The sequence below is a fragment of the Chiloscyllium plagiosum genome, unplaced genomic scaffold, assembly GCF_037043375.1.
Source record: "Chiloscyllium plagiosum isolate Xiang-an unplaced genomic scaffold, Cpla_swu_hap1 HiC_scaffold_16, whole genome shotgun sequence".
Classification (NCBI taxonomy): Eukaryota; Metazoa; Chordata; class Chondrichthyes; order Orectolobiformes; family Hemiscylliidae; genus Chiloscyllium; species Chiloscyllium plagiosum.
This window is the reverse complement of record NW_028270154.1, coordinates 85772514-86925946: the sequence shown is the minus strand read 5'-3', so window position 1 is coordinate 86925946 and position 1153433 is coordinate 85772514. Positions and strand designations below refer to the sequence as shown.

At 44.1% G+C, this 1153433-nt stretch overlaps 3 protein-coding genes and 1 long non-coding RNA gene across 6 annotated transcripts; 3 read left to right on the top strand and 1 right to left on the bottom strand.

Annotated features, from left to right (window-relative positions):
* Positions 1-259554: 259554 nt before the first annotated feature.
* LOC122556810 (slit homolog 3 protein-like) lies at positions 259555-945162 on the top strand. 2 transcript variants are annotated; one of them, XM_043704014.2, is made up of 36 exons: positions 259555-260564; positions 313531-313602; positions 318971-319042; positions 373536-373607; positions 652767-652838; positions 694431-694502; positions 719881-719952; positions 735357-735520; positions 753376-753520; positions 776738-776809; positions 783023-783094; positions 792448-792519; positions 796798-796941; positions 802249-802412; positions 835074-835224; positions 836924-836998; positions 849387-849530; positions 851561-851704; positions 854424-854587; positions 861600-861735; positions 867393-867461; positions 872171-872242; positions 872952-873023; positions 874011-874082; positions 880170-880333; positions 884097-884221; positions 887733-887830; positions 892269-892408; positions 898364-898457; positions 901228-901365; positions 908245-908485; positions 912732-912862; positions 927932-928086; positions 933622-933907; positions 937461-937666; positions 940074-945162. In XM_043704014.2, the coding sequence occupies exons 1-36, from the start codon at positions 260392-260394 to the stop codon at positions 940313-940315; spliced, it is 4557 nt and encodes a 1518-aa protein (XP_043559949.2). In that variant the 5' UTR covers positions 259555-260391; the 3' UTR covers positions 940316-945162. The 2 variants fall into 2 exon arrangements, with proteins under 2 accessions (XP_043559949.2, XP_043559950.2); XM_043704015.2 differs by lacking the exons at positions 259555-260564; positions 313531-313602; positions 318971-319042; ... (2 more) ...; positions 694431-694502; positions 719881-719952 and adding an exon at positions 734271-734465.
* Positions 945163-978173: 33011 nt separating this feature from the next.
* sil1 (SIL1 nucleotide exchange factor) lies at positions 978174-992851 on the top strand. 2 transcript variants are annotated; one of them, XM_087995496.1, is made up of 10 exons: positions 978174-978256; positions 980006-980110; positions 982130-982271; positions 983629-983749; positions 984115-984214; positions 985480-985662; positions 985744-985865; positions 989767-989863; positions 991109-991273; positions 991720-992851. In XM_087995496.1, exons 2-10 carry the CDS (start codon positions 980024-980026, stop codon positions 992071-992073), a joined length of 1371 nt encoding a protein of 456 aa, XP_087851622.1. In that variant the 5' UTR covers positions 978174-978256; positions 980006-980023; the 3' UTR covers positions 992074-992851. The 2 variants fall into 2 exon arrangements, with proteins under 2 accessions (XP_087851622.1, XP_087851620.1); XM_087995494.1 differs by having other exon boundaries at positions 985471-985662.
* LOC122556813 (uncharacterized) lies at positions 990633-1007381 on the bottom strand. Its single transcript, XR_006313670.2, has 2 exons — positions 1007242-1007381; positions 990633-991987 (listed from the first exon to the last, which is right to left on the bottom strand). It is a non-coding gene; the product is annotated as an uncharacterized LOC122556813 (long non-coding RNA).
* Positions 1007382-1007530: 149 nt separating this feature from the next.
* Positions 1007531-1027974, top strand: hspa9 (heat shock protein family A (Hsp70) member 9). The gene is made up of 17 exons (XM_087995493.1): positions 1007531-1007662; positions 1009494-1009552; positions 1011021-1011108; positions 1013497-1013678; positions 1013781-1013905; positions 1014227-1014300; positions 1014706-1014812; positions 1017556-1017718; positions 1022380-1022472; positions 1023515-1023724; positions 1023995-1024222; positions 1024405-1024509; positions 1025342-1025459; positions 1025860-1025954; positions 1026305-1026397; positions 1026514-1026654; positions 1026844-1027974. Exons 1-17 carry the CDS (start codon positions 1007612-1007614, stop codon positions 1026916-1026918), a joined length of 2007 nt encoding a protein of 668 aa, XP_087851619.1. The 5' UTR covers positions 1007531-1007611; the 3' UTR covers positions 1026919-1027974.
* The last annotated feature ends 125459 nt before the right edge of the window (positions 1027975-1153433 follow it).

Sequence of the window (1153433 nt, the reverse complement as noted above, 5' to 3'; positions counted from 1 at the left end):
TGCGTGTGCGCGTGTGTGTGTGTGTGAGAAAGAGAGAGGGAGAGAGAGTGTGTGTGCACATCTGTGTGTGTGTTCGTGTTTATGTATGTGTCTGTGTGTGTGGAGATTGGGGTATATGCAGTCAAATCACACAGGGTCGGAGAAATTGGGGTATATGCAGCATTATTACACACAGGGTCTGAGAGACTGGGGTATATATTGCTAAATCACACACAGAGTCTGAGAGATTGGGTATATGCAGTCAAAGCACACAGGGTCGGAGAGATTGGAGTATATGCAGCATAATTACACACAGGGTCTGAAAGATTGGGGTATATATTGCTAAATCACACACAGAGTCTGAGAGATTGGGGTATATGCAGCATAATTACACTCAGGTACTGAGAGATCGGGGTATATACTGTTAAATCACACACAGGGTATGAGAGCTTGAGGTATATTCAATCAAATCACATTATTATACACAGCGTCTGAGAGATTGGGATATATGCAGCATTACTACACACAGGGTCCGAGTGAGTTGGGTATATACAGTTAAATCACACATGGGGCTGAGAGATTGGGGTATATACAGATAAATCACACTCAGGGTCTGAGAGATTAGGGTATATACAGCAATATTACACAGAGGGTCTGAGAGATTGGGGTATATACAGTTAAAACACACACAAGGTCTGAGAGATTAGGGTATATGCAGTTAAATCACACAGGGTCTGAGAGATTGGGGTATACACAGCATTAATACACACAGGGTCTGAGAGATTAGGGTATCTGCAGCAATATTACACAAAGGGTCTGAGAGATTGGGGTACAAACAGTTAAATCACGCACAGGGTCTGATAGACTGTGGTATATGCAGCATTATTACACATAGGGTCTGAGAGATGGGGTACATACAGTTAAATCACACACAGGGTCTGATAGACTGTGGTAAAAAGAGTTAAATCACAGACAGGGTCTGAGAGACTGGAGTATATGCAGCATTATTACACACAGGTTCTGAGAGATTGGGGTATATACAGTTAAATCACACACAGGGTCTGAGAGATTGGGGTATATTCAGTTAAATCACACAGGGTCTGAGAGATTGGGGTATATACAGTTAAGTCACACAGGATCCGAGAGACTGGGGATATATGCGGCATTATTACACACAGGGTCTGAGAGATTGGGGTATATACTGTTAAATCACACAGGGGCTGAGAGATTGGGGTATATGCAGCACTACAACACATGGTCTGAGAGACTGGGGTATATTCAGTTAAATCACACAGGGTCTGAGAGATTGGGGTATATGCAGCATAATTACACTCAGGTACTGAAAGATTGGGGTATATACTGTTAAATCACACACAGGGTATGAGAGCTTGAGGTATATGCAGCATTACTACACACAGGGTCTGAGTGACTTGGGAATATACAGTTGAATCATACATGGTGCTGAGAGATTGGGGTATATACAGATAAATCACACTCAAGGTCTGAGAGATTAGGGTATATACAGCAATATTGCACACAGGGTCTGAGAGATTGGGGTATATACAGTTAAATCACACACAAGGTCTGAGAGATTAGGCATATGCAGTTAAATCACACAGGGTCTGAGAGATTGGGGTATACACAGCATTATTACACACAGGGTCTGAGAGATTAGGGTATCTGCAGCAATATTACACAAAGGGTCTGAGAGATTGAGGTACAAACAGTTAAATCACACACAGGGTCTGAGAAACTGTGGTATATGCAGCATTATTACACATAGGGTCTGAGAGATGGGGTATATACAGTTAAATCACACACAGGGTCTGAGAGACTGTGGTATACACAGCATTATCACACACAGCGTCAGAGAGATTATAGTAAAAAGAGTTAAATCACACACAGTGTTGAGAGATTGGGGTATTTGCAGCATTATTACACATAGGGTCTGAGAGATTGGAGTATATGCAGCATTATTACACACAGGGTCTGAGAGATTGGGGTATATAGAGTTATATCACACATAGGGCATGCGAGGTTGGGATGTATACAGAATTATTACACACAGAGTCTGAGAGATTGGGGTATATACAGTTAAATCACACACGTGGTCTGAGAGATTGTGGTATATGCAGTTAAATCACACACAGGGGCCGAGAGATTGGGATATATACAGATAAATCATGAACAGGTTTCTGGGAGATTTGAGTATTTGCAGTTAAATCACACACAGGGTCTGAGACATTGGGGAATATACAGCATTATTACAGACAGAGTCTGAGAGATTGGTGTACGTGCAGCATTTTTATACACTGGGTCAGAGAGATTGGGGTTATTACACTCAGGATCTGAGAGCTTGGGGTATATACTGTTAAATCACACACAGGGTCTGAGAGATTGGGGTATATATAGTTAAATCACACAGGGTCTGAGAGATTGAGGTATATATGGCATTATTACATGCAGGGTCTGAGAGATTGCAGTATATATTGTTAAATCACACAGAGTCTGAGAGATTGGGGTATATGCAGCATAATTACACACAGGGTCTGAGAGATTGGGGTATATATAGTTAAATCACACAGGGTCTGAGAGATTGGGGTATATATAGTTAAATCACACACTGGGTCTGAGAGATTGGGGTATATGTGGCATTATTACACAAAGGGTCTGAGAGATTGCAGTATATATTCTTAAATCACACAGAGTCTGAGAGATTGGGGTATATGCAGCATAATTACACACTGGTTCTGAGAGATTGGGTACACACAGTTAAAACACACACAGTGTCTGAGAGATTGGGGTATATACAGTTAAATCACACACAGTGTCTGAGGGATTGGGGTTTATGCGCCATTATTACACACAAGGTTTGAGAGATTAGGGTATATGCAGTGTTATTACACACAGGGTCTGAGAGATTGGGGTATATGTAGTTAAATCACACAGGGTCTGAGAGATTGGGTTATATAAAGCATTACAACACTCAGGATCCAAGAGACTGGGTATATACAGCATTATTACTCACAGAGTCTGAAAGATTGGGGTATATGCAGCATTATTACACACAGGGTCTGAGAGATTGGGGTATATATAGTTAAATCACACAGGGTCTGAGAGATTGGGGTATATGTGGCATTATTACACACAGGGTCTGAGAGATTGCAGTATATATTGTTAAATCACACAGAGTCTGAGAGATTGGGATATATGCAGCATAATTACACACTGGTTCTGAGAGATTGGGTACATACAGTTAAAACACAGTGTCTGAGAGATTGGGATATATGCAGTTAAATCACACAGAGTCTGCGAGATTGGGGTATATGCAGCATTATTACACACAGGGTGTGAGAGATTGTGCTATATACAGCATTACAACACAGGTTCCGAGAGATTGGGGTATATGCAGCGTTATTACACACTGGGTATGAGAGATTAGGGTATACGCAGCATTATTACACACAGGGTATGAGAGATTAGGGTATCTGCAGCAATATTACACATAGGGTCTGAGAGATTTGGGTACATACAGTAAAATCACACACAGAGTCTGAGAGACTGTGGTATATGCAGCATTATTACACATAGCGTCAGAGAGATTGTGGTAAAAAGAGTTAAATCACACCCAGATTGGGATATTTGCAGCATTATTACACTCAGGGTCTGAGAGATTGGGGCACATGCAGCATTAATACACACAGGGTCTGAGAAATTGGGGTATATGCAGCATTATTACACACAGGGTGTGATAGATTGCGTTATGTACAGCATTACAATACACAGGGTCTGAGAGATTGGGGTATATGCAGCATTATTATACACAGGGCCCGATAGACTGGGGTATATGCAGCATTATTATACACAGGGCCCGATAGACTGGGGTATATGCAGCATTATTATACACAGGGCCCGATAGACTGGGGTATATGCAGCATTATTACACATGGGGTCTGAGAGATTGGGGTATGTACAGTCAAATCACACACAGGGTTTGAGAGATTGAAATATATACAGCATTATTACACACAGTGTCTGAGAGATTGGGCTACATACAATTAAATCACACACAGAGTCTGAGAGATTGGGGTATATGCAGCATTATTACATACAGGGTCTGAGAGATTGGGGTATATGCAGCATTATTACACACAGGTTCTGAGTGATTGCATTATATACAGCATTACAATACAGGGTCCTAGAGATTAGGGTATATGCAGCATTAGTACACACAGGGTCTGAGAGATTGGGGTATATATTGTTAAATCACACACAGTGTCCGAGAGATTGGAGCATATGCAGCATAATTACACACAGGTTCTGAGAGATTGGGGTTTATACAGTTAAATGTCACCCAGGATCTGAGAGCTTGAGGTATATGCAGTGTTATTACACACAGAGTCTGAGAGATTGGGGTATATGCAGTTATATCACACATTGACTCTGAGTGATTGGGGTATATACAGATTCTGAGTTATTAGGGTATATAGTGTTAAATCACACATAGGGGCTGAAAGATTCGGGTATATACAGATAAATCACACTCAGGCTCTGAGAGATTGGGGTATATACACAAATATTACACACAGGGTCTGAGAGATGGGGGTTATACAGTTAAAACACACACAGGGTCTGAGAGTTTGGGGTATATGCAGTTAAATCCCACAGGGTCTGCGAGATTAGGGTATCTGCAGCAATATTACACATAAGGTCTGAGAGATTGGGGTACATACAGTTAAATCACACACAAGATCTGAGAGACTGTGGTATATGCAGAATTATTATACACAGCGTCAGAGAGATTGTGGTAAAAAGAGTTAAATCACACACAGGGTCTGAGAGATTGGGGTATTTGCAGCATTATTACACACAGGGTCTGAGAGATTGGGGTACATGCAGAATTATTGCCAGAAAGGTCTGAGAGACTGGGTATATGCAGCATTATTACACATAGGGTCTGAGAGATTGGGGTATATGCAGCATTATTACAGACAGGATCTGAGAGATTGGGGTATATAGAGTTATATCACACACAGGGCATGCGAGGTTGGGATGTATACAGAATTATTACACACAGAGTTTGAGAAATTGGGGTATATACAGTTAAATCACACACGTGGTCTGAGAGATTGTGGTATATGCAGTTAAATCACACACAGGGCCCGAGAGATTGGGATATATACAGTTAAATCGCACACAGTGTCTGTGAGGTTGTGGCATACACAGCATTATTACACACAGGGTCTGAGAGAGTGTGGTATCTGCAGTATTATTACACACAGTGTCTGAGTGATTGGGGTATATGCAGCATTATTACACACAGCATCAGAGAGATTGTAATAGAGATAGTTAAATCACACACAGGGTCTGAGATTTTGGGGTAAATGCAGCATTATTCCACACAGGGTCTGAGAGACTGGGGTATATACAGTTAAATTACACACAGGGTCTGAGGGATTGGAGTATATGCAGCATTATTACACACAGGGTCTGAGTGATTGGGGTATATACAGTTAAATCACACACAGGATCTGAGAGATTGGGGTATATACATTTAAATCACACAATGGGTCTGAGAGATTGGGGTATATACAGTTAAATTACACACAGGGTCTGAGGGATTGGGGTATATGCAGCATTATTACACACAGGGTCTGAGTGATTGGGGTATATACAGTTAAATCACACACAGGATCTGAGAGATTGGGGTATATACATTTAAATCACACAATGGGTCTGAGAGATTGGGGTATTTGCAGCATTATTACACACAGGGTCTGAGTGATGTGGTATATACAGTTAAATCACGCACAGAGTGTGAGAGATTGGCACATATGTAGCATTATTACACACAGGGACTGAGAGACTGGGGTATATGCAGCATTATCACACATAGGGCCTGAGAGGTTGAGGTATATACAGCATTATTACACACAGCATCAGGGACATTGTGGTATATACAGTTAAATCACACACAGGGTCTGAGGGACCAGGGTATGTTCAGCATTAGTACACACAGTGTCTGAGAGATTGGGGTACATACAGTTAAATCACGCACAGGCCTTAAGATATTGGTGTATAAGCCGTTATATCACTCACATGGCCTGAGAGGTTTGGGCATATACAGCATTTTTACCCACAGCTTCAGAGAGATTGGGGTATATGCAGCATTATAATACACAGCGTCTGAGAGATTGGGGTTAATACAGTTAAGTCACACCCAGGGTCTGAGACATTGGGGTATATGTAGTTAAATCACACACGGTCTGAGAAATTGGGGTATATGCAGATATATCACACACAGGGTCTGAGAGGTTGGGGTGTATACAGTTTAATCACAAATAGGGTCTGAGAAATTGGAGTATGTACGATTAATTCACACACAGGGCCTGAGAGATTGGTGTATATTCAGTTAAAACTCACTTGGGATCTGAGAGATTGGGGTATATACAGCATTATCGCACACAGGGTCTGAGAGGTTGTGGTATATGCAGCATTATTACACTCAGGTTCTGAGAGATTGGGGTATATACAATTAAATCACACAGGGTCTGAGAGATTGGGGTATATGCAGCATTATTACACACAGGGTCTGAGAGATTGGGGTATATACAATTAAATCACACAGGGTCTGAGAGATTGGGGTATATGCAGCATTATTACACACAGGGTCTGAGAGATTGGGCTGTATACAGTTTAATCACAAAAAGGGTCTGAGAGATTGGGGTATGTACAGCATTACAATACACAGGGTCCGAGCGACTGGAGTATTTGCAGGATTATTACACACAGGGTCTGAGAGATTGCGGTATATACAGTTAAAACACACACAGGGTCTGAGAGTTTGGGGTATATGCAGTTAAATCACACAGGGTCTGCGAGATTAGGGTATCTGCAGCAATATTACACATAGGGTCTGAGAGATTGGGGTATATACAGTTAAATCACACACAGGGTCTGAGAGACTGTGGTATATGCAGCATTATTACACACAGCGTCAGAGAGATTGTGGTAAAAAGAGTTAAATCACACCCAGGGTCTGAGAGATTGGGGTATATACTGTTAAATCACACAGGGTCTGAGAGATTGGGGCATATGCAGTCAAATCACACAGGGTCTGAGAGATTGGGGCATATGCAGCATTATTACACACAGGGTCCGAGAGGCTGGTGTGTATGCAGCATTATTACATACAGCACACAGGATCTGAGAGATGTGGGTATATACTGTTAAATCACACAGGGTCTGAGAGATTGGGGTATATGCAGTCAAATCACACAGGGTCTGAGAGATTGGTGTGTATGCAGCCTTATTACACACAGGTTCTGAGAGATTGGGGTATATACTGTTAAATCACACACAGGATCTGAGAGATTGGGGTATATACATTTAAATCACACAATGGGTCTGAGAGATTGGGGTATTTGCAGCATTATTACACACAGGGTCTGAGTGATGTGGTATATACAGTTAAATCACGCACAGAGTGTGAGAGATTGGCACATATGTAGCATTATTACACACAGGGACTGAGAGACTGGGGTATATGCAGCATTATCACACATAGGGCCTGAGAGGTTGAGGTATATACAGCATTATTACACACAGCATCAGGGACATTGTGGTATATACAGTTAAATCACACAGGGTCTGAGAGATTGGGGTATATGTGGCATTATTACACACAGGGTCTGAGAGATTGCAGTATATATTGTTAAATCACACAGAGTCTGAGAGATTGGGATATATGCAGCATAATTACACACTGGTTCTGAGAGATTGGGTACATACAGTTAAAACACAGTGTCTGAGAGATTGGGATATATGCAGTTAAATCACACAGAGTCTGCGAGATTGGGGTATATGCAGCATTATTACACACAGGGTGTGAGAGATTGTGCTATATACAGCATTACAACACAGGTTCCGAGAGATTGGGGTATATGCAGCGTTATTACACACTGGGTATGAGAGATTAGGGTATACGCAGCATTATTACACACAGGGTATGAGAGATTAGGGTATCTGCAGCAATATTACACATAGGGTCTGAGAGATTTGGGTACATACAGTAAAATCACACACAGAGTCTGAGAGACTGTGGTATATGCAGCATTATTACACATAGCGTCAGAGAGATTGTGGTAAAAAGAGTTAAATCACACCCAGATTGGGATATTTGCAGCATTATTACACTCAGGGTCTGAGAGATTGGGGCACATGCAGCATTAATACACACAGGGTCTGAGAAATTGGGGTATATGCAGCATTATTACACACAGGGTGTGATAGATTGCGTTATGTACAGCATTACAATACACAGGGTCTGAGAGATTGGGGTATATGCAGCATTATTATACACAGGGCCCGATAGACTGGGGTATATGCAGCATTATTATACACAGGGCCCGATAGACTGGGGTATATGCAGCATTATTATACACAGGGCCCGATAGACTGGGGTATATGCAGCATTATTACACATGGGGTCTGAGAGATTGGGGTATGTACAGTCAAATCACACACAGGGTTTGAGAGATTGAAATATATACAGCATTATTACACACAGTGTCTGAGAGATTGGGCTACATACAATTAAATCACACACAGAGTCTGAGAGATTGGGGTATATGCAGCATTATTACATACAGGGTCTGAGAGATTGGGGTATATGCAGCATTATTACACACAGGTTCTGAGTGATTGCATTATATACAGCATTACAATACAGGGTCCTAGAGATTAGGGTATATGCAGCATTAGTACACACAGGGTCTGAGAGATTGGGGTATATATTGTTAAATCACACACAGTGTCCGAGAGATTGGAGCATATGCAGCATAATTACACACAGGTTCTGAGAGATTGGGGTTTATACAGTTAAATGTCACCCAGGATCTGAGAGCTTGAGGTATATGCAGTGTTATTACACACAGAGTCTGAGAGATTGGGGTATATGCAGTTATATCACACATTGACTCTGAGTGATTGGGGTATATACAGATTCTGAGTTATTAGGGTATATAGTGTTAAATCACACATAGGGGCTGAAAGATTCGGGTATATACAGATAAATCACACTCAGGCTCTGAGAGATTGGGGTATATACACAAATATTACACACAGGGTCTGAGAGATGGGGGTTATACAGTTAAAACACACACAGGGTCTGAGAGTTTGGGGTATATGCAGTTAAATCCCACAGGGTCTGCGAGATTAGGGTATCTGCAGCAATATTACACATAAGGTCTGAGAGATTGGGGTACATACAGTTAAATCACACACAAGATCTGAGAGACTGTGGTATATGCAGAATTATTATACACAGCGTCAGAGAGATTGTGGTAAAAAGAGTTAAATCACACACAGGGTCTGAGAGATTGGGGTATTTGCAGCATTATTACACACAGGGTCTGAGAGATTGGGGTACATGCAGAATTATTGCCAGAAAGGTCTGAGAGACTGGGTATATGCAGCATTATTACACATAGGGTCTGAGAGATTGGGGTATATGCAGCATTATTACAGACAGGATCTGAGAGATTGGGGTATATAGAGTTATATCACACACAGGGCATGCGAGGTTGGGATGTATACAGAATTATTACACACAGAGTTTGAGAAATTGGGGTATATACAGTTAAATCACACACGTGGTCTGAGAGATTGTGGTATATGCAGTTAAATCACACACAGGGCCCGAGAGATTGGGATATATACAGTTAAATCGCACACAGTGTCTGTGAGGTTGTGGCATACACAGCATTATTACACACAGGGTCTGAGAGAGTGTGGTATCTGCAGTATTATTACACACAGTGTCTGAGTGATTGGGGTATATGCAGCATTATTACACACAGCATCAGAGAGATTGTAATAGAGATAGTTAAATCACACACAGGGTCTGAGATTTTGGGGTAAATGCAGCATTATTCCACACAGGGTCTGAGAGACTGGGGTATATACAGTTAAATTACACACAGGGTCTGAGGGATTGGAGTATATGCAGCATTATTACACACAGGGTCTGAGTGATTGGGGTATATACAGTTAAATCACACACAGGATCTGAGAGATTGGGGTATATACATTTAAATCACACAATGGGTCTGAGAGATTGGGGTATATACAGTTAAATTACACACAGGGTCTGAGGGATTGGGGTATATGCAGCATTATTACACACAGGGTCTGAGTGATTGGGGTATATACAGTTAAATCACACACAGGATCTGAGAGATTGGGGTATATACATTTAAATCACACAATGGGTCTGAGAGATTGGGGTATTTGCAGCATTATTACACACAGGGTCTGAGTGATGTGGTATATACAGTTAAATCACGCACAGAGTGTGAGAGATTGGCACATATGTAGCATTATTACACACAGGGACTGAGAGACTGGGGTATATGCAGCATTATCACACATAGGGCCTGAGAGGTTGAGGTATATACAGCATTATTACACACAGCATCAGGGACATTGTGGTATATACAGTTAAATCACACACAGGGTCTGAGGGACCAGGGTATGTTCAGCATTAGTACACACAGTGTCTGAGAGATTGGGGTACATACAGTTAAATCACGCACAGGCCTTAAGATATTGGTGTATAAGCCGTTATATCACTCACATGGCCTGAGAGGTTTGGGCATATACAGCATTTTTACCCACAGCTTCAGAGAGATTGGGGTATATGCAGCATTATAATACACAGCGTCTGAGAGATTGGGGTTAATACAGTTAAGTCACACCCAGGGTCTGAGACATTGGGGTATATGTAGTTAAATCACACACGGTCTGAGAAATTGGGGTATATGCAGATATATCACACACAGGGTCTGAGAGGTTGGGGTGTATACAGTTTAATCACAAATAGGGTCTGAGAAATTGGAGTATGTACGATTAATTCACACACAGGGCCTGAGAGATTGGTGTATATTCAGTTAAAACTCACTTGGGATCTGAGAGATTGGGGTATATACAGCATTATCGCACACAGGGTCTGAGAGGTTGTGGTATATGCAGCATTATTACACTCAGGTTCTGAGAGATTGGGGTATATACAATTAAATCACACAGGGTCTGAGAGATTGGGGTATATGCAGCATTATTACACACAGGGTCTGAGAGATTGGGGTATATACAATTAAATCACACAGGGTCTGAGAGATTGGGGTATATGCAGCATTATTACACACAGGGTCTGAGAGATTGGGCTGTATACAGTTTAATCACAAAAAGGGTCTGAGAGATTGGGGTATGTACAGCATTACAATACACAGGGTCCGAGCGACTGGAGTATTTGCAGGATTATTACACACAGGGTCTGAGAGATTGCAGTATATACAGTTAAAACACACACAGGGTCTGAGAGTTTGGGGTATATGCAGTTAAATCACACAGGGTCTGCGAGATTAGGGTATCTGCAGCAATATTACACATAGGGTCTGAGAGATTGGGGTATATACAGTTAAATCACACACAGGGTCTGAGAGACTGTGGTATATGCAGCATTATTACACACAGCGTCAGAGAGATTGTGGTAAAAAGAGTTAAATCACACCCAGGGTCTGAGAGATTGGGGTATATACTGTTAAATCACACAGGGTCTGAGAGATTGGGGCATATGCAGTCAAATCACACAGGGTCTGAGAGATTGGGGCATATGCAGCATTATTACACACAGGGTCCGAGAGGCTGGTGTGTATGCAGCATTATTACATACAGCACACAGGATCTGAGAGATGTGGGTATATACTGTTAAATCACACAGGGTCTGAGAGATTGGGGTATATGCAGTCAAATCACACAGGGTCTGAGAGATTGGTGTGTATGCAGCCTTATTACACACAGGTTCTGAGAGATTGGGGTATATACTGTTAAATCACACACAGAGTCTGAGAGATTGGGGTATATACAGTTAAATCTCACTCAGGATCTGAGAGATTGGGACTTATGCAGTTAAATAACACACAGAGTCTGAGACCTTGAGGTATATGCAGTGTTATTACACACAGAGTCTGAGAGATTGGGGTATATGCAGTTACATCACGCATTGAGTCTGAGAGATTGTGGCATATACAGCTAAATCACACACATGGTCTGAGAGATTGGGGTATATGCAACATTATTACACACTGAGTCTGAGAGATTGGGGTATATACAGTTAAATGACACACAAAGGTCTGGGAGATTACGGTATATTCAGATAAATCACAGACAGAGTCTGAGAGATTGTGGTATATACAGTTAAATCACACACATGGTCTGAGAGATTGGGGTATATGCAACATTATTACACACTGAGTCTGAGAGGTTGGGGTATTTACAGTTAAATGACACACAAAGGTCTGGGACATTACGGTATATTCAGATAAATCACAGACAGAGTCTGAGAGATTGGGGTATATACAGTTAAATCACACACAGGGTCTGAGAGATTGGTGTACATACAGCATTATTTCAGACAGGTTCTGAGAGATTGGGATACATGCAGCATTATAACACAGATTCTGAGTGATTAGGGTTTATACTGTTAAATCACACATAGGGGCTGAGAGATTGGGGTATATACAGATAAATCACACTCAGGGTCTGGGAGATTGGGGTATGTACAGCAATATTACACACAGGGTCTGAGATATTGGGGTATATACAGTTAAAACACACACAGGGTCTGCGAGATTAGGGTATCTGCAGCAATATTACACATAGGGTCTGAGTGATTGGGGTACATACAGTTAAATCACACACAGGGTCTGAGAGACTGTGGTATATGCAGCATTATTACACACAGTGTCAGAGAGATTGTGGTTAAAAAGAGTTAAATCACACACAGGGTCTGGGAGATTGGGGTATATGCAGCATTATTATACACAGGGCCCGATAGACTGGGGTATATGCAGCATTATTATACACAGGGCCCGATAGACTGGGGTATATGCAGCATTATTATACACAGGGCCCGATAGACTGGGGTATATGCAGCATTATTACACATGGGGTCTGAGAGATTGGGGTATGTACAGTCAAATCACACACAGGGTTTGAGAGATTGAAATATATACAGCATTATTACACACAGTGTCTGAGAGATTGGGCTACATACAATTAAATCACACACAGGGTCTGAGAGATTGGGGTATATGCAGCATTATTACATACAGGGTCTGAGAGATTGGGGTATATGCAGCATTATTACACACAGGGTCTGAGTGATTGCATTATATACAGCATTACAATACAGGGTCCTAGAGATTAGGGTATATGCAGCATTAGTACACACAGGGTCTGAGAGATTGGGGTATATATTGTTAAATCACACACAGTGTCCGAGAGATTGGAGCATATGCAGCATAATTACACACAGGTTCTGAGAGATTGGGGTTTATACAGTTAAATGTCACCCAGGATCTGAGAGCTTGAGGTATATGCAGTGTTATTACACACAGAGTCTGAGAGATTGGGGTATATGCAGTTATATCACACATCGACTCTGAGTGATTGAGGTATATACAGATTCTGAGTTATTAGGGTATATAGTGTTAAATCACACATAGGGGCTGAAAGATTCGGGTATATACAGATAGATCACACTCAGGCTCTGAGAGATTGGGGTATATACACAAATATTACACACAGGGTCTGAGAGATGGGGGTTATACAGTTAAATCACACACAAGGTCTGAGAGATTAGGCATATGCAGTTAAATCACACAGGGTCTGAGAGTTTGGGGTATACACAGCATTATTACACACAGGGTCTGCGAGATTAGGGTATCTGCAGCAATATTACACATAAGGTCTGAGAGATTGGGGTACATACAGTTAAATCACACACAAGATCTGAGAGACTGTGGTATATGCAGAATTATTACACACAGCGTCAGAGAGATTGTGGTAAAAAGAGTTAAATCACACACAGGGTCTGAGAGATTGGGGTATTTGCAGCATTATTACACACAGGGTCTGAGAGATTGGGGTACATGCAGAATTATTGCCAGAAAGGTCTGAGAGACTGGGTATATGCAGCATTATTACAGACAGGATCTGAGAGATTGGGGTGTATAGAGTTATATCACACACAGGGCATGCGAGGTTGGGATGTATACAGAATTATTACACACAGAGTTTGAGAAATTGGGGTATATACAGTTAAATCACACACGTGGTCTGAGAGATTGTGGTATATGCAGTTAAATCACACACAGGGCCCGAGAGATTGGGATATATACAGTTAAATCGCACACAGTGTCTGTGAGGTTGTGGCATACACAGCATTATTACACACAGGGTCTGAGAGAGTGTGGTATCTGCAGTATTATTACACACAGGGTCTGAGTGATTGGGGTATATACAGTTAAATCACACACAGGATCTGAGAGATTGGGGTATATACATTTAAATCACACAATGGGTCTGAGAGATTGGAGTATTTGCAGCATTATTACACACAGGGTCTGAGTGATGGGGTATATACAGTTAAATCACGCACAGAGTGTGAGAGATTGGCACATATGTAGCATTATTACACACAGGGACTGAGAGACTGGGGTATATGCAGCATTATCACACATAGGGCCTGAGAGGTTGAGGTATATACAGCATTATTACACACAGCATCAGGGACATTGTGGTATATACAGTTAAATCACACACAGGGTCTGAGGGACCAGGGTATGTTCAGCATTAGTACACACAGTGTCTGAGAGATTGGGGTACATACAGTTAAATCACGCACAGGCCTTAAGATATTGGTGTATATGCTGTTATATCACTCACATGGCCTGAGAGGTTTGGGCATATACAGCATTTTTACCCACAGCTTCAGAGAGATTGGGGTATATGCAGCATTATAATACACAGCGTCTGAGAGATTGGGGTTAATACAGTTAAGTCACACCCAGGGTCTGAGACATTGGGGTATATGTAGTTAAATCACACACGGTCTGAGAAATTGGGGTATATGCAGATATATCACACACAGGGTCTGAGAGGTTGGGGTGTATATAGTTTAATCACAAATAGGGTCTGAGAAATTGGAGTATGTACGATTAATTCACACACAGGGCCTGAGAGATTGGTGTATATTCAGTTAAAACTCACTTGGGATCTGAGAGATTGGGGTATATACAGCATTATCGCACACAGGGTCTGAGAGGTTGTGGTATATGCAGCATTATTACACTCAGGTTCTGAGAGATTGCGGTATATACAATTAAATCACACAGGGTCTGAGAGATTGGGGTATATGCAGCATTATTACACACAGGGTCTGAGAGATTGGGGTATATACAATTAAATCACACAGGGTCTGAGAGATTGGGGTATATGCAGCATTATTACACACAGGGTCTGAGAGATTGGGCTGTATACAGTTTAATCACAAAAAGGGTCTGAGAGATTGGGGTATGTACAGCATTACAATACACAGGGTCCGAGCGACTGGAGTATTTGCAGGATTATTACACACAGGGTCTGAGAGATTGCAGTATATACAGTTAAAACACACACAGGGTCTGAGAGTTTGGGGTATATGCAGTTAAATCACACAGGGTCTGCGAGATTAGGGTATCTGCAGCAATATTACACATAGGGTCTGAGAGATTGGGGTATATGCAGCATTATTACACACAGGGTCTGAGTGATTGGGGTATATACAGTTAAATCACACAATGGGTCTGAGAGATTGAGGTATATACAGTTAAATTACACACAGGGTCTGAGGGATTGGGGTATATACAGTTAAATCACACACAGGGTCTGAGTGATTGGGGTATATACAGTTAAATCACACACAGGTTCTGAGAGATTGGGGTATATACATTTAAATCACACAATGGGTCTGAGAGATTGGGGTATATGCAGCATTATTACACACAGGGTCTGAGTGATTGGGGTATATACAGTTAAATCACACACAGAGTGTGAGAGATTGGCGTATATGTTGCATTATTACACACAGGGACTGAGAGACTGGGGTATATGCAGCATTATCACACATAGGGCCTGAGAGGTTGAGGTATATACAGCATTATTACACACAGCATCAGGGACATTGTGGTATATACAGTTAAATCACACACAGGGTCTGAGGGACCAGGGTATGTTCAGCATTAGTACACACAGTGTCTGAGAGATTGGGGTACATACAGTTAAATCATGCACAGGCCTTAAGATATTGGTGTATATGCCGTTATATCACTCACATGGCCTGAGAGGTTTTGGCATATACAGCATTTTTACCCACAGCATCAGAGAGATTGGGGTATATGCAGCATTATAATACACAGGGTCTGAGAGATTGGGGTTAATACAGTTAAATCACACCCAGGGTCTGAGACATTGGGGTATATGTAGTTAAATCACACACGGTCTGAGAAATTGGGGTATATGCAGATATATCACACACAGGGTCTGAGAGGTTGGGGTGTATATAGTTTAATCACAAATAGGGTCTGAGAAATTGGAGTATGTACGATTAATTCACACACAGGGCCTGAGAGATTGGTGTATATTCAGTTAAAACTCACTTGGGATCTGAGAGATTGGGGTATATACAGCATTATCGCACACAGGGTCTGAGAGGTTGTGGTATATGCAGCATTATTACACTCAGGTTCTGAGAGATTGCGGTATATACAATTAAATCACACAGGGTCTGAGAGATTGGGGTATATGCAGCATTATTACACACAGGGTCTGAGAGATTGGGGTATATACAATTAAATCACACAGGGTCTGAGAGATTGGGGTATATGCAGCATTATTACACACAGGGTCTGAGAGATTGGGCTGTATACAGTTTAATCACAAAAAGGGTCTGAGAGATTGGGGTATGTACAGCATTACAATACACAGGGTCCGAGCGACTGGAGTATTTGCAGGATTATTACACACAGGGTCTGAGAGATTGCAGTATATACAGTTAAAACACACACAGGGTCTGAGAGTTTGGGGTATATGCAGTTAAATCACACAGGGTCTGCGAGATTAGGGTATCTGCAGCAATATTACACATAGGGTCTGAGAGATTGGGGTATATGCAGCATTATTACACACAGGGTCTGAGTGATTGGGGTATATACAGTTAAATCACACAATGGGTCTGAGAGATTGAGGTATATACAGTTAAATTACACACAGGGTCTGAGGGATTGGGGTATATACAGTTAAATCACACACAGGGTCTGAGTGATTGGGGTATATACAGTTAAATCACACACAGGTTCTGAGAGATTGGGGTATATACATTTAAATCACACAATGGGTCTGAGAGATTGGGGTATATGCAGCATTATTACACACAGGGTCTGAGTGATTGGGGTATATACAGTTAAATCACACACAGAGTGTGAGAGATTGGCGTATATGTTGCATTATTACACACAGGGACTGAGAGACTGGGGTATATGCAGCATTATCACACATAGGGCCTGAGAGGTTGAGGTATATACAGCATTATTACACACAGCATCAGGGACATTGTGGTATATACAGTTAAATCACACACAGGGTCTGAGGGACCAGGGTATGTTCAGCATTAGTACACACAGTGTCTGAGAGATTGGGGTACATACAGTTAAATCATGCACAGGCCTTAAGATATTGGTGTATATGCCGTTATATCACTCACATGGCCTGAGAGGTTTTGGCATATACAGCATTTTTACCCACAGCATCAGAGAGATTGGGGTATATGCAGCATTATAATACACAGGGTCTGAGAGATTGGGGTTAATACAGTTAAATCACACCCAGGGTCTGAGACATTGGGGTATATGTAGTTAAATCACACATGGTCTGAGAAATTGGGGTATATGCAGATATATCACACACAGGGTCTGAGAGGTTGGGGTGTATACAGTTTAATCACAAATAGGGTCTGAGAAATTGGAGTATGTACGATTAATTCACACACAGGGCCTGAGAAATTGGTGTATATTCAGTTAAAACTCACTCGTGGTCTGAGAGATTGGGGTATATACAGCATTATCACACACAGGATCTGAGAGGTTGGGGCATATATAGCATTTTTACCCACAGCATCAGAGAGATTGGGTATATGCAGCATTATAATACACAGGGTCTGAGAGATTGGGGTATATACAGTTAAGTCACACCCAGGGTCTGAGACATTGGGGTATATGTAGTTAAATCACACATGGTCTGAGAAATTGGGGTATATGCAGATATATCACACACAGGATCTGAGAGGTTTGGGTATATACAGTTTAATCACAAAAAGGGTCTGAGAAATTGGAGTATGTACGATTAATTCACACACAGAGCCTGAGAGATTGGTGTATATTCAGTTAAAACTCACTCGTGGTCTGAGAGATTGGGGTATATACAGCATTATTATCACACACAGGATCTGAGAGGTTGTGGTATATGCAGCATTATTACACACAGTGTCTGAGAGATTGGGGTATATGCAACATTATTACACACAGGGTGTAGAGATTGGGGTATATGCAGTATTATTACACACAGGCTCTGAGAGGTTGTGGTGTATACACTTAAATCACACATTGGGTATGTGAGATTAGGGTATATATAGTTAAATCATACACAGGGTCTGAGAGATTTGAGCACATACAGTTGAGTCACACAAAGGGTCTGAGACATTGGGGAGTATACAGCATTATTACACACAGGGTCTGATAGATTGGGGTATATGCAGCATTATCACACAGGGTCGGAGAGACTGGCGAAAATACAGTTATATCACACACAAGATCTAATAGGTAGTGGGTATTTACATCTGAGAATGGAAAGTATCCATATTGCAACTGGTAGAGGGGCTTCCTTAACATGTTTATTTGTTGGTGGTGTCACCAATGTCTGTGAACTGGCTGCATCTTGGGAACCATTCATTTGTTGTTCTGTTTGTCAAAGTTTGACTGTGATTTAAGGCAACAGCTAAACGTGACATCTTGGTACCAGAAACGAGAGTCATTGTGAACAGAGTTGTGTTGGCTTAGAGAGGCAAGCTGTACCCGGTATAGTATTACAAACTGAGAATTTTATCTCAATGGTTATATCTGGTCAGATTTACTTGGATAACAAACGCAAGACAATAAGATCATATTCACCAGGTGTGTTGTGTTGCAAAGATATCCTGACTTTCTCATTGTTCAATTATTTAAGGTAAAATTTTCACTCTTCGAACGTATGAGTTGCATTGTGCTGGAGTCAAGTGCCTGTCTTGAATGAAAGTGAAGAACAGAAAAGTTTTATAACCTCTTTAACGTGAAAAACTCAGCGCCATCACACACTCAGATATCTGGCCACCTGGTTTTCTCCATGGATGAGATCTTAAAGCGATTACTGAGATAGAGTTACGAGGCGATCAAAGCTGGGAACTAAACATTCAGGGTTTTTCGAAAGGTATGGGGCAGGAAAGAAAAGGCTGGTAGGCTAGCTTTGTTAGCATGTGAAGGGCAAAGTGAAAGAGGAAGAAGTGATCTTGGATTGAAAGATGTAGATTCCATATGATGGAGGTACGGAATGTTGCAGGAGAAGTCACTGGTTGTAGCAGTCTATAGACCTCCTAATGGTATTATAATGTAGGACAGAGATTAATTCAAGAGACATGAGGGCATGTAAAAAAGGAAGGATATTAATCATGAGTGACTTTAGTCTCCATACAGATTGGAAAAACCAAAATGGAAGAGGTGGACACAAAGGGGATTTCATGGAGCGTATCAGGGGGAGTTACCTAGAACAATATATTATGGATCCAACCAGGGATCAGGCTATTTTGGTAATAATTAATGAGGCAGCTCTAACAAATGTAAAAGTAAAAGATCCCCTAGGAAACCATGACCATAATATCGAAGTTCTACAGTGTGGAAGCAGGTCATTCAGCCCATCAAGTCCACACCAACCCTCCAAAGAATATCCCATTCAAACCCATGGAAAATCCACCTAACCTGCACATCTTTGACTGTGAGAGGAAACCGGAGAAAACCCACAGACACGGGGAGAACATGCAAACTCCACACAGACAGTCACCCAAAGCTGGAATCAAACCCGTGTCCCTAGCACTGTGAGGCTGCAGTGCTAACCACTGAGCCACCGTGCCACCTGGTTAAATAAATGGGTAAAAGAACTCAGCAGATGGAATATCATGTGGGAACATCTTTGGCAGGAAGAATAGAGGAGCTGAATATTATTTAAAAGGAGAAAGACTGCAGAAAACTGCAGCATAGAGGATTTTTAATAATTCACTAAAAAGCTGGATGCAGGTTCAGTGGGTAATGGGGAAGGCAAATGAGTATTGTGTACAGTTCTGGTCACCACATTATAAGAAGGATGTGGAAGCTTTGGAAAGGGTGCAGAGGAGATTTACTAGGATGTCGCCTGGTATGGAAGGAATGTCTTACGAGGAAAGGCTGAGGGCCTTGAGGCTATTCTCGTTAGAGAGAAGACGGTTGAGAGGTGACTTAATAGAGACATACAAGATAATCAGAGGGTTAGATAGGGTGGACAGGGAGAGCCTTTTTCCAAGTATGGGGACGGCAAACATGAGGGGACACAATGCTAAAGTGAGGGGAGATAGGTATAAGACAGATGTCAGAGGTAGCTTCTTTACTCAGAGAGTAGTAAGGGTATGGAATGCTTTGCCTGCAACGATAGTAGATTCACCAAGTTTAAGTGCATTTAAGTCGTCATTGGACAGGCATATGGACGTACATGGAACAGTGTAGGTGGGATGGGCTTCAGATTGGTATGACGGGTCGGCGCAACATCGAGGGCCAAAGGGCCTGTACTGCGCTGTAATGTTCTATGTTCTATGTAAATGTTGGCCACTATTGCAAAGGAATAACGTGTAAAAATGGGGAAGTCTTGCAAAAGGTATACAAGGCACTAGTCAGATGGCAGATGGAATGCTGCGAGCAGTTTTGGTCTCCTTATCTGAGGAAAGCAGTGTTGGCATTGGAGGCAGTCCAGTGAAGATTCACCAGGGTTGATGCTGGGTTTGGAAGGAGTTTCTTAAGGAGAGGTTGAGTTGGTTGGACCTCTGTTGGAGTTCAGAAGAATGAAAGGTGACCTTATTGAAATATATAAGACCCACCGGGCCTCTGATAGGGTTGAAATGGCGAGGCAATTGCCCCTGGTGGAAGAGTCTAGGATCAGAGGGCAGAGTGGTGGTCACCCATTTAAGACAGAGATGAGGAGGAACTTCTTCTGTCAGAAGGTTCTGAAACTGTGGAGTTCTTTACAATAGAGGGTTGTTGAAGATGTGTCATTAAGTATATTCAGGGCTGAGGCAGATTTTTAATCAGTAAGGGAAATCAAGGGATACAGAGAAAAGGCAGGGATGTGGCATTGAGGATTCTCAGAGCAGGAATGATCTCATAGAATGGTGAAGCAGAGTTAATGGGCCTAATGGCCTATTTCTGCTTCTACATCCTATGGCCTTATGTGCTGTGTCAATATCTGCTCTGAGTACATCTGGAGAGGTGTTATATTCGGTTGCCATTACATTGGGTCATGGGGAGCTTCACTAAGGTATAGTGACAAGCTGTGATGTACCTAGTTATATTTCAGTGGTGTACCAAGGACTTACCAGGGTAGGTGCTAAAAGGATGTGTCTCCTTGTTCAACAGATTAGACTTATGGGATGCAATTTAACAAAAGAGACCTCCCCTTGAAGACAGAGAGGAGAGGAATTATGCTCTATCAGAGAATCATGAATGTCTTGAGCTCTTCTTCCCAGAGTACGGTGGAAGCAGAGTCATTGAACATTTTTGAGGCAGAATTTGATCGATTCCTGACTGACGACGGAGTGAAAGAGCATTGTGGGAGCCACAATGAATGGCTATTGAATGGTAAAACAGGCTCAGAGATGAAGAGTTTACTCGTGCCCTTAATAATATATTAATGTGCTCATCGCATTCAAAACAGGAAGACCTACATTTATTTAGTGACTGTCATCGAATCCCTACATTGTGGAAAGATGCCATTTGGCCCATCAAGTCCACACCAGCCCACCAATGAGCATTACACCCAGACCCAGTCTCCTGTCCTATCCCTGCATTTCCCATTGCTAACCCACCCTAACCTGCACATCCCTGGACACTATGGGCAATTTAACATGGCTAACCCACCCTAATTTGCACATCCCTGGATACTATGGGCAATTTAACATGGTCAATTCACCCTAACCTGCACATCCCTGGACACTAAATGCAATTTAACATGGTCAATCCACCCTAACCTGCACATCTCTGGACACTATGGGCAATTTAACATGGTCAATCCACCCTAACCTGCACATCTCTGGACACTATGGGCAATTTAACATGGTCAATCCACCCTAACCTGCACATCTCTGGACACTGTGCGCAAATTAACATAGTCAATCCACTCTAACCTGCACATCCCTGGACACTATGGGGCAATTTAGCACAGCCAATCCACCCTCACCTGCACATCCCTGGACACTGTGAGCAATTTAACACGGCCAATCCACCCTAAACTGCACATCCCTGGACACTGTGAGCAATTTAGCATGGCCAATCCACCCTAACCTGCACATCCCTGGACACTGTGAGCAATTTAGCATGGCCAATCCACCCTAACCTGCACATCCCTAGACAATGTGAGCAATCTAGCATAACTAATATACCTAATCTGCACATCTTTCATGTCCAATGGATATTGCAATGTCCCTGTTGTAATGTAGAAAAATGTTCCCATCTGTACTGTGTTTTACACACAGACACCTTAAGAAGCTATGGTATAACTTGTCTGTTGTGGTATAATCTTATGTTTTATTAAACTGAGCTGTTTTCTTGCTTTGAGGGTCTGCTTGTGTCGAGTCTGCCACCAGAGGGAGCTAATAGCTTTGAAGCCGAGTCCAGCCAGTTTTCTCATGTCACACTGGTCTGTGCAAAAATTGCCAGGAATATAAATTTGCGAAAAAAGACCTGTTGGCCAATTTTGCTACATGGTGAAGATTGTGGTGATTCGGTTGTATATTTACTTGATGTCCGCCCCAGTCCCTCCATTCACCACGCTGAGTGTCATGGCTTATTGCTGATTCTTGTCAAATATCATTGTGGACTTTCAGAATGCTGTTGATCTGTTGACCATTGCTGGTGTCACAGGAATAAAGCCAACATAGATCTGGGACATGAGTTCATGTCTCGTGTGCACAAGCACATATTGCCTGAGGGATCGATTCTAAGAATAAACAGTAAATCAAATAGAATTGGGGACTTGTGCCTCACAAAAATCTTAAGCTTCAGCAAAACTTTTCTCAATCGTACGTTTGACCCAGTGGCATAATTTCACCTTCTGTTGGAATTGATAAAGGGGTACAAGGGAAAGGGATGGCCTAGTGATGTTATTGCGGGACTGTTAATCCAGGGGTTCCGATAGTTTTCTGGGGACCTGGGTTCAAATCTTGCCATGTTTGAATTTGAATTCAATTTTTTAAACAAATCTGGAATCAAGAGTCTATTAATGACCATGAATCAATTGTTGGAAAAACCTGTCGGGTTCACTAATGTCTGTTAGGGAAGAAAATTGCTATGTTTACCTGGTCTGGCCTATATGTGACTCCAGACCCACAGCAATGTGGTTGACTCCTAACTGCCCTCCGGGCAATTAGGGACGGGTAATAAATACTGCCTGGCCAGTGTTGCCCTCATTCCATGATGAATGAACAAAGAAAACAGAGGTGGAAGCATTCATCCGGTCACTATCTACAGATGCTGCCAAATCAGCTGAGCACATCCTGCAGTTTTATTTCGGATGTGCAGCATTTGCAGGGTTTTGTATCTTTGTGCGGTCTACAGACAGCACACAGACTGCCATGGCTCAAGGAGGAAGCTCGACACCGCCACCTTCCCAAGAGCTCTTAGGGACAGGCAATAAGAGCCAGCCCTACTAGCAACATCTACACCCCCTGCATGAACTTTAAAAACTGCCTTTCATGTAATTTCTAACCATTGTGTTCAATATTCTGTGGGATAAGGGAAACAATCCACGACAGTTTAAAATTAGATGTAAATGATAGAGCCAACTTCATCCTGAAATATAAGTGGAAAATGCACAGGAGAGCAATTCTAGAACCTACAGGATAAATGCAAAGTTGTAAATGTGATCGTTCATATCATTTGGAAATGAAGTAAGGTCTGATGACTGGGAGAAAGTGAGGACTGCAGATACTGGAGATCAGCGTTGAGAGTGTGGCGCTGGAAAAGCACAGCAGGTCAGGCAGCATCCGAGGAGCAGGAGAATCGATGTTTTGGGCATAAGCCCTTCATCAGGGATGGTGACTACAGCAATGGCCTTCTCTAGCAGCCTGGTGGTAGAGATGGTATATTTGTCAAGTATAGTTCACATTTACTATGTGTAATCAAAAAGGTAATGTTTGCTGACATCAAAAAGATTCCCACAGATACAATGCTATGCTGTAGGGAGTCTAATCCCATCTTCCTATAATACATTTGCAAGATGTGATAAGAAGCATGACACTATCCAGGACAAAGCAGCCCGCTTGATTGGCACCACATCCACAAACATCCTCTTCCTCCACCACCGATGCTCAGTCGCAGCAGTGTTGACTCTCAACAGAAATTCACCAAAGGTCCTCAGACAGCACCTTCCAAACCCATGACCATTTCCATCTAGAAGGACAAGGGTAGCAGATACAGGGGAACATCACCCCCTGCAGGTTCCCCTCCAAGTCACTCCCCATCCTGACTTGGAAATGTGTCGCCGTTCCTTCACTGTCGCTGGGTCAAAATCCTGGAATGCCCTCCCCCGGGGCATTGTGGGTCAACCCACAGCAGGTGGACTGCAGCGGTTCAAGAAGGCGGCTCACCCCCACCTTCTCAAGGGGCAATTAGTGACGGGCCCAGCCAGTGACACCCACATCCCATAAATGAATTTTAAAAAAGATATATATGTATAACACAATGAATAAAAGTCATTAGAAATGCAAAAGCGAATTCAAGAGAAATAATGGACCTTTGAGAAGGATTTCAAGAGTGTTTGGTTGTTTAGGCTGAAGAGTGGGAGGTGAAGGGCAAAGGTGTACTGAAAATAAAAAGGAGATTTGTTTACTATTAAAAAAGTGGGGATACGGACGGCCATGGGCAAGTACACCCATGGGGTATTACACATGGTGCTGCACTCAATTTGGTGATGTACAACCTGCCTCCTAATTTGCCTGGATTTTTTTTACTCTAGGGAAATGAGTATATTATTTCTGAACTCCGTTGATGCACGCAAATTGGGGTGCTAACTAGCCTTTCAGAAGTCTTGCTTCTCAGGAGTTATCCATTGACTGAGTGCTTTCAAAATCACAAAGCACTGCAGAATGGCAGCATTTCCATGTTCAGGAAGCAAGGTGGAGGGTACGCTCCTATCTACGCCAATGAAGCCGGGGTGAAGTTGGTCAACAGCTTCAAGTTCCAGGGAGTGACGATCATCAACACTCTGTCCTGGTCTACCCACGTTGATGCAACGGTCAAGAAAGCACAACAATGCCCCTACTTCCTCAGGAGGCTAAGGAAATTCGGCATGTCCACAAGGACTCTTCCCAATTTTCAGAGATGCGCCATAGAAAGTATTCTATCCAGATGCACCACAGCTTGGTACGGTAACTGCTCTGCCCAGGACAGTAAGAAACTACAGAGGGTTGTGAATACAGCCCAGTCCATCACACAAACTCAACCTTCCGTCATTGACTTCATCTACATTTTCCACTGCTTCAGGAAAGCAACCAATATCATCAAAGACCCCTCCCACCCCGGTAATAATCTCTCCCAACCTCTTCTGCCAGGCAGAAGATACAAAAGCTTAAACACACGTACCAACAGATTCAAGAACAGCTTCTTGCCTGCTGTTATTAGACTGCTGAATAGACCTCTCAAATTTGAAGTCTAATGTTGATCTCGCTCTCTGTGCACCATCTCTGCAGCCGTAACATTGTATTCCTCGCTCTGTACTGTGACCCTAATGCACTTTGAGTGGTATGATCTGCCTATACTGTGTACAAAACACAACCTTTCACTGTACTTGGGTACATTTGACAATAATAAATCAAGTCAAATGTTGTGTAAAATGATAGTTATGAAAGGGTTGATTCTGGAGGGTGCATTATGCTCCACGCGATCTGATGACATTAAACTGGGACAATGCTAAGCACCTTAGAATCTTGTGGGGGGCAGACCTATAGCCATAGATCTCCTCATGGTCTTAGTCATAATAGCCTGGAATTCCCAATGGCCATTCAGGTGCCTCAGCAATGTCTGTGGGAGTTGCACATCAGGGTGTTGCAGAAGGGCTGACATAGCAAATTCCAAGGGAATTGAAGACTCCAGTAGACAGCTCCCTCACACCTGGAAATCTGCAACAGTCCCCAGCTACATCAGAGAAATCAAAGGGTTCAAAATGACTCAGAAAAATCTAAACAATTAAAATGCTAAAGGTTGAGTAATTATTAAAACGACCTTCCCAACTTACCACCACGCACCTCCCTGATCATTTGTGCCTCTCAGACACTGACCCAACATTCTCCCTCTATCCCCGGAACAGAAACTGTGCCAGCAGAACCAACAATACCCCTCTCCAGCCAAGGACCTGGCAATCCTCTCTACACTCAGGACCACCCCTTACAGCAGGCAGACCTGTCCCTCCGCTATCACTGGACCTGACTTTCCCGCACACTCCTGGAACCAAACATAACCTGATGCCCCAGCCCCATCCTTGGCAGATCTACCATCCTCCTGGTATGCCATTCCCTTCATCCCTGGCTGCCAACACTTTCTCTACACCAACAAAACCAACACTAGACTCATGGGTCCCGAAATCCCATTGGCGCGATATCGCCTTCCCACCGTCACTTTGTCTAAATCCGCTATCATAGAACATAGAACATAGAACATAGAAAAATACAGCACAGTACAGGCCCTTTGGCCCTCGATGTTGCGCCGATCCAAGCCCACCTAACCTACATTAGCCCACTATCCTCCATATGCCTATCTAATGCCCATTTAAATGCCCATAAAGAGGGAGAGTCCACCACTGCTACTGGCAGGGCATTCCATGAACTCACGACTCGCTGTGTAAAGAATCTACTCCTAACATCTGTCCTATACCTACCACCCCTTAATTTAAAGCTATGCCCCCTCGTAATAGCTGACTCCATATGTGGAAAAAGGTTCTCATGGTCAACCCTATCTAAACCCCTAATCATCTTGTACACCTCTATCAAGTCACCCCTAAACCTTCTTTTCTCCAATGAAAACAGCCCCAAGTGCCTCAGCCTTTCCTCATACGATCTTCCTTCCATACCAGGCAACATCCTGGTCAACCTCCTCTGCACTCGTTCCAGTGCCTCCACATCCTTCCTATAATATGGCGACCAAAACTGCACACAATACTCCAGATGCGGCCGCACCAGAGTCTTATACAACTGCAACATGACCTCAGGGCTCCGGAACTCAATTCCTCTACCAATAAAAGCCAGTACGCCATATGCCTTCATTACTGCACTATTTACCTGGGTGGCAACTTTCAGAGATCTGTGTACATGGACACCAAGATCGCTCTGCTCATCCACACTACCAAGTATCCGACCATTAGCCCAGTACCCCATCTTTTTGTTACTCTTACCAAAGTGAATCACCTCACACTTACCTACATTGAATTCCATTTGCCACCTTTCTGCCCAGCTCTGCAACTTATCTATATCCCGCTGTAACCTGACACATCCTTCCTCACTGTCAACAACTCCTCCGACTTTCGTATCATCCTCAAACTTGCTCACCCAACCTTCTAGCCCCTCCTCCAGGTCATTTATAAAAATGACAAACAGCAATGGTCCCAAAACAGATCCTTGCGGAACACCGCTAGTGACGGCACTCCATGAAGAAACTTTGCCATCAACTACTACCCTCTGTCTTCTTCCAGCCAGCCAATTCCTAATCCAAACCTCCAACTCACCCTCAATGCCATACCTCCGTATTTTTTGCAGGAGCCTACCATGGGGAACCTTATCAAACGCCTTACTAAAATCCATATACACCACATCTACCGCTTTCCCCTCGTCCACCTCCTTAGTCACCTTCTCAAAGAATTCAATAAGGTTGGTGAGGCACGACCTGCCCTTCACAAAACCATGCTGACTATCCTTGATCACATTATTCCTATCCAGATGTTCATAAATCCTATCCCTTACAATTCTCTCTAAGACTTTGCCCACAACAGAAGTGAGACTCACCGGCCTATAGTTACTAGGGTTATCCCTATTCCCCTTCTTGAACAAGGGAACCACATTTGCTATCCTCCAGTCTTCTGGCACTATTCCTGTAGACAACGAGGACATAAAGATCAAGGCGAATGGCTCTGCAATCTCCTCCCTTGCTTCCCAGAGAATCCTAGGATAAATGCTATCAGGCCCAGGGGACTTATCTATTTTCACCCTTTCCAGAATTTCCAACACCTCTTCCCTACATACCTCAAAGCCGTCCATTCTAATTAATTGTGACTCAATATTCACATCATTTAACAACTACATCCCTTTGCGCCTGAAACCTGACCCACAAGGCACTTTACCCACCAGGCACCTTAACCTCACATTTGCCTGTGGTGCATACCCTTTCAAAGTGGCGGTCTGTGATGGTAGACCTTTAAATGGCAGAAGACCACAACTGCTGCGAAAAGGGGGAACATGCTTTAATTTCCCCCAATTTCTGCACACTTTGAGGGACCTGTCTAATTTAAAGTACGCTCCACATCTTTGAAGGACACCAGTCAGAATCTCTGGTCAGAAATGCAGAGCCCCTTCTTAATATGAGCATTCGGAATGTATAAAAAAAGGAACAGAGATGTAATCCTCCACTCCTCAGGAAAACTGAGCCCAACATTTAACTGGCTCATGTAACCTGTCATTGATTAAACTGCATTGGACGTCAAGACTTTTCTTGTTAAAATTCACTGGGAATTTTCCCTCTACCATGGTAAATGCAGTATGCTCTGAGACCCAGTCAAGGGATGGGGATGGTGACAACATCACCCGAGCTCCAGATATCACACTGTCTGTAAGATATTATTGTTGCGATCTAACACCATCTGCACTCTAATGCAATATTGTTTCTTCCTCTTAATATCCGTGCAGCATAGAAGGAGGCCATTTGGCCCATCGAGTCTACACCAACCCTGCTATCCAGATGGTCCCTACCCTAATCCTGTATTTCCCATGGCTAACCCACCAAACAATTTAGCATGGCCAATCCACCTAACCTGCACATCTTTGGACTGTGGGAGAAAATGGGAGCACCCGGAGGGAACCCACACGGACACAAGGAGAATGTACAACCTCCACACAGTCACCCCCAGGGTGGGATTGAACCCAAGACCCTGGCGTTGTCAGGCAGTAGAGCTACCACTGAGCCCCGGTGATGCTCTATTGCATTAATATGCTGCAGAGTTCTTCCTGCTCTTACATTAAGTTACTGTAGGAAACTAGTAATGATCACATAGAAGCACAGAAAGATTCCAACCCAGGTGGCCATTGGGCCCATCAGGACTCACTGCAAGAATAGCTCAGCTGCTCTTCCATTTCCTGACAGCCCTGCAATGTTTTTACCTTCAAATCCCTTTTAAAATTTCCAGTTGACTCAGTCTCCATAACACTATCCAATTCCAGATCCTAACCATTCACCCTATTTAAAAAAAACTTTTCCTCAGGTCCCCTTTGGTGCTTTAGCCATTCACGTTAAAATCTGTGCGTACTCTGGTGTTTGAGCTTTCCATCAGTGGGAACCGTTCCTCCCTTTCTACTTAGCACAGATTCCTCATGATTTCGAACACCTTTATCAAATTTCCTCTCGCCATTTTCTGCTGACTGAGGCTGCAACATAAGCACTCCATGTTCTTGAGGAGTGGGATGTTGACAGATGTTCTTCACCCATGGCAGTGTTTACTTTCCCTTCTGGGAGAACAGTAATGAAAAGATGTCCCCCCCCCCCCCTCCCCCAGCAAACATGGCATGAGTCAATTCTCTCCTGAGGGAACTGTGACAATGCTGCTCCTTTAACAAGGCTATGTTGTCCCTGTTTTCTTGCAGAGACGTTGTAAATGACACAGACTCCAAAAAGTCTAAGTTGAAGGGATTTAGGACCAGTTTGATTATAGCTAACAGATACTGCCTCAAGCAAAAGGCTTTTAAGTTAAAAAAAACTTGTAGAATGAAAGGGAAGTGGCCAGTGCTCCCAGCGCAGCTTTTCTCTGGTTTGAATTGAGAGTGTGGTGCTAGAAAAGGACAGCAGGTCAGGCAGCATCCGAGGAGCAAGAGAGTCGACGTTTCGAGCATAAGTTATGGGCGGCACGATAGCACAGTGGTTAGTACTGCTACCTCACAGTGCCAGAGACTCGGGTTCAATTCCTGCCTCAGGCAACTGACTGTGTGGAGTTTGCACATTCTCCCTGTGTCTGCGTGGGTTTCCTCCGGGTGCTCCGGTTTCCTCCCACAGTCCAAAGATGTGCAGGTTAGGTGAATTGGCCATGCTAAATTGCCTGCAGTGTTAGGTGAAGAGGTAAATGTAGGGGAATGGTATTGGGTGGGTTGCTCTTCGGAGGGTTGGTGTGGACTTGTTGGGCCGACGGGCCTGTTTCCACACTGTAAGTAATCTAAGCTCTTCATCAGGAATGGATTTATTCCTGATGAAAGGCTTATGCCTGAATTGTCAACTCTCCTGTCCCTCAGATGCTGCCTGACCTGCTGTGCTTTCCCAGCACCACACTCTTCAACTCTGATCTCCAGCATCTGCTGCCCTCACTCTCTCCTTTTCTCTGGCTTGATTCGGCTTTAGCGGAGCTGAGTTTAAAAAGCTGCTGGACCCAAAGAAGCAGGTCTATGCTGATCCTCCCTCTCTCTGACATCTCCCCTGTAAGACCCTCTGTTGGATTTTACCTTTTGTGCCAGCAGGTGTTTATGAGGATTGCAGCAAGTATAGGGAACAGCATCATAAAGGTAGGATAATCTGTTATGCTTTTCAGATAGGGTTAAGTTATCCTGTATTCTATTCTCTTTCGTTTGCGTTTCACTCAGTAATCTTGTAAATAAATTTTGTTTTGTTTGAAACTAAGTGGTTAGACCGACTGTATCGCTCCTGGAATATCTGCACTACACCTGCTTAAAACAACTAGCAAAGTTAGGGTCCAGGCTGCCTCCTTGAAATGCTTTGAGGGGATCTGGCCTAATCTGTAACAAAGATACTGCAGACTGACTTCTAAAAGGTGGATGGAATGTGTGTTGGACTGGAGGAACCATGCAAGAATCTGAGAGTTGATAATAGAAGTCCCATTCTTCCAATTTTAATTGCCAATACTGTTGAAATAGAGACTTCACATTCATGATACAGTAAAATGATAATTGAACAGAAAGAAAAAGCAATGGGATAATTGAAAAGAAAAGATGGGTGTGCAAACAGATAGACAAATGAGGAAAAGAGAGTTTGGAATACATTGAAATACATGATTGATGGAGATTATCACTTTCCTAAGTCCTTAGGAATGTAGTTCAGCAGCTAAAAATTCGGTTCTGAGGAAATATCACTCAACGCGAAATGCTAACTCTAATTTCTCTCCACAGATGCTGCCAAACTGGCTGATATTTTCCAGAAATTTCTGTTTTTGTAGCTAAAATTCCAAGGCTGAAATGATTCCATTACATACGTGTTATGATTGTGGGAGAAATGAGTATCATGTTTTACCTTCCATCATTAGATTATTAACAGCTGGGATCTTTCATGGATTAAAGTGGTTTTGACAAAATAAAAAGAAAACTTACTTCAGCTGGTTGCAGTGATCACCTGACCACAGGCACCATAGTGGGTCAGTGGTTAGCACTGCTGCCTCACAGTGGGGTTAAGAAACAAGGCACACATGGGAATCCATAAATGAACTGTATTTCAGGGAACACTTTTGGGCAGGAAAAGGGTAAAATGATGGATGTTTAACAGCAGGACTGGAATCTCTGTCCTTGTGAATCTCAGTGTCTCTTGATAAACAATGCCTGATGATAAAGCAAATTTTAAAAAAATCCATTCACTGCAAAATCAAAGAGATTGACTAGTTGTGCTAATGTTAAGGATGGAAGCCAATTAAGCAACTGCAATTTCAGATTAAACTTAAAAACTCAAAGACTCTAAAGACAGCGACATATTCATGGTCTTTCTTATGATACTGACACTCACCCTTTTTAAACTTTCTACCTGTGTGTGTGTGAGTAGATCTGTGTATGTGTGTGCGCATATGCACGAATGTGAGAGAGAATGTGTGTGTGAATGTAAGTGTGTGCATGTGTGAGAGATGGTGTATGCGAGTGTGTCTGAGTGTGTGAGTGTGTGTGTATGTGTGTTGTGTGTGTATGTATTTGTGTGGGATGTGTGTGTGAGAGAAGATGTATGTGTGTGTGTGTGAGAGGGAGAGAAGGTGTGTGTGGGTGTGTGTGGGTGTGTGTGTATTGTGTGTTGTGTGTATGTGTATGTATTTGTGCGGGGTATGTGTGGGTGTGTGTGTATGTGTATGTATTTGTGCGGGGTATGTGTGTGAGAGAAGGCGTGTGTGCGGGTGTGGGTGTGTTTGTATATGTGAGTGTGTGTGCATGTTTATGTGCACATGTGTGTGTATGTGCGTGCATGCTTGTGTGTTAGGTGTGGTATTTTGTTATTTTTCTCAGGGTTGGTATTCAATAAAATTACTTTACCTTTCACTGAAGAAAACATTGCAATTTTCTCCCTCATGCTGGAACCAGCAGATTGTATTTTAATTGAAGTTGATATAGCTGCAAGATGACAAGAATTGAAAATCTTTCTTTTGGTAAACTGACAAGGGGAGCTGTATCACATCCTCCTGACCTGACCGTAATGGCTGCTCAGAAATATCAGCTTGACTCGGTTTTCTAATGCTGGTGTTTGTGGCTCAGTGTGGTTTCAAGCATAATTCTAGAAATTAAACACCTGATCTAGGACATGAGTGCAGTGAAGTGCTGAGGGAGTGCGACATTGCTAAAGTTACTGTCCTATTGTGGCCCTGAACACTTCATCAGGTTGATACGAGTGCCATTAGTCAAAGAGCAGGCAGGTCCTCTGGCCAAATCCCTCCCTCAACCACGCCCACCAAAAATAGATTAATTGGCCATTCATCTCATTTGGCAGATGTGATTCTGTGCAGCTTGACTCATTGAACGCCTTTTGAAATTAATTAATTTGTTGCAATGAGCTCTGGGGTGCCCTGGAATTATAAGACGGTGATACAAGATCATGACTCAAGGGACTGAGTTATAGAGAAAAGTTGGGCAAACTAGGATTTACTTCTTTTGAGTGTAGGAGACTGAGGGGGGATCTCCTAGAGGTGTATAAGACCATGAGAGACATGGATAGGGTGAATGCACGCAGTCTTTTTTCCCAGGGTTGGGGAATCGAGGACTGGAGGGCATCAGTTGAAGGTTAGAGGGTAAGAGTTAAAGGGAACCAGAGGGGCAACTTTTTTACACAGAGGGTGGTACTCACATGGAATGAGCTGCCAGTGGAAGTGGTTGAGGCGGGGACACTAGCAACATTTAAAAGGCATTCGGACAAATACATAGATAGGAAAGGTTTATAATGAGATGGGCCCAGTGCAGGGAAATGGGGTGAGCCTGGATGGACCTTTTGGACGAGGTTAGTGTGGATGGACATTTTGGTCGGCATGGACCAGTTTGGGCTAAAGTGCCTGTCTCCGTGCTGTAGGACTGTGGATAAATCCCCAGGACCTGATCAGCTAGAGAAGTGATTGCTGGGCCTCTTGCTGAGATATTTGTATCACTGATAGTCACAGGTGAGGTGCCGGAAGACTGGAGGTTGGCAAACGTGGTGCCACTGTTTAAGAAAGGCGGTAAAGACAAGCCAAGGAACTATAAACCAGTGAGCCTGACCTCAGTGGTGGGCAAGTTGTTGTAGGAAATCCTGAGAGACAAGATGTACATGTATTTGGAAAGGCCAGGACTGATTAGGGATAGTCAACATGGCTTTGTGCATGGGAAATCATGTCTCACAAACTTAATTGAGTTTTTTGAAGAAGTAACAAAGAAGATTGATGAGGGCAGAGCAGTAGATGTGATCTACATGGACTTCAGTAAGGCGTTCGACAAGGTTCCCCATGGGAGACTGATTAGCAAGGTTAGATCTCATGGAACAAAGGGAGAACTAGCCATTTGGATACAGAACTGGTTCAAACTGACAGAGGGTGGCGGAGGGTTGTTTTTCAGACTGGAGGCCTGTGGCCAGTGGAGTGCCATAAGGATTGATGCTGGGTCCTCTACTTTTTGTCATTTACATAAACGATTTGGATGTGAGCATAAGAAGTACAGTTAGTAAGTTTGCAGATGACACCAAAATTGGAGGTGTAGTGGACCGCGAAGAGGGTTACCTCAGATTACAACAGGATCTGGACCAGATGGGCCAATGAGCTGAGAAGTGGTAGATGGAGTTTAATTCAGATAAATGTGAGGTGCTGCATTTTGGGAAAGCAAATCTTAGCAGGATTTATACACTTAATGGTAAGGTCCTAGGGAGTGTTGCTGAACAAAGAGACGTGGAATGCAGGTTCATAGCTCCTTGAAAGTGGAGTCGCAGGTAGATAGGGCAGTGAAGGCGGCGTTTGGTATGCTTTTTTTTAATCAGTCAGAGTATTGAGTACAGGAGTTGGGAGGTCATGTTGCGGCTGTACAGGACATTGGTTAGGCCACTGTTGGAATATTGCATGCAATTCTGGTCTCCTTCCTATCAGTAAGATGTTGTGAAACTTGAAAGGGTTCAGAAAAGATTTACAAGGATGTTCCAGGGTTGGAGGAATTGAGCTATAGGGAGAGGTTGAACAGGCTGGGGCTGTTTTCCCTGGAGCGTCGGAGGCTGAGGGGTGACCTTATAGAGGTTTTTAAAATTATGAGGGGTATGGATAGGATAAATAGGCAAAGTCTTTTCCCTGGGGTCAGGGAGTCCAGAACTAGAGGGCATAGGTTTAGGGTGAGAAGAGAAAGATATAAAAGAGATCTAAGGGGCAACTTTTTCACACAGAGGGTGGTACGTGTATGGAATGAGCTGCCAGAGGATGTGGTGGAGGCTGGTACAAGTACAACATTTAAGAGGCATTTGGATGGGTATATGGATAGGAAGGGTTTGGAGGGATATGGGCCAGGTGCTGGCAGGTGGGACTAGATTGGGTTGGGATATCTGGTCGGCATGGACAGGTCAGACCGAAGGGTCTGTTTCCGTGCTGTACATCTCTATGACTCTATGACTGTAAGTGTTTCAGTCTTGCGGACCCCACCCAGACAATTTACACTATTCAGTAGCAGCACTGAATAATACCATTGATCCTGTGCATAGTATTGTGGATCAAAGATTTTTCTATGAAGTCCACAAAAGGTAAAGCACACGGACACCTTTGAAACAATTATTATCTCTCAGATCATGTACACTTCACCCTTTATAACCGTGTCCTCACTTTACAGTAAACATTTGTCATTTGACTTGCGCTGCTAAGAGCGAGGAATGAAAACATCCTGTGATATTCTCAGATAACCATAACCACACAGATTTAATCTCTTAGGGTAAAAAAAGATTTATCACTCTTGACCTTCTAGTGATTGCATGGATAAATGTTTGATGTGAGAGCCCCTATCAACAGGAGTGTTGCTACCCAGGTTAACATTCTTAGATATGGTTTCTAATACCACTCCTTCTTCTTTATTTCTTTGTAAACAGGAAACAAATGTTCAAAAGAAAAGATCTTAACCACTACTCCTTTGCAATCACTTCCAAACTCCTTCACCACCCAAAGTATTGAAGCCCTGGGCAAAGAACTAAAGTTTGAATCTCAGTTTTGACATCACTCTGCCAAAAAGTCGGCTGAGTTCAGGATAGATGGAAAACTAACTTGAGAGGGTGCAGAAAAGATTTCCAAGGATGTTGCCAGGGTTGGAGGGTTTGAGCTACAGGGAGAGGCTGAACAGGCTGGGGCTGTTTTCCCTGGAGCGGCGGAGACTGAGGGGTGACCTCAGAGAGGGTTATAAAATCATGAGGGACATGAGTAAGGTGAAGTGCCAAAGATGGGGGAGTCCAGAACTAGAGGACACAGGTTTAAGGTGAGAGAGAAAAGATCTACAAATGACCTGAGGGGCAACTTTTTCACGCAGAGGGTGGTACGTGTATGGAATGAGCTGCCAGAAGAAGTGGTGGAGGCTGGTACAATTACAACATTTAAAAGGCATCTGGATGGTTATGTGAATCGGAAGGGTTTAGAGGGATATGAGCCAAATGAGACTCAGATTGGGATATCTGTTCGGCATGGACGAGTTGGACAGAAGGGTCTATTTCCGTGCTGCATAACTCTATAAATCATTTCAAACACTGAGCCAAACCACTTCAAAGGCTCCCTCACCATCTCCGCCACACTAATGGAGGAACTGAGATCAGGGGACGGTGTATGTTGGCCACCTCCCTCCGTGGGGATATATCATTCATTTAAATATTTTAACAACTCAAATTTCTTTCCCTGTACCAACTTTAAGTGGACTCCCATCATTTTCAAGTTGTCCAGCAGCTGACGAATGGTAAGGCTGCGCTGGAATGGCAGGGTAAATATCTTTCCAACACTGTTTTGTGGGATTAGGTGAGCAGGTATACATTTACCTCCCCATTCCCAGTCCTTGTTAACATTTGCAGTGATAAAGCCACATCTGATACCCTCCCAAATCGTTTCTTCAGGTCTTCATAATTTCTTTCCCATTTCTCAGTATCTTCCAACACCTCCTCCCCCCCCCATGTAATCTCTTCCTTAGCTTCCCAAGACATTCTCCTCTCTTACTCTGGTCTCTGAGACTTGGCAGCACAGCCGTGCCTGCCCAATGTTGCTCTCAGGTAGAAGCCTGAGGTCAAAGGCTTATTGTTCATCACTGGCCCCGGTCTAGAGCCTGGTGACATTGACCTAGCTGTTCAACCTCCACTGATTCCAAAATGGATCCCGGAAGAGTATTTCAACTCCTGTCATTGAAATTCAACAGAATATAACCAATTTTTTAAATCAATGTGTTCAGCTATGTTATTACTCACCTCTGAGCCTGGTGGGACTTGAATCCAAGGTCCAGAGGTAGGGACACTACCACAGCGCCACAAGGGAGAACCCAGAATCTCTTCCTTCTGGATTTCCTTATAATGGATCCATTCTCCTTGCTTCCCCACTGCTGTGTTGCTATCAATACTGGTTAAAAATATAATGTCAAAAAGTATAAGTGTTGAAGGGCCTGTTTCCACGCTGTAGGGATTCTATGATAATAAATGAAGAATAGCAAAGAAAAGACATAAAGGGTGAATAGTAAAAACGTTGGCAGTACCTAAAGTAGATAAATCAATTCCCACCATGGAGATAAAGCAGTGCCAGGCTGAAGGAGGGATAACACACAAGCCATAGAGTCATAGCGCTGTACAGCACGGAAACAGACCCTTCGATCCAACCTGTTCATGCCGACCAGATATCCCAACCCAATCTAGTCCCACCTGCCAGCACCCGGCCCATATCCCTCCAAACCCTTCCTATTCATTTACCCATCCAAATGTCCGTAGAAGTGTCCCTGCATGCCTGCCCCCATCCTGACCCTTGGAAGTTCAGGGTAAGGAGAGGCCGACTCACCCCTGGCCAGAAGCCTTTCAGGGTTGATGGGCCATCCAGACACAAAGGCCCCCAGGGTCAACTGACCAAACCTCCAGGACCTCCAGGCTGCGCTGCTGAGTGAGTTCCATCCATCCCAACTGTGGACAACACTGAGAAACAGGGGGAGGCCATTCAGTCCCTTGAATCCGTTCTGCCATTTAATGCAACCATGGCTGATCTGTTGCCTAACTCATACACCTGCCTTTGGCCCACATACTTTGTTTAACAAGAAGTTTTTGGTCTCAGATTTAAAAGTAACAACTGATCCAGCATCAACTGCTGTTTGTGGCAGAGAGCTCCAGAAATCTGCCATCCTTTGAGTGTCACAGTGCTCCCTAACATCTCTCCTGCACGTTCTGGCCCTACGTTTTAGACTATGCCCCCTACTTAGAACCATCAAACCTTAGAAATGATACAGTGCAGAAGGGAGTCACTTGACCCGTCTTGTCCATGGAAACCCAAAGACACCCAGGTGCCCTTTCTAATCCTGTTTGCCCATAGCCCTGCACCTTGCAGCACTGAAAGTGCAGATTCAGGTAAAGGTCTCTGCCTCCATCACTAACTCTGGCAGCGAATTCCGGACACCCGCTACGCTCTGCATAATAAAAAAAGATTTTCCTCACGGCCCCCCAAATCCTTCTGCTTTAGCTTGAATCTCTGACCCCTGGTTCATGAACTCTCTGCTAAAGGAAACAGAGAGTTTCTACTCCTCTCTACCTCTACCCCTCACAATTTTGTACACCTCAGACATGCTACCCCTCAGCCTTCTCTGCTGCAGAGCTCCAGCCCTGCCAACATTCTAGTGAATCTTCTCTGCACTCTCTCCAAAGCAATCATGCCGTTCCTGTAGTGTGGTGACCAGAACTGCACACAGTACTCCAGTTGTGTCCTCACTGGTCTTGGACAGTCTCATCGTTACATCCCTACGTTTGTATTCCATACCTTTGCCAATGGAGAGCATTCTGTATGCTTTCTTTACAACTTTATTTATCTGCACTGCTACCACTGGGGATTTGGTAACCGGTCTCTCACTCTATCGGCCGCTCTCAGAATATTCCCGTTTATTGTGTATTCCCTGTTACTGTTTGCCCTCCTTAAATACATTACCTCACAATTAGCATTCAACAATCATTTTCCTGCCTACTCCACCAACACATCTACATCATCTTGGAACTTACAGCTAGCCTCTATACTGTCCACTACACGGCTAACTTGTGTCATCTGCAAATTTCTCAATTGCGCCTCTCGCGTTCAAATCCAAATTGTTAATGTATAAAACAAACAGCAGGAATCCCGACACCAAGCCATGGGGAAGACCAGCTAAAACAGCTTCCACTCACAGAGCCAGCCACTGACCACTCCCCATTATTTCCTGATACTAAGTCAAGTTACTTCTAGAATCCCAAACCAATGGAAATAGTTTGTCTCTACCTACCATGTCTTTTGCTGTTAATATCTTGTAGAATTCACCACTTACTTAACCTTCTGTTTGAGCTCCTCCAACACTATCCTTGGGTTCTGGATCAGTGGTGCTGGAAGAGCACAGCAATTCAGGCAGCATCCGACGAGCAGCAAAATCGATGTTTCGGGCAAAAGCCCTTCATCAGGAATAAAGGCAGAGAGCCTGAAGCGTGGAGAGATAAGCTAGAGGAGGGCGGGGGTGGGGAGAAAGTAGCATAGAGTACAATAGGTGAGTGGGGGAGGGGATGAAGGTGATAGGTCAGGGAGGAGAGGGTGGAGTGGATAGGTGGAAAAGGAGCTAGGCAGGTCGGACAAGTCCGGACAGGTCAAGGGGACAGTGCTGAGCTGGAAGTTTGAAACTAGGATGAGGTGGGGGAAGGGGAAATGAGGAAGCTGTTGAAGTCCACATTGATGCCCTGGGGTTGAAGTGTTCCGAGGCGGAAGATGAGGCGTTCTTCCTCCAGGCGTCTGGTGGTGAGGGAGCGGCGGTGAAGGAGGCCCAGGACCTCCATGTCCTCGGCAGAGTGGGATGGGGAGTTGAAATGTTGGACCACGGGGCGGTGTGGTTGATCCCAGGAGGACCAGTTCCACCATAGAACACACCAGATGGCCTCCTTCTTTAGAGGCCGCAATTTCCCTTCCCCCGTGGTTAAAGATGCCCTCCAACGCATCTCGTCCACATCCCGCACCTCCGCCCTCAGACCCTACCCCTCCAACCGTAACAAGGACAGAACGCCCCTGGTGCTCACCTTCCACCCTACAAACCTCCGCATAAACCAAATCATCCGCCGACCTTTCTGCCACCTCCAATAAGACCCCACCACCAGGGATATATTTCCCTCCCCACCCCTTTCCGCCTTCCGCAAAGACCGTTCCCTCCGTGACTACCTGGTCAGGTCCACGCCCCCCTATGACCCACCCTCCCATCCTGGCACTTTCCCCTGCCACCGCAGGAACTGTTAAAACCTGTGCCCACACCTCCTCCCTCACCTCCATCCAAGGCCCTAAATGAGCCTTCCACATCCATCAAAGTTTTACTTGCACATCCACTAATATCATTTATTGTATCCGTTGCTCCCGATGTGGTCTCCTCTACATTGGGGAGACTGGGCGCCCCCCAGCAGAGCGCTTTAGGGAACATCTCCGGGATACCCGCACCAATCAACCACACCGCCCCGTGGCCCAACATTTCAACTCCCCATCCCACTCTGCCGAGGACATGGAGGTCCTGGGCCTCCTTCACCGCCACTCCCTCACCACCAGACGCCTGGAGGAAGAACGCCTCATCTTCCGCCTCGGAACACTTCAACCCCAGGGCATCAATGTGGACTTCAACAGCTTCCTCATTTCCCCTTCCCCCACCTCATCCTAGTTTCAAACTTCCAGCTCCACACTGTCCCCTTGACCTGTCCGGACTTGTCCGACCTGCCTAGCTCCTTTTCCACCTATCCACTCCACCCTCTCCTCCCTGACCTATCACCTTCATCTCCTCCCCCACTCACCTATTGTACTCTATGCTACTTTCTCCCCACCCCCACCTTCCTCTAGCTTATCTCTCCATGCTTCAGGCTCTCTGCCTTTATTCCTGATGAAGGGCTTTTGCCCGAAACGTCGATTTTGCTGCTCGTTGGATGCTGCCTGAATTGCTGTGCTCTTCCAGCACCACTGATCCAGAATCTGGTTTCCCCCAGCATCTGCAGTCATTGATTTTACTATCCTTGGGTTGTCCAGCAATTGGTGGGACAGTCTTAGAAAGTCAGGAGAGAATGGTCTGGGGAATCATCGACACTGTCTCCAGGTCCTATCAAGCCTCACCGAATCACTCCATGGATAAGACAACATAATGCTGACTGTCTTCAACTGTGTCAATGTTAAATGCCACTTGGAAGAAGTAGCAAAGAAACAGAATGTACTGTACATTGGGCAGGGAACTCCAATTTCCATCAACAAGAATGGTTTGATAGCAACATTCCTGACTAAGCTGGTTGAGCCCTCAGGGATGTACAGCTAGGCCTGCAGCAAGAGAAGCCACAAGAAGAGAAACCACCTTGACTTCACCCTCATCAATCAACAGATGCATCTGATGTGGAGCTGGAAAAGCAACAGCAGGTCAGAAGAGGCAACATTTTGGGACAAAACCCTTCATCAGGACTGCCAGCTTTCAGTCTGAAATGTCGACTCTCCTACTCCTTGGATGCTGTCTGACCTGCTTTGCTTTTCCAGCTTCACACCTATTGACTCTGACTTCCAGCCCTCACTGCCTCCAACAGATGCATCTGTCCGTGACAATGCTGTCGGAGTGATTACTGCATGGTTCTGGTGGAGACAAAGTTCTTTCATCAAACTGAGGACTCAACCACCATGTGAAACACAGTAATTTCAGAACTGATTCAGTCGCTCAAAACTGGCCATTTATGAGATGCTGTGGGCCATTAGCAGCATCAGAATCATATCCAACCACAATCTGAAGTGACGTAGCCCAGTGCATCCCCCATTAACGATGACCAACAGACCAAGCAACCTTTGTCCAATGCAAGAGGATATGCCAGGAGCATCAGCGGGCACACTGAAATACATGGCATCAACCTGGTGAGACTAGGGGCATGCCAAACAGCAGAAATACTGTAAGGTGCGCAGAGTCTTCCATAGATGCTCTGGGGCTGAGATGATTGGTATCCAGCAGCCGCAACCATTTTTCCATCTTCCTTTGTACTGAGTGTGACTCCAACCACCAGGCAGTTTTCCCACAGATTCCCACTGACTCCAGTTTTACTTGGCTCCTCGACTCCTTTCTCCGTCTGTGAGATGGGTCGGGGGGGGGGGGGGGGGGGCGAAGACTTGGCAGGGCTCTGTCAATGGTTCTCAGGGGTCCTGATAAGGAGGAGTCTCCCTACCACCTTGCCTACCACCGGCCTGCACAGACGAGGCAGCTGGGCTGTACAATTGGCAGGGTTTCCCTTGCCCACCCATTAAATCCTAGCGTGTTCCACAAAAAGAAACTTCAACGGACATTCATTGGCCAGGAGAAAGTGAGGACTGTGGATGCTGAAGAGTCAGAGTGGAAGAGCGTGGTGCTGGAAAAGCACAGTCGGTCAGGTGGCATCCGAGGAGCAGGAGAATCAATGTTTCGGGCAGAAGCCCTTCATCAGGAATGTGTCACTTAAGGGCTTTATCTGCAATATTTGCTCAGGGTTGTGTGGCAATGCAGCCACTTGGAGGGTCTGCGGCATCAGTGGGAGAAATGAAAGGGATCATAATGTGATCACAACAAGAAAACAACCGATTCCTCCACCTGCTCCCTCAAACTGTCGATGTTAAGACTGCAACCGGGGCAGGAATGCGCAAGTGGTGATGACCTCTACAGCATTTAATGATACCTGTCTCTGCAAACACACCTCTCTTGAGAGCAATAAAATCCATTCTGCTGAAGACCAGGGTTCCAGAGGTAGCTACAGCTTCAAAGTCTCTCCTCCCCCAGCCTTACACCCCACTCCTCACCGCCAAGACCTGACCTTAACCTGTCCATGTTCCCACTCGGTAAAAACAATGACTGCAGATGCTGGAAACCAGATTCTGGATTAGTGGTGCTGGAAACGCACAGCAGTTCAGGCAGCATCTGAGGAGCAGTAAAATCAACATTTCGGGCAAAAGCCCATTCATCCTGATGAAGGGCTTTTGCCTGAAATGTCGATTTGACTGCTCCTCGGATGCTGCCATGTTCCCACTCACCTATCTGCCCCACCATTCCCACTGAGCAATCACGATAACCGACTGCCTGCATCCACCTATCAGCATCCCAACTACCCTTCCCCCAGCCTCACACCACCCCCTCCCATATACTTCTGGTCTCCATCCTCTTCCCCAGCCCTGATGAAGGGTTTTGGCCGGAAACACTGACTTTCTGCTCCTCAGATGCTGTCTGACCTACTGTCCTTTTCCAGCCTCACATCTATTGACTCTAACTTGTGCCCTCAGTGAGACTGTTTGGGTAGAATGCTAGCATTTACCAGGCATTGTGCAAAATTACACAGGGTATGTTCTGTCCACAAGAAGCTTCTGCAAACAGGTGAATAACTGTCTCATTCAGTCTTGTCTCACCCATCAGTAAAGTAATGGATGGTGTCATTCACAAGTGCTACCAAGTGATGCTTACTGATCCTCAGTTTGAGTTCTGTTGCTCACCTGAAGACCTAGCCTTGATCCAAGCGGGTCTAAGGCGATCGATTCCAGAGAAGACTCTGCCCTTGATATTAAAAAGCATTTGGTTGAGTACAGCCAGAACATAATGAAGTCGTTGGGAATCGGTCAAACAATTTCCACTGCCTGGAATCACACCCGGCACAAACAGAGATAGCTGTAGTTATCGGAGCTAATTATCTCAGCCACAAGACTTCACTGCAGGTAACCCTCAGGGCAGTTTTGGTCGCTACACTACCAGACGGACGTGGAAACTTTGGAGAGAGTGCAGAGAAGGTCCACCAGGATTAGGGTTAGGGCTGGGTTAGGGTTAGGGCTGGGTTAGGGTTAGGGCTGGGTTAGGGTTAGGGCTGGGTTAGGGCTGGGTTAGGGTTAGGGTTGGGTTAGGGTTAGGGTTAGTTGATTTAGAGGACATTGGCTCTGAGGAAAGGTTAAAACAACGAGGATTACTTTTCACTGGATAGAGTGGAGAACTGATAGAGGTCTACACCATGATGAGAGACATAGATAGAGGGTGCATAGTCAGAGGCTTTTTCCCCAGGGTTGAAGTTTCAATTGCAAGGAGACACAGGTTCAAGGTGAGAGGGTGACAGTTTAAGGGAGATGTGTGAGGGATGTCTTTCATACAGAGAGTGAACGCACTGCCTGAAGAGGTAGTGAAAGCACGCGTGTTGGAGACATTTCAGAGGCATCTGGATGGTTACGTGAATAGGGTGAGAATAGAGGGATATGGACCGAATAAGGGCAGAATGTTTGTTGTTTAGTTTAGTTGGAGCACGATGATCGGCCCAGGCTTGGAGGACCGAAGGGGCCTGTTCCTGTGGAGTACGTCTCTTGTTCTTTTTTTTTGTTTGTATATGAAGCCAACGAGCTTTGGCTGGTTCATCAATGTGCATCTCCAAATCATAACATCACATGCAGTGAACACAAAATTATTCACTGACAATTGCACAGTGCTTCGTTCCACTCCTAATTTATCAGGTTTGGAAGCAGCCCACTCACATGCAACAAGACGTGGACTACACTCAGACTTGGACAGACAAATGACAAGGAAATATTTTACCACACCAGTATTGGGGCAATGCACATCTCCAATAAGAACAAACCTGCCCATTTCCAAGCTACTTTCAACAGCAGTTTCATCCTTGATTCTCTCATTATTAACAAACTGGGAGCTAGTATTAATGAGAAGCAACTAAACAAGCCACAAAAATACTGTGAGGCTGGGCATTCTGTGATAAATAACTTACCTCCTCACAACTTCAAAGCCTGCCTACCTTCCACAAGGCACAGGTCAAAGAGCGTATGCCCGAAATGTCGATTCTCCTGCTCCTTGGATGTTGCCTGACCTGATGAGCTTTTCCAGCGCCACACTTTTCGACTCAGACCAGTCAGATGGACCACTCCCCACTTGGCAGGATAAATGCAATTCTAATTACATTCAAAGCATCGGACAGTGTTCAAAGCTAAGCAATCCACTTGAGCAGTATCCCATTCATTAACTTCTGCATTCGTTCACTCCACCATCAATGTACAATGGCAGCAGGAAGTACATGAAGAATTGTAGCAACTCAGCAAGGCTCCTTCGGTGGTCCCTTCTGAACCTGCAATTTCCGTGATATAGGGCAGATGGGAATATCACCGATCTGCCAAGATATTGTAGGAGTTTACCTCCACGAGGTATTTGCACCAGATGGACAATGATTGTTAGGTTCCATACTGTAAGGACAGGATGTGGGTACCTTAGCACTAACAAATTCCACAGATATTTATTAACGGATCATAGAATCATAGAATCCCTATAACATGGAATCAGGCCATTTGGTCCATCGAGTCTGCACCAACCCTCTAAAGAGCATCCCACCCAGGCCCACCCCTCTACCATATCCTTGGAACTCTGCATTTCCCATGGCTATTCCACCAAGCCTGCACATCCCTGGGTCACTATGAGCAGTTTAGTTTGGCCCAATCCACCCTGACTTATATGGACTATGGGAGGAAACCGGAGCACCTGGAGGAAACCCACACAGACACGGGGAGAAGGTGCAAACTCCACACAGACAGTCATCCGAGGCTGGAATCAAACCCAGATCCCTGGTGCTGTGAGGCGGCACATGCTTATATGTGTATTACAGTCACAGGCACACTATCTGATTAAAAATGAGCTATTTGATTACAAACGGTAGCATACCTCTCTTCAGCATGTCTTGTTTCAAGGGGTCCCAGTTAAAATGGAGTCTGAGATCTTTATACTCTATGGTGATTAGATTAGATTCCCTACAGTGTGGAAACAGGCCCTTCGGCCCAACAAGTCCACACCAACCCGCTGAAGAGTAACCCACCTAGACCCATTTGCTTCTGACCGATGCACCTAACACTATGGGCAATATAGCATGGCTAACCCACCCAGACCTGCACATCTTTGGACTGTGGGAGGAAACCAGAGCAAACCCGCACAAACACAGGAAGAAATGCAAACTCCACACAGACAGTCGCCTGAGGCTGGAATCAAACCTTGGACTTGGTGCTATGAGGCAGCAGTGCGAACCACTGAGCTACCGATGATAACATGACCACATTTCTAAAGTATTACTGACATATTGTGACTGGTGAGACCAGCTGCAACTTCCCCTCCAAGTGACACAGCATCCTGAACTGAAACCAAATCATCGTCTTTTTTCACTGTGACAACAACCAGGGCACCTTTCCAAATAACATTGTGAGTGCACTTACACTCCAAGGACCGCAACAGTTCAAAGAAGGCAGCTCAACATCACCTTCTCCAGGATGGCAAATAAATGCTGACCTAGCCAGTAATGTCCAGTCCCCTTTAATGAATAAAAATCTGTCTGCATGATTTTACCTTGAAGTGATACAATTAAAGCAGAGAAAAGACCAGCATTCCTTCTTTGGTTAATTCTCTACTTCTCAACCTCTATCCTGTTAGGGTATCCTTTTTTTCTCTCATTGATTTAACCTCCTTCTAATCCTTTACTTCCTGCATTCATTCGCTTGTCTTTCACGTTCCCTTGCTATTAGACCCTCATTGCCTTTCATTAGCTTTCTTCTTTCATCGATTTGTTCATCACATAACTTTTCAATTCTTCTCCCTGTGAGCTCTCATCTTGTCTGTAATCTCACTACTTTTTGAATCATCTCTTATTTTCCACCTCGCTTCTTTCTCCTGTCACCCCGCTCTCCCCCCACCAACCCTCCAATCTTTTTTCCCTCGTTGTTCTCTCCTTTTCCTCGCTATTTCTCGTTCCTCTCTAATTTCTGGTCTCGGAATTGTCCACTTGCCCTTGGTGGCACGGTGGCACAGTGGTTAGCTCTGCTGCCTCACAGTGCTAGAGATCCGGGTTCAATTCCCACCTCGGGTGACTGTTTGCGTGGAGTTTGCACGTTCTCCCTATGTCTGCATGGGTTTCCTCTGGGTGCTTTGGTTTCCTCCAACAGTCCAAAGATGTGCGGGTTAGGTGAATTGGCCATGCAAATTGCCAGTTGTGTTAGGTGAAGGGGTAAATGTAGGGGAATGGGTCTGGGTGGGTTGCTCTTTGGCGGGTCGGTGTGGGTTTGTTGGGCCGAAGGGCCTGTTTCCACACTGTAAGTAATCTAATCTTATATTCCCTTCTGTCCAAGTGCATTTGCAGCCAGAACTAGTGATGAACTGTAACCATTTTCTACAGTCAGTAAATAGATATTAGTTTGGCTTGTGGAAACATAGATATAACGGATGTTTCTTAACTTTATGAAGCTGCTGAAAGAGGATATATTTGAGGTCCTTTAGTCTTTAAAGCCCTGTCTAATAATGGAATACAATAAGCAATAGCGTCCATGAAAAAGAAATACTAGTAAAGCGATCATAACCATATAACAGAGAAACAGAATGACAGCTATAATTTATCATGCTTATCATCTGTCTATGTGCAGGATCCACCCTTCTAACTCCACCTGTGGATAGTTTGTGAGCAGAGTTCTTGATCTGAGAAACAATTGATTAATTTCACAGTAATGCTCTTTTGTTACGTGATGAATGAGTTTGATGGTCGCTATCTGGTAGTGATGTTATTACATATCAACAGTCAGACATGGTAGTTATTATTCATGATTAAAATTCCCACATACATGTTGCACGTAACACACTGTGCAGCAAATCTCTGCTTTTCATTATCTCGTGCCCTCTCTTGCTCCTCTGCTTCCTCATGCTCATTATCTGCGACATTCCATTGACTTCAATGCTCACCATAGTACTTGCATCTAAATAACATAGAAGCAAGCTTATTTTAAATTAGATATTACTTCACTGCATATGACTGAAGGAGATCACTTAGTCATGTTCATCTACATGCTGGCCCTTGCATTGTCAACACCATTATATACAATGATGACACACACCAATACCTCAACACCATTTCCCTGCATGTGATTGTCATGTTGCTTGTCTAACACGTAGCACTAGCTAAACAGAAGCTTCCACCAATTAATTACTGGCAAAATCATTGACTGCAGGTCTCATCATCAACTCTCTTCCTAGCCACAGAAACCACCCCAATTCCTTACTCTCTGAACTAAACAGATCAACTTCCCATTAAAGATGAACATCTGAAATTTTATCTCCTCCATCATCCTGATTGCTTCTCTCCAGCCCTGTAGAATTGACGATTACACTCCTGCTTCAGTCTATCCCTTGCTGACATCCTCATTTATGCTTTTGTTATCTTCAGGTATGATGAGTCCCCAGGGCTGTTTAACTGACATGTCTACGTTGCACTCTTCATAAACTTCAGCTCATCCAAATCTCCGCTTCACATCTCTGTGCCAGCAGTTACTTAATTTTAAAATTCACAGGCACATCAATCTCCATGCGCATATTAACTTGTCGGATAATGTAGAGGAATATTCTTTGAATAAGACCTTGGCTATTCACCCTATCCATGCCCCTCATGATTTTATGAACCTTTATAAGGCCACCCCTTCAGCCTAGAGTCATAGTCATACAGCATGGAAACAGACCATTCGGTCCAACTAGTCCATGCTGACTATATTCCCAAAATACACTAGTCCCACTTGCCTGCATTTGGTTCATATCACTCCAAACCTTTCCTGATCATGTACTTATCCAAATGTTTTTTAAATGTTGTAACTATACCTGCATTACCACTTCCTTTGGTAATTCATTCCACAAACAAACCACTCTCTGTGTGTAAAAAAAGTTACCCTTCCTGTCCTTTTTAAAACATTCTTCCCTCCCCATGGTTTTGAACTCACCCACCCTAGGGAAAAGTCCTTTGTTATTCACCTTATCTATACCCCTCATGATTTTATAACCTGCTTTAAGGTCACCCATGAACCTCCTATGCTCCAGTAAAAAAAAATCATGTCTAAGCTCTTTCAAGTTTCACAACATCCTTTCTATAGCAGGGAGACCAGAATTGTAGTCTTCCAAAAGTAATCTAACCAATGTCCTGTATCATCAAGTTTATGTTACAGTCTGTCCCTTAATTCAAATCATTGATACAAACAGTTCAGACCCTAGTCTTGTACAATGTGGCCTTCCATTAGTTAGTTTGCCAATCTGAAAATGACTTATTTATCTCATCTTCCCATTTCATCTAAATAAGCTAATTCTCTATTCATAATAATATATTATACACAACACCAGGAGTTCTTACCTTGTTTGGTAGTAACTTTATATTTGGCAACTTATTGGTTAAATACCCCGCTTCTTTGGTTTTCATTTTATAGAATAGAATAGAACTCCTACAGTGTGGAAACAGGCCCTTCAGCCCAACAAGTCTAAACTGACCCTCCAAAGAGTAACCCACCCAGATGCATTCCCCTTATCCTATATCTACCCCTGAATAATGCATCTAACCTACATATCCCTGAACACTATGGGCAATTTAGCATGGCCAATTCACCCTAACCTGCACATCTTTGGACTGTGGGAAGAAACCAGGGCACCTGGAGGAAACCCACACAGACACAGGGAGAATGTGCAAACTCCACACAGACAGTCGCCCAAGATTGGAAACGAACCTGAGTCCCTGGTGCTATGAGGCAGCAGTGCTGGCCACTGAGCTACTGTGCCACCCATTTTACTGACCCTGTTCATCAAAGAACTTTGATAAATTTATGAAACGTTGCAAAAAGAAAACACATTAATTCTGCTTGATTGCGTTCTGATGTTATAAATTTCTTGTGACGAGCATTTTACCAATAACAGATGCTGGGTTAACTGGCCTGTGTTAAATTTTCCTGCTTTCCGAATCTCTCCTCCCTTGGAATCTCTGTCACATTTGCAATTTTCCAGTGAGATAGGACCTTTCTAGTACCTAGGAAATTTTGGAAGATTATAACCAATGTGTCCAGTATCACTGTAGCCACTTCTGTTATGATCTTAGGGTGCAGGTCAAAAGATACAAGGATATTTGGACCTTTAAGCTTAGGAGAATTCCCATGACTTTTCCTCTGTGACAGTAACAGTTACAAGTTAATTACTCTGTCCCTTTACCTCTTGACTGTCACTATTATTATTATATATAATACTATTACTATTGACTGTTACTATTCCTTGAATGCATTTTGTGTCCATTATGGAGGCAATTGCAAAATACTTGTTCAAAGCATCTGAAATTCCCTTCATTTCCCATCTCGCCCTCAAACGAATCACCACCCTTTCCTTTTGTATGCAGCTCTAGAAGATTTTACTGTTTGGTTTCAAATTTCCTGCTCACTTTCTTTCATACTTCAAATTCTCCCAGGTTTTTTTTGTCATCCTTTGATAGCTTCCAGACACTTCCCAAACTTCGATCCAGTCACCAACCTTTACAGCTTTGGACCATCCTTCAGTTTCTTAAATGGGCACTGTTGCTGCATCCTTCTCATTGAGTCTTTTACAATGGAATTTGAATTTTGGTGAGAGTTAAATGTCTAATGTTGATTCTCTATCATTTTATCTTTTGATCTATTTTCCTTTCCTTTATTTGAGCTACTTTGACATCATAACATTGTAATCACCTTACTTAGGTTTGAGATTTGAGATTCAGTTGCAAACATCTCACTCTCAATTCAACAATATTGTGATCCCTCTTACTTTAAGGATCCTTTATCTTTGATTAATAAGTGAACCCTGTTCCATTATACATTATCAAGCATAAAATTTCCTGTTCCCTAATTAGAACATCAAACAGTACAGCACAGGAACAGCCTACGGTGTTGTGCAGACCATGATGCAAAATATGCCCTTGGTCCATATCCGTCTATTCCTTGCATATTCATGTGCTGATCTAAAAACCCCTTAAATGCCCCTTTCATATCTGCCTCCACCACCACCCCTGGCAATGATTTCCGAACTCTTACCATTTTCTTGCCTCTCATATCCCCTTTGATTTTTCCCCTCTCACCTTAAATGTGTGCCCCCTCATCTTGAAAATTTCAATTCTGGGAAAAAAGATTCTGACCTTCAAACTCTAATTCGTTTAAGAATGCATTGTGCTAAGTAACAGTCCTGAATATACTCTGTAAGCCTATTCGCCAGGCTACCTTAATGATTTGTTTGATCCAATATGTATGAAAATTATAATCGCAGTTTGCCTTTTACACTCACCATTTTTTGATTTATTCTGTCCTTACTGTTATTGTCAATGGGTCGATGAATGACCCCCACTAGTGATTTCTTTCTTTTGTTATTTCGTATTTCCATCCAAACTAATTCTGAATCAATATAATTCCTCAATGCTGTATTGACCATCTTTTATTGACACAACTACTACACCTCCTTTGCCTTCCTTTCTGTCTTTCTGAAATATCAAATATTCAGCTTCCAGCTGTGGCCATATTATAGCTATGTCAAGGCATCACACACACTTATTTATATTTCGAACTGAAAAACATCCATGCTGTTATAAATAATGTGTGCATTCAGGTAAAGACTCTGTAACTCTGTTTTCTCACCATTTTTCCCTACTCTAGTGTACACTCTCCTGTTTACTGTCTGACCTTCCTATCACATTCCAGTTATCACTACTCATGCCATTATCCCACATTATCACCTTGTCCTTTCTCACTGTCTTTCCAAACCTCCTCTCATGTGAACTTTCCCCATCCCCCCCACCATCTACAGTACTGATTGCAAAATTCATCATGACATTGGTCCCAACGCAATGCATGTCAGAAACCAGAGGCTGGCATAGGTTATTCAGTACTTTGAACCTGGTCTGCTGTTCAGTAAGAACTAATTGTAACCTTTCAACTTCTTGTTGAACAAATATCTACCTACCTTTGCCTTCAACTCTAATTAGAGTATATTCAGGACAGTTACTTAGCACAATGCATTCTTAAACTAATTAGAGCTTGGGCAGCACGGTGGCTCAGTGGTTAGCACTGCATCACAGCATCAGGGTCCCGGGTTCGATTCCCGCCTGTCTGTGTGGAGTTTGCACATTCTCCCCGTGTCTGCGTGGGTTTCCTCTGGATGCTCCGGTTTCCTCCCACAGTCCAAAGATATGCAGGTCAGGTGAATTGGCCATGCTAAATTGCCCATAATATTAGTCAGGGATAAATATAGGGTAGGGGAATGGGTTTGGGGGGTGTTCTCTTCAGAGGGGCAGTGTGGACTTGTTGGGCCGAAGGGCCTGTTTCCACACTGTAGCGAATCTAATCTTAAAAATAGTCAAGGACACCGCTTTGACCACTACTGCCAGAAGAGAGTTTCACGACCCACCCTAGAAAAATAAGCACACCTAATTTCTACTTTTACTAGACAATCCCATTTTTTTAAACAGTGCCCCGAAGACCGAAGAGAGTCCTTGTCAGTGTTTTGCAGATCAATTCCTTCCCAGATCAAAAAGGATTTAAAAGACATTTGCGCAGGTAGGAAGGGTTTAGAGGGATATGGGCCAAATGCAGGGATTAATTCAGTTTCGGAAATTTGATCAGCATGGACGAGTTGGGGTCTGTTTCCATGCTGTATGACTCCAGGACTCTGTAAACACCTGCAGTCCCAATTTTCCACTAACCTGGAAAATTTCAATTTACTCTATCAGGTCTGGAGAGCATCTGTGGAGAGAAAATACAGAGTTAACATTTTGGGTCCAGTGACACTTGGTGGAAAAGTTTACTACAAATGCTGAAGATGGGGTTGTGGGGAGGAGAAAATGACAGGTGGAGATGAAGCCCTGAGAGACAGAACACTTTACTCAATCCAGTCTGCTGTGTTCACTGCTCACTATGCAGTCAATGTGACCCATCAAATGTCCTGCTATTCTCAACGTGATCTGAGGAGTTACTTCATCACTATGTTCAACTTTAAATTTTGTTGTGTCCTTTATATAGTTTATTAACCTTGCCATTGCCTATTTTGAGCCTTAGGAATGGGATAAATATTAATAATTTCACCAATTCACCAGCTGATTTACCTGTAGCACAGCCAGACTCAAGGAGGCTGAGAAAGATTAGCCAAAAGCAAATGCAACAAACTCCTTTCTCCATTTCTCCCTCTGAACTCCCTGAAGTGTTTAACTCAGGATCTGTATTGTAGGTCATATTCGAGTGCAACTCCATGGATACCCTTTCATTGCAAGTCCCACTTTTCCCAGTGATGGTATCGGTAGCCCTCATCTCAAAACCCATTTTCTCCCACACCTACCTTTGATCCACGTATTCAACTCTTTGATCTTATCTGCCCAGTGTCAACTTGCTTGTGACTCATGCTGTAATCTAGAGATCATTTGAAGTCGTGCTTTTTGAGTTTGCCCCTTGCTGTTCTGCCTCCCTCAGTAGGACATCTTTCTTAGTCATGTCCATGTTGGGGGTTCTCAAGTGGATCATGGGAAATTGTTCCGCGATCTCAGAATCCAGGTTTCTTTCCAGGCCTGTGGAAATGTCATTACCACTGGCACGGGGAAGGCAGGAACACACACACACACAGACACACACTCACAGCTGTAGAGAAATGTATTCATCCACTTGTAGAGTTGTGCAGCGCAGAAACAGACACTTTAATTCAGCTCATCCATATCGACTGGATATTCTAAATTAACTGAGTCCCATTTGCCAGCATTTGGCCCATATCCCTCTAAACCCTTCCAATTCATATGCCCATCCAGATGTTTTTAAATGTTGTCAGTGTACCAGACTCCACCACTTCTCTGACAGCTCATTCCATATATGCACCACCTCTACGTGAAAGAGTTGCCCCTTAGGTCTCTTTTATATCTTTCCCCTCTCACTTTAAAACAATGCCCTCTAGATTTGGACACTCCTATCCTTAGAAAAGGGCATAGAAACATAGAAAATAACTGCAGGAGGAGGCCATTCGGTCCTTGAGCCTGCGCCATTATGAAATACGGTCATGGCTGATCATGTAATCTCAGTATCCCACTCCTACTTTCTCCCCATCCCCCTTGATCCCTTTCGCTGCAAGGGCCATGTCCAACTTCCTCTTGAATCTATCTAATGGACTGACCCCAACAGCTTCCTGTGGGAGAGAATCCCATAGGTTCACAACACGCTGAGGGACTCGCTCATCTCAGTCCTGAATGGCTTAACCCTTATTCTTAAACTGTGACCCCTAGTTCTGGACTTTCCCAACATTGGGAATGTGCTTCCCACATTCAGCCTGTCCAATCCCATCAGGATTTTACAGGTTTCTGTGAGATCCTCTCTCACTCTTCTCAACTCCAGCGAGTACAAGCCCAGTCAATCCAATCTTTTCTCATGTGTCAGTCCTGCCCTCTCGAGAATCAGTCTAGTGAACCTTCATTGGACTCCCTCCATAATAAGATGACTTTGGCTCTTTGCCCCAATCATATCCCCTCATGACTTTATAATCTCTATAAGGTCACCCCTCAGCCTCTGCCGCTCCAGGGAAAGTTGTCCCAGCCTATTCAGCCTCTCCCTGTAGCTCAAACCCACTTAGTTATACTATTCCTAAATTCCTTTCCCCATCTTCTTGAATGGCCGACTGCATCTGATTGGTGTTCACCCTTCCTACAGTCCCTGGTCTACACAATCTGCAAGAAAATCAGACATGGGACAGCACAGTGGCACAGTGGTTAGCACTGCTGCCTCACACCGCCAGAGACCCGGGTTCAATTCCCACCTCAGGCGACTGTCTGTGTGGAGTTTGCACATTCTCCCAGTGTCTGTGTGGGTTTCCTCCAGGTGCTCTGGTTTCATGTGAATTGGAAGGGTTTAGAGGGATATGGGACAAATGCTGGCAAATGGGACTCAATTAATTTCCTAAATGTGCAGGTTAGGTGAATTGGCCATGCTAAATTGCCCGTAGTGTTAGGTGAAGGGTAAATGTAGAGGAATGGGTCTGGGTGGGTTGTGCGTCGGTGTGGACTTGTTGGGCTGAAGGGCCTGTTTCCACACTGTAAGTAATCTAATCTAAAATGATGGACAAAGGTAGGCAATACCTTCTCTGTCCTTACATCTGTCTCTCTTACAGTCACACCTCTAACCAAATCTAAAGTATCTAGTCTAAAGGGTGGGACTCATTCTCAGGTTGTTGCCAAGTTCACTACTGAAGATGCAGAGGCATTAGGTAACGATTCGGACTCTGATGAAAAGTCACGTAGACGCAAAACGTTAGCTTGCTCTCTGTCTTCATGGATGTTGCCTGACCCGCTGTGATCTCCAGCATTTGTTGTTTTCAGTACATATTCCAGCATCTGCAATGAGCTGTTCCTGCGGGTTATTAGGAAAACTTGCTGATGTGAAAACGACATTGTCCACCTCCAAATTTTTAGCCTTCCCTATTATCACAATGTCTGTATGTTACTTTACAGCTTTCTCCGGAAAATAAAGCTCATTCCTCCCTCAGCCTCCTCTCTTGTTGTCAAGCTGTTGAAAATGTTGAAGACGATTGGTGAAGGGCCGGTTTATTTGAATGTTGTCAGAAGCCAAGTAGGCCAATGGATGGAAGCAATAGGTGCACATTGAACAAAGTTAGAGTTTTCTGAAACTCACAAGCATTCCAAGCATGACATCCACTGAAATAAGTTCAAAGATGGGGAGGCGATGGCCTATTGGTATTATCACTGGACTGTTAATTCAGAGCCCAGCTAATGTACTGAGGGCCTGGTTTCTAATCCCACCATGGCAGACGGTGGAATTTGAATTAAATAAATATCGCGAATTAAGAATCTGATGACTGCTATAAATCCATTGCCAATCATCAGAAAAAAACATCTGGTTCATTAATGTCCTTTAGGGAAGGAAACTGCCATCCTTACCTGGACTGGTCTACATGTGACTCCATACCCACAGCAATGTGGTTGACTCTCAACTGCCCTCTGGGCAGTTAGGGATGGGCAATAAATGCCTACCCAGAGATACCCTTGACCTGTTAGAGAATAAAGAAAAAAATTACTATGCCTTTCACTGAGACTGATGGGGAGGTGAAGGCCTGACAGTATTATCACTAGACTATTAATGCAGCAAAGTCAACTAATATGTCCAAAGTCCAAAGATGTCCAGGTCAGGTGAATTGGCCATACTAAATTGCCCATAGTGTTAGGTGCATTAGTTAGAGGGAAATGGATCTGGGTGGGTTACTCTTCGGAGGGTCGGTGTGGACCCTCCACGCTGGCATTAGTACTCCACACTGCAGGGAATCTAATCTAATCTAATTTATTCGAGACCTGGGTTCGAATCCAGCCATGGCAGATGGTGGAATTTGAATTTGATTATTATCTGGAATTAAGAGTAGACTAATGACCATGTAACCCTTGCCAGGAAAAACCCATCTGGGTCACTAATATCCTTGAGGAAAGGAAGCTGCCATCCTTACCTGGTCTGGGCCTACATGTGACTCCAGACCCACAGCAATGTGGTTGACTCTCAGCTGCCCTTTGAAATGGCCTAGCAAGTCATTCAGTTCAGAGGCAACTAGAGATGGATAATGAATATTGGTCAGCCTGTGACACCCTTATCCCATGTGTGAATTTTAAACAAGTGCAGTCATCTTTTGTTAAAAGCAAGGCCAATTTACTCAGACGAATAAGAAATTTTGATTATGTCAGGGACTCCCTTTTCGCACTGCTACTAATGAATTCCAGACCAGACGCAGGAAGGTGTGCTGCTACCAAACCTCATGCCTTTAATAATATGAACTCAGGAAGAGTGGGATCAAGGCTGAAGCCTAGGCTTATAGGGAGCTCACTGTTTCATATCTCCATCAGATTACAACAAACCTCCAAAGTTGTGTCTCAAGGACATGTTGACCCAGACGGCTGTCCTACAGTCCCATGCTGCAAGATGTTTAGTTCAAGAATCCAATCTAGGAATGCAAATCACTGGGAACATTTTACACCAAGATTGAGTTAGATTGAGATCAATCGGTATTAGCTAAGCTTGCTTTGCTGTAGACTTTCTTCAGAATTAGAAGCAGGTGGTTTCAAGTCTCACAATGACTGCCGGCAGATAATTTCTTTTACAGCCTAGAAATAGCCCCTTCAGCCCACCATGTATCTGCTGACCAACATAGCCTACTCCACCCTGACATTTCAAGTTCTTATCCAGACACTTCTTAAAGATTGTGAGAGTACCTGCTGAGGGTATCTCAGGAGTAGCAGTCTGCTACAGTCCTCATGGAGGTGATATCCTTTGAATGAGATGCCACACCAAAGACATGGCCGATACATCAGAATCCTCTCGCACCAGTCCAGGGGAACCGGGGGATTCCCTTGTTGCCTCATCACAAAGCCACCTCTCAAACCGAGACAGATTGGCTGGTCATTCGTCGCGTTTTCTGGGAACTTGCTGTGAACGGAATAGCTGCCATTGCACTTTGAAGCGCTCAAGCTGCACTTTTGTGATGGTTCTGAGAATGTTTTTGTAGTATTTTTGTAGACGAAGTGCTGTATTTTGAAGAAAAAAAGTCCGTGGAACGTAAAGGGGAGGGGAGGTTTGCACTGTTGCCTGAAGTCAAGGATCTATCCCAAAATATTAGCCTCTGGCATTTTGAAAAGAGCAGGAGCATCTCTCACTCCCCAAGCACTAAAAATGGCACAAAGTACATCAGTGCAGCACCTGTGGTGCTATGAGTTTGCACAAAAAGGAATTTGCCTCTCCTCACCCACAGTGATGGGCAATTTGTGGGTCTCCTATTTGACCCAACTGGAACACATGGCACGAATTGCTTTGACTGTGAACCGCACTGAGAGGACAAGGAGGCTCTGGGAGGGATAAAGAAGTAACAAGTGGAAGCAGTCCACATTTTCCAAAGCTGCTAAATTCCTGTTCCCTTCCACCTGTGTGCTAATGCTATTTGTTAAAGGTGGCAAAACAGCGGAAGGGTTGTATTTGAGTGCACATCATAAACCAATCCACTTTGGTTAGTTTCTGCAGTTACATGACACTTCGGGTCCCAGAAGGACACTTCACCCTTTTTCCCTGTGCAATACGGTTACATCAAACTATAACACTTCCTGTGTCTAATCTGAAGCTTGCTTCTGTTTGAGTTGAGTTCTTACAGTGAATGTTTCAGATTGCCTTCTAGACTCCACTGGGAAATTGAGAAATAAGATTGATGTTTCCTGACTCTCGAGTTTCTTTCTTCTGACACCCTTCCAGGCCAGATCTCTGACACATCATTGCCTGGCTTTTCAAAAAAACTCCAGTCAAATGTGACAAAATTTACAACAAGGAGAAAGAAGAGGCTTCACAGAGTTAATCCCATATGGCGTGAAAATGACTCTCAGATGAGCACATTGCTTCCAGCTCAGTTGCTCAGGCTGAGAGCTGAACGAGAAAAGCAAAATGATCCCAGCTGAACGGCACAGCAATGTGTCTCAGATAAATATTTCTGAAGTAATTTCCAGCTAGGATTTTCCAGTAATCGATTGCAGCTTATTGAAGTAATGGCGTCATGGCTTCTATCCATCCAATCTGCATTTCGATGCTCATCAGTGGACAGAGAGCACACCGGACAGTTAGTGTGCTGGTAAACAAATACCTCAGCGGTTAAAAATTGAACGAAGGAGAGTTAAAACTTCCATATAAAATTGAAACAGTTTGCATTAAAATTAATTCCAGATGGTAACCAGTGGTTTGGAGACTGTAATTGGTGCTTACTACATGCTTACCCTCGTGATTTCAGAAGTCATCTCAACCCCTTGATTATTTTCCAGCCGATAACTCACTCAGAGCCATCCAGTCGTTTGTGTTTTGAATTTGCTCTCGGGATGTGGATAGCATTTGTTGCCCATTTCTTATTGCGCTGAGAAGGCGGGAGTGTTGGTTTTCTCCTTGACCTGCTACAGGCCATCGAAATGATGATGCCCCCTCCCCAACCATCAATATTAGGTTAGAAATTTCAGGCTATTGACCCTTGTCTGAATTGGGTTTGCGTGGACAGTCTATCCAGAGGATGTGGTTGCTCTGCATACTAGCTTCATTAGGTTTGAGTAGTGCTGCTCCTGGCATGTCCTCCTAATCTCAGCATGGCAGTATGTTGACCTCCTGACATAGTGACAACCAAGCATGTGCCTTTCCATGAGATGGCAATGTTATACAACTCTGCTATTGGTCAACTGTCCTCGTGGAATTACAAAGTAGATTTCCAAAATCGTCCGTGATGTGTCACATTTTGAATCACATTCACTGATGCTAAAGTGTACATCTGTGTCTCTGACAGTTTGATTAGTCAGGGTGAAGCTGAATAACTTATGGATGGGTGTTGGTTCTATGATGGTGCTGTGGCTTTAAGAAGCTATTTTTGTCCTGTTTTTTTTTCTGAAAAGAGCTTGCAGAACAGAGATGCCAAGCAGTCACCAAAACCACTGGAGTAAACAGCTGGTGAGGACTTGAGTTTTTTTTAAAAGTTGGAACAATAGAAGCAGCTTGGCTGGGTGTGGTCAGCTCTCACAGACCAGGATTTCTAGTTGTTTTTAGTTTTCAAGTTTGGCTTTCAGCTATTGCGGGCTTGAAAAAGTGGAAGCTGTTTTTCCCTCTCTCAATTACAGCCAAAAGCTGGGGTTTCTCTTCCTGGGCTGTTGGATTATATATGAGTCAAAATCTGTCTTTTTCTGAATTTGCCTTTTTGCCAAGGGGTATGTTTGTACGATATTACCATATTGGAACAAGTTAGTTGGTAATAGTTACTGTATCTATCATTCCATTTTGTTTTCTAATAGAGTTTTGTTATTCTGAGTGGTGGAGGCTGGTACAATTACAACCTTTAAAAGGTATCTGGATAGGTATATGAACTGGAAGGGTTTACCGGGATATGGGCCAAATGCTGGCAAATGGGAATGGATTAATTGAGGATATCTGGTTGGCATGGACAAGTTGGACTGAAAGGTCTGTTTCCGTGCCCTACATGTTTATAACTCTATGACTCTATGCTGGTACACACTGGTGCTATTGAGCAGTGCTGGTGAAGCAAATGAATGTTTGTGGACGTGGTGCCAATCAAGAGGGTTGCTTCATCCGGATGGTGGCCTGAATGTTGATGCAGCCATATTCATTCAGGAAGCTCATCCATCGCACTCCTGACCTGCGCCATGTTGATGGTGAACAGGAATGAGGAGGTGAAATACCCTCCTGAGGTACAGGACATCTAACTCTAACCTACTCGTGCAGCCATCATATGTACATGGTCAGTTCAGTTCAGTTTCTGGTCAATGGTAAGCCCCCAGGATGTTACTAGTGAGATAATCAGTGATATAAATACCATTAAATGTCAAAGAGAATGGTTAAATTCTAGTTTGTGGAGATGGTCATTGCCTAGCAGTTATCTGGCACAAATGTTAATTGTCAGCACAAATGAATGCAGAATGTTCCCTTATTTTGATCTATGAGGGACTGACCCAACATCTCATAGAATCCCCACAGTGCAGGAAGACACCTTTCAGTCCATTGAGTCCATACTGAATCTCTGGAGAGATATATCCACCAACCTTATCCCCATATCTGTGCATTTCCCATGGTTAATCCACCTGACCTGCACATCCCTCCACACTAAGGAACAATCTAGCATGGCCAATCCTCCTAACCCACACATCTTTGGACTGTGGGAGGAACCTGGAGCACCCAGAGGAAACCCAGGAAGGCGCAGGTAGAACATACAACTCCATCCAGTAAGTCGACCAAGGGTGGAATCAAACTTGTATCCCTGGCGCTGTGATGCAGCTGGGCTAACCATTGATCCATTGTGCAAACCCTAATCCAAATTCTAACCCTAACCCAAAACACTCACACAGGCTCCCCCTACTTAAAAGGGAGTAGAGAGGAGGTAATTGAGTTGCATGTTACAAACACAGCTGTTGGGTTTGCTAAGCTGTACCCAAGGACCCATCAGTTCATCTGATCACCCAATCTCTTCCAAGGCATCGCATTTTGATATCACTCCCTGAGTCAGCTGCTTGGTCCTGCAAACCCAAACCAGGCTGAAATGCCGACATGGACAAAGTGAGGACAGCAGGTGCTGGAGATCAGAGTCGAGAGTGTTGTGCTGGAAAAGCACAGCCGGTCAGGCAGCATCCGAGGAGCAGGAGAGTCGATGTTTCGGGATTAAGCCCTTCATCACGGCCTTCATCAGCGCAGATTCCTGATGAAGGGCTTGTGCCCGAAAAGTCGACTCTCCAGCTCCTCGGAAGCTGCCTGACCTGCTGTGCTTTACCAGCACCACACTCTCGACTTTGAAATGATGACGTGAATGTTGGTGTTTATTTCTGGCTTGTAGCTTTTACAGCCCCTCAGCTCTAAAGAATTAGAAATAAGAATTGTGCCAGTGTTTCTACTCAAACTTGCCAAGACAGGTACAGAGGAATTGGTGATATTTGGTCGATGGCAGTGGTTTTCAGGAATGTACATGTCAGTCCTGATGTCCCTTCTCCCGAGATAAAGAGGGCTGTTCTCATTCGCTTATGGAGAGATTGTGATCCTGTTTTTACACAGCTCAACAGCAACCTTGAAAGAGCACTATTGCCAATTCAGTTGCGGCCAACTTAGCACAAAGACAGATAGTCTGCCAGTCAACCTTATGATTTTTAAACTGAGCTAACACAGTCTGAGGATCAACTTTACAGCAAACGGCAGTTCAGCATGAAATTTATCAAACACAAGAAAGAAATGCCAATATCAAAGGAGGCTGAGAACAAAGGAGAGGGAAAAGAACAGAGAAGTGGTGGGCGAGTCAAGGTATGTCAACAAGTCACAGCCTGTCAGATGCAGAGCAGTAACATTGAAGGGGTCCTTGTCTTTTGTGTGAGGTGAATTGGGGGACAAGAGAAAAATGGATTTCACCCATCAGGTTGCTTTTGAGGCAACGATTTGGGCCCAAAGTGTGAGAAAGGCACCTTCTCTACAAACATTAACTCCAAGCACGCGTCAATCAAGGGTGGCACAGTGGCTCAGTGGTTAGCACTGCTGCTTCACAGCGCCAGGAACCTGGTTCAATTCCAGCCTCGGGCAACCATCAGTGTGGAGTTTGCACATTCTCCCTGTGTCTGCGTGGGTTTCCTCCGGGTACCCAAGAACTCATCTGGTCACCCAAACTCTTCCAAGGCATTGTATTTTGATATCACGCCCTGAGTCAGCTGCTTGGTCCTGCAAACCCAAACCAGGACCACAGTCCAAAGATGTGCAGGTCAGTTGAATTGGCCATACTAAATTGCCCATAATGTTAGATACATTAGTCAGAGGTAAATGTAGGGGAATGAGTCTGGGTGGGTTACTCTTCGGAGGGTTGGTGTGGATTTGTTGAGCCAAAAGGCCTGTTTCCACACTGTAGGGATTCTAATCAATCTAACTCAGGTAGCTTCTGAATTCTGATTGGATGGCAACAAGGGCAAAAGGTAACAGCTTCTGGGGGGGTGGCAAGCAACCAGATCACATGGCCATGTTGTGGGCCAATGGTGAGTCTCCAGTAGAATATGGAAAACCACAGGATTGAAGTTTACATCTCTTCCCCCAATAGGATTTAAAGGCAAGTGAGACTGCTAAAAACATAATACATTGTTTTCCCATGTCAGCTGTCTCCTCATCTGAAATTTTACCTGTAGCAGGACCCAGCCCAAGCAGATAACTTAACAGCTTTAGCTGCACAGGTAAGGGGGAGGAAGGGATCTCTTTGGGAATGTCCTGTGACCAGCTTCAAGGGGATATCCCTCTATAACTCTCCCTCCCTACCCTGCCCCACAGACTTCTCAAGATCCAATCACACACCCCCACACCTCAATCACTTCATTCCACACCAATATCCAGACTTATCTTGTTTCCAACCCCAGTCAGCTCCTCGTTCTTCAGAGTTGGGCTTTATTCGCCAGCTCTTGGAGCAGCTGGGGCCATCCAATTGGCCAGTAGCTATCCAAGGTGTGACGTCCTTCCAGATGGGGGCAGAAGTCTCTCTTCTTTAGTCAATTGATGTCACACCTGTTCCTAAGTGGCTGTGGGGCAGCCTGATGTCACTGGAGTGACAGGGGAGGGAAAGTTCACTGACTGCATCCATCATTTTGAAAGGTGTGTCAGCCAGGAAGGGCTCAAAGTGCATCAGGAGCCTCTTGGCTCACATCATCTCTCCCAGTTATTTGAAAGACTCATCGATTCAGTCCCACTGCCCTGTTCTTTCTGCCACCAGAGGAGCTTAAGTTCATTGAATAAAACTGGAAGTGAAATAGCAGACCATGTGATAACAAGGTCTGGTGTGTGGGGGCTGGGGATTAATAATGAAAATTCAAGCTGTTGAACTGGAGTCACATGTAGGTGAAACTGGGTAAGGGTAGGTGATCTTCTTCTGTACAGGACTTCAGTGAAGCAGATGTATCTTTCACAACAGTCAATGATAGTTTCCTGGGCACCATTAAGGAATGGCAATATATTTCCAAATCAGGATAGGGAGTGGCTTGGACAGGAACTTGATGGTGATGATGTGTCTGCTGCCTTTGTCCTTCTAGATGGAGGTGGTCTTGGGTTTGGAAGGTGCTGTCTGTTGTATATATGGTAAAGATAGGGTGGGGAAAGATGTAAGCAGTAAAGATGGAGATGGATCTCGAAAAGAGAGAAGAACAGTTGGACAGACAAAGGATTGGATAGGAATCAAGCTAGGATGATGAATAGCTATTAATGGGGACTGTTAGTGGCTAACAATGGGTTGTGTGTAATAGCAGACCATGTGATAAGAAGGCCTGGTGTGTGGGGGTTGGGGAAAGGACATGGGAGAGCTCAAGCCCTAAAGTTATTGAACTCGATATTGAATCCGAAGGGCTTCCAGATTCTCCAAGCGGGCTTGAGCTCTTCCATGTCCTTTCCCCAGACCCCACACACCAGACCTTGTTATCACATGGTCTGCTATTACACACAACCTAGTGTTAGCCACGAACAGTCCTCATTAATAGCTATTTATCATCCTCGCTTGATCCCTATCCACTCCTTTGTCTGTCCAACTGTTCTTCTCTCTTTTTGAGCTGAGCTTCACTGGAGCATTGCAGCAAGCCTGAGACAGAGATATTGGCCAAGGAACAGGGTGGGGTGTTCAAGTGGCAGATGGCTGGAAGCTCAGAGTCTTTGGAATCTATCAATCTGTCTTGAACATACTCTCAGTCTGAAATTCACTGTGAGTAAAGAAATTCCTTCTCATCTCAGTCTTAAATGGCCTGCCCCTTATTCTGGAACTCTATCCATTAGTTCATGATCCACCCACCAAAGAACTACTTTTCCTGCATCAACCCTATCGTTACCTCTTTCAATGAGATCAGCTTCCAATCTTCTAAACGTTAGGTAATGCAGGCCCTGAGTCAAATCCTGACTCTGGCTTTCTGTCAACTTGCTCATGTAACATATACAATAGAGCACCAACACCCTTATTGTGTCTGGTGTGTGGAAATTTATTAACAATGAGCTATGTAAACTATTTTGATGTCCTAAACTTACACATTACACTTACTTCAATTGCTCATAGTTCATGTACAGATTTGACGGCTGTCTGACTAGCAGACAGTGATGATGCTGTGCCTTTAAGAGATGTGTTCCCTTCTGTTTCTCTTGCAGAGGGGTGATGTCACAGTGGTGACGAAATGTCTCCATCAGAAAGGCAGTTGGTAAACAGCTTTGCGTTCTCACTGGGTGATATTTTTTCGCAAGTAAGACAAAAGAATCATGAGCAGGCAGCATCAGACTCACATAGAGACCCAGAGGATTTTGGTTTAGCTTGGAGTTAATTGGTTTTTGCTGTCCGCTGGAGCTGACAACTTGAATTCTGTGCTGCAAGGGAGAAGCCTGAGACAGAGAGGTTTCCTCTTAAAAATTAAAAGGGGCAGATTATTTATTTTGGTATTTCTTTCTCCTGGTCTGGAGGGAGACAGCACGTGAGAAGAGCAACTGTGTTACTGAATTTCTTTTGGCAAGGGTGTGCTTATGGGATCTGCCAGTACTGGAACAGCTGATGAGTAGCAGCTAAATAATATATTATTCTGTTAAATATTTCAATAGAGTTAAATGTTATGCCAATTCTTGCTTTTCATTTGGATTTTAGTTGTGGTATAAGCATAACGTGTGTTTTGATTGAATCTTTGTCAAATCATACCTGGAGCATGTATCTTTTCAAAAGACATAAAAGTTAGGTTCAAGGCTATCTCCATGATATACTTTAGTAGGTTTGACCAGCGCCATAACAGACCATCTGCTTATGAACAGACTGATTGTACAGAAGGCAAGATGCGTACCTCAGATACTAGAGTGTTTCATGTTGTAATATTATCTTAAAGGAACAATACCTTTCAGAGAACTGTGCAGTCATAAAACAGGCTCAATCTCCTTGACCATTCATCATAGGACAATCCCGTAACCCCATGAATCATCACTGTCTTCATGACAAGATATCTTTCTTTCTGTGAGGCGACCAAAATTGTACACAATACTTCAAATACAGTCTCACCAACGCTGTATACATTTTCAGCAAGATATCCATATTCCTCTACTCAAATCTTCTGGAAATAATTTAGAAATTGAATTTGCTTCCAGTGTGCATTCAAGCATTCCGGATTCTAGGAATTTCCGTTGTTAAACAATATATTCTCCAGTTCTTTTAATCATCTCATATTTGTATTTGGTTACTGACCCGTTTGTCAGCTGAAACAGTTTCATCTTATTTACTTTATTAATCCCCTTCACAATAGTTTTCAACGTTTTTATTAAGTGCCCCCTTATCGTACTCTTTAGAAAGGAAAACAATCCCAGCTTCTCTAATACCTCCACAGTCATTAAAAACTAGCTATGCCATTTTAGATTAGCAGGAATCTAACAATCTAGCCTAGCAACCATTTAGTTTGCAACCAACCAATTTAAATCATTAATTTTCAATGGTAACAAGATATTTTGTTTCTCAAGCATCTCCGCAAAATCCAACAAAGAGACAATTTTCATTTCTGAGGGTGCAACTGTTGTTTTCTATTCAATCCCACACCTAAAATTCTACAGCACCTAGCCAAATATTTACTATCTATGCATCTTGCATCTTATTTTTGGGAATGCAATGACACTACATCATGCCAGAGTAATCACTAAAAGCATGTCAAATCAAAAACAAAGGATTTCACAAGCTTTGCAACACAACCTTAAATGAACCACATTTTTAAAGGCTAAGCACATTTTAAAACAAATTTAAGTCACTTGACCTGAGAGAAAAGATGAAAAGGTGTCAATGGATTAACAAGACTGGCTTACAAGGGGAGCCCACAAGGGTGGCTCAGACAGTCTCTAATCATGCATCACCCTTACTGAGAGGGATAAAAATGATGCAGAGATGTAAATCATTCCAAATCAAACAATGAGTGTTGGAGTTGGATGTACTAATGACAATATTCCATGATGATTTATAAAGGTTCGGAAGAGGCTTTTAGGACATATTTTCCCCAGAGTTGAAATGTGTAATACTAGGGGGTATGCGTTGACAGTAAGAGAGGGAAAGTTATGTGACGGCAATTCTTTTTACACAGAGAGTGGTAGGTGTCTGGAACACACAGCTGGGGGTGCTGTGGAGGCAGATACAATAGGGGTATCAAAAGGACTTTTAGATAAGTACACACACAGAGTGGTGGGCGCATGGAATGCACTGTCGGCTTTTGAACTCAGTGTCTATGACAGTGGGTGAAGAAGCAGTCATCGCTAATTTTCAAAGAACATTGAATGCATAATTGAAGGAAATAAATTTGTAGGTTTACAGGGTAGAGCAGGGGAAGGATTTGATCTGATTTATTATTGTCACATGTACCTAAATAAAGTGAAAAGTTTGGTTTTGTATGCAGCACAGGCAAAGTGCATTAGGGTGATAGAACAGAGTGAATAATACAATATTATGGCTGCAGAGAAGGTGCATAGAGAGTGAAAAATCCGAATCATAGAGAGTGAGATTAACATTAGATTTGAAATTTTTGAGGTCCATTCAGAAGTAGATTAGATTAGATTAGATTACATTACAGTGTGGAAACAGGCCCTTCGGCCCAACAAGTCCACACCAACCCGCCGAAGCGGAACCCACCCATACCCCTACATTTACCCCTTACCTAACACTACGGGCAATTTAGCATGGCCAATTCACCTGGTCTGCACATCTTTGGATTGTGGGAGGAAACTGGAGCACCCGGAGGAAACCCATGCAGACACGGGGAGAATGTGCAAACTCCACACAGTCAGTCGCCTGAGGCGGGAATTGAACCCGGGTCTCAGGCGCTGTGAGGCAGCACTGCTAACCACTGTGCCACCGTGCCACCCACAAAGTCTAACAAAAGTAGAGAAGAAGCTGTTCTTGAATCTGTTGGTGCGTGTGTTTAAGCTTTTGTATTTTCTGCCTGACGGATGAGGTTGGAGGAGATTATAACCACGGTGGGAGGGGTCCTTGATGATGTTAGCTGCCTTGCCGAGGCAGGGAAAAGTGTAAATGGAGTCAGTGGATGGAAGGTTGGGTTTGTGTGATGGACTGGAATGTGTTCACAACTCTCTGTAATTTCTTACAGTCCTGGGCAGAGCTGTTGCTGTACCAAGCTGTGATGGTTCCAGATAGAATGTTTTCTGTGGTGCACCTATAAAAGTTGGTGAAGGCCATTATGGATATACCGAATTTCCTTCGCCTCCTGAGGAAGAAGATGCATTATTGTGGCATCGCATCATTGTGGGTGGCCCCGGACAGACTGTTGATGATCATCAGTCCTGGGAACCTGACGCTGCCGACTGCCTCCACCTCACCTCCGTTGTTGTAGAGGCGTCTCCTCCTCCTTGTTTCTTGAAGCTTCTTTAGTTTTGCTGATGTTGACAGAGAGGTTGCTATCTTTGCACCACATCACCAAACACTCTGTCTCTTTCCTTGGTGCTAGACAAGATTTCTTCAACATGGATTCAATAGGCTGCATGGCTTTCTTCTGGGTCCAAATCACTCGATACCTTTACTGCATCCATCAAACAAATGGAAAGAAAAGGAAAAGGAATGTCTCAGACTCCCACTAAAGTGGTTTTGTTGTCCTTACTTTGGAAATCATGTAACTTTATAAACAATCCCTGGTACAACCAAAGCGTATCATTAACGAGGCACATCTTTCCATCCCTCGGGGCATTGTGGGTCAACCCACAGCAGGTGGACTGCAGCGGTTCAAGAAGGCAGTTCACCCCCACTTTCTCAAGGGGTAACGAGGGATGGGCAGTAAATGCTGGGCCCAGCCAGTCCCACAAAAACACATAAATAAAAATATGGCAGAACCAGAAGTTGACCAAAATATCCTCACCGATGTCAATTGGGGGTTACCCATTGCGGAAGAGGATTGCCTTATTCAAGACCTCCGGGGGGACATCCAGCTCTCAAATACTATCTTAAAGCATCCATGCATCATGTGATTCATAGGAGAGCCATGTGACTGCTTCAGCGGGTCAGTAGTTCCTAATGACAGACCTCCTTGAGTCCTGTTCCAGTGTCTGTGTTGCATGCCATAATCTTTCATTTCAAATTAATTACACAAGCCAATTATTATAAAGTCCTAATGTAGGGAAGGGTGCACCGCAGGACTTTGATTTCAGTTTGCAGAGAAAATGGATTTGCAATAACAACCAATTGTGCTCACAAATCAGATGAGGTAATATATCCAGGAAATTGAAACCAAACGGGTTTTGCAGATGAATGCACAGTTGATGCTGTGAAAAGTGCTAAGGTGAGATTTAACTAAGATTTCCATGAAATGACTTAGCCTGAGCTTTACATATTCTCAGCTCTCAGCCCTTCTATAGTTTGTCTTCCTTTTCATCATCAATGGGATGAAGGTCATTAATGCAAACATTTTAATGGAAAGCTGATAAATAGTGTCCAAGAAATGAGTGACATTAAATCCCAAAGATTCACAGGAGAACTGCAGAGTGCTGATTTTTCACACAGTCTACAATGAGGGCATTACTGCACAATTCAAAGTGCACACTTTCAACAAAGTATTAGAATCTAGTCATTTTAAAATGAACTCCACTGTAAAATATTCCTTTTTCACTATTTCAGTTGTCAACCAATAGGTTCTGTCATGTTATAGGTCAGACACTCCAAGTCGTAACATAGAGTCATAGAGTCATAGAGATGTACAGCATGGAAAGAGACCCTTCGGTCCAACCCGTCCATGCTGAACCAGATATCCCAACCCAATCTAGTCCCACCTGCCAGCTCCCTCCAAACCCTTCCTATCCATATACCCATCCAAGCACCTCTTAAATGTTACAATTGTACCAGCCTCCACCACTTCCTCTGGCAGTTCATTCCATACACGTACCACCCTCTGCATGAAAAAGTTGCCCCTTAGGTCACTTTTATATCTTTCCCCTCTCACCCTATGCCTATGCCCTCTAGTTCTGGACTCCCCCAACCCAGGGAAACACTTTGTCCATTTATCCTATCCATGCCCCTCATAATTTTGAAAACCTCTATAAGGTCACCCCTCAGACTCCGACGCTCCAGGGAAAACAGCCCCAGCCTGTTTGGCCTCTCCCTGTAGCTCAAATGCTCCAACCCTGGCAACATCCTTGTAAATCTTTTCTGAACCCTTTCAACTTTCATAACATTTTCCGATAGGAAGGAGACCAGAATCGCATGCAATATTCCAACAGTGGCCTAACCAATGTCCTGCACAGTCGCAACATGACCTCCCAACTCCTGTACTCAATACTCTGACCAATAAAGGAAAGCATACCAAACGCCTTCTTCACTATCCTATCTTCCTGCGACTCCACTTTCAAGGAGCTATGAACCTGTACCCCAAGGTCTCTTTGTTCAGCAACACTCCCTCGGACCTTACCATTAAGTGTATAAGTCCTGCTAAGATTTGCTTTCCCAAAATGCAGCACCTTGCATTTATCTGAATTAAACTCCATCTGCTACTTCTCAGCCCATTGGTTCATCTGGTCCAGATCCTGTTGTAATCTGAGGTCACCCTCTTCGCTGTCCACCACACCTCCAATTTTGGTATCATCTGCAAACTTACTAACTGTACCTCTTAGGTAACAGTGAAGAGAGCATGTTTTGGACCTTTTTTGGGATAATTTTGTTGTCTTTGTGACTAATGGATAAAAACGCTGATTCGATAGTCCTTTGTACTTCGGACAAGAGGTGAAAAAATGAAGGGTGTGACAATGGTCTTTTGTAACTGTCTTTTCTTGATTAATTCCATTCCTTCATTGCCTGATGGACAAGTCTCAACCTAACCATACATTCCATGGCACCTTCTGTCAGACTGAGATTCTAGGTTTATTTACATACTCAGAAAATGAAAAAGAAAATTATGACTTCTAGGTGACTTGTAGCCATGGGCTTTTCTCCAGGGTAGTGCAGTCCAAAACTAGAAAGCATAGGCTTAAGGTGAGAGGGGAAAGATTTAAAAGAGACCTAAGGGGCAACTTTTTCACACAGAGGGTGGTATGTGTATGGAATGAGCTGCCAGAGGAAGTGGTGGAGGCTGGTACAACTACAGCATTAAAAAGGCATCTGGATGGGGACATGAATAGGAAGGGTTTGGAGGGGCATGGGCCAAATGCTGGCAAAATGGGACCAGATTAATTTAGGGTATCTGATCGGCATGGACGAGTTGGACCAAAGACTGTTTGCATGCTGTACAGCTCTATGACTCGATGACTTATCATGGTCTTTTACTAGCATCTCTGTCACCTTTATGAATATACAGGGAATCACACATCAAATCTGTGTTTAAGTCTAAAACTCTTGATTAGATTTACCTGGCAAAAGATGTGTAATCAGATGTATCAGATTGTAATGAAATTCTGTGCAGTGTAAACCCTTCCACTTAACTCTTCATGTGAAAACACAATAAAGGGATCACCTTTAACTCTGTGAATAAATTTAATATTGCACTAATTTTCACTTCACTGTGGGAGAATGTGCTAATCTATGCTATATCTTGGAACTTTCAGAACAACTTATCTCTCTCGCTCTCTCTCAATAACCTCTCAGATTGTCAAATTGGTTCCTACTTTCAACTTAATTTTTAAATATCCTCCGCGCAGGCAACAGCACAAATGAAGAGTCCTTTGAATTTTCATTGCAGTCTAGCTTCTACAGATATAAGTGCCATTAATTGCACAGACACATGAATCCAAAATTGTACAGAACCACCAGCGAAGTTTCATTAAAGTCATTAATATAGTTCATAAATAATTGAGTCCCTAGTACTGATGGCTGTGAAACTCCATTAGTTATATTTTGCCAAGTTGAATCATATCTGTTATCTTGACTCTGTTTCCAATTAGTTTGCCTGTCCTCTCTTCCTGATAATATATCTCTGCCAATGCATTGATTTTTTAATGTTTTGACGTAACGTCTAATGTGGCACATCAGCAATTCCCTTTTATAAATCTCAATGCACGGCATTGACTAAAGTTTCCCCTTTAGCCATCCTGCATGTTACATCCTCAAATAACTCCACTAAATTTGTCTAGCATGATTTCCCTTTCATAAAGCCATGACAACACTTCCTGATTGTATTATCATTTTCTAAACATCCTGCTATTGTCTCAATAATCAATTCCAACATCCTGTCATGGCAGGTGCTAGACTAATTGGCCAGCTTCTAGCTTTCTGTCTCCCTTCATTCAGAAATAACCAGGTAAAATGTCCAGTGTTGTAGTCCCTTGGTGTCTTTACAGAATGTAGGGAATCTTTAAAGGTTGCTACCAAGACATCTTTGGTCTTTGTTGCCACTCTCATTCAAGGTACCGGTTAAATCATAACCACAATACTGTGAGCAGTTATAAGCCCCTTATCAAGGTAAAGATATATTTGCATTGATGGCAGTTCAGGGATCGTTTACGAGGCTCACACCAGGTAAAGACAGAGGAATGAGGAGAGGAGTCTAAGCATTCAGATGAAGAGATTTAATTCTGGGTGATAGAAACATAGAGTCAAAAAGATCCTTTGGTCCAACCAGTCCATGTTGAACATAATCCCAAATTAGACTAGCCCCAACGGCCTGCTCCTGGTCCATATTTGAGTTGCAAAGAAAGGCTGCTAGGGGACGTTAAGAGGTGACCTTATAGAGGTTTATAAAATAATAAGGGGTATAGATATAGTGAATGTCTTTTCCCTACAGTGGCAGTGGGGTGTCAACAATAGGGGGCACATGTCTAAGGTGAGAAGAGACAGATTTAAAAAAGACATGAGGTGCCACATTTTTCACATGGAGGGTGCTTCGCTTGTGGAATAGACTTGCTGAGGAAGTGGTGGACGTGGGTACAATTACAATGGTTAAAAAACACTTAGATGAGTACATGAATACTTTTCCCCATTGTGACCTTATTTGTTGGTGCACTCTTAAGTCTGTCTCTCACTCTCATTTTTGTTGTCATTACCTACATTACTACAACTGCTTGTTGTCTCCTGAATTTTCCAAATCTTGCCCTTGTGTGAATTGTCACCCTCATTATTTCAGTAAGAATCCCTTTCTACAGGCAGCCTGGTGGCACAGTGGTTAGCACTGCTGCCTCACAGCGCCAGAGACCCGGGTTCAATTCCCGCCTCAGACGACTGTCTGTGTGGAGTTTGCACGTTCTCCCCGTGTCTGCGTGGGTTTCCTCCAGTTTCTGTGCAGGTTAGGTGCTAAATTGCCCGTAGTGTTAGGTGAAAGGGTAAATGTAGGGGAATGGGTCTGGGTGGTTTGCTGTTCGGAGGGTTGGTGTGGACTTGTTGGGCCGAAGGGCCTGTTTACACACTGTAAGTAATCTAAAAAAATCCCTTGCTTGGTAATTTGCCAAGATTCTGGTCCAAACTCAGTTCCGGTCAAAAATATTGCAATGGTACAGTTTCCCCAGTATTGGTGCCAGAGCCCCACAAATTAAAACCCATTCCATGACATCAGCCATACATTCAACTCTCTGATTTCATTTACCCTCTGTTAATTCATTCATGGTGCAGATTATAATTTGGAATTTATTATTTTTGTGGTTCTGCCTTTTAATTTAGCTGTTACTCAAAGCAAAACCTTTTCCCCTTCTATTACTGTAAGTTGTTAATGAGTGTTTTAATTTTATTTAATTCTTAATTACCCTATCATAGCATTTAATTACATGACACCAAAATAACCCAGTAATGGTGCAATAAAATGTTTAGTTTGGACAAGATAAAGCCAAAAGGCAAAGATATGTATTGAATGGCAAATTTACAGAAATGGTTTATTCTTTGAAAAGGATAAGTGTACTTATTAAACAAAGATGTGCCAATGATTATTTCTGTGTCTTTTTGTTGTGTGTTCGTATGTTCACATTCATAGGTTTGGGTTCAAGGCAGACTGGTCAATGAAAAGATAAGTACAAGAACTATCATGAGGCTACAATCTCCTTGTGAGGCTTTTTTAACTACTACAGTACATAGTAGTCATAGACTCATAGAGATATAGAGATGTATGACCCTACAGTATAACTCGTCCATGCTGACCAGATATCCCAACTCAATCTAGTCCCAGTTGCCAGCACCCGGCCCATATCCCTCCATACCCTTCCTATTCATATACCCATCCATCCAGATGCCTTTTAAATGTTGCAATTGTACTAACCTCCACCACTTCCTCTGGCAGCTCATTCCATACATGTACCACCCTCTGTGTGAAAAAGTTGCCCCTTAGGTCTCTTTTATATCTTTCCCCTCTCACCCCAAACCTATGCCCTCTAGTTCTGGACTCCCCCGACCCCAGGGAAAAGACATTGTCTATTTATCCTATCCATGCCCCTCATGATTTTATAAACCTCTATAAGGTCACCCCTCAGCCTCCGATTATCCAGCCCGAGCCTATTCAACCTCTCCCTGTAGCTCAAATCCTCCAACCCTGGCAACAACCTTGTAAATATTTTCTGAAGCCTTTCAAGTTTCACAATATCCATCCAATAGGAAGGAGACCAGATTTGCACACAATATTCCAAAAGTGGCCGAACCAATGGTCTTATACAGCCGCAAGATGACTTCCCAACTCCTGTATTCAATACCCTGACCGTAGAGGAAAGCATACTAAGCGCATTCGTCACTATCCTACCTACCTGTGACTCCACTTTCAGGGAGCTATGAACCTGCACTCCAAGGTCTCTTTGTTCTGCAACACTCTTGAGTACCTTACCATTAAGTGTAAAAGTCCTGCTAAGATTTGCTTTCCCAAAATGCAGCACCTCGTATTTATCTAAATTAATCTCCATCTGCCACTTCTCAGCCCATTGGCCCATCTGGTCAAGATCCTGTTGTAATCTGAGGTAACCCTCTTCGCTGTCCACTACACCTCCAATTTTGGTGTCAACTGCAAACTTCAATGAAAAGCAAGCTCTAATTTTAGTGTTACATTATTGAAAAACTATTCCATTAACTCTACCATCGAATGTTATTGATTCTACTCCACGTGCTTCTCTCTGCTTTTGAACTCCACCTACTTGGTGCTATTTATGCCCAGTGAAGAACTGCTCTTTGACATCATCAAGCTCCTAAAAGCTTTATATAATATGGGTCAAATGTGCAGAGATGGGAAGTTTCCCAGTTTCACAAACCTGATCCAGGAAAGCTGGCCTGCAAAGTCAGAGTTTCATTCTGAGCTGGTGAGGTTTCCAGGCTGGATGACCAAGGAATAAGTCCAGAAACTGCTGGATAACGTTCAATCTGGACGCAAGGCCTGACTCCGTGCATGGATGTTACATGAAAGATTAATTTAAAAATGACTAAAAATAAGTTGCAGACCAGACCCTTCATATGCCTCTCCTCCCATATACCCTCGCAGACCTGTCAATGCCAACACATGTCACCTACCACTCTGCACCAATCCTATAGCCCCACACACCCTGCATACCAATCTGTGCCCAATACTCTCCTCCCTCATGTTGTCCAATATTCCCATGCTCTGCCCTCACACCAAAAACTCTCACAATCTTCATGCCAGCAAATGCATCTTTACATACCACCAATGTTCCTCCATAACACTATCATGGACCCGATCCCCTCAAAATATTTTAAGAAGGTAGCCTGGACCATAACGTTTTCTTATTTTAAAGGTAGATGTGAAGTGTCATGTTCCCGATGAGATGCGACTGGTTAAACTACTCGACATTAAGCACAAAAAACAAAAGGAAGAAGAAGGCTTATGTGAGAATGAGGCATGAAGGCTCAGTTAGGGGGCTTGAGAGTTATAAGTTAGCCAGAAAAGATCTAAAGAGAGGGCTAAGAAGAGCCAGGAGGGGACATGAGAAGTTGTTGGCAGATAGAATCAAGGAAAGCCCTAAGGTCTTCTATAGGTATATCAGGAATAAAAGAATGCCTAGGTAAGATTAGGGCCAATCAAAGACAGGAATGGGAAGTTATGTGTGGAGTCTGAGGACATAGGGGAAGTGCTTAATGAATACTTTTTGTCAGGATTCACACTGGAAAAGGGCAATGTTAGTGGAATACGGAGATACAGGCTACTAGATTAGATGGGATTGAGGTTGACAAAGAGAAGGTTTTAGCAATTTTGGAAGATCTGAAAATAGATAAGACCCCTGGGCCAGATGGGATTTATCCTCGGATTCTCTGGGAAATCAGGGACGAGATTGCCGAGTCTTTGGCTTTGATCTTGATGTCATCATTATCGACAGGAGTAGTGCCAGAAGACTGGAGGGTAGCAAATGTTGTTCCCTTGTTTAAGAAGGGAATTCGAGACAACCCTGGTAATTATAAACCAGTGAGCCTTACTTCGGTTGTGGGTAAGGTGTTGGAAAAGGTTATAAGGGATAGGATTAATAATCATCTGGAAAGGAATAATTTAATTAGGGATAGTCAACATGGCTTTTTGAAGGGTAGGTCATGCCTAACTAACCTTATTGAGTTCTTTGAGAAGGTGACAAAACAGGTGAATGAAGGTAAAGTGATTGATGTGGTGTATCTAGACTTCAGTAAGGTGTTTGATAAGGTTCCCCATGGTAGGCTATTGTACAAAATATAGAGTTTTGGGATTGAAGGTGATTTAGTGGATTGGATCAGAAATTGGCGAGCTGAAAGAAGACAGAAGGTGGTGGTTGATGGGAAATATTCATCCTGGAGCTTGGTTACCAGTGGTGAGCCGCAAGGATCTGTTTTGGGGCCACTGCTGTTTGTCATTTTATAAATGATATGGAGGTGGGCGTGGAAAGATGGGTTAGTTAGTTTGCGGATGACACTAAGGTCGGCAGAGTTGTAGATAGTGCCGAAGGATGTTGTCAGTTACAGAAGGACACAGATAAGCTGCAGAGCTGGACTGAGATGTGGCAAATGGAGTTTAATGAGGAAAAGTGTGAGGTAGTTCACTTCGGAAGAAGTAACAGGAATGCAGAGTACTGGGCTAATGGTAAAATTCTTGGCAGTGTAGGTGAACAGAGAGATCTTGGTGTCCAGCTGCATAAATCCCTGAAAGTTGTCATCCAGTTTGATAGGGTTGTTAAGAAGGCATACGGTGTGTTGGCGTTTATTAGTAGGGGGATTGAGTTTCGGAGCCATGAGGTCATGTTTCAGCTGGACAAGACACTGGTAAGGCAGCACCTGGAGAAATGCATGCAGTTCTGGTCACCGCTTCATTGGAAAGGGTTCAGAGGAGATTTACTAGGATGTTGCCTGGTATTGAAGGAAGGTAGGTAAAAACAATGACTGCAGATGCTGGAAACCAGATTCTGGATTAGAGTGGTGCTGGATAAGCACAGCAGTTCAGATAGCATCCGAGGAGCAGGAAAATCGACGTTTCAGGCAAAAGCCCTTCATCAGGAATACAGGCAGAGTCTGGTATGGAAGGAAGGTCTTACGAGGAAAGACCGGGAGAACTGAGGCCTGCTTTCATTGGAGAGAAGGTTGAGAGGTAACTTAATCGACACTTGAGGACGTTGTCCATGTGAAGGAGACTTTTCTTACTTGGCTAGGTACAATTGTCTATTCTGACCTTTCAGATTGTCAAAGTACAGAAATGGATAGCTTCACACACAATAATCTAGATGTTCCAATGGGCAGATGATTGTTCCTGCAGCACAGATTGGAGTTATACATCAGGACTCTGAATTCTCCCTATGTCAGCAAAACTCTATAGGAAATGCAGTATGGAAACGTTGGGCCAAAGGGCTTGTGTCCATGCTGTCAATCTCTGTGACTCTAAAAGTTTGGGAAATTGACCATTCCAATAGGTAATTCCCCTTGTCTGGAAGCGTCCAAAATAATCCATTAATGATGGAGAATTTTGAGTATCCTGTTTCCATTAAGTTAATCGTGACCCAGGAAAATTTAGACAATTAAAATCCTCGTCTAATTCCTGGATCTCCATAGGCTGACTCCCTGACATACCACATACCAACCCCCAACACTCAATGCCTCTGACACCAACTGAAGGCCCACCAGCCCTGACACCCATCTTGTGGGTTGCTACGCCCAATTTCCCCACCTCAACCCAAACCCCAACAACAACCCTCCCTTGCCACCAGAGTGGACACACCCGCACAGTTACTGACATCCCCTCTCTCCCCCTTGCTCCAACCCAATACCGGCCCTGAGAAACTCTTGCCAAATGACTTGATAGCATCCCCCATCTCTCTCTCTCTCTCTGATGGCTGTGTCACCCTGACCCTCCCAACCCTGCTGACTCCAACACCCCCACATCAGCAGCAACACATCTCACCCGCAGCCCCAATGAATCATAGAATCCCAACAGTGTGGAAACAGGTCATTTGGCCCAACAAGTCAACACCGACCCTTCGAAGAGTGACCCACCCAGACCTATTATTCTACATTTACCCCTGACTAATGCACCTAGCCCACACATCCCTGGACACTATGGGCAATTTAGCCTGGCAAAATCACCTAACCGACACATCTTTGGATTCTGGGAGGAAACCAGAGCACCCAGAGGAAGCCCACTCAGACACAGGGAGAATGTTCAAACTCCTCACAGACAGCCACCCAAGGCTGGAATCGAACCTGGGTCCCTGGTGCTGTGAGGCAGCAGTGCTAACCACTGACCCACCGTGCCAGCCATACTCAGGGTCCAACATATCCACCCTCCATCTTGACTCAGCGCTGCCTTAAGCGATCCACCTAGCGCTCTCCCTCCTTGGCACCCTACCCATATCAAACCTGGCTCTCTTACCTGCCCAACACTTACCTCAACCATTTACCTTTTCACAATTGAATCGAAGTGGCTTTAGGATGTTTGCCAAATGGAAGACAGATTGATGTAAAAGGGGGTTGATACAAATTGCTCCAAGAATTCTGCTGCACAAGGGAACAGTTGCTTTCAGATACACTCTCCATATCCGATGGACCAATTCCCAGGTGGGAATGCAGAGTTCGCAATGATCTGAATGTGATTCTACTCCTCGCAATATCCAGGCCAATAATTAATTTGATGCTTGTCTAAAAGTAGGACCTTACAGCAGCAAATGAACACGCTTAAAATTCTAAACTGTTAAATCCAGACTTAATCATGACTGCTGAATGAATTATTAATTCTTCATTTACATTTTAATTGAGGTACATTATTTGGTTAGTCATCTGTTCTGGCCTGGCTGCTAATTATGTAATAACCCTTAATTAATGCATAGGAGCGATTATAAAGTGCAGCGTGTGAAATGGTTTCTTTGGATATAGTTTTAGCACAAGATGTTATCCTCACCTACCATGAATCCAGCAGCCTGCTTCACCAGAGACACCCAAGCAGAGGCATAACCTGATGAAGAGCTTATGCTCAACACGTCGACTCTCCTGCTTCTTGGATGTTGCCTGACCGACTGTGCTTTTCCAGCGTTATACTTTTTGACTCTGACCTCCTGCATCTGCAGTCCCCACTTTTTCCACAGCCATAACTATGGAAAAGAGGCAGACAGACAGGTGCGGAGATCCTCCTCCACGACCTGCTACCTAGACCTGTTAGTGGTGACCCCGATCAGGCTCACAAGGAAATGACCAACCCTTAGCATTGCCGCCTGACATCATCTGAGTTGAGTTCCAGCTTTGGGTGACTGTCCATGTAGAGTTTGCACATTTTCCCCATTTCTGGGTGGGTTTCCTCCGGGTGCTGTGGGGGTGTTTCCTCCCACAGTCCAAAGCTGTGCGGGTTAGGTTGGATTGGCCCTGTAGTGTCCGGGAGTGAACAGGTTAACCCACGCAGGGTTACAGGGATGAGTGGGAGGCTGACTGAAGGGTAGTTATCGACTCAATGATCTGAATAGCCTCTTTCTGCACTGTAGGGATTCTGTGATTCTCTCCGGCCCATAGGTCAGGAACATGGGCTGGACTGTAATCAAAATTGAAAAGCAATCCCTTGAAATAACCAAACAGGAGCTTGAAACAAAAGCAATCCAAATAAACAGGTAAATCCATACTCTCCAAACCACAGAAACTACACATGGCCTCATGCGAACTATTTTGGTACAATTAGAATGGTTAGGTTCCAAGGAGAAAAGCTCTGTCTCCATTGGGACCTTATGGCAGGGCTGCTGAATTCTGCACTGCAAGGCAGTATTACAGTGAGGGACTGGGTGGAGTTAAAGCAACTTCAACATCAACTCTTCAGAACCATTATCTTATACAACAACTTCCCTGAAGCTTTCAACCCACGAACTAACATTTAGACACATTTGTATGCTTTTACCACAATCCATCTCTTCCCAAGTCTTCCACTTCACAAATGCAGACAGTCTACAATTTACACAATTCTTTCAGAGACCATTCCCCTCTGACTTGGATGACCAGTAAGGCCTGGTTTTGAAGAGTGTGGACCTTCATTGTAATATTGACTTTCATTATGATATTGGCCTTCATTGTAATATTGACTGGTCTCAGAACCCTTTTTCCACTGGAGGGGGCTTTTTCTGATCCATTATCTTATCCTTAATCCTGAGAACTTTTAATCCCCTGGATTTCATTTTGAGTGAACTCTTCCTAGTTAATTCAGGCAGTTACTTCATAAAATTGTTTGGGGGACTTTTAATCCCAAGGATGTTCATCATGGAAGATGACTATGATGTTAAAACAAATACTTCCTTTCCTGCAGGATCCTGGGTTCCTTTACCCTGAAATCTGATTTAAACAGTTATTCTCATTTTTGCAATATTCTGGATGTTCAGGAAATTTATGTTATTGGCAGCCTGTATGTGGAACTGCAGGAGATGTTTAAGATGCTAAATGAGTATTTTGAGTCAGTGTTTACGCTGGTGGATATGGAAGATGTGGAACATGGGGGAAAAAATGGTGACATCTTGAAAAATGTCCATGTTATAGAGGAGACGGTGCTGGATGTCTTAAAAACACATAAGGGTGGATAAATCCCCAGGACCTGATATGAGTGTACCCTCGCACTCTGTGGGAAACTATAGAAATGATTGCTGGGCCCCTTGCTGGGATACTTGTATCATCGATAGTCACAGGTGAGATGCTAGAAGACTGGAGTGACTCTAACATGGTGCCACTATATAAGAAAAGTGGTAAGGTCAAGCCAGGGGACTACAGACCAGTGAGCCTAACGTTGGTGGTGGGCAAGTTGTTGGAGGGAATCCTGATGGACAGGACTTACACGTATTTGCAAAGGCAAGATATGATTAGGGATGGTCAACATGGCTTGCCGTGTGGGAAATCATGTCTCACGAACTTGATTGAGCTTTTTTGAAGACATAACAGGAGGATTGATGAGGGCAGGGCTGTGGATGTAATCTATATAGACTTCAGTAAGGTGTTTGACATGGTTCATCATAGTAGACTGGTTCGCAAGGTTATTTCTCATGGAATATAGGAAGAACTTGCCATTTGGATACAGAACTGGCTTAAAGATAGCAGAGAGAGGGTGGTGGTGGAGGGTTGTTTTTCAGACTGGAGGCATGTGACCAGTGGAGTGCCACAAGGATTGGTGCTGGGTCCACTGCTTTTCATCATTTATATAAATGATTTGGATGTGAACACAGGAGGTGTAGTTAGTAAGTTTGCAGATGACAACAAAATTGGAGGCATAGTGGACAGCAAAAAAGGTTACCTTAGAGTACAATGGGATCTTGATCAGATGGGCCAATGGGTCAAGGAGAGGCAGATTTAATTTAGCTAAATTTGAGGTACTGTATTTTGGAAAGTCAAATCAGGGCAAGATTTGCACACTTAATGATAAGGTATTGTGGAATGTTGCTGAATAAAGAGATCTTGGAGTGCAAGTTCGTAGTTCCTTGAAAGTAGAGTCGCAGGAGATAGGATAGTGAATAAGGCATTTGATATGCTTTCCTTTATTGGTCAGAGTACTGAGTATAGGAATTGGGAGGTCATGTTGTAGCTGTATAGGCTGTTGATTAGGCCACTTTTGGAATATTGTGTGTAATTCTGGTCTCCCTCCTATTGAAACTTGAAAGAGTTTAGAAAAGATTTACAAGGATGTTGCCAGGGTTGGAAGGTTTGAGCTACAGGGAGAAGCTGAATAGGCTGGGACTGTTTTCATTGGAGCATCAAAGGCTGAGGGGTGACCTTACGGACATTTAGAAAATCATGAGGGACATGGATAGGGTAAATAGACAAGGTCTTTTTCCCTGGGGTGGGGGAGTCCAGAACTAGACGGCATAGGTTTAGGGTGAGAAGGGAAAGATATAAAAGGGACCGAATGGGCAACATTTTCATGTAGAGGGTGGTACATGTATGGAATGAGCTGCTAGAGGAAGTGGTGGAGGCTGGTACAATTACAGCATTTAAGAGGCATCTGGATGGGTATATGAAAAGGGAGGGGTTAGAGGAATACGGGCCAAGTGGTTGCAAATGGGACTAGCTTAGTTGAGGATATCTGGTCGGTATGGATGAGTTAGGCCGAAGGATCTGTTTCTGTTAACCATGGAGTCTTAAGCTGTTCATCTCCATTAGAGACAAAAAACAGACTGCAGATGCTGAAATCCAAAGTAGACAAGCAGGAGGCTGGAAGAACACAGCAAGCCAGGCAGCGTCAGACGGTGAAGAAGTCAATGTTTCGGGAATTAACCCTTCCACAGAACTAGCCAGGACTAGTTCAGCCCTGACCTGGGAGAACCACCTTTGTGCAAGAGTCAGCCCAGGAAGGAAGGAGATTTCAATGGTGCAACTCAGGTGCATGGAGCATTGTGGGACCAAAATCAAGTGGTGCATCAAAGCCATGATGAGCGAGCTTACCAAGGAACAGAAGTGAAGGGATTGTGTCAATGGCCAGAAACGGGAAAAGACATAAAACGTTATGTTAAGACTGAATCAGCTGCTGCACCCAGATCAACCCTGACAAGGGTGTCAATAAAGGAGTGTAACAGGACAGTGGACTGATCTTCAAAAACACTGTGTCAGCCCCTAGCACTGCATAAAGGGACACATGAGTGTATCCTGGTCATCTTGAACATTATTTTAGCAAACAGATAGAAGCATTCCCTACTCATACAAACACTGTCAACTTTGCAGTTGACACAGAGTCATAGAGTCATAAAGCTGTACAGCATGGAAACAGACCCTTTGATCCAACACGTCCATGCCAACCAGATACCCTAAATTAATCCAGTCCCATTTGCCAGCGCTTGGCCCATATCCCTTTAAATCCTTCCTATTCATATACCCATCCAGATGCCTTTTAAATGCTGTAACTGTACCAGCCTCCACCACTTCCTCTGGCAGCTCATTCCATACACACACCACCCTCTGTGTGAAAAAGTTGCCCCTTATGTCCATTTTCATTTGTTCCCCTCTTACCCTAAACCTATGCCCTCTAGTTGTGGATTCCCCAATCGCAGGGAAAAGACTTTGTCTATTTACCCTACCCATGCCCCTTATGATTTTATAAACTTCTTTCAGGTCACCCTTCAACCTCCGATACCCCAGAGAAAAATAGCCTCAACCTATTCAGCCTCTCCCTATAGCTCAAATCCTCCAACCCTGGCAACATCCTTGTAAATCTTTTCTGAACCCTTTCAAGTTTCACAGCATCATTCCTATAGCAGGGAGACCAGAATTGCACGCAATATTCCAACAGTGGCCTAACCAATGTCCTGTACAGCTACAACATGACCCCCTAACTCTTGTACTCAATGCATTTTAATTCAACACATTGTGAGTAGACAGGCCTTCCTGCAGTATAGATTCAGACCAGCAAACCCAGCCCAGATAACCCCGCTGGTGATAAATATATGTGATGTCAACATCACTTAACCTCCACAGTCCAGTGGGATTGTACAGAGGATCCATCACACCCTCTCAAAGGAAGGCTGTGAAAGGTCATCCAGTGAATCAACTTGACCTGGAAGGTAGTTTTAGCCTTTGTCCTCATGCTCATAGGGAATTCACCCACCAGCTCAACTGGATTCACCTCCATGTTCTCAAGACCAGTACGGGGTAAAGGGCCCTCGGTGGGAATGGACATGACAGAGCCCAAGGGCAAAGCCCTTTGCAACGGGTAGACTGGAAAATTCTAGAAAATGTCAAGCTGCACACAAAGCAGCAGCTATGAGAATGAAGAAAAGAGAAAGGCAGAGAAAAGTGTGCTTTAATATTCAGGTGAGCACGGTGCAGTACGAGGTAGGGAAGTGGGTGATGTTACAAATTTTCAGGAGAGAAGCCATTGCAGATATTCAGGCCCCCACTGCATGATGGACAAGGCCAGCTGTCCATGTACAGAATTTTGCTCAACACGGGAAAAACTGGGCGATACCATGTTGATCAGTTAAAGGTAACGATGCCCAAAGCTACAACCACCAACACCAATTGCTCCAGAGGAACTGGACTCTAAACCCAAAGCCTAATCGAAATCCTGCTCCAGTCATTGGTCCAAGTGAGTGATCTGATCCAGACCCAGTTAGTGAACCAGGCCCAAACCTGGACACTGTTCCTCCTGGGGCCTCAGCCTTGGGAAATGCACCACAGCTAGATCCACCATTTCCAGACAGGAGGGGCAGAGTGATACTCACACTCCAACACGTGGTAGGAGAAGCAGGTTTCCCGCAGCTAGAACACATACACACACACACAGTCACACACGCTCACACGCATACACGCACACATATAAAAACACACAAACACACACACAGGCACACACACACACGCTCACAAACACACACGCTCACACACACACGCACACATATATACACATACAAACACACACAGACACACACATGCTTACACACACGCACACATATACACACACAAACACACACACGCACACATATACACACACAGACACACACTCACACACAGACACACACACACACATGCTCACACACAGACACACACACACACTCACACACAAACACACACAAACACAGACACACACAGACACAGACACACACAGACACAGACACACACACATACAAACACACACAGACACACACACGCACATATACACACACCACGGACACACACACAAACACACACAGACACACACACATATACACACAGACACACACTTATACACAAAAATACACACAGATATACACACACAAACACATATATAAACACACACATATACACACAAACACATATACACACAAACACATATACACACACACATATACACACAAACACATATATACACACACAAACACACACATGCTCATACACACACACACACATATACACACACACAAACACACACACACGCACACACACACCACCAGTGTATAACGAGCTGGGGCTGTCTTCAGACAGTTTCTTCTTAACTTAAAACTTCTGTTGTAATCTAATGCAATAATCATCAAATCTCTACAATGTGGAAACAGGCCATTTGGCCCATTGAATCCATACCAGCCCTCCAATGAGCATCCCACGCGCACACCCATCCCCCTACCTCAACATCTCCCATGGCTAATACACCTAACCCACACATCCCTGAATACTACGGGAAATTTAGCATGGCCAATCCACCCTAACTTACACACCTTTGAACTGTGGGAGGAATCCAGAGCACCTGGAGGAAACCCACGCAGACACGGGGAGAATGTGCAAACACCACACAGACAGTCACCCGAGGCTGGAATCAAACCCAGGTCCCTGGCGCTGTGAGGCAGCAGTGCTAACCACTGAGCCAGAATGCTATCATCACCAAAGTCCTGCACAGCTGAAAATGTACAATGTCAGAACACGCAGTTTAATATCAGTGGTGGGGAATCTTCCAGAAACAATGATTTGGAAAAGAATGGAAAATAGCAAGCTGATTTAGGAAGACCCAGCGTGGGTTGCTGAAGAGAAAATCATGTTAAACTAACTTGCTGAAGATTTTTGGAAGAGGCATCACAAGTTTAATGAGCATACTGCTGTTGATGTGGTGTACAGGGATCTCCACAAGGCTTTTGATACGGTGCCCACAGCAAGACACAACTTACAACTCATGGAGTAAAAGGGGCAGTAACAAAAACACATGGCTGAGTGGTTGGAAATGGGGAATAATGGGTCAATTGATACTTTTCGACGTTTCGGGCAAAAGTCCTTCATCAGGAATAGAGGCAGGGATCCTGCAGAGTGGAGAGATAAATGAAAGGAGGGTGGGGGTGGGGAGAAAGTAGCATAGAGTACAATAGGTGAATGGGGTGGGGATGGAGGTGATAGGTCAGAGAGGAGGATGGAGTGGATAGGTGGAAAGGAAGATAGTTGAAACTTTATTGCTGGAACAGCACAGCAGGTCAGGCAGCATCCAGGGAACAGGAGATTCGACGTTTCGGGCACAGGCCCTTCTTCAGGAAAGGAAGATAGGCAAGTAGGACAGGTCATGAGGGTGGTGCTAAGCTGGAAGGTTGGAGCTGGGGTGACGTGGGGGAAGGGGAAATGAGGAAACTGGTGAAGTCCACATTGATGCCTGGGGTTGATGTGTTCTGAAGTGGAAGATGAGGCATTCTTCCTCCAGGCGTCGGGTGGTGAGGGAGCGGCGGTGAAGGAGGGCCAGGACCTGCATGTCCTCAGCAGAGTGGGAGGGGGAGTTGAAATGTTGGGCCACAGGGCAGTGAGGTTGATTGGTTTGGGTGTCCCAGAGATGTTCCCTAAAGCGCTCTTCTAGGAGGCGTCCAGTCTCCCCAATGTAGAGGAGACCGCATCGGGAGCAAAGGATACAATAAATGATATTGGTGGATGTGGAAGGCTCCTTTGGGATAGAGGTGAGGGAGGAGGTGTAAGCGCAGGTTTAGCAATTCCTGCAGTGGCAGGGGAGGGTGCCGGGACGGGATGGTGGGTTGTTGGGGGGCGTGGACCTGACCAGGTAGTCACGGAGGGAATGGTCTTTGCGGAAGGCGGAAAGGGGTGGGGAGGGAAATATATCCCTGGTGGTGGGGTCTGTTTGGAGGTGGCAGAAATGTCATCGGATGATGTAGTTTATGCAAAGGTTGGTAGGGTGGAAGGTGAGCACCAGGGGGATTCTGTCCTTGTTACGGTTGGAGGGGTGAGGTCTGAGGGCAGAGGGGTGGGATGTGGACGAGATGCGTTGGAGGGCATCTTTAACCACGTGGGAAGGGAAATTGCGGTCTCTAAAGAAGGAGGCCATCTGGTGTGTTCTGTAGTGGAACTGGTCCTCCTGGGATACGGCGGAGGCAGAGGAATTGGGAATACGGGATGGCATTTTTGCAAGTGGTAGGGTGGGAAGAGGTGTAATCCAGGTGGCTGTGGGAGTCAGTGAGTTTGTAAAAAATGTCAGTGTCAAGTCGGTCGTCATTAATGGAGGTGGAGAGGTCCAAGAAGGGGAGGGAGATGTCAGAGGTGGTCCAGGTGAATTTAAGGTCGGGGTGGAATGTGTTGGTGAAGTTGATGAATTGCTCAACCTCCTCGTGGGAGCACAAGATGGCGCCAATGCAGTCATCAATGTAGCGGAGGAAGAGATGGGGAGTGGTGCCGGTGTAACTATGGAAGATCGACTGTTCTACGTAGCCAACAAAGAGACAGGCATAGCTGGGGCCCGTACATGTGCCCATGGCTACCCCTTTGGTCTGGAGGAAGTGGGAGGATTCGAAGGAGAAATTGTTAAGGGTGAGGACCAGTTCAGCCAAACGAATGAGAGTATCGGTGGAAGGGTACTGTTGGGGACGTCGGGAGATGAAGAAACGGAGGGCTTGGAGGCCCTGGTCATGGCGGATGGAGGTGTAGAGGGATTGGATATCCATGTTGAAGATGAGGCATTGCAGGCCGGGGAAACGGAAGTCTTGGAGGGCTTGGGTGGTGTCTTGAACGTATGTGGGGAGTTCCTGGACTAGGGTGGATAGGACAGTGCCAAGGTAGGTAGAGATGAGTTCGGTGGGGCAGGAGTATACTGAGACAATGGGTTGGCCAGGGTGGTCAGGCTTCGGAAGGAGGTAGAACCGGGTGGTGCAGGGTTCAGATTGGATAGGCTGGGACTTTGTCACTGGAGCGTAGGAGATTGAGAGACAACCTGATAGAAGTTTACACAATAATGAGGGGTATAGATAGGGTTAATGGTAGTTGTCTTTTTCCTAGGATGCGGGACTTTATGGCTAGGGGGTACATTTTTAAGGTGAGAAGAGAAAGTTTTATAAAAGACATGAGGGGCAAACTTTTTACGCAGAAGGTGGCTTGCGTGTGGAATGAACTTTCTGTGGAACTGGGTACAATTACAATGTTTAAAAGACATTGGATAAGTACATGAATAGGAAAGGTTTGGAGGGATATGGGCCAGGAGCAGGCAGGCGGGACTAGTTTAGTTTGGGATTATGGTCGGCATGGACTGGTTGGATCAAAGGGTCAGTTTCCGTGCCGTATGTCTCTATGACAACAGTCAGGTTGACAGAGTGGGCGAAAAGGTGGCACATAATGTTAATGTCGAGAGTTGTGAGTTGATGTATTCTGGTTGGAAGAACAGGACAAGGTAATATAAAATAAGGGACACAGTCCAACTAATGAACTGTAATGGCATCAGTAAAACAAAAGGAGGTGAGGAGCATGATGTTTGAAATCTTGTAAAGAAGAGATCAGTACTTGTCCTGACAGGAGACAGAGAAGTGGAGCTTCAATGTTGGATCTCTAAATCACAATACTTGTGAAAATTAACCTATGTAAACCTGGGATCAGGGAAAGTGAGTAAAATGAGCCTCTACACTGCAGAGATAAGAATATAAATAAATCTGGAATGTCCCTCATGTACCCAGTTGACCAACTAAACTTCAGAGAAACTTCTGATTTTAGCCATGATTTGGAGGTGCCGGTGTTGGACTGGGGTGTACAAAGTTAAAAATCACACAACACCAGGTTATAGTCCAACAGGTTTAATTGGAAGCACCAGCTTTCAGAGCGCTGCTCCTTCATCAGGTGGTTGTGGAATATAAGATTGTAAGACACTGAATTATTTTAGCATGTTTGAATAAATAGATTACAGAGAAAGTACAAAGATTCCCTTAAGGTTTTCAATGGATCTGCAGGGGATGTTTAATTCCGACAGAACATTCCAAAATATGGTATCTGTATAAATAAATTAAAATAATTCAGGGAGAAAAAAACCTGGGTTTTATTATTTGGAGTGGAGAAAATTGCTTGCAGAATCTGAGATATGGAGTTACTTACCTGTGTTTGACAACTCTGTGGTGTCAACCTCTCAGCATGGTCAATACACTCATCTGTGTTCTGTTAAGCTTTTGGAAACAACTGTCTTAAAATATTCTGTTTTCCTTTAAACCCGTGCTCAAGTTTGGGGAAACAACCGAAGCAATCTCAGAATATTTGTAGCCTAAAAGACAGAAATTGAAAAGAGAAAACATTAGCTCTGACCTTGTGTTGTGGTAGTGACCCTGCCAGCCCATCTTTCCTCTGCTGCTCTGCACCACATGCTGGTTCCTGGGGCTAGAGGCCACTAAGACAGTCAGGAATGGGCTTTCTGAGCAGCAGTGTTTTGTTAAGCACTCGCTGACCAGCATGTGGTTTGACAGAACTCAAAATTCAGTCAGTTTAAAGAGAAAGAGAGAGAGAGCTTGTGACTCCTCAGCCTTGACTGAATATAACCAATACTCCCATTGGTATTTTCTTTCAATCATTATTTTATTCTTACTTCCTTGGTGCAGACGAGTCTTGCTGAGGTACAGTTCCACTGCCCTCCAAATGGTCTTTCTTGTCTGTGTGAGATGCTTTTTGGGACAGGAAGTGTGATAAGGGGGTTCACGAGGAAGTGCAAGAGTTTGGGGGAATGGGGTGTGTGGCACTGAAGAGCACTGAGGGGGGCAGGGGTGCAAAAATAACTAGACCTGCCCACTCGATGTTCAAGACGTGTACCTTGTTTAGCAAAGTGTTAAAGCAAACAGAAACTGAAATTTTGGCTAACTTCCCCTCAGCACTCAATCAGACGTTACACAACACCCAGGTGATAGTCCAACATCACCTGATGGAGGGGCAGGGCTCCAAAAGCTTGTGATTTTAAATAACCTGTTGGATGATAACCTGGTGTCATGTGACTTCTGACCTTGTCCACCTCAGCCCAACACTGGCACCTCTGTATCAGAGCTTGGTAACTGTATAGCATGGCTCACACACTTCAGTAGAACTTACCCTTGTTTTAGATAATTAAAAAACATCTCCTTCCTTGCTTGCCTGAGCCACAGGGATTTTGTAACTGGCAGAAAGCTGGAAGACCTCACCCAGTAGCTGTCCAGTCTAGCTGCTCCATATTATGTGGGATCAGACATGATCATGAGTTCCTCACTGAGTCCTGCCTCATTTTATTAATGCAGCATTGTGGACTGAAATACTTGGCTATCCGTTCATGGGATGTGGGGGTCACTGTAAGGTGAGCATTTTTTGTCCTCCTCAATTGCCCTTGAGAAGGTAATGCTGAGCATCCTTAACCATTGCTAGCTGTATAGTATAGATACTCCCAAAGTGCCATTCGGACGGGATAAAGTAACATATCCAACTCCAGATGGTGTTCAATGTGGAGAGAAATTTGGAGCTGGTGATGGCCTTGCCTGATGTTGCTGATCCAGGCGGGAGAGTTCATGAGTTTGCTGTTGAAGGAGCCTTAGCAAGTTGCCAAACTGCTTATTACACATGGCGCACAAAGCAACGTTGGTCATGGATAGAACGTCAATTCAATGCCTGATTTTATTCTCAAAGATTTGGAGCTTCTCCAACTTTATTGGACTTGCACCCATCCAGGCAAACGGAGACCAGTCACACTTCTAACTTATGCTTTGCAGATGGTGAAAAGGGTTCTAAGATCCAGGAGGTGAACCACTTATTACAGAATACCATGCCTATGACCTACTCTCGCAGTGCAGTGTTTATGTGGCCATATAAGTGTTTATATGCAGCACATTGGAGTTTAGTTATGAAGCTCTTCTTTATAAACCCTCTTTAAATTCAATGAAGAATGTTTCATTGATAAATAATGCATTGACTTTTCCAAGCAAACATTCCAAAAATCCAATTGAAATGAGTAGAGACCATTACAAATGTGAAATGTTCACCTTATTACAGTGCAACCATTATCATAAGTACCAGTTGTTGTTACTGCCATTGCCAAATTGTATTTTACTGTGCAGTTGTAATCTTTTTACTATAAAACAAAGTATTTTCCAGAACAATAAAATTCTTGCTGTACTGTTCAATGGTATAACGGTAACTGAGGGTTTCGATGAATAAAGCATGCTCCTTATTTCAAAGTGCCAATCAAAGGTAAATATACACAAAACCAGGGAAAGTTTGCATTGTCAGGATGGGTGACGCTTGTGGAGTAGGACTGGAGAATGACCTCACTTGGAAAGATCAACATGAACGATCAACATGGTGGCTCAGTGGTTAGCACTGCTGCCTCACAGCACCAGCGTCCCAGGTTCAATTCCAGTCTTGGGTGAATGTCTGTGTGGAGTTTGCATGTTCTCCCTGTGTCTGCATGGGTTTCCTCTGGGTGTTCTGGTTTCCCCTCCACAGTCCAAAGATGTGCAGGTCAGGTAAATTGGCTGTGCTAAATTGCCCATAGTGTTAGGTGCATTAGTCAGAGGGAAATGGGTCTGGGTGGGTTGCTCTTCGGAGGGTCAGTGTGGACTTGTTGGGCCTGTAGGGAATCTAATCTAATCAAAAAGGTAAGAAGTCTTTCCTTTGTCTATTTATATATAGGAGATTCTGGGTGTGCCAGTATTCATTGGCACATCTCTAAGTGCCCTGGCCAAGCTGGTGAGCTGACTTCTCGCAGTCCTTAGTACTCCCACAGTGCCATCAGGGAAAGGTTTCCAGGATTTTGACTCAGCAGGCAGTGAAGGAACAGCAGCATAGTTCCAAGTCAGAATGGTATGTGACTTGCAGGGGTGCTTTCAACAGGTGGCGTTCCCATGTATCTCCCCTCTCCAGGTGGTAGAGGTCATGGATATGAAAGGTACAGTCAAAGGAGCTTTGTTGATTCACTTGGAACACATCTTGTTGACTGCATGCACTGTCATCAATGCATCACTCGTGTGGTGAAGGTGGAGGATGGGGTTGCAATGAAATGGACTGTCTTGTCCTGGATGGTGTCCAAGCTTCTTGAGTGTTGTTGGAGCTGCAATCACCCAGGCAAGAGGGCATTATGGCACGGCACCTCCTGACTCATTCCTGACTCACCTTGTAAATAATAGACAGATTTGGGAAGGTTTTGGGGGTGAGTTGGCCTATTATCAATGAACTCTGAATCCAGAAACCCATGGAACCATTCTGGGGACTGGGTTTTGAATCCCACCACAGCAGATGTTGAAATTTGATTCAATAAAAATCTGGAATTAAGAATCTATGATGACCAGGAATCCATTGTCAATCATTGGAAAAACTTATCTGGGTCACTAATGTCCTGTAGGTAAGGGAACTGCCATCCTTAACTGGTCTGGCCTACATGTGACACAGCAAAGTGTTGACTCTTAATTGCCCTCAGGGCAATTAGGGATTGGTGAATGCTGGCCGAGCCAGCGACAATCTCATTCCCGCAGATGAAGTTTTAAAAAAAAGTCAAGATTTAAGGTAGAACCTCTAAATTGCTCTTGAAGCTGCAGTATTGATATGGTTGGTTGAGATCAGAATTTGGCTGATGATTATATATTTACTGTGGGTATTCAGCAATGCTTTTGAATATAAAGTCCCCACAGTGTGGAAACAGGTCATTTGGCCCAACAAATCAACACCAACCCTCTGAATAGCATCCCATTCAGATCTATTCCCTACCCTTTCTCTGTAACCCTGCATTTCCCATGGCTAACCTGCACACCATTGTGACACTCTGAGTAATTTCCCATGGCCAATCCACCTAATTTACACATCTTTGGACTTTGGGAGGAAACCCACACAGACATAGGGAGAACGTGCAAACTCCACATTCACAGTCAGCCAATGCTGCAATCAAATCTGGGTCCTTGGCGCGGTGAGGCAGCAGTGCTTACCACTGAGCCACTGTGTCGAATATGAAGAGGTATTTCACAAAAGGAAAAATATATTGCAAACGGTGAAGAGTAAAGTAACTTTCAAAGTGTCTTTGAATGTGAGGGGATACTTCATAAAATAAAAACAGTGGGGATTATAAGTAAGTTGAAAAATGTTTCTAGTTCTGTTGGAACCCTTGCAATTTCCAGTGAAACACATGGGCAATCTTCTCTGATCATCACTGATGCCATAACAATGCATTCAGAACACTATCTTATATTTCAGAATAAGCTTTGCATAAGCTGACTTCCACTTTTAATACAAAGTAGGAAAAAAGTAACTTTCAGTGTCTGCTGCAGTTTTTATTTCAAATCAACAGCAACATAAATACTCATTTTTACCAAAACCATTTGCAAAACTCAAATTTTATTTTCAATACCAGGGCACTCACATTCTTACTTAAAGTGAGATGAGAAACCATACAAGTAGAGATTTGAGATCGGCTGGCTATTTCTTCAAGAACAGAGAAGGCTAAAGGAAGATTAATGGAGCTTTCTGAAGTGTTTATGATAATGGCTAGCAGTGAAAGATCAGTTTATCTGGTTGATGAGCAATGATGTGGGGTTGTCAATTTGAAAGTGTTTTTAAATGAGTGTTTATGAGAAGTCTCTTTACACTGAGGATGATAAAACCATTGTATGCTTTGCCATTGAGAATGTTTGAGGATAACTTTGTATATTTTACAGAATATTTGGCAAAACGTGTGGGGAGGTGATGGGCTAGTGGTGTTATCGCTCGACTGTTAATCCAGAACACCCCGATAATGTTCCAGGGACCTGGGTTCAAATCCTACTGTGACAGATGGTAGAATTTGAAACCAATAAAAATCTGAAATTAAGAGTTGAATGATGAGCATGAATCAATTGTTGGGAAAACCAGTCTGGTTCACTAATATCCTTTAGGGAAGGAAACTGCCATCCTTACCTGGTCTGGGCCTACATGTGACTCCAGACCCACAGCAATGTGGTTGACTCTTAACTGTCTTTCTTGACAACTAGTGATGGGCAGCAAATGCTGGTCCTCATCCCATGAATGAATAAGTAAAATTAAAAACCCACAGCCTGACTCCAAGAAAATGTCTGGACACATTCTGAGGCCAGCAGTGTGAAGTTTCACGCTCCTGCCCCTGATAGGGGCTAAAAGTTCAATCTTAAATTTTAGGATAGTCACTCTGCAAATGCAGTTAGCTCATCTGATGAGCAAATAGATTATTGCATTTTATAGCATGCAGTTTGAGATTGATAACAAGGATCAGAATATTAATTCCTTATTTAACCTGTAGCCCCATAAATCAGAGGTTTTAGTATAAATATATTTACGTAGTGATATAATCATTTCTTTTATCTGTCATGTCTTTTGAAGACCTATACAATAGACTGCAAAAAGAGTGCTGGAAGAAATGGTTGCAGGTTGTGTTTAGCCCTGAAATAAAAATTGCCAGTGATTGCTTTTGAATTGTCAGTATAAACATAGTTGAGCTCAAGTAGTCTCAATCATCACAGTCTGTGTCTTTACCTATTAGTGAGCAGCCTTTCCCTCTGAAAGAAATATCCACTCAGGTAAAAAGCTTCCCAGCCACCTGACCTGAAAAATTATTCAAGGCGCTGCAGTCCATCTTACTTAGAAATCATTGAACACAATCGCAAATACTGTTGTAGTCTGGGGAATGAATTGTTGCTTCCAAATGATAGAGAGAAGAACCTTACTGGGACAATCTTCACTCCTGTGGCATTCTGATTGATTGAAGAAGGAGTCATGTCTCTGAGTGTTATTACTAATGGAACTAGCAAAAGGCATAAAACTTTAATGATCGATTCAGTAACGTCCTTGGGAATTTTTTTAACTCTGTACACTTTTATTATGTTGGCACCTGTATTTTCAATCATGTTTTATGAGGAAGAAAAGTTATGGCCGAGATTATTGCATTTAAATAGTTAGTATTTGCCTTATTTAACTGGCAGGTCTTCTCTGATTTTCGCAATGAAATGGATTTTGTCAGGACGAGCTAGTTAAATTGGATTTAATTCAATTAGTTCAGATTCTGACTACTTTTTTCATTGTCAGCCATTGGAATAGAGGCCTGAAACAGAGTCATAGAGTGTTATAGAACAGAAACAGATTCTTCAGTCCAATTCAGTGCCACTGATCACTGATCTGACCTCGTCCCATTTGCCAGCATTTGCCCCATGTCCTTCCAATCCCTTCCTATTCATATACCCATCCAGATACCTTTTAAATGCTGTAATTGTACCAGCGTCCACCACTTCCTTCTGGCAGCTCATTCTCCACAAGCATCACCCTCTGCATGAAGAAGTTACCCTTCAAGTCCCTTTTAAATCTTTCTCCTCTCACCCTAAACCTATGCCCTCTAGTTTTGGACTCCCCCACCTCAGGGGAAAGACCTTGGCTGCTCACTCTACCCATGCCCCTCATGATTTTATAAACCTCTATAAGGTCACCCCTCAGCCTCTGACACTCCAGGGTGAACAGTCCCAGCCTATTCAGCCTCTTTCTGTGGCTCAAATACTGCAACTCTGGCAGCATTTTCTGAACCCTTTCATGTTTCAGAATATCCCATCTGTAGCAGTGCGACCAAATCTTACAACGCTTTTGACTAAGTGTTCAGTTTGTCAGTTTTGGGGGTGGGGGGGGGGGGGTTCTCTTCTTGAGATCTCTCACTGTCTCTTGCCAAACTCACCTCATTAACTACCAACCCCATCCCTAATCTGTACCCTCTCAGCCAGTCCTAGCTCCATCTTGTCACATGCCATTCCCAGAAGAACTCACCAATTATTGGATATATGTCAAAAGACCGATATTCCCGCCATATGCACTGTTTTTAAAAGTCTTCTATGCAGCCCTTGGCAATGAAACTTCATTGGCCAACTTAAGGGTACAGCAGTCTCAAAGCTAAACTCAAACACATTGAGAGAATGACTGACACACAAACAACCCCATTCTCTCAGCCGAGTCGCTGTTTAATCACTGGGTTCCAGAACGTACCTGACTTTGGCCACATCCTGTTTAAACACTATCTCAAAGTCGCTGCTGCTCTGTCCCCAGTGCCCACTGGGAATCTGCACCTTTTCAGGTAGATAATGAAGCCATGGTCTCCACCTTCCACACCATCCTTTGAGATTTCACAAGTTATGGGGCGTTTTTTCAGAAGTCCCTTATTTTTGAGTCATAACATCTGCATCATTGAGATGCCAATGTTCAAGCATCACTGGCATGGTGCAACTTGCCTTTGTCCAGCATTTGAACCTGAGAATCATAGAATGCCTGCAGTGTGAAAATAAGAAGAGAAAAACTAGGAGCAGGAGTAGGCCATCTGGCCCATCGAGCCTGCTCTCCCATTCAGTAAGATCATGGCTGATCTTTTCATGGACTCAGTTCCACTTACTCGCCCGCTCGCTATAACTTTTGAGTCATTTACTGTTCAAAACTCTATATATCTTTACCTTAAAAGCATTGAACAAGGTAGCTTGAATTACCTCACTGGGCAGGGAATTCCACAGATTCTCAACTTTTTGGGTGAGGAAGTTCCTCATCAGCTCAGTCCTAAATCTGCCCCCTTTATTTTGAGGTCCTGCCCCCTAGTTCTAGTTGCACCCCCCAGTGGAACCTCCCTGCTTTAATCTTATCTATTCCCTTCATAACTTTATGTGTTTCTATAAGATCCCCCCTCATTTTTCTACATTCCAATGAGTGTAGTCCCAGTCTACTCATAATCTCCCCTCATAAACTCACTCTCTGAAGAGCATCCCACCCTATTCTTGCATTTACCTTGGTTAATCCACCAAGACAATGCATCCCTGGACACTGGGGAATTCCCTATGGCCAACCCACCCCAACCTGCAGATCTTTGGACTGTGGGAGGAAACCAGAACACGCAAAGGAAACCCACGCAGTCACAGGGACAATGTGCAAACACCACACAGACACTTACTTAACATGCAAATACTTAACTTCAGAAGCAATCATCCCAACACCCACAAATGGAGCTGCATTAAGACATTATTTCAACAAGCTACTGTAATACCCAAGAACTACAAACAGCAGAAGAAAAACAGGTACCCAATAAACATAATCCACTAATTCCTCAGAAACAAACCCAAACAAGCAGACACATGCAACCAATGACTACAGCCACCTTGCCTTATATCAAAGACACATCAGAAATGACTTCCAGACTACTCAGACCCCTTGACATCTTGGTAGCCCACAAACCTACCAACACACTTAGACAGCGACTAATGAACCTAAAGGATCCATTAGATACTACCAGCAAAACAAACATCACGTACAAAATATCATCCAAGAACTGTCAAAAACAAACACTACATCGGACAAACTAGCAGGAAACTTGCCACCAGAATACACTGGCCATCAAAAGACACGACCCACTCTCACTAGTTTCTATATATACAGGCAAAGAAGGGCATCACTTTGACTGGGACAACACCCACATCCTAGTACAGGCGAAACAAAGACACACACAGGAATTCCTAGAGGCATGGCGTTCTAACCAGAACTCCATCAATATAGACATCGATTTAGATCCTATCTACCTTCCCTTGAAAAAAAAGAACCAGAAATGACATCACCCATCTTAAGAAACTAAGCCCTATAACTAGAGAGGTGGGACATACCACCAGCGCTTCACCAGAGATTCCCAGTGATGATGTTACCTAGTATGTGACGAAGCGCCTGAAAACAAACCTTCCAGCTCAGTGAGCTAACTTACATACTCCATACAGACAGTCACCCAAGGCTGGAATCAAAGGTGGGTCCCTGCAACTGTGAGGCAGTAGTGCTAACCCCTGAGACACCATGTCTCCCAAAGTGCATTCACTCCACGTGCATTTCAAATGAGATAATTGCAAATTAAATGGAGCTTTAGCTTTCGGATGCTGCTTCATGTATTAGCTACCTCAATGTCCTGGCATCAGTGGACATGGATCGTGTGTTTTGCCCATTAAACTGAACTGTCTCTGCTTTCCCTGTGCAGTAGTCCCAGCCGTTTGCCAGTCACAGTTAACATACACTGAATGGTAAGAGATACGAGGAGAATGATGTCCACAGTGGACCATCAGCACTGAGCTCCACCTTGTCACGAGATAACCTTCTCCAGAGCTTCTATGACCCCTATTATTGTCGCATTACTCAGACAGCCCCCGTGTAGACAGCCACCACACAAATGTTTCCCTTCAATGCTGTTCTGTATAGTTCCCCCACCCCACATATACATAGAACAATACAGCACAGAACAGGCCCTTCGGCCCACGATGTTGTGCCGAACATTTGTCCTAGCTTAAGCACTCATCCATGTACCTATCCAATTGCTGATTAAAGGTCACCAATGATTCTGACTCTACCACTCCCACAGGCAGTGCATTCCATGCCCCCACCACTCTCTGGGTAAAGAACCCACCCCTGACATCTCCCCTATACCTTCCACCCTTCACCTTAAATTTATGTCCCCTTGTAACACTCTGTTGTACCCGGGGAAAAAGTTTCTGACTGCCTACTCTATCTATTCCTCTGATCATCTTATAAACCTCTATCAAGTCACCCCTCATCCTTCGCTGTTCCAATGAGAAAAGGCCTAGAACTCTCAACCTATCCTTGTACGACCTATTCTCCATTCCAGGCAACATCCTGGTAAATCTTCTCTGCACCCTCTCCAAAGCTTCCACATCCTTCCTAAAGTGAGGCGACCAGAACTGCACACATTACTCCAAATGTGGCCTAACCAAAGTCCTGTACAGTTGCAACATCACTTCACGACTCTTGAATTCAAGAGATATCACCGTTACCATCCTTGTTCCTACCTCAACACATGCCTCTACCTTCCCTGCCAGCCTGGACTGCCCTACCCCACTTTGGTAATGCGCTTCCCTTTGACGCCCTTACAACCTCCCCTTGTACCTCCTCAAGAATCATTGCATGGCCCCATGGGTCTACATTTGCCCAAGACCTTTGACTTACTTCAAAAAGCAAGCCTTGAACATGATGGACCAGATCACTGACCATTGTCTTTACAGTTCCCTGGATTGCCATGACGTACGCGATGGCCGTGAAGGACTGACCACTGAATACCCCTTGAACTGCATCCAGACAAATCCCCTGACATTGACCTTGGCCAAGCGAGTTTTGAGAAGATTTATAGCTCAGGTTGAGGTTCTGGATGTAGGTTTGCTCACTGAGCCATCAGGATACATGAACATCAACTAGCTACAAAATGACATGACCTTTTCTCACTAGTATCCTTACATACAGATGAGGAAGGACACCACTTCGACTAGGACAACGCATCCATTCTAGGACAAGCCAAACAGAGACACGCACGAGAATTCCTAGAAGCATGGCATTCCAACCTGAACTCTATCAACAAACACATTGAGTTAGACCCCATCTACCACCCCCTTAAAAAACAGGAAATGACGTCACCACAGGAAATGATGTCACCAATCCAAAGAAACCCAAACATATAAATAGAAAGCAAGAATTTTCAGCAGTGCTTCGCCCGGAGGCTCACTGAAGATGTTACCTTGTAGGGTGACGAAATGTCTGGAAAGGAACCTTCCAGCTCAGTGAGCAAACCTATATCCAGATCCTTGGCCAAGCCCTTGAGTTGTGAGCAGACCGTGCCCATGGCTGTGGCATGACAACCTCCTGACTGATACCAACTCCAACCCAACCCCAAACCCCTGCCTTTAACTGGACTGAAGACATAGCCTTGCCCACTTTACGACATGGCCATTTGGTTAAATAAATGTACAGTGTATTTGCCACACAGATTCCTGGGATGTGCTTCATGATCTAAAGCAACAAGTCATTTATTTTACAGTTATACAAAACAGAAATTCTCTTTTTCTGGTCTTTATCAATCTTCTCAACAAATCTAAGGTTTAATTGGAAAGTCCCTGTCCTATTAAATGTTTAGCTTCTTGACTTTTGTTCTACTCCTGGATCCTTTTCGCAGATTTGTTTAAACTTAATTCATTTTCAACTCAAATAAATTCTGAGGCCTTCCTGATGCTATCACCCCAGATTAAATTTAGTTTCTAGCTTGTTCACTGTTCCTAGCAGCTGTGCTTTATGGAGCCTCATGCTAGTTGTGAGAGATAAGGCCATTAGACATAGGAGCTGAAATTATCTATTCGGCCCATCGAGTCTGCTCCACCATTCAGTCATGGCTGATAACTTTCTCAATCCCATTCTCCTGCTTTCTCCCCCATAATCTTTGATCCCCTTGACAATCAAGAACATATATTTTAAACCTCTGTCTTAAATATACTCAATGACCTGGCCTCCACAGCCTTCTGTGGCAATGAATTCCATAGATTCCCCACTCTCTGGCTGGCGAACTTTCTCCTTACCTCCATTCGAGGAAGTTCAAAGAAATTTCTCCTTACCTCCGTTCGAAAGGATCTTCCCTTTACTCTTTGGCTGTCCCCTCAGCTCCTAAACACTCTTGTTTACCCTCCCTTGCCTTTCTTTTCCGGTTTCAGCACCATTTTTCCCTTTTCTCCCTTTGGGACTTCGATATTTTAACAGATGGAACTTTAGTTGCTCTCCACAGACCCTCCTACACTCAGACCTCCATATTTTCTGAATGTGGTTTGTTTATCTCTCTTTTCTCAGCTCATATTCTTCAGCAATTCCTAGCAGCCTCGGAGCGATTTTCTTTTCCCGTTAGAGCGCTGAACGTGCTTTATTACTTCCATCACAGATCCCTAACCCGAAACGTGTCGCCATCTCACACTTTCAGTCATCATGTTTCAGCTGTGTATTTTTAAAGTTAAAAATCACACAACACCAGGTTATAGTCCAACAGGATTAATTGGAAGCACACTAGCTTTCGGAGCGACGCTCCTTCATCAGGGACCACTCTCCGAAAGCTAACGCTTCCAATTAAATGGGTTGGACTATAACCTGGTGTTGTGTGATTTTTAACTTTGTACACCCCAGTCCAACACCGGCACCTCCAAATCCTGTGTATTTTTAAAGAAGCAATGCTCTTAAAGTGGAAATCTCTCTTCCTATAAACTTTTCTTCTTCCTCTGAGTCTTCCGAATTTCTTCTCCTTATGATGAAGAACACCCTATGTGACTGCAACTATGTGATATTTTCATTCTGCTCCACAATATTATTTCATTTATTTTACTTATCTTTTTATATATTTTTTTCACTGTTGTGTACCTCTTACTTCTTGATTGTCTCTCTTTCTCTCGCTCCCCACTGTCTCATTACCTTTTTCCTCTCCTCTTCCCCCTTTGCTACCCTTCTCCCCTGTTTTCCATTTTGCCTCTGCTTCACACCTCCCCCCCCATTCCCAACATATTTTGTCACATAACACTGGCTTCAGCCTTGGTCATTCACAGCTCCTAATCTCCCTATAATCTCTCCACACACTGTCATTATAACTTCTTTATTCCCAAACCAAAAGAGAAAATGCTGGAAAATCTCAGCAGGTCTGGCAGCATCTGTAAGGAGAGAAAAGAGCTGACGTTTTGAGTTTAACTGACCCTTTGCCAAAGCCCCTCTTTATTGCTACCTTTGCTTCTGGAGCCATGACTCACCTTCTCTCAGGAGAAAGTGGGGACTGCAGATGCTGGAGATCAGAGCTGAAAATGTGTTGCTGGAAAAGCGCAGCAGGTCAGGCAGCATCCAGGGAACAGGAGAATCGACGTTTCGAAATGAGCCCTTCTTCAGGAATGAGGAAAGTGTGTCCAGCAGGCTAAGATAAAAGGTAGGGAGGAGGGGCGTTGGAATTGCGATAGGTGGAGGGAGGTCAAGGTGAGGGTGATAGGCCGGAGTGGGGTGGGGGCGGAGAGGTCAGGAAGAAGTTTGTAGGTTAGGAAGGCGGTGCTGAGTTCGAGTCCAGTAGGCTAACCTTCTCTCAGCCTAATATAAATACCTTCCTATTTCTCCCTTTTTTTAGCTTTGAGAAAGGGTCAGTTAGACTCGAAACGTCAGCTCTTTTCTCTCCTTACAGATGCTGCCAGACCTGCTGAGAATTTCCAGCATTTTCTCTTTTGATATTATCCCAGATGGTCACTCGCTTGGTATCTTGCAATATTTGCCATAATACCAGTATATGATAAAGGCAGTTCAATGTTTTTCAATGTTCACGTTTTTGCCTTGAGCGTATTTCGTGATTAAGTACACTCATTGCAGATGTTCTAAAGAAGAGCCACTGTTCTTAGATAACAAAAAGGTATATTGCATGATAACAATTAGTATGATTTGGAGGTGCCAGTGTTGGACTGGAGTGGACCAAGTTAAAAATCACACAACACCAGGTTATAGTCCAACAGGTTTATTTGGAGGCTCTAGCTCTTGAAGCGCTGCTTCTTCATCAGGTGATTGTATATTTTTATTTAAGAAGTAGTTACCAGGAGCTAGTTCAGATACATCTAAACCTACTTGCCTTCACCCAGAAACTATGTGTAACAAAAATAGAATGGGTAGAGTCATTGTAATATGAATTGCAACTCCTTGTACAAAAATCCTGAGTTTGTGAAGGGCACTACATTAATACAATATTGTGAGCAGTTCTGGAATCCACCTTATAGGAGGGTTGTGACTGTATTGGAGAGGAGATTTACCAGGATGTTGCCTGGTCTGGAGAGTTTCAATGATGAAGGGAGATTAGACAGAATGGGGTTGTTTTCCTTGGAACAGGCAAAACTGATGAAGGAATGATTCAGATGTGTAAAATTACGAGGTGGATAGAGAGGGTAGATAGGGACAATATTTTCTCGGAGAAAGTGAGGACTGCAGATGCTGGAAATCAGAGTCGAGAGTGAGGTGCTGGAAAAGCGCAGCAGGTCAGGCAGCCTCCGAGGAGCAGGAGAATCGACGTTTCTTATGTCCAAAACGTCGACTCTCCTGCTCCTTACATGCCGCCTGACCTGCTGTGCTTTTTCAGAAACATTATTTTCCCCTTGGTGGAGGGTTCAATGATTGGCGGCATAGATTTAAGCTCAGGAGAGCGTGGAGTTTAGAGGAGCTATGAGGGAAATGTTGTTAAAGCAAAAGGAATAGAATATAAAGGAATTATTGTTGCAACTATACAAGGCATTGGAGTATTGTGCACAATTTTGGTCCCCTTATTTGAGAAAAGACGCAGTAGTATTGAAGGCAGTTCAGAGGAGATTCACTCGATTGATTCCAGAGCCAAGCGGTTTGTCGTATGAAGAGAGATTGAATAGTTTAGGCCTATACTCTCTGGAATTTAGAAGAACGAGTGGAGATCAAATTGAGGCATTCAAGATGATAAAAGGTGTGGATAAAATAGACGTGGAGCGGATGCTTCCTCTTGTGGGACATTCTTGGACGAGAGGTCATCGTCTTAGGATAAGGGGGCAGCAAATTTAAAACAGAGTTGAAGAGAAACTCCTTCTCCCAAAGGGTTGTGAATCTGTGGAATTCACTCCCCCCAAAGTGTGATGGATGCTGGGACAGTGAGTACATTTAAGGAGGAGTTAGACAGATTTTTAGCTGGTAATGGGATGAAGGGATATGGAGAGAAAGCAGGGAAATGGGGATGAGGAGCATATCAGCCACGATCGAATGGCAGAGCAGACTCGATGGGCTCAATGGCCTCGTTCTGCTCCTGCATCTTATGAACTTCAGAATCTGAAACTCACTTTCTGTAAGGGTGGATGAAGCAGGAACTCTCGTAGCTTTTACGAAGTATTTGGATGTGCACTTGCGATGGCAAAGCATACAAGGCTCTGGGCTAGGTGCTGGAAGATGGGATTCAAACAGTTAGATGGTTATAGATTGTTGTTTTTAACCAGTGTAGATTTAATGATCAAAGGACATTTTTGAGTGTTGAGGATCTCGATAACTCTGTGCCCGTTTTTCGTTTCCTCCCTCACTTCCTCCATTCCCAACTACGCTACATATTGAAAGCAGCATCATTGAGGCACCTCACTAGTGATTTCCTTATGTGTCACAACAAAAGACAATATATCACAATCCTTCATTTATAGCTTTAGTCTTTGATGAGCTATACATTTACGCCTTTCCAGTTTGAGTGATCAAGTTGATACTGTTGAAGTTGGGATACATTAGGAAATGATATAATCTGTGATGACAATTTGAACATCTCTGCTAAAGTAAACCAAAATGAAGGTCAATCAACGATAATTAGAGTGCTAACAAAAAAAGAGAGATCCACGTGAAGAAAGTCATACGTACCTGAAAGAGAACTCAGCTTGTGAAATATAGAACCTGCAGCCTGAAAAAGACGAGGAGCTGTCAACGCACATATAGGATATGGGGGTCAGGTACGTACCTCGTAAAACAGTCTTAGTGCCAATGTGGCCTGTAAACTGTGATCACAAAACCCCAGGGCAATGACCACTATAAAAACACATCTTAAAAGTTACTGCCATTTCTTCCTTCCATGCACTGTAGTTAAATTGTAAAAAATGAAAAAATATCGCCTTAATATATTCTGGTACATGCTGACTCCCCCTGTACTCCTTTGAACAGAAGCTGGACTGTTTCTTGGCTGAAAGATAGAACACAATCAGATAGACGGTGAATGAGGAGCCTAATCAATAATACACCAGTGGCAAATAGAGTTTCACGGACTCAACCTGATCACATGTTGGCATTGGAGAGAAATTTTCCAGATACTTAATTTTGTTTTATTTTACCATTTTTTTTGTCTTTATCAGCAAATTAATCTGCATGGTTAATGTCTGGTTATGAAGGCATCCTGAGTGTACACCCGATGTCTGGTCCATTTCTGGTCTTCTACGTTTGTTGTGTGGATATGAAAAGCAGACTACCTGACCGAAAATAGATTTCATTGTTGTTTTGGACTTTTTCTTTCCCTTATTCTTACAAACTAACCAGATCAGAATACTTTTTTCAGAGGATACTCTGTGCGGATTCCAATGTTTCCATTCATTTTGATTTCCATTCATTTATCAATGTCTGGGTTGAACATACACATTTGGCATAGCTAGTAAACTCACAGTAAGAAGAAGGGCTAATGTATGTGAGTTGTGTAGTGATTGTAACAAGGTCAGCCAAGTGGACATCCTAGAGTATGAGTTCCCTGATTGGGGCTGTTAATCTGGGAGAAAGTGAGAACTGCAGATGCTGGAGATCAGAGTCGAGAGTGGTGCTGGAAAAGCACAGCAGGTCAGGCAGCATCCGAGGAGCAAGAGAATCAAAGTTTCTGGCATATTAAGCCCTTCCTGATGAAGGGCTTAGGCCTCAAACGTCGATTCTCCTGCTCCTCGGATGCTGCCTGATCTGCTGTGTTTTTTCCAGCACCACACTCTCGGGCTGTTAATCTGGTTCAGTTAGGGAGTCCTGGCTAACAACTATAAAAAGGAATGTCAGAGACTCTCTTCACGCTGAGAGCTGACTCTGAGGAAGTCGGGTCAGTGTCAAGGGGTCTCCATACGGAAATAAAGGATGACTTGTTGATGGGATACCAGTCTCTGTGGAGTTATTTCAGTGGCAACAAGAGAGAAAAATGCTTCTGAAGTAATTTGCTCACAACAGTCATCTTTGAGTTGGAATCATAGAAATCACAAAATCCCTACAATGTGGAAACAGGCCATTTGGCCCAACAAGTCCATACCGACCTTCCGAAGAGTAACCTACCCAGACCCATTCCCCTACCCTATTACTCTACATTTACACCTGACTAATGCACCTAACCTACACATCCCTGGACACTCTAGAACATAGAACATTACAGCGCAGTTCAGGCCCTTTGGCCCTCAATGTTGCGTCGACCTGTCATACCAATCTGAAGACCATCTAACCTACGCTATTCCATGTACGTCCATATGCTTGTCCAACGATGACTTAAATGTACTTAAAGTTGCCGAATCTACTACCATTGCAGGCAAAGCATTCCATACCCTTACTACTCTCTCAGTAAAGAAACTACCTCTGACATCTGTCCTATATCTATCGCCCCTCAATTTAAAATTATGCCCCCTCATGCTCGCTGTCACCATTCTTGGAAAAAGGCTCTCCCTGTCTACCCTATCTAATCCTCTGATTATCTGGGGCAATTTAGCATAGCCAACCCAACCTACCCTGCACATCTTTGGATTGTGGGAGGAAACCGGAGCACCTAGAGGAAACCCACGCAGACACAGGGAGAACATGCAAACTCCACACAGAATTAGGGTGGGCATTTGTGGCAATCATGCCATTGTTTGGGAAGCTTGTCTCATTCAATCCTGCCGTCAAAGACTGGGTGCAGAATATGGAAAGAATGTGCTATTTTTCCCAGGCAAATGACATTTGGCCAGATGGAAAACAACAAGTAACACTCTTGACAGCTTGTGGATCCACTGCTTTTTCAGTCATTAGGAGCCTAACATTTCCCGAGGGACCAGACATTAAAATCTTTCAAGAGTTGACGGATTTAGTTAAGGAATATTAAGCCTCCTCTAATTCTGAGACACCATTGGTTTTACTCAGCAGGACTAGTGTGTCAAGAGTTTTGACAAGATTAAGTCCACAAGGCTAGAAGACATAGGAGCAGAAATTAGGCCATTCAGCCCATTGAGTCTACTCTGCCATTCAATCATGGCTGATAAGTCTCACAACCCCATTCTCCCACTTTTTCCCCGTAACCCTTGATCCCCTTGACAATCAAGAATCTATAGATCTCTGTCTTGAATATATTCAATGATCTGGCTTCTGCAGCCTTCTGTTGTAGTTAAGATGACTGGCAGAGGCATGTGACTTTCGTTAAACATTAATGAGATGCTGAGAGACTGTATCCAGGATTAATGATATGACCTCGCAGCAGTGCCTACTAGATGAAGCTCAACCGGACTTCAAGCAGGCACTACAACTGGCTTTATCATTGGAAAATGAAGCAAGTGGAGCAAATGAGTTACTGGGTATTCTAATGGAAATGGGCACTCTGACCAGGCTGACTGAGCTTGGGAACACCACCAATTGCAAAGCCTCACTCAAGACATATCTCAGTGCCCACAGCACAACCCCAAAACAAAGCCAAAGTCAGAGGTTTGCTCACTCTGGCCAGTGCCCTGATTGGGGTTTTTTTAACCAGGTCCAATCAGGGAGCCTTGGCTGACAGATAAGAACAGGAGCGTCAGGCATCCTGTTCACTCTGAGAGCTGGCTCTGAGGGTGCTGGATCTGTGTCGAGGACTCTCCACGTGTAAATAAAAGGAGACTTGGTGATGGGATACTGGCCTCTGTGGAATTATTTCTAGCATGCACATGAAATGTTTGTGTTTGTTGTGTTATGTAAATTATATTGGCTTTTCTTTTATCAAAGCCAGATAGAGATGGTACTCAACATTTTAATTCACTGAATAATTCACATCCAAGTTCAGCATCCTGCCTGTTCATTTTAATTCAACTATTGCTTTCTGTTTTTCCCTCACCCCTTTGATTCCTGTGTTATGACTTCGTGAATTGCTGTTTGTATTATATTGCCCCGTTTACATTCCTCACACCCTCCTTGGTCACCACAGTAAGGTGGATCGAGTGTCAAAATACTTGCCTGAAAAATACGGCCTATGACTTTTTGACACCTCCTCAGTAGAAAAGGCCAGACAGATGGAAAGCACAACTGACACCAGGAGAAAAGGGATAAAACAATTCCAAACTCAAGAATCTTTGTCCCATTCTCAAACATTCTCTCTGCTGGATCCAACACATGGGTTAGTGCTGGCAAAAACAGGTACAAGGTTTTTTATTCCGCATGCAGAGCCTAATCCCCAGGTCTCGAGTTGACAATTTATCCTCCTAACATCAAAAGAGGGAGGAAGTTCACATTATGAAAAGCACGTGTAGCCAATGAAAGAAGGAAGCATTGACTTTATCAAGGGTGTGCATTCAGCACAGAAGGAAGCCCGGGGTATTGTAATCATGTGTTAGTGATCTTTGAGCAGGCTTATGAAAAATGGTCATGCACTCCCCTAACTAGGCCATTAATCATGGGTTGCTTAACAATGACAGCTATGAAAATAATACATTCATCAGAAATACTCATCGGTGTATGAGTGCGCAATTAATCAAACATACCGATAAAATTGCCAGTTACATATAGTCACAAAGCGGAACTTTAAGACAAACAGGGACTAACAGATGTAGCATTACTGAATGGAAAAATCCAGGAGTATAACAACTGAAAGAAATCTATATGGCATGAGTCCTATCAATATCTGTAGAGTCCCTGCAGTGTGGAAACAGGCCATTTGGCCCAACAAGTACACACCGACCCTCTGAGGAGCATCCCACCCAGACTCCCTTTCCCATATTTCCCATGGTTAATCCACTTAACCTACACACCCCTGGACACGATGGATAATTTAGCAAGGCCAATCCAATTAACCCACACATCTTTGGACTGTGAGAGGAAATCCACACAGACACGGAGAGAATGTACAAACGCCACTCAGACTGACACCCAGAGGGTGGAATTCAACCTGGGTCCCTGGCACTGTGACGCAGCAGTGCTGACCACTGAGCCACCATAGCATGTGACTACAGAATGATAGCAAGGAGATCTAGCCCAATCTTATCAACATATGCCTCTGGTTATTAGCATTGGTTTCAGTCTTCTTTTTAATCTATTTTTCTTTCTTTAAGATGATTGACTCCAAGAATACATTCTTTCCCAGTCTCAGAAGCTTCATTACTGGCAGGTATTTTCATCCATTGGTCCAATTAAGGCTGACAACTTATATTAGATGGATAATGAGTGTATCTGAGTAACAGGCAGACTCATGGCTTAAGGGACAGAACTCTTGGGATTATGAAGGCATTATCTTAACAGGCTGCAAAGGTGTGCCATCCTTGAAAAAGTTTGTTTGGTTTCAAAAATTTAAACACACCGGGATTGCATTAGCCAGAGGAAAACTCTTTCAACCTTTTCAAAATTGAACTACAATACAGCCTCACTACTGTACCAACACTAGTCTCTTCGACAGCTAATGAAGGTCAGATTTTGGATGATGTCCCTTGGCTGTAGCTTATATCACACTTGTAGGATTGCTTCCAATGCCAATGAGCTCTTGGCAAAACTGGAATCCCTGGGCTTATGCTTATTATGTGGGAGAGTGTTAATGGGAACTCACAACTTACATAATTTTTAGCAAACTATATTTACCCATTTCTACCGGTTTTACTCAACTGTATAAATTTGTTGCATCTGCAATAAATGAAATGGATAATATTTTTATTTATTCATTCATGGGATGAGGACATCAATGGGCACCATTAACTGGCCAAATGCAAACATATTGCTGTGGGTGTGGATTTCCTTCCCTAAAAGACATTAGCGAACCAAGATGGGCTTTTCCCCAACAATTGACAACAGTTTCCTGGTCATCATTAGATTCTTAATTTCAGATGTTTTATTGAGTTCTAATTCTACTACCTGGTGTGGCAGGATTTGAACCTGTGTTTCCAGGACATTAGCTTGGTGTCTCACTTAACAATCCAATGATAATACTGCAAAGTCATTGCCTCCCTAGCAGCATGCTTTCACTTTCATTTCACGTTCTGTGCGAGTTTTACCATGATGTCAATAAGAACATGCAGAGGTGTACTCCTTCTGCCTTTGAAGCCACAGTTCACACATTTGGAACATCAAGTGTCTTTGATGTAGTCACAGGTCACAACCCCCCCCCACCCCCCCATCCACTGCCTTTACAGTCACAGGTCACAACCTCCCCCCCCATCCACTGTCTTTACAGTCACAGGTCACAAACCCCCTCCCCCCCCCATCCACTGCCTTTACAGTCACAGGTCACAACCGCCCCCCCATCCACTGCCTTTACAGTCACAGGTCACAACCTCCCCCCCCCATCCACTGCCTTTACAGCCACAGGTCACAAACCTAACTAGCTGCAACTCTTTCTGTTCATTAGACCAGGTATAATTCTCTGAAATAGTTGTCTCAATTGACTTTCTGAGACATTAGTTCCTTGTTATACTTCTTTCTGAAATCACTCCACAGAGGGTGGTATCTGGTAACCAACTCACCTTTTATTTACACGTTGGAAAGTGCCTGACTCTGGTACAGCCTCCTCAGAGCCAACTCCCAGACTGTCAGAATGTCTGACATTCCCGTTCTTCCTTTCTATTAGCCTATTTGTTAATTAACCTATTCAGAAATGTTATGGAGCAGGGTGGGATTTGAACCCAGGTCTCCTGGTCCAGGGGTATGGACTCTACCTCTGCACCACAAGAGGGCCCGACACTCCTGTTCTTGTTTCTCCCTCAGCTGCTCTGTCCCAGAGACAGGGAGAGGAACGGCATAAACACGTGGCATCATTCCCACGCAGGCAGAAGCTGAGTTAACGCCGACACTCTGTCACTTGTATCTCTCCGAGGTTACTCAAATCAGTGATATCTGAGAATTTCAGAGGATGTTTCCAACCCATCGACCTCTGGGTTATGGGACCAGCACACTCCCTCTGCCCCTCTTTGTTCGCTCTGACACTCCTGTTCTTATCTGTCAGCCAGGGCTCCCTGATTGGACCAGATTAACAGCCTCAATCAGGGAACCCGCATTCTATGAGGTCCACCTGACTGGTCCCTTTACAATCACAATATTTTCCAAGTCAGTTTTGCATGAAAATAGTTTTAAAATCCAGACAATTGCAAATCTTGCAGTGCACCTTGCAAATACTTGTTTACTTAACTCTCAACATAATGGATGACCCATGCCCACACCATTAACTATAATATTCTCCAACGTGGCCCAGAACTCGATCAGCTTCTGCCTATTACACGATTTGATACAACTCCATGCTCCATTACTTTCCAATGTAACACATCTCTCAGTAACAAAGTCTACGTCTATCAGAAGTCATTGTCAATTAAATCATTAAATGCCAAACTCAAATATGTACAGCACGAGTAGGAGGTGCTGATGTGAGATTGGACTTGTACACATGAGAAAACTACATCAATATGGGGATTAAAGTTTAAAATAGTGATATAATGGAATGAGCACATGTGTAGGGTTAGTGCCATTTTATATCCCAGCTCATGAATATTTACTTGCCTGTGAAGTCTTCTGGCTTTCCTGGCAGAAACAGGGTTGATGAACACAGAAAATAAATAACTGCAGCCCGATGAATGCAGAAGTGGCGGTGTACGGAATAGCTGGATTATATCACAGCACAGAGCTACAAATGAATTGTCAAACACAATTATGCTCACTGGCAATGAGCTAGAAAAGGGATGATTTCCAACTTTTCCACGCTCGGCATTTCACAGACTCTTAATAAAAGAGAGAGTTTAACACATCGGTCGGGAAATTGGGTTGAACAGGACACGTTCTGTGTGCAAAGATGATTAGGGCACATGCGTTTATTCCGCGTTAGCTTAGTGCCATGCACCATATTGATTAGGATCTGTTTTTGTTATCCAGAATGTCTGCTTGACACTGGTGTTGATCCCATTGCCTATGCGAGTCTTGTGGCTATTGCTCACCTAAGTTTCCTTTTTCCTACTGGTCTGTTTCTGATAGTGTTGCAAACTGTGATCAGTCCCCAGGTGCAAATTAGATGTTTTAAGAGAGGCACTGAAAGCTGCCACCGAATAGGTTTTGAAAAGAATACATTATTTTCCCTCTGCTAAGCAATCCACTTCAGATATTTCTCCAAGTACTCCAACTCCGTTTTGTGTTTACAAAGGAGTTCAATCTTTGGAAACAGAGCAGATGGAATAAAGAAGGAAAATTAAGAGAGCTGAAAATATTATTTGGCCATTTTCCTGAAAGTATTGAGAACTGCCAACAAAGCATGTTCTAATGGCAGTAGATTATTCGGTTCACCTTAGTGAAAATGAATCATTAAAATTTAGAAATCACCTCAAAGGACAGAAAAGGGCAAGATTTCCTCTGGGATCTATGTGAAAAAAAGAGTGCATTTATCAAGTACAGGTTCATAATTTGTACTACAGCACAGAGCAAATATGCCAAATGTATATTTAGAACTATGAGCTATTTGGTCTATCACATAGAATAGAAACAGGATATTCAGCTCAACAAGTCAATGTTTAAATTCCAAATGAAACTCCTCTGATTTTGTCCTTCTAACCCAATCAACACAACCTGCTATTTCTTCCTACCTCATCTTATCTAGCTTCTCTTTAAGAGCAGTTTGTACCCATCATTTTAAATATTCCTTGTTATTGAAATGCTAATAAATACAAAACAGGTTTCCACGCGTTAGAATTGGGAAAGCTAACCCACCTAAACAGTTCTGAGAACTTAATAGCCGAACTTTAAGCTTTGCTACCAGAAAAATGGACCTTTGTCTTCTGTCCTATTAGTAAGATGCAATGGTGCATTAGTTCTCAAGAGTTCTTGTAACTTAATAGATAGCCCTCCTGCCTCTCAGCCAAAATGGTCAAATAATATTCTGTCCCCTTCCAGTGCCCCCCTGCCTTTCGAAAAGCTATGAGTGGTTTGGCAGATTTGTCCTGGGGATACAGGATCAAACCCAGTCATAGCAGATGGTGAAATTTGAACACAGAAGAAAATAAATCTGGAATTAAGAGTTGCATAGTGTCCATGAATGATTTGTGATTTGTCAGAAAAAAACCCCATCTGGTTCACTAATGGCCTTTAAGGGAGGAAATCTGCCATCTTTACCTGTGCTGGTCTACACCTGACTCCAAATCCACAGCAAGGTAGTTGACCCTTAATGGCCTCCTGGGTAATTGACTCTTAATGGCCTTCTGGGTAATTAAGGATGGACAATAAATGTTGCCTGGCCATCAATGCCAATGTCTTGTGAATGGATTTTTAAAATTAGAGCCTCAAGTGTAGTTTGTTGGGCACTCCACATCAAGAGTGAGTGACAGGAATCTCTTCTGCTCTAAGCACCCACAATATTTCTATTTGAAGGATTAGTAGGTTGATTATCAAATATTTGACCGCGTCTTGAATTAACACCATCTGGAATAGCACTTGAGCCCTGAGCCTCTGGCTCAGATGCAGGAGTGCTATCTATTGATTTACAAGAACTCTTCAGAACTAATTGCAGTTTACTCAACAAATTGCACCTTTTATTTAAGGGTAGGGGCTACAATGAGATTAGCAGCATAAAATTCAAAAGATTTTTTCATTTCAAAAATATGTACTGTAGCATATCACGGAAACAAGCAAACATTGGAGTTTTACTCTATCCCAACAAACCAAAGACAGCTCTCACTTGAAGAAGACTATATTTACAAGCATTTGAGGCTCTTGGAGGATCTGATAACTGAACAGACCCCAGTTCACTTCAACTCAGATGATTCTTTTTAGACTTCTAGCTCACGGGACTTCAACTGTAAATCCTGCAGAAGAGCCAGGAATCGCAGGCAACGTTTGAACTCATTTGGCTTACAGATGTCAGAAGTTGCTGTCAGTTTCACGATTACCATGGTGACAAACATTAATAGTTTTGATGTTACCTGCTGACTCTAACATCCAATATTAAACTGCACGTGCTCTCTCCCCATTTTTTAAAATTCCAATGCACACAGGCTAGGTGGCTCAGTGGGGGTGGCTAGCAATGCTACTTCACAGCCCCAGGGACCTGGGTTCAATTCCACCCTCGGGCGACTGTCTGTGTGGAGTTTGCACGTTCTCCCCGTGTCTGCGTGGGTTTCCTCTGGGTGCTCCAGTTTCCTCCCACAGTCCAAAGATGTGCAGGTTAGGGTGAATTGGCAATGCTGAATTGCCCGTAGTGTTCAGGGATGTGTAGGTTAGATGCATTAGTCAGGGGTAAATGTAGAGTAATAGGGTAGGGGAATGGGTCTGGGTGGTTTGCTGTTCGGAGGGTCGGTATGGACTTATTGGGCCGAAGGGCCTGTTTCCACACTGTAAGAATTCTCCGATAAGTTTAATTTAAAGGTGATTATTACTTTTTTTAAAAAGTATACGTTATTTAGAGCCACCTGTTTTATCATTGGTGCAATTGCAAGATATGGCTGGGAGACTACATGTAATTTTTGTTTCCTTCTAATAAGGTGTTCACCAAACGACACCCCAATCGCTGGTCTCTTCCTTATCTGTCTCAGTCAAAGAATGCATCTCTCCAACTGGCCAGCACTGTTAGAAACTAGTCAGGCCTGTCTACTCTGGTACCTAAGACCAAATGAAACTAGGTACCAAGTGATGATGACATGTTAATTAAAGGATGAACAATATTTAACTTTTAACGTTTAACAGCCATTATCTGAATGAGGCAAAATCTACATCTATTTCCATTAATAGAATTACTCCATTTTCATCAATACATGCAGAGGTTTAATAGATAAATGGTGTTCATAGGCCTCCTCCAGTGGCTAGCTCATACCTAGCAAAAGTGATGATGTTTCCAGATGTTGGAGGTCAGTCATCTCAATTCCAGGACATCACTTCAGGAGTTCCTTTTGGACAGAGTTCAAGGCCCAACTATCTTCAACTGCTTCACCAAAGACCTTCCTTCCATTCGGTGGTCAGAAATGGGGATGTTCATTGATGGTTGCACATTGTGTAGTACAATTCATGACCTCCGCATATACTGAAGCAGTCCATGTCCAAATGCAGCAAGATCTAGACAACAGGCAGGCTTGGCTTCACAAAATAGAAAGTAGTATTCACAATGCACATAAGGGTTGGCACGGTGACTCAGTGGTTAGTACTGCTGTCTCAGGGGTTCAATCCCAGCCTCAGATGTCAGTCCGTATGGATTTGCACGTGGGTCCCTGTGTCTGCATGGGTTTCTCTCCAGCTTCCTCCATGGTCACCATGGGCAATTTATCATGGTCAATCTACCTTAACCTGCACATCTTCAGACTGTGGGAGGAAACTGGAGCACCCTGAGGGAACCCACACAGACACGGGGAGAATGTGAATGTTTACCTAAAGGAAAGCAAACTGGAGGGTCACATTGGGCTGCTCATTTCTAGCCTTGGGAGTCACCAGATTGCTTTGGATTTGCACTGCCCATAAGTTTTGAATTGCAGTCCAGGTAGCCACCAAAACAGTAACTTGATTTGTGTGAAATATCTTAAGTTTGTAAGGATGTGATTAACAGTCACTTCATATGGGTGTGTAATGCTGCAGAACAACCCAGTGTAAAACAGCACTTGAATTACAGACTGAGGAACAACAAACTCTGGCTCAAACTGGGAAAAATAATCCAATGTAGATCAGGTGTTATGACGTTACTGTACACACAAGTGTTCAACAGATGAAAAAGACCTACAGGGAGGTTAACAAGCAAAAACCTTGGAATAATTTATTAAACAGTTGGAAGCTACAATGGAGGCTTATGAAATGTTCCAAATATCCTGAATTTAAAAGCAATCAGAACCAAGGAGGTACAGTTATCAGGTTAGATTCAACACACAATGAAAATATAGGTCATCTGACAAGGATTTAGGATGTTGGAAGGGTCCAATGGGATTGACGAACAGGGTATGTTTCCACTTGGAGTGGGGGGAAGGGGTAGTGACTCAAAAACTTGGAGGCTTTCAACATAAGAACATAAAAACGAGGAGAGGAGTAGGCCCATCTGGCCCATCGAGCCTGCTATCCCATTCAATAAGATCACGGCTGATCTTTTCATGGACTCAGTTCCACTTACCCACCTATCAGTTAGTGACAATAAAATCCAGCACTGAGTTCAGGGTAACCTTCTTTACTCGAAAAGTTGTGAAATGTGGATCTTACGCTAAAAAGGGTCAATTGGCATGTGCCACATTGACGCATTCATGAGAGAGCTGGATATGTTATGGGTGACAAAGGAATAGAGAGAATTTTGACAATGTGAGGACACTTGTGAGGAGACAGCTAAACCAATGAACTTTTCCCTGTGCTGTATCAATTCTGTGCAATTCAGGGTGGTATGGTAGCTCAGTGGTTAGCACTGCTGCCTCACAGCACTGGGGACCTGGATTCAATACCAGCCTCTGGTGACTGCCTGTGTGGAGTTTGCACATTCTCCCTGTGTCTGCGTGGGTTTCCTCCCACAGTCTAAAGATGTGCAGGTTAGCGTGGATTGGCCATGCTTAATTTCCCATGGTGTTGAGGGGTATGGCAGGCTAGGTGGATTAGCCATTGGAAATGCACGATTAGGGTAGAGGAATGGGTCTGGGTGGGATGCTCTTCGAAGGATCAGTGTGGACTTGATAGGTGGAACAGTCTATTTACACAGTGTAGAGAATCTGTTCGAATTCTGAGGTTGGATGAATGGCTGCTTTATTTCTCCTGTAAGCAAGGAAAGACTGCTTCTTTTGCATGGCTGGAGGCAGCAGCAACATGTTATTTACTTTTCATGATTGGGTGAGAGTTGTCACCAGCCAGCACTATGTCAAATAATTGCCATGTTAGATTGTTTGTACAAATCTACAAGCCTTCTCCAATAGCACCATTTTACCATACAAAATAGCCATATTAGTGGAAAGATACACTCAAAGGAAATGTGGTTCAGAGATGCCTCAATTGTAACAGTGAACCCATAAAGTCATCACAGGGGCACTCTCACTAGGCAGAGACAACTGGTTGTGATTTAATCTGAGCATTACCATGGACCAGGAGTGAGGTTGAAAAGGAGAGTACTTTGTGATAACCTCTCAAATGGTGGCATGGTGGCTTCTATCAGCTCCAGGGACCTGAGTTCGATTCCAGCACCGGGGGACTGTCTGTGTGATGTTTGCACATTCTCCCCGTGTCTGCGTGAGTTTCCTCCATTACCTAAAGATGAATAGGCTGGATGGATTGGCCATGTTAAAGTATGCAGGCTAGATAGATTAGCCATGGGAAATGCAAGCTTATGAGGATAGAGTGGGGATATAGGTCTGGGTGGGATGCATATCAGAGGGTCAGTGTGAACTCAATGGGCCAAATGGCTTGCGTCCACACTGTAGCGATTCTATGGTGCAGGAATTGAATGCACTCTGTACCACAAACCATCCAACTGAGCTAGCAAATTTCCCAAGGGAAAGTGTGGTGTCAGTGAGTTTGCTCTGCAGCCTTTGATACCCAGGACAACCTCAAACTCAAAGCATTCTTCAGAACACTATGAAAGGGATGTCCTCAATCTGTGATCCCAGCACTGGTTTGAATAACTGCGGATGCCTTTGGAAATTCAGGCACAAATGATTTTGAATCCCAATTGTGTTCTCAAAGTATGCATTCCCACCACATGAAGCTTTAACTCAAAATATCCACCCCCTCACAACTAAAGCTGGTTTCCATCACACACACACACACACACACACACACACACAGACACACACACACACACACACACACACACACACACACACACACACACACACACACACACACACACACACACACACACACACACACACACACACACACACACACACACACACACACCGTGACGTAAACACAAGTCAGAGACTGTGAGATGATCAAAATGAATGGGCAGTTATCAAAGTGTACTCTCTTCTTTGGAGTCATGAGTTGTTTGACATTCTGCTCGTTGAATAAAGGTTACATGTCAGAAAGACTTCGACGCGGAGATCTATTTATTTTAAAATTGTCAGGAAAGTATGGATGCCACTTAACTGTGGATGTAAAATCTGGTTCTTATAAAACGAGAGACATTATTGGATAATGACAACCTTGTGTCCGAGCATGTGGACTAAGCAGAATTGTACAAAAGAACAACTCTAGTTGCCATTGATGAACATTGCAAAGTTTATGTGCAGTTGACACTGAAGGCTCTCTGTTGAACATCGAATGGGCACTTCACTTCAACTGCCGAGAACAATTCACTGAACAGCCAGGGCCCACCCCAACCTTATGCCTTTATGAGAGGAAAATAATGATCAAAATCTGTTTTAGAATCACTAGCAATCTCAGAGAAAGCCAGGAGGGAATGCCCTTGAGGAAAATAAACCAGTCAGGCTTCTTTGATGAGGATCACTCATAAAAAAATAAAAATTTCTTTGGAAAAATGATTGTGTCTAGGAAAAGAAAGGCAATGGTAAAGCTTAATCAGAGAGTGCAGTCAGTTTAAACAGTTCTAATATCCTGTAGGGCATTACATGGCCTTTGCACCTAAACAGCTCATGAAAGTCTGGCATTTAGAAAACAGAAGCTTGCATATCCTGTAGGCCTGTGGATTTATATTAAACTGAATTCACTCAACAAATACAGGTTTTATTAATTTGCAATACTGCAGGAGGAAGGGCAGGCGATACAGTTGGTAGTAATTTAAAATCCACACTGTTTTTGCTGCTAAATCTGCAAAAATAATTATCTTTTGAATTTCCTCTGGCTCACTTTCGAGTGTTTATTGCACTTCAACAAACTGATGTAAGCGTGAATGCAAAGTTTATTGCCGCTGAGAACATGTTCAGTTTGCTGTCGAAATCCTTGTTTATGGCAGGAACAGGAAAAAGTGAGAATCTCCTTCTCACCATGATTGGGGGGCCTTGTGTTTGTGTGTATGTGTGTGTGTGTCCGTGTGTCTGTATCTGTGTATGTGATTGTGTGTGTATCTGTGTTTATTTGCTTGTGTCTGTGCGTGTGTATACATGTGCGCGTGTGTGTGTTTGTCTTTGTGTGTGTGTCTGTATGTGTGTCTGCGTGTGTGTGGGTGCAAGTGTGTGTGCATTTGCTTGTGTCTGTGTGAGTGTGTGTAGGAGTGTGTGTGTGTCTGTGTGAGTGTGAGTGTGTGTATATGTGAGTGTGTGTCTGTGTGTGTGTTTATGCGTGTGTATACATCCAAAAGTTGAGAATCTCGCTCTCTCTTTCTCACGTACAAGAACTGAAGATCCTTCTCTCACTATTTATCACTGTGTCAGAAACAGATGTAAAAATGAAATGATTCTCTGAATGAGTCAGTTTCCATTATCCCAGAAAAATGGGTAGGGTACTGGATGTTGGTTTGCTCACTGAGCTGGAAGGTTCATTTTCAGATGTTTTGTCACCATACTAGATAACATCTTCAATGAGCCTTCGGACAAAGAGTAGGGGAGCGTAACACTAGACAGCATAGGTCTAAGGTGAGAGGGGAGAAATGCAAGGGTCCACAGGGGAAATTTGTTTTCACACAGAGGATGACGAGGGTCTGGAACGGGCTGCAAAGGTAGTGGTGGAAGAAATCGTCATTTAAGAAATATTTAGACAGATACATGGATGGGATAGCTGGAGAGAGATATGGATCAAAAACAGGCAAACAGGGCCAGTTTAATTGGGAAAACTGAACAGCATGGGTGAGTTGGGCCAAAGGGCCTAGTTCCATGCTGTAGATCTGTATGACTCTAAAACAATTCTCTAAGGCTCTTCTGACAGCACTAAGTGATAAACTTCAGGCCATAGGATTGTATATCTAAATGATACCGCTGTATACCATCTGATTTTAAAATGGTTAGGTCTAAAAACTAAATACTGTACATATTTTGCAGGAATATATCCTTGTATTTCTCATATAAATGCTACTCATTTGCAGTTTTTACATTTATGAAGAATCAGCATTTAATACTTAAAGCTCCAATGAATATCCCAAAAAATATATGATTTCATATTCAGTCACTGAGGGATGCTGGTGGTCAACAGTTTCACAGTTTAGTTTCTTGAGCTGTTTAGTTATCAAAACAGGAGGTGCACCATAATGCGTGAAAAATCTGAAAGTAGAATTTTTAAAATATGTTTTATTTGTCGGGTGAGTTTGCTCTTTTACACCCAACCAGCCAGGGTTCAATTTGCATAAATATTCAGTCCCAGTTTGATTGTTAAAATCACCAGCTTACTTTGCTTAAACTTTCTCCAGTAACACAAAGGCTTGAATATTATTCTCAATGCGCATTGAGGAATGTTGTGGTTACAAAATGTCGAGCTCTCTGGCCCAGTATGAGAACAACATGGGATAATACAGAGACTTTTGCATTAGATAATTAACCAAACAACATGAGTCTTTGCTCTGGCCCGAATGATTTTTGATATACACTAGGTCCTGACGAACAAACAAAGGATCCATTTGGTGGTGTTTTTGTCCTTATCGGGCACGTGAAAACAGAATATTTTGCTGGCTTGGCTTCTCCCTCCCTGACTTGTCTCTTCATTGTGAAACCGTCTGGATATGTTACTGGATGATGTCACATTCGCTCTGCCAACTGGAACAGTCTGAAAGCACCTCTGGGCTTCTCATGCAGAGAAGCTACTGGCAATTCATAGCCTTGTCTCAACTGGTTTCAAACGCAGACCCAAAGTTGCCAAATTGGGTTAGTTTCAACAGAAACTAGTCATAACATACTGGACCTCAATCTCCCAGAACTCTTGATGCTGATTTCTCATGGTTTTAATATCAACAGAAGAATTTCAATAATTTGGCCATGTAATCCCCAATTACCTGGCCCCATTGTTCTGCACATAATCTGTTGCCAGTTCTCCTTGTCTTTCTGACGATGCTCACAGATATGGTTCTATGGACGCCCAGATAATTTCTAGCTCCGCAGACCAGTGCCCATCCTTAAGACTTAAAGTTATTCAAACGCAACGATCAAGGCCAATCTTTTCTGACTTAATGTCCCGTGTGAACGCACTATTCCAGCAGGTGTTGCTGGAAAGTACTTGAGTTGATTTCCTGCTCCGTCTACTCCTGCCCCCTCACTAAACAGCACGGTGGGAGTCAGCTGTTAGTTCAATTCGACCCAGCTCTAACCAAGAATGTGCTCAAGGAGATCGTGGTCGACATGGACATATCAGAATACTTGGCACGTTTATTCAGTCTGCCATGGTAAGTGGTTTCGCTTTGAGTAAATTGACTCCCCAGTACGTGCATCCTGGAATTTTATAACCAATGCAGGTGCCTCACACCTTGTTCACTATTTGTTCCAACTTCTCACACCGAGGTGCACATCCAGGCTGAGCCCTGAAGAATACCGCCTCTTCATCTCTACCTCGGGTTTGCAAAGTGTTTGAGGACAGCTACAAAGAAATGGCCCATCATGCTGCACCATCAGTGCATTCAACAAGACCTAGACGCAAGCGTTAACATGGTGAAGAACTAAAGCAAAAAGGCACATTTATATAGATTAGATTAAGTTCCCTAAAGTATGGAAACAGGCCCTTTGGCCCAACAAGTCCATACTAACCCTCCGAAGAATAACCCACCCTGACCCATTCCCCTACATTTACCCCTGACTAATATACCTATCACTATGGGCAATTTAGCAAATTGCAGATTGTGCCCTTACTTTAACGCTATTCCTCAATTCTTTAATGTACCTGACAAGGGTGGCTCAGTGGTTAGCACTGCTGCCTCACAGCACCAGAGACCTGAGTTCAATTCCACCCTTGGGTGACTGTCTGTGCAGACTTTACATGCTCTTCCTGTATCTGTGTGGGCTTCCTCTGGGTGCTCTGGTTTCCTCCCATAGTCCAAAGACGTTCAGGTTATTGCTGAAGACCTTACAGCAGGGCATTTAGGGTGGATTGGCCAAGCTAAATTACCCCACAGTGTCCAGGGATTGCAAGCTAGATGGAGTAGCCATGGGAAGTGCAGGGTTACAAGGCATGGGGTATGATTTAAGTCTTTTTCCAAAAATGGAACTTTTCCGATGAAAGTAAAGCAGTGTGGATAGAATTATAAAGTCATAGAGATGTACAGCATGGAAACAGAGCCTTCAGTACAACTCATCTATGCTGACTAGATATCCTAAACAAATCTAGTTCCATTTACCAGTATTTTGATCCATATCCCTCTAAACCCTTTCTATTTATGCACCCACCCAGTTGCCTTTTAAATATTGTAATTGTACCAGCCTCCATCACTTCGTCTTTCCATACACACACCACCCTCTGCAGGAAAATTTACCCTTCAGATCCCTTTTAAATCTTTCCCTCTCACCTTATACCCATGCTCTCTAGTTTAGAACTCCCCTACTTTGAAGAAAAGACCTTATCCATGCCCCTCATGTAAGGTCACCCCTGAGCCTCTGACGCTCCAGGGAAAACAGCCCCAGCCTATGTAGCCTCTTCCTGTAGCTCAAACCCTCCAACCCTGGCAACATCCTTGTAAATATTTTCTGAACACTTTGAAGTTTCACAACATCCTTACGATGGGAGGGAAACCTATAAATTATAAAATATTGAGGCCCCATGAGGGATCCCTCTAGCACACCATTCGATATGTCTTGCTAACCAAAAAATGAAAAGAAAACTGCTCTCTGTTTCCTATGAGCCAGTTAATCTTATACCCATGCCGATGTTAAAACATAAGCTTTTACTTTCAACAGACACCTTTGTTGTGCCCTTTTCAAAATCTAAGAACAGTACATCTTATTGTTCCTCTGTATCCACAGGACATGAAGCTTCCTCAAAGAACTCCAAAAGTTAGTTCAAAATTATACCCTTTTCAAAAAGCTGTAGTTACTTTTCATGATCACCTTGGGTTTTTCTAAATTTCCTGCTGTAAGGTCTTCAGCAATAATTTCTGCCTGATCTTACACGTGCAATAATCATAGAATCCCGACAGTGTGGAAATAGGGCATTTGGCTCATTGAGTCTACACTGACCATTCCCATAGCCCTGTATTCCCCATGGCTAACCCACCTAGCCTGCACACTATGGGGAATTGAGTATTGCCAACCCACCCTAACTTGCACATCCTTGGATTGTGGGAGGAAACCAAGGCTCCCGGACACGGGAAGAATGTGCGAACTCAAACACAGGCAGATGCCCGAGGCTGAAATCGAACCAAGGTCACTGGCACTGTGAGGTAGCAGTGCTAACCATTGAGCTACCATAGTACCACAAATGTGCAGTAAGTCATGGACCATACCAGTGTCCTGGGCAAGTACAGGTGCATGAAATGCCCACCCAGCGGCAAAGGCTTGAGAACCACTTTTCAGAGCTCGAGGAGTGGCTGAACCCACTGTGGCACATCCACAAGACTGAGACACACACAGGTAGCCCATTCAGAGAGACATCGGTCTAATCAAACAGGTCTATTTAAAATCACAACCTGTCAGAGCGCTGCCCCTTCATCAGGTCAGAGAGATAGTGACACAGCATCCTGAAGGCCTGGAGACAGAAAACGAATGGGTGAATACCGGGCCATCCAAGTGAAACAGAGACTTAATGAAGCAATCCCCCGTATCCTGTTCACAATATCGGTTCCCATTTAGGAAACTGATGAAGATGCTGTCTTCTCAAGGTCAGAACAGAAAAGATTTACATAGGTGTTGCTGTGGTTGGAGGGTTTGACCTATAGGGTTGAATCGGCTAGGGCTGTTTTCCCTGGAGTGTCAGAGGCTGAGGGATTTTGTAGAGGTTTGTAAAATCATGAGAGGCACGGGTAGGGTAAATAGACAAAGTCATTTCCCTGGGGTTGGGGAGTCCAGAACTAGAGGGCATAAGTTTAGGGTCAGAGCGGTGGTGCGTGTTTGGAAAGAGCTGCCAGAGGAAGTGGTGGAAGCTGGTACAATTACAGCATTTAAAAGGCATCTGGATGGGTATATGAATAGGAAGGGTTTAGAGGGATATGGACCAAGTGCTGGCAAATGGGACTAGATTAGGTTAGGATATCTGGTCAGCACGGACGAGTTGGACTGAAGGGTCTGTTTCCACGCTGTACATCTCGATAATTCTCTAACTCTGTGTGTGCAGCACTATGAGTGGCTCAGCTACACAGGTGGGGAAGCAGGAATAAAGGGAGAGCTATAGAGACAGAGGATTCATTGTATCAGAGAGGCTTTACTGTGGCCTTCAACAAGACTGCAGGATGGTATACTGCTTCCTCATGCAGGGTCAAGGATGCATCAGAGTAGCTACAGGGTGTTCCTTCTGGAGGAACATGAACAGACAGATGTCATGATCCGCGCTGGTATTAATGCCTTAGGTAGGAAGAGGGATACAGTTCTTCAATCTGAATTTAGGGAGATTGGTAGACAATTAGCAAGCAGGACTTTAAACGTGGTACATTCTGGGTTTCTCCCAGTATCACATGCAAGTGAATACAGAATCAGAAGGATAAGACAGATTAGTGTGTGGCTAGAAAGATGACTTAGGAGGGAGGGCTGTTGATTCCTAACACACTGGGACTGACGCTGGAGAAGATGGCATGGGTATACACTGAACGGAGCCGGGACTGAGCCCCTGGTGGGGCACTTTGCTAGTGTTGTTCAGAGGACTTTAAACTAATTTGGCAATGGCATCGAGATCAGAGGAAAATATCAGCAAATAATAACAGGGTTCATAAAATACTCAGAGAGATAGATAACACAAGCATATAGCATAGTAAATTAATAGGTGAAGTCAAAGTGAGGGAGAAATTAATAATGTTTAAATCAGAGTTTATGCTATATGTGTTAATACACAGAGTATAATAGATAATATTCAGGAGTTACAGAACAACATACCATGTGGAAATATGGCAATATCAGTAATCTGGCACAAGCAAGGACATAGCTGGATGTTAAATATTCCTGGGGACATGGTGTTCAGAAAGTATAGAAAATGAAGGAAAGGAGCATGGATAGCAGTACTGGCTAAGGAGTGCTGGAGAAGGAACATATCTTGGAATGTTCAAGAATATAATCACTTTGTCTATGAAGTGGAGGTCGAGAGTTTGGTGCTGGAAAAGCACAGCAGGTCAGGGTAGCATCCGAGGAGCAGGAGAGTCGGCATTTCGGGCAACAGCCCTTCATCAGGAATGATGTGGAGGTGTCAGCGTTGGACTGGGGTGGGCAAAGTTAAAAATTAATCAACGTCAGTTTACAGTGCAACAGATTCATGTGGAAGTATAAGCTTCCGGAGCGCTGCTCCTTAGCTACCTGATGAAGGAGCAGCACTCCGAAAGCTAGTGCTTCCAAATAAACCTGGTGTTGTTTGACTGGTCTAGGTAAGATTAAAGGGTGTAGAGTGATCCATTGACCAAGAGCCGGTTGAAGGGATGTACAGGGACAAATCTGCAAGGAAAGCAGTTATTCAAAGTTTGTGGGAAGATTTGTAGCTCGGGTGCTCGTTGTTGTGGTTCTGTTCGCCGAGCTGGAAGTTTTTGTTGCAAACGTTTCGTCCCCTGGCTAGGTGACATCCTCAGTGCTTGGGAGCCTCCTGTGAAGCGCTTCTGTGGTGTTTCCTCCGGCATTTATAGTGGCCTGTCCCTGCCGCTTCCGGTTGTCCGGAAAGCAGTTATAATGGGGGATATTAATTACCCAGCTATAGATTGGGATACTGCTACTGTAAGGGGCAGCAGAGGGAAACTGCTCTTCAATTGAATTCAGGAGAATTTTGCAGTTCAGTGTGTCCCAGTCCAACAAGAAGGGATGCACTGATGAATTTTGTTCTTTGGAATGAGGTGGGCCTAGTGAGTCTAGTATTATTGGAGGAATGGTTAGGTGACAGTGGTAATTGTATCACCAGTTGTGAGATTGATAACTGCAAGGTAATGAAGTAAAAATGTGTGCACGATTGGTGTCAGGTAGAAAATACAAACAAGAACATTCAGGAATATTTAGAAAGTTCAGAGGGAAGATGAGGAAGCATTTTAGAGAAGCAAAGAGGGTCTAAGAGAAAAGACTAGCAGCCAGCAAAATGGGGATTCCTAAAAACTTCTATCATCTTATAAGTATAAATGAATGGCAAAAGATGGATTAGGGTAGGAAATATAAAAATGCTGGAGATCACAGCAGGTCAGGCAGCATGAGCAAGCTAATGTTTCAATGAAGAGTAATCTAACTTCGAAACGTTAGCTTGTTCTCTCTCTCTGTGGTTGCTGCCTGACTTGCTGTGATCTCCAGCATTTTTGTTGTTTTCAGTAAATATTCCAGCACAAGCAATAATTTGTTCCTGTCGGGATTAGGGCTGATTATGGACAAAAACATTGGATATGTCCATGGAGGCAAATGGCATGGCTGAGGTATTAAATGAATATTTTGCGTCTGTCTTTAACAAGGAGGTAGATGATACCCAGACCATGGTTACAGCAGAGGAAGCTCTGTCACTGGAAAGGTTCAAAATTGACTCGAAGGAAGTGTTGGATACAGTGTTGGTATTTAGACCAGTTGAGAAACCAGGACTAGATGAGATGCATCCAAGGATATTGAAGGAAAGTAGAGCAGAAATACAGGGCCAGTAGGCATAAACCTTTAGCTATCCCTCGACTCAGTGGAGGTGCCAGAAGACAGGAGAATTGTAAACATCACACTCTTGCACAAAATGGTAAGCCTACCATGGTGGCTCAGTGGTTAGCACTGTTGCCTCATAGTACCAAGGACCCTGGTTCGATTCTAGCCTTGGGTGACTGCCTGCCTGGATCTTGCGCATTCTCCCTGTATCTGTGTGGGTTTCCTCGCACAGTCCAAAGATATGCAGGTTAGGTTGGATTGGCCATGCTAAATTGCCCCATAGCATTCGGGAATGTGCAGGCTTGGTGGGTTACAGTGCTACAGCGATGGGGTGAGGGTCGGGGTGAGTTGCTCTTTGTAGGGTCAATGTGGGCTCGATGGGCCAAATGGCCTCCTTCCACACTGTAGGGATTCTATGAAATCATTTATAGAAGAGACAGTTCAAGTTCAGCGATGGGGAAGCTTCTCGAAATAATTATTTGAGATAGAATTAGGAGTCACATGAGCCAACATGAATTTCTAACGGGCAAATCATGTTGAAGTGAATTACTGGAGTTCTTTATGGAGGTAACAGAAAAGGTTGATGAGGGTACTCCTGTGACTGTGGTAAACATGGACTTCCAAAAGGTTTGATCCAGTGCCACACAACATATTGTTGAGAATAGGAGAATAATTGTTACTCATGAATTAAAAGGGACAGCAACAACATGGATATAAAATTGGCTGACGGATACAAAATATAATAATGGCTAATGAATATTTTTCAGATTGCAGGAAGACTTAGAGTTTCCCAGGGGTCAGCATTGGGATCCTTGCTCCTTTTATGTATATTGACGATCTGGATCTTGGTGTGCAGGAGATAATTTTATTCTTTGTGGATGATAAATTTGGAAGCATTGTCAGTTATCTCAGGACAGTGACTTGAAAGAAATTCTGGGATTTACATATTAAGCAATCAAAACCTGCAGGCCCATTCTAAGTGGCGAAAGACTTAACAGCAATCTAAGTTTGTTCAATACATCGCATCAGTTGTATAACACTTTGATTTTTTTTACTATAAGCTCTAAGTCCTATGATCCTGCTCCACTGGCTACCTGACGAAGGAGCAGCGCTCTGAATGCTTGTACTTCCAAATAAACCTGTTGGACTATAACCTGGTGTTGTGGGATTTTTAGCAATGAGGAGGACGGTGTAGAACATCAAAGTGACATAGACAAGTTGGTGGACTGGGTGGATCAAAGCAGCGAAGAGGGAGACAGTGCATTTGGCAGGAAGAACTTTGACAGACAATATAAAAAAGGGGATACAGTTCTCAAATGCTTGCAGGAGCAGAGGGACTTGTGTTTACTTGTGCACAGATCATTGAAGTTGGAAGGACAGTTGAAGAGAGTAGTTTATAAAGCAGACTGCATTGTTATTGAGATGCTGGAGAACAAGAGGAAGGTACAGTGTTGAAGTTGAGCAAGATACCTGTTAGACTTCAGCTGGAGTATTGTGTACAGTCCCAGGCTCTACATAACAGGAAGAATGTGAATGCGTTGGAGAGAGTGAAAAGGAGATTTATAAGAGTCATTCCAGGGATGAGAAATTTTAGCTATAAGGATAAACTGGAGAAGTTGGAAATGTTTCCTTTCAGGGGAAATAGGCCAAGAGATCCGATAGAAGTTTTCAAAATCATGAGTGGGCTGGATAGAGTAGATAAGCAGAAGCTGTTCCTGCTTGTAAAAGGATGGAGAATGGGAAAGCACAGGTTTCATATGGTTTTTTTTAGAATTAGAATCCCTATAGTATGGAAACAGGCCATTTGGCATAACAAATCCACACTTACCCTCCAAAGAGTATCCCACCCAGACCCATTCCCCTACCTTATCACTCTACATTCTCCTAATGCACCTAGCCTACACATCCCTGAACACTAAGGGCAATTTAGCATGGCCAATTCACGCTAACCTGCATATCTTTGGATTTGAAGTGATTTGAATTGACAGGCAATTGCACCATAAGGGAAGTCTTTTTAACATAACGAGTGGTTCAGGTTTAGATTGCACAGCCTGAAAACTTGGTTCAACTGAGGCACTCAGCAAGATATTAGATGGTCACTTAAGCAGAAGTAACATTGGACAAACAGGCAGAAAACTAGCCACCAGGATACATGAACACCAACTAGCCACAAAAAGACATGACTCTCTCTCACTAGTATCCTTACACACAGATGAGGAAGGACACCACTTCGACTGGGACAATTCATCCATCCTAGGACAAGACAAACAAAGACACGCATGAGGATTCCTAGAAGCATGGTATTCCAACCGGAATTCTATCAACAAACATATCGAGTTAGACCCCATCTACCACCTCCCTGAAAAAAGGAACAGGAAATGACTTCACCACAGGAAATGACATCACCAACTCAAAGAAACCCAAACATATAAATAGAAAGCAGGAATTTTCAGCAGTGCTTTGCCTGAGGTCCACTGAAGATGTTACCTAGTAGGGTGACGAAATGTCTGGAAGTGAACCTTCCAGCTCAGCGAGCAAACCTACATCCAAAATCTCAACCTGAGCTACAAATCTTCTCAAAACTCACTAAGAAGCAATATGCAAGGTTATGGGGAACAGGTGTGAGAATGGCACGAAATCACAATGCTCATTTGAAGAGCTCACTACAGAGATTGTGGGCTGAATGGCCCCCTTCTGCATTGTAATACTTCTGTGAATCTGTGAAGCTAACTCATCTGCAATTTCCTGTCTCCACCCTTTTCTGAAAAGACATGTTACACTCACTATTTTTCAATCTCATGCAGGCTTCTCTGAATTGAGGGAATTTTGGAAAATTAAAGCTGATACATCAATTATCTCACTAAACGCTTGTAGGGTCATAGAACTACGCAGTACAGAAACAGACCCTTCAGCCCGATTAATCCATGCTGTTCATTATCCTGAGATAAACTAGCCCCACCTGCCTGCTCCTGGCCCATATCCCTCCAAACCTTACCTATTCATGTACTTATCCAAATGGCTTTCAAACATTTTAACCATACCCACATCCACCACTTCCTCGGGAGGTTCAGTCCACCCAGGAACCACTCTCTGTGTAAAAACATTACCCCTCATGTCTTTTTAAATCTTTCTCTTCTCACTTAGAAAAAAATGCCCCCAGTCTTAAAGTCCTCCACGCTAGAGAAAAGACACATGCCAGTCACCTCATCCATGTCCCTCATGTTTTTATAAACCTCGATAAGGCCACTTCTCAATCTCCTACGCTCCAATGAAAGAAGTCCCAGCCTATCCAGCCTCTCTTTCTATCTCAAATCCTCCATTTCTTGGCAACATCCTGGTAAATCTCTTCTGAACCCTCTCCAGTTTAATAATATCCTTTCCATAACAGGGAGACCAGAACTGCACACAGTACTGCAGAAGAGGCCTCACCAATGTCCTGTACAACCTCAACATGACATTCCAACTCCTATACTCAAAGCAATAATCTTGATCCCAAGATTAGGTGTGACAGAAGATGGGAACTTGTTATCCCGCTGCTCCAGTAGTTCTCTCAGTGCCACTTCCCTTGTGAATGTAATTTTATTGTGTACGTCTCCACCTTCCTGTTCCTGATGGGAATACAAGTTCCCGATGCAGGAGACAGGGAGCTACCATTAAAAATGGCGACTGAGATTCACCTACACTTGTGCAGTGGTGCCTACAATAGGAAAGGAAAGGGAACTGCTTTTTAGCAAAGTTCAAAACAGGGCACCTAACTGAAACTGACAGCAGAACGGAAAACATTCAACCACAATTTGACAAATTTATTTTTAATGCGGTAAAGAATTGTTTGTTAGAAGGAGGTCTTCAGGAACACTCTCAAAGCATTTAAGTTACTTATTGCTGTAAACATATTTTCAATGACACTTTAAATTCACAGAATATCCAAATGACTGACAGACGGTATAATCCCATGAGGTAACCAACTGGATTACTTTGGCCATCAAAATGTCAGGTTATAATATAAGAGTGATGCTGGATTATTCAGTCCCATGTGATCATTAGAACCACACATGGTATCATTCTGAGCTGATATCAAGCCACTTGTTATTTCTTGTCAATTGTTTCCAGCAGCAAAGAGAGGGAAGGTGGTGCTCTGAAGTGGTATGAGAGATGGTGGAAGCATCAGCATTAAGCTCTGGAAGTAATATTAAGACTTTCTTCATGTTTTCAGGAAGGTTCAGCTCAGCCATATAGAGGTTGGACAGTCTTGTGCATGAGGCAGTCTGCCCACTCTGTGTAAGTAAATAATTAAGAATTGACTGAGCTTGTTCAAAGCTCAATTTACCCCAGTATTACTCAACACATGCCACAATATGATTAAGTGGGCAATGGGTTGGGATGGACAGATTATGTCTTTACAAGGGCAGGACAGAAGCGGGTACCTTTTTCAGGCAGTGCCCATAGTGCCTCAGGTGGCTGCCCAACTCAACCCAAAGTTGGTCAAACCCTCCCTGTCTTCTTCCTTGTTCCAGATTCCATACTGAAGCTCCCGCCCCTCCCTGCTCCCATAGAATGGGCCCATACACTCTCAAGGGAAGGTACTTAATATGCCTAGAATTCTAAATGTTCCTTCCACTGTTTACACTTAGCATCCACCAGGGCATGTTGGAGACACTCGGAGTGGTTGGCACCTTTGCAGGTGTCCAGTCTGGAGGCTCCTGAGCAAGGGATCCTGAGCCTGTTGGTGAGAATATTACATTTCTTTCCAGGAGACATTGAGCATATCCTTGGAGGGCTTCCATCGCCAGGCTGCTAAAGTAATTGCGTGTTTGACTGGGTTACTGGAAACATGCTCGTAATTTACTTTTCTGTTGTCTGCTTCAGTTTGTACAGTTTTGGATTGAATTTTCCATGAATAATGATTCATAGTAAAAACAGAGGGAAACATAGGTGCTGTAACCATTCCTCTCTCTTATTCCCTCTGAGCTACCCTGTCTGAATTAGAACAGCAAGTAAGCATTTTCAAAGTCAGTTCTTACTGGGTGCATCTTCCTATAAGTAATTTCCCAGCTTGCACCAATGTCGAGGAATAGCCAACTCGCAAGTTATTTTCTTGCACTTTTGTACAGGGGGTGGGGAGATAGAGATAGGGTCAGCTATTTGCTACTATGGGAGGGTCGCTCAAATAGGAAAATGTCCCAACTCAATTTGAAGGAAGTTTACACCCACTATTCATCCCATACAGCAGGATCAAGTCAGAGCCTGGATGCTTTATAGAGGTGATGTCAGGGATGGAATATTGCCAAGCTGGGCTGGTCAGGCGCCTCTCCTAGATATCCAAGACATAGTCCCAGTTGTTTTAGAAATTGATAGGTTCTCTAACCATCATCTCTCACACCCCTCACCACAGCCTACATCATCTCAGCCCCCCCCCCCTCATCTGCTACCCATGTCCCTTAGAGTCTTAGAGATGTACATCATGGAAACAGACCATTCAGCCCAACACGTCCATGCCAACCAGATATGCTAAATTAATTTAGTCCTATTTGCTAGCATTTGGCCCATATCCCCATAAACCCTGCCTATTCATGTAACCATCCAGATGTCTTTAAAACGTTGTAACTCCACCATTTCCTCTGACACCTCATTCCATACACACACCACCCTCTGCATGAAAAACTTATCCCTTAGGTCCCTTTTAAATTTTTCCCCTCTCACCATAAACTATGCCCTCTAGAATTGGACACCCTCATCCCAGGGAAAACACAATGACTATTCCCCCTAAACCATGCCCCTCGATGTTTTATAAACCTCTATAAGGTCATCCCTCAGCCTCCAACACTGGGGGAAAACAGCCCCAGGCTGTTCAGCCTCTCCCTATAGCTCAAACTCTCCAACCCTGGCAACATCCTTGTGAATCTTTTCTGAACCCTTTAAGCTTCACAACATCTTTCCTATAGCAGGAGACCAGAACTGAAAGCAATATTCCAAAAGTGGCCTAACCAGCCACAACATGACCTCCCAACTCTTATACTCAGTGCACTGACCAAAAAAGGTAAGCATACCAAATGCCTTCTTCACTACCCTGTCTACCTGCCACTCATGCTTCATTTTGCCCATGGACCCTCCATCCCAGCCTATGCCCCCTCAACACTCTCGCATGGCCCCTCCAGAGCACCCCACATCTCTTACCCACCAATTAATCTGTCTTATGACATTGCAAGAGGACCATATCCCTAAGCCATGTCCATTGCCAATCACTCTGGATGGATCTCAGAAGATAGGTGATGATGAGAAAGATGTCCTCACAATCAAATACAGTTCTCACTCATAGATATGTTTTTATGACAGTGAACTCCCATTTCTGAAACCCAGCGGAAGCCTTTAAATCTCAACATTTCAAAACAAACAAACTTCTTTTTAGTTCCTTTATCAAAGACAGCTAATTATTTTGTAACATCTTCAGAACATAGAACAGTACAGGCCCTTCAGCCTTGATGTTGCACTGACCTTTAATCCTACGCTAAGATCAGACTAACCTGCATACCCTACATTTTACTATCATCCATGTGCCGATTCAAAAGTCGCTTTATTGTCCCTAATGTATCTGACTCTACTACCATTGCTGGCAGTGCATTCCATACACCCACCACTCTCTATGTAAAGAACCTACCTCTGACATCTCCCCAAAACCTTCCTCCAATCACCTTAAAATTATGCCCCCTAGTGATAGCCATTTCTGCCCTGGGAAAAAGTCTCTGACTATTCACTCTATAACGCCTCTCAACATCTTGTACACCTCTATCAAGTCACCTCTCATCCTTCTTCATTCCAAAAGCACTTTCAGCTTTAGCTACTGAAGAAAACATGTGAATTCAACCTCTTTGCTAAGATGGCGCTTTTGTAGATGTTAAAACTCAACTAAGCATTCATACTAACCTCAGCAATAATAACAATCCTTGATACTGTGGAAAGCACAGTCATGGCTTTCATTCAAATATTCAACTGATGGTCTATCATTCAAAGTAGTTTAGGCAATGATGGTTTTAACTCACACCGACAGATTAATCCTGTTTTCTTTCAAATTTAAATTGAGGAGGATTTTATTTAAATGAAGGCATGACATTTAAACAGATCTTATCCATTTTTCTCAAAATCCAACAGTTTTAAAACAGCCAAAATATACTCTGTTGAACTCAGCAGATGTTTCTTCTGCCTTTGGGTTGCATTTATTTTCAGACCTGCGCTTATTCAAAAAATTGTGGCTCAGTGGTTATCGCTGCTGCCTCACAGCACCAGGGTCCCAGGTTTGATTCCCACCTCTGGTGACTGTCTGTGTGGAGTTTGCACATTTGCCCCCTGTCTGTGTGGGTTTCCTCTGGGTGCTCCCGTTTCCTCCAACGGACCAAAGGTGAGCATGTTAGGTGGATTGTCCATGCTAAATTGACCACGGGGTCCAGGGATGATGCAGGCTAGATGGATTAACCAAGGGAAATGCAAGGTTATAAGGTAGGGCAGTGTGAGTGGGATGCCCTTTGGAGAGTCAGTGTGGGCTGAAGGGTCTGCTTCCACAATGTAGAGATTTTATATTTATTATGGCCATACCGGTCTGAGTTAGGTGCATTAGTCAGGGATAAACATAGGGTAAGGGAATAGGTTCAGGTGGATTACTCTTTGGAGGGTTGGTGTGGACTTGTTGGGCCAAATGGCTTGCTTTCACACTGTAGGGATTCTAAGAGATGCTGTCAAACCTGCTGAGCTTTCCCGGTAATCTCTGTTTTCGTTTCTGATTTACAGTATCCGCAGTTCTTTTTGGGTTTTTTTTTGCCATACTTTGATTTTGGATGGCGAGCAAAGTGGCAAATGGCAGGCTTTACTTTAAAAGAAAAAGAGAGATAATTTGCGGAAAGGGTTCAATTAAATCAGTTTGTTTTATCCCTTTCGCTTTACACGTATTAGATTAGATTAGATTACAGTGTGGAAACAGGCCCTTTGGCCCAACAAGTCCACACCGACCCGCCGAAGCGAAACCCACCCATACCCCTACATTTACCCCTTACCTAACACTACGGGCAATTTAGTATGGCCAATTCACCTAACCTGCACATCTTTGGACTGTGGGAGGAAACCGGAGCACCCGGAGGAAACCCACGCAGACACGGGGAGAACGTGCAAACTCCACACAGTCAGTCGCCTGAGTCGGGAATTGAACCCGGGTCTCTGACGCTGCAAGGCAGCAGTGCTAACCACTGTGCCACCGTGCCGCCAGGGATGGGAAATTCTGATTTGCTACCTCTGTGCCAGCCTGAAGTTCAGGCCCATCACTCACAAGAAGTTTGTTTGCAGGAGTGTAGATCAGGATACAAAAAGTCTGATTAAAAAATACATCGGATGTATTTATTCATGATTTTGCAGCACAGTAGGTCAGTGGTTAGCGCTGCTGCCTCACAGCATCAGGACTCAGGTTCAATGGCATTTGTACATTCTCCACGTGTCTGCATGGGTTTCCTCCCACACTCCAAAGATATGCACGTTTAGTTGGATTGGCCGTGCTAAATTGCCCCATAATGTCCAGAGGTGTGTAGGTTAGGGTGGATTGGCTGTGCTAAATTGTCCCATAGTGTTCAGGGATGTACAGGTTAGGGTGGATTGGCCATGCTAAATTGTCCCAGATTGTCCAGGGATGTGTAAGTTAGGGTGGATTGGCCTTGCTAAATTGCCCCATAGTGTCTAGGGATGTGCAGGTTAGGGTGGATTGGCCATGCTAAATTGCCCCCTAGTGTTCAGGGATGTACAGGTGAGGTTGGATCGGCCGTGCTAAATTGCCTCATTGTGTCCAAGGATGTGCAGGTTAGGGTGGATCGGCCGTGCTAAATTGCCCCCTAGTGTTCAGGGATGTACAGGTTAGGGTGGATCGGCCGTGCTAAATTGCCTCATTTTGTCCAAGGATGTGCAGGTTAGGGTGGATTGGCTGAGCGAAATTGCCCCATAGTGTTCAGGGCTGTGTAGTCCAGGTGGATTAGCCACGGTTATCGCAGGGTGAGTCTGGGTGGGATGCTCTGCGGAGGGTTGGCATGGTCTCAATGGGCTGAATGGCCTGCTTCTAGACTGTAGGGATTCTATGATTGTAAAAGTAGTTGTCCATGAGCAAGAAATACCAAGTAAAAAAGGCAAGGTATTGAAAGTAATTCTACAAGCATGTGAAATGACATGATAAAGTTCGGGATAAATGCCTTGCAGACAGTATGTCCCTTTTTTGACTCTTGTCTTTCCTCCAGGATAACATTTGATGAAGATGTCTGCAATTCTAATAAATGTTGTTCAGGTTCATCCCCCCAAATGTCACGCAGACAACGTCAATAATGGATTTAAATAAACAACCTGTCTCTTCCGGTCTCTGATATTTTTAAAAACTCATTCGACATTTCAAAATATTATTTTCTTCCCATACTCTCCTTGAGATTTGGGATATATATGAAATAGCCTGTATTTGAGACCAACATTCATTGAAAAGATATTTGCAAAGCATATACCCATATAAAATAAATCATTTAGATTTTGGCAGATTTTATAAGTATTGCACAACCTTTCATATGTGACTGATAGTTACAATATGTTGTGCTACAAGATATCATAAACATCAAGACTTATGATTCTCTATTCATAGAACATAGAACAGTACAGCACAGAACAGGCCCTTCAGCCCACGATGTTGTGCCGACCACTGATCCTCATGTATGCACCCTCAAATTTCTGTGACCATATGCATGTCCAGTAGTCTCTTAAATGTCCCCAATGACCTTGCTTCCACAACTGCTGCTGGCAACGCATTCCATGCTCTCACAACTCTCTGTGTAAAGAACCCACCTCTGACATCCCCTCTATACTTTCCTCTAACCAGCTTAAGACTATGACCCCTCGTGTTAGCCATTTCTGCCCTGGGAAATAGTCTCTAGCTATTGACTCTATCTATGCCTCTCATTATCTTGTATACCTCAATTAGGTCCCCTCTCCTCCTCCTTTTCTCCAATGAAAAAAGTCTGAGCTCAGTCAACCTCTCTTCATAAGATAAGCCCTTCAGTCCAGGCAGCATCCTGGTAAACCTCCTCTGAATCCTCTCAAAAGCATCCACATCTTTCCTATAATAGGGCGACCAGAACTGGATGCAGTATTCCAAGTGCGGTCTAACCAAAGTTTTATAGAGCTGCAACAAGATCTCACGACTCTTAAACTCAATCCCCCTGTTAATGAAAGCCAAAACACCATATGCTTTCTTAACAACCCTGTCCACTTGGGTGGCCATTTTAAGGGGTCTATGTACCTGCACAGGAGAAAGTGAGGTCTGCAGATGCTGGAGATCAGAGCTGAAAATGTGTTGCTGGAAAAGCGCAGCAGGTCAGGCAGCATCCAGGGAACAGGAGAATCGATGTTTCGGGCATAAGCCCTTCACACCAAGATCCCTCTGTTCCTCCACACTGCCAAGAATCCTATCCTTAATCCTGTACTCAGCTTTCAAATTCAACCTTGAAAAATGCATCATCTCGCATTTATCCAGGTTGAACTCCATCTGCCACCTCTCAGCCCATCTCTGCATCCTGTCAATGTCCCGCTGCAGCCTACAACAGCCCTCTATACTGTCAACAACATCTCCAACCTTTGTGTCGTCTGCAAACTTGCTGACCCATCCTTCAATCCCCTCATCCAAGTCATTAATAAAAATTACAAACAGTAGAGGCCCAAGGTCAGAGCCCTGTGGAACACCACTCACCACAGACTTCCAGGCAGAATATTTTCCTTCTACTACCACTCGCTGTCTTCTGTTGGCCAGCCAATTCTGTATCCAGACAGCTATATTCCCCTGTATCCCATTCCTCCTGACCTTCTGAATGAGCCTACCATGGGGAACCTTATCAAATGCCTTGCTGAAGTCCATATACACCACATCCACAGCTCGACCCTCATCAACTTTTCTAGTCACATCCTCAAAGAACTTGATAAGGTTTGTGAGGCATGACCTGCCCTTCACAAAGCCATATTGACTGCATTTAATCAAGCCATGCTCTTCCAGATGGTCAGAAATCCTATCCCTCAGAATCCTTTCTAACACCTTGCAGACAGCAGACGTGAGACTTACTGGTCTGTAATTGCCGGGGATTTCCCTATTTCCTTTCTCGAAGAGAGGAATTACATTTGCCTCTCTCCAGTCCTCAGGTACGACTCCAGTGGAGAGCGAGGATGAAAAGATCTTCGCAAGAGGTGAAACAATTGCATTTCTCATTTCCCAAAGCAGCCGAGGACAAATCTGGTCCGGGCCTGGCGACTTGTCAATCTTAATGTTTGACAAAATTTTCAGCACATCAGCTTCCTCTAACTCTATCCATTCCAGCATGCACACCTGCTCTTCAAAGGTTTCATTCACAGCAAAGTTTATTTCTTTCGTAAAGACAGAAGCAAAAAAACTCATTTAGCGCTTCCCCTACCTCCTCAGATTCCATACACAAATTCCCTATGCTATCCCTGATCGGCCCTACTCTTTCTTTGACCATTCTCTTATTCCTCACATAAGTGTAAAATGCCTTTGTGTTCTCCCTAATCCGTTCTGCCAAGCCTTTCTCGTGCCCCCTCCTGGCTCTCCTCAGACTATTTTTCAGCTCCTTCCTTGCTTGCCTGTAATCACCTAGAGCTGAGCTTGACCCTAGCTTCCTCCACCTTATGTAAGCAACCTTTCTCCTTTTGGCGAGAAGCTCCACCGCTCTCATCATCCAAGGTTCCTTTATCTTACCACTTCTTGCCTGTCTCAGAGGGACATATTTATTCATCACTTGCAACAACTGTTCCTTAAACAGTCTCCACATGTCTATAGTACCTTTACCATGGAACAATTGCTCCCAATCCATGCTCCTTCCTAACTCATGTCTAATCGCATCATAGTTTCCTCTTCCCCAATTAAATATCCTCCCATTTTGCCTAATCATCTCCTTCTCCAATTCCTTCCTCCAATCTTATCTCCATCTCTTTCATTTCACGATCACATAAGTTACCAAGTCTCAACAAATAAGCAAAGGCTTCAGAAAGAATTCTAATGTTGCCTGATTGTTTGAAGAATGGGAATGGGTAATACAGTGGGTTTAGAGTCATAGAGTCATAAAGATGTACAGCATGGAAACAGACCCTTCGGTCCAATCTGTCCAGATATCCCAACCCAATCTAGTCCCACCTACCAGCACCCGGCCCATATCCCTCCAAATCCTTCCTATTCATATACCCATCCATTAATTCAGATAAATGCGAGGTGCTGCATTTTGGGAAAGCAAATCTTAGCAGGACTTGTACACTTAATGGTAAGGTCCTAGGGAGTGTTGCTGAACAAAGAGACCTTGGAGTGCAGGTTCATAGCTCCTTGAAAATGAAGTTGCAGGTAGATAGGGTAGTGAAAAAGGCGTTTGGTATGCTTTCCTTTACAAGGGTTGGGAGGTTATGTTGCGGCTGTACAGGACATTGATAGGCCACTGTTGAAATATTGCGTGCAATTCTGGTCTCCTTCCTATCGGAAAGATGTTGTGAAACTTAAAATGGTTCAGAAAAGATTTACAAGGATGTTGCCAGGGTTGGAGGATTTGAGCTATAGGGAGAGGCTGAACCGGCTGGGGCTGTTTTCCCTGGAGCGTCGGAGGCTGAGAGATGACCTTATAGAGGTTTATAAAATTATGAGGGGCATGGATAGGATAAATAGACAAAGTCTTTTCCCTGGGGTGGGGGAGTCCAGAACTAGAAGGCATAGGTTTAGGGTGAGAGGGAAAAGATATAAAAGAGTCCTAAGAGGCAACGTTTTCACAGAGGGTGGTACGGGTATGAAATGAGCCACCAAAGGAACTGGTGGAGGCTGGTACAAGTTTACACAATTCCCTTTTCCTGATTAAGACAATTAACAGAATCCAATCCAGCCCAAAAATGATGGGCGTTGCTCTGACTCATAGCATCTGAGGAGGGAGTTTTAAAGATCCTAATTCAGATCCAAATGCATGAAACAGTCCATCTGCGTGTATGGGGGGAGCTGACAGAGGAAGTGGTGGAGGCTGGTACAATTACAGCATTTAAAAGACATCTGGATGGGGACATGTTTAGGAAGAGCTGAGAGGGATATGGGCCAAATGCTGGCAAATGGTTAATTTTGGATATGAGGTCAGCATGGATGAGTTGGAGCAAAGGGTCTGTTTCCATGATGTACATCTCTATAACTCTATCTAGATAGAGTTATGGAGATGTACATTATGAATTAGTGTGCTTATTTTATAGAGGCTGTTAGACCACCTGTTGTGAGAAACTGAAATGTCATCCTGATACTGACCTCTGAAATTGTTTCTTTTTTTAATCAGCAGGTCAGAATCCACCCAATGTCTTGTAATGATTAAAGTATATCAAGTGCTTTTATTTTCCTTTATCTCTGGACCTCTTGATTATTTTGCTTTCCATAACTTACTCTTATGTATCTACTGATCTGTATATAAACCGACTGAATTTTTCCATTTGATTGCAGTCTGTAATTGCTCCAAAACCCATAATTCCAAATAATTTCCCTCTTCAGCATGCAGACTGAAAAACAGTGAGGGAAGGGGAATCTCTTCCATCTGATGGGCCTCTGACTTAAAGGATTAACGTAAGAAAAATCAGATCCATTAAATAAAAAACAAGCATGAAATGGAATATTATTCACTAGAAGAGTTGCTCTTTGTAATTGTTTCCAGTATTTTTCTGCCTGCCCTTCTCCCATATCCTGCATCTTGACCTGAATAGCTTTCATATCTGACACTTGCCAATTCCTTTTGTGTTAGAACCCAGTCCTTGCGGTCAGTGTGATATCTTACTGGCAATCGGAGACCAGCTACAAATTAACCTGTTTATGCAGACAAATCATTTCCAGATTAATGCAAAGATGGGAATATCAAGGCTGGAATACTCTGCTCTCTTTGCCTCCTCACACAATGCTCCCCCCACTCCCGCTCCATTGTGATTGCACTCAAACCATATATTAGAGCTATCAGGAACTGTAATCTACACTAATCACCAACATATGCTTGTGTTATTGTAACTTCATGTAAATTGCAAAATCACCATGATTGATGCAGGGGAGATTGTACAGTAACCATGAAAAATAAATGGCCAACAAATGTAGTTGAGAGATCTGTAAGGACTCAATCCTGAAGATAACACTTTCTAACTTGGTTCAATAGAAAGTGATTTGCTTATAATATTTCATAATCAACCATATTTCTTCCCCACTGACGTGTTTAAACAGGGAAGGATTCCTAATACATCAAATAGCCCACTTAAAATCCTCAAGGATCCTCATTCTCATCATCTTCTTTAAGTTTCTCATGATCAAGAATATCTGATCATGACTCTGATGAAAAGTCATCTCGACTCGAAATGTTTGCTTGCTCTCTCTCCATAGATGCTGCCTGACCCGCTGTGATCTCCAGTATTTGTTGTTTCCAGTACATTTTCCAGCATCTGCAGTAATTTGCTCCTGTCAAGTACATCATATTAGGTCACCCAGTTATAAGAAGGATGTTATCAAGCTGAAGAAGAGTCAGGAGAGATTTATCAGGATGTTGCTGGGTATGGAAGGCTTGAATTATAAAGAATGGCTGGATAGGCTGGGACCTTTATCACTGGAGCGTAGGGAGTTGAGAGGCAACTTGATGGAAGTGTATAAAATCATGAGGGGTATAGATAGAGTTAATGGTAGGGGTCTTTTCCCTAGGATAGGAGATTTTGAAACAAGGGGGCACACTTTTAAGGTGAGAGGAGAGAGATTTGAAAAGGATATGAGGGGCAATGTTTTTACACAGAGGGTGGTTCGTGTGTGGAATGTATTTCCTGAGGAAGTGGTGCATGTGGGTACAATTACAATGTTTAACAGGCACTTGGAAAGTACATGAATAGGAAAGGTTTGGAGGGATATGGGCCAGGAGCAAGCAGGCGCGACTAGTTTAGTTTGGGATTTTGTTCGGCATGGACTGGTTGGACCGAAGGCTCTGTTTCCGTGCTGGTGACTCTATGTTTTGTTCCACTGAGTGTGAACCACATTCAAAGATGTGGCTGGACAATGGATGCAAGCTGAGCTGCTGCTGCAGTCAAAGCAGATGCAGATGAAAAATGGCTTAGTCAGCTTATCTAAAAATGAACAGGTCAGGAGCGAAATACCTTCGGGATTTCACTATTGAAATTGGTCGTTTGAAATGCTAGCCCTACCTCAATTTAAAGGGCCACTTTAGACCCATTTTGCATGTCAGGGAAACAGGGGCGAGATGTATTCAGGCTCACTGATCCTGCAAGTAGATCCTAAATGGCCACGGGAGCAAGCAACTGCCAAAGTGACTGAGTCAAAAATTTTGACCTATGTTAATCCTTCCAGCATTCATCCCTTTTATCTGCCTCCCCTGCTGATTCATGCCTCCTCAAAAACCCCCATGTGCCTACGTATACCCATGTCATCTCCATACCAACTCTTGCCCTCTACGTATTACCCAAGTACTTTTTGTCCAAATGGACAGAGCTCAGGAGCCACGTGGAGATGCCAACTAAAATTCTCCCAGTCTTTTACAGCTCTCCCTCATGCAGACCCTGATAATGAAAACAACACCCATTCTTCAAATTATCAGTCTATTATGCAGACAAAGCAGACGTTTGTTATAATTCTCACTGACAGAATAAGCCTGTCTCCTTCATCTTTAAAAAGCATTGAACTTAACTTAACAAACCAAATAGCGACACTTAAACAGACCTTGTCTGTTAGCAATTTTTGAGAAGATTTACAGCTCAGGTTGATGATAAGTATGTAAATTAGCTCGCTGAGCTTAAAGATTTGTTTCCAGACATTTTGTCACCATAACATCATCAGTGAGAGTCTCTGGTGATGTGCTGGTGGTATGTCCCGCCTCTCTATTTATAGGTCTTGGTTTCTTAAGACCTTGTATGTCCTTTAAGAATATTTACATCCTCTCCAACATGGTATCATTCCCACATTGCATTATGAGGCCTGTGCAAAGATGAAAGCAGCGACTATTTCAACTCAGCACAAAGCTCAAATCACTGAGGGACTGAGTGCGGATTTCTTGCCTGTGTAAACCATACTCAGCATTCTTCACAATGCCAACACAATTGGATTTGCCAGAAACCATAGAAACATAGAATCCGTACAGTGTGGAAGCAGGCTATTCAGTCCATTGAGTCTACATCCCACCCAGATCCACCCCCTTACCTTATAAACATGTTACCCCTCCATTTCCCATGGCTAATCCACCCTAACCTGCACATCCCTGGATACCTTGGGTAATTTAGCCTGGTCAATCCACCCAGATTGCACATCCCTAGACACGTTGGACAATTTAGCATGGCCTGTAGAAAAACCCACGATATGCAGATGCCGGTGTTGGACTGGTGTTAACTGTAGAAATAAATATGAGACTTCTACAATCAGTGGACTGCTTTTGCACAAATAATGGCCACTTGCCCTTGGTATCGATAGGCAATTGTGACATACTCCAGCCAAAAATCCATGCCTTTTACCTGATGGGGAATGATAAAAGTAACAAGAGCTCAGCATGAAGGATCTCAAAGGTCTTATGGATTCAAAACTCAACTCTGGCTCTCTGATCCATCATGTTTGTGAGATTGAGGGTAAGGATCGAAATTACCTGCTGATGATATTCAGAGCCCCATGCAATGGCTAACATGAGGTCTGATTGATCTCATCACTCACTGAGCTTGCCTGAGTGAATCATACTCAGCACCCTTCACAGGTTGCATTCTGTGGGGCTAAAACATTCAATCTTTTTTTTCTCTTACGAAGGGCACATTTAAGTGAGATCAAATTGTTTTAACGGTCTGCAATTTCTGTGAAAGTTCTCCATTCCATAGTGGTTAGAAACGTTCTTGGAGAGCACTATCACATCAGTTGTCTGCTGACTGCAGCTTATGTGATAAGTCGTCTGAAACAGAAGGTCAATCCAGCTCAAATACAAGGCAGATTCAAACAAAACAATCACATTGGCAAAAAAAAGTAAAATAAAGTTTGGAAAACATTGCTGACAGCCCAAATCTAACAGAAAAATTAACTTGATAAAGGGAACCTTAGTTTAACAATACACAATTGGTTCTTGTTTTCAAATAAATGATTGGCTTCTAATAAGTAAGGGGATGTGCTGACCTGTAAGGGATTGGAGGTCATGTTGCAGCTGTACCTGACACTAGTTAGGTCACTTTTGGAATACTACATTGAATTCTGGTCTCCCTCCTATAGAAAGGATGTTGTGAAACTTGAAAGGGTTCAGAAAAGATTTACAAGGATGTTGCCAGGGTTGGAGGATTTGAGCTACAGGGAGAGGCTGAACAGGCTGGGGCTGTTTTCCCTGGAGCGTTGGAGGCTGAGGAGTGACCTTATAGAAGTTTATAAAATCATGAGGGGCATGATAGGGTAAATAGACAAGGTCTTTTCCCTGGTGTAAAAGGGATCTACGGGGCAACTTTTCACACAGAGGGTGGTGTGATGAGGTGCCAGAGGAAATGGTGGAGGCTCGTACAATTGCAACATTTAAAAGGCATCTGGATGGGTACATAAATATGAAGGGCCTAGAGGGATAAGGGCCAAATGCTGGCAGATGGAACTAGATTAAGTTAGTATATTTGATTGACATGGATGAGTTGGGCTGAAGAGTCTGTTTCCGTAATGTACATCTCTCTGCCTCTATGACTGGATTGTGTTACCAAGTAATGTACAGGGCAGTTCATTTTGCATTTGAAGAAAAGTAACAATGACAATTGTTTCCTTCATGCATGTTGTCGTTTTCTCCTTGTTAATCTTTCAATCCTTTTCCTCCCTTAGATTTACTGGCTGTTATATCTGTCTGTAAACTCAGAAGTAATGAATTGCCCTGAGTCAAACTTCAGGCATTTTCAGAAACGTTCAATCATCAATTGAATCATTTGACACATTCTTGTCAGAGCAGGGCAACTGCAAAATGCACACTTGATGTTGCCTCAAATTTTATTTCCCAAAATACAATCTATTTCTGCTTAAGCATGAATTTTTATGAGCATCCTGTTTGGGACTTTGGAAAATGCGATTTGCTCCCGCTGGATCACAGCTGTGGTGCAGCGCTCATCAATCTGGCTCAGTTGGTAGCACTTTCACAAGGTGAAGGGATCAGACCTCACTCCAGGGCATGAGCACATAATCTTAGCCAACACTCCAGTGACGAGCTCAGGCAGGGCTCCTTGGCTGAACGCCTCCTGGATGCACATGGATTGCGAAGATTCCCGACACGATGTGAAGATGAGTGGCATTCTTGGCAATATTCCTCTCTCAAATGACACATGAACTAGGCATTCTCGTTTTTGCTCTTCATAAGACCTCAGATGCAAAATGCCTTAGACATTTTATCACTTAGCAACATCAATTACTCAATGCATTTTGAGATAAGGTCTGAATGTCTTCCTACTAATCTTATTGATGAGGCTTTTCCAAATTTTATTTTACTTTTTTTACCCTCCATGTAACTTAATTCTGTGAAATCTAAAGAATTACTTATGAGCAATCTGTTGATAATTTGGTGATGCGAGGCACAGATGAAATCATTCTCTTTTGTTTCATCTGCAGCTGCATTGGGTTGGGAAAATCAGAACAGGGTGCATTGTGTTCAGGCATTCCAACACACCTAGTTACCTCATCCCCAAATCCTGAAGAACTCCACAGTGACTTTTTCTGCTTTATTAATTCATGCACATGTTTCTCTAGAATAGATGTGGGCTAACACTTCACAAATCTCCTGCAGTATTGTACTGAGTGACAAAGGATGTTGCCAGGGTTGGAGGGTTTGGGCTATAGGAAGAGACTGATTAGATTGAGGCTGTTTTCCCTGGAGGGTCAGAGCCTAAGAGGTGACCTTACAGAAGTTTGTAAAATCATGAGGGGCGTGAATAGGCTAAATAGTCAAGGTCTTTTTCCTCAGGGAGGGGAGTCCAAAACTAGAGGACATAGATTAAAGGTGAGAGGGGAAAGATTTAAAAGGAACCAAAGGGGCAACTTTGTCACACAGAGGGTGGTTTGTGTTTGGAATGAGCTGCCAAAGGATGTGGTGGAGGCTGGTACAGTTACAACATTTAAAAGGCATCTGGACGGGGATATGATTAGGAAGAGTTGAAAGAGATATGGGCCAAATGCTGGCAAATGGGACTAGATTAATTTAGGATATCTAGCTGGCATGGACGAGTTGGACCGAAGAGTCTGTTTCCATGCTGTAGATCACTGTGACTCTATGACTCTGTAATTATTGAATGGCTTGAGCAAAGCATCTCAGAGTCATAATATCATACAGCACAGAAGAGGCCCTTCAGTCCATTGGGTCTGTGCCAACTAATCTAAACTAAACCTGCTTTCCAACACTTAGCCCATAGCCTTGTATGTTAAGACATTTCAAGTTCTCATCTATGTACTTTGGAAAGGTGGGGTGGTTTCCCTTCTCAACTAGTCTTCCAAGCAGAAACATTCCAGATTCCAACCACCCTCTGGGTAAAAACATTTTTCCTCAAATCCACTCTAAACCTCCCACCATTCCTGTTTCATTATTAACCATCCAGCTAAAGAGGCTCAGCTGCTTTCTATCCACCCACTACATGTCCCTCATAATCTTAAACACCTCAATCAGGTCCTCTCTGAGTCTTCTCTGCTCAAAAGAAAACATCCTGAGCTTATCCAGCCTCCCTTCATAGCTAAAATACTGTGAGTTTGGCTGGGATGCCTTTCATAGCCTGGTAGCCCCGTAGCATGGTGGCTCAGTGGTTAGCACTGCTGCCTCACCGTGCCAGGGACCCAGGCTCAATTCCAGCCTTGAGTGAGTGTCTGTGTGGAGTTTGAATGTTCTCTCAGTGTCCGTGTGGGCTTCCCCTGGGAATTGTAATTTCCACCCACAGTCCACAGATGTGCAGGTTAGGTAGATCAGCCATGGGAAATTGCCCAGAGTGTCCGGGAATGTGTAGTTTGGGTGGATCAGTAATGGGAAATGTAAGGGTGACAGGGATAGGGTGGGATGCTCTTCAGAGGGTCAGTGTGCTCTCACTGGGCTGAATAGCCTGGTCCCACACTGTAGGGATCCTACGAAAGCCCTGGTACAATACTATATTGAACTTGCAAATGATGGTTACTGGTGCAATTGTCACATGCTATTTCACAGTTACTGCCTCATCTCCCAAAACCGTTTCCTAATAGGGATTCAGAATTGCCAAAGAATAATTTCTTTTTTGATTTCTATTCAATTATTTGTTTTGTTTTTTGGGCCTTACAGTCAGGCATGCCAACTTGGTGTCCCTCCAACCAAACATACACTTCTATATAAACACCACATTGTTGACATTCTTGACTGTTGCAGTACCTAATCCTAACAGAGTTGCATACATCCTGTGCAGTTGAATCAAATATTTTATTTTCCAAAACAATCTGCTTTTCATCCTCATCCTGTACCTTTTGGAATGGGATCACGGGACTGGTGATGTTTGAAAAATTAAACTCCGATCTTCCATCAGGCAAATACATAGAGGGGACTTTGGTTTTTATCCCTCAGAGGTTTTGAGGTTTGAGTGATTCGAAAGGAAGTTCTTAGGTCTGAGCAACTTTAATCTCCATTTGTCTTCACTAAATAATCTCATCCGTGTTGCTCACTGGAAGAACTCAGTGATGAAGTCACCAATTACCAACGTTTTCACCCAAACCTCCTATCCATGGACTCCATTTGCATGTCTTCTTGCCACAGAAAGGCTGCTAGCATCATCCAAGTCTCCTCCTGCTCCGGTAATGCTCTCTTCCATCAGACAGAAGATACAGAAGCTTGAACACACTTATCAACAGGTTCAGGAACAGCTTCATCCCCGCTGTTAGTAGACTGCTGAATGGACCTCTCTAACTTCAAAATAATGTTGATCTTGCTTTGCACCCCTCCTGTACAGTGTAACCTATATGCCTCACTCTGTCTAAGCACCCCATCAGCTGTATGTCCTTGGTTGCTATGATCTGCCTGTACTGCTCGCAAAACAAAGCTTTTCACTTAGGGATAATAATCTCAATCAAATTGAATTTGGAGCGCTCTCTACACACGATTACCAGTTTACAGTTGGTGCACATTAGCAACAGAATGCATAGACTCCTGCAACAGGCTGTAGATGACATCCAATCTGGGTTCATTCTGTGATGACCAGGAGAAATTTGTTTAGTGTAGCAAAAGTGAAAGCAGAGCCCATTAAAAATAAATAGTTGTAAGTTTTTCCGTTTGCAATAAACAGTTGTGAATCAACTCTGAGGGAGGGTCGCCAGACCCGAAATGTTGAGTCTGGTTTCTCTCCACAGATGCTGCCAGACCTGCTGAGCTTTTCCAGCAATCACTATGTTTTTTTCTGATTTTCAGCATCCACAGTGCTTTTGGGTTTTAGTTATAAACCAATGCTCACTCTGAGCTTAGTTCACATGAAGCTGGCTCAAAGGTGAGTATGGAAGGGATATTGTTCTGGCAATTTGAAGATGGAATTAAATAAATATTTGGTAGAGGGAATATTGGAGGACCAATGTGTAGTGTTTTGTTGACTCTAGGGCTCAGTCTGAAGGGGGACAATGATCTTGCTCATTTACTGTTGTTACAATTTTCCTCAAGGTTTGAATATTCTTAGCAGCCTGAGCTAATGGACCCGGGCAGCATGGCCATGACGATATCAACACCGTGGGCTGGATTTGCCTCTCCTTGCGGATGTGGAAATTGTTTGGCAGGATTCAGAACTGTGGCTGAGGTTTCCACAGAGCTGTAGAGATCCCACGCCTTATTGTAAATGAGTCGAGAGTGTGGCGTTGGAAAAGCACAGCCGGTCAGGCAGCATCCGAGGAGCAGAAGAATCAACGTTTCGGGCATAAGCTCTGTTGAAGGACTTATAACTGAAACGTAGATCCTCCGGCTCCTCAGATGCTGCCTGACCTGCTGTACTTTTCCAGCGCCACACTCTTGACTCTGATCTCCAGTATCTGCAGTCCTCACTTTCTCCTTATTGTAAATGACCCTGGTTACAGACATCATGCTCTCATTTCCCTACTTTTATCAGGAAGGGAACGGGACTGGGATATGACTCACATAGTGGAAACCTGAATCCCACAGGAGCATTTCAACTTAATGATGCTTTCAAACAGATCCCACCTTCACTGGATTGATGGCCATACCTTTCAGAGTGTGTGACTTGCATTTTTTACAGTGGATGAAAATGCTCATAAAATGTGGATGAGTTCTGTAGAACTTTCAAGGTTTAAAAGACCAGGGATTTACGTAAATTTCCACCTCAAATTGTACAAATAAGTTCTACAGAATCTATCTGCACAGCTCAGGGTACAAAATTATGTAACTCCCTGGTCCTTTAAACTTTGAAAAACAAAGCATCTTCTGAGCCGAAAACAAAATGGTGCTTGTAATTTCAATAGTTGTTTGTTGACATCATTCTAAAGGTTTCCGCTGTGTGAGGACTTCAGGATCCTGGAGCAACTTTGTGATGATGTCAGGGATCAGTACATCACTGAGCAGAAACAGTGCAGAGTGGGTGAAGTTACACTACGCAGACCAGACTATATTAAATACAGGTTCATAAGCACACAAAGAAATTAGATTAAATCTGGATTTCTCCAGTTCTTTCTGGTTTTGTTTCAGATTCAGTATCTCAATTTCTTTGTTTTATTTTAGATTGGTGCTTACCTACCGGAATTGTAAGACCAGAGCCTATTCTATCCACGATTGCTTTCTACAGCAGTATTTACTGTTGATGTACAATAAATAGCGTTAACTTGAATAGGGTTAACTAACAATTTTACAGTCAATGAACGATCACTGTACTCAGCTCACATCCACTGGAAATAGACACCAATTAAATCCTGTCTTTCCTCTGTCATGCAGTCAAAAATCACACAACAACAAGTTTATTAGAAATCACAAGTTTTCAGAGTGACGCTCCTTCATCAGGTGCACCAGTTCTGATTTTTGACGTTGTTCACCCCACCTCCACACTCTGCCCTACAGAAAGTGATGTTTCTGCTGCTCAATGCTCTCATTTTTGTCCCCAGAAGACTGGCCTGCCCCTCTCTCAGATCATCAGATTCCATCATGTCCCTGATTTACTTGCTCCACTTGTGCGGGATGTGAGGATTCTGTGGCGCACTGTGTCTGGGGTATACTGCAAAACCTACTGAGACAAATTCAATTATCTCCACCTCACCTTCGGCAGGTTTATCATCTGTTCCACCATGGTCCTCCAATATCAGAAATTGTTTGTATGTTCAGCATCAGTCAGGGAGAGTCACCGGCAATGAGTGTATGAAGTATCCTTTGATTCCCAGAAACCATCCTTCTAAGGCAGCTGACCTTGACCCACGGCAGGCACATGAGTTTACTCAATGATATAGGCCTCATCTTCTGCCATGGAACCCTCCAACCACACAGCAACAACGTCAACTTCATCAGTTTCCTTATCTCTCCTCCCTCCACCTCATTCCAGATCCAACCCTCCAACTTGGCACTGCCCTCTTGAACTGTCCTACCTGTCCATCTTCCTTCCCACCTATCCACTCCACCCTCTGCTCTGACCTATCACTATCACGCCCCCATCTGCATCTACCTATCACCTTCCAAGTTACCTTCTCCCCACCCTCCTATTTATCTCTCAGCCCCCTTCGTCCACCCACAACATTCCCGATGAAGGACTTATGCCTGGCACGTTGATTCTCCTGCTCCTCGGATGCTGCCTGGCCTGTTGCATTTTTCCAGTGACACATGTTTCGACATTGATGATATAGAGACCATGGCTGCTCCCATGGATTCTGATGTAGGCTTCTAGGATTATCACAGATCATTTGTACACTGATGGAATGGACTTCCTTCCTGATCATGAAGTCAGCTCCATTAGGGGAGGCGATAGCCTAGTGACTGCACTGTTAATTCAATGACCCAGGTAATTGGGGTTCTGGGGTCCAATCCAGATGCTGGAATTTGAATTCAATAAAACTCTGGAATCAAGAGTTTGCACGATCTCCCTATGTCTGCTTAGATACATTAAGCTGAATAGCTTCTTTCTAATTGAAAGTCTAATATCTTTCAATGGTTCTAGATTAGGGTTTCCTCCCACAGTCCAAAGATGTGCAGGTTAGGTGAATTGTCCATGCTAAATTGCCCGTAGTGTGTGGGTTAGCCATGGGAAGTGCAAGATTACAGGGATAGGGTAGAAGGATGGGTCTGCTGTAGGATACTCTTCGGAAGGTCAGTGTGCTTCCACACTCTAGTGATTCCATGATTTGTCTGGTTAGAATGCAAAACACTACTTTTCACTGTATCTCGGTGCACGTGGCAATAATAAATCAAATCAAAGCACTGGTGGTCCTCTGAGGGTCCAAAGATTCTCCTGCATCATTCCTGATGAAGAGCTTATGCTTGAAATGTCAACTCTCCTTCTCCTCGGATGCTGCCTGACCGGCTGTGCTTTTCCAGCACCACACCTTTTGAATCTGACTCTCCAGCATCTGCAGTCCTCACTTTCTCCCATCCTCCTGCATGAGTCTCGCCCCATGTGTGTTTGAAGAAACCGCAAGCAGCTCCCTCTCTGGGTTCTGGTTAATTCAGGTTGCACTTCAGGAGACAAAGCTGCCGTGTGGTTGCCGTGGCTTTCCCTGACCAGACTCTCCTGCCATTTCACGGCTGTGGGGAGAACATGCGGATTTGCAAACAGAAGAAAAGAAATTAGATTAGATTAGTTTATTTAGAGTGTGGAAACAGGCCCTTCGGCCCAACAAGTCCACACCGACCCTCCGAAGAGCAACCCACCCAGACCCATTCCTCTACATTTACCCCTTCACCTAACACTACGGGCAATTTAGCATGGCCAATTCACCTAACCTGCACATCTTTGGACTGTGGGAGGAAACTGGAGCACCCGGAGGAAACCCACGCAGACACGGGGAGAATGTGCAAACTCCACACAGACAGTTGCCTGAGGCAGGAATTGAACCCGGGTCTTTGCCGCTGTGAGGCAGCAGTGCTAACCACTGGGCCACCGTGCAAATATGTTTTGAAATATATTGAGAGTCTGTGAGCTGGGAGCAGAGTCGACTGGTTGTCCCTCGTGTTTTGTGGCCACCAGCTGGCCACAGCTGAAATGTTGAAGTCCCCACTATGTTCTGGCTGATATATCAGTCTCACGTTGATGAAATGTTGCCGTCCCCACTATCTCCTGGCTGACAGATCAGTCTCACATTGATGAAATGTTGCCGTCCCCACTATCTCCTGGCTGATAGATCAGCATCACGTTGATGAAATGTTGAAGTCCCCACTATCTCCTGGCTGATAGATCAGTCTCACATTGATGAAATGTTGCCGTCTCCACTACCTCCTGGCTGATAGATCAGTCTCACGTTGATGAAATGTTGAAGTCCCCACTATCTCCTGGTGGATAGATCAGTCTCACATTGATGATATGTTGCAGTCCCCACTATCTCCTGGCTGATAGATCAGCATCACGTTGATGAAATGTTGCAGCCTCCACTACCTCCTGGCTGATAGATCAGTATCACATTGCTGAAATGTTGCAGCCTCCACTATCTCCTGGCTGATAGGTCAGTGTCACTTGTATTTTTTTTCGAAATACAAACACGTACCAAGCACTGGCACAAATCCACAATGAGAATTACTGCCCAGGCTCTCTGTCAGGTTACAGATACAGAATTGCAAATGAACAGATCACACCAACTGGCCACCAAAAGACACGACCACTCTCACTAGTTTCCATACATACAGACAAAGAAGGACATCACTTTGATTCGGACAACACACACAGGCGAAACAAGGACATGCACGGGAATTCTTGGAAGCATGGCATTCTAACCAGAACTCCATCAATAAACACATCAATTCTGATCCCATCTACCTTCCCTTGAAAAACAAACCGGAAATGACATCACCCATCTTAAGAAACCAAGCCCTATAAACAGAGAGGCGGGACATACCACCGAAGACTCCCAGTGATGATGTTACCCAGTATGGTGACAAAACGTCGGAAAGCAAACCTTCCAACTCAGCGAGCTAACGTACCCACTTATCATCAACCTCTTCGACAAATCGTCTCAAAGATCACATTTATTGGAGACTTGCTCTCTATGTCAGGAATGTGCAAAGCCAGCATCAAAAGGCAAGATGAGCAGAATTATTGTACCTGGAAATGTACAAAGAGGGCTAACTTTCTCTGGCACTACAATGATTAAAGTATTTATTTGTCTTTGCCCTGTGCATTCACATAAACACAGTTTATTTCAGACATGTGAATAAATGCACCAAGATAGAACAAGCATGTATTTAAACACGCACATATTCTACAGTGCAATAGCAGGGGAGATTTCATAGAATCCCTACAGTGTGGAAGCAGACCATTCAACCCATCAAGTCCACACCACACCTCCAAAAAAGCAGCCCACCACACCCCTCTCCTATATTTCCCATGGCTAATCCTCCTAACCTGCACATCTTTGGACTGTGGGAGGAAACCAGAGAACCCGGAGGAAACCACACAGACACAAGGAGAATGTGCAAACTCCATGCAGATAGTTGCCCGATGGTGGAATCGAACCTGTGCCCCTGGTGCGGTGAGGCAGCCAGGCTGACCATTGAGCCACAGTGTAGGCCTTACCAAGGAGACATTATTGGGGCCGGGGGAGGGGGAGGGGGTGGGGGGAGGAAATTAAATCCTGACCATTTTAAAATTTTCAGACAGAGATTAGACATGATGAAAGACTAAGATGCACAGGACAGGACAGTCTCTTTCTGAAATTGTAGTTCCCCTCACTGAAAGATATTAGTGAATCAGATGGGTTTTTAATGTAGGAGTGATCTATCAGCCAGGAGATAGTGGGGACTGCAACAATTCATCAACGTGACACTGATCAATCAGCCAGGAGATAGTAGGGACTGCAACATTTCATCAATGTGACACTGATCTATCAGCCAGGAGGTAGTGGGGACTGCAACATTTCATCAATGTGACACTGATCTTTCAGCCAGGAGATAGTGGGGACTGCAACATTTCATCAATGTGACACTGATCTATCAGCCAGGAGATAGTGGGGACTGCAACATTTCATCAACGTGACACTGATCTATCAGCCAGGAGGTAGTGGGGACAGCAACATTTTATCAACGTGATGCTGATCTATCAGCCAGGAGATAGTGGGGACTGCAACATTTCATCAATGTGACACTGATCTATCAGCCAGGAGGTAGTGGGGACTACAACATTTCATCAACGTGATGCTGATCTATCAGCCAGGAGATAGTGGGGACTGCAACATTTCATCAATGTGACACTGATCTATCAGCCAGGAGGTAGTGGGGACTGCAACATTTCATCAATGTGACACTGATCTATCAGCCAGGAGGTAGTGGGGACTGCAACATTTCATCAATGTGACACTGATCTATCAGCCAGGAGATAGTGGGGACTGCAACATTTCATCAATGTGACACTGATCTATCAGCCAGGAGATAGTGGGGACTGCAACATTTCATCAATGTGACACTGATCTATCAGCCAGGAGATAGTGGGGACTGCAACATTTCATCAATGTGACACTGATCTATCAGCCAGGAGATAGTGGGGACTGCAACATTTCATCAACGTGAGACTGATCTATCAGCCAGGAGGTAGTGGGGACAGCAACATTTTATCAACGTGATGCTGATCTATCAGCCAGGACATAGTGGGGACTGCAACATTTCATCAATGTGACACTGATCTATCAGCCAGGAGATAGTGGGGACTGCAACATTTCATCAACGTGATGCTGATCTATCAGCCAGGAGATAGGGGGGACGGCAACATTTCATCAACGTGAGACTGATCTATCAGCCAGGAGATAGTGGGGACTTCAACATTTCATCAATGTGAGACTGATCTATCAGCCAGGAGGTAGTGGGGACTGCAACAATTCATCAATGTGATACTGATCTATCAGCCAGGAGATAGTGGGGACAGCAACATTTCATCAACGTGAGACTGATCTATCAGCCAGGAGGTAGTGGGGACTGCAACATTTCATCAATGTGACACTGATCTATCAGCCAGGAGGTAGTGGGGACTACAACATTTCATCAACGTGATGCTGACCTATCAGCCAGGAGATAGTGGGGACTGCAACATTTCATCAACGTGAGACTGATCTATCAGCCAGGAGATAGTGGGGACTGCAACATTTCATCAATGTGACACTGATCTATCAGCCAGGAGGTAGTGGGGACTGCAACATTTCATCAATGTGACACTGATCTATCAGCCAGGAGATAGTGGGGACTGCAACATTTCATCAATGTGACACTGATCTATCAGCCAGGAGATAGTGGGGACTGCAACATTTCATCAAAGTGACACTGATCTATCAGCCAGGAGGTAGTGTGGACTGCAACATTTCATCAATGTGACACTGATCTATCAGCCAGGAGATAGTGGGGACGGCAACATTTCATCAACGTGAGACTGATCTATCAGCCAGGAGATAGTGGGGACTGCAACATTTCATCAACGTGAGACTGATCTATCAGCCAGGAGGTAGTGGGGACTGCAACAATTCATCAATGTGATACTGATCTATCAGCCAGGAGATAGTGGGGACAGCAACATTTCATCAACGTGAGACTGATCTATCAGCCAGGAGGTAGTGGGGACTGCAACATTTCATCAATGTGATGTTGATCTATCAGCCAGTAGGTAGTGGGGACAGCAACATTTCATCAATGTGACACTGATCTATCAGCCAGGAGATAGTGGGGACTGCAACATTTCATCAATGTGACACTGATCTATCAGCCAGGAGATAGTGGGGACTGCAACATTACATCAATGTCACACTGATCTATCAGCCAGGAGATAGTGGGGACTGCAACATTTCATCAATGTGACACTGATCTATCAGCCAGGAGATAGTGGGGACAGCAACATTTCATCAACGTGAGACTGATCTATCAGCCAGGAGATAGTGGGGACTGCAACATTTCATCAATGTGACACTGATCTATCAGCCAGGAGGTAGTGGGGACTACAACATTTCATCAACGTGATGCTGACCTATCAGCCAGGAGATAGTGGGGACTGCAACATTTCATCAATGTGACACTGATCTATCAGCCAGGAGGTAGTGGGGACTGCAACATTTCATGATTGTGACACTGATCTATCAGCCAGGAGGTAGAGGGGACTGCAACATTTCATCAATGTGACACTGATCTATCAGCCAGGAGATAGTGGGGACAGCAACATTTCATCAATGTGACACTGATCTATCAGCCCGGAGATAGTGGGGACTGCAACATTTCATCAACGTGAGACTGATCTATCAGCCAGGAGGTAGTGGGGACAGCAACATTTTATCAACGTGATGCTGACCTATCAGCCAGGAGAGAGTGGGGACTGCAACATTTCATCAACGTGAGACTGATCTATCAGCCAGGAGATAGTGGGGATTTCAACATTTCATCAATGTGACACTGATCTATCAACCAGGAGGTAGTGGGGACTTCAACATTTCATCAATGTGACACTGATCTCTCAGCCAGAAGATAGTGGGGACTGCAACATTTCATCAATGTGACACTGATCTATCAGCCAGGAGATAGTGGGAACTGCAACATCTCACCAACGTGAGACTGATCTATCAGCCAGGAGGTAGTGGGGACTGCAACATTTCATCAATGTGACACTGATCTATCAGCCAGGAGATAGTGGGGACTGCAACATTTCATCAACGTGATGCTGATCCATCAGCCAGGAGATAGTGGGGATGGCAACAATTCATCAATGTGGGACTGATCTATCAGCCAGGAGATAGTGGGGACTGCAACATTTCATCAACGTGAGACTGATCTATCAGCCAGGAGATGGTGGGGACTGCAACATTTCATCAATGTGACACTGATCTATCAGCCAGGAGGTAGTGGGGACTACAACATTTCATCAACGTGATGCCGACCTATCAGCCAGGAGATAGTGGGGATTGCAACATTTCATCAATGTGACACTGATCTATCAGCCAGGAGATAGTGGGGACTGCAACATTTCATCAATGTGACACTGATCTATCAGCCAGGAGATAGTGGGGACTGCAACATTTCATCAACGTGAGACTGATCTATCAGCCAGGAGGTAGTGGGGACTTCAACATTTTATCAACGTGATGCTTATCTATCAGCCAGGAGATAGTGGGGACTGCAACATTTCATCAATGTGACACTGATCTATCAGCCAGGAGATAGTGGGACTGCCACATTTCATCAACGTGATGCTGATCTATCAGCCAGGAGATAGGGGGGACAGCAACATTTCATCAACGTGAGACTGATCTATCAGCCAGGAGATAGTGGGGACTTCAACATTTCATCAATGTGACACTGATCTATCAGCCAGGAGGTAGTGGGGACTGCAACAATTCATCAATGTGATACTGATCTATCAGCCAGGAGATAGTGGGGACAGCAACATTTCATCAACGCGAGACTGATCTATCAGCCAGGAGATAGTGGGGACTGCAACATTTCATCAACGTGATGCTGATCTATCAGCCAGGAGATAGGGGGGACGGCAACATTTCATCAACGTGAGACTGATCTATCAGCCAGGAGATAGTGGGGACTGCAACAATTCATCAATGTGATACTGATCTATCAGCCAGGAGATAGTGGGGACAGCAACATTTCATCAACGTGAGACTGATCTATCAGCCAGGAGGTAGTGGGGACTGCAACATTTCATCAATGTGACACTGATCTATCAGCCAGGAGATAGTGGGGACTGCAACATTTCATCAAAGTGACACTGATCTATCAGCCAGGAGATAGTGGGGACTGCAACATCTCACCAACGTGAGACTGATCTATCAGCCAGGAGGTAGTGGGGACTGCAACATTTCATCAATGTGACACTGATCTATCAGCCAGGATATAGTGGGGACTGCAACATTTCATCAACGTGATGCTGATCCATCAGCCAGGAGATAGTGGGGACTGCAACATTTCATCAACGTGAGACTGATCTATCAGCCAGGAGATCGTGGGGACTGCAACATTTCATCAATGTGACACTGATCTATCAGCCAGGAGGTAGTGGGGACAGCAACATTTTATCAACGTGATGCTGATCTATCAGCCAGGAGATAGTGGGGACTGCAACATTTCATCAATGTGACACTGATCTATCAGCCAGGAGATAGTGGGGACTGCAACATTTCATCAACGTGATGCTGATCTATCAGCCAGGAGATAGGGGGGACGGCAACATTTCATCAACGTGAGACTGATCTATCAGCCAGGAGATAGTGGGGACTTCAACATTTCATCAATGTGAGACTGATCTATCAGCCAGGAGGTAGTGGGGACTGCAACAATTCATCAATGTGATACTGATCTATCAGCCAGGAGATAGTGGGGACAGCAACATTTCATCAACGTGAGACTGATCTATCAGCCAGGAGGAAGTGGGGACTGCAACATTTCATCAATGTGACACTGATCTATCAGCCAGGAGGTAGTGGGGACTGCAACATTTCATCAACGTGATGCTGACCTATCAGCCAGGAGATAGTGGGGACTGCGACATTTCATCAACGTGAGACTGATCTATCAGCCAGGAGATAGTGGGGACAGCAACATTTCATCAATGTGACACTGATCTATCAGCCAGGAGGTAGTGGGGACTGCAACATTTCATCAATGTGACACTGATCTATCAGCCAGGAGATAGTGGGGACTGCAACATTTCATCAATGTGACACTGATCTATCAGCCAGGAGATAGTGGGGACTGCAACATTTCATCAAAGTGACACTGATCTATCAGCCAGGAGGTAGTGGGGACTGCAACATTTCATCAATGTGACACTGATCTATCAGCCAGGAGATAGTGGGGACGGCAACATTTCATCAACGTGAGACTGATCTATCAGCCAGGAGATAGTGGGGACTGCAACATTTCATCAACGTGACACTGATCTATCAGCCAGGAGGTTGTGGGGACTGCAACAATTCATCAATGTGATACTGATCTATCAGCCAGGAGATAGTGGGGACAGCAACATTTCATCAACGTGAGACTGATCTATCAGCCAGGAGGTAGTGGGGACTGCAACATTTCATCAATGTGATGCTGATCTATCAGCCAGTAGGTAGTGGGGACAGCAACATTTCATCAATGTGACACTGATCTATCAGCCAGGAGATAGTGGGGACTGCAACATTTCATCAATGTGACACTGATCTATCAGCCAGGAGATAGTGGGGACTGCAACATTACATCAATGTGACACTGATCTATCAGCCAGGAGATAGTGGGGACTGCAACATTTCATCAATGTGACACTGATCTATCAGCCAGGAGATAGTGGGGACTGCAACATTTCATCAACGTGATGCTGACCTATCAGCCAGGAGATAGTGGGGACTGCAACATGTCATCAACGTGAGACTGATCTATCAGCCAGGAGGTAGTGGGGACTACAACATTTCATCAACGTGATGCTGACCTATCAGCCAGGAGAGAGTGGGGACTGCAACATTTCATCAAAGTGAGACTGATCTATCAGCCAGGAGATAGTGGGGATTTCAACATTTCATCAATGTGACACTGATCTATCAACCAGGAGGTAGTGGGGACTTCAACATTTCATCAATGTGACACTGATCTCTCAGCCAGAAGATAGTGGGGACTGCAACATTTCATCAATGTGACACTGATCTATCAGCCAGGAGATAGTGGGAACTGCAACATCTCACCAACGTGAGACTGATCTATCAGCCAGGAGGTAGTGGGGACTGCAACATTTCATCAATGTGACACTGATCTATCAGCCAGGAGATAGTGGGGACTGCAACATTTCATCAACGTGATGCTGATCCATCAGCCAGGAGATAGTGGGGATGGCAACAATTCATCAATGTGGGACTGATCTATCAGCCAGGAGATAGTGGGGACTGCAACATTTCATCAACGTGAGACTGATCTATCAGCCAGGAGATAGTGGGGACTGCAACATTTCATCAATGTGACACTGATCTATCAGCCAGGAGGTAGTGGGGACTACAACATTTCATCAACGTGATGCCGACCTATCAGCCAGGAGATAGTGGGGATTGCAACATTTCATCAATGTGACACTGATCTATCAGCCAGGAGATAGTGGGGACTGCAACATTTCATCAATGTGACACTGATCTATCAGCCAGGAGATAGTGGGGACTGCAACATTTCATCAACGTGAGACTGATCTATCAGCCAGGAGGTAGTGGGGACTTCAACATTTTATCAACGTGATGCTTATCTATCAGCCAGGAGATAGTGGGGACTGCAACATTTCATCAATGTGACACTGATCTATCAGCCAGGAGATAGTGGGACTGCCACATTTCATCAACGTGATGCTGATCTATCAGCCAGGAGATAGGGGGGACGGCAACATTTCATCAACGTGAGACTGATCTATCAGCCAGGAGATAGTGGGGACTTCAACATTTCATCAATGTGAGACTGATCTATCAGCCAGGAGGTAGTGGGGACTGCAACAATTCATCAATGTGATACTGATCTATCAGCCAGGAGATAGTGGGGACAGCAACATTTCATCAACGCGAGACTGATCTATCAGCCAGGAGATAGTGGGGACTGCAACATTTCATCAACGTGATGCTGATCTATCAGCCAGGAGATAGGGGGGACGGCAACATTTCATCAACGTGAGACTGATCTATCAGCCAGGAGATAGTGGGGACTGCAACAATTCATCAATGTGATACTGATCTATCAGCCAGGAGATAGTGGGGACAGCAACATTTCATCAACGTGAGACTGATCTATCAGCCAGGAGGTAGTGGGGACTGCAACATTTCATCAATGTGACACTGATCTATCAGCCAGGAGGTAGTGGGGACTTCAATATTTCATCAATGTGACACTGATCTATCAGCCAGGAGATAGTGGGGACTGCAACATTTCATCAATGTGACACTGATCTATCAGCCAGGAGATAGTGGGGACTGCAACATCTCACCAACGTGAGACTGATCTATCAGCCAGGAGGTAGTGGGGACTGCAACATTTCATCAATGTGACACTGATCTATCAGCCAGGATATAGTGGGGACTGCAACATTTCATCAACGTGATGCTGATCCATCAGCCAGGAGATAGTGGGGACTGCAACATTTCATCAACGTGAGACTGATCTATCAGCCAGGAGATCGTGGGGACTGCAACATTTCATCAATGTGACACTGATCTATCAGCCAGGAGGTAGTGGGGACAGCAACATTTTATCAACGTGATGCTGATCTATCAGCCAGGAGATAGTGGGGACTGCAACATTTCATCAATGTGACACTGATCTATCAGCCAGGAGATAGTGGGGACTGCAACATTTCATCAACGTGATGCTGATCTATCAGCCAGGAGATAGGGGGGACGGCAACATTTCATCAACGTGAGACTGATCTATCAGCCAGGAGATAGTGGGGACTTCAACATTTCATCAATGTGAGACTGATCTATCAGCCAGGAGGTAGTGGGGACTGCAACAATTCATCAATGTGATACTGATCTATCAGCCAGGAGATAGTGGGGACAGCAACATTTCATCAACGTGAGACTGATCTATCAGCCAGGAGGAAGTGGGGACTGCAACATTTCATCAATGTGACACTGATCTATCAGCCAGGAGGTAGTGGGGACTGCAACATTTCATCAACGTGATGCTGACCTATCAGCCAGGAGATAGTGGGGACTGCGACATTTCATCAACGTGAGACTGATCTATCAGCCAGGAGATAGTGGGGACAGCAACATTTCATCAATGTGACACTGATCTATCAGCCAGGAGATAGTGGGGACTGCAACATTTCATCAAAGTGACACTGATGTATCAGCCAGGAGGTAGTGGGGACTGCAACATTTCATCAATGTGACACTGATCTATCAGCCAGGAGATAGTGGGGACGGCAACATTTCATCAACGTGAGACTGATCTATCAGCCAGGAGATAGTGGGGACTGCAACATTTCATCAATGTGACACTGATCTATCAGCCAGGAGGTAGTGGGGACTGCACCATTTCATCAATGTGACACTGATCTATCAGCCAGGAGATAGTGGGGACTGCAACATTTCATCAATGTGACACTGATCTATCAGCCAGGAGATAGTGGGGACTGCAACATTTCATCAAAGTGACACTGATCTATCAGCCAGGAGGTAGTGGGGACTGCAACATTTCATCAATGTGACACTGATCTATCAGCCAGGAGATAGTGGGGACGGCAACATTTCATCAACGTGAGACTGATCTATCAGCCAGGAGATAGTGGGGACTGCAACATTTCATCAACGTGACACTGATCTATCAGCCAGGAGGTTGTGGGGACTGCAACAATTCATCAATGTGATACTGATCTATCAGCCAGGAGATAGTGGGGACAGCAACATTTCATCAACGTGAGACTGATCTATCAGCCAGGAGGTAGTGGGGACTGCAACATTTCATCAATGTGATGCTGATCTATCAGCCAGTAGGTAGTGGGGACAGCAACATTTCATCAATGTGACACTGATCTATCAGCCAGGAGATAGTGGGGACTGCAACATTTCATCAATGTGACACTGATCTATCAGCCAGGAGATAGTGGGGACTGCAACATTACATCAATGTGACACTGATCTATCAGCCAGGAGATAGTGGGGACTGCAACATTTCATCATTGTGACACTGATCTATCAGCCAGGAGATAGTGGGGACAGCAACATTTCATCAACGTGAGACTGATCTATCAGCCAAGAGATAATGGGGACTTCAACATTTCATCAATGTGACACTGATCTATCAGCCAGGAGATAGTGGGGACTGCAACATTTCATCATTGTGACACTGATCTATCAGCCAGGAGGTAGTGGGGACTACAACATTTCATCAACGTGATGCTGACCTATCAGCCAGGAGATAGTGGGGACTGCAACATTTCATCAATGTGACACTGATCTATCAGCCAGGAGGTAGTGGGGACTGCAACATTTCATGATTGTGACACTGATCTATCAGCCAGGAGGTAGAGGGGACTGCAACATCACATCAATGTGACACTGATCTATCAGCCAGGAGATAGTGGGGACTGCAACATTTCATCAATGTGACACTGATCTATCAGCCAGGAGATAGTGGGGACTGCAACATTTCATCAACGTGAGACTGATCTATCAGCCAGGAGGTAGTGGGGACAGCAACATTTTATCAACGTGATGCTGATCTATCAGCCAGGAGATAGTGGGGACTGCAACATTTCATCAATGTGACACTGATCTATCAGCCAGGAGATAGTGTGGACTGCAACATTTCATCAACGTGATGCTGATCTATCAGCCAGGAGGTAGTGGGGACTACAACATTTCATCAACGTGATGCTGACCTATCAGCCAGGAGATAGTGGGGACTGCAACATGTCATCAACATGAGACTGATCTATCAGCCAGGAGGTAGTGGGGACTACAACATTTCATCAACGTGATGCTGACCTATCAGCCAGGAGGTAGTGGGGACTGCAACATTTCATCAACGTGAGACTGATCTATCAGCCAGGAGATAGTGGGGATTTCAACATTTCATCAATGTGACACTGATCTATCAGCCAGGAGGTAGTGGGGACTTCAACATTTCATCAATGTGACACTGATCTCTCAGCCAGGAGATAGTGGGGACTGCAACATTTCATCAATGTGACACTGATCTATCAGCCAGGAGATAGTGGGAACTGCAACATCTCACCAACGTGAGACTGATCTATCAGCCAGGAGGTAGTGGGGACTGCAACATTTCATCAATGTGACACTGATCTATCAGCCAGGAGATAGTGGGGACGGCAACATTTCATCAACGTGATGCTGATCCATCAGCCAGGAGATAGTGGGGATGGCAACAATTCATCAATGTGGGACTGATCTATCAGCCAGGAGATAGTGGGGACTGCAACATTTCATCAACGTGAGACTGATCTATCAGCCAGGAGATAGTGGGGACTGCAACATTTCATCAATGTGACACTGATCTATCAGCCAGGAGGTAGTGGGGACTACAACATTTCATCAACGTGATGCTGACCTATCAGCCAGGAGATAGTGGGGATTGCAACATTTCATCAATGTGACACTGATCTATCAGCCAGGAGGTAGTGGGGACTGCAACATTTCATCAATGTGACACTGATCTATCAGCCAGGAGATAGTGGGGACTGCAACATTTCATCAATGTGACACTGATCTATCAGCCAGGAGATAGTGGGGACTTCAACATTTCATCAACGTGAGACTGATCTATCAGCCAGGAGGTAGTGGGGACTGCAACATTTCATCAATGTGACACTGATCTATCAGCCAGGAGATAGTGGGGACTGCAACATTTCATCAATGTGACACTGATCTATCAGCCAGGAGATAGTGGGGACTTCAACATTTCATCAACGTGATGCTTATCTATCAGCCAGGAGATAGTGGGGACTGCAACATTTCATCAATGTGACACTGATCTATCAGCCAGGAGATAGTGAGGACTGCAACATTTCATCAACGTGATGCTGATCTATCAGCCAGGAGATAGGGGGGACGGCAACATTTCATCAACGTGAGACTGATCTATCAGCCAGGAGATAGTGGGGACTTCAACATTTCATCAATGTGAGACTGATCTATCAGCCAGGAGGTAGTGGGGACTGCAACAATTCATCAATGTGATACTGATCTATCAGCCAGGAGATAGTGGGGACAGCAACATTTCATCAACGCGAGACTGATCTATCAGCCAGGAGATAGTGGGGACTGCAACATTTCATCAACGTGATGCTGATCTATCAGCCAGGAGATAGGGGGGACGGCAACATTTCATCAACGTGAGACTGATCTATCAGCCAGGAGATAGTGGGGACTTCAACATTTCATCAATGTGAGACTGATCTATCAGCCAGGAGGTAGTGGGGACTGCAACAATTCATCAATGTGATACTGATCTATCAGCCAGGAGATAGTGGGGACAGCAACATTTCATCAACGCGAGACTGATCTATCAGCCAGGAGATAGTGGGGACTGCAACATTTCATCAACGTGATGCTGATCTATCAGCCAGGAGATAGGGGGGACGGCAACATTTCATCAACGTGAGACTGACCTATCAGCCAGGAGATAGTGGGGACTGCAACATTACATCAATGTGACACTGATCTATCAGCCAGGAGATAGTGGGGACTGCAACATTTCATCAATGTGACACTGATCTATCAGCCAGGAGATAGTGGGGACAGCAACATTTCATCAACGTGAGACTGATCTATCAGCGAAGAGATAATGGGGACTTCAACATTTCATCAATGTGACACTGATCTATCAGCCAGGAGATAGTGGGGACTGCAACATTTCATCATTGTGACACTGATCTATCAGCCAGGAGGTAGTGGGGACTACAACATTTCATCAACGTGATGCTGACCTATCAGCCAGGAGATAGTGGGGACTGCAACATTTCATCAATGTGACACTGATCTATCAGCCAGGAGGTAGTGGGGACTGCAACATTTCATGATTGTGACACTGATCTATCAGCCAGGAGGTAGAGGGGACTGCAACATCACATCAATGTGACACTGATCTATCAGCCAGGAGATAGTGGGGACTGCAACATTTCATCAATGTGACACTGATCTATCAGCCAGGAGATAGTGGGGACTGCAACATTTCATCAACGTGAGACTGATCTATCAGCCAGGAGGTAGTGGGGACAGCAACATTTTATCAACGTGATGCTGATCTATCAGCCAGGAGATAGTGGGGACTGCAACATTTCATCAATGTGACACTGATCTATCAGCCAGGAGATAGTGTGGACAGCAACATTTCATCAACGTGATGCTGATCTATCAGCCAGGAGGTAGTGGGGACTACAACATTTCATCAACGTGATGCTGACCTATCAGCCAGGAGATAGTGGGGACTGCAACATGTCATCAACATGAGACTGATCTATCAGCCAGGAGGTAGTGGGGACTACAACATTTCATCAACGTGATGCTGACCTATCAGCCAGGAGAGAGTGGGGACTGCAACATTTCATCAACGTGAGTTTGATCTATCAGCCAGGAGATAGTGGGGATTTCAACATTTCATCAATGTGACACTGATCTATCAGCCAGGAGGTAGTGGGGACTTCAACATTTCATCAATGTGACACTGATCTCTCAGCCAGGAGATAGTGGGGACTGCAACATTTCATCAATGTGACACTGATCTATCAGCCAGGAGATAGTGGGAACTGCAACATCTCACCAACGTGAGACTGATCTATCAGCCAGGAGGTAGTGGGGACTGCAACATTTCATCAATGTGACACTGATCTATCAGCCAGGAGATAGTGGGGACGGCAACATTTCATCAACGTGATGCTGATCCATCAGCCAGGAGATAGTGGGGATGGCAACAATTCATCAATGTGGGACTGATCTATCAGCCAGGAGATAGTGGGGACTGCAACATTTCATCAACGTGAGACTGATCTATCAGCCAGGAGATAGTGGGGACTGCAACATTTCATCAATGTGACACTGATCTATCAGCCAGGAGGTAGTGGGGACTACAACATTTCATCAACGTGATGCTGACCTATCAGCCAGGAGATAGTGGGGATTGCAACATTTCATCAATGTGACACTGATCTATCAGCCAGGAGGTAGTGGGGACTGCAACATTTCATCAATGTGACACTGATCTATCAGCCAGGAGATAGTGGGGACTGCAACATTTCATCAATGTGACACTGATCTATCAGCCAGGAGATAGTGGGGACTTCAACATTTCATCAACGTGAGACTGATCTATCAGCCAGGAGGTAGTGGGGACTGCAACATTTCATCAATGTGACACTGATCTATCAGCCAGGAGATAGTGGGGACTGCAACATTTCATCAATGTGACACTGATCTATCAGCCAGGAGATAGTGGGGACTTCAACATTTCATCAACGTGATGCTTATCTATCAGCCAGGAGATAGTGGGGACTGCAACATTTCATCAATGTGACACTGATCTATCAGCCAGGAGATAGTGAGGACTGCAACATTTCATCAACGTGATGCTGATCTATCAGCCAGGAGATAGGGGGGACGGCAACATTTCATCAACGTGAGACTGATCTATCAGCCAGGAGATAGTGGGGACTTCAACATTTCATCAATGTGAGACTGATCTATCAGCCAGGAGGTAGTGGGGACTGCAACAATTCATCAATGTGATACTGATCTATCAGCCAGGAGATAGTGGGGACAGCAACATTTCATCAACGCGAGACTGATGTATCAGCCAGGAGATAGTGGGGACTGCAACATTTCATCAATGTGACACTGATCTATCAGCCAGGAGATAGTGGGGACTGCAACATTTCATCATTGTGACACTGATCTATCAGCCAGGAGGTAGTGGGGACTACAACATTTCATCAACGTGATGCTGACCTATCAGCCAGGAGATAGTGGGGACTGCAACATTTCATCAATGTGACACTGATCTATCAGCCAGGAGGTAGTGGGGACTGCAACATTTCATGATTGTGACACTGATCTATCAGCCAGGAGGTAGAGGGGACTGCAACATCACATCAATGTGACACTGATCTATCAGCCAGGAGATAGTGGGGACTGCAACATTTCATCAATGTGACACTGATCTATCAGCCAGGAGATAGTGGGGACTGCAACATTTCATCAACGTGAGACTGATCTATCAGCCAGGAGGTAGTGGGGACAGCAACATTTTATCAACGTGATGCTGATCTATCAGCCAGGAGATAGTGGGGACTGCAACATTTCATCAATGTGACACTGATCTATCAGCCAGGAGATAGTGTGGACTGCAACATTTCATCAACGTGATGCTGATCTATCAGCCAGGAGGTAGTGGGGACTACAACATTTCATCAACGTGATGCTGACCTATCAGCCAGGAGATAGTGGGGACTGCAACATGTCATCAACATGAGACTGATCTATCAGCCAGGAGGTAGTGGGGACTACAACATTTCATCAACGTGATGCTGACCTATCAGCCAGGAGAGAGTGGGGACTGCAACATTTCATCAACGTGAGACTGATCTATCAGCCAGGAGATAGTGGGGATTTCAACATTTCATCAATGTGACACTGATCTATCAGCCAGGAGGTAGTGGGGACTTCAACATTTCATCAATGTGACACTGATCTCTCAGCCAGGAGATAGTGGGGACTGCAACATTTCATCAATGTGACACTGATCTATCAGCCAGGAGATAGTGGGAACTGCAACATCTCACCAACGTGAGACTGATCTATCAGCCAGGAGGTAGTGGGGACTGCAACATTTCATCAATGTGACACTGATCTATCAGCCAGGAGATAGTGGGGACGGCAACATTTCATCAACGTGATGCTGATCCATCAGCCAGGAGATAGTGGGGATGGCAACAATTCATCAATGTGGGACTGATCTATCAGCCAGGAGATAGTGGGGACTGCAGCATTTCATCAACGTGAGACTGATCTATCAGCCAGGAGATAGTGGGGACTGCAACATTTCATCAATGTGACACTGATCTATCAGCCAGGAGGTAGTGGGGACTACAACATTTCATCAACGTGATGCTGACCTATCAGCCAGGAGATAGTGGGGATTGCAACATTTCATCAATGTGACACTGATCTATCAGCCAGGAGGTAGTGGGGACTGCAACATTTCATCAATGTGACACTGATCTATCAGCCAGGAGATAGTGGGGACTGCAACATTTCATCAATGTGACACTGATCTATCAGCCAGGAGATAGTGGGGACTTCAACATTTCATCAACGTGAGACTGATCTATCAGCCAGGAGGTAGTGGGGACTGCAACATTTCATCAATGTGACACTGATCTATCAGCCAGGAGATAGTGGGGACTGCAACATTTCATCAATGTGACACTGATCTATCAGCCAGGAGATAGTGGGGACTTCAACATTTCATCAACGTGATGCTTATCTATCAGCCAGGAGATAGTGGGGACTGCAACATTTCATCAATGTGACACTGATCTATCAGCCAGGAGATAGTGAGGACTGCAACATTTCATCAACGTGATGCTGATCTATCAGCCAGGAGATAGGGGGGACGGCAACATTTCATCAACGTGAGACTGATCTATCAGCCAGGAGATAGTGGGGACTTCAACATTTCATCAATGTGAGACTGATCTATCAGCCAGGAGGTAGTGGGGACTGCAACAATTCATCAATGTGATACTGATCTATCAGCCAGGAGATAGTGGGGACAGCAACATTTCATCAACGCGAGACTGATCTATCAGCCAGGAGATAGTGGGGACTGCAACATTTCATCAACGTGATGCTGATCTATCAGCCAGGAGATAGGGGGGACGGCAACATTTCATCAACTTGAGACTGATCTATCAGCCAGGAGATAGTGGGGACTTCAACATTTCATCAATGTGAGACTGATCTATCAGCCAGGAGGTAGTGGGGACTGCAACAATTCATCAATGTGATACTGATCTATCAGCCAGGAGATAGTGGGGACAGCAACATTTCATCAACGCGAGACTGATCTATCAGCCAGGAGATAGTGGGGACTGCAACATTTCATCAACGTGATGCTGATCTATCAGCCAGGAGATAGGGGGGACGGCAACATTTCATCAACGTGAGACTGATCTATCAGCCAGGAGATAGTGGGGACTGCAACAATTCATCAATGTGATACTGATCTATCAGCCAGGAGATAGTGGGGACAGCAACATTTCATCAACGTGAGACTGATCTATCAGCCAGGAGGTAGTGGGGACTGCAACATTTCATCAATGTGACACTGATCTATCAGCCAGGAGGTAGTGGGGACTTCAACATTTCATCAATGTGACACTGATCTATCAGCCAGGAGATAGTGGGGACTGCAACATCTCACCAAAGTGAGACTGATCTATCAGCCAGGAGGTAGTGGGGACTGCAACATTTCATCAATGTGACACTGATCTATCAGCCAGGAGATAGTGGGGACTGCAACATTTCATCAACGTGATGCTGATCCATCAGCCAGGAGATAGTGGGGACTGCAACATTTCATCAACGTGAGACTGATCTATCAGCCAGGAGATCGTGGGGACTGCAACATTTCATCAATGTGACACTGATCTATCAGCCAGGAGATAGTGGGGACTGCAACATTTCATCAACGTGATGCTGATCCATCAGCCAGGAGGTAGTGGGGACTGCAACATTTCATCAATGTGACACTGATCTATCAGCCAGGAGATAGTGGGGACTGCAACATTTCATCAATGTGACACTGATCTATCAGCCAGGAGATATTGGGGACTGCAACATTTCATCACAGTGACACTGATCTATCAGCCAGGAGGTTGTGGGGACTGCAACATTTCATCAATGTGACACTGATCTATCAGCCAGGAGATAGTGGGGACGGCAACATTTCATCAACGTGAGACTGATCTATCAGCCAGGAGATAGTGGGGACTTCAACATTTCATCAATGTGAGACTGATCTATCAGCCAGGAGGTAGTGGGGACTGCAACAATTCATCAATGTGAGACTGATCTATCAGCCAGGAGATAGTGGGGACTGCAACATTTCATCAATGTGACACTGATCTATCAGCCAGGAGGTAGTGGGGACTACAACATTTCATCAACGTGATGCTGACCTATCTGCCAGGAGATAGTGGGGACTGCAACATTTCATCAACGTGAGACTGATCTATCAGCCAGGAGGTAGTGGGGTCTGCAACATTTCATCAATGTGACACTGATCTATCAGCCAGGAGGTAGTGGGGACTACAACATTTCATCAACGTGAGACTGATCTATCAGCCAGGAGGTAGTGGGGACGACAACATTTCATCAACGTGATGCTGACCTATCAGCCAGGAGATAGTGAGGACTGCAACATTTCATCAACGTGAGACTGATCTATCAGCCAGGAGATAGTGGGGACAGCAACATTTCATCAATGTGACACTGATCTATCAGCCAGGAGGTAGTGGGGACTGCAACATTTCATCAATGTGACACTGATCTATCAGCCAGGAGATAGTGGGGACTGCAACATTTCATCAACGTGAGACTGATCTATCAGCCAGGAGGTAGTGGGGACAGCAACATTTTATCAACGTGACGCTGATCTATCAGCCAGGAGATAGTGGGGACTGCAACATTTCATCAATGTGACACTGATCTATCAGCCAGGAGGTAGTGGGGACAACAACATTTCATCAACGTGATGCTGACCTATCAGCCAGGAGATAGTGGGGACTGCAACATGTCATCAACGTGAGACTGATCTATCAGCCAGGAGGTAGAGGGGACTTCAACATTTCATCAACGTGATGCTGACCTATCAGCCAGGAGAGAGTGGGGACTGCAACATTTCATCAACGTGAAACTGATCTATCAGCCAGGAGATAGTGGGGACAGCAACATTTCATCAATGTGACACTGATCTATCAGCCAGGAGATAGTGGGGACTGCAACATTTCATCAATGTGACTCTGATCTATCAGCCAGGAGATAGTGGGGACAGCAACATCTCACCAACGTGAGACTGATCTATCAGCCAGGAGGTAGTGGGGACTGCAACATTTCATCAATGTGACACTGATCTTTCAGCCAGGAGATCGTGGGGACTGCAACATTTCATGAATGTGACACTGATCTATCAGCCAGGAGATAGTGGGGACAGCAACATTTCATCAACGTGAGACTGATCTATCAGCCAGGAGATAGTGGGGACTGCAACATTTCATCAATGTGACACTGATTTATCAGCCAGGAGATAGTGGGGACAGCAACATTTCATCAATGTGACACTGATCTATCAGCCAGGAGATAGTGGGGACAGCAACATTTCATCAATGTGACACTGATCTATCAGCCAGGAGATAGTGGGGACAGCAACATTTCATCAATGTGACACTGATCTATCAGCCAGGAGATAGTAGGGACTACAACATTTCATCAACGTGAGACTGATCTATCAGCCAGGAGGTAGTGGGGACTGCAACATTTCATCAATGTGACACTGATCTATCAGCCAGGAGATAGTGGGGACTGCAACATTTCATCAATGTGACACTGATCTATCAGCCAGGAGAAAGTGGGGACTGCAACATTTCATCAAAGTGACACTGATCTATCAGCCAGGAGGTAGTGGGGACTGCAACATTTCATCAATGTGACACTGATCTATCAGCCAGGAGATAGTGGGGACTGCAACATTTCATCAACGTGATGCTGATCCATCAGCCAGGAGGTAGTGGGGACTGCAACATTTCATCAACGTGATGCTGATCCATCAGCCAGGAGATAGTGGGGACTGCAACATTTCATCAACGTGAGACTGATCTATCAGCCAGGAGATCGTGGGGACTGCAACATTTCATCAATGTGACACTGATCTATCAGCCAGGAGATAGTGGGGACTGCAACATTTCATCAATGTGACACTGATCTATCAGCCAGGAGATAGTGGGGACTGCAACATTTCATCAATGTGACACTGATCTATCAGCCAGGAGATATTGGGGACTGCAACATTTCATCACAGTGACACTGATCTATCAGCCAGGAGGTTGTGGGGACTGCAACATTTCATCAATGTGACACTGATCTATCAGCCAGGAGATAGTGGGGACGGCAACATTTCATCAACGTGAGACTGATCTATCAGCCAGGAGATAGTGGGGACTTCAACATTTCATCAATGTGAGACTGATCTATCAGCCAGGAGGTAGTGGGGACTGCAACAATTCATCAATGTGAGACTGATCTATCAGCCAGGAGATAGTGGGGACTGCAACATTTCATCAATGTGACACTGATCTATCAGCCAGGAGGTAGTGGGGACTACAACATTTCATCAACGTGATGCTGACCTATCTGCCAGGAGATAGTGGGGACTGCAACATTTCATCAACGTGAGACTGATCTATCAGCCAGGAGGTAGTGGGGTCTGCAACATTTCATCAATGTGACACTGATCTATCAGCCAGGAGGTAGTGGGGACTACAACATTTCATCAACGTGAGACTGATCTATCAGCCAGGAGGTAGTGGGGACGACAACATTTCATCAACGTGATGCTGACCTATCAGCCAGGAGATAGTGAGGACTGCAACATTTCATCAACGTGAGACTGATCTATCAGCCAGGAGATAGTGGGGACAGCAACATTTCATCAATGTGACACTGATCTATCAGCCAGGAGGTAGTGGGGACTGCAACATTTCATCAATGTGACACTGATCTATCAGCCAGGAGATAGTGGGGACTGCAACATTTCATCAACGTGAGACTGATCTATCAGCCAGGAGGTAGTGGGGACAGCAACATTTTATCAACGTGACGCTGATCTATCAGCCAGGAGATAGTGGGGACTGCAACATTTCATCAATGTGACACTGATCTATCAGCCACGAGGTAGTGGGGACAACAACATTTCATCAACGTGATGCTGACCTATCAGCCAGGAGATAGTGGGGACTGCAACATGTCATCAACGTGAGACTGATCTATCAGCCAGGAGGTAGAGGGGACTACAACATTTCATCAACGTGATGCTGACCTATCAGCCAGGAGAGAGTGGGGACTGCAACATTTCATCAACGTGAAACTGATCTATCAGCCAGGAGATAGTGGGGACAGCAACATTTCATCAATGTGACACTGATCTATCAGCCAGGAGATAGTGGGGACTGCAACATTTCATCAATGTGACTCTGATCTATCAGCCAGGAGATAGTGGGGACAGCAACATCTCACCAACGTGAGACTGATCTATCAGCCAGGAGGTAGTGGGGACTGCAACATTTCATCAATGTGACACTGATCTTTCAGCCAGGAGATCGTGGGGACTGCAACATTTCATGAATGTGACACTGATCTATCAGCCAGGAGATAGTGGGGACAGCAACATTTCATCAACGTGAGACTGATCTATCAGCCAGGAGATAGTGGGGACTGCAACATTTCATCAATGTGACACTGATTTATCAGCCAGGAGATAGTGGGGACAGCAACATTTCATCAATGTGACACTGATCTATCAGCCAGGAGATAGTGGGGACAGCAACATTTCATCAATGTGACACTGATCTATCAGCCAGGAGATAGTGGGGACAGCAACATTTCATCAATGTGACACTGATCTATCAGCCAGGAGATAGTAGGGACTACAACATTTCATCAACGTGAGACTGATCTATCAGCCAGGAGGTAGTGGGGACTGCAACATTTCATCAATGTGACACTGATCTATCAGCCAGGAGATAGTGGGGACTGCAACATTTCATCAATGTGACACTGATCTATCAGCCAGGAGAAAGTGGGGACTGCAACATTTCATCAAAGTGACACTGATCTATCAGCCAGGAGGTAGTGGGGACTGCAACATTTCATCAATGTGACACTGATCTATCAGCCAGGAGATAGTGGGGACTGCAACATTTCATCAACGTGATGCTGATCCATCAGCCAGGAATAGTGGGGACGGCAACATTTCATCAACGTGAGACTGATCTATCAGCCAGGAGATAGTGGGGACTTCAACATTTCATCAACGTGAGACTGATCTATCAGCCAGGAGGTAGTGGGGACTGCAACAATTCATCAATGTGATACTGATCTATCAGCCAGAAGATAGTGGGAACAGCAACATTTCATCAACGTGAGACTGATCTATCAGCCAGGAGGTAGTGGGGACTGCAACATTTCATCAATGTGACACTGATCTATCAGCCAGGAGATAGTGGGGACAGCAACATTTCATCAACGTGAGACTGATCTATCAGCCAGGAGATAGTGGGGACTTCAACATTTCATCAATGTGACACTGATCTATCAGCCAGGAGATAGTGGGGACTGCAACATTTCATCAATGTGACACTGATCTATCAGCCAGGAGGTAGTGGGGACTACAACATTTCATCAATGTGATGCTGACCTATCAGCCAGGAGATAGTGGGGACTGCAACATTTCATCAATGTGACACTGATCTATCAGCCAGGAGGTAGTGGGGACTGCAACATTTCATCAATGTGACACTGATCTATTAGCCAGGAGATAGTGGGGACTGCAACATTTCATCAATGTGACACTGATCTATCAGCCAGGAGATAGTGGGGACTGCAACATTTCATCAACGTGAGACTGATCTATCAGCCAGGAGGTAGTGGGGACAGCAACATTTTATCAACGTGATGCTGATCTATCAGCCAGGAGATAGTGGGGACTGCAACATTTCATCAATGTGACACTGATCTATTAGCCAGGAGATAGTGGGGACTGCAACATTTCATCAACGTGATGCTGATCTATCAGCCAGGAGATAGGGGGGACGGCAACATTTCATCAACGTGAGACTGATCTATCAGCCAGGAGATAGTGGGGACTTCAACATTTCATCAATGTGACACTGATCTATCAGCCAGGAGGTAGTGGGGACTACAACATTTCATCAACGTGATGCTGACCTATCAGCCAGGAGATAGTGGGGACTGCAACATTTCATCAACGTGAGACTGATCTATCAGCCAGGAGATAGTGGGGACTGCAACATTTCATCAACGTGAGACTGATCTATCAGCCAGGAGATAGTGGGGACAGCAACATTTCATCAATGTGACACTGATCTATCAGCCAGGAGGTTGTGGGGACTTTAACATTTCATCAACGTGATGCTGATCTATCAGCCAGGAGAGAGTGGGGACTGCAACATTTCATCAATGTGACACTGATCTATCAGCCAGGAGATAGTGGGGACTGCAACATTTCATCAACGTGAGACTGATCTATCAGCCAGGAGGTAGTGGGGACTGCAACATTTCATCAATGTGACACTGATCTATCAGCCAGGAGATAGTGGGGACTGCAACATTTCATCAATGTGACACTGATCTATCAGCCAGGAGATAGTGGGGACTGCAACATTTCATCAAAGTGACACTGATCTATCAGCCAGGAGGTAGTGGGGACTGCAACATTTCATCAATGTGACACTGATCTATCAGCCAGGAGATAGTGGGGACAGCAACATTTCATCAACGTGATGCTGATCCATCAGCCAGGAGATAGTGGGGACGGCAACATTTCATCAACGTGAGACTGATCTATCAGCCAGGAGATAGTGGGCACTTCAACATTTCATCAACATGAGACTGATCTATCAGCCAGGAGGTAGTGGGGACAGCAACATTTCATCAACGTGAGACTGATCTATCAGCCATGAGGTAGTGGGGACTGCAACATTTCATCAATGTGACACTGATCTATCAGCCAGGAGATAGTGGGGACTGCAACATTTCATCAACGTGACACTGATCTATCAGCCAGGAGATAGTGGGGACTGCAAAATTTCATCAATGTGACACTGACATATCAGCCAGGAGATAGTGGGGACTGCAACATTTCATCAATGTGACACTGATCTATCAGCCAGGAGATAGTGGGGACAGCAAAATTTCATCAATGTGAGACTGATCTATCAGCCAGGAGATAGTGGGGACTTCAACATTTCATCAATGTGACACTGATCTATCAGCCAGGAGATAGTGGGGACAGCAACATTTCATCAATGTGACACTGATCTATCAGCCAGGAGATAGTGGGCACAGCAACATTTCATCAACGTGAGACTGATCTATCAGCCAGGAGATAGTGGGGACTGCAACATTTCATCAATGTGACACTGATCTATCAGCCAGGAGATAGTGGGGACAGCAACATTTCACCAATGTGACACTGATCTATCAGCCAGGAGATAGTCGGGACTACAACATTTCATCAACGTGAGACTGATCTATCAGCCAGGAGGTAGTGGGGACTACAACATTTCATCAACGTGATGCTGACCTATCAGCCAGGAGATAGTGGGGACTGCAACATTTCATCAACGTGAGACTGATCTATCAGCCAGGAGATAGTGGAGGCTGCAACATTTCATCAACGTGAGACTGATCTATCAGCCAGGAGGTAGTGGACACTGCAACATTTCATCAATGTGACACTGATCTATCAGCCAGGAGATAGTGGGGACTGCAACATTTCATCAAAGTGACACTGATCTATCAGCCAGGAGGTAGTGGGGACTGCAACATTTCATCAATGTGACACTGATCTATCAGCCAGGAGATAGTGGGGACTGCAACATTTCATCAACGTGATGCTGATCCATCAGCCAGGAGATAGTGGGGACGGCAACATTTCATCAACGTGAGACTGATCTATCAGCCAGGAGATAGTGGGGACTTCAACATTTCATCAACGTGAGACTGATCTATCAGCCAGGAGGTAGTGGGGACTGCAACAATTCATCAATGTGATACTGATCTATCAGCCAGGAGATAGTGGGGACAGCAACATTTCATCAACGTGAGACTGATCTATCAGCCAGGAGATAGTGGGGACTTCAACATTTCATCAATGTGACACTGATCTATCAGCCAGGAGATAGTGGGGACTGCAACATTTCATCAATGTGACACTGATCTATCAGCCAGGAGGTAGTGGGGACTACAACATTTCATCAATGTGATGCTGACCTATCAGCCAGGAGATAGTGGGGACTGCAACATTTCATCAATGTGACACTGATCTATCAGCCAGGAGATAGTGGGGACTGCAACATTTCATCAATGTGACACTGATCTATTAGCCAGGAGATAGTGGGGACTGCAACATTTCATCAATGTGACACTGATCTATCAGCTAGGAGACAGTGGGGACTGCAACATTTCATCAACGTGAGACTGATCTATCAGCCAGGAGGTCGTGGGGACAGCAACATTTTATCAACGTGATGCTGATCTATCAGCCAGGAGATAGTGGGGACTGCAACATTTCATCAATGTGACACTGATCTATTAGCCAGGAGATAGTGGGGACTGCAACATTTCATCAACGTGATGCTGATCTATCAGCCAGGAGATAGTGGGGACAGCAACATTTCATCAACGTGAGACTGATCTATCAGCCAGGAGATAGTGGGGACAGCAACATTTCATCAATGTGACACTGATCTATCAGCCAGGAGGTAGTGGGGACTTCAACATTTCATCAACGTGATGCTGATCTATCAGCCAGGAGAGAGTGGGGACTGCAACATTTCATCAATGTGACACTGATCTATCAGCCAGGAGATAGTGGGGACTGCAACATTTCATCAACGTGAGACTGATCTATCAGCCAGGAGATAGTGGGGACTGCAACATTTCATCAATGTGACACTGATCTATCAGCCAGGAGATAGTGGGGACTGCAACATTTCATCAATGTGACACTGATCTATCAGCCAGGAGATAGTGGGGACTGCAACATTTCATCAAAGTGACACTGATCTATCAGCCAGGAGGTAGTGGGGACTGCAACATTTCATCAATGTGACACTGATCTATCAGCCAGGAGATAGTGGGGACAGCAACATTTCATCAACGTGATGCTGATCCATCAGCCAGGAGATAGTGGGGACGGCAACATTTCATCAACGTGAGACTGATCTATCAGCCAGGAGATAGTGGGCACTTCAACATTTCATCAACATGAGACTGATCTATCAGCCAGGAGGTAGTGGGGACAGCAACATTTCATCAACGTGAGACTGATCTATCAGCCATGAGGTAGTGGGGACTGCAACATTTCATCAATGTGACACTGATCTATCAGCCAGTAGGTAGTGGGGACTGCAACATTTCATGAATGTGACACTGATCTATCAGCCAGGAGATAGTGGGGACTGCAACATTTCATCAATGTGACACTGATCTATCAGCCAGGAGATAGTGGGGACTGCAACATTACATCAATGTGACACTGATCTATCAGCCAGGAGATAGTGGGGACAGGAACATTTCATCAATGTGAGACTGATCTATCAGCCAGGAGATAGTGGGGACTGCAACATTTCATCAATGTGACACTGATCTATCAGCCAGGAGATAGTGGGGACTGCAACATTTCATCAATGTGACACTGATCTATCAGCCAGGAGATAGTGGAGACTGCAACATTACATCAATGTGACACTGATCTGTCAGCCAGGAGATAGTGGGGACAGCAACATTTCATCAACGTGAGACTGATCTATCAGCCAGGAGATAGTGGGGACGGCAACATTTCATCAGCGTGAGACTGATCTATCAGCCAAGAGATAGTGGGGACTTCAACATTTCATCAACGTGAGACTGATCTATCAGCCAGGAGATAGTAGGGACTGCAATATTTCATCAACCTGACACTGATCTATCAGCCAGGAGATAGTCAGGACTACAACATTTCATCAATGTGACACTGATTTATCAGCCAGGAGATAGTGGGGAGAGCAACATTTCATCAATGTGACACTGATCTATCAGCCAGGAGATAGTGGGGACAGCAACATTTCATCAATGTGAGACTGATCTATCAGCCAGGAGATAGTGGGGACAGCAACATTACATCAATGTGACACTGATCTATCAGCCAGGAGATAGTAGGGACTACAACATTTCATCAACGTGAGACTGATCTATCAGCCAGGAGGTAGTGGGGACTGCAACATTTCATCAATGTGACACTGATCTATCAGCCAGGAGATAGTGGGGACAGCAACATTTCATCAACGTGAGACTGATCTATCAGCCAGGAGATAGTGGGGACTTCAACATTTCATCAATGTGACACTGATCTATCAGCCAGGAGATAGTGGGGACTTCAACATTTCATCAATGTGACACTGATCTATCAGCCAGGAGGTAGTGGGGACTACAACATTTCATCAATGTGATGCTGACCTATCAGCCAGGAGATAGTGGGGTCTGCAACATTTCATCAAAGTGACACTGATCTATCAGCCAGGAGGTAGTGGGGACTGCAACATTTCATCAATGTGACACTGATTTATCAGCAAGGAGATAGTGGGGACTGCAACATTTCATCAATGTGACACTGATCTATCAGCCAGGAGATAGTGGGGACTGCAACATTTCATCAACGTGAGACTGATCTTTCAGCCAGGAGGTAGTGGGGACAGCAACATTTTATCAACGTGATGCTGATCTATCAGCCAGGAGATAGGGGGGACGGCAACATTTCATCAACGTGAGACTGATCTATCAGCCAGGAGATAGTGGGGACTTCAACATTTCATCAATGTGACACTGATCTATCAGCCAGGAGGTAGTGGGGACTACAACATTTCATCAACGTGATGCTGACCTATCAGCCAGGAGATAGTGGGGACTGCAACATTTCATCAACGTGAGACTGATCTATCATCCAGGAGATAGTGGGGACTGCAAAATTTCATCAACGTGAGACTGATCTATCAGCCAGGAGATAGTGGGGACAGCAACATTTCATCAATGTGACACTGATCTATCAGCCAGGAGGTCGTGGGGACTTCAACATTTCATCAACGTGATGCTGATCTATCAGCCAGGAGATAGTGGGGACTGCAACATTTCATCAATGTGACACTGATCTATCAGCCAGGAGATAGTGGGGACTGCAACATTTCATCAACGTGAGACTGATCTATCAGCCAGGAGGTAGTGGGGACTGCAACATTTCATCAATGTGACACTGATCTATCAGCCAGGAGATAGTGGGGACTGCAACATTTCATCAATGTGACACTGATCTATCAGCCAGGAGATAGTGGGGACTGCAACATTTCATCAAAGTGACACTGATCTATCAGCCAGGAGGTAGTGGGGACTGCAACATTTCATCAATGTGACACTGATCTATCAGCCAGGAGATAGTGGGGACAGCAACATTTCATCAACGTGATGCTGATCCATCAGCCAGGAGATAGTGGGGACGGCAACATTTCATCAACGTGAGACTGATCTATCAGCCAGGAGATAGTGGGCACTTCAACATTTCATCAACATGAGACTGATCTATCAGCCTGGAGGTAGTGGGGACAGCAACATTTCATCAACGTGAGACTGATCTATCAGCCATGAGGTAGTGGGGACTGCAACATTTCATCAATGTAACACTGATCTATCAGCCAGTAGGTAGTGGTGACTGCAACATTTCATGAATGTGACACTGATCTATCAGCCAGGAGATAGTGGGGACTGCAACATTTCATCAATGTGACACTGATCTATCAGCCAGGAGATAGTGGGGACTGCAACATTACATCAATGTGACACTGATCTATCAGCCAGGAGATAGTGGGGACAGCAACATTTCATCAACGTGAGACTGATCTATCAGCCAGGAGATAGTGGGGACTGCAACATTTCATCAATGTGACACTGATCTATCAGCCAGGAGATAGTGGGGACAGCAACATTTCATCAATGTGACACTGATCTATCAGCCAGGAGATAGTCGGGACTATAACATTTCATCAACGTGAGACTGATCTATCAGCCAGGAGATAGTGGAGGCTGCAACATTTCATCAACGTGACACTGATCTATCAGCCAGGAGATAGTCGGGACTACAACATTTCATCAACGTGAGACTGATCTATCAGCCAGGAGATAGTGGAGGCTGCAACATTTCATCAACGTGAGACTGATCTATCAGCCAGGAGGTAGTGGACACTGCAACAATTCATCAATGTGATACTGATCTATCAGCCAGGAGATAGTGGGGACTGCAACATTTCATCAACGTGAGACTGATCTATCAGCCAGGAGATTCTGGGGACTTCAACATTTCATCAACGTGACACTGATCTGTCAGCCAGGAGATAGTGGGGACAGCAACATTTCATCAACGTGAGACTGATCTATCAGCCAGGAGATAGTGGGGACGGCAACATTTCATCAGCGTGAGACTGATCTATCAGCCAAGAGATAGTGGGGACTTCAACATTTCATCAACGTGAGACTGATCTATCAGCCAGGAGATAGTAGGGACTGCAACAATTCATCAATGCGATACTGATCTATCAGCCAGGAGATAGTGGGAACAGCAACATTTCATCAACGTGAGACTGATCTATCAGCCAGGAGGTAGTGGGGACTGCAACATTTCATCAATGTGACACTGATCTATCAGCCAGTAGGTAGTGGGGACAGCAACATTTCATCAATGTGACACTGATATATCAGCCAGTAGGTAGTGGGGACAGCAACATTTCATCAATGTGACACTGATCTATCAGCCAGGAGATAGTGGGGACTGCAACATTTCATCAATGTGACACTGATCTATCAGCCAGGAGATAGTGGGGACTGCAACATTTCATCAACGTGAGACTGATCTATCAGCCAGGAGGTAGTGGGGACAGCAACATTTTATCAACGTGACACTGATCTATCAGCCAGGAGATCGTGGGGACTGCAACATTTCATGAATGTGACACTGATCTATCAGCCAGGAGATAGTGGGGACAGCAACATTTCATCAACGTGAGACTGATCTATCAGCCAGGAGATAGTGGGGACTGCAACATTTCATCAATGTGACACTGATTTATCAGCCAGGAGATAGTGGGGACAGCAACATTTCATCAATGTGACACTGATCTATCAGCCAGGAGATAGTGGGGACAGCAACATTTCATCAATGTGAGACTGATCTATCAGCCAGGAGATAGTGGGGACAGCAACATTTCATCAATGTGACACTGATTTATCAGCCAGGAGATAGTGGGGACAGCAACATTTCATCAATGTGACACTGATCTATCAGCCAGGAGATAGTGGGGACAGCAACATTTCATCAACGTGAGACTGATCTATCAGCCAGGAGGTAGTGGGGACTGCAACATTTCATCAATGTGACACTGATCTATCAGCCAGGAGATAGTGGGGACTGCAACATTTCATCAAAGTGACACTGATCTATCAGCCAGGAGATAGTGGGGACTGCAACATTTCATCAAAGTGACACTGATCTATCAGCCAGGAGGTAGTGGGGACTGCAACATTTCATCAATGTGACACTGATCTATCAGCCAGGAGATAGTGGGGACTGCAACATTTCATCAACGTGATGCTGATCCATCAGCCAGGAGATAGTGGGGACGGCAACATTTCATCAACGTGAGACTGATCTATCAGCCAGGAGATAGTGGGGACTTCAACATTTCATCAACGTGAGACTGATCTATCAGCCAGGAGGTAGTGGGGACTGCAACAATTCATCAATGCGATACTGATCTATCAGCCAGGAGATAGTGGGAACAGCAACATTTCATCAACGTGAGACTGATCTATCAGCCAGGAGGTAGTGGGGACTGCAACATTTCATCAATGTGACACTGATCTATCAGCCAGTAGGTAGTGGGGACAGCAACATTTCATCAATGTGACACTGATCTATCAGCCACGAGATAGTGGGGACTGCAACATTTCATCAATGTGACACTGATCTATCAGCCAGGAGATAGTGGAGACTGCAACATTACATCAATGTGACACTGATCTATCAGCCAGGAGATAGTGGGGACTGCAACATTTCATCAATGTGACACTGATCTATCAGCCAGGAGATAGTGGGGACAGCAACATTTCATCAACGTGAGACTGATCTATCAGCCAGGAGATAGTGGGGACTTCAACATTTCATCAATGTGACACTGATCTATCAGCCAGGAGATAGTGGGGACTGCAACATTTCATCAATGTGACACTGATCTATCAGCCAGGAGGTAGTGGGGACTACAACATTTCATCAATGTGATGCTGACCTATCAGCCAGGAGGTAGTGGGGACTGCAACATTTCATCAATGTGACACTGATCTATCAGCCAGGAGGTAGTGGGGACTGCAACATTTCATCAATGTGACACTGATCTATCAGCCAGGAGATAGTGGGGACTGCAACATTTCATCAATGTGACACTGATCTATCAGCCAGGAGATAGTGGGGACTGCAACATTTCATCAACGTGAGACTGATCTATCAGCCAGGAGGTAGTGGGGACAGCAACATTTTATCAACGTGATGCTGATCTATCAGCCAGGAGATAGTGGGGACTGCAACATTTCATCAACGTGAGACTGATCTATCAGCCAGGAGATAGTGGGGACAGCAACATTTCATCAATGTGACACTGATCTATCAGCCAGGAGATAGGGGGGACGGCAACATTTCATCAACGTGAGACTGATCTATCAGCCAGGAGATAGTGGGGACTTCAACATTTCATCAATGTGACACTGATCTATCAGCCAGGAGGTAGTGGGGACTACAACATTTCATCAACGTGATGCTGACCTATCAGCCAGGAGATAGTGGGGACTGCAACATTTCATCAACGTGAGACTGATCTATCAGCCAGGAGATAGTGGGGACTGCAACATTTCATCAACGTGAGACTGATCTATCAGCCAGGAGATAGTGGGGACAGCAACATTTCATCAATGTGACACTGATCTATCAGCCAGGAGGTAGTGGGGACTTCAACATTTCATCAACGTGATGCTGATCTATCAGCCAGGAGATAGTGGGGACTGCAACATTTCATCAATGTGACACTGATCTATCAGCCAGGAGATAGTGGGGACTGCAACATTTCATCAAAGTGACACTGATCTATCAGCCAGGAGGTAGTGGGGACTGCAACATTTCATCAATGTGACACTGATCTATCAGCCAGGAGATAGTGGGGACTGCAACATTTCATCAAAGTGACACTGATCTATCAGCCAGGAGGTAGTGGGGACTGCAACATTTCATCAATGTGACACTGATCTATCAGCCAGGAGATAGTGGGGACTGCAACATTTCATCAACGTGATGCTGATCCATCAGCCAGGAGATAGTGGGGACGGCAACATTTCATCAACGTGAGACTGATCTATCAGCCAGGAGATAGTGGGCACTTCAACATTTCATCAACATGTGACTGATCTATCAGCCAGGAGGTTGTGGGGACAGCAACATTTCATCAACGTGAGACTGATCTATCAGCCAGGAGGTAGTGGGGACTGCAACATTTCATCAATGTGACACTGATCTATCAGCCAGTAGGTAGTGTGGACTGCAACATTTCATGAATGTGACACTGATCTATCAGCCAGGAGATAGTGGGGACTGCAACATTTCATCAATGTGACACTGATCTATCAGCCAGGAGATAGTGGGGACTGCAACATTACATCAATGTGACACTGATCTATCAGCCAGGAGATAGTGGGGACAGCAACATTTCATCAATGTGAGACTGATCTATCAGCCAGGAGATAGTGGGGACTTCAACATTTCATCAATGTGACACTGATCTATCAGCCAGGAGATAGTGGGGACAGCAACATTTCATCAATGTGACACTGATCTATCAGCGAGGAGATAGTGGGGACAGCAACATTTCATCAACGTGAGACTGATCTATCAGCCAGGAGATAGTGGGGACTGCAACATTTCATCAATGTGACACTGATCTATCAGCCAGGAGATAGTGGGGACAGCAACATTTCATCAATGTGACACTGATCTATCAGCCAGGAGATAGTCGGGACTACAACATTTCATCAACGTGAGACTGATCTATCAGCCAGGAGATAGTGGAGGCTGCAACATTTCATCAACGTGAGACTGATCTATCAGCCAGGAGGTAGTGGACACTGCAACAATTCATCAATGTGATACTGATCTATCAGCCAGGAGTTAGTGGGGACAGCAACATTTCATCAACGTGAGACTGATCTATCAGCCAGGAGATTCTGGGGACTTCAACATTTCATCAACGTGACACTGATCTGTCAGCCAGGAGATAGTGGGGACAGCAACATTTCATCAACGTGAGACTGATCTATCAGCCAGGAGATAGTGGGGACGGCAACATTTCATCAGCGTGAGACTGATCTATCAGGCAAGAGATAGTGGGGACTTCAACATTTCATCAACGTGAGACTGATCTATCAGCCAGGAGATAGTAGGGACTGCAACATTTCATCAACGTGACACTGATCTGTCAGCCAGGAGATAGTGGAGGCTGCAACATTTCATCAACGTGAGACTGATCAATCAGCCAGGAGATAGTGGGGACTGCAACATTTCATCAACGTGACACTGATCTATCAGCAAGGAGATAGTGGGGACTACAACATTTCATCAACGTGATGCTGATCTATCAGCCAGGAGATAGTGGGGACGGCAACATTTCATCAATGTGACACTGATCTATCATCCAGGAGATAGTGGGACAGCAACATTTCATCAATGTGACACTGATCTATCAGCCAGGAGATAGTCGGGACTACAACATTTCATCAACGTGAGACTGATCTATCAGCCAGGAGATAGTGGAGGCTGCAACATTTCATCAACGTGAGACTGATCTATCAGCCAGGAGATTCTGGGGACTTCAACATTTCATCAACGTGACACTGATCTGTCAGCCAGGAGATAGTGGGGACAGCAACATTTCATCAACGTGAGACTGATCTATCAGCCAGGAGATAGTGGGGACGGCAACATTTCATCAGCGTGAGACTGATCTATCAGCCAAGAGATAGTGGGGACTTCAACATTTCATCAACGTGAGACTGATCTATCAGCCAGGAGATAGTAGGGACTGCAACATTTCATCAACGTGAGACTGATCTATCAGCCAGGAGGTAGTGGGGACTTCAACATTTCATCAATGTGACACTGATCTATCAGCCAGGAGATTGTGGGGACTTCAACATTTCATCAACGTGATGCTGATCTATCAGCCAGGAGATAGTGGGGACTGCAACATTTCATTAACGTGAGACTGATCTGTCAGTTAGGAGATAGTGGGGTGCTGGTGAGTCAGATGCTGGTGAGTCAGTGTCAATAAAGCACAGCCGGTCAGGCAGCATCTGAGGAGCAGGAGAGTCAATGTTTTGGACAGTATTCTTCCTCAGGACTGGGACCTTGTCATCCCCGAAATGTTGACCCTCCTGCTCCTCAGATGCTGCCTGACCAGCTGTGCTTTTCCAGCATCACACTTTCTCGACACTGACCTGTCAGCTTACATTTTATGTTTGAGTCCTCAACCCATCTTTAAATTTGAGCTGTTAGGCTCCAATTCACGCAATCCAAGACATTTAATGCCCTCCCTGAACAGTGCAGGAGTTGAACATTTTACCTCCAGGGTGATACCTCTAACTGTTCAGTACACCCTCGGTGGTGGACTGTCGGAGAGATTCTGATTGCAGGCTCCAATAAAGTTTGAATCTGCCTCAAGCAAAAAAAACTGAACAGTGCTGATGCTGGAAATCAGAAACAAAAACGCAAATTGCTGGGAAAACTCAGCAGGTCTGGCAGCACCTGTGGAGAGAAAGCAGAGTCAACATTTCGGGTTCGGTGAGCCTTCTTCAGAACTGAATGTAGCCAGGATGTGGTGGTGCTTGTGCTTAACGTGGTGATACAAAGTCAGAAGTCACACAACTCCAGGTTACAGTCCAACAGGGTTTATTCAAAATCACAAGCTTTTGGAGCGCTGCTCCTTCATCAGGCACATGTAGTTGGAAAAGGTTGGCATACAAAAGAACCTCGTTTATCTGAACAAGATGGTAGGCACTATTTTGTTCAGATAATGGGTTATTCGGATAATCGATTTGACCTTGAACAAGGGAAGCCATACTGATCTAACGCTGTGCTCGACCGGAGAGTTTGTTTAAATCTAGAATTTTAAAGAGTCTACCATTTAGACACACTAATCCTTGCAGTCACAACTTACAGGTTAAAATGAGAAGACCTACCATCACATAAATACTGTATATTCCAGCATTAAACAAGGTCGCAAACAGCCTCTACAAGAGCATTTGTCAGTTTCCGGGAACTCAGCGTCACGATAGAAAGACAAAGCACCATCTCGCACATGCGTTTGTATTCTCGGCCAATTTTATAATGAATGGCCTGGTAAAGTGACGGGAATACCCTGTAAAACACTTTTGCAAAGGGCTGTGTAACAACCCATACCTAATCAAAAGTCCAGTCGCTGACACTTGTGCTGCTTGCGCGTCTTTGTTTTTGCCAACGTTTTCACATCTTCTTCAGTACAGGTAATACACTTACCTCTTTGATGTAAGCTTTTTGCGTGGGACCTTGAAATCTTCTCCGGATAATCGTTATTCGGATAATCGAGGTTCCTCTGTAAATGCTGAGGATGGGTTGGGAGGGAGGATGGAGGAGTAAACAATAGGTCAGAGATGAAGCACAGGGAGAGAGAGCAAAGGACTGGGTGAAGCCTGGGAAAATTAATAGCTGCTAATGGGGTCCATTATTGGTTGAAAATGGGACGGTTATGGCAGCAGCTCTAGTGATGACAAGGTCTGGTATATGGGGGTTGGGGAAGGAGAAGGCCATAAAATTATTGCTCTTGATATTGAGTCACAAAGGCATATTTAAAGCTATATATTTGTGATAGAGTAGAGAGCACCAGTTCAAGCTTGAAAAGGCTTTTAAATCATGATAGTATAGGATAAAATAATTGCCTGAGACTGTAAATGAAGAGAGAAGCTGCCCAAAACTGTTGAAATAGAGTTCAATTGCAAGCTAACACAATGCAAAATATTAGGAAGCTTCAGGTTAAGTGGTGGTTCAGTTGAGCTAGAGCTGAAAGGTGTAGCTGAGCTTCAATTGTAGTGCGCTTGGTTAAGAAACAGAGACGATTTATTTCATGTCTGGTTCTGGGGGATGGCGGGGGTGGGGTGGGGTAGGGGGTTAATCTTGTGATGGATTAAGCAAAGATCATTACATTGTACAGAATTCTTTTCAAAAGTAACTGGCGCTTAGGCATGCCAACTATCATCCAGCCAAGACAACAGATGCAATGATTCAGCAAGAATTAGATGATCTAACAGTCTCCTAATTCAATAATGATAGCCAGAAGGAGCACAACAATCAGTTTCCATATCTTCATGTGTCCTGTTAAATGGCAAAAATGTGTATAGGTCCTCAAGGCATTGTAAAGAGATAGGGTCCGTGAACTACATTGGCTGGAACTTAACGATGCTACAAATCAAATAGAAAACCTCACAGGCACTCCCTTATGGTTTCACACACACAGAGACCAAACGATCAATCAGCCTTTCCAAAAACAAAACTCATGCCTCACACATCAGGTGTGACACTGCCTGCCACATAGGCAGATTTCTAAGTCATGGCTTAAAAGGGTGCAAAAGGAACGTCACAAGTTGAGACTTAAATTTCACTCCAGAGACCCAGGCAGATGCTGGAGGGCAATATTAAAGGAGTGTTCTACAATCCAGAATGCTGTCTTTGGAAGTTGATAAATTGAGTTCTGAACAGATATTGTGGATGTAAGAGTGTCGTGTGCCACTATTTGAGAGGGCAACAGGGTCATTAATCCTGGTATCTTGGCCATGATTTGTCTCTAAAACAGCAAACCATCTTGGTTACTTAAGCAAAATGACCCTCTGATGTACAATTCTTCAACAAATGCATCACTTTCATGCTATTATGCGATGACCATTGCACTGAGTGAATCTGATCATAACTACTGTTGTGTACGTTCACCTTGCAATGGAATGACATGGCTAGATTTTAGATTTTTAGATTTTAGATTTTATTGCCACATGTACTCAAGTACAGCAGTTCAGAGAAAAGTGTATAATGTCGCCACACACAGAGCCAACTTAGGTACCAAGGTACATCGGTATACACAAAGCTTATATGCAAAGTGGTAAGGTAAACAAGAGTTTAAAAAGTTGAGCATTACTTTGTGAAATAGTAGAAAAATAAAGAAATAGGTAATTGCTTACAATAAAGTCCTTTGTAGTTTAACCCTGGAAAATAAAGGAATGAGTTTAAAATTAAAAACTCTTTGATGAGTACTCCTATTATCTTGCTCAGCTGTCTGTTCTAGATGACACTGCAGATACTGTCACTGCAGCTGGAACTGCTCCCCCAACCCGATCTCCACAGTGCACCCCTGGGAAAGGCCCACTCACTCACTGAGCCGAGATACCACCATGAGCCTCCGAGAAACCAACCAGTTTACCACCGAGAGACCAAGCTGAGATATACCGAGAGACCAGGTTGGGAGACAGGAAGAGACCAGGTGGAGACACACCGGGAGGCCAGGCTGAGAGACACAGAGAGACCAGGCTCAGAGACACAGAGTGACTAGATTGAGAGACATGAGAGACCAGGCTGAGAGACACCGAGAGACCAGGCTGAGAGACACTGAGAGACCAGGCTGAGAGACACCGAGAGACCAGGCTGAGAGACACCGAGAGACCAGGCTGAGAGACCAGGCTGAGAGACACAGAGAGACCAGACTGAGAGACACCGAGAGACCAGGCTGACAGACACTGAGAGACCAGGCTGAGAGACACTGAGAGACCAGGGTGGGAGACACCGAGAGACCATGGTGGGAGACACCGAGAGACCAGGCTGAGAGACACTGAGAGACCAGGCTGAGAGACACAGAGAGACCAGGCTGAGAGACACAGAGAGAGTAGGCTGAGAGACACAGAGAGACCAGGCTGAGAGACACCGAGAGACCAGGCTGACAGACACTGAGAGACCAGGCTGAGAGACACAGAGAGAGCAGGCTGAGAGACACCGAGAGACCAGGCTGAGAGACACCGAGAGACCAGGCTGACAGACACTGAGAGACCAGGCTGAGAGACACCGAGAGACCAGGGTGAGAGACACTGAGAGACCAGGGTGAGAGACACCGAGAGACCAGACTGACAGACACTGAGAGACCAGGCTGAGAGACACTGAGAGACCAGGCTGAGAGACACTGAGAGACCAGGCTGAGAGACACTGAGAGACCAGACTGAGAGACACAGGGACCAGGCTGAGAGACACTGAGAGACCAGGGTGAGAGACACCGAGAGACCAGACTGACAGACACTGAGAGACCAGGCTGAGAGACACTGAGAGACCAGGCTGAGAGACACTGAGAGACCAGGCTGAGAGACACTGAGAGACCAGACTGAGAGACACAGAGGGACCAGGCTGAGAGACACTGAGAGACCAGGCTGGGAGACACTGAGAGACCAGGCTGGGAGACACTGAGAGACCAGGCTGAGAGACACCGAGAGACCAGGCTGAGAGAAAACGAGAGACCAGACTGAGAAATACTGAGACACTGAGAGATCAGAATGAGAGACACTGAGAGACCAGGCTGAGAGACACTGAGAGACCAGGCTGAGAGACACCAAGAGACCAGGCTGAGAGACACTGAGAGACCGGGTTGAGAGACACAGAGAGAGCAGGCTGAGAGACACCAAGAGACCAGGCTGAGAGACACTGAGAGACCAGGCTGAGAGACACCAAGAGACCAGGCTGAGAGACACCAAGAGACCAGGCTGAGAGACACTGAGAGAGCAGGCTGAGAGACACCAAGAGATCAGACTGAGAAATACTGAGACACCGAGAGATCAGAATGAGAGACACCCAGAGACCAGGCTGAGAGACACTGAGAGTCCAGGCTGAGAGACACCGAGAGATCAGACTGAGAAATACTGAGACACCGAGAGATCAGAATGAGAGACACCCAGAGACCAGGCTGAGAGACACTGAGAGACCAGGCAGAGAGACACAGAGAGACCAGGCTGAGAGAAACTCAGACACCAGGCTGAGAGACACTGAGAGAGCAGGCTGAGAGACACTGAGAGACCAGGGTGGGAGACACCGAGACACCAGGGTGGGAGACACCGAGAGACCAGGCAGAGAGACACAGAGAGACCAGTCTGAGAGACCAGGTTGAGAGACACAGAGAGACCAGGGTGAGAGACACCAAGAGACCAGGCTGAGAGACACCGAGAGACCAGGCTGAGAGACACTGAGAGACCGGGTTGAGAGACACAGAGAGACCAGTCTGAGAGACCAGGCTGAGAGACACAGAGTGACCAGGCTGAGAGACACCGAGAGACCAGGCTGAGAGACACTGAGAGAGCAGGCTGAGAGACACCAAGAGACCAGGGTGGGAGACACCGAGACACCAGGGTGGGAGACACCGAGAGACCAGGCAGAGAGACACAGAGAGACCAGGCTGAGAGACACTGAGAGACCAGGCTGAGAGACACATAGAGACCAGGCTGAGAGACACCGAGAGACCAGGCAGAGAGACACAGAGAGACCAGGCTGAGAGACACTGAGAGACCAGGCTGAGAGACACCGAGAGACCAGGCTGAGAGACACCAAGAGACCAGGCTGAGAGACACCAAGAGACCAGGCTGAGAGACCAGGCTGAGAGACACAGAGAGACCAGGCTGAGAGAAACCCAGAGACCAGGCTGAAAGACACTGAGAGAGCAGGCTGAGAGACACCAAGAGTCCAGGCTGAGAGACACTGAGAGACCGGGTTGAGAGACACAGAGAGACCAGGCTGAGAGACCAGGCTGAGAGACACCAAGAGACCAGGCTGAGAGACACAGAGAGACCAGGCTGAGAGACACAGAGAGACCAGGCTGAGAGACCAGGCTGAGAGACACAGAGAGACCAGGCTGAGAGAAACCCAGAGACCAGGCTGAGAGACACTGAGAGACCAGGCTGAGAGACACTCAGAGAGCAGGCTGAGAGACACCAAGAGACCAGGCTGAGAGACACAGAGAGACCAGGCTGAGAGACACAGAGAGACCAGGCTGAGAGACCAGGCTGAGAGACACAGAGAGACCAGGCTGAGAGAAACCCAGAGAGACCAGGCTGAGAGAAACCCAGAGACCAGGCTGAGAGACACAGAGAGACCAGGCTGAGAGAAACCCAGAGAGACCAGGCTGAGAGACCAGGCTGAGAGACACCAAGAGACCAGGCTGAGAGACACAGAGAGACCAGGCTGAGAGAAACCGAGAGACCAGACTGACAGACACTGAGAGACCAGGCTGAGAAATACTGAGACACAGAGAGATCAGAATGAGAGACACTGAGAGACCAGGATGAGAGACACAGAGAGACCAGGCTGAGAGACACAGAGACCAGGCTGAGAGACACCCAGAGACCAGGCTGACAGACACTGAGAGACCAGGCTGAGAGACACAGAGAGACCAGGCTGAGAGACACAGAGAGAGCAGGTTGAGAGACACCGAGAGACCAGCCTGACAGACACTGAGAGACCAGGCTGAGAGACACAGAGAGACCAGGCTGAGAGACACTGAGAGACCAGGGTGAGAGACACCGAGAGACCAGACTGACAGACACTGAGAGACCAGGCTGAGAGACACAGAGAGACCAGGCTGAGAGGCCAGGCTGAGAGACACCGAGAGACCAGGCTGAGAAACCAGGCTGAGAGACATAGAGAGACCAGGCTGAGAGACACTGAGAGACCAGGCTGAGAGACACAGAGAGACCAGGCTGAGAGACACAGAGACCAGGCTGAGAGACACCCAGAGACCAGGCTGAGAGACACAGAGAGACCAGGCTGAGAGGCACAGAGAGACCAGGCTGAGAGACACAGAGAGACCAGGCTGAGAGACACAGAGAGGCCAGGTTGAGAGACACCGAGAGACCAGCCTGACAGACACTGAGAGACCAGGGTGAGAGACACCGAGAGACCAGGCTGACAGACACTGAGAGACCATGGTGAGAGACACCGAGAGACCAGGCTGAGAGACACCGAGAGACCTGGCTGAGAGACACTGAGAGACCAGGCTGAGAGAAACCCAGAGACCAGGCTGAGAGACACCGAGAGACCAGGGTGAGAGACACAGAGATACCAGGCTGAGAGACACCGAGAGACCAGGCTGAGAGACACTGAGAGACCAGGCTGAGAGACACTGAGAGACCATGGTGAGAGACACGAGAGACCAGGCTGACAGACACTGAGAGACCAGGCTGAGAGACACCGAGAGACCAGGCTGAGAGAAAACGAGAGACCAGACTGAGAAATACTGAGACACCGAGAGATCAGAATGAGAGACACTGAGAGACCAGGCTGAGAGACACTGAGAGACACTGAGAGACCAGGCAGAGAGACACAGAGAGACCAGGCTGAGCGACACTGAGAGACCAGGCTGAGAGACACCGAGAGATCAGACTAAGAAATACTGAGACACCAAGAGATCAGAATGAGAGACACCCAGAGACCAGGCTGAGAGACACTGAGAGACCAGCATGAGACACACTGAGAGACCAGGGTGGGAGACACCGAGAGACCAGGCTGAGAGACACCAAGAGACCAGGCTGAGAGACACCAAGAGACCAGGCTGAGAGACACTGAGAGACGGGTTGAGAGACACAGAGAGACCAGTCTGAGAGACCAGGCTGAGAGACACAGAGTGACCAGGCTGAGAGACACCGAGAGACCAGGCTGAGAGACACTGAGAGACCAGGCTGAGAGACACTGAGAGACCAGGCTGAGAGACACAGAGAGACCAGGCTGAGAGACATAGAGAGACCAGGCTGAGAGACACTGAGAGACCAGGCTGAGAGACACCGAGAGACCAGGCTGAGAGACACTGAGAGACCAGGCTGAGAGACACTGAGAGACCAGGCTGAGAGACACAGAGAGACCAGGCTGAGAGACACCAAGAGACCAGACTGAGAGACACAGAGTGACCAGGCTGAGAGACACTGAGAGACCAGGCTGAGAGACACTGAGAGACCAGGCTGAGAGACACTGAGAGACCAGGCTGAGAGACACAGAGAGACCAGGCTGAGAGACACCGAGAGACCAGGCTGAGAGACACAGAGAGACCAGGCTGAGAGACACTGAGAGACCAGGCTGAGAGACACTGAGAGACCAGGCTGAGAGACACAGAGAGACCAGGGTGGGAGACACCAAGAGACCAGGCTGTGAGACACTGAGAGACCAGGCTGAGAGACATCGAGAGACCAGGCTGAGAGACACTGAGAGACCAGGCTGAGAGACCAGGCTGAGAGACACCGAGAGACCAGGCTGAGAGACACTGAGAGACTAGGCAGAGAGACACATAGAGACCAGGCTGTGAGACACAGAGAGACCAGGTTGAGAGACACTGAGAGACCGGGTTGAGAGACACAGAGAGACCAGGCTGAGAGACACTGAGAGACCAGGCTGAGAGACCAGGCTGAGAGACACAGAGAGACCAGGCTGAGAGACACTGAGAGACCAGGCTGAGAGACCAGGCTGAGAGACACATAGAGACCAGGCTGAGAGACACAGAGAGACCAGGTTGAGAGACACTGAGAGACCGGGTAGAGACACAGAGAGACCAGGCTGAGAGACGAGGCTGAGAGAAACCCAGAGACCAGGCTGAGAGACACTGAGAGACCAGGCTGAGAGACCAGGCTGAGAGACACAGAGAGACCAGGCTGAGAGACACAGAGAGACCAGGCTGAGAGACACCGAGAGACCAGGCTGAGAGACCAGGCTGAGAGACACAGAGAGACCAGGCTGAGAGACCAGGCTGAGAGACACCAAGAGACCAGGCTGAGAGACACTGAGAGACCAGGCTGAGAGACCAGGCTGAGAGACCAGGCTGAGAGACACAGAGAGGCCAGGCTGAGAGAAACCCAGAGACCAGGCTGAGAGACACAGAGAGACCAGGCTGAGAGAAACCCAGAGAGACCAGGGTGAGAGACCAGGCTGAGAGACACCTAGAGACCAGGCTGAGAGACACAGAGAGACCAGGCTGAGAGACACAGAGAGACCAGGCTGAGAGACCAGGCTGAGAAACACTGAGAGACCAGGCTGAGAGACACAGAGAGACCAGGCTGAGAGACACTGAGAGAGCAGGCTGAGAGACACCGAGAGATCAGACTAAGAAATACTGAGACACCAAGAGATCAGAATGAGAGACACCCAGAGACCAGGCTGAGAGACACTGAGAGACCAGCATGAGACACACTGAGAGACCAGGGTGGGAGACACCGAGAGACCAGGCTGAGAGACACCAAGAGACCAGGCTGAGAGACACCAAGAGACCAGGCTGAGAGACACTGAGAGACCGGGTTGAGAGACACAGAGAGACCAGTCTGAGAGACCAGGCTGAGAGACACAGAGTGACCAGGCTGAGAGACACCGAGAGACCAGGCTGAGAGACACTGAGAGACCAGGCTGAGAGACACTGAGAGACCAGGCTGAGAGACACAGAGAGACCAGGCTGAGAGACATAGAGAGACCAGGCTGAGAGACACTGAGAGACCAGGCTGAGAGACACCGAGAGACCAGGCTGAGAGACACTGAGAGACCAGGCTGAGAGACACTGAGAGACCAGGCTGAGAGACACAGAGAGACCAGGCTGAGAGACACCAAGAGACCAGACTGAGAGACACAGAGTGACCAGGCTGAGAGACACTGAGAGACCAGGCTGAGAGACACTGAGAGACCAGGTTGAGAGACACTGAGAGACCAGGCTGAGAGACACAGAGAGACCAGGCTGAGAGACACCGAGAGACCAGGCTGAGAGACACAGAGAGACCAGGCTGAGAGACACTGAGAGACCAGGCTGAGAGACACAGAGAGACCAGGGTGGGAGACACCAAGAGACCAGGCTGTGAGACACTGAGAGACCAGGCTGAGAGACATCGAGAGACCAGGCTGAGAGACACTGAGAGACCAGGCTGAGAGACCAGGCTGAGAGACACCGAGAGACCAGGCTGAGAGACACTGAGAGACTAGGCAGAGAGACACATAGAGACCAGGCTGAGAGACACAGAGAGACCAGGTTGAGAGACACTGAGAGACCGGGTTGAGAGACACAGAGAGACCAGGCTGAGAGACACTGAGAGACCAGGCTGAGAGACCAGGCTGAGAGACACAGAGAGACCAGGCTGAGAGACACTGAGAGACCAGGCTGAGAGACCAGGCTGAGAGACACATAGAGACCAGGCTGAGAGACACAGAGAGACCAGGTTGAGAGACACTGAGAGACCGGGTAGAGACACAGAGAGACCAGGCTGAGAGACCAGGCTGAGAGACACAGAGAGACCAGGCTGAGAGACCAGGCTGAGAGACACCAAGAGACCAGGCTGAGAGACACTGAGAGACCAGGCTGAGAGACCAGGCTGAGAGACCAGGCTGAGAGACACAGAGAGGCCAGGCTGAGAGAAACCCAGAGACCAGGCTGAGAGACACAGAGAGACCAGGCTGAGAGAAACCCAGAGAGACCAGGGTGAGAGACCAGGCTGAGAGACACCAAGAGACCAGGCTGAGAGACACAGAGAGACCAGGCTGAGAGACACAGAGAGACCAGGCTGAGAGACCAGGCTGAGAGACACTGAGAGACCAGGCTGAGAGAAACCCAGAGAGACCAGGGTGAGAGACCAGGCTGAGAGACACCAAGAGACCAGGCTGAGAGACACAGAGAGACCAGGCTGAGAGACACAGAGAGACCAGGCTGAGAGACCAGGCTGAGAGACACAGAGAGACCAGGCTGAGAGACACTGAGAGAGCAGGCTGAGAGACACAGAGAGAGACCAGGCTGAGAGACACAGAGAGACCAGGCTGAGAGAAACCCAGAGACCAGGCTGAGAGACACTGAGAGACCAGGCTGAGAGACCAGGCTGAGAGACACAGAGAGACCAGGCTGAGAGACACAGAGAGACCAGGCTGAGAGACACCGAGAGACCAGGCTGAGAGACCAGGCTGAGAGACACAGAGAGACCAGGCTGAGAGACCAGGCTGAGAGACACCAAGAGACCAGGCTGAGAGACACTGAGAGACCAGGCTGAGAGACCAGGCTGAGAGACCAGGCTGAGAGACACAGAGAGGCCAGGCTGAGAGAAACCCAGAGACCAGGCTGAGAGACACAGAGAGACCAGGCTGAGAGAAACCCAGAGAGACCAGGGTGAGAGACCAGGCTGAGAGACACCAAGAGACCAGGCTGAGAGACACAGAGAGACCAGGCTGAGAGACACAGAGAGACCAGGCTGAGAGACCAGGCTGAGAGACACTGAGAGACCAGGCTGAGAGACACAGAGAGACCAGGCTGAGAGACACTGAGAGAGCAGGCTGAGAGACACAGAGAGAGACCAGGCTGAGAGACACAGAGAGACCAGGCTGAGAGACACAGAGAGACCAGGCTGAGAGAAACCCAGAGACCAGGCTGAGAGACACCGAGAGACCAGGGTGAGAGTCCAGGCTGAGAGACACAGAGAGACCAGGCTGAGAGACACAGAGAGACCAGGCTGAGAGAAACCCAGAGACCAGGCTGAGAGACACCGAGAGACCAGGGTGAGAGACACAGAGATACCAGGCTGAGAGACACAGAGAGACCAGGATCAGAGATACTGAGAGACCAAACTGTGAGACACCGACAGATCAGACTGTGAGATGTTGAGAGACCAAACGTGGAAAGAAAGAGAAGGAGACAGAAGAAGCAGAGACTCTCCGGTTGGAGCATCCTACTCCCTTGCCATCTCGACCGAGTCTAAATGATCTGAAGTAAACCTCAAACCTTTTTTTTAATTCCCTCATGGGACATGGGCATCACAGGCCGGCCTTTGGATGGAAATTAACTCAAAGCAATTCAGAGTTAAGAGTGTACATATATCAAGGTTGCACCATTCTGCTTATAGACTCCCTTCGCTGGTATAATTTTGTACAGTATATTAAAGTGTTTAATGCATGAATATTGCTGTTTCAAAACACTAAATATTACATTTGTCTCCTTGTGAGAGACGTAATATGTTTCAATGATTTGCGCATTCACATTATGATTAGATTAGATTACATTGCAGTGTGGAAACAGGCCCTTCGGCCCAACAAGTCCACACCGACCCGCCGAAGCGCAACCCACCCATACCCCTACATTTACCCCTTACCTAACACTACGGGCAATTTAGCATGGCCAATTCACCTGACCTGCACATTTTTTTGGACTGTGGGAGGAAACCAGAGCACCCGGAGGAAACCCACGCAGACACGGGGAGAATGTGCAGTCAGTCGCCTGAGGCGGGAATTGAACCCGGGTCTCTGGCGCTGTGAGGCAGCAGTGCTAAGCACTGTGCCACCGTGCCACCCGCATCACATGTTCTGACTTCTCCATGGCTTTAACACGATGCTCAGCTATCTTCGATGGGATGGAAGTTTTGTTCACTAACTGAAAAGCACAATATAATCTAACCTCAGTTTTAACACATCTTCACCTGAGATGCCAATGCATACGATCAGTGTTTTCAGCATCGGTGTGAGAATTGCAGGTCCTTTTAAGTGTGAACCCCAGAACAGCTCCAGAGCTGATTGAGATATGATGATGCCCATTGGATTTTTGATTTAAGAGGGCAAAAGTGAGAACTGCAGATGCTGGAAACCAGAGTCTAGATTAGAGTGGTGCTGGAAAAGCACAGCAGGTCAGGCAGCATCCGAGGAGCAGGAAAATCGATGTTTCAGGCAAAAGCCCTTCATCAGGAATAGGATTCAGAATTCTATTTAAGAGCTATATTTTTGGTGATCTCGTGGAGCAATGATCGTATCCCCAGCTCTGGGCAGAAAGTTCAGGTTCAAATGCCAACCTGGCAGAAGTTGTGCCATAGTGTATCCAAACAGTTTGATTATAAACAAAGATTAAAAGTTGACTCTTCCCCAGTCGAGGGGATAATCCAGGAGGGAAAGGTTGAAAGTGGCATTTAGGCGAAACTATAGATTTTGAATAATCACCTTGTAGATCTTTGAAAGTCTTTTGCTGCTGAATTCAATACATAGATATTGGTCTGTTAAATATTTAAATGTATTTTGTGTGATAATTTGTAGAACACACTAGAAGGGATCACTGATCGTTGGATGTTGTGAAACTTGAAAGGGTTCAGGAAAGATTTACAAGGATGTTGCCAGGGTTGAAGGGTTTCAGCTACAGGGAGAGGCTGAACAGGCTGGGGCTGTTTTCCCTGGAGTGATTAGAGGCTGAGGGGTGACCATATAGAGGTTTATAAAATCACGAGGGGTGTGAATAGGGTGAATAGTCAAGGACTTTTCCCTGGGGTGGGGGTGTCCAAAACTAGAGGGCATAGGTTTAAGGTGAGAGGGGAAAGATTTAAAAGGGACCTGAGAGGCAACGTTTTCACGCAGAGGGTGGTGTGTGTATGGAATGAGCTGCAGAGGATGTGGTGGAGGCTGGTACAATTACAACATTTAAAAGGCATCTGAAATAGGAAGGTTTAGAGGGATATGGGCGAAATGCTGGCAAATGAGACTAGGTCAGATTGGGATGTTTGGTCAGTTGGGATGATTGGTCAGATTGGAATGTTTGGTCAGATTGGGATGTTTGGTCAGTTGGGATGATTGGTTAATTAGGATGATTGGACTGAAGGACCTGTTTCTGTGCTACTTGACTGCATCATGAGCACATACCATAAGAGGCTGTTTGATTTCCAATACAGTCATCGTGTTTTGCAAAAATATTTCTCCTGACAAATGATGGCTCTAGATTTCATGTCGCACTTTGTATTTACTTTCAGTCAATCCTTCTGTTCTCGATCACGCTCGTGTCCATGTTGACCATTAGTTCTTTACAGTAGCTTCAGGAAGATATATTCACAAAAGACATGAAACTGGAGGCTTCCCAGTGGTTGAGTGGAAGTTGTCCCATAAATGGGAATAAGATGGTATAGCTGGAATAGGACCCCTACAATGCAGAAACAGGCTATTCGGTCCAACAAGTCCACACCAACCCTCCAAAGAGCATCCCATCCAGACTCATCCCCCTACCCTATCTCTATAACCCTGCATTTCCCATGGCCAATCCACCCATCCCTGCACATCCCTGAACAGTATGGACAATTTAGCATGGCAAATCCACCCCAATCTGCACATCTTTGAACTGTGGGAGGAAACCGGAGCACCCAACAGAAACCCATTCAGACACGGGGAGAATGCACAAATTCTACACAGAGGGTACTTTTGAACGCAGATCTGTAGCACCGTGAGGCCGCAATGCTTACCACTGAGCCACCACGCCATCCTTATCTACCCACTCTCCACAATGCTTTAACCTATCGCTAATTAAAATCTATCTCCTCTGAGTCACCTCTGTTGCCTGCTTTTGTATCCATGTATCATTGTCAGCTATAGCTGTACGTATCACCTTATCATGAGAACCCTGAAGTACTATGGATATTTTTGTCTTTTAAGTTCCAACATGTAATGGTAAAAGGGGACTGCTACAGATATAAAAAAGATTGCGGATGTAAATTCAGTGTTATCTAGCAAAGTCCTGAGTTAGACCATGGAATGTTATACCTGCAGAATGTCAGGGAAACTTTAAACTCAGAGAGAGAGAGAGAGAGAGAAGAGACAGGAAGTGATACCTAGCTAATTGACATTCTCCAGCCCTCTCAGCAGGAAGTTACCTTTTGCAGACACTTTTTAATTTTCCCCTTACAGCAATTTACAATAAAGGGATTAGAAATTAAGGTTGTGTGTGCTAAAGGGTCACAGGGCAACAGTGAACTAAGGCGTCTCATATACCTGAGTGTCGATGTGCTGAAAACATCACAGTCAAAGAACCACACACTAGTCACCCAGGCATTGCAGGTAAAAGCAATCTTTTGCTCTGAATTCTAGCAGACAAACTAGCCAATGAGCTAGTCAGAAGGAACAAGATTCTCTCACTCTGAGTTATACCGCCAAGAGGAATAAGATCAAAAAGTATTGTTGAACTTGACATTGAGTCCAAAAGGCTGCAGGGTCCCCAAGTGGGAAAATGAGATGCTGTTCTTCCAGCTTGCGCTGAGCTTCACTGGAGCACTGCAGCAAGCCTGAGACAGAGACGTTGGCCGGGGAACAGGGTAGGATGTTGAAGCGCTCAAGTATTGGAAGTAACAGTGAGATTTCCTGGCTCGAACAGATTTCTGTCTTTCTCAAATACTTTGTAGTGTTGGTGGCTACAGAGGTAACCTTCGATAATTTGTGTTTTAATTTCCTTTCCTCACAGTCACCTTTGGCTGCTGGTTTTCTGTGTGTGTTTCACTGTTCTCCTGCAATACCTGTGTGCGATTCCCCTGGCGTCGTGGTCCGGTGCTAGCTTTAGGAGGTATGGTGAGGAACTGAAATGGAAGGAAAAAGAATACACAGACTTGGGGAATGGGCAAACCTTTGCCATATGTTTGTATTAATGTGTGCAAATCTGAGTTCATCCACTTTGGACCCAAGAAAGATAAATCTGAGCATTTCATGCATGGTGAATACGCGGAATTGTAGCAAGCGATTTGCAAAGAGATGGTCATCTGTGTTCATTTACGGAGATCACTCAAAACAGGTGCAAGGACTGATCAAAAAGGTTAATGGAATGTTTGTCTTTGTCTCAAAGGGGCTGATCTACAAAGGAGAGGTAATTATAGAGGTTTGGGCATAGCCCATCTGGAGTACTGTATCCAATTTTAGGTACAGCACCTCAGGATGAGTATATCAACTTTGTTGGTTTGGGGGGGGGGGGGTGCTGCAATGAATGTTTGCTGGTATGGGACCAAAGATTGAAGGTTTCAATCATTAGGGCAGAATCCATTAAATCATGTCAGCTTCCTCAGAACTTGGAAGATTGAGGGATTCTCTGACTGAGGATACAATCGATACCGAGAAACTATTTCCTCTGGTGGGGATATTCATCACGAGTGGACATGGTCATAAAATTAGAGCTGGGCTGTTCAGTGGAGTGGGGAGGAGAGGCGGAGGTAAGGAAACAGTTTTCCCACCGGGGAAATGGACAGTTGATGAGGCACTGCAGGCATTGTGTTCCCGAGGAATTGAAATGCAGTATATTTCAGTGTCTTCAGCAGAGAGGGGGAGAGAAAGTCAAGGCAGAAACCACGCTTCTGGGGCTCTGCAAGCTGTAAGGTGTCAAAGGTTCTGATTGGAAAAGACATGCTCACAAAATCATGGGCTGTAGTCACTGCCACAGCACACAAAGCCGTGGGTAGATTGATGAGGGAAAGAAATGAACTACCATAAGGCTAAATTTCAGTTGAGTTATGGAAAAGGCAGCATTTTATTTAGTAAAATAGCAACAGCATGATAAATAAATATACTAGACAATGAGAGATACAGGTCATTCTGCTATAGTGTGCATTTTGTTCATGTGAATTCACCACAACACAATTGATGAATTAGGGACACTGTTTCTAAAGCACGAACTTTTTAAACGTGCATTGGTTATGACGTGATTTTAGTCCTGTTAGTTTAAATGGTGTTGCCATTACATAATTTTCTTATAACACAGGGTTGCACGAGAACAAAACTATCGGGTTATTGCAGAACTAACTGAGTTCATAGGCAGAAGGAAATATCGAGCACATAGATCAAGCCTCAGAACTTATGGGAAGTCCAGTGACTGGGGAAAGAAGTTTATGACAAAAAGAGAAGATTGTAAATGAGTTGCCAGCCACAGCGTGACAGGGTGAATGAGAAAGAAAAGCAAATAAACATCCTTACCCTGAAGGATGAAAATGAGTTCAAGAACTCAACAATCATGGGAACTGCACAATTGCTTGAAAAGGCAGGACGTAAGAAACAGGCACAATCATTCAGGTCCAGAAGCGGATGGGGAGCGCTCAGTGGCTAGTGCTGCTGCCTCACAGCTCCAGGACCTCTGGTTCAATTCCACCCTCAGTCAACCATCTGTGTGGAGTTTGCACATTCTTTCTGTGTCTGTGAGGGTTTCCTCCTACTGTCCAATGATGTGCAGGTTAGGGTGGATTGGCTGTCCTGCAGTGCCCTGGGAAATGCAGGGTTGTAAGGGTCAGATCAGTTTGGGTGAGATGCTTTTTGGAGGGTCAGTGTGGACCCAATGGAATGCTTCCACACTGCTAGGGATTCTATGAATAAGACCGAAACCATAATTCTGAAGCTATAGTTAGACTCTGGACCTCATAGCGATATTGTCTTAGTCAGACAATAGGAGATCTTTCCTGAAAGCTTGAAAGCAAACTATTATTGAGAAAAAGATGTTCCAAGTCTCAGCAATGGCATTCTGTGGAACTGAGGTATGGTCATTCCAAACGTCTGGGAATTTCAAGTCATAGCACCCAATACCTTGAAGAAGGCACAGAAAATGATCAATTAGCTGAAGAAACCTTGTTTGTCCATCCAACTGCCCTATACAATAAGCTTCAGCTCAGGTCTTAGGGGTCAGAATGCCAAACAACACAACTCCGATAGAATAGATGGAGGGTCATCAGTTCAAAAACTTTTACTTTTCCCAGTGTTACAGTTCCCCTTGGGACCATTCATATATGGTTAAAATTCTCAGCAAAACTGTAGAACATGGACCATTAAATATATAAACAGAAGAACATGGAGCATTAAGTGTGCAAACAGACGATCACAGGCCATTAAACATATAAACAGGGGAGTACGGACCATTAAATATACAGAGACAAACACATACAGTAGTCAGTAGTTACTCTTAACAAAACACAGCTCCTTTTCTAAAGCTGCAGCCCATGCAACTCTAAATGGAGCGGTGGCAGTTTAATGACAAGTTACGTATACTCACAGTCAAACTGTATGGTTTATTTGCAAACCATTCTGAATTGCAAAACAAATCTGGGCTTGTGTTAAGCTATGCTAGGAATGAGTTAAAAAGGTCAGCTCCTTCCTGGGATAAAAGTCGTGTTCCGTGGCTCCTTCCATTTATAAAATGCATGGATAAAGTTAACAATAAGAAAGACCATTCACCACCTTGCTGCTCATTCATCTGCTGCATCAACCCTCTCATGCATGTGTTCCAAAGCTGCTTCAATTAATTGACCTGTTGGTTCATTCCAAGCAACTTTGTTTCATTAATGAGGCGCCGGTGTTGAACTGGGGTGGGCAAAGTGAGGAGTCACATGACACCAGGTTAGAGTCCAACAGGTTTATTTGAAATCACAAGCTTTCGGAGCACTCCACCTTTGTCAGGTGAAGGTCACTTCTGGTGTCATGTGACTCCTGTATTATTAAAGAATTCTTTTCTTTCGGATATTAACCTAACTTTGCGATTTTAATTATGTCTGCTAGTCCCATTTTATTTTGATGTTCTAGTCATACAACGGTTCTGTCCATGCTAAATATACAGTCCACACTTAAATAATAGCTGCTTCTTTGCCGATGAACATTTTAAGGCCAAAGTTCAAAGAGTCGTAGAGATTTTAAGCGTGGGAAGTGGTCTTTCTGTCCATCATATTCTTATAAGTCATCAAAATTCCATCCATTTTAAGCCCCTTTTCCACCACTTGGCCTGTAATGTTATGGCTTTCAAATCATCTAAATAGTTTATTTTGTTCTTTATTGAATGTACTCAAGAGGTGGCTAGATGTAGCATTTAGGGGGAATGAGATCAAAGGTTGTTGGGGGAAAGCAGGATTAGGCTATTGGGTTGGACGATCAGCCATAATGATGATGAATGGCCTAGCATGCTTGAAGGGCTGAATGCCTCCTCCTGCTCCTATCTTCTGTTTCTATGTTTTTCTGTTTCTAGGTTTAAAACTACAAATTTATAGTTCTCAGGAATAGCTTATTCTGGATGAATGATTACCTTCATGTCCTCCTTCCTGGATGAGCAGAATTTAAGTTTCTTGAATTTTGCTTCAGTTAATGTTCAATTCCCTTACACATGTGATCACTCTCGTTCTACTGGTCCCCTTTGTAAGTGATGTTTAAAGGAGATTTATCACCCTCCTCAGCAAACTCAGAAGAATGCTTCAGTTCAGTGGGAAGCTGCAGCCTTTCAGACACAAACCAGCTCTTGTCTTTAATTCACATGCAGTCAGTTCTGCGTTAATGGGATAGTTCCATTCTCGTGCGATCCCATGTTTAAACAAAATCATGTAATAGCAGCACCATTTAAACTGATTGGGCCGGAATCACGTTATAACCAATACACGCTTAAAAGTTCACGTTATAGAAACAATACCTCCAATTCGTCAATCCTTCACGTTAACAAAATGCACGTTTTAGTACAATGACCTGCAGTGCTGGCGTAGAGAAGAGTGCAGAACTAAAAGCAAAAGCACTATTCATGTCGTAGGCGCAGCAGAGGTCCAGTGTAAGACATAGGCCATGGGTGAGGTGCCAGAAGACTGGAGGGTGGCTAATGTGGTGCCAATATTTAAGAAAGGTGGTAAGGAAAAGCCAAGGAACTACAAACCGGCGAGCCTGACTGTGGTGGGTAAGTTGTTGGAAGGGATTCTGAGGGATAGGATCTACATGTATTTGGAAAGGCGAGGACTGATTAGGGATAGTCAACATGACTTTGCGTGTGTGAAATCGTGTCTCATTAACTTCATTGAGTTTTTTTGGAGAAGTGACAAAGAAGATTGATGAATGGAGAGCAGTGGACATTGTCTATATAGACTTCAACAAGGCGTTTGAAAAGGTTCTGCATGGCAGATTGGTTCTGGATTAGTGTTGCTGGAAGAGCACAGCAGTTCAGGCAGCATCCAAGGAGCTTCGAAATCGACATTTCGGGCAAAAGCCCTTCAGAGGAAATGACCTGGGAGTTGCAGTGGAAGAGGGACTCGCTGAAATTCTTGTAGAGAGAGGAGGAAAACTTCTTCAAGGCAGGCATCCTTTGCCCGAAATGTCGATTTCGAAGCTCCTTGGATGCTGCCTGAACTGCTGTGCTCTTCCAGCACCACTAATCCAGAATCTGGTTTCCAGCATCTGCAGCCATGGCAGATTGGTTGCCAAGTTTAAATCACATAGAATCCAGGGAGAGCTAGCCATTTGGATACAGAATTAACTTGAAGGTAAGAGAGAGAAGGTGGTGATGGTGGAGGGTTGGTTTTCGGACTGGAGGCCTGTGACTAGCAGTGTGCTGGGTGCATTGCTTCTTGTCATTTATATAAATGGTTTGGATGTGAATACAGGAGGTATAGTCAGTAAGTTTGCAGATGACACCAACATTGCTGGTGCAGTGGACAGTGAAGAAGGTTACTTCAAAGTACAACAGAACCTTGATCAGATGGACTGAGGAGTGGAAGATGGAGTTTGATTTTGATAAATGCGAGGTGTTGTATTTTGGTAAGGCAAGGCAGAGCATGATTTATACACTCAATGGTAGTTTCCTTGGGAAAGTTGCTGAACATGGCACAGTGACTCAATGGTTAGCAATGCTGCCTCACAGCACCAGGGACCCGGGTTCGATTCCAGCCTTGGACGCCTCTCTGTGTGAAGTTTGTACATTCTCCAAGTGTCTGCATGGGTTATCTAGTTTCCTCCCACAGTCCAAAGATGTGTGGGATAGTTGAATTGGCGATGGGACATTGCCCGTAGTGTCCCGGTATTGTGTAGGTTAGGGCCATTAGCCTTGGGGGTTGCAAGGATAAGTGGATGGGTCTTGGTGGGATACTCTTCAGAGGATCAGTGTGAACTTGTTGGGCCAAATGGCTTGTTTTCACACTGTAGGTATGCTATGTAAAACCTGTGGAGTGCAAGTTCATGGTTCCTTGAAAGTGGAGTTGCAGGTCAATAGAATAGAGAAGAAGGTGTTTGTACACTTGCCTGTATTGGTCAGAGTATTGAGTACAGGAGTTGGGAGGTCATGTTGTGGCTGTACAGGACTTTGGTTTGGCCACTGTTGGAATATTGCATTCAGTTCTGGTTTCTCTCCTATAGGAAAGATGTTGTTATGCTTGAAGGGGTTCAGAGAAGCTTTACAAGGGTGCTGTTAGAGTTGGAGGGTTTGAGCTATGTTAGTACAATACCTGCAGTGCTGGCGTAGAGAAGAGTGCAGAACTGAAAGCAAAAGCACTATTCATGTTGTAGGCGCAGCAGAGGTCCGGTGTAAGATATAGGCCATGGGTGAGGTGCCAGAAGACTGGAGGGTGGCTAATGTGGTGCCAATATTTAAGAAAGGTGGTAAGGAAAAGCCAAGGAACTACAAACCGGCGAGCCTGACAGTGGTGGGTAAGTTGTTGGAAGGGGGAGGCTAAATAGGATGGAGGTATTTTGCCTGGAGCATCGGAGGCTGATGGGTGACCTTATAGAAGTTTATAAAATCATGAGGGGCATAGATAGGGTGAATAGCCACTTTTTTCCAGGGTAGGTGTGTCCAAAACTAGAGGCCATATATTTAAGGTGAGAGGAGATAGGTATAAAAGGGACCTAAGGGGCAACTTTTTCACACAGAGGATGGTGCGTGTATGGAATGAGCTGCCAGAGGAAGTGGTGGAGGCTGGTACAATTACAGCATTTAAAAGGTGTCTGGATGGGTATATGAATAGGAAGGGTTTGGAGGGATATGGGCCAAGTGCTGGAAATGGGACGAGATTAATTTCAGATATCTGGTCGGCATGGACAAGTTAGACCAAAAGGTCTGTTTACGTCCTTTACATCTCTCTGAGTCTCTGACTCTAAATTGAATTATATGCATTTCACTGTAAAAGCATAGAATGATGTGAGTTGCTCATAAATAATTGACAGCCCTGTAATCAATTGTGCCATCCAGAAGTAATATAATTTAAAATTTATGCTGCTTTTGATAATTTTGATGCACTGACATACTTTTGTAAGGCTATGTCACGAGGGATAACAGCAATAAATCCAACCAGCTCCTGGAGCAACATACATAGAACATAGAACAGTACAACATAGGAACAGGCCCTTCAGCCCACAATGTTGTGCTGAACATGACGTCAAATTAAACTAATCCCTTCTGCCTGCCCTTGGTCCATATCCGTCCATTCCTTGCGTATTTATGTGCTTATCTAAAAACCCCTTACACACCAGACTGTCCCTACCATGACGCAGAGAAACAGGGAAACAAGGAAATATTAAGACTTTTCTCTTCACTTCAATCTAAGATAAAGTAAATAGACAAGGGCAGGATGATCCTTGCTGTTTCACAGGGGGAAAAAAAGTTAGTGGCTCAGGCGTGGATCAAATGAATTTTTTCAGAGGCTGTTGAGTGATTCGGTGAGAGATTCCTGTCTGTCCACATCCAAAGGAACATGGTAAAAGGATGCCATTGGTACACAGAATTGAACACAATCTTATTCACTTCGTTATAGCTTAGGAAAAGTTTGAAAGTCTATTGTTAACATTGTAAGCACAAAACTAAGCAGACAGCAGCTCTAGCAGTGAACGTGTTTATTTCTGCATTCTCAGGATGTGATAATGCTGGGATAAAGCAAGTAACTACTGCCCATCCCTAACCTAAAGTAGACAGGCAGGAAGCTGAAAGAACACAGCAAGCCAGGCAGCATCAGGAGGTGCAGAAGTCGACATTTCAGTCCTGAAGAAGGGTTACCCCCTGAAATATTGACTTCTCCAACTCCTGAGGCTGCCTGACTTGCTATGTTCTTCCAGCCTCCTGCCTGCCTACTTTAGATTCCAGTGTCTGCAGGTGTTTTTGTCTCCTTCCCTAATATAAAACAAAGAACTGCGAATACTGGAAATTTGAAACACAGAAAGAAATTGCTGGAGAAACTCAGCAGGTCTGGCAACATCGGTGGAGAGAGAAACAGAGTTAACATTTTGATTCTAGTTATCTTCTTCAGAACAGACGTGGATCTTTCTATCACTAATGATCAAACAGAGCACCAACCTTAATGAATTTGTTCCTCTCCCTCACCATGGACAATGAGTAACAGCAGTGGTGCTAGTCTGAGATCAGTAAATCTGTTTAACCTTTCTGGTCTGGATGTCTTGGTACTAGCTCAGCAATATTCCTATTTCCTAACAAAAAAAACAAAATTACAGGAAATGCTCAGCAGGTCTGGCAGCAATTTGTAGAATCATACAGCATGGAAATGGACCTTTCAGTCTAACCAGTCCATGCCAAACATAATCCCAAACTGCCTGCACATATCTCTCCAAACCTTTCCTATTCATGTACTTATCCAAATGGCTTTTATAGTACTCACATCCACCACATCCTCTGGAAGTACATTCGACACGTGAACCACCCTCTATGTAAAATATTTACACCTCATGTCTTTTTTAAAACCTCTTTCCTGTCACCTTAAAAATATTCTCCTCGTCCTGAAATTCCCCGTCCTAGTGAAAAGGCACGTACCATTAACCCTGTCTATATCCCCCATGATTTTATAAACTTCTATACAGTCATCTCCCAACTTCCTATGCCCCAGTGAGAAAAGTCCCAGCCTATCCAGCCTTTCTTAATGACTGAAAACTTCCATTTCCAGTAAATCCACTCTGAGGAAGGGTCACTGAACCCGAAACATTAACTCTGCTTTTTCTCCACAGATGCTGCCAGACCTGCTGAGCTTTTCCAGCAATTACTGTTTTTTTTTCAGATTTCCAGCATGCGCAGGATTTTTCGATTCCTATTTCCTAACTTGCACGGTTTCCACAAAGTGTGTTCTTTCTACTGATTTTCATTCATTGTTGCCAGGTCTGTAGAATCAAATCGCTGGAGCATCAAAGGCTGAGGGGTGACCTTATAGAGATTTATAAAATCATGAGGGGCATGGATAGGAACAATAGACAAAGTATTTTCCCTGGGATAGGGAAGTCCAGAACTCAAAAATGTGTTGCTGAAAAAGCGCAGCAGGTCAGGCAGCATCCAAGGAGCAGGAGAATCGACGTTTCGGGCATAAGCCCTTCTTCAGGAATGAGGAAGGTGTGCCAAGCAGGCTAAGATAAAAGGTAGGGAGGAGGGACTTGGGGGAGGGGCGTTGGGAATGCGATAGGTGGAAGGAGGTTAAGGTGAGGGTGATAGGCCGGAGTGGTGTGGGGGCGGAGAGGTCGGGAAGAAGATTTCAGGTCAAGAAGGCGGTGCTGAGTCCGAGGGTTGGGACTGAGATAAGGTGGGGGGAGGAGAAATGAGGAAGCTGGAGAAATCTGAGTTCATCCCTTATGGTTGGAGGGTTCCTAGGCGGAGGATGAGGCGCTGTTCCTCCAGGCGTCGTGTTGCCATGGTCTGGTGATGGAGGAGGCCAAGGACCTGCATGTCCTTGCTGGAGTGGGAGGGGGAGTTAAAGTGTTCAGCCACGGGGCGGTTGGGTTGGTTGGTGCGGGTGTCCCAGAGGTGTTCTCTGAAATGTTCCGCAAGTAGGTTGCCTGTCTCCCCAATGTAGAGGAGGCCACATCTGGTGCAGTGGATGCAGTAAATGATGTGTGTGGAGGTGCAGGTGAATTTGTGACGGATATGGAAGGATCCCTTGGGGCCTTGGAGGGAAGTGAGGGGGGAGGTGTGGGCGCAGGTTTTGGATTTCTTGCGGTTGCAGGGGAAGGTGCCGGGAGTGGAGGTTGGGTTGGTGGGGGGTGTGGACCTGACGAGGAAGTCGCGGAGGGAGTGGTCTTTCCGGAACGCTAATAGGGGAGGGGAGGGAAATATATCTTTGGTGGTGGTGTCTGTTTGGAGGTGGTGGAAATGGCGACGGATGATACGATGTATCTGGAGGTTGGTGGGGTGGTAGGTGAGGACCAGTGGGGTTCTGTCCTGGTGGCGATTGGAGGGGCGGGGCTCAAGGGCAGAGGAGTGGGGAGTGGAGGAGATGCGGTGGAGAGCATCGTCGACCATGTCTGAGGGGAAATTGGCACCACACTGGCACCACATCCCACCTTTTCCTCCGCTACATCGATGACTGTATCGACGCTACCTCGTGCCCCCACGAGGAGGTTGAACAGTTCATCCACTTTACTTACACCTTCCACCCCGACCTCCAATTTACCTGGTCTGTCTCAGACTCCTCCCTCCCCTTCCGAGACCTCTCCATTTCTATCTCGGGCGACCGACTCAACACGGACATTTACTATAAACCGACCGACTCCCACAGCTACCTAGGCTACACCTCCTCCCACCCTGCCCCCTGTAAAAAAGCCATCCCATATTCCCAATTCCTTCGCCTCCGCCGCACCCAGGAGTACCAATTCCAAAACCGTACAATCCAGATGGCCTCCTTCTTCAAAGACCACAATTTCCCCTCAGACGTGGTTGACTATGCTCTCCACCACATCTCCTCCACTCCCCACTCCTCTGGCCTTGGACCCGCCCCTCCAATCGCCACCAGGACAGAACCCCACTGGTCCTCACCTACCACCCCACCAACCTCCAGATACATCGTATCATCCTTCGCCATTTTCGCCACCTCCAAACAGACACCACCACCAAGGATATATTTCCCTCCCCTCCCATATCAGCGTTCCAGAAAGACCACTCCTTCCGCGACTCCCTCATCAGGTCCACATCTCCCCACCAACCCAGCCTCCACTCCCGGCAACTTCCCCTGCAACCGCAAGAAATCCAAAACTTGCGCCCACACCTCCCCCCTCACTTCCCTCCAAGGCCCCAAGGGATCCTTCCATATCCGTCACAAATTCACCTGCACCTCCACACACATCATTTACTGCATCCGCTGCACCCGATGTGGCCTCCTCTACATTGGGGAGACAGGCCGCCTACTTGCTGAACATTTCAGAGAACACCTCTGGGACACCCGGACCAACCAACCCAACCACCCCGTTGCTGAACACTTTAACTCCCCCTCCCACTCCACCAAGGACATGCAGGTCTTTGGCCTCCTGCTTCGCCAGACCATGGTAACATGACGCCTGGAGGAAGAGCGCCTCATCTTCCGCCTAGGAACCCTCCAACCACAAGGGATGAATGCAGATTTCTCCAGCTTCCTCATTTCCCCTCCCCCCACTTTATCTCAGTCCCAACCCTCGGACTCAGCTCCGCCTTTTTGACCTGAAATCTTCTTCCCGATCTCTCTGCCCCCACCCCCTCTCCGACCTATCACCCTCACCTTAACCTCCTTCCACCTATCGCATTCCCAACGCCCCTCCCCCAAGTCCCTCCTCCCTACCTTTTATCTTAGCCTGCTTGGTACATCTTCCTCATTCCTGAAGAAGGGCTTATGCCCGAAACGTCGATTCTCCTGCTCCTTGGATGCTGCCTGACCTGCTGCGCTTTTCCAGCAACACATTTTCAGCTCTGATCTCCAGCATCTGCAGTCCTCACTTTCTCCAATTCCAGAACTCAAGGCATCGGTTTAGGGCGAGAGGGGAAAGATATAAAAGAGACCTAAAGAGCAACTTTTTCATGCAGAGGGTGTTGCATGTATGGAATGAGCTGCCAGAGGAAGTGGTGGAGGCTGGTACAATTGCAACATTCAAAAAGCATCTAGTTGAGTGTCTGAATAGGAAGGGTTTAGAGGGATATGGGCCAGGTGCTGGCAGGTGGGACTATGTTGGAGCGAAGGGTTTGTTTCCGTGCTGTACATCTCTATGACTCTACGACCAGGGCGGCACGGTCGCTCAGTGGTTAGCGCTGTTTCCTCTGTGGCTGCGTAGGTTTCCTCTTGCAGTCTAAAGATGTGCAGGTGAGGGTGGATTGGCCATAGTGTCCAGGGATGTGCAGACTGGGTGGGATAGCGATGGGGAATGCAGGGTTTCTAGGTGGCATGCTCTTTGCAGGGTCAGTGTGGACACGATGGGCCAAATGGCCTGCTTCCACACTGTGGGGATTCTACAGGGAAAAGAAAATGTTCAGTGCAATACAGGAGCCCAGAGAATGGGGGGAACCTTGACCTTCAGGCTGCAGTGAGTGGAAATCCTTGGAAGGAAGCTGTTTGGCTAACAGCACTAGCTGACTTATATCAATGCAATGTAACTCTTGGGTTATGGTGCTTTTGTTGTGGTCTCTTTATTTACACTGCATAACTCGATGATTGTTTCCGACATACTCTGGCTCCATTGGAAACAAAAGCAATGTGTGCAAACACATCGCAGATCAGTCCTGATGGGGCGGAATGTGTTAATTCCTGCATAATCTTCAAAGGCTTTGGAACAAGGTCGTCATGTGAATCTCAATCCTGCACACACACACACACACAAAAAAAATTAGTGTCTGAAAGAAAATCTCTCTTGTCTCCAACACAGACACAAAGGAAAACAACAGATGTATGTGGAGGTTACAGAGAGAGGGAAATAAATGATGACATTTGTGGTTCACTCTAAAGAAAAATCTTCCCAATCCTGTGATACTGTTTGTTGGTAACTAGGGTGTAACCCCGAAACGTCGAATCTCCTGTTCCCTGGATGCTGCCTGACCTGCTGTGCTGTTCCAGCAATAAAGTTTCAACTTTGATCTCCAGCATCTGCAGACCTCACTTTCTCCTGTAACCATAGTTATGCAGAGATCAGACAGCCCATGATGAGGGAAAAGGTAAAAGGCCTTTGCTTGCTCATGAATCTGGGCTGTAGTCATGATTTGGAGATGCCGGTGTTGGACTGGGGTGGACAAAGTTAAAAATCACACAACACCAGGTTATAGTCCAACAGGTTTATTTGGAAGCACTAGCTTGGGCTGTAGTGAGTGGAAATATGAATGTTGAATAGTTTTGCTCAATGCTTTTGGACTCAGGGAAGATTTGAGAAGGGGTTGAGAGGGAGCATTACAACTGGTTCCACAGCACTGCACATTTTTCGGGAGAATGGATTTGATGGGCCAAATTATCGTTCCTTGTCTCATGTCCATGTTCCCTTCTGAAAATCGCCTCATGCACTCTCTCCCAGAATAGGGTACAGAATGAGTTAAAACCTTATCCTTGAATTTCTGCCTGTCTCTGATGCTTAGCTGAAGGAAATAGGATACAGTTGACAGAGAGTCAGGTCAAAATCTCAATCCAATTCCCAGCAGAAAACAGCCTGTGATTTCAGACTTGTTTTTGTCATGTGTCACTCAAAACCAACAAAGGGGTAATTAAAATGACCATAAGACTATCTCGAGGGCAACTTATTTTGATCTCCTCTTCCATTTTCCTTTTGGATATCTTATGTCTCCTAATTTGTTCTGGCAAGGATCTCATTTTTATTTTTAAATCTGTCTTTATCTGTGAGGAAGCAGTGAAATGCATGGTTAGAATTAGAGTTTTCCTGAATCAGGAATTGAATCAAACATCTGACAGATTCTCCTCTGTCTTAGAAACTGGAACCAAACTATCTGATAGAGTGGGAACTACAGTTAACCTTCAATGAGTGTGCTTCGTTTGAAAAAGATCGCTTCGTGGAGAATGAAGGGAAAATAGGCTTCCCTCTCCAGCAGTGTCATTCTCATGTCTGATCATTTTTTTGTTCTCTTTATCTTCTCAAAGATCTCCCTCGCTCTCCTCCTGCCTCCGCTCTTGTCTTTCCCTGACTCCACTTTCTCCATCAGCATTCTTTACTCCTACGTTGACATTGTCTGTCTTTCCCAACCTTCAATTTCCCTGTTGTTCCATACATTCTGTTTAATCCCATCCTAATTCACTCATTCCTCCTCTCTGTCTCTAATCTAAGTTCCCTCTGCTATTTTCTGTTTCCTCTTTGTTCCTGCTCTTGCAGTAAAGTAGCTAGGTCTAAGCCTCAGCTCAGTGCAAGCTGGAAGAACAGCACCTCATTTTCAGCTTGGGAACTCTACAGCCTTCTGAACTCAATATCGAGTTCAACAACTTCAGGGCTTGAGGCACCTTCTCCCATGAGCTTACCACTCCCCACACACACATAAACACACACACACCAACACACACACACACACATACACACACACACACACAAACACACACACACACATACACACACACACATACACACACACACAAACACACAAACACACACACAAAATATACACAAACACACACACACACAAACACACACACAAACACACACACACAAACACACACACACACAAACACACACACATACACACAAACACACACACAAAATACACACAAACACACAGACACACAAACACACACACACACACACACACACACACACAGACAGCCTTGTAATCACATGATCTGCTATTCCACACAACCCACTGTTAGTCACTAATAGTCCCCATTAGGAACTATTCATTCTCCCAGAGCAATCTTTTTTTCTGTCCAACTGTTCTAGTTTCTTATTGGGCTTTATCTCCATCTTCCATTTACTCCTTATCCTGTCCCTCCGCTCTATCTTCTGCATAAAAACCAACATTTTCCCAGCAAGCATCAGTTCTGAGGAAGGGTCACTTGACCTGAAATTTTAACTCTGCTTTCTCTCCACCGATGCTGCCAGACCTGCTGAGCTTTTCCAGCAATTTCTGTTTTTGTTTATCATTTCCAGCATCCGCAGTTCTTTTTGTTTTATTTTTAGCTAAGTCTATGGATTGTGCTCATCATACAGACAGCTGCGTACTTGTTGTATTTTCATGGATTCTACACTCTCTTAGTTCTTTAAAGAGTTTGGCACCTACTCTTGCACTCTTAGAGACTGCACTGTTTTACTAGGCTGCAACTCTTCCAAGTCCCTTCGATCTCCAGTAAGAACAGCAATTGCTGGAGAAACTCAGCAGGTCTGGCAACACCTTCATCAGCCTGATGATGGATCCATGCACCCGAAACGTTGACACTGCTTCCCTCTCCCCAGATGCTGCCAGACCTGCTGAATTTCTCCAGCAATTGTTTCAGATTTCCAGCATCTACAATTCTTTGCTTTATTATCTTGTATCTCTGGTTTATTCTTAACTTCAAGTCAGGCTGTCTCACCCTCTGCAATCCTGTAAACTCTTTATCTATACCATGATATACATCACAATGTATATATCTGTCTGGTATAGTGGTTCTTTCCTCAAGTCTATATTACATGTTTCTCCCTCTCTGCTCTGCCATTGTGAGACTCACATCATCATTAACACCTTCATATCTCATTATATTGTAGTTCCTGCCTCTGTAATAATATCTGCCTGGTTTATGTACGTAAGTATATTTATAGAGTCATAGAGATGTACAGAACGGAAATAACCCTTTGGTCCAACCTGTCCATGCCAGCCAGATATCCCAACCCAATCTAGTCCCACCTGCCAGCATCTGGCCCATATCTCTCCAAACCCTTCCCATTCATATACCCATCCAGATGCCTTTTAAATGTTGCAATTATACCAGCCTCAGCCTTCATCTGGAACACACATACCACCCTCTGCGTAAAAAAGTTGTCCCTTAGGTCTCTTTTATATCTTTCCCCTCTCACCCTAAACCTATGTCCTCTAGTTCTGGACTCTCCCACATCGGGGAAGAGACTTAGTCTATTTATCCTGTCCATGCCCCTCATGATTTTATAAACCTTTATAAGGTCATCCTTCAGCCTCCGACAGTCCAGGGAAAACAGCCCTATTCAACCTCTCCCCAAAGCTCAAATCCTCCAACCCTGGCAAGATTCATATAAATCTTTTCTGAAACCTTTCAAGTTTCACAACATCTTTCATCTACAGTTTTCAATGCTAACTGCATTTCAGAAAATTGTTTCCATACAGTGTAGGTAGAATCAATTGAGCCCAAATTGCGTCAACCCTTTGAAGAGCATCTCACCTAGATCCGCTCCCCAACCCTATCCCTGTAACCCTGTGTTTCCCATGGCTAACCCACCCAGCCTGCACAGTCCTGCACTCTACTGTTAATTTCTCATGGTCAATCTACCCTAACCTACACATCTTTGGACTGTGGGAGGAAACCAGAGCACTGAAAGAAGGCACAGGGAGAATATGCAAACTCCACACAGTCATCCAAAGCATATAATTACAGGTTAGTAATAGACACTGTAATACATTTATCTTCACTGAGCTCTTGGTATCAGTGAATTACAGGATAGGATTTGTTCTGATCAGACTGTAAAATCATGGGAGAGTCATTCATAAAGGTTGCCTTTGGTCAGTGTTTTGAGTCAAATCGCAAATATGTTTACTGATGTGTGAGATAATGGTTCTGAAATGGTTGATGTTGGAGATTGCATGGAGTTCCACTTAATCTGATGAAATCTTACCGTCTAAGGTGAGGGAGTCAGGAGGAGAGCTCCGGATCTTAAAAGGAACAGTTGTGTCATCTGCATCTTCCAATAGTCTGTGTAGCAATGTCTAACTTGCTAAAGTAACTTGTACCTAATTGTTAGCATGTCATAAAATACATCTTATTAAGGCTGTTCTTATTATATGGCTGCTCCTCTGTCATTATAAATGACACAGGGCCTTAGAGGAAAGTGGCAATATTCTTTTACCCTCAAATACAACAGTTTCTGACAAAATCATATCCATTAAAGCAGAACTATGATAAGACAGATCATCTGGCACAGATTTAATGCCACTCCACAAAGCCAGTAGACACCAGCTTGTTCATACACTGGCAAAGCATCACCTTCCAGAAATTACATGCCAAGTGTTTTCTGTTAAATAGGATTTCATTTTCTCCTCACTTTATCCAGGCACTGTTCCTTTCAGTGTGGGACAGTAACAACAGCTGAACGTTGCTGAGTGATGGACCAACAGGATCAGGGCCCAACTGTGATGTGGAGAAGCCGATGTTCGACTGGGGTGGATAAAGTTAAAAAAAATCACAAAAGACCAAAATATAACAAGATAATTTCAGATAATTAAGAGCGTCAAATGGTGTGAATAGACTGTTGACAGGCTCAATAACAAGTCTTTGCAGGTGATCAAGAGTGTCAGACAGAGTGAGTAAAGTGAAGGGATGACCTATGCACTGATTAATTAAGATTGAGAGATCATTACAAACTATACTTATCTCTTGGAACTTTTAAGTAGCTGGAAGCATCTTGACATTATCTCTACCTATATATTCTGTGCCTCTGCTTCACCTGATGAAGGGGCAGTGCTGCAAAAGCTTATGATTTCAAATATACCTATTGGACTATAACCTGGTGGCGTGTGACTTCTGATGATATCACATCAGATCAGGAGTTAGCTTGGTGTCTTCCATCTCTTGTTGTTTATCATATCAGATGGTAGAGAGGGTCGTCTTGTGATCTCAACTTTAATTTTGGTTACAGGTTTGCCCAATCCTAAATATCTAGCTGTCAGTCCCTGTGCGGTTTTGGAATAAAATAATGCTGTGCATTATCCCGACTGAAAACAGTAGGCATTCATTTAATACATGAAGGTAAGGTGAAACCCGATGAAGGAGCAGCATTTCAAGTGAACCTGTTGGACTATAACCTGGTGCTGTGTGACTTCTGACTTCAACACTGAATGCATGCACCGAGTGTAGCGCTAAGAAAAAGCACGGTTGTATTACACTGGATGTAAAATCAGAAATAATAAAGTGTAGTAGAAAGATATACTTGTGGTTGATATTGAGTGATGTTTGAATCTTCCTGCAATGAGTGTACATCTGATCATAAAGAATGTTGATGAAATGGAAAATGAAGCATGCTTTAAAACATTCAGAGGTTAGACGAGCAAGGCAAAAATAAAATGCTTTCATGGAAAGAATGGACTAATTGCTGGCAATTTGGATCCAGGAACGCTCCATTTAATTTAACTCTCACTCAATAGAAGGCCTTGAAAGTTTGCATGAGGACCTGAAAAAGGAGATGGGAGATGAAGAAGCAGCAAAGGAGAAACCATTCAAAGTTGCCGCGGTTGCTTTTACAGGTTTCAGATGCGACATAGTGTCAAAAACATTAAAATTCATTGAGAGACAGCCAGCACTGACTAGATTCTGCAAAAGTGTTTCCACAAAAACTTAAGAAAATCATCAAAGAAGGTATGATCCTGCGCAGGTGTTTAATGAGGCTGAAATCGCATTAGAACATAGAACACAGAACAGGCCCTTCAGCCCACGATGTTGTGCCGAACATTTGTCCTAGCTTAAGCACCCATCCATGTACCTATCCAATTGCCGCTTAAAGGTCACCAATGATTCTGACTCTGCCACTCCCACAGGCAGCGCATTCCATGCCCCCACCACTCTCTTGGTAAAGAACCTACCCCTGACATCCCCCCTATACCTTCCACCCTTCACCTTAAATTTATGTCCCCTTGTAACGTTCTGTTGTACCCGGGGAAAAAGTCTCTGACTGTCTACTCTATCTATTTCCCGATCATCTTATAAACCTCTATCAAGTCACCCCTCATCCTTCTCCGTTCCAATGAGAAAAGGCCTAGCACTCTCAACCTATCCTCGTACGACCTATTCTCCATTCCAGGCAACATCCTGGTAAATCTCCTCTGCACCCTCTCCAAAGCTTCCACTTCTTTCCTAAAATTATACTGGAAAGGTGTGCCATCTAGAATATACAATTTTGTACGTAAGTAGACTACTTCTGGTTTCAGAGTCTCAAAGGATCAGCTAACTATTTTTGCAGGAGGCAGCACTAATGGCTATGAAACGAAAGCCACGTGTGCAGGAATGAAAATTCATGAACACTGAAAAGCATTGTACAATCCTGGCTTCCTGAATTTTGTAAACAATAGATATGCATTGTGCCTGATTGTACTCAAGATTATAAAACTAATTGCAGAAGGATTTGGACATGTTAGGAGAGTGGGCAAAGAAGTGGCACATGGAGTACAATATGGGAAAGTATGAGGTCATGTATCTTGGTAGAAAGAATAGAGGCAAGGACTATTTTCTAAATGGGGAGAAAATTCAGAAATCTCAAGTGCAAAGAGATGTGAGAGTTCTAGTCCAGGATTCTCTCAAGGTCAACTTGCAGGTTGAGTTAGTATTTAGGAAGGCAAATGCAATGATGGCATTTATTTTGAGAGGACTTGAATACAAAAGCAGGGATGTACTTCTGAGGCTCTGGTCAGACCACGTTTGGAGTATTGTGTGTAGTTTTGAGTCCCATATCTCAGGAAGGATGTATTGGCCCTGGAGCATGGTCAGAGGAGGTTCATGAGAATGGTTCCAGGAATGAAAAGCTGAACATATGAAGAACGTTTGAGGGCTCTGGATGGAGTTCAGAAGGATGAGGGAGCATCTAATTGAAACTAACAAAATACTGAATGGCCTGGGCAGAGTGGATGTTGGGAAGATGTTTCTATTGGTAGGAGAGACTAGAACCCGACGGCACAGCCTTAGAGTAAAGGGAAGACTGTTTAGAACGGAGATAAGGAGAAGCTTCTTTGGCCAGAGAGTGGTGAATCTTTGGAATTCTTTGCCACAGAAGGCTGTGGAGACCAGGTCATTGAGATAGATAGGTTCCTGAGTATCAGGGGATCAAGGTTTACAGGGAGTAAGCTGGAGAATGGGGCTGAGAAACTTACTAGCCATGATTGAATGGCAAAGCAGACTCAATGGGCTGAATGGCCTAATTTCTGCTCCTATGTGTTATGGTTGTCTTAATGTTACCAGCAATCCAATCGATTTACCAATTGGCGTGTCAAATAAGGATTGCTTCCAGAATGTGAAGGGAGGATCAGAGTCAACTCTTTGCTTTTCAACCTAGTTGGAAAATAGACTTGTGATGCAATTTGGCCTGAAACTTAAGGGAAAGAAGTGAAGATTCTTTTGATGTTTAGCACTGACATGTTTCAAGATTTACTAGTCAGCAAATGCCTGAAACGTGTTGGTCTTCCAGGACGGGGAGTTGACCCCGACCAAGTGTTGCAGACTGGCACATTCCAAGGTCCAGGACTATGTGCTGAGAGACGCACTAAAGCCTGGGGCAGCTGCTGCCAAGGAGCAGTGGGCAAAGACCACAGTGAAAGGTCTCTCTGCTGAAGGTAAATGGGAGTCCATTCAGTTACCGGACCCTCCCAGTGCCTCAAATGCAAGTAAACTTGGCTTGTCCAAGTGATATGTTTGGATAGTGTCAAACTCCAGCGTTTAGTTGCTTCTTTGATATGCTACTGTATACAGTTTGTTCTGATACAACGCCATAGTTCTGTTCCAGTGCGATCCCACGTTATAAGAAAATCACAGAATAGCAACACCATTTAAACTAATGGGGCTGGAATCGCATGATAACCGATACAGGTAAGGAAAGTTCACATTCTACAAATAACAGTCCAAATGCTTCAGCCAATTCACGTTGAAGAAACACACATTACAGCAGAACCAACTGGAGAACTGAACACAATTTGTGACTATGTACATATACAAAGGTCTTTTTTATGAATGAAGGACATTTTAGAAATAAAAAGGTAGTTAAATTTCACCTATTAGAAAGGATAATGTGATGTGCATTGCTATTTCATAAGCCATAAGGGGTGTTATGAACTAGATTAAGCTTCACAGTAATTAATTATCTGTTAGTGCCCACATTTTACATCAAAACCAAGCAAACTTGTTGATTTATATTTTGCCCTGTCCGACTATAAAATGTATCGGCTTGTTTTCTGGAAGATTGGAAGGCTGTTTGGAGGTGGGAAATCATTGACAAAACCTCTGAGAATACATCAGAATGGAGTTTGCAATACCGTGCCCACTCTGCTCTTCCACTAGCTCAACATAAAACCTGGAGCAAATAGATCTCCAGCTTAGGGACTTGTATGAAGATGTTTCTTACTTTAAAGCAGCAGCTCCTCAGTATTGCAAGCGACAGAGACTGAATATCACTGGAGAGACAGAAAGTACACAGAACATAGGAGGATTGGCAAACAGAGGCAAAGAAAGCTTGCAGACAAAGCTATTCGACAGCAAGGAAGAAACCATACACCATGGGAAGGCTGTAAGAGGTGCATGATGATGATACACACGTAAATCTTCTTTTGCTTAATCAAAGTAAGGAAATTTGGTATTACGGCAAATACCCTTGCCAACTTTCATAGGTGCGCTATTGAGAGCATTCTGTCTGGATGTATCACTACCTGGGATGGCAACTGTACCATTCAAGATCGGAGACGGTTACAGAGAGTGGTGAATTCGGCCCGGACAATCACAAAGGCCAACCTCCCATCGATAGAATCCATCTACCAGGCCCGCTGTCAAGGAAAGGCCCCCAGCATTCTCAATGATCCATCCCACCCTGGCAATGTTTTTCTACAACCTCTACCATCGGGGAGAAGGTACAGAAGCCTGAACACACGCACAAGCCGGTTTCGCAACAGTTTCTACCCTACTGTTGTTAAAATACCGAATGGACTCACAAACTCTTAACATTCGTCTGTACCTGTATTTTTGTTTTTGCCACTGTTTACCTATTATTTACTGTCGATGCTACTTAACTCTGTGATCTGCCTGTATTGCTCACAAGGCAAAGCTTTTCACTGTGCCTCAGTACACGTGACAATAAACTCAATTCAATTCAAGTGCTTTTTTTTTGCACAACTTTTTGATTTATTTGAATCATGTCCTGGAAATAGTATAATCTGAATTCAGCAGTGCTAAAGAGATCATATTATTAGATCATTTGAATTAAGATTTAACCTCAGATTAACTGACTTTCGTGGGCAAGTGTGTGAACAAGGTGGGAGATACATAATGGAGGAACAAAATTGCAATGTTACAAGGGTATGCATGTATTTTGATGGATTGAGGGAGACAGAGCTGCAAATAGAAAGAGAAACATGAGTTTAACATCATCAAATGCACTGGAGAATAACACACAAAAGATTCTTTTGAACAGCAGTCAGATCGAACAATGATTACATTTGGTTAAAAGCATTAATGATTAAGAACGAAAGTGGAATTTTGGGCAGCATTAGAAATATTAAAGCCAGGTTATTTTTCAAAGAAAGATTCAGTGGCTTAAAGCTCGCTGTAAATGTTAATGGTAAGTAATGTATGCAAGGAAGATGTATCGGTACAGTAGAAGACTATCTTTGGAAAGCACAATTGCTAAGAGCGATTAAAATATTGGCATTGTGAAGATTCATTGAATATTGTGTAACAGTTGGCATTTCCAAACTCAGCATTTTAAAAAAATCAATAGCTTTCTGATTGCACAAATGCTTTTAAAATCATTATTAATTGCTACCGTCCGCTCCAATATTTTCAATTGAAACTACGGCTCATCGTTCATTGAGCATTTTGGAAACTATCCCAACTGTTGTTGTTCCATTATAGATCGAAAATTAAATTAAATTATGCTGAATTCCTTTTAATTTTAGTCAATACATTGAGCAGAAGAGGCAAGATGCCCTTCAGCAGCTTCTATACAATGCCAGAACTTGGCTGAGTATCCCTCGTGGCTCTTAAAAGCAGAGAGGTCTTCACCAATTTCACAATCTTTTCCAGACTCTTACTGGCAAAGAGTGGGGCCAGGGGTAAGGGGTGACGGTTTGCCCGACAGATGCCTTTAATAGCCTGGGGATCACAGTCTTTATCAAGAGAAATGTGCTTTATTAATCTAATTCAAATAATCTTTATAACCTGAATGCCTCACGGCAACAAGTCGTGTGGTCTTTTTTTAATGCTGGCCATTTTAGTCTTACTTAGGAATTCTATCCGGATTAAAGCACAAATGGTCACTTGTATGCTACTGCTGTGTTTTCAACTCTTCAACTTGTTTGACACATTCCTGATGAGGGGCTGATGCTTGAAATGTCAATTCTCCTGATCCTCAGATGCTGCCTGACCTGCTGTGCTTTTCCAGCGCCACACCTTTTGACTCTGATCTCCAGTACCTGCAGTCCTCACTTTCTCCCACTTAACTTGTTTGTCTGAGTTATGTCCAGCCTAGCAAAAAGCTGTTCAGCACATCGTGTTCATGGTAGCACTGAGGTCAAAGAGTCATAGAATCCCGACTGTGCAGAAAGAGGCCATTCCGTCCATCAAGTCTGCACTGACTCTCTGAAGCGCACTGCAACCAGAACTCCACCACACCTTCGTAACCCCACATTTCCCATAGCTAATCCACTGAAAATAGAGGCCATTCAACACTCCAAAGATCATCCCACTCCAACCCTACCCCCCCTCCCCCATAACCCATAACCCTGCGTTTCCCATGGCCAACCCATCTAACCTGCACATCTTTGGACTGCAGGAGGAAACCAGAGCACCCAGAGGAAGCCCACACAGACATGGGGAGAATGTGCAAACTCCACCCAGTCACCTGAGGGTGGAATTGAACCCATGCCCTTGGCACTGTGAGGCTAACCACTGGATCACTGTGCCATCCCATATGAAGCTCCTCCCACTCTCTGTCATCTTTTCCCCATCAACATTTCTAATCCTTTCCTTTCTCGTCAGCTTCACTGATTTGCCCTTAGGAAGGGTTTGGAGGGATATGGGCTGGGTGCTGGCAGGTGGGACTAGGTTGGGTTGGGATATATATTCGGAAAGGACAAGTTGGACTAAAGGGTCTGTTTCCGTGCTGCACATCTCTATGACTCTCTGACTCTATAACTCAGCTCAACAACTGAAGCAGTCCAGCAGGTCTCTTTACATGGAAGGCTGATTCAGAAATCCGTGAATGGGTTCTTCACTGGTTGCTATACGCGTTGGGATTCATACAGTTCCACCCATTACAGGATTGGCCTTATGGGCAATCTCATGACTTGGGTTAGCTATTTGCTCACTGTGCAGGCTTGATGCTGAAATGTTCTTCTGCAGAGCGATGGTCACCCCAATCAAATCATTGCATGCTGTACATTGTACCAAATGCCACTACGTTCAGTCTTGAAACGTTTCCAGCTTATCTCGTATTACTCTCAAAGATTAAGGTGTATCAAAAATATAGGCATCATGTGGGGGGCATTCTCGACAAACATGGTGCTGATGTCAAGGCATTCTACTGAGCAACGTGGTATATGGATTTGAAACAGGTGACAATGAGGGAGGCGATGGCTTGATGGTATTATCGCTGGACTGTTAATCCAGAGACCCAGGTCATGTTCCCAGGGACCCGGCTTTGAATCCCACCACAGCAGATGGTGGAATTTGAATTCAACACAAATCTGAAATTAAGGGTCTAATGATGACTATGAAATGATTGTCAGGTAACCTGAGTCATGAGTGTGGCACTGAAAAAGCACAGCAGGTCAGGCAGTATCTGAGGAGCAGGAGAGTCAATGTTTCAGGCATAAGCTCTGTTGCCTAATCTGCAGTCCTCACTTTTTCCTGTTGGAAAAGTCCATTTGGTTCACTAATGTCCTTTAGGGAAGGAAACTGCCATCCTTACCTGGTCTGGCCTACATGTGACTCCAGACCCACAGCAAGGTGGCTGACTCTGTACTGCCCTCGAGGCAATAAGGGATGGGCACTAAATGTTGGCTGAGCCAGTGACGTCCTTATCCCATGAATGAATAAAGAAAAAATTGCTAATGCGATGCCAGAGATGTAGGCTGTTCATCCCAACAATGCTTGCATTACATCGGCGAACAACATCCCTTTGGCTGTTCACAACAAGAAGAGTACTGACTGTACTCAATCAACCCATTACTTAGAACACACAGTCTAACAGCAGATGTGATTCCTCAATTGGACAATGACCTTGAAGTGCAGGTTCGTAGCTCCTTGAAAGTGGAGTCACAGGTAGACAGGGTAGTGAAGATGGCGTTGGTATGCTTGCTTTTATTAGTCAGAGCTTTGAGTATAGGTGTTGCTCCTTCTTCACAATCACCTGATGAAGGAGCAGCGCTCCAAAAGCTAGTGCTTCCAAATAAACCTGTTGGACTATAACCTGGTGTTGTGTGATTTTTAACTGTGTACACCCCAGTCCAACACCGGCATCTCCGAATCATATACACAGCTAGTTCTCGAGAACAAGGTTCCAGTCCTTTTGTCAGATTGTTGTCAGGACTCATTGCCTTTGTGGTATTCAATACCTTTAGCTATTTTTTGGAATCAGCTCAGCTTCTTTGTAGGTGGTCCAAAAAGTGAATTTTTAACCCTAGAATATTCAAGCTCTGTTCCACTTTGACCAGTGGCTCAGCGGTTAGTACCGCTGTCTCACACCACCAGGGACCTAGATTCAGATCCAGCATCAGGCAACTGTCTGTGTGGAGATTGCACATTCTTCCTGTGCCTGTGTGGGTTTCCTTCCACAGTCCAAAGATGTACAGGTTAGAGTGGTTTGGCCGTGCTAAATTACCGTTAGTGTGCAGGCTAGGTGGGTTAGCTACGGGAAATGCAAGGTGACAGGTATGGGGGGATAGGCCTGTGTGGGATGCTCTTTGGAGGTGCAGTGTGGACTTGATGGACTGAATGGCCTGGCCCCACAATGTAGGTATTTTATTCTTACAGCCAGCTATGTGGCTGGTACAGTTGTATTCCTGATGAAGGGCTTTTGCCCGAAACGTCGATTTTGCCTGTCCTCGGATGCTGCCTGAATTGCTGTGCTCTTCCAGCACTACTGATCCAGAATCTGGTTTCCAGCATCTGCAGTCATTGTTTTTACCCAGTTGTATTACTGGTCAATAGTAACTCACGGTATAGAGGTGTTATGGGTGAATGAATATATGTTTATTAAGCATCAAGAGAATATGGTTAGGTGCTCCCTTGTTTGAAGGGGCCATCGCTGGGTTTTGGGGAGCTTGGCTGTTAATTGCCACTGAGCAGCCTGCGTCTATATGCTTCCCAAATCTTGCTGTGTGTTGGCATGGGTTTCCCCAGAGATCCAGGGGTTAAATACTACAGTCATCAGTTAACAACCCAACTGGTGATGCAGCAACCATCATCAATCAGACATCGGCTTAGACTTGGATGTTAGCCTGAGGATTTTCTGAAGCAACAGCCTGGAGCTGAAATGAGTGACTTCCAGCAACTGCAAGCATTTTCCTTTCTGTCAGTTTTGACTAGCATTTTCACCCTCATCCCCATTCACTTCAGCTAACTGTAACTCTTGGTTATCACACTCAGTTGAAAGCTACCACAACATGAAGACCGTCACTGGAATTCAGGCTCTGTTCAATGTTTGAACAGTAACGCCTTAAGCTAACTCATCAAAGTGGAATCTAAACTGAACATTGGATGCATACTAAAACAGAAATTGCTGGAAAAGCTCAGCAGGTCTGGCAGCATCTGTGGAGAGAAATCGGAGTTAACATTTCAGGTCCAGTGACCTTTCCCTACAGCTGATGGTAGCTGGGAAAATGTTGTTTTTTTTGCAGAAGATAGGGTGGGGGGAGGTGGTAAGGAGCAAGTGAGATGTGGACATTGAGCCCAAAGAGAATAAAGAAAAGTTGGACAGACAAGGAAGTTCATAACAATTGGTCTGGGAGAATGAATAGAACATCGAACATTTTAGCGCAGTACAGGCACTTCAGCCCTCGATGTTGCACCAACCTGTGAATCCAATCTGAAGCCCACCTATCTACACATTTCCATTTTTATCCATATGTTTATGGCCATTTAAATGCCCTTAAAGTTGGCAAGTCTACTATTGTCTCGATTAGAGTGGTGCTGGAAAAGCACAGTAGGTCAGGTAGCAACCAAGGAGCAGGAAAACCCCACCGCCCCATGGCCCAACATTTCAACTCCCCTTCCCATTCTGCTGAGGACATGCAGGTCTTGGGCCTCCTGCACTGCTGCTCCGTCACCACCCAATGCCTGGAGGAAGAACGTCTCATCTTCCGCCTCAGAACACTTCAACCTCATGGCATCAATGTGGACTTCACCAGTTTCCTCATTTCCCCTCCCACCACCTTACCCCACCTTCCAGCTGAGCACCACTCTCATGACCTGTCCTACTGCCAATCTTCCTTCCCACCAATCCACTCCACCCTCCTCTCTGACCTATCTCCTTCATCCCCACCTACCTATTGTACTCTTGGCTACCCTCTCCCCAGCCCCACTCCCCTCCCATTTATCTCTCCACCCCAGAGGGTCCCTGCCTTCATTCCTGATGAAGGGCTTTGCCCGAAACGTCGATTTTCCTGCTCCTCGGATGTTGCTTGACCTGCTGTGCTTTTCCAGCATCACTCTAATCTAGACTCTGATCTCCAGCATCTACAGTCCTCAGTTTTACTTAAGTCTACTATTGTTGCAGGCAGTGCCCCTACTACTCTCTGAGTAAAGAAACTACCACTGACATCTGTCCTATATTTATCACCCCTCAATTTAAAGCTGTGTCCCCTTGTGCTAGCCATCACCATCTGAGGAAAAAGGCTGTCACTGTCCACCCTATCTGACCCTCTGATTATCTTACATGTCTTAATTAAGTCACTTCTCAACCGTCTTCTCTCTAACGAAAACAGCCTCACGTCCCTAAGACCTTCCCTCCATACCAGGCAACATCCCAGTAAATCTCCTCTGCACCCTTTCCAATTCTTCCTATAATGCGGCGACCAGAACTGTACTCAATCCTCCGATACTCAATAGCCGAGGACATTCTGAGGAAGGGTCATCAGACCTGAAATGTTAACTTGGATTCTCTCCACAGATGGTGCCAGACCTGCTGAGCTTTTCCAGCAATTTCTATTTTTGTTTCTGCTTTCCAGCATCTGCAGTTCTTTCAGTTATTATTCAATAGCCAAGTCCTCCTGTCAGTTTGTTGATGATTGAGTGGACAGATGTGGTAGGAATTGGACAGGCTGCATTTCTTTCATTTGTTGTGGATGGATTATCTCTGGACAATGTTCCACATTGTCAGGTAGTTACCAGTGTGACTGTATATTGCATCAGCTTGGCTAGTTGCTGTTACAGAATCCCTTTCTAATCCATGAGTCTGTACAATTACCTCTTAAACATGTTAACGTACATCATTTTGATCTGGGTGCATGTTGACATTCTGTATATTCTCAAGGCAATGCTTGGCTGTCCGTACATGGATTAAAGAATGGGCTGATACATCCTATAATCCAAACTAATGAAATGCCCTCTTCTGAGTGTTAGTCTGGGAAAAAAAATACCATGTACTTAAAACAAATAAGGACACTTTTCAATCAGAATTGATTAGATTCCCTACAGTGTGGAAACAAGCCCTTCAGCCCAACCAGATCCTCTGAAGAGTAACCCACCCAGGCCCATTTCCCTCTGACTAATGCACCTAACACGATGGGCAATTTAGCATGGCCAGTTCACCTGACCTGCACATCTTTGGACTATGGCAGGAAACCAGAGCATCCAGAGGAAACCCACGCAGACACGGGGGGAATATGCAAACTCGACACAGACAGTCACCTGAGGCTGGAATCAAACCTGGGACCCTGGTGCTGTGAGGCAGCAGTGCTAACCACTGAGCCACCATGCCACCCATTAGAACATTGAGCAGTAATTGGAGAATACACATGCTTCCAGTGCATCAGAGGAATGTCTGTGTCAATATTGATATAACAACCATTCAAATCAAACCAGTGCAATGTTGTGACTGACAAAGCAATGCTCACTTCCTGACACAGTGACTTCCAGTTCTTGTCCTGAGCTATACAAGTATTCTGATAAGAATTGAAATCAATAAAGAATTATGTAAGTTTGAATCTTTTCCCACTCTAAGACATTTCATTTTCTGTGTCAAAAAGAGTGCCGCTGGAAAAGCACAGCAGGTCAGGTAGCATCTGAGGAACAGGAGAGTCGATGTTTCGGGCATAAGCTCTTCATCAGAGTGGGTCTGGGTAAAATGCCCTCCAGAGGGTGTGTGTGAACTCATTGGGTCGAATGGCCCATCTTCATGCTGTGGGATTCTGTGGGACTGATGTCCAGTTAAGAAATGTTCGATCAAAGGAAGAAAGAAGGTGAGGTGAGATCCATTCCTGATGAAGGGCTTGTGCCTGAGACATTGACTCTCCTGCTCCTCAGATGCTGCCTGACTGGCTGTGCTTTTCCAGCACTGCAATTTTCAACTCTGACTCTCCAGCATCTGCAGTCCTCACTTTCTCCTAATTGATTTTCTGCAGCTAGTACATTGAACATCTGTCACATTGGGGGAAACTTCTGCACACTTTGGAAAGGGAATAGGATGATACAGAGGTGGAAACAGTGATAATCTTAGAGGGACAGAGGGTGGTACGGTGTCCCAGTGGTTAGCACTGCTGCCTCATAGCACCAGGGATCTCTAGGTTCAATTCCACGCTTGGGTGACTGTTGCGTGGAGTTTGCACATTCTCCCTGTGTCTGTGTGGTTGTACACCCGTTTCCTCCCACAGTCCAAAGATGTGCAGGTTAGGCACATTGGCCATGCTAAGTTGCCCCATAGCATCCAGGGTTGTGTAGGTTAGGTACATTGAACATGGGAAATGCAGGGTTACAGTGTAGGGGATGGGTCTGGGTGAGATGCCCTTCAGGGGATCAGTGTGGACCCGTTGGGCTGAAGGGCCTGTTTCCACATTGAAGGGATTCTGTGGAACTGCAGGTCCAGTTATGAAACATTTGATTACAGAAAGGGAGAGGTGAGATCCAAAGAGCAGGGTTGAAGGAAGTTTAACTAAGTCCTTTGAAGTTGCAGTCATATAAATAGGGTGGGAAGGTGAGGGGAGATTGGACAAAGCATTGATCGTTAGAAGTGTGAGTTTGAAAATGGAGAAGGTAAGGAAGAGGGAGAGAAGGAGAGAGAAGAGTTGGAACAAGCAGACAAATATTATTCAGTCAATGAAGCCTAATTGATAAAAACACCAGTCCCGTCTCACAGTGAGAAAAAAATGAGGAAATGTATGTTTCAGAACAAATATGCTTCATACTTCTGTACTTCAAGTAGGATAGATATCTACATATCATATGAGAATACATATACACATAAGAACCAGACAGGTCTTAAAACATATAAAGATTAATCAAAGTATTCACATAACTCTTTATCAAAATCACACCACCTAGTGGTAAAGATTCAGACTCATTCCAGCTTTATCTACTCTTCAACTTCTGGAGCTGTGCAAATGAGAAATGTATATATTTGGGCAGAAATGTTGACAAACGCTACTGGCTCTCAGGCAATTATTGAGCCAGTGGACGACCTGTTTTCCATCTCTTCAAAAAAGGCAATAGAGCTCTTCACGTTCAACTACAGAGAGGCATCCTCAACCTCTGCCATTGAGCTGCATTAGAATCGCAGAATCCCTACAGTGTGGAAGTTCGCCATTCAGCCCATTGACTCCACGTCAACCCTCCAAAGAGCATCCCACCCAGACACCCCTTCCCTGTAACCTTGCATTTCTCATGGGAGATCTATCTAACCAACATACCCTGGACACTATGGGTAATTTACAATGGCCAATCCACCCTAACCTGCATACAGATGGAACAAAGTCTTGGTTGCTGAAATGGGTTCCAACCCTATATCACAGCAGAGGGTTATGGGAGGCAAAGGAAGAAAAAAACTTAATGTAATCTCCTGCTTTATTGAGGCCCATAATTAGGCATTTTCCATAAGCAATCCTCCATTCTACTTATAAATTTTATAAAATAATGTATTTAAACCTAATTTGTTGATTTTTTTTCCTCTGGTTGTATATTGTTGAACTAATCTCGGAGTTTCTTTTTTATTTATTCATGGAATGGGTGCATCATTGATTAGGCCAGTATTTACTGCCCATCCCTAATTGCCCAGAGGGCAGTTAAGAGTCAACCACATTGCTGGGGTCTGAAGTCACATGTAGGCCAGATGCCTTCTGCAAAGGACATTAGTAAATCAGATGGTTTTTTTTCCAAAGATCGACAATCGTTTCATACTGCACAAAAACAGACCCTTCGGTCCAACCAGTCCATATACCAAACTAAACTAGTTCCACCTGCCTGCTCCTGGCCTACATCCCTTCAAACCTTTCCTATTCATGTACTTATCCAAATGTCTTTTAAAAGTTGTAACTATACCACATCCACCACTTCCTCAGAGGGAAATGGGTCGGTGTCGGTGTTGGTGTGGACTTGTTGGGCCGTAGGGCCTGTTTCCACACTGTAGGGAATCTAATCTAAAGTTCATTCCACATGCGAACCACCTTCTGTGTAAACAATTTGCCCCTCATGTTGTTTTTAAATCTCACTTATCTCACCTTAAAGAAATGTTTCCCCTAGTCTTGAAAACCCTCAATCCGAGGGAAACAACAACTACCAGCAACTCTATCTATACCTCTCATTATTTTATAAACTTCAATCAGGTCACCGCTCAACCTTTAGTGAAAAAAAATCCCAGTCTATCTAGTTCTTCCTTAGAACTCAAAGCTGCCACACCCAGCAACATTCTGGTAAATCTCTTCTGAACCCTCTCCAGCTTAACAATATCTGTCCTATAACTGGACACAGTATTCCAGAAGAATGTCCTATACACCCTCAACATGACATCCCGACGCATGGTCTCTTATTCCAGATTTTAAAAATGGAACTCAAATTCCCAATGCTTACCATGGCAGAATTTGAATGCAAGCCCTCAGAACATTTCCTGGGTTTCTGAATTAACAATCCAGTGATAATACCACTTGAACACCACCCCCACCTTCGTGTGTTGCAAATAGCATTGCTCATCAGATACTTAATACCACTGCCCAGTGAGTGCAGAACCAACGAAAGCTCAGTGTGTCCAGTTGGCTTGTCATGCGTCTTTTCTGCTGTCACATCATTGGCGTCCAGAGGATTTTTACCCCCAGCCGCTCAAGCAGCAATTGCCACCCACTTCAATGAGTAACACAAGAGAAAAGGATATTCTTCCAAGCTGGGGAGAGAGACCAACTGGTACATAATGGAAGGGCTGCAGTAAGACAGCTGGCTCCCTTCCATGCACTTCTCTGCAGCAAGTTAACAACTTAACAGGAAATAATTAGAGGGGCCATTTCATTCAGAAAAAAAGAAATTCAAGGAATGTATTTGGGATGCTCGAGCACATTATAGGGGATGTACATTTGCTTGTTGGAACACTATAAAGCAAGCTATTTGTAAAAGTAAAGCATTCCAACAATAAGAGACAAAATGCCTTAAATCTGAACAATGATGCCTTATTTTTCCCCTCCCTGTGGCTTCAGTGTCTAGCACAATAATAATAATTAGCAGAAGCCCCAATGAAAAATAACCAGCCAACCAATTTATTTTTTCTTTTTCCCTTTCGCATCGCAGATGTTGCAGTGCGGGGAAATCTGCTCCTAATTTAAAGGGAAGCTTTTAATGTGTACCAGACGTAAAATGGCAGTGATCACAGTGAGGCCTTCAGGCTGAACCTACAGAGCATTTCACATGCAAGCAAATGGGGAAATGCGCAATCATAATCTCAGACCAGAAGGATAAATACTCTGTTAAATATTTTTAATTTAACATGTCTATTCTTTTTTCTTCTCCAAGGGACTGAAGCTTGCTTACTTTAAGAGCACTTTAAGAGATTCCATGTGTTTCTTTAGTGAGTTGCTGCTTCCATCAGGGTCGCTGTCCATGTGCTTGTAACTCAAAGCTAATGAGGCTGAAATTCACTGAAAAGTGACACAGAGTCACTGCAGACCATTGCTTTCCCTCCTGGACTCCTTAAAGTTAAAAGATCTCTTTACAACAATGTTATGCATTTTGGTAGCTCTCCTCAGCTCTCTGAAAGTACTGACTCTTGCTGGTTCCATGGGTGTGGCATCTTTCCTCAACCTCATCCATTTATTCTTTTCATAAAAAAAAAGATATGAAGGAAAAAAGGATAAGAGAGAAGAGAGAGGGTAAAATAAATTGTTAATTCCATGTTAACATTGAGCTGATGTTCTAGAAAGTTAAAAATCACACGACACCAGGTAATAGTCCAACAGGTTTATTTGGAACCACAAGTTTTTGGAGCTCCCACTCCATCCTCAGGCAGCTAGTGAGAGAGGGTATATCAGACACAGAATTTATAGTAAAAGATCAAAGGGTCATACAATTTAATGCAAATGTATTGCACAAACCTAGATGGCTATTAAGTCTTTAATCAGTTAGAATGGAGACGCAGGTTTCATTGATTAATATGTCCAGTGTTTGGACACCTTGATTTATCAAGAATGATAAGGCCAAGAAGACGGTGCCTAGGTCAATTTTAGGGCCAAATAAAACCCGAAAGAACTTCAAATGCTGGAAATCAGACACAAAAATGAATTCCGCCAGAAAAGCACAGGAGGTCTGGCAGAATCTGTGGAGAGAAATCAGAGTTAAGGGTCCAGTGGCCCTTTCTCAGTCCTAAGGCGTTTTAATATTAGGGTCACTTGATATGAGAAGACAATGGTTCAGTGGTTAGCATGACAGCCTCGTAGCATCAGGGACACAGGGACGAATTCTAGCCTTGGGTGACTTTGTGGAGTTTGCACATTCTCCCCTTGTCTGTGTGGGTTTCCTCCCACAGTCCAAAGATGTGCAGGTTAGGGTGGATTGCCCATGCTGGATTAGCCATAGGAAATGCAGGGGTAGAGTAGGGGGTGGTGTGTCTGGGTGAGATGCTCTTCAGAGGATCAGTGTTGACTTGATGGGTGGAATGGTCTGCTTCCACACTGTAGGGATTCTATGAATAGAGAAACAGGGCTCTTGTTCATTATAGTGTGGAAGGTTAAAGGGAAATATTGCTGTGCTGTTCAAAATTATGAAGGGTTTTGACAGGATAATTATCAACATTTTCCATTCATTGATGAGTGGAGACTTGAGAATATGAATTTAAGACTTCACAAAGACAAAAGATGTTAGGAAAATATTTGAAGAAGATTGTTCAGATATGGAATGCTTAATCATAAACATGGATGGAGGTGGAATTTTAGTTGCTTTTAATGTTGGAATTGATAAATATTGAAGACAAAAAATATAATTGGGCAGGGAAAGTAAAATTAATGAATAGATCTTTCAGACAGCTAGAACAGGCACTGTAGGTCAAATGGTCTTTTATTCTGTGCTGTTTAATTCAGTTAGAATATTTTGTTTTGATTTCATAGTGGGATAAGGAAATACACTTTTAATAGCCCATTCTCAACCTGAGGTTGTGAGGCATAATTGTAGAGTGCATGGCACTGAAGCACAGGTTCGAGTCTCCTCATGTGTCCTATTTACAAAGATGTTATTGATTAAATTGAGTAGTCAATACATTCTTTATGGCTTTTAATGATTTCTGGCAAGCTTCTCATGGCTGTATTAGCTTTAAAAGCTTACCTTTTCTTCACTAACAATGAACATTGGCGACTCTTATACAGCTAGGAGAAAGTGAGGGCTGCAGATGCTGGAGATCAGAGCTTAAAAATGTGTTGCTGGAAAAGTGCAGCAGGTCGGGCAGCATCAAAGGAACAGGAGAATCGACGTTTCGGGCATAAGCCGAAGAAGGGCTTATGCCCGAAATGTCGATTCTCCTGTTCCTTTGATGCTGCCTGACCTGCTGCGCTTTTCCAGCAACACATTTTTATGTTTTAGACTCTTATACAGCACCAGGGCCCAACATCCCCAGTGTGGAATCTCAGCTTCTGATGTTTCTGTCTGGAATTAAGGCCTGATCAAATGCTTATATCTCTGGAAGAACTTCTACACTCTAATGAAAGTGGACTCAGATGAAAGGATGATTGACTGTCACAAGCTCTTTAGTGGATCCAGTTTGCTGCTTTTAGCGATGTTTGCTTTGGCTGAACTGCAATGCCTGAAGCACAATGCTGACTCATGTATGAAAATCACACTACTAGGATTTGCTCACAATTGGCAGTCTGGTCTTATAATGTTAAATCTGAGAAAGGAATTGTTTGGTGTTTACATGCAATGATCAGACAGACACTAGCTAAGTACAGTGATTATCTGAACAGTACATGGAATATTTTACATTCATTAAATAAACAGTTACTATACTCAGAGGAACAATCTTACATCCCCCCCCCACAATATGTGACCTCCTTATAAATTGGTACCCAGTGGAAACAATCGCCCATGGATCTTCTCTATGTTGACCATTCTGAGTGAAGAACTGTCTCAAATGACACCTAAGTTTTCCATTTGGTAATTTGATCTTCTGCCTAATTAATGTGCTAGATTTGTCTGATCCACAGCTTAATGACTCCATGAAATCACCACTCTGTTGCATCCTTCCAGGCTTTTCTCCGTTCAGCCAAATCATTCTATTGTCTGAGTAGGAGCAAATTACTGCAGGTGCTGGAATCTGTACTGAACACAACAAATTCTGGAGATCACAGAGGGTCAGGCAGCATCCATGGAGAGAGAGCAAGCTAACTTTACGTGTTGAGATGACTCTTCATCAGAGCTCTGAAACATTAGCTTGCCCTCTCTCCATGGGTGCTGTCTCCAGCATTTGCTGTTTTCACTCTATTGTCCTCTTCTTTTCATGTGCTCTACTCAATATTCTCCAAACGATATTCTCCTGTTTTTCATATTTAAATGGAGTCATAGAGTCATAGAGATGTTCAGCACAGAAACAGACCCTTCGGTCCAACTCGTCCATGCCGACCAGATATCCCAACCCAATCTAGTCCCACCTGCCAGCACACGACCCATATCCCTCCAAACCCTTCCTATTCATATACCCATCCAAATGCCTCTTAAATGTTGCAATTGTACCAGCCTCCACCACTTCCTCTGGCAGCTCATTCCATACACGTACCACCCTCTGTGTGAAAAAGTTGCCCCATAGGTCTCTTTTATATCTTTCAACTTTCACCCTAAACCTATGCCCTCTAGTTCTGGACTCCCCGACCCCAGGAAAAAGACTTTGCCTATTTACCCTATTCATGCCCCTCATAAGTTTGTAAACCCCTAAATGGTCACCCCTTAGCCTCCGATGCTCCAGGGAAAACAGCCCCAGTCTGTTCAGCCTCTCCCTATAACTCAAATCCTCCAACCCTGGCAACATCCTTTCTGAATTCTTTCAAGTTTCACAACATCTTTCCGATAGGAAGGAGACCAGGAGTGGACGCAATATTCCAATAGTGGCCTAACCAATGTCCTGTACAGCCGCAACATGACCTCCAAACTCCTGTACTCAATACTCTGACCAATAAAGGAAAGCATACCAAACGCCTTCTTCACTATCCTATCTACCTGCAACTCCACTTTCAAGGAGCTATGAACCTGGACTCCAAGCTCTCTTTGTTCAGCAACACTCCCTAGGACCTTACCATTAAGTGTATAAGTCCTGCTAAGATTTGCTTTCCCAAAATGCAGCACCTCACATTTATCTGAATTAAACTCCATCTGCCACTTCTCAGCCCATTGGCCCATCTGGTCAAGATCCTGTTGTAATCTGAGGTAGCCCTCTTCGCTGTCCACCTCACCTCCAATTTTGGTGTCATCTGCAAACTTACTAACTGTACCTCTTATGCTCACATCCAAATCATTTATGTAAATGACAAAGAGTAGAGAACCCAGCACTGATCCTTGTGGCACTCCACTGATACACTTATATTAATGGTTTTATGAATATATTTTGTACAATCAATGACATCAAGGCTTTATCTGTATTTTAAAGTGAGTTCATCTGCATGACATTTGAAACTTTGGGAATATTGTTTATTTATTGCTTACGATTTCGCCTCATGCAATGTTTCTCCTTTCTTCGCTTTTCTGCTCGCTGCATTGTTTTTTCTTTCCCTTCGCAATTTGCTCCTGTTCACTCTTTAAATGCATAATTACTTAGGGTTACACTCTCCATGTGATAGAAAAGTAACAGTGATTTATTCATTTAAATCTATCATGGTAACCACCTCATAAAATGTGTTAATACTCTTTCCTTTCACTATGCATTGAACATCCCCTCTCTTTGGGTAAAAAAGTTTCTCCTGAATTCCCTGTTGGAAATTTTGGTGATGACCCCATATTAATGACCTCTTGTTATTTTTTTTTCCTCACAATACTAAATATTCTCTCTGCATCCAGTCCCATGAAAACTTCCATAACTTTAAGGATTTGTATGATGTCACCCCCAAAGCTTGCTTTGGAACCTAGCTTGAGATGTGTCATTTTTTTTCAGTTCTGGGATTACAATTTTAAGTTAAATAGTTTGCTTCTGTTTGTCTCATCAGTTAGAAACCTGAATTGTGCACCCTGGCGTTCATTTTGCTTTCAGTGAAATCAAATTCACTTCTGCAAAACGCCTCTGTTTAGATGTATGGCCATTCCAACTTCGTTTAACTGTCCCCGATGTATTAACGTTCCTTTGAAGATGAGGCAGTCAAATACGGCCATAAAATTAAATTAAACAAAGTTAAAGTAGCATAATTCAACTCAAACCTAAATGCCCCGTAGTTCTCTTTTATATCTTTCCCCTCACACCCTAAACTTATTCCCTCTAGTTGTGGACTCCCCGACCCCAGGGAAAAGACTTTGTCTATTTACCCTCTGCCTAATTTTGAAGTTGATCATGGTTGCTTGATGCTCATTTCCTTCCTACATCTACATAAGTACAAGTTTTATACTGTCCTTTAAAATTCAGAATTCATATTTCAAACTATGATAAGTTTAATTAAAAACTGAAAGAACTGAGGATGCTGTAAATCAGAAACAAAAACAGAAGTTGCTTGAAAAGCTCAGCAGGTCTGGCAGCATCTGTGAAGAGAGAGATCAGAGTTAATGTTCTGTGTCCGGTGACCCTTCCTCAGGAAAATCTTTTTTCAAAAAGTCAATCATTTTGTGTTTGTTTGTTCTAATGTAGAGGTACAAATTTGTATGCATCCACTGATTTAAATCATTACCTCATTACAATTTATCTCATTGTAACCAACCGCTGGACAGCACAGGGAGAGCACTGCTGTCTCGCGTACCAGGGACCTGGGTTCCATGGAGAATCGACATTTCGGGCATGAGCTCTTCTTCAGGAATTCCTGAAGAAGGGCTCATGCCCGAAACGTCGATCCTCCTGCTCCTTGGATGCTGCCTGACCTGCTGCGCTTTTCCAGCAACACATTTTCAGCTCTGATCTCCAGCATCTGCAGCCCTCACTTTCTCCATGGGTTCAATCCCAGCCTTGGGTGACTGTGTGGAGTTTGCACATTCTCCCCTTGTCTACGGGGGTTTGCTCTCACAGTCCAAAGATGTGCAGGCTAGGGTGGATTTGCCATGCTAAATTGCTCATAATTTCAATGGTGGGATAGCCATGGGTGATGCCGATGACAGAGATAGGGGAGATGATGCTTTTTGGAGAACTGACATGATCTTGTTGGGCTGAATGGCTTGCTTTCAGGCTTTAGAGATTCTATCATGAATTCAAAATGGACAGTGGGATGTTTGCAATGATAAGGCCTTGTGACCTTATAGAGGTTTATAAAATCATGAGGGGCATGGATAGAGTAAAAAGACAAGGTCTTTTCCCCAGGGAAGAGGAAATCAAAAACTAGAGGGCATAGCTTGAAGGTGAGAGGGGAAAGATTTAAAAGGGACCGAAGGGGCAACGTTTTCACACAGAGGGTGGTGTGTGTATGGAATGAGCTGCCAGAGGAAGTGGTGGAGGCTGGTACAATTACAGCATTTAAAAGGCACCTGGATGGGTATATGAATAGGAAGGGTTTAGAGGGATATGAGCCAAATGCTGGCAAAAGCGACAAGGTTAGTTTAGGATATCTGGTTGGCATGGATGAGTTGAACAGAAGGGTCGAGTGTATGGTGCTGGAAAAGGAAAGCAGGAGAATCGATGTTTCGGGCAAAAGCCCTTCATCAGTCCTTCATCACCATTCCTGATGAAGGGTTTTTGCCTGAAATGTTGATTCTCCTGCTGCTCAGATGCTGCCTGACCTGCTGTGCTTTACCATGACTACACTCTCGACTCTGATCTCCAGCACCTGCAGTCCTCACTTTCTCCAAGTTGGACCGAAGGGTCTGTTTCCATGCTGTACAAATCTATGACTCGATGATTGGCCAATTATGTTGTGCTTGCAAAACTATTCCTCAATCACTTGTTCAGCTGCTGTGTGTTAATGCCTTTTGGTTTGATTGGTTTAGCTGAACGTGTGGGCACCCTGAAGGGGTAACACTTTCTGATTTAGCACTGCCAGCACAGAGCTGAATGAACTAAGAGGACTCGAGAATGTATCTCATCATTTGTGGCCCATATTATTTTCTTTTTGTTTCTTGTGGAAGAATTTTCATGGATTTAATCTTTGCTCTGGGGTGGTGGTTATCTAAGGGAGGAAGTCTGATGCAGCTGATGAAATACTCTCTGTGAATGTTAAATGACCGTGCCTGCATTCTGTTTCTCTCCCATTTTCCAATGTTCTACCAGTTAGTTTCATAATGACGGTGGGTTAGGATAGAGAGTTAATTGCTCCTGTTGAGTTGGGCTTTGTTGTCCCTCGCCTTAAACTGGCCAAGTTCAATAAATGCCATCCCTCCCTGTAATTTCAGCGTTAGTCATTTAACAGGAACAATTTAATGCTGTCCCATGTGGGATTGAACTCTTACCTATTCCTACATTCAAACTGCACACTGTCAAAACAGTGATCTTGCAATTAAGCCACAATTCCCTGTGATTCTGTGTTTCTCCCCCACTTCGAAATAGCATCTGATGAATCACAGTGAAGTTGCACTCTGCCTGGCTCCACTGTCCCATCAGGAGTAACAACAACAAAGCTCTTTAATGTACATATGTTTCATGTTTCCTGTACCAATGTGTATTACATTACATTTATATCTACATTAAGTTCCATCTGCCACTCCTTAACCCATGCACTTAATCTGTCCAGATTTCTTTGAATTTTATCAATTGTTAGTGAATAACCTCGGCAGCAGAGGGATTGATTTGAAACCCTGTGAGACTACAATTCTTACAACTCCCCAGACACAATCTGGTCCAAATTTCATCACCTTCTGTTTCCTGCCAGCAAGCAAATTTGCTATCAATTCTATGAAACTTCTACCTCTTCCAAAAATCCAAGTAAATTAGAATCACTGGACACCCCTCATCCATTGTTCAAAAGGTTCTAGTCAGCTTGAAGAGTATTCTACTGTTTTTCTGTAGGCTGCTGGCTATTCTTAATTCTCTGTGTGGATAAAGTATCAGATAAGTACTTTTACTGTGTATTTTACAATAAGAGTTTTGTACTTTCACGAGGGGAAGATGATAGCCTAGTGGCATTGTCACTGAACTGTTAATCCAGAGACCCAGGTAATTAGATTAGATTCCCTACAGTGTGGAAACAGGCCCTTCGGCCCAACAAGTCCACACTGACCCTCCGACGAGCAACCCAGCCAGACCCATTCCCTACATTCACCCCTGACTAATGCACCTAACTCTACGGGCAATTTAGCATGGCCAATTCACCAAACCTGCACATCTTTGGACTGTGGGAGGAAACCGGTGCGGACAAGGGGAGAATGTGCAAATTCCACACAGATAGTTGCCCGAGGTGGGAATTGACTCGGGTCCCTGGCACTGTGAGGCAGCAGTGCTAACCACTGAGCCACCATGTTGCCCGAATGCTCTGGGGACCTGGGTCCAAATCCTGCCATGGCAGATGGTGGAATTTGAATTCCATTAAAAAGAAATCTGGGAATTCAGAGTCTAATGATGGCCATGAATCCACTGTCAATTGTCAGGAAAAGTCCATCTGGTTCACTGATATCCTTTAGGGAAGGAAATTGCTATCCTTATCTGGTCTGGGCCTATATGTGACTCCAGACCCACAACAATGTGGTTAACTCTTAAACTGCCCTCTGGTCAATTAGGGATGGGCAATAAATGTTGGCCAAGCCAGCGACACACTTACCTCATGAATTAATAAAACAAATTATGATTTGCAAAATGTTGAACTTCACATGTGATATTGGGCTCTGGATTACAGAACACTGGTTAGTTTGTCATTTGTACCTAGTACTGGCATTCATCCTCCTTTCTACATTGAGTCTAAGGGTCTGCATAATAGTTGAAGACAGATGATAGCCAAATAATGAGTGTTATCAGAAAACGGTTCTTCTCTTACTGTAATAGGTATACATTACATTGACTTGTTAGGCATCTTTACTTAAGATTATCTGAGGCAGAAGTGATATAGCAGTCTCTATCTGGTATGATGATGCAGTTAGTTCTGTTACATTGCAGTAGTTTTGTTCCTGTGCAACCCCATGTCATAAGAAAATCGTGTAAAAGCAGCGCCGTTTAAGCTGATGAGGCCGGAATCACGTTATAACCAACTTTAAACATTCGCGCTTTAGAAACAGTGCCCCCAATTCGTCAATCTTGTTATAGCGAATTTGCGTTAATGAAACATGCATTACAGCAGAACAACCAGTATGTGCTTTTAAGAGGGATTTGTCTGTACTGTTGCTCTTGAAAAGGGGTGTTGTCAGTCTGGCGCTGAGGTGTCTGCTCCATGGAAAATAGATTAAATAGCTTTTTTTAAAAATTAGACAAAAGAAGCATGAGTGGATCAAATGAGACTCACACAGACCCAGGTTTTTAGTTTGGCTTCAGTTGTTGAAGTTGGGGTGTTTGGAATCGAATCTGCTAGATACTGTTCTCTCTCTGCTGCTGCTGCAAAAAATTTGAGTTCTTTCTCGGCTGGTAAATTCATTCTCTCGGTATTCCTTCTCGTGGACCAAAGGAGATAACAAGTGCGGGAAATTGTTTCATTGAATATGCCTTTGCCAAGGGTGTGTTTATGGGGCACTATTATATTGGAACAGTTGATAAGCAATAGAGTCATAGAAATGTACAGCATGGAAACAGACCCTTCAGTCCAACCTGACAATGCCGACCAGATATCCCAACCCAATCTAGTCCTACCTGCCAGCACCCGGCCCATATCCCTCCAAACCCTTCTTATTTGTATACCCATCCAAATGCCTTTTAAATGTTGCAATTGTGCCAGCCTCCACCACTTCCTCTGACAGCTCATTCCATACACGTACCACCCTCTGCGTGAATAAGTTGCCCCTTCGGTCTCTTTATATCTTTCCCCTCTCACCCTAAACCTATGTCCTCTAGCTTTGGATTCCCCTACCCCAGGGAAAAGACTTTGTCTATTTATCCTATCCATGCCCCTCATAATTTTATAAACCTCTAAGGTCACCCATCAGCCTCCGACGCTCCAGGGAAAACAGCCCCAGCCTGTTCAGCATCTCCTTTATAGACCTCCAAACTCCTGTACTCAATACTCTGACCAATAAAAGAAAGCATACCAAACACCTTCTTCATTATCCTATCTACCTGCAACTCCACTTTCAAGGAGCTATGAACCTGGACTCCAAGCTCTCTTTGTTCAGCAACACTCCCAGAGACTTTACCATTAAGTGTATAAGTCCTGCTAAGATTTGCTTTCCCAAAATGCAGCACCTCGCATTTATCTGAATTAAACTCCATCTGCCATTTCTCAGCCCATTGGCCCATCTGATCAAGATCCCATTGTAATCTGAGGTAATCTTCTTTGCTGTCCACCACACCTCCAATTTTGGTGTCATCTGCAAACTTGCTAACTATACCTCTTATTCTCAAGTTAAATAATATACTATTTTGTTAAGTGATTATTTCTTGTTTTGTTTGTATTTTAACTGCGTTGTCAGAATAAAGTGTGTTTTGCTTAAAACCTAATAGTTTGACCATTTAAATCACACTGGGAGCTCAGCACCTTACATTTACCTTTAACTCAGACAAAAGTTAGGGTGTATGCTGTCTCCTTTATATATTTTGAGGGGGTTTAGTCTGGTCCATAACATTGAACTTTGTGCTAGATTGTCTGATCCTCCACCCATTGGATTGGGTGAAGCTACATGCAGTTTCAACGTTCGTTCTTTCAGAACAGTCGCCTTAGGCAACAAAGAGTTGGATAAAATACACATCTCCCTCAACGTCATAAGTTAACATGTGAAGTTCTTCCCCAGGCCATTTGAAAATGAATCTGACTTTGCCACTATAATGAACAGAGAAAACATTCTCAATTTTTACAAACATTGTTGTGGGGTGACTTTTCCTCCAGCAGACTAATTTTGCAGATTTTCACCATCGATTAGAGCATAAGGAATTGAAACTCTTCAACTTCTCATCACCAGCCAGAAGTTCTTTTGTTTTTCCTGGCTTTTGACTCAAAGTTGGACCATTGAAGTTGAAAGGCAGTCTGAATCCAGTCCAGTATAAAGTTTAAGGTTTTATCCCTGCTTTAGAGCAAATGACTCCAAATCTTAATGCCTTTTATTCTGAGCAGGCTACACATAGGATTAGTCTTAACAGTCTGGTACAGTCAATCCAAGTTAATTGATATTTCTGCCAGAGTTGCACTATCCATTCCAGAAAGTGGAAGAGACAAGTGTGCTATTGTCTTGCGTTGAATGAACACTTCGTAGGAACAACATTGCAGGAAATTAGTGTAGCCAGTAATGTACTTTTAAAGAAACGTTTAAAAAATAGTCATAGTTGCCAACAGTACAAAGAAACCTCTGACAATAGCTGTGGAGAATGCTGCCTGAAGAGAACTAAAATAAAATTCTCAAGGTTTTCAGCTTTAAGCTTCATCAGTCAGATGCTTTTAACATTTAATTATATCTATCAGTTGTTTTCCAAAGGGCCATATGGTGTGTTATTGCCAGAACCTAGTTTGTCTGTACTGTTATAAACTATAACAACTAACACCCCAAATGAACATCTAAGGATGCACTACTATTTGATCTCAGGTTGTGGGGTAGATGCTCTCTATTATATATTGCATCATGTAAGGGCTATGTCTTGAAACACCTTTTTCTTCTTCTTCCTGTGAACATTGCCAGTGGGATTGTGACTAATGACTGTAAGGCTGTCCAGAACATCAGGAAGGCAACAGGCCACTTAAGGCAGGCAAGAGTTGTGCAACAGACGAATGAGCTGTCTACGTAAAATTGGATTTACTTAAGGAAACATATTAAATGGGACAAGTCAATCAGTGACTTTCAAATGTGGATGACCGCAATTAGCTGAGTGAAAACTAAGGTGATACGGTGGTTGGAATCAAACTTGGACAGTCAATGGTTGTTCTCACTGGACACAGGAGACACAAGTTAAACAACCTACTCAATAATGTCTGCCTGTTGTACAAGGTTCCACTTGGTCACTGATCTATGCTGCACATGAATTTATGCATAGTCATTAATCATAGTCCAGTTAATTGAATTTTTCATCTATTTGATCCATTGTAATGTCCTACTTTTAGTAAAATATCCTATTCCAACATTGATTCACAGAATCTTCTAGCTCTTGCCCCTTAAGCTTTCTTGTTCAAACATTTATCCACTTCCCATTAGAAACATTAAAATAAATATTTTCATTCAACTCTGGGTCAATGGTATCGAGCTAATGTCGATTCATAATAAGCAAGGCATTCCTCATGATTTAACCAGCATTCCTGGATTGCTCTCAAGGATGAGTCCTGATACCTGAAGGAGATTGAATCATAGAATCTCTATAATGCAAAAACAGGCCCTTGGGCCTAACAAGTCCACACCAACCCTCCGAAGAGTAACCCACCCAGACCCATTCCACTACTATCCCATATTTACTCTGACTAACTCACCTCACCTACACATCCCTCAACACTATGGGCAATTTAGCATGGTCAATTCACCCGAACCTGCACATCTTTGGATTGTGGAAACCGGAGCACCTGGAGAAAACCCACACAGTCACAGGGAGAATGTGCAAACTCCACACAGACAGTTGCCCGTGGCTGGGATCGGATCCTGGGCCCTGGCGCTGTGAGGCTGCAGTGCTAACCACTGAGCCACCGTGGGGTCCTGGGTGGCACCATGCATCGATCTTCTTCATTGACTGATGGGAAGCTAGCCGAAGCCACTGAGTTTCTCCCACTTGTAGTGAGTGATTGATTGACAGGAAGCAGGTCAAGCTACGGGAGCGAAGAGGACGGTAAAATCGGAGGGTCAGTCTGTACATGTGGCTCCTCTGATATTGCCAGCAGCTGTCTGAGTAAAACAATTTGTCTGCCTCCTCTTCGAGTTTTGGAAATTCTTGGTAAAGGTAAAGAGGGCAAGAAAGAAATATGGCTGACATAATGAAGAAATTAATCACCTGGATAATTGCACCAGAGTCATTCTTACTTTTACTTGGGGAAAAGAAGTCCAATAATTCATGGTTGTGTAATCCACACCCCACCCCACCCACCCCATTTCCAAGATGAGGGTGCCACTGGCCAGGCCAGCATTCATTACCCATCCCTAATTGCCCATGGAGTAGCTAAGAGGCAACCATATTGCTATGGGTCTGGAGTCACATGTAAGTCAGACCAGGTAAGGATTTGAAACAAAAAACTGCAGACACTGGAATCCAAAGTCGACAAGCAGGAGGCTGGAAGAACACAGCAGGCCAGGCAGCATTAGCATCACCTCCTGACGGTGCATTCCTCCAGCTCCCTGCTAGACCAGGTAGGGAGAGCAGTTTCCCTCCCTAAAGAACATTGGTCAACCAGATGGGTTTTCCCTGGCAATCGTTTCATGGTCATCGCGAGACTCTTAACCCCAAGTTCTCATTGAATTCAAGTTACATATCTGCCATGGTGGAATTTGAACCCAGGTCCCCAATTAACAGCCCAGTCATAACACCACTAGGCCATCACCTGCCCAAAGGCTGAAGGCTTTCCACATCTTCCTTGAATCGAGGTCTGCACAGTCTCCATCCTTGGCCTGGCTGAACACCTTCTTAAGCTTATCACACTTTGTCCAAGTCAGAGGCTGCCATCATGGGTTCTAACTATGCATGTCTCTTTGTGAGGTGCATGGTACATTCCTTATCCCACTCCTGCTTAGGAGCCATGCACAAATCCTTCTCCAATAATACATCGGCAACACCATTCATACAGCTTTCTGCTCTTGTCTGGAGTTGGGAAAATCAATCAACTTTTGTTTCTAATTGCATCCTTCTCTCACCTTCTTTTGGTCCATCTCTGACTCTTCCCTTCCTTTCCTTGACTTCTCCATTTCCATCTCTGGGGGTTGGTTGTCCACCAACACCCATTACAAGGTCACCAACTCCAACAGTTCTCGCCTTTACACTTTCTCACACCTCAATATCCCATCCCACTCTCCCCCTTTCTCTGTCTCCAACGCATCTGTTCTGATGAGGCCACCGTTCTCAAGGCTACCTCTGACATAACTTCCTTTTACCTCGGCTGTGGACTCCTCCCACTGTGATAGACAAAGCCACCAGCCATGTCCAACCCGCCAAAAACACTTCTGCCCTCACCCCAGAACAATAATAGTGTTACCCTTGTCCTCACGAATCTCCACATTCAAAAGGTCATTCTCCAGCAACATAGCAGGGATCATTCCCTTTGTGACACCCTGGCTCATTTCTCCATCACTCCTCGTATTTCCTCAATCTCCCAAAAGGATTCTCCCTTGCAATTATAGAAGGTGTAACAATTGCCCTCCCATCTCACTCTCCAAGCTGCCAAACACAGTGTTACGACATGGGGTGAACCCCTCTGCTAATTTAAACCAGCCACATGGAAAAGGTTCACCTCACGCCTATCAAATTTTGAGAGGTAAAGAACTATCCCAGAAGTCACTATTTACATAGAACATAGAACATGAACAGTTACAGGTCCTTCAGCCCTCGATGTTGCGCTGACCTGTAACATCTAACCTACACCGCTCCATTGTTATCCTTAAGTATGTCCAATGACCATTTAAGTGTCCTTAACATCAGCGAGTTTACTACTGTTGCAGGCAGGCCGTTTCACAAATTAAAGCAAAAATTACCAATTTTATTCTTTAAATCCAACAGAGAATATTAAAATCAACAACTATTTACAGCTCCTTTCTCTTAAACCTATCTTTTAACCTCCCACTCTACAATACTGGTCCGATAAATAAAATTTATAAAGATTTTTTTTAAAATCACGTTTCAAAAACCAGTCAGCTTTGTCAATTCTCCTTTGTAGATTTTCCACTGTATATTTTCTCCAGGTCAGTTTTAATGTTCTGCTGTGCAAACTTCTTACAGACCTTTCAGAGAGCTCTTCAGCTGGCAGCCTATATTTGTGGAAGTCCTTGGCTGTGCTTCTTCTAACTGTTCAAAATGTCCAGTTTTATATCCCAAAACATCAGATCATTTCATTGGTTTTCATATTATCAAAATACTACTTTCGAATTTGATTGGATTTTGGTATCTTGGAGCATAATTTAAACTGATTGGCTAAATTTGGATTTGTTTTTGTTTCATGGTAACTCATCTGCTGCTATTTGTTTCAACCAAGTGTTACATTGTTACCTTGTTCAGGACTCTCTGTGCTTTGTCAGTCCTTGCTACCTTTTCAACTCTCTTAAAGGTACAGTCCACTTCTTCACCTTCATAACATACAGGAAGAAGCAGCATTTTACTTGTACCTCTTACAATATAGTCAAGAGCATTCGCTGCTCACAATGCAGTCTCCTTTGCATTGGCAAGACCAAACACAGACTGGTTTGCGGAACACCTCTACTCTGTAGGAATGAGCCAAACTTCCCAGTTGCTTGCCATTTCAGTAAAATATTGTGCTGTCGTGCTAACATTTCTGTCCTGGGCTTGCTGCACTGTTCCAATGAACCACAATGCAAGCTTGAGGAACAACACCTCATCTTCTTCTTAGAAATTTTGCAACCTCTCAGACACAACAAAAAAAAATTCTACAGCTCCACTGCCTGACCTCATGATGTCATCTTCCATTTTTCTTACATTCTTCTCCAGCCCCCTCTCCTGGTCTTATTTTGTGTCTGCTTTACTTTGTGCTCAGTTGAGAGGACATATTTTCATCCTTCCGCCCCTTAATTTATATGCATCTTACATCCCTGTTTCTCCTTCACCCCAGTTTATCTTTTGTGCTGGGCCTCTACATGATCTGTTCCCTTGTTCTTCGTCCACCTTTGTCAAAAGTTTAAAGACAATCATTTTCCAGCCCCTTTTAGTTCTAAAGAACAGTTAAAATGGAATCATAGAATGCAGAAACAGGCCACTTGGCCCATCAAGTCCACACCAACCCTCCAAAGAGTAACTCACCCAGATCCACCCCATCTCCTTGCACATCTATGGACACTATGGGGTGACTTAGCATAGCCAATCCACCTAACCTGCACAACACAGGGAGGAGACACACAGGGAGAACATATAAACTCCACACAGACAGAGACCTGAAGATGGAATCGAACCCAAGTCCCTGTCTCTATGAGGTTGTAGTGTTAACCACTGAGCTACCATGCCATGTGGTAGACTGGAAACAGTAACTGAGTTCTCGCTTCAAAGATGCTTCCAGACCTGCTGAGCTTCTCTAGTATTTTTAGTGTTTGTTCCAATAATTCCTGTTTCTTTTCACATTTATAGAGTCATAGAGCCATGGAGATGTGCAGCAAGGAAACAGACCCTTTGGTCCTACTTGTCCATGCTGATCAGATATCCCAAATCAATCTAGTCCCATTTGCCAGCATTTGGCCCTTATCCCTTTAAACCCTTCCTATTCATATACCCATCCAGATGTCTTTTAAATGCTGCAATTGTACCAGCCTCCACCAGTTCCTCTGGCAGCTCATTCCAAACATACACCACCCTCTGCGTGAAAATGTTGCCCCTTAGGTCCCTTTCAAATCTTTTCTCCCTGTCACCTGAAACCTGTGCCCTTGAGTCCTGGACTCCCCCATTGTTTTGCCTTATTTCTTATCTCCTCTTGGCATTGCTTCTCTCTGTGACAAACACCCATCGCGGTCAACATTTATTTTTCTAAATTTGTGAATATGCACATGGTGCTGGTTAGTGAGACAGTGAAAGACAGAAAGGGGATCTATTTCTGAGCCCCATCCTATCTTCCACTGGCTTCCATGTGGTCATACACTCTTCGCTCGCCTGGAAGGGGGTGGCTCCAACAATGCTCAAGAAGCTTCATGCTGCTGAAGGCAAAGCAGTCTTCCTGGTTGGTGCTCCATCCACAATTCAAATCTTCACTTTCTCTACACATGGTAACTGTGTGCACCATCTGGAATTAACAATCTACCGATGACCATGAAACCATCGCTGATTGTTAGAAAAACCCATCTGCTTCACTACTGTCCTTCAGGATGGAAATCTGCCATCTTCACCTGGTCTGGCCTACATATGAGTCCAGACCCACAGCAATATGGTTGAACAGGGGTTGGACTTATGTTATGTCCTTGGGAAGTGTTACAGAGCAGAGGAAACTATAGGTCCAGGCACACAATTTGCTGAAGTTTGCATCACAGGGAGGTCAAAAAGGCACTTGGCACAATTGCCTCCATTGCTCACTCTTTTGAGTAAAGGAGTTGGGAAGTCTTGTTGGGGTTGTGCAAGACATTGGTGAAGCCTCTTCTGGAATATTGTGTTCGGTTCTGGTTGCCCTGTTCTAGTGAGAATATGATTAAGCTGGAGAGGGTTTAGAAGAGATTTACCAGGGTGTTGCTGGGTATGGAAGGTTTGAGTTATAAAGAAAGGCTGGATAGGCTGGGACCTTTTTTCACTGGAGTGTAGGAGGTTGAGAGGTGGCCTGAAAGAAGTTCATAAAATAATGAGGGGTATAGATTGAGTTAATATAAGTTGTCTTTTCCCTAGGATGGGCCATTTCAAGACTAAAGGGCACATTTGTAAGGTGAGAGGAGAAAGATTTAAAAAAGACAAGATGGGCAAATTGTTTACACAGAGGGTGGTTCGTGTGTGGAAGTGGTGGATGTGAGTACAGTTACAATGTTTAAAAGACATTTGGATAAGTACATGAATAGGAAAGGTATGGAGGGATATGGGCCAGGAGCAGGCAGGTGGGACTCGTTTATCTCAGGATTATGGTCAGCATGGTCTGGTTGGACTGAAGGGTCTGTTTCTGTGCTATATATTTCTATGACTCTCACCTGCCCTCAGAAACAGCCTAGCAAACTGTTCAGTTCAAGGGCTGTTGGGGGAACAGGCAATAAGTGCTGGCCAGCCAGCAATGCCCACATCCCCCCAAGTGAATAAAAAAACAACTTGCAAGATGCACTGCGCCAACCTGACAATGTTCCATCAATGGCACCATCCAGATCTGCACAGACAAGGGCAGCAGATGCTCAGGATCAAGTTGTCCTTCAGGGCACATGCTAACCTGTCTTGAACTCCATTGCTGTACCTTCACATTGCTGCATCAATATCCAGTAGTCACCTCTCTATCAGTGATGATATGGAAGTGCCGGTGTTGGACTGGGATGGACAAAGTTAAAAATCACACAACACCAGGTTATAGTCCAACAGGTTTATTTGGAAACACTAGCTTTTGGAGCTCTGCTCCTTTATCAGGTGGTTGTGGAGTACGATCATAGGACACAGAATTTATAGCAAAGGATCATAGTGTCATACACTGATGTGATATTTTGAACACACTGTTGTGGGGAAAATCACCAGCCTCGGAGTCAGAGTCGGGGTTCACTGACAGAGTTCATTGTACTAGGAAATACCGGAGTTCCAGGGAGAGAAATACCCCAACAGCACAGTGGGCAGCTGCGAGTCTTCTCTCCACCCAGAGTACATGTCAAGATAGTATTATACATTTTGTAATAATAGGTCAGTGATGAGGTTATTGTCTTTGTAACATGGTTTGTTTATTGTAAACATTGCAGAATCATTGATAGTTTTGATGCAGTCATTGTCAGTCCCAGCCCAGCCTTTGTTAATTTCAGTGTGGTTGTTGTCAGTTTCAGTGCAGACATTGTCAGTTTCACGCATGTCTGCGTGGAGGTTCACTGCTGTAGTAATGTGCACTAATTGCTCTTCTTGAGAAGGACGATTACTGCAGCCATGGCTATTATCACTCTGTGTTGAGTCTGTATCAAACTGTTAGCATTTCTATCAAAGATGTTGGCTAGACCCAGACACTTCAGCGGGCAGTTTACGCTACTCATGTGCACTCTCTCCCCCACCCACCTTAAATTAATCAACTGGGTTGTGAGTGCATTGTGCTGGCATTCTGGTGGCCCCAGGCAGTATCTGTGTTTGTCTGCTGTCTCTCTCCATATGGTGGTCCGGCGGCCATCTTGTACATCAAGTGGTCACCTTATGGCTCAGCGGCCATCTTGTGTGTCCATGTGCCTGGTGGCACCCTGCCCCATGCCATCTCCCACTTCGACACCTAGATTGCTGTTGTGTCTTTCTAAAAGCACCATAGGTAACCCCCATGGACTGCGGCCATTCCAGAAGGCAGCTCTCCACATCTTCCCAAGGGCAACTAGACATGAGATGAAATATTAAACTGGGAAATCATTATGAGGCGAAAGTTGGCCATTTTGTTTCATTGATATCGAGTCTAAGGAGCGGTGAGATCAATGCAAAGTGAACCTAGTACTCATCACTATTCAGTTAGATCCCCAGGTTTGATGTAAATGACTCAGCCTCGGACAGAGAAGTCACAATTCTTTCAGTCAGACATAAAGCTGAATGATGGCAGAACAAAGATGCTCAATTGAATGAAAACAGGAGAAAAGATAGTGCCCATTGGATATGCATGTCGGGTTATCTCCAGCAGGGGGCAGTGGAGCTGTGGAAGAGCTCAAAGTAACATCTGAAGCAGAAAATTCCAAACAAGAGGAAATCTTTCCATGATTTCTGTCTCTTCCAACTTGCAGGAAATTCGTTGAAATCTAGGCAGACGTCTTGTCTGTAATTCGCAGATATACCTTTGGTCTTTAATCCATGTCAAATTAAATTGAACGAGTGCAGCCTTCATGGTGAGAATCCACAGTTCATCACTGAATTCTTGTAATAATAGGAAAGCTTTCCAAAACACAGGATTGGACTTAGGAACAGATGAAAGTAACATGAGGTTTAAGAAACTAATTGGGAAAAAAAATTATTTTTTATTTCCCGATTTTTTAATTGCCTTTCCCAATTTTCTTCAGAATAATATAAGCATTCTTCCCTAAATCCCTGCTGAATTGCCTACTGGTATGGCTGAATGTGTGAGGAGTACAAATCCTGGCTAATTTGCCCTTCCTTCAGTTTCTGAGACCCTTGAGTCAACATGTTGCACCTTGCCTGGGCCCATCCACTCACACAACTGCTCACAATTCAAGCATCCTTTCAATTTTAAAGTCACTCGACTTACCCGTTAATGAGCGTTTCCTGCATTTCTCCTATCATGTGGACAACTTTTATTGACAGTTCCTCATGCTGTGGTCAGTGTGGTTAATCGTGCGGTTTGGAATCACGCAGGTCCTTCAAAGATTCATTGGAAACCTGCAAGTTTGAGAGTGTTTGAAGAGGGTGGATATCATTCCTGCTTTATTTTCTGTTGCATGTCTTACATAGTTTATTTGTTAGAAAAAGAGTGAATTACAACAGAAATGAAGCCAGGCTTCATGAGGTGAATGATTCCCCTAAATCTCTCCACATTAATGCCATCAGAAACACTGCAAAAACGTTTTGTTTTTCGCATTCTGTATTCTTTGCAAAGTCAGTCGATGTGTAGCAAACAAACAGTCCAGAGCAACATCTGAGAAAATTAGTTCAAAATCCCATTGCAGCGCCATGAGAATTTCAGTCCCGGACTGGAGGCTGGCGTGACAGGCGAGACCTAGAGCTGAGTCCTGGGCTGGAGACCAGAGCGGGAAGGGGAATCCCGGAGACCGGAGCAGGAAGGGGAGTCCCAGAGCGGGAAGGGGAGTCATAGAGTCATAGAGATGTTCAGCACAGAAACAGACCCTTCGGTCCAACTCGTCCATGCAGACCAGATATCCCAACCCAATCTAGTCCCACCTGCCAGCACCCGGCCCATATCCTTCCTATTCATATACCCATCCAGATGCCTTTTAAATGTTGCAATTGTACCAGCCTCCACCACTTCCTCTGGCAGCTCATTCCATACATGGAGTTCCGGAGACCGGATCGGGGAGGGGAGTCCCTTGTGAACAGGAGGCTAGGGGCTGACACAGACTGTGGTGAAAGGCACTGTAATATTTTCCCCCATTTTATTCTTATGCTGGATTTTTATTTATGATTCTTTCAATTTTGTACTAAATACTTAAGTATCTGTACCTGGGTGTCCTGTATCTGAGATGGCACCATAAGCAGTGACATTACAAACTTCCCACTGCATTCAGCGGACAGCACGTGATGATAGATCAAAGTCAATTCAAATCAAACAACACTGACCATAAAAAGGTCTTGTCAATGAAAATGCTGATGAAGGTGTGGGATGTCGTGGCCTTTGGGGAAGGCAGTCTGCCCTTTGCCTCATCTCTACGTGATGCCAACCCCACACCAAGGTGATTGACTCATGACTGCCTCCTTGTGTGAAAGTGAGGACTGCAGATGCTGGAGATCAGAGACGAGAGTGTGGTGCTGGAAAAGCACAGCAGGTCAGGCAGCATCCGAGAAGCAGGAGAGTCGACGTTTCGGGCAAAAGCCCTTCATCGGGAATGAGTCTCCTCGTGTGGCCCAGCAAGTCATTAAGTTTGTTAGGGAGCAGACCAGATCCCCTCAAAATATAACCTCTTAAAGCCACAGCATCGCCACAAGTTCTGCCAAAAATGCTCTGCTGGCTGGAGAAATCTTATCAGCAACAACTCCTTGTGAAAAAGCAAACTGGGAATGCACAATAACTGCTGGTCTTGCCAGCACATCTCCTCACAATGATTTAAAAAAACACTACAAGTGTCACAAAGAATGGATTTGTCCTCTGGACAGGGAGCAAGCTTTCGGTAAAATCTCCCCAATCTGTTCACAATAGAGACGCCTCTAGAATCCCTTCCCTGGTTCTAGCATTGGTTCATCAAATTCTTTCTCACTGATATATTTAAAGCTGCCAGTTGCGGGAAAGACAGAACAACAGCAGAAGGATGGGTGGCATTTTACCTGTGATGGTATCAGGTACTGCACAGTGCTGATTCCAAGATAGCGTTGCACAAATGCCACCTGTCATTAAATTTAATCAAATTAAGGACCCAACATTCTGCCACCTTTTTATTTTGGCATGTCGGGATTGGACGTGGAGGACAATAGCCTACATTGATCTTTAATACTGATTATTTTTGTTATTAAATTAGCTACTTATCCACTGTGTACATAACTACCATTAAATCCAATCTGCCACTTTGTAATATGGAACTTGAGAAAAGAAGACTCATTTTGTTGAAGCTTTTCACTTTGCAATCATCAGGATGGATTACAAGAATACCAATTCAAGAGGAAATCCACATTTACAACTTATAGTATAAACATTCTTTTTATAAAATGGATATTCTTACAAATTGTCCTGAATGAGTGCACAAGAAACAACTTCAACAAAATGGGGTGCGTTTTCAGCAGTACCTGTAGTCTATTCATGGAATTAATGGGATGTGGTTTCCCATCCTAATCTCAAATTCCCTCATTTCCAAATCATATCTTGTCACTGTAGTGACAGCTAAATGCTCCTCACCCAGCAACAAGGAATAAATCAAATTCGAGGCCCTGAAAGAAGGCAGAATGAGATGAGGAGAGGAATGGGGGAGCAGCCTAGACTTCCTGAGTGAGGAATAGTACCCAGAGGACCACGGATGGAATCATCTGTTCCAGGGCTAGTGGGTTTGGAGGCAGGAGGGTACTTCATTATGTTGGATAATTATACCTCAAACCCCAGGCTGCCGTCTCACCTTGACCCGATTTTAGTCCAGGGCAGGAAGCCCAATGGTCGATCTACCTGCCCCGCCACAAATTTACACCCTTGAGGCCAATTGCTGACTGTGTAAGGACATCAGCCCACTGCTGTTGGGTTGTTACAACTGTAAGCATGCTTGGTACCTGTGTGGGCAGCCTATCACTTGGGGCATCGCTCAAACAAAAGCATTAGGTGTATGGTCAAGGGACAGGGGATCAGGCAAAGAGTTGGATATTGCAAGCCACCCTTCAGCCTTTGATTCTGACCCACATACACTCCACTCCCTGTGAATCCCCAACCCCAGATGCCTCCCTGGTTCCTCTTCTGCACCTAGCTAAAGTTAGAACTCATGCCTGAGTCCTGGATCCTCTGTTATCTGGAACTCTGGCGGAGTCACTTTCAGAAGTAATCCTGGCCTCGCATGTAGTGCTGTCCAAAGCAACAACTTCTGATTGGCTGGCCACTCTCATTGGGTGGTATATGCAATACTGGGGTCCTAATTCAAGGCAAAGGCACACTGTTGGCCTTGCCAATGCCTGATTGGTACAGTGATGTGCTCTGTCTCCCCTAGAAGGGACAGTAGGGATGTCCTTCAGTCATCTGCATTATATCCTGGCCATAAAGATTCAATCCTGTGAAAATGGAAAATAAATTCCCTTCAAAAGAACCACAATAATGTCTCATTCCACCACAGCCATTTCCAATATTCCATGGGACAATTCTGTAGCAGTGAGGGAGTGCTGCACAGTTGGCGTCAGTGGAGTTTTTCCGCTTTCTTGCTTAGATGAAGGTTAAAAAAAATCATGTTACCACTGAAAGAACGAGAAAAGGAATTACTTCAGATCTGAGGAAGAGCTAGTCAGACTCGAAATGTTAGCTTGCCCTCTCTCCACGGATGCTGACTGACCCGCTGTGATCTCCAGCATTTGTTGATTTCAGTAAAAGGGAACTCTTGCTGTCACCTGGTTAACATTTATCCTCCAAACATCCCCATCAATGAAAATCAACTGATCATGGTCACATCGTATTTGTCTTGAATAAAAACCAAAAGAATGGCAGATGCTGTAAATCAGAAACGAAAGCAGAAATTGCTGGAAAAGTTCAGCAGGTCTGGCAGCATCTGTGGAGAGAAATCAGAGTTAACAGTTCAAGTGACCCTTCTTTAGAACTCATATTAGTCCTTGTTGTGTGCAGGTTAGTTGTTATATTTGCATTTAATATAACTATAACTGCACTTCAAGATACTTTCTGAGCGATGATGTACTTTGGGGTGAAAATAGTAGGGAGCAGACCTGATTAAATGCAAGTGTTTCTTTTCTGAGCAAACTTGTAATTTCATGTAAGAAGAAGATTTCCGTTTTTTTCCATATGCAATCCATAAATTGGAGATCGTGGGAGATGATGCTAAGAGAATAAGCAAAAATGTGGGATAGATGGAAAGCGCATTAAAGAGAGCTTCAGATTAAATTCCCTACAGTATGGAATCAGGCCCTTTGGCCCAACAAGTCCACACTGACCCTCCAAAGAGTAACCCACCCAGACCCACACCCCTACATTTACCCCTGACTAATGCACCTGACAGTATGGGCAATTTAGCATGGCCAACTCACCAGACCTGCACATCTTTGGATTGTGGGAAGAAACTGGAGCACCCGAAAGAAACCCACAGGGAGAATGTGCAAACTCCACACAGACAGTCGCCTGAGGCTGAAATCGAACCCAGGTCCCTACCACTGTGAGGCAGCAGTGTTAACTAAGCCACCGTGCTGCCCACATTACAGGGCATGTTGGCGATGACGGAGGTGAATGTCAGGAATTCTGCCCACTATGCATCTTAAATTGACATAAGGTTCGCAAAGGCCCTGGAGCATTTTTAGTTACATGGAAAAACACCTCAAAGGTGTGGGAGAGCATGAGAACTGTTCCTTTTGTTTTAGGAGGGTAATGATCTGTTCCCAGAGGCCATGGGTTCAGAGGCAGGAGGGTACTTCATTATGTTGGATAACCATGTTCCCAAACCCCAAACAGCCATCTCATCTCGACCGGATTTTAGTCAAGGGTAGGAAGCCCAACGGTCAATTCACCTGCCTCGCCACGAATTGACATCCCTTAGGCCAATTATTGACTACCTAAGGACCTCAGCCCATTGCCGTTGGATTTATATCTGTGTAAGCATTCTTGTTACCTGTGTGGACAGTTTGTCAATTGTGGGGTGTTCCTCAATAAATCAAATCAAACCAAATCGAAAGGCCACAACACATTCTCGGGCAATGCTTTCCAGATTATAACTATAATCCACACAGAGAGTTTCCTCTTGCTACCACTGCTTCATTCGCCAATCACCTTACATTGGCGCCTCTGCTAATGTGAACTGTTTCTCCCTGTCTACTCTGTCCAGATGCCCTCATGACTTTGAACTTTAACCCTCTTCTCTTCAGGGACAAAGTGAGGACTGCAGATGCTGGAGATCAGAGCTGAAAATATGTTGCTGGAAAAGCACAGCCGGTCAGGCAGCATCCAAGGAACAGGAGAATCGACGTTTCGGGCATGAGCCCTTCTTCAGGAATGAGGAAAGTGTGTCCAGCAGGCTAAGATAAAAGGTAGGGAGGAGGGACTTGGGGGAGGGGCGTTGGGAATGTGATAGGTGGAAGGAGGTCAAGTCACCAAGGCTTACAGCTCCTGCTTCTCTATTCCATCCAGGGATTTGGATGAGGTATCCATCTCACCCCGGTGAACATTCTTGTAAATCCTTTTTTTTCATTCCCTCAAACGTGGTGCCCAGAATTGGACATCACACTTCAAATGGAGCTGAACCAGTGCTATTGTTCACCGTACCCTTGTTACTTTTGCACTCCTTACCTTTGTTTGCAAACATCAAATCAGGAGAAGACAGATCCCTGGAAGTTACACCAGGATCTGACCAATTGATGGAGTCCAGCTTCAGTCCTGCCAATGGAAGCAAACCTCATTACCATGAGACAGATACTCAACTGTGGTGTCTTAAGTGGCACATTAATGTTAAAATCTAAGAATCAACCACTCACCGGGGTTTTATTAACTCCACAGGCTAGCTTATTTAAAACAGTAAAACACATTAAAAGCAATGAAACAAACATTACACCAAACCAACTTACCTCTTTCTGTGCAGCTTAAAAACCCACAGCAAGCTAACTGTCAGGCAGAGTTGCAACATTACATATTCACAGCACATGGAATCCTATACAGCAAACTCTCCTCAACACAACGTACAAAGACAACATGAAAATCCAGTGTCTGCCCGTCCCTATAGGGAGCTGTTTTTCAGATTGGCCCATGGTGGATGCATGTTGGACACTTTAATGCGGCAAACTGTGAGGTGATTCACTTTGGAAGGAGTAACAGGAATGCAGAGTAAGATTCTTAGTAGTGTAGATGAGCAGGGAGATCTCGATATCCTTGTACATAGATCTCTGAAAGTTGCCACCCAGGTTGATAGGATTATTAAGAAGGCATATGGTGTGTTAGCTTTTATTGGTTGAGGGATTGAGTTTTGGAACCATGAGGTCATGTTGCAGCTGGACAAAACTCTGGTGTGGCCGCACTTAGGGTATTGCGTACAGTTCTGGTCACCACATTATGGGAAGGATGTGAAAACTTCAGAAAGGGTTCAGAGGAGATTTGCTGGATGTTGCCTGGTATGGAGGGAAGGTCTTACAAGGAAAGGCTGAGGGACTTGAGACCGTTTTCGTTAGAGAGAAGAAGGTTGTGAGGTGACTTAATTGAGACATATAAGATAATCAGACGGTTAATTAGGGTGGACAGTGAGAGCTTTTTTCCTCGGATGGTGATGGCTAGCACGAGGGGACATAGCTTTATATTGAGCGGTGATAAATATAGGACAGATGTCAGAGGTAGTTTCTTTACTCAGAGAGTAGTCGGGGTGTCGAACGCACTGCTGTGACAGTAGAAGACTCGCCAACTTTAAGGGCATTTAAATGGTTATTGGATACGCATAGGGATGAAAATGGAATAGCATAGGATAGTTGAGCTTCAGATTCGTTCCACAGCACAATGGTTGTGGGCGCAACATTGTGGGCCAAAGGGTCTACTGCGCTGTAATGTTCTATGTTCTATGGTCTATGTTCTATGGTCTATGATCTATGTTCTATGGTCTATGGTCGATGTTCTATGTTCTATGTTCTGTGGTCCATGTTCTATGTTTTATGGTCTATGGTCTATGTTCTATGTTCTATGGTCTATGATCTATGTTCTATGTTCTGTGGTCTATGTTCTATGTTCTATGGTCTATGGTCTATGTTCTATGGTCTATGGTCTATGTTCTATGGTCTATGGTCGATGGTCTATGTTCTACATTCTATGTTCTATGGTCTATGTTCTATGGTCTATGGTCTATGTTCTATGGTCTATGGTCGATGGTCTATGTTCTACATTCTATGTTCTATGGTCTATGTTCTATGGTCGATGGTCTATGTTCTACATTCTATGTTCTATTGTCTATGGTCTATGGTCTATGGTCTATGGTCTACGGATGAGTTGGTATTGGCATGGAGGGCATAAGGGGCTATGATGTCTGTTTGGGGGATGAGGGAGATTGAAAGATGAGTTAGTGAGAGCCTAAAATCTTTGGAAGTTACAGAGAGCCACAGGAGGCTTTCTAACTTGGCATCTAATGTCTAATGATGACTGTGAATCCATTGTCAATTGTCAGAAAAACTCGTCTGCTTTGCTAATATCTGTTAGGGAAGAAAATCTACAATCCTTATCTGGTCTGGACTGCTTGTGACTCCAGACCCACTGACCGAGCCCACATCCCGCGTGTGAATGAAAAAAAATTTGTACGGCCCTGTGCCATCGTAAGATCTGCTTCCAAGGTTGGTGGGCACTTGGCCCATATCCCTCTCAACCCTTTCTATTCATATACCCATCCAGATGCCTTTTAAATGCTTCAACTGTACCAGCCTCCACCACTTCCCCTGGCAGCTCATTCCATACACACACCACCCTCTGTGTGAAAAGGTTGCCCCTCGGGTCCCAGTGGAGGGCCAGGGCAGCCAGGATGGGTCGAATGGTCACCTTTTGCTCCATATCAATTGTGTGTGACTGTGCACTAAAGAAGACCGTGAGAGGAGAGAGAGCCTATTAAATCAGTCTCTGTGTGTGTGAGAGAAAAAAAAACTCTTTTATTCCAACATGTTGGCTGACATCAGCAAAGAGTGAACCAGTAAAAAGTTCAGCTGGAAGTTTAGGGCAAGGATAAGAACTTTTATCGCAACTAAAAAACACCCCAACCCACACACACACACACACACAGAGCAGTGTGCAGAGCTGGGAAATGTAAAAGGTAACTTCAAGAACCTAACAGCAATCAGAAACAGCACAAGGAATAAGGAAACATTGCCAGGGGCTTAAGAACAGGCAGGAGAAAACACAAAGGCAAGATTTAAGCGAAGGAAGCTCACTCCCTGACATGTATGCTTGAAGAACTTGTACAGAAGTCTGTGCAAGATTCAAGGTATTGATCACATAGCAGTTTGGCGACAGAGGTGTCGGTTTGGACTGAAGGATTTAATGGATGTTTGAGAGTGCAGCGGCTTTGATTGGAGATTTCGGTCATTTCTGATTCCCTCCACTTCCAATCCAATTTTTTTTTTAAAAAAAGAAAATAACTGGTGGGTGGGAGAGAGGGAGATCAGGAATACTGTTCAGTAAGGAGAGGAAAAAAAAGCTCTGCTGTCTGCATCTCCTCCCCCCACCCATCCCTCTGGAGAATCTCCTAACTGGAAACTGTTCGGAAGAACGTTTTCATTGGGAACTGTGCTGGAGCTCCTGTCTCTGGGGTGAAGGGAGGTCGGAGGGAAGGACTGAAGGTTGGAGACTGTCGGTGACACTACTTTCTGATGCTTGAAGCAGCGAGGGACTGGGAAATCCACTGCCTGAGCAAGAGTTTCTGCTGCAAATGAGTTGCTGGAGGAATTAAGTCCTCGCTCACCGCGGCTCAGCCTAGCCAAGGGCTGTGTGAGCTCTGCACGCCTGTCTCTGCAAAACTCCCCCCCAACCCACCCACCTCCCCAAGCTGATAAGTGAAGAGAGGAAGCTGAAAGTTTGACGGAGTTGTTCCTGTTCCACCTCCCAGTCTTTGAACTCTCTCTCTCTCTCTCCTTCTCTCCCTCTGTGCCTGTCTCTCTCGCAATTCTTTCTGCATCCTCCCGAATGGCGAGATTTAAAGACAGATTTCCAGGATCTGTCCTGCTCACCCTTCTTTTCCATGGATTTTGCACCCACGCGTGCCCCAGTCGCTGTGTCTGCTCTGGATCCAACGTGGATTGTCATCATTTGGGATTAAAGGCTGTCCCGAGAGGAATACCCAGGAATACTGAGAGACTGTGAGTAAAATTATGCTTTCACTTGCACTGAATACAGCACAACTCAGAAGTGAAACTTACATGCCCTTCAATAACTCTGTGTCTGTGTTTAACTCTGTGTGTGTTTAATTCTGTGTGTGTCTGTGTGTGTTTAACTCTGTGTGTTTAATTCTGTGTGCGTGTTTAACTCTGTGTGTCTGTGTATGTTTAACTCTGTGTGTGTCTGTGTGTGTTTAACTCTGTGTGTGTGTTTAACTCTGTGTGCGTGTTTAACTCTGTGTTTAACTCTGTGTGTGTGTGTATATGTGTGTTTAGCTCTGTGTATGTGTGATTAGCTCTCTGTGTGTGTTTAACTCTGTGTGTGTGTGTTTAGCTCTGTGTATGTGTGTGTTTAGCTCTGTGTGTGTGTGTTTAGCTCTGTGTGTGTATGTGTGTGATTAGCTCTGTGTATGTGTGTTTAGCTCTGTGTGTGTTTAACTCTGTGTGTGTGTGTTTAGCTCTGTGTATGTGTGTGTTTAGCTCTGTGTGTGTGTGTTTAGCTCTGTGTGTGTATGTGTGTGATTAGCTCTGTGTGTGTGTGTGCTTAGCTCTGTGTGTGTGTGTTTAAATTGTATCACCAAGAACAAAAGCAAGTACAGTCTATGTTTTAAACTGGCAGTTTAGTGTGTGTGTTTTTGGTCAGAGTAACAGAGTAAGGTGATTTCATGTCATTGAAACTAGTTACTGCGCCATTGAACTAGTTACTACGAGCAGCATATCCCATTAGAATCATAAACTGAACTGTACAGCATGGAAACAGACCCTTTGGTCCAAATCATCCGTGCCGACCAGATATCCTAAACTAATCTAGTCCCACTTGCCAGCATTTGGCCCATATTCCTCCAAACCCTTCCAGATGCCTTTTAAATATTGCAATTGTACCAGCCTCCACCACTTCCTCTGGCAGCTCATTCCATACACGCACCACCCTCTGTGTGAAGAAGTTGCCCCTTAGGTCCCTTTTAAATCTTTCCCCTCTCACCCTAACCCTGTGCCCTCTAGTTTTGGACTCCCCGACCTGAGGGAAAAGACCCTAACTATTTATCCTATTCATGCCCCTCATGATATTAAAAACCTCTAGAAGGTCACCTCTCAACCTCCGATGCACCAGGGAAAAGACCTTGATTATTCACCCTTTCCACTCAGATTGGGCTCTGAAACTGCATTTCTCAGTAAAACGTGGCTCCTAATATCACAGAAGATTGGGAAAGCCTTAAGGTAGGAGAAATGTATACCAACACACTTAAGAGGTGCCCTGAGAGATCATACCATCCATTTGACAAGTACAGCACACAAGCCCCTAATATTCCACCAATACACACACACACATACACACACTCATACACTCATAGATACACACTCACTCACAGACACACACTCACTCACAGACACACACTCACTCACACACACACACACACTCACAGACACACACTCACTCACAGACACACACACACACTCACACTCACAGACACACACACACTCACAGACACGCACTCACACAAACACACACTCACTCACAGACACACAGACACACACACTCACTCACAGACACACAGACACACACACTCACACACACACACTCACTCAGACACACACTCACTCACAGACACACACGCACTCACACACACACTCACGCAGACACACACTCACTCACAGGCACACACACTCACTCACAGACACACAGACACACACACAAACACAAACACAGTGTAGTTTCTGTGCTGTAGCTTGTAACAATATCCAGGGATGGATTTGAAGGCACTAGTATTATCAAAGAGGGTTTGAGTTAAAGCTTGAGTCTGAAGCATGAACAGTTCATTAGTAGCACTGGATCCTTGAAAATCCCAGCCCTATAACATTACACTTTAATACTGTGCACGTACTGTGGTTAGTTCTGGTGTTAGTTTGAATCCCACTGCAGTGCAAGTGCACTCTGTTGAGTAAATGCCCTCATGACATCCGGACAGAATTGATGGTGTAATGGGAGCCAGGTCATTGAGTGATGCCCATAACTAATGACACAGCAGGTTTGGTGGGGGTGGGGAACTATCATAAATATATCATACTCCTTTGGACTTCCTGTGACTGATAAATATCATGCTCTAATACGAGATTGTGTCCATCTTTGCACTTTGTTTGATGTACTTAGGGATTTGTGCATCAAGAGTTCTTTTTAATTCATTCACGGGATGTAGGCACCACTGTCTAGGCCAACATTTATTGTCCATCTCTAATCTCCGAAAGGGCTGTTCACAGACAACCACGTTGCTAAGAGTCAGAGTCACCAGACTGGGTAAGGATGGCAGTTTCCTTCCTGAAAGGACATTAGTGAACCAGATGGATTTTCCTGACAATCGACAATCATCATTAGACTTTAACTTCCAGATCTTTCAAATATTGAGTTCAAATTCCACTGTGTACCATGGTGAGATTCAAACACATGTCCCCAGACCATTATAAGACCTGCGGATGCTGTAAATCAGAAAAATAAAACAGAAGTTGCTGGGAAAGCTCTGCAGGTCTGGCAGTATCTGTGCAGAGATATCAGAAAGGGGGGCCAGACCCAAAATGTTAACTCTGATCTCTCTCCACAGACTTACTGAGCTTTTCCAACAAATTCGGTGCTTGTTCCTCAGAACATTACCTGGATCACTGGATTAACAGTCCAGCGATAATACCACTAGACCATTGCTTCCACAGGTGCCTGCTGAGCAGCTGCAGAGAGGTCTCTTAGCTCCTGCGGAAAACATTTCTCCTGGTTTTCTTCCATCCTGTGTTGAAAGTCTGGATGACAATTCTATGAGTGTCAGTAGTCCCCCAGCTGCAGTTAAGCAACAGCTATTCAGAGATAAAACTGACATGGTTGTTTCATCTGGAGTATCTTTGTAATCACTCAACCCAATTGTGCCCAAATAAAAGCATCGCCATCATACATTGACCTTCCAGCAGGGGTCAGTGAATAGCAACCAGCAGTAACTGGAGTGAACCCAGTCAATGCCCAACTATCTTAACTCAATTCAGGGGTTGAATCCGAAACTGTGTCTGTTCCAGATGCAATATACCCACACACCGTGGAAATTCCATATTATTAATGGATCATTACGGCGCTAAAGGTGGTTTTATCACACCACCTACGCAGCAGGCTGCATAAATGAGATTGCTCGCTTTATTTCCCATTATTAGCACTTTCAGTGGCTATTTCACATTGCTGTCAACAGTTAGCATGGTTATGGTACAAGTATTAAATAAAGTGCTCAGAAACATAGCCACTGTCTCTCTGCTGGTTACCAATTTGTGCTCAGTGAGCTTCCACAAACACGATGAGATAATGACCAGATCTTCCAGTTTGTTGATGTGGGCTCAGTGATGCTTTATTGGTCAGGCCACCAGGGAGACAGCTACCCTGCACATTCTCGGAACACTGACATGGGAATCTTTCATATCAGAGGACAGGCAGAGGCTTGGTTTAACAGCAATTCTGACTGAATCAATCTCTCACCACAACACTCCAGTGCTAGCCTAAGGCTAGTGCCTCAAAACTCCTCGGATACAGAGGTGGAGTGTATTGTTTTGCACTTTATTCATAAAAAATGAATTTTTTTATATGCGTGCACAGTTACTGAAGCAGTTCAGAACCTGCTGTATACAGTTTTTGTGTACGGAGAAGAAAATGAACATTGGGGTTTGACTTTCTCAATAGTTCCAACTAATCTGAAGGCATTTCTCGAAGATGCTAGGTACCAGGAACTATTTACAACAAAAACAGAAATTGCTGGAGGTGGAGTCTTTTATATTTCAAAAATATATTTTATTAATAAAAGTTATGTTTTTATATGGAGGAGAAAGTGAGGTCTGGAGATCAGAGCTGAAAATGTGTTGCTGGAACAGCGCAGCAGGTCAGGCAGCATCCAGGGAACAGGAGAATCGACGTTTCGGGCATAAGCCCTTCCTGAAGAAGGGCTTATGCCCGAAACGTCGATTCTCCTGTTCCCTGGATGCTGCCTGACCTGATGCGCTGTTCCAGCAACACATTTTCAGCTTATGTTTTTATAAACACAGTATAGTCACAAATGCAGTTCAGTCCCACGCAGTTGCATATCAAAGAAACATTGGAGTTTGACTCTATCCAAACAAACCAAAGGCATCTCTCACTTGAACCAGACAGTATTTACATGTGTTTGAGGCACTAGGAAGATCCAGCAACTGAAGGGACCTCCATTTACCTTCAGCAGGAATCCCTCAGAGTGGTCTTTCCACATGCTACCTTGGCAGCAGCTGCCCCCGGCTTTAGTACGTCCCTCAGCACATAGGCCTGAGCCTTGGAATGTGCCACTTGGTCAAGGTCTGTAACACTTGGTCAAGGTCAACTCCTTGCTGTGGAAGGCCAATGAATTTCAGGCAGACCAAAGAGCCTCTCTCAATGAGTCGATGGTCCTCCAAGCACAGTTGATGTTTGTCTCGGCGTGGGTCCCGGGGAACAGACCGTAGAGTACAGAGCCCCGCGTCACGGAGCTGCAAGGGATGGACCACTCAACACAAACCACTGCATCTCTCTCCAGACAAGTGTTAATTGAACCACAGCCGACACTCCAGGAAGGGAAGCTCAGATGTGAACCCTCAGACTCACCTCGACTTTGCCAGTTTTGGTACCTACGTTTGTGTCAGATGGAGGCTGAACATCCTCACACCAAACCACAGAAACTCACCAGGACTCTTTGCTAACTGTGATTTCGCAATGAAAATGTTGTGACTGTTTATTGCAGCATTGCACCAAAGAAATCCTATTTTGTATTCGAGGATGATTGCTTGCTAAAGGCAGCGTGAATAACAGAATTGAAATTCTAGACTTTGTGTGTGGGATTGGAACAGAAATCGAGGAATTGCAATTGGCATATTTCATATACAAAGTCTTAATGCACTTGCTCTGCGTTCCTAGTGTGCTATTTTACTGTGAAAATTAAACCATCTATTCTCAGCAGGTTATTACCTGCGTAGAAATAACACATTCAGGAAAGTAGTACGACTACATTAAACATCTGTTCATGAGGTTTGCCAATTGGAATTTCTACTGCACGGAATTTCAATAAGGAGCGCTGAATGACAGCAGCGCTGAGCACAAACAGGTGATCAGTATTCAAATGGAAACCATCTTTTTCAGCTTCTGGGTCATCCCGTGGTATGAACCTTGTTTTTTTTGCCTGTGATTGATTATCTATTGGCTGCTGATTACTGGTCTCAGCAAAAACAGTGCTAAAGGAAGTGAGTTTCCTATAACAGTTTCCGTAAGTTTTTAGCTTAGATTACTTACAGTGTGGAGACAGGCTCTTTGGCCCAACAAGTCCACATTGACCCGCCGAAACGCAACCCACCCGGACCCATTCCCCTACATTTAACCCCTTCACCTAACACTAGGGGCAATTTAGCATGGCCAATTCACCTAACCTGCACTGTTGAGAGGAAACAGGAGCACCCGGAGGAAACCCATGCAGACACGGGGAGAATGTGCAAACTCCACACAGGGAGTCGCCTGAGGCAGGAATTGAACCCAGGTCTCCTGGCGCTGTGAGGCAGCAGTGCTAACCGCTGTGCCACCATGCCGCCGGAAATTTTGTTCAGTATGCATTGCACTCTGGTCGATATTGTACCTCAGGATGAGGCACAGGAAGATATGGCTGAAACAGCCTTTCTGCTGTAAGGTCTGATTGCAGCTATTGAGAGACAAGTGAATGCTTGCATAATTGATAACCGTGAGTCACTCACTATCCAATAATACCTATATGATATGTGGGACATAATGTTCTTTATTCCAACGTATCTTCAGAAAGTTTTTGAACGAGGCATGTCTAAAAGTAGGCTTTTCCCTGTCAGCATACTTTATTTGGCTGTTCCAATACCATGGTATAAAACTCATCAAAAGTTTCAAAGCCATGCAACTGACAGACCAGAGTTTCAAAGATTGTCTGTCACTTGTCAGTTTGTGGAATCAGAGGGAGCAGGTATTGAGAGTTTGTCATCGCGAGAAAATATTGGGCTGGATTTCACAATTCCGCTCCCCCTCCAACCCCTTCCCCCAAACTGGTGGGTTCAAAGGGCGGCTCAAAATATTCAGTGGACAGCCGTCCTGCCTGTGCACAACCTCACCACAGTTTCACCACCGGTTGGACGTTACCAATGTCGGAAGTCTTGCCCTGCTCATGGGCTGTTTAAGGCCGTCAAATTGTTTTTTTGTTCCCACTCCAGGGCCTCTTCCCTCTTCTGGCACCGGGATTTGACCAGCAGCAGGAGAGGCCCGTACCAAGAGCTCATCCTTGCAGTTCTCTCAGCATAAGCGGTTGGCGGATTATGGGCGTTACCTCCTTAACCGGCTCCCTGGACCCATTGCAGAGCCTTGCCGACCCCATACCCCCATTCCCCCACAGGGCTCCACTCACCCAAGGCCTTTCCGTATCCAGCCTGTGATCCCATCCTCAGCTTGACCTGCTCACCTGACCCATGTGCCTTGCTGGGCACAGTGCTTCTGTCGACCCCTTTGCAGTACTGGCAATGGCCACCACTCCCAGTAGTGCTGTTGCTACTGGACAGCTGCTGAGCTCTGGCGAGTGCAGGCCATCCATAAATTCGTCCATTACCCACATGCTGACTGGCCAGCATTGGCTCCTCGTCTACATTGCCTGGTTTTTAAATTCTCAACCTCATTCTCAAATTCATCCATGGCTTCACTCCTCCCTCTTCATGTCATCTCCTCCAACCCATTACTCTCTGAGCTATTTGCACTCCTTTAACTCGATCGTGTTGCACATTCATGATTTTAATCGTTCCACTATCGGTGGTATTACATCAGCCATTCTAGCCAGAAATACTGGGATTCCCTGCCTAATCCTTTTCAACTCTCCATCTCTTTTTCCTCCTTTAAGATATCCTACAAAGCTGACCTCCTTGACCAACTTCCTAGTTTTCTGTGCTCTTATCGCGTTGGGCAGTTTGGTATCAAACAAATACTGACATCTCTAACTATCGACTATTTGGGGCGGCACAGTGGTTAGCACTGTTGTCTCACAGTGCTAGGGACCCAGGTTTGATTCCAGCCTTGGCTGACTGTTTGTGTGAAGTTTGCACGTTCTCCCTTTGTCTATGTGGGTTTGGACTATGTCCCACAATCCAAAGATATGCCGGTCAGTTGAGTTGGCCATGCTAAATTGCCCATAATGTTAGGTTTGTTAGTCAGGGGTAAATATAGGGTAGGGGGGGTAGGTCTGGGTGGTTTACTCGTTGGTGTGGCCTTGTTGGGCCAAAGGGCATGTTTCATGGCCAATTCACCTGACCTGCACATCTTTGGACTGTGGGAGGAAACTGGAGCACGTGGAGGAAACCCACACAGGCACAGGGAGAATGTGCAAACTTCACACAGACAGTCACCCAAGGCTGGAATTAAACCCGGGACCCTGGTGCTGTGAGGCAGTAGTGCTAACCACTGAGCCACTGTGCTGCCCCCAATACTGAATGGAATTCATGGAATGAGTGCATCGCTGGCTGGGCCAGCATTTACCACTCATCCCTAATTGCTCAGAGGGCAGTTGAGAGTCAAGCTGTGGGTCTGGAGTTATGTGTAGGCCGGACCAGATAAGGATAGCAGATTTTGTTTCCTGAAGGACATTAGTGAACCAGATGGGTTTTTCTAACAATCGACAATGGATACATGGTCATCATTAGACTCTTAATTCCAGATTTTTATTGCATTCACATTCCACCATGTCCCCAGAGCATTACCTGGATATATAGTTCAGTGATAATACCACTAGACCATTGCCTCCCCAAAATTATCAAATTAATAAACACATAGCAAATGTTAAACACTAACTTGCACATGCAGACACCATCAAAACGTCAGCTGCCCACCTTTTCTCAAAAATAAATTCATACATTTTTTTGAAAATGTTCATTCAGAGTATACTGTAGCTCTAATATTAGTACTTTTTGAAAAGGCAGTGAGAGTGATTTCATATCCTAATTAACTGATTATCTGCAGCTTGGTTCATGTACAACCAGAGGCCTCAGCCATAGTTAGCCAGCAGATGTCTACTTAAAGCCAATTCTCAAGTGTGGTCTACATGCAGATCTGAGATTAATAAAAGTTTATTTGCTGTTAGGTGAGGGATATTTGCCATTTGCTAAGTGCTTGTACGTTTCTGGCTGACAACCATGATACCTTTATGTTTAATACTTTGGGCAGTCTGGAGTCTTTTAATGTTTTCCCTCAATGCAGCATGAACTCATGGAATACCTGCAGTGTGGAAGCAGGCCATTTGGCCCATTGCATCCACACCAACCCTCCAAAGAGTATCCCACTCAATCCCTGTGACCATGCACTTCCCATGGCCAACCCACCTAGCCTGCACATCCCTGGACACTATGGACAATTTAGCATGGCCCATCCACCCTAAACTGCACATCGTTGGATTATGGGAGGAACCAGAACACCCAGAGGAAACCCACGCAGACATGGGGGTGAATGCGCAAACTCTACACAGACAGTCACCTGGGACTGGAATTGACCTCAGGTCCCTCTTGCTGTGAGGCAGGAGTGCTAACCACTGACCCTCCATAGGGCTGCAAAACATTGGCAATACTCTATCTATCAATTTGACACAACTCTTTCTGGACTCCATGTGCAAAGCAATGGTATGTAGCTGCCTTTTTTAAAAAAAATCCAGAGGTCGATTGGAGTTGAGACAATTGTTTGTTAAATCCAAGTCTTAGAAATGTCTAACTGCTTGTCAACTTCAGCAATTAATGTGACGTCTATTGTGACAATTATTCATCTCGTAGATGTGCAACAAACACCAGAGATCTTTGCAGTCATATATGGATAGATATTTGGCTTATTTCAAAGTACGTGCAGCAGCAGATTTGCATTTCGCTTGTTTGACACATTGAATTTCATATGCTGAGATGATGATGGTGTATTTTCCATAAAATACTGGAAACTCAGTCGGGCCTCATCTGAGTTGTTCCACTCCTTCAAAATGTTAAATATCTCTAAAAAAATAACCCCTTAAACCCCCATCTATTTGAATCGAAACAGCTCCATTATGTTTTTTTCTTTTGCCCAGGACTGAAAATGTGGATAGGGATTTCCAAATGAATTCCCATTAGAACACAGGCAGCCAGCTTTGTAGTGTGCTTCTCACCATTGAAATACCTGACCTCAAAGCGCTCATTGCCAAAAAGCTGAAGAAGAAAAGAAAAACACACACCGGGTTCCGTTCCTCAGCAATATCATCCATCAAGCATGATATTAGCCAAACAAAAATGTCTGAGACGCAAGGTTGAAATCATTCTGGGTGGGGGGGGGGGAGGAGATGGTGAAGGGAAGCAGAGAAATGCAGGTGGACTGAGTCCATTGGCAGGGGCTGAGGTTTGGACTGGCCAGAAGCCAGTCCTGAGGCTGTAATGGAAAATTCTGTGACGGGTCCCAGTCCAATGTTACTTCTACCCGGGCCAGTGCTCAAGCTTGGGGGCATTGGGCAGCACATTTATCAATGGAGTCACCTGGGACTTGCTTAGGGAAAGCTACCAAACCAAGGTGTTTGTAAAAGACAGTAATGAAATGAGACATATGCGAGAAATAAGCACCTTTCCAACATTTCAAGTAGAATAAATTCTCCTGGTGATCAAGCCCATTTTCAAGGGTTCCAATCTTCAAGTTAAGATCAGAGACAAAACTGGAAAAAAAGGAATGAGAGAAAAATTGAGGCTTTTGGAAAGGAATTGCACATTGATGCATTGACAACTTATAGACAGAATGGTCAGGGATTAATTCATATTTAGCACAGCATTTAATAAACACAGATTGCAGAACTCTGAGGTACAGGCAGATCAGAGGTACAGAGGAATCTGACTGTCCTCTTACACCAATCACAAAACATTAGCATACATTTCACAACAAGTGAAACGTAGTCGATTGGAATGTTCTTGTTTACTGCATGGGAAATGGAACAGAAAAGCAGGAGGTTTATATTGCAGCTGTACACCTTGTTAAGACTTCATCATGGTTTTGGTCTGTTTATTTGAAAAATGATATAATTACATTCAAAGCCGTTGAGAGAAGTTTACTTGATTCATTCCTGGGATTAAGAGTTTATCTTGTGAAGAAAGGTTTAACAAGTTGGGTCTGTGTCCAGTGTAGTTTAGAAAACTGTGTTGGGACCTTTTTGAAGGGAATTGAGAGCATAGACATCAGGAGGATTTTTTCTTTTATAGGAGAAACTAAACTAGAGGGCATCCTTGAAGAATAAGAAATCAGTATTTTATTACAGGACTAAAGAGAAACCCCATTTCTCATTAGAGGGTCATATGCAGGTGGAATTTTTTTATTTTTGATTTGATTTACATTGTCACATGTACCTACGTATAGTGAAAAGATTTGTTTTGTGAGCAGTACAGGCAAAGTGCCTCAGGTTGATAGAAAAGAGCGAGGGATATAATGTTTATGGCTGCAGAGAAGGTGCACAGAGAGTGAGATCAGCATTAAATTTAAAATTGGAGAGGTCAATCCAAAAGTCTAATAACAGCGGGGAAGAAACTGCTCTCTATAGGGAGGAGTGGAGGTGGGATCATTGAGCATATTAAGGCTTGGTTAGATAAATTTTTGGCAAACAAGGGAGTGACGGGCAATGGATGTAGCCAGGTTGGTGGAGTTGACAGCACAGTCAGATCAACCATAATTTGTTTGACCATGCTTGAAAGACCGAAGAGCCTGGTCCTACTCTTAAGATCTCGGCTCCCATCAATTCCCACTCGGAAATCTCCAATTTTGGCTGTGAAATCAAGAGCAGATGGTGTGTAAATGACAGGCATTTTCTTACAAGAGTGCAAACCAGATGTCTAATCTCTTTGTGACAGTTCCTGTCCAAATAGTTTTGATCCTTCTGCCTCTGTTGAGTCAGCAACAAGTTTCTGTCTGAAGCAATATGGAAGAAATACTTCTGTTGCATATTGTGACCCTGTGTGATTTATGTTCAAGATGAGATAAATGTGGACATCAGGGGATAAAGATAGACCTGAGCTTGTATCTGATTCCTCCCACTATTGAATGGTCTCCCAGCAATCATCCATTTCCCCTCCCCCCATCTTATCCCAATCCCAACTTTCCAACGCAGCACCACCCTCATGACCTGTACTGCCTATCTACCTTCCTTTCCACCTATCTGCTTCACCCTCCTCTCCAACCCCACCTTCACCCCCACCTCCACCGACCTATCGCATTCCCAGCTACCTTCCCCCCAACCCCACCTCCCCTCCCATTTATCTCTCAGCCACCTTAGCCTACAAGCCTCATTCCTGATGAAGAGCTTATGCCCGAAATGTCAATTCTTCTGCTTCTCGGATGCTGCCTGACCTGCTGTGCTTTTCCAGCGACACACTGTTTGACTCCCAGCAATCATAGTTAAAGCTTATTCACAAAGAATGACATGGGTGAAATCCTGAAGTTTTTTCTGGTGAGGCTGTTGGGTCGAGAAGAACAGCCTGGACATCTATAGTGATGTTCGGAGAACAGTGAGTTAAAAACAAAATTCAGATGCTGTTGCTTGAAATTGGCCCAGTTCCAGGGTTCACAGTGCCAACGAAATCAGGTTTTTTTTTCATCCAAGTTTAATCTGACAGAAAGCACCTTGGGATCAAGCCAACACTTATTTATACCTGTTGAAATTCAATGGCCCAAGGACCAGCTTTGGTCCATTAGAGCCAAATATCCAAACTTTGTCAACTCAGCCTTTCAGTCAGCCAGATTGCAAAGTCCCTTCTTTGTTAATAGACTCTTACTCAATCATTTTTGGAGCCTATATCTGTGAGGTTTAAGCAGTTCCAATCTGTGGGTTTGGCCAAAACCCAAGTTCAGAGCAGTACATATTTCAAATGCGTAACTGTATATGTTAGGCACATCACAACTTGAGTTTGTTAATATATTAGTCCTTCTTTTATAAGCTAACTTGATAGATCACCACAACATCTGATGTCGCAAACATTGCTTATGGCTTTCACATTTATCGACATTATTCAATAACATACTCCAGAGATAAGCTTTCCAAGTTCACTCATACCTTGGACATGGTTCAACTTCAGACCAACCCAGTGTTTGTGTGGCTCAAATCTAAGGACCAAACAAACAAAGTAATAAGCTGAGAGAGCCTTCACTGTCTCACCAGTTAAGTCAGTAGAGAATCACTTGGACAATGAGTCTTACTGATAGATCGCCAGTGAGGATAACAACTTTGTCATTGCTAACTATATTCTCCAATAGATTGGTGATGAGTTATTACATAACCAATACCTCAGCTGGATCCTGTAATACAAACTGATTCTCAAACTGCCCTCACAATCCTTACTTTCCAAATTTAGTTTGACTATTTTATTTTAATTTATATCTGACCAGATTTTGTCTTCATAATTATTAGTCCATTGAGATTCACACTGTTTATATTTCATTTTTTAAATTTACTTGGTAATTTATTTGATTACAACACTCTGATATTTAACATAATTTTACAAACTTTTTCCTTCCTGTAGCGTTTAAACGTCTCGATTTCCGATTCACCTTCTGTGGTAGTTAACATGTGTCCTGGTTTAACATTCCCACACTTTAGTATTTAAAACACACATCTCAAAATACTGTTCTCCTTCTCTGATATTTAACACATGTTCAAATACATCAGTGCCCATGATGCTTAACACACACCATGCTATAACATACCCAGCCTGTCACCCAACGGTTTTGCTGTTTAATCTGTTAATATAACATTCTATCCTTTGATATTTGACGCATGACCCAATATAACATTAATTTCCTCTGATATTTGACACATGAGCCCCTGTGACATATATTTCATGTAACATACTGTATCATACACATTCTCCAATGACTGCACAATACTGTGAAGAAGAGTGTATGCCTTTGGAGATCAGAGACGTTGTGATTGTGAGTCTATTCAAGAAGAGATATAAGTCTAATGGTGATAATTACAGCAGAGACTTGTCAATGTCTGCCATAGAAATACCTTTGAAAGCAATTTCTGCACTGCCTCCTTGCAATGGTTGAGGAACTTGTCTAGATGCAGTGCAATTTTTACCCATTGAGAAGCTCTTCATTGCTAAACTCAAGAAAAATGCATGAAACAGTTCCAACTGATGTCATTGACTGTTTCCAACCCTTGTGACTCTGCCAAACATTTATATTAACGCAACATCCTTCTCAAATTTGGCTTCCCCGATTTACCTTCCTCTGGTTAGTTCACACTGATGTAGAAGCTTTGATCCTCACCAATGGAACTACCACTAGCCCTATCTCACAGAAAACCAGGGCCAAATGAGGCCGCATCATTGTAATTTCTTCTCCATTTTCCTCACTGCAGTTCTGCACCCTGCCTCCAGGTGTGGAAATAACCTGCAGGGCAAGAGAGAGAGACAGCTCAACCTAAACCTCTTTCAAACTAAAACCAAAACTAACTCAAACCTCAGTTGTAGCGCTTCAGATGGTACAGGAACTGAGTTCCAAGCTATTGCCACTTCCTTCTCTGAAGCATGTGATAAGATGAGCCTTTTACTAAACACACTGAAAACCAACATTGTCTTCCGACGAACACCCACACCACGTAGCACGCCCATCAACCAAAGTCCACAGCACGATCCAGGAAAATGTGAATCAGTTTCCAAGTCTTGGTAGCCTCTGTTCAATGACGACAGACATATTTTACAAAAATTGTCATTTACCGCAACTCAACCTTCAGTTGAATGAGGAAAGTATTATTTGGGGTTAAGACCTCAAATCCAACCCAATCATAATGGTTGACCAGGAAACAGTGATCCCAGTGCTCCTATTTGTTTCAGATACCTACAGCAGCCATCTCAAAGCTCTGGAGAAGTACCACCACCGGGGGTGCCAGATGGTCCAAACCTAGCACCAGGAAAGGTGGGCCAACAGCGAATTGTTTTCCTCAGCCAACTTGCCCATGTTGAGGCGGTAATCTCACAACACCAACTAACCCGGGTGTGACGTCATTTGTACGCCTGGCATCAGAGTCTGGATTCAGTTGCCTCATAGGATCCAAGACGTTGTTAGGCAAAAGCGGGTGCTGCAGATGTTGGAAATCAGAGTCTAGATTAGAGTAGTGCTGGAAAAGCACAGCAGGTCAGGCAGCATCCAAGGAGCAGAAAAATCAATGTTTCGGGCAAACGCCCTTCATCAGGACCGAAGGCCAGTCTACACTCCAAGACGTTGTTAGCGGTTTTACTTTTCTACATTTGTTGACTTGAAATGTCCTTTTTTGTCGTTATTTGCTAATAGGGAAAATAAAAGCAGTCTGCAATGATAACACCTTTCCCTTGGGGTAACAGTGCAAAGTGGAATGCTCCAGGAATTTGTCAGTATTTCCATTGAATGTATCTTATGAAAAGAACTTATTCAGGGAAGCAAATGTAGAGCCATCTTCTGCACAGCACGACTCCAAGTTTAGTGAACAGTTAGTCTGTTTTTGATGGTGTTAATGAAAGAAAGAATTTTGTCAAGAACATGCTGAGTGATGCACTGTGTTAACTGTTATATAGTTACCTGAGAGGGGGTGTGACAGAAATGCGTAATGATACAATGAGCCTGTTGTCACATTTGTGCATTTTGATACAGTGCTATGACTGTACAGGACTTTGGTGAGATGTAATCTGAAGTACTCTCCAGCATTTTCATCTTTGAAGTCAAAACATGTGGCACTCGAAAAGCACAGCAGGTCAGGAGCTTTCCGAGGATCAGGAGAATTAACGTTTCGGCCATAAGCCCTTCATCTTTTCACCTCTGAACCTGAGTACAGTCAGTTCTTGAATAACATGATGTTTGAGTTCTTGTGCAAGCCTGCATTATAGAAAAATCGCATTTTAGAAACAGTTTAAAGAGTTGGTGATGTAATCATGTTACAGCCAACACAAACTTTAAAAGTTCGCGCTTTAGAAACGGCATCCCCAATTCGTCAATTGCGTTACAGCGAATTTGCATTGACAAAACACGCGTTGGACCAGAACAACCTGTACAATAAATGTTCACTGGATTGAGTGCTGGGATCGGGGATGGCACAATGGGCAGAGATTGCGTAGAAGATGGCAAACATTGAAAATTCTGTGAGGGCATGACATGGTAGATGCTGAGAGACTGTTTCCCTTGGTTGATGAGTTGAACTAATTCGGTTTGTATAGTTCCCTCACTCTGGGAGGGAAATGAAAAATAAAATCCGACTTTGAGTCAATTAAATGGTTGAGGCATCTAACAGAGTGCAGCAAACCTGTCTCCTTGTTGGCTCTCTCAAGTGTTCCACTTCCATTGGGCACTGAGTCTAGAATGAGGGGATGTGCTTTCAGGATAACAACTGAACAGCATCAATGCGAAAGTTCTTCACTCTAAGATTTGTGAATCATTGAAAATTTCTACGGCCACATTACAGATGCTCCATCATTGAGTTTGTCGAAGGCTGGGAGAGATTGTTGGGCTGAGTAAGAGTTGGCAGGCATGGGGATTAGGCAGGAAAGTGGAGTTACAATCGAGTATCTTTCATTGTGTTACTGAATGTCAGTGTAAATGCAGTGGGCCAAATGACTGACACATACTCCTATTTCCGATGCACTATCACATGCCTCAAAAGCTGAGTGGTCATGGACGACAGAAATGAGTTAACTTTGGGTGCACAGACAGGGTTAAAGTATTTACTGATTAACCAGCCTCATCTAAGGGTGTTGTATAAAAGCTCATGGGAATATTGATAGAAGACATAAAGAAAATAGAGATGCCCCCTCCAGGTGAGTGACAATATTTGTTAGAAGGTCAACATAGGAACAGGGGTGTGTTGTGGTGCAGTGGAAGTATCCCTACCTATGAGCCAGAAGGCCCAAGCTCGGGTCCCTCCAGCTCCAGAGGTGTATCACAACATGCCTGAACAGGTTAATTAGTAAATATTTTAACACGGGGACAGCAGGAGCCATGAGTTGTCAACTCAAGTCAGTTCTTCCTTGGACTCTCTTCCTTCATGGATAAAATGCATTATGGGATTGACTTGTCCTCCTGATGTACTGATCACCAAGGTCAGCAAGAACATAACTTTTCTCACACGGGCAGCTTTTAATCCTGCTCATTGTTGGCTAATTGAAGTATTAGCAAGCAGTGAGCCACGAAATTTCGTTTTTGACATATAGCCAGTTAAAATAGCTGATTAAGGACATCACCAGGCAGTCTAGTATCTATATAGCTGTACCGTGAGAAAGAGCCAGTGGTGATTACCTTGAGATCTGAAGTGACATGTGTTCTCACATGCCAGTTTACAGGCTTGACTTGACTCTCGAAGAATATCAAAGGCCCATTAAGCAATGGTTTTGTAAATGGGTTTATGGTTGAAATCATTATAGATGACATCAATGAATACAATCCTGGCCCGACTTCAAAGTGGAAAAGGAATGACACTTGCTTTGTCTCAAATCGGGTGAAGTTTTACCGATGTGTTTATTAAAAGCTTCCGGAACATGAGCCACCTAAAGGATTGGGCATCGGAGCAAGTCCAAGCACAAGCTGCTTTGTGAAACAGTTAGCCAGTGCAAACGTTACCCTGGGGAGGAGGATGGTTTCAAGACTAGGGGGCAGATTTTCAAGGTGAGAGGAGAGAGATTTAAAAAAGACACGAGGGGAAATTTTTTTACGTAGACCATGGATCACTTGTGGAATGAATTTCCTGAGGAAGTGGTGGCTGCGGGCGCAGTTACAATGTTTAAAAGACACTTCGATACGTACATGAATAGGAAAAGAAAAATATGGGCCAGGAGCAGGCAATTGGGACTAGTTTAATTTGGGATTATGTTTGGAATGGGCTGCTTGGACCAAAGGGTCTATTTCCATGCTATATGGTTCTATGACACATTCTCATTAGACTCCTGGTTGCTTCAGGTGAGTTAAGGGTAAGCACACTTAATTTGGAGTCTGAGAGGGAAACGAGAAAGAATGATATTGAGGCAATTAAAAGGTTGAGTGCAGGGAGCCTGTCTAATTGTTGACTATTCGAAGTGTTCTGAATCCATCACTAATATTCTTTGTCCAAATTATATAAGGAGAAACACTTAAGATTCTCTGTAGCCCAGTCAATAATTCAAAAGAATACTTATGCCATGTGATCAACATGACTCCAGTTTCATTCCCACAGTGGGAAAGAAACAGTGGGCTTATGACATTCATATAGCTATGATGTGGAGGTGCTGGTGTTGGACTGGGGTGTACAAAGTTAAAAATCATACAACACCAGGTTATAGTCCAACAGGTTTATTTGGAAGTACAAGCTTTTGGAGTGCAGCTCCCTCAGCAGGTAGCTAGCTATCTGACAAAGGAGCAGTGTCCTGAAAGTTTGTACTTCTAAAAAGCTTGTTGGACTTTAACCTCATGTTGTGTGACTTTTAAATTTGCCCACAACATTCATGTAGGTCGAGAATGAAAGATATGTTAGAGATTATATGCCAACAGCATTCCATGTGCAATTGTTACTTATTCTGTAGCAAGACTTCAAACCTTTGATCTCCTTGACCTTCAACAATCTGCAACCTTGCATGGCTATGACTTGTTAATGTACTTAGTGACCTCTTCGGTTCTTTTTAGCTGCCTTATAGTGTGGTCCTCAGAAATACACCTGAGCATCTCGGGGATTCTGTCTGCTTCCTTGAAGTGGCAAAACTCAGCTGGCAATATTTGGTACAGCCTTTCCACCTTTCATCACTGCTTTGAAAGACCCCTCAATGACTCACATTTTCACTGTGTCTTCACTTATTCCCCAAACCTGACCTTTGCAGTATGATGCCTCCTGGCAATTTGCTACTTTTAGAGAGTTCAACCCCTCCCCTTGCCTGAGGTGTGGTGACCCTCAGGTTAAACCACAACCAATCGTGCCCCTCTAATGAGAGAACAGCTCTGTGATCTGGTCAGGTCATGATGGCTTTACCTTTATTTTTACATCAGTGCTCACGATTTTAAAATTTCTGTGGAGAGGGTGAATGAACTTCTCAAAGCCTTATGCAATTACATTGCAAGTGTGTCAGCAGTTTATCACAAGAGTTGGCACAAGTATTTGCATATAAATAAAAGCCCTGAAGCAAATGGGGAAAAAAAATTGGAGTTTATTTCTTATGCATAAAATTATCATAAATGCTGAGCTCTTGAAGGCTGAAGCCCTTTGTTAAAGAATGAAATTACTGTCGATGGTTGCGTTTCACGGTTGAAAATAATACCATTGCAATAGTTTTTCATCTTTGTTGTCACTTATACAATGTCTAAAAGCAAATCCCACACTAGTGCCTCAGAACATGTGTATTAGATGTTGGATACAGTGCCTGTCACATCAGTGAAAGGTTAATAGCCAGAATAGAATGGATTATGCAAAAACCTACCATATACGGTAAAATGTAAAACAGATGACTGCATACTTTCTTCTTTGTCGTTCTTGCTTATTATGTTGTGCATCCTGAAGAAGAGCAGGAGGAGCAGCTTTTTTTTTCATGGTTATTGCTTATTGGCATGCTTTGGGGTGACTGGGTGTTCTTCAAAGTTTTCCATTAGCCACTTTGTGTCTTTCAACACATGAAGTAGAAGCTGGAACCCAGATTAATCATTGCAGAACATGCTGTAACATTACTGAGTGCAGGAAGGAACTCCGTTTGAGGATTTCCAAAAATGGTAGTGAACTTTGCTTCAGGACAATTTAGATCAGATCAAACATCAAGACTTCTTTTGTAATTAACCGAATGTGTGGAGCTTCATTCAGTGAGAGAGCAGTGCACCGACTGAAGGCTTGTGTGTGACTCCCGGTCTGTGTTTTATATTTGTTCTTGGGTTGCAATGGAGAGACAACATTCATAATCCAAATCCACTTGCCCTGACAGACACACCAGGTCCTAACCATCCCCATTTATCAGTGACTGATGTGGTGTCTGGGATCTGTGAGTCATTTCATCATAAAAAGACACCCATTAACCTGATCTGTTCTGCCCTCATGATCTCCTGGATGTGTAGTGGTGTCTTGTTACCTTCAACAGGGTATTGATAATGGGGATATGATGCTTATGTTAACTCCTCCAACATAAGATCGAGACTTGGGTCACGTAGCGCAGAAGAATTCAATAGACATTTAATCTTGGTACCTACACATATTACAGACACAGGCCCCTGCTTGTCTGGGCTTAAGCAGAACAATTTGTTTGTGAACTGCAGCACGCTACCCTAAGCAAGTCATGTCGCAAGAGGACTCAGAAAAGCTGGAGACTGAGATGTACCACTTGCTGCAAAGTGATGATGGACAGAGTTTGGACTGAGTCTGATCATTCTACAGAAGAGCAAGTTGTTTCAGTGTTAAGTTACAAGCTATCAAAGTGATCCTTTGTATCTCCTTTGTGCTATTGTGTACAATTGACAATTGCAAAGCGACATCAGAATAAGTAAATGAGAAACATTTTGACATCTGTCCAATTTGTCTTCTATCATCTTTTGTTTTTATTCATTCACTAGGATCAGGGCATGACTGGCCAGGCCAGCATTTATTGCCCATCCCTAATTGCCCAGAGGGCAGTTAAGAGTCAACCACATTGCTGTGGGTCTGGAGTCACTTGTAGGCTAGACCAGGTAAGGATGGCAGTTTCCTTACCTGAGGGACATTAGTGAACCAGATGGGCTTTTCCCAACAATGAATTCATGGTCACCATTAGACTTTTAATTCCAGATTCTTTTTAAATTGAACTCAAATTCCACCATTTGCCATGGCAATATTTGAATCTGGGTCCCTAGAATATGATCTCTATCTCTGGGTTAATAGTCCAGCGATAATGCTACGAAGTCATCGCCTCTCTCTTATAGCAGTCTGATACAAATAAATAGTATTTTTGACTAATTGTCGTAATCAATCCTGATAAACTACAACCGAGCCAGGGCTAGCTTGGAACCAGAAATCTCAAATCACCTGCTCCTCACAAACATGTGTCCCAAGACATTATTCCCTGAACAAAATCTGTCTAATTACCTTCTGAATGAGGCTAAAAAATAGTGCTTCCAATGTGCCCAAAAATGAATCACTCTCTAACTGCAATAATGGAGGCAGTTTTAGCCTGACCTGTCCCGTAGCAAATCCGAGGGATGGGAAGCAAAGCAGATTTTCCTAGCTCCCAATTCCAGAGACAAATTTCACCTCTCCTCGACGCACTAGGCTCGAAATCTCCTGAATAAAAACTGAGAGAACTGCGCATACTGTAAATCAGGAATGAAAACAGAAGTTGCTAAAAAAGCTCAGCAGGTGTGGTAGCATCTGCAGAGAGAAATCAGAATTTTGGGTCGAGTACCCTTCCTCAGAACACCGGAGAAACTTCTGAGGTAGGCTCACTGGACCCGAAACATTAAATCTGCTTTCTCTCCACAGATGCTGCCTGACCTGCAGAGCTTTTCCAGCAACCTCTGTTTTTGTTTCAAAACTTCCAGAGCTCTTGGACAACAGTTCCACGCGTCTGAGCTTTCCAGATGCAGTTTTCATCTCAAAGACCTTGCATTCCTTAAATCTTCAAAAGCCTCATGTGTTCTCCTCTCTTCCTTTTGAATTTAAACAGAACCTTTGAAAGCACCCTGTTTGGTCTTTAGTAGTAATAGTAGTTTCCTCGACAAAGCCTCAGCTTTGTATTCTGTTCTGTTCTGTGGGACAGATACTGTGGGACCCGCGCCACCTCGCCCCTCAATGATTTTCTTGTTTTGAGTTTCTCTCTCCATGGCAACCTGAGGTCACATGTCTGCTTCTCCAAACTCAGGTGTTTGCAATGAATTCACCATCCCCCACTTTGGAACTGCCTGCTTTACGATAAGTTAAAGGGACATTTTAAAAGACGGTCATCACGTAAAGTTCAAATAGACTCCACCCTCTGGCTCTCTGCAAGGTGAAGCAGTGCATCATGGTTCTGGACAAGGGTCACTGGACTCGAAACATTGACTCCGTTTCTCTCTCTCTATGGATACTGCCAGATCTGTTGAGTTTCTCTGGCACTTTCTGCTTTTGTGTTATAGTTCATATGACATGCTGTCTTTAAAATAGCAATCATCGATGTCTCAGTTTACTTAAATACCAGTCATAATGACATTGCTCCATTCCCTCAATCATTATGCTGCTTGTCCTTCTGTTTACCTTTTCAATAGCTACTTTTTTTTAACCTGATATTGCGTGACTTTTTGATGCAGAGTGATGGCCAAGTTAGCAGTCAGCTTCTTTCTTTTGGGTTTTGTGATTCCCACACTGTGGCTTGTCTTAGTGCCATCTTCCTGCCGAGAGTGTTGGCAGACACCAGGCTCTGTGGGCGGCATTTACCTTTGTCTTGAATGAGGATGGAATAGTGCTTCCCAATCTTGTTGCCAGTAGGACCTCATTTTCTTGCCTCAGACTTTGTTTGACCCCATGCGCATCAGTGGGAGGAGAGTACAAGAGCTGCTGAGAGTCACAGAGTCAGACAGCACAGAAACACCATGCTCCAATCTATATTAGTGGAACTGAGATGGAGAGGGTCCACTGTGTCACGTTCTGTGGAGTGACGATAGCCAACAATCTGCCCTGGGCCACCCCTGTTGATGCAACGGTCAAGAAGGCACAACATTGCCTCATCTTCCTCAGGAGGCGAAGGAAATTGGCACAAGGACCCTCACCACCTTTTACAGGTGCACCATAGGGAGGATACTATCCTGATGCATCACAGCTTGGTACGGTAACTGCTCTGCCCAGGACTGTAATGAACTACAGAGAGTGGTGAACACAGCCCAGTCCATCACACAAACCCAACCTTCCATCCACTGACTCCATCTACACTTCCCACTGCCTTGGGAAGGCAGCCAACATCATCAAAGACCCTTCCCACCCCGGTTATAATCTCTCCCAACCACTTCCATAAGGCAGAAGATACAAAAGCACAAACACATGCACCAAGAGATTCAAGAACAGTTTCTTCCCCGCTGTTATAAGACTGCATTACCCTCCCTGAAGAATGGAAGCGAGATGAAGGGAGATGAATCATGGCCGGAGCCCGGTGCAGGGAGCAGAGAGAGTCCTGGAGCAGGGAACAGAGGGAGTCCCGGAGCGGGGAGCAGAGAGAGTCCCGGAGCGGGGAACAGAGAATGTCCTGGAGCGGGGAACAGGGAGAGTCCCGGAGCGGGGAACAGAGAAAGTCCTGGAGCGGGGAACAGAGAGAGTCCCGGAGCGGGGAGCAGAGAAAGTCCTGGAGCGGGGAACAGGGAGAGTCCCGGAGCGGGGAATAGAGTGAATCCTGGAGAGGGGAACAGAGAGAGTCTCGGAGCGGGGAAACAGAGAAAGTCCTGGAGCGGGGAACAGGGAGAGTCTCGGAGCGGGGAACAGAGAAAGTCCTGGAGCGGGAACAGAGAGAGTCCCGGAGCGGGGAACAGAGTGTGTCCCGGAGCGGGAACAGAGAGAGTCCTGGAGCAGGGAGCAGAGAGAGTCCCGGAGTGGGGAACAGAGAGAGTCCCGGAGCGGAGAACAGAGACAGTCCCGGAGCGGGGAGCAGAGAGAGTCCCGGAGCGGGAACAGAGAGAGTCCTGGAGCGGGAACAGAGAGAGTCCTGGAGTGGGGAACAGGGAGAGTCCCAGAGCGGGGATCAGAGAAAGTCACAGAGCAGGGAAAAGAGAGAGTCCCGGAGCGGGGAATAGAGAGAGTCCTGGAGCGGGGAACAGAGAGAGTTCCGGAGCGGGGAACAGAGAGTTCCGGAGCGGGGAACAGAGAGAGTCCCGGAACGGGGAACAGAGAGAGTCCCGGAGCGGGAAGCGGAGACAGTCCCGGAGCGGGGAACAGAGAGAGTCCCGGAGCGGGGAACAGAGACAGTCCCGGAGCGGGGAACAGAGACAGTCCCGGAGCGGGGAACAGAGAGAGTCCCGGAGCGGGAACAGAGAGAGTCCTGGAGCGGGAACAGAGAGAGTCCTGGAGTGGGGAACAGGGAGAGTCCCGGAGCGGGGAACAGAGTGAGTCCCGGAGCGGAGAACAGAGACAGTCCCGGAGCGGAGAACAGAGACAGTCCCGGAGCGGGGAACAGAGAGAGTCCCGGAGCGGGGAACAGAGTGAGTCCCGGAGCGGGGAACAGAGAGAGTCCCGGAGCGGGGAACAGAGAGAGTCCCGGAGCGGGAAACAGAGAGAGTCCCGGAGCGGGGAACAGAGAGAGTCCCGGAGCGGGGAATAGAGAGAGTCCCGGAGCGGGGAACAGAGACAGTCCCGGAGCGGGGAACAGAGACAGTCCCGGAGCGGGGAACAGGGAGAGTCCCGGAGCGGGGAGCAGAGAGAGTCCCGGAGCGGAGAACAGAGACAGTCCCGGAGCAGGGAGCAGAGAGAGTCCCGGAGCGGGGAACAGAGAGAGTCCCGGAGCGGGGAGCAGAGAGAGTCCCGGAGTGGGGAACAGAGACAGTCCCGGAGCGGAGAACAGAGACAGTCCCGGAGCAGGGAGCAGAGAGAGTCCCGGAGCGGGGAGCAGAGAGAGTCCCGGAGCGGGGAGCAGAGAGAGTCCCGGAGCGGGGAGCAGAGAGAGTCCCGGAGCGGGGAACAGAGAGAGTCCTGGAGCGGGGAACAGAGAGTGTCCCGGAGCGGGGAACAGAGAGAGTCCCGGAGCGGGAAACAGAGAGAGTCCCGGAGCGGGAAACAGAGAGAGTCCCGGAGCGGGGAGCAGAGAGAGTCCCGGAGCGGGGAACAGAGAGTGTCCCGGAGCGGGGAACAGAGAGAGTCCCGGAGCGGGAAACAGAGAGAGTCCCGGAGCGGGAAACAGAGAGAGTCCCGGAGCGGGGAGCAGAGAGAGTCCCGGAGCGGGGAACGGAGAGAGTCCCGGAGCGGGGAACGGAGAGAGTCCCGGAGCGGGGAACAGAGAAAGTCCCGGAGCGGGGAACAGAGCGAGTCCCGGAGCGGGGAACAGAGAGAGTCCCGGAGCGGGGATCAGAGAGAGTCCCAGAGCGGGGAGCGGAGAGAGTCCCGGAGCGGGGAACAGAGAGAGTCCCGGAGCGGGGATCAGAGAGAGTCCCGGAGCGGGGATCAGAGAGAGTCCCGGAGCGGGGAGCGGAGAGAGTCCCGGAGCGGGGAACAGAGAGAGTCCCGGAGCGGGGATCAGAGAGAGTCCCGGAGCGGGGAGCGGAGAGAGTCCCGGAGCGGGGAACAAAGAAAGTCCCGGAGCGGGGAGCGGAGAGAGTCCCGGAGCGGGGAACAGAGAGAGTCCCGGAGCGGGGATCAGAGAGAGTCCCGGAGCGGGGAACAGAGAGAGTCCCGGAGCGGGGAACAGAGAGAGTCCCGGAGCGGGGATCAGAGAGAGTCCCGGAGCGGGGAACAGAGAGAGTCCCGGAGCGGGAAACAGAGAGAGTCCCGGAGCGGGAAACAGAGAGAGTCCCGGAGCGGGGAGCAGAGAGAGTCCCGGAGCGGGGAACAGAGAGAGTCCCGGAGCGGGGAACAGAGAGAGTCCCGGAGCGGGGAACAGAGAGAGTCCTGGAGCGGGGAGCAGAGAGAGTCCCGGAGCGGGGAACAGAGAGAGTCCCGGAGCGGGAAGCAGAGAGAGTCCCGGAATGGGGAACAGAGAGAGTCCCGGAGCGGGGAACAGAGAGTGTCCCGGAGCGGGGAGCAGAGAGAGTCCCGGAGCGGGGAGCAGAGAGAGTCCCGGAGCGGGGAACAGAGATAGTCCTGGAGCAGGGAGCAGAGAGAGTCCCGGAGCGGGGAACAGAGAGAGTCCCGGAGCGGGGAACAGAGAGAGTCCCGGAGCGGGGAACAGAGAGAGTCCTGGAGCGGGGAGCAGAGAGAGTCCTGGAGCGGGGAACAGAGAGTGTCCCGGAGCGGGGAGCAGAGAGAGTCCCGGAGCGGGAACAGAGAGTGTCCCGGAGCGGGGAACGGAGTGAGTCCCGGAGCGGTGAGCAGAGAAAGTCCCGGAGCGGGGAACAGAGAGAGTCCCGGAGCGGGGAACAGAGACAGTCCCGGAGCGGGGAACAGAGACAGTCCCGGAGCGGGGAACAGAGAGAGTCCCGGAGCGGGAACAGAGAGAGTCCTGGAGCGGGAACAGAGAGAGTCCTGGAGTGGGGAACAGGGAGAGTCCCGGAGCGGGGAACAGAGTGAGTCCCGGAGCGGAGAACAGAGACAGTCCCGGAGCGGAGAACAGAGACAGTCCCGGAGCGGGGAACAGAGAGAGTCCCGGAGCGGGGAACAGAGTGAGTCCCGGAGCGGGGAACAGAGAGAGTCCCGGAGCGGGAAACAGAGAGAGTCCCGGAGCGGGGAACAGAGAGAGTCCCGGAGCGGGGAATAGAGAGAGTCCCGGAGCGGGGAACAGAGACAGTCCCGGAGCGGGGAACAGAGACAGTCCCGGAGCGGGGAACAGGGAGAGTCCCGGAGCGGGGAGCAGAGAGAGTCCCGGAGCGGAGAACAGAGACAGTCCCGGAGCAGGGAGCAGAGAGAGTCCCGGAGCGGGGAACAGAGAGAGTCCCGGAGCGGGGAACAGAGTGAGTCCCGGAGCGGGGAACAGAGAGAGTCCCGGAGCGGGGAGCAGAGAGAGTCCCGGAGTGGGGAACAGAGACAGTCCCGGAGCGGAGAACAGAGACAGTCCCGGAGCAGGGAGCAGAGAGAGTCCCGGAGCGGGGAGCAGAGAGAGTCCCGGAGCGGGGAGCAGAGACAGTCCCGGAGCGGGGAGCAGAGAGAGTCCCGGAGCGGGGAACAGAGAGAGTCCCGGAGCGGGGAACAGAGAGTGTCCCGGAGCGGGGAACAGAGAGAGTCCCGGAGCGGGAAACAGAGAGAGTCCCGGAGCGGGGAGCAGAGAGAGTCCCGGAGCGGGGAACAGAGAGTGTCCCGGAGCGGGGAACAGAGAGAGTCCCGGAGCGGGAAACAGAGAGAGTCCCGGAGCGGGAAACAGAGAGAGTCCCGGAGCGGGGAGCAGAGAGAGTCCCGGAGCGGGGAACGGAGAGAGTCCCGGAGCGGGGAACGGAGAGAGTCCCGGAGCGGGGAGCAGAGAGAGTCCCGGAGCGGGGAATAGAGAGTGTCCCGGAGCGGGGAACGGAGAGAGTCCCGGAGCGGGGAACAGAGAAAGTCCCGGAGCGGGGAACAGAGAGAGTCCCGGAGCGGGGAACAGAGAGAATCCCGGAGCGGGGATCAGAGAGAGTCCCAGAGCGGGGAGCGGAGAGAGTCCCGGAGCGGGGAACAGAGAGAGTCCCGGAGCGGGGATCAGAGAGAGTCCCGGAGCGGGGAGCAGAGAGAGTCCCGGAGCGGGGATCAGAGAGAGTCCCGGAGCGGGGAGCGGAGAGAGTCCCGGAGCGGGGAACAGAGAGAGTCCCGGAGCGGGGATCAGAGAGAGTCCCGGAGCGGGGAGCGGAGAGAGTCCCGGAGCGGGGAACAGAGAAAGTCCCGGAGCGGGGAGCGGAGAGAGTCCCGGAGCGGGGAACAGAGAGAGTCCCGGAGCGGGGATCAGAGAGAGTCCCGGAGCGGGGAACAGAGAGAGTCCCGGAGCGGGGATCAGAGAGAGTCCCGGAGCGGGGAACAGAGAGAGTCCCGGAGCGGGGAACAGAGAGAGTCCCGGAGCGGGAAACAGAGAGAGTCCTGGAGCGGGAAACAGAGAGAGTCCCGGAGCGGGGAGCAGAGAGAGTCCCGGAGCGGGGAACAGAGAGAGTCCCGGAGCGGGGAACAGAGAGAGTCCCGGAGCGGGGAACAGAGAGAGTCCTGGAGCGGGGAGCAGAGAGAGTCCCGGAGCGGGGAACAGAGTGAGTCCTGGAGCGGGGAACAGAGAGACTCCCGGAGCGGGGAACAGAGAGAGTCCCGGAGCGGGAAGCAGAGAGAGTCCCGGAATGGGGAACAGAGAGAGTCCCGGAGCGGGGAACAGAGAGTGTCCCGGAGCGGGGAGCAGAGAGAGTCCCGGAGCGGGGAGCAGAGAGAGTCCCGGAGCGGGGAACAGAGATAGTCCTGGAGCAGGGAGCAGAGAGAGTCCCGGAGCGGGGAACAGAGAGAGTCCCGGAGCGGGGAACAGAGAGAGTCCCGGAGCGGGGAACAGAGAGAGTCCCGGAGCGGGGAACAGAGAGAGTCCTGGAGCGGGGAGCAGAGAGAGTCCTGGAGCGGGGAACAGAGAGTGTCCCGGAGCGGGGAGCAGAGAGAGTCCCGGAGCGGGAACAGAGAGTGTCCCGGAGCGGGGAACGGAGTGAGTCCCGGAGCGGTGAGCAGAGAAAGTCCCGGAGCGGGGAACAGAGAGAGTCCCGGAGCGGGGAACAGAGAGAGTCCCGGAGCGGGGAACAGAGACAGTCCCGGAGCGGGGAACAGAGAGAGTCCCGGAGCGGGAACAGATAGAGTCCTGGAGCGGGAACAGAGAGAGTCCTGGAGTGGGGAACAGGGAGAGTCCCGGAGCGGGGAACAGAGTGAGTCCCGGAGCGGAGAACAGAGACAGTCCCGGAGCGGAGAACAGAGACAGTCCCGGAGCGGGGAACAGAGAGAGTCCCGGAGCGGGGAACAGAGAGAGTCCCGGAGCGGGAAACAGAGAGGGTCCCGGAGCGGGGAACAGAGAGAGTCCCGGAGCGGGGAATAGAGAGAGTCCCGGAGCGGGGAACAGAGACAGTCCCGGAGCGGGGAACAGAGACAGTCCCGGAGCGGGGAACAGGGAGAGTCCCGGAGCGGGGAGCAGAGAGAGTCCCGGAGCGGAGAACAGAGACAGTCCCGGAGCAGGGAGCAGAGAGAGTCCCGGAGCGGGGAACAGAGAGAGTCCCGGAGCGGGGAACAGAGTGAGTCCCGGAGCGGGGAACAGAGAGAGTCCCGGAGCGGGGAGCAGAGAGAGTCCCGGAGTGGGGAACAGAGACAGTCCCGGAGCGGAGAACAGAGACAGTCCCGGAGCAGGGAGCAGAGAGAGTCCCGGAGCGGGGAGCAGAGAGAGTCCCGGAGCGGGGAGCAGAGAGAGTCCCGGAGCGGGGAGCAGAGAGAGTCCCGGAGCGGGGAACAGAGAGAGTCCTGGAGCGGGGAACAGAGAGTGTCCCGGAGCGGGGAACAGAGAGAGTCCCGGAGCGGGAAACAGAGAGAGTCCCGGAGCGGGGAGCAGAGAGAGTCCCGGAGCGGGGAACAGAGAGTGTCCCGGAGCGGGGAACAGAGAGAGTCCCGGAGCGGGAAACAGAGAGAGTCCCGGAGCGGGAAACAGAGAGAGTCCCGGAGCGGGGAGCAGAGAGAGTCCCGGAGCGGGGAACGGAGAGAGTCCCGGAGCGGGGAACGGAGAGAGTCCCGGAGCGGGGAACGGAGAGAGTCCCGGAGCGGGGAGCAGAGAGAGTCCCGGAGCGGGGAATAGAGAGTGTCCCGGAGCGGGGAACGGAGAGAGTCCCGGAGCGGGGAACAGAGAAAGTCCCGGAGCGGGGAACAGAGAGAGTCCCGGAGCGGGGATCAGAGAGAGTCCCGGAGCGGGGAGCGGAGAGAGTCCCGGAGCGGGGAGCGGAGAGAGTCCCGGAGCGGGGATCAGAGAGAGTCCCGGAGCGGGGAACAGAGAGAGTCCCGGAGCGGGGAACAGAGAGAGTCCCGGAGCGGGAAACAGAGAGAGTCCCGGAGCGGGGAGCAGAGAGAGTCCCGGAGCGGGGAACAGAGAGAGTCCCGGAGCGGGGAACAGAGAGAGTCCCGGAGCGGGGAACAGAGAGAGTCCCGGAGCGGGGAGCAGAGAGAGTCCCGGAGCGGGAAACAGAGAGAGTCCCGGAGCGGTGAGCAGAGAGAGTCCCGGAGCGGGGAACAGAGAGAGTCCCGGAGCGGGGAGCAGAGAGAGTCCCGGAGCGGGGAACAGAGAGTGTCCCGGAGCGGGGAACAGAGAGAGTCCCGGAGCGGGAAACAGAGAGAGTCCCGGAGCGGGGAACAGAGAGAGTCCCGGAGCGGGAAGGAGGGAGAGTCCCGGAATGGGGAACAGAGAGAGTCCCGGAGCGGGGAACAGAGAGTGTCCCGGAGCGGGGAGCAGAGAGAGTCCCGGAGCGGGGAGCAGAGAGAGTCCCGGAGCGGGGAACAGAGATAGTCCTGGAGCAGGGAGCAGAGAGAGTCCCGGAGCGGGGAACAGAGAGAGTCCCGGAACGGGAAACAGAGAGTGTCCCGGAGCGGGAACAGAGAGTGTCCCGGAGCGGGGAACGGAGTGAGTCCCGGAGCGGTGAGCAGAGAAAGTCCCGGAGCGGGGAGCAGAGAGAGTCCCGGAGCGGGGAGCAGAGAGAGTCCCGGAGCGGGGAGCAGAGAGAGTCCCGGAATGGGGAACAGAGAGAGTCCCGGAGCGGGGAGCAGAGAGTGTCCCGGAGCGGGGAGCAGAGAGAGTCCCGGAGCGGGGAGCAGAGAGAGTCCTGGAGCGGGGAACAGAGAGAGTCCCGGAGCGGGGAACAGAGAGTGTCCCGGAGCGGGGAACAGTGATAGTCCTGGAGCAGGGAGCAGAGAGAGTCCCGGAGCGGGGAACAGAGAGAGTCCCGGAGCGGGGAACAGAGAGAGTCCTGGAGCGGGGATCAGAGAGAGTCCCGGAGCGGGGAGCGGAGAGAGTCCCGGAATGGGGAACAGAGAGAGTCCCGGAGCGGGGAGCAGAGAGAGTCCCGGAATGGGGAATAGAGAGAGTCCCGGAGCGGGGATCAGAGAGAGTCCTGGAGCGGGGATCAGAGAGAGTCCCGGAGCGGGGAACAGAGAGAGTCCCGGAGCGGGGAACAGAGAGAGTCCCGGAGCGGGGAACAGAGATAGTCCTGGAGCGGGGAGCAGAGAGAGTCCCGGAGCGGGGAACAGAGAGAGTCCCGGAGCGGGGAACAGAGAGAGTCCCGGAGCGGGGAGCAGAGAGAGTCCCGGAGCGGGGAACAGAGAAAGTCCCGGAGCGGGGAGCAGAGAGAGTCCCGGAGCGGGGATCAGAGAGTGTCCCGGAGCGGGGAACAGAGAGAGTCCCGGAGCGGGAAACAGAGAGAGTCCCGGAGCGGGGAACAGAGAGAGTCCCGGAGCGGGAAACAGAGAGAGTCCCGGAGCGGGGAACAGAGAGAGTCCCGGAGCGGGAAGGAGGGAGAGTCCCGGAATGGGGAACAGAGAGAGTCCCGGAGCGGGGAACAGAGAGTGTCCCGGAGCGGGGAGCAGAGAGAGTCCCGGAGCGGGGAGCAGAGAGAGTCCCGGAGCGGGGAACAGAGATAGTCCTGGAGCAGGGAGCAGAGAGAGTCCCGGAGCGGGGAACAGAGAGAGTCCCGGAACGGGAAACAGAGAGTGTCCCGGAGCGGGAAACAGAGAGAGTCCCGGAGCGGGGAACAGAGAGAGTCCCGGAGCGGGAAGGAGGGAGAGTCCCGGAATGGGGAACAGAGAGAGTCCCGGAGCGGGGAACAGAGAGTGTCCCGGAGCGGGGAGCAGAGAGAGTCCCGGAGCGGGGAGCAGAGAGAGTCCCGGAGCGGGGAACAGAGATAGTCCTGGAGCAGGGAGCAGAGAGAGTCCCGGAGCGGGGAACAGAGAGAGTCCCGGAACGGGAAACAGAGAGTGTCCCGGAGCGGGAACAGAGAGAGTCCCGGAGCGGGGAACGGAGTGAGTCCCGGAGCGGTGAGCAGAGAAAGTCCCGGAGCGGGGAGCAGAGAGAGTCCCGGAGCGGGGAGCAGAGAGAGTCCCGGAGCGGGGAGCAGAGAGAGTCCCGGAATGGGGAACAGAGAGAGTCCCGGAGCGGGGAGCAGAGAGTGTCCCGGAGCGGGGAGCAGAGAGAGTCCCGGAGCGGGGAGCAGAGAGAGTCCTGGAGCGGGGAACAGAGAGAGTCCCGGAGCGGGGAACAGAGAGTGTCCCGGAGCGGGGAACAGTGATAGTCCTGGAGCAGGGAGCAGAGAGAGTCCCGGAGCGGGGAACAGAGAGAGTCCCGGAGCGGGGAACAGAGAGAGTCCTGGAGCGGGGATCAGAGAGAGTCCCGGAGCGGGGAGCGGAGAGAGTCCCGGAATGGGGAACAGAGAGAGTCCCGGAGCGGGGAGCAGAGAGAGTCCCGGAATGGGGAATAGAGAGAGTCCCGGAGCGGGGATCAGAGAGAGTCCTGGAGCGGGGATCAGAGAGAGTCCCGGAGCGGGGAACAGAGAGAGTCCCGGAGCGGGGAACAGAGAGAGTCCCGGAGCGGGGAACAGAGATAGTCCTGGAGCGGGGAGCAGAGAGAGTCCCGGAGCGGGGAACAGAGAGAGTCCCGGAGCGGGGAACAGAGAGAGTCCCGGAGCGGGGAGCAGAGAGAGTCCCGGAGCGGGGAACAGAGAAAGTCCCGGAGCGGGGAGCAGAGAGAGTCCCGGAGCGGGGATCAGAGAGAGTCCCGGAGCGGGGATCAGAGAGAGTCCCGGAGCGGTGAACAGAGAAAGTCCCGGAGCGGGGAGCGGAGAGAGTCCCGGAGCGGGGAACAGAGAAAGTCCCGGAGCGGGGAACAGAGAGAGTCCCGGAGCGGGGAACAGAGAGAGTCCCGGAGCGGGGATCAGAGAGAGTCCCGGAGCGGGGAACAGAGTGAGTCCCGGAGCGGGGAACAGAGAGAGTCCCGGAGCGGGGAACAGAGAGAGTCCCGGAGCGGGAAACAGAGAGAGTCCCGGAGCGGGAAACAGAGAGAGTCCCGGAGCGGGGAGCAGAGAGAGTCCCGGAGCGGGGAACAGAGAGAGTCCCGGAGCGGGGAACGGAGAGAGTCCCGGAGCGGGGAGCGGAGAGAGTCCCGGAGCGGGGAACAGAGAGAGTCCCGGAGCGGGGAACAGAGAGAGTCCTGGAGCGGGGAACAGAGAGAGTCCCGGAGCGGGAAGCAGAGAGAGTCCCGGAATGGGGAACAGAGAGTGTCCCGGAGCGGGGAGCAGAGAGAGTCCCGGAGCGGGGAACAGAGATAGTCCTGGAGCAGGGAACAGAGAGAGTCCCGGAGCGGGGAACAGAGAGAGTCCCGGAGCGGGGAACAGAGTGAGTCCTGGAGCGGGGAACAGAGAGTGTCCCGGAGCGGGGAACAGAGAGAGTCCCGGAGCGGGAACAGACAGAGTCCCGGAGCGGGGAGCAGAGAGAGTCCCGGAGCGGGAACAGAGAGAGTCCTGGAGCGGGGAACAGAGAGAGTCCCGGAGCGGAGAACAGAGAGAGTCCTGGAGCGGGGAACAGAGAGTGTCCCGGAGCGGGGAACAGAGAGAGTCCCGGAGCGGGAACAGAGAGAGTCCCGGAGCGGGGAACAGAGAGAGTCCCGGAGCGGGGAACAGAGAGAGTCCTGGAGCGGGGAGCAGAGAGAGTCCTGGAGCGGGGAACAGAGAGTGTCCCGGAGCGGGGAACAGAGAGAGTCCCGGAGCGGGGAGCAGAGAGAGTCCCGGAGCGGGAACAGAGAGAGTCCTGGAGCGGGGAACAGAGAGTGAGTCCCGGAGCGGGGAGCAGAGAGAGTCCCGGAGCGGGAACAGAGAGAGTCCCGGAGCGGGGAACGGAGTGAGTCCCGGAGCGGGGAACAGAGAGTGTCCCGGAGCGGGGAACGGAGTGAGTCCCGGAGCGGGGAGCAGAGAGAGTCCCGGAGCGGGGAACAGAGAGTGTCCCGGAGCGGGGAACAGAGATAGTCCTGGAGCAGGGAGCAGAGAGAGTCCCGGAGCAGGGAACAGAGAGTGTCCCGGAGCGGGGAACAGAGAGAGTCCCGGAGCGGGGAACAGAGAGTGTCCCGGAGCGGGGAACAGAGATAGTCCTGGAGCAGGGAGCAGAGAGAGTCCCGGAGCGGGGAACAGAGAGAGTCCCGGAGCGGGGAACAGAGAGAGTCCTGGAGCGGGGATCAGAGAGAGTCCCGGAGCGGGGAGCAGAGAGAGTCCCGGAGCGGGGAACGGAGTGAGTCCCGGAGCGGGGAACAGAGAGTGTCCCGGAGCGGGGAACAGAGAGTGTCCCGGAGCGGGGAACGGAGTGAGTCCCGGAGCGGGGAGCAGAGAGAGTCCCGGAGCGGGGAACAGAGAGTGTCCCGGAGCGGGGAACAGAGATAGTCCTGGAGCAGGGAGCAGAGAGAGTCCCGGAGCGGGGAACAGAGAGTGTCCCGGAGCGGGGAACAGAGAGAGTCCCGGAGCGGGGAACAGAGAGTGTCCCGGAGCGGGGAACAGAGATAGTCCTGGAGCAGGGAGCAGAGAGAGTCCCGGAGCGGGGAACAGAGAGAGTCCCGGAGCGGGGAACCGAGAGAGTCCTGGAGCGGGGATCAGAGAGAGTCCCGGAGCGGGGAGCAGAGAGAGTCCCGGAATGGGGAACAGAGAGAGTCCCGGAGCGGGGAGCAGAGAGTGTCCCGGAGCGGGGAGCAGAGAGTGTCCCGGAGCGGGGATCAGAGAGAGTCCCGGAGCGGGGAGCAGAGTGAGTCCTGGAGCGGGGAACAGAGAGAGTCCCGGAGCGGGGAACAGAGAGAGTCCCGGAGCGGGGAGCAGAGAGAGTCCCGGAGCGGGGAACAGAGAGAGTCCCGGAGCGGGGAACAGAGTGAGTCCCGGAGCGGGGAACAGAGAGAGTCCCGGAGCGGGGAACAGAGAGAGTCCCGGAGCGGGGAGCACAGTGAGTCCCGGAGCGGGGATCAGAGAGAGTCCCGGAGCGGGGAACAGAGAGAGTCCCGGAGCGGGGAGCAGAGTGAGTCCCGGAGCGGGGATCAGAGAGAGTCCCGGAGCGGGGAGCAGAGAGAGTCCCGGAGCGGGGAACAGAGACAGTCCCGGAGCGGGGAGTAGAGAGAGTCCCGGAGCGGGGAACGGAGAGAGTCCCGGAATGGGGAGCGGAGAGAGTCCCGGAATGGGGAGCGGAGAGAGTCCCGGAGCGGGGAGCGGAGAGAGTCCCGGAGCGGGGAACAGAGAGTGTCCCGGAGCGGGGAACAGAGAGAGTCCCGGAGCGGGGAGCGGAGAGAGTCCCGGAGCGGGGAGCGGAGAGAGTCCCGGAATGGGGAGGAGTGTGAATCCTGGATTGAGGTCAGCGCATGGAGACAGTGTGGCCTCGTGTTCTGCTGCTCAATGGGCATGGACTCCTATTGGAAAAGGACTCTATGGACTATAATTTGAGTAATTTAAGGATACTTTTTATTCTCATTCTGGGCTTTTAAACTCTGTATTTCCATGCTAATCTATCTTTTTACTATTTCAATTCTGTAACAACAATTAAAGTATCTGTACCAAGGTGCCCAGTAACGAAGATGGGGCTGAGAGGCAACGTTCCAAAATTCTTACTGCACTCATTCGGGTGCATGCGCCAATAAAGGCTAATCATTCATTCATATTCATTCATTCAAATTAAATCCAATCAGACCCTTTGGTCCAACTCATCCATGCCAATCAGATACCTTCAACTAATCTTGTCCCAATTGCCAGCACTTGGCCCATATCCCTCTATACCTTTTCTATTCATATATCCATCCAGATGCCTTTTAAATGTTGTCATTGTACCAGTCTCCACCACTTCCTCTGGCAGCTCATTCCATGCACACACCACCCTCTGCGTGAAACAGTTGCCCATTCGCTTTCTTTAAAATCTTTCCCCTCTCACCCTAAACCCGTACCCTCAGTGTCTGGACTCTGCTACTCTGGGGAAAAGGCCTTGGCTATTCACCCTATCCATGCCCCTCATGATTTCATAAATATCTATAAGATCACCCCTGAGCCGCTGTGCCACCCCACCGCTGAGCCGCACATTTGGTGTGGAACATCCCCTGGCAATTGAGCTCGCTTGGTCATGTGTTTTAGGTATGCCACAAAATCATGAGTTAACATTGACGTAGAATGGATATCACGTTGAGCGATTCTGTCAGTTTTATGAGTATGAAGTCATATGATATATTCTCTTTGTATAATGTTTCCTTCCCCATGGAGCAGTGATGTACCAATGATGAAGCAGGAGAATTTGGAGGATGAGTGATCTTCCTGACAGAAGAATTTGCAGGCAAAGAACCAACTATTTCCTAGTGTTTGCATAGCTTTTATTTTCAAAAGAGTGCTGCTCTCTGCCATTTGCGATTAAATATGTGACTAATGCTGCATTACCAATAGCTGTGAAAGTCGTTATGGTGCTGAATTTCTGCTACGCAGGCTTCTACTCAGCTCGAGGGCATTAATGAGCATTACACAAGTCAATTGCATCCAGGAGGTCTGAGGAAATCAAAAGAATAGCACGTTGCTTTTAGTGCGATTTGGCTGTTTTACCATCACATTGTCTGTACATGTTGAGATATATTTGCACAAATTAGCGCAAGTTGGCGTGAGAGTCATGCAAAATTAGTGGATCTAAATTCCGACAGGTCTCAATATTGAGACGCAACAGGAAAACTCCTGTCAAAAGATCAGTGAAACTGATGTTCCAAATCGACTGGGTACTGAATCACCTATTCAAAATGTTTCCAGGTGAAGGGATAATGCCGTGAATATTCGAGTGATTTGTGAAGCGAAATATGTTGTGATAAATGGTAACTGGCCAAGATTAGTACTGCTGGTTTTGTGCAGTACTGTTGAAGGCGGTAACAAATTTTCCACTTGGTTTGTGGGAGATGATGGATATGACATTAAGCCAGAGGTGATGACTCTATTGTGCAGTTCATAAATTCCTGCAGTCGACAGATACAGTGAAGCTTGAGAGTTCTGACTGAAAGAATGTTTGACATATCCTTTGATCTGGACTAACTGGGTGAGAGTGAGTTTGTTGCATAAAGGTTTGCTAAACTTTTGTGATTATCCTGTCTTAGTGGAGATTAGCCAAATCTTCAGTTCTTCTTGAAGAGTAAATGCAAGAGGAGGTGGGGGAGTGGGGGGCATGCCGAATTAAAACCCGCTTCCCATGCTGGTGACGCCTTGCGCCAGACCAGGAAGTGAAGACAAAGCTTATTTGACCTTAGTTTTTTCCTTTAGAAAGATGCCAGAAAGCAGCATAGACAAATCGCTGTGTTACTTGCCCATCTTAATGAGAACCATTCCTGAAAAAGCTCTGTTGCCAATTTCATCTTCAAAAACCCATTTGTGCCAAGCATGAGGTTGGAATAAACTGCCTGAATTTTCACTTTGTGCACTTAGGAATATATGACATGGAGCCAGAAAAAGGCTAGAGTGAGCCAATGAAACTATTACGTTCAAAACCTTGATACAAAGATGCTGTCTAGTGTTCAAGATGTATAAAAACCTCTGGAGATATTCACAATATTTAACTGGACAGCTCCTACAATCCAAAGAATACACCTTAGATCGCCTGAGACAAGGATGTTCCTTCGAAGCAGGTCAATTCTACAATGTCTCGGAGAAAGTGAGGACTACAGATGCTGGAGTTGAAATGTGTGGCGCTGAAAAAGCACAGCAGACCTGGCAGCATCCAGGGAGCAGGAGAGTCGACATTTGAGATCTACAATGCGACCTGTGAAGAATGAATCCTTGGGTTTGATCTCGTAACAGTTAGATGGGATGGTTGTAGTTAACTCTAGTAGTTATTAATAGATTGGCAACATCTAAGCAGCACTTTGACTTTGAACTTATTTTTTTCTTTGCCTGCCAAAACTATTTTTCTCTTTTTATTTGAGTTGTTAATTTAACGGAAGTAATAACATTTCTACTTGAACCCAATTGTGAAATTTCTATTTAGAAAATAGAACTTTTGAAGTAGTTTTGTTTTGACTGGCAAACTCAAATGAAAATAATTCCTGCCTACCCCACAGCCCCAGGCCAAGATTCAAACTGAAAACCTTCTTGATCTGTGTGCTTAAGTTACGTGACCGATACAGCACTTACAAAGGCATGCATTTATATAATACTTTTTACTATCGCCAGTCAGTTCAAATCTCTCTACAGCATAGAGTCATAGAGATGTGCAGCACAGAAACAGACCCTTCGGTCCAACTTGGCCATGCCATCCAGATATCCCAACCTAATCTAGTCCTATTCCCAGCATTTGGCCCATATCCCCCTAAGCCATCCAGATGCCTTTTAAATGTTGTAATTGTACCAGCCTCCACCACTTCCTCTGGCAGTTCATTCCACACAGGCACCACACTCTGCGTGAAAAAGTTGCCCCTTAGGTCTCTTTTAAATCCTCCCCCTCTCGCCTTAAATCTATGACACTCTAGTTTTGAACTCACTTACCCTGCGGAAAAGACCTTGTCTATTTATCCTATCCATGCCCCTCATGATTTTATAAACCTCTATAAGGTCACCCCTCAGCCTCCGACGCTCCAGGGAAACAGTCCCAGCCTATTCAGCCTCTCCCTATAGCTCAAATGCTCCAATCCTGGCAACCACCTTTTAAATCTTTTCTGAATCCTTTCAAGTTTCGCAACATCTTGCCTAGAGCAAGGAGCCCAGAATTGAACACAGTATTCCAATAGTGGCCTAACCAATGTCGTGTATGGCTGAAACATGGTCCTCCCAACTCCTATGCTCAATGCACAGGCCAATAAAGTAAAGTGTACCAAACACCTTCTTCACCACTCTGTCTACCTGTGACTTCCCCTTCAAGGGACTATGAACTTACACCCAAAGTCTCTTTGTTCACTTGGAAGCATAGTCATTGTTTTAAACATGAAAACGCTTAAGACAATACAATGCAGGGTCCTCCAAATAGCAATGCAATGATGAATGTTGTTTAAAGGATAAGTATTAGCCAAGTCACCAGGAATAACTTACAGCTGTACTTCAAGTGTTGCCATCGGATCTTTTATCAGCCCCTGAACAGGTAGTCCATATCTTAAATGGAAGGCAGCACATTCAATCGTGTAGCATTCTTTGGTACGACAATGCAATGTAAGCAATAGTTTTTGTGCTCAAATCCAGGGAGAAGGATTTGAAACCAAAACTTTGTGACAGAACAGCAACAGTACAAACACTTGAGCCACGATTGACCCTGTGACAGCAAGGTAGATTTCTGAACGATATATCCCACTCATTCCTCATAACTTCATCCAATTTGTCCAGGGTTTCTGCAATACTTCAGCCCAGATTCTAGTACATGGGCCAGTCAAAGGACCCCACAAAACGTCCTACCCTGGTATTTACTTTGACAGAAATTATAGGAGCCATGAGTCAAAACGTGCGGTGCTGGAAAAGCACAGCCGGTCAGGTAGCATCTGAGGAGCAGGAGAGTCTTCATCAGGAATGTGAGTCTGATCTCCAACATCTGCAGTCCTCCCTTTCTCCCATTGTATGAGCCATAATGACAGAGGCTTGTTGCTTCTGTCTGGTTTCGAACTAGGGACCTTTCACGTGTTAGGTGAATGTGATAACGGCTACAGAATCCCTCAAAGCATTCAATGCTTTCCTCTCAGAGACCCATACTCACATTAATAAATCCAAAGCTGCAATCTTTGCATCTCCCATTGCAGAGACTCAAACAAACAACCCGCAAAAGAATTATTTCGGACTAAGATAGGAGGGGATTAAAAAGCATTTGATGTTATGTCAAAAGAATAGAAAAAATACCATATTAGGGAAGAGGATTGGAGCTTGTTCTGGATTGGCAGGGAATACTTCAGAAACTTTGTTTGGAATGCAGTAGTTCCTGTACTGTGGGGGCTACAGAGAGGGTTATTATCCATGGTGTCCAGAAACTGGGACACAATAGTTGGTTTCAATAGCTATTCCAGTATTTCTTGCTGTAGCTCCTAGAGATGAAAGGGTAGAACTGAGCCACAGATGAGCTGTGCACAGGTTAGGATAGATGGCACAACAAGCTCTAAGAGGTTAATTCGGTTTCCCGTCCATGCAATCTGCAACTGCTCTGCCCAGGACTGTAAGAAACTACAGAGAGCGGTGAACACAGCCCAGTCCATCACACAAACCCAACCTTCCATCCACTGACTCCATCTACACCTCTCACTGCCTTGGGAAGACATCTAAGACCCCTCCCACCGTGGTTATAATCTCTCCCAACCTCTTCCCTCAGGCAGAAAATATAAAACCTTAAACTCATGTACCAACGGATTCAAGAACAGCTTCTTCCCCGCTGTTATCAGACTGCTGAATGGGCCTCTCAACTTTCAAATCTCATGTTGATCTTGTTTGTTGTGTGAACCTTCTTTGCAGCCGTAACCTTGTAAGCCTCACTGTGCTCAATCGCCCAATGACCTGAATGCCCTTTTATGGTATGACCTACCTGTACTGCACACAAAACAAAACTTTCCACTGTGCTTAGGTACATGTGATAATAATAAATCAAATCAAATCAACCTCATAAGGGTACATTTTACGAACGTTAGTGTTTCTGGAAACAGACCTTCATGTACCTGCATCACAGATTAGTCAACTAAAGAGAAATGGTAGCATCCATTTATTATAATCGATGGAAACACTGTGTTTTTCCCTTTTGGTGAGTTTTCCTAGGATACCATGTTGTGTGCTGGGAACCAGAACCCGTGAAATCTAAACAGAGGAAGAAATTGCATTCAAAATGGACTTCAAATAATACTGTCAAAATGTCACTGTTAGAATATTGAGGAACGCGGGAACCGATTTGTTCACAGCAAGATTTCACAGATACCAATGAAACAAATGAGTGGATAATCGATTTGAGAGAGCAAATTGTCTTTAGGATGTTACAGTAGGAAGGTTAACATGATAGTTTGCTAGACCAACGTAGACACAAAAGTTCCTTCGGGCCCACAAGCAGTGCTTGAAAAGCACAATCTTCCTCCCTGCCCCCAGCTTCAGCAAATCTGGAAGACCAAGACAAACCAATTAGCCAGTGTTGAAGTTGGGACATGGATATAATCTCACGCATGCCGTCTTAATGTGCATTTAAATTTTTAAATGAGGGACCGTCTCCTGACAGTGGATTAGTCATCGCTCTGCCACCACCTTGTTTTCATTAAAACCAACAGCGGGCGTTTGAGGCAGTGCAGAAGATTTGTACACTATTAAGATTGCAGCTTTCCATCTGCTTTGCAGGGTGTTAAAGTATTCACACTGTGGCTCAATAGTAGTTAATCTGCACTTTCAATGAATTGTTAAACTTCTTGTCTAACATTCAGTATCAGATGGACCAAAGTTTTTTCTCACAGAATATTGCAGAGACAGAGGCTGTTATTTCCATCACAAACTCTGTCCTCTATCCATCTATCTTGGCTGTACATCCATCCAACCATCCAACTCCATTACAGCTGTTGGATAGTGAATCTCCATGTTGTGTTTGCCATGCACTGGCCTTCCAACGATAGCCCCATGATGTCACTATCATCGCTTGTTTCACCTTTGTAACCTCCCCCACTCTGGCCTTTCCTCAACTCAGCTGCTGCTCAGTGCTTATCCACACCTTTGTGGCTTCCAGACTCAATGCTTCTAATGCATTCCTAGCCAGCCTTTCAAGCTCTACCCTGCCCTGAACTTGACATCACTTAAAACTCTGCTGCCCTTCTCCTGATTTGCATTCATTGGCATCTTTGTACCTGATGGCAAATTGGTTCCCAGTAAAACAATGCATCAATTTTAAATTTCTCATCTTTATTTTCCAATCCCACTTAGCCTCATCTCTCCCTATCTCTGCAATGTCCTCCCTCAGATATTTTCACTCCTTTAATCCCAGTCTCAACCTTGATTTTAATCACTCCACCTTTGGTGTCCCCGAACTCAGGAGTTCCCTATTTAAATATCTTTCCCCTCTCTCTCCCTCTCTCTGTCTCTCAGGGTCCAAAGATGTGCAGGTTAGGGTGGATTGGCCATGCTAAATTGCTCATAGTGTCCAGGGACATGCAGGCTGTGTAGGTTAGCCATGGGAAATGCAGGGTTGCAAGGACAGTGCGGGCTTGGTTGTTTGCCCTTCAGAGGGTCAGTATGGATTGATGGGTTGAATGGCCTACTTCCTCACTGTAGGGATTCTATGATTCTCTTTAACCAAATCTGCCGTAATTTCTCTCTTTGTGCCTCTGTGATATTGTTCTGTAATGCCCCTTGGTGAGACATTTCATGACAATAAACGTACTATACGGATACAAGTCTTTCTCTTTGTGGAAGTTCTTTGAGCTATTTTGATGCAGCAAGGTGTTGTTTAATTATTTTTCCCTGTATTCACTATTCAAACACTGTAAATGCAAACAGAAACAAAATTCATGAATGCCAGTCATGTTCATTTTCATTTGCTTTGCTTGGTTTTTGAGAGGTTGTGATGTTGTGACTTCCTCATGAACGGTGTAACTTCAATGGATCAGTGCCCAGGCATCTTAAAGCGTGGTATTCATGGGCATGTTCCTCCCCCTAATTCCCTCACACTCGACAAAACATTTCCTTCCTGCAATGAGTTATCAAATGTTATCATCTCCTTTGAACTTCGTACCACAACACTTGAATCTATACCCATTAATTTTCACTAATGATGTGACAAAATAGACATATTTCTTGTTCAGTCATAGACAGTAGAGTAGAATTGCACTCTAAAGGAACCTCTTATCTCCCTAGATGACTTAAAAGATAAGAAAAACCAATTACTATTGATTGTTTTCTGTGATAGGCATAAACTTGAAATCATTCTGACTTTTAGTGTTATTGATAAACCATACTTTAGTTTATATTGTTAACTATTGTGATAAGCAATGGTCTAGTCAAATTATCACTGAGCTGTTAATCAGGTGACCCAGGTAAATGTTTTGATGACCTCGATTGGAATCCGGCCATGGCAGACGGTGGAATTTGAATTCAATGAAAATCTGGAATTAAGAGTCTAATGATGGTCATGAATCCATTGTCATTGCCAGGAAAAACCCAGCAGGCCAGACAGCATCAGAGGAGCAGGAAAGACAACATTTCAGGTGGAAACCCTTCATCAGGACTGCCAGGTTTCAGTCTGAAATATTGCCTTTTCTGCCCCTCGGATGCTGTCTGACCCGCTGTGCTCTTCCAGCTTCACATCTATTGACTCTAACTTACAGCATCTGCAGTCCTCACAGTCTCCTGCTCAGGAAAAGCCCATCTGGGTCACTAATGTCCCTGATGGAAGGAAATTGCCATCCTTGCCTGGTCTGGGCCTACATGTGACTCCAGACCCACAGCAATGTGGTTGACTCTTAACAATTAGGGGTGAGTGAGAAATGACGGCCTCACCCTGTGAATTAAATTGGCATTGTGATAATTTTTAAAGTAATGTATTGACTCAGATCTTAAAGTTCAAACACTGCCTCGTCTTTTTCCTTATTCATGGGATGTAGCCACGGTTGACTGGGCCAGCATTTATTGCCCAACCTTACTTGTCCTCAAGAAGGTGGTGATGGTGCACTGTCTTCTTGCACCACTCTAATCCAGTTTGTGTAAGTACACCCACAATGCACTTTGGGACAGAGTTTCAGGATTTTGACCCAATGACACTGAAGGAACGGCGATATATTTTCAAGTCAGGATGGTATGTGTCTTAGAATGGAACTTGCAGATGATGGTGTCCCCATATATCTGCTGCCCTTGTCCTTCTCGATGGAAGCGCTCATGGGTATGGAAAGTAAAAACTGGAAGAACTGCGGGTGCTGTAAATCAGAAACAAAAGCAGAAGTTGCTGGAAAAGCTCAGCAGGTCTGGCAGCATCGGTGCAGGGAAATCAAAGTTGACATTTCAGGTCCGGTGACCCTTCCTCAGTTCTGCTGTCTTACCCACTGAGCTTTTTAAGCAACTTCTGCTTTTGTTTGTGATGGGTTTGGAAGGCGCTGTCTGAGGACCTTTGGTGAATTTCTGCAGTGCATCTTGTAGATGGTACACACTGCTGTTGCTGAGTGTGGGTGGGGGAGGGAGTGGAGGGAGTGCCAAGGAAGTGGGCTGCTTTGTCCTGGATGGTGTCAAGCTTCTTAAGTCTTGTTGGAGCTGTGGGGAGCATTTCATCACACTCCTGAATTGATTTGACTTGATTTGATTTATTTATTGTCATGTATATCAAAGTACAATGAGAAGCTTTGTTTATGAGCGGTACAGGCAGATCATAATAAGCAAGGTCAAACAGGTCAGAGGATGAAAAACAAACACTTAGGTAGAGGCACACAAGTTATGTCGCAAAAGGTGGGCGCTAGGCAATATCAAAATTAGTAGGATCACTCTTGTGCCTTGTAGATGTGAACAGGCTTTGGGGAGTCAGGAGGTGGATTACTTGCTGCAGGCTCCATGGCCTCTGACCTACTCTTGTAACTACTGCATTTACATAGCTAGCCCAGTTCAGTTTCTGGTCAGTGGTAACCCCAGGATTTTCATTATGGAGTATTCAGTAATGGCCAGTGAAAGTCAAGGGGCTATGTCTGGATTCCCTCTTGTTGGAGATGTCCATTGCATGGCTCTTTTGTGGTGGTAATGTTATTTGCCACTTGTAAGCCCAAACTTTGACATTGTCAGGTCTTTTGGACATTGTCTTTGTTAACCTCCTTCCCCCGCCAAGGAGTGTTTCAGGAATTGTGGCGTGGGAGCAGCATTCTCATTCAACTCATTCAAGTTTCTCACCTACCTGGACAGAGTTAGAATTGGCATGGGTTTGGGGATTGCTGAAATCCATCCCCATAAAATTGGAACCATATGGCAATCTTTCTGTTGTGACATGAGACAGTGGATATGTCTGAATATGACGATGGAGATATTGGTAATGGCTGTTGTTAAAATGCCCCTACCCTATACCAGCAGCAATTTCATTGTCATGTGCAAGTCAGCTGTCAGACACAATTTGTAGGTACCAGAGAGGGAAAGATGGAACACTGATTTCCACCTAGTTCTACAAGTCATGGTGTTACCTGAGCAATGGCTCTTCATTCAGTGCAGTAACACACTGTATCAATAATCCTTAATGAAAGACACAACAGCAAAACATTCAGTAGCTGATAAAATAATAATGTGCAGTCAACATTGATTCCAAAAGAGCATGTACCACTTAATCAAACTCACTGAATATTGTGAAAAAAGGAACACAAAAGACAGATAAGGCAATTGCGATGGAAGTTATCGAGTCATTGAGTCATAAAGCACGGAAACAGACCCTTTGGTCCAACCAATTCGTACCCACCATAATCCCAAACTAAACTAGTCCCACCTGCCTGCTCCTGGCCCATCTGCCTCCAAACCTTTCCTATCCCTGGGTTTATCCAAATGCCTTTTTAAATGTTGCAATTGTACCCGCATCCACCACTTCCTTAGGATGTCCATTCCACACGCAAACATTCTCTGTGTAAAAAAATTGCCTCTTATGTCTTTTTTAAATTTCTCCCCTCTCAACTTATAAATGTGCCTCGTCTTGAAAATCCCATCTTAGGAGAAAGACAACTACCAACAACTCTATCTCTCCATTTCATTCTTCATAAACTTCTATAAGGGCACCTCTCATCCTCCTACGCTCCAGTGAAAAATGTCCCAGTCTATCAAGCCTTTCTTTATAACCTTCCAAACCCGGCAACGTCCTTGTAAATCTCTTTTGAGTCCTCTCCGTCTTATTAGTATCCTTCCTATAATTTCTAAAATTCCTTTAATATGGTACTGCATAGTACACTGAAGACTGAAGTCTGAACATGTGGGTGTGAGATACATCACAGCATCTCTATTGCGTGGCACGGTATTTCACAGCACTGCTGCCTCACAGCACCAAGGACCGGGGTTTGATTCCAGCCTCAGGCAACGGTCCATGATGTATTTGCATATTCTCCACGTGTCTTCATGGATTTCCTCCGGGTGCTCTGGTTTACTCTCTCAGTTCTAAGATGTGCTCGTTAGGGGTGTTTGCCTTACTAAATTGTCCATAGTGTTGAGGGATGGTAGCCATTATAAGTGTGGGTTACGTAAATAGGGTCGGGGGTGGATCTGGCTGGGGTGCTCTTCACAGGATTATACAGACCTGATGGGCTGAATGGCCTTTATCTTGCCCTATTGGGGCTATGATTCTATATCTAGCTGGCTGTAAACCTGAGGGTATGGCTGGATTTTATCCTCCACTGCTGAGGCTGGAGAGGGGAGGAGGAGAGAGGGGAATGTAGGGGTGCCCTGCAAGTGGGCTGGTGACCTTGCTGAATGGGCTGGTGACCTTGCTGAATGGGCTGGTGAGGAGCATTTAAGATGTGCCTAGAATCATTCTCCCCAACTCATTGGCCCAAAGCCTCATGAAACGTGTCTGTTAACTCAGAGCTGGGTAGTGTTGTTGAACAGAGATCTGGGTTTTCATGTTTGTAGTTCCTTGACTTTTGCATCACATGGAGACTGGGTGGTTAAGAAGGTGTTTAGCCTTCATTGCTCAGACCTTTGACTACAGGAGTTGAGACGTCATGTTAAGGATATACAGGACATTGGTGAGGCCTGCTTTGGATGACTATGTCCAGTTCTGGTCGCCCTGTTATGGCAAGGATATTTTTAAGCTGGTGGGGGTTCAAAAAAGCTTTACCACGATGTTGTTGTGAGCGGAAGGTTTGAATTATAAAGAGAGGCTGGTTAGGCTGGGTCTTCTTTCACTGGAGTGTAGAAGGTTGACGGGTGACCTTATAGATGTTTATAAAATCATGAGGGGCATAGATAAGGTAGATGGCAGATGCCTTTTCCCTAGGGTGGGGGCTTTTAGGCTAGGGGACACATTTCTAAAGTAAGAGCAGGAAGATTTAAAAAGACATGAGAGACAGATTTTATTTACACTGAGAATGGTTTGTGTGTGGAATGAACTTTCATAGGAAGTGATGGATGTTGGTACAGTTACAATGTTTAAAAGGCATTTGGATAAGTTCATGGATAGGAAAGGTTTGAGGGGGTATGGGCCAGCAGCAGGTAGGTGGGTCTAGCTTAGTTTGGGATTATGGTCGGCATGGACAGGTTGGGCCGAAGAGTTTGATTTTGTGCTATATGATTCTTTTATATACAGGCAATATAAAAGATGCAAGATAATAACAAGAATGATAGCAAAACTGAGAGCTTTTACTTGACAGGGAAGATTGACGAAACAGGGACATTTTTCTCTGAAGGAGATAGCCGGATGGTAATGTGATAGAAGTTTACAATATAAAGGAGCTTGACAAGATAGACAGATAGAAAAAACAAGACTAGAACCAGGGACTACAAATATAAGACAGTCAGAAACAAATCCAAAAGCAATTCAGGAGAAATGTCTTTATCCAGAGAAAGATTGAAACGTGGAATACTTTTGCACCGTAGTATTTGAGGTAAGATGTATCTGAGGGGAAGGTTAGCTAAACACATGAAGAAGGAAACATTGGAAGGATATGTCGATGAAGTTTAATGTAGAATTGGAAGGGGTGCTTATAAACAGCACAAATTCTGAATGACTGGTTTCTGTGCTGAAAATACTTTGTAAAAATGAAATTGGAAGGAAAGCCAGAAGTATTTCTTTTTTTGAATGCCATTTGTAATTTGTTGTGATCTTCCTGCAAGTGCTGCTTTTTAGGATGAGTCAGAGGAGAAAGTGAGGACTGCAGCTGCTGGAGATCAGAGCTGAAAATGTGTTGCTGGAAAAGCGCAGCAGGTCAGGCAGCATCCAAGGAGCAGGAGAATTGACGTTCCGGGCATGAGCCCTTCCTGAAGAACACATTTTCAGTTCAGGATGAGTCAGAGGGCTAGTACAGCTAGGAATTGTGTCTGAAAACGTTCAGAAACCACTGTTGAGCTTTCTGGCTTAAACACTTTACATTGGAGGCCTTGCCAACATTTGGGATGGCAGTCAGAGTGATCTGTTCTCTACTTACATGGTGGGTGCAAAAAGCAATACAAGACTGTTTACAAAACGAGTGCAGTGCCTTGCAGAAGGCATCTGTGAAGTTTGTATGATAACATTTGGAGGGATTTAAACATAAAGGTAAGAATTTTACATTTGTAGAGTTAGATCTGAGATTTCATTGTAATTTGGGAGTGAAGGCTTTATCACTAAGTATGTAAGTTAGCTCACTGAGCTTGAAGGCTTGTTTTCAGACGTTTAGTCACCATAACATCATCTGGGAGAGTCTCTGGTGAAGCTTTGCTGGCATGTCCTGCCTCCTTATTTGTAGGTCTTGGTTTCTTAAGGTGGTTGATGTCATTTCCAGTTCTTTTGTTCAAGGTAAGGTAGATAGGATCTAAATCGATGTGTTTATTGATGGAGTTCTGGTTAGAATGCCATGCCTCTAGGAATTCCTGTGTGTGTCTTTGTTTCGCTTGTCCTAGGATGTGTGATTTGGAGATGCCGGTGTTGGACTGGGGTATACAAAGTTAAAAATCTCACCACCTGATGAAGGAGCAGCACTCCAAAAGCTAGTGCTTCCAGTTAAACCTTTTGGACTATAACCTGGCGCTGTGTGATTTTTAACTAGGATAAGTTAATTCCACATGTGTGAAGAGTGGCTCCCTCTGGACCAGAAACCCACAGCGGGCTGTTGAAGCGAACAAGATATCTGACTGGAATCTTGCTGCTCTACAAAATTGTTCACTTCTGCTGCAGATCCACTCATGAATTTCATTGTCATTTCCATGTGTAACTGTTCCAACGTTCTGTCTCCCTGTCTCTATATTTGAAAATCTTCAGCTTATCCAAAACTCTACTGCCTACAGTCTGCCCCACAGCCATACTTATTATTCCTGTCATAGTTGATCCGTATTAACACCTCGCTCCCCAATGCTTCCAGTTTAAAATGACCATCCTCATGTTTCAATCCTTCAATGGTATTAGCCAACTCTTGAACCTCCCTGAAACCTATAAATCCCGAGTAATTCCCTGTGCCCCAGCTCTAACCTCTTGTGCATCCACCTCCACAGCTATTGCTGATAATGCCTTCAGTTCCCCTAGCCCAACTCCATCCCTAATCTTCTCTGTCTCTGTGCGTTCCCCTCCTCCTTTAAATGCCTCTTTAGGATCGGATCTCTTTGAGCCAACTTTTGGTCACTTTTCTTGACGTTCTCCATCTTTGACTCATGTCCATTTTGAAAATCTGTTTGACTGTCAAAGCACTTTTTGGACTATCCTAACTCAATCTAGTCCCATTTGCCAGCACCTGGCCCGTATCCATCTAAACCCTTCCTATCCACATACCCATCCAGATACCTTTTAAATGTTGAAATTGTACCAGCCTCCACCACTTCCTCTGGCAGCTCATTCCATACACACACCACCCTCTGTGTGAAAAAGTTGCCCCTTAGGCCCTTTGTAAATCTTTCCCCTCTCACCCTAAACCTATACCCCTCTAGTTTTGGACTCTCCCAACCAGGGAAAAGACCTTGTCCATTTACCCTATCCATGCCCCTCATGATTTTATAAACCTCTATAAGGCTACAAGTAATACAGAGTTCAACACTCAACATAGGACATTGAACATAACTGTATGAGAGCAAGTAATCATGCATTTGACACATCGCTGACTTGTGGAACCTGTTTGAAGACACTAGATTTTCTATTAAATTCCTGAATTTTAGATTTCCGGATAATTGACATATACCATTTCATGATAAGATCTTGTATGTTAACGTGCATCAGAGTTGGTAACTGTAATCATAAACCTGTCTGACACTCAGCCTCTGACACTCCAGGGAAAATAGCCTCAGATTATTCAACCTCTCCCTTTATCTCAAACCCTCCAGCTCTAGCAACATCCTTGTAAGTAGAGATGTATAGCATGGAAACAGACCCTTCGGTCCAACTTGTCCATGCCGACCAGATATCCTAAATTAATCTAGTCCCATTTGCCAGCATTTGGCCCATATCCCTCCAAACCCTTCCTATTCATATACCCATCCAGAAGCTTTTAAATGTAATTGTACCAGCCTCCACCAATTCCTCTGGTAGCTCTTTCCATACACGTACTACCCTATCTGTGAAAAAGTTGCCCCTTAGGTCCCTTTTATATCTTTCCCCTCTTACCCTACACCTCTTTTCTGAACCCTTTCAAGTTCCACAAACCCTTCCTGTGGCAGTGAGACCAGAATTGCAGGCGGTATTCAAATAGTGGCCTAACCAATGCCCTGTACAGCCGCAAATGACCTCCCAACAAGACAGACTTTGAAACTTGTCTTACACTTTTCACTGTGGTGCCAGGAGGCTTTAAAAAGAATTAAAAGTGGTGGAATCCAGGATGGTGTTGGCATAAATCACTGTGCCTAGAAAAAAGACTCAGGGAGCACAAAATATTCTCAACAGGGGAGAAAGTAATTAGGATAGGAGACAGAGTCTGAGATTTTACAGTCATGATTACCTCCACAACGCAGCACTGCACACGTTCAGAAAAACTGGCAAAGGATTGCGCTTAAGGTCCAACCACTGACATTATGATTATTATTACTATGGCCCATTGAAGCAGGGTGGAGTGCCTCCTTAAGTAAAATTACAGGGTGACAAACACTCAACTGGATTAACATTTTCAGTTCCCATCATTTTTTAAAAGTTTCAAATGATTGACCATAATTCAGCAAATAGGTTTATTCCTGTCTCCCTGTATTTTGGATTGCCGTACACATCAAATTCCTTTATCCTTCTCTTTCGAAGGTTGAGATTCTTGCCAGAACACATTTCAAAGGAGGTCGCATCTTTTGCTATGACATTGGTATTTCACCCAAGTAGGAGGAGTTATAAGAAGGATATTATTAAGCTGGAGAGGGTTCAGGAGAGATTTAGCAGGATGTTGGTGAGTCTGGAAGGTTTACATTATAAAGAAAGGTTGGGTATGCTGGGACGTTTTTACTGGAGGATTGGAGGTTGAGAAGTGACCTTTTAGAAGTCTATCAACTCATGAGGGTTATAGATGGGCTGAATGGTAGTTGTCTTTTCCCGAGGATGGGGGGGTTTCAAGACTAAGGGACACATTTTTAAGGGGGAGGAGAGTGATTTAAAAAAGACACGAGGGACAACGTTTTTACACAGAGGGTGGTTTGCGTGTGGAAAGATCTTCCTCAGGAAGTGATGGACGTAAGTACAATTGCCAATGTTTAACAGACATTTGGCTTCGTACATGATAGGAAAGGTTTGGAGGGATACGGGACAGATCCAGGCAGGTGGGACTAATTTACTTTGGGAACACGGTCTGCATGGACTGGTTGGGCCAAAGGGTCTGTTTCCGTGCTGTATGACTCTATGACTTGGAAAGTCTCTCAGGGCTGAACTCTTTCAAAAAGTGTGTATCTCTCCCTGGTTAGATGCTGAGACTTAGATCAGAGGTTAGTGTGTAGTTTAAAAATGATGATGTTCCAAACAGTGCCTTCCTACTAGGTTCATAACACCGGATTGGTAAGGGAGTTTGCTACTTGGTTTCCTTAAATACAGTAGTGATTGCAAAAACAAGTTAACCAACCATGGTATGAAGTCATGATTGAAGTGATCAAAATATGAGTTCTTCCTTTCTTGTTGTTTTATTTCCCAAAATAGACCAAATTCTCCATTGCAACAAGCATTCTGTGCACAGTCTTCTGAGCTAAACCCTGTCAGTTAAGTGGCAGTCACACAAAATGTCAAAGATTTAAAATTTAAAACAATAAACAAGAGTATCATGACGGTATGTTTTCAGTATTCGTTCATGTCAGGGAGTTGAGCACGGGAGGGGAATTATATCACTTTTTTTTACATTTAGTAACAGTTCCCAGTTCATGTGTGCAATGGGCTGCAGCCAGGGTAGCTGTCTCATTGATTCATTTGGAAAAATAATCTGTGCTACAGTTCCAGCTACAAATGGCAAGTGAAGCCTCAATCTTCTCAGATTCTGATTGTTTTGAGCTCTTTAACCACAGGTCCTTTGTTGCTGTAGCTGTGATTAATTCAGGATCGTTCTGGGCTGATCTGCTTTTCTTGACCTGTTGATATGCGAAAAAGCAGTTCAAAAGGTCTGTTTAACCGCAAGAACACGTCAGTGGGGGACCTCAGAAACCGCCAAGTGAAACGTGATGGGTACTTGAGGTGTAAGGCATCCAGGCCGAACTGCAGAATGACAACTTTATTCCCAACTCTGAGGAATTGAACCAGTGTTGAATTTGCAGTGTGCTTTCTGAGAGCATTTAAAGTCCTTTGTAGTCCATTGTGTGTGTTTACCCAAGAGGGGGCTGACCTGTGTGCAGGTACAGGAACAATTCGTGTAATCAAACTGATCACTGAGGCAAATCAGGAATGTCAGATTTCAAATGCTTCTTTCTACGTGGCTAAAGTTTCAAAGCCTGCCCATCTGTTCAAATACTCTTCAGGGACGTTGGTGTGGTTGGAATTGTATTTTTGTGAGGCAGTGCTCTGGGTTTGACTTCACTGATGTGCTGGTGCTCTGTAAAGTGTACAAAATGCATGTTAAAATGAAGAATTTATATCCATTTAGGGAAAAACAGCAAAAAGGAAAGAAGTTGTGTCTCAGTGGACCCAATGGTGTCTTCAGGAAGCGCCAAGCCAGTCATTCGTTTTGGATTGTAGTCACTCATGTAGCATCAGTGTGGACCCAGTGGGTCAAATGGCCTGCTTCCACACTGTGTGGATTCTATGAAACCCACCAGCCAAGTTGTACAAAGCAAAATTCCACAAATAGCAAAATAACAACAACCATATTATCAGTGATGTCATAGAGTCATAGAGATGTACAGCACAGAAACAGACCCTTCGGTCCAACTCGTCCATGCCAACCAGATATCCCAACACAATCGAGTCCCACCTGCCAGCATCCGGCCCATATCCCTTTAAACCCTCCCTATTCATATACCGATCCAGATGCTTTTTAAATGTTGCAATTGTACCAGCCTCCACCACTTCCTGTGGCAGCTCATTCCATCCACGTACCACCCTCTGTGTGAAAAAGTTGCCCCTTCGGTCTCTTTTATATCTTTCCCCGCTCACCCTAAACCTATGCCCTCTAGTTCAGGACTCTCCCAACCCAGGGAAAAGACTTTGTCTATTTATCCTATCCATGCCCCTCTTGGCAGTCGGAAGAAAAATATTACCCAAGACATGAGTAAGACCTCCCAAACCTTCTTTGAATAGTGAGAAGGGATCTTTTCTATTCAATGAAAGGAACAAAATAGAGCCATGGTTTAACATCTCGCCCAAATGGTAGTACAACAACGCGACACAGCGAAGTTTCAGTTTAAATTATTTCTCTCTGGGGTCGGACTTGAACCCATAACCTCCTGACTCAGAGGCGAGGCTGAATGCTTTGATTGAGACAAAGGTGAGGTCTCTTAAAAGATAGGAATCGCCAACAAAATCCTTCTTCTTTGAGAGTAGGTTTGCTTTCTGATGTGTGAAGGTCCCACTCCTACCCTTGAAAAGATGGGGAAATATCAGCATCGTTGCTACAATGGACTCAGGTAAGGCAGATAAATGCAAGACCCAAGGGACTATCCATATCATGAGGAACCATAAAGTGCCAACACAATGGAGCTGTAGATAAGAGATGGGCTTAAGGGTTGAATGCAGTTACAGAGCAATAGCCACACACTTTAATCAAAATGATCCTCCTCAATCCTGGCTGAGCCCATCCTCCCTTTGTTCCTTCCATTAGTTGCAGGATAATAGATGGTTGGCAGTGAGTCACTAGGTAGAATTTCAATGGAATAATTCATAATCTGTGAGTAAAGCTTGGATGGACACCAACTAAACTTCAGCATTGATCAAGCTGTTGTAACCACGTTTAGCAGATGTTTGCTCTTTTGTAACTTACGGCCTATTAAACACTAACGGTTGAAATCGGTTCATGCCAGCATGTGAAATTGACTCTTGATAAATCTATTGCCAATTTTTTCACAGGGCCAAGCTTTTGTTATTTTCCATTCATGTGGAAATATTGTCAAAAGATCATAATTCCAAACCAAATGTGGGTAGCAGTGAGCTGAATGAATAAGTCTCTAAGGTGATTGAGCTGTTGGTTGAGCTGAATAAAGATCCAGAGGTAATCATAGCTCATGGCATAAACTGGAGGTAAACTGTGAAGAAGGCTATTTAATGGGAAAATATCTTTGTGCCCATGTCTGACATATTAATTGAAGCTGTAACAGCATACTTAGGAGGCTCAATAATACATTTTGATGCTAAAATTGTTCTGCATTTGGTAAACTTCTATTGTTTGGAGTCACTTATGCCAATGCTAACCCCATACAAAAGCCTCTTATCAATTGGTCTTCTCTATTTCACAGTGATCTGGACAAGAACAACATCACACGGATTTCAAAGATGGACTTTGTTGGGCTGAAGAATCTCCGGGTTTTGTAAGTAAATTCCAACCCGTGTCTGAGACCCCTTGCAAAAAGTTGTAAATGACCAATAAAAAACACAACAGCCTGTTTTTATTCTGTCCTTTTCTCCCCAAATTCTTTGTGCCATTAGGGGAGCAGAGATTTGTTTGGTGCTTGCAGGGCCTGTGCTCAGATAGCTGAAACACATGTTGCCCAATGTCTTCATCAGTCATCAGTGAGAGGTCTTTGCATATTTTGTCTTGTCTGAATACAAGCCAAAGCCCCAGGAATGCTTGGGCTGTGTAGTAACTCACAATATCATGTAGTCTCAGCAGAGAGCTGCTAATAGTGCTTCTGCTTTTGATGTATAGGAAATTTAGTAACTTACACACAATGTTTTGCAACTCCTGACAGAATGGTGTCTTTCATCAAATGCAATTTTTCGGTGCATTAGCATTGACTGATTATCCAGACCGGCTGGATCCTCCAAGCATGCCTTATGTATACCATTATTTCATCATCTCAGTTCACTTACCGAATTAGTATTATTTAATATACCCAAATGTTTGGAAATCACATGCAGTATGTTGTCTAATTTTTGTTACTTATTATAAACTGCAATTCTCAAATAGTTTGAGGTAGAGGCATTATTTATAGTTTAGATACACAAACTTTTGCTTTATTTATTATAAACTGCAATTCTCAAATAGTTTGAAGTAAAGACATTATTTGTAGTTTGCACACACAAACGTTTTTTTTTATTTAAAAACTGCAATTCCAAAAGAGTTTGAATTAAAGGCATTGTGTTTAGCTTGTATACAACTAAAATCAGTAGCTCACAAAGTCGCACTACATTTGCAATATCTTCACAGTGCATTTCAGTCCCTAGATTTTTTTGACTCGGATTTTGCATCAGAGGCAAGGCAACAGTTCTTGCTGCTGAACTTGAAGAAAGTTGTCCAGAAAGATATACTGTAGTAAGCTCTGAGATGACAATTTCTACTAATCTGTAATAAAAATCATTCTGGATTCAGTACAAGGACGTTTCTGCTGTTCAGCAACAGTAGGCCACCAAGTAATGTAAGCAATTCTCAGAATCAAAAACAACAAAAAGTAAAAATACACTATTTATCTTTCTTAAATCTTGTGGTGCCGTGGTAGTGTCCATATCCCTAAACTAGGAGGACTGAGTTCAAGTCTCACCTGTTCCAGGAGTGTGTAATAGCTACTTTGAATAAGACCATAAGACGTAGGAGCAGAAATTAGGCCATTCAGCCCATCGAGTCTGCTCTGTTCAATCATAGCTGATACGATTCTCAACTGCATTCTCCCTGTAACCCTTGATCTCTTGATACTCAAGAATCTATCTGTCTCAGTCTTCAATATACTCAATGACCTGGCATCCACAATCTTCTGTGGCAATACATTCCATAGATTCATCACTCTCCAGCTAAAGAGATTTCTCCTCATCTCTGTTCCAAAAGGTCTTCCCTTTATTCGAAGGAATAGGTTGATAAAAATACTTTTTTGTTTAACCTCTTTTTATCATTTTACAGAGAGTGAAATAAAGATTGGCACATGTCCATGGGAGTGAAGCTGAAGCTAAAATATCATCGAACTACGTAGTAAAATACATTTTCAACAGATCCTTTTTTTTAATATCATGAATTATTTCTCAAAGGAGTCTTTCAGGGCCAGGGTGGTTATTCAGCAGTAATTGTGATTCAGTCGCCTAGAAAAAGCTCAGTCAGACCTCATTCAACATAACATTTTCAGTGCGCTTAATAACAAGAACAGTGTGGAAAAAACTGTAGCATCAATCATTGATTTCTGGGCCAAAACCTATTTCAGATAAAAAGGGTGCATCATTGCACCCTGCAGAGGAGCAGGATATCACTGACAACAGTTTGCGATTTCCAGACTAAACCATGCAAGCATGCATTGCCATCTTTTTCACAGAGTATTCATGTTGAATGTTATTGCAGATCTTTATTAAAAGCACAATGCCATTTAAAATTGTACAACAAAAACAACGAGGAGGTAATGACGTAAGAGATGTCATGGAATTGGTAGTTCTAAATTCAATCCTTCGAAAACAACAAATAAAGATTGTTTCACACGCTTCTTCATAAATTTTCAAATTTCCTGTCTCCGGTCTTAAACCATATTTTCTGATCAGACTCTGTGGGCTCCTTTGCATTACTATCTTAACATTAAGAGCTGTTGTTTTGAGCATACCCAACAAAATTTCCAACAAAAGATAATGAACGGAAATTTGGAATAGAAACTGAGGCAGAGAATTCATTTGATTTGTGCTGTCCCCATAAACGATTATAGAGTCATAGAGTCATACAGCACAGAAACAGACCCTTTGGCCCATCCAGTCCATGTTGACCATAATCCCAAACTAAACCAGTCCCACCTGCCTGCTCCTGGCCCATATCCCTCTCTACCTTTCCTATCCGTGTACTTATCCAGATGTCTTTTAAACATTGCAATTATGCCCACACCTACCATTTCCTCAGGAAATTCATTCCACGTGCAAACCACCCTGCCTTTTTAACTCACCTTAAAAAATACCCCAGTCTTTAAATCTCCCAGCTTAAGGAAAAGACACCTGCCATTAGTTAAACAAGAATATTTTATGTCCAATGTCAACGCACCAGTAGCTATGACCAAATGCCCTGTGATAATACCTGTAATATCGACAAGAGTCTCGGTAATAATTCGGCCTCTGCTTTAGATGGGAGTATTTCTCGAATCTTTTAAAATCTGTTGAGATGAACCAATTTAGTCGAGAGCAGAATACAAACTTATAATCTTGTTGTCTGTGTGGCTCCTGTGCTTCTGTGCAGGATCTTTGTGTGATGATCTCAAGGGAATATTGTCAAGGGTTTTGAAAAAGGATGTGGTACAACATAAATCAAAATCACACGTGTTAGTAATGATTATCATTGCAAAATGAATTGAAAGCCACATTGATATGGTGCTGCTGATGGAATCCTTCTGACACTGACAGTCTGAGATTGTATGACACACACAGTAAACTCCGACTCTGATCTCCAGCATCTGCAGTCCTCACTTCCTCCTTCTAAAATAGCCAGTAAAGTTGGGATATCAGCATTGACTTGAGAGGGTGGGGTAGAGCAATGGTTTAGATACTGTATCTTTAATTCTAGCTGTTGCACACAGCTCATACTAATAGGATGACCATCTCTTGTCCCATGGAAATGAAAACGATTGTCTCAGCAATGTCCATATCAATTTATTGCTTTTGTACTGTTTTATTAAACACTATCATGCATTATTACAGATAGAGAATGGAGAGCAGGAGATAATTTCCTTTTCTCTCTCTCTTCTCCGGGTCTTTGAATCACAGGCCTTAATATAGTGCTGCAAAGGGAACACATTTCTGTTGAACTAACAATACATTCTTAATATTAAAACAGAAAAAACTGCAGATGCTGTAAATCAGAAACAAAAACAGAAATTGCTGGAAAAGCTTAGCAGGTCCGGCAGCATCCGTGGACAGAAATCAGAGTTAACGGTTGTGTGACCCTTCCTCAGAACTGATGGTAGTTAGGAATGTGTTGGTTTATATGCAGATGATGCTGGAGTGGTGGGGGGCGTGGGGATGCGGGTGAAGGTAAGGAGTAAATGATGGATAGAGCCCAAACAGAGAGAGAGAGACGAGCAGTTAGACAGACAAAGGAGTAAAGAACAATCTGCCTAGGAGGGTGAATAGCTGTTAATGAGGTCCACTAGTGGCTAACATGGGTGGTGTGTAACAGCAGACTGTGTGATAACAAGGCACGGTGTGTGGAGGTTGGGATAAGGACATGGGGGAGCTCAAGCACTAAAGCTATTGAAGTCAATATTGAGTCCAGAAGGTTACAGTCTTAATATAGCTCCCAGTGACCATTGGGCCCATTATTTGCATTCCCATTCCAATGGTATTACAAGTTGGAATCAAGGCATATTTTTCAGGGCACCTTGTCTCTAACTGGAACTGACATGGCAACACTGAGCGTTGACACCAGGAGCAAAAAGTGAAAAATGCTTTCCAAGCCAGAACCCTGCTATTCAGAATACAATCTACCTTTATCAATACACAAATATAACCTCTCATTGTTTCCATCAAAATATTGCCCAGACTTAAAAGTCTGTGGTCAGTGGAATTTACCCTCTCATCAGCAAATATCCCTTCGGAGATGAAAGATTGTGTTGTTTTCAGATGGAAGTGCCAGGTTTCGTCAGAGAATATCTTGAGGGTTATTGAAAAGGTTGAAATCAAAAATGACTTTGCATTCAAAGAGTTGTGGGCATGAGTGTCTTGCTATTGCTGCCAGTTTTGCTCAGAACAAGCTGAGTATGATGCATGGAGTCATGAATAATCTCTTGTATCAGGAGCCTTGCCCTGTCACAGCATAATATCACAGGCGTGACAACACTGAGGCTTAAAGAGATGTATTTTGTTCTGTGTTGTTTTGAAGAGAGGCTTTAAGTCAAAGGTCATGAGCTGTCTACCAGAACCACTGGAGTAAACAGTTTGTGAGAACTTTTTGTTTAAAATTGGAACAATAGAAGCAGCCTGAGTGGGTGTGCTCAAGCTCCCACAGAACCAGGATTTTTAATTTTTAGTTTTCAGCAGTAGTTGCTGTGGTGGTCTTGAAGAAGTGAAAGCTATTTTCCTCTCTCTTGTTTACAGCTAAAAGCTAGGGGTTCTGTTCCTGCTATTAGAGTTGCATGCAAAACAAATTTGTTTTCTGAATTGGCCTTTTTGCCAAATGTGTGTTTACAGGATGTTACTATTTTGGAACAGTTAAGTAGTAATAGTTACTGCATCAATTATTCCTTTACGTTTTCTAATAGAATTAAGTAATTCCAATTCCTTCTTTCTTTTGCTGTATTTTAACTACAATGGATGATTAAAGTGTGCTTTGCTTTAAATCTGGCAGTTTGACCAATCAAATTGCATCTTACGTTTACCTTCAAAATAAGGAAAGGTTAGGGTCTGGGCTATCTTCTGAATATTTTGAGGGTGTTTGGTCTGGTCCATAACACCGGTTACACAAGTAGTGAAAATTTTACAGGAGCCAATTATTGCAGATGCTGGAAATTGTACTGAAATCAACAAAAGCTGGAGATCACAGCAGGTCAGGCAGCATCCATGGAAAGAGAACAAGCTAATGTTTTGAGTCGAGATGACTCTTCATCAGAGTTCTGATAAGAGTCATCAAGATTTGAAACGTTAGCTTGTTGTCTCTCCATGGATGCTGCCTGACCCGTTGTGATCTCCAGCTTTTGTTGTTTTCAGTGAAAGCTTTATCCTTACTTTGGGGACACAAGTGAAAAGAGAGAGGAGATCCAACGGCTGACCACTTCCTTTGTTTTGTTGCAGACATCTTGAGGAGAACCAGATCAATGTAATTGAAAGAGGAGCCTTTCAGGATCTGAAGCAATTGGAAAGACTGTAAGTCACTTCATGCACTCTCAGTGATGAACCACTATTACCATTTATCCTGAGGCTTATATCACTCTCTGCTATCTTTGTTTTCGGAGTCGGATCAAACTTTTCAACTTCTTGTATATTCTAGAGCATTAATTTCTTATAAAGGTGCCATTAGAAACTTTGATGAACTATGAGCCGAAGATGGGAACTTAAATGAAAATAGTCATGGCATTCTTAGAGTGACAACTGATCTGTCCCATTTACCATGTCATAGAGCCATACAGCACAGAAACAGACCCCTTGGTCCAACCAGTCCATGCCGAACGTAATCCCAAACTAAACTAGTCCCACCTGCCTGCTCTGGCCGATATCCCTCCAAACTTTTCCTATTCCTGTACATACCCAAACATCTTTTAAATGTTCCATTTGTACTCACATCCACCACTTCCTCAGGAAGTTCATGCCATACGCGAACCACCCTCAGTGTAAAAAAGTTGCCCCTGTGTCTTTCTTAAACCTCACTCTCTTTAAAAATGTGCCCCCTCTCATGTTGAAATCACCTTCCAAGAGAAAAGACAACTTACATTAACTCTATCCATATCCCTCATTATTTTATAAACTTCTATAAAACCACCTCTTAACTTCAAAGTTTGTGCGAAGATTTGTAGCTCCGGTGCTCGTTGTTGTGGTTCTGTTCGCCGAGCTGGAAGTTTTTGTTGCAAACGTTTCGTCCCCTGGCTAGGCGACATCATCAGTGCTTGGGAGCCTCCTGCGAAGCGCTTTTTTGATGTTTCCTCCGGTGTTTATAGTGATCTGTCCCTGCCGCTTCCGGTTGTCAGTTTCAGCTGTCTGCTGTAGTGGTTGGTATATTGGGTCCAGGTCGATGTGTTTGTTGATGGAGTTTGTGGATGAATGCCATGCCTCTAGGAATTCCCTGGCTGTTCTCTGTCTGGCTTGCCCTATGATAGTAGTGTTGTCCCAGTCGAATTCATGTTGCTTGTTGTCTGCGTGTATGGCTACTAAGGATAGCTGGTCGTGTCGTTTCGTGGCTAGTTGATGTTCATGTATGCGGATTGTTAGCTGTCTTCCTGTTTGTCCTATATAGTGTTTTGTGCAGTCCTTGCATGGTATTTTGTACACTACATTAGTTTTGCTCATGTTGGGTATCGGGTCCTTCGTTCTGGTGAGTTGTTGTCTGAGCGTGGCTGTTGGTTTGTGTGCCGTTATGAGTCCTAGGGGTCGCAGTAGTCTGGCTGTCAGTTCTGAGATGCTCCTGATGTATGGTAGTGTGGCTGGTCCTTTTGGTTGTGGTATGTCCTCGTTCCGTGGTCTTTCTCTTAGGCATCTGTTGATGAACTTGCGCGGGCATCCGTTTTTGGCGAATACCTTGTATAGGTGTTCCTCTTCTTCTTTTTGCAGTTCTGGTGTACTGCAGTGTGTTGTGGCCCTTTTGAATAGTGTCCTGATGCACCCCAACACACACAAACGAAGCTGCATCAGGACACTATTCAAAAGGGCCACAACACACTGCAGTACACCAGAACTGCAAAAAGAAGAAGAGGAACACCTATACAAGGTATTCGCCAAAAACGGATGCCCGCGCAAGTTCATCAACAGATGCCTAAGAGAAAGACCACGGAACGAGGACATACCACAACCAAAAGGACTAGCCACACTACCATACATCAGGAGCATCTCGGAACTGACAGCCAGACTACTGCGACCCCTAGGACTCATAACGGCACACAAACCGACAGCCACGCTCAGACAACAACTCACCAGAACGAAGGACCCGATACCCAACATGAGCAAAACTAATGTAGTGTACAAAATACCATGCAAGGACTGCACAAAACACTATATAGGACAAACAGGAAGACAGCTAACAATCCGCATACATGAACATCAACTAGCCACGAAACGACACGACCAGCTATCCTTAGTAGCCACACACGCAGACAACAAGCAACATGAATTCGACTGGGACAACATTACTATCATAGGGCAAGCCAGACAGAGAACAGCCAGGGAATTCCTAGAGGCATGGCATTCATCCACAAACTCCATCAACAAACACATCGACCTGGACCCAATATACCAACCACTACAGCGGACAGCTGAAACTGACAACCGGAAGCGGCAGGGACAGACCACTATAAACACCGGAGGAAACATCAAAAAAGCGCTTCGCAGGAGGCTCCCAAGCACTGATGATGTCGCCTAGCCAGGGGACGAAACGTTTGCAACAAAAACTTCCAGCTCGGCGAACAGAACCACAACACCTCTTAACTTTCTACCCTCCAGTGAAAAGAAATCCCAGCCTGTCCAGCTTTTCTCTATAACTCAAACCTTCCATACCTGGCAACATCCTGGTAAATCTCTTCTGAACCCTCTCCAGCTTAATGATATTTTTCCTATAGCTGGGCGACCAGAACTGGACACAGTATTCCAGAAGAGGCCTCACTAATGTTCTGTACAACTTCAACATGGCCTCCCAACTCCTAAACTCAAAGGACTGAGCAATGAAGGCAAGCATGTTGACAATTTCATTCGACTTGTGTCGTCGATAATGTAGCCACTATATTCTCAGCAGGACACTGGGAACCTTCTCTCTTATTTTGCATTGTCTTATTAGACAATGTGACCCAGTCCCCTTTCTTGACTTTTTACTCTCTTGTGAAATAGCTAACAATTTTACTGATTTGATGTTTCAGTGTTCATTTATTCCTAGATGGGTGTGGAAATAGGTTCTGTACTGCCATTCATTGAGGTGATGACTGTTATTCAATGACTCTGCTTCCCCCCCCCCCACCCCACCCAGTCCCCTCCACATTTCCCATTATTCTGTTAGAAGCCAGACCCCTAGCCCTCACCCTCACTCACCCCATGCCACCCCTTAATACCCATGCTGCATCCAAAATATTAATGCCTCACCCATACCCATTCCTCTAGTATCCACTAGAGAACCAATGTGCCCCATAATAACACTAGCAAGCCTTTGAAATGCTCATAAAGCCATTAATCATAACAAGCATTTGTACTGCAATTGAATGTAAGCTTTAATCTTCTTAAAAACACTTTCCCTTGCCCAAATAAATACATATGCATTGAAAAGTAAATTCAATGAAATATCACATCTCTGTTAAGTTCATAAAACTGTAAATGAAACAAAGCTAAATGCCTCTTCACAGCTATATAAATACCCCCACTAAATGGAATCCATTAGTAGGTTTGGAGTTCAGCCAAGCATTCATAATGCGATGCCATTACTCAGCCGTATCACTCTAAAAATGGATACGTTGAAACCTTTGAAGCTGACTGAAGAAATGGCTATCTGGCTGACTTATTTGATTGACAGGTTGGTCAGCTGTATTCATTTGTATCACATCATTTAACTCTTCCCTGTTTTAGCAGATCAGCTACAGAAACCAAAAACAGCAATTTACTTACTTCTAGACTTGATGCACTCCTGGTTAGCCTCCCATTTCCCCCCTCCCCACCTTTCTCCAACGCTCTGGCTGTGTTCATCTTAAATTGCTCCAAATCTTAGTTGCCTCTCACTCTTTAGCACACCAAAGCATTCCACTTGACAACACATCAATTTTAAGATCCATATCCTTAGTTCAGAATTCACCTGTTGTCTCACTCCTCCATAACTGTGAAGTTGCCACAATCCCTACATGCTTTTGAGATTTCTGTAGTGTTCCAGTTCTGGCCTCTAGCACATTTCCAAATGTAATTGCTTCACTATCATGAGCCATGCCTTCAGCTGCTATAACCTTTGTTTAAAATCCCCTCCTGAAACCTTTCCATCTCTTTACCAGTCTCAAATGGAGTTCAGAAGGATGAGGGAGGATCTGACTGAAACTTACAGAATACTGAACAGCCTGGACAGAGTGGACATTGGGAAGATGTTTCCATTGGAGGAGAGACTAGGACCTGAGGGCAAAGTCTTAGAGTAAAGGGAAGCCCTTTTAGAACATAGATAAGGTGAAACTTCTTCGGCCAGAGAGTGGTGAATCGGTGGAATTCACTGCCACACGAGGCTGTGGAGGCCAGGTCATTCAGTATGTTGATGACAGAGATAGCTAAGTTCTTGATTTCCAAGAGGATCAAAGGTTACGGAGAGAAAACGGGAGAATGGGGTTGAGAAACTGATCAGCTATGATCGAATGGCGGAGCAGACTCGATGGGCCGAATGGCCTAATTTCTGCTCCTCTGTCTTATGGTCTAATGTTCTAAATGTTTAAAGATGCTCCTTATACATTCCTCTGCTCACTTTTAGTCACCTATTGCAACATCTCTTTCTGTGATGTTGGTATTTTATTTGGTGTCATTTTTGTCATTGAAATCACATTGGGATGTCGTGCTGTGTCGAAATATGCTAACTGAATATAAGTCGAAGATGTTTCAAAAAACATTCACGAATTGAATGAAATAGGGTTGCTGTTTGTGCCTGAGATTGTCGACATAATCGATTCTTGTCAAGTCGTGTCCTGTGAAGCTATAAACGCTCGCATTTCTCACTGGATATGAGCCAGATCTTTGTCAACTTGAGTTTTGATCCTCTATAGAACGGTGACCACCTCTCAATGCCAAAACAACCATTAAAGGGGCAGGAGAAAGTTTGACAGTTGGAATAGTTACACTGCTATTACTCTGCTATTATAATAAGCACTGCAGTGGTTTGTTTTTGCAGGAATACAAAACCCTTGACTGCTTAAAATACTTCTATGTCTATTGTTCTAACCAAACCCAAACCAGCTTGGAGTGTCCATTGTAATTAGAGTGCACATTAAATGAAGACCTCACACATGTTTTGTTGGGAACAGCCTGATCGTGTTGCAATGTCAAGCTTTGTGTTTCCCTTACCTGCGGTAAAATCAGACAAACCACACATCTGTCACAGCACAGATCTGCAGGGATGAGGAGCTGTGACAATCAGAATGGTCTTTCTTTTATCACCATCTCTGGTGAGTTACTGAGGACATTCAGACAAATGGGGTATATTTCCCACACATAGTCATCAAGAGGTACAGCATGGAAATGGATTCTTTGGTCCAACTCGTCCATGCCGACCAGATATCCTAAACTATTCTAGTCCCATTTGCCAACATTTGGCCCATATCCCTTCACCAGCCGGCACACCCCCTACCACTGCACCATCAGACCCTTCACCGGCAGGCACACCCCTATCACTACACCACCAGACGCTTCACCGGCAGGCACACCCCTATCACTACACTATCAGACCCTTCACCAGCAGGCACACCCCTACCACTGCACCATCAGACCCTTCACCGGCAAGCACACCCCTACCACTACACCACCAAACCCTTCACCGGCAGGCACACCCCCTACCACTACAGTATCAGACCCTTCACCAGCAGGCACACCCCTACCACTGCACCACCAGACCCTTCACCAGCAGGCACACCCCCTACCACTGCAACACCAGACCCTTCACCGGCAGGCACACCCCTACCACTGCACCACCAGACCCTTCACCAGCCGGCACACCCCTACCACTGCACCACCAGGCCCTTCACCAGCAGGCACACCCCCTACCACTGCACCACCAGACCCTTCACCAGCAGGCACAGCCCCTACCACTGCACCACCAGACCCTTCACCAGCAGGCACACCCCCTACCACTGCACCACCAGACCCTTCACAGGCAGGCACACCCCCTACCACTGCACCACCAGACCCTTCACCGGCAGGCACACCCCTACCACTGCACCACCAGACCCTTCACCAGCAGGCACACCCCCTACCACTGCACCACCAGGCCCTTCACCGGCAGGCACACCCCCTACCACTGCACCACCAGACCCTTCACCAGCAGGCACACCCCCTACCACTGCACCACCAGACCCTTCACCGGCAGGCACACCCCTACCTCTGCACCACCAGACCCTTCACCAGCAGGCACACCCCTACCACTGCACCACCAGACCCTTCACTGGCAGGCACACCCCTACCTCTGCACCACCAGACCCTTCACCAGCAGACACACCCCCTACCACTGCACCACCAGACCCTTCACCGGCAGGCACACCCCCTACCACTGCACCACCAGACCCTTCACCAGCCGGCACACCCCTATCACTACACAACCAGACCCTTCACCGGCAGGAAAAGCCCCTACCACTGCACCACCAGACCCTTCACCAGCAGGCACACCCCCTACCACTGCACCACCAGACCCTTCACCGGCAGGCACACCCCTACCTCTGCACCACCAGACCCTTCACCAGCAGACACACCCCCTACCACTGCACCACCAGACCCTTCACCAGCAGGCACACCCCCTACCACTGCACCACCAGACCCTTCACCAGCAGGCACACCCCTACCACTGCACCACCAGACCCTTCACTGGCAGGCACACCCCTACCTCTGCACCACCAGACCCTTCACCAGCAGACACACCCCCTACCACTGCACCACCAGACCCTTCACCGGCAGGCACACCCCCTACCACTGCACCACCAGTCCCGTCACCAGCAGGCACATCCCCTACCACTACACAACCAGACCCTTCACCGGCAGGAAAAGCCCCTACCACTGCACCACCAGACCCTTCACCAGCAGGCACACCCCCTACCACTGCACCACCAGACCCTTCACCGGCAGGCACACCCCTACCTCTGCACCACCAGACCCTTCACCAGCAGGCACACCCCTACCACTGCACCACCAGACCCTTCACTGGCAGGCACACCCCTACCTCTGCACCACCAGACCCTTCACCAGCAGACACACCCCCTACCACTGCACCACCAGACCCTTCACCAGCAGGCACACCCCCTACCACTGCACCACCAGACCCTTCACCGGCAGGCACACCCCTACCACTGCACCACCAGACCCTTCACCGGCAGGCACACCCCTACCACTGCACCACCAGACCCTTCACCGGCAGGCACACCCCCTACCACTGCACCACCAGTCCCGTCACCAGCAGGCACACCCCCTACCACTGCACCACCAGACCCTTCACCGGCAGGCACACCCCTACCACTGCACCACCAGACCCTTCACCGGCAGGCACACCCCTACCACTGCACCACCAGACCCTTCACCGGCAGGCACACCCCCTACCACTGCACCACCAGTCCCGTCACCAGCAGGCACACCCCCTACCACTGCACCACCAGACCCTTCACCGGCAGGCACACCCCTACCACTGCACCACCAGACCCTTCACCGGCAGGCACACCCCTACCACTGCACCACCAGACCCTTCACCGGCAGGCACACCCCCTACCACTGCACCACCAGACCCGTCACCAGCAGGCACATCCCCTACCACTACACAACCAGACCCTTCACCGGCAGGAAAAGCCCCTACCACTGCACCACCAGACCCGTCACCAGCAGGCACATCCCCTACCACTACACAACCAGACCCTTCACCGGCAGGCACACCCCGAGCTGAGGATGCAGATTTTAAGCATTTTGCAAAGACACCAGAAGGAACATGGGAAGACTATTATTTCACATGGTGAGCTGTTATGGTTGATGTCTGCTATCTGAGAGTGTGGTGGAAGCAGGATTGGTTGTATCTTTCAGAGCAGATTGGGTGAAAGTTCAAAGGGGAAACGTTGCAGGGTTTACGATAAAAGAGTCCAGGAGTGAGACTAACTGGTCGTAGACCTCTCAAAGAGCCAGCATGGACATGGTTGGCTGAATGATCTCCTGGTTAGCTCTCTGTTTCTAGGATTCTTTCTCCCATTGGTAAAGAGACCACCTTTCATGACATTTAGTTTCTGGAAGTGTTCCTTAAAACTGATCACGTTTTTCCAAGTTTGGTGCTCGGTCTGACAGCTTTGTGAAGATGCCCTGATTAGTTCAAGAATACTGCATTCAGCTCTGGTCTCTCTGCTTACAGGAAGGATGTAAATTCTTTACAAGGATGTTGCTGGGTTTGGAGGGTTTGAGCTATAGGGAGAGACTGAATAGGCTGGGACCAATTTCCCTGGAGTGTCGGAGGCTGAGGGGTGGCCTTATAGAGGTTTATAAAATCAAGTAGGGGGCATGGATGGGGTAAATAGATAAAGTTTTCTTTTCCCTGGGTTGGGGTAGTCTAAAGAGGGCATAGGTTTAAGGTGAGAGGAAAAAATTTAGAAGGGACCTAAGGGGCAATTTTTTCACACAGAGGGTGGTACGTGTATGGAATGATCTGCCAGAGGAAGTGGTGGAGGCTGGTACAATTACAACATTTAAAAGGCAACTGGATGGGTATATAAATAAGAAGGATCTAGAGAGATATGGACCAAATGCTGGCAAATGGGACTAGATTAATTTAGGATATCTGGTCAGCATGTTTAGGATATGTGGTTGGCATGAACAAGTTGGACCGAAGGGTCTGTTTCCATTCTGTACAACTCTATGACTCTAATGAGTTAACATAGTTGGAAGGGGTTGAGTAAGCAGTTTTAAAGACTTAAAGATAATGTTGCCTGTATCTCCCAAAGCTATTGACCAATATTAAATGTTGGACAATGGAGATGTGGTGGGAGATTATGTGGCAGTAATTCAGTGGAACAACGAAATCACTCCCAGCCATTTGTTATCAATTCTAATATATAATGTCTATTTAACAGGAGAACCTCAATTATCTGCCCTAATGGAATAGATCTCCTCTTGACAGATCATGCAAATTGGCAGATAATTGAGTCCACTTTACATAGGTTGGCAGAGTGAATTATTTTCAGTTTCCAACTGTTCTGTTTAGATTGCTTAATCACGTTCTCAGTATCGTTTTCCATTTTCAACATTCTTCTGGAAGAAAAATACCAGCAATCTAAGACACCTCGGTCTTGCAGACCTGAGGCTTGAATTCCCATGGGTCTTTTAACTTAACACCAGATATCAGGGGTGCAAGGTTAATAAATTCGATCAGGTACTGGACATCCAAGTAACAGCTTTGTATCCCGTGGGATCAAGAGCCCAGAGTCTGTGAAAATCAATTCAAAACGCTCAATTGCAAAACTAAGCTTGTACTTTGACTGGCCTCGCAACTCCCTCAGAAACTCTTACAAATAATTGAAAGTGTAGATAAAAGCAGTGTGTGGATAATTGAAGTTTCTCTGCACTTAATTCACCTAATATTCACAATTTCATTGTGCTGCTTTATTTCCTTCTGTGTGACAGGAATGATGAGATAGAGATATCAGGTTAATAAATATTAATATTAGCAGGGAAACCAATAGTGTATAGTAAAATTCCAGCAGCGATGGTGACATATGGCCAAAACAAATGGCAAACAATACAATTTTCTGTAGATAATGTCAAGATTATCATCTAAATTATGTTGTTAAATGCTGTATAGTTACTCAATGTATTATAATTGGTACATGTTAATGTACTGTAGGCAGTACATTACGCTATTCAGCATAAAGTGATCACGTTGGAGACTGTGTACACATTCCCAGTTTTGGACCCCACACTTCAGGAATGACATTCTGTGGTTCTCAGATTTAAACTGAATTATTGGATTGTACATATCGAACAATATCAAATTACTAAATTTCTATAAAATTACAGCAGCTGTTTAAGCTATTTTGTGTTTATTGACTTTATATTCACATTCTTGGAAGAGCAGGGTCGGATTAGAACAAGTCAACATGGATTTAGTAAGGGGAGGTCGTGCCTGACAAACCTGTTGGAGTTCTTTGAAGAGGTGACAAGTAGGTTAAACCGGGGAAACCCAGTGGATGTGGTCTACCTAGACTTCCAAAAGGCCTTTGATAAGGTGCCACACGGGAGGCTGCTGAGCAAGGTGAGGGCCCATGGTGTTCGAGGTGAGCTACTGGTATGGATTGAGAATTGGCTGTCTGACAGAAGGCAGAGAGTTGGGATAAAAGGTTCTTTTTCAGAATGGCAGCCGGTGACAAGCGGTGTCCCGCAGGGTTCAGTGTTGGGGCCGCAGCTGTTCACGTTATATATTAATGATCTGGATGAAGGGACTGGGGGCATTCTAGTGAAGTTTGCTGATTATACAAAGCTAGGTGGACAGGCAGGTAGTACTGAGGAAGTGGGGAGGCTGCAGAAGGATCTAGACAGTTTGTAGGAGTGGTGCAGGAAATGGCTGATGGAATTCAATGTGAGCAAATGAGAGGTATTGCACTTTGGAAAAAAGAATACAAGCATGGACTACTTTCTAAACAGTGAGAAAATTCGTAAAGCCAAAGTACAGATCTGGGAGTGCTAGTTGAGGATTCTCTAAAGGTAAACATGCAGGTTGAGTCCGTGATTAAGAAAGCGAATGCAATGTTGTCAATTATCTCAAGAGGGTTGGAATATAAAAGCAACGTTGTGCTATTGAGACTTTATAAAGCTCTGGTTAGGCCCCATTTGGAGTACTGTGTCCAGTTTTGGTCCCCATCCCTCAGGAAGGACATACTGGCACTGGAGCGTGTCCAGCGGAGATTCACACGGATGATCCCTGGAATGGTAGGTCTAACATACGAGGAACGGCTGAGGATCCTGGGATTGTATTCATTGGAGTTTAGAAGATTAAGGGGAGATCTAATAGAAACTTACAAGATAATACATGGCTTGGAGAAGGTGGACGCTAGGAAATTGTTTCTGTTAGGCGAGGAAACTAGGACCCGTGGACACAGCCTTAGAATTAGAGGGGGTAAATTCAGAACAGAGATGCGGAGACATTTCTTCAGCCAGAGAGTGGTGGGCCTGTGGAATTCATTGCCGCAGAGTGCAGTGGAGGCTGGGACGCTCAATGTCTTCAAGGCAGAGATTGATATATTCTTGATGTCACAAGGAATTAAGGGCTACAGGGAGAATGCGGGTAAGTGGAGTTGAAATGCCCATCAGCCATGATTGAATGGCGGAGTGGACTCGATGGGCCGAATGGCCTTACTTCCGTTCCTATGTCTTATGGTCTTATGGTCTTATTCAAAACAATTTATTCAATTGCCATTAGCTGATCCTCAATGTGAGGCAGTAGTTAGCACCATTGCCTCACGGCGCCAGGGACCCAGGTTCGACTCCAGCCTCGAGTGACCATCAGTGTGGAGGGTGCAAATTCTCCCTGTATCTGTGTGGGCTTCCTCTCACAATCCAAAGGTTAGATGGATTGGCCTTGGGAAATGCATGGTTACAGGGATAGTGTAGATCTGGGAGGGATGCCCTTCAAAGGGTTGGTGTGGACTTGATGGGGTGATTGACCTGTTTCCACACTGTGGGGAATTCTTTGTGATGTTACTTGCTATAATTAGTCTTTAAGGCCAGAGGAACTTTCACACATGTTTAGCTTTAGAATTCAGCCATTCAGAATTCTGAAAAACAAATTATCTGATATTTATAATGGCTGAACATTCAAAGCAGTGCTCATTGTAGATGATAGAACCCCTCTGATTTTCATTTCATTGGATGAAAAACAAATATATCGGGCAGGTGATCAAGTGGGTTACTGTCCAAATCAGTATGAGCCACTTGATGGGAGGTATATTCTTGCTGGATATCACAGTCACATTTCTATCATCCTTCAAATGTTACAATACAGATATCACACTCAAATTGCCACAGTTTGCCATTGATGCAAAACCAATCTTTAAAAAAAAGTAACTTTAAAGCTTATTAACTTGGAGCCTGCAGTTTATAATGCATGCAATTAACCTTTTAGTAACACCAGTAATTAACAAGCTATTTAATTGTCTGTAATTATTTATTTGGATCACATTCCCACACATCGACTTCAACAGTGGCATTAACAGCAGGTGCTAGGTGACCATTGTAAACAATCGCAATATACCATTTCAATTTATACCATGTGTATATATACCATAATATACACCATAAATTTCAGACCAATTATAATATCGCATCAGCAACAGTTATGCAGAAAAATAGGAGCTCTTTCAGACTCTCAAGCCTTCAGCCATTCGCTAATATCATAGCCTCCACACATATGCGTATGTGTGTGTGTGCATGTATGTGTGTGTGTGTATTTGTGTGTGTGTGTGCACATGTGTGTGTACGTGTGTGTGTACGTGTGTGCGTGTATGTACGTGTGTGTAAATGTGTGTGTATTTGTGTGTGTGTGTGCACGTGTGTGTGTACGTGTGTGCGTGTATGTACGTGTGTGTGTGTACATATTTGCCTGTGCGTGTATGTGTACATGTGTGTGTGTGCATATGTAATCTGTACCTTGTATATCTATTGCACACCCACTTTATTGACTCAAGCATATTCATAAAACAGCAATTGTAAAGATGAGAATGTGATGGATCAATAATCATGGATTTGATTAAAAAAAAAGATATTTCCCTAAACTCAGCGTGATTCACGGAAATTCAAGAGCTAGGTCATATGACAGAAGCAAAGGATTGTAGCAGGAACTTCATAGAAATGTAGACAATAGGAACCGCAGTAGAAAATTGTGTCTGAGCCTTCTTCATCAAATCAATACCCTGTTCCTGCCTTCCACCTTTGATCCCTTTAGCCATAAGAACTTTATCTAACTCCTTCTTAAAAGCATTCAATGTTTAGGCCTCCACTGCTTTCTGTGGCAGAGATAGTCCACAGTCTCACTGCTTTCTGAGTGAAGAAATATCTCCAACTCCCAGTCCTAGCTGGCTTACCCCATATACTTAGACAGTTCTAGACTCCCTAGTGATCGAGAACATCCGTCTGGTGTTTGCACTATGTAATCCCAGTAGAATTTTATAGGTTTTTATGAGAGCCCTCCCCTCAATTCAGCTTTCTAAACTCCAGTAAATGTCACCCAAACTGAACCAGTCTCTCTTTATATGTCAGTCCTGGGAAACCGTGTGAAAAACCTTTATTCCATTCCCCCTTTAGTCCATCTATTGTCCATACACCACTCTATTCTTCCTCAGATAAGGAGACCAGAACTGCACACAATACACCAGGCGTGGTCTAACCAAGCCCCTGTAGAATTGCACTAAGACCTCCCTGCTGCTGTGCTCATATCCTCACATAATGATAGCCAACAAGTCTTTGGCCTTTTTCTCCGCCTTTTGCACTTCAGCGAGTGGTGTACAAGGGCATGCAGAGTTGGTTGCACCTCTCCCTTTCCCAGTCTCTCACCGTTCAGATAATCATCTGCCTTCCTGTTTTCACTACCTCCTTGCGTTTCTCCCGCGGCAATTTGGGCAACCAGTCAGTGAAAATCCTCTGCCTGCGCTTGTCTGAGGTGACCACTGTTACTGTGACCAACTGGGACCTCCTGATTTCTCCTCCCCACACCCCTACAGAAATCCCTAGCGGTGGTATGGAGCTTAGGTTGTTGTAAAGTCTTTATAGGGCAGCAGATATGTAGTAAATTAGTTCCTTTTCCACTGATTAAGTTTGACTGCCCAGCCATGAAGCTGGGCGGTCTAGTTTGAAACTGTTTTGGAAATTTGCAATGTGTGTACTGCTGGTTGAGCAGCTCTAAGGTTCTATTTATTTAATGATGCTAGCTCTCTTTGTCTGTCTCTGCGGGGTTGAAGTTTCACCCAGCCTGACTGTACCTCATCTGCTGGTTCAGTCTGCACATCGTTTACAAGAAGCACTCAGCAGATTGGCCTGGGAGTGGGAGCTGTCAACACCGCGTCTCTGTTATGCTGCAAGGAGCCGGCTGGAGCAGCAGAACTGCCTGGCTGTGTTAAATGGTGAATTAGTCAGACAGCAGCATGGAGCTATGCTGGGAACATTGTGCACGGGTTTCGTAGCTGCTCAAGAGTGAAAACGGATTTCTTGTCGATGTGTGTCAGTCTTCGAGTATAGAGATGTGCAGCATGGAAACAGACCCTTCGGTCCAACTTGTCCATGCTGACCAGATATCCCAACCCCATCTAGTCCCACCTGCCAGGACCCAGCCCATATCCCTCCAAATCCTTCCTATTCATATACCCACACAGATTCCTTTTAAATGTTGTAATTGTATCAGCCTCCACTACTTCCCCAGGCAGCTCATTCCATACACGCACCACGGTCTGCATGAAAAAGTTGCCTCTTAAATCCCTTTTTTATCTTTCCCCACTCACCTAAACCTATGCCCTCTAATTCTGCATTCCCCCACCCCAGGGAAATGATCTTGTCTATTTACCCTCTCCAAGCCCCTCATGATTGTATCAACCTCATGAAAGTCACCCCTCAGCCTTCGACGCTCCAGGGAAGACAGCCCCAGTCTATTCAGCTTCTCCCCATAGCTCAAATCCTCCAACCCTGGTAAAAGTGTTCAAAATTGCATTTCATTCTAAGGAAAAACACACATGTATGTTTAATTAAACCCATTTTTTAAAAACACTACTCATTCACAGGATAAGACCATCACTGTCTAGGCCAGCATTTATTGCCCATCCCTAATTGTCCAGAGGGCAGTTAGGAGTCAACCACGTTGCTGTGGGTCTGCTGTGGCTTTTGGTGTCTTTTTATAGGCTAGGAATACGGGTGAATGACTCATGTATTAGAATAAAGCAGACATTGATGTGAGTACACTTATCAATGTGTTCTGAATACCTAATTCAGATGTTTTAGAACACAACTTCTAGTTTTAGGAACTGAAGAGTTTTACTGTTGATTAAAGGTGGGGACAGGTTTGAGAGCACAATTCTGATGTCAGTACAATACAAACAGGCTTGCAGTTAATTAGGCTTAAAAGTGAACCTATGTTGATCTTTCAAGGACAGAGAGAGAGCTATAAAAGCCTCTTCAATGCTTGACCCTTCTTTAAAGCTTGTGAAGAGCCCCCGACAGGTCTTGCAGTCGGAGATTTAGATAGTGCATGTAGTTTTGAGATGAAAGAAGCTTTGCAAATATGCCTTTTTTTTCTCCCTTTGGAGGAGTTAGAGTCTGCAGAAAGGGTAATCACACCCGTTAAGTGAGATAAATCATCGTATGTTTTACAAAATTGAAGTCAGTTGGCGAGGTGGGAGGGGGTGGTTGGATTTATGGAGCCTGAAAGAATGGAGGGACAACAGAATTAGATGGAAAAACAGTTTGATTTTGTGGATTAGATTTGGGATAAAGACAAGGGAACATTAGTGGTCGGCCAAGACTCACACTGGCCCCTGGTGGGTTTTCAACTTCTAATATATTTGCATGTCAGTGTGCACTCAATGAGGGCATGGTGGCTCAGTGGTTAGCCAGGGACCTGGGTTCAATCCCAACCTTGGGTGACTGTGTGGTGCTTACACATTCTCCCTGTATCTGCATGGGTTTCCTCTCGGTGTTCCCATTTCCTCCCACAGTCGAAAGATATGTAGATAAGGTGGATTGGCTGTGCTAAATTACCCCATAGTGTCCAGGAAGGTGCAGGCTATGTGGATTAGGTGAGGGTTACAAGAATTAAGTGGGAAGCTCTTCAGAGGGTTGGTGTGGACTTGAGGGGCCAAATGGCCTGCTTCCATAATGTATGGCTTCTATGACATTAAACTTTTCATAATTACTTATCAAGATAAAACCGGTGAAGCATACAAACCACATGGCCCCTGACTGTTTGAATATTTGCAGACAGCAAGCAGCCTTGTAGGGTTGTGTCTCACGTCAGTGGTCTTCCTTGTTGTATTTTATCAGGATGTGGAGGTGCCGGTGTTGGATTGGGGTGGGCAAGGTCAGAATTCACACAACACCAGATTATAGTCCAACAGGTTTATTTGAAATCACAAACTTTCGGAGCACTGCCCCTTCATCAGGTGACTATGCCTGTCGATTTCACCTGACAATCACTCCGAAACCTTGTGTGATTTCAAATAAACCTGTTGGATTGTATAACCTGGTGTCTTTTAATGACTTCTGTCTTTGTATCTTGTGGCACATGCAGTGTTGGGATCATCAAGGGTCAGTCAGTTGTAAGGGGATTGAGGAGAATGGAGAGTAGGGTCGGAGGCTTGGAAGAGTAAGAAGGGAAGAGCCTGGTGTCCTGGGGGTTTGGGTGGAGCCATCAATCCAGGTAAGAAAACAAGGGGCCTTAAACATGCTGTTAGTATGAAAAGCAGGTCCATCTCTCGGTCTTGGCTAAAAGAATGCATACAGGGCTTTTGAATTCATCTGCTCTCGCTCTCTATGCACCTTCTCTGCAGCTGTAACACTGTATTCCTTGCTCAGTCCTGACACCTTGTCGTACTTTGTATGCTATGATCTGCCTATACTGCACGCAAACCAAAACTTTTCACTATACCTAGGTACATATGACAGTAACAAATCAAATCAAATGAAAAAAAATTACTTCCTGCTGAGTCTGATCTCATCCTTTACCTTACACAGAATGGAGGGCAAACTGAAATGCCAATTCAGCCTTGCCCCAGTTTCCTCCCTAAAGGCAATGTGGGTCCACCTGCAGCACATGCCACCTTCTCAAGGGGTAACTATGGACGGGCAATAACCCAGCCAGCGATGCCCACATCCCACAATTGAGTGAAAAGATTTATAACATAGGTTCAGCAGTCTGAGTCTTGGGTTCCAGGTTTGTCGCATGAGGAGCGATTTGACTTGTACTCACGGGGAGTTTCGAAGAATGAGAGGAGAACGTATTCAACTCTGACGGGGCTGGGCAGACTGGATGCAGAGATGACATTTCCCCAGCCAGAACAAGTGATCCCAATCTTAGCATACCTTGTCTGAGACAAGGAGGAATTGTTTCGCCATGTATAGAATTCACCACCATGTAAGGCTACAGATGCAAAGTCAGTAATTATATTTAAGAAACAAATATAGAAGCCACAGCAGTCATCGGATCCCTACAGTGTGGAAACAGGCCATTGGCCCACACTGACTCTCCGAAGAGTATCCCTCCCAGACCCACTCCCCTACCCTATTACTGCTACATTTCCACTGACTAATGCATCTATCCTAAACGTCCCTGAACTCTGTGGGCAATTTAGCATGGCCAGTTGACCGAAATTGCACATCTTTGGACTGTGGGTGGAGACCGGAGCATCTGGAGGAAACCCCACACAGACAGTCGCCCGAGACGAATCAAACCCAGGTCCCTGGTGCTGTGAGGCAGCAGTGCTAACCACTGAGCCAGTCAAGAGGCACGGAGAGAGAGTGGAAATGTGGTGTTGACAGAGAGAATCAGTTATTATCACGTGGATTGGAGGTGCAGGCTCAGTTACCTGAATCACCTCGCTAGCCCGGCTCCAATTTTCTATTGTCTTAAGGATGTTGGAAATCAGAAATAAAAGGAGGAGAAGTACTGCATATAGTTCTGGTTTGGAAAGGGTTCCAAAAAGATTTACAAGGATGTTACCGGGACTGGAGGATCTGAGTTATAAGGAGAGGCTGGGACTGTTTTTCCCTTGGAGCGATGGAGGTTGATAAAACCTTACAGAGGTTTATAAAATCATGATAAGGTGAATAGCCAAGGTCTTTTCCCAAAGGTAGGGTTCAGGTGAGAGGGGAAATATTTAAGAGACCTGAGGGGCAACTTTGTCACACAGAAGATGGTGCATGTATTGAATGAACAGCCAAAGGAAGTGGTGGAGACGGTCTCAATTACAACATTCAAAAGACTTTTGGATAGGTCCATGAATAGAGGAAAATGAGGACTGCAGATGCTGGAGATCAGAGTCAAAACGTATGGCGCTGGAAAAGCACAGCAGGTCAGACAGCATCCAAGGAGCAGGAGAATTGATATTTCAGCATGAGGCCTTCATCAAGAATGAGGCTTATGAGCCAAGGGAGCTGAGAGAAGGTAGCTGAGACATGAATAGGAATGGTTGAGATGGATATGGATCAAACGCAGGCAAGTGGGACTAGTCTAGTTTGGGACCGAAGGTCTGTTTCCAGGCTGGACCGAAGGTCTGTTTCCGGGCTGTATGACTCTAAGTACTTAGAAAAATGCAACAGGTTCTGGTAGCATCATCAGAGAGAGTGTCAACGTTTGAAGATAGATCATACTGGACTTGTATCATTAACTCTGTTTCTCTTTTCATCGATACCACAAGTCCAGCTAAGTACTTCCAGAAGTTTCTATTTCTGTATCACCAAGTGTTAATCACTTTGAGATGGTACAGAGCAAGATGTGTTTGAGAATGAGAAAAATAAGTTGTGAGGGAAGGTTAAGGAGGTTAGATCTGCTTTCCTTGGGGATAAAGAAGACTCAGATGTGATCCAAGATTTTGTAAAGAGCTGATAAACTGATCCAGGCTCTGTGAAAAATAAACTTTTCACCATGGGAATGAAGTCCAAACTATATATAAGTTGTGGTAAACTCAAAATAGAGTCCAAATGTTTACTTGGAAAATTGTCAAGGCTGATGGGAAATAACTTTCTCCAGACATCGGTAAACTTTGCTCGGAATCAATCCAATTACAAAAGGTAATTTATATGTTAATTCTCTGACCAACCATGCAAATGAAGTTATAATTTCCAGTCATGATTAAGTGAAAGAACCAGTCTCTGGGAATATTTGAGAAGGAAGGCAACAATTTCAATCCATTATCACCTCATCAAGGCATAAGGGTCAGCTTTCTCTTGTAGAAATCTGTACATCTAGATCTGCAGTCCCCTATTAATCTTAACACTCACACTAACCTAAAGGAACTTGATGAAGATTAATTGACCATCAAAGTCTTCCAAAGAATTTATCAAGAAAATTAGCAAATAATTTGCAAAAATGATATGTTTACCGATTTACAAAAACCATGTGTGTTTTTCCTGGGGCTGCCAGAATTCTTAAAAAGACAACTGAAAATGTTGGAAATATTCACCTGGGATTGGTAGCACTTGTGAAGAGAGAAACAAAGGGCTGAATCTTACATTTTCTTTAGTTCAGTAAAGTTTTGTGGAGCAGTTTTTGCCACAATGTCAAGCGAGTTTTCCCACTTGATCTTATGTAACTCGATGCAATAAGTATCATTCCTGTCCTTTTGGTCAGTATCCCATCCAATCTCCACCCAAATGCCCTTCTTCAACCAACGTGCCACTGACCAGAGATTCCAGACTACTTGACCGGCACCCCTCACTTCAGCGCCATGTTTAAAATGCAAATGTGTGCCCCCTGCCGTATGAGAAAGGTCAAAGTTCTTCTTTGCTCTGCTGGTCTAAGTCCCACCATCTTCTCTCCGATATCCCATGCTCACTCTGCCTTTCGCTGCTGTGCCCATCTCCCACCAAGGCTCATGGTCGGCCCCTCTCACCATTCCTGCAGCATTTCCCCAACCCCCCGAAACCGCTAACCCCGCATGCCCTCTGTGCTGCCTACCTACTCACTCTGGACACCTTCCCACCTTCACCAACAGCAATAACTGTGCCACCCGCTTCCGTATTCCGACATACCTCCCTCTCTCTCTTTCCAGGAGCAAAACAGCCCACAATAGGTGACGAAGGGTCAAGATGGGTGGTGTGCCATCCAGTATTCAGCTTATTGAAGGAGGCGTCTAGATTAGAGTGATGCTGGAAAAGCACAGCAGGTCAGGCAGCATCCGTGGAGCAGGAAAATCGATGTTTCGGGCAAAAGCCCTTCATCAGGATTCCTGATGAAGAGCATTTGCCCGAAACGTTGATTTTCCTGCTCCTCCGATGCTGCCTAACCTGCTGTGCTTTTCCAGCACCACTCTGATCTAGACTCTGGTTTCCAGCATCTGCAGTCCTCACATTTTCCTTATTGAAGGAGGATCCAGACTCCGACTGCCCTGAGCAAGACTGCTAAAGGAGGCTGCCTTTGACTTACTGTGCCCGAGTGAAGACTGATCCCCCCCTTGACCAGACTGACACATGGTCACAACTGTAGCAAGCTTCCTGGCTTTGTGTCCGTGCTAGAGGTGGCTTGGTAAACAGTAGTAAGGTAAGACAGAGTCTGGTCATGGAGACATAGAGTCATAGAGATGTACAGCACGGAAACAGACCCTTTGGTCCAACTTGTCCATGCTGACCAGATATTCCAACCCAATCTAGTCCCACTTGCCAGCACCTGTCCATATCCCTCCAAACCCTTCGTATTCAGATACCTTGGGCAGTCCAAGCGGTAGCTTTGAGATGCAGAAGAATCCTGTAAGCAGGATTTGTCCTGCTTTTTATGTACAGGACATACTTAGGCAATTTTCCACATGATTCCTGATGAAGGGCTTTTGCCTGAAACGTCGATTTTCCTGTTGCTTGGATGCTGCCTGATCTGCTGTGCTTTGCCAGCACCACTCTAATCTTGACAATTTTCCACATTGTCAGGGAGATGCCAGTGTTGTAACTGTATTGGAACAGCCTGGCTGTTTCAGCCACAAATCTTCCCGAAGCTCACGTCCCTCAGATTCTGGTCAAAATTAATGTCTTTGAGTCAATGACCTTTCATCAGATTTTGGCTACTTTGTAAGTTTAACTTGTCTGGGCATATCATGAGTAAGCTTGGCTATTGCTTTACTCAATCCACAATAACTTTGATGTGGGTCATTCATCATGTTACTTCTGTCACAGGTAGCTCTTCTTCAACACGGTGGTAGCGTTCTTGTGCAACTCCGTGTGAGAGAAAAGCCCGCTTGAGAAACAGTGCTTAAAGTGTTGGCGACATCGTCGCGTTACAGCCAGCGCAGGGTTTCAAAGTTCGTGCCCTTCCCAATTCCTCAATCGCGTTACAGCGGGTTCGCGCCGACGGCACGTACGTTGTGGCAGAATGACCTGTATCTTAGAGACAGTTGATTTTCAGACAAGTCAGTTCAGGGTGGCTCAGTGGTTGGCAGTGCTGCCACACAGCACCAGGGACCCAAATTCGATTCCAGCCTCGGCCGACTGTCTGCGTGGAGTTTGCACATTCTCCCCGTGAGGTTCCGTCTCAAAGATGTTCAGGTTAGGGTGGTTGGTCTATCCAGGTTAGGGTGGAGTGGATTCCTCACTGATGTTGCAGTCACGATTTTGCACCCTGATGGCTGCAGGGCAATGGTCCGACCCACTCTGCCCTACAGCGATGAAGCTTTCCATGTGCACACTGCATTACTTGAGCTCTCCTAAGTTTCTGGAAAGCGCTGGCAGAGCATGGGCTGGTATGCTGTGCATAGGGCTATAACCAAGATGGTTACAACAGAGTGGAATCTGGCTTTGTGGTTGGAAAGCTGGGCACTCACTTAGCAGAATGCACCTTCTACGAAGAGGTGAGCTCCTGTGACTGCCAAAGGATGTGCAATGAGGACATTTTTATTTTGACTCAGGTTGTCGGGAAGCACCCTCAGGAATGCTTTATCTGCCACACTGATTTCTTTTAAAACTCCCAAGCTCAATCAATGGCAGAAATTAAATCCTGAATCAATAGCTCAGATGGTACAATCCCCCCAGCGCAGATCGAGACTATTTGGCCCATTGAATCTGCGCCATCCCACCCGGATTCAACCCTAGCCCCAGAACCCTGTATTTCCCATGCTTGGCCAATCTACTGAACCTGCATATCCCTGGACACTATGGGACGACACGGTGACTCAGTGACTAGCTGCTGCCTCACAGCGCCAGAAACCTGGGCTCGATTCCAGCCTCGGTCGACTGCCTGTGTGGAGTTTGCACATTCTACCCAGTGTCTGCGTGGATTTCCACCGGGTGCTCTGGTTTCCTCCCACAGTCCAAAGATGTGCAGGTTAGGGTGGATTGGTTGTACTAAATTGCTCAGAGTGTTCAGGGATGTGTAGGTTAGATGCATTAGTCAGGGGCAAATGTAGAGTAATAGGGTAGATGAATGGGTGGGTTACTCTTTGGAGGGTCGGTGTGGACTTGTTGGGTGAAATGACCTGTTTCCACACTGTAGGGATTGTATGACTCTATGATTATGGGAGAAGTTAGTATGGCAGTGCTCCGAAAGCTAGTGTTTCCATATAAACCTGTTGGACTATAACCTGGTGTTGTATGATTTTTAACAGAAATAAAATGGTACACTTGATTGCAGGTTTGCTTGTCTTGATTAACAGAAGAAGAATTACACTGTGAAATTGGTGGGGGAGGGTGGTTGAGAATACTTTTGAGATGCAGTTTGATTTAATTAAACTGCAGAAAGAAAAGAACGATTATGTTGAAGTAGCATATTGTGTGCCCAGCGAAATGACTTTGGCGAGCATACAGGTGGAAATCTTCTGTTTTTTTAACAAAACTCCAAGCATCAGGTCAGCAGAGTCCTGCCAGGTATCGTACAACAGCAACTTGTGGGAGAAGTGAAATTACTGAATCTTCCAAGGGTCTAATTATTTCTTTGTAATGTTTTACAGTTTGCAGATCTGTAACAAAAGTTAAAAAAAAGGTGGGGAAATGTTCAGCCTACATTCTTATGTTAAAGTGCAAAGCCTCTAATTGGACCAAATACAAGCTTGGAGATGGGAAATGGCTCTGAAGGATAATTTTCGAATCCATGACTGGCCGGACCTGCTGTTATCTTGACAAATGGGTGGCACGGTGACACAGTGGTTAGCACTGCTGCCTCACAGCGCCAGAGACCCGGGTTCAATTCCCGCCTCAGGCGACTGACTGTATGGAGTTTGCATGTTCTCCCTGTGTCTGCGTGGGTTTCCTCCGGGTGCTCCGGTTTCCTCCCACAGTCTAAAGATGTGCAGGTCAGGTGAATTGGCCATGCTAAATTGCCCATCATGTTAGGTGCATTAGTCAGAGGTAAATACTGTATAGGGGAATGAGTCTAAGTGGGTTACTCTTCGGAGGGTCGGTGTTGACTTGTTGGGCCGAAAGGCCTGTTTCCACACTGTAGGGAATCTAATCTAAATCTTTCATCTCTCACCTTAAACCTACCCACTCCAGTTTTGGACTCTCCCAACCCTGGGGAAAAGACCTTGACTATTCACCCTGTGTATGCCATTAAAATATAAATAATAAGTAATTAACAGGCAGTCAGTTGGAGGTATAAGGTGGTTCCCCCTGCCTCTGAGAGACTATATATATTATATATTTTCATAGACAAAGATGCAGCACAGACACTTAGAGCTCTGTAAAACCCAATTAATTTATTAAGTACTTAAACAAATAATACACTCTTTTAACTACTAGAAGTAGATCAATTACTCTCTTTCACTACCCCGGGTTCTCCAACTAACCCCAAACTCTCAAAGCTGGACAGAATCCTTCTCAACACCGTCACCATGTCTCCTGACGTAGGGTACCTCCTGCAGAGTCATTCTTTGAAGTTCTGCTAAAAATCAAGGATTTTCTGGGCGCTTTATATACAGGTCGTTATACACAGTGCAACATATTTGGAATTGTTTGCAGGCATAACCATTCCCAAATGATTCGTCCTTATTTGGTAGTTACTGATTTCCCACAATCATGGCTCTGAGGAATGACTCAGTGTAATTCCACTCACATCACGGCCCATTGTAAAGCCTGTTATCAGTTCCTGTTATCTTCAGTCTTATCCAACAGTAGCTTGTCAGCAAACAGGTCACCCCTCCCTGCAACAGCCTCCATGGTATACTGTGGCTTGTTCTGATAACATAATGCAGTCTCTCAACAGCTCCAGAAGTGGGTCAGTTAGCTCTGTTGACTGGATGGCTGGTTTGCAATGCAGTATGGGTTTAGTTCTGACATCGGCTGAGGTTACCATGGAAGACTCACCTTCCAAACCCCTCCCCTCACCTGAGGTGTGATGACCCTCAGGTAAAACTCCCACTAGTTGTCACTGTTCAATGAGAGAGCAGCCCTATAGTCCAGTAGGTAGGAGTTGGGAAGTCATGTTGAGGTTGTACAGGATGCTGGTGACAGCTCCTCTGGAATACTGCGGCCAGTTCTGGTCGCCCTGTTATAGGAAGGATATTATTAAGTTGGAGAGGGTTTAGAAGAGATTTACAAGGATCATGCTGGGTATGGAAGATTTTAGTTATGAAGAAAGGTTGGATAGGCTGGGGCTTTTTTCACTGAAACGTAGAATGCTGAGAGGTGACATGATAGAAGTTCATAAAATAATGAGAGGTACAGATAGAGCTGGTGGTAGTTGCCTTTTCTCCAAGATGGGGCATTTCAAGACCAGGGGGCACATTTTTAAGGTGAGAGGAGAGAGATTTTAAAAAGACATGTAAAGCAAATGTTTTACACAGATGGTGGTTCGCATGTGGAATGAACTTTCTGAGGAAGTGGTGGATGCAGGAACAATTACAACGTTTAAATAGCATTTGGATGGATACATGAATAGGAAAGGTTTGTAGGGATAATGGGTCAGGAGCAGGCAAGTGGGACGAGTTTGGTTTGGGATCATGGTCGGCGTGGACTGGTTGGACCGAATGGTCTGTTTCCATGCTGGATATGACTATGACTCTCTGACTGCAGTGAGCCTACATCATTGCTGACCTCAGCCATGAATCTGGTGACAAATTTGCAAGGGTTTCTGCTCCTATTCGTGAATCAGGGATGTTTGATTGGAGTGTAACAAAACCAGAAATTGCCAGAGAAACTCAGCAGGTCTGGCAACTTCTGTGGAGAGAAAACAACATTTTGAGTCAAGTGACCCTGCCTCAGAACCTGATTGGGTTTTAGATGGGTGTATGGTCACATAGACTGGTGATTTTGTTTCCTGTACGCATTGATGTATTAAATGCAAAAACATTCCGGATAGCTGTTGTCACCCATAGCAGAGGATGGGTATGTGGAGAAAACAGATTAGATTATTTACAGTGTGGAAACAGGCCCTTCAGCCCAACAAGTCCACACTGACCCGCCAAAGCGCAACCCACCCAGACCCATTCCCCTACATTTACCCCTTCACCTAACACTACGGGCAATTTAGCATGGCCAATTCACCTGACCTGCACATCTTTGGACTGTGGGAGGAAACCAGAGCAAACCCACGCAGACACGGGGAGAATGTGCAAACTCCACACAGTCAGTTGCCTGAGGTGGGAATTGAACCTGGGTCTCTAGGAGGCAGTAGTGCTAACCAACTGTGCCACCGTGCCGCCCAAAGGGTTGGTAGAAATAACGCTGATACTATTGGAAGTAAAGTGTATCCTTCAACATTGGCTGCAGTTGGAATGAAATGAGCAAGCGCTCTGAGTTCACAGCCCTGTCTTGCTCATGATCTTACTGTTACAGAGAGTATTGAAAGGACCTTTACACAGCATTGACTGAAATGTCACAGCTCACTTCTGCAGTGTGAGACAGATTTGCAATAAGACTGGAACAAACCGGTGATGGTGGCTGCCTTTTCCGGGAGGGGAGCTGATGCACTGGGAAGCTGACAAGGCAACGAGAAAGTCAAATGGTTTTCAAGGCATTGCGAAACCGTGAAAGTCAAGCTTGTTGCTTTTCTTAAGAGTCGCATGAATCTTGAGATTGCATTATAGGTGAACAGCACATGATTACCAGCTTACATTGTCAGAGATGTTTCCAAAGATATTTGTTGAATTGGATGCTATTTTTAACAAAAAAAAATTCTTTTTTTCATTTCACGCTCTTTCCTGGTTCACCTTTATCAGGCGCTGAGTAGACAGAAACACCAGACCTGAGTCTTTGTGCTGGGCAGGTGGAAAATCGGTCTAGATTTTCTGATGATCCAGTCATTATTTTAGTGTAGATGAGAGTCATGCATGGGCACCCTGGGAAACTGAAGTTGGGCAATTCCTCTGCGCTTGGAACTCTCTATAATTAAGGAAAAGAGTTACTCAGGTAAAGTTGGACTATTAAATACTTCGCCCAACTCCTGGATAACTTCTCAACGGACCTCGTTATTCCCCCTCACACTCCTGCAGACCCCTTTCTCAGCAATCCTTCTCCTGCCACGGAAACCAATCCGACACCTCCTCTGTTGTCCTGTCAAGATCCCTCTTCCCCAACTCTGAACACCGCAACCCACCGCCCCCCCGCCCCCCCCCCCCCCCCCCCGACTAGAAACAACTTACCCTGCCCTTCACACTCACCCCAGACCCCCCTGAATCAAACCTGAGACCTTGCCAAGGGACCCAGCTTGACCACTTCCCCTGCCAATGCTAGACCCAACCTGACAGCCTACTCTGCCCCTCCCCTAGCCATCGCTGTAACCCATCCCAAACTCACGGTACCTGATACCCACACTGCGGAATGAAGGCCCGGTGTGGACTGGAACCAAGGTCTCCCTCACTATCGCCATCTAATGCTGGAGGCCCTGCTGGCAGTTGTGGGCAAGAGTTGCATGTGAGAATGGACGATGGGAAATGAACTTATGTTCTCATTACCCATTAGCACTTGCCTCCAAAAGGTTCCAACGCTTCAAATGCAGGTAGCCATTTTGTGACAGCAACTTACAACAAAATAGCTAGATGCTCAGTTAATTCATCCTCAGTGGAGCTGGCTGTTGTGAGTACAGGCCAGAGTAAGGAAGAAATAGCAGGTTGTTGGAGGAAAGTAAAATCTGGGCATTAAAAATATCCAAATTGTCGAACTCAAAACTGGTAATTTAATCTGACAGAGCGCCCCAAATGTTGGGATTATGGCCTCCATTTCAGGCAGATAGTACAATAGAGATGACCAGTTCAGAAACAGACCCTTCGATCCAACTTGTCCATGTTGACCAGGTATCCTAAATTAATTCGCAGGTAAAGGGATGGCTGGAAATGGGAAGCCTTCAGAAATGAGATAATGAGAGTCCAGAGACAGTATAATCCTGTTAGGGTAAAAGGAAAGGCTGGTAGGTATAGGGGATGCTGGATGACGAGAGAAGTGAGGGTTCGGTTAAGATAAAGAAGGAAGCATATGTGAGGTATAGACAGGAGAGATGAAGTGAATCCTTAGAAGAGTATAAAAGCAGTAGGAGTATATTTAAGAGGAAAATCAGTTGGACGAAAAGGGGACATGAGATAGCTTTGGCAAATGGAGTTAAGGAGGATCCAAAGGGTTTTTACAAATACATTAAGAACAAAAAGTTAACTAGGGAGAGAATAGGGCCTCTCAAAGATCAGCATGGCGGCCTTTGTGTGGAGCTGCAGGAGATGGATGAGATACTAAATGAGTATTTTGCATCAGTGTTTACTGTGGAAAAGGACGTGGAAGACACGGAATGTGGGGAAATATGTGGTGACATCTTGAAAAATGTCTATATTACAGAGGAGGTAGTGCTAAATGTCTTGAAACACATAGAGGTGGATAAATCCCCAGGACTTGATTAGGTGTACCCTAGAACTCTGTGGGAAGCTAAGGAAGTGATTGCTGGGCCCCTTGCTGAGATATTTGTATCATCGATAGTCACAGGTGAGGTGCCAGAAGACTGGAGGTTGGCTAATGTGGTGCCACTGTTTAAGAAGGGTGGTAAGGACAAGCCAAGGAACTATAGACCAATGAGCCTGACGTCAGTGGTGGGTAGGTTGTTGGAGGGAATCCTGAGGGACAGGATGTACATGTATTTGGAAAGGCAAGGACTGATTAGGGATAGTCAACATGGCTTTGTGCGTGGGAAACCATTTCTCACAAGCTTGATTGAGGTTTGAATTGAATTGAATTGAATTTATTGGCACGTATACTGAGGCACAGTGAAAAGCTTTGTCTTGCGAGGAATACAGGCAGATCACAGAGTTAAGTAGCATAGATAAGTAAGTAAGAGATAAATAGCAGCAAAAACAAAACATGGGTGCAGGCGAGTCCATTCAGTATTCTAACAACAGTAGGGTAGAAACTGTTTTGAAACCAGCTGGTGCGTGTGTTCAGGCTTCTGTACCTTCTCCCCGATGGTAGAGGTTGTAGAAAAACATTGCCGGGGGGGATGGATCTTTGAGAATGCAGGCGGCCTTTCCTTGACAGCGGGCCTGGTAGATGGATTCTATAGATGGGAGGTTGGTCTTTGTGATTGTCCGTGCCGAGTTCACCACTCTCTGTAACCGTCTCCGATCTTGAATGGTACAGTTGCCATACCAGGTGGTGATACATCCAGACAGAGTGCTCTCGATGGTGTACCAATAAAAGTTAGGCGAAAGTGAGGACTGCAGATCAGAGTCAGGATCTGAGTGGTGCTGGAAAAGCACAGCAGGTCAGGCAGCATCCGAGGAGCAGGAATATCGACGTTTCGGGCAGGAGCCCTTCAGCAGGAATTCTTGATGAAGGGCTCCTGCCCAAAACATCTATTTTCCTGCTCCTCGGATGCTGCCTGATCTGCTGTGCTTTTCCAGCACCTCTCTAATCTTGGCGACAATAAAAGTTGGCAAAGGTATTTGCCATCATGCTAAATTTTCTCAGCTGCCTGAGGAAGAAGAGACATTGTTGGGCCTTTGTAACCAGTACGTCCACATGAAGAGTCCAAGAAAGTTTGTTGTTGATGACCACTCCCAGGAGCTAAAGTAACAAAGAGGATTGATGAGGGCAGAGCTGTAGATGTGATCCATATGGACTTCAGTAAGGCGTTCAACAAGGTTCCGCATGGGAGATTAGTTAGCAAGGTAAGACCTCATGGAATACAGGGAGAATTAGCCATTTGGATACAGAACTGACTCAAAGGTAGAAGACAGAAAGTGGTGGTGGAGGGTTGTTTTTCAGACTGGAGGCCTGTGACCAGTGGAATGCCAAAAAGGTCATGCTGGGTCCACTACTTTTCGTCATTTCTACAAATAATTTGGATATGAACATAGGAGGTGTAGTTAGTAAATTTGCAGATGACACCAAAATTGGAGATGTAGTAGACAGTGAAGATGGTTACCTCAGATTACAACGGGATCTTGATCAGATGGGCCAATGGGCTGAGAAGTGGCAGATGGAATTTAATTTAGATAAATGTATTTTGGGAAAGCAAATCTTAGCAGGACATAAACACTTAATGGTAAGGTCCGAGGGGGTGTTGCTGAACAAAGAGACCTTAGAGTACAGGTTCATAGCTCCTTGAAAGTAGAGTCGCAGGTAGATAGGATAGTGAAGAAGGCGTTTGGTATGCTTTTCTTTATTGGTCAAAGTATTGAGTACAGGAGTTGGAAGGTCATGTTGAGGCTGTACTGGACATTGGTTAGGCCACTTTTGGAATATTGAGTGCAATACTGGTCTCCTTCCTATCGGAAAGATGTTGTGAAACTTGAAAGGGTTCAGAAAAGATTTACAAGGATGTTGCCAGGGTTGAAGAGTTTGAGCTATAGGGAGAGGCTGAATAGACTGGGGCTGTTTTCTCTGGAGCATCGAAGGCTGAGGAGTGACCTTATAGAGGTTTATAAAATCATGAGGGGCACGGATAGGATAAATAGACAAAGTCTTTTTCTTGGGGTGGGGGAGTCCAGAACTCGAGGGCATAGGCTTAGGTTGAGAGGGAAAAGATATAAAAGGGGCCTAAGGTCAACTTTTTAACATAGAAGTTGGTACATATATGGAATGAGCTGCCAGAGGAAGTGGTGGAGGCTGGTACAATTGCAACATTTAAAAGGAAGGGTTTAGAGGGATATGGGCCAAGTGCTCACAAATGGGACTAGATTGAGTTGGGATATCTGGTTGGCATGGATGAGTTGGACCAAAGGGTCTGTTTCTGTGCTGTACATATCTATGACTCTGATTTAGACCCATTTGCCAGCATTTGGCCCATATCCCTCTAAACCCTTCCTCTTCATATATCCATCCAAATGCCTTTGAAATGTTGTAGTGGTACCAGCCTCCACCACTTCCTCTGGCAGCTCATTCCATACAAGTGCCACCATCTGCATGAAAAAGTTGCCCCTTGGGTCTCTTTTATATCTTTCCCCTCTCCCCCTAAACCTATTCCCTCTAGTTCTGGGCTCCCCCACCCCTCATGATTTTATAAATCTCTGTAAGATCACCTCAGCCTCTGTCGCACCAGGGAAAACAGCCCCAGCCCATTCAGCCTCTCCCTGTGGCTCAAATCCTCCAACCCTGGCAATGTCCTTGTAAATCTTTTCTGAACCCTTTCATGTTTCACAACATCCTTGCTTTTGGAAGGTGACCAGAACTCCAAAGTGGCCTGACCAATGTCCTGTACAGTTGCAACATGACCTCGCAACCCCTATACTCATTGCACTGACCAATAAAGGAAAGCATACTAAATGCCTTCCTCACCATCCTATCTGCCTGCAACTCCACTTTCAAGAAGCAATGAATCTGCACTCCAAGGTCTCAGGCAGTATTACCCTGTGTTAGATGTAAGTTCCCCGATTATTTCCCAGTAAGTGGTACCTGTTCCATCCAGCCTGTGGTGACTGTCATTGTAAATTCTGTGTACTGTGTGTGGATTAGTGCACTTGCTGCCAGTGCCTTGGGAATGTGCAGTAATGAAAGCGTGTCTGATCACATTACTGTACTGTGTCTGTGTCCAATCGTGCCTGTCTGTATCTCTCCTTTAATCAGCCACCTGGGCAAACATTCCTTTGGGATCTGATGTGGTGTAGTGGAACTAAACCAAGAATTGTTGGTGGGAGACAGTGTGGATGCACTCTCTGCTTCACTAATGAGAAAGAATTTCTATCTCAGATGTGCGAAGGACAGGGCATTAGCCGAGTGAAGACAGTTTGCATTATCTCTTATTGTACAATTTCTCTCGATCACATCAAACATTGCTGTACAGCAGTAACCTTCTGAAAGGCATCATCTTTCCCCTGGGACAATCGATATCTAGCTGTTTCTGTTCAATTAAATGTGGTAAGAATATGAATTACCTTCAAGTGTTCTCTAAGGATGTGGCTGGGTCTCCCTATTTTCTTGGGTCTGGACTGGAGAATAGGTGAGGAGGTGAATGAATGGCAGGTGTCTTTGCCCCCAGGTGGGCAATTTCAAGACTAGGGGGCATATTTTTCAGGTGAGAGGAGAAAGATTTAACAAAGACATGTGGGTAATTTTTTTACAGAGAGTGGTCCGTGTGTGGAATGATCTTCCTAAGGAGATGGTGAATGTGGGTGCAGCTACAATTTATAAAAGGCATTTAGATGAGTACATGAATAGGAAAGGTTTGGAGAGATATGGGCCAGGAGCAGACAGCTGGGACTAGTCTATTTGGAATTATGGTCAGTATGGACTGATTAGACCAAAGGGTTTATTTCTATGCTGGATCTGACTCTATAACTGTGGCTCTGTCACATTTAAACAATCGCATGAATTAGGATTGTTTGGAGGGATATAGAGTCATAGAGTCATAGAGATGTACCGCATGGAAACAGACCCTTTGGTCCAACCCGTCCATGCTGACCAGATATCCCAACCCAATCTAGTCCCACCTGCCAGCACACGACCCATATCCCTCCAAACCCTTCCTATTCATATACACAACCAAATGCCTCTTAAATGTTGCAATTGTACCAGCCTCCACCACATCCTCTGGCAGCTCATTCCATACAAGTACCACCCTCTGTGTGAAAAGGTTGCCCCGTAGGTCTCTTTTATATCTTTCCCCTCTCACCCTAAACCTATGCCCTCTAGTTCTGGACTCCCGACCCCAGGGAAAATACTTTGCCTATTTACCCTATCCATGCCCCTCATAATTTTATAAACCTCTATAAGGTCACCCCTCAGCCTCCGATGCTCCAGGGAAAACAGCCCCAGCCTGTTCAGCCTCTCCCTATAGCTCAAATCCTCCAACTCTGGCAACATCCTTGTAACTCTTTTCTGAACCCTTTCAGGTTTCACTATGTCCAAAGTGCAGGCAGGTGGGACGAGTTTAGTTTGGGATTATGGTCAGGATGGACTGGTTGGGCTGAGGGTTCTGTTTCCGTGCTGTGTGACTCTCGAACTCTAAGTGCACATTTCCTTTAAATGACATTCTGCGATCGTTTGCGCATCTTGCCTGAGAGTAGTGAAGGTGAGGCAAGCATCAAAATCTGTGGCACTGAGTGCTGGAGGGAAGGCAGGGTTCGACATTGATGGCAATCTAGAAACGTTCCGTTATGAGTTGGTGTCGAGTTTGCCAACCTGTGATCCGGGGCATGTGGGAGGGAAGGGTGGTGTGACAGGTTGAAGTCCTTTGACACAACTGGGAAGTTGGGTAAAAGAATTGCAGATTCAACCACATGTCTTGGCCTTCTGTCACCACTGCCTCCTGCTTACACGAGTAGATTTGAGACAATGAGTCATTAGTTAAAATACCACCTACAGCGAAAAACTAGTGAGAAACAATTCGCTCAATAATAATTAGACATGAACATGCTGGGTTCATATTGGAGATCCTTTTGAATAGTTGGGCTGAATCAGGGCAGCTTCTGTTATTCACCAGTTTTATCTTTTTCTATGCTCTGGCTCCATGCACATTGTGATAATTGAGGCATGGTGAGGATGAAGACACTATTTGTGCCTTTTGGGGCGAGTGACCATCTCTGCCTGAATTCAGCAAAGTTAAAGTTAGGGGTCAGAGGGCCTTGTTCCTGGAGGCAGCTTGGGTAACACATGACCTTATTCAACCAAGATGCAGTGTGACTTTCATACAGCTGCTAATCTAGCTCTTTCCCAATGTCAGATGTCTGGTCTATGTGCTACTGACTGCATCTCTGTTGACATTAATCTAATACCTTACAGCTCAGTTGGTTGGACAGCTGGTTTGCGAAAGCACTACGATGCTGACAGCATGGGTTCCATTGCTGTCACCAGCTGAGGTTACCATGAGAGATTCTTCTTCTCAACCTCTCCCCTCACCTGAGGTATGGTGGCTGTCAGGTTCAATCACCACCAGTCATGTCTGTTTAATGAGAGCGCAGCTTTCTGGCCTGGTAAGACTCTGGCAACACAATGCCCTCACATTCTCAATTCATGATCTGAAGGTGTTGGACTGGGGTGGACAAGGTCAGAAGTCACACAACACCAGGTTATAGTCCCATGGGTTTATTTGAAACCACAAACTTTTGGAGCACTGCCCTTTGTCAGGGGAAGTCACTTTCAAGCTTGTGATTTCAAGTAAACCTGTTGGACTATAACCTGGCGAGACTTCTGGCTCTCAGTTCAAAAATATCAAACTGGAACTGGAACTGGAAAAGCACAGCATCAATTCAAAACCACCATCTAGCCTAATATTAAGAGTTGTTGACTGTAGCCCAATCGGTGTTAACCAACTTTTGTTTTTGTCATGAGTGACAAACAGTTTATTTTTCGTCAGTACTGCTTGCAATAGCTAAACCTCAACTTTTCAAAAAAGGTTCCTTGAAATTTTTCTTTGTTTTTGAGAACAAAGGTTTTGATTTGTTCACTTCAAGCTTTTAAAAGTGGTATATGCACATGTCAGATAGAACACAAGACCATTTGAAACATGACCTGAAAAGCAGCAGGAAAATGCTGGAAGTTTTATTCAGAAAAATTTCTAATAATTCAACAGGGAGTTTGAAAGGTCAGTTCCTACATCCTTTGAAAGCAGCTTGAGCATTAATTGACCCATCCTCTGTCCTTTTCTGATGATTCTGTATTTTCTTTGTATAAAGATGTTGGATAGATTACTGCTCATGATGCTTCATTTATCTCTGTCTCAGAGTCATTTTGACAGTCCATTGGCTTCCCCTCTCCCTTCCCGCAATTAAAAAGCATCAAAGACTACTCCTAATTGATATTGGTTTACTGCCGTTAGCTTCTGAGAAAATTCCTTTGCCTTGATTTGATTGTTTCTCCATTCCACAGATGGAGAAGGTCAATAGACCACAATAGTGATGTTTCACATCGGTCTTATCTTCTGCTTTTGTTGTAATGACACAAGGCTGCTTCGGTACATGTGTGGTGTGTTGCGTGTGTTGTTGTTGTGTGATCTAGAATGTGTGTCCCTAACCGTCTAATTTACATTGCGATGACATTAGCCTGTTCCCTTGGATCTATGTGGGACCGACGTCCTGGAGTCTGCTCAGGGTGCAATCCACAAAACCTAACACTTTCACTCAAAGAAGTACAAGTTCCTTATGAAGCATACTTGTGGCTTGCTCTTTAGACTCTCTGGAGTCTATGTAATACAAAATACAAAGTTAGATGCCTTGGACAACCACAAGCATTCATCTTCTTATTACTTTCTCTTGTTTCCTTGCTATTTATTCTCTTTTCATGTTATTTCTTGTGATATGAATACAGCCCATATTACTGCAATTAATACCTTTGCTAATCTGTGGGAGGTGTTTTGCGTGCAAGAAGGATGAATTTCTGTGTGCCCCAGCTCATATGTTAGCTCTTGCCTCTGACCTTGCAGCCACATTATTGCGTGGTGTGTTCAATTTAGCTAGTTCCCTAATTAATACCTTCAAACCTTCACCAGGGTTTTGTACTAGACGACATCTCTAAGAAACAGTGCAAAACATTTCACAAGCAGTAAATTGGATTAAAAAGGACAAAATCTTTTGTTATGCAGATAGAGGCTTGTGTTGACTTGGAAACTGGGTATGCTACTTGCTCTTTAAAGCGACGACAACCAGATTTTTAATGTGCATTTAAACTTCCAGAACAGGATTTAAAGTAAGGCACATTAAAAGAAAATCCTTCCAAATTGGCCAGGGGAAGCAGTTTAAGTTAGATAAAGCTCAGTCCCCTACTGTGAGGTGCTGAGGCAGAATATTGTCAGAGGAACCACTGCGACTGTAAGTTGATTAGAAGATATTCTCCATGACTTGAACCAGATGGATTAAACCCATTGCAAAGGGGTTGTGAAGGTTTGTAGGATTGGGCAGGGAAAATAAGACCATAAGACATACAGGCAGAAATTAGACCATTCAGCCCATCAAGTCTGCTCCGCCATTCAATCATAGCTGGTAAGTTTCGCAACCCCATTCTCCCGCTTTCTCCCGGTAACCTTTGAACCCCTTGACAATCAAGAACCTATCTATCTCCATCTTAAATACACTCAATGACCAGGCCTCCTCAGCCTTTTGTAGCAGTGAATTCCACAGATTCCCCACTCTCTGGCTGAAGATGTTTCTCCTTATCTCCGTTCGAAAAGATTTTCCCTTTACTCTAAGGCTGTGCCCCTCAGGTCCTAGTCTCTCTGACCAATGGAAATATCTTCCCAACATCCAGGCTATTCAGTATTCTGTATGCTTCAAAATGACTGTTACAAAGTGCGTTAGTTCTGCAGGTTTTATTTCTGGTCTGAACTGAATAGGCAGACCTACACAGAGCAGAATAGGTTATTCATATTGAACACTGGAGCCAAAGCTGCTTCAGGAGCAGGGTGACTGAAAGCTCAGATTGTTTTAAAAATACGGGTAATTTCCTCCCGTTTCATCTGAAGTTTCACCCGAGACACGGTATTTTGTTAACTTTGCTGATAAGCTTTTCCTCAAACTCTAAGAGAGTTTCTATACCTGTATAATCTAGCAACAATGAAGCTGTCATCGCCTTCCCCGACTCTGTACTAGGCTGGCCCACAATCCCTGCTTCCTGAAGGCCTCAGACGTGTCAGTCCTGACCTTTTAAACCCTGCTCTGACTGGAGCTTACACAGAGATTCCAGTGTGTTGAGCACAGAGCATTTTAGCAAGGATCTCCTGCACAATAATTCAATCCAGAACAAACACAGCAGCACTTGATTGGAATTCATCAAGAAGTTGACATTAACTAGTCTCAAAAGGTGTTCAGGATGGGTGGGTAGGTTTGATTCTTACGTTTGGAATGGCAGGTATTCATTCGATTGGATGTATTAAGTTGTATTTACAATATTCTATGTGCCACTGTTGTGCGCATGTACTTATCTTTCTGTGGCATCTCAATTTCCCTTGCTCATCCAGATGGAATTGGCAGTCTGTGAACAGAGAAGGGGCCACACCTATTGATTCAGTTCATTGTAGGAGCTAATTACTGCAGGTGCTGGAATCTGTACTGAAAACAACAAATGCTGGAGATCACAGAAGTTAGAGACATTGGAACGTAAACTTAGGGAACGGTTCACCAAGCATTGCAGCTGGGCCTGCAGGGGCTGACTGGAACTCCCAGTCACCGCCCATTTCTACTCCCCTTCGCACTCCCTTTCTGACATGATCATCCTCGGCCCCCTCCATTGCCAAAACAAACCACACCATAAATTGGAGGAACAACACCTCATCTTCTGCCTGGGCAGCCTACAGCCCAGAGGGCTCAACATTGAGTTCTCCAATTTCAAATAGCCTCCCTTCCCAGCCCCTCCCCCTCCTTTCCACTCCTCCCTGTCACCAACTGGATTCATTGCTCCCATTGACCTGCCAAGTCGTACTTCTACCTGTCTTCACCTATCCCACTTCACCACCCTGCATCAGCCACCCCCGTTATCTGCAGCTCCCCCCACGTCCACCTGAAACATTGACTTCTCCACCTCCTGATGCTGCCTGGCTTGCTGTGTTCCTCCAGCCTCCTGTTTGTCTATTTTGGAGATCACAGCAGGTCAGGCAGCATCCATGGAGAGAGAGTGAGTGAACGTTTCGAGTCTAGATGACTTTTCATCAGAGCTAACTTGAAGTGTGGAGGGACAACATTTATGCAATAGTGGAAGGCGGGAGAAAGGATGTTGATAGTTCTGATTAAGTGATCGGAATATGAGAATGGCAGAACAATGGTGTGTCTAACTGGAAAGTACAGACAGTCCCACTGGGGTGGGGGGAAGGGAGAGAGAACATGGTGACAGAGAAAGTAACAGAGTCAAGATAAACAAAGGGGAAGGGATGGGAGATGGTTCACAATCTGAAGGTGTTGAACTCCATATTAAGCTCAAAAGGCTGTAACGTTCCCAGTCTGAAGATGAGATGTTGTTCCTCCAGTTTGCGCTGGGGTTCACTGGAACACTGCAGTGTGCTGAGGACAGACAAGTGAGCATGCGAGCAGGACGCTGTGTTACAATGACCAGCTACAGGAAGGTCAGAGTCATACTTGTGCACAGACCGGAGATGTTCTGCAAAGCAGTCTGCGTTTGGTTTCTCCAGTGTAGGGTAGGCCACACTGGGTGCAGCAAATACAAGATTGGAGGAGGGACAGGTGAAATGCTGCTTCACTTGGAAAGGCTGTTTAGGCCCTTGGATGGTGGAGGAGGGGAAAAGGCAGGGGTTGCACCTTCTGTGGTTTCATGGGAAGGTGCTGTTCAGCTGTTGCCGCTCTCTGGACTAGCAAAGTTGGTCTTTTATAAAGTAGTTGTGCTTCCACTTTTTATTTTGAATGGAGTTTCTGTCGAGGTGCTGCATTTTAACTGGACGGTCCAGTCTGGTTGACCCTGAGTTAGGGCCGAAATTTTGCTCTGTCCATGTGTCAGGTGTGCAGACGATTCAGGAAAATTCCCAACTCTGCAAACCCAACTCTAGAGAAAGCGATCCGAATCTTTGGCTTTTGGTTTGGGGCAATGCGAACTGGGGTTAGGCCAGCTGCCCCAGGAAGGGGTGCAGAGACAGCAATGGGTCTGTACAGAGCCAAGACAGACTGTTTTAAAGGTGTCCTGGGATTTCATCCCAATTGGAACAAAACAATTACAAAAACAAGCAATTTTAAAAAGTCATCACCTCTTACATCTGCTGTCTCCTCATCCTCCCCATGTCATATCTCTGCCAGTTTATGACCCACCCAATACTGTTCTGGTTCATATGCCAATTTATGCCTCTCTACCTCCATGATCCCTGGAACCTCCATGTCCCTTTATTGTTAATTGAGGGCAAACTATGACTCACCTCTTATCCTGATAGTCTTTTTGAGTGCCCTGCCATCTTAATGCAAACTCATGTTAACTTATAATGCCATACCCACCATTCTTTCCCCTTGCACTGTCTGCCAACTCACACAATATCCCCGTATGTAAAAATACACTCACTGATAAAAGTCCATGCAATGCATACAACTCCCTTTCCAATTGCATACAAACAAACTTATTCTTCAATTACTTAATCCATTACAAAACCAAACATTCGACATCATAGTTCCAAGCAGACCTACATCAACAAACATCTATTGAAATTACAGGCACTTGATACTTGGCAACTGAGAGGCACTACAAGCTGGCTTCTTTTTCTCAAAAATTATAAGGCAAAGGATTTAGATGACAGCGGATGCAGTGATGTCACTGGACGTGTAATCCAGAGCCCTAGACTTGTTTTGAGAACATGGGTTTGAATCCCAGCATGACAATTAGTGAAATGGATTCAATAAAACTCTGGTATCAAAATAAATATGGCCTAATGGCAACTGTGTAACCACTGTTGCTTGTTGTAAAAACCCATCTGGTTCACTAATATCCTTTAAGGGAAGGGAACTGCCATCCTTACCTGGTCTGGCCTACATGTGACTCCAGATCCACAGCAATGTGGTTGACTCTAAACTGCCCTCTGGGCAATTAGGGATGGGCAATTAATGCCGGCCTAGCCAGTGACGCCCTCATCCTTTGAATTAATTTTTAAAAAGCCCCTTTGTCATCTGTACTTTTCAATGAGATCACCTCTCTAAACTCTGGGGACTACAGACCCAATTTACTCAGCTCTTCTTCATTGGATGACACTCTCATCCCAGATTTTTTTTCTATCTAATACTATCCCTAAGTAGGCCACAGATAGATCTTTCCCACTCGGTTCCCATTTTGCAATAGAACGTGCTTTTGCTGGACATGTTTCTTCAAATGTTTCCAACTGGTCACTTACAGCTGTCCCTTTTAGTCTATTTCAAAAGTGTGGTGCTGGGAAAGCACAGCAGGTCAGGCACCATCCGAGGAGCTGGAGAATCAACATTTCAGGCATAAGCCCTTCGGTGGGACACTTCTGATAAAGGGCCTATGCCCGAAACGCCGACTCTCCTGGTCCTCAGATGCTACCTGACCTGATGCACTTTCCCAGCACCACACTCTTGACTCTGATCTCCAGCATCTGTAGTCCTCACTTTCTCCTTTTAGTCTATTTACCCATTCAACCATAGCCAGCTTTTCCCATCTACATAATTGCCTCTTTCAGTGTACGGTTCTAGTTTGTGACTGTATGTTGATGTTTTCATTTAGTTTCATTGTGGAATTCAAAGAATCCAATTGTATTCATGTTGGGGATGTTAGATGCATATAACTTGAGCTCTGTCTCAGTTAGGATCATACCTGATTGGAGAATTTGGCTGCAGTTCTTATTGTGAAAACTGCTTGAAAATCTGTGATTGGGTAAGTGTGCATAGCTTTTGAATACACTACCATAACTTCATCCATGGTGGCACAGTGGACCCAGGTACGATTCCAACCTCGGGCAACTGTCTGTGAGGAGTTTGTACGTTCTCCCCGTGTCTGCGTGGGTTTCCCCCGGGTGCTCCGGTTTCCTCCCACAATCCAAAGGTGTACAGGTCAGGTGAATTGGTCATGCTAAATTGCCCATAGTGTTGGGTGCGTTAGTCAGAGAGAAAATGGGTCTGGGTGGGTTAATCTTCGGACAGTTGGTGTGGACTTGTTGGGTTGAAGGGCCTGTTTCCACACTGTAGGAAATCTAATTAATGGCAGACTGAAGCTAGATACTAGAAGCCACATCAAACTACCTGTGTCACTATTTTTGACTTGCGTGAGAAGCAATAGCCAATGTTCTAGATTTGATTATTGGTCTTCTGCGCTGAGCCAGTCTCAATACAATGTTTGAGTTGCTATAATTGTTATGGACCAGACCAGACCAGACCACCTCAAAATATTTTAAGAACGTAGCGTAGACCCTAACTTTTTCTTATTTTCAAGGCAAATGTGAAATGTTGTGTTCCAGATGCAACTGGTCAAATGACACGATGATAAGCAAAACATACTTTATTTCAACACTGTAGTTAAAATACAACCAAAGGAAGAGTAACTTACAACAATGTAACTCGATTGGAAAACTTACCAGGATAATAAGAACAGTAACTGTTACTTATTAATTGTTCCAATACTGTAACATCCCATAAACACACTCCTTAGCAAAAAGGTAAATTCAGATACAGCTTCTCACAGGTAGTTCTCCAACCCAGGAGGAGAAAAACTTCAAGAGAAAAATTCAGAGAGTGACGAAGCCAGGGAGATATTCACTGAAGCTTCCAACTCTGTTGAAACCTCAAACAGCTTCTGCTTAAAGCTAAATGTAAAAACCAGAAATCCTGATCTGTGAGAGCTGGCCCCACCCATTCATAATGTGGAGGTGCCTGTGTTGGTCTGGGGTGGACAAGGTCAGAAGTCATCTGAAGGAGGGGCAGTGCTCTGAAAACTAGTGATTTCAAATAAACCTGTTGCACAATAACCTGGTGTCATGTGACTTCTGATCTCAGGAATCCAGGCTGTGGAAAAAAAACTCAAGGCCTCCCAAGCTGTTTACTCTTCAATAGCCAGCTCACGCCTCTGCCTTAAAACCTCTCTTCGAAAGAAAAGGACGAAATAATCTCTTAAAGGGACAGCATCGTCACATAATTGACCTTGAGTGAGCTCAGAACTGACCAGTCTTCCTACCCCTGGTCTCTTCACAAGTATCACTCCTTGATGTTGTGGCTGAGTGAGAAAAGGTCTTGGATGGCAACAGTACCATCCTCAAGGTTCACACATAAAGAACGATCGCTTGTGTTAGTTGGCAGAAAGGGTTAACACCTATACAGAGTCATAGAGATATGCAGCAGGGAAACAGATCCTTCGGCCCAACTCATCCATGCCGACCAGATACCCTAACCTCATCTAGTCACATTTGCCAGCACTTGGCCTATATCCCTCTAAACCATTTCTATTCATATACCCATCTAGATGCCTTTTAAATGTTGTAATTGTACCAGCCTCCACTATTTCCACTGACAGCTCATTCCATGCACGTATCACCCTCTGTGTGAAAACGTTGCTCCTTAGGTCCCTTTAAAATCTTTCCCATTTCACCCTAAACCTATGTCCTCTAGTTCTGGACTCACCAACTTCAGGGAAAAGACCTTGTCTATTTACCCTATCCAGGCCCCGTATGATTTTATAAACCTGTGTAAGGTCACCCCTCAGCCTCTGATGCTCCAGGGGTGTCCATACACAACATGGATCAATTAAATGAGAGAAGGAAACAGGGTGTAATAAACCCAGTAATATAGCACTGAGGTGCACAATCCTTAATTTTTATGATGTGGAGATACCAGTGTTGGACTGGGGTGTACAAAGTTAAAGATCACTCAACACCAGGTTATAGTTCAACGAGTTTATTTGGAAGCACTAGCTTTCAGAGTGCTGCTGCAATCACCTGATGAAGGAGCAGCGCTCCGAAAGCTAGTGCTTCCAAATAAACCTGTTGGACTATAACATGTTGTTGTGTGATTTTTAACTTAATTTTTATGTTAGACAGCGATTGAAAACTAATTCCAAAGTGCTACATGATAATAATGATCCTTCCAATTTTTTCAATACATCTTCTCCCCGCAGAAGTCCATCTACGCAATGCAGCTTTCATCTGGCTTAATTCTGATAAAATCATTGTTTCAAACGCCTGTCATCACTGCAAGGTGATCCATTGATCATTAACCCTGAACAGCTGCAACCTCACAACTACTGTGGATGTATGTTAGCTGCTGTGGTGCACACTACTCTGTGAATGAAACATGTTGCCTGTAATTAACTGAAAATGTGGCAGGGAAAGCAACATTCTGATGGGTAATTCTTCAAGTAAACGCTAACACATCAGTGCATGAATTGGGGGTTGGGTGTTGAGGTGGAGGAGGCTCGGAATGTGGAGACTTTGATTCCAACTGAGCACTGAATCTACATTAACGTTCGCAGGATGAGCGTAAATGTGTGTACTCTTTGATGGACACAGACAGTCCACTGCTCTGCAGCTGTGTTGATGCATGGCCATGCCTGGATGCTATTCAATTGCTCTTTGATCTTTTGTTTCCCATCATCAAATTCACCGAGTTTCCATTGCCTTGCGCATCTCATTATCAGAATCTGTGCCAACCACTTGAAAACCTAATGAGAACGATACTTGTGGCCAAAGTGCTCTGCAACAACTGTTCCTGATGCGTGCGATATATTCAACTTCCTAATTTTAACATCCATTGAAGTAATGTTGCTATATCTCTTGGTGAGCCTCTGTCAAGCGATGGCAGAAGAGGTGATAGACGCAGTGATTGTGCTTCGTTTTACGAAAAAGACAAGCGAGTTTATACAGAAGTTGACAACACAGGTTCAATCCAGAATGCACCATTTTAGGATAAAACATTTGGCCCACAGTGTTGAAGATCCGTGGAATGTTGGGGGAGGCAAGAAACTCAAGTGCTGGAGGTGGGCAACAGTGATTTATTGTGAGCCGCTGGAGAATCATGAACTCTGTGCACCATTTGAATAGCAAGTGAAGTGCCAATACAAATGATTGATTGATTTGATTTATTGTCACATGCGCTAAAGTTCAGTGAGAAGCTTTGTTTGCGGACAGTACAGGCAGACCAAAGTAAGCAAGGACACATAGATCATAGGTTGAGAGAAACAAAATCTTGGACAGAGGCATACATGTTACACCACACAGGGTGTGTACTAGATGAACATTAGCAAGTTGTGCATTATTTGAGGTTAGAGAGACAATTCAGCAGTCTAACAACGGTTGGGAAGGAGCTGTTCCTGAACCTGTGGTGCGTGTGTTCAAGCTTCTGTATCTTCTGCCTGACGGAAGAGGTTGTAGGAGAGCATTACCGAGTTGGGAGGGGTCTTTGATGAGGTTGGCAGTCTTTCCGCAGCAGCAAGCTGTGTAAATGGAGTCCATGGACGGGAGGTTGTGTTCTGTGATGGTCTGGGCTGTGCACACCACCTTCTGTAGTTTCGTACAGTCCTGGGCAGAGCAGTTGCTGTACCAGGTCGTTATGCACCCGGACAGTCTGGTGCTTCTGCAGAAGTTAATGAGGGTCCTTATGGACATGCCAAATTTCCTGAGCTGTCTGAGGAAGAAGAGGTGTTGTTGTGCCTTCCTGACCATTGAATCTATGTGGAAGGTCGAGGACAGGTTGTCAGTTATCGTCCCTCCGAGGAACTTGACTTTCTCCACCTCTCCACCTCCGCTCTGCTGACATAGATGGGAGCGTGTCCTCCTTGTTCTTTCTGAAGTCAACGATCAGTTCTTTAGTTTTGATGCCATTGAGAGAGAGGATGTTCTCTTTGCACCACGAATGAATCAGACTTTATTCCTGTCACTTTCAATGATCCAATGGCGTTTTTGATGAGTGGTTTTGAAAACAACGGTTGTGAACTTGATGCTGTCTGAACTTGAATGGATCCAAACTGACATCCTCAGCAAAGACTTTTGGGTGTGTTTTAGATACATGTGGACCATGGGAGCAAGAGTCAGCTATGGAAGCTACAGCAGCGTTCACTGAGATAATTGTCTTTGTGTTCACTTCAGGTTTGTGATATTGATGCTCGCTCTCATTCTATGGGTCAAATCCTCTGCTCCTTGGAATTGGCCACACTAAACCAGAAAATGCTGGAAAAGCTCAGCAGGTCTTGCAGCATCTGTGGGGAGAAATCAGAGTTAACGTTTCAGGTCAAGTGACCCTACCTCAGATTTACAGCATCCGCAGTTCTTTTGGCGGTGAGCGCAGTGTTTAATTGGACCACCTGAACAACTCCACCAGGATCATGTGTTGGATGTTTTTAACCAAATTAAGAACCACGTAAGGCCGGAGCCTGCCACTGGGATTAACCCATGTGTCGCTATGTGTCATGGTCAAACCGAATGGGTAATTGGTCACTTTAGAGTAGGGGTATGGAGGGAAGGGTTGTACCTCAATCTGTGCCCAATGAAGGGACTGGATAAAGGGCAAGGCAGTACCCACTGGATAAAAGCTCCATGCTCTTGTTTCTCACTCTCATCCCCCACCCCTGTCCTGACTGTCTCTATGATTCCCACAAACATGTGCATGGTTACAATGGCTCAGTGGTTAGCATTGCTACCTCACAGTGCCAGGGACCTGGCTTCGATTCCCTCCCTCGGGTGACTGTCTGTGTGGAGTTTCCACTTTCTCCCTGTGTCCATGTGGGTTTCCTCCTGCGGTCCAAAGGTGTGGATCAGAGGTCAGGCTGGATTCGCCATGCTAAGTTGCCCTGTTGTGCCCAGGGATATGTGCAGGCTAGGTGAGTTAGCCATGGAAAGGTGCAGTGTTATGGGGATAGGGTAGGGGAATTGGTTTGGTTGGGATGCTCTTTGGAGGGTCGGTGTGGACTCGATGGGCTGAGTAGCCTGCAGTAGTGCTTCTATGAAGTTAGAGTGCAGCATTTGGTTATGGGGGTTGGATTGGGGGTAATGTGAACTTCCAGCTGCTCAGCTCAACGTGCTGCTCCCCTCCGCACCCACCCCCCCAACCCAGCCACCAGAGGCTGCACCATTACGGCATGGAAACATTACAAGAACAATCAAACATACCATATCCTTCTGCATGACTGTGGGTCATGCAGAAGTGGGCAAGTCACAATGAGGTGACTGCAGTCGGATGTTAGAATCCCATTAGGGACTGATAACAGTACGTCGGATTGCTGCCCAGAGTGCTTCCTGGGCACAGGGTGAACATTAGCTGTGACGGTGCCTAAGCTCACCAGTGATTGAAGGCAACTCCTTGGTGTGACACACCTGAGCACTGAATGCAACCAACAGGAGAATCCCATCGATGGACCCCCAGTACCTTAACCTCTCTTGACGACTGTAGACACTGACCCAGGGGGGATCATGTTGCCAAACGATCATGACGGACCTCCACAAGTGCGGTGGTCACAAAACCACATCTTCAGAATTGGTGTTGATTCCTTTTGTTGAGGAGCTGAATTGAAAGGCGCACAGCGGACTGTCGAGCCTTTGTTCGAGGTTTCTTAATCAGCTTTTGGGGAAAAGATAAAGAGACCGCTATCCACTGGGGGAGGTTAAAAAGATCAGATAGAAATTAGCACAAATGTTGACCTTGAGCTAATTCAGCAACAGAGCTGCAGAATTCTTTTGCAGATTGTCTATTTAAGCATTATGTTAAGCTAACTGGTTGAGTGTCATTGATAGATTGAACTACGCTTTTAAATGTAGGCTCCAGATGCAGACAATTTTTACAACTTGCTTTGTAATTAAACACACAAGGACAAATGGTTTAGTTCAGGCGCCGTCAATTTACAAATCAGTCTCTAGCTGTCACAGTGAGGTAGCCTGCAACAGTTTTCTGGTTTGCCTGGTTTCCTGTAGTTTCCCCCAGTCTCTGAAGCTGGGTTGACATTCTGGGCTGTTACTGGCCCAACTGAACGAAGCACAAAATGGACATCACTTCCATCAGTTACTGATTTCCCAGGGTTCTGCTGCCATGGCAAACCACATCACAGACAGCAAGCGCATCCAGTAGAAAATGAAAAGTAGAGTTGTAGAGAGAGAATTAATAGCAGTACCCTGCTATAGAAAGGAAGCTTCAAAAGGTTCAGCAATGATTTACAAAGATATGTTGCCGGAGTCGGAGGGTTTGAGCTACAGGGAGCGGCCGAATAGGTTGGGGTTGTTTTCCCTGGAGTGTCGGAGACTGAGGGGTGACCTTATCGAGGTTTATAAAATCATGAGGGGCATGGAGAAGGTAAATAATCAAGGTCTTTTCCCCAGGTTAGAGGATTCCAAAACTATAGGGCAAAGAGTCGGCAGTGCGGTGCTGGAAAAGCACAGCAGGTCAGGCAGCGTTCGAGGAGCAGGAGAATTGATGTTTTGGGCATAAGCCCTTCATCAGGTCAATTCTCCTGCTCCTCGGATGCTGCCTGACCTGCTGCGCTTTTCCAGCACCACACTCTCAACTCTGATCTCCAGCATCTGCAGTCCTCACTTTCTACTAGAGGGTATAGGTTTAGGGTGAGAGGGGAAAAATTTAAAAGGGACATAAAGGGCAACCTTTTCACACAGAGGGTGGTGCGTGTATGGAATGAGCTGCCAGTGGAACTGGTAGAGGCTGGTACAATTACAACATTTAAAAGGCAGCTGGATGGGTATATGAATAGGAAGGGTTTAGAGGGATATGGGCCGGGTGCTGACAAATGGGACGAGATTAGGTTAGGATATCTGGTCAGCATGGACGGGTTGGACTGAAGGGTCTGTTTCCGTGCTGTACATCTCTCTGACTATGTTGAGCAAGATAATAGACAACAAGCTCGCCAGTTGAAAATGAAAATTAGAGATGTAGGGAGCAAATTAATAACAGTCCCCTTTTTATGAAAGACTTTCTGAAACTTGAAAGGGTTCAGAAAAGGTTTACAAGGATGTTGCCGGGGTTGGAGGGTGTGATCTACAGGGAGAGGCTGAACAGGCTGGGGCTGTTTTCCCTGGAGCGTCGGAGGCTGAGGGGTGACCTTATGCAGGTTTACAAAATCATGAGGGGCATGGATAGGGTGAATAGTTAAGGTCTTTTCCTCAGGGTAGCCGAGTCCAAAACTAGAGGGCATAGGTTTAAGGTGAGAGGGGAAATACTTAAAAGAGATGTGAGCAGCAACTTTTTCACACAGAGGGTGGTGTGTGTATGGAATGAGGCGCCAGAGAAAATGGTGAAGGCTGATACAATTACAGCATTTAAAAGGCACCTGGACGGGTATATGAAGGGTTTAGAGGGATATGGGCCAAGTGCTGGCAAATGGGACGAGATTAATTTAGGATATCTGGTCGGCATGGACGAGTTGGACCGAAGGGTCTGTTCCGTGCTGTACATCTCTATGACTCTAAGACTTCTTCCAAATCTCAACCCCACCCTGCTCCATTCCATTATCCTGTTTATTATCCACTTCTTTTCTGGGATTGTTTTATGAATAAACATTTAACAGGTTGGGACTCTATTCCTTGGAATTTAGAAGACTGAGAGGTGATCTCATTGAAACATACAGGATTCTTAAGGGGCTTGACAGGGCAAATGCTGAGAGGATGCTTCCCCTCATCGGAGAGTCTCGGATCAGAAGGCACAGACTTAGAAATAAGGGGCACCAATTTAACAGTGAAATGAAGAGGAATTTCTTCTCTGGGAAAGCTGAGAGTCTTTACAACTCGTTGCCACAGACAGCTGTGGGGACAGAATCTTTGTGGATATTTAAAATGAAGATATATAGATTCTTGATCATTCGAGGAACCAGGGCCTTAGGGGAAAAGATCAGGAAAGTGGACATGAGGAATGTCTGATCAATCATGGTCCTGTTGAATGACAGAGTGGACTTGAGAGGCCAAAGACCTGCTCTTGCTTCCTGTTTCTTATGATCTTATTCTTTCACCTCCTTTAATTCACATCAACCATGTCCTCCATCCCTGTCCAGTTTAGATTAGATTCCCTACAGTGTGGAACCAGGCCCTTCGGCCCAACAAGTCCACACCGACCCTCCGAAGAGCAACCCACCCAGACCCATTTCTCTCTGACTGATGTACCTATGGGCAATTTAGCATGGTCAATTCACCTGACCTGCACATCTTTAGACTGTGGGAGGAAACCGGAGCACCTGGAGGAAACCCACGCAGACACGGGGAGAATGTGCAAACTCCACACAGACAGTCGCCCAAGACTGAAATTGAACCTGGGAACCTGGTGTTGTGAGCCAGCAGTGCTAACCACTGAGCCACATGCCACCCATGCTGAGCTGGCACTAATGCCCTTCCAATTCCCCTGGCACCCCCCTCCATTTATTTTGTCACCTTTGAATTACACCTGGCACATTCCTTCTTCTTTGCCCTCCACTTGGCACGTTCTTCCCCTCCCCATTAGTTCCAAATGGCATCTGCCTTCCTATTCCCATTCATCACAAGGAGCGATGAGTGGATTTGGAGCAGTGACTAATTTCCTTTCTCTGTCTCCATTGTCTGACTGAACTGATTATCACTCCTTTTAAATGTTGTTTGTCACATTTGCTTTCAAATGTGGAATATATATCTTGGAAGTAATTCATATTTGGGTAATTAGTAATTAATATTTTGTAATGAAGTGTCTATTACCTTTTGGCAAATAGTAATAGGAGCATATTCAACTGAATATGTAAACATTTGCTTTTCATTTTATTAATTGTGCTGCGTGAGGGAGATGAATTCATGGCAAGGTTACTGAGCAATGGAAGTCCCAAAGGTACTTTTGAAGAGAGTGTAGAGGTTGTGAAGGTGGGGAGTGGGATTGGGGAGGAGATGGATGAGTAATGCTTGGATGGAGGGGCACTGATAGATCTATGTTGAAGTAACAAGAAATACCATAGAGTATGGGCTGTAGCCGTTGTGTTGGTCTTCAAGACGTTGTTAGAGTCATAGAGTGACTGAAGTCCACAGCATGGAAACAGGCCCTTCGGCCCATCTCGGCTATGCTGCCCACTTTTCACAATTTAATCTAGACCCTTTGCCTGAGTTTGGTCCATATCTTACTATATCCATGTACCTATCTAAATTTAATGATAAAATTGGAGTCGCTTCCATCACTACCTCTGGCAGCTGTTCCAGACACTCGCCACCCTAAGTGAAAAGGTGGACTCTCCAAGATGAGGGAAATTGGAAATTTGGGGAGCTGGTTATGCCCAGAAACGTGTATCTATCTTTGTCGATGAAAAGAAAACATTAGTGCCAGCCTCGAAGCTGGATGAACAGTTAGCCCACTCCCTTGTTCACTTTTGATGCGCATTCTAGTGCGAGGTGAGCAAAGGAAGGGACCTACAGGGGTGACCTTATCAATGAGAGCGAAAAGCTGCAGATCCCAGTGACACACAAATGGCACTCTAATGTAACCATTCCTTTAATTTACAGGAACTGTTCCTTCGGCTGACGTCAGGAACGCTGCTTTGGTCTCCTGCAAACGCAGGCAAGCAGACGAGATTCATTTCGGTGTAATTACGTGTCACCTCATTAGCACACAGAAGCCTGAAGCAAAAACAAATTTATTCCCAGCTGAGGTCTCGAAGGGGCTCTGTCTCTTGTGTAAATATACTCAGTGACCTTTTCTCGTGACAGGAGGCATGCACAGGGTTGCCCTCTGGGTTCGTGGCATCGTAAGACAAGAAAAGATTTTCCAGAGACCGTGTGTTGAAATGAACAACCTGTCTTTGTTGCATTTAAGGAGACTGTGTTGCAAAGGCTTTATAAGGGACGCGGTAGGGACTACTTCATTGCAGTGTTGTTTCCAATAATAGACAATGGGAACAAAGTTGGGTGCTACCAGAGGTACCAAGATGCAGTTAATTTTATTGCAAAGTGCCTCATTTATTGCATTGGTTAACAAACACGCACCTAATGAGGTATGAATCAGCAGATCATGACGCCATTCAATAGCAGGCTCAATGGGGCAAGACCATTATAGCACTCCTGCCAGCATATATTGCGAAATTGACAACCGTGTAAAATGCCTCTGGCTGTATGAAACACAAAATGTTTGACATGAAACATGTACAGTGTAAATGTAAACCATTGAAGCAGTTACAGCGAGGCATTCCATGTCCTGGATTGGAGGAAACTACTAGATGTTGCATTCCATGTGATGTAAAGTCTTATATCTTTACAAATGCTGAGAGTACATTTCGGAGAGGGAGAAAGGAATTGTAATTTTGGAGCTCTTTGCCAGCAAACATCCTCTTAAACTTCAAAAACAAACTGAACATATGTTCAGCGGAATGAAAACATCACCCCCGCACAACACAGGGAATTAATGTTTGAGGTGGTGGATGAGGTGCCAATGGTGGTGTTCACTTGTTCTGTGTTCGATTATGTGAGTCTGGTAACTGATCTAATGCTCAGTGTGCTCTCTTGATTGGTTCAACCTGACATGGACTCAGTCCAGAGGAAAAAGAGTAGGTGCAGGAGGTGGGATAAACATGAATGCAGCAAACATTCCTTTTAATTGCAGAGATACTTTCGATGTCTTGTAAGGAGATCTCTTGCACAGTTAGAAACTAGTGCGTTGCTCTGAGAAACTTAACACACTCACACAAGTCACTTTGTCCTGGATCCATTGAGCTTCTTACACTCCTGCTTTTCACTGTGTAATTCAGGGACAGGCTTTGGGAGTCACTAAGTGAGTTACACATCACAGAATTCTCAATCTCTGACCTTACCACCTCCTTATTTATGTGGCTACACCAGATAGGTTTCTTTTCAATGGGAACCCAATCAAAATGTTGTCAGGTGGGATATTCTGTAATGTTAGTAGGATTCAATGTCAATAGAAGTTACTGTCCTTCACCTTGTTGGTGATGGTCGTTATTTGGTACAAATGTAGAATGAATTCTTGGAGCTATACTTCTGGTGTTGAACATTATCTCTGACACCCTTCTGAATAGTTATCTGGGAGGCCTTAACAACCCATTGATTTTATATCTGACCCTCCACCAAGACGTCTTCTTCCTCAGGCGGCTCAGGAAATTCAGCATATCCGTAAGGACCCTCACCAACTTCCTCCAATGCACCATCAAGAGCATACTGGCGTAACGGCCTGTTACGGCAACTGCTCTGTCCAGAACCATAAGAAATGAAAGAAGGTAGTGTGCACAGCCCAGACCATCACGGAAGTCAGCCAAATGAAAGAAGGTAGTGTGCACAGCCCAGACCATCACGGAAGTCAGCCTTCCATGCATGGACTCCATTTACACGGCTCGCTGCCATGGAAAGGCTGCCAAAACCAAAGACTCCTCCCACCCCGGTGTTGCTCTCCTACAACCTCTTCCGTCAGACAGAAGATACAGAAACCTGAACACACGCACCAACAGGTTCTGGAACAGCTTCTTCCCAGCCGTTATTATACTGATGGATGGACTCTCTAACTTCAAATAATGCTGACCTTGATCATGTTGATCTCACCTCGCGCACGCCCTGTGCAGTGTAACTTGTAAGCCTCTGTCTAAGTCTGTCTGATCTGTATGTCCTTGCTGACTATGATCTGCTCGTAAACAATGCTTATCTCGTTACACATGACAATAAATCAATCAATAAATGAGAAAACCACAGCTTCTGTACTCTCTTGTGGACAGCCATTTATTGACTTTTGAACAATGCAGTCTGTCAGTCACAGCTGATCTTGCCTTTGAGAGATGCAGCTGAGCTGTATAATTTGTTAGTGTATTTGGCCACACCTGAGCAGCCAATGAACAAAGTGGGTCACTCTGCCGAAATCCTGAGATCGCCTGTAAGGAGCAAGATAGGGACCCTGCCTGTATTCTGTAAGACGCATGTGAACGACACACAATGCCCATTTGATCCCCAAAACTAAGCACAACTCACTGGAACTGATTTTGGTGCAGTTATTGTGGAATCCCCACAGTGTGGAAGCAGGCCATTCAGCCCATCATATTAACATTAACCCACTGAACAGCATTCCACCCAGACCCACCCCCTATCCTATTCCTGTAACGCTGCATTTCTCATGGCTAATACACCGAGCCTGCACATCTTCAGACTGTGGGATAAAACCCATGTAGACATGGGACGCTCCATATAGACAGTTGCCTGAGGGTGGAATTGAACCCAGGACCCTTGCACTGTGAGGCAGCAGCGCTAACCACTGAACCACCATGCCACCCTTCTGTATTCACTCTATTATCAGTGCACTCAGTCAGTAGCACATGGTGCTGACTGGAAGGTATTGCTGAGTGCAGCTATGTGAGGCGACTGGATTATCAGAGGCAGAACCTTGTTTCCGAGTGTCTCCACTAAGGGTCATGCATCACCAGTACCCTGTTTGTTGCAGCAACAGACTTTCTAATGTATCCAATGATGTTGATCTATTTAATTTGCAGCAGAATTCTACATGTTGTCAGAACAACTAAAAGCTGCAGAAATAATGCTTTGCAACTACTAAAAGGTGTACTGAGAGTGAGAATCCTGTAAACCAAACGCTGCACACTCTGCATCAGATGTTGAAATCTGCACTGCTGAAAATCATCCTTTTCTGTTGAGAAAGTTTGATTGAGTTTCTCTAATTCTGAGCGGTTGTCCAATGCTTGTATCTGAGAATGCTGAAAGTGGTGTAGTTGAAAGTTGAAACTGTGTGTCTGTGCGGGTTTCCTCCGGGTGCTCTGGTTTCCTCCCACAATCCAAAGATGTACAGGTTAGGTGGATTGGCCATGCTAAATTGCCCCATTGTGTTCAGGCATGTGTAGATTAGGTGCATTAGTCAGGGGTAAATGTTGTGTAATAGGGTGAGGGAATGGGTATGGTTGGGTTACTCGTCAAAGGTTCAGTGTGAACTTCTTGGGCCAAACGGCCTGTTTCTAAAATAACCTATTGTTATCTTTAAATTGAGTTGCTGTCTATCTTGTTTATGCAGAGATGGTCCAGAACTCAAAGTTCATTTCCTGATTTCAAATATATCGGAAGTGTACGGAATTTTCAATCTACATGTCGTCGTAATCTCTGATGTCACTTGTGGCTTTATACGCTAAATAAAAACCGAAAGAACTGCGGATCCTTTAAATCAGGAAGTTTCTGGAAAAAGCTCAGCAGCGTCTGTGGAGAGAAATCAGAGTTAGCATTCTGAGGAAGGGTCACCGGACCCGAAATGTTAACTCTGATTTCTCTTCACAGATGCTGCCAGACCTGCTGAGCTTTCCCAGCAGTGTCTGTTTTTGTTTCTGATTTACATACGTTAGCCGATATAACATATATCACAGGTAGTTGGGTTCTGTTCAGTCAAATATCTCAACAGTTAATTTATATCACTGAAGTTTTGCAGGACTACTACAAAAACATGTAATCTGGGTCCTACACATATTGATGTTACTGGACACAGAATGGACTGACGGCATTAAACAGAGAAAGAGCCTAAAAGCAAGGGAACTATCCTTGTATAAGAATGTCTGATATTTGAATATCATTATCTTTCACGGGATGTGAGCATCGCTGCCCGGGCCAGCATTTATTGTGCATCCTCAATTGCAATTAAGAGTCAACCACATTGCTGTCGGTCTGGAGTCACATGTAGGCCAGACCAGGTAAAGATGGAAGTTCTCTGCCCTAAAGGGAATTAGTGAGCTTAGAGGTCTAAGTCAGTTTGGTCAGGAATCTATACCATAATATAACAGTCTCTGTCTGCAGTTTTCTCTCTGAAAGTCATGTCAGATTCATGACTCACTTGCTCTACCCACCAGGGCAAGCAATCAAGCTCGGTGCATGGATCTGTGATCAGACAAATCTAATCAACCACTGTAGGTGTGTCTGCTTCTTTGCCCACCCTCAGCTCTCCTGACACAGTCAGTTTGGATTGAAATGTTAAATAAAAAAAATCATTCCTGGGATTATACATAACTTGGAGAAAGTGAGGACTGCAGATGCTGGAGGTCAGAGTGGAAGAGTGTGGTGCTGGAAAAACACAGCAGGTCAGGCAGCATCCGAGGAGCAAGAGAATTGATGTTTTGGCCATAAGCCCTTCATCAGGAATTCCCATTGCTCCTCAGGTGTTGTTGGACTGGCTGTGCTTTTCCAGCACCACATGCTTCGACTATACATAACATGTCTATGGCCAGCATGGCCAGCAATTATTGCCCATCCCTCATTGTCCAGAGGCAGCTAAGAATCAGCCACATTGCTGTGGGTCTCAAGCCAAAGGTAAGGATGGCACACTTGCTTCCCTAAAGGGAGTGGGTGAACCAGAGGATGTTTAAAAAAAAGCCTATCATTTGAGCATTTCTGAGACTTGACTTTTTAAGAAGTTAAATTCCAGCAACTGCTGTGATGGTGTTGGAATCATGTCTCCAAGGCAACTGCATGGGACTGTGGCTGATTACATTACTTTAACACTCCGACTTCCTTTGTGTTAAGCTGGGAGAGGTGACAGCCCATCGCTGGACAGGAGCTCAGATAGTTTTCCGGGGACCTGGGTTTGAACCCTGCGATGGCACATGGTGGAATTTGAATTGAATTTTAAAAAATGTGTGATTAAAATTGAAATAACTCCACGGAGGCTGGTATCCCAGCCCCCAGTCACCCTTTATTCACACATGCACAGTACATGGGCCCTGACCAGCTCAGAGCCAGTCCCAAGAGTGAGAAGAACCCCTGAGACTCCTCCCCAGAGCTCCCTGATTGGCTCAGGTTAACACTCCAATGAGGGATCTCATACTCAATGAGATCTACCAGGCCAATCCCATTCCTATCACTACAGAAGTCTAATGATAACCATGAAACCATTGTTGATTATTGGAAAAACAGATCTATTTCACTTACGTCCTTTATGGACCCTATCTGGTCTGGATGATGTGAACCCAATGTGGTTGACTCTTGACCCTGCTCTGAGTTGGGAATAGATGTTGGCCAAGCCAGTGATGCCCTCTTCCTGTGAATGAATAAAAAAAGTCTATAAGCTGGTGTGGGCTTGCTGCGGTGTGTTGTATGTACAACAGATTGAACTGCAACTTCATTTTTTTGATTAGATTAGATTCCCTGCAGTGTGGAAACAGGCCCTTCGGCCCCACAAGTCCACACCGACCCTCCAAAGAGTAACTGACCCAAACCTATTTCTCTCTGACTAATGCACCTAACACTATGGGACAATTGAGAATGGCCAATTCACCTGATCTGCACATCTTTGGACTGTGGGAGGAAACAAGACCACCCAGGCGAAACCCACGCAGACACGGGGAGGGTGTGTAAACTTCACGCAATCGCCCGAGGCTGGAATCGAACCCAGGTCCCTGGTGCTGGGAGGCTGCAGTGCTAACCACTGAGCCACCGTGCTGCCCTTACTGTTACAGTGAAGGATGTTCTGCAGCACTGGACTGATCGATCTCTGTCAGGATGCCCAACATAAGCAGATAGTTTTGATGTTTTGAACACAGTGAATCGGAGTTGTCACTGATCCTGCACCAGCTCTAGGTGCAATGCATCGATTTCTGATGGTGTTTGTTTGGTGTTTTCCTACAGGAGGCTCAACAAGAATAAACTCCAGGTACTTCCTGAGCTTCTCTTCCAAGGCACCCCCAAGCTCTCCCGGCTGTAAGTAACCAAGAGATAATGTTTTCTTTTAAACTTAAGTATTCTTCATTCAACTTATACTTATTCACACTCACAGCTTTGAATGCACATTATCTGATGGAGTTAACCTAGTTTATAAAATTGGATTGTGCAGTGGAAGGAAATAGTGTTTGCAAGACGTTTGTTTGACTGGTCAGTCAGTGCCATGTTTGTGGCGTGTTGGTTGGTCTGCCGTCTCATTAAGAACGTGCTTATTCGAGTACTTTGTTTATTTAACTACTTGGCCATCCAGAAATCATGGAGCTCCTGGGTCCATCTGAATGTTTCAAAAAGATGAAGATGGTGAATTCCATTTATTTTAAACGCAAGTTGATTCCAGATATTGCTGCAGTGTTTGTAAAACCCTACATATGGAGTTAATCGTTCTCCCAAACAAATACCCTGCTACATGTTTGGCACTGAATACACGATGAACCAGTTAATGTGTATTTGCATTGAGTATTGGTATTTTCTGAACTTAGATATGCAAAGTTTTCTCTTTCACCTCTACATACAACCACATTTCACACATAGTCATTTTTCCATTCATTCCTCACCAGCATTTAGCTTGAGGCTGCAATAATGATAAGTACCTATTTTAAGGTTATCATTTGGCAAAGTGACAATCACTTAACTCAGATATTCTTGCACTGAGAAACCTCCTGAGAAGTAAATCTATGTGTTTAAGGCCTCAGGGAGGAATGGCGATGGCTTTTTGTTCATTTGGATTTTGTTACACTGTGTTATGTTCTCCTGTAGATTGTAACTGCTGTTTGTGGAGTGAACGTTTACTCGTTGGCATTCTGTCAATTGTTACACTTAACTGGCAGAGTCAAACCTAGGTTGATGGAGAATGTGTGCCACTGGGACTGAAGTTTGGTTCCTGCTTTCCATAACCACCTTTACAGTACAATGAGCTTTTATGTCATAGCGATGCAAAGAGTTTTATGAGATCAGCAACATCAGGCAAATTTGATTTTTACAGGCTCTCATGTTAAGATCATAGGAGAATGTAAAAGAAAAGTAAAAACAAATTGCATGTGTTACTCATTCCCTCTTTGTGACTCCCCCCTGTCTTTTGGAGTCCAATCAAGTTCTCTGTCATAGAGTCTTCCAGCACGGAAACAGACCTTTCGGCCCAAACAGTCCATGCTGAATATAATCCCAAACTACACTAGTCCCACTTGGCTGCTCCTGGCCCATATCCCTCCAAACCTTTCCTATCCATGTACTTATCCAAATATCTTTCAAACGTTGTAATTGTACCTGCATCCACCACTTCCTCAGGAAGTTTATTCCACATGCGAACCACCCTCTATGTAAAATAATTGCCTCATGTCTTTTTCAAATCTCTCTCCTCTCACCTTAAAAATGTGCCTCCGGTCTTGAAATTCCCCATTTGGGGAAAAGTCAACCACCATCGACTCTATCTATACCCTTCATTATTTTATAAACTTCTATAAGGTCTCCTCTCAACCTCCTGTGAAAGAAGTCCCAGCCTATCCAGCCTTTCTTTATAACTCAAACCTATTGGTGCAGAAAAGGAGTTGTGGCCATTTCGACACTGACTATGTTATCGTGTGGGCATTTTTACTGACTGGGGAAGATCTTTTCAAAGTTTTAATGTGGCATGGTGGCTCAGTGATTAAGGCTGCTGCCTCACAGTGCCTCGAACCCAGGTTCGATCCCACCCTCGGGCAACTGTCTTTGTGGAGTTCGCACATTCTGTGTGGGTTTGCTCCCACAATCCACAGATGTGCTGGTCAGGTGAATTGGCCATGGGAAATTGCCCACGGTATAAGGGGAATGGGTCTGGGTGTGTTACTTTTCGGAGGGTCAGTGTGGACTTGTTGGGCCAAAGGGCCTGTTTCCGTGCTGTAGGGAGTCTAACCTAAAATAAAGAAGTGTATGAGCATGACGAGTGTAAGTTCAAAATTTCTGGAAAGTTGCAAACTCTTTCAAACCTTGCTTTTTGTCATCTTAACATATTCAGTTCTGGCTATGTGCCCTTTCATTTATGGTTGCACTCCAAGGAAGTGCCTGGGATATTCTTGGCATTAATGATGCTATGTAAATGTGATTGAAAAGAAATGCTGTACAGAGGGAGTCTTTACAAGTATCGCTGTCATTAATGGTCGGTTTGCCTTACGAGAGAAGGAAGCTGCAACATCAGCATACAGGTCTGTGGCTACAATTCTTCCCTCCCTTCCCCGTCCCACTGCTTGCTCGTATTAGTGGCAAGACGCCCAACTTGCTCCTTGGAAAAGGAAATAAAATCCAGAGTGTGAGTTACTACCTGGCTCCTCTTGCAAGCATTCTGGGCAGAGGTATGTCAGGCCACCCATGTATCGACTTGGCTGACATTGCTGTTTAGTCCAGGGTTGAAATAAAACAGGGAGGAGATGGAAATTCAAAGAAGCGACTTCATAAACTTCCAACAAGTCTGTTTCGCAACGTAATGATTCATAAAGTTTCTGGCATTTTCATACACTGTGAACCTTCGGTCGAACAATTTATTGTGAATCTACTCAAAGGAAGATGGAAGGATGTTGTGAAACTTGAAAGGGTTCAGAAAAGATCTACAAGGATGTTGCCAGAGTTGGAGGATTTGAGCTACAGGGACAGGTTGAATAGGTTGGGGCTGTTTTCCCTGGAGTGTCGGAGGCTGAGGGGTGACCTTATAGCGGTTTACAAAATTATTGGGGGCATGGATAGGGTAAATAGACAACATCTTTTCCCTGGCGTGGAGGAGTCCAGAACTAGAGGGCATAGATTTAGGGTGAGAGGGGAAAGATATAAAAAAGACCTAAGAGGCAACTTTTTAAAGCAGAGGGTAGCACGTGTATGAAATGAGCTGCCAGAGGAAGTGGTGGAGGCTGGTACAATTACAGCATTTAAAACATAGAAAAATACAGCACAGTACAGGCCCTTTGGCCCTCGATGTTGCGCCGATCCAAGCCCACCTAACCTACACTAGCCCACTATCCTCCATATGCCTATCCAATGCCCGTTTAAATGCCCATAAAGAGGGAGAGTCCACCACTGCTACTGGCAGGGCATTCCATGAACTCACGACTCGCTGAGTAAAGAATCTACCCCTAACATCTGTCCTATACCTACCACCCCTTAATTTAAAGCTATGCCCCCTCGTAATAGCTGACTCCATACATGGAAAAAGGTTCTCATGGTCAACCCTATCTAAACCCCTAATCATCTTGTACACCTCTATCAAGTCACCCCTAAACCTTCTTTTCGCCAATGAAAACAGCCCCAAGTGCCTCAGCCTTTCCTCATACGATCTTCCTACCATACCAGGCAACATCCTGGTAAACCTCCTCTGCACCCGTTCCAGTGCCTCCACATCCTTCCTATAGTATGGCGACCAAAACTGCACACAATATTCCAGATGCGGCCGCACCAGAGTCTTATACAACTGCAACATGACCTCAGGGCTCCGGAACTCAATTCCTCTACCAATAAAAGCCAGTACGCCATATGCCTTCATTACTGCACTATTTACCTGGGTGGCAACTTTCAGAGATCTGTGTACATGGACACCAAGATCCCTCTGCTCATCCACACTACCAAGTATCCGACCATTAGCCCAGTACCCCATCTTTTTGTTACTCTTACCAAAGTGAATCACCTCACACTTACCTACATTGAACTCCATTTGCCACCTTTCTGCCCAGCTCTGCAACTTATCTATATCCTGCTGTAACCTGACACATCCTTCCTCACTGTCAACAACTCCACCAACTTTCATATCATCTGCAAACTTGCTCACCAAATCTTCTAGCCCCTCCTCCAGGTCATTTATAAAAATGACAAACAGCAATGGTCCCAAAACAGATCCTTGCGGAACACCGCTAGTAACTGCACTCCAAGATGAACCTTTACCATCAACTACTACCCTCTGTCTTCTTCCAGCCAGCCAACTCCTAATCCAAACCTCCAACTCACTCTCACTGCCATACCTCCGTATTTTTTGCAGTAGCCTACCATGGGGAACCTTATCAAACACCTTACTAAAATCCATATACACCACATCTACTGCTTTACCCTCGTCTACCTCCTTAGTCACCTTCTCAAAGAATTCAATAAGGTTTGTGAGGCACCAATAAGGTTTGTGAGGCACTTAAAAGGCATTTGGATGGGTATATGAATAGGAAGGATTTGGAGGGATATGGGCCGGGTGCTGGCAGGTGGGATGAGATTGGGTTGGGATATCTGGTCAGCATGGACAGGTTGGACCAAAGGATCTGTTTACATGCTGTAAAGCTCTATGCCTCTATGACTGTAAGACATAATTTGGGTAAAGATATTATTCAGCTCAGAAGAGATTTACCAGGATGTTGCCGGGTATGGAAGGTTTGAGCTGGGACTTTTCTCGCTGGTGCATAGGAGGTTGAGAGGGTGATCTTTTACAGGTTTATAAAATCATGAGGGGCATGGTTAGGGTTAATGGTAGTTGGCTTTTCCCTAGGATGGGGATTTCAAGACTAAGGGGCACATTTTCAAGATAAGAGGGGAGAGATTTAAAAAAGACATGAGTATCAATGTTTTGACACAGAGAGTGGTTCATATATGGAATTAACTTGCTGAGGAAGTGGTGGATGTGGGCACAGTTACAATGTTTAAAAGACATTTGGATAAGTACATGAATAGGAAAGGTTTGGAGGGATAAGGGCCAGGAGCAGGCAGGCGGGACTAGTTTAGTTTGGGATTATGTTCGGCATGGACTGGTTGGACCGAAGGGGCTGTTTCCGTGATTATCACTAGAGACAAAAAAGCTGAAATGCTGGAATCCAAAGTAGACAGTTTGGGATTATGTTTGGTTTGGACTGAAAGGTCTGTTTCCGTGCTGTCTGACTCCGTGGCTCTATCGGTGTGGGTAATTTTACGTATTGATGCTGTTCTAGATTTTAAACAAATTGAGAAAATGGCCACCATGTGCATTAAGAAACACTCCAGGCCTGCACCCAAATAATTTTGACTTTTTAAAATTATTGTCCTATGTACCTATGTACAGTGAAGAGTTTTGTTTTGTGTGCAGTACAGGAAGATCATAGCAAACAAATGTCATAGAGTGATAGAACAGAGCGAGGAATACAAGGTTACAGCCGCAAACAAGGTCTACAAAAAGCAAGATCAGCAAATATAGAAATTGCTGGAAAAGCTCAGCAAGTCTTGCAGCATCTGTGGGAAGAAATCAGTGTTAATGCGCCTCAGTGGTTAGCACTGCTGCCTCACAGCGCCAGGGACCTGGATTTGATTCAAGCCTCAGCTCCTCTGTGCGGAGTTTGCACATTCTCCCCGTGTCTGCGTGGGCTTCCTCCGGGTGCTCCGGTTTCCTCCCACAGTCCAAAGATGTGCAGGTTAGGGTGGATTGGTTAAATTGGCCCATAGTGTCCAGGGATGTGTAGGTTAGGCGTACTACTCAAGGGTAAATGTAGAATAATAGGGTAGGGCAATGGGTCTGGATGAGTTCAAAGGGTCGTGTGGACTTGTCGGGCCATATGGCCTGTTGCCATACCGCAAGGATTCTATTCTATGAAAATGATTTCAAGTTGAGTGACCCTTCCTTAGAGCTGATGGTAGCAAGGAAAATGTCAGTTTATATGCAGGAGATAGGGTAGGGGGAGAAGGTAAGGGGTAAACAAGAGGTGAGGATAGTGTCCAAAGAGAGAAAAGAATAGTTGGCCAGACAAAGCATCAGATAACAATCTGGCTCGGAGGATGAATAGTTGTCAATGGGCACTGTTAGTATCTAAGGTCAACAAATAGTTATGGTTGATTCGAGGGAAGTATTGAACAGAGGCTACCTGAGAGGGACGAGGGCACATTTAGTCTCCCTGAGCAGTTCTCCTAACTCTCTATGATTGGATATGTGAGGACCTTAAGAGAGATAAAGATATTTTAGTGGCCAAGGATACTTTTATGGATTGCAAATTGCGAATTTCTGGGGTTGTTTTGCACCAACTTTCAAAAATTTAAATAATCCATCAAGACAATACAAATAACCAATTTGTTCCCATTATCTCTTGCAGCTTTTAATGTGAAGTGTTTCCCATAGGTACCTGAGCTATTAAACTTTTAAAATCAAAAATGAGCTCAAGCACTCTGCTGCAGCCAGGCTTGCTGTTGGCTTTGAAAAGTGCTGACCATCAAGAAGGCTGCTCTGGTTGTCACATTTTGTGAACAACTACTTAACTGATTTGTGATCTGATCCTTGTGGTTAACTATGGGGTGAAATGTTTTGGGGAGGTAGCAGTCATGGAGATTTGCAGAAATCCCTTTTGGCCTTGCTGTGTTGTTGAGGGAACTGCATTTCACTGTTGGAGTGAGATATGGAGAATGAGTCATTGCACCTGGAATTTATCACATGATGTGGAGGTGCCAGTGTTGGACTGGGGTGGACAGATTCCAAAGTCACACGACACCAGGTTAGAGTCCTGACGGGATTTATTTTAAATTACAAGTTTTTGGAGTGCTGCTCCTTCATCAGGTGGACCTGAGCTTGTGATTTCCGAAAGCTTGTGATTTCCAATAAACCTGTTGAACTATAACCTGGTGTCGTCTGATTTCTGATGGTATCTCATAAGATCAGAGTAGGGCAGCACTGTACCTCAGTGGTTAGCACTGATGCCTCACAGCGCCAGGGGCCCAGGTTTGATTCCTGCCTCTGGCGACTGTCTGTGTGGTGTTTGCACATTCTCCCTATGCCTGTGTGGGTTTCCTCCCACAATCCAAAGATCTGCTGGTCAGGTGAATTGGCCATGCTAAATTGTCACCTAGTGCTAGGTGCATTAGTCAGAGGGAAATGGGTCTGGGTGGGTTAATCTTCAGAGGATCTGTGTGGACCTGTTGGGCAAAATGGTCTGTTTCCACACTGTAGGGAATCTAATGTGAAAAAAATCAGGAGTTAGCTTGGTGTCTTCCATCGCTTGTTGTTTATCATATCAGATGATGGAGAGGGTCGTCTTGTGACCTTAACTTTAATTTTGGTTACAGGTTTGCCCAATCATAAATATCTAGCTGTCGGTCCCTGTGTAGTTTTGAAATAAAATAATACTTTGCATTATTCCGACTGAAAACAGTCGGCATTGGTTTGATACATGAAGCCAAGGTTTCACACATGGGAAGTAAACATTGGGGATTCTGAAACAGGAGATAACACACAAAACACGACTTGCTCGGTGTTTAATTTTACTGGGTGGCAGTTCATGTTGGAACCACTGTTTATACATCCCTGACATATGTTCCCATCATTTGAAACACTGATTCATAAAATCGACTTGTACTGTCAAGGGATATGAATTTGAAAGAGCCCAGCAATCCCAAAAGGTATTAGTTTTATATATTTTTGGTCTGTGTCAAAATGCATCATCAAACCTGGACACTTGTCTGGGGTATCTGATCATACAGTTCCATTTTAACTGGTCACAGGGGGTGTTTATTCAGAATATTTCATTAAGTGCTGGCATTTGCTGTCACCCCTAATTGCCCTTGAGAAGGTGATAGTCAGCTGCCATTGTACTGTTGCAGACAATGGGATGTGTGCACACCCATAATATCTGTTGAGGCAGTGCCAGTCTTTCACCTAGTGACAGTGAAGGAATGGCAAGAAGGATTCAACTCAGGGTGGTGAATGAGTTGCAGGGGCACCTGCAGTGGGTAGGGGTGTACCCATGTGTCTACTGTCCTTGTCCTTCCAATTCTAGAGGTTCCTCAAAGGACCCCAGCACGTTGATTCAGTGCATCTTATAAGTGGTGCAAAGAGCAAAATACCACGAAGGCTGTAGATCATACGCGGAGTGAGTCTGAAGAAAAGTAATGGAACTCAAGGGTGGCACTGTGGCTCAGTGGTTAGAACTACTGCCTCACAGCACCAGGGACCCCGCTTCGATTCCAGCCTTGGGCAACTGTCCGTGTGGAGTTTGCACATTCTCCCCGTGTCTGCGTGGGTTTCCTCCGGGTGCTCCAGTTTCCTCACACAGTCCAAAGATGTGCAGGTCAGGTGAATTGGCCATGTTAAATTGACAATTGTTAGGTGCATTCATCAGCGGGGGATGGGTTGCTCTTTGGAGGGTCGGTGTGAACTTGTTAGGCCGAAGGTCCTGTTTCCACACTGTAGGGAATCTAATCAAAATGTTAACCCTGTTTCTCACTCCATAGTAGGTGCCTGAGGTTCTCCAACGTTTTATGTTTCTAGATGGTAAACATTATAGGTATGTAGATGTTGCTGTTGGTGTGGCTGAGGGAGGCAGGAGGAGTGGTGATGGGGGAATGAATTTTTGGGAATCAAGTTCAATAAATATTATTTTATTCATTCATGGGATGTGGGTGTCTCTGGCTAGACCATCATTTATGACGCATCCCTGGTTGCCAAGTGGATAGTTAACATTTAATCCCATTGCTGTGGGTCTGGAGTCACATGTAGGCCACATCAGGTAAGGATGGCAGTTTCCTTCCCTAAAGCATGTTAGTGAACCAGGTGGACTTTTCCCAAAAATTGCCAATGGTTTTATTGTCATCATTAGACTTCTAATGAATTCAAACTGTACTGTCTGCCATAGCAAGATTGGAAACCAGAACTTTGCCTGGGTCTCTGAATTAACAGTCCAGTGATGCAAGGAATGGAGCGATATGGACCGAGAACAGGCAGAAGAGGTTAATTTAATTTGGCATCATGTTTGGCACAACATTGTGGGCCAAAGGGCCTGTTCCTGTGCTGTCCTGTTCTATGTTCTAGGTTCTATGATAATATCACAAGGCCATCATCTCCCCAGGCAGTTGAATGGTCTTGAGCTTCCTCAATTGTTGGTGGAGCATTCACGCATCCAGGCAAATGGGGAGTCTTGCATCACGATCCTGACTTGTGCCTTGTAGATGGTGGCCTGGAATCAGAGAGACAAGATGCTGGTTGCCTCCCACAAAGTTGCTAGTCTCTGACTAGCTTTTGTGATCACAGTATTTAGAGGGCTGGTTCAGTTCACTTTCTATTAATGAGAACCCTAGGGATGTTGATGGAGAGGAATGATGGTATGTGGAATGGGAAAAAGTTTGCTTCTTTCATGTTGGACATCATCGTTGCTGATATAAATGTTTCTTGGCTTTGCCAGCGTGAATATTCCCAGGTCTTGTTGTACATGGACATAAATTGTTTAACTATCTGTTTCATGATGAGAGACAAAATTCAATGTATTTTGCTTTCTTTTATCCTGGAGGTTGATTGTGTTGTTAATAGATTTGTTGACGAGTAAATAATCTTTATCTATCCATCTCCACCAGACTCAGATATGAGGCGAGGAAAGGATGGAAAACATTGAGACCTATCATTTGAATTGTCAGTTTCTAACAGGGTTAGAAACATTCATGTGTTGGTGCAGAACTTGAGCACAACTGATAAAAAAAAACACATTTTGTTGAAGCTCATCAACAGAATTCACAGAAAATCTTTGCCAAAATAAACAGAAAACAATGTTGATACTGTATGAGAGGAGAGTGCTGATTGGTTGGCAAGTCGACTCTGATTGGCAGACTCTATTGCTATGGTGAATATACCAGTTAATCATGGTTGACAGTTAACCAACAATCTTTGTTCGAATGACAAAGTTTTAACAAAGTATGTGTTTTGCCAACAATACTTGAAACATAAATAAGGATAAAACTGTTAAACTAACCTGTACACGGAAGAGGAATACAGTGAAATGGCAGTAGTTAAACATAGCATCATATTTGGTGCTGTAATTGTTTAAATAAAGTTGAGGTATACTAAGGTTCTTTCGCTGAAACTAGGCACTTATTTTCAATTTTAACATGTGGGATACGGCTCTTACAAAAATACCAGGCGTCCATTTCTGTCAATGTTCTAATTGATTGCCACAGTGGGCGGCACGGTGGCACAGTGGTTAGCACTGCTGCCTCACAGCGCTAGAGACCCGGGTTCAATTCCTGCCTCAGGCGACTGACTGTGTGGAGTTTGCACATTCTCCCCGTGTCTGCGTGGGTTTCCTCCGGGTGCTCCGGTTTCCTCACACAGTTCCAAAGATGTGCAGGTCAGGTGAATTGGCCATGCTAAATTGTCCGTAGTGTTAGGTAAGGGGTAAATGTAGGGGTATGGGTGGTTTGCGCTTCGGCGGGTCGGTGTGGACTTGTTGGGCCGAAGGGCCTGTTTCCACACTGTAAAGTAATCTAATCTAATCTCCTATTGATTTTAAAACTGCTGCCGTGTAACAGTCACCTTGTTAGATTATTTCATGAAAAACCTTGGGGTCACATTGATCAGCTAAAATTTGACAGCCCCCCACCCCCCCACCTGCCTTTAAGACATTGAAGTGTGGCAAAGTGCTGATACTTGATCTGTATTTAATATGAGTCCACAAGAACCACAAACCAACACCCAGAACTTGGCAATTTTCTTCCAGCTTGTGCTTAAACTTGAGGCCAGATGGTTTCAAAGTGAGGTGATGCTATCCTCAATCCAATCATTTAAGGTGGGTAAAGGGAGGGAAATCATAGAATCCCCAGCCCATCAAGTCCATGCCAGCCCTTTGAAGCTCATCCCACCCAGACCCGGCGTGCCTACCCTATCCCCCCATGGCTAGCCCACCTAGTCTGCATACCCCTGGATACTATACAGTGCCAATCCACCCTAACCTGAATATCTTTTGACTGTGGAAGTAAACCCCCACAGACAGAGGGAGAACGTGCAGACAGTCACCCGAGGGTGGAACTGAACCCGGGTCCCTGGAGCTGTGAGGCAGCAGTGCCAACCACTAAGCCACACGAATGCTTGACATTGATATACAGAGCATACTTTCTAATTGGTCAAATTAACATACTCCTTCCCATTTCCCTCAGGATGCTCTTGGATCAAGAATACGTTGTTAATTTATAGGGCACGTTGCCAAGCAGAATATATACACCTGGCTATATAAATCCAACTTATACATCATCTTGGAATAATAATCAAAAGGTTTGATGATTATAATTGGTGTCATGGTCAGAGTTTATGAATTTTATTTGTGACTGCAATCAAAATGTTTGTACATGTGAGGCTCAGGTGTATCCATTCCTTCAGAGTGATTTGTCTGAATTTTGATGTTTCAGCAGCAAGTTTTTGTGGATTTGAAATAACAAATGCTACTTGTTGATAACCTGATGTCTCAAAACACAATACATCACACATAACATCACTGACTCAGAGATTAAATGAAGGGAAAAGAACATCATCGTGACTTGGAGATATTTTCAGTCTACTTTGTAGCAGCTTGAAAGTTCCTTAGATGATTTGATGCTTTAGCTGGAGTAGAGGTTGTATAAAAGATTTTCAGTAAGATGCAAGACTTCTTATCATCAAATAGCAAAGAGGCCTGCCCTTAGGCAGACTTGAAGTTGGAATAGGTTGGGGCTAAGAGAGTTGGTGGTGAGACTGTGTGCAGGTTTCGAAGTATTTTTACACTGGCTGCTCAGCTGTTATGCAGCCTGTTTGTTGGGTTTCAGACGGTACCTCTGATAGTATTTCTGTCTCAGAACAACTTCTGCTGTTATTTTTTTAAAAGCAGGTAATAATCATGGCTGCCTGAGCAATGTAATCTCTTACCAGGCCTAAGTGCCCTCTTTCAAAATAAGATGCTGTGTTCGGTTGGTACAAATCCTGTGTTGTGGATTTCACACTTTGAGTGACCATAATTCCATTAGATTTAAAATAGTGAAAGAAAAGGATAGACCAGATCTATAAGTTGAAGTTCTAAATTGGAGAAAAGCCAATTTTGACAGTATTAGGCAAGAACTTTCAAAAGTTGACTCGGGGCAGATGTTCGCAGGTAAAAGGACGGCTGGAAAATGGGAAGCCTTCAGAAATGAGATAACGAGAATCCAGAGAAAGTATATTCCTGATAGGGTGAAAGGAAAGGCTGGTAGGTATAGGGAATGTTGGATGACTAAAGAAATTGAGGGTTTGGTTAAGAAAAAGAAGGAAGCATATGTAAGGTATAGACAGGATAGATGAATGAATCCTTAGAAGAGTATAAAGGCAGTAGGAGTATACTTAAGAGGGAAATCAGGAGGGCAAAAAAGGGACATGAAATAGCTTTGGCAAATAGAATTAAAGAGAATCCAAAGAGTTTTTACAAATACATTAAGGGCAAAAGGGTAACGATGGAGAGAATAAGGCCCCTCAAAGATCAGTAAGGCGGCCTTTGTGTAGAGCTGCAGAAAATGGGGGAGATACTAAAAAGTATTTTGCATCAATATTTACTGTAGAAAAGGATATGGAAGATATAGAAAGTAGCGAAATAGAAGGTGACACCTTGCAAAATATCCATATTACAGAGAAGGAAGTGCTGGATGTCTTGAAATGCATAAAGGTGGATAAATCCCCAGGACCTGATCAGGTGTACCCTAGAACTCTGTGGAAAGCTAGGGAAGTGATTGCTGGGCCTCTTGCTGAGATAATGGAAACATCGATATTCATAGGAGAGGTGCCGGAACACTGGAGGTTGGCTAACGTGGTGCCACTGTTTAAGAAGGGCAGTAAAGATAAGCCAGGGAACTACAGACCAGTGAGCCTGACCTCGGTGGTGGGCAAGATGTTGGAGAGAATCATGAGGGACAGGATGTACATGTATTTGGAAAGGCAAGGACTGACTCTGGATAGTCAACATGGCTTTGTGCATTGGAAACCATGTCACACAAACTTGATTGAGTTTTTTGTCAAGTAACAAAGAAGATTGACGAGGTCTGAGCAGTAGATGTGATCTATATGGACTTCAGTAAGGCGTTCGACAAGGTTCCCCATGGGAGACTGGTTAGCAAGGTTACATCTCATGGAATACAGGGAGAACTCACCATTTGGATACAGAACTGGCTCAAAGGTAGAAGGCAGAGGGTGGTAGTGAAGGGTTGTTTTTCAGACTGGAAGCCTGTGACCAGTGGAGTGCCACAAGGATCGGTGCTGGGTCCTCTACTTTTTGTCATTAACATAAACGAGCATAAGAGATATAGTTAGTAAGTTTGCAGATGATACCAATATTGGAGGTGTTGTGGACAGCGAAGAGGGTTACCTCAGATTACAACAGGATCTGGACTAGATGGGCCAATGGGCCGAGAAGTGGCAGATTGAATTTAATTCAGATAAATGCGAGGTACTGCACTTTGGGAAAGCAAATCTTAGCAGGACTTATACACTTAATGGTAAGGTCCTAGACAGTGTTGCTGAATAAAGAGACCTTGGAGTGCAGGTTCATAGCTCCTTGAAAGTGGAGTCGCAGGTAGGTAGGATAGTGAAGAAGGCGTTTGGTACGCTTTCCTTTATTGGTCAGAGTCTTGAGTACAGGAGTTTGGAGGTCATGTTGAGGCTGTACAGGACATTGGTTAGGCCACTGTTGGAATATTGCATGCAGTTCTGGTCTCCTTCCTATCGGATAGATTTGTGAAACTTGAAAGGGTTCAGAAAAGATTTACAAGGATGTTGCCAGGGTTGGAGGATTTAAGCTACAGGGAGAGGCTGAACTGGCTGGGGCTGTTTTCCCTGGAGCATCGGAGGCTGAGGGGTGACCTTATAGAAGTTTACAAAATTATGAGAGGCATGGATAGGATAAATAGACAAAGCCTTTTCCCTGGGGTCGGAGAGTCCAGAACTAGAGGGCATAGGTTTAGGGTGAGAGGGGAAAGATACAAAAGGGACCTGAGAGGCAACTTTTTCACACAGAGGGTGGTACGTGTATGGAATGAGCTGCCAGAGGAAATGGTGGAGGCTGGTACAATTGCAACATTTAAAAGGCATCTGGATGGGTACATGAATAGGAATGGTTTGGAGGGATATGGGCCGGGTGCTGGCAGGTGGGACTAGATTGGGTTGGGATATTTGGTCGGCATGGACGGGTTGGACCGAAGGTCTATTTCCACGCTGTACATCTCTAGAACTCTATGACTGTATGAGTGTTTGAGATGGCCAAGGTGTTTTGGATGTGGAACAACCAAACTCAATGTCAGGTCAATGAGATATAGTCACAAGTCACACGGCACCAGGTTATAGTCTAACAGGTGTGTTTGAAATCACAAGCTTTCATAGCGCTGCCCCTTCATCAGGTGAAGTCTGTTGGACTGTTACCTGGTGTTGTGTGACTTCTGAATTTGTAGCTGTTTATCCATATTTGATTAGGTATTTGCTTCCTGTCAGGCATCCAGAAAGGTTTTTGTGTTCATTTTCAAAGGCACAGTATTAAAATTTGACATATCGTTGTTGCCATATATTGAGCATTGAACGCAGCTAATATTTCGAAAGCTTGTCAGAGCGCTGTTTGAACGGGGGAGAGGTGTTCTCAAACGAGCATGGCAAATCTAGCACCACTTGTCATGTGGCTCTGTGTAGCAGTCTTATGAAATTATAACGAGTTTCATTACATAACAACTTGCTGCTTATTGTTCCCCCAGCTTCCCACCTCCCTGCCTCGCATACCACCATGGGTATGTTTCTTTTTTTCTGAACATTCTTCAGGAAGGAACTTCAAAAGAGTTTTGCAAAGTTGATAGATTGAGAAAACAACTCCCAAAAGGAGGCCACAATAACCTCAAGTTGAGACTTCATCTTTCATCCCAGGCCTGGCTTGTCAGTGTGGTGTTTGAAAGCAGAGCACACATGCTTCTCTGCAGCAATCTGCTTCTAATCTGAATCCAGGCATCACATTGCTCACTTTCCGACCTTCTATCCCACCTTTTTCTTTTGAGGAAAGAAAACAAAACCTCCAAAGGATCAGATAGTCCAATCATCCTTTACCATCTGGATCTGTTAAAAATTAAGAGATTGCCGAACCCCATCTATAACTTTGTGTCAGAATAAATTCACTTGATAGGTCGCCCTAGAACTCTCATCTCTTGGGTATTGGATCCCTGGATACCATTACGCTTTTTCTGGATAATTTACTCTAACCAGGCCTCTAGGCCTTCATTTGATTAATTACCTCAAAAGCGAGTTCAGTGATTGTTTGGAAACGTGGAATGCTTGCGGGTTTGATGACGGGGCAGCTTTTGGTTTACATTCTGACATCCATTTCCTTTCTCAATGTTTTTGTGGCTCAGGAGATGAGAGCAGTTATTCTACTTTCAAAACCCAGCGAGGGCCTGAATTCTTTATTTATGAATGGGTTGTCCACAACCACTTCGATTATACAGCGGCAGACAGTCACAGTCAGACCGTTTGTTACTGTTTCTTTCCTCAGGGAGCTATATTGAGGGTCACATATGTGGTACCTCAAGGATATTCTTTATTGAGGTGTTTCTGATCATTGACTGTGAAGGTCAAGACAATAACAATGGTAATAAGCTTTAGATTTATTCACTAATCAACAATAAAATTAAGTGTTTTGAAGTGAGGCTTACTCACTTTGTGACCAATTTACTGTCAATTTCCTTGTGTTTTGACCATCTTGACTCTAAATAAAATCTGTTTCTACCTAAAGTAGGCGGCACAGTGGCTCAGTGGTTAGCACTGCTGCCTCAAAGCACCAGGGACCCGGGTTTGATCCCAGCCTTGGCAACTGCCTGTGTGGAGTTTGCACATTCTCCCTGTGCCTGCGTGGGTTTTCTCCTGGTGCTCCAGTTTCTGACCATAAGTTAGGTGGATGGGTCATGTTAAATTGTTTGTAGTGTCTAAGGATGTGCAGTGGAATAGCCGTGGGAAACATAGGGTAAGGGGACCAGGGGATAGTGGCTGGATCTGATTAGAATGCTCTTCAAAGGGTCAGTGTGGACTCGATGGGCTGAGTGGCCTGCTTCCGCACTGTAGGGGTCCTATGAACAAGGATGGTTCTGGTGGCTGAATTTTGACAACAGGTTTCCCATTTAACTCTCCACAGGCTCCGCTTTATTCTTCAAATAAAAGCAAAATACTGCGGATGCTGGAAATCTGAAACAATTGCTTGAGAAACGCAGTAGGTCTGGCAGCATCTGTGAAGCGAGAGATAGAAATAATGTTTTGAGTCGAAATGTCAAACTCGAAATAATGTCTCTGTTTCTCTCTCCACAGAAGCTGCCAGACCTACTGAGTTACTGTAGCAATTCTTGCATTTTCTTTAGCTTCTAACCTTGCCCATTAGAACTGGGGAACAGGAAAGCTAGACTCTTAACACTGCTGCTAATACATTCAACATTGTTATCACCCGCTCCAAGTCCCACTGCAGGAGCAGATGGTCGGGGTAAGTGTGTCGCTAAGACAGCCCGAGCAGTGGGTCAGTTGGTGTTAACAACATGGAACTGAATCCCCCATTCCCCAATCCCTATTGTTTTAGCCAGGCAGACCTTCCTTCAGGCAGACATCTGAAGAAGAAGGATGTTGGTTAAGAGTTTAAGTTTAGGGCAAGGCAAGTAATACCATCTTGTAGATTAGCGTGGTGCTGGAAAAGCACAGCAGTTCAGGCAGCATTCGAGGAGCAGGAATATGATTCCTGATGAAGGGCTTTTGCCCGAAACGTCGATTTTCCTGCTCCTCGGATGCTGCCTGAACTGCTGCGCTTTTCCAACACCACTCTAATCTAGAATCTGGTTTCCAGCATCTGCAGCCCTTGTTTTTACCTAATACCATTTTGCATCCAATCAAAGGTAGCGCAGCATCCTTGGAGGCTCATGTGGTGGATGTCCCGACTGTAAATTGTGGAGTTCAGTCTGCCGCTGTTTTATCACCTACTTTTCTCATGACTCAGGGCTAATGAGGCAAAATGACTGCTGAGGTTTCCTGAGTATCTCAGCCACCATTCTTCAAGTGGTGTGACCTTGTCGCTTGGTCAGTCTGGGGATTATCTGTCATACGTGTTCTCATCCTATTTTGAAGTCACGAAGTGAATCTCACTCAGGGCGTGAACGAGACGAAGTAGAATTGAGAGCTGGCCAATCGCCCATTTGATCCAGGCTTTCTCTTATCAGCCAAGATTATTTCAACATTCTAACACAGTGTCTGTACACACAGGGCATTGCTGAGATTGCACTTAAACGCAGAAGGTAAATACATTTTGAAGTGCACCATGGGATGCTCATGCTTTGATTGAATATTAAATGCAAGCTGGCTTACCAGCTTCTTTCCCAGTTTACAATTGTTCCATCTTGTGCCATTTCTGACAAGATTCTGGAGCAGGAGAGAAAGCTGGCCAGGAAATCGCTTGGCACAGCTTCTCAGTCGTTTGTCAGAGGAAGCACATTATCAGATTTGTGCTGCCTTACATCATGTGGTGCAGAGATAACCGAGGGAGGGAGGGTGGGGAAGAAGAAAAACACGTCTTTCTTTAGCTATGTCATCTTCTGCTGAAGCCTGGTGTGGATTCCTGACTCATTGCTGGATGTGTGTGTGTGCGTGTGCTATAGAGCAACTAACTGGGAAACTCCATTCACATGATTGTCTGGTGATTGTAATGGCTTACTACTGGGTTATAGCAGTGAGAATCCAAACTGTATAGTCTGCTGCTGGACTGATGAAAGGTGTTCCATTCTAATTGTGAAAGAATTGTTGATATTTCTTGCTGTACTTTTCCATTCTTTTATACCATAAAGTGGTGTGTGCTGGGTTACTTAGTAAATCTATCATTAACCATACAGCGCTTTAAGAGTCCCTTAATTCCTTTACCGTTCAAAAATTTACCTTACCCTGATCACAGATCACTGAAATGCAACCAAACGTAACCAATTCCAATTGAGCCATCACATTTTCTGTTTCAACACAAGAGAAAATAACTGGTCCATCCATCCAGTCCTTCCAAAGGCTTCCATTCCTTGCTGTGAGAGACGAAAAAAACCGTGGATGCTGGAATCCAAAGTAGTCAAGCAGGAGACTGGAAGAACACAGTAAGCCAGGCAGCATCAGGAGGTGGAGAAATCAGCGTTACACTCAGAACATCGACTTCTCCGCCTCCTGATGCTGCCCGGCTTGCTGTGTTCTTCCAGCCTCCTGTTTGTCTCCTTTCCCTTCCTCCCTGTGACTGTCAAACTAATGACCCTCTATCATCCTGACCATCTGGAACTCTTTCTTTGCTGTTGAGATCTGCTATGGCTTTCTGTTTCCCATTGTCAGCCACATTGGTAATGCTTTCCAAACATTTCTCTGTCTGTCTGTGGAACCAGAGTTTCTGGTTGCCTCCCCCTGTCCCTCGAGCTGAGCACTTCCTTTTCAAAGTTTTGTCTTTCTGCATTTGTAAAGTGTAAAGTGAACAAATAGGATTACACCAAGGGGTCATCAGGCATTCCAGGCATCAATGGAATAAACACAATTCCGTGTTCACCTTTCCTTGCAAAGAAAATCACACTTCATTCACATTTTGTTTCGGTGCCCCACAGACATTTCCATTGTCTAAATTTTAACGTCCGATATTAAGACTCATCTTGAGGTGGTGTTTCGATCTTTGTGGCACAGGTGCAGTTGAAAGTAAGAGTAGTTTTTGTGTTGGCTTGTTGAGAACCTCCATTGCCCACCGTTCCAGTCCTGTCAAGCCCATCATCAATTTGTAGGTCTGCGCACCTTAAGTGCCCGTTCTTTCTGCACAGGCATGAGCTGGCGCTGTTCCCCTAACACATAGAGATGTTGGTGCAGTCCTGTCTTTGCCATCATTACACTGGTGGTCAGCTTCACAGTGCGGCTAAACCCTCCCCCGCTCCCTCAACTTCACCATCAGCGTATTCCCTTGTTGTTCTTTAGAAATCCTGCCATAAGTCCTGCAAACCCAGCCATCTTCCTGCCAAGAGCAGAACATGAGAACACAAGAACCAGGAGCAGGAGTAGGCCATCTGGCCCATCGAGCCTGCTCCGCCATTCAATATGATCATGGCTGATCTTTTCATGGACTCACCTCCACCTACACTGCCCGCTCACCATAACCCTTACTTCCTGTACCGTTCAAAGATCTATCTTTGCCTTAAAGACATTCAGTGAGGTAGCCTCAACTGTAGGAAATTCCACAGATTAACAGACCTTTGGGTGAAGAAGTTCCTCCTCAACTCCGTCCTGAATCTGCCCCACCCCCCTTATTTGGAGGCTATGGCCCCTAGTTCTACTTCCTTTTCATTGTCTCTCTCCGGCAAAACTTTTCCATAAAACAGTTTGAGAATTTACCTGCATGTGAGGCAGTTTTAAATTATTAGCATCAGCAATGAAAGCACCTTTGTTTCTGTTGCTCTGTGTCATCACAGCACTGGGTAAGGGTCTAATAAAAACTCAGAAAACCCCCTCCTTCTTGATTTTCTGGTGCCCCTCCCCCCCCCCACTTCACACTTCCTTTTCAAAGTGATATCTTCCTGCATTTGTAAAAGTGAACAAATACAATAGCACCAAGGCATCAATGGAATAAATGGAACTCCATTCTGAGCCTGACACTGAGCTGTAAGGTTTGGAGAAGGGGCCTTGTACCTTCAAATAGCCATCCCATATCACAGAGCTCAAAACAAGTCGCTATTTCATTGCAAATTCCAGTACAAATAGTATCTCAATATTGAAATGATTCTGGAGGAAGCAGATTAGTTATTTTGACCGGAAGGAAATTGTTTGGTAATTACCGCTGATTGAAACCATGTTCCATATCCACCTGATGCATGAATGGGAGACAGATCTCTCATTGAACTGGTCACCCTGTGCCCACTAAGACTGTGTAAGGTGTCCCCCTCCGAGTGGGCCATCTCCTTGCACCTACATGTTGTTTCAGGTTGTGTTCACATTTCCTTTCACGGGATGTGAAGAGCTGCGAAGAGCTGGAGTGGGGTTATCCCAGCAACCACAAATCCTCCAATCAAACTGTAGAGAGGAAGAGGATTTAAGTATAATCTTCATTTGAATATGCCTTGATACAGCCACACATTTTGTATGCTATCATGCTCTGTGATATTTTGTAAGCGACAATCAATTTGCCCATTCCGTGAAGGACATGTATTTTTAATTGACTGTTCGGATTCAACTCCTCTGATTTTGTTTGGAACAATTTGCTCCTTTTTTGTTGTATCCCTCTGGCAAACCTTTTTCAGAAAACAATTTGAGAATTTCAATTTCCCTGCATGTGTGACGGTTTTACCGTATTGGCATCAGCACCGAAAGGAAATTAGCTTTTGCTGTTCTGTACCCTCACAGCAATGGCTAAGGTCTGTAAGAACTGACAGTATCTCAGTCAAGTGGCTGTTCCCCACCAAACATCAGTGAACCTCAGTAACCAATAAAACCCAGTTCCATGTTCCTTCTACACATGTCTTTTCCAGTGGAGTTGGTGGGGGGGGAGGCAGAGAAACATTTTTTCAACTCAAAGCACAGAAAGAGGCCAATCAGCACATTTTGGCCATACCAGTTCTTTGAAGGAGCTTTCTAATTTGTTTTTTTTTTATCCTTGGTCTTTTCCTGTAGCCTTGCTAGTGGCTCGTTTTTCCAATGATCCAATTCTGTACTCCTTGAATCTCAATTGGACGCAACAGCTTCTAGCTAGTACCATCATGGGTGGCACGGTGGCTCAGTGGTTAGCACTGCTGCCTCACAGCGCCAGGGACCCAGGTTCGATTCCAGCCTCAGGCGACTGTGTGTGTGGAGTTTGCGCATTCTCCCCGTCCCTTTGTGGGTTTCCTCCTGCAGTCCAACAATGTGCAGGTTAGGGTGGATTGGCCATGTTAAATTACACATAGTGTCCAGGGATGTGTAGGTTCGGGGTTAATGTTGGGCAATCAGTTTGGGTGGGGTACTCTTTGGCGGATCAGTGTGGACTTGTTGGGCCGAAGGGGCTGTTTCCACACTGTAGATATTCTAAAACTAGCTGCTCGATTTTCGGTCTCCTCCATCATTCATTTTCCCGTTATTTTGAATGTATTTCCTGAGACCCTTCCTGACAGAAATTGCTTCTCCTTATTTGCTCCGTCAAAGCTCTTCATATCCATCAGCCCTTCAATCAGGAATGGAAACCTCTGCCAGCTTTTGATCTTACTGCCCCCTCACTAGCTTTAGGGCATTGAGCTCAATTATAATTAAAACTGTTGCTAAAACTGGCTAACTTAGTCCAGGCCTGAAGAAGCAAACCTGGGTTCCTCTGCTCTGCATGCCTCAGTTTTCAGCACATCGCGTGTTTACCCATTAATCGGCTCAGGGTTGGGGGTAGGTCCTCAGATTTTTTTATAAGCAGTTGAATTGATGAGGTCTCTCCCTCTCTCCAGGCTTGCTGCCTTGTCACATCTGGTGAGTTTGTTTATTAGTGCTCACTTGTGTTGATGAGGAGAATGTACCTTTAAGTTAATATGCGTCCCCAGATCCTAACTGGAATGTTGACAGAAGGTGACCAGGATGAATCAATAGGAGCCTCAATCCTTTGGGAATATATACGATAATTGGAAGCTATGCCTCAAGTTCTGGAATTCGGGCTCTAAATGCTTCTGTCTCCAGTTTTCTCTCCCTGACAAATTGAGATTTGCTTATTCGTCATAATATTTCATCCTTTCATTCTGCGTACAGTATTGGATTGCAACTCTTCAAAGAATTCATGGTTGAAGGTGCTACGCAAATTCAAGGTATCATTAGATCCTATATCCATCCTGTCACCATAGAAACTGGTCAACGGATACACGGCTTCAGGAGGAGCTGGTATCCATTCTTCCTGCCACTAGGCACTTTCCTTCCCATTTTACACTGCCGTTTCTTCAGTCAGTGAGCGAATTTGGGGTGGTCACCACCTTCTTCCCACATCAGGAATTCCTGATGAACGGCTTACGCCCGAAATGTCGATTCTCCTGCTCCTCAGACACTGCCTGACCAGCTGTGCTTTCCCAGCTCCACGCATTTTGACTGATTCTCCAGCATCTGCAGCCCTCACTTTCTCCTATCCCCTTCTTCCCCTGAGCATGCCAGGGTTGGACGGTTTGAGCTATAGGGAGAGGCTGAATAAGCTGGGGATGTTTCCCCTGGAGCTGAGGGGTGACGTTAGTGAGATTTATAAAATCTTGAGGGGCATGGATAGAGTGAATGGTCAAGGTCTTTTCCCCAGGGTAAGGGAGTCCAAAACTAGAGGGCAGGGGTTTAAGGTGAAAGGAGAAAAATTTAAAAGGGACCTACGGGACAACTTTTCCACAACGTTTTGTTAGTGTATGGAATGAGCTGTCAGAGGAAGTGATGGAGGCTGGTACAATTACAACATTTAAAAGGTATATGAATTGGAAGTGTTTAGAGGGATATGGGCCAAATGCTGGTAAATGGAACTAGATTAATTTAGGATATCTGGTCAGCATGACAAATTGGACTGAATGAACTGTTTCTGTGCTGTATACATCTCTCCGACTCTAATTCTTAGTACTCTCAATGGCGTATTATAGCTTGACATTGCTTTAGAGTCTGAGATTGGAGGTGGACTGATGTCCGCTGCATCAACGCAAGCAAAAGCTCTATCAGCAGAGCACCAGCTGTCAGTGGGTATGGCACTGGTGCAGGGAGAGGTGTGGGCAAGCAGAGGGTGTTAGGAGGCACATGGATAAAGGAGGAGAAGTGTGAGAGAAAAGGAAATATATTGGCGAATCATTCACCGTGTGTGTGAGGATGGGATGGAGGGTTGGTGTTGGGAACAGGGCAGCACAGGGCATGGTGCGAGCTGAATTGGACAAGGGACCATCTACAGAGCAGTACTGTGAGGAGGGTAATAAATGAGGCTGAATCAGATAGAGCAGCAATTGCAAGAGCAGGTGGTACAGGAATGCAAACTGTCTGGGTCTTCCACTCTCAGTTTAACATGTTGGCTAAATACCGAGGTCTATTGTGTTATGTTGTGCTGAGTATTAATTACAGCAATTCAGTCTTTGGCTTTCATCTGTATAAATAGATTAACTTAGAGCTGGCAAAGGTCCAATTACTTACATAATCATTAGCAATCAGCTTTGTTTTCTCTTTCATTTTCCTGAGACTGGAATGGAGTGTCAACAAGCCACATGTGAGATTCCAGTTTAGAAACTTCTTTCACCCTTTGCCTCACAATTGCAGTGTGAGTTATTTTAAGGTGCTGGAGAAAGCTACTCCACCCAGCATTGTACTGTGGGATCGTACATGGGCAGATTACCCCAGCATTCGATTCATTGCTGTTTGTAGGATTGGTTGGTGTGGACCATAGTCCCTGCTTTTCCCCACGGCGCAATAGAATCATATAATCCCTGTAATGCAGCAGCATGCCATTCTGCCCATCAAGTCCACACCGGCCCACCATGAGCATCCAACCCAGACCCACCCCCCTACCCTATCTCTGTAGCCCTGCAATGGTCATTATATAACTCGACAGAGCCTGGTCTTCCAGGGAGTGCCAACAATCATTAGAAAAAGATGGAAAATGACCGCCCCCCCCCCCCCCCCACCCCGAGCTTGACACTGCTCCACCTTCCTTCCAAAAAACTTCCATATCCCTCTCTTCCAGGGATGCAGAATGCAAATGGATGACTGGACAACTGTGTCTGGTGGGTATGGGTGAGGTGGGTAGATAGTAGAGGTGACGAGGTCGGATGGGGGCAGGGAGGGGTTAGTGTGAGGTGATGGGCTGGTCAGGTCAGGGAGAATGTTCAGTTAAGTCAGGTCTGCAAAGAGAGTGGTGGATGTAGTCAGAACCAGTTACAGGAATAGCCACATGGCCAAAGTGCAGTGTGTGGTGGGTCAAGAGGGATAGTCAGATCAATTGGGGTAATAATGTTGCGTTAGCAGGTATGTTGAGTATTTGGAGGGGAGGTGTAGTCAGGTTGGGAGGGATAGCGTGGCCTGGCCTGGTCAGGTTGAGGAGCTTGTCCTGTAATAAGTGGTCAGAGGATAGAGTTACTGGAAGGGGAGTTGGGTAAGGGGTAATAGACATCTCTGTTGGGGATGGTTGGGTGGCCAGAGTTGATTAGTTGGGTCTTAGAGGTTTAGCGTGATCAGGCTGGGAGGGATAGTCAAGTCGAGGGAGATGGCAGTGTCAGGGGCTGGTGTTGTTGGGAAGGGTAGTCAGACCAGAGGGACTAGTCAGGTGGTTGAAGAGTAGACCAAGAGGAGTGGTTCAGCTGGGTAGTTGGGGGAATCAAGGGTCAGTCAGGATTAAAGTTGGGGCTGACAGTGAGTGTGAGTGTAATTCTCTAGAAATTTTCTTAGATTTATCAGCATTTCCTGAGTGCAGAACTGTCTGAAATCTGTGATTCTAGGTTAGAGAGTCCTGGGATGCAGGGAAATGGTCATCAGAAGTCCAGACTTCCTGTACAATTCCCAGGAAGTTCTGTGCAAGAGACCAGAGGACTTGGCTTCATAATAACTTGGAGAAATCTCTAACATATGTAACAGGAAATTATACAAATGAAGTCTTTTACCCAGCTACGTCTTTTGCTGTTCTTTCTCCTTCAGCAAATTTGTAGCTGGGAGCATTCGCTGTTGTTTTGCAGGATTTTATCCTGCAGGCTAACCACTCCAGTCAGCTAGGAGAGCTTGACTAAATGGAAACATTGGTACAATTCTTATGGACATTAAAAGAAAATCTGTAAGTTTTTCAAGTTAACTTTTTCTGTTTAAACATTCAGATCATTACATTTCAGTGAATTAAGAATCAGCTGTCGGGTGACACTGGCCTTTTGATCCATCACATCAGTAATAGCTCGTAAATTTAACCTGAACCATTTTGCTCACATTAACCTTTTTAATCATTAGCTTTCGGAGGCCTCTCCTTCATCAGGTGGTTGTGGAACCAGCACTCCGAAAGCCAGTGCTTCCAAATACACCTGTTGGACTATAACCTGGTGTTGTGTGACCTTTGACTTTGTCCACCCCAGTCCAACACTGGCACCACCAAGTCATTTTTAATAATTAACTGACTTTATAAGTGAAGAAATTCAGGAATGACTTTTGCTCAATTGTTTTTAAACTTCATTTGTGGGATACGGCCAATGTCTTGAGTTTGAGATGACAGTAACTTGTCCACGCACTTACAACAAAACACAGTAAGAATGGGTGGCTTTCGGTAGTGGCGCAAATAATTGAAATAGATCTTCCTGGAGGTTTTGACAGAAGTCCCCAAAACTGGAGGTGAGGTTACAACAGAATTTGCTCTGAAAATTGTAATTAAATTTTGCGATTTATTTTTTAAAGAATAACTCTGCTGTTTTATTAGTCTTTAAACACGTCCTATTTACACTCTGTTCTAAGACTCACGTCGCGCTGTCATCCCAATGCAGAGCTCCCAGCAGGACCTGTGATCCACATGGACAGCTTTTAGAGAAGGATACCTTCTGGTCATAAACCATCTCGGTGTGACTCTAGATCCACAACCTTAGTGAGTTTTGAGAAGATTTGTAGCTCAGGTTGAGATTCTGGACATAGGTTTGATCGCTGAGCTGGAAGGTTTATTTCCAGACGTTTCGTCACCCTACTAGATAACATCTTCAGAACTCTATCAACAAACATGTCGAGTTAGATCCCATCTACTACCCCCTGAGAAAAAGAACAGGAAGTGACTTCACAACAGGAAATGACATCACCACAGGAAATGACATCACCAACCCAAATAAACCCAAACATATAAATAGAAAGCAGGAATTATCAGCAGTGCATCACCTGAGGCTCACTGAAGATGTTACCTAGTAGGGTGATGAAACGTCTAGAAATGAACCTTCCAGCTCAGTGAGCAAACCTACATGCAGATCCACAACCACTTGTTAGTATTCACTGATATGGACCAACAAGTGACCTAATTGTGATGACCACCCCCTCATGAGCTATTACAGATGTGCAATAATTATTGGTCTGATGTGACACCCAATCACTAAATGAATTTCTTAAAAAAGAACAGCTTTTTAGCTTATCTTTCGTTGCTTTGTAATTCTTTATGCTGGAAGCTGAATTCTGCTCCTAATTGCTAATTAAATTTATGTCTGATCCCATATAACTCCATCAAATAGCCCCTCGTCCATTCCAATCCTCTACTAGCCACAGGGAATTTCTGTTTTTGCTTTGTCAGGAATGTGCAGGGTTGTGAACTGTGTACTGTTCCATTGTGTGTTCCTTATTTAGTCAGCAGTGTTCCGAGATTGTGGGGGCTGAGTAATCGCAGGGCTGAAGTGTTGCAGTTTTGAATTAAATTGAATTTGAATTTATTGTCACATGTACCAAGGCACAGTGAAAAGCTTTGTCTTGCGAGCAATACAGGCAGATCACAGAGTTAAGTAGCATAGATAATAAATAGTAGGTAAACAGCGGCAAAAACAAAAACACAGGTACAGGCGAATATTAAGAGTTTGTGAGTTCATTCAGTATTCTAACAACAGTTGGGTAGAAACTGTTTTGAAACCAGCTGGTGCGTGTGTTCAGGCTTCTGTAGCTTCTCCCCGATGGTAGAGGTTGTAGAAAAACATTGCCAGGGTGGGATGGATCTTTGAGAATGCTGGCGGCCTTTCCTTGACAGCGGGCCTGGTAGAGATGGATTCTATAGATGGGAGGTTGGCCTTTGTGATTGTCCGGGCCGAGTTCACAACTCTCTGTAACTGTGTCCGATCTTGATTAGATTAGATTACATCACCTACAGTATGGAAACAGGCCATTTGGCCCACCAAGTCCACACCGAGCCTCTGTAGAGTAACCCACCCAGACCCATTCCCCAGCATTTACCCCTGACTAATGCACCTATCACTATGAGCAATTTAGCACAGCCAATTCACCTGGCCTGCACCTCTGTTGATAATGGGAGGAAACCAGAGCATCCAGAGTAAACCCACGCTGACATGGGGAGAATGTGCAAACTCCACACAGACAGTCGCCTGAGGCTGGAATCGAACCCAGGTCCTTGGCGCTGTGAGGCAGCAGGGCTAACCACTGTGCCACCCCAAATGGTGCAGTTGCCATACAGGTAGTGATATATCCAGACAGAATGCTCCCAATGGCGCACCTATAGAAGTTTGCACAGGTATTCATTTATATTCCAAATTTTAAAGCGGGACGCTTACATGATGCCCACCTATGCATTTTACAGTCTCTCGGAGATATCAGGTTTGTGAATCTTGGTTTGAACTGAGATCGGTGATATCTGTCTGCATGTTGGAGGGGAGTAAAAGTCAAACAGGATTCCAGCCCCAGTTAACAAATTTAATTCACAGGATGTGCACACCACAGGATAGACCAGCATTTATTGTCCATTCCTTATTAACCTTGAGAAGGGTAGTGATTCCTGTCCTGAAGTTTACAAGTTGACTGAAATTAGAATTGGTTCTTACTGACTGTATTGTGCTCAATTAGTTCTCCTGTGAAACTGAACATTCATTTGGTTTATGTTAAGGACATAGGCGGTATAGTTAGTAAGTTTGCAGATGACACCAGAATTGGAAGTGTAGTGGATAGCGAAGAAGGTTACCTCAGATTACAACGGGAACTTGATCAGATGGGCCAATTGGGCTGAGGAGTGGCAGATGGAGTTTGATTTAGATAAATGTGAGGTGCTGCATTTTGAAAATGCAAATCATAGCAGGACTTATGCACATAATGGTAAGGTTGTGGGGAGTGTTGCTGACTAAAGAGACCTTGGGTTCATAGTTCCTTGAAAATGGCGCCGCAGGATAGTGAAGAAGGCGTTTGGTATGCTTGCCTTTATTGGTCAGTGCACTGAGTATAAGAGTTGGAGAGGTCATGTTGCGGCTGTAGAAGACATTGGTTGGGCCACTTTAGGAATACTGCTTTCAATTCTGGTTTCCCTGTTGCAAGAAGGATGATGTGAATCTTGAAAGGGTTCAGAAAAGATTTACAAGGAAGTTGTCAGGATTGGAGAGTTTGAGCTGGAAGGAGAGGCTGAAAAGAGTGGGACTATTTTCCCTGGAGCATCAGAGGCTGAAGGGTGACCTTATGGAGGTTTATAAAAACTTGAGGGGCATAGATATGGTGAACAACCAAGACCGTGTCCCCAGGGTAGGGGAATCCAAAACTGGAGGGCATAGGTGTACGCTTAGAGAGGAAAGATTTAAAATGAGGACCATCTGAGGTGACAGTTTATTCACACAGAAGGTGGTGCGTGTTTGGAATGAACTTCCAGAGGAAGTGGTGGCAGCTGGTAAAATTACAACATTTACAAGGCACCTGGATGGGTATATGAATAGGAAGGGTTTAGAAGGATATGGGCCAAATGCTGACAAATCAGACTAAATTAATTTAGCATATCTGGCCAGCATGGACGAGTTGGACTGAAGGGTCTGTTTCCATGCTGTACACCTCCATGACTCAATGTGTTTCCAGTTTCCTCAAAAAAATGAGTTGGCATTAGTATTCCAAAAAGCTGTTTTAAAAGAAATGGTGAAATCCTAGTACGATGGGAGTTTGGACATTGGATCTGTTTTCAGAGATTAGCAGCCATATTCTATACAGTGTATGTCTTCACTATCTTTCATGATGGTGTTCTGTAGATGATATTTCAAAATGTCACTTGCAAAACTCTCTGGTAAATATTGGCAGTCTTAGCTATAAGAATGGGTATGGGTTCTCTCAGCCATTGTCAGTCAATATCCCCACTTGAACACAATTTTGACTGTGGAATGTTACTCAATAACTCTGTCCTTTGCCCTTTCCACACTTCCAATTTGTGATAATCTATTTGTTTCTCACTCTTGTCCAATCACATGACAGCCTTTCTCCACAGTAGTATTCATAGCACGAGAATGTGGTGTAGGCAGTGAGGGACAGAAGGCAGACAATGGCTTCAGTCTGGCCCAGTAACTGGAGTCAGAAAGATGGGGAGTTAATTTCAGTAGTGGCATGGGAACCAATGAGGCTGATTAAAAGGAGACTGGGGTCAGTGCCAAAGTTCAAGGGAACACAAGATTATTAGCAGTGTTGGCAGTATTTCACAACAAAAGACTCATTTCCTCCTGTACCAGGCCTTGGCTCTGGCCTTGGCTCTGCTCTGGCTGAATCAGAGCCGACCCCAGCTGAATCTTTGAAAGGAAATTCTGTGCCGATTTGGTGTCATTAAGATTTGTCCAGATAATATCACAGTTGAGAAAACAGAGTTATGATTAAATGCACGGGAAAACATGTTAACACTGAATTATGGTGGTAAAATTTGGGAAACTGCACCGCTCAGATCAGGGAATGCAATCTGCTCTTTTTCACTTTTGAAGGTTTTCTGTTCACTTTTCCTCAGCCCTTTCGCCCCTCGCCTCTCTTGACAGCGCTGTCCAGTGCTGGTACATTTCTTGTTAAGAAAGAAGACAGCTCAATTGAAGGCGGCTAACTTGGCTTTAACAGTGTCAAACAGGCTAAGAGAACCAATGTGAAAGGCAGTGAGATTTGGGCTCTGGCTCCTGTACTGAGTAAATACATTTTTCTTCGACACCAGCAGAGAGGGAAGAGCCTTCCTTCACTCCAGCCATCTGCTGAGGACTGAGTGCGTAGTTAGCTATCTCAAATTCCATCTTTTTAAAATTCTCACTAATCTGAAGTCACAGGACTTAGGCTGGATGGTGTATTTACTTTGATTTGAAGAGAAGGATGGGTTTGTTCCATTCCTGCAGGTTTGGATATGGACTCCAGTAATGGATACTCTTCATTCACTCCTAACCTCGGCTAAAGGAGGAGCAAAATAAATGGGATGTACAATACTGGGGAAATTACCCAGCAGCTACCCAGTTACACTGAGCATGGGAGGAGACAGCAATTCTGTTAAATCATTGTTGGTAAATGAAGTCCATATACTTCCCTTAACTCATACATTTCATTGTAATGGGGTAAAACAGAGAGTCTGGAAGAGGTTAGTGAACTGGTGTCTTGCCCCCCCCCCCAAGCATGTAACTCGGAGAAAATGAGGACTGCAGATGCTGGAGAGTCAGAGTCGAAAAGCTTATGCCTGAAACATTGATTCTCCTGCTCCTCAGATGCTGCCTGACCGGCTGTGCTTTTCCAGCATTACAGTTTTTAACTCTGATCCCTGTAACTCCCTTAACGCTGAAGACTTGAGACAAAATGAATTTCCATTGTCTCTTTTACATGGATTTTGATCAGTTTGTCACATGGGATCGGATCTAATGAAGCTAAGCAACAGGAAGCTACACGTATTGTATTAGCGTCTGAAGCACACTCATTAAAGTGGAAGTGCTGGTGTTGGATTGGGGTGGACAAAGTTAGAAATCACACAACACCAGATCCTGACCAAGGGGCAGCACTCCGAAAGCTTGTGATTTCAAATAAACCTGTTGGACTATAACCTGGTGTCACATGATTCCTGACTTTGGCTGCTCATTAAAACCCAGGGTCACCAAGTTAAGTGGTACTAACTAGCAGCAAATAAGCACGTGACTCCAGATTCAGGGCTAGTTTCTCGGTGATGTACTGCAGTAGATGTCGAGTTCTGCTGGATGCTGTGTGAGTAGGAGTTACTTTGCTGGTGTCGGGAGGTTTGTTGGACGAGGGGAGCGGAGGCTGAATTGCTGCTGCATTGCTGGGGAGGTGGGGGTGAAAGAGATGAGGTCGTGCCAGCTCTCTGAAGGGAGACAGAGGCACAACAACAGGAAGATGACTCTTTACCAAAGGGAGCTCCAGCATGATAGAGGGGTGACCAAGAGAGACTGAGAGCAGCTCAATGGTGACTCATGGAGTCATATAGCCCCAGGCCCTTTGACCCGACTCGTCCATCTGACCAGGTTTCCCCAAACTGAACTAGTCTCATTTGCCTGTGTTTGTCCCATATCCCTCTAAACCCTTCCTATCCATGTACCTGTCCAAATGTCTTTAAATTGTACACACCTCTACTCTGGCAGCTTGATCCGTGTCCAAAGCACTCTCTGTTTAAAAGTTGCCCCTCAGGTCCCTTTTAATTCTTTCCCCTCTCACCTTAAAACCTATGCTGTCTAATTTTGCATTCATCTCCCCTGGGGAAAAGACCTTGGCTCTTCACCTTATTTATGCCTCTCATGGTTTTATAAACCTCTATAAGGTCACCCCTCAGCCTCCGACGCTCCAGGGAAAAAATGTCCCAGCCTATCCAGCCTTTCCTTATAACTCAGACCCTCCAGTCTCGGTAACATCCTCGCAATTCTTTTTTTCACCCTTTCCAATTTAATAACATCCTTCCTACAGCAGGGCAACCAGAATTGTATGCAGTCATCCAATTGGGGCTTTACTAACATTCTATACAGCCACAACATGATGTCTCAACATCCGCACTCAATGCTTTGACTGATAAAGGCTAACCGCCTTTGTCACTTGTGATGCTATGTACCTGCACAGACAGGCGAGTCGAGGATAACTCAGCTCAGGTCAAAGGTGATAGCTGAAGGGTCAAGGGTGACAGTTAGTAGGTTGAGGTGGGAGTTGGTCCAGAGTGCTGAAGATGGAGGAGACAGCTCTAGGTTGATCATTATTCACGAGTAATGGGGGGCTCCAGACTAAGGTGATGGAGAGTGGGTCAAGTGGAATGGAGAGAAGGTCAAAGGTAGCAATGGAGGGAGGTTGCAGGGTGATGGCTTACTGTCCCAAGGATCCAGGCAAGTGGGGTGACAGTGTTTTGAGTACATACAGGACCATGGTGCAGGGACTGGGTGCCTATCTGGGTGTTGTTTAAATGTGGTGGTTAGACTTCCCACCCAGAAACCTCCTGTCTGCCCTCACGGCCCCACGTCTGCAGTGGCAATTGCCAGTCCACTGCAATTTTGCTGACTCTCCCATCTCCGAGCAGAAATCCCACTCATTTCCAGCCCCACCATCTGAAAACTCCCTGTCTCAGCGAGCTTCCACCCGTGATAGGCTTTCGGGACCAGAGAGTGGAGCAAGTTCATACTTTGGCAATAACCACGCAGAGTGAGTGGGCCTTATGGTGTGAAGGTGGAGACTGGAATGAAATCATTGGTAGAAAGAGGGAAGTGGAATTGGACACAAAATCGGGAAATTACGAAGAGAAAGCAGTTTTAAGCTCCTTCGCTCAATGGAGATTGCCGAGAAATGAAGATACCTGCTTTTGTTTGAATGAAAATCTCTCGGATTGCTCCAGTAATTGTGGCCTGTTTGCTTTGCTTCACATTCCTACAAGCTCATTGCTTGTTTCAATTCCATTCTTTCCAGTCCAACACGTGAGGATTGATTCTTGCCTTGCAAAGTGGAAGACGTTATCCAATTTTCTTAAAGTAATTCCCTCTTCTCGGAGAGCCCAAGAGGAGGTTGATGGTGTGCAATTGTACAGTCAGTGTTCTCTTGGTGACCCAGAGAGTATTCTCATTGCCCCGGGACATGACGTGAATGTAACACACCTTCCCTGACATAAACTGTTGCTCAAGTCTAATGTCAATGTGGAGGTGCCAGTGTTGGACTGGGGTGGACAAAGTTAAAAATCGCACATTTACCAGGTTATAGTCCAACAGGTGTATTTGGAAGCACTAGCGTTCAGAGCACCGCTCCTCCATCAGGTAGCTAGTGGAGCAGGATCATAAGACACAGGATTTGTAGCAAAAGATCAAAGTGTCATACAACTGCTGCGATGTATTGAACAAACAAAATAAGTCGAATGTTGACAGACATCTCTTGAGTGTGAGGGGATGTGTGAAATGTTGGAGTATGGAATATTCACAGACAGAGCTTAATGCCCTCCCCAGTGTTGACTTTGAAGTGAGAGGGAGCTTTTAATCAACTGGAAGGGAGCTGAGTTTGAATCCTCCATGCATTCATCCTCTGCCTCATTGACACTAAGGCCCTGAAATAGGCGATGCTTCAGCATCCCTCATTCCTGATCCATGGACCTGGCATTGGGAAGGGAGTGAGGATGGGTGCTGAGTCCTCACCCTGCTGCCAGCCCCATCACTCGCCTGTGCCCCCGGGCCCATCGGCTACCCTGGCTTGCTAGTGGCTGCATTGTTGATTGCTGCCACCACTCTGGCTGGCACCACCCAGCGACACAGAGCTCTGATTGGCTGGCAGCCCTCCGTGGCTGGGGCATGCTGGGATGTCTGCCCTGAGGGTTCTCGATCCCGGGGAAACCCCACTGTTGTCTAGTGAAGTGCCTGATCAGTACTAAATTTGGCAGACATTCCTGAAAAGAGGTAACATGGACTCTGAGGTGGCACAGTGGCTCAGTGGTTGGCACAGTGGCTCAGGAGACAGCTCTAGGTTGATCATTATTCACGAGTAATGGGGGGCTCCAGACTAAGGTGATGGAGAGTGGGTCAAGTGGAATGGAGAGAAGGTCAAAGGTAGCAATGGAGGGAGGTTGCAGGGTGATGGCTTACTGTCCCAAGGATCCAGTCAAGTGGGGTGACAGTGTTTTGAGTACATACAGGACCATGGTGCAGGGACTGGGTGCCTATCTGGGTGTTGTTTAAATGTGGTGGTTAGACTTCCCACCCAGAAACCTCCTGTCTGCCCTCACGGCCCCACGTCTGCAGTGGCAATTGCCAGTCCACTGCAATTTTGCTGACTCTCCCATCTCCGAGCAGAAATCCCACTCACTTCCAGCCCCACCATCTGAAAACTCCCTGTCTCAGCGAGCTTCCGCCCGTGATAGGCTTTCGGGACCAGAGAGTGGAGCAAGTTCATACTTTGGCAATAACCACGCAGAGTGAGTGGGCCTTATGGTGTGAAGGTGGAGACAGGAATGAAATCTTGGTAGAAAGAGGGAAGTGGAATTGGACACAAAATCGGGAAATTACGAAGAGAAAGCAGTTTTAAGCTCCTTCGCTCAATGGAGATTGCCGAGAAATGAAGATACCTGCTTTTGTTTGAATGAAAATCTCTCGGATTGCTGCAGTAATTGTGGCCTGTTTGCTTTGCTTCACATTCCTACAAGCTCAATGCAGCCACTAGCAAGCCAGGGTAGCCGATGGGCCCGGGGGCACAGGCGAGTGATGGGGCTGGCAGCAGGGTGAGGACTCAGCACCCATCCTCACTCCCTTCCCAATGCCAGGTCCATGGATCAGGAATGAGGGATCGCCTATTTCAGGGCCTTAGTGTCAATGAGGCAGAGGATGAATGCATGGAGGATTCAAACTCAGCTCCCTTCCAGTTGATTAAAAGCTCCCTCTCACTTCAAAGTCAACACTGGGGAGGGCATTAAGCTCTGTCTGTGAATATTCCATACTCCAACATTTCACACATCCCCTCACACTCAAGAGATGTCTGTCAACATTCGACTTATTTTGTTTGTTCAATACATCGCAGCAGTTGCACTGCTGCCTTACAGCTCTAGGGGCCTGGGTTCGATTCCAGTCTTGGGTCTTGGGTGACTGTCTGTGTGGGGTTTGCACTTTCTCGCCGTGTCTGCGTGGGGGTTTCCTCCCACAGTCCAAAGATGTGCAGGTTAGGGTGGATTAGTAGTGCTAATTTGCCCATATGTTCAGGGATAGGTAGCTGAGGTGGGTTACTCAGGGAAATGTAGAGTAAGAGAGAGGTTGGTTCCCATGCTGTAGGGATTCTATATGTGCGAGAGGGGCTCTCATTTAAGATAGAGTGGGAGCCTCCGGGTACTTGCAATTCAGCAGGCAGCATGAGCAGTTTCTTTTGGGATTGCTTCATTTAGATTCTCAACACTGCTTGCATTAATCTGTGGCCAACCACAGCCAAATATGTGGTAGTCTGAGCAGCCATTTTAATAACCCTTCCCTTCCAGTGATCACTTTGTATGAGGTACAATCCTCATTCCTGAAGGAACATCTGGGATTAAAATGGAGATGGCCCAGCTCCAACCCAGCAGTTGGGCTGACAATTCAATGGGCCAGTTACTTTGTCTCATAATCTTCAGCAATGCCTTTTTGGCAATGTTAACATTTTTCGGTCAGTAATTATCACTGCAGTTATTACAGGCTTGGAAATATTGTTGAATACAGTAAACTGCAAGCGGTGAGTTAAGTTGGTAATCCGGGAGAAACCGAAATTGAATCCCTTGGGGAACTGGGGGTGGTGACCATTTTGTTGTTGGTAATTTTAAGGCCCATTTTACTGCTAGTGGTGAACTGTCCTTCCAGTCCAGGGAATGCTACGATGAGGAATGTATGTTGGAGGATGAATACATTATTGCGAATTCTTCTGTTGGTCAATTGTGCGGATGGAACCAGAGCCAACCTTAACTCGGTTTGGATTTACTTGGAGAAAAGAATGTTAAAAGTATATACCTTTTAACTCAACCATCTTCCCAATGTCAGGAAGTCTGATTATACTCTTTTGAGGAACCATTCAAAGTCATAAGAACGTAAGAACTAGGAGCAGGAATAGGCCGTCTGGCCCATCGAGCCTGCTCCCCCATTCAATAAGGTCATGGCTGATTCTTTCGTGGACTCAGCTCCACTTACCCGCCCTCTCACCATAACCCTTAACTCCTTTACTCCTCTTTTTGTTGTGTTTGAAGAATGTCTTTGCTCAAGTGTCAGTCTTGCTTCAGTGGTAAGATTCTTACCTCTAAGTTTAACATTGTGCATTCAACCCTCACTCCAAATCATAACTCTCAGTTGACATGGGACTCCACATCAAGGGAGTCCTCGTCATGTCCTGACCTTTGACGCCAGCGAACGAAATGATCAGGACCTTTATCTCATTGCTGCCCGTGAGAGCTTCGCTGTGTGAAAACTAGCTGCTGCTTTTCTGTGTGAACATAATTCAAAAGTACTCGATTGGCTGTGAGCAGCTTTAAGGTATCCTGAAAGGTGCGAAATAAATTCTCTCTTAGTCAAGTGGCACAACAAAACTTGAGGATATATCTTCCATTCTGCGCCAACAGAACAGCTTCTTCTGCACTGTTATTAGACTTTTAAATGGATCTTTCAAATTTTAAATTTAATGTTGATCTTCTCTGTGACTGTAACATTGTATTCCTCACTCTGTCCTATTACGCTAATGCACTTCGTGTGGTATGATCTACACGTGCTGCACGCAAAATAAAACGTTTCATTGTGCCTAGGTACATGTGGCAATAATAGATGAAATCAAATCAAAAACTCATTCTGACCCACCCTCCTGGAAGATTGTAAGCATCTCCTTGAGATTAGGTTTGGGCATCCTGAATTAGTCTCCCACATTTGATTGGATATATTGTTGTCCTGTGTACCTAAGTACAGTGGAAAGCTTTGTTTTGTGAGTAGTACAGGCAGATCATAGCAAACAAGAACATACAGATCATATGGTAATTAGATGGAGCGAGGCATACAGGGTTACACTGCACAGGAGGGGCGCAAAGAGAGATCAGCATTGTTTGAAGTTAGAAAGGTCCGTACAGCACTGAAACAACAGCTCGAAGAAGCTGTTCCTGAACCTGTTGGCGCATGTGTTCAAGCTTCTGTATCTTCTGCCTGACGGGAGAGGTTGCAGGAGAGCATTACCAGGGTGGGAGGCAGAGGATGGTGCAGGTTTTGGAAAGCTGCACACAGATGGCCATGTGGTAGCTGTCTCCTGCAACCAAAAGCACACCATAAAAGAACCCCAAATGTTCCCAGCAATTCCATTCCATCGGCCTGCCTTGATGGTGGGACAACGGATTGCAGTCTGGCTCTGGATTCCAGATGTAAAGAGACAATATCAAAAGGGAGTTTTGAATGTGAAATGAATAACTACAGGCAAAGTTTTAATAACAATAAGTTAATGGAGTGTTTCGAATCACTGTGTAGGCTTCTATTGATTTGTATTTGAGATGGGTTGTAAATCATAGGGCCCTTTCCACTGTCTTATAATTGTAGCTGTTCTAATTATTGCACTGTTTCCCAGAGTAGCAATTCATTTTGTAATTCTTTCTTGGTAATGTGCTAATTACAGCCTTCAAACTAAAAGCTGAGATTTTGTTTAAACACACCAAGCCCACCAGTTGAAAATCTGTCTTTGTTCTCATAGACTTTGTACAACATACATTTCTGAATTTTCTTCGTATGGGTTTAATTGTAAACTTTCTGAGAATGCCTGAAGTGATTTTAGGTAATTTTTTTAAATTGTCAGTGAAAGGTTAACTCAGTCTATCTATTCAGGCTAAGCTTAGCCTCCTGATAGAAATGAAAAATTATTGTCACTTTGGTTGGTTGATTCCATTCTTTCATTCTGCATTGCCAAACATCACCTGCCATCAATGGGCAGCACGGTGGCTCAGCTGTTAGCACTGCTGCCTCACAGCACCAGGGACCTGTGTTCAATTCCAGCCTCGGGTCTCTGTTTGTGTGGAGTTTGCACATTCTCCCTGTGTCTGTGTGGGTTGCCTCTGGGTTCCTCCCACAGCCCAAAGATGGGTGGGTTAGCTATGGAAATGCAGGGATGGGGTGGGATGCTCTTCGGAGGGTCGGTGTAGACTTCATTGGCCACAGCCAAACCCACCCCGTTCCTGTAGTCCTGCATTTCCTTGGCTAACCTGCACATCTTTGGACTGTGGAGAGACTGACAGATGTAAACCTTTCATCAAGAGTTCTGACAATAGGTCATTGCACTGGAATTTTGAGTGGAATTTTCTTTGCCCAGAGGTAATACATCTGGAGGCAGGAAGGCAACTTAATTAAGTAGGATGGCAGTATCCCAGAACCCCACTGGCTTCACCATGTCTGCTCAAATGAAATTCTGGACAGAAGGGCCCAAGCTTGACCTGCTGCCCACTGCTAATTAATAAACCAAAAGTGACTAATTTGTGAGCTACTCCCACTTGGGCTATGTCGGGTAATGCCTCCCAGCGACTGTGCAAAGTTTCTTTAAGCCACGTTCTCATATTGCCATCATATCACAGCATGTGCCCTCATTGTATAAAGCTTTCTCATGCTCTGTCATTTTTGCAGCCTCTTGCAGCATGTCACGCTGAAGGAAGCCTGCTACAGTCTGGAAACAGATTGGTCAGGATTGCTCCAGACACACAATACATGTGATTGCACTTTTACGAGCAGCTGTTGTAAATGTCTATTCAATCTTTCAGTGCTGTGTGACTCGTGTCTAATTCTTATGTTGTAGGAGCTAACATGAGTTACCAGTACCCTTTGATTGGAAAATCCCACAATATACCCCCTTGAACAGTAAACCTTAATCTTCCTGCGCATACACTTCTCAACTTCTTTGATGGATGGAAATGATAAACAGCAGGGTAAACCGAGATTGATGGCAAAACAAGATTCTGGTTTAGTACATTTGACGAAGTTAAAGTAGCAATTTCAGACTTAGAGTCATTGAGGTCCACAGCATGGAAACAGACTGTTCGCCTCAACCTGCTCATGTCGCCCAGTTTTCTCCATTTAATCTAGTCCCATTTGTCTGTGTTTGGGCCCTATCCCTCCATAACTATCCCATCCATGTACCTTTCTAAATGTTTCTTAAGTGACAAAGTTGTACTCGTTTCCACCACTACCTCTAGCAACCTGTTCCAGGTACGCACCACCCTCTGTGTGGACATATTGTCCCTCTGGACCTTTTCATGTCTCCTGTCTCGCCTTAACCTATGCCCTTTATTTTTAGACTCCCCTACCATGGGTCGAAAAGTGTGGCGCTGGAAAAACACAACAGGTCAGGCAGCATCTGAGGAGCAGGAGAGTCAACATTTCGGGCAGAAGATCTTCATCAGGATTGTGAGGTCCTTTGCAGGTCTGGGAGAGTATGGCCCTGAGCTGGGACAGGGCTGATAGCAGGGAGAGTAGGTGACCGCACTTGGCTGTGAGGGTGGAGTGGAGGATCCGGAGGGAGAACCGTTTCTGGAGGCTTTGGATTTGCTGTAGGTGGTGGATGCCCTGGTCAGGTCCAAACTGTGTTGGTCTGAATGTAGCCCGGAGTCCAAGCGGGATCAGTCAGATGTGTTGGCAGGCGCTGAGGAAGGAGCTGTGGCTGTGGTAGTGGGTCTGCTTCAGGAGGTGGCTGAAGGAGGAGATGACCTGGGGGGTGCAGTGAGAGAGTAGATTTTTTATTGGTCATTTCTACCGGATACAACTGATACAGTAAAAATAAGGCAGTGTTCCTCCAGGATCAAGATGCTACATGGACAGCACAAATTACATGATCATACAAAGGGCGACATAAAGTGCAAAACATGCAAATTACAGTGTAATAAAAGAATGATAATTGATAGACATTGTTCTAACAGCAATTCAAAGTCGTGCAAAGAATTTCAGATGGAAAAGAGTCTGATCGTACAGTGTTAAGGAGCCTGGTGGCTTGGGGGAAGAAACTGTTGCACTGTTGAGAAAGAGAGACTCACTGAGATCCTTGTGGAGGGATTCCCTACCTTGCGAAAAGGCATTCCGCTATCTACCTTATCTATGCCTCCCATAATTTTATAAACCTCTATAAGGTCACCCCTCAGTCTCCTACCCTCCAGGGAAAAGAGTCCCAGCCTATCCAGCCTCTACTCGTAACTCCGACCTTCCAGTCCAGCTAGCATCCTAGTAAATCTTCTCTGCACTCTTGTAAAAAAGCTCTCACTTCCCTTAACAATGTAAAGGCACATTACGTTATCACAAGTGTTCATTCTATAAAAATAAACCCTATTGGGCCAGTTGGCCACTTTGGTTAGAAGAACTTTGAAAAATACAATATAATAATGAGTCCAGTTTTAACAGGGGTGCAGGAACAGAGGGACCTGGGTGTATACGTGCACAGATCACTGAAGATGCAGGGCAAGTGGGGAGAGCAGTTAATAAAACAGACAGTGTCCTTGCTTTATTAATAGAGGCACACAGTACAGGAGCAAGGAAGTGATGTTGAACATGTATGAGACATTTGTTAGAACTCAGCTGGAATATTGTGTACAGCTGTGGGTGCCACATTATAAGAAAGGTGTTAATTTTTTTATTCACTTGTGGGATGTGGATATCACTGACTGGGCCCAGCATTTATTGCCCATCCCTAGTTGCCCCTTGAGAAGGTGGTAGTGAGCTGCCTTCCAGAACCACTGCAGTCCACGTGCTGTAGGTAGTCCCATGATGCTGTGAGGAAGGGAATTCCAGGACTTTGACTCAGTGACACCAAAGGAATATTGAAGGTGATATGTTTCCAAATCATGATGGTGAGTGGCTTGGAGGGGAACTTGCAGAGGCTGCTGTTCCCATGTATCTGCCGTGTTGTCCTCCTAGATGGAAGTGGTCTTGGGACTGGAAGATGCTGTCTAAGGATCTTCATTGAATTTCTGCTGTCTTATCTTGGTCGATGGTACACACTGCTGCTGCTAGGTGTCGGTGGTAGAGGGAGTGGAAGCTTGTGGCTGTGGCACCAATGAAGTGGGCTGCTTTGTCCCGGATGGTGTCAAATTTCTTGAGTATTGTTGGGACTGCACCCATCCAGGCAAGTGGGGAATGTTCCATCACATTCCTGACTTGTGCCTTACAGATGGTGGGCAGGCTGTGGGGAATCAGGAGGTGAGTTACTCCTTGTTGTAGCATTCCTCGCCTCTGTCCTGCTTGTGTAGCCACTGCGTTTATGTGGTGAGTCCAGTTGAGTTTCTGATTAATGGAAACTCGCCAGGATGGTGACAGTGGGGGATTCAGTTATGATAACATTGAATACCAAGGGACAGTAGTTAGATTGTCTCTTATTGGAAATGGTCATTGCCTGGCATTTGTGTGGCATGGATGTTACTTGCTACTTGTCAACTTTGACCTGGATATTATCCAGATTTGGTTGCCTTTGAATATGGACTGCTTCAGTATCTGTGCAGCTATGAATGGTCTTGAACATTGTAAAATCATCAGCGAACATCCCCACTTCTGACCTTATGATGGAAGGAGGGTCATTGATGAAGCAGCAGAAGATGGTTAGGCCATGGACACCACCCTGAGGAACTCTTGTAGAGATGTCCTGGAGTTAAGATGGCTGACCCCCAACAACCATGACCATCTTCCTTTGTGCCAAGTCTGACTCCAACCAGAGCAGAGTCTTCCCCCGATTCTCATTAATGCTAGGTCTCCTTGATGTCAAGGGTGTCACTCAGCTGAAGCAGGTCCAGTCATGAGAAACTTCGGTATCGAGGGCGGGTTGAAGAACTGGTTTTGCTGTCCCTGGTGAGGAGAGAGCTGAGAGGAGATCTGTTTGAAAATAATGATTCATTATCATGAGCAAGCCAATGGGGAAATAGGATGAAGCTGTTTCCACTTGTACAAGAAACAAGAATGAGAGGGCAGTGATTAAAGTGACATACGAACAAAGTCAGAAAAAGACTTTCTCACACAGTGTGGAGTTAGAGTCCATAATGGAAAGTACGGCTTGGAAAAATAGTGGGGGCAGGTTCAATCAAGGTATTTGAGAGAAGTAATAGATTCATTGTTTGGATAGAAATGGTGTACAGAAGTATGGGGAAAAGGCAGAAAATTGGCTGGTGCAGGTACAGTAGCTTCCTTCTCAGCTCCTTCAATATTTAGCTGGAGAATTCAACTTCTCCCATCTGAGACTAAATCCTTCCTCCTTCCAGTCTTGACTTAATGCCCCAAGGTGTGTTTTTCACTTTTCAATTGCGATCCCAGGAATTAGAGTCCTATGACTCTTGGTGTCTACTCGTGCTAAACTCAACTGCTTGATTTTCCTCAGTCAAGGAGGGGGATATACAAACAGGGAAATGGTGAAATTAACTTAAACAGACTGAAGCGTGACATTTTAAATGCCGTCTGAAATCTAATCTCAGTCATCTAGCCCTGCAGTCACGTGAGTTCAAATGCTTGGGAGTTCTATTAAACCTAGAAATAGCATTTTTACCATAAGTAGAAAAATGTGTATTTATGTAGCACCATCCCCCACAACCTAAGAATTTACTAAAGTACTTTTGCAGCCATTTACTTTCAAAGTGTTGACAGGTCTCTTCTTAAACAGTTCCTCAGGATTGCTTCCTATCAAATGTGATTGGGTTTGAGGTGGTTGTCAAATCCAGTGTGCTATTTGCACCACCCTTTCTTGGGCGGGTTATGTAGATGGGCTGTTTAGAGGCTTGCGTGATCTCTATAGTATCTCAGTTTTGATTCTGTGCAGTCTGAACAAAGTCTCTCAAAGTTTAGTGCCTTCCTGAATGCAACTTCTCTATCTGGAACTGTCACCAGTCTCCCATGAGTGGCTGAATATGTTTGATCTCTTCATGTATACTTTAAGTATCTTCCATGATGACTATGTCCTATAATTCTGCTCCACGAGTTACCTGACGAAGGAGCAGTGCTCTGAAAGCTTGTACTTCCAAATAAACCTGTTGGACTATAACCTGGTGTTGTGTGATTTTTAACTGTGTTCACTCCAGTCCAGGTGTTTCACCGACACCTCCTCATCATGACTTCTTCTGTGACTGAGACAGCAATCGCTTCAGGAGTGTGGTGCTGGGCATAAGAATGACCAGCCCTATCTAATGGACCAGGTTTTCGGTGATTGTCTTGGGTGTACAAACTGGAGTCAGAGTGCATTTCTGGCCAGATCTGGAAGATCTTCTGTCCACACCACTTCTTCAATTCCTTGAGGTGCCTCTGGTAGGTTTCCCAAGTCTCGAGAACCTACAGGGTGGCAGGAATCGCTGCTGTTCAGTCAACTATGACTTTGGTCTTCCTTTGAGATTCTGATTCTCAAATACACTTGCCTGAAGTCTGAGCTGAAACATTGGAAGGGATTATGGTCAGCATGGACCGAAGGGTCTGTTTCCATGCTGTCTAACTCTCTGATTTGTATGAGTGATGAATTTCATCATCTGTTCCTGTCTTCATTGAGACGGGGTCCCCAAGATGGAGAAAATGGCCCACTTTTTCCAACCGTTGACATTACCTGCTACGAGTGAGATAGTTTGATTTGGGAGCAGATTCAAAGAGGATCTCAGTTCTTTGGGGATTAATGAAAGTTGCAGTTTTTTTGTGGGCTTCAGAAAGGGAGTCAGCTTTGATCTGAAAAGGGGTTTCTAAGTGAGGATTCACAGAAAGCTTCAACTGAACACTGAAACTCTATAATTGAGGTTAGAATGAATTTGGCTTTGCATTGATGGAGGTTTAGGTTGAAAAGTTTCCCATCTATTTTATTGAGTAACTTCCTGGCCATGGGTAGTCTGCTGGTGATAAGATGCAGTGAAGAAATTAGAGAGGAAAATATAATGTGGGTAAATGCAGCAGCAGCTAACTCATGCCCATCAAACTACATTGAGCTAATCTTACTTCAGTCATGTTGATTGGAGGCATCAAAGGCAATCAGTGGCTGTTCTGCTGGAAGTGACGTTGAATCTTTCATATTGTCAGATTTAACATCTCAGTGAACATATGGCACTTGCGGCAATCCAGCACTCCCTCATGGACCACTGTTATTTGTGATATACATACATGATCTGGAGGAAGGTATAGGTGGTCTGATTAGCACATTTGCAGAAGACAGTAAGATTGGTGGAGTAGTAGACAGTGAAGGGGACTGTCAGAGAATGCAGCAGAATATAGATAGGTTGGAGAGTTGGACAGAGAAATGGCAGATGGAATTCAATCTGGGCAAATGCGAGGTGATGCATTTCGGAAGATCTTATTCAACAGCGAACTATACAGTAAATGGAAAAGACCTGGGGAAAATTGATCTACAGAGAGATCTGGGTGTTCAGGTCCATTGTACCCTGAAGGTGGTAATGCAGGTCAGTAGAGTGGTCAAGAAGGCATACGGCATGCTTTCCTTCATCAGCTGGGGTATTGTGTACAAGAGTTGGCAGGTTATGTTACAGTTCTATAAGACTTTAGTTCAGCCACATTTGGAATACTGCATACAGTTCTGGTCACCACATTACTAAAAGGCATTGGATGCTTTGGAGAGGGTGCAGAGGAGGTTCACCAAGATGTTGCCTGGTATGGAGGGCACTAGCTATGAAGAGAGGTCGAGTAGATTAGGGTTATTTTCATTAGAAAGATGGAGGTTGAGGGGGACCTGATTGAGGTCTACAAAATCATGAGAGGCAGAGACAGGGTGGATAGCAAGAAGCTTTTTCCCAGAGTGGGTGACTCAATTAGTTGGGATCACGAGTTCAAGGTGGGAGGGGAAAGGTTTTGGGGAGATATGCATGGAAAGTTCATTATGCAGAGGGTGGTGGGTGCCTGGAACACATTGCCAGTGGCAGCGGTTGAGGTGGGTATGATAGCGTCATTTAAGATGCATCTACACAGATACGTGAATGGGCAGGGAGCAGAGGGATACAGATCCTTAGAAAATAAGTGGCAGGTTTAGATAGAGGATCTAGATCGACGCAGGCTTGGAGTGATAGCACAATGGCCTTTGATTCGGAAGGTCATGATGCTGTGCTGTAATTTTCTTTGTTCGTTGTTCTTTGTATTACTTCCCTGGAGTACATCTCCTGCATTGTTCAATCAAGGAGGAGGCTAAACAAACAGTGAAATGGTAAAAATAAACTTATATCGATTGAAGGTTGGCATTTTAAGCACTGTCTGAACTCTTAGCTCTTTGGACTGGGGCTTCTGTTGTCTGTTTAGCCTCAAGCAGGAATTTCTGCCCAATTAGGCAATGTTTATGTTATCCCCCATAACATAATGAGGTGATTATTACTGAGCTGTTAATCCAGAGACCCAGGTTAATGTTCTGAGGAGCCAAATTCAAATCCTGCCATGGGAGATGCTGGCATTTCAGGTGGCATGGTGGCTCAGTGGTTAGCACTACTGTCTCACGGTGCCAGGGACCTGGGTTCAATTCCACCCTCAGGTGACTGACTGTGGCTTTTGCACATTCTCCCTGTGTCTGCATGGGTTTCCTCCCACAATCCAAAGATGTGCAGTTTAGGTGGATTGGCCATGCTAAATTGTCAATAGTGCTCAGAGATATGTAAGTTACGGCGCAGTAGTTAGGGATAAATTTAGAGTAAATTTAGAGGGTCAGTATGGACTGAATGGCCTGCTTCCACATTGCAGGGATTCTATTGTCCCATTCCTGAAAAATTAGAAACTAACATATGGGTAACATTATCTTGAAAGATCCAAAAAGTGTTTATTATAGCTCACTTGTATTTGGGTTTATAGACACAGAAGTGCTTGTCCCATCATGAGGCTATTTGGTTACAAAGAACAGTTTGCCTCTATCAGCATGTCATGCTTGAAATCATCTCAGTTAAGATGGAGTCTGAGACTTTTATACCCTCGATTTGCAATATAATGATTATTTCATGAGCATGTTTCTCAAAGACTTACTAACTCTGAGATCAGGCACAATCATTTGAACCCATGACCTTCCGAATCAGAGGCCATTATGCTATCACTGAGCGAAGGGTTCACCTTGGATTATTCCAAGTTCTCTTGAGACAGCAATCAGTAATCCCCAAATCCAATACATTCATAAAACATTCCTTTGTTTGTTACTTTTTCTGGGGTCTTCCCCATTTTAAACACGGGGGGGGGGGGGGGGGGGGGTAACATCTGTGTTACATCAATAGCTCAAGGAGGGGCGGCACGGTGGCTCAGTGGGTGGTGCTGCTGCCTTACCACGCCAGGAACCCAGGTTCGATTCCAGCCTTGGGCGACTGTCTGTGTGGAGTTTGCATGTTCTGCCTGTGTCTGCGAGGGTTTCCCCCCAAAATCCAAAGCTTTATAGTTTAGTGGATTGGCCTTGGGAAATTGTCCGTAGTGTACAGGGATGTGTAGGTTAGGTGCATTAGTCAGGGGTAAATGTAGAGTAATATGGGTCTGGGTGGGTTACTCTTTGGAGGGTCAGTGTGGACTTAACTGGGCTGAAGGGCCTGTTTCCACACTGTAGGGCTCTTAAATAAAAATACCAAATGGCAAATATTGTTCAAGATAATTCTAGGCTGAAAAAGTAAAATGAAAAAGTCACAGTCAAGTAACCAAAAAGATTATCTTGTTAACAACAGATACCACAGCTCATTTGATTCAACTACAGAAACTTTCAATACACCTGAGTGACTCTGTTGATAAATAAACATTTACACCAATTTAGCAGCTGATTCTAAAATATTGGAATCCACATTGGACAGTGTTAATGATTAAAAAATAAAGTTTCTGGTGAAATCCTAAAAAATAAAGATTGCATGTGGTGTCTGATAATCTACATTGACACTCTGCCAATGGTAACTTTGTGTGAGTGGAAATTATGGGTAATATGCTTGAATCTTTCAAAGAGTCCCTGAAGAGTTGATCTCAGCGATGTGGCTGACTGAATAAATGGATCATTTTTGCATGTTCCATGCTGCTGAGCAGCATCGATGGTGCTAAACTTGAAGGGATGCAGAAAAGATTTACAAGGATGTTGCCAGGGTTGGAGGGTGTGAGCTATAGGAAGAGGGCAAATAGGCTGGGGCTGTTTACCGCGGAGTATCGGAGGTTGAGATGTGACCTCATAGAAATTTATAAAATCAGGAGGGGCATGAATAGGGTGATTAGTCCAGGAAAGGGGAGTTCAAAACTAGACGGTATCAGTTTAAGGTGAGATTGGAAAATTTTTAGAAGGGACCTGAGGGGTAATTGCAGGGCTCCACTTGTCATATCCTGCCCATCAGGAAAAGCCCCGTTCCTGTATCCCCTCTGTTTTCCAGCAGCCAGCCAATGTTCTGTCCACGATACAATGTCAACCACTTACAGCAATGATATCGTAGTTTGTGCAGTAAACTTTTGTCTGTGGCTTCTTGACTCATACCCTCTGGAGATCCGGGTATAGTTACTGCTTTATTCACAGTTACTGCTTCAGAGAAGTCCAGTAAATTGGTTAGAAGTGATATCTCTTGCACAAAACCATTCTGACTATCCATGATTAGCATGAGTTTTTCTAAGTGCCCAGTTATAACCTCCCAGACATTAATTGCAGTCATGTGCAGTGTCTCACTGATTACCTCTCCAGATCAGCACCTACTAAGCTGAATTGGGTGCTTACATCGTTAGCACTCGGTTAACCGAATTTTACTTATCCGAATTTCGGATTATCTGAACAAGATCTCAAGGTCCATTATCCGAACAATCAGTTATCCGAACAATCAGTTATCCAAAAAATACTCCCCGCCCGTCTCATTTGGATAATCAAGGTTGTTCTGTAGATGGTTTGACATTTTTATTGAATCCACAGCATTGTAATCTGTACATATCTACTCGGGATTTTGTTATTAACTCTCCAATATAAGAGGAGAAACATCAGCCTTTCCCAGCACGTTAGTCAGTCTGCTGGAGATCCAACCACACAAGATGAGTATTAGGGAACATGAGCTTTACCATTCACAACTGCGAGGGCTCTTAGCCACCGATTGATATAATGGGAGTAATGTTTTTAAAGTTCCGATCACGCAATCTGGCAAATGGTCTCGCAGTCATAGAATCATAGAGATGTACAGCATGGAAACAGACCCTGCAGTCCAACTCTTCCATGCTGACTGGATATCCTAAATTAATCTAGTTAAAAATCACACAACACCAGGTTGTAGTCCAACAAGTTTCTTTGGAAGTACTAGCTTTCGGAGCGACGCTCCTTCATCAGGTAGCAAAGGAGCAGCACTCCGAAAGCTTGTACTTCCAGATGAACCTGTTGGACTATAACCTGGTGTTGTGTGATTTCTAACTTTATCCAACGAGTCCAACATCATAAACTAATCTAATCTCATTTGCCAACACTTGATCCATATCCCTCTCAACCCTTTCCTATTCATATACCCATCCAGATGCCTTTTAAATGCTGTAATTGTACCAGCCGCCACCACCTCGTCAGCAGCTCATTCCATACACGTACCACCCTCTTTGTGAAAAAGTTCCCTTTGTGTCACTTTTATATCTTTCCCCTCTCACCTTAAACCTATGCCCTCTCGTTTTGGACTCCCCTACCCTGGGGAAAAGAACTTGGGTATTCCCCCTATTCATGCCCCTCTTCATTTTATAAACCTCCATAAACTCATCCCTCAGTCTCCGACACTCCAGGGAAAACAGCCCCAGCCTGTTCAGCCTCTCCCTGTAGCTCAAAACCCTCCAGCCCTGGCAATATCCTTAATAATCTTTTCTGAACCAGTCTAAATCTATTGAGCAATGGACGTCATGGACAAAATGCAATCAAGTGAAACATTCCACGGTTAGTGGTCAGTTGAATATTTTAAAGGAAGCGTGTATGGGAACTTCCTGTTCATTAGTAAATCATCTCCTCAAGAAAAATTGCATGTGTGTGTTGACCTGGCAGCCCAGCTCAGGATGCATGTGCTGCAGCATCTTGCATGAATAATGTTGCTCATTAGAAGGGACTGCTGGAAGCAGAATGCAATCTTTCAGTTCACTCAGAAAGGGTAAGGTCCCCTTCAAATTCAAGCTTCTTTGTGTCTCTGACTGGATGGTAAGTTGAAACTCCCAGGGCTTCCCCAGACAGTAGATAATTAGTTCTGGGGTGAAATAAAACACAGAGAGCTGCTCTCTGGGAATCTTGTCAGCCCCTGTAGTTTGTTTATAGACTTTCCCTGGCCCATGCTTCATTTATTTTTGCAACTCCCTTCCCTGCCCTAAGGTCTGTGCCTGTAAACAGCTTTTAGTTTATCTTGGTGGTGATTGACAGCTTGGTGGGTCCAGTTTCAGAGCCCAGTTCATTTACACAGGGATGTGCCTAATGCATACACACATATACTCCACAATTGACTGGATTATTTTCCCAGTTACATGCATTCCACAGAAGAATATTCAGTTTGCATGTTGGACGGCTGCCTTGATGAACTGTTTCATTTTCTTGTTATTAGTAAAATTGCAGATGTACTTAGATATAGTCTATAGCCTTTTGAATTTGTAGTAATTGATCCCACTTTGTGTATCTGATATATTTTCCTTAGTTTCTCCTGAGTTCAATGGGATGGCATAAAATTAATGTAATCTTTTTGAATACATCAAACCTTGGAACACACATTTGTGCGTGTGTGTTTGTGCACGTGTGTGTGTTTGTGCACGTGTGTGTTTTTTGTGCGTGTGTGTTTGTGCACGTGTGTGTTTGTGCGTGTGTTTTTGTGCGTGTGTGTATGTCTGTGTGTATGTGTGTGTTTGTGCACGTGTTCGTGTGTGTATGTGTGTGCGTGTGTTTGTGCACGTGTGTGTGTGCACGTGTTTGTGCACGTGTGTGTTTTTGTGCATGTGTGTGTGCACGTGTATGTGTTTGTGTGCATGTGTGTTTGTGCGTGTGTGTATGTCTGTGTTTGTGCACGTGTGTGTTTGTGCGCGTGCGTGTTTTTGTGCGTGTGTTTGTGCACGTGTGTGTGTTTGTGTGCGTGTGTGTGTTTGTGCGTGTGTATGTGCACGCGTGTGTTTGTGCGCGTGTGTGTTTTTGTGCGTGTGTGTTTGTGCATGTGTGTGTGTTTGTGTGCGTGTGTGTGTTTGTGCGTGTGTGTGTATGTCTGTGTGTATGTGTGTGGGTGTGTGCATGTGTTTAGACTTGGGCAGTCCTATCTCTGATGGAGACCTTTTGTAACCCTCTTTCTGCTTGCTCCCAGTTCATACATTTACTCTGTAATGTGTAACTACTTGATTTTTCCCATTTTCGCTCATGGTTTAATATTATCCTTAATAATGGACTCCAAAATCTTACCAACAACTGCGGTCAGGCTAACTGGCCTGTAGTTTCCTGTCTTCTGCCTTCCTCCCTTCTTAAAGCGGGGGGGGGGGGGACCATTTTCCAGTCCTCTGGGATCCTCCTTGACTCCAATGAATCCTGAAAGATCACCGTAATTGCTTCTACCAAAAAGTCTCAGCTATCTCCTTCCGAACTTTGGAGTGAAGCCCATCTGGTCCGGGTAATTTATCCGCCTTCAGACCTTCAAGTTTCCCCAGCACTTCCTCCTTAGTGATGGCCATTGCAGTCACCTCTACTCCTGATTCGCTTGAAGTTCTCATATGATGTTGGTGTTGCCCATTGTGAAGACTGATGGAAAGTAACATTTCTATGTTCCCCATTTCTATGTTCCCCATTACTACTTCTCTCGACTTATTTTCCAGTGGTCCAATATCCACTCTTGCCTCTCTGTTACCCTCTGTGTATCTAAAAACATCTCTTGCAATCTTCTTTTACATTACTAACAAGCTTGCTCTCATATTTCAACTTTTCCCCTTTTATTGATTTTGTCGTTATCCTCTGCTGGTTTTTAAAGGCTTCCCAATTCTCTGGCTTCCTGTTAATCTTCACCGCATTGTATGCTTTTCCTTTGCTTTTATGCTGTCCCTGACTTCCTGTGTCAGCCATGATTGCCTCATCCTCCCTTCAGTATGTTCCTTCTTCCTTGGGATGGATTTCTGTTGCGCCTCTCAATTACTGCCAGAAACCCCCACCATTGCTGCCCCACTGTCTTCCCTGCTTCCAATCAACTCTGGCCAGCTCCTCCCTCATGTCTTCAGTCAATTGTAATGCTATTATACCTGCAGCGTGAACTCTGTCATATTGTGGTCACCATCCCCGGGGATTTCTTTACCTTCAGCTACCCAATCCAGTCTGCTTCATAACGCAACACCAAATCCAGAATTGTCTGTAACCTAGTGGGCTCCACCACAAGTTGCTCCAAACAAACATCCCATAGACATTCCACAAATTCCTTTCCTTGAGATCCACTGCCAACCTGATTTTCCCAGTCCATCTGCATTTCAATGTCCCCCCATGATTATTGTGACAGTTCCTTTCTTACATGCCTTTTCCGTCTCCTGATTTATTTTCTTTTCCATCACTTGACCACTGCTAGGAGACCTGGACACAACTCCCATCAAGGTCTTTTCTCCTTTGCGTAGAGCTCTTAAACTCTACCTGCACAGATTCTGCACCTTCCGACGCAATGTCACTTCTTGCTATTGATTTTAGTTTCATCTCTTACTAACAAGGTGACCTGCTCTCTCTGCCCATTTGCCTGTCCTTTCAACAGGACCTGTAGGTAGAAACAAGGACTGCAGATGCTGGAAACCAGATTCTAGATGAGAGTGGTGCTGGAAAAGCACAGCATTTTCCTGCTCCTCGGATGCTGCCTGAATTGCTGTGCTTTTCCAGCACCACTCTAATCTAGAAACAGGATCTGTATCCCAGCCCTTGTAGCCACATCTCTTATCATACCCACAGCATCTTACCTGCCAATTACAATCTGCTCATTTACCTGATTTTGTACACTGATTGTGGATTTAAATACAACACCCTCAATCTTACCCCTTTCTCATAGTTGTCCACTTATCTGCTTGACCCTTTCCTATACTCTCAGTCCTATTACTTGTTCTAGAAACTTTAACTCCAATGAGCCCTCACTTCCTATATCCTTTTCCATTATTTACCATGGTTAAAAATCACATGACACCAGATTCTAGTCCAACAGATTATTTGAAATCACAAGCTTTTGGAGCACCTCTCCTTCATCAGGTGCCTTCACGTGTTGGCTTCACCTGATGAAGGGGCAGTGCTCTGAAAGCTTGTGATTTTAAATAATCAGTTGAACTATAACTTGGTGTCATGTGACTTCTGACTTTGTTCACCCCAGTTCAAAACCGACACCTCCACATTGTAATTTTTGATGCAATTGACCCCAATTCTTGCTCCCATTGTTTAGTTAAAGTCTACTTTTTCAAGTTGCAATTATAGAGCCTTCCTGGAAGAATGGGTGAACTTTGGCTATAAACACCAAAAGATTATGGTTGACCACAGTAGATAATGCTTAATACTTTGGGTAATACTTCCTTGGACGTTATTTCAGTATGTTTGTTTTAAGTGGGTAGATGTCTCCTTTAAAGTAGGGTTGAATGTATTTCACATGATTCTCTCAAGTATTTACTCCCCAGTATTGCAAAAGATTTTGTTTACATGTACTAACGTATCAATTTAACCAAGCATTTAAACACTATACATAAACACTCCAGTATACATTATTTGTGTATAAGTAAACAAGTACAAACAGATAAATAAACAGAAATAGTTGACTTTACGAAGACCATTTGATATTGGCACTGGGAGAATTCAGCAATGGTAATGCTATTGGTTATTAGTTAAAAATCACACAACCCCAGGTTATAACTAGTTACCTGATGAAGGAGCAGCACTCCGAAAGCTAGAACTTCCAAATAAACCTGTTGGACTATAACCTGGTGTGTGTTTTTAAACTTTGTCCACCTCAGTCCAACACCGGCACCTCCACTTCATTGTTTATTCATACAAAGACCGATACGGTACAGGAACAGGCCCTTCAGCCCTCCAAGCCTGTGCTGACACACTTGCTCTTCCATACCAAAACTGTCTTCACTTACAGGATCCATATCCCTCTATTCCCTTCCTATTCATGTGTTCATCCAGCTGCCTCTTGAATGCTGCTATTGTGTCTGCTTCCACCATCATTTCTTGCACCGTGTTCCAGGCACTCACCACCCTTATGTGTGAGAAACCTGCCTCCTACATCTCTTTTATACATCTCCCCTTGCACCGTGAACCTGTGACCCCTGGTAATTGAGCCCTCCACCCTGGGAAAAAAGCCACACATTTTTCACTCTCTCCATGCTGTTCACAGTCTTATAAACCTCTATCAAGTCACCCCCTCAACCTCCTGCATTCCAGCGAAAGATGAGCTGGTTTGATCCTCTCTTGTTAGAAATGCTCATTATTTGGCATTTGTGTGGCATGAATATGAGTTGCCTCATGTGTCTGCCTAAGCCTGAAGGTTGCCCTGCTAATAATGTGAATGTGAGATATTGTGCAATCATTAGCGAACATCACCAGTTCTAACCTGGTTAGATTAGATTAGATTCCTTACAGTGTGGAAATGGGCCCTTTGGCCCAACCAGTCCATACCGACCTTCGGAAGAGTAACCCACCCAGATCCATTTCCCTCTGACTAATGCACCTAACACTATGGTCAACTTAGTGTGGCCAATTCACCTGACCTGCACATCTTTGGACTGTGGGAGGAAACTGGAGCACCCAGAGGAAACCCCCGCAGACACGGGGAGAATGTGCAAACTCCACACAGACAGTCACCCGAGGCTAGAATCGAACCTGGGACCTTGGTGTTGTGAGGCAGCAGTGCTAACCACTGAACCACTGTGCCGCCCATGATGGAAGGAAGATCAACGATGAAGGTGTTGAAATGCTTTGACCTTGGACACCACCCTGAGGAACTCCTGCAGCATTGGTCCGAGATGATGGCCCCTAACAGGAGTAGCCATCTTCCTTTGTGCTGGGTGCAACTCCAACCTGCAAAATGTTTCTTCCTGATTTCCATTGAGGCCAGTTTTGCTCGGGCTTTTTGGCATCCCTCTCAGCCTTGAAGTCACAGACAATCTCTCTCACCTTGAGTTCAGCACCTTCGTCCATGTTTGCACCAAGTAGTGAGCTCTGGGGTCACATAGCCCTCGCAGAACCCAAACTGAGCATCAATGAACAGGCTACTGCCATTAGATAGCCCTGTCAGTGACTCCTTTCTTCACTTTGCTGATGATCAAGTGTCGACTGCTTGGGGCAGTAATTGGCCGATTTTGGATATCTGCTACTTTTGTCGGGCAGAGCATGCCTCAGCAATTTGCCACGTTGTCAGGCAAACAGAGTCATTCAGCACAGAAACAGACTCTTCTGTCCAACTCGTCCATGCCAACCAGGTATTCCAAACCTAACTTGTTCCACGTGCCTGCATTTGGCCTTAATCCCTCTAAACCTTTCCTTTCCATGCGCCTGTCCAAGTGCGTTTTAAATGTCATAATTGTACCAGCCTCCACCCCTTCCTCTGGCAGTTCACTCTGTGCATGTACCACCACTCACTGTGAAAGTGTTACTCCTCAGGACCCTTTTAAATTCTGGATGTAGGTTTGCTCACTAAGCTGGAAGGTTCATGAAAATAAACCTTCCAGCTCAGCGAACAGACCTACATCCAGAACCTCAATCTGAGCTATAAATCTTCTCAAAACTCGCTAACTGTTTTAAATCTTTCCCCTCTCACCTTAAACCTATGCCCTCTAGTTTTGAACTCCCCCATCCTGGGGCAAAGAACTTGGCGATTCACCTTATCTATGCACCTCATGAATTTATAAACCTCCATAAAGTCACCTCTCAGCCTCCAGGGGAAAAATGTCCCAGCCTTTTCAGTCTTTCTTTGTAATTCAAACCCTCCACACTTGGCAGCATCCTTATAAATTTTTTCTCACCCTTGCAAGTTTAACAACATCTTTCCTACAGTGGGGAGATCAGAATTAGATTAGATTCCCTACAGTGTGGAAACAGGCCCTTTGGACCAACAAGTCCATACGGACCCTCCGAAGAGTAACCCACCCAGACCCATTTCCCTCTGACTAATGCATCTAATACTACGGGCAATTTAGCATGGCCAATTCACCTAACCTGCACATCTTTAGATTGCGGGAGGAAACCGGAGCACCCGGAAAAACCCCACACAGGCACGGGGCGAATGTGCATACTCCACAAAGATAGTTGCCCAAGGCTGGAATCAGACCCGGGTTCCTGGTGCTGTGAGGCAGCAGTGCTAACCATTGTATGCCATATTCCAACAGTTGCCTAACCAATGTCTTGTATAGCCATAACATGACAGATGTTAAGGTAATTAGTTTATAGTTACCGCTGTTTTCTCTCTTTCCTTCACCACCACCAACCCACCCATCCATTGGCAGTCTACATTGGCAGTTTTCCACTCCTCTGGGTCTTTACCAGAATCTAAGGTTTCTTGGAAGATTGCTGCCAGTCCTTCCATTATCTCTGTTCCTGTTAATGTTCCATCAGATTCAGGGAGCTTCTCAGTGTTTAATTCGCTAGTTCCCCATCTGCTGATAGTTTTTCAATTTGTTGCCTCTGTTCCTTGGCAGGTGATTATTTAGTATTTTTGCATATTTCTTTAACTCCCCCACCATTTCTGGTTCCCATTTTTATTATTTCTTCAGCTTTGTTCTCTAAGTTGCCTCTGTTCACTTTGGTCTCCGGCATCCTTTTCACAAATTTAAAGAAGCTCTTACTGTCCATTTTTATTCTACTTGCTAGTTGTAAATCATGACATATTTTCTTAAACTGTTTGCCGTTGTTCATCAGTCGTCTTTTTTGCTGAATGCCTTTGCCAGTTAACTCCAACCAATTCTGCCCTCGTTTCTTTCGAAGTGCCGTATAATTGCCACGAATGTAACCCTGTGACTTTATCTAGTTTGCCTGTGATTCAGAGAGCAAGCCCAAGGTTATGACCTTTTAGGTTCTGCTTTTCAGCTCCTAATTGTGTAAGATCTTTGAGCAGAACAACGCTTCCACTCTTATAAATGTTGTTGATGATTCCAGAATGTGGATTGAATTGATTTAAAGCATTTTAATAAATCTTTTTTATCCAGTTCTATTCTTTGATCCACCTGTTACATGCAGCGGTCCAACAGGCACTGTGAATGCGTGTGCAGTCAATGAGCTACAGCACTAAGAAATGATCCAGTCTAAGCTCTGCAGAGTGCCACTCTAATTACAGTACAATGCAGCTATTTCTTAATATCACATGGATTGACAGAATAGCATCGGTAACGCCAAGGACCTTATGGGGAGGCTGAAATGGATTACCCTCTGACCGAAGGTGGGTACGATTGTTTCAGCCATGTCTTTTGCACTAATGTGCTGGTCTCCCCCACTTTGAAGAGAGGACACTCCTGAAGCCTTCTCTTCCTGTTACCTGCTTGACTGTCCGGCACTATTTTCGACTGGATGTGTCGGGACTGCAGAGCTTAGATCCGGTCCATTGCTTAGCTCTGTCTTAGCGCATGGCAGCTTCCGCTGTTTGGCATGTAGGTAGCCCTGTGTGGTCACTTTACCAGGCTGTTTATGTTGGCCTGCCTGTTGCTGCTCTGGCCATGCCCTGCTGTACTCTTCACTGAACTAAGATCATTCTCCTGACTTTATGGTGCTGGGACACCAGGCCCTGAGGTCATAGATTCTGATTGAATGCTAACATTGAAATGAATGGATCTACCTTCTGACAGGTACATAAAAAATGTAAATATTACAATGTGCCTCAGCATAAATGCACTCTGTGATAATCCTGCAACTTTAAGAGGTGCATTTTGATTAGATTAGATTCCCTACAGTGTGGAAACAAGCCCTTCAACCCAAACAGTCCACACCGTCCCTCCGAAGAGTAACTCACCCAGACACATTTCCCTCTGACTAATGCACCTAACACTATGGGCACGTTAGATTACTTACAGTATGGAAACAGGCCCTTCGACCCAACAAGTCCACACAGACGTGCCGAAGTGCAACCCGCCCAGATTCATTCCCCTACATTTACCCCTTCACCTAACACTACGGGCAATTTAACTTGGCCAATTCACCTGACCTGCACATTTTTGGACTGTGGGAGGAAACCCCGCAGACAAGGGGAGAATGTGCAAACTCCACACAGACAGTCGCTCAAGGCTGGAATCGAACCTGGGACCCTGGTGCTGTGAGGCAGCAGTGCTAACCACTGAGCCACTGTGCCACCCGTGTCCTGGTTTCTTTTAAAAGAGAGATTGAATGAGGGGGGATGAGCTGAACAGTTAAGGCCACTTGAATATACAGCTTGGGAGGCTTTGGACTTATTTTAATGCATTCTGAATGGGTGTGGCTAGATCTCACAGATCAGGATTTTAGGGTTTTGGTTATTCAGTAACATCAGAAACTATTGGGGTCTCGACAGAGTTAGAAGCTTCAGTGAATGTCTCCTGGCTGCTACTCTCTCTGAATTTCCCTTGATGTTTTCTTTTCTCCTGCACTGGAGAACTGCATGTTAGAATCTGTGCCTGAATTTTCACCGAGGGCTATGTTTATGGGAACTATATTGGAACAGTTAATTAGTAATAGTTACTAATTATTCTGCTAAATTTTCCAACAGAGTTAACTTATTCTCAATTCTGCTTTTTTTGGATGTATTTTAGCTACAGTGTTTAAATAAGCACTGTAGGCAGCGCGGTGGCTCAGTGGTTAGCACTGCTGCCTCACAGCACCAGGGTCCCAGGTTTGATTCCAACCTTGAGCAACTGTCTGTATGGAGTTTGCACATTCTCCTTGTGTCTGCGTGGGTTTCCTCCAGGTGCTCTGGTTTCCTCCCACAATCCAAAGATGTGCAGGTCAGGTGAATTGGCCATGCTAACTTGCCCACAGTGTTAGGTGTATTAGTCAGAGGGAAATGGGTCTGGGCAGGTTGCTCTTTCGAGGGTCATTGTGGAATTGTTGGGCTGAAGGGCCTGTTGGGAATCTAAATTGTGTTTTACTTAATGTTGGGTTGTTTGACCAGTCACATTACAGCTAGAACACAGCACTTCACATCTACCTGTAAAATAAGATAAAGTTAAGGTCTGGGCTACCTTCTTAAAATATTTTGAGGGGGTCTGGTCTGGTCCATAACAACACAGACATGCACAAACATCTCCAGGATATATTTATGCTTGTTCTTCAATGACAAATTCTCTGAATTTTGAAGCATATTGCCAAATAGCCTAAACAGCAACAGGCAATTTTTCTTTTGTCAGATCGGATGTGTTATCCTGGGGCTATCGTGGGCCTTTGAGATTCCGAGTGCTATGTTCATTCAGAGTCTTGTAGTTATTTAAGAAAATACACAAGAATGTGGCTCTGTCGCATGTCAGGAGCGGAACCCTCAACTGTTATCATGTGTTCCTGTGTTGAGATTTCATCCCAACAGATGATGACAGACACAGCGAGCAACAACAATAACATTTAAGAATGAAGTTGCTACATGCCTGAAGCATTTGAAAGATTTCCTTTGTCCCAATTTTGTAATGTGAATGTATTTATTTTAATATCCGTTTCCTGCAATGATTCCCAATCAGTGCTGAAGGCTTTGCTGGGGAAAAGTACTTTGATGCAGGCTTTGGCGTTTGTACTTTTTATCGCCATGAGTGTCTCCCTGATGTTTGCTTTACGTGAATTTTGTCAGGAAGAAGTGTTATTATAGGTCCTCGTTGTGTCTGAGGATGAATTTTGGAAAAGGAAAAGATAACTCTCTCTGCTGTTCCACTCTTCAGAAGGTTGTGAAAGATAACTGGTCAGTTGGAATCATAGAATCCCTACAGTTTGGAAGTAGGCCAATCAGCCCATTGAGTCCACATCAAACTCCCCAAAGGCTGTCTCACCCAGATCCACCCCCTCCCGCTATAACTCTATATTTCCCAAGGCTAATTCCCCTAGCCTAAATTGCCTATGGAACAATTTAGCATAGCCAATCCATCTAACCCACACACCTTTGGATTGTGGGAGGAAACCGGAGTACCTGGAGGAAACCCACACAGACACGGGGAGAATGTGCAAACTCCACACAGACAGTCCCCTGAAACTGGAATCAAACCTGGGTCCCTGACACTACGAGGCAGCAGTGCTAACCACTGAGCCACCGCTGCCACCCTAACCTCTCTCCAATACCTTCAGTGTAAAAATATAAACACAGGGGGATTGGTTGATGTTGAACTGGTCCATATGCTGCGCAAGTGTGTGCTACATAAGGCAGTGCTTGGTTTGTGCTGGGCTCCCTGTACAAGTGGTTGCAACAGGCTGGGCTAAGATAATCAGAATTTCTACCTGGTAAGACTTGCGTGCATTTTGTGAGACATTGGGTGAGAACAATGAATGGACTTGGGATTCTTTTTGTGCTCAATAACTTTACAGCTGTTATTGTGTTCGGCCACCCTATAATAATGTACAGTGTATTGCAAGACAGCTGCGCTGGTAGAGAATAAGAGTGATATTGACCATTTATAGCCATATTCAATCATGCCATTCCTGACACCCTGCCGCTCCATATTTCATCTCAATATTCTTCCTATAGTCAACCGGGTAGAATCTTAGACATTCATAATTCCAGAAGTTGAAAGGATGCTAATATAGTTTATTGATTGACGGGTTAAAGCATGGGGATTATCTTTTAAATTTAATTGTTTCATCAGCTGTCTGAGCACTGCGGGCTGCCTGGATAACTCCCAATCAGCAAGCTCGTTTGCCCTGTCAATCAAACCAAGTATCTGGCCCTTCAGCAACTCCCTAGAGCACCGATGCTTCCACAGGCTGAGCTGTTAATCCACAAATCCATTAGTTAATGGTGCCTGGAACAAAAAGTAAAACTATCTCTGCCGTTCTGTAAAGCGGCAGCTGAGTGTTGCTTAGGAACCGAGCATCTCACACTGGACTCAGTCCATTTAGCTCATGGGAGACAGATATAGAGAGACGTGAACCAATTCTCACAGTTGGAGAAGTTTACCATCAGAGTCTTTGGACAAAACTGATCCACATGGTAAGCAACCAGATCTTGATGGTCAGCAGTGCTCTTGACAGGGTCTGATAATCACTTTCCTTTTACTGTTCGAAAGGACACTCAGCTACCCTCGTTTCACAGTTTCACTCACATGTACTTGTGAGCGAAGAGGAGTGGTCTCTGGCTTTGTTCCTCGGTCAGAATTCCAGAGCTGGGAATTTGAAGTTTCAGGTGCTGGGGTTGCAAGAGTTAATGCAGGTCTAGATAAGATACACATCGTTATTTTCAGATTTCAGAGACAGTTCAGCAGCAACTCCACCACCAATATCCAATCATGCTGTGGTCTATGTCATTGGAAGAAATAGTCTCTTTTTATGGTATCACAATCCCCTTTGCTATCTCATAGGTCAAAGAGCATGACAACAATGTCTCTCAGTGATCGGCACTGCTGCCTCACAGCGCCAGGGACCTGGGTTTGATTTCAGCCCCAGGTGACTGTCTGTGTGGAGTTTGCACATTCTCCCCGTGTCTGCGTGGGTTTCCACCCACAATCCAAAGATGTGCAGGTTAGGTGAACTGGCCATGCTAAATTGTCCACAGCATTCAGGGATGTGTACATTAGGTAAATTAGTTAGGGGTAAATGTAGAGTAGAGGGGGAATGGATCTGGGTGGCTTACTCTTCAGAGGGTCGGTGTGGACTGGTGGGCCAAATGGCTTGTTTCCACACTGTAGGGTTTCTATGATTCTGTGATCACTCAATCTCCCAACCCAAGCAACTTTGGGGTTGGCAAATTTCGGCTCTGATTCTTTACCTTTTAAAGATGTTAACAACAACTGGGCGCTAAGTGAATCCCATTCTGAGCGTGCATAAGGTTTCAGATCAATTTGGCTGCATCCTGAGCTCGGATTTGATCTGGACAGTAAATGCCTCCAGTTAGCAACTCTTACTATTTTAATCAGTTTAGCTCAGTTGGGATGGATCTTTGGTTTGCAGAGTAGTGCGACGCCAACAGCATGGGTTAAATTCCTATCACCGGTTTGAGGTTACCATGAAGGACTCTCCTTCACAATCTCTCCCCTCACCTGAGCTCTGGTGGCCCTCAGGTTAAATCACCGACAGCTGCTTCTCTCTAATGAGAAAGCAGCTCCTACGCTCTGGTCAGACGATGGTGACACAACAACAGCAACTATTTTAGTCGAAGGAAATTTGCCCTCCAAGACCAAGATTGACTGATTGCTTTTCATAGACCGCCAAAGATCAAGCATTTGACTTAGAGTCATACAGTTATAGAGATGTACAGCACGGAAACAGACCCTTTGGTCCAACCCGTTCATGCCGACCAAATATCCCAACCCAATCTAGTCCCACCTGCCAGCACCCGGCCCATATCCCTCCAAACCCTTTCTATTCATATACCCATCCAAATGCCTCTTAAATGTTGCAATTGTACCAGTCTCCACCACTCCCTCTGGCAGCTCATTCCATACACATACCATCCTCTGTGTGAAAAAGTTGCCCCTTAGGTCTCTTTCATATCTTTCCCCTCTCACCCTAAACCTATGCCCTCTAGTTCTGGATTCCCGAACCCCAGGGAAAAGACTTTGTCTATTTATCCTATCCATGCCCCTCATAATATTGTAAACCTCTATAAGGTCAAGGACAGGATAATATTTCCTACTGTTGTTAGTAACACTGTTTTATTTTAACTGCTAATCCCACATTGGCACCTGCATAAAGCTTCCTTGTCATGGTTATAGTGAGAAGTCAATTTATAGGAATGATGCCAGTTAATGAACAAGCTTTGCTTGATTAGCATCACAATACAGCAAAGCTGTACTGAATCGGCAATTGACTGCAGACCTAACATGCAGATATATAGACCCACAGTTAGAGCAGTCTCTCAGTGATCAGAGTCACTGTGTCTTTGGGACTGGACTTTGAGGAAGTGTTGCATGGAATTCATTAAGATATCTGCTGTCGATATTCAGATCAAAGATGTTCTCCCTTTCCTCCCACTCTGATTTGCAAACTGCTGTAGAAATGGGAGACTTCTGGACATGCATGCTCTCTCTCTCTCTCTCTCTCCGAAGACAGAGATGTGAATATCAAATGTGCTTCCTCTCACCAGCGAGTCGGGAAATCTCTTTCAGATAACGTTAAAGCAGCATTCCTTTATGGCTGAATACAGATAAAAGAAGGAAGAGCTTGTAGTTTTAAATAAAAAGAGGAAGACTTGCATTTCTGTCCCACTTTTCCCGATCTCTGGAAACCTCAGTCGGTTTACACCAATGAAGTGTAGTCTGTGTCGTAACGTAGGATACATGTATGTGCACAGCAAGAGCCCACAGGCATCAATGTGTTAATGATGAAGTAATCTGCTTTTCTGTGATGTTGGGAGAGAAATGTTGTTCAGGACATTATCTCAGGATAGTGTCTCAGTTGTTCTTCAAAGTAACGCGGAATGGACATTTTTGTGAAAATAAAAAAGGCCACGGTTAAATATTTCTTCCAAAAGACAGCAGTGAAGCACTCTTTCAGTAATTCACTGGGGTTTGGAGTTTTTGAAAAGGTTTGTAGCTTGAGTTGTGGGTGAGGTTGTAGATTCTTTTGCTGAGCTGATGTGTTTCTCTGCAAACATTTCATCGTCTCACTAGGTGACATTATCAGTGCATCTTCGATAAGGTGTTGGTGGTCTGTCCCTCCTGATGTTTATGTGTCTCTGTTTCATGGTTCTGTCTCTGAGTGCTTTATACATGGGTTCGATGTGTTTATTGATTGAGTTCCGGTTGGAGTGCTAGGCTTCAAGGAATTCTCTCACGTGTCTCGTGATCCCTGGGAATCTTAGTGGGCCACAAACCAGTAAACACCTTTCACCAGCTCTTCAGAACGGTTAAAGGCCGGACACCCCCATCCAACAGGATGAACATTATCTACAAGATACACTGCAGGGCTGTGAAAAACACTACATAGGACAAACAGGAGGAAAACTGGCCAGGCTAGTGCACGAACATCAGCTCACTACTGCCGGACATGATCAGTAGTCTCTCATTTCCAACCATACGCAAATTCAACTGGGACCATGTAACCATCACAGCACAGGCAAAACAGGGACACAAATGCCAGGCAGGACAGGCCGTCAACACCTTACCAAAGACACACTGATGTCACCGAGTGAGGGGATGAAACCTTTGCAGATAAACACATTGGAGTGTCAGCCTTGGGGTCTGTGCTCTAATTCTGGAGTAGGATTAGACCCCAAGGCATTGTGACTCAAGAATGTGAGTACGACCCACTGAATCACAGCTATAATTAAATGTGGACATTCAAAGTCAGGCATTCATGCTTCTTAAAGACTGGAGTGAGGAAAGTGAGTTACTCCCACAGACACATCAGCCCCCTTCCCCTCATTAAAAGCCATTCATTTCATCAACACTGCTTTGCAGCATCATTGTTTCAAGGTCATTCCCCAATTGAACAGAGATAGCTCACTCTGCTGACCACCTTCCACCTGGTTTCAGACGGAGGCTTTTGAGGAGAAAGCTGGTTCGCTCCCAGGGCTGTAGATTTGCATTAACTTGAATTGGAACATGCAGTGAAAGCAGGACAGCAGCTCCTTTTGCTAAACCCATCTCAACGGACTTCAGGAAGGAAGGAGGAGAGTGTGCTCCTATCTATGTCGATAGAGCTGAGGCAGAGATGGTCAGGTTCCCAGACGTGACAAACACCAACAATCTGTCCTGAACCAGCCACATTGATGCAACAAGTCATGAAGGGACACCAACTCCTCTGGGGGTGAAGGAAATTCAGCATGTCCATGAGAACTCTCACCAACCTTTACAGGTGTACACAGGAAGCATTCTATCTGGATCCATCATAGGTTGGTACGGCAACTGCTATGCCCAGGATTGTAAGAAACTATAGAGAGTGGTGAACACAGCCCATTCCATCATGCAAACCTAACCTTCCATCCGTTGACTCTATCTACACTTCTCACTGCCTCGGGAAGGCAGCTAATATCACCAAAGACCCCTCCCACCCTGGTTTTAATGTCTGCCAACCTCTTCCATCAGGTGGAAAATACAGAAACTTCAACACATGTACCACCAGATTCAAGAACAGCTTCTTCTCCGCTGTTATTAGACTTTTGAATGGACCTCTCAAATTCCAAACTTCATATCGATCTTGCTTTTCGTCCACCTTCTCTGCAGCTGTAACATTGTATCCCTCGCTCTGTTCTACTACTCCGTTTTCCCCCCACAATCCAAAAATGTGCAGGTTAGGTGAATTGGCCATGCTAAATTGCCCGTAGTGTTAGGTGAATGGGTAAATGTGGGAGAATGGGTCTGGGTGGGTTGCGCTTCGGTGGGTTGGTGCGCACTTGTTGGGCCGAAGGATCTGTTTCCACACTGTAAGTAATGTAATCTGATCTATTACCCTAATGCACTTTGCATGGTATGATCTGTCTGCACTGCACACAAACCAAAACTTTTCACTGTATCTAGGTACGTGTGACAGTGTAAATCACATCAAATCAACAATCAATGGGTAAGAGCTGGCATGTTTGCAACAGCGTACAAATGAAAGTTCCTTTTCATGTTGACTAGCAGCTGCCTTTTGGGCAGAGTCAGGGACAGCTTGCCCAAAGCATGATGTAAATCATCATCTTTTATTTCAGGCTTAATAACAATCTAATAAAACAGTGAATTTGTCTGCTCGCTGAGTCTTTTTCATTAACTAAAAGCCCAGATGTCCACACGGTGCCTTTTACAGAGCCTGCTCTGTCAGGAATGCTCTGTAGCATTTAATTAATATTTGTCATTCTTGACAGATCATGAGGAAATATTTCTTTTTGTATTCCTAAAGTACTCATTCATTCCTTTTGCAGTACACCTTGTCTCCCTTGGAAAAGGTTCCCTCATTACGGCCTAGGATTAATGTGAAAACCCTGACAGATGGAATATAATTTATGTGTTTTGCAAACCACATTACACCAGAGGACACATATTGTAGCTGTCTTATGTATGACAGGAATGCTCAACGGATAATCATTAATGCAGCCTGCCATTTTAAAAATATATCTTTATTTACTTACGTAACATGTTGGCTGAAGCAGGTTGGAGAGACAGATAATGTGACTAGCAACAATATCGTGGCATTCTGGTCCATATGCTGATGAAGAAACACATTCAGTGTACACTACTCCATCGGGCAGAATCATCACATTATCACAGACTGAGTATTCATTAGAGGAGAAGTGTTGAAGCCAAAGAACAGCCAATGTACCATTGAATTGCAGATCACCTTCAACAGACTATATCGAGCAATAGAGTCATCCAGCACGGAAACAGACCCTTCGGTCCAACCAGTCCATGCTGACCATAATCCCAAACTCAACCAGCCCCACCTGCCTGCTCCTGGCCTATATCCCTTCATATTCATGTACTTGTCCAAATATCATTGTAATTGTACCCACACCCACCACTTCCTCAGGAAGTTCATTTCACACACGAACCACTCTCTGTGTCAAATCATCGACCCTCATGTCATAGAGTCATAAAGATTCATGTCTTTTTAAAATCTTTTTTCTCTCACCTTAAAAATGTGCCCCTTTGTCTTGAAATCCCCCATCCTAGGGAAAAGACATTTGCCATTAACCCGAACCAAATCCCTCATGATTTTGTAAACCACTGTAAAGATAACCCCTCAACCTCCTTTGTTCCAGTGAAAAAGTCCCAGCCTATCCAGTCTTTCTTTGTAACTCAAACCCTTCCACACCCAGCACCATCCTGGTAAACCTCTCCTGAACCCTCTCCAGAATGATATCCTTCCTATAACAGGGCGACCAGAACTAGACACACTACTCCAGAAGAGGCCTCACCAATGTCCTGTACAACCTCAATGTGACGTCCCAATGCCTATACTCAAAAGACTGAGCCTGTTCACATATGCTTCTATTCCTTTATGTTGCTCAACAACTAGAAGAATAGGGAGTGAAGACCAAAAAAGAGAGAGACGAAAGCTAATCGACATAGGGAGTAATTTTAAACCATCAGGTAGTCTGTCAATTTTACTCCATGTATGATTGACCTGTGCAGGAATTCAGTGGAGAGGAATGTTGGACAGGATCGAAATAAGTCTGATCCAATCCCAGTCAGCCTGCTGAGCACGTTAGGTTCAACTGACCAGTCTGTCGAAAAGTGTGGAGCTGGAAAAGCACAGCAGGTCAGGCAGCATGCAAGGAGCAGGAGAGTCGATGTTTCAGGCGTAAGCCCTTCATCAGCAAATAGTGTTGCACATTACACAATCCATCAACGAACATTCCCACTTCAGACCTTATCATGGAGGGAAGATCATTGATGAAGGGCTTATGCCCGAAGCATCGGCTCTCCTGCTCCTCGGATGTTGTGCTGTGCTTTTCCAGTGCCACACTTTATCGAGTCTGACTGTCCAGCATCTGCAGTCCTCACTTTCTCCTGGAGTGACCCATCACACGATCTGAAGAGTTGGGAGAATGAAGAGCTACAGTACAGGCTGTAGAGACACCAAATGTACTCTTCGTCTATCACAAGCAAATTCACATAACAGGCACTCCCATTGAACTCTGGATGGATGGGTATATGAATAGGAAGGATTTGGAGGGATATGGGTCGAGTACTGGCAGGTGGGACTAGATTGAGTTGGGATATCTGGTTGGCATGGACGGGCTGAACAGAAGGGTCTGTTTCCATGTTGTACATCTCTATGACTGTATGACTCTATGTCAGTCCATTCTATTCTGTATGTGTGGGACTCCATTGCTTGTGGCTTCATAGTGTAACACGCTTCCATTACCAAAGGGCTGCGGCGTCAGATCCAACTGTTGACCCAATCGAGACTAAACTGGGGTGAGACGAGTGGTCATTTGCTTTAGAGAACAGAACCATTGCTTTGAAGTAAATGACCTCCACAGCATTTATTAAATCACCGGAATCTGATATAGTGTCTGTAAAAATTCATGGCTTTGAATGACTCACACTGAGGTCGGGGATTGACACGAGTTCAGATAGAGCATACAACATGAATTTCTGCCTATGAAACCAGCCAGAAATCTATCAAATGATTCTAGCCTCTTGGTCAACTTTCTGTCCTTAAATGATATTAAATCCACCTTTCTGCTGAACTGATGAATCAATTGCCTTCAGAGCAGTGTGTACAGTAAATGGTTAAGTGTTTACTCTCCAGGAGATGGGCAGTGGCTTGGTCAGCGAGTCACTGGTGCCAAATGCCTTATTCCTTCCAAGAACTAAACAGGCTTCCGCTTCTGAATGTTGCAGAGAAATAGCTGGAAGTTATTGTGAAGCTCTGCTAATGACATGTTCCAGTGCTGCAAACAAACCAAAACCACTAATGAGCTATTTAATCCAACACAGCCTTTAATTTCACTCACAGTGACACAGGGAGTGTGTTGTCTACTTTAACATGTAATTGTAAGAAGCTGGAACATGATGGTTAGAGCCATTGTCATTTTGTCCTGTGTCGGGACGGCTATCTCAAGGTTCAAACTGTCTTTACTTCGGAAGGAAATGTTTAAATCTGATGAAGTGATGAAGGTCTCACTAAATCTCCACATTCAAATTTACACCAAGTCCTCTCGCCTGCCTGTTGGTTGCAGTTGTATTTGCTGTCCCAGTTCTCTGATAATCTTGTTGGTACAGCAAGAAAATAACATTATGGTGTGGCATTGCCAAGTTGTGTCACTCCTCCAAGTAAGCTCCTTTGTCTTTTGTCATTGTGTTTCAGACAGAACGGAAAGGCTGTGACGTTTTTCACTCGAGTGTCGGAGGTTCAGGGGGGATATTATTGAGGTTTATAGTGAATGGCAAGTGTCGTTTCCCTCAGGTGGAGGCATATCTTTGAGGTGAGAGGAGAAAGATTTGAAAAGGACAGGAGGGGCAACTTTTTGACACAGAGAGTGATTCGTGTGTGTGGAATGAACTGCCAGGGAAAGTGGTGGGGTGGATGCAGGTACAGTTACAACATTTAAAAGACATTTGGATAAGTTCATGAATAGGAAAGATTTGGAGGGATATGGGTCAGGAGCAGGCAGGTGGGACTAGGTTCAGTTTGGGAACAGGGTCAGCATGGAGCGGTTGGGCAGAAGGGTCTGTTTCTGTGCTGTACGACTCGATCACTTACTCTTTTTTTGGATCCCAGGCCTCTGTATATACCACTGAACCTTTTTTCTGATTCGCATACTCATTTTGTTTTGTTGTTCCTCTTGAATGACAAGTCTTGGTGCACTTACCGTTGCAGTTGGAGGGACATTTATGAAACAGAAAAGAACAAGGCTCACTTCAGATAAGTGCAAACCTGTCATATTCTGGAACACAAACCGTGCAGTTGAGCCAAACCAGCGAAGGTAGAACTTCAATGGGGCGAGAGCAGAGCTGGGCAGGATTGACTGCAACAAGAGGTTGGCAGGAAAAGCAGTAACTGAACAATGACCTACCATCACCAAGCAGATAATTTGGATAGGGTCATGGTCTATTCATCAAATAGGAAAGGTAAGACAAACAATGTTTTAGACTTCTCAAGAAGATAGAAGCAGAAATTAGAAGTAAAAAGTGACAAATAGAAAATGCAGTTGAGAACCAAGTGGAATGTCAAAGGTTTGGGGGGTGGGGGGGTGCGAGAAAGCAAAAAGGAGAAGCAGAGAGGAATGGTGAGAAAAGACGAGTAAAGGAGTTCGGAAGTCATGTATTGAACACTGGTGAGGCCTCTTCTGGAATTCTGTGTGCAGTTCTGGTCGCCCTGTTATAGGAAGGATATTATTAAACTGGAGAGGGTTCAGAAGAGATTTAACAGGATTGTGATGGGTACAGAATGTTTGAGTAATAATGAAAGGTTGGATAGGCTGGGGCATTTTTCATTGGAATGTAGGAGGTTGAGAGGTGACTTTATAGAGATTTATAAAATCATAAGGGGCACAGATAAAGTGAATGGTAGGTGTCTTTTCCCAAGGGTGGAGATTTCAAGACCAAGGACACATTTTTAAGGTGAGAGGAGAGAGATTTTAAGAAGTCATGAGGGGCAAATGTTTGACACAGAGCTCACGTGTTGAACGAACTTCCTCAGGAAGTGGTGGATGTGGGCACAGTTACAATGTTTAAAAGACATTTGGATAAATACCTGAATAGGAAAGGTTTGTAGGGATATGGGTTAGGAGCAGGCAGGTGGGACTAGGTTAGTTTGGGATTATGTTCGGCATGGACTGGTTGGACTAAAGGGTCTGTTTCCGTGAAGTGTGATTATCACTAGAGACAAAAAAGCTGAAATGCTGGAATCCAAAGTAGACAGGCAGGAAGCCAGAAGAACACAGCAAGCCTGGCAGCATCAGAGAGGTGGAGAAGTCCAAGTTTACAATCGTTGGTTTGTCCAGCTCCTGATGCTGCCTGGCTTGCTGTGTTCTTCCAGCCTCCCGTATGACTATGACTAGCAGCAAGCATAAAGGGGAATTCCAAAGTCAATGCGAAGCACAGTAGTAAATAATGTCACATCAGTCCCAGGGAACTGTAGGTCCTCATTAGAGAGAGGTGATCAGTGGTGGTTTAGCCTGAGCGTCACCACATCTCAGGCGAGAGTCAAGGTTTCGAGGTTAAGAGGGTGGGATATTCTGGTAACATCAGCTGGTATAGAAATTGAGCCCATACAGTTGGCGTCACTGTGCATCACAGACCACCGTCCGGCTAACTGAGCTAACCGAGTAACTAAGTCGTAAAAGTGTTAGAGGAGGAGTAGGGCCGATTAGAGACTTAAAAGGGGATTTACACATAAAGGAGAAAACGAGGACTGCAGAAGCTGGGGAGTCAGGGTCGAAAAGTGTGGCACTGGAAAGGTGCAGTGGGTCAGGCAGCATCCGAAGAGCAGGAGAGTCGATGATTCCTGATGGAGGGTGTATTCCCGAAACATCCACTCTCCTGCTCCTCGGATGCTGCCTGACTTACTGTGCTTTTCCAGCACCACACTTTGAGATTTGCACAAAGAGTCATTCAGCACAGAAACGGACCCTTTGGTCCAACCAGTCCATGCCATAACCTCAAGTTAAACTAGTCCCACCTGCCTGCTTCTGGCCTATGGCAGAGGTGTTAAATGAATACTTTGCATCTGTCTTTACTAAAAAAAGGAATGTTACCCAGGAAGTGATGACATAGCTGGAAAATGTAGCTGGAAGGGTTCAAAATTGAGGAAGATTGAGAAGGAATGTGTTGACCCATATATACTGTTGACACATAAACTTAACAAAGCATCAGGACTGAAGTGTATTGAAGGGTTTTGAAGGAGGTGTGGGTTGGAATTTCACGGGAGCTGGTCGTCGTCTTTCGGTCTTCCCTGGACACGGGAGTAGATCGCAGGAGACCGGAGTGTTGCAAGTATTAGTTGTTCAAGAAAAGGATATAAGGACCATCCCAGCAATTACAGACCAGTAACAACTGGGAACAACTACGTGACACAGAATTAGTAATCGCATGGAAAAAAGTGAGTTGATTAGGAAGAGGCAGCATGGATTTCTAAAGGGGAAATCATGTTTAAGTAACTTGCTGGAGTTCTTTGAAGAGGTAACAGGAAAGGTCAATGTGATATACATGGATTTCTAGAATGTGTTCGATACAGTGCTACACAACAGGCTTGTGAGGGAAGTTATGGGTCATGGTGTAAAAGGGACAATCACAATGTGCTAGGAAACAGAGAGTAATGGTCAATGGATATTTTTCAGAGGAAGGTTTGTTGTGGAGTACCCCAGGTTTCACTGTTGGGAAACTTGCTTTTCCTGATGTGTAGAAAGGATCTGGATCCGAGTGTGCAGGACATAATTTCAAAGATTGCAGGTAAGACTAAAATTGGAAATACTGTAAAACTGGGACGCGAACAGTGTGGAACTCGAAAAGAACATTGACAAGATGAACGGGTGAGGTTCAATCCAGAGAAGTGTGAGGTGATGAGCTTTGGTGGGAAGAACGTTGGAAGATAATATAAAACAGAGTGTACAACTCTAAGGTGGGTGCAGGAGCAGAGAAACTTGGGTGTATATGTGCACAGATCATTGAAAGTTGCAGGACAAGTAATGAGAAACATACAGTGTCCGCGATGAAAAATGTGGCACTGGAAAAGCACAGCCGGTAAGGCAGCATCCAAAGAGCAGGAAGGTCAGTGTTTCGGGCATGAACTCTTCACCATTCCGGATGCTGCCTGACCTGCTGTGCTTTTCAGCACCACACTTTTCAACTCTGACTCTCCAGCATCTGCAGTCCTCACTTTCTCCTAGATACAGTGTCCTTGGCTTTATTAATAGAATACATAAAGTAAAGAAGTGATGTTGAACTTGTATAAGACATTTGTTGGAATACTGTGTATGGTTGTGGGTGCAACGTTAGAGGAAAGATGAGGAAGCGTTGGAGAGAGTGCAGAAGTAATCAATGAGAATAGTTCCAGGAATGAGGAAGAATGGGAGAAGTTGGGGCTGCTTACCTTGGAGATAATAAGGCTGGGGAAAAGATCTGATAGAAATCTCCCACATGGTAAGCGGGCTGTATAGTCTGGACAGGGAGAAGCAGTTTCCTCATTTCCCCTCCCTCCACCTCACCCCAGTTCCCCATAACAATTCTGTAATGAGCCATGACCCAGAGACAGTGTCAAATTTGCTTCCCTCGAGAAACTGTAGTGCTGTTGAATCGCCCTGTAAATTAGTATGAAATCCATGTGAGATGTTCCTGCTTCCTGACAGAAGATGCAGTGAGCAATGTGTTAAATACAGGAGCCCAGTCAGGAAAAGCCTGCTGGTAGATTAAGTGCAGTGACATTTCAGTCTAATGCATTCGTGTAGGACATAAACTTCAAAGTATTGCGTTGCAACAATGGGCGTTCAATTATATTGCTTCTGAAACCTTTTCACGTCTGCGTCAAACTGAGTTAGCCATATTGATTTTTGTTGAAAAAGCTTCTAACTAATTGCTCCTCACGAAAAAAAAAACGGTGTTCTGAAGCTGTGCTAATTGCTGATTTGAATCTGGAATGATTGCTTTGCCATTTCCAGCTACTGTTCATGACAACGAATTGGCCTTCTGGCAAACGTGCCAAATAATGTGGCACAGTTGGCATCCCCTTCAGAATGAAAAAAAAACTGGGGGATTTTCAGGGCAGGGAAGAACCATTCCTCTGGAAATGTCCATTCCGTTATCAAGGCAACACAAGAGCAGTTTGGGAGGTGAATGTGACATAGCTGTAGTGTTAGTCACATGGACCTGTTTTCATTCTGACTAGGTGAAGCTGCCCAGTGGCTTCACTTATCGCAAAAGGACGTGTATTTCAGAGTCCATGTGAGCAGCAATACCACAATGTGCATATGGTTCAGGCTGTTATCTTCAGAAAACCGAGAGAAATGGCTAATGGAAATTCATGTAATCTTAACTGTGCCAGAGAGAACACATTAATCTAAAATTAATGAGCCTTGAGCAATATTTATATGAAATGGAATTATTTTGTCCAGAGAGTAATTCATTGTTAAGTTGACTATCAAGTACACAGTTAATTTTGTCAATTAACACCAATTTGAAAGAAAATGGTGAATGTTTGGAAACAGGTATGGGGATAAAAATGCTGAGCTACTTTGTGGAGATCAAGCTATGGGTCATGTCCTCAGTATCAAAACAAGGAAGTGTTGTGGGGAAAATCACCAGCCTTGGAGTCAGAGCCGGGGTTCACTGACAGAGTTTATTGTACAAGGAAATACCGGAGCTCCAGGGAGAGAAAGACCCCAACAGCACAGTGGGCAGCGAGTCTTTTCTCCACCCGGAGCACGTGTCAAGATACTGTTATAATTTTTGTGATATAATAGGTCAGTGATGAGGTTCTTCTCTCTGTAACATAGTTTATTTATTGTAAACATTGCAGAATCGTTGATAGTTTCGATGCAGTCATTGTCAGTTCCAGTGCAGCTTTTGTTAATTTCAGTGCTGTCGTTGTCAGTTTCAGTGCAAACATTGTCAGTTTCAGTGTCTGCGCGGAGGTTCACTGCTGTCGTAATGGGCGCTAATCGCTCTTCCTGAGAAAGATGATTACTGCAGCCCTGGCTATTATCACTCTGTGTTGAGTCCGTATCAAACTGTTAACATTTCTATCAAAGGTGTTGGCTAGATCCAGACACTTCAGCGGGCAGTATACACTACTCATGTGTATTCTCTCCCCCACCTACCTTAAACTAATCAATTGGGTTGATTACAGATTAGATTAGATTACAGTGTGGAAACAGGCCCTTCGGCCCAACAAGTCCACACCGACCCGCCGAAGCGAAACCCACCCATACCCCTACATTTACCCCTTACCTAACACTACCGGCAATTTAGCCTGGCCAATTCACCTGACCCTGCACATCTTTGTGACTGTGGGAGGAAACCGGAGCACCCGGAGGAAACCCACGCAGACACGGGGAGAACGTGCAAACTCCACACAGTTAGTCGCCTGAGGCGGGAATTGAACCCGGGTCTCTGGCGCTGTGAGGCAGCAGTGCTAACCACTGTGCCACCGTGCCGCCCACATTGTGAGTGCATTGTGCTGGCATTCTGGTAGCCCCAGGTAGTATCTGTGTTTGCTTTGCTGTCTCCCTCCATATTGTGGTTCGGTGGCCATCTTGTGTGTCAAATGGCTAGCTTATGGCTCAGCAGCCATCTATGTGGCCGTGTGCCTGGTGTCACCCTGCCCCATTTCAGCTCCCACTTCAGAAGCTAATTAATTGAAATGTACAATGGAGGGTGCCCAACATAAAATAATCAGAGTTTTTCCAATTGATATTTGACAGTAACATTTTTTAAAATCAGAATTCAATCTGGGGAGCAGGATCAGCAGAGCATCACAAAGTCAAATGATTCCTCGTACAATGGAAAGTAAAACTCCATTCAAAAAGGAAGCTGCATTAGACGATACCAAAGTTATTCCTAGGGGCAATTATTGATCCAAATGATTCAAGCTTCTCAGAATTGATTTCTGTGAATGGATATGCCATTAATTTTGAGCTTGATACAGGGATGGTTGTCACCATCAGACCAAATACCGTGGCGGAACAGGTTATAACCAACGGATATGAGATAACCTGAACGGGTAGAACGACTTTGAAAAGCAAGAGGATGCTACTCTTGTGGAGTAACAGCGTACCTCCCTCTGGGGCAATTACCCGGTTTTAAGACCCACCTGCTCCAGAGGTGTGTAATACTATCTCTGAGCAAGTTGATGAAAAATATATATCAAAGCCAGGTCCCTGGTGCTGTGAAGCAGCAGTGCCAACCACTGAGTCACCATACCATCCTAAAGGGCTCAGTGGTTAGCATTGCTGCTTCACAGTGCCAGGGACCCGGGTTCAATTCCAGCCTTGGGTGACTGTCTGTGTGGAGTTTGCACATTCTCCCCACATGTCTGTGTGGGTTTCCTCCCACAGTCCAAAGATGTGCAGATTAGGATGGATTGGCCGTGCTAAATTGCTCCATAGTGTCCAGTGACTCGCAGATTAGGTGGGTTAGCCAAGGGAGATGCAGGATTACAGGGATGGGGTGGGTCTGGGTGGGATGCTCTTCGGAGGGTCGGTGTGGACTCAGTGGGCTGAACGGCCTGCTCCCACACTTTAGGGATTCTCTGATGTATGCCACAAGTAACACAGGGAGTAGAACATTTTTACATAATTCTCAATTACTTTTGAGCCCACATGCCTGTTTTGGCCTGATGATAGCAAAAGAAAATGTTTGCATGTTCCTCAAGAAAAACGGTGCAGAAACATGTCATTGATCAAGGAGTAGTGACTAGATGGGTTTCCTAGAGCCATAGCTGTGCTCAATTCCTACTTTGCCTATCATCACTGGAGAACATTTCTAACCATTGTCTCCCAAAGCAGGTCTGTCAGTGCCTATGACAGATAATGCCAAGTAAGCAGTAATGTGAGTGAGGATGTCTCATTCACCAGGAAGATGTTCACAGAGAGCAAGCAAATATGTCCAACCAGATCAATGAGTTGGAATAAAGAACCTGCATTCATCAACTCTGATGTATTGGCAGTTTGGGGGGAAAAGACTTGCCTCAGAGAAATGGAGGTGAACTTGATATGATTCCATGGGAGCCAGACCAATGTCCACAGATTCAGGGCTCGGTCGAAGAGAAGGAATTGCCTGGTTTAAACTTCCAAGCTACTGCAAAGAAAGAGAATATCTGTTCGACTCAGCAAGCAATTCTCCAGTCCAGAAATCCTGGATCCTGCAAAGACAAAACAAGTAGTTCCGGGATAACGCGTATATCAGCAGCGCGACTTGGCTATAATATTGCTGAAGAATTAAGGAACGGTATTTTTGAGAGCGTTTATCCCTGTTTGCAACAGCGCGATTCCAGCGGGGATTGGTTTGCGCGCTTCATTCTGTGCATGCACCGATGTCAGTTGCTGACAGAGCAGCTTTCTGTGAGCGATATTGTACAGAGATCAACTTTCTTGCATGCTTTAATGTACTGTATTAAATTTACTTTTGTTGATAAATATGATATCAACCTTTATTCAGGCTTTGTGTTAGACTTTTGGGTGATTTTTGAGCGACTGTGAGTGATATTTTGTACTGGTCTGCCCCAATCCCACTTTTCGCACAGGCCCCATTATTTCTATTAAGTGATTTTCTGTTAAGTGAGGTTTCACTGGAACACAACTACAGCATTACAGGAGAAGTACCTGTACTTATTTCAAGAGCACAACAGCTTTCCATAATGAACATTCATTAGGTGAAACGTCCCCTACATGATGTTATAGGACAACTACAGAGTTAGTGAAGAAGATTTCTTCTGTGAAGGTAGTTCGGGAGATGAAGGTCCTCCAGATTAAGTGAGGGGCCAACTTCATCAGGAACGTCTTCCTCTGTGGAGGACATCCATCTCCCATCTTCCAGCAGAGAAATGTTTTACAGACAAATCAAAACCAAGATCAGAACTGATCTGAGGTCAGCAGTCCTCAAGCCAAAGACCCTTGCGTTCTTCCAGGTCCAATGAGAACATAGTCTGGAAGAAAATGCAACCCCTAGTCTACCTGCATTTGAGAAGACAGAGACCTAGGGGAGATAGGGTAGCAGTAAATATAAAAATAGTCAATAGGTATGAATATGTAAATGTTAACAGTGGGAAATAAAAGCTTTTGAGGAAATGTATTGAGATCATGTTTCTGGAAGAGTTAATACTTAAGCTGTGTTAAGTTCTACCCAATCTTGATGATAAAGTGTTTGGGTGAGAATGCAGTTAGTCTTGTATGATGTCTCAAAGGAGTCGGCAGTGACTAACTGCTCCCTGAGTACCTCTGCCTAACTCGACAATGTTACTTATGCCTATTGCTGCAGTGCAATAAACTACCTCGGTACAACAAGTACCTCTTCTTGTTGAGCGTCAGCAATGGCCTACCCTCTGCTACTGATGGTGAGACCTGTCCTTAAACTCAGTGGGAGCATCATCACTCTCAGAAATTATATCTTAGTTTAATAAATTTCTGTTGTCCTTTAAGACATTTTCATGAATGTTTTGATCTTGTAAGTTATAGTGCTCCAGTAGTGCTGTTCAAATCATTTGTTGGTTTGTGTTAAAAAGAATGAGAATTAGTGCAACTCCATATCTCAATCATTCAGAATGTTATTTGTTTAAAATGTATCATAACATTACTTTGTCAAACAATCGGAAGACTAGATCAGTCGTACTTATTGTTTGGATTGAAGTTTATTACAATTCATTTCTGGAGATTCAATTTTTGATTGATCAAAATTGTTGACTTTCAGACTCAGTTTTGCCAGTGGACAAATCGTATGTTATGGGTAAATTTATTGATTCAGCTTCATTCACCAGAAGACGATCTCTGGAAGATGCTGTGATAATCATTGGGACCTTAACACTCCCAATCTGTGCTCCCCACCTGTCACTGCTCTGCCCATCAGAGCTCTGTAGAATTCTTACAGCGTGGAATTAGGCCATTTGGCCCATCAGCTCTGCACCAACTCACTGAAGAGCATCCCACCCTATTGCTGTAACTCCATTTCCCATGGCTAATTCACCTAACCTTCACATCCATGGACACTATGGGGCAATTTTGCATGACCAATCCACCCTAACCTGCACCTGTTTGGAGGAAACCGGAGCACCCGGTGGAAACCCACACAGACACGGGGAAAATGTGCCAACTCTCCGCAGACAGTTACACAAGGATGGAATCAAACCTAGGTCCCTATCACTGTGAGGCAGCAGTGCTAACCACTGAGCTGCCAAGTGTGCTAAATCTAATGTACAATCTAATCATGCTGGGCCTGAACTGGATTTCCTCTGTGCTGTGCTTTTCAGGTGCTGTAGGGAGGAAGAATGTCTGTTCTGATGAAATGTCATTGACCTGAAATGTTAACGATTTCTCTCTCATTGATGCTGAGACTTCCTCTGATGAAGGGGCAGCGCTCTGAAAGCTTGTGATTTCAAACAAACCTGTTGGATGATAGCCTGGTGGTGTGTGACGTCTGAATTTGACCCTCCCAGTCCAACACGTCCACATCATCCACTGATGTAGTCTGACCTACCAGCCATTGGTGTTCCTCTTTCTTCAGACTCCCAGTGTCTGCAGCTGTTGGAAAGACATGCCTGATTGTCTGTGAAAGACATCTTTCAAAGCATGCATTTAATTTTGTGGTAAATATATATTTACAGTAAGCTTAACCAATAAATTTGCAGATGTTGGTTGACTTGTCAACCGACTGTGAATCCTTCATCAACATGCTGCCCCCTGTGCAAACTTTCTCTCACTTTCACACACAGATGTGAAAACATGCATGTGAATGTGCAGGTGTGACTTTAGACCATTAAATGCTCATTCTTCTTTCTAAATTCCCACCTTCATTATCGATTTGTGCTTTCAGATAAGAAATGAGGCACAACTTGTTGCGCGTTCCTGATCTAAATTCCTGGTTGCTAGGCACTGACGTTCCTGTATTTGACCTGTGACCCTGGTGGGAGGAGACCGGAGGGGGTCTCCCTACATTGTGATGCAGGTGTGCTGCTTCTCTGCCTGTTTCGTTTGACTGAACTTCTGTCATCAAGAAGAGATCTCGATCGAAGAAATTCCTTCCGTTTCCTTGCACAAAGGCTGGGACTGTTTTGAGGCTGCAATCCTCGGCCTTCATTGAGAGAATTGATTACCCTTTTGATTGCATCTCCTGTGCTAACAGTAGGGGTCAAGAAACCTGGTGAGCAGAGGGGAAGGGAGGATAGATCAGCGAGAGATGGCAGAGAGTGAAACAAAAGGGTGAGGCAGCCAGGAAAGGTCAAATGCAGCTGAGGAGATGGCGTGCCTACACCATGTTCTCATCCCAGCTCCTGTTTCTGACCGTGCTTCCCCGTGTTACGCCAACCCGACAGATCGTGGGTAAAGTGTGGAGCTGGAGAGAGCACAGCAGGTCAAGCAGCACCAGAGGAGCATGGGAGGCGACGTTCAGGTCGGAACCTTTCACCAGGCTGGGGAAGGGGGCTGAGAAATAAATAGGAGCGGGTGGGGAGTTGGGCTGGAGGAAAGCTAGTTGGGATGGAGTACCGGGATGTGGTAAAAGTGCTTCAGGGAGGAGGGGATGACCATGGGGCTGCAGTGGGAGAGAAACTCACTGAGATCTTTGTGGAGGAAGGATACAGTTTCCAATTGCCATCACTCAACACTGTGAAGTACATAGCACTGTGTGCTACTTGAAGGTCTGCTCAAGAAACTGCTGTCCCCATCAAGAGATCTGAGCAACCTCTGCAAGATGTATGCTCATCTACTTCACTCACTCCTCTCTGTTTTCTTTTTTCTCCTTTTCTCGTTTATCTTTTCCTCTTTTCAGTTTCAGTTTGTGTTTCCTCCTGACCCACCTCCTGGAGAGAGGCAGCAGCAGTGTATCAAGCCGTTGAATCGGGCGGCCGGAGAGGCGTCCAGTAGGAGGCAGTGGTGGGGGACCCTGGGCCGCGAATCTTGGTGAGTCACCGATGCCCTCAGCGCGCAGACCGAAGGCGGGACCGAGGCCTGGTGTGGACGGTGCCTGGATCGGGGCTTTGGCGCTCTGTGATCCAACGCGACAATGGATCTTCCTCCACCATCTACAGTGACGACGAGGGCAGGAGAGGTTGGGAGCACGGGGAAAGTATGCCAGAGCGGAGAGATCGAGCCCTTGTAGGAAGTGTGGTCCAATCACGGCTAAGCCATTAAGAAAGGCTGTGTAGGAGCAAATTACTGCAGGTGCTGTATTCTGTACTGAAAACAACAAATGCTGGAGATCACAGCGGGTCAGGCAGCATCCGTGGAGAGAGAGCAAGCTAACATTTCCAGTCCAGATGACTTTTCATCAGAGCTGAAGTGAAGTGTGGATGAAAAATCAAAACATTAGCTTGCTGTCTCTCCGTGGATACTGTCTGACCCGCTGTGATCTCCCGCATTTATTGGTTTTACTTAAGAAAGACTGCAATGGTTGAACTTCTGGCACTATTTATTTATTTTTTGACTTAATACTAAGAAGGATTGTATTGTTGTACCTTTAACGTTGTTCCTTATTTCTTCCAACCTTGTTCTTAAGTTTTTGCGCTGAGGGACCTGCACCTAAAGTGCTGCTGTGTGTGGCGAGATTGAAAACTTTTCACTGTTCTCCTGTACTTGAGTACACATGACAATAAACCTAAATCAAACCAGAGCCTGACCAAAAAAAATACAGAGAATGTGTAAACTTCGGAGATTAGTACTTGTGAGGAAGTCTGTAAGTTTAAGACATGGGAAGTTAGGGATGATGTGTAGGAGCTCTAGCATGGTTGTTGCCAGTGTTAGCCTACGAGTACAAAATTGTGATGATGCTGTCACTTTAATAAGGTTATTTTGTCTCAGGTTTTGTTTGAAGAGATGTTGTATAGGCAGAGGTGCTGAAGTGGTTGCTGGAGATGGCCTAGGTCAATAGTTTAGGAGCCGAGAGTGTGACGCTGGAAAAGCGCAGCTGGTCAGGCAGCATCCGAGGAGCAGGAGACTCAACATTTCGGGCATGAGCCTGTCATCAGGAAGGAATAGTTTAGGAAGCCTAGAGGTTTTTTTCGAAACAGTTGTAACAATGGAAGGCGAGTGACCAGTTCTCTCAGATCAAGCTTTCCACTTTGTTTTTAGCAGTCACAGTCAGGTTCCAGAAGAGTTAGAGATTCAGTTAGATGATTCAAAGCTACAACTTTCTCTGAAAACTCTCTTGATGTTGTTTCCTCCTGGATTGGAAAACTGCATGTCAGAATCTGTGCCTGAATTTGCCTTTTTGCTGAGTAGTGTATTTGTGGGATGTTTCTGTATTAGAACAGTTGATTCGTGATAAGTACAGTATCTACTGTTTGATTAAGTTTTCCAACAATTATGTTATTCTAAATTCCTCTTTCATTTGTTTGTATTTTAACTACAGTGTTTAAATAAATTATTTTTTGCTTAACATGGAGTACTTTGACCAGTCGCATCGCATTGGGAACATACACATCACATCTACCTTTAAAATAAGAAAACGTTAGCGTCTTGGCTACCTTCTTAAAATATTTTGAGGGAGTCTGGTCTAGTCCATACAAATTAATTTCAATGCAATTCCTCTGCGGATTTAGCAGCAATATTAAATCGTGTAAAACAAGTAGGGCAGTGATTGTTCCTACAATAGTGCCAGGAGGTATATCTGACATACGTACTGAGCAACTGTTCGCTAATAACAGAAAACTTTCGAGGCAATGGTGATTAAATTTCAAATGTGAAAATCCCCCACCTAAATTCATTTAAAAGAATGTTATTGTTGTGGACTCACTAATTAGCTCTGCCACTGAAGTTTTGAGAAGGTAATCTCTTAATCCCTTTTGGTCTATTTGTCTGTAATAAATCAAAAAAGTAATGGATAGATTCCAGTGAAACCTGATACATAGACAGAGCATGTCCGAAGCAAGAACCAATTCCTTTCTGGTGACAGAACATCCAGATGTTTTTCTGCAGGATCCATTGACATTGCGAGATGGGACAGGTTTATTTATTTTGCATGGTATGGGTTGTTTTACATGGAATGTGTGCTATTTCAGCCTCTGGATGGTAGAATTATTTCCAGCTGTCAACATGTGAGCAGAGTTTTCAGAGCAGGTTGTAAGATGGAGGGTTTTGTTAGAAATATTTACTATCTATGCAACAACTAGGCATGGAAGAGCCACCGGAATGTGATGTGTCTTGGTTATAGAGTTAGTGCAGTATGTAATCTGGCTCCCTTTTCATTGATTTCGCTTCTGAAACTAGTCATGGTTGGTGAAATGATAATAGTCTGAAGGACACATCTGTGCCAATTCTGTCTTCAAAGCTGTTCATTGCAAGAAGAACTTGTTTGAGGCAACTTACAATTGCTGCCTCATGCTTTCAGAGACTGGCTACTTACAACTGATGCTCCTGGACAGAATGAAAATAACTTGAAATGGATCAGGGAATGACCTCTAGAGAGCCCTCTACACATTAGTATCTCCTCTCTGGTCTCATTGTTATGGACTAGGCCAAACCACTCAAAACATTCTAACGCAGGCAGCCCAGACCATAACTTTGCAATTTGTTTCAGTAAGTATCCAGTGAAAATTACTCAGAGTAAGTTAGCGAGGTTGATTACCAGGTTTTAAAACAGACAAAAGATTTATTCACAATATTGTACAATGAAACACAAAGAACAGAATAAAGAATCCCTACAGAACTCAGTCTGTCCAAACGAGACTTAATTAGGCTGTTCCAAATATACACAACAGTCCCAAATAAGCAGACCCCCGAAACACAGTAAATATTAAAGAAAGACTTACAGGTTGAAGTTAGGAGGGCAGAAGGCAGGGGATTTTAGCAGCCTGTTTCCACACAGCCCATAGCTGAACTCCTGAACTAATTCTGGACTGAACGGCTTAACTTCAGTTTCCAGGACTGACCACTCCCGTTTCATTATACAGGTCACTTCTAAACATAAAAGCTTTGGCCTAAAGTCTCACCTGTTTACACATAAACAAAAAAGGCCTCTCAATATCCTTTCATCTCTGTACCAAACCCAGCCGTTTCAGGGTCCGGAGTGTTTTATGACCCCTCTGAAAAAAATCAAGGACACAGTATCCTTGAGAAAAGGAACAGCTTTTTGGGAAAAAACAAGACCTGGTAATCCTGATGGTGGAACAGTAGGACCAGGCAGCTGAGAGGTCAGGTACTTCAAATGGTGTTCTTCATAGAGATGGAAACAAAGACTTTTATAGAATCATAGGCATAGAGATCTACAGCACGGAAACAGACTCTTCGGCCCAACTCGTCCATCTCCACCAGATATCCTAAATTAATCTAGTCCCATTTGCCAGCACTTGGCCCATATACCTCCAAATCCTTCCTATTCATTGAACCATCCAGATGCCTTTTAAATGTTGTCATTGTACCATGCTCCACCACTTCCTCTGGCAGATCATTCCATACATGCACCATCCTTTGCATGAAAAAATTGTCCCTTAGGTCCTTTTTAAATCTTTCCCCTCTCACTCTAAACCTATGCCCTTTAGTTCTGGACTCCCCCACCACAGGGAAAAAAACCTTGTCTATTTACCTATCCATGCGCCCTCATGATTTTATAAACCTATATACGGTCTCCCCTCAGCCTCCAACAATAGACAATAGACAATAGGTGCAGGAGTAGGCCATTCTGCCCTTCGAGCCTGCACCACCATTCAATATGATCATGGCTGATCATCCTTAATCAGTATCCTGTTCCTGCTTTATCTTCATAACCCTTGATTCCACTATCCTTGACAGCTCTATCCAACTCTTTCTTAAATGAATCCAGAGACTGGGCCTCCACTGCCCTCTGGGGCAGAGCATTCCACACAGTTACCACTCTCTGGGTGAAGAAGGTTCTCCTCATCTCTGTCCTAAATGGTCTACCCCGTATTTTTAAGCTGTGTCCTCTGGTTCGGCACTCACCCATCAGCGGAAATATGCTTCCTGCCTCCAGAGTGTCCAATCCTTTCATAATCTTATATGACTCAATCAGATCCCCTCTCAGTCTTCTAAACTCAAGGGTATACAAGCCCAGTTGCTCCAGTCTTTCAGTGTAAGGTAATCCCACCATTCCAGGAATTGATTTCGTGAACCTACGCTGCACTCCCTCAATAGCCAGAATGTCTTTCCGCAAATTTGGAGACCAGAACTGCACACAGTACTCCAGGTGTGGTCTCACCAGGGCCCTGTACAGCTGCAGAAGAACCTGCAAGGAACCAGCGCTCCAGGGAAAGCAGCTTGCTTGCTTGCTGCAGACTCCAGACAGCCTGTAGTGAAGATTTGGGCTGCCCGGAGTATGACCGTCTCAGAGACAAGTGGAGTAAAGGAAAACCAGAAGTTATCGGTCACTTGCATTTCACTTCTTTGCTCCTGAGCTCCCTTAGTGAGCTTCTTAACAGGATGTAGCCATGGATTCCCACTGGGGTTTGCGCAGGTGAGCATTGAGAATGAGAGAGCCCTCGATGGATCCATTACCTGCCAGACTTTCCAAAGCTAATAAATGTACCGATGATGTGGCTACCCATTTTACGAGGCGAGGTGCTGATGTCTGTCACCATCATACCTCGGCAAACTTTGACAATATCAGTGCAGTGACAACCTTGCAGCGCAGTAGGGGACAGGGCTCCCAGAGCCATGCTGCCATTTTACCCAGGAAATCACCTTCATGTCATAAAACTGACAGCTGGAGAATGGCTCAGTTTGTTTGGTGTCTCAAGGCGCAGACTCTGATGTAAACACAATCACTGAAGTGCACGTTAATAAAGGAAAAGGGTCAGCTTTGTGGTGTACCAACATCTGTTTAAGCAAGAGGTTTCAATTTGTGACCAGCGTCTTTTTAATTCATTCACTAGATGTGGGCATCGTTGGCTAGGCCAACATTTATTGCCCATCCCTAATTGCCCAGAGGGCTGTTAAAAGTTCACCACATTGCTGTGGGTCTGGACTCACATGTAGACCAGACCAGGTAAGGAGGGCAGTTTTCTTCTCTAAAGAGCATTGGGGAAACCAGACAGGTTTTTCCAACAATTGGCAATGGATTCGTGGTCATCATTAAACTCATAATTCCAGATTCAAAGTCAAAACGTGTGGCGCTGGAAAAGCACAGCCGGTCAGGCAGCATCCGAGGAGCAGGAGAGTCGATATTTCGAACATAAGACCTTCAACATTCCTGATGCTGCCTGACCTGCTGTGCTTTTCCAGCGCCACACTTTTGGTCTCTGATCTTCAGCATCTGCAGTCCTCACTTTCTCCTCATAATTCCAGATGTTTACTGAATTCAAATTCGACCATTTGCCATCGCAAGATTCAAAGCTGGGTCCCCAGAACATTACCTGTGTGTCTGTGTTAACAGTTCAGTGATAACACAGCTAGGCTGATGGCTTGCAGATTTCCCATGATGCTTTAGGGTTGTCTTGTCCATCGCCATGTCCAAGAAGCACCTTTGATCTCTGAAAGGGACCCAGATTTATGTCTCCATATTTATATTGTAGATATGATGCAGTCATTGGGGTTTACTGACATTACGTACCTGCTGAAAACATTGTCACTTCTCTTGAAATGAAACCAAATGTTTCTTTCAAGAGCACTGGCTTCAAAAGGAAAAGTGAATGTACATTTTCTTTCCCAGGAAAGAGAGCTTTGATATTTTGATTGTCATGGGGGTGTGCTAAATGACTGCAATCCTGTACTTGTATCATATAGACTTCTGAAAAATTGACCAACATGACATTGGGTGCCCCTTTAATAAAACAGTCTATGTTCTATACTACTGCGGAGAATCAATGATGAATCTTTTTGCTTTGTGTGCATTGAGTTTGAGTTGTAATATGAATACAATATGGAAAAAGGGATTTGCAAGGCCTAAGGGGGATACATGGCTCAGTTCAGGTCTCATACAACTCCTCAACATTTTATTTTAAGAAAAAGTGGCTTTTCAGTTACCTGTGTGCAGTTGAAATGTGCTAGTGGGCAAATTATGTTCAAACCAATAAAGGCGAAATGGAGATTTATGGTGTGGTATTTTTGCTTTTAATGTTTAACACACAGAATTCTGAAGACTGTACTCTGCATGATATCTGTTCAACACCATATTTGTGTCTGTCACAGAGTTGCTTCGTCACTCCCATTCCAAACAATCTAAATCTGAACATTACTGCTGTTTAAGACTTGCCTTTATCCATGTTGGGATCTCACTTATTGTTGCAATTAGGTGTCAGTCAGGATTGGCAAGAATTATACTCCCTTTCACTGCTGCCAGAAATGCTTACTTTCTCCCAGTGCAACTTTATTCCTGGTTCTGGAACTCTTTGCATACTCTTTGCTGCATTTGCCAACATAAAAGGGACAGCCCTGTGGCTCAGTGTTTAGCCACCACGGACCTGGGTTCAATTCCACCCTCAGGCAACTGACTCTGGAGTTTGCACATTCTCTCTGTGCCTGCGTGGGTTTCTTCCAAGTGCTGTGGTTTCCTCCCACAATCCAAAGACATGCTAAATTGCCCAGGGTGACCAAGGATGTGCAGGCTAGCCGATTAGACATGGAAAATTCACGGATGGGGTAGGAGGGTGAGTCTCGATGGGATGCTCTTCGGAGTGTTGGTGTGCTCTTCGGAGTGTTGATATGGACTCAATGGGCCGAATGATCTGCTTCCACACCATAGGGATTCTCTCATAGCACTTCAAAGCTATTCAGTCCACATCTCATCTTTTGAGATATCTTTGAATGATTTAATAAGGTGCTTTACAATTGTTTTTTTTGCCCAGATACAATCCAACAGTAGAGGATAAAATTTGTCCACATGATTGAGGTACTTTCCCTTCGCCTTTCAGATTGAAATTTATCTTCTGAATGTGATCAGTGAGGTTTTTTTTTATTTTATTTAATTGGCCTGTAATGATGGAAACAGTATTGATGACATCCAGTCTGCAGCAAGCAAGTAGAGAGTATATTCAGCCAGCCACTTAATGATAATTTGACAGGTGATTTCGCAAGTAAGGTTTGTCAATTAACATTTTCTGCTAAAATCCAAGTACATTAACTACCTTTTTTCTGAAAATTTACAAAGCACAGCACATTGTTTAATTTTAACGTTGCATAACAAGCAAAATCAGGTCAGTTTCTTTACCTACATGTAGAGATGCCTCACTACCTCGTGCAGTTGCAAGTTATAATCGCAATATTTAGGGGAGGTGATGGTCTAGTGGTATTATCGCTGAGCTGTTAATCCAGAGACCTTGGTAATGTTCTAGGGGCCTGAGTTCTCATCCTACTATGCAATTTGAATTTAATTTTGAAAAAAAAAGTCTGGAATTACAAATCTATTGATGACCATTGTCATAAAAGCCCATCTGGTTCACTAATGTCCTTTCAGGAAAGGAACTGCCATTCTTACCCAGTCTGGTCTACATGTGACTCCAGACCCACAGCAATGTGGTCAACTGTAATTAGGGATGGGCAATAAGTGTTGGCCGAGCCAGAGGATGCCCTGTGAATGATTATTTAAAAAAAAACACTCACTTTATGCCAGATGTACATCTCAAGTGGTTTTACAGTTTCCATCCAGCCACTTGGATTCGTATGGAAGGCAAGCGTTCTGATATTTTGGGAGTTTACTTTCTGAAATACAGCAGCAAATGCAGTGGTATGATTTTCTGAGCTGTTTGTTCTGTGCTGAGTTAGATGTGAACCATCATCCATCGTAACATTGCTCTGAAAAATCCAGAAAGTTGTGTTTTCACCTGCTGGGGGTTAGAAATTGATTTCCCAATCAGTATTGCAGAAAGCATGATAAAATTCGACATCTCCCCCTTACAGTGTGTTCTATGGTGACTCTCACCCCCTGTGTTTTGAGCACAATGTTAGCCAACTTAGGGTATGACATCACGTAATGAGAGGTATAGATAAAGTTGATGGTGGTTGTCCTTTCCCTAGGATGGGGGATTTCAAGATTAGGAAGGACATTTTTTAAGGTTAGAGGAGAGAGATTTAAAAAAGACATGAGGGGCAAATTGTTTTACGCAGCAGGTAGTTTGAATATAGAATAAACTTTCTGAGGAAGTGGTGGATGCTGGTACAATTACAATGTTTAAAAGACATTTGGAAAAATACATGACAAGGAAAGGTTTGGAGGGATATGGACCAGGAGCAGGCAGATGGGACTAGTTTAGTTTGGGATTATGGTCAGCCTGGACTGGTTAGACCAAAGGGTCTGTTTCCCTACTCTATGACTCTATGACTTTTTAACTTGGTCACAATTTAAATTTGCAGCATTATAGACATTTGAATCAGTGTTCAAAACACAAACTCCTACAGTCAAAGAAATTCCTTGTAAAAGTACTGTGCTTGTGTGTTTTCTTTCTCAGCTCCAGTTTTATTATCACATTTTTCTCTGTGGGAGATCGCTGCGTAAAAATTGCCTGATGCATTTTCCTAAATTCATACGTTACACTGCAAAAGCATTGCATTGGCTTTAACTCACTTCAGGATAAAAGTTGCTGTCACAGACCAAGCTCCTGGGGTTGATATTAACCTAACCTGCCCACCAGAAAACTGACTTGATCAAATGAGCTGCCTGTTTTACCCCATCCAGTCACTTCAAAGAAATTGAGGGGCGGATCTGACATTCTCTCACTGGGTAAGATAGATTGAAATGACTTCCACTGCCTCACAGCCCATATATTACGAGTTGAACATTTGGCTGATGGTTCACTGACTGGAAGAGATTTAGTTTGTAATTTTTATAGGACGCAGGACTAGAACAGTCTGGAATTGATATTTAAGTGAGATGTACCTCTGTTACAGTGCAACTGAGAGCATGTACACAGCAGGTGGCCTCACTCTAAGTCCCTCAACATCATCTGAAAGCTTTGTTGTATATGTCTCATTCACCGAAAGATAGCCTGCAGATTTTAGACAAGGCTGAACCTGTCCCTCTGTCTCTTAACTTATCAGATTACTTGTTACTGTTGGATTTAAGGTAGGAAATAATCTTTAGACAGCAAAAAAAGCCTCAAAGAACTGCGGATGCTGGAAATCAGAAACAAAAGCAGAAGTTGCTGGAAGAGCTCAACAGGTCTGGCAGCATCTGTGAAGAGAAATCAGAGTTAATGTTTCGGATCCGGTGACCATTCCTCAGAACTGGAATCTTTTGACAAAAGTACTTTGCATGGCTGGTATAATTGATGCACTCATTAAAAAGGGTGTATAATTGTCCCATATATAAAAAATGTAATAAACAAGGCACACCCTCATTTTAAACACTAGATAAATCATTTTAATTCCTGTAACCTTGCTCCCACCTCGACATTCTGATGTGAGCTATTTTAATATTTCATTTACAAAGATGGATAAATATTGGGTTTATCTTTGAATAGCTGTGATGGAATTGAGTTAGCAAGGATATTCCAAAGAGGATCTGGTCCACATCAGAGTGGGTCAGTACCTCCAGTTAAACAAGTTTAAGATTGTCCGGTCCCAGTTGTCTTAGTCTGGTACAATCAGGTCAAAATCAAAATGTGTTGGCATACAGGTTGGTGGCTGGTGCCATTTGCCAACGCTCAGCTGGTTGGGCCCACATGGCTTCAGATCGTATCTCAGTCTTGATCCCATAAATGAAGACAAGAGATTAAATCCTACCGCACAGGTGACAATGGCTCCCCTCAACATCAAGGTAACTTTAGACCAGCTATTATGGCATAGGCAACTGGGTCATGTCAGGGCATTATTACTGCAGTTCCTCCGATGAGATACTTAGAGAACCATCCTTCACCGGTTCATCTTGAGTGGTAAAGGCAGCTTTGGGAAGTCTTGACTTTTCCCACTCAGACTATGAAACACGTACGGGGAAGTTCATAACGGTTTCAAAGTGGCAAAAGGTTTTGCAACATTAGATTTTGCATGATTGATTGCACTTGTTGGTAAAGAAAGTAACAAAGGGGCATTGGTTCAGGATTAGCCACAGAAGAGTGACAGATTACGTTAACACAGAAAGTTATTGGACTTTTGAATGATTTGCCAAGAGGTTGTCAGTCAGGGTTGGAAGGAGAAGCAGGATGTCATTGAAGGGAAGTGAGGGAGAAGGTATCCTCTCTCCACTTTCTAAAATCTGGCAGTAAATGGTATTTTCAGGCAAGGCACCAGCGTGTGGAGGGGGTTAGCATTGGATGGGGTCAGAGGTAGCCACCACGACTGTGGCTGTGGGGATGTGGGGGACAGTGTCCAAGCCTTCCCCTCCCCATTAGGAGATCACCTCCAAATAGCCTGCAGGAAAACCCCAATTTACCTCCTTCACAGAATCCCCACAGTATGGAAGCAGGCCATTTGGCCCATCGAGTCTGCACCAACCCTCCGAAGAGCATCCCAGTCACTCAAGGTTATGTTCCTGCATTTCCTGTGACTAACCCACCTAGCCTGCATATTCCTGGACACTATCGAGCAATTTAGCGTGGCCAATCCACCTTAACCTGCACATCTTTGTACTGTGGGAGGAAACCAGAGCACCCGGAGGAAACCCGCACAGACACGGGGAGATTGTGCAAACTCCATTGTCAAGACAGTCACCTGAGAATGGAATCAAACCTGGGTCCCTGGCTCTGTGAAGCAGCAGTGCTAACCACTGAGCCACTATGCCACCCCTTCAATTGACCTTAAGTGGCTATAATTAAATTGGCACCCATCTCAATTTTGCAACTCTGATAGGAGCTGAAGATTCCACCTTTAACTGAAAACCGAAGTGGAAAAGCATTTGATGAAGAAAAACGTAAAGAAGTAATGTAATTTAAAACTGAGGCAGCTGTTTCAATTCTTCCTGTTCATTGTGTTAATAATTGTAGCTATAAAAGTTTCCAAAACACACTCTAATGATAATGTTGCTCTAAGTTTCAGGTTCTGAAATAAATGCTCTTTTTAATTCTCAGAACCTTAGTCTTAAAAATCTAAATTGACATTTTATGTTTTCCAAGGTTATTGTTGTTTCCTGGATTTTCTTTCTTTTGATTTTTATAGTGATTTTTCTTCGTTTTCCTATGCCCTTTTCTTTTCCTTCTTTGGATTTTTCTCTGTCGTTTTCCAGAATCGGTTGTCCAGAGCAGACTTTCCAAAAGTTGGCCAGTGCAAACAAAACAGATTGTGATTAGGGGAAATCAAAAATAAATCAGCAGCTGTGTCTTGGAGCCAGACTTGCAGCTCTTCCATTGGCTTCTTTAAGGGAATAGGAGAAAGTGAGGACTGCAGACGTTAGAGATTAGAGTCAAAAAGTGTGGTGCTGGAAAATCCCAGCCAGTCAGGCAGCATCTGAGGAGCAGGAGAGTCAACATTTGGATCACAAACCCTTCATCAGGATGATACTCCTGCTCCTCGGATGCTGCCTGATCGGCTGTGCTTTTCCAGCGCCACACTTTTTGACTTCTTTAAGGGAATGTTTGGAGTGGATCACACAATAGAATTCCTATTGAAGGGCTCTGGCCCAAAACATCGATTCTCCTGCTCCTCAGATGCTGCCTAACCTGCTTTTCCAGCAAGACACCCTCATCTCTGATCTCCAGCATCTTCAGACCTCACTGTCTCCACAAATAGATTTGTAAGTCACAGTGTGTGGTGAACTTAGCTGGCCAACGTGAAAGAGATATTTAGTTCAGGAAGGTTTGGTCAGTCATTAAATGTTTTGGTCAATGCAGACTTTTCTCTTCTTGCATTGAGCAGATGTTCCCCTTCCAATTGTGTCCACTTTCCAAGCCCGGTGATAGTATCCTGCCACTCAATGCTGTGGACAGGTGTCTTGTTCTTGTCTGACACAATTAAACTTTCCTCTCAGTCTTCACTCGGCATCTGAGCAGGTAGGGTAGCACAGTGGTCCAATGGCTAGCACTGTGCCTCAGCGCCTCAATTCCAGCCTCAGACGACTGACTGGGTGGAGTTTGCATTCTCCCCATGCCTGCATGGATTTCCTCCGGATGCTCCAGTTTCCTGCCACAGTCCAAAGATGTGCAGGTTAGGTGGATTGGCCATGCCAAATTACCCATAGTGTGCAGGCTAGGTGGGTTAGCCATGGAGAATACACGAGTATTGGGTGGGTCTGGCTGGGATGCTCTTTGGAGGGTCATTGTAGACTCGAATGTGCTGAATGGCCTGCTTTCACACTGTCGGGATTGTATGAACCTGCGGCAAGTCCACTTTAATGACATTGGAGCCAGGTTCAAGAAGGCAATTCATCGCCATCTTCTCAGGGGCAACTAGAGACAAGCAATAAATGCTGGGCCCAGCCAGTATCCCACAAATGAATTTTAAACAAACCGATGATAATCCCAGCTTCAACCTTTGGGACAGACTCTTCATTGTTAGGATAACAATGAGGGACCTTTGGATCTGGTTTATGTAGGCTAGTGAGCGTGATCTTTTGGGAAAGTTAACTTGACCGGAATTTGGGAAGAACATAACAGATTGAGCAAAGAACAACAAAGAACAATGCAGCACAGGAACAGGCCTTCGGCCTTCTAAGTCTGTGCTGACACAGTTTGCCCTTCCATACTAAAACCTTCTTCACTTACAGGATCTGTATCCCTCTATTCCCTTCCTATTCATGTATCTGTCCAGGTGCATTGTGAATGCTGCTGTTATGTCTGCTTCCACCACCCCCTCTGGCAGCATGTTCCAGGCACTCACCACCCTCTGCGTGAAACACCTGCCCCGCACATCTCTTTTAAACCCTATCCCTGCATCATGAACCTGTGTCCCCTAGTAGTTGGCCCCTCCACCCTGGGAAAAAGCGTCATACTTTCCACACTATCCAGGCCATTCACAATCTTATAACCTTCCATCAAGTCGCCCCTCAACCTCCTGTATTCCAATGAAAACAAACCCAGTGTATCCAACTTTCTTCATAGCTAAAATTCTCCATGCCACGCAACATCCAAATAAATATTATCTGTACTCTCTCCAAAGCATCCGCATCCTTCTGGTAGCGTGGCAATTAGAACTTTATGTCATATTCCAAGTGTGGCTTAACCAAAGTTCTATAAAGCTACAGCTTCCTGAAGAAGGGCTAATGCCCGAACGTCAATTCTCCTGTTCCCTAGATGCTGCTTGACCTGCTGCGCTTTTCCAGCAACACATTTTCAGCTCTGATCTCCAGCATCTGCAGACCTCACTTTCTCCTACAGCATAACTTGCCTATCCTAATACTCAGTGTCCCTTCCAATGAAGGTAAGCATGCCATGGGCCATTTTTACTACCCTAACTACCTGTGTTGCCACCTTCAGTGATCTGTGGACCTACACACCCAGATTGCTCTGCATATCAATACTCCAAAGGGTTCTGCCATTCTCTGTATAATTTCCACCTGTACTGGACCTTGCATCACCTCATGTTTGTCCAGATTAAACTGCATCTGCCAATTTTCTGCCCGTGCCTCTAACTGATCTATATCCTGTTATCTCCTTTTCCTCACTCTCCGCAACTCCACCAATCTTTGTGTCATCCGCAAACTTGTCAATTAGACCAGCTGCATTTTTCACTGAATCATTTATGTAGATCACAAACAGCAGAGGCTCCAGCAATGATCCCTGTGGAACACCACTAGTCACAGGCCTCCAATCCGAAGCGCATCCTTCCACCGCTACCCTCTGTCTCCTATGACTAAGCCAGTTCTGCGTCCATCTTGCCAGCTCACCTCAATACCATGTAACTTCACCTTTTGTAGCAGCCTGTCATGAGGGACTTAAGCAAAGCCTTTGATAAAGTCCATGTAGATGACATTAGTAGTAATTTTGATTTTGTCTCAGTGTCTGCCCCTTCCTGACATTTATTTTTATTCATTCATTGGATGGGGGCATAGGTGGCTAGGCCAGGATTAATTGCCCATCCCTAATTGCCCAGCGGTCAGTTAAGAGACAATCACATTGCTGTGGGTCTGGAGTCACATTTAGGCCAGACCAGGTAAGGATCGCTGTTTCCAGTTCTAAAGGACATTTGTGAACTAGATGGGTTTCTTCCCCCCAGCAATTAGTAATAGATTCATGGTCATCATTAGACTCTTTATTCCAGACATATTTATCAAATTCAAATGCCTCCATTTGCTGTGGTAGGATTTGAACCCAGGTTCCCAGAATGTTAACAGGGTCGTTGGACTAACAGTCCAGCAATAATACCACTAGGCCATCACCCCTCTGCCCAGCATCCTTCCAGCACTTAGTTACCGGGCTCATATCAGAGGAATGGCTATTTAGGTGTGCTGTTGGAGTGTGGACAGAGGCAACAAAATTTCATTTCAACACGAGGCAACATCTTGAGAAGAGAAGATATTTGGGAAGGGAACACACACACACACATACATAGACACACACTAACTGCCATCCCCACCCTCTGAATAGTTCAGCAGGATTTTTATCTCTGTGCTGTTCCCCTGCAACTACAGAGCTAGCATCTGTCACTTGTACTCTACTCTGACTCGATGTGTAAGCAACAGTAATTCAATTTGCTGAGAATGATGAATGAATTTAAATAGTGTATTGACTGAAAGGTTATAATATTGGAACAGCCTGACACACAGACTTATTTAGAGAGTGCCTTGATTGTAATGGCTGCATCTCAATGTCGGATGAATAGCTTATCTTCTGAGTTAGTGATTTTCCCTCTGGAGGGACCTGTCACTATTTGTTTTCAGTATTTTCAATAATGCACGTATAACACAGCAAATAGCACGTCACTCACTAATCTTCTGTAACCTTATAATCCATGCCTCCATTAGGTTATTAATATCATCTCGTGGTTTCCATCATTGAATCTTGGATAATGGAACCATTATACTTGGTTCCTTTCACCTTTCAGAGCTTTAAGTTCTACATGTAATTGCCTCTGGATAGATATGTATTTGATTTAAGTATACTCCCTCAATGAGCCAAAGCACTTTCTGTTCATCTGCATTGCTGCAGAATGCTTACTCCAAGGATACCACTCACATACAACCTCCTGATCCAACCATACAAACCCCTCCAATTTTCCAATCAGTTCAACTTATTAGAGTTCAACAAACCCAGTTCTGAACTTCCTTCCCACATAAGAGGCATACCAATTGTCACACCTGTGATAAATACTTTTTGAATTGTTTCTTGTTTTGCTTGACATGTTTAGCAACCACAAACTCATCAGTGGGAAAAGAATTTGCCAAATTTTAATGTTGCATACAACAGCCTATATTGTTCTATATTAGACATTGTTATTACATTTAGTGTTAAAGTCAGTCTAGCTGAGCTTCTTATGTGTCACTTACTCTGACTTAAAGGTATCACCTATTTGGATTTGCATGTGTATTTGGCCTATCTCATTGTCTTCCATGGTCAATCTAACCCTAACATGTCTTTGATGGATTGTGCTTCCATTTTCAATTGATTCCCCTTTCCTGCCGAAGAATCCAAGATTTGTCATCTCAATACTCACTGGTGGGGTGGGGTGAGCTTTCTATATCCCATTTCACCAGCTGACACTGGTAACTCATTGCCACCAGCCCTGTTAGTTCAGTAACTATCAGGCAGAAACGCTTATAGTGGCAGTGTTACATTTTAACAGTTTGCTTAAGTGCTCAGTGGATAATTGGAAGTCCTCATCATTGAAAGGGTCAATATGCATAAGTGTTCCATGCATTTCTAACAAAGCAAACATCTGGAGAGGTAAGTGCATTCAGAGGAAATCCATGTTATTCAAGGCATTAAAACCAAAAGAACTGCGGATACATAAATCAGAGACAAATATAGAAATTGCTGGAAAAGCTCAGCAAATCTGGTAGCATCAGCAGAGAGAAATTTGCTGCCTGGGGACTCTGCAACCTTCCAGACTCAATATCGAGGTGAATAACTTTAGGCCTCGAACTCCCCCATGTCCTTACTCCAACCCCCACAATGCCAAGCCTTGTTATCATGTAAGAGTGATGCTGGAAGAGCACAGCAGGTCAAACAGCATCCGAGGAACAGGAAAATCGATGTTTCAGGCAGGAGCCCTTCATCAGGAGTCCTGCTCCTCGGATGTTGCCTGACCTGCTGTGCTTTCCAGCACCGCTCTAATCTTGACTCTAATCTCCAGCATCTGCAGTCCTCACTTTCACCTTGTTATCATATAGTCTGCCCTTACACACAACCCACTGTTAGTCATTAACATTCTCAATAACAGCTATTCAGCTTCCTAGCCAGATTGTTATCCACTCCTTTGCCTCTCCAACTGTTCTTCTCACCCGTTGGGTTCCCTCCTCACCTATTGTTGCTCCTTACCCTCTCTCCCTACCCTCTTCCTGCATATAAACCTACACTTTCCTAGCTACCATCAGTTCAGAGCAAGGGTCACTTTGGTCCAACTCATCCATACCAATCAAGGTCCTGTTGAACTCTGAGGTAACCTTCTTCACTGTTGAACTCTGAGGTAACCTTCTTCACTGTCTACTACACCACCAGTTTTGGTGTCATTTGCAAAGTTGCTAACGAATCCTCTTGTGTTGAGGTCCAAATATTCATTCACAGAGTGCATTCCCACTTGAGATGCCACTAGATCAGCTGTTTCCACGTGTTCGGCATCTTATCCATAATGTTGAATTCATTGAAAGCTGGACTTTGGAACAGTTATGTTGAATTTCTTCCTTCAGTACCTGGACCATGTTGGTGAGCAGCATTGTCACATTATATTATAGTGAACAGGTTTAGTCTTGCACCAGTCACTGTAATTGCAATGTAAAACAGATGATCATAAAATAGTAGGTTCTGGCAGCATCTGTGGGGAGAAAGGGAGAGAAAAAGTGTGATTTTTTTCCCCTCCCTGGTGACAATATTGCAACTGATCAGCACATTAAGTATAGGTAAGGGCACGGTCCAGATATGACTATGAGATATTGATAATGTGGAGGTGCCAGTGTTGGACTGGGTGGACAAAGTCAGAAGTCACAAGATACCAGGTTATAGTCCAACAGGTTTATTTTAAGTCTTTTCACCTGACAAAGGAACAGCGCTCTGAATGCTTGTGATTTCAAATAAACCTGTTGGTCTGTAAACTGGTGTTGTGTGACTTCTGACAATGTTATATGGGGCATTTATTTAAGAACCAGCTACTTCCATACTCAGGGGCTGATGTTAAAGCAAGAAAACAGTCTGGAGTTTGATCTGGACCAAGTGATTAACCTATTGAGTTAGCTCTATTTTCTGAACGCCTAGAAGTTGTGAGAGAGTTCTTTTTTAAATCTGCTGGACTATTAACAGGCCATCTGGCATAATTCAGCAAAAATGGCCAGTTTCAGTAGAGCTTTTGTTTATATTTTCAAAGGTCTGCTATTATTCGATTATGAATGCTTGGCTGATTTTCAGAAGCTTAAGTTTAATTGGGACGTTTCTGAGGTTAAAGTGTCTAAGGAAGGGATTGTCTGCCTTTGAAATGGAAGGAGATTTAAAAACCCTCAACAGGTTTCATTATGAGATTTTTTTAAACTGTAAGACTCAATTGTATTGAGTGAGAGTCTTGTCGTGTTGTTATGAGACTGTGTGTTTCTAATCACCACTCTTTCTGAGGTCTGGCCATGATGGATACTGGATAGGTAGCTACGTAGATGATAGGAGGTGCCGGTTAGATGGGGAGTGATGGGAATGAAAGAGCATTGTGTGTTTAGATTTAGATTCAGATTTTATTATTATGTGTACTGAATTACAGAAGGACAGGAGTACAGAGGAACCTCAATTATCCAGTATTTGATTATCCAAATATCAACTTATCCGGCAAGATTGCAAGGTCCATTTGCTTGGCTAAACTATGTTATCCGGGATTTGATTAACCAAACAAAATACTGCCTACCCATGTCCTTTGGATAATCAAAGTTCCTCTGTACAGTGAGAAGTGTAAAATGTCGCCACATGCAGCATCAACTTAGGTACCAGAATCTCAGGTAGAAAGGAGTAAAAAAGCAAAGTTAAAAACTTAAGCATTACCTTAACAAGGTATATGAGGCACAGAGTCATAGAGATGTACAGCATGGAAACAGACCCTTCGGTCCAACCCATCCATGCTGACCAGACATCCCAACCCAATCTAGTCCCACCATCCACTTTGCCAGCTCTCTGGGAGACCTCAGCTGCCTGTACTCGATGACACTGCCGTAGTTCCTGAGGACCTCCCTCGCTGCTCACTCTTCCCACGTCTGGTTATGATGCCATCGCTGCCGCCTCCCCGATCTCCCCCTGGTGCCTGGGGAACATGCCCCAGGCAGGACCCACTCACAAGCCAAGAAACCACCATGCTGTGTAGTTTCTAAAACAGCTCGGAATAAATCTTTGACATCGGAGGCAGGTCCACTCAGTTGCCCACCTCGGCATTTGTCCACCATTGCTGCTGTGATCAATGGACACAACTCTACTCAACAGCCACCTCTCCAGAGCAATACTTGGGTCCATAAAGACACTTTGCAGCAAGACAGGTCGGCTGAGACTGAAGATATTATGATGTGAGCTGCAAATCTTGGCAGAGAGTCAAGGATGGGGCATCATATTCTTAGGTGATTAGCAGTCCATTAGTACAAGCTTTTAATTTTGTCTTTACCGAGTGTTTTCCTAGTATCAGCATGTTTTTACTCAAGGGAGTAAAAAGCCTTCCATTTTTGTTCATGCTGCTGCAGCACTTTTCCCCATGGTATGCAATTTGTACTCTTACTGGATGCTATTTTGTTGGTTGAATGTAGATAGAATTTATTTAGTACTGTCAAACTCATTCTGCTTGGGGTTTGTGGTGTAATTACAACAATGCCTTATCGCAAATTTCCTTAAGCTGTCAAAGGAAGGCAGAAAAGCAAAAACTCCAGCAAATTGAAAATCATCAGAAATTCAAAGCAACGATGGCTTGTTCATTTCTATTTTCACTGCTATATCAGTCTCCCATGATGCAAGGAGATTTGTGCATTGGTATAAACTTCCTTAAATGACTGGAACCATGAAGACATGCATGGCTAAGCGATAATTCACAACTTGTATTTGAGTTCCATCACTGTACCAGCATACCTAATGGTTAAATATACACATTAGCTTAAAATGATCTTCTGCACTCTTCTGTTACGCCTTGTACATTCATCAGCTTCCAGTTCATTGTTGCTGTTATAAAATCTACTCGGACAAAAATGATAGTCTGGAGGGCAAGTGAGCCTGAAGGAAGATTATTTTATCTTCCACAAATTTAGTTTTCTCACATGACTGAAACCTGGTAGCTCTATAACCCAATGTCGATGATTGCAATTCTCAATTCAGTGAAAGAGGGGGGAGAAAAAGCGTGAATTTATAGAAGTTTTACAGCAGCCGAGGGAATTCATTCCCACAGCTCAACCAACTGGATACGTTTTACCTGTATGCTCTAGCAGTTTGTAATGTGTTATTTAATACAGACCATGAAATTACTGACTTGTTCTAATTTGCAGAAGGAAATCTGAATTAAATTTTAATAAAATGGGTTCATATTTGGAGTGAAGAGGGAAAAAAAATAACCAAGTCCTAATTGTTGCATAGAATTACACTGAAAATACTGCACTGAAACAGGCCATTCAGCCCAACTATTCCATACCAACCTTTAAACTCCACTCTGGCCTCATTCCATTATACTTCATTTAGCAATAAAATCTGCTGTTTCCTTCTCTCTCATTTCCTTCCTAGAGAATGCACCAAGAAAAGTCACCTTTACGATTTCCTGTGGGAGTGTTTTCAGACCATGCCCCTGAACAGTGATCTAGCCACTTGAATAACGACCTTTGAACAAAAGTGCTGTTCTAACGGCAATCTTATACCACAGATCCCCAGTGAGAAAATGACCGTGCCCAAATTGTTGTGTAGAGTTACAGAGAACATGAAATAACTCTACAGAGGCCGGTAGCCTGTCACCAAATTGCCCTTTACCTACGCGTGCATAGTCCTTGACACTGGTCCAGCTCCCTCAGAGCCAGCTCTCAGAGTGAACACTCTGACACTCCTGTTTCTATCTGTCAGCCAGGGCTCCCTGACTGGACCAGGTTAACAGGCCTAATCAGGGAACTCCTATTCTATGAGGGCCACCTGGCTGATCTTGTTACAATCACCACAGAACTTATAGCACAGAGACAGGATATTCAGCTCAGCTTTTATTTATTTATTCACGGGTTGAGGGCATTGCTGGCTAGGCCAGTATTTATTGCCCATCCGTAATTGCCTAGAGGGTAGTTAAGAATATACGACACTGCTGTAGGTCAGCAGTTACATGTAGGCCAGACCAGGTAAAGGGCGTTAGTGAAACACATAGGTTTTTCTGACAATTGATTTATTGTCGTCATTAGACTCTTAATTCTAGTTTTTTTTAAACTGAATTCAAATACTGCCATTTCCTATGCAGGATTTGAACTGCCTCTCCCCCCCCCCCCCCCACCCCCCATCCCACCCTGCCGCCAACATTATCTGGATTAACAGTCCAATGATAATGCCACTCGGCCATCGCCTCCCTGATAACTAGTCTATGCCAACCATAAATACCCAGTAGAAAGAGTTCAAAAGCTCCTTGTGTGTCAATTCTCCCTAAATCAGTTATTAAGCATGTAATTTGCCCATCAAGATGAACCAATATCCCAACAAACGTAAACTCTTCATCGTCCCAAGGGACTATAGAACCACTTTGTCATTTGAAGGAGATGACTGGGTGGGTTTAACTTGGGAGGTCACCCTACCTCGGGTGAGGGGAGAGACTGAGAAGCTGCGGCCTTCTGGTAACCCCAGCTGGTGTGCGATTTGGCATTCCTCTGCATCACAAACTAGGCTTCCAGCTGAAAATGTGAGGAAAAAAAGATAATTTGTATTTATTTTGCACCTTTGACATTCTTAGGACATCCCAAAGCGCTTTATAATCTGAGTATTTTCCCAGACAACCACTGGTGGTGTCTTGCAGTGTTTGCCACCTCTACCAGACGGTGGTATTGGGTGAGGTTGTTTCAGGATGAAGTCCTCATGAAGGGTCCTGACCTGAAACGTCAACTTTCCTGTTCCTTCAATACTGCTGTGTCTTTCCAGCCCCACATTTATCGACAGTATTGGGTGAGCGTTGTTTTTAAGGTAACTTGTTCCCGCCAATCCTCCTGAGGTCCTAAAGTACAGGCAATCGAATGATGAGTTGTAGAGGGTCTACCATCAGAAAGTTGCAATTGAAGTCAAACTGTTCTTTTTAAAAACAGGGAGGTTATGCGGCAGCTGTATAGGCCTGGTGAGGCCAGACCTGGAGTACTGTGTGCAGTTTTGGTCTCCTTACTTGAGAAGGGATATACTGGCACTGGAGGGGGGGGGGCAGTGGAGGTTCACTAGGTTGATTCCGGAGTTGGGAAGGTTGGCTTGTATGGAGAGAATGATAGGGGCAGGGGGATCTTATAGAAACATCTAGAATGATAAAGGAAAGAGATAAGATAGAAGCAGGGAGGTTGTTTCCACTGGTGGGTGAAACTAGAACTAGGGGGCATTGCCTCAAAATAAAGGGGGAGCAGATTTAGGCCTGAATTGAGCAGGAACTTCTTCACCCAAAGGGCTGTGAATCTGTGGAATTCCCCGCCCAGTGAAGCAGTTGAGGCGTCCTCATGAATGTTTTTGAGGCAAAGATAGGTTTATGAACAGTAAAGAATTAAGGGTTATGGTGAGCAGGTTGGGAAGTGGAGCTGAGACCATGAAAAGATCAGTCATGATCTTATTAAATGGGGGAGCAGGGTCGATGGGCCCGATGGCCTACTCCTGCTCCTCTTTTTTATCTTCTTATAATTCTTATGAACATGAGGTTTATTGTTTGATAGCAATAAGAACAAAGTACATGAGGTCCCTGTAACTGTTGGGATAGATCTTCATGTCTCCACACACAGGCGGTCTGTGATATAAGTAGAATGGTACAGCCAATAAATCAGAAGCATTAACCCCTTCAGAACTATCATCGTATACAGTACAACTTCAGCTACCTTTGAAATGTCAGCACTGATTCCTGTCGGAACATGTGGCAGCTAATGCATCAATAACATTGAGATGAATGACAATTTCACCATTTTCTTTGATAAAGATAAAGGCAATGTTCGATCACAATTTCTTACACGTTTTAATTCTGCTGAAGGAAAAGTACCTTCAAAATATTCTTTCATATTTCACTTACAGTAATACAGTAATGCTGTTTATTAACCAATGATACGCTGATGATTATGAATGGTCTCTTAGGTGAATTCCTAAGCCAGTCCAACGCACAGTAGTGAGCTGAAAATGTGTTGCTGGAAAAGCGCAGCAGGTCAGGCAGCATCCAAGGAACAGGAGAATCTTCAGGAAGGGCTTGTGCCCGAAACGTTGATTCTCCTGTTCCTCAGATGCTGCCTGACCTGCTGCGCTTTTCCAGCAACACATTTTCAGCTCTGATCTCCAGCATCTGCAGCCCTCACTTTCTCAACGCACAGTAGTGCCTAGTGAAGAGATAGCCCAAAAATGAGAATGTATGGACGATTTTAAGAGATGGCAAGATAGGGAGATTTTCTTTTTCCTGCTTCTATGTCAATTTTTTGCTATTCTTCCCATTTATTATTTGACTATTGCATTAATAATGACTGAAAACAAAAAATGCTGGAGATCACAGCCGGTCAGACAGCATGCATGGAGAGAGGGCAAGCTAATGTTTCAAGTCAAGATGTCTCTTCATCAGAGCTGCATTAATAATGTTACTGCTGTGAATCCGGCAGTGCCGAATCGTCTTAAATACCATCCAGCAGAATACCAAATTGTGAGGTGAATATCCAGTAGACAGGATCCAATTGATCGTGTTTAATCTTACAGCTAACTGGATTTTTAACATCAATGTTGTCTTGGGATGCAGTGGCAGCCAGTTTTACACTCTGCCCAGGATGTATAATAAAGATGCCAATTCTCTACCATTTGTTTTTGCCTTAGATGGATTCCACCAGAATGACCCACTGGTCGGCAAAATGTGGTTTTCAAGTCTTCAACCCCCCTGAGCAATTGCCTCACTTTTGTCTCTGGCAGGCTTCCAAGGAGAAAGTTATCACTCTCCCTGCAATACTTTATGCTGTTTGCTGTTTCATCTCACTGTTGGGTGTTATGCTGTTTGCTGTCTCACTGTTAGGTGCCACTTTGATCAAGCCTTTGTTCCTCTGGTGTGTGTGTGTGTGTGTGTGTGTGTGTGTGTGTGTGTGTGTGTGTGTGTGTGTGTGTGTGTGTGTGTGTGTGTGTGTGTGTGTGTGTGTGTGTGTTTTTTTTTGTGGTCTCTGCCACTAATTGTTTTTCATATAGTTCAATAATAAAGATTGTCTAATGTATGAGCATCAGCTCTGCTGATGAATGGACTGAGCCAGTAACCCCGCTGAGGGGCATCAATAAGATTGAAAAACAAATGTTTACCCACACCAGGAGAGTTCATGTTCCCATGGAGAAAGTTATTAACTGACTTGAAAGCTTTACGTTTCCCTCAGCAGTGTAGAGCAAATGTTAATGTTCTGTTGTGATTAGTCTACACGACCTGTTGATTTTTAACAGTGGAATCTTGTTTCATGGTATTTTCAAGTACCATGTGGTGACACGCATGCCTTTTTGCATCTGTTTTCTAGTTCTTGCAACCTCAGCCCATTTTATATTGTTTCTTTCCTAATTTCATAAATGCGAACGCCATCTGATCTCTCGCTTGGGAGCTGCCACGTGCAAGTTCGGTTAGTGAACGCCAATGGGCTACTTTAGTCACAAAGGGCAGGGCAGGTGAGCATCCAGCACTGCCACCTCTCAACATCCACAGACATGAGAGCTCAAGTACGAAGGGGCAACCTTTTCACACAGAGGGTGGTGTGTGTATGGAAGGAGCTGCCAGAGGAAGTGGTGGAGGCTGGTGCAATTACAGCATTTAAAAGGCACTTGGATGGGTTTATGAATAGGAAGGGTTTAGAGGGATATGGGCCAAATGCTGACAAATGAGACTAGATTAATTTAGGATATCTGGTCAGCATGGACGAGTTGGACTGAAGGGTCTGTTTCTGTGCTGTGTATCTCTATGACTCTATTGGCACCTGGTTGGCAACAGGGATTAGAAGGAGAAAGTGAGGATTGCAGAGGCTGGAGATCAACAAGTGTGGTGCTGGAAAAGCACAGCCAGACTGGCAGCATGCGAAGAAAAGGAGAATTGATGTTTCAAGCATAATCTCTTCATCAGGAATGAGGCCACATTCCTGATGAAGAGATTATGCTCGAAACGTCACTTCTCTTGTTCCTTGGATGCTGCCTGACCGGCTGTGTTTTTCCAGCACTACATTCTTCAACAGGGATTATTACTATGGCTTTATTCTCTGTTAGTAGGTGCTTTTGCTCAATGCAATTGATCAAAAAAAGTCAGACCTTCCGTGCACCTCATAGAAACCCAGTTTTTCACAAATTAGTGCCTTTGTCCTCACAGTTTTCTCTTTGCTTTTGGACCCTTGACCCATTGTGTTCCGTAACACATTGGAGAAAGCCTTAATATGTTAACTTTCGACTGCTTTCAAGGCTGCCCCATGATATTCACACAAAGGGTGGTACATTTATCCTAGGATTCTCTGGGAAGCAAGGGAGGAGATTGCAGAGCCATTGGCCTTGATTTTTATGTCCTCTTTGTCTACAGGAGTAGTGCCAGAAGACTGGAGGATAGCAAATGTGGTTCCCTTGTTCAAAAAGGGGAGTAGGGATAACCCTAGTAACTATAGGCCGGTGAGTCTCACTTCTGTTGTGGGCAAAGTCTTAGAGAGAATTGTAAGGGATAGGATTTATGCACATCTGGATAGGAATAATGTGATCAAGGATAGTCAGCATGGTTTTGTGAAGGGCAGGTCGTGCCTCACAAACCTTATTGAATTCTTTGAAAAGGTGACGAAGGAGGTTGATGAGGGGAAAGCGGTAGATGTGGTATATATGGATTTTAGTAAGGCGTTTGATAAGGTTCCCCATGGTAGGCTACTGCAGAAAATACGGAGATATGGCATTGAGGGTGAGTTGGAGGTTTGGATTAGGAATTGGCTGGCTGGAAGAAGACAGAGGGTAGTAGTTGATGGTAAAGGTTCATCTTGGAGTGCAGTTACTAGCGGTGTTCCGCAAGGATCTGTTTTGGGACCATTGCTGTTTGTCATTTTTATAAATGACCTGGAGGAGGGGCTAGATGATTGGGTGAGCAAGTTTGCGGATGATATGAAAGTTGGTGGAGTTGTTGACAGTGAGGAAGGATGTGTCAGGTTACAGCAGGATATAGATAAGTTGCAGAGCTGGGCAGAAAGGTGGCAAATGGAGTTCAATGTAGCTAAGTGTGAGGTGATTCACTTTGGGAAGAATAACAAAAAGATGGGGTACTGGGCTAATGGTCGGATACTTGGTAGTGTGGATGAGCAGAGGGATCTTGGTGTCCATGTACACAGATCTCTGAAAGTTGCCACCCAGGTAAATAGTGCGGTGAGGAAGGCATATGGCGTACTGGCTTTTATTGGTAGAGGAATTGAGTTCCGGAGTCCTGAGGTCATGATGCAGTTGTATAAGACTCTGGTGCGGCCGCATCTGGAATATTGTGTGCAGTTTTGGTCGCCATACTATAGGAAGGATGTGGAGGCACTGGAACGGGTGCAGAGGAGGTTTACCAGGATGTTGCCTGGTATGGAAGGAAGATCGTATGAGGAAAGACTGAGACACTTGGGGCTGTTTTCATTAGAGTAAAGAAGGTTTAGGGGTGACTTGATTGAGGTGTACAAGATGATTAGGGGGTTAGATAGGGTTGACAGTGTGAACCTTTTCCCGCGTATGGAGTCGGGTATTACAAGGGGCATAGCTTTAAATTAAGGGGGTTAGATATAGGACTGAAGTTAGGGGTAGGTTCTTCACTCAGCGAGTCGTAAGTTCATGGAATGCCCTGCCAGTAGCAGTGGTGGACTCTCCCTCTTTATGGGCATTTAAGCGGGCATTGGATAGGTATATGGAGGATAGTGGGTTAGTATAGGTTAGGTGGGCTTGGATCGGCGCAACATCGAGGGCCAAAGGGCCTGTACTGCGCTGTATTCTTCTATGTTCTATGTTCTATGTCTATGGAATGAGCTGCCAGAGGAAGTGGTGGAGACTGGTACAATTACAACATCTAAAAGGCAATTGGATGGGTATATGAATAGGAAGGGTTTGGAGGGATATGGACTGGGTGCTGGCTGCTGGGACTAGATTAGGTTAGGATATCTGGTCGGCATGGACGAGTTAGACCGAAGGGTCTGTTTCTGTGCTCTATGACTGTAACAGATGAAATAGGTGCAATTGAAGGCAGGAAGAATAAGCCAGGACTTCAATTAAATGAAATTTGAGCTGCTCAGATTTCCAGTTTGTACACAACCCAATGAAGTTAGACTTGGAGAACAGATGGGTAAAGAGGACACTTGTCTCCATGTGTATTATAGTTTCATTTTTATGTCTAAAAGGGACAAGGATACAGTTCCATAAATTGTTTATTAATGTAGAAGCATTTGACAGCTTTGTTTTATTGGTTTTGAAGAGGCACAGTGGAAATACATACCATTATTGTCAAAACACATCACTGTACAACCGGGTATACTTTCACCATGAATGAAATTACAATGAGCCTTGCTGTTGATAGCCATTCAGAGTTTGCTGAGCGTTTCTTTCGCAAAGCGTCCTTCAGGTTGAATATTTTACCAGGCATACAAAGTAACATTTGCATCAAAACCAGAAATCACTGGCAAAGCTCAGCAGGTCAGGCAGCATCTGTGGAGAGAAATCAGAGTTAATGTTTCGGGTCCGGTGACCCTTCTGAGAAAGGGTCAACGGACCCGAAATGTTAACACTGATTTACGGCATCCGCAGTTCTTTCAGATTTTAAAATAACACTTAGAATGGATGAAGGTGGAGAATTGAATTGAATGAATTAATGAATTAGCTTTATTACCAAAGTGATTTGCGAAGATTAAGAACCATCAGAGTTTATGTCAGTTTCACAGCAATACTGAAGCTCGTCCAGTCACCTGGATTTATCTTACTGTGCTCTGTACGAATGATACTTACAAAACAAATTTTGTTCAACAGCCATTAATTGCATAGCAATTTTGTGACATTTTTCTCCACCCTGATTTATTTTGCCTGTGGACTTATCTTCAAAAATACAAAGTCTGAAGCTCATCAGTAAAGTGCCTCCAGCATCTAAAAGTCATAAAAATATGAACTTTGATTTTTTTTGTCTTCGAGTGACAGACACACAAACGTGTGTTGTTTGATGTTGTGCCTTGATTTATCAGAATAATGATGGGTCCGACCACAGACTGGATCAGTGACTTTTGCTGCTTCTTCGCTTCAGTGTTTTGACTGGTGCTAGGACTTGTCAGCACTGCAGTCAGCTCCTTGCGAGAGGGGGCGTGGGTTAGGAATTAAATTAAATGAAAAGTATAAAGCCCCATTAAGTTCTCTTCTCCTGAGCTGCGGGGAAAATATGGCCTTTTTAACTACGCAAATCCCTCGTAAGTACTGCATGGGCTTTAGCTTCTGTAAGTAATTGGATTTCAGCAAACACAGCTGCAAGATGTTCCTTTTAACTATATGTGTACCGGAAAACATTATTAGTTTTCCAAATCTCAATTTCTCAAGTATGGCTATGTGCTGTTTTTTACAATGACAAAAGAAAGTGGAGTTAAGTAAGGCTTAAAGATGAGACACATAGCGATTTTGGAAAATTGCTGTCTACGGGTCTGGTGGAAGAGGAAATGTTGAATGATTTCAAAAGGATAATAAGAGGACTCTTGGAGGAAATAAAGATTGCAGTGGTAAGGAGGGGAGCTGGGGAATGGGACTGACCAGAACACTCTACAGAGAATCAGCACTAACTTTGGACTCCTTCATGTCATTAATGACTCCATTTGATTGGGATTACTGGAGGGGAGAGAGTGGTACAGTTCATCTTCAACAAGTTACAACATAGAAAGGAACAGATTGCCCTCCCATTCGGCATCTGTGCAATATTCCTTTTGTTTATGTGTTATGACAAGAATGCGAGAAATACGAGCTGAGAAAGTCATTAAATAAAATCACAGCTGATTCTGGTTAAGAGTTCCAAGGGACTGACTTAATTTTACTTAAAAATCACACAACACCAAGTTATAAGGAGTAGTGCTCCGAAAGCTAATGCTTCCAAATAAACCTGTTGGACTATAACCTGGTGTTGTGTGATTTTTAACTTTGTCCGCCCCAGTCCAACATCAGCACCTCCACTTCAATAATTTTGCTTGCCACTAATGCAGAAGCGTCCTCACTTATCATCACCCAGATTAACAATGTGTTGCTCATTTACTATTGAACAAAATCAAGAAACAATAAGGTAGGCCAATGCCCTGTACCTAAATCATAAACCACCAACCATACACCACTTTGGTCAAGTTCGTGACTTCTCAGAGTAAGACTGTTAAATTGTATATATTTTAGTACTTCAGACCCATAGCCATCTAGTGGCATCATGGTGGCTCAGCGGTTAGCACTCCTGCCTCATAGCACCGGGGACCCAGCTTCGATTCCAGCCTTGGGTAACTGTCTGTGTGGAGTTTGCATATTCTTCCTCATGTCTGCATGGGTTTCCTCCCACAATTCAAAGATGTGCAGGTTAGGGTGGATTGGCCATGTGAAATTACCCATGGTGTGCAGATTGGTAGGTCAGCCATGGGAAATGGAGGGGTAACTGGGGCAGGGTCTAGGTGGGATGCTCTTCAGTGGGTCAGTGTGGACTCAATGGGTTGAATGGCCTGCTCCCTACACTGTTGGGATTCTATGAGTGAGCTGTGTCCTGTTTTGCAATATATATAGCCATTCCCTCATTTCCAGTTCTTTAATATTACCTTTATAAATTTAAATGGAAAAGGACATTGATGTCTGGTGGTTTGGACAAATTGCACAATATTTAATTCATTTTATTTTAAATGTGATTATTTTATTTATTTTGGAAAGTTAGGTTAAAAAGAAGATTCCATGATTTGGTGGTGGTGGATAGGCAGTGAGGCATAATTTGGGGTCAAGATTCTTCAGGGTGTTTCACACTGTCCTGATGTTCACAATTTGCAATGAAAGCGAGCACCATCTCTGGTTCGACCTACAACGCTAAATGCTGAAGCACTCTTTCATAGAGTCATACATCTTGGAAATAGACCTTTCAGTAGAATCAGTTTGCACCAACCATGTCCCCAAATTAAACCAGTCCCACCTGCCTGTGCTTGGCCCTCCCAGCCTTTCCTATTCAGGAACATATCCACGTCTTTTAAACTCTGCAGTTGCACCTGCCACCATCGGGGAGACAAAACGTAAACTAAGGGCACATTTCCCTGGGCATCACAGCCGGGCCTGCAGGGGCTGACAGGACCTCCCAGTCACCGGCTATTTTAATTCCTCATCTCACTCCCTTTCTAACATGACCGTCCTTGGCCTCTTCTATTGCCACAGCAAACCACACCACAAATAGGAGGAACAACATCTCAGCCTACAGACTCGAGGACTCAATATTGAGTTCTCCAATTTCAAATAACCTCTCTCCCCGTCCCCCGACTCCCTTCCCAGCCCCTCCCCCTCCCTTCTACTCCTGCCTGCCACCAACCAGATTCATTCCTCCCATTGACCAACCAGATTGTACCCTCCCCCTGTCTTCACCTATCCCCACCTCACCACACTGCCCCCACCACCCCATTTATCTGTAGCCCTCCCCACCCACCCCCATGTCCTGAGAAGGGTTACACCCAAAATGTCGACCTCTCTACCTCCTGATGCTGCTGGGCTTACTGTGTTCTTCCAGCCTTCTGCTTGTGTACCACCACTTTCTCTGGCAGTGCATTCCACACACTAGCCACTCTCTGTTCTTATCTCATGGATGCTGCAGGAAATTCCACCTGGAACATTCTGATCAGCCCAGTGGTACCTGTACCATGAGAAACCCAGGATGGCATGGCTTCTGTCTATCCAGTCGAATGCAGAGAAATGCAAAGCCATACGGTTTTTGATAAAAGAATTGAAATTGAAATTGAAATGTTCCACAACTCACAAGTGAAATGATTTATGGTGGAGATATAGCGATCTTTATAATTAGCAGGGAAAAATAAAACAAATATGAAGCTTTATCTACTCACAAAATGGATATACAGTGGTGCCTCAGAATCCAAATTTAATTCGTTCCAGGAGGCTGTTCCGAATGCGAAAAGTTCAGATTCCGAAACTATTTTCCCAATAAGAAATAATGGAAAGTGAATTAATCCGTTTCTGGACCCCAAAAAAAAACATTTTCAAGACACTTTTAACTGCAAATACACATGGTTAAGGTAAAATAAGATGAATAAATGAGCTAAATATCAAGTAATAATAATAAAAGCAAGAAATAAATGTACTAACATGAAAATAGCAACTTACCTTAGTGAGGAGTGCTAATGATGAATGCATTTATTTTCTTCACTGCTCTTCTTGGGTACCATGGTTAACGCACAAGGATGATAATTTAAAAAAAAACAGCACAAATCAAGGTGAAAACACGAGGTAAACGAGTGATAGATACATGAGAGATGCTTTCACGACTACTTCCCGGGATGAACTGAACAAACAATGTGCGACCTGAACGGTACGTGGTGTTTGGATTTTGAAAACATGTTCAGATTTTAGGGCAAAAGATTCTTGAAATAATTGTTTGGATTCTAAGTTGTTTGAACAATAGGGCGTTCGGATTCCAGGGTCACCACTGTAAAAGCAAAGAAGTCGTGTTGCATTTGCATCATTTTATTTAGACTACATTTACAGTATTACTTGCAGTTATAGGTACCCTCGTTTCGCAAAGGAAATTAGCTGTGATAAAGCTGCCACTGACATGACACTGAAAGTTATACCAATGAAAGGATAGCAAATCTGGTTAAAACAGAGGGAATAGATCTCTTGAGGTAATCCAGTTGATGAGCTACCCACAACATAGAAGAAATGGATTTATTATTCTCCTCCTGCGCTGTCATTGTTATGAAGATATTTTGATTTGATTTGATTTATTATTGTCAGGTGTGCCTCAGTACAATGAAAAGTTTTGTTTTGTGTGCAGTACAGGATGATGGTACCATATGAAGTGTGTTAGGGTGATCAAACAGAGCGAGGGATACAATGTTATGTCTGCAGCGAAGGTGCACAGACAGCAAAGTCAACATTAAATTTCAAATGAGAAAAGTCCATTCAGAAGTGTAATATCAGCAGGGAAGAAGCTGTTCTTGAACCTGTTGGTATGTGTGTTTACGTTTTTGCATGATTGTTTGTTTGTCTTAGATAATAGACTGACTGCTATACAGGAGATCAAAAGGATTTATTGATTTGTGACTTTAATGATCTTCAGTTTTGGGTGTTGGGAAATCAGAGCATATTCACTTAACGTGCACACTCAACAAGAGGAGCAAATGAGGACTACAAGTGCTGCCAACTGGAGGAAGAACACCTCATCTTCGGGCTTGGGACCCTCCAACTACACAGCATCAACATCGATTTCAGCAGTGTCCTCATTTCCCCCCCCCCACACCTTATCCCAGATCCAACCTTCCAACTCGACACCGCCCACTTGACCTGTCCTACCTGTTCATTTTCCTACCCACCTATGCACTCCACCCTCCTCTCCGACCTATCACTATTGCCCCCACCTCCATCTCCCTATCGCATTCCCACTTACCTTGCCCCCAACCCCATCCCCACGCCTCTATTTATCTCTCAGTTGCCTTCCCCCTCCTCATTCCTGATGAAGGGCTTATGCCCGAAACATCGACTCTCCTGCTCCTCGGATGCTGCCTGACCTACTGTGCTTTTCTAGTGCCACACTTTTAGACTCACACTCAGCAAGAGAGCTGACCCCCTGAGTTCAGAGATAGGGTTTTGACCTGACCTTGCTGGTTCTATAACCTACTGAGTGTGTAACATTGGTGAAGTTATACTTTGTAGTTTCTAACGCAAATTGGTGTTTATCAGGGAAATATTCAGACCTCGAATTTTCAGATTATAAACTGAGTTTCACAGAGTATAATTTGTTTTCATTGGAGGCCAGATGAATGAGAGGGGACATGATCCAGAACTTTTGAGTGTTGAGAGACACAGTTAATGCAGATATAAACAGGCTATTTAACTTGGACTGAAATAACAGAATTAGAGAGTATGAGTATAATGTTAATGAGACTCAAATGAGTCAAGGGATTAGAAGTTTTTTTTCTGTATCTCCCACAGGGAGGTAGATCTATGGAAGAGAGTGCTATGAAGTGTAATGGTCTGTTGATTATTGCAGCTCTTTCTATATATTAGGGTTGGAGGGGAATTGAAGGCTCTCGGAATGTGAAATCACGGAATGATCAAATACTGTGGAATGTGCAGCTGGGCTGAAGGAATTGTCATCTCCAGATTGCAACGAGGCAGCTTTTAATAATGCAACGCTAAATTAGAATTGGAGAATTTTCCTGATTACCTTTTTTAAGGGCCATGAAAAGCTCTTTCTAAAACTTCACCGTTTCCCCGATTATTACTTATCTGACTCAGGGTTGCTGGACCTGGAATGCATGTGTACTTGTTACGCAGTGTGGCTGATTTTCACTGCTATTTTGGTACCTTTCATTCCATTACACATATATTTTCTATTCTTTTTACTGTTTCTTTTTGTTTTCCAGTATTGATATCCATTTCTTCTTGGCCACACTGCTCCCATTTCAACTCATATTCTGTCTCCTCTATGTTCCTTACACAAGTCAATGGTCTTCTCACTAGCGAAACTGCACTCACTGGTATTTGGACAAGTGCACTCAATCATTTGTGAGATGAGTTCAATAAAGGATAATGTGTAGAGTCATAGAGTCATACAGCACAGAAACAGACCCTTCGGCCCAACTCATCCATGCTGACTAAGTTTCCTAAACTTGACAAATCCCAGTTGCGTGCGTTTGGCCCATATCCCTCTAAACCTTTCCTACCCATGTATCTGTACAAATGTTTATTAAGTATTTCTCTTTTATCTGCTGTGATCCCTGTTTTCTGTTAAACACCATTACCGTATCTACCTTGTTGACTCCCATTGCTGTACTTAGATTCATAGAGCTGTACAGCACAGAAACAGACTCTTCGGTCCAACCATCCAGGCCAACCAGATATCCTAAATTACCCATTTGCTAGCATTTGGTCCATTTCCCTCCAAACCCTTCCTATTCATATACCCATCCAGATGCCTTTTCAATGTTGTGACACCAACTTGCTGAGTTGGTGTCACAGATTTTCACAGAACTGCCTGAGGTAAAGCAATTCCCAAGGTACTGCATCATTACAGGAGTCCCAATACTCATTCCCGAAAAATTCACGACAGGAAGTATCTCCTGGAGGAAATTTTCACTTTGCCCTGTAATGTGAAATGGAAGGAAGTAACTTGTATTGAAGCTTTCCCTTCTCCCTTTGCAATAAGTTGCTTTAAGTAGTCATTCATACCAATGAGCCATGAGCTTTTTATTCAATCATACCATTAAATAAAATATCAGATTTCAACTGAAGAAGGGCAGAGCTGCAAAAGCTTTGTGATTTGTTGATGTTGTGTGACTTCTGACCTTGTCCACCCCAGTCCAACACCAGCACCTCCATATGTTGTTTTTCTTCATTCCTAAGATCTGAACATCATTGTTGAGGTTGACATTTATTGCCCAACCCTAATTGCCGTGTAGAACTTGACTTCACCTGTCGAAGGAGCAGCGCTAGGAAAGCTTGTGTTTTCAAATAAACCTGTTGGTCTATAACCTGGTGTCATGTCCGACTTTGCCCTATAGAAAATGGTGGTGTGGTGCCTACTTGGAGTCCCGCACAGTGCCCTTCAGATTTTGGCAACAATGAAGAGTTGATCATGTAGTTCCAAGTCTGGATGGTCTGTGGCTTGGAGTGAATCTTGGAGCTGGTGGTGGTATTTGCTGCCAATGTCCTTACAGGTGATTGAGGGTGTGTGTGAGTGGAAGGCGCTGTTGAGGGAGCTTTGGTGAGTTCTACAAAATGAATAGTGAGTGGTAATGGCTTATAGCTAGTATGGGAGCTATAGCTAGAGAGGCGGTGGCCTAGTGGTATTACCGTTAAACTATTATTGCAGAAACTAAGCTCGTGTTCTGGTGACCTGGATTTGTTTGATTTGATTTGATTTATTGTTGTCACATGTACCTAAGTAAAGTGAAAAGCTTTGTTCTACGAGTAATACAGGCAGATCATAGCAAACAAGGACATACAGATGAGAGGATGCTTAGACAGAGTGATGCTTACAAAGTTATGGCTGCACAGGAGGTACATGACGCAAGCTCAACATTAAATTTGAAATTAGGGAGGTCCATCCAGCAGTCTGATAATGGCAGGGAAGAAGCTGTTGGTGCTTCTGTATCTTCTGCCTGATGGAAGAATCCGGATACAGAAGGTGGTGAAATTTGAATTCAGTTAAAGAAAATTGGGAGTTCAGGATCTAATATTGACCATGAAACCATTGTTGATTGTTGGAAAAACCCATCTGGTTCACTAACGTCCTTAAGAGAAGGAAACTGCTGTCCTTACCTAGTCTGGCCTATATATGACTCCAGACCCACAACAATGTGGTTGACTCTGAACTGCCCTGTCCCCTACATCAAAGACATTTTGGAAATGACTACTCAAACCCCTTTGCATCACGGGAGCCCACAAACCCACCAACACACTAAAACAGCAGCGAATGAACTTGAAAGAACATATACAGACAACAAGCAAAGCTAATGTTATTTACAAAATATTGTGCAAGAACTGTAACAAACACTAGATTGGACAAACAGTTAGAAAACTAGCCATCAGGATACATGAGCATCAACTAGCCACAAAATGACATGACCCTCTCTCACTGGTATCCTTACATACAGATAAGGAAGGACACCACTTCAACTGGGACAACACATCCATCCTTGGACAAGGCAAACAGAGACACACATGACAATTCCTAGAAGCATGGCATTTCAACTGGAACTCTATCAACTAACACATTGACTAGGATCCCATTTATCACCCCCTGAGAAATGACATTACCATCGGAAATGACATCACTCACACAAGGAAACCCAAACATATAAATAGAAAGCAGGAAACACCAGCAGTGCTTCGTCCAGAGGCTCACTGAAGATGTTACCTAGTGTGGTGACGAAACATCTGAAAATGAACCTTCCAACTTAGCAAGCAAGCCTACATCCAGAAGCTCAACCTGAGCTACGAATCTTCTCAAAACTCACTGCCCTCTGGGCAATTAGGAATTGACAACGATGCCCACATTTCATGACTGAATAAACAAAATTGGACGTTATCCAATGATCAGGGAAGGTGTCGAACCAAGTGATAGTAGCTGGCCAATCCCAAACACTGACAATAATTAAAGAGTCAGCAGAAATTTAGCACAGAGCCTTGTGGTCTGGGACAAATAGTGTGGGACCGAAGTGGAGTGAAGTGACAATAATTAAAAAGCAACTAAAATATAATTGCTTTTGGCCTGTGCTGAATTGGTGAGCCAGATGTTTCATTTTTCCAACCCACTGCTGAAGTTGCAAATTCCGGACTGAAATCTGCTCAATGGCAGCTGCAAAAGATTTAAATAATCAGCAAAGTTTTGTAAAATAACATTTAAAAAAAATCCTTTTCTCCATATTTCTGGGAAGCTTGCATAGCTATTGTGAAAGATTTTAGTTTACAGAGGAAATTTTAAACATTGCGATATCACCCAAGTAGGATGTGCAGAGTAATGATGCAGTGATGAAGACATTTATTTATATAATACATGTCGTTGTTTTGTGTTGTGGGCTCACTTGGTCAAATTGAAGATATCCAGCAAGAGAACTATGAGGGTTGAAACCTTGCTTGCAGAGATCTGGAGTTTTAAAATAAAACTGTCTGAAAAATCTTGTTAGAGACAGTTTTGCTCTGGTGGCATTGGGTTGATGGATGTTTTCTAGGCTGGTTCTCTGTGAACTGTTGGTAAGATCAGAAGTCACATGACACCAGGTTATAGTCCAACAGGTTTATTTGATATCACAAACTTTTGCTGCACTGCCCTTCATCAGGTGACTATAATCTGGTACCTCCACATCACGATTAACTGTTAGCAAGGGCGTTGGAAATGTAGGGGACGCAGCAAGGCCGTGTGTCTGCTCGTGGATGGGAGTTAATTCTACACGGCAGAATTTGTGACAGAAATTTCCCCTCTCAGAGGACATCACTGACACTTGAAAATCCAACTGTGTCTAAAACAGCTTGACATGCTTACTTCTGTCACCCCTGAGGCAACAGAGCATGCGATTGCAGTTCAACATATCTGGATAGGCCTGGGGTGTGTTAAATGGACTGACGATCAAACAGGAAAATTAAAGATTTTGCTTTAACTCAATGTTTGACCCTTGGCCTTTCCCTTCCTTTTCTTCCCTCCTTTAGGACAAAGGATGATTGAATTTACTTCGGCATATGTTAGCAAGATACTTATGCCAGTTGTGTTAGACTCTGCAAATACATCAAGTCACCTTGGACTTTGTACAGCTTATTTGTGGATGCAGGAAGTAACTCCTTGTACCCAGCAATTCATGGTGGCTCAGTGGTTAGAACTACTGCCTCGCAGCACCAGAGACCTAAAATCGATCCCGCCTTTGGGTGACTGTCTGTGTACATTCTCCCCATATCTGTGTGGGTTTCCTTCGGGTGCTTCCACAGTCCAAAGATGTGCAGGTTAGGTGGACTCGCCATGTTATAGTGTCCAGGGATGTGCAGGCTAGGTGGGTTAGCCATGGGAAATATAGGGTAAGGGGGATGGGTTTGTGTGAGATGCTCTTTGGAAGGTCAGTGTGGACCCATTGGGCTGAATGGCCTGCTTCCATGCTATGGATTCTATGACGATCTTGCCCCTACTCCTGGACCCTTCTATTATGAAGTATCTAACTGATTATTTCAGTAAGAATTGCATATGATTAATCTCTATGTTTTGAAAACACCACTGTTTTAATTGTCACACTTGTGTCATATGCCCATGAGATTTTGGAAAGAATGGTATTTATTTCAACATTGAAAGAACAGTGTTGTACACAGAACATAAACATAGAACAGTACAGCATGGTACAGGCCCTTCGGCCCTCGATGTTGTACCAGCCTTTTATCCAACTCTAAGATTAGACTAACCTACACACCCTTCATTGTACTAACTTCCATTTGCCTATCCAAGAGTAGCTTAAATGTCCTAAAGGTCTCTGACTCTAGTCCACTGCTGGCAGTGCATTCCACACACCCACCACTCTCTGTCCAAAGAACCTACCTCTGACATCTCCCCTAAGCCTTCTTCCAGTCACCTTAAAGTTATGCCCCCTCATAATTGACATTTCTGCCATGGGAAAATGTCTCTGGTTATCCACTCTATTTACACCTCTCAACATCTTATACATCTCTATCAAGTCACCTCTCATCCTTCTTTGCTCCAATGAGAAAAGCCCTAGCTCCCTCAATCTCTCTTCATAAGACATGTCCTCCATTCCAGGCAGCATCCTAGTAAATCATCTCTGCACCCTCTCTAAAGCTTTGATCAGTCTGGTTTGGTACAGAGATGAAAAGGATTTTGAAAGGACTTTTATTTATATGTAAGCAGATGAGACTTCACACCAAAGTGGTCATGCTTTAGAAGTGACCTGTATAATAAAAGGGGAGTGGTCAGCTTTCTAGCTGAGCAGTTTAGTTCGGTCCAGAACTGGTTGAGAGTTCAACAGGGAGCTGTGTGGAAACTCTCCCTTCTGCCCTTGTAGCTTCAACCTGTAAGCATCTGACCCTTTTTGTACTATGTTTTAAAGAGATTTGCTTATTGGGACCATTGTGTATATTCGGAATAGCATACTTAACTCTAGTTTGGATAGGTTGAGTTCTGTAGGGGTTCTTTATTGTTCTTTGTGTAATTTTGTGAATACATTTTTGTCTGTTTTAAAACCTGGTAGTCAACCTCACTCCGGGTAATTTTCACTGTACACTTACCAACACAAATTGCAAAGTTATGATCTGGGCTTCCTGCTTAAGAATGTTTTCAGTGGTCTGGCCTAGTCCATAACAATGCTCACATTTATATTTTTGTGAACTAGCCCAAAACTGAGCATCAATGCACTCCTGGAATTACAGTATCCAGATTTGAAATTTAAGAACGAGTTTAAAGAAAGTAATCAGGTCGTAAGTCAGTTTGAAATATCAACATTTACCATTGAACGGCAATGGGGGTTTCTAATTACATCTCACTGCAGGAGCAATGAGACTGTTAACCATATGACCAAAACCAGCAACAGATAACCAGTTATTCTGGAGAACTAGTTATTCTGGAGATCAACAAGGGAGGGACTAGTTATTCTGGAGATCAACAAGGGAGGGACAATTCCTTCAACTGATAGAGAAATTCAAAGACTTCCAATTTCTTTCTTTTCCAAAGAAGAGGGAACTCATCTAAAGTGTACACCTTAAAGGATTCAATCTTAATGTGATTTCCTTCTTGTATCCTTTAAATTATCTAGCTCTGTGCTTTTTTTTACAATGTATTTTTGCCTCTGTGACTGTCTCTGTGTGGTTTTGTGTGTTTGTGTATCTGTGTATTTGTGTGGGTGAGAGTGTGTGTGGATGAGTGTGTGAGTTTATGTGAGTGAGAATGTGTGTGTGAGTGCATGAGTGTGTGGGTTTGTGTGTGTGTATGTGTGTGTGAGTGAGTGTTTGGGTGAGTATGTGAGTTTGTGTGAGGGAGAGTGTGTGTGTGTGACTGAGTGACAGTGTGTGAGTTTGTGTGAGTAAGGGTGTGTGCGTGTGTGTGAATGAGAGAATGTGGGGGTGAGTGAATTAATGACATCTACGTTCTGGGTCATTTTGTTAATAAACACTCGCTTTATTTTCTAGTTTAACCTTAACTAAAAACCTGTTTCCTTGTATATTACTGAAAATCACAAGACTCAGAAAGCATCTAAAACACTCTTTACACCACATTGTGCACAGGTGAGAAGTGAGGAGAAAGATGAGGATTTATCCCAGCATTCCTCTCTCCTGTGTGAGAAATCAGTAACGGGTAATTACCAGGCACGACAGACTTTTTCCTTGGACTAGAAGTGATATACTTGGAGCTCTGCTGTAATTTAGATAATTAAATTCTGCATGAGTCTACTTTTGGCAAAGGGAATTTCAGTATAGCCTCAACATACTCCATACACATTAACAGGAGTTCAGATGGTTTTCTATAACTATACATCTATATATAGAGAGAGAGACATCTGTGACTTAGTTACACAAGGCTTCAGATGATGTATGTATTGGATAAAAGCAAGATTAATTTTTGTCCATATTTATCCCTGCAGCCTCTAATCTTATTTGTAACCAGACACTTATTCAAGGGTCTAAAGAAGAGTTAATCTGCTCATCACTGACTTTTATCTGGGAGACTGCTTCAGATATACTTGGAAGGGGAATTCTGCAAGGCTTGTTAATTTCGCACATGTTGCTTTGCTCTTCACTCAGTGCAAGTTGCAGCCTGCTTATTTTGGCTTTGAATAGACTTTCAACACCTCCTCCCTCCCCAAACCCATTGCAGAGAGTTGATTCAAGCCCTCCTCATCCCTTTCTTCAAGGACAACTTGAGCTGTGAGAACCTCCATCGGTTAGAGCCAAAATTCCTGCTTGTAACTCCGTGAAGCATCCCAAATGGATCAATGTCCTTCCTGTGAAGGCCAGATCCACAAGCATAGTCTAAACAATGCCTCACTGATGGGCTGTACACTGAGAGTAATTTTCTGACTTGGAGCCAAATGCCTTCAGGACAGATCCCATCACTAGTTCACTGCAGTTTTACAAACTACTGTCAGGCTTTGAGCGTAAACTTTCAGCGAGAGCTCATTTTTCAAACCTGAATCAATTCCTCCTCCGCTAACTTTGCTGATCTTCACCGCATACACGTGTTTCATGTTTCCTGTTTCGGTGCACATTGTCTGACACTGTCACCATCAGAATCCATCTGTCATCCTTTAGCTCCTTCACTGAATTCTTCGGAGGTGTCACTATTCTCCATCAAAACAATTTCCCTCTTCACAAATCAGTCATTTTGATTGTACTTTTCCAGATTCTCAGAGTGCTCTTTGATTTGCCACGTCTTATCCAATTTACAATACATATTCTAACAATAATGCTGTCCTATGTGCATGCTTTACAATGCAGCCCCTTAACATCCACAATCTTGAAGATAACATGAATGCTTGCTCTTACAATCATGCATCTTTCTGCTTCAGTGGAAAGCCTCTCCAGATGTCCTGAAGCTTGTTTCATTCAATTCAATCTATGTTTTAAGATTTTTTAAATAATAGAATCCCTACATTGTGGAAACAGGCCATCCCACACAGACCCCTATCCTATAACCCTGCATTTCCTGATGAAGGGCTTATGCCTGAAACGTTGACTCTCCTGCTCCTCGGATGCTGCCTGACCTGCTGTGTTTTTCCAGCACCACGCTCTCAACTCTGATCCCCAGCGTCTGCAGCCCTCACTTTCTACTGCATTTCCCACATCTAACCGACTCATCCCTGGATACTATATGGGACAATTTAGCATGGCTAGTCCACCCTAACTTGTACATTGTTGGACTGCAGGACGAGACCAGAACACTCCAAGGAAACCCACACAGACACGGGGAGGACGTGCAAACACCACACAGACAGTCACCCGAGGCTGGAATCGAACCCGGGTCCCTGGCGCTGTGAGGCAGCAGTGCTAACCACTGAGCCACCATGCTATTTATTGTTGCTGCTATGTGAACTAAATGGTAGCCAATTGGTGCACGACAAGATTCCACACAGAGTAAATACAATGAAAAGTTACATGATCGGGAGGTGCCGGTGTTGGACTGGAATGTACTTAAAAATCACACAACCACCTGATGAGGGAGCGGCGCTCCGAAAGCTAGTGTGCTTCCAATTAAACCTGTTGGACTATAACCTGGTGTTGTGTGATTTTTAACAGATACACGATGGTCGTGTTGATTATATATTGGTTGCGGGAGACCGGTTGACCGGGACACAGAGAGAATTCTGTGCTGTTGGTGAAATTGTGCCATGGACCTTTATACTTTCACTGGAATAGACAAATGTTACCTCAGGTAAACAACTGATCTGAAGATCTCTCAATATGTCAAGGCTGGTGGGAGAGGGAGAGGGTATTGGGTAGTGTTTTGAAGTTAAATTGGTTAGAGTTGGTACTTCTGCATATCCCATATACTGACCTATTGCCCCTTCACGATGTGTGGGGTATTGGCATAATTTAGGCCAGAACACCCCACTATTTCTGGAAGGTTCTGCCTCACTGTACGCAGTGCTGATATGTACTTTTGGCAACTGTACTGACTTGAAACACTGGGGAGCGAGCAAGGGATTGGCAACTGAATGAACCAGGCTGCCTAATGTCCAGTGAAAGGCTGATTCTAGATTAGAGTGGTGCTGGAAAAGCACAGCAGTTCAGGCAGCAAACGAGGAGCAGGAAAATCGACGTTTCGGGCTGGAGCATTCCTAATGAAGGGCTTATGCCAGAAATGTTGACTCTCCTGCTCCTTGGATGCTGCCTGACCTGCTGTGTTTTTCCAGCACCATACTCTCAACTGCCTCCAAACCTTTCCTATTTATGTACTTATCCAAATGCCTTTGAAATGTTGTAACTGTACCCACACCCACCACTTCCTCAGGAAGTTCATTCCACACACGAACCACCCTCTGTGTAAAAGAATTGTCCCTCATGTCTTTCTTAAGTCTTTCTCCTCTCAGCTTAAAAATATGCCCCCCAGTCTTGAAATCCCCCACCCCAGAGAAAAGACACCTACCATTCACCTCACCTGTACCCTTCATGATTTTATAAACCTCTTTAAGGTCGCCCCCCTCAACCTCCTATGCTACAAGGAAAAAAGTCCCAGCAGATCCAGCCTCTCCTTATAATTCAAACTTACATACCCAGCAACATCCTGGTAAATCTCTTCTCAACCCTCTCCAGCTTAATCATATCTTTCCTATAACTGGGTGACCAGACCTGCACACAGCACTTCAGAGTAGGCCTTACCAATATCCTGTACAATCTTAACACAATGTCCCAGCTCCTATACTCAAAGGTCTGAGCAATTAATTGCCATTGTGATATTAATATTTAAAGAGGAACAACTTGCAAGGTAACGGGCAAAAGGCAGGAGAATGAGACCGTCTTTTGTTTCAGTTCACTCATGGGTTGTGGGTCTCGCTGACTGGGCCCAGAATTTGTTGCTGGTTCCTCGTTGTCCCTTGAGAAGGTGGGGGTGAGCTGCTGTGGGTAGACCCACAATGCCCATAGGGAGGGAATTCCAGTATTTTGACCCAGCGCCAGTGAGGGGAACGGCGATATATTTCCAAGTCGGGATGGTGAGTGGCTTGGAGGGGAACTTGCAGGGGATGGTTTTCCCATGTTTTGCTGCCCTTCTGCTAGATGGAAGTAGCCATGGGTTTGGAAGGTGCTGCCTGAGGATCTTTGGTAAATTTCAGCAGTGCATCTTGTAGATGATAGACACTGGTACTGAGCGTCAATGGTGGAGGGAGTGGATGCTTGTGAATGTGGTGCCAATCAAGTGGGCATGATGTCCTAGATCGTGTCAAACTTATTTAGTATTGTTGGAGCCATCCAGGCCAAAGGAGAGTATTCCATCATATTCCTGGCTTGTTCCTTGTTGATACTGGACAGGCTTTGGGAAGTCAGGTGGTAGTTTAGTCCTTGTGGTATTCCTAGGGTCTGACCTGTTGTAACCACTGTATTTACGTGGTGAGTCCAGTTGGGTTTGTGGTCAATGGTGACCCCCAGGATGTTGATAATGGGCTTTCAATGATGGTAGCACCATTGAATGTCGGGGGCAGTGGTTACATTGTCTCTTACTGGAAATGGCATTTGTGTGACATGAATGTTACTTACCACTTGTCCGCCCAAACCTGAATAATGTCCAGATCTTATTGCAAATGTCTCTTTTTTTAGAAATAGAGATAAGAGGAAGGGAAAACGGCAAACGTGTTCACCTCAAGTTGACGGCTCAATAGCGGTTTTGGCAGAGCTGACGAACTGCCCACAGTCTGCAGCCTGCCCTCCCAGTAATAGTTGGCATATGCTTGGGAGACCCTTTGAGCTGGGAGCAAAATGACTTGAGGAACACAAGGGGCTGCCTAGCCTTCCAATAGGGAAGCCAATGAAAAAATCTTGGGTTGTTAAGGAATGAGTTCTCATTAGTTTGTCTGGAGAAATGCAGGACTGACTTGGGCTCATCGGGCTGTTCCTCGTTAACGCAAACACAGACGGCAGCCAAACTGAGTCAGGATATACGAGTACAGTTTTGTCAACGGTTCATGACTCACAAGCTTGCTGTTCATAAAGAAAATCAACACCACACGTAATCTTAGCAGAATGAGGGACAAAGGGTTTTGAAAATTACTTTTTCACAATAAAGACGTTTTTTGTTGCATTATTCTCTTTCCACCTTGCTCTCCCCATGAGGACAAAAAAAAACCCCGAAAGAACTGCGGATGCTGTAAATCAGAAACAAAAAGAGAAGGTGCTGGAAAAGCTCAGCAGGTCTGGCAGCATCTGTGAAGAGAAATCATTTAACATTCCTCAGATCCTTAAGGTTCAGGATATGCTGCATGCCAGAGGAGGAGGCATTGGAGCAGAGTTATGTGGGTTCATTTCCCCAGGGCTCACTGGAAGGGGGATGTCCCTTTGCCACCACATATTGTATTACTCACATTCTTACCAGGAATATATTACTTTAACCCAAGGGTCAAGCTTACCTGGTGATATCCATTCAGCTTAATGAAGGGAGCAATCGGAAGTGTAGCTGTCTGATTTATGTATCTGTACTGTTATCGATAACTTGTACTAATGTGTGCAAACAGCTAAATCCAGACTCAAACATGTTCATGTATTTAACTCCATCCAACTTCACTGTCTTTCAATGATCTTTGTTTCCTTCTCTTTCAGTCCTTTCCTCTGTCTCTTCTGCATTGATATATTCTCTATGGGGTGGCATGGTAGCTTGGTGGTTAGCACTGCTGCCTCACAGCACCAGGGACCTGGGTACAATTCCACCCACAAGTGACTGTCTGTGTGGAATGTGCACGTTCTCCCCATGTCTTATAGGTTTGCTCTGGGTGCTCCGGTATCCTCCCACACTCTAAAAATGTGCAGACCAGGTGAATTGGCCATGCTAAATTGCACATAGTGTCCAGGGATGTGTAGGTTATCCATGGGAAATGCAGGGGTGGGGCACTTTTGGAGGGTCGGTATGGACCGAATGGCCTGTTTCCACAGTGTAGGGATTCTATGATCCTTTGACAGCAGCGTTTTCCAATGCAATTTTGCAATTTGGCACAGGGAAGCACTTGAGAACTGGTCCTTTACAGAATGAAAATGCTCTTCCAAGTGAGCTGAGTGGAAATTGGGAAATGGACCGAAGATAGTTAAGTGATGACAATGTTAAAATTTAAGTTTCTGGTATTAGATTACTTACAGTGTGGAAACAGGCCCTTCGGCCCAACAAGTCCACACCGACCCGCCGAAGCGCAACCCACCCAGACCCATTCCCCTACACCTAACACTACGGGCAACTTAGCATGGCCAATTCACCTAACCTGCACGTTTTTTGGATTGTGGGAGGAAACCGGAGCACCCGGAGGAAACCCACGCAGACACGGGGCGAACGTGCAAACTCCACACAGAGAGTAGCCTGAGGCGGGAATTGAACCTGGGTCTTTGGTGCTGTGAGGCAGCAGTGCTAACCACTGTGCCACCCATTGTGGTGCTTTGACTGGGATATGTACATTTCTAACCCTATATTTGCTGGCGGTATTAGACTTGCTGATGGTGCATTATTTCACATGCGGGGAGTTGAAACCAAGTGTAATCTTCAGTTGAAAGAAGTTAAGAGATTTAGAATTAGAGTAGTGCTGAAAAAGCACAGCAGGTCAGGCAGCATCTGAGGAGCAGGAAAATTAACGTTTCAGGCAAAAGCCCTTTATCCATTCATTCCTGATGAAGGGCTTATGCCCAAAACGTTGATTTTCCTACTCCTCGGATGCTGCCTGACCTGCTGTCCTTTTTCAGCACCACTCTAATCTTGACTCTTATCTCCAGCACCTACAGTACCCACTTCTGCCTTAGAGATTTGGAATGTCAGAACAGAGTCAAGAGTGTGGTGCTGGAAAAGCCCAGCAGGTCAGGCAACATCCGAGGAGCAGGAGAGTTGACGTTTCAGGCAAAAGCTCTTCATCAGGAATGAGGCTGATAATTTCCTGATGAAGGGCTTGTGCCCGAAACATCGACTCTCCTGCTCCTCAGATGCTGCCTGACCTGCTGGGCTTTTCCAGCACCACACTTTTTGACTTTGATCTCCAGCATCTGCAGTCCTCACTTTCTCCTAATGTCAGAACAGACCTCATTTTGAAATCATGCAGGAATTACTTTGGAAGCTCATATCAAATGAATCTTCCACCAACATGTCATACCTGACTGAAATCCTGATTATTGATTCTCATGAATTGAATTTACCAAAAGCAGGCACCCGCAGGTTTCAGACTGCATCCCTGCTCAGTGGTGGACGTGGGTTTATGATGTGTTGCTGATCTTTTGCAGCATTATCACGGGTGACTGGCAGCACGTTCAGTGTGAGTGAATGAGAAGGCGCCCAGTTTCTCAGACATAGCAGTGAAGGTCCTGGTGGGGAAGAATTCTCTTGTTCTCGGAGGAGGAAGGAGTCCACCGTTTTTCAGGCACAGGCAGGAATGTGGGAAAAGGAACTCAATCTTATGGAATGGTGGAGCAGGCCTGGGAAGCTGATTGGCCACTTTCGCCCCTAACACTTGTGTTTGCAAGTTCTCTTGCACTATTGAGCATCAGTGTATGGCACAATGGCTGGCGGTAACAGCGGTTCGCACATATTCAACAGGTTGCGGCGCTCTCAACGATTGACCACAAACCTAGAGTCCTTCTTGCCTCCCTTCCCTTCTATTCCTGCCCCAGGCCGAGAGGGAATCAAAGCAGGAATGCAAAGCATTCCCTTTTCTCCCAGTGACCCAGTTCTGGTCGCCCTGTTATAGTAAGGATGTTATTAAGCTGGATAGGGTTCAGAAGAGATTTATCAGGATGTTGCCAGGAATGATGGGCTTAAGTTACAAGGAGAGGCCGAATAGGCTGGAACAACTTTCACTGGAGGTTGAGAGGTGACCTTGCAGAGGTTTATAAAATAATGAGGGGGACAGAGAAGGTGAATGGCAGGTGTCTTTTCCTTAGGGTTGGGAATTTCAAGACTAGAGGGCATATTTTTCAGGTGAGAGGACAAAGATTTAAGAAAACCACGAGGGGCACTTTTTTTGCACAGCGAGTGGTTTGTGTCTGGAATGTGGTGCATGCAGGTACAGTTAAAATGTTGTAAAGTCATTCGGATAAGTACATGGATAGGAAAGGTTTGGAGGGATAGGGGCCAGTAACAGACAGATGGGACTAGTTTAGTTTGGGATTATGGTCGACATGGACTGGTTGGACCGAAGGGTCTGTTTCCGCACTATATGACTCTAAGGAATCCAATAAGATAGAGCAGCACAGCACTTTTCTTTTGTGGGTCATATTGACTACATATAGCTGATGTCTTTATAAAGTACCTTAGAAAATCCTGTAATGTGTTTCAAAAGTAATTTTAAACCCTACAGAAGCAAAGATTAAAGATAATGTTGTTATGATCAAGTGAGGTGAGGTAGCTCTAATACATCGTTTCCCTCATTTCTCTTGTTTGATTGCAGTACTTGTTTGAAGTTAAAAAAGAATGATGTGTTGCCAAGTTATAATTAAATTACGTTGAGCTACACACAATAAGTTAGTTTTATTGCTGAAACCCACTCAGTGTAATTGTTCATTTTTAATATATTTTCCTACCTTGCACTAATATGCACTACCTTGCACTAGCACTAGGGTGGCATGGTGGCTTAGTGGTTAGCACCGCTACTTCACAGCGCCAGGAATCCAGGTTCGATTCCAGCCTCGGGGGACTGTCTGTGTGGAGCTTGCACATTCTCCCTATGGCTGTGTGGTTTTCCTCAGGGTGCTCTGGTTTCCTCCCACAGTACTAATTCAGGTGAGCTGGCCATTCTAAATTGCCTATAGTGTTAGGTGCTTTAGTCAGCGGGAAATGGGTCTGGGTGGGTTACTGTTTGGAGGTTTGGTGTGGACTTGTTGGGCCGAAGGGCCTGTTCCCTGTAGGGAATCTAATCATGTGCAAAGACACACATTAAAGGTAAAGAAAACTCTGTGAAGATTCAGTAGCTGTGTGCATCGGCTGTTTCCTCGGTTGAAGTCACGATTTGAAGTTGTGGCTGGCATGTCCCCTCTTCTCTTGGCAAAATACTATTGTCGAGCTCCAGTGGGTTTTAGTAAAGGCATTGTCTGTCCTAAAGTTGTACCCACACTCCTCTTTCTCACTAAAGCAGGTTTCTAAGCTTGGATGGTGTGATGTGGCGAAAGATGAATGTTGTGGATTCCCTACTCAAATCAATATTCAGACACTCCGTACTCAAGGTCATAGTGCAATACCTGTCATCATGTTGGTTTTCCATTTTGTCTATTTGCTCATGTGTGACCCAACTGTGTCTTAGCCATTGCAATGTCCAAGCTGGGGAATGTTTTACATTCTAGCTATTAACTCCTTCATGGTTCGTCATGCGTCTTGTCCCTATGGGCAGGAGTTGTCCACATCTCCAGGGTGGCAGAAGTGGGTACTGCAGATGCTGGGAGGGAGGACAACTTCTTCAAGGTAGATGGGCTGATTCCTGATGAAGGGCTTTTGCCCGAAACATTGATTTTCCCGCTCCTCGGATGCTGCCTGACTTGCCGTGCTTTTCCAGCACCACTCTGATCTTGACTCACATCTCCAGGGGTCTCCGGAAACTTTGTGTCTTTGTGGGGTGGAAAGCAGCTTCATGCATGCAAATTCATTTTGGGCGTCTTAGTGTTCTTCATTTTGGTTAAAAAATGCCTTTTAAGAAGTTCAGCATTTGAAACAGCACAGCTTCATGCCCACATACATGTTGTAAGTTAATACGCAAGCAATTGTGAAGGCAAATGATATCTTGGCTTTCATGGGTGTATGAGTTGGTTAAGATTAAGGAAAGCTTTTGCAATTATATCGGACTTTGATGAAAGCACACCTGGAACTTTTTGATCTCTGTACATAAGGAAGGATATATCTACATTTATAGATGATGGCATGAAGATTTGCTCAGTTGATTTATGGATGAGTGATTGACCCGTGACATCTCTAAGAGAGGTGAGGGGATAAGGAAGTTGGGTTAGAAAGATGAACCATGATCTTATTGAATGTGGAGAGAATATTTGAGAAGAATGACAGCTGAAGTTATGTGCCTTTTAGGAAACACTCAAAATCCTCTGCTAGCCTACTGCCTGCTTGATGTCTGTGGGGAGTAGAAGGTCAGCTCCCAGCCACACAACTTTTTCTAATGAACAGGACCAGCAAATTAAAATGGAAGGAACTGTGGATGCTGGGAATCAGAAACAAAAACAAAAATTGCTGGAAAAGCTCAGCGGGTCTGGCAGCATCTGTGGAAAGAAATCAGAGTTAACGTTTCGGGTCTGGTGAAGTTAAATGTTAATGAGCTTTATGGCGATCCGCCAGGCCCCCAATCCAGTGGAAGTTCTGTTACCAAGTTTTGAGCCCTATGTTAAATACAGGTGAAAGTACCATTCTTGCTGAAGGCCTCAACCTGACCATTTGGAATCATCTTTGTACGCAGGGAGAATTTTCTCCTTGTAGTCCGTCCATCTTTTTTTCCTTCGTTTGTTATTGCATTGGATAATTTGAATACAAATCACTAGTGTGCACTTTTTATGCTTTTTTTTAATTCATGGGATGGGGGCACCGCTGGCCAGGCCAGCATTTATTGCCCATCCCTAATTGCCCAGAGGGCAGTTAGGAATCACCCGCATCGCTGTGGGTCTGGAGTCACATGTAGGCCAGACAAGGTAAGGATGGCGCTTTCCTTCCTTAAAAAGATATCTCGAACGTAAACCCCTTGGGAATGCCAGATGTGTCAATAGCTGTCTGGAAGTCTCATCAAATGTTCACCTACCAAGAACTGTGAAGAAGTGTCCAAATGTGTTCGGCCAAATGAAAGGACTCAATAGAGTATAGTATGAAATATAGAATGTTGAATAATGGAATTATCTCTTTTCTCCTGCTTGACTATTTATGCTTATATAATGAGTTGACATGATAAGGCAAAGAGATTGGGTGGAAGTGGGCATAATGTTTGCATAGTGAGGCCACGAGGTTATGTAGAGTGACACACAGTGTTCTGGATGTTGGCACGCGACATGTGAGAGGGTAAGAGTGAACAGGAAGGAAGGTTTACGTTTTCACATTTATCTTTTTCAACTTTGACCACAATCCTCTGGGCTGCCCTGCCTGACCCTCTCCCTCCTCTGCCTCCCCAGCGTGGAATTTGGGCTGCCATTTTGTAAAGGTCATAGACCATAGGACATGGAACATTACAACGCAGTACAGGCCCTTCGGCCCTCGATGTTGCACTGACCTGTGGAACCAATCTGAAGCCCATCTAACCTACACTATTCCATATATTTATCCAATGACTATTTAAATGTCCTTAAAGTTAGCAAGTCTACTACTGTTACAAATGCGTTCCACACCCCTACTACTCTCTGAGTAAAGAACCTCTGACATCTGTCCTATATCTAATACCCCTCAATTTAAAGCTATGTCTCCTCATGCTAGCCATCACCATCCAAGGAAAAAGGCTCTCACTGTCCACCCTATCTAACCCTCTGATTATCCTATATGTCTCAATTAAGTTACCTCTCTCTTACAAAAATAGCCTCAAGTCATAGAGACATAGAGATGTACAGCATGGAAACAGACCCTTCGGTCCAACCTGTCCATGCCAACCAGATATCCCAACCCAATCTCGTCCCATCTGCCAGCACCCGGCCCATATCCCTCCAAACCCTTCCTATTCATATACCCATCCAAATGCCTCTTAAATATTGCAATTGTACCATCCTCCACCACATCCTCTGGCAGCTCATTCCATACACGTACCACCCTCTGCGTGAAAAAGTTGCCTCTTTGATCTCTTTTATATTTTTCCCATCTCACCCTAAACCTATGCCCTCTAGTTCTGGACTCCCCGACCCCAGGGAAAAGACTTTGTCTATTTATCCTATCCATGCCCTCATAATTTTGTAAACCTCTGTAAGGTCACCCCCTCAGCCTTTCCTCATAAGACCATCCCTCCATATCAGGCAACATCCTGGTAAATCTCCTCTGAACCCTTTCCAAAGCTTCCACACCCTTCCTAAAACGCAGTGACCAGAACTGTACGCAATACCCTTGGTGCCAGGATTTCTGCCGCCACACTGACCTGGGGCACAGATATCGTGGCCAAAAGTCCTGCCCCTTCAACACTGAGACTTGGAAGTGAAAAATAAAATCTAAAGAGAGCCAAGGCAGGGCATTGACTGCGGCAGCACATTTCAGAAACTTGTGTGATGGTTTCCACATTGCTACGGAACTTCTGTTTTTCCTCAGTGACTGTATAAGTACGATTCAGGTCAGGCAGTGCCTTGTCCTCTGAGGTTTTTAATACGACATTGTCATGTTTCCCTGTGTACATCAATAAAACCTGTCCCGTCGGGGAATCGAGGGGGAAGTTGATTGAGCGGCAGCTGGGAGCCAGATGTAGCAGGGCCTGTAAAACATCGGCAGAATTGGGCTCTTGTTTCGCTCGCACCAGCTCTTCGGTCCCGCGCTGAGAGAGAATGAATGTGTACGGAAATGAGTCTGTCAGTCCGAGTCTCATGCGCACCTATAAACAGGGCTATAGCATACTGAAGGTTAAGGGTCACAAGAGGTCAGACATATTTGACCTCTGACATGCAAGCATGAAAGATCTCAGAGGCTCGGACTAATTTTGGAGGAATTTCACAGCCATTCTTGTCACGAATTGCAACACGTTTATTGACTTTTGAAGGAATGTACCTTGAGGCTCATTCAGGCTGCAGTAAAGGATTACTCTGAAGAGATAACTTGTTTGATGTTATAACACCTCCTTTGCAATATTGGTGACAGTGTCTTTCCCTCACTCTCCACAGCCTGCAGTCACGTAAGTGATTTTTGAATGGGGAAGCTAATGAAAATTTAGTTGAAATTCCAACATTTAGGGTCAGTGTTTTAGTTCACACTGTAGACATTGTTGCAACATCATAGATGCAGTGTGAATGAATGTAGACTTTGCCAGTAGGCACTCAGTCGGCGATAATATGTTGACGTTCTGTTTCTTTGGTGTGTCTATCCAAGAAAGGTTTCACTCATAGACATGCCTGTCAATTGCATCTCATTATTAAACAGGACTATCCCAGTGAGCTAAAGGTAAAAGCAAACGCATGTTAATATTCATGTTATTGTTCGCCAATGATCAATAGTGAATCGCTTCTTTCAAAGCGAGCTCTGTAAATCTACAAATTTGCACCTTTGAAAGAAGCAATTCACTGTAAATTTGTAGATTTACAGAGCTGAGTGATCATTTTATTGGCATACATATGATGTTCTAACTAATCTGCACATTTCCTTTGGGTTTTGTGAGTTTCATGGAATACCAGCAAGTGTGGAAGCAAGCCCTTCAGCCCATCAAGTTCACGTTAATCCTGCCGAGAGCATCTCACCCAGACCCTTGCCCCTACCCTATCCCAGCATCTCCCCTGGCTAATCCAATTAGCCTATATATTCAAAGTTTGTGAGAAGATTTGTAACTCGGGTGCTCGTTGCTGTGGTTCTGTTCGCCGAGCTGGAAGTTTTTGTTGCAAACGTTTCGTCCCCTGTCTAGGTGACACACTCAGTGCTTGGGAGCCTCCTGTGAAGCGCTTCTGTGGTGTTTCCTCCGGCATTTATAGTGGCCTGTCCCTGCCGCTTCCGGAAATTTCCAACTCCCATTCCTAGACGTGAGGGTACAGAGAACACCAAATGGAGAATTCACCACTAAGGTACACAGGAAGGCCACACACACAGACCAAGTCCTGAACTATGAAAGCAACCACCCCAATACACACAAACGAAGTTGCATCAAGACACTATTCAAAAGGGCCACAACACACTGCAGCACACCAGAACTGCAAAAAGAGGAAGAGGAACACTTATACAAGGTATTCGCAAAAAACGGATATCCTCGCAATTTCATCAACAGATGCCTAAGGGAGAGACAACAGAACGAGGACATGCCGCAACCCAAAGGACCAGCCACACTACCATACATCAAGAACATCTCTGAAATGACAGCCAGACTACTGCGACCACTAGGACTTATAATAGCACACAAACCAACAGCCACTCTCAGACAACAACTCACCAAAACGAAGGACCCGATACCCAGCATGAGCAAAACTAACGTAGTATACAAAATCCCATGCAAGGACTGCACAAAACACTATATAGGACAAACAGGAAGACAGCTATCGATCCGCATCCACGAACATCAACTAGCCACGAAACAACACAACCAGCTATCCCTAGTAGCCACACACAGACGACAAGCAACATGAATTTGACTGGGACAACACTACCATTATAGGGCAAGTGAAACAAAGAACAGCCAGGGAATTCCTAGAAGCTTGACACTCATCCACAAACTCCATCAACAAACACATAGACCTGGACCCAATATACCGGCCACTACAGCGGACAGCTGAAACTGACAACTGGAAGCGGCAGGGACAGGCCGCTAAAAATGCCGGAGAAACACCACAGAAGCGCTTCACAGGAGGCTCCCAAGCACTGAGGATGTCACCTAGACAGGGGACGAAACGTTTGCAACAAAAACTTCCAGCTCGGCGAACAGAACCACAGCAACTAGCCTATATATCCCTGGACACTATGGGGCAATTTAACATGGCCAATCCACCTAACGTGTACACCTTTGGACCATGGGAGGAAACCAGAGAAAACTCACGCAGATACATGGAGAATGTGCAAACTCCAAACAGATAGTCACCTGAGGGTGGGAATCGAACCCGGGTCCCTGGCACTTTGAGGCAGCAGTGCTAACCACTGAGCCACTTAGAGGAGGCCACTTAGAGGAGCCGCTGTGAGGAGATGCCTGATTGATCTTTACTTTGCTTCACACTCCAGTTAAAGAACGTAATCACTTATATTTCTGAGAGTTTAACTTCATCGCAAAGCTGTAATATAGATACAATCACAAAATCTCTTTGGGCCAGATGAGTAATTATTTCTGGTAAGCTGGAAAACGGCCTCGAGCCTTGAACACATCCAATCACGAATGTCGCAGTAATCGAGCACATTGTAAGCTTGAAGATGATCCCATCTTTTTACTGGACATCAGCGGGAGATTATCCTTTTCCATAGTTTCCCTCCTTTCTCATATTTTATGTGCTTTTGCAGTTTGATACATTTTAAATCCGGGCAAGATATTTGTCATCATAAATATGAGAGATTTGTTGGACTTCAGGGTAATGAGATTTAATGAGGGTTACTGATTGACATGTTGCAGTTCACGGCTTAAAGCTTTCTAGATAAAAGGCCACTGAGGAGATGACAACGTGACTCCACGGTGTCTCATTCCATCCAGAAAAAAAGGAAATTTCTTTAACCATGTCAGTTGTCTGCATGACAGTATTAGCACTCACCAGTCAGGAAGCTATTTTTGGAAGTGCTTCTGTTTTATCTGCTGTGATCCCTGTTTTCTGTCAAATACCATTACCGTATCTACCTTGTTGACTCCCCTTGCTGTATTTAGAGTCATAGAGCTGTACAGCATGGGAACATACCCTTCGGTCCAACTCATCCATGCCTACCACATATCTGAAATTACCCATTTGTCAGCATTTGACCCATATCCCTCTAAACCCTTGCTGTTCATACACCTATACAGATGCCTTTTAAATGTTGTAATTGTACCAGCCTCCACCACTTCCTCTGACAGCTCACTCCACCACCACCCTGTGCATGAAAGTCTCCCTCAGATTCCTTTTAAATTTTTCCCTTTTCACTCTAAATCTGTGCTCTCTAGCTTTGGACTCTCCTACCCTGTGGAAAAGACCTCGACTTTTAACCCTATCCATGCCCCTCAAGATTTTATAAAACTCTATAAGGTCACCCCTCAGCCTCTGGCGCTCCATGGAAAACAGCCCCAGCCTATTCAGCCTCCCCCTATAGCTCAAATCCTCCAAACCTGGCAACATCCTTGTAAATCTTCTCTGAACCCTTTCAAGTTTTACAACATCTTGCTGATAGCAGAGTTCTTGGTTTTATTTCCACAGTTAAACATTACAACATCAATTTCTCAAGGGGAGTTGGAGGTGAATCATGCACAAACCTAAATGATCTAAGTTTTTGATTAGATTAGATTAGATTCCCTGTGGTGTGGAAACAAGCCCTTCAGCCCAACAAGTTCACACCAGCCCTCCAAAGACCCATTTCCCTCTGACTAATGCACCTAAAACTATGGGCAATTTAGCATGGCCAATTCACCTGATCTGCACATCTTTGGACTGTGGGAGGAAACCGGAGCACCCAGAGGAAACCCACGCAGACACGAGGAGAATGTGCAAACTCCACACAGACAGTCGAACCTGGGTCCCTGGTGCTGTGAGGCAGCAATGCTAACCACTGAGCCACCGTGCCGCCCCAGAAAGTTCAGGCTCAGAAAGCTCTGGCTGGTCTTAGCGAGGTACCAGTGAATATGATAACTGGCATTAGTGTCCTTGGACTGAGGACTGCAAGATCAATCTTTCATGCCTTGTTTTCTGTGCTACTGCAAAGAAATGCACACATGCAATTGTTGTGAGAGGCCAGAATCCTATGCTGCCATTTTCAATATTTAATCTTCGATCTCTAGTTGCTCCTGATATCTCGGCAGTTACTGAAGGTTGGCCATCATTTAAAAACCTGTATATCTCGGCAAGACTACGTAGCCTTAAATGGAGGAGATGGAAAAGTTGGGGGGGAAGGTAACACAAATTCAAGGATTTGTTGACAATTCCTAAAGACCCAAGATATTCCAGTGATAAGATTCTATTTTAACCCAGCAGGGGTTTTGTTGTTCTCTTCTGGTTCATCATCTGAGACTTTCACCAAACAACCAATCCATAATAGTCCAGCTATGTTTGAAACTTTATGTCTTTAGAACCACTGGTAAGAGGTCTCGTGTTGCAGTGTTAGCATTCCTGCCTCTGAGTCAACAGAGCCAGGTACCAGACCCACTCTAGGGCTTGATGATCAAGGAAGATACATTCTAAACGCACCCAAACAGTTTGAAAAGCATCTTGCAAATCGCTTCAACAGGTGCTAAGAGGTCAGCTATCTGCTGGAACACAGTTGGAGGCACTACCAATATTGTTCTTAGCTACAGGCTATAACATGGATGTAAAAGTGTATGTCGCCACAGCAACTCAACTGGCTGCAGATTGAGGCAGGCTCACCTTTTCTCACAGTTGTTGGGACAAGGAAGGCAATGGTCTAGTGGTATTATCGCTATACTGTTAATCCAGAGACTGGGGTCTGGGATCCTGGATTAGAATCCTGCCATGGTAGAATTTGAATTTGGAATTAAGAGTCTAATGATGAATCAATAATCAGGGAAAAAAAACCCTATCAGGTTCACAAATGTCCTTCAGGAAAGGAAACTGCCATCCTTACCTGGTCTGGCCGACATATGACTCCAGACCCACAGCAACGTGTTTGACACTTAACTGCCCTCCAGGCAATTAGGGATAAGCAATAAATACTGGCCTAGTCATCCCATTATCCCCTCATCCCATTAATGAATAGAAAATATGTATTACAGTAAAACACAATATTATGTTGTGGTCTGCTTTTTAATAAACTCATGAATACTAACTTCATCAGTAAGCTAAGAATGATTAATGTAAGTATTTAAAGTGAAAAAAAAAATGAAAGTGTTGGAGATACTCTGGCAGACTCTGTGGACAGAGAAATAGGCTTTTGCCCGAAACGTCGATTTTACTGCTCCTCGGATGCTGCCTGAACTGCCAGCATCTGCAGTCATTGTTTTTACCCGGATAGAGAAATAGGTCTTTTCCCCAGCATGGGGGGGATCAAAACTAGGGGTCATCATTTTAAGATGAGATGTGAAAGATTTAAAAGGGATCTGAGAGGTAATTTTTACACACCGAGAGTGGTTTGGGTGTGGAATGAACTGCCAGATGAAATGATGAATGCAGGGGCAGTTACAACGTTTAAAAGACATTTGGACAGGTTAATGAATAGAGAAGGTTTAGAGGGATATGGGCAAAACGCAGGCAATAGGATTAGTTTAGTTTGGGAAACTTGGTCAGCATGGACGAATTGGACCCAAGGGTGTATTTCTGTGGTATATGACTCTACAAACTCTATAACACTGTGTCCTGCACTCTGTCCTGCTAGCCTGCTGCACTTTGTATGGTAGGAGCTGCCTGTATAGCACACAAAACAACGCTTTTCACTTCATTTCGGTACATGTGACAACAATAAACCAAACTCAAGAAACCTTTTAAATACCATAATTCTGATCATAGACAGTAAAAAGGGCATTTCCTGGTGTACATTATTGCATTAGCAAGCTGAATACTCCCATTATTTGAATTGGGGTGACATTAAAATAAAAGGACTTAATTAAGTTGGAGAGGGTTCAGAAAAGATTTACCAAGATATTGTGGGGAATGAAGGGTTTGAGTTATGAAGATAGGCTGGAACTTTTTTTCATTGGAACACAGTGGATGGAGGGTGACCTTATTGAGGATTACAAAATCATGAGTGGCATACTGTTTTTGTTTGCAGCGATATTTAATTCTCATTAAGTCACAAAATCAAAGAGCTGGAATTCATCTGAGCAGCTTTTGAGATTTTCGATATTAAGGAAGGAGTACCACAGCAGTTCAGCCAAACGGACAGTGCCAACTTAGAGCATGATCTTCACAAGGCATGCTTTGATGCCGGCTGAGGTTAATTTTCTCCAAGTCTCCCTGTCACTGACCAGGCTGCTAGTGCTGTGGAGCCCGTGTTCTTGGCCATTCACAGCTCACTGCTCACACCCCATGTGTACAGCCTGTCAGTGAAACATCAGGAGGCTGCTGCCTGTGTAACTCAATCCTCAAAGCTGCCTGTAGATTACTCCTTAGCTTTGGAAAAGCCTTTGAAAGCCGAATCTGCAGGTCATGACCATGAGAGGTCAGGTCATGCTCTGTTACTTTGTTCTGTTCAAGAGTCGGCCCCTACACATGTTCATCCTGTGTTCGTTAAATTAAGGACTGTCTGGAATCCCGCGAGAGGAAGTAAAATTGCAGACAAGCCCTTTGAAGACCTTAAAAGTTTCTTCATAAAAGCCCATCGCAAAGGTGGTGGCTGGACCTGCCCCCAACTGGGTGTTATCTCATAGAATAGAATCCCTACAGTGTGGAAACAGGCCATTTGGCTCAACAAGTCCACACCGACCCTCCAAAGAGTATATCCCACCCAGACCCAATCCCGGACCCTATTACTTTACAATTCCCCTGACTAATGCACCTAACCTACACATTCCTGAACACTTTGGGTAATTTAGCATGGTCAATTCACCCTTATCCACACATCTTTGGACTGTGGAAGGAAACCGGAGCACCCGGAGTAAGCCCACGCAGACACGGGGAGAATGTGCAAATTCTATGCAGACAGTCGCCCGAGGTTGGTATCAAACCCGGGTCCCTGGTGCTGTGAGGCAGTAGTGCTAACCACTAAGCCACCGTGCCATCCCAAAACATGACAACTTGACAGAAGCTCAAACTCAGGACCTTCTGTGTGTAAAGCAGATGTGATAATCACTACACTGTGGGACCTACCCATGTTGCTTGGGGGACCTTACTGTGAATGAATTGGTTGCTATATTTCCTTAGTGAAGCAGCAATTAGACTTGAAAATAATCACTTCATTAGTTTCAGTGCATTTTGGGACATCCCAAGGCCATGAAAGATTCCGCAGAAATTCATGTTTGCCCTTTCTGCCTTACTCTCTGGAACTGGGAATCTTACAGCTCGCAACTTGTTCCCCTCCTTCCCACACTTAGTCTGGAACCTTGCTGGAGATTCGGGTGAGTTTATGTGAGAAGACATGCCTTCTTGCAAACTTAGTGGAAGTCCACTCAAGTTTCCAAATACTTGGCAATTCTGATGGTTTTCCTACACTCAGGGAAGCAGTCTGTTGTAAATATCATTTGTTATTCTTATGAGAATCCAGCACTTATGCTGTTTGTTTTTTTGGAACTGTATCCTAAGATTCCATCCATTTTTCCATGAAATGAAAGGACATTTGAAGATGAAACAAAAATAAGCTCATTTACATTATAGTTTGCTCCTTTTACTTTAACGTCACCCAGTTCAAATAATTGGATTTATTGCAATAATTGCAATAATGTCTACAAGGAACATCCCTTTTATCTATCCGTGATCAGAATTATGGTTTCTAGAGTTTTAGTTTAGTTTATAGTTGTTGCATGTACTAAGATAAAATGAAAAGTGTTGTTTTCCTTGCTCTACAGGCAGTTCATAACAAATAAAGTGCAACGGGGTAGCAGAATAGAGTGCAAGTTACAGTGTTACATCCACAGAAAAAGTGCAGAGAGAGAGAGAGAGATCAGAATTAACATTTGAGAGGTCCATTCAAAAGTCTGATAACGGCTGGGAAGAAGCTGTTCTTGAATTTGTTTACACATATATTCAAATGTGATGCAAGAGGGTGGAACGGAGTATAACTGGGGTGGGAGGGGTATTTATTTCTGTTGGTTGCTTTCCTGTGGCAACAGGAAGTACAGATGGAGTCGGTGGATGGAAGGCTGGTTTGGGTGATGGACTGGGCTGTGTTCACAACTCTCTGTAGTTTCTTGTGGTCTTGGGCAGGGCCGTACCAAGCTGTGATGCACCCAGATAGGATTCTTTCTGTTTCTAAATAGCGCAGAGTGGTTGACAAGGCGAGGAACTGGAGTAGAATCAAGGTGATGGGCTGGTATAATTGCAGCATTTGACATAACGTAACACTATGATGTGAAAGATCTAATGACAGGAAACTTTAAGAAATTGGAACTATTTATGATCAAATAGACTAGACTCACAGAATGTTTTTTAGAGATTTTTTTTAAGAATTTGATTTCAATTGAGCAAAGGTGATTATTAAACTGGAGAGAGTTCCAAAAGGATTTTGCTGGGAGTGGCAGGTTTGAGATATAAAAATAGACTGGGATTTTTTACACTGGAGCATAGGAGGTTGAGGGTTGACTTTATTGAGGTTTATAAAATCGTGAGCGGTATAGATGAGGTAAGTTATAAGGGTCTTTTCCCTAGGGTGGGGGAGATCAAAACTAGGGAGTGTATTTTTAAGGTGAGAGGAGAAAGATGCAAAAAAGGATATGAGGGGCAACTTTTTTTTGGTGTGTGGAATGAACTGCCAGGGAAAGTGATGGATGCCACAACAGTTACAACATTTAAAAAGTGTTTAGATAAGTTCATGAAGAGGAAAGGTTTGGAGGGATATGGGTCAAGCGCAGGCAGGTGAAACTAGTTTAATTTAGGAGCATGGTCGATGTGGACACGAAGGGTCTGTGCTGTACGTCTGTGTGATTTTACGAGTGAGAAAAGTCTACTTCACCTGACTGAGGCAACAGTAAAATATCATCAATTGAAATTTGTCATTAAGAGAGTGAAGAAAGAATGAGCAAAAATGCCATTTTGCTTTTATATATAGCAAGATGTGTATGCAGTTAATCGTTGCAGTAGATACCTTGACACCTTTTTAAGGAAGGTATAATTCAAGCCGCTTTAGAAGAGACTCGGGCAATTCATCTTTGATTTCTCGAGTTAAGATCTACGTCTACATACAAAGTCTAAGTGGCCTCCTGTGATGTAAATTCCTGCAAGGGGAAAAATAGACAAATGAATGCCATAAGAGGTGACATTTTAATTCGTATTAATTCATTACAGATTCAGAAGCGAAGAATAAAGCCAGCAGTCCACCTTCTAAGACCTGGCAGCAGACTCCCCTGTGTACTGATCATTACTGCTTAAAATGGTGCTCAGTACAGAAATCCCATCAATCACACAAACTGGGCTAACAGACCTGTCACATGCACTATTTCATCCTGCGACGTGAAGTTGGAGTGAAAAAGCAACTGCGTATCACAATAAAATAACAATCAATTGTGTTGCAACTCATTCCTGAGATTGAAGCATGACCCAGGAACTTGTTACTTTTTTTTGGTAATCTTAAAGTCAAATGATTGCTGTTCATCCATCTTGCACTTGGAAGGATTTCCAGTATCCACTGTTGACCTGGATAAGGCACTGCACTGGCTTTTAACTTACTAATTAATTTTGATGGTGCAGAGTGTATGATCAGTCTTTCCGTCATGTTCAGATACGCTACTGAGTGGTCCCTTATCCATTAATGACCATTGCCCGAACCTGTCAAAAAATGAAAGCCAGTAAAATCCCCATCAATAACGACATTCGTTTATATAAAACTCCCAAAGCCTTTCAAAGGAGCACCATAAAATTAACTTTCACATCAAACCAACGGTTCTTGCAAAGTCAAACTTTGTCTCCCTTCCTAGGAGGCTTGATCACATGTCTCCCACAATATTCAGTCCAACTGCCTTTTTAACTAACACTCAGAATGCTGAAAAATCTCAGCAGGTCTGGCCATGTCTGTTGAGAGAGAAACAGAATTAATGTTATGACTCCATTTCAGAACAGAACTGAAACGTTCACTGTTTTCTGTCTTGACAGCAGAACCTCTGAGTTTCTCCAGCATTCTCTGTGTTTATTTCTGATTTCCAACATCTGCAGTATTTTGCTTTTTCACCTTTTTAACTATAACATTATTACAAGTCATTCCGGTATAATCTTCGAGGAGAAAGTGAGGACTGCAGATGCTGGAGATCAGAGCTGAAAATGTGTTGCTGGAAAAGCGCAGCAGGTCAGGCAGCATCCAAGGAGCAGGAGAATCGACGTTTCGGGCATTAGCCCTTCTTCATGAATCTTCCGGTTAATGCACATTTTGTCAACATGAATTGGCAATGATGCGATTGACAAATTATGGAAGCTGTTTGGATAACGCAAACTTTCTACTGAATGTGTATAGTGATCTTGCACAGCACAGTTTTCTACAGCGGTTTTCCATAGCTGTTTTCCATAGCACAAGATCACCGATGCACACAACTGTCGAGTTACAGCAGAGCGACCTGTAATATATCGATATATTTGGGGTCATCACTGCTCCATACAACATCAACAGCCCTGCCTCTGGGCTACAAGGAGGTAAACAAATACATCTTACCTACAAAAGAATTTGTGCAAAGACTTTCTGTTTGTCAAAATGGTGAGGCAGAAGTCATGTTTCAGCAAAACATCTCCTAAGACCTCTCAAATTTTAAACATAAATATTGATCTCGCTCTCTGTGTACCTTCTCTGCAGCCATAACATTGTATTCCTTGCTCTGTTCCATTACCCTAATGCACTTTGTATGGTATGATCTACCTTTACTGCACGCAAAACAAACGTTTACATATCCCTAGGTACATGCAATAACAATAAAACAAATCAAGACTTTTAAAAGGGTTTTGCTTAAAACTCCTCAACTGTGAGCTAGCCAATCGACACAACCGTATAAAAATATCCCAGATTGCTGGTTCCAACTTTGTATTTCATTTTTAAAAGTAAGGACATTAATAAACCAGTATATTCTACAGTTTTGGATTTAATTTGCTACTAATTAAATAATATCTTCATAATTTCTGTTTCCCCATCTCCTTGTTTATAAGTGCACTTATGTTTGAGATTTCTCTTGTGCAAAATGAACTCTACTTTTTGTTTGACCACATCTTTGTGGTCCTTATAAAGTCAAAGCCCATGAACAGGGCAACCACACCTCCACTGTCTAAAAATAGGAGGGGACAAAATAATGGGGTCATATGGTGGCTCAGTGGTTAGCACTGCTACCTCACAGCATCAGGGACCTGGATTCGATTCCACCCTCGGGTAACTGTGTGGAGTTTTCAGGTTCTCCCCGTGTCTGCGTGGGTTTGCTCTGGTTTCCTCCCACAGTCCAAAAATGTGCAGGTAATGTGGATTGGCCATGCTGAATTGCCCGTCGTGTGCAGGGATGTGCAGGCTAGGTAGGTTAGCCATGGGAAATGCAGGGTTACAAGGATTGGGTGAGATTCTCTTTGGAGGGTCGGTGTGTACTTGATGGGCCGAATGGCTTGCTTCCACAATGTTGGGATTCTAACAACTTGCTCATGGACAGGTGGTGAACATAAGGAGAGAGATTTGCATTAAAACTTTCAATCAGTCCATGTTGCAGCTGAAGTCATCATCACCAATTGCAGAGCAGTGAAATTCAAAGATGGAGAAGAAAGCTGAACCTTAACAGGACAGAAATGTCAGACGCAGGATTGAAGGAAGTTGCAGGATTGAAGGAAGTTAAAGAGGCTATTGAAAGAGATAAAACGTAGAATGAAGATGGTCAAATTGAGGTGATGCCGCACTGGCAGTGAAAATTGATCAGCAAGCACACAGTTGATGTGTGACCAGAGTCTTGATATGAGTTAGAATTTGAGTAGCAGAGAATTTGACATGCTCAGCTTTATACGGGAGGCTCGTCAGAGGCCAGTCCAAATGTAACATACATGTGAATGAAGATTGTAATTGAGCAGAGACAAGTGATATTACAGAGGTGGGAGTAGACAACCTCCGTGCTGGAAAGGAATTGGATTGGGAGCCCCAACTCAGTTTCACATTATTCTACTGGGAGAGCGAGTGCCAGCACTGGTGAGATAGGTTATATCGCCTCTTGTTGCAATTTCTTTCTTTGCACAGTTTAAAGCCCAGGCTTGCTCATTTTATTTTGTTGCTCTTGCTGACATCAAACATCTACCTTCAACACAGCCAGTCGCTGACAAGGACCAAGAAGTAATAAGCTGTTTGCAGGAGTGTCGATCTCAAAAGTTGCTGATGGTAGCATCTTAAATACTTCTACTACTTCCCAAAATACTTGGTGACCAATGAGAGTGTGGGTGGGACTGTCTCCCCTTTCCCTCTGGTCTGGAGGAGCTGACAGAACTCCTGTTGTCCTCAGTTGCTGTGGAGCATCCATTCATTACCCTCTGCCCAGGAGAAACTTGTGAATGAGTTTGACCATTGAGCAGCAGGAAGCAACACCATTGCGTCTCTTGATTGTGTGACAATGCTGTCACCTTAAGAGGTAATTTTGTTCTTTTTTTGAAGAGATGTTGTAAGGCAGAGGTTATAGCATCATAAGAGATGTACATCATAAGAGAATCCAACTTGTCCATCCCAACCAGACACCCTAAATTAATCTAGTCCCATTTGACAGCACTTGGTTCACATCCCTCCAAACCCTTCCTATTCATATGCCCATCCAGATGCCTTTTAAATGTTGTAATTGTATCAGCCTCCGTTACTTCCTCTGGCAGCTTATTCCATACACGCAACACTTCTAAGGGAAAAAGTTACCCCTCAGTTCTCTTTTAAAATTTCCCTCTCTCACCCTCAACCTATGACCTTTAGTTTTGGACTCACCCACCCTAGGGAAAATACCTTGTCTATTTGTCCTATCCGTGCCCCTCATGATTTTATAAAACTCGATAAGGTCATCCCTCAGCCTCCAACCCTCCAGGGAAAACATCCCCAGTATTTTTTATTTTTTATTATTATAAATAAAAAATAAAAAAACAGTAGCGAGGGCCTCAACCGGGACCTTGGGTTCATGTCACATTACAGGTGATCACCATTGCACTACACACACACAGAGATATTCCTACACACACACACTCTCACATACACACGGACACAGATACACATAGACGCGCACACAGACACCCACACACACCCTTATAGACACACACACTCCCACACTCACACATGCACCCCCTCACAGACTTAAGACACTCTGCACTCACTACACACACACACACACACAACACACACTTTCTCACACTCACTACCCCCACCCCAGACAGACACACACACACACACACAGACAGACAAAGACCCACATGCACACATATATTTTGTGTGGTGAATTTGTACTTGCAGAGTTACATTGCACTTTGCTCAAAAACTGCATATATTCATGTAGAACTCTTGAGCTCAAAAACTGCATGAATTTATGTAAAACACTGTTATCTCACTTTTTAGATTAGAATCAATCTAAACATCTTGTCATAGACAGAGAACACAGGTGGCTAACACCTTCAACATATTGTCTAGCTATCACCATTGTTAACAGCTAACCCGAGAATGCAACTTTAAAAAAAAAGGGTTTTGTGATTTACACATTAAAGCAGTGAAACTATCACTGTATTCTAACAAACAATTTTTCAATGTATAATTTCAGTTACATCACACTGCAAATTTTTGCTATAAATTCTGTGTTACGATCGAGCCCTCCACAATCACCTGATGAAGGAGCGTCGCTCCGAAAGCTAGTGTGCTTCCAATTAAACCTGTTGGACTATAACCTGGTGTTGTGTGATTTTTAACTTTGTATACCCCAGTCCAACACCGGCATCTCCGAATCATGAGCTTTATGTGCTGTACGTTATTAATGCTGGAGCTCAATACATGACAATGCATTGAGTCAGAGAGCAAGTGGATATGTAAGAAAGCTGAAATGATAACAATCAGAAACACTGGATCAGCATAAGACTTTCGATGCTTTCGTGATGCTAACTCTTTGATAGAACTGGTCACTTTATATTGTTTATATTATCTTCTCTGTGCTGTTCAGTGCTGTGCAAGATTTATTGGGCTACAGATAAAACTAAAAAACACTGGGTTTACAAGTAAAAAGTGTCAGTTTGTTCCCTGGTATGTTGCAGCTTGTGTTTGTCTCTGTATCTGTAGCCGTGAGTGCAAGCCAAGTTTATAAAAACAGCAGGTTATTGCTATTTGTAAGGTTCACGCATGTGTCAAGTGTCCCTTTTCAGACAACCCTAACTAACTGCTGCACAGAACAACTTCTCTTTCTGGTAGTTCTGCAACAAAATCTATTTGGTATCAAATGGGTAGTGTGTTAAGTCAGGTGTGGAGCTAGGAATCCTCTGCAGTGCCCCATTAAGAGCTCTCCCACAGCTCCAGTGAGTTTCAGAATAAAGCTTCTCAATTTCTGCCCTAATTGATTGTAAAATTCCTTGTCTCTCTGTCGCACTTCTGGTGAACTCATGACAGTCGAGACGAAGCGCAGATCCCAGGAATTTCCTAGTACGCTACTTGACCTAATTGCAGAATCTGCAGCCTGTATCCTAGTTCGCACTGGGTGTTGTTTTAACCGTCACTCCCCCTCCTCGGTGCTCGATGATGTACATTGACACTCAGTCATGCTGTGGCTCCATTTCAAATCCTTGTCCTTCCCCTCAAATCCCTCTGTGGCATCGGAGACAAAAATAGAAATGGCTGGAAAATCTCAGCAAGATCCGGCAAGCATCTGTGGAGAGAAATCAGAGTTAACGTTTCAGGTCTAGTGACCCTTCCTCAGACCCCTTCCCCAGCTCTATGACCTCCTCCAGCCATACAACCCCCAAGACTTCAACTCATTCTTGCCTCTTCTACATCTCCTATTTCAATTGCCCCATCAACCTTTGGCTTCCTCAGCTCTAGAATTCATGACCTAAGCATCTTTATCTCTCCGTCCTCCTCCTTTTGGGCTCTTACCAAGCACTTTGGCTAAGTTTTTGGTCTCCCCTCCTTGATGTAACTTGGATAACTGACCTCAAAAATGCCTTGAGACATTCCATTTTGCGACACTATCGCACAGTCAATAAATGGAGCTTCAAGGTGCCCCCTTACTGTGTCAGTACAATATTTCTTAGAAGCTGCCAGGTGGACTGCAAGAAAGCTCCCTTAAAACTGTGTTAGATTCATTAGATGAGAAATACATGGGAGTGTTGCTGAAAGACATGTCTAGGTGCTATCTAAATAGAGATCTTTTGTTCGGGCTTTAGCTGACATTCTTCCAAGCCTGGTGTTAGGATTTAATTTGCAATTTCCTCATGGTTAGCTAGTAAGAAATTTGACAGACAATGAACACTATGTTTGTGTGACAAGGTGCTGATTATTCTAAAGAGGAGCCAATAAGGCGGTTGAAATAGGGGCCAGACCATGTGGCGGCTGATGTATTTCCAAGTAGGTTTTGCTGTCAACTTACAAGTGAGCATACTGCAATTGTTGTGAATGAGTCTGATATTTGTGCGCTGGTTACTTTTATAAAATAAAATTTTGTTTTAGTTACCCTCAGCCTGCAACTATTGCGTGCTCTTAAGCCAGTTTGGACAGTAAGGTATTCAACTCTGTGATCAAAGATTAAACTGCAGCTTAAGGGGCAAGGTGAAATGATCTGATGACAATAAGTGACATTATTTTCCAGAGTCAGTGATCCACCAATTTTCATTTGCAGTCTACGTTATAGGGAACAATGCAGCTGGGTTTTTATAAAGTTCTGTCACAGGATGCGGGTGTTGTTACTTCCCAACTTGGTAAAAACAATGACTGCAGATGCTGGAAACCAGATTCTGGATTAGAGTGGTGCTGGAAAAGCACAGCAGTTCAGGCAGCATCCGAGGAGCAGGAAAATCGATGTTTCGGGCATGAGCCCTTCAGCTTTTGCCTGTTACTTCCCATCTTGTATTTCTCTTGAGCTGGGTGGCTTGTTTGGCCATTTCAGAGAGCATTTAATAGTCAACCACATTGCTGTGGGTCTGGAGTCACCTGTAGGCCAGCCAGGGTGAAGATTCGATTTGATTTGATTTGATTTGAATTGGATTTATCAGGCAGAGTGAAAAGCTTTGCCTTGTGAGCAATACTGACAGATCACAGAGTTAAGTAAATAAGCATAGATAAGTAAATGATAGGTGAACAGCTGCAAACCAAAAACAGGTACAGGCGAATGCTCAGAGTTTCGAGAATCTATTCAATATTTAAACAACAGTAGGGTAGAAACTGTTTCGAAACCGGCTGATACGTGTGTTCAGGCTTCTGTACCTTCTCCCCAATGGCAGAGGTTGTAGAAAACCATTGCCAGGGTGGGGTGGATCTTTGAGAATGCTGGTGGAATTTCCCTCCTTGAAAGGACATCAGTGAACCACAGATCAGGCTTTCTACTTTTTCAGAAGAGTCCCAGAAGGTTGGAGCTTTAGTAAATGATTCCTAACTGCTACGTTCTCTGAAATCTCTCTTGATGTTGTTTCCTCCTGGATTGGAGAACTGCATGTCAGAATCTGTGTCTGAATTTGTGTTTGTGGGATGTTACTGCATTGGAACAGTTAATTAGTGATAGGTACAGTATCTATTATTCGATTGAGTTTTTCAGCAATTATGTTCTCCTAAATCCCTCCTTCTTTCATTTGTATTTTACTACAGTGTTTAAATAAATTGTGTTTTGCTTAACATTGAGTGGTTTGACCAGTCGCATCTCATTGGGAATACACACTTCACACCCACCCTTAAAATAAAAAAAAAAGGCCTAGGCTACTGCTTAAGATATTTTGAGGGGGTGCCTGGTCTGGTCCATACAAGCTGAAGTAGCTCAGTTGGAAAAGCGTCAGACTGAAGATCTTCATATCGCTGATTCTACAGTACTATACTCAGGAGAGATGATGGCCCAATGGTATGATCGCTGGACTGTTAATCCAGAGACCCAGGCGATGTGCTGGGGACTCAGGTTTGCATTCTGTAAAGGCAGATGGTGGAATTTGAATAAAAATCTGAAATTAAGAGTCTAATGATGTTGCTTATCGGAAAAACACATCTGGTTCACTAATGTCCTTTAGGGAAGGAAACTGCCATCTTTACTTGATCTGGCCTACATGTAACTCCAGACCCACAGCAATGTGGTTGACTCTTAACTGCCCTCTGGGCAATTAGGGATGGGCAATAAATACTGGCCTAGTGAATGAATGAGTTAAAAAAAAAACCTCTTTGCATCAGTCTTGTCTCAATCTCTGGACTTGAAGGTAAAGGTTCAAGCTCATTCTGCTATTGATGTGTGTGTGTCATCTCACACACCCACCATCAGATTCTGGATAGCAATCTGGGCCTGCAGTCTGGTTGTCACCGACCTTGGGGTCTGCCCATTCTGCCTCTCTAAGCTCACTCCCAAGAGGACATTGGTGGAAATGTAAATCTAAGTGATTTAGCCCACACGGCAGGAGAAACTTTGATACACAGTAAGTGTGGACCACAAACCTGAGTTATCACTGACTCCTTTGGGTGGCACAGTGGCTCAGTGGTTAGCACTGCTACCTCACAGTGCCAGGGACCCAGGTTCGATTCCAGCCTTGGGCGACTGTCTGTATGGAGTTTGCACATTCTCCCCCATGTCTGCGTGGGTTTGCTCCAGGTGCCCTGGTTTCCTCCCGCAGTCCAAAGATGTGCAGGTCAGGTGAATTGGCCATTCTAAATTGCCCATAGTGTTAGGTGCATTAGTCAGAGGGAAATGGGTCAGGGTGGGTTACTCTTCAGAGGTTGGTGTGGACTGGTTGGGCCGAAGGGCTGTTTCCACACTCTAGGGAATCTAATCCCCTAGGGGGATTAAGTGTTAACTGTTAACTAATTAACTGTTCCTGATGAAGGGCTTTTGCCCGAAATGTCGATTTTGAAGCTCCTTGGATGCTGCCTGAACTGCTGTGCTCTTCCAGCAACACTAATCCAGAATCTAATCCCCTGTCTGCCAATAACCTCCAAAGCTCCCAGCCAGAGGCTGCTTCCGGTAACCCTGTGGGCTGCAGGAATTATTGGCAATACTATTGGGTGAACAGAAATTAATTTGCATTAAAAAAAACACATTATTGCCTTCATGATTTGAGCAGAGACCATGGTGACATTTAAGAATAGGTTAGACAGGTGGTTGAAGTGAAAGAATATGAACAGAGTAACCCTTTGAGATTAGGACTGTTTGGAGAATAAGTGCTTACTGTTGCTATGAGGATAAAACAGCCAATTTCTAGGCTGAGATAAGTTTTATAATTGAAGAGGTTATAATTGACTGGTTGAAAGCTTTCAAGTTGATATGAACTTGACAAGCAGATATACACTGAGTAGATAGCTCAGTTGGAAGGGGGTTTCTTTATTGCCTCAATGTAATTGTAACAAAATGTGCTCAGTTTTCACTCGCAACAAACAGATGTTTTGACTTGGACCAAGCTGTGCTGAATAACGCCGTAAACAAATTGCTCCCCACTTCAATTTTCAATCTGTGCTCAGGTAAATGTCATCAGATGTAATGATCTTGTTTCTCAGAAAAGCCTATCTGGTTCACTAATATCCTTTCGGAAGGAAACTGCCATCCTTACCTAGTCTGGCCTACGTTTGACTCCACACCCACAGCAATGTGGGTGACTCTTACAGGGCAAGATTACAGGTGGAATGTTAGGTTTGGCCTCAGTAGCATCCAATCTGGGACAAGAGATTAATATGAGCAGCAATGCTGATGTTATCATTTGTAACATAAAAAATGGGATTATAGATATCATTGATGAAGTGAACAGCAAGGTGGTGACATACAGATAATGTCACATCACCAATAATTCAATCAGACCATCAATCTGGGGAAATACCAAGGTCGCAGGTGAAATTTGAATTCAGTGAAAAACTGGAATACAGAGCTAGCCTAATAGCAACCATGTCACCTTTGCTGATTGTCACAAAAGCCCTTATGGTTCACTAACGTCCTTTCAGGGAAAGAAATCTGTCATCCTTGCCTGGTCTGGCTTACACGTGACTGCAGACCCAGAGAATGTGGTTGACTCTTACCCCACTGGGCAATTAAAAATGGGCAATAAGCACTGGCACATCACAGTAACACCCACATGTGATGGGAAAACTTTGAAAAAGGCAAATTCTGTAGAAACATTATAGTTCTCAGGCACAGTGGTATCTGAGCTAATTCAATTACATACCTCTAATGGAGGTGTCATGCTTGAACTGATCTCTGGGGTGAGATGGAGTCTGAGAACCAGATACCGCCTGATTTGGTATAACACGATAGTTCTGTTCCCATGCGATCCCGCGTTATAAGAAAATCGCGTAATCACAGCACCATTTAAACCAAGGGGCCTGGAATCACATCATAGCTAATACAGGTAAGGAAAGTTCACGTTCTACAAATAACGGTCTAAATTCTTCAATCATGTTAAAGCCAAATTGCGTTGAAGGAATGCACGTTATAGCTCTTAAAATCTCAAGTCATGTGCTATGACGCAGTGATGATCTCATGAGCATGTCTCTTAAAGTATACTGACCATGAGACACAACAGGATAGTGGTAATGAAATCAAAGCCCAAATAGTGCTGACTGTTGTAGGGGCAGCACGAGGAAGCAAGTATCTGAGGTTAGTCAGTGTGGAATGATCTGACAGAGCCTTAAGTTCTCTTGTCCAGGCAGCTGTCTCATGAACAGGATTGTGTTCATGATGCTGTTTTTTTGGGGAGGCATTGGTCGGTCTTGTGTGAAACCAATGCAGTAAACTGGCTCAAAGAATCAGACTCAAAATACACTGGAAAGTCTGGGACAACTTTCAGAGGAGGGTGAGGAGTGACCATATTGATGTTTACAAAATCACGAGGGGGCATGGATAAGGTGAACAACCAGGGTCTTTTCCCCAGGCTGGGGGAGTTCAAAACTGGGGGGCAATTTTTTTAAGCTGAGAGGAGAAAGATTTAAAAAGGACACGAGGGGCAACTTTTTCACATGTGGAATGATTTGAATGTGAACAGCCAGAGTAAATGGTGGATGTGGGTGCAGTTACAACGTTTAAAAGGCGTTTGGATAAGTACATGAATGGGAAAGGTTTGGAGGGGTATGGGCCAATGAAGGCAGGTGGGACTAGTTTAGTTTGGGATTATGTTTGGCATGGACTGGTTGGACCGAAGGGTATGGTTCCGTGCTTGAAAGGGTTCAGAAAAGATTTAGAAGAATGTTGCTAGGGTTGGAGGATTTGAGCTATAGGGAGAGGCTGAACAGGCTGGGGCTGTTTTCCCTGGAGTGTCGGAGGCTGAGGGATGACATTATAGAGATTTACAAACTTATGAGGGGCATGGATAGGATAAATAGACAAAGTCTTTTCCCTGGGGTGGGGGAGTCCAGAACTAGAGGGCATAGGTTTAGGGTGAGAGGGGAAAGATATAAAGAGACCTAAGGGGCAACTTTTTCACGCAGAGGGTGGTACGTGTATGGAATGAGTTGCCAGAGGACGTGGTGGAGGCTGGTACAATTGCAACATTTAAGAGGCATTTGGATGGGTATATGAATAGGAAGGGGTTGGAGGGATATGGGCCGGGTGCTGGCAGGTGGGACTAGATTGAGTTGGGATATCTGGTCGGCATGGACAGGGTGGACCGAAGGGTCTGTTTCCATGTTGTACATCTCTATGACTCGATGAGTCAATAACTTGAAAAACAGCAAACAGATTTGGCCCAGCAAGTATCTATTTGCCACTCCAGAGTTACTCGAGTGAAAACTTTCACTGTGGGGGTTGGGGCTGCAGGCAGTGAGTGGGAAGTTGTTGGGATGGGAAACATTGTAGTCAGTTTTGCTGATGCTGCTGAATTAGTCTCAATGTCCCCATAATTTCCCAGCTGTGTCATACGTTTAAGTAAACAACGCACCAAGGTTGTGGTTTCCACATTAGTCTATCTCTAATGTATAAACTTTCATTTTCTAAAGTGTTAATTAACAATAATTATCGGTTCCCTGCAATGAGAAGTGATTATGAAGTCCCTGTGTTGAGTCAGCATCCTGCCTCTCAGAAAGCACAATGTTCCTTAGTCATTCTGGATTTTCAACATCCTGCACTTAGTGGGAAATGACTACCACCTTTCTGCCAAAGTACAATGCGGTGGGGAGGAGGGTTTTGGGGGGGGGGTGCGGGTTTGGCAGGAGGTCCGTTCAGTTATCACACCTTCTTGGTACTTTGAATGTACTGTATATAATTGTTGTTCTGCATAAGTAAGAAATGCCATGGTTTTTGTTTTGCAAGGGAATGCCAAATTCTCATGCCTTTTTGCTTGTTCTTCCCATGTAAAGACTTTACAGAACTGCTTCAGGAATTGTGAAAGTACATTATGATTTTTTTCATGAGTGATGTATATTTTTGCAATAAAATGGAAGTGCAAAAGGAAATTGTGGCCACATTTTGTGGGTGGCGAAAGCTGAGGATCATCTTGCGGACTCTTGCATCACTTTCAGATGAAACCTGACTCCATTGATTTGTCACACCTCTGATATCCTATTCACCCACTTCAGCACAAAGCACTCTAGGAACAGCTAGCTGCTATCTCCAGGCTCCACATCAACCGTTCCCTCCTCAGCTACAGCAAACCTCTGAAGCAGACTCCTCAGCACTGCCCAGCGAACACAATTAGGGCATGTCCGGCATTGATTGCGCACAGCATTCACCCACTCACCATCCTCAGTACTATTCCATGGAACGCTTCAGTACACTTAGTGCACTGCTCAATCTTCTCTTCCTAAACAGGGAGGGCAAGAAAAGATAGAGCAAGCTTGGTTTTACATGTTCCACATGACAGACCCTCTTAGAAGGGTTGGTGTTGGATTCGATGGGCTGAATGGCCTGCTTCCACACTGTGGGGCTTCTATGACTTCTTGCCACTGGTTAACTCTGAGTACTCAAGTCACCTGACACGAGCCCATCATGTGTGACTAGAAAACCCTTGTGGTACCTGGGCCCCTGTGGTCTGTGTTGTAGACCTGAGCAAGGACTTACTTTGGCAGCGCACTGGACAGTTTCCTGTGCTTTTCTTTATTTTTCAAGAAAAAAAAACTCTGAGGTCTAAGCCCTGTTTGTACAGCTGCTTTGATTTCTTTTATTTTTCTTCACGATTTTCTCTCAAAGCATGTCAGCGGGTGAAGAAACACAGACAGCTTCTCCTCAAACTAATTCAATCCATCAGCATGCCTTTGTTTGTGTTTTCTGTTATTGGAGTCTGTCGTGATTCAACATTAACCTAACCATCAGTCAGAGGGACCTTGGCCCATTGCTTTCACTGACAATCACATGATTAGTCAATGCCAAACAGAACACTGGGGGCATTTGATAGAATGGTAAATTCGCTCATCAGTCTAATACACAGATATTGCCCAACCCCCAACACTATGTTTGACTCTCTCACCTACAAAGACCCATTCCTTATATAACTGCCTGATATCCCATAATGCTTAAAGCTTCCTGAGCTCTATCAGATAATGTATTTTCCCTCTGCTTTACTATGAATGTCTAGTAACATTATATAATCTCTGAGTGCAGCGCAGGGGGGCTCAGTGGTTAGCACTAGTGCCTCACAGCGCCAGGGACCTGGGTTCGATTCTACCCTTGAGTGACTGTCTGAATGGAGTTTGCATGTACTTCTTGTATATACGTGGGTTGCGTCTCACAGTCCAAAGATGTGCAGGTTAGGGTGGATTGCCCATGCAAAATTGCACCATAGTGTTCAGGGATGTGTAGGTTAGGTAGATTAGCAATGGGAAATTTCTCATAGTGTTCAGGAATGTATAGGTTAGGTGGATTAGCCATGATGAATTGCTCATAGTGTCCAAGGATGTGCATGCTAGATGGATTAGTTATGGGACATGCAGGGATAGGGTGGGTTTGGGTGGGATGCCCTTCACTGGGCCAAATGGCCTGCTTCCACACCAAGTGATTCTGTGAGTGGGGGCTCTGTTCACTCAGTTGGGTGGACAGCTGGTTTCCAGTATAGAGTAACCCCGGCAGTGTGGGTTCAATTCCCACACTGGCTGAAGGATTCTCCCTCTCCACCTCTCTCTGCGGTTATGGTGCAATGATCCTTAGTTAAATAACCACTAGTTATCTCTCTCCAGTGAGAGAGCAGCCCTGTGGTCTACCAAGACTATGGTAACTGTATAGTCTCTGAGCAGAACGTGGTGGGTTCGAGTCCCATAAATCTTGTGCTGGTACTCCTTGTTTTTCCCTTATGCTGTCAGGGGATGTGGCAACTTTGGGCAAGTATGCTGCCCATCCCCTATTGCCCTCAGTCTGAGTGACTTGACCGGCCATTTCAGAGAAGAACCATTAGAGGTGTCATCCATGTTGATGTTGGTCTGGAGTCACACATAGATCACACAAGGTGAGGGCGATCGATTTCCTTTCCTCGATGACATCAGTGAACCATGTTATGAACCTGACCAAACTCCCTCAAAACATATCAAGGAGATAGCTGAGACACTAACTTTTATTTTGTTTGTAGTGTTATGAAACTAGGCCAGACCACTCAAAACAATCTTAAGCAGGCAGCCCAGAGCATAACTTTGCAATTTGTTTCAGTAACTGTACAGTGAAAATTACCCGGAATAAGTTAGCTAGGCTGACTACTAGATTTTAAAACGGACAAAACAAAATTCACAAAATTACACAATGAAACACAAAGAACAGAGTAAAGAACCCTTGCAGAACTGGCCTATCCAGCTAGACTTAACTATACTGTTCCAAATACACACAACAGTCCCAATCAGCAAACTCCCTTTAAAAGGCATGTTGAAGTTGAAGGGCAGAAAGAGAGAGAGGGTGTTTCCACACAGCTCCCTGTCAAACATCCAACCAGTTCAAACCTGAACTAAAACTGTTCAGCTCAGTTAGCTGGAGAGCTGACCACTCCCCTTTCATTATACTGGTCACTTCTAAAGCATGGCCACTTTGGGCTGAAGTCTCATCTGTTTACATATAAACAAAAGGTCTCTCAAAATCCTTTCCGTCTCTGTACCAAACCAGACTGATTGGAGCCCGGCTTGGTTTATTGCCACTCTGAAAAAATTCAAGGACAAAGTCTCCTTGAGTAAAGGAACAACTTTTAGAATGAAAAGGGACTAGCTTTGTGACAACAGTCAAGTGCAAGGCCGTATGTCCCAGATGTGAATCGACTGGTCAACTACTAGGCTTGAAGCAAAATGCACTTTATTCTCACAACTCGTTTAAAATACAAATTACATGTGACTCCAGACCCACACCAATGTGGTTGACTCTCAACTGCCCTCTGTGCAATTATGGATGGGCCATAAATGCTGGCCTAGCCAGCGATGCCCACACCCTTTAAATAAATAAATTTATAAAGATTTAGCATAACTTTAACCCTGTCAAAATACATAATAAAATAATATATTATGTAACTACAGCTCATTAACTGGTCCAAATTGGCAGCATCCTATAAATACAAAGGGAAAGGCAGATTCAGCAAAACAGATTTCCCTCGCCTGCCTTCTCTAGTCCAGGAGAAAAGAACATTGAAAGAAACTATATCACAGCAGAGAGAGAATGCAAGCTTTTTGCTGCAATAGAGAGAGAGAGAGAGAGCTGTATCTAGCAGTTTAACTGCCAACTCCAAACCCCGCAAAACTAAAACCCTAGGTCTGTGTGAACCTGACTCCACCCACTCATGCTTCCAGTATTGTCACAACCGCTATTCATTTTCCATTGTTACAATAATCAATGATATTTATTAGATGCATTTAAATTCCACCAGCTGTAAGACTTGATTTGATTTGATTTATTGATGTTATATGTGCCGAAGTACAGTGAAAAGTTTTGTTTTGCGTTCAGTACAGGCAGATCATAGCAAACAAGGACGTACAGATAATAGGGTGCTTGGACAGAGAGAGGCACACAGGGTTACACTGTACAGGAGGGGCACAAAGCAAAATCAATATTGGGTTTGAAATTTGAGAGGTCCATTCTTCAGTCTAATATCAGCTGGGAAGAAGCTGTTCCTGAACCTACTGGCATATATGTTCAAGCTCCTGTATCTTCTGCCTGACGGAAGAGATTGTAGGAGAGCATTACTGGGGTGGGAGGGGTCTTTGATGATGTTGGCAACCTTTCCGCGGCAGCGTGCCGTGTAAAGGGAATCCATGGACAGGAGGTTGACTTCCATGATGGTCTGGGCTGTGCACACAACCTTCTGTCGTTTCTTATGGTCCTGGGCAGAGCAGTTGCCGTACCATGCTGTGATGCACCCAGACAGAATGCTTTCTGTGGTGCATCTGTCAAGGTTGGTGAGGGTCCTTATGGACATGCCAAATTTCCTTCGCCTCCTGAGGAAGTAGACGCATTTTTCTGCCTTCCAGACGGTCGCATCTATTTGGGAGAACCAGGACAGGTTGTTGGTGATCGTCACTCCTCGGAGCTTGATGCTGTGGACCCTCTCCAGTAACCTTGACCTCTGCATTACTTGTCCAGTCATGTTACCTATGCTTTACCAACTCCACCCACCCTCAGTTCAGGTTGGAAGAAGCTCCATGCAATCTGTGGTGCTGAAAGGCGACATGTAAATGCAATTTTTGATTTATTTCTCCCACCACCCCCCAACGCATTTCACTGCTCCACTGTCATTTGAAGGTGGATGCATCCAGACATGACACAGGCAATGTATCTAATATAGACTGGCAAGGGCAACAGACAGGGTGAAGCAGAGCATGAGAAGGGTTACACAAAGGTTCAAGCACAGCTCGGGGATGGCTACATTTAATATATGTCACAAAGTGCTAACATGTGGAGAAGGATTGCAATGAATCCTAAATGCTACGTTGCGTGATATGAATAGCAATACGCGTTAACCTTCCTACCCTGTTTTACATATGTGTTTTGTTTAGTGTAGAAAAATGAAGTCATTCCTGCAGAAAAATCCATAACAGAGATTAAAATGGGTCATGGGGTCTCATAACACAGTTCAGCGTGCTGTGCTGTGGGCTTGGGTTTTACCTGTGGTTGCAGTGTAACAATATATTGATAAAATATCAATAAACGCATATGTTCTCAGAACCTGTTAAAGTTCTGCGCGCACAGCCGAGGAAGCTGGTACAGGTGAGAGTTTGATCTCTGTTTACTCAGGTCCGTTTAAGTTCAGCTTGACATTGAAAGATTGAAGTGAGTTCAGAACTGGATTGAAGATTGGGAAACTAGTGTGCAACATTGAGTTGGCTTGACAGCCCTTCAACTCTTTTAGAAGAGTAAGTGGAATGAAGTTGAAGCCTACACTTAGATGCAATTGAGTGATTCTTATTGCATGTTGGTGGGTGAGGAGATATTGGAAGGGTGGAGATGGACTGTAAGCCATCTTGTCCACACACTTTAACTTCAGATCCTTCATTGCAGAGCGATTCCTGCACAATTCACAATCCAATAGCTCCATTCTGACCAGTTGTTACCCCAGTACTTGGATTTAGGTTGGAAATACCCCATTAGGGTGGATACAGAGGCACAGTGATGGGTAAACACCAGTTGAAACTGAAATGAGAAAAAGAGAGGGGCAGAACAGTGGCTCAGTAGTTAGCACAGCTGCCTCACAGGACCTTTGTTCAATCCCACTCTTGGGCAGCTGCATGGAGTTTGCACGTCCTCCCTGTGTCTGCGTGGGTTTCCTCCAAGTGCTTCGATTTCCTCCCACAGTCCAAAGATGTGCAGATTAGGGTGGCTTGGTCATGCTAACTTACCAATAGTGTTCAAAGTTTGTGCGAAGATTTGTAGCTCGGGTGCTCGTTGTTGAACTTCCAGCTCGGCGAACAGAACCACAACTACCAATAGTGTCCAGGGATGTGTGGGTTAGGCAGATAGACCAGGGGAAACACATCAGTTAGAGGGATAATGTAGAGGGGTGGGTCTGGATGGTATACTCTTCGGAGGGTCAGTGTAGACTCAATGGGCCAAATGGCCTGCTTCCACACTGTAGGGATTCAATGAGAGTTTAAGTAGCGGTGGAGGGAGGGACATCTTGATGGAAGAACATAAGTAAGTGTGATCTGAACACAAACAGGAAAGTGAAAAAGATCCTCTGTTACCTGGAACTTCATCTAGTATTTGAATTGTTTATATATGATTGTATTTACATATTTACATATGAGCAAATATATAGTACATGCCTTAATGCCACAGGTTTTGCAAGCAGTACCTTTAAGATGGTAAGATGACCCAAGATACTTTTTGGATGTGACCAATAGTAAAAAAAAATTAACAACATGAAGAAGGGGACATTAGAGCAGGTGCCAAAAGCCTTGGTCAAAAAGGTGACTAATAATGGATATGCTTTGTGTGGAAAAAGCTGTGCCTTTTGTTACTCATGAAATGTGTATGACTGTTCATTCAGGAGTAGGCTTTCATGAGTTTAGAATGAAGAAGTCCATTTGTTCTCCCAGATTTAATTTGAATTAATATAATGTCACTCACGCACAAACTCATGCATACACAAACACATGCATTCTCACACATACAGAGACTTGCTCTCAGACACACACACACAGTCTCTCACACAGAGACACGCACACACGCAGAGACTCTGTCATACACACACACACTCTCTCACACACGGATACACTGACACACAGAGACTGTCTCTCTCTGTCTCTCATACACACACACTCTCACACACAGAGACTCTCACACACAGAGATGCACACACACTCTCTCTCATACACACACATTCTCACACACATACACACATAGACTCTTGCACACACCCAGAGACTCACACACGCACACACAGATGCACAGACACACTCTCTTTCATATATACACTCTCCCACACACACACTGTCACACACATATACACAGAGACTCACACACATTCCCACACACATACACACACGTACACACACAGCCTCACACACACACAGAGACTCACACACCATCATCCACACAAGCAGTTTAAAAGCAGGTAAAAGTTGTGCTTGTTTATAGATTATAATTATTTGATTGTCTGGTTTATGATTTCCAGCCTTCCATCTGTCTGGCCTGTTGTTTCTGGAATGGATTTGATGCTTTAAATTTAAAATAGTGGTCTTGTACAGCAATGGGTTCACTTGTTAAAAGGTTCCTTGAATTGGTGCATGTATGTAGCTGGTTCTTAGGTGAACTTTGAAACAGGACCGGTTTGGATTATGTGGTCATACGTCATTTCTGCATCCCACGCAGTCGAGTTTGGATTGGGTGACCTTTATGAATCAAGGTGCTGAGACTAGCAATCGAGCAAAACATTGAGTTGAGTTTTGATATTTCTTTTTATTTTCAGTATGAAACAAGACATTTTCCATTTTCTTTGTGGCATTACTAGTCTATGTTATGACCACAATTGCCAAGGCATATGAACTCTTTCATAGTCACACACCTCTACCTCATGCAACATCTTTTAAAATTGACCAGATGGATGATCCGGCTGTACAATAGAGGTCTCATGTTTAGGTTCACATTAGCAACATGTCAGCAAAGTTTTTGTTGTCAATAAAGAATAATTCAGTTCTTTAAACAAATAAAAATTTATTCAGAACAGCCTGGCAAGAACACAGCAAGCCAGGCAGCATCAGGAGGTGGAGAAGTCAATGTTTTGGGTGTAACCCACCCCCAGTCCTGAAGAAGGGTTATATCCGAAACATTGACTTCTCCCCCTCCTGATGCTTCCTGGCTTGCTGTGTTCTTCCAGCCTTCTGCTTGTCTACCTCGGACTCCAGCATCTGCAGCTTCTTTGTCTCTGAATAAAATACTGACAAAATGCCTTGGGTTGTGCTGAGATAGTTATGAATTATATTCTAACATCCCATAATTAACATGAGGCAAAAAAAAGGGGTAACAGGCAAACAATGGTGGATTACTTGGCAAATAGCAAATGAAATCAAACAGATCCCACAGATTACTCAGCAATCCCATCAGATGTTAATAAATCTCATTAAAACTGGAAAAGATGGCATCTCTTCACTTGTAACAAACTGGCCTTGACACTCTCTGAAGAGCCATTTTTGTCATGAACTGTCACAGTCACTGCTCAGATTTCCCTAGGATGATGTACCCCTGGATTCAGAAACTGTACTCCAGTCCTTAGTCACAAGCACCACTTCAGCTTTTTGCTGACAGTTAGCTTTGCCAGGCTAGTACGGCCCCTAATTTCTTTTCCAATCTAAACTAATCAAATCAATCTTACTCAGCTGCACAAGGCAGGTACTGCTCATGGGATCCCTTTACTCTCACTCACAGTTACATTGAGCTATTAAAGGCGCACAATTTATTCTGAGCTGCCAGAACTCCTCGGACTTTTCCTGAACTCACATTCCAACACCTAGCTATATGTACTGACTTCTAAAATTTCTCCCTGACTTCTGATTCCACAGAGCTATTGACCATTTCCTCAGCAACCCTGCCCCCACCCCAGCTTAAGAGTTCTTTGCCACATAGAATGTGCCTCTGTCTCTCCTTTCTTCTACTCCAAGTAACTGCAGCCCTGCAACAGTGTGCATCAAATCCTATAGCACAAATTTCATGCAACAGAAGGGAGATCATTATGCTGGATTGAGTTAGCACCTTGTTATTCACTGCAGGCTTGTTTTAATTACCTTGTTTGCCTTGGAAAGGAAGCTAAGATTCTTGAGGATATCATTTTTCCCGTTGTTACTCGAAGTCATCCAACCTCCGTTTGTCAGTGCTGCAGTTTTAGTCTCCCAAGTCAGGAGCTGGTGGGTTCAAACCTTGATCCAGAACTCGACACTCACATGCACACACACAGACACAGAAACACACACACACACATAGAAACACACACACGTACATAGACACGCACACACAGACACAGAAACACACACAGACACACACACACACAGAAACACACACACACGCACATACACACACAGACACACACACAGTCACAGACACACACACAGAAACACACACACAGACATGCACACACAGACACACACGCACACACAGAAACACACACAGACACACACAGAAACACACACATAAACACACAGAAACATACACACAGACACACACATAGACACACACAGAAATGCACATACAGACGCATTCATATAGACACACAGATAGAAACGCATACACATACACAGAAACACACAGACACACACACAGACTCACACACACACACACAGAAACATACACACACTCGGACACACACAGAAACACACACACAATTAGACACACTCACCCACACACACAGAAACACACACTCAGACACACACAACACGGCACGGTGGGTGGCACGGTGGCACAGTGGGCAGCACGGTGGCACAGTGGTTAGCACTGCTGCCTCACAGCGCCAGAGACCCGGGTTCAATTCCCGACTCAGGTGACTGACTGTGTGGAGTTTGCACGTTCTCCCCGTGTCTGCGTGGGTTTCCTCCGGGTGCTCCGGTTTCCTCCCACACTTCAAAGATGTGCAGGGTCAGATGAATTGGCCATGCTAAATTGCCCGTAGTGTTAGGTAAAGGGGTAAATGTAGGGGAATGGGTGGGTTGCGCTTCGGCGGTCGGTGTGGACTTGTTGGGCCGAAGGGCCTGTTTCCACACTGTAAGTAATCTAATCTAATCTTAAAAAAACACGTGTACACACACTCGCTCACACACACACAGAAATGTACACACACTCAGACACACATGCACATACACAAACAGAAAAACATACACAATCAGACAAACACTTAGACACACACACACACACACAGAAACGTTCACACACTCAGACACGCACGTACACACACACAGAAACGCACACACACAGAGAAACACACATTCAGTCAGACACACACACACACACAGTCTGCCCGTTGCACATAGAATTCTATATCATCCAGACCCAACCCACTTTATCATTGCCAACACTCATGGCCACTCCCTCATAACACCTTCCATTTTTCCTCCTTCAAATATTTATTTGTGTTTGTTTTGTTGAAAAGCTACCATGGATTCTATTTTAATTTCTGTTCCTGATTGGGTTATTCCAGTAGTGATGCTTTAAACACCAGCCAACCACTTGTCTCCGATTGAATGCGGAGAGGGTGTAGGATGATATTGGGTGGAGAGAGTGGTGGATGGTGTTGGGGGGAGAGTGTGGTGGATGGTGTTGGGTGGAGAGTGTGGTGAATGGTGTTGGGTGGAGATGTTGGTGGATGGTATTGGGTGGAGAGGGTGGAGGATGGTGTTGGGTGGAGAGAGTGGTGGATGGTGTTGGTTGGAGAGGGTGGAGGATGGTGTTGGGTGGAGAGAATGGTGGATTGTATTGAATGGAGAGGGTGGTGGATGGTATTGGGTGGAGAGGGTGGAGGATGGTGTTGGGTGGAGGATGGTGTTGGGTGGAGAGGGTGGAGGGTGGTGTTGGGTGGAGAGAGTGGTGGATGGTGTTGGTGGAGAGGGTGGTGGATGGTGTTGGTGGAGAGGGTGGTGGATGGTGTTGGATGGAGAGGGTGGTGAACGGTGTTGGGTGGAGAGGATGGTGAACGGTGTTGGGTGGAGAGTGTGGTGATTGGCGTTGGGTGGAGAGGGTGGTGAATGGTGTTGGGTGGAGAGAGTGATGGATGGTGTTGGGTGGAGAGGGTGGTGAATGGTGTTGGGTGGAGAGTGTGGTGAATGCTGTTGGGTGGAGATGTTGGTGGATGGTATTGGGTGGAGAGGGTGGAGGATGGTGTTGGGTGGAGAGAGTGGTGGATGGTGTTGGTTGGAGAGGGTGGAGGATGATGTTGGGTGGAGAAGGTGGAGGATGGTGGGTGGAGAGGGTGGTGGATGGTGTTGGTTGGAGAGGGTGGAGGATGGTGGGTGGAGAGGGTGGAGGATGGTGTTGGGTGGGGAGGGTGGAGGATGGTGTTGGGTGGAGAGGGTGGAGGATGGTGTTGGGTGGTGGATGGTGTTGGGTGGAGAGGGTGGAGGATGGTGTTGGGTGGAGAGGGTGGAGGATGGTGTTGAGTGGAGAGGGTGTTGGGTGGTGTTGGGTGGAGAGGGTGGAGGCTGGTGTTGGGGTGAAGAGGGTGGAGGATGGTGTTGGGTTGTGAGAGGGCTGGATGGTGTTGGGTGGAGAGGGTGGGTGGATGATGTTGGGTGGAGTTGAAGGGGAGCAGCCTTGTCCACGGTAATAAGGCTTTACAAATAAGGGAGCAGCACCTTTCGCCTTGAGACACAAATTAGAGTCAACACTGAGGGCGGAATTTCCAGTAATTCTGTGACTCCATGTGGCATTGTCTTGGGCATCGTGTTCCCAGTCGGGGTAGGGTTGGGTCCACAAACCCAGAACTGTGAAGTGGCCTATGTGAACTTTGTCATAGATCCCCTTATTTTCCTTCATTTTTTTTTCTCTTTGTCATATTATTGTGGAAGGTCTTTTTTTTTATTTCTTAAAATTTATTTTTGAAATTGTTGTGTTCCCTAACTTTTGGTGGCATGGTGGCTAGCATTGATGCCTCACAGCACTAGGGACCCGGGTTCAATTCCAACCTTGGGTGACTGCTGTGTGGAGTTTGCACATTCTCCCTGTGTCCACGTGGGTTTCCTCCGGGTGCTCCAGTTTCCTCCCACAGGCCAAAGATGTGCATATCAGATTAATTGGCCATGCTAAATTGCCCATAGTGTTAGGTGCATTAGTCAGGGCTAAATATAGGGGGGTGCATTAGTCTTCGACGGGTCGGTGTGGATTTGTTGGGCCAAATGACCTGTAGGGAATTCCACACTATAGGGAATCTAATCTAACTCAAGAATCTGTACCTGGATACATTGTACTCAAGATAGTGAGTACATATGACAATGAAGCCAATTCAATAATAATTAAATCTTACAAGTGTCTGAACAACTTGGGCTATAGTGAGATTTGTGACAGAATTGGACAAGAAATTCATTGAGGTCCATTTCAACATTGAGGCTATCCCTCACCATTTCTTGTGCTTCTTGTTGACTGACGTGGTGGGTTTCTTGCCAGGCAGTGACCTGTTGCAAGTGAGCTTGTTAAATGCCTTGTTAAAGGCCCATCTTGGCTTATTAATGTTCAGCTGCCCGTCTAACCAAACGCACCAAACAAGCGAGACATCGAGCCATTGTGCCATGCAAGTCAGAGTGATACTTGACGACATCAGCTCCAAAGGATCTCCCTGTTGGACAGGGAAGACTAAATTCTTAAGGCACACTCCTTGGGCACTGACTGACATGAAACACTCATCCACAGACATTGGTGACTGACATGTGCCAACCTCTCTAAGATCCTCCATGGCATATCACTGATCCACCAACAGGATGCTACTGCACTTCAGTGTGTGTTGGAAGACAAGACTGTAAGAGACACTGTAGGGCAGGGGAGGTGGTTGATGGAATTCGTGTGGTAAGATTTTTCAGGCCCTCACAACGAGAAACCCTCCTTAAAGCTTGACGCAACTCTCACTTAGCCACCAAAAAAAACTTGTAAGATTGAGCCCTGATTATTTGTGGTCCTCATGCCCAAAGATTGGTCACTGGATGGGGCGACATGGTGGCTCAGTATGGGGCAGCACCATGGCGGCTTAGTATGGGACAGCACCATGGCTCAGTGGTTAGCACTGCTGCCTCACAGTGCCAGGGGCCCGGGTTCAATTCCAGCCTTGGGCGACTGTCTGTGTGGAGCTTGCGCGTTCTCTCCATGTCTGCATGGGTTTCCCCTGGGTGCTCTGGTTTCCTCCCACAGTTCAGACATTAGGATAGTTCAGATTGTATCCTAGGTGCCTTATCACTGCTCCTCAAGATTTTGAGCAACTTTATCGATTCTTGCATTATCCTCAAAGTCCTTCAATCCAATTAAGTAGCAAGTGGTAATTATTCTGTGGACATTAGCATGCTTGGGTTGTTGTTCATCTGCCGATCGAGGAATATTCCTTTTCTTACCTTCTATTCTGTTTCAAGATTCCTTTATTCTCCTTGCCTTGAGCTGTGTGTCCAACTTAGTTTTAAATATTAACCTGGTTTTCACTTCAATCACTGACCTTGACAGTGAATTCTGAAGACCCTTATACCTCTGGAGGGAATCCTCGTTCATGTTTCACAGCTTCAAAGCAGAATTTCTCAGGCTGTATATTCTCGAAGAACGTGTGTCCTAATTGGGTTTCTCCACTGACACCGTTGAAGAAACCCATGTGGCTCCTGTCATCAATAAACTTTCTCCCTTTCCCCACAGCTCTTCGACATAAATCTCTCATATTTAATCCCCTTTATCTACAGCACCACCGCCCCTTTAATTTCTTGTGACCCTCAGATTCCCCTTTTATTTCATTTCCACGCACTCCACCCTGTTCAATATACAATTTCTCAGTTGAAATCATTTTCAAACTTAAATCTACCTTTGAATTTGTTTCTAAAAATATTCCTTTTGATGTTTTGTCATTTGTCACAGATGTCCGGGCCTTATTTTTTTTCTCTCTCAAGCTGTGCCCAAGTGCTGTAACAGTTCGAAAAGGCAAACATGTCTTCTGCATGGCAATAAATGTTGGCACAGCCAGCGATAGCCACACCCTGTCAACAACAAAATGCATTTCCCAAATTACACTAAATTTAATTTAATTTAATTTAAAGGTGACCTCTTGTTGCACAGTGGTAGTGTCCCCACTCCTGGACCAGGTGTTCTTCCATAACTTAACTACTTACTGTGTGAAAACGTTTTATTATCCATATTACCCTCGCTTTGCTCACACATCACTTTATATCTGACCTCTTGTTCTTTTATAATCAGAAACAGCTTCGCCCTCTCAATCCAACCCATCATCCTCTGAAATTTCCACCACCTACAATTGGACCCCACAGCCAAAGTGCACTTTGTCCTACGTTTGTTGACAGGGCACAGCTGTCCCTGGCTGTGCCAACATTTGTTGCCATGTAAAGGGCGGCACGGTGGCTCAGTGGTTAGCACTGCTGCCTCATAGCACCAGGGTCCCGGGTTCAATTCCCGCCTGGGGCAGCTGTCTGTGTGGAGTTTGCACATTCTCCCCGTGTCTGCGTGGGTTTCCTCCGGGTGCTCCGGTTTCCTTCCACAGACCAAAGATGTGCAGGTTAGGGTGAATTGGCCATGCTAAATTGCCCATAGTGTAAGGTGCATTAGTCAGGGGTGAATGTAGGGGGTTGGGTTACTCTTCAGAGGTGTTGTGTGGACTTGTTGGGCCAAAGGGCCTGTTTCCACACTGTAGGGAATCTAATCTAAAAGTTGTGCTTGCCTTTTCGAACCGAAAGGATATTTCCTCCCGTACTCCTGTCCACTTTCCGCAGGGACTGTTCATTCCACGACTCCATCATCAGCTCCACATCATCCCCCGCCAACCTCTCCACCATACCCGGTACCTTTCCCTGCAGCCGCAAAGGGGTGTAACGCCTGTCCCCTCTCACCTCTGTGCAAGGGCTCCAAACCGCCCTTCCAGATTCCAGTAGCGATTCACCAGCACCTCATCCAAGCTCACCCTATCGCTCTGTCCAGCCCAGTCATGATTTGGCTAACCCCTATCAGGTCACCTCTCTGCCTCCTTCTCTCTTGAAGAAGGGCTTATGCCCGAAACGTCGATTCTCCTGCTCCTTAGATGCTGCGCTTTTCCAGCAACACATTTTTCAGCTCTGACCTCCAGCACCTGCAGTCCTCACTTTTTTCCTTCTCTCCAGGGGGGAGTAACCCCTACTTCTTCAACCTATCTCTGAAGTTTCTCATCCCTGAAACTCCTTTAATCTCTTAAATCCCTTCAATGTGTGCACACCTTTCCTGTAACGTGGCGCCCACAACTGTACTCCAGCTAAGATCATGCAAGTGTTTTGGACAAGTTCAACATCACCTGCTTACTCTGTGCCCCTATTATTGTTTTTCAATTCACGCACAGGTTGTGTGCCTCAGTGGCTAGGTCAGTATTCATTGCCCATCCCAGAGGGCAGTTGAAGAGACAACCACATTGCTGTGGGTCTGGAGTCACATGTAAGGATAGCAGTTTCCTTCCCTAACGGGCATTAGTGAACCAGATGGGCTTTTCCAACATCACCATTCGTTTCATGGTCATTATTAGACTCTCATTTCCAGATTTTTATTGAATTCAAATTCTACCATTTGATGTGGCAGTTTTTGAACCCAGATGCCCAGAACTCAATCTGGGTCTCTGGACTAACAGTCCACCAATACTACCAGTAGGCCATCACCTCCCCTAAAGCTGTGAATGTTGTACGCTTTATTAACCGGTCTCCTCTCCTGTTCTAGTGGTGTGTAGTATCAGCGCTGAACAGATAGGAAAAGCAGGTTAAATTTTTTTAAAATTAATTCAGTTTTGTCTGATGTCTGTCTCCAAATGTGGTTATATTCCCAAAAGGTCACTTACATTCATCTACAAATTTTGAAAATGTGACTCTCAAATTAAATGGAAAGTTACCGCACACTGCTTATCCAATCTTGCTATGCCATGCTCGCCCAGTTGATCGTACAGTGCAATGCCGAGGATACAGTAAATGACCCTCAGGAAGGAGAAGGATGCTCTCATTTTGACAACTTTACCTGCACTAGAAAACCAGTATTGCCTTCAGACATTGTGAAGCACCAGTTCTGTTGAATTATTCAAAACGTTAAATCCTCAGTACAGGCTCGGCTTAACCAGTTGTATGTTTTCTCAATAATATATATTACAGAATCGCAGAATTATTACAGTGCAAAATGAGGCCATTTGATCCACTGTGTTGACATCAACTGTTACTATCTAGTGCCAACTAAACTGCCTTTTTCCATATTCCCACACACCATTTCTGCCCAAATAATAATACACTCACCCGTCTTGAAATGAACCTGCCTCCATCACATTGCCACAGAATGCCTTCCAGACCTTAACTACTCAGTGTGTGAACAGGTTTTTGTCCGTATCACCCTTGCTTTGTTCACACATCACTTGACACCTGTCCTCTTGTTATTTTACAAGAAAAAACAGCTTTATCGTGTTCGCTCTGTCCAGCCCACTAATGTTGTGGAGGTGCCGGTGTTGGACTGGGGTGTACAAAGTTAAAAATCACACAACACCAGGTTATAGTCCAACAGGTCTATTGGGAAACACTGGCTTTCAGAGCGCTGCTCCTTCATCAGGTGGTTGACAACAAATAAATCTGTTGGACTATAACCTGGTGTTGTGTGATTGTTAACTTTGTCCAGCCCGCTTATGGTTTTGAAAACCTCCATCAAGTCACCTCTCAGCCTCCTTCTGTTCAGGGAGAATAACCTCAACTTCTTCAATCTCTGAAGTTTCTCATCCCTGGAAGTGTTCTCTTCAATCACTGCTGCACTCTCTGCAATGCTTTCACATCTTTCTTATAATGTGGCACCCAGAACTGTACACAACACTCAGGGGGTCGGTGTGGACTCAGTGGGCTGAATGGCCTGCTTACCCATTGTAGGGATTCTATGATCAATAACAATTGCAACAACAAACTGTACATAAGTAGCACCTTTAACGTACTCCAAGCCGCTTAACAACAGCACCTATCGAACAAAATTTGACCCTCAAACACATCAGAACTTTTTACCAAACGTTTGGTCAAAGATGTAGATTTTAAGGATTGTCTTATTGGAAGAAAGAGAGTGAGAGAGGCAGTGATGTTCAAGGCGAGCTCAGGACTTAAGTAATGCAAGCCACAGATTCTTATGGTGTTAGACTGATGAATGGTCTCTCTCGCCTTAATAGTGCAATTCTGGTCTCCCTGTTATAGGAAGGATGTTGTGAAACATGAAAGAGTTCAGAAGGGATCTACAAGGATGTCACCAGGATTGGAGGGTTTGAGCTGTAGGGAGAAGCTGAATAGTCTGGGGCTATTTTCCCTGGAGCGTCGGAGGCTGAAGGGTGACCTTATAAAAATTTATAAAATCATAAGGGACATGGATAGGGTGAATAGGCAAGGTCTTTTCCCTGGAGTGGAGAAGTCTTGAACTAGAGGCTATAAGTTTAGGATGAGAGGGGAAAGATATAAAAGGGACCTGAGGGGCAACTTTTTCATGCAGACGGTGGTGTGTGTATGGAATGAGCTGCTAGAAGAAATGGTGAAGGCTGGTGCAATTACAACATTTAAAACGCATCTGGATGGGTATATGAATAGGAAGGGTTTGGAGGGATATGGGCCGGGTGCTGGCAAATGGGACTAGATTAGGTTGGGATATCTGGTCGGGTTGGACCGAAAGGTCTGTTTCTGTGCTGTACATCTCTATGACTGTATGACTCTACGGTCGGCATAGACCCTTCAGTCCAACCCATCCATTTCCGTGCTGTACAGTTCTTTGACTGTATAAAAGAAACTAGAAATTTAACTTAAGGGTAGAACCACATGAGGGAAAAGCTGAGAGGAAGGTCAATGATTGTGTGTGGGGCGGCAGGAATGATTAACTGGCAGTAAGAATGATGCTTCAAGGCATAAGAGAATGGACTACTGATGGCCTGAAATTACAATTTAAAGTTTGTTTCTATCAACAAAACCAGAGAGATTCCCAAAGCAGTCAACTGAGTGACACTTAATTGAAAATAGAATCACAATAGGACACAAACTGGATGTTTCAATCTGCTCAAGTGTAATTGAGATTGGAAACACTATTAACATAGCCAAGCCTGAAAGAAGATTGAGTTTGTTTCATGAGATCCATCCAGTGGAGAAAATTCAATAGCAGCAAATTCTTGGGACTTGCAAGATTTCTACTTTCACTTGTGTCCTTTGTATCTGGTAGATATATTCTGCCTTGCGTCAATAATGTGAGATGTGAACAACACTGAGGTCTGTCCTTCATTTGTGATTGCAGAATGTGTACATATTGTGCAGTGGTTTTGTCAAATGATTTGAGAACAGAGAGATGTAATTTAAAGTAAACAAAAACAGCCCGTGGCAAAAGTTAATATGCATTGTATTCCTTTTACTGTTCACGCAACCTGCAGCACTTTTAGAATAGCTCCATTAGAAGTTTGTCAAAAGTTCAAAGTTCTGAACAAAATCCCCAATTGCAAATGAGATCTGTACTATACCTAAATAAAATCCATGAATGCTGGAAATCTGAAACAAGCACAGCAATTGCTGGAGAAACTCAGCAGGTCTGGTCTTGAAATGTGAACTCAGTTTTTTCTCTCACACCACACCACAGATGCTGCCAGACTTGCTGAGTTGCTTCAGTAGTTGGGTGGCACGGTGGCTCAGTGCAAGGCCTCAGTGGCCTTGCAGCGCTAGGGACCCAGGTTCGATTCTAGCCTCAGGAGTTTGTGCATTCTCCCCATGAATGTGTGGGTTTGCTCCTGTTTTCTCCCACAGTCCAAAGATGTGCAGATTAGGTGAATTGGCCATGCCAAATTGCCCGTAGTGTCTATGTGTATTAGTTGGAGGGAAATGGGCTGGGTGGGTTAACCACACTTTAGGGAGTCTAATCTAGTTTACCACACCTCTTTTATTGATTAGAAGAGATGGATAGCTGACCATACCTGCCTGTGTAATAAATATTTAAAGCAAAAATTCTGGGACTAATCATTGAACTCCAAGTGCAAATGCTATCTCCACATGGATGCTGCCTATTTGCTGCTTAGCGCCAATGTTTCTGTTTTGATTTTGACATTGCTGTGGCTTTAAGTGGTGTGTTTGTCCCGGTTTCTTTTAGAGACTGGAGGATAGATGATGTGCAGTCTATGAAAAGATAAACAACTTGTGAGGCTGTGTGTGGATATTTTTTAAAAGCTGGAACAGTAGAAGCAGCCTGAATGGGTGTGGTCAAGCTCCCACGCACAGAACCAGGGATTTTTAATTCTCAGTTTTCAGCAATAGTTGCTGTTGGGGTCTTGAACAAGTGGACTAGGCATACATGAGGACTGTAGATGCTGGAAATCAGAGTCTAGATTAGAGTGGTGCTGGAAAAGCACAGCAGGTCAGGCAGCATCCGAGGAGCAGGAAAATCGACATTTTGGGCAAAAGCCCTTCATCAACTACTTTTCCCCTCTCTCAATTACAGCCAAAAGCTGGGAGGTTCTCTTCCTTGACTGCCAGACTACATGTGAGACAAAATCTGGTTTTTCAACTTGCTGTTTTGCCCAAGGAGATGTTTAAGGGAGGTTATTGTATTGCAATAGTTAATTAGTAATATTTATAGAGTCATAGAGATGTACAGCATGGAAACAGACCCTTCGGTACAACCCATTCATGCTGATTATTCTGTTAAGTTTTCCAATAGAATTAAGTTATTCCAAGTTCATTCTTTTGTTGTATTTTAACTATAGTGTTTGAATAAATTGTGTTTTGCTTCATGTTGAGTAGTTTAACGAGTTGGATTGCATCTGGAACACAAAATCTGACATTAGCCTTTAAAATAAAAAAATGTTAAGGTCTGGCTTACAGTCTTAATATATTTTGAAGAGGTCTGGTCTGGTCTATAACATTATCTATGTTTAAAGCATAGCTTTTTACGGACCAAAGTTCATCTAACCTGACCTCTGTTTGACAATACAAAAAAGATGGTCGTTTTGAGGTCTGGTCTCCAAGCAACTGATGCCCCAGTCACAGAATAGGCCTTAGTGAGGTGGAGGGAAAGGAATAAACTGGATATCGAGAGATGTCAGATCTGTGGGATTTGGATGGAGGGTGACGGAAGGAGTTTGGAGCATAGGAATGGGAGTAGACAATTCAATACATCGAGCCTGCCCCACCATTCAATAGGATCATGGCTGGTTAGTTGAATTTTGAATAGTTGGTGTAGGATTCCAGTCCTGTTATACCTGACAGTAGCTGAGGTGTTTGGGTCAAGTTACCCAAAGAGGGATCCAAGTAGGATTCAAATGTAAAATCCAAACCAGAAACCAATTTTCTCCTCTACTTTCACCTTTTAGCCTTGGGAATAGAGTCATAGAGTTAAAGAACAAAGAACGAAGAAAGTTTACAGCCCAGGAACTGGCCCTTCGGCCCTCCATGCCTGAGCCAATCCAAGTGTACTGTCTAAACCTGTCGCCCAATTCCTAAGCATCTGTATCCCTCTACTCCCCACCTACTCATGCATTTATCCAGACGCATCTTAAATGAATCTACCGTGCCTGCCTCTACCACCTCTGCTGGCAACGCATTCCAAATGCCCAGCACCCTCTGTGTGAAGTACTTGCCGCATGTATCCCCCTTAAACTTTCCACCTCTCACCTTAAAAGAGTGACCTCTCATTATTGAATCCTTCACCCTGGAAAAAAGCTTGTCTCTATCGACCCTGTCTATACCCTTCATGATTTTGTAAACCTCAATCAGGTCCCCTCTCAATCTACTTTTTTCTAATAAAAATAAACCTAACCTACTCACCCTCTCTTCATAGCCAGCACCTTCCATACCAGGCAACATCCTCGTAAACCTTCTCTGCACCCTCTCCAAAGCGTCCACATCCTTTTGGTAATGTGGCGACCAGAACTGTACACGGTATTCTAAATGCGGCTGAACCAACATCTTGTACAATTTTAACATGACCTGCCAGCTCTTATACTCAATACCCCAACCAATGAAGGCAAGCATACTATATGCCTTCTTGACCACTCTATCCACCTGTGCAGCAACCTTCAGGATACAATGGACCTGCACTCCCAGATCTCTCTGAGTCGTACAGCTTAGAAACAGGCCCTTCAGCCCAACTCATCCATGCTGACCAGGTTTCCGAAACTGATTTAGTCTCATTTGTCTGCAGTTAGCCCATACCCTTCTAAACCTTTCCTATCTTTATATCAGTAATAATGTATCAACCTTTATGACTGTAAAGTTTGGAGTTGAAGAGGGGGTGCTGGAAAAGCACAGTTGGTCAGGCAGCATCCGAGGAGCAGGAGAGTCGACGTTTCAGGCACAAGCCCTTCATCAGGTCAAGCCCTTTCAAGTCAGGGGAATCTATGGAGATTTGACGAGACCACACTTACAAAAAGAGATTTGCATTTTTATAGCACCTTTCACAACCACAAAATGTCCCGGAGTGATCTGCAGCCAAAAGAAAGACTCTAGAAGTGAGAACAACTCCAGCATTGACCCCAAAAAAAAATGAACTATGTGCAGAAACTGAAATCTGAAACAAACAAAGACATAAATGGCTAGAGAAACTCAGCAGGCCTGGCAGCATCTGTGGAGAAAAACACAGAGTGAACGTTGCAAGTCCTTTTCAACACTGACTTAGATGAGTTAACTTGGGAATTGAAACTGAGATCTCCTTCTTGAGTATGAGACCAAATTGCAAACGTATCCCTCGAGTCTCGCAGCACTAATTTTGGAGCAGTTTTAAACAAGGAAGCGGCTGAGATTTTGCTTGAGTGAGGCATCTTGGGACAGGTTTCTGAAAATAGAAAGTAAGAATTAAGTAGTGACAACATGAGTCCATCTGTACTTTTGAATATTCATTCACAGGGTGTGGGCATCACTGGCTAGGCCAGCATTTATTGCCCATCTCTAATTGTCCAGAGGGCAGTTACGAGTCAATCACATTGCTATGGGTCTGAAGTCACATGTAGGCCAAACCAGGTAAGGACAGCAGGTTTCCTTCCCTAAAGGAAGGTAATGAACCAGAGGGTTTTGTTTTTTCCTGACGATGGATTTATGGTCATCATTAGATTCTTAATTCCATATTTTTATTGAATTCAAATTCCACCATCTCCCGTGGTAGGAATTGAACCTGGATCCCAAGAACATGACTTGGATCTCTGGATTAATAGCCCAGTGATTATACCACTAGGCCGTTCTGCTGCTCCCAACCACAAGTGGTGGAGAGAGTGGATGTTTGGGGATTGATGCCAGTCAAGCAGCTGTTTTGTCTTGGATGGTGTCAGGTCACTTAAGTATTGTTGAAGCAGGCAAGCAGGGTGAGTATTCCATCGCACTCCTAACTTGTGCCTTGTAGATAGTTGACAGTATTAGGGAAGAGTTAATCGCTGCAGGATTCCTAGCCTCTGACCTGCTCTTGTCACTCCAGTATTTAAATGGCTAGTTCAGTTCAGTAATACTCCCCAGAACGTTGATAATGGGGGATTCAGTGATGGTAATGTCTTTAAATGTCAAAGCACAATGATCGGTTTCTTTCTTGTTCAGAATGGTCATTGCCTGACCCTTATATGGCGTGAATGTTTCTTGTCAGGCCAAACCTGGATACTGTCCACATCTTGCTACGTTTGGGCCAATATCTGAGGAATCTTGAATGGTGCTGAACACTGTGCAGTCATCAGCGAACATCCCCACTTTTGACCTACTGATGGAGGGAAGGTCATTGATGAAGCAGCTAAAGATCGTTGGGCCTAGGACACTACCCTGAGGAACTCGTGCAGAGATGTCCTGGAGTTAAGATGGCTGACCCTCAACAACCACAACCATCCTCCTATGTGCCAAGAGTGAATTTATGAATTTGCCATTGTTTTTCCAACAAAGTTTGGGCCAAAGTTGTTCCTTGAGGGGTTTTTAATCAGGAGGTTGTACAGAATTGAAATGAGATCGGGCTGTTTGTCCTGTAAGGGTCTGTGTTTGATTACCTATTATAGACATCAGTTCGCCCACCTCAAAATTCCTTTTTCCAATTCTGTTTTCTTTTAGAAAAAAATAACATTGTGAGACTGGGTTTCTGATATTCTGTTAAATTGTCTTGTGTGTAGATTGGCACTATGGTTGGATGCTAGGTAATTACAGAAGCACTGTTTATCACAGTCTGTCACAGTCTCAAGATCACTTTCTCACTGTGGTTTATATAATAATGTTTGGTTTCTTTTGTGCACAGTCTTGTTTGTGCTGTCAAAGAGGGATTAGCAACCCCTGTCTACGAGCCAAACCCCACATCACTGCCAAGTGTGGGTCTGCCCAGTGCATTAACTTGCTTTGGTTGTCCCACGTTGCTTTTGGTAAGAGCATATGCTATTTCCACTATTTCACACCCCTAGCCCTTCAATGCCTTGTGTCTTTGTTCAAGCCAAGTCCATCCTTCTGTTTCTCTATTCCTCTTTGAAACTTTCCTGACTGATCAATGCTGCTGCATGTTTCAATAAAGGAGTGATAATGCCAGGCGTCCTGGAGTTTTTGCCTTTGCTGCTGTTTAATATAATTCTTTGTAACTGTGATAAACCTGTAACTTGATATTTCTGACTGCTCAGTACAGCAGAGCTAAGAGGAAATGAATGAATGCCCTGTCTGCTTGAAAGGCAATAAGCATGGAGTGCAGGACCAATAATTAGGTAGTGCTGTGTTCTGCTTGGCAGCCTTGTCTGCTGAACTGTGTCAAATCTACCCTGCCTTTGCATTGTGTCCCTCCAAATGTTTCTATTCTTATGTTAGGAGGCCTGAAGATAGCTTTACATTTGCTCCTAGTGTGAATCTGGCTGGAAGGGAGCTGCTGTGTGGTAATTTGTGAAATATATATTTTGCAGAGCTGTGTCATAATAGGCATAACCCCTGCTTCAATTGCCCTACTCCTCGTTGTGGGTGCCTGTTGGTCAAATGCTGAAAGAATGAGAGAGTTGATGGAGAGTGCATCCTGTTCATTGGTTTTACTCCCAGTAGGCCCTGCCTCCTTCAAAATGTCCTTGATGCGGCCCACAGGCTCTGTAGTTAAAATGGTCCTGATGTGTGTCCAAGTTCCCCAACTCTTGGAAACTGACTATTACCTCTCAGTGCGGGGACCATTGTAGACATTGAGCTGACTTAAAGTCATGACTTACATTTATGGGAAACCCCTTCATTCACTTAAGAGCACCTTTCTTCTGACTGTTGGAACAAGAACTGTTTTCTGTACCATTGTGGTCTGCAGGTAGACACAAACTCACATGATTCTCTGAAAGAGATTATGACATTTTGATGGATTTACCATGTTAATGCTGCTTAAGTTCATGAGCATTGCAGCCACTATTTGAATGCCAAAGGAATGCACAATGTTGAGTTTCTTCTCCAAGCTGTTAGCTGAGCATCACCAAACACCAAGAGATTAAATAAATACAGGGCGACCCTCGTATCCGTGGAATTGTTTTCCACGGTTTCAGTTACCAGCTGTTTACCACGGTCCGAGCATATTATAGGGAATGTTTCAGCACCAGGGACCAAGAGGCCACTGGGCAGGTATGTAAATGAATGGGTTCCCACCCATCGCACCCATCGGGGTTCCCCGGTATGTTCTGGAACATAGCCCCCACAGGTACAGGGGGACTACTGTACAGACAGATCATGTCAGGACACTGCTTCAGAGTGGTTATGAGCCTTGCACAGTAGCCTGGTATCTATACATATCATCCCCATTTATAAAGTCAGTAAGGGGGCTGAGTCTTAGTCAGGGACGAATTCTGAGTTTCCCTTGTTGTCGAAGTTAACCCACTTAAGTTTGAATTGCAGCATATCTTTGGAATTGTTGGTGCTGTAAACAGATAGGAGTCTCAGAATCTGGTTGTGGTATGGCACAGCAGAAGCTCACCATGTCTGTGATTTTCTATTGTAATTAAAACACACATCTGACGGTTGTCCAGACTGATGAGTAATGCTTTCCATTCTCTGCCCTGGCAATAAGGAAGAGGGACAGAAAGCATGGTGCTGTTCCTGGCCGAGGCTTCCTTCTCTTCCCTAACCTGAGCTGGATGTGCCTCCATAGAACACTGGGTCTTGGCTGTTCAACCTTGATGTACCTCACTTTCCTGCTGCCAATTGGCATGAGGCACCTTCCTTGCATTTCAAAGTGTGGTTGCCAGTTTACTGGTGGATTATAACATGAAACTCATTGTAATAACTATCTAAAATCTTCAATTCAATCACATGTAGACTGAATGATTGGTAATGTGTGCATATAGCACGCCTGCCTTTGTCGCTCATACATTTGAGTATAGGAGTCAGGATGTCATGTTGAGGTTGTACAGAACATTGGTGAGGCCTCTTCTCAAATACCTTGGACAGTTCTGGTCACCTTGTTGTAGGAAGGATGTTATTTATTTGGAGAGGGTTCGGAAAAGATTTACCAGAATGCTATTGGGATTGGAGGGTGTGAGTTATCAGGAGAGGCTGAACAGGCTGGGGCTATTTTCCCTGGAGCGTCGGAGGCTGAGAGGTGACCTTATAGAGATTTATAAAACCGTGAGGGGCACAGAAAAGGTGAATGGCAAGTGTCTTTTCCCTAGAGTGGGGGATTTCAAGACTAGGTCGCATATTTTTAAGATGAGAGGTGAAAGAATTAAAAGGCCATGGGGGCAATTTCTTTACACAGGGAGTGGTTTGGGTGTGGAATGAACTTCCAGAGGAAGTAGTGGATGTGTGTACGGGTACAATGTTTAAAAGACATTTGGATAAGTACATGAATAGGAAAGGTATGGAGGATGGGTATATGAATAGGAAGGGTTTGGAGTGAGATGGGCCAGGTGCAGGCAAACCGGTCTAGATTAGGTTGGGCTATCTGGTTGGCATGGATGAGTTGGACCGAAGGGTCTCTTTCTGTGTTGTCCATCTCTATGACTGTATGACTATGACTATGAAATGGGGCAAATGCAAGCAAGTGGTCAGCATGGACTGGTTGGACTGAAAGGTCTGTTTCCATGCTCTGATACTCTATGGCAGTTCATAACTCACTCTCAGGTCCCTGCAATCCTTTATCTCACTTCACGATATTTTATATTGCCTTCCTTTACTGTTGATGTGTGCATCCAAGTAGGCAAACACGAAGATCGGGTCAAAGGTCGCTTTGTCAAGATTCTCCCAATGGGTTAGTGGATAAACACTGTCCAAAGTGGTAGTCATCTAACCAAGCAAAAGATACTTTGTTGATCTTTGGATTGAGCAGGCTGGTGGTTGAGTTTTAGACAGGGGGACAGAGGGATGAGGGAGGATAAAAAGTAAGGCCGATTTCTGATTCCCACCTTCTAAATCATGTGTGTATTTGGATGATTGAGAGCAAGGCTATGATCAGCTGTGCTGTATACTTCACCATAGATGCTGGCGCACCCAGTCAATGGGTGGAGACACAATCCGTGCTGCCTTTGTGTGGAGCCTTGAGGAGTGACATCGATTGGTCCTGACAGAAATCCTCCTGCGTTCTCCACCACCCCCTCTCGGACCTCTCATTTGTGATGTGCCAGAAACTAAAGGAGAACGCAAGTTGTAACTGGATCGTCAAGTATAAGATGTAAGATCAGCCTGCTCACGCAAAGGCTGACACTTTCCACGAGAAAAGTGCCTCTTTGTACTTTTGGGACATGGACATTAATGGTGAGATCACATTTATTGACCAGTGATGTAGTAGACTACCATTTTTACAATTGACCAACTTATTCAGCCAATGTAAAGGCCATTAATGATCAACCATTTAAGGTAGGCATGGAATTGCGTTTAGGTCAGACTGTGTACGTTGCCCAGAGAGAGGCTAAAGAATCAGTTAGAATTTTGCAGCAATCTATTTTTCATGATCGTTTTCACTTTACAAAGGATCAGTATTTTCTCTTACTCTTTGTGGGATGTGGGTGTCGCTGGCTGGGCCCAGCATTTATTGCCCGTCCCTAGTTGCCCCTTGAGAAGGTGGGGGTGAGCTGCCTTCTTGCGCCGTTGTAGTCCATGTGCTGTAGGTAGACCCACAATGCACCTAGGGAGAGAATTCCAGGATTTTGACCCAGCATTTGTGAGGGAGTGGGAATATATTTCCAAGTCAGAATGTTGTTTTAGTACAGTAGGGCAAAATTTGCCGGCGCAAGGTTGGAGGGCCGAAGGGCCTGTTGCTAAGATGTATTGTACTTTGTTCTTTGTGAGTGGCTTGGAGGGGAATTGAAGGTCAGGTGGTGTTCCCGTGTATCTGTTGTCCTTATTCTCGATGGAAGTGGCTGTGGGTTTGGAAGGTGCTGTCTGAGGGTCTTTGGTGAATTTCTGATGCATGGCTGTATTAACATGTCGTTGATTTGAACTCACAACCTCTGCAGTGACTGTCCGGTGCCTTGAACACACCACTCCTGAGGCTGATGGTTGAGCTGATGGCAGAATGTAGAGTCGATAGAGGGTGGAGGTGGAAAAAGGCACAGCAGGTCAGGCAGCATCCGAGGAGCAGGAGAGTCCTGAAGGGTCCTGTCTGAAACGTTGACTCTCCTGCTCCTCAGATGCTAGGCAAACGTGAGGACTGCAGATGCTGGAGATCAGAGTCTAGGTTAGAGTGGTGCTGGAAAAGCATAGCAGGTCAGGCATCATCCGAGGAGCAAGAAAATCGATGTTTCTGGCAAGAGCCCTTCATTGTCAATTTTCCTGCTCCTTGGATGCTGCCTGACCTGCTGTGCTTTTCCAGTGCCACATTCTATCGACTCTGACTCTCCAGCATCTGCAGTGCTCACTATCTTGCAGAATGTAGAGTGACATAGATCATCTGTGTTGGCCAGGAATGAGTGACAAGGTATTCCCATCTGAATTTTCCTCCTTGGATTTTGCTTCATGATGCAGTAGGAGATATTCAGCTACTGTCAGAGGGTGTGTCCAGCAAATTCAGCAACGTTTTAAGTTGGGAACAGTACGTGTATATTTTAATGCTTGGATCATCAATCTGTATTAGACTGAGCTGAACAGATCTGACAATTGCAAGCTCTTTCTATTTTAATAATAAAATATGTTCTTGTGCTCTCAAAAGTACTCGACAACAGAGAATTAAAAAAGATGAAAAATAGCTCAGTGGCTAAGCAGTCATGTGTTTCAAATTTCCTCTCAACTGAATCAAGTATCAAAACTGTGAATGTAAATTAGAAACAGGCTTCTTTTTTATAAGAGGGACATAGATAAAGTGCATAGCAAGGGTCTTTTCCCTAGGGCGGAGCGGGGGGGGGAGTTCAAAATTAGGGGGCATATTTTTAAGGTGAAAGGAGAAAGTTTTGAAAAGGACATGAGGGGAAACTTCTTGTATACAGAGAGTGGTTCATGTGTGGAATGAGCTGCCAGAGAAAGTGATAGATTCAGGTACTGTTATGACATTTAATGGAGATTTGCATAAGTCCATGTGTCGGAGAGGTTTGAAGGGATATGTCCCAAATGTAGGCATGTGGGACAAGTTTGGTTTGAGATTATGTTAGGCATAGACGAGTTGGACTGAACGGTCTGTTTCCGTGCTGTATGACTCTATAAAACAATTCTGACCTGTTTTATAGCAGCAGAAAGACAGTAGGAGCAGGGAAGAATGGAACATGAAGGTGACTTTGAGAATGGGGACAGAGGGAGGCATCTGAATGCTTTAGGTAACTACAATACGTTATTAGCTATTATAAATGTCCCTGTGTTACATTAAGTGGTTTTAAATTAATTGCTGTGAGATTGCTCCAAACGCTGCTTCCACTTGCTACTGCCAGAAAATGCAATAAATTATAAGCTGACCAACTCTCCCCAGCCCCTGAGCCTCCCGCTCCATTGTAGGCACAAAGTGATTGTTCTTAAATTGTTTGCTTGGCCAACACTACCATTTACCACAGCTTTCATCTGCATGACCAACAAAGTAACAAGAGAACACTGTTAATGTCGGGTTAAACAGTAGGGTTATAAAAAATTAATTCTGAGACCTCCAGACAGTTTGGTAATTACTGGAGTTGTTACTGCAGGAGAAGCAGAAATTACATTGCTGAGTCTGTAACTTGTGGCACAGTTCAACTGCTGCACACTTACTCTGTGAGGAAGTGGGATTTTGCTTGTGCATTGCAAACCATTCGGCACAATGTAGAGCCAGTGGAATTAAACATCTAAATTGGTTATATTCTAATACATGTGTATTAATATTCTTAAAGCCCTACAAAGTGTTGACAGCACATAGATAATCCATTTACCCAATAGGTCTTTTGCCACTGATCATGTTACACACCAAGCCTCCTCCAATTCGTCTTTACCTAATGCAGATAACTTCATATTCCTTTCTCCACTGTATCTATCTTGTTTCACCTTAAGCCACAGAAAGGCTGCCAACCACATCAAAGAGCCCTCTCACCCCGGCATTGCTTTCCTACAACCTCTTCCATCAGGCAGAAGATACAGAAGCTTAAACACACTCACCAATAGGTTCTTCCCTGCTGTTATTAGACTGATGAATGGACTCTGTATCTTCAATTAAGGTTGATCTGGCTAATGCTGAGCTTGCTTTGTGTAGCTCCTGTGCAGTTGTAACCTCGTACTATGCCCCTGTTTGTTATGACATGCCTGAACTGCTCACAAAACAAAGCTTTTCACCCAGGTACATGTGACTATAATAAATCAAATCAAATCAAAAAACACTGTTCAACTTAATTACTCCTTGATTTTGTGAGTTACACATTCTAATTGCTGTGGCTAAAGATGTCTGTCCTGAATTCCCTAGTGATTTTATTCATGTCTATTGTGTATTTATGCCCCCTAGTTGTTCTCTCAAATGGAAAGCTCTTCCCTTCATCTCTCCATCAACCCCTTTATTAGAACAAAGAAAGTTTACAGCCCAGAAACAGGCCATTCGGCCTTCCAAGCCTGAGCCGATCCAAATCCACTGTCTAAACCTATCGCCCAATTCCTAAGCATCATATCCTTCTGCTCCCCACCTACTCATTTAAGCTGTCCAGACACACCTTAAATGAATCTACCGTTCCTGCCTCTACTACCTCTGCTGGCAACGCGTTCCAGGCACCTACCACCCTCTGTGTAAAGTACTTGCTGCATGTATACCCCTTAAACTTTTCACCTCTCACCTTGAACGTGTGACTTGAAAGACTCTTAAGTCTTTGTTCTCTTAAATCTGGTCACCTTTCAGTCTTCTCCTTTCTAATGGAACGATTGCAGCCGGTATAGTCATTTGTGATGAGTGTTTCTGGTTGCGTTCTAAGAATTTATTTTCGCATCTTCTCCTGTGCCTACTTAGAATGTAGCAGTCTATTCCAAACCTGAACTAGGTCTTGTACACGTTTAACGTATCTGCTTTACAGTTTTGATCTGCAAAGTCTGAATCTCATTTCTGTGGTTGCTCGTACATGGTGTTATTAACAATTAATGTTGCTTTCATTGATCTGTGTGTTGTGTCAGATTTACTCTGTGTTTGGATTGTTATTGATGACCACGACCTGTTTGCGTGCGATACCAGCAGCTCATTTTTGATTTGTTCAAATGTGTCAGTCCTCTGCAACAACCTCACTTATTTGACACAAGTGTGACTGAACTTCTAAAATATACACCACCTTGCCTGTCTTTTGGTGAATTTCGGTCTATTTGGATACTGTACTAGAATCATACAGCATGGAAACAGACTCCTCAGCCCAACTTGTCCATGCTGACCAGATATTCTAAACTAAACTAGCCCTATTTGCCTGCGTTTACATCCCTCCAAACCTTTCCTGTCCATGTACCTGTCCAAATATTTTTGAAATGTTGTAATTGTGCCAACCACTTGTACCTGCCTCTGGGCAATTAGGGATGGGCAATAAATGTTAGTCTAGCTAGCAACACCCTTGCCCCATGAATGAATGACTTAAAAAGAAACCTCCTCTGGCAGTTCATTCCATACACACACTACCCTCTGTGTGAAAAAGTTGTCCTTTAGGTCCCTTTTAAATATTTCTCCTCTCATCTTAAACCTATGCCCTTTAGTCTTGGACTCCCCCACCCTGGGGAAAAAGACCTTGGCTATTCCTCTTATTTATGGCCCTCATGATTTTATAAACCTCTATCAGGTCATCCCTCAGCCTCCCAAGCTCCAGGGAAAAAAAAGTCCCAGCCTATACAACCTGTCCTTGGTCATGATTTGGAGATGCCCGTGTTGGACTGGGGTGGACAAAGTTAAAAATCACACAACATGATGAAGGAGCAGCGCTCCGAAAGCTAGTGCTTCCAATTAAATCTGTTGGATTATAACCTAATGTTGTGTGATTTTTAACTCTAATCTTGGTAACATCTTGTAAATCATTTTTACGCTCTATGCAGTGTAATAACATCCTTCCTATATCAGGGTGACCAGAATTGCACGCAGTACTCCAAATGTGGCCTCACCAATGTCTTATACAGCTGTAATATGATGTCCCAACTCTTGTACTCAGTGTTCTGATCGATGAAGGTAAGTGCTCCAAATGCCTTCTCCACCACCTTATCTCCCTGTGATGCCACTTTCAAGGAACTATGTACCTGCACCCCTAGGTTCTAATGATTGGGAACAAGTTCAGTTCATTCTGTAGAGTATGAGTAATTGGAAAGGAGATTAATTCATTGGTACTCCTTGTGAGTGATTCTATCCTATTTTAATCTTTTGGCATACTTTTGGACTATTGTGTGCAATTCTGGTCTCCTTCCCATCAGAAGGATATTGTGAAACTTGGAAGGATTCAGAAAAGATTTACAAAGATGTTGCCAGGGTTGGAGGGTTTGAGCTATAGGGAGAGGTTGAAAAGACTGGGGCTGTTTTCCCTGGAGCGTCAGAGGCTCAAGGGTGACCTCATAGAGGTTTATAAAATCATGAGGGACATGGATAGGGTAAATAGACAAGATCTTTTCCCTGGCGTGGGAGAGTCCAGAACTTGAGGGCGTAGGTTTAAGGTGAGGGGGAAAAATGTTAAAAAGGAACCTAAGGGGCAACTTTTTCACGCAAAGGGTGATATGTGTATGGAATGAGCTGCCAGAGGAAGTGGTGGAGGCTGGTACAATTGCAACATTTAAAAGGCATTTGGATAGGAAGGGTTTAGAGGGACTAGATTAATTTAGGATATCTGGTCGGCATGAACAAATTGGACTGAAGGGTCTGTTTGCTTGCTGTACTTTTCTATGACTTTGAGTGACAAGGCAGTGGTTTGATTCATTTGATGCCTAGCTTGGATTGGGTATGAACTTGAGAGAACAGGGTACATGAGGTGGGCAAGCAGCTCTGAATGGGTTCAGAATATAGGCATTGAATAAATTCCTGAAATAAAATACTAGAAGAAAAACATCAACAGACCCATGTTGCCTTTTTTTCTTTTGATATATTACTCCATCTTTATCTTTTATCTACCCTTTGCTCTGTTGCTCTTTTTTTTCAATCATTTCAAAATTGAGAGGTGCACACAGAATTTCAGCAGGGGCGACAGTTTAATTTGGTAATGGACATTTGGAGATTCATTCCAGTACACTACTCAGGGAACCATTCAGTTCACGCAACTTACGCACAGAACTTTCTTGTACCATTGGCATCTCCTCTTGTGTTGGCATCACTACAACATTCCTCAATTAGTATTCAATAACAAATTTCTTTCATCCAGTTCTTCAAAGAACTCTGTAGTCATCACAATAGGAGACCAATTTCCATTTTACTAATAGGGAACGCATCTTAAAGTATATTGGCAGATCACTTTTGGCACGAGACACTGGAAGTGAAATATTTATGCTGGTTTATAATTTCAAGAAGGCTGTATCATGTAACTGCAGTGTATTGTGATGCTGAGGTACTGAGGAAATCTTAGCATTGCACTGGAGGTTAATTGTATGATTAGAACACTTTAACTTTGAGCAAGTTGTCACACAAAATATTGATAGGTAAAATAGGAGCACCTGGTGTTGGAGCTAATGTGGCTGAAAGATTGGTTAACAGACAGGAGGGAGAAAGTAGTCATTAATGGGGTGTTTTTAAGTCAGCTGGTTTTAAGTGGTGGATCAGGGCTGGGTTCACAGCTATTTAAACCCATATTCCCAATTTAGACTAAGAGGCAGAGAGTAATATATCTAATACAAAGCTGGGTGGAGATGTGAATTTTTCAGGGAGGACCCTGAGGAGATGTAGAGCAATTAACTGAGTGGATGACAATGCGAGATGGGGCATATTGTAAGGAAATGAGCTATTATTCACTTTGGGGCATGGGATATATTTTGTTCTCCCCTCTGTATACAACTCACTCTCTCCTATTTAAACATATTACCACTGTTTCTGTGCATTTGATATTGTCTCTCCAATGCTTTTTGTCTGGCTTGTAGGTCATAAAACTCCTTGTTCTAACATTCAGTTAAACCTTGTAATAGGATTCTGCACTTTGATCTAATTAGCGACATATTTAAATGACAATCAAGTTACCATAGTCCTACCAGACTGTCGGATTACTCCCTCATTAGAAAAGTGGCGATTTAATCTGAGGGCCACCACACCTCAGGCAAGGGGAGAGGTCAAGAAGGGCAGTACTTTATGGTAACCTCAGCTGGTGTAGGAATTGAACCCACACAATCAGCATCATATGGCTTTACAAACCAATCATCCAGCCAGCTGAGCTAAACTGACCTTTCAATACTGAGTGGCATAGCTGTGTGTCAAAATGAAAATATTTAATGTGAATGACCAAGGGGATTAAAGCAATGGGATGTAATTTTGTCTTGTTACATGGGTGGCACTGTGGCTAGCATTGATGTCTCATAGTGCTAGGGAACGCGTTCAATCCCACCCTTGGGTCACTGTCTGCATGCTATTTGCACATTCTCCCCGTGTCTGCATGGGTTTCCTCCCGCAGTCCCAACTTGTGTAGGTTAGGGTGAATTGGCCATGGTAAAAGCAGGGGTTACAGGGATAGAGTGGAGAAATGTGCCTGGTTGGGATGTGAGGAGAAAGTAGGGACTGGAGATCAGAATTGAGAGTGTGGTCCTGGAAAAGCACAGTTGGTCAGGCAGCATCCAAGGAGCAGGTGAATCGACGTTTTGGGCATAAGCCCTTGATCAGGAATGCGGCTTGTGGGCTGGGGGTGCCTAGAGATAAATGGGAATGGGTGGGGTGGGGTGGGGAAGGTAGCTGAGAATGCAATAGGCAGATGAAGGTGATAGGTCAGAGTGGAGGGTGGAGTGGATAGATGGGAAAGGTGATGGACACTTCAAGAGGGCGGTGCTGAGTTGGAGGCTTGGGACTAGGATAATGTGGGGGGAGGGGAAATGAGGAAAGTGGTGAAATCCACATTGATACTGTGTGGTTGCAAGGTTCCCCAGGCAGAATATGAGGCGTTCTTCCTCCAGGCATCAGGTGGTGAAGGTTTGGCGATGGAGGAGGCCCAGGATCTGCATGTCCTTGGTGGAGTGGGAGGGGGAGTTGAAGTGTTCAGCTACAGGGCAGTGGGGTTGGTTGGTGTGTGTGTCCCAGAGATTTCCCGGAAACGATCTGGTCCTGTTTCCCTGATGTAGAGGAAGCCACATCGGTGCTGTGGCTACAATGGCCTGGGAAAGAATGGAACCACCTGAGGCCAATTGAACTCAACTGGGAGATCTTTGGTTTGATGTAGATCTGATGAAGACTGCAGAGAGCACAAAGCAGGATAATACATAAGTGTTGGTGTTGTGGAATGTGCAAAACCCTGCACTGTGTCCTTCAGTGAAGAGACAGGACTTCAGACGCTCTTCCTACTAGACCGATAATGCACTTCATATTGGTGTTAATGCAGCCTTCAGCTACCTGAGGAAAAACGTGTTCAAGAACAGCAACATCAGATCCAACACCAAGCTCATGATACACCGAGCTGTGGTGGTTCTACCCTCCTATATGGCTGTGAGAGGTGGACTGCATACAGTAGGGACCTCAAGGTGCAGGAGCAGTCCCACCAATGCTGCCTGTGTAAGATCCTGTGAATCAACTGGAAAGACAGAGACACCAACACCAGAGTCCTTGACCAGGCCAACACCCTCAGCATCGAGGCACTGATCCCCCCCATTGATACGAGACTCCCCGAGCAGATACTCTACTCCCAGCTCCGAAATGGCAGGCCAGCCCCAGGTGGGTCAGAGGAAGTGCCTCAGGGATACCCACAAGGCCTCACTGGGGAAGTGCAGCATTCCCATCGACACCTGGGAATCACTGGCCTGAGACCATCCAAAGTGGAGGAGGAGCATCTGGGAAGGCATTGAACCCCTTGAGACTTGCCGTCAGGAAAAAAGCAGAAGCCGGGGGGAAGCAGTGACAGGAACACACTGCCACACCAAGGCAACTGTGATATCATACAGGCTGAGCAAGTCCTTGATTTTATCCAGTGATCAGCACTAAGGGAGGTGGTGGCATAGGGTTACTGTCAGTGGATTAGCACCAGGGTGAAGGACATGGGATCTAATCACATTTGTCTTTGACTATGGGGTCCCATGGTGGCTCAGTGGTTAGCACTGTTGCCTCACAGTGCTAGGGACAAAGGTACAATACCAACCTCGGGCAACTGTCTGTTTGGTGTTTGCATAATCTCCCTGTGTCTGTGTGGGTTTCCTCTGGTGCTCCAATTTCCTCCCATAGTCCAAAGATTAGGGTACAGTTTAGGGTGGATTGGCCATGCTAAAATTGCCCCATAGTGTTCTGGGATGTGTAGGCTAGATGGATTTGCTATGCTAAATGCCCCATAGTGTGCAGGGATATAATTGTGAGGTGATAGGGATAGGGTGGGGGGCACGGGTCTGGGTGGGATGCTCTTGGGAGGGTCAATGGGAGGAATGGCCTCTCTCTGCACTGTAGGGATTCTATAATTCACCAGGGTCAATGGTGATGTATGAATTCAGTACAATTTTGCAATTAAAAAGCCAGTCTATCAATTGCTGTTGCTAATCCATCCCGTAGGGAAGCAAATCTGCTAACCTTGCATGATGTGGCCTACATGTGACTCCAGACCCTCAGCAATGTGGTTAGTTCTAAACTACCTACCCTCTGATAGGCAATAAGTGCTCACCTAGTCACAAACAAAATTTGTTTTAAAAATGCCTCTCTGGATGAAGCCCAGCTGTATCTGCCAAGGAGGTTTGTATTTGGGGGTGGGAGTGGGAGGATGCGAAGGTGAAAATGCTGTCCAAAGTCTCAAGACTGTGAGCAATGAGAAGGTGCAGCACTTGAAGCGGAATGCTGAAAACACGTCGAGTATTTGCAAATGTGTTTGAGAGTTGCCAGAATCTTTGAGTGAGCCTTGAATGGTTGGAGTTTATGAGAGAATGCCTGCTTGTTCCTTTTCTGAAGAATGTGCACTCAACCGCTTCCTTGTGGAGCCTTATCTGATCATCTCCTGAAACTGGTTCGTTTTCTTCGTCCCTTATTAACAGGATATTGAGTGAGCGGGAAAAATCATTATAAGTGCGAAAGAAACAATTCTGGTTTACAATGTGTTTCTGCTGTCTACACCATCTCATACGTAAAAGAGTTTGCTTTGACTGACCTACGCTGTCCCTTTCCCATATTCAGAAGAGAGGGTGTTTTAAAGGAGTGCTTTCTCTTCACTCTGGAATATCTTAGAAAAACTTGAGCTGTTAGGGCTGACATGTTGACTGTGTGGAGTTTGCACGTTCTCCCCGTGTCTGCGTGGGTTTCCTCCGGGTGCTCCGGTTTCCTCCCACAATCCAAAAATGTGCAGGTTAGGGTGGATTGGCCATGCTAAATTTCCCCCTAGTGTCCAGGGATTTGCAGGCTATGTGGCTGGCCATGAGAAATACAGGGTTACAGGCATAGGGTGGGGGGTGGGTAGGTCTGGGTGGGATGCTCTTTGGAGAGTCAATGGGCTGAATGGCCTGCTTCCACACTGTCGGGACTCTATGATTCTAAAGTCATGTGACAAAAGAGTGTGGTTTGTGGGTTCACAGTGTGTATCATTCCCAGTTCTCCCCGTGGCACACCTAACTAATTCTGACTGTAAAAGATTTTAAATGTGACGTGACTCTGTCATTTCTGATGATATTGAGATTAGATTACTTACAGTGTGGAAACAGGCCCTTCGGCCCAACAAGTCCACACTGACCCGCCAAAGCGCAACCCACCCATACCCCTACATTTACCTCTTCACCTAACACTACGGGCAATTTAGCATGGCCAATTCACCTGACCTGCACATCTTTGGACTGTGGGAGGAAACCGGAGCACCCGGAGGAAACCCACGCAGACACGGGGAGAATGTGCAAACTCCACACAGTCAGTCGCCTGAGGCGGGAATTGAACCTGGGTCTCTGGTGCTGTGAGGCAGCAGTGCTAACCACTGTGCCACCGTGCCACCCACAATTTGAATTTGGCCATTTCCACTTTGGGCTGGAGGTTTGATCACACATCACAAGTGATTGCTTGCATGAGGTTCTATTGTATGTATTGGTTCACAAAGTGATATCTGCAGTTTGTTTTCTTTTCATTTGAAAGTTAGAGTATAAGAAAAAGGATTATACAAGCTAGCATCAGAATTAGAATTGAGTTTACTGTCACATGTGCTCAAGTATAGGAGTACAGTAAAAACTTTACAATATTGTCCCATATAGCGCCATTTTAGATACAATGTACCTAGGTACAAATCATAGTTACAAAGTAGAGAAATAAAGAAAATTTTATATTGCTTACAGTTATCCGTAGTATAAGTTGAAAAATATGAAATAAAGTAATGGCCAATACGCATTTTTGACCAGTAAAGGAGGGTTGAAAGGTCAATCCAACTGGCAACAAGACAACAATGGCTGATCCAGCATAAATGAATTGAATTAAATCGAATTAGCTGCATTGTCACCTGTACTCACCATGAGTACAGTTAAAAGTTGACAAGTCGCCACTGATGGCGCCATCTTAGTTACAAAGGTATCTGGGTAAAGATTCTTCAGTATAGGTTGTTAAGTGAAATAAACATTTAGAAAAATAAAGAATGAAAAGTCCTGCATCGCAGACCTCCAAAAGTACAAACTCGCAGTGACAAATTTAAAAAAAATAAACGAATAAAAAGTTCAGAACAACAGTCCTATAATTAAAAAAAGGAAAGAAATTTTAAAGAAGTGAAATTAGACTATTTCATAGTTGTGGACCTGAATATCCACAATGCCAAAGGAAAGCTACCAGTGTATCTCTGACTGCTGTTAAATGACAGTACAATTCAGAATTATATTCGTAGAGTCATAGAGCTCTACAGCACAAAAACAGACCGTTTGGTCCAACTCATCCATGCTGACCAGGTATCCAAAGCTAATCTCGTCCCATTTGCCAGCACTTGGCCCATATCCCTCTATATCCTTCCTCTTCATGTACCCATCCACAGGTATTAACTGGAAGCTCAATAGTGAATGTATTAAACTTTAGTTATGTCAAAGAAATGTAATCTCCATTAAATTAAATGAAATTTCATTTTCATTTTCCTTTCCATTCCTTCAAAGCTAATTTTAACTTCTAGCTTTGAAAAACACATTATTACTGAACATGTGCATGAGGGATATGGGCCAGGAGCAGGCAGTTGGGACTAGTTTATGATTCGGAGATGCCGGTGTTGGACTGGGGTGTACAAAGTTAAAAATCACACAACACCAGGTTATAGTCCAACAGGTTTAATTGGAAGCACACTAGCTTTCGGAGCGACGCTCCTTCATCAGGTGATCCAAGGAGCGTCGCTCCGAAAGCTAGTGTGCTTCCAATTAAACCTGTTGGACTATAACCTGGTGTTGTGTGATTTTTAATTTGGGACTAGTTTAGTTTGGGATTATGGTCGGCATGGACTGCTCGGAGCGAAGGGTCTGTTTCCATGCTCTATCTGCATGCAAACACAACTCTATGACATACCTGTTCCTCAACCCTATTTGTAACTCCGACTCTGAAAATATTGAAATCTTGTTCTCAAACAATCACAAGTTTGCAGTTTTCTTTGAAAACAAAATTATCCAAATGTTGTGAAAAGATTAAAGTAAGTTCGACAGGGGACAAAAAAGGCCAGTGATAACACTGATGTCCAGGAGGAAACTTGTTCTAATGTGCTACAGAGTACAAAGGTTTGGAGAGCGAACACTTCACATAGAAATGGATAGCTATCAACTGCTGTATAGCCCCTCCTTGTGGTCTGTTCAGTTTTGGACAAATCAAAGCAGTCAGCTTAAAGTCTGTTTCAAATAAAAGAAAATGTTTGGGAAAACTTACTTGAATTCAAAGTGGAGGAATTGCAAGTGCTGCACAGCAATATCACGCGTGAGTTCTGTAAAGGTTTGCTTTATTACCTGTTTATTTGTAAACCGTTCCATGTGACAGTGCTTCATACAACCAGCTGCAGCGCAGTCAGAAACTGACCACATCAGCAGCACTGAGGTGGAGTGATAGAAGTGAAAAGAGGGCAGAGCACTTTCTTGTAAAACCCCATGCCCCCTATGTCCCTTTCTCAGAGGAACTCGGGTCCTCTCCACCCACATACGGCTGTGGCACCAGGACTGGATGAATTGACAAAATTGCCTGAGGGCATGCCACATTTTGAAATCTGGTCAGAAGTCACATGACACCAGGTTATAGTCCAACAGCTTTATTTGGAATCGCAAGCTTTTGGAGCGCTACCCCTTCATCAGGTGAAGTGGAGAAAAGCACACAGGTGCAGAATTTATAGGCAGAGAGATATACGGGCAGGGAGATCAAAAGATCATAAAGCTGGCGTGAATGGAGTGCTCACAGCTGAATAATAGGTCTCTGCAGGTGATCATGAGTGTTAGACGGTGTGAGTAGAGTGAAAGGGTGACCTATAATCTGATTTATTGAGGCAGAGAGATAATTACAAAAAATCTGGCACATTTCAAGGGATTGACCAGAATGGCAATTCATAAACAAGTAGCATTAATGGCTCAACCACACCTTTGAGAATGCAATGGCCCTTTAAGAAAGATGACAAATCAACTCAGGGTAGTGATGTAAGAGCTAAGAATTGTGCAGTGAATGCTTCAGTATTCTCAGTCTTTTATTTAAAATTTAAAACCAATCCTTTGTGGTGTACACATCCCAAGTTTATAGTTTTGTTTGTGATACTAAGAGAGTGTCATTATTCAGTGCCACCAGTCGCTCTAATTCTGTTATAGCACACGCCTCTCAGTGACTATACTGCTCTATACTAGATGCTTATGTCCACTCAACAGCTCATGCTCGCCTCACCTTCCTAACCTACTGATCCTCCCTGCTCACCTGCTGGATACACCACATTACCTCTCTAATTGCAGCATTGCCACTATCTGCTCTCTGTCCACTGTCAGACCAGAATCCCTACAGTGCATAAGAGACCATTTGGCCCACCAAGTCTCGACTGACCCTCTGAAGAGGATCCTACCCATGTCCTCACCCTTTCTCCATTGCTAATCCACCTAGCCTACACATCTTTGGACAGTTGAATGAAACCAGAGCACCTGGAGGAATTATCATAGAATAGAATCCCTACAGTGTGGGAACAGGCCATTTGGCCCATTGAGTCCACACCAAGTCTCTGAAGAGCATCCCATCTCCATCCACCCAACCCCTTCCCCCCTCCCCCCTATTCCTCATGGCCAGTTCACCTAATCTGCACATCTTTGGACTGTGGGAGGAAACCAGAGCACCCAGAGGAAACCCAGGCAGTCACAGGAAGAAGATGTAAACACCACACAGACAGTCATCTGAGGCTGAAATCGAACCCGGGTCCATGGCACTGTGAGGCAGCAGTGCTAACCACAGAGCTGCCATGCTACCCTTCATCAGTCAGCCCTTCCCTTTGTCTCATTGCAGGAAAAGCTAGCCCACTCTCCTGACTGGTGTCTCCACAGCACCCTGACTGACACACTTTCATCGCCTGACTAGTTGTACTTGACCTATAGAACTGACCATGACCACCAGGACTGTGATCAGGTGAGCCCTTTGGCAGTACTTTCCACTTGACCCCACTCAAGACTGGTCCAGTTCAACCTTCACATGTGGTGATTTGTTGGAAACGTGATGGATCAAAAAGATGATTTCAGAGTCATGGAGTTATACAGCATGGAACCAGACCCTTCAGTCCAACCAGTCCATGCTGACCATAAACCAAACTGAATTAGTCCCACCTGCCTGCAATTGGCCCATATCCTTCCAGACATATAAGCTGAGTAAAGCTTCCTTTTGTTGCCACACTAAATACTGCCACCTGCACCCTTCCTCCACTTGTGTCCAAATTCAGATTGACCAAACTTACCAATTGACTTGAGTTCCCTGATGCCAGATGCTCCTTGAAGTTGTCTGCCCTTTAAATGGGACTTGACTTCCTTTGACCTCTGTCTGCTGGGACAGTAACAGAACCTGGGACTGGTCCAACAAAATGCTGTTGTGATTTGAACTGTATCTCCATGTGATATATGTTTCTTTAAGTCCTCCAAAAATGCAAAGCAAAGCAGTTAATGGTGGTTGTCTTTTCCCTAAGTGGGAGATTTCAAAACTAGGGGGTACATTTTTAAGGTAAGAGGAGAGAGAGTTAAGAAAAAGACATGAGGGGCAAATTGTTCACACAGAGGGTGGTTTGTGTGTGGAATGAATTTCCTGTGGGGGGAGTGGATGTGGGTGCAATTATATTGAAAAGACATTTGGATTAGTACATGAATAGGAAAGGTTTGGAGGGATATGGGCCAGGAGCAGGCAGCTTGGACTAGTTTAGTTTGGGATTATCACAGAATCCCTACAGTGTGGAAACAGGCCATTTGGCCCAACAAGTCCACATCGACCCTCCCACCTAGATCCATCTCTCTACCCTTTCCCTGAAACCCTACTTTTCCCATGGCTAACCCACCTAACCTGCACACCATGGGAAATTTAGCATGGCCAATCCACCTAACCTGCACATCTTTGGACTGTGGGAGGAAATCCACGCAGAAACATGGAGAATGTGCGATCCCAGGGTGCCCCAGGGTGGCATTGAACTCTGGTTCCTAGTGCTGTGAGGCCACAGTGCTCACCACTGAGCCACTGTGCCTCCCCAATTGCATTCAGCGTGGACTGACGGGTTGTTTCTGTGCTGTGTGACTCTGATATGATAAGATAACGCCATGCCAGGAGGCATGTTATGGTGTGTGTTAGCTATTTTGTTTTATGGTGGCTAACACAAACTGAACACTGGGAGTGACTGATGCTCAATTCAGTCCCTGTCCACGTACCATCACAAAAATAAGGAGATCTTTACAGATTGCTTGAAATGAGAAACAAGCCTGTGTTTAACATCCCATTCCTGAGTATTGCGCTTGAAGTATCAGCCTGAATGAAATCTCAAGGGTAGGTTTGACCTATAATTTGCGAGAATGAGTGTTACTACTAAACCATAACTGACATCCTAAGATTTCAAGAGACTATAATAAAAAGATGAACTTTTGTTTAACTTGAGAAATCAGATGAAAATGTTTCCCCATGATAGCAATTTTGAACCCTATGTCAGGACGAGACTTCCTTATTCAGATTTTCTAAGGATTTGTGTCTAAAGGATTACGGCCAGAGTATGTTCGAAAATGCTGGATGGGTCCTCATTCCTGATGAAGGGCTTTTGCCCGAAATATCGACTCTCTAGCTGCTCAGATGCTGCCTGACCTGCTGTGCTTTTCCAGCTCCACACTCTCGACTTTAATCTCCAACATCTGCAGTCACTTCGGTTACTCAAAAAACAGGGATCACTCCGAGGATATACTGGACATGATTTTGAAGACATTTCTTGGAAGTCACAAGGTTTATGCTAATTGCTTGGATATATTTGCTGGAATCCACAAGCCTGGATTTGGGGCTGGGGATGACTTTTTTTTTGCATATTGCCTGGAGATCAGTTGGAGTAGGATGTGCTGAAGGAGAAGTCACTCAACTCCTCTCCTGCCTTTCTGAGAGAACTCTTCTGAGAATCCAGCGTTGGAACTGAAACCTCGATCCAGCTGTTCCACTGAAAAGCCATGGAAAGCATCCTTCTCGAATAAAGTGCATCTGCAGAGGTTCCAGTGTTTAGCATTACCTACTTACATTGCCCTGTAGGCAGGCTGAAAACCAGCTTGAAGATTACATGCCTTACTCATCCTCTTTCAAGAACTAATCTCCATGTGATATGTGCTTCTTTAAGTCCTCCAAAAATGCAAAGCAAAGCAGTTAATGGTGGTTGTCTTTTCCCTAAGTGGGGGAATTCTGTCAAAGTCTTTTCCCTAAAGTTGATCTCTGCACAGGAAGTTCTACATTTCTCCCTCCCTTTTAATGGGATCCGTGTGGATCTGGGTTTGGAAGAAAAAAGGAAATTACAGCACAGGAGCAGGCCCTTCGGCCCTCCAAGCCTGCGCCGATCCAGATCCTCTATCTAAACCTGTCACCTATTTTCTAACGATCTGTATCCCTCTGCTCCCGCCCATTCATATATCTGTCTAGATACATCGTAAATGATGCTACTGTGCCAGCCATCACCATCTGCGCTGGCAACATGTTCCAGGCACCCATCACCCTCTGTGTGAAGAACTTTCCACGCATATCTCCCTTAAACTATTCCCCTCTCACTTTGGGAAGGGTAGGCATTTATATTTTCATGTTTAAAACAGAGTTAATCAGCTTCATCTATTGGCAGTATAATTCTATTTCCATGACAAAGCAATCATTTTAACACTTATTAAAGAAACCCAGTTGGTGGTTCTTTAATTCTGAACCTAATATAAATAAGGTATATGGTTGGCCATTTTGATGTCTCGGTGAAACATTTAAGTATATGCTGTGATAACCGGAATAGTGGAATAATATAGAGACATGTCGTCTTCCATCTCAGCCATAAATCTGATATTTCTCCATCTCAACAATCCTGTCGTGATTGGGTTGACTACGATGTTCTTGACTGGGATTGTTAATCTGAACCAATCAGGAAAGCCTTGGCTGACCAATATAATTAGGAAATTGGAACATTAATAAAGCTATTTGCACACCTGATGTTTTCACTGTGCCTCGCACCTACACACACACAAACAAAGTGGATGCTGGGGAATGTAAACACTACTGCTGTGCGGCAGTAGTTGTTTTTTAATTCATTTGTGGGATTTGGGCGTCACTAGCATTGATAGCCCATCCCTATTTGCCCTTGAGAAGGTGCTGGTGAGCTGCCATCTTGAATCGCTGCAGTCCCTGTACTGTGGGTTGACCCACAATGCCGGTAGGGAGGGAATTCCAGGATTTTGACCCAACGGCTGTGAAGGAACGGCGCTATATTTCCAAGTCAGGATGGGGAGTGGCTTGGAGGGGAACTTGCAAGTGGTGGTGCTCCTAAGTACCTGCTGTCCTTGTTCCTTCTAAGTGGAAGTGGTCATGGGTTTGGAAAGTGCTGTCTAATGATGTTTGGTGAGTTTCTGCGGTGCATCTTATAGAATGGTACACACTGCTGCTACTGAGCACCCGTGGTGGAGGGAGTGGATGCTTGTAGATGTGGTGCCAATCAAACAGGAGAGTGTGAGGACTATAGATGCTGGAGATCAGAGTTGAGAACGTGGTGCTGGAAAAGCACAGCAGGTCAGGCAGCATCTGAGGAGCAGGAGAATTGATGTTTCGGGCATAAGCCCTTCATCAGGCCTGCCAATCAAGGGGTTTGCTTTGTCCTAGATGGTGTCAAGCTTCTTGAGTGTTGTTGGAGCTGCACCCATCCAGGCAAATGGGGAATATTCCATCACATTCCATCACTTGTGCCTTGTGGATGGTGGTTAGACTTTGGAGTGTCATGAGGTGAGTTACTTGCCGCAGTATTCCTTGTCTCTGACCTACTCTTGTAGCCACTGCATTGACATGGTGAGTCCAGTTGAGTTTCTGGTCAATGGTAACCCGAAGGATGCTGACAGTGAGGGATTCATTGATGGCAATACTGTTGAATGTCAAGGGGCAGTGGTTAGACTGTCTCTTACACTGTTGATGGTCATTGTCTGGCATTTATGTGGCACGAATATTACTTGCCACTTGGTGGTCCAAGCCTGGATATTGTCCAGATCTTGTTACATTTGAGCACAGACTGCTTGAGTAACTGAGGAGTCACGAATGGTGCTGAACACTGTGCAATCATCGGCGACCATCCCCACTTCTGACCTTATGACAGAGGGAAGGTCATTGATGAAGCAGCTGAAGATTATTGGGCTGAGGACACTACCTTGACGGATTCCTGCAGAGATGTCCTGAGGCTGAGATGACTGACCATCCACAACCATCTTCCTTTGTGTCAGATATGACTCTAACCAGCGGAGTGTTTGCCCCTGATACCCATTGATTGCAGTTTTGTCAGGGCTTCTTGGTGCCACACTCGGTTGAATGCAGCCTTGATGTCAAGGGCTGTCACTCTCCCCTCCCCTCTGGAATTCAGCTCTTTTGTCCATGTTTGACCCAAGGCTGTAATGAGGTCAGGAGCTGAGTGGTCCTGGTGGAACCCAAACTGGGTGTCACTGAGCAGGTTATTGCTGAGCAGATGCTGCTTGATAGCACTGAAGATGACACCTTCCATCACTTTACTATTGACCGAAAGTAGGCCAGGTTGGATTTGTCCTGCTTTTTATGTGCAGAACATACCTGGGCAATTTTCCGCATTATTGGGTAGATGCCAGTGTTGGACCTGTACTGGAAGAGCTTTGCTAAGGGAGCAGCAAGCTCTAGAGCACATGTCTTCAATACTATTGTTGGATTGTTATCGGCATAGGGGTATTAAAAAAAAACAAGAAATTAGATTCTAAAAAACTAACCAGGAGGTTAGAATCTCCTGAGTTGAGAATTGACTAAGCTAGCCACAGCCAGTGTAAAGGGGGTCTTGGTGATGGGATTCAGCTTCTGTGCAGTTATTTCTGAAAACTCTACTGGAGTCTTAATTCTTAGGGACAACGGTGAGGTGCTTAACTGCAGTGGCCTTGTCCAATCCTGGAACCATTGTCTCTCCTGACTTCGAGGGCTGCAGTTCGAATGATAATCTGCCAGGAACCTCAACGACCAGTATTAATCTTGATTTAAGCAATATGAAGTTTCGATCTGCAGCTTCCATTCTAAGGAGAACAAACCCATCCGTGCCTCCGTCTACATAAGTATTCTAAATTGAAAGTATCCCCACATTTCTTGAGAGCTTCCTTTTGAAAAGAGCAACACGGTGCTCAATTATGACGCGTTCCCATTTAATTTATTAATCTGTCAGGCATTAAATTGACTGTCAAAGGGGAGGTAAAGGAAAGGACCATTTTGAAATCAACTGAAGGCTTTTTAAGGATTGTTCATTCCATGCTGTCACAGGATTTATAGTGTGTAATGAATGACATGTCAACAATAATGGACAAGAATAAATGACTATGCTAATTCTGAAATTTGCTTTGGTTTAACCCTGCGTTCGCCACAATATTTTGTACCAGTGCAATAGTTCCCATATCTACAAGGAGTAAAATGAGAAAATACCATCAATCTTGTCATAACCTTCAGAACACAATGGGGAAGTTGTCTGAACTTCAACAAAGCTAATTTTGAAGGCTAAGCTGACAGCAATCAGTGTCTCATAACTGATGCAAGCAAAAGTTTGAAAATTAATTTGGATATTTGTCTTTCAAGCCCCAGTTACGGTATTTCCCAACACTTCAAGTCCTGTATGGGATAAAATAACTGAGATTTTTCAACATAAGTTTTCAACCAAGTGATCCTATCCCGCAAAGAGGCCAACAGAAATTAGGAAAACACAGATTATGTTTTTACAGACTAGAAGTCAGATCGGTGGGATAAGAGATGAAAGGATTGAACACTTAAGCCTCATTTCTATCCAAAGACTTAAATGTCAGAGTTAGATCTGACATTATTGGAAGTGGGTACAATTACAGCCTTTAAAAGATATTTGGATAAATCCATGAGTAGGAAAGGTTTGGAAGGATATGGGCCAGGAGCAGGCAGGTGGGACTAGCTTAGTTTGGGATTATGTTCGGCATGGACTGGTTGGACCAAAGGGTCTGTTCCCGTGCTGTATGACTCCATTAAAGTTAAAGTTAGATTTATTTCCCGGAATATAATTGTGATTCACTAGGAGAGTGGTGTTGTTTTCTTGAAGCAGTGAAGGATGAGGGAGAACCTGATAGAGGTGTACACGATTATGAAGGGCATGGGTAGGGTGGATAGAAAGTAGTTAAAGTGCCAATAACAAGGGGATCTCATTTTAAATTGAAGAGCAGGTGATTTGAGCAAAACATGTTTTCACCCAGAAGTAAGTGGGAGTCTGGAATGGACTGCCTAGGACAATGGTGCAAGAAAGGAACACTTACATCACTTTTGTCAGGCTGAAGATATAGAAGCTTGAACGTATGCACTGACAGGCTCAACAGCAGCTTCTTCCCTGCTGTTGTTGTTCTGCTGGATGGACCTCTCTAACTTCACATTATGTTGATCTTGCTGCATGCACTTCCTGTGCAGCCGTAACCCTGTATGCCGCACTCTGTCTAAGCACCTTGTGATCTGTTGGTCCTTGTTTGCTGGGATCTGCCTGTACTGCACACAGAACAAAACTTTTCACTGTCCTCAGTCACTTGTGTGATCAATAAATCACATCAATCAGTGTAAAAAGTATATAGGTAAGCACTGATAATGTCATAACATTCAAACTCAATGGGCTAAGGGTTAGAAAGTGGGATGGGTGCAGATAGGTCAGCGCAGACTCAATGAGCTACAGTGTGCCTCGTGTGGTGTGTGACTTTATGACTCGAGAATACAGAGTGACCCTCAGGGGCCAACTACAGGCCAAGATATATCAGACCATGGAATGTGTGGTCTTGAATGGCTTTCTGCCAGGCCGTCTTTACAGCTTGAACCTCGATGCGTTTCTCTCCTTGCTACATTAATTTGACATTTCACTTAAATGTCCAGCTTCAGCTGGTAATGAAGTCATGACAAGATTGTCTAGAGGAAGTGGTCACAGATCAACACTTTGATGAAAGCATTCTTGATTTTTGCACAGCTCTTGTTAGTCACAGGATTATGATCCACTGCTCTTTCAGAATTCAAATTAGTTTTCCACAATGTTTACCTTGGCTTCCTAAAGCAGAACATGTGTTGTCCAACTTCAATAGCTGAGACAGTTTCCAAGCTAATCCATAAAATACTGGCAGAGATGATAAAATTCAGGCATTTTGTTTTAATTACAGCAGTGTGTTATTATTATAAATATTTGTGAAAGTAGACATATATTCATTCCCATGTGTTAGAATACTGTCTAGCGGAGTAAAAAGATTCCAGATTCAGCAATCTCTGCTAAGACCATGGTTATTAATTGGAGATTGGTGCTACAATGTCTATTCTTGCTTAATTGCATCTGTTAATTGTCATAATACATTATATCATGTTGAAGATTATATTTAAATGCAAGTCCTTACGTCTTCCACAGAATCCCAAATGATTGACCTGAGGATTCTCTGAATGGATAGACAGGGAGCAGAGGGACACTGATCCTTAGAAAGTAGGCGACAGGTTTAGATCGAGGATCTGGATCAGCGCAGGCTTGGAGGGCCGAAGGGCCTGATCCTGTGCTGGAATTTTCTTTGTTCTTTGTTTTGTGAGCATTTTGGCCAAACATTATTGTGTTTGTTTTTCTGTTTAACCATCCTGAAAAACCTTTCTCAAAGTTTTAAGCTACTTTTTAATTTTTAAGTGTTATCTTTTTTCTTAGCATTGACAACCATCTAAAAGGGTTGGAGAAGTGTGGATTTATTTCAGGAAGAAAAGCCTTCTGCAGACTGTAAAATGCGGTGTTGGCAGTGGGACTTCCATCAGACCATGCCCACTGACCATACACCGGTAAGGAAAGTGCCCAGGATTTCCGCGAAGGTGCAGGCCAAAGGCTCAGATAGATACTTGTGGAAGAAACCTTTTAGTGCTTCTAAGCAATCTCTTAGCTATTTTATGAACCAATGTTATAAGTCAGAAATAAAAATAGGAATTACCAGAAAAGCTCAGCAGGTCTGGCAGCATCTGCGGAGAAAAAAATCAAAGTTAACATTTTGAATCAAGTGATGTCTCCTACATTAACCTCATGTGCTGTTGTATTTCTGTTTCTACACATGTTCTCATCCTGCTGCAACAAACCTTTCAACTGAGTTCTCTGGTTCCTATCCCATTCCTTCAGGACTTCCTCATTACTCTGAGGCACATCAAAATCTAAATTTCTACTCAAGTTTAATATCAAGTGATGGGTTGTAGGCTTCAGCTTTGATGACGGAGCTGAAGAAGTGGGAGGATTCAAAGGAGAAGTTGTTGAGGGGAAGGACCAGTTCAGCTAATCGAATGAGTGTGTTGGTGGAGGGGTACTGGTTGGGTCAGCAGAATAAGGGCTAATGCCCGAAATATCAACTCTCCAGCTCTTCGGCTGCTATCTGACCTGCCCTGCTTTTCCAGCGCGACAATTTTTGACTCTACCTTTGATGGGTTTCAGCCTTTGGTTCAAATCGCTTTCTGGAGAAATAGCTTCTTGGTTGCACTATGAAAAATCGGAATACTTAGAGTATAATTTATTTTAAAAGTGCTCACCCAGCAAGTACAGTCCTTGAAAAGAAACCTCTTCCTAAAATGGAATCGCGTGTTTAAGCCATGAACTTGCTCCTTGAATATATATGTGTGTGTGTGTGTGTGTGTGTGTGTGTGTGTGCAGAAACCATTAAAGGTGACAAGGTAGGTTGAGAGGTACTTAATAAATCGTGCAGCATCCTCGACTTTATTATTAGGGGCACAGAGTACAAGGGCAAAGAGGTTATATTAAACTTGTATACGACATTATTTCAGCATCAGAGAACGAATGGGTATCAATCTTTAGGAAGGATGTGAAAACACTGCAGAGGGTGCAGGAGAATAGTTATGAAGATAGCCTGGAGATGCTGGGACTGATTTTTCAGGACAAAAGAAGCTCGGAAATACTTAAAAATTGAGTGGGCTTGACAGAGTAAATACAGTCAGTTCCTCTAAAACGCCATGAGTGTGTTCTTGTGCGTTACAGAAAAATCGGGCTTTAGAAACAGCGCTTAAAGTGTAGGTGATGTAATCACATTACAGCCAACACATGCTTTAAAGGTTCATGCTTTAGAAACAGCATCTCCAATTCGTTGAGCGCGTTACAGCGAATTCGCGTTATAGCAGAACGACCTGCAGACTGAAATGTTTTCACTCGTACACAGATTAAGAACCAGAGGCACAAGTTTAAAATATTAGCAAAAGGAACAAAAGCAACAGATGGAATTTGTTTTTCACACAACCGTGGTAGAGGCAGATTCTCCACTGATGAATTCAAGAGGAAATCCAATGGTTATTGGGAAAAGAACAATACCTAGCCTTACAGGGAGAAAGCACGAGCGTAGTACTCAATGAGATGCGCATTTGAAGAGCAGTTGCAGCCCCCCATCACACAACAACACTGATTGTGATTCAGATCGCCCTCCAAATCACCTTCATGGGACCTGAATCTCACGCACACTCACACTCTCACTCACACACACACACACACACTCACACTCGCACACACACACACACACACACACACTCACACACTCACACTCTCACACACACACACACTCTCACACACACACACACACACTCACACACTCACATATACACACACAAACACATACAAACACACGCACACACACAAACACACACACACACACATACACTCACACACACACGCACACACACACACACACACATACACTCACACACACACAAACACACACATGCACACACACACACATGCACACACACAAACAAACAAACACACACACACACACACACACACACACTGATCCCTCTGCTCCTCCGATCCCAGCAGAACTGGACCCTTTATCCTTCTTGTTTGTAGAGGTCATGGATTTGGGAGATGCTGTCAGTTAAATTATTCATGACCAGCAGAGAAACTGACCTCTCTGAAATTGGCATTGAAAACGAATCCTGACCTTCGGACAATGAATCTATTTCAGCAAACGTTTCTAGGGTTAAGGCTAGATTGACTTTACTTCCAATGGGAAGGTGACCTCATGTCACTGAGGGAACGGTTTATTTTGTGGAAGAAGAGACAGCGCACAGGAACATATTTGAATGTTAGAACGGATTCACTGGATATGCAGTGCACTGGAACGGATTCACTGGGGATGCAGTGCACTGGAACAGATTCACTGGATATGCAGTGCACTGGAACGGATTCACTGGGGATGCAGCGCACTGGAACAAATTCACTGGGCATGCAGTGCACTGGAACAGATTCACTGGGAATGCAGTGCACTGGAACAGGTTCACTGGGCATACAGTGCACTGGAACTGATTCACCGGGAATGCAGTGCACAGGAACAGATTCACTGGGGATGCAGTGCACTGGAACAGATTCACTGGGGATGCAGTGCACTGGAACAGATTCACTGGGGATGCAGAGCACTGGAACAGATTCACTGGGGATGCAGTGCACTGGAACAGATTCACTGGGGATGCAGTGCACTGGAACAGATTCACTGGGGATGCAGAGCACTGGAACAGATTCACTGGGCATGCAGTGTACTGGAATTCATTCACTTGTGAGACTGTATGCTTGAAACACGATAGAGAGGTGGATGTTACATTGGGATGTTTTATGGAAATTAATTGTTTCGGTGAAGTCAAGTTCTGGCAGGGAAGTGAAACGCTGTACGATATTTATACCCTGGGCAACACACTCCAGATCCTCACAGCAATGCCAGCAATGAAAAAGATTAGTTTGTCTTTGGCCTGATAATTACACATGTGGTTGTAGTCCTAAAGAGGATTACTCTGGGTATTTCTCTCACGGACTCAAAGTGCTGGAGCACTCAGCCACCCCACTGAGTGTTAATCTGTAACTAATACTTTCCGATATTAGTGCCCTTAGGAGTCATGGAGGGCTGTTGCTGTGTAATTCATCACAGAACATACAATGAAATAGGTTAAACCAGCGGTAGTCCAAATCCCGCTGATCTCCCAAGTTGTACACAACTCAATTCCCTTTCTCATTCAGCTCAGAGCCTATTCACAGCTGCTGCTGTGGTAGGAGATAAATGAATGCTAACAAGAGATTGCACTGCACTTTCCCCAGAGGTCAGATCTCATTATCTCTCTGACTTCATTCTGTTCCTGCTACTGCTGGTAACTGCTCCTCTCATTCTGTTATTCCTTGTGGATGTCGCAAGACCATTGGGAATGTTTATGTGGGAGACGAAGGGAAGATGATTCAGCCCTAATGAACTGGTGCCATCAGTCTGACCAGTCAAGTGCTGTCAGTAATTGCGAATGAGGACAACAAGTTGCATTTATATAGCTTCCTTAACGTAGTTAAGTTCCAACTACTTTCACAGGAGCATTATCGAACAGCTTGTGGTATAGGAAGGCAAACCCTTTAAGAGGAGAGGGAAAAGTAAGGCAGGAATTCTGCAGTTTAGGAATGACTCAGCTGAATTGCAGCACCCGCCCCAAGGCTGGAGGGAAGGAATTTACGAAGGCCCGGAACCGAGGAATGCAGTGATCCAAGCAGAGTCTGTGTCAACCCTCTGTCAGCTTCGTCAATGACCACCAACTTTGAGAAGGAGCCTCTGTCATGTTTCAGAATTATGTTGAGAATTTTTCCACGTAAAGGATTCAGAGAAATTTAAACCCATCTGAAAACCCACTGGGGAACAAAGAGGTTAACTCCACTTGCTACTGAGGGAGTTTCACGCAATGGGATACCGGAGAGGGCTTAACCCTCTCACTTGATATTATAGCCTCCGATTTATCTCTTCACCCTCGAGGCTCCATGTCTCCATTCCTGATGAAGGGCTTTCGCCCAAAACGTTGATTTTCCTGCTCCTCGGATGCTGCCTGACCTGCTGTGCTTTTCCAGCACCACTCTGATCTAGACTCTGGTTTCCAGCATCTGCAGTACTCACTTTTGCCATGATAGCAATTAGTCCTGTTTTGTGCTGAAAGGATTAATCCTTGACCAATGAGGAGTTGGTGTGGAAGGGGATCTGTTTGCATCTGTTTTGAGCACTGTTTCAGGCTGTGGATTTATTTTCTTAAGAACTGGGTTTGCAATGCAATTGGTACTGGAGGGGTTAGTACTGGTTAGCAGGAAGGGTCTACTTGCATTTGGTACTGAAGGGGTTAGTACTGGTTAGCAGGAAGGGACTAATATCATTTGGTATTGAATGGGTTAGTACTAGTGCGAGGAAGGATCTAATCGCTGTGATAGAATATAAAACAGTAAAGCACAGGAACAGGCCCTTCAGCCCATCATGACTGCACCAACCATAATGCCATTCTAAAGGAATCCCATCTGCCTGCACATGGTCCATATCGCTCTATTCCCTGGCTGTTCATGTGCCTGCGTAAATGCCTCTTAAACATTGCTATTGTTCCTGCTTCTAACACCTCCCCTGGTAGTGTGTTCCAGACACCCTACCATCCACTATGTAAAGTTCTTGCCTTGCACATCTCCATTAAAACATTTCCCCTCTCGCCTTAAACCTCAGCCCCGCGAGTGTTTCACATTTCCACCCTGGAGTAACAGCTCTGACTATCCACCCTCTCCATGCCTCTCATACTTTTATATATTTCTATGGTACTGAAGGGGTTAAGTCACTGTTGGTGCTGTGGAGACTGAGTTACCTGCTGTTTTGCGTGTGTTTTGTGTGTGAGACAAGACAGTGGGTTTATTTAGTTAAGAGATTGAGTTTGCAATATGACAGATTGTCACTCAGCCTCATGTATTGTGCTGCATGTACCTTTCTACCAGCAAGATTGACACTCTGTTGATTGGCAGCTACTATTTATTTTCCTAATCTATGTGTCTCAGAGATGGAGGGGCTTAGCAAAGTGGAACCATTCGTTTTTTTTCTCTTGTTGGCTCCAATAAAATCTGTCCCAATCTAGACGATATGGCTCATTAAGATTGGTTCTTACCTCGCAGGATGTATACTTAAAAAGGCAGCGTCGTCATGGCAACGTGTCTTGTGAAGACAGTACCATGATGTAATCGCGTTCAGGATTATAAATTTCTGCAGAAATCAGTGATTATAAGGAGCCAGAGGTTGACTAGCCTTTGACACCCAGCCCGCCCCTCAACCCCCACCCCTCCACACTCCCCCACCACATTTTGCCCCAAGGACATGTGATTACATTATGTGCATTGCTGGTCATCATTTATTTCTGTCTGTTTCCTCTGTCTTAGAGCCATAGAGTCATAGAGATATACAGCATGGAAACAGACCCTTCGGTCCAACCTGTCCATGCCGACCAAATATCCTAACCCAATCTAGTCCCACCTGCCAGCACCCAGCCCATATCCCTCCAAACCCTTCCTATTCATATACCCATCCAAATGCCTCTTAAATAATGCAATTGTACCAGCCTCCACCACTTCCTCTGGTAGCTCATTCCATACACGTACCACCCTCTGTGTGAAAAAGTTGCCCCGTAGATCTCTTTTATATGTTTTCCCTCTCACCCTAAACCGATGCCCTCTAGTTCTGGACTCCCCGACCCTAGGGGAAAGACTTTGTCTATTTACCCTATCCATGCCCCTCATAATTTTGTAAACCTCTATAAGGTCACCCCTCAGTCTCCAACGCTCCAGAGAAAACAGCCCCAGCTTGTTCAGCCTCTCCCTATAGCTCAAATCCTCAAACCCTGGCAACATCCTTGTAAATCTTTTCTGAACCTTTTGAGGTTTCACAACAACTTTCCGATAGGAAGGAGACCAGAATTGCATGAAATATTCCAACAGTGGCCTAACCAATGTCCTGTACAGCCGCAACATGACTTCCCAATCCCTGTACTCAATACTCTGATCAATAAAAGAAAACATACCAAACGCCTTCCTCACTATCCTATCTACCTGCAACTCTACTTTCAAAGAGCTATGAACCTGCAATCCAAGGTCTCTTTGTTCAGCAACACTCCCGAGTACCTTACCATTAAGTGTATACATCTTGCTAAGATTTGGAGATGCCAGTGTTGGACTGGGGTGTACAAAGTTAAAAATCACACAGCACGAGGTTATATTCCAACAGGTTTATTTGGAAACACTAGCTTTCGGAGCGCCGCTCCTTCATCAGGTTTTTGTGGAGGATACAATTTCAAGACAGCTGGGGAAACCAAGCAAAGGCTATGGCAATGGATGAATGGGCACCACACAACAATCAACAGACAGGAGGGTTCCCTCCCAGTTGGGGAACACTTCAGTGGTCCAGGACATTCGACCTCGGACCTTCAAGTGTCCATCCTCCAAGGCGGACTTCAGGATAGGCGGCAGCAAAAAGTGGCCGATCAGAGGCTGATAGCTAAGTTCCATAACCATAGGGAGAGCCTCAAACGGGACCTTGGGTTCATTTCACATTACAGGTGACCACCATTGTACTATTTACACACACACACCTATACACACACGCATTCAGGCACGGACATACATATGCACAGACACACATACAGACACTCATACACACCCTTACAGACATACACACTCCCACACTCACACATGCATCCTCTCAGAGACTTAGGCCACTCTACACTCACACACATACTTTTAGACTCTCCCTCACAGACATTCACAACCCCCCACCCCAGACATACACACTCCTACAGACACACACACTCTCACACTCACACATGCACCCTCTCACAGATTTAAGACACTCTATACTCACAGCCACACACATATACACTCTCTCTCACACTCACAATTCCCTAACCCAGACAGACAGACAGACAGACACACACATACACAAGGATCCACATGCATACGTATACTTATACGTTTGTGGGGTGAATTTGTACTTGCAGAGTTACATTGTACTTTGCTCAAAAACTGCATGAATCCATTTAAGACTCTGTTATCTCACTTTTTAGATTAGAATCAGTCTAAACATTATGGCACAGAGAGAGAACACAGGGGGCTAACACCTTCAACATATTGTCCACCTATCACCAATTGTTATAGTAAACCTGAGAATGCAACTTTTAAAAAAAAGTTATGTGATTTACACATGAAAGAAGTGAAACTATCATGGTATTCTAACAGATGAAAGACTCAACAGACAATCAAGGTATTTTTCAATGTATAATTTCAGTTACATCACATTGTAATATTTTGCTACAAATTCTGTGCCTTACAATTGTGCCCTCCACTATCACCTGATGAAGGAGCGGCGCTTCGAAAGCTGGTGCCTCCAATTTAACCTGTTGGACTATAACCTGGTGTTGAGTGATTTTTAACTCTGCTAAGATTTGCCTTCCCAAAATGCAGCACCTCGCATTTCTCTGAATTAAAGTCCATCTGCCTCTTCTCAGCCCATTGGCCCAACTGGTCAAGATCTTGTTGTAATCTGATGTAACCCTCTTTGCTGTCCACTACACCTCCAATTTTGGTGTCATCTGCAAACTTACTAACTGTACCTATTATACTCGCATCCAAATCATTTATGTAAATGACAAAAAGTAGAGGACCCAGCACTGATCCTTGTGGCATTCCACTCGTCACAGGCCTCCAGTCTGAAAAACAATCCTCCACCACCACCCTCTGTCTTCTACCTTTGAGCCAGTTCTGTATCCAAATGGCTAGTTCTCCCTGTATTCCGTGAGATCTAACCTTGCTAATCGGTCTCCCATGGGGAACCTTGTCGAATGCCTTACTGAAGTCCATATAGATCACATCTACCGCTCTGCCCTCATCAATCCTCTTTGTTACTTCCTCAAAAAAACTCAGTCAAGTCTTTGAGACATGATTTCCCATGCACAAAACCACGTTGACTATCTCTAATCAGTCCTTGCCTTTCCAAATACATGTACATCCTGTCCCTCAGGATTCCCTCCAACAACTTGCCCACCACCAACGTCAGTCTCACAGGTCTATAGTTCCCTGGCTTGTCCTTACCACCCTTCTTAAACAGTGGCACCATGTTAGCCAACCTCCAGACTTCCGGCACCTCACCTGTAAGTATCGATGATACAAATACCTCAGCAAGAGGTCCAGCAATCACTTCTCTAGCTTCCCACAGAGTTCTAGGGTACACCTGATCAAGTCCTGGGGATTTATCCACTTTTATGCATTTCAAGATATCCAGCACTTCCTCCTCTGTAATCTGGACATTTTGCAAGGTGTCACCATCTATTTCCCTACAGTCTATATCTTCCATATCCTTTGCCACAGTAAATACTGACACAAAATACTTCGAATCCCCCCCACCCCCCATTCAAAGGCACCATCTCGTGGCCACTTCCAGTTCAGAAGTTTATAAAATCATGGGTGGGGGGGAGAGGATAAGGTCTTTCCCCAGGGTAGGGGGTGTCCAGAACTAGAGGGCATAGGTTTAAGGTGAGAGAGGAAAGGTTTGAAAGGGCCTGAAGAGGCTACTTTTACATGTCGAAGGTGGTGCGTGTGTGAATGAGCTGCCAGAGAGAAGTGGTGGAGGCTGGTACAACATTTAAATGGTAGCTGGAATAGGAAGAGTTGAGAGGGATATGGGCCAAGTGCTGGCAAATGGGACTAGATTAATGTGGAATATCTGGTCAGCATGAACTAGTTGGACTGAAGGGTCTGTTTCCTTGCTGTACAGCTCTATGACTCTAAATCACGACGAGGAGTATATTTAGGCAGTTCTCTCTTTAGAAGGTTCTGGAAAATTCCAGCAAAGTTATCGGACAACAGAAGTCACTCACTTTAAGACCGATGTTAATGGAAAGATAATGGGTAGGATTTTCTGTTCCCAGAAAGTGAGAGGGGGTTTCCCCACACCAGAATTAATTTCCGAGGAGATTAGAGTGGTGCTGGAAAAGCACAGCAGTTCAGGCAGTATCCGAGGAGCAGGAAAATCGACGTTTCGGGCAAAAGCCCTTCATCAGGAATACAGGCAGAGTGCCTGAAGGGTGGAGAGATAAATGAGAGGAGAGTGGGGGTGGGGAGAAAGTAGCATAGAGTACAATAGGTGAATGAGGGTGGGGATGGAGGTGATAGGTCAGGGAGGAGGGTGGGGGAAGGTAGCAAAGAGTACAATGGGTGAATGGGGGTGGGATGAAGGTGATAGGTCAGAGAGGAGGGTGGAGTGGATAGGTGGAAAGGAAGATAGGCAGGTAGGACAGGTCATGAGGATGGTGATGAGCTGGAAGGTTGGAACTGGGCTGAGGTGGGGAAAGGGGAAATGAGGAAACTGTTGAAGTCCACATTGATGCCCTGGGGTTGAAGTGTTCCGAGGCGGAAGATGAGGCGTTCTTCCTCCAGGCATCGGGTGGTGAGGGAGTGGCGGTGAAGGAGGCCCAGCACTTCCATGTCCTCGGCTGAGTGGGAGGGGAGTTGAAATGTTGGGCCACGGGGCGATGGGGTTGATTGGTGCGGGTGTCCCAGAGATGTTCCCTTAAAGCGCTCTGCTAGGAGGCGTCCAGTCTCCCCAATGTAGAGGAGACCGCACTGGGAGCAATGGATACAATAAATGATATTGGTGGACGTGCAGGTAAAACTTTGATGGATGTGGAAGGCTCCTGACATGTAGCTTTCTGCAGAAGAGGCAATGTGGATTTCCTGCTGATCCTCATATTGTTTTACAATGGCTATTTTACATTGTTCTGTATTGTATTCTGTACAAATCAACTTGTGAACGGAATCCTTGATGGAACCCATTTGTAACCCAGGGATTGCCTGTAGAATTTTTTCTCTCCAGATCCCCCAGTTCCAACTGACACATTATTGTCCTTTTTCCCTGGTTAATGTTGGTATTCCTGTCTATCCTAGTGGCAGAGCATTCCTTCCATCATCTCGTCTGCCAGTTCATTGAATTAGATGCTGTTCCACACTCCATGCTGTAATTTCTAGATTAATGTAGTGCGATGGAGGAGGGAGGACTGAGAATTTGAGCAAGGAAGCTAACAGCTCTGCACATTTTTCCATATAAAATAAAATCATATTCATTCGGGAGGGTGTACTAACTTCCAGGCGAAGTCCATTCATTGGATCCGTCGCAGTGATTCATAATGATACGCACACATACACACAGACACACACACACAGACACACACACACAGACACACACACACACACACGCACACACACACAGACACACACACACACACACAGACACACACACACACGCGCACACACACAGATGCACAGACACACACGCACACACAGACACAGACACAGACACACACACGCACACAGACACACACACACACACACACTTTAACTGCCTTTCAGAGTTTCCCTTATATTCCAGTGTGAAACATTGTGCATTCATTACATACAACAAATACAGAAATCACTGCAAAACGCTCAGTAGGTCTGACATCACCTATGCAGAGAAATCAGAGTTAATATTTCAGGTCCGATGACCCTTCCTCAGAACTGATCATGCATTCATTGCATGTTTTCCATCACACAGCAGTCAGGGATGTAGATTCATAGAATCCCTACAGTGAAGAAAGAGGCTATTCAGTCCATTAAATTTACAACGACCTTCCAGAGAGCTTCCCACCTAGACCTGGCCCCAGACCCTTTCCCCGTAACCCTACTGTTTCCCATGGCTAAACCTGCTAACCTGCACATCCCGTGGACACTACAGCAGGGCCAGTCCATCTAACCTGCACATGTTTGGACTGTGGGACGAAACCCACAGGGAGAAAATGCTAGGAGAGACTAGGACCTGAGGGCATAGCCCTAGAGTAAAGGGAAGACCTTTGGAACAGAGATAAAGAGAAACTTCTTCAGCCAGAGAGTGGTGAGTCTATGGAATTCATTGCCACAGAAGGCTGTGGAGGCCAGGTCATTGAGTATATTTAAAACTGAGATAGATATGTTCTTGAGTATCAAGGACTATGGGGAGAAAGGCTCGGGAAACTTATCAGCCATGATTAAGCGGGCTCAATGGTTTAGTTCCTGCTCCTATGTCTTATAGACTAATGTGCAAACTCCACAGAGACAGTTGCCTGAGGCTGGGACTGAACCTAGGTTCCTGGTGCTGTGAGGCAGCTGTGCTAGCCACTGAGCCACCGTGACACCCTTGTATTGTTGCTTCAGGTGTGGGTTAGGAGCATAAATTCACTGTATTGTTCAGCTGTTAAACTGAGCTCCCGTTAAGGCAATTGCTCCTAATTTGATAAATCCAGACAGATCAACTTGATAATGTTTCATTTCTAGTCAACCAAATGTTCAGCTTATCCCCTGTCAGGTCGAGGGATGGGGCTTGGGATTGGTTCCTGACCAGTTTGAAAGCATTCTTTCACGTTCCTATGGCTGCGCCCAGTGGGTGCTTTAATACTTCATGCCTGGAGAATAATCAAGTGACGAGACGTGAATTTCAGAATCCAGAGCATGAGGGCAGAGACACATTTCAGTCAGACATTATCTTCAGGATCCTGACTTACCAGCACCGAGGGTAGGCCAGGAGGAACCTGCTTGCTAATGAAGGGTCTGGTTCAGAAGGTTTCTCCCGTGGGAAGCTAATGATACCAGATCAGCCGCTTTCTGCAGCTCAGTTTCCATTCACCCATTTTCCGTCACTAACTGGATTAAAATCATTACAGAATAGATTAGCTCTCCTAATGAGGCAGCTTGACTCTGATGGGGCTCCGATAAAAGGCCAAAGGACAGGTTTGTGTTTGGAAAAATGTCTTTAACTTGCCTGGAACGAGCACACGGATATTGGCCCAGCCTGGGTAACAAGCTAAGTCTCGCTGTAGGCTGGACTCACAGAGAGCAGGCAGAATACTCACTGTGCAGTTTAACAAGACAATAACTTTGCGCCGATCCCATTTAACAAGCATCTAAAGTAAACGCAAACAGCAGTTAACACATAAGGAGACTTCTTAAGTCTTGCAAGATTAAGGCCACGTTCTGTAGATGGCAAAAGTGCATTCATTTCATTCGCATCCAGAGATGTGTTAGCTTTCATGACTCGCTTGTAAATTGGAATTGAGAATATTTTATCACTGGAAAAAAATAACTTGGTGGTCGGAATCTGTAATTTATGGCAACTGAGGTAAGTTTAGAAAATTAGAATTCTCTCTGAGTGAGTGTGATCATGGAGTGATAGAGATGTACAGCACGGAAACAGAGCCTTCCATCAAATTCGTCCACGCCGACCAGATATCCTCACCTAATCTGGTCCCATTTGCCAGCACTTGGCCCCTATCCCTCTGAACCCTTCCTATTCATATAACCATCCAGATGCCTTTTAAATGCTATAATTGTACCAGCCTCCACCACTTTCTCTGGCAGCTCATTCCATACACACACACACACACACACCATCCTCTGCATGAAAACATTGCCCCTTCGGTCCTTTTGAAATCTTTCCCCCTCACCCTAAATCTGGGGAAAAACCACAATACAGTCGGTTCTGTTATAACGCGATAGTTTCATTCCCGTGTGATCCTGCGTTGTAAGAAACATCACGTAATGGCAGTGCGATTTAGAGGAAAAGTTTGCGTTCCATAAATAACAGTTTAAAATCTTCAATCACGTTATAGCCAATTTGCGTTGAAGAAACGCGCATATACAGCAGAGCTGACGGTACAGCCACTCCTGAGATCTTTACTCCCGTCACTGTGGATTCTGGCTTGGCTTATTCATCATCCAATCTTGTAGATGTTGAGACAGATGCTGGATAGGGTGTGTTTTGATCCACAAAGTCCCACCCCGAGGTCCAGTGGGTAAAACGGCAGGAGTTACAATAATTGACTTGGATTTGGCTGGCAAATCTGTGTGTGCAGCTATAACCTGACAAGGATGTGTCTGAAAGAGAGTGAGATGACAAGATTGTCAGGCATTGAGCAACAGGAGGCATTTACCAAGTTGTGTTGACAGCAAGAAGCTAGAAAATCTTGGGACAAAGCCCAAGCCATTGAAATTCCTACCAGTGAGCACTGGGCGCAGTTAAATCTCAGCCCGCTGTCACTGCGAATGTTTACAAATCCAAGGAGACCTGCAGTTTGGGGCTCAGTCCTCATAATAGTGTCACTCGCACTGTGATAGTCATCTATGTGACCTCGGATCATTGGTGTTTGGATCAGTTTCTAATGGCTTGCCAAAATCACAACCAAATACGAAGGAGCTAATTAAAAACCAATTATAAACCACAGATGCCGTAAATCGGAAACAACAATAGAAGTTGCTGGAAAAGCTCAGCATGCCTGGCAGCATCGGTGAAGAGAAATCAGAGTTAACGTTTTGGTGTCACATCCGTTAACATTCAAGGTGACCGTGTCATCTCAGGAATCAATTTGCTGTCAAGTGTCTCTGCCCTCATTGTCTCCAGCCCTCCAATTGTCTCCACAGATGCTGCCAGACCTGCTGAGTTTTTCCAGCAACCTCTAATCTTGTTCTGAAGGAGCTGATGGATTTTTTGGGGCCTAAATAAAGAACGCCTCATGTTTGTCCGATGCCAAGATGGTGGACAGAATTGTTCACATTCTTCCTGCCTGCTCGTTTGGTCTCTTACTGAACCAGCTCCTAAAGAAAAAGAAACAGAACTGGCAGATGAGCTGACTTGATGCAATTTAATCCACATGTTTTTAAAAAATAAATAAGAAAAGAAAGATGAACCCAATTTGATATCAGTCAGACTCTGAGTTGACAGGTTGGGGGGATATTTCAGGTAAGCTCGCTCTGGGAGATTACTGGATATAAAATGCTGTCTGATTAACAGAAGCTGTGGGATTCATGTGCTCTGCACTCTCAGTTGGCAGGATGTGTCCCAGGGAGGGAAACATTCCAGGCTAGAGTCATAGTGCTGAGTCCCATCTCGGCATTCATACTGCACTCAGATGAGAGCAGATTGGGCCTACAGTGTAATGCCATCTGCAGATGAATAGCCTGTAGGCTTCCAATGTCTGGGTCCCTTGGGTGAGTTATACTCAGAATCCCTGCAGTGTGGAAGCCATTTGGCCCATTGAGTCCACGCTAACCCTTGAAGAGCATCCCATCCAGACCCAACCCCCTACCCCATCCCTGTAAACCCATATTTCCCACGGCTAACCCACCCAGCCTGCACACCCCTGGACACTATGGGGCAATTCAGCACGGCCAATTCACCCTAACCTGAATATCTTTGCATTGTGGGAGGAAACTAGAGCACCTGGAGGAAACCCACGCAGAAACAGGGAGAATGTGCAAACTCCACACAGACAGTCACCCAAGGGTGGGATCGAATCTGGGTCCCTGGTGCTGTGAGACAGCAGTGCTAACTATTATTTTCAGTGAGAACATGTTCTACGAACAGTTGTAACATTTGGGTGAAGAGACAGGAAGATTAGATCACGATAGAAAGGAAGAAGATTTGATAGTTGTCTCATCAGAGGGTTATCTGTCTATTGTTCTATTCAGTACCCAAGCACTTGTGCAACACATAAATCACTTTAGCTAACATCTGCGCAGAAAAAAAGCTGCCAGAAGTCTGGTTCCAGCCAAATGCTTCACATCCATTAACATTCAAGGTGAACAACGCAATTAACGTGTCATCTCAGGAATCAATGTGCTGTCAAGTCTCTCCGCCCTCATTGTCTCCAGCCCTCCAACCCAACCTTCATCTTCAACTGGAAGGAGCCATTGTTATCTATCTGTTCAAGAGATGGTTGACGTGCAGAATTCAACCATTACTGTTACTCGGAAGTGATTCCCAGTATGTCAGGGGCAGTGGGAATTGGGGCAGGATGGTGGTGGAAGAATGCCGGATGGAGCAGCTGACAGTCTCAACAGACCTCCCCGGACAAATGTGCAGTGCACGGCATGTGCCACAAAGCCGAGCCTCCAGAAAAGGAGGTGAGCAGGAGTTACAATTTTGTCGCTGTGCTGATGCGAGTCGCATCGGCGGTGGGCGGAAGTTGATATACACTGGGAATGCCCCTTTCTCCAATGTGCCCTGGCAAGCTATTGTGCACGGGAGCAATGTGGACAGAAAAAGGCAGTATTCTAGGATTCAGGCCAGTAGCATCTGTAAGGATGAACCTTAGCCTGTTTGGAGCAAGAGTTTTGGGGATTGCACAGGAACAGCTTGGTGACTTTTAACCACGTCTGCCTGATAGTTACCAGCGTGGGGATTTTGGAATCAATGGATAGGTTTACCAAGACGACCGTTACAATGCAGTTTCAGTACGGCTGACTTTACATTTGGTGCAACTCAGAGAAATGTATTTATACCGGATGCAAAGGCCGTGTACCCCAGCACAAAGTCAGCCATGCTGTGGGCAGTCAGAAGGTCCTTCCCAATGAGAGGGTGAGCCGACCTCGAAGCTGTGGGATGGATTGGAGGATAAACATTTCCTATCTCCTCTGAGCGACCTGTTGCTGAGACAGCTCGGCACAGCCTGATCTGCCTTTGGCTCTTGGATCAAGTCACAAAGGGCATGTGGACACGGGGAGCAAAGAGAACCTCGGGTGATGCCAGTTAGTTTGTCAGTTGGTGGAAACCATTCATGAACTCAAGCCAATTGTGTGGATTTAGAATGTATCGCCTGAGCGTGTGGTGGGGTAGGTTCAATCAAGGCATTCAAAAGAGTTGGATAATTATCAGAATGGACAAAATCTGCTAGGCTACAGGGAAGAGGTGGGGATTGGTGCTAGGTTGATTGCTCTTACTTTGAGTCAGTCCAGATAAAGTGGGCCAAGTGGCCTACTTCTACACTCCCATGACCATTCTATAGTTCGAAGTTTTGTTGCATGGATTTGTGAGGTTGGGATTTTAAGTAGGGAACAGGTTCTGGAATTTCTTGTCATTGAGTGACCATTGGAAGATGGAGACCTTAGTGACTGTACACTGACACCATGACTGTGAGGGCAGGTGGTCAATCTTTCCTGGTTTTGATGTTTGAACAATCAACGTATTTGCTTCCAGCATGTAATCCAGCGTACTGGCCTCTGAAAAGTCAAAGGGAGCCGACAGTCAGACTATTTGTTGAATTGGAGAAAGTGAGGACTGCAGATGCTGGAGATCAGAGTCAAGAGTGTGGCGCTGGAAAAGCACAGCAAGTCAGGCAGCATCCGAGGAGAAGGAAAATCAACATTTTGGGCATAAGCCCTTCATCATTTGTTGAATACCAGTCCAGTTGGGATGATAAAATTGCCTTCAAATCCTTCCAGAGCCCTGAGCAAACCTTAATTTTCCGTGAACAGAATCATCACCACAAGGGAATCGAGGAGTGAGAGAGTGTTGATATTCGGAAAGGTTCGACTGAAAGTTGTTTGTTTAAACACTTGAAGCTACCATCTGGAGCTGAGTTTATTTCTCGAACTGAGATGCACCAAAATAAGTCGAAATAAATCTTTAAAGCTGAAATTCTTCCAAACCTAAATATTGGAATGTTCACTTTGAGACTTAGGGAGTCCTCTGACCCCACTCTCTCACACAGTCCCCGGACTACAATGACAGGCAGAGGTAGCTGTGTTATCTCCAGCCTCCATCTCCTCCCTCTGAGGCAAATTTCAACTTACCTGGTGAGGTTGCTCCTGCTGCATTTAACTCCTGTTCCTTTGCTCTTTCCAAATGTCAAATGTGCCACACAACAACATCTCGCTCCGTCCTCTATCCTTTGAGTTGAAATAGAGACTCACAGCCCTGTTTCCTATACTTGTGGGGCATTCAAGGATGTGAGGTCATAGACATAGAGGTAGCAAATTTAAAACAGAGTTGAGGAGAAACTACTTCTCCCAAAGGGATGTGAAGTCTGTGGAATTTTCTACCCCAAAGTGCGATGGATGCTGGGACAGTGAGTACACTTAATCGGTAAAGGGATGCAGGGATACAGGGAGAAGGTGGGAAAATGGGATGAGGGGCATATCAGCCATAGAATGGCGGAGCAGACTCGATGGGTCGAATGACCTCATTCTGCTCCTGTTTCTTAGGAACTTAAGAATCTCATTCTCAGCCGATGCCAATGGAAACAGAAGATCTTTGACTCCCTTGGGATTGAATGTTCAAGCCACATTTTGGTTGAGGAGGCGGACATTGGAAAATTGGGGACTTTGGAAATGAATCCAGCTCCAGCGTCATTCCCCCAGTCTCCATCATGTTCCAAGGCCAGAGTGGTGGGGAGTGGTGGGATGGGGTGAAAATTAAAGGCCTGTTGGGGGCCTACCCTTGAGAAGCTGCCTGGAATTTTCCTGGTGGCCCCCAGGGGTGCTCCCGCCAGGCTCAGAAGGCCACTTGGCTTTAACACAGGCTCAGACCATCCTGTATCATAGAGGCCTGGCAGCAGAGGTTTATTTTTAAACTTAAGGAGGGGAGAGGGCACGTGAACATTGGGTTTCCATTCCCCTCTCCCGCTTTACCTGAAAGAGCATTGCTTCAGTCACCCTGCACCTGAGCAAGCCCTCGATGCATTGCCTGATTCACGGAAAATCACAACTTGAATTTCTCCTCCATATCTTCTGACGTCCATTTGTCAACAGGATTCATAATGCTCCCTGGGAAATCCTACCCTCAGTCTTTCATCCTTTTTACCATCCAGTCATGGTTAGGAGATATTGAATTATTGGAAACAACCAGTCACATTGGGAGTGATCCTTCAATCACAACGAATTGGTCATCGTAATCTCTGAAACCTTTAAACTCATCACGTGGCTGCCTTGTAAATCTTCAGAGTCTAAATGGTCATCCGATGCAGGCTGCTCCTCAAAATGTTTTGTGTTGTGTTGTGAGTAAAAAAGGTAGGGAAACGTGCCAATCTTCCCTGCTTCTATTTGGTCTCTTACACGCCTTAAATTCCTGAATGCTGGAATCACCTGTTTTTGTTGGCCGTACATACATCTCCATCCCCTCTCCTCGTTAGCAGCGCAATAACGCTGAGTGTGTGCCCGAGGAGGAGGTGAAGGAAACAGAGACAAAAGAGATGGAAGAAGTTTGCGGAGCGTGTGGAGGTAACGATGAGGTGTGGAGAGCACAAACAGGACCAGGTCATGCTGGAAGCAGGGTTCAGGGTGAAGTGTGGTATGATTTGTGTCATCTCGAAAGCAGCAGTGTCAGTGAGGTGGGTGTTGGGGGGGGGGGGGGGGGGTCTCTTTCAGCTCTGAGGATATGAGTCAGTTGAAACCATCATCAACAAAGTACAGGATGATGGGAAAACTTGGGATGCGCAATGCTGAAAATTAAGCACAGAATTACATTTTGTTTTAAAAAATTGGCACATGTTACAAGATGGCGGCAGGGTAGGAAGTGTTTGGGCTCTGTGCCTGTACACTCCCGCTCACCTGGCTGGCTGCATTCATTTTTTTTTGCCATGTTTTTTGTTTGTATCAAAGTTCACCTTTTCTTCTTTTCTGTGCTACGCTGAAGGAAGGCAGTTGTGAGGGCCTGTTGTTATGACAACAGTGAGGTGAATCTGATGTCCGTTCCTTGTGGACGTGGCCTTTACTGAAGGCTCCATCCTCGGTGAGTGGGCCCATTCCTGCTGACGGTGGTTTCAGCGGGAGGTGGGTGGGGGGGGGCACTACAGCGCCAATGACGCAGCGGTTCCCTTTCACTCCTCGTGGCTTTGGCGGCAATATGGCGGCTTCGGGTGGCGATGACTTCAGCGATGTCGTCAGCGTCGGTGACCCAGTGGGTCCGGTCTGTCCCTCCTTGCTGCGGTGGTGAGGCAGTGGCTTCGGTGTCAGTTTTGGCCGTGGCAATGTGGTGGGCCCCTTCCGGAAATCCTCACTTTGGTGATGGTGTCCCATAGCCGCTCCAGAAACCCAGGAGCCGTGCCCGGGCAGTGGCAGGGGAATAAATGACAAACTTTGTCCTAACTTTGTCTCAATTATTTTTATCATTTCTGTAATTAAAATGGTGCTCGATTGTGATGACTCAAACACATCTGATTATATTTTCATCAACACAACTGATAACAAGTTACTATTTTGTTCAACTCTATTCTCTTTTTAAGTTAAACTTTCTTTACTTTATTCTATGTTACCGTGAATAATGCTTATGTACAGTGACGGTATACACTTTTCACTGTATTTCATATTGAGTGGACAATAAATTTCTATTCTATTCTGTTTGCTATGTTTGGGAGCAGTTGTCTCAGTGTAATCCTGAACGGGTTAAAGGCTGTTCCACGGCTGGGCCAGCATTGATGTTTTAATCTGATATATTACAACTTTAATCTGCATTTTCACTCACCGACTGCATCTCATTATATTTGTAATGCTCGGTATGTGGCCTCCCTTAATTAAATCGAACAGTGACTTTAACTTAGATTGCAGTGACATGCAGTTTGAGATCCCCCAGGAGCCCTTGTAAAAAGATACAATCATCTGTTTTACTGCTTACACTAACCCCACACCCTCTTCGTGGATCATGCTCGCTGCTAAAAAGGAAATCCCATCGAAATGAATTTCAATTTCCTAATTGTTTGAAATGAGATGTTTGAGCAAAATGACAGCACAGCAGCTTCAAGTGAAATGGTGATTTTCCTTTCTCTGCTTTTAAAATATTTTCCATCAATAGAGATGCCTGTTCCTTTGCAATGTTATGACGGTGTGACAGCCAATGTATTTTTGCCAGTGATGGAACATTAGTGATAAACCTCTCTGAGGCAGGGGGTGGTGGATGAGAAGGGAAGTTTTATTTTAAAAGTTGCAATGCCTTCAAAATCAGCGGCACTTCCTTTAACCATTGGCCGGTTCGCAAAGCTGTTTTACTTCCAGACCGTAGGCACATTGAAAATTTATTCTTGACTTCCAGCCTCTGGCACCTAAGACAGAATTTACCCCAACGTGCTTCAGTCAAGGTCAGAGCTGGCCCTGTGGGGGATTTGTCACCTTTGCTGTGATATTTCTTCCCCTGATTTGTCCCAGTTTAATGGCCAGAAGCCATGCTTGCAGTCTTCGAACAACTAACGGGCCTGCGGAATTGATGGCCTAAGGATACAAGGAGGATAGAGGCTTTAAGTGAGGGAGATGACGTCTCTATTTATGTAACCCTGTCTCCGATCTTTTTTAAAAAAGTGAGAATTTTAAAGACAGAAACCCTTCAAGTCACAGAGCCGCAGCTGAGTCAGGCAGATGGAGAAGGCCCGAAAGCCTGACTGGAGAACTTGCTGCCTGTCCCTCACACCATCTGGGCCCTGACAAACCCAGGCTCCTGGAGGTGCTGCCGTATGAATGATCACCGGCCTGTGGCTGGAGGAGTTGGCTAACAATAGCCTCTGTTCCCTTGACTGGCTGGAAGAATCCGCTTAGTTTAGAATGGTGGAAGAAAACCACTCGTGAGTTTGAATGAGAAGAGACTCTTGTCTTAAACAAAATGGAGATCGTTGCTTGACAGCACAGGTACAATTGACATTTTTGCTGATACAATCAAAGACCTGTGGACATAAGTCTCCACTGTACAACCGTTGACGATTTTTCTGTTTCTCCCACATCTGTGACATGATCCAGTTAGGTGGTGATGAATACCATTGCTAACATTAACCCTGTCAGCACCATTACTTTATTCAACATATTCTTTTCAGAGGCATTGAATCCCTTTAATTGGTTTCCCATCACGTGGGTAGATAGCCCTGACATTTCCCCACCCCTCTCTGGAAGAGTAGCCTAGGGGCAGGATGGATCCAACATGCCAGCAGGTAGGGCAAATTGCTATGCCCACCCCTACATAGAGGAACCTCGATTATCCGAAAGACATGAGCAGGGAGTACTTCACTCAATTAATCGAATTCCAGATAATCGAATGCCGGGTAACATAGTTTAGCCAAGCATCGAGACCTTGCAATCTTGCCGGATAATCTGATATTGGGATAATTAAATGCCGGATACTGCTCCTGGGTCTGTATTCATGATCAGTACAATCCTGTTCCCAATAAGAGACAGCATTACCAGTACCTCAATTGCAAAAATACTCACAATCACACTCTGAGCTTGGAGTGGAGCATTGAAATATCATGAAGCAACCGTTGCTTTCTGTAGTGACGTTGGCACCAGTCGTACTGTTGGGAGAGAAAAATGAAGCTTCTCCACATTGCATAAAAGTTTCCCTAAAACTGGATAAAAGAGGAAACTGTTCTCTGTTTAATTCATTTCTGCCATAGACTAAGCTGATGCTGTATAATTGCAAATTGTGCCTTTTGTCTCTTGGCTAGTTTGAAGACTAGACGTGAATGGAATACTCTGTTATCCTGGGATCCATAATATTGTGGGAAGAAAGAGAATAGAAGGTTTAATCCCACAGTCTGATGGGAATCATCAAATCCCTACAGTGTGGAAGCAGGCCTTTTGACCCATCAAGGCTATACTGAGCCTCCAAAGAGCATCCGACCCAGACCACCCTATCCCTGTAACCCTGCATTTCCCATGGCTAATCCATCTAACCTACACATCTTTGCACTGTGGGAGGAAATTATTCCACCCTTGGGCGACTGTTGGTTTGGAGTTCCCCGTGTCTGCGTGGGTTTCCTCCCGTAGTCCAAAACTGTGCAGGTTAGGGTGGGTTGATTGTGGGAAATGCAGGGTTGCAAAGACAGGGTAGGGAGGGGATTGTGATTGGGTGGCTTGCTCTTGGACTCGATGGGCCAAACGACCTGCTTGCACACTGTGGAGATTCTATATGACACAAGGAGAATGTGCAAACCCCACACAGACAGTCGCCCGAGGCTGGAATCAAATCCGGGTCCCTGGCGCTGTGAGGCAGCAGTGCTAACCACTGAGCCACCATGCCAACCCCTTGGTGGTTTTGACTTCCCTCTAGCGTGTTCTGGATCCTGTCACTGCGCTTTAACTGTGCCATACAGGCAGCGCGATCATGAAAAACACTCTCATTAGGCCGGAGACGGGTCTCAGCATCCGATCAGTGATGCCAAGTGTAACCCGGAGCCAGGACCCACCTGCCAGCACATGGAGCAAAGGCAGAAGGCAGCCATCTTGGAGCCTGTCATAGCTTCAAAGGAAAAATGAAACAGGGAATCAGACACCCAGTAGCCTCACTGGTCTTGGAGCTGGCCAAAGGGCCTAAAGCAGGTTAAAACACACTTATTGACTCTAACTCTCTAGCACCTGCAGTCCTCACTTTCTCCAAGGAGAAAAGCCTCAGCTTCTCCAGTCTATCCTTATAACCCAAGTTCCTGATTCCCAGAATCACTCTCATGGATTGTTTCTGCATCCTGTCTAACGTCTTCACATATCCTTTCCAAAAATGGGGTGCCCAAAAACTGCCCAATAGCCCACAATCAATGATTTCCTTAACCTGTCCTGCCACCTTCAGTGATTTGTATGCACTGGGTCCCTCTGTTCCTTTTCGTTTTTGAATATTTGAGAATTTTTTATTGACAAGATATGAAGTGTGCTGCATCTTTGCCAGCGGGCCTGCGTTTAGCGTTATTTATTTATTTATGAACAAGCCATCTGCAATCACATTCCATTAAGGTTATTACAGAGACGGAAAGTGCTTCACTGCTGGCCCAGTGCCTCAAACAGCAAGCAAATAAATCATTTTGAAGCAGTATCCATTCTGCCTCTGTAGGTGACTCATTGATTATGCTATTAGCTTCATGCGCTGTATAATGTCAAACTTAAATACTGCACATTCATCCTGATTGTTTCTCCTGCAGTAAAATCAGCTTATTAGCCACGACATGAGAAGCATTCTGTTCTCCAGGCTGTTGCACCCCTGTGTGAATACTGTACCTTGTTAGCTGAGGAATTGTGTTTATTTATCACGCATTCTGGACTGACAGGAACTCTCGCTGAAGCCTAGAAACACACTGTTTTACAGATTGCAGTTTGCAATTCTTTATGGAGAATGAATTGGTTCTTTATTAGTGCTGCCCTGCAGCCCCATGTTGGGGACAGGAAGGTGAAAGAAAGATCTCCGCCTTTAGAAGAGGAATATGAATCTAATTCTTTTAGTGAGAACAAAAAATGATGGAGGTTCGAGGTGAGTCTCCGTGAAGAGTCATCTAGATGCAAAGTATTAGCTTGTTCTTTTCTCATTCATTCACAGGATGAGGTGTCAGTGGCTAGGCCGGTTTTTATTACCCATCCCTAATTGCCTGGAGGGCAGTTAAGAATCAACCACATTGCTGTGGGTCCGGAGTCACATGTAGGTCAGACCAGGAGAAAGTGAGATGCTGGAGATCAGAGTTGAGAGTGTGGTGCTGGAAAAGCACAGCAGGTCAGGCAGCATCCGAGGAGCAGGAGAATCGATGTTTCGGGTGTAAGCCCTTCATCAGGCCAGACCAGGTAAGGGTGGCAGTTTCCTTCCATTAGTGAACCAGATGGACTTTTCCAACAATTAGATTCATGCTCATCATTAGATTCTTAACTTCATAGATTTAGTGAACTCAAATTCCCCCCATCTGCCACAGCAGGATTTGAACCTAGGTCCCAGAATGTTACCTGGGTTGCTGGATTAACAGTCCTGCCATAATACCACTCAGCCATTGCCTCCCTCCTTCTGCGGGTGCTGCCTGACCCACTGTGATCTCCAGCATGTTTTGTTTTCAGTACAGATTCCAGCAATAACAGAAAATTGCTCCTTAATTCTTTTAGTGAAGGTTGAATTATAGAACCTCAGATAGGTGTGTTTTAAATCTATGTCTTTGATGTCAGTACTGTCATAATAGCACAGTGTGTCTCTGTTCTTTCACAGAGGACCGTTGTGTGCAAATGCACTGGATTAAACCCCTTTTGTTTCAGTCTTACCTAAAGTTTGGGAATGTGGTGAACTAGATGGGGCCAGGCAGTGACTTAGTTGAGAGAAGGTAGGTAAATGAACACGGGGAAGTATACATTCTTCACAATGAAGGCAGTGTGAAATTAGAGGTTGTCAGGTTTTGTAACGACTCATGATTGTGACAGTGTGAAGGGGATGGAGGGACCTTGTATGACATAGCAGGATCCTTTCACAAACAAGAAGAGAAATTGCTGGGGAAACTCAGCAGGTCTGTGGAGAGATAGTAGGGTTAAGGTTCAGGTGTGGTGACCCTTCTTCAGAAGTCCTTTCACAGCTCCTCCATATTATTTGGAGGAGAGGCAGAGGGTGAAAGATGCGTTCATCTACCTACATTACAGTACACAACTGTAAGGGAGGCACAGTGGCTCAGTGTTGAGCACTGCTGCTTCACAACGCTAGGGACTCACGTTTGATTCCCGCAGAATTCAGTGTGGGTTTTGTGCACTCTCTCTATGGGGAGAAAGTGAGGTCTGCAGATGCTGGAGATCAGAGATGGAAATGTGTTGCTGGAAAAGCGCAGCAGGTCAGGCAGCATCTAGGGAACAGGAGAATCGACGTTTCGGGCATTAGCTCTATGTCTGTGTGGGTTTCGTCCCACAGTCCAAAGATGTGTAGTTTGGGGTGGGTTAGCAATGCTAAGTTGCCCCATAATGTGCAAGCTATAGTCAATGTGGGATTTACATGGATGGGATGGAGGGGGGGAGCTGGGTCTGAATGGGATGCTCTGCAGAGGGTCAGTTTTGGACTCTCTGGGCTGAATGGTCTCTTTCCACACTGTAGGGATTCTTGCCAACACGTGTCACATTGTTCTTGCTGCTTTGATGGTCTTCATTGGAAAGCTAGAGAAATGGGAGTGAAATAGGCAGACTTTGCCTTATTTTCACTGCAGCCAGCTGCTGAAGGAGGAAAGCGAAGACTCATGCTGAGTATCTGAGTTACAAACTGCGCCAAGTAAAGGTATCTTGGGTCCTAGTACAGAGTCTCCGTATGCTAAAATCAATTCCCATTTTGTCCCATTATACAGAATGCCTGACCCAAGCATAATGCTTCATGTGGTATTCGTGGGCGAAGGCAGTAACGGTTCCCCACTATTGAGCTTTTATTCCAGAGTGTATTATGTAGACCCAGAACAGTGCCAAATACCAGTGGAGGGAGAAGTATATTTTTGAGGTCTGACCAAGTTTGTGGAAGTGGCAGGTTTTCATTGTGCATTTCTGAGGGGCTTTTCTTGTTGTTAAGACAAGATTGATAAATAAATTATGATTGTGCTTCAAAGATGTGCCAACTGGGCATTCTTGTCTACGAAATGAAAGGGTACTGAATCCAAATGATTGATGCATTTCGTATTTGCTATCTCCACCAGCTTTGGTATTGGGCAAGGGTTACTTGTCTTAGTTTGCTACTGCCATTCTTGCTTTGAAACGGCACTGTTCTGAGATTACAAGAAAGTTCATTGCACGTCGTAATAAGTAAAAGGTAAAGTTGCAATAGTCCTACTGGATCATAGGGCTGCTTTGTCATGAGAAACATGGTAAATAGGTGCATGCAGTAGGCCATTCGGCCCTTTGAGCCTGCCCCACTTCCAATACAATCATGGCTGGCCATGCAATCTCAGTATCCCGCTCCCACTTTCTCCCCATCCCCCTTAATCCCTTTAACCACAAGGGCCATGTCCAGCTTCCTCTTGCATCTATCTAATGGACTGGCCCCAACAGCTTCCTGTGGGTGAGAATTCCACAGGTTCACAACTCTCTGAGTGAAGAAATTCTTTCTCATCTCAGTCCTGAATGGCCTACCCTTTATTCTTAAACTGTGACCTCTTGTTCCCAACATCCGGAACCTTCTTCCTCCCTTTAGCCTGTCCAATCCCTTCAGGATTTGACATGTTTCTGTGATGTTCCCCCTTATTCTTCTAAATTCCAGTGAGTATAAGCCCAGTAAATGCAATTTTTCCTCATATTACACCACACCTCCACTCCCATTGCAACTGAAACCAAACTGGAAGCTAAAACTTAGCACAACTAGTGAGAAGGTGCAATACTGAACAAGAATGATCATCAAAATCAACTTGATCTTAGTCAGGAATCTTTCACTGATGATGCTCAGGTGACAGAACAGTCTCCTAAATAAACTGATACAACAGAACAGTCAATGCCGGCAATAGAGCTGGTGCTGGGGAATTATATTTCACTGGGGAGACACCACAAAGCATGAGCTGAAGATCTCCAATTGGAGCAACAAGTTGATGGAGTTAAGCTGCACATGAATCCAGTGGATCCAGACCAACATCCACAGATTCAGGACGTGGTCAAGATAAGGAAATTGTTGTCTAAGGTTATGGATTTGAGGGGATTGGTGTTTGTGTTCCATTGGCACCAGCCAATCTCTTGATGTCATAGACAGCCTGAGAGTGGAGACATTGGTTTTACATTGGTTTTCAGAGGGAGTAGAGGGACCTGTAGCAATTCCTTAATGATCTAGTAATTCTGCCTGACCAAATGTGCTTATCATAGTCATAGACATGTACAGCATGGAAACAGATCCTTTGGTCCAACTCATCCATGCCGATCAGATACCTAACCTAATCAAGTCCCACTTGGCTCATATCCCTCTAAAGTTTCCTATTCAAACAGCCATCCAGATGCCTCTTAAATGTTGTAATTGTACCAGCCTTCACCACTTCCTCTGGCAGCTCATTCCATACACAAACTTCCCTCTACTTGAAAAGGTTACCCCTTAGGTCCCTTTTTTCTCTCTCACCTTAAACCTATGCCCTCTAGTTCTGGACTCCCCCAACCCGAGAGAAAGACCTGGTCTATTTACCCTATCCATGCCCCTCATGATTTTATAAACCTCGATCATCCCTCAGCCTCTGACGCACCAGGGAAAACAGCCCTGGCCTTTTCACCTTCTCCCTGTAGCTCTAACCCTCCAACCATGGCAACATAATTGTAAATTTTCACTGATAAAGCACACACTTGTTTGTTGTCTGAGAGCAGTGTCTATTCTGTATGGCAAGGCTATGCTCTACCTCAGGGATGGCAATGGCCTGGTGGTATTATCAGTGGACAGTGAATCCGGAGACCCAGGAAAATATTCTAGGGACCTGGGTTTGCATCCTAACAATGCAGATGATGGAATTTGAATTCAAAGTCCAAAAGAAGTCTGGACTCAAGAGTATAATGACAAACATGAATCTGATTATGGGATAAACCCATCTGGTTCACAAAGCCCTTGAGGGAAAGAAGTGTGCTATTCCTAAACCTGATCTGGCCTACATGTGACTCCAGACCCACAGCGATGTGATTGACTCTTAACTGCCCTCTAGGCAATTAGGGATGGGCAATAAATACCAACCTAAGCAGTGACACCGTCTTCCTGCGAATCAAGAAAAAAACCCCACTAACCGCTAGATAGGGTCAACGTAAAGGAAGATTTGTAGAAGCAAGTTATTTCAAAACACAACCTTACCCATTGCGCAATATGTTATGGAGGAGGTGGGGAATACCACGAGGTGCCAGCAACAGTAATCGCAGTAACTACCCCAGCATCTAACTCCAACCCACAGGAAGTGTTTGGAGCTGTGACCTTTCCCCTGAGACAAGAGCCCACATTGGAATCTTGCTACATGGGAAATTGTTGGCAAGGAACTACATCCTCCCACCCAGTGGCTGCGGTATTTGTCTGCTATTTCTCAGCAAACCAGAAATTGATTTCCTTTCAGTGTCTGATTCACTTGACTAGCGGAAAGTACTGAATGGGAGAGACTGTAACTAACAGTTGTCAACATCGAAGACTTCCTTCATGTAATCTGATGCAAAAATTGAAACAAATTCAAATTTGGTCACATCGCAAATATTACCATGGTAACTGTTTAGGATGCTGGAAGGTCTCACAATCGTGCTGCTCCTCATTTTCCTCATGGGATGATTTCAGATTGAGAGAAAAGGAGACAGCTCACTGATAATCCCTGCCTTGGGTGTTGGCATGTACTAAATAAATGCTTCGTGCTTGGCAACAAGTATCATGTAACCAATTAGGTCCACTGTGCTAATTAGGTCTGGTTCTAAGGGGCCTAAGGTAACCATGGCAATGAATAGACGCAAAAGAGATGGATTAGCTGCAAAAATGAGTTGCTTGTTCTCCTGACACAGAGGAGAATGTCCTTGCTTATGGTATTAGTGGTAACGACATGTTTAATTAAGAAATGCCACCACAATTACATCATTATCTATTATGGCTCAGAGCCCTTGTAACTTTAAGAGGAACTTGTCTGAATCCGGCAGCCTTTCAATAAAGTGACAGCAGAAATTCTGTGTGCAGTTTATCCTGCTGATTGAGGGTTTATGATGTTTGCCAGGAAATCTCACTGGGAAGTGTGTGCTGGTTTAGTTTGGTACTTACTGCAGGACAGTGTGTTGAAGGATCAGCAGGCAGTATTGTAGGGGGATTGGGATTTGTTCAATAGAACTTCCCCCCTCCCACCCAATGTCCTTGGTTTCCAATCTCACTCATCCTCTAGATGAAGAGTCATCTAGACTCGAAACATTAGCTTGCTCGCGCTCCATGGATGTCACCTGACCCGCTGTGACCTCCAGCACTTGTTGTTTTCAGGACAGCTTGCAGTGTCTGCAATAACGTGTTCCCTCACTCATCCCACCCTTGCAAGATGCCAAGAGCAGCAATTCTCCCTCAATGAGGGAATTGTACCTTAAAAGTGATCAAAGTTGCATTGGTTAGATTAAATTGCTGATGAAATTAATGTGCATAATCCCAAATGTAAAATCCTCAATGATTCAGTTTAATCAGAACACCAACGAAGAAGGTAATTATTTCTTTTAATTCTATTAAAATGTGTTGTTTGATATATTTAAGAGAGGTAATCTAGTGCAGTTCTATTAATGCAACTGAAAATGGGTTTATCACCAGAAATAGATATTTTAATAATAGTAGTTCATCTGTGAGGGATGGAATAAAATCGCTAAAAATTCATTTATAATAAAGACTGAATAATTTCAATAGTTTCAGACGAGTACAAAAGTCCCTTCTCAGTGAGTTAAATATCTTTTGTCATGTAAAATCATGTACAAAGTACATACAAATGCCTGTGAAAATGAGCATCAACTTTAGGATCCTTTCCAAGTGAGTCCATCTTGCACTTTTGATCCGGAAATGAGGCCAGATTTCTTGGTGAGGCTTAATCTAGGCCATTGAACTAATGGCCTAGGTGCACAGTACCCACCCTCTCTTCCTCCCTCTTTCTTCCTCACTTTTGATGGTCTGTGTTGGGCTTAATGTGTGTAAATTAATCAATTGGAAAGTATGAATGGTTTACTGAGGGTGGTTAACAGATGAGAAAAGCACAACGTGGGGTTTGGTGGTGGAGCATAAAATATTCAGTTGTGTGTAAGAGCATTTCTGGGTATAAAAAGAGGGTGCAACATAGGATTCTTGTGGTTGCAATTGTACCTCTCGACCAGGAGGCCCAGGTTCAAGTCCTACCTGCTCCAGAGGTGTGCCGTAACATTTTCGAACGGGTTGCATAGAACCTAAAGAATTGTGCAATGTGTTTGTTGTTTGTCTTTCCTTCCTGAGATATGAGCATGACCGGCCATGCCTCCATGTAGTGTCCATCCTGAATTGGTCTCGAGAAGGTGAGTTGAGCCACTTTCTTGAACCGATGTAGTCCACCTGCAGTGTTCAGAGTTCTGGATCAGCTGAATGATTATGGAGGTCGGATGCTGGGAATAATTCATTGAATTGTTGAAGTCTTGAGGTCAAAAAAAAGCATGTAAGTCAAATGGAAGTGGATATGGCTGATTTCACAGGGATGGAAATAAACTGTGCCAGAAAGAATATTGTGATCTCAGCTCGTAGTCAGTTCAGATATCAAGATTCATTTCCCAGAATCCCAGAATCCATGCAGTGTGGAAATAGGCCACTTGGCTCAACAAGGCAAAAGTGAGGATTGCAGGTGCTGGAAATCAGAGTCTAGATTAGAGTGGTGCTGGAAAAGCACAGCAGGTCAGGCAGCATCCGAGGAGCAGGAAAATCGACATTTTGGGCAAAAGGTCTTCATCAGGTTTGAAATTTAGCCCAACAAGTCCACACCGACCATCCAAACATTATCCCACCCAGACCCATTCCCCTATCTTTCCCCTGAGTAACGCACCTAGTTTACACATCTCTGGACACGATGGGGCAATTTAGCATGGCCTGTCCACCCTAACCTGCACATCTTTGGACTGTGGGAGGAAACCGGAGCACCCGGAGGAAATCCACGCAGCCATGGAGAGAACGTGCAAACTTCACACAGACAGTCGCCCGAGGGTGGCAAGTAGGCTGGTTCGGAAAGATTCACTGATGAGAGTCAGTTCTCGGGGCTGAAGCTCGTGACTTTAATCTTCCCCAGGAATTGATAGCTCAGATAGTACTTGATATCAGAAAAGCAGGCTAACCACATGATCACTAGAGAAGTCACAAAGAGGTGATGGAGACCTACAACTGGCTCTGACTGCTTAATTTTAGACCGTTCACCAATTGGCATCTCTGAGATGAACAAGAGAAGGTAACTGGGAGTAAATCCACTGGGAAAACTTCACAGAAAACTGTGCAGAGGCAGGAAGAGAAGTCATTATTTTTGAAGTGGTGGAAGGAGGAAACCAGAAGTCATTCTTTACTCTGTTTTCAATTTATTTACAAAGTGAAACATTGCAATATGAAAGTCTGAACTCTGTAAAACCAGCCGCAGTGACAAGAAATATCTCTTTTTGAAAATGTTTAAGCAAACTCAGAACAAGCAAACCAATGATCTAATCAATAACCCCTTAAAGGGATAAGTACTTTCTACTTGTTGGAAAGTACGATAAATAAATGAATCAATTAACTGAGGAACAGCTGTAGGACTGGAGCTAGAGTACTGTACCAAAAACTTTAACAGAATAAAAGTTAAGAATGATGAAGAGTGTAGTTGGCAGGATTTAAAATTGGATAATAGATTTCAAATCCATCATCTTAACGTCTGAGTGAAATTTACAGGCCTAGGTGTTTCGATAAATCAAGTCAAATTAACAAACTAACTAAAGACGCAACCCTTAAAGGAAACGAGCAAACTTGTTAAATAAAGATAACATGCTGAGGATAAAGATAATGCACTCTAGGCCCAGTGGTGCCCATACGTTGTGGAAGGTCTGAAGCACACTGGCCAATGACATGTGCTCCCTCTGCAGGGACACCAGGCTGAGGGTGTAACCATGAACCAGAGGGAATCACTGGAGTTGATCAACCGCCTCAGTCACTTGCTTCCTGGGCCTGTTGATCTTGGCCAGGTCCAAGAACAAATCCAGCAGGAGGTCCATCGATCCCCCTCCTACCCTCACCCTCTACGGAAGGTGGCAAAGTGGCCAGGAGTGTGAGACTGAAGTGGAAACAGAACTGAGGAGTAGCCCCCCTCCAATAGTAACAAAGGGGTTGCAACCTCCTACACTCAACATAAATGAGTTCACCGAAATGGCAGGTGTCCTGGGTCATGAACTGATTTAACCTGCGAGCAGCAAAGCCTCTGCTGGAGAAAAGGAGGACTCCGCCATAGAGAGCCTCCCCACTCTGTCTCTTCGTACGTTCTCAAGTAATCACCCGATGAGTGCTCTGCTGCTTAACTCACAACTACTCAAGATCTTCTTGTTGTAATTGGATAGGTAAGAGAAGAGCTGGAAATGTGTTGCTGGAAAAGCGCAGCAGGTCAGGCAGCATCCAGGGAACAGGAGAATCGACGTTTCGGGCATAAGCCCTTCTTTGGGCTTATGCCCGAAACGTCGATTCTCCTGTTCCCTGGATGCTGCCTGACCTGCTGCGCTTTTCCAGCAACACATTTCCAGCTCTGATCTCCAGCATCTGCAGACCTCACTTTCTCCTCCTAGGTAAGAGAAGAACCAAGTTATGACACTCCTGCTCCGGCAGGCGCTGGAGGGGACCGTGTGTCAAAGGTCATTGAAAGGGTCACTTGGATCCTTAAGCTGTATCTGTTGCAGTGCTGCGTCACCAGTGGCAGACCCTTGATAGAGAGGGATTTAAAACATTGTTATGTACCGGTTGTGGAGAAAGCAGCATAGTGGAAGAGAGTGAAAACATCAGGAAGATGGAGAGGTAATATGCAAGTGTAGCAGAGACTGCTGACACCGGCAATTAGAGGTTGACTTACTCTGCCAGTGGAAAGCGGAAGTTATGATTGCCATCTGTCCAGCTTTGGGTTATAATAATATAGTGGGCTGTGCAGATGTTATTAAAATGCAAACTGGATATCCAAAGTCCAGTTTTTAAGGTAGAGATTTGACTTTTCTCGTTTCTGCACATGGTGGTTTTAGCCATTAAGGGCTGGATGAAATTTTTATCAGCAGCCGTAAAAACACCAGGGACTGTTTCTTATTTCCGGTGCGTCCCACGAGCACCAATTTACGGGCTGTAATGGAGTGGGAATTTTGGTGGAGATCCATTCTCTTCAACCACTGCCAAGCTTTGTGTTGTATGCAGGTTTCTGGTTGCAGAATAATTGGAGGCAGGTGGACATTTTATAGTGATATAATTGGGGGAGAGTGACGCAATTTAGTCCTGCAATATTTTTGGCTGTTCCAGTACCTTCCTAGCCATCTCCCATCCTCAGACCCTCATAAACATTAGTTGGAACACGTTCTGCTGGCCATATCCTGTCCAGCTCAACCATCCGCTAACAAGTGGTCCTCTGTCACCTCTCGATTTGGCATGATCGTTGTGTTTAAATTCCTTTATTCCTCTCTTCATATTCAAAACCTCATCCAGACCTATACACCTCTAAAATGAGACAGAGACATCTTATGTGCTTCTTATTAACTGCCATGTTATGGTGTGCCTTGGAGATGGGATGTGTATTATCTCTGGAGGACACTGCAGCTATTGGCCGTCAGTGGCATTTAGCACAACCCAAAACCTGTGCGGCACGGTGGCTCAGTGGTTAGCACTGCTGCCTCATGGTGCTAGGGACCTGGGTTTGATTCCACCTCGGGCGACTGTCTGTGTGGCGTTTGCACATTCTCCCCGTGTCTGTGTGGGTTTCCTCCCACGGTACAAAGATGTGCAGGTTCGGTGGATTGGCCATGCGAAATTGCCCGTAGTGTTCAGGGATGTGTAGGTTAGATACAGTAGTCGGGGTAAATATAGGATAGAGGAATGGGTCTGGGTGGATTACTCTTCAGAGGGTCGGTGTGGACTTGTTGGGCTGAAGGGCCTGTTTCCATCTGTAGGGATTCTGTGAGCCCCTCACTATCTTGGAGAAACGAGCTTCTCGGTCACACTGTACTTTGCTGGTGTGTAGTATGAACAGCCCCAAGGTCGGGGGTTTGCAATTGCACCCAGGGTGTGGCAGTGGCCTTAGCGAGATGGAAGTGAGAGCCTTCCTGAGGAAGACAAACTCCAGGAACGCTTTCAGGAACCCATTCTCAATGCTAGTCATCTTTCGAAGGCTTGCAGCTGGCTCAGCTACCCAATAACAGCCTGCAATATCTCTCTGCAATGGGTAGGTTTAATCACTTGGAGATGTGTGCACAGTGGCATGTTCGGGCACAGTCCCTCCCTGGGTGCATGTCCAAAAGCCAATATGAAGCGCACTTCCCCCTTAGTGAGCCCACCACCTACCCCTGCCTTACAGTAGGGGCTTGCTTTTTTTTAATTTAAGGATTTAAGAATGTTGGTGAGAGGGAGTCTCCATGTTGAAACACCCTCTCAGTTACTTACTCTTTACTGCAGAGAGTTTCCCCTCCAAGTCTGAAAGGCCTCAAATTGCCCAGATATAGGAATCCTTAGGGAGGTGATGGCCTCGTGGTATTATCGGTAGACCATGTAATCCAGGAAACTTCAACTAACGATCCGGGTACAAATCCTACCATGGCAGATTGTGGAATTTGAATTCAGCAAATATTCTGGAATTATGAGTCTAATGATGACCATGAAGCCATTGTTGATTGTCAGGTTCAGAAGGGTAAGTTATGGTCTTTGCCCTGTCTGGCCTACATGTAACTCCAGACCCACAGCAATGTGGTTAACTCTTAACTGCCCTCTGGGCAATTAGGGATGGGCAATAAATGCTGGCCCAAACAGCGATGCTCACATTCATAGAGTCATAGAGATGTACAGCATAGGAACAGACCCTTCGGTCCAACCCGTCCATGCCGACCAGATATCCCAACGCAAACTAGTCCCACCTGCCAGCACCCAGCCCATATCCCTCCAAACCCTTCCTATTCATATACCCATCCAAATGCCTCTTAAATGTTGCAATTGTACCAGCCTCCACCACATCCTCTGGCAGCTCATTCCATACACGTACCACCCTCTGCGTGAAAAAGTTGCCCATTAGGTCTTTTTTATATCTTTCCCCTCTCACCCTAAACCTATGCCCTCTAGTTCTGGACTCCCCAACCCCAGGGAAAAGACTTTGTCTATTTATCCTCTCCATGCCCCTCATAATTTTGTAAACCTCTATAAAGTCTCCCCTCAGCCTTCGACGCTACAGGGAAAACAACTCTAGCCTGTTCAGCCTCTCCCTATAACTCAAATCCTCCAATCCTGGCAACATCCTTGTAAATCATTTCTGAACCCTTTCAAATTTCACAACATTTTTCCGAAAGGAAGGAGACCAGAATTGCATGCAACATTCCAACAGTGGCCTAACCAATGTCCTGTACAGCCGCAACATGACCTCCCAACTCCTGTACTCAATACTCTGACCAATAACGGAAAGCATATCAAACGCCTTCTTCACTATCCTATCTACCTGCGACTCCACTTTCAAGGAGCTATGAACCTGCATTCCAAGGTCTCTTTGTTTAGCAACACTCCCTAGGACCTTATCATTATGTGTATAAGTCCTGCTAAGATTTGCTTTCCCAAAATACAGCACCTCGCATTTATCTGAATTAAACTCCATCTGCCACTTCTCAGCCCATTGGCCCATCTGGTCCAGATCCTGTTGTAATCTGAGGTAACCCTCTTCACTGTCCACTACACCCTCCAATTTTGGAGAAAGTGAGGACTGCAGATGCTGGAGATCAGAGCTAAAAAATGAAGCGCAGCAGGTCAGGCCCTTCTGATGCCCGAAACGTCGATTCTCCTGCTCCTTTGATGCTACCTGACCTGCTGCGCTTTTCCAGCAACACATTATTCACCTCCAATTTTGGTGTCATCTGCAAACTTACTAACTGTACCTCTTATGCTCTCATCCAAATCATTTATGTAAATGACAAAAAGTAGAGTGCCCAGCACCGATCCTTGTTGCACTCCACTGGTCACAGGCCTCCAGTCTGGAAAACAACCCTCCACCATCACCCTCTGTCTTCTCCCTTTGAGCCAGTTCTGTATCTAAATGGCTAGTTCTCCCTGTAATCCGTGCGATTTAACCTTGCTAATCAGTCTCCCATGGAGAATCTTGTCGAACGCCTTACTGAAGTCCATATAGATCACATCTACTGCTCTACCCTCATCAATCTTCTTTGTTACTTCTTCAAAAAACCCAATCAAGTTTGTGAGACATGATTTCCCACGCACAAAGTCATGTTGACTATCCCAAATCAGTCCTTGCCTTTCCAAATGCATGTACGTCCTACTCCTCAGGATTCCCTCCAACAACTTGCCCACCACCGAGGTCAGGCTCACCGGTCTATAGTTCCCTGGCTTGTCTTTACCACCCTTCTTAAACAGTGGCACCACATTAGCCAACCTCCAAGTCTTCTGGCACCTCACCTGTGACTATCGATGATACAAATATCTCAACAAGAGGCCCAGCAATCACTTCTCTAGCTTCCCACAGAGTTCTCGGATACACCTGATCAGGTTCTGGGGATTTATCCACTTTTAACTGTTTCAAGACATCCAGCACTTGCTCCTCTGTAATCTGGACATTTTGCAAGATGTCACCATCTATTTCCCTACAGTCTATATCTTCCATATCTTTTTCCACAGTAAATACTGATGCAAAGTATTCATTTAGTATGAAAATGAGCCCATTTTCTGTGGCTCCACACAAAGGCCATCTTGCTGATCTTTGAGTGGCCCTATTCTCTCCCTAGTTACCCTTTTGTCCTTAATATATTTGTAAAAACCCTTTGGATTCTTCTTAATTCTATTTGCCAAAGCTATCTCTTGTCCCGTTTTGCCCTCCTGATTTCCCTCTTAAGTATACTCCTACTTTCTTTATACTCTTCTAAGGATTCCTTCGATCTATCCTGTCTATACCTGACATATGCTTCCTTCTTTTTCTTAACCAAACCCTCAATTTCTTTCGTCATCCAGCATTCCCTATACCTACCAACCCTTCCTTTCACCCTGACAGGAATATACTTTCTCTGGATTCTTGTTATCTAATTTCTGAAGGCTTTCCATTTTCTAGCCGTCCCTTTACCTGCTAACATCTGCCTCCAATCAGCTTTCGAAAGTTCTTGCCTAATTCCGTCAAAATTGGCCTTTCTCCAATTTAGAACTTTTAGATCTGGTCTATCCTTTTCCATCACGATTTTAAAACGAATAGAATTATAGTCGCTGGCCCCAAAGTGCTCCCCCACTGACACCTCAGTCACCTGCCCTGCCTTATTTCCCAAGAGTAGGTCAAGTTTTGCACCTTCTCTGGTAGGTACATCCACATACTGAATCAGAAAATTGTCTTGTACGCACTTAAGAAATTCCTCTCCATCTAAACCTTTAACACTATGGCAGTCCCAGTCGATGTTTGGAAAGTTAAAATCCCCTACCATAACTACCCCTATTAATCTTACATATAGCTGACCTATGAGTAATTTTTTTAAAAGTTGCCGGCATGCCAATTAAAGGAGCACGCCCATGAAAATGCCACAGGGCAACTGGTAGGGAAGGATCCAACCTCTTCACTCACTCATAATGGTCTATGCCAATGCTGTGAAATTCCATAGTATAAGTGCCATGGAAAATCGGTTATTTATATGTCGGCATTGTTACTTTCCAAATAATAGATTTTTAAAAATATTTCATGACGCAAGTACATCAAGCAGACCTGTGCTAAGATTGCTGGGTGCAACTTCAAGATAAGTCGCATCCTCCTGTTGGATTTCCAGTTTTTGACTGATAGATCAGTTGCCACCTTTTGACATTCAAGGCTTGAATTTGAATGCGCTGAAATTTTGTTGATTTCTAAGGATTCTGAATAAAATGGGTTGTGGGAACCCTCATTCGGGACGTCTGTGGCACCAAAATGTCTTGTAGATGAATATAACCGTGTCTTCATGAACAATATAACTGTACAGGAATGAGCAGCACAGGAACTGGACATGCCAAACATATATGGGGGTGGTGCCCCAAGACGATTGAGAGTCTAGACACCCTGATTGTAACACACAGATCTTGGCTTTTTGTGTCATCCATAGTGCATCCAATATGGGTTGGATTTCTGAATAAAATCTGCAGTTCACTTGACCAGGGAATTGTTCATTTTGATTAGAATTTTAAAGTTTAAAACTATTGTCAAGCATACTCAAGTTCAAGAATACATGAATACAGTGAAAAGTGTACAAAGTCACCATTTCTGGTGCCATCTTAGTACAAATTGCCAATGTTTACAGGTATACCATAAAAGGCATTCTATCTGGATCCATCACAGCTTGTATAGCAATTGCTATACCCAGGACTGTAAGAAACTACACAGAGTTGTGAACACAGCCCAGTCCATCACACAAACCCAAATCTTCCATCCATTGACTCCATCTACACTTCCCACTGCCTCGGAAGGGCAGCCAACATCATCAAAGACCCCTCCCACCCCGGTTATAATCTCTCCCACCATCTTCCATCAGGGAGAAGGTACAAAAGCTTAAACACACGTATCAACAGATTCAAGAACAGCTTCTTCACTGCATTTATTAGACCTTCTGAATGGATCTCTCAAATTTCAAATTTAATGTTAATCTTGCTTTTTGGGCGCCTTTTTTGCAGCCGTAACATTGTATTCCTCATTCTGTTCCATCACCATGGGATCTTTATATGGTATGATCTGTCTGCACTGCATGCAAAACAAAACTTTTCTCTATACCTAGGTACATTGGACAATAATCAACCAAATGAAACAAAACCTTAGGTATAAGTTAGAAAATAAAAACAAATAGTGTTACAAGATCAATATTACAGTCCTTATAAAGCTCTGTACAAAGATACCTCGGTACAATATTAAAAATCACAAATCACCAGGTTATAGTCCATCAGGTGTATTTGGAAGCACTAGCTTTCGAAGTGCTGCTCCTTCATCAGGTGGCTGTGCGGTATAACATCATAAGACACAGAATTTATAGCAAAAGATTACAGTGTCATGCAACTAAAATGGCATATTGTACAAACCTGGATTGTTAAGTCTTTCATCTTTTAGAATGGGCTGCAAGTTTCAGTTCATTATTATGTATTATGACACTGTAATCTTTTGCTATAAATTCTGTGTCTTATGATCTTTTACTCTATAACCAACTGGTGATGGAGTAGCGCTCCGAAAGCTAGTGCTTCCAATTAAACCTGTTGGACTATAACCTGGTGCTGTGGGATTTTTAACTTTGTCCACCCCAGTCCAACACCGGCATCTCCACATCATAGGTACAATATGGATGTCTTGTGTTGATGTAAGTATGATTGTTGGTCCCACCTTGTCCTCCCAGATGTTTCTACGGTATTGGATATGATTGATCTTCCTGCAATTCAGTTTGTCCAACATCTCCAGAGTTGGTTTCCCTTCTCTCTCCCACACACTCCCTACTGAGGACCTCCCACTGATCAATTCCTGGCTTCCCATGTGTTCTGTGTCAGGCTCATTGTTTCTCACTGACAGCAAATGCCAGCTGGAGACCAAGCCTGGTTATCCCAAACAAAGGCTCCTGACTTCTTTTCTTACCCCCTCATTTTACTGAGAGTAGAAAGCACGAGGTTCATTTCGCTCCTGTGGTTTCTAAGCATTTCAATATGTGGGCTTTCTGGTAAATATTGACACATTCCCGGAGATCCCCTGCAAATCGTCATCCACCCAAAGGAAGAATAGTCCTGGAAAACATGTTTCTCTTCTTATTGTTGGCTCAACAACAGAAATAAAGGGGTGAATTTTAACCCTATCCCATCCAGATGGGCAGCTCATTCAAGTTGGTTACTCACCCGCTCAGAACCTGACCATTTCTGATGCTGACTTTGGGGCTTTGTAGATTAAAAAATGGTGACGGCAACTTGATGATGATGATAAGTCAATTCCCTAATTAATCCTGAGTGCAGAATTCTTTGATTTTGCTACTGGTCAACAGAACAGTTTCTTCGGAGTTGGTCTGAAAGCAGAAGGAACCCTTCAGATGAAAGGAAATTCAGTGGTCCTTGAGTATATTTAAGATGGAAATAGATAGGTTCTTGATTATGAAGAGGATCAAGGGTTGCGGGGAGAAAGCAGGAGAATGGGATTGAGAAACTCGCTAGCCATGATTGAATGGTGGAGCAGATTTGATGGGCTGAATGGCCTCATTTCTCCTCCTGCGTCTTATGGTCCAATGGAAATTTGTCCTTTGTGGTACCAGAAGGCAATTCCTGCCACAACAATGATTACGGTCACTGTCTCCCCTCACCTTGCCTTCCTGCTGCCTAGCCAGAAGCTGGCATTGTGGGTCAACCCACAGCAGGTGGACTGCAGCAGTTCAAGAAGGCAGCTCACCCCCACCTTCTGAAGCGGGGGCAACTAGGAATGGGTAATAAATGCTGGCCAGCCACGTTCTACAAATGACTAAATAAAATTTGAAAGGCCAGCCAAGAATTGGCAGCAGAGTGTGGGCTGTGCCTGCTGCTGGGTATTAGTAACATGGATGATATGGTATTGAAAGATTTAACAGATGTTTATTAAAGCTGCTGATATTTTGCGTTCACAGACGTTTCGGTATCCAGGCTAATACTAAGCTAACCGGTAATACACAATAGCACTTTTCCCTCAGCATCTTATGCCCCCAGAGAAGATGAAGTCAGATATTTATACCCGCAGGTCACATGATGTGATACAGTGATGATGTCACATGTCCCTTAAAGGTATACTGCGGGAGATAGCATAACACGGCCAGCAACTGGCTCTGTCTCCACTTATTGAAGGCATCTCCAGCTGGCAGAAATATTGGCACCACTTACCACAGACCCGTAGATTCACACTGTCACAGCTTCCACTGCCTGTGCTGAATGGGGCATCACAGAGTGATAGAGTCATAGAGATGTATAGCACGGAAACAGACCCTTCAATCCAACTCGCCCATGCTGACCCGATTTCCTAAATTAATCTAGTCCCATTTGCCAGCATTTGACCCATAGCCCTCTAAACCCTTCCTATTCACATAACCATCCAGATGCCTTTTAAATGCTGTAATTGTACCAGCCTCCACCACTTCCTCTAGCAGCTCATTCCATACACGCACCACCCTCCTTTGTGTGGTGCTGCAAAACCTTCATAAATCACAGAAACCGAAGAGTGTGGAAGCAGGCTATTTGACCTATCGAGTCCACACTACCCTTCTGAAGAGTGGGATCCCATCCAGAGCCACTCCCAGATCCTAGTGACCCTGCATTTCCCATGACTGATCCACCTAGCCCACCCAAACTGGGCAATTTAGCTTGGCCGATCCATCTCTGCTGCATGCCTTTGTTCAGAAACCAGAACACTTGGAGGAAACTCACATAGTCCCAGGGAGAAGGTGCAAACTCCCACAGATAGTTGCCTGAGGGTGGAATTAAACTAATTTGTCTTGTGCTATGTGGTTGTAATGCCAACTACTGAGCCACTGTATCAGCAGTGCTCCAGGCTCCCAATGTGTGGCCTGAACTTCAAGGCATTGCTAACCAAAGGCTGGGCTCTCCACCCCGGAGACTCCCAGCCTCATTCCTGAAGAACAAAGAACATTTACAACCTAGGGACAGGCCCTTCGGCCCTCCAAACCTGAGCCGATTCAAATCCATTGTCGAAACCTGTCGCCCAATTCCTAAGCATTTGTATTCCCCTGCTCCCCACCTACTCATGCATCTGTCCAGACACACCTTAAATGACTCTACCGTGCCTGCCTCTACTAACTCTGCTGGCAACGTGTTCCAGGCACCTACCACACTGATGAAGGACTTTTGCCTGAAACATCGATTTTCCTGCTCCTCAGATGCTGCCTGACCTGCTGTGCTTTTCCAGCACCACTCTAATCTTGACTCTAACCAAAGGCTAGCCTAGCAGAGCGAGTGTGGGAAGAGCATTAAAGAGTATGAACACTGACCTTCACTCAGATCCCCCCAGAGATCCTGGGATAACTACAGCCAGTGTGCGTGTTAGTTATACCACTGACCGATGAGATCAGAGATCCTTAATGAAAATGGGATTGCAAGGAAACAAGTTTGATTAATGTGACTAAAGGCTTTAAACAAAGCATGCATTTCCATTACCTGATGGGTTTCAATATAGATACAGCTCCCTTGATAGCAAAGGGGTGTGGTGGGCAGGATGCCTTTCCACATTCAGTGATTCATATTCATGGACACTTCAGTTCTTCTATTGTACCCTTTGTTTTATATAGTCTCTCTGCATTCTTCTTAAATTACTCCATTCTTCTCTGCATTTCATCCAACCTGCCGATTCCACCAACCTGCCAAAATCTTTTTGAATTTCTACACAGCCCTCCTCACAGCTTGCAACACTTCCAACATCCGTAATGTTCACCAACTTAAAATTGTGCTTTGAACACTAAGGTTTTGGTGCTCACTACATGTTGCAAAAAGCAAGGTTTTTAAAACTGATTACTGCAACTCCACTTTAACATGTCTCCAGTCCAAAAAAACAACCGTCAATCATTACACTGTTTCCTGTTACTCAATCAATTGATCCTTGTTGCCGTTGTCCCTTTTATTTCGTGAGCTTAAAATTTACTCACAAGTCTGTTATGCAGCATTAGGTTAAATGCTTTTTTTGAAAGTCCATGTCCATCATATCACTAGCATTATCCTGATCAACCATCTCTGTTACCTCATTAAAACAAAACATAGCAACTTAGTATGCTCTTACTGTTGAAACAAATAATAGTTTCTAGAATCTTCCCAGCACTGAGTCATAGAGTCATACAGCACAGAAACAGACCCTTTGGCCCAACCAGTCCATGCCGAACATAACCCCAAACTAAACACATCTCACCTGCTGCTCCTGGCCAATATCCTTCCAAACATTTCTTATTCATGTAGTTAACTCAATGTTGCAACTGTACCCACATCCACCACTTCCCCAGGAAGTTCATTCCACAAGTGAACCACCCTCTGTGTAAAAAAGCTGCCCTCATGTTTTTTTTAAATCTCACCTTAAAAATGTACCCCTAGTCTTGAAATCCCCCATCCTAGGGAAAACGCACCTACAGTTAACACTATCTATACCCCTCATGGGTTTTATAAACCTCTATAAGGTCATCCTCTCAACGTTCTGCACTCCAGTGAAATAAGTCCCAGACTATCCAGCCTCTCCTTATTGCTCATACCCTCCATTCCTGCCACCATCCTGGTAAGTCTTTTCTGAACCTCCCCCAGCTTTATAATATCCTGTCTATAACAGAATGATTGGCCTATGGTTGCTCTTCTCATTCACTCACTTTGCTTTTCATATTTGTTCTCTTTCAATACTCCTGTGAGCTTTCTACACCTTCCATTTTCTCAGTTGGATTATCCATCCAACATTTGACACAAGCATACTTTTTCTTTTGCATCTCAATCTGTCTCTTTTTCCACCCACCCTGCTCTGGATTAGTTTGCCCTACATTTTTTCCCCTCTGTGAGCATACACCTTGACTGCATCAAATCTGTCTCCTCTTTAAAGTCAGACCATTGTTTAGTTACAGTTTTGCTAGCCAAGTTTTGATTCCAATTCCAACTCATTTGAGTCAGATCTGTTCTATGAACAATGGGGCATATTAAGTAAGCTGAAAACTGGAAGGTGGTTGCTGAAGGCTAATGAAGGTGGCCATATTGCTGCTGGTATTAATTAATGATGGTATCTTCTTCCCCATTTCCCAACGAGGGTCAAAACCCTTGTTTCAAATATTCACGGAGTTAACATCAAATGTTGTCCAACCTACAAATGCCACACTCAGCCAAACTGATCTTTCTCTCTCTCTCGTCAACAATATTTTTGTGACAGATATGGACAAAAAGCACTCTGTTATTTTTGCATCCCTTAATGGTTCGCCTCACTAGCTTTCTTGCAGCAGGGTCTGAGAGATTAATCCTAAAGCTAGGTCAATCCTGAAGGCTTTAGCAATCCAAATCCACCAACTTCCCCTCATGTCCTGCCAGGTCCTTTATATGTGTTGCTCCTCTGATTAAGTGCATTGATCTTGAGCTTAAGAATGCATGTCTGATGTCTGAGATTGTAACCTTCCCGAGGGCTGGCAAATGGTTGGAGGTTCATGCCTGTCATACCAACAGGTAATATTTTATCATTAAAATTGATTTAATAGAGAAGAGCAAATGCAGCATAGTTAAGTGCCTCTGATTTATGACTGAGCCCTAAATACGTCATCTCCAGCAATCAATATAGGAATATTTATATTAATAAAACTCTGGGTTAATTAAATCAGATTGACTCGTGGGTAAATCAGGCAAGATGGAATAGGAATAGTGTTCCCAAAACCGTTTGTTACAAAGCTAGTTAACTAGACTGCCTTTTGCTGTCAATTCTTTTTAAGCAATTTTACCGCAACACTCTGAACCGTATCTATCAGAAAATTAAATGACATCATCCCTGTAGAAGTTTCCAAAGCGCGGTCACTAAAACCATCTTTCATCCTGCTTTTTCTTTTCCATCTTCCCTGCCCGGACTCCTGAGGAAAGAACCATATGCATTTCGGTGGCGCCTCTCACAATTTCCAGCTATCCCCAAGTGCTTTTCCAGTTGGCTCGGAGTGGAGGTGCTGTTGTGATGGACGAAACTGGCAGCAAGTCTGCGCACAGCAGTCACCCGCAGAGAGCAATACACAAAATGACATGATGCGGGGGGTGGACTGGGGTGGACAAAGTCAGGAGTCACATGACACCAGGTTATAGCCTAACAGGTTGATTTGAAATCACAAGCTTTCGGAGCACAGTCCCTTCATTGGACAAAGGAACAGCACTCCAAACGTTTGTGGTTTCAAATAAACCAGACGGACCATAACCCGGTGTCATGTGGCTTAATGAAATAATGACCAGATGATGTGTTTTATTGATTGTCAGCCTGGACAGCAAAGGAACATCCCCCTCCACCCCAGCTCCTTCTGAGTGGTGCCCTAGGGTGTCTTAAGGCAGAGCGGATTAATGTCTCATCTTAAGAATACACAGCATCTCTGACAGTGCAGCTTTGGAGTATTACCTAACTTTGTGCTCAGGAGTGGGATTTGAACAGGCCACCTTCTGTCATGCGGGCTATTGCCAAACCACAGCCGATCACTAAAGGAATTAAAGCTGCTTGTGAGGCCGAGCAGTGAAATCAGTATGTGACAGCGCCATTCCTAATGCCTGAGCCTTCCCAGTGACTGTGTTATCACAAAAGATAATCCATCACAACCAGATCCAATCCAGAGGGCTGCATACATTCACTTGCAAAGGTGAGCTTTTCCCTGAGAAAGCATTGAACCTTGACGGAGAGGAACGTCCAGAAACGATACTGATGGGTTGGGCGTTTGTGCCAAATTGTTCTTTTGTTGCAAGTAAAAGCCTAGAAAAGCCGGTTTAAAACTGGAGTAGCTTTGACCTAGGCTGAGGGCTGATGTGGAGATATCCAATCCAGAACAATCAGCAATGAATTAAGGGAATTAAGAGTCGAATGATGACCATTGTTGATCACCATCTGGTTCACTAATGTCCTTTAGGGAAGGAATCTGCCATCCTTGCCTGGTCTGACCTACATGTGACTCCAGACCCATGTTGACTCTCAACAATTAGGGGTGGGCAATAAATGCTGCCCAAGTCAGCCATGCCCTCATCCCGTGAATGAATAAAAAGATAGAAAGAAACAACATATTCCCTGGTTTGCAGTGACGACACATCTATGGCTGTGTAGGAGGTCAGAGGGACACTTGCTTTGAGAGGTGAGAATCAGCATGCTGCTCCAAAGCACGAGGTGGAGGGCGAGAGAAAGTCGTAGGGGAATAGAATCATCTGGGGCCGGTTGGGAGGTGGACAATAATTGGCATCGGAGCAAAGTTGGCAGAGCTTTGAGCCTCAGGCATGTAACAGCAAAATGGAAATCCAGTCGAGTCTGTCGTCCTTGTTATGATTTCTCATCCAAGTGCAGGTTTTGTAGACTGTTGCTGACTGAAACATCTTGAGTCCTCATGAAGATTACACATCATAGCAGCCACTGGGAGTAACAGGGACAGAAATTGCTGGAAAATCTCAGCAGGTCTGGCAGCAGCTGTGGAGAGAAATCAGAGTTAACGTTTCGGGTCCAGTTAACTCTGGTTGCTCTCCACAGATGCTGCCAGACCTGCTGAGATTTTCCAGCAATTTATGTTTTTGTTTCTGTTTTCCGGTAGCCGCAATTCTTTTGTTTTTTTTATTTAGCTGCTGTGAGTAAATGTGCTTTGTCCGTAGTTAAGCATATCCCTTTCAGTTGCGAAAAACCTACATATCCCTTGTTACAGCGTCCAGTTCTGGCTGGCCTGTTATCGGAAGGATATTATTAAGTTGGAGAAGGTTCTGAAGAGATTGACCAGGATGTTGCCAGGTATAGAAGGTTTGAATTATAAAGAAAGGCTGGGACTTTTTTCACTGGAGCATAGGGTGTTGAGAGATTAGATTAGATTCCCTACAGTATGGAAATAGGCCCTTTGGCCCAACAAGTCCACACCGACCCTCCGAAGAGTAACCCACCCAGACCCATTTCCCTCTGACTCATGCACCTGATACTATGGGCAATTTAGCAAGGCCAATCCACCTGACCTGCACAACTTCGGACTGTGGGAGGAAACTAGCGTAATCCAATGCAGACACGGGGAGAATGTGCAAACTCCACATAGACAGTCTGCCCGAGGCTGAAATCGAACCTGGGACCTTGGTGCTGCGAGGCAGCAGTGCTAACCACTGAGCCACTGTGAGATGACCTTATAGAGATTTATAAAATCATGAGGGGCATAGATAGGGTTAATGGTTTGTCTTTTCCCTCGAATGGGGGACTTCATGACTAGGGGACACACTTTTAAGGTGAGCGGAGAGATTTTATAAAGTATGAGGGGCAAATCGTTTACACAGAGGGCAGTTTGTGTGTGGAATGAACTTCCTGAGGAAGTAGTGGGTGTGAGTACAGTTACAACATTCAAAAGACATTTGGATAAGTACATGAATAGGAAAAGTTTGGAAGCATATGGGGCAGGAGCAGGCAGATGGGACTAGTTTAGTATGGAGTTATGGTGAGTGTGGATTGGTTGGACCGAAGAGTCTGTTTCCGTGCTGTATGACTCTATGAATTACAAAACGATGAAATACATAGGACCAGGTGGACATCATTTAGGCAAAAGTGAGGACTGCAGATGCTGGAGATCAGAGTCTAGATTAGAGTGGTGCTGGAAAAACACAGCAGCTCAGGCAACATCATGTAGCACATTGTACTTACTATGTCATTCAATTAAATTATGGCTGAAATGGAATGCAACATTTTCTAACTTGCCATACCTGTCATATTGTAACTTTTCTTTAAGGTGCTCTACCTACCCCTGTCATATTGTTACTTGTCTTTAAGGTGTGTCATTCAGAAGATCAGATATCAGCAGGCATTGCAAATTTGCATGCCGTAAATTCTTAATGGAAGAGCAGCCAACCTGAGTGATCACGGACATTGTTACAAACTTAACTCAACCATAGTTTATGGCACAAAAGTCGGCTTTGTCAAACTGGTTTGGAAAGCACAACATTTCCAGTTGGGGCATGTCAGTCCGCAAAGATTGGTGTTTGGGAAGAATTTGTTTGCAGGGTAAAGGTTTTTCCAACCTCATATTTCTCACTCAGTCAACTCCATTGTTATTGCAAAATGGAACAAGGCTCTGATCTCGAAACGACTGCAAGGTCGTCTGATTTCTTGGCGCTGTGTGGTCTTCAAAGGATGAGTCACCTTGAGTCATGAAGAAAATAGCGCAGCTATTAAAATCCACGCTCCCAGGCTGGGCCAATGTTGAAGTCAAGTAAATGGGAACATTGTCCTTTAAATAAGGGCTTGGGTGAAATTCAAAAGCATGTGCGGCCTCAACGGTGAGAGTTTCCATCTTGGCCACTATTGTATTGATTAGAGAGCTGAACATCTTCTGTTGATTAAATTGGTTTTGAGAGTATAGTTTAAACTTCCCCTCAAGCTCCTGCCTCTGTACAGCCTTTTGCAATTTTAAATTGGGGATTAAAGTTCTAATGTGTTGTTGGTTCCCCCGCCCTTTTTGATTTTTTGGGGTACATATTAGTGACATGATACTTGAATGGCTAAGAATTGCTGTTGGCAATGTTATGCAAGACTGCTGAATATGTTCAGTGTTGGAACCACAAAGGAAACAATCACTCCTCAACACAAGGATGCAAAATAAAGAGGGAGAAGGTTAGACCATCTGGGCCACTGACCCTGCTCTGCCATTCAGTAAGATCATCGCTGATTTGTTGCTTTTGACTTCACTCCCCTAATCCCTTGGTTTTGAGAGATCAAAAATCTTCCTACCCCAGTTTTAAAGAATCATCTACAACTCTTTGAAGTTGAGAATTCCAAAACTCTGCCACACGTTGAGCACCATACTTTCTCCTCATTGACCGTTTATCTTGTGACCATGCCCTTCAGTTGAGATTTCTTGACCAGAGGTAGCAATATCTACCTCGTCGAGGCCCTTCAGAATTGTGTATTTTAATTGGTGATCACTTCGCGTTTTTCTCAAATGCAGAGAATGTAGGTCCAATTTTATTAAGCATCTAGGACAACCCCTCATTCCAGAGTCCAATTTCCTGAGCCTATGTTGTACATCCTTGAATGAATCCATACCCTTTCCTAAGTGTGGAGGCAGCGTGCAAATAGTATTCCATTTACAGTTGTGTCAGTGCACTGTAACAAGACTTCTTTAAATTTCCTTCCAAGTGCACATTCAGTTTCCAAATCCAAAACTATCACCATCTAGAAGGACGAGGGCAGCAGATACATGGGAACACCACCCCCTGCAAGTTTTCCCTCCAAGCCTTTCTCTGTCCTGACTTGAAAATATATTGCCATCCATCCAGAGTTGCTGGGTCAATATCCTGGAACTGCCTCCCTAAGGACATTGTGGGTCTATCAATAGCACGTGGACTGCAGCAGTTCAAGAAGGCAGCTCACCCCCACCTTCCCAAGGGGCAACTAGGGACAGGCAGTAAATGCTGGGCCAACCAGTAAAGCCCACATCTCATGGGTGAATAGGTAAAAAGAAATTGTACTGTCATCCCATTGAAATAAAAGCCAACGTGCCATTTGCCTTCTAATTGCTTGCTCTTTCTGCACACTTATTGTCTTGTTTTCCTTGTATAAACACGCCCAAGTCTCCATGAATATTAATAACTTCAAGAAATATTCGGGTTTTCTATTGTTACAACCAAAATGAATAACTCTACACTGCCCTACATTATAATGAAATTGCCGTATTATCGCCCACCTATTGAACCTGTTGTACCTCTTTGCAGCCGCTTCAGAGTGCACATTCACACCTAGCTTCCAACAAGCCTCTGTCAGACTATTTTTTCTGACAGTTAAATCACTATTCTTCACACCTCTGATCCATGCTGTAATATTCCTCCTTTTAAAACAACTCTCCAAATCCTTACTAAGAGAACTTTGAACTCTTTCTTCAGGTATGTTTTAAAGATTGCACAAATGAACAAGAATGCAAATTACCTGTTGCCCATTGGTGGCATTGAACTCGTCAAGGATGAAGTTGAAAGAGCATTCTGGGTCTTACTAGATCTAAAACTTAATCAATGCAGAGCTACAACCAAAGAAACAATGGAACCAAGTTATAAGTTGTGACCAAACAGTACTGTATTCTGACCTGAGCATTCTAGACTCAAAATGTTAGCTTGCTCTCTCTCCATGGATGCTGTCTGACGCGCTGTGATCCCCAGCACTTGTTGTTTACAGTACAGATAAAAGCAGCTACAGTAATTTGCTCCTAGCATTTTGGAATATAGATTGTGTAGTCAATGTTGCAATGTAAGAAAAGTGCCAGCTTATTAAAATGGACATCACTGACTGGGCCAGCATTTATTGACCATCCTTAGTTCCCCTGGTGAAGATAGTGGTGAGCTGCCTTCGTAATTTTAATGCAACAGTTCCCACAGGTGGTAATTTACCCTGGTTAAAATATGGAATTCTCCGCCACAAACTAATGCTTAAAGTAACTGGATGGTCACATAACTTGGAAAAATGCCTGCTCCCCATTTCTCCATGCCCGTTCAGCCATTGAGAACCAACTTACATCGATGTTGGTGAGCTGACCTTGATCGTTTTCATGCACAGTGGCTCAGTGGTTAGCACCGCTGCCTCACAGCGCCAGGGACCCAGGTTCGATTCCCACCTCAGGCGACTGTCTGTGTGGAGCTTGCACATTCTCCCTGTGTCTGTGGGACCCAGGTTCAAAGTCTGCCACAGTAGAATTTGAATTCATCCAAAAGAAAATCTGTAATTAAGGGTTTAATGGTGACCATGGATCCATTATCGATTGTTGTGTGGGTTTCCTCAGGGTGCTCCGGTTTCCTCCCACAATCCAAAGATGTGCAGGCCAGGTGAATTGGTCATGCTAAATTGCCCATAGTGTTAGGTGCATTAGTCAGGAGTAAATATAGGATAGGGGAATGGGTCTGGGTGGGTTACTCTTAAGAGGAATTGTTGGGCTGAAGGACTTGTTACCACACTGTGGGGAATCTAATAACAGTTCCCACACACAGCAATTTGATAATGGGTAGATTGTATTTATTTTGCTGATGTTGCATGCAGAATAAATATTGGTCCAGGTGCTGGTTGGAGTTTTCTTCTTCTTTCAAATAGTTTTTTTTCCCTTTACTGATTCACGGGATGAAGGCCTTTCTGGGTGGACCAGCATTTATTGCCCAGTGGGCAGTATAGAGTCAACCATATTGCTGTGAGTATAGAGTCACATGTAGGCCAGACCAGGTAAGGATGGCAACTTCCTTCCCTTAAAGACATTAGTGACCCAGATGGGGTTTTCCAACAATCGATAATGGATCCATGGTCACCATTAAGCCCTTAATTACAGATTTTCTTTTGGTTGAATTCAAATTCTACTGTGGCAGACTTTGAACCTGGGTCCCCAGAACATCATCTAGGTCTCTGGATTAACAGTCCAGTGATAATACCACTGGGAACCAACCTCTCTGGGGAGTGCAGTCAAAATAATCTATGTCCACCTGATAAAGCAGGCTGGAGCTCATCTCAATGTCTTATCTGGCGGAGGGTACCTCTGGCAGTGTAGCACTCCCACAGTTGTGCATTAGACTGTCAGCTTCTGTCACGGTGCTCAAGTGGGAATTGAAGCTGGATCCTCTGCCTGAAATAATCTGCCAAATTAGGAAATTATGAACATAGAACAAAGAACAATCCAGCTCAGGAACATGCTCTTTAGCCGTCCTCACCTGCGCCAACACATTTTGCCCTTCCATACTAAAACTGACCTCACTGACAGGATCCATATCCCTTCCTATTCATGTACTTGTCCAGGTGATTCTTATGCTTTTCATTAAGAGTGATCACTATCCAAAATCGACACAGGGGCGTGTGATGTAGATACAATCCATGAGATCTTTGAGGAAGCTATTGAGGAGGAGAGTATTTAAGATGTTGCTCAATGGCTGAATGAAGGTGGGGAAATAGGGAGCAGGTGTCTATCCACATCCATAACAATCCTGTTATAGTGAACATTGATTTGTGGCAGAAAATTCCACAATTTGACCATGATGAATACAAGAATATGTTTCTAATCTCCTCTTTGATTATATCTGCAGTTTGCGCCCTGCCATTGACATTATTCTGTTTAATACAGCTATTAACCCATGGGTTAGAAAATCTATCTGTGCACAGAACGTAGAATATAGAAATCTCTACAGCAAACAATTGCTGAGGAAGAGTTTTTTACAAAATATTTTTACAAAACAATTGCATACTGAGCAAAGAAATGTGCCTGTTGTTGATCCTTTTTTGTTTCAAATATATATTTTATTTGTCACTGAAGCAGTTTGATTCTGTACAGTAAACATATGAAGAAACAAACTGCATTCAGCAAACAAACCAAAGGCATTTCCTGATTGTACAAGATTACATTTACATATACTTGAGACACTGGGGGAGGGGGACACAGTCCAGTAACTGAATGGACCCCCATTTACCTTCGGCAGAGACACCTTTCACTGTGGCCTTTCCCCACTGCACCTTGGCAGCAGCTGCCCCAGGCTTTAGTGCGTCTCTCAGCACATAGTCCTGGACCTTGGAACGTGCCAGTCTGCAACACTCGGTCGGGGTCAACTCCTTGTTCTGGAAGACCAACAAGTTTCGGGTAGACCCAAGAGCAATTGTCAATGAGTTGATGGTTCCCTTGGCACATCGATGTTGGTCTCGGTGTGCGTCCCAGGCGACAGACCGTAGTGCACAAAGTCATGGAGCTGCTCAGGATGAACCTCCGCATCTCTCTCCAGATTTCCTTCGCAAAATTTCAGGCATTTCAGCAGGAGATGTCTGACAGTCCCTGCTTCGAGGACAGCGTGCGCAGAGAGTCCGACCGTACTTGAAGGACCTCATGGATAGTGCCATTCTCACCACCGACCAAGCGATGTCTTGATGCTTGTTGGAATATTCTGGCAATGAGACATTTCCTTGGCAACAGTAATTTCTAAGCTGCACTGAGATATCCAAAGCTCACCATTTCTATCTCTGTTTTAAAGACATCAGTGATGGTGATCAGAGGACATGTATCTCTCTGGGGAAGGCAAAGGATGTCGCTACAAGGAACACAATACGCTTCACAATTTATGTGAACAATGTCACAATCTGACACCTTCTGGTCAGTATTTACAGGCAGTGATAATCCCTCTGGGGCTCATTTTCCTGGGTTTGGTCATTCTGTGAGGAAAAACAGTCAATACAAGCATAAATACTGAAGCCTACCTGTTCACTCACACATGTAAACCTGTGAAATTGTGCTTCCCACACGGTCACTCAATAGCAAATGCTGCTAGCTAATGTTCAATGCTGGACAAGCCTCCCCCTACATTAAAGAAAGGTTAAGAATATCAAGTGAGAAATGTTTGTAATTTAATACCTGTTTAAGTTATGGGGAGTTGTTTTCCTAGTATTTTGAGTAATGCTGATATATCACACCTTTTTACAGAATCCCTATGGTGTGGAGACAGGCCATTCAGCCCATCAAGTCCACACCGACTCACCAAACTGTGCCTTTTCTGGTAATGCATTGGTTAGACTCATAGATATTTACAATGCTGAGGGAGGCCATTTGGCTTATTGTGTCCGTAATGTTCAATAAAAATCTGACGATATTTTCCAGCTTTCAGCCCATCACCCCAGAGATTAAGTCAACAGAAATGGATATTTAAATACCGCTGAAATGTTCCGGAGGTTGGGGGTTGACCCACCCTTTCAGGCAGTGCGTTTCAGGCTCCTACCACCCTCTGAATGAAAGAAAATTCCCCTCATTATCTCCACTATATTTATTTCTCTCATAGATTTGCACCTCCATCAGATCCCCTCTCAACCTTCTCTGGTCCAAAGAAAACACCCTCAATTTATCCAATCTTTCCTCAGAGCTCAGACCCTCCAGCCCAGATAGCATCCTGGTAAATCTCTGCATCCTCTCTACTGAAGTCCCATCTTTCCTACAATGTGGTGACCAGAACTGCACACACCACTCCTTTTGCTGCCTCACCAGCATTTTACCCAGCAGAAACATCCTTGCTCTTGTGAGAAACACAACTCACCATTCAATAATGTCAGTCTGAGTCAAATTCTGAAGCAGTCTTTATTCATACGTTCTTGCGAGCCCGGGTGACCACAAAGTAGGCACACTTATGAATAATTTTATTGCACATTTATACAGTTTTCTATGAGCCACTCTGTACCACCCCTTTTGTGTCATATGTGACAGTTGTATTGCTCTGTATAGCTGCTAATCTAATTGCTTTACCAAATCTGTCTATGGCCTGTTGTTGGTTTGCAACCCCCCCCACCCCCCACCCCCGATAGCTGGGTCTTATTTCTATTGCTGACACAACACTGGGTCTTATTTGGTTATACTAACTCCCTATGTGCTTGACAATTGCAACTGTCATGTCAATACATCTGTTTCTACCAGTCGACCACCTCCCATTTTGGTTAGTTATTTCTTGGTCTACACCCTCGTGATTCCTCCTTATGATTTTTGCAGATGCAGCTACTTGTAACTGTTTGTGCAAGCATATCTAGCTTAACATACACCCCACCCCCATGACTCAGCCTTGTGATTTTTTGCAGAAACAGCAACCTTCACAAGCGCCTCTCACACTCTTGTATTCTGTGGCCTCTGCTAATCAAGGCAGGTATGCTATATGCTTTCATGACCACCTTATCTCCCTACCTTCTGGGATCTGCGGACATGCACTCCACAGTCCCTCTGAACTTCAGCACTTTCCAGGGTCTTACAACTCTCAGTGCAATCCGTTGCCTTGTTAGCCCTCCCCAAATGCATTTTACCACATTTTTCGTCATAGAATCATAGGATTCCCCACAGTGTAGAAACAGGCCATTCGGCCCAACAAGTCTACACCGACCCTTCGAAGACCATCCCACCCAGACCCGTCCCCCTACCCTATCCCTGTAACCCTGCACTTCCCATGGCTAATGCATCTAACCTACACATTCATGAACACTATGGGCAATTTAGCACAGCCGATCCACCCTAACCTGCACATCTTTGACCTGTGGGAAGAAACCAGAGCACCTGTGGAAATCCATGCAGACATGGGGTGAATGTGCAAACTCCATGCAGATTCTGAGTTGAATTCTATATGCCACGCTGTATCCACCTGACCAGTCCATTGATGTCCTCCTGCCATTTTTGGCTATTCTCCTCACTTTTATGTTTGACTGTAGATATCATTTGCAAATTTCTTGATCAAACCCCCAACCTTTAAGCCCAGATCATGAACAGATGCCACAAGCAGGGAGGGCCCTAGCACTGCAGAATCCCCCAAATCCAGGCTTCCATTCACAAAAAGATCCCTCTACCATCACCCTATGCTTCCTGACTCCCAGCCAATTTTGGCTCCAATGTGCCATTTTGCCTTGGATCCCAAAAGCCAATCTTGACCAGTCTGTTATGAGTCAACTTATCAAAAACCTTGCTAAAGCCCTTGTGGCCCACATTGAATGCATTGCCCTCATCAATAATCCCGCTTTCCCTCATCAAAACATTTGATCAAATTTGTCATACTCAACCTTCCTTTAACAAATCCTATGAGGCAAGCATGGAGTGGTGGCTCTGTGGCTAGCACCGCTGCCATACAACGCTAGAGACCTGGGTTTGATTCCACCCTCAGGCAACTGTCTGTGTGGAGTTTGCGCGTTTGCCCTGTGTCTGCGTAGGTTTTTTCCGGGTGCTCTGTTTTCCTTCCACAATTCAAGGTGTGCCAATTAGTTGGATTGGCCATGCTGCATTGTTGGGGGGGTGTAAGTCAGGTGGATTGGCCATGGGAAATATAGGGTTACAGGTATTGTGTGGAATGCTCTTTGGAGGGTTGGAATTGCTCACACTGTAAGGATTTTATCATGAAGTTCTGTATTACCCAATATTTATTTATATTCTTCACAATTTTCTTTCAATTCAATTATTGATTGAGACACAAAGCATAGTCGATCTGACTATTGCTGTATTACTCTGAATGTGTCAAGAGAGTTAACATGGGGGAGGTCAAATTTGAATTTCGTGCTGTTGTCTTTTGAAATACACAAACACGTGCCTTGCTGCAGGGGGATTAGCAACAGTGCAGTGTAGGGCTGCAAACTCCTTTCTCTACGAACCTAGCCCCGGGCAATTACAGACTTGAAGGGGGGTGAGCTTACTGAACACAGCCTGGAGATGACATTGGGTCTGTGCACAGTCTGAATGTATTTGTTGGGGATCACATGGTATACTGGCCTCATACAACATCAGGTATTTAGAATAGAACCAGTTTGGACTATAGTTACAAAGAGTGGGGAAAGTTGTGCTGTATCAATCAGGACAGGTTTGAAGGAAATTGCCAACATGACAGGGAAGAGCTGTGTACTAATGTGATGCCATAGGTGACCATTAAAGGTGATTTTTCTTATATAGTGAAATTATTTTCATTGCATAACAAATCAATTTTGCTCCTTTATCTGTGAGCATTAGATAAATCAATTTTCTCAAGCTTCTATTGTTTCAAATGAGATGCAACACTGCCAATGGTATGGCTGAGTTCCTTAGAAATAAGTGATTGTACATTGTCTTGGGAAACAAAAGAAGAATCAATGGTACAGGTTGTTCTGGTATAACATGTGTTTCGTTAATTTGAATCGGCTATAACACAATTGATGAATTGTGGCCACTGTCTGCATAACCCAAACTTTCCACTGAATGAATATAGCAATTTTCTATCGCTATCTTATACAGCATGATTTTCTATGGAGTAGGTTTGCAGAGAAATGCAAGTGCTGCATTATAGCAGAACGACCTGTACCATATTGTAAGGCAAGGAGGCTTGTTGCTGTAGAATGCTTTCATGATGACCTTATCCCCAGATCTCCATGAACCGCTTTAGCTCTTTAGCTCTTGTCCAGGAGTGCATTTCTCATCGAGGTAGGCACAGAAGTGACATGGGTAGGAAGGTACATTAGCTGTCCTGTGTGCCATTCTGAAATTGTGAGGCATTTAAATACGTAGAGTAAAGAAACAGACCTTGTTTTTGGTAATTGAGGGTTGAATGAATAAGTCTGCGCAGCAATGTTACTTAACAATATTGGAGACATTCTGTGGCCAGCCCATTAGCAAAGTTTTCCAATTTGTAATTGTTCTGATGGATACCACAAACTTTTAAGCTCTTGGGTAAGGAGGGATAAACTGGTGTCGAGAGTGTGGTGTTGGAAAAGCACAGCAGGTCAGGCAGCATCCGAGGAGCAGGAGAATTGCCTTGGGTTTTTGCCCGAAACGTTGACTCTCCTGCTCCTTGGATGCTGGATGACCTGCTGTGCTTTTCCAGTATCTGTAGTCCTCACTTTCGCTTAGGGATAAACTGGCTCCCCTCCTTTATTCACCACTCCCCCTCAGTTGATTGCAACAAGGTTAATGTTAAAAGAATCCCCATCCCTAATGGATGCCTTCCTCACAGACCAAATAAAAATATTAAATCAAGACAATTTAATCAGGCTTTCTTGAATTAATAAAAAGACTGAGTTTATGAATAATTATATACAGGAGTAAATGCTCACACAACACATGTACAGATTAGAAATAAGAGTTCAAATAGATAAAAGTTTTTCAAAAACACTGGTAGACTTAACATAGAGCCCCTACAGTATGGAAGCAGGCCATTCAGCCCATACCAACCCTCTGAAGGGCATCCCACACATCCTACCCTATAACCCTGCATTTCCCTTGGCTAATTGACCCAACCTGGGCAACCCTCGACACTTCAACACAGCCAAGCCACCAAACCCAGACTGTGGGCCGAAATTCACACAAAGTCAGGGAGAAGGTGCAAACTCTGCACAGACAGTCACCTAAAGCTGGAATCAAACCTGGGTTTCTGGTGATGTGAAGTAGCAGTGCTAACCACTGACCAGCTTTGCAAAGAGCAGAGAGTTGAATGTTAAGCTGTTGCTGTGGTGATTACCAGTAGCATTGACATTGTTAGTTGGAAGAGTTAGTCTCATGATCCTGAGGTTTGGTGATCGGCTGAGAACACACACCAATAGAATTAAACCTGGCTTTTTAACCCCTGTCCTTGAGTAAACTTTAAAATGTGCTGGCTTAGAGATCTGGCAGGAGATTGGGACAGGATTAACAGCTCAGCCTTCCTGGCTTTGGGTCATAGAGTTACAGAAGCATACAGCATAGACAAAGGCTTTTGGCCCATCATGTCTCGGCCAACCAATGAACACTAACTACACTAATCCTATTGGCCTCTTGGTTCATAGCGTACTGTGTCCTGACGTTTTACCTGATCATCCAGATGCTGCTGAATGTTATGAGAGTTCCTGCCCCACCACCCTGTCAGGCAGCATGATCCATATTTGCACCAGCCACTGGGTGAACGTTTTTTTCTCTCAGATCTCCTCTAAACCATTTACTCCTGACCTCAAACTTATGCCTTCTGGTCTTAGACACGTCTGCCATGGGGAAAACATTCTCACGATCGACCCCATCTACGCTTCTCATAATTTTGTATACCCTTCCACCGATATTTTGTATACCGATTCCCCCTCCACGTCTTCTGCTCCCAGGAAACAAACCCAGCCTATCCGGTCTCTCCATCCCAGACAGCATCCTGGTGAATCTCCTCTGCACCCTCTCTAGAGCAACTATGTCCTTTTGATCGTGTGGTGACCAGAACTGCACACAGTAGTCCACCAGGGGATCAGATAAGGCCACATAAGGACCAAGTAGTGAAAAACCCAAAATTCCCAAGTCCCCTGTGGGCTGGGGAGGATACAAAGGCTGCTTTAGACTGTTATAGGAGGCAAAGCAGAAGATGTTGGAGGCTCCAGCAGTAATTTTGATACCCTCTCTGGCCATGGGTGAGATGTAAGAGGGCTGGAAGATTGCTGATGTTGGGAAGGGACTGCATGGAGGTGTGTAGGCATGTGAGGGAAGGCACATTTTCCATTTGTTGAGTGGTCAATAAACAGGAAGCACAGACTGAAGATAAGAGATAGGAGGCTAAGAGGGGAGTAGAAGAGAATTGTTATTCACTGAGTGTGGTTGGAGACTACAACTCAATGCCTGAAAGGGAGGCTAAGTCAGTAACTCTTGTAATATTTACATATTCACCTCTGTTACCACAGCCTTCAGGGCAAAGAGTTAGAAAATGCGACAGGTATAGTCAGATCATGATGAGCCGTATGAGTCTGCATGTCGGCATTTTGGGACATAATTTGCAGGGGGCAGTTTGCTGTTGAGGAGGGGGTCATCGGGAACACATTATCTTTGCCATTGTCATGATTGTAACAATTGTTGTTGTGAGGCAGGACATGATAGAATGTCGGTTCCTTGTTTGGGGGCTGTTAGTTGGGTCCAATCAGGGAGCCCTGGCTGACAGATAGAAAGGGAATGGGCAGAGATATTGGCACTCAGGGAGCTGGCTTTGAGGAGGTAATATTCAAGTCAAGAACTGTTCATTTGTAAATAAAGTCTGACTTGACAAGGGGATATTGGCTTCTCACTCTCTGTCTCTCTCCAGATATGCACTTAATTACATCATCCCTCCTTTCACAGAGCACATACTGGAATTGCAAGTTAAAAACATCAACACTACCTCAGGCTCAAGTCCGTATACTTGACAATACAACTGTGCAAAAGTCACATTTTAAGTGCGTGTGCGAAGTTTGCAGTGTCGCATCATTGTTAGCCTTCACCTTGTGTCAGAAATGTTCTCCAAAAAAGGAAACAACTGAACCAGGGCCAGGAACTGTGCTCCAGGTCTCTTTTTGACAAATGTTCTTCCCCCCCCCCCCCCTTCAAGTTTCAGCCTGACGAGGTTGTATCACAAAAAAAAAACATGGTTTTCTCAGGCAGCTGCCACTGCACAAGAAACTCACCCTAGTTACCATCCTTCATACATAAAACTGAAGAGCAACCAGCAAGGTATTTAACTGTGAGAGGTATCAATGACTGAAAGCAGTCTTTAGCCATGACCACTGTGTAGCATTAACCTGGCACGGTGGCTAATTAACAGTTGCAACCTGCCTAGTTATTCCCCTGCTTCATCCTGAGGCAATGTTAGTCCCACTCTCGGTATGTTTAATTCGGCTCTTCGATAATCCTCCTTTTCAGAGTGAGAGAGCCCTTGCTGCGAGTGAAGGTGCGTGCAGATATGACACAGTCAGTGCCAGAAATGAGGAAGGTCTCTTGCCTATTAAGTGCCCATCTGGGTCCGAGAGAAAAATAGCTAGAGGAAAGTCGGAAAACTGTTTTGTCTTTCTAAGTAGAAGGAAGAACTTTTTGATGAGGAGCCCTTTTGAAAGTGAAACACGAGTAATTATTCTAACCTTTTCCCATTCCTTTCTACACTTGGTTTTCCTCAATTCTGATGATGCATTTGGAAATTGGCCCAAGGAGTGGTTGAGATCATAATCTTAAATACTTCCTGATTTGTTCTTCTGAAGTTGCAGTGATTGTAAGGAGGTCAGCCAGGTGGATCTTATAGGATCTGAGTTCCCTGATTGGGGCTGTCCACCTGGTCAAATCAGGAAGCCCTGGCTGACAGATATAAACAGGAGTGTCAGGGGTCCCGAGAACTGGCTCTGAGGGAGCTGGATCAGTGTCAAAGACTCTAGATGTGTTAACAAAGGGTGACTTGGTGAAACCGGCCTCTGTGGAGTTATTTCAGAAGTCACAGATTTGTAGAGCTTTACAGCACAGAAACAGACCCTTCAGTCCAACTCGTCCATGCCGACCAGATATCCTAAAATGATCTCATCCCATTTGCCAGCATTTGGCCCATATCCCTGTAAACCCTTCCTATTCAGATACCCATCCAGATGCCTTTTAAATGTTGTCATTGTAGCAGCCTCCCCCACTTCCTCTGGCAGCTCATTCTATACACAGACCACCCTCTGTGTGAAAATGTTGTCCCTTGAGTCCCTTTTATATCGTTGAACTTTTGTGGTTTCACCAGCTCAGCCAACTACCAGTGTAGACAGTATTTATGCATTGAGAATATCGTGTCACTGTTGTTGCAAGACTGAGCCTGCAAACCTTAAATTTAGACATCACTGTGTGGTGTTATCCTGATACTCAACATTGTGGAGACAGAGCTGGAGGAGAGTTTAAAAAATATATAGGCTTGCAAACTCCAGATTCAATATCCAACTTATTCTGAGTCAACCATCTTTAAGACACTGGATAATGATATTCTGCTTGAAGGCAGTGCTCCAGCTTAAATATGAGAAAAAGATGCAAAAGTTCTTGCTGCTAATCACAATCTGCAAACGTTTCTGGACATATATGTGGATAAGAGGCATTCTAACTGAATAGGAACGTGGAAGATCACTTGCCTGTTGGATTACCCTTCTGGGGAGAGAAGAGAAAATAGTTGGACAAAAATAGGCAAGCAGTTTGTATTTAGTGAGCTTTGAGAAGATTTGTAACTCAGGTTGGGGTTCTGGATGTAGGTTTGCTCACTGAGCTGGAAGGTTCATTTTCAGACGTTTTGTCACCATACTAGGCAACATCATCAGTGAGCCTCCGGTGAAGCACTGATGTTAGTGACCCGCTTTCTATTTATGTGTTCAGGTTAGTTTTGTCTTTCTGCATAGTATTCAGCACGCTGGCTGCCATTATTGTCAAGAGATGTCAATACATGGCCTGACCTCATTACAACCACTACATCGCTCCCTCTCTGTTTTGTGTAGCTCCTCCTGGGACGTTTCAGCACCAGACCAGGCTCTTCCAACATTACCTCGGAGTAGGGCAGCGTGCAACACACAATAGCTTGCCTCTTATGCCCAGAGCCTCTCGAAAGAAATTCATTCTCGCCTTCAGACAGCAAAGTCAGTGACCTCCGTGCTGTCCATCTCAGATTCCGAGGTATCTTCAACGCTTGACAGAGCTGGAAAACCCACCAGTTCCGGAACATTCTGAAAGGCTGTCAAGGAACCGGGCATTTCTCAATTGAGAGAGCTTGCATGGACAATACAATGTAAATGGGCAGGGGACTGTTTCATATCTTGTGGTGTCGGTAATAAATTGGCAGCATTGGTTTAGAATAACAGAGGCCCAGATTTAATTATACAGAAGCAAAATACTGTTGAGTATCGGAAATAAGAAAAGAAAATGCGGAAAATATTCAGTAAGTCAGGCAGCATCTCTGGAGCGAGAAATAGACATAGTTTTAATTCAGTGAGCTTGATCTAATGAAAAGTTATCAACCTGATGTGCTTTGAAAAATATCTTATGCCGTGCTTTGCTGTTCATTAGGTCACACTCAGAGCTTTTACCATGAATCAGACCTTTAATCCCTCACTCTCCTCAAAAACACTGAATTGTCTCTGCTTATCTCTTTGTTATTCACCTCTACTCAAGTGGCATTTCAACAGAACCATCCATCTGCTGAAAGAGAATCTCACATTTCTCTAGCTCCTTTCACAGCCTTTTTTCAGCTCATGGGCTACCTTTTGAGTGTAGTCGCTAGTACATTACTGATAGTTTTTGTGTGGTTTAGTCCAACAAGCAACAATGCAAAAATTACCAAATAATCTGTCTCAGAGAAATTCGTTGAGGAATAGATATTTGGCATGAGGGAAAAGGAGAGGGTAGATCCTTTCAGGTTGCTCCCTGAGCAGACTATCAAAGTCATTTGGCAGAATACCTCATCACCAGAACTTTCTAACCAACACCAAGACATCCCTTGGTTAATATGAAGAAGGAGTTTGGTCTACTTGCCTTTATTGGGCAGTGCATTGAGTATTGGAGTTGGAAGGTCATGTTACGGTGGTACAGGATATTGGTTAAGCAATGTTTGGAATACTGCTTTCAATTCTGGTCTCCCTGCTTTAGGAAGGATGTTGTGGAACTAGAAAGGATTCAGATAAAAAAGATTTATAAGGATGTTGCCAGGGTTGGAGGATTTGAGCTGTAGGCAGAGGCTGTTTTCCCTGGAGTGTCAGAGGCTGAGGGGTGACCTTATAGAGGTTTATAAGATCATGAGAGGCAAGGTTAGCATAAATAGACAAGGTATTTTCTCTGGGGAGGGGAGTCCGAAACTAGAGGGCATAGGGTGAGAGGGAAAAAATATAAAAGGGACCTAAGGGGCAACTTTTTCACACAGAGGGTCATGCGTGTATGGAATAACCTGCCAGAGGAAGTGGTGGAGGCTGGCACAATTACAACATTTAAAAGGGTATATGAATAGGAAGGGTTTAGAGGAATATGGGCCAAGTGCTGGTAAATGGGACTAGATTAGGTCAGCATGGATGAATTGGGCCGAAGGGTCTGTTTCCGTGCTGTACATCTCTGTGACTCTGTCTGTATGGTGAGAAGGGCACTCCCTATCAGATCCTTCATCTACGCCTGGTCGGTCTGTGCCACCGCACTCTGCCCTTGAAGCATCTGTGGGGGGGGGCGGTGCAGACACTGTCATACTGGAATGTGCCTTTGTAAAGGATGTCTGGAGGAAGATGCAGTGGCTTTTGTCGAAGTTTGTCTTGAGCAGCTCCATGACGCAGGACTCTGTGCTCTCTGGTCTCTTCCCCTGAACACACACCAAGACAAGCATTAACTGCGCCTGGAGGACCATCAATTCGGTGAGAGATGCACTTCGGTCTCCTGAAACCTGTTGGCCTTCCAGAGCAAGGAGTTGGCCCTGATTGAGTGTTGCACATTGGCACATTTCAAGGTCCAGGACTACGTGCTGAGGGAGGCACTAAAGCTTGCGGCAGCTGCTGCTAAGGTGCAGTGGGGAAAGACCACTGTCTGAGATCTTCCTGCAGATGTGAATTGGCGGTCCATTCAGTTACGAGACCCTCCCGGTGCCTCAAATGCATGTGAATATAATTTTGTATGTGTAAGAGATGCCTTTGGTTTGTTGGGATAGAGTCAAACTCGATTGTTTGCTTCCTTAATAGGCTACTGTACAGAACCGAGTTGCATTTTGTAATTACATATTTTATATATATATATATATGAAGATAGTTCTTAAGAATAAAGTATATTTTTAAAATAAAAAATAAATATTCAACGTGACACCTAAGTGCTTTCCTTCTCGTCTTTATGGTCAAGCAATCTGACCTTTACATCCACTAGATAGGACAGACAAGATTTTGGTTTATATTCCCATCCCAAAAGTCTATCTCTAACTGTGCAATGTTGTCCTGGTACTACAAGGAGATTCTGCAGTGGGACCTGTACTAACTCTTGACTCAGAAATAATGGCGTTTCCAATGAGCCAAAATGATGCACAACGCAGCTTATGAACTATGCAGTGATTTCAGCCACTGTATTCTTGTAGATGTCCACGCACTGTCGCATTTATCATGTGGTTGCTGACTGGAACCACAACTGCCATGGACGCGATTGGCCAAAGCAGTGATGGCTTGTCGATATTTGGGTCGACAGCGCGGTCATGTTTTGGGACACCTACCAGTGTCCATCGAACCATATCTAACGTGGGTTGCTGCCTTTGGGAACAAGGGACTGAGGGGATAACATTGGAACAGAAAAATACAGTGTGGGCGGCTGATGTGGTGCAGAGTTCAACATGGCAATTTTGGAAAGAAAACAAGTTGATAATATGGGTTGGATTTCTAAAAAAACGTGATTACTCAGGCAGGATGTGGCAATCAAATCTTTTCCGTTTTAGTGAGGGTAGCCTTTGTGATCTGTTAAATGGAGATAGTATTTCTCATTCCTATTTTAAGTGTTACAGCATTATCTTTGTGCAGCACTGCTCATAGATTTTGTTTTTATCTGCGTCTCGCTCTGAGGACTATTCGTGCTCATATTAAAACATCTCTTGCCTGAAACAACTGTTCTTACTGTGGTATGAGTGGATCAGCAGTGTTTCTTAGTGCTTCCCCACAAAAGGTCTAGGTCCCTAGGGGAACAATACCCTTTCTGCATATTCTGAGTATAGTTCATCACGTAAAGATGCTTAATGAATCCAAATTATTATCGGTTTTGACAGCATATTAATTAAGTTGTGGCTGTGTGTCCTTGGAGATATGGCGTAACAAACCTGTTTTGTTTTTGATGCCGAGACAGAAAGACAGAGTAAAATGGCTGACACAGGCCGATTCATCTGGAAAAATGAAGGCTTTCTGGACGGGGTATGAACTTAGCTTAGCAACAAAAACTACTCTGAATGACTGTAGTTCCAGCAGTCTCAATGTCGATTGAAAGATCGATCCAAATGCTTGGTAATGCCAAGAAAGTGCCACAAACTTCACTTCTTCAGTTTATCCGCTAGTTTGGAGGTTGACTGCATTGGAAAGTTCGCAGTCTGCTTTCGGAGGAGCAACTGGAGGTGGCACGGTGGCTCAGTGGTTAGCACTGCTACCTCACAGCACCAGGGACCTGGGTTAAATTCCTGCCTCAGGCAACGTTCTGTGTGGAGTTTGCACATTCTCCCTGTGTCTGCATGGGATTCCTCCAGGTGCTCCAGTTTCCTCCCACAATCTAAAGATATGTAGGGTAAGGGAATTGGCAATGCTAAATTGCCCAGTGTTCAGATGCATTAGTCAGGGGTAAATGTACAGTAGTAGGTGAGTGGCTCTTCAGAGGGCTGGTGTAGCCTTGTTGGGCCTGTTCCCACACAAAGGGATTCTATGGAGTGGATGCTTCTGGAATCGAAACTGCAATTGTGTCATTGCTCAAACAGGAGATCAGATACCTTAGCAGCTTTTGCTGCTCTTGAAAAATTGAAGGGAGCGTTATTAATTTATTCCATTCTAGCTGGAAGTTGAGCAGCGTTCAATGGTTGGAGTTTTAAATGAATCAACTTGGTACTTAATTCACAGCTACCACTATCTGTGAACATTGCTGAGAGTGCATGTGGATAAGAGGTATATTCACTGAGTAGGAATCAGAAAGATCGCCCTTCAGGGGAGAAAAGAGAACATAGCTGGACAAAAGTAGACAAATGGGTTTTGTCTATCTACATAGCATTCAGCACGTTGTCAGGAGATGTCGATAGACATGGCCTGACCTTGTTACGATCACGGCATCCCGCACCTCTGAGGACATAGGTCAGTTGTTTCTTTTTGTGGTTCTTCCCATGATGTTTTAGCACCGGGTCAGGTTCCTCCAGCTCTGCCTCTGCTACAGGGTGGCACGTGGCACACAAGAGCTCAACTCTTGCGCCCGGAGAGTCTCGGAAGAAATTCTTTCCTTTCTTCGGGCGCAAAGGTATCAAATTCAAATGAGATCAAATTGTAATCATCATTAGACATTTTGATGCTGCAGCTCACTGGTACAGAAATGCATTGTTCCGACAAATGATAGGATATGGGCTGTGTGCCCACACATCACCCACACACTCAGTATCACTGAGCAACTGACAGGTACAGAATAAACCCTTCCATAAATGGGTGGAGACTTTAGTCATGTCAGTGTGTGGAAAATGCACGCTTGCTAGACCAGCTGAGGTATTAGTCCAGGACAAGATTGCTTTTGAATTTGTTATTCTGTTTAAAAAGGAAGCAATTGAACCTCTGTCTGCTCCCACTCACTATTCCTGGCTGTGAGGAGAAGGGGGGGGGGGAAGGAATCCTGTCTATTCCCCAGCAAGAATGGAGGAAAAGGCAAAGTTAGTCAGGGGAAGATTAATCTGTGCAAAGGCCATCCTCCACTGCTGCCATTATTTCGAACAGGTAACAGGCTAAAGTTCTGAGATTGACACTGACTGGTTGTGAGCTCCTGGAGTGTAATCTGCAGTCACAGAGATGTACAACACAGAAACAGACTCTTCAGTCCAGCTCAACTATGCCGACCAGATATCTAAAATTAATCAAGTCCCACCTGCCAGCACCCGGCCAATACCCCTCTAAACCCTTCCTATTCGTATACCCATCTAGATGCCCCATAAATGATGAAATTGTACCAGCTTCCACCACTTCCTCTGGCAGCTCATTCCATACACACACCACCCTCTGTGTGAAAAAGTTGCCCCTTAGGTCTCTTTTATATCTTTCCCCTCTCACCTTAAACCTATGCCCCCTAGTTCTGGACTCCCCTTCCCTTGGGGAAAAGACTTTGTTACCCAATCCATGCCCCTCCTGATTTTATAAACCTTTATAACGTCACCCCTCAGTTTCTGATGATCCAGGGAAAACAGCCCCAGCCTGTTCAGCCTCTCCCTTTAGCTCAAAAGCTCCAATCCTGACATCATCCTAGTACATCTTTTCTGAACCCTTTCAAGTTTCACAGCATCCTTCCTATCGGAGGAAGACCAGAATTGATCACAGCATTCCAGAAATGGCGTAATGTCTTGAACAGCTGCAACATGATGTCCCAAACTGCTCTACTCAATGCTCTGACCAATAAAGGCAATTGTTCCAAACACCTTCTTCACTATCCTGGCCACCTACAAGACAACCAATCTGACTGGGCTGACAAGACCCTGTGTGTGGAATTCCATCCATCATTATATCTTCAAAAGGTGATGTGGAGGTGCCAGTGTTGGATTGGGGTGGAGAAAGCCATACGTCACATGACACCAAGTTATAGTCCAACAGGTTTATTTGAAATCACAAACTTTCGGAGCGCTGCTCCTTCGTCAGCACTCTGAAAGCTTGTGATTTCAAATAAACCAGTTGGACTATAACCTGTTGTCATGTGACCTTTGGCCATATCTTCCGAAGGAAGAGGGATTGCTGATCATTGTTGGGCTGTTAGCATTCAGGGTGGTGCGGGGGTGCAGAGGTAATTGGAAAAGGCACAGTATTCCTGGAAAGTGTTTTCATTTCCCCTAGCCAGCTGGATAAAGGTGAGATTGGGAAGTTGGCTTGGGGCAAGGTATTGTGGTTGGCAGAGAGAGAAAGCTGCCCATTGTCATCTCACCCTCTTTGCAAGGAAGTTGCTGATACAGGAACATTTTTTGCAGTTTCTACTCGGGTGTTTACCGAGATCAACAAACCCTAGAGCGGATATGTAGAGGATGGGTGAAGCAATGGAGATGCATGACAGAAATCTCATCAAATATCCAAAGCATAGAATAGGACATTAGAGCAAAATGCAAGCCTGTTTTCTCAACTTTATGTGATAACAATCACTTTCCGTATTTGATCAATATGGGCTTCACATGTTCAACCTCTGTTTGTGATCTAACAATTATCGTGGATGATATCCATACATGTGCTAGCTATTGATAAAATATGGAGAAAGTGAGGACTGCAGATGCTGGAGGTCAGAGTCGAAGAGTGTGGCGCTGAAAAAGCACAGCCGGTCAGGCAGCATCCGAGGAGCAGGAGAATCGACATTTTGGGCATATGCCCTTTATCAGGAATTGATGTCCAAAATGTCGACTCTCCTGCTGCTCGGATGCTGCCTGACCAGCTGTGCTTTTCTAGCGCCACACTCTTCGATTATTGATTACATATGCCGACATTCACACTGAAATGTTAAAGGGTTACATATTGGTTCAGTGGTTAGCACTGCTCCCTCACAGGTTCAATCCCAACTCAGGTGACTTTCTGTGTGGTGTTTGCACATTCTCCCAGTGTCTGCGTGGATTTCCTCCCACAGTCCAAAAATGTGCAGGTTACGGTAGTTTGGCCATGCTAAATTGCCCATAGTGTCCAGGGATGTGCTGGCTAGGTAGGTTAGCCATAGGAAACACAGGGTTATAGGGTAGGGAGATATGTCTGGGTGGGATGCTCTGTTGGAAGGTTGGTATGGACTCGTTGAGCTGAATGGCCTGTTTCCACATTGTAGAAGTTATATGTATTATTAGGGGCTGTAGAATGATGTCAATGCATGTGTCAGGTCATAATGAACGGTTTATAGCTGAAGATATAAATGACAGTAGTTACCCATTCACTGAAGCAAAACGACACTAACTTTTGGAATCAAATGAGCCAGTGAAATCTCGCATCTGTGGAGCCCGTTGGGGAATTATCCAGATGCTGAGCTTTGGAAGCTGTGTTGCACCACTTAATTAATTCCCCATTTACAAAAGCTCTTGTCACCCTTCAGAGAAAGGCAGCATGATGATGGGAACAGTTCGGGTTAACCATCGGGGTTACCATGGCAACAGTCCTTTAGAGCAGGACAATTAAGGAGAGTGGTGGAAATGCGAGTCCACTGTCATTTCATCTAGAGGCTTTCAAAAGGGCAACTTATTGGAAAGTGTTTATTAAACGGTCAAAGACCAAATTCTTCTGTAAGTTATAGCACACTTAAAATTCTACAATTATTCTTGCTCTTGCCCATTCCAAATTTCTGGACGGCACACCAAAACATCTCAGATGACACAAGTTTTAAGAGCTATGTAAATATTTAAAGAATAATTGATTGTACCAAACACAGCCTGCACTTTGCATCTGGTGCAGAATAACTAACTCTGCTGAGGCCTATATCTGGTTTGATTCATGTTTGTGTGAGAGTAGGACACAGTACATTGGAAGCAAAGCTGTACATGAATTTATTTTGCTTCTGCCTCCACTCAGCTCAAATGAATAACAATAACAATCCTTGCAAAGAAATTGTCACATTTTCACAAGCTACTCAGAAACGTAACAGACATGATTTGCTTGAAAGCTCAGATGTAAATTATTCACTGCGCTTTCCAATGTGGGGATCAGGACCCCAAATGGGGTCACGAGGTAAAATCTTGGGATTCCGAGCTCTGAAGCAGAGAGCTGCTGTGGAGTTTAAGCAACTGCACTCCTGTTATGCAGAGAGCATCCTGGTTCCACTCTCACAAGCCCACAGCTCTCTCTTGCTTGAGCAGTCACAATAATTCTCAAGCTTCGGTTTCCTGATGGGCTGAAGGGCTTTCCTGATGAAGGGCTTTTGCCCGAAACGTCGATTTCGAAGCTCCTTGGATGCTGCCTGAACTGCTGTGCTCTTCCAGCATCACTAATCCAGAATCTGGTTTCCAGCATCTGCAGTCGTTTTTACCAAGTTGCTCATAGTGTTTAATGGATGTGTAGTTAGGGGAAATGTAGAGTAATAAGTTCAGGGAATGGGCCTAGTTGGGTTACCTTCAGAGGGTCGGTGTGGACTTGTTGGGCCAAATGGCCTGTTTCCACACTGTAGAGATTCCAATTCTAAAAATACACCTTATCTTTCACCTCAGGAGCTTACAACCATACGGCCTGAACATAGAATTCATCAGTTTTCAAATCTCCCCGCACCCCCACCTCATCCCATCATCCCAGGCCCAGCCACCTTAACCTGACCTAACCTGTTCATCCTCCTTCCCACCTATCCACTTCACCCTTCCCACTGACCAATCACAATCACCTCAGACTCGCATCCACCTATCGCCATTTCACCTGCCTTTCCCTCAGCTCGACTCCTCCATTTATTCCCCAGCCCCCTTCACCTTCCCCCAGTCCTGATGAAATATCCAGACCTAAAATGTCGACTCCCCTGCTCCTTGGCCTGCTGCGCTTTTTCCAGTTCCACACTTCATCGACTCTGACTCTCCAGCATCTGCAGAACTCCAAATTCCTATGGGAACCCTACATTGGGAAACTTGCCCAGATCCAGGTCACTGTTGCGGGCTGCATATTAATAACCTGGGCAGCACACATGGCTTACTTTCATGGCTGCATCGATCATTGCTTGTGCGCTATCTCAGTCCATTTACTGCTGAGATTCTCATCCATGCTTTTGTCACCTCCAGAATTGACTCTCCACGTGTAGACCTCTAGTAGGCCTGTCATCCCTCACAGTCTGTGAATTCAGCTTCTCCCATCACTTACTGGTGTTTTCTGTCCCACACCAACTTCCAAGCATTGCACATTGTTTCTGCCTGAGAGCACCCAATCCCCCCAGTTCAACTTAAAATTCTGGTCTTTCAGTTGAAATTGCCTGGTCACCTTCTTCCGTTCTATCTCTGTAGATACCGTCAACCCGAAAGCTTTGCCGGCAAATAACATTCTTCCACTTCTGGCCTTGCGTGCATCTCCATCCACCCTTCTATTGGTTATCATCTTGTCAGCCTTACTCGTGAATTTTCTCCCTCAACACCTCAGACTTCTATTCCATCCTACCCTCATCAAACCCATCTCTTCAACCAAATGTTTGGTCACCTTTCCTATTTGTTCCTTCTTTAGCTTGATGTCCCATTTTACCTGTGAAGCAGGGAAGGTTTGCAATTAAAGCAATTTCTTATTGAATTAGCTTTTTTGTCACATGTACTCAAATGAGTACAGTGAAAGGTTTGTAAGTTACCAGTTGCAGCATCATCTTAAGTCCATAGGTACCCAGGTACAGCTTATTCCATTACAGCATAATAATGTCACCCACACATAAGGTATGGAAGCAGACCTTTTGGTCCAACTCATCAGTGCCAACCAAATATCCCATATAAATCTAGTCTCATTTGCCCGCATTGGGCCCATATACCTCTAAATGCTCACCCAAGTGGGGAAGTGAACCCAGGTTCCTGGCGTTGTGAGGTAGCAGTGCTAACCACTGTGCTGACCATACATTTCCTCTCCCTTGCCTTGCCATTCTATAGCCTTGTGGTTGCCGTGCCCAGGCCTCAACTCCTCTATTGTCCCAGCTCCACGCCTCCCTGATATTTAAGAGCTCTATCTCCCTCCTTCCTCTCCAATACACTCCGAGGTTGACAATCCTACACATGTACCTGCCCCCGGAATATATTCCTTCACAAGTCGGTTTCAAAACCACTGTCTCCTTAGTCTACAACCTCTTAGGTGCAGAAGTACAATCCTCAGTTAAGAATAGAGAAATGATGAAAAAGAAGTTACATTCCAGCTGTACACATGTAACTACAGGTCAGATAAACAAGAGGCAAAGTTAAAGGCGAAGTGCTGGCCTACTGGTACTGTTACTGGCCTGTTAATCCAGAAACCCAGATGATGTTCTGGGGACCTGGGTTCAAATCCTGCCATGGCAGATGGTAGAAATTGAATTCAAGTTTGAAAAAAAAACACTGACATTAAGAGTCTAATGATGAACCATGAATTCATTGTCAATTGTTGGTAAAGCCCATCTGGTTCACTTCCCTTTAGGGAAGGAAACTGCCATCCTTACCTGGAGTGGCCTACGTGTGACTCCAGACCCACAGCAATGGGATTGAATCCTAACTGCTCTCTGGGTAATGAGTGCTGGCCTGGCCAGTCACACCCACAATCCATGAATGAGTAAACAAAACCAAAGACGAATATCGCGGGCTCTCTGCAGCATGCCAAACATAGCAGATCTCCATGCGGCCTGACCACTGGCTACCACCATGCTCTGCACTTGGCTGCTGCCCTCCCCCCAAAAGGAGACATAAACATTTGTTCTGATTTTGTTCTCATGTAATGTCCACTGGGTTCAGGAAGCGAGTGATTCTTCCTCTCCTATCTCTAGTTTCACTCAGTGTTAGGGTGATGGCTGTGTTAGGAATTTGGCAAAGTCAGCACAGACCCAGAGTCGAAACTTGAAACCTTAAATCTGTATGGCTTTAGCTCTATATCAGCCTTCATTGATTGTGGGTGTAAAGAATTTGAGTAAAGCTTTGAACAGAGATCCCTGTAGTCTTCTGTTCCCATGTGTTCTTCATTATCCTTACATCTCCTCATGTAGCTTCGAATCACCAAAGAGTATAGAATTGTCTGCAAATATTTGCGTGCCTTGCTCGATTTGGCCATCCAGTTCTTCCAAGATTGACAGCTGTAAGGATGCACTTTGACGTATGATGAAATCATCTTTGGAACGAGTAGGTCCAGTGCTCCTGAGGCAATGTGATGGCCTGTGTAGAAATGCAACAGGATCGGGTTGAGTAATACAGGTTTTAGTTACACTGGTATCCTGGAGGTTGCTGAACAATCAAAGAGACATTTCACAGAATTTATCTTCATGTTCACTTAACCCGAAGTTATTCACCTTCCTGAGGGGATTAAAAGAATTAAATATTTGATAATAAAGTTAAATACCACATGGATTGTTGGCTGCAGCAAGCTTATAAGTGACCCAGAACATCTCTAATTCAGTGGTGCTGCCTCTTCCTTCTCAATGTTGTCAGAATTGTGAAAGGCAGGATGTGATGTCAAAATAAATGAGTGATTTAGAGCTAATCTGGATAGGCTAGGAGACATGGTAAATGGACCGAACAGCCTCTTAATAGACCAGTGGTAGTGCATATGCCACTGAGTTGAGAGGAGTACCATGGGGAAGGTAGCAGAATGGTTTGGTGACTGAATTAGTAATCCTGAGGTCAGGGCAATATTCCAGTGACATAGTAATAGAGTTATACAGCATGGAAACAGACCGTCAAACACATCCACGCTGACCAGATAACCTAAATCAATGTAATCCCATTTGCCAGCATTTGGCCCATATCCCTCTAAACACCCCCCTATTCAGCAACCCCACCAGATACCTTTCAAATGTTGTAATTGTACCAGTCTCTACCTCCTCTGGCAGCTCATTCCATGCACGCACCACCCTCTGTGTGACAAAGTTGCCCCTTAGGTCCCTTTTAAGACTTTCCCCTCTCACCTTAAACCTCTGCCCGCTAGTTCTGGACTCTCCCACCCCTGGGGAAAGACCTTGACTATTCACCCTATCCATGGCCCTCATGATTTTATGAACTGATATGGTAACCTCTCAGACCGAGGAGTTCAAATCTCACCTTGAGAGCTTGTGAATATAAATTCAGTTGATTAAAACAAATCGAAATTAAAGGTTCAATTGACAATGGTGATCATAAAGTTGCTGAATTGTTAAAAACTCATGCAGTTTATATAGGGAAGAAAAGCTGTTTCCCTTAGCTCTGGCTTCTTGGCCTGATCAAAACAGTTAACTACTCCTTCTCTGAGCTCCTTTCAAGAACAGCAATCTGCCTCGGGAAGGTAGCCAATATCATCAAAGACCCCTCCCACCCCGGTTATAATCTCTTCCAACCTCTTCCATCAGGCAGAAGATACAGGCACTTAAACACACGCACCAACAGATTCAAGAACAGCTTCTTCCCCGCTGTTATTAGATTTCTGAACGGACCTCTGCAATTTCATATCTGATGTTGATCTCACTCTCTGTGTACCTTCTCTGCAGCCATAACATTGTATTTCTCGCTCTGTTCTATTACCCTGATGCACTATGATCTGTCTGTACTGCACACAAAACAAAACCTTTCACTGTATCTAGGTACATGTGGTAACAATAAATCAAGGGGGAGCTCTGCACTTCTGGGTGGAAATTCTGCTCAGCGCCCCTTTCAGAAGTGCAGAGCCATGCAGTCAGTCCTTCTGTAATGCGATGGTTGCGTTCTTGTGCAACCCCGCATTACAGAAAAATCACGCTTTGGAAACAGCGCTTAAAGTGTTGGTGATGTAATCGTGTTACAGCCAACACACGCTTTCAAAGTTTGCACTTTGGAAACCGTGTCCCCAATTCGTCAATCGTGTTACGGAGAATTCACGTTGAGGAGATGCGCGTTATAGCAGAACAACTTGTACTTCTCTTCTGGCAGTTCTTTTGTGATGTCGAACAGTCAGAAAAAGGCAGAACAAGCCCCTTTCTCACTGCAAAATTCTGGCATTTAAATGTCTGGTATCGCAGACAACTGCTTGGATGGTTGCTGTCAAACGGTAAGTACATTAGCTCCATGCCAGGTGAGGATGCAAGGTAAATAATCTGGGCAAACTGTCAGGTGCATAGGATGCTAAGTGGGTAACAAATAGTTTGCCAAGGGTTGAATTCCCAGTTGATGGATGCCAAGTGGGTAGGGAGTATGGTGCCAGGTGAAAAGAGTACCTAGTTGCTGGGGGGCGCAGTTAGGGGATGCAGTGGTAGAATGGGCGGAGGGTGGTTTGGGTAGAGGGGGAGAATTCAGGTCTGAAGGGGACGGTGAATGTCAGGTCCAGCAGTGAGAAGGGAGAGGAGACTGTGTGTTTAGTATTTTTCTTTACTCACATGGGCATGACTGGCTGGCCAGCATTTATTGCCCGTCCCAAGTTGCCCATTAACTGAGTGGCTTGCTGGGTCATTTCAGAGGGCAGTTGAGAATGAACCACGTTGCTGTGGGTTTGGAGTTATGTGAAGGCCAGACCAGGTGAGGATGACAGATTTCCTTCCTGAAGGACACTGGTGAGGCAGATGGATTTTTTTTCCCCCTGGACAACTGGCAAAAGTATCACAGTCATCAGTAGATTCTTAGTCCCAATTTCTTTTCCCCCACCATCTGCCATGGTAGGAATTGAACTCAGGTTCTCAGAATGTTACCTGAGTTTCTGGGGTAATAGCCTAGCGACAATACAACTGAGCCATTGCCTCCACTGTCTTAACTTAACTAATATCCTAAACTTCTCATGCGAAACTGTCTACTCAATTTCATAGAACCCTCCAAAATCTCCAAGTTAAATGGAGACTCTTAGAGGGTTCCAGATGTATGGAATTGTTCAGAAAGTTCCCTGGAGACACCCCATGCCCAGCTCCCATCTCCTCTGGAATAATGACAGACTGGTCATCAGAAAATCCCAGGTCAATGCCTTGACAAACATTTTTAGATAATTATCATTTTTCCTGCGGGTGGATTTCCTCTGAGTGCTTTGGTTTCCTCCCACAATCCAAAGATGTGCAGGTTAGGGTGAATTGGCCATGCTAAGTTGCCCGTAGTGTCCAGGGATGTGTAGGTTACGTGCATTAGTCGGGGGTAAAAGTTGAGTAGTAGGATGGGGGAGTGAGTCTGGGTGGGTTGCTCTTTGGAAGATCAGTGTGGACTTGTTGGGTCAGATGGCCTGTTTCCACACTGTAGGGATTCTATGATTTTAGAAATGTGAGCAATGTCTTATCGTGGAGAAATGTAGCCTTCCACAGTTGGAAGGTTGTTTTATGTTGAATGTTGACTCTTACTAAACTTTGTGTACCATTAAATACCCTGTCACACCTCATTCGATTAAGTATGAGGTTCTTTGCAGGTTTTTACAAAATTAATGTCAATTCAGTGATTTCTAATTGATTGGGTTTGGAGGTGGGGGTTACCACAATAGTATAATTATTGGAGAAATGTTAAATCTTGAGCAGTGTCTTTTGGATTTACAGGTTTGACCTCATGTTAAATGTATGTTTCCATCCAGCACGGAAACAGACCCTTCGGTCCAACCAGTCCATGCTGACCATTATCCCAAACTCAACTAGTCCCACCTGCCTGCCTCTGGCCCATATCCCTCCAAACCTTTCCTCTTCATGTACTTATCCAAATGTCTTTTAAATGTTGCAACTATACCCATTTCCACCACTTCCACAGAATGTTCATGCGAACCACCCTCTGTGTAAAAAAATTCCCCCTCATGTCTTTCTTAAATCTCTCCTCCCATCTTAAAAATGTGCCTCCTCATCTTGAAATCCCCCACCCTCGAAAAAAGACAACTACCATTAACCCTATCTCCTACCCCTCATGATTTTATAAACTTCTTTCAAGTCACTTCTGAACCTCCTACACTCCAGTGAGAAAAGTCCCAACCTATCCAGCCTTTCTCCAAAACCCAACCCTTCCATACCCGGCAACATCCTGGTTACCCAAGTTGCTGTCACTCGCACAGGAGCAATGCCAGCAAACGCTGGCAGTTTTGCCATCAGTTGCACTACCTTATCCAGGCCATTGTTTGGTTTCTCCTTGAAACTTGGTGAACCTTTCTTTCCTTAAGTAAAACAAAGGACTGTGATTGTTGGAAATCAGAAGCAAAAGAAAACCCAGACAATGGCTGGCAAAACTCAGCAGGTTTGGCTGCATCTGAGGGAAGAAAGCAGGGTTAACATTTTGGAGTCTGGTGACTCTTCATCAGAGCACCTCGACTTCCCACTGTGGTGCGTTCAGGAGCAATGTTGGCGAGCTATTTTGGGAATGTGTAGTTATCGGCCTATCTGTATATATTGGTTTGTGTGGGTGGGGTGTGGAGTGGTCTGACTATGCCCGAGATGGCGATAGTGAGCCAGGAAACTGAATTCATTTTCAGCAGGCACCCTTGTCTCAGTTGTGATGAGCAGATGCCAAAGGCCAACTTGCCCATTCCGGGCATTGATTTTCGGGTGGGAAGGGGAAGGTGGCTGTGACCATCCTGTCTCTCCTCTGTGAGGTCAAGGCTGAGAGTCGAAATTTAAATAGGGACGGGCAGATGAAATGGGACATCAAGCTAAAGAAGGAACAAATAGGAAAGGTGACCAAACATTTAGTTGAAGCGATGGGTTTGGACAGGGTAGAATGGAATGGACGGCTGAGGAGCTGAGGGAGGAAATTCAAGAGTAAGGTTGACAGTATGGCAACCAACAGCAAGGCGGACAGACATGCACAAAAGGCCACAAGTGGAAGAACAAAACATTCTTTGACAGCAAAGCTTTCGGGTTGAAAGTATCCACAGAGATAGAACGGGAGAAAGTGACAAGGCAACCTCAACCCAATGTCGGGAATTTTAAATTGACTGTGTTGGGGAGATCAGGCATTTCCAGACAGAAACAATGTGCAGCACTTGGAAGCTGGAGGTCATACGACACCAGGTTATAGTCCAACAGGTTTATTTGAAATCACAAGCTTTTGGAGCACTGCTCCTTCATCACCTGATGAAGAAGCAGTGCTCCGAAAGCTTGTGATTTCAAATAAACCTGTTGGACTATAACCTGGTGTTGTCTAATTTTTGACCTTGTCCAGGCAAAAGTGAGGACTGCAGATGCTGGAGATTAGAGTCAAAATTAGAGTGGTGCTGAAAAAGCACCAGGAATGATGAAGGGCTCCGGCCTGAAATGTCGATTTTCCTGCTCCTCGGATGCTGCCTGACCTGCTGTGCTTTTCCAGAACCACTCTAATCTTGATTCTGACCTTGTCCACCCCAGTCCAACAGCAGCACCTCCACACCAGGCTTGGAAGTTGGACAGAAAACAGCAGGAAATCGTTGGAGAAGCTGAACTCTCAGACTGTGAGGAATAAGAGGCCAGTCAGAGAACCATTGAAAGAGTCAAATTCTGGAGGTGACAAAAGCATGGGTGAAAACGTCATTAATAGATGGACTGAGAGTGTGACAGGCATGACGTGTTCCACAGCAAGTGAACCAACGTTCTGACTAATCTCCAGACGAAGGGCTTTTGCCTGAAACGTCAATTCTCCTTCTTTTCGGATGCTGCCTGACCTGCTGTGCTTTTCCAGCACCACATTAATCTTGACTCCAGAGGAGCTTTACCGACCTCTTCATGCTTACTGGTTTGAAGAGCCCCGACTTCAGTAAACATTTCAGACCTGTTCCAAAATTAGCCATAGCCTGTCGCTGTAACCCCATCCCATCCTACTCTCTTTTTCGAGATGAGCAGATCAATAGACAGACAAATGTTCCCCCTCCTCCCCCCCCCCCCAATGTATTTTCATATGGTGGTTATTAATGTCAGCCTCTGAGCAACTGGTTTACAAGTCAGATTATTTTTATTCATATTGTGTTTCAAACAAGATTGGCACGTTTTTCATTGACACCTCCCTTTGCCAGAGAAAGCGAGTCAAAATTCATCTCGAAATGGAGTCGAGAGAGATTAAATTGAGAGGCTCCCCATTTAGAGCTGTCAGTGGGTCTGAACCTGTGACCACGGGAGTACAATCACCGTCCCAACATCAGACATCAGCTATCTTAAGCTGGGATGTAGTAAATATATGATCATGGCGATTCTTTCTTCGGAGTTTTGTTTTGTCGAGTTCACACACACTGCCTGCTATATCAAAGATGTAACATTTCTCTGTTGAGTCCTGAGCAGCTGGCCCTGTTACAGAGCTGAGGTCAAAAGTTTGTAAAGGCGAAGCAGGAGCTCCTGTAACTGTGCAACGTTAATGCAAGTGAAGAACTTTCTGTAAATTCCATAACGCCAGTCTTACTTTCTTGCTCTCTCTTTCTGTTCCTCACACACAAAACAGCCCTATTCTCTCTCTCTGTCTCTCTCACTTTCTCTCTCTCTCTGTCACACACACACACACACACACACACACACACACACACACACACACACACACACACACACACACACACACACACACACACACACACACACACACACACACACACACACACACACACACACACCAGCCCAGCACCTGCAAGTCTATCATTTGTACAAGGATCAGAACTATATTTGCTGAGACTGCAAGAATGCAGTTAAATTATTTTGTAGAAATCTGTTTTTTCAGTCCTTCTTTCCCTTTCCCTCCCTTCCTGTCACCTGCCCATTTATGCTTCATATTCTCTTAGCCTCTTTCTAACCCCCTTGCTCTGTTCTCTTTTCACTTTTCTTTCATTACCTCATTTAGTCTCCTGTCCTATCAGTCCCTCGCTCTTTCCCTCCTACGGTCTCAGTCACTTTCCATTCCATCCTGTTTTATCCCATCTCCTCTTCTATCTCTCTCATTACAGCCACTTGCTTTGTATTCTCACGCACTCTCAAGTTAGTTTTTTCTCCCTTTATCTCACCCTGTCTGCCTCCTTCTCAGTCTCGTACATTCCCCCTGTTGACAGAGTTACTAAATTGTATGGACAAAGTTAAAACTCACACAGCACCAGGTTATTTTTAACTTTGTCCACCCCAGTCCAACACCGGCACCTCCAAGTCATGAATTATGTGGCGTGAGCAACATCTCCAGATCCTTGGCTGTCTCCCCTGTACTCTTCAGTTTGCTTGCATCTGCTGTTTACTTCTGTCTTTGTCTCCCTCTCCCTGCCTTGAGAAACACACTTTATAAAATGCAATTTGTCTGTGTAGCTGTCTTCTTCTGGAAGCAAACTCTTTCCTCTCATGGCTTCCATTTTATGACAAATCACTGCATTGTTTGATAGACAGTAAATCCATCATTGTTACCATTGATTAGCTTGTTATTATACTTGGAAGAACGTTGCCAAAACTTAATTTAAAAGGTTTGGAATGTGAAAATCATTTATTTTTAATTTGCTAAAATCTGTGGACGTAATGCGCAGATAAACAATTACTAATGTTCTTTTATAACAGAGCCCTTCTACTAATACATGCAAACTGGATAATTATTGAGTTGTGCATGAAAATGGGTTTGTTCTGACTGTGCATCAAGTACTGTGGACGTGCGATCCCTTTCCACGCCTGTCCCTCATCGGGATGGTCTCAGGATTCTCTGCTTCTGCCTGAAGCAAAGGCCTGAATTGTCCCCACCTACCACCTTCCATTCCTGAAGAAGGGCTTATGCCCGAAACGTCGATTCTCCTGTTCCCTGGATGCTGCCTGACCTGCTGCGCTTTTCCAGCAACACATTTCCAGCTCTGATCTCCAGCATCTGCAGACCTCACTTTCTCCCCACCTACCACCACACTCCTCTACTTGCCTGAGTCCATCCCCGTCCTCAACAGTTTCTGTTTTAACTCCTCCCACTTTCTTCAGGTCAGAGAGATGGTCATGGACACCCACATTGGCCCCAGCTATGCCAGTCTCTTTGTGGGTCACGTGGGATATTCCTTGTTCTGTGCCTCTACCCACAACTCCTTCTCCGATATATCAATGATGTCATCAGTGCTGCTTCCCTCTCTCATGTGAAATCGGGAAGGTTGATCAATTCCACTTCCACCCCGCTCTCACCTTCACCTGGTCCATCTCTGACTCGTCCCTTCCTCGACGTCTCTGTTTCTATTTCTGTGGATAGACAGGCCACCAATATCTCCGACAACCCCACCAACTCCCACAGTCACCATGACTACACATGCTCACACCCTGCACCCTGTAATGACTCTATTCCATTCTCCCAGTTCCTCCATCTCCTTCGCATGTGTTCTGATGATGCCACCTTCAGCGAGGAGGCTTCCAAGATGTCCATCGTCTTCCTCAACCAATGATTCCCTGGCACCTCAGCCGGGTCTGACCCATCCCCCACATGCCAGCCCGTACCCTCTCTCTTCCCTCCCACAACAGCGATAGGATCCCCCGGTCCTTACCTACCATCCCACCAGCACCCACATCCAGAGGATCATTAGCCGCCATTTCCACCACCTCCAGTGGGATGACACATATTCCCATCCCTTCCCTATCTGCTTTCCACAGGAACGTTCCCTCCAGGACACCCTTGACCACTCCTCCTTCACTCCCACCATCCTCCCACAGTACCTTCCCCTGCAACCTCCAAAGGTGTCAAATCTGCCCATTTGCTTCCTCCCTCCTCAGTATCCAAGAGCCCAAACACAGCTTCCAGTGAAGAAATACTTTACCTACACTTCACACAATCTAGTCGACTGCATTCGCTGCTCACAATGTGGTCTCCTCTACGTTGGGGAAAGCGAAGCGTAGATTGGGTGACTGCTTTGCAGAACGTCTACCCTGTTCCCTGGCCAACATCTCTGTCTCAGGCTTTCTGCAGTGCTCCAGTGAAGCTAAATGCAAGCTGGAAGAACAGCACCTCATTTTCTATTTGGGAAGTCTACAGCCTTCTCAGTATCGAGTTCAAAAAACTTAGGGCTTGAGGCACCTTCTCCCATGTCCTTAGCCCAATCCCCACACCCAAGGCCTTGTTATCACATGGTCCATTACTACACACAACCCATTGTTAGCTGCTAACAGTCCCCACTTGTAGCTATTCATTCTCCCAGCCAGACTATTGTCCATCCTTTGTCTGTACAACTTCTCTCTCTTTGGGCACAATCCCCACCTATCATTTACTCCTTAACCCTTACCCCACTTCTGCATAAAAAACAACATTTTTCCCAGCTACCATCAGTTCTGAGGAGGGGTCACTGGACCCAAAGTGTTAACTCTGATAACTCTGATTTATCTATTCACAGATGCTGCCAGACCTGCAGAGCTTTTCCAGCCATTTCTGTTTTTGTTTAAGATAATTGCACTTTGTTTGAAACCAGTCATTGGGAGTGAAGGGTTGCTATGATTTAACAGACACTGTCTTTCTTGTTGCCACCTGATTCAAATTGCCCAGTTGTAAATCCAGTTCTTCTTATTAACAGCGACTTCAGTGAGAACCGAATCCAAGCTCTTCCCCGTAAAGCATTCCGTGGTATTGTTGACATCAAGAACCTGTGAGTAATCGTGCTTTTTTTGTTCACACTTTGTCCTCTCAATTTCCATTGCTGTATCCCTGAAAACTCTTAACCGGGTAACCCAGTCAACAATGCTCCTTTGTGACGATGTGGAGGTGCCTGGGGTGGACAAGGTCAGAAGCCACACGACACCAGGTTATAGTCCAACAGGTTTATTTGAAATCGCAAGCTTTTTGAGCACTGCCCACTTCACCTGACGAAGCTCTGAAAACTTGTGATTTCAAATAAACCTGTTGGACTATAACCTGGTGTCATGTGACTTCTGATCTTCTGATGATGCGACATGCACAATGAAATATTTAATTATTTTGTAATGAATCGATTTACTTCAACTTCACCATAACAAGACATGACATGAAACTGTCGCCATTGTAAATTGAGGTCTTCTGAACTTGGGTTTGTCGTGTGAAGAGACCTTTATCCCTTCTAGTTGCCCATCATCTGCTTATACTTTTGGGTGATTCCCAAAAGAATGGACATCGCACCTAAACTGGGGTAACTAGCCAGGGCTTTTTTTGAGTGGAGCGGGGGAGGGGTGGGGGTGGGGTGGGTGGAGTGGGTTCGTGCTGGGGGAAAAAAGGTGTTGGTGGTTCAGATTAATTGATTGGAATGTGAGAATGGCAGAACAATGGTGTGTTCAACTGCCAGACTGGAAAGAGGGACAGTCCCACTGGAGTGTGGGGAGGGAAGAGCGAACATCACTTAATCTACTCTATCAACACCCTTTCTCCCCCAGCACTCCACTCCGCCCCCACTGTTTCATAAATGTTGACCCTTCCACACTTCACATCAGCTCTGACGAAGAGTCATCTCAACTCCAAACATTAGCTTGCTCTCTCTCCACGGATGCTGCCTGACCCGCTATGATTTCCAGCATGTTAGTTTTCAGGGCTTTTTTGATGCTGACTTTTGGTGTGAAATTAAAGACTAGTGCAGTCCCCCTGAATAGCATTCACTGGAAGCAAGATCAGAAATATATAAATAATTTGGCACAAGCACATCTGGGTATCAGTTGAATAATTTGGATTCTTTATTTTAGCCACGTTGGATTAGATATGGTCATTATTGCCTGGAGTGGGAAATAAGAAGAGAGTTACACTTATGTGGTACCTTTCTTGATCAAAGGATGCCTTAAAGCACTTTAAAGGCAATGAAATATTTTAGAAGTGTATACACTTCTGTAATGTAGAAAATACAGCAGCTAATTTACACAGAGTGAATGCCCACAGATTGCAATCTGATCATAGCCAGATGATCTGTGCTTGTGTAATAAATTACTTGGCAGGAGACTGGAAGTTAGCCCCAATCTTCTTAGAAATGTTGCTGTCAAATATTTTCTGTCTGTCTGAGAGAGCAGATGATGCTTCAATTTAATGTCTCATCTGAGGAAACATCGCGAACAGTGCTGCATTCTCTGAGTACTGCACCAGATTGTTAGATTTGAGCTTTGGTGTGTGTTGTCAGATTTGAACCCATGATTTTCTGGCTGGGAAATGAGGATTTTACCAAGTTGACCCTGCCCACTTGTAACAGTTGATCCAAACTTGCAAACTTGCAAATCAATGCCTCTGGATCAGTTGGAATCTGTTGTATCGATTGTGTTATGGACCAGGCCAGACCCTCTCAAAACATTTCAAGTAAACTAACTTTACTAGTTGTTTTAAGCTGGTGTAGAGTTGATATCCCAGGAGGGATGCAGTTGGTCAAACTACGTAGTTTTAAATAAAACAATTTATTTACAGGATTACCGAATGAAGCACAAACAAAACAGAACAGAATACCAAATAGCTTAAACTCTCTGAAAACCCAACAGACCATCCCAGCTTAATGATGCTGGTCCAAATAATTCCAATAATCCCCAGAAACATCCCTTGGCACAAAAGGTAAAATCAAACCCAGGGTCTGACAGGAGAGATGTCAGAGAGAGGGAGGATCAGCATGGACCTGCTTCTTTGGGTCCAGCATCTTCACAACTGACTGACTGCCTCCAGTGAACAGCCAGACCAGACCAAACCAAACCAGAGAAAAGCTGACCTGGGAGAACTGGCCACTCCCCTTTCATTGTACAAGTGCTTTTTAAATAATAACTTGAAAGCCTTTTTCCTGAGACAGTATCTGTTAACTATAATCAAACTGACCCTAAAACCCATCCAAGCTAGACTTTTTAGAATTGCTGTTTTTACGGCCTCTCTGAAAATAAAGCCAAGGACAGCATAACTTTGTTAAAGGAGCAGCACTGTTACAATTGGATGACTGATATTGTACCTCAGAGCACAGTGTGGATGGCCTGTGAATTTATTTCCATTCTGAAATGGCTACCTAAGACCTTTAAGCCAGTAGCATTACCATAAGCTGCAAAATATCAAACCTCACTTGAAATGCTGGGGATCACAGCAGGTCAGACAGCATCCATGGAGAGAAAGTAAGTTAATATTTCGAGTCTAGATGACTCTTCATCAGAGCCGAGGTGAAGTATGGAGGGGGCAGCATTTATGTTATGGTGGGGTGTGGGGTGGGGGGGGGGGGGGGGGGGAGGTGGGAGGTGGGTTAGTGAGTGTAGGGGGCTGATGGAGAAAATATGTTGGTAGTTTACATTAAATTATTGATTGTGAGAATGGTAGAACAATGGTGTGTCTCCTGCCTGACTGGAAAGACAAGACAGGACGTGGGGTGGGGGAATAGTAGGATGTGATAACAAGCTAAAAGAAAGGCAAGAAGGGGTTCTCAAAGGCAAGAAAGTGTTGAACTCAGTATGAAGCCCAGAAGACTGTAACGTGCCCAGTCTGAAGATGAAATGTTGTTCCTCCATTTTGCGCTGGGGTTCACTGAAACACTGCAGGATGCTGAGGACAGACATGTGTGGCATGGAGCAGGACGCTGAGTTAAAATGACCGGCTGTGTGAAGGTCGGGGTCAAACCACACTTGATCAATATGGTTTGTATCGAATGAAAACTGCTATTTCTTTAACCTAACTTCTTGGCCCTACACATCCAGGCATGTAGCATCCAGTCTTACAACTGGACCTTAGATATTCAAGATCCAGGTCTATCTGAGTGTCTGAGATCCAGTTCTGTAAATGTACTGATAGAGTCATAGAGTCATAGAGATGTACAGCACGGAAACAGACCCTTCGGTTCAACTTGTCCATGCTGACCAGATGTCCTAACCCATTCTAGTCCCACCTGCCAGCATCCAGCCCATATCCCTCCAAACCCTTCCTATTCATATATCCATCCAAATGCCTCTTAAATGTTGCAATTGTACTAGCCTCCACCACTTCCTCTGGCAGCTCATTCCATACACATACCACACTCTGTGTGAAAAAGTTGCCTCTTTGGTCTCTTTTATATCTTTCCCCTCTCACCCTAAACCTATGCCCTCTAGTTCTGAACTCCCCAACCCCAGGGAAAAGACTTTGCCTATTTACCCTATCCATGCCCCTCATTATTTAATAAACCTCTCAGCCTCCGACGCTCCAGGGAAAACAGCCCCAGCCTGTTCAGCCTCTCCTTATAGCTCAAACCCTCCAACCTTGGCAACATCCTTGAAAATCTTTCCTGAACCCTTTCAAGTTTCACAACATCTTTCCGATAGGAAGGAGACCAGACTAACATGCACTTTACTTCCAACTCAGTAACCATACTAAAAGGTACCTTGTACCAACTCATGAACAGGCTGCCGAGTCACAATGTTAGAACTGTATTTACAGGCATTCAAATCCTAGCCCTAAAATCCCACCCCCACAACCTCATTTCTAGGGTTACAGTTACAAAGGCCATCTCGACCCTCCTCCTCCCCCCATTCCTGTCTCTACAGATGCTGCACTATCCAGTTCCAGTGCTGCTACCCATTGCAGGCTCCCTGCACGCAGATGCTCTATCCCTCATATCTTGCAGGTTTCTGCATGTCCCTACCTCTCCATCACTGTGCTGCTGATCAGCTCCTGTGTATCCCAGGGAATTCCTATTCCAATACCAGCCATACAGTCACACAAGAACAGAATTAGAAGTTGCTGGAAAAGCTCAGCTGGTCTGGCAGCACCTGTGAAGAGAAATCAGAGTTAACTTTTCGGAACAGTTCTAAGGAAGGGTGACCGGATCCAAAACGTTAACTCTGCTTTCTCTTCACAGATGCTGCCAGACCTGCTGAGCTTTTCCAGCAACTTCCATTTTTGTTTCTGATTTACAACATCCGCAGTTCTCTTGGTGTTTGTAGACTCACACGGCAAGGAAACAGACCCCTCGGTCCAACCCGTCCGTGCCAACCAAGTTCACAAACTAAATGCGTTCCCCCTGCCTGCATTGGCCCATACCCCTCCAAACCTTTCCTATTCATGAACTTATCCAAATGTCTTTTCAACATTGTAACTGTCCCTGCATCCATCTCTTCCTCTGGCAGTTCATTCCACACACTAACCACTGAAAAATCTGCCTCTCATCTCCTTTCCATACCTTTGTCCTCTCACCTTAAAGTTTTGAATTCCCCCGTCGTAGAGGAAAGATGTTTACCTGAACAACACCCCTCCTGATTTTGCAAACCTCTACAAGGTCACCCCTCAACCTCCTGGAGTTCCAGCCTATCCAAACTCTCCTCAAACCCTCCATTTCCGGCAACATCTTGGAATCCTAATGCTGCTGTTTCCCCTTGACAGCTAATGATGAATAATTTCAGAATTAAAAGAGTAGTGTAAAGCAACGTGAGGTGAAGAGGCGAGAATTTGAAAAGTCAGGCACATGTCCTGTTGCTATCTTTTGCTTGAATTACCTCACAACAGCTTAAAGAGGTGGTTAACTGTTGCTATATCCAAGAAGTAAGATTCCTTTTGTTTATTCTTCAATGCAATCAGAGGGCATTTAAGACTCAGGGAGCAATGGACTGAACTGAATCCATTAATTCGAGCAATTTTCATGCAGTAGTTGGGCCTGTCCAAGTTAGCCCATTCAACCAATGTGTTAGAATTCAATGTCATCCAATCCCAGTTTTCATTTTTAAAAAAATATTATGACCGCCAAACCTGAGGTGACTTACAGATTCTGGCGATGAATCAAATTCACTCACGAAGGCTAATAAAAAGAAGCTAAAAGCCTGACATGGTGGTGAGATCAGTTGCTGTTTTCCGGTGTGATGCTGAGTAAAATGTTTGCAATGATTTATATTCATTGAGTAGATGTTTTACGCTGCCCACCCTGTTCGATACAAGAGAGAGCTAATTTATCATAAAACGCATTGTAATTCTTAATTGCTTTTTCAAACAGCTTTATTAGAGCCATGAACCCAGTATGCGTCATTCTGACAACATTACCCCCTTTCACATCCATTTTATTATCCAGTTGCTTCTGAGCTATTTGCCTGCTGCGTCCATTTTCTTCTCTCTCCAGCTTTTCAATTGCGTAGTTTTTCATGACAAGAAGATTCCAGGTAAGGCTCCCCGGGACCCAAGTGGTGCCATGAAATGGCTCGAAATGACATTTCTGACCACACTGAATGAATTCCAGCCCAGAGATGGGTGGAAAATGCGGACTGCCTTCAGGCTGCTGTTTGGGAATACACATTGCCAGGAGGAAGGGTTCATTTCTCCTGGAGAAAGTTCGAGAGCTCTCTATGGGCGTCGCCCAGCAGGGACTAACTGGTCATGCCTCTCATTTGTTTTGACTTGTACCACATGAAACTGGCTGCAAGTTTACTCCAAACGCTGACAGAAATGCAAGTCACTCACTGACCATGAGCACTCTGAAAGGTGCAGTTATAGAGTCATAGCGATATATGTCATGGAAACAACCCCTTCAGTCCAACCCGTCCATGCCAACCAGATATCCAACATTAATCTAGTGCCATTTATAGAGTTATAGACATGTACAGCATGGAAACAGACCCTTCGGCCCAACTCGACCATGCTGACCAGATATACTACATTAATCTCGTCCCATTTGTCAGCATTTGGCCCATATCCTTCTAAACCCTTGCTATTCACATACCCACTGAAATAACTACACAGGGGCTGGTAGCCTGTCACCAAGTCACCCTTTATTTACTTGGGCACAGTACACTGGCTGTGATCAGCCAGCTCAGAGTCAGTCCCCTGAACAGAGGAAATTTTAAATCCCCTGTTAATTTTGGTCAGCCAGTGCCTTCTGATTGGCCCAGTTTAACAACCCTAATCAAGGACCTCATAGTCTCAAGGCCATCAGTTCCAATCACTACACCCATCCAGTTGCCTATTAAATATTGTCATTGTATACCCCAGCTTCCACCACTTCCTCTGGCAGCTCATTCCATACACGCACCACCTTCTGTGTGAAAAAGTTGCCTCTTAGGCCCTTTTTAAATCTTTCCCCTCTCACCCTAAACCTATGTCCTCTAGTGGTGGACTCCTTTATCCAGGGGAAAAGACCTTGTCTCTTTATCCTATCCATGCCCACCGTGATTTCTTACACCTCTATAAGGTCGCCCCTCAGCCTCCGACGCTCCAGGGAAAACAGCCTCAGCCTATTTAGCCTCTACCTATAGCTCAAACCCTCCAATCCAGCAACATTCTTGTAAATCTTTTCTGAAATCTTTTAAATTTAACATTGTCTTTCCTCCAGCTGGTGAATTACAAATTATCTTTTTCTCTCCAGCAAAGATGACTTTTATCGTCTTACTTCAAAGGCCATCTTAAGATTTGTGTGGGTTAGCTTCCTCCCCCAAATGCCTCTTTTACCTCCTGCAAGACTAGACTTTCCCCAAATAGCAGCAATTTTGCATTTCTACACCATTTTCACGGAACAGAATATCTTGTAGTGCTCAGAGGAACAATTTTGGCACAAGCCGCTTTAAGATATCTAGTGAAGGATTCCAATGAAGGGTCACTGGACTCTGCTTTCTCACCACAGATGCTGCCAGACCTGCCAAGCTTTTCCAGCAATTTCTGTTTTCGTTTAAGATAGCTTCGGGACAGGTCATCACAACCTTGGCTAAAGAGTTAACTTTTAAGAGAGACTTAAAAGAGAAGGAATAGCAAAAAGTAGAGAGGATAAGGGGATATAATGCAGGGATTAGGGCTGGGATTACTGAAAGTACTCCTGCCAAGACTAATGCAATTGAAATCAGGAATGTGCAGAGGCCAAGAGTCGGCAGATGACTATTATTCCTGATGAAGGGCTTTTGCCCGAAATGTCAATTTTCCTGCTCCTCGGATGCTGCCTGACCTGCTGCACCCATTCTAGCACTACTCTAACCTTGACTCTAATCTCTAGCATCTGCAGTACCCACCTCGGCCTAGATGACTATTGTTGTCAAGTCAGAGCTCAGAATGAAATCTGGCTTGATAGATCATATGTTTTATTTCATTTTATGATGGTCTATTACTGAAACATAGACTGCAGAGTTTAGAGTCACAGGGTCATATGACATGGAAGCAGATCTCTCAATCCAACCAATCCACGCCAAACATAATCTCAAACTCAACTCGTCCCACCTATCTGCTCCTGGCCCATATCCCTCCAAACCTTTCCTAGTCATGTACTTATCCAAATATCTTTTAGAAGATGTAATTGTGGCCATATCCACCACTTCCTCAGAAAGTTCAGTCAACATGCGAACGACCTTCTGTGTAAAAATTTGCCCCCATGTCTATTTCAAATCTCTCTCCTCCCACCTTAAATATGTGCTTCCTATCTTGAAATCCCCTAGACTAGGGAAAAGATAACTACCATTAACTCTATGTATAACCCTTTATTATTTTATAAACTCTTATAAGGTCACCTCTAAACCTTATACACTCCAGAGAAAGAAGTCCCAGCCTATCCAGCCTTTCTTTATAACTCAAACCTTCCATATGTGACAACATCCCAATAAATCTTTTCTGAACCCTCTTCAGCTTAATAATATCCTTCCTGTTGCTGGGCAAACAGAACTGGGACACATTATTCCTGAAGAGGCCTCACCAATGTCCTGTACAACCTCAACATGATATCTCACCTTCTGTACTCAAAGGATTGTGCAATGAAGGCAAGTGTGCTAAATGCCTTTTTAACCACCCTGTCTATGTGACACAAACTTTAAAGAATTATGCCTCTGAACCGTTAAGTCCCTCTGTTCTACATGACTACCCAGGGGCCTACTATTAATTGTATTAGCCCTACCCTTGTTTCTTATACCAAAAGGTAATACCTTGCATTTATCCAGATTGAACTCCATTTTGCATTTTTCAGCCCAGTGACCCATTTGATCAAGATCCCTTTGTAATCTTCACTGTCTACAATGTCACTAATTGTCGTGTCGTCCGCAAACTTACTAACCATGCTTTCTGCATTTAGAGCCAAATTATTTATATAAATGACAAACAAAAGATGACTCAGGACTGATCCCTGTGGAACACTGCTGGTCACAGACCTCTAGTCTGAAAAGCAACCCTTCACTATTACTCTCTGCCATTAGCCAATTTTGTATCCAATTGGCAAGCTTACCTTGAATCCTATGTGACCTAACTTTACTAATTAGTCTACCACACAGAACTTTATCGAAGGCTTTACTAAAATCCAAGTAAACAATGTCTACTGCTCTGCCCTCATTAATCTTTTTGGTAACTTCCCCAAATAAAAACAATCAAGTTTGTAAGACATGATTTTCCTCACACAAAACCATGCTGACTATCCCTAAACAATTTTTGCCTCTCTAAATGTCCATAAATTCCATCTTTTAAAATCACCTTCAACAATTTCCCCACGACTGAAATAAAACTCATAGGTCTATAGTTCCCTGGTTTCTCCTTACAATCTTTCTTAAGCAAAGGCATAACATTAGCCACCCTCCAGTCATTAGGCACCTCACCTGTAGATGTAGATGTTGCAACTATTTCTGCAAGGGGTCTCGCAACTTCCTCCCTTACTTCCCACAACATTCTGGGATACTTTAGATCAGGTCCTGGAGATTTACCCACCTTTATATTCCCTAAGACCTCCTAAGCTTCCTCTTCTGTAATGTGAACTGTTTTTAAAACATTGATATTTATTCCTCTGCATTCTATCACCTTCATTTCTTACTTCACATTACAAAGCGACATAAAATATTCATTTAGTATCTCTCCTATCTCCTGGGGTTCAACACACAGTCTTGAAATCCAGAACAGAAACTTATCACACAAAAGAGAAATAAAACAAACCAAGCTATCAAAATGTTGAACACAGATTGAAAGACCTTAAGACACACACAACAAAGTAAAATCTCATCCTGTTTCCCAATAGCATACATTGACTCCAATCTGGAGAAACTATTCTTTGACATTAAACCTTCAAGTTCAACTGAACTGATTTTCTTCTGTTTGCTATTATGAACAATTAAGTATTCTAAGATGAATATTCACAAAACTGAGAGCTTAAAAATTGTCAACTTTTAATAACCTGCAAATTTGTTACCAAATGTACCAAGTTTAGAAATGTCATAGACTGACCTTTTTGATTGGGTTATCTATGCTTTCCCTGAAGTATCCTATACTTCTTTAGAGAAGAGAATTCTTCCAATTCCTCCAAATTGACCTAAAAACTTTTAATATCCTCAATTAATCCTTAATTATTGTGAACTGGTATAAAAAAGCTAATGTTTTCACTGCTGGGTGTAAACCAGTCAAGGAAAGCAATTTTCCATTAACACTCCAGGGGCATATTGCATAAGGTCACTGTTCCAAAAGGAATAGCTGACCCAGTTATTTTTAAAACAAAGGGAGCCAACTCCATATGCAACTAGTTTTAAAGCCCAAACTCTAAAAGTGATTGTGAGTTATTTATAAATCAGAGAAATTTCATCATAGGTCAGAGGTGGCCTTACTGATAGGGATAGGTAAGGCCTCCCAGACAAGTATTTCAGGATTGAAGCACCCAATAGTGTCATGACTCAGTGGCAGTGCACCAGAAATCAAGCCCCATTATTCCTAGAATCACTATAAATATGAAAGGATTTAGTCGAACTGACTCAGCAGGTTTCTGAAGTTAGTCATGGAAATGTACAGCATGGAAACAGACCCTTCAGTCCAACTCATCCATGCCGACCAGACTACCTTATTCTAGTCCCATTTGGCAGCACTTGGCTCATATCCCTACAAACCCTTCCTATTCATATACCCATCCAGATGCCTTTTTAATGCTGTAATTGTACCAGCCTCCACCACTTCCTCTGGCAGCCCATTCCAGACATGCACCACCCTCTGTGTGAAAAAGTTGCCCCTTAGGTTCCTTTTAAATCATTCTCCTCTCACCTTAAACCCATGCCCTCTACTTACTTAACAAGAAAATGACTGCTTATCATGCGCAAATTGCCGCTGACTAATGACAATTAGGAAATTTGAATTGCCACTTTAAAACTCTACAATTTGCAGTCTCTCCCCTCTTCATAAGGGGCCAAATGCACACAAATATGGATATAGTGTACGTAAAAAGAAAAACAAGACGCTCAGGGAAGCACAGTTTGATAACACTAGAATGGACTACAGAATTTGATGAGTTGCTTCTTCATTTCCTTTCGATTCCTTTTTAGTTCTTTGCCTTTGTCAGTAGATTGCTTGAACACTAATGCTAACTTTTATTCATTGATTGAAAATCCATTCCCAATCAGTGAATCCATTCCTGATGAAGAGCTTGTGCTTGAAACACCTATTCTCCTGCTCCTCGGATGCTGCCTGACCAGCTGTGACCTCCAGCATCTGCAGTCCTCATTTTCTCCTAATCCATTCTTGCACCGACTTTGAAGGTGTTTTCTTCCTCCTTCAACAGAGATTTGCAAAGAAAGCAAGAGAAACTCAGCCAGATGTTGTTAAGATTTTCCAGTACCACTACATGAGAGAAAGAGACAGCTTTTAGAAAGCATACAGTGTGATGCCTTTTATTGGCAGAGGGATTGAGTTTCAGAACCATGAGGTCATGCTGCAGCTGTACAACTCTGGTGCAGCCACACTTGGAGTATTGTGTACAGTTCTAGTCACTGCATTATAGGAAGGATGTGGAAGCTTTGGAAAGGGTTCAGAGGTGATTTACTAGGATGTTGCCTGGTATGGAGGAAAGGCTGAGGGTCTTGAGGCTGTTTTCGTTAAAGAGAAGAAGGTTGAGAGGTGACTTAATTGAGACATGCAAGATAATCAGAGCGTTAGACAGGGTAGACAGTGAGAACCTTTTTTCTTGGATGGTGTTGGCTAGCACGAGAGGATGTAGCTTTATATTGAGGGATGATGGATATAGGACAGACATTAGAGGTAGTTTCTTTACTCAGAGAATAGTGGGGGTGTGGAACGCACTGCCTGCAACAGTATTAGACGCGCCAACTTTAAAGGCATTTAAATGGTCATTGGATAGGCATAGGGATGAGAATGGAATAGTGTAGGTTGGATGGGCTTTCGATTCGTTCCACAGGTCGGCGCAACATCAAGGGCTGAAGGGCCTGTACTGCACAGTAATGTTCCATGTTCTATGTTTTATTTTTTAATGCTGATTCCTTACAGATTGGTTGGTTTCGTGCTGCGCTGCACAATAGATTAATAGTCAGGAGTCAATCAGAACCTTATTGTCAAAATGTTTCAGAAGCCATCAGCTCCGTCCTGTCTATATTTGCTCTCTCAGTTCCTGGAGAAATGCAACATGGCGTGCAACTCACAATGTGGCTGAGTGAACAAGATGTTTAAAAATGCAGTCATCGCTTTACACACTATCCTTGGTTTAGAGCAGTAACCCCTTTCAGTCCTTTCAGTCCACAGTCTGCAAATAGAAGAAATAAAAACTGTGGTCTTGGTATCCCTCCAACCTGAGGAAAGATGAAAGACCATTTCAAAAAATGCATTCATCACTAAGTATATGCCTCAGACAATAAATTCAGAGACAGCCAACATTGGTTTTCTTCTTAAGATTGCCTTCAGCTTATTGAAAGCAGCTTGATGTCCTGTTGACCACATCACTTTTCTCTGTTTCCATAACATATTTATGATGTGGAAGTGCCAGTGTTGGACTAGGGTGGACAAGGTCAACAAATGTATTAAAGGTACAGCTGAAGTTAGGCACAAATTTCCTATAAAGTACACAGACTCCTAAAAATTTCATGTTTTGCATTTAGTTTTAGGAGCGGAGAATTCTATCAGAGCTGTCACATTTTCTGTTGTTAGCAGCACAGTATGTCCTACATAATTTATTCTTGCCCTATCCCACATTTCTGATGAAGGGCTTATGCCCAAAATGTCAACTCTCCTGCTGCGTGGATGCTGCCTGGCCAGCTGTGCTTTTCTAGCACCACATGTTTCGACTCTGACTCTTAAGCATCTGCAGTCCTTACTTTCTCTTGTCCGACAATATATCTCAGGTCAGTTATTCATGGTTTTGGAAATTCGCCTTTTGCTAGATTAATCAGTTATCCTGCCAACTGCAAATGTTTCAAGAGGCCTTTAAGAGGTCTTTCAATTGCTTTAAACACTTGTTCATGTGTTACTGCATATTGCAACATTGTTTCAATAAACTACACAGCTAGGTCCTTCAGTTACAACTTGGGTCATAAGTCTTTGTAATGTACTTGTGGCATTTTTAAACCTAAGTGGCATAACTTGACATTGACATAATCCATTTGATATGATAAAGGCAGATTTCTCTTTAGGCTTTGATGTTACTGGTAGTGTAAATGGTAATGTAAATGCCAGTAGCCCTTTAGCCCAACAATTTTAGAAAGAAATGAGGCACTGCCAACTTTACTATTACAATCATCTAACTGAGGAACTGGGTAAAGGTATATTTTGTGACAGGATTTACTGTAATGTAAGTAAAATCTGATTGATCCATGAGGAGCTAACATCACAGTAAACGTCAGGTGCTTGGGCTAGGTTCAACCAAGTTATTTTCCAACATGTTTGGTATCTCTGTTTCCACACAGGCTTATTTCTCTGGGCTCAACTGATATGCATGTTATTCTGTCAGTGCCAAGTCTCATCATGTCACTACATTTTAATTCATTTGTGGTATATGGGCATTGCTGGCTGGGTCAGTATTTATGGACTGTACTTAATTGCTCTTGAGAAAGTGGTCATGAACTGCCTTCCTGAATTGCTGCGGTCTATTTGATGTTTGGTAGACTCACAGTGATGTTAGAGAGCAAGTTCCAGGATTTTGACTCAGCATCTGTACCAATTTCTTCATACTCCTGAGGTAACTTTGATGTATCTTTCCGTAACTTCCTCTGGATATGAAAACTCCATGCCTAAGTGTACATGTATTTCCATAGTGGCTAATTGGAATGTAGGAGGTTCATTTTATAAACTGTTTACCTCTCCTTCTACCTTATTCTTTTTCTGTCTCTGTCATCCTCCACTGCTCTTGCCACCTGACACAATTGTCCCATCTTATCCTCTTGGGTGGCACAGTGGCTCAGTGGTTGGCACTGCTGCCTCACTGCGCCAGGGACCCAGGTTCAATTCCAGCCTCAGGTGACTGTCTGTGTGGAGTTTCCACATTTCCCCGTGTGTGCATGGGTTTTCTCCGAGTGCTCCGGTTTCCTCCCAAGAACCGAAGATGTGGAGGTTAGGTGGATTGACCATGCTAAATTTCCCCATAGTTTCCAGAGATGTGCAGGTTAGGTGGGTTAGCCATGGGTTATGCAGGGTTACAGGGATGGGGTGAGTCTGGGTGGGATGCATTTTGGAGGGTTGGTGTGAACTCGATGGACTGAATGGCTCACTTTGAAACTGTAAAGATTCCCTGAATCTCTTCCCGATGATAGTATCGCTTCAACATGTTTACTTGGCATAATCAATTCTTCCACCCATAGGAGTATCTGTCAGATCAGTCACATTATTAACCCTCCCGATAACTTTGTGTGAAATTTGCTTTCAGAGGGTGACCATGCAATGGTAATAACCCTTCACCTCCTGGACAAAAGTAAATAGTTGGAGCATGTTTGTCTGCCCATCCTTTCTTTTCTGCGTTGTGTTGTTTTTAAATACCCCTGTGCTATTTACCTCTGTGTTTTCATACGTCCCTCATGGAACATGGAGATGGGATTCAAAATTGATTGATTTTCCAGCCTTAAAAATGTAGCCTTAATCAATTCTAACTCTGATTGTTGAACTTCAATGGACTGAAGCCAGTTGATTCATCTGGTAAAAATTTATCCCTTTTACTCCAAACTTGTGGTTGTTCTCGACTATATGCTTTAATTATGTTTTTGAGAGACTGATGGTAACTCTCCAAATCTCTGAATAATGGTGGATAATACACAGTTAGATTCAATTTCTTGATATCCACGTTTCTGATTATGTCCTGTTAATCCTTAGACCTAGCATTTGAACTATGGCCATATTGCATTTCATTTGGTTGGCCATAGCAAATTAATAAAAGATGTAATATTTCCATGATTATCTTAACCCTTATTAAAAGAATGGAAAACACCTCATCATGTCTATTATTGTGAGGATATACCAGTCATAGAATCCCTACAGTATGAAAGCAGGCCATTTGGCCCATCAAGTCCACTATGACCTTCCAAAAAGCATCCCACCCAGACCCTCAACCTATCTCTGTAACCTTGCATTTATCATGGCAAATCCACCTGGACACCTTGTACAATTTAGTATGGCCACTCCACCTAACGTGCATATCTTTGGACGGTGGGAGGAAACTGGAACACCCAGAGGAAACCCACACAGACACTGGACGAACGTGCAAATTCCACACCAATGCTCTGCTTTTGTTTTGGCAATTGATCCTACACAATTTCCTAACAATTTACTGAATGATTCTTCAATAACTGGTATTTTCTTTGGCAGTTTGATTACATGTCGACATCTGTGGCATGTTTTAGAGTTGCACTACGTCCTCCTGAAGTCTGGGTCAGCCAACACACCTGTTTATGGATATTTGAACTTTACGTATTCTTACATAACCTACCATAGTAGCTACACGCAATGGGTACCATGATCCATTCGTCATCTCCAGGTCTGTCGGTGTCCCCATTTCCTCATAAGAATTCCATTCTGATCAAAGTCACACTGCTGAGCTCCTTCAGTCTCAGCTTTAGTGTGAACTGCCTCTGCGAACTTCTTAAACTCAGGATTTGTTTTCCAAGCCTCAATTAATGAAGACACGCCAAATATATCCTTTGGAATTCTCCTCATTGCTAACTTTTCCCTGGGGTAGGAGAGACCAGAACTAGAGGGCATAGGTTTAGGGTGAGAGGGGAAAGATTTAAAAGGGACCTAAAGGGAATGAACTGCCTGAGGAAGTGGTGGAGGCTGGTACAATTCCAGCATTTAAAAGGCATCTGGATGGGCATATGGATAGAAAGAATATAGAGGGATGTGGAACAAGTACTGGCAAATGGGACTAGATTAATTTAGGGAATCTGATTGGCATGGACAGATTGGACTGGAAGGTCTGTTTTTGTGCTGTACATCTCTATAACTCTACAACTCTGCCCGTGGTATTATTTTGATTTCTGATGATCGACATTGTTTAGCCATTGCTGCGTTCATGATGAACAATGAAAAGATGTTTGGATCTGGACTTGAAACAGTAAAACTGATTTCTCTTCACACGTGCTGCCAGACCTGCTGAGCTTTTTCAACAACTTCTGTTTTGTGTTCTGTATTTTTTATTGTAACTTTTCTGTCTCTTTAACCTCGTTCATGCTTTCTGTGATCATGGGATTGGTTTATATCCTTCACTGCAGCTAAATCAATAGTCAGTGGTAAATCAGCTGCATTCATGGATAATATATTTACCACTCTCCCCAACACTGGTTCAGATAACAAGGCAAATCTTTCAAACAATAGAATGGGGATGCACTGTCCACCGAAGCCACTTGCTCACACTTTGATTGCTATTGAACTCTCTGTAGGAAATATTAGATTCTACTCCAGCAGAAGTGGATCCTTTGTCCCATATAATAATTAAGGGTTTAGGTGCATCATTTGAAGAAATTGGAGTAGTCTGGCCTTTTTAGAAAATCCTTTGTATCTCTCACCTACGGCTGCATTCTCTGCTGTGTTAACCTCCAGCGCCCTGGTTCTGCTAAAAGCTACAATTTGATGTAGGGTCCTTTTGAAATCCCTTTTTGAACTCATTCTTCTCAAGATATGTCTGATGACACCAGAGACACAATAATAGATTTTGACTGAGTACATTTACTTCCATTTATTTTCCAGACTGTACATGCAAAATATAAAACCATGATTTGAAATAAAAATCTAATATGTTTAATAGTATTTTAGTTGCTAGAAATATACTTTTCATTTTTATTTACATTTGCATGCTTTATTTAAATTTAGTAAAGACAAAGATTTACAAGGATGTCGCTAAGGTTGGAGGATTTGAACTATAGGGACAGGCTGAAAAGGGTGGGGCTGTTTTCCCTGGAGCGTTGGAGGCTGAGGGGTGATATTATAGAGGTTTATAAAATTATGAGGGGCATGGATAGGGTAAATAGGCAAAGTCTTTTCCCTGGGGTCGGGGAGTCCAGAACTAGGGGACATAGGTTTAGGGTGAGAGGGGAAAGATATAAAAGAAGAGAAAATGAGGTCTGCAGATGCTGGAGATCAGAGATGGAAATGTGTTGCTGGAGAAGCGCAGCAGGTCAGGCAGTATCTAGGGAACAGGAGAATCGACGTTTCGGGCATTAGCCCTTCTTCAGGAATGAGGAAAGTTTGTCCAGCAGGCTAAGATAAAAGATAGGGAGGAGGGACTTGGGGGAGGGGCGTCGGAAATGTGATAGGTGGAAAAAGGTCAAGGTGAGGGTGATAGGACAGATTGGGGTGGGGGCGGAGAGGTCGGGAAGAAGATTGCAGGTTAGGGAGGCGGTGCTGAATTTGATGGATTTGACTGAGACAGGCTGGGGGGAGGGGAAATGAGGAAACTGGTGAAATCCGAGTTCATCCCTTGTGGTTGGAGGGTTCCTAGCCGGAAGATGAGGCGTTCTTCCTCCAACCGTCGTTTCGCTGTGGTCTGACGATGGAGGAGTCCAAAGACCTGCATATCCTTGGTGGAGTGGGAACATGTACAGCGCATCATCCGCCGTCATTTCCGCCACCTCCAAACGGACCCCACCACCAAGGATATATTTCCCTCCCCTCCCCTATCAGCATTCCGTAAAGACCACTCCCTCCGTGACTCCCTCGTCAGATCCACATCCCCCACCAACCCAACCTCCACTCCCGGCACCTTCCCCTGCAACCGCAGGAGGTGCAAGACTTGCGCCCACACCTCCCCTCTCACCTCCCTCCAAGGCCCCAAAGGAAACTTCCATATCCGCCACAGATTCACCTGTACCTCCACACATATCATCTATTGCATCCTCTGTACCCGATGTGGCCTCCTCTATATTGGGGAGACAGGCTGCCTAATTGCGGAGCGTTTCAGAGAACACCTCTGGGACACCCGGACCAACCAACCCAACCACCCTGTAGCTCAACATTTCAATTCCCCCTCCCACTCCACCAAGGATATGCAGGTCTTTGGACTCCTCCATCGTCAGACCACAGCGAAACGACGGTTGGAGGAAGAACGCCTCATCTTCCGGCTAGGAACCCTCCAACCACAAGGGATGAACTCGGATTTCACCAGTTTCCTCATTTCCCCTCCCCCCAGCCTGTCTCAGTCAAATCCATCAAATTCAGCACCGCCTCCCTAACCTGCAATCTTCTTCCCGACCTCTCCGCCCCCACCCCAATCTGTCCTATTACCCTCACCTTGACCTTTTTCCACCTATCACATTTCCAACGCCCCTCCCCCAAGTCCCTCCTCCCTATCTTTTATCTTAGCCTGCTGGACAAAGATATAAAAGAGACCTACGGGGCAATGTTTTCACACAGAGGGTGGTACGTGTATGGAATGAGCTGCCAGAGGAAGTGATGGAGGCTGGTACAATTGCAACATTTAAGAGGCATTTAGATGGGTATAGGAATAGGAAGGGTTTGGAGGGATATAGGCCGGGTGCTGGCAGGTGGGACTAGATTGGGTTGGGATATCTGGTCGGCATTGACGGGTTGGACCAAAAGGTCTGTTTCCATGCTGTACATCTCTATGGCTTTATGACTCTATTTCACTGCCACTGTGCTTACTCTAGGGTATCAACAGAGGCTCCTTCTTCTGAATGCCACTAAATTCCACGGGCTGTCCTTGCAATGTCCAGGGTTCCAAATGAAGTTGTCCATTTTTTATTACAGCACTTAGCGCTTCGATTTTCACCTTCACCCTTAGCACCTTCGTTTTTGATCTGAGGAGGAGATCTCTGGGCATTCCCAGCTGTCCTTTCTTCACTTGCCCACCTCCTGCCTGGCTTGCTGTGTTCTTCCAGCCTCACACTTATCTACTCTGGATTCTAGCATCTGCAGTTTTGTTTTGGCTCTATCTAAGTTTGTACCACCATGAAGTCTCTTCAAACGTTGTCCACTTTGAAGAAGTTCTCTGCTTCCCAGTCCTGAAGAAGGATTACACCTGAAACGTCGACTTCTCCACCTCCTGATGCTGCCTGGCTTGCTGTGTTCTTCCAGTCTCCTGCTTGTCCTTTCCTCACGCTGGCTACTTGGCTGGTTTTTACTCTCCCACCTTTCATCTTTCTGGAGATTATGGGAGAGGGTGCAGTGACAGAAAAGAAGGCCCAGTTTTATGGATCAGCTCGTAATCAGGAGCCTTTGCTGCTCTCTGTCTCGCAGTTGCCATTCTTTGGTCTTCTTCGGGTTCTTATTAGTAAAGGAAATTAGATCGTAAATTCTTCGAAACGAATGATGTCTCTCAGAACATCAGTCATTGTTTCAATTGCTAACCTCCTATGCACCTATCAAAAATACTTTGCTTAACCCTTTCAAATTCAGTGAAGGTTTGATTTGATTTGATTTGTTATTGTCACATGTACCTAAGTACAGTGAAAGGTTTTGTTTTGCATGCAGTACAGGCAAATCATACCATACAAAGTCCATTAGGATGATAGAACAGAGCAAGGGATACAATGTTACGGCTGCACAGAAGGTGCACAGAGAGTGAAATCAGCATTAAATGTAAAACTTGAGAGGTCCATTCAGGTGACAGCGGGAAAGAAGCTGTTCTTGAATCAGTTTGTATGTATATACAAATGTTTATATCTTCTGCCTGATGGAAGAGGTTGGAAGAGGTTACAACTGGAGTGGGAGGGGTTTTTGATGATGTTGGTTGCCTTCCCGAGGCAGTGAGAAGTAAAGATGGATCCAATGGATGGAAGGATGTTTTGCATGATGGACTGGGCTGTGTTCATGACCCTATGTATTTTCTTGTAGTCTTGGGATGACTAGTTGACAAACTACGCTGTGATACATACACATAGGATGCTTTCTATGGCGCATCTATAAAAATTGGTCAGAGTCCTTGTAGACACGCCAAATTTCTTTAGCCTGCTGAGGAAGCAGAAATGTTGTTGTGCTTTCTTAACCATTGTGTTGATGTGGATGGCCCAGGATAAGATTTTTGGTGATCATCACTCCCAGGAACTTGACGCTATCGACCATTTCCACCTCAGCACCATTAATACAGACAGGAGTGTACCCTCCTCTCCATTTCCTGAAGTCACTGACCAGCTCCTTCGTTTTGCTAATGTTGATGGATTGATTTTTATCTTTACATTTCTGTAGTTTCTCCAGGCTATTTCCTTCAAATTTGAATCTTTTGCCTCTATGCTTTGGGGACTACCTTCTACAAATCAGAGTAGCCTTTTGTTAAATGTTCAAATCTCGAGAAACCTTCTTGATGCATAAATTGACTGTCCTCTGTCTGTCAGCTTACTGAGCGGGATCATGTCCACTTTTCATTTGGCTGAATCATTGTCTTGCTATTTTTTCAAATGACATGAAGAATCTCTCCACAATGTTTCCCTCAAATTTGGACCTAATTAAATGGCCAAACATTTTCTTACTGGACTTTAGATCATGGCTAAAGGTTTCCTCAGTAGAGCTGCCATTGGCAACCGCCACCTCCCCCCTTTCATAACTGTATCTTAATAAGTTGTTTTTTTTTCTCCCTCTCTCTCTCTAGTCCCAGCATTCTCATTCGTTTCAAATCCAACTCACGTCCCAGGTTTTTTTCCACTCTGCCCTCGACATTTTTTCTCTCTGAAGTTTTTAAATTCCCTTTCCTTTTCATTGTTGTACTCAAGCCACTTTAACTATAACTCAATATGAATTGATTCCAATGTCTCGTCACTTGAAATATCTGATCTCTCTTGCATTTCCATCAAAGCCCAAATGCTGCACTGGTGCTTTAGTTGATGATGACTTCTTGGCCCTAGAAGGCAATAGTTCTTATAATTCACTCGCCAATTCAAACAACCTGCTTTCATTATCTCTTGATTTTTTTTCATTTAACTCATTTTTTTTAAAGAATAGCTACAGCCTGGAAACAGGCCCACACTGGCCCTCTGAAGAGTAACCCACCCAGACCCATTCCCCTACCTTATGCACTTAACCGGCACAACCCGAAACACTATTGGCAATTTAGCATGGCCAAGTCACCTGATCTGCACATCTTTGGATTGTGGGAGGAAACCCACGCAGGAAAAATATGCAAACTCCACATAGACGGTCACCCGAGGCTGGGATTGAACCTGGGTCCCTGGTGCTGTGAGGCAGCAGTGCTAATCACTGAGCCACCCTGATTTTCTAATCAACCTATTCAGAGATTTTATTCCACAACTCTGAAACAGGTGGGACTTGAACCGACGCCTCCTGATCCAAGGGTCTGCACACTACCACTGCACCATGAGAGGACAATTCACTATCTCTTGAAACTTTGTCAGGGATTCTCTTCCATCCGTGGGATGGCTTCAGTAATTTCTCCAGCCATCTTATTTTTGATGGTACAAAATTGGTGCTTCCGTTACCCATTTATCACTCTAAATCCACCTTTAATCTTGAGAGTCAGAGTCATAGAGATGTACAGCATGGAAACAGACCCTTCGGTTCAACTTGTCCATGCCGACCAGATATCCTAACCTATTCTAGTCTCACCTGCCAGCACCCAGCCCACATCCCTCCAAACCCTTCCTATTCCTATACCCATCCAGATGCCTTTTAAATGTTGTAATTGTACCAGCCTCCACCACTTCCTCTGACAGCTCATTCCATACACGTACCACCCTCTGTGTAAAAAAGTTTCCCCTTAGGTCTCTTTTATATCTTTCCCCTCTCACCCTAAACTTTGCCCTCTAGTTCTGGACTCCCCCACCCCAGGGAAAATACCTTGTAAATTTACCCTATCCATGCCCCTCATAATTTTGTAAACCTCTATAAGGTCACCCCTCACCCTCCGACGGTCCAGGGAAACAGCCCCAGCCTATTCAATCTCTCCCAAAGTTCAAATCCTGCAACCCTGGCGACATCCTTGTAACTGTTTTTCTGAACTCTTTCAAGTTTTACAACATCTTTCTGATAGGGAGGAGACCAGAATTGCACACAATATTCAAAAAGTGGCCTAACCAAAGTCCTGTACAGCCGCAAAATGATCTCCCAACTCCTGTACTCAATACTCTGACCAATAAAGGAAAGCATACCAAACGCCTTCTTCACTATCCTATCTACCTGTGACTCTATTTTCAAAAAGCTATGAACCTGCACTCCAAGGTCTCTTTCTTCAACAATACTCCAACAATACTTCAACAATACATTAAGTGTATAAGTCCTGCTTTGCTTTCCCAAAATGCAGCACCTCGCATTTATCTAAATTAAACTCCAACTGCCACTCCTCAGCCCATTGGCCCATCTGATCAAGATCCTATTGTAACCTGAGGTTACCTTCTTCGCTGACCACTACACCTCCAAATTTGGTGTCCTCTGCAAACTTTCTAACAATACATCTTATGCTCACATCCAAAGAGGTATAGTTAATAGGTTTGCAGGTGACACCAAAATTGGAGATGCAGTGGACAGATTATGTTGTCTCTGTTCAGAAAATCCTATCCCCGGGACTTTGTCATGACTCATCTGTGCAGTGAAGTCACTGGAGGGCCATTGGACTGCTTGCTTGACAGAGAAGCAAGGTTGGTTTAACCTGACAGTCAACGTGCATCATAGTCATAGTCATATCCAGCATGGAAACAGACCATTCGGCCCAACCAGTCCACGCCGACCATGATCCCAAACCAAACTCGTCCCACTTGCCTGCTCCTGACCCATTGTCCCTCCAAACCTTTCCTATTCATGTATCTATCCAAATGCCGTTTAAACGTTGTAATTGTTCCTGCATCCACCACTTCCTCAGAAAGTTCATTCCACATGCGAACCACCATCTGTGTAAAACATTTGCTTTCCATGTCTTTTTAAAATCCCTCTCCTCTCACCTTAAAAATGTGCCCCCTAGTCTTGAAATGCCCCATCTTGGGGAAAAGGCAACTACCACCAGCTCTATCTGTACCTCTCATTATTTTATGAACTTCTATCAGCCTTCTACGTTTCAGTGAAAAAAGTTCCAGCCTATCCAACCTTTCTTCATAACTAAAACCTTCCATACCCAGCATGATCCTTGTAAATCTCTTCTAAACCCTCTCCAACTTAATAATATCCTTCTTATAACAGGGCGACCAGAAGTGGACGTAGTATTCCAGAGGAGCTGTCACCAGCATCCTGTACAACCTCAACATGACTTCCCAACTCCTACCTATTGGACTATAGGGCTGCTCTCTCATTGAAGAGTGACAACTAGTGGGAGCTTTACCTGAGGGTCACCATACCTCAGGTGAGGGGAGGGGTTTGGAAGGTGAGTCTTCCATGGTAACCTCAGGTGATGTCAGAACTAAACCCATACTGCATTGCAAACCAGTCATCCAGTCAACAGAGCTAACTGACCCACTTCTGGAGCTGTTGAGAGACTGCATTATGTTATCAGAACAAGCCACAGTATACCATGGAGGCTGTTGCAGGGAGGGGTGACCTGTTTGCTGACAAGCTACTGTTGGATAAGACTGAAGATAACAGGAACTGATAACAGGCTTTACAATGGGCCGTGATGTGAGTGGAATTACACTGAGTCATTCAGGTCTGCTCAGAGCTACAGTTGCAGAAAATCAGTAACTACCAAATAAGCACAAATCATTCAGGAATGGTCATGCCTACAGACAATTCCAAATATGGCGCACTGTGTAAAAGACTTGTATATAAAGCGCCCAGAAAATCCTTGATTTTTAGCAGAACTTCAAAGAATGACTCTGCAGGAGGTACCCTACATCAGGAGACGTGGTGACGGTGTTGAGAAGGATTCTGTCCAGCTTTGAGAGTTTGGTGTTAGTTGGAGAACCCAGGGTAGTGAAAGACAGTGATTGAGCTACTTCTAGTAGTTAAAAGCGTGTGTTATTCGTTTAAGTACTTAATAAATTAATTGGGTTTTACAAAGCTCCAAGTGTCTGTGCTGCATCTTTGTCTTTGAAAATATATAAAATATATAGTCTCTCAGAGGCAGGGGGAACCACCTTATACCTCCAACTGACTGCCTGTTAATTACTTATTATTTATATTTTATTGGCATACACAGGGTGAATAGTCAAGGTCTTTTCCCCAGGGTTGGGAGAGTCCAAAACTGAAGTGAGTAGGTTTAAGGTGAGACATTAAAGATTTAAAAGAGACCGAAGGGGCAACATTTTCACACACAGGGTGGTGCGTGTATGGAATGAGCTGCCATAGGAAGTGGTGGAGGCTGATACAATTACAACATTTAAAAGGCACCTGGATGGATATATGAATAGGAAGGGCTTAGAGGGATATGGGCCAAGTGCTGGCAAATGGGACGAGATTAGGGTAGGATATCTGGTCAGCATGGTCGAGTTGCGCTGAACGGTCTGTTTCTGTCCTGCACCTCTCTGTGACTCTAATGGGCTGCATTGGGATGAAGCTGAGAATGGAGTGAGCAGATTACCACACAGCCGCCAGGGAAGCACAGTTCTGTGTATTACAGCTGATGTGAAAAGGAAATTCTGCCTGAGATTCTTGAACAGTTGCCAATACATAGAGCAGATCAGAAGTATGTCCTTTTGGATATACACTCAGACCCTTAGGCTGTGACCCTCAGCTCTCCCTACCTGCTCCATTTGTCAAGATAACAGCAGGTCCGGCCAGTCATGGATTAGAAAATTATCCTTCAGAGCCATTTCCCATCTCCAAGCTTGTGTTTGGTCCAATTAGAGGCTTTGCACTTTAACATAAGAATGTAGACTGAACATTTCCCCAGCTTTTTTTTTTAACTTTTGTTACAGATCTGCAAACTGTAAAACATTACAAAGAAATAATTAGACCCTTGGAAGATTCAGTAATTTCACTTCTCCCACAAGTTGCTGTTGTACGATACCTGGCAGGACTCTGCTGACCTGATGCTTGGAGTTTTGTTAAAAAAACAGAAGATTTCCACCTGTATGCTCGCCAAAGTCATTTCGCTGGGCACACAATGTGCTACTTCAACATAATCGTTCTTTTCTTTCTGCAGTTTAATTAAATCAAACTGCATCTCAAAAGTATTCTCAACCACCCTCCCCCACCAATTTCACAGTGTAATTCTTCTTCTGTTAATCAAGACAAGCAAACCTGCAATCAAGTGTACCATTTTATTTCTGTTAAAAAATCATACAACACCAGGTTATAGTCCAACAGGTTTTATTGGAAGTGGTAGCTCTCGGAGGTGGTTGTCCACCTGATGAAGGAGCAGCGTTCCGAAAGCTAGTGCTTCCAAATAAACCTGTTGGACTATAACCTGGTGTTCTGTGGCCTTTAACTTTACACAACCAAGTCCAACACCGGCATCTCCAAATCATTTTATTTCTGAAGGGTATTGAGTAGACTCACTGATTAGATATTTTCGTTTCTTCTCCAATGTCAGCAGAAAAGAAATGGAAATAAAACGTGCGAAGCATAGAGAGGGAGGAGCAAATTACTACAGATGCTGGAATCTGTACTGAAAACAAATAATGCTGGGGATCACAGCGGATCAGGTAGCACCCACGGAGAGAGAGCAAACAAACGTTTCGAGTCTGGATGACCTTAATGAAGAGTCATCCAGACTCGAAACGTCAACCCGCTCCCCTGTCCATAGATGCTGCCTGACCCGCTGGGAACCACAGCGAGTTTAGCATGCTTGTCCACAATTAATAATGCATTTTGAATTCTGGTCGAGTTCATCCTTTGAAAGAAAGATGAACATGGCGGTAACTGCTGAGGACAATCTGCAACCAGACGTTCTGCAACTGGAACTGGATTCCAGAGACAGTTGACTTTGAGACAAGTCAGCTTACGGCGGTTCAGTGGCCAGCACTGCTGCAAGGACAGTGCTGCCTCACAGCACTGGGGACCCGGATTCGACTCCAGCCTCAGCCTGTGTGGAAGCCGCGTACCCTCCCCGCGCCGGTGCGCGACCCCCCCGGGAGCTCCCAGTCCAAAGAGGTGCAGGTGAGGTTGAAAAATCAGGACCTCTGTGGTAACTTTGCGTCAGTTTTCACAGTGGAAGACATGAGTAATATCCCAAAAATTAAAGGGTGTCACGGGGCTGAGTTGAGTATGGTTGCCATTACGAAAGAGATAGTGCTAGAAAAGTTAAAAAGTCTTAAAATTGATAAATCTCCTGGCCCCGATGGGATACACCCTCGAGTTCTGAGAGAGGTGGCTGAGGAAATAGCAGAGGCATTGGTTGAGATCTTTCAAGAGTCACTGGAGTCAGGAAAGGTCCCAGATGATTGGAAGATGGCTGTTGTAACCCCCTTGTTCAAGAAAGGATCAAGGCAAAAGATGGAAAATTATAGGCCAATCAGCTTAACCTCGGTTGTTGGTAAAATTCTAGAATCCATCATTAAGGATGAGGTTTCTAAATTCTTGGAAGAGCAGAGTCTGATTAGAAAAAGTCAACATGGATTTAGTAAAGGGAGGTCATGCCTGACAAACCTGTTGGAATTTTTTGAAGAGGTAACAAGTAGGTTAGACCAGGGAAACCCAGTGGATGTGGTCTATCTAGACTTTCAAAAGGCCTTTGATAAGGTGCCACACGGGAGGCTGCTGAGCAAGGTGAGGGCCCATGGTGTTCGAGGTGAGCTGCTGGGATGGATTGAGGATTGGCTGTCTAACAGAAGGCAGAGAGTTGGGATAAAAGGTTCTTTTTCAGAATGGCAGCCGGTGACGAGCGGTGTCCCGCAAGGTTCGGTGCTGGGGCCATAGCTGTTCGCATTATATATTAATGATTTGGATGAGGGAACCGGGGGCATTCTAGCGAAGTTTGTCGATGATACGAAGTTAGGTGGACAGGCAGATAGTACTGAGGAGGTGGGGAGGCTACAGAAGGATCTAGACAGGTTGGGAGAGTGGTCCAGGAAATGGCTGATGGAATTTAACGTGAGCAAGTGTGAGGTCTTGCACTTTGGCAAAAAGAATAAAAGCATAGACTACTTTCTAAATGGTGAGAAAATTAATAAAGCCAAAGCACAAAGGGATCTGGGAGTGCTAGTCGAGGATTCTCTAAGGTAAACATGCAGGTTGAGTCCGTGATTAAGAAAGCGAATGCAATGTTGTCTCTTATCTCAAGAGGGTTGGAATATAAAAGCAGAGATGTACTACTAAGACTTTATAAAGCTCTGGTTAGGCCCCATTTGGAGTACTGTGTCCAGTTTTGGTCCCCACACCTCAGGAAGGACATACTGGCACTGGAACGTGTCCAGCGGAGATTCACACGGATGATCCCTGGAATGACAGGTCTAACATATGAGGAACGGCTGAGGATACTGGGATTGTATTCGTTGGAGTTTAGAAGATTAAGGGGAGACTTAATAGAGACGTACAAAATAATACATGGCTTGGAAAAGGTGGATGCTAGGAAATTGTTTCCGTTAGACGAGGAGACTAGGACCCGTGGACACAGCCTTAGAATTAGAGGGGGTCATTTCAGAACAGAAATGCGGAGACATTTCTTCAGCCAGAGAGTGGTGGGCCTGTGGAATTCATTGCCACGGAGTGCAGTGGAAGCCGGGACACTAAATGTCTTCAAGGCCGAGATTGATAGATTCTTGTTGTCTAGAGGAATTAAGGGCTACGGGGAGAACGCTGGTAAGTGGAGCTGAAATGCGCATCAGCCATGATTGAATGGCGGAGTGGACTCGATGGGCCGAATGGCCTTACTTCCACTCCTATGTCTTATGGTCTAACTTCGGTCAGAGTGGGAATTGAACCCACGTTATTAATATCATTCTGTATCATAAAACCAGCTGAGTTATCCAACTCCAAGTGCAAGTCATACCTCATTACTACCAGACTAAAACTGTGAGACAATTTAGTCAAATCCATTGGCTCACCAGATTTCTGTATTAACAAGGTGATCCTGCAGATGGTAGAGATATCGATGAAAGCTTTCAAGAGTCCTCTCATGCTGCAGCGGTAGTGTGCATGCCCTTGGGCCAAGAGGCCTGGATTCAAGTTCCACCTGCTCCAAAGCTGTGGAATAAAATTGTTGATTAGAAAGAAATGGTCTCTGGCCAATGGAAGTCAGAAAATATCAATTGCTAATATATAGCTCTCTAACTCAAATCCTATCCCTTCTTAAATTCCCCTCTTTACAGATAACAGATGCACGAAGATAGACAAGACATGGGTATTAAGAGTGAAAAAGTAAAAGATTGGGGAAACACAGTTCAGTAGCACCAGTCTGAAACACCGGATGTGATGAGTTGCTTTTTCTCCCCCTTCTTTTCAATTCCTATTTAGTTCTTGGATGTTGACGCCATGTTGTTTGTATCGCATTTTCATTCACTGCTTGAGAATCCATCCTTTGACTGTCAATGGACGTGTATGGAAGGCAACTAGCTATTATTGAGATTTTGTACATCCCAATGGGATAAAAAGAAAGGTCATGAATTTTTGATAGTTCTGTCTGCGGGCCAAGTCTGCACGAGCCTCCACACAAACATTGGTTACCTGGTCAGGAACCAATCGGAATGTTCTCATTAAGCAGTTGTTGTCTATTTCCAAACCCAATAGCTTTGTGGCATCTACTTTTGTCCCCACCATTCAAGCAAAAAAAAAAGGCATTTTATTCAACTCTCAATGTGCCCCCCTCAAATGATTTTTAAAAGTGAAGCTGTCTCTTTGCACAGTCTCTTTGGTTTAGAACAGTATCCTGTCTTTTAAGTTCACGGTCCAAAAATAAAGGAAGTGAAAATATGCATCAAATAAAAGCTGAAGTACTATGAATGCTGAAAATCAGAAACAAGAACAGAGGTTTTCTGGCCATATCTGTGGAGAGAAAACAGAGTGACCCTTCTTCATAACAGTCTGTTCCACTCAGGACTATTCAGTTCATCCTGCTCCTTGGATGCTGCCTGACCTGCTGTGCTTTTCCAGCACCACTCTAATCTAGACTCTGGTTTCCAGCATCTGCAGTCCTTGTTTTTACCTATTCAGTTCATGTGTGTCACCATAATTTTACCAGAGCATAGGGCTTGCTCTCTCATTAGAGAGAGAAGCAACTGCTGGTAATTTATCCTGAGGGCCACCAGACCTCAGGCGAGGGAAGAGGTTGAGAAAGAAAGTCCTTCATGGTAAACTCAAACCAGTGATGGGAATTAAACCCACACTATTAGTATCACACTGTTCTGTAAACCAACCATCCAGCCAACTGAGCTAAACAAATTCCCTGCATAGCTTTGTTCAGAAGGAAACAAGGAAATAGCTCATTGATATGCTGTCATGTTGACTGAAATGGGGATGCTTTACTGGCATGTTTTCAAGAGAGTAGCTGGCTTCCTTGGCCTTTTGAAGTTGTAAATCTTAGGGAATCAGGCACACAACAGGCTGTTTCCCTCAGATCAGCCTTGTATCTTGCAGATGTGGATTGAATCGCAGTTTTTCCCAAATCTTGTATCAACTCTACCTTTGACTGAACAGCAATGGAAACCGCTTGGAAATAAATGAGTTCCTAAAGTATGTAAGTCAAACAATAAGACCAAAACACCAGGCTGCAAATCAGTTAGCATGCAGTCAGATCAAAGGAGAAAATGAATTCTTTGGCGTTGTGTTCAAAGAGTCTTCTTGAATTGAAAGGTGAGTCAGATGGTCTTTTTAGTAGCTGTGCATTGGGTGTTGCTGATGGCGTTTATCTACTAGACTGAATACAGTGTGAGACCACACTTATTCATTCGACATTCAACTTATATTTGACCAACTTGAAGAAAGAAGGTAAATGTGCAAGGGGTTTCAAAAGGGTGAGATGGATCCGAAATTGTGAGGAGACAGAGAGTGATGGTAGAAGGGTTGTTTGCATTATTAGAGGCCAGTGCTACCAATGCTGGGTCGCCTATTGTTCATGGCATACATAAACAATACGGATGACTGTGTTGGCCAAGGGGAGTGGGGATGGTAAGTGTGTTTCAAACGACAGAAAGATTAGCTGCATCGTTCATAGTAAGGAGAAACATCTTAAGTGCCAGGAAAATAGAGGCAGGTTGATCAGATGGCTAGATCAGTGGCAGATGAGATTTAACCCTGAAAGGTGTGAGGAAATGCACTTTGGAAGAGCTAACAAGACAAGGGAGTACTCAATGAATGGCAAAACACTAGGAAGCTCAGAGGAACAGAGGGATCTTGAGGTGTTTGTCCACAGATCACTGATGGCAGTAGAACAGGAGAGTTGAGATGGAATATGGGCCACTTGCTTTTACCAGTTGTGCCATAGATTAAAAGAGCAAGGAAGTTATTTGGTTAGTTCACAGCTGGAGTACTGAGTACAGTTCTGATCACCACACTCTAGGAAGGATATGATTGTACTGAAGGGGGTGGAGAGGAGAATGAAGAATGGAGAATTTTAAGCTATGAAGAGAGGATGGATAAGCTCAGGTTGTTTTCTTTAGAACAGAGAAGATTGAGAGGGGACCTGAATGTGGGGCATGGATGGGCTAGATAGAAAGAAGCTATTCCCCTTTGTTGAAGGGTCACTCATGAGGGAGCATACTTTTAAGGTGAAGGGCCGGAGGTTTGGAGGGAATTTAAGGGAAAGGTTTTTCACCTGAAAGATAGTAGTGTCTGGAATGCACTGCCTGGGAGTGTGGTAGAGGCAAGAAACCTCATAGCCATTATAAAGTACATGGCTGAGCACTTGAAATGTCATAACATTCAAGGCTATGGGCCAAGTTCTGGAAAGTAGGAAGAGTGTTGGTAGGTCAGTGCAGACTCAATAAGCCAAAGTGTGCCTTCTGTGCTATATAACTCCAACTGTAAGAGTAGGAGGAGAGAGAGGAGGAACGCTCCTTCTAGAAAAAGGTGCCTCACTCCATGCATCGGTCTCACCAGGTTGACTGGCCGGTGCTACCATTACCTGACGTGAGCTATAACTTTGAGCTTTCTTTTCTGCCATTAACTGCTTCCTGAAGACACCAGTGGCAGCAACTAATCAGCAGGCTGTGCATTTAAAAACTCCCCCCATTCATACCTGCAGACCACACTGAAAGCCACCATTCCTAAACTTGGGATGTTTGTATTTTCTGACAAGCTAGAAAATAAAATACAAATTGGCCAAGTTGCCTTTGTCTCAAGGGCAAAGCTATCCAGGGATCCAGTGTGATTCCTTGTCCTGTATCTATGCTGACCTTCTCTAACATACAGGGGCTAGATTAGAGTGGTGCTGGAAAAGCACAGCAGGTCAGATAGCATCCGAGGAACATTGGAGGCTGAGTGGTGACCTTATATAAGTTTATAAAATCATGAGGGGCATAGATAGGGTAAATAGACAAGGTCTTTTCCACAGGATAGGGGAGTCCAAAACAAGAGGGCATAGGTTTAGGTGAGAAAGGAAAGATTTAAAAGAAAACTAAGGAGTAACTTTTTCATGCAGAGGGTGATGTGTGCATGGAATGAGCTGCCAGAGGAGGCTGGTACAATTACAACATTTAAGAGTCATCTGGATCGGTATATGAATAAGAAGGGTTTATAGAGATTTGGGTCAAATGTTGGCAAATGAGACTAGATTAGGTTAGGATATCTGGTCGACACAAATGAGTCAGACCAAAGTGTCTATTTCCGTGCTGTACATCTCTAAAACTCTTTGTGTCTATGGCTTAGAATGCTGGAAAAACTCAGACTGGACTCAAAACATTAACTCTTTTTCCCTCTCCACCAATGCTGAGCTTCTCCAGCATGCTTTGTGTTTATTTCAGATTTCCAGCATACGTTCCAGCATACGTTACCCCGTTGGATCACTCTCAAGTTTGATTTCATATTAGTTCCTTTCTGTAACTCTATTCACGATTAACATTTCCCATCTCTCTCTAACGATGGTAATCAAGGTCTGGCAATTTGGCCAGCCATTTCTGGTGACAAAACTCATTTGAGCCTCGTGTCCTGCTTTGTTTTAACGTGTTGAAGCAGTCAGCCATCATCTCACTTCAACATTCACTCAGGGTGTGCTGGAGAATGAGGAGGGATGTATACTGTGTCATACCAAGGACTCACAGATGATTATTTGTACATCTGTTTACTGTCGCAATCACACTGCCTTTTTGTTGTTTAGTCGGTAGGACATAATAAGCGAAGGGCATTCATATCCAGCACAAACTTAGGGTCAGAACAATTCCCAAGAACTCAATTTTCACAGCTTGGTCCAACTGAAAATGCTTAGCAGATCTGAATATGTTCATCACAATTCCACCGCACATAATGTGGTGACGCCAATCTGAATGACATGGTTTGCCAGGGGTTTTGGATGAAGGATGTTTGTTGTAAAACACAATGCAACGCCAGTTGCTGCAGTCCGTGAAACATCGTCCATCATTGCATTGAAACATTAGCATGTTCCATCGGCCAGAGTCACGGGCTATGTTTAAGCCCAAGCTCTAAGGTGGCAGCGAATGGGGTAAACCACACAGAGAGGGACCTGTCAATCACGGGCAGCAGCCGGAGAGACACGGTTTGGCTAAGACACCGTTCAGAGTCACAGGCGTGACAAGATTAACTCTCAGATTCCTGCACTCTCGAAAGGGGCTGAGCCAGCGGAGAGCAACGTCATTGGAAACCTCAAATGTGCCATTTCACTGGAATAGGAGCACATCAGCATGTTATTCTTGACCATGTTGAAGCATTTAACAAAAGAATATCCTATCAATTCTGCAATCTTCCTTGTTTTTATTCCTCATTAACATTGGTCTCTTTCAACACATCATTACAAACCAGAGCTGTTTTAAGTTTCCCAGAGATGGCTGAAATGCTGGCATGTAAATGCAGTTTAATGTATTCCCCTGTTTGCAACAAACTAAAAGTCTGTCACCCTCCTACAGTGTTCAGGGTGAAGAACTTTTCTGCTGAAAATCCCACATTGGTTGCTGATTGCTTGATGTGCAGTGTGAGGTGTAAGGTCAGAGCAATGTTGGTTTGTAGTGCACAGTTCCAGATGGGAGGTAGCAGGTAACTCTACTGTGGCTCCCACACACTTGGAGTCACTGATTCCTGTGGGATGGGGAGGCCGTGTGCACTAGCCATGTGTAGCTCTCGCCTACTCAAGTGGGCAAGTCTGGAGATGTCTCCATTACAAAGTAGAGCCGTGCACATCACAGCTGAAGCCATTGCCACCCAGATTGTCCCCACCTCCCACGCTCCACTTCTTGACCGACTGCCAATGGTGTGTGTACGAAAGACTGTGGAGTGGAAGTGGTCTTGAATCTTGCCGTTACCGTATCAGGCAAATCTACAGGGTCAGCTCCCAAGAAATATGTTGAACACGCATGGAACTGGCCAGCGTATCTCTTGGCCCACCAGGCTGTCATTATCCTGAAACTGGGGGAAACAGCTGCTGATTCAGATATTTTACCAGCTGATATCAAGGCTGTGTGCGCAGGGGCCTGGAAAATGTGCTATTCTGAGGAGCCTTCCCATTCTTCCTTAAGGCTTTGTAGTGATTGGAACCAGGTGCATCTTGTTGAACATCAGATCCTTGATCGGGGTTGTTAACCCAGACCATTCAGGAAATCCCTGGCTGACCAATGTAACAAGGAGATTTAGAATCTCCTCAGTTCAGGGGACTGACTCCGAGTTGGCTGACCACAGCCACTACACTGTGTACTCATGAGTAAAGGCCCAGCCTCTGTAATGGTGCTTCAATGTGTAGGCCCCAGACTGCACCTTTGTGTATAAGTTCTGTATGTAGGTGGAAAGTCTCATGCATAGGCCAACAGCTCTGTGTGTAGACTGACAGCGCCATGTGTAGGCCGAAAGCCCCATGTGTAGACCGACAGCACTGTATGTAGTTTGAAAGCCATGTGTGTAGGCCAAAAGCCCCATGTGTACACCAACAGCCTAGTGTCTAGGTTGAAAGCCCCATGGGTATGCCGACAGCCCTATGTGTAGGCCAATAGCCCCGTGTGTAGGCCAATAGCCCCGTGTGTAAGCCGACAGCCCCGTGTGGGCTAATAGCCCCGTGTGTAGGCCAATAGCCCCGTGTGTAAGCCGACAGCCCCGTGTGGGCTAATAGCCCCGTGTGTGGGCCAACAGCCCTGTGTGAATGACGACAGCCCCATGGTGTAGGCCAATAGCCCCGTGTGTAGGCTGACAGTCCCGTGTGTAGGCCAATAGCCCTGTGTGTGGGCCAACAGCCCCATGGGTATGCCGACAGCACCATGTGTAGGCCAATAGCCCCGTGTGTAGGCCAACAGCCCCGTGTGTGGGCTGACAGCCCCGTGCGTAGGCTGACAGCCCCGTGTGTAGGCCAACAGCCCCGTGTGAATGCCGACAGCCCCATGTGTAGGCCAATAGCCCCGTGTGTAGGCCAACAGTCCCGTGTGTAGGCCAACAGCCCCGTGTTTAGGCCAATAGCCCTATGTGTAGGCCGACAGCCCCGTGTGTAGGCCAATAGCCCCGTGTGTGGGCCAACAGCCCCGTGTGTAGGCCAACAGCCCCGTGTGTAGGCCAATAGCCCCGTGTGTAGGCCAACAGCCCCGTGTGTAGGCCAACAGCCCCGTGTGTAGGCCAATAGCCCCGTGTGTGGGCCAACAGCCCCGTGTGTAGGCCAACAGCCCCATGAGTGGGCCCCGGGTTGAAATTCCTATGCAGGAAATGCAGGCAAGCTTCATCCAACTCATGACGCAATTGTCAATAACGTCACAATTCCTTGTATTTTGTGAAAAGAATTATGATTTTGGAAGAGAAACAAAAGTAAAGCATACGACTAGGAGAGTAGAATCTCCTCAGTTTGAAGGACAGATTCCTATCTGGCTAGGAGTCAGATAGGAGTCACAGCCAGCGTATTGTGCACAAGTAAATAAAGGGTGACATGTTGATGGGATACTGGCCTCTGTACGGGTACTTCTGGGTTGTTTTTAGTTTTGAGCTAGACAGAACACTGATAACCAGGTAATTCCTCTCAATGTGCATATCAAATCTGGCTAGCAACATAGGGTTACAAACAGCACCAGTTTGTAGAAACATGATTGAAGTACCTAATATAGCGTGGAGGAACATCCTGTTAAGAAAACTAGAATTGTACACTACAAACCAATATTGCACTTTTAACAGCCACACTCACCTAGTCCCATGTGCATCTCGTACCACAGATAACAGGTGAACATTGGGCTCAACAGCAGAGTTTAATCTTGACCCCATCATTTTTTTTAATACTTCCATTCCATCTGCCCAGTCAAATGGAAAGGATATTATTAAACTAGAAAGAGTGCAGAGAAGATTTACTAGGATGCTACCTGGAAGATTTGAGTTGTAAGGAGAGGTTGGATAGGCTGGGATATTTTCTCCTGGAGCGTAGGAGACTGAGGGGTGACCTCAGAGCGGTCCATAAAATCTTGAGAGGCAGAGATAAGGTCGATAGCCAGCAGCCTTTCCCGGTGGTAGGGGTGTCTAAAACTAGAGGTCACAGGTTTAAGGTGAGAGGGGAGAGATACAAAAGGATCCAAAGGGGCAATTGTTTCATGCAGGGGGTGGTGAGTGTCTGGAATGAGCTGCCAGAGGTGGTGGGGGAAGTGAGTACAATTTAGACTTTTAAGAAACATTTAGACAGGTACATCGTCGGGATAGGTATGGAGGGATATGGACCAAATGCAGGCAAATGGGGCTAGTTTAAATTGTGAAATCTAGGTGACATGGGCGAGTTGGGCCGAAGGGCCTGTTCCATGCTGTAGACCTCTATGACTCTAAGAATAGAAACACCAATGACCTTCCAACAGCTCTCTCAGTGAAAACCCTCACCCTCATGGAACGCTTGCTGCTGGACAATTTGGAAACACTAAAGGACCAGTGTAAAAAGTGGTGATTCGATCAGAAAGCGTTCATCTCCGTAGTACAGCTGGTATGTGACTGTGGGACAGAATGCAAACTTGAGGCTTTCACCTGTCAGCCAGGATTGCGGTCACAAATAGCTAACCACATCTGCGGAAAGTTACAGCCAAGATAAAAGCCACAAAACAGGGCTCCTTAGCGTCTCTGGTTTGGCACTGACAGAAGCTTTTTTTGGTTCCTAAACAGCATCTGCAGTCTGCATGCACATGTTTGGTACAGCAGTGCCAGATCCATCCTGTGGAGGGTGCAGGTTGCTATCGACCAGGCCAAACCCCCTCAAAACATTTCAAGAAAGTAACCCAGACCCTAACTTTGCAAGTTGTTTTAAGTGGGTGCAACGCAGATGTTCCAGGAGGGATGCAGCTGATCAAACCACTCAGTTTTAAACAAAACAGAATTTATTTACAAGATTACCAAATGAAACATAAACAAAAGAGAACAGAAAACAGAATAACTTAACCTCTTCGAAGACCCAAGAGATTATCCCAACTTAATGATGCTTTTCCAATGCTTGCAAAAATCCCCATAAATATCCCTCAGCACAAAAAGGTAAAATCAAACACGGCTTCTTAAAAGAGAGAAGTCACAGAGAGAGTACCAGCCTGGACCTGCTTCTGTGAGTCCAGCTGATGGTTTTAACTCTGCTGTGTGAAAACCAAACCAAACCAGAGTAAAGCCGAGCTGGGAGAACTGGCCACTCCCCTTTCATTGTACAAGTGGGGTTTTTTTTAAACTTAAAAGCCTATTTCCCGTGGCAGTATCTGCTGGCTATAATCAAACTGGCCTAAAACCCTTCAACTTAGACTTTTCGGAGTCTGTATCGTTTATGACCTCGCCGAAAGAAACAAGGACAACATAACTATGATAAAGGAACAGCTTCATCCCAAGGTAGTGAGTGTGTAAGTAGCAAGTGTTCAGGGTTTGTATGTCAGAATCACACAGAGTAGGTAGTGTTCACAATGTCAAGAAGTGAGTGAGACCAATTGACTCCCATACTGCTGTTTGAGCAGCTGATTGATTTCTCTTGACACTTGCTGGGCCAGTCAAAATCTTTGGTGGTTTGGACAGTTGGTGAGTTCCTGTGACCCATTGGGAAGGCTCAGCCTTGGAGGTTTCTGCTCAGACCACTTTGTATTGAATTGTAGCATAGCGGTGAAACAGACAGGGAGAAGCTCCTGGGAGGAGGAGGAGGAGGAGGAGAGCAAGTGGGAGAAGGAATCTGTGGCCAGAGTATTCAGATAGTGATTTTTCCACCTCAGGAAATTTGGAATGGAGAGCCTTTCAGCTGTGATCTAAGTGGGAAAAGTGGCCAGAAATCATCATACCCAGGCCCAAACATAGCACTTCCCATTTTCAGAGAGTAGGATTGGGATTCTTGTATACATCGCTCTCAGAGGCAGCTGGTCACTAATGGCAGCAGTGGCTTCCACCTTTGCGTGTTAGGGTGAAATAAGCCCACACTGTGCAGATTAGAGCAGTTCTGAATTTGACAGACACACTCAGAAAGCTGAGGCACCATCATGAAGAAGTGTGGCACTCCTTTGAATTTGGTAATGGTGCACATTTGGTGGAAGAGGTAAGCTGTCCTTTGGGAAAGGTTCAGCAGTCTCTTGGAAAGAGTTGAGATACCCCTTTAGGAGAGGTCAGGGACTGTGTGAGATTATTAAAAGTGGATGTGTTTTTGTGCAAAAACGTGCTTGAATTCTGTGACGATATGTGCCTTGAAGATGAATTTGTCTGCTTTGTTTCTGTTGAAGGGGTGTATTGTAAATCTGATGCCGAGGTGTCTACTCCATGGAAAGAAGAATAAATAACTTTGGCCTTTTTTTTAAAAGTAGACAAAAGAAGCATGAGTGGGTGGAATCAGGTTCACACAGACCAAGGGGTATTAGATTGTGCTTTCAGCTGTTGAAGTGAGGGTGGTTGGAGTTAAAGCTGCTGGATAAAGCTCCCTCTCTGCTACTGGGAAAAAAATTGAGTTCTGTCTCTACTGCTAGATTCATTCTTTCATTTTCTCCTTTCTCTATGACTGGTGAAGATCACAAGTGAGGGAAACCTGTTTTGCTGAATTTGCCTTTACCAAGGGTGTGCTTATGGAATGCTCCTGTTCTGGGACAGTTGATGAGTAGCAATAATATATTATTTTACCAAGTATTTCGATCAAGTTAAAGTTATGCCAATTCTTTTTTTTTTTGTTTGTATTTTAACTGTGGTGTAAAGTCAAATTGAATCACATTATGGGCAGCACGGTGGCACAGTGGTTAGCGCTGCTGCCTCACAGCGCAAGAGACCCGGGTTCAGTTCCCGCCTCAGGTGACTGACTGTGTGGAGTTTGCACGTTCTCCTCGTGTCTGCGTGGGTTTCCTCTGGGTGCTCCGGTTTCCTCCCACAGTCCCAAAGATGTGCAGGTCAGGTGAATTGGCCATGCTAATCTGGGTATGATGATTTCTGGCCACTTTTCCCACTTACATCTAATCTAATCTAATCTGTAACACAGCACCTTACACCTGCCTTTAAATAAGGTAAAAGTTAGGGTCTAGGCTATCTCCATGAAGGGGTTTGGTCTGGTCCATAACAACTCACTGGGACTGTCAAGCTCTCCAGGAGACCTCCAAGATTGTCAAAGTAAGCAGTTAAAGCCCGAATGCTTTTAATTTTTGAAAACAAAAGCATTTAAAGAAAAGGATCACCTTCTATTTTACTCTGTCTGTTGACATGGCCATACAACTTGGGAGTGGAGCCATTTGGCCATTAAACCTGCTCCACCGTTCAATAAAATCGTTGTTGATTTGATTGTGGTCTCATGACCATTTTCCTATCTGTTCCCCATATGCCTCGGTTCCCTTGTCTGTCAAAAATCTATCTAATTGAGCCATGAGTAAATTTGATCACACAACCCACACCATCTTCCATTCCACGTAGTAGCAAGCCTCTGAGACAGAGAGAAAACAATGCCTTATCCCTGCCCTAAAAGGGAGACCTCTTACTTATAAACATTGTCGTCGATGTTCAGCATCCCCAACAAGAGAAAACTTCTCCTAGCCATCTCCCCAGTCCCCTCATGAACCTGATTGTTTCAATAAGGTCACCTTTCATTGTTCTAAATTCCAGTAGGTATAGGCCTAACCTTCCTTTGTGAGCAAAGTTAAAAATCACACAGCACCAGGTTATAGTCCAACAGGTCTATTTGGAACCACTAGCTTTCAGAGCGCTGCTCTTTTATCAGGTACCTTGTGGGGCACAATAATAAGACACAGAATTTATAGCACAAGATCATAATGAGCTAAGGCCAGGAATGAGCATTGTGTACCCTCAGGAAGGCTACCATTACAAGATTATGAGATGCATGACTGACTTGTTTTAGAGTCGGGTGCCATCTATTTCACCATTTGATTGAAAGCTACAAGTGCTTTTGGACTTTTGTAATGTGGGGCTATGAATTCCAGTGGCTTGGATGTATTCAGAGATACAGCACCTCCCTATCTGTGTGGAGGAGAAGCCCTAGACTAATGACCATGAAAATACAATACTTGTCTGTTGTATTTTTCTTCCAGTGTTCTGCATCACTGTCTCCACCCCCTACATCCCCATTCTGGAGTGATCTTTGTTGCACAATTTCTGCTCACAATCATCTTCTGGTATATTGATAAATCGTACAAATTCTGACAAAAAGTAGTGGTAGGAGTCAGTAACGCGCTGCCAGGGTCATGGTGGTGGAGGTGTTTAAGTGGTTTTTAGATAAGCACATTAAAATGCAAGGAATGGGGGGGATATGGGCCAAGGGTAGGCAGAAGGGATTAGTTAAATTTGGCGTCATGTTCAAGCACAGCATTGTGGGCCAAATGGCCTGTTCCTGTGCTGTACTATTCTATGTTCTATAAGTCTTTTGGAGAGAAAGAAAGCTTTGGCAACATTTTTTCTTAGTACTTGACATCTCTGTTATCCATGATAAGGGCATCAATAAAATGAAATGAGATCAAGGTACACATTGTTTGGTCACATGTCTAGATCTGCATGTTAAATTCTGTTTTGTATCTGTAAATAGCTTAATTGCGATTCTATTTCAGCCTGTCTTTGAAAGCCTGAACTGTTAGTTGAAAAGAGCATAAGTTGTTTAATAATTTCTAAACATACATGAATAGGAAGGGAATAGAGGGGTATGGATCCTGTGAGTGAAGACAGTTTTAGTGTGGAAGGGTAAAATGGGTTGGCGCGGGCTTGGAGGGCTGAAGGGCCTGTTCCTTGACGTATTGTTCTTTGTTCTACAGCTGGAAAACACTATAGAAGGGCAGATTCTAAAGCTTTAAGAGAAAGTTTGTACTCCCTGTTTCTCCCGCTGTTAAAACGAATAAACCCTCACACTCTCTAGTGATTCCAGCAATGCTTCTCACTAATTGTTGTGGGATATTTCCTCTTCTGGGATATTGAGCTTCCACATCCAGTGTGAAAATGGGAGATAGGACATGAGAATGGGGTCACTATTTCATCAGTAAGTGCATGTAGCTGGAGCTGCTGACATCTGGCAGTGCACAGTGACCCAGCCACAAGATTCAAATCGGACGGTGTACTCACTGGTGGTGTCGTTGTTAAGATAGCAACTACTGTTGCCAGGAGGTCTTCTTCTGCATAAACGAAGGAGTCACCCTTTTGAGAAAAACTGAAGCGCTCTGTATCATGCAGAATTGCAAACCCATCTTTGACAAAACTGTTAAATGAAAACTGAAAGAACTGCAGATGCTGCAAATCAGAAACAAAAATAGAAATTGCTTGAAAAGCTCAGCCAGTCATAGAATCATAGAGTTGTATAGACCCTTCCCTCCAACTCGTCCATGCCAACCAGATATCCTAAATTAATCTAGTCCCATTTTCCAACATTTGGCCCACATCCCTCTAAATTCTTCCTATTCATGAACCCTTCCAGATGCTGTTTAAATGTTGTAATTGTACCAGCCTCCACCACTTCCTCTGGCAGCTCATTCCATACACGTACCACCCCCTGCGTGGTACGTTTATGGAATGCCCCTTAGGTCTCTTTTATATCTTTCCCCTCTCACCCTAAACCTATGCCCTCTAGTTCTAGACTCCCCGATCCCAGGGAAAAGACTTTGTCTATTTATCTTACCTATCCCCCTCATAATTTTATAAACATCTGTAAGGTCCCCCCTCAGCCTCCGATGCTCCAGGGAAAACAGCCCCAACCTAGTCAGCCTCTCGCTATAGCTCAAGCCCTCCAACCCTGCCTGGTAACATCTGAGGAGAGAAATCAGAGGTAACGTTTCGGGATCCAGTGACTTCTGAGGAAGGGTCACTCAACCTGAAACGTTAACTGTGATTTCTCTCCACAGATGCTGCCTGTCCTGCTGAGCTTTTCCAGAAATTTCTGGGTTTTTTCTCCGTTTGTGAATAGAAATGTGAATTGTTTACTCTCACACTCGCACCAACGCACACTCGCACTGCCCCTGTACAAGTGCATTTTGGAACATCATTATATGGTGTGACTGCAAGTCTTTCTCCTCATTCATTCACGAGGGGCTTTTTATTTCATGTCAATGACACCCCTTTAAAACTTGCCCCTAAAATTGCACGCTTTTGTGTTTTGGTTTCTCTGTTTCTTTTAGTCGAACCCCAACTCACTGCGGGGGGAGGGATGGAGGTGATAGTTCATTGTCAGGGCAGCATTGTTCGTCTTTTAGGGAACACACACTGCAATGAGTGAACATCAAATGAGATTTTGCTGTGTTTAATTTTGGGGATTGCAGTGTGCACCCTGGTAGCTCAGAGATTGAGCGTTGTGTCAGGGACATGTCAGCCAGACTTTGAATGACTAGGAGTGGGGGGGGGGGGGGGGGAAAGGAAGGGAATTAAAACATGCACATATATAGAAAAAATGCTGATAGGTCATCGAGGGGAGCTAGACGACTTCAAATGATTTAGAAGCCTCTACTTTTAATGAAATGGTTTCAATGACAGGACAGTAAAAGCCTGTAATGGATTAGGCCACCTAATGTAATGAAATTACTCACTCTGCCTTTAAAAAACTGCGCAATTAATATTTACAGAGAGCTGATAGGCTTCTGGGCTCAGTGCGACGTTTCTCATTCGGTGAAGGGTAAAAGAAAGCTGTGTGGCTCAGCAAGACAAGAGGGAACCCGGTATTACACGGTGCCAAGCCTGACTTTTACTAGTGAGGCGGATAATCACCGTGGCCAGGCTTTTCGGGACACCACCCCCCTTGCCTGCTGAGAATGAGAGAAAGAGAGGGGGGTCTTTTATTTTCCTCGCTGCCCCCTTCTGATGTCTTTGTGTTTTTTTTATCTTATGTGTCTAACAGGCAGCTGGACAATAACCACATAAGTTGTATAGAGGATGGAACGTTCAGAGCCCTGCGTGACCTGGAGATTCTGTAAGTATGGGTCTGCTCTCTGTCATTCTCTCTCCTCCTCCTCCGTTCCGTGTTCCTGTCTTTTGTAAGCTTTAACCCATTCCTACTTGGGGAAAGCTGTATCGCATGTACTGGGAGCCGAACGCAGCCTAACCATACAAGGGCGCCTCATTGAGACTGCATCTCATCTCCACCTTTATGTGGCAGAGGGGCACGTGCTGTAAATTGATAAAGAGAGAGAGAAAAAAAATCAAACAATATGTCTTGAAGCAGCAGATGTGAATTCACAGGAACTTAAGTTGTAAGCAAGCAGAGACAAAAAAATGAAGCAAGGTCAGATATCATCCCCAAAATGAAAAGGTAGGAATGCAGCGAGGGAGAGTTTAGAGATTGCCTCCCAATGTCATGTTATCTGTTCAACAACTGTTCAACAACTCTCTTATTCTGACCAGAACGCAAGTCATACCTGGAATGATATATCCGTTACGTGAATAAGTGCTTTTCTTCAACTGGGTATGGTGTTGCCTTTTGACCTTTGGGGACATGGGACTGAAACAAACTGTGTACTCAAAATTATTAACACTTTACAGTGAGGTATAATTGAGCGATTTGTTTTGCATCGTGTGTCAGTGCTCATTGCTCCAATTTCAAACAGACATCCCTCTCTCATCCCACTTACAACAGGATTTGTTACGAACTCTGGGAGCTCTGTGGAATTATTTTGCAGTTATTTATTTCCCCTGGGATGGGGGATTTCACGACTAGGGGGCACATATTTAAGGTGAGAGGAGAGAGATTTAGAAAAGACATGTGGGGCAATCTTGCTGTTTACACAGAGGGTAATTTGTGTGTGGAACAAACTTCCTGTGGAAGTGGTGGATGTGGGAACAATTACAATGTTTAAAAGACATTTGGTAAGTACATGAATAGGAAAGGTTTGGAGAGGTATGGACCAGGAGCAGGCAGGTGGGACTAGTTTACTTTGGGATTATGTTCAGCATTGACTCAAGGGTCTGTTTCCGTGCTGTATGACTCCATATGAACATATCTATCAGAGGTTGGGATAATTATATCGCTAATGGAATTGGTACATTTGAAGAAATTACAAATTTGCGCTGTTTTTTCATCCTCTGTAGTTACTCAAGAGGAAGTACAATGATGTAATGAGCAGTGAGTATTTTCTTACTCAGGTGGCAAGTTATTTCTGGATTTCATGACGGTGGCTCAGTGGTTAGCACTGCTGCCTCACAGCACCAGGGACCCAGGTTCAATTCCAACCTTGGGTGACTGTCTGTGTGGGGTTTTCACAGTGTGTGTTTCCTTTGGGTGCTCCGGTTTCCTCCCACAGTCCAAAGATGTGCAGGTTAGGTAGATTGGGAAAGTGCCCCATAGTGTCCAGGGATGTGTAGGTTGGGTGAATTAGCCATGAGAAATGCAGGGTTAGAGGGATGGGGTGGGTCTGAGTGGGATGCTCTTCAGGGGGCTCAGTGTGGATTCGATGGGCTGAATGGTCTGCTTCCACTCTGTAGAGATTCAATAAGTGTTTATCACCTACTGGCTACTAAGACACTTAGCCTTCAATACTATAGAGCAAAACAATTTGAAAATGTTGGATGAGCCAAGCAAACGGCTTGTAAATGATGACTTCCAGCATTCCAACTGCATTTCAACAACCAAATTTTCTTCTGGTCTTCATGCCAATTCCTTAATCCCCTTCAACACCTCACTGGCTGAAGCAGTCATTCAGTGCTATGTCCTTTCTCCGTGAACCAGGAATCCCTGCTTAGCAAAGGCAGCTGAAAAAGCCAGCAGTGAAGGCATCCAGTTTCATTATCAGAAATGATCAGTCTGTGAGCTATGGATCACATCATCCCTCCGCACTTTGTTAATGGGGCTTAGTCCAGAATTTCTGATGGCTGTGCACTCTCCTATGCAATGATAACTTTTCTAACACGATGATGGTTTTCCTTTAATGACCCTGGTCTTTTCCCTCAAATTCATCCAAAACCATCAACTCAAGGCTTTGAGTCTCAGAAGTGGGTACTGTTCTCAATGGGCAGCACTTGATAAATGCCCTTTCAGACCCTTGATTTGAAAGGTTACAGCTTAGGGGAAAGAGTGAACAAGTCGGGGATAATTTCGAGGGAAAAGTGAGGGCCACTAGGTCACTTCATAGTCTTTGAAATGATGAAGGAGTTTGATTAGATAGATGAAGGGAAGGTGCTTTATTAGTTTGAGGACATTAGACTTAGAGAGGAATTCAGTTGAAAGGCCTTTACTTAAGGAATGAATGGATATGGAACTGGCTATTGCGAGGATTCATTTCAGGGGGGTGCTAGGTAAAGACATAAATGCGAAAAGCACTTCAATCTCGACTGCCTTGATTCTCCACAGATGCAACACTGATACATTTTATTGTGGTTTAGACCCAACTCATTTTGGGATTGTAACGAAGGAACTGCTTCGTTTTGGCTGGATGGTGGGTTTTTTTTTGTAGATATATCAAAACACTCCAGGGTCCGTGTGCATCCCCTTAAGACAGTTAATTGATCCCATTTGAAAAGGATCTCTTTTGGAACTGTAGCTCATGCAGGGACTGCTGCGTTCTTAGTTGTTGCTGAATAAGCTTCCCTTGGTCGTTTCGAATGAAATCCTGGCACATTTTTAAAAGAAACGTGCCTGGTATTTTCTGCAGCTTTTGGAAGTTTCCTCAAGATGATGACCATTTTATTTGCACGTGAGAGGATGGGGACATGAGTAGGATGGCTTTAGAGGGATAAATAGATTAGTTTTGGATATCTGTTCGGCATGGACAAGTTGGACCGAAGGGTCTGTTTCTGTGTTGTACATGATTCTATGTCTATGATTCTACAGGAAGTCTCAAATCACCTCACCTGTCGGTCCTGCAGGAGTGAAGGTGGAGGGTGGGCAGCATAGCATATACAAGTTCCAAAATGTTCACCTTCCTGTCCACCCTCGCCGAGTTAGCAAAGGAGGGAAGAGTGTCACAATGGATTTCAGGAGCATGTGCCAAGAACGCAAAATGGACATTCCGAGTCCGTTTGGCAATAACTGATGATGCAAGCCTGCTGTGGCTTCAGTGGAGACAAATGCTCACTTAAATGATTCAGCTCCAGATCCATCAATGAGCACTCCTTAAACCCCACACTGTTTGTCTCAGTGAGTCAGCTAAGTAACAGTAATCCCATTAACTCTGTGCAATGCTTTTGGATCCTGATTTATTACTGGAAGAAACTGACCAAATTTTGATGTTGCAAAGTGCTTTCTTTTAGCTCGCCTGTCTCTCTGCCAGAGTAGGCAGCAGAAATTGTCATTCTTGGTTTTATCTTTCCTTGCAATGGATCAATAAATGCCTTTATCATTCTTCCTAATGGTTTTATGAAGTTTTACTGCTAGCCCCTTGTATGTTCTGACAGAAATAAAAATGGTAAGATGTTTCCTTGGCAACGTGAAAAACTACAGAAGCAACCTTCAAAATGTGGTGATCCTTACATCCAATGAGGCGATGCTAGCTGATTCTGAGCATGTTAGTCCCACACAGACGCAACATAGGTTCCCCCCCATATCCCAACCTGCAGTGTACTGCATAACTCAACACCGATCTCCATGATCTCACTGTCCTACAGTTGGTGTGAGTCAATGCTGTGTCCCAGTGCTGATGGCTCTCTGGGAAAGGTGTGAGGCTGAAGCTTTGGAATTGGTCCCAGACATTAAATTATCCGCATAACTGCACCATCGCTTCCTCCTCTTGTCCATGTTCTGTTGAGTCCATAAAGTGTTGGTACCATCACTATCCAGGTGAGCTCTGCGCAACTGCTGAGCTCTACCTCCCCACCCAAAGAATTGCTGCAGTATTTTTCTGAAAAAAAAAGGAGGCATGGTTTATTTTTTTGGCCGCAGTGATCAATCACTAGCAGTCCCCCTGATGTCAGCATGCTTGGATGAGCATAAATCTCCACACTCCGCAATCAGGAGATGGGAGGGGAAAGCGCGAGCTGACCAAAGGGAGAGCGGCGACGCAGGGTGCAGTGCGCTGATGCAACCAGAGAAAAGAACCGTGATGTTTAAGTCTACCGCAACATCTTTATTTGTTCACATCGTGCCGATGCGCTTCCATCAAGGACATTTGACCAGGAGAGGTACGTTTCTCCATGACTTTTAGGCCGGTTCTTATTTTGCAGGTGGACGTTTCATCTATTCCGCTCGTTACTTGAAGTAAAGCGAGGAATTAACTGAGGGATTATTTGTATACTCTATCATCTTTGTAAAATTAGAGATCATTGGGCAAGAGATGTACTTTGCTGACTGTGGTCTCCACATTATTTTATTCTATCCACTTTGGTTATATACCATTCATGCTTTAAACCTTGTTCCTTTGCGTCATGTGTTTCAAATTGGTAGTCAGCTTAGGTGTTTGAACTTGTAGCTAAACTCGGCATACACTAAAGTGCGACACTAATATGTTGATATTAGTCATATGGATTACATAATGTCATGGTTAAAAGAAACAACCACTCCTGTGTATTTCATTTGTGCTGAGAACATTTTGATCAATGGTTTTTGACTATGGTATTGTTTTTTTCAGAAGGCAAGAGCAATTTTTACACTGCCTGGTACCTCAACAATCTTGCAATTCTTCCAATATTGTGATAGCATTTTAAAAATTGGGATGAACAAGACTTGTTTAATTTGAAATGACTTTTCCGCTTGTCTGTATTGAATGCGGTGAGATTTCTATGGATTTTGACATCCCTTGAAACCTCACCCCATGCCAAGGGAGGCGATGGCAGTGGGAACAAGGGAGTGGGTGCTGTCATCGGCTTCAGTGTGACCAGGGTAAGGACATTGTTTCACGCCACAGTGTGCCATCCATTGATGGCCACTCGAAATGCCTGGCTGGAAATATCGGCTGTGAAGCGAATCATTGCTGACTTTCCAGTCAGACAGAGTGGTCAAGCTCATGGTCTAAGCTTAATTGTGAGAAACGGCAATGTGTTGGGGTGCCAGTGTTCTCACTGTAGTCCAGTGCGAGTAAAGGCAGAGTGGGAGGGGAGAAAAATGGGAAGACTTTTCTGAAATGGGTGTTTTGCAAATCGCTACATTTGCCTGCAAGCACCTGTTCCCTACTTGTAGACCCCCTTCAACAAAATACTGTCATTGCCCCCCAACCTGTAGATCTTTTCACATTTCCGCACCTGTCTGCGCTGAGGTCACAGTAATTAAATGCATCCAGAGTTTATCATTCACCTCTATCAACAGCATTGTTACTGTTTTGGAGCACACCGCCGGTGATGTAATTTCATATTGAACAATGATTACTCATGATGTAGTTGGTGGAAATAACTGGGAGTAATGTTTGAGCCGTTATTGCACAGGCAATATAGCCTCCAGTGCCACTGCCCTAAATTGACAAGTATCTCTGCACTGATGTTAATGCATCTCTCTGGCACACAGCAATTCTCCTCAGCCAGCATCTGGTGCTGTTGACTTTATTCCAACACAAGCCAAAGTGTATTGCGGTCCAGTAATCATACTCTTCCAGCTAGATCACTGCAATACATTGATTTACCACTGACCGACGAACGGCTAGAGAGTCATAGAGTCATCGAACTAAACAGCATGGAAACTCATTCGGTCCAACTCATCCTTGCCGACCAGATATCCTAAATTAAGCAATTTCTATTTGCCAGCATTTGGCCCATATCCCGCTAAATGGACGGCACGGTGGTTAGCACTGTTGCTTCACAGCACCAGGGTCCCGGGTTTGATTCCAACCTCGGGTGACTGTCTGTGTGGAGTTTGCACATTCTCCCCATGTCTGCGTGGGTTTCCTCCGGGTGCTCCAGTTTCCTCCCACAGTCCAAAGATGTGCAGGTTAGGTGAATTGGCCATGCTAGATTGCCCATAGTGTTAGGTGAAGGGGTAAATGTAGGGAAATGGGTCTGGGTGGGTTGCTCTTTGGAGGGTCGTTGTGGACTTGTTGGGCCGAAGGGCCTGATTCCACACTGTAAGTAATCTAATCTTAACTCTTCCTATTTATATTCCCATCCAGATGCCTTTTAAATGTTGTAATTGTACCAGACTCCACCATGTCCTCTGGCAGCTCATTCTGTACACACACTACCTTCTGCGTGAAAAAGTTGCCTCTTAGGTCCCTTTTAAATCTTCAATAAGTAGAATTCACCTTTCGACAGAAGGACTGCCTGAACATCTTCTCGTACAGAAACTATGGTGATTGGTTGCAAATCTACTACATTTTAAGCTCCCGTTTCCAAAACGTGCTTCAACTCTGTAGCTAGCTGAGAAGCTTCAAAGCTGAGGGTATGGTCAATCTCCATGAATTTTTGGGACCTCCTCTCCTCTTTTAAGGAACCATTTGTGTTTTCTCTGTTGACATCCTCTGGTGAATGTAACCGGACTGGAAATCTGAGTGAGCGGTGCAGTAGGTGTGTCACGGCAGAGTGACTGAGCAAAGTGTTAAATTGTACTTTGCATCTTCTGTCTGATGCCCGTATGCTTGTGTTCAGTCAGTCACATATTCCAGTCTTGAATGATGCCACTGTGGATCCATTTGTCTATTCTTCCTCTTCCAACCAACGGCCATCAAAATTTAACAGCAAGTCAAAATGAGAGCAGAAAGTTACGGCAGACAATGTAAATTTATTATCAGCATTACCAATCCTAACTGGGCAAGCTAATTGCCAGAAAGGTTAAGGGTAGTTGGAACATATTTAGAAATTTGTAATCAAGTTGAAAGGTACCATGTAGAAGTTTATAGAATTATGAGGGGCACAGAATAGGGTGAAGAGCCACAGTCTTTTCCCCAGGTAACGGAGTCCACAACAAGAGGGCATGGGTTTAGAGTGAGAGGGAAAAGATTTAAAAGGAACGTAACGGGGCAATTTTTTTATGCAGAGGCTGATGTGTGTATGGAATGAGCTGCCAGAGGAAGTGGTGGAGGGTGGGACAGTTACAAGATTTAAGGGGTGTCTATATGGGTGTATGGATAGGAAGGATTTAGAGGGACCTGGGCCAAGTGCTGGCAAATGGGACATGATTAATTTCGGATATCTGGTCAGCATGGACGAATTGGACCAAGGGGTCTGTATGACTCTATATGATTGTATAACAAAAAGAATAAGTCATTTTGGTTTGATTTTGATATTCCAAAACATTGACAATTCCTTCTTTTCCAGTGAGTGTGAATATTGACTTCTGAAGTGAAAAGGGATGGTCACTGGGATTGGAAACATTCCCCGGTGTGGTCCGGTATCGGTTCCTTTATCAGTTCAAACTGAAATTCTTTTGATTTTTAAAAAAAATTGAAATAATGTCTCTGTTTAATTTTGAAGCATCCTGTTTACTTTGTTAACTTCTGATGCTGACATGCTCAGGGTTTACCCTGTCAGAGACTAATTCTGTCTACATAGAGCTAACACTGGCATTCCCCATGCACAGTCATGTTTCCTCTGATACAGGCTTTCCCTCTCTAACCTTTACTATCACAGACTCATGTATACGTGTACATGCTTGTGTATCACCAGTGTATTCTCACACTAACACTATTTCTGATGCCTCATCCATTCTCACGTATCTGAACTCTCTTGTGTTCAAATTCACTGCATTGGCCCACATGTCTTTCAGAGTCATGCAGCACGGAAACAAACCCTTCGGTCCAACTAGTCCATGCCGACTATAATCCCAAACCAAACTAGTCCCATCTGCCTGCTCCTGGCCCATATCCCTCCAAACCTTTCCTATTCATGTACTTATCTGAATGTCTTTTAAATGTTGCAACTGTACCCACACCCACCACTTCCTCAGGAAGTTCATTCCACATGTGAACCACTCTCTGCGTTAAAAAGTTGTCCCTCACGTCTTTTTAAAATCTCTCCTCTCACCTTAAAACATGCCCCCTAGTCTTGAAATCCTAGGGAAAAGACACCTGCCATTCACTTTATCATTAGGCCTCGATATTTTATAAATCTCTATAAGGTCACCTCTCAACGTCCTACGCTCCAGTGAAAAAAGTCCCAGTCTACTCAGCCTCTCCCTATAACTCAAACTCTCCATATCCGGCAACATTCTGGTAAATCTCTTCTGGACCTCTCCAACTTAATAGAATCCTTTCTATCACAGGAAGACCGGAACTGCACGCAGTCTTTCAGAACAGGCCTCACTAACATCCTGTAAACCTCTTTAAAGTCATAGAGATATACAACAAGGAAACAGACTCTTCGGTCCAACTCGTCCTTGCCGATCAGATGTCCTAAATAAATCTGGCCAGCATTTGGCCCATTTCCCTCCAAACCTTCCTATTTATCTACCCATTCTGATGCCTTTTAACTGGTATGTAATGGTATCAGTATCTGACAAGATGCCTGTTCCAGTTAATTTTTTTTCTCTCCCGCTGTCAATGTAACTGTATCTCACTTGCCAACATTGTTTCATGCTCAGCGCGCATCTTTTCGGCGGTTGCTCCAGCTCATAGTCTGAAGGCGGCTGAACTTGAAGAGTGGAGAGGCAACTTGCACAGCACTGATGTCAGTTTGGACAGGAGTCTTGCAGCTCACTGCACATGCCCAGGGAATGTGAACAAGCAAAGCAGGGGCAGGTTCAGACAATTCAGCCCCTTGTGCCTCCTGTACCATTCAATATGATCATGCCTGATCTGACTGTGACCCTCAAATCCACATTCCTGCCCACCCCTGAGAACCTTTCAACCCCCTTGCTTAAGAAGAATCTGTCTGCTTCAAAAATAATCAAAGTGCCTGTTCCTGAGAAGGACGATGATCCAACGATACCCTTTGAGGTAGTGTCCCATCACCTTAGACTCTCCCATAGATATTTCTCCATAATCTATCCTGTCCAGACCCCTCAGGATTTTATGTTTCAATTAAACCAGCTCCAACTCTTCTGAACTCAACTAGCCTACCTAGGTTTGCCTCAAAAGACTCCAGGGATTAGTCTAGTAAATCTTCTCTAAACTACCTCCAAAGCATTTATACCCGTCCTTCAATACGGTGACCAGTACTGTGCACAGTACATCACATACTATCTCACCAGAACCCTGTTTAATTGAAGCATAACCTCTCTATTTTTGTATTCAGTTCCCCTCTTAATAAAGGATAACATCCATTAGCTTTCTTAATGACTTGGTGTCTTTGCAGACAAATGTTTTGTGATTCATGCATGAGGACACCGAGATCTCTGCATTCCAGAGATCTGCAATCTCTCATCATTTCGATAATTATTCTTCCTGCCAAAATTTAGATTCATAAAACCCCTGTAATGCAGAAAGATGCCATTCAGCCCATTATATCTGTACCAGCCCTCCGAAGACTATCCCACACAGACCTAGAGCCCACTTGCCCATAGCCCTGCACTTTGCCTGGCTGATCCACCTGATCCCTAGACACTAGAGAGCAATTTCCCATGGCCAATCCAACTAGCATGCCCATCTTTGGACTGTGGGAGGAAACCGGAGCACCCTGAGGAAACCCACGCAGACACAGGGAGAACGTGCAAACTCGAAACAGACAGTCACCTGAACGTGGGATTGAACCCAGGTCCTGTGAGGCACCAGTGGGAACCATTGAACAACCCTGAAGTCTAGCAGCTAACCTAAAGGGGAATCCTGAAGTCTTCTTTGGGCATACAAATAGTAAAAGAGTGGTAAAAGAGTAATAGGGTCAATTATATACACAAAAGGGATGCAGGAGAAAGTGAGGACCGCAGATGCTGGAGATCAGAGTCAAGAGTGTGGTGCTGGGAAAGCGCAGCAGGTCAGGCAGCATCCAAGGAGTAGGAGAGTCGATGTTTCAAGCAAAAGCCCTTCATCAGGAATGGGGTATCAGATGGGAATCAGATTCCTGATGAAGGGCTTACGCCCGAAATGTCGATTCTCCTGCTCCTCGGATGCTGCCTGATCTGCTGTGCTTTTCCAGCACCACACTCTTGACACAAAAGAGATGTTCATAGGGAAGTAGAAGGTACAAAGTTAAATAGAGTAGACATTCAAAGAGATTTGGGATTTAGATGCATCGCCCTTTGCAATACCATAAACAGGTCCAGAAACTAGTCGAGACAGCTAATGAAATGTTGGCCTTCGTAATAAAGGGCTGGAGTATAGGGATGCAGACGTAACACTGCAGTTACACAAAACCCGAGTCAGACTCCACAATGGCCTGTACAGTTAGAACATAGAACATAGAAAAATACAGCGCAGTACAGGCCCTTTGCCCCTCGATGTTGCGCCGATCCAAGCCCACCTAACCTACACTAGCCCACTATCCTCCATATTCTGTAATATCCTCCATATTCTGTAATAAACTCAATCACAGCATTCTTAGCCCTGAATCAGTATTGCTAGGAACTGAAGTCTCGCTGCAGAGGCAAAGTCTTGCTTCATTGCAGTCCAAAGGGAATTGAAGGTTGCTTTATTCGGACAGGACGTCAAACCTGACGCTGCATTTGTTCTCTCAGATGGACGTTAAAGATCCCATGGCACGATACCAGGAGAATTATTCTTGCTGTCCTAACCAAGATTTATCCTTCAATGTAATTTTATCATTGTGTGTGGTAGTCCCTTGAGGATGACACTTGCTCGTGGCAAGAGCCTGTGTCTGGAGTATGACCATAACATATAGAAGGAGAAATAGGCCAATCGGTCCATCGAGTCTCCTCCATCATTCAATCATGGTTGATATGTTTCTCAACTCCATTGTCCTGCCTTCTACTCTTAACCTTTGATCCCGTTACTAATCAAGATCCTATCTATCTCTGTCTTAAATACACTCAATGACTTGGCCTCCACAGCCCTCTGAGGCAATGAATTCCACAGAGCCACCACCCTCTGGCTGAAGAGATTAGTCCTCACCTCAGTTCTAAAGGGTTGTCCCTTCATTCTGAGGCTGTGCCCTTGGGTCCCAACTGAAAGCAACAAATGGTGGAGATCACATGGGGTCCGGCAGCATCCATGGAGAGGGAGCAAGCTAGCTTTTCGAGTTTAGATTACTCTTCATCAGGCTAGGGTTAGAGAGAGCTTGCTCACTCTCCATGGATGCAACCTGACCCACTATGATCTCCAGCATTTGTTATTCTCAGTACAGATTCCAGCATCTGTAGTGATTTGCTCCTCCCTCAGTTCCGAATCTCTCCATGAGGGAATAAAGTTCCATGTCCGCTGTATCCAGGCCTCTCAGTATTCTGTACGTTTCAATCAAATCCCCCCTCATCTTCCTAAACTCCAGCAAGTACATACCCAGTGTCGTCTTCTGATGACAAACATGTCTCATACTGTGTTGCCTTCATTGCTGACCAGGAAACTCTCTCACCCACTTACTGCTTATCATAGTGGCGATGGGAAAGATTTACAGATTGGGAATGAAACTGTTTGACATACTTCCCATGGCCATTAGCTTATGAGGTGGAACTTCAACCCAGAGTTTCAGGCTGAGGTGGGGACGTCAACTCTGTATTTCTTAGCCTCATCCTAAATCTTACCCTGACCCTGACCCTGACCCTAATCGTAACCCTGATTTTGACCCTAACCTTTACCCTAACCCTTACCCAAACCCTGACCCTGACCCAGACCCTAACCTGAAACCTGACCCTAACACTAACCCTAATCCTGACCCTACACTTCACCCTAACCCTCACCCAAACCCTGACCCTGACCCTAACCCAAAACCAGACCCTAACCCTGATCCTGACCCTAACCCTAACCCTAACCCTAATCCAACACTAACCCGAAACGTGACCCTAACCCAAAACCAGACCCTATCCCTGATCCTGATCCTAACCCTAACCCTTTCCCTGATCCTGACCCTAACCCTAACCCTGACCCTGGCCCTGACCCTGACCCTAACCCTAACCCTTGCCCTGATCCTGACCGTAACATGGACCCTAACCCTAACGCTAACCCTGACCCTAACCATAACACTGATTCTTACCCTAACCCTATCCTAATCTTAATCCTTCCCTCAGCCTATCCTAATCTTAACCCTATCCCAAACCCTGACCCTAACCCTATCCTAATCCAAATCCTAACCCAAACCCTGACCCAAACCCTATCCTAATCCTAACCCTAACCCTAACCGTGATCCCGACCCTAACCCTATCCTAATCCTAACACTAACCCTAACCCTGATCCTGACCCTAACCCTATCCTAATCCTAACCCTAACCCTGAACCTAATCCTATCCTAATTCTAACCGTAACCCTAACTCTGATCCTGACCATAATCCTATCCTAATCCTAACACTAACTCTAACCCTGACACTAACCCTATCCTAATCCTAACCCTAACCCTGACCCTAACCCTATCCTAATCCTAACCCTAACCCTAACCCTGATCCTGACCATAACCGTATCCTAATTCTAACACTAACCCTAACCCTAAACCTGACCCTAAACCTATCCTAACCCTAACCGTAACCCTAACCCTGATCCTGACCATAACCCTATCCTAATCCTAATACTAACCCTAATCCTAACCCTATCCTAATCCTAACCCTGACCCTGATCCTGACCCCAAACCACCATAATCCTAACCCTAACCCTGATCCTGACTCTAACCCTAACCCTATTGTCATTATGGCATTACTGTCTGTAGGAATCTCCATGTGTAACTTTCAAGATCTACTTAACTGGCTGTATATTTTTGGAGCATTTTCAGATGGTGAAAACACAGGGAGCAGACCTGTTTGCAAAGCACCTGTTTTAGAGCTGCTGCTGAAGCAGTATTGATTTCCCTTGGAGAGAACACTCTATAGCAATGACTTGTGTTATCCATGTCCTGGGCTAAGGGCATCAGGCAACCAGTGGCACTTCCTTTGCTGGGGCTCATTCATGTATGTGTACAGCATTGAAACAGACCCTTTGGTCCAACTCATCCATGCTGACCAGATATCCTAAATTAGTCTAGCAGCACCTAACATTTGCCAGCACCTGGCCCATATCCCTCTCAACGCTTCCTACTCATATACCAATCCAGGTGCTTCTTAAGTGTTATAATTGTACCAGCCTCCACCACTTCCTCTGGCAGCTCATTCCATACATGCACCATCCTCTGCTAGAAAAAGTTGCCCTTAGGTCCCTTTTAAATCTTTCCCCCGTCAGCCTAAATCTATGCACTCTTAATTCCCCATCAATCCTTCCCCCCCCCCACACCGACCCACCCACCCCCACCCCTCCACCAACCCAGAGAAAAGACTTTGTCTATTTATCCTATCCATGCCCCTCATGATTTTATGAACCTCTATAAAGTCACCCCTCAGCTTCTGATCCTCCAGGGAAAACAGCCCCAGCCTATTCAGCCTCTCTCTATAGCTCAAACCTCCAACCCTGGCAACATCCTTGTAAATCCTTTCTGAACCCTTTCAAGTTTCACAACATCCTTCTGATAGGAGGGAGACCAGAATTGCTTGCTTTATTCTTGTTAACTCCATTGCTATCACTCAACCTCCCTTCAAGTTGAAAGAATGAGATTAGACCAGTACCACAAATCCACTTTAAAGCAAGGAAATATAGTGATCCCATCTGTCAGAATGTATATTCCGCAAAACACTGTGTTCTTGACTTGTCCATCATATTTTCACTAAATATATTGCATTTCTTTTAAAGTTGTCCTGTTCCTACCACAAGCAGAGCCTACTGTATCATTGTAGTTCTTACTGAGCAATCAATATTCACAATGGCTATGCAAAAGATTTTCTATATTCACATGTCCTGAAATCAATTTTTTAAAAATCTCACAGTCAAATTCTGGTCACACAGACACCAGTCAAGTGGAATGCTTGGACCTGGATGATGTTGAGCTTCTCATGTGTTGATGCAGCCAGAATTGCTTGAGACAAGTCATGCACGTTCCATTGGATGTCTCATCTTCAATTTGAATCTGGTGAAGAGCCTTTGAGAGATCAGGAAACTCTTCACATCCTGCAGAATCAGTGGCATCTTCCCTGTTCCAGTAGCCCCAGTGAGAGTATGGCTGATCCAATTGGCTTCTGGTTAATTGTGGCCCTTTGGATGTTGATGAGGGTCTCATTGATGTCCGGGGCCTGTGATTGTTGATCGCTGACAGCCTCAGTTGGTGTGACAGGGTTAGGTTTCAACCTAATCCTAACCTCAGTTGGTGCATCAGAAAAACCGTTAGACTGATCACTATCTCTTTTTCATGTGATTTAAAACTTCTTAGAAGCTTCATTCTTTCATTTACTACCCATCCCTAATTCATCTTGAGCTGAGTGGTTTGCTGAGCCATTTTAGCGACAATCATTTTGCTCTGCGTCTGGAGTCACATATCAGCCAAACTAGCTAAGGACATCTGATTTCCCTCCTCCAAACGGATCTGACTCAACCAGATCAGTTTTTCTAAGAGTTGATGGCAGTTCCTTGTTCAGCATTTATTGGATTTAAATTCAGTCATGGTGGGCTTTGATTTGATTTGATTTATTACTGTCACATGTACTTAGGTGTAGTGAAACATTTTGTTTTGTGTGGAGTACAGGCAGATCATACCACACAAAGTGTGTTAGGATGATATAGCAGAGTGAGGGGTACAATGTTACAGCTACAGAGAAGATGCATAGAGAGTAAGATCTACATTAAATTTAAAATTTGAGAGGTCCATTCAGCAGTCTAGTAACAGCGGGGAAGAAGCTGTTCTTGGTGTGGGTATTTAAGCTTTCGTATCTCCTGCCTAACGGAAGAGGGTGGGAGGGGTCTTTGATGATGTTGGCTGCCTTCCCGAGGCAGTGGGAAGTGTAGATGGAGTCAGTGGATGGAAGGTTGGGTTTGTGTGATGGACTGGGCTGTGTTCGAACCTCTCTGTACTTTCTTGTGGTCCTAGGCAGAGCAGTTGGCGTACCAACCCGTGATGCATAACTCCTTACCCTGAGGATTAGCCTCACTTGACCCATTGAATACTCGCCCAGTGAACTCACCACTGCACTTGGGGAGGTGATAGCCCAGTGGTGGTATTGCTAAAGTATTAACGCAGGAGGGAAGAAATATTCTAGGAACCTTGGTTCAAGTCTCGCTATGACTGAGTTTTAATTCACTTATAGAGTCATAGAGTTATAGAGATGTACAGCATGGAAACAGACCCTTCGGTCCAACCTGTCCATGCCGACCAGATATCCCAACCCAATCTAGTCCCACCTGCCAGCACGCGGGCCCATATCCCTCCAAACCCTTCCTATTCATATACCCATCCAAATGCGTCTTAAATGTTGCAATTGTACCAGCTTCCACCACATCCTCTGGTAGCTCATTCCATACACGTACCACCCTCTGTGTGAAAAGGTTGTCCCTTAGGTCTCTTTTATATCTTTCTCCTCTCACTCTAAACCTAGTTCTGGACTCCCCACGTCCTTTAGGAAAGGAACTGCTGTCATTACCCAGTCTGGCCTACATATGACTCACCGCAATGTGATTGACTCTTAACTGCCCTCTGGGCAATTAGGGATGGGCACTAAATGCTGGCCTAGCCTGTGGCATCCACATCTCTGAGCGAATGACCAAAAAAACACAGCATCGTCTTTTAGATTGGGTTAGAATCACTCATTTCTGGATAGAATTTCTCTCATAAGATCACATGGAACAGGAATGCTGCTTCTTCATAGTGGCATGGGAAGGGCTGTTCTGTATCAATGTCTGCCTTTACATTACATCTATTCAGCAGCTGTGGAAAGTAAAATAAAGTCCTGTGGCCTTCCACAGCCCGATACTGTTGCATTCTTTCAATACTGATTGCTTTGTACGTTCGGTTCTGGTACTTGACCGCGAATTGGCTATAATGTGATTGAAGAATTTAGACCGTTATTTGTCGAACATGAACTTTCCTTACCTGTATTGATTATAATGCGATTCCGGGCCCATTAATTTAAATGGTGTTGTTATCACACGATTTTCTTATAATGTGGGATCGCACAGGAGTGGAATTATAGTGTTGTATCAGAACAGATTGTATTTTTCCTCTTTGGTTCTGAAGACGACAAGTGACATGAGTCAATAGATGTGAGGCAGGAAAAGCAAAGCAGGTCAGACAGCATCTGAGGAGTAGGAAAGTCAACATTTCTAGCCTGAAACTCTTATACTGAGATGAATGTAATGGAAGAGAAGGCTAATCTCCGATGCTAGATCCTTCACTGAATCTTAGTACTAGGTAGTTACATTGTGTTTGATGAAGTAGTGAGGGAAACTCTTAAAATCTTTTTAATGCATCAGCTAGTGACCCATTCTAAGTCAACATACTGAACAAATTTAAAACTTAAAATATTTGGAAGCACAAGCTTTCAGAACACTGCTCCTTCCTTCATCAGGACAACCACCTCATGCTTCCAAATAAACCTGTCACCCTATAACCTGGTGTTGTGTGATTTTTAACTTTGTCCACCCCAGTCCAACAACGACATCTCCACATCACAGCATAATGAACAAGGAGGCCTCTCATGGTGCAGTGGTAGTGTCCCTACCTCTAAACCAGGCAGCCTGAGGTTCACATCCACCTGTTCCGGAGGTGTGTGATAGAATGTTTGAGCACGTTGCTTTGAAGACATCTATTGATGGTGTGTGTCACCTCTCAACATCGGTGTATTGAAGTCAGACACCAGTTTCACAAATGACAAGTATATTGCGTTTTGAACACAATAGCGGTTGGAAAATGATAATAATTGTAAAATTGTCTTCAACTGTACAGGGAGACAGGATTGCATTAAACAGTTTGTTAAGCTTTGACTGTGGTAATCTTCCCACAGATTATTCGTAGCGGATATGTAGTCAGGAGATTCCTAATGCCTGTAATTGGCTTTTGCATGCCAACTGCAATATCTTTGTGTTAAAGCAATTACATGCCTCCGTGGACACAATGGAGATTACATGCATTGAGCTGCACTGAGGTTTGATGAATTGGTCAGCTGACTGCGGGAGGCAAGGGGAAACATTATCCTGAGCAACGTAGCCAGCCAATTTCAGATGAAATTGTGTGACTCTGAGCACCAGATACCCTGTGATTGTGTTCACACTTAGAGTTCTGCCCAGAGCAGATGCGCTCTGGAACTTTGTTCAACTACCTGTTATTTAGATGTGAAATGAATCATTTAATGTTAGCAAAATGTTGAAGAATGCTTGGGGATAGTTTGTTGCATTTTGTCTAACACTGCTCATTGCTGTAACAAAGCAAAACTGATCCAGTTGCAAATTGCATTCTGTTCTGACAGATCCAACTGAAGATCCTGCACTGAAAAAGTCAATGCAATGGCTGATGCAATAGGAGGTGCTATATTTGGTGCAGTGGGCATCACTGCATTTGATGGGTAGGGACTGCAGCATTTGGTGCAGTCAGATATGCTCCGTTTGATGGAGGAGGAGACATGGCACTTGGTGCTGTGTGAAATGCAGCATTTGAAGCAATGGGAGATCCTCCAAGTGGTGCACTGGAGGATGTGGTAATTGGTGCATTAGAGGTGACCGCATTTGCTGCAGTAAGAAACGCCGCATTTGGTGCAGGACGAGGTTCCGTGTGGGGCAGTAGGAGGCGCTGCATGTGGTGCAGAGGAGCTGCTGTTCTTGATTCAGTAGGTGTAGTGATATCTGTTGCAGTGAGAGACACAGCATTTGGTACAGAACTAGAAGCAACATCTGAACCAATAGCAGGCCCTCTCTTTAGTCCATTAGATGGTTCTGTATTTGCTACAATGTGAAATGTAGGTGATTCAATCAGAAATGCTGTATTTGGTGAGTATGAGATGCTGTATTTTGTTTAGTAAAAGCCATGGATATTGGTCTATTATGGTGCATTATATGTTTGCATTAGGAATTGCTGTATGCGGTGCAGCAAGCAATGCTGTTATTGGCACAGTTGTATAGCCTGCAATGTATTTCTATTTGATGCAGCAGGCTATGCAGTATTTGCTGCAATAGGAATTGCTTTATTTGGTGCAGTAGAGATGTTTGTGTTTTCTGCAGTAGAACAGAATATTCATGGTGCAGTAAGTGGCATTATATTTGCTGTAGGATGGGATGTTGCATTGGGTGCAGTAGGAGAGGCAATGTGGAAGTGGAACAAGTGTAGGTCATAGTATATATTTGGTGATACAGACTGAATGGGCTGAAGGGCCTCGTTTGTGCTGTAGGATTCTATGAGAATCTATTTTATGTGAGGAGAAGTAGTGCGTGCTTCTGTGACGCATACAGTATGTGATGCACTGGGAGGTCTTGTACTTGATCCATGATAAGGCACTGTCTTTGGTGCATTCAAAGGTGTTGTATTTATTCCATTGAGAATTGGTGTATACGGTGCAGTGGGAAGCCCTCCATTTGAAGTAGAAGGAGGTGTGTATTCAGTGCAGTAGGAAAGGCCTTTGCAGTGCAAGGTACTGTGATGGTGATTCTGCATTTTTGCAGTGGCGGGGGATTGTTGCACTTGATACAGTCTGAGGCAGGCAATGTATTGCGTGGGGTAGTGGACACTGCATTGGATGCAGTGGAAGATATAGTATTGGATGCAGCAGGATAAACTCCTTGTGCAATCAAAATTGATGCAAGTGTTCATGTAGGACTCTCTGCATTTCAGGCAGTTGACACTACATTTGGTGCATTGGCAGATTCTATTAACATTCGGAAAGGCTGCATTTGGTGCAATGTAAGGTGTTTGGTTCAGTAGGAGGCATAAAGCATTTGGTGCTGTCGAAGGATTTGGTACAGTAACAGATGCATTTGATGCAACAGGACCTACAGATTTTTGTGCTGTGGAGGCACAGCATTTCTTACAGTAGGAGGCATTGCATCGAGTGCAGTAGGAGATGTTGCATTCGGTGTGAAAGGACGGGCTGCATTTGATGCAAGGGGATGTGCAATATTTACGCAGATTCATGCAATATACGTGCTGCATTGTGAGTTGCTGCACTTGCTGCTGTGGGCAGTTCCGAGTTTGGAGTAGGGAATAATGCGTTTTGTGGAGTAGGGAATAGTGCGTTGGGTGGAATAGGGGATAGTGCTTTGGGTGGAGTAGGGAATAGTGAGTTCGGTGGAGTAGGGAATATTGTGTTCGGTGGAGGAGGGAATAGTGCGTTGGGTGGAGTCAAGAATAGTGTGTTCAGTGGAGTAGGGTATAGTGCGTTGGGTGGAGTAGGGAATAGTGTGTTCGGTGGAGTAGGGAATAGTGCGTTGGGTGGAGTCAGGAATAGTGTGTTCAGTGGAGTAGGGTATAGTGCGTTGGGTGGAGTAGGGAATAGTGTGTTCGGTGGAGTAGGGAATAGTGCGTTGGGTGGATTAGGAAATAGTGAGTTCGGTGGAGTAGGGAATAGTGCGTTGGGTGGAGTAGGGAATAGTGTGTTCGGTGGAGCAGGGAATAGTGCGTTGGGTGGAGTCGGGAATAGTGTGTTCGGTGGAGTATGGAATAGTGTGTTCGGTGGAGTAGGGAATAGTGCGTTCTGTGGATTAGGGAAGAGTGAGTTTGGTGGAGTAGGGAATAGTGCTTTGGGTGGAGTAGGGAATCGTGTGTTTGGTGGAGTAGGGAATAGTGTGTTCGGTGGAGTAGGGAATAGTGCATTGGGTGGAGTAGGGGATAGTGTGTTCGGTGGAGTAGGGAATAGTGTGTTCCGTGGATTAGGGAATAGTGCGTTGGGTGGAGTAGGGAATAGTGTGTTCGGTGGAGTAGGGAATAGTGCGTTGGGTGGATTAGGAAATAGTGAGTTCGGTGGAGCAGGGAATAGTGCGTTGGGTGGAGTCGGGAATAGTGTGTTCGGTGGAGTATGGAATAGTGTGTTCGGTGGAGTAGGGAATAGTGCGTTCTGTGGATTAGGGAAGAGTGAGTTCGGTGGAGTAGGGAATAGTGCTTTGCGTAGAGTAGGGAATCGTGTGTTTGGTGGAGTAGGGAATAGTGTGTTCGGTGGAGTAGGGAATAGTGCATTGGGTGGAGTAGGGGATAGTGTGTTCGGTGGAGTAGGGAATAGTGTGTTCCGTGGATTAGGGAATAGTGTGTTTGGTGGAGTAGGGAATAGTGTGTTCGGTGGAGTAGGGAATAGTGCGTTGTGTGGAGTAGGGAATAGTGTGTTCGGTGGAGTAGGGGATAGTGTGTTCAGTGGAGTAGGGGATAGTGTGTTCAGTGGAGTAGGGATTAGTGCCTTCGGTGGAGTAGTGAATAGTGTATTCGGTAGAGTAGGGAATAGTGCGTTCGGTGGATTAGGGAATTGTGTGTTCAGTGGAGTAGAGGATAGTGCGTTGGCTGGAGTAGGGAATAGTGTGTTCGGTGGAGTAGGGAATAGTGCGTTCGGTGGATTAGGGAATTGTGTGTTCGGTGGAGTGGGGAATAGCGCGTTGGGTGGAGTAGGGAATAGTGTGTTTGGTGGAGTATAGAATAGTGAGTTTGGTGGAGTAGGGAATAGTGCGTTCCGTGGAATAGGGAATAGTGAGTTCGGTGGAGTAGGGAATAGTGTGTTCGGTGGAGTAGGGAATAGTGCATTGGGTGGAGTAGGGAATAGTGTGTTCGGTGGAGTAGGGAATAGTGCGTTGGGTGGAGTAGGGAATAGTGTATTCGGTGGAGTAGGGAATAGTGCGTTGGGTGGAGTCGGGAATAGTGTGTTGGGTGGAGTAGGGAATAGTGCGTTCGGTGGATTAGGGAATTGTGTGTTCGGTGGAGTAGGGAGTAGCGCGTTGGGTGGAGTAGGGAATAATATGTTTGGTGTAGTAGGGAATAGTGTGCTCGGTGGAGTAGGGAATAGTGCGTTGGGTGGAGTAGGGAATAGTGTGTCGGTGGAGTAGGGAATAGTGCGTTGGGTGGATTCAGGAATAGTGTGTTTGGTGGAGTAGGGAATAGTGCATTCCGTGGATTAGGGAATAGTGAGTTCGGTGGAGTAGGGAATAGTGCTTTGGGTGGAATAGGGAATAGTGTGTTTGGTGGAGTAGGGAATAGTGTGTTCGGTGGAGTAGGGAATAGTGCATTGGGTGGAGTAGGGGATAGTGTGTTCGGTGGAGTAGGGAATAGTGCATTGGGTGGAGTAGGGAATAGTGTATTCGGTGAAATAGGGAATAGTGCATTCGGTGGATCAGAGAATAGTGTGTTCGGTGGATTAGGGAATTGTGTGTTTGGTGGAGTAGAGGATAGTGCGTTGGGTGGAGTAGGGAATAGTGTGTTCGGTGGAGTAGGGAATAGTGCGTTCGGTAGATTAGGGAATTGTGTGTTCGGTGGAGTAGGGAATAGTGCGTTCGGTGGAGTAGGGAATAGTGCGTTGGGTGGAGTAGGAAGTAGTGTGTTCGGTGGAGTATGGAATAGTGCATTGGGTGGAGTAGGGGATAGTGTGTTCAGTGGAGTAGGGAATAGTGCGTTGGGTGGAGTGGGGAATAGTGTATTCGGTGGAGTAGGGAATAGTGCGTTCGGTGGATTAGGGAATAGTGCATTGGGTGGAGTAGGGGATAGTGCATTGGGTGGAATAGGGGATAATGCTGTAGGAGATGATACTGTATTTGATGACCCTCTTTCTGATCGGAAGGCTTCCTCTCAATCTTCTCGTACTTTCACTTGTTTGCAGAATGCGCAGGGTGCAGATGGAGAAAAGTCTCTAACTTAAGAAAAATTACAGCAAGGGATAGTGGGGGGATATGCCAGCCATCTTCAGGCTCAAAATGCTTTTTACTGCAAAGCAGAAAGAGCTTGTTTACTTCCAGAGGTCCGATGGTTTCTGACCTAAATCTTCCCATCCCCAAGTCGTTCAGCTCCCTGGGAGCCAGTCACACAGTTAAGAGGCCTTTGCCATTGATAACCTGGGGTGCAGCATTTGTTGTTGGCTGCATAGCCCCCTAGCTCCGGCTCATCTGTAACCAGACCGTTCCCCACTGCATCTTGCTACTACATCCAATACAAGTTCCTCCCCCTGGCACTGCCCAATACACCAGGTACAGTGTCTTACTGTACCAAACTGAACTTAAGTGCACCAGCAGAACTTGGTGGGATTCGAACCCATGCCTCAAAAAGCATCCCTGAGGACATGACAATTTCTAGCCTAGCGACATCACCATTGTGTCACCACCTCCTCCAACTGCAACCGTTTCTACTGCACCCCAAAAGCAGCATCTGTAAATGCACCAAATGCAATGTCTGACTGCGTAACATGTAGCACTTTCTATTGCAAGAAATGCACTGCCCTCCAGTGCAGCAATTACAGTGTCTGTCACTGTAAAAAATACAGAACCTCCTCCTGCCTACCTCGCTTTTACATTTCTGCATTTGATACCAGAGGCTGTACCCTATATTGGGTAGTAGCTGATGCTGCATTTATGCATCAGGCGGTGCATAAATGAGTGTCAGGTAACTTCCCCACTGTTTGCACAATGAGTGTCAGATAACTTCTTTTTAAAAGGAGCAGCAATCCTTGACTTGTTAAAACGATTACTTTCTCATTTCAGTCCACAATTAAAAATACAGAAACATGATAAAGAACATTGACAGCTTATTTCCTCTTATCACTTGCTGTGACTTTTCATTCATGCATTCGAGACTTTTATCTGTATGCACCAGTCGCCCTGTGTATACTACAAACAAGTGAAAGTACTGGGAGAAGATCAAGAGGCAGCGTTCCAATCAACAAGAGAATCATCAGATACAGTACCATTTCCTGCACCAAATACAGCACATCCCACAGAAGTCAACTGAGGAACGTCCATTGCACAAAATAAAGCCTCCCCACTGCACTGCCTGAAAAGTTGTGTTTTGCCTGCCAATCATACCGTACAAAGATATACAAATCATGAGGTGATAGAATGTAGTGAGATATACAAAGCAACAGCTGCATTCAATTTGAATTTTGAGAAGTCCATTCAAGATGCTGATACATGTGTTTAAGCTTTTGTATCTTCTGCCTGATGGAAGTGGTTAAAAAAGACGTGAGGGGCAAATTTTTAACACAAGGACTAGCTCGTGTGTGAAATTAACTTCCTGGGGAAGTGGTGGATGTGGGTACAGTTACAACATTTAAAAGACATTGGGATAAGTACATGAATAGGAAAGGTTTGGAGGGTTATGTGCCAGGAGCAGACAGGTGGTACTTGTTTGGGACTGTGTTCGGCATGGACTGCTTGGATCAAAGGGTCTGTTTCTGTGTTGTATGACTCTATGACTTTGACTCTATGTGATGAATGACAAGCCATGGAGATCAGTGTCCAAGTTCAAATATTTACAGTATATATTTAAATGAAAGGATCAAATAAATGGTTAATATTGGATGATGATACAAAGACAGGTATGCAATTAAGTTCTGAAAAGGGCATAAGAAATCTGCAGAGGGGTATGGATAAGTTAAAGGAAGAGAATCAAGAACTGGCAGATGAAATATAATGTGGGCAGTGTGAACTTACATACTTTAGCAAAGAGAATAGAGAAGCAGTGTATTATGTCAATTGCAAAACACTGTTGTGCAGAGGGATCTGAGTATCCTGGTCCATGAATCATAACAAGTTAGTATCAGGGTACATCTAATGATTAGGAAGGCAATTGCAATGTTGGAACTTATTGCAAGAAGGAGAGGAATGCAAGTAGGAAGTCTTGCGGCACGTTGGCTCAGTGGTTAGCACTGCTGCTTCACAGCTCCAGGGTCCCAAGTTCGACTCCATTCCTCGGGCGACTGTCTGTGTGGAGCTTGCACATTCTCCCCGTGTCTGCGTGGGTTTCCTCCGGGTGCTCCGATTTCCTCCCGCAGTCCGAAGATGTGCAGGTTAGTTGAATTGGCAATGCTAAATTGCCCATAATGTTAGGTGCATTAGTCAGAGGGAAATGGAACTAGGTGGGTTACTCTTTGGAGGGTCGGTGTGGCCTTGTTGGGCTGAAGGGCCTGTTTCCACGCTGTAGGGAATCTAAGCTAATCTTGCTATAATTGTTTTTGATTACTGTGTACAATTCTGATTGCCTTATTTAAGAAAGAATATAAATGTATGAGAAGCAGTTTGGAGAAAATTCACTTTACTGTCATTACGGATTGATGCTTTGTTATTTCATAAGGAAAGGTTGCACAGGTTAGGTACCAACTGAAGTTTGGAGGAATGGGAGGCAATCTTAGTGAAATATATAAGATCTGAGGGAACTGACAAGGGTGTTTTCCCTTGCGGGAAAGTTGAGACATAGCGGGCACATTTTTAAAGTAAAGGGATTCCTATTTAAGATGAAAATTAACAGATTTTTTTTCTCTCAGGAGGACTAGCCTTTGGTGCTCTATCCCCCAGGTGGAGGCTGGGTCATTCAATATTCTTAATTTGGAGCTAGATACGTTCCTGACTAACGAAGGAGTCAAACTTTATCAGCAGAAAGTAGAGTTGTAATGTGGAATGGTTGAGCAGGCTTGAGGGAACAGATAGCCTACTCCTGTTCCAGATTCTTATGTACATCTGAATGACACGCACTGTCAATGGACCTGTACTTTTTAATATTGGTACATACAATGGGCATGTAAACTTGAACTTTTATTGTCGGCTCATTATTATAATGACAAAATAAAAGAAGAATATTTACATTTTAAAAAACACTTTGTGTTCTTTGATTTCTTGGTTTCTCAATGCTGTTAGGTATTCCTGTTTGTTGCTTTTGTCTGTATTTTGAGAGAGTGCATAAGGCTGTTGACACTAAAATTAGTGCACGTTATGCAATGTGAGTATTGTATTACCTGTGGCTAGTCAGCGATTTTGATTGGGGATGGCATTTTTCTCAATCCTTAAGCACCCTCGCAAAGTTTCTGATCCCAATGGAGATTCTGTAAAAGGTACGGGATAGGGAATACTCACTTTGTAACCATGATACAGTGATGGATGGATTTGCTGTTTCACTCTTTCACACACATCCAAGCCACCCATTGTGGAATAGCATAGACTGACACTTAATAATGTCTCGGTTTCTTGAACTAACAAGACAAAGGGAAGTAGATGAATGGTGACAGCAATCTTTAATAAATGGAGGATCACCCTGTGCCCAGATGTCAGTTTTAACTGTACAGTGGTTAGCACTGCTGCCTCACAACACGAGGGACCTGGGTTTGATTCCTGCCTTGGGCGACTGTCTGGGTGGAGTTTACATGTTCTCCCTGTGTCTGCGTGGGTTTTCTCTGAGTGTTCCGGTTTCCTCTCTCAATCCAAAGATGTGCAGGTTAGGTGAATTGGCCATGCTAAATTGCCCATAGTGTTCAGGGATGCGTGGGATAGATGCATTAGTCAGGGGTAAATGTAGAGTAATAGGTAGGGGAAGGGGTTTGGGTGGGTTACTCTCTGGAGGGTTGGTGTGGACTTGTTGTGCCAAATGACCTGTTTCTACACTGCAGGGATTCTATGATTTCTATTCCTATTGAGGAATATTAACTGAACTTCAGTCTGAAAGTGTTCCTTTGTCTTTCAGAACTCTCAACAATAACAACATCAGCCTTATCCCATTGACCAGTTTCAACCACATGCCAAAACTAAGGACTTTGTGAGTATTTGCATTTTGCAGCTTTTCAATAACAAAATTGCCCCTATACTGTTTCCATTCTTTCACAGACTGGTGCACGTTAATTACCCATTCGTATTGTCACTTGGAAAAGTAATGCTGAGATATCTTATTGGAATATTGCAGTCCGTAGTGCTGTTACAGGGAGGGAGATATCGATCCAGTGACACTGGCAGAACAACCACAGAGTTCCACACCAGGATGGTGTGTGTTTTTGTGTGCTATATTCTGGGTCAGTGGCCTCCAACACTCATTGGTTATTATAATGTATTTTGCATGAAACTAGATTGTCAAAGAATTTTTATTTTGTTGCTCAAGCAGAAATATTAGCAACGGAAGAATCCTTAAGAATTTTTCAAAGCTAACTATATGTCCTGTTCAAGTACAAGGAAGAAGCAAAAGAATTGCAGGAAACAAATACCCAATTCAAGGTGATAGCAGACATGATAAGGGTTGAATGGCCTTCTCTATGCTGTAATAGTCTTTCATTCTAGTTGTAGTCAATAACGTGTATGTGCGGGAGTGACTCTGCGTGTTGCGTGCCCGATGTTTACTGGTATGGTTTGGGCTTGTTGTATTACTGTTTCTAAATGAATAAGACTGAGACAAGAAATCTAGCGCACCAGCAGATAGTGAGTATGAGCTAAATCAAGAAGCTGTGATTAGAGCACAGGAATCGTGATATTTAAAGCCCTGTATATTGTAGAAAAAAGTCAGTTTCAGAATTACACTATCTTGAGATCTTGGGAAAGAATAAAATTCATTAATATTATAATTAAGGGGTTTGGAGAGGGGTTTTTCATTTTAATTGTTCCTTCTGCACATCTATCTTGCTACTTTCAGTCAGTCTTTACTGTCAGCTGTAGGCAGCCATAAGATTTTACCATTTCCTGCCAAATCCTTAAGCAGATGGAGTGAGGTGGTGTCAGTATCTCAGGTTTGGATATGTACTTTGTTCTTCATTAAGGCTGAATCTGAATATAAATCTGAATATTTACACTTGTAAAATAGAGATGATACTAAAAAAAAATTGGACCCAAATTGAGCTTATAGAGTTAAATTTTGAATAATTCAAAATAAAAAGTGGGTGTAAAACTGGATAAGGACTATTCTCAGCTGGCCTCTAAATGTGAATCTTGCATGTAACACAACAATATATTGTTTTGTAAAGGTGCCAAAGGACATGAAGCAAAGACAGGCAAATACAGCTACAAATTAGCCATGGTAGAATTTACGGGGAGATTTAATGGAGTGACTCAGTGGTTAGCACTGCTGCCTCACAGCACCAGAGCCCTGGGTTTGATTCCACCCTCAGGTGACTGTCTGTGTGGAGTTTGCACATTATACCTGTGTCTATGTGGGTTTCCTCTCACAGTCCAACTATGTGGAGGTTAGCGTGGATTGGCCATGCTAAATTGCCCATAGTGTCCAGGGATGTGCAGGCTAGGTGGATTAACCACGGGAGATGCAGGGTTACAGGGATGGGATGGATCAACATGTAATCAACCTGCCAAAAACATGCCAGTTTTTGAAGGATCATTGAGTAAATGGTATCGGACCAGTTGCCAAAACAAAAGCAGAACATTGGTGTGGAGTTTGCACATTCTCCCTGTGTCTGTATTGGTTTCCTTCAGGTGCAATTCTTTCCTCCCACAGTCCAAAGATGTGCAGGTCAGGTGAGTTGGCCACGCTAAATTGCCCATAGTGTTAGGTGCATTAGTCAGGGGTAAATATAGGGTAGGGGTAAATATATGGGTCTGGATAGGTTATTCTTCAGAGGGTCGGTGTTGACTTGTTGGGCCAAATGGCCTGTTTCCAAACTGTAGATAATCAAATCTAATCTAATCCTCCCACAGTCCAAACATGTGCAGGTTAGGTAGATTGGCCATGCTAAATTACTGACAGTGTCCAGGGATGTGCAAGATAGGTAGATTAGCCACGGGAAATGCAGGGTTACAGGGATAGGAAGGCGGGGGTGGGTTCTGTGTGGGATGCTTTTTGGATGGCCGGTGTGGACTCAATGGGCCTGCTTCAACCCTGTGGATTCTATGAGCAGATTGAAGGGGCTGAATGACCTTTTTTCTCCATTAAATGGCCGATCGACAGAGAGTTACTGGACAAGACCCCCTTGGTTGAGAGGAGTGGGATTTGAACGTATTACACTTGGCAAAACGAAAAATGTGCATTGGCAATAAATAAGATAGAAATGTCAAGTGAGATGAAAGAACAGTGACGATTCACAGGCTGCTCAGCTTTGTCCTTGGCTTTAAAAACATTAATGTTAGTGCAGCCTAATTTACCTGATTAGGTAGAAGTTTTATTGCCACTCTAGAATCTCCTGGCTGTTTGCTATCGATCTGCTTCTAGTTGCTATCGATTGCCTCTGGGCAGGTCAGCAAAAACCCTTTCTTCCCTGTGTGTGTTTTTTTAAATTTCAGAGGTTGTTTAACGTCTGGGCTCTCGAGGGAATGGAGCTGACTAATCTCCTTTCTGTAATTAAATGTGGAAAGGAAGGAAATCGTATAAGGGGATTAGAGTGGGCCATTTCAGAATTGAATTCTCCGAATGTGTTCAGTACAAAGTGGTGACCTCTGCCTAAGAAAGGAGCTTGCTGGAGATTTAATTCAATGCCAACTGGTAATGGCTGTCAGTGAAGTCACCACTCTCTGCCCTCCGCTGAATAACTTGACTTTGTATGATCTTTTGTGCTTCTGCATTCCCTCCTTCACTGGTCTCAGTGATTCAGTGTGACTGAACACTGTGTTGGGGCAGAGCAGAGTTTGTGATAGAAACAAAACTCAATGCCTGTCCTGGAAGAGTGCCTGTATTCATCAATACCATCCCTCCTTTGATTCTATTTACCGGTGACGTTACTGAGCTGTGTTGCTTTTTCGGTGTGGTTGCCAATGATAGTCATTATCCTTAAGAATCTCTGCAGTGTGGAAACAGGCCATTCAGCCCAAGAATTCCACACTGACCCTCCAAAGAGCATCCCATCCAGAGTCACCCCTGCTTACCCTGCATTTCCCATGGCCAATCCATCTAACCTGCACTTGTTTGGATTTGGTGAGGAAACTAGAACACTCATCAGAAACCCATGCAGACACAGAGAAGAATGTGCAACTCCACACAGACAGTCACCCAGAGAGTGGAAGTGAATCCAAGTCTCTGGCGCCGTGTGGCAACAGTGCTAACCACTGAGCCACCGTACCTCCCTATTCCTCTCTTTAACTTAATAAACAAGTGACTCCTAACTTAAAATCCCACAAATCTGGTGGGACTGTGTGCAGTTAGATGTACAAGGTTACAGGAACCATTACTGGCATGCAAAACCAGTTATTTTCACATCCCTGTAACTTTGTCCTTGTTATTGTTTTGCATTGTGAATGCTATTGTTTAATTGATAAATTAGCCAGAGGAGCTAATAGAGATTTCTAATTCCATTCATGTGGAAAATGACTGGGTTAAAATCAGCAGAGCTCAGGTTTATTAATTACTCTCAACTAACATTGTATTTGAACAGCTCTATCTGCTAATGTTAACCCAGCTCCTTTACATGGCAATAGGGTTTAGTTGGTCCAGTCAGCAGTCTGTATCATTGATTATATTTTCCCTAGTACACTTCCAACCACTTGTAGCGACCCTTTGGTGGCAGTGCACATAACCTGCTGGGATACCTAGAGCTATTGGAATCAGCTAAAAGGTGTCTTTCCAGCACTACTTATGGGCTGTGAGGGTCAGGGTTGTCCACTCAGTAACCCCTCACCATCCAAATTGAACTTCAGTTCCTTACAGTCTTAGAGATGTACAGCATGGAAACAGACCCTTCGGTCCAAATTGTCCATGGCGACCAGATATCCTAAATTAATCTAAATTGATCCATTTGCCAGCACCCGGCCCATATCCCTCCAAACCCTTTCTATTCATATACCCATCCAGATGCCTTTTAAATGTTGTAATTGTACCAACCTCCACCACCATCACCTCCTCTGGCAGCTCATTCCATACACGCCACCCTCCACCTCCCCCCCCCCACCCCCGCATGATAAAGTTGTCCCTTAGGTCCCTTTTAAATCTTTCCCCTCTCACCTTAAACCTATGCCCTCTACTTTTAGACTCCCCCACCCCAGGAAAAAGACCTTGTCTATTTACCCTATACCCTATCCGTGCCCTTCATGATTTTATAAACCTTTATAAGGTCACCCCCTCAGCCTCTGACACTCCAGGGAAACAGCCCCAGCCTGTTCAGCCTCTCCCTGTAGCTCAAACACTCCAACCCTGGAAACATCCTTGTAAATCTTTTCTGAACCCTTTCAAGTTTCACAACATTCCTCTTGCAGAGGGATCAGAATGGAATGCAATATTCCAACTCCTGTACTCAATACTCCGACCAATAAAGGCAAGTATACCAAACGCCTTCTTCACCACCTACTTCCAAGGAACTAGGAACCTGCACTCCAAGGTCTCTTTATTCCGACTGTTGCAATCTGAACTTAATCATTGTGATACAATGCCAACCTGAAATCTCCTCATGCAAATCCGACAATCTCCCTCTGCCTTGTTCCCTCTATAACTCCCCATTAAACAGAAAATAGGAGAAGGAGTAGAACATTTGGCCCTTCAAGCCAGTTTCTCCATTCAATATGATCTTAGCTGATCAACCAACTCCATACTGTCTTCCCAATTACACCCCATACCCTTAGGTTCCTTCAGCCCAAGGAACTATATTTAACTCTTTCATGAAAACATTCAATGTTTTGGCCTCAATTGCTTTCTGGGACAGAGAAATCTTCAGGTTACCCATTCAATGGGTGAAGACATTTCTCCTTCTCTCAGTCTTGAGTGGCTGTACCTATATCCTTTGAAAATGACCCCCTGGTTCTGGACTCCCCGGTCATTGAGAGCATCCTTCCTCCATTCACCCTGTCCAGCCCTGTTAGAATTTTATAGATTTCTGTGAAATCCCCCTTCATTCTCCTAAACTCCCAGTGAGTATGGTCCCTGACCACAGCACGGTGGCTCAGTGGTTAGCACCACTGCCTCACAGGGCTAGCGACCCAGGTTCAATTCCACCCTCAGGCTGTGTGGAGTTTGTTCATTCTCTGTGTGGGTTTCCTCCGAATGCTCCGGTTTCCTGCCACAGTCCAAAGATGTACAGGTTAGGGTGGATTATCCATGGGAAATGCAGGTATGGGGGGAGTGGGGAGGGTCCAGGTGGGGTGTTCTTTGGTGGGTTGTGAAATGAGACCACTTTTAGTCATGGATGACCATGGGTTGCATCCTCATTTTTCTAACATGCTGCTTCATTGAAGCAACGTCACTTGTGACTGAAGAGACTAATGCTGAAGTGACAGTCCCTGTCACAGAGGTCACATCTGTATGTGGTTGTTGATCTGCTCGAGCTGCTGCATTCCTCCCTTGGTGCCCACTTGTCTGCTGCAGTGATCATCAGCTTCTTTTCCCCTGTTTGGAGGTGTTGGTTCAGGGTGCTGCTCCATCTCGTGCAGTCAGCTGCAAGCCGTTCCCAGGATTCCATAATGATATCAAGCGTCTTCATGTCTCTCAATCAGGCATCCTTGAAGCGCAGCTGGGGGCACCCAGTGGGTCTCTTCCCGAATGCGAGATCTCACAGAGGATATCCTTTGGGATATGGCCATCCTCCACGCGGTGGACATGACCCATCCAGTGCAGTCTCCGCTGCCTGAGCAGCGTGTACATGCCGGGAAGGTCAGCGCGAGATAGGCCCGCTGCGTTGGACACTCTTGTCTTGCCAGGATACGGTGGATACTCCTGAAGTGGAAGATGTTCAGTCTTCTCTCCTGTCTGGCACAAGTAGTCCACGTTTCACTGCCGTACAGCAGTGTGCTTATGACGAGGCGTTGTAGACTGACATTTTTGTCTTCACTGTCAGCTTGGGATTTGTCCGTACTTAAGTTGTGAGGCAAGCAAGATTCAGTGGGTTGGTGTGGACTCAATGGGCTGAATGGCCTGCTTCTGCACTGTAGGGATTCTGTGATTCTAACCAACCAGTCCGTCTTCGTATATCAGTCCGGCCATCTAGGAGTCAGTCTGGTAAATCTTCAATGCGCTCCCATAACCAGAAAGATCTCCTTCAGTTAAGGAGACCAAAACTACACACAGTACTCCACGTGTTAGTCTCGCTGCTATCCTGTACTGTTGCAGCAAGACATCCCTGCTTCTGTACGCGAATCCTCTCCCGAAACGACCAATGTACCATTTGTGTGCTATGCCTGAATTACCTTTAGTTACTGGTATACGAGACACCCAGGTCTTATTGCATCTCCCCCTTTCAAACTTCACTAAAATGCAGGTCGTTCTGCTATAACGCAACAGTTGTGTTCCTGTGTCACCTCATGCTATAGAAAATCATTAAACCCATTCAATAGAAAGCTCACATTACCCAAACAACGTCTATAATTCATCAATCGCATTATAGCCAATTTGCGCTGACAAAATGCATATTATAGTAGAGCGACCCGTAGCAAAAATCAAAGCTTAACACTTCCATAATTCCAAAATGCTGACAACATTCGTTTCAGCGCAATATTTCTTCTTTGTCCAGCCTTCTAAATGAGCCCATAGCACGTACAAATAAACTGCTGTATTGAAAGTGAAGTGTAACAAAAGGCTTCTCTTGATTTGCAGGTACAACTAACTTTCCATCAGCTGTATTTCAGGCAGTGTACATGAAAGCATGGTTTACAACTCTGGCACCTTGAAAACAAAACGTTTCTGAAGCAGGTTGGCCTGATAGAATAAGAAGGACTTTTTCCAAGATAATCCAGATATCTTGCATTGGAACAATATGGATATATATTGTACTTTATTTGAAATATATCCTCGTATTTTTAGTTTTGATGTGGTTCTGCCCATAAAAAAATTTAAAATTACTTTGGACGGTGTAGATGTTCAAAGTTTGGGTGAAGATTTGTAGCTCAGGTGCTCGTTGTTGTGGTTCTGTTCGCCGAGCTGGGAATTTTTGTTGCAAACGTTTCGTTCATCAAACTGACATCCTCAGTGCTTGGGAGCCTCCTGTGAAGCGCTTCTGTGGTGTTTCCTCCGGCATTTATAGTGGCCTGTCCCTGCCGCTTAAATACGAGAATCAATTTCTTCTGAATACATCGAGCACAAAGCAGACTGTTCTGAAAAAGTTGCTTCAGACTCGAGACATTAACTCTGTCTCTTTCTCTCCACAATGCTGACAGACTTGCTGAGTTTCTCCAGCACTTTCTATTTTTATTAATTTATTTACCAATATAAATATCCTACTTGCCATCACCAGTGTGATGTGTAATGTCTACATAAAGCACTGCAGAAGTCAGGGGTGGGGTGGGGGGGAGTCATGGCTTAATGGTATTATCACTGGACTGTTAATCCAGAGATCCAGATAATGTTCTGGGGTCCCAGGTTCGAACCAATTCAATACGAATGCAGTTAGAAGAGAATCTGGAACTCAGAGTCTAATGATGGCCATGGATCCATTGTCGATTGTTGGTTCACTGATGTCCTTGAGAGAAGTACCATCCTTCCCTGGTGTGTCCTAGTGGGATTCCAGACCCATAGAGATGGGGTTGACTCTTGGACATCAAATGCTATCTAACCAGTGAGGACCTCATCCTGTAAATGAATTTTAAAACAAAAGAAACTTTCCATGACGGAACTTTGGAAAATCTTCACATGCAGAAAGACACAGTGAGAGAATGCATTTGAAGATGTAATTTGTATTGATGAACCACCACCTATTGATGACTTAGGCAAGCATTACTGCTGCTTCAGAATCACGGGAATGAAATCTGGAAATTGCTGCCTTACAGCAATGTGTTATGATCCAATTAAGAGAATACTAGCTAAAATGGCTTTTTGTTATAATCAGTCTTGATGGACTATAAGCTTTCAAAGGTTAGAATACATGGAAGACTCAAGGATACAGCAATTATTGGCAAATTTCCAGGGTTGAATGGAAATCCTGAAAAAAACTTCATTATACAAGTTTGAACATGAGATGTTCTGAACAGGAAAGGTAATGATTCTAAACCATATACGTGACATTCAGGGTGAGTATCAGGTAAATTTGAGTCAGCAGAAAACTTGTGATTGGTCACCTCACAGACTACACTTGAAAGTTGAAGTTACCAAGGCAGATCCCACACAGATTTGACTGATTCTGTGGGTCAGCAAACCTTATTCAAACTCTATTCTGAGGAAGGGTCACTCAACCAAAAATGTTAACTCTGATTTCTCTCTATAGATGCTGCCAGACCTGCTGAGCTTTTCCAGCAATTTCTGTTTTTGTTTCTGATTGACAGCATCCACAGTATTTTTGGTTCTCATTGAAACTCTGTCTGTTTTATAATGAGTTCCATTTCTTCACTTTTGAAGATTTGGCCTTGGAATGTCATCAAAGCCTCAAACGTGTGCGTCCATCTTGGGAGTTCAATTCTCTCCCATACATATGTTTCCCCAAGGTTCCTGATGCTGCTCCCACACATCCAACTGTTGTCACAATTGCTGCATTCAGTAAACCTGCTTGATTCAGCTGAATTGCACTAAGTCTTGATGCTCCTCAGCTGTACCAAGTAAATGCTGCTTATGTGCTTTCTTCAACTCATCCTCAGCTGTGATGAACTGCAAGTTGCCTTGAGGGATGCTTTTTTTTTTCCTTTTTCCAACAGCAGAACCCCTAGTCACTGTAACTCCCGCTGAGTCTTCCACTGTGGGTCAGCAAATCTTCCAGCAGCAACACCTGAAGTCTAGTTCCACTTCAACTACATCAACACTCCCTCACCCTTCAACAGCCTCCCCCAGCAAACACACTGCTCTGAACTTTAGAGTAGATTCCCTACAGTATGGAAACAGGCCCTTCGGACCAATAAGTCCATACTGACCTTCTGAAGAGTAACCCACCCAGACCCATTCCCCTTACCCTATATTTACCCCTGACTAATGCGTCCAATATTTTGGGCAATTTAGCATGACCGATTCACCTGACCTGCATATCTTTTGGATTGTGGGAGGAAACCAGAGCACCCGGAAGAAACCCAGGGAGAATGTGCAAACTCCACACAGACAGTCGCCCGAGGCGGGAATTGAATCCAGGTCCCTGGTGCTGTGAGGCAGCAGTGCTAACCACTAAGCCACCATGCCACCCACTTGAAGGTTTACAGAATGCCTTTAAGTTGACTTAGCCCTGAATTCCTCTGGACTTCCAATACTGCAAACTTTGCAGACACCAAGTGTCGAACTAAATAAACCCACCCGCTATTTTTTAAATCTTCATCTATTCTGATTCTATTAAACAAACATAGGTAGCCTCTGACAGTCACTAAAAGGCAGCATTTTAATTACTTTATCGTACTCGCTGTTAACCTCTTTTTATAGATTTATGAATTCAACCATTCAAGTGAACTGTACTTCAAGGTGCTGTATCCCATTTTCTGTTGTTAAATTTTGGTTTCTAAAACAAAAATTCATACTACAAAACATGAAACATGAACAATGCATAACTGTGGGAGTACTATTTACAACATGACTGGATCAGATCCTGTATAAGATTTACTACCATCATGTTGAGGGAAACTAGAAATGGATAATAACTTGTCCTTGACTGGGGCATCCACAATCCTAGAATGAAACTGAACAATTTAAGTTTTTAACCATGCAAACTGATTAAAGAATGTTGATTTCTGAACTGAAATCTTTGGACAAATGTGTGCTGCAATGGGTCCCACTTGATAAGAAGTCCAATAAAGCTCAGAACCCAGTTATTCAGAGCCCCACTCTTGCCAATAATGGACCTGCATGCTGTTGTAAGATAGATAATTTATTGTAAATGGAGTTGGAAGACCTCCCAATAAAAGTAACATTGAATCAGAGACAGGATCTCATCAAAATTGAAAGCTAATGTCACCAAAGAGTGGCACGCGCCTCGAGTGAAATGGCTTCTATTCTCTGATGATAAAGAGAGGAGCTAAAGGCATTACAGATATCCCAAAGATAATATTCCAAACTTATCAGCTACCTGATGAAGGAGCAGCGCTCCGAAAGCAAGTACTTCCAAATAAAACTGTTGGACTATAACCTGGTGTTGTGTGATTTTTAACTTTGTCCATCCCAGTCCAGGACCGGCAACCCCACGTCATTCCTAATTTATCATCATTCAGGAATTATTCCTTTCTTTTGCTACTTAAGAAAAGTGAGTGAGAGAGAGAAACCCAGGGAATTATAAATGATTTAGACTCACGTCTGTTGTTTGGGAAATTGCTAGAATCCATAATTAAAGATGGAGTGATGGAACACCTTGAAATTCTTTAGCTGAATAGAAAAAGCTAGAATCGATTTGTAAAAGGTTAATGAGCCTGTTTGAATTTTGTGAAGAGTTGAATTGGAGGGTTATGTCTATGGAGTTTGCAAAATCTCTCATGTAGTTAAACTTGAAGCTTATGGAATTACAAGCAACTTATTGATTTCAAAACCTACCTGCCATTGAGGTCTGTCATAATGTGTTTGATCAGAATGGTTGAAAATAACTATGAATTTAACTGAGAAACAGCTGACAGAAAAAGAATAATAGATTCTCCAGGTTAGCATGACATGACCAATTATGTCCCACAAAAAAAATTATGTTGTGGCTTCATCAATTCAATGTATTTAACACTTGAGATGATGGGATAGAGATCTCCCTTCGCTCTGCTAATATCCCATCCAATCTGATCTCCCATTACCTGTATACAATTAAAAGTAGAGCCTTGGGTAGTGTTGTAGAACAGAGAGACCTGAGGATTCGGGTACATAATTCTCTGAAGTTTGCATCGCCTATAGATAGGTTGGTTAAGATGGCATTTAGCGTGCTTGCCTTCATTGCTCAGACCTTTGAATACAAGAATTGGGACGTTACGTTGAGGTTGTATAAGACATTGGTGAGACTTGTTCTGGAGTACTGTGTGCAATTCTGATCACCCAGATAAAGGAAGGATATTATTAGTTTCAAGAGGGTTCAAGTGAGATTTACCAGGATGTTGGGGGGAATGGAGGGTTTGAGTTATAAGGAGAGTCTGGGACTTATTTCACTGGTGTGTGGGAGGTCAAGAGGTGACCTTACAGAGGTTTATAAAATCATGAGGGGTATAAATAAGGTGAATGGCAGATGTCTTTTCCCTAGGGTGGAGGATTTCAAGACTAGGGGACATGTTTTTAAGGTGAGAAGAGAAAGATTTGAAAGAGATGTGAGGGCCATTTTTTTACACAGAGAGTGATTCGTGTGTGGAATGAACATTCTGGGGAAGTGGTGGATGTAGGTACAGTTACAACATTTAAAAGACATTTGGTTAGGTACATGAATAGGAAAGGGTTGGAGGGATATGGGCCAGGGCCAGGTGGGACTAGTTTAGATGGCGATTATGTTCGGCATGATTGGACCGAGGGGTCTGTTTCCATGCTGGATGGCTTGATGTACAGCGTGCACCCTTTGTAATGCATCATTTGCAAAGAGGAGCGATGATTCCTGACTCTACCTTGAGTTTAGAAGTATCGAGCAATTCTGGACTTCATATCTTTTTTTATAGATATTTTTATTGGAAATTTAACATTTTTACAAGTTTACAAAAATAAAAAAAACTCTCAAGTACAAACATTGATATACAATTAAATCTTAAATAAATAATAACCAAAATTTAACAAAAGAAAAATACTGAGAAAAAAAAACACAAAACTCAACTAACTACTAAACTAACCAGAGTGTATAATTAAGTCTCTTACATTATTCAAATAAGAGAAAGAGAAAAAAAAACAGCGGATAACACAGAAATTGAGTAGTGAGATACATGCTCGGAATGTGTTAACATCAAATGTAACAAAACCCGTATTCGTGCGGGATTCCTCTCCCAAGGGGCCCCGGACCAGCCAGGTTCGCAATCTTAATTAAATAAAAGCTCTTGTTAGGATAGCCGAAAGATCTGTATTTATATAATTCAAGAAGGGCTGCCATATTTTATGAAACAGTTCGGTTTTTCGGTGCACCATATCTCTAAGGAAGTCAAGGGGAATACATTCCATAATTAATCTGTGCCAATTTGAAAGTCCAGGGGGGCCCTCAGCCACCCTGTTTACCAAAATATTTTTCCTTGCACAAAAAGAGAGAATAGAAAATAATCTCTTCCCGTGCATATCCAGGGAGAGTAAGTTCGAAAAGCCCAAAAGGAGAGATACAGGGTCCACTTTAATTTCTGTTCCTAAAATTTCTGTCAGGGTACTTGCTACTTTAGTTCAGTATCTACGGATCTTATGACATGTCCATAGGCAATGTACAAGAGTGCCCACCTCTAGTTTACATTTGGGACACATTGGAGATGCTCCTGCCTTAAATTTTGCCAATCGATCCGGTGCTATATGGGCCCTCTGGACTTCATATCTACACAGCTTCAAACCTGTTCCCATGGTGAATTTACAACCACTTGCTGCAAATCCCACAACTCAGTTTTGCCAACTTGCCTGTTGTGTTTTTAACTTGGAGTTGAAGACCGATCAACAGATGCAATTCATGCCGACAACAAAATGTATCTGTTATGACCAATAAAAGCCCTTCATGCCTCCATCTCTCCCATGATGCTCTGCTGGCTCACTGAGACATCGCAGGACAGCTAGAGCAGGGCACTGGCAGAAAGCAGGAGGTTTGTCACAGCTGCCTTCCAACTTCAAGCACACACAACAACAGCGACAAACATTTTGATAGTGCTACAGAAAGTGTCTCAAGAACCTCTCTGGGGGTCATTCACCAAGCGAAATGTGGGATCAGGCCACATTGAGATACATTGACATTGGAGACCAAACTCAGAGAGTAGTAAAGGTATGGAATGCTTTGCCTGCAATGGTAGTAAATTTGCCAACTTTAAGTACATTTAAGTCGTCATTGGACAAGCATATGGACATACATGGAATAGTGTAGGTTAGATGGGCTTCAGATTGGTATGACAGGTCGGCGCAACATCGAGGGCCGAAGGGCCTGTACTGTGCTGTAATGTTCTATGTTCAAACATTTGGTTGGCAGGTGTCCATACAAAATATGGATGGTCGACCAAAATCTTGTTGATGTGACCTTGCAGTTGAAAAGGGGATCAGTGTTGCACTGAAATTGAAGTGAATTCATACAAATCAGCCTCAGTCCCCTGAATTAAGTGGAAGAAGGAAGGACGCCCAAGGCTGTTGCTCTCAACTGTTGAAGTGAATGCAACGGGATCGTAAGACAAAGGAGCAGAATTTAGGCCGTTCAGCCCAACGAGATTGCTCTGCCATTCAATGGGCTTGTGGCTGATCTGATCATCCTCAACTCCACTTTCCTAACTTTACCCCCCCCCCCCCCTAACACCGCATCCCCACCCTGATTGAAACTCTTGTCTATCGCAGCCTAGAAGATACCTAATGACACAAAGTCTGCAGCTTTCTGTGGAACTTGCTTGTCTATGGATAGAGGGTGGGGAGAATGTGCCTCACCTTGTTTGCTGCCAACCCCTTGTTTGGATATTGCCCACTTGGGTGAGGTGCGTCCAGCAAAGAGGAACGGCATTCAAGAGCACACAAAATGCTGGGGACAATTTGGAAAGAAGGAAAAGTTCTTGTTGCAATCTTCTAAATGAAGATGTGACTGGAAAGTGAAATTCTTTCGATTTTCTTTGCTGATGTGAGGAAGAGTTGTGAAAAATCCTCGCAAGCGGGAGGCATTGTGGCAGGCAGACTGATGGGTAAGCAGTGATAAACTAACGTTAAAAACGATATACGAGAAATAAAATTAAGCGCAGTCGCAGGGGGACGCTCCAAAGTTGGATTATCTTATCCCTGGCTGAACCAACTGGTTTTCTGAATAGGTTATTTCAATCCAATATTATTTTCTTTTGAGTCTCAGTCCCCAGGTAATCAATTCATAATGAATTTGGCTTGTGTCGTAAGGAAGCTGTGAAAGATGAGAATTACATTTTATATCTGATTGCATATCGAAATTGCCTGTAAAACAAAGAAGTGAGGGTAGTGGGGGGAGGTGGTTGCGGAGAGTAGCATTTACGTGAATGAGAGCGACTGCAGAGGTAAATGACAAATGACAGTTTTTACAAAGGAAATGCGTCTGTTTATGGGTTGGCATGGCAACAGCCACTTGACTTCAGTCATTATCATCAACCTCTCCCCCTCCCGCCATCCAACCACCGTCCAGTAAAAGACGTCTGACTGGAGAACTGAAAGGTTGAACATTCTGAGTTGGGTGTTTCACACTCGCAAGCTGAGTGAAAGTGAAAAGAAAAAGGATTTTCTGGTTGCCAGAGGACGTTTCCCTCGGATATTTTTTCTGTCGGACGAAAAAGTGGTGAAATTCAGTTGCTCCTTTGAGTAATGAGTGAGGGGATTTATCTATTCCACAGGGTGCTCTATGAAGAAGAACGATTTGCTCTGTTGCTCTGCATGTTCTTTAATATTCTGCTCTACAGTTTGGGGTAATGTCTACTTAGTTGATCTTAATTGTGGCAAGGTGCATTAAAAACAATGACATGACTGAGTACTACAAAATATTCTTCAAACTATTGAAGTGGCAATTAGTGTGTTTGTGTGTGTGTGTATGTCTGTCTGTCTGTGTATGTATGTCTGTCTGTGTGTGTCTATGTGTATGTATCTGTGTGTGTGTCTTTGTGTATGTGTGTCTATGTCTGTGTGTCTATGTATGTGCGTCCGTATGAGTGTGTGCATGTGTATGTGTGTGTGTCTGTGTGTTTCTATGTGTATGTGTGTGTTTCTATGTGTGCATCTGTGTATGTGTGTGTCTGTGTGTTTCTATGTGTATGTCTGTGTGTTTCTATGTGTGTGTGTTGTGTCTGTGTGCATGTGTGTGTATGTCTGTGTTTGTGGGGCTGTGTGTGTATGTGTGTGTGGGGGGGTTTGTGTGTGTGTGTGTCTGTGTGCATGTGTGTGTGTGTCTGTGTTTGTGGGGCTGTGTGTGTATGTGTGTGTGTGGGGGTCTGTGTGTGTGTGTGTCTGTGTGCATGTGTGTGTGTGTCTGTGTTTGTGGGGCTGTGTGTGTGTGGGGGTCTGTGTGTGTGTTGTGTCTGTGTGCATGTGTGTGTCTGTGTGCATGTGTGCATGTGTGTGTGTGTCTGTGTTTGTGGAGCTGTGTGTGTGTGGGGGTCTGTGTGTGTTGTGTCTGTGTGCATGTGTGTGTGTGTGTCTGTGTTTGTGGGGCTGTGTGTGTGGGGGGGTCTGTGTGTGTGTGTGGGGGGGTCTGTGTGTGTGTGTGTGTGCATGTGTGTGTGTGTGTGTGTGTGTCTGCGTGTGTGTGCGTGTAGCAGTTTGTTAACTTTCCCTTACCTGCTCTCTTCGTCTCTCCCCCACAGGCGGTTTCACTCCAATAACTTGATCTGTAACTGCCACTTGGCCTGGCTTTCAGATTGGCTGCGGCAACGCCGTCCTATTGGTCAGTACGCCCAGTGCGCTGGCCCCATTCACCTAAGAGGCCTCTACGTTGCTGATGTTCCAAAGAAAGAGTTTACCTGCAGCGGTAAGTAATCCCAACCTCATTCCGAGCAGGAAGACTGTTTTTCTGGTTTCAGATATGCATTTGCGAATCCAAGGTATACAAAATTAGGGGCCAATTGTTGGAAAATGGGTTTCGAATGTTTCTGACCTTCGCAGACTTAATGGGCTGAAGGACCTTTCTCTATACTTGGACTCTAAGATGTTTCCCAGTGAACACCATTCATTCCATGGTGGATAACTCAGAACGACATAATCTAAACATTTCATTTAATCAAATATATTTTATCCAAAAGCAGCATTAACTGTAATATTGATTTAATTTCTATCTAAATATTGTGGAGTTTCAATTCAACCGTTCGTGGTCAGAGGCATTTACAATCTCTAGAATCCCTACGGTGTGGAAGCAGATCATTCGGCCCATCGAGTCCACACTGACCTGAAGAGATCACACCCCTCCTACTCTGTAACCCTGTGTTTCCCATGGCTAGCTCTCCTAACTTACACGACCCTGGACACCTCAGGGCAATTTAATATGGCCAACCCACCCTAACCTGCACATCTTTGGATTGAGGGATGAAAACGGAGCACCCAGAGGAAACCCACGCAGACACGGGGAGAATGTGCAAACTCCACACAGACAGTCACTCGAGGGTGGGATCAAACCCAGGTCCCTGGTGCTGTGAGGCAGCTGTGCAAACTACTGAGCCACCATGCAAGAGAATGGAGCATTTTTGTTGGAGAGGACACCGGTCCTATACAGATGCACCACAGTCCCTAAACACAGAAGAGTGCCCCTTATCTTTTTATTCTTTCTTGGGATGTCGGCATTATTGCCCGTCCCTAAATTCTCTTAAAATGTTTCTCTAATGCCAAGCAAGGTGTAGTTTGGTGATCTGTCAGTCATGCCTCTGGGATCTTGGTCAAGGCAATGTAAGTTTGACTGAGAGATGTTTGCGGTGAGCAGAGGGTCACATTTTGTCAGGCCAGGTTGCGTGCAAACTCCGATCACAGGTTAATAGCCAGTGCATCAACCTATTGCACCATCACCAGTCCAAAGGAAAGGGCCCAGAGTTGATTTCTGACATGGTTGCAGATGTTCTCTGAGAGGACTAGACTTCTGGATTTGGATTCAGCTCCATACTCTGTTCTGTTCTGTACTGCCTGTAACAACCTGTTGTGAAATAATTTTGAGCCGTTTTTGATCTGGATCATAATCTGTTTGGGTCACCAAGGCAGCCATCTTATTCTCTCCAAGGCACAGAACACCTCATTCGGACAATGTCGCCTTTGTTGCTGGGTCATAATTCTTGCATTGTAAGCCCTCCCTAACAACGCCGAAAATGCTGTTTACCAGCCACTGACTGCATTGCCTCAAAAAGGCATCAGCGCTATGTTGCGTGTTAACGAGGGATGGGTAGTAAATGCTGGTCTCTCTGCCGATGCATAGATCCTAAGAATGATTCATTTTAAACAAGTCACCACACTCAGCTAGTAAATTGATCATTTTGCATGAAGGTTTCATATCAAGAGCTAAAAAGACAAGTTGGAATGATGTAGAGTGGGGAGGTATAGGGTACCACAGTTAAGCCATACCCACATCTATGTGTTCAAAATGAGCACAGTTCCAATACTACCTTTGCTTTTGGACTGTTAAGATAAGGTTAAAGCTGCCATAGTTCCCCACTCTCTCATTCATGAGGGACAACTGACGGTGAGGGGAGAGGTTGTGAAGGAGAACTGTTTGTGGTAGTCCCAGCTGGTGCAGAAATTGAACCCAAGCTGTTGGCACTGCTGAGTATTGCAAACCAGCTGTCCAGCTAACTGATTGCAAGCAATGCAAGGAATTGCACGTCGACTTTCCATCTCTGTTTGTCCTGAGGAATTTAAAAGAATCATACAGGTGAAGTCACACAAGTGATTTAGACCAAGGAAGGACCCAAAAGGCGTTTGGTGAATCCGTTACATTCTTACAACTGTTAAAAATCACACAACACCAGGTTATAGTCCAACAGGTTTATTTGGAAGTACAAGCTTTCAGAGCGCTGCTCCTTTGTCAGGTAGCCAGTGGTGAAAAATGTGTTGCTGGAAAAGTGCAGCAGGTCAGGCAGCATCAAAGGAGCAGGATGCTGCCTGACCTGCTGCGCTTTTCCAGCAACACATTTTTCAGTTCTGATCTCCAGCATCTGCAGAAACGTCAATTCTGCTGCTCCTCGGATGCTGCCTGACTGGCTGTGCTTTTCCAGCAACACACCCTTTTGCCATGGACATTCAGGAGCAAGAATGCTGTGGAGTTTCACTCTTGACACTATTGGAAAGAACTATACAGGTTGCTGTGACAGAGTTGACTTGGACTAGTTGATGTAGGGTTTTTCTGTGACACTGTAGGTTTCGACCACTGTGGAGTGTTACTGTGATGCTGTGATGCTGTTACTGTGATGCTGTCTCTGAGACGCTGCGACATGATGGGGTTTCACAATGATACTGTCGGTTTGAACTAGAAGCTGTGCAACCCTACAGTGATATTGTTGGTCTGGACACACAGCTGTGTAGTTGTGAACAGGTTGGTTTGCTCTTGTGATTCACTACAATATTGTTGGCTGGTACCAAATGCTGTCCGATTTCACTGTGATACAGTTGTTTTAAACTACATGCTTTTGGGTTTAACTGTGATCCTATTGGATTAGACTAGAGTTTCTGCAGAGTTTCTCTGTGATGGTGTTAATTTGGCTGAGACTTGAGATTGTCACTGTGATACTTTTGGTTTGGATGGAATGTCGTGGAATTTTATTGCAATGTGGCTAGCTTAACCAAGATTGATTTTGACACTGTTGGTTTAGTCTCAGCTGTGTAGACTTTCTCTCTGCTACTTTTGGATTAGACTTTGAAGTTGGAGAGTGTCACAGTGATATTGTTGATTTGATGTGACACAGTGTCACTGTTGGTTTGATTGGATGCGGTAGAGTTTTATGATGACAGTTGAATGATGGCAAAATGCTGCAGATGCTCGAAACCTAAAACAAACACTGAGAACAATGGAGACACTCGATTTGTCGAGAGATTTGCTATGAATTCTGTGTCTTATGATCTTATACTCCACAACCACCTGATGAAAGAGCAGCGCTCCGAAAGCTAGTGCTTCCAAATAAACCTGTTGGACTATAACCTGGTGTTTTAACTTTGTACACCCCAGTCCAACACTGGCATCTCCTAATCATTTGTCGAGAGAGAAGCAGAGTCAATATTTTGAGTGCAGTATGATGATTCTTCAGAGCAGAACTCTTGTGTCTTTCTCCACAGAATGGTGTCAGACTTGCTGAGTTTTTCTATGTTTATTTCTATGTTTATTGTAATAGCTGTTGGAAGAAATCACTGTGGTACTGCTTGTTCAAACTAGAAGCTGTAGGTGTCACAGTGACACTGTTCATTTTGCCCAGACACTGTAGAATTTCACTGTAATGCTGTCGGTTTGGACTAAATGCTGTAGAGTGTCACAGAGATATTAGACACTGGAGGATTTCACTGTGATGCTGCTGGTTTAAGCTGGATGTTGTGGTACTATTGGTCTGGCCTAGACCCTGTAAAGTTTCACTGACCTGCTCTTGTGTTGAAGTCAAAGGTGGAGAGTGCCACTGTGACATTGTAGGTTTGGACCAGACACTAGAGCTTCACTATGCCGTTATAGTTTTAACTAGCCACAACAAAGTTTCACAATGGCATGGTTTGGGCTAGCCATTATAGGTTCTCACTGTAATATTGTTGGTTAAGACTAGATGTAGGATTACGCTGTGAGACTGAGGATTTGTACTAGACAGTGTAGGATTTCACCGTGTTACTATTAGCTTGGATCAAAGTTGTGGAGTTTAATTCTTTCCTGATGAAGGGCTTATGCCTGACACGTCAATCTTGCTGCTCCTCGGATGCTGCCTGATCTGCTGTGCTTTTCCAGCACCACACTCTCGACTCTGATCTCCAGCATCTGCAGTCCTCAATTTCTCCTAGTTTAACTCTGTTACTGCTCATTTGAATTAAATGCTATCAGGTATCATTATGGTAGTAATGGTTTACACTAGATTTTATAGTGATATTGTTGCTTTGGACTCTCATATTTTACTATGAAACTGTTGGTTCATTCTATACACTGTAGTCTTTTACTGCGATAATGTTGGCTTGAACAAGCTACTGTAGAGTTTTACTGTGATACAGTTCATTTGTTCTACACACTGCAGTGTTTTACTGTGATAGTGTTGGTTCAGACTTGATACTAGTGTTTCGTGTGATAATATTGTTTATCACATGATGCTGTTGACTTTCACTCTGATTTGGTTGATTTTCAATAGACTCTGTAGGTTCTCATTATGATACTGTTACTATGATACAGTAAGTTATTACTGAGGCGCTACTGGTTTGGAATAGTTGCTGCAAGGTTTCACTCTAATGATGGAGGTTCAGATTGGACTCTGCAGGTTTCACTGTATGATTGTTGGTTGTGGGCAATAGGGTGTAGAGATACACTGTGATAGGAAGTGTACACTTAAGAGTGTCACTGCAATGCTGTGAGTTTGAACAGAACGCTGTAGAGGTTTGCTGTGATACTGTTATTTTGTACTCGATGCCAGGCGCTGTGGGATTTCACTGTCACATCTTTGTTTTGGATGGGATAATGTCGAGATTTAGTGTGATCCTGTTTGGTTAAACCAGATGCTGTTGGGCCTCACTGTTGGATTGGACTGGATTTTAGTACGTGTCCCTGTGACTGCTACAGAGGGTCACAGCAAAGAAAAATTTAAATGAGACATTGAGAAGTTTAAAAGTGAGACTGTTGTCCAAAAGCTGGAGTGTTTTATGCTGGTATCGTTGGTGTGAACCTGACCCTGCTCAGTGTTAGTGTGATAGTTTTTATTTATAACAGTTGCTGTGAAGCCTCACTGTGATGTTGCTGGATTGATGCATTGTGACAGGTGGCCAGGGGTCAATGGCGAGTCCTCCCAGGCCCATATCCCTCCTGATTGCAAACCTCCATGACTGCCAATGTTTTTAAAAAAAATTTGATTCCATCCTACACTTTGATGGAATTTGAACCCAGGATCCCAGAGTATTCGCTGGTTTTTGGGATAACTAGTTCAGTGACAGTACCACTACATCATCATCATCATCATCCTTGCCCCCTGCCCCACTGAGAGACTGTTATTTTGGATTAGATGCTGTCAGGTTTAATTGTTAACCTCAGCTCTGTGGGATGTCACTGTGATACTGCTGGATTGTACGAGACTCTTTAGCCATACACTGCTATTTTGAACTTGACTCTGTAAGATTTCAACCCATTACTGTTGAATTAAACTTGCCACTGTACTCTTTCACTGTGATACTGTTAGTTAGGACCGAATGCTGCTGCATTTCATTTCATTGCTGTTGGTTTGGTCTGGGTACTTTCGAGTATGACTGTGATCATGTTGGTTTGGATGAGACACCGTAGAGTGTTACTGTGGTACTGTTGGCACGAACTAGCTGTGTTTCAGAGTGATACTAACTGGTTTGGATTGGATGCCTTGGGGTTTATCTTTTATCTTGTTGATTTGGAAAAGACTAGACATTGTCTGTCTGCGTCCAGACCGACAACATTGGAATGCAATGCTGCAGTGTCCCAATGACGCTATTGATTTGGAGTAGACACTGTCATGTTGCTTTGTGATCTTGTAGGTTTGACGAGATGCTGATGACCTTTCCTGTAGTTCAGCCTGGAAGCTGCAGTGTGTGCTCAGATACTTTGCTGGTCAGCTAGTTTGTGATGCCAGCAGCATGGGTTCACTTCCCGCACTGGCTGGGGTTACCATGAAAGACTCTTCTTCTCAATATCTCCCCTCGCCTGAGGTGTGGTGACCCTCAGGTGAAATCACCACCAGTCATTTCTCTCTCTCACTAATGAGGGAGCACCCTACGGTCTGGAAAGAGGATGGTGACTGTACAGTTGGGGTCTGAGTGACGCTTTACATTTACCAAGTTTTGAAGAGGAAACTAGTCGGAGGACAGAATCTTCAGCTGTTCAGGAAACAGAATGTGGTGTCCTCTCCTAAACCCAATCATCAATTGAGATGGATCACAAGCTTTTATAGCCATGGAGACAAGAAAGAGAGTCGTGTGACCTCATATTGGTCTTCCCGCCAACCTCCCCCCCCTCCCAAATCCTTGAAGCAGAATATCATTGTCCATAACGTCTCCAAGAGCAGGTTTATGGCAATTGTGATAACTGGTTCATTTAAAACCATTTTTAAATCCGTATATCACAGGGGATCTGTGCAGACACCTTTTATGAAGTAAATCTTGTGACAGAAAGAATGTAATTAAATCAGGGCATTGTCTGTAAATTTATCTCCGTATACCCTATGCATCTCGAAACTCAGTCACAAATTGAAACTGTTGAAACCCGTACTAAAGTAGCAGTTAATTTGCTGGAGCCATGTCCATGTCGGATATCCGCAGTGTGCTTTCAATTAGGATAAATAATTACAGATTCCTGAGATGATGTTGGATTTGCCCTGTTTCAATTATTGAGGAAGTAATTGGATTTTTAATTGCTGTCTGTTTTCTGCCCTACTTACGACTTTTTTTTTTCTGAAACGGTGTTTCAAATGTGGATGAGGCGAGGCCATTCATTTGTATTCTTTCCATCTGGCTTTGGTCTCCTTGTTGTAAACAAGATAAAATGTAGCTGTGGCATTACATTATTTACTTGTTTCTGTGGTAACCCATGGACTGAGGATCACATTTCGCGCAGTTCTGTATGCTACACACCAACTGGCCATGATGATTCTTGCTTATTCAGTCAGTCTGAGCAAGCCACAGCACATCTTCTGGTGGGCACCTTGGTTGCGCTGTATGAACACATCATTGTGTGCTGCGGCAGTGTGGTAGGTTTCCAGTTCCTCGATGTGAGTGCAACACTTTGATATAATTTCCTGTACTTACCACTTGGCATCGATGTGGCGAGGTGTGAGGTTCCTTTTAAGCAGTAAGAAAAAACAAGTCTGCAAGGTTGTTTAGTGGTTGGCCTTTAGGTTGAAGACATGTTTTGGTAGAGTGGAGAGAGAGAGAGTGATTTGTGGGCAAAACAATGCAAGTTCAAGAAATCCAAAAGAAGTTTCTCTACCAAAACTAGCTGTCACTGGAAGTGAGTAAGATTAGATTAGATTACATTACAGTGTGGAAACAGGCCCTTCGGCCCAACATGTCCACACTGACCCGCCGAAGCGCAACCCACCCATTCCCCTACATTTACCCCTTACCTAACACTACAGGCAATTTAGCATGGTCAATTCACCTGACCTGCACATCTTTGGACTGTAGGAGGAAACCGGAGCACCTGGAGGAAACCCACGTAGACACGGGGAGAATGTGAAAACTCCACACAGTCAGTTGCCTGAGGCGGGAATTGAACCCAGGTCTCTGGCACTATGAGGCAGCAGTGCTAACCACTGTGCCACTGTGCCGCCCACGTGCATTTAACATGGATTTTGACAGTTAAGGGAATGGAGTTATGATGAGAGTTTTAGATGGGTAAAGCCAGGAGCGGGCTCATATTTTTTTTCTTACATTTATTCATTCACGGGATGAGGGGCAGGATTTATTGCCCATCCCGAATTGCCCAGAGGGCAGTTAAGAGTCAATCACATTGCTGTGAGTCTGGAATCAGATGGAGGCCAGACCAGGTAAGGATGGCAATTCCCCTCCCTCAGGACATGAGTAAACCAGATGGGTTTATCCCCTTGACAATGGATTTGTAGCCAACATTAGACCTTTAATTCCAGGGTTTTTTTATTGAATTCAAATTCTACCATTTGTCATGGCTGGATGTGACCCCAGGTCCCCCCAGAATATTGTCTGGGTCTATGGATTACCAGTCCAGCAATAACACCAGTAGATCCATCGCTAGGAGATTGAGCAGTGGTGGGGATGGGAGGCCCATATGTCTTATGCTTGCAGGAAGGCACAGGTTGCTGTCCCTATAGCATCAATCACTAACAACTGGCACTTCAGAAGGAAAGAAGGGAAATTATTTGATTACCAAAGACAATTTGCCAGCAGGATGATTAGATTAGATTACCTACAGTATGGAACCAGGTCATTTGGCCCAACAAGTCCACAGAGACCCTCCCAAGAGCAACCCACCCAGACCTACTCCCCCATCCCATATTTACCCCGACATAACACGGGATGGCTGGCTCATACTTAGTCAGAGAATGATAACCGCTATGGGTGCAGAGGATGGCATTTTTTTATTGTACGTTCTTTGGGAGAAGTGGTTGCTCAGTGAATTGAAATGGCTGAGGGCCAAACACAAAGTAAATGCCACTCTCCAGTAGAACTGATGAATGTGGCCTACCTCAATTGTCAGAGGGAGGGGGGGCTTGAATCTTCACTTAAGTGTTGGAGGCTGAGGGGTGACCTGGTAGAGTTTATAAAATCATGAGGGGCATGGATAGGGTAAATACACAAGGTCTTTTCCCTGGGTTGGGGGAATCCAGACCTAGAGGGCATTGGTTTAGGATGACAGGGAAAAGATTTAAAAGGGACCTAAGGGGCAACATTTTTCACACAAAGTATGGTGCGTGTTTAGAATGAGCTGCCAGAGGAAGTGGTGGAGGCTGGTACAATTACAGCATTTAAAAGGCATCAGGATGGGTATATGAATAGGAAGGGTTTGGAGGGATATGGGCCAAGTGCTGGAAAATGGGACTAGGTTAGGTTAGGATATCTGGTTCGCATGGATGGGTTGGACCAAATGGTCTGTTTTCGTGCTGTACATCTCTATGACACTATGCCTCTATAGCCCCCAGCACCACCTCATAGCTGCCCCATAATGTGCTGGACCTGTTCGCCTTAAGAAAGTTAACATTTGAAAAAGGTTGTGAGAATAAAATACGGCAAAAGTTTGAAATTAGTAGGAAGGTAAATGCAAATACAAACCAAATGTCATTGAAAATAGTTTCACCAGCAGTGTTCTCTGAGGGTCATTGATGATGAAAGGATTGGCAACTCTGTACATTGCAGCAGTACCTTATCATAGAATCCCTACGGTGTGGAAACAGGCCTTTTGGCCCAACATCGACCCTTCAAAGAGTATCCCACCCAGACCCATTCCCCGACATTTCCACTGACTAATGCACCTAACCCACACACCCCTAGACACTACGAGCAATTTAGCGAGGCCAATCCACCAAAGCTGTGCATCTTTGGACTGTGGGAGGAAGCCAGAGCACCCAAAGGAAACCCACGCAGACACAGGGAGAATGTGCAGACTCCTCCCAGACAGTCCCCCGAGGCTGGAATTGAACCCAGGCCTCTGGTGCAGTGAGGCAGCAGTGTTAACCACTGACTAAATGGAAGTGAGGTCTATCAGAGAGCAAGGGAAAACCCAGAGTTCCCAAATCAACTTGATCAGAGAGGTTACAGTATGCCTTGGGAGAGTGGAACTTGAACCCTAGTCTTGTGGATCAGGTATTGACACTAGCACTATACCATAAGACCTCTGCTAAACTCTTACTGACAGGAAGTAGAACTGCAGGTCCCTTTTGTCACTGGCAATGGAACTGAGGAGTAGTGCTGAGGGGCAAGCAGCCTGCCCCTATCGTGATGTGGAGGTGTCGGTGTTGGACTCAGATGAAAGTTAAAAATCACACAACACCAGGTTATTGTGCAACAGGTTTATTTGGAAGCACTAGTTTTCAGAGCACTGCCCCTTCATCAGGTAACTAGTGGGGCCCCCTGTCGAAGCAGTGGTGCTCCGAAAGCTAGTGCTTCCAAATAAATCTGTTGGACTATAACCTGGTGTTGTGTGATTTTTAACTTTGCCCCTGTCATGAGCAGCAATGCTCAACTGAGGGGAGTTGTTGGAAGGGAGTGTTCGAAAGGCTTTAAGGGAAATAGATTTTGATTTGATTTGATTCATTGTTGTCACATGTACCGTGATATAGTGAAAAGTGTTGTTTTACAGGCAAATCGTTTCACACAAAATGCATCGGGTAAGCAGGACAGAGCACAGAATGCAGTGTTACAGCCACAGAGAAGATGCAGGGAGAGAGAGAACAGAATTAAAACTTGAGAGGTCCATTCAAAAGTCTGATAACAGTGGGGAAGAAGCTGGTTCTTGAATCTGTTGAAACATGTTTTCAAACTTTTATATCTCCTACCCGACAGGAGAGGGTGGAAGAGAGTACAACCGGAGTGGGAGGGGTCTTTGATGATGTTCGCTGCTTTCCCAAGATAGCAGGAAGTGTAGATGGAGTCAATGGATGGAGGGCTGGTTTGTGTGATGGACTGAACTGTAAAACTGGTTTGTGTGATGGACTAAGCTGTAAGGTTGGTTTGTGTGATGAACTAGGCTGTAAGGCTGGTTTGTGTGATGGACTGAGCTGTAAGGCTGGTTTGTGTGATGGACTGGGCTGTAAGGCTGGTTTGTGCGATGGACTGGGCTGTAAGGCTGGTTTGTGCAATGGACTGAGCTGTAAGGCTGGTTTGTGTGAGGACTGAGCTGTAAGGTTGGTTTGTGTGATGGACTGGGCTATAAGGCTGGTTTGTGCAATGGACTGGGCTGTAAGGCTGGTTTGTGTGATGGACTGGACTGTAAGGCTGGTTTGTTTGATGGACTGGACTATAAGGCTGGTTTGTTTGATGGACTGGACTATAAGGCTGGTTTGTTTGATGGACTAAGCTGTAAGGCTGGTTTGTGTGATGGACTGAGCTTTGTTCACAGCTGTGGGCCTGGGAAGAGCAGTTGCCATGTGATGATGAAGAAGAGATGTGGGAGTCAGAGAATGAAGGCAGGATAAGGCACAACTTGGAGAGGAGTCCAAAAGGAAAATGATTTGTGTCCTTTAATTCAGTAGCCTGAAACAAATGCAGCAACAAATTGGAAACGCCTCAATCAGATCCAGGGGGCCAGTGTTTGATGGCGAATTATATCTAATGACTTTCTTTTTATAGTTCCTTTAATTCCTGCTACCCAATCCCACTGACAAAGAGGTTTTTCCCCAGACAGTACAACAGTAAATAGGATATGGCTGTCTTGCATTTAACTAAAATTCATGGATAATGAGACAGTGTATGATCCACTGTCAAGGGACCTGATTCTAATCAGTCCTCAGCTGCCTTGTATTAAGATCATTAGCGAAAATGTAAGAGATATTCTAATGGAACTATGAATGAATCTGCAAACTGATTCTAACAAGCCCTTGACTGCCTCAGATAGGGTATTCTACTCAAAACCACAAGTACAACCAGAAACATCTTGGGAATGGACTAGAGTCAGTAAGTTAGTGAGTTGCAAGACCACTTTTTTGATTTCATCTTTTGATATCTCACGACCGAATTCGAAAACCTACTCCTGCTCCTGTTTCTTAAGTTCTTACCAACACTCTGCAATCTTACCAACTTTCCAGTGGTCAACTCTGCTTTTGACCGATGGAAGCACATCACAGATGTAATATTTCATGAAGAACATGACAGTGAATTAATGTGCAGTTACGCAAAACGAAACATAATGATTAGTGGATGCGAATAATATTCTGCAAGAAGCTCATTCCAGTTCTGAAAGTGAATCAAACACATCCTGAGTTCATTCATCCCGCTGTCTCAATAGAGTTTCCCATTTTTCATTTGAGTGGGTTTGAATGGGGGCATCAAAGTTGAAACTTGTTCTTTTCCCATTGAAACACACTTCCATCAAGGGAAATGTGCTGATTCATTTGCCAACTCCAGGCACAAGGGCATTGATGAAAGTGTAGCGGGTCTTTAAGTGTTGACTTTGGTTCACTTGTTTTGGCATCATAAGGTCATGAATTCCACCTGGAGAAAGTGAGGTCTGCAGATGCTGGAGATCAAAGTTGAAACTTTATTGCTGGATCAGCACAGCAGGTCAGGCAGCATCCAGGGAACAGGAGATTCGACGTTTCGGGCACAGGCCCTTCTTCAGGAAGGGCCTGTGCCTGAAACGTCGAATCTCCTGTTCCCTGGATGCTGCCTGACCTGCTGTGCTGTTCCAGCAATAAAGTTTCAACCATGAATTCCACCTACCAACCTCCTTTATGAATGCATAATCCAGTTGGATAATTCATTGCAGTACTGAAGATGTGTTGCACAACATGGGAGACATTAAACTAAAGGTTATATCTCTGGCAGATATAAAACAAAACTCCTCTATCACTATTTAAATAATAACTTTGAAACAACAAGCAGAAAATGCTAGAGAAACTCAGCGGGGCTGGCAACAAGTGTGGAGAGACTTAGCATTTTGCGACTGCTATATAGAGAAGAATTCTTGGTGTTCTGACCAATCTCAACTATCATCACTAAAAGAAGTTATTTATTCCATTTCACTTTATTGGGTACAGTGCAAATTGGCTGCAGTGGCTGTTCACATTATAGTGGAAGATTAAGAAGGATTGTATTAAGCTGGAGAGGGTTCAGAAGAGATTGACAAGAATGTTGCTGGGTAATGGACGGGTTGTGTTATAAAGTGAGGCTAGATAGGCTGGGACATTTTCAATGGAGCGTAGGAGGTTGAGAACTGACTACAATAGAGGTGTATAAAATCATGAGGGTTAATGGTAGGTTTTTCTTTTACCCTGGAATGGGGATTTGAAGACTCGGGGGCACTTTTCTTAGATGATAGCAGTGAAATTTTAAAAAGACATGAGGCGCAATTTTTTGCATAATGGTTCTCTTGAACTTCCTGAGGAAGTGGTGGATGTGGGGACAGTTACAACGTAGAAAAGACATTTGGATAAGTACATGAATGGGAAAGACTTAGAGGGAGGTGGGACAGGAGCAAGCAGATGGGACTAGTTTAGTTTGGGATTATGTTCGGCATGGGTCTGTTTCCGTGCTGTATGACTCGATGACTCCATGTAAAACACTGGAAGAAACAGTAAGGGGCCATTAGCTCCAGTAAGTTATCTTGCTGGAGTTTGCACTGCACATTCCCAGAGGTTACAAGAGGACATCAGGAAAACTCTGAAGGGAATTCTATCACAGCCAGTATGGATGAAAGGTCAGTCAGGGGATTGGGGAGGGGGTCTCTGTTTTCAGGCAGGAGCAGAAAGCTAAAAGGTGAATGAGTTGCTGATTCACTGAAATTGGCCATTGCTTTGGAATGGGTCAAATATCATGAACAAACCATTGATGGGGTTAGTTGTTGAGAGAGATAGGAATACTGAAGGACAGGATGTACATGTATTTGGAATAGCAAGGACTGATTAGGAATAGTCAACATGGCTTTGTGCATGGGAAATCATGTCTCACAAACTTGATTGAGTTTTTTGAAGAAGTAACAAAGAGGATTGATGAGGGCAAAGTGGTAGATGTGATCTATGTGGACTTCAGTAAGGCGTTCGACAAGGTTCTCCATTGGAGACTGGTTAGCGAGGTTAGATCTCATGGAATAAAGGGAGAACCAGCCATTTGGATACAGAACTGGCTCAAAGGTAGAAGACAGAGGGTGGTGGTGGAGGGTTATTTTTCAGATTGGAGGCCTGTCACCAGTGGAGTGCCACAAGGATCGGTGCTAGGTTCACTATTTTTTGTCATTTACATAAATGATTTGGATGTGAGCATAAGATGTACAGTTAGTAAGTTTGCAGATGACACCAAAATTGGAGGTGTAGTGGACAGCGAAGAGGGTTACCTCAGATTACAACAGGATCTGGACCAGATGGGCCAATGGGCCGAGAAGTGGCAGATGGAGTTTAATTCAGATAAATGCGAGGTGCTGCATTTTGGGAAAGCAAATCTTAGCAGGACTTATACACTTAATGGTAAGGTCCTAGGGAGTGTTGCTGAACAAAGAGACCTTGGAGTGCAGGTTCATAGCTCCTTGAAAGTGGAGTCGCAGGTAGATAGGATAGTGAAGAAGGCGTTTGGTATGCTTTCGTTTATTGGTCAGAGTCTTGAGTACAGGAGTTGGGAGGCCATGTTACGGCTGTACAGGACATTGGTTAGGCCACTGTTGGAATATTGCATGCAATTCTGGTCTCCTTCCGATTGGAAAGATGTTGAGTAACTTGAAAGGGTTCAGAAAAGATTTACAAGGATGTTGCCAGGTTTGGAGGATTTAAGCTGTAGGGAGAGGCTGAACAGGCTGGGGCTGTTTTCCCTGGACCATCGGAGGCTGAGGGGTGACCTTATGGAGGTTTACAAAATCATGAGGGGCATGGAGAGGATAAATAGACAAAGTCTTTTCCCTGGGGTGGGGGAGTCCAGAACTAGAGGGCATAGGTTTAGGGTGAGAGCGGAAAGATGTAAAAGAGACCTAAGAGGAAATCTTTTCATAGAGGGTGATACGTATATGGAATGAGCTGCCAGAGGAAGTGGTGGAGGCTGGTACAATTGCATCATTTAAAAGGCATTTGGATGGGTATATGAATAGGAAGGGTTTGGATGGATATGGGCCGGGTGCTGGCAGGTGGGACTAGATTGGGTTGGGATATCTGGTCTGCATGGACAAGTTGGACTGAAGGGTCTGTTTCTGTGCTGTACATCTCTATGACTCTATGACTAAAGCATTCTTATCTTTCCCGAACTGAAGAATGCAGTTTGGAGAGGGCAGGCAGAAAGAGAGAGAGGGAGTGAGAGGATGGAGAAAAATATGGAAAAGTCAAGGGCAAAAATCAGATAATCCATCAGTGACTTTATGGGGTATTGCTAATCCCACAAGAATGGTCCCAAAAGCCCAATGGAACAGATGTTGGTGATTTATTGATACACGCTGAAAAGGACAAGTCATAGTCAAACATTTCAGCAGGGAGCCATGTCCGCCGTTAATGAAATGTCAACAAAACACCAGAGAATTACAAGGCTTGCATTTGTAAACTTGTAACCACTGTGACAGATGGAGCAGGATAGCTGGTGCTTTCCCCCTTCAATCCCCCTCCATTCAATAATGAATAAATAGAAGAAAGTCACACAGGAGGAACGTAGAGGTGGATAGCTCGAATGCAATCAAGAGATGGAGCCCTGCTAGTTAATATGTGTGTTCTACTCTTTTAAAATTACAGTCCCTACTGTTTCAAATATCCCTGTTATGTTTGGCCCAAGTTCTTACTTTGGGGTGGTCTCCCGTAAAATGCAATTGATAGGTCCATTTTTCTTATATGCACATAAATGTTCAACTGTAGACCGACATATCCAGTTTTAGGCCTGATGGAGCTTAAAAATGTGTTGCTGGAAAAGCGCAGCAGGTCAGGCAGCATCAAAGGAGAAGGAGAATCGACGATTTGGGAATAAGCCCTTCTTCGAAACGTCGATTCTCCTGCTCCTTTGATGCTGCCTGACCTGCTTCGCTTTTCCAGCAACACATTTTTAAGCTTCAATCCCCAGCATCTGCAGTCCTCACTTTCTCCTTAGGCCTGATAGAGTCTTGTTTTGAAGCAGCGAAATGGAAACATTCATTTGAAGATGCTTTTTATTACCCCAGCCTCAAACAAGTGTTGCACCTTTAGTTTTCTTTCTGAAACAGCTGCAGAAAAATCACATTAAATTTGACTTTCACTTCCTCTGGTTGCCTTTATGAAAGTTTTGTTTTGATGGGTTTTGCATTAACTTGCAACTTTACTGAATGCAGAAAGTGCCCCAGAGTGACTTCACCAAACAAGGAGTGGGAATGTTCAGCTGAGAGAGAGAGAGAGAGAGAGAGAGAGACTGAGAGAGCGAGACAGACGGACAGAGAGAGAGAGTCTCGGAAGCAGAACTGAAAAAGTAGATGAGAAGATGAGGCTTCAGAGAATTTGCAAAGGAGAACGAGGGCAGCACGGAAATTTGGGGGGGTGGGGAGGGGGATCCCAATAAAATTCCGAGAGAAGGCTAACAGCAGTGTTTATCAGTGCCCAAGGATGCACTGCAGGCATTCACCAAGGCCACTCAGACAGCACCTTCCAACACACAACCACCACCATCTAGAAAGGACGAGGACACTAAATACATAGGAAAACCACCACCTTCAAGTTCCCCTCCAAGCCACTCGCCATCCTGACTTGGAAATAAACCGTAGTTCCTTCTGGGTCAGAATTCTGAAATTCTCTTCCAAATGCCACTCTGGGTGTACCCACACTAAATGGACTGCTAGCGATCAAGGCCACCCCACCTCTGTTACTTTTGGGCAACTGGACGTGGGGAAAAATTCCTGGCTTGGCCCGCAATTGCTAGCTCCCGTAAGTCATCAAAAAGAAAATCAGCCAAACGTTTCCTTGTCTGTGTTTGACCTGATGCCCTGAGACATGGGGTGGCACGGTGGCTCAGTGGTTAGCGCTGCTGCCTCATAACGCCAGGGACCCGGATTAGATTCCAGCCTCAGGCAACTGTGTGGAGTTTGCACATTCTCTCTGTGTCTGCATGGGTTTCCTCGTGGTGTTCCTGTTTCCTCCCACAGTCCACAAATGTGCAGGTTAGGATGAATTTCCCGAAGTGTTCAGGGATGTGTAGGTTAGGTGCATTACTCAGGGGAATGAACCTGGGTGGGTTACTCTTTGGAGGGTTGGTGTGGACTTGTTGGGCTGAAGGGGCCTGTTTCCACGCTGTAGGGATTCTATGACATTGGGATTCAATCTTGAGGGTCAGTCCTTTCTGTCTCTATTCTACAGTACCACTAACTGATGGAGATGATCTACTGCCACAATAGGTCAATCACAGGGATGGTGATGTTGATACCTGGGACATTTTATGTTCAGATGCAATCGAGCGAGTGTGGTTCCCTCAGGCTGTTGTTTCACTGGTTTGTGAGTCAGTTCCCCCAATTTTGGCACAAGCCTCTGGATTAGTGAGAACATCTCACTGGAGCAGCTGTCCTGTATCGAGGTCCCATCGATTTCATCGCTGTAGCTCCTTCCAGCTATGAACTGCAAATTCACACATTACAAACCACATTTAAAAGGTTCTGAAAGGTATAAGGCTTGTGGCGATGGCAACCTTTAAATTGCTGGGTCTCAAATGCATTTATTAAATTTTGGTTTAAAAGACAAACATATTGCATTGAATATACTTTATTGTCACTTGTACTCCAGTACAGGGATTCAATGAAAAGTTTGTACAATGACTGCCTTTTTATGGTGCCATCTTACGTTCAAGTTCCTTAGTACAAACCTTACAGAATTTTTAAAAATATAGACAAGGATACAAATTGAGGCAATTAAGTTGGAGGACGAATAAATATAAATTGTCTCAATTAAAGTCAATTGGACATTTACCTGACTAAAAATGAAGCAGAAATTCTCAAGTATTTGGCTTATTTGTCCAGAGATGTGACGCAAGCTTTGGTTTACTTGTTGATAATTGCTGAAAGGTTAACAGGGTTGGAGGGTTTGAGCTACAGCGAGGGGCTGAATAGGCTGGGGATGTTTTCCCTGGAGTGTCAGAGGCTGCGGGGTGACCATGTAGAGGTTTATAAAATCATGAGGGGCATGGATAGGGTCAATAGATAAGGTCTTTTCTCTGGGATGGGAGAATCCAGAACTAGAGGGTGTAGGTTTAGGGTGAGAGGGGAAAGATTTAGAAGGGACCAAAGGAGCAACATTTTCACACAGAGGGTGGTGCGTGTGTGGAATGAGCTGCCAGAGGAAGTGGTGGGGGCTGATAAAAGTACAACATTTAAAAGGCAGCTGGAAGGTTATATGAATAGGAAAGGGTATAGAGGGATATGGGTCAAATGCTGGCAAATAGGACTATATTAATTTAGGACATCTGGTCAGCATGGATGAGTTGGATCGAAGGGTCTGTTTCCATACTGTACATCTCTATGACTTGTTGCCAGTCTCAGTCAGCAGTGGAGAACCCTTCTCAGTTGCTGTGTGTATCTGTTTGCCTGTTCTGAGGCAGTCTCCTCTTGTGTCCTCCCAGGGCCACAGTCCACCGAGACTCAGTCGTGCAATGCCCATGCGACATCATGTCCGCCAGCGTGCGTGTGCAGCAACAACATCGTGGATTGCCGAGGGAAAGGGCTGACCGAAATCCCGGTCAACCTTCCGGAAAACATCGTGGAAATGTGAGTAATGATTTCCTCATCCGCATTTGTCTACGGATCATGGAAAGGGGATGGTGATGTTAAAACGTCTGAGCTTCTAGATTGATCTTACAGCTGCTGAAGTCATCATGTAGCACTATCCTGCTTCAGGAGATTCTCGAATTTCAAAGAACCTCCCTTCCCTTCCCCTAACTCCCTTTCCAGCCCCTTCCCCCACCCATCCCCAAACCCCCTTTCCAGCCCCTTCCCCCCTCCCATCCCCAAACCCCCTTTCCAGCCCCTTCCCCCCTCCTATCCCCAAACTCCCTTTCCAGCCCCTTCCCCTATCACCTAATCCCCTTTCCAGCCTCTTCCTGCCTCCCATCCACTAACCCCCTTACCAGCCCCTTCCTCCCCTTCCCATCCCCAACCCCCTTTCCAGACCCTCCCCCCCCTCCCATCCCCAACCCCCTTTCCAGACCCACCCCCAATCATCTAACCCCTTTCCAGACCCTCCCCTCCCTTCCCATCCCCTAACCCCCTTTCCAGATCCTCCCCTTCCCATCTCCTAGCCCCCTTTCCAGACCCTCCCTTGCCTTCCCATCCCCTAACCCCCTTTCCAGACCCTCCCCTGCCTTTCCATCCCCTAATCTCCTTTCCAGATCCTTCCCCTTCCCATCCCCAACCCCCTTTCCAGACCCTCCCCTTACCATCCCCTAACCTCCTTTCCAGATCCTCCCCCTCTCTTCCCCTTCCCTAACCCCCTTTCCAGACCCTCCCCCTCTCTTCCCATCCTCTAACCCCCTTTCCAGCCCCTGCCCTTCCCTTCCCATCCCCTAACCCCCTTTCCAGCCCCTGCCCTTCTGTTCCCATCCCCTAACCCCCTTTCCAGCCCCTGCCCTTCTGTTCCCATCGCCTAACCCCCTTTCTAGCCCCTGCCCTTCCCTTCCCATCCCCCAACCCCCTTTCCAGTCCCTCCTCTCCCTTCCATTCCACTGACTAACCCTCCCTTCCAGCCACCAACCAGGCCATACCCTCTACCTGTGTACACCTATCACTACCTCACCATTCTGCCCCTCTCCCCTGCCAAAAACCTTCCCCAACACCCCCCTCCCCCTTTACCTGCAGCTCCGCCTACCCACACTTCCAGTGCTGAAGAAGGGTTGTACCCGAAACATTGACTTCTCCACCTGCTGATGCTGCCTGGCTTGCTGTGTTCTTCCAGCCTCCTGTTTGTCTACCTCAGGAGATCCAATCAAAACCATAGTATCCAGGGCCCAATGCAGTGCCACCCGCGCCCACCAACCCCACCCCTCCTCCCTGTGTCTGAACACTTCAACTCCCCCATCCACTCCGTCAAGGGCATGCAGGTCCTGGGCCTCCTCCATCATCAAACCCTTATCATGCAACGCCTTAAGGAAGAACGCCTCATATTCCGCCTTGGGACCCTGCAACCACGCGGGATAAATGTAGATTTCAACAGCTTCCTTATTTCCCCTCCCCCCACATTATCCCAATCCCAAGCCTCCAACTCGGCACCACCCTCCGGACCTGCCCATCACTCCCCCCCTGACCTATCACCTTCTCTCTCCCTTCACCCACCTATCGCATTCTCAGCTACCCACCTCAACTCTCTTCCATTTATCTCTCAGCCCTGGCCCACAAGCCTCATTCCTGATGAAACGGTTTATGCCCGAAACGTCGATTCTCCTGGTCCTTGGATGCTGCTTGACCTGCTGTGCTTTTCCAGCAACACACTCTCGACTCATGCATACTGCCAAATAAGGACAACATGAAGAGTCATTGTGGTTCAGGGTATTCCGATGGATGGTCTGTTATGATGCAGAGGTGACTACATCCTCTGAATACAGGATGAGCTGCCACTAGTTACTGTAGGGAAGCACATGGAGTGATCACAATGGATCTGAACAAAGCTTCACCAGAGAAAGAAACAGTCTTCCCCTAACATTGAGTTGAGTCAATTCCATCAGATCAGAAGCACGCACTGATTTTTTTCATCTGAAGGCTCAGAATTGGAATCAGTATTTCCAAACGGAAATGTGAAAATGGGTTGAGCAGACTTGAGTGAAGTCATTTTATGATTGAACTATGAACTGCTATTGAGACAATATGTTTGATGAGTTTGGCTTGTTCTGACAATTATCTAGCTGTTTGAAGCAAAGGCTGGTTTTGCTATGCCTGATTGATTATAGTTTCAGTGGCTGATTAAAGTTTGATGTGGCTCTGAATGAATTTTTTTTAAAACCCTTCAATCAGGGGATGTAGGCTGGGCCCAGCATTGATTGCTCATCCCGAGATAGCCCTTGAGAATGTGGGGGTGGGCTGCCTTCTTGAACCCCTGCACTCCACGTGCTGTAGGTAAACCCAGAATGCCCTCACAGCAGGAATCGTGTAACGATTAATAAACTCTTTCAGAGGGCAATTGAAAGTCAAACACATTTAGATTCCCTACAGTGTGGAAACAGGCCCTTTGGCCCAACAAGTCCACACCGACCCTCCGAAGAGTAAACCACCCAGTCCCAGTTCGCTCTCACTAATGCACCTAAGACTAGGGGCAATTTAGCATGGCCAATTCACCTGACCTGCACATATTTGCACTGTGGGAGGAAACCAGAGCACCCGGAGGAAACCCCGCAGACACGGGGAGAATGTGCAAACTCCACACAGACAGTCACCCGAGGCTAGAATCAAACCTGGGACCTGGTGCTGTGAGGCAGCAGTGCTAACCACTGAGCCACTATGCCACCCACATTGCTGTGGGTCTGCGAGTGAAACACAGGCCAGACCAGGTAAGGATGGCAGATTTCCTTCCCTGAAGGGCACTAGTGAGTGACTTAGGATTTTCCGATAATTGGCAATGGCTTCATGATAGATTCTTAATTCCTGATTTTTTTTTGCTGAAGTCAAAATTCCAGCATCTGCCATGGCAGCATTTGAACCGAGGCCTAGATTACTTACAGTGTGGAAACAGGCCCTTCGGCCCAATAAGTCCACACCGACCCGCCGAAGCGCAACCCACCCATACATTTACCCAGTTAAAAATCACACAACACCAGGTTATAATCCAACTGGTTTAATTGGAAGCACACTATCTTTCGGAGCGACGCTCCTTCATCAGGTGATGAAGCGTCGCTCCGAAAGCTAGTGTGCTTCCAATTAAACCTGTTGGACTATAACCTGGTGTTGTGTGATTTTTAACTTTGTACACCCCCGTCCAACACCAGCATCTCCAAATCATACATTTACCCCTTCACCTAACACTACAGGGAATTTAGCATGGCCAATTCACCTAACCTATACATCTTTGGACTGTGGGAGGAAACCGGAGCAGCCGGAGGAAACCCATGCAGACACGGGGAGAATGTGCAAACTCCACACAGTCAGTCACCTGAGGCGGGAATTGAACCCAAGTCTCTGGTGCTGTGAGGCAGTAGTACTGACCACTGTGCCACCGTGCTGCACTCAGAACATTAGCAGAATTTACGGACTAATAGCCTAATGATAACACCACTGGGCCATCGCCTCCCCCTGTTGCTTTTATCTGTACTCATTCTTGGGATGTGAGAATTGTAGGCAAGGTCAGCATTTATTGCTTATCATTAATCCCCCTCGAGAGAAGTGGTGGGGAGCCACTTCCTTGAACCGCTGCAGTCCACGTGTTACGTTTTGATAGTGGTTTGGTGCAACAGGTTTGACTGCAGCTGACAGCAACATTGGGCAATTTAGATCATAAATGAAATCTGGCTTGGTAGACCATAAATTTTATTCTCTTCAGTTTTGTTACCGTAGTTGTCAGTCAATCAACATATTCACACAAGGCTGCCAAGGTCTTAACGTAAACAAAAAAAACTTCTCCCAGCAATATCCTTTGCAGTCAGTCAATCCCAGTGAAATCTCACTCTTTACTGTTTAATTAATAGCTCACCTTCTACTAGAATGACTTTGCTGCTAAACTAGAGGTCCCTGATCTTCTGTCCCTTGAACATAAAAACTCAACTTCGCAAACATTCCGCAATTAACTCCCCAGATAGCTGATCAAGTCACTTATGTCAAATGCTTTCTTGTAAAAACCCTCTTTAGTTCACTGCTCAAAACGAGGTTCTGTCCTTAAGTTGATAAAAAGATGTTCACAGACTGAAAACCAAAATCTGTTCTTCCTCCATTTTGAAATCCAAAGAATAATAACAATGTGTTGCAAACCTGCATTACCACAACTGAACACTGCTATGGCATTTCAGAGAGCAGTTCAGAATCAAACACATTACTGGGGATCTGACGTCACATGTAGGGTAGGCTAGACCAGATAAAGATGACATATTTCCTCTTCCTGAAGGATAAACTAGATGCATTTTATGTAGTTTCAACATCGTTATCGATAAGTAACAATTTATTCTGATTTCTTAATTATTTGAATTTAAATCCCTCTAGTTGCTGTGATTTGATCTCATTTAGTCAGAGTATCATTGCTGGCCTCTGGATTAAGTTGGTACCAGCACTCGATGTCACTTGTAACATCACCATGACAATTGCATCCCCGTAGTCTCCATAGAAATTAGAATGAAAGCACTGATTACATGCGTTAATATGGACCTGCCAGTCACTAAAACTTTGCATTATGAAAGGAATTGGGTGTGTGCAAAACAGGGTAGGGAAGAGGGTGGTGCGATCAAGGCTGTCATGAGTTAAGCATTTCCAGGAACCACATGAAGAAGCTCTTACATAGCAAATATAGTCCGTCTCTTTTCAAACTTAGAGCCAGATTTGTCAGCCCGCCTGCTCACGCAGAGTTGTATCCGGCGATGTGGTCAGGTTGCTGGGGGAGCCTCAGCTGTTCCAGATGGCATTCCTGCCCACCACCCACTTAGTCAGAAAACAAAAGAAAAACAAACCCATAACAACAGCAGCCTCCACTTGTGGAGCTGTGAACATCAGAGACATCCTGAGATGCTTCAGTTACCAAACAAACGGTCCACCAAGTCACATTAAAAGACATTGGGACAAATTACCTCAAAACCATTGTCAAAGAAGGAGCAGCTTGAAGAATGTGAGGGAGGCAGAGGGAGATCTTCCAAAGCTTAGAGTGCAGGCATCTAAAGGTGAGGTGATGGTCTAGTGCTGTTATCGCTGGACTGTTAATCCAGGGATGTTCCAGGAGCCTGGGTTTGAATCCTACTACAACCAATGTTGGAATTTAAATTAAGAGTCTAATGATGACTATGAATCGATTGTCGACGAAACCTATCGACAAAACCTGATGCGCTTTAGAGAAGGAAACTGTCATCCTTACCTGGTCTGGCCTACATGTGACTCCAGACCCACAGCAATGTGGTTGGCACTTAACTGCCTTCTGGGCAATTAGGGATGGGCAACAAGTACTGGCCCAGCCAGCGATGCCCTCATTCCATGAATGAATGGTGTAATGGAAGGCAAAAGTAGAGTTGCCATAGTCTTATCAGACCAATGGGCTGCTCTCTCATTAGAGAGAGAGATGACTGGTGGTTGTTTAACCTGAGGGTCATCATGCTTCAAGTGAGGGGAGGCTGAAAAGGAGAGTCCTTCGTGGTAACCTCAGCTAATTCAGGAATCGAACCCGCAGTGTTGACATCATTTTGCATCACAAACCGGCCATCCGGTCAAAGCTAACCGACCACCAAACCCCAGCAAGGCGCAAGGGAGCAAGTGGTCAGAATTGGAGGAACGCAGAGATCTCTGCTGATTGTCAAACTGAAGGAGATGAGAGACATTGAGAAGGGTGGATTCATGGAGAATTTTAAATCCATAGTGTTGTGTGATGGGAGTCAATGTAGATCAGCGAGTTTAGAGATGATGGGTGAAGGGGGCTTGTTGTGGGTTAGGTAATGGAGCAGCATAGTTTGAGGTGAATTTTTGCAGGACACTGTACACTTAGAAAGTGGACTGTAAAAATAAAACTTTATGCTAGTGCTGTCCAGTGTGACACAGGTTTTAAGATATGCGGGCCACAAAATTGGGATGAGCAGAATTGGAAGACTTGAACAGCAAAGTTGTCAGCCATGTTCCTGCCAGCCAATTGCATCATGGTCCACACTGTGCACCTATCTGACAGGCCAGGAGGGCTTGCCAATCTGCATGTACAGGATGACAATCCTTTATCCAAAACCCTCGAGACCAGCTGTCTTTTGGATTTTGGAATTTTTGGGGTAAAGGATTAAATGACATTTCATAGTAAAATTTTAAAAAATACCAAACAGCAGACCCACCTGTGATTACTATGAGCACTGAGACAGAATTGACGCCTACCAGTGCCACCTCGCTACGTCACATCTGAGTGACATGGGTCAAGTGAGTGTGGAGTTGCGTTAACTGTTTGCACACCAACATTCCCTGGCCAATAGACTGTATCACGTGTCCCATCAGCTCATCTGCTCGAGCCGAAATGTCCTTTGTGTAGTTCTGACAGGGCAGCAGATGCTGGAGATCAGAGTGGAAGAGTGTGGCGCTGGAAAAGCACAGCAGGTCAGGCAGCATCCAAGGAGCAGGTCAGTCAACGTTTCGGGCATAAGCCCTTCAACAGGCCTGAAATGTCGATTCCCCTGTAGTCCTGACAGTATGGTAGAGAGGTTAGGGCATTAGCACTTACTTTCGTTGAAAGGCAACACCTCTTAAGATGTCAAGTTCATCTCTGTATGGCCAAAAGCATCAGAGAGTTGCCAGCACGTTTTTCATCATGTCAGGGTGGGTAAAATCAAAAACAAAATTAGTACGATCGGAACCTTCGCTCACTGACGATCACTTGCCGTAACTTCAGTATCATTGTCAATGCATGTATGTCGAGCGTTGGAACTGAACATGAGGGCAGGCTGTCTAACTCTGCAAACATTCAAGGAAACAGCCTGTATTTTAAGTGTTACTGAGGCCTGTGGGTTACAGCAATCTGGTCTCTAATTCAATGTTTATAAAATAAGTCAATCTCCAGTATCTCATAGCTGTCAGTCGTATGTGTTTATTTAGTGGTGCAGCAAAAGCATCAATTCTGAATGGATTTGCACTGGTTTCATGACGTGAAGCTTTATCTCAAAGAGAAGTTAGGTGTAGTGCTGGTTGCCTCCAGTTCCTTCTCCTCTACACCCCGCCTACCCCTTCTCTGCTCTAGTAATCGAATTACGCTATCTGTCAGGAATGGCTCAAGTCAGCATTGATTAACCGAGACAGTAAAAACACACCAGCAGGATAAAGGAAGCACTTTTATTACAGCAGTGGAGAAAAGTCTGTGCCGTTTAATTTCAAACTGATGTTGAGTACAACAGTTCAAAAAGAAAGGAACCTGGAAGGTTGTATTTTAATTTCCAATGATTGGTTCAGTGTCCGTCTTACATTAACCAAGGATTTCTGAACAATCAAGATTGAAAGTACTTTGTTCATTTTGTTAAGCCTCCCTTGGCGATTTTATATCTGAAATGTAATCACACTGATCTTGAATGTGTTTCTGGAGTAGTGTAACATCTTTGGAGCGTGAATGTTCCTTCGAGCACCGAAGATAGTGAGTAGTTATTGTGAACATGTGTTACTCACAGTAACAATTCCAGACAGAGTAACTCGGGATGGGAGGGAGGAAAGTGTGGAGTAATGTCAACGTATGGTACAAAGGCAGCAGCAGGACGGCTGGTCTGACCTCCCTCCATCCAATTTCCAAATTCAAAACCAATAGGAAAGGATGTTGAATGGTTTAGATGTCATTCAAGTCAAGCCTGGGTAGGATGACCTGCTGTGCTAACACCCCTTGGTCAACACTCAGTGGAGGAATACATTGATATCTGGGAGCAAGCTGTCTCGATGGCAAAAAATTGGAAACAACGAGCGTGCAAGCTTGTTTTACAAAGTAATTGAGAGCTTATAAGTATCATGTTTTGACAATTAAGGGCCAATTTTATGATCCAGTTTAAATCCAGCCCACGAGACTCTGTTCACAGTCTGCACCAATTTTTTTTCAGGTTGTAATTTTAACCTAGTGTGAACAAGTGCAGAAACTTCCTAAATATGCAAAGACAACTCCAAGGATATTGTTGGACCCAACTTCCATTTTAACTTGAAACTCGGAGGGAAAGTATTTGTAAAGAAAGGACAAATTTGAATTTATATATCACCTATCACAACTTCAGGAAGCCCTTGAGTAACTTGCAGCCAAGAAAGTACATTTGAAATTTGGCCACTGTTGTAATGTGGGGAAAGAGGGCAGGCAATTTATGTGTGGTTCACTCCTGCAAAGAATATTGAGATCCTCAGTTTGTAGGGATGTTGATTGAGAGATAAATAACGGACATCTGTATTGGAGCTGTTTAAGTATTGATGTGAGATCTTTTACATCCCCTGACTCCACCTCAATGCACCCTCGCCCACCCCTACCAACCACTATGTGGATAGACGGTGCCTTGGTTTGACTTCAAGAAAGATAGCGTTGCCAGGAATGCAGCACTCCCTCAGTACTTCAGTGAGCTGTCAGTGTAGAATGAAGGACATGGATCAGATGTGCCAATGGGCCGAGGAGTGGCAGGTAGCGTTAATTTAGATAAACGTGAGGCTCTGCATTTTGGAAAGGTAAATCAGGGCAGGACTTATACACTTAATGGTAAGGTCCTGGGGAGTGTTGCTGAACAAAGAGACCTTAGAATGCAGTTTCATAGCTCCTTGAAAGTTGAGTCTCAAGTAGACAAGGTAGTGAAGAAGGCATTTGCTTGCCTTTATTGGACAGTGCATTGAATATAGGAGTTGGAAGGTCAAGTTGTGACTGCACAAAATATTGGTTCGGCGATTTTTGGAATACCGCGTGCAGTTCTGGTCTCCCTGCTATAGGAAGGATGTTGTGAAATGTGAAACGTTTCAGAAAAGCTTTGCAACGATGTTGCCAAGGATGAGCTACAGGGAGAGGCTGAATTGGCTGGGGCTATTTTTCCTGGAGCGAAGGCTGAGGGGTGACCTTATAGAGGTTTATAAAATTGTGAGGGGCATTGATAGGCTGACTAGCCAAAGTCTTTTCCCCGGGCTAGGGAAGTCCATAACTTGAGGGCATAGGTTAAGGTGAGAGGGGAAAGATTTAAAAGGGACCCAAGGGGCAACTTTTTCATACAGAGGGTGTTGCGTGTGTGGAATGAACTGCCAGAGGAAGTGGTGGAGGCTGGTACAATTACTACATTTATTAGACTTCTGGGTGGGTATATGAATAGGAAGGGTTTAGAGGGATATGGGCCAAGTGCTGGCAAATGGGACTAGATTAATTTAGGATATCTGGTCGGCACAGACGAGTTGGACTGAAGGGTCTGTTTCTGTGCTGCACATCTCTATGACTGTAAATATTTGGCTCAGAGAAATAAAGGTCAGGAGAATTTATAACTGGGAATAGAGAAATGGCAGAGAAACTAAATGATTACTTTGTTTCATGTAGAAGTCTCTCAGAATTAGATATCCAAATGACATGGGAAGATAAGAGTTTGAAGGAAATTACTATTAAGAGATTGTACTGAACAATTTAATGGGCTAAAGGTGGATAAGTGCCCACAGCATTATAGTCTATGTCCCAGAGTGTTGAAGGCAGTGGCTGTAGAGATAGTGCAATGGGGAACATTTTCCAAAGTCTTTTGGATTCTGGAATGATTCCTGAAGTTTGGAAAAAAGTGTTCACCCACTATTTAAGAAGGGAATCAGAGAGAAAATAAGGAGCTGTAGACCTGTCAACTTTACATCAGCCGTGAGGAAAATATGAGAAGCTATCGCAAAGGACCTGATAAGTGAATTTTTAGATTAATGTGATCCATTTGGGTATAGTCAACATAGATTTGCAAATGAAAGGTCATGTTTGATAAGCTTGTTTGAATTTTCTCAGTACGTTGCTGACAAAATTGATAAAGGGGAACCAATGGACTTAGTATATGTGGATTTTCAGAAGGCATTTGATAAATTTTCCTGCCCTGATCCCCACGGGTGTTTGATTCGCAAAATTAAACCTCATGGATTGGAGTTTGTGTCCTGGCATGGATTAAAGAGTAACTAACAGACAGAAAGCAGACAGTGAGAATAAATGGGTCATTCCTGCATTGCCAGGCTGTGACTACTGAGGTGCTACAAGCACTCACATCTATATTCACATCAGTATTCACATTCCCAGCAGTTCACAATTTATATCAATGATCTGGGTATGGGACCAAGCATAATATTTACAAATTAGTAGACAGAGCTGGGCAGGAATGTGTAACATGGTTTTATGAGGATCTGGAGAGATTTTGTGAATGGTCTGGACACGGCAGATAGAACTTAACACAGACAAATATGAGGTTATCCACTTTGGTAGGGGAAACAGATGTGTGCAGAGAATTTCTTTAATGGTGAAAGGTTGGAAAGTGTAGATATGCAAAGGGGACCTCAGGGTCCTTGACAATAAGTCACTGAAGGCTAACCTGCAGGTGCAGCAAACTATTAGGAGGGCTAATGAAATGTTGGCCTTTATTGCAGGAGTAGTGAAGTCTTGTTTCAGTTGTACAGAGGCTTGGTTAGACCACACCTGGAGAACTGCGTCAGTTTGAAGAAAGATTTTATTGTCACAGAGGGAGTGCAGTGAAGGTTCACCAGACTTGTTCCAATGGAGGACTGTCCCGAGAAGAGAGACTTGGCCTGTATTGTTGAGTGCTTTGAAAAGTTAGAACTCATTGAACCTTAGAAAAGGGATAGATAGGGTAGATGCCAGTAAGATGCTCCCCCCATTCAAAAATAAGGCAGATGCCATTTCCGACTGAATTTTCTTTACTCAGACGCTGGTGAATCTATGAGATCCTCTAACCCTGAAGAGTATGCAAGTTCATTCTTATGAATAGGTTTGAAATAGAGGTTGATAGAACTCTGATTATCAAAGGTATAATAGGTGGCATGGTGGCTCAGTGGTTAGCAATACTGCCTCACATCACCAGGGAGGAGGTTTCGATTTTACCCTCAGATGACTGTCTATGTCGAGTTTGCATGTTCTGCCTGTGTCTGCGTTGGTTTCCTCCCACAGTTCAAAGCTGTGCAGGTTAGGTGGATTAACCATGGGAAATGACCCTGTAGTGTCCAGGGATGTGCAGTCTTGGTGGATTAACCGTTGGAAATTACCCTGCAGTGAACAAGGTTGTGTAGGCTAAATGAGTTAGCCATGGGAAATGCAAGGTTACGGGTGGGATGCTCTTTTGAGGGTCAGCACAGACTCAATGGGCTGAACGTCCTTTTTCTACCCTGTAGGGATTCTATGAGTCTAAGGTTGTGGTGACAGAGTGGGTAAAAGGCATTGAAGTGTTTGGTCAGCCCTGATTGGACTGAACAGTGGAGCAGGCTCAATGAGTGAAATGAGATTTTGCTATTCTAACCAAACAGGAAGAGTTTGAATGTCCTCCCTCACACCCCCATCACCACCATCCTTTAAATGCTATTTACAAGAACATCCTAATATTGAAATACAGAAGAACAAAGAGCCCTTGGTGTTCAAGCCTTAATACCCCTGGAGGTATCAGCACAGGTAGACAGGGTGCTTAGAGGATGCTTTCCCTCATTAGCCAGGACTTAGAATATTGGAGCAAGGAAGTCTCTTTGCAACTTAACACAACAGATTGGCTAGGCCACAGCTGGAATACTGTGCGAAATTCTGGTCACCACACTATTGGATGGACGTGATTGCACTAGAGAGGGTGCAGAGGAAATTCTCCAGGGTGTTGCCTGGGATGGGAATTCACAACTATGAGGAGAGACAGGATCGGCTGGGTTTGTTTTCCCTGGAGCAGAGGTGTACAACATTGTGAGAGGCACAGATGGATTGTGAGAATCTCTTCCCCATGTCATAAATGCCTAAGGTCAGAGAGTAGGAGTTTAAGATGAGGAGTGTGAGGTTGAGAGGAGATCTGAGATCTGTGATCTGAGGGCAGCAGATTTATGGAATCTGCTTCCCAAGAGGGGTTGAAGGCAGGTACTCTCGTAACATTTAAGAAACATTTAGATGAACACTTAAAATATCAGGACACTGTAGACTATGAACTGAGTGCAAGTAAGTGGTATGAGTGTAGTTTGTGTTTGTTGGTTGGCGTAGACGTAGTGGGCCAAAGGGCCTGTTTCTATGCTGAATGACTCTTTGATGCCCTCCACATGACTTCCGTGAATGCTAGAGGCTGTTCCTTATGTCTCTGCAGTCACCTCCTGCTCGTCCACTCGCCCTTTAGACCGGTGGCACTACCACTGGTATTGAATGGGCAATTGACCAAAGACCAAATAAATGAGGTCCAGCTGTTTAACATGTCCCTCCCACACAGGTTTGAACAGATTCCTCACCCACCTGTCCACCATGAAGACGTAATGTAGCCCTGGAGTAGAACAGCAATTTATTGTTGCTTGTATTGGTGAAAATACAGTGAGATTTGTATATGTCGCTGCAGTCCAGCGTCATTTTAGCTGCAGAAATCAGCAAAAGAAATAACTGAGACAAAGTTAGGACAAAGTTCATCATTCATTCAAATCCTCTACCACCCGCGGCTCCTGGGTTTCTGGAGCGGCTATGGGACACCGTCACCAAAGTGAGGATTTCTGAACCAGACATACCACGCTGCCACGGCCAAAACTGACACCAAAGCCACTGCCTCACCGCTGCGCCAAATAGGGACAGACTGGACCCACTGAATCACTGGCGCTGAAGCCATCACTGTAGCCATCACGGCCCAAAGCCGCCATAACCCCAAGGAGTGAAAGGGTACCATTGTGTCACCGGCGCTGTAGCAGCCCCCACTGAAACCTCCGTCAGCAGGAACGGACCGATCCACCAAGGATGGAGCCTTTGGTAAAGGCCGCAGCCACAAGGGACTGACATTGGATCCACTGCACTGTCACCATAGCAACAGGCCCTCACAGCCGCCTTCTTCCATCATGGCACAGAAAAGAAGAAAAGGTGAACTTTGATACAAAACAAGAAACACGGCAAAAAAAAAACCAAAGAAGAATGCAGCCAGCCAGGTGAGCGGGAGCATATAGACACAGAGCCCGAACACTTCCTACCCTGCCGCCGCCGCCATCTTGAAATTATGACTGCTTCCTCAGGCGTCTCCTGTCGATAGTTTCGGAAGCAATTTTCGTTGGCACTGGTCTGGGTCTCCATGTGGCAGTTTCAGCGTCAGGCTGTGACTCCGTGTGTTGTTGGTGCCAGCGGGTTGGGGGGGGGGGGTCAGCTTCTCGGGCCCAGACGGCCTAAGATGGATTTCGTCATAAATTCTCTTTTTCTTTAAATTTCTTGATCTTTATTATCCAATCGTGGAAGGGATGTTATTCTGAACATGCTATCTCTTTATTGTTCTGATTCATTCCTATGGTTTTGTACATTTTGGACTTTTATATTTCTTTATTTTTCCCAAGAATTTGTACTTGAGAATCTGTATCTGGGTACCTTTGTACCGAAGGAGGCGCCGTAAAGTGGTGACTTATAAACTTTTCACTGTACTCATGGTGAGTACATGTGACAGTAAAACTAATTCAATTCAATTCAATATTGGACATGCTGTTCAATTCTAGTTTGCCTAATTCCCACTGTCATTTAACGTCAGGGCATAAAGTGACAATGGATTTATAGCAATCAGCTATTCTTGTCAGTTGTTACGCCTGCTGTGTATCAGTAGGCTGTAACTCACAGTTATCAGATTTGCACGCTACAATTCTCATAGTGGATCTAGTGAAGAAATGGGTTGGGGTGATAGAAGGAGGTATTGATATTGCAAACATACTGTTTAATAAGGCAATTTGGTCTCAAAAGCCTTCAAAAACATTGGTTTGGAAGGTTCCATGAATTGCAAGTGATCGCAGGCAGAAACTGAGGTGATTGTCTGTGTGGAGTTTGCGCATTCTCCCCGTGTCTGTGTGGGTTTCCTCCGGGTGCTCTTGTTTCCTCCCACAGTCCAAAAATGTGCAGGTTACGGTGAATTGGCCATGCTAATTTGCCCCATAGTGTCCAGGGATGTACATAAGTCGGGGCTAAATATAGGGTAAGGGGAATGGGTCTGTGTGGGTTACTCTTTGGAGGGTCAGTGTGGACTTGTTGGGCCACAGGAGCCAGTTTCCACACTGTAGGGATTCGATGGTCTGATCTCATTATAGAAACATCATAGAATCAATGAGTCAACACAGCTTCTACTTTAGTTCCGGAAGATGCTGGTGAGATCTTTACTCTCTGCTGCATTCAGAGAATTTGAGGTTCCTCGATATCGAGTGAAAGCAAGATGGGACTCAAAGCAGTTGAATTTCCTGGATGTGTGCCGTCTAGACTCCAACTTGGCAAAATGATAAATATGTGAAAAAACACTTTCAAGTGGAGATGTCAGGGGAAAAAAATGCAGTCATTGGAGAAAATGGAGGAAGTAGAGGAAGCAGAAACATCTGTATTTCTTGCTGTGCTGATTTGCATTAAGGTCGTATGTGTGTGTATTCTATGCACCAGCAACATGGAAAGATTGGGCCGATATTTTATAATGGCTGTCCCACCCTCAAGATCAGCCAGGATGCTTACGGGCAAATCAGTTATTGTTGAAACTGTAGTCTCTGTTAAATTGAAGAAAACAGCAACTATTTTGGGAGCATGGACACCACTGAGATAAATGACCAGATAACTTATTTTATTGAATTTCGTTCCGGGTTAAATGTTAGCAATGGGAAGAACGCATTGGCACAAAGACGTAGGGACCCAGCTTAACATAGAGTCATAGAGATGTACAGCACAGAAACAGACCTTTCAGTCCAATGCATCCATGCCGTCCAGATATCCTAAATTAATCTATTCCCATTTGCCAGCATTTGGCCCATATCCCTCTAAACTCTTCCTGTTCATATACACATCCAAATGCCTTTTAAATGTTGTAACTATACCAGCCTCCACCACTTCCTCTGGCAGCTCAGTCCATACACACACCATCCTCTGCATTAAAAAGTTGCCCTTAGGTCCCTTTTAAATGTTTCCCTTCTGACTTTGAATCTATGCCGTCTAGTTCTGGACTCCCCTACCCCTGGGGAAAAGACCTTAACTATTCACCCTATCCATGCCCCTCATGATTTTATAAACCTCTGTAAGGTCACTCCTCAGCCTCCGATGCTCCAGGGACTACAGCTCCTGCCTATTCAGCCTCTCCCAGTAGCTCAAACCCTCCAACCCTGGCAACATTTTTGTGTATCTTTTCTGAACCCTTCAAGTTTCACGACATCCTTCCAATAGCGGGGAGACCAAAACTGCACGCAGTATTGCAAAGTGGTCTAACCAACATCCTGTATAGTTGCAACATGATCTCCCAACTCCTATACTCAATGCACTGACCAATATCCATGCCCCTCATGATTTCAGAAACCTTTATTAGGTCACCCCCTCAGCCTGTGGCTCTCTGGGGAAAATAGCTTCAGCCTATTCAGCCTTTCCCTGTAGATCAAGTTTGTCCTGAAAGTGCGGTAGTGCCCAAATATTATCTAGTTGTGGAAGCGTGTGATTTGAGGGGTGTGTTAATGTAGCAGGAATGTTACTGGCCATCATCCAGAGGTCTACATTAGTTCATGTCCTTCTGGCTGATGTCATGGCAAATTAAATTGAAATTCCCGGGCAAAAGTGGGTAAATCAGCTTCTTATTTTCTCAGTTCCCCTCAGTTTGTCACATCAAATAATTCTTTGAGCACCCAGCTATGTGACAGTTCAATTAAAACTTGGTACCAGTCAATATTGAGGAGCTGAATATGAGGCTTTCTCATGTGAAAGAAAGAGGAGCTTTCTCCAACAGTTAGAAAAAGTACAAGGTTTTGAAAAGAATTATCAGGTAGAGACATTTTTAATACTAAAATCTTAAATGTCCTTAGAGTCTGTGAGGTGTTGGATTTTGACCTGAATTGCTAAATTAATGCCTGGTACCCTCAGCAATAGCTAAATTTGTAGATTATTGAGTTTGTGGTAAATTATTTCCCCTAATTGCATGTTTAAAGGGTGCTATTTTTGAGACGGTGAAAAGAAAATTGAGGCAGAAGGAGACAGATTGCCAGTCCTTGCTGTCACCAATCCATTTCTCTCTTCTGTAGCTGTAAAAATGGTTAATTTGTGTATTTCCAAGTCTGACCCCAATGTCTTCCCTCAGATAGATAACCTGCTGGCTATCTTTCATGTATCAGAAATGTGCAAATTGAAATAGGAGATGAGAGTTTTTGGATGCCAGGCTCAGTGACTAGTTTCAGTGTTCTTTTGATATTAATTTCAGTGCGTAAAATATTATTGATTATCCATTGGTTTCCTAGATTTGCCTGGACCAATAGCTAGATGATCACTGCAGCAATTTTAGGTCAGTACTTGTCCATTTTAAAAATCATTTTAATCCTTAAGAGTTCCCAAATATTAAAATCCAGATGATCGAGAAGTCATGCTGAACATAATCCCAAACTGAACTGTCCCACCTGCCTGTGCTTTGGCCATATCTCTCTAAATATTTCTTATTTGAGCGCTTATCCAAATGGCTTTTAAACGTTGTAACTATACCTGCATCAAGGACTTCCTCTGGGAGTTCATTCCACACATGAACCACTCTGTGTAAAAAAAGTTGTCATAGGGATGTACAGCATGGAAACAGACCCTTTGGTCCAAACCGTCCATGCCGACCAGATATCCCAACCCAATCTAGTCCCACCTGCCAGCACCCGGACCATATCCCTCCAAACCTTTCCTATTCATATACCCATCCAGATGCCTCTTAAATATTGCAATTGTACCAGCCTCTACCACATCCTCTGGCAGCTCATTCCATACACGTGCTACCCTCTGTATGAAAAGGTTGCCCCTTAGGTCTCTTTTATATCTTTCCCCTCTCACCCTAAACCTGTGCCCTCCAGTTCTGGACTCCCTGACCCCAGGGAAAATACATTGTCTATTTATCCTATCCATTACCCTCATAATTTTGTAAACCTCTTTAAGGCCACCCCTCAGCCTCCGACGCTCCAGGGAAAACAGCCCCAGCCTGTTCAGCCTCTCCCTGTAGCTCAAATCCTCCAACCCTGGCAACATCCTTCCCTCATGCCTTTCTACAATCTTTCTCCTCTGACCTTAAAAATATGCCTCCTAGTCTTGAAATCTCTCACCTGAGGGATAAGGCATCTGCCTTTCACTCCTCATGATTTTATAAACATTTTGTTCTTAGTTTACCTCATTACAGTCCATAAAGCACCAAACTTGACAGACATTCAGCCTCCTAGCTGGCTCACAGACATATTGCAGACTCTTTATTGTTAGCTTAGGAAAAGGCTACAAGAAGACTTTATTCTGATTTGATGAGATATGGGGCTTGCTGACTGGGCCAGCATTTACTGCCTACCCCCTAATCACCCTTGGGAAGGTGGTGGTGCTGAGCTATGTTGTTGAAGCATTGCAGTCTCTTGGGTTACAGACCCCGCCCCCCAAAACAAAACACCAGAGCGCCAGGCAGAAGGAGATCCAGGAGTTTGACCCAATGACATTTGAGAAACAGTGACATATTTTCAAGCCAGGGTGGTGTGTCGCTTGGAAGGGCACTTGTAGGTGGTGGTGTTCCCAAAATCCTCCACATTTATCATTCTAGGTGGTAGGTGTTGTCATCTTGGAGATGGTATGCACTGTTGCCATTATTAGTTAAAAATCACACAACACCAGGTTATAGTCCAACAGGTTTATTTGGAAGCACTAACTTTAGAGTGCTGCTCCTTTATCAGGTGACTGTGGAGCAGGATCATTAGACAGAGATTTGTAGGAAAAGGCCACAGTCTCATGCACAAGCACTGTCAAGTAGAGCTGTGGATGTGACCCAGTTGCACTGTGGGAGATTTATTTAACTACGTAAACTGTGTCCTGCCTCGCCATAGAGGTCACATGACACATCAAAATCTAGCCCTTTTAAAACAGAACAACAGACGTGTAGGTGGTGGCTTGTTCATATTTTTTGTTCATTTTGAAACATGGAAAAACAGAAGGGAGGGTCAGGAGTAGGCCATATTGCCTCACAGGCCTGCTCCACCTTTCATTATTCTTGTGACTGATCGAGCTCAGAATCCTAATCCTGCACCCCCACCCCCCATCTCAATCCATTTAGCCACAAGAGCTATATTTACCTCCTTCTTAAAAACGTGTAATCTTTTGGCCTCAACCACTTTCTGTGGTAGTGAATTGCACACATCGTGGGTGGCACGGTGGCTCAGTGGTTAGGACTGCTGCCTCACAATGCCAGGGACCTGGGTTTGACTCCACCCTGTAGCGACCGTCTGTGTGGAGTTTGCACATTCTCCCTGTGTCTCCCTGTGGGTTTCCTCCGGGTACTTCAGTTTCCTCCCACAGTCCAAAGATGTGCAGGTTAGGGTGGATTAGCCTTGCTAAATTGCCCCATAGTGTCCAGGGATGTGTAGGTTAGATGCATTAGTGAGGAGAAAATTTCGGGTAGGGGAATGGGCCTGGGTGAGTTACTCTTTGGAGGGTCATGGACTTGTTGGGCTGAAGGGACTGTTTCCACACTGTTGGGATTCTAAAAACAACAGGCTGACCACACTCCGGGTAAAGAGGTTCCTCCTCATCCCAGACCTAAATGGTTTACTCCTTATCCTTAAACTACGACCCCTTATCCTCACCATCAGGAGCATCCTTCCTGGATCCAACCTGAATACTCATGTTACAGTTTTATGGGTTATCCATTGCGGTCCACCTCCCCCCCCCACCCCCGTCCCCAATTCTTCTAAACTCCCGTGAATACAATCCTAATGACTCAATCTCTCCCATCCCAGGAATCAATTGGATCAACCTTTGCTCCACCCCCTCTATAGCAAGAGAATATCCTTCCTCAGCAAAATGTCTCTGCTCCTTTATTTGAATCCTATCACAAACATTTTGTACCTGCTGCCCCTTTACAGTTATTTGCTGTGACTGGTGCACAGGTTTCCCAGTTTATGGTCATTCAAATAATAATCTGCCTTTTTTTTGCTACCCAACATTTACCAACATTGTACTGCACATTGCATACATTTAGCCACTCATTTATCCTGTTCAAATGCCACTCAAACATCTCCGTATCCTCCTCACAGCTCACCTCCCACCCAGATCCTTGCATTCCCAACATGAAGGGTTCATATCAATGTCTTTACTGTGCATCCCTATGTTAATGTCCAATCTCTGAGCTGCTTCATCAGCCCTTTACAGCAGATTGTCTCCTCTATATTGCCGGGGACAGTCAAGAGCATTGTGTGTGCTTTATTTGTTCACAAAATTTTACCAACAAAAGACATCCTGTATCTTGGACTCAGAAATAACTCCATGGAGGCCAGCATCCCGTCAGCAAGTCGCCCCTTATTTACACGTGCTCAGTACATGCTCTCTGACCAGCTAACTCAGAGACAGTCCCTATAGTAACAAGAGTCTCTGAGACTCCTGTTTATTTTTTTCTCTTTTATAGTGAGCTGCCTTCTTAAACTATTGCAATGCACATGATATAGTTGCAGTCTCAGTGCTATTAAGGATGGAGTTCCAGGATTTTACATAGCTGAAATAACTCCATATACCCTTTATTTATGTATGTATAGCACTTGACACTGGTCTGGCTTCCTCAGAGCTAGCTCTCAGAGTGAACAGAACCTCTGACACTCCTGTTTTTTTTCAACCCCTACACTACTGCCTAACTGCGGTAGTGCGAGACTCCTGTTTATATCTGTCAGCCAGGGCTCCCTGAATGGCCCAGGTTAATAGCCCCAAGCAGCAATCTTGAACTCAATGAGATCCCATCTGTCCCTTATTCCAATCACTACAGAGCTGAAAATGTGTTGCTGGAAAAGCGCAGCAGGTCAGGCAGCATCCAAGGAGCAGGAGAATCGATGTTCCGGGCATGAGCCCTTCTTCAGGAATGGCTCCTGAAGAAGGGCTCATGCCCGAAACGTCGATTCTCCTGTTCCCTGGATGCTGCCTGACCTGCCGCGCTTTTCCAGCAACACATTTTCAGCTCTGACCTCCAGCATCTGCAGTCCTCACTTTCTCCAATCACTACAGACTCATATTCACAAAGCTCTTGTGTGCTCTCTGATCTGGTAGCTTCAATCAATCCAGTGTGTCAGCGGTATCTCAATCAGTTTCTGAGCCACGAAGTTCTGGGATCAAATCCCACTCCAGGCTTTAAACAAAATTCAAGACCAGTGCTCAAGTGGATGAGAGAGGGCGTGCCTCACTGGTGTCACTTTCTGAAAGGAAGTGTGGAACCAAGGATCTGTCTGTCTCCTATCGTGAATATAAAGGATCCTTGTCACTATTTCAGAGTAGACAAGGGGATTACCCAGGGTGCCCGGGTGAATATTTACATCTCAGTCAGTATCACAAACTAAAATAGTCTGGTTATTACTGCCTTGCTAACTGTTGTGTGCAAAGTTTATTGCAGTGACTCCTACATTATAATTTTGACTGCATTACTGACTGTAAAGCACTTTGAGACTTAAAGCATGCAGTTTAAGAAGGCAAATCCACACCACCTTCTCAAGGGGCAACAAGGGATGAACAATGAATGCTGGGCCCAGCCAGCAACACCCATATCTCACTAGTCAATATTAAAAAAGAGACACCCAGCAGTTATGAGAAACTGCGTACAAATGAAAGTTTTTATTTATACATGTTTATGAATTGGCTCAAGCAAATATGAAGAGAAAAAGAACAGCTTGTGTTTTCGAAAAAGCGGAAGAACTGCGGATGCTGTAAATCAGAAACAAATACAGAAGGTGCTGGAAAAACTCAGCAGGTCTGGCAGCATCTGTGGAGAGAGATCAGAGTTAACCTCTCGGATCCGGTGACCCTTCCTCAGAGCTTGTGTTTTTCTCATTGGCCTTAAGAAGCAGGGTCCATTGTACTTTAACAAGGCAAACATCAAACAATAATTTCCGGATTCTCGCCTGACTCTGTCCGGGTAATCAGTCAGTCGATGTGACAGAAACCCAGAGGGGTGCTAATGTGTGTACTTAACCTTCAAAGTGTAAGGTTGTGTTTTTTACGGGGGAAATAGCTGGAAAGTCTCCCAAACAGAACATCAGAAGAGTTTAATAACCTCACAGAGAGTTAATGGAAGCTGACGACAGTGAGAAACAATCCTGAGCTGTTTAAATCGGCAAGGAATGTGTGAAAGAATGTATAAGACTGAGAGGAGATCGGAGAAGGAGGTTAGGGAAATTAGTAATGAAAAGCTGCATTCGTCACATATGAAGTCATCTAATTTTGCCAATAAGGGACAGATTAAATACTTTATTTATTGTAGCAACCCTGTATAATGTTTGAAAGCTGAATTATAATAATTTCATTGAGAACAGTATTCATTGATTGAGGATAAAGCGTGCTGTTAATGTGATGGTAAATGACCTGGGATGAAGAGGAAGGTGTGAATAAGATTTATTACACATGGGGTTTGCCAGTGACCCTGAACAAATTGCTGTATTTAATAGCCACCCATAGATCATTGCAAACACCGAGTTCATTTTCACCAAATGCCTGCAGTAACCTGGAAACATCCATGATAACGTATAGAGCTAAATGGTCAGAAGTCACAGGACACTAGATTTTAGTCTCAACAGGTTCATTTGAAATCACAAGCTTTCGGAGCGCTGCTTCTTCATCGGGTTTCACCTTGTCTTCATGCAGCAAACCAGTGCCTACTGTTTTCAGTCTGGATAATGCACAGTATTATTTTATTCCAAAACTGCAAAAGGTCTGACAGCTAGATAGTTATGATTGGGCAAATCTTTAACCAAAATTAAAATTGAGATCACAAGACGACCCTCTCCACCATCCGATATGATAGACAAGAGACGGAAGACACCGATCTAACTCCTGATCTGATGTACAAAGTTAAAAATCACACAACATCAGGTTATAGTCCAACAGGTTCAATTGGAAGCACACTAGCTATCAGAGCATCGCTGATGAAGGAGCGACGCTCCGAAAACTAGTGTGCTTCCAATTAAACCTGTTGGACTATAACCTGGTGTTGTGTGATTTTTAACTTTGTACACCCCAGTCCAACACCGGCATCTCCAAATCCTGATCTGATGTGATATCATCAGAAGTCACACGACACCAGGTTATCGACCAACAGGTTTATTTGAAATCACAAGCTTTCAGAGCGTTACTCCTTAGTCAGGTGAAGTGGGCAGTGCTCCGAAAGCCTGTGATTTCAGATGAACCTGTTGGACTGTAACCTGGTGTCATGTGACTTCTGATTTTGTCCACCCCGGTCCAACACTGGCACCTCCACATCAGAGCTAAATGGGGTCAGGGTGAACAAACTGACATGGTCAGTGTGTCGGGAATGGCAGAGTTCGGTGTGAAAGGTGGTGGGTGCGTATGAGTGAGAGCAGTGAGTGCATACACAGTGAGGGGCTGGGTGCATATTCAGTGAGTAGGTTACCTTCCCTTCCATAATACTAGTCCAATAAAACTCCCAATTAAGATTTACAAAACAACACTTCTTATCTCAAAACCAGGCAGCTGTAGGTTCTTGTCTTTGGATCTTATTCTGCCTTCTCCTTGTTAGGAATTTCTGCGTCACAGGTTACTGATCGAAAAGGTACTTTTAAGAGAGATATTTTTTCAAGCAGTCTGTTACATGCTAGGACTTGGCAGTTCTCTTCTCAACTGTTCAATTTCCCCCGTTCTTACGCCCCAGAGCATCAGATTGTGACATTGGCTTTTAAGATTATCAATATACTCAATTCAAACTTGATTGGAAATTGGTTATTTTTCAGGATATAATTTAAATTGATTGGTCGAATTCAAATTTGTTTTTATCTCCAGGCAACAGACTAATCGAGTTGTTCGACCCAATGTTGCAAAGTTGCCTTATTGGTGCTGTTTCCAATAGTTCTGCTGCTTTTAATGCTCTTAAAGGTAAACCCACATCTTCATAACAGGGTGCATATCCGTAACAAATGAGGGTTGGGTGTGACCAGAGTGAGCAGGTAGGCGTATGCCGAGTGGTCAGGTTAGCGTGGGGTACAGAGTGTGGGGTCCATGTGAATAGAATCCTGAGGTAGTAGTCTGTGGTCTTGGACCTGTGTGTTTCCCTCCCTTCCCAGAGCCATTGAGATGATACTATCAGCCTTTTTTAACCAGAGGTTTTGATTCTACGTTCACTGTAGACGCTGCCATGTAGTTACCAGCACGACTTGCAGTCTGTGTGGCTGAAATGTAACAGTGTTCTTTCCCTTGTCTTGCAGACGCTTAGAACAGAATTTGATCAAGACTGTGGGAGCTGGTGCCTTTAGCCAGTATAAGAAGCTCAAACGCTTGTAAGTATTCAGGTGTTCATTGAAAATCAGGTCAAACCCAATGATTCGGTAACTGTGCGTCTGATGGCATCACATCAATAACATCAACCTTCAGCCTTTCAGGTATCCATCAGTGCCGAAGGTGACACAGCCTTGCTGATGTTTGATGGTGGGAATTGGCTGGGTTGGATTTGTTCTGATTTCTGACAATTAAGTGAAAACAAAACATTGGGCCGTGCCCATAATGATTGGCTCAAACAAAAAACACTAATTGATCAATGAAGCAAAATGACCGGTTAGCTGTTTGTGAATTGATGGACAATTTTCGACATTGTCAGCGTTGCAACCATTCTGGGACAGTACATGGAGAGGTCCAGTTCCTTCTGGAGCACAGTTCTACTCCCAGATTGGTGTCAGTAACCCAGGATTTGTTGCATTGAGAGTGGTCAGCCATTTTGTGAAGTCCTGTGGAGTGAATCGAATTGGCTGAGGGCTGGCGTCAGTGATCTTGAGACCTCAGGAGAAGGCCAGGATGAATCTTCCACTCTTCATTTCTGGCTAAGGAGAATCACAAATGCTTCAGCCTTTTGCACTGATGTGCTGGGCTTCCCCCATTATTGAGGATGGGGATATTTGTGGAGTCTACTACACATCCAGTCAGTTGTTTAATTGTCCACCACCATTCATGTCTGGAGGTAGCAGGATTGCAGAACTGAGATTTAGTCAGTTAAATTGTGGGAGTGCTTAGCCCTATCTGTAGCATGCTGTTTTGACTGTTTAGCGTGCGTGTGGTTTACTTCACCAACTAACTTCACACTCTGACTGTCCCATCATTCCCCTGCACAGCTCTGCTCAGAACAATGTGCCTTGTAGCTCAGCACACTTCCCATCTCTGCAGTATTCCCAAATGTCCGCGAACAGATTCAAATGGAGGAATGTGTGAGGCACTGGGAAGTGCGTGTATTCCAGTAGCTGTGAAATGCTGAATTTATCCTGCTCATGCTTTCTTTACAATAACTTTCCCATGGCTTCAGCAGGCAGTAATGATCAGAACCTTCACACTCCTGTGCAATTTCATAATTAATTCCCTACTTAATGTTTCTGATAAAATAGCAAGAATATTAATTAGGGTTCTCAGTATAATTAAGCAGCTGGCACTTTGCTCCCAATGATGACGCAGCCACAGCATCTCCCCAGCTTCTTATCACCCTCTCACACCCCTACCTCAGAGTTACCCTCCACAACTGTAGTCCACCAAAGCCTTCACTGACATTCACATTCCAGCTTGCAAGAACCACTCAGCCTCAGAGAGGAGATAGCCTGAAGTGGCTCTCTGACGAGAGGCAGAGGCACCTTGGTAGCGAATGGCACTGTGTGCCCAACTCATTCACAATGCGGTTGGTACAGTTCCAGTGTCATAGAGATGTTCAGTACAGAAACAGACCCTTCAGTCCAACTCATTCATGCTGACCAGTTATCCTAAAGTGATCTGTCAGCAGTTGGCCCATATCCCTCTCAGCCTATGTCACATATAAACGTGGTGGTTAAGAAGGCATTTAGCACATTCGCCTTCATTGCTCAGACTTCGGGTACAGGGGTTGGGACGTCATGTTGAGGGTGTATAAGCTGTTGGTGAGACCATTGCATGATCGAAACCTGAAGGAGAATCACACACCCCCTGCAAAACCCTGCTGACATTCATTGCGGAATACAAAATAGACAATGACGCCCATTCTGCCAAATCATCACACTGGACACACTGCAAGCCTGATGACCGAGAAGGTTTCATGCCACCAGTGACCTGCCACCCTTGGTCAGATCTGCGGTACAATTAAAGAAAAGACCGGCCACTCTCAGGGTCATGGAGATATACAGCATGATCGAAACCTCTTCTGGAATTCTGTGTCCTGTTCAGGTCACCCTTTTGATCGGAAGGATATTATAAAACTGGAGAGGGTTCAGACAAGATTTACCAGGATGTTGCCAAGTTATGAGTTATAAAAATAGACTGGTAAAACTGGGACTTTTATCACTGGAGCCTAGGAAGTTGAAGGTTGACCTTATAGAGGTTTATAAAATCATGAAGGGCACAGATAATAAGGTGGATGGCAAGGGTCTTTTCCCTAGGGTGCGGAAGTTCAAAACCAGGGAGCATATTTTTAAGCTGAGAGGAGAAAGATTTAAAAGAGACATGAGGGGCAAAGTTTCTTCACAGGGAGTGGTTCATGTGTGGAATGAGCTAGCAACACGAGTGATGAATGCAGGTACAGTTGCAATGTATAAAAGACATCTGGATAAGTTCAAGAGTAGGAAAGATTTGGAGGGATATGGACGAAGTGCAGGCAGGGCTAGTTTAGTTTGGGAATGTGGTGATAGCGAGGGCTGCAGATGCTGGATGTCAGAGTTGATAAAGAGTGGAGCTGGGAAGGCACAGCAGGTCAGGCAGCTTCAGGACTGATGAAGGGTCCTAACACGAAACATTGACTCTGCTGCTCCTCCGGTGTTGCCTGACCTGCTGTACCTTTCCAGCTCCACTGTTTATCAATGCTATTGGAGACATGCTTGGTGTGGATTGGTCGGATCGAAGGGTCTGTTTCCATGTTGTATGACTCTATGACTCGATTATCTAAGCATTTCATTGTTAAAGGAGTGCACACGTGAAATCCCTTCGCCTTACGTAAATGGAAATGGGCTTTTGTTTAAAAACGCCAGCCACTCTGGTCGTGCAACAGACTGATGAGTTTCACATGAGCCATTCAGATGGTAATATCTCATGGGGAGAGTTCAAGGCCACCGCAGTCTTTAGAATTGTTCTGATTCTGAATAAATGAACCCAACTGACATACTTGACACGGCAATTTATACCAGAAATGTGAAGGTGCAAAACACAGGTTTAAAAAGAGACTCGGATCACGCAGCCAGTAATTGGCACCATTTTTTCAACATTTCATTCAGAATGTCAATGAGCAGATTGAGGGAAAAGAGTGCGGGGCACTGGGAAGAGAATATAATCAAGTAGCTGTGAAATGCTGAATTTATTCTGCTAATGTTTTCTTTATAGTAACTCTCCTATGGCTTCAGCAGGCAGTAATGATCAAATCTTTCACACCCTTGGAGTAATTTCTTAATTAAGTGTCTACTTAACATATCTGATAAAATAGCAATAATATTAATTAGGGTCCTATATATAATTAAACAACTGGTGCCTTGCTCCCGGTAGGCACACACTGCAGCATCTGACTGCTTTCATGTTCTGTGCTCAATAATAAACTCACCAAGAGCGCCAGAGACTGAGGGATGACCTTATAGAAGTTTATAAACTCATGAGGGACGTGGATAGGGTGAATAGTCAAGGTCTTTTCTCCAGGGTAGTGGAGTTCAAAACTAGAGGGTGTAGGTTTAAGGTGAGAGGCAACAAATTTAAAAGGGATCTAAGGGGCAACATTTTCACACAGAGCGTGGTCTGTGTATGGAATGAGGAAGTGGTGGAGGCTGGTATAATGACAACATTTAAAAGGCATCTGGATGGGTATATGAATAGGAAGGGTTTAGAGGGATACAGGTCAAATGCAAGAAAATGGGAATCGATTAATTTAGGATATCTGGTCGGCATGGATGAGTTGGACCAAAGGGTCTGTTTCTGTGCTGTATATCTCCATGACCCTGAGAATGCCCGGTCTTTCCTTTAGTTGTATCCTTAGTAATGACCAAGGGTGGCAGGTTACTGGTGGCAGGAAACCCTCCAGGTCTTCAGGCTTGCAGTGTGCCCAGTGTGATGATTTGGCAGAATGGGCATCATTGTCTATTTTATATCCCTCAATGATGTCAGCAGGGTTTTGTAACGGGTGTGTGATTCTCCTTCAAGTTTTGATTGGACAATGAAGTTTTTTGGGAGGTCAATTTTTGATATCCTCCTCTTCTGAATGCCTTGGAGTAGATTTTGACTTTGTACAGGATACAGAGCAAATGGGGAATAAAATGGGGCCTGCAGACTAGACTGTGGACTACTGTGCGCCAGTGGATGGGATACAGATCAACTGGTTGCTTTATCCTGAAAGATGTCAGGGATCTGGAGTATTGTTGGTCTCATTCCATCAAGTGTGAGTCCATCGCACTCCTGACTTGTGTACAGTGTTAATGGTTAAGAGGTTTAAGTGAGTCAGGAGATGAATAGTTCAGCACAGAATTCCCAGCCTCCTACCACTGGTCTTGCATCCAACATATTTATTTGACTGGTCCAGTTATGTTTTTGGTCAGTGTAGACCCCAGGATGTTAGCAGTGCAGCTTAAGTAATGTTATTGTTGTTTGAAAGTAAAGAATAAATGATTAGACTTTCTTTTGTTGGGGGTTGCCATTTCCTGACAAAAACATTCCCTCGCATTTATAATCCCAGGCCTGAGTATGTGCAGGCCTTGCAGCTTTTGATTACTTGTTACTTCCAAGGAGTCATGAATGATGCTGACCATGGGGCAATCACCAGGAACATCGCCTATTTCTGATCTTAGGCTGGAAGGAAAACCACGAGTAATGGTTCAAATTGGTTGACCCCCCCCCCCCCCCCCCCCCGCCCCAAACCTGCCCTACAGAATCCTGGCAGGGATGCCATAGAACTGAGATAATTGGCATTCAACAATTTAAAAAGCGTTGCTCCTTGTGCTCAACATGACTCCAGGCAGCAGAGACCCTTCTCTGTAATTTATTATCAACACTATCCCTGCTACAACACCTCAGTCCTGCATTCGGTCAAAGGATATTTTGATGTCAATGAGAGTCGCTCTCAGTTCACTCCTGACGTGTAACGTTTTTGTCCATGTTTGCACCAAGGTCATAATGAGGTCTGATGTCAAGTGTTCCTGAAGGAATCCGTATTGAGCTTTGGTGAACAGATTGGTGTAGCACTGTTCATGGCCCTGTCCGCTGATTTTGGTGGACAGATCACAGAAAGCCACGGTATCTTTACGACAGCCAAATGTCACCATGCATTTGTTGCTCGAGTATAAAAGATTCCCATCTGATTTTGTGTTCATTCAGACAGCATTAAACAGGCAGTTATCCCGTCACTCCATTAATCAGGCTATGTATTAGAACAGTAATCTAAATAAGCATAAAGCCAGACAATAAACATAATTCTGTAATGTCACATGAGTGCACAGTTAGTTGTTAAGAAACCTCCAGACATGTGACTCAGTTTGAACCTACTTTTCGGTGATCTGTGTTCTGTGGGTTGACATGTGGAAAACCACAACCACACTACCTTCCATTGGGACGGCACAGTGGTTAGCACTGCTGCCTCACAGCGCCAGGGACCCAGGTTCAATTCCTGCCTCGGGTGATTGTGGGAGTTTGCATGTTCTCTGCTTGGGTTCCTCCCACAATCTAAAGATGCGCAGGTTAAGCAGATTGGCTGTGTTCAATTGCCAATAGTGAACAGGGATGTGCACTCCGGGTGGGCTGTCCATGGGAAATGCAGTGTTACAGGGACATGATGGTCTGGGTGGAATGCTGTTTCAGGCGTCAGTGTGGACTCGATGGGCCAAATGGCCTACTTCCACACTGTAGGGATTCTATTTTCATTGCTTTGCTGAAAGAAGACTGATGAAATAGTACTTAGCCAGATCAGATTCAACGTGCACGTTGTGGTTCAGCTATAGGCAGACAATTACCTGGTCATTCCCACTGCCCTGAAATTTAATTGGACCAGTTATAACTGAGTGAGGTACTGGGCCATTGGAGAGGACCGTTAACAACTCAGTGCAATGTCGGTGCCACACGTTGCCTGAAGACAGTGGGATTCCCTTCCTAACAGTCATCAATCAGTAGCGTCCATAAAAACAGTGCTGGCTACCATATGGTCACTTTTATTGATCAACTGAATTTAAGATCTCCATCCACGGCAGGAATTGAACTCACATTCTCAAGGTTAATAATCCATTGCATATTCCTAATGCCACGGCACTGGTTGTACATTCTTTATTCATTTGGCTTCGTTACTTTCTTAAGTTCCACCCTCTCCACTAATCTTATTAAATGTAATTGTTTAAGGAGATATACCGTGGGACTCAATATTTATGAAGCTCCTACTGACTAATTTGAATATCTTTTGGCGTGAAATGAGTTCAACTTGAGTGGTGAGGTAAGATGGCGGTCACTAGAAGATTGCCATTTTCAAGCCATGCATTTTTTAAAAGATCAATTAAAATTCTCTCCCTATGGTATTTTTCTCTGCCCTACAGAGACCTGAGTAAGAATCAAATCTCAGAGATTGCAGCAGATGCATTCCAAGGACTGCGGTCGCTCACCTCACTGTAAGTCTCAAGTGTCATTGGGAAGATTTTTTGTTTTGTTGTGGTCAGGTTGGAACGTACTCCGGGTGGATTTTCTGTCTTGTGACTGAAACTCAAACTGAAGAGCTGATGGCTCCTGCCCCAATTGTCTTTGTGTTCTGTATTTCGTTCTCTCTCTCTCTCTCTTTTGTTTCCTTTTTTTCCGTTCCTCTGTGACCTTCAGATTTAATAATTCTAATACTTCCCTCACTGACCTCCTCCGAATCATGTGTCCTTCCTTGCACCAATGATGTGGAGATGCCGGTGTTGGACTGGGGGTGGAAAAAGTTAAAAGTCACACACTCCAGGTTAAAGTCCAACAGGTTTATTTGGAGGTGCAAGCCTTCGGAGCGCTGCTGCCTGATGAAGTTACCCTGGTATTGTGTGGTTTTTAATTTTGTCCTTGCAGCAAGTGCTCTTCGTTAATAATTCCCTGTGCTCATGGGGTCATATTGGCTCCTGCTCAAGCAATGTCTCAATTTTGACACTTCCTTCTGCGAGTTTGCCCTTCACTTTCTCGATAGTCCAGTGTTACAGATCCCAAAATATCTGCACTCCTCCAATCCAGACCCCTTGAGGCTACCTGAATCTGGCAATTTATTGTATTTAATGCGCATATATCTAGGGGACTGGTTTAGAAGGATGCAGACACTATGTTGCAGTTATACAAAACCCTGGTTAGACCACACTGTGAGAAGATCAGGCCACCACACCTCAGGAATGAAATCTTGGCCTTGAAGGGAGTACAACAATGGTTTTACAAGAATGATACCTAGATTTCAGGAGTTAAGTTATAAAGGAGGGATTACACAAATTTCTGAGGAAGGGTCAGCAGACCCGAAACGTTAACTTTTTGATTTGTCTTTGCAGATGCCGCAAGACCTGCTGAGCTCTTCCAGCCACTTCTGTTTTTGTAACACAAATTGTGCCTGTTTTCTCTTGTGTTGTTTTGCGTGCTACACAGGCAGATTATACCATATAAAGTGCATCAGGACAGAATATAGTGTTACAGCCACAGAGAAGGTGCAGAGAGAGAGAGATCAGAATTAGCATTTGAGAGGTCCATTCTGCAGTCTGATATCAGCGGGGAAGAAGCTGTCCTTGAATCTGTTTGTACGTGTTTTCAAACTTCTTTATCTTCTGGAAGGGAGTATATCCAGGGTGGGAGGGCTCTTTAATTATATGTTTGCTTTCCAAGGCACTGGGAAGTATAGGTGGAGTCAATGGATGGAAGTCGAAAAGTGTGGCACTGGAAAAGCACAGCAGGTCAGGCAAGATCCGAGGAGCAGGAGAATAGACATTTTGGTCATAAGCCCTTCATCAGGAATGGATGGAAGACTGGTTTGTGTGATGGACTGGGCTGTGTTCATGACGCTTTGTAGTTTCCTACGGTCTTGGGGAGAGCAGTTGACGTACCATATTGTGAAGCATCCATACATGTGAAGATCATGCACAGACTGGGTGAATGCTGACCACCACTCAGCCCACATTGACCTCTCTGTCCTCAGCCTGCTCAAGTGAAGCTTATTGTAAACTTGAAGAACAACATTTCATCTTTTTGACTGACCACTTCACAGTCTGCCAGATTTAACATTGCTCAAACGTTTTCGATTGTGACCTCTCTGTCCTCATTTTATTTCTCTTGACTGGTTTGGTTCCTTTTTCACTTTTGGAAAGCTATTCAGAATCCAGCCAGTCCTACTTCCCATACCATAGCTTTTGTTTATTTACACGACCTGTCGCCACCCCCTGCCATATGGGATTCCTTTAGTATTTCATTTCTCCTTCCCTAGCTCTATTTTATCACAAGCCTCCTCTCCCAACACCTTTTCACGCGCTCAAAACCACTCATGGGGATGGCACGCTGGTGAGCACTGCTGCCTCAGAGTTCCAGTGACCCAGGTTCAATCCTAGCCTCGAGCAACTGTCTGTGTGGAGTTTGCACGTTCTCCCCGTGGCTTTCCTCTGGTGCTCCAGTTTCCTCCCACAGTCCAAAGATGAACAGATTAGGGTGAATTGGCCATGCCAAATTGCCCTGTAGTGTCCAGGGATGTGGATTAGCCATGGGAAATGCAGGGTCACAGGGATAGAGTGGGTCTGGGTGGGATGCTCTTCAGAGGATCTGTATGGTCTCAATTGGCTGAACGGCCAGCTTCCACATTGTAAGGATTCTATCGTTCTAATTTGTCCCAGTTCAAATGAAAGGTAACAGACCTGGAATGTCAACTGTTGTTCCTCTCTCCACAGATGCTGCCTGATTGAGAAAGTCTGGAGTTTGAAACTCTTGTTTCAGGTTTCCAGCATTTGTGTTTTTCTCAAGCATTTAGTTGCCCGATGGTTGGCGAAAGTGCCTTTTAAAGTGCCTAAAATCCTCTGTAAACTGCCTTGCTTAATCTGTCTTTCTCCCCTCATGAGAGACTTCCTTAAACTCAATCCCTTTGACTAAAGATTTGGTCATCTGTCCTCATATTCCCGTACGTGGCTTAGTGTTCAATTCTGAGTTATAATAAAAACTGAAAGAACCACGGATGCTGTAAATCAGAAACAAAAACAAATTGCTGGAAAAGCTCAGCAGGTCTGGCAGCATCTGTGGCGAGTTAATGTTTCAGGTTAAGTGATCCTTCCTCAGGACTGTGATGTGACTGTGGAAATGGGTTTGAGCAAATGTTGGTCAAACACCTGGAGCAACAGTGGTATTAATGACAATGGACAACAACAAAGATTGGAACAGAAATCCAGTTCTGAGGGAGGGTCATTCGACCCGAGACTTTCTCTCCAAAGATGCTGCCAGACCTACTGAGATTCTCCAGCAATTTGTTTTTGATTTACAATACTCCTGTGCAGAGGTCTGTTTTGTGATTTGAAACTTACTATAAAAATAGAAGTTGTCTTAAGAACAATTTTGATTGCACACGGTTTTGTGACAAAACTGAGTGTGTTCAATTGGATTATTGGTTTCAAGTAATCCATAAAATTGATATTAAAAATTATAGAGATCACATAGACTAGTATGAATCCAGTTTCCTCTCAATTCCAGTCTCAGTAAGTTCTTCTAGACAGCACCCTGAGTTATGTCTTTTCAAAAAGGATGAGGGCAAAATTTAAAAGTATGACGATGATTAGATTAGATTATAGTGTGGAAACAGGCCCTTCGGCCCAACAAGTCCACACCGACCCGCCGAAGCAAAACCCACCCATACCCCTACATTTACCCCTTACCTAACACTACGGGCAATTTATTATGGCCAATTCACCTGACCCTGCACATCTTTGGATGGTGGGAGGAAACCGGAGCACCCGGAGGAAACCCACGCAGACACGGGGAGAACGTGCAAACTCCACACAGTCAGTCGTCTTAGGCGGGAATTGAACCCGGGTCTCTGGTGCTGTGAGGCAGCAGTGCTAACCACTGTGCCACATGATCTCGCCCATGGATTGAAGATCTGGCCTTGCATTGCTTATTTCAGTTGCTTGGCTCTACACGGAAAGAATGACAGCATTTCCTTTGAGATGGATAGTCTACCGAGACCCCAAATGGTTAAGCTGGCGAAGTGCTGAGTTTGCATTTAACGTAGCAGGACTCTGGTTTCTAAATGAATGGATTAGCTAAAGTGGTGTGAAGTTAGAGTGAGGGGGAAAAAAAACTAAATACAGCCAAAACTATTTACATGCGTGACACAGGCGAAAATTCTGATGGTATGCCTCAAAGTGTTTGTGGCATGAAAACGAATCTGGCTAATCCAATCAAACTCATTTTATGTCTCAAACCAAAATCTGGCTGTGACATAAAAGGTCAGCGTTACCTCTGCTGCATTGTGGCGCAAGTTATTATGTTTTGGAATCTGTCTCTTGCGGTATGATGTGGAGGTGCCGCTGTTGGACTGGAGTGGACTAAAGATCAGGAGTCACACAATGCCAGGTTACAGTCCAACAGGTTTATTTGAAGTCACAAGCTTTCGGAGCACTGCCCCTTTGTCAGCTTCACCTTCTTACAGGCTGCTGCCCCCTGTTGAACACCCTGATCACCTCAATGTTTTTTGATCCCCTTTTCACTCCTCATCACTCAGTTTCTGTGTGGTCCCACTACCCCCTCCAACCAACTCTCCCCACATACACTTCATGCTAAATCCTTCTCTCTGTTTTTCCATCAAAGTAACAGCAGCATGAACTGGTGGAACACCCCTGGGCTGAAACCTGGTCAAAATAGGCATCACCTTGCACAATACAGCCACTTGCATTAATAGAAGTTTGTTCCTCATTCCAATAATAATAATAGATTCTGCTCTTACCTTGCAGCTATCTGTGGAGACTTGCTTCCCAGTTTATATGCTGAACCACTTGCTTTGTGAAAACAGCTGCCAAGCAAGTAAAAAGCTGTTAAACTCTCTAACCTGTGCCCGATTTCCAGAATCACAGCTAACTGACAGTATTTCCAAGGAGTCAGCTTTCTCTGTTCTTCCAACATGTGAATGTTTACATTCCCAGCCAACTGAGCAAAACATTGATCACCAGCAAGTGAACAGATTGGTACAGTGCCCAGGTGGGCAGAGTGGGGAGTACGGTAGATCAGAGAGTGTTCTGTAGAATAGACAACAGAGGATGTCTGTGGAGGAAATCATACACAGTACAGTAGGGCGTTATAGAACAAACAGTGTAATATTCAGGAGAGCTGTTTTGAATGAACAGCACATTGTACAGGAGAGACATATAGCATGAAGTGCAAATACAAATAAGTCTTCTACACATTGCACAGTGTTGCACACTGGGAGGTGCAGAAATGCTGAAACTGTAGAGCATTGGGCTGGGACATGGTGGGACTGTAGACCATTGGGCTGGGATATGCTGAGACCTTAGAGCATTGGACTGGGATGTGCTGAGACTGTAGGCCATTGGGCTGGGATATGCTGAGACCTTAGAGCATTGGACTGGGATGTGCTGAGACTGTAGACCATTGGACTGGGATGTGTTGAGACTGTAGACCATTGGACTGGGATGTGTTGAGACTGTAGAGCATTGGGCTGGGATGTGTTGAGACTGTAGAGCATTGGGCTGGGATGTGTTGAGACTGTAGACCATTGGACTGGGATGTGCTGAGACTATAGAGCATTGGACTGGGACATGGTGGGACTGTAGACCATTGGACTGGGAAGTGCTGAGACTGTAGAGCATTGGACTGGGATGTGCTGAGACCTTAGAGCATTGGACTGGGATGTGCTGAGACTGTAGACCATTGGACTGGGATGTGCTGAGACTGTAGACCATTGGACTGGGATGTGCTGAGACCTTAGAGCATTGGACTGGGATGTGCTGAGACTGTAGACCATTGGACTGGGATGTGCTGAGACTGTAGAGCATTGGACTGGGATGTGCTGAGACCTTAGAGCATTGGACTGGGATGTGCTGAGACTGTAGACCATTGGACTGGGATGTGTTGAGAATGTAGACCATTGGGCTGGGATGTGCAGAGAATGCTGACCATTGGACTGGGATGTGCTGAGACTGTAGAGCATTGGGCTGGGATGTGCTGAGAATGTAGACCATTGGGCTGGGATGTGCTGAGAATGTAGACCATTGGGCTGGGATGTGCTGAGACTGTAGAGAATTGGACTGGGATGTGCAGAGAATGCTGACCATCGGGCTGGGATGTGCTGAGACTGTAGACCATTGGACTGGGATGTGTTGAGACTGTAGACCATTGGACTGGGTTGTGCTGAGACTGTAGACCATTGGGCTGGGATGTGCTGAGACTGTAGACCATTGGACTGGGATGTGCTGACACTGTCGAACATTGGGCTGGGATGTGCTGAGACTGTAGACCATTGGGCTGGGATGTGCTGAGACTGTAGACCATTGGGCTGGGATGTCCTGAGACTGTAGACCGTTGGGCTGGGATGTCCTGAGACTGTAGACCATTGGACTGGGCTGTGCTGACACTGTCGAACATTGGGCTGGGATGTGCAGAGAATGTAGACCATTGGGCTGGGATGTGCAGAGAATGTAGACCATTGGGCTGGGATGTGCTGAGAATGCTGACCATTGGACTGGGATGTGCTGAGAATGCTGACCATTGGACTGGGATGTGCTGAGAATGCAGACCATTGGGCTGGGATGTGCTGAGAATGCTGACCATTGGACTGGGATGTGCTGAGAATGCAGACCATTGGGCTGGGATGTGCTGAGAATGCTGACCATTGGACTGGGATGTGATGAGAATGCAGACCATTGGGCTGGGATGTGCTGAGAATGCTGACCATTGGGCTGGGATGTGCGGAGACTGTAGACCATTGGGCTGGGATGTGCTGAGACTGTAGACCATTGGGCTGGGATGTGCTGAGTCTGTAGACCATTGGGCTGGGAAGTGCTGAGACTATAGAGCATTGGGCTGGATGTGATGAGAATGCTGACCATTGGGCTGGGATGTGCTGAGACTGTAGACCATTGGACTGGGATGTGCTGAGACTGTAGACCATTGGGCTGGGATGTGCTGAGACTGTAGACCATTGGGCTGGGATGTGCTGAGACTGTAGACCATTGGGCTGGGATGTGCTGAGACTGTAGACCATTGGGCTGGGATGTGCTGAGACTGTAGACCATTGGGCTTGGGTGTGGTGAGACTGTAGACCTTTGGGCTGGGATGTGCTGAGACTGTAGACCATTGGGCTGGGATGTGCTGAGTCTATAGACCATTGGGCTGGGGCGTGGTGAGACTGTAGACCATTGGACTGAGACATTATGCAACAGTAGAACATTGGATGAGGATGTGATGAAACTGTACAGCATTGGACTGCGATCTGTTGAGACTTAACATGTTACTCAGAGTGGAAGGTTAGTTCGGAACCTTGCTGTGTAATCTCTGGAGTTGCTAACGTGCCGTGTATCAGCTATTCTCATATCACAGTTCCAGTTTAAACTGATATCCTTTGCAGCTCATGGTAAAGTCTTTCTAACCAGTGAATCAGTGTTTGGTCTGTGATCTGCTGACCAGCTTGTGTATGACATTTAGCCTGAGTTGCATTTTCTATTGGAGCCGACGACGTACAGAAGTGGCACAGTTGCTAATATCCCTCCCTCTGATCTTGAAGTTTTGAGTTCAAGTCCCCCAAAAAATGGATCAGGAAGGTGGGTTTAGATGGGTTGAGTATCAACATACAAATCTTCCCAACACGAACAACAGCAGGTAGTAAGACTCGTGGTCAGCCTGTTGCCATAGCAACCCAGGCTTGCTGAGTGAACAGTGACACCTCTCCATCTATCACAGACATATTTTCATGCAGCATATGGAATTAAAATCTTAACTAGCGGTGAAAAATCTGAACTGACACGGAGTTAGCAGAGCAGCTCCTATCACTGCTGTTCACTTAAATGGGAAAAATAACCTGCCAAATTACCTGCTAGTCATTAACCTTCTAATGGAGATATCGTACAGTGTAGAAAATTACAGACCAATCAGCCTGACTCCAAAAAAAATGATGTCTCTCAATCACACGATCCCTCAAGACACCGATTCACTTTACTCTTGCATTTTTCAGTCTCCACTCACTTGCAGCCTTTCCGTTAAGTAGCTGAATCCTATCTGTCTCTGCATCTCTCCTCTTCTCAGTGTGAGGCTTGTATAGCTTAGATCTAAGCCTGTGGCAGACTATTCTCTTGAGATTCTTGAATTATGTCCCTGATGCTTCTATTCCTCAGTATAACCAGCCTCAGGCAATGTTTATAGACCAGATACCCCATCAAGCCCTCAAGTTGATTGCTCACTGCTTCACAGCTTTTGCTGCCCTTGTTTTTCAGATAGTTTCTGTTTCAGCATTGCTACAAATATGGTAATTAAAATGCAATAAATCACTTTGATAACTCCAAAATTGAAATCATCGTTTAATCCAGCTCACTGACCAGGAGTATTAATAATAATTTATTTTACATTTATTTGCATCATTTTACAAGGATGTTGCCTGGACTCAATGAACTGAGTGATAGAGAGATGTTGGACAAGCGAGGGCTTTTTTCTTTAGAGTGTGGGAGACTGAGGGGTGTCCTGATAGAGGTGTATAAATCATGAGAGGCATGGAATGGGTGAATGCACTCAGTCTTTTTCCCCAGGGTTGGGGAATCGAGGACTGGAGGGCATCAGCTTAAGGTTAAAGGGAACCTGAGGGGCAACTTTTTTTACACAGAGGGTGGTACTCACATGGAATGAGCTGCCTGTGGAAGTGGCTGAGGCGGGGACATTAACAACATTTAAAAGGCATTTGGATAAATACATGGATAGGAAATGATTAGAAGGGTATGGCCCAAGTGCAGGGAAATAGGGTTAGCGTGGATGGACATTTTGGTTTGCATAGACCAGTTTGGGCCAATGGGCCTGTCTCTGCGCTGTAGGACTTTGTGACTCTATGTCTGTATTACTTTATTTTTACTTATTATTGATGCATCCCACGCTGGTGACATTGCGACTTTTTAAGTTTCAAAAACAATTTTCTGACAGTGTGTTCCCTGTATCTTGAGTCCAGCTTTGGAAATGGAAAACCAGTGGCCCCTGGTTAAATATGAGTTCTGATTGATTATAATGAACTCTGAAGATGGACATAGTTGTGACTTAGATTTCAGCGTGTCAGCATCAATGGAGCTCTTCCAACTTGAGCCAGGGAGGGTTGCTGCAAGACAGCTTCGCTGGCCTCATGCCTGCAAATTGATTGCACCAAGACATGATGTGATCAGGCCGAAAGCAATCATTGTGGCTTAGTGGTTAACACCTCACAGCGCTAGGGATCCGGGTTCGAGTCCACCCTTGAGCGACTGTCTGTGTGGAATTTACACATTCTCCCCGTGTCTGTGTGGGTTTCCTCTGGAGTTCTCTTCCTTTCACTGACTATAACGCTGAAGTCAAATGGAGACACAGTGGGCAACATGGGGACAAAATGGTTAATACTGCTGCCTCACAGCACCAGGGACCCAGGTTTGATTCCAGCCTCGAGTGACTGTCTGGGTGGAGTTTGCACATTCTCCCCTTGTCTGCGTGGGTTTCCTCCCACAGTCCAAAGATGTGCAGGTTGTTTGAATTGGCTATGCGAAATTGCCCCGTATGACCAGGGATGTACAGACTAGGTGAGTTAGCCACAGGGAATTCAGGGTTACAGGAACAGGGTAGGTAGTAAGTCTGGGTGTGTTGCTTTTCGGAGGGTGAACTTGATGAGCCAAACGGCCTATTTCCACGCTGTGGGGATTCTGTGAACTGTGTAATCCATAATTTTGGTGTCTAGTCAGGAATGATCATGAAGCTCAGTTCTGAGGTGAAGTCTCGAAACCTAACAGCGATGTCTTCTTCCTTGTGTTTTTAGTGTCCTCTATGGAAACAAGATTACTGAAATCCCCAAGGGTCTGTTTGATGGGCTGATATCGATTCAGCTGCTGTGAGTAGCAATCCATTCATAAAATTAAAATGACCTACAGCAGTCAGTGTAATGTCAGGGTTACTGAAAATGGCTGCACGTTCAAAATGATTTATTTAATCAAAATTGTTATGATCCTTTTAAAATGCAGCTGTCCAAGTTATGGCTCCAGATTAGCCCTGCAGTTGGAACAAACAGTATAATTTGACTCCATCTGAGTCATATGAAAGGAATAAAATTTAATATATTCTGGACTGAAACTTCTTAAATGACATAAAAAATCAAAATGCATTGTTGTCAAATAGTCTGATTGAAGATCTGAAAACAAATGAAGCTTATGTTTGGTTTTTTTATAACACACATCCTTTTAACGGAAGATTTGTCTCTCACATACAAATCGAAAGTTGTGATTGAGCAAGAATTTGAGGCACATGAAAGTGGAAGGCAGTCTGAGGTGGCACTATTGATGGGAGTATTTCTTAAAATGAGGTGACGCTTGAGTACGTGTAATTACAGGGGGACAAACTCCAGATCATCGTCACCCCCTGTACAGAGGCATGTGAGAGCCTGGGTCTCACCCTGACCATCCAGGAGACAGAGGTCATTCACCACCGTGGCCTGGCATTGTGGAGCGAGCCCCGGAACATCAAGGTCCACAGGGAGGCCTTACAGCACGTTGACCATTTCCAATCCCTCAAGAGTGTCCTGTCAGCCAAAGCAGCTATTGATGAAGAGATTCAGCACTGCCCCCGGTGTGCTAGTGCAGTCTTCAGCGGCCTGAGGGAAAGGGCGTTTGAGGACAGCATCAAATCCGACACCAAGCTCATGGTATATAGGAGCTGTGGTGGTTCCCACCCTCCTATGTGGCTCTGAGATGTGAACTGCCTACAGCAGGGACCTCAAGCTACTGGAGCAGTCCCACCAATGCTGCCTGGGCAATATCCTGCCAATCCGCTGGGAACTCAGACACACCAACACTGGTGTGCTCGATCAGGCCAACACCTCCAGCATTGAGGCACTGAGACCCATCTTGATTGGCTGCGATGGGCTGGGCATGTCATCCCCATGACCAACATGAGACCCCCCCAAGGGGTCTCCTCCCAGCTCTGAAATGGCAGGTCAGCCCCAGGTGGGAGAGAGAAAGTGCTTCAGCGATACCCAGAAGGCCTCACTGGGAAAGTGCAGCATTCCCACCGACACTTGGGAGTCACCAGCCCCAGACCATCCAAAGTGGAGGAGGAGTATCCAGTAAGATGTGGAGCCCCTCGACACTTGCCGTCGGGAGAAAGCGGAAACTAGAGGGAAACAGCGACAGGAACGCACTGCCACACCAACACCCCACCCACCCCCTTCCCATGGCCAACCCCCAAGTGTAACAGAGCCTGCAGTAGCCGCACTAGTCTGTACAGCCACCTACAGACTCACCCTGAGAGTGGGAGAGAGTCATCATTGTCTCTGAGGGACGATGATGGTGGTTTCTCAAAAATGTTTAGCCAAATCTACTCGGTAAACGTTAAAAATGTGTATAGATCAGTTTGGTGACAGATCCAAGAGCAAGTGGGGCAAACCTTACTGGGAGGGAGAGAATTGAGACTTGGAGGCCGTGTGCTGCCTATTATAATGCTATATCCACAGGCAATGTCAACAAAATGTTCTGAGCAGGGGGTCATCCATGATCAAAACTGGAGAGCTATGAGTGGTTCAGGAAGCTTCTCGGGTAAAAGCTTATTGAATTGTGAACGGTTAATATTGAATTGCATAAGAATGTATTGCACAGATCCAGGCTCTCAGACTATGTTGAGGTTTATTCTCCATGTCAGCATCCACCCTCACTACTTCATGTAACCCTATTAGGACATTCTTCTGTCCCTATCTGACTTATACACCGTCCCTTTTAGAGAAAGAAAAATTGAAGCAGAGACAATTCAAAGTTTATGCAATCAATCAACATTCTAAATTGTGCATCAAAAAGTTGGCAAATTTTATTTGATTAGATTAGATTCCCTACAGTGTGATAACAGGCCCTTCGGCCCAACAAGTCCACACTGACCCTCTGAAGAGTAACCCACCCAGACCCATTTCCCTCTGACTAATGCATTTAACACTCTGGGCAATTTAGCATGGCCAATTCACCTGACCTGCACATCTTTGGACTTTGGGAGTAAACCAGAGCACCAAGAAGAAACCCACACAGACACAGGGAGAACATGCAAACTCCCCACAGTCAGTCACCCGAGGCTGGAATCAAACCTGGAACCCTAGTGCTGTGAGGCAGCAGTGCTAACCATTGAGCCACCATGCCACCCCCTTATTTATCCTGCAAAACTAATATTTCACCCCAGTGCATTCAGGGCAAAGCCATCTGGGGATAGAGGTCATGTGATTTCCATTAAAAACTAAAATCAAGTATTTTCAATCCAGCAAAGATGTTTCTGTAGAGAAGCTTCAACTTGTGAATAAAAAGTTCTTCATTCCTGTCATTAAATGTGGAGAAGTAATATCATTTACATTCCTCAAATTGTTGGTGGAATCTAGAGTTTTGCGAAAGTGATCTCCACCAGCTTTTGAATCTGCAAGAGAGCCAATGCAAAGCAACATGAGTGTTCATAAACAGCAACAAACTCCTCCTGAACCAGCAGAACCTTCAGTCCTTGTTGAAGACCTCGTTTGGCTTGAATTTGAGAAGTATGGATGTTGTGCAAACCAATTAGATGCGTTTTGGTGGTGGCGGGGGTTGGGGGGGGGGTGGGGGAGAAATAAGCTTCAAACTAACACCTTGATACTTGAGAGGAGGAGTGAATTGGGTCTGTTGCAATGTCATCCAACAAATCTTAATTTGGCACCAGGATGAGTGAACTGCCTGAGGGGGAGAACTTGAATTTCATTCATAAATTAGTCAGCTGACTGCAATCCACTTTGAGGTAAAATTGCTACATTTGTCAGCCAACATGGCCATGAATCCCTAGCCTTCCTCTGATAAACTCATTTCTTTTGTTTAATTTTGAAATTTGCGTTTCCTTTCCTGCTTTTGGAGAAGCCTAGCACTTGAGGAACAGGAGCCCATTTGCACTGATTCCTATTCCAGTATAATCTCTGTGCTCTGTGACCTACATTGTCTCCAGGGCAGGCAAAGTTTAAAATTTTTATGCTTGTTTTCAAATCCCTGCATAGTCTCATCACTCCCTATTTTTTTCTGGTCCCCATCTCTCTCAGGTTGCAGACTAGGTGGATTACCTGTGGGAAATGCAAGGTTACACGGATATGGTAGGGGATGGGATGCTCTTCAGAACACTTGATGGGCCAAATGGCCTGCTTCCACACTGTAGGGCTTCTATGATATCCTTGTATCACAAATGTGGGTACCCTATTAATAGCAAAATCATAGTAGAGGATGTCTTTGGCCTCTTACACATACCCAATTTTACTCACTGCACCACTATTGACTGAGTATTTGCCTGGATTCTTAGCTGACAAATACCCTCCCTCACCTGTCTGCCTTTCCCCCATAATTTCCCCCTTAAAGACACTTCATAAAAAACCTCTCTCTGAACAATCACCTGACCTAATATCTCTTTATGCGGCTCAGTGTTGTACTTTGCTAATAATTCTTCTGTGATTCTGTAGCTTGCTATGACACTAAAGGCTCTGCGTAGAGTATACCTCTACAGGTGATTAGCACAGGTCAAACACCGGGCAAAGGTGTGTACTGCACAAGCTGGAGTTATCAGAGTCAAGAGTGCGGTGCTGGGAAAGCACAGCAGGTCAGGCAGCATCCGAGGAGCAGGAAAATCGATGTTTCGGGCAAAAGCCCTTCATCAGGAATGAGGCTGGGAGCCTTGGGGTGGAGAGATAAATGGGAGGGGGAGGGGGTGGGGCTGGGAGCAAGGGAATTGGGAGTGTGATAGGTGGATAGAGGTGAGGGTGAAGGTCATAGGTCAGAGGGGTGGGTAGTGCAGATAGGTGGGAAAGAAGATGGACAGATAGGACAGTTTATGACGACGATGCTGAGCTGGAAGTGAGGTAAGGTGGGGGGGGGAAGAGTCAAACACTTGTTGAGGGCTAATATCTGTAGAGATTCAGCACTGATAGAGCAAATCTCTGTGCAGGTAATTTGAAACTACAGGTGCAGTGTGGTCTGTGTAAAGTTTGTGTACATGTGACTGAACAGTTCAGGTTCAACACTCGTAGATATACTAGTCATTGGTACATGTGATTGGACAGCAGTCTGATACCTGTCTGAGTAACTCCATACTGAAGTGAACAGAATCTAATTGGACCATTTTTCTCCACATTCTTCAGGTTGCTAAATGCCAACAAGATTAACTGTTTGCGTGTGAACACCTTCCAGGACTTGCAGAACCTCAATCTCCTTTCATTGTATGACAACAAGCTCCAGACCATCACGAAGGGGCTGTTTACACCACTCCGTTCCATTCAAACCCTGTATGTATTGTGTTTTATTGGGAACTCCATTACTGTTTTTGGAGACTTTGCTAAAAGAGGAATTCAATTGAGTGCCATTTCTGTTATTATATAAGAGACTCAGTGGAAACCCCAGATGCACTTCCTTTCCTTGGGAAGGTTATAGAAGAGGGGAAATTGAGAAAGTTATAAAGGGTCTTAATGGCAGGATTGGAAACTAGTGGATCAAGAGGAAGTCAGTTTTTAAGTCACTCGATGTCTTGTGGGTTTCTTCAATTCTGCATTAGACTTGGTCAGCTCAGAATAATCAGCAGCATGCAAAGGCAAATGAAACACTTCCTGCTGATCTGCTCCTCACGGTTTTAGCAGGCTGAAGTTCTCATTGCAAGAATCCAGGGCATATGTCAGCATCACAGTGCACTGGCATGTGCCTTTGCAGCTGCATAATCTTTTCTGTTTGTCTTTTCTCCTTCACTCACGTCCCAGTCTGACCGAACAGTGAGAAAGGTGCCAAGTAGCAGAAAGAGATGTAATTTCACATTGTTCTCAGTGCTCACGTTTGAGGTGGGTACTGGCGCATTCTGTGGGGAGGTCAGGTACAGCAGAGGACACAGAGTTGATGTTGGGAAGATGTTTCCACTGGCAGGAGAGACGAGGACCCGATGGCACAGCCTCAGAGCAAAGGGCAGACCCTTTAGAATGTAGACAAGGAGAAACGTCTTTCGTCAGAGAGTGATGAATCATTACCACACAAGGCTGTGGAGGCCAGGTCATTGAATATGTTTAAAACAGAGATAGATAGGTTCCTGATTGCCAACGGGATCAAAGGTTACAGGGAGGAAGCGGGAAAATGAGATTGGAAAACCTATCAGCCATGATCGAATGGCGGAGCAAACTTGATGGGCTGAATGGCCTAATTTCTCATCCTATGGCTTTACACCCGGTTGAGTGAAAAAGGAGAAGGTAAACTTAAGGCTGGCTGTAGTTGTCATGATTTAAAGAACAGCCAAATTTAAAAAAACACATTACATTGCGGTAGTGAAAGTGATTACACTTGGAGAAATCATTAGACAACAATCCAGTCCAAAACATTTTGGAGGAGCCCAGCAAGTAAAGCTGGGAACAATTTCTGTTGGTAATGTGAGCTGTCTGAGTGCCTGACACTCACTGTGTCCCACTGTCCTCACTGTCTGAGTGACTGAAACTCACTGTGTCCCACTGTACTCACTGTCTGAGTGCCTGAAACTCACTGTGTCCCACTGTACTCACTGTCTGAGTGACTCAAACTCACTGTGTCCCACTGTACTCACTGTCTGAGTTCCTGAAACTCACTGTGTCCCAATGTACTCACTGTCTGAGTGACTCAAACTCACTGTGTCCCACTGTACTCACTGTCTGAGTTCCTGAAACTCACTGTGTCCCACTGTACTCACTGTCTGAGTGACTCAAACTCACTGTGTCCCACTGTACTCACTGTCTGAGTGCCTGAAACTCACTGTGTCCCACAGTACTCACTGTCTGAGTGACTCAAACTCACTGTGTCCCACTGTCCTCACTATTGTCTGAATCAAAGGTACTTGTGAAGTTTCTCAGCAGCTAACCCTGTTACTGGTCCAAGATCAGGATACAGACACATCACAACATACTATCGTTGCACTGCGGTGCTGATTTTATTTTCTGACACAGGGTAGATATAGTCTCGACAATTGGCCATCAAAATTATGCCTTGTGTGAAATAGATTTTGAAATAGATGGTTTAATTTACTTGTTGTTTCATCTGTTATCCACAAACTAACTTTCTGGTGATAATCTCTGTGAACTATATCAGCTCTGATTCTAGCCCAAAGGCTAGGATTAGGAACAGGTTATGGAATATGGGCGTAGGTCATTCAGCCCCTTGAATTTCTTCTGCCATTCAATGAGATAATAATTAGCTTGCAACTTTCCTCCATTTAACTATTTAATGTAAATAGTTGTGGTCCCAGCACTGATCCTTATAGTGCTCCACAAATTACATCCTGAAAAGAACCTACTTATAGAGTCATAGAGATGTACAGCATGGAAACAGACCCTTCGATCCAACCAGTCCATGCCGACCAGATATCCCAACCCAATCTAGTCCCACCTGCCAGCACTTGGCCCATATCCCTCTAAGCCCTTCCTATTCATATACCCATCCAGATGCCTTTGAAATGTTGCAATTGTACCAGCCTCCACCACTTCCTCTGGCAGCTCATTCCATACACATACCACCCTCTGAGTGAAAAGGTTGCCCCATAGGTCTCCTTCATATCTTTCCCCTCTCACCCTAAACCTATGCCTTCTCGTTCTGGACTCCCCCATCCCAGGGAAAAGACTTTGTCTATTTATCCTATCCATGCCCCTCATGATTTTATAATCGTCTATAAGGTCACCCCTCAGCCTCCAACGCTCCAGGGAAAACAGCCTTAGCCTATTCAATCTCTCCCTATAGCTCAAACCCTCCAACCCTGGCAACATCATTGTAAGTTTTTTCTGAACCCTTTCAAGTTTCACAACATCTTTTCGATAGGAAGGAGACCAGAATTGCTTGCAATATTCCAACAGTGGACTAACCAATGTCCTGTACAGCCGCAACATGACCTCCCAACTCCTGTATTCAATACTCTGACCTCAGGCGACTGACTGTGTGGAGTTTGCAATTTCTCTCTGTGTCTGCGTGGGTTTCCTCCGGGTGCTCCGGTTTCCTCCCACAGTCCAAAGATGTGCAGGTCAGGTGAATTGGCCATGCTAAATTGCCCGTAGTGTTAGGTATAGGGGTAAATGTAGGTGTATGGGTGGGTTGCGTTTCGGCGGGTCAGTGTGGACTTGTTGGGCCAAAGGGCCTGTTTCCACACTGTAATGTAATCTAATCTAAAAAGGAAAGCATACCAAACGCCTTCTTAACTATCCTATCTACCTGCGACTCTAGGTTGGTAATGTAACCCCAAGTGACCTTGCCGAATAAAAATCTTTCAGTCTCAGTGGGGAAGTTTTAAATTGTGCGCACCTCAGTTTTAGGAAGCACTCAGTCTCATTACGTATTGCCTTCGACTCTGGGAATGCTTGGTTAATCAACACTGAATGGTTTTTGAGTTCATTCACCAGCATTGTGAATATCATCACAATCTTGTTCCTCATACAGCTGCAATGGCTTTATAATCTCTTGGTAAACTCTATTATACAGTATGGTGGGAATCGGCCCTTTCAAATCCCTAGTTTGCTTTCTTCCATTGACTATAAAGCTGAAGTTAAATGGGAACGCAGTGGGTGCCATGGTCGCTCAATGATTAGCACGCTGTCTCACAGCGCCAGGGACCCGGGTTTGATTCCAGCCTCAGGTGACTGTTGGGTGGAGTTTGCACATTCTCCCCATGTCTGTGTGGGTTTCTTCTGGATACTCTAGTTTAAGGTGTACAGATTAGGTGGATTGGCCATGCTGAATTGACCCACAGTATCCAGGGATGTGAAAACTAGGTGGATTTGCTATGGGAAATGCAGGGATAAGGTGGGGATGTGGGTCTGGGTGGGATGCTTTTCGGGATGTTAATATGGACCTGATGAGCTGAATGGCCTGCTTCTGACCTGTAGGCTTTCAATCAGACCAAATTTTAATTCAGAGCATGATTACATAATAATCAGATTTTGTCTGTGACTTATTAGAATGAAAATAAGGTTTGATTAATTTGCAAATCAATTTTTAAAATTCTGATCATAGAAGAGTTTAATTTTTATTTATTACCTGCATACTATCCTCTAACCTCTGATCTCAGTGCAACACTTAAAACCTTTCATGAGTGGAAATTTCCGTTTTATTTTTCAATGACTAGAGCTACAGTAACCCATACCTCTCTCTTATTATTCATTCACGGTATGCACTTGGCACTGGTTAGGCCCAGCAATTTTTGTCCATCAATAATTTCCCAAACAGCAATTAAAATTCAACTCCATCGCTATGGATCTGATGTCATAGGTGGGCCAGACCAGATAAGGATAGCAGATTTCCTCCCATAGAAGACACTGATGAAGCAGATGGGTTTTTCTGACAATCAACAGTGATTATACGGCCACCATTAGACTAGTTTTTTTTTCCAAGGTGAAGTTAGCCAGGCTCCCAAACTCAGTAAGCCTTCCCAACTAACATCCTGAGTTACAGACTGTATTTCTCCTGCTGTTCAGCCAGTTTCCCAAGACGCTTAAATACTTGAACATTTTTTTTAAATATAGAATTAAGTCATAGAGATGCATAGCACGGAAATAGACCCCTACTCGTCCATGCTGACCAGATATCCAAAATTAATCTAGTCCCATTTGTCAATATTTGGCCCATATACCTCTAAACCTTTCCTGTTCATATACCCATCCAGATGCCTTTTAAATGTTGTAATTGTACCAGCCTCCACCACTTCCTTTGGCAGCTCATTCCATACACACACCACCCTCTGTGTGAAAACATTGCCCCTTAGGTCCCTTTTAAATCTTTTCCCTCTCACCTTAAACCTATGCTCTCTAGTTTTGGACTCCCCTGCCCTGGGGAAAAGACCTTGGTTATTTATCCTATCCACGTCCCTCATGATTTCATAAACATCTGTAAGGTCACCTTCCGACACTCCAGGGAAAACAGCCCCAGCCTATTCAAATTCTCCCTATAGCTCAAACCCTCCAACCCTGGCAACACCCTTATAAATCTTTTCTGAACCCTTTTAAGTTTCACAACATCTGTCCTATAGCAGGGAGACCAGAACTAAATGCAGTACTCCAAAAGTGATGTGTGTATGGAATGAGCTGCCAGAGGAAGTGGTGGAGGCTGGAACACTCACAATTTTCAAAAGGCGTCTGGATAGAATAGGTAGGGTTTAGAGGGAAATGGGCTAAGTGCTGGCAAACTGGACTAGATTTATTTAGGACATCTGGTTGGCATGGACAAGTAAGGGTCTGTTTCAACGCTGAACATCTCTATGACTGTGACTCAAAGTGGCCTAACCAATGTCTTTTCTACAAGCCTTCTACATTGTTTTTTGTTGTCCCATAAATAATTTGTTTTTTTTTTATGTGACACCTTCAATAACACAAAATGCATCATTGCAGAATTATCGAATTACCAAGCCTTGGACATTCCAGGGAAAATATACTTCTGAAGATGATCTGTGATAGTGCCATCGTCTCTAAGTGGAGAGACTTGTCTTGCAATCTGGTTAACTATTGACAGCTAATATATGGAATGTTGCAGTGTCTTAATTCTTTGGTTTTGATGTTATTTGTCCTTTTCTCTCTCTCTCTCTCTCTCGATGACAAAATGTTTAAACTCAGCCACTTGGCCCAGAATCCTTTTGTGTGCGACTGCCATCTGAGGTGGCTAGCTGACTACCTCCACAACAATCCGATTGAGACCAGCGGTGCCCGCTGCACCAGCCCACGCCGACTGGCCAACAAACGGATCAACCAGATCAAGGCCAAGAAGTTCCGATGTTCAGGTACAGTGCATTCCGAGGCATGAGCTGTGTATCCAGTTGAACTTGGCGGGTGGGGGTCCAAAACTAGACAGCATAGGTTTAAGGTGAGAGGGAAAAGATTTAAAAGGGTCCTAAGGGGCAATGCCTCTTGCTCAGAAAGGCAATTGAATTGCTGGCGAGGATGGAATGTGGGTTTAATCCCTTTGCACTGACAGGACACAGTCAGGAACAGGGATTGCCGAAACCTACTGCGAGGCGGCACGCTGATTAAGAAGGCATATGGTGTGCTTGTCTTCACCGGCTGGGGCATGGAATGCAAGAGTTGGCAAACCATGTTGCAGTGATATAAACCCCTCGTTAGGCCACATCTGGAGTCTTGTGTGCAGCTTTTGTCACCACACTAACAGAAAGACGTGAAGCTTTGGAGAAAGTGCAGAGAAGGAGCACCAGGATGTTGCCTGGTCCCAAGGGCATTGGCTCTGAGGAAAGGTTGAAAAGACTAGAATTGTTTTCACTGGAAAGATGGCGGCCGAGAGATATGGATAGAGTGGATAGTCAGAGGCATTTTCCCCAGGGTTGAGGTTTCAATTACAAGGGGGCACAGGTTCAAGGTTAGAGGGGGAAAGTTTAAGGGAGATGTGTGAGGGAAGTTTTTCACACAGAGAGTAGTCGGAGCATGAAACGCACTGCCAGAAGAGGTGGTGGAAGCAGGCACGTTGGAACCAAGGGCCGATGGTTTGTTTTCTCAGTATTGTTAGGGCATGATTGATCGACGCAGGCTTGGAGGGCCGAAGGGCCTGTTCCTGTGCTGTACATCTCTCTTGGTCTTTTGTCATTTTCAATGATCTTTGACAAGCTCACCTTTTCCATGGTGTGCCATCACTTTCACCGAGAGCACAAATTTACGTGTTTGGAAACATATGTATCAAAAAGTAAGGCTGCTGAAATTAAATTTTACTGTCTGGGACAGCAGTAATTAGGAAACAGGGCCATCTTTGTAAATTAAATCCAGAAAATGTTATTACATTAGCAAGAAGAAAGGCAGGATGGGCAGACACTGATAAATGAGGTTAACTGATTTATTGTACGAATCCAATCTTAAGATGGTATCTTTGCTTTTTTCATCTTTATAATCAGTATGCTTTTGGTGAACGAAACTGTATTAAAGAATGATGATTAATTTGACAACCTTCTGTTGATTCTCTGTTTTGACCACTGTTGGCAATAGGGTTGATTAAGTAGTGAAGGGTATTGATATCACGGAGTGTACCTACTGGGAAATGTAATTAGCTGGAGCTCATGTCAAACAACAACAGGCAGATAAATCCGGCTGTCCCTGACACAAAGACAAAACAATAAAATGCCTTGAAACCCTCATAGATCAACAGTAATGCTCTTAGTTTGGATGAAAGTACCTGACCAGCTCGCCCATTCAAGAATAATTCACAGGAGTGTTCCATTGTCTTCAACTTGCTTTCTGCCAGCAATATGACAGACTGGCGTCTTTCACAATCACATCAACAGCGAAGATACTTTACAGCCATTAGCATACTTCGAAAGTGTAGTTGCTGTTTTAGCGCAGCAGCTGATATTCAGAGACAAAACCTTTACATCGAGCCCCGATTATACCCCAAGTTTTCTTGAAGTCCAGGTAACGCAAAGGCAGCCAAAAGTACAAAGTTAATTTATCCACTGGGAGTATACTGCTCATTGAAAGGGGGTTCCTCTTCTTCTGGTGGTCACTCAGATGAATGAGGACACTTGCATCTCTCACCAACCGACCAATTCATTGCTGCAGAAGGCTGTAGAGGCCAGGTCATTGAGTATTATTTAAAGCACATGGATAAGTTTGACAAGTTCTTGATTGTCAAGGAGATCAAAGGTTACAGGGAGAAAGTGGGAAAATGGAAAATGAAAAACCTATCAGCCATAATTGAATGGTGGACCAAACTCAATGGGCCGAATGGCCTGATTTCTGCTCCTGTGTCTTATGGTCATGTGGTCTTATGCATTCGGTGGATTGGCCATGCTAAATGGCCCATGGTGTTCAGGGTTAGGGTCATAGAGGAGAAAGTGAGGACTGCAGATGCTGGAGATCAGAGCTTAAAAATGTGTTGCTGGAAAAGCACAGCAGGTCAGGCAGCATCAAAGGAGCAGGAGAATCGACGTTTCGGGCATAAGGAATCAAGAAGGGCTTATGCCCGAAACGTCGATTCTCCTGCTCCTTTGATGCTGCCTGACCTGCTGCACTTTTCCAGCAACACATTTTTAAGTTAGGGCCATAGAGTCCTACAGCATGAAAACAGACCCTTCAGCCCAACCAGTCCATGCTGACCATGTTCCCAAACTAAACTAGTCCCACCTGCCTGCTCCTGACCTATAGATCCCTCCAAACCTTTGTTATCCATGTTCTTAATCAAATATATTTTAAACATTGTAATTGTACCCACATCTACCACTTCCTCAGGAAGTTCATTCCACACACGAACCACCCTCTGTGTAAACAATTTGCCCCTCGTGTACTTTTAAATCTCTCTCCTCTGACCTTAAAAATGTGCCCCCTAGTCTTGAAATCCCACCCTAGAGGAAAGCCAACTACCATTAACTCTGTCTATACTCCTCGTGATTTTATAAACCTCTATCAACCTCAACTTCCACTACATGTGGAATCTTTCGAAGTGAGGCTACTGTTATGTTGCCGCTACCATTTATGAAAAAGGGTTTCAGAACCACAGAAACCGTCTAACAGGTTGTCAAAGTGCGATATTTATAATCTGTGATAGAAAGTAATCAGAGAATGATGACTTCGTGCTTTGGTGGGCTATTCATACTGATTGTCATTAAGCAAGCTATTTCTATAAGGCTGGGTAACATTCTTTGAAGTGATATTAGTGCAGCAGTCAGGATGCATCCTTCCAACGATTGAGAAAAACAGGCCATCCTTCCAGAAAGTAAAAATAGACATTTTAAATTTTTCATAGCGCTGTGAAAGCGACTGTTTCAATGATTAAGAGTGAGGCACATTCCCAATCCATTATGTCATTGTAGCCTCCTGCTAAATGCATAGAATTGTCTGTCCTGCTACAGTCACACTATCAGTTCATTCATAAGTGTGTTCATTCAAAGAATTTGTGGAGAAACTTTACGCGTTTAGTTGACCGAAACACAAGAATAGAGTTCTGTAAATAAATGACGTGCCATTTTTAGGGTTAATAGATGTTCCTTTTTAATGTGCATCCTTGACAGTTGCTGAACAAACCAAGTGAGTTAATATGTCTGTATGGCTGTATGTCAGTCTTTTATGGTGTTACAATGATGTTTGCAGCAGCGTTTCCTTCCACATCGAGCGTGCAAACAACCTGGGAAACTCTATAATAAAAACCGAAAGAACTGCAGATGCTGTAAATAAGAAGCAACAACAGAGATTGCTGGAAGAGCTCAGCAGGTCTGGCAGCATCCGCAGAGAGAAATCAGAGTTAATGTTTAATGCCCAGTGACCCTTTCTTAGAATGGGACCTGGAGCATTAACTCTGATTTCTCTCTACAGGTGCTGCCAGACCTGCTGAGTTTTTCCAGCCATTTCTGTTTTTGTTTCTGGGAAGCTCTTGATCGTGAATCAGATTTGGAACTTAAAATTTGAGGATTCTTTCAGATTCACAGCAAGTAGGAAATCCCACATTTTAATTTTTCTCATAAAATAGCTACTTGTTTTCTCTCTAAAACAGCAACTGGAATGGTCGTAACAAATCATGGGTCTAATGAATCTCGTGTGTCCACAAATTAGCTGGGAACAGACTACATGTGAAAAGATTTATTTTATTATCAACAAATACTGAGCAATTTGAGCTAACTCTATTTTAGATTTATGTAAGAAGTTTCTACAAACTGCAACAAACAGAATTTACGCATGACCAAACTGAATCCTTCATTGTTATAGCAGAATGCATTGAGTACAGGCAATGACCCTAGCTACCAGCAGTTCTGAGGAAGGGGCATTGGACCCAAAATGTTAACTCTGCTTTCTGTCCATGTATGCTGCCAGACCTGCTGAGCTTTTCCAGCAATTTTTGTTGTTACACCAGTAGATGATAGGAGCCCTGCCTGAGGTTGGGTCTTCTGTTCATCCTCAATTTTGCAGTTTGCTTTTCACTTGTTCAGTTTCATGTGGTTCAGCATCAGAAGTATTTTCTCCCTCTTCTTCCACATCCAATTAAATCTTCATTTGACAAGTTCTCATGCCTTAGAATACAATCACTGCAAGCTTCTCATCCTCTCTGGATAATATCCACCAACAATCTTTCTTTGCCCATTATCCTGAGAACTTCTGAATTATTCTTGTGTTCTCTTCAACTGACCCCCTCTGTTTTCTCAGGAACCACATTCCACAACGTTTTGAGTCCTTGTGTGGTATAATAGGATATATGTTGGACGTGACAATGTATCTGATCATGTGACTCTGACAACTCTAAGACAGATGTAACTCAAATGGGCTTCTGTAGAGAGAGATCGAGACACCAGAGAGCTGTCTTCAAGAAGCATCTCTGTGCAGATGTAAATCACAGAATATTACATGATAAAAGGAGTTCAAGAGCTTTACGTAGAAATACGAACCAAGAAGCCTCGGGGACAGTGTATGTGCAATCAATCTGCTCAAGATAATGCTGTTTTTCAATGTGCAGGTAGCAGTATTGACTTAAAATACAAGATAAAACAAATTGGATGCCCTAGTTTCTGAAGGTCCACATTTTAATTTCATAAAACAAGGCAATCAACATCACAGTTTTGACAGTGAACTTTGCACATTCTCCCCACTTCTGTGTGAGTTTTCTTCAGTTGCTCGGGGTGGCATGGTGACTCAGTGGTTAGCGCCACTGCTTCACAGCGCCATGGACCCTGGTTCGATTCCAGCCTCAGGCGACTGTCTGTGTGGAGTTTGCACGTTCTCAATGTGCCTGTGTGGGTTTCCTCTGGGTGCTCCTGTTTCCTCCCATTGTCCAAAGATATGCAGGTAATGGCAGATTGGCAATGGGAAATTGCCAGTAGTGTTCAGGGATGTGTAGGTTAGGTGCATTAGTCAGGGGTAAATGTAGAGCAATAGGGTACGGGAATGGATTTGGGTAGGAGGGTTGGTGTGGGTTTGTTCGGCCGAAGAGGTTAGAGACAGAATAAATGAGAGGGCAAAGACTTGACAGATGATTATTATGGAGAAAATCACCAGTCTCGGTGTCATAATCAGGATTCAGCGACAGAGTTTATTGTACAAGGAAACCAGAGCTCCGGGGAGAAAGAGAGAGACGTGCGGCAGCATGGCTGTCAGCTGTGAGCCTTCTCTCCCCCTTGGAGCACGTGTCACAATATTTTATACATTTCATGGTATAATGGTCCTGATATCGAGTCTTTGTGCAGCATGGTTTGTTCACAGAAAACATTACAGAGTCATTGTCAGTTTCAGAGGAATGTTACAGAGTCATTGTCAGTTTCTGAGGAATGTTACAGAGTCATTGTCAGTTTCTGAGGAATGTTACAGAGTCATTGTCAGTTTCTGAGGAATGTTACAGAGTCATTGTCAGTTTCAGCAGCTACACAGAAGTCCATTGCTGCAGTAATTGGTCGTGATCGTTCTTCTTGAGAAGGAAGATTGTTTTCCCTTACTGCGAAGCTAAGGTATTAACACTTGTATATAAGCAGTCTCAGGTAGTTAACGTTTCTATTGAAGGTGGTGGCTGGACTCAGACACTTTGGCGGGCAGTAGATGTTACTGATGTGTATTATCTCTCCCACCCACCTTAAAGTAATTATCTACGTTCTGTGTCTATTGTGTTGGTATCCTGTTGGCCTCAGGCTGTATCTGTGTATGCTTCACTGCACTTTTCCCTGTACTGGCTCAGCGGTCATCTTGTGTGTTAAGTGACCCACTTATGGCTCAGCAGCCATCTTGTGTCTGTGTGCCCCATGTCAGCAGGTCCCGTGTCAACTCCCACTTCACAGTATAATGTGGTAGCAGGTGAGGTTATACACTTTGGCGAGAATAATCGGAAAGCTGAAAATTATTTCAATGCAGAAAGCATTGGGATGCAGAGGGATTTTGGAGTCCATGCATATAAATTACAAAAAGCTAGCAGGTATGGGAGAAGCCAAATGGAATGTTGACCTTTATTACAAAGTGATTGGAATAAATTGCTAAAACAATAGTTAGACCAAGTCTGGAATTACATGAACAATTTTGGTCCCCTTAACAAGGGAAGACAGGCTGACGTTGAAGGCATCCAGAGAAGGTTCACTCAGTCAATTACAGGTTAGACCCTGTCTTATGAGAAGGGAGTGAATAGGTTGGGTCTGTACTCAATGGAGTTTAGGAAAATAAATTATTACCTTACTGAAGCAGAGAAGATTGCAATGGGGCTTAACAACGCAAATTGTAGGTAGACCCACAATGCCCTTAAGGAGGGAATGCCAGGATTTTGACCGAGCAACAATGAAGAAATATTTCCAAGTCAGGATGGTGAGTGGCTTGGAGGGGAACCTGCAGGGGATGATGTTCCCATGTGTCTGCTGCCCTTGGCCTTCTAGTTGGAAGTCGTCATGAGTTTGAAAATTGCTACCTAAGGATCTTTGAATTTCTGCAGTGCATCTTGTAGATAGTGCATCTGCAACTTCTGAGCATCGATGGTAGAGGGAGTGGATGCTTGTGGATGTGGTGCCAATCAGTAGGTACTCTACTCTGAATGCTGTCAAGCTCCTTGAGTGTTGTTGGAACTGCACTCATCCAGGCAAGTGGGGAGTAATGACTTGTGCCTTGTAGATGGTGGGCATACTTTGGGGAGTCAGGAGGTGAGTTACTCGCTGCAGAATTCCTAACCTTAGACCTTCGTAGCCATTGTGTTTATGTGTCAAGACCAGTTGAATTTCTGGTCAATGGTAAGCCCAAGGATGTTGATAGTGGGGGCTTCAGTGATGGTAACACCATTGAATGCAATGAGGCAGTAGTTTGATTAGAGATGGTCATTGCCTGGCATTTGCATGGCAGAAATGTTACATGTGACTTGTCAGCCCAAGCCTAGATATTGTCCAGATCTTGTTGCATTTGAACATGGACTGCTTCAGTATCTGAGGAGTTACGAATGATGCTGAACATTATGTAATCATCGACGAACATCCCCACATCTGACCTTATGATGGAAGGAAGGTCATTGATGAAGCAGTTGAAGATGATTGGGTCTAGGACACTACCCTGAGGAACTCCTGCAGAGATGTCCTGGAGCTGAGATGACTGACCTCCCACAACCATAATCATCTTCCTATGTGCCAGGTTTGACTCCAACCAGCGGAGAGTTTGCTCCCTAATAACCATTAATTCCAGTTTTGCTCGGACCCCTTAATGTCACACTCAGTTGATGCAACTTTGATGTCAAGGGCTGTCACTCTCGCCAGGCAATTCCAGGCAAGTGGGTGGGTATTCCATCGCACTCCTGACTTGTGCCTTGTAGATGATGGGCATGCTTTGGGGAGTCAGGAGTTACTCACTGCAGAATTCCCCTCTGGAATTCAGCTCTTTTGTCCATGTTTGAACCAAGGCTGTAATGAGGTCGGGAGCTGAGTGGCTCTGGGGGATCCCAAACTGGGCGTCACTGAGCAGGTTATTGCTGAGCAGTACTGTCATTGACACCTTCCATCACTTTACTGATGATCGAGGGTAGACTGATGGGTTAGCAATTTGCTGCTTTGGATTTGACCTTCTGCTTGTGTACAGGACATAGCTGGGAAATTTTCCACATTGTTGTAATTTTACATGAACAGTTTGACTAGGGGAGTGACATGTTCTGGAGCACACGTCTGCAGTTCTATTGCTGGAATGTTATCAGGGCCCATAGCCTTTGAAGTATCCAGTGCCTCCAACCATTTCTTTTTATCATTTGGAGTGAATTGAATTGACTGAAGGCTGGTATCTGTGTTGCTGGGGACCACTGGAGGAGGCCGAGATGGATCATCCACTTGGCACTTCTGACTGACGATAGCTACGAAAGCTTCAGCCGTATCTTTTGCACTGATGTGCTGGGCTGTCCCATCATGGAGGATGGGGATATTTGTGGAGCCACCTCCTCCGGGGAGTTGTTTAATTGTCCACCACTGTTCTTGACTGAATGTGGCAGGTCTGCAGAGCTTAGATCTGATCAATTGATTGCGGGATTGCTTAGCTCTGTCTATCACTTGCTGCTTACGCTGTTTGACATGCAAGTAGTCCTTCACCAGGTTGACAACTCATCTTCAGATAAGCCTGGTGCAGCTCCCGGCATTCCCTCCTGCACTCTCCATTGAACCAGGGTCATGGTTGAGTGGAGGATATGCTGGGCCATGAGTTACAGATTGTGCTGGAGTACAGTTCTGCTGCTGTTGATGGCTCACAGCATGTCATAGATGCCCAGTCTTGAGTTGCTAGTCTGTTCAAAGTCTGTCTCATTTAGCACGGTGATAGTGGCACACAGCATGATGGAAGTTGTTCTCAAAGTGAAAGTAGTACTTTGTCTCTACAAGAACTGTACAGGTGGTCACTCTTACCGATACTGTCATGGACAGATGCATCTGCAACCAGCAGATTGGTAAGGATGAGGCCAAATATGTTTTCCCATCTGCTGCAGACCCAGTCTAGCAGTTCTGTCCTTTAGGACCCGACGAGCCCGGTCAGTAGCAGCAGCACCCCTCTTGGTGGTGGACATTGAAATCCCCCAGCCAGAGTACATTTACACCATTGCTACCCTCTGCTTCTTCCAAATTAGGATCAATGGACATATTCTTTTGTCAGGGGGTCACTGGAGAACAATCGAGAGCTGAAATCACACCAAATATTTTCTGTTCCCAAATCCACAAACATTTGGCATCTCCAAATGACATTGATTAAGTTATTAGGGAATGGGGACCCCTCTGATCTTTATAGTTCAGTAGCATGTTATGCAATGAAGTCAATTATTGAGCTATTCATGCAGCAGCATGTGGCAAGCTGATTTTATACATTTCCAATTAATTTAAAACCCTCCAAGATAACATTAAAACCTCTGAAGCATCCTCTAGTTTGACAATATGTCGCTGTGCATACTGTTCTTCAGATTCTAACCTCTTTGCTTCACCATTGGTATCGCCATCCAACTAAAACTTCCTAGATTTCCCACTGCAACTCTTCTCCCTCTCCACTTCCCTTTAAAACAACATTTAAAACGGACCTAATTTTTTTCTTTCTGTTTTGAACTCCATACCTTTGATCTTACTGACCGTTGTCATGTCTAAAGGCCTAAAAACCAATTATGCAGGAATCAGATGTATGTGCGAGTGTAACTGGGGCCCAAGTTCATCATTGCAGTAGAGTCAGGTTATGTGCACCAGCACACAGCAGTCTGCTAAATAATTGACATGGCAAGTTGGATTAAGAAGAAAGTGTTCAGCCGTTCCCAAGCCTCTTTCTAACATCTGTGAGCCAAAAAACAACAGAGACATAAAAGCAAACAAAAACAGAAATTGCTGGAAAAGCTCAGCAGATCGAGCAGCATCTGTGGAGAGAAATCAGAAGGATACATAATAGTTGGTTTCCACTTTTCCGTACCTCTGATGGTGTGGAGCTATTTATTTTTAGTTTGCTAGTCTTCCTACAGGTGGTCGGTCTCCCTCAATAACACTGTTATAGATGAGTGTTTACTCACCATAATGCCACTTTATTGAACTTTAGTTGGGCCACACTTGGAATATTGCATACAGTTCTGGTCACCACACTAACAGAAGGATGTGGATGCTTCAGAGAGGATACAGAATAGGTTTACCAGGATGTGTTGGGAGATTTTAGCTACAAATAAAGATGGGCTAGACTGGGTTTGTTTTCACTGGAACACCGGAGGTTGAGGGGTGACCTGATAGAAGTTTATAAGATTGCAAACAGCATAGATAGAGTAGAAAGTATGAGGCTTTTTTCCCCAAGATAGGGGGATCAGTTATTAGGGGACACAAGTTCAAGGTGTGAGGAGGGAAGTTTAAAAGAGATGTACAACGCAAGTTTCTCACACAAAGGGTGGTGAGTGCCTGGAACATGCTGCCAGAGCGGGTGGTGGAAACAGACACAATAGCAGCATTCAAGAAACACCTGGACGGATACATTATTAGGAAGGGAATGGGGGATACGGATCCTGTAAATGAAGCGAGTTTTAATATGGAAGGGCAAAACGTGTCAGCATAGGCTGAAGGGCCTGTTCCTGTCCTGTATCGGTCTTTGTTCTGCTTCGAGCTCTGCTATCCTGCTAAAACAAATCCAGGATGATGCGTTCCTCACAATTGCTATGCCCTGCTGCAGTGATTGTTCACAGAGCAGAAGAATAAAGAAACTGAGAAATAACACGTGGATCGAGCATCATATTGTGAAATGGTGTCAGTAGACAGAGGGTACAAAGCAAGGAGGTTGTGTTAAATTAATGTAAATCATTGGAATGTTGTGTCCAATTCTCAGCACCACACTTTTACTTGGACATCACAACCTGAGAGAGGATGCTGAGGTGAGGCGATTTATTAGAATGATGATGTGGAGGAGCTGGTGTTGGACTGTGGTGGACAAAGTTAAAAATCACACAACACCAGCTTATAGCTGATGAAGGAGCAGCGCTCCGAAAGCTAGTGCTTCCAAATAAACCTGTTGGCCTATAGCCTGGTATTTGAACAAAACATGGATAACAGATTTCAATTATCTGGAGACCCTGGGGAGGGAGTCTCCATAGTCCTTTCAGACTATAGGGCTGCTCTTTCATGAGCGAGAGAGAGAGAGACAATAGTGGTGATTTAACCTGAGGGCCACCACACCTCAGGCAAGGGGAGAGGTTGAGAAGGACAGTCCCTCATGGTGATCTCAGCCAGTGATGGAATTGAACCCACATTGTTGGTATCACACCATATCCCAACCCAACCATCTAGCCAACTGAGCTAAACTGACCCCTGGAGAAAGCCTAAAACTTAGCCATGTGGAGTTTATTATTAAACACTCAACGTTGGCCCAGTTCGGGTAATCCACAGCTGTCCCTCGTGGATGGTAAAAGAAATGCAAGTATAAGATCATTTCCCTGTCCTGAATTTTGTAGTAAGGAGCTGATATGTGGTAGCCAGGGGCAACAGGTTTCGGGATATTTCATTGGTCCAGTGTGCTTTGGTTTGAATTGCCGGAATGAATATAGGTGAAGTCTGTCCACTGAGAGCTGTTGAATTGAAACGTTAAATCAGGCCTAAAATTTGAATTCAGACAACATGAAGGAAAGTGCACAACCTCTAATTCCAATTCAGTTGGGCCTCTTTGAATGGGAGACCAGCAATTTACAATTCATACTTTAAACCTGGTGCTGGAGAGGCTGGGGGTTGGGACTGAGCGGGGCAGTGGGGGCTGGTGTTTATTCTGAATGAAAGTTCAGCGCTCTCCACTTTAAGCTCAAAGCTCAGCACCTGGGACCTTCTGAATAGTTCTCCACCATTACAAGCGTTCCAAGATTTGGAAGGATTTTTGAAGGGAATCCAGTGTTTTCTAACCCACTACTGCGACCTTAAACAAAGATTTGATCCGAATGTGTATCTGCGTTTCTGTCTGAATCCAATTCCTCTGAAAAAAATTGGCACTTTTATATGTTGTTGATTGTAATAGTCCTCTGAATGTCCTCAATGTATGCCTGATCTTCTAGGTATTGCCTACAGGTTTTAACGACAGACAGTGCTCAAAGTACAAACAGATGGTCAGGGCATGGTGGTTTAGGTTTGGAACTTGTGATAAAACTGTTTCCAATGGCGACTGTCCAGACACCAATCACGTGATGATCCCAGCTGTTTCGCAGCATTAATTTTCAACATTTGCCTAATTAAACAGTCCCCAAAGCTTTGCTCCTGAACAGATTGTACTCCCACATTTTGTGTTTAAAAACAATATGCCATTTCTAAACCTCCAAGGTGCAATCTAATTACACTATTGTTCCTTTTTCTATAATGTGACAACTTTGAGTAGCATCAAACACAATATCACTGGAACATAGCAACAATGAATGCTTAACCATGCAGAGTGCTTTAAGATACTGTTTATTCCTAATGAATGTGGAACTAATTGAGCTATTGTTGCTTGGGCTTGCATTTCACGTTGAGTTACACATTGAGTTAACCCTGTATCATTAGCCGAAACCTGTTAGAAGAAGCCTACTTCCTGTGGTTAGCACTTGTCACACTTTTCCATTTAATTCAATCTAAAACGAAATGGTTGGTGTTGAAACAAGGGGATATGTTATGTCAACGGCAGCAATCTGTGTTTATGGAGCTCCTTTAATGTAACTAAACATCCCAAGGCATTTCGCAGAACAAAATTCGATACTGAGGCACATAAAAAAGATATTAAGGCAGATGGCTAAAAGAAAGGTCAAAGAGGTAAATTTGAAGAATCCTATTAAAGGATGTATGAGGGATAAAGATACCAAAAAGATTAGTGAATGGAAGACACTACTTAAGACTTCAGTGCCTGAAGGCGATATGATGAGGGTTGCTGATTGTTGATAGAGTGGTTAAAATCAGGAGGGTGAGTGAGGACAAATCCGGATGTCTGACCGGATTGTGAGGCTGGAAGTAGTGGCAGAAATAGGAAGCAGTGAGGTGTTGGAAAAACGAAACTGAGAATTTCAACCTTGAGGAAACAAACAGTGAACAGGGCTTGGTGCAAGTTGGATCAGGAGCAGCAGACTGTTCGGATGACCTGAAGTTTACAGACGGTGGAAAAAGGGAGGCTAGCAAGGAGCATGTTACCTGGTCAGATCCAGAGGCAGCACCTAATAAATCAATGTTTCAACAGCACATGGGATGTAACAGGAGTGGAGCTGGTCTGTTGTTTCAGGGGAGGAGATGGACAGTTTTGCTGACATGGGTATGTGGTCAGAGACATAACCGGGGCCAATGTCACATTGTCAGGGAGTGGGATATGTGTTAGGGATTGAAGTCTGAAGTTTCTTGTCATTAGTGGAATGGCTCCTGGCTGTGATTTTAAAAACCCACTTATCATTTTGTGCTGGAGCCTTTGCAGCCTCTGGCCTGGCCCCAGTTTGAATCCAGGAATGAACAGATTCGGAAAAATAAGTGGTGAATATAATTCTGGCAAAGCCATGCCCCTTATCTCATCCTGAATTGAAAACATCACCCTTGTGTACTGTCTTACACTACTGTTCACCTGCACTGTCTCACCCCTAAAAACTCTCTTCACTCTCCCTCACCTCCAGCATTGTTCATCTCCTCATTACCTGACTGTCTTTCATTACAATCTCAACAAATCTGAAGACCCATGTCCTTTCAGAACTCTCACGATGGATGACACCCATTCAGTGTTCTTTACCTTCTTAATTGCCCCTGTCCTTTTCAATCTATTCAAGTCTTGCTTCTAACTGTGCGTAAATTATTGGTCAAATCTTGCAAAATGTAGTCTGGCCTCTGTATTGTTCCTTATTTTGACTTTGACCTTGTGATATATAATGTTTTATCATTTGATCCAACTTGTTCAAACTTTGTGTTCAGACTGTTTATGTACCGAACCCAATGTCCTCAAAATATATTAAGAAGGTAACCTAGAATCCAATTTGTCCTTATTTTAAAGGTAAGTGTAAGGTGCTGTGTTCCAGATGCAATTTGATTGGTCAAACTACTCAACTTTAAGCAAAACACTATAGTTAAAACACAGACAAAATAAAAATAAAAGAATTGGATTAACTGTAACTTTATTGAAATGCTTAATGGAAAAGTATATATGTTAACTGATACAAATTAACTGTTCCCACATAGTAACCATCCACAAATGCATCCTTGGCAAAGGCAAATTCAATGAAATAGATTGTTTCACAGGTAATTCTAGCAACAGGAAGAGAACCTCCAGCTTTTAGCTGTAACAGAGAAAGGAATAAGAGCTTTCACATCCAGCTTCAAGACCCAGCAACTGCCGAAAGCTAAAACTAAAAATACTGGTTCTGTGGGAGATTGAGCCCACCCGTTCAGGCTTCTTCTATTGTTCCAACCTTAGGAAAAAGCCACAAGGCCTCACAAGCTGTTTACTTTATGGGCTTTGAGCAAACCACTCAACACCTCTGTCTGAACCTTTCTTCATAAACAAAAACAATTCAAAACCTGTTCTAGCCATAGTATTGTCACAATGTTCATAAGCCAATTCCTTCCATCAGAATGGGTACGCAATAGGATGTATGTTATATCTCAGCTCAACACAAACTAGACCCAGCATTAGAGTACAGTTACAAAAATAACTAGTCAGTTTAACACCAATTTCAAATAAGGGAAATTGCCTTAGAGCTGAATGAACTTTCTTTGAGTTAGTCGACAGGACTACAGTTATATCAATGATGTAGTTAAGATATGAATCTCCAACTTGCATTTCATTTTAACCTGTTATCATGCACCTTATTTCTTTCATCTTCCAGTTGCTGTTTTTCTCACATGATAACACCAACTTCTGTTTCCATATCTACCTGAGACAGAGGCAAGGATTTTCAGTCTTCTCAACTAGCTTTAGATTCACCATGACCTTGATCGAGAGCTTTGTCGAGACCTGGGGCATTGTTTCAAAAACGCCTTCATGCAATCTGGATATGACCAAATATTGACAGGAACAGCACTTTGACAGGGAGTGGGGCATTTAAAGGATTTGTGTTTATGTTGGCAAATAGTTGCATCTGAATTTCTGACTGTGGGCTTGGCTACTGTAGGCTGGGACTTGCTGATATCCATTGAACCTCCCCAGCTGATTCAGGGAAAGAAACCTTGCTTGCAATTTGTTAATAACATTTTCTACCATTTCCGTGGGTGTGTCCTCATTGCAGGCCTCCCTTGTCAGTCTGTTGCCTTTGTTCAAAAGCTTAGCCTGGATCTTATTGTTCTGATAGGTCTCTTGCAAATGGGACTCTGAGGCTGATTTCTGAGCTTGTGCCACACCCCCATTGACAAGGGAGTTTCTCCAAATTTCATCAGAAACAGCCTCACTTAGATTGTAACTGCTTCCTTTCTCGAAATGTGACTCCCCATGTAATCTCATTCTTAGCATTATTCTTCTATAATATAAATCCAGAATCTCATTGATTTCGGAATAGTGCATCACACTGGAGGCATAGAGTCATAGAGATGTACAGCATGAAAACAGACCCTTCGGTCCAACCCGTCCATGCCGACCAGATATCCTAAATTAATCTTGTTCCATTTGCCAGCACTTGGCCCTTATCCCTCTGAACCTTTCCTCTTCATATACCCATCCAGATGACTCTTAAATGTTGTCATTGTACCAGCCTCCGCCACTTCCTCTGGCAGCTCATTCCTTACATGCGCAACCTTGGTGCGAAAAAAATTGCTCCTTAGGTCCCTCTTATATCTTCCTCCTCTCACCCTAAGCCTACATCCTCTAGTTCTGGACTCCCACAAACCAAGGAAATGGCCTTATCTATTTACCCTATCCATGCCCCTCATGATTTTATAGACCTCTTTAAGGTCACGTGTCAGCCTCCGACACCCCAGGGAAAAGAGCCCTAGCATATTCAGCCTCTCCCTATAGCTCAAACCCTCCAACCCTGGCAACATCCTTGTAAATGTTGGGGTGGCTCAGTGGTTAGCACTGAAGCCTCACAGCACCAGGGTCCCAGGTTCGATTCCAGCCTCGGCGACTGTCTGTGTGGAATTTGCACATTCTCCCCGTGTCTGCATGGCGTTGCTCCGGTATCCTCCCACAGTCCAAAGATGTGCAGGTTAGATAAATTGCCCATAGTGTTAGGTGCATTAATCAAAGGGAAATGGGACTGGGTGGGTTACTGTTCAGAGGGTATGTGGACTTGTTGGGCCGAAGGGCCTGTTTCCACACTGTAGGGAATGTAAAATCTTTTCTGAACCCTTTCACATTTCACAACATTCTTCCTACAGCAGGGAGACCAGAATTGAATGCAGTATTCCAAAAGTGACCTAACCAATGTCCTGTACAGCCGCAACATATTCTCCCAACTCCTGTACTCGATGCTCTGACCAATAAAGGAAAGCATATCAAACGCCTTCTTCACTGACATCAACAACATTGTATAGCCACCACCTCAAAAGAATCTTGGTCCCCAGCATGTTGAGGGAATTTCCTCCTTATTTCCTGTTATGTTCACTTTCACCCAAATCTTGAATGTTCATTCATAACTACACCAATCTGCTTTGTTACGGTTGAAACCCTGCCATTGTCACCAAGTATGCCGTCAGTGCCTTTATTTACAGTGGTGTACCTGCCGATTTATGGTGTAACTGCTTGTACATATGGAGTAATCTTTCAACCTTCTTCCAAACCGGCTTTAGGAGTTACAAAGATGTGTCACAATCTTCCTAATTTCTCAAACGAAGTGTAAAAGCAAGCTCCATCCCAGGCCCACACCAATCCTCCTGTTGTGCTCACAGAAAGGACAAAAAGCGTCCATTATTGAAGGGCTGTATGTCTACCTCTATAACGGAGAAGGCAGCTGGGCCATAGGTTTGAGAGTTAAACTCAGTCCATGAGTTTCCTGATTGGATAATCCTTGATTGTCAGTCATGTCGTTTTTTCCTTGAGTATTTAATGCCCTATGAATTCTTTCACGATATGATGAAAGGTGTATAATATATGACCATTTATTGGAATAGGGATTTCAAAATAGAGGCATATGGGTGTTGGTTAGTTCAATACAGGATTTTATGGTTTTTACAATAAGGTCAAAGAAGGTGACAGCAGGCTCCTATCATGTTAATGGAATGATATACCATTGGATTTACAACAGGTCAGGTAAACATTTAAGATCACTAGTTTTGCTTTCAGTTCAGTATGATCTAGGGCTGAATTAGACTTTTTAAAATGCAATCAGAAGACATGTCCGTGGAACTTAGAAGCAAGTTTAGTTTATCTCGAGGAGTTTCTCGGGGCCGTTCAGAGAGCCAGTTACCTGAACAGAAGAATTTGGTATATAAAACTTCCAAATGAGGAGAGTTTGGGTGGAAATTGTTAGAGCGGCGAGTACTTCAGGTCAGAACCATGGAAGAATTCACATTGCTAGATTTGGAAAGGAATTGTCCAATTGTCTTCTCAGTCCAAATCTAGGTCAGGAGTTAGTTCAGATAAACCTGGAAGAGTTGAGAACATGGTGTTATTTAAATCAGTTTGAGTCTATGCAATGAATTGTGCCAGGAAATGATTTCAAACATTGTTTTGCAGTCTGTTTTACATGTAGCTCACTATCTTTGTTATTTAAGTTAAAAATCACACAACACCAGGTTATAGTCCAACAGGTTTATTTGAAAGCATTAGCTTTCGGAGCACTGCTTCTTCATCGGGTAGTTGTGGAGCAGGATCCTGATGAAGGAGCAGCGCTCTGAAAGCTAGTGCTTCCAAATAAACCTGTTGGACTATAACCTGGTGTTGTGGGATTTTTAACTTTGTCCACCCCAATCCAACACCGGCAACTCCACATCATGGTTCGTTACTTAAGATAGCTCAGCTTCATTATCATTTTGTGTCAGGTGGGCGGCATGGTGGCACAGTGGTTAGCACTGCTGCCTCACAGCGCCAGAGACCCGGGTTCAGTTCCCGCCTCAGGCGACTGACTGTGTGGAGTTTGCACGTTCTCCCCGTGTCTGCGTGGGTTTCCTCCGGGTGCTCCGGTTTCCTCCCACAGTCCAAAGATGTGCAGGTCAGGTGAATTGGCCATGTTAAATTGCCCATAGTATTAGGTAAGGGGTACATGTAGGGGTATGGGTGGGTTGCGCTTCGGCGGAGCGGTGTGGACTTGTTGGGCCGAAGGGCCTGTTTCTACACTGTAAGTAATCTAATCTAATCTAATTGACTGTTAAAGATAATCTGCAAACTTGTGCAAAAAGGTCTCATTAACCGACCATCACATGAACAAAGGAAACACATTTTGTTTTAAATAAAGAGCAAGACAGGTTTTATTTTGGGTTCTAATTTGTCCAATAGTACAATCAGCTGGGATCATAACACAGAGTTGACCATAGCAGTGTCTATCCGGATGCATCGTGGCTGGGTACAGTGACTGCTCTGCCCAGGACCATAAGAAGCCATGGAGAGTGGTGAACACAGCCCAGTCCTTCACACAAATCAATCTTCCAGCCATTCAGAAAGTGAGGACTGCAGATGCTGGAGATCAGAGTTGAAAAATGTGGCACTGGAAAAGTACAGGAGATCAGGCAGCATCTGAGGAGCAGGCATAAGCTCTTACTGATGAAGGACTTATGCCCGAAACATCGATTCTCCCGCTTCTCGGATGCTGCCTGACCTGCTGTGCTATTCCCGCACCACACTTCCCAACTTTCCATCCACTGACTCCATCTACACTTCTCACTATCACGGGAAGGCAGCCAACATCATCAAAGACCCCTCCCACTCCGGTTATAATCTCTCCCAACCTTTGACGTCACACAGAAGATACAAAAGCTTAAACACACGTACCAACAGATTCAGGAACAACTTCTTCCCCGCTGTTATTAGTCCTCAGAATGTTCCTCTCAAATTTCAAACCTAATGTCGATCTTGATTTTTGTACAGCCATTACTTTATATTCCCCACTCTGTTGTATAACCCTTTGATCTGCAAAACAAAACTTTTCACTGTACATGGATTCATAAGCCAAAATAACACAATAAACCAAATCAAACTTCAATTTCTGAGGACTCCAGAGCAATCTCAGAGGGTTAATAACCAAGTGAGTTTTGAGAAGATTTGTAACTCGGGTTAAGATTCTGGATGTAGGTTTGCTCGCTGAGCTGGAAGGTTCATTTTCGTCTGGAGGCTGACTGAAGATGTTACCTAGTATGGTGACGAAATATCTGAAAATGAACGTTCCAGCTCAGCAAGCAAACCTACATCCAGGTTGATAACCAAGTCGTGAATGGAGGCTTTTTGGCAGGCCTGGGGAATGATCACGAAGCAATGATGCATTCAGACTCATGAAATAAAACCATGAAATGGGGGTGGATACAGTGCCAGAGGCTACATGTCTACAGGCGAAATCCAGAGATTCTGGTTAGCTGCTGCTTGGTATTCTGAACACAGCACAAGTAGCACAAAAGTTTCAGTACACCTCTTGACCCTGTTTCAGACTTCTCTTTATCAAATCCAATAAATTTTGATGGTCTCGCACAAACAAGATGGTACCTGCCTCTGGGCAACAGCAGGTGGTCCGCATAATTTCAAGATTACAGGAGGACCCCGCTGCTGAACTGCAGCTTTCATGTATTGGTGTGTGTGCTAAGCTCTACCGAGCTCTCTGATACCTTGTAGTTTGTTGGAACTTTCATTGCCTTGTTACGGACGGGCATTTTGCTTTTCTGGGTTAGTGCACACCAAGGTAAGGGGCACACATTAAGGGGAAGGTGTATGTATGAACTCAGCAAATGGCAAGCAAAGCGTGGGCAGGAGTTGGTTATTGTGGGAGACTTGTGATGCAGATTTACACCAACTACATGGGAAGAAGAGTGGACGGAATGGATGAGACCTGGGCTGAAGAGCCTGGATGCTGTTTACTCCATTGCCGCCATCTTGAAAACTAGCAGTAAGAACATTGGTTGATGATGGGAATGGATAGAATGCAACTAAGCTTCTTGCTCACTGGTTCTAATGTATCCGTTGCATCTGTTACATGTTCTAGAATAGAATCCCTACAGCGTGGAAACAGGCCCTTCAGCCCAACAAGTACACACCAAACCTCTGAACAGTATCTCCCCCTACCCTACATTTACCCCTAACTAACACATCCCTGGATAATATTAGCAATTTAGCATGGCCAATTCACCTAACCTGCACATCTTTGGATTGCGGAAGGAAACTCACACAGACACAGGGAGAATGTGCAAACTCCACACAGACAGACACCCAAGACTGGAATTGAATCCAATTCCTTGGTGTTTTGAGGCAGCAGTGCTAACCACAGAGCCTCTAATAATGCCCCAGTGAAAGGCCTTGTAATGCATTAAATGCTATATAAATGCAATTTGATATTTTCCCTTGTACCATGTGTCCAACGGGCTTTGTTGAAGTTGACTACATCTCGGGAACTTCTGGCTTCTCCCCTTTCATATGGATTGGGTGGGGATATGCTGATGGAGTTGCTGGGGGAGGGGGAGGGGTGGTCAGGTATTGAAGGGCTGTTCCCTTGTTATTTTACACATCCACAGAGCAAGATTAATTCACTTCAGGCAACTGCATAAAATATCCAAGCGCAGCAGCCCAGTCTCCCCTGTGTGTTAGAATTAATATTGTTTGATGAATTGCTCGGAATTTGCTATCAACTAACCGGTTATGAAAGCCATCACCGAATCAGGGAACCTATAATTTCTACACATCGATAATGGACATCCTTCTGCCTGGTGTTGCTAGTTAAGCACGGCTTGTTCTAATTGAATGATTTGGCTCCATAATGTCTTTGCATGGATGAAATCCTTGACTACCAGCCAAGCTTCCAGACTGTGCTCACCAGCCTCCTTTATTCTCTCTTGTCTTTCTGCTGTCCTTGATGTTGCCTAACACTGGTTCTGATTCTAAACGAGGTGTTCTGTTGTGCTTGATCTAACCATGTGGTTCCAAGCTATGAGTAAAACATGGTTTCGTCAAGCACCATGGTACGCCTTGTGTCTTTCTGCAGCATGTCAAGCTCTTCCTACCTCACTCCAACAAGCCGGGGTTGCAAATGGTGGTGGCTGAGACAAGGGTAAAAATAACGAGATCTCACGTGATTCAAAGGCACTTATGGTCTGCCCAGGAAGTGCTCTCAATGCATGTCTTTTCTCCAACTCCTCTGCCCCACAGCAACTGTTGCGATGCTTTGTTTGTAAGTGTAATTAGTGGTGGTATTATTGTGGGGGCAAGGGTGGAATCCAAATAATATGCTGTACGTTGGGGAAAAAGTAAGTTTAATGAAAAAGACGTGGAACATCTTTGAATAGTTTCTGTTGTCCTCATCATTTTCATCTTGTACAGGTTAACTGTGTCCTTTGTGTTACGGTAAAATCACAATGCATTTGAGAGTTGTTGTGGGTCCATTGCTACAATAATTACCGTTGCCATTTAAACGATGGCCTGAAGGAGGCGCAATTTGAAGTAGAAAAGTTGTGAGTTACTCACTTATCCTGAAATCAGCTTGTGGTCTCAACTCCTCTTTCCTTCACACCGTAACCGCGCTACTCTCTTGTCTGTCAAAATTCTGTCTAACTCAACCTTGAATAACTTAAAAGAACGTACAAAAAAAAAGAATGGGAGAAAACCAGTCTGGCCTATCCAGATGGGCCAACCTAATGGGACCATTAACAGACTTCTTATTCTGTCAGTCATTTGTCAATTTGGGGAGAACAAAGTTCTGGGAAGTTCCTTTCCTTCCGGGGATCACATTGCGTCATAGAGTCCTACAGCACGGAGACAAGCCCTTTGGCCCAAACTGGTCCATGCCGACCAAAATGTCCATCCACGCTAACGCCATTTCCCTGCACCTGACCCATATCCTTTGAAACCTTGCGTATCTGTGTATTTGTCCAAACAGCTTTTAAATGTTGTTAGTGCACCCGCCTCATCCACTTCCCCTGGCAGCTCATTCCAAAGGTGTACCAGTCTCTGTATAAAAGAAGTTGTCCCTCAGGTTCCCTTTTATTCTTTCCCCTCTAATCTTAAACTGATGCCCTCTTGCCCTCGTTCCTCCAACCCTGGGAAAAAGACTGAGTGCATTCACCCGATCTATGTCTCTCATGAGATTCCCACTTAGTCTCCTGTGCTCAAAAGAAAAAAAGTCCTAGCTTGTCCAACCTCTCCCTATAGCTCAGACTCTTGAGTCCTGGCAACATCCTTATAAATTTCTTCTGCGCTCTGGATCAAACAAGATAGCCTTGCTAACTAATTCATATACTTTTTGCCATTTGCAGCTATTCTCCAAACAATCTTTTTGTAACTTGAAATGTCATTTCTCAGCCTCTTGCCCAGTTTTCTACTGAAGGACTGCTGGAAATCTATAATAGTAGCTGGCCTCCAGATGCATTTTATCGATGTCTGTGCTTAGCTGTGTATTAAGCCTGCAATTTTAAATGTAAAAACTTTCAAGCACTTTGTCCAATTTTGGATACAATACTTTGACAAGATTGTAATGATGTTGGAAAGCCATAATGTCAAAGTTCTGTGCTGGTGTTGGACTGGGGTGGACAAGGTCAGAGACCAGATGGCATCAGGTGATAGTCCAATGAAGGAGCAGTGCTCCGAAAGTTTGTGATTTTAAATCAACCTGTTGGACTGTAACCTGGTGTCGAGTGACTTTTGATGACGTTAGAAAGAGAGCTCTGAATGTTTCCAAGGATAGAAGCCCTCAGTTGTATGGAGAACCTGAGGTTTTTCTCCTTTTTGGTTTATTCAGTTATGGGAAGTAAGTGTCTCCAAATACGAGCCAGAATTTATTGCCCATCCCTCACTACACAAGAGCAATTAAGATTCGCCCATGTTGCTGTGGATCTGGGATAATGTTTGGCTAGAGCAGATAAGGATGGCAGGCATTGGGAATTATTGGCATAAGTTGCCATTCTGTTATCTCTAAATTCAAAATGTTGTTTTGATGTTGAATTTAAATTTCATCTTAAAGCCATAGAGTCATACAGCACAGAAAAAGACCATTCAGTCCAGCCAGTCCATGCCGAGCATAATCCCAAACTAAACTAGTCCCACCTGCCTGCTCCTGGCCCATAGACCTCGAAACCTTTCCTATTCATGCACTTACCCAATTGTCTTTTAAATGCTGCAATTTACCCATATCTGCCACTTCCTCAGGAAGTTCATTCCATACATGAACCACCTTCTGTGTCAAAAAATTGCCTCTCGTGTCTTTTTATAATCTCTCCCCTCTCACCTTAAAAATGTGCCCCCGGTCTTGAAATTTCCCATCCTAGGGAAAAGACAGCTACCATTAACACTATCTATACCCCTCATCATTTTATAAACTTCTCTAACGTAGCTGCTCCCCCTCCTATGCTCCAGTGAAAAAAATCCCAGCCTTTCCTTATAACTCAAACTTTCCATACCCAGCAATATCCTGATAAATCTCTTCTGGACCCTTTCCAATTTAATAATATCCTTCGCATAACTGGGGACCCAGAACTGGACACAGTATTCCAGAAGAGGCCTCATCAATGTCCTGTAAGACCTCAACATGACATCCCAACTCCTATACTCAAAGGACTGAGCAATGAAGGCAAGTGTGCTAAGTGCCTTTTTAATCACCCTGTCTATACATAAGGCAAACTGCAATAGTGCTACGATCTGGGACATCTTGCCTGAAAAGATGTGAATGTAGAATCATTGGAGATTTAGAAAGGGAGTCCAATAAATGTTTAAAGTTGTCAAGCTATGGAGAAACAGCGTTGGAATCGATGAAATTGAATAGCTCCCACAGAGTCAAACAGCTCAGAAACAGGCCCTTCGGCCCAACTCCTCCATGCCAACCAGGTTTCCCAAACTGAACTAGACCCATATACTTGTGTTTCGCCCTTATGGTCTCTTTGTGTACAGTGTGTTTCGATGTTTTAATGAGAACTCAGAGATATGTTCTGTAACAATTTATTTCTTTCCCAAAAGTAACCCAAACTCCTAAAGTTTGTTTTGACATTTAAGAGGTCAAAGGCCAGATGTGAGTTTGGTTGTCCAACTGGATACCTTCTCCAAAGCTGGGCCATGTGTGGCCAACAAAACTGGGGACACCGTTATTTTCTTTGTTCTTTATAATCTTTGATCCTTCAATGCAAAACTTTGTTTTAACCGGCACCTGTATCACTGGTGCTCTTGATAAACCAGCCGAAGGTAGATACCTTAAATACTGCAATATTCGAGTATTCTTCTGGAAATAAAGTATGACAGTGATGTGTGTACCCCATGCATTGTGTTTCTATTACTTACTGTGTGTTTCTACATAGATTTTAGGAACTGGTTGATGTTTTTAACAGAGATTTTTTGATGGATGTTGATATCTCAATGATTTGGAGGTGCCAGTGTTGGACTGGGGTGGACAAAGTTAAAATCACACAACACCAGGTTATAGTCCAACAGGTTTATTTGGAAGCACTAGCTTTCGGAGCACTGCTGATGAAGGAGCACCTGATGATAGGGCAGCAGTCTGAAAGTTAGTGCTTCCAAATGAACCTTTTGGACTATAACCTGGTGTTGTGTGATTTTTAACTTTGATGTCTCAATGGTCTGCTTGGTCAGGGTTTACTGCAGTAATGCGTACCACTTGATTATCCAGAATAATTGATCATCCGGCACGCCCCTAGAAGTACCGGTTAATAAAAAAAAGTGCTTTATCAGCAATGAATTGTCACACACACATTACATTCCCTACCTGTCAAACACTCTCAGCAAGTACTATCACCTGGAATCAGTCCTATATATGATTATTAAATACATCAGCCACTGCACAGAATATTGGAGATGTTCATACAAGTCTCTTAGCAGTTCCTGCACTAAATTAGAAGTGGGTCATGCACCTACTAGATTAAAGCTGATTGTGTGTGCTAGATCAAAGCTGATTTTATCTGGACCAGATATGAGTATTGACCGAATTTTTGTGTCAAACATCATTGCCAGTATGGTGGAGTTTGAGTGCTTCCCCATGTGGGAGCTCACATAACATACGCAACCACGTTTGGATCCTTTTGAGACAGATATCCTGAAGTTTATTGGCAACACTATGCTTTATTATAGACTAACACACAATCTGGATTCCCCTCTGACTGACTGTTGCTGTTACATTCTGCATGTATCACTGACACAATGCACTACACTGACTCCATTGCTTTAACTGGGAAATGGCTGAAGGAAAGCATTTTTATGTCAGAATGTCACATGCTGTGATGTCCTCTAACTGTCTCAAACTGCCTGCCTGGTCTGGCATTTATGCAGATATACAAAATGTATGATATTCACATTTGATCAGAGTTGCTTATACCCATTCAGGAAAGAGCTGGTTGTTTCTGCACTTGATCGGGGATGCTTTTATTTTGCTGGATTCTATATCATTGCTTCTGCGTGATTTCTTAAATTGTTTCAAATCTTTAGCACTTTATGGGCTACAATCCTGTCCAAAAAGGGCTGGATTGGATCCTTCAGTTTGGACCCAGACTAATGAAACAGAAGCCTCCTTTCGTCATTGCTTGGTATCTGATTGGACAATTGCAATCCAGCTAATGATAGATCTGGATCCCAATGTGCCTGCGGCCAATGAGATGGCGGTGTGGTCATGACTCTAGACTCGTAACCCAGAGGCTTAGACCAATCCTCAGGGACATGGATGCAAATCCAATCACTGCAGCAATGCATCTGAATCGACCCAAGATTGGTTAGGGAAAAACAAAACAAAATGACAATATGCCTGGGCTTAACTTGGAATGAATTGACAATAAAATCTTATAAATCTTCTGGGTTTGTGAAAGAATTGCACAGAAGCTGGAATCCTGTCACTAAGTCACCCTTTATTTACATGTGCACAGTGAATGGGCTCTGAATGGCCAGCTCAGAGTTAGTCCCTAGACTGAGAAGACCTTCTGAATCTCCTGTTTATACCTGTCAGCTAGGGCTCCCTGATTAGAGACAAGAAAACTGAAATCCAAAGTAGACAAGCATGCTGGAAGAATACAGCAAGCCAGGCAGCATCAGGATGTGGAGATGTCAAGAAGGTTTAGACCCGAAACAGTGACTTCTCCACCTCCTGACGCTGCTGACATGCTATGTTCTTCCAGGCTCCTGCTTGTCTACGTAGGGCCTCCTGATTGGCCCAGGTTAACACCCCCAATCAAGGACCTCATAGTCAGTGAGATCCACCTGGCCCTCAAATCGCTACAGGTTGGGATCGAGGCGCAGCAGAGGGAGATTTCTTCAACAGGGCACTGCAGGGCTTATCTGAGAAGCCGAAATTCCCCAGCACTAACATTCCTCATCGAAAGAACGTAACGCATAAATGCAGTGAGTCCTTCTCATCGAACAAGAGTCAAGCTTGTTTTGTTGGTATGATACCAGAGTATCTTGGGGGGCCACCTGATTGAAGTTAAGATGTTCACTTGGAGTGAGCTCATAATTAGCATTTCCAACTAAGGTTGAAAAGGGGACTCTTGAAACTGGGAATCTCCTCTGCAGGATGTTCTTTGGTTTTTCTTTTCCCTTGTCTAGGCAGGTAGGGAGGATCCAGAGGCTGCCAGGGAAAGGTAGGCAATTCAGTCTGCCCCTGGGGTGGGGGTGTGCCTAATTTTGGACAATTGATGAGCTCTCAATTACTTTAGGAAGTCTGCTTTTAAAAACAGACTAAATTCGCTTAGTTGTTTGATAATTTCATGAAGGTTCCCAAGATTTTCTCCCACAGACTGGGTGACACTGGCAACACCATCCCAAGTATTGGTCAATTTTCGCTGGGCCCATAACCCACCTCAGTTCTTGATTTCCAGAGGGCCCACAATTTCGGTGCACTGACTTAAATTCAATTGTCTATAAGTTATGACAAACCAACCTCTAACACTAGGCTTGGCATCACTGTGAATCCATGCTATGCATGAACTGGGGTGGCAATGCTCTCGTGCTTAGACTCATAGTCATTGAGACATAGAGCTGTACAGCATGGAAACAGACCCTTCGGTCCAACTCGTCCATGCCGACCAGATATCCCAACCCAATCCAGTCCCACCTGGCAGCACCCAGCCCATATCCCTCCAAACCCTTCCTATTCATATACCCATCCAGATGCCTTTTGAATGTTGCAATCGTACTAGCCTCCACCACTAGCCTCCACCTCCTCTGGCAGCTCATTATTCCTGAATGAATGCTGTTCATTCCTGACGAAGAGCTTATTCTTGAAACGTCGACTCTCCTGCTCCTCGAATGCTGCCTGATCAGTTCTGCTTGTCCAGCACCACACTCTCAACTCTGATCTCCAGCATCTGCAGTCCTCATTTTCTCCTCCACAACATATATTTGTCTGGAGAGTCAGACAGCATTCATGAAAAAAGCTAACGTTTCGAGTCTAGATGACTCTTCAGATGGACATCTGATGAAGAGTTACCTAGACTCGAAACGTTAGCTTGCTCTATCTCCATGGATGCTGTCTGACCCACTGTGATCTCCAGCATTTGTTGTGTTCAGTATAGATTCCAGAATCTGCAGTAATTTGCTCCTGTATAATTGTCTAGCCCCTTGTAATGATTTTAATCTCATCCTTCAAGAAATAACAAAACATTTTGTTTTCTTTTGTATGTGCTAAGCCAGTAATTCTTACCATGTCAAACTCATTTGTCAGCTCGTTGTTCATGGATTTTATTTGATTTATTATTGTCACATGTACTCAGATACAGTGAAAAGTATTGTTTTGTGTACTAACCAGACAAATCATACTGCACATAAGTACACCACAGTAATAGACCAGAATGCAGAGTTACAGCTACAGAGAAGGAACAGAGAAAGATTAACTCTAATATAGAACATTACAGTGCAGTACAGGTCATTCGGCCCTCAATGTTACACCAACCTGTTTAACCAATCTGAAGCCCATCCAACCTACACTATTCCATTCTCATCCATATGCCTGTCCAATGACCATTTAAATGCCTTTAATGTTGGCGAGTCTACTACTGTTGCAGGCAGTGTGTTCCATGCTCCTACTACTCTCTGAGTAACGAAACTACCTCTGACATCTGATTTATGTCTTTCATCCCTCGTGTTAGCCATGACCATCCGAGGAAAATGGCTCTCACTGTCAACCCTATCTAACCCTCTGATTATCGTATATGTCTCAATTAAATCGCCTCTCAACCTTCTTCTCTGTAACAAAAACAGCCTCAAATCCCTCAGTCTTTCCTCATAAGACCTTCCCCCCATACCAGGCAACATCCTAGTAAATCTCCTCTGAACTCTTTCCAAAACTTCCAAGTCCTTCCCATAACGCGCTGACCAGAACTGTATGCACTACTCCAAATGTGGCTGCACCAGAGTTTTGTACAGCCGCATATAGAGGCATAGAGATGTACAGCCCGAAAACAGCCCCTTCAGTCCAACCCGCCTATGCAGACCAGATATCCCAACCCAATCTAGTCCCACCTGCCAGCACTTGGCCCATATCCTTTTAAATGTTTCAATTATACTAGCCTCCACCACTTCCTCTGGCAGCTCATTCCATACATGTACCACTCTCTGCATGAAATATTTGCCCATTAGGTTTTTTTTATATCTTTCCCCTCTCATCCTAAACCGATGCCCTCTAATTCTGGACTCCCCACCCCAGGGAATGTGTGAGGTCCATTTATAAGTCTGATAATAGCAGGGAAGAACCTGTTCCTGAATCTGTTCGTTTGTGTTTTCAAACTTTAATATCTTCTGCTCAATGGAAAAGAGTATAACTCAGGTGGGAGGGGGCCTTTGATTATGTTGGCAGTGGGAAGTGTAAATGGAGTCAATGGATGGAGGGTTGGACTTGTATGATGGACTGGGCTGTGTTCACAATTCTGTAATTTCTTAACAGTTTCGGACAGAGCAGTTGCCAAACCACACTGTAATGCATCTGTATAGGTTCAAGTTGGTTAATTTGGACTAGGTTACTGAGGGGAAGGTGGATTTCATGGAACTTTGAAGAGCAAGAAACACAATCTTGGGTGGCTTAATTAGTTGAGATGTGAATTTTGATCTTTGGCAGAGATAAAGTCAGCATTATGTTTTTGATGTGTCGAGCCTCCCACAGCCTTAGACTGGGATTTCGACATATTCTGTTTTCTTGCCTTCCTCGGATGCTGCCTGACCTGCTGTGCTTTTCCAGCACCACTCTAATCTAACCTCTGGTTTCCAGTATCTGCGGTCCTCACTTTTGCGTAGCCATTAGAATGGAGCAAGTGAATGCTCTCAGGTTTCTTGGATGGAGTTGCACTCATCCAGGCAAGTGGGGAGTATTCAATCACACACCTGCTTGCTCCTTATCTCTATGTCTGGCCCCTCAGCTCATTGTGCAAAGTAACATTCTTTTAGAGAATCTCTGTTGGTTATCAAATGTAGCTCCCTAATGTGAAGTCTAAGACCTCTCCTGATGAGTCACGAACTAATTTAGCTTCCTGCTACAGTAATTAACATCAGTTGAACTAACTACTTTCAGTTTATTGACAAATAACTGTTACTACCAAACAGTTTACTGTCGAACAACGAAATCTTTCCTACTACCTACTTGAAAGTTATGATTTGGAGATGCCGTTGTTGGACTGGGGTGTACAAAGTTAAAAATCACACAACACCAGGTTATAGTCCAACAGGTTCAATTGGAAGCACTCTGGCTTTCGGAAAGTTGTTAGAAAGTTGTTAGTTCTGTCTAATTTACATTTAAACTTAAAAAAGACATGCTGGAACTAATTGCAAGAAAAGGCCCAGGCTTTGACTGCCTCATGTAATCACAGTGTTGGTACAGTTCACTTTCTGGTTAATAGTAGCCCTCTCAAGTTAGTTATTGTGGGGGAATTCAGAGATGGTAATGCTATTACCAGGGTAAGCGTGACGGCTCAGGAGTTAGCACTGCTGCCTCACAGCACCAGGGATTGGGGTTCCATTCCACCCTCCGGCAACTGTTTGTGTGGAATTTGCAAGTTCTCCCTCGGTCTGTGTGGGTTTCCTCTGCATGCTCTGGTTTCCTCCCACAGTCCAAAGATGTGCAGGTTAGGGTGGATTGACCATGATAAATTACCCATGGTGTCCAGGGATGTGCAGGCTAGCTGGGTCAGTCATGGGAAATGTGAGGTTGCAGGGATGAGTTTGGTCTGGGTGGGATGCTCTTTGGAATGTTGGTCTGGACTCAATGGGCTGAATGGCCTACTCCCACACTGTAGGGATTCTATTGAATGTTTTGCAGAAATGCTTGAATTGATGTCGGGGATGGCCATTGCGTGGCATTTGTTGATACAAATGTTATTTGTCACAAATCAAGGCACTCTACATGCCTGCATGCAGCATTCACAACTAGAGGGAGACCATCTCAAGGCACGAAGGAGATGAATCGATATGGTCTAATTGCCATTCAAGAACATGTCTGCAAGGTGACCAAGACTGGAACTGAATATATTTTTTCAGTCACAGGATGAGAGCATCACGGATTTGGTCAGCATTTATTACCAATTCCGAATTGCCCATAGGGCAGTTAAGAGAAAACCACATCGTTGGGGGTCTCGTATCACAACACCTTTCACAGTACCTCAGGACACATGTCAGTAATAAATCAAATCAAATCAGTATGTTCTCACTAGGCTCCACAGATGCTGCTAGACCTGCTGAGCTTTTCCAGCAATTCCTGTTCTGATTAGTGTTGAGTTTGTGCTGTGATATTCCACTTGAATTTCCTGATGTGGGATTCGAACTGCCGCTGTTAGTGCCATGAACAGTCCCTTTTGCTCTGGGCACCATTCTCATCTGTTCCACTCGCTCTTCCTCTCCCCTTCTCAACAACGTAAAAGGTGTTGTTTATCCAGTCCCATTCTGATCTGGAGAATTGGACTCGAAACATGACCCTCTGCAGACATGCTGTTGAGTTTCTCCAGCATGTTCTGTTTTTATTTTGGGATTTGAGCTTTCAGCTTCGGGATTACTAATTTCAGGGTCCAATTCACTGTACCCCCAATCTCAGTGCTATTCAGCTGAGTAACACCAGGATGAGGATCCAAACTTTAAGTGGAGAAGGGGGAGATTATGATTCCTTCTGGCTAAATTATCTTATCACTGGCAGCTTAGAAAAATCCCTAAGCTCTTCCCTGGCATAATGTGTTAGATTTCATGTGACCTTTTTAACTGGCTGTTTTTGGTTTTGCAGCAGCAAGAGGTCCTGAAATGTGTTTGAGTGAGACCTTCTGCACTTCACCTGCAGAAAAAAACCCACAAGGATTTAAAGGGGCCTCACAGCTCATAACATTGAGGCTGCCTTTGCTGTCTTGGAGCTCATGATCCTGAAATCCTGTGGCCCCATTGCAGGCCTCTACTAAGTCAAAAATCACAGTGGTGCAAACGATTGGCCAAGAGACTGCTGTTTGATCACTGCCTCTGTGGTTTTTTTTTACATCCACTCCCGGAATGAGGGGGTCGCTGGCTAGACCAACATTTTTTAGATTAGATTAGAATCCCTACAGTGTGGAAACAGGCCCTTCAGCCCAACAAGTCCACACCGACCCTCTGAAAAGTAACCCACCCAGACCCATTTCCCTCTGACTAATGCACCTAACACTTTGGGCAATAATTTAGCATGGCCAATTCACCTGACCTGCACATCTTTAGACTGTGAGAGGAAACTGGAGCACCCGGAGGAAACCCACGCAGACACGGGGAGAATGTGCAAACTCCACACAGACAGTCACCTGAGGTTGGAATCAAACCTAGGACCCTGGTGCTATGAGGCAGCAGTGCTAACCACTGAGCCACCATGCCACCCAGTTATTGGCCATCCTTAAATTAAGAGCCACCCACCTTGCCATGGGTCTGAAGTCATATGTAGGCCAGATAAGGGAGGCACTTTCCTTCCCTAAAGGGCACCAGTGAACCAGATGGGTTTTTCCAACAACAGATTTATGATCGTCATTAGACTCTTCACTTCAGATAGTCATTGAATTCAAATTCCACGATCGGCTGTGGTGGGGTTTGAACCCAGAACATTACCTGGGTTTTTGGGGATTAACAGTGATAACATTGGTAGGCCGTAGCCTCCCCTGAACAATAGCCTCGCAATCTGCCCTGTGAACAGTTTCCGGGAGTGACAGGTTGTACAGTTTGTGGGAATACTGAAACCAGTTGATTGTGTCCTTCACGGAAGCACCAGTTGGAGTGAAGTGACAGCACAGGAGAGATGGTGTCATTTGTGGAATAGCCCAGGTGGACCAGCAGGTTTTTATCTATCCATCAATTTTATTTTTATTCATCCACGGGGTGATGGCGTCGCTTGCCAAGCCAGCATTTATTGCCCATCCCTAATCACCCATGGGGCAGTTAAGAGTCAACCACATTGCTGTGGGTCTGGAGTCACAGGTAAGGTAAGGATGGCAGTTTCCTTCCCTAAAGAGCATTAGTGAACCAGTTGGTCTTTTACGACAATCAACAATGGATTCATGGCCATCATTAATTCCAGACTTGTATTGAATTCAAATTCTGCCATCTGCTGTGGTGGGAATCGAGCCCAGGTCCTGAGACCATTATCTGGGTCTCTCAATTAACAGTCTAGCGATACTACCATGAGACATGTTGTTTTGGTGTGCTTGTATGCAAATGGGAACTCATTATCTGGATGATCAGGGATGCCGTTCAAGAGTGAGTGTATTGGATGATGCTTTGGATAAAAATAACATGGGAGGGTATGGGGGGAAAGCAGGAAATTGGCACTGGGTAACAATGCTCATTTAACAAGTTAGAACATGTACGATGGGCCAAATGGGAGCGTACTGATCTGGAGCACTTCTGGTCACCGCACACTTGGTTGCTCTGACACACTGTGTCGCCAAGTCAGCCCAAGGCGACATTTATTAACTGTATGCCTCGTGTGTCGGCATAGTTGAATGGTCGTATCAGATCAAGAGCAGAAAGAGGAATTGTCATGAATGCACCTAACTGTTTGTGCTCGATGTTGTGCACAGGATCGGACGACTACCGGACCAAGCTAACTGGTGACTGCTTCATGGACATGGTGTGCCCTGAGAAATGTCGCTGTGAGGGCACCGTTGTGGACTGCTCCAACCAAAAGCTCACCAGGATACCCTCTCACGTCCCAGAATACACCACTGAACTGTGAGTCTTGAGTGCGAGGCCAGCGTGGAGTAATACCCTCCCAAACAAGCAACAACTGCACAGCAATAAGTATCACCTCTCCCGGAGATAGAAAGGAATGAAAGCTGTTGAAGTATTATCAGATTAAGAGTCAGAAGGAAAGGAGTCTGAGTGGGTTACTCTTCGAGGGTTGGTGTGGACTTGTTGGGCCGAAGGGCCTGTTTCCACTCTGTAGGGAATCTAATCTAAAAAAGACACAAATTTGAATTGACAGTAATATGACTGATCTTTTTTGAGAATATTTTTGTGAAGCAGATGAGAGCTTGAGAGAGTCTGAGAATCACAACTAGCCCATCTCAGGCAGACTGACAAGATGGAATTCTTACGCTATTGGCCTGGGGAAGGAGAAAGTATAGAGTCAAAAAAGTGTGGTGCTGGAAAAGCACAGCAGGTCAGGTAGCATTCAAGGAGCAGGAAAGTCAACGTTTCGAACATCAGCTCTTCATCAGGAATGGTCTTCATTCCTGCTGAAGAGCTTATGCTCGAAACATCGACTCTCCTGCTCCTTGGATGCTGCCCGACCAGCTGTGTTTTTCCAGCACCACACTTTTTGACTCTGATCTCCAGCGTCTGCAGTCCTCATTCTCCCAGCGAGAAAATATAGGCATATATTTGGTTTTCAATGATTCTCCAAAAGCTGGATCCGAACATGTCATGAACAAGGTACAAGCTTTGATATGATACCATTCCTTTTGAAACATCCCCTGCCAATGCCTTTTTAAAATCATGTATTGGCATGAAGTAGCATGGTGGCTCAGTGGTGAGCAGTACTGCATCACAGCTCCAGGTTCAATCGCAGCCTTGGGTGACAATCTGTGTGGAGTTTGCATGTTCCCCCTGTGTCTGTGTGGGTTTCCTCCAGGTGCTCCAGTTACCTCCCATAGTCCAAAGATGTGCAGGTTAGGGTGGATTGGCCATGGGAAAGCATCCAGGGATTGGGCATGGTAAATTGTCCAGAGTTCGACAGACTAGGTGGATTGGCTGTGAAAATGCAAGGTAATGGGTATTGGAGTCTGGGTCTGGGTTTAGTTGGGATGCGCTTCAGAAGGTTTGTGCAGACTCAATAGGCCGAATGGCCTCTTCCTGCACTATAGGGATTCTGAAAAAGCCTCTTGAGTTACAGACACCCACAACAACATGTCTGAACCTCCAGGAAAGGAACATGCAGAAACTGGAGGAAATTGTGCAAGAGAGTAGAGCTTGGGTTTAGTGACAGCGTGAGAGAAATGGGATTAGACACTCTCTGCCCTGCACGCATTTGTTCAAGTTGTAAGGAACCTGTGGCATTTGAGATGTGAGATCCTGATACAAAATGCAGTGGGTACAGCTTTACTTGAGAAAGTAAGTGGAATTGACTCCAGTTACAAGAGGAGCACCAGTCTGACAGCAAGTTGGAAAAGGAACAAAGCAATCTGAGCTAAGAGGACCGAAACACAGTTGATGGAGTCAAGTGATACTTGTTTTGTATCTTTTCCTGGGTGAACTGTGCAAGGGGTGAAATTTAGAGATTTTACTTTCACCTGTAATTTACAAATGTTTGAGTGGGAGGTCTTTTTAAAAAAAAGTGTTTCTCTCTGTTGGAGTTTTCTGCACAATTCTAGTGTATCAAGTAGTAACCCTCTCCCTCATACATCTAATCATCTCTTTTTTTCTGATTCAGGCGACTGAATGACAATGAACTGACGATCTTGGAGGCAACAGGTATCTTTAAGAAGCTGCCAAACCTGCGGAAAATGTAAGTTTATCGAGCGTTAGGAAGTCTGGCGCAAGCTCAGCACTGGAAACGTTAACCCTGCTTCACCTCAGTCAATGCTGGCTATTTCCAGCATCTCTTATTTTTGTTTCTGATTTCCAGCATCTACAACATTTTGGTTTTGGCGTGCACGGTCCATCTGTTGGAGAAATTCTCAATGTGGCACAGGCAGTCCGAGAAGGAAGGCAGTGCTAATTTGGTCTGTCCCCGCAGAATTTTCTCTTATGTGGCCACGTTATGTGAAAGGCGATAGGTTTCTCAACTCAAGTGCAGAGATTTCCTGCACGATGACATTCTTCTCAGCTCACCGTGAGTGTAGAAACCGCCCATTTCATACACAAGGGGTTCAGCCCTTACAAAAAGAAAATCCTTCTGGGCACCATGTTTAAAAGGCACCCGGACACCACTTCACTCTCTGCAGTCCAGGAGCATCACACAACCTCTACACCTCACCCACTCCCGTCCCTGGAGACATCAGAGACCAGGCAAATAAATCAGTGCCATGCTTCAGTGATACTAGCTTACAGGCTTTCCTGAAGCCTGCCCTGGCGCAATAGGAGGTGCGCCATGCTGGCTCAGTGGTTAGCACTGCTGCCTCACAGCACCAGGTACCTGGGTTCGATTCCAGCCTCGGGCGACTGTCTGTGTGGACCTTCTCCCATATCTGTGTGGGTTTCCTCCGGGTGCTCCTATTTCCTCCCACAATCTAACGATGTACAGGTAAGGGTGAATTGGCCATGCTAAAATGCCCTGTCGTGTGCAGGCTAGGTGGATTAGCCATGGGAAATACAAGGTTACGTGGATAGGATGGGAGACTGGGTCTGGGTGGGATGTTCTTCAGAGGGTTGGTACAAACACAATGGACCAAACGGCCTCTTTCCACAATGCAGGGATTCTAAGAATCCTTAGCGATGCTGAAGACAGCAGCCTGGATAGAAGTGGCTGCAGAGCCCAGTGCCCATTGGCAGCTCAAGAGAATGTGGCTCCATTGTCACAAGAAGATGAGTGGTGTGCTGCACTCTGCCAGGCTAATAACTACTGTCTAGTCAATGCTTCGTGGACCTGAGTATTGTGAGGTTGCCACAGCACAGGATTTAAACACAAAAGGTTTGGTGCCAGGCATCTCCATCAGATGACAAAGAAATGGTTTGGTTGTGATGGAGCCAAGGAACAGAAGATGGTTTTACTCTTTGGAACTAGGAGGAAGCAACCAACCATCCCATGTTCGTCCCCCTTATGTCTGGTCGGATTTGTAACGAGATGTGCTTCTCGTTTTGGGCTAGCAACACTGCGCTTGTGAACATAATTCCAGTAGGCTATAGTGTCGATCCATATTCATGACCTGCTAATAAATGCAAAACAGGTGAAGATTTGGAAGTCCAACTTGTCTGCAAAGTTCTGAGAACTTAACAACAAAAGCTTAACCTACCAAGAGGAAACTCAGTCTATTTTGCTTCCTGCCCAATTAAATTCCCTTACCCACCCATCTAAAATCTCTGAGCAAGCACAGAGAATTCTGCTTTGTGTGTCCTGACAGTTCAATTAACCACTCAGGCAGAACAATGTCAAGGGTAGTACCCTGCAAAGTGTTTTATTTGCCTGGGAACGGTCGATTTGTATGTTTGTTTATTCCCTTCTCCCAGTCTCCTGCCTGTGAGTGAGCTGGCCACTCAGGGTAGTTAATTCTTTTGGGGTACCATTTGGTTTTTGAAAGTGACTCACCAGTCAGTTTCACCGGTCTGTATTCACCTCAAGCATTGTAAAGTTTTGTATACGTGAAAGCTCTCTGAAGAAGATGAAGGAATGTACTGAGTAGGCAAATGGGAACATTCTTAACAACCTTCTGTGTTCTCAGTGACACTGCTGTGGTCTTGGCTTTTTCTGAGCTGTTTATGATTAGTTCCTCTGGGAGCCATGTTCCTCAACAATCTGGAAATTCTGGCAGTCCATCTTTGCAGAGATGCCTTTGACGCTCACATTTATGCAATTGTATCCCTACCACTAGAATATTAAAATTCTACCGACCTCCTACCTGCTCCCCTTTGAAATCTTGGGTATTGATCTATGTATCAGTAGGACAGAACAAAGAACAAGGACAAGTACAGCACAGGAACAGGCCCTTTGGTCCTCAGTCTGTGCCGATCATCGTGCCCCAACTAAACAACAAACCTTCTGCCCTTATTCGGTCCAGATCCCTCTATTCCCTCCCTATTCATGTAACCGTCCCGATGCCTCTGAAATGTCTCCACTCGCCCACTTCAAGCACCTCTTCAGGCAGTGCGTTCAGTCTCTGTGTGAAAAACTTCCCTCACACATCCCCCTTAAACTTTCCCCCCTCACCTTGAACCTGTGCCTCCTTTGTAATTGAAACCTCAACCCTGGGACAAAGCCTCTGACTTTCCACTCTATCTATGCCTCACATAATGGCGTAGACCTCTATCAGTTCTCCTCTTGGCCACCGTCTTTCCAGTGAAGCCCATCTTTTTAACCTTTGCTCAGAGCCAATGGCCTCAAGACCAGGCAACATCCTGGTGCACCTTCTCTGCGCCCTCTCCAAAGCTTTCACCTCCTTCTGGTAGTGTGGTGATCAAAATTGCACACAACACTCCAAATGCGGCCTAACGAGGGGTTTATATAACTGCAACATGGTTTGCCAATTCTTGTACTCCATGTCCCAGCCAGTGAAGGCAGTTAGGGGGATTAATTTTCATGGGCATTTTCCCCATTAGCTTTGACAGAAGAGCACCAGAAAACTCCAGGGAATTCTTGCATATCCTTACAATCCCTTGTAAATAATCCTCATGTTTATTTACAAATAAACCACAACAAGAAACCTAACAATTGGCAAAGAGGGGAATAACATAAAAAATTAATGTCAGAATATCAGTAATGGATAAGTTAGCTTTTGGAAGACTGGCTTCCAACTCTGTTCAATTATCCATTAAATAAACAAATCACAACATTCTCTTATAGAGCAGGGAGCACAACTTGTCTTTGTAATCAGCCAGGCTTTGATTTTTAGATCAAACCTCATTTGAAAAATTCCCTTGTTGTTAAGCTCCCTGTTTTTGTTCCCGTGTGCCAAACCTTGTTTCATAAACGCCCAAACAAATTCAATATACATTCATATGATTAACTACAATAAACAGATGTTACAAATGCAATCACTGACATAGGCATCTGGGTTTATACATGGTGCAAATTATGTCCACCATGCAAATCCTCACAATAAAAAGACGCTAGCTAGATTTGTTCAAAGGAAGGCAGACGATTGAACCATTGTACCAGTTCCCTTTGAGTTTAAGACACAATCTGATACTTTTGAAAACAAGCCAAATTACTGATTCTGAGGATCAGTGCCTGTCGAGTGACTGAATTGATGGCTTTGTCAATGGCCGTGCCTTGAATTGACCATGGTGCCTGGTCAGGGTTGTGGATTTCTGCCTTTGGTCTGCGTGTCTGACCAGCAAATCTTTGTGAACAGAGGGCAGGATGTCTCTCGAGGTAGTGCGATCCAGAATGCAGGATTTGTTTTTTTTTTCCCTTCTCTGCTGTCATTCTATTTCATTACTCAGGGATTTGGATTAGAAACATCATGTAGCTGGAGTTCGTGTTGTCATGAATGATTGGCAGCGAGTTCCTCCTGTGTCGTTTTGTAATTGCTTCCAGCAGAGCTTCAGTGTGTCTTTGTAGTATTTTCTTTGCCCTCGCCAGGAGTCTTGGCTCCTGAAAGCAGAACTTGGCAGGGAATGTGGATTTTAGCCATGTGGGTGCGGTGTCCAGTTCATCAAAGGTAATTCTATGGAACCTTGCCTGAGTGCTTGAGAAACTGGCTTCAGAAAGGATACCAGCATCATTCTGATGGTCTTCCCATTGAATCCGGAGAATTGGATGTTGATGTCGTTTCTCCATGTCACTGATAGACAATTCAGACTCCCGAGGAGAAAGTGAGGACTGCAGATGCTAGAGTACCAGAGGAGAAAAATGTGGTGCTGCAAAAACACAGCAGGCCAGGCAGCATCCGAGGAGCAGGAAAATCGACGTTTCGGGCATAAGCCCTTCTTCAGGAATGAGGAAGGTGTGCCAAGCGGGCTGAGATAAAAGGTTGGGGGGAGGGAATTTGGGGGAGGGGCGCTGGGAAAAAGATAGGTGGAAGGAGGTGAGGGTGATAGGCCGGAGAGGGGGTGGGGGTGGAGAGGTCGGGAAAAAGATTGCAGGTCAAGAGGGCGATGCTGAATCCGAGGGTTGGGACTGAGATAAGGTGGGGGGAGGGGAAATGAGGAAGCTGGAGAAATCTACATTCATCCCGTGTGGTTGGAGGGTTCCTAGGCAGAAGATGAGGCTCTCTTCCTCCAGGCATCGTGTGGTCTGGCGATGAGGAGGCCAAGGACCTGCATGTCATTGGCGGAGTGGGAGGGGGAGTTAAAGTGTTCAGCCGGGGCGGTTGGGCCCTCCACTTCCCTCACCTCCACCCTTGAACCCCACCCCTCCAATCGCCAGCAGAACCCCACTGGTCCTCACCTTCCACTCCACCAACCTCCGGATACATCGTATCATCCTCCGTCATTTCCACCACCTCCAAACAGACCCCACCACCAGGGATATATTTCCCTCCCCTATCAGCATTTCGGAGAGACCACTCCCTCTGCGACTCCCTTGTCAGGATCACCCCCCCCCCCCCCCCCCCCCCCAACCCCACACACACCCCCACCCCACCCCCGGCCCCTCTCACTTCTCTCCAAGGCCCCAAGGGATCCTTCCATATGCATCACAAATTCACCTGCACCTCCACACACATCATTTACTGCATCCGCTGCACCCGATGTGGTCTCCTCTTCAATGGGGAGACAGGCCGCCTACTTGTGGAACGTTTCAGAGAACACCTCTGGGACACCCGCACCAACCAACCCAACCGCCCCGTGGCTGAACACTTTAACTCCCCCTCCCACTCCACCAATGACATGAAGGTCCTTGGCCTCCTCCATCGCCAGACTCTGGCCACACGACGCCTGGAGGAAGAGCGTCTCATCTTCCGCCTAGGAACCCTCCAACCACACGGGATGAATGCAGATTTCTCCAGCTTCCTCATTTCCCCTCCCCTCACCTTATCTCAGTCCCAACCCTCGGATTCAGCACCGCCCTCTTGACCTGCAATCTTATTCCCGACCTCTCCGCCCCCACCGCCTCTCCGGCCTATCACCCTCACCCTCACCTCCTTCCACCTATCTTTTTCCCAGCACCCCTCCCCCAAATTCCCTCCCCCCTACCTTTTATCTCAGCCCACTTGGCACACCAGCCTCATTCCTGAAGAAGGGCTTATGTCCAAAACGTTGATTCTCCTGCTCCTCAGATGCTGCCTGACCTGCTGTGTTTTTTCAGCACCACATTTTTCAATTCAGACTTCCTGCATTACAGGAGTGTGGTGATAACGATTCTTCTGTACCCTCGAATTTTTGTTGACTGATGAAGATTTTATTGTTGAGCACTCCTTCCATAGTTTGAAATCCCAACAATGCTGACTTACACATGAATTCTACAAGAGGCTACTGGAGTGTAACCTGGAGGATGTCAGCTATCGCTTTGAACTGAGAATGCCAGATCTCTGCAGAATGATGTACTTAGTACCCTAATAATATAATTGGTCAATGATTCGTTGAATCAAATAGACCCAAGAATGACCCAAGTGAATTTTCCCTGACCTCACTTTTTACTCTGCCTTGAGCCTTTTTGACAGAGGGCACGCAAAGTCTGCCTGGCCTGACGATGAAAAGACATGACACAGCCTGCATTTCTGGGCTCAAGTCATTGAATCATAGAATTGTAGGATCATTACAATGTGGAAACAGGCCATTCAACCAGTCCACACTGAATCTCCGAAGAACATCTCATGCCCTACCCTATTGCTGCATTTCCCATGACTGATCCATCTAAAGTACACATCCCTGGACACTATAGGCAACTTAGCATTGCCAATCCACCTGAACTGCACATCTCTGGACACTGATACAGGTTTAATGTAACCCAACGTCCAGCCTTCTCTTCATCTCTAGTCCTGATAAAAGATTCTGACCTGAAACGTCGACTCTCCTGCTCCTCTGATGCTCCTTGACTTGCTGTGCTTTTTCCAGCTCCACTCTTTATCCACGCTGACTCTCCACCATCTGTAGTTCTATCTCCTTTGTCAAGTCCGTCACACCAGAATTGGAGCTTGCAATCCACATCCTTTTAGATGACTGAGAATGCTAGTGACCTGTGCCTCCAAATTCTTCAGTCACTGCCGTGGAATTATCTTGCGAGTCTACAACACTGAGCATCCATCACATTCTTGTGATTACTGACTGCGTCTCTCAAGTGCCACAAGCTTAAAGGTTTCAGGAGCAAGGGTTACTACTACAAACACTGTCTGAATGGGCACTTACCCAGTGAACCTGTGAAAAAATAAATCTGGATGATTCATAGGGATCTTTTCATCTCATTTCTTCACTTCCTGTATCTAGCACCTACCAGGACTCTTTCTCTATGCAAGCAATTCCAGAAATCCTCAAGTGAGTCAAACACTCCAATAGCCAGAACAAAGTGTCTTCCCATTTAGACCAATTGATGCATCTCAAACATGGATGAAAAAGTGTCACACTCAGTGTCTGCTGCTCTTCAAGTAGCAGGGCATAGATTGGGTTCCTGTCTTCCCCACTACATTCACAGAATCCCTACAGTGTGGAAGCAGGCCATTCTACTCACCGGCTCACACTCCTTCTCTCTCCCTGTAACCCTGCATTTTCCATGGCCACCCCATCGAACTAACGCAACCTTAGACATGATGGGCAATTTAGCATTGCCAAACCATCTTTTCTGCCCATTCTTAATTGAAGTTGCCTGACTTTTGTTGGTTGGTTGGGGGAATGACAGTGAAGGTTAGAAACTCCGTCGTGGAAGAAAAGGAGAAAGATCAGTTGAGTATTCTCACACTCGGGTGATCTGCTTGTCTTTAGTTTTACTGACTTCCCATGAAGCTTGATTGGGTGCAGTGATTGGGTGATCAATCCCTCTTGACTCCAGAGCTGAATGTGTCCAGGGGAAAGGTGTAATGTCTCTTGAGGCAGAGTCTGGGAAGACGTGCCTGCTTTACTGCTGAATGGATTAGACCTTGAATGGAGACCGAGCATGCTTGGTATCTTCCTGTACAAATGGCTGAATGGATCAAGCAACTATTGAGTCTGTTGGACAACCTTCAGGTTATTCCTAGCCTTGCCCTTCTGCAATATCCAGTGAATTTTGTAAAATATACTGTGCTGGGAAAGGCAAGATAAGCTTGCCTGATGCTAAGTGACTTGTCTGTATTCATTCATGAAGGCTGGTCAGTTAGTCAAGGTAGTCAGAGGTAATTTGGCACCGGGATAAAAGTACCTCAGCAAGAGTGAGTTTCCCTTGAGGGATTAGGGAGGTTGGAAAGAAAACAATACTCATTGGCCAGACGGTGTTAGTATTTTGCTTGTGGTAGGTTACAACTAAGGGGGGGAATAGTCTTCTATCTTAATGCTGATATTTGGAAACATTATACATAAAACCATAAGATCCCTATAGTGTGGTAGTAGGCCATTTTGTCCATCTAGTCCACACCGAATCCTCCCATCCAGACCCACCCTATACTCCTGCACTCCATGGGTAATTTAGCATGGCCAAATCACCTAACCTGTACATCTTGGGACTGCAGGAGGAAACCGGAGCAAACCCATGCAGAGAATGTGCAAACTCCACACAGACAGTCACCTGAGGGTGGAATCGAACCCATGTTCCTGATGCAGGCAGCAGTGCTAACCACTGAGGCACCGTGCCGTCCATCACATGTCTAAATTGGAAATTAGTGCACAGTGCACATGTGATGCACTGGTCATGCTGACAATGTGCAGGGGTTAATGCCCTTGGAATAGCTCCAACACAAACTGACAATGGATCACTCATGTGACAGATCCAACTCAATGAGTTCTCAACCCCAAAGTGGACATTCATTTTTCTTTCTCTTCCGATGTGGCAGGAGGAGCAGCGCTCCAAAAGCTAGTGCTTCCAAATAAACCTGTTGGACCATAACCTGGTGTTGTGTGATTTTTAACTTGGTGCACCCTAAAGGACATTGCCCATCGTGGACTTCTGTGTTGGTCCAGGGTTCTGTTTGGAAAGCGAGGACTGCAGATGCTGGAGAGTTAGAGTCGAAAGATGTGACGCTGTAAAAGCACAGCAGGTCAGGCAGCATCTGAGGAGCAGGACAGGCGGCATTTCAGGCATAAGACCTTCACCAGGGCTTCATTCCTGTCTTTCTGCCTGCAATTAGTGCGTGCTTGCAAAAGTTTGTACGCAGACACTTGACCTGTTTTACTGCCTTCTGACAGGATCGTTCTTAGACATCGCGTGCTGGAGTGGGAACGAAACCCAGGGTTTCTGACTCAGAAACTGACGTGCTGCCCGTTACATCACTAAACCTCCACCCTTCTTTGTTGCCAGTTACTTATCGTCATGGTTTCAGTATGCAACACCTCTTTACTTTCGAATTACTCCCAGGATTCTGAGGAAAAATAGATTGAATTTCTTCTTTAAATTATAGCACGAAAATAAGTCAAGGATGATTAATCTTTGGCTGTCCTCTCAATGAGTGGTAAAGAATGGCACAGACAGGTGCTTTTGAGCTACAGGCAGAGATTGTGCTAATTTCCTGGAGTGTGGAGGCTGAGAGGTGACTTTATAGAGGTTTATAAAATCTTGAGGGGTATGGATAGGGTAAATAGACAAAGTCTTTTTCCCCAGGGAGGGGGAGTCCAAAACTAAAAGGCATAGGTTTAAGGTGAGAGGGAAAAGATTTGAAAGGGACCTGAGGGGCAACTTTTGACACAGAGGGTGGTGCATGTATGAAATGAGCTGCCAGAGGAAATGGTGGAGGCTGGTACAATTGCAACATTTAAATGGCATCTGGATAGGTATATGAATAGAAAGGGTTTCGAGGGATATGGGCCGGGTGCTGGCAAATTGGACTCGATCAGTTAAGGATATCTTGTCGACATGGACGAATTGGACCAAAGGGTCTGTTTCTGCTGTATAACTCCATGTCAATGTCTCTGGATGCGTACCTTTGGACCATACTGAAGACAGAAAATAAGTTAGAGAATAATGAGTTGTTTCATTTTCATACTTTGCAAGATTCATATATTCTCTCTCTTTCTTCATACCCAATCAAGGCAAGGTGTCCCCCTCCTTTCCATACCGGACTCAATTTGAGTTCTGGGAAGTATTTTGACCAAGTAGGTTTTTTTCACATCTTTTCCTGGGGGATAAAATTCTGGATCAAATCCATGAGGTGGCCTTCTATCTATTCTTTCATCCATTGTATTCACATCCTAATGAGCCCATAATCAAGAGTCAGAAGATCTAATGTGATAATTTAACCTCTTCCTGAAGTGTTTTCCAACCCTGCACTACAATAATGTGGAGGTGCCAGTGTTGGAATGTCATGGACAAAGTCAGAAGTCACACAACACCAGGTTATAGTCCAACAGGCTTATTTGAAATCACAAGCCTTCAGAACAGTGTTGTTGGACTCTAACCTGGTGTCGTGTGACTTCAGACTTTGCATTACCGTGACTGCTGTAGCAATTCTGCAGCTCCTGCATAACTTCATTATTTTTGGTTTTTTAACCATTCAATCAGTTTCTTATTCTACTTTTTCCTCTACTACTCTGGCACAGTTTGATTCTTGGCTCACTCCTTTCTGCTGTCTTGGCTCACCCTGGCTTTACCTCACCTTCTACGTGTTGCCCTTGCATAATTTACTTCTTAACCCAGCTCCCTGCTCGATTTGCTGTATGCTTTTCTGTACTAGCCCCAACAGGTTTCCAGTACAATTGGACATACAGTGATTACCGTCGAAGCATCAGCCATGTTAGTACTCGGATTAATGTCAAGGAATTGCACAATGGTGTTCCAGTACTGCCTCACTCAGTTGCCTGTTTATTTTTTCCAGACAAAATTTGTTAAGTTCGGAGAGGAGGATCTGTTCTTTGACTGACTTTGTAACTTGCACCTGGAGAAACTAAACAGGCAGTCAAAAAAGCAGGCATCCAGGGACCCTGTTGGATTCTTTTAGAGGCAGGAAGGAAAAGATTTTCAAGTTCAAGTTAACTCTGAGCCAATATTCTGATTTGACGGTTCATTTGCTACCCTAACGTAATAGTGAGGAAGATTATGCTGCTGGGTTTCTGAGCAAGTGGACTCCCCCACACTCCCATGTTTGAAAGAAGACAATAGACCAAGTTTTCTAGAATGTTGACTGTCTGCCTGTGTCATGGATGATTATTGTATGATTGCAACGAGGTCAGCCAGGTGGACCTCAGAGAATGTGAGTTCCCTGATTGGGGCTGTTCACCTGGTCCAGTCAGGGATGGAAATGTGTTGCTGGAAAAGCGCAGCAGGTCAGGCAGCATCCAGGGAACAGGAGAATCGACGTTTCGGGCATAAGCCCTTCTTCAGGGATCCCTGGCTGACAGATATAAACAGGAGTGTCAGAGGTTCTGTTCACTCTGACAGCCGGCTCTGAAGGAGCTGGACCAGTGTGAAGGACTTGTAGAAAGTGAGGACTGCAGATGCTGGAGATCAGCGTCGAAGAGTGTGGTGCTGCAAAAGCACAGCCAGGCAGCATCCGAGGAGCAGGAGAATTGACATTTCGGGCATAAGGCCGTTATCAGGAATTGAGCCCTTCGTCAGTGTCAACACCTCTCCACGTGTAAATGAAGGGTGACTTGGTAACAGGACACCGGCCTCTGTGGGGTTATTGCAGTTACAAAGATTGCTTTCATAGCAGAATAACCAAGAGGCTGTTTTTGGCAGACTGTTGTTGAATCTTTCCTGTGAACAAAGTTTCCTGCTTCTCAAACTGCAGGTTGTCATCTTGCCATCCATTTATCATTATCCAATAGCTTGAAGTCTGGGTTTGAACATGAGATTCTTCCGTCCATTAGAAGTGTGCCAGTATGAGTCAGGAAAGGTTCAGAAGACATTTGAAAAGGATCCACTCCATGATCTGTGCATAATATCTCGATCATCATTAATGTAGTCATAGTTTGTATTTACTCTTTCCCAAGATATGGGCATCAATGGCATGGACAGCATTTGTTGCTCACCTCTAAGTGCCCTAGCAAGCTGCCTCTCTCAAATGCTGCCATTCACATTGTGTAAGTAGACCCAGAGTCACACTGCAAATCATTCCTCACAACTACAAGATTTCTCAACGGAAGGTTACAGAGAGGTGTGATTAAGCTTTACAATCTTGTTTTGTAGATTATAAGTGGATTTTCCTTTTACTGAGATTCAATTTGGAAAGCCTGTGAGTTCCTGGCTGTATAATAACAGGCATCTCATTTCAAAACTTACTTTCTAATCAAATCTTAACTCGTCTGATCCATTGGTAAATTCCCTAATGTAATAATAGCTAAATGTTCTGATCGTACCAGCTGAGCTTCTCTAAGTAACGTCCTTCTGTCCTTCTGCCCAATTCTGAAGATTTTACCTTTTGTATTAACCTACCAAGGATACCTTGTGTGCATGCATGTGTGGATCCACATTCAGAATGTAATGTCCACCTCTGTGCACGTGTAGATCCACTGACATTGTGTTTATATGCGTGTGTGAAGAGCTTAGAAATGGACCGTCTTAGTCTACATTAAGCGCTTTCCCTTCCAAAATAGCTGAGGTTAGATAGAGTTCACAGTTCCCTTTATATTGCCCAGTAACATGCCTGACAAACATTCCCAACTTGCATCAATGTGACATTTCTATTTCCTACACCATCTATCCTTGTGCATATCCCAAGGTGTATTGCCCCATTAGTGCTGAATTGTAGTCAGATTTGTGAACTGGACTTGTTTCCTCTGGGAACTGTACTATGAGACTGCCCAAACTTATTTCACCATGGACTCTTAATTGCCATCTGACGGGAAAGCTTCATTCCATCTGCATGAACTGAATTGGAAGCCAGATTGCATACCTAATAAAACAGTGTACACAGACAGTGTTAAATTTCAGTGCCACCTACCTCATTAACAACATAAATTAAATTAAAATATTAAAAACAGTCTGAATTTTGATCAAAAATGTATTTTAACATTATGTAGAATTTAGGACATGTCCATTTTTCATCAACATCTTGCTTATGACTGTCTCCATGGAACATTTTCATTTTCCAATTCCGTACAAAGCTAATCATAAAAGCTATTTAGGTTGGACACCTACACTGAAATGCATTTGGAAAGAGGAACGGAGTATAATTTTCCCATATTAATATTTGTCATACTTCCTTTGAGAATTAATATTTTTCACTGTCTCTCATTAGAAACCTGAGCAACAACAAGATCAGAGATATCCGGGAGGGAACATTCGAAGGGGCGTCAGGAGTCTTGGAATTGTTGCTGACTGGAAATGAACTGGAAATGGTCCATAGTCGAATGTTTGCTGGTCTCTCTGGACTCAAGACACTGTAAGTGCAGAGCGCTGATAATCTGCAGTATCTGGAGAGTACCTGGTATCAGGACAGCTGTCAGAGCAAATCTGTTTTATACACCAAAAGCCTCCAGTTTGTTGGATTTCTCATTTTAAGCTGTTTACTTTTGATTTTTGTGTACGTCAACTTAAACTATGCCAGTTAATCACAGATGGTTTTACAGTTGGAAAGTGGCCAAACATAGTTTCAACTTTGGATAGAATATTCCACCCAAAATATTCTGGACAGTGTGCTGGATAGCCTATTACTTAAGATTCTGATTAAAATCAAACATAAAACATTTACATCAATTTCAACAATTCTAGGGCTTGAGACACCTTCTCCCATGTTGTTACCCCAACCCCCACACACCAGGCTTTGTTATCACATGGTCTACTATTACACACCATCTTTGTTAGCCACTAAATGACCCCCCTGTTAGGAGCTATTCATTCTCCCAGGCTGATCACTATCCACTCCTTTGTCTGTCCAACTGTTTCCCTCTCTCTCCAAAAAAAACAGAGATAGCTGGAGAAGCTCAGCAGGTCTGGCAACATCTGTGGAGAGGTTCTGAGGAAAGGTCACTCAACCTGATACGTTAACTTTGATTTCCCTCCACAGATGCTGCCAGACCTGCTGAGCTTTTCCAGCAACATCTCCTTTTGTTTCTGATTAACAGCGTCTGCAGTTCTTTCGGCATCTGTTCTCCTCTCTCTTTGGGCTCCATCTCCACCAATCATTTGCTCCTTAACCAATTCCCTCACCCTATCTTCTACATTAAAAACAACTTTTCCTAGTGACAATGTAAGAACAAATTACTGCAGATGCTGAAATCTGTGCTGAAATAAAAATAATACATTTGAATTCACGGTGGGTCAGGCAGCATCCATGGAGAGAGAGCAAGCTAACGTTTTGAGTCAAGATGAATCTGATTAGCTCTGAGGAAGAGCCACTGGACCCGAAACGGTAACTCTGATTTCTCTCCTCCGATGCTGCCAGACCTGAGCTTTTTCAGCAACTTCTGCTTTTGTTTGTGACTTCCAGCATCTGCAGTTCATTTGGTTTTTATTTAATAAAAAACATGTAATGGACCAATGCAATCAGACAGTTTAAAAATGGTTCGTTTTTTTCTTTTCATTCAAAAATATACCTGCTCATGTTTTTAGAATGATTGCCCTGTGTGGTTTCATTGACATAGCTGACGATTGTTTATTACCAAGACAGAAACATTTTTAAAATAAGTTAGCAATCCATTATGTGTGAGAAATCTAATCCAAGCTCACTAAAAACAATTTTAAATGAAAAAAAAACAACTACACTGAACGTTTTAATAGTTTCCTTGGTTGTGCACTACTGGGTTCCTAGTAAATCACTTTTATAGATCCTCACATGAGGATCAATGGTCGGCACAACATCGTGGGCTGAAGGACCTGTTCTGTGCTGTACTGTTCCATGTTCTATCTTTGAAATTGTGGGATTGTGCCTAAGAAACTGAACACAATTTAAAGAGGATTTCTGAATCAGTGGAATCTCTCAATTTGGCAAAGAGCAGAACTGGATTTATTTCAATAACTGGTGAAATTTTTAATCTTTATTTTGAGCATCAATTGTTTGACTGGATAGATATTGCAATGTCCTCAGGAATTCTTGTTCACTAATGGGGCGGCACGGTGGCTCAGTGGTTAGCACTGCTGCCTCACAGTGCCAGGCACCCGGATTTGATTCTAGCCTGGGCTGACTGTCTGTATGCAGTTTGCCCGTTCTCCTCCCTGTGTCTGCGTGGGTTCTCTCCAGGTGTTCCAGTCAAAAGATGTGTGGGTCAGGTGGATTGGCCATGGGAAATGCATAGTGATAGGGTAGGGGGTGGTATGCCCTTCAAAGGATTGGTGTGGCTTCAATGGGCCAAACAACCTGCATCCACACTGTCGAGATTCTATGGATGTCTTGTCCCAAATGTTTGAAAGAGAAGCAATGTTGATATGATTATTAGGCGCTGAAATGTTCCCTTTTCTTTCTCTGTGTTGTAGGATGCTGCGGAATAACCGGATCAGTTGTGTCAACAATGACACTTTCACTGGCCTTAGTTCTGTCCGGTTGCTATCACTGTATGATAACCGGGTCACCACCATCACCCCTGGAGCTTTCAACACCCTCCATTCTCTCTCCACCATGTAAGTACACAGAGTACCACCTAATTTCATCTCAGCATTTTATTAAAGATTTAGAACAAAGAACAATACAGCACAAGAACAGGCCCTTTAGCCCTCTAAGCCTGCGCTGACACGTTTTGCCCTTCCATATGAAAACGGTCTTCACTTACAGGATCCGTATCCCTCTATTCCCTTCCTATTCATGTATCCATCAGGTGCTTCTTGAATGCTGCTGTTGTGTCTGCTTATATCACCTCCTCTGGCAGTGAGTTCCAGGCAATCACCACCCTTTGTGTGAAAAACATGCATCGCACATCTCTTTTAAACTTCCCTCCTCACACCTTGAACCTGTGTCCTGTAGTAATTGACCCATCCACCCTTGGAAAAAGCTTCATACTTTACACTCCATCCATGCTATTCACAATCTTATAAACTTATTCACAATCTTATATATTCACAATCTTAATACCAGGCCATCCCTCAACTTTCTGCATTCCAGTGAAAACAAAACCAGTCTAGCCAACCTCACTTCATTGCTAAAATTCCCCCATACCAGACAACATTCTGGTAAAAGCTTTCTGTACGCTCTTCAAAGCATCCATGTCCTTTTGGTCGTGTGGCGAGCAGAACTGTACACAATATTCAAGTGGGGCCTGACAAAAGTTCTATAAACCTGCATCATAACTTGCCTAACCTAATACTCAATGGCCTTTCCAATGAAGGCAAGCATGCAAGGGCCTTTTTTACTACCCTATCTACCTGTGCTACCACCTTCAGTGATCTGTGAACCTGCACACCTAGATCCCTCTGCGTATCAGTATTCCTAAGAGTTCTGCCATTCACTGTATAATTTCCACTTGTACTTGCCCTTTACCTCACATTTGTCCAGATTAAACTCCATCTGTAATTTTTCTGCCCTTACCTCCAACACATCTATATCCTACTGTATCCTCTGACAACCTTCCTCACTATCTGCAACTCCAGCAATCTTTGTATTGTCCGCAAACTTACTAATTAGACCAACTGCGTTTTCCTCCAAATCATTCATGTAGATCATGAACAGCAGAGGTCCCAGCACTGATCCCTGTGGGACACCACTAGTCACAGCCCTGGAGAAGGTGCTTTCTTGAACCACTGCAGTCCATGAGGTGGAGTGACACTCTGAGTTGGTAGGGAGAGAGTTCCAGGATTTTGACTCAGTTGACAGTGAAGAAACTGTGATATAGTCGGAAGTCAGGATGGTGTGTGCCTTAGAAGGGAACTTGCAAAGGTACTCTGGCAGTGCAGTGGTAGTATCCCTACCTCCAGGCCAGGAGGCCTGGGTTCAGATCCCACCTGCTCCAGAGGCGTGTAATAATATCTCTGAACAGATTGATTATGAAACATCTAGAAGGGAACTTGGGAGGTGATGGTTCTTACAAGCATTGCTACCCTTACCCTTGTAGTGGTAGAGGTTGCATGTTTTCAGTCAGAGGAAGCTCTGGCAATTCATTCTTCACTTGAATAGCTAGTGTAAAGATATATCTCACAAGAATATATGAATGATCAGCAGGAGTAGACTATTTGGCCCTTCAGACCTGGTTCACCATCCCGTAACATCATTGCAGATCTGAATGTGTGGTCTGAACTGCACTGGCCCATCTTCATCTTGTTAATCTGTCTAGCTTAGCCTTAAAATGAACCCTGTCTCTACTGCTCTCTTGGAAAAGAGTTCCACAGACTAAGTCCACAGAGTCAAGAGTGTGGCGCTGGAAAAGCACAGCAGGACAGGCATCATCCGAGGAACAGGAGAGTCGATGTTTCGGGCATAAGCCCTTCATCAGGAACGGGGCTGTGAGCCGGGGGGGGGGGGGGGGGGGAAGATAAATGGGAGGAGGTGGGGCTGGGGGGAAGCTAGCTGTGAGTGTGATAGGTAGATGAATGTCAGGCTAATGGTGATTGGTCAGAGAGGCAGATGGAACGGATAGGTGGGAAGGAAGATGGACAGGTAGGACAGGTCATGTTGGCAGTGCCGAGTTGGAAGGTTGGAACTGGGATAAGGTGGGAGGAGTGGAAATGAGGAAACTGGTGAAATCCACATTGATACCATGGGATTGGAGGGTCCCAAGGCAGAAGATGACATGTTCGCCTTTCACCTAATTGCACAAAATGTCTCCTCATCTCAGTTTAGAACATAAGAACAAGGAGCAGGAGTAGACCATCTGAGCCATCGAGCCTGCTCCCCCATTCAATAAGATCATGGCTGATCTTTTCATGTACTCCGCTCCACTTACCCACCCTCGCACCGTAACCCTTAATTTCTTTATTGTTCAAAAAAAAACTTAGCTTTAAAAACATTCAATGAGGAAGCCTCAACTACTTCACTGTAGACAAACAGGAGACTGGAAGAACACAGCAAGGCAGGCAGCTTCAGGAGGTGGAGATGTTAATGTTTCGGTGTTACCCTTCTTCAGCATCTGCAGTTTTTTGTCTTAACTACTTCACTGAGCAGGGAATTCCACAGATAAGAATGAGATACTCCATATTTTAAATTGTGTCCCCTAGTTCTTAAAAGAAAACTCAAAAGGTGGAGCCATGATACATTCAATGGATCCAAGCCAAACTCATCAGTGAGAAGATTCAATTACTTAAAAGCCTTTTTGTACACACTTTGCCCATTTTTTTATGTGAAAGGTAGATTGACCAAGTGAAGGCGTTATAATTGACAAAATAATATGAATGTGTTCTCCAATCTCCATAGCAACCTTTTGGCCAATCCCTTCAACTGTAACTGTCACCTGGCCTGGTTGGGGCGGTGGCTGAGGAAGAGAAGGGTTGTCAGTGGAAACCCACGCTGTCAGAAACCGTTCTTCCTCAAGGAAATCCCGATCCAGGATGTGGCTGTTCAGGATTTCACCTGTGACGGTAAGGGAAAACAGTATTTAATGCTGAAAATTACTGGCCTGGAACTTGGCGGGCAGGGGACAGTTTGTGGATTGGAAGCATTCTGAAGAATACAACGTAACTCTTCAAATAGGCAAGTTTTCCATTAGCAGATGAAGCTAAATGCAGATAAGTGTGAGGTGATGTATTTCATAGAAAGCACCTGGAATTATACAGCACGCTAACAGATACTTCAGTCCAACCAGTCCATGCTGACCATGTTCCCAAACTCAATTAGTCCCACCTGTCTGCTCCTGGTCCATATCCCTCAAACCTTTCCTATTCATGCACTTTTCCAAATGTCTTTTAAACATTGTAACTGCACCCACATCCATTGCATCCTCAGGATGTTCAATCCACATGCGAACCACCCTCTGTTTAAAAAAAATTGCCCATGTCTTTTTTTAAAATCCTCCTCCTCTCACCTTAAAATGTGCCCCCTAGCCTTGGAATCCCCCATCCTCGGCAAAAGACACCTACCATTAACACTATCTGTACCCCTCATGATTTTATAAACTTCTATAATGTCACCTCTCAACCTCCTAAGCTCCAGTGAAAGAAGTCCCAGTCTATCCAACCTCTCCTTGTAACTCAAGTCCTCCATTCCTGGCAACATCCTGGTAAATCTTTTCTGAACCCTCTTCAGCTTAATAGTATCCTTCCTATAACTAGACGACCAGTATGGGACATGGTATTCCAGAAGAAGCCTCACCAATGTCCTGTACAACCTCAGTGTGACTTCCCAACTCCGATACTCAAAGGACTGAGCAATAGAAACCTGTGTGTACATGAGCATAGATCATTGAAGGTGGTAAGTTAAGTGAATAGAGCAGTTAATAAAGTATACGGTATCCTTGGCTTTGTCAATAGGAGTGTATTGCACAAAAGTAAGGAGTGATGTTGAAGTTGTATATAGTATAAGCTGGAGTGTATTCTTGGGCATGACATTGTTGGAAAGAGGTGAGCACATTGGAGAGAGTGCAGGAAAGGTTTACAGGAATAGTTCCAGAGGTGAGAGACTTCAGTTTTAGAGTAGATTTGAGAGATTATAACTTCTTAGAGAGGAGAAGGCCAAGAGGTGATCTAATGGAGGTTTTCAAACTTATAAGGAGATTGGTTAACATAGATAGACAGAAACTTTTCCTGCTTGTAAAATTATCAAGGTGGAGATGATACAGAGTTAAAGTGATTTGCAAAAGTAGTAAATGTGGTAAAAAGCTTTTACACCCTGTGAATAGTTCGGGACTGGAAAGCATTGTTGGGGACACCAGGTTACAGTCCAACAGGTTTGTTTGAAATCACAAGCTTTCAGAGCAATGTTCTCTTCACCTAAAAAGGAGCAGTGCTCTGAAAGCTTGTGATTTCAAATAAGCCTGTTGGACTATAACCTGGTGTCGTATGACTTCTGACGTTGTCCACCCTGTCCAACACCGGTACCTCCACATCCTGGGAATCTGGTAGAGCTTCTCTGTTCCTAGTGACATTTGAAGTTAGCTATCTGTTTGAACCCTGCCATTAACACTTAAACTCTTCTTCAGGGCAATTATTTGTCCTTCTGGCATAAGGCAGCCAGTTATCAGGCAGTTGTTAGAACACTTTGTTTATGTAGCTTTCCTTCCTTCTTTTCCCGGGGCTGGTTCATTGGCATATTAAGTCATTTCTCATAGTTTGTCCTTATATCTCAGAAAACAGTAGGAGTTATTGCTGATGCGTTCAACCAATGAGCACTTATTAGAGTTCTGAAGTTTACCGTATCACCGTACCAAAATGCATGACCTCATGTTTTCCCACTTTGTATTCCTGTGTGACAATTTTTGCCCATTCATTTTATTTGTCTGTATTCTTCTGCAGACTCTTTGCATCATCACCACTCGCCTTCCCCCACTTATTTCTGTCATCAAATAATGGCAGGACTTATACACTTAATGGTAAGGTTCTGTGGAGTGTTGCTGAACAAAGAGACCTTGGAGTGCAGGTTCATAATTCTTTGAAAGTGGAGTCGCAGGTAGATGGAATAGCAAAGAAGACGTTTGGTATGCTTTCCTTGATTGGTCAGGGCATTGAGTATAGAAGTTGGGATGCCATGTTGTGGCTGTACAGGACATTGGTGAGGCCACTTTTGGAATATTGTGTGCAATTCTGGTTTCCCTGCTATGGGAGGGATGTTGTAGAAACAGGCCCTTTGGCCCAACAAGCCCACACCGACCCTCCGAAGACCAACCCACCCATACCCATTCCCCTACATTTACCCTTTCACCTAACACTACCGGCAATTTAGCATGGTAAATTCACCTAACCTGCACATTTTTGGACTTTGAGAAGAAACTGGAGCACCCGGAGGAAACCCACGCAGACACGGGGAGAATATGCAAACTCCACACAGACTGTTGCCTGAGGCGGGAATTGAACCCGGGTCTCTGGTGCTGTGAGGCAGCAGTGCTAACCACCGTGCCGCACAAAAGGCTTCAGAAAATATTTACAAGAATGTTGCCAAGGTTGGAAGGTTTGAGATATGAGGAGAGGTTGAATCGGCTGGGGCTGTTTTCCCTGGAGTTTTGGAGGCTGAGAGATGATCTTCTAGAGATGTATAAAACCCTGAGGGGCATGGATAGGGTAAATAGACAAGGTTTTTTTCCCTGGTTTGAGGGAGTTGAAAACTGGAGAGCAAAAGCTTAAGGTGAAAGGGGAAAGATTTAAAAGGGACCTAAGAGACAATACTTTCACATCAAGGGTGGTACCTGTGTGGAACGAGCTGCCAGAGGAAGTGGTGGAGGCTGGTACAATTGCAACATTTAAAAAACATGTGGATGAGTATATGAATAGGAAGGGTTTAGAGGGATATGGGCCAAATGTTGGCAAAAAGAACTAGATTTATTTCGGTTATCTGGTCAGTATGGACAGGTTAGACCGAAGGGTCTGTTTCCATGCTGTACATCTCTGTGACTCAATGACTCCATTTGCAAACTATATTACTTTCACTTTCCTCATCCACGTCATTAATATTTAATGTAAATAGTTGTGGTCCCAGCACTGATCCTTATAGTGCTCCACAAATTGCATCCTGAAAAGAACCTACTTATAGAGCCATAGAGATGTACAGCATGGAAACAGACCCTTCGGTCCAACCAGTCCATGCCGACCAGATATCTCAACCCAATCTAGTCCAACCTGCCAGCACCCGGCCCATATCCCTCCAAACCCTTCCTATTCATATGCCCATCCAAATGCCTCTTAAATGTTGCAATTGTACCAGCCTCCACCACATCCTTTGTCGCTCATTCCATACACGTACCACCCTCTGCGTGAAAAAGTCTCAAGTCTTTGTCTTCTATTGGGAGCTACTGTGTGGGAAATTTAGTCAAGGGCTTAAAATATTTACAGAGTTGTGAGTTCATTAAGATAGCAAGAGAAAAAGAATGGAAAGGGAAATCACTGACAAACCTAACAATGTATAGTTATTGAGTTTTGAGAAGATTTGTAGCTCAGGGTGAGGTTCTAGAAAGAGGTTTGTTTGCTGATCTGGAAGGTTCATTTTCAGATGTTTTGTTACCATACTAGGGTGGCGCGGTGGCTCAGTGGTTAGCGCTGCTGCCTCATAGCACCAGGGTCCCAGGTTCGATTCTAGCCTCGGGAGCCTGTCTGTGTGGAGTTTGCACATTTTCCCCGTGTCTGCATGGGTTTCCTCCGGTTTCCTCCCACAGTATAAAGATGTGCAGTTTAGAGTGAATTGGCCATGCTAAATTGCCCATAGTGTTAGGTGCATTAGTCAAAGGGAAATGGATCTGGGTGGGTTTCTCTTCGGAGGATCGGTGTGGACCGGTTGGGCCAAAGGGCCTGTTTCCACATTAGGGAATCAAATCAAATCAAACATCATCAGTGAGCCTTCGAATGATACTCCACAGCTACCTAATGAAGGAGCAGCGCTCCAAAAGCTAGTGCTTCCAAATAAACCTGTTGGACTATAACTTGGTGTTGTGTGATTTTTAACTTTGTACAGCCCAGTCCAACACCAGCACCTCCAAATCATAACAATATAACAGTAAAGATGAAATGACAGTGGGAGTATTCCAGTTCCTTTCTGCAAATTTTGGAAATAACAACATTCTATGCCACTGTACCATTTCAAACCTGAGATTCCAGCTTACCAAGGTCACCTTTCTGGGAAATAATTTGCTGTTTTCTTTGCAGTCCCAGTTCTCAAATCAAATCAGCGTTTGTGCCCAGTTATGATTCATCATTTTATAAAAGAGAAATAGAAGATTTTATCATCAGGAAAAATATTTGGTATAATTGCGTTATATTATGTCTTAACAGATTGCAAATGCTATTTTTCTTTGAAATTCTAGTTAAAACACTCACGTCTCCGTTAGATTCTTTCATCTCCATTCCCGACACTGTAAGAGTGACCAGATTTATATCTCTCAATTGTTTTCAGAGATTAAGACAGACTATAAAAGCATTTTATCCGCACTTTCACCTCCTGTGTGTTCACTTGTTAGTTTAAATTGTATCCTTTGACACATTTTCTGGATATTGCTGAGAGGTTAAAGGTTGCATCACTTTGATTTCTTGTTTGTTTTGCATTTGAAGCCGTTGTTAGATGTTGAAATGGGTTTCATCATTTCTTGGCATGCATTGTGTGCCATAGAGTCACAGAGATGTACAGCAAGGAAACTGACTCTTCGGTCCAATCTGTCCATGCTGAGCAGATAGCCTGAATTAATCTAGTCCCATTTGCCAGCATTTGGCACATATCCCTCTAAATTCTTCCTATTCATATACTCATCCAGATGCCTTTTAAATGGTGTAATTGTACCAGCCTACACCACTTCCTTTGACAGCTCATTCCATACACGCACCACCCTCTGCGTGAAAATCTTGCCTCTTAGGTCTCTTTTAAATCTTTCCCCATCTACCTTAAACCCGTGCCTTTTTAGTTTTGGACTCCCCTACCCTGGGGAAAAGACTTTGTCTTTTTACCCTATCCATGTCCCTCATGATTTTATAAACCTCTATAAGGTCAACCCTCAGCCTCCAGGGAAAACAGCCCTAGCCTGTTCAGCCTCTCTCTGTCGCACAAACCCTCCAACCCTGTCAACAGCATTGTAAATCTTTTCTGAACCCTTACAAATTTCACAACATCATTGCATTAGCAGAGAGACCAGAATTGCATGAAATTTTGCAATTCTCTTGCTGTTGTTTTTACCAGATTATGTCTTACTGAGAAGGTTATCAATCAACAATGTAAAAGAATCTGCACAACCCTTCTATGGAGGCCTACAAGTTGTATTTGCATGCATGTGTCCGACCAACCATTCTATTCTTCTTTTTGTCCCCGGTTCAACCTTTTGAGTGGGAGATAAAGTTGCAATTCTGAAATAAAAGCTTAAAATTTCAGATGGACACCTTGCATCAGACGAGGCTAGATCCTGGATTTTTGTCCTAACTGATGCTGAGAGACTTTATTCCTGTATACGTGCTTTGAAACATTTTTCTTCACATTGAAATTGCTGTATAAAAGTAAGTTGGGGGAGGTGAAATAAATTAACTTGCAAAGTGGCACAGACTTGCATTGATTTCGCTGAGGTTAGACAGTGTCACAGGCATGGCTTTCTTCATTAATGGAATTGAAGTATGGTACACAGGTCATGACCCTCTGCTCAATCTGCTGCCAGGGAATTGATGGAAGTCTGCATGACATAAAGAAATTTCCCTTTGTCTTTAATACAAAGATGTCATTGTAACAATGATACATCTGAATAAAATGCGTACTCTTACAGAACGTGTTTCTAATCCACTGTAGTACCTCACAAAAATCACGTACTAAGTACTGACGTTTTAGTGGAGGCAGTAACCCATTGAGGAAGTGAGATATAGAATTATCATAGAAGTCCTACAGTGTGGAAGCAGGCCATTCGGCCCATCGGGTCCACATCGACCCTCCAAACAACATCTCACCCAAACCCACCCCCCTGTAACCCCTGCATTTCCCATGGCTAGCCTGCCTAGCTTGCCCATTTCTGGGCATTCTGGATAACTTACCACTATACACATCCTTGGAGGGAACCAGAGCACCTGGAGGAAACCCACGCAGACACGGGGAGAATGTGCAAACTCCACACACTCAGCCGTCCGAGGGTGGAGTCAAACGCGGGTCCCTTGCGCTGTGAGGTAGCAGTGCTAATATCGCAGGATTGTGGAAATTAAATGTCAGCGTGCGAGATTCACAGAGAAATGCTGCAGGGAGCATTTTCAGAGCTTCCAATGTGTTCACAACCCATTGCCACCAGTGGTATCTTCATTGTCCGTACATGTAACAATCAGGCAGGACCCGGTATGACCCATGGGTATGTGGCCTGAGTATTACTGCAGAGGCCGTAGAAGCAAAAAGCAAATCTTGAGCCTTTATCTGCCAGCTGCAGGAGCTGCTCAGTTGTTTTCCCAAAGACAATCTCTGACTGAGCTGCTTGTAGACCCCAGTGTCCTTAACTGCAAGGCAGGATGTTCCAAAGCCTAGGGGCATCCTTCAGGAGAGGCGGTCACTGCTGAGGCCGAGGGGAAACCTCAGGAGCTGGACTGTGCAGGTAAGTGCAACAGGATGGGGGTCAGAGGGGAAACCTCTCCGGGGAGACATTGGGGCCTCAGCAGGATACCCCTCCCATCTATTCCGGGTCACATTGGCAGGGGGATAGGGGATATTACAGCAGTGAAATGCTGCAAGGTCGTCTTTGCTTGCTCCTTTGATTTTGCAAATTGACTGTTCACCTGACCCTATCACAATTCGGTGCTTTGTGCTTCGCCCCCACCCCGGGCCTCCCTTCCTGGGGGTAAAATTCAGCCCTGTGTCTCAGCGGGATTGCGGATGTGGCACGGCAGGATACCACAGCCAAGCATCAGGAAGAAATAAGTGGGAGCACAGAGGCTGGTCCCTGGATGTCGGCCGAGAACCCCATCCATCAATCATTCTCATTCGTTGTTTCTTTTTGCCTTTCAGTGGATAACAACGAGAGCAGTTGCCTGCCAGGGCTGCACTGTCCTGAACTCTGCAGCTGTGTTGACACGGTGGTCAGATGCAGTAACAAAGGATTTCGCACCTTACCAAAAGGCATTCCCAAAGATGCAACTGAGCTGTGAGTCCGTGCTTCATGTGGTGTTTCTGTCCTCTCCAAAGTGTTACTTTTTTTGTCAAGTTTCATCACCTTCAGTTTTGGCGGAGAACAGAACACTGTTTCTCTCTGTTGCCTTTTTACACCTTCCATCAGCCACGATACACTGGTCGGACTCTCACTCTGAGTAGGAAGGTTGTGACTTGGAATCCCATCCCCAAAGGCTTCACACAAAAGCAGTACCGAGAGAGTGCTGTACTGTCAGAGGAGAGATAGGGATGTACAGCACGGAAACAGACCCTTCGGTCCAACTTGTCCATGCCGACCAGATATCCTAAATTAATCTAGTTCAATTTGCCAAAATTTGGCCCATGACCCTTAACCCCTTCCTAGTCATAATCCCATCCAGATCCCTTTTAAATGTTGTAATTGTAACCGCCTCCACCACTTTCTCTGGCAGCTCATTCCACATATGCACCACACTCTGCGTGAAAAGTTGCCCCTTAGATCCCTTTTAAATCTTTCCCCTTTCACCCTAAACCTATGCCTTCCAGTTTTGAGCTCCCCTACCCTGGGAAAAAGACCTTGGCTATCCACCCTATCCATGCCCCTCATGATTTTATTAACTTCTATGAGGTCACCCTTCAGCTTCAGGGAAAACAACCCCATCCTATTCAGCCTCTCCCTCTCGCTCAAACCCCCGAACCCTGGCAACATCCTTGTAAATCTTTTCTGGACCCTTTCAAGTTTCAAAACTTCGCTCCTATGGCAGAGAAACTGGAACTGAACACAGTATTCCAAAAGTGGCCCAACCAATGTCCTGTACAGCCACAATTTGACTTCCCAACTCCTATACTCGACGCACTGACTAATGAAGGCATGTATACCAAAAGCTTTTTTCTATCCCTGCCTTTCCCTGACTCTGCTTTCAAGGAACTATGAACATTCATTCTAAGGTCTTTGACATGAGTCCATAAACCAATTGTCCTTTCGATAATCATAAGAAATCAAATACCAATATTCAAAGAGAACTTCTCCCCAATGTTCTGACCAATGTCTATGTCTCAATTAACAGTGCAAAAGCAGATTATTTGATTGCTGTTTATGGGAGCCATTACTGTATACAAACAGGCTGCCACACTTCCTGTAGTGCAAGCATGATTACAAGCAAATTAAATATCTTCAATAATAATAAATGCTTGAAATGACTTGAGGTCATGAGGCTATGTAAATGCAAGTCTTTCTGTTCTTTTTTCCAGGTCAGTATTCAGTGCTCAGTAAAGCCCCAGATACCTTTCCAGACTATTGTGCAGATTTTGTTCGGTTACAGATGTCCAAACTGTGGACCAGCTCCAGTCCTAAAAGATGGTCCTTAAAGCACAACTGTTTATCAGCTCTATTACTCATAACAGTGGCAGGGTTGTCTAATTACAATGCTGCAAACCTGAAGGTCTATAAAAGATGATGGTTGTTACAGCTGCCCCAGTGGTGAATGGGTCAAAAAACAGCTTACACCTCGATTTTGTGTTATTCAAGTTAATAGGATAATGATTTTGAGATTTAGTGTGCCCCCATTATGCCCATCTGTGCAAAGGCCAATAAGTTGGATATTGTTGTGCGGGTAATGACTCTGAAGGAGTTAATGTTCATGTTGCATTGGCTCTACCCATTCTACTGCTGTCTTCAGTCTGTGGGTAGAGATGAGAAGTTCTGTTGTAGCTTTCCGACTGAGCAGAGGTAACTGTGTTAGCTCCATAATTATTGGTATCTGAGTCTTTTTGTTCTTATTGCTACCTTACCAGCTTTCTTAATTAGATTAGATTCCCTACAGTGTGGAAACACGCCCTTCGGCCCAACAAGTCCACACCAACCCTCCAAAGAGTAACCCACTTCCCTCTGACTAGTGCACCTAACACTATGGGACAATTTAGCATGGCCAATCCACCTAACCTGCACATCTTTGGATTGTGGGAGGAAACCAGAGCACCCGGAGGAAACCCATGCAGACACGGGAAGAATGTGCAAACTCCACACAGACAGTCGCCTGAGGCTGGAATTGAACCCAGGTGCCTGGCTCTGTGAGGCTGCAGTGCTAACCACTGAGCCACCGTGCCACTATTGTTATCTAAAAGTGTTTCCTCTTCTGTAGATACTCTTTCATGGTGTATCCTCCAGCACTAGTCACTAGATGAGCCTAAGACAAAGAAACGATATAGGAGGATTGGCAACAGTTATCTACCTTAAAGAACCCTAGTCCAGTACCATATACTGGTAGAGATAGTAAATACCACAAGAGGCTGCAGTAGTTACTGGAAAAATACAAAGATACCTCAGGAACTAACACAGGGTTTAGGCTGCTTTCACCTTCCTTTCATCAGTTTAATGGGAAGACCAAGGTAGTATTGAGTCATGCAGATCCATGTTCAGTTTCTGATCTATGGTGCGTTACCAATGGCTGGCCTGGGTTAAGTCGCATGAATTGATAGTCTAGACTTACTGATCTTGGTGACTATCCAATGAACCATACTGGGATGCCTAAGTGTGTGGCTAGGTTTAGGATTGCCTGCACTGCTCACAGCCTTAGGATACTCTGCCATTGTAGTCAATCCAAGATAATATATAAAAAGTAGCCATTTAAGGTGGCATGGTGGCTAAGTGGTTAGGACTGCTGCCCCACAGCACCAGGGACCTGGGTTCGATTCCATTCTCAGGCGACCGTCTGTGTGGAGCTTGTACATTCTCCCTGTGTCTGTGTGGGTTTAATTTGGGTGCTCTGGTTTCTTCCCATTATTCAATGATGTGCAGTTTAGGGTGGACCATGGGAAATGCAGAGTTACAGGGATGGGGTTGGATGCTCTTCGGACGGTCAGTGTGGACTCGGTGGGCCGAATGGCCTGTTTCCACACTGTAGAGATGATATGATTCTCATTCGAAATTTGCTTTCCTTAAAACTGCACCACTTCTATTGACCCTCCCCATAGCATCATGAGTCACCAACAAAACTGAATCACACCCCCCTCCCCTACCATATGCAATGTTCCTCAGACCGTTAACTTAAAACACACATTAGTATGGCATAACATTCAGTGTGGACTTGTCATTTTTATCATTTCTAATTGCCCTTAAACTGGGTGACTTGCTCAGCCTTCTAGCTGGCAGATAAAAGTCAAGCATATTGTTGGGCATAGAACCACAGATAGGTCATAAATATTCTGATCTAAAGGAAACTAGAGAAACAGATGGGTTTTTGCAACAAATAAATTTATAGTTTTGTAGTTACCAAACCAAGCTTTTGATTTGCTTGTTAATTTATTGAATCTGAACCAATGTCCACAAAGTTCAATGACATTACCATGACCAACCCATCCCTTGATAAATAGCCTCGGTTTTGGGTGAGGAAAGTTGTGCGCTAGTGAAGACTGTATTCAGATTACTGATAAGGATCACAAAAGTTACAACCTTGCCTTTCTATCCCTGAGAATTGGGTTTGAATCCATTCAGAGAGATGGAAGACAGATGTTCAGTTTTTCTGCTTCTAAATCTCAGAGTGTCAGTATTACCTCATCACATAACTTCACAGGATTTGTGGAATCATTCTGACAACTGAACTTCCAGAATTTGAAGTTTATACAATGAAGATTTACAGTCAGATTAGAATTCAATATACTTGATTAGTGATGCTGAAAAAGCACAGCAGTTCAGCATCCGTGGACCAGTAAAATCGACGTTTCGGGCAAAAGCCCTTCATCAGGAATACAGGCAGAGTGCCTCAAGGGTGGAGAGATAAATGAGAGGAGGGTGGGGGTGAGGAGAAAGTAGCATAGAGTACAATAGGTGAGTGGGGGAGGGGATGAAGGTGATAGGTCAGGGAGAAGGGTGGAGTGAATAGGTGGAAAAGAAGATAGGCAGGTAGAACAAGTTATGGGGACAGTGCTGAGCTGGAAGTTTGGAACTGGGGTGAGGTGGGGAAAGAGGAAATGAGGAAACTGTTGAAGTTTACATTGATGCCCTGGGGTTGAAGTGTTCCGAGGCGGAAGATGAGGCGTTCTTCCTCCAGGCGTCGGGTGGTGAGGGAGCGGTGGTGAAGGAGGCCCAGGCCCTCCATGTCCTCGGCAGAGTGGGAGGGGGAGTTGAAATGTTGGGCCATAGGGCGGTGTGGTTGATTGGTGCCCACAGGGCGGTGTGGTTGATTGGTGCCAACATTTCAACTCCCCTCCCACTCTGCCGAGGACATGGAGGTCCTGGGCCTCCTTCACCGCCGCTCCCTCACCACCCGACGCCTGGAGGAAGAACGCCTCATCTTCCGCCTCGGAACACTTCAACCCCAGGGCATCAATGTGGACTTCAACAGTTTCCTCACTTTCCCTTCCCCCACCTCACCCCAGTTGCAAACTTGCAGCTCAGCACTGTCCCCATGACTTGTCCTACCTGTCTATCTTCTTTTCCATCGATCCACTCCACCCTCCTCCCTGACCTATCACCTTCATCCCCTCCCCCACTCACCTATTGTACTCTATGCTACTTTCTCCCCACCCCCACTCTCCTCTCATTTATTTCTCCACCCTATCAGGCACTCTGCCTGTATTCCTGATGAAGGGCTTTTGCCCGAAACTCGATTTTCCTGCTCCTCGGATACTGCCTGAACTGCTGTGCTTTTCCAGCACCACTCTAATCCAGAATCTGGTTTCCAGCATCTGCAGTCATTGTTTTTACTTCGAAGTCAATGTAGACATATCTGCATTTGCATTCTCATGCACTGAGTGGGAAACATTGCGAGGCTTCAATTTGACTTTGTGTAGTTTCCAAAGGACATAGGGCCTCAGATGATAAATTACTCAATGATATGGCTGCACAACCACAGCAACTTCAATACACAACAGACACAGTAGGTGTTCTTCTGGGTTCTACAAAAAATTACATTGTTGGAGGATCATTGTAATGACTGCATGAGCATAATGGGCTTTTTTCTGGTATTTCTTCATTCCCACACAACCCTTTCTTAAGAATCAATGGATGTCCTTTCCACAAATGTTTGCTATTGCCTAACGGCATTACTTGACACATTTGTAAGGCTCCCTGTCCGTCACCCATAGATTGTGATGGATTGGAATTGTGGATAAACAACAGTAAAAAGAAGCAGTTCTGCTCCACCATTTAGCATGATCATGGCTGATCTTCTTCAGCTCCACTTAATCACTCCTCTCCATATTCCTTGATTTCCCTGAGAAACCAAAAATCAGTCTAACCCAGCCTGACATATATTCAATAACGGAGTATCCACAATTTTCTGGGGTACAGAATTCCAAAGATCTCCAATTCTTTGATGGAAGAAAATCATCCTCATCCTAGTGCTAACTTGATCCCAAATCCTGGGATGCTCCCTTAGCCTTCAGTTGACTAGGTCCTCATTTACCTCTTTACAGTAATCCTTCTAACAAACAATTGAAGCTTCCCATTTAGGGCCACGGCATATTGCCAAGGAAGGTAACAAACGTTCTGAGTGTTTGATGGATTATTCCATACACAGACTGTGACCTTTCTCTTTGTCAGTTTGATAGTTCTTGTTACAAAAGCATTAAACATCTTTCTCACTGCAGGTAACCATTGTTGTTTTTGAGGGAAAGCTTATGTCAATTGTACATGCTCCCATTACCATTGACTGCCTTTGTCTTGCTTTGCAGATATTTGGAAGGGAATCAGCTGACGTCAGTCCCCAAAGAGCTCTCTAACTACAAGCATTTATCACTCATGTAGGTGACTTAGACTCTCTTTTGTTATTTCTGTAACATGCTGCAAAATGATGGTAACATCGTAATAAATTAATTATTCTTAATCTAATGACGGGGAAAAGTCATGTATGACAGGAAGTGAGTTGCATTACACTAATTCCATTTTATTACAACCCGATGCAGTGAATGTTGATTGGTTTCTAATTCTGTTTGAGGATTATTCCTCTCATTAACCCTTCATGGGGAATCAATACTGTCCTTGTTGTTTAGTGAGGAAGGGTAATATGCTGTGATAACACAGGGAACTTGGTTGTTCAGACGTGGGGATCAGCTGTTACGCTGCTTTAATGAGATGTTAAATAAAATAACTCGGTGATAACAGTGCAATGGTGTGTTGGCACTGTCTGCTCTCTGTGACTTTATTTCAAACCAACCAACACTCAGACTATCTCTGCCTTCACTCCTGTTTGGCAGGCGATGGAGAAGGGCATCATTACCATTTCTAGTCTGGCCTAAGATGTACCAGAATGAAGCAACTCTTTTCGGTTAAATTCACTCAAGATTATTAAGAGTACTTCTCCGCCTTCTTCCTCTTCCTTTGCCCAAAGGCATATCTGACTGACAATCTCCATCATGGTTGTGGCAAGGAGATAGAGACATCTTATCTACCCTGTCCATCCTGCCACACCCAGGGCACTTGGGTTTGCTCAATGCAGCAATGTCAGGGGAATTATACAATGCAGCTACCTAAAGCTACAGACCAGGGAAGACGAGATGCTGACAATGGGCTTAGCTTATCCCATCCCAAATCAGGGAAGCAACCAAATGTGTGCCAGTCTATGTCTACCATTCCTGACTCCGCTAACCTTCATGAGCATGGGTGGATGGACGAGAGTTGGTGGGGCTGGTGTTTGAGGACATTAAGGGCCCCGCCTTGTGACTTTAGCAATGTTGAGGTGATTAGGAAGCTCAATAAAAGCTGACTTTTTGGGGCAGGTTGGTTGGAGCTCTGTGAAGCTGAACAGTTCCAGCTCACTGGAAACAGCAATCGCCAGAGCTGAAACTGTTTGATATGATGAAAAAAGTGAACATTTGGGCCAAAATACTGGAGAGCAGCAATAAGGTTTCAATAAACAGCCTTCCTCTTAACCATGTCCTACCTCAGTTAGAGCTCTCCATTCATTCTGGCTCTTCAGAGATGAAGATGCTCTCCGTGTTTTTAAGATCATGCACAGAGAGGTGCATTGCAATAGCCGACCATGCCATCATTGTAATGGCTGCTGGCTTGGGACAGAATGGGATGTCCTGCCTCCATTTCCACCTGCAGGAGAATGAAGTTGGTAAATCTGTCTCTGCATAAAGACCCCGATCCCACAAAAATGACTCTTCAAAGCTGATTGTCCTGGATGTAGGTTCGCTCACTGAGTTAGGAGGTTCATTTTCAGACATTTTGTCACCATTCTAGGTAAAATCTTCAATGAGCCTCTGAATGAAGCACTGGTAATATAACCCACTTTCTATTTATATATTTGAGTTTTCTTGGGTTATTAATGTCATTTCCTGTGGTGACATCATTTCCTATGGTGATGCCATTTCCTGTTTGTTTTCTCAGGGGGTGGTAAATGGGATCCAAGTCAATGTGTTTGTTGACAGAGTTCCGGTTGGAATGCCATGCTTCTAGGAATTCTCGTGCATATCTCTTTTTGGCTTATCCAAGGATAGATGTATTGTCACAGTTGAAGTGGTGTCCTTCCTCATCTAATTGTCAATTATCAAGGAGGCAGGATCGAGATGGGCATCAATCTCACTGCTCAAAACTCTCCTCCGATAGAAAAATCTAGCCCATTAGAGGGGAGGTGATGGCCTACTGCTATTATCAATGCACTGTTAATCCAGAAACCATGATAATATGCTGGGAACCTGGGTTTGAAATCCACCATGGCAGATGATGGAGTTTGAGTTCAATAAAAACCTGGAATTATGGGTCTAATGATGACCATTGTCGATTGTCAGATAAACCTATCTGGTTCACTAATGTTCTTCATGGAAGGAAACTGCTACATGATCTGGCCTACATGTGACACCACACCCACAGCAATGTGGTTTACGCTCAACTGCCCTCTGAAATAATCGAGCAAGCCATTCAGTTCAAGGGCAGTTAGGGCTGGGCAATAAATGTTGGCTTAGTCAGCAATGCCCTCATCCTGTGAATGAATAAAAAAAATCTAAGAAATGGAGATGTATTGCATTCCACAGCACTGAAAACCTTTACATTGTGTTACCTTCAAAATAAATCACATCCCAATAAAATCCAGGCAGAGGGTTAGAGAGCAACTTATACATTGTGGATAATAAAATCTGTTGTCTACATAAAGCCTTGATTATAACTCTGTTAGTTCCTTTAATTAAAACTGTAATCCAGGATTACAGGGTCTGTTTTATTTACAATTGTTGCAATGAATTATTCATGTTGCAGTCAGAAACGCTCCCCAGCTGATAGACAGACGATTTGCATCCGTGGACTATGTAGAACTGAGTGATAAGTGCACTCATAAAGAGTCAGCTCCATTGGTCCATACTACACAGAAACAGACCCTTTGGTCCAAGCAATCCATGATTTTGTTACATGGCACTCAGAGGAACTCTTCCACCCTGGTGATGTAATGGGGAATATGCAGTGTGGGGGTGATCATTTTTGTTGGCCTAATGTTGAATATTGTGCAGTGCTTGGCTGAGTGATGGAGGGAATAGGTTGCTTCGCATTACCCATGAGATTGTACTCTCCTGTTTCCATAATTAGTAGGGAGCTGGTGAATATTTGCCCTGGCTAAACCTCTTTAGCTCCTATCCCTTGTGGCTTTCATAATTTCCCTTGGTCTAACCTTAATTGCTTGGTCACTACCTGGGGAAAAAAAAGTAATATTTTCCACTGTTTTTTTTCCCTATTTCAGCATGTTTAAGGTAAGTGCATTTCTGGGCCACTGGAATGTATAAACCCTTTGAGGCTTTATTACTCAGTAAACTCCTCACAATTTGAATGAAACCTTGTTTGCAGGATCAGTGGTTGGAAAAGAATTGGCCCAAATCTTGTTGGAGCAGTGTATCCTGAAGAGTTAGTTAAACATTTTCCTGCACGCTTCCAGCTTGAAGGCTTTCTTTACTGTAAAATTCTATAAAAAAATGGATTAAGAAGAGCTCATCTGAGACCTTTACTGAATAGCGAAACCGATAGTCTGTCTCTTTAAAACAAAGGGATTTAACATTTGAGAAAGAAATAGGAAGGATAAAGAAGGAAATGAAGTAAATTGAACTCATAGAGTCACACAGCACGGAAACAGACCCTTCGGTCCAACCAGTCCATGCCGACCATAATCCCAAACTAAACTAGTCCCACCTGCCTGTACTTGGCCCATATCCCTCCAGACATTTCTTATTCATGAACTTATCCAAATGTCTCTTAAATGTTGTAACCGTACCCACATCCACCACTTCCTCTGGAAGTTCATTCCACACACAAACCATTCACTGTATCAAAAAGTTGGCCCTCATGTCTTTTTTTAAATCTTTCTCCTCTCTCCTTAAGATATGCCCCCTAGTTTTGAAACTCAGGGAAAAGACCCTTCTCATTCACCTTACCTATGCCCGTTGAGAGTGTGGTGCTGGAAAAGCACAGCGGGTCAGGCAGCATCCAAGGAGCAGGAGAATCGACGTTTTGGGCATAAGGGTTACTGATGAAGGGCTTATGCTCGAAACATTGATTCTCCTGCTCCTTGGATGCTACCTGACCAACTTTTGACTCTGATCTCCAGCATCTGCTGTCCTCACTTTCTCCTACCTTATCTATGCCCCTCATGATTTTATTAACCTCTGTAAGGTCACCTCTCAACCTCCTATGCTCCAGTGAAAGAGCTCCCAGCCTATTAAGCCTCTTCATATAATTCCAATCCTCCATTCCTGGCAACATCCTGGTAAATCTTTTGTGAACTCTCTCTACCTTAATTTGTCAAAATAAGCAAGGAATAAAACAATTGGATTAAGTGAAAGAGTGAGAAGAAGAAAAACAAGGAAAAATAGAATTTAAATCAAAGTCTTGAAGAAGTTTACACATGTGAGAATGAGACATGGCAGCTTAGAATATTCCCTTTCTAGGTTGGACAAGTGAATTATGCACTACTAATTATCACTTGTTTAAAAATACTTGCATTGTTACATACAAACTCTTAACTTTCTGCAGAATGTTTATAATCATCCCATGGGAGTTTAGACAGAATGGGGGTGTTGAGGTCACGCTGTTATTATTGTGTGTTTTTACATCTTGTGGTTCTAAGATCAGGAACTTCACCAGGTGTATTTCTTGCTATTCTCCATGTGGCTGGTGAATTGTTACTCAGCCATTTTGGAGCAATGAATGTGGCATTTAGTTAACAATTCGTTCCTAATACAACACATGGTGTAGTGAGGTAGGGTCATCAGCTGGGAAATTGTGACAATTTGTAACTGATGGTGCGTCACTTCCTTGCTTAATCCATCTGCACATTAATGTTGCCTTATCTGTGCAATCACTTTCCTTTCTCCACAAGCCAGTGATGCTCAAATTATGTTCAGCACAGCTCCTTGCATTTTGTTTATGATAAATCCAATGCTATTGTTTGCCTCTGAGAAAAGAGAGTGCACAGACTTGTTTTAATCGGATACAATAAATGATTGTATTTGTTGTTGTGCTTTTGCAGAGATTTAAGCAACAACAGTATCAGCATGCTGAGCAATTCTAGCTTCAGCAACATGTCCCAGCTCTCAACACTGTGAGTATATGATCCAGCCTCTCTGTCTCTCAAATGTCTGAATATTCGGACTTCAGTTGTTGGTGTGTTCATGTAATCCAATCGATCCCAGCGGTGTGAGTTGCTACTCTGCATGTTATTATTACAATTAATTTGCCTCCTGATACCATCAGTTGTGCTATTACTAACAACAGTAATGAGTATGGGGCGCTACTTTGATATTAATGCTACTGTTGTTACCACAAATCTTGACATAAGTAATGTTCATAGCTGTGGATGAGTGCACCGAATTACTTTAACAACAGAGCTATGAGAGGTAAATAGTTTGCCTCTCGAATTGTTTTTCAAGAATCCACCTGGTACATCGGGTTAATGCACTGGCTTTCTGTTTGTGAGCCTCAGACTCAGAGTCTGGTTTAGGCTGAGGCTGGATGTAAGGTGAGCTTGAGCGTCCATGAGAGTAGGAGGAAGGCACTCAAGCTGATGTTATCCAGGGATTAACATTGCCGGAGTGCAATTGCCCTGCCCTTTACTTGCAGCTGGTTACTTGGTCCAGGCCATTAGATGAAAATAGAGGTATTTCAGACACCAAATAAGCATCCCATTAATCATTACTGAAGAATGAAGAATAATATGTCAGAACATAGCAGTGTCTGGTTCTTTTTAAAACTTTTGGAAGCTCTGGTCCCCAGATCATAACTTAACTCATTCTTAACATTTGTTTTGTCAGAATTTTGAGTTATAACCGGCTGAGGTGCATTCCCGTCCATGCTTTCGATGGTCTGAAATCTCTGAGGTTGTTGTAAGTACTTAGCAAAGCGTTACTTGAAACAAACTTTGTGTGATTTGAAGTGATGAGGAATTGCCAATGTGGACCTTACCCTGGCTCCACAGTGTGGAGTGTCAATGCAAAATAACCCAGGCTCTCAAAGACCAGTCCCTTCCTATCTCAGACCTTGCTGCCCATACTTCCATTCTCTATCTCTGCTTACCACTTCCAATTCACTCACTTTCCACATGCCGTTTCCATCTCACAAATCTGAATTACCATCTTAATTTTGTCCTGCATTGTTTCTGGACAATGTTTTACATTCCTTCTTAACATGCATGGATTAGATCAATTTGGACTATCCCCAAAGAACATTAGTGAACCAGCATTAGATTGGAATATTACTGAATTCAGTTCATGATGTAATGAGACCTGGAAACGTGCAGGATAAACAAGATATAAATATAGGAGTGAATTCTGATGGTGCAGAATTCATTTTTGATACCACTGCCTAACATTCCCTCTGACTTAGGCATGTTTGCTCTCTTAGTACAAGGTCATTTTACCTTCATGATGTGTTAGTGTCTTGTAGCAGATTGTAGCCTGACTGTTTCCACATCTGATAGTTGAATAAGAATGTGTGTTCTCTTTGTGTTGTACCCTGGACCTCTGTATTAGTGTCTTTGGCTATTCCTTGCATTACACAGCTGTGTTATTTGATGTGTGTCATATTGTAGCCTGTGCATTATCCTGGGTATGCGACAACCCAAGCTACATCTGATCCTGTGTATAATTCACATTGGTCATGTAGACTGAGCCTGGTGTTATTCTGCCCACTTTCAGAGGTGTCCTGCACTATAAAATAGTCAAACGTAATATGAAAAGTTCTTCCCTCACCTTTTCAAAGGATGCAATATAAATTTTTAACTTTAAAAATAATATATCCAATGTGTAACATTGTTCCATTGGATTTTGTATAAAGTCGTCGATGTAATTTTAACAGATTTTTTTTAAAAATAGGACCCTACATGGTAATGACATCTCAACCATTCCTAACGGAGCATTCAGTGGTCTATCGTCACTTTCTCACCTGTAAGTAAAAAAGGGGACTTATCTTCTTCAAAGAGACACCCTTGAGAAGAAAATTGAGTATACTAATAAATTGGTGGGAATTCACAAGAACAAGTACCGAGTGCCCTCCAGCAATAACAATACACAAGGTAGTTAGTGCCTAAGCTACTAAGATGAATTGTATTGAAGAGAAGATATCAACAATCTTTCTTCCTACACTGGAACAAGCTGTCAAAGGAAATATTCCCAGCCACATAACTTGAAATCTTCAAGACTCATCTCTAAATTATTTCTGTTTATGAGTTTTTATTATCAGGACTACCACTGCAGATCTGGTTTTTCTCGAGCTGACAGCATAAAAGTTGGCAGAATGTGAATATTAGTCTGTGATACAGTCATGAGTAAGCTAAAAGCAGAATTCTTTAATATCTGTATGCAGTTAGTGTTCCTGGTTGATTTTCACATTACTTTAATTTCTGAAAGGGGTACTCCTTGGGAATTACATTGTGATATTCTTTGTAATGTGCCACAGCCTTAACTGAAATAAATTTGTGAAATTGAGGCTCACTTTTCAGCGATTCCAGGCAGACTTTGACAACAGGTTTTTCTGAGCTCCATTACTATGGCTGCTGAGACTGTTTGTTTTGCAGAAAGTGTGACTTGCCCCACTAATGAGCTGCAGAAATGATATTGTGAATTTTAATTCTTTCAAAGTTAACTTTCTCTGCTGATGTTTTTATTGAGTATTGTCAGTGTTTTGGAGATAGCAGATTCCATCCACCCCAAAACATATATTGCTATATTCTTTGTATGATTTGGTTGCAGAGGTACAATTTTTTTGTTGCAATTTTTATAACCAATACACACCTTTTTGATACACCTCCATATAGTTGGTAGCTCAGTGGTTAGCACTGCTCCTACTAAGGATCTGGGTTTGATTCTAACCTTGGCTATGTGGGGTTTGCACATTCTCCTTGGGTTTGCTCTGGTTTCCTCCCACAATCCAAAGATGTAAAGGTTCGGTGGATTGGCCATGCTAAATTGGCCCCTGTGTCCAGTGATGTGCAAGCTGAGGGACTAGCCATGGGAAATGCAGGGGCTAGGGGGATGCGATGGTGCCGTACATCTGAATGTCTTCCTTATTGTTTCTGTTGTACTTTGGTAATGAGATTATTCAAGTATCTGGACTGTTCCAAAGACAGAGATTAACATTTTGTTTTTTTTGATGTCCTTTCTCTCTTTCTGTCAGTGAGGGAGAGCAGAATGTGATACACACATTTGTTTGATTAGTTTGTCCCCTTGCATTTGGGCTCAATTAGGAGGTTTAGGGTTAACATGTCATAACGTTTTGAGCACTGCTAGAATCCTGTTGTCAGGATATACATGTTAATTGTTCGGTGATGAACTGTGCTATATGTAGCAGAGCATTCAGGTGCAAATCCACTTGAACATCACATACTCACTCAACAGAGCTCTGTCAAACACCCCAGATGATGACTATGGCCATTTTGCATCAAAGGTCAAACAAAAACAACTAGTTCTTGTTTCTATTAAGCTTCAAAACACCTTTGCAACTTTTTCTCAACCTTTCATCATATTTATATCTGTCCTTCACTTAACAGAACATCATAATAACAAAGTTTTTCAGTGTTACCTTGGAAGCATAATGTAATTGGAGCCAAGTTGATTCCCAAATATTACTCCAGTGTACCCATATTGGCTGAAAGATTCAGTCACATAGTGGTTATTTCATTGGACTGATCATGCAGGGGTGGGATTTAAATTTAATCTAAATAGTTGGAATAAAAGAACTTTGCTTTGTGGATGAGCAGATAAAATGGCAAGGCAGTACATATCCAATACATTGCTGCCTCCTCTCTGTCAGACTTGTTGGTAGATTGACCTCCCCAAGAGGTCAAATAAGTAGACATTCAAGGGTATTGCCTGACATTTGCCCATGTTATGAGGGCCCAGTGCTGTCCTGGGCAATGTGTCCAATGAAATCTGGAGGCCTCTGAACAGGTGACCAGAAAGAGGTCATTTTGTCAGGTCAAAGGCCAAAGGAGTGGGCCAGTTGATCAGAGTTCAGGACCAGCGTGCTGCTATGAGGGTGAAAGATAAGGATGGTAAGATTCGGGAACCCTGGATGATAAGAGATATTGAAAGTTTAGTTAAGAAGAGAAAGGAAGCAAATGTAAAGTTTAGGAAACCTGAAATCAGATAGGTCCTTGAGGAATATAACAGAAGCAGAAAAGAATTTAAACAGGTAATTAAGAGGGCTAAAAGATGCCATGAAATGTCCTTGGCCAGTAAGATTAAGGAGAATCCCAAGGAATTGGATACGTACATTGAGAGCAAGAGGGTTGCTAGTGAAGGGGTGGGTTCACTCAAGGATAAAGGAGGGAATTTGTGTGACATCTTTACTGAGTAATTTGTATAAGTATTCACCGAGGAGAAGGACATGGATGATGATAAGGTTTGGGGAAACATGTTGATATTCTGCCATGTTAGTATCAAGGAGGAGGTGGTGTTGGGTGTCTTGAAAAGATTCAAGGTGGTTAAGACCCCAAGACCTAATAGTCATTATTTGGAGATGATGACACTGGACTGGACTGTACAGAGTTAAAAATCACACAACACCAGGTTATAGTCCAACAGGTTTATTTGGAAGGACTAGCTTTCGAAGCACTGCTCTTGTTGAAGGAACAGTGTTCCTTCAAGGGCATTTTACAGTGAGTGGGTCTGGAGTCACATGTAGGCCAGACTTGGTTAGGACAGCAGATTTCCTTCCCTAAAGGAGTTTTGTGAACCTGAAGGGATTTTACTTCAGTTGGCCACGCTTTCATGGTCAGTGCTACAAATATTTGTAAAATTAGTAATCCACCATCTGCCATGGTGGGATTTGAACCCAAGCCCCAGAACATTATGCGGGTCTCTGGATGACTAGCCTAGCGGCAATACTGCTATCTTGAGTAAAACACCTTACCACCAGTAGAGAATGAAGAGTTTCATTCCATTAGCCTGAGCTAGCAGCTAACCCTAGCCCCACATTTTGAGAGTCTAATGATCATGGTTTTCTTCATAGTTTAACAGTTAAACAAATATTATTTTACCAAACTCTCACCGGTGTATAATAATAGTTCATTAAAATAAATTTTCTTTAACTTTCCATACTACAGAATGGACCTCAATCTGCTAAGTGATTGAGCTATTAATTTCCTCTGGATGACTGAATGACTTAGCTGGAGAGGGAGTTGTTATTAATGAGCTGAACTTTTTGTCTGCGGAACTACTTCATAGATTTCACTCAACCTTTTGCCTCCTTAAGAATAACAGTGCAGCGGCAGTGAAAAGTATTGCTGTTTGACTTGTCGTTGCGATGATGAAGCACTTTGCAATATACCTTGAACAGAATAACAAAATAGCCAGACACTTCTGGACTCCATTAAAGGGATAATACAATTTGTGCATTAACTTGAAATAAACCAAAGGCTTTGATAAACAGAATCAGAAACAAACAGGCATTTCTTTCAACTTGGTTATGAGTAAAACTAAACTTTTACGTGTAGTTGACCAGGTACATACTGTTGGTATAAAAAGAATTAAGGGATGAAGGGACCGATTGAAATTAATGTATTCATCAGGAATTATTGTGCTAATGTTCTCCATTTGCTGGTTTAATGGTTTTAGTTAAGAGGATTTACACCACATGCTTTGCATTATCATTTGCTTATTAAACAAGAGTCTCTGTTGAGTTATATCGTGCATAGTTCATAGCACTATCAGTAATGAAGATGCCAAATTACACATTTTTTAAACTTGTGTTTTCCATAATCTGCTTTCTGTATTCTATTGAGAGACCGTTTTACAAAACTGATGGGTGTAGTGGGATACTGCCGTTTCACTTCTGACCCCCTTTGGTTTAAATCAAGCTCAAAATTAGATAATGATTTTCCTCTGTCTTCCGTGTTCCGATGTGAAATCCCCAGCGAGCATAGTTGTCAATACAATTCGACTCTGAGTTCGTTTATTTCTATCCCCACTTCCAATTTCATTGCCTGCTGCAGTGGCTGGGGAGTTGTCTAAATTTATCCATGGTTAAAGATGTGTTGCCAGGGCAGAGGACCTCATTGCCAGGTTGCTAATGTTGACAATAGCCTGGGGTTTAATCCCAATTCTGGCTGAGGTAGACCGAAGGCTCATGTCTTCTGCTGCCCTTTAGTAAAATCATAGCATAAAACTGTGGCTTGCAACCCTTGATTAATCAAGGTCGGTGCAGGCAGAAGACGAACTGTGCATTGTAGGGAAGGACTGGGTGGAATTTAGTATGGAATATCCACATCTCATTTCTGGTAGCTGAGACTAAGTGTCTTTGAGACGGAAAGTCGGAAGGAATAAATACAGAAAGGAAAAAGCAAATATCAGGGCACTGGGAAGTAAGCAAGGAAGTAGGATTGGTTGAATTTCTTTACTAAAGACCATGCATGGGTATGATAGGCTAAATGGTATTTTCTTTGGGATTATTCTGTAGTATTTGATCACCATGTCCAAATTCCTGAGACCATCTCCCAGGGGCACCTAGTCTTGAATCTGCCACTGAGTATTATTCCATCCACTTGGAATTTTTAACATCTGGTAGATTGGCTTCAATGATTTGTTAAAATTCATTCTCAGGATATCAATGTTGCTGATAAGGCCATCAGTTATTGCCCCTCTTTAATTGCCCTGAAAATGGTGATGCATTTCCTTCATTGCAACTGAATGTCCTGCTAGCACACTTCAAAGAACTAGAAAAAGTGAGGACTGCAGATGCTGGAAATTAGAATCGAGAGTGTGGTGCTGGAAAAGCACAGCCAGTCAGGCAGCATCCAAGGAGCAGGAAAGTCGACGTTTCAGGCAAAAGCCCTTCATCAGGCATGAGGCTGGGAGCCTAGGGCATGGAGAGATAAATGGAAGGGGGTTGGGGCTGGGGTAAGGTGGGGAGAGGGGAAATGAGGAGACTGGTGAAATCAACATTGATGCCCTGGGGTTAGAGGGTCCCAAGGCAGAAGATGAAGCATTCTGCCTCCAGGCGCCGGGTGGTAAGGGAGTGGCGATGGAGGAGCCTAGGACTTGCATGTCCTTGGCAGAGTGGGAGGGGGAGTTGAAGTGTTCAGCCACAGGGCGGTGGGGTTGGTTGGTGAGGGTGTCCCGGAGATGTTCTCTGAAGCGCCTACTCACAGAGCGCTGTGCTTTTCCAGCATCATAGCTGTTAGGCATTGCTGTGGTTCTGGAGTCTAAAACAGGTAAAGTTTTCCTCCCTGAAGGATATTAGTAATGAGATGGGCTATTTTTTATTAACAGTCCCATTGTTTCATGGTCACTTTTACTCATGCCAGCTTTTTATTCAAGAGTTAGTGTAAACTCTCAAGTTGATGTGATTGAATGTAAAGTCATGTCTCCAGATCATATTCCAGCTCTATGCATTGCTAGCCCAGTATCATAATCACAAGCATGGAATTCCAACATTCTGGAAACAGGCCATTGGCCTATCGAGTTCACACCAACCCTCTGACGGCACTTCACTCTATCCCTGTAACCCTGCCTTTCCCAGGGCTAACTCAGCCAGATTGCACCTCCATGGACACTATGGGGTAATTCCCCATGGCCAATCCACCCTACGCTTCAAATCTTTGGACTTGGGGAGGAAACTGAAGCACACAGAGGAAACCCACTCAGAGGGGGCCACTCAGAGGGGGAACATGCAAACTCCACACAGACAGTCCCCCAAGGGTGGAATTGAACCCAGGTCCCTGGCGCTGTGAGTCAGCAGTGCTAACCACCGAGTGACCGTGCTGCCAATATAGTTAGATCTGGCCCTGCACATCTTCAGCTCACTGAGTGATACAGTTGAGCGGCAGTGGGTTGGTTATTGGCACTGGTATGTTTAACCAGTAGACTGTTTAAAAATGAAATGGATCTCTGCATGGTGCACTTGTTAAAGTCAAGGAAAATGTTGGTTGTTGTTCTTCCTGGGGAGGTGGTGGGGGGTGGAGCCTTGGCGAGAGAGGTTAAACTGACCCATTGGACATGCACTAAGCTTTCATCCCTCTCTCTGTCTGCTTCTAGTGCCCTTGGGGCTAATCCTTTGTACTGTGATTGTAACCTGCGCTGGCTATCTGAATGGGTGAAGACAGGCTATAAGGAACCAGGAATTGCTCGCTGCACAGGACCAGAGGAAATGAACGAGAAACTCCTTCTAACAACGCCTACAAACAAGTTTCACTGCAAAGGTATGTTGTGTCGAACCACAGAAAAGGGTCTCGAAATAGCCTCATGCACCATCATGTCGGAATTACTAATTGAGGAGGAACGTTATGGAGAGACGCACTTGCGCCATATCCAGGAGTCCATTTTTCGGATTCCGCTAGAGATAGGAGAGTCGTCCAGTCCAACTTGTGTCATTCCTGACTCATGAAAATTAATGATGAAGTCAGGAGAGTGAATTATCAGATCGCGTCTGTGTTTAATTCTCCGAACTGTGGTCCCACCCAATAACGCTCTGCACTAGCAGCAGTCTACCCAGTGTTTTTGCCAATTGAATAGAATTAGGAAGTGTGCAAGCTGGAAAGTCTGATGTGTATGGAGCCAGCTGACACCACCCCTCCCCCCATCTCCACCCCCCAAAAAAAGGTGAACGTAAGAACCAGGAACAGGAGTCAGCTGTTTAACCACTCAGGCCTGCTGCTCCATTTAATGCCATCGTGGTTGATCAGATCTCAGCTTCGACTCCACTTTCCTGTCTATTCTTCAGGACCCTTTAATCCATTATTTGTTAAAAATCTGTCTCTCTCCCCCTTCAATTTACCCGATTTCCCAGCGTCCAGCACACACTGATGTCCACCATAAATTGGAGAGACGTAATTGCTCCTCATTTCTTGTTTAAATCTGCTACCCCTTATCTCAAAATTACTACCTCTCATATTAGATTGCCCCAAATGAGGAATGAGCTGCCTCATGCCTATACTTACTCTGTTTCTATGTGTACTTTGGTAAAAACAATAACTGCAGATGCTGGAAACCAGATTCTGGATCAGTGGTGCTGGAAGAGCACAGCAATTCAGGCAGCATCCAACGAGCAGCGAAATCGACGTTTCGAGCAAAAGCCCTTCATCAGGAATATTCCTGATGAAGGGCTTTTGCCCGAAACGTCGATTTCGCTGCTCGTTGGATGCTGCCTGAATTGCTGTACTCTTCCAGCACCACTGATCCAGAATCTATGTGTACTTTGTCAATCTCCTTTAGCACCTTGTATTAGATTTCAATTAGGTTTCCTCTCATTCTTGTAAACTTCCGAGAGTATAGCTCATAACTGCTTAGTTTCTTTTCATAAGACAAACCCCTGATCTCTGGAATCAATCCAATGAATCGTCTCTGAATTGTGTCCAATAAAACTCCTCAAGGAAGGGGACCAATGGTATTTTCTAGCTACTGTTCCTAAAGAAATCGAGGTAGGCTCATCTGCTGCCACAAGCCAATCAGCTTGAACTAAACAATGTCATACAGCAGGGAAACAGGTCCTTGGGCCCAACTCATCTATGCTGACCAGATATCCTAAACTGAACTAGTCCCATTTGGCTACATTTGGCCCTTATCTCTCTGAACCTTTCCTATCCACCTACCTGTTCAATTGTCTTTTGAATGTCGTAATTGTACCTGCCTCTACCACTTCCTCTGGCAGCTCGTTCCACACGTACATCACCCTCTGTATGAAAAGGTTGCCCTCAGGTCCCTTTTAAATCTTTCCTCTCACACCTTCAATCTCTCCCGTCTAGATTTGGACTCCCCTACCTTGGGAAAATGACCTTGGCTATTCACCTTATCTAAGCCCACATGATTTTATAAAACTTTATAAGGTCACCCCTCAGCCTCCTACACTCCAGGGAAAAAAAATCCCAGCCTATCCAGCCTCTCCTTATAACTCAATCCTCCAGTCTCGGTAACAGTCAAAGAGCGTGGTGTTGGAAAGGCACAGCCAGTCAGACAGCATCCGAACAGCAGGAGAATCAATATTTCGAGCAAGAACCCTTCATCAGGAATTACAGGTGGCCTAAGGGGGCTGAGAGATAAATGAGGGGAGGAGTGGGGCTGGGGGAAGATGGCTGAGAGTGTGATAGGTAAATAAAGGTGGGGTGAAAGTGATAGTGCGGAGAGGAGGATGGAGCGGAAAGGTGGGAAGGAAGACGAACAGGTAGGACAGTTCAAAAGGGTGGTGCCGGGTTGGAAGGTTGCATCTGGGATAAGGTGGGGGGAGGGGAAATGGGGAAACTGGTGAAATCTACATTGCTCCCATGTGGTTGGAGGGTTCCAAGGTGGAAGATGAGGCGTTCTTCCTCCAGGCATCGGTTGGTTAGAGTTAGTCGATGGAGGAGGGCGAGGACCTGCATGTCCTTGGTGGAGTGGGAGGGGGAGTTAAAGTGTTCAGCCACGGGGTGACAGGGCTGTTTAGTGCATGTGTCCCAGAGATGTTCCACAAGTTGGTATTGTGTCGCCTCAATGTAGAGGAGACCACATCTAGAGCAATAGACGTATAGATGGACTGTGTGGAAGTATAGGTAAACCTCTGTCGGATGTGGAAGGATCATTTGGGGCCTTGGACGGAGGTGAGGGGAGACGTGTGGGCGCAGATTTTGCCCCTCTTGCAGTGGAGGGTGGTTGGTGGGGAGCAAGTGTACCAAGTGCCTTCTTCACTACCTTGTCTACCAGTAACCCCACTTTCAAGGAACTATGCACCTGCACCCCTAGGTCTCTCTGTTCAACATCCTGCCCATTGCCCTACCATTAACTGTGTAAGTCCTGCCCTGGTGTCTGACCAAAATGAAGCATCTCGCATTTACCTAAATTAAACTCCATCTGCCATTCCTCGGCCCACTGGCCCAGTTGATCAAGATCCCATTACATTCTTCACTGTCCACAATACCAGCAATTTTGGTGTCATCCGCAAAGTGACTAGCTATGCCTCCTATATGCTCATTCAAATTGTTTATATAACTGGCAAATAAAGGGGAGGTGATGGCCTAGTGGTATTGTCATGAGACTACTAATCCACAGACCTAGGTAATGTTCTGGAGACCTGGGTTCAAATCCTACCACAGAAGATTATGGAATTTTAATTCAATAAAAAAAACCTGGAAATGTTTGGAAAAGCCCATCTGTTGCACTAATGTGCTTTAGGGAAGGAAACTGCCAGCCCTACCTGTTCTGGTCTTTAGGGAGAAAGTGAGGTCTGCAGATGCTGGAGATCAGAGCTGAAAATGTGTTGCTGGAGAAGCGCAGCAGGTCAGGCAGCATCCAGGGAACAGGAGAATCGACGTTTCGGGCATAAGCCCTTCTTCAGGAATGGTCTATATATGACTCCAGACAGCAGACTCTCAAACTGCCCTCACTCTGTGAATGAATAAAATAAAAGGCAACAGTGGTCCCAGCCATTGATCGTTGTGGACACCAGCAGTCACAGGCCTCCAGTCTGAGCAACAACCCTCTCTCTATCTTAATTTGGTGTCACAGAAATCCGACAATGTGGAAACAGGCTACTCGGTCCATCGATTCCAGATTGCCCCCCACAAACATCATCCCACCCTATTCCTTTAACTCTGAATTTTCCACAGCCAATCCACCTAGCCTGCACATCCCTGGATGCTGTGAGCAATTTAACATGGCCAGTCCATCCTAACCTGCACACCTTTAGACTGTGGGTGGAAGAGCAAACCCACGCTGACACAGTGAGAATGTGAAAAATCCATGCAGACGGTCAACCGAGGCTAGAATCAAACCTGGGTCCCTGGTGCTATGAGGCAGCAGTGCAAACCACTGTGCTACCCAATGTCCTTTGTCTATGTTTTTTCCTCCTCAAATCTCTTGAACACCCTCCTGTAAAAAGTGCAGGGTTTGTTTTGCATGGGAAATACAGAATCATTATGCTTTGGGGTTCCAGGATAGCAGGAGTAATCTTGTAATCTTAAACTGCAATAAGATCTGTTTCTTTTATCCTTTCAGATCCACTGAACATTGCTATCTTAGCCAAATGCAACCCCTGCCTGTCCAGTCCTTGCAAAAACAATGGGACCTGTAACAGTGACCCCACTGAGTTCTTCAGATGTACCTGTCCCTATGGGTTTAAGGTAAGAATGTAGTTGGGAGAGTGGATAAAAATGGTAAGATTGTTCTTTTAGTTATCTTTACTAAAAACATTGCCATGAGCACAAAATGGAGTTTAGTACCTGGTTTGGAGAATTTTAACCCTAAAACTCTCTTCCATCAGCTCCAGTATTTGGCACATGGAATGTAAAATCTTCTAACATGCCCCTACTCCCAGATCCAAAATTAACAATAACACCACAAGTTTTATGCTGCATTCGTAAAAAGACATCTCTCTACATCTGCTATCCATTTCCTAAGCTTTCATGATATGGTTCAATTTAGCCCTTAGTGCTTTTGTTTTCTCTGGTTTGATGGAGCCTTTCTTGTTTGGAATGCGATGTAATTGGAAGAAATAGTGTTTTGAGTGGGTACATTGCATGCTATTGGATTAAGACATGTTTTGTCATTTGGCTGTGCAAGAGTGATTTTAATGGCTCGTTTATAACCTCAAAGTTTCCCTTGATGCTTCTATTTTCCTGTCAGTTTTTGAATCCCTCCTGAGGGGATTGTTCTGCTGACGATCCAGTGAATTATCCGGGGACGGTGATTGCATAAACATCGTCACTGTCTGCTATCATAGTAACGCACTCAACAGTGACTGTCCGCAGATCGTTTAATAACAGGGGAGAAAGTTCACAAGTAGTGACATATTTGACCCCAACTTGGACTATCGATGCTCTCAACAAGACAGTCTATTTCCACATTGATAAACTTGTCAGATTCTGTCCTTGCATTGACTTCCCTGCTGCTGAAACTCTCATCCACACTTATTGTTACCTCTAGATTCACCTATTCCAATTTACTGCCCTCCCTAAACCTGAGGTCACTCTCTTGCTCTGTACGTCAAGACCTGTTCATTTGTAATGCCTGTGCTCAGCTGGTTTCCGTTAACTCCTAGTTAAAGTTTGGATCCAATTTTAAAATGCTTATTTTTTTTTCCAAATCTGTCCGTGGTTTTGCCCTCCCTAGACCAGTGACACCTTCAGTCCTACAACCTTCTGAGGTATCTGCATTCTGCCAATTCTGGTCACTCCAACATCCTCAACTTTCATCCCTCCACTATTGCTCACCAAGTCTTTATCTAACCCTAAGCTTTGGTATTCCTTCGCTAAACCTCTCTGACTATCTTTCCCTTCTATAATGCTCTTTAAAGCCTACGTGTTTGACCAGGCTTTTGGTCACCTGCCCCCATATCTTGTTAAACTTGCAATGGGACAGTTGATGATTTGTTCCCATTTCTTCCTTTTACACACAAGCACATCCACCAGGTGTCAATGGGTAGCAATTAGAAGATGAAACTCAAGACTGTCCAACTCTGTATGGTTCGGATACCGACTGGACAAGCTTACCAAACTACAATGATTATCATAGAATCTCTACAGTGTGGAATCAAGCCAATCGGCCCATCAGGTCTACACCAACCCCCCCAAAGAGCATCCCACCCAGCCCCAACCTCCATGTACCCTATCCCTGTAACCCTGCATTTCCCATGGCTAATCCACCAAGCCTGCACATCCCTGGACACTATGGGGCAATTTAGCATGGCCAATCCAGTCTAACCTGCACATCTGTGGACTGTGGGAGGAAACGGAAGCACCCAATGGAAACCCACACAGACTAAGGGAAAGCATGCAAACTCCACACAGGCAGTCACCTCAGGGTGGAATCAAACCCTGTCCCTGGCGCTGTGAGGCTGCAGTGCCAACTCCTGAGCCACCATGCCACATTATATTGCACAATGAACTTCTTCATGGGCATACTGCCCTCACCTTCCAGTCTTGCAGCCTTTGAACTAGTTATAATCCCCTCCCCTGTTCAGACAGAGAAAGCTGATGTTCTACCTTCTACTCAAAACAGGGTATACAGTGATAGGTTAGGGGGGCTAGGTCTGGGTGGGATGCTCTTTAAAGAGTCGGTTTGGACTTGATGGGCCAAGTAGCCTGTTTCCAGACTGTAAGAAATCTATGGAAAAAAAATGTGTTTCGGGGGTTTGGGGAGAAGGGTGGTGAGAGAGGTTGTTTTGAGGAAGTTTATAAAGCTGGGAAGAGAGATAGCAAGATTGAGGGTTCATGGTGAAAGTTCCAGAAATTAGGGCCAAAATGGCTTAATCTTGTTTTATAATTAACTTTAGTTATATTTGAAATGGAAGAATTTGCCTGAACCTACAATTGCCTATAAAAGGGTGAATACAGTTTATTGCACAATTGCACTTGTGAGCTCTTCAACTGATCGGATAAATAGTGCAAATTTTCATCTCCCATCTGAAATGAAAGCAAAGTGCTGGAGAAACTCAGCAGGTCCAGCAGCATCTGTGGAGAAAGAGTAGAGTTAATGTTTGAAGTTCAGCGACCCTTCTTCAGCACTTCAAGGTTGCTCAGCCCTGCTGAGTTCCTCTAGCAATTGCTGTTTTAGTTTCAGATCTTCAGCGTCTTCCGTTCATTGTTTTAATTGATTTATTCATCTCCCATCTGCTGGGAACTGGGTTGGGGTGACTCCAATCTCAGCTAACAGAATCCTGAAGAGCCATCTGAGACAGAAGATCGCTGTCTTTTATCAGGTGGATTTCCCTTGTGAGAAGATGGTACATTGCTCTCTACCACTCTCTAATCTGTGTCTCATTGAGTTTCTTCTGCTAGCACTTGGTGTTGAAGGGTCAAACTCAAACCTTTTGCGATTCTAAAGGTGCCCTTCCTCTGCTCATGTTTGTGCATATTTGAGTTCCAAGGCCTAACCATTTCAACCAGAGAGTTTACTTTTTGTGGTTTTAGTCGGAACAGTAGAGTGACACGATAGCTCAATGGTCAACGCTGCTGCCTTGCAACACCAGAGACCTGAGTTTGATTCCACCCTCAGGTGACTGTGCGGAGTTTACCTGTTCTCCCTGTGTCTGTGTGGGTTTCCTCTAGGTGCTCTGGTTTTTGTCCGATATTCCAATGATATGCAGGTTAGGTGGATTAGCCATGGGAAATGCAGGGCTATGGGGATAGGGTATGGGCATGAGTCTGGGCAGGATGCTGTTTGAAGTGTTGGTGATGGGCCGCATAGTCTCTGTCTGCACTGCAGGGATTCTGTGAACTCTGCCAGCTTTTTTGTGTATGTGTGTGTGTGTGTGTGTGTATTGTGTGTGTGTGTGTGTTTGTGAATCATCCTATGTCTAGTTTAACATTGCTTTCAGTAGTCCCTGTTATAAAAATGCAAATTAATTCAGCTTAAACCTTAGGTTTGATAGCCAATATACATGGGTCCCTTACTAATTCTGTCCAGGCTCAGAATTGGAAATGGACCACTTGGTTTTGGTACCAAGTCTTGTAGCTACTTGTTGAACCAAATCCTGATGTACATCACCATTTTCACCATAGGAATGGAAGAAATTGGCGAAGTTATGGGATACTATGCAACTCTGGAAGGCTGCACATGCATTATTGTAGGTTGGGGAATTGTACTCCTTTTCATAGGACATCAGTGATTTCTCCGATCCTTCTGTTCTCACAGGGCCAGGATTGTGGTGTTCCCATCAACGCCTGCATCAACCACGCATGCCAAAATGGAGGAACCTGTCGCCTCACTGAGGGGGAGAAGCATGGATTCAGGTGCTTATTTATATCATCAACTGAGAGAGATTTGATTTTAGGTCTATGGACCGTAATCTCAGTGCTTCATAGCTGGGAATTTAAAGGATAACCTATCTTACAGTTCACTTGCAAAGAATAGAAGCCACACGGCTCCTGAACACTCAAAGTTCCAACCTATTGTGATTCAGCAGCCACATCCAGTGCCCACAGTCCTGCTGGTGCTACCGATACATCAAGTACTCCCCACCCCTGAGGAGCTTCTCCCAGAGGAAGTGGGACTTCTTGTCCTTGGACTTCCTACATGCAGCCCATCAACACCAACTACTGCGCCAATGTCTGTGTGGCACGATGGCTCACTGGTTAACATTGCACAGTGTTAGAGACTCATGTTTAATCGCACCCTTGGGCGACTGTCTGTGTAGAGTTTGCACATTCTCCCTATCGCTGCGTGGCTTTCCTCTGGGTGGTCAGGTTTCTTCCCACAGTCCAAAGTTGTGCAGGTTAGGTGGATTGGCGATGGTAAATTGCCCATACTGTTCTGCGATGTGTAGGTTAGATGGATTAGCCATGGGAAATGCAGGATTACAGGGATAGGAGTCTGGGTGGGTTCTTTGGAGGGTTGGTATGGATTTGATGGGCTGAATGGCCTGCTTCCACACTGTAGAGATTCTGTGAACAGCCAAATAGTCATTAGAGTCTTGCTGGGCAGGCATTTCTCCCCTGGGATTTTGAGAATGGCTCCCTTGACATCTTAGGTAAGGAGGTGGAGAGCATGCCACCCTGTATAATACAGCCTTGATAGGATTTGCTCAGATGTCTTATTACAGAGTTGTCAGGAAAGTCTGGATTTGAAGGTTTAAAATGTTATAAAAGTTACCATGAGACGTGGCACAATAATTAAAGTGGGGACAAAAGGTGCAATGCTAACTTGATGACTTGGATTGGGCACTTTAGCTATTTGCATTTGGTGAGGGTGTTGAGGTAGATTCTGAGAGTACTCATACAATGGGGAAGAGAAGATTCTGAGCTGGTTCCCATTGAAACATTAAAGATTACTTTGACCTGTAATGATACCTTCGAGGTATTGATAAACTTCACAATTAGTGAACTCATGCTGAGTGGAAAAATTTAAGTGTTTCAATTTACTTTGAGAGTAGTAGATCTATGGAACCAGATACTCAGCTAGGCAGTGAAGATGTTGGCATGTTTAAGAGGTAACTGGTAAGGTATTTGTCCATTGGGTTTATTTGAAATCACAAGCTTTTGGAGCTCTGTTCCTTCATCAGGTAAAGTGACCTATTGGACTGTAACCTGGTGTTGTGCGATGTCTGCCTTTGTCCACCCCAATCCAAAACCAGCACCTCCACACCATGGTGAGGTACTAGCTAGAGAAAGTGACCCAAATGTGCCTGGAACCTTCCTGGGTTTTATAATGCAATTGGCACACAGCATAAGAGTTGACTCACTGATCAGTCAGTCCTGTTTTGCATTTCTAAAGAGAATTGTGGAATCATTGAGAGCCTGCTATATTATTTATGGGAAGGAAAATGTTAATTGAAAATTGCCCCTGTTGTTTCAAAGAAAAGAATGTTCAGCAAATGGGGGGATTTTTTTAATTGCAAACAAAACAGTTGGTTGTCAGCTTTGATGCAATGACAAAGTGAAGCCCTTGTGATCATTCATAATAATGCATTGGGAGTATGTTAAAATTGTATTGTGTTAACCTAACAAGGTTAAGCAGCACTCAAGACTTGCAGTTTCAAAAATACCTCATTGTCGGAGAGATGGTGACAGATTCATGTCTTTGGCTGCCGTGTTAGATTTTACAGATCTGCTATCTTTTCAAAATGCTTTCTTCATTGCCTGGAGCAGAAAATGAAACTCTGAAAGTTGATAGTATCTGAAAATCTCCCAGGAAATTAAGTTGATTTTATTGGGGGTTTATGGTTGAATGATTGCGTCTTTTGAAGTGTTATTTCTGGGCAGAGACTATGACTAAGCTCCCATGAACTTTCTACAGTCTCGTACACTAGGTTCAGAAATAAAAATGTCACGCTCTTGTCTGGTCTGCTGCATCAATAACCAAAGCCCAAGACAGCTTTGTTTACACTGGATAGGAGCCAATGATCCAGCGCAATAATAAGTATAATCAGTAAATGCCCAATAAAATTCATATTTTTAACCTTTGTGGATCTACATTGATTTAGCTTTTCTTACCACAGATCTCTGGTTTAATTGGAAAGTTGAAATTAAGAGAGTGTGGGGTGTGAGCTCACAACTTCTTAACATGTCCATTGTCTTGGTCAAAGTCAATAAAATCTAATGACCTTAACTCTTGAATATTCACTATAGAAATATCAGGTGCTCTTCTGTGCACACTGAGATGTATCTGAGTGATATTAGTACAGAATTTTGTGGTGAATTCTCAAGAGTATTTGCCTGAATAAGCATTAGTTTTGGATTGTTATTACTGAGCGAAAGTGAGGACCGCAGATGTCGGCGAAGTCAGAGTCAAAAAGGGTGGCGCTGGAAAAGCCACATTCCCGATGAAGGGCTTATGCTCGAAACGTCGACTCTTCTGCTTCTCGCTGCTACCTGACCTGCTGTGCTTTTCCAGCGCCACACTCTTCAATGTTGTTATTGAGGCAGGTAGCTCAAGTCAGGAAATCTCTCAACCACCTCAATGTAAAGCCCATCCAATCTATTTGCATTCTGTAGATAGATACAAGATGGGGTCAGGCCCATCATTTGGAGAAACAAACCCAGAGGCCAAAGGAATGGGAGAATGTCAAGGCAGACTGGCTAAAAGGCCCACCATGCTACTCTGGATTCTTGCCCCAGTTGTAAAAGTGCAGTTAGGAACTCTAGCCCTCACTACTCATTCACCCCATCACCTGATTCCTTACTGTCTCCTCGTGACGAACCTCACTCACACCCCCATGACTCCTTATGCTATCCTTGCCAACCTGCTGAGCATTCACCGTTGGCAGGGGCCATGTACAGCTGAAGTAAGAGTAATGAAGAAAAAATAAAAAGAGCAATCACTTTGTCTTGGTAGTCAAGGAAATTGCCATCTGTGAAGTCCCTCTCATACCTTTTAAGGTGAAAGCAAACAAACTTGAATTCATCACTCGCGTCAAAAGCAGCTAATTTTAAAAATACTCTTTAACCTGTCAGAGTCAGAAATCCCTGATGATATTATAACTTTGAAACTCAGACAAGCTTTTATAATAAAATGACAATAGTCCGTCAGGAAATGTTAACAAATGCTATACACCTATATCAACTGGCCTGTCAATTCAAGCAATTGGTATAGTCTTTTTTAAATAATCACTGGCATCATCCAGTTTTCTTACCCCCTATTAATTAGAGTTGAAAATTTAATTTTAAAAAAACTTAAGTTTAATAGATCGATTTTTCTTTCAAACATAGTTTAATATGCCAACTAGTGGGCTGCTTTGTCCTGAATGGTGTCAAGCTTCTTGAGTGTTGTTGGGGGCTGCCCCCATCCAGGGCAAGTGGGGAGTATTCCATCACACTCCTGACTTGTGCTTTGTAGATTGTGGACATTTTTGGGGAGTCAGGAGGTGAGTTACTTGCCACTGTATTTATAGCCTCAAAGAATGAGAAGTGATCTCTTGGAAGTTACAAAAGTCTTAAAGGGATAGATGTGGAAGATGCAGAAGGAATGTTTCTCCACAGTTTAGGTTCTGGAGCCAAGAGTCACAATTTCAGAATAAAAGGAAAGCTCTTTAGGACTGGGAATGGTGAATCTTTGGAATTGTCTCTCCCACGGGGCTGTGGAAACTCCCTGATTAAGTAAATTCAAGAAGACTCCATAACTAGAGGGCATAGGTTTAGGGTGCAAGGGGAAAGATTTCAAAGGGTCCTGAAGGGCGACTTTTTCACACAGAGGGTGGTGCGTGTATGGAATGAGCTGCCAGAGGAACTGCTGGAGGCTGGTACAATTACAACATTTAAAAGGCATCTGGATGGGTATGTGAATAGGAAGAGTTTAGAGGGATGTGGGCCAAATGTTGGAAAATGGGACTAGATTAATTTAGGATATCTGGTCAGCATGGATGAATTGGTTCGAAGGGTCTGGATGTGTGTACAATTACAAGGTTTAAAAGATATTTGGATAAGTACACGAATTAGAAAAGTTTGGAGGGATATGGGTCAGGATCAGGGAATTGGAACTAGTTTCATTTGGGATTACGTTCGGCAAGACCTGGTTGGACTGAAGGGTCTGTTTCCATGCTGTATGACTCTATGACTCAGATGATATGAGGATAGCGAAGGAAATGGCATTGGAGTAATCAATGGGCTATGGTCTAGAATGGGCTACTCCTGTTCTATGTTCACCATCCCATTTCTTATTGCTACACAGCACATATTTAATAAAGCCTTATTTTTCCATGTATCTTTAAGTTATTTTTGCTCGTTTTTGTTCCAGGTGCCTTTGTCCTGCAGGTTTTGAAGGGCAGCTGTGCGAGATAAATCCTGACGACTGCGAGGATAATGACTGTGAAAATAACGCCACTTGTGTCGATGGAATCAATAACTACGCCTGCCTTTGCCCGCCTAACTACACAGGTATGGATGGTATGCATCACAGGAACAGGATTTCCTTACTACCGTACTAAAATCTTGAGGACTTTTTCAGGGCCTATCCATAGCCACACAAAATAGAAGCCACTAGTATAGAGTAATCTCAGCAACCCTGAGTTTGGGAAGGGGAGGAGCACTCACATTGCCAGTACTGGGTTCCAATCGAGCATCTCTTGTTTGAAAGTGTGTATGAAAGCTTAGGACCCTGGAGCAGTCTTGCAAAGAAGTCACAGAGCTGCTCCTCACTGGGTGCAAATGGCAGAGCATGGGCAGAAATCAGAAGAGGAGGGAAAACTGTACAGAATTACACAGAACTTGGCAAAGTCTAGTCTTGGGAATGTTAGAAACGTTTGCAAAGAAGCCTATGGAGTAGACTGACTGCTGTGGGGTGGTCGATTTGTGGAATAGTTTTTTCAATAATGCAAGATTGGAAACTAGTACATCTCTGATTAAAGTATATTGTAGGATTTAGCCTTAATAGTGCAATAAACAGCGTTATAAAGAAGCCCCATGCTTGCACTCAGTTGTTGACTTCACCCTCTCTTCAATCAGTCTGTCTCAAACCCAAACTTATGGATATGAGCTTAGCAGCACCATAAGAAAGTGCATGTGTGTGGCCATCAATTAGGAGCAGTATTCATTCTATTTGTCTTGAAATAAGCTCAGAACTTGACCTTACATGGGAAGCAGCATTTAGGAAAGGTTCTAGCAAAGGGATGATCATCATCCCTTTGCTAGAACCTTTCCTCTCTCAAGTCGTTATTCATGAGGGCAATGGGTGTCTTGCCCACCACTTGACAAACTGCAGTGGGAGCCCAACACCACTTTTTTCTGGGTGACTCAACGCTACTGCAATCCATTCAGGCACTTGTGAGGACAGCATCCGTACTCCCACTCGATGAAGGCCCCAGTACGGGAAATATCCCTCCCTCAAGAGCTACCAAACTTTCTAATATACCCCTCAACTGATCCTGCTACCTTGTAGAAAAAACCTTCACGACAATTAAGAAGAATCTGTAATAAAATACACATTCAAAGAAAACACAGGGTGTTTCCATTTGGCTCATTAGTGTTCAGAGCGTTCTGTGATTTCTAAGCTTTCACAATGTGCCCCACATGTGCATATCCTTTTCATCCTTGAGAGATGGCATGTGGTTCCCAGGCAAGGATTACCTCCCATCTAAACCACAAAGGATGGTGTGTATCAGGAGGATTAAAATCGGAGATCAAAAGATTGGGGTTTACCTTCTTATAACCAGATCAGAGGCAACCCAAAATCCACAGGAAATCTTCTCACTTCAACCTGAGAACACACACAAAAAAGTCACTCCCCTGGGTAAGCTGATGTAGATTCCATGATAAACAGCCCAAAGCTTGCAAATATTACCTCTTTTCATGGTGACATGGATATTAAAAGCATTTCTTTGCAATCCTGCCTATGTAACCTCGCCTTGATCTTTCAGAGATGCCTTCAATTCCAATGGTCCTCTACTGTTCTAGCCCACAAATAAGGCTGCCCACTAATTTCTCTTGCTGAATTTTGTTCCTAATTCAGACTACTATATGCCATATATGCACATAACTCAATGGAAGTTCTTAAAGTGTGATGCTGGGAGTTAGGGTAATTTGAGACCTCAGGAAGTGGTCAGCCTTGCTTCTTTTTGATGCATGCCAGAGCCAAGTGAAAGTACTGTGTTTATGAACCATAAGCATCAGTGGAAACATTGGTGGTGATGGTGGAAGAGCTGGAACCTCGATGGACAATGGCTGCTTGCAGGCTGAGGGTCCTTGAAGAAGAACACACATGAAGAAGGCAATAGCTCATGTATTTTCCCTCAGTTGAATTGCTCATTGTTTTGAAAATCAGAAACTCCCAAGTATAACAGAAGTTGGAAGTATAATACCGTAAAGCCTGCAGAAATGAGCAAAGAGCCTATCTTTTAGGCTGATCACTTGAAGTGAGTAGTGGATCCAACAGTGTACATTTGCTATAAGTTTTGCCCATTTCTGATGTAGACTTAGAGCATTAAGAGTCTGTGTATGCATAGCATGAATATCATGTCTTTTAGGACTTCTCAAATCACTTCACATGCATAAATTACTTTTACAAGTGCAATCACTGTTGACGTGCAGGCAAGCAGCAGTTGATGAGCTCATTAGAAAGTGTTCCATGGAATAATTGAGATAAAGGAGCGGTTAATCAGTTTTTAGGAAGTGTTGACTGTGGGAGGAAAGCCACTTTTCTTCAAATTAAGTCACCAAATCATTAATGGGCAAATGGAGCCTTGGATTAACACCTCACCTGACAGAGAGCCAAGTAGAAATTGGACTTGGACAGTTACAAAGAACAGCATTGTGGTGCTGATTGCCATAGATTGTGTGGCACACCTGAATGTTGGAAGTCAACTAAATTGAATGTCGAGTGGGCATTTACTGGGTAGTTGATGAAGTGCCACCTCTTTTGTGCTAAAGCCAAGAGGAATGTTGGACCTGGGGCTCAGACAGCCCTCACTGAGTTCTCTACTAGACTGCGGAAAACAGATTTGAGTGCTGGGTTAGTACATGAAGCCATGGCTTTCTGACTAAGAGTGCCAACACTTGAGCCAAGCTAACTTTTCATTGAGCCAATTTGTGTGAGATGTGTGGTGGTGTCCAGAATGCACTTATAGAGGTAGATGTGACTATTGTAGAGGTAGACTGAGAAGATTTGCAAGGGATGGGTGATTGCTGTTTCTGTTGTTTTGTGTGAGGCAATCAAATTTTTCAAAAGTTATTCAGCAATTTCTAAAATGTTAGAAAATAGAATGTCTGCAAAATGGGTGGAGGCTATTTGGCCCATCATGCCTGCACCAACTCCTCAAACAAGTATCATTATCTAATGGTGAGCGCCTGCATGTTCCCCATACCCTTCAACTCTATTTCTACCTGAATAATCGGCTCATGCCCTTTTGAATGCCTCAATTGAATCTGCCTCCGTCACATCTCTTGGAAATGTATTCCATCCGCGAGCTGCTCACTGTGTGAAACAATTTATTCCCACATCACTCTTGCTTCTTTTGCACATTACTTTAATTACACTATTCCCTCTTGTTCATGTTCCTTTTATGAGGAGAACAGCATCTCCCTATCTACTCTATCCAGCTTGCTCATGAGGTTGAAAACCGCAATCTAATAGAGTCATAGCACCACACAGCACCGAAACAGACCCTTCAGCCCAACTTGTCCATGCTGACCAAATTTCCCAAATGAAATTAGCCCCATTTGTTTGCTTTTGGCCCATGTTCCTCTAAACACTTCCGACTCATCTGCCTGTCCAATGTATTTTAAATGTTGTAACTGTCCTTGCATCTACCAATTCCTCTGGCAGTTCATTCCACGTACAAACCACTGTCTCTGTGAAAAAGTTGCCCCTTAGGTCCCTTTTAAATGTTTCTCCTCTCATCTTAAAAATGTGCCACCTAGTTTTGAACTCGCCCACTTTAGGGAAAAGACCTTTGTTATTCATCTTATCCCTCATGATTTTATGAAATTCTATAAGGTCATCTCTGAGCCTCCTCAGCTCCAGTTGAAAATATCCCAGCCTATCCTTACAACTCAAACCCACCAGTCTCAGCAACATCCTGGTAAATCTCTTCTGAACCCTCTCCAATTTAATAGTATCCTTCCTATGGCAGGGTGACCAGAATTGTACATAGTATTCCAAAGGTGGCCTCACCAATGTCCTGTACAACTGCAATGTGATGTCCCAACTCCTATACTCAATGGTCTGAGCAATGGAGGCAAGCGTGTCAAATGCCTTCTTAACCACCCTTCTACTTGGTGATGCAAGTTTCAAAGAATTATGCATCTGAATCCCTAGGTCTCTCTGCTCGATAACAGTTCCAAGGCCCCACCATTATCTGTATAAGTCCTGACCTTGTTTGTTTTACCAAATTGCATACTTCGTATTTATCCAAATTAAACCCCATCTGCCACTCCACAGCCCATTGGCCCAATTGATCAAGATCCCTTTGTAATTTTTGATAACCTTCTTCATTGTTGACTTCATGACCAATCCTAGTGTCATCCACAAACTTACTTAGATGCTTCCTATGTTCTCATCCAAACTATTTATATAAATGACAAACAAAAGTGGACCCAGGACTGATCTTTATGGAAGATCTCTGGTCACCGGCCTTCAGTCCAAAAAACAATCCTACATCACCACCTTCTGTCTCCTACCATCAAGTCAATTTTGTACCCAATTGGTAAGCTCTCCCTGAATCCCATGTGATCCAACTTTACTAATTAGTCTACCATGTGGAATCTTGTGAAGGGCTTCACTGAAGTCCATGTAGGCAACATCTATTGCTCTGCCTTCATCAATCTTTTTCGTTGCTTCTTCAAAAATTCTATCAGGGTTATGAGACAGTTTCCCACGCACAATCCCTAATTGCTGACTATCCCTAATCTCTGCCTCTCCAAATGCATCTCCTCTCAGCCGCCTTCCCTCTGAGGCAAACAGTACCAGTTTCTTTCTGAAATTTCTCAGAACTGAAATTTCTCGTCTCAGGAACCATGTTAATCCCTTCTGAACTCTCTCCAATACTTTCACACCTTCCCTAATGCGGTGGCAACCAGACTGTATATCATCCTCTAGCTGAGATCTAACGAGTGTCTTGTACAAGTTCAACATCACCTCCTTGGCTCTTCTACTCAATGCCCCTATTGATTAAGTCAAAAACATCATCTGCTTTATTAACTGCTCTCACCACTTGTCCTGTGCCTTCAATGATCTGTGCACACATACATCTCGGTTCTCTGCTCCTGCTCCTATCCTCTATTTGTCTCTGCTTTTCAATGTTTTTCCTATCAAAGTGCATCACTTCACATTTCTTTGCATCAAACACTCTTGTGTTTTTTAAAAATGAGACATATGCCCACTGTTTTGTTTTGTCGTGAACTAACTCAGTATCCAATTAAGTTACTTGGTTTCACAATGAATCTGATCAGTTTAAAAAAAAGAAATATCAAATCATGATCTCACCTTCTAGTAACTCTTTTCTATGATTAAATTCAAACAGAAAAGTGGTGTGTAAGTGGGAGAGAGGCCAAAGGGTTTCTTAGCTGCTAACTGGTGAGCTTGTACAATTGGTGGAAATTATTTCGTACTTAAGTGGTGCTGCAGGACCTTACTTTCGTCATTAAAAACATCCAGAGGCTAAGTACCAGCCCCAAATCTGTGATGATTTATTGACAATTATTGTGGTAATGCAGCAATTCAAATTACAATTTTTTAACAGTTACTCCATAGAAAGAATCTTATCTGGATGCATCACAGCCTGGTCTTCCCAAAACCGCAAGAAACTGGGGAGGGTTGTAAAAAAAGCCCAGTCCATTATGCAAACCAACTTCCCATCCATTGACTTCATCTATCCTTCCCATTGCCTTGGGAAAGCAGCTAACATAATCAAAGACCCCTCCTACCCCGGTTATACTCTCTTCCACCCTCTTCCGTTAGGCAGAAGATATAGGTTTGAATACACTTATGAACAGATTCAAGAACGGCTTCTTCCCTGCTGTTATCAAACTTTTGAATGGACCTCTTTCATGTAAATGTTGATCTTTCACTGCACCAGCTCTACCATTCTATCCTGCACTCTGTAGTGTTAAATGATCTGCCTGTAAAGCACATAAGACAACACTTGTCACTGTACCTCCGTAATCCTGACAATGATAACTCACATCAAATCAATTCCTTGAAGCTCACAGGGGAAGTCAGCAACAGCAGAATGGTGCAAATTGTCCAGGAACTTTTGGTGATTCCCCAACTCACAGAATGTTCTGCTGTCACCAGAAATTTATGTATTAATAACAGCTTGCATATTTAAAATTTACTGTATTTTTCCAAACAATTCCTGCTTTTAACACCTAAGTGATATGCTCCTTCTCTCTCCATAGGAGAACTATGTGAAGAGGTGATAAACTACTGTGTTCCAAGCCATAATCCTTGCCAGCATGGCTCCAAATGTATCTCAAAGGACAGGAAGTACAGGTGAGTACAGGGATTTATCATTCAGTCATCATATGACTTCAGTCTATCAATTTTATAAACTTTAACAAAAAGTTAAATGTCTTCACTATTTTGTTTGATATCTCCTAACTTTCCAACCTGTGAAAAAAGAACTTGGACTTACATAACTCTTTTGGTAAGATATGCCAATGTGCTTCTCTATCAGTGAAATGCTTTTGAAGTGTGAGCAAACAGAGCAGTCAAATTGATCAACTACAAGATGCACAAGAAAGAGATTGTGGCTTTAAGAGGTGTGTTTTGTCCTGGTTTCTTTTAGACAGAGATTGGAGGACAGGTGATGAGCAATCTATAAGAAGATAAATAATTTGTGAGGCCTTGGATTTTTTTTTTTTAGTTGAAATAATAGAAGCAGCCTGAGTGCGTGTGGTCAAGCTCTTAAAGATCCAGGATTTTTCGTTAGGTTTCGGTAGTTGTTATTGGAGTCTCAGCAGGATTGGAAGGCAGTGAATCTCTCCTGGCTGCTACACTTTCTCTCTCTGAGTTGTCTGTTGATGTCCTTTCCTCCTGGATTGGAGAACTGCATGTGGGGAAAATCTGTTTTCTGAATTTGCCTTTATGCTAAGGGTGTGTTTAACGGATGTTACTACATTGGAATAGTCAATTAGTAATAGTTAGTGTACCTATTATTCTGTTAAGCTTTCCAATAGAGTTAAGTTATTCCAATTCCTTATTTCTTTTGTTGTATTTTAACCATAGTGTTTGGATAAATTGTGTTTTACTTCATGATGAGTAGTTTGACTAATCGAATTGCATCTGGAATTTTGCATTTACCTTAGAAATAAGAAAAGGCGATCTTCTTAATATATTTTGAGGCTGTCTGGTCCATAACAAAATGAAGTCTCAAGAATCTGTTTTCACACTGGACATGATTGAGGGATAAATGTTGGCCAGAGCACCATAAAAACCTCTGGCTCTTTGGAATGCCATGGGAACAGGCAGACCTCAACTTAATCTTGCCTCTAAAAGAGGTACCAAATATCTCACTCAGTGCACAATTGTCAAGGATGACTTTCACTCTGACCTCCCCTCTCTCTCCCTAAGAACACATTTTTAAAAAACTTTGCATGTTGCTATGACTGAGATCAGGAAGTTACACAGGTATCAAGTTCCATCGCTCCATCTTTCTGAATCTCCAGAATGTTGTCAGTCGGGTTGAAATTGAACCTGTAAGGTGATTAAAACATAGACAGTCACATCCGTGGTCAGCTGTGTACTCCATAGATATTGAATGTCAGTTGTGTGGTACAATAGGAAACTCAAGCATTTTCATCTATGTGGGATCTCCTGCAGAATTTTCCAATTTCTCTCCAATATTTTCCAATGAAGGGTGCACACCCACTGCCCCGCCATCCAATCTCTTAATCTTGCATGTCCTCCCTAAGATTATGGATTTTCCCAATTGCGGTGTAAGCTAGGGAATAGTCATTTGTTGAGAAGAACATTCAAGGAGTTGAAGCAGATTTCCCATCAAGGTTTTGTCCCTCCTCTACCACAGAGAAGATGGTTCCTCTGGGATTGATTGAGAATAGGAAGTCAGAATTGCAACTGGACAGGTTAAAACCCCAGTGGTGCTGTATTCTGGCCCTCCAACATTTGTCCTTTCCGCAGGTCTCCCTTATATAGCTCAGTCAATGCTGCCTTATTTTGAGTCACTTACAGCCATGGACAGAGTAGTTTAGGATTGTGTTCCCTTGGGTGAAGATTTGTAGCTCGGGTGCTCGTTGTTGTGGTTCTGTTCGCCGAGCTGGAAATTTTTGTTGCAAACGTTTCGTCCCCTGTCTAGGTGACATCCTCAGTGCTTGGGAGCCTCCTGTGAAGCGCTTCTGTGGTGTTTCCTCCGGCATTTATAGTGGCCTGTCCCTGCCGCTTCCGGTTGTCAGTTTCAGCTGTCCACTGTAGTGGCCGGTATATTGGGTCCAGGTCGATGTGTTTGTTGATGGAGTTTGTGGATGTTTGTGAATGTAGTGTACAAAATCCCATGCAAGGACTGCACAAAACACTATATAGGACAAACAGGAAGACAGCTAACGATCCGCATCCACGAACATCAACTAGCCACGAAACGCCACGACCAGCTATCCTTAGTAGCCACACACGCAGACGACAAGCAACATGAATTCGACTGGGACAACACTACCATTATAGGGCAAGCCAAACAAAGAACAGCCAGGTAATTCCTAGAAGCATGGCACTCATCCACAAACTCCATCAACAAACACATCGACCTGGACCCAATATACCAGCCACTACAGCGGACAGCTGAAACTGACAACCGGAAGCGGCAGGGACAGGCCACTATAAATGCCGGAGGAAACACCACAGAAGCGCTTCACAGGAGGCTCCCAAGCACTGAGGATGTCACCTAGACTGGGGACGAAACGTTTGCAACAACAATTTCCAGCTCGGCGAACAGAACCACAACATTGTGTTCCCTTCCAATCCCCCTTTCTCACTCCATTGGGAGCAACTTTCTGGGCTGTAGTTACATAGATGTTACCAACCTTCGAGTACCACATCCAACAGGTCATTCTTCTTTTATGTACTTGGACAGGGAGTAACAGAAGGTCATTTGCTACTGAACTGACCTGGATCCTCTTTGTCTTCGGTGTTTATACAGAGATTTTCCATATGGGGACCACTTCATTACAATGCAGTATGGTTTTGTGATGATTGCAGTGTGCTGTGGAGTTTTCCTTCAGTGAAATTTTCCAATCTTTGCCACTTCCAACAGATGTGAGTGTTTGCCTGGATACACTGGTGAAAACTGCCAAACTGATTATGACGACTGTGTGGAAAATAAGTGTCGGCACGGTGCACGATGTGTTGATGCTGTTAATGGTTACACATGTGTCTGCCCCACTGGCTTCAGGTAAGTGATGAGGTTTTCTATTGAGGGAAAAACTGAACTTCAGGCCGTTTCAGATTTGTATTAAATTCTGTTTTCATAGAATCCCTAGAGTGAGGGAACAAGCCATTCAGCCCATCAAGTCTCCAGAGAGCATCCTATCCAATTCCTGGCACCCTGCATTTCCCAAAGCTAACCCACATGGTCTGTACACTTCAGCCTGGCCAATCCACCTAACCTGCACGTATTTTGGACCGTGGGAGGAAAGCAGAGCACCCAAAGGAAACCCACGCAGATACAGAGAGAACGTGTAAACTCTACACAGACAGTCACCTGAGACTGGAATTGAAACCAGGTCCTTGGTGCTGTGAGGCAGCAGTGCTCACCACTGAGCCACCATGCCAACCTGTTAGGTTGGTTTCTTTTTCTGATGTCCTCATTCCTACCAAGATCTAGATCAACTGGTGCCTGTTCTACTGGAACTTGCTTTTGGGAATTGTTGGATAAATGATACCAGTCCGATCTCTGTCCCTTGCAATCCTAACTACAGCAGTCAATCTTTCATTCGTCTGTTATTGGACAAGTGTGAGTGTGGGTGTTTTGTATTGTTTCCCAGAAATTGCTTCTTACAGGACCTCTGTAAGAAGATCATTTTTAAGGGCTTTGGCAAGAGTTAGAGAGGGTGTCAAAACCAGACTGAACAAAGATGCTTTAATTGGTTGATTTTGATCAATATAAATTTGGAGTTGTATGCGGGATCTCCCAGCGCTCTCTCTTTCAGTGCTTCCAGCTAAGTGTTTACCTGATTTGGCAATGCTTATGTTTCTCCCAGTACATAAACCAAGAGTGGATATTTAGGTAATAGAGAATAATCCGACAGGACCGTTCTTTTATTTTTTTCTTTGTTTCAATTGAAGTCTTCTGTAGCCAAATGTTTGTCACTTATTCTTTTTTTCTGCAAATGAATTTTGTGCGTTTCTCTGGAAGGTGGGAACTTGTTCTGATCCCAAATATAGATTGACCTCACTACCAGCTCCCCCTTTACCCCCATCCCAACAAACCCATTCCCATTTGCTAGGGCTGACTGGAACATAAGAAATCTAAGAAATAGCAATAGGAGTAGGCCACCTGACCCATTGAGCCATTTAATAAGATCATGGCTGATCTTTTTGTGGACTCAAGTCCACTTACCCGCCCGCTCACCATAACCCTTAATTCCTTTACTGCTCAAAAATCTATCTTTGCCTTAAAAACATTCAGTGAGGACGCCTCAACTGCTTCACTGGGCAGGGAATTCCACAGATTCACAGCCCTTTGGGTGAAAAAGGTCCGAGGAGAAAGTGAGGTCTGCAGATGCTGGAGATCAAAGTTGAAACTTTATTGCTGGAACAGCACAGCAGGTCAGGCAGCATCCAGGGAACAGGAGATTCGACGTTTCGGGCACAGGCCCTTCCTCAGGAATGAGCAGAGAGTGTTCAGCAGGCACTGAAATCTTTGTAGAGAGAGGCAGAGAGCTTCTTCAAGGAAGGCATCCTTGTAAGAGGATTCGCAGTAGGTTGAAATCTTCGAGGAGAAAGTGAGGTCTGCAGATGCTGGAGATCAAAGTTGAAACTTTATTGCTGGAACAGCACAGCAGGTCAGGCAGCATCCAGGGAACAGGAGATTCGACGTTTCGGGCACAGGCCCTTCCTCAGGAATGAGCAGAGAGTGTTCAGCAGTCACTGAAATCTTTGTAGAGAGAGGCAGAGAGCTTCTTCAAGGAAGGCATCCTTGTAAGAGGATTCGCAGTAGGTTGAAATCTTCGAGGAGAAAGTGAGGTCTGCAGATGCTGGAGATCAAAGTTGAAACTTTATTGCTGGAACAGCACAGCAGGTCAGGCAGCATCCAGGGAACAGGAGATTCGACGTTTCGGGCACAGGCCCTTCCTCAGGAATGAGCAGAGAGTGTTCAGCAGGCACTGAAAAAGTTCCTGCTCAATTCAGGCCTAAATCTGCTCCCCCTTTATTTTGAGGCTATGCCCCCTAGTTCTAGTTTCACCCACCAGTGGAAACAACCTCTCTGCTTCGATCTTATCCATTCCTTTCACAATTTTAGATGTAGCTATAAGATCCCCCCTCATTCTTCTAAATTCCAATGAGTACAGTCCCAGTCTACTCAATTTCCCCTCACAAGCCAACGCTCTCAATTCCAGAATCAACCGAGTGAACCTCCTCTGCATCCTCTCGAGTGCCAGTACATCCTTTCTCAAGTAAGGAGATTGAAACATACAGAGTACTCCAGCTATGGCCTGCCTAGCACCCTATACAGCTGCAGCATAATGTCCCTGTTTTTAAGCTTCATCCCTCTAGGAATGAAGGACAGTATTCCATTTGCCTTCTTCATTATCTGCTCTATTTGCAAATCAGTCCAGATTTTATAGACTGTGTGCAGCAACTCAACATGAGTCAATGGATCAAGAGCTGGATCACTGTCCACCACCAATCTGTGCTGCTGGGCAGTACGACACCTCATGCATTCACTGATCTTCAATAACACTCATGTGTGATCCACATGATAAGGGAGCTTGCACCCCTGATGAAATCTTAGAAGTAACAGAGATGTTTCCAGCCTGCAGTGAAATACCAAATAGCAGGCTGTTATTTATCGGTCTAAGTAGTCTTACCTTGAGTAGAAGTAAGCAGTCATAAGGAAAGCATCAAAGTTGGTAATACGGGATATTCACAAGCACTGAGATTTCTGATCTACTTTAAATTTAATTGAGGTACTGACATAATGCCCTGTTTGAGTTTATGATGAGGAACCAAACTGCCAGACTACGTGGTCACAGTCTGAGCCCACAGACAGGATTACCAGATGGTGTCCTGCACAATGATCTGTCACAACTGAGAAGAACACATTGATTAAACAAACTGAGCACTTGAAAGATAGCGAGCACATGGCAAGTGACGGAAATATTATAACTTCACGCAAAAACATTACTCAACTTCATAAATACAGGGACACCACTTGTCAGGCCCAAACTTGTAGCAGCCAGAACTACCTCCTGCACATCAGAAACAGTAGCCGTACCAGCAACAAAAACAGAAATTGCTGGAAAAGCTCAGTAGGTCTGGTAGCATCTTTAGAGTGGGATACGGAAGACTCCATTTATTGATCGAGTTTGTGATGCACTCTCCAATTTGCTCCTTTTGATTGTCATCACATTTTTACTTCAACTCAGTCAAGAGCCACATGATACCAGGTTATAGTCCAACAGATTATTTAAAATCACAAGCTTTCAGAGCGCTGCTCCTTCATCAGATGAAGTGGAGAGAGGCGCACAGGCACAGAATAAATAGATGGAGAGATAATGGAAAGACAATTCCAGGTAATTAAGAGTGTCAGCAGATAAATACAAATGGTGTGAGTGGAGTATCGACAGGCTGAATAATAAATCTCTGCGGGTGATCAAGAGTGTCAAACAGTGTGAGTAAAGTGTCACCAGCTGAATAACAAGTGAAGAGATGACCTATGAATTGATTAATTAATACAGCAAGATAATTGGAGTTTTATGAAAAGATATATAGCTCGGGTTGTGGGTAAAGTTGTAGATTTGTTCACCAAGCTGATGTATTTTTCTGCAGACACCTCGCTAGGTGACATCATGAGTGCGCCTCCAGTGTAGCGATGGTGGTTTGTCCCTCCTGGTATTTACATGCCTCTGTTTCCTGAGACGTCCACTTCTGTATCTGATTGGTTTGTACATGGGGTCATGGGGTCAATTCAATGTGTTGTCTAAGTTCTAGTTGGAGTGCCAGGTTTAAAGGAATTCCTCCCTCTCCCCACTCCCCAATACAAACTAATCAGAGACAGAAGCAGAAGTACCAAAAGACTGGGATATCATAGCAATTAAGAAACACGGCTCAGGGATGGGCAGGACTGGCAGCTTAATGTTCCAGGATACAAATCCTACAGGAAGGATAGAAAGGGAGGCAAGAGAGGAGGGGGACTGGCATTTTTGATAAGGGATAGCATTACAGCTGTGCTGAAAGAGGATATATCCAGGGAAGTTATTTTGGTGGAACTGAGAAATAAGAAAGGGATGATACCTTTATTGCGATTGTAATGTAGACAATCTAATAGTCGGAGGGAAATTGAGAAACAAACTTGTAAGGAGTTCTCAGCTATCTGTAAGAATAATAGAGTGGTTTATGGTATGAGATTTTAACTTTCCAAACATAGATTGGAACTGCCATAGTGTTAAGGGTTTAGATGAATAGGAATTTCTTTAGTGTGTACAAGACAATTTTCTGATTCAGTATGTTGATGTACCTACGAGAGAAGGTGCAAAACTTGACCTACTCTTGGGAAATAAGGCAGGGCAGGTGACGGAGGTGTCAGTGGGGGACCACTTTGGGGCCAGCGACCATAATTCTATTAGATTTAAAATAATGATGGAAAAGGATAGACCAGATCTAAAAGTTGAAGTTCTAAATTGGAGAAAGGTCAATTTTGATAGTATTAGGCAAGAACTTTCGAAAGCTGATTGGGGACAGACGTTCGCAGGTAAAGGGATGGCTGAAAAATGGGAAGCCTTCAGAAATGAGATAACGAGAATCCAGAGAAAGTATATTCCTGTCAGGGTGAAAGGAAAGGCTGGTAGGTATAGGGAATGCTGCATGACTAAACAAATTGAGGTTTTGGTTATGAAAAAGAAGGAAGCATATATAAGATATAGACAGGATAGATCGAGTGAATCCTTAGAAGAGTATAAAGGAACTAGTAGTATACTTAAGAGGGAAATCAGTTGGGCAAAAAGGGGACATGAGATAGCTTTGGCAAATAGAATTAAGGAAAATCCAAAGAGTTTTTACAAATATATTAAGGACAAAAGGGTAACTAGAGAGAGAATAGGGCCCCTCAAAGATCAGCAAGGCAGCCTTTGTGTGGAGCCGCAGAAAATGGGGGAGATCCTAAATGAGTATTTTTTACTGTGGAAAAGGATATGGAAGATATAGACTATAGGGAAATAGATAGTGACATCTTGCAAAATGTCCATATTACAGAGGAGGAAGTGCTGGATGTCTTGAAATGGGTAAAGGTGGATAAATCCCCAGGACCTGATCAGGTGTACCCTAGAACTCTGTGTGACAAGTGATTGCTGGGCCTCTTGCTGAAATATTTGTATAATCGATAGTCATAGATGAGGTGCTAGAAGACTGGAGGTTGGCTAATATGGTGCCACTGTTTAAGAAGGGTGGTAAGGACATGTATTTGGAAAGGCAAGGACTAATTAGGGAGAGTCAGGATGGCGTTGTGCATTATAAATCATGTCTCACAAACTTGATTGAATATTTTGAGGAAGTAACAAAGAGGATTGATGAGGGCAGAGTGGTAGTTGTGATCTATATGGACAGTCAGGCGTTCGACAAGATTCCCCATGGGAGACTGATTAGCAAGGTTAGACCTCACGGAATACAGGGAGAACTAACCATTTGGATACAGAACTGGCTCAAAGGTAGAAGATAGAGGGTGGTGTTGGAGGGTTGTTTTTCAGACTGGAAGCCTCTGACCAGTGGAGTGTCACAAGGATCGGTGCTGGGTCCTCTACTTTTTGTCATTTACATAAATGATTTGGGTGTGAGCATAAGAGGTACAGTTAGTAAGTTTGCAGATGATACCAAATTGGATGTGTAGTGGACAGCAAACAAGGTTACTTCAGATTACAACAGGATCTTGACCTGATGGGCCAATGAGCTGAGAAGTGGCAGATGGAGTTTAATTCAGATAAATGTGAGGTGCTGCATTTTGGGAAAGCAAATCTTAGCAGGACTTATACACTTAATGGTAAGGTCCTCGGGAGTGTTACTGAACAAAGAGACCTTGAAGTGCAGATTCATAGCTCCTTGAAAGTGGAGACACAGGTAGACGGGATAGTGAAGACAGCATTTGGTATGCTTTCCTTTATTGGTCAGAGTATTGAGTACAGGAGTTGGGAGGTCATGTTGCGGCTGTACAGGACATTGATTAGGCCACTTTTGGAATATTGCATGCAATTCTGGTCTTCTTCCTATCAGAAAGATGTTATGAAACTTGCAAGGGTTCAGAAAAGATTAGCAAGGATGTTGCCAGGGTTGGAGGATTTGAGCTATGAGGAGAGGCTGAACAGGCTGGGGCTGTTTTCCCTGGAGCGTCGGAGGTTGAGGGGTGATCTTATAGAGGTTTATAAAATTATGAGGGGCATGGATAGGATAAATAGGCAAAGTCTTTTCCCTGGGGTCAGGGAGTCCAGAACTAGAGGGCAGAGGTTTAGGGTGAGAGGGGAAAGATATAAAGAGACCTACGGGGCAACTTTTTCACAGAGAGGGTGGTACGTGTATGGAATGAGCTGCCAGAGGAAGTGATGGAGGCTGGTACAATTGCAACATTTAAAAGGCATTTGGATGGGTATATGAATAGGAAGGGTTTGGAGGGATATGGGCCAGGTGCTGGCAGGTGGGACTAGATTGGGTTGGGATATCTGGTCAGCATGGACGGGTTGGACCAAAGGGTCTTTTTCCATGCTGTACATCTCTATGACTCTAAGAGAAAGATACATAAACACCAGGCAGGACAGACCACCAACGCTTCACCAGAGGCTCACTGATTATGTCACCTCGCGAAGTAAAGAAACATCTGCAGAAAAACACATCGGCTTGGTGAACCAATCTACAACCTCACAGAGACGTAACTGCAAATAATCAAAAATGAGATGGCGCTAGCGACATACCAAGCGGCTGGAATAACATGATAGGTATTGGTATCACATGGCAAAGGTCTAACCAACGCAACAAGCAATCAAAAACTGTACAAACTAGTTAAGGTAGAGAGAGTAAACGTAGACTCATGCGTGGGCATTTGTGTCCCTTGTTTTTATCTCTCCAGTGGGTTGTTCTGTGAGATCCATCCACCCATGGTCCTGCCCCGTACCAGTCCCTGCGACAATTACGACTGCCAGAACGAGGCTCAGTGCATTGAAGTACATAACGAACCCATCTGCCAGTGCCTGGCTGGCTTTGCAGGACAGAGGTGTGAGAAACTTGTCACCGTCAACTTTATCGGGAAGGATTCTTACGTGGTGCTGCCAGCCTCCCAGGTTCGGCCGCAGGCAAATATCTCACTCCAGGTAGGAGCCTCAGCGATGTGACAGAGGGTTGGACAAGCCAGGTAAATGAGAATGACAGATGCTGTACCTGGATTCAGAGTTGAAGTCTGTGTTTGTGTTCTCTGGAGCAGACCACACACCATGTTAAAGATTTAGTTGGTTTGCAGAATGTAACAGCGTTCCTGATGAAGTCAATCCAAGTGGAATCATTGGGCAGGAATGTTGTGCTCCTACAATAAGGGGACAAAAACACAAAACGCAGGAGAAACTCAGCAGGTCTGGCACCATGTGTGGAGACAGAAACACAGTCAGCGTTTTAAGTCTGACAGCCCTTCTTCAGAACCTCTGATGAAGTGTCACTGGACTCAAAATGTTAACTATGTTTTTCTCCCTGTAGATTTTGCCAGACTTGCTGGGTTTCTCCAGCACTTTCTGCTCTTGTTTCACATCTCCAGCCTCTCTTTTTTTGCTGGCTTCCTGCAAGATTTACAGGGATGTTAGGGGGTTTGAGCTGTAGGGAGAGGCTGAATAGGCTGGGGCTATTTTTTGTAAGGCATCAGAGGCTGATGGGTGACCTTATAGAGGTTTATAAAATCATGAGGGGGCATGGATAGGGTGAATAGCCAAGATATTTTCTCCAGATTAGGGGAGCCCAAAACAACAGGGCATATGTTTAAGACATAGGTGAGGGGAAAGATATACAAGGGACCTGAGGGGCAACGTTTTCACACGGAGGGTGGTGTGTGTATGATATGAGCTGCCAGAGGACGTGGTGGAGGCTGGTACAATTACAGCATTTAAAAGGCATCTGGATGGGTAGATGAATAGGAAGGGTTTAGAGGGATATGGGACAAATAATGCTGTACAGCTCTATGACTCCACTCAATGAGTGCTGCCCTTTTGTTATAGCAGCTGATGTGGCTCAAAGTTCCCTGTTAAAGAAATTGACCATTAAAAGCCTCTGGAAAACTACAATACAAAGTGATTTTATGCTGAGGAGAAAATTAGCCATTCTCTGGAAATATCCATTCCAAATGAATATTTAATTTTGTTTTATTGGCTCGCCCTCTGAATGAAATAACTTCTAGGTCATTAAGTCTCACACATAGTTTGCATAATAAATGGCCACAGGGCATGTGTTTGAGTTGTATTTTGTGACATGTGCATCAGGGCTAGCTGTACCCAGTAATACAGAGATTCTGTGCCTTTTGGGATTAAACATAAGAAATATTAAACACTGAACTGAATGGCTGCAATGACTTTAGCAATGGGAATAATAAGCTGCAGATTGTTTGGATGATGAGCAAGTTGACATCACAGAGGATTGATGCAAAAATATTTTGCAAAAATAATATGTGTCCATTTGTAAACACTTCAGAATTCATTCTGGGATTTTTATTGCATGTTTTGCTCATCAAGGGATTGTGTTACAGGCCCAGATGTAACTGCCAAATTTATGTTACAAACTAGGAAGGGAACAGCAATCTTTTTCTGTTTAAAGCAGATAAAGTTTGAATGCCTGATAAAGCCACAAAATACTAAGATTTTGACCAAATAAGTTAAACTTCACTATACAAAGTAAGAAAAGTGAACCAATCAACTCTAACAGCCAGAAATAACTAATTATGAGTTAAAACAAAAACATTGCTAGAACACCCCAAGTTAATAGCAGAATATATCAAATAGCACATATAAAGTCACAGAGTCATACAGATGTGCAGCATGGAAACAGACCCTTCAGTCCAATTTGTCCATGCTGATATCCTAACCTAATCTAGTCCCACCTGCCAGCACCTGGCCCATATCCCTCCAAACCCTTCCTATTCATATACCCATCCAGATGCTTTTGAAACGTTGCAATTATACTAGCCTCCACCACATCCTCTGGCAGCTCATTCCATTCACGTACCACCCTTTGCATGAAAACGTTGCCCCTCAGGTCTGTTTTATATCTTTCCTCTCTCACCCTAAACCTATGGCCTCTCCTTCTGGACTCTCCGACCACAGGGAAAAGACTTTGTCTAATTATCGTATCCATGCCCCTCATGATTTTATAAATCTCTATAAGGTCAAACCTCAGCCTCCGATGTTCCAGGGAAAACAGCCCCAGCTTATTCAACCTCTCTGCTCAAATCCTCTAACCCCGGCAACATCCTTGTAAATCTTTTCTGAACCCTCAAACATTTCACAACATCCTTCCAATAGGAAGGAGACCAGAATTGCATGCAATATTCCAAAAGTGACCTAACCAATGTCCTGTACAGCCGCACCATGACCTCCCATATCCTGTACTCAGTACTCTGACCAATAAAGGAAAGCATACCAAATGCCGTCTTCCCTATCCTATTTACCTGAGACTCCACTTTCAAGGAACTATGAACCTGCACTCCAAAGTCTCTTTGTTCAGCAACACTCCCTAGGACCTTACCATTAAGAGTATAAGTCCTGCTAAGATTTGCTTTCCCAAAATGCAGCACCTCGCATTTCTCTGAATTAAACTCCATCTGCCACTTCTCAGCTCATTGGCCCATTTGGTCCAGATCCTGTTGTAATCTGAGGTAACCCTCTTCGCTGTCCACTACACCTCCAACTTTGATGTCATCTGCAAACTTACTAACTATATCTCGTATGCTCGCATTCAAATCATTTATGTAAATGACAAAAAGTAGAGGGCCCAGCACCGATCCTTGTGGCACTCCACTGGTCACAGGCCTCCAGTATGAAAAACAGCCCTCCACCACCACCCTCTGTCTTCTACCATTGAGCCAGTTCTGTTTAAAAATGGCTAGTTCTCCCTGTATTCCATGAGATCTAACCTTACTAACCAGTCTCCCATGGGGAGCCTTGTCGAATGCATTAGTGAGGTCCGTATAGCTCACATCCACCACTCTACCCTCATCAATCTTCTTTGTTACTTCTTCAAAAAACGCAATCAAATTTGTGAGACATGTTTTCCCACGCACAAAGCCATGTTGACTATCCCTAATCAGTCCTTGCCTTTCCAAATACATGTACATCCTGTCCCTTAGAATTCTCTCCGACAATTTGCCCACCACCGACGTCAGGCTCACTGGTCTATGGTTATGATCAGGACGTCACTCTGATCCCCAAGCCCCAAATATTAGTGATATTGTGTGTCACTGATCTCATTAAAATATTCTCCACTTTACAACGGATTCCAACTCGTTCGAAGATACATCCTTGAAACTCCTTCAGAATCCTCTCCAACATGGATTGTTTCAATAATCCCTGATACCTTGGTCCTTTAATCTCTTTTTTCTTCTGAGACAAAGTTCCCCAGCACTCCTGAGACTGCTCCCAAATGTTAATTTCTGGCACAGTTTCAGCATTTACCATGCACCCAGCTTTATCAAGCTGCCATAGAATTTCTCTAAGCTCCAGTCTTTCTTCGCTGCATCAAGAAAATGCAGTTTTTGGGCTTCCTTACAGCTGCATGGCAATTTCAATGTTGCCAGGGCTTCCCGTGAGCTCTAACCTGTTGGAGTCTATTAATACCAGCACTTGTGCTGCTTGTGGCCATTTGTTCTGTGTAAGCACTCTCCCTGTTCCAAATTAGAACTAACTTACCTCCCCACAAACACCCAGATAAGTTAAAACCACTGGTTCATATTCAGCTGCATTCATCTCCATAATGACATAACCTACTCTGAACTATCCATAGCCTGACTTATAGTTTAAGTATCATCATTTACAAGTTTTATCTTGCATCCAATGAAGAAATTCAGTCTTACCACCTTCAAGAGTTCACTGGTTATATATTTTTCACTCTCAAAGCGAACATTCTCTGGACATTACACACTGAATCAGTGGTTAGCACTGCTGCCTCACAATGCCAGGGACCCGGGTTCAATTCCAGGCTCGGGCAACTGTCTGTGTGGAGTTTGCACATTCTCCCCATGTTTGCTTGGGTTTCCTCCGGATGTTTCAGTTCCTTCCCACAGTCCAAAGATGTGCAGGTTATGGTGGATTAGCCATTCTAAATTACCCATAGTGTCCAGGGATGTGCAGACTAGGTGGGTTAGCCTGGGAAATGCAGGGATCGGGCAGGGGATGGGTCTGGGTGGAATGCTCTTCGGAGGGTTGATGCGGACCCGATGGGTCAAATGGCCTGCTTCTACAGAGTTAGGATTCTATAAAATTCTATCTTGCGAAGGATATGATCAGAAGACACATAATTGGAGATCCAAAATAAAGTGTAAATTTCAGGAGATGTAATTGAATATTGTCTAACATACCTTCCACCTAGGTTGCAACAGACAAGGACAATGGTTTACTGCTGTACAAAGGTGACAATGACCCTCTGGCGCTAGAACTCTACCAAGGACATGTTCGGCTGATATATGATGCTTCAAGCTATCCCCCTACCACTGTGTACAGGTGAGTTACTTTGTGGTCAAGTAGCCAATCTCATTTGGTCTAGAGAGGGCAGACTTACTCTCAAGAGGCTTCTAGCTGGCAATGTTAAGCCACAAAATTAGGAGTAGTTTAAAAACTGATGTTGGATTTTGCACAACACAAATGAAGCTATGCTGTTCTCCTTCCATCACCTGAGCCCCTGAGTGTAAATGGCAGAATGTGATCACGGTTGAAGACAAATTAGAGCCACTGGATCATGGATCTATGAGTATGTCAGTGAATGTATGGAGTAAAAGGTCGATTATACCTTTACTGAGTGTGTGCATAGGGAACTATGCCATGGTGATATCAGTTTACGTGGAACTGGAGCCTGAGTCTCCAGCATTACAAAATATGTTCTTTCACTCAATGCCTTGCACATAGTTAGAGTTAATAAATCCTGTTGATGTTCATTCACAAAGAATGTAGATCTCTTCGTACTACAGATTGCAGGCTGCCTACCCCATGAGGATAAATGCAGGGAGCTAGTCCCACACATTTTTTAAAAATTAATTCATGGGATGTGGGTGTTGCTGGCTGGACTAGCATTTATTGCCCACCTCTCATTGCGCAGAGAAGGCAGTAGCTGGCTGCTTTCTTGGATCACTTCAGACCATCGGCCCACAATACCAATAGGGAGGCAGTTCCAGGATTTTGACCCAGAGACAACTCCTGCAACAGCGGTATATTTCCCAGTCAGTTTGATGAGTAGCTTGGAGGAGAACTTGCATATTGAGGTGTTCCCATGTGCCTGCTGCCCTTAAATAACAGTGGTTGTGGGTTTGCAAGGGTGTGTCTAAGGAACCTTGGTGAATTTCTGCAGTTTATCTTACAGATGGTACATGCTGCTGCTACTGAGTGTCGGTGGTGGAGGGAATGGATGCTAGTGGATGTAGTGCCAGTCAAGAAGCTGTTTTGTGCTAGTTGGTGTTAAGCTTCACAAGTGTTGCTGAGGCTGCACTCATCCAGGCAAGTGAGGATTACTCCATTCGACTCCTGACTTGTGTCCTGTAGATGGTGCACAGGCTTTGGAGAGTCAGGAGGTGAGTTACTCACTGCACGATTCCTGTACTCTGAGCTCTCAATTCTACACAGCAGAGCTGAGGACATAGCTGAATGCACTGCTGAAAGTATCACTGAGTTATGACAGGCCAAAGAAAAGGCCTGGAGTGGTTAAAACTCCAGAGAGATAATTGTGTGGATGTAGCATTTTGAGATTGAGCACCAATTGCACAGAATAAATTTTGTCTTTAAAAAATACCTTCAAGTTACTAGCTGTTCAGGGGAACTGAATTGAGAAATATAGTAAATGAAATATTTGAGTAAAAATGACATTTGATGCAATACTGTACAGGCATGCCATTAATAGGAATTACCATAGACTTCATCTCATTATACAGCTGCTGCCTCAAAGGTGACAGTTTTCCTGGACCCCTGCCCTCATCTGTCAATTTGTAAATGTCATGATGGCAGCAATCTGGTCCTCGATCAGATGGCTTTCAAAGATTGTCCACATCTATAAAGGTTCAGTGCAGAACAAAAGCAGCAAGAGCTCTAATTACATTATATTGATAAAGAAGGAGGTCGTCACTCACAGTGACATCTCATTAACATAAGATTAATGCCATTCTACCTGCGTCGAGCCCTCGCCGCAGAAATTAATTCCATTGGTTAATGCGCTACCCTTTCATTAAATGTCACACTGTTATCTTGTTAGCTCAGCAAGAGAGATGGTGCAAGATTTGACTATCCTCATCAAATTAAATCAGAACTGGTAAGAAAAGCAATCAAACTTTGGATCCCCTTAAGCTTGGAAATAAGTCGTAGAAACATAACTCCCAGCTGGCTAATCAGAGAAAGCTTCTCATTAAATTTGGGCACCCAATTTCCTAAGAGGAAGTTGTTCATAAATTCAGTAAAGGTTTGCACACATTCTTAAAGAACCGTGCATGACAAACATTGGATCACTTATTGCACAGGATTGGATGGTGCTCTGTATCTTTCTTTAGAATTATAGCAGCGACTTGTAGTCAGAGTTTCCTTGTCTCTCAGAATTCCCCCATGTTCCATTCTAAACCACTGTTCCCTTCTCTCAGGTGACATCTTAAGAGGACACTACCTTCCCTCTGTCATCATATTCAAGTCAGTCCTTATCCATTCAGAATCTGGTCCTTATTAAACATTATTCAGTATTATTCATTCAGAGAATATGGACTTCACTGTCTAAGCCAATCTATATTGCCCATCTCCAGTTGCTACAGAGAAAGTGACGGTGAGCTGTCTTCTTGATTTGATCCGGTGTAGACCCACAATGCTGTTAGGGAGAGAGTTCCAGAATTTCAATCCAGTGACACTGAAGGAAAGGCAATGTATTTCCAAGCCAGGATGATGTGTGTTTGGGGGGAATCTTCAGTCTGTGGCTTTCCCTTGTATATTGCTGCTATTGCCCTCCTGGACTGTTGTAGTGTTTAGTTTGGAAAGTGCTATCGAAGTAGCTTTGATGAATTTTTGCAGTGCACCTTGTAGACCGTACATACTGATGCTGCTGAAAAATATGTTGCTGGAAAAGCACAGCAGGTCAGACAACATCCAAAGAGCATGAGAATCGATGTTTCAGGCATAAGCCCTTCTTCAGGAATTCCTGAAGAAGGGCTTATGCCCAAAACGTGGATTCTCCTGCTCCTTGGATGCTGTCTGACCTGCTGCGATTTTGCAGCAACATATTTTTCAGCTCTGATCTCCAGCATCTGCAGTCCTCACTTTCTCCATACTGATGCTGCTGTAAGTCAGTGGTGGAGGGAGTGGATGCTTGTGGATGTGGTGTCAATCAAACAGGCTGCTTTGTCCTGGATGATGTCAAGCTTCTTGAACGTGGTTGACGCTGCACTCATTCAGGCAAGTGGGGAGTATTCTGTCACATTCCTGACTTGTGCCTGTAGATGAGTCATACCTTCAAGTTAAATTAGGTTACACCAATTCTCTGCTTATGTTAAACAGCAAACATTTTGTTGGAAGAAAAAGAATCACCAGTTCCACAAATATATTCAAGTGGAGGAGGAGATCCTTGAAGTTAATCATAATTGTTAATACAAAGGACTGAGAGGTGATCTATATTTGGAGTCTCTGGGTCAGATTTTTGGAGCAGCTTGAATTCCCATCTCAGCAGACTGGCTTTGGGTTTAAGGATTCCTCTGATTCATTCCTCGCCCTGGTGAAGTGAAAGCAGGGCCCTCTGATTCTGGAAACAATTCCTCGGTGGCCATTTTGGTAGCTGAGTGCTGAAGCTGGTTCAAAGGCCCACCTTCGTTCTCTGGAACTTCATCCTAGATGCTTTCCCTCACACCCCTGCACCCACCCATCCACTTTGATTTCCCAAGCCTGCCAGCCCATCTCCCTTCCTAACCCCAATGCCAGCAGAATAGTCACTCATCCAGAATCCCTTTTGGGCAGATCTCAGAAGGCAAGTGGAGATGAAAAAAAAGACAGTCAAATATATCTCACACTTATCCATTCTTGATAGTGAAAAAAAAACTATTGCATTCAAGAACCCCACCCAGTGTTTCCAAATTTCTTCAACAGATTATTCTGTTTATGAAAACAAACTCTTGTCGGATCCCCTTTTAAACTGTCACTCAAACTGTGAAGTCAGAACTCTCACTGAAATAAGTGTAGCTTTTGAAACTCAGCAAAGCATTCATAAGGACATAATGATAACCCTGATGGAAATGTCATAGTCACTGCAATGTACAGCAAGGAAACAGAGTCTTCGGTCCAACTTATCCATTCTAACCAGATATCCTGAATTAATCTAGTCCGATTTGCCAGCATTTGGCCCATATCACTCTAAACCTTTCTTATTCATATACCTAGGCTTTTCAATGTTGTAATTGTACCAGCCTCCACCACATCCTCTGGCAGCTCATTCCATACACAAGCCACCGTCTGCATGAAAATGTTGCCCCTTAGGCCCCTTTTAAATCTTTCCCCTCTTATCTTAAACCTATGCCCTCTAGTTTTGGACTCCCCTACCCCAGGGAAAAGACCTTGGCTATTCAGTCTATCCTTGCCAACATGTCAGCAGACTTTTATTGAGATTGGATGGCCAGATGCTAATTTTATTCTCTCACCTACAACAGATAGCCTGTCCATCAAAGCTGTCCAGCAGAGGATTATTTTTGGATTTTGACTTACAGTCTAAGATTTCATGTCATGTTTAAAGACTGAGGGATTTTTAAAAAGAAAATTCAGAGCATAACACTTAAACAGACCTTAATCCTCTTCAAGACCATTCATTCAGACTCTTTTGATTTGTGGTTTCCACACTATGTCCTGCCAACAGCTACAATGGGTCTATTTAAACTCAGCACTAAGTTCAAATGGTCTTGCTGAGTTTGGGTTTCTTTCCTGTGTGAGTGAAGGTTGCTGCCCTCACTGACAACAGTCGAGTCTGCCAGAGAAAGAAGTCGGATCAGTATCCCACCTGCAATTTTTAAAGGCCTTTGGAGTCAGAAAGATTATGCAGAAAATCTGAATCCTTTGTCTTTTACAAAGGAGCCGGGATTGAAAGTCTCCTTTAGAATAAGCTTCGAGACTCGCCAGTCTTAACTGGGAGTCAAAGGTAACCACAATTCTCCGAAGCAAAGTAAATGACAATTGTTAATCATGCCAAATTGACATACCCTCACTCTTTAATTAACTGAGAAGTTTCAGGTTACCAGGTGTATCTTTGCTCCACAATGATCCCAGATATTCCAGATGAAACTGCTGTCGTCTTATTGTATAATGATCCGGGAAGGTCCACGTTAGGCTGGTACAACATTACTATGTAATGCTCTGGGATAATCTCTGTTAGACTGCCCATGCTCTGTAATGATCCACAATGTTCTATGTTGGACTGGTATGCCATTACTCTGTAATGTTTGAAATATTCTAGGTTAGACTAGTGCACATTTATTCTGAGATGAATTGTGTTAGACTGGTATATCTTTACTCAGTGAGGATCTAAGATCTGTGTTGGACTGGTGTACCATTACTCTATCGCAATCTCTAAGATCATAGGATCCCTACAGTATGGAAGTAGGCCATTCGCCCCATTGAGTCTACAATGGACTGTCCGAAGAGCATCCCACCCAGACCCTTTCCCCTGCATTTCCCATGGCCAATCCACCTAACCTACACATCTCTGAACACTCTGGGCAATTTAGCATGGGCAATCCACCCTAACTTGCACATCTTTGGACTGGGGGAGGAAATCAGAGCACCCGGAGGAAACCCGCACAAGCGCAGGGAGAACATGCAGACTCCATACAGACAGTTGTCTGAGGCTGGAATCGAACTCAGGTCCCTGTTGCTGGGAGGCAGCAGTGCTAACCACTGAGCTACCGTGTTCTGTCTTAGACTGGTATACCATTACACTGCCATGCATGTACTAAATTTAGATTAGAGGGGTGATGAGCCGAAGCAAGATTTTATAAAATTGTTTGAAATTAGTCCACATCTGATTAACCACAAGAAATCCTCATTTGCCTGATTTCCAACAGGTTCTGTTCGGATGTAGCTGTTCCTCAACAGAGGAAGAAAAGCCCCAATGTTTTGATAGCTGTGGTTGGCAGTAGTGGCTGAGTGCTGTACATTTGTCCATTGTGGTGATTTAGTTACTTTGTGCCCTTAGCGGATATGTGACCATTTTCCTTTGAGTATATATGAGTCAGAGTTTGGCACTATTTCTAATGGGAGGGAGGGACAGAAAGGGAAACAATGCATTGATTCCTTCCACTGTTCTGGAACACAGCCTGTCTCTGTGATTGATGCCTATTAACCCCTTGGTGTGGCATCATATGTCTGATGCTTGGTAGTGTTATGATAGATATCTATGTTGTCATTGGTAACGAACTGCTGGATGGGGTGTTTTGCTCCCTGTATATTATATTTTCTGTCATACATTTGCATTTGATTCCTGGCCATCTCACTAAGCAAGGGAAATTATGTGTCCAGTTTCTGTTGGATTCATTATGTATGTACCTACCCCTATCAGTCTAACCTGTTGACATTTGTAGATCCCAATTAGCGGGCCCACGAAATAGGATGTGAATGGTGTTTTAAAAGGATTAAAGGAATAGTTGCATATATTGGTCAGTGCATTGAGTATAGGAGTTGGGATGTCATGTTACAACTGTATAGGGCATTAGTTAGGCCACTTTGGGAATACTGTGTTCATTTCTGATCTCTTTGCAACAGGAAAGATTTTGTTGAAGTTGAAAGGGTGCAGAAAAGATTTGCAAAGATGTTGCCAGGGTTGGAGGATTTGAGCTTCGGGAGAGGCTGAATAGGCTGGGGTTATTTTTTCCAGAGCATCAGAAGCTGATCTCAGGAAGAATGTACTGGCCCGGGAGTGGGTCCAGAGGAGGTTCATGAGAATGGTCCCAGGAATGAAAAGCTTAACATATGAGGAATGTTTGAGGATTCTGGGTCAATATTTGGTGGAGTTTAGAAGGATGAGGGGGCGGGAGGATCTAATTGAAACTTACAGAATACTGAATGGCCAGGACAGAGTGGATTTTGGTTCCATTGGTAGGAGAGACCAGGACCTGAGGGCATAGCCATAGAGTAAAGGGAAGTCCTTTTAGAAAGGAGATATTGAGAAACTTCTTCAGCCAGAGAGTGGTGAACCTATGGAATTCACTGCCACAGAAGGCTGTGGAGGTCAGGTCATTGAGTATACTTATGACAGAGATAGATAGGTTCTCAATTATCAAGGGAATCAAGGATTATGGGGAGAAAGCGGGAGAATGGGATTGAGAAACCTATCAGCCATGATTCAATGGCAGAACACACTCGATGGGCTGAATAGCCTAATTTCTGCTCCTATGTCTTATGGTCTTAAAACCTTCAACACTTTGACTTAAACCCAGGTGCCAATCACACTGTTTGTGGGAGGAGCTGGGTGCTTATTGAGATTCCCCCTTGGGGTCTATCTCAATCACCACCACTTTCCATGCAGCTCATTCAATTCGATGTGGAGCCGACTGACAAACTGAATCAAAGGCAGCATTATTACAAACAAGTTCACAATAAACAGGACTGCACTGTGATCGCGATGCTTGGCTGAAGCCTCTTGTTGTGGCAGTGGTAGGGACAGTTAATCCTCTGCTGACATAACCTGGACGTGCTGCACGGAAGGTAGGTGGCATCAATGTGTGGCCATCGGGTAATACTGCTGCATTGAATACTGCCATTGAGGTATAAAATCGGACAAGACCTATATTGGCTTCAACATGACAACAGCATGCATGTCAAACTGAACAAAGAACACAGTTTTGTTAGAGAAGAGGGAGTGGCATATTCGATTTTTATCTTGTTAGGGTCAAACATAATTTTCATAATGGCGGGGTGACACAATGATTTTATTTAAAAATAGCTTGGCAATGTCACATGGTGGTGACACAGTGAGATCCCACAAAATGACTTGACAATGCTGTATAAAAAGTGATGGCTGTCTAAAAGTAAGCTGCTGATAGCCCTGAAGAATTACTTTTATCTTTACATTGAGCACTGGTAATCCAATGGAGGAAAGGAGACAGAAATCTCCCAAATGCCTTTTCTGTCCCTTTCTTTCTCCCCTTTGACAACTCCGACAAAGACAATGATGAAGAGAATGCTCCCATGGGAGAGACCTGTCAGTTCTCTATGGCTTCACTGTTCATGTACGAGCTCAGGCAGTGAACGTCAATGAATTTGGAGGACAGCACTGGTGAGGATGGTCCTGAAACATCCTAGAGATTGCCTTTTGTGATGAATTCACTCAGAACCAACTGAGTATTAGATTAGATTAGATTCCCTACAGTGTGGAAACAGGCCCTTTGGCCCAACAAGTCCACACCGACCCTCCGAAGAACAACCCACCCAGACCCATTCCCCTACATTTACCCCTGACTAATGCACCTAACACTAGGGGCAATTTAGCATGGCCAATTCACCTGACCTGCACATCTTTGGACTGGGGGAGGAAACTGGAGCACCCGGAGGAAACCCACGCAGACACGAGGAGAATGTGCAAACTCCACACAGACAGTTGCCCGAGATGGGAATTGAACTCGGGTCCCTGACGCTGTGAGACTGCAGTGCTAACCACTGAGCCACAGTGCCGCCCCCGGTTGGTACGACTTACTGCAATGCTACAATGACTTGTGCTTTTGCACTTTGAACACAATAAAGTATCTCATGACACTGCATAGAAAGGTCGTTCAATAAAACATCACTGAGCCACAGAATGAGGCATTAGATGACAAAGAGCCTGGAGAAAGGTTTTAGTGAATGTCCTAAAGGTGAAAATGCAAGGGTCGAAGATGCATGAGGAGGGAGTTCCAGAGTTTGGGACCCAGACAACTGAAGGTACAGCACCAATGTTGAAGCAATTAAAATTGGGGCATGGTCAAGAGGACAGAATTTGAGGAGCACTGATACCTCTGAGGGTTTGGGTATGGAAGGAGATTTACAGAGACTGGGAGGGGTGAGGGCACAGAACAATTTGGAAACACGGATGTGAAGTTTGAAATGAAGACATTGATTTACTGGCAGTCAGCACTGGTCAATGAACAACAGGAGGTCAGAACTTGGTGTGAAATATGTTATGGGCAGCAGAGTTGTGAATGACCTCTGTCTCAGAGTGAGAGAGATCATGCAGCTCAGAGTCTGCTGAAATAGCTAAATCTAGAGGTAATTGAAGTGTAAATGAGGGTTCAAAGGCAGGCGTGCAAAGATCGGGAAAAGCAGACGATATTACATAGGTGAAAATCGGCAATCTCAGCAAATGTAAATCAGAGACTAGAATCCCTACAGTGTGCAAGCAGGCCATTTGGCCCATCAAGTCCACACCAACCCTCTAAATTGCATCCCACCTCCATAACCCTGCATTCCCATGGCTAATCTACCTATCCTGCATACTATGGACAATTTGGCACAGCCAAGCCACCTAACCTGCATGTCTTCAGACAATGGAAGGAAACCAGAGCAACCCAATACAGGCACAGTGAGACTGTACAAACTCCACACCGACACCCAAGGGTGGGATTGAACACGGGTCCCTGGTGCTGTGAGGCAGCAGTGTTAGCCATTGAATCACCGTGCCATGAAGTCAGATGCTTAACTATGAATTACCATTGTTATAGGCCAAGGCTACTTTTAATATTCTAATATTAATTTTGATATTACCTTTTAATATTAGAAAACTCACCTAGAGTGGTAGCTTGTTACATCTGAAAAGCAAGAAAGTACAAACACAAAGCCACAGCTTTCCGGGAAACAATCATTTTTATTTAATCCAAAACTCTGATTGGTTTGTGGGTGTTGGATCTAATTTAGCTGCATGTTCTGTGAAAAGTCAGTCGCTGGAAAGGTTTAAACAGCAGGTTTAGCTGCTTAACTGAGCAGGATACACAGTTTGGCGCCTGTAGCTGTCATTATGTCAGGGTGAACGCCATGAAATAAAGACACAAAATATTGGTTGACTCCCCTTCATCCAGTGCCAAGCCACTGTCTCTGTCTGTCTGAGAACACGGAGATTTATCATCAGTTCCTACAAGGCATTCCATCTAAACAAGACAGAGGAACCTTTAAGCTGCCCGTGGGAATTAATATTCTGTGCCTTAAGAAAGGAGGAACTTCAGTAAGAATTCTCATGTTTTTTTTAAAAAAAGATTGCTGTATTTCAAGCAATCCTTGCATTTCTCTCTCTGGTTCTTTTTTTAAGGATCATTTTGACAAGGAGATGTTGACTTCTCAGAGACCTCCTGTGTGTTTTTTTTAATATAGTGGTTAACTTGGCTGTCTTTCCACTTGTTCTACCTCCCACATCTGTGCACTGCTCATAAATATCACTGCAGACAAACAGCAGAGTGCTGCAATTGAGCTAGAATACTGTAGCTCCCTGAGGCTGTATCTTCTCACTGGGTATTACAAGTTTCGGATCTGTTTCCCATAGCCTCTCGTGTCCAGCAGCGCCGGTCACTGGCATACATTATCTCATGTAGTCAGGAGTACGGCAGCTCTGTGTGACAGCTGAAAGTTCATAACCCGACAGAATTACAATAGAATCCCCTCCAGTGATCAGAACGGGACATGGTTGCTTTATACACCCTGTCGCCTTCAATCTCTCAAATTAGCATTGAAGCATTCGGTGAGATGTTGCCAGTCATGAAAGACTGTTAACTGCTTCGTTTCACATACAGCTGTACTATTGCCACTCCCCAGGACTTTTTGACAGCACTTCCCAAACTTTTAACATTCCCCCTACCCCTCCGTTAGAGTGTATCACCTCCAACCTTCCCTCGCAGAAGGTTCAGAACTGAGATAACTGTTCTTTCATTGTTGCTGGGACATGCTCTTCCAACTTTGCACTGCATTGTGTGAGTCCCTTTGTCACACAGCCCACAGGAAGAATCCTCAAGAGCACCAGCAATGTGCAGTAAGTGGTAACGTGCTGGCAGTGTCCATATCCAAAAATGAGCGTTGCTTTAATGATCATCCAGAGAGTAAAAGCCAAACAAAACTGTGCTTCCATAACTCACTCTCAGTGCTCACCATGGGGAAAGAACAATAATTTAATGAAGGCTCCTGCCCCATTCTGTGGGGTGGCATGGTGGTTAGCACTGCTGCCCCACAGCGCCAGGGACCTGGGTTCGATTCCAGCCTCTGATGACTGTTATTGAGGAGTTTGCACACTCTCCCTGTCTCTGTGTAGGTTTCCTCCCACAATGTAGGGTTTAGGGTGGATTATCTATGCTAAATTGCCCATAGTGTCGAGGGATGTCTAGATCAAACAGATGAGCCATGGGAAATGCAGGGTGATACGGTAGAGGGCTAGCTCTGGGTGGGACGTTCTTTGGAGAGTCAGTGTGGACTCGATGGGCTGAATGGCCTGCTTCCACACTGAAGGGATTCTGTGACTTGACTTGCTTGTTAGCATTGTTGAAAAACTGCAAGCAGTTCACCTACCATTGCTGCTTTAACTGCTGGAACCATTCCCTACACTCTCATTCCTTTGTTTAAAATTCAATTCCCCATTGTCCAATCCGTACACTATGTTTTGTGACTAATAATTCACAAAACGGTGTTAGGCTACCTCCCCAACCCACCTCTACACTTTTTTGTCTATGACTCTACGGCCCATGCATCTTAAATTAATGGGTCCATCAGCCCTCCATGGCATCCAACAGCTCTCCATGGCATCCAACAGCTTAACCCAATGGTACTGTCATAGGGGAGAAAGTGAGGTCTGCAGATGCTGGAGATCAGAGCTGAAAATGTGTTGCTGGAGAAGCGCAGGTCAGGCAGCATCCAGGGAACAAACCCTACTGTCATAGGGCCAACATCCTCCGCAAAGTCTGAACTGGATATGGTATCTTTCTCACATAGCTTACCCAATGGCTTCATTCCCATCAATATTTGAGAGATTGAAGAATAAAGGCATGTGTTTAAAGAACAAAGGACATACAGCACAGGAACAGGCCCTTCAGCCCACCAAGACTATGCTGACACATACCTTTCGCAATTAAAAACTTTTTGCCTCTACGTTCTGCACATCCCTCGATTCCCTGCCTATCCATATAACTGTCAACATTGCTATTGTGTCTGACTGCACCCCATCGTCTGGCAGCGAATTCCAGGCACTTACCACCCTCTGTATAAAAATAAACTTGCTTCTTGCATCTCCTTTAAACTTACCTGCTTTTACCTTAACTCTATAGCTGCTAGTAATTGATATTTCTACCCTAGGAAAAAGACTCTGACTATACATGCCTCTCATAATTTTGTAAACTTCTATCAGGTTGTCCCTCATTCTTCGACGTTCAATTGAAAACAAACCAAGCTTGTACAATCTCTTCTCATATCTATTAAGGACATATGTAATCAGGACATCTGCCACTGTTTTCAAGGACCCCCCTACCCTGGCTATTGGACCAGGGTAAGAGTTGAGATAATTGCCTCTCATTGCATTAGTTGTGAAATAAACAAATTGGTCTCTGGTTTTAATACACAAATTTATCATTAATAGACCTTTTTATACTATCTTTTAATATGCAGCCATAACCCTTAAATTCTTTACTGGAAAGATAAATTGTTTATCTAAAATTATGAAATATCAAACTGGAGCCTTTCAACAAAGTTCAGTCTTGTACCCTTACCAGTTTACCTTGCTCCACTGGTGTTCTGTCTCAGAGTAGAGTTTTGTGAAATAATTTGGAAAGATGGAGCACATTTCAGGAGTTATGTCAAAGAGGTCAGCACAGAAACAAAAACAGAAATTGCTGGAAGAGCTCAGCAAATCTGGCAGCATCGGTGGAGAGAAATCAAGTTAACAGGTCCCGTGACCCTTCCTCAGAACTAGCTATGAAAATGTTGGGTTTTTATGCAGACAACCTGATAGAAGTTTACAAAATTATGAGAGGCAAGTATAGTCAGAGTCTTTTTCCTAGGGTAGAAAATAGGGTGGGGGGAGGGGGTAAGGAGTAAACAAAAGGTGGACATAGAGCCCAAAGAGAAAGAAAATAGTTGGACAGACAAAGGAGTGGATAATGATCAGGAGCAAATCACTGCAGATGGTGCAATCTATACTGGAAACAAAAAATACTGGCGATCACAGCAGGTCAGCCAGCATCCATGGAGGAAGAGCAGGCACACATTTCGAGTCTAGATGACTCTTCGTCAGAGGTGAAGCACATCAGCTCTGATGAAGAGTCATCTGGACTTGCAATGTTCGCTTCATCTCTCTCCATGGATGTTGCCTGGCCTGCTGGATAATGATCAGACCTAGAAGTAGCCCATAGCTACTAATGGGAACTATTCGTGGCTAACAATGGGTTGTGTGCAATAGCAGACCATGTGGTAACAAGGCCTGGTGTGTGGAGGTTGGGGGTAAGGACATCGGAGAAGGTGTCTCTGGTCCAGAATTGGAAAAGTTTATCAATCTTCAAGTTCCGACTGATGTGTTCTCATGTTAAGTGAAACCCTGCTGTGGCTGAGCTGGTTAATGAAATCCATCCTGTGATTCCCCTGTAAAGGAGCTGGGGTATGAGCAGTTCCACCTGCTTCCTTTCTAAAGGACGCCTTATTGAAGTAGGGCAGCTTCCACACTCTGAACAAAGAGCGAAATCACAACAAGCTGACCAGCAGATTGCCTGATGCCCAGCAGCCAGTTGAACCTCAGACAGTCAGTATTATCCAATGCTCACCAGTTGTCCATCCTACATTGTTTGCTGATAGACACTTTTGGACCAATGCTGTGGTGTAGGGTACAAAGACGGAAATTCCTGGAAACACTGAGCAGGTTTGGCAGCATCTGTGGTGAGAAATCAGAGTTAATGTTTCAGGTCGTGACCCTTCTTAGAACCCTGTTGTGTACTCTGATGGAGTAAATGGGATATGGTCTGTGCTAAGGAAAAAGCAAGGCAGCTTCCGATCAGTACAGATGGAAGCAGGCCATTCGACCCATTGGGTCCCCACTAACCCACTGAAAAGCATCCCTCCCAGACCCACCACTCTATTCTAATACCCTGCATGGGTAATCCACCTAACCTGCACTTCCCTGGACACTACTGGCAATTTCCCATGGCCAATCCATGTAACCTGCACATCATAAGATTGTGGGAGGAAACTGGAGGAAACTCACACAAACACGTGGAGAACATACAAACTCCATACAGACAGTCGCCCGAGGGTGGAATCAAACCCAGGTCCCTGGTGCTGTGAGGCAGTAGTTCTAACCACTGAGCCACCATGCAGAGTAAAGACTCACTCTCCTCACAAGTTTAGGAATGATATCTCTCTGAGTAACCCATACCTGATGCCGTCATGCAATAAACTACATCTTGTTTAAGACAAGAGTCTTCCCTCACTTGGTTGCAGCAAGCTAACCCGGTCCTGGGCTGGTCATGGTTTTCATTCCAAAACATACAACAGCTGTCACATGCAAAATGTCATCAAAAACGTTGCTGCCATTCATGTTTTCATGTTGTCACCTTAGTTGTGGTCAAATCGCTGCCAACACTTACTCAGGAAGTGGTACCGTCTGGCTTTTATAACTTGCCCAACTCCTTGCAACTGACTATATATTGTCTGCATCAGACCATTATACATAGTATTGTGAGGAGCCTGAAAGGAAATAAAAACAGTGTTGTGCAATAGTACAGAACTTTTTCATTTCAGAGAGTGTTGTTTCAGCTGTGCGTTTCTCATATGGAACGTGAACTGATTATTTGCACTTTGTGGTCCTGCTCTCGTGTAACATTGTTCATGGAAGGGAGTATCCTGACCTTTGACGAGTTTGTGTCTGCATCCACTGTTGAACTAACTCTAACCTCAAAGAGAGACACTTCTGCAATTTGCAGTAACGAAATATCCTGAACCAGTCGCCTGTCTCTTGTCACTTATGATACCATTCCCAGTTCTGGAGTTTAATCCTTTCACCCTGCCTGCTGCCTCCAACAGGCAGGATTAATTCTCTCAGACACCACACCATGCTGTCACAGAGGCTCTTTGGTCATCACATTGAGTAGTGTTCCATTGTAAAATGGTGTGATATAGCTACCATGGGGGAAGACTGAAATCAGACAGCTCACTGCTGTCATAAATTTCTCTTGCGCTATTCTATCCTGACCGACACGTGCAGTGGAATGAAGCAACTCAATAACAACTCCTCTAACCTCGGGATTTTACTTCCAGTCAATGAAATATTTTGGAACTGGGGATGCTGTAAATCAGAAACAAAAACAGAAATTGCTGGAAAAGCTCAGCAGGTCCGGCAGCATCTGTGGGGAGAAATCAGAGTTAACGTTTCGAGTCCATTGACCCTTCCTCAGAACTGAAAATATTTTGCAAGTGTAGTCGCTGTGAAAAACACGACAGCCAATTTTCAATCAGCAGTTTGCACAAACAACAGCGTAGTAATGGCCAGATAATGTCTGTTTGTAGTCGCGTGCTCAGTCAATCCCTTTTATTTCACACTCAATACCCTGTCAGTTTTCCTGTGGCTGACACCTTTTCATTCCCTTTCAGTGTGGAGACAATCAACGATGGACAATTCCACACCGTCGAGTTGATGATGATGAACCAATCACTGAGCCTCGTTGTGGACAAAGGAACTCCCAGGAGCTTGGGGAAGCTACACAAACAGCCGACTCTGAGCCTGAACTCCCCGCTGTATATTGGAGGTGGGTTCGTTCGTCACTTTCTCCATCTCCAACAGAGAAACAGGCAGCAGATGAGTGAACTGCTGCTGCCAGTCATTCCGCTCGCTCTGAAAGGGAGCTTTGGTTATGAATGAACTTCTTGTTGCAACCATTTTGCTTTGCATTTATACGTTAAAGTGGAATTGCACAGCTTGAAGTTCAGTCATTACAGGGCTCACCAAAGCTCACTGTTCAAAGAAAGAATCCCATTTCATTCCACCTTGATGAAGACACATAAACAGAGCAGGCAGGGGAATTTCCCTATGATGCAGGAATATATAGTGTTTGCAAACTGTAGGAGTGTGCTTGCCAGGTGTGTCAGGATGAGGTAAGGGATATGAATACGAGTCTGAAATTCTAGAAATTCTTTGTAAATGGTTGCTGGTATGGAAGCAGTGGCTGGTGGGGAAGTTAGTAGGATTTGACCTTGGAATTTGAAGATGCCGATGTTGGACTGGGGTGTACAAAGTTAAAAATCACACAATACCAGGTTATAGTCCAACAGATTTAATTGGAAGCACCAGCTTTCGGAGCGCCGCTCCTTCATCAGGTGATAGTGGAGGATACAATTCTAAGGCACAGAATTTACAGCAAAAGTTTACAGTGTAATGTAACTGAAATTATACATTGAAAAATATCTTGATTGTCCGTTGAGTCTTTCATCTGTTCGAATACCATGATAGTTTCACTTCTTTCATGTGTAAATCACAAAACTTTTTTTTAAAAGTTGCGTTCTCAGGTTAGCTGTAACAATATTGTCTAGCTAACACCCATTGTTACAGCTAATCTGAGAATGCAACTTTTAAAAAAAGGTTTTGTGATTTACACATGAAAGAAGTGAAACTATCATGGTATTCGAACAGATGAAAGACTCAACAGACAATCAAGATATTTTTCAATGTATAATTTCAGTTACATTACACTGTAAACTTTTGCTGTAAATTCTGTGCCTTAGAATTGTATCCTCCACTAACACCTGATGAAGGAGCGGCATTCTGAAAGCTAGTGCTTCCAATTAAACCTGTTGGACTATAACCTGGTGTTGTGTGATTTTTAACTTTGAGCTTTGAAGATGAACTTGCTGACCTTGGCTATTCATGTGATGTCATTGAGTGCTTTAACACTGCATTGAAGTGGAGAGTCAATGGCCCAGTGGTATTATCCCTTAACTATTTTATCCAGTAATAATCTGGGGAGCTCCAAGGCAGATGGTGGAATTTAGATTCAATTAAACGTCTAGAATTATGAGTCCAATGATGACCATGAAACCGATGCCAATTGCTTGGAAAACCCATCTGGTTCACTAATGTCATTTAGAGAAGGAAACTGCCATCCTTACCTGGTCTGGCTTACACATGACTCCAGACCCACAGCAATATGGTTGACTCTGGGCAATTAGAAATGGGCAATAAATACTGGCTGAGCCAGTGATGCGCACATCCCTTTGGGATTAAAAAAAAGTGTGGTTGGGTCTGTGCTCCTGTCATTCCCTTCGCCAGCTAACTCTCACCATGATCGTGGACCCAATGGAAGGTGGGTCTCTCTCCTCTCTCCTTCCTACCAAGCACTAGGTAGGTAGTGCTACCTAGTAGCATCAGATTAACTTCAACACACACAGTCGTTATTGTTTCCAGGATGGTCAAAGATGCCAGCTTCTACTCCAGACAATACAGGTGAGTGCTGTGCAGTTCCAACAAGTGAGGGCTTGCTTTCCCTTCAGCTGCTCAATGCAATCCCATGAGCCGCTCAGCACAATCCCATCAGCTGCTCAATGCATTCCGTTTGCTGCACCACGTATTGTCCTTCATTGCTCATTGTTTTCCCCACCTTCTGTGTTCCAAAACTGTTTTACCTGAGGTTTCCAGGTGATGGTGTGGTTGCAGAGCCCTGAGGATGCACTATGTCCTGGGTGTCCTTGCGCCTGCCATTGCAAAACCTTAGTACAAAGCTACTGCACGTAAGGGAAAGTAACAGACTGTCATCATTTATTCCTGGGGGAGCTGGATACAAAAGCAGAGAGGTTGCCTCAATCATGCAGGGCACTGGTGAGACTGATTCAGTAGTACATTGCACAATATTGGTAAACTGATTCAAGGGAGGTTGAAGCTGAGCGAAACTTCACTAGACTGACACAAGGGATGGGCAGATTGTGTTATAGACAATAGACAATAGGTGCAGGAGTAGGCCATTCAGCCCTTCGAGCCAGCACCACCATTCATTATGATTATGGCTGATCATCCACAATCAGTATCCTGTTCTTGCCTTATCCCTATAACCCTCAATCCCACTATCTTTAAGAGCTCCACCAATCTCTTTCTTGAAAGTATTCAGAGACTTGGCCTCCACTACCTTCTGGGGCAGAGCATTCCATACACCCACCGCTCTCTGGGTGAAGATGTTTCTCCTCAACTCTGTTCTAAATGGCCTACCCCTTTTTTTAAACTGTGTCCTCTGGTTCAGGACTCACCCATCAGCGGAAACATGCTTCCTGCCTCCAGAGTGTCCAATCCTTTAATAATCTTATACAACTCAATCAGATCCCCTCTCATCCTTCTAAACTCAAGTGTATACAAGCCCAGTCACTCCAATCTTTCAACATATGATAGTCCCACCATTCCGGAAATTGACCTTGTGAACCTATGCTGCACTCCCTCAATAGCCAGAATGTACTTCCTCAAATTTGGAGACTAAAACTGCACACAATACTCCAGGTGTGGTCTCACCAGCACCCTGTACAGCTGCAGAAGGACCTCTTTGCTCTTATACTCAATTCCTCTTGTTATGGTTAGATGTGTACCTGCTGGAATTGAGTGGAAGAAGAGGTGATTTGATTGAAACACACAAAATCCTGCAGGATCTTGACAGATTGGACCTGGAGAGGTACCTCTTCCACTGGGAAAGCCTCGAGCTAAGGATTACTGTTTAAGAATATGGGGTTGTCCATTAAAACCAGGATTAGGCGAGTTTTATTTTCTCTATGAGCCTTTGGAATCCCCTTCCCGAAAAGGTGATGGAAGTCGAGTCATGGAGCGTTTTTAAAGCAGTGGTAGTAGATCCTTGTCAAATCAGGAGTTGAAAGGTTATCAAAGATAGATGGGACGATGGATTTGGGGTTACAATTGGATCAGTCATGTCGTATTGAACAGTGGAACAGATTCATGGAGCTGATGGCCTACTCCTGCTGATTTGTATGTTCATATGTACAGTGTGCTGTTTGTAAATTTAATTCTCAGCCACTTCTATCAACCTTCACACACAATCTATAGCGTAGGAACAGGCTGCCCTGACTGCTGTTGCCCCCTCTATTTTTCTCAGTTCTCCATTGTCATTTTTCTTTGGCCTTTTTCACCACACGTTGCCTCAGTCTGGAGGTGGCACTGCTCCAGGAAGTGGCCAGTATTGAGCATATAGCCATCCAGTTAGGGGTAGCATGGTGGCTCAGTGGTTAGCACTGCTGCCTCACAGTGCCAGGGAGCCGGGTTCAATTGTGTGGAGTTTGTACATTCTCCCTGTGTCTGTGTGGGTTTCCTCCGGGTGCTCCGGTTTCCTTCCACAATCCAAAGATGTGCAGGTTAGAGTGGATTGGCCATGCTAAATTGCGCAAGTTACGTGCATAAGTCAGGGGTAAATGTAAAGTAATAGGGTAGGGGATTGGGTAAGGGTGGGTAACTCTTTGGAGGACCGGTGTGGAGTTGTTACACCAAATGGGCCAATTCCACATCGTAGGGATTCTATGATTCTAAGAATTGGGAAGGTAATGGCCTAGTGGTATTGTTAATCCAAAGACCTGGGTTCAAATCCTACCATGGCAGATGGTGGAATTTAAATTCAATAAACATTTGGAATTAAGAGAGTCTAATGATAAACCTGAATCCATTGTCAGGAAAACCCATCTGGTTCACTAATGTCCTTGAGGGAAGAAAATCTGTCATTCTGACCAACATGTGACTCCAGACCCACAGTATGTGGTTAACTCTCATCTGCCCTCTGGACAATAAATGCTGGCCTGGTCAGATTTACCCACATCCAAAGAGTGGATTTTTTAGAAAGTGTAGCTGAACAGAGCTTGTTCACGTGTGACAAGAGCCTGTCATGTATAGTTTTAGTGTATATTGGTTATCGTTAGTACAATTGCCCTCTGTTTTCTGTCTGCACAATTTTGATTAACTTTAAATGCAACATTTTCCAATCCTTATTTTCAAAAGACCCAGTTATTGCCTGTCCAAGTTGAACTGCACGCTCAAGAAATAATCTATTTTTTATTCACACACTCCGTTTATGAGCACTTTTCGGCCATTTTCGACAGAGATCACTATGGAAATGCAACAAACAGGTCATTTGATGCTGTAAAGTCCTATTGGACTATAACTGGATTTTGTGTGATGTATGACTTTGTCCGCCCCAGTCCAACACCAGCACCTCCACATCAGAAAGGACATACAGCGAACTTTGTTTTAGCCGGCTGCCTTATTACCTAGCACTCTTCATAAACTGGCAAAAATGATATAACTCAAATACCGCAATCTGTAAATAGTGTACAGAGGAACCTCGATTATCTGAAGGATACGGGCGGGGAGTATTTCACTCAGTTAATCGAATTCCAGATAATCGAATGCCGGATAACATAGTTTAGCCAAGCATCAAGACCTTGCGATCTTGCTGGATAATCCGATATTGGGATAATTAAATGCCGGGTAGCGAGGTTCCTCTGTATAACAGTGATGTGTATACTCCCTGCATTACGTTGAGGTATGTTGATATTGTTACAATAGGTTTTCTGAGGGATGTTAATGTCTCGAAGCTTTGCTTTGTCAGGGTCTATGACGTTTATGCATACCTCTTGATTATCTGGAATATCTGATAAACTGGCACATACCTGGCTCAATAGAGTGCCGGTTAATAAAACGTTTGCTGTATATCGGCTAGGTACCAGAGACAACATGCATTTTGATGAATAAATCCACCTATAAGTTTGTGTGTCTCTTCATAATTTCATCTGTAAAATGCACTTCTGCCAGTGATGAGGGAGGCAATGGTACTATCGCCAGAACTATTAATCCAGAGACCCAGGTAACGTTCTGGGTACCCATGTTTGAATCCTGTCACAGCAGATGGGTGTAATTTGAGCTCAGTAAAATCTGGAATGAAGAGTCTGATAATGACCGTTGTCAATTATTGGGAAAAACCCATCTGGCTCACTAATGTCCTTTAGGGAAGGAATCTGCCATCCTTACCCAGTCTAGCCTACATGACCCACAGCAACATGGTTGATTCTTAACTGCCCTTTGGGCAATTAGGGATGGGCAATAGTTACTGGCTTGGCCAGCGATGTCCTCATCCCGTGAATGAATTTTTTAAAAACTCCCTCCCAGTACTGCATTGAAATCTTAGGCTGCAACTCCAGTCTTCCGGTTCAAAGTTGAGAATGTCAGCCAGTGTCCTAAGGTCGACGTGGTTCAGACAGTGACAATCACCACCTCTCTTGTTAAAAGCCGTGCCCATTGTTTGTCGTTAAAGGCATCCCCCCAGTCTCGGGGATGGCAGCACTCCGCCAGGGACCTGACCGCAGCCTCAATGGCTTCCACGGCTGCATTCACGATGTGCGCATCAACAATGAGCTGCAGGACTTCAGGAGCTTGGCCCAGATGCCCCTGGGCGTCTCTCCGGGATGCAGGTCCTGCAACGTCTGCAAACACGGCGTGTGCCACTCGCTCGACCAGTCCAGCATCACCTGTGATTGCCATCCTGGGTGGACAGGGCCGCTGTGTGACCAGGAAACCCGGCACCTCTGTCCTAACGACAGGTAAGTGTTACAGACCCACTACGGAAGGTGCAGTGAGACAACTTTTCCATTGTGGCGTGGAACGCTAACATAATCACTTTGTTTTGGATAAACTCTCGGTTAAAGCTGAGTCCAGTTCTGGTCTCCCTGTTGTAGGAAGGATATTACGGAGCTGGAGAGGGTTCAGAAAGATTTACCAGGATGTTGTTGGGTATGGAGGGCTTGAGTTGGAAGGAGAGGCTGGAAAGGCTGGGACATTTTTTCACTGGAGTGTAGGAGTTTGAGAGGTGACCTTGTAGAAATTTATACCCCATGATGGGTATAGATAAGGTGCAGGGCAAGTGCATTTTCCCTAGGGTGGGGGGATTTCAGACTTAGTGGGTACATTTTTAAGGTGAGAAGAGAAAGATTTTAAAGAGTCATAGGGGGTGCAGTAGTTTTTTACACAGAGGGTTCAAGTGTGGAATGAACTTCCAGAGGAAGTGGTGTATGCAGGTACAGATACAACACTTAAAAGATATGGATAAATACAGGAATAGGAAAAGTTTAGAGAGATATGAGCCAAGTGCAGACAGGTGGGACTAGGTTCATTTGGGATTATGTTCGGCATGGACTAAAGGGTCTGTTTCCGTGCTCTCTGACTCTGACTGTAGGATAGAGTCCCTATAATAGTGGAAACAGGCTATTCAGCCCATTGAGTTCACACCACCCCTTCAAAGAGTATCTCACCCATATCCACCCCATAACCCTGCATTTCCCATGGTTAATCCACCTAGCCTGCACACTATGGGCAATTTAGCATAGCCAGTCCACCTAACTTGCACATCGTTGGACTGTGAGAGGAATCCCACACAGACACAGGGAGAACACACAAACTCCACACAGTCACCCGAGACTGGAATCAAACCCAGGTCCTTAGCATTGTGAGACAGCAGTGCTAACCACTCAGTCACCATGCCACACTTGAAATGAACCTGCATCCTGCTTTCCCTTGCCATAACGTGAGTAAGCTTTGACTTCCTTGTCTTGTTTCAGCCAGCTTTCTTAAAAATGCTGCAATCCTGCCTTTATACAGCAGACAGGGATTGTATATCACTTGTTGTTGATTTGAGCAAATCAACAGACAACAGCGCCATCTGCTGGGGAGAGACTCCTGCCTTGTTTCAAGAGGAAAATGACACTGTTGCCTGGCCACCTATTCTCCTGTCATACATCACATGGGAATCTTGTCCTTTCCAGAGAAAAAAATATATTTTATGATAGTTGAATCCTCTTGCCCCAGTTCTGGTACAACGTAGTCTTTGAGATATACAGCATGGAAACAGACCCTTTGGTCCAACTCGTCTATGTTGACCAGATATTCTAAATTAGTCTAGTCCCATTTGCCAACATTTGACCTATATCCCTTCCGTTACATTTACCCATCCAAATGTCTTTCAATTGTATCAGCATCCACCACCTCCTCTGGCAGCTCATTCCATACTCTTCACCACCCTCTGTGTGAAAAAGTTATCCCTTTGGCCCCTATTAAATCTTTGCCCTCTCACCTTAAACCCTCTAGGGAAAAGACCTTGACCATTTAACCTATCCATGCACATCATTGACTTTATAAACCTTTATAAGGCCACTCCTCAGCCTCCGACACTCCAGGGAAAACAGCCCAGGCTGTTCAGCCTCTCCCTGTAGCTTAAACCCTCCAAGGAGAAAGTGAGGACTACAGGATGCTGCAGATCAGAGCTGAAAATGTGTTGCTGGAAAAGCGCAGCAGGTCAGGCAGCATCCAGGGAACAGGAGAATCGACGTTTCGGGCATAAGTCCTTCTTAGAAGGACTTATGCCCGAAACGTCGATTCTCCTGTTCCCTGGATGCTGCCTGACCTGCTGCGCTTTTCCAGTAACACATTTTCAGCTTAAACCCTCCAACCCTAGTAACATCCTTCTAATTCTTTTCTGAACCCTTTCAAGTTTTGTAACATCTTTCCTACAGCAGTGAGACCAGAATTGAATGCAGTATTCCAAAAGTGGCCTTACCGATGTCTTTTCTACAATGTTTCAACATTATTTCTTTTTGTTCCATAAATAATTTATTATCTATGCAGCACCTTCAACGACCCAAAACACATCATAGCAAATTATCAAACAAACTGAACACATAAGATGATATGAGGACTGATAATTGAAAGCCTGTTCATGGGTGAAAGGTTTAAGAAGTGCCGTTAAAATAGGAAAAATAAGAGACAGTGAAAGGTATGAGGAGGGGTTTCAACTACTGAGGATAAAAACTGCTGCCAGTGGTGGACTGAACATTGAGGATATGAGAGAGATCAGAATTGGGGGTGTGCAGAAAACTGAGAGTTATAGGGAGAGAGGGAATGCAGAAATAAGCAGCAAGACCTGCTCACAGTGTTCTAAGTCCATCAGATGAGCATCGCCTTTCTGCTTTCTGTACTCTTAGAATACAAAGAACTTTGAATTTTTCATGGTCGTATGAACTTTTGAAGCCCTTTCAGAGATCTGAATGTCTGCATTTCTGAAACTCCTCTCTCACCCATTCCATTTTGTTGCTTCCCGGAAATGAATAACCTGTAAATTACCTCATGCTGCAATACATTGAACTGCATTTTCCATTCATCCACAGACTCTGAAATCTTTTTCACATCTCCTTACATTGCAGTACAGCCTTCCGCATTGTTACCTCAAACCTGCACCACCTTTTGATACTATCAACATAATTTACTACGAATACCCCAGTTTCTGAGTTAAGTAAATTGTGAATAGCGGCGGTCTCAGCAAAGTTTGTTGTGAGACATCACATCCCATTTCTAACTCTGAGGAAGGTCATATTTCTCCCCAGTTTTCTGTTTTGTAGCCATCTTTCAGTTCCTTCTGCTGCCATCATCCTGTTATGTATGTTATGACTTTGCATCCCTCCTTTGGCACTTTACCAAAGAGACTTCTCACAGACACTGCACTGCTCTTCTCCATATTTCATCAAAAAATTCAACAAGATTCACTTGACCTACCTTTTGCCTACCTCTGACTCTAAATCTTGATTATCTGCATCTTTTGTCAAGTAATCTAACATACGGCCCACTGTTGACATGCAACTAAATGTAAAAGAGTGACACAGTGCGCTGCTGCCTTATACTGCCAAAGACTCGGGTTTGATTCTAGCCTCAGGTGACTCTCTGTGCGGAGTTTGCATGTTCTCCCCATGTCTGAGTGGGTTTCCTTTGGGCACTCCAGTTTCCAAAGAAATGCAGGTTAGGTGAGTTGGCCATGCTAAATTGCCCAAAGTGTTCAGGCATGTGCAGGCTAGAGTTTAGCCATGGGAAATACATGGTTATGGGGTTGGAGTAGGTCAGTGTGAGATGACGGTGTATATGGACTCAGTGGGTCAAACGGCCTGTTTCCACACTGTAGGGATTATATGATCCAGTGTTCACTGTGATGGTTCAACACAGCTTATAATTGAGAATCTCCACTACCTGTGTCTTACACTGCTCGAGATCTAAATGCTGCCAGATTTAGAGACCCTGCTTTTCATTAGTAACTTTTCTTATGTCGCCTTCCAGGTGCGTTCATGGAACATGTGTAATGTCTGAATCCACATACCGCTGTGTGTGCAAGGATGGCTATGTTGGCAAGCTCTGTGACAAAGGCCAACTGACAGACAACTGTCAGAATCTGAAGTGCGACCATGGCCGCTGTAAGGTATCTGGTCAAGGGGAGCCATATTGTGAGTGTGATACCAACTTTACCGGAGAAACCTGCCAAACAGGTAAGGAAAGAGAAGGGTCTTGACTCCTAAAGCTGCACATTGTGCTCAGAGGCTTCTGGAATGTCTTGACCACCCAACTGGGAGCCAATGAGACCTGTGTGTTGCCTCTTTTTGAGAAGGCCCACCATATTTCTGCCCATCTGGCACAAGTGATGGGCCTTTCCTAGCATCAAAAACACCAGGGATACAGGTCCAGTCCATTGAGAGCTGCCAACCAATTAAAAGCCTAGCCAAAAGGTGGAAGCTCTTCTATTATCAGTGGCATCACAGCAGTGGTAGTGGTTACTGTCAGTACATCACCCACCCAAAGTCTTCAAGGACCCCGGCACATGGGAGAAAGGGGGTTTGTAGGGTGGAGTGGGACAGGGGGTTGGGCAGATGGATGGTTCTGGTGAGTAGGAAGGATGGGAGGGGTGACTATCAGCAATATAATTCCCAGTCCCCCTTTCATAATGCTATGTGCCTTGATTGTCAGGCACTTGGCGTCCAAAGAGGGATGCTTGCTACTCTCTTCCACCATCCACCCCCCATTACCCCAGGTTCTGTATGGGTTCAGAGGACAAACATGCTAAGGTTTGTTTATCCTATTGGAATCATTCCAATGAGTTGCTGATCAGACAAGCTTTACTTACTTGAAGGCTTCTATTGGCTGCAGAGCCTTCCTGTTATGGACTTATTCAGGATGAAGGCTGGGAAGAGGCGCAATTCTCGTCCTCTTTCCTCCAGCCAATTAATTGTTCACCCACCACTGCGGAGGGCCCACAGTGATCTGGTGATTTGACCAAAACTTCACCTGATGTCAATGCCACATTTTTACTGTTGGTAATTACAAAGCCAGCAGCTAACATTTATCCCTAGATTTTCACTGGAGCGTAAGACGTTGAGAAGTGCCCATACAAAGGTTTATAAATTCATGAGGTATATAGATAGGGTGAAGAATAGGGGGCACATTTTTAAGGTGAGAGGAGAAAGATTTAAAAAGTCATGATGAGTAAACTTCTTACACAGAGTAGTTTGTGTGTGAAATGAACTTCGTGTGGGAATGGTGGATGTGGGTACAATTACAATGTTTAAAAGAAATTTGGATAAGTGCATGAATAGGAAAGGTTTGAAGGGATATGGGTCAGGAGCAGGCAGGCGGGACTAGGTTAGTTTGGGATTATCTCTGGCATGGACTGTTTGGACCAAAGGGTCTGTTTCTGTGCTGCGTGACTCAATGATTCTATGTGCAGGTTAGGTGGATTAGCCATGTTAACTTGCCCCATAATGTCCAGGGTGTGCAGGCTACGTGTATTAGCCATGGGAAATGCACGGTTATAAGGGTAGGGTATGGGTGTGAGTCTGGGTGGAATGCTCTTTGGAGAATCAGCGTGAACTCAATGGGCCTGCTTCCCCACAGTAGGGATTCTATGATTCATCCACCTTAAATTAAACTTTAACCCATTTCATTTAACCTCACTTTACTTTAACTTAAATTCTATTTAGTCCTAACTATAACTTTAGCTCTATTAGTACGGTTTGAAACAAATACTACCCCAATTTGAGTGAAGTGACCAGTGTTTGCTGTTGATGTAGACCTTGCCTCATGATTCTTTGTTTTCTCTGAAGATCAGTTCGGAGCACATGCTTCTCAGGTGTTGGTCTCGGTGGCTGCTGTTGCTAAATCCTTTGTCTAGTAACTTTTATCCTGAAGTGTCTTCACTTTCCAGAAACTTCTCTAGCACTCAACCAATGAATTGACCAAGCCTGATCGTATTGTTCAATCCCAGCCAACGGAGTTTACTCATTGGCTCCCAAAATGTTTGCACCAAGTTGTAAACATCTACATTCCGTACTCAATATAAAGTAATGTGGTGCTAGTATGTGTAGTAGACCACCATAATACCTTGGAGAAAATGAGGACTGCAGATGCTGGAGATCAGAGTTGAGAATATGGTACTGGAAAAGCTTTACCAGCACCATACTCTCCACCATAAAACCTCCCTTATCCAGTCAACACAGGAAACTGCAGTTCACAACCTACAGGACCAGTCCCAACACGTCCTAGCTCCAGTTTAACTGAAGTCAGAGTTTAAATTAGCTTGGCCAAAACTCCCAGCATGCTCCTCACCAATCTTGTTGCCATTTCTCCTGCTGACCACTAGATCAGGAGAACACTTTGACTCTATTACTTCACGTTTTGTCCGACGTGATCTTTGAGCCAGCCAAAAGTCTTAACCTCACTTGGACAAGCTAGGGAAATCAGCCCAAGCCTTTTCCGTAGAAGCAGTATTCCCCAGGAAATGGATCCCATCCTAATATCTAACCTTGAAATTACGATGCCCGATCCTCATGGATCAAAGTATTTGAAGCAAGCTAGTGAGGCAAACACAATCTTGATGGTGACCTCTCCTCTCTCATTTTGCAGAGCTCCTCTGTCAAAAGGAAATGTTTCGCGATGTCTATCGTAAGCAGCAAGGCTACGCCTCATGCCAGACCACGGTTAAAGTCCCTCGGCTGGAATGCAAGGGAAGCTGTGCCAATGGGGAGTGCTGTGTGCCGCTACGTAGCAAGCGACGGAAATATGTCTTCCAGTGCACAGACGGCTCCTCGTTTGTGGAAGACGTTGAGAGAGTTGTTGACTGCGGCTGTGGGAGTTGTTCTTTGTAGGGGCCCCGAAACAGGAAGTGGAGGCTCAACAACAGCATGCACCTGTGACAAGTATTGAACCCTTTAACTCTCATAGTGGACCAAAAGAAATGGAAATATATTGTAAGATAACAAATAGAACCTATTTTTATTATTAAAAAAAAGGACTATTTTCTTCAGGTATTACTAAAATATATCACATCGCCTGGGTATGTAAACCATACTTTGTTACCTTTGCAAGATGTTTTGTTTTCTGTTTTATTAACCTGACGGAGATATTCTGGGAAAAGCTTGCTCAATTGGTTAATGTGAAAGTGTTTGAAGGACCTGTTATATTACTGTCCAACTGACTTAAGCTTTTGAAGAAAGGAACGTCGCTGAATACCAATTGGCTCTTCATTTTACTGTAGCCTCCATCATCCTTGCTGACCCCTGTGTTGTTGTCCAAGGGACTTTCAAGTGATTGTCAATACAGTGTAATCAATACTCTTCAGATCCCTGCTAACTTGCTGTCTCCGATTTAACAGCCATAATCCTGATGAAGCTGTGTAACTGCCAGCAGCTTCTACCATCCACACTTGCACAGTTAAACGCAGAAATCCAGGAGTTGTTGACAGTGGTTCTCTGCTCCTCCATGGATTGCACTGTTGAAGTTGTTACGGACCAGAATTATTGCTGACCAACAAAACAAAAATCATTGGACTGATCAGGACCTCCATTATTTTTCATGTTGTCATTTTTAAATGGGTTTTTAAATGCTTTTTAAAGTTTGAAATTATTGCTGAACAACTTCTCTGATCCTCAATCACAAGTCTTTTTTTCCATTTGTCAGTATCATAATTCTGTGATGTTTGGAAATCTGTCTCCAATTTTATTTCATTCTCCATGAAGTTATGTGTAACAATCACAGAGTGCTTTCACCTCTCTGACTTGATGTCTATGGGAATTCTCCAATGTGTTTGGCTATTGGGTCGAGTTAATTATATCATTGGTGCAGGACACCTGGAGGTTGTCTTGGCCTGGTGTTATGAACCAGACCAGACGCCCTTAAAATATTTTAAGAAGGTAGCCTAGACCCTAATTTTTTTCTTATTTTAAAGGTAAATGTCAGGTGCTGTGTTCCAGATGCAATTCAATTGGTCAAACTATTCGACATTAAGCAAAGCACAATTTATTCAAACACTGTAGTTAAATTCCAACAAAAGGAAGAAGAACTTAGAATAACAACTCTATTGGAAAATGTAACAAAATAGTAGATAAACACCCCCCTGGCAAAAAGGAAATTCAGAAAACAGATTTTGACTCATGCAATCCAGTAACGTAGGAAGATAGCCCTCAGCTTTTAGCTGTATTTGAGAGAGGGAAAAAGAGCTTCCACTTTTTCAAGACGCCAACAGCAACTGCTGCTGAAAACTGAAAACTAAAAATCCTTGGTTCTGTGGGTGGGAGCTTGACCACACCCATCCATGCTGCTTCTATTGTTCCAACTTCAAAAAAAACAAGACCCAAGGCTTCACAAGTTGTTTATTTTCTCATAGGATGCTCAGTACTTGTTCCCCAATCTCTCTCTCTCTCTATCTATCTGAAAGAAACCAGGACAAAACACACCTCTTAAAGCCACAGCATCAGCACATTTGGCACTGCAATTAAGTTAATGCTGGAGAAGATAGAATTGGCAAGATGGGGATAGTTAAGTCTTTGTTGACAGCTTTCTTTGAGGTCAGTGTTAAGCACTGTCTCTTCATTCCAGACCACAAAATACAGGCCACTGTTAACAATAACATTGTGAAGCATACTGTAGAAACCCAATGACATAATACAGTGTAAAATCCATTACACGTACCTAACAACTTGCGCACAATGTGAAGCATTCTGCAGATATCCAAAAATGAGAAAACATTGTCAATCATTCTATAAGGAAACAAATAACATGTAGACCACACTAGATTTCCAGTAACTTTGACAGTAGGATACAGTTTATTGCAGATTCCCAGTAACCAAGTAGAAAATATACACACTGAATTTACACACATAACCTAAACACTGTGCAACGTATTGAAGATATCCAATACTGTATTGACATAGTATGGAATCCACTTTTGTTACTGAGCATAGAGTACGGTGTAGTCATCCAATACCAGATCATAAAAATTCTACAACGTGGAAGCAAGCCATTCATCCCATCGAGTCCACACTGACTCTGTGAAGAGTACCCCACACCATCCCTTTAACCCAGCATTTCTCATGGTCAATCCACCTAACCTGCACATCTTTGGCCTGTGGGAGAAAACCAAGGCACTTGGAGGGAATCCACGCAGACATGGGGAGAAACTGCAAACTCCACCCAGCCAGTTTCACCCAAGGCTGGAATTGAATCCATGGTGCTGGGAGGCAGCAGTGCTAACCACTGTGTTGCCCTCTGAAGAGCTATGAATCTTCCACAGTTCCCAGTCAGACTACTGCATGCAGTATCCCAATTGGTTGAAGAACACAAGAGATTATTTTGAAAACTTCCAGAGATTAAAAACAGGACCAATCAGGAAATAAACAAAAACACAGATTAGCCTTGCAGATAGCCTATAGGGCACCATTTGCACACTCGGAGCTGACCCTGTACAAACATCACCTGAGAGGTGTTTACTATTTATAGAGTCATACAGTTGTAGAGCATAGATCAGACCCTTCGGTCCAACTAGTCCTATTTGCCTGCATTTGGCCCATCTCCTAATACCATTTAATCAAGAGCTTTTCATCTCTGGCTAACATGATTAAAGGTCTAGACCTCAAAGCTCCTGCTGAGGCTCAATGGTCCTCAAACAGAAAGTAATGCTCTTTTATCCATTAGACAGTGTTGCCAGACATTAGATCATACTGTTGAGGAAACACATATAAAATTTAATTCTGATAACCATAGTGCATGCAATAGAGGAGGAGATTACACATCTGCACAGACGTTGGGCTTGATTCTTTACTGTGACACACCAAAGCAATGTAAAACTGGACTGTGTTATGTGATGTCTGACCATCGTATTGATTTTCTGTCTCATATTGCTGCCCCCAAGGTATCTGCTATCTCAAATGTCTCACATGTGCCAATCCCTGTTATTATTATCTGCTCTTGAGGATTTGGGTATCAGACATTTAAGCTTCCAGAAGATGAAGATTTATTATTTGCTGAGTACAATTCAGCTGCTTGAGCCAATGATTTACAGAGCATTAAGCATAAACATCGAAGAGGAAGAGCCGCACAATATGGTTTTGATGCAAGTGATGGATGACAGCAACTGTTGAATTTTCTTTCGAGAGTTTAATGTGGAAATAAATCAGTTTGGTCCAAAATGAAGCTTTAACTGCAAGGAATTCCTTTGCTGATGTCCCAGAGTTCCAATCATATACATAGCATTCTGATAAATGGAAGAACTAACGACTTGTGCACCACATTACTTGCAGTGGTAAGACAATAATCAGTCAACAAGGAGATCAGGGATTTCAGGATCTAATGCTCCCCATCAGATGATACCCGTTGATGTAACTCACCACAACCCACGTATTGCTCATATAGAGCTCATCTATTGAAGAGATTTGCGTGTGTGGGACAGTGAATTTATAGAGGTTTAGAGATTTCTCACCCACTTCATTAAAAAGTATAAAGAAATCTAAGAGAGAAGACAATTGACTGTTGTATTGACCTAAAACTCCAATCAGTATCTACTGCAATTAACCTAGTGCCTTACATTTAGCCCATGAACTGAAGTATTACCTAAGTGCAATTTTTGCTGCATTGATCTAAGTGCCTGAGCATCCACACAATGCCTTATACCTTAACCTGAGGGAAAGTCATAGCATCAATCCAATGCCTAATAAATTAAGCTGAGAAACCTTACAGTCAACCCAATGCCTTACATGTTAATCTGAAAGTCTTACAGGAACCCAATGCCTTATGCTTTAACATTAGGACCCTTACAATTGCCCTCATAACTTGTACATTAAGCTGAGGGAGAGAATTGGCATCAACACAATGCCTGACAAACTGAGAGCCCTTAAGGTCAACCCAATGCCTTATGCATTAAACTGAGGACTTACAGTCAACCTTATGTCTTATATATTGACCCAAGAGCTGAAAAGTCAAAATAATGCCTTACACATTGAGTATCTTCTCACAGAACATCCTCAATACTCTGAAGGGCATCTCATAGTAATGGTTGTTTAACTCAGCAGCACTGAAGGCTGTGGTGTGCTACTCCCAGCGAACCCAGTATCTATTGCACTCGTATGATTGCCAATTTCTTTAGCAATTAATCCTTTACATATCAATCCAGTATTTGCAACCACTCACCAAAATTGTCAACCTGGTGTGTATGGATCTATAAGTCCAATGGTACGTGATAAATGCACACCTTTACATCACTTCTGTAAGCAGTGAGGGTTCCTTTGTGGCTTACACACTATAGGGAAACGAGGTGAGATTTAGTATATTTCATACTGGAAACCATCACCAAGGTGTTGACAGGCTTCAGACAGTACAGCTTCCATTCTGGATGGAAGTATGGTCAGAAAGAGTGAGGCAAAACATGAGACTTCATCTTTAATGGCTCCAAACAACAATTCCTGTCTCCTTAGACCATGCCCATTTATTCTATCTGTCTACTGTGAGATGTAGCAGCAGAAGTGATACAGGAAGTCTGACTCTGACTCGTTCTCCCTGATAATGATCACAAGGAAATAAACCTCTTGAGCAGTTTACAACTTACAGGTGTTTAACCCTTTATTCTTTGTTTTACAAAAATATGTACATTTTAATGTTATATATTTTGTGAAATACTATGTCTTGTACAAAACAATAAATGGAAGTGTTTGCACCAAAAAAATGGACAGATAATTAATTTATTTTACTTTAGGTTAGCAGTTCAAGTTTGTAGATAGTTAGTATTGGTTTAAAGCTCTACTCGTTGTTTGATGTTACAGAGCTTAAACATTAGTTAAGAGGATACGAAGTTGAAGCGTTTAATTTTGAACAAGATACAAGAAATAAATTTCAACAAAGGAAGTGTCATTTTATACAGCATGAGAGAAGAGTGCTGATTGGTTGGGCCTGGAATATCTGTGAAGACCATGTCGATCAATTTAGATTGATTGGTGAAGGTGTTGCTATGGAGATGTAGCAGAGATTGACGGTCTCTGTGACGTTTTTTTGGAAAAAGGTACAATGTATGGACAAATTCCTTTTGCCTACATAAAACAGGGCCCTGTGTCTTTACGCATGTTGTATTTAACACATCCCATTGACCATTCCCAGTGGACAGCATGCCAATTATGCTGGCAAACCTCTGAAAAAACATATCCACGATTATTTAAAAAACAAAAAGAACTGTGGATGTTTTACATCAGAAATGAAAACAGAAGTTAGTGGAAAAGCTCAGTCGGTCTGGCAGCATCTGTGGAGAGAAATCAAAGTTAATGTTTTGGGAATGTTCTGAGGAAGGGTCACTTGATCTGATACATTAACTCTGATTTCTCCCCACACCACAAACCTAGGTGTAAGATGAAAGGAGAAAGATTTAAAAAGGGACCTGAGGGGCAACGTTTTCACACAGAGGATGGTTTGAATGTGGAATGAACTGCCAGGCAAAGTGGTAGATGCAAGTACAGTTACACCATTTAAAAGATATTTGGACAGTTAGTTGAATAGGAAAGGTTTAGAGGGATATGGGTCACATGCAGACAAGTGGGAATGGGTTAGTTTGGGCAACTTGGTCGGCATGGACGAGTTGGACCGAAGGGTCTGTTTCCGTGCTGTATGACTATATTTACATGTCCTGTGGGTTGACCTACAGTGCCAGTATGGTGCTTTTAATGTTTATTCAATACTACTTGCATCCTTACAGGCTCATCCAGGTTTAATGCTGAATCAATAGTGCTCAGTTCCAAACTAATGCAAATTCCTAACTGAATCAGTCCAGGCTCTATTCTGAATCATTGGTACCATCATAAATGCAAGTTAGCATTTAATATCAAACTCATTTAGACTCAATATTGAACCAATATAGATTGAAAGCTAAAACTGAAAGTGGAGTTACATACACAGGACCCAGTTTTATGCAGCAAAAAAAGGTCATATACATTTGCACCATTCTCAGACATTTTCCTAATCAACCAGTCCTGAGATATAGGGCAGCGCAGTGGCTCAGTGGTTAGCACAGCAGTCTCACAGCACCAGGGACCTGGATTTGATTCTATCCTCAGTAGCTGGGTGGAGTTTGCACATTCTTCCTGTGTCTGTGTGGATTTCCTCCAGGTGCTCCAGTTTCCTCCCACAATCCAAAGATGTGCAGCTTATGTGGATTGGCCATGCTAAACTGCCTTAGTATTAGTCAGGGGAAACGTAGAGAAATAAGGGAATGGGTCTGGGTGGGTTATTCTTTGGAGGGTCAGTATAGACATGTTGGGCCAAAATGCCTGTTTCCACACTGTACAGATTCTAAGTTCGATTATCACGTGCATTTTGGAGAAGGTGGGACTTGAACCTAGGCCTCCTGGCTCAGAGACAGAAGACACTGGTGCTGCACTACAAGAGTCCTACTCTGCCTGTTTCAAAAATAAAATAGTGGGGTCATGGATGCAGCCAATCTCTGCTGGATCCCTGTGGCAAAACCTTGCACAGTCAAAATCGGCATTCCCAGTCTGAGAATCAATATGACAGGTAACTGTCTGTTCTTGTTGCAACTCCATGCTTCTAATGGCTCAGCTAATCAGCATCCTCTTTTTATGCTGTGTAACATGGTGTCTCTCTTGTACAAGTTTATTTCTTGCATCCTAATTCTGCCTTATCTTCGGCTTTGAACCTATATTGGTTCAATATTGAGTCTAAATGAGTTGGATATGAAATGCCAACTTGCATTTATGATGGAACTCATGATTCAGAATGGTGCCTGAACTGATTCCGATAGGAATTTGGATTAGTTTGGAACTGAGCATTATTGATTCAGCATTAAGCCTGAATGAGCCTGTAAGGATTCGAGTAGTCTTGAATAAATATTAATTCTAGTTTAAACCTATTTTCATCAGTACTGTGCTTATACTGTTTCAATACTCAGCCTAATTGAGCCTACACTCATTCAATATAAAGTCTGAGCTGCGTTGATAGAAAGCCTATGTTGATGTAATATTGTACTGACAGAGTTAATCTGTAAACACCAGTATTGATCCTATACTGACAGTGGTTAGCCTGAGGTCATTAGTAACTAGTAACGACACTGGTAAATATATAGTCATCAATATAGATCCTGCATTGATGGTAGTTAGCAAGTGATCATTAATATTAAACACGGAACCCACACAGCACAGGAACAGACCCTTCAGCCCTCCATGTCTGTGCCAACCATAATCCCATTCTAAAACTAATCTCATTTGCCTGCACACAGTCCGTATCCCTCTATTCCGTGTCTGTTCATGTGTCTGTCTCAATACCTCGTAAGTGTTGCTATCATATCTGCCTCTGCCATGCCCTCCACCTTAAACCAATGCCCCCTGGTATTTCCATCCTGGGAAAAGACTCCAACCATCCACTCGATCCACCATTCACTCGATCCATGTCTCTCACAATTCTATGTACTGCTATCAGGCTGCCTTATTGGTCCTGTACCAACAGTCATCAGCCTAATATCATTAATATCGATCCTGTACTGACAACGGTTCGCCTGTAGTCATTAATACAGATCCTGCTCTGACAGTCAATAACCTATCGTCATTGATCCTACACTGACCTCAGTTAGCCTGCAGTCATTACGACTGAACTGTGATTGATTAGCAGAAGCTTCCCAATTGTTTCAGTTTAATGTGAATACACATGGGTGCACCAAGTGGATGGTGGAAGTCAGCTCAATTCTTGCTGAACAGTTCAGTGCTAGCACCGTTTTTCCACTATATCAAACAAGTTTTAGATCAAACCACAAAGATATAAAATATCTTCCAATATTTGACATTAAATGACATACCGAATCTGTATCGGTTCTTGTTATAATTTGTTTAAGAACTGATTGAATTTTGTCATTTCTTATTGTGTAGTATTCACTGAATTTGTTAAAGTGAGTTGAGACCTGGCAAAGAAAGGTGAGGGGACTGACTATACAAGGACAAAGAGAAGAAGTGACAGTGATTAATACTGAAACTGTAACTCTTGATGTTTAAGAGGCAATGCCTGTTTTAAAAAAACCATGAATTACAACATCTTTCCTATAGCAGAGAGACCAGAATTGAATGCAGTATTCCAAAAGTGGCCTAACCAATGTCCTGTACGGCTGCAACTTGACTTCCCAACTCCTCTACTCAATGCACTGACCAATAAAGGCAAGCTTACCGTGCGGACGGGCTGCTTCCCGGTGATCACAGTCCCGTAGCCGAACAGCAACAACAGGTTTGTGGTGAGGATCGCCACCACTTCCCCTCATGGAAGGCGCCGCCTGTGGATAAGGAGTCAAGAGGACGGCAGATCGAAGAGAAGAAGAGCCCGCAGCCATGGTGGCGGTCACAGTGGAATATGACTACTAGGCTGCACAAGAGGATGAACTTACCCTCAGAGTTGTCGATCTCATCAGGAATGTAAGAAAACTTGAAGAAGAAGGGTGGTATGAAGGGGAATTGAATGGAAAGAGGGGACTATTCCCTGATAATTTTGTGAAAGAAGTAAAAAAGGATGCAGATGCAAAAGACGAAAGCCCAGTGACTAATCTGGAAACGTTGCCAATCTTGTACAGCGCATGAGTCATTTTGGATTCCCAATTGTTGGTTTACCAGCTCAACCAAAGTCTGTCAGAAGAATCAAGTATGGACGCTCAAGTGAAAGTTCTCTTCCCTACCGTGGGGGTGCTGAATCGAATGGTAACAACAGAAGGTTGAAGAAGAGGCAATGCGAAACACTGTTTGATTATGTCCCTCAAAATGAGGATGAATTGGAAATCAAGACTGGAGATCGCATTGAAATAATTGAAGAGGTTGAGGAAGGTTGGTGGAGGGGAATCCTGAATGAGAAAATTGGGTTGTACCCATCCAATTTTGTGAAGGAGTTGATTGATCAGGCTGAAGATGGAGACTCCAATGAGGTGTTAAGTGAACCAGATATGGTCTTATCTTGTCACTATCCTGTCTACCTGTCAGTTCAGCTTCAAGGAACTATGAACCCACATTCCAAGATCTCTTTGACTGTAGAAAGATTTATAAAATCATAAGGGGCATGAATAGGGTAAATAGTTAAGGTCTTTTCCCTGGGATAGAGGAACCCAAAACTAGAAGGCATAGGTTTATGGTGAGAGGGGAAAGATAATAAAAGGAACGTAAGGGGCAATGTTTTCATGCATAAGGTAGTGCGTGTATGGAATGAACTGCCAGAGGTGGTGGTGGAGGCTGGTGCAATTACAACATTTAAAAGGCATCTGGATGGGTATATGAATAGGAAGGGTTAAGAGGGATTTGGACCAAATGCTGGCAAATGGGACTAGATTAATTTAGGATATCTGGTCGGCATGGATGAATTGGACCAAAGGGTCCATATCCGTTCCGTACATCTCTATGGCTCTAAGAAGAGAAAGGTATATTTTAGACAAAGAACACAATGAATAGGATAAATTAGAAAGGAGAACAGAAGTCTGACTAAAGAAGTCACATGTCTGGGATATGTGAGCTGGGAGTTTATTCTTTGCCCTCCATCCCCCCCGCTCCCAACCCCCAAAGCTGTGTGGAACTTGGCTTTGGACCAACAGTGTCCAACTGAAGCTACATCTGTGTTTTTCCAACTCATTCAACTCAATAAAGCCGACGTCTAAAGTTAGAATGCATTTATTCAGAATGAATGATTACAAGTTGAAAAATGATCAATCTCAATTCCTGTGAATGCACTAGGGTACCAGAGTACTACTGTAAAAGCATTGGAACATCGAAGAACGAAAAGGTCGAGGATGAGAAAAAGGTAATTGACATCAAAGCCCATCAATCTCGCACGCTTACCTTTTCCATTCTGTCATCCAACAGCATTTGAAGCAATTTAGTTGTTTAATTTCCATGGTTTTGCCTGACATATTATTCCATTATTGCACTCAGTCTTGACTCTAACATACCATTATATTCCCACTAGAGGACAATTGATATATTTCTAAAAATTGCAGCGTGACAGCAAGCACTGACCTAGAAATCTATAAATGCTGGGTCCATTTTACCTGTACAACATGATGCTTGAGGAGCTGTGGGTGTTTAATTTGTCTTGGACATGACCAAATGAGTTCCTAATGTTAAGATAAATAGGCATAAATTTCATCTCCACAGCACTGTCTGTAGCTGGACTCCACCTAGAAGGTGCACACTGTGAAGTTCACCATTGCACCCTGTACAGGTTCTGCTGGAAATCTATACTTTCCTGACATCAGAACCCTGAAGTGGAGTTTGCACATTCTCCCCGTGTCTGCGCGGGTTTCCTCTGGGTGGTCCAGTTTCCTCCCACAGTCCAAAGATGTGCAGGTTAGGGTGGATTCACCATGTTAAATTGTGCATAGTGCCTTAGGGATGTGCAGGCTAGGTGGATTAGCCATGGGAAATGCAGGGTTACAGGGATAGGGTAGGGGTGAGTCCAGGTGGGATGCTCTTCTGAGGGTCAGTGTGGACTCGATGGGCCAAATGGCCTGCTTGCGCACTGTAGGGATTCTGTGATTCTATAATGGCTGATGAGATCCTTATTTCCCAAAATTTCGACTACTTAGATCCAAATTTGTACTTTACTCACCCAAGATCAGGGTTTCAGCTGTAAGAGGGAGAGAACCTTCAGAGAGGTCAAGGTCTATATGGTACCTTCTGCCAAGCTGAGACCAAATTCCTCCATGCTGCTTGACAGGGATCTGAGGATCTCAGTGCATGTGCCCATCAGCATTCCCATGTCCCATGTAGCAGGCCGGTCTGTGATCTTACACTCGTAGTGAATGAACCAATCTTTGTCCTGGCCTGCCCGCAGCTTAGTAAGTCATTATACGTAGATCACTACGAGCCTCTGAGTTGGGTGCAGTGCCAGTATCTGAAATGGCAGTCGAGGGTGTTCAATTGAGTGATGGGTTAATCTTTGTCAGTTCTGTGTCTTTTCTCTCTTTTCTCCTCTTGGGACCATTGTGGATGGCCAGCTAATGTTTTCCCAGTATCTGAAAGAAAAATACCAAGAGGAGAAGGAGGTGGTGAGAGGAAGGGTGTGCAGTGATTCATAAGCAGTCCATGGCCACACATTCTGCAGGTTGCTCGTGCATCACATAGCAGAGTGGAGAGTTGAAAAGGGGTATGAGGCTAAGGAAATGCAGCATGTCAAAACAATGACCCAATTTTTACAATGTGCCAGAGAAAGCCTCCTATCTGGATGCACCACAGCATGGTTTGAGAAATTAGAGTTGTGAACACATCCCAGTCCATCATGCAAGCCAATCTTCCATCCATTGACTCCATCTATATTTCCCACTGCCTCAGGAAGGCAGTCAACATAATCAAAGACCCTTTTCGTACTGGTTATATTCTCCTCCACTGTCTTTCATTGGGCAGACGATATAAAAGATTGAATCCACATATGAACATATTCGAGAGCTTCTTACCCGCTGTTATCAGACTTTTGAATGAACCTCTTAATATTGATCTCTCTCTCTGCACCTTCTGCGCAGCTGTAACACTGTATTCTGCACTCTGTTCTGCTACTCTGAAGCACTTTGTATGGTACAATCTGCCTGTGTAGAGACACAAAAACTGCAGATGCTGGAATCCAAAGTAGACAAGCAGGAGGCTGGAAGAACACAGCAAGCCAGGCAGCATCAGGAGGTGGAGTATAACCTTTCAGGACCCTGAAGAAGGGTTACACCCGAAATGTCAACTTCTGCACCTCCTGATGCTGCCTGGCTTGCTACAATCTGTCGGTACAGCACACAAAACAACACTTTTCACTATATCTCAGTATGTGTGTCAACAATCAATCATCCTGTCATCCCCAATTCTGTCAACAATGCTGGATAGCCCTGATTTTCTTAATTCTGTCTCTACTCCCTGCTACACTGTGCCACCTTCTCTTGCAAGTGCAAAGAAATAATTTTGTTTTATCTTCATTCACTAGGCCAACATTTATTGCCCATCCCAGACGGCAGTTAAGAGTCAACCACATTGCTGTGGGTCTGGAGTCACATGTAGGCCCAGACCGGGTAAGGATGGCAGGTTCCTTCACTAAAGGACGTTAGTGAACCAGATGGGTTTTTCCCGACAATCAATTCACGGTCATCATTAGATTGTCAATTCCAGATTTTTAAAAAATAATTGAATTTAAATTCCACCATCTGCAGGTCCCCAGAATGTTACCTGGTTTCTGGATGAAGAGTCCAGCGCTAGTATCATGAGACCTTTCCATTAAATGTCAATGATTGGGTTTTACTCTGTTAGGTTATGTGCCAGTCATAGCTCTACAGGCAGGAAGGAAGATGTACATGTTTGCCTGGTGATGTTATAGGATGAATCCTCACTGCTGCTTATCTTATTGTATAAATTATCTGGTATGTTTGTTATCACAATCCCCTATCCTGGTAAGGATCACCAACAGAATCGTGTAGTAAAGGAAAACCACTGGTAATTCCTCGAGAAGAGGCTATTCTGTTAACCAAGACGTAGATTATTGCATGGTAGTAATGACGTACAGGTTACACTAATGTGTTAGACATAGTTACAGAGGATCCAGATGGCAGGTCTAACTGCTTCAGGATCTGGAGCTGTCTCTGACAAAGTCTGTATGACTTCTTCATTGTGAATGGTGCTTAAGGTATTCCTCAGTATCTTTTTCCTGGGGTCGGGGAGTCCAGAACTAGAGGGCATAGGTTTAAAGTGAGAGGGGAAAGATTTAAAAGGGACCTGAGAGGCAACGTTTTCACGCAGAAGGTGGTATGTGTATGGAATGAGCTGCCAGAGGAACTGGAGGAGGCTGGTACAATTGTAACATTTAAGAGGCATTTGGATGGGTATATAAATAGGAAGAGTTTGGAGGGATATGGGCCGGGTGTGGCAGGTGGGACTAGATTGGGTTGGGATATCTGGTCGGCATGGATGGGTTGGACCGAAGGATCTGTTTCCATGCTGTACATCTCTATGACTCTATGATTCTATAACTCTTCAGATCATTATACATCAGGTAACGATGGTAATGAAAACAGAAAATGCTGGAAGAATCCCAGCAAGTCTAGAAGAAGCGGGGGGGGGGGGCAGGGAAACAAAATTAATGCTTTGAGTAAAAGCAAAGTAATGTAGATGTTGAAGATCTGAAACAAAAACAAAATATAGGAGAAATTCAGCAGCCCTGAGAGATCGAAACAGAGTTACTATTTCAAGTCCAATATGACTCTGCTTTGGAATTGAAGGGGCCAGGAAAATGATGGTTTTCATGGTGATAGCAAAGTGGGAGGAGGAGAATTGGAACCGATGGTAAGGTGGCCCATGGGAAAGGATAAAGGGAGTGCTAATGGAAATAGAGGAGCGATATAGATCCAGAATAGGCATTAATAGTTGGTGTGACCAATAGAAAATTGACAGCAAACCCAGGAGTGTGCATGTGTGTGGGGTGTATATTGTGTGGGCTGTGTGTGTGTGTGTGTGTGGTATATATTGTATGGGCTGAGAGTGTGTATATTGTGTGGGATGTGTGCGTGTATATTGTGTGGGGTGTGTGTGTGTTTTGTGGAGTGTGTGTGTGATGTGTGCTGTGTGGTGTGTTTGTGTGTGTTGGGGGGGCGAGATTAAGATTGTACAGGGGTTGGGGAAGAGGGGCAGGGGTATGATATAATAAATTAAGGACATTATTCACAGTCTGAAGTTGCTGAACCCAACACTGAGCCCTGAAGCCTGAAAGATGCTGTAAAGGCCTGTAACTTTCTAGTCAAATATGAACTCCTTCCCAGATCTGCTGCAATTTTGTACAGCATCCTGTTTTCTTTTGTTTCAGTTATTAAGCATCCACAGTAATTTGCTTGGATTACCAAAGAATCTCAGAAATATTACAATGCAGAATGAGGACATCCCATCCTGTTCATACAAGCACTTGAAATAATCATTATTATTTCAAAGATGTGCAGGTCAGGTGAATTGGCCAGGCTAAATTGCCCGTAGTGTTAGGTAAGGGGTAAATGTAGGGTTATGGGTGGGTTGCGCTTCGGCGGAGCGGTGTGGACTTGTTGGGCCGAAGGGCCTGTTTCCACACTGTAAGTAATCTAATCTAATCTAATTATTACTTGCTGCCAATTGCCTGCAATTTTCCCCATACTTTTAAGCATTATTCCTATCTAAATAACTATCTACTTACTTCCTGAACGCCTCAATTGAACATTGGTAGAATTATGGGAGCACTGAGGCAACCTGGATATCTGCTTCCACCTCAGTGCATGAGAGCCTTCTCGACTCTGTGGAACCAGTGTCTCTCCTTCTGTCCATTACCAAACTTAAAGCTTCAAACACCTCAACCGTGCCCCCAGAGCCTGCTGTCCACCCTGGCATTCCGTTCTCCTCTTGTTAGAATTACAATAACAATATTTAATGTCATTCAGTGCAGCTTCCCTTTTAGGAGGCCCAGGTTGCTGTTCAGAACAGAAAGCTGGCTGCAGCATATGACAATGGGACTTGACCACTGCCGAGTGCAAAGGAAATCAACAGCACAGGAATTGCTCGGTCCAACATTGGAGCCAAACAAATGAAATGGGGGGGGGGGCGGGGATTTGCAAGCCTGATCATTGCCATTAGAATTGACACAGGCCAGTTACAAGTTACAACTCATTTGCCTAATTAAGATTTGGAGATGCCGGTGTTGGTCTGAAGTGGACAAAGTTAAAGATCACACAACACCAGGTTATAGTCCAACAGCAAACCCAGGAGTGTGCATGTGCGTGTGTGGGATGTATATTGTGTGGGCTGTGTGTGTGTGGGGTGTGTTTGTGATGTGTGTTTGTGATGTGTGTGTGTGTGTGTGTGTGTGTGTGTGGGTGTGTGTGTGTGGGGGGGGGGCGAGATTGGAAACAGATCCTTCGGTCCAACCCGTCCATGCCGACCAGATATCCTAACCCAATCTACTCCCACCTGCCAGCACCCAGCCCATATCCCTCCAAACTCCAAATAACTCCCTCCAAGCACAAGCTTTCGAAGTGCTGCTCCTTCATCAGGTGGTTGTGGAGAATAAGATTGTAAGACACAGAATTTATAGCAAAAGTTTACAGTGTGATGTAATCAAAATTATACATTGAAAAAGACCTGAATTGAAATTTCAGTTACATCACACTGTAAACTTTTGCTATAAATTCTGTGTCTTACAATCTTATACTTCACAACCATTTGATGAAGGAACAGCAATCCAAAAGCTAGTGCTTCCAATAAACCTGTTGGACTATAACCTGGTGTTTTGGGATTTTTAACTTTGCCTAATTAAAGGTACTATTCAAGTGTTAACCCTTTGTGTGATTACAGTTAATTACCAGGGAACAGGAGAATCGACATTTCGGGCATAAGCCCTTCTTCAGGAAGGGCTTCCTGAAGAAGGGCTTATGCCCGAAACGTCGATTCTCCTGTTCCCTGGATGCTGCCTGACCTGCTGCGCTTTTCCAGCAACACATTTTCAGCTCTGATCTCCAGCATCTGCAGACCTCACTTTCCCCTACAGTTAATTACCAGCAAGTTCACCAGTTTGTTTTAACCCCGTTGCAGAGGGTGGAGTTGACTCCCTTTCCTTGTTCAAACACACCTCTGTTGACCACAACAAGGTTAACTTAAAATAAAAGACCTCTGCCCTTATGGATACTTCTCCCAGTTTCAATGTATTTGTTTTAAGAGGAGTTAATTTATTCAGGTTTTGAGTTAAACAAAAATAAGCTTATTAGTTAATGGAGTGTGAGGAAAGAGAAAGCATAACATATGCACACAGACTGGAAATGGGAACTGAGCAGGAAAATAACAGTTAAAAAAGAAATCAGAGACCGTTTTGTGTGAATTAAATGGTGAAACATTGCAGCTGTTACATCCAGTGATTCTAGTTGTGTTGACTCTGGCAATTCAGTGGTTTGTTTGGAGAATCTGGATTTTGCAGATTTGTTGTCCAGGTTTCCTGATTGACTAGGGGCTTTTGACTCATGACCTGCTTTCAGCAAAGATAGGGTTTTCCCTGATTTATGTATTTTTACTAGCAGGTCAGGGATGTCTATTAATCCATTAGTACTGTTGCCTTACAGTGCCAGGGACTGCAGTTCAATTCCACCCCAGGGCATCCGTCTGTGTGAAGCTTGCACATTCTCCCTGTGTCTGTGTGGGTTTCCTCCGGGTGCTCTGATTTCCTCCCACAGTCCAAAGATGTGCAGGTTAGGTGGATTGCCCATAGTGCCCAGGGATGTGCAGTTTAATCATGGTAAAGGCAGGCTTACAGGGATAGGGTAGGAGGTGGGTTTGGGTGGGATGCAACCTGCTTTCGTTTACCACACATCACATCCCCAGCCTGAGGATGCAGTTCATGAGAGATGAGTCAGATTTCTCCATTAAATCTCTTCCTTTGAAGTGTTTCTTGATTTGTAAGTTTGTTGATGATGTCACTGTGGTAGGTCGGATCTCAAACAACAACAAGACAGAGTACGGGAAAGTGATAGAGAGCTTAGCGACATGGTGTAAAGACAATAATCTCTCCATCAACATCTGTACTGATACTGCTGAGGTGGACATGGTTGAGAGCTTCAAGTTTGTACAACGAAATATCACCAACATTCTGTTGGACCATCCATGTTGACGATATGGTTAAGAAAGCACAACAACATCTCTCCTTCCTCAGAAGGCAAAGGACATTCAGCATGTTCACAATGACTCTTACCAATTTTAAAGATGCACCATAGGAACCATTCTACCCCGATGCATCACAGCTTAGTACGGCAACTGGTCTGCCCAAATCCACAAGAAATTTCCGTGATTTGTGAACACATCCCAGTCCATCACAATAACTGTATTGACTCCATCTATACTTCCCGTTGCCTCTGGAAAGCAACCAAAATAATCAAAGTCCCCTCCCACTTGGTAAAACTCTCTTCCACCCTCTTCCTTCAGGCAGAAGATACAAAACTTCGAAAACACACACCAGCAGATTAATGAACAGCTTCTTCCCAACTGTTATCAGACTTTTGAATGGACCTCTCGCATATTAGAGTTGATCTTTCTCTTCACCTTTTCTGTAGCTGCAACACTATATTCTTCATTCTGTTCTATTACTCTGATGTACTTACGTAAGGTATGATTTGTCTGGTTAGCACACAAAGCAATACTTCTCGTTGTATCTCAGTACATGTGGCAAATCAAATCAAATTCTCTGAGATTCCTTGACATTCTGCCTAGCGCAATATTTCAGAGGGTCTCTCTCAATGCTGGGTGAAATTCACACAGGATTTTTTCTGGTATGTTCTATTCCATGAATTCCATTCTCAGCCTTCTCTAATTTGTATTTATTTTAGAAAAACAAAGTGTGTTATACTTAAAAGTTCAAAATGACAAAGTAATTTGATTGTTATGACCCTTCGTCATAACAGTGTTGATAGCCTATTCCCATCAAGAGGGATAGGAGGCTGTTTATGCTAGGGTCTTGTAAAAATGTAACTTATCAAGAACTAAATTCCACGAAAAATTCATGTAGTCTCATGTTATGACCTGCAGGTATCCACGATCCGCGTTGTTTAAGCAGAATTTGTTACATTCAGTCATTGTGAACCTTTGGCCCAAAATCTAATGAACAAATAATGTAATATGATCTTCAAAAGCAACAATAAAATGGCAGAATCCACCAAAACCAGAATTGATTTCTTCAGTCGCATGGTCTTGGTTATGAAAGGCAGCTGGATTTGCATCCACAGAAAAGAGAGACTTCACTGAATCCCCTACAGTTGGAAGCAAATCATTCAGCCCATTGAGTCTATACCAACCCTCCAAAGAGCATCCCACCCATACCCACGTTTCCACCCTCCCCCCTCCAAAATCCCTGCATCTCCCATGGCTAACCTACCTAGGTAAAAACAATGACTGCAGATGCTGGAAACCAGATTCTGGATCAGTGGTGCTGGAAGAGCACAGCAATTCAGGCAGCATCCGAGGACAGGCAAAATCGACGTTTCGGGCAAAAGCCCTTCATCAGGAATAAAGTAACCTACCTAGCCTGCAAATGCCTGGACACTAGGGACAAATTAGCATGGCCAGTCCATCTAACCTGCACATCTTTGGACTGTGAGAGGAAGTGGGAGCACCCAGAGGAAACCCATATGGACACAGGGAGAACGTGCCAACTCCATACAGCCAGTCACCCGAGGGTGGAATCAAACCTGGCCCCTGGCACTGTGAGGCAAGAGCGCTAACCACTGGGCCACCTCTCCACTGGATTACCAAAACTGATTTTGTACCATGATGTAACAGTTGAAACAACTGACCTTGCAAGTTAAAATATTGAGTTCGCAAGATGACATGTTGTGTTTGGAGAAATCTCCCCCAGTGGCAAATGGTACAACGACGAGGCATCCACACCAACTCCTCCCCTCTACCTCATCTCCAATTCACAGGTCTAACCGTCGAAATGAAGGGCCACATTGTTGAAGTAATCCTGGGTTGAGTGTCAACAAAACATTCTTCATCCAGATTTACTGCAAGAGTTTCCGGTTCTACTTAAACACATCCCTGGCACTTCCATCACACAAAACAAAAATAATCCCGAAATGATCTGCAGATGCTGGAAATCAGCAACAAGAACAGCAATTGCTGGAGAAGCTCAGCAGGTCTGGTAGCATCTGCAGAGAGAAAGCAGAGTTAACGTTTTGGGTCCAGTGACCTTTCTTTAGAACTTCCATGATGAGCTCTTGTTTCCCCTATACTCCTGCCTCTTATGTCTCAATATGCCCAGAGCCATAGTCCTTTCAGTGGCTATGGTAACGTGATTATTCAAAGACGCTTTGCTGTCTACTAAAATGGCTTTTTCTCACCAACTCCAACATTTTAAATGTTTATAAATCTAACACGGTGAAAGGAACATTTTTTAAGAATCCAAAATTGTTATAATAGTGTTACAATATCTTTCGTCATGATTTGGAGATGCCAATGTTGGACTGGGGTTACAAACTTAAAAATCACACGACACCAGGTTATAGTCCAACAGGTTTATTTGGAAGCACTCGCTTTCAGAGCGCTGCTCCTTCACCAGTTGGTTGTGGAGATTACGATCATGCTCACAGGAGTCCTGTGTCATGGAGATGTGATACAGTAAACAATCTTAGATTAAAACTTTCACCTTTTATAATGGGATATGCTGCTTTCTGTTCTTTGATATGTAAACCCCAGAACTTCTTTTAAATTACATTCTCAAGATAGCTCAGGTTTTTTCAGCATTTCTATTCTCAGTGTGCCTTGATGATTAATTTCCAATTCCTGGAGAGTTTAGGACAATCCTGGAGGGCTAGTTATGCAGCTGCTGCCAAAACAATCTTTCTGTGTACATACACAGCGTGATTCCAAACTTTTGAAGTAAAGCCAAGCAAAAGAAAGGGTAGTCAAGCTGTTTCTTGCCACAAGAGTGGGCAGTGTCCCAGTGAAATCAAATGACAAGCCAGAGGTTGAGGGTACAACTTAATTCATAGCCACTAGATGGCACTGAACATAACCCAGCATCTTAGAATACAGGTTGTTCTCCTGTAACACTGCAGTTGTGTTCCAGTGAAACCTTGCTTAATAGAAAATTACTTAAAAGAAAAGTGGGGTTAGGGGTAGACCAACAAAAAATGTCATTCACGATCGCTCAAAAATCACCCAAAAGTCTAACGCAAAAGTATAGCACAGCCTGAATAAAGGTTGAAATCATATTTATCAACAAAAGTAATTTAACACAGTACGTTAAAAAAATGTAATAAAGCTGATCTCTGCACAATATCTCTCACAGAAAGCTGCTCTGTCAGCAGCTGACATTGGCGCATGCGCAGAATGAAGCGTGCAAACCAATCCCCACTGGAATCATGCTATTGCGAACAGAGATAAGCATTCTCGAAAATACCGTTCCTAATTCTTCAGCAATATTACAGCTAAATCACGCTGCAGGAACAGATGTTATCCCACAACTACTCGTAGATACGAGAGGACAGAACAGCAAATTATTTTCACTTTTTTTGTAAAGTACACATGACAATTTTTATAAGTCACCAACACCACATCACCTAAATTAATGCCGGAGGTCATAAGTAAGAAGAAATAAGAAGTAAAATTTCATCACAAAGCAATTAACATCGCCTGGGTTTACACTGGAAAACCAGGCCGAGGCTGTCATGCCAGGACTAGGCCTCCATGCTGGGCTGTTGGAAGCCAGGTCCAAAGCAAGGACGAGACATTCGCTGGGCTGCTAGAACTTCATGTCGGGCTGCTGGAAAGCCCGAAAGCTGCCAAGCAAGGCCTCCAAGACAGGATGAGACCTCCACCTCGAGATAAGAATGCCACACCAGGCCAAGACCACCACTCCTGGATAAGACCATCCTCAATATAGGGAGAGGCTGAATAAGCTGGGGCTGTTCTCCCTGGAGCTTTGGAGGCTGAGAAGTGACCTTCTCAGGTCATAGGTTTAGGGTGAGAGGGGAAAGATTTAAAAGGGACCAAAGGGGCAATTTTTTCACATAGAGGCTGGTGCATGTATGGAATGAACTGCCAGAGGAAGTGGTGGAGGTGGGTACAATTACAACATTTTAAAGGCATCTGGATGGGTATTTGAATAGGAAGGGTCAAGAGGGATATTGGCCAAGTGCTGGAAAATGGGACTACATTAGGTTAGGACATCTGGTTGGCATGGACGAGTTGGACCGAAGGGTCTGCTTCCCATGCTGTACATCTCTATGGCTCTATGGTCTCTGAATCCAAAATAATGCAAATTGAGAGAGAGTTATGCAGCACAGAAACAGGCCATTCGGCCCACCATGTCTATGCTGACAACAAACACCCAATGATACTAATGTTACAGACCTACACTTGGTCCATAGCCCACTATTCCCTAGTGCTCGTTGAGATGCTTCTTGAATACTGTGAGAGTACTTGCCTCCATCACTCTCTCAGGCAGTGCTTTCTACACTTCTACCACACTCGGAGAGTGAAAAATCTTTGCTCAGATTCCCTCACCACCACTTATTCCTCACCTTGAAGCGTATGCTCTCTCGTCTTAGATTCCTCCACCATAGGGGTAAAGATTCTCATCATATATCCTGCTTATGCCTCTCTTAATTTTCTGTTCCTCAATCAGATTCCCCACCCACCACCTCCTCCCTCACCCCAACCTCCCAACTTCGAGGGAAAGCAAACCCAGCCAAAAATACAAAAAGTTATGAGTAAGGTTCCTAAGGTTTTCAGGGATAAAAGGTTTGGGTAAAAATCGGGTAATCAGGTGTCTGACCTCATTATAGGTAAGGAAAAGGTAACAGAGAGCTGATTCACTCGAGCTGGATTTTTCACAGTCCAGTGGAGGCAGCTTTTAGCTTTGGAGGCTGGGTGTGCAGGTGGGAGGTGAAAAGTAAAAAAATAAAAAGTGTTGACCTAACAACAAGTCATTGAGTATCTTTAAGACTGAAGAGACAGTTTCTTGATTGGTAAGGGTTCTCCACACCTCCTGATGTAGGGTATCTTCTGCAGAGTTATTCTCCAGAGTTTTGCAGAAAAATAAATCAGGGAGCTCCTTGGCTGCTTTATACATGGGTTACTGTGCCAATTATATGCCTTATTTGGAATTATCCGAGCACATGATCAATCCTGAATGTTTCTATCGAGACAGCAATTGCTGATTCCCTGCAATCTTTGCTCTCAGCAGACCTGAATGACTCAGCATGATTCCACTCACACAACAGCCCATGTAAAGCCTCTCCTCAGTTCCTGTATCTTGAGCCGTATCCAACACCATGTGTTCTCCTAGCACTTGTTTACGCAGAGCCTGGATATTCACAGCATCGCTACCTCGTCTATTCGCACTTGACCACTCAGCCACACCTTTAAATGTTGACAGTAATTCTGTCTTGCTCCGCAGTTTAATGCAGACACAGAGCCAGGCAGCTGCCATGGCTACCTGCAGTACTCAGTCAAAGACATGTTGCTGTTTAGCACACACACTGCTATGCCAGTCTCACACATCCAACACATATGTGGCCAAAACACCATGTGCTTCAATCAAATGACTATGTCTCAGAGTTTAAGCAGAGTAACCCTCAATCAGGTCCAGGAAGGCAGCTTACAATCCAGGCATATTGGCACAAGGGTATTGTCCACATTCAATCCGGGGACTTGGCAATGGTCAGCCAGTCACTGTCAGAGGCTCAAGGCCACTGTTAGCCTTTTGGAACCAGTGCAGCAGACCAGGGAGAGTTAGGGAGCTGTACAGATCACAGTCTGTCATCAGTCGAGGCTGTCCGGTTATGTTACTCAATGCCAATGTGCCACACTCAATCATGGAGTCCACTCATTAAAAATCAAAGGAGTGTTTTCTGAGCCATTAATCCAGAAGGGAGGCTGTGAGTGTAATGGTAGCGATTGGAATCAGAATGCTGGATTATAGCAGGGATTAAAATACTGATGGCAGGCACAACTCAATTTCTAAGAGATGGGAGAAGACAGACCATGGGAGGGGATAATACACTACCAGACCTAGCACATTTACTTGAGAAGCCTGGGGTTGGGGTCAAGATTGGGGTGGGAGCTTAGGCGGTCAGATGAAAACTTCAATAGATGGATTTAGGAGAGTGCAAACCCTTTGGAGTTGATGGGGTTGGTGTTATGAATTTGAAGGTGTGTACTGTCCCTTTAAGAGAGCATGAAAGCTGTTTTGTACTGAGAGCTTGTAGGCACCTGTCATGTGACTGACTAGCAGTCTCATAGTGTACCAGAAAATTGAAAATATGTAACATTTGGCTGTGAAACAAATACCTGAGTATTGGTTGCTATGTTGACAACCATTCAAATTTAACCAGTTTGAATTATGCCCCAGGATACTAAAATCCAATTGATTTTGAATTTGGCAACATCGAACCAATGAAACAATCCGATGTTTGGGATATACAGAAGCAGACATTTTGAGAGTTAACCAGAGAGACCAACTGCCATCATCAGAGTAACTGTCAGCAGCACACCCTCTATCAAATGTACCTTTTCATGTGAAACATCTTTGCAGCAAAAAACCAAAGATGACCCAGGGAGATATACAGTCAGAGTAAGAAGACACCGACGACAACAGCCAGTGTGTGATTTTGAAATTAAGTTGATGTAATTTTAATATGGATTCTTATCAAAGCGGTATATTGTTATAGAGTGGGAGGTAGATAACAAACATTTAAGAGAAAGGAGGTTTAGAGTTGTAAATAGTTGTTGTGTAATGTTCATTTTTAAGGTTAAAGAATAAATTGATTTTTTTTTCTTTAAATAGTGGAATTTGAGAGTCCTCTGTCACTCACACTGTAACAGATGAGAGGGTGAGGTGAGCTTTTCTAAGTGTTTGGGTTAATTAACAGAAAGGTTCACTGCTGTGTCATAACAGTGGGCTACCAGGAAAGGGTTATCAAGACGGAAAGGCGAAGTGGGAGATTCTATTTGATATGGGAAGGCTGTGGTCTTCCATTGAGCTGGAAATAGTCACTGTGCAATGGAGATGGAAAATGGCTGGGACCAAGCCACAAGAGGATAGGGCAAATGTTTCCTTCTGAGGGGAAGGAAATTCAAGTTCAAGTGAGGCGAGGTCCTTCCAAAGGCAACAGCATCACACAGACACCCACATAGTGCAATGGAAACACACCAGGAAATTCAACATGCTTTATGAACCTTAAGCTTTAACCTACAGTGTTCAGTCTAAATCCTTCCCCAAATCTCCTGACCATATAATTAAAAATAACAGCTGAATCCCTTTAATGCCTGTGATGTTTGTCTATCGGCAAAGTTGCAATCACCTTCCATTTATCCACTGCTCATTTCACATCTTTGTCCATCAGTGACGCACTAGGGAGGGTTGAGCCCTGTACCTTCAACCTTGCAGTTGTGGCTGGGCAGAGACTTATGCAACCAGATGATGGCGAAAACAAGAACACAAACGTGATAACATATTGAGTACAGGAGTTGGGAGGTCATGTTGCAGCTGTACAGGACATTGGTTAGGCCACTTTTGGAATATTGCATGCAATTCTGGTCTCCTTCCTATTGGAAAGATGTTGTAAAACTTGAAGGGGTTCAGAAAAGATTTACAAGGATGTTGCCAGGGTTGGAGGATCTGAGCTACAGAGAGAGGCTGAACAGGCTGGGGCTGTTTTCCCTGGAGCGTTGGAGGCTGACGGGTGACATTATATAGGTTTACAAAATTATGAGGGGCATGGATAGGATAAATAGACAAAGTCTTTTCCCCGATGTCGAGGAGTCCAGAACTAGAGGGCATAGGTTTAGGGTCAGAGGGGAAAGATATAAAAGAGACCTACGGGGCAACTTTTTCATACAGAGGGTGGTACGGTATGGAATGAGCTTCCAGAGGAAGTGGTGGAGGCTGGTACAATTGCAACATTTAAGAGGCATTTGGATGGGTATACGAATAGGAAGGGTTTGGAGGGATATGGGCCTGGTGCTAGCAGGTGGGACTAGATTGTCTTGGGATATCTGATCGGCATGGACGGGTTGGACCGAAGGGTCTGTTTCCATGCTATACATCTCTATGACTCTATTTACAGAGATATGTCACCGTCCCACCTATCTAGACGTCAGACACGGTCCTCTTCCTTTCCCTCCCACAATGTCTAAGTGCAGTCCTGGTTTCCACAGCTGGGTTGGAGGGAGCCTGCCTAGTGGAGCCTGTTGACCTTAGAGGTATGATTGGGGGAGACTGGGGTTTTCCCCTTCTAAATTGTGCTGAGTGTGCCGTGCTCAGGTGGCTGAGGGAAAATAGGGTGGGGGTAGAAGGTGCAGCCACCTCTAGAGTATCCCAACAGGAAACAGCATGGTGACTCAGTGGTTAGCACTGCTGCCTCACAGCGCTAGGGACCCAGGTTTGATTCCATCCTTGGGTGATTGGCTGTGTGGAGTTTGCACCTTCTTCTTGTGTCCATGTGGGTTCCCTCCGGGTCCTCTGGTTTCCTCCCACAGTCCAAAGATGTGCAGGTTAGGAGGATTGGTCATGGAAAATTGCCCGTAGTGTCCGAGTATATGTAGGTTAGGTGGATTAGCCATAGGAAATGCAGGGATAGGGTAGGGAGGTCAGTCTGGGTGGGATGCTCTTTGGTGCGAACCAAGGGGCCAAATGATCTGCTTCCACACTGTAGTATTGTTTGAGACACCTGGGAAGCCTGTCTGTGATTGCTCCTCCTGCAGGGTGCTTACTGGCACCACTCTGGAGAGAGCGCAAGGCCCTTTGTCACTTTGTCATTCGGGTTGAACACCCAATGGCTAGAGACACACAGATCTAAGTAGAGATCCAGCAGATTCTGTGACTGCTGGCCTTGGTTCTACATACCCATGAAGGCAGCCAGGCACTTGCAGTCCAGAGGTATCATGGTCAATCCTATTGCTGCAGTCCTGTAAACCTTTGTGTCAGATTTCCCAACAAAGTTGTCTGCTATTCCTGTGTCTGCCCATGTAGCTGCACAAAGTCCCTGGTTGCAACACCATGGGCCCCTACAGGGCTAGGGTATTGGGGGAGAGTCTGGGTGATATGCTCTTGAGAGGGTCAGTATGGACTTGGGCCAAATGGCCTGTTTCCACACTGTGGGATTGTATGGGTTGAGGAGACATGTATCTGACAGTCCAATTATTCGGCCCTTGTGGCTTTATTGGGAGCCATTTCCTCCTGGAGTGAGAGAAAGAGATGAATTGAGTGAGATGAAAGTAGTTCTATTAGTATTTGTGCAAGTGGGGAGTGAGCAGACAGTGGATGTTATACTCATAAAGATAACTCTACATAAATACATTCAAAACCCACACTTTCGAGGGCTTTATTTCAGTAAACCACAATCCTTAAAGCACACACTCCACTGATTTCTAGCTTCCTGTATTTGCATAACCAATTCTAACCCAATTAACTCTTAACTAATGGATCCATCACCCTTTTCTCTCATTGCACAAGGTCTCAAGCCTTTCTTCAGAATACCTTAGATGGTAACAGTGCAGAGGCAACAGAGGGTAAATACTGCCTGGGGTGTTTCGGGTGGCACATTCAAGAGAGGGAAGATGTTGCATGCAACAGTGGTGGGAAGTTGGCACAATAGCAGAGATAAAGAGAGAGTGAGAGTGTGTGAGAGAGTAAGAAAGTGTCAGAATGTGTGAGAGAGAGCGAGAGAGAGCGAGAGAGAGCGAGAGAGAGCGAGAGAGAGCGAGAGAGAGCGAGAGTGTGTGAGAGTGTGTGAGAGTGTGTGAGAGTGTGTGAGAGTGTGTGAGAGTGTGTGAGAGTGAATGAGAGTGAATGAGAGTGAATGAGAGTGAATGAGTTAGAGAGTGAGAGAGAGTGTGAGAGAGAGAGTAAGATAGTTAGTGAGAGAGTGGGAGAGAGAATGAGTAAGAGAGTGAGAGAGAAAGAGAGAGAGGAGCAGAGACTGTACAGTGACACAGAAGTGGAGTGGAGACGGTCATTCACCTTTGCTCTGCTTTGCCAAGTATTTCTCTGAAGCATGTCAATGGCACTGATCTGAGTAGTGACCCGGCAGGGTGTGGTGCCATGTCCTCCCCTGGTCATTGCCTCCCTGGGAAGAGGACATGCTCGCTCTATGCCACCCATCCACCAGAACCTCCAGGTCCCTGGCCACATAACAAAATGCCAGCGCACAAGACAAATGTCTGTAATCATGCAAGGCTGTTCTGGACTGTGATCACTTAACTGAATGGCGTCAACACCGGGGATTCTGGGATACCCCAGTAGTATCAAATCCTTCTGCCAGTAGGAGAATTGAGCCAGTGTCAGGTGGAAGGGGCGCCATATGAATGTGGCAGGTAGTTAATGAGGAGATGTGGGATGGTTGAGAGAAAAACCCTCCTTGAAGCTCTGACAATACCACTTTGTCAAAATATGGTAAGATAGAACCCCTAATTCCAACACTGATCAGACACAGACAGTTTGATCGGCTCTGCCCTTGAATTTCCCAGACAGGAATCTCTGGTTATACAACAGCGGAGATCAATCCAGGAATGTTTGCTACCAGCACTGGGAATGATCAGCATGGAAATGATGCCACTTTCCCAGCAATAGATGCCAAATTCTGCAGCTGATGTATCCAGCAGCCACATGCTCTTGCTAGAGGTATTCAATGATAGTAAAGCTTGATACTGTCATGGGGACATACTTGAATACTCACTTGTTGAAGATGGTCATTACCTGGCCTTTGTGTGATGCAAATGTTACTTCCTATTTCTTCACCAAAGCAGGAACATTGTTCAGGTCCTGCTGCTGTGGAAATGAACATTGTGCAATCGAAGAACACTCCTACTTCTGACCTTATACTATTGAAAAGATGGTTGCAGCACCAGCAAATGCTGCACATTAGCTACACTTGGGATTTTTTTTAAAATCATGGACATGATAATTTTCCATCTTTAGTTCAAGCCAGAATTACTGCCTCCAAAGCTCATAGTCCCCAACCCTGCTGTTTCTGCCTCTACCTACTTCACAGAATCCACAATCCACAATCCTACGGTGGCACAGTGATTAGCACTGCTGCCTCACAGCGCCAGAGACCCGGGTTCAATTCCCGACTCAGGCGACTGACTGTGTGGAGTTTGCACATTCTCCCTGTGTCTGCGTGGGTTTCCTCCGGGTGCTCCGGTTTCCTCCCACAGTCCAAAGATGTGCAGGTCAGGTGAATTGGCCATGCTAAATTGCCCGTAGTGTTAGGTAAAGGGGTAAATATAGGGGAATGGGTGGGTTACACTTCGGTGGGTCGGTGTGGACTTGTTGGGCCGAAGGGCCTGTTTCCACACTGTAAGTAATCTAATCCAAAGGACTGCCCAGGCATATCTATTGTTTCTGCCTGCTCCTGTCCCTCTTCCTACCTCAACTTGTTTTTCTTTCCTCTTCTTATCCAGTCCCTTCCCACTTGACATCTGCAATTCTTCTGAAGCTTTATGTCAGTTTCTGAATTTCTAGTTTGTAGACTCTAGCTACCTCCTTCTTGCCCTGGATGTCCAATCCCTTTACACGGGCATCCCCCATCAGGATTGTCTCAGGGCTCTCTGCTTCTTCCTGGAGCGAAGGCCTGAACCGTCCGCATCCACCACCACCCCCTCTGCCTGCCCGAACTTGTCTTCACTTTGAACAACTTCCCATCAACTCCTCTCACTTTCTTCAAAGGGCTGGCCATGGGTACCTGCATGGCCCCCGTTATGTCTGTCTCTTTGCGGGGTACATGAAACATTTATTATTCAAGTCCTACTCTGGTCCCAACCCACACCTCTTTCTTTCCAATCCTCCCACTTTCTCCAAACAAAAGGAGTAGCCATGGGCACCCGCATGGGCCCCAGCTATGCCTGCCTCTTCGTAGGGTATGTGGAACAATCCATCTTCCGCAACTACACTGGCCCCACCCCCCATCTTTTCCTTCGCTACATTGATGACTGTATCGGCGCTACCTCGTGCTCCCACGAGGAGGTTGAACAGTTCATCCACTACACTAACACCTTCCACCCCGACCTCAAATTCACCTGGACAGTCTCGGACTCCTCCCTCCCCTTCCTAGACCTTTCTGTTTCTATCTCAGGCGACCGAATCAACACGGACATCTACTACAAACCAACCGACTCCCACAGCTACCTGGACTACACCTCCTCCCATCCTGCCCCCTGTAAAAACGCCATCCCATTCTCCCAATTCCTTCGTCTCCGCCGCATCTGCTCCCAGGAGGACCAGTTCAAAATACGTACAACACAGATGGCCTCCTTCTTCAAGGACCGCAATTTCCCCCCCGACGTGGTCGACGGTGCCCTCCACCGCATCTCCTCCACTTCCCGCTCCTCCGCCCTTGAGCCCCGCCCATCCAACCGCCACCAGGACAGAACCCCACTGGTCCTCACCTACCACCCCACCAATCTCCATGTACAGCGCATCATCCGCCGTCACTTCCGCCACCTCCAAACAGACCCCAGCACCAAGGATATATTTCCCTCCCCTCCCCTATCAGCTTTCCGTAGAGACCACTCCCTCCGCGACTCCCTTGTCAGATCCACACCCCCCACCGACCCAACCTCCACTCCCGGCACCTTTCCTTGCAACCGCAGGAGGTGCAACACTTGCGCCCACACCTCCCCCCTCACTTCTCTCCAAGGCCCCAAAGGAAACTTCCATATCCGCCACAGATTCACCTGCACCTCCACCCACATCATCTACTGCATCCGCTGCAGCCGGTGTGGCCTCCTCTATATTGGGGAGACAGGCCGCCTACTTGCGGAGCGATTCAGAGAGCACCTCTGGGCCACCCGGACGAACCAACCCAACCACCCTGTAGCACAGCATTTCAACTCCCCCTCCCACTCCACCGAGGATATGCAGGTCATTGGACTCATCCACCGCCAAACCACAACAACGCGACGGTCGGAGGAGGAGCGTCTTATCTTCCGACTAGGAACCCTCCAACCACAGGGGATGAACTTGGACTTCACCAGTTTCTTCATCCCCCCTCCCCCCACCTTGTCTCAGCCGAATCCCTCCAGCCCGGCACTGCCTTCCTGACCTGCAGTCTTCTTCTTGACCTCTCCGCCTCCATCCTACTCCGACCTATCACCCTCACCTTGACCTCTTTCCACCTATCACATTTCCAATGCCCCTCCTCCAAGTCCCTCCTCCCTACCTTTTATCTTCTCCTGCTGAACACTCTCTGCTCATTCCTGAAGAAGGGCCTGTGCCCGAAACGTCGAATCTCCTGTTCCCTGGATGCTGCCTGACCTGCTGTGCTGTTCCAGCAATAAAGTTTCAACTTCCAGTTACCTGCCAGTTTAACACACTGTGTTCCCTGGCCAACAAAAAAAGCACCTCATTTTTCACTTGGGAACTCTGCAACTTCCTGGATTCTATATTGAGTTCAATAACTTTTGAGCTTGAGCACTTTCTCTCATGTTCTTTTCCTAACCTGCTCTCTCCAGGCCTTGCCATCACATGGCTGCTACCACAATCAATCAATTGTCAGCCACTAATGGTCCCCATTAGCAGCTATACATTCTCTCAGGCAGACGTTTACCCATTCCTTTGTCTGCTCCACAGCTGTTCTCTCACTTTCTGCTGTCTCTTTCCACCTATTATTTACTCCTCCCCCCACCCCATCTTCAGCAAATATATCAAACTTTTCATTGCCACAATCAGTTCTGCAGAAGCGGGTGAATTGAAGCGGGTGCTCTGGTTTCCTCTCACAGTCCAGACAGTGACACGGACCACTGGATCTTCCGCCCCGCCACCCCCACCAAGTTCCTCTGCAGCCTAGATGAGATATCCAGAACCCAGGCACCAAGCAGGCAACACAGCATTTGGGAATCTCGATGCTGGCCATGGAGAACAGTGTCTATTCCCCTGATTATAACTACATTTAGCTTTTCTCCCCCCTCTTGAATGGCTCCCTGTACCATGTGCTATGGTCTGTTTGTTCATCCTTACTACAGCCCCACCTTGTCATCCACACAAGGAGTAAAAATCTCAAACCTGTTAAACAAACTCAAGGGCTGAGGCTCCTCCAGCACTACCTCCTGAATCCCCTAACTGCTCGCTCAGTCACACCCTTCTGTCCATGATCACTGCCTGAACTTGAGATAGTTCATTTAAGGGGTTAGACAACCTCCTGAAACACAGAGTGCAGGTAATTCTCCCACTCTCTGTGTTCTGCACTGGAGTTCTTCAAACAAGCAACATTTGGTACAGCTGTGGTCACTATGAACCACAATGGAGTACACCAGCTTCAACATCATGCTGGTACAACACAATCTGGCCCGATATCTATTTTATTTACAGAGTTCTTCATTTGTTTTTATTTTAAAGTTTCTTACTGGTCTTTTCGCTTGTAACTTGTAAATCTTTCCCTAATTTATCGATGTGAATGTAAGCTCAAATAAATAGTCAGATTACTAGCCTACTGCCAACCAATGGAAGTAGGGTTTTCTTGTGATGTCACCCTTTTGTGGTGGGCCCCCAATCCTGGGCATTAATTTATTCTATTACAAAATTACCTTGCAAACTCTGAACCAAAAAAAGTGTGCAAACAGCACCTCTTCCCCTCTGCTTCAAATTCCCTGTACTACATACTCTCTCAGGCTGTGTCTCACTCCAGATATGATCTCTCTTTCCTAACCATGTGCAGTTTACTGGTTATGTGCTTTCACCGGGCCCTCTCTTAAATCAAGCTGAGGTGACTCACACCACACAGCCATACAACATGGAAACAGGCCCTTTGGTCCAACTCATTTATGCCGATCAAATTTCCCAAACTGAACTGGTCTCATTTGCCTACGTTTGGCCCATATCCCTCTAAACCTTTCCTATTCATGTACCTGTCCAAATATTTATTCAATGTTGTAACTGCACCTGCATCTACCACTTCCTCTGGCAGTTCATTCCACATATGAACCACCCTCTATGTGAACAACTTGCCCCCCTCCCCGTCCCGGTCTCTTCCATATCTTTCTGCTCCAACATTAAAATTAAGCCCTGTGGTTTTGAGCTCCCCTTCTCTAGGAAAAAGACCTTTGCTGTTCACCTTTCTATGCCCCTCATGATTTTATAAACCTCTATCAGGTCACCTCTCAACCTCTTATGCTGCAGTGAAAAATGTCCCAGCCTATTCAGCCTCTCCCTATAACTCAAACCCTCTGGTCCTGGAAGCTTCCTTCTAAATCTTTTCTGCACTTTCTTCAATTTAATAATATCTTTCCTATAGCAGAGCTACCAAAACTGTACACAGTATTCCAAAAATGGCCTCACTAACATCCTCTACGACCACAACATGACATCCCAACTACGATACTCAATGGATTGACCAATCAAAGCAAGCATGCCAAATACTTTCTTCACCACTCTGTCTATCTGTGATGCAACTTTCAAAGAACCATGTACATTAACCCCTAGGTCTCTGTTCAGTAACACTCCCTAGGGTCTTACCATTAACTGTATGTCCTGCCCTGTTAATCTTACTAACATGTAACACCTCACATTTATTTAAACTCTATCTGCCACTCCTTGGCATACTGGCCTAATTAATCAAGATACGTTTGTAATCTTAGATAACCTTCTTCACTGCCTGCTGTAGCATCAAATCTGATGTCATCTGCAAACTTACTAACGATGCTTCCTATATTCTTATCCAAATTGTTTACGTAAATGACAAACAACAGTGGCTGATCCCTGCGGAATACTGCCAGTCACAGGCCTCCAGATCATAAAACAACTCTCGAACCCTCTGTCTCCCGCCATCAAGCCAATTTTATCTTAAAATTTGCATGATCTCCCTGAATCTCATGTGGTCACTAATTTGATTGGGTGTTTTGAGGATGTGACCAAGACAATAGATGAGGGCAGTGTGGTGGACATTGTCTACGTGGACTTTAGTATGGCATTTGACAAGGTTCAACATGGTAGAGTGGTTACTCTACCATGTTGAACCTTGTCAAATGCCATACTAAAGTCCACGTAGACAATGTCCACCACACTGCCCTCATCGATTGTCTTGGTCACATCCTCAAAACACCCAATCAAATTAGTGAGACACAATTTCCCATGCACAAAGTTATGCTGACTATCTCTAATCAATCCTTGTCTCTTCAAATGTATGTAAATCCTGTCTCTCAGAATACCCTCTAACAACTTACCCATCACTGACAGCAAGCTCACCAGTCTACAGTTCTCAGGCTTCTTCCTTTCTTAATTAAAGGCACAGCATTAGCCAACCTCCAGTCCTCCGGCATCTCACCTGTGGTTGTAGATGATATAAATATCTGTGTTAGGGGCTCCACAATTTGTTCACTAGCTTCCCATAACGTCCTGGGGTATATTTAAAAGTTATAGAGTCATAGAGATGTGCAACACAGAAACAGACCGTTTAGTCCAACTCGTCCCTGCCAACCAAATATCCGAACCTAATCTAGTCCCATTTTGTCAGCACTTGACCCATATCCTTTTAAACCCTTCCTATTCCTATACCCATCCAGATGCCTTTTAAATGTTGTAATTGTACCAGCCTTCACCATGTCCCCTGCAGCTCATTCCATACACGCACCATCCTCTACGTGAATATATTGCCCCTTAGGTCCCTTTTAAATCTTTCCCCTCTCACCCTAAAGTTGTGTCCTCTAGTTCTGGACTCCCTCAACCCAGGGAAAAGACATTGTCTATTTTTCCTATCCATGCCCCTCAAAATTTTATAAACCTCTATAAGGTCACCCCTCTGCCTCCGACACTCCAGGACATTATCTACATTTATGCTTCTTAAAATCTCTAGCACCTCCTTTTCTGTAATGTGGACTGCCTGCAAGACATCAATATTTATTCCTTAGTTCCCTAGTTTCCATTACTTTCTCCACAGTAAAAACTGATGCAAAATATTTGCTTATTAACTCACCCATTTCCTGTGGTTCCACATGTGGGATAAAGGTAAAGTAGTGTTACTTCTGCAATCATAATTACTTAGGCAAGGTAAATGAACTCACACCAGTGTATAATTATTTCAGTCAAGAGCTGAGTCAACAAGAATGAAAACTATGTGAAGGAAATACATAATTGTTTTTGCATTAGCTAAAAGGTGCATACAAGAATGAAATGTGCCTGCAAACAATGGTAAATGTTACAGACAAATAGATAAGGTGCTATGAGGGGAGGGGGTTAAGCTAGATATGCCTGTACAAACAGTAATTATAAGCATCTATTTCCTGCTTCTGCAAAAACAAGAACAAACCACAATCAAGAAGTCATGAGGTCATAAGGTCATAACAAGTAAGGGAAACAGATGGTAGTGAAGGAGGATATACCTAACACTGGACCACAGCAGGATGTGGTCAAACGGCCTTGTGAGGCCAGATATAAGCATTTTGTCACAGTCAAGGCAAGAGATGAACAAGAGTAATGGGCGCCGGTCTTAGAGAAGTGGGAGATGTAAACAGGGGAGGAGCAATGGGAGGAGGGAATAGGGACGCATTACATAAATATTGTGTACTAGTTGAATTCAGTGTGTGTGTGACTGCCTTTGTACACAGTAGACACGACACCCCTCTTACAAGAGCGAAATAAATGACACTACTGATTCAGATTTTGTCTCGGACTGCAATTATTGAAGTGAGTGAGCTTTGTTTCTCACACACATAGACAATCTTGTTAATCTTTAATTGGCCTTATTCTCTCACAAGTTGCTCTTTTGCCCTTAAAATATTTGTAGGATATCTTTGGATTGTCCTTAAACTTATCTGCCAAGGCTATTTCATGTACCATTTTTACCCTCCTGATATCTCTTAAGAATTCCCCTACACCCCTTATCCTTTCCAAGAGATTCACTTTATCTCAGTTGTCTATATTTTCATATGCCTCCTCCTTAATCTTGACAAGAGCCTCAATATCTCTATAAATCCACTGTTCCTTACTCTTAACTTTCACTCTAACAGGAACATGCAGCCTCTGAACTCTCATTATCTCACTTGTGCAAGCTTCTATAGTGATCAGCACCTATTGAGGCCTTATACAGGCTTCTAGTGATTGTCTGATGACAGTCCCTCAGTCAGCTACCTTAATGACCCTTTAACAAGACTACTGAATTTGAAGCTTTTGAAATGGAGAAAAAAAAGATATTCAGTACCGTTCCCATGATGCCTTCAAATTCTCCAAACAATATATTCGCCTGGCCTATTTCTCACTTTGCCTGCAACTTCTCCTTTCTGACTCTGTGTGGTTTACTTTAACAATGGCAGTTTCCTATATAAAAAAACAGCAATAGCCTCCAGTTCCTATGACCATCACCCCCCACTTCACTTAATGAACCCAGCATCCTAATCCTTTGTTTTGGATCCACTTAGCTTAATTCCCCAGGAATCCCAGCACATCAGAGGGGAAATTCTAACTGCCAGAGCACTGGGTGAATTTACGGGGCTAGAAAACGTGCTACGAGAAACGAAAATTCGGTTCTGATCTTTAAGCCAAGTAGAATGCCTAGACAGTGAATGGTTTGGTTTAGTAAGGGACACTGGCCAGGGAGACAGTTGGAATCGGTGGTCGGGAAACGTACTTTGTGACAGGACATGAAGAGAATGACTTAATCTTTTGAAACTTAAGTCAGGACAAGGTATCAGCAGCATGTTTGACAACACAGAGATAATAGCCAGAGGGAAGCAAAAGAGGTTGTGGAAAGTTAGCTGATGTCAATACATAAATAGATCCTGATGTTGTGTGTTCAGATGGTGTTGATGAGGAATGGTATATAGACAACAATCTCATTTGTTGACTCTAGGCACTGGACTATTTTCACTTTTATCCCTGTAGGCTTCAATGTTAAGAGTTCCTGAGTGCAATTATTTGATCAATGTTCCCTAAATTGTGGAAGCAGGCCATTTAGCCCATCAAGTCCACACTGACCCTCTGAAGAGCATTCCACCCAGATCCATCCTATCCCCTCATTTCCCACAGCTAATCCACATAGCCTGCACATCCCTGGACATCCGTGGGCAATTTCCCATGGTCAATCCACCTAACCCTCTTTGGGAGGAAACTCATGCAGACACAGGGAAAATGTCTGTGCAGAGTTGCATAATCACCCGAGGGTGGAATCAAACCCGGGTCCCTGGTGCTGTCAGGCAGCAGTGCTAACCACTGAGCCAACATACCACTCAACCTCTTTTTTAAGAATCCCCATAGTGTGGAAACAGGCGCTTTGGCCCAGTAAGTCCATACCAACCTTATGAAGGGTATTCCACCCAGACCCATAACCCTAAAACTCTATATTTCCTCTGATTAATGCAATTAACCAACACATCCCTGAACACTATGGGTAATTTAGCATGGCCAATTCACCCTAACCTGCACATCTTGGAACTGTGGGAGGAAACCAGAGCACACAGAGGAAACCAATGCAGACACAGGAAGAATGTGCAAACTCCACACATTTAGTCACCAGAGGTTAGAATCAGACCCAGATTCCTGCTGCTGTGAGGCAGCAGTACTAACCACTGAGCCACCATGCTGTCCCATAGCATTCATTCCACTATATCTAGATCTTTAATTATTTCACAAATTTCTTCTCCATTGCTCTATCCAGAAGCCCATTCCATCCCTCTCGATGTAAAACTTATTCATAGACTTGCCTGCAGCTTGAGCTAGTAGTCCCTATCCTACTATCACATTTGTTTTGTTTATTCATCAGAAATTACTTTTCCAAAACTAGACATCCTAAATTCTTATAGTCAGTATTACCTTGTCTAGGTAGCCTCCAGGACGTAAATATCTTCCTTGTATCTCATTGAAAAATGGAAGCATAGCTCCAAAGGCTGCTAGAAAATTACCGATTAGCCCATTTTTTTTCAGGCATTTTGAGTAGTACCTCAAATATGCTTAAGTCCTTTTATGTATGCTAATTAAATTCCAACTGATTCTATCCTTGTGGCCATATCCCACTCCCCATTTTCACAACCTTCTGCATTCCTCGAATTCTGATTCCAACCATCAGTGATGTTAATTGGTGGTCATGCCTTCAATTACCTGGCCTTGAGATCTAAAATACTCTTCTTAAGCCTCCCCACCTTGCTTTTCCTCCATTAATCCTGAAAGCCTCGCTCTTTGACCAACACTATGGTTATCTGAACTAATCTATCCTCGTTTGGATTATGTTACTCTATTTTAAAACACCTTGGAATAGTTTATTGCATTCACAGCACTGTTTATGTATTTATTGTTTCAGAAATTGAACTTGTCCATGTGTATTTATTGCTTTGAAGTTACCATTTATTTTAATACTTTAATGTTAAAGGAACGCAAAAGACACTGAAAACTAATAGTCATGCAATACCAGAAGAAATTAAAGTCCATGGTGGTATCGGAAACAAAAAACAACAACAAAAATTGCTGGGAAAGCTCAGCAGGTCTGGTTGCATCTGTGGAGAGAAATCAGAGTTAACATTTCAGGTTCAGTGACTATTCTTGAATTCTGAAGAAGGGTCACTGAACCCAAAATGCTAACTGTGTTTACTCTCCACAGATGTGGTCAGACCTGCTGAGTTTTTTTCCCCCCCAGTTTCTGATTTCCAGTATCAGTAGTTCTGCTTGGTTTCGTTCTATGATTGGAAGGAAGTGAGGTCTGCAGATGCTGGAGATCAGAGCTGGAAATGTGTTGCTGGAAAAGCGCAGCAGGTCAGGCAGCATCCAGGGAACAGGAGAATCTACGTTTCGGGCATAAGCCCTTCTGAAGAAACGTCAATTCTCCTGTTCCCTGGATGCTGCCTGACCTGCTGCGCTTTTCCAGCAACACATTTCCAGCTTCATTCTATGATTGTATTGTTTCTTCAAGCAAATTTTCCAGAGCACAGCCACAGCTTTTCTGGTGACTGAAATAAACTCTGAATAATGTTACTTTTCTGAAGCTGCATTTCTCAGCTCTTTGCAAACATTCCCTGAAATCTGCTGAAATAATCCAGATAAAGTTCTTTCAAAGGAAAAAAGTATTTATAGAGAGAGAGAGAGAGAGAGGGAGGGAGGGAGAGGCAGTCGGTGCAGTCTTGCATAGGTCACCCAGGAAATTTGCTCCCATGAAGTGGTGTTTGCAGACTGGTCAGGGTCCCTTTAAGGTGCTATCCCTTTAAATTATTGCATCAGCGAGCATGCAAATGCTGTGATTGGCTGCCTGGTAACTATGCCAAAGGACGTGGCTGTTCCAGAGGAAACCAAGTCATCAGCAGGAACTGGTGGTGGCGAGTAACTGAGAGAAGGGAAGTAAAGAGACAGGAGCTCAGCGGGAGGTGAGTGCATAAAACGGGATAAAGTAAAGGGAGAGAGAAGTGACTTCACAGGGATGGACTGAAGTGAAAGGGAAAGCGAAGAGACAGAGACATAAGCGCACAGGGGCAGGTCAAAGTGAAAGGGAGGGAGCAAGAAGACAGCAGCAGAGAGGGAGATGAGAGGACAGGGACAGGGTAAAGTGAAGGAGGGGGGAAGCAAGAAGACAGCAGCAGAGAGGGAGATGAGAGGACAGGGTAAAGTGAAGGAGGGGGGAAGCCAAAAGACAGCAGCAGAGAGGGAAATGAGCGCACAGGGACAGGGTAAAGTGAAGGAGAGGGGGAAGCAAGATTACACTAACCTCCTTCCTACTGGTGATTTGAGGACAGGGTATAAAGTGAGGGGGATTCAAGGAGATAGCAGTGAGGGGCTGGTGAATTAAACAAGGCAGGATTGCTGGATGGTGAATGCGATGTTGTTATAAAACGTGGTTCTTATTCCTAAGTGAAAGTTTCTTGATTTCAACGAGTATTTGCCGTGAGCTAGAGGTGAATGCGTTGTACTCAAAATTACCTATACTCGAGTGATCCAGACTCTTGTACTGTATTGTGTGAAATCTTGCCCTAATGTCCGATCATTCACACTGCAAAAGTGTTTTGGAACACAATGATTAAACAAATAATTCAGAGTTCTAGCCAAATGCACAGAACATGAATACAATGCTTTTGGGGGGAAATGATTTACAGTTTCAAGCTTTTCATTTTGGTTTAATGTGATCATATTAGAATGCTATAAAATTGAGATTAGATTCATAGAGCTTTACAGCAGAAAAACGGGCCCTTTGGCCCAACTTGTCCATGCTGCTAAGTTTATGCCATGACTTTAATCCCGTTTGCCTGTATTTGGCCCCGGTCCACATACCTGCCCCAATGTTTCTTAAATGACAAAACTGTATTGGGCTCCATAATTACCTCTGGCACTCCAGACACACTCCACCCCCAGTGTGAAAACATTTTCCCTCTGGAATCTTTTGTATCTCTTTCCCACACAAAGCCATGCCGAGTGTCCCAAATAGGTTCTTGCCCCTCCAAATGTTTGTAGATCTTGTCTTGCAGAATACCCTCTAACAACTTACCCACCACATGCTCCAAGTCTCTCCCCAGTCTCTCCTCACTCCCTCCACTCTGTCCCCAACATTCCATTCTCTCTCCTCGCCCTCCAATTCTCTTCCCCACATTCTGTCTTCTCCGCTGCTGAATTCTATTTAAAATCCCGATATTCTCCGTGCTGATGTCCCAGTCATAATTTCTGGACTAACTAGTCCCATTGTCTGGGCAGCAATATCATTTCTTTACAAATCATGAGTTCATTGATATTCTTTAAGTTTGCCACTATTCTTATCTGGTTATGAGACCCTTATCATCTCATACCAACATGCTTGACTCTTTCCTGAAGAAGGGCTCAAGCCCGAAACGTCGATTCTCCTGCTCCTTGGATGCTGCCTGACCTGCTGAGCATTTTCAGCTCCCTTGACTCTTAACTACCAACTTTACTACACTTGGTTATATCTGCATTTTGGGGTAACTAGAGATGAACAAAATACTAGTTTTGCCAGCAAGAATGGTGGTGATGTGATTGGGGAAAAACATGCAGTAGGGAACCTGTATGGTAGCTAAATGAAAAGGGGTGATTTTGAGTCAATGGTTTGATAACATGGTTCATGTAATTTTAAGTTTGTATGTTTTCACAACCCTGCATTATTTGCACAACAGATTGTAGAAGTTCTCACAATGAAGCTTGGTTGTCTGAACCTGGTCTTGTTCCTGATTTCTGTGCACCTTTTGAATTACTGTTGGAGTGAGAACAGGCAACAGCAGGTAAGAAAGTCAATGAGATTTAGCTGGATTCTGGGGGAATAAAGTTGGATTGGAATGGAGCTTGATCTGAATGTGGTTTTCCTGTGTAGAAAAATGTAAGTCTTGGAAAGTTATAGACAAATCTATGTAGTATATCTGTCCGTCCATCCATCCCCTATCATTCCCCTGAAGGCAGGCTATTAGTTCATTGTCTTGCTATTTTCCACTCTGAGGCAAGTCCAAAATCTTTAATGGAAATTAAACCCAAATTGTTAGTGTTGTTCTGAACCCATGCTAGCTATCTAGTCAATTTTGCTAAATAGCCATATATACATGTGATATGTTATATTTGTTGTGAATTTGTTTTAAACATCTGTACATATCTGGCTAATTCCTTTTTGGGGAGTGACTGGTACAACAAATATTAATACACTAGCACTTGAAGAAGGGGCAAAGCTCTGAAAGCTTGTGATTTCAAATAAACCTGTTGGACTATAACCTGGTGTCATGCTATTTTTTTTTTAACCTTGTCCAACCCAGTCCAACACCAGCACTTTCACATCATGACAAATTAGTAGCACAGAGTAATGCAAAAGAACAATGGTTTGATAAGACTCCAGGAAAACCACCACCCCTTCAAACAATCCCTTCGGATATTTTTAGTTCCATTGGAACAGACAGTTCCAAGTTTTGTCTGAAGACTGACACCTACAATGCAAAACTTGCTCAAAAGTACACCAACTGTCAGCTTAAAAATATGTTCACATCCTGGCATGCAGTTTCAATCTGTACTTTGATTTAAGGATTAAGTGAGTTTCAATAAACTGAAAGTTTATACAAAGGAGGTAAATATGTATTTCTCCTAAACTATGGAATGTCAGAAATATAATACCTGTGTGGTGGAGTTGGAGTAGAGTTCATTAAATGATGTCCACTTTCAGTATGGTGATAGTTCTCTTGTGTTTTGGTCCTGTAGTTTTGCACTGTAAACTCTTAATTAGATTCCACTTAAGCAAGGGAACTTAAAGTGAAAGTTATACCAGGAAAGGCATTAATATTTTTCTGGTAGTTTTTTTAAAAACACATTTGGATATACTATTAGATCTGTACATACTTTTGCTTTTTATTTCCCTCTGTGGATATTTATGTTGTGTAAGGGCTTTAGGCCAAGTGCAACTTTGTGATATCGCACAATTGTTCCTCCATGGGCCATAAATAGAACACAGTGAGCAGAGTTAGAGAGAGAGAAACACGTGGAGTGCGGGGCAGAAACCTGAAGTCTAACCTTGTGAATGTTAGAAATGCGTGCAGAGAAAGGTGGAGTAGGCCCACTGACATTACGCAGTGATGTTTATGGAGTAGTCTTTTTAAATAATGTAATAGTAAGATTAGAATCTGTTAGATCTCTGAACACCATGTATTTTTAGTCTTTGTATGTAACAGTGCTTCATTAAGAAACCCCATGCTTTTCACTAGTCTGTGTCTCAAATCCAAATTCATGGATGAAGGTATAAAAGCAAGCAATGAAAGAAATCAGAACATCTTTTGTTTTCTGAAAATGCTGTTTCATCTTCTATTGAGCTAATGAATTTGTAACCTGTGCTTTTATTCTCAGTTAAGACTTTGGGCAGGATATACTATGGGCTTCAGGACTTAGTCTAAAATGGAGAATCAGAGGGAACCTTCATTCATTAGTAATTTTGTTTTCCCCCTTGAACTGGCTCATTAACTGGATGATTTGTGATTTCCAATAAACCTGTTGGACTATAACCTGGTGTCAAGTGACTTTTGACCTTGTCCAACAGCAGCACTTCCACATCATGACAAATTCATAGCCCGTCCAGTAAAGGAAGGTAGGCTCTCCAAGCTTGTTTGCCAATGAGAAACCCTCTGGCACTGAAGGAGCAGGATGCCAGGTTCTGTTTCCTTAAATTCGAGGCTTTTTAACCTGATACTTGCCAACAAATCCTCTTGCGGCATCTTTGGAGAACTGGAGAAAGAACTGACTTGTCTAATACCTCCAACTAATTTTGTTTCTAGCAAGTGTCTGCTCTTACTGTGCTGGAACACACTGAAGAAAATGTTGGTGAGAGTAAAGAGGAAGCAACAGTGGAGGATGATCTGGACCCTGAGGACATGGAGGTCTTTTACCCAACCAATGATTGGCAGGTAGTTAAACCAGGTAACTCCCCTACTAATCCTTTTGATCCCTTTCTCACTTTCTCCCACTCCAGTCCAATTTCCTTTTTTGCTTTGCTTGCCTCAGTAACAGATATGAACAATTTTTTGCCACTTGGGTAACATCCAACTGTTTGGGCAGCTCATTGTTGTATGGTGTCAGGCAGCTACATGGATAATTCCTTTGTGATCATGTTACTTACCGGTACTCAGTGGAACTGAGCACAGAGTAAACCTATAGGACTAGAGCTGGACTGTTTGCCTCTAGTAAAAGGAACTGCAACAGAGCCCTTCAAAATAAGTACTATGAACATAATTACGGTAAATCAAATTAAGCTGAAATAAACTTAAATTATCTTTTGGTACCAAATAGGGCCCAGCAAGCCTTCCCAGCTGTGAAAATCCAATTGTTGGGATTGTTTGATTAAAACCTCCTGAGGTAGCTATGAGAATATTTTGGTGTAATTCACCCTTTATAGACTTTACCTAGTCCACAATGACAGCAGGATTCTCCTTAGTAGTCCATGTATTTCAGAAGCCAGCAGATCTCCAGCAGCTCAGGAGCTCTTTGCTGTCTGCAGTAAAAGTCACTCAGCTTAAAGAAACAGCAGTTTCTTTCATTTAACTGATAAATCAGAGACCTTTCCATATGAGTGTGAACTAGCCGCCTAGTCTCTCCTGTAAACAAGTGAAGGCCTCCAAAGGAGGATGATCAAAAAGAACCAGCGTTCTGATCAGAACAAAAATAATCTCAGCAGAGCCTGTGAACAGACCACTGAACTGCTTTTGAGTTTTCCCTCTATCTATAACATGCATGTTTATTTTTGCCAGGTGTTGCAGCCTTTATAAAGAAAGAACTTAGTTGATGTTTGCTATTAAGGACTTCTCATCACCTGAAAATGTTAATTATTTTGTGTAAGGTCAAGTTTTAACGGATTAGAGTTTCAACTAGAATTAAATGCCAGCTATTCGTAATTGTTTACCTGCAGCTAGAGTGTACACTTCATGTAGTAATTTGTGTTAACTACAGAAAACTTCCTTGCCAACCTGGTGTAAAAGATGGGCAAATATCAGATTTCTTGCATACATTTCTCAAAATCTGTAACTTTTTTGTCAAAATAGTGGGGCTTGATTTCCAGCACACTATCACAATGAAGTGTAACAATAAACTGCGAACTAGAACCATACAGTCAACCTGCACATCAGGGTTCCACTAGAACTATAGCACAGGAAAAGTGCGTAATCCCAGGAATTCTTCTCCCCTGCCCCCCCCCCTCCCCCGCCTCTTCCCCTCCACACCCCACCCCCACACCACACCACCTTGTGTAATCAATATTCTTCTGTTTTTTTTTTCTGCACAGGTCAGGCAATTCCTGCAGGGCTACATGTTAGATTAAACTTGGAAACTGGAAAGAATGAGGCAAAGATACCAGATGGTGAGACTGGGAAGACTGGTTTGAAATACTGGAAGCAAGGAACCAGGTACTGTAGGAACTTTGCACAGAGATAAAAGTCTTGCTTTTGGTGAACAAAAGTAAAATTAGGGATCCTGTAACTTCTTGCAATCTTTCTTTCTTTCTTGCGGGAAATTGCACCCAAAGCTGTACGAGCAGTTGGAACAGATGGCCCGGGAGGAAACCCCAATTTTTCTCCTAATCCCTTGCAGTGAGTTGAGCATGAGGTCTCATTTCTGGGCCTCACTTGAATTTAGCAGAACCCTCTCAAATTATCTGGAGTTGGGTGGGAAACATAGCTTGGTCTCAGAAATTGTGCATGCCATTTTACTTATAGCTAGTGTAACAGGGCATTAGGACTCCTGCCCACTCATCTAGTTTTGTCCTTTTCAGACATGGAATGGTTAATCTGGATTCTAAATCCTTCACCGCTGAGGAGTTGAAAAAGGCTTTGAAGTTAATGAAACTAGAAAGCAATACACAGACTGAGGAGGTAAGGCACATTTTAGAATGGATTCAACCAAAGTATCCCAGCAAAAAGATCTTGCGATTCATCAGTATGTGTAAATAGTTCAATTGAGTACATCATTGAAAATTTCTTACACTTTGTTTCATGAACAGTGAATTCTGCAATTACTCTGCCTACAATTTCTGTCTGTCTTCTTTTGAAATTGAGCATTTATTCTTGTGATCACACTTTGTCCTTATTCAAACTGCCTGCAAAAGCCAAATGTTTGTGTTCAGCTCAACTGACATATAAATGTCTTCCCAAGCTGAAATTCTATCCACCCTTCCTTTTTGTTTTTATGCTTGATTAGCTATATTTAAAAAAAAACAAATCTAACTAAGCTTTATCATTTTGCTATTGTGGTTGAAACAGAAATAAGCTTTGCCACTATTTTCTGACTTTTGGGAGTGAAAAATGCTATGGGCTGAATTTTTCTCCATTTGCGAACCCTTGCTGCTGGGATTGAAAGCAGGAGTTAACCACATCCCCAGCAGAAAGCAGAGGTGGCATTTGTTATTTGGGTCACCATCCAAAGGAGGTTGAATGTGCCCTCCAGAGTTTCAACCTAATCTGAACTGGATGCTCAGCAGTGCCACTGTTGGAGGGGGCTACTGCTGGGGCTGCAGTATGAAGGAGAGGACACTTTCTACTGAGTTGTATGGAAACAAGGGTATGTTCTAGCTGAGGTGCATGCCCTGGATCAACCACACCGGAGGACCCTTTCCCTTTCCCCAGGAACCTATTGGGAGACTGCCAGTGATTCTATTGTTTTTGCTTGCTATGCTTGATGTCCCCAACTTGGACAAAATGCTTGAAGATATGGGAGGTGGTCTTTAGTTAGGCATTTAAGTGGCTGTGCCACTGTCAGTGTTAGGAGTACATATGAGGAAGTGGGTGAACAAACAGCTGAATGGGGTGACCCATTCTAGGAAATATGAATATTTTGAGGTTTACATTGACTTTCATTGAAATGTACTGTCAGTAGTACTGCTGAAATGGACTAAACCTGTATTTTATCCCAAATGCATAATGAACATTGAATATTACTCTGACATTAACATAGTGTTCTAAAGTCCTTGACAGTCTGAGACAAAATTCTACAGTGAACCAAAATATGCCTTGAAACAGCTGACTAAAAATTTAGTTGAACAGGTTTTTCTTTGAAGGGGAGTGGGGTTGGGAGAGGAATTTGTGCTTAGAGCTACAGTAAAGTCCACGTTTATGTCATGTTTCTTTTTGAGGGTCATCAGGAGAAGCTACGTGAGACATTCCGCCCAATCAAAGAACTGATGGCAGATTTTGAAGCCATGAATGTGGTAATGGAGACTGATATGGAAATAATCAATAAACTTGTCAGCAAATTCAACAGCTCCGGTGCGACACTGGAGGATAAGGTTGCTGCTCTATATGACCTGGAATACTATGTCCATCAGGTACTGGCAAAAGTTTGTGTGTCACATGACTGTTGGGAATTGGAAGGGAGACTTGACATTTTGTATTATGGTTATTCCTAGGTGGACAATGCCCAACATCTGATGTCCATTGGGGGGTTGCAACTTGTGATCAAGGCACTAAATGCCACCGAACCCCGTATTCAGGAGCATGCTGCCTTTGTGCTGGGATCTGCACTCTCTGGGTAATGACTTGTCTGTTGAAATCTTGGAGGGACGTACTGTCTACAGAATGCAACTACAGCAAACTTCATGTAAAATAGAACTATTCAAGCACCTCTGTTGGTCATCTTCTCAAATTGGGTGGGGGAGGCGGTCAGGATCCTAGCTAGGGTTGCAACCCGAAATCTTTGGGGCCATGAGCACCGATGTAGCAACGGCTGCAGTGCTGCATCTCTCCCCTTCACTCATTTTTCAGTTGTTCACCACTCCCTCTCCATAGGTAGTCTTACTCCAACACTCGACAATCTCTGAGCTTTACATTGGGCATCACTGGGGGAAACATGCGAAACCCGACTAGAAGCAGACTTCATAGCTTAAAAATAGCATAAAAGTGAAATATTTGCCAGGTGTTGCAGCATTTATAAAGAAAGAACTTAGTTGATGTTTGCTATTAAGGACTTCTCATCACCTGAAAATGTTAATTATTTTACTCTCCTCAGATCTGAGTATTTCCTGCTTAACAATATTGGCCAATAATTTGGTTGGACTAGACATCCCACAGCTTAAGAAATAAATCTTTACTCAGCTGCTCTAATTTTTTTGAGCCAGTAATTCTGGAAATCAGTGGGGTTCTCTGGGAACACTGACACAGCCAGAGGTTTATCTTCTATACTCGTGTAGTTCAAAGATGGAGAAAAATGGAGGTAGCAACAAAAGAAAACAGTGAACTCTTCAAATTTGAGATTGATAAAAGTTCTTTAATCTTTTCAAAAAAATATCTAACCTAGTTTGTGTTTTTACAAATATATTAAGGACAAAAGAGTAACTAGGGAGAGAATACGGCCCCTCAAAGATCAGCAAGGCGGCCTTTGTGTGGAGCCGCAGAAAATGGGGGACATACTGAATGAGTATTTTGCATCAGTATTTACTGTGGAAAAGGATATGGAAGATATAGGGAAATAGATGGTGACCTCTTGCAAAATGTCGAGATTACAGAGGAGGAAGTGCTGGATGTCTTGAAACAGTTAAAGGTGGATAAATCCCCAGACCTGATCAGGTGTACCTGAGAACTCTGTGGGAAGCTCGAGAAATGATTGCTGGGCCTCTTGCTGAGATATTTGTATCATTAATAGTCATAGATGAGATGCCAGAAGACTGGGGGTTGGCAAACGTGGTGCCACTGTTTAAGAAGGGTGGTAAGGACAAGCCAGGGAACTATAGACCAGTGAGTCTGACCTCGGTGGTGGGCAAGTTGTTCGAGGGAATCCTGAGGTTGTACATGTATTTGGAAAGGCAAGGACTGATTAGGGATAGTCAACATGGCTTTGTGAGTGGGAAATCATGTCTCCCAAACTTGATTGAGTTTTTTGAGGAAGTAACAGAGGATTGATGAGGGCAGAGCGATAGATGTGATCCATATGGACTTCACTAAGGCGTTTGACAAGATTTCCCATGGGAGACTGATTAGCAAGGTTAGATCTCATGGAATACAGGGAGAACTAGCCATTTGGATACAGAACTGGCTCAAAGGTAGAAGACGAAGGGTGGTGGTGGAGGGTTGGTTTTCAGACTGGAGGCCTGTGACCAGTGGAGTGCCACAAGGATTGGTGCTGGGTCCCCTACTTTTTGTCATTTACATAAATGATTTGGATGCCAGCAACGATGTACAGTTAGTAAGTTTGCAGATGACACCAAAATTGGAGGTGTAGTGGACAGCGAAGAGGGTTACCTCAGATTACAACAGGATCTTGACCAGATGGGCCAGTGGGCTGAGAAGTGGCAGATGGAGTTTAATTCAGATAAATGCAAGGTGCTGCATTTTGGGAAAGCAAATCTTAGCAGGACTTATACACTTAATGGTAAGGTCCTAGGGAGTGTTGCTGAACAAAGAGACCTTGGAGTGCAGGTTCATAGCTCCTTGAAAGTGGAGTCGCGGGTAGATAGGATAGTGAAGAAGGCGTTTGGTATGCTTTCCTTTATTGGTCAGAGTATTGAGTACAGGAGTTGGGAGGCCATGTTGCAGCTGTACAGGACATTGGTTAGGCCACTGTTGGAATATTGCATGCAATTCTGGTCTCCTTCCTATCGGAAAGATATTGTGAAACTTGAAAGGGTTCAGAAAAGATTTACAAGGATGTTGCCAGGGTTGGAGGATTTGAGCTATAGGGAGAGGCTGAACAGACTGGGACTGTTTTCCCTGGAGCGTCTGAGGCTAAGGCGTGACCTTATAGAGGTTTACAAAATTGAGGGGCATGGATAGGGTAAATAAGCAAAGTCTTTTCCCTGGGCTCAGGGAGTCCAGAACTAGAGGGCATAGGTTTAGGATGAGCGGGGAAAGATAAGAGACCTATGGGGCAACTTTTTCACACGGAGGGTGGTACGGGTATGGAATGAGCTGCCAAAGGAAGTGGTGGAGGCTAGTACAATTGCAACATTTAAGAGGAATTTGAATGGGTATATGAATAGGAAGGGTTTGGAGGGATATGGGCAGGGTGCAAGCAGGTGAGACTAGATTGGGTTGGGATATCTAGGTCGGCATGGACGGGTTTACCGAAGGGTCTGTTTCCATGCTGTACATCTCTGACTCTATGGTGAGACTGTTTATTTCCTTTGGCGTTTATCATCATTTTACAAACGTCCTTGTGCCATTAAGTATCAGGCCTAACTGACAGCAGCTTTCATTGGCTTTAACAATATAAATGTCACAAATGCTTGACTAGCTGAGTGCAGATTCACAAAGGTATTAAGTCTGCATCAAATTATAATGGTGAGTAATTCACTGAGTTATCTTTGCCACAAATAAATTAATTCTCACCATTAAGATATATGTACTTGAAACACTGTATTTTGCCAGTAAATCATCTGCCTTGGTTCAGTTGTAGCATTCTCCCCTCATGTTAGGTTATGAGTTTGAGGTTCATTCCTGAGGTTTGATTAAATGATCAAGCTGATGATCGTTCTGTACTGGGGGAATTACTGAAATATGTTTTTTAGGTTGTAAAGTCAAATAGAGGCCTGCCTATTCTCTCTCAAATGTACAATATATTGTGCTATATTTGGGGAAGGATGGATGGTCCTCTCTGATATTCTGGTCCTTATTTATCACTGAACCAACACCACTATAAAATAAGTGATTTAGTTATTATTCTTAATGCTATTTTCTGTAAGTGAGGGCTGCAGATGCTGGAGATCAGAGCTGAAAATGTGTTGCTGGAAAAGCGCAGCAGGTCAGGCAGCATCCAAGGAACAGGAGAATCGACGTTTCGGGCATAAGCCCTTCTTCAGGTTTATGCCCGAAACGTCGATTCTCCTGTTCCTTGGATGCTGCCTGACCTGCTGCGCTTTTCCAACAACACATTTTCAGCTATTTTCTGTAACCTTCCAGTGTACAAATTTGCAGATGCATTTCTCTACACTTTTTTTTTAAATGTATTTTGAGCTGCAAAGCCCTTTTGAGACAAGCTGAGATCAAGATTCCACTATTTGTGCATGTTCTTTCAAGTAAACAAGAAATAATGAACAAATTAACTAATGTACAACCTCTTTTGTTTAAAGGGGCCAATGTCTAATGAAAATCAACTTTTTAAATTTGGGTTTCCTTTCAAAATGTGGAGGTGATATATTCTAGCTCTTCTGGTAAGGCCTCTAAGTGTACCAGTGGAGACTGCATTATCACTCTGCACTGTATATATTATGTGCTTACCTTTAACTACTTTGACCCTGGATTTCTTACCAAACTTGTTTTGTGACGCATTGTATTTTTCCAGCCTAATAAATCTATGCTATTTATCAAGAACTTCTATGTAATTTGTATAAATGATCTCCAGTCTACTTTTCAGTACTCTGATCATGCAAATATTTCCCTTAATGCAACAGGATTTGAGAATCTATCTTATGTTAAAACTGTTTCTGATTTTTTGTTAGCAACCCAAAAGTTCAGATTGAGGCGATAGAAGCTGGGGCTCTACAGAAATTGTTGATATTGTTGGCAACGGATCAATCAATGGCAATGAAGAAAAAGGTATGGATAAAGAAAATTTCCAATTTTCAGCTGATGAAGGTGAATCTCTAGCAAGGCCAAGGTTGTGGCTTGTTTATTGAACTACTTGCTCAAAAACAAACGTCAGTTTAAAAAAAAAAATAGCTTAATGTTAAAATGTACACAAGCCTGTTTAAGGATGTAAATTTTCATTTTATGTTATGGGAAGGGAAGAAAGAATGATCAAAGTTAGGTACATTTCTTAAGCACAAGTAACTCTTGATTCCTGTTACTTTGAAGTGCATTCATAAGACAGCACCATTTTTTAAGTATTGCTTTTTGGTCTTGCAATCGGCTTGAAAGACCATGAGACTGATTCCCACTGTTAGGTTATCAACTCATTTGGGGAAAAAAAAACTCATTACTCAATCTTTGATTTGGATTTGAATGGTGTAGAAGTAGGCTAAATAACTCCTTGTGCCTTTTCTTCCATTCAATTAGATTATGGTTAATTTGTACCTCCAACTACATTTAACTGTCTTTGTTCCAGATCCCCTAACAGCCATGTCTGACAGATATTGCTTAGCACAGTGCTAACATTTTCAGACATCTCAACATTTTGGCATGCAGGATTCTACATTTTCACTATATGTATATGGCTGCATCAAATCTAAATGCTGCCCCTCATTCTGGATTTAAACACCAGATGAATTGGTTTTCCTGTATATACCCATATACCAGATTCACTGTCTACCCCCTCAGTTTAACATTTTAAGCCATTTAATTCATAAGTATGCACTGAACTCCAAAATCAGAAAAGCTTTTTTTATTGGTGCCAAAAACTTAAGGCATTACTCAAGAACAGATCTGACTTGCAGAACTGAAGCACAATTTCCTCTCTCCTACTCCTTGTTTTAGGTAGAAGCTGGTATCCAGTTAGCCTCCCCACACTGGGTTCCAGTTTTACATATTCACTTCATGATACCCTCCCTTTTATAGTCAAGTTTAAGGGCCCATTGGTGGAATACAGAATGTTTAATCTGAACACCATTTTCAAGTTGAGCTAATTCTGTAGGACAATTGATTTGAACTCTTAAAAAGGAAAGTTAGTAGACTACTAAGAAACCTTTCAACTATAATGCCCTTTTTTTTTATTTTAACAGGGAGCCAAAACCCCAAGGCAGTGGGAAGTTGTAATTTGGAAAAGTAAGGAGGGAGAAGAACTGTAGATTTTCCAAAAGTGTCCATGGGTAAAATGTCTCCCTTATTTGTGCTTTTTTTTTTCAGGCTCTCTTTGCGTTCTCATCATTGTTGCGCCATTTTCCATTTGCTCAGCAACAGTTTTTGAAACTTGGAGGCTTGCAGATACTTGGGCAGCTGTTTCAGGCAAAGGGAATGGAGTCCCTGCGTCTTCGAATCATGACTTTGCTCTATGACATGGTCATGGAGAAGGTGAGGAAACAGACTAAATTTTAGTGTTGGAAAAACTGGAATTTGCATCATGCTGACTTTTTAATCATGTATACAATTCTGACTCCTAACAGTCACCACTTTCTATTCTTGTTTTGAGTCATTTATTCCACAATGATTTCAACTTTTTTTCCAGTTTAACAATGTTAAAGTCACATCCAGTTTGCTGCTTTTTGTTAGTATTCTTAATTCTGCTCTCTTGGATTGTTGACAAAAATTGTAGATGCGGGTTAATGTTAAGATGCATAATGAGCTAGTTGAGGACAGTTGTTTGCTTTCACAAATCTTTTGTTCCAATGCAAACTGTAATCTTGCACTTTTAAATGTGGTCAAAACTTTGAGCTGAAGTACAAGGCAAGTAATTTACTGTAGCTTGATTATTAACTCCAGCTGAGTGAATATTCAATCTAGTTTGAATTCTTTCGCAGAAACTTATCCAAGGGACACAAGATAATAGTGTTCCACACCAGGAGAAATGTCGTCAATATGATGAGCTTAATTTGCTGCCTCTTATGCTGGAACAGGACTGGTGCACGATGGTTCCCAAGCTCTTGACATCCAGTGAACATGACACGAGGGAAAAAGTTTTACGGACCATGAACCTTATGATCTCATCCTGTAGGAGCGAGTACCAGGCTATACAGGGCCTGAGTTCCTTGCTGGACATGCTCCAATCAGAGTATGAGGGACTGGCTGCTGAAGAACAGAAAGAGGGTGAGACAGATGGTTACTTCCTGGGACTCTTAAACTCTGCCAATGACATCATTAAACAGCTGAAATAATAGGTGCAAGAAGCATCTGGAACCCATTTCAATGTGAACTTTTTTTAAACATTGAATTTGTGACAGTACATTATTGCGAAAGAATTTGCAGTAAATTCAAACCAACGGGAAATTCACCTGTTTCCTATCTTTGGAATATATTGCAATGCCTTGATGAAGTGTGAAAATAACATGGTTGGCTTAGTAAAGCCCTTTGTTATCCAAGTTACTCTGTTCACCTCTGTCTTTAAGAAGTTTGTGCACTTCATGCATATTTATTTGTTTTTGCTTTTCCTGAAATATGGAGTAAACTTGGCATTTATGAACCTGGTTAGGCATCAATAGATTTTTGAAGCTGCTTCCATTTGCATTTGGGTTTGAATATTAAATTCACTACCATCAAATTTTCTTTTGTGGGGTCAGCAAATATCCGTGCCAGACATGTTATAGATACCTAGTTCATTCAGGGGTCTTCCTGTTGATCTTGCTCATTATTGCTGTTCAGTAAATATTGCTCCTGATTTGGATCAGGAAGGCAGAGCTAGCAAATGGGTGACAACTTTAAATGAAGACTTAGTGTCTAGTTACACTGAACTGTAACATTTAGAAAAGTTTTGAAGTGTTTAATACATGTTTTAAGAACATATGGAACATTTTTAATTTAAATTCTTCCAAACTTATTTGCCTTTAAAAATGCCTGTCTACTAAAATTTCACAATGACTTTCATCATTGGTGGAAATGTTTAGGGTACATCTTTCAGGTTTTATGTACCCAGAATAAAAATGTCATCTTAATGAATTGTTCTTGCATTCAATGAGCATCTTTCTCCCGAAGTTGGATTTCATAGCACTTCTGATTTGGTGCAGACTGATGTTTGGGAATTTAGGAACAGGAGTAGCTATTCACTAAGATCAATGATCTGGTTAAAGTCTATCTTCACCTTCTTCTGTTCCCCATAACCCTTTTGCTTACTATCCATCAAAATCAATATAACCTCTGCCTTGAACAAATTACAGAAAGCAGCAGAGACTGCATTATTGAGAAAAGAATGCCACAAGGTAATGACCTCCAATTTTTTTTCTCCTCAATCTGAGTTATACCCACAAGGAGAGAGAAAAACACAGACATGTTGTAATTGTAGCTGCATCTATCACTTTTCTAGTAGTTCATTCCACTCGTGAACCTTTTTTTTTTAAGATTGCCCCATGCCCTCTTTTTTAAAATTTGTATCTATGCCCCTCATGATTTTAAACCTCAATACAGTGACCCCAGCCTCCTGTTCTGCTGTGAAAATAAGTCTCTGATTGGAAAGTTGTTTTTTTAATATTCAAACTTGCCATTCCTGGCGATATATAGCAGTGATAAAATTGGAATATAACAGCAGATGCAGGTATTTTCAGCAAATCAAGCAGAATTTATGGTAGAATAAATAGTTGACTTTTCTTTCTAGGTGTTGCCAGACTTGCAGCTAAGTTCCAGCACTTATCATTATTTGATTCCCAGCATGTTGTTTTGTTTTGGGCTGAAACGCTGCTTAATTTTCAAAATTATTGAATGTAGTTTAAAACGTCCATCTGTTTTAGTGTCTTGCCCATTACACACTTCTGTTTTAAACTTAATTATGTACTTTGAGGATTTTTGCAACTCCTCTAGAAGCAGAATTGTAGATGGCCAGATTTTCTCTAGCAGTTGAAGTGGTCCTTCAGCACATTGTGTTTGTCCACTCATCAAATATTAATCTATTCCAATCACATTTTCTAGCATGTAGCCTATATTCTCCCATGACCTGGCCTTTTCAAATGTTCATCTAAATAGTTTGAGGTTTCTAGCCTTTTATCCAGGCTTTTTGGATGATAAATTCCAAATGCAGGCGGTTCTCCTAATATGCATGTTTCATCAGCAAGAATTGGCAATGTGATTTGAGGAATTGTGAACGTTGTTTGGATAACACCGACTTTCTACTGAATGGCTATAGTGGTTTTCTGTAGTGCAATTCCCATACTGCTAGGTTGCAGAAGAACACAACTGTTGTGTTGTAGCAGAACAAGTTGTATTTGCAACTGAGTGAAAGTGTTTTCTCAAATCCCCTGCTTACATTAAAGTTATGACCTTCTTCTAAAGGGGAACGTTTCTCTTTATCTACCTAGTGAGTTTTGAGAAGATTTGTAGCTCAAGTTGAGGTTCTGTCCATTTACCTACTTGTCCATGCCCATCAGAACTTTGTACACCTCAATCAGTTTCCCCTTCTCTGCTCTCAGTAAAACAAGCCCAGCTTCTCTTAATAGATGAATTATTTCAGTCCAGGTAATATCCCATATTGATTCTTAAACACCTTATCCACTTCTCTTACTGTCTTTAAAGATCTAGAAGTATGCACATGCAAGTTCCCTTCATCCTCTTGTATTTCTGAGGGTCCTATCATTCAATGTGTGTACTTTTTTTTGCCTGGTAGGTCCTTCCAAAATGTGTCACCTCACACTTCTTTTCAGGATTAAAGCTTATTTGGACTTCAGCTCATCTGACCAGACTGTTTGTTTATATTGTCCTGTAGTCTTAAGGACCCCCCCCCCATTTACTGCACCACTAATTTTTGCATTAGCTGTGAACTCACCAATCGTAGCTCTGATATTTGTGCCTAGATAATTAAAGTGGACAACAAACAGCAAGGGTACCTAGCACTGAATCCACTGGACGTAGGATTCCAGTCACTAAAACAGTCTTTGACCACTACTCTCTGCTTCCTGCCACTAAGCCAATTTTGGATCTGATTTGTCAAATTTCCCTTGGTCCCATTGGCTGTTAGTTACTTACACAGTCTTGCATGGCAGACTGGTTCAAAAACCTTACTGAAGTTCACGTAGACCATATCAATTGCACTACAGGGGTTCCCTGATTTACGAATGCTTCTACTTATGAACATTATCCTATATGGATATAATTTTAAAGATCTGACTTATAAATGTTTCCTGTACTTATGAACAACTATTACATGTTGTCCTGCATTGTGTTTTGATTTGCGTACAATTCAACTTGTGAATGGACTTAAGAACACAACCTGTTAACAACCAGGACTGCTTGAACACGTAGGTACCTCATCAAAAAATTCAGTCAACTTTATTAAACGTTATCTGTCCCTTACAAAGCCATGCTGACCATCCTTGACACTCCAAATGCAGATTGATTCTGTCCCTAATTGTTTTCCAAAATGTTTCCCTTCCACAGATATTAGACTCGCTGGCTTGTAGCTTCCTGGTGCAACCCTACTGCCCTTCTCAATTAATATGTTAGGATTTTTGACATTAGCAACCCTGTAGCATCCCTACTTTGGCCAGAGAGGATTTGAAAATTAATGTCAAAGTCCCTGCAATCTCCACTGACTCCCACAGCAGCCTGAGGATTTATTCATCTTCAAGCCTAAAATCGTAAATAATTCTCACTCCATACTAATTCATTTTCAAATACCTCACAGAACCCCTCTCCAATTCTATATCTACACTATCCTTCTCTAGTAAGTACAGATGCAAAGTAATAATTTAAAGCTACAGCTTCTGGCTACACTCTGATTGCCACTTTGGTCTTTAAAGGGCCTACTCTTTCCCTGGTTATTATTTTACCCTAATATACTCTTAAAACGCCTTTGCATTTTTCTTAACATTATCCACCAGTGTATTTTCATGTCCCATTTTCACTCTCCTAATGTATTTTTTAAACCACGTCCTGAACTTTCTGTAATTCTCAAGAGCATTTGCTGTTCTAAGACTTTGGTATATACCGTAAGTTGCATTTTTTTCCCTCAACTGATCCTGTACATCTATTGAAATCCAAGAATCTGTGGTTTAGTGGGTCCCACCCGTCACCTTCATAAGAACTTAAAATTTAAGTCTAGTACCACAACCCATCTTATAGGAGCTTCTATATGTTGACTTAAAAAGCTCTCCTGGACACATTTTAAGATTTCTGTCCCCTCTTAGTATTCCAGGCTTTGTCTATCCCAGTTAATATTCGGGATGTTGAAATCCCCTCCTTTAATTACTCTTTATTTAAAAAAAACTTAAGATACAATACAGCATAGGAACAGGTCCTCTGGCCCACCAAACCTGCACCGATTCCTAATCCTTATTTAGACCCACTACTTATTACCCAGATGCGATTTCTGTCTCTGTTCGCCTCCTATTCATGCCTGTCAAGATACTCCTTTTGACTACGTATCCATCTTTCTCTTTCTCCCTCACTGGGAATCTATACTACATTAGCAGCAAAATGATTTCACTTTCTGTTTTTAAGTTCCACCCATATAGTGAAATTTGAGAAACCTTCCAAGATATCATTTCTCCTCACTGCAGTGCTTGACTCCTTGACTGATCTTGCAACACCACCTTCTCTTTTACATTCCTCCTCGTCCAATCTCCACTAAAGATTCTATATCAGCTTCCAGTCCTGTACCTCAACACATCTCCAGGATGGGGAAAGAAACTGCAGGGGATGGGCACAATTGAAATGTGGAACAGCTACTGCGTGTCCTTGATAAATATGTACCTGTCAGGCAGGGAGAAAGTGGTCAAGTGAGGGAACATTGGTTTACTAAAGAAGTTGAATCTCTTGTCAAGAGAGGAGGCTTATGTAAAGATGAGACTTGAAGGCTCAGTTAGGGTGCTTGAAAGTTAGCAAGGAATGACCTAAAGAAAGAGCTAAGAACCAGGAGAAATCTTTGGCAGGTAAGATCAAGGAAAACCCTAAAGCTTTCTACAGGTATGTCAGGAATAAAAGAATGACTAGAGTAGGATTAGGGCCAGAAGTTGGTACTGCAGATACTGGAGATTAGAGTGGTGCTGGAAAAGCACAGCAGTTGGACTGCATCTGAGGAACAGGAAAATCGATGTTTTGGGCAAAAGTCCTTCAAAGTTCTTTGAGAAGGTGATCAAACTGGTGGATGAGGGTAAAGCAGGTGATGTGGTGTATATGGATTTCAGTAAAGCGTTTGATATGGTTCATCGCAGTTAGCTACTGCAGAAAATATGGAGGCATGGGATTGACGGTGAATTAGCGCTTTGGATCAGAAATTGGCTCGCTACAAGAAGACAGAGTGGTGGTTAATGGTAAATATTCAACTTGGAGTTCAGTAACTAGTGGTGTACCGCAAGGATCTGTTTTGGGGCCACTGCTGTTTGATGACCTGGATGAGGATGGGTTAGTAAATTTGCAGATGACACTAAAGTTGGTGGACTTAATAGTGCTGAAGAATGTTGGAGGTTATAGAGGGACATAGATAAGCTGCAGTGCTGGGCTGAGAGGTGGCAAATGGAGTTTGATGCTCAAAAGTGAGGTGATTCACTTAGGAAGGAGTAATAGGAAGGCAGAGTACTGGGCTAATGGTAAGATTCCTGGTAATGTGGATGAACAGAGAGATCTGTGTCCGTGTGCATAAATCCCAGAAGGTTGTCACCCAGGTTAATAGGGTTCTTCCCAAGACTTGGGTAAAGTGGGTCACCCACCCCCATCACACTCACCAAATCATTCATAATAGCTGTTTAATTTAATTAGTTGCTTAGTATTACATTTAAACAATCTAATATTTAGTAAAAATTACCAAAGGGAAGGGAGCCCGCAGCTCTCAGCAAGCAGGAACCCCTCCCCTACCCTCTCCAGCTGCAGCAGAGGCGTCCACAGCCGCCCCGGGGGACTTACCTACAGTGACAAGCCTTGTGGAGATGATCTCCAAGCTGGACGCGAAGATCGATGCTTTTATCGAGGAGTCCCGAAATCGATGGGACTCACTCTCGGCCGCGCTGCAGAAGCACGACCAAGACATCCAGGAAATCGAGCGCCGAGTCGGAGGGGCGGAGTTAAAGGCCGCAACCTCCGAAACTACAGCACAATCGGCCGTGGATCGGGTCCGGACTCTCGAACAGCGAGTCCGGACCTTAGAGAATTACATTGACGACCTCTATTCTTGAGGTCGTCGAAAAAAAAATTTGTTTGCTGGGCCTTCCCGAACGGGAAGAGGAAGGCCAGCTTACAGCGTTCCTCGAGAAGTGGCTGCCACAGCTTTTAAATCTGGAAGCTGGATCAGGCCAGGTAAGGGTAGAACGGGCCTACCAGCGCCCACGCTCGGTCCTGTTCCGGCTGCAGAGCTACAAGGAGAGGCAGATACTCCTAGAAGCCTCTAGAAATCTTGGAAAAGACCCCCAAGCTATGATCCATAAAGGATCCAAGATCATGTTATTCCAGGACTTTTCCCCAGCTCTGGTCCGAAAGAGGAAGGCATTCGACGAGGCGAAGAAGCGTTTAAGGGACTTAAATATGCAGTACTCCTTACGCTACCCAGCGACGCTACGCTTTAACCATGAAGGATCCGTGTATAACTTCGGATCGCCAGAAAAGGCTAAGGAATTCTTGGACTCTCTTAGATAAACTGTAAGACAATGGATGTTGGTTTGCCTTTCCCCCCGCTTTGGTTTATATCCCCCCCTTTTTTTTACTTACTTTACTGATTAATATTATCGTGGGGAGAGGGATTTGATTTTCTCCCCCCCCCCCCCCCCCCCTTGGGTTGTTTTCTTTTATTATTTTATGTATAATATGTGGGATGTATGTATATGTGTGTGTGTGTGTATATGTACTGGGGGGTTTGGTTAATGTTGGTGGGGGGAGGTGGTTACCTTATTCAATTTTACCTCTGTCTCTAGGAGTGGGGTTGTTTCTCCCTTGTTATTTTGTATTAGTATATTTAATTATTATTTGTTGAGGTTGTAATTTTATAGTTAAATGTTTATATATGGTATTAACATTACCAAATATATCCAGGTGTTGGTATGGGTGGGGGTAGGGTGCTCACTGTTAACTCTAGCTTTGTATTATATCTGAATTCTCCTCATTTTATTTAGGAGTGCCTGGGTCAAGGGTGGGGCATTGGTTGGGAGAGGATATGATGGACTTTGACAGGAAATGACACCCCCTGGGAACAAGGGAGAAAATCTCCACTTAGATACGTTTTATATTTTTTTTTATTTAGAAATAGTTTTTTATTGTATTGGTGTGAGTGTATTAGAGAGGCTTTATTTTTGTAAATTTTATATGCTCTATGCTTGGGATGTTCTGGATAGGGTTTCCCCTCCCGAGGGGTCTCTGACTTGTCCAGATGATTATGGTTGATCAGTCGGTTAAGTGGTGCACCTGGAATGTCAAGGGGAGTAATTCGCCAGTCAAAAGGAAGAAAATATTATCAAATCTTAAGGAAAGAAAGAGTTGATATAGCTCTCCTACAGGAGACACATCTGTTGAATAAAGAACACTTGAAATTACGACAGGGTGGATTTGATCAGGCCTGTTTTTCTTCTTTTAGCTCAAAAAGCAGGGGAGTTGTTATTCTTGTTCGGAAGAATTTCCCTTTCAAAATCCTAAAGCAGATAAAAGACGAATCTGGACGATATATTTTGATTAAAGCCCTCATAAATGGAGAGGAACATGGGATTTTAAATTTGTACTGCCCCCCCGGCACACCCCTTTAAATTTATAATGGAAGCCTTTTCAAAATTGATGGCTTTTGGTGCCCGTCATACAATTATAGGGGGAGACTTTAATTGTATTATGGATCCAGAAATAGATAGAATTCCCAAGAGTACTGCAGGAGTATCTCCCAGATCTAGACAATTGATGGATCTGAACAAAGAATTAGGATTCGTAGATGTATGGAGATGTCTTCATCCACAGGGCAGAGATTTTTCTTTCTACTCCAATCCACATAAATGTCATACTAGAATTGATATGTTTTTTGCCCCCTCGATTTTTTTAAATTCTATATCATCCTGTAAAATAGGTAGTATAGCAATTTCCGACCACGCTGCTGTATATATGGAAACTAAGACGAGGAACAATGGGACATCCCCTCGGCATTGGCATATGGACCCCTTCCTAATGAAAGATAGTAAATTTGTAAAGTACTTCTCTCAAGAATTTAAAACTTTTTTAGAAATTAATTCAGGTACAGCTAGCAACCCATCAATGATGTGGGAGACCATCAAAGCTTACACGCGAGATTTAATCATCTCCTACTCAGCGACCCAGAAGAAATTGAAGGGAGAACAGCGTCTGCTTGAAGCTTGCTTAAAAGCAGCTGAAACAGCATACACTGATAGACCTTCTATTATTAATTTGCAAAGGATTATGGCTCTTAGGACAGCTCTAAACACTACGCTTACTCAAACGGCTAAGAGGGAAATATTATTTGCAAAACAAAGGTTATATGAATATGGCGACAAACCGGGTAGATACTTAGCATTTCTTGCAAAGAAAAAAAAGGCCCCTCAGATTATTACGTTTATCAAGGAAAGTACGGGTATTCTGACTCATGATCATAAAAAGATTAATGCGATCTTTAGAGAATTTTATTCTCAGTTATATAAATCGCAGGATTGTGAAGATAGGACGAGGAGGATGCAGTCATTTTTTAAAAATTTGACCTTTCCAGGCCTAACTCCGGAACAGGTATCGGTCCTAAATGCTCCTCTAACAGTCCAAGAAATACTTGATGCAATTAGGCAACTTCAGAGTGGTGAGGCACCGGGCCCAGAGGTTTTCAAGCTGAATTCTATAAAGAATTTACAGAAATATTGGCTAGGAGAAAGTGAGTTCTCAAATTCTGGAGATCAGAGCTGAAAATGTGTTGCTGGTAAAGCACAGCAGGTCAGGCAGCATCCAAGGAACAGGAGAATCGACGTTTCGGGCATAAGCCCTTCATCAGGAGAAGGGCTTATGCCCGAAACGTCGATACTCCTGTTCCTTGGATGCTGCCTGACCTGCTGTGCTTTACCAGCAACACATTTTCAGCAGAAATATTGGCTAGTCCACTTATGGACATGTATAACTATGCATATAGTCAGGGCTGTCTCCCTCCTTCGCTGAAAGAGGCAAATATCTCTCTTATCCTTAAAAAAGGAAAGGATCCAGAAGATTGTACATCATCTAGACCAATATCCTTGCTAAATGTAGATTTTAAAATCCTTTCTAAAACGTTAGCACTGAGACTAGAAAGGGTACTGCCACATATTATAAAGGAGGATCAGACGGGGTTTATTCAGGGCCGTAGATCATCCAATAATATTAGAAGGGTTTTGAATATGATTCAAGCCTGCCATCAGGGAAAGATACCAGGAGTAGTAGTTTCATTGGACGCGGAAAAGGCATTCGATAGGGTTGAATGGTCATATTTGTTTTACACATTGGAAAGGTTTGGCGTTGGACAGGTGTTTACCAAATGGGTCTCAACATTGTATAGTGATCCCAAAGCAGTTGTGGTTACCAATGGATTAGGTTTGGATAGCTTCCGTGTGGGTAGGGGCTGTCGTCAGGGATGTCCCCTCTCGCCATTGTTATTTACGCTAATAATTGAACCACTAGCAGAAGCTATACGAGCTGATCCTAATATAACGGCCCCGAGGATTGGTACAGGTAAACATAAAATTACCCTTTATGCAGATGATGTTCTTCTATTCCTCAGTAATCCTCTGATGTCCGTACCTCGCCTAATCCAAGTTATTAATATATTTAGCGCATTCTCAGGCTATAAAATTATTTTTTCAAAATCGGAGGCTATGCCAATGGGTGGCCTTGCTATGACACCCCACTCAGTGGACGGATCCCTTTTTCCCTTTCGTTGGTCCCTGGAGGGCTTCTTATATTTAGGCATTTTTATTACTCCAGTATTTGGTCAGTTGTATAAGGCTAATTTTGTGCATTTACTGGAAAGGATAAGGCAGGACCTCCAGCGATGGGGAGACCTTCCAATTTCCTGGTTGGGTAGAATAGCACTAATCAAAATGAATGTCCTGCCCCGTCTCCTATATCCTATGAGAATGCTTCCGGTGATGCTGCCGAGGACGGCTCTACGTAAATTATATGGCTGGCTGGGTTCCTTTATCTGGAATCATAGACGGTCCCTCATTTAGCTGAAGAAGCTACAGCTTCCACGGACAAGGGGAGAATTGGACTTCCCAGACTTTAGGAAATATCAGTTAAGTTCCCTATTAAGTTACATAGCTGATTGGGTCTTGTCTGATCCACAATCAATCTGGTTGGACATTGAGGCCTCTCAAGTAAAATACCCACTTATTAACCTTTTATTTTCAGACAAGAGGAAAATCATTACAGATCACTGTAAAAACCCAATAATACTAAACACAATTAAGGCTTGGAATATAATGCGGCAAAATGAGGGCAATTCACATAAAACATCCCCTATGCACCGATAGTGGGAGCATGGGGATTCCAACCGGGGTTTACAGATGCCACTTTTAAACTCTGGAGATCCAGGGGTATCTCATGTCTAGGGGACCTATTTAAGGATGGGGTCCTGATGTCTTTTGAACAGCTGTGTCAGAAATTCGGATTACCTAATGGAGACCTCTTTCGATACTTCCAAATTCGAGATTATATACAGAAGAAGACTACGTTATTAGATAGTCTTTATAAATCAGATAGAGAATGTAGTGTCCTACGACCAGTGGGGGTTTCTTCTGTCAGTACTATTTATCATTTACTACATGATGAAGTATCGGGAGATATGGATAATCTGCTTAAAACATGGGATCAGGATTTGGGACTAGAAATCTCTATAGAAACGTGGAATGATATTTGGGAAAACGCTAGAAGAATTACTATCTGTAACAGAACCCAGGCTATCCAGCTGAAGATACTTCATAGGGCCCATATAGCACCGGTTTGACTGGCAAAATTTAAGGCAGGAGCATCTCCAATGTGTCCCAAATGCAAAATAGAGATGGGCACTCTTGTACATTGCCTATGGACCTGTCATAAGATCCGTAGATATTGGACTAAAGTAGCAAGTACCCTGACAGAAATTCTAGGAACGGAAATTAAAGTGGACCCTGGTATCTCTCCTTTTGGGCTTTTGGAACTTTCTCTCCCTGGACATGTACGGGAAGAGACTATTTTCTATTCTTTCTTTCTGTGCAAGGAAAATTATTTTGGTGAACTGGATGGCTGAGGCCCCCCCCTGGACTTTCAAATTGGCACAGATTAATTATGGAATGTATTCCCCTTGACTTCCTTACAAATATGGTGCACCGAAAGACCGAATTATTTTATAAAATATGGCAGTCCTTCTTGAATTACATAAATACAGATATCTCGGCTATCCTAACAAGGGCTTTTATTTAATTGAGATTACAAACCTGGCTGGTCCGGGGCCCCTTAGGAGAGGAATCCCGCACGAATATGGGTTTTATTACATCTGATGTTAACACATTCCGAACATGTAAAAGACTTAAATATACACTCTGGTTAGTTATAGGTTAGATTAGTAGATAGAGAAAATGAGGTCTGCAGATGCTGGAGATCAGAGATGGAAATGTGTTGCTGGAGAAGCGCAGCAGGTCAGGCAGCATCTAGGGAACAGGAGAATCGACGTTTCGGGCATTAGCCCTTCTTCAGGAATGAGGAAAGTTTGTCCAGCAGGCTAAGATAAAAGATAGGGAGGAGGGACTTGGGGGAGGGGCGTCGGAAATGTGATAGGTGGAAAAAGGTCAAGGTGAGGGTGATAGGACAGATTGGGGTGGGGGCAGAGAGGTCGGGAAGAAGATTGCAGGTTAGGGAGGCGGTGCTGAATTTGATGGATTTGACTGAGACAGGCTGGGGGGAGGGGAAATGAGGAAACTGGTGAAATCCGAGTTCATCCCTTGTGGTTGGAGGGTTCCTAGCCGGAAGATGAGGCGTTCTTCCTCCAACCGTCGTTTCGCTGTGGTCTGACGATGGAGGAGTCCAAAGACCTGCATATCCTTGGTGGAGTGGGAGGGGGAATTGAAATGTTGAGCTACAGGGTGGTTGGGTTGGTTGGTCCGGGTGTCCCAGAGGTGTTCTCTGAAACGCTCCGCAAGTAGGCGGCCTGTCTCCCCAATATAGAGGAGGGCACATCGGGTACAGAGGATGCAATAGATGATATGTGTGGAGGTACAGGTGAATCTGTGGCGGATATGGAAGTTTCCTTTGGGGCCTTGGAGGGAGGTGAGAGGGGAGGTGTGGGCGCAAGTCTTGCACCTCCTGCGGTTGCAGGGGAAGGTGCCGGGAGTGGAGGTTGGGTTGGTGGGGGGTGTGGATCTGACGAGGGAGTCACGGAGGGAGTGGTCTTTACGGAATGCTGATAGGGGAGGGGAGGGAAATATATCCTTGGTGGTGGGGTCCGTTTGGAGGTGGCGGAAATGACGGCGGATGATGCGCTGTACATGGAGGTTAGTGGGGTGGTAGGTGAGGACCAGTGGGGTTCTGTCCTGGTGGCGGTTGGAAGGGCGGGGTTCAAGGGCAGAGGATCGGGAAGTGGAAGAGATGCGGTGGAGGGCATCGTCGATCACGTCGGGGGGGAAATTGCGGTCCTTGAAGAAGGAGGCCATCTGGGATGTGCGTGTTTGGAACTGGTCCTCCTGGGAGCAGATGCGGCGGAGTCAAAGGAATTGGGAGAATGGGATGGCGTTTTTGCAGGGGGCAGGATGGGAGGAGGTGTAGTCCAGGTAGCTGTGGGAGTCGGTCGGTTTGTAGTAGATGTCCGTGTTGATTCGGTCGCCTGAGATGGAAATAGAAAGGTCGAGGAAGGGGAGGGAGGAATCTGAGACTGTCCAGGTGAATTTGAGGTCGGGGTGGAAGGTGTTGGTGAAGTGGATGAACTGTTCCACCTCCTAGTCAGATCCACACCCCCCACCAACCCAACCTCCACTCCCGGCACCTTCCCCTGCAACCGCAGGAGGTGCAAGACTTGCGCCCACACCTCCCCTCTCACCTCCCTCCAAGGCCCCAAAGGAAACTTCCATATCCGCCACAGATTCACCTGTACCTCCACACATATCATCTATTGCATCCTCTGTACCCGATGTGCCCTCCTCTATATTGGGGAGACAGGCCGCCTACTTGCGGAGCGTTTCAGAGAACACCTCTGGGACACCCGGACCAACCAACCCAACCACCCTGTAGCTCAACATTTCAATTCCCCCTCCCACTCCACCAAGGATATGCAGGTCTTTGGACTCCTCCATCGTCAGACCACAGCGAAACGACGGTTGGAGGAAGAACGCCTCATCTTCCGGCTAGGAACCCTCCAACCACAAGGGATGAACTCGGATTTCACCAGTTTCTTCATTTCCCCTCCCCCCAGCCTGTCTCAGTCAAATCCATCAAATTCAGCACCGCCTCCCTAACCTGCAATCTTCTTCCCGACCTCTCCGCCCCCACCCCAATCTGTCCTATCACCCTCACCTTGACCTTTTTCCACCTATCACATTTCCGACGCCCCTCCCCCAATTCCCTCCTCCCTATCTTTTATCTTAGCCTGCTGGACAAACTTTCCTCATTCCTGAAGAAGGGCTAATGCCCGAAATGTCGATTCTCCTGTTCCCTAGATGCTGCCTGACCTGCTGCGCTTCTAGATTAGTAGATAGTTGAGTTTAGTATTTTTTTCTTTTTTGTTTTTTTTTCTTCTTTTGTTAAATTTTGGCTATTGTATATTTGATTTAATTGTATATCAATGTTTATATTTGTGAGTATTGTTTATTTTTGTAAACTTGTAAAAATGTTAAATTTCTAATAAAAATATCTATAAAATAAAAGGTGACTTAATAGAGACATACAAGATGATCAGAGGATTAGATAGGGTGAACAGTGAGAGCCTTTTTCCTCTGATGGTGATGGCTAGCACGAGGAGACATAGCTTTAAATTGAGGGATGATAGATATAGGACAGATGTTAGAGGTAGATTCTTCACTCAGAGAGAGAGGAGTAAGGGCGTGGAATGCCCTTTCTGCAACAGTAGTGGACTTGCCAACATGAAGGGCATTTAAATGGTCATAGATAGACATATGATTGATAATGGAATAATGTAGGTTAGATGGCCTTTAGATTCGTTTCACAGGTCGATGAAACATCAAGGGTCAAAAGGCTCATACTGCGCTGTAATATTCTATGTTCTATGATAATGAAAGTCTTTTTGTGTATTTTGATTGAAGTGACGAAATATTGGTAAAGATACTGGAGATACTCCCTGCAATACTTTGACCTCCAGATAGCTGCAGTGTTTTTGATGTAGAGCCATGGGTCTTTTATTATACACATGGAGGAATATTTTGCAAGCTTGATTTTGCAGTTCATCTGAAACATAGCACTGTAACTCTAATGGAATAGGGCATGAACAGGAGTGTCAACTCAGATTTCTGTGTTTAAGTCATGGTGCGGGATTTGAACCAGAATCGCCTGAATCTGATGTGAGGGTGAACCGAAAGGAAAGAGTCACATTAAGTGACAATAATTTATTTCAACTTTAAAATGGTGAAGAATGAGGGCAGTCTCCAAGTAAAAACAAAGCTGATGTCTGACTTGTGTGTAATCACAAGACAGGTTCATCTTTTGGGTGTATCCAGCCTTGGAAGGGACGTAAATGCATTTGTGTACATAGCAAAAGTGATGCAGATCTTTGATGCCCCAAGCTGCTGACCTCTCAACCCCAGATGCTACTGGTACCTACCCGTGCCCTCTTGGTGCTGACCTCTGACTCTCTGCTGCTACCTGATGAAACTCCCTGGTACAATCTCACCTCCTGATGCTGACCCCTGACTCCCCCCACCCCTAGACACTACCTGGTGAAAGTCCCTGCAAAACTTTGATCTCCTGATACCTGACCCCTAGATGCTGTCTCTTGCTGACCTCTAATCCCCAGGTGGTAACAGCTGAACCTCTGGTGCTGCCCTGATGAAACTTCCTGCAATAATCTGACTTCCTGTGGCTGACCTCTGAACTTCAGGTGGTGCCTGAAGAAGCTCCCTGCAATACTTTGACCTCCTGATGCTGACCTCTGACCCTCAGGTGTTGCTTGATGAAACTTCCTGCAATACTGACTTCCTGATGATCACTGACCCCTGACCCTCAGGTGGTTTATGATGAAACTCCCTGTAATACACTGATCTCTTGATGTTGACCTCTGACCCCTAAGTGGTGCTTGATAAAACTCCCTGTAGTACTCTGACCTCCTGATGGTTGACCTCTGACCCCTAAGTAGTAACCTTTGACCCCCAGGTGGCGCCTGATGAAATTCCCTGCAATGCTCTGACGTCCTGTCACCTTCATGCGCAAGGACCCAGAGCCGCCCATCCGGCGCCTGTCTGATAAATGTTTTTTTAAAAAAGAATTGAACATACCGAGCACAACGTTCGCTTCCCTCGAATCCCGAGCCGTTTCAGTCGTTGCGCCTGCCCGAGGGCCCGCTTCGTGTTCGACACCGAGGGGACGAGGAAAGAAGCGCGCTGCCGGTGAGAGCCGGAGGGGAGGGCACTGCAGCCGGTCCTTCCCTGACCGCCCCCACCCGGCACTGAGCACGTGGGGCCGCCGGAATCTTCCAGAAGCTGCTCGAGCCGCCGCGCCTGCCCAGAGCCTGCCGGAGCGCGAGCCCGCGGACAACAACCCCCCTTCCCTCCGGAGCCGATTCCCGCGCGGACCCGCCTTCGCCCTCACACTGTCGGCCGGAGCCGCCCGGACCTTCATTCCACACGGACAGCCCTAGCAACCGCCATGTTGTACCTGGTGCGCTCGGCCTCTCGGCGCTTGGCCGCCGCCGGCTCGGTAAGTGTGGAAGGCAGTCAGGGAGAGGGGGAGGGGGAAGATGGTACACGCTGGGGAGGGATGCCGGGGCGCGGGAGAGAGGGCGACGCCGAGGCCTGACTCTGGGCCTAGGCCTCTGTCCCCCTCCATCCCCCTCACTCCCATCCGACCCGGCCCCTCTATCTTTTTTTTCTCTTCCCCTCTCCTCTTCATCTTTTATTTATCTCCTTTTCCTCCGTTTTTTCTCTTTCACGACCCCTGACCTTCAACACACCCCTCTCAGCCTGGCCGTTCTCTGAACCCCGGAGACGTGAGACAGCTCTGCCCCTATTACCCCCGGGCTAACCTCCTCGTTTCCGGGCGATTTCACCTTCGCACGTGGATCCCCATCAACCATTGATCCCGGGGCCTGGATTAAACCCGAGCGCCTTCCCTGTCTCCCCCTTCCCCTTTAAGCAGAACCATCCAAACATCGAGGGTCACATTGTGAGTGGGGAGCGGTTGCTCAAATTTGTCGTTTATGCCCTTGAATATGGAAGGTTGGTGATTGACAGAGACGATGCTTTGATAGGATCGACACGACTTTCTCTAGGAAATCTAGAGCACGGAAAAATATTAGTTTTAGGATATTTGTGTGAAATCATGAAGGTACTTTACACAGTAGAGTGGGAATCTCTCCCCCCCCCCCCCCCAAATAAACTGTAAGTAAAGTGTGAATCGGCCATAATCTGATGATTTGGAGATGCCGGTGTTGGACTGGGGTGTACAAAGTTAAAGATCACACAACACCAGGTTATAGTCCAACAGGTTTAATTGGAAGCACACTAGCTTTCGGAGCGACGCTCCTTCATCAGGTGATTGTGGAGGGCTCGATTGTAACACAGAATTTATAGCAAAAATTTGCAGTGTGATGTAACTGAAATTATACATTGTCTGTTAAGCCTTCAATCAATTTTTCAACGTATAATTTCAGTTACATCATACTGCAAATTTTTGCTATAAATTCTGTGTTACGAACGAGCCCTCTACAATCACCTGACGAATTTCGTCGCTCCGAAAGCTCGTGTGCATCCAATTAAACCTGTTGGACTATAACCTGGCGTTGTGATTTTTTTTAATCTGATGGAACATCCTTGAGGCAGGTTCTGAGGAAAGGTCACTCGAATGGAAACGCTAACTCTTGATTTCTCTGCACAGATGCTGCCAGACTTGCCTGAGCTTTCCCAGCAATCTCTACTTTTGTGTCTGATGCAACATCTTTGATTAAAGCTAGTATTAAATTTAATCTGACTTGAAGTGATAAATCTCTCAACTAACTGTTCAGATCCAAAGTCAGTTTGAGTAGATTCATCCTGATCCTTGTTGGCATATTAAAGAAAAAAAATGCACACAGTGAGGCAATTATTCCAGACTGACAGTCTCACTGGCTGCAGGAGTTCCTTATGTGGCAGAGTGAAATCTAGGGAATATAAATTTAACATTTGAACAGCCTTTGAACTCTCAAGTGTCATCTGTTGTGACTCGTGCACTCTACCAGTGTCTTGTCTATGGCATAGTCAGCCACACCATTCTCTTCTGTCATCTATGTTTTTGAGGAGTCATTTGGTTTCTTTCTTATTTTGGAGAGGGATGTTAGAATTGGGATAAACGAAAGAGTAACTATATTGTGACTTTGAGTTGACAAAGATCTTGAGTAATAGTTTTACCTTTGCTCCCTAGTTGTGCAAGAAATGATACTGTTTGGAGTTAATTAACAGCCCCTCCTGTAGGAAAGGTTTAATTGGTCTCTGCGGTCTGAAATTATAGGAGCAAATGATTGAAAAGTGTTAATGCTAAAATATTTATTTTACAGGGCCATTGGAATGGACTGAGCCAGGATGTACTTCGATCATTGTCAAAGCGCAATTATGCGTGAGTTTTTGTTATGTACTCTATAATGTAACTGATCTTGTTATTCTCTGCCAGTAACTATTAGAAGCTTATTGTCACTTCTAATTTCGTTTTGTAGATAATCACAGTAAATTAAATATGTCACATCAAAATTCTGACTGGTGTAGTAATTCGTTATAAATGTATAATAGCACACTCCTAGTTCAAACACTATTCTATGCTTAACAACTTGTAGCCTTGACTTATAGTTATCTGTTTGTTGATTTCAAAATGCTGGTGTCTGCTGCTAGGACCGAGGATTAGCTGATGGAGTTTCATTTAGATAAATGTAAGAGATTGCATTTTGGTAATGCAAACAAGGGCAGACTTGTATGATTAATGGTAGGCCCCTCAGTAATTTTGTAGAATGGAGGTAGGGGTACGTAATTCTTTGCAATTTGTGTAACGGGTAGACAAGGTGGTTAAGGCATTTAGTACGCTTATTTTCCTTGCTCAGATCTTTGAGTGCAGGAGTTGGGATGTCATATTGAGGTTACTCAGGATGTTGGTAAGGCCTCTTCTTGAGTTCTGTGTACAGTTCTGGTTGCCCCGTTACATTATTAAATTAGTGTTTGGGAAAGATTTACCAGAGTATTGCTTTGTCAGGAGGGTTTGAGATATGAATATAGACTGGAAAGACTGAACCTTTTTTTCATTGGAGTGTAGGAGGTTGTAGAGTGACCTTTATAGAGGTTTATAAAATCATGAGGGCTATGGATAGGTTAAGTAGACAAGGTCTTTTCTCTAGGGTGTAGGAGTCCAGAACTAGAGGGCATAGGTTTAGGGTGAGAGGGGAAAAATTTTAAAAGGCATGTGATGGGGAACTTTTTCATGCAAAGGGTGGTGTGTGTATGGAGTGAGTTGCCAGAGGAAGTTGTGGAGGCTTGTACAATTACAACGTTTAAAAGGCATCTGGATGGATATATGAATAGGAAGGGTTCGGAGGGATATGGGCCAAATGTTGGCAAATGAGACTAGATTAGGTCTGGATACCTGGTCGGCATGGGTGAGTTGGACCAAAGGGTCAGATTCCATGCTATACATCTCTATGACTTTCGAAAGTGTCTGTGGCTTATTTTAACTTGGAACAGGTCTAATGTATGTTTGTGTCCTTTCTACAAAACAGAAGGGCTCTATTTCTTATAACTAGCCTCCAGTAAGTGCAAGTGTTGTTAAAACAGTACTGGAATTTGAAATTTCCCTCTTTGAATCATTTGTTTGTTAGCGTGACTATTAAATGACTTATGGTGTTGCTAAATTAAAATACATAATAATGTTAAGTAACAGGAGATGATGCTAAGATGGAGTTGTGCAGGGTCAGTTCTCATTTATAATTGGATATCAGTGTGTTGACTATGCCAAGCTCTTGCTTAGAATAATTGTTCCATTTTTGATCGAGGGTTATGACTATTAAAGAACCGCAGGTCCATACTTGTACTTTGTTTTTCAGGTCTGAAGCTATTAAGGGTGCTGTTATTGGAATTGATCTGGGGACAACCAATTCCTGTGTTGCAGTAATGGAGGGCAAACAAGCCAAGGTAGGTTGTTTGTATCTTAACCAAGTCTTTGAGGTGAAGTACTGAAATACTCTTCAGTATTTTAAAAACGTTCACAGGTTCTGTCTCTAAAGATTCTGATGGACCAGCTGAGCATTTCTGAACACTTGTTCTAATAGAATATGTGGTAGGTTTCATAGGATGAGTTGCTGAAACTGAACTGAGCATTGCTGAAATCTGGAATCAAATGTGGCATTGAGCAAAAAGACCATAAGAAATAGGATTTGGTTTATTGAGACTGCTCTGCCGTTCAGTGGAATCATGGTCGATCCAATATTCCTCACTTCCAGTTTTCTGTGTTTTCCCTGTGACCGTTGATTTCCCTAAATGATTGAGAATTATCCATCTTGACCTTAAATATAAACAAGGTGTGTGGCAATGAGTTCCAAACACTCTTCTCTCTGAGAAGAAACCCCTGGTCATGTGAGTCTTAAATTGGTGTCCCTTTAGTCTAAGACTGTATCTCTGGTCCTAGATGCTCATGAGGGATAGCATCCTCTCAGCATTTACCCTGTCAAGCCTCTCAAGAATCCTGAACTTTTCAATGAGATCCCTCATTCTATTTAATCTCCAGTGAGTACAGTTCCAGTCAGTTTTACCTTTGTTCATAAGACAATCACTCTATAACCAGGGATCATCCTTCTGAACATTCTCTAAACTTCCTTGGATGAAATGATATCTTTCTCTTAAATAAGTGGCCCCAAAATGCTCACGTACTTCAGATGTAGTCTCACCAGCACATTGTACTGTTGCAGTAAGACTCTTATACACCAACTCTGTAAAATAAGAGCCAACATTCCTGATTATCAGCTGCACCTATGTACTACTCTTGTGTTTTATTTTCAAGTAACCCTATTCTTTTTTTGCAGCTTTCAGCATTTTTCCCTATTTTAAATAATACCATTGTTTAGTTTTCCCTTCCAAACTGAGCAATGTAATGTTTGACAATATTATACTTCATTTTCCACTTAAACTATCAAACTGTAAATTTTTTTGTATCCCTATCTTCCCACCTGTGTTTGTGTTGTCTGCCAATGTGGTTACTGTACATTTACTTTCTTCCTCCAAGTCATTAAATATGTGTTGAAAACAATTGGGGTCCTGGCACTGATGCCCATAGAACCCCACTGGTCACAACAGGTTGCCAACCACTCTGTTTCCTGCCCATAAACCAATTCTATATCTATACCAATGCCGCGGGCTCTATCTTAAACTTAACCCTTTTGTGAAACACCTTGTCGTAGAGCAACAGATACTTCAGTCCGACTCATCCATGCCGACTAGATGTCCTAAATTTAAAGTCTCATTTGCCAGCATTTGACCCATATCCCTTTAAACCCTTCTTATTCAAATATCCCGGCTAATGCTATGAAATGAATAATAAGCAAGAGATTGGAGTGAAGGATGTGGCAGAAATGCCTTTTAATTTCCACATTGACCAATTTTCACAAATGATGCATTAAGGTCCCTGTCATTCCTTGCAATAAAACATTGCATCGTGCATACGATCTGCATAAATATCCATTCTTTGCTGATGGTTGGAAACCAATAATCCCTTGTCTTCAACTCTTCCAGGAGGGGCATCATGCCTTATTCACCCTGTTCAAAATTATCCATCAGTTTAAGTTATTAAATCTTGCTTCAGTTTTTCCTGTTCTAGTTAAAATTGTTCCAACATTTGCATGATCCTGTCTGTGTACCCTACAATTTGCAGACTATTCCCCAACTCTAATAGTGCACAACTGTAAGATTCTGCCACCCTTACATTTTCACTGGCATCAAACTTCTTGGGACAAATACATCTCCTTTTTTAATCCCTACCTCCATCTTTTTTCCACTGAATCTTGTGTTTCATGTTCAGTTTTGAATACTCCATTATACTCTGACAGTTCATGCTCTTTTATTCCAGAAATTGAATCATTGGTTGAAAAATTTATACTCCGAGAAACAGTAATCCTTTGTATTGCAGATAAATAGGTCTTGCATCGAGGCTATGATGACAGATAGTTTGTCAACTTGTGAATAGTAGTTAGTACTTAAATGGAAACATGTATATTAATCTTCTTTGAAACCTTTAGTGTCTCAGGAGTGTGGTAAACTTTAACTTAAATTAATAGACTAGAGTCCATCTGCAGTTTGTCTTGCTGGTTGTTTCTGTTAAAGATCCTGACCTAAGCTAAATCAGTTAGTAATGGCTATATCACATAGCAGGAAATTCTGAATGTGTATTGTTTATTGGCACTTGTCTTTGCTATATGTTGAGAGTCCCGTCTGAATGGGAATATTTTAATCTATCTGTGCAGCTTTCCTTCCAGTACCCAATTACTGTGTTCCTGTTTGATTGCTGAGATATTTTGTGCTGGGTTCTAGGTTCTTGAAAATTCAGAAGGTGCCAGAACAACTCCCTCAGTAGTTGCTTTTACAGCTGATGGTGAACGTTTGGTTGGGATGCCAGCTAAAAGGCAATCTGTAACCAATCCGAAAAACACTTTATATGCCACAAAGCGATTAATTGGGAGGCGTTTTGATGACCCTGAAGTACAGAAAGATTTGTAAGTTTTACCTTTTTAAGCCAAAAATGTTTCTTTATAGCCTTAAGTTTAGTATTTTGATTCTCCAACAAAAATAATTTATATTTTAAAAACTATTTGTAGGAAAAATGTGCCATATAAAATTGTGCGTGCCTCTAATGGTGATGCTTGGGTGGAAGCTCATGGGAAGATGTACTCTCCAAGCCAAGTTGGAGCATTTGTCCTCATGAAGATGAAGGAAACAGCAGGTAGGAACAATAAAGGCGAAGCTTTGAAACTGTTCAAGTTTAAAACCTTGCATTTGTTTTACAGTTCTAAATTAAAGGATCAGGCAGTTTATGTCTATTCCAGCTTTATGCTTTTCACCTTTCAGTGTGATCAATAAGTTTGTATAGTTTATTTTAGGTATATGATCAATATTATCTAATGAATACTGACCAAATCTTGGATCAATTTCCTCATGTATTCTTGGACAACAGTAGATGTTGCATTTTCATATTACAATATAATTTAAGTAGACATGGATTAAGTTACATTGAAGGATTTTGATGTTAACTTTTTGTTTATAGAAAGTTATTTGGGACAAACAGCAAAGAATGCTGTTATTACAGTGCCTGCGTATTTCAATGACTCTCAAAGACAGGTAAAAACAAAATATTGATTTTTAAATTGGTTTAACTGTTTTTGAATTTACTGCTTGCTTGTTTGTTCTTGCTAAGTGATTGCTTGGCACTTTATTTCAGAAGTGAAATAAGCCGATCTCTTGAAGAATGTGCTCTGCTTCATTACATTGTAAATGCATTTTAATTGTTAGATGTCCTCAACCAAATGTTGCCCGTTAAACATTGGAAAACTTTTAAGTGCAAGGAGATTGTAATTTCGCAAAAATGATCTTTCAGGCCTTGGTACTTTAATTGTGCTTATAAATGCTAATAGCTGCATGTTCACAATATTCCAAGTTTATACCATAGTATTTTGTTACTTCCTGCATCAAAAAATTGACACGTTTATTTACACCTTCAGTAATTATGGTGCTATCCCTATCTAGGCTACAAAAGATGCTGGACAGATCTCTGGGTTAAACGTTCTGCGAGTCATCAATGAACCCACAGCAGCTGCTCTAGCGTATGGATTAGATAAATCAGAAGACAAAGTGTACGTAAAGAGTAAAATTTCTAATTCATAAACAAATTTGTTCCTTTATAAAAAGGAAAGGACTGCAACTTCCCTCATTTCCATTTGTCTCCTGCACTTGTACTGTAATCTTGCAGTGTCTGCTATATATTGACTGCAAGTGCATCCATTTCTTGCTCACCATTAATCCCCTAACTATCAGAAATTGTGTCCAAGCTACTACAGTTAGTAATGCAGACTTCAGTATCATAGAAAACAATAACAAGACATGGTTCGGCTTTGTTCAGAGGCGTTACTTCCCTCCATTTGCTATTATTTTCAGTGTAGGAAATTGGCTTGCAAAGTTGTACTACTATAGCCACTCCCTTGATTTTGGCAATATAAGATAAGAAAGCCAATAGAGAAGAAGCTTTGGATGCTCTACATTTAGTGCAGAGTGATAGAACATAGGCCACACTAGAGAACTTTGAAATCCTGTAAAGAAGCCATTTCTGGATACTATTATGTAGTGATTTTGCATATCTGAAGGATCGTCCATTGACCAACATTGATACTGTGGGTTAAAAAGCAGGCAAAAGTTTAGACTATTTGTGATTAGGTCATCTTTGCAATCCTTACCAATTAATAAAGGGAATAAATATATACCTAGTTTTTAGAAAAATGGCTAATGTGTCTTGAATTTTGATTTATGGACTCCTTGCTTCCATACTTTTACAGCATGACCTTTCAAAATATTTGTGCTTTTGGATTGTTAAATTGGAAATGTTATCTATAATTTAACAGGTGTGTGTTCCAGGTGGATGGATGAGTTTAATATAAATTACAGGAAAGTCAGGTAATTTCTGACTAATCTAGTTTAATTGCATGACATTAAAAGCTTTAGAGGAAGTTCTGTTATTTGTAGAAATTGATATAAAATACTTCTAGCTAACCGCAAAGGATTACGAGCAAAGTTGGGAATACAGTAGTTCCTCTGTACCCGCGGGGATGCATTCTAGAACCATCATGGAAGGCTGAAACTGCAGAGGGGAGCAAACCCATTTATTTAAATGGTAAACGCACTTTCCCAGCAGCCTCCTGGTTCCGGAATATTCCCTTTTAAATGTTCGGGTCGTGGGAAACTGGGGGTAAGTGAAACCATGGTAACCAGACCCGCAGATACGGCGTCCCTCTGTATATGGAATTGGAGGTAAGCTTGTGGACATAGCAGTAATTGATTAGATTACTTACAGTGTGGAAACAGGCCCTTCGGCCCAACAAGTCCACACCGACCCGCCGAATTGGTAGAGTTGAAGAATAGGAATTAGGGATGTATTCCCTGATTGGTGTGAGGTTTCAGTTTTGCACAAAGATTAAAGATTTAGATGAGAAAATAGTCATGAATCCTGACATTGAAGGTAACATGAAGTTGCAGAGAAACATAGCCTGAAATGGAGTTCATTGTGAATGAAGATTCTCTTTGAATGAGAGTCAAATCTGAATATTTTTTCAATGTTAAGCACCCATCAGTCATGGAGGAGCAAGGATGTCCCTGTATACCAATCAAAAACTGCTGCTCGTACTTGAAATAAATATAGTCCTGCCCTTTTATTATGGGAGTTTCAGATTCAGCAGGGAGGAAATTACATTTCAATTGCATAGCACCTCGATCGGATTGGGCATCAAGTTTCTGGAAAAGCGAATGACCTTGGAAAGGGATGCACTGCGGATTAGCCAGAATACCACCAGGGCCTAAAGTACTTAGAAGATTAAGTGATGGATTGAAGTCCTCAAAATGTTGAGGCTAAATAGAGAGAAATTCTCCTATAGTGGGGTATTCCCGAACCTTTGCCAGTGTAACTATCAGTTTAGAATACTTTACTGTTACAGGAGAAGGGATGACATGTAAAATGATGAATTTGTTAAGGTAAATAAGAGAAAAGATGATTTGACTTCGGGGCAGTATAAAACTATAGGCCATTAATATCTTTTGTTTATTTATACAATAAAATATTACACAACATTTCTTTACTCTGGATCATTGGCCTGACTTTCATATGTTAACAACAAAGTTCTTGCATGCAGACTGTAATGTCATGTGTTGTACCTGGTGATTTCTTTGTTTGGCCTTGAACACTTCACAGATTCTGTGGCTGTTGTATCATTTGACTGCACAGCCATGATTATGCATGCACTCAGCTTAGGTGGAATATTGGTTGAAGCAAATGGTATTAGTGCATTTGAAGCAAAACTAGTTATGTACATGAAGGAGGAAAGATATGTGGGATATATTTATGTGGGTAGAAGGCAGCTTACGTGGTCATTGCATTGATCTATTGCACTAGCTCACCTGATTCTGTAAATTCTATGCAAGTAGTGGTGTATTAGTTCTTAGTGGAGTAAAACAGGAAGTTTTTCTTCACAAAGGATGTTGGAAATTTAAAACCAATCCCAAAAAAAAAAGGTGTGGACAGCAGGTCAATTAAACTTTCAAGACTTGGCTGGATAGAAGTTTGCTAGGTAAGTTACAAGAAAAATGTTTTGGGTACATGGAACTGAGGTATACATCAGACAATTTCTGTTAGAATAGCTGATACTATTTCTTTAAAAAAAAGACTGAAGTTGTATTGTAATTTACATTAAAATCTTGTGGAAATTTTAGCTATATTTTAACATTCTATTCCTCACTCAAGTTTAAATAATGCTTGCAAATTCTGTTGATTTGCATATAGTAAAATCATAAGACCTAACTCAGGGAAGTTTTTGTTTCATTTGAACTTTATAGCATTGCTGTCTATGATCTGGGTGGTGGCACCTTTGATATTTCTGTGCTGGAAATTCAGAAAGGAGTTTTTGAAGTAAAATCCACAAATGGCGATACCTTCTTGGGAGGTGAGGACTTTGACCAGGCCTTACTCAAGCACATCATTAAGGAATTCAAGAGAGAGGTTCGTATTGACATTGCCTTGGTATTTAACAAAATAAATTGATTAAGTTAGCCTTTCATTGTTTAATTTCGATCATTTTTTTCACCTAAGAATTAGTACTGTTAGTATTACAATTATTTTACTGATACTAAAGCAGTTCATTTCAAAATACAGCATGGCCTGGAAAATATCTAGGTTTAGATTCACAACTAGCAAGTAACTTCAGTGCCACACAAGTGCTAAGAAATGGTCATCTTCAAAAGAGAGAATCTAACCATGATCCTTTGACATTCAATGGTATTAATATCACCAAATCCTTCAATACAGCATGGAGGTTTACTTATATGGAGAGAAACTGCAGAAAGCTGCAACACAAAAGGACTTGGAGGGGGGAGGATTTGCACATGAAACACAAAGCTAGCACACAGGTAACCAGGAAGGCTAATGTTTTATTTCAAGAGAGCTGAAGTATAGAGAATTCTGACTGTAACTTTACAAGATGCTGGTGAGACCATATCTGGAATACTGAGAGCAGTATTGGCCTCTTTGTTTTAAGAAAGATATTATTTCATTGGCGGTGTATAGAAAAGGTTTACTAATCTCTGGTATAGAGAGATTGCCTTATGAGCAAAGGCTGAATAGGCTGGGTATACAACTCTAGGCAAAAGTTTAGATTAGAGTGGTGCTGGAAAAGCACAGCAGGTCAGGCAGCATCCGAGGAGCAGCAAAATCGATGTTTCGGGCAAAAGCCCTTCATCAGGTATATGACTCTACTTGTTGAAGGCTAGAAGAATGAAAGATGATTATTAAGAATTAAGGGTAGGATTATTAACGGGTTTTACAGGGTGAATACTGCAAGGATGGTCCCCTTTATGGGTGAGTCTAGAACCAGAAGTCAATGATCTCAGAATAAAGGGGCACCAATTTAAGACCTCAGTAAGGAGGAACTTCTCTGGTTGTCAGTCTTTGTAACTCATTGCAGCAGAACTGTGGGGATAGAGTCCATGTGTATATTTAAGGTTGAGGTAGGTAGATTCTTAAATAAAAACCGAAAGAACTGCAGATGCTGTAAGTCAGAAACAAAAACTGCTGTTGCTGGAAAAGCTCAGCAGGTCTGACATCATTTGCAAAGAGAAATCCGTTTACATTTCTGGTTCAGTGACCCTTCCTCAGAACAGATGGTAATGAGGAAAACGTCATTTTATGCACAGAAGATAGGGTGGGGGTAAGGAGTAAATGATAGGTGTGGGGAGAGCACAAAGATAGAGAAGGACAGTTAGACAAAGGAGTGGATAGTAATCTGGCTGGGAGAGTGAAAAGATGTTAATGGAGACTTTTAGTGACTAACAATAGATAGTGTGTAATGGCAGACAGTGATAATAAGGCCCAGTGTGTGGAGTTGGGGGCTAGGAAATGGAAGAGTTCCGGTCCTAAAATTATTGAACTTGATATTAAGTCTGGAGGACTGCAAGGGTCCCAAGTGGAAAACGAGATATTTTTCTCCAGCTTGTGCTGAGCTTCACTGGAGCATGCCTGAGATGAGATGTTGGCCGGGGACCAGGATGGTTCAAAGTTTGTGCGAAGATTTGTAGCTCGGGTGCTCGTTGTTGTGGTTCTGTTCGCCGAGCTGGAAGGGCGAACAGAACCACAACAACCAGGATGGTGGCTTGAAGTGGCAAGCAGCTGGAAGCTCGGTCTTTTTTTGTAGGCAGAACATAGGTTTTTCATCAGTTGGGGAAATCAAGGGTTATGGGGAAAATGCAGGTCATGAGGAATGTCAGATCAGCCCTGATTCTCTTGAATGGTAAAGCAGCCTCCAGGTACTGAACGACCTATGCCTTTTACCATCTCTTGTGGTTTCATTACCATCATCCTGGAGGTTACCATTGACCAGAAACTGAACTGAACTCATAGTATAATTACTGATGCTACGAAAACAAGTCTGAGATAAGGATCCTGCAAGACCATCTGATTCCCCAAAGGCTCTCAGCCATCTGCAAGGCACAGGTCACTGTGGCGGAATAGTTTGCACTTTTCTGAATGGGTGCAGTTCCAAAAACACTTAACCTTAACGTCATCAAAAAGCAGTCCACTTGATTGGTATCATATCCCCACAGTTTAATTCCATTCATCACAACACTAAGTGGCAGCAGCATATATTGTCTACAAGATGCACTTCAGATACTCACCAAGGCTCCTTAGACAGCAGTTTCTAAATGCAGGACACCTACCGTTCAGAAGGACAAAGTCAGCAGATACATGGGATCACCATTGACTTTCCTCCAAGCTATTTTGACTTGAAAATATATCACTGCTTCTTCAGTATCATTGGGTCAATATCCTGTAACACCCTCCATAATGTTTTTATGGGTGTGTCATAGTGATGTACAGCACGGAAACAGACCCTTCGGTCCAACCCGTCCATGCCGACCAGATATCCCAACCCAATCTAGTCCCACCTGCCAGCATCCGGCCCATATCCCTCCAAACCCTTCCTATTCATATGCTGACACTAGTTTTCCTCAGTGCCTCCCTGTAAACAAAGAGTCATAAAATTGTACAGCGCAGAAAAAGACACTTCAGTCCAACTCATCCATGCTGACCAGATATCCTAAATTAATCTAGTCCCATTTGTCAGCACCCAGCACATATCCCTCCAAACCCTTTCTATTCTTATACCCATCCAGGTGCCTCTTAAATGCTGTAATTGTACTAGCCTCCACGACTTCCTGTGGCAGCTCATTCCATACACACACCACCTTCTGCATGAAAAAGTTGCCCCTTAGGTCCCTTTTACATCTTTTCCCCCCTCACCTTAAACCTATGTCCTTTAGTTCTGGACTCCCCACCCAAGAAAAAAGACCGTATCTATTTATCCTATCCATGCCCCTCATTTTAAAAACCTCTATAAGATCACCCCTCAGCCACCCATGCTGCAGGGAAAATCCCAGCCTATTCAGCCTCTCCCTATAGCTCTAATACTTCAATCCTTGCAGCATCCTTGTACATCTTTTCTGAACCCTTTAAAGTTACGCAACATCCTTCAGATAGGAAGGAGACCAGAATTGCCCGCAATATTCCAAAAGTGGCCTTACCAATGTCCTGTACAGCTGAAACGTGACTTCCCAACTCCCATACTTAATGCTCTGACCAATAAAGGAATGCATACCAAATGCTGCCTTCACTATCCTATCTGCCTGCAACTGTACTTTTAAGGAACTATGAGCCTGCACTCCAAGGTCTCTTTGTTCAGTAACACTCCCTATGACGTTGCCATTAAGTGTATACGTACGATTATGATTTACTTTTCCAAGATGTAGCACCTCTCATTTATCTAAATTAAGCTCCATCTGCCACGCCTCAGCCCATTGGCTCATCTGATCATGATCCTTTGTACTCCAAGGTAACCTTCTTTGCTGCCCACTACACCTTCAATTTTGGTGGCATCTGCAAACTTACTAATTATGCATCATGTGTTCACATCCAAAGCATTTTATATAAATGATGAAAAGTACTGATCCTTGTGGCACCCCACTGGTGACAGGCCTCCAGTCCGAAAAGCAACTCTCCACCACCACCACCATTCCCTGTCTCCTACCATAGAGCCAGTTCTGTTTCTAAGTGGCTAGTTCTTCCTGTATACCATGAGATCTAACCTTGCCAACCAGTTTCCCGTGAAGAACTTTGTTGAGCGCCTTACTGAAATCGTATAGATCACGCCCACTACTCTGCCCTCCTCAATTCTTTGTTTGAGCTTTTTTGAAGTAACAAGTTCGTGAGACCTGATTTCCCACGTGCAAAGCCATCCTGACTCTCCCATATCAGTCCTTGCCTTTCCAAATACATGTAAATCCTGCCCCTCCGGATTTCCACCAACAACTTGCCCACCACTGATGTCAGGCTCACCGGTCTGTAGTTCCCTGGCTTTTCCTTACCACCTTTCTTAAATAGTGACACCATGTTAGCCAACCTCCAGTCTGCTGGCACCTTGCGTATGTCTAGATTAGAACTCTGTGGGAAGCTGGGGAAGTCATTGCTGGGCCTCTTGCTGAGATATTTGGATCATCGGCAGTCATAGACAAGGTGCCTAGGCAAAAGTGAGGACTACAGATGCTGGAAACCAGAGTCTAGATTAGAGTGGTGCTGGGAAAGCACCGCAGACCAGGCAGCATCCAAGGAGTAGGAAAACTGACATTTCGGGCAAAAGCGCTTCATCAGGAATGGAGGCGATGAAGGGCTTTTGCCCGAAACGTCGATTTTCCTGCTCCTCGGATGCTGCCAGACCTGCTGTGCTTTTCCAGCATCACTCTCATCTAGACTCTGGTTTCCAGCATCTGTAGTCCTCACTTTTGCCTAGGCACCTTGTCTATGACTGCCGATGATCCAAATATCTCAGCAAGAGGCCCAGCAATGACTTCCCCAGCTTCCCACAGAGTTCTAGGGTACACCTGATCAGGTTCTGGGAACTTAACCACTTTTATGCATTTCAAGACATCCAGCACTACATATTCTGTAGTATGGGCATTAAAAGTCTAATTTTATTGCATGTGTTAAGTACTTTTGGGCTTATTAGTATTCCGCTCATAAGTTTGTAAAGTTTAATATTCAAACCTGTTACATCTCACTTGTTTGGCTTCTTATCTGCAATGCTGCATTCTTTAAAGTCTTAACTTAATTTTCAGTCTGGAGTAGATCTTACCAAGGACAACATGGCGCTACAGCGAGTGAGAGAAGCTGCTGAGAAAGCCAAGTGTGAGCTGTCTTCATCCCTTCAGGTGAGAAAGCTTTCCAGTGGAATAGTTATACAGACTTGTTATAAAAGTTGTTACTTTTTTAAATCTAGTTTTAATCTGTTTTGCAAAAAAAATTGTATAAAGGATGGGTTAGCTGTTGGTAGTTAAGCATGATAACAAATGTCTAAGGCTTTGAAAATGCCTTCTGGACAGTATGACTTGAATCTACAAATTAATGGATGTGAAGTTAATTCAATTAATTGTATTTTTTATACTGCATATACAGGCTTAATACATTTGGGTGATAATGATTCAGTCTCTTATGTATGAATTATTTGAAATGTTAATTTTGGGAACTCATTTATAGGGTTCTAAATGCAAAGGAGAACAGAGATAAAAACTTGAGTAGATAATACCAGAACCTAATACAGCCCTTATCTTTCTCATTTTAAGGATTGAATTAGCTTGCAAATAGTGAACTACATCTATGTAGTTTTGCAACTATGAGAGAGCAGAATGCTGCTTTTGGTTCTGTTCAATACTTTTTCTATGCCCTTGAAAAATATTCACTCAATAAAGTTTACTTCCAAAGATCCGAATTAGTTTTTTATAATCTTGAAAATTGGATTTAATGCTGACTGTTTTTCCCACGTTGAATTAAGTTCTACTCAGTTTCCAAGATAGTTCCTTGTTGACATGACTACGTAATGCAAAGTTGTGTTAGCAGTTTTCAGTCTGATTGGTGTAGGAAGTGTAAAAATGCCATCCAAATGGAGTTGGGGGAATTTTTAACATTTGGTTAGAGTAAAATAAGTAAATATATTTGTTGCAATTTCAACGATATACCTTCAGTTTGTGTATTCCATTTTTCACCATTACTTTACCACTTAATACTTCTTCAAACAAGGCTATCAAAATTGATTGCAGCTTTCCTGACTTGTAGTCTGACATCTAGTCCTACAGCTAGGCTTGCGTCCTATTTTTTTTCCCATTGGCTTACCTATCTTATAATGGATAAACAGACGGTATGAGACTATGCAATGTTCTTTATTCTTATGCTGAATGTTTCCTTGTATTTTTACAGACTGACATTAACCTTCCTTACTTAACAATGGATGCTTCTGGGCCAAAACATCTGAATATGAAAATCACTCGTGCTCAGTTTGAGAACATAGTTGCTGATCTCATTAAGAGGACCATTAATCCCTGCCAGAAAGCCATGCAGGATGCAGAGGTCAGCAAAAGTGACATTGGCGAGGTCATCCTAGTGGGTGGAATGACTAGAATGCCAAAGGTAAGTGACTTTAAGATATTCAGGTTGTTTTTGGTGCAGCTTTGGCCTCTTCTGGTGTTGGCAGTACAAAAACAGGATGCAAACAAATGAAGCATAGAATGTTAAGCTGTGTTCAGTTTGAGATGATTCCTCCAGATATTAACACTCGGAGCATGATTTGGGAATAGTTGTCTTAATTTGTACACTTTTTAACAGATGTTTCATGCAAATTAAGTTAAAAATTTATTTTGAGTGACTTTATCTTGATTGATGCTGCATTTGTGTATGTAGGTCCAGGCAACTGTTCAGGAGCTATTTGGCCGTTCCCCGAGTAAGTCAGTGAATCCAGATGAGGCTGTAGCTGTCGGTGCTGCTATTCAAGGTGGAGTGCTTGCTGGCGATGTCACAGATGTGCTGCTTCTTGACGTTACACCGCTGTCACTAGGTATCGAGACCCTGGGTGGTGTTTTCACCAAACTTATTGGTCGAAATACAACAATTCCAACAAAGAAAGGCCAGGTATGGGGTTCAGTAATTTTACCAAGGTTTTCATGTGAATGGTGTTCATTAATTGATGTTGAATGTATTTTGAAGTTGGCATTCTTGATAATTATGCTAATATCATGACTTGAGACTTTAATACATCAAGCTCCCAGTTTAAATGCATGGTAAAATTGTATATTGACTCCTATCAATGGCAGGTCTTTTCTACGGCTGCTGATGGACAGACGCAAGTTGAAATCAAAGTGTTCCAAGGAGAGAGGGAGATGGCAACTGACAACAAGCTTCTAGGACAGTTTACATTGGTGAGTTCTGCTGTGATCCATCAACTTGCTTAACTGCACAATTTGTTTTTTTTTAAATTGGGACGTTGATCCATATCTTAACATTTAAGTAAATGAAACTAAAATGTTCTATATGTCCACTTTGTAGCTAGAACATATGAGTCACACCAATTTGCATAGTATTTTGAAAATAATTGTTGAAATACCTGTAAATACAGTGCAGATTTACGTCTGACTCTAAATTTACTTTCATGCAAGAGTTTGTATGCATTTTATTTCAAACATACTGTGTATTTTTACTGTGACTCAAGTTGTAATTGCTGTATTACCAGAAGTCTGAATGTCATAAAAGCAAAATCATATGGATGCTAGAAATCTGAAGCAAACACAATGCTGGAGAATCTCGGCAGTTTGACATCACCTGTGGAAGGAGAAAAACAATTCTGAAGAAGTCATATCTAACTTGAAACATTAACTCAGTTTCTCTCCCCACAGATACAGGTCTCCCCCCACTTTCCAAAAGTAGAGCTTGAAATCTTTTTCAAGCAGAAATGGCGTACAGCAAAGAAACAGTTATCTTTTTCGTATAAGTGAAAATCAATCGGGGGTGTACTTGTACTGCCAGACATGCTGATGTTCTCCAGCTTGTTTGAGAATTATAAAGGTTTTGAACAGAACTGCAGGGAAAAAAACAAGCTATTGAATTGTTCCCACCTGGAATCAGAATCTTTTGTGTTATCCAAACTACATAAAAAATTTAAAATAAGGATTTTTAGGATTGTTGGGATTCATGACCTTGCATTCACTTGATTTATAAATAAACAACCTCCAAGTTATTTCTGTTTTTTGCTAGGTTGGACTGCCCCCAGCTCCACGTGGAGTTCCACAGATTGAAGTTACATTTGATATTGATGCCAATGGTATTGTTCATGTTTCTGCAAGGGATAAAGGCACAGGTCGTGAACAGCAGAGTAAGTATTAACTCAAACTGTAGTGACTGCATGCATTTCTACTCATTTATTAAGTAATTTGATTGCAGTTTTTAAAATTAGTTAAAAATCACACGACAGCAGGTTATAGTCCAACAGGTTTAATTTGAAGCACTAGCTTTTGGAGCACCACTCCTTCTTCAGGTGATTTAAAATAGTAACTTTAACAAGGAGTGTAGAGGTGAAACATTTTAATGTTTTCATGCAGACTTGAATCGAGTATAGAAATAAAGGGGGGGGGATCCTAATTGGAATATTGACTCTGGTTCGATGCTGACTTGAACTTCTATTAGGTTGTTTAAGCGAATCTTGATTGTTTTAAATGCTTCTGATTAGAATTTAATTGAAACATCAAAGGTTTGAAAATTCTTTTCAATTCTAGTTGTCATCCAGTCTTCTGGGGGGCTGAGCAAGGATGACATTGAGAACATGATCAAAAATGCAGAAAAGTATGCTGAAGCAGACAGGAGGAAGAAGGTATGACAAACAGTAAGATTCATAGGTGCATGGAAAGAAAGATTGGACAAATGTGACCAATTCAATGCCTTTGTTTTTCTTTAAAACAACTTCTTTGTTTTGCATTTAATTTCTAACCTATGGTTCACTTTTGTTTAAATTTCAGAATCTTTGCAACAACTCTCAATTATTTAAATTTATAAAGTGCAGTGAATTACTGCATTTTAAAAACTTAATATTGTAAATATTTCTGGTAACTAAAGCAATGACTTTTCAAAGCACATTCCCATACTTAAAATTGTAACAGTTGCTTAACTGAAGGGTAGTGTTGTGCATAGCCAGATTTAAAGAATTCTGCCCTCTCCCCACAGGAAACTGTTGAAGCAGTGAACAGTGCTGAAGGAATTATTCATGACACAGAGTCCAAAATGGAGGAGTTCAAGGATCAGCTTCCAAAAGAGGAGGTATTACAGATTGTTGAAAGAATGATTTCTGGGTGGTGAAAGGAGTCAGTTTTGGTATTGATAACTAATGTCTTGACATCAACGTGAGTTTCATTTTCTTTGCTTTGTTCCACCAGTGTGACAAATTGCGTGATGAGGTTACAAAATTGAAGGAACTGTTGGCTCGAAAGGATACTGAAACTGGTGAAGCCATCAAAGCAGCAGCGTCCAACTTACAGCAGGCATCATTGAAACTTTTTGAAATGGCATACAAGAAGGTGAATTATTAGTATATGACATTCAGCCAAATAAGCTAGAGGAGTTTCTGCTCAGCAGTAGTCTAGTAATTCTTGTACATTCAGTCTGTTTCTTAAGATATGTAGTTGGTCAGGTTTAATGGTGTTCAAAGTTCTGAGCTGAACCTTGAAGAATGCACACTAACAAACTGCTTTTTGTTGATTTTTCAGATGGCATCTGAGCGGGAGAGTTCCAGCAGCACAGACAGTGGAGAAAGTGGAGACAAGAAAGAGGAGAAGCAATAAAATGCCTCAATTATTGTTTAATGAACTGGGAGGGATATAATAAGCTTGGGAGTGGCAGAGCAAGAAGAGATGTTTTTCTCCTGAGCGGATTTGCACGATAGTCATTCTCGTACTGTATTTTTGCAGTATTCTATACATAGTTTCTCTTTATAAAGTAGAAATATTAGCATTTGAGACTCTGTGAAATTGTTGTCTTTCATCGAATGTAATTCACCTTGTGTAATTGCTGATATACAACAGAGTTAGACTTTATGGTCGATTAAATAAAACTTTTGGTTTGCAGCCAAATTTGATTGTAATTGCCCATATATAAGTTTTGGATTGAGTATTTGATCCTGAAGAGAACATTGAAGTTCATTTATCTCTGAGTTCTCATCATAAATTCTCTGTTCAGCTTTGTTTGAGAGAATTTACAGAAGATACCCACTGATGTGAACTTTCTCTGTACTGGGTAAATTCCTGTGTAAAGCTGAAGTTTTGGTGATTGTGATACTTTGATTACGGTGCAACTGTAAAATGGCTGCCAGCACTTATTTTGCCACCTAATGCTAAACTAACAGATTTTGGCAGGCACAGGAAAAGGAAAAGGAATCAAACTGCATCTATAGTCATCACCTGAAGATATCATGATGCAGCATGTTTTTTTTTATTTGTTACTGGTAATTAGATGGACTGTTTGAAGGATGTTTTTGGGAGACAGCTGTCGTTACATGGAACCTGGATCTTGAACTGAAGCCTCGACAAGTTGCAACAGCTACCTGTTTATCGCACTGAAATGGTAACGGTGCAGATGTGTTCAGTTAGTTGAGTTTATGGATCTTGTCAGTAAGCTGCATATACTTCAAATTCTTGACACATTCTGGCAGTTATATTTTACTTAAAATATAAATCAGAATAAAAATCATGTTGAAAACTGGATGGGAAGGAGCACTCCTGGTTGTCTTGCCAGTTAATGGAGTTGAAACGTTTTAAACCAAATTTCCCCCAGTAAACAACAGTCATGATTTCAGCTGAGTGCTTTTTGTTTTTAAATAAAATTTAAGGTGAAATGTCCAATCTGTCTTTTTTGTGACTTTTTTTTGTATTTGTTCTGATTCGGGTGTCTTCCTGATTTGAAATGGAGATACTTCACTGATTTATGTACAGTCAGTATTTCCATGTTCTAAACCAAATCATCTTGATATTGTTTAGTAGACCAGGAGGAAGTCAAAGCTGTTCCCAGGATGTTTGCAATCTGTACCTGAAGTTTACTGATGTCAGTTACTCCATATGGAGTCTCTAGGTGATAATTGGGAGAAAGGACAGCATCTCATTCCACAGCTGTCTACAACTGAGAAGACCAATGTCTACGCAGTTTAGCAACAAGTGCCAAAACAAAGCAGCAACTTGCAAGAATTTGTACCTCCATTTGCAGTACTTGGGATAACATCTACCTCCATCAGCCATCATCTGAGATGTGCCATATGGAGACACTCACATTGAAATTAATTTGTAGATGTATGTCCATCAGCGTTTCTAGATGGAAGTGTGTGGAAAGCATTTAGTGCATAGGTGAAAGTGAGTACTGCAGATGCTGGAGATTAGAGTAGAGAGCATGGTGCTGGAAAAGTGCAGCAGGTCAGGCAGCATTCGAGGATCAGGAAAATCGATGTTTCGGGCAAAAGCCCTGCATTCTTGATGAAGGGCTTTTACCCAAAACGTCAATTTTCCTACTCTTCGGGTGCTGCCTGACCTGCTGTGCTTTTTCAGCCCCACACCTAACATTATTTAGTGTGTGTTACATTGTCGCAAAAAAAAAGTGAATTGTAATTCAATTGAACAGAAGTTGGCATCTGGCTGAAATGAGCACTGGTAGCCAAATAGCTATTTGACTAAATTTGAGTGAATATAATCCATTCAGTTAAAATATTTTGTTAAAAGCAAAGCTAATGCTAATATTTCTGTCTTGGGGCTCCTACACTGTTCCAATGAAGTACAATGTGAGCTTGAGGAATAACATGATCAGTCCGTGGTTAGCACTGCTGCCTCAAGCCACCAGGGACCCAGGCTCGATTCCAGTCTCTGGTGACTATCTGTGTGGAGTTTGCAACTTTTTCCTTGTGTCTGTGTGGGTTTCCTCTAGTTGCTCTAGTTTTCTCCTACAGTCCAAAGCTCTGCAGGCTAGGATTAGTCATGGGAAATGGGTGATTTTGAGGATGCTCTTTGGAGGATCAGTGTGAACTTGATGGGCTGAATGGCCTGTCTGTGCACTGTAGAGATTCTGTGATTAGCACATTTCCTATTTAGGCATTTTAGTCTCTAGGATTTGGTATTAAATTCCATAACCTGGACCTGCATCTGATGTCCTTCATTTTTCTTGGATTCTCTTTTACCCACCCTGCCTCACCTCTGGCTTTGTCTTTATTGTGCCTTGTTTACTTTTCTGTAAACAGATATACAGAGGAACCTCGATTATCCAACATTCGATTAACTGAACGAAATATTCCCAACCTGAGTCCTTCAGATAATTGTGGTTCCTCTGTAATCCATTTTCTCATTTTTGCACCTTCAATTTATACTCTTATTACATCCATATTTCTCTTTAACTGCAATTAAAAACTCCTTTGTCTTAAACTGGACCTTCACACCATCTGCTTCAGTCAGAAGTTTTGAATCTACCATTTCCTAATCCCTTTTAATTTGAAGTAAGTCACATCAGACTCAACATTACCTTTTTTTTCATTGATGCTGCCAGGCCTGAGTTTCTCTAGCATTTTATATTTGTAATCCAGTCAGTTGGTAGATAAGAAAAATCTGGATTCTGCAGCCAAACTTACTTTTGTTTAAACTCTGTCCTGCATTAATGAGTAGGAACTGATTTTTTTGTTTGTTTTGAGTCATTTTAAGATTTGATTTGCATTTTTCAAGTCATGAAAAGGGTATTTCTAACATTTTATAATAAATGCTGATTATAAACAGTTGAAATTCTTGTAAAATGGTTCTTGCTGACATGTAACATCATGAGCTAAGGTTCAAGATATTGTAATCACTAACTAATGTATAATTTTCCATCTGTGTCCCTTGTACTAGTCCTCTCAATCACTAGAAACTTTAATTCCTTCAAATCTTTAAACAGCAAAATTTAGAAATATTAAATGATTGCTTTGTCAGTATTCATCAGAGACACTTATGAGAGGATTTTATGAGGGGCATGGATAGGGTAAATGACCAAGTCTTTTCCCTGAGGTCGGGCAGTCCAGAACTAGAGGACGTAGGTTTCGGGTGAGAGGGGAAAGATATAAAGGGGCAACTTCTTCACACAGAGGGTGGTACGTGTATGGAATGAGCTGCCAGAGGATGTGGTGGAGGCTGGTACAATTGCAACATTTAAGAAGATAGGAAGTGTATGGAGGGATATGAGCCGGGTGGTGCCAGGTGAGACTAGATTGAGTTGGGATATCTGGTCGGAACGGATGAGTTGGACCGAAGGGTCTATTTCCATGTTATACATCTCTATGACTATGACTCTATACCCCAACCAAGTATGTTTAAAATTATTGCCAAGAAACAAAAATGAGCTAACGATTTGTGCAATGTCAAATGTTAGGGCTTTTCTTTTCTGCTCATTTTCTTGACCAACGTTTGATGAAACCTGCCAAATTATAAGCATCAGAATGAGAGAGTTTAAGGTTTGAGAGCAACAAAAGTTGAGCTCACCAGACAATGTGTGGTTGAATAAGTCAGGCAACTAAATCACGGGGTAAAAAGACTTTACATGCCATATTGCACAGCTGTTTAAATCAGTCCAGACTAATAAAAGACTTCAGATATTCCCCAAAACCTGATTGAAGAATGTAGAAGAGTCGACAAAAGAACATTTACTTTTTAGCCAAAGGCTAAACAGAAAGCTAAGAATTATTAATGGCAGGGTGTTGTTGAGTGAGATCATTGAGAGAACTTGGTCAGGACTAGTGGGCATAAGAAATCCCAGATGTGTTTTTATCTTTTCAGGCTTAAATCCTGTTTCTTTCAACAATGTGCAATCTTACTAGGCTCATAAAATGGCTAAGACATCTTTAAATTTCTAGAAGCTTCTTAACTCCCTACATTTTGTCAGCTTTAGCTGGACAAATGAAATCCTCAAAATCTATTATGATAAAATAGGCATTAATGTTTTTATAGTTGACTCATCGCTCAATGCATACTCTCCAAAAAGAGGAAGGTAGACAAGCCAAGATTGACCATTTGCACCTGAAATGCCTCTCTGTTACGTTATTGTTTTGGACCAGACTCGCTCAAAATACTTTAAAAAGGCAGCCTCGCCCCAACTTCTTAATTCTAAGACAAATGTGTAAAGTCTTGTACCAGATGAAATACGACTCGTCAAACTTCTTGACGTTAAACAAAACAATTTTATTTCAAATACGAACAAAAGACAGGACTTTGAAGAACTTAACTGTATTGAAAAACTTAACTAAGTAATAGACGCAGTAACTATATATGTTCCAATATAGTAACATTCCATAAATACATCCTTGGCAAAAGAAAGGAAAATTTTTTAAAAATTAGTTTTGTCTCCCAGGTATCCCAGCAGCAGGGAGAAACCCCAGCTTATAGTTGTAACCAAAAGGGCAGGGAAAAATGAGTTTCTGTTTCTTCAAGCCCACAACTGCAACAGCTTAAAGCTAAACCTAAAAACGAAAAAAAGACGAGCAAGCCTAGTCTGTGAGAACTGGCCACACAACCAGCCAGGCTGCCTCACTTGTTCCAACATTTAATTTAAAAAAAACAGAGCCTTTAAAGCTGTTTACTTTTTTACAGTTTTTCATCTCATGTTCAACCTCTCTGTGTAAAACAAAAACTTGTCCCTCACATCTCCTTTGAACTTTTCCCCCTCTCACCTTAAATGCACGCCACCTTAGTCTTAGACATTTCAACTCTGGTAAAAGATTCTGACTGTCAACCCTATCTATGCATCTCAGGAATGTTCCTCAAGAAAACAAGATATTATGACCCATGATGGTGTCTGAAAAGCTTGAAATTTATTCAGCGTATTACATAAATGGCAGTTGAGGCCTTGAGCTTCACCCCTTGACTGGTTTTGATTGAAGCCTTGATTCAGAACTAGGCAAGGCTGGTCGTTGTGGTGGTCAGTTACTTAAAAATAATGAGATTGCACCAACAGTGAGACCTTTGCTCAGCTAATATTGATTCAATCAGTGCTGACACAACAATGTCATATTTGCAGACCATGGATGGTCAAAGAAAACATATCAAGTGCTGGATTGAATAGCAAGTAGTAGGCTGCTTTACTAATTGTGTATTCTGTGTTACACAGATAGAGAAAAACCTGTTCTGGTCCAATGAGGAAGTGACGTGTAAGTAGGAATATTTTAACCTAACATTTCCAAACTGTGCCCTGAGACATACCTACCGATTAAGAACAGTTGTGATGAGGCCATGGTATAGAGAAGGTCAGCTTGTGAAATACTTTCTGCAAACTGTTTTCAGAGTGTCTCGAGTGGTGTGAGTTTGTGGCTGCACACAAAGACACTTACAGCAGGTAGAAGCGACATGACTGTGGTAAGCCAGCCAGCACACCAGGATACACTTGTATTCCACCAAACATCCTTCTCTTCATTAAAAGATGCATGCACTATAATTTGCAGTTAGTAAGTTAACCAATAAACATGGTCACAGGACAAATATCTTTTGTTAATAAGACAGTGTGTTGACTCCAGTCAGTTCCATTTTTGTCAGTCTTTGTACATGCATTGTATTCATGATCTCTAAATCATGCAGGTCTCCTAGTGCTCACTTTGTAAAATAGTTAGATTGGTAACATAAAGTATGTTGATCGCCTCTGTTCATTAGTTTTGTACGGTAATTTTGAGTTTTAGACATTAACATGTTTTTGTGGAGTCACACATTGTCCTATTAGTTAAAGGATATGGTACATAGGTACATTAGTTGAGACTTTTGAGATATAGTTAATCACACGGAGGTGGCGTATGTACACTAAGCAGATGTACACATTGCTCTTCTGGTGACACATTCTGAGTCAAGATGTAAAAGGTAGGCATAGGAACAGGAGGGGACCATTCAGCCCCTCAAACCTGATCCACCTTTCAATGAGATCAAGGCTGATCGGTGGCATAATCCCTTGTATCTACCTTTGGCCCATATCCCTTCATATTAGATTAGATTCCCTACAATGTGGAAACAGGTCCTTCGGACCAACAAGTCCACACCGACCCTCTGAAGGATGATCCATCCAGACCCATTTCCCTCTGACTAATGCAACCAACACTATGGGCAATTCAGCATGGCCAATTCACCTGACTTGCACATCTTTTGACTGTGGGAGGAAACTCATGCAGGCACAGTCACCTGAGGGTGGAATTGAACCTGCGTCCCTGGCGCTCTGAAGCAGCAGTGCTAACCACTGTGCCGGCCTTGCCATTGTGCTGCCCTTTGCTTAACAAAAAAATCTACTGCACGTTTAAAATTAACAACTGATTGAGCATCAACTGCCATTTGTGGAGAGACTTTGGGGTGTAGAAGTGCTTCCTAATCTCGCTCCTGAATGGTCTGGCCCCAATGTTTAGACTATGACCCCAGGATCTAGAATCCCCCATCAGTGGAATCCATTTTCCTATGTTGCTTTTACCTGTTGATATCTTGAATGCTTCAATCAGATCATCTCTTAACCTTCTAAATTCTAGAGAAAACAGGCCCAGTTTGTATGATTTCTCTCCTCTCCTCGAGTCCAGATATCATTTTTGTAAATGTACATTGTCATTCCTCCAAGGCCAATATCCTTCCCAAGTCCTGGTGCCCAGATCTGCTCTCTGTACTCCATGTGGGGTCTAACTGTGGTTTGTAAAAGTGCAGCAGAATTTCTGTGTCCTTATAATCCAGTCATAGCGTCATACAGCATGGAAATGGACCCTTCGCTTCAACCTGTTCATGCTGAACATAATCCTAATCTAAACTAGTCCCCCACTGCCTGCTTCGAGCCCATATCCTCCAAACCTTTCCTATTCATGCACTTAGTCATAGAGTCATTGAGATCAATAGCATGGAAACAGACCTTTCGGTCCAACTAGTCCATGTCGACCAGATATCCCAACCCAATCTAGTCCCACCTGGTCCATATCCCTCCAAACCTTTCTTATTCAGATACCCATCCATCCAGATGCCTTTTAAATGTTGCAATTATCCACCACTTCCTCTGGCAGCTCATTCCACACACGTACCACCCTCTGCGTGAAAAGGTTGCCCCTTAGGTCCTTTTTACATCTTTCCCCTCTCACCCTAAACCTATGCCCTCTTGTTCTGGACTCTCCCACGCCAGGGAAAAAACTTTGTCTATTTATCCTATCCATGCCCCTCATAATTTTGTAAACCTCTATAAGGTCACCCCTCAGCCTCCGACACTCCAGGGAAAACAGCCCCAGCCTGTTCAACCTCTCCCTATAATTCAAATCCACCAATCCTGGCAACATCCTTATAAATCTTTTCTGAACATTTTCAAGTCTCACAACACCTTTCCGATAGGAAGGAGACCAGAATTGCACACAATATTCCAACAGTGGCCTAGCCAATGTCCTCTACAGCCACAAGATGACCTCCCAGCTCCTGTACTCAATACTCTGACCAATAAAGGAAAGCATACCAAACGCCTTCTTCACTATCCTACCTACCTGCGACTCCACTTTCAAGGAGCTATGAGCCTGCACTCCAAGGTCTCTACTTCTCCAAATAAATGCTGTAATTATACCCATATACACCACTTCCTCAGGAGGTTTATTCCACACGCGAACCACCCTCTGTGTGAAAAAGTTTGCCTCTCATTCTTTTAAAAATTTCTCTCTTACCTTAAAAATATGCCCCCTAATCTGAAAATCCCCCATCCTCGGAAAAATACAACTATTTTTTAACCCAATCTATGCCCTGCACGATTTTATAAACTTCTATAATGCTATTTCTCAACCTCCTACGTTCCAGTGAAAGAAGTCCCAGTTTATCCATCCTGTCTTTATAACTCAAACCTTGAATACCCAGTAAAATCCTGGTAAATCTCTTCTGAACCCTCTTCAGCTAAATAATATCCTTCCTTTTACTGGGCGGCCAAATCCTCCAGATATAAAGACAAATGTTCCCTTCGCCTTCTTGATTACTTTCTGTAGATTGATATAGACCAACTGTTTATAAAGGGGTGATCTTACAAAGCAACTGGCATGTCATAGGAAATAATAGGAAGTAATGTCATTATGATTGGCACCACTTTTAAAGAAACCAGTTAGGAATTGGCCATAAAATGTTTATGGCCAATTCCTGAAGAAGGGCTTATGCTCGAAACGTCGATTCCCCTGTTCCCTGGATGCTGCCCGACCTGCTGCACTGTTCCAGCAACTCATTTTCAGCATAAAATGTTTAGCCATTCTGAGATCGGTCATTTATGTTCACACATTGGCAAGCCAATTAAACTTTAGTATGTCTCTGTTCATGCACAGGGAGCAGTGACTAGCACAGGGTAAATAAATGATGATTTGCTGTGATTCGGTGCACAGGGAAGAGAGACTAAGGACAGGATACCTTTAGTCAACAGAAAAAAGCAAGAGATGTGTAAGCAAGGGAGATTTAAGCAATCCTTGGATAAGCACGTGGATGATGATGGGATAGTGTAGGGGGACGAGCTGAGAATAGGTCACAGATTGGCGCAACATCGAGGGCCGAAGGGCCTGTTCTGCGCTGTATTGTTCTATGTTCTAAATATTCCCAAACTGGTGACAGAAAAAGAACTGCTTTTATAAAGTATAATTTCATTTATTTATGATAGCATAAATAAATTCTGTGCAATTTGTGAAAATGTATCTGGAATGGGTCTTTTAATTAATCAGGGCCAAACTTCTGAAGAAGGGTCACTGGACTCGAAACGTTAACTCTGCTTTCTCTCAGATGCTGTGTCAGACCTGCTGAGTTTCTCCAGCAATTTCTGTTATTGTTCCAGTAAATGTTTAGACTGGTTCTCCCAACTGAGGCTATAATTGACTGGTCTTATGGTCTAATTGTTATCACCTTACCTTCCAGGGACAAGAAGATTAGGATCTGAGAGACAGCATGTTCTTGGGCTGCAGGTGAAGAAACGTCAAGGCTTTTCAAATACTCTATGTGGAGACCAGCAAGGGAGCACATTCTGTTACCGTGTGGCTGAGTTTGCAACCATGGGGGAGTGTGTTTCAATTCCAGTCATTTTGAAAAGCGTAAACTTCTAAACTAGCACAGGAAGATAAGAACTCCGAGGCACAGGGTATGGAGTTTCAGAGAGCTCTCGGACTGAATCAATTTGGTTAGAGTTAAGGAACAAGGCACGTGCTGTTACATTCCTTTGTGTAGACCGCCAAACAGTGGGAAAGATATAGAGGATCGAATCTGTGAGGAAATTATGGAGGGTGTAAATATTATAGAGTAGTTATAACAGGGGGAGATCAATTGCTCATAAGTCAACTGGGATAGTGGTAAAATAAGGATCACTAAAGGGCAAGTGTTCCTAGATTGTGCTTGGTGGAATTTCCTACACACTACGTGTTCAGTCCAACAAGAAAGGAGGCACTGCTCGACCTGGTACTGAGCAATGAGCTGGGTCAAGCAGATTAACTGTCAGATTGGGAACATTTTAGGGGACAGTGATCAGTGCAGCATAATGACATGGTGGCCTAATGGCATTATCACTGGACATTATCTACTACAAACCAACCGACTCCCACAGCTACCTGGACTACACCTCCTCCCATCCTGCCCCCTGTAAAAACGCCATCCCATTCTCCCAATTCCTTCGTCTCCGCCGCATCTGCTCCCAGGAGGACCAGTTCAAAATACGTACAACACAGATGGCCTCCTTCTTCAAGGACCGCAATTTCCCCCCCGACGTGGTCGACAGTGCCCTCCACCGCATCTCCTCCACTTCCCGCTCCTCCGCCCTTGAGCCCCGCCCCTCCAACCGCCACCAGGACAGAACCCCACTGGTCCTCACCTACCACCCCACCAATCTCCATGTACAGCGCATCATCCGCCGTCACTTCCGCCACCTCCAAACAGACCCCAGCACCAAGGATATATTTCCCTCCCCTCCCCTATCAGCTTTCCGTAGAGACCACTCCCTCCGCGACTCCCTTGTCAGATCCACACCCCCCACCGACCCAACCTCCACTCCCGGCACCTTCCCTTGCAACCGCAGGAGGTGCAACACTTGCGCCCACACCTCCCCCCTCACTTCTCTCCAAGGCCCCAAAGGAAAATTCCATATCCGCCACAGATTCACTTGCACCTCCACCCACATCATCTACTGCATCCGCTGCAGCCGGTGTGGCCTCCTCTATATTGGGGAGACAGGCCGCCTACTTGCGGAGCGATTCAGAGAGCACCTCTGGGCCACCCGGACGAACCAACCCAACCAACCTGTAGCACAGCATTTCAACTCCCCCTCCCACTCCACCGAGGATATGCAGGTCATTGGACGCATCCACCGCCAAACCACAACAACCCGATGGTCGGAGGAGGAGCGTCTTATCTTCCGACTGGGAACCCTCCAACCGCAGGGGATGAACTTGGACTTCACCAGTTTCTTCATCCCCCCTCCCCCCACCTTGTCTCAGCCGGATCCCTCCAGCCCGGCACCGCCTTCCTGACCTGCAGTCTTCTTCTTGACCTCTCCGCCTCCATCCTACTCCGACCTATCACCCTCACCTTGACCTCTTTCCACCTATCAAATTTCCAACGCCCCTCCTCCAAGTCCCTCCTCCCTACCTTTTATCTTCTCCTGCTGAACACTCTCTGCTCATTCCTGAAGAAGGGCCTGTGCCCGAAACGTCGAATCTCCTGTTCCCTGGATGCTGCCTGACCTGCTGTGCTGTTCCAGCAATAAAGTTTCAACTTTGATCTCCAGCATCTGCAGTCCTCACTTTCTCCTCCTTATCACTGGACAGTTAATCCAGTGATCCAGTTAATGTTCCGGAGGACCTGGTAGATGGTGGCATTTGAATTCATTGAAAAGCTCTGGAATTAAGAGATAATGATGACCATGGATCCATCTGGTTCACTAATGTCCTTTAGGGAAGGAAATTGCCATCCTTACCTACATGTGACTCCAGACCTACAGCAATGTATTTGACTCTTGGCTGGGAAAGGCAATAGATGTTGGCCTAGTCAGAGATGCCCTCATCCCATGAACAAATAAAAGAAAATAAGGTTCAGGATGATGATATAAAATGACATTGATCAATCTAGAGTAAGCAGAGATAACCTTCACAGAGCAGACTTGAGTGGGTCAAGAACATCTGGGCTGGATAGTCTAGGGCCAAATACTTGCAGGAAAATCTGAACAATGGGTATCCTTCCAAGGAGAGATGGTTTAGGGACAGTCCAGATATAGTGTAGCTAAACCACCTAGGGTGGAGTCAGGCTCCCTCAGAACCAGGGTTTTGGTTTAGCTTTCAGTAGTTATAGAGTCAGAGAGATGTACAGCATGGAAGCAGACCCTTCGGTCCAACTCGTCCATGCCGACCAGATATTCCACCCCAATCTAGTCCCACCAGCCAACACCTATTGTTGAAGTTTATGCTGACTAAACCACCTAGCCTGCACATGGGAGGAAACCCATGTAGATACAGGGCAGACATGCAAACTCTACACTGGAAATCACTCAAGGCTGAAATTGAACCCAGGTCCCTGGTGCTGCGAAACAGCAGTGCAAACCACAAAGCCATCGTGCTCTCGAAATCAATCAGTTGACGTGCTGGACTGAAATCCTGTGAGCATGTTTTTGAAAATACACATTGCATCCAGGATCATGCAGGTCAAACTTAGAAGATTAAACACACCCTGAAAATAATATCATCCTAATGCAGATCTCAGAAGGTTTACATGTATAAATATATCAAAAATTTTCTTGGTGTTCCTCCTGGTCACAGCTGCAGATAAAGTCCATTTGAAGAAAAAGCTTGTGAGGGAGTTCACTGAAATTTAAATTAAACAATAGCTTAAAGATGATTACAGCAGAGTAGAGGGGATTGTACATTTACTCCAAGTACAGCTACTAAAGATGTGCAATAACAATAACATTAGATTTTTCAGATCTGGAGCCTGTGTCTTTCAGAACCAAGGGTGTCCTCCCTTGCCATCTTTTTTTATAGTTGAGAGTGTTGTGCTGGAAAAGCACAGTCCGTCAGGCAGCAGCCGAGGAGCAGGAAAATCGACGTTTCGGGCATAAGCCCTTCGTCAGGAATGAGGTTTGTGGGCTGGGGGCTGAGATATAAATAGGAGGTGGGTGGAGTTGGGGGGAAGATAGCTGGGAATGTGGTCGGCAGATGAAGGTGGGGGCGAAGGTAATAGGTCAGAGAGGAGGGTGGAGCAGATAGATGGGAAAGGTAATGGACAGGGATGAAGGTGGGGTAGTAGGTGACTGGTCGGAAAAGAGGATGGAGTGGATAGATGGGAGTCCTCACTGCAGTCTTCACTTACTCCATCTCTGTTTATAGTTATATTTAATACAGCTTGTCTCTGATTGCTCATAAGAGTGTATCTAGATCAAATATTATGACAATTATTAGCTTGGAAATGCGAAACTAACAACAGCACACAATGTGGTAAAAGTCCTGGTGTCTCATTATTGAGCACAAGCAGTAATGTTGCCATTGCCCACTGGAGGGTGCTGCTCTCCTACTTTTGTTGCCTCCATTGCTTCATTCTGCCTCCTACAGAGCCCCAAATGGACTGAATTGGATATTTAATACTTTGGGAGAGAAGAAGAGACAGAATTTTAAAAATCAAAACTAATATAACATAGAACATTACAGCGCAGTACAGGCCCTTCGGCCCTCGATGCTGCGCCGACCTGTCATACCAATCTGAAGCCCATCCCACCTACACTATTCCATGTACGTCCATATGCTTGTCCAATGACGACTTAAATGTACTTAAAGTTGGCGAATCTACTACCGTTGGAGGCAAAGCATTCCATACCCTTACTACTCTCTGAGTAAAAAAACTACCTCTGACATCTGTCCTATATCTTTCATCCCTCAATTTAAAGCTATGCCCCCTCATGCTCACCGTCACCATACTTGGAAAAAGGGTCTCCCTGCCCACCCTATCTAACCCTCTGATTATCTTATATGTCTCTATTAAGTCACCTCTCAACCTTCTTCTCTCTAACGAAAACAGCCTCAAGTTCCTCAGCCTTTCCTCGTAAGACCTTCCCTCCATACCAGGCAACATCCTAGTAAATCTCCTCTGAACCTTTTCCAAAGCTTCCACATCCTTCTTATAATGCGATGACTAGAACTGTACACAATACTCCAAGTGCGGCTTCACCAGAGTTTTGTACAGCTGTAGCATAACCTCATGGTTCCAGAACTCGATCCCTCTGTTAATAAAAGCTAAAACACTGTATGCCTTCTTAACAACCGTATCAACCTGGTGGCAACTTTCAAGGATATATATACCTGGGCACTGAGATCTCTCTGCTCATCTACACTACCCAGAATCTTACCATTAGCCCAGTACTTTGCATTCCGGTTACTCCGACCAAAGTGAATCACCTCACACTTGTCGGCATTAAACTCCATTTGCCACCTCTCAGCCCAGCTCTGCAGCTTATCTATGTCTCTCTCTAACCTACAACATCCTTCGTCACTATCCACAACTCCACCGACCTTAGTGTCGTCTGCAAATTTACTAACCCACCATTCTACGCCCTCATCCAGGTCGTTTATAAAAATGACGAACAGCAGTGGACCCAACACCAACCCTTACAGTACACCACTGGTAAATGGACTCCAGGATGAACATTTCCCATCAACCACCACCCTCTGTCTTCTTTCAGCAAGCCAATTACTGATCCAAACTGCTATATCTCCCACAATCCCATTCCTCCGCATTTTGCACAATAGCCTACTGTGTGGAACCTTATCGAACGTCTTGCTGAAATCCATATACAGGACATCAACCAGTTTATTCTCATCTACCTGTTTGGCCACCTTCTCAAAGAACTCAATAAGATTTGTGAGGCACGACCTACCCTTCACAAAACTGTGCTGACTATCCTAATCAATTTATTCTTTTCTAGATGATTATAAATCCTATCTCTTATAACCTTTTCCAACACTTTACCAACAACTGAAGTAATGCTCACTGGTCTATAATTACCAGGATTGTCTCTACTCCCCTTCTTGAACAGGGGAACCACATTTGCTATCCTCCAGTCTTCTGGCACTATTCCTGTAGACAATGACATTTTAAAAATCAATGCCAAAGGCTCAGCAATCTCCTCCCTGGCTTCCCAGAGGATCCTAGGATAAATCCCATCCGGCCCAGGGGACTTATCTATTTTCACACTCTGCAGGATTTCTAATACCTCTTCCTTGTGACCCTCAATCCCACCTAGTCTAGTAGTCTGTATCTCAGTATTCTCTCGACAACATTGTCATTTTCTAGAGCGAATACTGTCGAAAAATATTCACTTAGTGCTTCCCCTATCTCCTCTGACTCCACACACAATTTCCCACTACTATCCTTGATTGGCCCTAATCTTACTCTCGTCATTCTTTTATTCCTTAAATACCTATAGAAAGCCTTAGGGTTTACCCTGATCCTATCCCCCAACAACCTCTCATTTCTCCTCCTGAGCTCTATCTTTAGGTCTTTCCTGGCTACCTTGTAACCCTCAAGCACCCTAACTGAGCCTTCACATCTCATCCTAACATAAGCCTTCTTCTTCCTCTTGACCAGAGATTCCACTTCCTTCGTATACCACGGCTCCCATACTCTACAGCTTCCTCCCTGCCTGACAGGTACACAGTAGTTTTTCCTTGAATAAGCTCCACATTTCTAATGTGCCTATCCCCTGCAGTTTCCTTCTCCATCCTATGAATCCTAAATCTTGCCTAATCGCATCGTACTTGCCTTTCCCCAGCTGTAACTCTTGCCCAGTGGTATAACCTATCCCTTTCTATCACTAAAGTAAACATAACAGATTTGTGATCGCTATCACCAAAGTGCTCACCTACTTCCAAGTCTAACACCTGGCCGGGCTCATTACCCAGTACCAAATCTAATGTGGCTTCGCCCCTTGTTGGCCTGTCTACACACTGTGTCTGGAAGCCCTCCTGCACACACTGGACAAAAACTGACCCATCTATAGTACTCGTACTATAGTGTTCCCAGTCAATATTTGGAAAGTTGAAGTCCCCCATTACAACTATCCTGTCTCTCTCACTCCTATCGAGAATCATCTTTGCTATCCTTTCCTCTACACCTCTGGAACTATTCAGAGGCCTATAGAAAACTCCCAACAGGTTGACCTCTCCTTTCCCGTTTCTAACCTCAGCCCATACTACCTCAGTTGACGAGTCCCTAAACATCCTTTCTGCAACTGTAATACTGTCCTTGACCAACAATGCCACACCTCCCCCTCTTTTACCATCTTCTCTGTTCTTACTGAAACATCTAAATCCTGGAACCTGCAACAACCATTCCTGTCCCTGCTCTAACCATATCGCCGAAATGGCCACAACATCGAAGTCCTAGGTACCAACCCATGCTGCAAGTTCACCCACCTTATTCTGGATGCTCCTGGCGTTGAAGTAGACACACTTCAAACCAACTTCTTGCTTGCCGGTGCCATTTGGCATCCCTGAAACTTGATTTTGGAACTCCCTACTCTCAACCTTTTCTATACTCGAATATTAATCTTCTTCTCTCTCTTCTCAATATATTAAGTCACATGTGGGAAGTAACTGTTTCTATGATTCCAAAAATATCCTGCATTAAACCAATGACAAGAGGTTTAATGTGAGATACTCTTCATTAAAACATATCTGCTAAAGCTAAGAGTTGGCAATTTATCCTTACGTCAGTCCCACATGAATTCTATGAGAATTACATTACAAACATGGAGTCATGAAGCAAAGGATTTTGCCCTTTTCAGTGACAACTTGTATTTGGTAAAGTTGGAATTGCTCAGTGTAAAAGGACCAAGGTCCATTGAGTTCACTTTGTGCTAACCTGTTGGCTGCATTTTACAAGACAGTGATTTTTAAGATAAATCTTGGAAATCACAGTCCACAGCATGACATGAGGGAAATCATGAGAGGACTTTGGGAATGGTAGATCGATCCTTCACAAAATGCTATACTTACTACATGCCCTTCTTAAAAACATTGTGGTCACCCCTGCCTAGGCCAGCGTTATTGTCGATCTGCGATAGCCCTTGCAAAGGCGATGGTCAGCTGTCTTCTTGAAATGCTGCAATCCTTGGAGTGTAGAGACACTCACAATATTATTGAGAAGGGAGTTCCAGGATCTTGATGCAGAGACAGTGAAGGATTGATGCTTTATCTCCAAGTCTGGGTGGCAAGTGGCTTGGAGGGGAACTTGCAGATGGTGGTGTTCCCATGTATCTTTTGCCCTTGTCCTTCTAGATGGAAGTAGTCATGAGTTCAAAAAGATGCTCAGGCCAATTACTTCAGTGCATCTTGTAGACAGTGCACATTGCTGCCACTGTGTATTAGTATTCAAAGGAGTGAATGCTGAAGGTGTTGGAATGGGTGCCAATCCAAAGGGCTGCTTTCACCTGGATAGTGTTAATTTTCTTGAGTGTTGTTGGAGTTGCACCCATCCAGGCAAGTGGGAAGTGTTCTATCACATTCCTGACTTGTGTCTTTTGGATGCTGGGCAGGTATTAGGGAGTTAAGAATTAGGAGTTGAGTTACTCACTGCAGGATTTCTTGCCTCTGACCTGCTCTTGTATCATTTACATGGAAAATTCAGTTTAGTTTCTGGTTACCCACAGCATGTTGATGGTAATGCTATTGAATGTCAACGTGTGATGGTTGGTTTCTGTCATTATTGGAGAAAGTCATTGCCTGCCATTTGTGAGGCATCAATATTACTTGCCATTTATCAGCATTAGATATTGTCCAGCTGTTGGTGCAAATTGACCTGGACTTCTTTAATATCTGATGAGTCACAAATGGTGCTAAATATTGTGTAATGTTTAGCGAGCATCCCCATTTCTGACCTTACGATGGGAGAGAAGGTCATTGTCGAAGCAGCTGAAGATGGTTGGACCTCAGGCACTACCCAAAGGAACTCCTGCAGAGATGCCCTGGAACTGAGACGACTGACCTCCAACAACCATGACCATCATCCTTTGTGGCAGGTATGACACCAACCAGTGGAGAGTTTACCCCCTGATACCCAATGATTGCAGTTTTGTCAGGGATCCTTGATGCCACACTTGGTCGAATGCAGCCTTGATGTCAAGGGCTGTCTCTCTCCCCTCCCCTCTGGAATTCAGCTCTTTTGTCCATGTTTGAATGAGGGTTGTAATGAGCTCAGGAGTTGAGTGGTCCTGGTGGAACCCAAACTGGGCGTCACTGAGCAGGTTATTGCTGAGCAGGTGCTGCTTGATAGCACTGCTACTGACACCGTCCATCACTTTACTGATGATCAAGGGCAGACAAGTGGGGTGGTAATTGGTCGGGTTGGATTTGTCCTGCTTTTTGTGAATTGGACTTACCTGGGCCAATTGTTCATATTTTTAGGTAGAGGCCAGTATTGTTATGTCTCCAATTATTCAACTATTAGATCTCAAAATGTTCTTCTGTGAAAGCTACCTGTAATTTGTTTGAAACATTTACTTCCAGTTTTGACTGCAGGAGCATGTCATAGAGTGACCACTCTCTCACTGAAATGTTGGAGTAATTCGAAATCCATTCCAACTCCTCCCCAACCCAGGCTAGAATGGGGAATGGCGGTTTGGGAGATTGTGGGATTGACATTGCAAAAATGGCCAACCCTGACTTGTGTTTCTGGCGGATGTGGTTGGGTTGGGGCTGTGGTGGGGGGAGTGCTGGACTGCTGAGTAACCCTTTCCTTTCTACCTTGGAGCTTAACCTAAATATTTAAATGAATCTGTGTTCCTCGGATTTTGATTGGGTTTTGTAGTTAATGTTAGCAGGTCAGGTTTTCTGAGGCTTGGAGAGTGTGTCTGGAACCAATTGAGTGTTGTCCTACTGTTTGTAAACCAGGGGGAAAAGAAATTCCTACAAGACTGGCATCTGCCCCGGATATTTCCAGCATTAACCAGCCTCTCTAAACAAACTTCTTAACCTGCAGCTCTCACCCTCGCACTATCCCTCAATCTGGTCCTCAGACTGTCTCTCTCACTTCTCCCATGCCATGACGTTCATTCTCCTAGCCATTTACATAAGCTAGAATCTTGGAACTAGATTATTGTTTATTCATTCATGGGATATGGCGTCACTGGCTAAGCCAGCATTTATTGCCCATCCCTAACATTCCAAAGGGCAGTTAAGAGTCAACCACATTGCTATGGGTCTGGAGTAACATGTAGCAAGACCAGGTTAGGATGATAGGTTTCCTTCCCTAAAGAAGAACGAGATGGGGTTTTCCCCGATGAACTGGCAATGGTTTCATAGTCATCATTAGATCCTTAATTCCAGATTCTTAACTGAATTCAAATTCCACTGGTTGCCATGGTGGGATTTGAACCCAGGTCCCCAGAACATTCACTGACTTTATGGATTAATAGTCTAGCGATAATACCACAAGGCCTACTACTTCATCAAGATCGAGAGGAAGACACAGCAGATCATTTCCTGGACCCTATCGCTCAGGTGCCCATCGAAATGCTGAAGAGAAACAACGTTTTAACATCCGTGGCTTTTAGAAAAGTAGCCATTTCTGTAAAAGAAAATACACAAACACTTCCACTCTTCTCGTCACAGCTTGTCTAGCAGCTCCTCCACCAACCAAGAGCTACACTCGACCTATATTAATCAAGCCCTCCTTGGAAATCCAGGCATTCTCTTGTCCATTTAGCCTCTTAAAAGTGGTAGCAATAAGACCTCTGCCGAGGAGCTGCTTGATTTACAGAATGGTCTTCATAACCCAATGCCCTCAATCGGCCTGGTCGCTGTCCTTGTCCTGCATCTCCAATATCTTCAACATCGAGTAACAAAGGGCGGAACGGTGGCTCAGTGGTTAGCACTGCTGCCTCACAACACCAGAGACCCAGGTTCAATTTCACTCTCGAGCGACTGCCTGTGTGGAGTTTACACATTCTCCCCGTGTCTGCATGGGTTTCCTCCCACAGTCCAACCATGTTCAGGTTAGGGTGGATTGGCCTGGGGAAATTGTCCCATGGTGTTCAAGGCTAGGTCACAGGAAATGCAGAAATAGGGTGGGATGCTGGTCGGAGGATTGATGTGGACTTGTTGGGCTGAATGGCCTGTTTCCACACAGAGGGGTTTCTATGATCCTATAGACGTTATCTGGTCCAGATGGTGGCAGAGTTGGGCTCCTGTGCTAGAGCTTGTCAACTCTGCTTTTCTCTTTTTCTTTCTTTTCCCTGTCTCTTTTCTTTTTTTTTAACTTGCTTACTTGAGCCTGGTTGGCATTGGCAGCAACGACAGCCGAACGCATGGACTTTGAACGGACCCAAGGCGGTCCTTGAGTGAGCGACGTACTTACTTTTCAGGAGCAAACATAGGACCAGGAATTGGCAGCTGCCACATTGGCAGAGGTGACGTCAGAGAGGGAGCAAGAGCCAGCAGCAAGAGATGGTGCCTCAGGATCAGCCACCTCATTGTTGGTTGGGTCCAAAACTGGCGGTGCAGTGACGGATGGACATCATGGCAATGTTGATGAGGTGGGCCCAGCAACAAGAGACATGCCCCTAACATTGATAGGTTCGGCACAGGAGGCAGTGGCGGTGGAGTATTGGCGCAGCGGCAAAGATGGCACCTGAGGACGGTGACTTTGATGTCGGTTTGGGTCCAGTGAAGATGGTAGCCAAGTGGTGGCAGAGGATTATCAACTCAATGCCAAAGATGACGCTTGAGGATAAATGACTTCAATGTCGGTTGGGTCCGGTGTAGACAGCGGCAAAGCGGCTGTAGAAGGGATGGTGGTGCTGGTGTCGTCAATGGCAATGAGTTAGCTCTGGACTGACGGACTGTCTTCAAGATACATTTTTCATTTCTTTCCTTATTCTTAAATTATTCAAAATGGCACCTTTTCACTGTATTTTATTGTATTCTTACTGTTTAAATTATTTGCGACAGTAAAATCAAAATCAAGTTAAAAATCAAATAAAAGTCCTTGAGACATACATCTTGGTCTTTCTGTCATGTAAGTGCTCTCACCATCCACTCAGACAGTGCATTCAAGATTCTAATGGGGTGTTTTTCAACTGGATTCCATTTTCACCAATTATCGTAATTAATCAGAGTTTCAAATGGCCTTTTCTCCCACTGTAATCACGTTTTATGTTTTATGTTTTGGAACATGACATTAAAAACAGCTCCCATTCCAGATCTTACTGTGGAAGCATGGTCAACCATCGTCTGTGTAAGGAGACAACATCATGGGGTAGAGGGAGTTGAAAAGTAGAGTTCTGACCACGAGCCACCTCTTCTGTGAGATCCATTCACAAATCTGATATGATGTGGGCCAAAGTTTGGGAGAAGATTTATAGCTCAGGCACTCGTTGTTGTGATTCTATTCGCCGAGCTGGGAATTTGTGTTGCAGACATTTCGTCCCCTGTCTAGGTGACATCCTCAGTGCTTGGGAGCATCCTGTGAAGCGCTTCTGTGATCTTTCCTCCGGCATTTGTAGTGGTTTGAATCTGCTGCTTCCGGTTGTCAGTTTCAGCTGTCTGCTGCAGTGGTCGGTATATTGGGTCCAGGTCGATGTGCTTATTGATTGAATCTGTGGATGAGTACCATGCCTCTAGGAATTCCCTGGCTGTTCTCTGTTTGGCTTGTCCTATAATAGTAGTGTTGTCCCAGTCGAACTCATGTTGCTTGTCATCTATGTGTGTGGCTACTACGGATAGCTGGTCGTGTCGTTTCGTGGCTAGTTGGTGTTCATGGATACGGATCGTTTGCTGTCTTCCTGTTTGTCCTATGTAGTGTTTTGTGTAATTCTTACATGGAATTTTGTACACTACGTTGGTTTTGCTCATGCTGGGTATCGGGTCCTTTGTCCTGGTGAGTTGTTGTCTGAGAGTGGCTGTTGGTTTGTGTGCTGTTATGAGTCCTAGTGGTCGCAGTAGTCTGGCTGTCAGTTCAGAAATGTTCTTGATGTATGGTAATGTGGCTGGTCCTTTGGATTGTGACATGTCCTCATTCTGTTGTCTTTCCCTTAGGCATCTGTTGATGAAATCGAGCGGGTATCCGTTTTTGGCGAATACATTCTGTAGGTGTTCTTCTTCCTCTTTTTGCAGTTCTGGTGTACTACTGCAGTGTGTTGTGGCCCTTTTGAACAGTGTCTTGATGCAACTTCTTTTGTGTGTGTTGGGGCGGTTGCTTTCGTAGTTCAGGACTCGGTCTGTGTGTGTGGCTTTCCTGTATACTTTTGTGGTGAATTCTCCGTTCGGTGTTCTCTGTACCATCACGTCTAGGAATGGGAGTTGGTTGACCTGCAACACAAATTCCTAGCTTGGCAAACAGAACCACAACAACGAGCACCCGAGCTACAAATCTTCTCACAAACTTTGAACACCTCTGGCGAGAGATGCTAAGACAAGCCAGGAAATGGGAATCCTGCGCTAACCGACTAAGCGCCACATACGAACAACTCCGGTTCCTGCGTGAATGCCGAAAGAATCGAAGCCTTCCACCATGTGTCAGATACAGACCACCAGTCAACAACCCACAAGCCAGGGACACAGCCAGACAGAACGGATTCAGGATGATCCAGGTAATGATTACAGATGCACACAATAGACTTCACAACAGACAAGAAATTGCGCGCCAAAAATCGTTAATTTCAAAAACCACCAATCAGGAATGGACCCGGACCATAGAACAGGCCGTCACCATAGGACAGAACAGGACCACACACCGCAAAAAAATGGCACTAAAAGAAAAAATGGCTAAACTAACACACAACAGAGACGACACCACAACACACACCTGGGTTAGAAACCTCTCCCACAGACAGCTCACAGACACGGAAAGAACAATACTGGCCAAGGGAACTCAACTATAACCGCAGGGACGCGAAGACAGCAGACTTCCTAGCAGCACTAGAATGCACACTCAGGAACAATGGACTGACAGAAGAGACACAAAAAACAGTGAGACAAAGTATCATACCCCTGATAACAAGGAAAAGACAAATACATAACCTCAATACCAAAGAGAGGGAAGCACTAAAAACACTAAGAAATGATAAGAACATAATCATACTACCAGCAGACAAAGGCAGAATGACGGTCATTCTGGACAAAGCAGAGTACATCTGGAAAGTGCAACAACTACTTGCAGTTACCAACACCTACCAAAAGAGGGAGTTTGACCCCACCCCACAGCTCACCAATAGGATAAACAACACACTGAGGAACCTGCAAAAAAACAGACAGATAACCAGGTTTGACCTACAAAGAATGAAAACTGAAAGCAACAACACCCCCAGATTCTATGGACTACCTAAAGTGCAGAAACCAGACATCCCACTCAGACCCATAGTATCACTGCCAGGGACACCATCACACAAACTGGCTAAAGAACTACGGCAGAAACTGAAACACCTGATCAGCGGATCCAGACACACTATACAGTCAACACAGGAATTCTTGGACACCATCAGAAATATACACATAGACAAGGAAGAAACTATGGTCTCATTCGATGTAACGGCACTGTTCACCTCTATCGACAAAATCCTAGCCAGGGAAACAATAGCCAACCTGCTGGACATACAGAACAGACAACAAGATGGGGAACCTATCAACAAAGACTGCATACTCAAACTACTGGACCTGTGCCTCACAACACACTTCACATTCAGCAACCAAATATATGAACAAATCAACGGCACACCCATGGGCTCACACATCTCTGGACTCATAGCAGAAGCGGTAATGCAAAGGTTAGAATAAACAGTCTTACTGCAAATTCAACCCAAACTCTGGGTCAGATATGTGGATGACACCTTTGTAATTATTAAATACACAGAAATAGAGAACACAAACCGGATCATCAACGCCACACTCACAGGAATCCGATTCACTAGAGAGGAAGAAAAGGACAACCAACTCCCATTCCTAGACGTGATGGTACAGAGAACACCAAACGGAGAATTCACCACAAAAGTATACAGGAAAGCCACACACACAGACCGAGTCCTGAACTACGAAAGCAACCGCCCCAACACACACAAAAGAAGTTGCATCAAGACACTGTTCAAAAGGGCCACAACACACTGCTGTACACCAGAACTGCAAAAAGAGGAAGAAGAACACCTATACAATATATTCGCCAAAAACGGATACCCGTGCAATTTCATCAACAGATGCCTAAGGGAAAGACAACAGAATGAGGACATGTCACAACCCAAAGGACTAGCCAAGTTACCATACATCAAGAACATTTCTGAACTGACAGCCAGACTACTACGACCACTAGCTCTCATAACAGCACACAAACCAACAGCCACTCTCAGACAACAACTCACCAGAACGAAGGACCCGATACCCAGCATGAGCAAACTAATGTAGTGTACAAAATCCCATGCAAGGATTGCACAAAACACTACATAGCACAAACAGGAAGACAGCTAACGATCCGTATCCATGAACACCAACTAGCCACGAAATGACATGACCTTAGTAGCCTTAGTAGCCACACACGCAGATGACAAGCAACATGAGTTCGACTGGGACAACACTACTATTATAGGACAAGCCAAACAGAGAACAGCCAGGGAATTCCTAGAGGCATGGCACTCCTCCACAGATTCAATCAATAAGCACATCGACCTGGACCCAATATACCAGCCACTGCAACGGACAGCTGGAACTGACAACCGGAAGCGGCAGAGACAAACCACTATAAATGCCGGAGGAAACATCACAGAAGCGCTTCACAGGATGCTCCCAAGCACTGAGGATGTCACCTAGACAGGGGACGAAACGTCTGCAACACAAATTCCCAGCTCGGCGAACAGAACCACAACAGTGATGTGGACCAGTTGACATGCTGATAACAGGAATCATTAACAGACCTGCACCAAACATCTGCCAAGCAACATGCAGAGAGATAGATCATGATGACGAACAGACAGCTACATTGATTTGACACCAATACTGTCATCTCTGAGCTCCACGTTCTAGCCTACACTTTTTCCCAATCTCACGCTGCTCAATGCAATGTTAAGCAGTGTGCAGAATCAGCAAATCCTGGCAAGTTAATGGCTGATTTCGGTATTCTGGTCTTTGCTCTGAGATTTCGGTACTTTTCCAGGTTGGTTTTAACAATCTGCATGGGATTGTGTGGTAGAGACATCGTTTGGTGAATTGAAGCTTTCAGTATTGACCAATCTCTCCGGTTGCTTTTGCTAAAATGGATATTGTGAGATTGGCTGTCATAGATTTGATTTCACTAAAGCATGCTTTGTTTATTTATTTATTTATTGTCACGTGTATTTTACCATGAATAATGCAGCAAAATACAGTGAAAAGCTTCACCAGTTGCCGCAATTTGGCACAGTTGAATAGTTTAAGAATAAAAAGGAGTAATGATATAAGTGAGAGCCCTGAGCTGCTCAACAATGACACCAGCACAGCCCCTCCCCCATCGCCTCACTGCGGATACACCAACATAGAAGTTGCCAGTCTTTGGGTGCCATCTCCTTGCCCTGGGCCCAAACATCACTGCCACCAATGTTCGCTGCCGGGCCCGTGCTGATCCCACGCTTCCATGGCAACCGGGAGTCCCCGGCTCTGCTGCCTGATTAGGCTGCCGCTGTCTCACCAACGTTGCCTTGCTGATGTGCCGCCATCTTGAAACAGTCTGGCATTGTCATGGCCCCCAACTGCTGGGAGGAGCTGCCAATCCGCCCACGGTCTGCCCTAGCCGCCAACACCGATTTCACTGACCAACCCATCACAGTCAGGCTCCAAAGGAAAAGAAAAACGAAAGCAACAAAAAAGAATAGGAGAGGAGCGGATGTCAACAGAAAGAAAGAATGCTTGTGGGAGTGGAGGAGTCCTGAGTGGGAGCCCGCACACAGCCCTACTATGTCCAGGGATGTGTAGGTTAGGTGCATTAGTCAGGGGAAATGTAGGGGGAATGGGTCTGGTTGGGCTCTTCGGAGGGTCCATGTGGACATTTTGGGCCGAATGGCCTGTTTCCACACTGCATTCTATAATTCTTTGATACTCTGCCGCCACATTGAATGTGAAGCAGTGTCCACGGTAATGCCCATTGGGCAAAGGATGGGCCCTAAACTCTACACAAAGCTCTGTGCCAGATTGGGGACCACACTGCACTCTGCGACTTTGACTACTGCCTTACCAGGTGGGTTCCCAGCATTTGAGTATGAGCATGTGTACACACAAATTACAGGCAGAAGTAGGCCATTCAGCCCCTTGACTCTGCTCTGCCCATGCTGATGTGACATTGGCTTCAACTCAACCTTCCAACCTATTCCTCAAAACCCTTGTGCCCAGTTTCGTTCATGAACATGTCTACTTTAACCTTCACACCAGTTTTTTTCTCTGCAGGGCAAAAGAGACAAATTTTCTCAGCTTCTTCTTTAATACCATCCCTCATCCCTAGATAAAGTCAATTTGCAAACGCATGTCCTTGCTCATCTTCAGTGGTTGCTGATTGCACCTGTCCACACCAGCTCTGGTTAAAGTGTGACTAACCAAACCTGAGAATGACTTCAATTTCACAACCCAGAATATCACTGCAGAGAGCATGAGAGGAATATCCCGGTCTTTGTGTGGATTGGTTCAATGTCTCAGGTTTGATCACCCTGGTATCTGGCTTAACCTCAATCAACGTCCAATCTTTACAGATCGCTGACTGTATTGACTGCATTGCGTCTGATCTGTGCTGCATGTGTAAGTATGGTTTCAATCTTGTGAATTGTGACTGTCTCGAGAGCTGGATATGATGGCTGCTCGACCACTGCTGGATTTTTAATATCCACACTAAAGTCAGATATTTTGGTGGGTACCTGGTAAGTAAGTAAAGTTTATTCTATTCAATATAGTGTAGAGTCTAGTTGGTAAGATGTATCAAAAGATAACAAAGCGCAAATTTGACTAAATTAATTATTACAATAACTGAGGATGGCAGGAGAGGTGATGTATCACTGTTGAAGCACATGGGAGTTCGTAATGTTATGAACCAGACCAAACCCTCTCAAACTTTTCAGAAGATAGTCTCGACCCTAACCTTTCCTTTTTGGTGTAAGGTGTTGCGTTCCAGGTGCAATTTGATTGGTCAAACTGCCAGATTTAAAGCAAAACACACTTTATTGGGATGGGGGCGGGGGGAGGCGGCGGCATGGTGGCTCAGTGGTTAGCACTGCTACCTCACAGTGGCAGGGTTCAATTCCTGCCTCAGGCAACTGTTTGTGTGGAGCTTGCACGTTCTCCCTGTGTCTGTGTAGGTTTCCTCAGATTACTCCAGTTTCCTCCCACAGTCCAAAGATGTGCAGGTCAGGTGAATTGGCCATACTAAATTGCTGAAAATGTGTTGCTGGAAAAGCGCAGCAGGTCAGGCAGCATCCAAGGAGCAGGAGAATCGACGTTTCGGGCATAAGTCTTTTTTCAGGAATGAGGAAAGTGTCCAGCAGGCTAAGATAAAAGGTAGGGAGGAGGGACTTGGGGGAGGGGTGTTGGAAATGCGATAGGTGGAAGGAGGTCAAGGTGAGGGTGATAGGCCGGAGTGGGGTGGGGGGCGGAGAGGTCAAGAAGAAGATTGCAGGTTAGGAAGGCGGTGCTGAGTTCGAGGGATTTGACTGAGACAAGGTGGGGGGAGGGGAAATGAGGAAACTGGAGAAATCTGAGTTCATCCCTTGTGGTTGGAGGGTTCCTAGGCGGAAGATGAGGCGTTCTTCCTCCAACCGTCGTGTTGTTGTGGTCTGGCAACGGAGGAATCCAAGGACCTGCATGTCCTTGGTGGAGTGGGAGGGGGAGTTAAAGTGTTGAGCCACAGGGTGGTTGGGTTGGTTGGTCCGGGTGTCCCAGAGGTGTTCTCTGAAACGTTCCGCAAGTAGGCGGCCTGTCTCCCCAATGTAGAGGAGGCCACAGCGGGTGCAGCGGATGCAATAGATGATGTGTGTGGAGGTGCAGGTGAATTTGTGGCGGATATGGAAGTATCCCTTGGGGCCTTGGAGGGAAGTAAGGGGGGGGGGGGTGTGTGCGCAAGTTTTGCATTTCTTGCGGTTGCAGGGGAAGGTGCCGGGAATGGAGGTTGGGTTGGTGAGGGGGTGTGGACCTGACGAGGGAGTCACGGAGGGAGTGGTCTTTTCAGAACGCTGATAGGGGAGGAGAGGGAAATATATCCCTGGTGGTGGGGTCCGTTTGGAGGTGGCGGAAATGACGACGGATGATACGTTGCACATGGAGGTTGGTGAGGACAAGTGGGGTTCTATCCTGGTGGCGGTTGGAGGGGCAGGGCTCAAGGGCGGAGGAGCGGGAAGTGGAAGAGATGCGGTGGAGGGCATCGTCGACCACGTCTGGGGGGAAATTGCGGTCCTTGAAGAAGGAGGCCACCTGGGTTGTACGGTTTTGGAACTGGTCCTCCTGGGAGCAGATGCGGTGGAGACGAAGGAATTGGGAATATGGGATGGTGTTTTTACAGGGGGCAGGGTGGGAGGAGGTGTAGTCTAGGTAGCTGTGGGAGTCGGTCAGTTTATAGTAAATGTCCGTGTTGATTCGGTCGCCCGAGATAGAAATGGAAAGGTCTAGGAAGGGGAGGGAGGAGTCTGAGATGATCCAGGTGAATTTGAGGTCGGGATGGAAGGTGTTGGTAAAGTAGATGAACTGTTCAACCTCCTCGTGGGAGCACGAGGCAGCGATGTAGCGGAGGAAAAGAAGGGGGGTGGTGCCAGTGTAGCTGTGGAAGATGGACTGTTCCACATATCCTACCAAGAGGCAGGCACGGTGGTTTACGTTTTGGAGGGTTGGTGTGGACTTGTTGGGTCAAAGGGCCTGTTTCCATACTGTAGGGAATCTAATCTAATCTTCCCTTTACTCTAAGGCTGTGCCCTCAGGTCCTATTCTCTCCCACCAATGGTAACATCTTCCCAACATCCACTCTGTCCAGCCATCCAGTATTCTGGAAGGCTGCTTCTATTGTTCCAATTTTTAAAAATAATTCAAGACCTCACAAATTGTTTATCTTCTCATAGACTGCTCGCTACATGTCCCCACTCCCTCTGTAAAAGAAACCAGGACAAAATACACCTCTTGAAGCTGTAGCATCATCACTCTGGATAACAGTTCTGTCTAATCCAAATACACTTGAAGCAAGTGTTTAGGTTTAAGCCGCTTTGGTCCAGAGCTGCAGACATTGCAATCCATCAGGGATGCAGAATGTTTCCTGGATTACTTGTACCAGAGGGACAGTCACACCTTTTAGGGTTGGGTCTTCTGACTTGCTCTGTATTCCTAGACAGGAAACTCTAACTGTGAGTAAGGCTGGTAAGGGGACACAGAGGGCAGAATGCAAGGCTTCAGTCTTTGCTGTTGTCTAACAGGGTTTGATACTCTGCATGCTTTGCGTGAATGAGATTGGGCTCTGCCAAGGTGTTTGAGCTAACTGACTATGGTGGAGGAGGCCACCAAGAGAGGCAGTAAGAAGGAATATAGTGGTCATAGGGGACAGTATAATGAGGGAGAATGACACGCTCTCAATGGCTGTGTGGCCTGTCTGATGCCAATGAACGGCAGAATGAGACAATAGAGAATAAACCTAATACACCAGTAGTTAAGACTAAGTACTACAAAGATAACAAAAGACAAAACTAAAAACTCTGTATCTGAGTACACATAGCATTCATATCAAATTAAGTCAATTGAAAGCAAATATTGAAATAAATGAATATGATTTCACAACCCCTCTCAAAATATATCAAGGAGATAGCCTAGACCCTAACTTTAGTTTACACTTTAGCAAGTGTAAGGTGTTGTGTTCTAGATGTGATTCAATTACCAGGCTTTAATCAAAACACACTTTATTCTTACAACACAGTTAAAATACAACAACAATAAAAGCAGAATTGGTAAAACATTAACTCTATTGAAATACTTAATAAACTAATATATTAGTTAACAACTAATCATTAACTGCTCCAATATAGCAGCATCCTATTAACTCACCCTAGACAAAGGCAAATTCAACAAAACAGACTGTCACGTCCTTTCTCCAGTCTCAGAGAGAGGAACACCGAAAGAAACAATCTGGCAGCAAGGGGAAAACACAAGCTTTTTGCTGCAGCAGAGAGAGAGCTGCATCTATCAGCTTCAACAGCCAACTCCAAACCTTGCAAAACTAAAACCCCAGGTCTGTGTGAGCCTGACTCCACTCAATCATACTTCTTTTGTCTAAGTAGAAAGATACTTAGGGAATTCAGAGCTGTTTACCAATTGCTTCTGAAGCAGACATGTCTTCACCATGATGTCAACACTCTTCTTTGAAACAGAATAGAATTCCTCTTAAAGGCACAGTATCATCACACCTCCACCCTTAGAAAAAGAACATGAACCATCAAAATACAAAGGTGGCTTCATTTTCAAAGTATTTAGTATCATTAACCCTTATTAAACCATATTAAATTGAACCTAAGCATGTAAACATTCAATTGTATACTGCATCTCCGTCCATTCTTCCACCACCAAACATCTTCCTTCTTCAAAGTCCTGACAATGTGTCGACAATTATGTTCTCTTGTCCTGTCCTGTGTATAATTTTCAAATTGAATGGCTGTAACAATAAACTTCATCTGAACAGTCTACGCGCCATGTCTTCTGGATGAGACATTCTAGAACCACCGTGACAGCACCCCACTGAACAAATCCCACGGTGGCTCAGTGGTTAGCTCTGCTGCCTCAGAGGACCAGGGTCCCAGGTTTGATTCCAGCCTCGGGTGACTGTCTGTGCGGAGTTTGCACGTTCTCCCTGTGTCTGCGTGGGTTTCCTCTGGGTGCTCCCGTTTCCTCCCAAAGTCCAAAGATGTGCAGGTCAGGTGAATTAGCCATGTTAAATTGCCCATAGTGTTAGGTGCATTAGTCAGAGGGAAATAGGTCTGGGTGGGTTACTCTTCGGTGGGTTAGTGTGAACTTGCTGGGCCGAAGGGCCTGTTTCCACACTATAGGGAATCTAATCTAAAGGCACAGTACCATCATACATTAAGGAAATGTGGCTGCAGAATTACAGACATTGGGTGCTGACTGAAGAGTGTTGACAGCTATATGGGCATTTGGGACAAATAAAAATTGGGGTAAAGATGGAAGGTCAAACAAGGGTAGCAATAATGACAACCTTGTTTAAGGAGATCAGAATGTAGAATTGATTAAAGTGGAGATGAAGACTAGTATGGCAAATGAAGCCACTGTGAGGTGATCTAAAGAATATGGAAAATAAAGAGCATAAGGCATTTGAATGGTTAAAGCATAAGGTGGAATGTTACAAGGGGTCTGTGAAATGTTATATTAATCAAAATACTACATCAAAGGATCGATGAAATGCTACATTGGAGTGCGACATCAATTAGTAGAGTCAGCCTGGAGCAAAAGACCGTTGTAGCAGGATGTGACAGCAAATATCTAATTAGTAGTTAGCAGAATTAGCCTGGGGTTGAAAGCCATTGTGGCAGATGTGATAGTAAATATCTAATCGTGATATAGTAGAGTAGAACTGAGTTTGAAGGAGGAAATGCCATAGTGGCTGAAGTAGAGAGATAACATGAACTGACATCATTGTTTTGTGGCATGTCTGTAGTTACGTTAGCCCTGACTAACTCAATTGGACATACTCATAAGCCTGAAGAAAACATAATAGCAAAAAGATATAAAAAACAACGAACCCCGAGGTTTGGGGGCAATCAGGAATTCGCATCCTGATTGTCACAGCTTTTGTTTGCAAATAAAAGATCATCTTCTTGAAGAACTCTCTGCATCTCCTGGTGATTCTTTTTGACAAGAACACCTAACAGTAACCATAGTATAGGTGGAAGTATACAAGAACAAATATTGGGTACATGGGTTAAAGGGGCATCAGAAAAACTGGAAAAATCAGACTGGCAAAGGTAGCCTGGATGGAGAATTCATTAAATATTTTAAAGAAAGTTCTTTAAGAGTAGCACATTCCGGAATCAACCAAGAGAGCAGGCAATACAAGATGTGATATTACACAATTTGGCAGGATTGGTGAATGACTTCAGATTAAAGGCAACCTCAATCAGCAGAGACCACAACAATGGTCCTGTTTGAAATGGAGCAGATAAATATCTGAACAACAAGAGGCAATATCAAAGATAGGACACCATTCTAAAAGGGAGTGCAGGCAGAAAGGAATCTAGCAATGCACACGTTTAAATTGTTGAAGGTGCCAGTGAGATTCAGAAGCCAGTTGATGAAGAACGATTTGTAAACATTAGAGAGTGTGCAGGCAAAATTCCAAAGCATAGTTCCAAAGGATAAGTAACTACATTAACATGGTTACGTCAGTGAACCTTGGGGCTGTTAGAATCCCTACAGTGTGGAAGCAGGCCATTTGGCCCATCAAGTCCACACTGACCCTCCAAAGTGCATCCATCTAATCAATCTGTATTTCCCATGGCTAATCCACCTAGCCTGCACATCACAGGGCAGTTTCCCATGACCAATTCACCCTTTCAGTGCAAGAGGCCTAACAGGAAAGGCAGATGAACTCAGGGCATGGTTAGGAAGATGGGACTGGGATATCATAGCAATTACAGAAACGTGGCTCAGAGATGGACAGGACTGGCAGCTTAATTTTCCAGGATACAAATGCTACAGGAAGGACAGAAAGGGAGGCAAGAGAGGAGGGGGGGGAGTAGCGTTTTTGATAAGGGTTAGCATTACAGCTGTACTGAGGGAGGATATTCCTGGAAATATACCCAGGGAATTTATTTGGGTGGAACTGAGAAATAAGAAAGGGATGATCGTCTTATTGGGGTTGTATTATAGACCCCCAAATAGTCAGAGGGAAATTGAGAAACAAATTGGTAAGAAGATCTCAGTTATCTGTAAGAATAATAGGGTGGTTATGGTAGGGGGTTTTAATTTTCCAAACATAGACTGGGACTGCCATAGTGTTAAGGGTTTAGATGAAGAGGAATTTGTTAAGTATATACAAGAAAATTTTCAGATTCAGTATGTGGATGTACCTGCTAGAGAAGGTGCAAAACAGACCTAACTCTTGGGAAATAGGTCAGGGCAAGGTGACTGAGGTGTCAGTGGGAGAGCACTTTGGGGCCAGTGATCATAATTCTATTCGTTTTAAAATAGTGTTGGAAAAGGATGGGCCAGATCTAAAAGTTCAAGTTCTAAATTGGAGAAGGGCTAATTTTGATGATATTAGGCAAGAGCTTTGAAAAGCTGATTGGGGGCAGATGTTCACAGGTAAAGGGATGGCAGGGAAGCCTTCAGAAATGAGATAACGAGAATCCAGAGAAAGTATATTCCTGTCAGGGTGAAAGGGAAGGCTGGTAGGTATAGGGAATGCTGGATGACAAAAGAAATTGAGGGCTTGGTTAAGAAAAAGAAGGAAGCATATGTCAGGTATACACAGGATAGATCGAGTGAATCTTTAGAAGAGTATAAAGGCAGTAGGAGTATACTTAAGAGGGAAACCAGGAGGGCAAAATAGGGACATGAAATAGCTTTGGCAAATAGAGTTAAGGAGAATCCAAAGAAGTTTTACAAATACATTAAGGACAAAAAAGTAACTAGGGAGCGAATAGGGCCCCTCAAAGATCAGCAAGGCAACCTTTGTGTGGAGCCACAGGAGATGGGGGAGATACTAAATGAGTATTTTGCATCAGTGCTTACTGTGGAAAAGGATATGGAAGATATAGAAGGTAGGGAAATAGATGGTGACATCTTAAAAAAAGTCCATATTACAGAAGAGGAAGTGCTGGATGTCTTGAAACGCATAAAAGCAGATAAATCCCCAGGACCTGATCAGGTGTACCAAGAACTCTGTGGGAAGCTAGGGAAGTGATTGCTGGGCCCCTTGCTGAGATATTTGTATCGTCGATAGTCACAGGTGAGGAGCTGCAAGACTGGAGGTTGGCTAACATGGTGCCAATATTTAAGAAATGTAGTAAGGACAAGTCAGGGTGAGCCTGACGTCAGTGGTGGGCAAGTTGTTGGAGGGAATGCTGAGGGACAGGATATACATGTATTTGCAAAGGCAAGGACTGATTAGGGATAGTCAACATGGCTTTGTTGGTGTGAAATCATGTTCACAAACTTGATTGAAGAAGTAATATAGAGAATTAATGAGGGCAGAGCAGTAGACATTATCTTTCTAGACTTCAGTAAGGCATTCGACAAGGTTCCCCATGGGACACTGGTTAGCAAGGTCAGATCTCACGGAATACAGGGAGAACTAGCCATTTGGATACAGAACTGGCTCAAAGGTAGAAGACAGAGGGTGGTGGTGGAGGGTTGTTTTTCAGATAGGAGGCCTGTGACCAGTGGAGTGCCACAAGGATCGGTGCTGGGTCCACTACTTTTCATCATTTACATAAATGATTTGGATGTGAGCATAAGAGGTATAGTTAGTAAGTTTGCAGATGACACCAAAATTGGAGGTGTCATGGACAGTGAAGAAGGTTACCTCAGATTACAAAGAGATCTTGATCCAGTCTTGACCCCAATGGGGAGCGAATAGAGAAGTGGCAGATGGAGTTTAATTCAGATAAATGCGAGGTGCTGCATTTTGAGAAAACAAATCTTAACAGCATTTATACACTTAATGGTAGGGTCCTAGGGAGTGTTGCTGAACAAAGAGACTTTGGTGTGCAGGTTCATAGCTCCTTGAAAGTAGAGTCACAGGTAGATAGGGTAGTGAAGAAGGCATTGATATGCTTTCATTTATTGGTCAGAGTATTGATACAGGAATTGTGAGGTCATGTTGTGGCTGTAAAGGACTGTGGTTAGGCCACTTTTGGAATATTGCAATTCTGGTCTCCTTCCTATCGAAAGGATGTTGTGTAACTTGAAAGGGTTCATAAAAGATTTACAAGATGTTGCCAGGGTTGGAAGGTTTGAGCTATAGGGAGAGGTTGAATAGGCTGGGGCTGTTTTCCCTGGAGTGTCGGAGGCTGAGGCTTGACGTTATAGAGGTTTACAAAATCATGAGGTGCATGGAAAGGATAAATAGAGATGAGATGGACTGAAGGGTCTGTTTCCATGCTGTACATCTCTATGACTCTAACCTGCACATCTTTGGACTGTGGGAGGAAGTTGGAGCCCCCAGAGGAAACCCACACAGACACAGGGAGAATGTGCAAACTGCACACAGTCGCTTGAGGGTGGAATGGAACCCAGGTCTGTGGTGCTGTGAGGCAGCAGTGCTAACCACCGTGCACTCCATTCGGTTCTTTCTGGTAAAGCGGAGACTGAGAGATGATTTGCTCAAGGTGTTCACAATTCTGAGGGCTCAGCATTACACCTGCAGCAAATTCACTCAGCCTCAAAAGTGGATTGTATAGCGGCTGAGGAGAAAATATTTGTCAAGCTGTTGTTCAAGCTGAAAAACTCTTGCAGAGATATGGCACAGAAGGACTGAATGAACTCCTGATTTAAAATTCAATTCTACTTAACTCAGCAAAGAAAATTAAATCAGATAATTACCTTTCTTCATTATTGCTAATATAATGCCATCATAGTCTCTCAGTTGAAATGTGAACTATTTTATTTAAATTTCATTCATATGCTAAGTTGATCTTACAGATTTTTTTTAAAGAACAAGACACGATTTTTTCATTTACTCTTCTGTATTTTCTCAATCTTGTCTTTTTCTCTCTTTTATTTATTTTTTCCGTACCTGAGCTCCCTTTAACTCATCCTGCCGCACTGACACTTTTAGTTTCAACTTTCCTCAAACTGTGATATATCTTTTGTGCAGGAGACACACTGATGGTTCTGCTGTTCATTAAAATTCCAGATGTTGTACCGTCCTGACTGCACCATTATCAATGACAGAAAGTTAAGGCATTTAAAAGAAAAGCCTGGAACTGAAGGAGGAAACCCTAACTGTATGATCTCCTGCTTCAACAAGATCAGGCTTTATATGTCCATTGTATTGACTTAATTTTACATATACCCCTGGCATATGCTACTCCACATTGTTTCCTACTTTTGGAATTTATTGGAAATGTTGCTAGATTTTGTGGAATGTCATATTTCACATATTTATGCTTGTGGTACAGACTGCAAATAGAAAACCATCAATAACAGTTCTCCGCCTTATCTTGACAATGGTAATTATTCAAAACATTGATAATTATAATAATCATTTGAAATGCTCAGCTTATAGTGACTTTCTCCATCACTTTGCGTTGTCGACAATGGAAAAGTGCAAAGGGACTGATATTGATGGTTTACGTCATGGGCTATTTTTAATCATGTGCTGTGAGATTCTGCTCACCACCCCCCACCACTCCAACCCCAACAACCTCCCCCCCCCCACACACACACCCATTACCTCAGTACTGCTGGCAACCCCTGAAAGAGATTCCTGAGATGTTTCCCCACATGGTGACAGATCCTCCCAATGCTAAGTGTCAATGAGATTGGGGATGACATTTAACTAGCTACTTAAGTGGCTTCATTGACCATCTAATAGAATGAAGTCCAATTCTCTGCAGTTTAGAAGAATGAGACTTCATCACATGGAAAATTAAAAGGTTTTGAAGCTGGAGACATATTGAGAGGTCATTTCCCCTATCCACAAACCTGAAGATCCTCATTCCTGGAATAATTCTGAGAAATCTTTTTAGCATCCTCTTGATAAAATCCACATCCTTCTCAAAGCATTGCCTCCAGGATTGGACAGTAGACTCCATTCCCAACCTTACGCAAATGAAAAATGTAATGTTCAGGGAAGTGTCTTGCGATTTTGGTCCAACAATGTCATTATTGCTTAAGCAAAGAGGTTCTCTTAAAAAAAAGCTTGGTGAATGTGTAATATCTGTGACCCTTCATCAGAACTGCAGAATGTTACCACCCAGTTCCCAGTTTCTCTGTCACATCCATCCTACATAATGAAGTGACATTAACAATTTTCCACTAGTGTGGCAGACATTGTTCAGGGAATTGATTATAAAAAGAGCCCTTTGATATTATTTTTCAAGTGTACAAAAAGGATACTTTTTCTTTAAGTCTTGGTACTGAACAGTTTCTGGTTTCATTTGCCTCATCACTTTGCTCAGGGTATTCTGCTGGGTAAGAATTCAATCATCTCCTTCAATCACTGTCATCCCATTGAAATTACAATAGCTGCAACATTTAGAGAATTTGCTGGGTTTGATGACTATGTAGTTTGAGTGGATGAGTTTGTCATATTTATAATATAGAAGGAGATCAAGAATTTGATGTTTGGATTTCAGGTTCAGCTCCAGAGACCTGAGTACTACGTTATCTCAGTTGACACTTGAGTTCTGTGTTTCAAATGATAACCCATCAGCTTCTTACTTGAGAGGTCAATGATCCCATGGGAGGAGGGAAAGGCATCCTGACCAACATTTATCCTTCAAACAGCATCACTTAGCTTCGTGCTATATGTGGAACCTAAGGGTGGCACAGTCACCCAGTGGTTAGCACTGCTGCCTCACAGCGCCAGGGACCCACATTCGATTCCAGCCTCAGGCGACTGTCTGTGTGGAGTTTGCACATTCTCCCCATGTCTGCGTGGGTTTTTCTCCCACAATCCAAAGATGAGCAGGTTAGGATGGATTGGCCATGCTAAATTGCCCATAGTGTTCAGGGATGTGTAGGTTAAATGCATTAGTCAGGGGTAAATATAGGGTAGGGGAATGGGTCTGGGTGGGTCTTCGTAGGATCGGGGTGGACTTGTTGAGCTGAAGGGCCTGTTTCCACACTGTAGGAATTCTATGGTTATTGAATGATTGCATGTGATTCCCCAAATCACAACCATGACTATACCTCAAAAATACTTCATTGTTGTCAAACACTTTGAGATGTCTGCAGATTTCGAAAGGGAGAGGGAATGTTTTTACACAATCAGTATTCATGTGTGTAATGAACTGCCAGAAAAAAGTGGTGGATGCAGGTAAAGTTACAGCATTTAAAAGACTTTTGGATAAGTTCATGAATAGAAAAGGTTTTATATAATTACTTTCTCTTTTCAGGCCAATGTTACAATAATTGCTCCAAATCGCAATGTGATAAACCAAAATTCTGGCTTTTGATGGACTGACTGCATTATTTTGTTTTCATTTTTGCAACTGCAGCTAACATGATAATGATTGTCAAAATTGATGGCTCTGTAATGTGTGGATGTTCAGTATTTAATGTGGCATTATTGTTAGTTTTCAACAAAGAGAACCAAAGCTTATTCTCTATACTTAGTACAATAAAAGAGTCAGAATACAGTACCTGAAGCCAGGCACTATCATTGTGTTGTGTGGAGGATAATAGAGGGGTGTTGTGACTCCAAATTTACACATCATTTTTCATGCATCATTAAGACAAATGTGCCATCCAAGGTTTTACCCTAATCCCATCCCAAAGTCATGAAGATGTCATCTTTGTGAAGAGCTCTGGACATTCACCAAAGTGGCTACATGAAACCAGGACTAACTTCTGCATGGAAACCAGCAGCAAAGTTCATTTACACAGATGGTCAGAGAGACAGAGTCATCCAGCAAGGCAATAGACCCTTCGGTCCAACCAGTCCATGCTGAACATAATCCCAAACTAAACTAGTCCCACCTGCCTGCTCCTGGCCCTTATCCCTCTAAACCTTTTCTATTCATGAACTTATCCAAATGTCTTTTAAACATTGTGACTTTACCTGCATCCATCACTATTTTCTGGCAGGTCATTACACACATGAATACTGACTGTGTAAAAACGTTCCTTCTCATGTCCTTTTTAAATCTTCTCCTCTCACCTTAAAAGTACACTGTAGTTTTGCACTTGCCCCACCCTACAGCAATGACCTTTGTAATTCACCTTACATGTGCCCCCCATGATTTTATAAACCTCAAGACAGTCACCCCTCAACCTCCTATGCTCCAGTGAAAAAAGTCCCAGCCTATCCAGGCTATTTTTATATCTCAAGCCCTCCATTCCCAACAACGTCCTGGTAAATCTTTTCTGAACCCTCTCCAATTTAATAACATCCTTCCTATAACAAGGGGACCAGAAGAGGCCCAACCAATGTCCTATACAACCTCAACATGACATCCCAACTCCTTTACTCATAAGTCTGAACAATGAAAGCAAATGCGCTAAATGCATTGTTTGCCTGTGACACAAACTTCAAAGGATTATGTCATTTCTTCCTGTGGCTGAGATATGTGTTGACCACGATCAGGTTTTGGCATTTTGATCTGTGCACACTCATGCATCAATTGTTTAAGAAAAGTGGTACTGACCTCGGTGGTGGGCAAGTTTACAGATTACAGATTACAGATTACATTACAGTGTGGAAACAGGCCCTTCGGCCCAACAAGTCCACACCGACCCGCCGAAGCGAACCCACCCATACCCCTACATTTACCCCTTACCTAACACTGCGGGTAATTTAGCATGGCCAATTCACCTGACCCTGCACATCTTTGGACTGTGGGAGGAAACCCACGCAGACACGGGGAGAACGTGCAAACTCCACACAGTCAGTCGCCTGAGGCAGGAATTGAACCCAGATCTCTGGCGCTGTGAGGCAACAGTGCTAACCATTGTGCCACCGTGCCGCCCACTGCCACCGTGCCGCCCACGTGTTGGCGGGAATCCTGAGGGACAGGTTGTACATGTATTTGGAAAGGCAAGGACTGATTAGGGATAGTCAACATGGTTTTTTGCATGGGAAATTGTGTCTCACAACTTGATTGGGTTTTTTGAAGAAGTAACAAAGAGGATTGGTGAGGGCAGAGTGGTAGACATGATCTATATAGACTAGGCAGAAGCGGGTAGTGCAGATACTGGAGATTAGAATCAAGATTAGAGTGGTGCTGGAAAGCACAGCAGATCAGGCAACATCCAAGGAGCAGGAAAATTGACGTTTCGGGCAAAAGTCTTTCATCAGGAATGAGGCTGGGAGCCTCGGGAGCGGAGAGATAGATGGGAGGGGGGTGGGGGTGAAGGTGATAGGTTGGAGAGGAGGGTGGAGTGGATAGGTGGGAGGGAACATTGACAGGTGGGACAGGTCATGAGGATGGTACTGAGCTGGAAAGTTGGAACTGGGGTAAAGCGGGGTGGAGGGGAAATGAGGAAACTAGTGCAGTCCACATTGATGCCCTGGGGTTGAAGTGTTCCAAGGCAGAAGATGAGGCGTTTTTCCTCCAGGCGTCGGGTGGTGAGGGAGTGGTGATGGCGGAGACCAAGGACCTGCATGTCCTCGGCAGTGTGGGAGGGGGAGTTGAAATGTTCAGCCATGGGGCGGTGGGGTTGATTGGTGTGGTTGTACCGGTGATGTTTTCTGATCTAAATGGGCTTCAATAAGGCGTTCGACAAGGTTCCCCATGAGAGACTGGTTAGCAAGGTTAGATATCATGGAATACAGGGAGAACTAACCATTTGGATACAGAACTGGCTCAAAGGTAGGAGACTGGAGGCCTGTGATCAGTGCAGTGCCACCAGGATCGGTGCTGGGTCCTTTACTTTTCATCATTTATATAAATAATTTGGATGTGAGCATAAGAGGTACAGTTAGTAAGTTTGCAGATGACACCAAAATTGGAGGTGTAGTGGACAGTGAAGAGGGTTACCTCAGATTACAACAGGATCTTGACCAAATGGGCCAATGGGCTGAGAAGTGGCAGATGGAGTTTAATTTCAATAAATGTGAGCTGCTGCATTTTGGGAAAGCAAATCTTAGCAGGACTTATACACTTAATGGTAAGGTCCTCGGGAATGTTACTGAACAAAGAGACCTTGGAGTGCAGGTTCATAGCTTCTTGAAAGTGGAGTCGCAGGTAGATAGGATTGTGAAGAAGGCGTTTGGTACGCTTTCCTTTATTGGTCAGAGTATTGAGTACAGGAGCTGGGAGGTCATGTTGCGGCTGTACAGGACATTGGTTAGGCCACTGTTGGAATATTGCATGCAATTCTGGTCTCCTTCCTTCGGAAAGATGTTGTGAAACTTGAAAGGGTTCAGAAAAGATTTACAAGGATGTTGCCAGGGTTGGAGGAATTGAGCTATCGGGAGAGGCTGAACAGGCTGGGGATGTTTTCCCTGGAGCGTCAGAGGCTGAGGATGACCTTATAGAGGTTTACAAAATCATGAGGGGCTTGGATAGGATAAATAGACAAAGTCTTTTCCCTGGGGTGGGGGAGTCCAGAAATGGAGGGCATAGGTTTAGGGTGAGAGGGGGAAAGATATAAAAGAGACTTAAGGGGCAACTTTTTCACGCAGAGGGTGGTATGTGTATGGAATGAGCTGCCAGAGGATGTGATAGAGGCTGGTACAATTACAACATTTAAAAGGCATTTGGATGGGTATATGAATAGGTAGTGTTTGGAGCGATATGGGCCAGGTGCTGTCAGGTGGGACGTGTTGGACCAAAGGGTCTGTTTCCATGACTCTATGACTCTATGATTCTAAGTGCTGTCTTGGTATGTGCTAACTGGGTAACTAATATAGCTTTTAGTATCGCTTGGAAATTCACTTAATTTGGCAGGACAGACAGACGAATGTGTGAATGGGCAATCTAGTTTTATCATGTCACCGGTTTTCCTAAATTACATGGTGTAGTAGAATACAGAGACATAGCAGTGAAAGCTCCTACTATTAATTGACTCAACTTTCTTAATATAAAGGTTGACCATTCACTGGCTGTCAAGGTTACATCTGAGCAGATATAAAGAATATGCCATGTCCATCCTGGATATGCTTTGGTTTGTCTCATTCATTGATATTTCTGCTCTGCCTGAACCATTCAAGGAGAGAAGTCAAATGACTAGAATGCTTGTGCATGGTAAATTATACCCACTGTTATGATTAAATTCTTCTTTCTTCTCAGTGAATGGATAAGATCAGCAGCTATGACACATGCCTTATATTGTTGTGGTAAAGAGAACCAAAGGTATTTTTAAGGGATTATTTGGCTGGGATAAGTAACCTCAACAAAGTGATCTCGAAGGTGGACCCCTCATGGTTATCATTAGTTATGCTTTGCATAACTGTTCCATTCGAGAAAGGATATGTGCGGACAGACTAATTACACACTAATCACTTTTAGGTTGCTAATGAACCTTTTGCTCCTCAGTGCTGCAAGATAAATCTTTTTGTAGATCTCCATCATACAGATAGAATAATCCAAGGGAAATTCATCTTTGTCTGTCTTGCTCTCTCTAATAAGTTTAATACAGAAATGTAGCCATTTGATGCCTGAGCTGTGACTGATAGAAATTTACCTTGTTATTATGCAGAATGGCTTGGGATACAAACGCATGATAGCATATAATATAGGATATATTATTAAGGCTCTGATTAATAATGTTCATATGCTTCTACAATTGAATGAGTTAAATAACATTTTTTATGCGACATTATTAGAATACCTGGGTATCAGAATCTCCAAACGTCTGGTTCTCAGTGACAACAGGAAATTAATTAATATGACATGTTTCTTTATCTACACACTTTAAAGCCTCTTTAAAGCCCAGGAATTTGGTAACTTTCTTGCAACAGATTTGAGGCAATAGTAGTGCAGGGGGTTTTGAGGTTTTGAAACAATAACATGGGTCTAACAGTTGTGGCTTTGGAAGAATTGTGGGGCTAATGTACCAGTTTGGTGGCACTGAGAGGCAGAAATATGAGGATTGTTTGACAAGTGATTGCTGGAATCTGCCAGCACTAGTTCTTGACAATAGTGAGATTCCAGTTGTGATCAGAAAGCAATGGCAGCCAATGTGCCACAAGTCTAGGGTGTATCTGGTAATAGGAAGGTGGCAAAAAGAGTTCTACAGTATGGACAGGCCTTGGGGGAGTCGAACAAAAACAGAGAAATATCACTATGGGTAGGAACATGATGGTGTGAGTTCTAGATTCTTCAAGGTAAGGTCAGGTAACAATGGAGGGCTCCTGGGAGACAGGAAAACAGCTATTCATAACAAACACTGGTGAATTAAACTGATAACAAATAATGCTAGATATGGTCATGTACTAACCCTATAGAAGCTGTTAATAATTCCTGTCCTTCCACACAATCCCTTTCCCTTCAATACTCAATCATCTCACCCCAACTGCCCCCCCACCACCTCAAATATATTGAACTAAAAGTGGTGACTATGAAATTCTTCTCAGATTCACAGGCATTACACACTGAACCTTGGAGATAGTAAGGACTGCAGATGCTGGAAGTTGGAGTTGATAAAATGTCATGCTGGAAAAACACAACAGGTCAGATAGCATCTGAGGAGTAGGAAAGTCGACATTTCGGATCAGGATCCTTCATCAGGTGCACTCTGTATCTTTATGTTTCTTTACCCAGATCGCCGCCATGATTGTGGTAGACTATTTCTGCACCATTAGACCACACGCTCATAAATCTGTTCAATGTTGTTGAATTTGAGACGGTAAAGCTGTGCTCAAGCTTTCAGCCAATGGTCCTTTTAGAATCTAATAGGCTCTAGGTCCAAATCCTGGTCATGTGTGAAGGGAGGGAATGCCCTGTTTGTTGTTCATTATAAATTGCCTGTGAACTCAATATGACCCTGTTTCAACCTTGTTCCTAGAGTATATGGAGTTCCAATCATCAACTAACTTCCCTGTAGCGTGAAAGGGGAACTTTCCCATTTTATTATGGGCATACAGTTTCATAGTAATAGAAGCAGGAGTAGGCCATTTGGCCCATTGAGCCTGTTCCGCCATTCATTAAGATCATGGCTGATCTATCCATCATCTCAGCTCCTCCTACCAGCATTATCTCCAAAACCCTTAATTCCCTTACCATGCAAATACCCATTCAACTGTGTCTTGAATATATTTAATGAAGTTGCCTCTACTGCTTCCTTAGGCAGAGAATTCCATAGATTCACTACTCTTTAGGAAAAGCAGTTCTTCCTCATCTCTGCCCTAAATCTACTCTCCATTCTCCTGGGGCCATAGAAATGAAGTAAGTGGTGCCATGAGTAAAAGATTCGATTTGATTCAATTCCCTACAGTGTGGAAACAGGCCCTTCGGCCCAACAAAACCACACTGATCCTTCGAAGAGTGACCCAGCCAGACCCATTTCCCTCTGACTAATGCACCTAGCACTACGGGCAATTTAGCAAGGCCAATTCACCTGGCCTGCTCATCTTTGGACTGGAAACCGGAGGAAACCGGAGCACCTGGAGCAAACCCACGCAGACACAGGGAGAATGTACAAACTCCACGCAGACTTGAGGCTTGAGACTTGGGAAATAGGAATTGTCACAATGGGTAGGATGTTGTGATGATAGGCAGGGTGAGAGAGGCGAATAAGAAAATGGATCTTCCACTTGCTCATGGTTTGGAGCTCCGCCAGGGATCACCAAATCGATAGACGATTAGAATCCTCTCTGTAGAAATCAGGTAATCAATGATGATGTCAGGGACTGTGCCCAATCAGAAGTCTAGGTCAGAGGTCACATCAGTGAGGCGTCATGCTGTGAGCAGGAAATCGGTCTTGACTACAAATTCAAAAGCTCCCTGCTCACTGAGTCTGCCTTCATTTCTTCTAGAAGGCACAAAAAACTGCGACTAAATGAATTCAAAAATCTTATAGACATTGGCACCATCTGAGATTTTGGAGAAGGTTTGTAGCTCAGACTGTGGATCAGGTTGTAAGTTTGTTCACTGAGCTGGTGGGTTTGTTCTCTGACGTGTCGTCACCAGGCTAGGCAACATCATCACTGAGAGTCTCCAGTGAAGCATTGGTGTTCTGTCCCGCTGTCCCATCTAGTCTTGGTGCCAGGTCTTCTCTTTCAGCTTCATGTTGCATCGTCATCTCTGCTATACCCTGCTGTGTTGGATGTCCGAGAAATATAGTGGGTAATGACAACTTTAGGACAAGTGACTTCTTCCCCAGGCTCAATGACAATTAGTCATTTCTGATTAGTAGGCGGGCCACTGACTTGTGCCCACCCACACTCTATTGTTTCTGAATGATGTGTTGCCTTCCGATCCTATTTTATGTTTGAGCGTGGTGTGGGAGCAATTTGTAGTTATATAAACCAGCTGGAATACCTGCATTAGCAGATACTTTCAGGAGGTTGGGACTAAGCTGCATTGATTGGATGAAGTTGTGTCATTCATTCATCTGCACTATACCCTGACCAGGAAATATTTGATGCTAGCCATTAAATATGGAAATAATATAGCACTGTTAACATTTATAAGACTGCAAGACAATAAGGCATAGGAGTAGATATTTGGCCATTCAGCCCATTGAGTCTGCTCCGCCATTCAATCTGGCTGATAGGTTTTTTCAACCCATTTTCCTGCTTTCTCCCTGTAACCTTCGATTCCTTGGCAATCAAGAATTTATCTATCTCAGTCTTAAATATACTCAATGACTTGGCCTCCACAGCCTTCTATGGCATTGAATTCCACAGATTCACCACATACTGGCTAAAGAAGTTTCTCATTATCTGTGTTCCAAAAGGTCTTCCCTTTACTCTAAGGTCTTGTGTCTCCTGCCAATGGAAACACCTTCCCAATGTCCACCTTCTCCAGTCTTCGGTAAGTTTCAATCAGATTCCCCCTCATGCTTCTAAACTCCATTGAGTACAGACCCAGATTTCTCAAACATTCCCTCATACGTTAAGCCTTTCATTCTTGGGATCATTCTGAACCCGCTCCAGAGCCCTTCCTGAAAATCGCTCACAATACTCTAAATATGGCCTCATCTCATTGAGAATTTCCCAAGTGCCACTTTACAGTGCAAGGCTCAGGAACATTCAGCAGAGGGAGACAAAGCACATCTTATTCACCATCGTCTTCCCAGACTGTCGGGCTGCTCCTTCATTAAAGAGAGACAATTGGTGGTGATTTAACATGAGAATCACCATATCTCAGAGGTTGAGAGGGAAATTCCTCCATGGTAACGTCTGCCAGCGGGAGAATTGAACCATAGCATCACATTGCTATCACAAGCCAGCTGACCTCCTTATGTCCATTAAGTGGTGATCTGATATCTTAGTTAATAACGTATTGCAAACTGCAGTATAAGTATGTACTCTCCACGATGTGAACTATGAAAGATCCTAACTGCTTCTCTGTTGCAAACATTTTTTTTTCTGAGAAGTTTCAAAAATTATCTGAATATTCTGTGTATTTATAACCAGTCAAGAAAGGACAGCACAGTGGCTCAGTGGTTGGCACTGCTGTCTCACAGCGCCCAGGACCAGGTTTGATTCCACCCTAGGGTGACTGTCTGTGAGAAGTTTGCACATTCTCCTGTGTCTGTGTGGACTTCCTCCCACAGTAAAAGATGTGTAAGTTAGGTAGATTTGCCCAGGTAAATTGCCCAAGGTGTCCAGAATAGATGGGTTAGCCATGGTAAATGCAGGGTTATGGAGATAAAGAAGGGGGGGGGTGGGTTTGGATGGAATGCTGTTTAGAGGGGCGGTGTGGACTTGGTGGGCCGAACAGCCTGCTTCCACACTGTAGTGATTCTATTAAGACTGTAATGTGTGTGATATAGTATAATCGCTGCTCAGTTTAAACAGATGGGATTAATCAAAACCTCTTACATGCTTTGCAATATAATTTGTTTTTCATAAAAACAATGCTTACATTTCAAACCTTTCTCTTGTTGCAAAGCTTTTTGGGGGCAGTCTGAAGTCATTGTAGGCATGATATGGTATATTGCATAGAATTATACAGCATTTAGAGCATCAGTGGTGGCCATTCAGCCCAACAAGATCAGTTTGTTATTTATGCTCCTAAAATCCTGCTCTCTTCATCTAATTCCATTAATATAGATTTCTCCCTCGTGTGTTTATCTAACTTGCTCTAAAATGTATCTCTGTTATTTCACTCAACTACTTATCATGGCAACAAGTTAAGGACTCTCTCAGTCAAAACAATATGTTTTCCTGACTTTGTTATTGAATTTCTTAATAATGATCGAACACACATATGAGACTGTAGTTCTGGTCTCTCCACATGCAAGATACCTGACCTTTTTATAATTGTGCAGGCGTTGATTATGTCCCATTCTGAATGCTTCCTGACAGATGGAAACATTAGCTTTGATATAGTGACTGTAATGAAGTCAGCCAGCTGGACCTCATAGAATATGTGCTCCCTGATTGGGGCTGTAATCTGGTTCAATCAGGGAGCCCTGGCTGACAGATTAAATGAGTGCGTGTCGGAGATACTGACTTTCTGGTGACTGAACCTAAATGAGGCAGCATTACAGCTAAGGGCTGTTCATGTGTAAATAAAGGGTGAGTTGGTGATGGGATACCAGTCTCTGTGGAGTTATTTCATTTGGTATCATCCTAATAAATATTTTTCCGCCCTTTGCTATAGGAGGTGATGTCATAATAGGGAGTTCAGAACTGTCCTCAAATTAAAGCTTCTGTACAAGTTAAATAGAATAACTTTTTTTTACCAATTCTATTCCTTTGTAAGTAAATCAAAGTGTTTGTTTGGGATCTTATAGAAACATATAAAATTATGAAGGGAATAGATAAGATAGAAGTAGAGAGGATGTTTCCACTGGCTGATGAAACTAGGACAAGAGGGAATAGCTTCCAAATAAAGGGGAGCAGGTTTAGGACTGAATTGAGGAGGAACTTCTTCACCCAGAGGGTTGTGAATCTGTGAAATTCCCTGCCCAGTGAAGTATTTGAGGCTTCCTCAATAAATGCTTTTAAACCTAAGATAGGTCATATTTTGAACAGTAAAGGAATTAATGGTTATGGTGAGAGGGCGGGTAAGTGGAGCTGAGGTCATGAAAAGATCAGCCATGATCTTATTGAATGGGGGAGCAGCGTCGATGGGCCAGATGGCCTACTCCTGCTCCTAGTTCTTACATTCTTATGTTATTGATCTGTCTATCTGTACTTCCATAGTCATTTTGGTCCTCCATACCAATTAATGGAATATTTTCCAAGAAATTCCCTCCTTTTCCTTCATACCAAAATGTGCCACATTGCACTTACCCAACTGGAAGTCCATTTCAGAATTGCATACCCATTCTGCAAGTTTATCAATACCTTCCTGTATTTTGCCACATTCTTCACCTGTCATAGCCACACTCCCATACTAGTGTTATCGAGCACATCCTGAAACTGTGTTTTCAAGTCAAAAACTGTAAAGAACAGTGGTCCCAATCATCACCTCTTTTGTCAGTCCAAGTGACTACATTTATCCCTTACTCATTGTTCTTGATTTTGTAGACAGCTTGCTATTCATCCTAGTTATAGAGTCATGTAGCACAAACACTGACACTTTAGTCCAATCAGTATAGAGGAGACCACATTGTGAGCAGCGAATGCAGTAGACTGGATTGAGTGAAGTGCAGGTGCATTGCTGCTTCATCTGGAAAGTGTCTCTGGGGCCTTGGATAATGAGGAGGGCAGAAGTAAATGGACAGGAGTTGCACCTTCTGCAGTTGCTGGGGAAGATGCCAAGGGAGGATGGGGATGTGTTGGGAGTGTAGGATGAATGGACCAGGGTATCTCAGAGGGAAACGGTCCCTGCAGAAGGCTGATAAGAAAACAGAGGGGAACATGTGCCTGGTCATGGCATCCCCTGGTGGTGGTGATAATGGCAGCTGATGATCCTCTGGATGTGGGATTGTGGGTGAGGACAAGTGGGACTCTATCGGTGCTATGGGAGGGAAGAGGTGTAAGGTTCTGGTTTGCTGTAATTTGCTGATTTTAGGTGGTTTGAATCATCCCCAGATCCCTGGTTCTGACACTGGACCCATTGAAGGTATGTGAAATGAAGAAGGCAGTAGGCAGATGTTTTAGGGTGAAAGAATCTCTGCGTTTATTAAATACAGAAAAGATAAGGATAATATGAGAAATAAAAGCAAATGCAATAAACGGTGAAATTATTCCAATTGTTCAGAGGGTGGTGATTAAATACACGATTAAATTAAACACAGCAGATTTAGTCACAGAAACTTTAATTAGGCTTCCTACCCTTGGGGTCCCATCCACTATTTTTTTTATTTCAAAAATATACTGTATTCATAAAATAATTTAATAGTCTGTACAGTTGGTCATGCCATACTTATGTAAATATGTACATACAGAGATCAGAATTTATCATTTTTATACAGGTCTGGGGTCCCATCCACTATTTCCACCCGCCTCCCTGCTAGCAAGGTCGGAAACTTTAGGGTCTTGGGAATTTTCAGCTCACCACTGAGGGAAACATGCTTTTAAAATGTGTTCGGTTGTGGAGGCTCTTGCTATCGGTTCTCTTGATTCAGAACAGCCCCGTGTCTGGAAGCTCTTGATTGGATAGCGCTTGGTTGGCCTCTCCCCCTCGGATGTCCTTTGTTGTGATGGAGCCCTCGGTCTGGCTTTCCTGTTATTGGTCCTCCGCTTGGCCTCTGTGGTTCTTGGTTCTGAAGTTGCTTGTTGCAGCTGGAAACCTGTTGGGGGGAGATGTTTCTGCAGAAGGTCATTGTTAACAAAGTTTCTCACCCAGGTAAGATCAGGGCTGGCAGTCATGCAGACTGACTGCATGTTATCTCCTCTCAAATCTGTGTTGCTGCTGTGTTTCTGGTCAATTGACTTCCTGATGGTTAAGAGTATGTTGAGTGTATTTTGACTGACGTTGAATGTCCAGTATCTCTGATGCTCCATACTGTCTGTGTTGGTTAGCCCAAGGTGTAAGGATTAATTTAAGTCCAGAATGTTAGGTTTAGTTGATTGATCTCTCAGAGTGGAGGTGTATATCGGCTGAACTATAATCCCAGATGGAAACCATTCTGGGTCTGTGTGTATTTGTTGCAGCCTGAGCTCAGGATTTTGTTCACTGTTTTAGATTAGATTAGATTACATTACAGCGTGGAAACAGGCCCTTCGGCCCAACAAGTCCACACCGACCCGCCGAAGCACAACCCACCCATTCCCCTACATTTACCCCTTTTCCTAACACTACGGGCAATTTAGCATGGCCAATTCACCTGACCTGCACATCTTTGGACTGTGGGAGGAAACCGGAGCACCCGGAGGAAACCCACGCAGACACGGGGAGAATGTGCAAACTCCACACAGTCAGTCGTTTTAGACGTTAGAAAAATCCAGGGTCTTTTTCAGCGTTTTACATGATTGGGATTTTAGCACAATCTTACAAAGGTGTGAGGGCTGACATGCAGGGGATGGGCTGGACGTGGCTGAGGGTCTTATCACGCGGTAGTGGGGAATCTTTGCTTGAGGAAGGAGGCGGATATTTTGGGGGCTCCCTTTGTGGAAGCTGGCATCATCAGAATGGAGGTAATGGAGACAGAGAAACTGAGAGATTGGGGTGGAGTCTTTCCAGAAACTACAAACCCATCGTCGACACCCACTGTTACCTGGACCATACATCTTCACACCCTGCCTCCTGTAAAGAGGCCAGCCTCCACAAGTGGGGCCTCTGAAATGTCCACATTCTTCCTCACTCACAAGTTCCCCACTAGTGTGGTTGACAAGACCCTCAGCCGGGTCTGACCCATCTCCCATACTTCTGCCCTCACCCCTTCTCTTCCCACCCTCAACAGCGATGGTGTCCCCCCACCCCGGTCCTCACTTACCACCCCACAGCCTCCACACCCACAAGGATCACTAGCCGCCATTTCCGCCACATGACTGTCCTGGAAATCTGGGTCAGTGATGGTGCTCATATCCAGCGGAGTTGGGAGGTAGTGTCCGAGCATCTGCAAGGTTCAAAATCCCTTTCTTTCCTTCCCAAATATTTGTTTGATTTTTGTGTGGCCCTCCCACTCCTCCTTCTACTTTCTACCCTTTCTCCTCAAAGTATTCCTGACGGCCAGGATCCTTCCAGCACCTTTCCAGGTTTCCAGCATCTGCAGTTCTTTTTTGTTTTTTTTTAAATTTAGTTTCTCTTTTATATTGTCTTATTTCCTCAAAATAAAATGTGTCTTGACCATGGGTACCCGCACAGGCCATAATTCAACCTGTCGTTTTTGTGGAGTTTCTGGAACATTCCTTGTTCCAGCTCTTCCTGCCACAACCCTTTCTCTGGTACATTGATGACTGTAATGGCGCTGCTTCTTGCTTCCTGCTTCCGGAATTGGAATATGTAGTGAATTCTGCTTCCAATTTCCTTCTCTCACCTTGACCTGTTTCAACTCTGACACTTCCCTTTTCTTCCTTTGCTTAAGACCATAAGATATAGGAGCAGAATTAGACCGTTCAGCTCATTGAGTCTACTCCGCTGTTGAACAAGATCGTGGCTGATCGGATATTCCTCAGATCCAATTTCCCCCCTTTTCCCCATTCTCTGCCTCCATTTCCAGTGTTAGCCTATCAGCAGATAGTCTGTGCAAAGCTTCTAATGCACATAACCACCTCAACTGCACTTCCTCAAACCCCTCTTCCTGGAAGATTGCATTCGGTTTTCCTATTCCTCCACGTCCCTTACATCTGTTCCGAAGATGCTACCTTCTATGATGTCACTTACGATAGAGTCATAGAGTCATAGGGATGTACAGCACAGAAACAGACCCTTCAGTCCAACTCGTCCATGCTGACCAGATATCCTAAATTAATTTATTCCCATTTGCCAGCACTTGGTCCATATCCCTGTAAACACTTCCTATTCATGTTGTAATTTTACCAGCCTCCACCACTTCCTCTGACAGCACATTCCATACACACACCACTCTCTGTGTGAAAACGTTGCCCCTCATGTCCCTTTTAAGTTTTTCCCCTCTCACCCTAAACCTATGCCCTCCAGGTTTGGACTCACCCACCCCAGGGAAAAGACCTTGGCTATTCAGCCTATCCATGCCCCTCATGATTTTATAAACTATTAGGTCACCCCTCAGCCTCCAATGTTCCAGGGAAAATAGCTCCAGCTTATTCAGCCTCTCCCTATGACTCAAATCCTCCAACCCTGGAAACATCCTTGTAAATCTTTTCTGAACCTTTTCAAGTTTCACAACATCCATCCTATAGGAGGGGACTACAACAGCACACAAGATTCCAAAAGTGGCCTAACCAATGTCCTGTACAGCCGCAACATGACCTCCCAACTCCTATACTCAATGCTCTTCCTTTTCCCTCTATAAGGACTCCCCTCACTTTGTTGAGCAGGGCCCTCATCCCCATGTCACACACTTTCTTCAGTTCTGCCCTCACCTCTTCCCTACCCTCCCAGAACCATGATTGGGTTCTCCTTGTCCTTGCTTTCCATCAGTGTTTGTATCCAAATGATCATTCTCTGCTGTTGCTGCCACCCCCAGAACTTCCTCTCGCCATGTTGGCCTTGCAAAAGGGACTAATGCCTCCATGATCACCTGGGCCGCTATCACCCTCAACACCTCGCCTCTCTCTCATGTGACACCTTTCCATGCAATTGGAGGAGGGTACTACTCACTCTTTTACCTCCTGCCTCCATGCTCTCGATGACCTCAAGCGCTGTTTCCAGGTGAAGCAACGATTCACTTGTACTTACCACTTACTTTGGTCGTTCCTCACAGTCTGGACTCTTCTATGTCATCAAGAGCAATCACAGACCGAGTGACCATTTTGTGGAACTCTCCATTTAAACTACGGGAGAGTCTTTTCAGTTGCTTGCCATTTCAATACACCATCCCACTCTCACGCTCACCTATCTGCCCTATACCTGCAGCAGGGAAATCTTCTGAATTTCTTCAGCACCTACTGGTTTTATTTAGAGGTGTTTAAAGGGCTCCAAAAGATTGCATTTTCTTGTAGAGAAAGTCACAATAGAAAAAATGTAAAATGTGTATACTTAAGATGGCAGTTTAAATGTCTAATGTAAAATATAGCAAAAGTATAACTAATTGCTGGAATATGATGGAAAACTTCAACTACAATTTCTCATCATTCCATTTTAATAGTTCAGACTGAAATGATTGAAAGCCATCATAACCCTATCATTGTGTATTTGTGTTCATTGGAGAGTATAGAAATTTGCTGTTAATAATACATATTCTGACTTATTTTGTCCAGTTGCTGAAGAAATCCTTTTTAAAATATGTGGCTTGTATTTAATGTGATGTGTTTCATTTTGCAATTTAACTCTGGAGCAGTTTTGAATCACATAAGTTATTTTTTGACAGGTCTGAGGCGACTAATAGATTCTGTAGTGGGGGAAGTTGTGAAGATTGTAAGCAGATTTATAAAGCATTTTAGAAGCTCCCTTCAGTATCTTGCCAGTAGCTAAACCTGCCATCCAGACCAGTCATGATGATAAGTCAATGCTAAGTTTAAAACCTTGTGTCAGTTAGGAAAAGGAAATCTGTAAAATTGCTTTTCAAACCCGTAGTCCTTTCATGAAAAAGATCAGTCATAGAGTCACAAAAATGTGCAGCATGGAAACAGACCCTTCAGTCCAACCTGTCCATCTCGACCCGATATCCTAACTTAATCCTAGTCCCATTTGCCAGCACCCGGCCCATATCCCTCTAAACCCTTCCTATTCATATACCCATCCAGATGCCTTTTAAATGTTGCAATTGTACCAGCCTCCACCACTTGCTCTGGTAGCTCAGTCCATACACATATCACCCTCTGCGTGAAAAAGATGCCTCTTTGGTCCTTTTTAAATCTTTCCCCTCTTACCTTAAACCAAGGCCTCTAGTTTTTGAATCCCCCACCCTGGGAAAAAAAGACCTTGTCTATTCACCAGACCCATGCCCCTCATGATTTTATAAACCTCTATAAGGTCACCCCTCAGCCTCCGACGCTCCAGGGAAAACAGCCTCAGCCTGTTCAGCCTCTCCCTATAGCTCAAATCCTCCAACCCTGGCAACATCCTTGTAAATCTTTTCTGAACCTTTTCAAGTTCAACAACATCTTGCCGATAGGAGGGAGACCATAATTGCACTCAGTGAATCAGTGCCCACCATCTGAGCCTGTACCACACAATGGCCATTCTCTGGTAAATGGAGCCAACTCCTAATCTGGTTCTCCATCCTAGTTCCACTGGTACATAAGTCGTAAATACTAAGTTTGTGAAGGTCGATAAAATTTAGTGCTGGAGAAAACACAGCAGGTCAAGCATTTTCAGAAGAGAAAGAGAGTCGATGTTTCGGGCATAACCCTTCATCAGTCCTGAAGAAAGGTCCTGCCCACAACGTCTACTCTCCTGCTCCTTGGATGCTGCCTGACCTGCTGTGCTTTTTTCCAGCTCCACACTTTATCGACACTGACTTTCCAGCATCTGCAATCCTCACTATGTCCAATATAAACCCATGTCTCCCTACCTCTTCAGCTCAAATAACGTGGACATAGTAACTTATCAATTGCCTCTGCTTTATTTCAAAAGTCACACTGTGCGTTGAAATTTCTCTGACATATATAGGCTGAGACCTTTAAACCCATTTGGTTAACCATGCTGTTTTAAACTGGAAATCCACCTTTCTGCACCTTAACCAATGTCTCAATACTCTCCAATATGTGGGAGGACTGAGACTGAGACAAGAACTAAGGCTTAAGTTTTCATTCATTTAATTTATTAATATTTTCAGGTCAAATATGAAATGAATTAATATTCATTTTATATTCTGCATTAAACATTACGATATATACTTCAGTAAAAATCCATTTCATGTGAAATTTGACCCCCTATTTCTGGTCAAAGAGTCTGGAATTTTCCACATATCTCATGTAAATGTCAGCTCTAGTTCTTCACAGATAACAGATCAACATCTTTTTCTTTATTTTTCTTAGAGATCAATTGGGCTTCTGTTAATGATAAGAACTGTGGCATGTATTCCAGCTCTTCAAAAGTGTTTCCATGCAATATTCAACCCCATAAATTTAACCTTAAAAAAATGCCTAAAAAATTTGACTCTTACTTGACTTATTTGACTAATTGATTAGGAACTCAAACAGCACAAAGAATAAAGCATTGTGTTAGTGATGTCCACATTCCTAGAATGAATAATTGAATCTGGGTAACCGATTCCAGCAGGAACACACTGACCTAACAATACAGGCAATGGTTTTGTTATTTTATTTGCTTTAAAACCAACCTGACAATTTGTCAAGTGAACTGTTTTCAGTACATTTTGGACAACACCATGTAAGATCAAATGTGTGTCTATATTAGAACAAGTGCTTAAATTCCTGCCTGGACTTAGACAGTGTTTAAACATCTGGCAATAATGTAACAGGAGACATGGTCCATCTTGAGGGCTGGACTAGTTCGTTGCTTACTTATCCTTTAGACTCCAATATTCTTCCACTTAGAGTCACAGGGATATACAGCACAAAAGCAGGCCCTTCGGTCCAATTCATCCATGCCGACCAGTTATCCTAACCCAGTCCCATTTGCCAGCACTTGGCCCATATCCCTCTAAACCTTTCCTATTCATATACCCATCCAGATGTCTTTTAAATGTTGTAATTGTACCAGCCTCCACCACTTCCTCTGGCAGCTCATTCCATACACGTACCACCCTCTGCGTGAAAAAGCTGCCCCTTAGGTCCCTTTTAAATTTTTCCCTTCTCACCCTAATCCTGTGCCCTCTAGTTCTGGACTCCCCCACCAATTGTAAGTTTTTGTTTGATTGACTGAGCACCTTACGTTAAACTACATTAATAGAGTATTGTCCTCATAATGAACCAGCCCTAAATTAGTGGTTTGCAGGCTACTGGTCAGCAAGATGGTTTGTATAGGGTGGTGAGGGGCTGGTAGTTGTGGTAGTGGCATCTATTCTGGAGGAGGGTTGGAGTGGGACAGCTCAGGCTTGTTTTCACTCTCACAGTCAAGAACATAGTGTTAAAGTCAACCATCTCTTCAACATCACCCATTGAGACAGAGTGAATGGTTGTATTGCCACAGTGTCTGGACAGTGGAAGGCAGAAGGGCCTGACTTGAGTGGATCCAGTCCCAAGTTGAGCTCTCCCTCATTTCCATTTGTGGAGCCACTAGCTACGTTTTGCCCGAGCCCTTCCTCAAGATTCTCCATGAAGGGAAAGCCATGATCATATCAAATGTTGGAGCAGGCTTGATGAGCCCAATGGTTTAATCACACTCCTCGATTTTAAGTTTCTATCACTCAGAAACTGGCCTCCACTTCTCGGATGGGTTGGCAGGTTTACAGAGAGATGGGCCGATTGTCAGTTTGTGACAGTGTGCGTTCCAGTCAGACCATCGGGGTTTTGTTTGAGGGCCTGTGTCAATGGCTTGGTCATCCATTAGCCCATGGTGGATGTGCGCCTTTTGGGCATCAGGAGCTAGCGTTCGTTAGAACAGGAAGCAACCGGAGCTGCGCTGACCTCAAAATCCTGGACATACTTCTCGTGACAAGTTTCCAAAACTGAGATCCTGCGAACTGGTGGTATCGCGAAGAAACGTGAACTCTGAAATCGGGGCTTCCGTGTCGAGCAGTAGAAAGCTGGTAGGAAATGGTCCAGGTTAAGCAGCATATGTATCCCATAAAAAAATAAGTCAGCTCCACCCAAGAAAGGTAGATTTTGGATCACTCCTTGGCCAGGGTGATGGTCTTTCCCACCCCTTGGCCAGTAAACTAAGCCAAGCACAGACCTCCAATGTGATGAATTATACTCCTAACCCCTTTCTTGGATAACCTCAGCTCAGAAATACCCGGACCATTCCTCTCAAGTTTAGAAAGACAGACCCTAAATGTACTAATGAGTCTGATATACCTCTCCCTTTTTCCAGCAACACATTTTTAAGCTTAAAGGCAAGATTTCTACTAAGTGCATTGCAATTCACTGGATAGTCTTTAACATATTTCAGCCAGAATATTTGTTTATGGAATTTGGGTATCTCTGGCCAGACAGCATTTACTGCCCATCCCTCATTGTCTGAGGGCAGTTACAAGTCAACCACATCGGTGTGTGTCTGTTGACACATGTAGGACAGATCGCTTAAGGATAATAGATTTCCTTCTCTAAAGATAGTTAGTGAACCAATGGGTTGTTACTTCAATCTATTTCGGTCACAGAATTGCTGTTTTATTTAGCATTCTTTTTACTCCAGGCAATTAGGACCTGGGTATAACTCCACGTTAATGCATTTCCCCATCAGAGACAGTACAGAGTTTGGTTCATGAGTTAGGTATGTAGAAGACATTGTGAAATTATATAAATTCTAAAATAGCTACATATTTATTAAAAAACTGAAATTAGATATATTCTAAAATAGCCACATGTTTATTAAGAAAAGAAATTATATAAATTCTAAAATAGTTTCAAGTTTATTATGAACTGAAATTATATTAATTCCAAAATAGCTACATGTTTATTAAAAAAACCTGAATATTCAATTAAAATTGCAATATCAACATGCAATCACAGTGTGATATATTTCTACAAAAAGAAAGAAAGTACAATTTAACTTCTAGTAGAGAAGTCAGTTTTTAAATTCAATTATTGTTGCAGGATATTATTTTAAGTAAGATATTGATCAAATAATGAAGTAACATTTATCTTAATCTCCAAGTGGAGACTTTAGATTTTGTGAGCTAACTCTGTCTCAGTTTAGGAGCTAGCTACAATCCTGAGGAGGTGGTGGTAATGTCACTGCACAAGCAATCCAAAATGATAGGTTAATGTTCCAGGGTGAGGGTTAAACTTCCTCCATGGTAGATCAGATAAGGTTAGTAGATAATGAAACTTGAATTCAATAAAGCTTGGAATGAGCAGCTAACCCAGCAGTAAGCCCATGCACAAAAAGAACCATCTGCCAGTTGTCCTATTGCCGCAAGAGTTCATAAAATCATAGAAACTCTACAGTGGGGAAACAGGTCATTCAGCCCATCAAGCCCACACTGATCCTCTGAAGAGTATCCCACCCATTCCCACTACCCTATGTTTACCCCTGGCTAATGCACCTAACCTCCACCTCCCTGAACACTATGGCAATTTAGTATGGCCAATCCACCTAACCTGAACATCTTTGGACTGTGGGGGGGAAACCCATGCAGACACAGGGAGAATGTGCAAACTCCACACAGAAGGTCATGAAATCAAACCCAGGCCACTGGTGCTGTGAGGCAACAGTGTTAACTACTGAGTCACCGTGTCACCCCTTGCCAGAACAAATTCTGTGAAGCTGAAAATCTGATGTATACTCTCAGTACTTGTGAAAGATATGGGACTTCACAACCCTTATATATATTGGGGTAGCATTTTAATTCGGAGTAGGTTTTATCAAAATAATTGAAAGCAACAAATTGTTTGCAACATTTTCACCTATAATTATTTTTTACTTCAGGTTGCTTTCCATTGTAGGAATAAAGGATTTAACTTGAAATTTGAATCTTGGGGAAAGTGTCTCATCAGCAGTAAATATACTGCTATCTTTGACTTCTTTATTCAAATTTCTTTTTATTTATTCACACATTTGTGGTCCACATCAGATTTTCTTTAGTATTGAGTTCAATTTCAACAAATATTTATCAGATTTCCCTCAAAGAAGTTGACTTTATAGAGGTTTATAAATCATGAGGGGCATAGATAAGATGAATGGCAAGTGTTTTTTTTTCCCTAGGGTGGGGGATTTCAGGACTAGGTGGCATATTTTTAACATGAGAGCAGAAAGATTTTAAAAAGGACATGAGGGGCAACTTTTCCACACACAGAGTGCTTCGTGTGCGGTATGAACTTCCTGAGGAAGTGGTGGAGGCGGGTACAGCTACAACATTTAAAAGACATTTGGAAAAGTACATGGATAAGAAAGGTTTGAAGGGTTATGGGACAGGTGCAGGCAGATGGGACTAGTTTAGTTTGGGATTACGGTTAGCATGGACTGGTTGTATAATTCTGTAAATTAAAGATTGACCTGTTAATCTGTGCTTGTTCTGACATGAGTACTAACCAGAGCATATTATAGGGCCTTCCTGAATTTGTGGAACTGACCTAACAAATCATTACAATGTTCTAACATGAATGCAAACTTGAACTCCTCCACTTTCTCCTGCGGAATGTCAACTTCTGTTCTTTTATCTCACTCCTCACTATCCTCAGCATGAGGATGAGAAACAATATCCACAACTCAACCATGATTCTCAGCTATGGCAAAAGTTGACTTTGCCTGTGCTTGCCACCTAGTGTCAGGAAGATGTATTGCTACAGTAGCATCAGGATCCCAAAATGACGTGAGTACTAACCAGAGCTATATACAGGCAGAAAAGAATGAGTGTACTTGTTGCACAACAGCACAACAATCACATCCAGGCAGTAGTCCTGTACAATATTTTGTGAATATAAAGCACAAGGAATAAATATAGCTAAATTATTTTCCTTTTGATATTTTTACTCCATGCCATTAAACCTTGCTGCCATATTAAACGAGTTGCATTATCTAAATGACTGTGCTTACAACTTACTTAGAATCCCTACAGTGTGGAAACAAGCCCTTTGGCCCAACAACCCTCTGAAAAGTAGCCCACCCAAGTCCATTCTCTACATTTGCTCCTAACTAATGCACTCAGCCTGCACATCCTTGAGCACTATGGGCAATTCACTTAACCCATGCATCTTTGAATTGTTGGAGGAAACCCATGAAGACAAAGGGAGAATGTACAAACTCCACACAGACATCCACCCAAGGCTGGGATTGAACCTGGGTCCCTAGCACTCTGAGGTAGCAGTGCTAACCCCTGAGCCGTTGTGTAATTTTTGGATAATCCAAGATCATATTAGCCATGTCTTCATCGCTGTGTTTTTCTAATTCAAGGAAATTTAGAAAGCGATCAAAGTGAAATACCATCATTGGTTGGTGCTTACAATAACAATTCGGTGATGACAACCAATTGTAGAGACAACAGATAAACCAAAACTTCCTGCCTTTCTCAAGTAATCCAGAAAAGGTCCTGTGACCATATTGGTCATATGCTGGTATGTTCACCATGACATTGCTTAAGTATTAAGGCTTTCCACATCCACTGCTCAGTAAAGATGTGGATGTGCCGGTGTCAGACTCGGGTGGACAAAGTCAGAAGTTACAACACCAGGTTATAGTCCAACAGGTTTACTTGAAATCACAAGCTTTTGGAGCCTTGCTCCTTCATCAAATGAAAGAGTGTGATTTCAAATAAACCTGTTGGACTATAACTTGGTGTCATGTGACTTCTGGCACTGCTCAATAATGTTTTATACGCTTTGCTAGAGATAGCTGAAACTTAGCAATGAAGTGTTTTGTTACACTGCTGTTCATACTGTGAGACATAAGAGTCTTGGAGTCTGAGTACTGCATTTCTTCAAGCAGGGCTAGGAGTAATTCAAAGTTTTCTGATTGTGTTTAATATCCAGGCAGGATACAATAAACTATATAATCATTGGGCAGCCATATTAGTATATTTTTATTGTATCAGGACAAAAATGTCAATTTTAGAGTGTCTTTTTTCAACGTCTCCTTTATTTTTCTGCTAATTATGTTTTTTTTATTTTATGTATTTAGAGATTCCTCATAAAGTGAGGCCCCAAACTGTTGCTTACTTACCTTCTGCTGAAATTTAGTGCTGCACTGAAGCCCACATCCCATGGGCAGAAGTAAAAATTGCTAAAGATTAGCTTTTCATTCCAGACTTTATTCATTTAATTGATTGCTGATGTGGTTGGATTTGATGTCAAGTTTTGCAGAGCATTGGCCTGAGTGTATTAGATTACTGTTCCTATGTGAGTACTATTTCAAAGTTGCCACTCCACCATCAAGTGCTCAGGGATAGCCATGTATGCTAGCTTTGCCTACGATTCTCATAAACCAAGAATGACCATTTATAAAAATTAAGTTGCCTTGCATTGAAAATGTCACAATAATACTTGACCAAAAACTGCTTAACTGCAATGAGTGTGTGTGTGTGTGGTATGTGCACGTGTGTTTGTGTTTGTGTGTGTGTGTGTACACGTGTGTGTGTGTGCATTGTGTTTGTGCATGTGTTGTGTGTTTGTGTGTGTGTGCACGTGTGTGTGTCTTTGTGTGTGCATGTGTGCCATGTGTTTGTGTGTGTGTGTGTATGCGCACGTGTCTATGTGCATGTGTTTGTTGTGTGTGCCTGTATGTGCACGTGTGTGTATGTGTGCTGTGTTTGTATATGTGCATGTGTGTTGCGTGCGTGTGTGTTCTGTGTGCGTGTGTGTTGTATGTGCACGTGTTGTGTTTTTGTGTGTGTGCACATCTGTATGCGTGTGTGCATGTGTGTGTGTTTGTTGTGTGTGTATGTATGTGTTGTGTGTGAACGTATGTGTATGTGTGTGTTGTGTGCACGTGTGTGTGCACGTGTGTATGTGTGTGTGTTGTGTGTGCACGTGTGTGTATGTTGTGTGCACGTGTATGTGTTGTGTGTGTTTGTGTGTGTTGTGTGTGCACGTGTGTGTGTGTTGTGTGCGTATGTGTGTGTGCTGTGTGTGTGTGTTGTGTGTGCACGTGTGTGTGTTGTGTGTGCACGTGTGTGTGTTGTGTGCGTATGTGTGTGTGCTGTGTGTGTACGTGTGTGTGTGTTGTGTGTGCACGTGTGTGTGTGTAACCTCATGCTGGTTCTGGAGTATCCACTCTTACTGAGACTGACAGCAGCTTCTGCTTGATATTTTACAACATGTTCACAACATCTGGGGAGACTGCGCTCATGTAAACAGGAAGACTGCGCTTGTGTTCAAAAATCCAGCTCGTGAAAAACAATTAAACTAAAGTTTTCCACTATTAGTTGAAAAAGCAAAACCTTCTCTCCAAAATTGAAATGCACTTGCTTGGAACTTGTGCTCGATCTACAGCTTTAATACTGTTACTGCCACCAAGGATTGGACTTGTTTGCCCTCTCTTGCCTGTTCTCAATCTTCCACCCTTTGCGTGCCCGTTTTACATCTGGGATATTGAGCTGAAGGCTGGGGAGGAGGTGCAGAGCTGAATTCATGGTTATGATCAATGTCAGCTCCAGCCCATCGACACCAAACTTTAATACAGACAACACCAAAAGTTCAAGATCGACATTGAAGCCACTAACAGGTACATGACTGGCAAGAAATGCATTGCAGTATGACTCTTCTTTAAAAATACTCTGTCTCTGCACTTAAAATAGCAAAGTTTTTTATAGTTTATAATGTCTGAATATCGGGTTCTTAATGCTGATGTCATCATGTTGTGCCTGAAATTGAGAATCAGAGCTTGGTTTAGCTACTGGGTCCCTTTCCCTCTGCAAGACTTATATTGAACCCCCATGGACCCACAGACAGTGTTGTGAATCACCCTGGGCCATGACTGACCACCACATAGTGACCAGACTTTGAGCTTCAGGAGAAGGAGTAGCGGTAATGGCATTGGCAGTGAGCATGATCCTGAACGGTGTTAGTTACAGTGTGTGGAAGGGGCCGTGGGCCTGGGTAGTTAGAGGGAGACCGAAGTGTCGGTGAGGGAGGTCCCTCAGCAGCTACGGAGTTGAGAGTGGGAAGTCCGAGGTCTCCGGGAGAGCGGGCCAAAGTGGAGGAGACTGAGACCTTGTACTTAAGAAAAACTTTCGAACTTTTAACTTTATTTCTTTATTTTTCTATTTACGGAGCAAAAGTAATGCTTTACTTTTAACTTTATTTCTCTACGTTACTACTCGTATTTAAATTTTGTACCTCGGTACCGAAGATGGAGCCATGTGTAGTGATATTGCCCACTATTCACTGTTCTCCTGTACTTGAGTACAAGTTACAATAAAGCTTAAATCAAATCAATTGGGAAGCAGATAGTCAGGTATCTTGTAACTCTTTCTGTCATGAGTGGTGTAATGTAGCATAAGGAGAGTAAAACAAGGGATGCACCTACTCTTGTACAACCCAATCTTTGCTTTGCAAAGTTTTCTTCATTTGGCAAAAGTAGTAAGTGACTTGCAGAACCTCTGCCCTGTTTGTGTAGACCCACTGGTGCCTGAGAGACTGTTGTGTGCTTGAATTTATTTTAATAAATACTTGGAACACAAGAAACTAATTAACCTTGGAACTTCCCTTAATTCTTTTGGATAGATTGACTGTGCAGTCTGTTGAATAGTAATGAGATTAATAATTTAAAGGAGCACTTATTAATTCTTGAACATTTGAAGTATGCCATCATAAAATCCTTCATCCGAGACGACTCCACATTAACCCCAGAGATAGTTAGTGCTTGTTTAACGAAGGCTTCTAAAAACCTCACTCTTGCCGTGATTTAGCAAAGATATTATTTTTCTTTTATTCTCTCATGAGGCTATGGACTAAATAAATTATCTTACTTTCTGAATAAATTTTGTGCTCATCCAGCTCAGATTTATTAAATCTAGCAAATAAAACACTTCCAGTTTTGGATATTACTGTCAATATGGAGCACTCCAAATAAACTGTTTTAATATTGTATATGACTGAATATTCATGATCTCACGGTCTCCCAAAGTGCTATCTAGCCAATATTGAATTTCTGGAAATACAGTCACTGTCTGGTAATGTTCCTTCAACTGTGTCCTGACTGAGTCTTGAAAGATCTTCTCAAGTGGACATCGGTGTGACAGACTGGAAATTATTCAGGCGAAAGTGGGTGCTGCAGATGCTGGAGGTTAGAGTCAAGATTAGAGTGGTGCTGGGAAAGCACAGCAGGTCAGGCAGCATCCGAGGAGCAGGAAAATCGACATTTCGGACAAAAAGCCCTTCATATTTTGCCCATTTTGGTACTGTGTGCAACTTCATCAAATCTTTCCCTGCCTTCAGATAATTTTTGAAACCTGAGCCAGGGTTTTCTACATCTGTGCTTCTCAGCGCATGGTTTTGCAACCATTACAATGAATTAGTTCGAGACGACAAAGATGAAAGAGCAACTTTTCAGAACTCTCTTCAACAAACGGCAACTGCATCAGTTGTTAAGTTTAAATCTGAGAGAGATACATTTTTGTTAAACAAAGGCTTCAAGGGATCTGGGCCAAAGGTAGGAGTTAGGCCACAGACCAGCCGTGATCTCACAGATAGGCAGAAAAGATTCAAGAGGCAGAATGGCCTACTCCTGTTCCTATATATTCACCCCTGGCTTAACCCCTCCATGATTCTACCAGCTAAACCAAATAATGGCTGCAGAACAATATCATTGGATTCCAGACTGCTATGCTTTCCTTAATTAGAACATAGAACATAGAATATAGAACATAGAACAGTACAGCACAGTACAGGCCCTTCAGCCCTCGATGTTGTGCCGACCTTTTATCCTACTCTAAGATCAGACTAACCTACATACCCTTCATTGTACTGTCTTCCATGTGACTATCCGAGAGTTGATTGAATGTCCCTAATGGATCCTACTCTACAACCACTGCTGGCAGTGCATTCCAAACATCCACCACTCTCTGAGTTAAGAACCTACCTCGGACTTCTCCCCGTAAACTTCCTCCAATCACCTTAAATTTATGCCCCCTCATGATAGACATTTCTACCCTGGGAAAATGTCTCTGGCTATCCACTCTAGCTATGCGTCTCAACATCTTGTACACCTCCATCAAGTCACCTCTCATCCTTCTTCGCTCCAATGAAAAGCCCTACCTCCCTCAACCTTTCTTCGTAAGTCATGCCCTCCAGTCCAGACAGCATCCTGGAAAAGCTCCTCTGCACCATCTCTAGAGCTTCCAAATCCTTTCTATAATGAGGCAACCAGAAATGAACACAGTATCCCAAGTGTGGTCTAGCCAGGGCTCTATAGAGTTGCAGTATAATCTCACAGCTCTTAAATTAATTCCCCCTGCGAATGAAAGCCAACACACCATACACCTTCTTAACAACCTTACCAACCTGGGTGGCAACTTTGAGGGATCTATTAACATGGACTCCAAGATCCCTCTGTTCCTCAACACTGCCAAGGATCTTGCCTTTAACTCTGTATTCTGCATTTAAATTTGACCTTCCAAAGTGAACAACTTCACATTTTTCCAGGTTGAACTCCATCTGCCACTTATCAGCCCAGTTCTGCATCCTGTCAATGTACCGCTGCAACCTACAAACAGCCGTCCACACTATCCACCACTTCACCAACCTTTGTGTCATCAGTAAACTTACTAACCCACCCTTCAACTTCCTCATCCAAATCATTTATAAGAATCACAAAGAGGTCCCGGAACCAATCCCTGCGGAACACTACTGGTCACCAACCTCCAGGCTGACCAGTCTTCTATCTACCACCACCCTCTGTCTTATATGGGTCAGCCAATTCTGTATCCAGACAGACAGATTCCAATGTATCCCATGCCTCCTTACTTTTTGAATGAGCCTACCATGGGGAACCTTATCAAACGCCTTGCTCAAATCCATGTACACCACATCCACTGCTCTACCTTCATCAATGTGGTTGGTCACATCACCAAAGAATTCAATAAGATTAGTGAGGCATGACCTACCCCTCACAAAGCCATGTTGACTATCTCCTATCTCTAATCAAACTATGGTTTTCCAAGTAATCATAAATCCTGTCTCTCAGAATCTTCTCCAGTACCTTGCCCACCACTGACATGAGACTGACTGGTATGTAATTCCCAGGATTATCTCTATTCCCTTTCTTGACAAGGGAATAACATTAACCACCCTCCAATTATCTGGCACCACTCCAGTGGATTGTGAGGATGCAAAAAACCATTGCCAAAGGCTCAGCAATCTCTTCACTCGCTTCCTGTAGTAACTTTGGGTATATCCCTCCTGGCCCAAGGGGATTCATCTATACTTATGTTTTTGCAATTTTTGAGAAGATTTGTAGCTCAGGTTGAGGTTCAGGTTGTAAGTTTGCTTGCTGAGCTGGAAGGTTGGTTTTCATTTCTGCGTCTTTATCTCAGAGGATGGTAAATGGGGTCTAAATTGATGTGTTTATTGTTGGAGTTCCGGTTCGAATGTCATTCCTCTCAGAATTCCTGTGCGTGTCTCTGTTTAGCTTGTCCTACAATAGATGCGTTGGCCCAGTCAAAGTGGTGTCTTTCCTTGTTTGTATGTAAGGATACTAGTGATAGTGGGTCATGTCTTTTGGTGGCTGGTTGGTGTTCATGTATCCTGGTGGCTAGTTTTCTGCCTGTTTGTCCGATGGAGGGTTTGTTGCAGTAGTTGAAGTCAAACCTTCCAAATCAGCGAGCAAACTTACAACCTGATACTTACGTTTTTCAAAATTTTCAGCACATCCTCCTTCCTAACATCAACCTGTTCTAGCATATTGATCTGTTTCACGCTGTCCTCAGAAACATCAAGGTCCCTCTCAGTAGTGAATATTGAAGCAAAGTATTCATTAAGAACCTCCTCTATTTCTTCCGACTCTAGGCGCAAGTTCCTTACACTATCCTTAATCAGCCCTACCCTCTCTCTGGTCATCCTCTTGTTCCTCACACAAATATAGAATGCCTTAGGATTTCCCTTAATCCTACCCGCTAAAGCTTTTTCATGCCCCCTTCTAGCTCCCTTAAGTCCATTCTTTAGTTCCTTCCTGGTTACCTTGTAACCCTCTAAAGCCTTGTCTGCTCCTTACCTCCACAATCTTAAGTAAGCTTCCTTCTTTTGCTTGACTAGATGTTCCACATCCCTTGTCACCCAAGGTTCTTTCACTCTACTATCCCTTCCTTGCCTCAGTGGGACAAACCTGTCCAGCACTATCAGCAAGTGCTTCCTAAACAACCTCCACATTTCTGTTGTGCATTTCCCTGAGAACATCTGTTCCAATTTAGGTGCCCAGTTCCTGCCTAATAGCATTATAATTCCCCCTCGCCCAATTAAATGCTGACCCATACCATCTGCTCCTACCCTTCTTCATGACTATAGGAAAGGTCAGGAAGTTGTGATCACTATCACCGAAATGCTGTCCCACTGAGAGATCTGATACCTGACATGGTTTATTGCCAAGCACCAAATCCAATATGGCCTCCCCTCTAGTTGGCTTATCCACATATTGCGTCAGGTACCCTTCATGGATATATCTGACAAAAACTGCTCCATCCGAACTATTTGAACTAAGTAGGTTCCAATCAATGTTAGAGAAGTTAAAGTCACCCATGACAACAACCTTGTCACTTCTACCCCTTTCCAAAATCTGCCTCCCAATTTGTTCCTCTGTATCTCTGTTGTAATTGGGGAAAGCTTGTAGAAAAGCTTGTAGAAAACTCCCAATAATGCTACTGCTCCTTTCCTGTTTCTGACTTCCACCCATACTGACTCTGTAGACAAACCCTCCTCGAAGAGCTCCCTTTCTACATCTTGATGCTATCTCTGATTAGCAATGCCACTCCTAAACCCCTTTTACCTCCCCCTATTCCTTTTGAAACATCTAAACCCTGGAACATCCAACAACCATTCCTGCCCATGTGATATCCAAGTCTCCGTAATGGCCACAACATCACAGTTCCAAGTACTGACCCATGCTCTGAGTTTGTCACGCTTATTTCTGATACTTCTTAAATTAAAATAGACACACTTCAATCCATTGCACTGACTGTCCCTTTGCCCTTTCAAGTGCCTATCCCTCCTCACAAACTCTCTGCACATTGTACCTGGCTGTTCACTAGCTACTCCATCATCTGGTCTTAGCTCTGGTTCCCATCCCCCTATCAATCTAGCAAACCTCCCACCCAGGGTATTGGTGCCCCTCCAGTTCAGGTGCAACCCATCCTTCTTGAACAGGTCCCACCTTCCCCAGAAGGTATCCTGAAATGATTCACACATCTGGATCCCTTCCTCCTACACCATGTGTTCATTTGCACTTGTTCTCTATTCTGAGCATCACTAGCATGTGGCACCGGTAGCAATCCTGGGATTATTACGCTGCTCGTCATGCCTTCTAGCTTCCAACCTAAATCGGTATATTCTCTTTTCAGGTCCTCCTCCCTTTCCCTACCTAAGTGATTTGTACCAATGCATGCCATGACTTCTGGCTGCTCTCCCTTCCCCTTAAGAATTCAGTAGACCCGATCCAAGACATCCCTGACCCTGGCACCCGGGAGGCAACACACCACCCAGGAATCTTGCTCGCGACCACAGAATTTCCTGTCTGCTCCTCTCACAATTGAATCTCCTAACATTATTACTCTCTTATTCGCCCCCTTCCCTTCTGAGCCACAGAGTCAGGTTCAGTGCCAGAAACCTGGCCGCTGTGGCTTTCCTCTGGTAGGTCCCACACCCCCCCCACCAACAGGGGAGGAGGGGGCTGCATTGTCTGCCTATTCCCTTTCCTTCTTCTGATAGTTACCTGGCTCCCTTTATCCTGTGACTTATGTGTGACTACATCCCTATACCTCCTCTCTATTAGCCCTTCAGCCTCCAGAATGATCAGAGTTCTCCCAGCTCCAGCTCCAGTTCCCTAATGTGGTCTGTGAGGAGCTGGAGTTGGATGCACTTCTCACAGGCGAAGTCATCAGGGATACCAGTGGTGACCCTTACCTCCCACATCCTGCAAGAGGAGCATGTAACTGCCCTATCCTCCATCCCCTCTGCTCTAAGCTACCGCGAAGATTGAGTAAATGAAAAGAAAAATCAACAAAAGCCTTGCCTTATCCTACCAACCTTCCACACACAGTCTTTTGTTTGGCTAGTGGAGGAGGACAGGTGGGAGAGACTACATGTGTAGTGTCTCGAGTTTAGCCACAGCCCCAGCAATCCCCATATTCGTGTCCACCCCTGTTGAGCCTTCACTCCCCCTATTCATGAGGTTAGTCTCAAATAGGGAAAGCCCCCTGGTCCTTGCTGTCACCACTGCTGCTGCAAATTGTGGTCATGTATCCAGCAGCTTGCCACTTTTGATGGGATGGCCTTGCCGATGATCAGCTCCAGCAACTGCTTGAACTCATCCAAGTCATGTTGCTTCAAAATTGGATGTTTCCATTCCTTTCCATTCCCAAAACTATAGGTGTTCAGTTACAAAAGGGTGCAATATGTTATTGTGGAGACATGTTATCCGAAATGCTCACCTAAAGCATCACTCATTGTGCAATTATCCGTATCATGGACATTGTGGAGAGAACACTTTGCAAAGCAAGGGGGACTGGCAGCAGCAAGAGAAAATATGAAAGCTAAAGATCCAATGGCACTAATTTAAATTACAAATAGATTTCCGGTTATCCCGGGAATTCTGGCCATATTTGTGCTCCAGTCAACACTACAAACAGAGTATTCAGTTCTTGCTGTGTGCCATTTGACCATGGTGTTTCCTACACTTCTAGAATATTTCATGACCTGTAAACCGCTTAGAGACATCCAATGAGAGTGAAAAGTGGTAGATCAGCACAGGTGTCTCTAATGAAATATCAAGATATCAAATGTGTAAGGAAGATTCTACCAGGGTACAAACCGTTTCTGTTCCAGGGAATGTTTGTAAGTCAGTTTGTACTGCAAGTCAGGACCCAATACAATACAAAATAAAACAATTTTTCATAAGTTTAAATAAATGATTGCACACCATATCTTTAAACTTAACATTACATGGGATCTTAGTTGAATGTAACCAGCTAGATGTTTGTAAATCAGGGACTGCCCGTAATTTGGGAAACTTTGCTTTTTCTCTCTATCCTCTTTGAAAACCCATCTTATTAAAGTGTGTGAGTTGTAAACTGACTGTACGACCTCACCCCTCCCAGTGGTAAGGGAGAATTCAGTATTTACTGTTTTCGGTGAAGTGAATGCGAGCTAGCCATAACTGATACTGACAGACAGACCAGCTTCAATAGCTTGAGTAAAACGTGGGTGCAGACCAACAGTTAGGCCAACCTGTAAATATTCTCTAATTTATTCCTTAACTCAGCTGTTACATGGCCAAGGTAGATTGGCATAGAATTCGTACAGGGCAAATAAGGCCATTCCGCCCATCTATCTGCATCGACCCTTCAAAGAGCATCCCGCCCTATCCCCATAAACCCATGGCTACCAATAGTTAGCCCACCTAACCTAAACAGTCCTGGACACTACAAGGCAAGTTAGCATGGCCAATCCACCTAACCTGCACATCTTTGGATTGTGGGAGGAAACCGGAGCACCCGGTGCAAACCCAGACAGACACAGGGAGAATGTGCAAACTCCACACAGACAGTCACCTGAGGCTGGAATCGAACCTGGGTCCTTGGTGCTGTGAAGCAAAAGTGCTAACCACCGAGCCCCATGTTGCCCTACTTAAATATAACACTTCACAGTTTACAATTATTTTTATGTCCCAGTCTGGAAGTGTATATGCATTTTATTTTGTTCACACGGATACTGTATGGCAACGAATCAGATGGCGACAAAACAGACTATAGACGGGAGGTGGAAGACATAGAAAAATGGTGCACTGAGGACAACCTAGCTCTCAATGCCAGCAAAACCAAGGAACTCATTATTGACTTTCGGCAGGATGTTACTCATACCCCCCTACACATTAACAGCACAGTGGTGCAACGAGTGGAGAGTGTCAAGCTCCTGGGAGTGGTCATCCACAACAAGCTTAATTGGACTCTTCACGTGGATGCACTGGTTACAAAGGCCAAACAACATCTCTTCTTACTCAGGCACCTGAGGAAATTTGGCATGACGGCGAATACCCTTGCCAACTTTTATAGGTGCGCCATCGAGAGCATTCTGTCTGGATATATCACTACCTGGTATGGCAACTGTACCATTCAAGATCGGAGACGGTTACGGAGAGTGGTGAACTCGGCCCGGACAATCATAAAGGCCAACCTCCCATCTATAGAATCCATCTACCAGGCCTGCTGTCAAGGAAAGGCCGCCAGCATTCTCAAAGATCCACCCCATCCTGGCAATATTTTTCTACAACCTCTACCATTGGGAGAAGGTACAGAAGCCTGAACACATGCACCAGCCGGTTTCGTAACAGTTTCTACCCTACTCTTTTTAGAATACTGAATGGACTTAGTTAAAAATCACACAACACCAGGTTATAGTCCAACAGGTTTAATTGGAAGCACACTAGTTATCAGAGCATCGCTGATGAAGGAGCGCGCTCCGAAAGCTAGTGTGCTTCCAATTAAACCTGTTGGACTATAACCTGGTGTTGTATGATTTTTAACTTTGTACACCGGCATCTCCAAATCATGAATGGACTCACAAACTCTTAACATTTGCCTGTACCTGTGTTTTTGTTTTTGCTGCTGTTTACCTATTACTTACTTATCTATGCGACTTAACTCTTCGATATGCCTGTATTGCTCAGAGGACAAAGCTTTTCACTGTGCCTCGATACACGTGACAATAAATTCAATTCAATTCAGTTCAATTCAATGTATTTGCTAAGTTCAAAACTTTTGTTCAGAACCTTCATATCTTTCCTTCAGTAAGTTTTGTTTCCAATGAATTTTTTTTTCATTCATTTCTTAAGGAATCTTGGTGTCTCCATTCTTATACTGAGTAATATATTTGATGATGTTACCTTGCTTTTTAAATTCTAACTTTGTTGTGAGGAATTTAAAAATTGTTTAAGGAAAGTAAGGACTTATAAAGTTGCCAGAAATAGTAATATCTTGATGATTGGGATTTTTTTTAGAGTCAAAGACTAAAGGAGCATCAAGAAGCTGATAAAGAGAAAAGATTGGATAAGCCAAATCTGGGTCCATTACAGGCAGTTTCAAGTAGAATTTACAATGAGGAATAGAGAAAAGGTAACGATGCACAATGATTCCTTTGTTATCTTCATTCAGGAAGATATAAGAAATCTTTTGCTTCCCTCAAATTATACATAATGAATTGTCTCTGTCTAATGGAGGAAGATGTCTAAGGCCCCTTGTGACCTATGGCTCCTTACATTAATGAGGATGATGTGGAGGAGCCGGTATTGGACTGGGGTGGACAAAGTTAAAAACCACACAACACCAGGTTATAGTCCAACAGGTTTATTTGGATGTACAAGCTTTTGGAGTGCTGCAGATTTTTCAGGTAGCTAGTGGGACAGGATCATAGGGCACAGAATTTATAGTAAACGATCAAGTATCATACAACCCTGATGCGATGTATTGAACAAACCTCGATTGCTGTTAAGTCTTTAATCACTTAGAATGGGTTGTGGGTTTCAGTTCATTAATATGTAAATCCCAGAACTTCTTTCAAGTCACATTCCCAACCTAACTTAAGGCTTTGTGAGAAAAGGTGACATTCAGCTCGGACAACGCATTAAAGGTATGAGGTTAGGGTCTGTCTGTATTCCAACCTCGAGTCACATTGGTTCTATTTCCAAAGTAGGAATTTATAAAATGTCACATTTATAAAATGACTGCCTACAAATTGTGTGCTTTTTGAACAAAATAGACTGTTTCTGCAAATACAATTCTGTGTGTGTGTATGAGAGAAAGAGTGTGTGTGTGTGTGCGTGAGAGAGAGAGAGAGAGAGAGAGAGAGAGAGTGAGTGAGTGAGTGTGTGTGTGTGTTTGTGTGAAAGAATGAGTGTGTGTAAGTGAGTGAGTGTATGTATCCTTTAACCGCCCTTGTACTATTTACATGCCCACAGAAAACATATCGATTCCTTTTCATTGCAGATGCCAGTCCTTTGCATTCTCTCCCCTTTCACCTCTCATTAAACTGGTCTGATAATGTTCGACAAACACAGACAGAAACACGGCAGTATTGGTTTATTAGAGATAATGATCCACTCGAAGATGATGCTGTAAATAATCATACCCACAACGATGCAGGAAGAGTTGAGTAGGCATTATTACAGAGGGTGAACAAGATTAAATTGGATAAAAGGTTTAAGGCAGGTTTGAATCTGTATAGATTATTTAAAATGAAAATTGATTTTTCTGGAGGTTGGGTTTTTGCCTCACTAGTTTATATATTTATTGACTCTGTAGATGGATTTAACAGATTACTTAATTTTAAACTTTGAGTCAGTATCCTCGTCATATTCAAAAACTGAAAAGTTGAAATGAAGAAGCATTTCAATTTGAGGATATAGCAGGGTATATTCGTTGATGTCACACTCACAGCAAACAGCAGTATCTGAAAAGGGCAAGGAACAGGAAAGCTCTGATTCTCCCATTGAGTATGAGCTTTGTACTGAGAGTGTGAGATGAGTTGATTTCATTTACAATTGTCTTGTTATAATAGGGTGTCAGACTTGTGGGTTCAATGAAGCACACACATTGTTACAACCAGGTTCAGACGGGTGAACTGTTTCCTGTCCTTTTCTCTCTCCTCCGTTAGCCCTGAAGGAACAGCGAGGTACAGAGTAGTGTATACAATTCTGTCTACTGAGCCTGGTCTGCCATTCGGTGAAAGTAAGGACTGCAGATGCTGGAGATTAGAGTCGAGAATGTGGCACTGGAAAAGCACAGTAAGTCAGGCAGCATCCGAGGAGCAGGAGAATCTTGTTTCGGGCTTAAGCCCTTCATCAGGAATGAGGCTGGGAGCCGAGGGGGTGGAGGTATAAATGGAAGGGGAGTGGGGCTGGGGGAAGGTAGCTGTGAGTGTGATAGTTGGATGGAGGTGGGGGTAATGGTGATAGGTCAGAGGGGAGGGTGGAGCAGATAGGTGGGAAGGAAGATGGACATGTGGGACAGGTCATGAGAGCAATGCCGAGAAGGTTGGAACTGGGATAAGGTGGTGGGAGGGGAAATGAGGAAACTGGTGAAGTCCACATTGATGCCATGGGGTTGGAGGGTCCCGAGGCGGAAGATGAGGCATTCTTCCTCCAGGCATTGATTGGTGAGGGACTGGCGATGGAGGAGATCCAGGACCTGCATGTCCTTGGAGGAGTGGGAGGGGGAATTGAAGTGTTCGGCCACAGGGCGGTGGGGTTGGTTGGTGTGGACGTTCCAGAGATTGTGTGAATGGCTTTCACCATGCTCTGCTATGCACACAATCAAGTCTGATCATCCACTTCAATGCCTTCTTCCCACGTTATCCCCATACTCATTACCTCACTAGCATTAGGAAATCTTTCAGTCTCTACTTTAAGTGTGTTCAATAGCTGAGCTTCCACAGCCCTCTGGGACAGAGAATTCCAAAGATTCACTACCCTCTGATTTAAATATATTCTCCTTATCTTAGTCCTAAGTGGAATCCTCATTATTTTAAAATTTTGCCCTAGTTCCAGATTCCCCAACCAGGGGGCATATTTTAGTTGCATCTGCTATGCCTATCCCTTATATTATTCTGTAGGTTTCAATGCGATTTCATCAATCCAGCCTAGTCAGTCTCTTCCTATAGATCAAACTCTCCAACCCTGGCAACATCCTTGTAAATCTTTTCTGAACCCTTTCAAGTTTCACAACATCTTTCCTACAGCAGGGTGACCAGAAGTGAACACAATATTCCAAAAGAAGGCTTCTAAGATTCTTGGGATTATAAATAGAGACATTGGATCAAGGAAGTGATGCTTCACCTCGATAAATCATTGCTTGGACCACATTTAGAGTATTATTACACGCAGTGTGGAAACAGGCCATTCGGCCCAACAAGTCCACACCAACCTTCCAAAGAGCAACTCACGCAGATCCATTCCTCTACATTTACCCCTTCACCTAACACTACAGGCAATTTAACATAGCCAATTCACCTAACCTGCACATCCTTTGGACTGTGGAAGGAAACCAGAGCACCCAGAGGAAACCCACGCAGACACGAGGAAAACGTGCAAACTCCACACAGACAGTTGCCTGAATTGAACCCAGGTCTCTGGTGCTGTGAGGCAGTAGTGCTAACCACTTTGCCACCCAAATGCTCAGATGAAATTATGTTCAGTTCTGGGCTATGACTTCCTTATTTAAGCTGTGGAGGTGCTGGTGTTGGACTGGGGTGGACAAAGTTAAAAATCACACAACACCAATTTATAGTCCAATAGGTTTATTTGGAAGTACAAGCTTTCAGAGCACTGCTCCTTTGTCAAGTAGTTATGCTGAAGAAGCTGCTCTCTGAAAGCTTGTTCTCTCAAATATACCTGTTGGACTAAAACCTGGTATTGTGTGATTTTTAACTGCCTTATTTAAGGAAGAAGTTTAAAGCCCTGGAGAGAGTGCAAAGGAGAATGATACAAGGAATGATGGATTTCAGATGCGAGGAAAGATTAGAGGGCTCACTCTCTTTGGAGCAGAGAAGGTTAAGAGGTGATTTATTGAGGTGTTTGAAATGATGAACAATTTTGACAGGGTAATGAAGGAGATTCCATCTCCACTCATTGGTATGTCAGTAACTAGGGGTTGCAATTTCAAGGTTGTCAGTGAGACAGCTAGGAGTGAGATGAGGAGAAACCTCTTTACTCAGAGAGTTGTTCCGATTTGGAATGTGCTGCCTGGGAGAGTGAAGGAGGTGGATTCCATAGGATGATTCAAAAGAGAGCTGGATATATATTTGAAAGCGATGAAGTTAGAAGGCTACCGAGATAGGGCTGGAGAGTGGGATTAGCTGGGTAGATCTTTCAGGAGCCGGTATAGACATGATGGGTTGAACAGACTCTTCTGTACTGTAAAATTCTATGATTCTAGCTGACTTGCCTGAGATTTTGGTGAGGCAGCAGAAAGGGTTGTCAATTGTAATACTTATAGGTGATGTGTACATGGATTTCTGGAAGGCATTTGATAAAGAACTACATACCAGGCTAGGTTGATGCTTATAGAACGAACAGAACAGGAACAACATTGATATAAAAGTGACTGAGTGGCAGGACACAGAGAGTACTAATTAATGGATAGTTTTCAGACTGGAGGAAGATTTATGGTAATATTCCCCAGGATCCTAACCTTTGCTGATATATATTTATGACTTTGACCTTGGTGTACAGGGCACGATTTCAAAATTTGCAGAAGGCCTGAAACGTGGAAGTATTGTGAATTGTGAGAAGGATAGTGCAGAAATTTAAAAGGATATGTAAAGGTTAATGAAATAGGTGGACAAAATGATTGATGAAATTTAATGCAAAGACGCATGGAGTGATTCATTGCGGTATAAAGAAGAAAATAAAATGAAATATCTAATAAAGATTACAATTCCAAAGGGAATACAGGAGTAGAGGGAGCAGTTGTAAATGTACATAAATCATCAAAGGTGGCAAGGCAGCCTGAGTGTGGTTGGTAAAACATCCCAGGCTTTATCAATGGGTGAATAAAGTATAAAAGCAATGAAGTTACGTTACATTTGTTTGAAACACTATTTTGGCCTCACCAGGAGTATTGTGTATGGTGCTGGGATACTGCGGGGACTCAGAAGACGAATACTAGTTGCCACAGTAATCCCAGCCTCTGACCTGCTCTTGTAGCCACTGTATTTATGTGGTGCGTCGAGTTGAGTTTCTGAGATGGAAGGATCGTATTAATGGAGAAATCAAGTATAAGAGGTTGAAGATTTAAAGGAGTTGGCAGTGGAAACAATGGTGCCACGTGGAAAAACGTCTTCCCCAGTAGTGGTTATAGTCTGTGAAACACTGCCTGAATGTGAGATGGAGGCAGGTTCATTCAAGTGGGGGATGGATAATGTTGGGGAGTGGCTCCCAGTGAATTACTCCCTCACAAGGCTGGCACAGACATGATGGACCGAATTACTTCCTTCTGAATTGTGACCATTCTGCGGTTGCACGGCAAGGAAAGCATTCTACAGTACACGGGATTGAATGCTTCGTGATTAATATCAACCTTCCTGAGATGTAAATTCACTGCTTATTGTCAAAAAATGATGATGAAGAAACACATTGTGGAAATTGTAGCAAGGCTACAGAGGTCTCATTCCCTGACAACACTCCATTAGTGACAAGTTACTTCACAAGTCTTACGGTCTGTTTACAGAACATGTCTTAACATTTCTCAGAGGCGGAAACATTGCTTTTAATGTAAAAACATTGATCCAGTCAAAAGGAAACTGTATAGAATGAGATCATATTCACCCTGAATTCAAATATTCTATTAAATTATGCTTGCAACTCAGTCATTAATTAGGTAAATGCATGTGCTAAGATTATTAGCCTTGATGGCAAGAAATTCTTAACGCTGTAAGTTGCATCAAATTAACTAAGCTTATATGATGGGACATCGAGAAGTGGAGTGCTGGAAAAGCACAGCAGGTCAGGCAAATCCAAGGAGCAGGAGAGTCAAAGGTTCAGACATAAGCCCTTCATCAGGACATTGCTTATGTGCGAAACATTGAATCCCCTGCTCCTTGGATGCTGCTCGACCTGCTGTGCTTTTCCAGTGCCACCCCTTGATACTCTGCCTTCTCCAACATCTACAGTCCTCACTCTCTCCTTATATGATGGGGACAATTAAGAGTTGTGTTCTTGGAATGTTCTTGAACTAATGTTCTTTGACTCAACATTCTTAGACTGAGGGGAAGGAGACTCATTTCTACTCCTATTCACCAAGACTTACGCTTGGCCTAGTGGTTCAATGATTAACTGCCACTACATTCAGTGTCTCTCACTGAGAGCCTGACAGACAACTGATGATGCTAGCTGTTCGAGTTGCATAGCAATATGAGTGGCATTCACTATTAACAGGATGCTACCATCAAGCCAAAAATATTTTCTGTCAATCACACAAGTGAGAGACCCTGAATGTAGTGGGAGCCTTACACATTAATATAAGGATTCAGATCTTTTGCAGACAGAAAGAGCATGTTTAAAATTTTCTGTTAGGAATTACCTTATCTGTTGTTTCATGTTTGTGGATAACATTAGTGTAATGGAGCAGTATCATTTGAGTTGCATAATTATTTTAGTCATCTTTTCTACATTAGGAATTGTGCATATGGATACAGTGATTCAGTCCTACAATCGTCTACATTTGAAACTTATAAACCAATGGTGGAGTTAAATCATCCTCTTCATCCAATCTTCTTCCCTTCTGTTTGGAAACAGTAACTCATTATTCTGTGGGTAAAGCTAGACCTTCACTCAAGATCTTGTTCAGTCATTTGGCAATTACAGGCTTGAGTGTCGCTGAAAGAAAAGGTACATTTTGATGAAACTTTATATCTTGCACCCATCAGGACAAATCACAAGATTGGGAGAAAGTGAGGACAGCTGATGCTGGAGATCAGAGTCGCGAGTGTGAAGCTGGAAATGCGCAGCAGGTCAGGCAGCATCCGAGGAGCAGCAGAATTGATGTTTCGGACATAAGGCCTTCATCAGGAAATCAGGAACAGGTGGTGATCATATATTTTGGGTCATTTTTAACCTGTGTCCTATATCTGAGGAAGGAATCCAGTGACTTGCCCTGTTTATTTTTGTATGGCTTGCAGAATGTACATGCCCTCCAACCAGTTCGGTATCATAGAATCCCTACTGTGTGGAAGCAGGCCATTTGGTACATACCAACCCTCCGAAGAACATCCAACTCTATCCCTGTAACCCTGCATTTCCCATGGCTAATCCACACAACTCTGGACACTATGGGGCAACTTAACAAGGCAAATCCACCCTAACCTGCACATCTTTGGACTGTGGGAGGAAACTGGAGCACCCGGAGGAAACCCACGCAGTCTCAGCAAGAACACACAAACTCCACACTGCGCCTGAGAGTGGAATTGAACCTGCGTCCTTGGCACTGTGAGGCAGCAGTGCTAACCACTGAGCCACCATGCTGCCCAAATGCTCATGGTAGTCATCCTCATTGTGAAGATATCAGAAGCGGCACCTCTAGAGACTGGTGCACCAGCAGAGTCCTTGGAAAGCTCTGCTGTGGAGAAGCAACAAAGGTGCAATGAGAGACAGAGTGTCAAAAAAGATCAGCCGGACGATAGTATTCTTGTTACACATGCACAGCATCTTTACTACCTGTAATGCAAGCAGACTTAACCTTACAAGGATCAAAGGTCACCCTTGCCCAGAGAGTCTGGGCAAGTTATAATCATACTTTTACACACAAATCCATGTCAAACATATATTGGTTTCTTCTTATTGACCAATTACATATTGATTTTCAAGCCTCAGCAACACGATGGACTAATCATATCCTGCTTTGGTTATGCCTCATGTAGCATTCGGTCATTTGCCTTAGATTCTTGCCACGCGGGTCACATATCTTTACTGGAACAAGTTGTGGTCAGCACTACATGATTAGTTGCACGACACATACCTTGTTTGGTACCTGTCTGCCTGGTTTGAATTGTCTTTGTTTTTATTTAGCCCCTTCCACAAGAGCAATAGCTCTTCCTCTGCATTCCTCATCCATGTCCAAACAACCAGTGATTCCAGGATCTGCCTGCTGACTCACGCGTGGACACGCAAATTGTGAATGCGGGCAGCTGTCTTCCTCATTTGGAGTAGAGTAAACAGGCGGGAGGCTGGAAGAACACAACAAGCCAGGCAGCATCAGAAGGTGTGGAAGTCGACGTTTCGGGTGTAACCCTTTTTCCTCATTTGAAAGGTTCACAGTGATCCCACAGGGTCTGTTTCCCCAGCAGCACACTCCAATGACTGATTGATTATATCAACTCCCTCCTCCTTGGTCAGTGAGGGAAGCCTCCTCTTGCTGCCTTCTGGGAAGGGGATCACAATCCTCCATTTCTCACTTCCTTAAGGAGGACCTCCATGCTTACATCTCTCCTCGATCAGACGACCAGCACGTTGTATGTGTAAAATGCCAACGAAGGTTATAGGATGCTGTCTACGGGTGGTCTACTCCCTTTTAGCTTATCCTCCGAGGTGTACTGTGCCAACACTAGAACGTCCTACAAGAGCTGAGGTTGGTACTGAATCTAATTTTCGGGAACGAAGCTGGGTAAACGGTAGATGTGGCAGTGGGGGAGCATTTAAAAATAACAGTGGCCATAAATTATTAAGATTTAAGGTGATTATGCATAGTTAATGACAGACCAGAGCAGCACGGTGGCATAGTGGTTAGCACTGCTGCCTCACAGTGCCAGAGACCCAGGTTCAATTTCTGCCTCAGGCGACTGACTGTGTGGAGTTTGCACATTCTCCCCGTGTCTGCGTGGGTTTCCTCCCACAGTCCAAAGATGTGCAGGATAAGTAAATTGGCCATGCTAAATTGCCCATAGTGTTAGGTAAGTAGGGGTAAATGTAGGGGTCTGGGTGGGTTGCTCTTCGGCGGGTCGGTGTGGACTTGTTGGGTCGAAGGGCCTGTTTCCACACTGTAAGTAATCTAATCTAATCTAAAACGGTTCTGAATCTGGGGAAGGCTGATGTTAATAAAACAACACAGTATGGAATCATGGGATTTTACAGGACAGAAGGAGGCTATTTAACATGTCTGTACTGACTCCCTGAAAGAGTTACCCAGCCAGCCCCACTCCCTAGCCCTATCTCCGTAGCCTTCTCAATTCATCACTTTCAAATACATATCCAGCTCTCTTCTGAAACCTCCTATGGAATCTCTACACCCCTCTCCTGGGCTGCACATTCCATATCCTAACAACTCTCTGAGTAAAGAAGTTTCTCCTCATCTCACTCCGAGCTCTCTCGCCGACAGTCTGAAAGCTGGTGAGGAGAAAGTGAGGTCTGCAGATGCTGGAGATCAGAGCTGAAAATGTGTTGCTGGAAAAGCGCAGCAGGTTAGGCAGCATCCAGGGAACAGGAGAATCGACGTTTCGGGCATAAGGGCTTATGCCCGAAACGTCGATTCTCCTGTTCCCTGGATGCTGCCTGACCTGCTGCGCTTTTCCAGCAACACATTTTCAGCTCTGAAAGCTGGTGACCCATACTTACTGACATGTTGACTTGTGGAAATTGAATATCCTCCATTACCCTGTCATAATTTTGAACAGCAGGTCAGGCAGCATCCGAGGAGCAGGAGAATCGATGTTTCAAGCATAAACCCTTCATCAGGGATGCTCCTGCTCCTTGGATGCTGCCTGACCTACTGTGCCTTTCCCAGCACCACACTCTTCGACTCTGATCTCCAGCATCTCCATTCCTCACTTTCTACTCCATAATTTTGAACACCCTCAATAAGGTCACCTCTTAATCTTCTCTGCACTAAGGAGAGCAAGCCCAATCTCTCTAATCTTTCCTTGTATCTAAAGTCTTTTAATCCTGGTATCATTCCAATAAATCCCTTTTGACCTCTCTCTGGGGCTTTAACCTCCTTCCTGAAATAAGGTGCCCAGAACTGAACACAATACTGCAAATGTGCTCAATACTGCAAATGTGCTCTGACCAATAGTTTATCACATCTGACCAAAGCAGACTGGAAGCAGTTACTTGCAAGAACATCCAATATCAGATCCATGAGAGAAAATGATAAAAGTGAGAGCACTGAGCCAACATAATCCCATAATGGTGAAGGGTAGGACCGAAAGGCCAAAGAGTCCTGGATATCAAGAGATAGAATCATCAAGTCATAGAGATGTACAGCATGGAACAGACCCTTCGGTCCAACCCGTCCATGCTGACCAGATACCCCAACCCAATCTAGTCCCACCTGCCAGCACCCGGCCCATATCCCTCTAATTCCTTCCTGTTCATATACCCATCCAGGTGCCTTTTAAATGTTATAATTGTATCAGCCTTCACCACTTTCTCTGGCAGATCATTCCATACACGTACCATCCTCTGCATGAAAATGTTGCCCTTTTGGTCTCTTTTATATCTTTCCCCACTCACCCTAAACCTATGCCTTCTGGACTCCCACACCACAGGGAAAAGACTTTGTCTATTCACCCTATCCATGACCCTCATGATTTTATTAACCTCTATAAGGTCACCCCTCAGCCTCCGACGCTCCAGGGAAAACAGCTCCAACCTATTTTACCTCTCCCTATAGCTCAAATCCTCCAACCCTGGCAATATCCTTGTAAATCTTTTCTGAACTCTTTCAAGTTTCACAACATCCTTCCAACGCACAGGATCAAATAAAAAGAAAGGAAGTTTATGATAGATACCAAAGGTTCAAAATAGCAGCGGCCTTGCAAGAGTGCAGAAAGTGCAGCGGGATATTTAAAAATAATATTAGGAGAGTGAAGAAGGGAGATGATAAAACATCGATTGGTAACATTAAGGAAAATGCAACTTCGTTTTATAAGTATATTAAGGACAAGAGAATATAAGGAAAGAGATAGGCCCATTCGGGGCCAAGTGAATCCAGGAAGACATAGCTGAGATTATAAAAGAATACCTTACACCTCAGTTCACAATAGAGAAGGATAATGTAGGCATGGAAGTCAGGGAGAGGGTCTATAATATACTTAAATATTGAATTAACATTGAGAGGGAGGAAATATTAGTGGTTTTAGAGGGCATGAGTTTGGATACATTCCCAGGCCCAGGTGAGATGCATCCCAGTCTGCTGCGGGAGGCAAGGGAGGAGATTGCAGGGACTCTGAGAGTTTCTCTCTTTGACCACAGGAAGGCTGTCAGAGTACTGGAAGGCAGCTAACACAGTCCCATTTTTCAAAGAGAATGGTAGAGTCTAACATTCAGTGGTCGGAAAACTATTGGCACAAATTCTGAGAGATAGAATTACTTCCCACTTGGAAGATGGACAAAGGATAGTCCTCGTGACTTTGGCAGGGGGGATCTTTTCTCATAAATTTGATTGAATCTCATGGGGAGGTGACTGAGTGAGATGGGAATAGTACCATTTCTGTAACCTACATGGACTTTGGTAAGGCTTTTGATAAGGTTCGCATAGCAGACTGGTTAGCAAACCAAGAGCCCATAGGTTTGAGGGCAGTTTGGCAAATTGGATCCAACATCGGCTTAGTGGCAAGAGGTAGAGGGTGATGGTTGAAGAGTGTTTTTGTGATTGACAGCTTGTGCCCTGTACCGGTGATGTACCACGAGGTACCACTGAGTCCCTTACTACTTGTTGTACACCTTGTCTTGTTGAAAGCAGCAGGGGAAGGTAGACAAAGTGGTTGAGAAAGCAAATGGAATACTGACCTTCATTAGTCAAGAATTAGTCATTGAATACAAGAGCAAGGAGCGGTATCTAATATATACTGAAAGAATTGCAGATGCTGTAAATCAGAAACAACAACAGAAATTGCTGGAAAAACTCAGCAGGTCCAGCAGCATTTGTGGAGAGAAAACAGAGTTAATGTTTCGGGTCGAGTGACCCTTACTCAGGTCAAAGTGATTGAGAGATGGACAGAGACTAAACAAGCTGGGGTGTTTTCCTTAGACCAGGGAAGGCTGAGAGGTGAGTCTGATTGACATGTACAAACTCATGAAGTGAATACATAGGGTTGATTAGAAAAAAAAACTTTTCATTTTAACTGAGGGCTGATGACTGGGAGACATAGTTTTGATCTAAGGAGCAGGAGATTTACAGAGGATTTGAGGAATTTATTTTCACTCAGAGAGTGGTGGGCATCTGAGACTCTCTGTCTAAAAGGTTGGGAGAGGCAGAAAACATCAAATCTTTTAAAGACTATATTCTCTGCCTGCTACTGAAAGAAAAATCACATTCTCTACCTCCAGAACTGCTGGTGATAAAATATTCCTTTTCAGAATCACTATGTTGGAAAAAAATGTAGCATTTTGCAAGCCAGTGAAATCAATCACATATTCTGTTTGAGGGGTATTATATCAAATCTCCATTTGCTGCAATGTAAAAAGTAATTTGATGATTTTTATCAAGAGTTCAGTTTTCTGTTCAATGAGACATTCCCCAGGCTTTTTCACACACTATACAAATGATAAGATTCCATAGAATGCTGCCAATTTGAAATACCTCAATTAAAATTCTCTCTTCTTTTCTGCTGGAGGGTTTGTGGCGATAACACTGTGCTTGTTAAGCCCAGAGTCATGGGTTCATAATTCCACCACAGCAGTTAGGGGAAATTAAATTTAATTAACGCATCCAAAATGTAAATCTACTCTCGGTAATAATGACCTTAAGAACAATTATTATTTTGAAAAAGAGTATCTGAGCAGTACAGTGGCTCACTGGTTAGCACTGCTGCCTCACAGCGCCAGGGACCTGGGTTCAATTCCAGCCTCGGGTGCCTGTCTGTGTGGGTTTCCTCTCACAGTCCAGCTTAGGTAGATTGGCCATGCTAAATTGCCCTGGATTGTGCAGGCTAGGTAAATGGTTAAATGTGGGGTTACAGGGTGGGGTTTAAGTCTGGGTGGGATTCTCTTTGGAAGGTCAGTGCAGACTCAATGGGCCTAATGGTCTCTATCTGCCCTGTAGGTACTCTAAGAGGCCCTCTGGGGATGGAAATCTGCCATTCTTACCTGAGCTGGCCTACATGTGACTCCAGACCAGGAGCAATGTGGTTAATTCTTAACCGTATCTGAAGTAGCTCAGCAACTCACTCAGTTCAAAGGAAACAAATCCCAGCCTTATCAGTGTTATCCATATCCTGTGAAAGAATCTTTTGAGTTTAAGCTTGGAAAATCAAACAGTTTGGGTCAATTGGGCGTCAATGTTTCATGAGTCATTGCAAATTTCTCTCTTTGCATGTGTACTTCTTTCAATCAGCAGCTGAAAGCCAAATTAAAAATAACAAATCATCTCCACTAGCTATCCAGAAATCAAAGCAATGTTATTGCTAACAATGCAAAGAAGGCATTTATGAGTTACTTAGCAACAGTCTCGGTAATTTTTATGCACTTAATTTTTGCATGTGATGTATGAACAATAAAAGTTCATTAATTTAAAAATAGTACAAACTCCACTACTATGAACATCAAATCCAATTAAATGCAAGATTTCTGCCAAGCCATTGCCTCATTAGTCAAAACAACACACTTAAAGTATGTGTCATCCCCACTCCCCTCTAAGTTTGCATAGTTTTCTGACTGGCTCTTGAGAACAGCCAAATAAGGCTCTTTCAGTCCCTGAGCGAAATCACAAGCTTCACCTGATGAAGACTTCAAAGAAACCTGTTGGACGATAACCTGGTGTCGTGTGATTTCTGACTTTGTCCACACCAGTCCAGCACTAGCACCTCCACATCATGACTCCCTGAATAGCCTGTGTACAAAACTGAGCACAACCACCTCTCCCTCTAACTACACAAGGTCCCCTTTTTAACCGTTAACCACAGGGACATCAAATGCAGAACCAATTGAGTTACAAAAGTAGACTTACTGAAACTTTCAGGTGCTGTAATTATCATAGAATCCCTACCATGTGGAAACAGGCCATTTGGCTTATCCAGTCCACACCAAAGAGCATCCCACCACTCTCTCCCTGTATTTATTGCATTTGCCCATGGTCAATCCACCTAACCTGCACATCTTTGGACTTATCTGTAATATGACACCTGTTTTTTCATAGAATCTCCATCCTGTAGAAAGAGGCCATTTGGCCCTTGAGTCTGCACCAACGCTCCAAAGAGGATCCCACCCAGACCTCTACCGTAGCCTCATAATTACCACAGCTCACCCACCTAGCTTACACATCCTCAGACCTACTGCATGGTCAATCCAGCTAACCTGCACATCATTGTACAGGGCTCTGGTGAGACCACACCTGGAGTACTGTGTGCAGTTCTGGTCTCCAAATTTGAGGAAAGACATTGTGGCTATTGAGGGAGTGCAGCGTAGGTTCATGAGGTCAATTCCTGGAATGGCGGGACTACCTTACGCTGAAAGATTGAAGCGACTGGACTTGTATACCCTTGAATTTAGAAGATTGAGAGGGGAGCTGATTGAGACATATAAGATTATTAAAGGATTGGACACTCTGGAGGTAGGAAACATGTTTCCGCTGATGGGTGAGTGCCGAACCAGAGGACACAGCTTAAAAATACAGGGTAGACCATTTAGGACAGAGATGAGGAGAAACGTCTTCACCCAGAGAGTGGTGGCTGTGTGGAATGCTCTGCCCCAGAGGGCAGTGGAGGCCCAGTCTCTGGATTCATTTAAGAAAGAGTTGAATAGAGCTCTCAAGGATAGTGGAATCAAGGCAGGAAGAGGATACTAATTAAGGATGATCAGCCATGATCATATTGAATGGTGGTGCACGCTCAAAGGGCAGAATGGCCTATTCCTACACCTATTGGACTGTGGGAGGAAACACATGTAGACACAGGGAGAATGTGCAAACTCCACACAAACAGTTGCCCAAGGCTGGAATCGAACCCAGGTCCCTGGCACTGTAAGGTAGCAGTGTTAAACACTGACCCACTGTGCTATCTCAGTAAAAATTGCGGCAAATACTTGGTGGGTCATTAGCAATGACAGAGAGGACAAACCTGTTACTTTTCTATCTGAGCACTTTAATCTGGTAATGGATTAATTTTGAATGCCAGACCTATGAGTTCCACCTTGCAATAGTAGTGGGCTCAGGTTCCAAAGCTTGTGTAATAAAGAACTGTGCTGGCACAAAGCTCTGTCACTGGTGTTTAGAAGTGAACTGGGAGATGTTGTTGCTCTAATACAGGGGATCCCAATGTCGATTCACCAGAGGAGCCCGACAAAGAAGCACATCTCAAGATGCCTCGAATGTATATAGTGCCAGCAGCACCATCTCATTTGGCCAACATGAAAATCAACCGACGATCAATAAGTAACACTGTTGTATTTTGACTCTATTTCCTCCCTCCTTGATAACTGCTTGACTGAGCACTGAACTGGTTGTCGTGGAAGGGGCAAGTCATTTTATGTGTGATGTTGTTCTCAAAATTTACGTCGATATTTTTAGACTTGATGATAAAGAAATGTTATGGCAGCACGGGAGGTCTCTGATCAAAGATCATGCGGAGCTTTAATGTTGGACTGCACTCTGGTGGACCAGCAATAATACAATCCCAGTGTACATGGCTAGATAGAATGCTTTTGTAGCTCTTATTGAGCTGTTTATTTAAGTTGAACCAATGTTTTCAATATATGCAGGTAAAGCTTAAATTTGTCTCTAATTTTGAAAGATATAGATACAATCTTTTCTTAACCATTGCCAGCTGGATTCGGGTTTCCTGAGCAAATTCCTGATTCTCACTGGATTCTCTCCACAAAGCCTAGTGGCACGGTGGCTCAGTGGTTAACATTATTGCATCACAGGGCTAGGGACCTGGGGTTTGATTCCAGCCTTGGGTGACTGTCTGTGCGGAGTTCACACGTTCTCTGTGTGGGCTTCTTCAGGTGCTCCAGTTTCTTCTCACACTCCAGCGATGTTAGGTGGATTGGCCGTGTTGAATCACACATATCATGTAGGTTAAGTGTGGTAACCATGGGACATCCAGGATTACAGGGAGGGGATTGGGATGTTGTTTGGTGGGTTGGTGTGGACTCATTGGGCTGAATGACCTGATTCCACACTGTAGGGATTGTAAGGAAAACTCCAATTCCCTTTGGTTTTCATCCAAAGCTTTGATCCCACTGAACTCCCAATAAGTAATCCCATTCACAAGGATATCTGGATGAATTCCCCAATACCCACTGATCTCTTGACCAATCCTGTGACTCCCACTGAACTCAAAATCAATCCTTTTACTTCCACTGATTTCCAGATAAACTCCCTGGCTCTCAATGATCTCCAGAACAATCCACTGATCTGTAGAACAAAGTCCTGCCTTGTAATGATCTCAGGACCAAATCCTTGACTCTCCTGATTACATAACCAGTGCCTGAATCCCAATGCTTTCCTGGGAGAAGCTCTCAGCCTTATCGATCTACAGGTTCTGAACCCTTAGCTCTGACTCTCAGGGATCTCTGACATGTAACCTTGGCATTCTGGCTTGAAGTGCAATAATGGAGGTACTTAAATAGAAAATTCTAACAAGTACTTGCCACCTCGTCAACAATGCCCAACTAAGTTAAAAATCACACAATACCAGGTTATAGGAATCATGCAAACAAATCCAAACAGGAAGGCTAATCATGCACTTGGAAGAATTGCATTGTTGCTTGCACTTTGGATTTGTCTAAAATGCAAACACATTTTATTTAATTTAGATATGCATAGAAAAAACTTTTAAAAAATGAGTATAAATCCTCTGGTGGCATCAGCTTTCACTGTATCATTCCTTGCTAAGTTCTGGATGCAGGTTTGCTTGCTGAGCTGGAAGATTCGTTTTCAGACGTCCCATCACCATACTAGGTAACATCATCAGCGAGCCTCCGGATGAAGCTCTAGTGATATAACCCGCTTTCTACTTGCGTGTTTGGGTTTCCTTGGGTTGGTGATATCATTTCCTCTGGTGACTTTGTTTCCTCTGGTAATGTCATTTTGTCAGAAAGTGGTAAATAGGATCCAAGTCAATGTGTTTGTTGATAGAGTTCCGTTTGGAATGCTATTGCTTCTAGGAATTCTCGTGTGTGTCTCTGTTTGGCTTGTCCTAGGATGGCTATGTTGTCCCTGTTGAAGTGGTGTCCTTCCTCATCCGTATGTAAGGATACTAGTGAGAGTAGGTCATGTCTTTTTGTAGCTAGTTGATGTTCATGTATCGTGGTGGCTAGTTTTCTGCCTATTTGTCCAATGTTGTGTTTGTTACAGTTCTTGCAAAGCATTTTGCTTGTTGTCTGTATAGGGTCTTTCAAGTTCATTAGCTGCTGTTTAGTGTGTTGGTGGGTTTGTGGGCTACCATGATGCCAAGGGGTCTGAGTAGTCTGGCAGTCATTTCCAAGATGTCTTTGAAGTAGGGGAGAGTGGCCAGGGTTTCTGGACATGCTTTGTCTACTTGTTTGGCTTGTTGCTGAGAAATTGGTAGACTGTGTTCATTGGGTTGAGAGTGTGTTGCTGGAAAAGCACAGCAGGTCAGGCAGCATCTGAGGAGCAGGAAAATCGACGTTTCGAGCCGGAGCCCTTCATCAGGAATAAGCTTGATTCCTGATGTAGGTCTGCGGCCCGAAACGTCGATTTTCCTGCTCCTCAGATGCTGCCTGACCTGCTGTGCTTTTCCAGCAACATACTCTTAACTCTGACCTCCAGCATCTGCAGACCTCACTGTCTCCTGTGTTCATTGGGTATCTATTCTTTCTCAATACATTGCGTAGGTGATTTTCCTCTGCTCTTTGTAGTTCCTCTGTGCTGCAGTGTGTGGTGGCTCGTTGAAATAATGTCCTAATGTTCTAATGCAGTTTCATTTGTGGCAACTTCCTTGCTAAGTTTTAACCACCTTACCTCATAGATAGTGAGAGAAGCCGAGTTAAATGTATTACAGAAGTTCACATCCTTGTAATGAATTTCATGTATTTATTCGCTTTCATTACAAGTTACATTCAAAAGGCAAAATTGAGTTGATGCATAAATGGAATTGATGGGAATTGATGTTTTGGAGCAGTATTAAGTTGGATAGGAAAGGACAGCACAAGTTCACCCTGAATACAATGCTACTGTGACAGTTATGAAATCAAATTAAATATAAATGGCAAAATTTATGAGTTTATACAGACTTAATCATTTCCTTGTGGCATGGGCGCACAACATAAAACTGCCTCTAATTTTTTTAATTGACACTAAATTGACAATCTCATTTCGAAGGGCCAGAGGTAGGTGGAATGGGAAACAGAAAATAATACGCTGGTACACACAGAGAATGTTCCAACCAGGTTAGTTTGATGCCAAGCATTTAGGCAGAATCAAAGGGCTGACCTTTCCACAGAGAAATCTTAAAATTCTGCTTCTGGGCCTGAAAAGGAAGGTGGTGGTCCAGTTGCTATGTGGTTGGGTTTGTAATCCCCAATCAGAGATTAATATTCTAGGGCTGGAAGTGTAAATCTTATTGCATCGGGAGATCAAATCTTAATCTATTAAAACATATAGGAAGTAAAAAGCTAACCCAATAATGATTGTCCCAAAAAGAAAAATCTTCTTCAGTAATTCCCCATATGGAAGAAAATTTGCCCTCCTTAGCTGGTCTGGGCGACAGTGACTTCACATCCACAGCAATGTAGTTGACTCTTTACTGCCTTCTGGGTGTTTAAATTTGAGCAATGATGCTGTCCAAGCCAGTGACACCCACATTTCATGAGTTAATACAGCAAAAGCAGCAGGCGTTTCCATATTTGAGGACGACAGACCATGGGCATTTTACCCAGAGCAGCCAATTAGGTAGCTACTGCAGGGGCAGGGAGTTCCCTTTGTGGGTGGTAGCTTATCTCTCTCAGACTCTGTCAGCTCCAACAGATGGACATTAGCCTTAGCAGCGCCACCATTAATGGTGGTCATTCCTGACACTGCAGTTCCAGAATAAGGGCTCCTCAATGGTGAGAGGTGTGGGGTGACCTAATGTTGCTGTTCCCAACTGGTAGGACCTATTTTATTCCACCTTGTGACCCGCCAACCACATGGAATCCATGTGGATTTCACCAGTTTCCTCATTTCCCCATCCTTCACCTTGTCTCAGATCCAACCTTCCAACATGGCACTGCCCCCTTGACCTACAAAGAAGAACAAAGAACAAAGAAAATTTACAGCACAGGAACAGGCCCTTCAGCCCTCCAAGCCTGACCTGATCCAAATACCCTGTCTAAACCTATCGCCCAATTCCTAAGCATCTGTATCCCTCTGCTCCCCACTGCTCATGCATCTGTCCAGATGCATGTTAAGTGAATCTACCGTGCTTGCCTCTACTATGTCTGCTGGCAACACGCTTCAGGCACTTACCACCCTCTGTGTAAAGTACTTGCCGAGTGTATCCCCCTTAAACTTTTCACCTCTCACCTTGAAAGCGTGACCTCTTGATATTGAATCCTTCACCCTGGGAAAAAGCTTTTCTCTATCCACCCTGTCTATACACTTCATGATTTTGTAAACCTCAAACAGGTCCCCCCTCAATCTCCTTTTTTCTAATGAAAACAATCCTAACCTACTCAATCTCTCTTCATAGCCAGCACCTTCCATACCAGGCAACATCCTCGTAAATCTTCTTTGCACCCTCTCCAATGTGTCCACATCCTTTTGGTAATCTGGTGACCAGAACTGTATACAGTATTCTAAATACAGCCGGACCAATGTCTTGACAATTTTAACATGACTTGCAAGCTCTTATACTCAATACCCCGGCCGATGAAAGCAAGCATACCATATGCCTTCTTGACCACTCTATCCACCTGTGCAGCAACCTTCAGGGTACAATGGACCTGAACTCCCAGATGTTTCTGCTCATCAACTTTTCTGAAGGCTCTTCCGTTTACTGTATAATTCACTCTAGAATTGGACTTCCCAAAATGCATCACCTCACATTTGCCTGGATTGAAATCCATCTGCCACTTCTCCACCCAACTCTCCAGTCTATCTATATTCTCCTGTATTCTTTGACAGTTCCCTATGCTTTCTGCTACTCCACCAATACTCGTATCATCTACAAACTTGCTGATCATACCAACAGTGCCCTCTTCCAGATCATTTATGTATATCACAAACAACAGTGGTCCCAGCACTGATCCCCGTGGAACACCATTGGTCAGCTTTCTCCATTTCGAGAAACTCCCTTCAACTACTACTCTCTGTCTCCTGTTGCTCAACCAGTTCTTTATCCACCTAGCTAGAACACCCTGCACACCATGTGACTTCACTTTCTCCATTAGTTTATCATGGGGAATCTTATCAAACATCTTGCTAAAGTCCATGTATATGACATCTACAATGACATATGCACGGACTTTAGCAAGTCCTATCTGTCCATCTTCCTTCCTACCTATCTGCTCTACCGGCCTCTCCGACCTATCACCTTCACCCCCACGTTCATCTACCTAATGAACACTCAGCTACCTTCCCCCCAGCCCCACCCCTTTCCTATTTATCTCTTCACCCCCTTTGGCCACACCCTCTTTCCTGATGAAGAGTTTACGTTCAAAATGTCAATTCTCCTGCTCCTCGGATAATGCCTGACCAGCTGTGCTTTTCCAGCACCACACCCTTCAACTCGGATCTCCAGAATCTGCAGTGCTCACTTTCCCCCTATTTTCTTCACACAGTGCTCAGGAGGGATATCCCAAAAGGTCCCCCGCCAGTGAGTCCTGGCAACTTGGGCAAAAGGCTCAGGAGAATAGACAGTAGCCCTTCTCCTGATGTGTTCCCATGGCATTATTTTCAAACCTCTCACCTTCCAGCCAGTCTCCAACTGGACAAGGAAATTCCGCCAGTAGATGGAAATGTGCACGTCAATGGAGACTCCATATGAAACGTGGTGAGTGGAAAGAGTTAATCAGGTGAGAGTCGAAATGTCGGGTTCATGACAGACTCAGAATTCAAACAATTCAGATTCGTTGTCTGTCACTGTGTAAATAATAAGGCTTTTCCCACATTTCCAGTCTTGCCCATACCTTAAATCTGCCTTGCCTTTGTAACATGAATCACAATGGGAACATGCTATTGCTGATAGAGTGTGTTTGGTGTTAGGTATTTCAAAGGAAAAGCACTCTATTTCCAAGTGATAATATCTGTCTATTTGGCAAATTTAGAATGAAGTTTTGTTAAATTGCTGCAATTGTTATACCCCACTTCAGTTCCATAGAGCAGAGAACATTGCAGTGTAGAGGCCCTTTGGCCCTTGATGTTGCGCCAACCTGTGAAACCAATCTGAAGCCCATCTAACCTACGCTATTCCATGATCATCCATATGTTTATCTAATTACCATTTAAATGCCCATAAAGTTGGCAAAGTCTGTCCTGGGTGTTCATTCAGGCTGAATAGTATAATGCATAATGTCACAGTTCTCTTCAACCCTATCCTGATGTATTTTATCACAAATCCAGGGACAAAGAAAGAGTTACCTTTTCCATCTTTGGTAGATCATCCACTTGCACTTGTCTTCACCCTGAAGATGCCAAAACTCCACTTCAGAAACTGTCTGGATCAATGGTGCTGAGGTGGAGATCGTCGACAGCATCAAGTTCTTGAGAGGAACGATCACCAACGATCTGTCCTTGGTCCATCCACGTTGATGCGGTGGCCAAGAAAGCACAACAATGTCTCTACTTTCTCAGGAGTCTAAGGAAATTTGGCATGTCCACACCAACTTCTTTAGATGCACCATGCAAAGCATCCTATCCAGATGCATCACAGTGTGGTATGGCAACTGCTCTTCCCATGGCAACAATAAACTACAGAGAGTCATGAACACAGCCCAGTCCATCACACAAACCAACCTCCCATCCATTGACTCCATCTGTATTTCCATCTGCATTCACTCCAACTTCCTCAGAAGTTCTGAGGAAGGGTCACTTGGCCTGAAATGCTAACTCTTGATTCCTCTCCACAGTTGCTGCCAGGCCTGCTGAGCTTTTCCAGCAACTTCTGCTTTTGCTTCTGATTGACAGCATCCGCAGTTTTGTTGGATTTTATAAAGGCATTCTCATGGTGCTGCCAAAGCGGTTGATTTTCTACCTGCAAATCCTTCAAATAATGGCCAGCAGTAATAGTGAGACAGATTCCTGGTCAACCATGAGATAGATAGAAAATTGGACTCTCTATCATTACTGTCCATAGCCACAGATGACAACATGAATAGAACAGGGTCATGTTATCACTTGGATTTCTCAAACAATTTGTCATCCACCATCATGCTCGTACTTGCTACAGTTTCAAGACTCATTTTTGAGTATCTCCATCTTGTTTCACTGTAGCTGAGAGATGAGCTCTAGGAGAGTCCAGGCTCATACCTTTTATCCCTCTGATGTCAACTTACTATTCATTTTCTATTCTATCCCATCACTGGAGCCTGATTCTTCAATCAGCACACTTCTGAGCTTTAAAATGGTTCTCATGATGCGGAGGTGCCAAAGTTGGACTGGGGTGGACTAAGTTAGAAGTCATGTGACACCAGGTTATAGTCCAACTGGTGTATTTGAAATCACAAGCTTTCAAAGCGCTGCCTCTTCATCAAGTGAAGTGAGGAGAAGACATAGGCACAGACTTTATAATCAGAGAGATCATAAGATCATACAAATGGTGTGAATGGAGTGTTGACAGGCTGAAAAATAGGTCTCTGCAGGTGATCAAGAGTCTTTATTTAACTGATATCAGAGAGATAGCCTATCTTGGACTGGCTAAGCAGAGTTCTGTCTGATATTCTGTCCCACTCTGTCCAAAACAACCACCAATCTTTATACCCCTGTGATCGCATATACATATGTTGTTTGCATTTCATTCTTGTACGATAAACAGAAACCTTCTGTCCTAGGTCGTTCCCTTATCCAATCAACTGGAATCTATTTATAATCTCTAGTCTGCAACATGACTTACAGCCTTATGATAAAAAAGGTTCCTCTCCAGTCATTTGTGCTGACCCTTAAGATGTTCAAGGTCTATGCTTCTAAAATTTACCTTATAAATTTAAGTTGCAAGAAGTCCCGTGTGGTGTTTGATGCATATTAAATTCGTTGATGTGTGGACGGAGGGGGATAAAAGTAAGGCCTTTGCTGAGGACTGATCGTTCGTCCTCAGTGAGGAGGAGGTCTGGGGGGATGGTGAAAACTCGGCAGGGCTGGGAGCTAGGACCTGATGTAAGAAGTCACTTTACTCCTTTGTAACTCATTTTTATAAAATCTTATTTACGTTCCCACACTCTAAACTCATTTACCTTTGGAAAACTTTGAAAAAAAAAGCTTTCTCTCTAATTGTGCCTCCCTCTTTAAAATTTTTCCCTATTTCTCATTCTTTGTGTCTGAAATCTTCTCTGGCAAGAGGAGTATTACATCAAGGATTACATCAAGACCTGTTCGCTGAGAGGGCTAATTTGATGATTGTGGTGTGAGTCATTTGCACTTGTGGTTTTGAATGATAAATAAATAGACTCAGATCACAAACTTAGTTTATCAATCAGAGAGAAACTTTCTTTTGCCTGGATTGGATCTCTGAGGTTAAAGTGCTTTCCCAATAAGTAACTTTGTCCTTGAATGGGAGGGTTTAGAAAGTACGGATTTGCGATTTTCCAGACTAATTCTTCCTCAAGTAATTTCATCAAGTAATTTGGGCTGTGTAACTGTAGGTATATGATAACACACATTGCACTACAGCTGTTTTGCTATAATGCATGTTTTGTCAATGCAAATTCGCTGTAATGCGATTGACGAATTGGGAGGCTGTTTCTAAAGCTTAAAATTTTAAAATGTGTGTTGGCTGTAATGTGATTACATTGCCAATACTTTAAGCGCTGTTTTTGATGCGGATTTTCTATAACACAGGGTTGTACAATTATTGCTTTACAGAAGAACTTACTGTACATGCATCAATCTGTTTTCATTTACCTCCAGAAAGTGTCGTTAAATGCTTTTCCGAATAAGTCACATGCTAAAGGGAGAAATGATGCCAAGCAGTGAGTTTATGAATGTGATCAAAACAGCAGAGAAGTTCTTCGAGTGTAATGGTAGTATCATTATCTATAACTTCTGTGGAGATAGAAGTGGTATTTAACATCAATGACTCTTCATCAGAACTGAGGAGATTTAAGAGCATGGAATGGTTTGGTCAAGGGCAAAAGGAACGTCTGTGGCAGGGTAGAAACTGAAAAGATTAAATAACTAATGACTTAGTCCTGCAGGATCAAAGAGAATGGAGAGGGGAAGAAAAGAAACAAATTCGTAACTTGAGCAGGTAGGGCTACATTTTTGCAAAGGAAGATTAGATTCCCTAAGTTAAATATCACCTGACAACTACCTGATGAAGAAGCAGCACTCTGAAAGCTAGTGTTTCCAATTAAAGCTGTTGGACTATAACCTGGTGTTGTGTGATTGTTGACTTTGTACACCCCAGTCCAACACCGGCATCTCCAAATCATAGATTCCCTAAAGTATGGAAACAGGCCATTTGACCCAAGTCCACACCAACCCTCCGAAGAGTAACCCACCCAGAACCATTTCCCTCTCACTAATGCACCTAACACTATGGGCAATTTAGCATGGCCAATTCAACTAACTTACACATCTTTGGACTGTGGGAGGAAACTGGAGCACCCGAAGGAAACCCACGCAGACACAGGGAGAATGTGCAAACTCCACACAGAGGCTGGAATCAAACCCAAGGCCCTGGTGCTGTGAGGCAGCAGTGCTAACCACTAAGCCACCGTGCCACCCCTAGGAGGTAAGAGAAAAAAGCAAAACATGCAAAGAAAATGACATATAATGGATTGCGATCTGAAATTATCTGACTCAACGTTGACACTTGCAGGCTGTGAAGTGCACAGTACAATGATGAGGTGCTGGTCTTCACGTTTCTGTTGACTCACTGGCACGAAATAGCAGAGATGGCAGCAGGAGAGTGAGGTAGAGAATTAAAATGGCAGGTCAATGGAGGCTCAGGTTCATATTTATGCACTGAATGGAAGTCGTGCTCCTCATATAGAAAGAAACTACATTAGTATGAGTCAGGAATATAATCGATTATATTTAGGGATTTTGGATGGTGAGAATCGCAGAGATAAAGCGCATTGTTATGTTTCATTGATGTGCAACATCACCTCTGTTTCTCTCTGCACAGACACAGTTGGTTAAATACTCTCAGTATTTTCAGCTTTTACTTCATATTTTCACAATCCACAGAGTCTGCTTTCAGAACTCTTTGAGCTTCAGTCCTGTGACTCAACCACACACAACTAATGATGACATATTTCAAAATTTCAATTGACCAAACAATTCAACTTGTACAATTTGCAATTTCAAGCAGAGTCTTTGTGCTTTACTCCCTTGGCTACATTGGTCATCGCTTTTCAGTGTTATTAAGATTCATAATGGAAAACTAAGTGATAGAAGTGACAATATTGGCATTTTCTAATGGTTTTACAGGTATTAGCTCTGTGGGATATGCTGTTTACCATCTCTGCTTAAATGCTTGTAGTAGCAGCTATCTCAAACTCCCAGGTTATTATCTCTCTCTGTCAATGTCCAATGCTATCCATGCTACTACCAAAGTCCAGAGTTATAACAGTGATGTGAAACCAGACCCCCTCTTTCCAAAAGGATGGCATGGTTGTTCAGTAGTTAGCACTGCAGCCTCATCATGCCACGGTTCGATTCCACCCAGGGGACTATCTGTGTGGAGTATGCATTTTCTCACTGTGTCTGCACGAGTCTCCTCCCACAGTGCAAAGGATTGGCCATGCTAAGTTTCCCATAGTGGGCAGGGATGTGCAGTCTAGGTGGGTTGGCCATGGGAAATCTGGGGTCAATAGATGTGGAGCTGGAAAAGCACAGCAGGTCAGACAGCATTCGAGGAGCAGGAAAATCAATGTTTTGGGCCGAAACCCTTCATCAAGTCTGGGGAGGGGAGCCCAGAAGTAAATAGAGGGAGCAAAAGCTTTTTGGAGATCAGTGTGGACTCATTGGGACAAAAGGCCTGTTTATAGTCTCATAGTAATAGAATAGAAAGTAGGCCATTTGGCCCATCGAGCCTGTTCTGCCATTCATTAAGATCATGGCTGATCTATCGTTGTCTCCGCTCCTCCTACCTGCTTCTGCACTACAGGGATTCTGACTGATGCACAGCCATTACTCCATGAAAGTGTAACATTCCAATATGGCGGTGTGTGATATTGTGTTATAGGTTATCTTTATTAACTCACTCACTTGCTTGCTACATTTCACTGCATTTTCACACCTTATCAATCCTTCCTACGAGCAGTGTTTGCTTCTGAATAAGTGTAGCGTATAGAACAATACCATCCCCATCAAGTCTCTTCGAAACAATGTAATATTAATCAGCCTTTACCAACCATTCCTGGACATGAATACATTCCCCAGTTAGTATGTATCGGTTAAATATATTCTAACTGGGCCATTATCCCTTTAAGAAACTACCTGATAAAACAGCGCTTTCATGAAATTGCACGAATGAATGAAACTCACAAAGGCAAATAGTAAACACATCTCATAATCCAGTTGCAGTAATCCGTTTAATATTCTTTACTCTTTTATTAAGTACAGGTACAATTTCTAACAAAATTACAGCATATAGGCCTCGTACTTTTAATAACAATTACTAACTTAAAAAACAAAAGGACTAACACTTCTTAATTATGCAAGCAGACCAGATAGACACTCTTAATCCCATCAGAAGAAGCAGCCAGCATTTAGCACATTTTAATCCATCTCCTGTCTCCCAGGACAGATGCCCTTCAAACCTTTGTGTACTATAGATAAGCCCTTCCTGAAGAAGGGCTTATGCCTGAAACGTCGATTCTCCTGTTCCCTGGATGCTGCCTGACCTGCTGCGCTTTTCCAGCAACACATTTTCAGCTCTGATCTCCAGCATCTGCAGACCTCACTTTCTCCCCGTACTATAGATAAAACAATGTAACACCATAGTATTGGAATTTCAATCTACATAAGAACTGTGTCTAAAGGGCTCTTGTAAGAACTGTATTCCGGGATTTTATTGCCGCCTGGACCTTGTGCTGTGATTGCTGAATAATGTGGCTGTTTTCACCACTCACCGATATCGGTCGTTAATTGAACATGATCCCACAGCAGAGTAGGCAGCATGCACGCACACCCCTAAACTTTAGGCTTGCCCACTCCGCCTGCTTTTCTTCTTTTCTCCTTCTTCTTTCTCATTATCTTTTCTTCTTTAGTTTTCACTTCTGCTTACCTCCTGAGGAGAGCTGGGTGGGCAGGAAGGCGGCTGTGATGGGGTCCAGAGTGGTGGCTGCTTCAGAGGCAGCTGTAGAGGCAGCAGCGTTGGGGGCCGGAGTCATAGAGGTGTGGAGATGTACAGCACGGAAGCAGACCCTTCGGTCTAACTCGTCCATGCTGACCAGATATCTTAACCTAATCGAATCCCATTTGCCAGCACTTGGCCCATATCCCCCTAAACCCTTGCCATTCATAGACCCATCCAGATGCTTTTTAAATGCTATAATTGTACCAGCCTCCACCACTTCCTCTGGCAGCTCATTCCATACACGTACCACCCTCTGTGTGAAAAAGTTGCTTCTTAGGTCCCTTTTATATCTTTCTCCTCTCACCTTAAACCTATGCCCTTGAGTTCTGGACTCCTCCACCCCAGGGAAAAGACCTTGTCTATTGACCCTATCCTTGCCCCTCATGATTTTATAACCCTCTATAAGGTCACCCCTCAGCCTCCGACACTCCAGGGAAAACAGCCCCAGCCTGTTCAGCCTCTCCCTTTGGCTCAAACCCTCCAACCTTGGCAACATCTTTGTATATCTTTTCTGAACCCTTTCAAGTTTCACAACATCCTTCTGATAGCAGGAAGACTAGAATTGCATGCAATATTCCAACAGTGGCCTAACCAATGTCCTGTACAGCCGCAACATGACCTCACAACTCCTGTACCTGGCAACAAAATGGTGACAGAGTCAGCTGGCTGTTGAACTGGGAGCAGGTCTCTGGTGGCATGTTGAGGAAACGGCTATCAGGGGTGGTCGGAAGTTGGACTCTCTTTAAGTTATCTTTCTTAAAATGTTTTAAATCTTCTTTTTAATTTTTAAGTTACTCAAAATGGTGCCAATGTATGGCGACACTTTAAACTTGTCAATGTATTTTGTATTAAATAGATGTGACAATGTATGATTCAAATTCAAAATACGCAGACCTGCTTGGTGGAGTGTGAGGGCAAGAAAAAACAGTTGCTTAACAGATACTCAAAAGATTTTGGAAAATATTTAGTGGCTTATGTATGATAAATGCAAGATTCACTAATATCCTTTAGGGAAGGAAATTCCCAACCTTACCTGGTCTGGACTACATGTAACTTCAGACCCACAGCAATGTGGTTGGCTCTTAACTGCCCTTTGGGCAATAAATGCTGCCTAGCCAGCGACACCCATGTCCCTTGAATGGATAAAGGAAAAAAAACATGTGCATATCACCCACACTGTGGCAGGAGCTGAAATTCTGGTTTAATGGGAATAACCTCAGACACAGGAACATCACTGATGGCTGAAGACTGGGGAAAGAAAACCTATGACTTAAAGAACAGATAATGGATCACCGGATATCCAACAGTTATCTCATAACCGCAACGTACATGGTTTCTTTAAGCCAGTCAAGGCTACCCATGGCCCATGCACCCAATGCTTCAATCCACTGTTGGACAGGTGATTGTCAAGGACAGACAGGCAGTGCAGTGATGCTTGATGGAAGGAACATTTCAAAGATTTCCAGAACAGCAACTCTATCTCAATGTGAGTGTCTTTAACTCTGTCCTGCAGCATGCCCAACCATCATCAGGTCAGCTCAACCCCAACACAATGCGATGTTGAAAGGCCACTTGACAGGACAGCAAGCCAGGCAGCATCAGGAGGTGGAGACATCGGCGATTCAGGTGTAACCTGTCTTCAGGGCAACAAGGCATCAGGGACAGATGAAAACCCCACTGAAGCCCTCAAGTGTGGTGGAGAAGTGTCATTGGCATGATATCTTGACCTTATTTCCCTTCTCTGGAAGGCAAGTATACAAGGAGATCTCAGAGATACTGAGAATTTGGGGCAGCATGGTGGCTCAGTGGTTAGCACTGCTGTCTCACAGCGCCATGGATCCGGATTCGATTCCAGCCTTGGGCAACAACGTAGAGTTTGCACATTCTGCCTGTGTCTGCATGGGTTTCCTCCCATAGTCCAATGATATCTAGTTCGGGTGAATTGGCCATGGGTAAATGCAGGGATAGGGTAGGGGGGATGAGTCTGTGTAGAATGATCTTCAGAGGGGTAGTGTGGACTCAATGAGCTGAAAGGCCTGTTCCACACCATAGGGATTCTTATGGTTCTGACGCCATTAGCACTGTCAAGAAAGACGTCAGGTCTGTGCCTGTGGTAACAACACAGGAATTTCCTTGCTGTTGGAATCAGAGAAAATTATCTCAAGAATCACCCTCTGACAGACCTGATCTGTATTGCCAACTACATGGGAAAGACAAGGAACAGCACCAAGCCTCGTACGTGGTCTTCTTTGACCTTATCAAGGCCTAAACACCATCAACCATGAAAGATTATGGTGCAGCCTCCTCTGGTTTGGCTGCCCCCGAATGTTTGTCACCATCCTCCACTCCTTCATTGAGACCCCAGCTGTGATTCTAAGCAATAGATCCATCACAGATCCAACTTATGGTTTAGATTTAGGAAATGCAAGGCTCTGTCACCACACCAATGCTTCTTTCAACCTTTCTTGCTGCAACCTAGGTTAGCATAGTGGCTCAGTGGTTCCTCCCACAATCCAAAGATGTGCAGATTAGGTCAATTGGCCATGTTAAATTGTCCATAGTATTCAGGGATGTGCAAGGTTAGGTGCATTAGTCAGGGTTAAATATAGAGTAATAGGCGAGTGGGGTCTGGGTGGATTAGTCTTCAGAGGGTCGGTGTGGACATGTTGCGCTAAATAGCCCGTTTCCACTCTGTAAGAATTCTATGAATAATACCTCAGCCTCATCGAACAAAATGGAGCTAATGTTTGGGACAAACAGAAACATCATGAATAGACTAGCTCCAAAGGCATCTCGACCTCTTTTATTGAACTACAGGACTATGTTGTATATGTGTATACTCAGAGTTCAAGCTCCAACACCTTCACCGAGACAGACCAGAAGGCCAACCTCCCACCTATAGAATCCATCTACCAGGCCCGGTGGCAAGAAAAGGCCGCCAGCATTCTCAAAGATCCACCCCACCCTGGCAATGTTTTCTACAACCTCTACCATCGGGGAGAAGGTACAGAAGCCTGAACACACGCACCAGCCGGTTTCAAAACAGCTTCTACCCAACTGTTGTTAGAATATTGAATGGATTCACAAACTCTTAACATTCGCCTGTACCTGTGGTTTTTGTCTTTGCCACTGTTTACCTATTATTTATTTAACTCTGTGATCTGGCAAAGCTTTTCACTGTACCTCGGTACACATGACAATAAATTCAATTCAATTCAATTCAGAATGTGAACCTTACACTAAGCATTCGTAAGACAATCTGCCCCTCCACTACCTACTGCTGCCTGCCAATCGAAATCGACAGCAAGGTTTTGGAAAACACGGACTACGCTCCGCACCTTGGGAAATGATTGTAAACAACAAGCATCAATGATGATGTTCAATATTGTCTTCAATGTGCAGGTTAACGTGAGAAACTGCCTCCTGTTTGCACTGTCCTTGCAGTAAAACAACATTAATCTATGACAACCACCCCATCCAGGCTTAATTTCACACACAACTCAGAACAGGTCCAGTAGCCTTCTTAATTCATCCAAAATTAAAGATATAACCCCAAAGTACAACGTTCATATATATCTCGTGTTTATAACAGTGCAAAGTTTTGAACTCAAGTCTCTTGCCTTTCTTCTTTATAGCCAGATGGGTTTATTTGTTTATCACAAATATTTCACTGCAATGATTACATGTGGAATATGAACAGTTTGTCAGGCATTGGGCATTATTGTACTTTGTCATCTTTAATTGAATCATCTAGTGACTGATTTTGTTCGCTAGGTATGCCTGGCTGACTCGATACATTTGCGCTCCATTAGGAACTGTAAAACAGACCAGGTGCTGGATAGTGAGCAAACAAAACGAGCTCTTGTCTCCTTTATTGTTGCAATAATATGCCTGCACTCTGAATGTTAACTGTCAACAAGGCTCACGTTGCAGAGAATTGCAGCAAGCCTACTCTTAATGGTTGAGTTCTGAGGTGAAGTTTTCTCTTTGTTATCACTCTGAGTTAATCTGGGGCGATGTTTTCATTTTTAGCACTTCCATCACAGAGTAGACACACATAACAGCAATTGTGGTAATTCACTTGCCTGCTCATGATTCTCCATCCATACACAATAATAAATATGGGATATCAATTAGAAGCAGTGATAGAGTCAGCCTGTGAAGTGCTGGCCACAAGTACTAAAAACCCCAGGTCAGTAATTATCCTTCAACCACCATCCTTAATCCAGATTACTCATAGCATCCCTAAAGTGCATAAAAAGGCCATGCAGCCCATTGAGTCTGCAACGACCCTCTGAAGAGCATCCCACTCCAGTCCAGCTCCCCATTCCATTCCCCTATCTTTACCATGGCTAATCCACAAAAATGGCATAATCCCTGGACACAATGGGGCAATTGAGCATAGCCAATCCACCTAATTTCCACATCTATGGATGATGGGAGGAATTTTGCACAGACAAGGGGAAAACATGCAAACTCCACACAATTAAAAATCACACAACACCAGGTTATAGGCCAACAGATTTTTTGGAAACACTAGCTTTCAGGGCGCTGCTCCTTCAGCAGGTAGCTGACTGTAACCTGGTGTTGAATGATTTTTAACTTTGTCCACCCCAGTCCAACACTAGTCCCATCATATCAAAACTCCTCACATACAGTCACTGGAGGCTGGGTGCCTGGCGCTGGGAGGCAGCAGCGTTGACCACTGAGCCACCACAGCACCCCTGTTAGCAATTATTTTTTCTTGTGGGATCTTATGCAATAATTAGTTGCTGCATTTCTGACATTAATTACACTTGAAAAGTATTCAATTGGGTATCAAAGACTTTTGGCTATCCTAAGATAGAGTCATAGAGTTGTACAGCAGGGAAACAGACCCTTCAGTCTAACTGTTCGAAGTACAAGTATTTCTTTTAAAAGACAGAAAAAAACCTCTTGTTTTAAAATGAAATTATTTTCGCTTAATCTGCTTGTTGACGTATAAGAGATGTGAATTGATGGAAGTGCACTGTTATTGGCAAGACCTTTCACACAGTGATTGGTTAATTAGATAATCATGACTGGGTGACTGTAATGCCCAGTGCACCCTTAAGTTGCAATGGGAGGCAATAGCCTCGTGGTATTGTCGCTGGATTGTTAATCCAGAGACCCAGCCAATGTTCTGAGGATCTGGGCTTGAATCCTGCGATGGCAGATGGGGGAAATTGAATTCAACAAAAAGAAAATCTGGAATTTAAGAGTCTAGTGACAATTAATCCATTGTTGATTTTTGGAAAAGCCCATCTGGTTCACTAATGTCCTTTAGGGAAGGAAGCTGCCATCCTTACCTGGTCTGGCCTACATGTGACTCCAGACCCACAGCAATGTGGTTGACTCTTAACTACCCTCTGGGCAATTAGGGATGGGCAATAAATGCTGGCCTAGCCAGTGACATCATCATCCCATGAATGAATTTTTTTAAAAATGCCCTGTTTGCTGCACAAGGTCCCATTGGTCAGAGCAGACTCTCAAAAAAACCTAGTTTCAGGTTGGATGTAAAATAGGAATTTCAGGAAAATGTAGAAAAGTTGAAGATTCTGGGACAATGTCAAGGAAACAATTTCCTCAGTATGCTGATCCAATGGCCTTTGAAAGGGTAATGCGGTGGGATGCGTTTACATTGAATCAGATCATGGAATCCTTATAGTGTAAAAGCAGGCCATTCGATCCATCGAGTCCACACTGACCCTCTGAAAAACATCCTACCCAGACCCCAACCCTACCTTATCCCCATAACCTTGCATTCACCATCAAGGGGTAACTTTTTCACACAGAGGGTTGTGCATGTATGGAATGAGCTGTCAGAGGAAGTGGTGGAGACTGGTACAATTACAATATCTAAAAGGCATCTGGATGGGTATATGAATAGGAAGGGGTTGGAGGGATGTGGGCCAAATGGTGGCAAATGGGACTAGATTAGTTTTAGATATCTGGTCAGCACAGATGAGTTGGACTGAAGGGTCTGTTACAATGCTGTATGTCTCCATGACTTTAATCCACCTAGCCTGCACATCACTATGGATAATTTATCATAGCCAATCTACCTAACCTGGACATCTTTGGACTGTGGGAGGAAACTAGGGTACCCAGGGGAAATCCACACAGACACAGGTCGACTATTCAAACTCCACACAGACAGTCGCCTGAGGGTGGAATCAAGCCCAGGTCCCTGATGCTGTGAGGTAGAAGTGCTAATCACTGAGCCACAGTGCCACCCCCGGCAATGTTTTAGCATTGGGCTGTGGCATGTCAGACATTGGAATGATTAGTGGAGTGAAATTATGTTTTCTTTTAATGTATCTAATTATGGCAAATTGGAGCAGTGGAATTATCGTGGGATTTCCCCAGATGAGTACTCCTGTAATTTTGTCATATTTTCCACCTCTACTAGTATGTAGTACTGGGGTAAGGCCTGTTCATTCTAGCTTAATGCCACCAATTCTCTGCTGTCTTTGCTTTGCCTTGGACCCACCTAATGATTAGTGACAAAGGATACACCACTGTAGAATATCCACAGAAAATCAACTATTCTTAGATAAGAAAATTTATTGTGGATGCTGTTAATCAACAGGATCAGATACATTGTGGCACAATTGGGGAAGATGGGACCTGAACCCAGGCTTTCTAGCCCAGAGGTAAGGGCACTACCACTGCACCACAAGATGGCTGATCACTTGCTAACAATAAGCCTGCAACTAGATTTAGTCAAGCGTAGACCTTATGGAGTTGGTACAGGTATCTCTGCTTCCTCTGAAATCTTGAGTAGAATACTTTGCTTCAATCGTAGACTGTTGCTGGCATCAGCTGAATGGGTGGAGCCAATGTAACATGAACCTTAACCCCTTCGGATCCATTACCTTATCCGACAATTATGATACAATGCCAATGTACACTTAAAGCTCATGTTTAATGTTTCCAATAATAGTACTTGACGGTCTAATGCTTTTCCTGTACTTGTTATTTTAAAGAATGTGCTAGTTTTTTGAAACAACACATTTGTCCAGCAGTACATTCTGGAATTTTATTAGGAATTTTGCTGAAAAGAAAATCTAATTAGTTATAAATTTGAAAATGTGATGACACTTGAACACATGGTATGGGGAATGATAGAGGTTTGATGTAGGATAACGTCTCCTTTGTTCTGCTAAACATGACAAATTCCTTATCACAGAACAGTCACTTAAATGTTATCCGTCCAGGCTGGAATAAATTCAAATCCTAGAGATGAAGTAACCTAATTCTCCCAATCATCAATATATACACTTTATCAGATAGTAGAAGCTTTTAACTACCTTCCTTTTCACCTTGTTATGTGAACCGTGGATCAATACGTAACTATCCTTGGCACATCTTTGAACCATGCATTCAGCTGTAATTCTTCAAATCTCATTATTTCTAATCACTGCAAATAGACCCTCATACAGGCACAAGATAATTCTAATTATTCTTCCCTTTGTCATCCAAGACAAAGAGTACTTGCAATTCGACATATTATACGTCACTGGCAAATCATTAATAGAATGAAATGGTTCCATTTGGGTTCAATAGCAAGGTATCTGAGTTAATTGCCCATAATTTGAAATATGAGAAACTGTTGGTGTTTGCTGCAGTGTGTTTTATTCAGCTCCAGGAAGTAGTGAGGTAAAAGAGAAGTAACAAGAAATGACAGAGACAGAGATGAATGTGAACGTTGTCTTCATTAGTTCATGCGTATTTCTTCAACTTACAATTTATATTAAAAACAGTTATCAACAGATAAATAATTATATTCGGCCTTTTACGAAAGAAGAGAACACACATACAATAATATCTTTATGTTTGGGAATACCTATTTCTTTAGTCACCCCTGAGCTTTTTCTGTATTTGCCACTGTTTATGCACCATTCTGTCAGAGAATGTAGACCCCAGATTTAATCTGATAGATTCCATTCAAGAACAAAACAGAATCACCTTCCTTCGCTTCTTGTCATTTCTTGAGTCAACCCCTTCTAGGAGTTGTAGATGAAGGCATGACTGTTTGGAGCTCCCCTTATGTGTGCTTCACATGAATAATTGCAGTAAGCTTTCGCAGAACAGGCCTACAATGTCCATTTGTTAATCTCCATGTCTACAATGAGAACACCATTACGTTAAAGGATCCATCTTCCTACTGCCAACAACTGCTGGGCAGGTAGACCTTGTTCTTGTATAGATTAGAGCAGGTCAGGCAGCATCCGAGGATTAGGAAAATCAATGTTTTGGGCAAAAACCTTGTTCTTGTATAGCTGACTCATTGGATAGAAGAGTGTATTGGTGATGGCATCCATGCCTCTGTGATTCCACAGAATAGTATCTGGTGCTGGATCAGATAAGTACAAATGTATCACATGGGTCGCATCAGGATAGGCTTTTTGTCTACGCATTAAGAAAATCCTAAAAGGAGCGCAGTAAGGAAGATCTGGCACAATGGTTTGGTTGCTGTTCCTGGAACCCATTGGAAGTCTACTCCATCAAAGAAAATGCCATAGTTTCTGCTCGTATCTCTGACATAGCAAATGACCTGAAAGATGGGGGCAGTCATGTTGGGAAGAACAAATCAGACTTTTAAGGATGCAAGCTCTTTCTCAAGCGCATCTCTCTCATGCGCTAAACATAGAATTGCTACAGTGTGGAAGCAGGCCATTCAGCTCATCAAGTCCACACCAATCCTTCGAAAAACATTCCACCCAGACCCTATAACCCTGCATTTGCTATAGCTAAACCCACCTACGCTGCACATTATGGGCAATTTAGCAGGCATGACCAATCCACCGAACCTGCACATCTTTGGACTGTGGGAGGAAACTGACTCAGACACAGGGAGAATGTGCAAACTCCACACAGACAATTGCCTGAGAGCAGAATAAAACCCCTGGCACTATGAGGCAGCAGTGCTAACCACTGCACTGCCCATGAAAGGCATAGAAGATATGGAAGGCAAAACATTCACTTACTTTGTGCCAATGAACAGGACAAAAGAGGAAAGGAACTGAAAATAATAAGGCGGGCAATAATCATCAAAGATTGGAGAGGCGTTCGAAAACACAAACAATTCAGCATGAGGAATTGTTTTTGATTCGGGATTTCCATTCAGTCTTTCAATGCCAACTTTTACCTCTATTGTGTTAAAGCAGAAAATACAATGACCTTGAATGTTCCCTTTTAAAAAAACAAACAAAGCTCAACCTTTAAGGGTTAAAAATAAGTATGATGATCAAAGAAATTCCCCACAATTTAAAATGAAAAGTGAGGAGCTATGTTGTTTATAAATTTAGAAACGTTTACTGCACAGGAGGAAACCATCCTGCTCCACGTTTCAGTGCCAGGTCTTAAAGCGATCTATTAAATCATAGCCCGGAACAACTATACCCTCTCCTGCTATTTATCTGATTCTGTTTGAAAGCTATCCCTGAATTGACTTCCATCACCCCTTCATATAAAATGCAATCATAACTACTTGCTGTGTAAAAATACTCTCCCCACCTCTCTTTACATTATGTCAATAATTGTAATGTCCTTCTACTATCGATCTCCTGTCAGTTGAAATTAGTTTGCCCTGCTTTATTCTATGCTAATGCTGCTACATGCATAGTTAAGTACTTCTCTTGAGTATTTCTGGACACATATATTCTGTCGGCTCCTTATCATTAAGTAATAGCCCATTAAGTAATAACCGGCACCAACCGGTTTTGTTAGAATACTGAAAGGACTCACAAACTCTTAACATTTGCCTGTACCTGTGTTTTTGTATTTGTCGCTGTCTATCTATGCTACTTAATTCTTTGATCTGCCTGTATTGCTCGCAAGACAAAGCTTTTCACTGCACTTCAATACACGTGACAATAAATTCAATTCCACTGTATTATACCACTCTTCTATTCACACCTGTATATTAGAGATTATTAAATACAGCTCTTTAGTGTGGTCTCTGTGACCCCTCTCTTTAGTTGTTTCTTCTGGTCTAATATCTTCTTTCAATCTTGATATTAAGCTCCCATCATCAGTTGCACATTCCGTGAGACTACATCAATCTCTAACTTTCTCTCTTTCTTGGGAAATGCAATACCAATTTACTTTTCATTGCATAGTCAGTGTAACTCTCAACAACATTATCACATGTTCCCTACACCTACCAAAGACAATCAGGAACTCTGACTGAATGTACCAATCTGTTTCACTTGATCTCAGCAATTGTACCACGTCTGGAATCATTGTATTATTCTGTACTTTACTTGATTATGGGTTGCTCTGTTCCGTATCCAATGATAATCTTGCTTACTCTCATTTCTTGGCTCGAGAAAGAATGAAGGCTTACCACTGCAGTCCATCTTGAATGGAATAAACTAAGAGTATGTGTGGCTCCCTTTGAAGTCAAATAAAGCTTTTTGTTCATCTTTCCCAAGACCTTTTGGACATTTTGAGGAAAATAATAGTTCTGTAGGTACTTGACTGTTTATGCAATAAATGCTGAAATGTAATCCTTTTTTTGCCAAAAGGTCTGACTATCACACTGTTAAGTAAATCCTTGGTCTGCATTCTGCAGTGTTAAATGTCTCCCCATAAAGTCTCAAATTCTTCCATGTCATCAACTTTGGTGTAGTTATGTTATGGTGGTGCACCAATATATCTTCCATCATTGTTCAATGTTGTATTGCTTGTGATACCATCTTAACATTTGATCTGCTGGATTGGATTTCGAATTTGTGTGCAGGCAGAATTTTCTGACCATTTTGCATTTCTCATCAGATTTGCAAACTGTGCAAATTCCTTTTAAGACTTCTCTCAGTTGCTCAAATAATGTTGAATATTTCCAAGGAAAAAGACTTCTGTAAGAAGCTCCTTAAGGATTAAATCTTACTTTTTCTGCTTGATCCCTTGCTGCCCTTGAGAGCTTATCAGCTATTATTTGTGCCTTGTAACGTAGAGGCATAGAGCTTAACAGTATGGAAACAGACCCCTCGGTCCAACTCCTCCATGCTGACCAGACTAATCCAGTCCCATTTGCCAGCATTTGACCCACATCCCTCTAAACCTTTCTAATTCATGTACCCATCCTGATGCTTTTTAAATGATATAATTGTACCATTCTCCTCCAATTCTTCTGGCAGTTCATTCCATACATGGACCACCCTCTGTGTGAAAAAGTTGCCCCTCTCAACTTAAACCCTCTAGTTTTGGAACCCAACAATTACATAGTGGCATCTCCTCAGTCTAAGTCTGAATCTTTGTGTATATGTGGCATTTTTATGATCTTTGATCCTAATAATCTTGACCAGGAATTTCAGTATTATCAGGCAGCCTGTGAACGTTTCACAGCCCATATAAAACTCATTGCTTCCTTCTCTAAAGCTGTGTACTTTTCTGTTCAGTTTCTGTCTAGACTCTCAACATGAAATCTCCATACTTGCTTGTTCCATCCATTTCAATTGCTCCTATTCCAGTGATTATCCATCCATGGCTATGATAGGAAACTCGAGGGCATAGGTTTAAGGTGAGACAGGAAATAATTAAAAATAATCAGAGGAGCAATGTTTTCACACAGAGGGTGGTGAGTGTATGGCATGAGCTGCTAGAAGAAGCGATGGAGGCTGATACAATTACAGCATTTATAAGATATTTGGACAGATACATAAATAGGAAAAGTTTAGAGGAATATAGCCAAATGCAGGCATATGGGACCAGTTAAGTTTGGGATAGCTGGCCAGTCAGGATGATTTGGACCAAAGGGTCTGTTTCCATGCTCTATGAGTTAGAATATGAGTAAGTTTAATTTTCTGAAAAGCTGCAGCCTGTTCCTTATTCCAGGATCATCCCTGACCTTTTCCATAAACTCGCTCCTGGGCTGTGTTAGGAATAAACTTTCCCAATTTGGCAGACCATGCCTGAGAAGCATGATACGTCGTTTATGTTGATGGAAATTCTCTGCATGTTTTGACTTCCTGGGTCCACCTTGATGCTCCAGGCATATCTTGTTTAAAGGGGCTCCTCTCCTTTACACCATTCCTTCGACTTGGACATCCAGTTGGAGAATCCTGATGCCACCTTCCCTTTCTCCAAAGTTCTCTCCTTTACCATGCAAGGCAGCTTCGGAGTGCCAGTGATTATCTGGGGTGCACAGCATCCTTTTAAAGTTGATGCAGATGTTAAGTATTCGGGTCTTTCAGTGGCTATCCACTGAGTGGTGGATTGTGGAAACACCATGCTTCTCAGGCCCCATGTAGTAGAATGGGGATAGAATTGGATGTGACAAATGACATCGGGGCAGGGAATATGGACTGCACAGTAGACTTGTTAGCAAGGTGAGATCACATGTTAGCAAGGTTAGATCACATGGAATCCAGGGAGAGCTTGACATTTGGATACATAATTGACCCATAGAAAGGAGACAGAGGGTGGGGTGGAGGGTTGTTTATCAGACTGGAGGCCTGTGATCAGCGGTGTGTAACAAGGATCGATACTGCATCCACTGCTTCTTGTCATTTATATAAATGATTTGGTTGTAAATATAGGAGGTATAGTTAGTAGGTTTGCACATGACACCAAAATTGGTGGTGTAGTAGACAACGAAGAAGGTTACCAAGCTCTGAGAAGATTTTGTAGCTCAGGTTGAGGTTCTGGATGTAGGTTTGCTCACTGAGCTGGAAAATTCATTTTCATGAAGAAGGTTACCTCAGAATGCAACAGGACCTTGATCGGATGGGCCAAAGGGCTGAGGAGTGGCAGATGAAGTTTAATTTAGATAAAAGAGTTGTTGCATTTTGTTAAGGCAAATCAGGGTCGAACTTTTCAGTTATGGATAGGGTCCTAGGGAGTGTTGCCGAACAGAGACCTTGAGGTGCAAGTTCATAATTCCTTGAAAATATAGTTGCAGGTGGAAAGGGTAGTGAAGAAAGCATTTGGTACACTTTCGTTATTGTCAGTGCATTGAGTATAGGAGTTTCAATGTCATGTTGTGACTGTACAGGACGTCTGGAATATTGCATTCAAGCCTGAGCTGCTTTTTTGGGCTCAGTAGTTAGCACTGCTGCCTCACAGCACCAGGGACCAGGGTTCGATTCCAGCCTTGGGCTGTGTGGAGTTTGCATATTCCCCCCAGTGTCAGCGGGGGTTTACCTCCGGGTGCTCCGGTTTCCTTCCACAGTCCAAAGATGTGCAGGTCAGGTGAATTGGCCATGCTAAGTTGACCATAGTGTTAGGCGCATTAGTCAGAGGGAAATGGGTCTGGGTGGGTTACTCTTTGGAGGGTCGGTGTGGACTGGTTGGGTTGAAGGGCCTATTTCCACACTGTAGGGAATCTAATAATAAAAAAAAATAAATTCTCATCTCCCTGCTCTAGAAACCTGAAAGGGTTCAGAAAAGATTTACAAGGTTTTGCTAGGGTTGGAGGGTTTAAGCTATAAGGAAAGGCTGAATAGGCTGGGGCGTGTCAGAGGCTGAGAGGTGACAATAGACAATAGACAATAGGTGCAGGAATAGGCCATTTAGCCCTTCGAGCCTACACTGCCATTTAATATGATCATGGCTGATCATTCCTAATCAGTATCCTCTTCTTGCCTTATCTCCATAACCCTTGATTCGACTATCTTTCAGAGCTCTATCCAACTCTTTCTTAAATGAATCCAGAGACTGGGCCTCCACTGCCCTCTGGGGCAGAGCATTCCACACAGCCACCACTCTCCTCATCTCTGTCCTAAATGGTCTACCCCGTATTTTTAAGCTGTGTCCTCTGGTTCGGCACTCACCCATCAGCGGAAACATGTTTCCTGCTGCCAGAGTGTCCAATCCTTTCATAATCTTACATGTCTCAATCAGATCCCCTCTCAGTCTTCTAAACTCAAGGGTATACAAGCCCAGTCGCTTCAGTCTTTCAGTGTAAGGCAATCCCGCCATTCCAGGAATTGACCTCGTGAACCTATGTTGCACTCCCTCAATAGCCAGAATGTCTTTCCTCAAATTTGGAGACTAGAACTGCACACAGTACTCCAGGTGTGGTCTCACCAGGGCCCTGTACAGCTGCAGAAGCACCTCTTTGCTTCTAGACTCAATTCCTCTTGTTATGAAGGCCAGCATGCTATTAGCCTTCTTCACTACCTCCTGTACCTGCATGCTTGCCTTCATTGACTGGTGTACAAGAACACCCAGATCTCTCTGTACTGCCCCTTTACCTAAATTGATTCCATTGAGGTAGTAATCTGCCTTCCTGTTCTTGCCACCAAAGTAGATAACCATACATTTATCCACATTAAACTGCATCTGCCATGCATCTGCCCACTCACCTAAATTGTCCAGGTCACCCTGTAATCTCCTAACATCCTCATCACATTTCACCCTGCCACCCAGCTTTGTATCATCAGCAAATTTGCTAATCTTATTGCTGATACTATCTTCTATATCATTAACATATATTGTAAAAAGCTGCGGTCCCAGCACGGATCCCTGCGGTACCCCACTGGTCACTGCCTGCCATTCCGAAATGGAGCCGTTTATCACTACCCTTTGTTTCCTATCAGCCAACCAATTTTCAATCCAATCTAGTACTTTGCCCCCAATACCTTGCGCCCTAATTTTACTCACTAACCTCCTGTGTGGGACTTTATCAAAAGCTTTCTGAAAGTCCAGGTATACTACATCTACTGGATCTTCCTCGTCCATCTTCAGAGTTACATCCTCAAAAAATTCAAGAAGATTAGTCAAGCATGATTTCCCCTTCATAAATCCATGCTGACTCTGTCCTATCCTGTTCCTACTATCCAGATGTGCCGCAATTTCATCCTTTATAATAGACTCCAGCATCTTTCCCACCACTGAGGTCAGACTAACTGGTCTATAATTTCCTGCTTTCTTATAGAGGTTTATAAAATTATGAGGGCCATGGAGAGGGTAAATAGACAAGGTCTTTTCCCTGGGGTGGGGAAGTTCAAAACCAGAGGGCATAGGTTTAGGGTGAGAGGGGAAAGATATAAAAGGAACCTAAGAGGCAACGTTTTCACACAGAGGGTGGTGCGTGTATGGAATGAGCTGTCAGTGGAAGTGGTGTGGGCTGGTACAATTACAGCATTTAAAAGGCATCTGGACTGCTTTATGAATAGCAAGGGTTTAGAGGCATATGGGCCAAATGCTGGCAAATGGGACTAGATTAATTTAGGATATTTGATTGGCATGGACTGGTTGGACTGAAGGGTCTATTTCTGTGCTGTATAACTCTATGACTCGATGTAGTTAATGAGGTAATGACGTTTGTTAGGGTATGGTGAGAAATCATTGGTTCTTGGAGAGTGAATTCCCCCTAAAAACACAATGCAACTTGCATTTAGTCAAAAAAAGTAAGCTTCAGCCCAATATATTCAAATACATTGATTCAGATTCTCGGCCATGTTTGTGGGCTTTTGAAAGGGTGACAACACCGTGGCCTATGCAATCAACCATTACAGAAGAATTCCCAGTATTTCTTTCAAAAACTGACCGATTTTGAGCCGTGATCTCTGACGTCATCATAATGTTAGGCCTGACTTGGTTTGAATAAGAGCCAACGTCTTCACACCCCTCACACCAACTACGTTACAATCCCTCATTATTCATGCTTGAAAGCTCAGTGCCTGCAACATCCCAGAGATCTGTTAAAAACATTCAGTTGATTCTGTCTATCACTGAGAATGTTTAATCGTGACTTTTTAATAACAAATTTTTTTTTAGAACTAACATATGCGTCATGAATTTTAATAAATGTAAGATATCCCATACTACATCTTTACACTTTGCCTTACCAGAACATCATCAGCTTTTGGACCTGCAGCGTATACAGTTGTGCTGACTTGGCATATTTGCTCCTGTATAAGTAGACCTGAAGGACTTCAGTGACATTGAAACTGCTGCTTCCAGACTTCCCACTTCACTGTGGGCCCTCCACGTTTGTGAATGACTGTGGTAATGGCAACATCTCCACTGGAACATCCGTTCCTCTGGACTACTGTGCCTTGCCTTGATTCCTGCCACCTTGCCATGATTGTGCCGTTGGAGGGTAGCCTTTCCAGGCCAGGAGCTGATGAAGACCATCCTGCTTTGCTCTTCCAAGCCCCATCCAAACTCAGGAACTTTGCACAAGCTGTCACTTGGGTACACTCTGTAAGAACCCTTAGGGATGAAGGAGACGATGTTGCAAGAGGGAGTGTGTTTGTTTTTTTGTTTGTGGAAACGATGGATAGGATTTTCGCTTCATAAATTTTCCCGGTTCACTTCAACTGTTTCTGGGGTAAGTACCAATTGGCAGGATTTTAATTCTAGGAAAGATGTGAGAATGGTTCTGCCTGTCATTCCCACATACAGATTGGAGGTATCCGTGGTGATGGTAGAATGCTGAGACAGACTAGTTAAACAACCCACCTCATCCCTTTGGGAATTTCTCCCAGTTGTTTTCTGAAATATTACATTCTTTAAGTTTCACCCTTGACATGTCCACACCCACCACCTAATGACTCCTTATGATCCCTCGTCAACTTAATGCTCAACCATAGCCATTACATAATCTCTAGTCCTTTATAACCCCTTTGCAAACATAATCATGAATAATGTTCCTCTCCACCTCCATGACCCATTCTACATGCCAGCTTATAGCATTTCCATAATAATTCACCCACTCTACACTCTGTACAAATCCAATGAACCATGTAATAACAATGGCACTTGTAGAGTTTCATTTTATACCCTCACCCATTCATATAATTTTTAAAAGCTGCATACCTGCAACCATCTAAAGTTGTCAATTACCCAGATCTTTAAAGTCTCAATAACTAAAAGCTTAAGCACTTGAAAGTTATTTATCTTGTTGTAATGATGCTATGGCTTTAAGAGGTGTATGTTGTTGCAATTTTAAGAGGTTTTAAGCAGAGGTGTTGAGCTCTCTAATGAAACTTGTAAAGTAAACAGCTTGTGAAGCTTTGGGCTTTTTAAAGGTTGAAACAATAGAAACAGCCTGAATGGGTGGGACAAACTCCCACAGAACCAGGATTTTGAGTTTTAGTTTGAGTTTTAGTAAACAGCTATTGGGGTCTTGAAAATTGATATAGGAGATGTTTTTCCTCTCTCACATACAGCTAAAAGTTAGGGTTTCTCTTCCTGCTGCTAGAATTGCATGGGAGACAATCTGTTTTACTGATTTTGTCTTTTGCCAAGGGTATGTTTTGGGGACATTACTATGTTGGAACAGTTACGCTTTAGTAATTAAATAATCCGTTATTCTGTTAGGTTTTCCAATAGTGTTAAGTTATTCCAATTTCTTCCTTCTTTTTTGCAATTTAACTACAGTATATGAACAAAGTGTATGTTTGCTTTGTGTCAAGTAGTTTGACCAATTGAATTGCATCTGGAATGTAACACCTTACACTTACCTTTAAAATAAGAATACATTAGGATCTAGACTACTTACTGAATACTGAAGGGAGTTTGGTCTGGTCCATAATGCTGTGTAAAAAACATGAAACCATTGACAAAACAGATCTCAGTGAGAAAAAAAAATGTTGTATAGCTGTCAATTAAACATCTTTTCCTTTTGTGCACCATTGTCAACAAAGTGAATGCTTTTATGAGAGTCTATGCTCTTAGCCAACACTCATTGCCCATGCTTGTGTAACCTTAATAGGATTTGTTGTGGGTCCTCTGGGAATTGTAGTGAGTCATTTGAGTTTCATTGAATCACTAGGTTCCGGAGAGTTCAGAGATAATTACTCTGAAGTGGCAGGTGAATAAGCTTATTTATATCAGTCTGCCAGGGAGTGGAGTTCCTGCCTCAGGCTATTTGTACCTTTAACTTCATTGGAGGTAGTTTTCCCAATGCTGGGGATCTAATGCAATACTCTCCCAGACACACACTGCCACTCATGTCTGTTCCAATGAGTCATATTCTGATGATGTTACCACTGATCTCTGGTTTGATCAATGGATGGGAAATATTAGGTCTAAAGCTTTGCAATCAATGTTTCTGAGAGGAGTTCCTTTTAACAGAAGAACCTGATTGCCAAATTAGACCATTGGTCTCATTTCTGGATGGGAGCTTTCGCTATTATAATTTCACTTCTAACCTTCAGGAGGAGTTTTTCCTTCATCTTAACCGTGTTTTTAGTTTGAAGACTTGAATCATCTTGCTTGGTAAGAAACTGAAGTAACTCCCCAGAGGCTGGTATCCTGTCAGCCTTTATTTACATGTGGAGAGCACTTCGCACTGATCCAGCTCCCTCAGAGCCAGCTCTCAGAGTGAACAGAACCCCTGACATTCCCGCTTATATCTGCCAACGACACAGCCCCAATCAGGAAACTCAGATTCCATTTGGCTGACCTCATTACAATTGCTACATCAACAATTGCAATAAAAAATGTGTTGCTCTTCTTTCTTTTTTTTCTGTTTGAACCTTCTTCGAATTTGTTTTAATGTAAGTTTTTCAAAAGAAGTCAGAATGGTTTCTTTTCTGATGCCAGACAACTGTCTAAGAGAGATATTGAGGAAAGCTAAGCTGGAGATGAATAATTAGCGAGGGCTTAGGTCATCTGTTTCAATTTCTAGCATCTATTCCAAAACCTCTGTCTTCCTGGCCAGACTTGGTTTAGCTTACCGAATCATTTCAATCGCAGCTTTTATCTCCTCCTATAATATTTGATGTCGGTCCTGATACAAAAGTGGACCTCATTTTAGTCCAGCTCTAACTATAAATGATGAAAACAAAATCATTATAGTCAATAGCTCTGTGTGTCCATCTAGTTCCCATAATCTAGACACCGCAGAACGTTCTTTCAACAAAATTGACTTTCAACGAGTGTTATTACCACTCCAACAAATGCAAGTATTCAGAGAATTCTTTTGTGTGTTTGGGAGGAATACTCTGTCTATGACATTATATTTTTGCTCAGAATAACACCGTGTCAGCTAGGAGTTTTTCCACTGAGTGTAAGCACATTGCTGATAGTTTATTTTCTACTTTCCCAATCAATTATTGCACACTTCTGGAACGGATGAGACTTGAACCTGACTTAGAAATAGGGACACTACAACTGTGACACAGGAACTGTAAAATATGGGTGAGTTTCGAAGGTTTTTCTGCTGTTGACGTGATAACTGTCTTGCAGGAACATGCTGCTGATAGCCTGTCAAATAATCTCATCTTCAAATTCCATCTGACTGTGGACTGATGGAAATACGATGCATGATAAGTTAATTATCTTCAGACTTCATGTGATAGAGATAAGATGGCAGTGGAATGGTGTCTGAGCCAAAGCTCTTCCATGCCATCTATTTCTTTCATTCTTTTGTCCTCCTTTCATGTTTTAATTTCCTTTCTGTTGACCTCTGGTCCTTGTACAGCCTCAGTGGTGGTGAGCTGAACCAGTGTGGACTCGAAGTGAGGCCCAACATGGACTCGAGGGACTCCCTGCCGTGAGGTGACACCCAGCGTGGACTCCTAGCCTCGAGATCAAGCCCAGCATGGACTCATCTGCTCCATCTGCAAAATAACTGCACAGAGGCTGATATCCCATCACCAAATCACCCTTTATTTATACGGTGCACAGTACATGAACTCTGACCAAGGGCTTTTGCCCGAAACCTCGATTTTACTGCTCCTCAGATGCTGCCTGAACTGCTGTGCTTTTCCAGCACCACTCTAATCATGAACTCTGACCAGCTATTCGAGAGCCCAATGAGGAGAGTCCCTGAGACTCTTGTTTGTATCGATCAGCCAGGGCTCTCTGACTGGCCCCAGTTAACAGCCTCAACCAGTGATCTCGTACTCAAGCAATCCAGCTGGTTAACCTCGCTCCGACCACTGCAGCCTGCTCTTAATTTTTTTCTCTCTCTCTCTCGGCTTTAGGACTGTAATGATGAATTTGTACCTTTATTTCTTTATTTTTCTAATCTATACCTAGGATTTTGTACCAAGGGACCTTTGTACCTAAGATGTTGCTGTAAATTGAGAGATTGTACACTTTTCACTGTGCTCACATATCCCTGTAATGAGTACATCTGACGATCATATGTAATTCTAATTCAAACTAAATTGCATTTGTTCCTGTGACAGTTGAGCATTAGGGGAAAGTGTTAATGAAGCATGAACATGAAAGCAACTGTATAATTGCTTTAAAATTGCAAACTTTCTTTCGTTAACCAGATATATAATTCTGCTGAGTCACTTTCATGCAGTGACGACAAATATCTGGTTGCCTATTATCAGTCTAGCTCTCCTCAGGCTCAGAAAGTCTTTGTTCAATCATTTCACTGTGCTGCTCATTGTCTGTTTGCTGGTGTCTCTGCTACTGATTAATGTGTGTGGGCAGAGTAATTCATTCCTCTCTGTGTTCTGTCACTGACACCAAGGCTGAGACTAGCATTAAAATAAGAACCCCCATGGAGGTCTGCCTGTAATGGGTCTCTGAGAATTTCCAATTTCACTTGTAAGGAACCAAAGCTTTGTGTACCCCAAAATAATGAGCCTGAATTAGGGACTGTACAAGCATGCATTCACTTCTCCAAGTCCTGGAAGGGGATTACGCATTACAGGGCAGGATATTCAGACTCCCCATTGAGATATCATTAGCTTTCATTAATGTGACTCATTTTCTAATTGGATCTCAGTAGCACACAGATGGTATTGAATAAAAATAGAGAAACTGGTGTCTGATAAAGGAAGTGTATCAGGTTGAAAGACGTAAGGACAATGTCTGACAAATGTCTTCTTGTTGGCAGGTTTCTGTCAGGTGCATGGGGCATCTGCCTGAATGCTCAACTCCAAAACTGTGCTGAAAACCATTAGGCTTTCTGCAGTCATGATAATACCACATAATGAACCTAGGCTGTCAATATCACGAGAACAAATTTACACGTCTGGTGCTTTCACTGGCCCTGGAAGGAACTGCAATGTATGAAGATGTCTTTGTTATCTCAGAAAAAAATTGTTAAAATTGACTCTGACATGTTTTTTTTCTATCACTGGTGAGGAACCCTTTGTAATTCAAAACAGTGTCACTCTGTGGAAAGCAACTATGAGATTCTAGCTCCTGCAACTTGAGTTTCAGAAACCCAATGAGCTGCCAAGGTTGGATAAAGAGAGTAATGGCAACTCCCAGGTAATGGAAGAGAAATATGCATCCGGACCCTCCTGGATTTTACCAGCAAAGCTCCTGAAATATTCTTTCTGGTTGTTGCTGTTCAGAATGTTTTCTCAAGTTCCATTGTCACAGATCTTCTCCAGTGAGTAAGAGTCTTAACGTAACATCATGAATAATTCTATCAATCTGAATATTCTTTAAAAACAATTCCAAGTAACAATGCTGCCCATATCCAACTCATAACATGCTCCCATCACCCATCATTCCTGTAACCATTAACCTGAATGCATTGCCAATTCTTCAACACCCAGATTTTGCAATTCTCACTTCTATGACTATGTCTCTCCTTACCTCTTCATCCCAACTCCAGATATCTCTGAGGACCATGCATCCATCCACTCTGGCCTCTTGGACTCCCACCTTCCCTCTATTGGGAATTATGTTTTCAACTGTCTGAAAGATCTAGAATTTACTCCACTGATCCATTTGACTCTCTGCTCTTGTCCCCTCCTTTAACTATAGCTTAAAATTGACTTTTCAGATTGAACATTAAGCTATCTTTTTTAATCACATGATGAAGGAGCGACACTCCGAAAGCTAGTGCTTCCAATTAAACCTGTTGGACTATAATCTGGTGTTGTGTGATTTGTAACTTTGGACACCCCAGTCCAACACCGGCATCTCCAATTCTTGCCATAAAGCAGTCCAACTATCTATATCTAATCAATTATTTGTACAGGTAAATTGCTCTATTGCACTCATTTAAATCAATTAAATGATAAATCTGTTATACAATACTCATTTCAGAAATGGTGATTATAAAATTGTCATTAATGACATGGGTATATGAAAGGGAAGGGTATGTGAAAAGGAAGAGTTTAGAGGGATATGGTCCCAATGCTGGCAAATGGGACTAGATTAATTTAGGATATCTAGACAGCATGGACAAGTTGGACCACTACGACTCTATTAAAGACCCATCTCGTTCAATAATGTCCTTTCGAGAAGAAAATCAGTCTGGCCCGTATCTGAGTCAAGATGCAAAGCAACATGGTTGACAAAAGGTTGTCATTAAAGAACATCTTGTCAGAGTGGGTGGTGGTATTAAAGTGATTCCATCAATATTGATGTTGGAACCACCTCTGTTTCAGTTCATATAACTTACGTAAATTTAATTTGGCAAAATTGGCAAATGATACCAATCTATGGAAAACCTGGAGTCCATAAGGCAATTCAGATATTACACAGTGACTAGAAAAAAAACCTGCAGCATAATACAAAGTGACAGGAAAACAAATGCTACATGTAGGGAAGAAAAATAGGTGATGTAGGAATTTCATGAGTGGACGAGAAGTGAAGGCTGTTGAAGAAAACTTGGCCCTGATCTTCGCCCCAGTGTTGGGGAAACACAGGGATGAGGAACTTGTCAGATTCATGACCACAGCCTGATGAAGAAAAGCTCCAGACATTGTGCCAGGTTATACCTGGTGGCTTTACCACATGACCTGAGTTCTTCCTGATTACCGGTAATCTGTTGGGCGTAGGTTTAAGGTGAGAGGGGAGAGATACAAAAGGGTCCAGAGGGAAAATGTTTTTCACACAGAGGGTGGTGAGTATCTGGACCAGAGATAGTGATAGAAGTGAGTACAATTTCATCATTTAAAAAACATTTGGACATGTATAAGGATGGAATAAGTATGGAGGGCAAAACATAGGCAAATGGGAATGGTTTAATTGTGAAAGCTGGGCGGCATAGACAAGTTGGGCTAAATGGCCTTTTTCTATGCTGTAGACCTTTATGATTTTATAACTGTATGACAGAGTAAGTCAAGGTCACTCGAGGCAGGGAAATTGTAAACATAAGGACCAATGGAGTCAATGAACATTAACAGTCAAGTGGCTAAATGGGTTTTATCTAAACAAATGATTAATGATAAAATCTGACTGAGAGTTGAATGAGCCTCATTAACTTCTTCCAGTCCTGATCAAATTATATTCCAAATGAAAATCAAAAGGTCAATTATCATTTCACTATCCTTGCAAACAAATTGAGAAAAATATTTGCTAAATCATTTTTTTATTGCTATGCCCTTTTGAATATCTTAAATTGAATTAGTTCAGAAATTTTCGCAGAATGGTCAATTCTGTTAGGAATTTGGAGCTGTCAGTATGCAAATGAACATATGAACAGAAGACTTAGGTGTATGATTTTATGCCCTTGAGCATAAGCCACTCTTGAATAAAATAATGGCTAATCTGATTATGATTCGGAGATGCCAGAGTTGGGCCGGGGTGTACAAAGTTAAAAATCACACAACACCAGGTTATAGTCCAACAGGTTTATTTGGAAGCACTAGCTTTCGGAGCGACGCTCCTTCATCAACCACCTGATGTTGTGTGATTTTTCAATCTGATTATGGAACTCCCCCGGCCATTTCCTCCCTTATTGGTCAACAATACATTTATTTGTCTTAAAAATATTCAATGATCTGCTTCCATCACCCTCTGGGGAAGAGAATTCCTCAGAATCATGATGGTCAGAGAGACAAAACATTTCCTTAAGTCCTTCTTAACTTGAAGACACCTTATTTTCAAACTGTGACTCTGAGTTCTATCAGATAACAATAATTCTGCAAGTTAATGGAATACAACGGAATAATTTTTTTTTGTCTTGATTCCAAAAATACCAAATATTGTCAGATATTGTCAGAATTTTTGTGAGCACGTTTTCCCCATGGCAGACATATTTAAGACCAGAGGGCACAATTGTAAGGTGAGGAATAAGCAGTTTAGAGAGGATCTGAGGAACGATTTTGCTCAAATCAGGGATGGCATGGTGACTCATTGAGTAGCAGTGCTGACTCAAAGTGCAAGGAACCCAGGTTTGATCCTCAGGTGACTGTCTATGTGGAGTTTGCACGTTCTCCCCGTACCTGCGTGGGTTTCCTCTGGGTGCTCCGGTTTCCTCCCACAGTCCAAAGATGGACAAGTTAAATGGATTGATCATGCTAAATTGTCCAAAGGATGTGCAGGTGGGTTAGCCACGGAAAATGCAGGGTTACAGTGATGGGGATGGGACTGGATGTGATGCTCTTTGGAGGTTTATTCTGAACCTGAAGGGCCTGCTTCCACACTGTAGGGTTTCTATGGTTACCTGGTTGGAGGTTGGTGGTAATGGGGAGTGTGCTGCCAGAGATTGTAGTGGAGGCAGGTACTCTTGCAACATTTTAAGAAATATCTGACCTTAAGATGCCAGGACATAGAAGGCTATGAACTAAAAGTGCAGGGAAATGGGATTAGTGTAGTTTCCTGTTGGTCAGCATAGACATGGTGGACCAAAGGGCCTGTTTCTATGCTGTATGACTCCATCACACCAAATTTAATAAGGATATTCTTCAATTCTCTGACTGACAATTAGATTTCGTGAATACGGTATACCCAATAATGGAGTATTCACATAGCTCTAGAACAGAAGGTAGTGGGGGCTGGAAACCTTACAATCTTCAAAAGATATGTGGTCAAATACCTAAAATATCGTAACATTCAAGGAATATGGGACATGTGCAGGAAATTGGGATTAGCACACATTATGTGGTAGTTATGTAGGTGGCTGAAGGGCCTTTTTGTGCTGTTCCATTCTATGGATATATGAAACTAGAACAGAGAATTCCAAAAGTCCACAATAGTCTGAATGAAGAGATTTCTCCTCTTCTCCATATTAAATAGGCAAGTCTTTATTTGAAAAGGTTCTGCACTCATAGGAAAGCAGTTTCTCAGCATCTACCCTGTTAAGCTCACAAACACTTTAATGATAGAATCACTACAGTGTGGAAAGAGGCCATTTGGCCCATTTAGTCTGCACAGACCCTCTGAAGAGCAACCCACCCAGACCCAATCTCCCCACCCCAATCCTGCAACCCCACATTTCCCATGGCATATCCACCTAGCCTACAGTCCCCGGATACTATGGGCAGTTGAGCAAGGCCAATACACTTTAACCTGCACATCTTGGGAGGGCTGTGGGAAGAAACCAGAGCACTTGGAAGAAATGCATGCAGAAATGGGGAGAGGACTTCAGATCAGCTTGGAGTATATTGGAATAATAAAGACCAGAGTTAATGAAGGCATGAGTGAGAGATCCAGCATTAGATGAAATAAAACAGGGGTGAAATTGAACAATGGTAAAAGCTGGTCCTAGAAATAACACAAAATGAGAATGAAAGCTGATCTCATATGGGACACCAAGGTTGTGTACAGCCAGGCTACCTTAACCTGAGAATGTTAACACGGAGAGACAAAGTTAAAAATCACACAACACTATGTTATAGTCCAACAGGTTTATTAACACCAGCACTTCCAAATCAGAACAAGGAGAGAGATAGTGTCAGTCATAGAATCATAGAGAATCATACAGCATGGACCCTTCAGTCCAACTCATCCATGCCGACCAGATGTCCTAAATTAACCTAACCCCATTTGCCAGCACCTGGAGCCTATCCCTCCATACCCTTCCAATTCATATACCCATTCCAGATGCATTTTAAATGTTGTAATTGTATCAGTCTCCACCACTTCCTCTGGCAGCTCAATCCACACATGCACTACCCTCTGAGTGAAAAATCTGCCTCTTAGGTTCGTTTTAAATCCTTCCCCTCTCACTTTAAACCACTGCCGTCTAGTTTTGTACACCAATAGACTTGTGGAAAAAACCTTGTCTATTTACCGTATCCATGCCCCTCATGATTTTATAAGCCTCTACAAGGTCACCCCTCAGCCTCTGACGCTCCAGGGGAAATAGCCCCAGCCTGTTCAGCCTCTCCCTGTAGCTCAAACCCTCCAGCTCAGGAAACATCCTTGTAAATCTTTTATGAACCCTTTCAAATTCCACAGCATTTCTCCTATAGCAGGGAGACCAAAATTGAATGCATTATTTCATAAGTGGCCGAACCAACATTTGAGAATGAAACAGTTAAGAGCAAGGCTACAAAACAATGGCTTCATTCTTCCCAAAACCTACTTTCAAACCTGCCTTTAAGATTATCTGTTCAGTTGACCTTTAAATAACCATGACGGAAGCTGAAAAAATGCATTGACTCTCACACTTGAAACCAACCTGACTGACTGGAGCAAATATTAGTTTGTGTAGAAAGGGATGATTCTACAAAAATTGGCTGTTGATAATTCAACGAAGAATTGGTGGGCTTCATGGAGATAGAAGTCGGTTTGGAATTTTGGAATTCCAGGACTCTGTGACTCCCTGATAACTGCACGGAGCTAATTCACTCCAAGCAAGGTTCTATCTCACAGTGAACCATTTGCAATTGCTTCAAGTCCAGGGAGTCAATAACCTTCCCTTGCACATATGTTTGCATTAAAAGTGATCTATCCAAGAAACTGCGCATTTGGATGAAAATTCATCGGTCATTAGTTCCAGTCACCACTCATTTCCCAGACCTCTCATTCCCTGAGAATAGATCCAACGACAGAGGCTGCCCTGGTGAGGATTGAAAAAGATCCGCATGTGAACTATTCACAGCTCTTCAAACAAAACACCAAACCAAATAGGGCTTGATCCTATTGACTGCTATCTGAGAGCATATCCCTCCATGGCAATCCTTGCGACTCTGATTTCATACGATGGCTCTCGAAAAAGATTTTACTTTGAACTGCTGAGGTTATAAGTTAATAACTTGTTTAAGTAGTCCTGTGTATTCTGCCGAATCTACCTATTTTCCTGTATTTCCCATTTTGCTTCTCTCATCTTACAAAGTCTATTACTAAAATGGGTCTAGGTGGGTTACTCTTCGAAGGGTCGGTATGGTCTGGTTGGGCCGAAGGGCCTGTTTCCACACTGTAGGAATCCAATCTGATCTAAAAAAGAATAATCTAAAAGTGTTCATGAATAAGAGCCTGTAACAATTAAACTTGTAGCTGATTCATGAAAGTATTTAAGATAAAAAGACTGATTTTTCATAGAATCCCTACAGTGTGGAAACAGGCCATTCAGCCCAACAAGTCCACACTGACCCTCCGGAGAGTAAACCACCCAAGCCCATTCCCCCTACCCTTTATTTATCTCTGACTAATGCACTAGCCTACACATCCCTGAACACTATGGGCAATTTAGCACAGTTAATTCACCTAACCTGCACATCTTTGGACTGTGGGAAGAAACCAGAGCACCCGGAGGAAACCCACACAGACACAGGGAGAATGTGCAAACTACATGCAGACAGTCACCCGAGGCTGAAATCGAACCTGGGTCCTTGTGAGGCAGCAGTGCTAACCACTGAGCCACCATGATCCTTACTTGAGAGATCTTGATACATGGTTGGGAAGGTATTATTCTTTGTTTATTCAGGGTAATAATGACATAGTGGTTCTGGTCACTGCCTTAATCCTGTAAATTTGATTTCACATCATACTCTTGGAGTTCAATTTCAAACCTTTGGCAATAAAATGTTGTGAGCAGCAAAAGTGGACATGAAGTTGTTGGATCATTGTAACAAACAAATTCATATGGGAGGGAAATCTGCGGTCCTTACCTGTTTCACACCAAAGTAGTCGAGTATTATTTGGTTGCTAAAGCCAACCATCACTCGCTTTTATGAAATGTTTGAAAGGTTTTTAGTGATTCTGAAAAGATCATCCAATCAGCTTCTCAAGGCAAAATGGAATGGACAGTAAATATTCACCTTGCTATTTTTGTCCACTTAGAATCATAGAATTCCTACCATGTGGAAACAGTGCCCAACAAGCCCACACCGACTATCCGAAGAGTAACCCATCCAGACCCATTCCCCTATCCTATTGCTCTACATTTACCCCTGACTAATGCATCTAACCTACACATCCCTGATTAGTACAGGCAATTTAACATGGCCAATCCTGCATCCGGAGGGAACCCACGCAGACATGGGGAGAATGTACAAACTCCACACAGACAGTCGCCTGAGGCTGGAATCGAACCTGGGTCCCTGGCACTGAGAGGCAGCAGTACCAACCACTGAGTTATCATGCCGCCAAAGAATGAATTTATAACAAAAAAACAACCTATATTGGCTACTAAACTGCTGACCCTTGCTGGCACTGTTCAATTGACGAATTTGCCCTTTGATCCTAGAAGCGAACAGGAAAACCCTTGGATCTGCTCTGCCAAATTTCACCAATTCAGATCTGTCACTTCCTCCACCTGCCATATTTTTCATCACCTAGCCAAGTAGATTAGATTAGATTCCCTACAGTGTGGAAACAGGCCCTTTGGCCCAACAAGTCCACACCGACCCTCTGAAGAGCAACCAACCCAGACCCATTCACCTACATTTACCCCTGACTAATGCACCTAACAGTACGGGCAATTAAGCATGGCCAAATCACCTGACCTGCACATCTTTGGACTGTGGGAGGAAACCGGAGCACCCGGAGAAAACCCACGCAGACACAGGGAGAACATGCAAACTCCACACAGACTGGATAAGAACCTGGGACCCTGGTGCTGTGAGGCAGCAGTGCTAACCACTGAGCCACCATGCCGCCCCAAATGTAGATGGGCAAGATTTACTTGTCTCCTTTCCAGGCAGATTTGAGGCAATACTGGGGCAGTGTGGGTGCCTTCAGACTGGTTAGAATGCATGCCCCAATTCTTTCCATCATTAGCCCAGCTCTCAACATTATTGGCTCAGATCTCTGCCATATTCTTGCGTCTGTATGTGTTAGCTCTCACCGCACCCCAAACGCTTCAGTAATCCATTGATAAACTGATGTTTGTTGTGAAATATTGACATTTCAAAAGGGCATAATGCGCAATGCAGTCTTTAATTGGATATGATTTGTTCCCTGTTCACCCGTTATCAGTAAGC

Bases quoted from the DNA above. Each gene is read 5' to 3' on its own strand.
- LOC122556810 (XM_043704014.2), top strand. From the start codon at position 260,392: ATGGCGAGATTTAAAGACAGATTTCCAGGATCTGTCCTGCTCACCCTT. The intron at 260,565-313,530 runs GTGAGTAAAATT...TCTATTTCACAG, and splicing joins CCCAGGAATACTGAGAGACT to TGATCTGGACAAGAACAACA. The intron at 796,942-802,248 runs GTATGTATTGTG...GTTTAAACTCAG, and splicing joins CTCCGTTCCATTCAAACCCT to CCACTTGGCCCAGAATCCTT.
- hspa9 (XM_087995493.1), top strand. From the start codon at position 1,007,612: ATGTTGTACCTGGTGCGCTCGGCCTCTCGGCGCTTGGCCGCCGCCGGC. The intron at 1,023,725-1,023,994 runs GTAAGTGACTTT...TTGTGTATGTAG, and splicing joins GAATGACTAGAATGCCAAAG to GTCCAGGCAACTGTTCAGGA. The intron at 1,026,655-1,026,843 runs GTGAATTATTAG...TTGATTTTTCAG, and splicing joins TTGAAATGGCATACAAGAAG to ATGGCATCTGAGCGGGAGAG.
- sil1 (XM_087995494.1), top strand. From the start codon at position 980,024: ATGAAGCTTGGTTGTCTGAACCTGGTCTTGTTCCTGATTTCTGTGCAC. The intron at 985,663-985,743 runs GTACTGGCAAAA...GGTTATTCCTAG, and splicing joins TGGAATACTATGTCCATCAG to GTGGACAATGCCCAACATCT. The intron at 991,274-991,719 runs GTGAGGAAACAG...ATTCTTTCGCAG, and splicing joins ATGACATGGTCATGGAGAAG to AAACTTATCCAAGGGACACA.